At 36.8% G+C, this 1153433-nt stretch overlaps 3 protein-coding genes, 2 non-coding genes and 3 pseudogenes across 24 annotated transcripts; 3 read left to right on the forward strand and 5 right to left on the reverse strand.

Moving 5' to 3' along the window:
* Positions 1–5988: 5988 nt before the first annotated feature.
* Positions 5989–6095, forward strand: LOC123461860. The gene has a single exon (XR_006637924.1). It is a non-coding gene; the product is annotated as a U6 spliceosomal RNA (small nuclear RNA).
* A 72138-nt stretch (positions 6096–78233) lies between these two features.
* Positions 78234–78841, forward strand: LOC101603047 (annotated as a pseudogene).
* Positions 78842–164306: 85465 nt separating this feature from the next.
* Positions 164307–382766, forward strand: Acss3 (acyl-CoA synthetase short chain family member 3). The gene is made up of 16 exons (XM_004650533.2): positions 164307–164620; positions 214311–214455; positions 242032–242220; positions 247898–248032; positions 253267–253407; positions 267761–267841; positions 268056–268151; positions 304017–304168; positions 338869–338972; positions 353156–353251; positions 356256–356319; positions 366099–366180; positions 368727–368849; positions 378181–378280; positions 378375–378550; positions 380190–382766. Exons 1-16 carry the CDS (start codon positions 164307–164309, stop codon positions 380256–380258), a joined length of 2067 nt encoding a protein of 688 aa, XP_004650590.1. The 3' UTR covers positions 380259–382766.
* On the reverse strand, positions 198343–198449 carry LOC123461792. The gene has a single exon (XR_006637857.1). It is a non-coding gene; the product is annotated as a U6 spliceosomal RNA (small nuclear RNA).
* Positions 382767–384431: 1665 nt separating the features above from the next.
* On the reverse strand, positions 384432–825895 carry Ppfia2 (PTPRF interacting protein alpha 2). 20 transcript variants are annotated; one of them, XM_045152128.1, is made up of 33 exons: positions 825859–825895; positions 820553–820803; positions 754865–754918; positions 568262–568363; positions 552318–552482; positions 546202–546276; positions 513120–513236; positions 495913–496134; positions 484616–484762; positions 483387–483521; positions 477641–477724; positions 477236–477367; positions 475723–475785; positions 471328–471419; positions 468922–469057; positions 467355–467575; positions 465715–465952; positions 462590–462619; positions 455787–455917; positions 454606–454760; positions 445306–445399; positions 433480–433488; positions 419426–419507; positions 416173–416373; positions 409489–409551; positions 408260–408289; positions 406608–406801; positions 403400–403497; positions 394173–394348; positions 391896–391964; positions 388990–389149; positions 387742–387833; positions 384432–385454 (listed from the first exon to the last, which is right to left on the reverse strand). In XM_045152128.1, the coding sequence occupies exons 2-32, from the start codon at positions 820799–820801 to the stop codon at positions 387775–387777; spliced, it is 3783 nt and encodes a 1260-aa protein (XP_045008063.1). In that variant the 5' UTR covers positions 820802–820803; positions 825859–825895; the 3' UTR covers positions 384432–385454; positions 387742–387774. The 20 variants fall into 20 exon arrangements, with proteins under 20 accessions (XP_045008063.1, XP_045008064.1, XP_045008061.1 ...); XM_045152129.1 differs by lacking the exon at positions 825859–825895 and adding an exon at positions 824963–825190 and having other exon boundaries at positions 406608–406783; XM_045152126.1 differs by lacking the exon at positions 825859–825895 and adding an exon at positions 824963–825190.
* On the reverse strand, positions 538664–539445 carry LOC105943871 (annotated as a pseudogene).
* Positions 825896–962318: 136423 nt separating the features above from the next.
* LOC101603639 (bone morphogenetic protein 15) lies at positions 962319–962977 on the reverse strand. Its single transcript, XM_045152245.1, is given in 3 exon segments — positions 962319–962817; positions 962819–962892; positions 962894–962977. Coding segments are annotated over 3 exon segments (657 nt in total).
* A 12645-nt stretch (positions 962978–975622) lies between these two features.
* On the reverse strand, positions 975623–976346 carry LOC123461547 (annotated as a pseudogene).
* Positions 976347–1153433: the final 177087 nt, after the last annotated feature.

Here is a 1153433-nt window from a genome sequence, read left to right on the forward strand (position 1 = left end):
TACTCAAAGAGGAGATAGGATGAATAAAAACATTCTAGTTCCAATCTATGTACATATAACTAACATTAAAGTGACTGCCTTCTGTGAAATATAAAATATCTTCTTGTTAGAAAATTCATTCAAGGGGTGGGAGAGATAGCTTAGTGGTTAAGGCCCTTGGCTGCAAAGCCAAAGGACCCAGGTTCGATTCCCCAGGACCCACGTAAGCCATATACACAAGGTGGCGTATGTGTCTGGAGTTTGTTTGCTATGGCTGAAGGCCAGGTGCTTCCCCTATTCTCTCTCCATCTGCCTCCCTTTCTCTATCTCTCAAATAAATAAAAAATATTAAAAAAAAAAAAGAAAAGAAAATTCATTCAAGGGCTTGAGAGATGGATTAGCAATTATGGACCCAGATTTGAATCCCCAGCACCCACTTAAACCAGATGCTCATAGTGGCTCATGGGTCTGGAGTTCCTTTGCAGTGGCTAGAGGTATCAGCATTCCCATTCTCTCTCTCTCTCTCTCTCTCTCTCTCTCTCTCTCTCAAATAAATACAAATAAAATATTTAAAAAAAAAAAATTTATTCAGAGCTAGTTCATTTCTCCTTCACTTAAATGAATCTTTTAGTACTTTTTTTCAAAATAGGGTCTCACTCACTGACATGGACTTACTCTGTAGTCCCAGGCCGGACTCACACTTCACAACAATCTTCCTACCTCTGCCTTCCAAGTACTGGGATTAAGGAAGTGTGCCACCACAGCTGGCTGAATCTTTTAAAATTATATGGTAGAATCAAAGGGTTTCCAGAAAGCATTAGCACACCCAGAAAATGTGTTTGGCTAGGTTTTAAATGGAGTATACTAAGCACAGTTTCATATGAGAAAATAGCACCTCCAAGCTGGAAGTCTTTCAGCCTGGGTGTGGAAACTATTTTTGAGTGATCTGCCATATCATGGTAACTATCTTAATTCACACAGCTTTGTCAAAATAGTTTTAGATTAAGATGAAGTTTCAGCCTAGACTTCAGAATGTAAATGTTTGTGTTTTTAGCTCATTGTAAGTAGAATAACTTAGTAGAGTTATTTCTTCCTTAGATTTGTTTTGATAAATGCTGTCTATTGGTTCAACAAATTCTCAGTCTACTTTCTGCTGGCCAGGCACTGTTCTACACACTGGGATGTTGACATGAGTAAAAACAAATTTTTGTTCTTACTTGGCTGGTATTTCACAGGGGAGAGAAGGCAATAAAAACAAGAAGTACAAGGGTGTCCAAGTACTCTGAAGAATGAAAATATGACCAAAAAAGTTCTAAAATGAAGAGAAGTATACAAAAGAGAGAGAGTGAGAAAGGAAGGAAGGAAGGAAGGAAGAAAGAAAGAAAGAAGGAAGGAAGGAAGGAAGGAAGGAAGGAAGGAAGGAAGGAAGGAAGGAAAGAAAGAAAGGGAAAGGAAAGGAAAGGAAAGGAAAGGAAAGGAAAGGAAAGGAAAGGAAAGGAAAGGAAAGGAAAGGAAATAAATCTGAACTAGAACCTTCAGGACAGATGGCAGTAAAGCCAGGACAGGAAGACAGACATATTTGGATGAAGTCAGTTCATTGTGGCCTATCTGAGAACAGAAGCCCTGAGACACTGAGAGTCAGATAATGGAAGGTAACAGAAATAACAAAAATTTAACGAACTTCCCAGATTCACATTGTGTCCATGATAAAATCAGCTGTACAAATATAGTCCATGCTAAGGAAAAAAAGGAGTTGTAGCACCTATAATATAAATTACACCAGAAGGAAGCAAGAGTTACTGGTGTAAAATTGGATGTTAGAAAATTAAAGATGAAAAGAAAAAATTGAAAATAATTCTAATTATTTTTAATTTTCCTCAAAAGACATGAAAAGAACTTAGAAGAAATAAAGCTGAAATCTGAATAGTCTTTAGTTGTATGACAATGTTTGTTTTATTTCACTTTATCAGCTATGCAGATCATAAATATAATAATTAATCTTTACTTTGCTTCTGCCATAGGCAACAACATGTAATTCATAACAGCAGAGCCCTCCTAAGTTTTGAGCATGTTGTTTATGTCTATCTGGTGCCTAAACTAAAAAGTGATATTTTTCTTTCATTTTGAAATGACATCTTTCTGTTATCAGATTTGGAAGTCATGAGAGATCTTTTAGTTGTAAAATCTAAATCTAAATTCAATGCTTTTAAATTTCTTCATTTTGTCTTTATGCATAGCAACCTTACATTTCCCAAAATTTCACTTTACATCACCTAGGGCATTCTAAATGGTTAAAAAAAAAAAAAGATACAAGACAAATTTGTAAAGTTATATACAACTCATCTAAAACTTTCTTAGGAAATATTTCCCAACTTTTAGAACCAGAAATCTTTACCAATTTTAAATAATATTAATTATCATAATAATTAATATTATTAAATAATAAATTAATAAAATCAATATAATATTATTAATAATTAATTAATAAGATTATTAAATTAATTAATAAATAATAAAATTAATGTTAAGATAATATTAATTATTATTGCCTTAATAATGTCATTATACTCTAGTTACAGTGAAAGACTATACTTGTAACCAACATATGCCTATCAAGTATGTACTGTGTGCAACAAAGTTCTTATGCATGAAGCTTAATTGTGTGAAAGGAAGATGGAAAAATATAAGTGTCCAAGAAATCAGGCAATTTTAAATAGGAATGAACACCAGCATTGGTAGCATTGGTGTGCAAGACCTCTTTGCACTATGTTGTGAGACCTGGCTGTTGTGTCATTTTGTAACAGCATCCTCGGTGGCATCAGAGTGCATCTTTATCATGGGGGATTAGTAAACACTATACATGAAAGTTCAGTTTTTCAACTTATAAGGACAATGAACATGTGTTTACAGCACATCCCAAAGTTCACAGTGAAAATGAAATAAGAATCTGTCTTGGAATGTGCAAGAGGGGATCGGGGCCGCTTCAGCACATTGTGAAAGTCACAGTGTACTTGATAGAACTCATTTCTAAACAACACATCTGCACAGTACTTGATATGTGCCTTACTAGACAGGACATTGAGCCTGGGATGGAAATAGAAGTCCTTGACGTTATTTTAGAATTCATGAAGTACTTGGAAAGGGAATAGAATCATAGAATGAATTGTCAAATGGTGTACCACCAAGCAGAAACAATCCTGTTTATTTGTGACTACTTAGGTTATGGAGATGGCTCAGTAATAAGAATACTTGCCATGTAGGCATGAGGGTCTGAGAGGGCCTGACTCACCCTGAGTTTGATTCCCTAGCACTCACATAAACTGCTGGGCATGGTCGCAAAATACCTGTAACCCCAGTCCTGAGGGGAACAGAGACAGGAGAATTGCTGGGGTTTGCTGTCCATCTGGCTGACAACAAATCAATCAAAAAACAGCTCAGGTTCACAGGAAACTTCCATCTCAAAGAACATGTGGATGAGCTATACAGGAGAAAATCAACAAAAAGTGTTTGTTAAAGAACTACAAGAAACAACAAAAGGAAATTCTGTAATATGAAGTGTCCCAGGAGGTAGTTTGTGTTCTTGCAGAAGAAAGTAAGGCTATTTTCTTTCTTGGATGTAGATAATATGATGATTTTTGCCTTTGTACAATAAGAGCCAATTTTGCAAGTTTGTGCCAGAACCAAGTGGGCCAGGATCTTGTAATGGAAGCACATCACTACAGCTAAGTTTCTGTGTTGCCTGGGAACGTCCACAGTGAAGGAGAAACGTCACCGGGCTCATTAGAGACAATGAAGAAGGTTCGGCTGAAATGGGATTTTAGCTTCATTCCAAATAGGATTTGAAGAGCTTTTTCTTGAAAAATCACCTCAACTTGTGTCTTCAGTTTCTTTAAATCCAGCTTACCTTATTCCATGTAGAAGTATAGTTTTTCATTCTTTGGTGTTAAGGAATTAATTTTGGATATTATAGGGAAATAGACAAAAAGGATATCTGTGAATTCTTTCTAAATTCCTACATAGTACAGTAATTGAGACTAGTAGTGGAATTGACTGCAAGTGTGCTCAGAACATACATGTCAGTAAGTAGCAAATTTGAAAGCTAAATGCAGTATTAACATGGATGGCACATTCAGAAGATAGTTCCACACTCCCTCTTATTCATTTTGATCTTTTAATGTTTAATATAGAACAAAAAATCTACAAATTTAATTAGTTTACATTCAAATATGATCTTTCTGGTCCTAAACCAAAAGTAAAAAGAATTTTTCAAAATCTACTAGTGAGGGTAAACAGTTCTCTCAAATAATGGTCCTCTTTCAGCCTAAGTGCCTTTCTTGCTTTTCTGGTCCTAGTTGAACTCCTGTCATATAGACAGATCTTTCTGGACCTCCTGATTTCTTGTGCCTGTTCATATGTGCACAACAGATCTGATTGTTGAAAGCAGGGTCTCTGAGAAGTTGCCTCTTTCAAGGGATTCTTTATGTTACCTCTGGGTCTTATTTGCTACTTATGTGACTGATCCAGTTGGGACTAGCATGACCTCTCTAGGATTTGACTTGAAGGGAAACTAGTATAAATGAAGATCTGAGCCCTGGATGAACATCTAGCCAAGGTGCGTAACTCCTGGACTGTGACTTAGATCAACTGTCACAAATCAAGCAGAATATTTTCATCTATACCCCCAAAGCAATGTGCAGAGACTAGGCAGTTTCTTTGAACGTGGAGAGATTATGCAATTTTGTGGCATCTTCACCTAGCTAGATAGGATAAACAAATAAAATATTCTACTAAATGTTTTGTACATTTTATGAATTCTCTTTTTGATAAGCATTTTTTGGAAATTTAAGCATAAGATAATGCACATGGCAAATAATCCAAGGATTAATTACAGAAGCCCACACATCAGGGATAATCAATAATGAGGATTTTTGGTGTCTTTATGTATCTGCTCATATATACATCTACATGGACATATAGATGTTTAAAATATTTAAAAACTAAAGTAAGATTATACTATACCTAGCCAGGCCTGGTGGCACAGAACTTTAATACTAGCACCAAGGCTGAGGTAGGAGGATCACCATGAATTTGAGGCCATCCTGGGCTACAGAGTTCCAGGTCAGACTGAGTTAGAGTGAAAACTACTTCAATAAAACCTCACAATCAAAAAGACTACATTATATATCATATTTTCTTGTGTTCATTAATACTTTTACAACAGTGCATATATGACTATATATTCACTTTTTAAAACTTTTAACAATTGTTTGCTTTTATATATTTATCAGAGAGAGGAGAGAGAATGGGTGCACCACGGCCTCCAGCCACTGCAAACAAACTCCAAATGCAGGTGCCACCTTGTGCATCTGGTTTATGTGGGTCCTGGGGAATCAAACTGAAGTCTTTTGGCTTTGCAGGCAAGTGCCTTAAATGCTAAGCAATCTCTCCAGCCCTAGTATCACTTCTATTTACTTCAAAACTCTATCAAAATAGTGTGTTGTAAGTGCATTTTCAAATTGTTATTAGGTTTTCGCTTTCAAATAGTGCTGTAAATTAAAATCTTTCTTGTTTACCTTATCTTTATAGGTATGAATTTCACTCAGTTATCACTGTATGTGTGTGTATATATATATATATATATATATATTCAGTATGTATGTGACTATTTTCGGTGATATATTTCCAGATTAAAATAACTATGACAACTTTGCTCATGACTTAGTCCATTCACTTTATCATATCATATGTCATGATTACTCTTATCTATAGAAAATTCAGATAAAATTCATTTCCTAAAATCTAAAGCAGTTAAACAAGCATTAGTTACCATAGAATGATGATGATTTTCCCATTTTTAAGTAGGTGTTACATCATGTGCTTGCCAGCAAGATAGAAAATCAAGAGGACTACTATAATTTTATAAAAAGCTAATAGTATATATGTTTAAAGTAAATAAAATCTTCCAAATTTACTTAATTTTTTAAGCTGATGATAAAAATCCATATGCTTGTGCTCACTTCAGCAGCTCATATCCTAAAACTGGAATAATACAGAGAAGAATAGCTTGGCCCTTGCATGAAGATGACATGCAAAGTCATGGAGTGTTCCATATTTTTTCTAAAATATTAAAAATAAAAATATTTTAAAAAATCCTTATGTTTATCTTACACATATGATGTTTTGCAGTGTCTATACATTTTGAGATGTATACATAATCAAGAAATCAACATGTACATTGTTTCATAGAGTATAGTTGTGATATGAAGGTATTATACCCACTGTCTTAGCAATTTTGACTAATATACAATATATTATCAACTATAATCACCACTGTGGAATAGATTCATAGCTGTTTGTTTTAGTAATATTTTATTTCTGTTAATTGAAGTAACACAGACAAACTCAAAAGATACAGAAAAATAAAGTGAGCTACTTATGTATCTTAATTTTCAATATATTGAAATCTTTTCATTAGTTGGATAAAAATCTAAAATTTAGAGAAACATCATGATTTTGTAATAGTAATCCAAAGAATATGCAAAAAAGCTGGTGCAGATAGTGCTCTCTACTGGCCTTATCTTTATTGCAACTGTAACCACTGTCAAATTTTAGTCATATAGTTTTATTAATATTACACATTTCAAAAGACTCAGAATTTTAATTCCTATTGAGTTTGTACCATATGACTGAGGTTATGTTGTGCATGCATATAAAATCATTCTTACATTTTTATACTAAAGTCCAATAATAATTTTGTAAGTGTGTAATAGGTAAACACAACTAATTAACTAAAAAAGTAAAAATAAAAAATGATGAGTATGGTATGGAATATGAATATAAAATATAATGTGTTTCAGTTCCACCAATAAACTATGGCAATGGCTAAGGGAAGACAAGTTCAGGTCACTATGGAACAGAACTGTTTGGCCATATATATTCACTTCACAGGAGGAAGCAGGCTCTTCCTTTCATTTTCTATTCTTTCCCTCTCCCCAAAAGAAAATTCATTGGTGCTCTTTGAACACATAGGAAACCATTTTATTACTACTGGTTTTGGAAGCCATTTGTTTTAGGGGTCAAGAGAGAAAGAAGGGGAGGGAGGGAAAGAAAGAGGGAAAAAAAGAGAAAAAGAGAAAAGGTATTTTTTCATTTACTTTATAATTCCAACCACGGAAGATAAAATGGTATTCCAAGTTGTGAGCAATCCGTTGGAATTATTGACATTTGTGGAATTAGTGTTCAAAGCAGTTGCACATGCTATAAAAGAAAGAAAAGTATGTGGTATAATGAGAAACTACAACTGGTATGTAGTCAACCTGAGGGTTCAAAGTGGAATTTTCCAGAAATAATAGTCATGATGTGATGAAAGATTGAGTATTAGCTACTAATTGAGCACAACTGAAAGCTACACAGAGCATTTCAAAATCCAGTACCTGTGAGGGAGTAAAGAGCAGCTGTCAAGGTAGATAAAAGTGGAGACTATGGATTCTAAGTGGAAAATTACACAATGCCAAAGCTACATTAAGGATCCTGGATTTCATCCCATGAGGAATGGGGGACAGTTTAAGAGATTGGACAATAGAAGAATTGGTAAAATGAATGTATTTTCAGGTTTTACAAATTCTTTGAACACAATATGCATGTGATGCTTTGAGTGATTAGGCCACAGAAAGAAAGAATAGATTGAGAAGACCCATGTAAGAACTCATTCCTCAATCCTGGTGATAGAGTTATGGTGACTTAAACTAGGAAACAAAATCAAAATTCTGTGATGTGGGTGCATCGCAGAAATATTTGGGGGTTCTCACTGGCTGCACTTGGTTGCAATCAGTAAAGTAGTTGAGATACAAAAAGGTGTCCCTGGGTTTCTGACACATATGGATGGAATGGGTAATCAGTGCTGAAGAACACTGAAGAAGCAGTAGTTCAGAGAGAAAAAAATATGCTTTCAGTTTTTACCATAGTAAGTTTGATGTGGCTTTGAGGTCTGTAAGTGGCTGTGCCATTGCAGTGATATATACATCTTAGTTAAGTAGAAAGCTCTGAACTACAGGTACAAGCTTGTTGTATATTTGGAATCAAAGGAATGGTGAGAACCACAGAAAGGCTGCTAAATGAAAGTAGGAATGTTTTAGGTTAGATTCCAAGAAAACTTACATTTCAATTTCATATAAAGCAAGGTGGTATAGGAAATAGGAAAAAAAAAGATGGAAGGAAAAGTAGACTTATGGGTTAACATCAAAGATACACCAAATAAATGAATGTATCACAAGTACTATAGAGAGGATCAGAAAAGACTTGAAAATATGCCAATGGCTTTAAAACTGGGGAAGGACCTTGCACATCTCAGTGAAAGTATCGCACATTCTCTCTCCCTCTCTCTCTCTTCCTCCCTCCATCCTTCTGTCTGTCACTCTCAAATAAATAAATAAAAATAAACAAAAAATAAACATAAAAAAGGAAAGGGGTAAGTCAGTTTGGAATGATTTGTGTTTGCTTATTTGTGAGGCAGTGAAGATTGTACAAGAAAAAGAAAAAGGTGTGCATGTGCATATATGTTTGTTTGTTGTATACATATATGCTTCCCCACTTTTCTCTCTGTCTCTCTGTTTGTGTCTCTCCTTCTCTTTCTCTGTGTGTGTGTGTGTGTATGTGTGTGTGTGTTGATAAACCTAAATATGATAAAATACTAGGGAGAAGCAACTATCAAAGATGGATGGTTGAAGAAACAAGAGTAGTAATGAAAAATCACATCTGAGTAAGAAGAAAGCAGGAGGGAATAAGATGGACCTAGAGCAAGTCTTGCAAAGTAAGTCTTCATGAAATCTTGCTTGAAACCAAAAGATAAGAAATGAGATTTGTTTTTCTCTCATATGTAGTTCCTACCTGGATCAGCTTCAGTTAATTATAAGCCACAAGAAGTATCAACAATATGAATATGGTACTAGAAAGATGCTGACGAAAGGGGGAAACAGGGAAGGAGGAGAAGAAGGGCTATCCTACAACAAGTTCATGGTCAGGATGATGGAAAGGTCAGATAGATGAAAAGGACTCAGGGGATACAGGAAGGGGCAATAGGAGGAATATACAAAACTATTGATAACATGAATCAATTCCATAGAAACCTTCCTCCTGGATACCATTCTATACATCATTACTCTTAATAAGATGGAGGAAAGATCTGAACCGAAGAACTCCATAGAAGGTGGAAAAAGCATAATCACAAAATGATAGACTCTGGCTGGTAAGTCCTAGGGTCAGAATGGGTGCCCCCCTACAGTTAGCAATTAGTCAAGGAGACCCATGGGGTCCCCAAAATAATATAGGTCATTACCAAAACATATGATTACCTGCAAGAGCTAAAAGATAAGTTCCAACTGCTGAAGACACCACAGCGTGCTACCACAGAACATCAAGTGAGCATGCTGATACTGAGAAGGAATCCAGTTTCCTCCCGGCTAGACCTCACAGTGCTAGAAAATGCTATGATAGCTGCTGGAGAATTATGGTTGCCAACTGGTTGAATAAGCAGGAGATCCTGCCAGTTAAAAAGTCAACCAACTGAGTACGAAGTACACATTTGTACAATAATGGCACACAGCTGATGTAGGTAACCAACTGCTAACAAAACAAATTAGACACGAGACCTGTTCAGTGGGGATGAACTCATACCTGGCCCTGGAAACTAAGCCAGATTTCCTAGAACAGGAAACCAATAGGTTCCAGAGAGAAACTCCACTGCTCTTTAAGTGACAAGAGTGGAGGTACACAGCAATAAGTCTCTCTAATAACTAGGATATCCCCTTTAATTCAAACTGTTCTGACTTTTCACTGGAGAATCTGTTCTATCTTACAGATGGAGGAAAATACAGGGGAGAACCAGGATATATCAATACATCAAGACTAGAGAGCCAAGTGTCTACCATGATCCCCTCCACCTCATCTTCCCCAGGCCCAGAAGTCAAAGAAATGGTGACAAGAATACTGCTATCATTGTTAGCCTGAAAACCAGTTCCAGTAAGATGCTGATAGACACTGTGGTCACTCAAACTTCACAAGGCAGAAATCCAAAGGCTATAAGGTACTTAAAACTAACTCAGATCACCACTTCATGCACCAGGCTCAGGAAACAGCAAAAGTGGAGGTAGAAAGATTGTAAGAGCATCAGGATGGTGGAAATAGTCTGAGGTACCTTGTTCTACATAAACTAAATGAGATCTCTTGGTCCCCATGATAAATACCAATAACCCCACCAAACAATACCCTCAACAGAATTGGGGAGAGTACAAACTGTTTTTATATAAAAATAAATAATGAAAAAATCAAAAATTTAAAAAAGGGCTGTAAAGATTGCTTAGTGGTTAAGGCACTTACTTGTGAAACCTAAAGACTCATGTTCTCCAGGTCCCACATAAGCCAGATGCACAGAGACACAAGCATGAAAGGTCGTACATGTGCACAAGGAAGCACAGGCATATTGAGCTTGATTGCAATGGCTGGAGACCCCAGCATACCAATTCTCTCTCTTTCCCTTTCTCTCTCTCTCTCTTTTGCATAAAAAGGAAGTCCATTGGGCTTGCCTCAAAAAAAAAATTAAAAAGATAATTTAAAAGAGAGAAACTATTGAAGATAGATTTATCAACTTGTGAAAAGAAGGATCGTGCTTCTGTTACAAACTTACCATGACAGTAGGAGCTAAGGCCCTGGGCTGAGACCAAAGTCGACGTGAGTAAACAATGTTGAGGCAGATGCTATATTGACTTGACAACATAGACAGAGGTCCAGGGTTAGTGAATCTTTGAAGAAGTTTCTTCACTTGCTTAAGACAATGTCTTGGTCATGTCAGTTCATTTGCAGATGTCTTGAATGCCAAAATATAAAAGGATTTTTGAATGACCATGCTGAATAGTCTCAGTAAATTTGAACCTGCTGTAATTTGGCCATTGCTTCATGCCTTCAGTTTATCCCTAGAGCATTTTATTGTTTTAGGGCAAGTCATCTTTTTCCATTTTGATTGCCTAAGGAAAAAAAAAAAAAAAGAAGAAGAAGAAGTGGACATAGGGAATGCTTACTAGCAGGAAACTTTCTGGCCAGGAACTTCCAAAATGGCCAGTATTTGTCTAAAAGAAACACACTATGGGGCTGGAGAGATGGAGTAGCGGTTAAGCGCTTGCCTGTGAAGCCTAAGGACCCCGGTTCGAGGCTCGGTTCCCCAGGTCCCACGTTAGCCAGATGCACAAGGGGGCGCACGCGTCTGGAGTTCGTTTGCAGAGGCTGGAAGCCCTGGCGCACCCATTCTCTCTCTCTCCCTCCCTCTATCTGTCTTTCTCTCTGTGTCTGTCTCTCTCAAATAAATAAAAATTTAAAAAAAAAAAAAAAGAAACACACTATGAATTCTACATTTATTATATAGTAGTGAACTTATACTAATTCTGATAAAATGTTTGTTTGAAACAGTTTTCCTTTCTTTAGGACAACTTGATATTACTGAACATCAATGTGTACTCTTTCTTTGCTACACACAGAGAAATAGCAATTTAACTCTTTAAACATGTCAGCAGCAATGCTGACATGTAGATTGAAAAAGTATCACCTACCTGCATATGTTGTTCCAAATTGAAGATAACATATACCATTTGATGCCATAAAATACAACAAAGAACATCAAATTTGGTCAAGAGTGGAAAATGAGACCCAGAGAAATTACATCAACTGCCTAAATTTTCCTAGCTAGTGCAATATAGGACTAAAAAGACAAAAATGTCATACTCAATCAAGTGTGATTCCTTTTATATTGCTATTACACTGGATTGAAAATTCTGTGACTAGAAGGACAGTGCTTGTTTTTCAACTACATACTCATTGCATGGCATATAACTGACATTTAGTAAATATTTTGTATAAAGTAATAAGGTAAACCATTATCTAGCATACTGTCTGCATTTTAAATACAATTTTACAAGGGGAAATGAGTGATAAATCTCTTGATTGCTTACTTTGTATAAGATGTTTGCTCTACTAGGTTGTGTGAATATTTACAAAAAAAAAAGGATTAATAAATTGTGGCCCTTTCCAGGCATGTAGAAACTAAGACTTATCACAGTTATCTGCAAAACAAGCTTGGCATAGTATGTACTAAGCATACAATGCAGATGAAAAAAGTTGCATGGAACGTGGCAGGCTTTGTGTAAATGTTGACATCTAAAATATCTTTAAAATAATAATGGAGAAATGTAGTCAGGAAATAATGGCATGTTCTTCATTGAATTGGTCCACTAGACAGGAACAGAATATGAAAGGAACTAACATAATATTAAAAGGAAGCCTGGTGAGGAAGGGAAATGGCAAGTACAGAGGGGCTTCCACGAGTCACTTGAAGGAGTCAAGAATTAATTTAGAAAGTCATCAAAGCTTGGGAGCAGGGAGGTGACATGAAGTTCTTGACATAGTATATGAAATTTTTTTACTGCTTTAAATTTTATTTTTATTTATTTGCGTGTGTGTGTGTGTGAGAGAGAGAGAGAAAGACAGAGGGAGAATGGGTGCACCAGGGCCTCTAGCCACTGCAAACTAACTCCATATGCATGTGCCACCTTGTGCATCTGGTGTACATGGGTACTGAGGAATCAAATCTGCATCCTTAAGCTTTATAGGCAAGCGCCTTAACCACTAAGCAATCTGTCTAGGTCTTTGTGGAAATTTTTCTTATGAAGGTACAATTACAAGTTCTAAATAGCTATAATAACAGAAATTCACAAGTATTCATTTGAGCTGCTAATGATATTCTAGTCATATGGGGAGAAAACAGATCCATTCTCAGGCCATAGAAGCAAACTTTGCACCAGACTACAGAGGTTTTAGCTGAAAAGAACTTATTCTTCAGTGTTCATCACAACATCCATGTTCACACACAACATGCATACATATATGTACATACATGTACATAAACATCTCTTCTATCCTTATCCCTAGAGGACTGGTTCCAGGTACCTCAATGATACCAAAATCCTCAGAGACTACAGTCTATCCTATAAAATTACATACAGTTTGCATATGGTCTACAAATACCTTACTATGAACTTCAAATCATCTCCAGATTAATACCTAATAAAACGTAAACAGCTAATATATTATTTAGTGAATAACATTTTCAGTACAATACAGTTATAATTTTTAAAGAACTTTTTTTTATCTGATGCTAGTTAAATTTATTGATGTGGAGTCCATCAATATGAGAAGACAATTCCATTATATTTTTTTAAAGTTTTTTTTTTTTTTTTTTTTTTAAATTTGAGACAGAGAAGGAGGGAGAAAGAGAGAGAGATAATGGGCATGTCAGGTCCTCTAGCCACTGCAAACAAACTCCAGATACATGCACCATCTTGTGGCATCTGGTGTACATGGGTACTGGATAATCAATCCTGGGTCCTTTCATTTCTCAGGTAAGCACTTTAACTGCTAAACCATCTCTTCAACCCTTTCTTAAATCTTTTTTTTTTTTCTTCATTTTAACTTCATTCCATTTTTTTTTAATTTTTAAATTTTTATTAACATTTTCCATGATTATAAAAAAATATCCCATGGTAATTCCCTCCCTCCCCCCTGACACTTTCCCCTTTGAAATTCCATTCTCCATCATATTACCTCCCCATCTCAATCATTGTACTTACATATATATAATATCAACCTATTAAATACCCTCCTCCCCTCCTTTATCTTCCCTTTATGTCTCCTTTTTAACTTACTGGCCTCTGCTACCAAGTATTCTCCTTCTCACACAGAAGCCCAGTCATCTGTAGCTAGGATCCACATATGAGAGAGAACATGTGGTGATTGGCTTTCTGGGCCTGGGTTACCTCACTTAGTATAATCCTTTCCAGGTCCATCCATTTTTCTGCAAATTTCATAACTTCATTTTTTTTTTTACCGCTGAGTAGAACTCCATTGTATAAATGTGCCACATCTTCATTATCCACTCATCAGTTGAGGGACATCTAGGCTGGTTCCATTTCCCAGCTATTATAAATTGAGCAGCATTTTTACATATGTATGTGTGTTTGGTGTTTGTGCATGTTCATATGTATGTAGGCACACATCAGTACGTGTGTGTGTGTGTGTGTGTGTGTGTGTGTGTGTGTGTAGGAAAACCACAGATTAACACTGGGTGTCTTTCTCAGTTGCTCTTTCTTCCTATTTTTGTTGTTATTGTTTTAGGAGGTAGGTCTCACTGTTGCCCAGACTACATGGTCACAATTAAGCCTCATGATGTCTTAAGTATCACAGACTTGGAAATAAAAACACAATAATGAAACAAAAAGTAACTGTCTATGTGGTGCTAAGGATTGAACCCTGGGTCTGACATTAATATGCAAATAATCTATCATTGGGCCACACCCCAGCTAAAATGAGAGGTTTCTGATATAGATAGGATAGAAGTTAAAAGCTGATATTACATTAGGGATAAAATGTTCATTAGGGAAAGCTTTGGGGAAACATTGAGTAGACCTCTTCATTCCAAATAAATAAAGATGGTTCTTTTTCATTGCAAAATGAAGATGAGTTTTAGGATAATAATGATATACTCATTCAGGCTAAATGTATTCAAGAAAATGAACTAGATGATGACAGAGAAACCACAGGAATTTAAGTGGTGGATGTTTGCTGACTCATTTACATCAGTTCTGTTACAATTACCATTAACACAAATTTTACAATTACAGGGACAGCCTAGAGAAAGTGAAAATATCATTAAACCTGTACAAAATGGTATTATCAAGTGAGAATCATTTTATTTTTTTTTTCCTTAAGCTTTTACCTTTATCCTCCATTGATATCCACTTTAGGAATGTTTTGATATATCATGACGAGCATTTTTACTCAGACAAGCGGATGTGTAAGTCAAAGATTGGTGTGTGTAGGACATATTTTAAGTTTATTCATGGGATTTTGCTTTGAATTTTGTGAGCAATGTATCTAAATGTTAGTGCTCCTGAGACAGGATATCTGTATTTGATGCCAGAACTTTCACAATGTGGTTGAGATGAAAAGTTTAGGGAATAGAAGAGATGATAAATGAGCAAGTTAACACTTCTGTGTTATGTGCAGCTCATAGTGTACCTCTGTGAAGAGCTCCCACTGAGTCAATAGGAAGTGTGGGTGGGGGGTAGTGCCAGGTTAATTGTTGTATTCAACATCATCCAAAAGGGAAAAAAATGGAAGTAAAATTGCTACACTTGTATTTCTGCCTTTTTATTTTCTTCATTTTAATACTTCCTTTATTTTCTTTCCTCATTATTATTTGTATCCCACATTCGATTTTTCCCTCACCTATCTCCTTGAGTTTTTGCAGTGATTTATATCTTAAAAATACTTTCAAGGCAACTTAAGAAGATATAAAATGTCATCTATCTATTCATTTTCCATATGGAGTTGGAAATATAGTTCCATGGAAAATATTATCTGGTAATCAAATTGAAAAATAGATTTTTTTGAGGAAAAGAGTATATTACTAGATATCTCTGTGGCCTGCCAGGGATTGTAGTACACCAACAATGCAAAGCCTGCGGGCAATTTTAATTATCATGTGACAGGTCATTTTTCTTTCTTAGTAGTTTTCTAGCCCTTTGGGATCCACTCCTTTCAATGACTATAGATGTTTCTTACATGTAATGAAGAATTTTTGACTTCAAATGTGCAGTTGCAAGAATTTGGTTTTCATATTCTTTAGGAATCTACCATATTTACAACTTGATCTAAGAATAAATTGTAGTATAATCATGTGTATGAGATACTATGACCTAACAAGTCATCAACTATATGTTGAAATTCTGAATGTGCTAGTTCTATGATATAATGGTTAGCACTCTGGAACCAGAAACCCTCCTGAAGTTTGAGGCTTCAGATTATTGTTAAAAAATTAACTCATTTATTAATTGATAAAATTCAGTTATGTAGTTTATAATATTTTGAAATTTACTTCCTATTTTCTGTGTATTCTTTTCTTCTTGCTCCCAATTTGTCACATCCATGTTTGCTTTAATTTGTATTATTGCAATCAATATTAATATTTACCTCCAAATTTTATTGAAATCCTCTCAAAGTTCATGGGTTAAAAGCTTTGTTGCCAGTCAGGCAAGATGTGCCTACTGGTGCACAATGTAGGACAAATTATGGGAGTAATCAACCAGGATGCGATTTGAGAAGAGGCCTATGTGGTGGGAGGAATTTCATGGCTGGTATTGAGAATCAGGTCAACATCCTATGGTTTAGAAGGTCACAGAACCCAGGGGGATGCATGCTCCTACAATTTTTGGCTACCTGGAGAGACTATGTCCATTAAAAAGTCTTCTAAATGTGGATATCTTTGATCAATACTGCTCTCACTCATGGGTAGAGAACCTTTATTTTTCAGGTGGTGAGGAATACTAGGAAACCTGAATCACATCAAAATGACAAGAGAAAGCTGTGTGGCTAACACTACACCACTCATCCCTGTCACACCCACCAGGTCCCAGGAAATATAGAAGAGAAAGTGGCTGATTAAAATGAGTTCTGCTTTCACTGCTCCCCTGAGAACCAATTCCATCTGGAGATAGCAGTAGACCCTTGGGAAACTCAAAACTCATCAAAGCAGAAATAGGTTACTGATAGCCCAGCACTGAAGGACACTTCTAACATACTTTCCAAGATTTAGGGGACATTGTGGAAGACAGGTGGAACAAATGGAAGAGCCAAGGAATGAGAAGGTATAGTGGGAGGCACTGTCTTCCCATCTAGAACCTACTGGTGCTTTTATTACCTCCCCTCCAAGTGATTACAGTTACCCACAATGAGGAGTGCCATCAGTGGAATGGGGATGGAGGAGAGGGGACATAAGAGCATAACCTGATGGTATATAAGCAATTTGTAGGATGTTCATATATTAAAGTTCTAAATAAAAATTATTTTTTAAAAAAGAAATAGTTTAGTTGCTAGCTTAGGGATTTGATTGGGTCCTGAGCATTATAACATCACCAGTGGATTATCCCATGGATGGACTCAATATTAATGAATTAATAGCATTATGGTTTATTCAGTGGTGGTAATTGGGAATTAAGACTTATCTGGAGAGATTAGGTCAAGGAAGGCATGGCTCTGAAGGGTATATGTTGTTCCTGCCACACTTTTTCTCTTCCTGACTGATAAGAGGTGCTTTCCTTACCATTCCATTCCAGTATATTGTTTCTGCCTTGCATTAAAGTAATGCAACAGCCAACCATGGAGTGGCTGAAATTCAGCCAAAATATATCTTTCCTCTTTCAAGTTGCTTTTCTCAGATATTTTGCCACAGCAGTAGAAAGCTAATTCAACTTTTTTTTTTTTTTTTTGTATTTGGAACTTACACCAAAATCTAGAAATTCAGTTAAGCAAAAACACACACACACACACACAAAAAAAAAAAAAAACAGTATAAAGAATATTTGTGAGCTGCAAATGGTCAAACTCAATCAAAGCAAAATACTACTTTTGGGCATAATCATGGTAAGCTGGGGGACCAAGTTTAATTCCCAACACAAGAAAGAAAGAAAGAAGGAAGGAAGGAAGGAAGGAAGGAAGGAAGGAAGGAAGGAAGGAAGGAAGGAAGAGAGAGAGAGAGGAAGGAGAGAGGAAGGAGAGAGAGAGAGAGAGAGAGAGAGAGAAAGAAAGAAAGAAAGAAAGAAAGAAAGAAAGAAAGAAAGAAAGAAAGAAAGAAAGAAAGAGAGAGAAAGAATAAAGAGATGGAAAGGACCTGGGGTAGAGAAAGGGGAGAAGGGGGTATATACAAAGCTAATGGCAACATGAATCAGTTCCATAGAAACCTTCCTCCTGGATACCATTTTACATGTCATTACCCTCAGTAATGGGGAGGAGAGACCTGAACAGACATTCCCCATAAAAGATAAAAAAAGTGTAGCATAACCCTGGGCTCTGTCTGGCTATCTCCAAGGCCAGAATGGGTTCCCCTTTATAGTGAGCTTTTAGTAAGGGAGACACATGATGTTCCCCAAAATAATACAGGCCATTGCCAAAACAAGTAGTTACCTTCACGAGCTAAAAGATAAGTCCCTATTGCTGAAGATTTCACAGACTGCAGCCACGGGACATCAAGTGAACAAACATGTTGAAAATAGAGTAAATCCAGCACCCTCCAGGATAGTGCTGGAATGTCCATGAGAGCTGCTGGAGAATAGTGGCTGTCAACTACTTGATTAAGCAGTAGATATTGCTAGTTACAAAATCAGCCAGCTGAGCAAGAAGTGCACAGTCGTACAATAGTGGCATACAGCCAATGTGAGTAACCAATTGCTCATGGATTGGACATGAGATCTGCTCAGTGGGGGTGAACCCATATCTCACTCTGGGAAACAAGCTAGACTCCTTAAGACAGGAAACCAAAAGGTTCTGAAAAAAAAATCTCAATACTCTGACTAATAAATTGAGAATAAAGATCCTAATGCCAGGCGTGGTGGCACATACCTTTAATCCCAGCACTTGGGAGGCAGAGGTGGGAGGATCACCATGAGTTCGAGGCCATCCTGAGACTACATAGTGAGTTCCAGGTCAGCCGGGACTAGAATGAGACCCTACCTCAAAAAAACAAAAAAAAAAAAAAAAGAAGAAGAAGAAGAAAGATTCTGCTATGGGGATGGATTAGTGATTAAGACTCTTGACTTTAAACCCTAAGGACCCAAGTATGAATCCCCAGTACCAACGTAAACCAGCTACACATGATGGCCCATGCATCTGAAATGTATTTGCAATGGATAGAAGCCCTGGCATGCCCATGATTTCTCTTGTTCTCTGTCTCCTAAGTAAATATATAAAATAAAATGTTAAAAACTTTTAAAAGAAAAAAGAATAGAGAACCAACGGTCTACCATGAGATGAGTTACCTCCACTCCATTTGCCCAGGCTCAGAAGTCATTACAGAGGAAGTGGTGACACAAATACTGCTCTCACAGCTGGCCTGACAACCAGTTCCAGGCAAATGACAGTAGATACTGTGGTCCCTCAAACCTCATCAAAACAGAGATCCACAGGCTATAGAGAACTCAAGGCTAAATTAGATCCCTATCATGCCTGCCAAAGCTAAGGGAACACTGAAGAAGAGGTGATGGAAAGGTTGTAAAAGCCTCAGGTTGGGTGGGAATAGCTTAAAGCACTGTATCAACCCCCCCCCCCAAAATAAACTAAGGCCTCTTGGTCCCCACTGAAGACCCTCAGCAGAAACTCCGCATGGGTGAGAGGCTATAACAGTAGAACCTTTTATTTTAAAAAATCCTTTTTTTAATCTTATATTTAATCTTAATATTAAATTCTCCTTCATCTGTAAAATAGAACCGATTTAATTTAGATCTCCAGCAATCTGGCTGGAGGTGGTGCACTGTTGGATGGATCCTAAGGTCCAGCCCCAGGGTGTGTTTGGGAACAGATCTGTTTCCAGACAAGAGGCACATAGAACCTTGGAGTTCTTACTGTAGTTCCTGGAGTGTGCTTGCTTGTGATGCTGGTGGTGAATTTCTCTCTCCATGGATTTGGAAAAGGTGGCTAGCTTCTTCTGCCATTCTGGAACTTCCCTTCTATCTGTAAGCTTCAATAAATTCATTTAATAAGTCTATTCCTCCATAACTGTGCCTGGTGTGGAAGTTCATCCCAGCAACCTGAAGCTGACTGTGACAGTATTTGAAATGTGTCTTGATTTATAACCTTGTTTTATTCTATAACTATAAGCCTTCATGAAATTGCTGACACTTTGGAACATGATATTTGGGCATCCTGAATCTGTGTTACTAAGTCATGTTTACTCATACTGAGGCAAGAATAAACACTTATTCCCTTTTGAAAAAAAATTAATTAACGTAATTGTACATTTTTATGGGTTAGACTATAATGTCCCAGTAAAAGTATATATGCATTGGTTAATGATCAAATCGAGCTATTTAGCTTTTCTATAATCTCAAACACATTTTCTATTTCTTTGGCCCTCAACTTTTCAAAGAGTATTTTGGAAAACAACTTTCAACAAATATAAAATATTATTGGTTACTTCATTGAAATAAGACTCAATAAACCTATAAATTTATACATTTCTCATATCACATGTACTCAAAATTGTCAGTTCCTCAGTTCTCAATTGTTTTAAACAAAAGATCTATTTTGATTAAAAAATAATTTAAATTGTCATTGCTTTATTTATTTATTTAATTTTTGTCCAGCCTGGGGACTTGGTTGAATTATATTTGCTCATAGTCTTATGGGTGATTATTAAAACTTTGTTTATCATTATGGAAACCATGATAGTTTAATGATTTTTCTAGATGCACAAAATTATTTAACTTTAAATTTTAAGCAAATTATTATATGTTAATACATCTTTCTGAAATTTTACCATATTCTTACTGACATGAGGTGAAATCTTTGCTGACTATTGCAATGAAAGAATATATTTGTGTTTTCCAAAGAGTGTCTTCTAGGTTGATGACACCCTTGTCTTCTTGGCATGAAACTCCTACTTCCTCAGAAATTACTTAATAATACCCTGGCATTGCTTGTGACTTTTAAGGTTTTCATATGGATACTGTAGCAATTGAACACCAAGACACTGTCTAATCCTTTTTGTAACATTGGAACAATGGAAAGTTAAAGTCTAAGAAATTCATATTTTCCTTATTCAAAAGATATAAATGTGAAAATATAAAAATTGAGTAGAGATAACCACAGTTAATAGCCTGGGTTGATGACAGATGGAGAATTTTAGAGCTAAATACTGATTTCTATTATGTTGTCATAAATGATAAACATCACAATGACAAATTCAAACTAGAGTCCCATTTTATACTCAAATTACCCATTCAAGTTCTAAACTCTAAATATCAAGACAATTTTATGCACCTTCAATTTATAGGGTTAAGGAAAAGAGTTAACTCTATTGATTAACATTCTGCATGTTTCTAAGTTAAGTCAACACTGAATGATGTGGGCGCTCCTTGCTCACTGAAAGGATAAGCTGTTCATGGATGTTTAGGATTTGTTTTGTTTTGTTTTGTTGAAAAGCTAAAACAGTGTTGAAAGGATAATGAATAGATGGAAAGAAAGAAAAGAAACAGGAAAGAGATAGTGATTAAAACAGCACAGTAATTTCACAGTAACAGAAATACCTTTGGCAAACTAATTTTATCCAAAATGTCTGAGCCCTAATGAATTGATAAGTTATCTATAATTAGCATGCCTAAGCACCCTGCTAAGGAAAACTGGCTTCTACTTATATTACACTTGCTTTACAACCTGAATGGGATTTTGCAAATTACAGTGTGATTGCTTCTTACTAGGGTTATGTTCTAAAGTCAGTAAAGTAAAAATCGTCCTTGAAATCCCTTATATTAACAGTAAAATGAAAGGTGCGTATCTGTACTTTTATACATACGAATTTATGAGCACATTAAAATTTGAGAAATTTGATCATAAACTTAAGGCAAAATGAATTAAAAACCCTGGGTAATAAGTTTCCCATTGTGCAGTGACAGTATAGCTTTAGAAAAGTGCTAATTTTGAAGTTATCCTGCTGTGAATTCCTGATCTAAAGCCCAATAAGTGAGCAACTTTGACCAAATGCTTTAATATTTCTTGCTTTATTTTCACATCTGTAGCACTGTACTGTAATTGCACCTGTAGAATAGTTTACTGTGAGGATCAAATGAGATAATCCTTGTAAATGGTTTGAAACGGAATCTGGCATGCAGTGTGTTCACTATTCCTCACAAATTTTATGATAACTATAAAATTCCTAATGGAGAACAAATGATGGATGAGAATTATAAAATGTTTCTGATGCCTGAAGGATTTGCTGAATTCTACTTTAATGCTCCAGTGCAGGTAAACTTAATGAATATATGTAAATTGTTTCCTGGGAGGGGAGATGGAGGTAAATGTCACCCAGCACATAGTAGGTAACATTTACTGGATTTTAATGTAAATTTCACTTGCATAGGTTGACATTCACAAGATACATTGGGGAAACAATATGGTGATGGCCATGTGTGACTGCATTGCATCTTTCCAGTCTGTAATTTTAGAGGACCTAGACAGAACAGAAATCACCCCCATGGTTTAAGGCATTAAATGTAGATTAAGTTCTTTCTTTCTCCCCCTCTCTCTCCCTCCTCCCTTTCTCTCTCTTTAGTTAGGAGAGAGAGAATGGGTATGACAGGGCTTTCAGCTGCTGCCAAAGGACCTCCAGACACCTGCAACCCCTCCTGCTCATGTGTAACATTGAGTGCTTGCATCTGGCTCACATGGTACCTGGATATTCATGAGTTCTCAGGCTTCACAGACAAGTACCTTAAATCACTAAGCCATCTCTGCAGCCTTGCTCTCTTTTTTAAGATAGTTGTACTTCTTACTATCTAGTAAACAGGTAAGTTTCTATAGTACTGAGTCATGCTATTGTTATTTTTGTGTATCTCTTCCTTCCCTCACTGTCTTACCTCTCCCCAGTTCCTTCTGTGACCTGAATTCTGTCCCTGCACTTGCCTAACATACCTTCTTTTGATCCTTCCCTGCCTCCTCTTTCTCAAAGTTTCACTGTAACTTTCTAACCAGAACTGCTGATGCTTACTACAACTTATTAAAAAATCAATCTAAAGCCGGGCATGGTGGCGCACGCCTTTAATCCCAGCACTCAGGAGGCAGAGGTAGGAGGATCGCCATGAATTCAAGGCCACCCTGAGACTCCATAGTGAATTCCAGGTCAGTCTGGGCCAGTGTGAGACCCTACCTTGAAAAACCAAAAAAAAAAAAAAAAAAAAAAAAAAAATCAATCTATCCCCTGTTAGGATCCACATTTGAGAGATAACATGTGGTGCTTATCTTTCTGAGCCTGTGTAACCTCACTTAGTATAATTTTTTGAGGTCCAACCATTTTTCCCTGAAAATTTCATAATTTCATTTTTTCTTACATTAAATAGAACTCCATTATGTATATGTCCCACATCTTCATTATTTCATCAGTTGATGGTTATCTGTACTGATTCTATATGCTAGTTGTTATGAATAGACCTATGTCAAACATGGCCAATCCAATATCTCTATAGTTGAGTGTAAAGTCTTTAGGTAGCTCTATTTTTATTTGAGAAACCTCCATACTGATTTCCAAAGTGACTGTACAAGTTTGCAGTCCCATCAACAGTAGATGAAGGATCCTCTTTCCCCACACTCTTGATAACATTTGTTGTTATTTGATTTTTTGATATTAGCCATTCTAATTTGAATGATATACAATCAAAAGGTAGCTTGAAGTTGCATTACCTTGATGGATAAAGATGTTGAAATATCATTTTAGATGTATATTGGCAATTTTTATTTCTTTGAGAACTCACTGTTCATTTCCTTATTTGCTATAATATGATGCCAATCTTCAGACACCCACTCTAGGTTTTTAAGGAGTACATCACTAAAAATATCGTTGTGCATTCAAGTATTTATGTTGCTATGACTTGAGTGACAAGTATATTCATTTGAAAAGTGATCATTTTTTCTTTTGCCCACTTTCTATCTGTGAAGGTGAGAAGGTCAGCAAGAGTTTGACATTTTCCCCTCATTTTGCTCACTCTATCAGCTTGATGCACCTCTTTGAGGTGAATTTTTCCTGTATTTTAAACTGGAAAATGATGAAAACACTGATTTCCCCAAAGTGACTCTCTGTGACATATTTAAGCATAGTTGTTTTTAATTATTTTATGCATGATTATAAGTAAATAATCTGCCATAATACTGTGTTGGCCAAAGATTATCATAATCCCCAGTAAATATTTTGACTTTTATAATGCCACAGTAGCACTGCTTTTTAATCATGATTTTTCACTGTTACCTTATAAAATGTGACTCATTAATAACAGGGCTAATAATAGCAATAATGACTGAAGATCCACTATATCTTTCCCTGGTGATCTAGATCCAAAAACTCAGCATTTTTTTTCATTCTTTCCCATCATATCTCTTTCAAGATATTATATTTAGAAACTTATTGTGGAGGCTGAGAAATAGATAAGTGGATGTTACAGCTCTTGCCATGCAACTCCAAGTGCCTTAATTTGGATCTCTAGATACTATGTAAAATTGGAAGCTGCAGAGGGTTTTGTAATAATAGAGTGTCTATGATTAAGACTAACCTAAATCTTTCCTCTGACCTTTATACCCATGCTGTGCTGTGGATGCATGCACTCGTGAATGTGTGCACACAAACACTAATTTAAAAATCTATTGTGGTACATATAAGCTTTGAACCCACTGTTCAGAGACTAGTTTTAAGTTTCTTTGTGATTAATATTTCAGATGTAAAAGTTGTCAGTTGTTTAAACATCAGCTGTTGACCTTGACAAGAGTTGTTGAATTAATATGAAAACTTCAATGTGAATAAAGAGGATGAATTCATCACAATTAAAACAGTTTAGACTTCAAATGGATTTTTTTAGTTACAATGTAAAACTATAAAGCTTGACACAATCACATGATTTCTTAGCTTTTCTGACACATGTATATATGTCCTTTGAGGTTCAAACATGGCATGAGCCACCAAACACATTAGAAGTTGCTTTAATATGGCATATCTTTAGGCTCCCTTCAGAAATCTTTAAGATTTCTGAACCAGAGAACCAAAGCTTTAAATATTATTTTTGTTTTATATTTGGCAATTTCTGTGACTCAGAGTGGCTCCCTTCAGTTTTTTTCTATCTTTATACTTTGTTCTACTACCCAAGTGTCTTTGAAAAGTTGGAGAAATTTGGAAAATAGCAAAGGGCTACATGCTTTAATCTTAGCTGGATCCTTTAATCTTAGTAATATTTCTTGTCTGGTTTCAAAAGAACTTTTGACATATTTTTGTTCTCTAAAATGAGAGCTCTTCGCCAGTGTAAACCAGGGACATAAATGTGATATTTTTAAGAAGTTCTTTGTAACCATTTCCTAATAGTCTCTGGGCTCCATATCTTCCAGTTTATTTCTTAAGATCTTTTTAAAAAATTGTATCTTGTAACATTATTATGAAGTTTCCTCTGTAGTAATATGTCTTAAAATGACAAAAGAATGTCTAAATTGCCCCCCAAATTGTTTTTCTATAAGCTCCAAACATTCAAGTTTATTATTCTTTCTTGCTTTTAGAACAAGTTTATTGAGAAATAATTCACATGTCCCTGAATTCACCTCTTTAAAGTATGTAATGGCAATTTTAAGTATATTTATAAAATTGAACAGCAATCCCTATACTTAACTTTAGAAGTTTTATCACCCTTCCCCAAAGAAACACTAAACAAAATACCATTTCAATAGATCCCAAACCCAAACCAATGATTAATGTGCCTGTTTAGATTATGGACATCTATTATACATATAACCCTACAATATGTGATCTTTTACATCTGTTTTCATTCATTTGCAAAGCTACTGGGTTGCCAGTTCCTCTAGCCATTGCACTGGAACTCTGGATGCTTGCATTGCTTAGTGGGGATGTGCAACCTTGAGCTTGCCTCATCTTTGTGCATCTGGCTTGGGATCTGGAGAGTTGAACATGGGTCCTAAGGCTTCACAGGCGAGAGCCTTAACCTCTCAGCTCTCTCTCCATAAGGATCTACCATCTAGTGTCATTTATAACTGCTTCATTCCTTTTGATGTCCAAACCATATTCCCATGCAGATTTTCATTATTCAGTGGATGGATATTTGGATTGTTTCTTTGTATTGTTTCCAGTTTCTTAGTAATCACAAGTGATGCTACAGCAAATATTCATGTCCAAGATTCTCCTTGAACATAGGTTGTTTTCACTTCTCCTGAACATAGGAGTGAAATTCGTGTATTTTTCCCAATAATTTTAGGAATTGCTACATTGTTTTCCCAATTGCTACATCACTTTACAATCTCACTAGAGCTGGATGAGAATTGCAGTTGCTCCATCCCTTAGGAAGTGTTTGATATGGTTATTGTCTATGTATGCTAACATGTGAATCTGACATGGTATCTCATTGTGCTTGCTGTTTGCACCTCACTAATAACTAATGATGCTAAGCATCTCCACATGTGCTGGTATTGGACCATCTGTATTTTTCTTTTGAGCAAGTGCCTGTTTGAATACTTTAGCTTTCTGAAGTGGAATTTCATCTTTTTTGTTTGTTTATGAATTTTTTGTATATCTGAATAGATTTTTTTCTAATAAATATATATTTTGCAAGCATATTTTCCTGTTTGGATGTAATTTTTTCAAGTTCTTTGTGATGTCTTTTGAAACATAAGTACTTCTTTGATTTCAGTTCAATTTCCCTATTATTCCTTTTTTCCCCTTATTCCTACTTTTAGTGTCACACCTAAGAAACTATTACCTAATCTAATGTCACATGTACTTACTCTTGTATATTCCTCTAAAAGATTTATAGTTTATTTATTTATTTTCAAAGTAGGGTCTCACTCTAGCCCAAGCTGACCTGAAATTCACTAAGTAGTATCAGGGTAGCCTCAAACTCATGACAATACTATCTCTGCCTCCCAAGTACTGGGATTAAAGGCATGTGCCACCACACCTGGCTTTAGTTTATAGTTTAAATTGTTATTTGTGGTGTGTGTGTGTGTGTGTGTGTGTGTGTGTGTGTGTGTGTGTGTCAGGGAGGGATCTGTTTTCACTCTTTTGTGAATTTTATGTGTAATATTTTGAATTGTTTTGGAAAATGACTATTCACAAAAGAAGAAACACAAAGGGTCAACAAGTAATTTAAAAGTGTTCAACATCCTTAACCATAAAAGAAATGCAAATTAAAACTACTTTGTGACAATATCTTATTCCAGCCAGAATGGCTATGATCAAAAAAACTGACATTAAATACTATAAAGGATGTGGGAAAGAGGAATTCTTATTCATTGCTAATGGGAGTGCAGCCTACTATAGCCATTATGGAAATTAGTATGGCAGTCTCTCAAAAAGTTAGAAGTAGAACTCCCATGCAACCCAGTTATCCCACTCCTGGGCACTTACCTTAATGGTTCCACAGTCTATTACAGAAATACTTGCATGGTCATGACTGTTGCTGCCCTATTTACAAGGGGTAAAAATTGAAATCAATTTAAATGCCCATGGAAAAAATGAAAGAGTAATGCAGATGTGGTATATATACACAGTGTAATTCTGCAAGTGAGGCAGCTGAGATGGGAGTCCAGTTAGTTCCTGGTCAGTTTGAGACTATAGTGTGTAACTGCTTTGAAAAGAAAAAAGAAAAAGAGAAAAAAACAAAGAGAAAGAAAGAGAAGAAGGAAGGAAGTAAGAAAGAAGAGGGTGTGAGGGAGGAAGGGAGAAATAAAGAGGGAAAATGAAAGAAAGAAAAAGAGAGGGAAAGAGAGGAAAAGAGAGGAGAGGAAAAGAGAAGAGAAAGAAGAAAGAGGAAATGGGATATATCCCCAGCCTTCTTTTTATTTCATATTTTAAAAAAGGATTAAAGTTGTCCAGGTTGGCCTTGAGCCCACTGTGTAACCCAGCTGGTCTTGAAATCCTCTTGCCTCAGCCTCCTGAGTAGCTTTGATTGCAGACTCGGCTGCTTTTAGATGGTACTAATTGCTTTAACAGTCAACACCATCAGCTTTAAGTTTAAAAAAGACTTATGCTGGCCACATTAGGTGCTTTTCAAAATTTTTCAATTATTTTTTTTCTCTTTTTTTTTAATTTGATTTATTAGTTTTCTTTTCAGTAAATACAGGCAGTTTGGTACCATTATTTAGGCTCATCTGTGATCTACCCCCTCCCATTAGACCCTCCTTGTTAATGAAAATGGGTTGTGCATTGTGGAGTTAGCCCCCAGTTATTGGTATGATAAATGTCTCTGCAAATCATGACCCAACATGTAACTCTGACATTCTTTCCGCCCCCTCTTCCGCAAAATTTCCCTGAGCCATGTTGGGTTCATTTTTGGTGTGCTATTATTAATGATATTTACTATAAATCTAACTGAAAGCAACCAGCCATCATTTGAATGCCACATTGCCTTGAAATATCCTCCACTGGATTAACTAATTTATGACCTTTAAACTCAGCCCCACATATAGGTCCAGAGCATGCTCAAAATGTAGGCAAGCTCTTTGCCAGAATGTTACATAAATGGCTGCTAGTTTAATTCCTCATTGCAATCTGAAACATCATGAGCTGAGCTTTTACTATGGCCAATCTTATCTTTACTCAAGTCTGAGGTCACAACATAAGCATCCCTTAAACTATTTTTGCAATGTTCTAAGGTTTTCCAAGCCTACTTCTTCAGTCTTTTCTCAACTGCTCCTCTAACAAGTTTGGAAAGTTTCTGAATCACAGGGTCATGCATATTCATAGACTCTACTTCTCAGTATCCATTTTCGATGTTAATCAGCTCTCTTTTTCTGTGATGACATACCTGAACTAAATATAAAGTTAAAGATTAATTTTGGCACATTTTTAGAGATGGCAATCTATTGTTGATTGGTGACCAATGGAGAGACAGAAAATCAAGGTTGTGGGAGCATGTGGTGGAGTAGATTAATTACCTTCTGGTGGCCTGAAAGCAAAAAGAGATAGAGAGGAAGAGGCCAGGCTCCAACCTTATCCTTCATGGGCATATCCCTGAGGACTTCCTCCTCACACTAGACTCCACTTCCTAAAGCTTTCACAACCTCCTAATATTACCACCAGCTGGAAGCCAAGATTTAAACCATAATAGGGGACAAAGTGGCAGTTTCTGTTGACTGTCTCTCTCTCTCTCTCTCTCTCTCTCTCTCTCTCTGTGTGTGTGTGTGTGTAAAAGCTTAGAACAATTTTCTGTTAAAAAATATGCATGTAAAAAAACCGTAATGTAGTATTTCTAAAAAGGAGACAACCCCTCGCCACCTGGAGCATTCTTGTCATGTGTCTTCATTGATGTGTTGTTAATCCTGCTGCTTGTTCATTGCTTAATAGCTTCTTGTCCTAATTTTACAAATTTTGTGTTCTTTGTTCTGTGCAGCCATGAAGTTTCTTCTCAGTGAACTTAATGATTAGCTAATAATTCAACAGATATTTCCTTAGTGGCTTTGAAATAAAAAGTCTCCAAAACATTGATATTTTATACAGTAGTGTATACCTTCGGTGTTTTAAAACATCTAAAATTTTACCTTGGTATTTGTTTCCTGTTTGAGCAGAGAGCATTGGAATGAACCAAAGGAGAGATTAGGGCCTTTTATGGTCATTCCTTTGTATCTCTATGATTGTAGTAAGACTTTTATCAATCTTAAAAGTTTCAACCTTGGGATAGGGAGATGGCTTAGTTGTTAAGGTGCTTGCCTGCAAAGCCAAAGGACCCAGGTTCAGTTCCCCAGTACCCATATAAGCCAAATGTACAAGGTGGCGAATGTATCTGGAGTTCATTTGCAGCAGCTGGAGGCCCTGCTGTGTCCATTCTCTATCTGTATCTGCCTCTCTCTCTCTCTTTCTCTCTAAAATAAATAAATTGATTTTTTAAAAAATGTTTCAAGCTATTCATTTTGACCATTGCTAGTATTCTCATTGATTTTATGGGCAGGGGTCTTTCAGTGCTTTTTCCCATGGCTTTTTCTGGAAGTACTATTCGTTCATGTACATGGCAGTGGTGTCTTAAACTCCCAATACTGACTCTTCCTATTCCACCTGGTTGTCTTCCAAGTTTTATAGCTTGCTCTAGGGGTGTACCTCAATGAATACCCATGATATTCACTAGCAAGAATCCTCCAGGCTATTTACACATTTCTTTTTTGCTGTTTTATACCCTAACCACATATTCAATCAATCTCCAATTCAAGTGTATATTATTTCCTTAATGGTGTTCCCACTTTTCACTTTTCAGCATCTCCAGAGAAACCATCATGGTTGAGTTTCTCATGAGCAGACTCCTGGATACTGCAATAACCTGTAAACTACTTGTACTTCAGCCACCCCATCCTATCATTTACCCACACCATAGGCTATGTCACCTTTTCTGCAAAATGCAAAAACAGGCATTTTTGCTTTGGACAAAACTTCTAAATGCCTTCATATTTGTTTTCTTAGAAGAAAGATAAACTTTTATTTTTAACAGTTATGTATTTGTGAGACTGAAAGAGACAGAGAGCAAGAGAGAAAGAACGGGCATGCCAGGGCTGCCAGCCACTGCAAACGAACTCCAGATGCTCACACCCCCTTGTGCATCTGGCTTATGTGGGTCCTGAAGAATTGAACCAGGGTCCTTTGGATTTGCAGGCAAACACCTTAACCACTAAGCCATTATCTCCAGCCCAAAAGATAAACTTTCTAACTGCAATATTCAAATCTCATTCATGGTCCCAACTGTCTCCAGTATGAGTATGAGATGCATCTCCAAATGATCTCAGTAAATCACAGAGCCCTTTTCTTCTACCTTTTCCAGAAATTATTGCTTAAATTTCTCATTGGTTCACACATTAACTAATTCATGTCAGTCTCAACAGTCTGGTGCAAATGTGGGGATCAATAAATATTTGTGAAACAAATGGATGCTGATACAGATTTGTGTGAAGACTCTCCTGGGACAAGCAACACAACTCTGTTCCTCTTGGATGATGTATTAGGCAGGGTTCTCTGGAGGAGGAGAACCGATAGAATGAATTATATTAAGAGGGAATTTATTGGATTAGCTTATGGCAGTCCAATAGCAGTTGCAGGCCTAAGAATCAAGGAACACGATAGCTGCTCAGTCCATGTTGTTAGATGCCTCAACACTCCCAGTCCAGCACTAAAGGCCTGGAGGCTTCCTGAGCAGCTGCTGGTCTTCAGTCCATGCTGGAAGGCAGCAGCAGCTCCCGCAGCTAAGTGGAAGGCAGGGGCTCTTTTCGCCTAGAGCTTCCTTATATAAAGTTCCCCTCTGAGAGGGGAAGCTCACTCTGGGGCAAGGTTTAAGGGAGGGAGGGAAGGACTTCCTTCTTCAGTTAATCCTTCCTGGAAGCAACCACAGAAACCCACCCAAAAGGGATGTCTGGTTTACTAAACAGATCAAGTTAACAACTGCTTAACCATCACAGATGATAAACATAGCCATCAAACAAGGAAAGGAACCAGTTTCTTTGACTGCTTTTCCTTCCCCATTTTCTTATTCATTGACAGAACTCTTAGGTGTGGTCCTTACTGTTGTTGAATTAAAACAATGCTATCATTCAAAACCTAACTGGTGAGTTTGAGTGTTCATTTTGAGGTTAATCAGCACAATCTCATTTTGAAAGTTATTTTGATAATTACAGACTTTATTGATTTTTTTTCTGTTTCACTATTAAAGTATAGCACTAAGAAATTAATATGTATTTTCTTTTTAATGATATCATAGGGCTATCATTATGGAACAGATAGGTGAAATGATTGTATTTTCAAGAGTTATTTGGAAGGCTGGAAGGATTGCATAGTGGTTAAGGCATTTGCCTGCAAAGCAAAAGAATCCAGGCTCAATTCCCCAGGACCCACATTAGCCAGATACACAAGGGGTACAAACATCTGGAGTTTGTTTGCAGTGGCTAGAGGCCCTGACACACCCATTCTGTCTGTCTCTCTCTCTTTCTCTGTCAAATAAATAAATATAAATATAAAAGTTATTTAGAAGCAGTCCTTTAAAAAAGAATTTTCAGAGCTGGAGAGACTGTTCAATACTTACAGGCCTACCAGCCCTGGCTCAATTCCCTAGTACCCAGAAAAAGCCAGATGCACAAAGTGGCACATATGCCTGGAGTTTGCAGCAACAAGAGGCCCTGACACACTATACTCACACTAAAATCACTCTCTCTTTTTCAAGTTAATAATAATACTACATCTTAAGATAGTATTTTTAAATCAAAGACCGACTAACTAAATGTGGTTCTGTTTTGCGGGAGAAGGACCTTGAAAGCACTGATCTCTGATTAACTATATTCACAGCAAAGAGTCTTTTGGGGAGAACATCATCAGTCTCCTAAATGACTGAATGGCTTCTTTACATTTGCATAGATTGAAAATGAGATTTCCTAAGGACTGAACCAGGTTCTAGCACCAGAGGCATGAGGTGCCAACGGTACCAGATTCCCAGAGAACCTGAAAAAGACCCTTTACAATCTCAATTTCCATTTCAGAGGCATTGCCCACATGTCTTAATTTGGTTTAGAACTGACATTTTATATATGCTGCTATGGACTGAAAATGGTTTAGAAGGCAGCTTTGTATTTCTTTGCTCAGCTTTTTTAAAGCATTCATACTTCCGTGATGGTTAGGATGAACTCTGTGTCAATTTTAGATTGATTCTTGGCTTACAATTCTCCTTGCATTACAAACTGCACATTTTTCTAAGTAGAGAAAGCTACTTCCTAGGAAATATGCTGTGCTTTAGAGTACTTTTTTCTTCAAATATAGAAATAATTTTTTCGTTCTTATGCTGATTTTCCTCAATATACAAGTGAACTAGCATTTGGTTGCATTGCCCACTGTAATTTCCCAGAGGTTGTACTAATACACTGCTTTTGAGCTGCTTTCAAAACAGAGTAACAGATTTTAATGTGTTCCCACTAGATTTTACCCTTTAATTGTATCTTTCTCTGTTTATGCTGCTATTATATAGGACTTCTGAGTGACTTTAATATATTCAGAGCATGATTGTTATTTTGTGCTATTTTTGTCTCTGAAATGGAGTTGCTTATTTCTCTAGCTTTTCCTTTTCTTTTGTTTTTGTTTAGTTTTGCTTTGTTTTTTGGATTTTTTTGTTGTTGTTGTTGTTTGTTTTTTCAAGGTAGGGTCTTACTCTAGCCCAGGCTGACCTGGAATTCACCATGTAGTCATAGGTTTGCCTCAAAATCATGGTGATCCTCCTATCTTTGCCTCACAAGTGCTGGGATTAAAGGTGTGCACCACCATGCCTGGCTTCTTTAGCATTTTTTAAGGATAGGAGCCCATTAGTTAAAAATGCACAGGCTACAAAAGTTTTTATATAAAATGTTTAGAACAGAATATTATTGTGAGGAGGAACATAGAACCCTTGCATTCATCTTTATCTTGCTTTGTTCAAGTAATATTTCCATTTAAACATTTAAGATACTGTTATGTATACACAATATGCTTTTTGGCATTTTCTGCTAAATTTTAAAATAAAATTTTCATTTTAAAAGAGTTTTACACTTACAGAAAGATAAGAGAAATAATGTAAAGTTCAATCTGTCTCTGCCTTACACTTCTTTTTTCTATTAATATATTTTATATTAGTATGAACAATTTGTTACAATTAAAATGATGAAATAGGGGTTGGGGAGATGGTTCAAAGGTTAAAGGTGCTTGCTTGCAAAGCCTGGCAGCTTGGGTTTGAATCCCTAGGACCCATGCAAAAGCCAGATATACAATGCGGCACATTCATCTGGAGTTTGTTTGAAGTGGCCAGAGGACCTGATATACCCATGTCCATATTAATATTCATACTCCCTCATTCTCGGCCTCTCTCTGCTTACATATAAATAAGTAAATGAATGACAAAATATTGTTACATTATCATTTAGTAAAATTTGTGGTTTATTCAGATTCGTGTAATTTTTTACATTATATTTTTCTTTTCTTTGATTTCCATCCAATAAAATGCTATCTATTAGGAATGCCTTGGCCTGTCCTTGATGTGACAATTTATGTGAATTTCCTAATTATTGATGACCCTGACAGTTTTGAAAAGTAATTGGATTAGTCTACTTTACATCAAAATATCAAAGGAAAAAATACTCTGGCAGGAAAAAGAAGCATAAAAAGAGGGAAAAAAAATAAAAAAAATATTTTGCCTCTTGGTTTCAGAGGCTTTGGTTCAGGCAGCCGGCTCAAAGTGCTCGGCAAGCTTCACATCAGCTCCACAGGACATAGTGGAAGCTGACTGATCGTGTCAGGACAACAAGGAAGGCGAGAGAGAGGTGGGAACTTAAGTCCTTCAACTAGACTTGGTTCCCCAGCATATCTATCATTTCCAAAAGGTGGCATCTGCCACTAGCCAAACCTTAAAGCCGAGTCTTTGGGAATTATTGCAGACCTAAACTATAACAGCAATGATCAGATATTTTGTAGGCCTGGTCAATTGGGAGTTGTTGAATATTCTTACTGTTAATTAAATCTGGACCACATACTTTATTAAAGAAGATCCCAGGAACTGGGAGAGGTGGTACATGCTTTTAATCCCAGCACTTTGGAGGCAGAGGTAGGAGGATTGTTGTATGAAGCCAGCCTAGGACTACATAGTGAATTCCAGGACAGCCTGAGCTAGAGCAAGATCCTGCCTCAAAAAGCAAAATAAAACACATACACACAAAAAAAAAAAAAAAAAAAATCAAGAAAAAAAAGTAGTGTTCTTATCACATATGTCAAGGGTACATAGTAATAACTATACTATTTCTGTTGCTACTAACATTCATCACTTGGATGAGGTAACATTTATTGGGTTCCCCCATTTTAAAGTTAGTCCTTTCTCTTTTCTCTACTGAAGTCTTTGGACAAGAGTAACTATGCATAGTCTACACAAAACAGTTAGATAATCATGCTTCATCTCCCTGTGAGCAGAGTGCTCATAAATTATTTGGAATTTCTGCACTTAAAATTTGCTCATTACCCCTGATTTGCCTTTACTTAATCATTTGTTTATACAAGTATAGGTTTGTGGGAAGAGTTCATACTTTGAGTTAGAATACAGTGCATGTGCTATTTTTCTCATCTTGGCCCAACAGTAGCCATTAGGAAGACATTTGTTTGCTTCTTTGCCTTGTTTCTGTCTTGTTGTTTTAATTGTGATCTTCACTTTCTACAGTACTTTCCAGTCAGATCTTCTTCTGCCCTAGTCCTAGAATCAGGCATTTCTCTAAAGAGTTTTAGTTCCTTGTAGAAGGTAGTAGAAACAAGATCTGGCTGCTAGTTAGCCTTTCATATTATTTTAAATTCATTTATTTATTTATTTGACAGAGAGAGAGAGATAGAGAATAGGTAGGTCAGGGCCTCCAGCCACTGCAAACAAACTCCAGACTGTTGCACCCCCTTGTGCATCTGGCTAATGTGGGTCCTAGGGAGTCGAGCCTTGAACATGGGTCTTTCGGCTTCACAGCCTTTCGTATTTTTCAACATAATGGAAAGAGCCTAATATTTCTTATGTTTTTTTTTTTAACCATAGTCTAAACCAGACGTCAGCCAGTTATTTTGTAAAGTACCAGATGGTAATTACATTAGGTGTTTTAGCCTTATGTTGTCTGCCACTATGACTAAACACTCTCAAAAGCAAAAAAAAAAAAAAAAAAAAAAAAAAAAAAGCATCCACAGGCAGTATGTAAACAGATGGATGTGGCTGTTTTCCAGTAGAACTCTACTTATAGGAAACCTACAGAATGAATTACTCACAGGATAAATAACAAGTTAAGTTTGCCCCACATTCCTTAATTTGTCTATGACGAAATGTGTTTGCATGGCTTATGTGTTTGTTTATGAAGGTGACTACAAAGATAGGGTGAGAATTAGAGAAATGAAATTAGAAGGGAGAGAGAGATTCAAAGAGATTCCTTAGAGAGGAAGAGATATGGGCTGAATTCAAGTGCTTCAGTTTTAAAACTCGTGTCGTCTGCTTTACTGTCTTCTTGTCAATGATTGCTTAAGTTGTAGTCTAGCAGGTACTTGTACATTTCCTTCCTATTTCAGAAATAGGCTATCTCACTTCACTACTAATCTGATTTCCCAAGAGGTGAAACTATGACAATGACTAGTTCTAAGTGTTTACCTTAGCAATTATCTATTTAAATTTGAGTTCATATGTTGAGCAGTTATGTACTGTATCATATCATATATCAACCCACCCAAAAATACATTTGTTGACAATACCACTGGAGAGGTTGGGGAGATAACCCAGTGCATAGAGAACTCTCCCCACAAGTATGGGAACCTGAGTTTAGATCCTCAGAAACCATGTAAATCTAGAATTTATAGCAAATGTATCTTTAATCCCAGTGCTCCTGGGTCAGGAAAGTAGGTAGAAACATGAAAATTACCATGAAGCTCATGTTAAGCTAGCCTTGCCTTCACAGCTCTGAATAATGAGAGATCCTAGCCTGGCGTGGTGGTGCACGCTTTTAATCCCAGCACTCGGGAGGCAGAGGTAGGAGGATCACCATATGAGTTTGAGGCCACCCCGAGACTACACAGTGAATTCCAGGTCAGCCTGGGCCAGAGTGAAACCCTACCTTGAAAAACCAAAAAATAAAAAAATTAAAAAAATAATAATGAGAGATCCTGCTTCAAGATGTAAGGTAAATACTGACACCCGATATTGTCCTCTGTCCTCCTCACACTTGTGCCCACACACTTTCCATATGCACACACGCACACACACACACACACACACACACACACACACACACATAAATAAATAAAAATAAATAAGATGCCACTAGACAGAGTCATTCCAAGTAAAGACATTGTCAGCTTCTGCATCCTATTCACAGATATGTCTTTGTGACTGAGTAATGCAGAGCTCGTCATTTAACAGGACAAACTAGCATATAGGAAAAGATAAGATCAACAAATGACTCGCCTGAGTCTAAGAAAAGATAGTGAGATAAGGGATAAAGCAATAAGCACTGAAAGCAAGGGTGATGTTTTCCTGTGAACTGGATACCAGCACAAAGGGGAAGGAGACCAACACAGAGAAAAATCAACTCCTACCAAATCAGAGAGCCAGAGCCTCAGAGGCGCCCAACACTTCAGCACTGAAGCAGATCACAAATGAACCCAACATGGCTCAGGGAAATTTTGCGGAAGAGGGGGCGGAAAGAATGTCAGAGTCTCATGTTGGGTCATGATTTGCAGAGACATTTATCATACCAATAACTGGGGACTAACTCCACAATGCACGATCCATTTACATCAACAAGGAGGGTCCAATGGGAGGGGGTAGATCACAGATGAACCTAAACAATGGTACCAAACTGCCTGTATTTACTGAAAAGAAAACTAATAAATTAAATTTAAAAAAATAATAAAACAAACAAACAAAAAAGCTGCCTGTATTTGATGAAAAAAAAAAAAACTAATAAATCAAATAAAAAAAAAAGAAAGGAGAGAATGAAAATTAAATAAAAAGTAACAGTGTTACATCAGTGTTGAGGCAGATAGGATTCTTGTATATCATTACTGTCTTTTCTGAATCTTTTTGAACAGTATATAAACAAATAAATGTGGCTGTGTTCAGATTTCAGGACGATTTATTTCCCAGTTTTTATCTCTCACATTCAAAATTTTGTATGAATTTAAAGGTTTGGATATTCAATTCATGGGCCCATGTGCTTCAGAACAGTTATCACAAATAAACTACCTTTGCTTCATCTGAGACAAGGTCAGTTGTGGAGGATATTTTTCTCCTTCAAACTGTTATAAGTCATGGGTAATCAATACAGAGCTGAAAAATAAGTAACACATTAAGTGTAAATTGCATAACATTTTTAGGCATGCTTGCCTCACAGGACAAAAGAACTCTCATGCTATTGATTATACATGTTTTTCAATGCTCAAAAATCTGGACTATAAAATAACAACAATTGTAAGCTGATGGCAAATGAGCTAAATCTTTCCTCCCAGGGCCATTGGTCAATGACACACATAATCCTACAGGGAAATAGTGAAGTGCGACACCAGTCATATAACTATTGATCAATCACTCCACAAAATTCTAGGCCAAGGGCAAAGTCCATGTCAAAGAGGATGAGAGTATTGTGTTGGTAAATTTAGGTAGGAAGGTTAAGCTATCATCAGTCTTTTTGGTCCCTGGAAAATGTTTCTGAAAATAGTAATGTATAATAATGTTATCTTAACTGATATTAATAACAGTAATTATTTCTACAATGGAAAAAAAAGATAAACTCTTCAAGATATTTCAACTGCAGAGAGATTTACTGCAGACAGATGGTTACAAGAGAGTCTAGTGAATTAGCCATACATATGGAACTGGTAATATCCTGGGTGACAGAACTCCCTTGCTACTTCTTGCCTGAAGTTTCTATCCTTTGTTGCTACTATAGCTGAGTGAGGACCTGGAGCCAATCCTTCTGCAAAGTGGATCTGACACATCTGTTATACTGCTGACGGATGTCAAAGATGGGAGAAACAATACCAGTTTTCCTCCTTTCCAACCATTGCAACCAAGTAATAAGATAAATATGGTTTACACGCTATCTCTTCAATTAAAAAATGACCAGAGGGTAGGAATAAAGCTAATATGTGCACAAACATACTCAGAATATCAAGCATTGTTTAAGTATTTGAAGATAGATGGTAGATTTTAACAGAGACACACACAGATAGATGTTAGATATATTCATTTTCACAACAAATTTTGTGGTTGATATGTTTTATCCTACACTGATGGTGAAACTGAGGCATAAAAACTAAGTAATATTATTAAGCTCACATAACTATTAAAAGGCAGAATTAGTATTTACATCTGGGCAATATTAATGTACAGCTCAGATTTGTGATCACTATATTATAATTCAGCAAGTGGAGGTGCTTTGTGCTCTTATTAATTTGACTAAAGGAAAGAGTCACACTTTTCAAGGCCTCTTGACAAGAGCTTGCTACATGTATCCACCAAGATATGTCATATTACCTTATGACCCTCACTTGTCTGTTTGGAGCCACACTGTATCTACATATGGTCTCCTCTTTGGGTATACAACAATGATTAGTAAGTTCATGCTTGTTTCATTTCTTGGTGACCTTACCTGAAGGCATTGCTGTTATCATCATACGTGTCTAAATGTCAACACAAATACTGTCTGTAACTTTTATGTCCATGCTTAATATGCATACCTTCCCCTAAAGTGGATCAGGACTATGCTGCAATGTCATAGAACACAGTTAAAGGTGAGGCTATAAATATGGTAGCATTATACTGAGACTCAGACACAAGGATTCTGTAAAACATGGGATGAGTTGTCATAATAAACCAAGGTTGCTTTGGAGGGCGCTCTTCTCCCTCCATCCTTGAAGATTGTGTCACTGCCTCTCTCTCATATTGCTAGAGCTAGGTGACTCATAATTAGATGGAATTACTGAATGTGTTTGTCAGAGTCCTTGCCTGCGATCCACACTCCAGTTAGGAAGGATATCCTGTTACTCCAACTTGTGACTGAATTTCCCAGATGATATTCTCTCCAAAAACACAGCCTCCAAAATTTGGGATCCAAGAGGATGACCACATATCCTTTCTGAGGCATGCTGGAGCATTATCTAATGGGGCCTTCCTCAAGCTTATCCAGTGCTCCAAGGAGCAATTTTGTTTGATTTACTATTTACTACTGAAACTGCTTCAGACTGTACCGTTAGAGTTAACCTTTAGAAAACAGTTAAATTGCAAATGACTTTTGTCCAGTTGAGATGCAAATGATTTTGTCTAATAAAAAAAAAAAAGTAACCCCAAAGGTTACTTTTTATGGTCTTGGTACTAGAGGGTATTAAGGAGTTTGTATTGAATTTAGCAGTGCCATCTCAGCACTTTTTCTTCCTGTGAATATATGTGTGTTAGTTTTTCCTATAATGTATTGAACCAGTTTGACCTTTGGCTTAATATCTCATTAAGGATTTTGCATAGACACATTTCATGTAGTTATGAGCTGTATTTTTTTAACTTTAGATAAGTATATCTTGATACTCTGGCTTCTCCAAAAGATTAGTAAAAATGAAATGTACTTTTCTTTCAAAGAAAAAATTCACCATCAGCTTTATACCTTGTATCTGTGAGCAATGTGAGGTCTCATACAATATGCCTGTGTATGTATGTATGTATAATAGCTAATATATATATATATATATGTATCAGCTATTAAGCAAAACATACCCTATACCTTTATCCTTGACATTCAGTATGTCTACATCATTTTAATATTAATTCATTTAATGTAATGTTTTAAGCCCCAGGTATTGACTGACTACACAGATCAGTCTAATATCAAAATGGCCAAGTTAGATTATTTTTGCTTGTTTCATTGAGGGTAGCATTATCTTTGGATAGAAAAACAAAAACATATAAATTATTACTTATTTTATGTAGATTATTTTTAAATTTGTACTAACAAAAGCATCTACATATTTTATTCTAGTGACAGTAATGTCAAATTAGACAACCTTTTTGAATTATCACAGTTCTAGAAGTAGGGCTTATTTGTTGTTATACAATTATTTTAGAAAATTTTGTCTGGAAAATTCAAAAACTTAGACCAGAAAAAATAGTTGCATTCTGAATAACTTAAAAATGTACCCAGATATTAGAATGAAAACAGGTTACAAAGGTTACTATTTAACAGAAACTCTAATAAAATTTAATAATTTTATGGTACTTGTAGCAAAAAGTCTAACATCTTATAAGGTAATATCTAGAATCATATATGTTTAGTTACTTCTTAATCAAGGATAATACGTAAGTAGTAAAGTTTTAAGTAATGATATAAGTCTTAATTTTCTCAGCTTTCTTCTTAACTCAAAATTATAATTTGAATTTACAATGGAAAATACACCCACAGAAATTGATTTTAGCATTAGTAAATATGACTCTTTATAGTCATGGAAATATTTTCAATCCCTATGTCGTCAGATTTAATTGGACAGTCAGTTGCATTGAATATGAAACATGATTTCTTGAGTAAAAACTTACTTTATAGCAGAATGTTGTGGTGCACACCTTTAATCCCAACACTAGGGAGGCAGCAGTAGGAGGATTGCCATGAGTTTGAGGCCACCCAGAGACTACATAGTGAATTCCAGGTCAGCCTGAGCTAGAGCAATACCTTACCTCAAAAAAAGAAACAACAACAACAAAAAAAACCCTTACTTTAAATTTTGAAATAGTCTATTCTACACTGTCTGAAACTGAAATAGATAGATATAGATGTGTGTACCTTCACAGCAGGCAATAGTTTACTCCTAGCAACTGCATGTAGCACAAAGTCAAGATTTATTCATTTTCCTTTATAGGGCATTGCCTACTATTTTTAATTTTCATTGGCATTTATAAGATTGTTTTGATGTGTTTAATATCTCATCCTATTATTTATATTTAGCCTAGGAGAGATTTTTAATACATTATGAATATTTTCTGCCATTAAATTTGTGCAATGCATATCCTATTTGAGCATTACCTGACTGAGCATTACAGGCAGATTCAAAATATTGATACCGAAACTTCAAATTCCCAACACAGCAACAAAAGTCTTACGTGCTGGGTTGGGGAGGTGGCTCAGTAAAGTGCTGGCCTAGCAGGCATGAGGACCCCAAGAGTAGTGCCAGCCATGGAGTGTGCACTCGTGACACCTGTGCTGGAGAGGCCGAGACAGGAAGGTCCCTGGAGTTCACTGCGCAGCTAGTCTAGCTTTGAGGGAAAGCCTTAATAATTTAGGTTTTTCTGGGGAAAAGCATGGACTACTTTACTTCACTTTATAAAATGACAGCTTAGTACAATGTTTGTCATGAAACTAAGAAATTCCACAAATCCCTCCTGTTGAGTTTAAAGGGGGTCATTTGCAATTGACCTGAGAAATTTTTGTCACTTGTTATTTCCTCTAGCCTTTATTCATTTCACTATTTTTTGTTGTGTGCTATGTGTCTGCACACATGGGCTTGTGTGTGATATCTGCATATGCAAGATGTGTGTGCCATGCATATTCATCTGGAGACCAGAGGAAGATGTCCAGTGTTTTCCTCTATTGCTGTTATGCCTTATTTCCCTGAAACATAGTCTCTAACTGTCCTTTACACTCCTATTTTTCACTTAGAGTGGCTGGTCATGGAGCCTTGGCAATCCTCTGTATATGACTGTACATGTCAGTGGCTGGGGCTACAGGCATGCATGGTATACCCAGTTTTTTCTTTTTTTTCCCCTGGGTACCCGGAATTGAACTTAGAGCTTTATGTTTACAGGGCAAATTGTCTTACCCACTGAGACATCACCCCAATCCTGTAGTTGCCAATTCTATAATGTGTCTACCAGTGCCTAAAAGGTGTCATTTGGAACTTAGTGCTTGATATTTCAAAAGTTGTTTTACAATTTCCATAATGGAGTCACATTTTTGTTAAAGCTGAAAGTGGGACCAAACACAGCACAAAGAATGAGACCAGAACCAGAGTATATACATTTCTTCATTAACCACACATTTAGTGTTATTTCATGAACTTTTCCTTGACAATATTATAACTGACTTAATTAAATCTTGTTTCTGATATTAGGTGTTCAGTTATGCCTCCCTGAAAATTTCGTATCATACTTCGCCCTACTGTCCAGTATAAATATAATGTATAAATACTGCTTGCTAACCAAAAGACCTAAGTGAGGTCAGGGGCAGAGATTGAGTAAAGGAAGAGCGTGGGGAGGGTTAATCAAAATCTAAGAGGGTATGAATAAGTTATATAGGAACCTACTTTTTTGGACAATGGTGAATCCAGAAGCCAGGGGTGGTTTACCTTCCAGTGAGCTGTTGGCCAAGGAGTTCCCTGATGCCCCCCAAACACTACAAGCCTTGGTTTCTCACCAGGAATAGGTGGTAAGACCCTATTGCTGAAGACTCCACATGCTTGGGCCTCAATGTCACTGAGAAATCTTCCTGTAGCTGCGCTGAAAACTTCCTCCGTATTGACCAGCTGAGAGAATGCTGGGAAAAGCTATGCTGCATGCAGCTCCATAGGAGAGAGAGAAGTCATTAGTGGAGATAAACAACAGTGTACACTGCAAGCCTTAGGTTTGGTCAGCCAGGCCAAATGAGCCAATGAGTACAATAGTGGCAGTTCTTTTATGGAGGAAGCCAATCACTCCCTAATTGGACTGGAGGCCTGCTGCATGGGAGGGAATACATGCCAGGTATGAAAAACCTATTATGGGGGAAGTCATGAGCCCTAGTGATATCAAGTCTGCTGGTGTCTGGCTACGTGCATATTTAATGCTCACCAAACTGCCCAGTAAGCACTTTTCCTAGTATTCATATTCATATATTAATGCTACTCTCACTTTTTTGTTAGTGAAGCTTCTCTTTTCAGATGGTGGTTCCTCTGAAATGACTTAACGGCACCATTGAGCTGAGAAAAAGTGACAGAGTGCTCAGCACTGAAATATCTCTGTCATACCTTCCAAGGCTCAGGCTTCATTGTGGAAGAGGTGGCAGAAAGAATGTAGAAGCCAAAGGAAGGACAGAACTTCTTACAATACACTGCAGACACAAAAAGGCCTTGATATTCATGACCTCACTGGTGCCTGGCACTACCTACATAAGACCAGTGTAATAGGAGGAAAAGATGATGACATAAAAATAAAAGAGAGGGCTGGAGAGATGGCTTAGCGGTTAAGCACTTGCCTGTGAAGCCTAAGGACCCCGGTTCGAGGCTCAGCTCCCCAGGTCCCACGTTAGCCAGATGCACAAGGGGCACACGCGTCTGGAGTTCGTTTGCAGAAGCTGGAAGCCCTGGCGCGCCCATTCTCTCTCTCCCTCTATCTGTCTTTCTCTCTGTGTCTGTCGCTCTCAAATAAGTTTTTAAAAAAATAAAAAAAAGTAAAAAGTAAATAAAAAAATAAAAGAGAGATTGACTAAGAGGGGGAGGGGATATGATAGAGAGTAGACTTGTAAGAGGGAAAGTTGGGCGGGGGAGAAATTATCATGATTTATTGTCTATAATTATGGAAATTGTCAATAATAAAAATAAAATTAAAAATAAGAAATATAATATATCCAGGAATTAAGCTCTTATTTAAAATGTTCAAATAATTTCTATCAAGAACAAAGAACAGAAGATAGGGTACTTTATTTATGTGCAACTGAATATCCTAATAAAATCTCTCACACTTTCTAACAAAGCAATTTATGCTGCAAAGTACTATTCAAATTATACCATTTTCTCTTCAGTTCCTTCCTGAGCTCCCTTTTCTAATTTTCAGAGTGTGGCTGATATTTTTCACAACTGATAGCTGACACAATTAATTAAAGATTTTTCTCAATCATTCATTCATTTATAAAATGTTCCATTCTATCTATGGTTGAAGTTACAGTCAGTAAAAGCAAAATCTATGCTTAAGGTCTTTTAAAATGATACATCAAATTCTAGATTATTTATTTGTCTTGGTGAAATTATCACTGTAGATAAGGTGCCTCAGGAGCCCAGAAGAAGGATCTATTAGGCAAGCTGGCATAACATCCATTCCCAAATCTATTTCTCCAGGGTAATGAGAATTAAATTCAATTCCCCACATTAATCTGAATTCATTTTCTGACTGTTGGTGACCTTGAAACCATGAATAGCCACAATTCAGCTGGGGGCTTGATCTCAGCTGGCTCTCCCCTTCAGTGAGGTAACTAAAACCATGCAAAAAAAAAATCCAACTCTGTTATAGCAGCTCATTATAATCCTCACAACTGCCCCTCTTGCAAACAGCTGCTTATTCTGATGGCAGGCTCAACAGCTTGTCTGTTGGTCCTAGTAACTTACATGGTTACTCCTCTGTATTTAGGGATAAAGTAGTGGATTGAATAGCTCCACTAAGCTGGAGGAGAATAGCACAATGGCTTTTGGAAATTAATGTTAAAGATATCATTTGTTAACTCTAGGATACTGTTGACTTAAATATGGTAGAAAGTCATATGTGTGTTTCTGATTTTAAGCTCAACAGCTCTAAACATATGCCAACAAATCCTAGCTCCTGACACTTACTAAAGTGACTAACAATCATGGAGTCAAGAGAAAGAACAGTAAGTAGCATTTATTCCAAATTACCTAAATAAGAAGATGCTATAACCCACTGATTAGTTTATTACAGATATTTAAGCAATTGTGTCCAAGAAAGAAGTAAACAGCTCATTAAATGTTCATTCTATAGCTCATCAAAAACAATTAGGTTATATATTATGTCATATATATATATGTATGTGTGTGTGTATATATATTCAAGTAGCACACAGCTGGTTTACATCCACTGTTACAGTAATCTTCACAATTGTTCTGGGAAGCCATGGAGGTAGTGTGATTATCACCTCCTTGGAAACAGGCGATGTGTGGGAGCAGTAGTTTATGTGAATAGAGGCAACCATCCATTGATGTATAGCTGTAAAGATCTGAAAAATAAAATCATACGTAGTTTACAACTTATTTTGAGAAATAATGGCTTCTCAGATGTTTCAAAGGCACTATATTTATAGCCTTAGACTTTATCTGATAATTGTGAAATGTAGTTTTTTTTTTTCAGTTACCCTAGACACACATATTCTAGTTCCCAAAATGTAATCTACCTAAGAAAATAGTCTCTAAATGCCTAAGTACTAATAGAATTTTGATCAAATAATTAACTAATGGAGAAAATTCAGCTATTTCTGCATACATATGAGTATATGAGTAATTAATTTATGAGTAAATGTCAGATATGCAATTCACATTTCCTGGTGGAGGCTTTACTATTCCAAACATACCTCACATAATCATTCACTTTCAAATGTGTCATGTTGAGAGATTTCATGAGGATGTAAAACGGCTCATATACAATTCAAATTACTTTTATAACCTTGGTTCAAATCAAAAAGTAGTGTGGGGGTGCTAATGTTCTAGTCACAAGAAGAAACAACAAAATTCCAGACAATAAATAAAACATCCTCAAAACCTTGCCATAATAGACTGCTTACTCTTGGGAAGCCAGCATTGGAGAATAGTTTAATTTATGTTCTTGCCTAAAGGGGTGCTCCACAGAGGCTCGTTATCTGTGCTTCATCATGTGGCTCCTCCTTTCCTCTCCTCCCAGTATTGACCCTGTTTTTTTTTTTTTTCCTTGCTGATCTTAACACACACAAAAATAGATGTTTTATTAATCAGAGTTGATATAATCTTTTGTTTGCTTGCTTTCTTTGTTCTTTCTCTTCTAGATCTATTTGTTAAAGTCTATGTATTTGTCATTCAGACATGGTTAACATATGGATGCTCCATCTCCTGAACATTATTTCTGTAATAGACTACTGAAATATGCATCTTTAGCCTTTTACAAACACTTCCTTAACTCTCGCATGAGATTCTACTCTCCTTATTTGATTAACTATCAGCATAGCCATTGAAAACTCCAAGGCCCCATCCCAGTAAACATTGCAAAATGTCTTGAATGTACTTGAGACTGTGTTTTTCTAGGAATGGAGACTAATGTCCTGCGTGAAGTCACCCAATTGGACATTGAAGGGTACTAGAACTGAAAAATATCCAACAGCATCACATAACAGTTCTGAAGAAACTTTGTTCATCTTTCCTTTCCTCCTTCAGAATGTAGTGCTATGAGCCATCATGGAGCCTTAATGTGTAGGAGAAGTGCAGAAGAAGAAGCCATAGTTTTATGTGCAAAGAAGTTCATGAACTGTCCTCCCAGGTGCCAAAAAGAGGCTCATATCTACTCTGAGAGAAGGCTGGTTGACTATTTACCATTCACACTGTTAGCTTTTCTAAATGGCCTGCTTAGTTTGCTGTCAATAACAACTAGTGTACCATCAGTATGCCAAGGCACTGGAGTCTTATAGACTCATTTTGAAAAATTTGATTATAATAGATTTATTCTTCTACTTAGATGTGTCAAAAAATAAAAAAAAATAAAAGCACAGTGACAAAAGTGAGGATGTTCACTGAATGTCACACTGACAAGATTTCCAGATCTGCAGTAAATTTGCTTTAGATGTCTCTATGCCTGGAACATCTCTTAGAGCCAAAAGCATTCCCAAAGCCCTGTTGACCTTAATTGAATTTCAATCAGGCTTCAATATTGGAGGTAGATCTTAGTGGTGGGAGGAAAATAAACAGTTCTATTAAGGTCCTCTGTCAGTAGTTAATTGGTTTGCTATTTGGTACTTACCAATCAAATAATGTCTTCTCAAGCAGCTGTCTTCTGCTATTTTTTTTTAATTCAGCACCTATTATAACATGAATTTACCTACAGGTGACTGCTAATATTTTTGTATCGCACTAATATAGTAAGGAGTGCCCCCTGAACACTCCATCTAAAGTAAGCCCATTCTCACAACCACTGCATAGCCCTTAACTTCATTTTATTTTATTCATAAACCTTATGACTTCCAGGCATTTACTACTTAATTCAGTTTTCTGTTTCCTGACAGGACTCCCCAAGAAGATTGAGATCCCTGCATTTTGAAAACAGCCTAAACTCTTATAGACCTAAAATAAATATATATTGAAGGAATAACTAATGTTGATGTTTTAGCTCTTTAAACTTCTGTTCAAATAATTATTACTCTGAGACTAATGCCTTCAATATGATTTTGAATGATAACGACAGCTTTGGTAAATTATAATAAAGGAGAATTGCTCTTATAATACCATCGATTCTCCTGATAAAGAAAAATGCAGCCCATATCCCTACTTTTTTTTTGCACCTTTCTGTGTTTGTGGTATGCATAAATCCACATGTGTAAATGTAACTACACACGTGTGTGCTTGCACATACAGGCCAACCTTCAATGTCAGACAAGTTCCTTAATCTCTCTCCATGGTTTTTATGGCAAAAGCCTCTTACAAAATCAGAGCTCACTATTTTAACTAGTCAAGCTAGCTAGTTTCTCCCAAGAACCAACTTAAGTTCTGGAATTAAAGGCATGCACTGTCATATAATTGCGTTTACATGGGTGCTGGGGAACGCAGACTCAGATTCTCATGCTTGTGTGGAAACATTTTAGCAACTGCTCCATCTCCCTAGCCCCATGTTCCCACTTCCTGAAGTTCATGAAGAGGTCCATGAAAGAGAAGCCCTGCAAACTCTGGCTCATTCGGATCTTAGAACTCTGGCTAAGACTAAGTCAAATAAGAACAAAACAAGATTTATTATGAGGAAGTAAAATTATTTTTAGAAGAATGTGGACTAGAGGATAAGTCCTTGACTCTTATAAATCTATTATTTATGAGGAGAAACATTAATATAGAAACAGACTATTCTGGTTTTCTTAGCTCTCCACTGTAGGATGAAACATTTTCTTTTTTTTTTTTTAATTTATTTATTTATTTGAGAGCGACAGACACAGAGAGAAAGACAGATAGAGGGAGAGAGAGAATGGGCGCGCCAGGGCTTCCAGCCTCTGCAAACGAACTCCAGACGCCTGCGCCCCCTTGTGCATCTGGCTAACGTGGGACCTGGGGAACCAAGCCTCGAACCAAGGTCCTTAGGCTTCACAGGCAAGCGCTTAACCGCTAAGCCATCTCTCCAGCCCATTTTCTAAATTATTGTTATTTCACATGGGCTATGCAGCCTAGGAGCCACTGCTTTTAATTCATGTGTATAGACCTTGATTAAGGGTTTCTGCTAAGATAATGAGAAGGTGAATGAAAATATGAAGTGAGACAGAAACTCAGTGCAACCAATGATCTTATAGCAAAATGAATCAACTGGAGAAAAAGTATAGGTCTAGGACTTTGCTCTTCTCTTTGGTCAAGTTAATACAATGGGGACTCTTATAGGACTGAGACATTTTATGTTCATTTCAGTTCTCTTATTTAAAGAAGAAAATATATTTGCATTATTCAGAAGGCTGATAATCAATATTATTCAGATGGTTTTATTGTAGCACAAAACACCAAAAGCATAGTTGTATAAAATCAGGTTTAGTTCTCCCTTATGTTAGAATTTGAATGTGGAATACTATGATAATCAAAGATCCAAAAGGAAAGAAATTTTCATAGTTCCCTGGGAAGGTCAATTACCATTTGATGCTCTTGTATGTGCCTTGGAAGGGAAGCAGAGAACAAATGTTTTGGGTCCACCTGAAGTTCTAATTCAGAATAAAGCAAAGACACACCGATTGCCACTTCTTACATTTCACTGAACCAAGCAAGTCGCATGGATATTCCTAGCCTTGAAGGATATATTATCCTTCTTGCTCCCCTTCAATGCTTTAGTTATGTTTGCCACAACAATGCTGAGTACCAAACAGATCCTGGGTGTGCCCTAATGCAAAGTGGAGTGGTGAAAGATTTTTAGAAGACAATCTAGAGGCAGTGGTAGGAGGAAAATTAGAAATGAGTATACTAAAAACAGTACAAAGGGGAGAGGGTAAAAAAGGATGAAAGGTTAATCCCAGCCCTCGGGAGGCAGAGATAGGAGGATTGCCATGAGTTCAAGGCCACCCTGAGATGACAGAGCTAATTCCAGGTCAGCCTGTACCAGAGTGAGACCCTACCTTGAAAAACCAAAAAGAAAGAAAGAAAGAAAGAAAGAAAGAAAGAAAGAAAGAAAGAAAGAAAGAAAGAAAGAAAGAAAGAAAGGATAAAAGGATGGGATCATTATCAAATTACTGTATGTTTATATATTAAGATTCTCAATAAAAAGTAGATTAAAGAAACAACAAAACAACAACAACAAAAAACAGAAGAAGGAGAAATGTCATGTATCATTTATGGAGAGGCAAGTTTCTTGGAGGCAAAAGACAAAATGATTCTGCCTTTTATTTTATTTTTGTTTTTTTTTTTTGTTTGTTTGTTTGTTTTTTCGAGGTAGGGTCTCACTCTGGTCCAGGCTGACCTGGAATTAACTCTGTCATCTCAGGGTGGCCTTGAACTCATGGCAATCCTCCTACCTCTGCCTCCCGAGTGCTGGGATTAAAGGCGTGCACCACCACGCCCGGCATGATTCTGGCTTTTAATACAATCTGCATGTCTATGTCTTTTGGTTGGTGTATATTGAGACCATTGATATTAAGAGTTATTGATACAGCTGATATTTATTTATGTATTTTTTAAAAGTACGTAGAACTCTCTTTTATATAAACATAATTTTCATTTGTATACCAAAGTAGAATTGTGACCTCAGTAGAAAATCAGTAAACATCATTCTGAGATGGCACAAAAAAGCTATTATTGAAAGATGGGTATTTATTCCTGCTTTTCTTCTTCCCAGGGTTGTAGTGCTTGCTATTTTTCTGCTACTTACTTACATTAACTATTGTTCAAGCATGGTTTATGCTTTCATGTGGTCTTGTGTATGTGCTTTTCCTTCTCTTCAGCCTGAAGGATCCCTTCAAGTATTTTCTGTAGAACTGGTTAGTGGCTATGTACTCCTTTAGTCTGTTATATCATGCGGATTTTTTTTTTTCTTAGATTATGGAGACATGTCACCTAAAACTTCATTCCATCTTCCCCTCCTTCCCTTCTCTCCTTAGCCACTATCTAGTATAAGATCATAATATTGGCAAGAACTTGGAGATGAAAACAGTGTTGCTCAGGTCAGGCTCAATGTCTATCCCTGGTTTTTTTTTTTTTTTTGCTTGTTTGTTTGTTTTTCACTCTTCCTCGGTGATAATGACAGGGCATCTTTACCTATACTCCCCTTTAGTTTAAAGATATATGGACACTTCACAGCTGACTCTCAATGACACCCAGCATTAGCTCTCCTAACAGAGAGAATAAGAGTAAGAAGTAGATCTTCACAGGCTAGGAGTCTCCCTTTCATTGTCTTTTCTCTGCTGTGAAGATATCTTCATTTATATATTGTTACATCTAACAAAAGGCAAAGAGCTCCAAAAGCAAGCTGCTTGCCTCTACCGTTATGCAAATGTATAGTTGAAAACATGGTTCTTCTTTATCATCACTGAGGAGGCTCAGCTAATCCACTTCACTTCTTCTTGATCAGTCCCATGTGTTTAAATGCAAATCCACATGTAAATCAACATAACAAATTGTTTTAAATTTAGGGACTACATTCTTTCTCAAATTTAGTTTGATAACCATCTAAACAGATCTCAGTATAAGGCAAATATTAGTAATAAGCCATGCAAAGAATATTTCTGGAATTTCCTTTATCATAACATAAATCATATCTAAAAGAGTTTAGTAGTCTAAAAACTAGAACCACAAAATGAAAAGCTACAATGAAAACATTCTGATGAACATTCCAATAAACAGTATACAAAATGATAATTAACATTTTATGACAATTTTCTGTGATTTTATTTAATCTAAAGAAGAAACCTATGTGTGATAGAGGATTTTCTATCTTCAAAACAACAAGTGAAAGAGCAAAAAATGATAACCTTGCTAAGTGCTGGAAACAGGACTATTCTCTGATCTTCATCAAAGAACTTGCTTAAACAAATGCTCTAAAATCAAAGAGAATAGTGGTAACATTCTGGCCAAGCATTCCTAAGGAAACTAAATCAATAAAATCATTACAGAGAAGGTGAGCTTTTGAAGCAACTCTTGAGAACCATTAGGAGTTTTGAGAAATACCAGGACATTTCCTAGTCTCACAAGCATTCCAGCCATAGGGAAAACATGTTGAGATGTGATACAGCTTAGAGGAAGGCCAGGAAACTGACTCAGGAAGTTACAGAAACAAAATAACAAAACACCTTTTGAGAAAAGCTTGAAGTCTAAATTGCAGGGTAGATGATAGAGAACTATTGGAAAATTTAGTACAAAAGGTGTCTTTCTATTACACATTTATTAAAAATACCCCCATGTAGTAAAAGATGGATTAGAACTATAATGAAAGGTACTTATATAAAACTTTTATAAGTATAGGCTATAGAATCAACTAGCATAAAAATTTCAGTTTATGAGTCCCACACAACTGTTTTTTCAGCAGATTTTTGTGTAGTAAATTTGTGATTATAAAAATGTTATGTAGCATATTTAGAGTCTGTTTTTCTGCAATTAAAATGATGATGATTCCTTATACAATCCTTATAGCTCCTTCCTTATAGACTTATTCAATAGTGTAATATGATAATTATTATAAATCCATTAGACTAGTGTTTTGACTATATTCTGAACTGAAATTGATCAGTTATCATGATTTGGAAAATGGCTTATCTGGTATTTGAAAGATAATATCCTTTCAAGAATTGTTGGCTTCTGATCCAATAGTGTAACTTAGTTGGCAGAGTGTTTGCCTCGCATGCATGAGGCCTTGGGTTAATCTCTAGCACTACAAAAAAGTAGATTACTAATAAAGGAATTATTATCTGTTACCTGTACAAATATAAACATCTTCATCAACCTGTTTAATGAATAACTCACTCAGCAGTAGAGTACATCAGAAAGAGATTATCCAAACACCAAGCCAAAGAAATGAACATAGCGTAACCTACTGGAAATTATTATTATTATTATTTGGTTAAAAAAATAGAAACTGTGATATATTTGGTCTCCCTGTGCCCTCACAAAAACCCCAACCCTCCCCTGAAAGAATCAAAGGTCTCATACATTGTCCATAAGGCGACAACTGGAAGCAAGAAGATCTTGTGGGTTTCTGACTATAAGACTGGTGACCTTACTAAGGAGCTGGATACACTCACTGCTCCTTCTTCATAAATATCCTAAATTAAACTAGTGTAATAATGAGCAAGAATGATAGCAGTGTGAGAATGGAAATTGGATGTTATCTTCCTATAAAAGTTAATGTTAACATTTTTATATGTATATACAATTTTAATTCCATAATAATTAAAACTTTTATTTTAATCCCATCAAAACTAAAGTTACATAAACATAACAGCTAGAACAAATGGAAAGCACTCTATTGAATGCAAAAAAGAGAGATTAAAAAATAAGGTTATTTAATGTAAGCTATAAAATACATTAAGCATATTCCTTAGTCACCCAATACTTTCCCCTGTCTCCCACCCCCTCCCTTGAGTCCTGTTTATTCCCTAGACAGTTCTGCTTCTACTTTAATGTCATCTGTACACATGTAGTTTTGTGTATCTATGAATGTGAGGACCCACAACTAATATGAACCATATCACACAAAGATTTACTCAAAGTATTTAAAAGCTTGAAAATCATTGGGTAGATAAGAAGATTTAAAGAACAGAAAAACTACTGGGCATGGTGGCTTATATGAGTTTAAGACCAACCTGAGCTTTACTCAAAATACAAAAGCAACAAAAGAAGACCAGGGAATTCCACCATAACTCTCAGGTTCACTGCTAACCTTCCCCAAAATTTCAAGGTACCAAATATGTTTATAGCTACTTGTAGCCCCAAGGCAGGTAGCTTTCAGGAGATCTCCCAGAGACAGCTATAAAACTTCATTTCTGCTTTAGCTCAAATATAGCCTTCTGCCCCAAGAGCAATAAGACATTTTTAGCATCTCTCCTGCTTTTCATTTCTCACATGAGTGACTCTAACTGGTAAATCTAGGGCAGCATCTAGTAGACAACAGGAAACCGGGAAAAAAAAGTGAACAGAAGAATTCAAGAATAGTACGAATGTGTCAACAATATAATGGAAAACAACATTTTACTAAACCAGGCAGTACTCAGTCTCAGTTATAAAAGACCATTCATAAAGTTTTAGCCTGGGACATTTTATTGCTGGAGAATGATGGATTTTATACATTTGTGTACTTTCCAAATATTTATATATTATGTTAAATACATGCATACCTCATAGATGATCAACAAACAGAAATTCTACTGGTAAGATAGCTTTTCCAAGTGCCTTAACCACTGATTCATCTCTCCAGCCCAGCATACAGCATTCTTTGTCACTAAGAAGAATGAAACACTGAAACTGCTCTAACACACATTATTCTTGAGTATCATTGTATTTGAATGAAAGTCTACAGGTCATATGATAGTATTTATGTGAAATACCCAGAAGACGTTAAAAAAAAAAAAAAACATGCAGAATGAGAATGAACAGGTCTGTGGAGACTGAGGTGAAAAGAGGGAATGAATTGGTAATAAATGCTGTAATATTTCTTTTGTAAGTGATGATAGTTTTCCTTAATTTATGTAATGGTGAATATACTAATATCCATTGTATTTCAAACTTTAAATGATTGAATTTTATGATTAATTATATTTCAATGAAAAATATGTTTAAAAATAGAAGTGTTGAACTCTGTAGAAAGGTACCTGAGAAGTCTAGTGAATTAAACTATTATATTCATTATATCAACATAATGACTAATGTTTAAAGTCTAATAGGAAATAAAGAACAAAACCACAAAATAATAAAAAGATATTAAATTTCTTATTCATAAATAAGGGTAGATTTAGAATGGTTTATGTATTGATGAACATGTGTGTGTGTCTGTGTGTGTGTGTGTAATAAATTATAGAATACCAGATGGCAATGTTTAGACTGTAGTCAATATAGTGCCAATATAGTGTAGACACATAATAAGTACTTTAATATTTATTTTGGGTTTAAAGCATTATTTTGAGAATGTACTATACTAAAACATAGATTTAGTGAAATTAAAGGTCCTGGAAATGGATTCTAAATTTTAAATATGACATTCCATGTACATAAAATATGCACTATATGATATCTATACTTAAACTATGTATTAAATACCAGTAAGGTGATATCATAAAATCTGGTAATAAAATACATTTTTTTGATTAAAAGTATTAGTAGAAGCCGGGCGTCGTGGCGCACACCTTTAACCCCAGCACTCAGGAGGCAGAGGTAGGAGGATTGCCATTAGTTCAAGGTCACCCTGAGATGACAGAGTTAATTCCAGGTCAGCCTGGACCACAGTGAGACCCTACCTCAAAAAACCAAAAAAAAAAAAAAAAAAAAAAATATTAGTAGAAGTGTTAATTTAAGAATAACTCGGTGTGGGAATAATTACTTTTATATTTATCATGTTTCATTTGAAACCAAAAAAGTGACTTCTCAGACAAATAACAACTTTTCAATTTATAAAAATGATGTGAATGTGACTAACTTTGCATGGAAATAATAATACTGTTTATTCAACAAAAATACTTCCACTGAGAGCAATAGAACTGAGAAAACATGAAATTAAAGAATCAGAGTATTTGAATTTTACATATCTAGATAAACATTTTGGATGTGTAACCTAAATTAATCTAATTTTCTTGATATCAAAACTGTTGCAAAATGTTATATACTTACATAAAAACACTAAAGCCTTTAACCATTTTGGGCATTTTTCCTCATACATGTGAATTTAAAAGGAAGTCATGTTGCTGCTTCTTTCTCTGAGCTTTAGCTATTCAATGCCTCATTCCTATTATGTAGTTCTAAAATTCATTTATTTATTTTTTTTAATTTTTTGAGGTAGGGCCTCACACTAGCTCAGGCTGACCTGGAGCTCACAGTGTAGTGCCAGGGTGGCTGCAAACTCACATAGCAATCCTCCTGCCTCTGCCTCCTGAGTGTTGAGAGTAAAGGCATGCACCACCATGCCATATTTATTTATTTATGTATTTTAGGTAGGGTCTCACTCTACCCTAGGCTTTCCTGGAATTCACTGTGCAGTCCTATGCTGACCTCAAACTCACAACAATGCTCCAAGCTCTACCTGCCAAGTAGTGGGATTAAAGGCATGTGCAACCACTCCCAGCTAAATTTATTTTTTGTTTTCACTAATCTATCTTACTTCTTATGGTTCTTTGTTGTTGCTGTTGCTTTTTTTTTTTTTTTTTTTTTTTTTTTTGGTTTTTCAAGGTAGGGTCTCTGGTCTTGTACTACACAGGCTGACCTAGAATTCACTATGTGGTCTCAGGGTGGCCTTGAACTCATGGTAATCCTCCTACCTCTGCCTCCTAAATGCTGGTATTAAATACGTTTGCCACCATGCCTATCTGGCTTCTCATGTTCTATAATGCTATCTCTGTCATCCTGTGGCCAGCCATGTTATGAAATTATTTTTCACATCATGCTCCATAGACTATTTTTTAAATTTATTTTAAAAAATTGTTTCATTTTATTTGAGAAAGAGGCAAAGAAAGAGAGAGAGAGAAAGACTGGGCATGCCAGGTCCTTCAGTGACTGTAAACAAACTCTAGACCCATATGTGCATCTGGCTTACATGGGTCCTCGGAAATCGAATCTTGGTCCTTTGGCTTTACAGGCAAGCACCTTAACTGCTAGGCCATCTCTCCAGCAGGCCTTAGGATCTTTTTAATCAACAGCTTTGTATTATAAATCTTCTTTCTTTACTTAAAACATCAGTTCAAACATATGAAAACCTTATAACCAGTCAACAAAGTGAACCCAATTAAAAAGATGACTCACAATTGTTTTTCCTCATGTACCAGGATTATTTCAATTTCCAGCTTCCTCCTACAAATATTTCACAGGAATCTAGGTCACTTTTCTACTTCATAAGACATTGGATTCAGTACACTGATAATCATCTCTTCACACCTCATTGGCAATAATCAATAAATATTGTGGTTGTCTTAGTGTGACATGTAACATACCAGAGGGTGGGGGCAATCCTTATTTTGGGATGGGCTACCAAGATGAAGTCACCAAAGACAGAATGGTGACAGAGGCATAAGGAAGTGCATTATCCACATTCCTCAAGAAACCACCCAGTCATTATCCCTTCCTTGCCTAACATCATGGTTTCCTGCCCCCTTATCTTTTAAGTTACACAGTCACTATTCTGGCGTCACAGCCTTACTATTTTAAATGGTTAATGTAATGATCTTCCCTAAAGGAACTTTTCTGTTCAATTTAACAGAGGAGATCTTTTTCCTTCTTCACCTTCCTGCAACTGAAAAAGGCCTATAAAGCCCTGAAAACTCAGGTTGAAAGTGCTCCTCTCTTGTGAGTCATCCCTGACAGCTCATTCTTTTCCCTAATAAAATCTTTCCTCTTTGCCAGAGCAGCTTGTATGGTCTTGGTCTCTCCTTATATTTGGTGCTGTGACTTGGATAGGAATCTTCTGGTTGCTCTCTTGGGCAGCCAGACTTCCTTTCCCTTGACCATACCACTGAGCTGCCACTGACCCTCTGAAGGCTTTGAACCATCTCTGACTGATACAGTCTCTCACACCTACCACAATTCAGCCTCTCTGTTCTTCTCTTAGTCTCCTCGCTCCTTCTTGGTAGGTGTCCCTCTCACGTCGGCCTGCTCTCAGGTTTCATCCCTCCTCATGGAAGCTGTGCTGGCATGCCAGGCTACACCTCTGGCCCACTTCTGGGCCCCAAACCCAGGTCTTGAGAAAGATGCACTGTTGACACCTTGGGTCTCTCACTCTCCAGTCTACTGGGCCCTAAGGGGCACCTTTTGGTTTGGTTGCAAAATCTCAGGACACTTCCTTTCTGTCCCTCCTCTCCTTCCACCTCATCTTTTACTGTCATCTGCTTACTCCATCAGGAGCACAGGCACCTGCCTTGACCACTAACAGGCTAAACAGAAACAGAAGACCGTTGCAACCTGTACAACCTCTGTTCATGTGGGCGGTTCACCTTAACAGGCTATGGGTTCATATTGGTGTTCTGTGTAAACCCTGCTTAAGTCCTGGTTCCTTTCTTTCACCCTTGTATTTTCTTTCTCTGTCTCCTCTTGATATCCCTTTTACTATATTCCCACACTTCTATGGGCTAAACCAATTTCTATTATGACTCTTGGACAACATCAAACCTCATCATCTGATCTTTCTTTGCGACTCTGCCTGGCCATGATATAAGGTGGACAATGAGTCTAAATGGCCTGAGAATGGTACTTTTGATTTCCACATTCTCACTGACTTAGAAAACTTATGCCAACGTACAGGCAGGTAGTCCAAATCACTCTATATTCAGGCACTTTTCACTGTGTACACAGCTCACTCTTGCTCTCTCCCCCCCCACTACGTGCTCTTTTCACCAGGTCCTTTTAGCCAAGGTTTCAGGAATGCACTCTAGTTCAACTCCTCTGCCATACTCGTCCTCACCCTCTGCTTTTAATCTAGACACCATAGATGACGTCACTCCAACAGCTTCATCTGTCTAGTGTTCTGTCTCCATGCCACCCACCACCACCATCTCCCAACTCTTCTCCTCCTCTTTCCCCTCCTGCCCAATGTACTCATTCTTGCAGGGACAGAATGTACTCTTTATGTGAGTTTGCAGACTCTGAGAAAACTGCTCAAGTTCATATTCCTTTCTCCACATCTGATTTATCCCGTCTTAAAAAAAAAAAAATGTCTATGGTCTTTCACCACTGACCCAACATGCAATACTAAAAAATTTCACTACCTTACTCAGACCTATAACCTAACCTGACATCACCTCTATGTAGTTCTTTCCTCCACTCTCACTGCTGATGAAGGAGAATGCATCTAGGTGGCTGCTCAGGCCCATGCTAATGAGACGCATTTAACTGATAACACTTTCTCAGTAGGGATGCTTGCTGCCCCCAAAGAGGACCCTGGCTGGGAACATCATGCTCCCACTAACTCCCCCAGATGGGTGGCCTGTGATAGAATGATTCTTTGCCTCCTGGCTGGCCTCCAAAAGACATTCCATACGTTTGTCAATTTTGACAAACTCTGGATGCTTACCCAGAGGCCCAGTGAGAATCCAGCTGAGTTTATGGGATGCCTAACTGATATAATACACTCACCTGGACCCTGCTTCTCAAGAGGGCATGATAGTACTCAACACTCATTTCCTGCCCCAATATGCCCCTGACCAAGAAAAAACTTAAATGCCTAGAAAAGGGACTTCAAACCCCTCAGGGAGATCTGCTTGACCTGGCATTTAAAGTTTTTAATAACAGAGAGGACCAGGAATGGAGTGAGAGAGTGGCCACAGACAGACTGAGGTTCCAGTTCCTGGCTGTGGCCTTGAGTCCTCCTCCAAAGAAGATGATGGGGCTGCAGTGCTCACTGCCAGGACCCTGCTTCAAGTGAGGCCACACCAGCCACTGGGCAAAGGCCTGCCACAACCCCACCTGCCACCAGGACCCTGTCCTCACTGCAGACTTGCTGGACACTGGAAGGTCAACTGTCCTTCTTTGCCTTGACATGGTAGGCCAGTCCCTTCCCCTCATACCCCATTAGAGCCAATTATTGATCTTCTGGGCCTGGTGGCTGAAGATTGACAATGTCCTGGGACCTTGGCCCTCACCAACACTCTCCATATCACAATGGAGGAGCCCAGAGTCACAGTCCAGCTGGCAAGAAGGCCTGTTTCATTTATTATAGATGTGGAGGGCCAGTTGGTCAGTCCTGCCATCCTTCTCTTGTAAGAATTTCCCTCTCAAAACTGTGTCAGGTATTGATGGCTTATTCCACTCCTCATGCATCACCCCCACCCCCTTACCCTGTGTAGTCTGGGACATTCCCCTCTTCCATTTGTTTCTCACAATACCCTATTGTTTTGTTCCCCTCCTGGGTTGAAATCTTGCGCAAGAACTCTCTCTCTCTCTTTCTCTCTGACTGACCGCTCACAGTCTGTCATCCTCCTCACACCAGCCTCCTCCCTTACAAAGCATGCAAGTTTCCCCCTCGCTGTCTCTGAGGTTGATCCCAGGGTGTGGGTCACTTCCTCAGTGACACTAGACTCTCTCCAAATGTCTGACCTCATCAGACTCAAAGACCCCATATCCTTTCCCTGCCTTCTTCAATACTTAATCTCATTTCAACATTGCCAAGGACTCAAACCCATTATTTCGTGCTTGCTCCAAGCCAGCCTCCTTTACCCCACTCATTCCTCTTACAATATTCTGATCTTGCCTGTTATCAAACCTGACGGGACCTACTGCTTAATCTGAGACTTGCGCCTAGGCAATGCCACTGTTATGCCACTCATCTCGTAGTCGCCAACCCCTATGCCCTCCTCTCTCACATCCTCTCCTCCACTACTCATTTCTCAGTTCTTGACCTCAAAGATGCCTTCTTCTCTAGCCCCCTCCACCTGAATTCCTATGTTCTTTTTGCCTTCGCCTGGGAGAATCCCGATACTCCTACTGCTTCTCAACTCACCTGGACTGTCCTTTCCCAGGATTTTAGAGACAGCCCCCACCTATTTGGTCAAGTTCTCTCCATTGACCTTTTGTCTCTGGATCTTTTGCCCAGCACATTTTTATAATATCTAGATGATCTTTTGCTCAGCTCACCCTCTTTCTCTGTCTAATATCTACAAAAAATTCTTCTTAACTTTCTTGGATCTAAGGGATATCAAGTTTCCCCCCCCAAAAAAAACTAAACTTTTTTTTTTTTTTTAACCCAAGTTAGGTACCTGGGTTTCCTTCTTACCCCTACCTCATGATAGCTCACCCTAGGCCTCAAACACATCTTTGCTCCCTCTCCCTGCCTACCTCTAAAGGAAAACCCTCTCTTTTCTTGGCTTTGCTGGGTTCCTTAAAATGGGGATTCCAAACTTTAAGACAAAGCTAAGAACCCCTAAACTCCGAGTCAGAGACTGATGCTGCCTTCTCCCACCTGCTTTTGGAAGCTCCAGCCCTCGCATTTAAGTGGCCTTTTCTTCTTTATTCTACAGAAAAAGGAGGTGTGGCATGGGGAGTTCTGGCTCAAATAAAGGTTCCATCCTTTGCCCCTGTGGCTCATCTTTCTAAACAACGACTACTGCTACAGCTACTCTTCTGGCCCAAGTGGCATGGAAATTCACTTTGGGGCAAGAACTCACTGTCCTCTCCTCACTTGTGCCTAACATTTTGATGTTGTAGCTATTGACAAGAATAACAAGTTCCTTAATTCTTACCTTCTCTATAACAGATGTTGCCAGTGACTGCTCTGAAGCCAGCTCAATACAGAGATGGAATGAGAGAATTCTCTGTTTCTCTCAGGACCAGGTCATAACAGCTGCTGCTGTCAGAGGGTACTTGCTATCAATGGCACCACTCTGCCACCTCTAGCCACATTATCCTTCCTCTCCCATAAGAACTTATCACCCCCTATGGTCAGCATGAAGAAACTATACAAGAGAGACCACTATCCATTATCATTAACAAAAGGCTGGAATGTTAAGTGGGGATGTGCTCCCAAGATGGAGTCACCAAGGACAGCAGAATGGTGACAGGGGCATAATGAAGTGGTTTATCAACATTCCTCAAGAGAACCACCCAGTCATTATCCCTTCTTTGCCTAACAATGCCCAGGTCATGGTTTCCTGCCCTTATTTTGTAAGTTAAATGGTCATTGTTCTGGTGTCACACCCTAGCTATTTTAAATATTGTATTTTTAATTAACAGAGAAAGAGAGTGAGAGAGAGAGAGAAAGAGAGAGAGAATGGGTGCAGCAGGGCCTCTAGCCACTACAAATGAACTCCAGATATGTGTGTCCCCTTGTGCATCTGACTAACATGGGTCCTGGGGAATTAAACCTGGGTCCTTTGGCTTTGCAGGCAAATACCTTAACCTCTAAGCAATCCCTCCAGCCCCACCCTAGCTATTTTTTTTAAATTTTTTTTGTTCATTTTTTATTTATTTATTTGAGAGTGACAGACATAGAGAGAAAGACAGATAGAGGGAGAGAGAGAGAATGGGCGCGCCAGGGCTTCCAGCCACTGCAAACGAACTCCAGACGCTTGCGCCCCCTTGTGCATCTGGCTAACGTGGGACCTGGGGAACCGAGCCTTGAACCGGGGTCCTTAGGCTTCACAGGCAAGCGCTTAACCGCTAAGCCATCTCTCCAGCCCCACCCTAGCTATTTTAAATGGTTAATGTAATGTTCTCACTTAAAGGAACTTTTCTATTCAACTTTAAAAATGAGTTATTTTTCCTCCCTCTCCTTCCCCCAACTGCAAAAGGCCTATAAAGCCCTCTACCTGAAAACTCAGATTAGCTATGCTCCTCTCTTGTGAGTCAGTCATGACAGTTCATGCTTTTCCAGAATAAAAGTTTTCCTCTTTGCTTCAGAGTGGTTTGTGTCACTCCCAAACCTTACATTAATCATCATGAAAATTCAGGAATCTGCTACCTTGGCAGAGTTTGGTGAGGGATAGAGGTCTGTTATATGATAAACATATGTTTAAAAGGAGGGGCAAGTTTAAACATCTTATAATACTTCAAATAGAAAAATCTAAAACCTCCCTCATAGTCTGCAGGTAGAACACATCCTCCTCCTTCCCCCAAATTATACCAGATGCCTGATGGGGAGTCTCCTGGAAACAACTGTATGGGAAAGAAAACTTTCAAAGCTATTTTCCACATTGTTGAAAATAGATTTGCAGACAACTCAGAGCTGAACCTCTCTGAGATAACAGCTTCATGCAAATATAGTCCTACAAGACACCAAAGAATAGATGGAAATCTTCTCACTGTGCAGAGCCTTTAGCAGTACATTTAGCATCTCACTTTCCTGGCCTAGAAATGATAGTATGTAATATATATACATATATATATATATATATATATATATATATATATATATATATATATATATGATCAGTTATAGCAGTGAATTTACTGAGTAGTCATTTGCATGAAAAGAATATGATTGGGTGACTGAGGACAAGGCAACAGAAGAGGAAGTAAGAAGGGGCTTATTAGGAGAGACCCTCGTAGGTCAGTACTGAATGTGAAGATTTGTGTTTCCCACATGTACATTGCCTATCAAAGGCACTGAGCTGCAAAGAAGGCTATATTAAGAACCAGATGGCCAGTGACCTGCTCTGTGGATGTCCATTTCCTTCCACACTCACTCTCATGTTAACTTAATAAATACAAGAACAAAGTGTCCACATCAGCTCAAATGAAAGTTATGCAAGCATTGAACCATATGGGTATAATCCTCTCCGAGGCTAATCTGGCCAGAGAAGTTCCTGAGTTATCACTTTGCCAAGAGTAGGGATAAAAGCTAAATTCCCAAAACAGCTTCCCCAGAACAACAGCCAGTCACCTGGAGGCAAATGGTCTATACTAGGGTTTTTATATCATGTTAAAGATAGCAGCATGTGCTTACTGGAGCAGAAATTTGGAATGTGTATTTTCCATTCTGGTTCTATATTCTGCCAGAAATATCATCACTGGGGCTCATTGAATGCATCCACTGCTTATGAGGCAAATGAGAGGTTGAACTCATACTCATGGAATCTAATGATCTTCCCAGGTACTTCACCTAGAAATATGAAAAACATGGATGTGGAACCAAAAGAATGAATGGAAATGGATCATTTTGGTTCTAATATGCCAATCCCTATCAACTTCATGGTTGATAGTTTTTAGGTGATGATTTCTAACATTTTCTTTTTTTTCTCTTTATCTCTCTCTCTCTCTCTTTCTTTCTTTCTTTCTTTTTTACCATTGCACAAAGTAAAATTTCTATGAGAGTAAAAGTTGAAGTCATGCCTTTAATGGTTCATGGCAGTGGACCAAAAGTCAAAGAAAGGGTTTAAACAGTGTGGGCTAACTGATTCTGATTATGAAGAGAAAGTGAAGTCTCTGTCACAAAACAATCAAGGTTGTGAAAAAGAATATATTCTCTGGGAAACCCTGACTGCTAAGTTATACAATGGGAAAGAGGATGTGGGGATTGCAGCAGTGGGATGCAGATAAGATGACTGGTGATGAGGCATATTGGCAGGGAAAGCATCAGAGTACCAAAACTACCAGCTGAGAACAAGTGTGTGTGTGTCCATGCCAGGTACAGGGCTTCTTGCTACTACAAATGAATGTCCATTGAACATTTTACATAGGTGACTAGGGGATTGTACCTTGGCCAAAAGGCTTTGTAAGCAAATGCCTTTAACCACTGAGCAATGTCCCCAGTCTCTAATGTGCTGGGTTTTATTTTAAAATTTTTTTTCATTTATTTGAGAGTGACAGACAGAGAGAGAAAGAGGCAGATAGACAGAGACAGAGAATGGGCAAGCCAGGGCCTCCAGCCACTGCAAACGAACTCCAGATGCATGTGCCCCCCTTGTACATCTGGCTAAGGTGGGTCCTTGGGAATGAAGCCTCCTTAGGCTTCACAGGCAAATGCTTAACTTCTAAGTCATCTCCACAGCTGAATGTGCTGTTTTAATAAAACAGACTTAAGGTCAGTCCAAGGAAATGCAGTTAACAAAAAATGATTAGTGTACCATATAGGTGATCATTGGCTCATATACAATGAAAAGTTTTCAGAGGCTGCCTGTGAAACATGAATATGCAAATTCCTATGTCTATCTTCCACATTCACTCTACTTCAACCAGTATGTTGGCCTTGGCTATGTGTTAAACATAATGAGGATGGCTATGTTAAAGCTAATAGTTATGGGGTATGGACTGGCTAGGCATTGCTCCAAGCACTTCATCCAACTTTCATCATCATCTAATTAGCATCTACATTTTACAGACTGTAAAATTCAGCCCTTGGTGAATAATTTGCCCAAAGAGGCAATGGTCTGACATACTTCCATCCTGCTTCCTACAGGTGTGGCATTTACTTGCTCAGCCATCTTGATCAAGAAGCCATCACCATGAAGGAAGTACAATCCTCTCCTGGAGAAAGCCCTGGTCATTGGAAGGCAATGGGGAATCCAAATTTAAGATTCTCTTTCTCTCTCTTCTCCTCACTATAAATACCTTTGTGAAAATAAACTCATACCCAGGTCCTAAATTAAACTAAAGTGGCAAAGGAAATGAGGACAGCACCCTAAAATAAAATCTACTATCTACTTTGCGGATAGTGAATTTATCTGGAATTCTGGTGGTTCTCACGAACTGGAGTTATTTTGTGCAGGAGGAAACTTTCCTTCTGCTTTCAAGAAAATGGAACTAACCAGAAGACGGAAAGCCTCTGCACTTACAAGGCATCATTTCATATACATCTTGAGGTTTGAAGCAACCTGAAGGCATTTATTTGCCTTTTCATGAGATGTAAATGCTTACTTGGGGTTTCAGGCTCCAGAATTCTAAGAGGAAAAGAAGATTAATGAATGCCAGCAGAATTACTTTCTACACATTGCCCTGGGCTTCAATTTGATCCTCATTAAATGCACCAGCTGGAGATCTGCCCCATCTCCATTGCTGCCAGTCTTATGATATTCCAGGTTTCATCCTTAGCTGCCTCTTAAAAATCCACCTCGTTCTGCAGTAGTTATCTTCCAGGTGTCTCCTTACAAGTTCCTCTCCATTTTCTATTGAACTTTGTAGCATGCAGTTCAGTTGCTATGTACTTATGTATCTATTCATTTTATACTGGTCTTTTTTTGGCCAGGAAATTTTGTTGCATTGTGGAATAGGAATTAGTCATAATTCCTGTAAATTAATAATCAAACATATACACATCACATAAAAAATGTAAAACAAACACCAAAACACTCCATTTACCCCAGAAAATAAACCAATGAGTGAAATATTCTGTATCAGAACCTTAATAGACACAACTTTAAAAAAAAAATGTTTATTTTTATTTATTGGAGAGCAAGAGACAGAGAGAGAGAGGGAGGGGGAGAGAGAGAAAGAGTGAGAGGATGGGTGTGCCAAGACCTCCAGTCCCTGCAAACGAACTCTAGACGCATGTGTTCTCTTGTGCATCTGGCTTATGTGGGTCCTGGGGAATTGAGCCTCAAACCAGGGTTCTTAGGCTCCACAGACAAGCACTTAACCATTAAGCCATCTCTCCAGCCCTTAATAGACACAACTTTGAATAGGAAAATAAAACCCTTCAGGTTCAGTTTTTTTTTTTTGTTTTGTTTTGTTTTTAATTTTAGAGAGACAGAGAGTGAGATAGAGAATTGGTGCCCCAGGGCCTCAGCCACTGAAATTCAATTCCAGACACTTGTGCCAGCTAGTGGGCATGTACAACTTTGTGTTTGAATCACCTTTTGTGCATCTGGCTTACATAGGATCTGGAAAGTAGAACACGGGTCCTTAGGCAAGCACCTTAACTGCTAAGCCATGTCTCCAGCCGTAGTGTATATTTTCAAACAGCCCCATTTAGGATGATTATATTGGTCATTTTCCCATTGCTGTGAAGAAATAGGTGATCAAGACCAACTTAGGAAGGAAGGGCTTATTTTCAGCTTACAGTGTCAAAAGGTTTCATGATGGTGGAGAATGCAAGGCATGAGCCTGCTTGTCACATTGCTGGGCGGAAAGTAGCATTGTGAAACAAAGCTCTAAAACCCACACCCAGTGGCCCACTTTCTCCATCAAGGCTCTACTTCCTCAAGGTTCTATAACCTTTACAAATAGAACCACTACTAAGGGACCAAGTGTTCAAACCATGAAACTATGGGGGGCATGTTCTATTATTCCACAAAACTTAGTGAAGGAACTGTCAAACAATTAAATTAAAAATAAATTTCATGTGGAGTTGCAAATACAGATTTTAATGTAAAGAATCAAGAATTTTTAGTTTTGTAGCAATCTACATCATAGTCAAATACCCTTAATTTACAGTGTTAAAAGTCAATGTTATTAGCTTCATAGTTGAAATTTTAAAAGTTCTGTATAAAGTTCTCTATATTATTATTAACACCTATACCCTTTTTAATCAGTAGAAGTCATTAGTTCCATAAATTTATGTAAGTCAGCAGGTGCCTTCTGTTTCAAAAAGAAAAGTGGGGTGTGGTTAACTTATAAGGATTTTAGCAATATATAGAATGAAGTGACTAGGCATCAGGCTCCAATTGGCTTAACCAAAAGGCAGACTTGGATCAACATTCCACAAGCTTCTAATAGTAATGAAACTTTACTTTCATTGTCAGCTTACAAAAACACTGTGGGCTTCTGGGATACCAATGCTCCAAAAGATGTGAGTGAATCTTTCCCCAACATGTGGTGATATGGGTGACTAGTTACAAGTCACTTTAGGGAGGCAAATAATTAAGCCCAATGTTCAACCTAACTTATTGCATCATAAATCTCTGAGATGTGTGCTTGTACCAACAGCAATTGTGAATAGTATCTCCCCCCACTTTGTAAAATGGGCTTAGCATCTGCTTTCACTAACATTCCCACATATTTGTAGACCCAAATGTTAAATTTGTGAAATTTCTTAAGACATTTTGTCAGTCATTAAGATTTCTATCACTGTGACAAAATTGCAGGCATAAACAGCTTACAGGAGGAAGGATTTATTCTAGCTAATGATTTCAGTTTATAGTTTTGAAGGATGACTCTGGTCTGTGATGAGAAAGAACATGGCAGCAGGATCATGAAGACAAGGTTACTCACCTCAGCAGACAGGGGGAAAGAGTGACAGAGAAATGGGGAGAGGAAGGGAGAGGAGCCAAGATAGTAGCTACAGACCCACCAATCCCCAAGGGTATGTCCCAGCAATCTATAATCTCCAGTTAGGTTTAGCCTCTTAAAATTTCCATAATCTTTCCAAATAGCACCTCCACCTGGGAACCAAACCTAAACTCATGAGCCTTACAGTTCCAGAATATAGAGCCCCTCCTGCTGGGGAAAGCATGGTAGGCATGAGAAGCTTGGGTCATATTGTACCACAGGAAGCAGAAAAGTATAGCACAAGGGGCTGGACTATAAACCCTCAACAAGGTCCACGTATATCCTACTTCTTCTAACAAGTTCTGCCTCCTAAAGGTTCCACAACTTTACCAATAGCACCATCAGGTACAGATCAACTGTTCAAACACATGATCCAGGGGGAGACATATTCCACACAAACCCCTATATTCAAAGCCCCAAAAGGCCTATGAGCATCTCTCAATACAAAATGCATCCAGTCCAATACCAGGGGCCCTGTTGTATAGCATTTTTCTGAGAACTGAAACTTTCCCTCTTGGGGAAAGAAAGGAGACTCAGGAGATTCAAGAAGCCAACAAGTCTGGAGAAAAGGTTGCAAGACCTCCATGCCCTCTGGTTATATAAAGAGTAAACAACTTCTTGGTGAGGGACTCTCCACCATGCCCTGTCTAGTGGCTTACAAGGTGCACAGTGTGCTGGAGACTCTCTAATCAGCCAAGCAGCCTGCAGGCTATGCAGTGTGCTCCAGAGATGCAGCTTCCATGAGCCATTGCCTATGCTGGGGTGAGCTTCTCAATGAAGTAGCTCCTTTGAGTCATCATTCTCTGGAAATAAATGCTCACACTGAGACTGAGGAAGGAGCATCAGAAGAGGTCATCTTGACACAGGAAGCCCTGTCGAAGTGACTATGGGGAGGTCATCATCCAGGGTGGGATGAGACTTCTTGGTGGTGTGGTTGCTTTGGTGTCTCTTCGTTCTGTAAGTAAGTCCTCCCTCTGAGGCCCAGGAAAGCACATCTGTGGAAGTAATCCCAACACAGGGAGTCCCACCTAAGCTGCTATGGGGAGCTCCTCATTCAGGATGGGACGAGACTTCTTGGTGGTGTGGCTGCCATTGCATCACCAGTGCTCCAGTAAGCAGCCCCTCTTCCTGCTCTGTGAGCACCCTCAATAGACTCACTGGTTTACCAGAACTGCTTTTGGTACAAGCATACTTAGGTCTGTCATCTGAGACCTATCTGCAGTGAAGTCATGTGTTCATGTCTCCCCTGTGGAAAATTTCTCTTGACAAGTTCACATAATTTTGTTAAAGTTGTGTGATGTGTGTGTGTGTTTATGGTATGCATATGTATGCAAATGTATTTGTGTGAGAACATGTGTATTTGCAGATGCACGTGCAACTGTATGTATGTACGTGTGAAGTCCCATGACTGATGTTAATCACTCTTCACAGTTTTTTTTTTTTTTTTTTTTTTTTGACACAGATTTCTCACTGGCTTAGTTAGCCTAGCTAGCCCAAAAGGCCCAAAGATTCTTTTGTTTCAGCCTCTCCAGTGCTGGGATTACAGGCACAAGACACTATTCCTGGATTTTCTGTGGGTACATAAGATCTGAATGCAGGTCTTCATGCTTTGGCAACAAACACTGTCACAACATCATTTCTGAAGACTTCCCCAGCTCATAGTCTTAACAGTTACAATACTGTTTCAAAAGTTCAGGTCCCAAGAGTGTTTCAAGATTTAAAGTAAATAAATGTGAACCGATGTAAAATTTAAAAAATAACTTTGTGGTGGTTTGATTCAGATGTCCCCCATAAACTTAGGTGTTCTGAGTGCTAGGTTTCAACCTGGTGGAGATTTGGGAATTAACACCTCCTGGAGGCAGTGTATTGATGGGGGCGGGTTTATGGGTGTCATAGCCAGTTTCCCCAAACCAGTGTTTGACACACTCTCCTGTTGCTATGGTCCTGTTGGCCAGGGGGTGATGTCCCCCCTCTGTTCATGCCCTTGTTTTCCCCTGCCATTGTAGAGCTTCCCCTTGAGTCTGTAAGCCAAAATACACCTCTTTTTCTCAAGCTTCTCTTGTTTGGGTGATTTCTACCAGCAGGGCAAATCTGACTGCAACAGTAAAGTGGTACCGAGGAGTGGGATTGCTGCTAGACACCAGACTATGTGGCTTTGGATTTGATTTTCAAGAGGAATGTGGAAGGATTTGAAACTTTGGCCTAAGAGATGCCTTGTAGTGCTGTAAGTAGAGCTTGATGGACTATTCTGTGCAGAGTTGAAAGGCCTGAATGCAGTAAGAACTATGTACTGTGAGGTTGGCTTATGAGGGTGAGAAAGAGCTTTGCCTGGACTGTGCTAGCAGTTTGTGTGAGAAGCTTGCTGTTATGCCCGTGTCCTGAGAAGTTGTGCAGGGTTGTTTTGCATAGAAATGAACTGGTGTGAGCATAGAGATATGGCACAGAAAAAAATGAAATCTTTGGGCTTAAACTGCTGCCTGTTCACCTGCAAATTGAGATCCTGGGCCTGTCCGAGTCCATGTGCCACTGGTAATGTAAGCATGCAAAGCCCTGTGCCTGAGAGGCTCTGCCATTGAGCCACCAATGACTGAGTCCATGGTAAAGAAGGCATTGTGCCTGCCTACAGTTCACTGAACCTCAGGGGAAAAAGGACCTGGGCTTGCAGCATCTCTTACTGCACCCCACATCCAGTGGACTCTGCAACCTTGCTACAATTAGCTACATTTTGTGATTAGCAGCTCTGCACCTGAACCACATCTAACCCCATGACTAGGAAGCTCTACAAGTGCATTATCACTTTTGTCGAGTTCCAGGTATAGAAGGCCTTGTAGCCATTTCCTGTTTGCTTTGTCCAAGGTACAGAAGGTGGTACATGGGGTAAAGGAGGCCCCATGTCCAAACTGCCATTGATTTTCCCCTCTGTTTTAGAGTGCTTGCCCATCTCTTACCACACCCCAAGTGTAGGAGGATGCCATTTCTGGCCATGAGTGAGCAAGCATCAATCCTCATTTGCTCATAAATAAATGGGCAGTGCCCCTGTGACAGCATAAATAAGCACAAGAAATGCAATCACTAGTGAAAGGGGTTGTAGGACATTCTTCAGAAAATAAAACAAACCAGCAACTAGTACCTATTAAAGGGGAATATAAATCATCAAGTTATATCCATGTGAACAGTTAAGGAAAAAGCAAGTCCAAAGAGTATGAAGGGACAACCCACTATGACCCACTCCCAGCTTCCTAATTCTCATGTTAGGGAATCTCAAAATACCTAGGTAAGAAAACTGCCAGTGAAACAATTCATAACCCTAATTTTATAACAGATTAATGACCATCTATATATAGATCACTCAAATAAGCAAATGATTGAACTCAGTAATCTATTTTAGACCTTGATGTGGCAGTCTCAATGTGAGTGAAACTGCGAGCAAATTGGAAGAGAGAGTCCAAAATATAAGGTCTAAGTTCAGCAAGGGAATCAAGTCACTAAAGAAGACCCAATATAAATTCTAAAGATGGGGAAAAAAAGTAAGGACAATTCAAAATCACAAGAGAAAATATCACCAACAGGCAACACCTTGGAGAAAAATGAATTTCAGGGATGAACTATACAGTTGAGGCAGTAATAATCACAGGCATATATAAAGAAAAAAAGTACATGAATATTGCTTCCAAGATGTCTAGGATGGGGCAGGAGAGATGGATCAGTGGTCAAAGGTATTTGCTTGCAAAGGTGATGGCCCAGGTTCAATTCCCCAGTACCTTATAGGTAAAGCCAGAAGGACAAAGTGACGCATGTGCATGGAGTTAGTTTGCGGAGTCAGGAGGCCCTCCCATGCCCACATTCATTCTCTTTCTGTCTGTCTCTCAAATACACAAATAAATAATAAATAATAAATAATTTTTTTTAAGTCTAGGATACATTCAAGAGACCTATCTAAGAATACATGAGGTAGAAGGAGGAGAATATAGAATGCCTAAAGAATAGTGGAATTATTTAATGACATCATAGAAATTTTTCCAAGCCTAGAGAAAGAAGTCAGCATGCAAAGACAAGAGGCATGCAAAACCACAAATACACATGACCAGAAAGAACTCCATGACGCATTATAGTTGAGATAGCAAAAACACAAAGTAGAGCAATCATATTGGAAGGTGTAAGGGGAAAATACCAACTCACATACAAAGGCAAGTGTGTCAGAGTGACTTTGGATCTGTCACTACTAACCCTAACCAAAAGAAAACATGGGCTGATATATTCCAAGCCCCCAAAGTAAAAACTGGCAACCAAGAATACTATACCAGTAAAATTAATTTTCAAAATTAATGGAGAAATAAGGGTATTTCAAGACAAAACAAATTAAGGAAATTCATACAAACCAAACCAGCACTCCAGAAAATTTTTAAAGAATCAATGTATATAGGAAAAAAATGTTACACCCTTAGGAATACAAGTAAAAATACCCACCAAAAAATGAACAGAGGAACACAGAAGACCTGGAAATAAATTAGCCATGTTCAACACAGCAAGCTGTCCCACAGTCTGCGTATTGCAGTTGATGGCACTTTTTTGAATGGTTGTGATTGTTTTTGGAGGCAGAGCCTTCCTGGAGAAAGTGTATTAATGGGGTTTTGGCTTTGAGATATGATAGTCTAGCCTTGCTTAGTGTTCTCTCTATCTCTCCTCCTCTCCCCTCCTACCCTATTCTCCTTTCCTACTCCTTTCCTTCTTCCTCATCACTCTCCTCCCCCTCCCATTCCTTTTCATTCTACTCCTCTTCCTCTTTCTTCCCTGAGAACTTAATATATTGCTAGGTTTTTGTTTCTGCCATGCTATCTTTGCCATGAGGAAACATCCTTTCAAAATCATAAGTTGAGTGCTGGAGAGACGGCTTAGCGGTTAAGGCATTTGCCTGTGAAGCCTAAGGACCCAGGTTTGATTTTTCAGGTCCCACATAAGCCAGATGCACATGGTGGTATATGCTTCAGGAGTTCGTGTGCAGTGGCTGGAGGCCCTGGTGTGCCCTTTTTCACTCTCTCTTTTTCTCTCTCTGATTCAAATAAATAAAATAGATAAATAAAATGTTTAAAACTATATCTTAAAAAAAAATCATGAGCTGAAAGTAAACCCTTTCCTTTCTTAAGCTGATTCTGATTGGGTATTTTGTTCCAGCAATAAGAAATTTATTGATACAACCACAAAATAACACCACAACCAGCAAAAATAAAGTGTCTAGAGCCTGGTGTGGTGGCGCACACTTTTTTTTTTTTTTTTTTTTTGGTTTTTCAAGGTAGGGTTTCACTCTAGCCCAGGCTGACCTGGAATTCACTATGGAGTCTCAGGGTGGCCTCGAACTCACAGCGATCCTCCTACCTCTGCCTCCCAAGTGCTGGGATTAAAGGCGTGCGCCACCACGCCCGGCTCTTTTTTTTTTTTTTTTTTTTTTTGGTTGGCGCACACTTTTAATTCCAGCACTTGCGAGACAGTGGTAGGAGGATTGCGGAGAATTGGAGGCCAGCCTGAGACTACACAGTGAATTCCAGGTCAGCCTGAGCTAGAGTGAGTCCCTACCTTGAAAAAAACAAACAAACAAAAAATAAATAAATAAATAAAGTGTCTAGGAACATACCTCACCAAGGTTATGAAAAACTTCCACAGAGAAATCTTTAAAAAACTGAAAAATATATGGGCTGTTGAAATGGCTTGCGTTTGCCTGCAAAGCCTAAGGACATTGGTTTGATTCCTAGGACCCACCCCCTAAGCCAGATAAACAAGGGGGTGCATGCGTCTGGAGTTGTTTGCAGTGCTAGAGGTGCTGGCATGTCCATTCTCTCTTTCTCTCTATCTGGCTCTCTCTTTCTCTTTCTTGCAAATAAATAAATAAAATATTTTAAAAATAAACTGAAAAAATAAATAATGGAGGATATGAGATATTGCAAAGAACTTTTGTGTTCCTATATTGGAAGAATCAATGGTGTGAAAATTGCCCTGTTACCAAAAGTAATCTATAGATTCAATGCACTTGTCATCAAAATGTTCTAATAACATCCTTTTCAGAACTAGAAAAAAACAATCCAACAATCAAGATAAAAGCACAGAAGACCACAAACAGCTAAAGCAAATCTCATTAGAAAGCACACTGTTGGAAATATCAAAATTCTTGACTTAAAATTATACTATAGAACCAGAGTGACAAAGATAGCATGATACTGGCACGAAATAAACACATCACCAATGCAATAGACTAAAGAAACCAGGAATAAAAACACACAACTGTGTTCACCCAATCTTCAACAAAAGCATCAAAAACATACAGTAGAGACAAGACAGAATATAGTTAGTTTTTGCAAAACTGGGTATCCATATACAGAAGAATGAAATTAGATCCATGTCTCTTTTAAATTTCCTAGTGGCAATATTTAAGATTAAAAATGAGCAGAAAAGTTAATATTTATATTATACTTAATCAGATATAGCACAAATTATATTATGCCATCAAATTAGTAATGTAAAATTTAAATGATTTCCTGGTACACTGTTTTTCACATCCTTAGTGCACTTACCCATGTTGTCCAGTGGCTATGGTAACAGGCAACAGAGGTTTCTTTTCCTCTGTTTTCTAGCATGGATTGAAAATGATTATTCCACTGAACAGTCTTAACTTTATCTTAACTTTATCATGCCCCAAATAATTTAGCTGACAAATTTTTTCAACAGTCATGGGGGATTTTCATTTCTTCTCCATATTCCAGAATTCCCATTTCTCTAAATACATGCAGTGTGTAATCTAATGTATTCTCAATACTAACTTCATCACCAGAGGGTTTGTTGTTGCTTTTGTTATTTGTTACTGATTTCATAAGCAATAATACTGACTCTGGAGAACTTAAGAAGATTTTTGCCTTCCTGTAGGAACAATGATGATTTTAAAAGTACATAGGAAAACTGGAGAATTGTCTCAGATCATGAATAACCAGAGAGAGGTAAGTATCATGGAACATAATCATCACCAATACACTTCTTAGGCAGTAGTCTTGGTACCTCTGCAAAACTCATTATGCAGTGCTGAAGTCAACTGTATCTGCTACTCATCTTTACCACAGCCACATCCAAGATGTATTCCTCTGCTCAAGTGTCAAGAATGTATGCTTGAAGGGTCAAGGAAAGGACAGAACTGGACACTTCATTTTCTATAACAATAGGCAAAATTTTCTTATTCCCAAGTTAAGAGATTTATTATACACAAATAAAATTGGATAGAAAAATACAATAAATTTTCACTATCAAAACAATAAGAAGTAAATTCCTTGTTTAGGACAGACAAAATCTTGAACTATCAATATGCTCAACAAAAAACAAGTTTCTCTCATTCTCTCTTTCTTCTTTCAAATAAATAAATAAAAATAATTTGAAAAATCAAGAGTATACTAACTTCTTTGAAGTGACATATTTTTCTGTGTGTGACTGTATTGATTACCTTTCTCATTACTGGGAGAAACAGCTGATGAAAGCAACTTATGAGAGAAATAGATTTATTTTGGCTCATTGTTTGGGGGCATGCAGTCCACCACAGCAGGGAAGGTATGGTGTCATTCTGTGCAAGCTGGTTCACATCTTGGTAGGCCAGGAAGCAGAGGCATGTATAGCTGGAATTGTTATTAGCTTTAGCTCAGGGCCTGATCCCCGGTGACCCACTTCTTCCTTCACTTGTAAAATTGTACAACTTTCCACTTGAGTACCACCAGCTGGGGACCAAGTGTTCAAACACATGAATCTGTAGAAACCAGTTCACATTGAAACCATAACCATGACTAACTCCATATTACTAGATATTTTAAATTTCAAAAGTGTTATTTTTTTATTTTTATAGGCAGATAAAGAAATAACATGGATCACAGTTTGATATATTTTTCTATACCAATGATCATTTTCACGCTTGACTGCCAAAATTACTTTGAAATGGTAAAGGAAACTCTTCATCAGTAATTATGTTAGTGATATTAAGTTTATTTTAGAGCAATTCATAGAAATATAACACTTTTCTAACTGTCATGGAGATACTGAAATGAGAAAGGTAACACTTTTTTTGTCTTGCTAAGAACATGCATTTACTCTCCTGACAAATTCTTAAGTGTACAATACAGTATTCTTAACAATAGGCACTTTGGAGCGCAGAAACTAATTTTGATGTTATCAGATGCTTAAAGCTCTTAAGAAAAGCAATCGTTTAATAAAAGCAATCATTTACTTCTTACAATATCTTATACAAACAGTATGAAAAGTTTTTGTTATAGTACTCAGGCAACAGCGTCCAAGTTTTGTCTTTTCTTTTTAAATAACAGGGGAAGACAGTCATAGAATTCCACCACTTGTTAATTTCAATGCTACCATAGTAAGATTTAAAATGCATTTTTACAGCCATTTGGCATAACATCAGCTTCAAAGGTTTAAATTATATGTACTATGCTGCAATCTTTCCTGTACTTCATTTCCTCTCTGTAATGTCATGAGGAAATGACAAGACAGTTTAGATGGACTCTGTAGCATCAAGGGACTGTGCAAAACCTTATCACACCAACCAAAAGAGTCTCTTAATCGAGAGTAATATATGCATGACATAACACAGCTGGATTTTTATTCAAGGGCAGGAAGTCACATAGAAATGGATAACTAGGAAAAATTAACAATTAATTGTAATATAATTTTGCTTGATTTTCAATGGAGAATGACACAAGGACAGTCAGGTGTGAACTTGTTTAATGTCTAGTCTGTTTTCCCTGTTTTTCTCAGTTGATGCATCAATATAGATTTTAACTTATTCAAAGGCATTCACTGATAACTAATATAATTTTTCATTAGGACAACATTCAAGCCATAAAGTAAAGATAAATCCAAAACTATGTAAATCAGTCATGATTGTATTGGTTCTATTTCCCTTCCATATATTGCCATTTACTTCCATTAAGTACCTACTATGAGAATATTCTGAGCACATAATATTAACTCATATGCCTGGATGATTAATTCCACCTCTGTACAGTGATTTGAAATACCAATTTGGTAAATGTGTCCCAGTTGATTATATTGGAAGCAATTTGATGTAATCAGCTGGCTAAATGACTTATCTCCACCTGGCATATTGCTACTTTCTTTATCATAAGTGCCAAAATGAGCTATGACCCCAGCTGCTTTGCTACCAGTGCCCTTACCTGTTCAGTCAGGAGCCCTTTGCTTCATTAGGCCCTAAGTAGCACCTTAAATAGTGGGACATCCAACTATTCTTGTGTTCTTTCTTTCTTACTATGGTATACATGCCAGAGAATCAGAAAGAAAAGGGAATCAGTGATAGCATAACTGTCTTTTATCTTTGTACAGAGTATCCAAGGCACTGAGACATAAGTCACCAAATGGAACACTATAGCTGAGGGACAATGGGAAAGCAACTTATTGCTAGCCTATTGGATTCCATTTTCCTTGCTATAGCTTCTACACTCCCATCCCTCAGAGTCTGTTTTTGCCTTACTATTTCACAAATAATTTAACAACAGCAGTATGAACACAAACACTGAGCATGGGGCACTTCATTCTTCTTTTCTATGTCAAGATTTTGTAAAATATTTCAGTAGTATACAATGGTGTACATATTACAGGGGAATATGGAAATTCACTCCTTTTGTTGGCAAATCATGTTGAATACTGTAGTGGTTTGATTCAGGTATCTCTCACAAATCTAGGTGTTCTGAATGCTAGGTTCCCAGATAATGGAGATTTGGGAATAAATGCCTCCTGAAGACAATGTATTGTTGGGGGTATTATAGCTGTTTCCTCTTGCCAGTGTTTGGCATATGCTCCTGCTGATGTTGTCTATCTGATGTTGGCCAGGAGGTGATGTCCACCCTTTGCTCATGCCATTGTTGTCCCCTGCCATGATGGAGCTTCCCTTCGAGTCTGTAAACCAAAATAAACCCTTTTTTTGCCCACAAGCTGCTCTTGGTCAGGTGTTTTCTGCCAGCAATGTGAACCTGACTGCAATACCACACTATCTAAAATAATAATAAAAAAATTACTTAGGGGGCTGGAGAATTGGCTTAGCAGTTAAAGTCCTTGCCTGAAACCAAAGGCCCTAGGTTTTATTCCCTAGGACTCATATAAAGCTAGATGAACAAGATGGCACAGGCATCTGGAGTTCATTTGCAATGGCTAGAGGCCCTGATGTGCCCATGTTTTCTTTATTTCTATCTGCATCTTTCTCCATTTCTCTCTCTCTCAAATAAAAAATAAATGAAACATTTTAAGAAAGTTTAAAAAATACTTAAGGACAGTTTCCATCACTGCCTGACTCACATTTTAAGCTTTGTACAAACTCTTTCCCATAATGTTTATGTCACTTTGGGATCTTTCTATCTAGTCACTAAATTCCTCTAATATCCTTTGGTCAGAGGATGAAAAAGATACCAAACATCCCTTACATCACAGAGCTTCATAGTACTTCATCTTACTACACCAGTAATGGAATGCTACCATTCACACACAAAATATAATATATCAGAGAGTAACTCTGGGGAAATTGCTCAGTAGTTAAGAGTGTTTACTGTTTAATTATGAGAGCTTGAGAGGGTCTGTGACCATCGGAATTAATTTTTTTTCATAACTCACACAAAAACAAAGGTTGGGGCTATGGAAATGGCACAGCAGTTAAAGGCACTTGCTTGTTGGACCTGCTTGCCTGGGTTGGCCTGGATATGAATCCCTAGTACCCATGTAAAGGCAGATACACAGACTGGCACATGTTTCAGGAATTCATTTGCAGTGGAAAGAATCCCTGGTGTGTCCATTAATTCATAATTCTCTCTTTATATATCTGCCTAGTTGCAAATAAATAAATAAAGCATTTTTAAAAAAATTAATTTTACAAAAGTTGGACATTTATAGATGTTTGTAAACCCAGTTCATGGAAGGAAGAGACCTGAGAATTAGCTGACTTAAAAGGCAGCTCTGGGTGTAGAGAGAGACCTGTATTAAAAAATGTGGATATGGGCTGAAAAGACTGCTCTGTGGTTAAAGGAGCTTTTCTTGCAAAGCCTGATGGCTAGGATTTGATTCCCCAGTACCCAAGTAAAGTTATATGCACAAAGTGGCACTTGTGCCTGGGGTTGGTTTGCAGAGGCAAGAGGCCTTATGCCCTTATGCAACCATTTTCTCTCTCACTCTCTCTGCCTACAAATAAATAATAAATAATAAATGCCTACAAATAAATAATAGATAAATTATCAAAAAATATATTTGTGGCAGTGTCAGGACCTCGGCAGCTTTAGCAGAGGCTGTGGTCATGACAGCCCAGGTTGGCCTGGTGGCCAACCGAGGCTGACGGTTCAAGTGGGCCATTGAGCTGAGCCGGCCGGGAGGAGGCAGCAGGGGCAGAAGTGACCGGGTCAGTGGTCAGGGAGACTCACTGGATCCAGTCGGATACTTGGACAAGCAAGTGCCTGATACCAGTGTGCAAGAGACTGATGGGATCCTGGTGGAGAAGCGCTGCTGGGATATTGCCTTGGGTCCCCTCAAGCAGATTCCCATGAACCTCTTCATCATGTATGTGGCAGGCAATACCATTTCCATCTTCCCTGCTATGATGGTGTGTATGACGGCCTGGAGATCCATTCAGGCACTAATGGCCATTTCAGCCACTTTCAAGATGCTGGAGAGTTCAAGCCAGAAGTTTCTTCAGGTTTGGTCTGTCTCACTGGAAACCTGATGAGGTTGGCATTGGCAGTTTACAAGTGTCAGTCCATGGGGCTGTTGCCTACCCGTGCATCAGATTGGCTAGCCTTCACTGAGCCACCTGAGAGAATGGAGTTCAGTGGAGGAGGATTACTTTGTGAATCCAAGAAAGAAGTACCTACTAGGGAAGGATATGGGCTTCATTTACATTCTGTTTAAGCTTACCCAGTGTCTCTTAAGTATACTCACTTTTAAAATAATCACTCACAGTAAAAAGAACCAAAAAGCTCACTTTTCTTCATGGTGAGGAAACAGTTCCTAGAGGACAATGTGGATATTACTACAAAGAAACTATACCAGAATTCCTGACTTAAAGTAATGTAGAAAACTTTATTTATGTTTCCAATACAGAGCAGAACAACAAATAAAACCATCATACTACATAAACAAAAGGATGGTAACTGCTAAACCAAGAACCATAGCAGCATCTCTAAATAAATTAAATGGTTGAGAAAAAAAAATATTTGACCCAACTCAATTTGGAATGTAAGGTAAATGAAAATGGCTCAGAAAAAAAAATAAGAAAGGAAAAACCTGGATGAGTGATAAAAGCACCCAAAGTTATCCTCTGACCTCCACAAACACACTCATGGGATGTTCATTCTGAATACAAATGTGCATACACAATGATATTCTATGTGTGTGCATACACATGCACACACACAATATTAGAGGGTGATAAGTCTTATAAAGCAAAAGTCAATTAGAGTAAGAGTGAGGATATGTTGCATAAATATTTTTAATAAAATGATGATCAAACCAATTTCTAAAAAGACAGCATCTGAATCAGGACCAGAAACAAGAAAATAATCAAATTTTGAAAATATCCTTTATTAATAAGCTATTAATGAAGAGATGAGGATTTTCTAAGGCTTTAGGTAAATTATATAAAATGAGAAATAGTAGGCATTATAAAATGTATTAATATGATGATGAGTATAATATTGTTTACTTGGACATGTATGCAACTGGAAGCATACATCATGTAGTGCCTGTAAACTATTTGAGAATATAATGGGCTGTAAGAATAAAAGCTGATAAATAAGAATTTAAAAGAACACAGCAGTTTTATTAGGTAATGGTATTTAATAGTTTGAAATGTGTATGCACTGTAAGACAGTCTTTTTAAAATAATTTCTCACCTAGAACTTTTAGAGACAATTTTGTTGCCAAAAACAAGGACCACAATGGTGAATCAGCAATGCACAGGTAGAAGCCCATCTCTTGAAAAAACAGCAGACCTTTTATACATGTGCCATTGCTTAAAGACTATTACCCAAACTATAAAGATCAGGAAATTGATCATACTGCAGCTTTTTAATATTTTGTTTTTACTTATTTATTGGAGAGAGAGAGAGAGTGAGAGAGAAAATTGGTACTCCAGGACATCCTGCCACTGCAAATGAACTCCAGATGCATGTGCCACCTAGTGCATCTGGCTTACATGGGTCCTGGGAAATCGAACCTTGGTCCTTTGGCTTTGCAGGCAAGCACCTTAACCTCTAAGCCATACTTTGTTTTATTAAGAGAAATTCTAATACTTTATGTTATGGCACATGCTTATAACAATATTGCTTTGGAGGTGAAGGCAATAGAATCATAAATTTGAGGATACGTATTACAACACTGACTCAGAAAAGTAAAGAAGCCAGAACATACTAAGGACTAGAGAGATAGCTAAGTAGGTAGAATGGTACCTAGTACCCATATAAACACTGGATGTGATAAAGTGAGCCTGTAATCCCAGTACTGAAGAGACAGAGAGGCAGGTAGATTCCTGGAGTTCACTGGCCAGCCATTCTAGTTTAGTTGAGCTTTGAGTCAATAAGAGATCCTGTCTTAGAAATAAACACAAAAAATGAGGTGGAAGGCATACATGAGGATGATATTCATGGTTGTCCTCCAGTGTCCATACTCATGAGCATATTTATGCATGTGTAAACATGCACAAACAGGTATGCACAACACACACATTCATGTCCCAATCAATAAAATGCATTAATATATACTCATTTCCTCATTCAGGTTTTTTTTTTTTTTTTAATATTTGGAGGGCTTTTATTTTCAACATAGAAGCTAATGGATTCCAAGATTAAATTTTTGATTTCATAACATGCAAATAAATTAATTGTATCAAACTCATAAAATAAGTCATAGAATAATTCGGGATATCATCTTAATAACTAATAATTGGTAAAATCTGACACTCTTCTAGTGATTTCCTCAGTGTTCTAAGACATTGGAATAGACAGCTTATTGTGTTCTCTTCAGGTTCATTTTATTTTTATCATTATCTTATAAAATTTCTTATATCCCAGGTACCATTGTTGGCACAATTCCCTAAGCATTTAACTTTTAAAATTTTAATCATACATTGAATAGACAGGATGCCTAGACATTAATTAATTTAAAAATAGACTAGACTAGCTGATGAGAAAAATTAATTTAACGCTAACTTTAGTGGTGAAGAGACGCTATAAAAAGTATATTAATATATTTCCATGAGGAGACACTTTAGCAGAGAGAAAATATATCCTCAGCCCTAGCAAATTTGCCCCTATAAATATTTTATAACCTTAGTCTTCCAAAAAAGTAGCAATGGCTCTCTTCCCATAGCTCTCCTCGATTCCATATAAAGCGTCAAGGAGAATGGGGTCAGGAATAAAAGACTCATAAACATATGCTACAAACTAGGAGACATAGGGTTTATGGACACCATATGTACACGAAACAAAAGGACATAATCATTTTGGAACCTGAAGAAGTTGGGTGGGTGCACTATGTCATGGAACAACAGAATACTAACAATAAATAACAACTATTAATGGGAAATAATCTCTCTTGGAAGGGGAAACAACTATTCAGACCTCAAATATGAAGACTTATTTAAAAAAAATTAAAAGTAACTGTTTGTTAAAATACAAGATAAAAATCTGCATTCACACACAACTTATAGATGAAGAAAAGTGAGAAATGTACACTTAAGGAATTCATTCTTTTATTTGTTTTTTATTTTATTTATTTGACTCAAAGAAAAACTTAAAAGGACATAAGAAGTCCAGCATGGTGGCGCATGCCTTTAATCCCAGCCCTCGGGAGGCAGAGGTAGGAGGATCGCTGTGTCTTCGAGGCCAGAGTGAGACTATGTAGTGAATTCCAATTCTGCTTGGTCTAGACTGAGGACCTGCCTTGAAAAGCAAACAAAAAAAAAGTATGTAATAATAAATTTGTAAATTATTCAAATATAAAGACCAAAAGGATAAGAGAGCTCATAAAAATTATGAAAATGGAAATATGTAAGACAAAATAAGAAATTGTTCATTTATAAAATTTTAGTAGAGAAACATGCAAAACAACAATTAATCCAATATATATCTTGTTTTTGATTTTGCCTGTCTATGGAAGACAGGGGTGGAGGAAAGGCCTAATTACATGGACTAAAAACCCTCAGACACAAGTAATAAAGAGAAAAACTAAAATAAGCTGCTTTCAACATAACACAGAAGTACAATTTCAGACCATTCTCATGGCACTAATAAACTTGAAACATTATTGGAACAAACAATTTTCTGATTTATTGTTTGAAACTAAAACACTCCCATATGCTCCTGTTTTGATCACTTGTCCTCCAGCTTAAGATATCCTTTTATGGGCTTTTGGGAGATTTGTCTTGGATATTGTCATAGCAATGTGTTACTAGCTGATACAAGTATGAAATATTGCCCTAAGACTTTAAAGATAAATTCTGAAACTATTAATTTTGAGTAAAATTTAAAATATTAATTAAAGAATGTATTAAATTACTAAGGAGTTCTTACCTCAACAATTTTATTGCAGGTACATCTGAACTGTTATAACTACTATAGAGTAGAATAGTGAAATGTACTTCCTATTACTTTCCAAGTCAAGATCCTTAAGTGATCACAATGCAGAAAATAGCTTTATCTCATTCATTCAAGTATACATATGAATGTGAATATGAATAATTATTTATAGTGTATAGCATAAAATGAAACTAAACTTGATTAAAAACCTAATATTTTTTAAGCTGCAGTGTTATTCACAGTATTTCAAGAATAGCTAAATAATCTGATATGTGCTATCATATGGTCCATGTATTATAGAAAAAGATTATTATTTTAATACATTTATATTTAAATTTTTGTATAGTGCAATTGAATACCTATAAACTCCTAAGCTATGAGGAAAATAGAGCAAATAAGCTTTAGGATATATATAACATATATATATATAAAATATATATATATATATATGTATATGTTATATATGTGTATATATAGGATAGGAAATATAGGACATATTTAGGATAGGAAATCAACAATGTTGATTTGATAGGTGTGTGATTTTGAATTTGGAATATGATATATAGTAAACAAATCATTGCATTAACTAAGTTGGAAGTCTTTTAAATGCAAGTTGGAAATGCCTGTGATGTTGAATGTAGTCTAATGCAGGGAGCAGTAGAGAATGAGAAGTAATGATGCAGAACATGTGTTTTTGTGTGAGTTCTACAGTACATAATTGAATTGTTTGTATATAATCAATTACCTATTTATTTGTGTATATTAACTGTAAAAAATCATAGGTTTTATTGACATTTTTCATACATGAATGTGAGATATTATGATTGTACTTAACATTCCATTATCCTTCAGCTATCTCCCTTCCCTTTCTGTGCTCCTTGTACAAATGCTTCATAAATCACTTCTGCTTTCATGTTTATTAACTCCACATATCAGGAAAAATGTGTTACTTGTCTATGTTTGTCTAGCTTATTTCATCTAACACAATGATCTCCAGTTTATTCATTCCTTCCAAGTGATATGATTGGTTTCTATTCAAAACCTGCATCATAGTACTCCATGTTGTGCATATGCCACATTCTCTTTATGATTTCATTCATTCTAGTGTATATAGTCTGATTCCATGACTTGGCTACGGTGAGCAGTATTGAAGAAAACATGAATGTAAGGAAAAACTTTGGAGACAAGTTTTGAAGGAAGCAATAGATAAGAATTACAACAGCAAAGAGAAGGCTTTATTTAGAGTATTTGACCTGAGAGGCTGATGCCTAAGGTTCCAATGGTGCTGTAACCCTGGAAACAAACTTCATTTTGTAGCTAAAATGTCATTATCCACAACCCCAAAGCTAATAAAGCTTCCCAGCACATGCTGCCCAGTGCACACTCTCATTTCCAGGGTCACAATGGCAGTTAGAACCAGAGGTGTCAACCTCTCAGGCCCTTACTCTAAGTAAAGCCTTCCTGCTCTTTGCTATTGAACTTCCTAATAGTCTCTGCCTTCCTCTCCTGCCAATCTTCTCCATTACTATGAGTGTTCAGGGGTCTCTAACATCCTGATTCCTTGAGGCATATAACCGGGATTTCTTTAAGGGGATCATATGATAGTTCTATTTTTAGTGTTTTTGAGGATACTGCACACTGCTTTCCATAGTGGTTCTATTAATTTCCCACTTTTTAAAATTTGATTTATTTGTTTTCTTTTCATTAAATACAGGCAGTTTGGTACCATTGTTTAGGCTCATCTATGATCTACCCCCTCCCATTAGACCCTCTTTGTTGACATAAAAGGGTCGTGCATTGTGGAGTTAGTCCCCAGTTATTGGTATGCTAAATGTCTCTGCAAATCATGACCCAACATGTAACTCTGACATTCTTTCCGCCCCCTCTTCCGCAAAATTTCCCTGAGCCATGTTGGGTTCGTTTTTGGTCTGCTTCAGTGCTGAGGTGTTGGGGGCCTCTGGGGCTCTGGCTCTCTGATTTGGTAGGAGTTGATTCTTCTCTGCGTTGGTCTCCTTCCCCTTTGTGCTGGTATCCGGTTCACAGGAAAACATCACCCTTGCTTGTTTCACCAATTGTCCTTAGTTTCAGTTGGGCCCCTTTTGAGGTATGTTGCGGCAGCTCTCTCCATAGGATCTGTATCTATCTGATAAAGAGAAGCAGATTATCCAACGGAGAGTAAGTTAGCACCCAGAAAATTGAAATAACACTTTTTTGGTAGACAGATTGATAGGTGTAGGTCCTCTGGTACCCCATGATTGATGATAGCTTGATATTGTAGAGTGGGCTTGTGTTTGGGTATGGTTCTGACTTTTTTCCCAGCTCCAGCTGTGGGTCTAGTACCACTGAGTGGATCAGTTAGCCAAATCAAGAGTAGTTGGTTCCTCACCATGGCTGTGTGCCACTATTGCACTTGTGTGGGCATCACGTCAGGTTATTTGTTGCTAATTAGATTAGACAATGAGTTGCTTGGACAGATATTGGTCATTTCCCTCAGTGGCCCATGTAGCGCCTTCTGGCACTAGACACACTGACTGTCTGGGGACTGACTCTCTCCTGGCTTCCAGCCATGCCGTTGGATTTTGCGTATCAGCTGTATGTGGAGTCTTCAGCAATAGGGTCTTACCACTGGCCTTTGGTGAGTCATCAAGCACTCTGACAGAAGTCTGTCATTGTTTTGGGAAACCTTGTAGGTTTCTCTGATCAAAAGCTCATTGTGGATGGTAGCCCCAAGCTGGAAGTGGGGGTTACAGGCCAGTGCCCACTAATAAATTGAGGAAAAACATAACTAATACACAAGAGTTAGAGAGGAGAGAGTCAGAGAGGGAGGGGGAGAGGGAGGGAGGGAGGATGTAGGAGATTTAGGTCAGTCTTGATCCTACCCTCTCCAGTGTCTTGTGGTTCAGGTGTTTCCTGTAAGGGTCTAGTGAAGGTTCAGCCATTTGGGCTGACTTTTAGGAAGTAGAATTTTATGGTACCATTGCCGTTTGGGTCCAGATTACTGTTTTCCACCCTTGGATACCCTCCCCGCCCTCCCATCCATCCTATTGTCTAGTCCATGAGGTACTTGCTGGGTATGTAAGGTATCTTGGGTAGATTCAGGTTAGGTGTTGTAGATGAGTGAGACTATGTGTCGATTTTTTTTTCTGTGATTGGGTAAGTTCACTGAGAATGATCTGTTCCAGGTTCAACCATTTTTCCTCAAATTTATAGCTACTTGATATTCGACAAAGGCCCAAACAATATGGCTGGAAAAAAAAGATAGCGTCTTCAACAAATGGTGCTAGACAAACTAGATAACCACATGCAGGAAACTAAAACTTGATCCACACATTTCACCATGCACTACACTCAAATCCAAATGGATCAAAGACCTCAACATAAGACCAGAAACTCGAATACTACTGGAAGAAAATTTAGGAAGTACTTTCCATGATATAGGAATGGAAAAAAGACTTCCTGAACAAAACCCCAGTGGCTCAAGTTCTTAAACAGTCACTCAACCATTGGGATCATATGAAGCTGAAGAGCTTCTTTACAGACAAGCATATAATAACCAAAGCCAATAGAATACCCACAGAGTGGGATTTTCAGGTTATCCAACTGATAGAGGCCTTATTTCTCGAATTTACAAAGAACTCAAAAGTCTAAACAATAAGAAGACAAATACCCCACTCACAAAATGGGGTGCAGAGTTGAACAGGCAATTCACAGAGGAAGAAATACAAATGGCAAACACACACTTAAGAAAATGTTCATCATCCCTAATCATCAGAGAAATGCAAATTAAAACAACTATGAACTATGAGATTCCACCTTACCCCAATAAGGATAGCCAACATCAAAAAGTCAAATGAAAATAAATGCTGGCGAGGATGTGGAGAAGCAGGGACACTCATTCACTGTTGGTGGGAATGCAGGATGGTACAACCACTCTGGAAAGCAATATGGAAACTCCTAAAAAAGCTGACTATAGAAATACCAACAGACCTAGTTATACCCTTACTGGGCATCTACCCTAAAACCCTCAAACCAAAGGCCACAGAGATTTGCTCAACCATGTTTGTAGCGGCTCAATTCGTAATAGCTAAAAGCTGGAATCAACCCAGATGTCCATCATTAGAAGAATGGATAACAAAGATGTGGTATATCTACACAATGGAATTCTATACAGCAGTAAGAAAAAAACGACACAAAGAAATTGGAGGAAAAATGTTGTTTTTTTTTTTTTTGAGGCAAGCTCAACAGACTGGCCTTTTTTAATGTGAGAAATGAAGAGTGTGTGTGTGAGAGAGAGAGAGCAAGAGAGAAAGAGAGAGAAGTAGTGTGTTAGGCCTCCAGCCACTGCAACTGAACTCCAGATGTGTGCATCCCCTTATGCACATGGCCAACCTTGCGCACTTGCCTCACTTGTGCACCTGGCTTATGTGGGCAGGCAAGTGCAATAAGAGCTAAGCCATCTTTCTAGCCCAATTTCCAATTTTCTGCCACTTGGCATACTGGCCAATGCTGGGTGTTGGTAATAGCCATTGTCACTGTGACACATAGAAATCTCAGTGTAATGGTGAATTGTGTTTGCCTGAAGGTTAAAGTGTTGATTAATGTTTCATGTATTGATTGGCTACTTGTAACTCTTCATTTGAAAAATGTTTTATTCATTTCCTCAATCATTGGTTGAATTATTTGTTCCATTGGCATTTCATTATTGAGTTGCTCATATATTGTGAATATGAATTCCCTGTATGATAAATAGTTGCAAAGACTGTTTCATTCTGTAGTTTGTCTCATGATGCTGTTGTTTCCTTTAGTGTGCAGAAGCTACTTAATGTAATGCAATCCCATTTGTTAATATGTTATGTCCTGAACTATTGGTATCTTATTCAGAAGACCACTGTCCTTGCCATTATCTTGCAGTGTGTCCCCTACATTCTCTTCCAATAGTTTCAAAGTTTCAGGTCTTATATTTACTTGCTATCAATTTTGGAATAAATTCAGTACAAAATATTGCATATCTAATAGTGATTCTATTAATTAATTTATTTATTTGTTTGAGAGCAACAGACAGAGAGAGAAAGAGGCAGATAGATAGAGAATGGGCACACTAGGGCCTCTAGCCACTGCAAAGGACCTCCAGACGTGTGTGCCCCTTGTGCATCTGGTTAACGTGGGTCTTGGGGAATCGAGCCTTGAACCGGGGTCCTTAGGCTTGACAGGCAAGCATTTAACCGCTAAGCCATCTCTCCAGCCCTATTCTATTATTTATAACTTTACTTCATTATTTCACCATAGCATCAAAATATAGTGCATTATGTCAAAGCTTTCCATGAAAAATAAATTTGATGTTATTTACATATTTATATCTATTTTTTTTGTATATTCATGTGCACATATGTATTTGTGTGCAGGTGCATGTGTGCGTGAGTGTGTGTGTGCTCATGCATGTGCACACACCTGGAAGATAGAGACAAAGGACAGACTCAGGTGTAACTCCTCAGGCATTATCTACCTTTTTGAGACAGGATCTCTAATTGGCCTGGAACTTGATTATTATGCTAATCTGGCTGAAGAGTAAGCCCTAGGGAGTTGCCTATCTATGCTTTCCCAAGTATTGGAAGTAAAAATGTTGGCCACTGACTATTTTTTTTTTAACTCCAAAAATGGATTCAATTTAGTTGGTGTTATATAGCAATTGCCTCTGGATTGAAATATTCCCTCCTGTAGGGAGGAAGTAGGTTCAGAAGACTCAGTAAGTCACTGAGTAGGGGGTAGGTGAAATTTAAAAGGTCAAAGAATCATTCTCAAAGATTAAAAGAATGGTAAATTCCTGTTGAGGGGTAGATCTGACCAGTGCTGTGTTGCAATTTCCTCCAAACTGAAATATTCCCTTGTGAGCAGCTGAGGGAGGCTCATAAGATTCAGAAGTCAATAAGACTGCGTAAACTAAACCTTAGAAGATTTCAAGATACCTCTTCAAGATTATATAAGGGATAAACAACTGCTAGGGATGGAGACTCTCTAAAAATCCCAGCTGCCTGAAAATCCTCAGTGTTCTCCATAGATGCAGATTCTCTTTATTGTCACCTTCGTTGAGGTGGGATTTTCTATGATGCAGCTGCCTTGGAGTCATTCATGACCCTGTCTGCAACCCTTCACCTTGCTCTATAAGTAATCCCAATAAACTTATTGCTCACCAAAACAATTTTGAACACAATTGTGATTTGATCTGTTGTCTGTGCTATGTGATGAATAGATGTGTATTTGCATCTCCCCTGAGAAAATTTTCACATGACAGCTGGTATCTGTGAGTAAACAATTTTTTTAACGATTCTCCTTCCTGCAGCCACCATTAACTTTTGAAAGCCCTCCAGGGAGAGAAATGGGGCCTCCTGAGCCCCTGCCCAATCCATGATAGAATGTTGATAGGCCTCATCTTGTGCAGGTAACCACAGCAGCTATGAGCTCAGGAGCCTGAAGTCATTTTGTGTTCAGAGACAGCCTGGCACATCTCTCTTCCACATCCCTTGGATTTTACATACTTCCTGCTTACACTTTCCCAGTGCTTTGTGAGCTTTGGAGGGATGGCACAGGGGTGTTATTTAGAGCTGGGCACTCAAGAGTCAATTATTCTCAACACGTTGACCAATTGTGTGTCTCTGCCTTAATGGATGTCCACTTTAAAGAGAAGCTGCTCTTGCATTAGCTGCTACCCAGTGTGTAAAGCATCTTTGGACAAAGCAGAGAGCAGCACTAGTCTATGGCATAATTGTGAATATATAAAACAGTTTGGCAGCATGTCCATTTAGCAAATAAACAGTAGTGAGTTCCCCTAGGACTTATTGCCATGCCAGCCATGAACTTTTGACCAGGTTAACAGTAGTAGGCATGACTTCCTTCCTGTGGAACAGGGCCTCAAATCCAATGAAAATGTGATTAGTTAGCCTACATCTTGTCTGGTAGGTTACTTATGGAGCTCACAGGATTCAAAGCTGGGCAAGATCATTGATGACTGCATAACACTTTCTTCCACAGTAAAAGCTAATCAATCGCCAGAAAGTTTCCAGCTCAGTTCTTGCTTGATGTCTTTATGTATTGTGTACAAAGTGTTTTCTGTCTTCAGGACTAAGAACTTACTATGGGTTTAGGTGGGCAACCAAGAATGATAGTGTTATCAGTTATTTTCTCATTGCAGGAAGCCACATAGGAAGAGAAGGGTTTATTGAGGGCTTGCAGTTTTAAGGCCATGGTGGCAGAAACAGGAAGCTGGTTTATCACTATCAAGAGGAAGGAAAGAGAGGTCTGGGATACAATATTTTAAGGCTTGCCCCTAGCTACCTATGTAGTAAGGTTCTACCACATTCCAAGACAACTCCATCAACTATAGAACAGTGATGCAAACACAGGAGCCTGTGCAGGGGCATTTTTATTTTCAAACTGAAAGTATAATGACCTGAATTGTTTTGGGGGGCCTCCAGAGCTTGCTTTCTTGATCAATAACTCAGGACAATACAGAATTTTAATGACCTATGGCTTCTAAGAGAAACATTGTTCACCAGTTCAGGGTGTTTCTGTTCTATCACTTTAAAAAGTCTATTTTTAATTAGCTTACAAAATAATAGGTTTCCATATGACTTTTTCATGTATCTTTCATTTTGCCAACTCTCCAATCCACCTTTCATACCCCCATCTCCATCATTCTTACTATTTATACCCTCAGTATCACACTAGCTACTTTCATATCACATGTGCTCTACAACCTCCTTCCCAAGGTTTTTTTTTTTTTTTCAATTCTCTCAAGTGCCCTCTTTCAAGCTTCCTAACCACCACAGATATTCCCTCCAATTTAAACATACACATCTAAAAGTTCAAAGCTAAGATATGCATATGACAGACATTTCTACCTTCAGTTTGGATAATGCAGTGTTTGTCTTTCTCACACTTAGGTCTTCACACTTATAAGGAAACCATTTTTCTGACTGAGCTGTCTACCAGCTACCTATATTCTAATTTTTAAGTACAAAAGTTAAAATTCAGAATAGAATGTTAAGGCTACAATGAATCCTATCAATAAGCCTAGCAGAAAACTAATTCCTGTATTTCTTTCTTTCATTCAATAATTTAAAATGTTTCTAAGTGCAATGTATGAAATGCTTTTAATAATGTATCTTGAGAATGAAAACAAGGATGTTTAAATATGTTTAATTTCTCTAAACAAAAAGACAATTTGAACATTATAGGCAGTAATAAAATGAAACCATAAAACTTCCAAAGAAGACTTAGTTATTCCAAAGTTCTTTTCGTATACTGTAAGGAAAGTGAAAGAGAAAAGCAAAGGAAAATACTGGACTTGATCTCAACAGAGAGACTATTTATTACAGAGAGGGGCTGCAGACTTCCAGTGAGATGGAGGCTGAAGCACTGAGCCATGGTGGGGTTCAAGTTTTTTATGAGGATCCTAAGAAAAACAGAGTGGACTAGATGTAGGTCCAAGGGAAGTAGATAAGACACTGTAGTTATTTGTGTTCTTGCTCAGAATAAGCTTTGTCAGTAAAATTGTCTGAGGAGGACACCCCAGATGGGTTCTGTTCCTTTCAGGCCTTCTGAGTAAAGTACATCAATCAGGGGAGTTGTCAGACTTGTCTGGGACTGAATGTCTCTGATGTTTCTTCAAGGCCTTTTAATCTTGGAGTCAGTTATTAAATTTTTTCTTCCTCTGGTTTTCAGAGAGAGTCATTAACCACTCAGATACCACAATCCAATTCTTCCTGTAAAAATTGACTTAATTTAGTAAAGTTTTGAAACATAAAGCAAGTTAAAATTTTTCAAATATTACAAAAGGCAGAATTGGGTCAGAAAACAACAGAAAAGTAAAGTAAAGATACTTGGTAAAAACTACCTTGTACTTATAACTTGTAACTGGAATCACTCATGGATTCTGGACAATTATTTATGAATATCTGCCCTGTGAGAGGCACAGTGACAGGAAACAGGAGGAAGATTGCCCGAAGAAGAACACTTTCTTCAATCACACTTTATAATCTAGTCTTCTGGGGTGAAGACAAATGGGGTCAACTGACTCAGATCTGGCTAATCTCTAAATAAAAGTGTAAAGAATGCTTTTTGTGAAATTATAATTCTGGTTTCTTTTGTTGTATTTAAGATATCGATCTGCTTGTTCTCCATTTATTCTGCTGTTGTTATTTATGTATTTTCTCTTGAGAACTCAGCCCACACAATTTACATTGTTGTTTCCAGGTATGTAATGTGTCGTCTTTATTTTTGTTCCTCCTTTGAGATACATTCCTCATCTTTTATAAACATGGCAATTTGGTTATGATGGTCCTAGTTATATTTTCTTTGTGCTTGTTTTGTGTGGGATTATCTGCATCTTTATTTTTTTTCACCAAATAAGTAAAAAAACAGAGAAACAAAAAAAACTTGCAAATATTTTGTTTTGCCCTGTTTTCTCACCTCATGTTATTTTTTAGAATTACACTTACATGCATGCCAGATTTAGTAATTAGCAGAATTCCCTAAGGCTCTGTTCATTTTTCCCCATATTATTTTCTACCTTCTGATTGGACAATTCTAATTAATTTATACTGCTCTCTTCTGTTATGTCCAATCTAATATTAGACTTACTGAGCATATGCATAATCTCTCTTTTACAGCCTTTGTCTGGTATTTCCAATGTCTTGTGGACAGTTAGCTATATTCTGCTACTACATGAAATCTAGTATATTTAGTTTTATATTGTATGCTATGGATAAAACATATAGAAACTGTATTGTTATCTTTCTTTGAAAGGTTTATTATTCTTTTTTTCTAATAGAGTTAATTTTGTGCTAGTTTTCCTTGACTTCATGAAGGCTTGACTTAATGTTTCAACATTAATCTTAAATTTTTATTTTATTTTGTTTATTAGGGAGAGAGAGAGAGAATGGGCACATTAGGGCCTCTAGCCACTGCAAACAAACTCCAGACGTGTGCACTACCACATGCATCTGGCATATGTGGGACCTAGAGGATCAAACCTGGGTCCTTAGGCTTCTCAAGCAAGTAGTTTAACCTCTGAGTCATTTCTCCACCCCAAAAATATTAAGCCAACAAAATATTGTTACACTATTTTGTGAGTATGTACATTTTCATGTATGTGTGAGTACACATAAATGTGTGTGTATGCTTTTAGAGTCCCAAAGACAATCTCGGGTCTCATTACTTAGGAGTCGTCGCTCTGTTTTGAGACATGGTCTCTCATTTGTTTGGGGCTTGCCAAGTAAGCTAGACTGGTAATTCCCAGTAATCTGTTTGTTTCTGCCTTCCTACCCCTACAACCAGGCCACCATGCCAAGCAGTTTTAAGTGGATTGTGAGAATGGAATTTAGGTCCTGATGCTTGCATAGAAAGCACTTTACTGACTGAGCTATCTCCAAGCTGCTATCAGATTATTTTAACTTCTTAAATGTGTTGCTTTAATAACTAATATGCTAAAACCAGATGAGAGAAATCTAGGAGAAGCTGTAAGAAAAAAACTTGCTAGAGGAGGTGTGTTGTGGCTTAGGGGTGTTATAGCTGGATCTTCTTGCAGATAGGAGCTTGATTTAGTCTTGCTGCTTTCTGTTAGCTGCTGTGACAAGATGTGATGCCCAGCCTCTGCTTTACCATCCTTTCCCCACCATGACAAGGCTTGAGTCTATAATCTAAAAGAAACTTTCACCTCCCATCAACTGCTTTTGGTTGTATGTTTCGTCCCAGCAAAGAAAAGATAGCTACTATAATTCAAATTTAGAGAAAGGAAAAGAAAGAAAGCTTGACTCTATTGCATCAAACATAGTCTAATGAGACTGAAATATTTTATTGTACCAAGTTCAATCAAGAGAATCTAGGATTAACACTGTTGAAAGTGATATTTACCACAGCAGGGTTACTCTCATAGCTAATAAATTTAAAACACTATTCACAGGTTTTTTAAAAAACATCCATTTTTATCAGGCAATGTTAATTCTTCTACCCTGAGGTTCTTTCAAAATACATTTTAACAAATCAGTATATTATTGATTATATTTGACTATGAGCTTCTCTAGACAAAACCTTCTACCTCATCCACTCAGTGACTGCACAGGCAGCACCCAAGGCCCGTGTCTGGATGCTGAGGCTGTGCTGATTAAACCAACGGAAATGATCTGACATCACAGTCTTCTGGTTATTGCCAACAGATCATACATTGAGAAGCAGGGTGAGGGAGTTGCTAGGGAATGAGAATGGGTCCAAGAACCAATGTCTACTATGTATAGCTCTGTGTCCTTGATTAAGTTATTGAAATTCTCTGTGGCCCATTTCTCATGTGTTCACAATGGGCAATGACTACTTAGATTGATAAAATTCATTAAAATATATAAAGCATGGTAAATGAGCTTGGAAATAAGAACTCATAAATAATTGAGATAATTCTTTTGATTTTTCCATGATGCCTAAATGGGAGAGTATGCAGTTGAATGAATGAATGAATAATTGAACACCCATACTTCTGGATTTAAAAATACACCTTATAACACAATTGTGTAGTTTTTCTCCACATTCTGTTTCTTAAGGAAACCCTGTAGAGGAGTTACAAATACAAAATGAATGCATTGATATATTTTGTGATAATTGAATTTAATCCTCTAATATGATGTTTATTTTATTATTCATCCTTTCAATGCTGTGTGTGTGTGTGTGTGTGTGTGTGTGTGTGTGTGTGTGGACGCACACACTTATCCTTATTAAACATAAAACACTGTGGATGTTTTACATCAGGGATTTATAAACTGATGAGTAGGAAGAAACTTAATCATATGCAATAAAATGAACATAGCAGAAAAACAGGGAGGGGTCAAATGAACCACACATCTGAAAGCACACACAAACCACTTTAGCACATATTAATTTAAATTCCACAAATTACTGACATGTAACTGTTATTTTCTTCTGATGGCAATTTTGAATGGACTAAAACTGTAGAAAGTGATAAAATTTATATCACACATATCAGAATATGGCCAATTTTATAGAGGAAAAGCCTTTTAACTGGGATAATGAAGTAAAACCTTAGGAAAGGAAGCAATTAGAACAGATCTGAAGGACAGGTTCAGGAAGAACTAGTTCTTCAAGCAACCAGTTTCCAAATATGGTCCCATTGTTTTATGTGATCATAGGAAGTAATGACTAGAACAGCAAGTCAGAAAGAACAGTAGTCTTGTGTTTATAATTATTTTATTTCATTTACTTATTTTTTATGCTATCAAACTCTCTGAAGTTGAGAATACTTTTCATAGCTCAAGGCAGAGTATTTACAATTGTTAGAGTCAACATTGCTATAATTGGCAAGATTTCACAGACCTGACAGTAATTTCAGACATCTAAGATGATGTTCCCTATTGACCATATGCCCTTCAGGTAAATTTACTCAGTCTAGCTTCCAAAAGTTCAAGTAACTAAGCTGTTCATTTTTTAAAAATTCTATATTATAATATACTAAAGCATTTTCTATAGACTTAAGAAAACAGAATTAATTTTCTTCTACTTATAAAAGTTAGTTGGTGCAATGGAACAACAAGAACTGAATAGGTCAGTCCTTTGTTCCAAATAATTCATGTGATGAATTGGAAGGATCCCAGAGCTGTGGGATACTCAACACTTAAAATGCCACATGAAATTAAAAACACTGTGAATTGAAAGGAGGGATTTTCAGTGAAGTGTTGTGCTTTCAAATACAAGCATTTTTGTCTCTAATTAAATAGACTGTTGATAGTTTTTACATTAGGCCTGAATTTATGCCTTTTTCAAATGGAAATCATGATGTCTGTGTTTGTTTAACGATAACCTTACTTGGCTCTAGGAGAATAATGATTGGATTTCATATTATTTTCTATGCTTTTGATAATTATCATGTTACTTCTGTATTAGCACATAACATGCAAGTAAACAAAATAGTTACTGTGTTTTTGAACAAAGTGTCATATTCTAAAAATAATGTGATTTTTCTAAAGTACGAGTTAAAAATGATTATAATTGTTAACTTAATTGGCTAACTAATCTGTACATTATTCTCTTATAGATATCAGTCCTATTCCCAAAGACACCTACAGGAAAGAATGAAATAACTATAAATTTCAAAATGGATCTACTTGTTATTAGTTACAAGCTGGAGAGACCATAGAATTTCAGTTATGGGGAATCACCACTGAACTGGGATTAGGAAACCACCATTTACTCCCTGGAGATGGGATTTTCAGATTAGAGAGCTTTTAGCAGATTTAAAATTCCCTAATAATAATGCTAATTCATGGAGAATTCTGAAACAACTCTAACTACAGCTGAGCAAAAAATATAAAGCTTATCTTATCCAGAATTCAAGCTATGCTGTATCTCCTCTGTTGTTTTCACTTCCCTTCGATTAACCTTATTCTGCATGCATGTTGTATTTTGCGAAGAAACGTCTCTACACATGTATAAAGAGACAGTTTAAGTGAAAATCCTTTCAAGATATAATGGAATGAAAGACTCTGCATTTGAACAAACATTAAAAACACCATCTATTCTTTTAATCAGAGTAGATGGTTTGTAGTGGCTCCCACATAGAAAATAAGTAGGCATGAAGAATGGTTTGTTAGGAAACGCATGAGGAATCTACAGGACGCTATCTTCCTGGTCTGATCACTAATTGCTGCCCCTCTCTCTGCCCTCCCTCCACAGTCCTGTGGCTTCTCGGAGGATGTGATCTCTTTGCTCACGGTTGAGATTCTTTTCAACTGACTCTTTCTTGTTGAGAAACAGACAGAAGCTTAAGGTCTGACACTAACCGGTGAGGGAAATATGGGCTTTATTCTGAGAACACAAAGTAGAAAATAACCTCACTGAAAAAATTTCACTACTGTAGTATAACCAAGCAAAGTTGTAATTTCTGGATAATAAAGATATCTCCAGGGAAAATGCTCATCAATTTCAACTTTGTATTAAATTTATATAGCTCTTTCTAGAATTTGTGGCACAAATCCACACTCGTTGTCATAACAAAATTTTTAAAAAATGGTTTACATGCTTAAAATTGTGTATAATCTAGGACAAGAGTCTAGAAAAAGGCCATTAAAGGGTTATTTTGTGGTACAAAGAAAAAACTTGACAATTGTCACAATGATTTGAGCATTAACATGGAGCTGCAGTAAAAGGAGAACATGGCATCAAAATGGATTTGTGCTGTCATTCAGAAAACATGGCTACATATTATATGAAAGATCAGTGATATTTTCAAGGCCTAACATGTAGCTGAGAACATTTTACTTATGCTTGTGGAAGCCTGGACTTATCTGAGCATTCCTACCCACCATTTGATTCCTCACATCTTCTAAGAGTACTCAAAATAAAATAATAGTGTCAGGCGTGGTGGCACATGCCTTTAATCCGAGCACTTGGGAAGCAGAGGCAAGAGGATTGCCATGAGTTTGAGGCCACCTTGAGACTCCATAGTGAATTCCAGGTCAGCCTGGGCTAGAGTGTGACCCTACCTCGAAAACCAAAATAAATAAATAAATCAATAAAATAAAATAAATAAAAGCAAAATCCACCAATAAACCAACCACAAAATCATCCAGAATATACATATTGAAGCAGGGTCTGTGCAGTCAAGGATAAGTTTGAATTTGTGAGGCTCCTGCTTACTTGTTTAAGTACTGAGATGACAGGTGTGTACTACCCTAATTTGGTTTATGTGACCTTGTGCCTGTTAAGCAAGTTCTGAGCTACAGCCACAGCCCGGTGAAACTACATTTACTTGCCTGATTTGTCCAACATTTTATTATGTAGAGTTTTTTAAAGTATATTTTTCTACACATTTGATAAAATAAATACTTTTTCATGACTATAAGAGAAGAAAATGTAATATTTCTAAGATTAATTTCAAATATTCCAAGATTTTAGTAGAAGCATAAATGTTGGGAGTAGGTAAACATACATCATAATACAATCCCAATTTCAGTCTTTCTACCTATGTTTCTGTGTTTTTGTTTCTTTTAAAAAAATATATTTTTATGCCTTTGGGAGAGAAAGAAGCAGATAGACAGAATGGATGTGTCAGGGCCTCTAGCCTCTTTAAACAAACTCTAGACACATGCAACACCTTGTGCATCTTGTTTATGTGGGTCCTGGGGAATCAAACCTGGGCCCTTTGGCTTTGCAGGCACATGCCTTAACTGCTAAACCATCTTTCCAACCCTTGTCTCTTTTTCTCTATGTCCCTTTCTCTCTCTTTCACACACATACACTTTCTTTCTAGAGACTTAAATTTCCTTGGACACTCTTATTTATGCATTTATATTACAAGAAAAAGGATTTAAAATGTGGGAAGGGAGAAAATGCGACAGTAAGAAATCTGAATGAATACATAAAAAGTATTAACAGGAGAGAGACAATATTTTTGATGATTTAAGAAAATTATGTCACATGAATCTAATCTGTCAATTCTCCAAATACTGCACTATTTTCTCCACTGCCTTTTGTTTTGAATCAAGACTTTTAACTCTTCTAACATTAAGGTGAGAGAATTAAGGGAAAACATGCAAAGAAAGAGTATCTGAATATACTTTTAAAACTGTGGGTGTAGACTGGATGGTTCTCCATGCAAGCATATTTATTGCTGTACCATTCATAATAGCTAAGAAATTGAATGAGCACAGATCACCATTAATAGATGAATGATTAAGGAAAGTGTGGTACCTATATATAGTGGAATATTATTCAGCTATAGAGAAGAATAAATCCATCACATTTGCCAGAAAATGGAAGAAACTAGAGGTTACTATGTTAACTGGAATAAGCTGGATTTAGAAAAATATCATATTCTTTCTCTCATATGTGGAATCTAGATTTAACTTTGTGTGTGTAAGTGTGTGTATATGCATGTGTACTCATACGTGTACACATGTAGGCAAAGTATTTGAATTTCAAAGTATTTGAAAGTAAGAGTGGAAAAAGGGATTGAAAGAAAGGAAGAAACAAGAGAGGCTAATGTTATACCCATAACATAAAAGGAAGGGAGGACTATTTGGAAGGAGGAAGCAAAACAGCAAGAGACTGAGGAGAACAGTCAGATAAAGAGGCAAATAAGAAAAAATTATAATGAAATTTATGTATGGAATGCTATAATGAAATCTATTATGTTGTATGCTAACAAAATTAATAAAAGAGAATATTTGAAGATGATTTTTAAAATATGTAGGATGGTATATCTTATTTGCATATTTATCAGTGCACACAAACTACAGAAAAAAATTCCTTTGTAATGTGATGGTTTCTGTTTTCATGTAGAATCCATATAATGGCAAACAATTTACTTTCATTTGTATATTATTGACCTATTCAACTGTGCAAGCAATTAAGAAAGTAATGTATAAGACAGGAGATGAGATGAATTTTTAACCCCATGATATTTATTATCTGTAAAAATACTTCACAATATTTTAGACCAAATTTTTAAAGGTTCATTAAATCTTATTAGAAGACTGTATAGTGCAGTATTTAAGAATAAAGACTGTATGCTAAACAAATCCTGAGATGACTAGCCACCAGTCCTGCATTTACTAGTGAAATTACCTTCAGTTAATAACCTTCTTATGCCTTAATACCTTGACCTATACTGATAAACTTCTTGTGGCTTCCACTAGATGGTTAGTGAAAGTACCTGGTCCATTGTAAAGTATCCCAAGAGTTAGACATAGGAATTTAATTAGTTCAGGAAAAGGGTGTTGGAGAAAGGAATCAGAGAAGTTTAGCACAGCCTACCAAGTACACAAAATCAGACTTAACACCCACAGAAGAGAGAGAAGGAAGGGGGTTTTGGTTAAAAGAACTTCAAAGTGAAGCACAATTCCAAGAAATGTTGGCTCTACTTGATTGAGTCTTTAGCCAAAGCCACAGTGAGAAGATAAACAGCTAAGGTGCTCATCAGGTGGAATCAACAGAAAGTCTCTGAGGGGTGTATGAACATTAACACATAAGTCACCAGAAAATATATTCCAAACAGTTGTTTTTTTCATGATCACTGTAACAGCATTGTTGTATTTCTATGTAAAAAGTAGACAGCATATATCTATGAAGTTTTTGTTCCATCATATTTACATAGCCATGTTTACTTCCCCATACTAATCCTATGATATTATAATTTTATATCATCTTAGTGATTCTTTTAAGAAAACCTTTTTTGTTTTTTCTTTTAGTTTTTCAAGATAGGGTCTCACTGCAGCTCAGGCTGACCTGGAATTTACTATGTAGTCTCAGGGCAGCCTCAAACTCACAGCAATCCTCATACCTCTGCCTCTCAAGTGCTGGGATTAATGATGTGCACCACGACATCTGGTGAGAAAAATCAGTTTTTACTCATTCTGTCCTTTATTATTAACATGTATGTTAATTTAAAATTATCATGGGTAATTAAATTCCTAATTTTTCAACTATGCAATGGGTATAATCATTTACTTTTACAAGATCTATTTTAATGGTGTAAATTACATGCACATACAAATTCATAACCAAATGAATCTTTTGGTTTGTTTATTATAATCCTATTACCCTCTTTTGCATGTAAGGAAACAGGTTAAGATTGTATCTGCTCTAGTGCTGCAGTTTTATCAGTTCACCCACTGGTCTCAGTATCCTTTTATTTTATTTTTTTTTAATATTTTATTTATTTATTTGAGAGCAACAGACACAGAGAAAGACAGATAGAGGGAGAGAGAGAATGGGCGCGCCAGGGCTTCCAGCCTCTGCAAATGAACTCCAGATGCGTGCGCCCCCTTGTGCATCTGGCTAATGTGGGACCTGGGGAACTGAGCCTCAAACCGGGGTCCTTAGGCTTCACAGGCAAGCACTTAACCGCTAAGCCATATCTCCAGCCCTCAGTATCCTTTTAATTCTTCATTTAAACATTACTTAAGTATTGCTTAACTGTATTATGAGACAAGGATATTGACATATTTGGTAACATCTCAGTATATGTATGCCAAAGTATCTTCAAAATTTAATAAACTGCATTTCATTTATTTAAACAGATTTTTAGATGCATGCTACCAAATTCCAAATGGTTATTTGGATTTAAATTTCTTTATGTTATATTTGGAGCACTTTCACATTGTGGCAATAGGGCAAAACTTAAATATACTTTTGTATGAAGCATCTCCACGTCATGACCCTTGGATGATTACTTGAAGGGATACAGAAAAGGCCAACTGGAGAGCTTGCCACTCCAACACAGTGGTTGTGGTAATGTGAGGAAAAGAGTCTCTAGTCCATTCAGATGAAATCTTACTCTGATTGTCATAACTGAGACTTTAATTGGAATATACAAAACTATTTATAATAATGTTACATGTAGGAATAAGGCTTAGTGGTGTAGTGTTTACCAATTACCCACCAAAAGGCTTTGGGTTCCAACTCAGCCCTGGGAGAAAGTGCAAGGTCACAAAGGGCAAACAAAAGAAAATGTTATTTTTTGTTGACGAGAAGCTATATCAATAATTAATTTGCTTTCTCATGTGTAATTGTGTTCAAGGATGGGTATGTTCAGAACTAACAGTAATTACTAATGTGCTGATACTATGTTAATTGAAGGAAGAGTATAGTATGCAATGAGTAATAAAGACAAGATAAAGAGCTGAAAAATACCTTTTAAAAGACAACTTTCCAAATGTAACAAAAATTGTTTGTCTAAAACAATCCAAAATCCATCACATAATTTCAATTTGTAACTGAAAATCTTCAGTGTTAAGAGAGTGAGTCTTATGCTAGTTGCTCCTAGTATGGCAGAGAAAGCAAGCATACATGTACATACAGTAACATGAATAAACTTTTGGGAATGATGGTTATGAGTTTGAATGTGGGGCAGTTTTACAGTGTAGGCTTATGCCCAGGTTTATGAATTTGTACACAGTTAAAAAGGCATGACATATTCCACATTAATTTTAGCTCAATAAAACTGCTTAAGATAAATAAAATATTTACAAAATGAATTCCAGATATTATTTATAAGCTTATTTAAACCTTTAAGGAAGAAATAATGTCATTGTTAGCAAATAAGTTTCTAGAGCGTTTTAAAAGAGGAAATCCTTCCTGGTATATTTTATGAAGTAAGAATAAGTGTGGTACTAAAGCATGACAATGACTACAGAGGAAGAAATATTACAGACCAATCTTTCCCTGGGCCTAAACGAGTCACCAAATCAGTAACGTAATATATAAAATATACAGTGTGCTGTTATAACAAGGAGGGATTTATTTCTGCAAAATTGGTTTGATTTAGTATTAGAAAATTCATCAATATGATTGTTTACATCAAGAGAATAAAGAATAAAAATTTTATGGTAAACTCCATAGATATAGGAAAATCATTTGATAATATTTAATGCTCATGAATAAAAGAAGAGAAAATTACAAAATTAGTCAGAAAAAGCTTCTGAAATCATAGTATATTTATTTTAAAAACTGCCAGTAACATCATATTTATTATTTAAATGTTAAATATCCCCTGTCACTCTTGTTCCTTCTATTTAACATTGTGCCACAGGCTGTAGACAGAGCAGAGTATTGGGATAAAGTCTGTGGGAGGAAGCAAAGTACAGCAGGCGGCATGATTCGATGCATATGAAATCTAATATTTAATGACAAACTGCGAAAATTTAATTGAGTAATATTTCTAAATTCTGTGTCCATATATAACTGCATCAATTATAGAAGTAGAATTGTAAAATACATCTATAACATTTATAGTTGCACAATAATAGAGTTCTAGGAATAAATATTTCAACATATGTGCAATAACTCTATAATGTAAATTGCAAGATATGGCATAATGAAGTTTACAATTTCTAAGTAGTTACATCCTGTTGTTCCAGCATTGGGAGACTCACTACTTTGAAGTAGGCAGGACTCTAAAACTGAACATCATGACTCAGACCCTTGTATAATCTCCTGCTCTTCACTCTTTGGAATATAAGAAAGACAGACTGCAAAGTCTCTGTCCAGTGACCACGAAAAGTTAACCACATGGATGCTGAGGACTGAATAAGGTCAAGAAGGTATACTGAAAAAGAAAACCTAAAGTGTCATAGCAAGCATGTTTAGGATTTCAGCCTACATGCAAATCAAAGGAAGAAAATAAAGTAAAATTTATGTTTTCTGAGTCTCAGACAAACAAGCAGGCTCAACCATGAGGAGTTGTAAGTACTTGCACCGAGGGGCTTCTTGTGTATGGTCTCACTAGAGGGATAAATATTCTTCCCATCTCCTTAGCAAGATTTTTAGGTTCAATGTAGTATCATGACCAGAAGAGTGATTTGACATATCTACAATGTGCTCCCTTTCATACCAGGTAGATGGGAGACAGGGCCCCTCCTTCAATGACCTCTAGACTTAATGTTTGTCTACCTACTAGAAGATGATTGTTTCACATTTCTGAATGAGAGAATTCATCTACAGACTACTTACCCTAGTCAACAGATAACAGCATTAGCATCAACAAATAATGAAAAATTAGACCTCAAGTTTGTACAGGAAGAAAGACAATAGCAGTGAATGAAGGACAATATCAGAAAACAAAACACATGAAAACATGTTCTGTATCATTGGTTCCCAGGAAAATGCAAATTAAAACTGTAATATCATTGCAATACTATAGCTGTTAAAATTGAACAACTGATAACCAAGTATTATCTTCTTATAATTTTCCCTTTAAAAGAACTTGCATGTAAAGTATGATTCAGATCTTTTTAATTGAGATTGAGTTGGTAACACAGTTCACTGTTTACAATTGATATTTCAGTTATTATCTAGTTAGCATAAAGAAAGAAACCGGGTACCCTTCATCTTGACAAGAGAAGCAAGGTAAAGAGTCAAATGTTCCATGAAGGAGAGAGACTCCTGGTAAAGCACTGAAAAGAAAACTGACTTAAGTGCAAATTATTCCCTATGAGGGATTATGAGGAAAGTCAATCTCTTGTTTTAGGAACTGATTCTTATACTTTCCAGTAAGAATCCTTGGTTTGTTGTTTATTTTTATTTTCTTTCCTGTGTTTGTGTAGTGAATTATTTTAAATAATGAGCATAATGACTACTCTTATCTGACCACATCTGATTACTGTGGTTGTGGTTAGGGATTACCACTGGCATGATTTCCCCTTTCTGAGTACAAGCATATGAGAAACAATTCTCAATAGATATCCTTATCCTGATGTAATGAAGTAATATTGAGAATGTCTCATTGATGAAGAGGATGATAAATTGAATGAAAATAGTCCAACAGCTGTGACAGCACAAGTAAATAATGAACTACAAATTATTCATTGATTTTACATGCTCTATGCTAAAGCATACATTAGACATAAGACTACGAAATGCTGTCTTTAAAGAACTTTTCCTTTCTTCTTATCCAACATCTTCTGATCTCTGCATGATGTTTCATTTTTATCCAATCCCTAAGCTCCGATGTAATATAGTGTTTTTTATGAGGGTCCTTATTACTACTACTAACAACAATAACCAGCCTATGATATGATTTAACCTTGATTTCTAAATTGTATGATTCTTCCTCTTGAGCATATCCAAGTGAGTCACTATTGAACGTGATCTGACATGGACAAATTTTCTTTGCCAGTAATTATGATCTGCAGACAGGTAGGCAATCTGTGTGTACATTAATCTGAAACTTTAATCTCAGAAAGTTTGGGTTTCTAGTTCATGGGAATTCATGCTGATTGGCGACCTCTAGGTGTAGACTGTAGCATATGTGTGTGTATGTGTGTGTGTGGGGGGGGTATTTTAGCATTCTTTTTTGAGGTGTGTCAAACAACAAAACAACTATCAAGCATTAATTGTTGTACATCTTTTTGTAAAAAGAAAAAGAAAGGAAAGAAAAGAGAAGAAAAAAAAAAGCCTTTTCTCTTAATTCTTCTAAGTATCCACCCCCAAATGTTGTACTGGAAGCACATCACAAGCCCATGCAGCTTGAATTATAACAGACTACTTCATGAAACAGCTATAGTTTATACTGCCAAGTCAACTGCTACAGAGTTATTAATTTAACATTTTCAATAGAAAAATGAGTGAGAATATAGTGAAAATTGTATTCACAATTTTGCTTTCTGTGTCAACTCATTTCATGACATAAAATAACAATAATATAATTTAGGTATGCTGAGGAAATAGTCTAGGAAAATTATTTCCAACATGAAGACTTGCCTTTTGGATTTTATCACTAATAAAAAAATCACCAAATAAAAGCCAAATTGAGTAAAATAAGAGAAATATTTATGCATCCTATGGGGTCAGTGTCTGTGCTAGGTGCGTGACTCCTACTATTCTAACACAATAAGCACCCTTTGAGTCAGCTCACAGCATTGACCTCTTGCAAGCCCATTCCCATTTATGAGCTGTCAAGACACTATAGTTTAGGGCTGAACCTTTCCATGACCCGTACTGTGGTCCAAAGTATGGAGAGTACTCAATACTTTTCCTTCTGTCATCATATTTCCTGTGTATGTGTGTGTGTGTGGGGAGGGGGGTGTATTCCTCTAGGTGGTTAAATCTGGATGAGACCTAAGAGTTTGGACTTGATGGTTGAGGAACAGTTGTGTTTCCAAGCTTTGTAATGACACTGAGACACCAGAGGTTCACACTATTGCACTCATTTGCCTCCCCTAAAGTTAGCCAATATTGGAACAAAGGGCTGGAGAGATGGCTTAGCAGTTAAGCGCTTGCCTGTGACGCCTAAGGACCCCGGTTCAAGGCTCGGTTCCCCAGGTCCCATGTTAGCCAGATGCACAAGGGGGCGCACGTGTCTGGAGTTCGTTTGCAGTGGCTGGAAGTCTCTCTCTCCCTCTATCTGTCTTTCTCCCTGTGTCTGTTGCTCTCAAATAAATATATTAAAAAAATGAACAAAGAATATTTAAAAAAAATATTGGAACAAAGTTTGGAAGAAAGGGAGTCAGAGCTGTGATGGAAGCATTCTTAACACTTCTGAACTCTTTTGGTATGTAAGCCAACACATTTTCGTTAAGATTGATTTGAGTTATTTGATGAGACTTACAATAACATGACATATCATCTTAAACAATAATAAGAATGAAATTCAGCAATGCCATATTTTTGGCTGAGAAAATAGCTTCTAGAACTACTATTTAGATTCTGGAATGGTGAATTGCAGAGCCATAATGGTTAATTGATTAGAAAGATGGCCTTTGTTCTCCACATTACTCTCTTTTTCTTCCAATTGGTTTCCTTTTTTCCTATAATCAAATAATCCCCAAACATCGCCCTTTCTTCTTTCAAATCATATATGTTGTGCAAATGTATTATAATCCAGATTCTACAAATAAGGAAATAAAAACATTTAATATCTGTCTTACTGAGTCTGGCTTATTTTTCTTAACAATATTATCATTAATTGTGTTCATTTTCCTATAAATGAAGTAATTTTGTTCTTTATGATTGAATAAAACTCTATATTGCATATCTTCTACTTTGATGATGAGGTATTTAAATTTCAAATTATTGGAAAGTTAAACAAATGGTTCAGATCATAATTTGGATTTTTTTCTTGAATCCAAATACATAGGCTATTCTATATCAAAGAGAGAAATTCAGAAACATGAATAATAAAAGTAATTTTCCCATTTCTCCAACTTGTAACTGTTCTTGGGCTATGAGGGTCCTTTATCTATATGGTATTGGACAGTTTGCTTAAGGACAGAGCTGGAAGGTATGAGCTCAGATTCATAGAATCATGGAGACTTCAGAATAATAATTGGTCACTGAAGGGCTCTTTCATCATGTTAATCAGCCTTTGACACTAAGAGTCTTCGATTATGATTAGCTAATAATACTCCCTTACCTGCTATTGAACCAATGAGATGTGATGATAGAAATGTGAGTAGCAGAAAATAAGCCCTAAATAAATGATATATAAATCTTAAGATATTTTGTAACTTTTATGTACTGTAAGGCTTATCAGTAGAGATTAATAATTTTTAAATTGTCTAGGCAATTTAGTTTCCCAGAGAAATGTTAGCAATGTGCTCATTCCTTCTCAAAATAAGCACATAAGAATACACAAAATAAATACATAGGGGAAATATACTCAACTAGTCAAAATTCCTTCTTTATTTCTATGTTTCATGGTGAATTGGTGAAGGTTTTATATGTAAACATGAAATTTACAGAATTCAAATCTTGACTATGGCACCAACTAACCATACAAATCAGTGAAGTTCCTATTTTTTTTTACAAATCAATAGCCAAAACAATGTGTGTGTGTGTATGTTTGTAATAGATATGTGGATTTAAATAGAGAACTTTTACTTCAAAAATTGCATGAATAAAAATATGTGTGTTGAGGGGTGAGTGGGTGGGTTGTGTGCGTGTGTGTGCATTTTGTATGAGTGAATAATTGTTTTACTGTTCATTCCTGCTTGTTTCTCTTGCCCATGGCCTCTTTAGTTGTCACATGAGAGTGTCACATCTGAGCATTCTTTTATATGCAGAGGAACCAGCACTTTTTAATGACTAAAATGTATTCCCTTTGAAATATGAGAAAATCAGGAAATATAAAGAACATCTATCAGAATCTGCAGAACTAAGTTCAAAGTGAGGCTTTAAATTAAACCAAACAATATTTCCCCCGTGTTTTACACAAGCTAATAAAATTCTTCTAAACAGCACTGGAAAATATTGGTTCAAAAACTCTACCAACTACAGAATATAAGGTGGCTAGGAAATCCTTGTAGATTAAAAAAAAATATTCATGTGTTTCCTGAATGTTGCAATTCCAGGGTGATCATCCCATGTGGTTTTGCTCTGTATGTAGGTTTGCATATGCTCAGAGACTGTACAAAAATACATTATAGCGAAATCATACAGCTCCCAGATCTCTTTGTATGTATATATTAAAATTTTCATCTTAGGAATATAAATATTTACATCATTCCCATTTTTCAAGCACTTCACTCAACCTTAAAGTTCACTTCTTTAAATTAACTTTGCTTACTGTCTCAATAGATTAACATGTAGCACATATTAAATATGCAAAAAAATATAACGTATTATCTTCACCAAAGTCAATTACAGCCCTTTCAAAGAAACAGAAGGTATGTGTAGAATGTTAAGTTAAATGTTTGTTTTTATAGCTTCCTGTTGCTATCACAAACAACACTGATTCTTTAAAAAAATAAGGATTGGCAGAGCAAAGCAGTAGTTTTAAAGATCATGTGAGCAGATGTGGAATACTGATTGTTCAGGGCACAATCGTGGTAACATTGGGCATTTGTGGCCTACATGTTTAGCCTTGGTGAAGTGTATGTTGGAGACTGACTTATACAAATAAAGCCTAACTGGAAGCAAATGCTCCTGTAAAGCAAGTGAATTTCAGGAGGGCACTACCTATCATCTTGCACTACTGAGATCAGTTCTAACAAGGAACCATATTAGTATGCAGGCACTTGTGTTTTATTATTTTTCCAGTTTTTGTTTTTGGAATGAGCTATTCCCATGAAACTCATTAAATCTCCTATCTCTGCAGCTGATACTCCACTCATGCATGAATAATCTAAGGAGTAAAGAGAATGCTGATATAAATATGCAAGAGTTTTTGATGGCACATGACATAATAGGTAACTAAGAACCTGAAAGATACAGGCACAAAAAAGGAATGTTGTACCATTATTGCATGCTGTGGGAAACTATATTCTGAGCTTTATATACTTGTAAAGTTGCATGTTAGAACTCTAAAATTGTCAGGTTTTCACAGAGGTGTCAAATAACAATGCTATGAATATTTAAAGCACATAGATGAGAAAATTTAAATATCTATAAAGTCAATTTCAATGATCACCTTGAAAATAGTGTCTTATATACAAAGTAACAATGTGGAAAGGGATCATTATTTATTTCATTTTTGGAAAATACTTGGAGAAAATTGTGAAAGTAATAATCTGCCGTGGTTAGGAGATATAGGTATCCCCCATAAACTTAGGTGTTCTCAATGCTAGATTCCTTGCAGATGGAGATTTGTGAATTAATGTCTCCTGGAGGCAGTGTATTGTTAGGCGGGCTCAGTGTTATTACTGCCAGCTTTCACTTGCCAGTGTTTGGCATGATCTCTTATTGCTATGGTCCACATTATATCGCCCACTGGGTGATGTCCACCTTCTGTTCATGCCATCGTTTTCCCCTGCCATCATGGAGCTTCCCCTCAAATCTGTAAACAAAAATAAATCCTTGTTTCTCAAAAGCTGCTCTTGGTCAGGTGATTTCTTCCAGCAATGCAAACATGACTGCTACAGTAATGGTTGGTACTGAGGAATGCTGTCATTTGCTGCTAGACTCCTGACAGTGTGGCTTTGGTCTTTTGAAGCTGATTTTCAAGAGGAATGTGGGAAGATTTGAAAACTTGAAATAAGTTATACTTTGCAGTGCTGAAAGTTCAGCTTGCTGGACTATTCTGGTCAGAGCTGCAAGACCTGAAGGCAATAATAACTATGGACTGTAGGTCTGATTATGAGGGTGAGAAAGAGCTTTGCTTGGACTGGGCTAGAAGCAGTTTGTGTGAGAGGCTTGCTGTTATGCCTGTGTCCTGAGAATTTGTGCAGGGTTGCATTGAATAGAAAAGGATTGGTGTGAGCAGAGATATATGGCATAGAAAAAATGAAATATTTGGGCCAAAACTGCCATACATTCAGCTGTAACTGTGAAAGAGATCACAACCATTTAGATTGGGCCAGGTGACCTGCAGTTGGACTTCAGAAAGAATATCATCTTTTGAAGAAGACTGAATGCTCAAGGAATATCCTATTCTTCAAAGTCTGCTTTATTCTCCCCCCACCCCCGGGTTAACAAATTGGTACTATACCTGGTATTGTGGAATATAAAAATGGAGGAAAGAGAGGCTCATTGAGTTTGCAACACAGTATTCTATTCTGTTTTGGAAATGGTCATGGGCAGTGTGAAAAAGGTTTGTTGGATTACCTGTATACAGACCCAGTGGAGCTGTGAGGATGAACTGTGGGTTGCACTAGAGAGGTTGGTACCACAGATGGCTGGCAAGGAACACTGCTGACCTGGATGAAGTTTTCCAGTACTGTGAGTAGCCACACTGGAGGGGTGGAATTAGAACTCCAGATACTTGATGCTCAGATTTATCAGACTGAGACTTGTCACTGAGTAGAGTTGTTGGACTTAGAGCTACAGAGTTCGATGTTTTCCCTGGTAGTTTTACATGTTGTATTGGTTGAATATTTCTTTCCTATGCCAATGCATCTTTTACAGTGTGAATGTTTATTCTTTGTCATTATGGGTCTTGGGGGTGTTTTTTTTTTTTTTGAGTATGGCTCAGTTAAAAGATCTTGGACTATGGGAATGTCTGAACATCATTGGGATTGATAAAACCTATGGGGACATTTAAAGTTGGACCAAATGCATTGCACTTTATATCATAGATGGTTGTCAGTTTATGGGGGCCATGAAAGGAAAGTGGTAGTTTGTTGCAGGTATCACCCCTAAACTTAGGTGTTCTGAATGCTAGGGATGTTAGGTTCCTAGCTGATAGAGATTTGGGAACTAACACGTCTTGGAGGCAGTGTATTGTTGGGGGTGGGCTTATGGGTATTTTAGCCAGTGGCCCCTTGCCAGTGTTTGGCACATTCTACTGTTGCTATTGTCCATCTTATGTTGGCCAGGTGGTGATGTCCACCTTCTGTTCATACCATCGTTTTCCCCTGCCATCGTGGAGTTTCCCCTTGAGTCTGTAAGCCAAAATAAACCTTTCTTTCCACAAAATTTGCTCTTGGCAGGGTAATTTCTGCCAGCATTGTGAACCTGACTGCAACATCTGCCATTTACAAATTTTGTCAATTCAGAAATGGATCATATACATTGAACAATGATGCAGTATATCTCAAGGAAACAAAATAAAGATAAAAAAATAACTCAGCATAGTAAAAAATCATATTGGTGGACTTCCAGTCAAGATGGCATACCCCTAACTATGCTTCACCTAGTGGGGAAGAAAAGGCAAGATATGTTTTTATTTTTTTGGTGGGGGGCGGGGTTTGAGGAAAGGTATCTCTCTCATCCAGTCTGACCAGGAATTAACTATGTAGTCTCAGGGTGGCCTCGAACTCATGGAGCTCCACCTACCTTTGCCTCCCAAGTGCTGGGATTAAAGGTGTGAGCCACAACACCTGGCCAAGATCTTTGGCATTTTAAGACCTGCAGATCCCGGCAGACGTAGCAGAGGAATAAAGTAGGGAATCCGGTGATTCCCATGCTTTCTGTTAGCCCACCAGTCCCCCAAACCCTTTAAGCAGCCATTCCAGTTGCCGTGCCACCAGGCCAGCAGGATTGCAGTCCTTCCAACCTTGGCTTTTTACCTTGTTTTAGGGACCTTAGGCTCTCCCAGCTCAGCCCTAATGCTATGTACCTGAAGGATATGCAGACCCAGTCTACCAGGGTAGCATTCCTCACTTGCTCTCTCAGTTTTATACCATCCTCCATTGGGACGTTTAGTCCCAGCCACTGCCAAGCATGGACCAGGTCCTCTTGTACTACCTGCAGGCTACAAAGATCCAGTCTAGCAAACTAGCATTTCTCCCTCCACCAGAACTTTAATCCCATGCCCCACCATGAGCAGACCAGGCCCTCTTGCAGTACCTGCCGGCTTCGTGGACCCAGGCCAGCAGGCTAGTAGTCCTCCTAACCTCCCTTGGCTTTCCTCTCTCTTCTTGCCACCGGGACAACTGCCCATCCCCCATCCATGCCATGTCACCTGACACTCAGCAGTCCCATCCCCCCACTCCGCTTTATCAAAGAACTCCACAGTCCCAGACACCCCTGCTACTTGGTTCCAAAAGACCCAAAGAACTCCACTATCTCATGCCCTCACCCCACCACATCAGAGGACTAAGCAATCCCATCCAACCCCCTCCACTACCCTGCTACAACAGACAGCCCCCATTATCATCAGAAGCTAATGGAGGCAAACATAAAAGAGAATAATCACTGAAGACACTTCAAGGGTAGACTACAACTGACTCCTAAATTTAAAAAGGACATCCCTACATTGTCATGGGTAGACCACAGCATAAAAGGAATAACATGACAAATCAAATGGAACTAAATGCAACAAGGTTGTCCAGTCCCATAATGGAAGTCTCTAACCAAAATATAGAAGAGACAACAGAAACAGGACCACAACATGAAGATGCATGCTATGAAACCCTGGCCAGCAATTAGCAGAACTTGCAGAAAATCAACAAAGGTCCAATAATTGTTAAATGTTGTCCTTGTTAGGTTGGGCCTAGTAGAAAAGAACCAGGAAGGGCTGGAGAGATGGCTTAGCGGTTAAGCGCTTGCCTGTGAAGCCTAAGGACCCCGGTTCGAGGCTCGGTTCCCCAGGTCCCACGTTAGCCAGATGCACAAGGGGGCGCACGCCTCTGGAGTTCGTTTGCAGAGGCTGGAAGCCCTGGCGCGCCCATTCTCTCTCTCTCCCTCTATCTGTCTTTCTCTCTGTGTCTGTCGCTCTCAAATAAATAAAAAATGAACAAAAAAAAAAAAAGTTTTAGGAAAAAAAAAAAAAGAAAGAAAAGAACCAGGAAGTCCAAAGACAGTTAAATGATCTTAAGGAGAGCATGAAAAAAAGGTGGGACCTCAATAATCAGCTGGGTAAGCTCAATGAAGACATAAATAAATGCAAGGATGAATACCAAGAAGCATTAAGAAATGATGTGAAAGGGGAACTCAATAGAGCAATCGATACTATGCATAAAAAGGCAATAGAAAATACACACCAAATTGAACAAGTGCAAACCTCTATAGAAGCTCTCAAGAATAGTGTCAGTCATGTGGAGGAGAGAAACTCAGAACTGGAAGACAAAACAGAAGAAACAGTTCATGAGTCCAATAATTTGAATAAGTTCAACAATTTTTGTGAGTAGAATATGAGGGAACTGTGGGATATCCTTAACTGTCCCAACATTCAGATCATGTGAATACCAGGAGGGGAATAAATTCAGACCAAAGGCATGGAGAACTTATTCAACAAAATTATTGAAGAAAACTTTCCCACCCTCTCAAAACAAAGTTTCATCAAGTTACAAGAAGCTAACAAAACTCCAAACACATTGGGCATATTATTATTAAGATTCTAAACATTGATACCAGAGAAAGTCCTAAAAGCAGCTAGGGAGAAACAACACATTTCATATAAAGGCAACCCCATCAGTGGAAACCCTGACAGCTAGAAGGGCTGGAATAGAATATTGCAAAATCTAAGAATCTTTGGCTTCCAACCCAAACTACTCTACCCAGCAAAAGTAGCCCTCATAATAGATGGTGAAAGAAAACTTTCCACGATAAAACTCAGCTCTACAACTACATGGATACAAAGCCAAGCTTACAGAGAGTACTTCAGGAATTCTCTACACAGAAGAGTCATATAACCAACCTCAAGTGCCCACAAGAAGCAGATCACACTAGCTAAACTCAGAGAAGCCACAAAAAATACAATGCCCAAGAAAACACCAAACCACAGAAACCACCACAATATGGCAGGGATTAAATCAAGCCTCATACTTATTACCATAAATAGTAATCGTGGTAATTCACCCACCAAGAGACATAAGCTAAAAGGGTAGATCAAAAAATTAGATCCCTCAATCTGCTATCTTCAAGAAACCCACCTCACCACTAATGAGTGACAATTCCTCAGGATGAAGTGGGATAAATGATATTCCAAGAAAACAGAAATAAACAAGGAGGCTATACTAATATTGGATAAAATATACATCAAACCAAAAGTAATCAACAAAGACAAAAAGGCCACTTCTTAATTATCAAGGGATGATCCAACAAGAGGATCTCACAATTGTTAATCTTTACACACCAAACACAGATGCACCTCAATTCATAAAACAAAACCTACTTGACAACAAAACAGAAACAAACACCAACACTATCATAGTCAGGAACTTCAATACTCCACTATCAGTAATAGAGAGATCATCCAAACAGAAAACAGGGAAGAAAGAGAGCTCAACAACACCATAGATCAATTAACCTAATGGGCATTTACTGAGCATTCTAACCAAAATCTGAAGAATATACATTCTTCTCAGCAGCTTATGGAACCTTCTCTAAAATAGATCATAAACTGGGCTATAAAGCCTGACTCCATATATTTAGGAAAATTGACATAATTCCCTGCATGATATCAGATCACAATGATGTAATGAAAGAATTAACAGCAAGAGATATAGCAGGAATCCCACCAGCTCCTGGAAACTAAACAACACATTGTCATACAATAAATGAGTACTGGATGAAATAAAAAATGAAATTGCAGATTTTCTAGAATTGAATGAAAATGAGAACACATCGTACCAAAACTTATGGGACACAATGAAGTACTTAGGGGAAAATTCAGAGCACTAAATGCCTTCACAACAAAGGCAGAGAGATCCCAAATCAGTAACCTAACCATCCACCTAAAAGCACTGGAAAAACAGGAAGAATACAACCCAAAAACCTCCAGATGGTAAGAAGTAATTAAGATCAGAGCAGAAATTAATGAATTGGAAATTAATAAAACAAGAAAATTCGTGAAACAAAGAGCTTCTCCTTTGAAAAAATAAACAATATTGATAAACCTCTGGCCAATTTGATCAAGCAAAAAGAAAAAAAGAGAGAGATGCTTCAAATTAACAAAATCAGAAATGAAAAATGAGAGATCATAACAGACGAAAGTGCAATTGGAAGAATCATCAGGACTTATTTCAAAAACATCTACTCAGCTGGGCATGGTGGTGCACACCTTTAATCCCAGCACTCAAGAGGCAGAGTTAGGAGGATTGCCATGATTTTGAGACCATACTGAGACTACATAGTTAATTCCAGGTCAGCCTGAGCCAGAGTGAGACCCTACCTTGAAAAAGCAAAAGGAAAAAAAAAAAAAAAAAAAAAAAACCTCTACTCCACAAAATTGGATAATATGGAGTAAATGGACAAATTTCTAGATACATACCATCTACCAAAGCTAAACTCAGAGAAGATTAATCTTCGAAACAAATCTGTCACACCCATCAAGATTGAAAAGGTAATCAAAAACCTCCCCAAAAAGAAGATTCCAGGACCAGATGGATTCTCAGCTGAATTCTATCAAACCTTCATGGAAGAACTGAAACCAATTTTTCTCAAACTGTGCTACATAATTGGAGAACAGGGAAAACTCCTCAACTCCTTCTATGAAGCTAGTATCACCCTAATACCAAAACCAGACAGAGATGCCACAATAAAAGAAAACTATAGGCCCATTCCCCTGATGAACCTAGATGCAAAGATCCTGAACACAATCCTCGCAAACCAAATTCAACAACATAACAAAAGCATTATCCACTTTGATCAAGTAGTCTTTATCCCAGGAACACAAGGTTGGTTCATCATACTGAAATCATTCAGTATTTTACACCACACAAATAAGCTTAAACACAAAAAACACATGATCATCTCAATAAATGCAGAAAAGGCCTTCAAGGAAATACATCACTTCATGATCAAAACACTGGGGAGAATAGACATGGACAGATTATATCTCAACATTATAAATTCTATATATAAAGCACCTAAAGCCCAATTAATACTTAATGGAGAGAGACTAAGGGAATTTCCACTGAGATCAGGGACAAAACAGGGGCGTCCACTCTCACCTCTGTTCTTCAAGATAGTACTGGAAGTCCTAGCTCAAGCAATAAGACAGGAGAAAGAAATAAAATGAATACAAATTGGAAAGAATTCAGTTAGCCCTACTCACATATGACATGATTCTATGCATAAGGGAACTGAGAACCTCTATCTCAAAACACTTAAAGGTGCATATCTCCTTCAATAAAGTAGCAGGATACAAAATCAATGCACAAAAATCAGTAGCCTTTCCATATGCAAAAGACAAAGATACAGAGAAAGAATTTAGTGACATTATCCCATTTTCAATAGAAACAACAACAAAAATAAAAATACACTGAAATAACATTAACCAACGATATGAAAGACTTATATAATGAAAACATAAAAACACTCAAGAATGAAATTGAAGAAGATTTGAGAAAATATAAATACCTCCGATGATCCTGGATAGGCAGAATTAACATTGTAAAAATGGCAATCTTACCAAAAGCCATATACAGATTTAATGCAATACGAATAAAAATCCCAACATTTTTCTTCACAGAGATAGAAAAAATGATCTCAGAATTCACATGGAATGTCATCAGGCCTCGGATATCCAAGCATATCCTCAGCAAAAGAAACGCCTCTGGAAGCATCACCATACCTAATCTAAAGCTATATTACAAAGCCATGGTAATAAAAACAGAATGGTACTGGCATAAAAACAGGACTATAGATCAATGGAACAGAATAGAGGATCTGGACTTTGGGTAAAATAACTACTGCTACTTGATATTTGACAAAGGCCCTAACAATGTAGATTGGGGAACAAACAAACAAACAAACAACAACAACAACAACAACAAAAAAAAAAACCAGCATCTTCAACAAATGTTTCTGGACAAATTGGAAAACCATATGCAGGAACATGAACCTAGATCCACACATATCACCATGCAAAAAAACCAAGTCCAAATGGATCAAGACCTCAATATTTGACTGGACATTGCTACTACTGGAAGAAAATAGGAGGAACTTTCCATGAATAAGAGTAGGAAAAGACTTCCTGAACAAATCCCCAGTAGCTCAGTAACTTAAAAAAAATCACTCAACCTTTGAGATCACATGAAGTTTTGAAGTTTTTTCATAGACAAACATACAACAAGCAGAGCCAATAGACTACCCACAGAATGGTAGACAATTTTGCCAGCTATAAAACTGACAGAGGTCTAATTTCTAGAATCCACAAAGAACTCAAAAACCCAAACAATAAAAAATCAAACAACTCACTAACAAAGTAGGGCAGGGAACTGAACAGGGAGTTCTCATAGGAAGAAATACAAATGGCAAACACACACTTAAGAAAATGTTCAACATCCCTAGTCATCAGGGAAAGGCAAATTAAAACAACTATAAAATTCTACCTTATACCACTAAGGATAGCAAACAATAGAAAATTAAATGACAAAAATATGTTGGCAAGGATGTGGAGAAATAGGAACCTTCCTTCACTGTTAGTGGGCATGTAAGCTGAAACAACTACTATGAAAGCAACATGGAGACTCTCAAAAAGGATGACCATAGAGTTACCAAAATACCCAGTTATTCCTTTACTGAGCATTTACCCTAAAAGCTCCATGCTCAGTTGAGAGATGCTTGCTCAACCATGTTTATAGCTGCTCAATTCATAATAGCTAAGAACTAGAACCAACCCATATGTCCATCATTAGACAAATGGATAAACAAGATGTGGCATATCTACACAATGGAATTCTACACAGCATTAAGGAAAATGACACAATGAAATTTGTAGAAAAATGGTTGAACTTGGAACAGATCATTCTCAGCCAACTCACCCAATCACAGAAAGACAATTGTCACATGGTTTCACTCATCTGTGATTCCTAGCCTGGATCTCCCTGAAATGCTGACATATCTAATAGGCCTCTTGAGTACTGGATAATAGGGAGGGTGGACCTGGAAGGGAGGGCAAAGTTGGTGGGTGGGGGGGGGCATAAAACTGGAACCAGATGGAACTGTACCATAAAATTCTATCTCCTTAAAGACAGACTTAAAAGTTGAACCTTCATCAGGTCCTTAGAGGAAACACCTGAATCAAAGGTCACTGGAGAGGTTATGATGAAGACTAATCTTAATTTTCTCCCATTTCTCTGTCTGTCTCCCTCTTCTCTCTTTTATATTACCTATTGTTTTCTTCCTCATTTTCTCTTAGTGCTGGCCTGTAACTCCCAGTACCAGGATGCAGTTAATATCCACAATGTGATGTTGGTCAGAGAGACCTACAATGTTTCCCAAAAGAAGATAGATTTCTGTCAGAGCACTTGATTACCACCAAAGGTTAATGGTAAGACCCTACTGCCAAAGATACCATATACTGTCAGTACAGAACATGGAGAGACCTGGCAGGGATCTGGAAGAGAGCCAGCCCCCAGCCAGTTAGCTTGTCTAGTACTAGAAGGTTCTGCATGAACTACTGGAGAAAAATGGCCAACATCCATCCAAGCAACTTGTAGTCTAAGCTATTAAGTACCAAATGATCTGATGTGATTCTCACCCAAGTGCAATAGTGGCACACAGCCATGGTACATAACCAACTGCTCTTTGACTGGCTAACAGATCCATTCATTGGAACAGAACACATAGCTGGAACTGGGAAATAAGTCAAAATCACATCCAAAAAATGAGTTTGCTCTCTAATATCAAGCTCCCACCAATCTTGGTCTACAAAAGGGCCTAGACCTATTAAATTCTCTCTAAACTAATAATGGTATCCCATTTATGAAGTGCAGACTTCACTCTCCATTGGAGATTCTGCTTCTCTTTTTCAGATGGACACAGAACCTGAAGAGAGAATCAGCCCATGCCTTACCAGCGCCCCAGCTAAAACCATAGAGAAATTGGGGAAATGAACAAGAGTGCTGCTTTCTTTATGATTCTAGTACCAGCACAAGGGTGAAGGTGATAGACTCAGAGAACACTCATCTCCTACCAAACCAGAGATCCAGAGACACAGAGGCTCCCAAGACATCACCACTTAAGTAAACCTAACACAAACCCAAGATGGCTCAGGGACATTTGTGGAAGAGTGGGCAGAAAGATTGTTAGAGCCAATAGTTGGGACATTATGCACAGAGCCATTGCCTCTTCCCCATAACAGATGGTTACCTCCATAATGCATGACCCACAATCCCCATGGGGATAACTGGCATCCCCAACAAGGAGGGTCCCTGCAGAGGGGGAGGACAGATATAAGCAGAAGGATGGTACCAACATGTGCTGTTTACACACTGAGTATGTACATAACTAATAAAGAAAAAAATTGGTATAAAAATACTATTTTAATAATAATTTATAATATGTTCTTATAATAATGCCATTCTCAAAACTGAAAATTATAAATAACTTTTTCACTATTATTTACATTAAATTTTGACTCTATTTTCAAACATAATCAAATTGGCACAACTTTATTATTTGATAACACTTGTAGGAAAGTAGAATTCTTAGGCTGATATTGTATATATGTAATTACAATGATTGTAATGGGGAGGTAATATGATGGAGAATGGAATTTCAAATGGGAAAGTGTGGGGTGGGGAGGGAGGGAATTACCATGGGATATATTTTATAATCATGGAAAATGTTAATAAAAATTTAAAAATAAAAAAAATATTTTAAAAAAAGAACTCACAGGTAAGAAAGTCAATTAGAAAATTTCCTTAGAAGTACAACTACTGAATTTCTGGTAAATTTGAAAATGACTATCTTCTTTACCCCAGTATCTCCATTACTAGGAGAAACTACAGAAAGAAAACTGCGCAAGTATGCCAATGGTAACAATAATTGTATTAATGAAAAATATGTTCCAATATAATTTAGTAAAAAAGCAAAAATAAATTAGAATTATCTCTCATTATATTCAAAATCAATTTTGCATAATCATTGTGAAAGCAATTCTTGTAACATTCTCTTTAGAAATTATTAACTAATGGAGAGCACATAGGCTTTATCTCACTATGCATGAAGGAAGAATGCACACAAACAATTCATATAATATGTGAAGTTTTGTTAAACATATCACATTAACATGACAAATTGAATTTCAGAAAAAGACAGTATAAGATAAAAAAGATGTATGTTAAGTTGGAAACTAAAAACACATGTGATAGAATGACTTCCAAAATATTTAAAAGAATTATTAAAAATTAATAAGAGGGCTGAAGAGATGGCTTAGCGGTTAAGCGCTTGCCTGTGAAGCCTAAGGACCCCGGTTCGAGGCTTGGTTCCCCAGGTCCCAGGTTAGCCATATGCACAAGGGGGCGCACGCGTCTGGAGTTCGTTTGCAGAGGCTGGAAGCCCTGGCGCGCCCATTCTCTCTCCCTCTATCTGTCTTTCTCTCTGTGTCAGTTGCTTTCAAATAAATAAACAAAAAAAAAAAAAAAGGAAAAAAATCAATAAGAAAGTCAAAACAAGCTTAAAAAGAAAATATTAGGGATGAACCACTGATCCACATGAACATGATAAGATTTTACTAAAATGCTATACTATACTCATAATTGAAAATAAATAGATTAGATGCTTAAAGATTGCTTGATACAATTTTGTGTCCAGGAAACTGGCAATATTGGGACAACATGACAACAAAATGAGTAAATATATGTAGAACTGCTGAAAATAAGCAACCAGTTTAGGAAACAATGTGACCACATTAGCAAATTTTAGGAGGTACGCATAATTTGATCTTTATATCCAGGCATGTTCCTCCATGAAAGTTAACACATGTTCAAAAAAAAAAAAATCTGAGGGCTGTGGAGATGGCTCATCAGTTAAATTTGTTTGCTTGCAAGTCTACCTGCCTGAGTTCAATTTCCCAATACCCATGTAAAGCTAGAGAAAATGGGTGATGGGGCCCTGGCTAAAACAAAGGGAACCCTTTCTTAAGCAACTTGGAATGAGAGTTGACTAAGCTTTTAAAGGTGCTTGCCTGCTAAACCTGATGGCCCATGTTCAATTGTCTAGGATCCTCGTAAAGCCAGATACCCAAAAGATGGTATGTACACCTGGAGTATGTTTGCAGTGGCAAGGAGCCTGGAATGACAACCCCCCCGCAACAAACAAACAAACAAATAAATAAATTGGGAAAAAACACCCAGGGTTGTCTGCAAATCTCTATCCATGCTCTGTAGTTTACATATGCCCATAAACACACACACGTGAGTGCATGTATCATACACATACACACATGGACAATATAAAGAGAAACAAATAAAAATGAAACAATTAATTTTGTGCTTTTTCACCTCATTTCTGATAGTTTCTAAATTTAATCTTACATATTTTGTTTTGTTTTGATTTGTTTTCAATGTAGGGTCTTAAGTCTATCCCAGGCTGACCTGGAATTTACTCTGTAGTCTCAGACTGGCTCAATGATCCTACTACCTCTGTCCCCAAAGTGCTGGGATTCAAGGCATGCACAACTATTGCCCACCTTGTATCACACATTTTTATGTGTTTATTTCTTATGTCATTTTCCTAATTTCCTTTAGCTCATTTCAAAATATAAGGGAGAGTTTAGATTTTTTTGTTTCCACATGAATTTATGGATATTAGCATGTACCTCTCCAGAAAACATCTTCTCTGGGGTCCTTAACATTATATAGATCATTATCTGTTCTTTACTTTTTTTTTTTAACTTATGACATTTACCCATAAAATCATCATAATTTATTTTTGCATGAAAGTATTATTTTTTTTCTTAAAAACTGACAGAATAGTGATTTTACCTGAATGGATTTCTAATTTCAGATCTTCCTCTTTTTGTTTCCTGCAGGCGCTTACATCTGCAGATTCCTAGCTCTATAGAGACTGCACCATATTCACTTGTTTTCCTTTTTTGTATTTTATGTAAATCATGAAAATTTGAATTTCCTTTCTGGATTTACTCCCTAGAGCCCAGAACCTGGACTAACCTCAGCAGGTCAATATCAAGCACTGGTAAAGTCTATTATCCCATCCCTTTGGTCTTTCTTGCTTCAGCCCTCACACTTGCTCATGTTTGCACATACCAATGCTTCACTCACTTTCAGTTCTGATGCTCCTTGTCTCAGTACTTTCTAGAGAAAGATGCTCTTCTTATCTCATTCCCATATGTGCATTCATTGCTCTGTTTCCTCCTCCCCTGGTAAGTGTCTCTATTCCAGACCATGCAACAGATACAGAAGCATACCTCAAAATGTATGCATCTAGATATACCATTTGTGGGTGGTATATATCTTATTGCAATTGCCTTCATGTTGTTGGGAAGAAATCAAGACTGAAAGTAGCATATGCATGGATTTTTTTTTTTCCAGCTTACAGTCTCTAAGGGAAGTTTGATGAAGGTATGGCAGAGCAGAGGGTGGCTGCCACATCTTGTCTTAGCAGCTGGGAAGTAGCAGCCAGAGTGAGCTGTCTATATCAGCACAAAGTCTGCTCCCAGCAATACACCTCCTCCAGCAAGGCTCTGCCACCCATATTGCCATCATCTGGGGATTGAATACAGGGCTTAATGACAAACACATGAGGCTAAGAGGGGCAATCCACCTTCTAACTACTAAATACCTGATGAACTCTCAATCAGTAATATGTCACAGAGCTGTTTGCACATCCATGTTTGTTGCCTCATTATTCACTGTATGCAAGCTGTGGAACCACCATAGATGTCTGCCAACTGAGAAACGGATAAGGAAAATATTTTATATATATATATATATATATATATATATATATATATATATATATATACATATATATGCATATATACATAATTCATATATATATTTATATATAATTCATATATATAAATATATATATATGAATTTTATGCAGCCATAAAGAAGAATGGAATTATCATTTGCAGGAGATAAATTAAAATAGAAATCATGTGAAGAAAAAAAATCTCATTCAGAAAGATAAATATTGCATATTTTATTTTCAAAAATATTGTTTATTCTTTTGTATCTGAAAGAGAGAAAAAGAGAGTATGGGCATGCCAGGGTCTTTTGCCACTGAAAGTGAACTCCAGATGCATTTGCCATTTTGTGTATCTGGCTTTACATTGTTACTAGGGAACTTAACCCAGACTATCTGTGTTTGCAAGCAAGCTTCCTTTACTACCACATCACCTCCCCAGCCCCACATCCCACATGAGAAATTTAGATAAGTGTGTGTGTGTGTGTGACATGAAAGTAGAAAGGGGACTGTGAGAAAGGAAGGTGATCCTTAAAGTGGAAGAGTAAAATAAGAGACAGTAGTGAACAATATGACATATTAGAAGGAAAGTCTATTTAGGAGTAGGATGAGAGAAGGGAGCAAGCAGGATGAAAAAGGGCAGTGGGGGTATGGATTTGAACAAAGTTTAAGGATATGTGCATTTGTGTATGTATATGTGTGTATGACAATATCACAGTGAAACACACTACATTTTTTGCTAACTATTTTAAGTGATAAAAAAATGTACATTCAGATATTGTGGCCTGATCTACTTGGGCTTCTACTCATTTTCATTTTGAAGTGTTTCCATATATCTTGTCAGCAAGTATATTTTTTCTTTTTATTCAAAAGTTGCCTGCAGATTTAGTTTTTGATAACTAAAAACTTTTCCCAATTGTATGCAACAATTTGGGATGATTGAAAAATAGCCAATATTACAACCTCCACCTCCTAATAGATATTTTAAATTTTATATATATATATATATAATTTATTTATTTATTTGCAAGGAGAAAGAGAGAGAGAGAGAAAGGAGACAGACAGAGAAAGAATGGGTATGCCAGGATCTCTAGCCACTGAAAAAGAACTCCAGATGCATGTGGCCCTTGTGCACCTGGCTTATGTGTATCCTGGGGAATCAAACCTAGGTCCTTTGGCTTTGCAGGCAAATGCCTTAACCACTAAGCCATCTCTCCAGCCCTAAATGATATAATTTCGATAAGCAATGGCAGTGTAAATATTCATCAAGGAGGAATAGCTCAATGAATTTTACTAGTTAATAAAAAATTATTACAATTTTTAAAATTAATTACCTATAGTGGGCCTAAATCAATATAAATCCATCACTTAAAAATGTTGTTCTTTTATGTCAGTAAAACTGACTTTTCCCATCTTTTTGAGGAAGAATTTAAGAGTAAAAAGATAATTGTAAAACAACACATGCATCCCTGATCTGCCTGGGAACATAGAATGCAGTGGCTTAAACAGCAGTCCTCGATAATGGCTGCCACCTGTGCAGGGTTATTGGGCTCCTCTCTGTGATCCTGCTTCAGGCTTGCTTCTCTCTTCAGGTCTGTGTGCCCTTGATGTGTGAGCTTCTGCAGACTGACATCTGCTTGCGTCAGCAATCCAGCCAGAGTGTGCAACGACAGAGTTGGGAGTACCAGCACTATTAGAATCAACATCTGGGATAACCTCATTTTTGCTCAGACACGATTAATGAAATCCAGTTCCATAGCCAAAGTTCAGGTCAAGAATGCCAATAATTAAGAGGCTGAACGTTGAAACAGGTAAATAAATGAGGGCCAAAATACAACAAATTAAACCCTAAAAACTATTTCTGACAAACTTATGCTATAGTAATACATTGGCGGTACTTCTTGTAACTCTTGCCACATAAATTGAACTCAAATAGGAGTGACATGAAATGAAATTGGTGAAAGTAGTACGTAGGCCCATTTCACTAAACCTCAAATATATACATTTAAGTGTCGTTAAGGTTGGTTCCAAACTTCTGATAGATCCCTTCTTTTCTGCCATATGGGAAAAAAGATATCACAGGCCTCATTTAATTTTTTATTAACATATGGAGTTTTAGGCATCATTCAAAGGCAATTTGTGTCAGTTGCTTTCTCTCCTCTCCATTTACCCCATCCCCCTTGCATACCCTATGTCTGTTTACATGTCACCTGTGTGCTTTTGCCCTTCCATACCCACTCTTTTGTCATCTCTTATTACTGTTTCTTGGTCACCTTTCTAGTTTTTCAGTTTTTTTCCTGTGTTTGCATGCACAGACACGTTTATATGTATGTATGTTTGTATGCATACATTTATGTATGAATGTATGTATGTATTACAAGCTAGCATCTACATCTGGACAAGAATACATGATTAGGGGGTTTCTGAGTTTGTGTTATCTCGCTTGATATAATTATTTCTGAATCTATCCACTTTTCTGCAAATTTCATTTTTCTTTTTACCTGAAAAAAATTCCATTCGGTATATGTACCACTTTTTCATTACTCATTGATTATTTGATGGGCTTCTAGGCTGTTTCTGTTTATTGGCTATCGAAAATGGAACAACAATAAACATGGATGTGCAAGTATTTCACTGGTAGGTAGGCATAGTTCCAAAATGAGTCACAGTAAGAACCTATAACTGCAGGAAGCAGTTTGTCTCCATAGCAACAAGGCAATCTGCAGTAAAGAAACCAAGTAGTTAATTTTTGAAAAAAATTAACAAAATATAGTTACTTATTAGAAAAATACAAATACAATACACCTGAAAATTGTAATCTAAAATTTCACCAGAGAGTTGGAAAAACATGCAAAAATAAGCTAAGAAACACTCACACACACACACATATATGTACATACATATATATGTGTATATATATATATTCACATACATACACACAGATAAGAGCTGAATTAAAATCAAAGTAATAAGAAAATAAAATAATCATAAGCATGAAAACAAGCTGAAAGGAGCAAAATGAAAATAAAAACTTTGCAAAACAAAAGGGAGAATGAAAGAGTGCTATGGATCAGGGTTAGCAAGATATAAAGATTGCTGAATTAAAACTAGACATAGAGAATAAAACTGATACACAATACGGCTAATGAGCTAAATACCTCACAAATAAATGCTCAAAGCTACAGTTCAGGGCATACAGTGCTGGAAAGTGCTATATGAGCTGCTGTGGGAAAATGCCCAACAACCTTGTGTGATAACAGGGGCCGGGGGTATACCAAAGCAACCAGCCTGACAATTTGGACATGCCTGTGCAATAGTGGCACCCAGACTAGGTGGGTAACTAATGGCTCTTTGATTGGCTATGAGATCTACTCAGTGGAAAGGAACCCATGGCTGGAACTGGGAACCGAGTCAGAATCCTATGGAGACCAAGATCATGCACTCCAAAAACAAGCTCCCACTAGTCTTTAGCCAAAACAGTGGCTACACTCACCTAAATTTCTCTTAACTTATAATGATATCCCATTGAACCTGACCTCAGCTGACCTGAGCTGACTTCAGTCTCCTTTGGAGAATTTACTTGTTTCTTTTTAAAATAGCAACTAGAACAACAAAATAAACCACCCTTTAACACATCATCTAGGGCCCAGGTGAAACCACAGAGGGATTTTCAATATGAGCAAGTGTGCTGCTTGAATAGTGACCTTGTCAACCAACAATAGGGTCATGAAGATAGGATTCTCAAAATGCATGAAAGCAGAAATCCAGAACATTCTGAGAGCACAACACTAAAGTTAACCTAAAACACACCCACCACAGCTCAGGGAATTTTGGGGAAGAAAGAGCAGAAAGAACATGAGCGATGAGAGCTACAGACTGGAAGGGAATGTCCAAAGGCATTGTCTTCACACACAATGACTGACTGATGTTCTCACATCTATACCCTGAAAATCCTTGATGAATACCAGCCTACCTACTGAGGGGGGCTCTCAGCAGAATGGGGCCAGGGAGGATGTAAATGATGGTACTAACATACGATGTATCAATACAACTTTCAACTTCACAGAAAATTAATATATAAGGTATAATTCAATGGAGTTATAATATGGGTAGAAAGAAAGTTGAAAACATGCCATGTGAAGTAAAATTAATAAGACATTCAGTACATACTAGGAAAAATAAAATAATAATGAGCATAAAATAAAGCAAGGCATGATTAAAATAAAGACATTTAATAGAACAATAATCAGAAAGTCTTATTGACTCCTTTGTATTATATAACATTTACTTAAGGGGAATGTCAAAACTTTCAATGGTAATTTTTTGTCTATATCATATGTAGGTAAAAGAATATCTCTTTAAATCTCTGCTGTACTATACTAAGGATCAATATATGGTTTAATGTTGCAAAATGTTTTTATTGATATTTATGTTAAACAGTGAGTAGAATAGCATCAACATTTTTAAAGCAATCAGATACACGTTTAAAGTCACAAGACCATGCTAACTCAAGCACACAAAAGAAAAACAATACTAGCTCAATATTCCTGTCAGCCTTATTTATGAACATATGTATTTGTATTGATTCTCTTTGTAAATTTTCCTTAAATAATAACCATTTAGTCAGCTGTGAGATACAGCATTTTAATTAATGTACTGTCAGAGATTTTGTGAGTTGAGTATTTAATTTTTCTTTGGACCAAGTATTATTTTTAATTTTAGTATCTATATGGTAGAAATTTTTAGCTACCTGATATTAATTTCTGGTGTTTTCCCACTGTAGTCAGAGAATATTGAGTAGAGTTTTTCTATATGGAGGTATTTATTTTAATTTTATTTATGTCAAAATTTGTAATGAATTTTTAAGATGTATCATTCATACTTGAAAATTATATTCTCTTTAATACAGAGCTTTAGTGGCATCCATATTTGAGAGCAATTATTATCTAGATTACATATAATGCATATGAGTATTTACATTTTAAAATTCAGAAGTAAATAAGTTGTGAGAATAAAAAGCAATGCACTGACATTGTTGGCAATAGAAAATTTATAATCTGAAGAGTGTAACTAGGATTTTAATGCTAGTAATGACAAAACAATGTGGCAGTAGAGAAAGCTAGAGGAAAATCCAAATAAAAAGTGATTTGGTTAATTTAGTTTAATTTTTGTTAATTTTTTAATATTTAAATTTATTTACTTATTTGAGAGAAAGGGAGGAAGGAAGGAAGGAAAGAAAGAAGGAAGGAAGATCGAGGCACAAAGAGAGAGAGAGATAGAATGAGAGAGAAAGAGAAAGAGAATGGGATCACCAGGATCTCCAGCCCCTACAAATGAACTCTAGACACATGTACCATCATGTGTATCTGGGTTTATGTGGGTCCTGGGGAATTGAACCTAGGGCCTTTGGCTTTGCAGTCAAGTGCCTTAACTAGTAAGCCATCTCTCCAGTATAGTTAATTTTATTTTTGTAGGCAGTATCTCAAATTTTAAAAATTTCTGTGTATGTACTATTCAGGAAATGATAGGCAACCAAAAAATAATGTTGAGTCCACTCTTAATTCTTATACTATGATAAATTCCAACCAGATAATGGGTGAAATACTAAAAAATAATAAAAATAGGGTACTTTTCATAAGTGAAATTTTCTTTATAAGTCATAGCTTAAAGATTAGTATTTGGATAAAATTCATGATTAATTATCCAAAGTAAAAATAAATATATAGCATAAACAAAAGACAAATGACGAACTGATATATCTGTAGCTCAATGTATTGCAAATTATTTCCTGCACATTAATATGTCAAAATCCAACAGTCAAAAAAATGGAAAAAGTTCATAGAAAAGAGAGTATAAATGGTTTTTAAGCATAGAAAAATACACATTATTGGGTGCTTTTGTACTTTGAACCTGGAATGTTCCTGATAGCCTCATGTGTTTATGATTAAGCCTAATACAGAAACCCAGGCTGGTGGCAATTTGTGTGCTAGAGTCTCGCTAGTGGTGTTTCACTGGGGTGGAACTTGATAGTTATTAGCTCAATCTATTAATACTAGTTTGTGAATTCTTGTTTGCTTCCTGCCATCCTCTCTACACCAAGAGGAGGCTCCTCTCAAAGCTATAAGCTTACAATAAGCCCTTTCCTTCCATAAGCTGCTGCTGGATGGGTGCTTTGCCCCAGCAATGAGAAGGTAGCTGTTGTAGTTGTAATACGAAAACTTCAGATAAATACAATAAGCTATATTTTTTTCACCATTCCAATGGGGGAAATACTGGAGTTCAATGATGTATTTGAAGTATATGTAGTAATGGGTACCCTCACATATTCCCCTGAGAATAATTCTGTGTACTTCAAACATATCAATTTAGCAATATCAGTTACATATATACGTGGAAATTTCATGAACTGGCAGCCTTATTTCTAAGAAGTTATCCTACAGATATGATCATGCTATTGCTAGCTTTTTTTTTTTAACTTTTTTGTTCATTTTTTATTTATTTATTTGAGAGCGAGAGACATAGAGAGAAAGACAGATAAAGGGAGAGAGAGAGAATGGGTGCGCCAGGGCTTCCAGCTACTGCAAACGAACTCCAGACACATGCGCCCCCTTGTGCATCTGGCTAACGTGGGACCTGGGGAACTGAGCCTCGAACCGGTGTCCTTAGGCTTCACAGGCAAGTGCTTAACCGCTAAGCCATCTCTCCAGCCCTATTGCTAGCTTTTAACATAGGTCCAGAGATGCTGTTTGGGATATACCCTGTAAAATACCATAGCCCTGAGTGTGAAATACATTTTCTGACATTTAACAAGTCATATGTAGCTAAACCATGAGATATGATTTCAAAAAGTAGTTTACAAAAAAACAAAAGTTTCATCACCTTTTCTTGCTAGTTATATGGCTTATCTTTTTGCTATGTACCTATCATCTATCTATCTATCTATCTATCTATCTATCTATCTATCTATCATCTATCTATCTTCTATCACCTATCTAGCTATCATCTATGTTCTCTCTTCTTGACTCTGATGCTTGTCAGCAACCACATGAGTGAGATTGAGAGATCTTTCCCCAGTTGAATCTTTAGATGGGTACAGAGACTTGACCAATCTCTAATTATAACCTTATAGGAAATATTAAGAAAGAAAGAATAGGGCTGGAGGGATGGCTTAGCAGTTAAGGTGTTTCCCTGAAAAGCCAAAGGACCCAGGTTGGATATACCCTAGGATCTAGTTAGCCAGATGCACAGGAGGCACACATGTCTGGAGTTCGTGTGTAGTAGCTGGAGGCCCTTTCCTGCCCATTCTCTCTCTCTCTCCCATTCTCTCTCTCTCTCTCTCTCTCTCTCAACCTCTCTCTCTCTCTCTCTCTCCCTCTCCCTTTTTCTCTTTCAAATAAATAATTATAAAAAAGAAAGTTATATTTTGATTTATAGCACAATAGATTGTTAATATTATTTATATGCTCAAAATCATAGTATCCATATCACTTTTTAAAATTTTCTTGTTCATTTTTATTTATTTGATAGGGACAGAGTAAGAGAGAGGTGGAGAGAAAGAAAGAGAGAGAGAGAATGGGCGTGCCAGGGCCTTCAGCCACTGCAAATGAACTCCAGATGCATGCACCTCCTTGTGCATCTGGCTAAGGTGGGTCCTGGGGAATCTAGCCTTGAACTGCGGTCCTTAGGCTTCACAGGCAAGCACTTAACCACTAAACCATCTCTCCAGCCCTGATATGTGTTTTAAAAGAACCAAATTAAGAAAATAGAAATAACCAAATTTTCAATCTGTAGAAAGATAGTTAAATATACTGATCTCATTCATAAAATAAAATGTGATGCTATGTCAAAAAAGGATGAAGATATTCTTTGTGAAATGATATGAAATGATAACCATCCTATTATGTTTAAAAGCAGTGTACAGAACAGTTCACATAACATGCTACCACTTGTTTGTACATTTAAAACATTTCTGGAAGAATGCACAAGAAGCTAGTAACCATGGGTACCTATTTTGGGAGCTTAAGGTGGGTGGAATCTGGGTGGTTGAAGAGTAACACTAGGAAGAGGATTTTTTTAAGACTTTAAACTGTAGCACTGTATGCTTTCTGACTCCAGAATCATATGACTAGCTTAGCTATTATTGCACAAATGCTTTAATTGTTCAAGCATTTAAATAGGCGTAGTCCAGATAAGAAATGCATTTACTCTTCACAAAACTAAACAGTGAACTGATAAAACATATGCATAGTGTGTGATGTATACATTTGGATAATAGGTAAATCAGAGAGAGAGAGAGAGCAGTGAATTAAAGGAGAACCTAGAAGGCTTCTCGTGTACCTTGTATATTTTTATTTCAAATTAAACCAGACACATGGAGGATGACAAATTATTTCAGGAAATTCATTTACATCATATTTTGTGATAAATAATAGCTGTGATAAAATATTACTATAAAGAAGTATATGACATTTAAAGTTGTTTATAAATTGTACAGGAAATAATCCATGTTTTAAACCAACTGTAAATGCTTGCCCTGATGATCTCTGTCTTCTTTCTGTCCTATAATTTCTCTTAAGTTAAGTATGTCTATCTGCCTTTCTCACTAGCTGGTTAGGGGAGATCATTGTTTCCTCACCTGGATAGTTTTCTGCTTGCCTCTGCTTTATGCTTTATGGTAACTTTTCACTTGAATTACATGCATGACTTTCCTCTTACTTCTGAGTCTACTGTTTATGTATATCCCTTATTCTCTAGATCTACCACATGTGTGCTGTCTCTGAACGCTAGTCCTATTACCTGTGTAATTTCTCTAAATTCAGGGTAACCATGGATGTAACTCTCTTTACCACCCATTTCTCATCTGAATTTCCTGATCTCTGCTTTTGCATTTTCCCTCTACTATACTGCCTTAAACCATCATCACTTACTCTTAACTTTCTTCTGTGACTGTCACATGAGTGGAATGTGTGCTTCTTCTAAGTCTCTCTACATAAGCTCTTAGATCCTGTCTTCCATGTGCTGCTCCAGCCTTTGCTTAGACCCCAATTTCCAGTAAATAAACCCACAATTTATGATTTCTCCCAAAATAAACCCAATAATTCATAATTTATCCTTCTTGAATTTATTTTTTATCAATTTTTATTAAATAATAGGAGAGATGGCTCAGTGGTTAAGTGCTTGTCTGTGAAGCCTAATGACACCGGTTTGAGGTTTGATTCCCCAGGACCCATGTAAGCCAGATGCACAAGGTGGCACATGCATCTGGAGTTTGTTTGCAGTGTCTGGAGGCCCTGGTGTGCCCATTCTCTCATTCTCTCTCTCTCTCTCTCTCTCTCTCTCCCTCCATCCCTCTTTTGCTCTGTCTGTTGCTCTCAAATTTTTTTTAAAAGGATAAGGACCCCAAATTGAGGTCTATATGTATGAGAGACCCCTCCTAGACCCCCAAATCCTGCATCAGTAGCACAGTTAGGGGCTATTGATTACTAACTACACAAAGAAGGCAGCCAAAATTTATATTCATAATAAGCAATTTGATATAAGATATAGCTAAGCTTTATTTGGTAAAAACAAAACATTGTAAGATTACTACAAAGGCTGAGCCAAAGGAGAGGAAGATTACAGTGTTTCAAACACTGAAGAGATGATCACTAATACACAGAATCACAAGTAAATTTTATAGCACCAACTGAATCATTTTGTCAATATTATAGAAGGCAGAGCTTTTTTCTGTTTTGTGTATTAGCTCAAAATAATAGTCTTTATAACATTTTTGAAGGATGTATTCCAGTTCTATATCTCCTCAGTTGGTCTTAATTATACCCTCCAGAGACATACAGAGCACATGAATGTCTTGCTGCAGAAGCCCTTTCCAAATTCTGGAGGCTGTTTCGTGTATCTTCCAAATCTTCCTTTTTCAATATGCATATATACAAATTCTTCAGTTTTTTTTCTTATGGCACATTATCCAGGCTTTGGTAAACTGTTTTTATTTTAAGGACTTTAATATCTTTTGTACTTGGCACTGAAGTTTACTCTATTGCTATCATACAGGCATTAATCCAGAGTCAAAATCTTACCTCTTTATAAGATTTTGAAAACTAGAATGGTTTGGTAAAGATCATAGTGAATTAGGCTACTTATCATATATATCTATATCTATCTATCTCATTCTATCTATCTATCTATCTATCTATCTATCTATCTATCTATCTATCTATCTATCTAATGTCTTCATTAATGTAAAGTTTAACATGAAAATTGCTCCATGTGTTAACTCTGGGGTCCAGACATCTCATGCAGTACCCTTGTTGTCTATCATAATGTTGAGGTTTGTCAGATGTCTCCTTTGCATCTGTTTTTCTTACTGCACCTTGAGAAATGATCATTAAATATGCTTGTTTTCCAGTGACCATTCATCAAATGGCATCTAAACTTTCAACTATGTTTGACTCACTGACTTAATCACAATAATTCACTTGGAAATATAATCTAGAGAATCAGAGAGAAATAGAAATGTGACTTAGTGAACATAACAGCATTATCTCTTCTATGGTCTTAACCTCAAAATCATTAATTATTCACCCAAAAAATATTACTAATAATTGACACCATCAGCCCAACATTACCATACCTTTCCAAGATATATTATACTTAGGTTTGCTTTCCTTGTAACATCTCCTTATTTTAAATTTGACACCTATATTATTATCTTAATAAGATTAGTTGAGCTCAACACATTACAACTAGATCAAGACAGTAGGTCAGCAGTCTGCAAACTGGGGTTGTATTTCCTACATGGGCTGGGCATGTTGCCACATGGCTTTAATCCCAGAATTTGGGAGGTTGAGGTAGGAATGAAAATAGTCATTAGTTCAAGGCAAACTTGAAGCTACAGAGTGAATTTCTGGAAAGTCTTGGCTAGAGTGAGACCCTACTTCAAAAACAAAACAATAATAACACAGAGAATTTCCTGGGATTGGAAGGTGGCTCAGTAGATAAAGTGCTTGCCCCACAAGCTTGAGAACCTGAGCTTGAATTCCAAGAATCTGGGTAAAACTATAAGTGGTGCTGCAAGTGTTTATAATCCCAGAAATGCTATGATGAAATGTGAGGCAGAGACAGGAAAATCCCCAAACTTTGCAGGCCAGGTAGTGAATGTCATAAAATATGCCATGTCTTAAGAAAGTCAAGGTTCAACACCCAGACTTATTATATGACACACACCATGACAGACCAGTATCCTCACCAACACACACACACACACACACACACACACACACACACACACACTTCCTAAAAATTAAGGATAGAGATCTTAAAGACTTAAAGACTCTTAAAAACCTGTGAAAGGAAAATGATTCTATAGTCAAGCCATGCTAACTTGCAATGCAGTTGGGCAGAATTTGCCTGCAAAGAGAAGAGTATATAACACAGCTCAAAATGTGTAGGGTATCTTAAACCCAACCATTTTGAGGGGACGAATTATTACTGGGTGATGTGTTGGTTAGTAAGAATTTGGTGAAGTAGGGGGGAGTTGAGGCTGGGCAAATTCAGTAGTCAAGAGGTGGATTAAGTTAATCCAATTGCCACACATTATTCACTTTTATTCACTCTTCATACATGTTAACTAAACCAGGTCCCTTTCTCTTATCCTCTCAACTAACCTAAAGCCCTGAGACACTCACCACTCACTTGCAATGTCACTTCGCCTATGGGGGTGTCTGGATTCTGCTCTGTCCACTCCTTGCCAATCTGCCAATGGGTCCCACAGGCTGCTCCACGGGCTGCTCCTTCTCCTGGCAAGTATCAACACAGATACTTCTCACAGCAGCCTTAGTATGTTCACATAAGAGGAAACCTGGCTAAGGATAGGCAAGAATCTCTGTTTAGTGAGTTTCCTAGATATGAGAGCTTGTTAATTATCTCTTGATCACAATTCAAACCTTACTTTCAATTTTTAGTTAGACATGAATGTTTTGCCATTAGGTTTGGACATATGACTAAATTCTAACCAATGCTTGGTGAATTACTTCCAGGAAATGCTCTTCAATAGACATTTTCATCCTTTTTTTTTTTTTTAAGTAAACAGGTTGGACTCATATCCCCCTTTTCATTCCCTCATTCTACTGAGGTTCCTCCTTGGTGCCATTACATGGGGTTATTGGTATTCATTGTGGGGTCCTAAAGGCCCCAGTCAATATTCATGAGGAGAGGACAGCAACCCAGGGTAATTCTACCCACTCCAAGGCTATTATAATCTTTCTGCCTTTTCTTCCACAATGTTCCTGAGGTTGGTGGGCGTGTTAGAAATCTGATTTAGTATTGAATTTTCTTTAACTTCTGTGTTTTTATTTTGATGAGGTTTTAGTGACCACATTGTCTGTCGCCATCTCCCTGGAACTGCTTTTCAAAATAGTAGTTAGAGATGTACTCTTGTCAGCATTTCCCTTGCAATGACTCCTAGGCCCCAGGCAGATGTGGTGAAGGTGACCCAAGTCATGGCAAGCAGTAATCTATCTGTCCTTAATGTATTGTTGTATCATCCATCTCCCCATAATTCCCCACCACTATTAGAGAAAACACATTATCCAACTAACAGCGAGAGCATCTTGTATTAAGGAGGTTAAGCACAGTTATCAAGTAGACTTATTGATGTGTGAACCCACACTGAAGAGCAGTAGAAGTTCTTTCTGGAGTCTGTCCTTGGGAATATGACTTGGTTCTCAGTACTAGATATGAGTTGTGTCCCACTGAGTAGATCTCATGGCCAGTCAAAGAACTGTTGGTTACCAGCTTCAGTTCTATGTCATGGTTGCACAAAGCATGTACTTTTTGCCCAGTTGTTTGAGTTTTGTATCTGTCAGGATGTCCTGCTTATTCTTCAACTCTGTTAGCAACCATTATTCCCCAGCAGCTCCCATATCACTTTCCAGCACTAGGAAGACTATCTAGGAGGGAAATGGTTTCCCTCTCAGTTCCAGGGGTCTCTCCATGCCCTATGAATGCAGGCTGTAGTGTCTTCAGCAATGTGGCCTTACCTTTTAGCTCTTGAAGGTAACCAAGTTCTTTGGCAATGGCCCGCATTACTTTGGAAACCTCATGTGTCTCCTGGTCCAACAGCTCATTACGGAATGTAACCCCATTCTGGCCCTAAGATTTATTAGCAAGAGATCATGGTATTAGAGTTAATTTTTCTCCACCTTCTATGGAATTCTTCTATTTGGCTCTCAATTTCTCCTTATTGAGGGTTATATCTTGTAGAATGCTATCTAAAGGGAAGGTTTCTATGGAATTGATTCATGTTAACATTGGTCTTGTGTAAATCCCCACTATCCTCCCTTTCCCCTACCCACAAAGAACTTTCAATTTCCTTTCTTTTCTTTTTTCTGACCCTCAACTTGTCAAGTATACCTTCCTTTCCTCCCACCTTAATTCCACATTTTCCTAGCTTTGTTCTAGTTTCATGTTAATGTAAACCTGATGCTGATCCAGGTTAGGAAGCCCATATGAGGAAGAGGTTGTGTCATTTGCCTTTCTCAGATGCCCTGTAATGCTGAAACTTTTGACATTTATCAGGTACTACATGTTGACCGTGGAAATGGAAGCCTTGCAGCAGAGAAGCAAATGAGAGAGTCCTGAGGTAAAAGCAATTGATTCCTTAAATGGAGAGGAAATAGACATGCCTATTGTTTCTGCCACAGGTACTCTGTTTGCTTATTCTTCTTTCTTTCTCTTTCATCTTTTTACTTTTACTTAGTCTTGACTATAGTCCGTTACTTCCCTCAAGTAGAAAAATGAGGAAGGGAATTTATATATTGTTCAAATGATGACTTTATCATTCTATATTATTCATAGGAAAAAAAGGAAAATTAGTTTGCAAAATGTGTCATGTCACACATTCCATTAAAGTACCTCAGGCAAAATATGGTAATTCAGCAACTTAGGTTTACATAAATAAGTATATTTCTCTCTATCTACATTCTTGGATATTCCCATTTGAGAACATTTAATGGCAGGCACCATAGAAATGGGTTATATTTCCATAAGTTAAATGACAAATATTCTAATTTTGGTCCTATTGAATCTATCTTTATAAGAAATGGACAAAGTGTGTATGCTTAAGTATGCTTATTGTACCATTTTCTAAAAGTTGATAACAAAAATTGAGTATATCTGTGGAGTACACTGGGATGTTTTACTATCTGTGTACATTATAGAATGATTAAATTTAGCTTTTGCTAATATTTCCTTCAGAAAAATCTACCAAACACATCAGAGTTGGAAAAAACCATGAGACATCTCAAATGCAGATAAACAAAAATATTTATCTCTGTTTAATCAGTTATTTCCACCACAAATTTGGTCATAAAGATGCTTTTCTTTAGAAGAAGGCCTGGGAACCAGTCTTCGATGGCATGCTTTTCCAGAATCCTTTCTTTATATCCCACTGCTTCTCCATTTAGGAGTGTAAACAAAGCCCCAAGGTAGCAGCTAAGTTAATATCCGTTTGCTATTTCACAGCACACTCTGCAAGAAAACTGTTTGTAACTCACAGCTTGCAGTTCTCAGAGGAAAGCAGTCATGATCACTGAGCTCTGTCTATCGACAACATTGCTATTTTTGCCTTTTGGGCAATGCTTTTTGGCAATGCTCAGCTGTTATTCAGAAGTATGATTATCATTATGAGCACTGATCAGACATTGTACATATACCCTGGGCTTCAAATATGGGGGGAGATATTTTAAGAAGGGAATTTTAGTGATCACTTGTAGGCCTTTCCTTACCCATAAACTTTATAGTTTTACATAAGCAAAAGAAATATCTGTTTTCTTTATATCCATAAAAATGGAAGCAGGAATCTAACTCAACTAAAAAAGTGCAGTGTAAAAATAGGCACTTAGAACTTGGAAGAATCTTCTTTTTAACAGGATAATTTTTTTGTTGTTGTTCTTTTAAATGTTTTGTCTACCGAGAAAAGAGAAAATCAACAGGGACTAAGAAGTACCATCTGGTAAAGTTAAACTCTATTATTACAAAAACAATATATCTTTGCCAATTGTTAGTGTCTAGAGACCCATTATTTGGAGCCTTTGGTCAATAAGCCCAAGAAAAATGATTTTTTTCCTGTATTTTTTAGCATTTATGAAAATAGGCTAGAAGATTTTTTTAAAATTATTACTTCAGCATCCAAACAGATTTGTAATATAGAACAGAAAAGAAGCAAGATCCAATGCTAAAACCATAAATTCAGTAAGTTAATCACAGTTCCACATTTTTCATCAATATTAGTGTTGTCTAGAAACTGCCATGCCACAGAAGACCATGCTACAAACATATGCATTTTTTTTTTTAATTTTGGTATTTCGAGGTAGGGTCTCACTCTAATCCAGACTGACCTGGAATTCACTCTGTATTTTCAGGGTGGCCTCACACTCACTGTGATCCTCCTACGTCTGCCTCCAGGGTTCTGGGATTAAAGGCATGCACCACTACACCTGGCTCAAACATATGCATTTTAAATACATTCAACACATGGTAGGTTTTTGTTTCATTGAAGTGTTTAACAACAGAGTGATTAAAACAACCAGTAGAATTTTAATCTTAATTTAATTTGCACTTTTTAACTCAAATTGCATGTAATAGAGTGCTAAAAACAGAATACCCTTATGGAAATATAAAAATAATGATGTAGGATTATGTATTCAAAGCTGTTATTACTAGGAAGGCTCAGAAATCAGTCAGTAGTAGGAATATGAAACATTTTCTCAAAAATAATTGTCAGTTTCACATTTCCTAATATCTGAGTGGTCAGGTTAACCTGGGCTTGTCATGGCCAGCGCAGATGTATGCTGAGAGCTGAAACATTGAATGTATTATGCAAGGGAGACAGAACATCTGTAAGAGATTAATTTTGGCTTTTAGCCAATTGAATTTTATAATAACTTAGGAGGAGAAGACTACTTGTGCTTACTTCTGGAATCTTCACATTTGTGAAGAATTGTGATAATGCGTTTGTAACTCAGGGTGAAAAAACTTACTGTGCAGTGTACCCCAGGGCTGTAGTTGCAGCTGAAATTCAGATGTTTCATTGCTCACAATACTTCTCCACACCCTTGAACTTCAGAATTATAGATGGATGATTTGACACACACAATGCTTGATGGCATTTTTTTTTTTTTTTGGAATGACTGCTAATAGTAATTTGTGTGTAGAGATCAGAATATTTCATTTTGAAACCCAACATAATATTTCATTTCAATCCGTTTACTCAGTCCTCCAGGGAGGACAGAGATGATTCCATGCAAAGCTGCTCAGTGTCTTTCCGATATCTGCGAGAAATAACCAATTGAAAATAACCACTCAGGTTTCCTCAGGGGTCTATCTACACCCATTGCATACTGTCTATTTCCTGAGCCATAATATAATAATAATTAATCTTGGGCTTTCTAAACTGATATATTATTTTTATAGTTGAGTATTATAATGCAAATAAATTCTAAAGCATTTTAAAGAAAATGATAAGGCCTGACTGTCAGGTTTTATACCTGTTGCTGTAAAATACATTGCTTTCAATAAATTGATTTCACAGATAACAAAGTGTTTATTTTAATATCAAAGATAACATCTCGATGACATGTATGTTAAATTAAAATCTTAACATCAAAGTAAAATGAATAAAATTAAAAGCCTACTAAAATAGTCACTTATATTGCTTTTTCATAGACAGAAAATATCAAGTGCAATTTACTTTAAAAAAAATATTTTGGGGGCTGGAGAGATTACTTAGTGGTTAGGGTGCATGTCTGCAAAACCTAAGGGCCCAGGTTTGGTTCTCCAGGTCCCACATTAGCCAGATACACATGATGGTGCATATGCCTGGAGTTTGTTTGCAGTAGCTAGAGGCTATGTTGCACCCATTCTCTTTCTCTCTCTCTTTCCCTCTCTCTGACTCTAATAAATAAATCTTAAAAATATTTTTAGCTGTTTTATTTTTATTTATATTTATTTACTGGTTGAAAATATTTTTATTTATTTACAAGCAGAGAGCAAGAAGAGAGACAGAGATAATGGACACACTAGGGCTTCTAGTCACTGCAAATGAACTCCAGATGAATGCACCACTTTGTGCATCTGGCTTTATATAGGTACTTGCGAATCTAACCAGGGTTGTTAGGCTTTGCAGGCCTTCGCCATTGAGCCATTGCCCATAATTTACATCTTGACAGTTTAGAGTCATATTCATGAACATTGATTTTATGTTTAGCTTTAATATTTGTATATCTATTACATTAATTTATGTTACTTGTTACTATATAATATGTCAGGTTGTAAGTGCTTACTAACACATGGGAAGTTTTATAAAACATTTTGTCAAATAAATGTATTAATTCTCTGATAAACTTTTTATCTCTTCTTTAGATTTTATGTGGACAGAAACATGAAGGTGGTATCCCATCTTGCTTGAAATGTATATTCATTATAGTGAGTATAAAATTAAAGCCAAATAGGCGAGGTTCTCAAATACTGTAACACCAAGTCTCCAAGTAGGTTGATAATTTTTCACTTACTGTTAGGTTTTAAAATTTGTTCTAGACGGAAGTTGCCAAAATAAAATGATTTCTGACTAATCAGTTATCATTGCCAATGAGAAAATGATATGCAGGAATGTGTTTTCCATCAATATAACTCTACTGGCAAGTGTGTGTGTGTGTGTGTGTGTGTGTGTGTGTAAACTTGAATGGTTGCTATATTTAGTTTTTAGGTACAGACAAAATCTATATATGATCTGGGCATGATGGCTCATGCTTTGAGAAGCAGCACTCAGGAGACTGAGGAAGGGAGGATTACCATGAATTCAAGTACAGCCTGGGGCTACAGAATGAGTTCCAAGTCAGCCTGAGATTGAGTAGCACTCTACTTTGAAAAAATAAAAACAAAAGAAAGTAAAACAAATTACATATAAACATTATGATCTGCTATCTTTCTACACAAAAGGCTAAAATAGATTCTATATAATAGTAGTTTGAAAGGAAAATATTGACAACTGTAAGATTGAAGAACAGTGTATTTTCCAGGGTTCAATATCTAGTCTCAAACTACTCTCTGATTTATGATATTATGGATATTTTTGGAGCTGAATATATTGATACTTTGAAAATGCACACATGCAAGTGCATATTAGTTATACTGTTATACTACTGTATATATGTATGTATACAATTTTATATACATAATTACTTCTAGACACTGCTGATGTTGAATTGATTAGGAATAATTAGATATCGACCAAAAATTAGATCATGATTTTATTAATATTTGCATTTTGGGGAATCATTTCACTCAGGTAATTTAATATTTTATGAAATAATTACAGTGCAGTGTGTTTTTTAATTTACTATTCTTATAGTTTTAGTATATTTTTTCTGTAATCAAGTTATTAAAATTAATTCTAAAGTACTAAAATATATTGTCAGTTTTAATTTACAATGATGATAAATAACCTTATGATTCCTTCTGAAATTTTGATATGAAATGACAAATAATTTAGAAATGGGTGTTTCTTGTAGTTTTAAATAAGTAGCAATGAAATTTGTCATGAGAGCAGTACAGACATATTCCCTGTTACGGATATAGCCTTAAGGTCACAGGTTGTCTTGGACTCAGACAGCATTGTCTAAAATTGGAAAGCCTGTGTTTATTGAAACTCAAGCTTGGATATTTAGCTTCCTGGTTCAAAGGAGACTGCTCATTTGGTTTTGTGTTTTTTGTTTTTTTTTTTTCAAAAATTTGCTATGCATTCCTTTACATCTGTGTTACATTAAATCAGGAATTGCTGAGGAGCAATTTTCTTATCAATAGCTTTATACTTAACACCTAGGAACTCAAGGCTGAGAAAGAATGTACATCATTGTCTTCCATTCTGAAAAATGCCAAGAATAACTAAGGTATTCAGGTCCTATTGATTCTTGATTGAAAGGATGGCACCAGGCTCACCATTACCCATATGTGCTTTTGCCTCTCCCCTATCCTCACATCTGGTTAGCAGAATGTTATGAATATCGGAGAGGAGCTTATTCAAATTGTGAATGATTGGTCCACAGAAATGCACTGTGACTTTTGCCATCTTTGTTTTAATAGAGCTACAGAGTGCTTACCAAGTCCAAGAACTGTGGCAACAAAAAGAGTCTCTCTGGAAACGAGAAGCCAACAGAGCTCTAATTCCTCAGTGCAATGTTTTACATGCAGACCCCTTGATTTGTGTCTACTTACATAGAGAAGTAAGAGGGGAGAAAGAAATTAGGGCCATAACTTGAATTTTTCTATTGCAAGCTTTCATAAATATAAGTTTAATGTATATATTGTACTGAACCTAAGTATTTCAACATGGTACACAATGGATTAATAAAATGTTAATATTTTATATATTGGACAAATAACTATGGCAGTAACTATGAAGTGTATTAGAAATGTGGAATTACTCTGGGTGTGGTGGTGCATGCCTTTAATCCCAGAACTTGGGAGGCAGAGATAGAAGGTATGCTGTGAGCTAAAGTCCACCCTGACACTACATAGTGAATTCAAGGTCAGCCTAAGCTAGAGTGAGACACTTCAAAAAAACCCAAAAACCTGTAATTACATTAAAATTAACCTCTTTGGGGTCTGGAGAGATTGTTCAATGGTTAAGACATATGCCTACAAAACTTAACAACTTGAGTTTGGTTCCCCCGTACCCACATAAAGCCAGATGCACAAAGTGGTGCATGTATCTGGTATTCATTTGCAGTAGCTGGAGGCCCTAGTGCACCCATTTTCTTTCCCTCTCTCTCCTTGCAAATATATATAGTATTAATGGAATCTCTTAATGGATCAAAATGTTTTAAAAATATTGGTTCAAGTATTACAAGATAAATATTAATTATGTTAGAATGTAACAAGCTCACAATCAATTTCATTCCAATTTTTCGTTTTTATAGGTATTTTCTTTTCTAGCACTGAGGATTGAACTTGATAGGCAAGTTACCTACTACCACTGAGTGATAGCCTTCCATAGTCCTCTTTATTAACTTCTTATGTGAGACAGAGTAACTCCAAATTCTTTGATTTGCTTTGACCTTGAGGTTTTTCTGTTCATCCTCCTGAATAGCTAAGATTACAGGGTTGGAATCACTTGTTATGGTTGTAGATATCTGATGTTTTAATAATTAAATGTAGAGTATAACTTCTAATATAAGTATCACACAATTACTTTAATTCTTACTACCTGCAAGTTTAAAAATCACTTAGTAGTCTACTGTGGTGGTTTGAATAGAGTAGATGGCCCCCAATATATTCAGTTGTTTGTTTGTAGTCTGCATCTGCAGCCACCTGGCTAGAGGCAGTAACACTGGGTGGATCTTAAGGTGTGGTGGTGGGGTTTCAGATTTCAATCTAAAGATATGCCAAGTGTGCCTAGCTGGAGTTTCTGAAGTGTGCTACGGCTTTTGGCCTGTGCTTCTGTCTCTCTGCTTGGTCCTGTGAAGGCAGGCCAGTTTCTTCTGCCATTATGGAACTTCCCCTGTATCTGTAAGCTTCAATAAATATCCCTTCCTTCATAACTGTGCCTGGTCCGGAAGTTCATCTCAGTGAACCTGAATCTGTCTGCTGTAGTCTACCAAAAGTTTATAACCTTTAAATGATAAATTGTTGGCTTCACATTTCATAGCATGTAAGTGGTTAGGTGTAGCTCTGTTTTATCATAAGTGCAGATGTATGCTGCAAGTTATAATACTGAATGTATTACACAAGAAAGACAAAACATCTTTAAGAGATCAAACAGCAAACTGCCAATTTTGTTGGTCAATTGACTTTCATAATAACTTAAAAAGGAGGAGATAATATCCTCTTCCAATTTCATCAAAAGCAAAGTTGAAAACTACTGATTTTTGAAAGGATATATGATATAGGATTCAAATTTACTTATAGTCTCTGTATTAGGGAATTATTTTGAAAATTATCAAACCATCAAGAGATAGTTATTCATAATTGTGACTGTCATTAATGACATCTAAAAGGATAAGGGGTGGTATAATATTTATATATTAATTTATATTTATGTGTTTATACATATAATAATCAACATATTTCTTTTTCTGTAAGAAGTATTTGAATTAAAGATGAAATTAAAGTTACTTTTGGTCAAATATGTTGTAGCACAAACACTTCACATAGCTCGTCTTAAATATCAAATATTTAATCTCACCTTAAACTTATAAATAGGTACTATTTTCTTTTTATAATCCATGTGTGCATGTTCATGTGAGTGAAGTGTGTATGTGTGTGTGTGTGTGTGTGTGTGTGTGTGTGTGTGTATTCAGAAGACAACTTTGGCTGCTATTCCTCAGGATTTCCATCTACCTATTTTGGATACAGAGTCTCTCACTGGGGATAGATCACGAATTAGGTAAGATTGGCTGGACAGTAAGCCCCCAGTGAGTGGATACCTCCCAGCACTTAAATTACAGGGATACACCATCACATCTGGAATTTTTCATGGGTTTTGGAAATGGAACACAGTTTATAGTGCTTGTAAGGTAAACCCTGTCTGACAGAGTTATCCTCAGCCCTGCCAGGAACTACTAATGCCTCATTTTCAAGAGAAAACCTGAAACAAGGAGAATTTTAACTACTTTTCTAGTATCACTGACTAGGAAGAGTTGAAGCCAAGGAGTTGAACTCAAGGAATATGATTCTCATTTGTCCTTTCAACTTCTAAATTTAATATATTTACTGTATATATATATTTGCAGTCAGGTTCACATTACTGGCATAAATCACCCTACCAAGAGCAGCTTTTGAAGTTGGGTGGGGGCGTTGGAAAGGTATATTTTGGCTTACAGACTCAAAGAGATACCCCATGATGGCAGGAAAAATTAACCCCTGACCAACATAAGGTGGACAATAGCAACAGGAGAGTATGCCAAACAATGGCATTCATGGGGAAACTGGCTATAACACCCATAAGCCTACCCCCAGCAATACAATGCTTCCAGGAGGCCTTAGTTTCCAATTTCCATAAACTGGGAACCTAGCATCCAGAACACTTAAGTTTATGGGGTGACACCTAAATCAAACCACCACATTCTGCTTCTGGCCCCCATAAACTGATAACAATACATGCTGTCAAATACAATGCATTCATTCAACTTTAAAAGTACCCATAGTTTTTATCAATTCCAATGATGTCCATACATCCTCATAGGCCAAGATCTTTTAACTGAACCATAATACCAAAAAATCCCCCCAAAACCTATAATGACACAGAATAAACATTCATGCTGCAAAAGATGGCATTGGGAATAGCAAAGAAATATTCAGCCAATACAAGACTTGAAACAACCTGGAAAAACATCATACTCTGTAGCTTTAAATCCAACAAATCTAGTCAGTGACAAATATCCAAGTCTGGTAATTCTAACCAGCATCAAGTCTCAGATATTCCAATTCTTCCCCTCCAGCTAGGCTACTCACAACCCTGGAAACTTCTTCCTGGGCCTGAAGCCCTCCTTGGCAGCCTTCTCATGGCCCCAGAATCTCTATGGGGTCTCCACTGCAACCCATGGTTCATCCTCACAGCTCCATTGGGTCTCCATGCAGAAATCCAGCCAACCTGCTCCACATTGCACATAGCTGGCTGTTTCCAAAACACAAGACAGCATTGTAAACTCAATGATGCTCTCTTTCCTACATTTCATATACTCCACAATACCAGGTAGAATGCCAGTTTGTTAATCCAGGAGTAATAAAACAGACTTTGAAGAACAGGACACTCCTTGAGAAATCAGGCCCCTTCCAAAGAGTGTACATTCTTCCTGTTGTCCCCAGTATAGGTCAGCTGGCCCAATCTCAAAGGTTGTAATCCCTCAATTGCAGGTGAATGGGCAGCAGGTTAGGCTGAAAAATGTCTGTGTGTGTGTGTGTGTGTCTGTGTGTGTGTGTGTATGTATGTGTGCCATATCCCTGTGCTCACACCAGTCCATTTCTATGCACAGCTTCTCAGGACATGGCCATAACAGCAAGCCTCTCACACAAACTGCTTCTAGCCCAGCCCAGGCAAAGCTCTTTCTCACTCTCATAAGCCAAACCTCACAGCCCATAGTTCTTACTGCTTTCAGGTCTTTAAATCTGACCAGAATAGTATATCAAGCTGTATTTACAACATTGCAGGGTGTCTCTTAGGCCAAGGTTTCAAATTATTTCACATTCCTCTTGATAATCGGCTCCAAAAGACCAAAGTCACACAGTTAGGTGTCTAGCAGCAATCCCATTCCTCAGTACCAACTATTACTGTTTCAGTCATGTTCCCAATGCTGGTAGAAACCACCCAACCAAGAACAGCATTTGGCGAAAAGGATGTTTATTTTGGTTTACAGACTTGAGGGAATGCTCCATGAGGGCAGGGAAAATTATGGTATGAGCAGAGGGAGAACATCACCTTCTAGACAACATAAGGTGGAAGATAATAACAGGGTAGTGTGCCAAACACTGGCATGGGGAAACTGGATATATCATCCATAAGCCTACCCCCAACAATACACCACCTCCAGGAGGCTTTAATTTCCAATTGCCAGCAGCTGGAGAACCTAGCACCCATAACACCTAAGTTTATGGGGGGACACCTGAATTAGACCAACACACACACACACACACATACACACACACACACACACAATATGCTCAAAAAGTTTGGGAAATTTAAGATATTCTCTATTTAAATAAATACTTCTGCAATAATTTTAATATTTTTTTAACCTGAACAAGCACTTGCGTAGACCTAATAAAAATTCATGGCTACAGATGAAGCTAAATTTTGCTACCATATAATTTGGCAAAACCAAAAATACAGTAGTCATATTTTTAATATTTTAAAAATATTTTTATTTATTTATTTGCAAGCAGGGAGAGATAAAAAGAAGAGAGATAGAGAGAATGGGTGCACCAGGGCCTCCAGCCACTGCAAATGAACTCCAAATGCATGCTCCTGTTTATGCATATGGCTTTACATGGGTATTAGGAAATCAAATCCAGGCTTTTAGGCTTTACAGGAAAGTGACTTAATTGCTGAGCTATCTCTCCAATCTCCAAATTGATTTTTATTTTAATTTTTTATAGACAGGATCACATTCATATAACATGGACTATCCCCAGTCTCATGTATTTGAAGATGACATTGAACTTTTTTTTTTTTTTTTTTGGTCTTTTGAGGGAGGGTCTCAATCAGGTCCAGGCTGACATGAAATTCACTATGTTGTCTCAGGGTGGCCTCGAACTCATGGTGATCCTCCTACCTCTGCCTTCCAAGTACTGGGATTAAAGGCATGCACCACCATGCCCGGCTTGACATTGAACTTTTGATCCTCCTGTTTTTACCTTCTGAGTGTTAGGATTATGAGCATGCATTAGTTTATACAGTATTAGGGATAAATCCAGGGCTTTCTGAGTACTAGGCAAGAACTCTACCAACTGAACTATATCCTCAGTACTTCAAATACTTCATAAAGAAGGAGAAATTTTAATTCAATTTTTCTATTCAGCTAAATAATTAATCTGTATTTTGAAAAGGAATATACACATCACACCAAACCAGCATATGGAACATGTTTTGGCAAATCAGTGCTCTTCACTGTTTATTGACAAAATAAGTTTATCCAATTTTGTAACAGTGTATAAGACAAAATTGCAAATCTGTGTCCATTTCCCTCTTTTTATTTTAATAACGCATTGTAAAATAAAGCTCATATCTTGATACATTTATGATAGTGGTAATATTTTCTAAATAGAAATGTAGTCTCTGATGATTTTTTAATTGGGAATTCAATATTTTAATATTTAATTTTGAATTTAATTTTAATCTTGAAATATGAAAATAATTGAACTATGATAATATATGAAGTCAGAGACCATAATAATAAATTATGTTAAAAATCCTTGTACACTTTAATAACTAGAAAATTTTGTATAGCCAAAGATGAACTCTCTGGCTACTAGCATGAACTATTATTTTGTTATTAAAACATTGAAAATATATTAAGAGGCTTAACTAATTAGGATGAGTATTCCATTCTATGACTTAATATAATATATTTGAATTGTCTTGTTGAATAATATATATAAAATCTTGAAAAAAACAAAAGTTTTATTGATGAGCTTTGTTCCATGTTCTTGAAAATTTTGTTGGTATCAAAATATTCCATTTATCTTCTACAAGGGCTGAAGAGATGACTTAGCAGTTAAGGCACTTGCCAGCAAAGCCAAAGGATCCACATTTGGTTCCCCAGTATCCATGTAAAGCTAAATGTACAAGGTGGTACATGCATCTGGAGTTTGTTTGTAGTTCCTGCAGGCCCTGGTGTACCCCTTAATATTCACTCTTCTCTCTCTCACTCAAATAAATAAAAATATTTTTTTACAAGATCCTCATCTTTAATTGCTGTTCTGCCTTTTGGCTATGATCAAGTGTAAAAGATCTGCATATTTAACCTGAACTCTTCAAATCATCAATCTTTTCAATTCATCACCTGTTCTGGGATGAACATTAAGAAAAATATGCAGGGATGGCTTACAGTTAATACGTAAAAAGTTGATTTTAGTATTCAATATTTATTTAAGTGGGGTCATTCTTGGGCATTAAACACCAGATATCTGTGCAACTTATGTCCAGTGTAGGGTGGCTTGGGACTGAACTTGAGCTAACAGGCTTTGCAAGAGTGCATGCTTTTAATTGCTGAACCATCTTCCCAGGCCTAATGTTCCATATTTCTTGATCACATTCCATTTTCTTTGTTCTTATGGAACTCACATTAAATCCATGCTTCATTTTACAGTAGTAGAAAATGGGAAGGAGTAGAATAATTAAACAATAAATACACCCATACATTCTCTCACATACAGTAGAAATATCTATGAGATAGAGAGAAAAACATTGTAATGTGGTCTACATTTTTTGGATTATCCAGTAAAAGTATTTTCATTTGCTGGATTGATAACTTTGAGGTTACTATATATGTCCAAAGAGGTTACTATACATGTCCAAAGTGTTTTAAAATTAATTTTTCATTTTATTTAATTTTTCATATATAACTATTGAAATTTAGTCATATGTAAGCTCACTCATCTCCTTGACCTGAATTACCTTATCAGAGAGAGGAGTTGCCTTCCAAGTTCCTTCTCTATACATTACAGAATTTTGACTGGTGACATCATGTGCGGTTCTTACGCACATTGCCCCAGCTGCTATAAGATCATGAGTGCACTGGCCTTGTCATGTAGGAGTGACAGTTCTGGTGCTTCTCTCCACCCCCTTCAGCTCTTACATTCCTCCTATGCCGTCTTCTGTAATGTCCCCTGGGCCCTGAGATATGATGATTATGTTCAGTGTAGGGCTGAGATCTCACCAGTCAGTTATTTTTAGCACATGACTAGTTATAAATCTCTGTATTAACTGCCTCCCCATTGCTGAAAAAGAAAAGCCTTTTCTGACTGCTGAGAACAGATTGATCTATGGGTATAAAAATGAATATTTAGGAAACAGTTTGCCAACATATCTGTTTAGCACATCAAAAGGAGATTCTTAAACCAGGCACAGTGGCCCACGTCTTTAATCCCAGAACTCAGGGGCAGAGGTAGGAGGATCTCTGTGAATTCAAGGCTACCCTGAGGCTACATAGTGAATTCCAGGTCAGCCTGAGCTAGAGTGAAACTCTAGCTCGAAAAAACAAACAAACAACAGCAACAATAAAAGGAGATGCTTCCCTAAGGCTTAAGTTCTCCCCTTTTGACCTGGATTTCAGAACCAGATATGAATTCTCTCCTATGGAGTGGCCTCAAATCTACTCAGAGAATGGCTGATTACCCACATAACAGCCATGCCCTATTGTAGCACAGGAGAGATGGGTGATTGTAGGGAGGGATAACCAAAACTTAGTTAATATGAAAAAGCCATGGGTCATCTGATACATTCCTTTATAGTCATGTAACTGCTTGTAATTTCAATTCAAGCTTATGTTTGTGGCTGTATTAGATACATATATAACATGATAAAGTGGTTTTGAGCAGTAAGTTGCAATGGTTCCCAGTGTAAAGACCAAAGCTGCTAAGTGCTCAACACATACATTCAGAACAGTCTCTAAGCTCTCAGATCTGATAGATCCTGGAGAGTCACTGAGTCATTAAGAACTCATGCCATTAGAGCCTGTTCAACTTAATAGCTGTGGGTTCTTGTGGGAGTTACCTTCCCTCTAAGTCAGTTTTTTCATTTGAAAAGTAAGAAATAAAATGTGACTCGAATTCTTATGTGAGCAAAATGTTCATTTCCTCTTAGAATGAACTAGTCATGAGAAAGATTCATTTGACAATAAAATCAATAAATTGAAATTCTATTTCAGATTAATAATAACTCCTCGTTCTTGGATGTTTGTATTGTGGCTATAGTTGATTTTTTTTAAAATGAAGTGGAATACTTCAGATATAATTACACTAATTTTGTTAGCCATGGTGATCAAAATTTTCTGTACATTTACAAATGAAAAAGCTTATGTTGCTAAAAACTAATCATCACAGTAGCTAGCATTGTTTAATAGGAAGTAGAAAGCATACTCATTTTAATATGAAATTACATGAGGATTAATTCCAATAGAATTCATATATCATGACATAATTTGATAAACTTTCTTTTAACTACCATCATAGGATTTCATAAAATCGGTCTCTGTAGAATCTCAAATTGTGTTCTTACTGGTAGAAGCCTGCCTATGAGAAACATCTTAGCAGAGAATATGGAGCAACTGGGAAAATAAATGATCATTAATTATGAACATCAATGTTTGAGGTGCCTGGAGGAAGCTCACCTTGTAAAGACCTTGCCTTGCATGCATGAGTACCTGAGTTCTATCCTTAGAACCCACATAAAAACAACCAGGCACTTTTAATCCTACAATTATGGAGGTGCGACAGGCAGCTCCTTTACAGGAATGTAACGTGTGTAAGCAGAGAGGGTAGGGAACAGCCTGAAACTGTTCAGGGCAACATAGGATTTTAAGAGAGGTAAAAGAGGAGGAAGGAAAGCTAGAAAGGGTTCCATCATAAAGGGCCTTGTAAGTTAGTGGGGGTATTTAGAGTTCACTGGGTACAACAAAGGCAGGTACCTTTCCAATTATTTTGTCTCTGACACATTTAGTTTATTTCTTGAGTCATAATTTGCCATAACAGCCTTTGAATTTTCTCAAAATTCACTCATGATTACATTGCAAGTAATGTCATGTGTATGTCACTTGGACTTGCATTCTGTAATATACTCTTTTAATTATTATCTTCAGGGTTCAGTTTTGTTTCTTGCTATACACGTTGAGTAATTTAAAATCACAGTAGATACACACAGATGAGAAGGCCATCTGAAACTTAAATTGATGTCATTACTTTTCTGTGCTGAAACATTTCATCTGTGGTCTATTTTCTGAGCAGCCTATGAAAACCCCTTTCTACTCTCCTTCCTCTAAGGTAAGAGGAAACTCTCCAAACAAGGCTGAATGGAAGAATAGTAACCTGCAGGAAAGAACACACACACACACACACACACACACACACACACACACACACACACCACAGGCACATACACATGTTCATCCAGAAACCTTCACTGAACACCTATTACTCCAAAGATTAATTCCATCATCCTCCATTTGTCTTATGAAACACTAATGACTTTCAAAGTCCTAATTACATTTTCACTTGACCATTTATCATTGCATATGGGTGGGATGAGACTGACAAGCAGAGAATAAAGAGGTAGAAGAGTGCTCCTGACAAAATTCATGTTAAAAATAGCTAGAAATGAAGATGATGAAAATTTGCACCCAGAATCTACTAAAAAATTAAAGCAATTTTCCAGTAGTGTTTCTTCCAGAAAACTTTGCTTAGCATTCTTTGCTGTTGGATCCCTGTATTTTCATGCTGTCTCAGCTTAAAAATTATCTGTGCCAGAAGTTTTCTCTAGTTTACTTTAGTCCCCCCCTCCTCTTCTAGAAAGACCAAGTTCTCTTGTACTCCCACAGCATTTCCTTATATGTGACTGATTTTTTTCTCCTTCTTGCTAGACTATATTTCATGATGAAATTCTTTGTCTGTTACATTCCTGCTAGCCAGTAGAATAACTCACATATAGTGATGCTTAATAAATACCTGTTGGAGGATTGAGTAGAAATAACCAGCTACTCATCTATGAACTTAAGCATTGTACTGATCACTTTGTGTACTCTCTCACTCAGCCTCCTATAAACTTATGAAAATAATCTTTTTACCCACATCTTACATACATCTGAGGAAACTGAGTCTTAGAATGGGAAATCTGACCCCAGCCTTCTGTCAAAAAAGAAACTGGAGAGCCTGACTTCTTAATCTTTTGTATCAGTTACATTCCCTTGTTGGGACAAAATACTCAACCAGAATCAGTTTATGGAAGGAAAAGACTCAATTCAGCTTACTGTTTCATCAGCTAGAGTCCATCATGGTGGGGTAAGCAAGGCAAGAACAGGAAGCTAGAAGCACATGTCAATATGAAGTAGAGAGAGAAAAGAGAAGGTGATGTTGGCTGTAACATATAAAGACCTATCTCCAGTAATTTACTTCCCCCAGCAAGTCTACCCCCTAAAGATTCCACAACCTTCCTAAACAGTGCCACTAACTGGGGGTAAAGTATTCAAGCACCCGAGTCTGTGGGAGAGAGTTTACATTCAAACCACCAAATCTTTGTATTATAATTATTTCTTCTGGGACTTTTCTGTTTATGCCTTGGCTTTTGTTCACCCAGGCTTTTCTATACATTTGGCCCACACCAAAGGCTATGGCAGTGACTGAAGAAATTCATATACTATTAAGATAACTCTGAGTTTTGTTATCCTATTTCTTTCTTCTCTTTGACAACATTAACTTCACATGTTTACAATCTGGATTTGCATTTGTGCATTTGTCAGTTATTTTATAGCATGTACTTTGAACTCCATTGTGCCTGCTGATGATTAAATGATATTTTGGTTCAATTTATTTTTAAAAAGTCAAGAAACAAAGCCAGTATTTACAAATAGGTTTAAAGTTGAAATACCTATGGCCTTTTGCTCATAGTCAATCTTTTTGATTGCTTAAGAATATACCTAAACGTTGTGCATTTAGCCAGTGTTACAACATGAAAGGAAATTTTGGTTGAGTTGTTCCCCTTTGTAAATTGCCAGATTATTATCTTTATAGTTTAAACTGGTTGTGATTTTGAGAGGCATTGTCTACAAAACCCAAGTATATTTGCAAAATCCAAGTCTCATATCCAAATTTTGCATAAAATCAAGACCAAAGTACCACAAATAAATTTGTAGTTCACTTAAACATTTACATGGCTCTTAATCTTGATGTTTATTAGAAGCCATTTAAATGTCAGCCTAAATAATATTTGTAGAGAAAAAACACAGATTCAATTGTTTTAAAATACCTAGTCAAATCACATTTAAATATGATTATAAATCATTTATATGCCACATAAAAGGCTTAATGATATTGTTATTGAAAAAGTTTTTATTTTACAGTGAATTGCTATATTTTTGTTTCCATTTAAATCAAAAGATTTTTTAGGCAGAATAATTTTATTTTAGAAGTATTTTCATCCATTCTCTATTCATATTTTTATTGACAACTTCCATAATTGTGGTAATTTTGCCCCCCCCACACACTTTCCAGGCCATTTTGTGTCTGGAGGACTAAGTTATATAAGGAGTCCTACCCTTCCTTTGGCTCTTACATTCATGCTTCCACCTTTTCCACAATGGACCCTGAGCCATGGGAGGTGTGATAGAGATATTTCAGTGCTGAGCACTCCTTTGTCACTTCTTCTCAGCACCATGGTGCCTTCTGAGTCATTCCAAGGTCACTGCCATCTGAAAAGAGAAGCTTCTCTAACCAAAAGTGAGAATAGCATAAATATATGGGTATGAACATCAAGAGAAGTGCTTATTGAGCAGTTTGATGAGCATAGTATATACATTTAGCCAGATACTAGCAGACACTATACCTGTAGGGCTCATGACTACCCTTGTTGTAGGTTTTCAGTATCAGGGATGTATTCCCTCCCATAGGGTGGGCCTCTAGTCAAATTAGAAGGCAGTTGGTTTTCCCCATAACAGATCATTTGGACTGGCTAGCCAAGTACAATGCTTGCAGTGTCCACTACTGAGTATCTTCACTGGCAATTTCTCTCTCTCCCATTGAACTGCATACAGAATGTCTTCTTCCAGCTTTCTGTCAGTTGGCCTACATGGAGTAGGTTTTCAGCTCAGATCCATCAGGATTTCTCAGTGGCCTTGCAGCCCATGTATGTGAAATCTTCAGCAGTAGGGTCTTGCCATCTCTTCCTGGTGGGAAAACAAGGGCCTTGGCAATGGCCTGTAATGTTTAGGGGACATTAGGGACCTCCCTGGCCAACAACCCACTGGAGGGTATCCCATCCCTGGCACTGAAAATTTTCTAGTAACAATCTATGGCTCCTGAGTGTTCCATTATCCAAAAAAGTAGGTTTCCATGTGACATATTTATGTATCCTAATTACAGCTTACTTAGTAGCACTACTTTATTTTCAACTACCACAAATGCCTTTACTATACTGAAGTTCAGGTTTATTTTCCTTATACAGAATCTTATAGAATGTACAATATAAAAGTACTATTCACATTAGTGGGCATTTCACATATGGTAGACAATAAATAACCATGTAGTGGTAAAATAAGTCAGTTTTTTACTGAGTCTTATATAGTCTTCAAAAGAATTTCTGCATCTAATAAAATGTAGTTTAAACATAACTTTTTATTCTAATATGTTTGTGGTCCATGTGCTCTCCAGAATAGTCTCACTGATGAAACAAAGTAAAAGTTTACTTCTGTTCCTAAATCATGTAATCCTAGGTAGAGAAAGTGTAAGGTGGGGGAATCCATATGGTTTTGTCTCTTTAATAGCTATGAATTTTTTCTTGTGCTTAATATTCCCCCATTACACAGAACTTTAGGAAAAAAAAATGTATGACTAATAATAAGAAATTATATCTTGGTGTGAAGGTAGGGAAGGGAGAGGGCTATCTTTAAAGTCACTGATAGTTTGTCTAAGATTAAGATCTTTAATAAATAGGTTATATTCACTAAATGAGAATATAGAGAGTGATCAAAGTTGAAAAACAATGACCAGTGTGAGAGTAAATGAGCATGTGATATGTGGCCCGATTTGAGCAGTGTTTTGGTTTGCATGGGTGCCTACTCAACTATTCTTGAAATGATAAAAGTATAAAATGGGTTTTGAGATGTCAAGTTTTTCTGTTGGTGTCTTTTTTTTCTTTTAGCTCTGTATTAAAGGTTTCAAAAGATTTAACAAATATTAAGAATATTTGAGGAATTAAGAGCTTGTCTAAGAAGCAACAGATCAAACTAGAATGTGGAATTCAGAAGAAAGCACTTCCTGAGCTTCAGTCAAAGCCAAAGTAGGTAAGATTCTTCATGATTCAACCATTGCTTTTCAGACTGCATCTGTCAATCTTATAATGTGCTCCAACATCACTTACTAAGCACACATTATGGCTGTCATATATACCAAGCTTGTCCCAACCACATAGTCTACGCACTTCTTGGTCTCTCTGTCCTTTCCACCAAAATCTTTTTCTCTAGTTATTCATATGGCTGACACCTGTGCATAAATTATGTCGTAGTTGAAGTACTGCCACCTTAAGAATGCCATTTAGTTCATCTTTACTTTGGTTTTTGGCATTATAGTTCAAATTTTTATCATAAATGCAACAGTTCTTTATCAATTTGACTACCTCCATGATTAAATATATGCTGAATTACTCATTTGGGCATATTCTAAGCATAGTGTCAGAAGGGTTTGTGAACAAGTTAAAGTTCAGGAAAGGCAATCAAGAAGATGGTTAGGTGAAAATCCATTAGGAAATAAGCATGACCGGAGGGATAAATCTTTCACAGGTAAAAATTCATGACAGCAGAAAATTCTGGAATGCAATACCAGGAGCAAAACTCAAAGAACTATTTATTCCTAAACAGGACAGAGGATTCAGTTCGTGAGCACTCCTTAGGTTAGTGCATATGGATGGTCGGTTACCTTACTTAGAACAGTAAGTATCATTTTTCTTAGCTTTCTGATTGCTGTCACCCATAACTTAGCACATTTGGTCCTCATATTAACCTAGGAGAGCAATTCATATCCTATTATTATAGATGAAGTCCAATAAATGTTATTAGCTGTAACCAAACACATTGGAAAGTTTGGTTGTCTCTGAATTCAATAGTTGAACATTATCAAATACATTAGAACAAGGCTATTTATTATTTATTGTTTATTTATTTTTTATTTTGGCTTTTCAAGGTAGAGTCTCACTACCTCAGGCTGACCTGGAATTCGCTATGTAGTTTCAGGGTGGCCTTGAACTCACTGCAATCCTACCTCTGCCTCCCAAGTGCTGGGATTAAAGGCTTGCACCACCATGCATGTCAAAACAAGGCTATTCTTTATTGATTCATTGTCATTAGAATTTTAACATAGGCATTTTTGAATGCTGTTTATATTAATTTGGTAATGCCTTTTCATATTTATAGGCATTATATATGTAATCATAAATGTGGATTAAATCAGACAAAGGCATAAACTACTTAAAATGTATTATATAATATGAAGATATGCTGGTGAGTTTTCTATTGTTACTAACATAACAACACAAATTTAGTAATATAGAAATGACAGATAGATTTTAGGTCACAGGTTGGTTCAACATAAAGGTCCTGAATGTGCTGATATTTATTTGTTTACTTACTGACAGGACACCATGCTGAATATCACAATGGAAGTGGCAGAAAATGATTTTATAGAAGACCCACTCTCAAGATAACTGATTAGCTCATTAGGCTACAATTGCAGTTAGCTTCTAATTTCTAGAGAAGCAGCTTAGGGGAACACAGGGTTTATTTTAGGCATGCAGATTCCAGGGGAAGCTCCATTATGGCTGCAAACGCTGGCTCACTTCCATAGATCCATAGCAGAGGGACCAGCACCAGCAAGCATAAGCACTAATAGCCAAAGCTCAAACTCACTCTCAAGACACCTAACATGGTAGGACTCAAGATCTGTCCCCCGTGAAATGCCTCCTCCAACAGGGTTCTGGATACTTAAGTAGAAAGCCTAATCTTGATCAAAAATACATGAGTCTATGAGACCATTTACACTCAAGCCACCACAGTTACTCATCACATGAATGTATTTACTTGTTCATGATGTCCTAATCCTATTCTCTTTTGAATCTAATCATTATCTTCTAGCATCTAATTGTGAAAATGAAATTTCAATTACTTTTAGAAGAGATGAACCATATATAAATGATAGAAGGAGATAAATTTGGTCTTCAATAAAAATAAATGAGGTCTGGAGAGAAGGTGTATCAGTTAAGGTGCTTGCCCATGAACTCCAAGGATGTAGACTTGATTCCCCAGTATTCACATAAACCAGACACATAAGGTGGCACATGTGCCTGGAGTTTGTTTAAAGTAGCTAGAGGCCTTGGGACACCCATTCTCTCCCTCTCTCTCTCCCTCTCTCTTTCTCCCTCTCTCTCTCTCTCTCTCTCTCTCTCTCTCTTTCTCTTTCTCCTCCCCACACACACATAGGTAAATAAATAAAAATGTACAAAAGTAATAAAAGTGATAAATTATTCTTTAGGAATCCAACAGGTTTGCTTGAAATCAGGCTAGTTGTTTTTAATATCCTACAATTATGTTTTAAATAACACCATTATTGTACATGTACATACACATATGCAGACAATGCATTAGAAATTTGATTATGCATTGAAATAACTTGTGTTAAGAATCTTATCTATATTCTCACACAATGATAGACATTTAAATTAAATTAAGATCATACAACTAATTCCTTCAGGTTCTCTCAATCTTATGAATGGGAAGGATTCCTAAAGAAGAAATTATACCAATGTATGCATTATTACAAAGATGTGAATAGGGCAGAGAAAAGCAAGGGCTTGTTCTGCATACTGAGGCCAGGGAATGTATCAAGGAGAAGAATGTGTTGAACTAAATTCTAACGAGGCAGTTGGAAATATTTCTAAGTGATGATGACGCCATAATAAAAGAAAAAAATGTGAATATTACAAGGAAGAGAATGCTGTAAGGAAAATAATCAGCTCAGCACAAGTTGAGTACAACCATATGCCTGGAAGAAAAGCCCATTTTCTCTCTCTCTCTTTCTCTGTCTCTCTCAAATAAGTAAATAAATAGATAGCACCGTGTAATATACTCGAGTTTACCATGATGCACTATTTGTCCACACTGTTAGCACTATAGTGAGGTGCTATAATTCATCCTTGTGGTAGTAGCCACCCAGGTGGTCCCCAGTCATCCAGAGTGTTACTCATACCCATGTGTAGTTACTGCTCAGGTAGTGTGATGTTTAAGTTCTTCTGTCAACTTGATCTGATTACGAATCCACAGATATTCCTCTTGATTGGATCTCTTAGGTTGCTTCCAGGAAGGATTAACTGAAAAAGAAAGTGCTTCCTTCAGGGTGAATCCTTTCCACAGAGTGGGCAGCATTCCCAGCATGGGGTGGGGGGTGAGTTATGTAAGGAAGCTCTGAAAGAGAAAATTCCCTTCCTACCACCTGGCTTATGTGTGCTGCTTGCTGGTGAATACTTTCACTTGTATGAGCCTCTATCCTATTCAACAACCCTTTGTCATTATTGGAAACAGATTTCCTCAGTCTTCCAATGTGGACTGAAGAACAGAAGTTTTCCAGGAAGATTGGGACTGCGGCAGCATCCAGCTACATGGACTGAGCAGCTACTGGGTTCCTTGACCCTCCAGCCTAAGGACTGCTATTATTGAACTTATCATAAGACAATCCAATAAATTCCCCTTTTTCATATAATTCATTCTATTAGTTCTGTTCCTCAGGAGAACCCGGACTAATACACCACATTATACATGTTATTGGTCTCTGTGACCAATAATGTAAAGCAGGCCTGATAACTTGTTGCATATAGAGTGGATTTACACAAAAGTTTATGAGTCCACCTTGGTTTTTCTCTGTGTGTCTCCATCTCTCTTGGCCTTTCTGTCTTTTTCTAACATACACACATGCACACACACACACCACACACCCAACACATACATACATGGACATGCATACTCATTTATTGTTTGTTCTACTCTAGACAAGCCCGATCATATTCAGAGAATATGTATGATACTTTTGCCCACAGCCCACATGACTGAGCATAGAACAAGAATCAAGCTCTCTGTCCATCCTGATCATTGTAGCTGGGGCCAACTCCCTGGTTGTCACCTAAATCATCTAAATGAACTATCCTGGCTACCGGATATCATCCAGAGATGCTAACACGAGATAAGCATATGCAGGCAAATTATATCCACATAGAGTCTGAAATATGTAGAAACAAATGAAGAAAATTTATATTTATACCAATGTGTGACAGTATCTGAACTGTAAAAAAAAAATGAAAATACAACAAAATCACACAAAAATGCCAACCGATTTAATGTTTTACTCAAAATATGTTTATTGGAAATTCTTAATGTACTCTGGTTCTCTTGAGGGAATTTACAAACATATCATGAGAATAAATATCTTATATGAACTATAGGTAGCTATTGCTCAACTCTAAAAACAGGTAATAAGTTGTAGCAACAAACAAACATGCAGTTATCTCAAGATGAATCTATCTATGCATGCCATCCTTCAGAGCAATGGACAGGCAAAGGTGTGCACACAGCTCACTGTCCTTCGTTTTCCTCAAGCATTTCTGTTGTGAAACACAGGTAGCATGAGAATACCTTTGGAGATATAAAAAGAAATGGGGCCAGGTGTGGTGGCACACGACTTTAATTCCAGTACTTGGAAGGCAGAGGTAGGAGTATTGCCATGAGTTCAAGAGGCTAGTCTTAGACTACCTGGTGAATTCCAGGTCAACCTGGGGGCTAGAGCAAGACTCTACCTCAAAAACAACAACAGAGAAAAAAAAAAAAAAAAAAAAAGGAAAAGAAAAAGAAATGGGAAACTGCATAGCTCAATGCTAAATGTTGGCTGGGTTTCAATAAAACCATTCCAATACCTAAATATACTCATATTTTTCAATTTCCTTTTCCACAGTGATGCCAATAGATAAATAAGAAGTCTATCTTCATGGTCTATAAATTTATAAATTACATCTCTTCTTTCTTCCCACAGTTATTTTGACTTAAAATTACTTCAGCTGCAATCTTTGTTTTGTCTCTGAAGCTTAAATATTATTGCCCAATTTCTAGTTACATAAGAGCAGTTCTTGTTTTGGAAAACTGGCATTATATTACATTTCCTAGTGTCATTTCATTCATATCCACCCTGCCAACACCACATTAGTACAGATAAGCAGCAGAAACTGCTGCTATGCAATCAGTTACATTTTACAATATATTGTGACAAAGAGCATTTCTTTTCCCTTTCCTCATGTATTGCCATGACTGTACAATCATTTCTTGTGTATTAACATTATTAAAAATATTTTACTGCCCTACAGAAGTTTCAGTTGGGGACCTGAAACAGAAATAGTCTAATTCCTTAGGAATGAACCCTGAAAATGAATTAAGATGAATTGCCAGATATTTTAGTGGCTTGATTAAAATATTCGTAACTTTTGGCTTTTCACAACAAAGAAGCAAAAGGTATCAACATGAAAAAATGGTTGCAAATGTTTCCCTAGATTACTTTGTTCAAGGTTTTTTCTCCAGTAAATGTACCTACATACTTTTCTCAAGTAGAAATAATTTCTAATGCTTTACATTTTATTTATTTTTTCAGAAATCAAAATCAAGATGGTGAATTAATCCCATGTCTTATTTTCTTTCACCAAAGAATGAACTGGAGTTATTGAACGTCTTCCTATCAGTTGGAATGCTGCTTGTTGAAAAATAACTCTTTCATTTACCTTTGCTCCTTGTCTTTATCATAACTGCTATGGGGGGAAAAAAGGAAAAAAATTAAAATTGAGGTGTGCAATTTCATTGAAATTTCATTAATTTGAGGAGTTTTCAATCTATTTTAAACCATACAAATCAGTATATTTTCTGGAAAAGTTCTGCTATGTACCTAACCTCACAGATAAAATTTCTACCTGCCAATTTTTCAGAATATCCAAGAAGCTAGATATAAGAATAATAAGAAAAAAAAAATAGCAGCTCTTAAACTTACTCATAATTAGACTTCTGGTTTTCAGAAAAGTTAGGTAAAAATATGAAATGTGGGCTAGATATATGTCTTAGTGGTTAAAGTACTTGCCTGTAAATCCTAAGAACCTAGGTTTGATTTCTCAGATACACAAGGTGGCACATGCATCTAGAGTTTGTTGGCAGTGGCTAGAGAACCTGGCATGCCTATTCTCTCTCTTCCTCAAATAAATAAATAAATAAATAAACTGAAAATATGAATTTTGTGAACAACAGAATGTATGATGAAGGTAATCTGTGATTAAAGTCTCTCTTTCTCTTTTCTCTTTCTTTCTCTCATTAAAGTACTAATGAAGTCCATTAGACAAAACTGCCATGAGGCAGGGCTATGAGAAGTCAAGCTCATTCATAGCAGTCTGAAGTCCTTGTATGTCCAGAAGACTAAACTGCTGGTAATAAGAGTAGAGTGGTAGAGTAGAGTGGTGGAATTCTAGAAATTGCTTTCTCTTTTCATTCCACTTCTCACTATGCTCCCCTTGCATGTTCCACACTTTTCCTTTGGCGTTTAATATTTGGAGTCCAGTTTACTCTCATTCCCCATAGTTTGATGAGCAGTTTTTCAAACTTTTGTACTCCTTTACCCTCTTTTCTCTGCACCTCCCATCATTTTTCTACTTTTACTTTTCAGATGACTTCCTTGAGATCATAGTTGAATCAATGAATCTTTGCTTAAGGTATTAAAAATCATCTTGAATCACATATTAATTGGGATATTATTTACAGTTCATGAAATACATGATGTACACCTAAAAAGCTGCATATTAACTGGTTGAAACACTAAACATGTTGTGATATCCTTGTTCCTCCAATTAATTGAAATATGCTTTTAATTTTTGAAATAGTAAAAATATTACATGTATACTCAAACTAAATTTATTTTGAGATGTTCTCTTGTAAAATTGTAGGAATGTTAAATAAATTGAAGAGATTTTTTTAGTTGATTTTGGGGGGAATTGTTTTTTCAAGGACTGTTCTGAATAAGTATGGCTTCTCACTGCCGTGATACTATTCAATTTGCACCTATTTCCTTATTCCTTGAATCAGTTCTTTCAAGCAATGCAAGCAGCCTCTGATTATAGATGTAGAAATTTCAGCATGTGAAAGTAAGCAAAGCTTCCAAATAGTACTAGTTTTGGGACACAAACAGACTCATTGACTATTGATGTTAAGCTTTTCCTATTCACGGTGCTAACTATTTTCCTATTCATGGTGTTCACTTCTTCAGTTGGGTTTCTCAGAGAAGTAAGACAATGGGTGTATTTAATTTATTTTTGGTTTGTTGCTGTTGTTGAAAGTCTAAAATATTTTATTTAAATTTTTATTTATTTGTGTGTGTGTGTACGTGTGTGTGTGTATAGGTCAGAGGACAACGTTTAGGTGCCTGTGCACCTTTTTTTGGTGTTTTTAAAAAAAGTAAATACATATCTTAATATATTTTTTAAATTATTTATTTATTTATTTGTTTGAGAGCGACAGGCACAGAGAGAAAGACAGATAGAGGGAGAGAGAGAGAATGGGCGCGCCAGGGCTTCCAGCCTCTGCAAACGAACTCCAGATGCGTGCGCCCCCTTGTGCATCTGGCTAACGTGGGACCTGGGGAACCAAGCCTTGAACCAGGGTCCTTAGGCTTCACAGGCAAGCACTTAACCGCTAAGCCATCTCTCCAGCCCATATCTTAATATTTTTAAGAGAAAGCAACAAAATGTGGTGAGTAATTTGGGTAGGGTGCAAGTGCTAAGATTTGCGAGTATATCAAAGATGCCTAGTGTATTTTAGACTTGAGCAGTATCCAGAAAGAAATCACACTAGCTGGGGCCTGAGACTGTCTTGAGTATTAGCTGGTGGAGAAAAAATGAAAGACATGGAGGTGTGAATCCACTTTTTCTGAAATTGGGTTTTTTGCACTTGCAAACAACTGCCAGACTGCAAAGGAACATTAAAGCAGCTGACCCATGAACCTTGGATGCTTCCAGATTTATGTGGGTGCTTCATATGTGTGCATGTGTGTAGAACTGAACTCAGCCTAGTAAACTTTTAGGTAAGTGATTTTAACCACTGAATTAAACCAGTCCACTTTATTTTTACTATATGAAGACAAAAAGCCTGGCATGAAGGGAGTGTCACAATTGGCCTGCGCTGAAGGCATCCTGGCTCTTAAGCTTTGACCATAGCGCAGGTGTGAGTCCCAAGGGTTCTGCTTGGTATCTCTGTGCCTTGTACAAGTTTTCCTGCCTCTAAACTCCTGTAAACAAGAGGAACATATTCCTACTGCTTACTGCTGTTCCAGGAATCCCAGGAGCTTGCGATTTTAAAGTCGACAAGCAAAATATGCAGCTACACTAAATCCTCACAACTGTTTCCTTCCTTCATTTCTCCTCTAAAAAAACTATTCCATACATAATGCGGGCACTCACTTATTTATTACATGAATGAAATATGGGGACAGATAATTTTGATCTGTTCAATTTATATGTCAGGAGGCAGTATTGAGTAGTATGGGAGTGGGCAAGAAGTTAAATGCTTTTGGATTTAAGTGGGGACAGGTTTTGTCACAAGGCATCATATAATCTAAGAAATTTTGTTGAGATCAAATATGCTGTAAATATCAGGGAAAATGTAGGTCTCACTTTTCAGTTAAAATAGAAGCTTAATTGGTTATTTACAGAATTATTTTTTTCTATATTGCATTAGATGTATGCCTATTCTGTTTAGCCCTTATCGACACTTTTATTTTTTTCTGTAAAAACCATTTGTTTAGAGCTTCTAGAGTTCTGGGTGCAGATTATTCCACAGTTTCTCACCTCAGATTTGGGAATACAGTAATTTTACATTTAAGGCTGCAAATATTGGCACTCCAAGGCAGAATGTGTTTGACATAATACTAAGGCAAAAGATTGTCTCTGAATTTCATTAAAATGTAAAAGACAGCAGAGCTTAAAGAATGTTAAATTGAGACAGAAAGCCACACCACTTTTGTCTTTGAATTTTCTCAGCTTAATTTCATCATTGATTTGCAGTTTCGTATGCTGTTTTAAAGCAGCTAAATGACATGGAACACACATCACATAGTTCATATGTATTTAGGGCACAATTCAGGGCTTTCTCATTTGTTCACAGAGTTGCGCAATGATCATCACAAACAACTTCAGAACAATGTGGTCTTGCCAAGAGAGAAAACCCATAACCATTCTTTCTCAGAAATGTCACAGAAACTGAGAACAAATCGGACGAGAGAGGAAAGGCAACAAGTCCTCTAGGCCTCTCCTTTGGACTCTGAGGCAACTCAGAAGCTGGTGACCCCATATTTCAGCAGGTCCACTTTTCCCAGTGACCCGTCAGTCACCCCAGGAGGCACTCTCCAATTTGACTGAGAAGGCCTCCTTCAGCTCCTCCTACCTCTCAGCTGTTAGGAAATCCTGGAACAGTTGCCCTGGAGCCGCTTGTGGTGTTAGCAACCCCATACTGAGTTGCATTTTAAAGAAAGAAGTAAATGGGAAAATGAAAATAATGATTCAGTAGCCTCGCTCCAACTCCCAGTTTTTCCAGGTGGTGTTAGGGGACAGAGGCGAAGCTTTTGGCCCAAGAATTGCACTCTGGGAGGGCACGGTTTGCTGCGACCACTGAGAGCTGACTCTTCCTGGACGTACCTGGAGGTGGAGCCCGGAAGGGCTGCCCAGGGCAGGGGGCAGTCCTGCAAGAGGAAGGGGGCCTTGGCGGTGCTTGTGGGGTCGGAGTTCTTGCTGCCACCCAACTCAGCTCTGCCAGGGACCACCGACCCCCACCCCCGCGTCCCCCGTTCCCCTCCAGCCTGTTGCTCTCCCGGAGGCTCCAGGTCGGTTTTTCCCGGTGACTCCAAAGCGACTTCTAAAACTTCTGGGCTCGGGCACACCTCGGAGTTTGCCCCCGCCTCCTGCTGGCCCCTCGCGATCCCCGGCGGTCGCCTGCAGCCCCGCCGGCCGTGCCGAGAGGATGAAACCGTCCTGGCTGCAGTGTCGCAAAGTCACCGGCGCGGGGGGACTCGGGGCGCCCCTCCCCGGGTCCCCTTCGTCCCGGGGAGCCGGTGCGGCAGCCCGGAGGGCTTTGGTGGCCTCGGGCCCGCGGGCTGGTCTCGGGCCCCGGGGCTGCAGGGCGCTGACCTCGGGCGGCGGTGGCGAGTACAAGACTCACTTCGCAGCCTCGGTGGCAGACCCCGAGATGTTCTGGGGTAAAGCCGCAGAGCAGATCAGCTGGTACAAGCCCTGGACCAAAACGCTAGACAACAGACACCCTCCTTCCAGTAGTTGGTGAGTGACTGACTTCTTAGCCCCGGCTGGTGTCTCCTCACTTCTGGGATGTCCAGGGCTGGATGTAGCTGCTGGGATCTGGAGACTGGAGTTCCCCCTGGAATGAAAGTCAGTCGATATTTGAGCTCTCCCTAGGTCTTTTCTTTTATATTTTTCTTTTGTTTGATTTTAGTATCTTACCTTCTTTTGTGCTACATCCCAGTATTCTTTTTTCTTTCTTTCTTTCTTTCTTTCTTTCTTTCTTTCTTTCTTTCTTTCTTTCTTTCTTTCTTTTTTTTTTTTTTTTTTTTTTTTTGGTTTTTCGAGGTAGGGTCTCACTCTGGCTCAGGCTGACCTGGAATTCACTATGTAGTCTCAGGGTGGCCTCGAACTCTCGGCGATCCTCCTACCTCAGCCTCCCAAGTGCTGGGATTAAAGGCGTGCGCCACCACGCCCGGCCCAGTACTCTCTTTTCTTTTCCTCCCTCCCTCCCTCCCTCCCTTCCTTCCTTCCTTCTTTTCTTTCTCCCCCCCCCCCCAACCAGATGTTTTCCTTCAGGGCTCTGCTTGATACTGGGGATGTTGAAGGTATGAAAACAAAGGCCAGCCTCCGGGGACAGGGCAGACCAGATGGGGAGTCAACAAATACACAAAGCACAGTGCAACGAGTCAGGGAAACATCACCATGCACCCTTACACTGTAGGGAGGAAGAGGGTTGAGGAAAGACTTCAATCCAAGCAGGGGTTTGGAAAGTAGTCCAAGGTGCAGAAAAACAGCTTGAAGTGACTGACTGACATTGCAAATACTTGTTTTGGGTGGAGAGGTGGAAGAAGGGTCTGCTGAGTCTGGCGCTAGAGTGGGAATAGGTAGTGAACCTAGATGCTTTGGCCTACTGTGCATATGACATTGTATGAAGGATAGCCAAAGTACAGGTAGAGGTCAGCTGGGCCTAGAGTCATCTTCTTCCTGGAGGTGCAACGATCAGTAGTGATGAGCATTATGTTTACATCATAGCGAACAGGCTGCATCAGAGACTAGGTGCCACCCTTGTGAGGACAGTAGGGATGAGGCACCGAGTCCACAGAAGCTCCCTGGGATCTCTCGGCGCTTTCCCTCCTGGGAACATGGCTGCTCTCATCTTCTTTTCCTTCCCAGAGGACTTTACCTGCAAACGTTTGAAAACCGCTGCTTAGCAATGAGATGAGAGGATGACAGATCAAGTTGACCATTGCCTGTTGGTCAGAAAAGGGAATTTAGAATAACTTGGAAGGACTTTGTCATCATTATGTCTTTTCCCCTCATGGTGTGAGTGTGTATGTGTGTTTGTTTGTTTACATAATGTTCCCTTTAGAATGGAAGTAACTTGTCATTCCAATTCAATTTATTTTTCCAATAGTACTTGGATTGATCCACTTTTCTGAACCAGGCAGTGAACTAGACACTAACATATGCAGAGGGTGACAAACAGGCTTTGCATTCTGGGCCCGAGTGCCGGGCTTTGACTTTTTATTTTCACCGATAACTGTGCTCACAGTCAAATGACTCTCTGTACTTCGTTTTATTTTCTCAAGAGCAAATTACAGTTGTGAGGAATAGCTGAACAAAAGATGGAGAGTACTTTTTGATAGGATTAGACCTGTTGAATGTTAAAGGCAGAATAACTATCTTCACATTATCATGCCACTAGGGACAATTCTTTCTTAAAGTTTAGTATGCATATGCCTGCTATAAAATATTGAATTCTAATGATCTTATGTGGCCATTTTCACCACAAAACCAATGCACAGAAATTCTGAAGAAGCTTCTGGAATATTCTAAGTCAGAACTACAGAAGGCCAAACTCCAGGCTGAGACAATGGCACTGGCAGAAAAGGGGAGGCTGAAGGGAATCCACAGGACCATGGTGGGTCAGTGAAGGCCCAGAAAAGGGAAGGTATAGTTGGGCTTAATGTGTGAAATAAATAGAAACTTAAGATACTGGGGGTTTCCTTTTTAATAAATTGATTTTTTTTTTCATTTAGCATTAGTGGCTTGGTTAAATTTTCTGAAAGGTATGGGAATAAATTATTAGTTTTAGTGAGATCTTTAAAAGGGGTTCCTTGTCTTTGAAAAATAAGCACATTGTAGATCAATGACAATTGGTATTACTGTTTTAGAATTATTGATGTCTGCACACTCAGGGTTTTGCTTTCTCCACTGCTTCATCACAGCCCAGAAGATCAAAGTGAAAAATAGCGCTTTGAACCTGAATTAGTTAAGCAGCATGATTAAGTCTCACTGACTGGTTTGACAGAGCAGAGTTGGGGAGGAAAGCAAAGGTAGAACACCTGTCTTAAATTTCTTTCAGTAAATGGTTTCAGTTTGAATATATTAGTTACTGTGTTAGGTGTGTAATTGTGGACATCCCAGTTTGGTTACTAATAACTAACAAGGCCAAGCTCAGGGATAAGTGCTACCCTTTTCATTTTCTTTTTCTCTGTATCATAATGGTCTAGGGTTTGAGATAGTATCTGATTTTATGGATGATAGTCAATAGCAGACTACATAACTAAATGAGCTTTTCTGCTCTATTTCACATGAGTGTGTGTGTGTGTTGAATCTGTATATGGTATACGGCACACTCTTAGAGATCAGAGGATCTTAGAGATCAGAGGACAATCTTTGAGTGTTGGTCCTCACCTTCTGCCTTGTTTTGAGACAAGGTGACTCTTGCTCCTTGCTGCTGGGAATGCCAGACAAGCTAGCCCTCCAGCTTCGTTATTCCACTGCGGTTACAGACTCCCGAGATTCAACTCCTCTACTCACGCTTGTGCTGCGAGCGCTTTTCACCACTGAGCCATCTTCCCAGTCCTGCTGCTATGTATCCTTGGGATGTCAGGTGGAGCCAGACATGACTTAGTAAGAATTATTTTCTAAATTTTCTTTGAAGCTGGGATCTAGGGAAGAGAGAAGTTGAAAACTCAAGTCTTTAAGCAAAATGAAGAAATACATCTATAGTGATTGTGCTTTCCCAGTTGGAGCTGGGATAAATATGGCACAGTCTGTGAAGCCTATTGGCTTCCGTCAGGCAAGCAGGATTCCTGGTCATCAGGTCATAGAGTCATCTCGTTGATTTACTGAAAGAAAACTCCCCTCCAAACACAGAGATTTCTCAAAGCCCAAACACATAATTAGTATTACATACTAGTTTCCACAAACTCATGAATAACCATAAAATAAAAATCTTTAAGGATGACATATGGAAGGGACTTTGCATTGTAGTGAATGACTGTAAAAATACATTTCCAACAGTGTACTCTTTGAGACCTTTGAACATCAAAACCAAACTGTTGCAGATGTTTTCAGTTTTCAAAGAATCACCTCTCCTCACAGTTTGGTAGTTATTACATATTGTTTATTCCTGTTTTTGAATATTAAGGTCTCTGAGAAGTTTGCATTGCGGAATGTCAATCAAAACAGAATGAATTTGAAATCTCAACCACTTCTTTAATCCTGGAACCCCAATGTGGATGTTTTGGATTGTTTTCTCCTGATAAACTAGATATTCTGCTATGTAACCTGAAATGGGAATCCATCTACCCCTATCTGAAAGAATCAGTCATTCACTTTTCAATTATGCACTGTAAATGACACTCTGTGTCATTAATGTTTCTGTAGAACTCTGTAATATGATTTTAGTTTACTTTTTATTGAAAGATGATTCACTTTTAAGATTTTTACAACTTAATTCAGAAATAAAATTTAATTTTTATTACTAAAAAGGAGAAAGAAAATGATTTGTAGTGAAAAGAAGAATCCAAATGCAGAATAGGGGATGATATTGATAAACACTTCTGCAGTAAGAATAGTATAGTTTTATCAAGATGCAAAATCTCAACTTCCTACTAGCTGTGAGAATATGATTATGCAATCCTGTGAACTCTTAAAATGATTCATAAGAATTAAAGGTTGGGGTAGTTTGAATACATGGCCCCCAATATATTCAGTGTTTTATTTCAGTTTGTAATTTAGATCTGCAGCCACCTGGCTGGAGGAGGAGCTGAGGTGTGGTGGTGGATTTGAAATTCCCATATAGGGCTGGAGAGATGGCTTAGCGGTTAAGTGTTTGCCTGTGAAGCCTAAGGACCCCGGTTCGAGGCTCGATTCTTCAAGACCCATGTTGCCAGATGCACAAGGGGGCGCACACGTCTGGAGTTCCTTTGCAGTGGCTGGAGGCCCTGGCATGCCCATTCTCTCTATCTGCCTCTTTCTCTTTGTCTGTTGCTGTCAATAAAATAAATAAAAATAACAAAATAAATTTAAAAAAAGAAATTCCGATATAAAGATATGCAAAGTGCCTGGAGTTCCTGAAGTGTGCCCAGGGATTCGGCTTGTGGTTTGTCTCTCTGTGTTTGATTTGGGCCAGCTTCTCCCTTTATGGAACTTTCCTTTATTGAAGGAATACCACATATTTAATGTTTCTAGCTTATATTTGTTTAGATGGAATACAATCAGTGTATGTATAAGAAATGTAAATGTGCCTGGGACTTTCAGAGAAGCTGAAAGATGTTGCACTTCCCTCCTCCAAAACTGCAGCAGGGGAGAGTCCCCAGATGGTAGCTAACAAGAATTCTGTGACTCTGAGCCTGACCCCTTTGGACAATGTATAATTACCTTATCTCAGGAGTCAGCCCCTGTACTTAATCTTATTTGACAGAGCCCTACACACATGGATGTAAATCTCTTCCCTACCTAAGCATGGGAAAATTCAGACAAAGGATTGTACAAGGTATATTAAGTCTAGCACAAACTGAGTTCAGGGCCTGTATTGGTTTTCTTTGGCATGAACGGCAGAGGTCTATGTGTGAATAAAGGCTCTCTTCCTGTGTCTGAAATAGGTTTTGCTTGATTATTCTCATTGACTCATTAATTCCTATAACATAGATGGTACACTGACTGGGAAACTGAGACCTGAGAGTCTTGCATGCAAACTCCTGGCCCTTTGAGCTACTCGCATGGGCAGCTGAGCGGCTATGGTGGATGGCAACTCTGAGTGATTTGGATAGCATGCTCCCTGATAGTTTTCAGGGTCCAAACTCAAATCAGATATCTGCCCTCCCATGGTCCCTAGCTGCTCCTGACCAGACTTTGAAGAGAAGATGGTCAGCGCCACCAGACAAATGGTCAAGGTAGGTCCTGGGGAAACCAGGAAGCCTGGGTTAGAGCCTGATCAGTTCTAGGGCCATTCTGAGTAGACTCCATGTGTGTGTGGGCTCAAAATGGTGGTTGACAGGCGGCTCCACGTGTATTCAGAGCTTAAAGGATTGCTCCACATGTATTCTTAGCTGAAAGGGGGCTCCAAGTGCATTCAGAGTTCAAAGCTAAAGCATTACAAAGCCCCAACAGGGGCCCATTAAGAGGCATTTTCATAGTGATAGCCAGGGAATTCCTGAAAGTGAGAAGGGAACTGTAAATTAACCTGTGAGTGACTGTGTGAATATGTGAAAGGGTGACTCAGTCCGCTTGCATTCTGAGTTGGAATTTGTAGCCCTGTGGCTGGCATCCTTAAGATCCCACTATGGCCACAGAATTCAAGTGAGCGCATTCTGCTGTACCATGACAAGTGGCATAAGGTCTCATGGCAGGATGGGACTCCTATCCAGTAGCAAGTCACAAGCTGAACCTGCCAAGGCCAAGTGCTGTGAAGTTCCTCTGGACATAGCCAGACAGACATGGGAATGGCTTCCTTCCAAGGTGGCAACCCTGTCCTTTGTCTGTCATGTGTCACTAAAACCAGGTGGGAAAAACAAGAAGGGGGAAGGCACTGCGATACCTCTTAATGTAAGTGTGCATGTAAATGTGTATGAGAGCCCTGAACCCATGAGTATGTGGGTAAGGGGAGAGGCAGTGTGATGCCTCCTAGTACGTGGTGTGTGTGTGTGTTCGCATGGGTGCACATGCAAACATATGTGCCTGTGTGTCAGTGTCTGAGGCTATGAATGCTTTTTTCCAGGGTCTCAGTCCCCTGAGCAGAGCTTGTAAAAGACCTGAGATCCCAGGCTGAGGTCTGGTGTACCTAAGAATGTATGAATGGCACAGAGAGCCTGTTCTGTGCTCCAGTCTCTTGGGAAGGGGTTGGGGAGACTGGCTTTGGCACAGCTTGTGCCAATGCAACTGTGTTCCTGGGCCCCTAGTTCTTGTTATTTCCCCAGTGCTGGAAGTTGATCTGAAAAAAAAATTGGATGCTGGGGTGGGTCCCAAGCTATTACAGGTTTCCTTGCTGACCGAAGAGGAACTTCTTAAAGACATTGTGGAAGAATTTGCCTTAGCTGTTTCAGCATGTTTTGTCTCTCTTGGCATGTACAAATGGACAATGGGGGCACTGGTAGAAGGAGGCAGACTGCAATGCAGGTCTCACTGCAGAGTTGATGCTATGTCACTGCCCTTCTGTGGTGAGGGTCCATCAGATGAAGCTAAACACTGGGGCTATGAGGGTTGTAATCGATGTTTCTGGGTTGCCAGAGCAGTTCAAGATGGGGGGTGGGAGTGGAGATAAAACTAAACTGGCTGTTTACTTTTCCTTGAGAGTAGATAATGGGAAGAGAAAGCCTTTTCCTTTTGGTTAGTAATTGCCTGTTGAGAAGGGATTAAAGCTGTTCCTTTGGTGGTGGCATGATAGCACGAAGGTCAAATTTGGCTCTCTGTGAACCTGATGTCTTATGGTTCAAAAGAATTTTTCTATGGAGGTCAATGGTTCATAAATACTTCAGTTATGTTGAAGTCTTATGATAAGGTGATAAGCAATATTCTCAGACATTGTCCCCCCAGAGAGACTGGCTGATGTATTTATCATCCCACTGAGTAAATAAAGGGAGAAAGACCAGAACAAGGAAATAAACAGAGATGGATCTTCAGAAGACTTGAGAGGAAAATAACATGCCATTGAACAACAGCCACACTAGGGTTGACCAGAAAAGGAAATTGCTACAAAATTTACAACTGGGAAATACATGTTTAAGAGATATCTTTTTTTCCTTTTATTGTAGTTTCCTTTTATCCTGATGGAACACAAAAGTGTTTTAATTACACAGGTACATGGACCAAATGTCATTTTGGAGCTGCCAAGTATGGTATCTTCCTTTGTTCATTATTATTATTATTATTATTATTATTATTTATTATTTATTTATTTAAGAGTGACAGACAGAAAAAGAGGCAGAGAGAGAGAATGGGTGTGCCAGGGCTTCCAGCCACTGCAGACGAATTCTAGATGTGTGCGCCCCCTTGTGCATCTGGCTAACGTGGGTCCTGGGGAATCAAGCCTCGAACCAGGGTCCTTAGGCTTCACAGGCAAGCGCTTAACTGCTAAGCCATCTCTCCAGCCCTGTTCATTTGTTTTTAAATTATTTAAAAGGGACCAAAAAGCAGGGCGTGGTGGCGCACGCCTTTAATCCCAGCACTTGGGAGGCAGAGGTAGGAGGATCACCATGAGTTCAAGGCCACCCTGAGACTCCATAGTGAATTCCAGGTCAGCCTGGGCTTGAGTGAGACCCTACCTCAAAAAACAAAAACAAAAACAAAAAAACCACAAAAAACACACATACAAAAAAAGGGACCAAAAGATCCTAACTTGTTTTGTAAATTGAAAAGAGGAAAGAAAGAAAGAGAGAAAGAAAGAAAGAAAGAAGAAGAAGAAGAAAAAAAAAAAAAACAGCTATGAGAATTATAACCCAGAGCAACAGATGCCTCAGTCTGTCACAGAGATGCCAGGTTATACACAGAAAGACAGTAAATTGACTATTCTATGGGGCAAATATAGCCCAAGATTATTTGGCTCTGGACTAACAGCAGTCAATTCCCCTTAACTGCTGAAGATGAAGTTCTAATAGTACACGTGTAGCCCTTAGGAACTGCAGCTTTGGTTCATTTTGTATGCTGGACAGGCACAGAGACCACTCTTCAGAAAGGCAGGTGCTCATCAGAGCCACAAGGACACCATTCTCTGGATCATGTTAAGTCTGTCAGCACTTATAGCCTGGCTGTTACCTTATACAACCTTTCTGTATGTGACATGATACAATTACAGGTGAGAGAAACAAGTTTTGTATATAAAAAGAGACATTATCCTAGATAAAGAAAGTTAATTACATTTAAGAGACTAATAAATAAAAGTACTTTACTTACTTGGTACAAGTTAAGAAATTAGAAAAAAAATAGAGACATGAAAAGATGTCAAAGTAAAGATATTAAAGGTTTGATTATTTTTGTCAAGCTTTATATAACCATGAAATTATGAGATTTGTATCATTGGGCCTAATGTTGTCTGTTGAAATGAATTTCCCTATTAAAGGGGGCTTTGTCTAATAGGAATGGTATGAGATCAAAACAATATATATGGAGAAGAATTTATGAATTATATCAAAATCTCAGATAAGGCTTGCAGCTTTTGAACTATGTTAAAGTCGGTGAAAGGTTATGGGAAATTATAAAGCTAATCTAAATACAGTTTACATTATGAGAAGGTCATGAGCCTATAAAAAAAAATGGCTTAAATGTGTAGGCCCATAAAATCAGACCTTCATCTTATCACCAATGGATAGAGCCCCACCAAGGAAAAAGGTGTGTTTGGAACAAATCTGGAGTCTAACACTAAATTTTAAAAATATCAGTGATGCTGGTTGTTTGATGGTGTTCCCTTGGAATCTGTAACACAAAGAAACCCTCCTACCCCTGGAAAACTAAACATACCCCCACCAGCCTGGGAATATGATCTAAATAAAAGATTGAAAGAAGGAGCCACTCCAGCCAGTTTGGACTGGGCCTCCATAGTATAACGCATCATTCTAACTGTTATTAAAGTTACAGATGCCATTCTGTGGCACACTTGGGAAAAGAAGGCCCACATAGCTGAAGGGAGCTTATCTTGGATGGCACAACAATGTCTCTAATAGCCACACTGAATCACCCTGCGGAGGTGGCTGGAGTGAAGATCTGCAGCTCTGTTCTGACCACACCCAGAAGCTAGACAGTCTACTCACAGCCGAAGCTTGAGGATTTTGCCAGCCTGCACCAATTGCCTAACTGGGAGCCGATTGGCCCATGCACACCAGAAGCTTGAGTAAGTCTACGGGGGACACCTGTGGACCTTCATCATGATGTCACCCCATCCAATTAGGTCTAGCAGTAGTACCACTGCTGGTATTTTCAAAGTGCATGGGGGCACTGTCTCCATGAGGTTAAAACTTGGGAAAAAATAGCTATAGCCCTGTTCTACATAATGACAGAAAACATGATTAGAGGGGCTAACTTTTTTTTTTTTTTTGATAACAGTTTGTGCTATAATCAAGCCATACAGTACTGGGAAGCACCCCTGAATAGGAACTAAAAATAATTTTTTTAAAAAGGAGTCTCTACATACTTTTAATATACTTTGGTAAATTCATAGGTAACATACACTAAATAGCCAAGACATCAATAGACCTGGGCCCCAATAGTATAATAAAAGCAATTAAATTTCCTGGCCAATATGATTATACAGAAGCAGAGAGGCCTGACTCTGCTTACAGCTGATAAAGGACTATGCTTATTCTCAGTAAAGAATGCTGCTTTATACAAATAAATGTGGAGATACTCTGAATAAAGTCTAGAGTTTTAAAGAAAGTGTGGCTAAAGGAGAAAAAATTAACAAACTCTGGGCTGTTGTGGGACAGCTATTGGTCATGGGCTAACTGGTCTATGACCCTGATAAGACTGCTAGCAAAGAACTTAGGATTTTTATTTGGGCCTTGTGTCTTGGACCTCCTAAGTAGACTTATCACCACGAGATGCTCTCAGCCCAAGGGCTTATTATAGTCCAATTAAACAACAAGAACCAAATTTATAAAAGTTGATGTCTTTTATATAAAATTGACAAGACTTCAACCATATGCTTAATGTTTCTAGCTAATGTTAGTGTAAATGGGATACAATCAGTGTATGTGTAAGAAATGTAAATGTGCCTGGGACTTTCAGAGAAGCTGAAAGATGTTGCACTTCCCTCCTCTGAAACTGTAGCAGGGGAGATTCCTCTGATGGTAGCTAAGAAGAATTCTGTGACTGATCCTGACCTCTTTGGACAATATATAAATCTTATCTTACCTTATCTTAGGAGACAGCACCATGTATTTAATCTTATTTGACTCAGATGTAACTTTCTCCCCTCTGTAAGCATGGGAGAACTCAGTCAAAGGATTGTAAAAGATATATAAGTCCAGCAGAATCTGAATTCAGGGCCTTTATTGGCTTTTTTTTTTTTTTTTTTTTTGGTGTGAACCGCCAGAGGTTCATATGTGAATAAAGGCTCTCTCCCTGTCTCTGAGGCAGGTTTTGCCTGATCATTGTCATTGACTAATTCCTATAACACGCTGAATCTGTAAGCTTCAATGCATCCCTTCCACCACTACTGTGCCTGGTCTGAAGTTAATCTCAGCGACCTGAAGCTGTCTACTTCAAAAATTGGTACTAGAATACCGAGTAACATGAATCTGACCTTGTGGATGTTGGTCTTTTGGAACTTTTGTTTTGATTTGGAGGATTGGGCATACACTTGGTACTTGTAACTAAACATGCCTTCTGGAGTGGTAAGCCATGCATTATGGACTATTCTTATGAGAATTTGAAATTTTTTTTTCTTTTTTAAAATATTTTGTGTATTTATTTATTTATTTATTTGAGAGTGACAGAGAGAAAGAGGCAGTTAGAGAGAGAGAGAGAGAGAGAGAGAGAGAGAGAGAGAATGGGTGCGCCAGGGTTTCTAGCTACTGCAAATGAACTCCAGATGCGTGCCCCCCCTTGTGCATTTGGCTATCATGGGTCCTGGGGAACTCAGCCTCGAATCGGGGTCCTTAGGCTTCACAGGCAAGTGCTAAACCACTAAGCAATCTCTCCAGCCCAGAATTTGAAAATTTTGAGTACAGAGAATTGAACTTGGAGGCTCGAATTATGAACTTTCTAAGAGGAAGGAAAGACTATTGGAACTGGGCTACTGATATAAGGGCTAGCTATGTTCTGCTGCCCAGGCCCAGAGAATTTAATCAATGTTTAATTTGTATGGGCTGATGATTTTGGCTAAAGAGATTGGACTGAGAGATTTAAGATTTTAAGTTGGAATAACTCAATTAAGTTAAAACTACAGGTGCCGAAACTGGTTTTAGGTTATTGAAGCTGCTATTGTCAAACATATTAGCAATCTTAAGAAAGATAGACCAACTACTTTATATTAAAACAATGGAGAGGATGCCTGAGGAAGACTGATGGACATGCAAACTCTTTTGGAAAGAGTTGACTGGAGAAAGAACCTTCTTTTCAATGTTACGGTTTATTTCATCCCTGAATTAAGAATATGGTTGTGTCCTGCACAACTAGTATTAGTTTTAGAAGCATGAAAAATGCTTGGAATGGTTATGAATTGCACATGGTTCTAGGAGCTGCTGCTGTTGAGATGTGGCATAAGGCAGGGCATGATGACCCTGATAGGCTGGCGAAGCCATTGGAAGATGGTCCGTGGTTTGCATGAAGACCCAAAGATGTCTTTGATATACCAGGACTGTGCAAGGGCTACCATGGAGTGCACTGTTGGCTTGGGATGGAAGTTTTCCCTGGTGACTCTGCCCAGCTGGAGGAGCAGAATTGGAAAATCCAGAGTCTGTCAGTCACTGGTTATATAGACCTGAACTGCAGAAGTTTGACATTGCTTGATGGTTGTTTAGTTTGCATTGTTCCAGTCTCTCTCTCTTATGCCTTCTACCAGTTGAAAATGTTTACTCTGTGCCTTTATATGTTGAAAGTATATAACTGGTTTGATTTTACAGGACTCATATCTAAGAGACAATCTTAAATCTCAGAGGACACATAGGACTTTGGAACTATCTTAAGTAGTTAAAGATTGTGGGGACCTTTGAAATTGGACTGAATACAGTTTACAATGTGAGATGGTTATGAATCTATCGAGGGACAGGGGTGGAATATGGTAGTTGAATAAATGGCCCCCAATATATTTAGTGTTTTATTACAGGTTATCATTTAGATTTGCAGCCACCTAGCTGGAGGTGTCACTGGGACTCTAAAGTGTGGTGGTGGATTTGAAATTGCCATATAAAGATATGTAAAGATCCTGGACTTTCTGAAGTGTGCTGTGGGATTTGGCTTGTGCTTTTCCTCTCTGTGTTTGGTCCTATAAGAGCAGGCCAACTTCTTCTCCCTTTATGGAACTTCCCCTGAATCTGTAAGCTTCAATAAATCCCTTCCTCTTTAACTGTGCCTGGTCAGGAAGTACATCTCAGTGACCTGAAGCTGTCTGCTACCAAGGTTATCAGTCATTTACTTGCTATATATATGCTTTAAAGAAAACAATGAAAGAGTTAGGGAGTTAAAGATAAAGCTATGAGGGAAATATGCATTAAATAGATCATTTAAAAAACTCTTCAGATCCTATGAAATAGAATGACTAATGAGTGATATAACATGACCTTCTTTAGAAGGACCAATGAGGAGTTCCTAAAGACACTGGGTAAAAGATCAGAATGAATAGGAACTAGCCTTGTCAGAACACCAAGAAAGCACATTAGTAATTCCATGTGGTATGAAGTGCTCATTGAGTTCTTTTAATTTTTTTTTGTTCATTTTTTATTTATTTATTTGAGAATGACAGACATAGAGAGAAAGACAGATAGCGGGAGAGAGAGAGAATGGGCGCGCCAGGGCTTCCAGCCACTGCAAACGAACTCCAGATGCGTGCGCCCCCTTGTGCATCTGGCTAACGTGGGACCTGGGGAACCGAGCCTCGAACCAGGGTCCTGAGGCTTCACAGGCAAGCACTTAACCGCTAAGCCATCTCTCCAGCCCCTCATTGAGTTCTGTAGGAAGAAAGAAGGCTTACATTTGAAGCTTATGAAATGACAGGGAATTATGAAGAGATGGAAAATGAGGGCCATACAGTGGATATTTTTGTCTTGTTAAGAACTTCAATTATGGGCAGGAGAGATGGCTTAGCAGTTAAGATGTTTGCCTGCAAAGCCAAAGGATCCTGGTTCGACTCTCCAAAATCCATGTAAGCTAGATGCACAAAGAGGCCCATGGGTCTGGAGTTCATTTGCAGTGACTGGAGGCCTTGATACGCCCATTCTATCTCTCTCTCTCTGGACCTCATTTTCTCTCTCACATAAATAAATAAATAAACAAACATATATATTAAAAAAATAAACAAACAGTGCTGGGAATAAAGGCATGTATCACTATACTCAGCATTAAAAAAAGAAAAGAACGTCAATTACTTTGGCATACATTGATTTTTTTCCCTCCCTTACCTTGAGTTATTTTTTCATAATGAATAATCAAAACTTGAATATCATATTTTTTCTTCTGCATTAATAAAAAATACATGAGTTCTACCAATAACCATTAGTTGCCATACTTTGAAGAATGAGAATTATAAGAATTAAATTTTTGGTGGAAGCTTATGAAATATCTAGGACTATCCTGACACATTGTACTAGGTATGACTGTAATGTAAATGATGGAAGTTATATTTTCATGTGCCACTGTGGTCCGAAGAGAATTTAGGGGAAATAGTATCCCTTAACTAGATCTTAAATTGGAACTCAGAAAAGTGAAAAGACTTTTTGGGTCGCAGACAATATGCAAAAGGATGGAGATAAGAGCTAAGGCTTCTTTAGTAGTGGTCACTGCAGAGAATTTGTCTTTTATAAGAGTTGTTTTAGAACAAGAGGTTCAGTTTTCTTTTCATTAAGCATGATAGTTGCTAGATGGACTAGCACTTACTTCCTCAGCTATAGGCCATATCCAAGGGAGAAATTGGAAGATAGGTTTTCTTTCTTGAATACAGATGCTGTTCTGTTGGTGTTTGTTAAAAAAATATTAGAGACATATTTAGTATGGATACATCATGTGTTGGTAGCATCCTTTCTCTGTTCCCTGACCCCATTCTGCAGGGGTTCCTCCTCAGTGGGGTTGAAGGTATTACCTATGTGGGTTATGGTTTATGCATTGTGGGAGTAGCAATCAGTTGTTGGGGGAGGAAATGACTCTAGACATGATGTCCTAACCTGTGGTTCTAGCAATCTTTCTGGCCCTTCTTCTGCAAAATTCACTGTACCATGTTGGATGTGTTTTAGAGTGTACTTCAGTGATGAGCTCTTAGGAGCCTCTGGATCTCTGCTTTGGTAAGTGTTGAGTATCATCAGTGTCTGTCTCCTTTACTCTGGAACTGATTATCAGGCTCACCATGGAAGCTGCATTCTTTCTTTTTTTTTTTTTTAATTTAATTTATTAGTTTTCTTTGCAGCAAATACAGGCAGTTTGGTACCATTGTTTAGGCTCATCCGAGACCTACCCCCTCCCAATGACCCCTCCTTGTTGATGTAAATGGGTCATGCATTGTGGATTTAGTCCACAGTTATTGGTACGATAAATGTCTCTGCATATCACAACCCAACATGTGACTCTGACATTCTTTCACCCCCTCTTCTGCAAAGTTTCCCTGAGCCATGTTGGGTTCATTTTTGGTGTGCTTCAGTGCTGCGGTGTTGGGGGCCTCTGAGGCTCTGGCTCTCTGATTTGGTAGGAGTTGATTTTTCTCTGTGTTGGTCTACTTCCCCTTTGTGCTGGTATCCAGTTCATCAGGAAAACAGCACCCTTGCTTGTTTCTCTAATTTTCCTTAGTTTCAGTCCGGCCCCTTTTGAGGTATGATGATGCAGCTCTCTCCTTAGGATCTGCATCTATCTGACAAGGAGAAGCAGATTCTCCAACGGAGAGTAAGTTATCTCCCCAATTTCTCCGTAGTTTTAATGGGGACTTGGATGAAGTGTGAGGGGTAGTTTATCTCCTCAAGTCTTGCTGCATTCTGAGAAAGAAAAACAGATTCTCCAATGGAGGGTGAAGTCAGCATTTGTTCAATGGGATAAATGTTATTAATTTGGGGAGATTTGATGGATGTAGTTCCTCTTTTAGCTAAAGACTAGTGGGAACTTGACATTGGAGAGCATAATCTTTGTCTCCATAAAATTCTGAACTGGTTGCCAATTACAGTTATGGGTTCATGTTCACTGAGTGGATCTCTTAGCCAATCAGAAAGCTATTGGTTACCCACCAAGGCTGTGTGCCACTATTGTACTGATGTGTACATCTTGCCAGTGTCTTTGCTTTTGAATAGCGTAGACACTCCCCGCCCCATTTCTCAGAATGTTGTTGGCCTCTCTTTCCCCCAGTAGCTCATACAGCACTTTCCAGCACTAGATGGGCTATCTGGAGTCTGCTTTCTTCCAGTTTCCAGACATGTCTCTCAAAGTTCTGGGCCAGCAGTATATGCCGTCTTCAGCAATAGGGTCTTATTATTAGTGTTTTTGTTTTAATTAGTTTTTAGGAGTTAAATATTTTTCCATATCATGTGAATCAAACTTTTAGAAACAAGTTTATATTTGGACTTCTCTAGAAAACACACACACACACACACACACACACACACGCACGCCGCAAGAATGTGTCAATAGTAGGTGTTCCTACACAGAAACATTTGACCATGACTGGATATCTGCTGTTTCCACTTGAATTTTAACTTTTGCCATCATGAGCATGTTTATTTGTGTTATGTACTAAGGCAGGGATGGTACTTGAAAGCTGTTTTGTTAAGAGCATATGGGATGAAAGAAGTTGATGAAAGACCATGTTTGACTTCATCTATCAATATTTCTTGTAGAAATGGGGAATATGAAATATTTGAGTTATCAGAGTAATGTTAATATGAAGAAACATGCCTAATGAGCTAAGCTAAGCAGAGGAAGAATGAGAAGAGGAACTTCAGGAATAAAGATTCATTATTATTTGGTGACTGGGAGTGACATGTAGGGAAAGGAACAAGTCATGGAAATATGGTGACACACAGCCCTTTACAATTTTATTAAAAATCATGGGTTGAAAACTAGGAGACAAGTTGATGTAGAATTTCAGATGTGTTCATAAATTTGCAAAAAACAAGAGGTTATATTGAAACTCTTGGAAGAGGGAGAGGCAAAAGGGAGAGGGAGAGAAAGAGGAAGAGAAGAGGAGCAGAGGGATGCTGAAGGATAGGGAAGTGGAGGAGAAGGGAGGAAGAGAATATATAATGAATAAGCTTTGGAAAGAAGCACATGAAATAAGCTACAGGGTAGGTAAATAGATGAGAACTTGTTCGAAAAAGTATAGAAAGAATGGAAATCTATTTGTGTCATGGGGTAAAAAGAAGAGATAAAAACAGGAAAAGTCAATAGTAGTCAAGGACTCCAGAGATCCTTTAAAGTTGTGGAATTGTAACTTATTAATATTTTGAGGTGACATCCATGAAGACATGAGGTCCAAGGGTATAATGGTACAATAGAGAATGACCTTAAGCCGGGCGTGGGGCTCACATCCTTAATCCCAGCACTTGGGAGGCAGAAGTAGGAGGGTTGCTATGAGTTTGAGGCCACCCTGAGACTATGTAGTGAATTCCAGGTCAGCCTGAGCTAGAGTGAGACCCTACCTCGGAAAAAAAAAAAGAATAACCTTGTAGGAAGGAAAAACATTCTATGGATTTGTTTGATAGTATCCAGTAGGAAAGGAAGGATAATAGCAATTAGAAGTACTTGGGTCAAGGAAATGATAGTTTCTTCCCTATATATCCTTTCTTCTCCTTTTCTTTTAGCATAAATCTGTGATTCAAATTAGAAGTGAAGAAGCATGTTAGTCAGTAAAGAAAGGAATTTTGTTTATCTTAAAACTTAATGATTCACTGGACTCCTTGCTTTTGCAAGCTGAACTTTTTGTGGATTGTTTGGTTTTGCTTTTGTTTTTTTTAAGGTACTAGATGTTCAGGGAGGCAACAGTAACGGAACCTCTAAAAGGTGGATTTAAGAGTTATTCAGCATTTCCCTGTTTTTATTACGCCCTATAACACTAATAGATTAGATATTAAATCATTGGATTATGAGTCTGGGAGATGATAAGGAAACCATGAAAAGATTAGAAGTAATTAATTTCTGTGGAATGCTCTGAGCCATGAACTATACTAAGGCCTTCTCTTGTGTTTTACTTATTATTCCCATGTAGCAAGGTTGGCAGTACCATATACTTTCTACATATGAGGGACTAGAGCCAGTTTTTCTATGAAGCCACTCAGCTAGTTAGGAGGGGGGAGAGCTGACTAAGGAATAATAACTGCAGTGGCCCTGGTTCTAAGCCCAGAATCTTTCTTCACAAATAAATATGTAACTGTTCCAGAATATCAGTGCCAAAGCTTGAATGATTTGAAGTAGACTTTGGGCTGAGGAATTATTCTCAATTAAAGGAGAATAAAGAGACATGAGGGCTGGAGAGGTGGCTCAGTGGCTAAAGACACTTGCTTGTAAAGTCTGATGGCTGGGATCAATTCCTAAGTACCCATGCAAAGAATGGTGGTGGCAGGAGGCCCTGGCATATCCATGCTCACTCACTGTTTCTCTTAAATAATAAATACATAAATGAATACATTTAAAAGAAAAAAAAGAGATGTGAAATTGATATAATTGATAATTTAGAATTGGACAATTTTGCTAAAATGGGTAATTCTGGGACAGTTAAAGACCTGCAAGGAACTGGGCATGGTGGGACACCTTTGAGCTCAGCACTTGGAAGGTAGAGGTAGGAGGATCATCTGCTCTGAGTTCGAGGCCAGCCTGAATCCACATAGTAAGTTCTAGGTCAGCCTGGGCTAAAGGGAGATGCTACCTCGAAAAAAAAAAAAATACTAAACAAAACAAAACCCAGACAAATAAAGCACTGCACAGGATTTGCATGAGATTATATGGAGGCCATATGTCAATGTGAATTTCCCGAATTTGATGGTTACATTGTGACTTGCTAGAGGTAATAAAATTATTCTGGGCTTATTTGGCATCATGTCAGTAAATAATTCAGAGGCAAACAAGTTATCTTGCACTTGTAACTTTTCTTTGAATTTGAGTTTACATCACAAATAAAGAAACACAAAAAGCATAGTATGGAGTTTTGAACTGAGAAAATGATGCAGAGTTTCTATTGAAATTTGGCAGCTTGACATACAAATGCTGAACCCCATTAAAGTGCCAAAGAAATTCAGTCAGTTTTAACTTTTTTTTAAAACTTAAATTATGTTAAATTTTCCTCATAGCTATCAAATTTCTTCTTAGTCCTTTCTTAAAGATTGATGGATAATATTAGATGACATTATCATTTACAGTAGGATTTTCAGAAGGATATTGATAGTAGAATGACTAACTAATTAACATAAACATTACTTCCTAAAATTATGATCCGGGGTATGATTACAGCACTCAGCATTTTTCAAGATAACAAAATATTCAGATGTCATCAAAATTGTCTTTAATTCTAGTTTGAAGTGTCTGGAGTTTGTTTGCAGTGGCTGGAGGCCCTGGCATGCCCATTCCTTCTCTCCCTACCCCCATCTTTCTCTGTCAAAAAATAAGTAATAAAATATTTTTTTAAAATTCAACATGATCTTTTACAAACAAATATAAAAATATCTTGGGGGCTGGAGTGGTGGCTTAGCAGTAAAGTGCTTGCCTGTGAAGCCTAAGGACCCCAGTTCGAGGCTTGATTCCCCAGGACCCACTTTAGCCAGATGCACAAGGGGCACACATGTCTGGAGTTCGTTTGCAGTGGCTGGAGGCCCTGGCGCGCCCGTTCTCTCTCTCTCTCTCTCTCTCCCTCTTTCTCTGTCTGTTGCTCTCAAATAAATAAATAAAACAAAAAATATTTAAAAAAATATCTTGGGCTGGAGAGATGGCTTAGCAGTTAAGGCACTTGCCTGCAAAGTCTAAGGACCCAGGTTCGGTTCTCCAGGTCCCACATTAGCCAGATGCACATCGTGGTGCATGCGTTTGGAGTTTGTTTGCAGTGGCTAGAGGCCCTGCTGCACCTTTTCTCACTCTCCCTCTGTCTATCTGTATCTAATAAATAAATAACTATAAAAATATCTTAAGAAGGCACAAGACCAGCATGAAAAATCACCTGTTAGAAATAATGTGCCCCGAAGTAACTTCATCAGGAAAGACTGATTTTAGAAGACAGGTCTTATTTTGTATTCTGAAGGTCAGCTGTTCGGTGCTGTGCCCTATGTAATTATCTCAGCCTGCCCTGCTGCTCAATCTTCAGGACAGAACAGAGTGAACAACAGGAATGCTGCAATTACATAAGCAAGGATGGATTGCCGGGCAAATGGCACAATCAATGAACAATGGAAATTCAATCAGCTGTGAGCGATCAACTACCAGGTGTTGGGAGAAAATCCAACTCTTAGCACCTCCTGGAAAGTGGCTTACTGTTCCTGAGCTCATGTTACATATTGTTAGTTGTGAGAAAGAGAGAGGAGGAAAAATTATGCAATGGTTGAAGTTACTTGTTTCCTATTCAAAACCTACTTTCATAACCAATAAGCAGCCAGTTGATGGAGGAGATCATTGCTTTCCATTGTGTTGTGTCATTGCAAGAGGGTGTGGGGGAGGCTAATGAATCTTTGCAATATTACATATGAATGCAATCACCTCTAAATTACAGGGTCAAGAAGTGTATGTGAGTGTAGTGATCAAGTCCTTTATTCACACTATATGGATAGAGAGCTTGTTATATTAAAGGTACTTATTATATTTGCTTTTGGCAGAATTGTGGCAGAATGAGGTAAGGGACAGTATGTACCAAGGAGAAGTTACTATTCTTATAATGTGTAGGAAACTTAAAGCTCGTCCAATTGAAATACTATAATAGCTAAAATCAGAAGCACTTTCAAATACTAGGAGAGTTTGCTTGTCCAAATGAGATGTTCCCCATTGGCTATGTATTTTTCATACTTGGTCTTCAGCTGGTGGCAATTTGGGAAAGTTGTGCAGCCTTTAGGAAGTAGCGCTTAGGTGAAGGAGGTGTGTCTTTGGAGGTGGACCTTGAGGTTTATTAAACCTGCCCATTGAGTGTTCAGCACTAGGTCACTCAAGAGGACTTCCTTCCTGGTGCTGTAGAGATGTGAGGCTGGCATGCTGTTCTGTCCTGCGTTCCCTGCCATGATCCAATGTCTGCTTGAAACTGTGTGCAGAAGTAAACCTTTTCCTCCTGTAAGATGTTTTGGTTCAGGCATTTAGTTTCAGTAATGAGACGGTTACTGCTGTAGATGGAGAGTTTAGTAAGTGACTTCTAGCTAAGCAAGCAAACCACTGACTTAAATATCAACTGTAAAAAGTAGAAAATATATCAACTGCAATCTCTTAAGTTTTTCAGTAGTAAGGCTAAATGTGGACAACAACAATGGCTTCTCTTTCTTTCTTTTTTTTTTTTTTAATTCTAAATTAGCTTACAAAGTAACATGTTTCCACATGAGATCATCATGCACATTTTATTTTTGGTTGATTTCCCCCACACGTCTTTATCTCCTTGTCCATCCACCTTTCCCTGCTGCATCAATTCCCTTCATTATTTCTCATTCCATTTTAGTCTCTATGCTTTTTAGTTTTGATGTTAGGATAATAACACTTCCCAAGTATAATCTCTCCTAAGTGCAATAAAGTATATTTGTGATTATGAGAGGGAACTAAATGTTGATGAGGAAGGGGGCAGACACAGGAAGTATGTAGTATGAGGAGAAACGGAGGCTATGGTGTGAAGAGTGAGAGGAAAGGAAACAAAATCCCAAATTTGTTTGAAAGGCAACACATAATAAAACCTAATTCTCCATATGCTAGTATAAATTTAAAAATTGAGATTTAAAAAGAAAAAATCATGAAGAAGATGGAAAAGGTCAGTCTCTGTTGTTGATCTGATGCATTTAGACATTTATAAAATTTACTACATTTTGATAAATATTTTTATTATTAACCGGACAGAAAATCATTACTATTGATAATTTTTAAAGTAATATTGTGGTAATAAATACGTGGGTACTTAGAACTAAGTGAGAGCTCATATTACTTTCTCTCCATAGGCTTTATTATTTGATTCTTAACTGAGCTTAAATACCATTTTAACCTAAAATTTCTAGACTTTACCTTTTCAATACAGTCCAAATAGAGTTTATTTCTGTCACAATAGGACTTTCTCAGACACCCTATTTTCATGGGTAAGACAAAAAAAAAAAAAAAAAAGGAATCAACTAGTAGACGAAGCAAGCTGATTTCCGAATTAATATATTGCCTCTACTCTTTCCCAGTATCACCTTTCTCTTAGTAATTATGAAATGAGAATAATGTAAAACACCCATATTGACAGACATTGCTGTTGCCTCTTTCCCTCGCATCTGCTCTCAGGGGCGCATAAGCAGCCAGGGCTTCTCCACATAAGCAGGCTTGGATGAGAAGCCTTGGCTAAGGTGATTTTAGTAAGGCTTGTTGCTTCAGTATGAAGCACTTACTTGCTAGAACTTCAGTCCTTTATACTCTTTCACGTGCCATGGTCATTGTGGAAGTACGCACAAGACGGAAGCAATTGGAAGCAGTGATGCATAGATGACAGACCTTTGGGAACCTTTGGGGAGTCTACCCAGAACCACAGCACCATGCCCTGAGTAAGAAAATAAGTTACTCCTGTAAGTTGCTGAGATTTTGCAATGGTTATTATAGTATAATTCTGCTTTCCATTATGGACTGATGGGGAATTATAAAAACTTTATAGGACTAATGGCAAGATCAAATGTGGTGACAAGCACAAATCATATCAGACATCAAATGAAACAATCAATATTTAGTGAATCCATGCATGAGCCAGGCATAGTATTAAGTTCTTTAGTTTATTTAATGCTATAATAACAACCATATGAAGGAAGGCCATTTCTTAATTTCTTAAGTGGGTGAGAAAATGGAGGTACAGAGATCTAATTTTGCCTAAATCTGTAAAATTAGTATAAATAGAACATCTAGGCGATCTAGGGTTTGAACACATCAGGTATGAATTTAGCATTTATTATAATTCCTCTATATTGCTTCTATAATAATAATTGTAATTTATTTTAGGTTTCTTTCTTTTCATACTCAATTTCCTCTAAAATTATTAATAGTACTTTACTTTTATAAAACTAGTAATACAAGAAGAGTTAAATAATCTATATCTGCATCTCAAAAATAATAGGTAAATATCTATTTTAGGTGTCATATAATACATGGACTTTGAAAAAATATACTTCATTTTATTGTGTACAGTGTCTTCAGAGCTGAGTGACCAGAGCTTTAAATTAGCTGATGATAACTGTTTTCCAGATAATATAAAGAATATTAATCTCTATATATTGTCTCTTAACTTCTGGCTTGAGCAAAATCTATAATGACCCCATTACTCATCATATGCAGTGAGTTTTAATATTATCTTTGTGAAAACATAGTGATAAATAGGCTCATTAATTCATCTAATTATGAATATTAATTTTTTTCTTTACTCTAAGCTCTCTGTAAAATTCTAAGAATGATGCATTTTTGTAATTATGAAAGCTGTTGACTTTATTTACTTTTGAGTGCATTTATATGTCATGTTCCTTCTTGCCTTTCTTTTTATTTTTCTCAACTTTTATTAACATTATCAATGAGGTAATACCCTCCCCCCCCCACTTTCCCCTTTGAAATTCCATTCTCCATCATATCCCCTCCCCATCTCAATCAGTCTCTCTTTTATTTTGATGTCATGGTCTTTTCCACCTCTTATGATGGTCTTGTGTAGGTAGTGTCAGGCACTATGAGTTCATGGGTATCCAGGCCATTTTATGTCTGGAGGGAGCACGTTGTAAGGAGTCCTACCCTTCCTTTGGCTCTTGCATTCTTTCCACCTCCTCTTCCGCATTAGAATCTGAGCCTTGGAAGGTGTGATCAAGATGTTAGTACTCCAGTCACTTCTTTCCAGCACTATGATACCTTCTGAGTCATCCCAAAGTCACTGCCATCTGAAAAGAGAAGATTCTCTACCCAAAGTGCGAGTAGCATTAATATAAGAGTATAAATATTACTTATGAAATTTGCAGGAAAATGGATAGATCTGGAAAGGATTATACTAAGTGAGGTGACCCAGGCTCAGAAAGCCAAGTGCTGCATGTTCTCCCTCATATGTGGATTCTAACTAGCCTTCTTGCTTTTCTTGTCTCAATATTTATCTTGAACCTAGTTTCTATCTGCACCTGCCAGAGGAAGAAAGGCAGGTGGATGGACCTTTGTAAATGGAGTATTTAGTTAAGGGCAGAGATATCATTCATCAGTGCTTGTAGTTTCTAAGAGGAGATCTCATGCAGATGCTTTGAGAACACTCTTCCCTCTGCTTCATCCAGCCTCTATTCTCTCTTTCTCTACCCAAATCCAAGACAAGAACAAGTTATAGTCTCTACCATTTATCTGTTATGTTATAGAGGCTGTCCAAAATAATCTAGAAAAACATTAAGCTCTTTCTTTTTTTAAAAACAGTAAGTCAAAATAAGAATTTGGCTACTTGGAGTTTGTAATTGTGACTGAGCCACTCCTTCTTCAGTAGTGATGTCATTACCTCTCCGTCACTAGAATCATTATTGTCATCATCATTGTCTTCATCACAATTAGAACAAAAAAGGTTGCACTGTGGGAATAACTGTTACTCTGCTCATGCCAATGACCTCATTGGTCTCTGCATGTCTTCCACTCTTCTCTCATCTCAGAGGAATGTAAGTATTCCTTGTTTACCAGAGCTGATTGACATGTCTTTTCTTAATTTAACCTCTTTCCAGTGTTTCTAATGACTTTAACCCAAAATCTTTAGTGGTCATAAACTAAAAATCAGGACATTCAGCTTATTTCTCTTTAAGCTACCTTAGCAAACATGCTTACATCTAAATTTTGGCAGTGCACCCCCACTATAGGAGTGCAGGCTTCCTTGATACTTTTATCTTCACAATAATTTAACAAATCTACCAAGTAGTAGGACAGCAGGGATCAAGTCTAAGTGACAGATTTTATCCCTATAGTAGAATAAGCAAAGCCTTTCATATATCAGGTGAACTCATCTTAAAATGTCACGTATGCATAATTACCTTTTTTTTAATCTAGCTAATAAATCTGGGTTCTTATATAAATTGCATATTGATACCATCTGTTTCCATCCAACTAAAGTCTTAAGTGATCCATGTATCTCCTCAAGGCATCTAAGAGTTGAGAAATTATATCATATATATCATATATATATATATATGTATATATATATATATGTATATATATACATACACACACACACACAGAGACATATACTCATACACATACATACACATACATACATATGCTAAGATTGGTAGGTGGTAATGATGACTTGATTAAGACCATAATCTTAGTACTTGAGATAAGGAACTAGGAGAATTGGCACAAGTATGATGCCAGCCTGGTAACCAGTGGGAGATAATGTTTCAAAATTCTAAAAATAAAAATAAAATAAAATAAAAATAGAACAACCCAGTGATTAGATCATGTAAAAATGAAAACATTACTTTAGATCATGCTTATGTCTACCACAAAATATGGAAAAGTATTGTTTTTGTACTTAGAGTTTTAATGTATAAAATCTTGAATTTTAGAATTTAGGAAAGTTTAGAAACTTATTTTATATTTTTATTAGTGTTTAAAAATGCTGATCTTTAAGTTGGGCATAATGTTGCATGCCTTTTAATCCCAGCACTCAGGAGGCTGAGGTAGAAGGATCACTGTGAGTTCAAGGCCAGCCTGGGGCTACTGAGTAAGTTCAAGGTCAGCCTGGGCTAGAGTGAGACTGAAACTTGAAAATACAAAATAAATGATGGTCTCTAACTTCTAACTATGTCTATTGTAAACATTTCATTATTTTTCCTAAGTATTTAGAGATATGTAAAATATAATTTGGAATTATAGACTTTTAGATAAATCTTGATTTTACTTTACCTTAGTTTGCTTTGTTTATATAAGGATTAAGTTTTAAATTCATAATTGATAAAATAAGTATAATAAAAATATATTTTTCTTTTAAAAAATGTCTCTAGTTAAATTTTCTTTATTCAAAATCTGTCTAATCCTAAAGTATGTTTTACGAATGTTTTTGTGTAAATCGTTATATGTATGTTTGCAAGGATGTGTTGAAAAAATATGCTTATAAAAGCAGTAAAAAGTATCCTATAGGGTTGGAGAGATGGCTTAGGGGTTAAGGCATTTGCTTGAAAAGCCTAAGAACCCAGTTTTAATTCTCCAGGTGCCACGTTAGACAGCAAGGTGGCCCATGAGTCTGAGTTCTTTGCACTGGCTAGATGTCCTGGTGTGGCTATTTTTCCCTTTCTCTTTATTTCTACTCACACCATCTCTCTGTCTCTAACAAAAATAAAAAATAGCTTAAAACTTATCTATATTCTTTATTTTCTTGCTTCGTAGAGGCCTACATTCCTAGAGAATAATTTAAGTTAATTAATAATGTCCTCAGCATTCAGGCATCAGATATAGGATGAAAAACCATATTTGGTAGTCTGCAAAGTGTACCATGTGCACATTGTGGTTTTCATCTCTAGGTTTTTTTTTAGATTATTTTTATTCATTTATTTGCAGGAGAGAAGAGAGATATACAGAGAGAATCAGAGAGAATAGGCTCACTGGGGCCTCCAGACAAACTCCGATGCATTCATCATTTTGTGCATGTAGATATCTATTTGTGTGTTTGTCATATTTACAAATGTGTTCTTTTTTTCTCTTTGCTTTGCAATTTGCTCATTCAGTAATTTATGTGATTTTTCATTTGTACTCTTTCTTTCATTACCTCTTTTATTTATCAAATATTAATGGAATGCCTTCTAATAGCCAGGCACCATTCTAGGTGCTAGATTTAAGTTCAAATAGAATATAAGTTTGAAAAATGATGTCATATATCAAGTAAAATGTGTATTTGCTTCTAATAAGATAGGTAATACACTTTCTTAATGAAACAAGTGCAAGATGGTTACAATGGATTAAGTATTCATTAGTTTTGGAAATTATGGGTAATAAAGTCCTTTTTATTTTATTATCAACTCTACCCTAAATTACCTATGCTGAAGTGTGAATAACACACAGTTTACCTTCTGCTGAACAAACTGACCATTTTTCAACTAATGAATCATCTAATTAGTCAGCTAACAGAATCACGTAATTTTAACTTATCCCTCTATGGATTCTCTCATTTTTAGATGGAGGTGCTAATAAGTAGGAAAAGTAAAGAAAAAGCAAGTAGCAAAAGATAATAAAAGACAATAATGGACTTGGTTAGCACCAGCCAGATAATGAGCTCGTTGATATTAACTGAACTACACTGCATTCAAGTCTCAAATTATCAACATGCTTGTGACAATGTTTTATCTATGAATGTGGTGGGTGGTTGGGGACAGTCAGAAATGATGTTGCCCATAGTCATTTTTCATATTGTTTTCTGATGATTTTGAGGATGAATAAAGCCACAACAAATTTTCACATTTTTTTTAACATTTTAAATTACATCTAATAATTAATCTAGTTAGATTTATTTTGCTATAAATGTGCTATATGTTTATGCCTGTGTATAAGGATATTTTAGTAAGAGGTGGAATATGATGTTGAATGGAAATGTCATAGGGTTTAGGTAAAAAAAATTAGAGAGGTTTAATAAGCCTTAGGTTTTTTTTTTATCTTTATTTATTCACTCAAGAGAGAATGTGTGTGTGTGTGTTGTGTGTGTGTGTGTGTGTGTGTTTGTGTGTGTGTGTGTGTGAGAGAGAGAGAGAGAGAGAGAGAGAGAGAGAGAGAGACAGAATGGGCACACCAGGCCTCTAGCCACTGCAAATGAACTCTAGGCACATGTACCACCTTGTGCATCTGGCTTACATGGATACTGGGGAATCAGGCTTAGCAGGCAAGTGCTTTAACCATGAAGTCATCTCTCCAGCCCAAGCACCATAGTTAGATTTGAGTTAATTTATATTAGCTTTTTGTTTAGAAATAATCCTGATTGAAATTCATATCCATGCAATTTATTCAACCAGAAATGTACTACTACTTTTTTTTGGTTTTTTGAGCACTCTAGTTCATGCTGACTTGTAATTCACTATGTAGTCTCAGGGTGGCCTTGAACTCATGGCAATCCTCCTACCTCTGACTCCTGAGTGCTGGGAATAAAGGCGTGCACCACAACGCCTGGCTAAGTTTTTTTTTTTTTGTCTGTGTGTGTAATCTTATTTTTTTTCGGTTCAAAAATTTTATTTTATTAACCACTTCCTTGATTGTAAACAATATCCCATGGTAATGCCCTCCTTCCCCCACTTTCGCCTCCAAAACTCCATTTTCCATCATATCCCCTCCCCCTCTCAATCAGTCTCTCTTATTTTGACGCTTTTCCTGCTATTATGATGATCTTGTGTAGGTTGTGTCAGGAACTGTGAGGTCATGGATATCCAGGCCACTTTGTGTCTGGAGGAGCACGTTGTAAGGAGTCCTACCTTTCCCTTGGCTCTTACATTCTCTAAATAAATAATATGGAAACCTGCTTCTTTGGACAATGGAACACTTAGGAGCTGTAGATTGTTGGTATAAAATTTTCAGTGCCAGGGATGGGATACCTTCCAGTGAGTGGCTAGGGAAGTCCCTGATGCCCCTAAAATATTATAAGCAATTGCCAAGGTCCTTGGTTTCCCACCAGCAATAGATGGTAAGACCCTATTGTTTAAGACTCCACATATTTGGGCTGCTAGGCCACTGAGAAATCCTGCTGGAACTGAGCTGATAATTTCCTCCATGTAGACCAGCTGACAGAAAGCAGGAAGAAGCCATTCTTCATGCAGTTCAATGGGAGAGACAGAAATCACTAGTGAAGATACTCAACAATGGACACTACAAGCCTATATTTGGTCAGCCAGGCCAAATGAGCCAATGGGTCCAATAGTGGCACGTCTGTCATGGTGGAAACCAACTGCCCTCTAATTGGACTGGAGGCCCGCTCCATGGGAGGGAATACCACCCTGATACTGGAAACTTAAATCAGGGGTAGTCATGAGCCCTAAGGGTGTAACATCTGCTGCTGTCTGGCTAAATGTATATACTGTGCTTCTCAAACTGCCCAGTAAGCACTTCTCTTAATGTTCATACCTTTATATTAATGCTACTCTCATTGTTTGGTAGAGAATCTTCTCTTTTCAGATGGCAGTGACCTTGGGATGACTCAGAGGGCATCATGATGCTGAAAAGAAGTGACAGGAGTGCTCAGTTCACACCTTCCAAGGCTCAGGGTCTATTACTTTTGGTTTTAACTAGGTAAACTTGGCAATGCAACAATAATGAACATTCAACTATGCTGTTATTGGAAATAAAATTTCAATATATCTTGGCATATTTGGTATATTTCCACTCAGTATTTTTGTGGGAAATTTTGTTGTTGTTTTTTTGAGGTGGTGTCTAACTGTACCCAGGCTTTCCTGAAACCCACTATGTAGTCTCAGTGTGACCTTGCAAGTGCTGGGATAAAAGGCATGAGCCACCATGCCCAGCAAATTAATTTTGGGGCATTATTTTTGTGTTTTTATATTTTATTATGAAATACCAGAGACTCACAAGAAGTTCAAAAATGGTTCAGAAAGGTTACTTGTGCATTTTTATAGCTATACTACATTATTTAAACCTGAGATAGGGCTGGATAAAGGTGCTTAATGTGTGGAAACCCTGAGAACCTAGATTCAGTTCCCCAGTGTCCATGTCAAGGCAGATGTACAAAGTGGAGTTACTTTGCAGTAACAGGAGGCACTGGAACATTCTATTTTTCTCTTAAATAAATATATAAAGAAACAAACAAACAAATATTCAAAACCCAAGGTGATATTCAGATGAAAACACTCAGTTTTATAGACAATTTAAACTCTCATTTTTGTAGACATTCATTTTATGTGCATGTGGTATGCTTTTCAAAGGTACAGAATGAACATTTGATTTTCAGTCTGTTTGACTGTATGTCTCTTTGTTCTTACAGAAAATTGGAATTATTCTCTTCATATCATTTGATAGCTAAGTTGTCTAAAATCATGTAAAATTTCAGCATTTATTTATATTTGTCTAGTTTTATAGGCAATGGACCATTACAAACACAATGCTCCTTTTGTGTCTCTTCCAATTCCACAGTTTTCAAAGAGAAAATCATAGAATATTGTGTAAGACTCCATGGAAATTAAAGTTCTTAGACATTTGAAAATGGCTGGTTTACACTCCTCTTTAATAAAGGCTTGCCGTTGGCAGTTCTCTAGATTTCTCTGAGTGGTTGGTGGAATGAATGGATATGGTTTCTGCCGTCTGGGATCCTCGGGTATGAGGAGAGTTCTAGAAGAATGTTGCAGTGTTTCTTAATGAGGGATATCCTTAGAGAGTAAGAAAGGGAAGGCTTAGATGAAGATGTAGTAATGAAAATAGCAAAACTGCACAGTCTTAGGCAGTAAAATATTTCTTTTCCTCTCCCTCTATTTCTGTCTTTCCTGCCATGTTGCTTTGAGTAGAATATGATGACCCATGTTAACAAGGCTGCTCTTCCTCCTCCTTGGCATGGTGTGAATTTGATGACTCATGTTAATAAGGAGGCTCCTCCTCCTAGGCATGGTGTGACTATGATGACCCACTTTAAGAAGGACACCCTTTCTCCTCCTTGGCAAGGTGGGGTACTGCTGCTACTCTGCCCTGTCCCCTCTCCATCTTTCTTCATTGTTTCGTCATTCTTTTCACTGGGGCTTAACATCGGGAAGCATCTTCTTTCTCCCCCAACAAACCAGTCAAACCAATTGGTGTTGGAGAATACATCTTCCTGCTAGTGCCAGTCCCCTCTTGCTTCTCTGAATATTTTTACCTTTTATTTTTCTTTCTGGATTTGTTTTACAGTCTATCTGTTTGGGGGTCCTTGTGTATCCTAGATGCATCAAAGGTTGTAATTCTTTGTTTGTGGGAAACTGCTGTGATTTGCAATCTGCCTACCCGTGAATTCCTCAGGACTTATTCATGGGTTAGTTGACAACATCTCTGTCCTTCAAATTCCTAATGTTATCAGGAAAAGTCTGACCATCTTTTCTGTCTTTTCATATTCATCTCAGTCTCTGTCCTTTGACTTTAGTTCCCTGCTTTTTCTGCATTATCCTGTAGAATTCAAATAAAGCAGATGGCATGGTGTTCTCCTTTTCTTTGAATTGACTTTAAGCATGACTCACGAGATAATCCTAAAGCTCATCCACTCATGGTTTTTCTCTTCATTGGCAGTCATTTTAGTTCAGATAACAAGTATTGATTTCCTGAAAGCCTTGATATTTTTTTTTTTCCTGTTGGATACATTTCTCACCATTGGCAATTTAATCACTTCTAATCCAAAGTGATCTGGCAGGGTGCAGATGCTGGAGTGTCCTTTCATGTTGTGTGGGGCCGTCTGTGGTCCGAGGTGGTGTGGATTCTAGACAGGTCTTCCGGTGTAAAGGATAGATAACGGTAGGGAGTGTGTGTGTGTGTGTGTGTTTATGTGTGTGTGTGCTTTATATTTCTTTGCTAAAATCATCTGTCCTACAGAGAGTTTTACTTTCCAAATATTCCAAAATACCCCCACAATATCTCTAGTGGTTAAATTAACATGAGGTTATTATGCTGCTCCAAGTAAGCAATTACCAATTTGGAGGGTTTCCTGGAAACATCAGTTGATACTGCCCAAAGCCAAGAGGGGATGACACTGTGTAAATAGAGCAGCACATGCCTGTCAAAAAATGCTCAGAGCCTTCTCTGTGTGCAAGAGCAGTCTTTGGAGGGCTTTTTTTTTTTTTTTTTTTTTTTTTTGCTTAGTATTGACATCAGGAGATTCTTTTTTCTTATTGGTGTTAATGTGTCAAAAGGAATACCACTTAATTTCCATTTGTTCACACTTTTAGGATTTTACTTAAAAATAATTGTTTTGTATTTATTTACTGTGTGCTGTTAATGAGTTACCTGATGTTCTTTGCCCAAAGAAAGACCCAGGTGCTTGAAATTGGAAGCACATTTATAACACTGCCTTGGCGTCAGAAAGCCAATATATTTATAATTCTGGAAAACTGACCTCTTGGAACTACCTTACTCTCTTTTAGATGGAATGATCAGTGTTTCTCATTGTGAGTTTGTGTGTGTGTGTGTGTGTGTGTGTGTGTGTGTGTGTGTGTGTAATAATTAAACTGAATGTAAATTGTAAATCCCAGGGTGTAGTACAAATAAAATATTAATTCTTCCTTTACTTTGAAACTATTTTTTTCATTCTTGCTTCAGGTGCTTCTTAAAGAGAACATAAATTTCACACCTGCAGCTCATAGATCTTCTGTTTTCTGTGACATCATTCTTCTTTTTTATTTTTATTACCTTTAGACTTGCTTTGATAAAAGCCCCACCCCCAACACATGCATGTTTTTATTTCTCAGTCTGACTTCTTGTGCTAGTTATTAGATTCTTCATGATCACATTTCCTTCATTAACTCTGCTGTCCAGGACTCCCTACCCATGGTCCATTTCTATTTCTATTTCTATTTCTTTCTTTTTTTTTTTTAATGAGAGAGAAATAATTGGTGGACAGCCAGGGCCTCCAGCCACTGCAGTAGAACTCCAGACATGCGCACGACCTCATGCACTTGTGCGACCTTGTGTGCATGTGTCACCTTGTGCATCTGGCTTACATGGGATCTGGGGAGTTGAACCTGGTTTCTTAGGTTTCACCTTAACTGCTAAGCAATCTCTCTAGACCCCAGAATCCACTTCTAAGTTGTTAATTTCCCTGCTGCAAACCACTTCTGGGCCTTCTGTTTCTAAGCAGGCTACTCGGGCTTTTCAAATGAAACCAGTACTTGTCTTTCATGCCCCTGCACTTGTGTTATCTTTTCACACACACACTGGTGTTTTTATTTATTTATTTGTTTATTTTGAGGTAGGGTGTCACTCTGGCTCAGGCTGACTGGAATTCACTATGTAGTCTCAGGGTAGCATCGATCTCATTGCAATCCTCCTACCTCTGCCTCCCGAGTGCTGGAAATAAAGGTGTGCTTCACCACGCCTGGCTTCACATTGGTGTTTCCTCAGCACTAATGCACTTGCTCTGCCAAAGCAGAACTTGAACTCTGCTGTACTTACATTGTCACACTAGGCTTTGCCATTACAAAATTCAGTGATTTAACTTTCAGTCCTTTTCTTCATCACATTTCATCGTTTCTTCTACTATATATATATATATATATATATATATATATATATATATATATGTATATATATATATATATATATATGTATGTATGTATGTATATGAAGAAAGATTGTGTAAGGTAAAGAGAAAGAGGAACAGCCTACTTTCTTACACATCTTAATTTCCCAGATGTGCGCCTCTTCCATGGCTCATCCCTGAACTCCTCTATTTATTGCCACATGGCAACACACTCATCCCTCTATCCAGAGTACCTCCCTGCCCCTAGACCAGAACATAGGTTCTGTTTAATTCAGTGATTGCTTTTAAGTCTTTTTGTTCCATGGTCTTTCTGTGGCTGCAATCCTACTTCTTTGGAATTTTCTGTAAGTGTGATGTCTTACAGGAGATCTCATAGCTAATAAATAAATAAAATATAATTCTACTTACATAAAGTGTATTTTCAGTCATATAGCCAAATGTGACTATGGAGTACTTGAATGGTAGCTAATGTAGCTGAGTGTTGTAGTCATCCTCTTGTTGCGGGAACAAAGCACCTAACCAATAGCAGCTGACGGAAGGAAACTTGTTTATTACGGGTTACAGTCTCAAGGGAAAAACTTCATGATGTAATGGGAAAGAATGGCTTAAGGAGGGGCTGGACACCACCTCTGCCAAAGAAGGTGGAAGACAGCAGCAGGAGAGTGAGCTAAGCTCTGGGGCTGTAACACCCCAAAGCCTTTCCCCCAAAACACACCTCCTCCAGCAAGACTGCATCTCCAAATGGAACAAACATTCAGAACACATGAATTTATGGGGGGCATGTGCTTCACACCACCACACCAAGGAACTAAAATTTTAATTTTATTTAATTTTAGTTATTTTAATTAAGTTGGCCACATGATGCTCTTTTGAAAGCCAGAGATAGAATCTCTACTGTTCAGGGCTGCTCTAGCAACTGGAGTTAGGAAACATTTCTTTATATGATTAGACTGAATTTGTTTGACTTGACAAATTACAGCATAATCTCTTGTTTCTTCTGTTGTAGAGCAAAAGTAGCCAAAAGAAACTGACCAACTTTTCAGGATTGATGTGTATTTATTTTCATAAAAAGACAATGGGCCAGACTTGGCAGGTGGGTTGTAATTTGCTGACCTTTTGTCTTAAAACTTGGTTGCTTTGATACATACTCATTCAATTTGCTTCTTGCTTTTCTTTATTTTTTTCCTTTGTATGTCTTTAATATTTCTAAAATTTCCTCCTACTTTTCATTTTCATCTCTCTAACATTTCATTATTGCCAGTAAGAGAGAATGAAGGAGAGACACACACAGAGAAATAGAGAGACTGACAAAGACAGAGAGAGAGAGAGAGAAAAGAAGAAAAAAAAAACCTGCAGATACCTTCCACTTGTGACCAGCTTTCAGCTGACTTATCCATTGCCACACAATTATATCTTCATAACTTCTGTGAGCCAGCTTCCTTATCTGTCAAGTGTGTTTGTTATACTAGTAATGGTGTGTCAGTCCTTGAAAGCAATCATTGAGATAAGCATAGAACTATCTTTTTTTTTTTTAAATATGGAACGCTTCACGAATTTGCGTGTCATCCTTGCGCAGGGGCCATGCTAATCTTCTCTGTATCGTTCCAATTTTAGTATATGTGCTGCCGAAGCGAGCACCATAGAACTATCTTTATGGAAGGCAGAGGAAGTGTGTTAGCTTGCTATTACTGTGACAAAATACCTGAGAAAAACAACTTATAAGCAGGTTTATTTTGGCTCATGGCTTCAGTCCACGGTCAAGGCTGTATTGCTTTTGGGCCCATAGTAAGGCTACTAGAGGGGGAAAAGGAGTGTAATAAGCTCCCCACCTCATGGTGAACAAGAAGCAGCAGAGTGTTTGCATGAATGTGATACTGAGAGAAAGGGGCCAGGGAGAGCATAGTCTCTTCTGGGTCATGCCTCTAGTGACCTACTTCCTGCAGCCAGGCACTACTGACTAATGTTTCAAACAGCTTCCGAAACCAAATTGAGTTAGGAATATAGCAATGGATTAATCCATTCTTGAAGGCAGAACTCTCACAGACAAAATCCCTTCCCAAAGGCTTTAGTCTATGAACACCATGACAAGGTCTAAACCTTCAGGATCTAATCTTTGCGGTGACATTAGGGATCTAAATCATAACCTATAACATTCTCACATTAACCCTCAACACAGAATTATAGTTGAGTCCTAGTGGCTGACATATCCCAGCTACTCTCTGTCTGTGATCCTTAGGTAGGTAGATTGCTTTACCTATTCACTTCACTTTCCTTTTCTGTAAGATGGGGATGATAGATTAAAAAAAAAAAAACCTACAAAATTCTTGTAAAGACAAAATAGACATGTATTAAATGCTTATAGCAGTTAATATGGAGTGTATGCTAAGCTGTGAATTTTTTTTCTAGTTTCTATAAATAAGTTTTAATGTACTGATACTCTTATAGCATCTGTTTATATGTCAGAGAATTGACTTTAAAGATCAGGCCTGCACTCCATTCCTTTTAACTTTCACAAGCTCCTTAACATTCTCCAAATTAGAATGAATCCCCCTTGGTGTTTCTTTGCTTTGTACTTTCATCATTTGTATTTTAGGCTACTGTTAGGAAATTTACCACATTTACTTATTTTAGTTATTGGAAAGCAGTCTATCTTTGAGAGTGGAAACTTGCCCATAGTTATATTTTTAGGGAGAAAAAACATTATTGGCAATTAGTAGTAGTGGCCATGTATTACTTACTTTCTTGTTGCTGGGACACAACACTCAACACAATTAACTTTAAGGGAGGAATGGTTTATTTCAGCTTGTAGTTCCCTGTTTACAGCCCATCATGGTGGGAAGGCATGGCAGCAGGAGCTTGAGGCATCTGGTCACATTCAATCCACAGTGAGGAAGCAGAAGGAGATGGATGCACATATTTAGCTACCTTTCTCCTTTACATACAGTCCAGGACTCCCTGTCCATGGAATAGTGCCACCTATAGCTAAGGTGAATCTCCCCACTTCAATTAATCTAATCTAGAACATTCCTAAAAAAGATCCAGGGGGTAGAGTCCATCATAGGTGAGAAGGCATGGCAGACCAGAGAGTTATACCTGGGTTACATGTCATCAGAGTCAGGAAGCAGGGAGGGAGAGAATAGCAAGCAACCAGCCTGTACCCTCCCTCCACCAAGGTTCCGTTTCCTACAATGTTCCTGATTAGCACCTCCAACTATAGAGTAGGTTTTCCAACACAGGAGCCTGTGGTGGACATTTTTACAACCAAACCAACTCATAACCTGAAATATTTATTTCTCAGCCTTTACCTGTGATGAAATAAAGTCCAAGTAGGGAGGCATTAAGATAAGAAATTGTAATTCTATCATAGGAGAGACCTACATATTATATAGTGATTTACAAGTTTAAACTTCTCAGCTCCTTAATTACTACCATTTAATTTGAGGACAGAAGTCAGTAACATTATAGAGCAGTATTTGGCATGATATCTCTAAACATGCTGTGTTCTAGGAAGCTTTCAATAGGCATGTTTTTGTAAAATAAAACAAGCAGTTTTGAAAGTGTTTCAGACTATAGGGTATTTTATGAAAATACGTTGAGTTTTGTTCTGATTGCAAGAATGTGTAGTGGAAAGGAGAGATACGGCTTAGACTTCCTCTGTTCAGCCTTCTGCTGCTGCATATTCAAAGTCACAATTAAATCCTACCAACTCCCTTTTAGAGAAACAAAAGGTCTATGTTTTAGTTTCTGAGTTGCATTACCGTTTGAGGTGTATGAATATTTACATATTTAAATAACAAACTAACTCTTAGCAAAGAAGAGGCTGAAAATGCTGAGATACTAGTGAGAAGACATAACCATGTTAATGTTACCATGGAAACTTCTCCTGCCACCCAACAATCAAGGCATGGGGCCTATTAGACACCCTAACTCCTTAAAAGCCCTTCAGATACCTGCCCACATTGAACAACTCAGTCCAGTGTGGGCCCAAATATATACCCCAGTCTGATTCATTTGATAAACAAGGTCAGAGTCCCACATACCAGATGAGCTGATGTCAATATTAGGAAAGAGCCCATTCAGGGTCGGCTAGGGTGAAGAGGGGAAGAAATCAATTCCAAACAAGATTCCTCCCAAAAGTCTAAGTCCAAAGTTTTGTACCAGAGCTAGCGGAGGTTAATGAGGAAATGCAAAATAGACTACAAAATTATGCAGAATAATACATGTTAGGGAGATGGCTCAGTGGTTAAAAGCACTTGCTGCTTAGCTCTGATGACCAGAGTTCAGGTCTCCAGTAGTTACGTAAAGCTGGACACCAGTAGTGTGTACTTCTATAATCCCACCATCACTATCAACGGAAAGAGGAGTCACAAGAGTTCTGAAGCTCATACGATAGCTGTAATATGGTACTTTAAATTTGCCCCAATTGATGGATCTTAGGACTGCTGGTTCAGGAATCAATGACCTCCTAACAGTACTTGGGTAAAATGGCCGAGGAACTGCTCACTTATCTTCAACCTTATCTTGGGCTCCTCAGGAACTTTGATACATGCTCTTGATCCTCACTGAGTCTTAGCTGACAATGTAGTCATCATTTGGAGCTCCTCTGCTCCTTGTGTCAGGGTTAGGACATACATATACATTCACTGGTTCCTGAAGACAGCTTGGCCTGTGCTCCACCTGCAGCCACATCCCAGGCACTAGAAGGTTACTAGACTACATCTTAGTTCCCATGCAATCTCACAAGTGCCTGAAAGGAGGGCTACCAACATCTTGGTGGGCAGGAATAATGGAATTATAGCAGATCTCTGAGATTTGAAGGCCCCATGTACCCACTTCTGACAGTTCAACTGTTAATCATAGTTTTACGTGAGAATTGATGCGAAAAGAACAAACTCCTTGTGATTCAAGCTTTATTTTTTTTTAAAGCTAAGCTGGAGTATTATTATGTAGAAGAAATGCTTCTTTTTCACATAAATGATTTTCAGTTTTTTAAATTTACTTTATTTTTTATAAAAACGTTGCTCACATAGAACACCCTCCCCACCCCAGTTCTGCCGAGTGTGTTTGATGGGGCTATTGGTATACATTGTGGGACCAAGACGCCTCAGTCTGTGCAGGGATGGGAGAAACATGGTGACTTAGGCTATTCTCACCCACCGAGGCTGTGTTTTTACCTAAGTAAAATATTTTCATGGTAGCTATACTGACTATAGCACTAAGATTGACCCAAACCAAACAAAGTAAACCATAAAATTTATGCTTTTACTTAATACTTAAATTATCCATTCAATATATCCATGCATGCTAATAAAATTTAATAACAAAGTAAATTCAATACAAAACTATAGACTATCCCTTTTCTCTAGCACTCGTGCATTGTGGAGCTAGCCCATAGTTATTGGTATGATAAATGTCTCTGCATATCATGTCCCAACATGTGGCTCTGACATTCTTTTCACCCCCTCTTCCACAAAATTTCCCTGAGCCATGTTGGGTTCACTTTTGGTCTGCTTCAGTGATGAGGTGTTGGGGGCCTCTGAGGTTCTGGCTCTCTGGTTTGGTAGGAGTTGATTTTTCTCTGTGTTGGTCTCCTTCCCCTTGTGCTGGTATCTGGTTCATCAGGAAAACAGCACCCTTGCTTCTTTTGCCAATTTTCCTTAGTTTCAGCTGGGGCCTTTTTGAGGTATGATGGGGTGGCTCTGTCCTTAGGATCTGCATCTATCTGAAAAAGAGAAGCAGATTCTCCAATGGGGAGTGAGTTAGCGCCAGGACAAATGAGATAACTCTTATTTTTTTTTAGTAGAGAGTTTAATAGGTGTAGGCCCTCTTGTACCCCATGATTGATGGTAGCTTGATATTGGAGAGTGGGCTTATGTTTGGATATGGTTCTGACTTGTTTCCCAGCTCCAGCTATGGGTCCCACACCACTGAGGGGATCAGTTAGCCAAATCAAGAGCAGTTGGTTCCCCACCATGGCTGTGTGCCACTATTGCACTTGTGTGGGCATCACAACAGGTTATTCATTGCTAAGTAGGTTAGATCATGAGTTGCTTGGACAGATATTGGTCATTTCTCCCAGTCGCCCGTGTAGCACCATCTGGCACTAGACACACTGACTGTCTGGGGACTGACTCTATCCTGGCCTTCAGCCATGCCATTCCATTTTACGTGTCAGCTGCATATGGAGTCTTCAGCAATAGGGTCTTACCACTGACCTTTGGTGGGCCATCAAGTACTCTGACAGAAATTGGTCATTCTTTTAGGAAACCTTGTAGGTTTCACTATAAGACCAGAAACTCAGATACTACTGGAAGAAAATTTAGGAAGTTCTTTCCATGATATAGGAATGGAAAAAGACTTCCTGAACAAAACCCCAGTAGCTCAAGATCTTAAACACTCACTCAACCAATGGGATCACATGAAGCTGAAGAGTTTCTTTACAGACAAGCACACAATAAGCAAAGCCAATAGATTACCCACAGAATGGGAAAAAATATTTGCAGGTTATCCAACTGACAGAAGCCTAATCTCTAGAATCTACAAAGAACTCAAAAATCTAAACAGTAAGAAGTCACACACCCCACTCACAAAATGGGGCAAAGAGCTGAACAGGCAGTTCACAGAGGAAGAAATACAAACTGCAAACACACACTTAAGAAAATGTTCATCATCCCTAATCATCAGGGAAATGCAAATTAAAACAACTATGAGATTCCACCTTACCCCAATAAGGATAGCCAACATCAAAAAGTCAAATGAAAATAAATGCTGGCGAGGATGTGGAGAAGTAGAAACACTCATACACTGTTGGTGGGAATGTAGGATGGTACAACCACTTTGGAAAGAAATATGGAGACTCCTGAAAAAGCTGACTAAAGAGATACCAACAGACACAGTTATTCCCTTACTGGGCATCTACCTTAAAACCTTCAAACCACGGGCCAGAGAGATTTGCTCAACCATGTTTGTAGCGGCAAAATTCGTAATAGCTAAGAGGTGGAATCAATCCAGATGTCCATCACTAGAAGAATGGATAACTAAGATGTGGTATATCTACACAATGGAATTCTATACAGCAGTAAGAAAAAAATGACACAAAGAAATTTGAGGAAAAATGGTTGAGCCTAGAACAGATCATTCTCAGTGAACTTACCCAATCACAGAAAAAACAAAACAAAACAAAACAAAACAAAAAACGCCACATAGTCTCACTCATCTACAGCACCTAACCTTAATATACCCAAGATACCTTATATACCCAGCAAGCATCTCATGGACTAGACACTAGGATAGATGGGGAGGGAGGGGAGGGTATCAAAGGGTGGGAAACACTAATCTAGACCCAAATGGCAATGGTACCATAAAATTCTACTTCCTAAAAGGCAGACCAAATGGCTGAACCTTCACCAGGCCCTTACAGGAAACATCCTGAACCACAAGACACTGAAGAGGGTAGGATCAAGTCTAACCTTAATCTTCTACATCTTCCCTCCCTCCCTCTACCCTCCCCCTCTATCCTCTCTAACTCTTGTATATTAGTTATCTTTTTCCTCATTTTCTTAGTGGGCACTGACCTGTAACTCCCAATACCAGCATGGGGCTACCTTCAGTTTATTTTAGATATTATAATTTTACATTGTTTTAATGCTTACATAGTGCTACATGATATGTATTTAAATTCTTCATAGATTTTCTTTCAACCCTCTAAAGGTGCTTTATCAATTTATTGGTTCACCAGTGTTATATGAGAACACTGGTTTCTCTTAACTCTAAGCAACATTTTTCATTACATCTTTCATGTTTTCATATACTCTACATCATAATATCCAGTAAGAAAAGTGGCATTTCATTATTATTTTCAAATTTCTGATTGTCAGTAATAATGAGAAATCACTTTTGTATTTATTGCATTTAATTTTCTCAAATGATATTTAAAGTTTTCTTACCTGATTCTTTTTTTTAAAATTTATTTATTTATTTATTTGAGAGTGACAGACACAGAGAGAAAGACAGATAGAGGGAGAGAGAGAGAATGGGCACGCCAGGGCTTCCAGCCTCTGCAAACGAACTCCAGATGCGTGCGCCCCCTTGTGCATCTGGCTAACGTGGGACCTGGGGAACCGAGCCTCGAACCGGGGTCCTTAGGCTTCACAGGCAAGCGCTTAACCGCTAAGCCATCTCTCCAGCCCTCTTACCTGATTCTTAAGAAATTAATTCATCTGAATACTTTAAATGTCATTGAAGTTGCAAATTGCCATCCATTCTCTATTGTTTTTGAAAATATGTCCAAGTTTATGTTACTGTCTATTATCTGTCTCTCTGTTTATCATCTGTGTATTTATCTTCATGTATATAAGCTCACACATGCATATGTTCATCTGCATGCTGAGATGTGGGGAGCTGAGTAGAGTACTTTTCAGAATCTGAGCCAGGTCCTTCTTCATTCATCAACGAATGGAGATTTTTCTTTTAAAATTCTTCTCTCTAGGATCACTCCAGCAATGATGTCAAGTGACAATGATCTGCAGGGTTTATGTACCTTTTCTCACATTGTTCCTCATTCTGTTTTATAGATCTTAAGTGCTCCATAGGCTCCAACACTCAGAAACTTCCATATCTCATGAAGTTCTGTTCTACGCCAGTGAATGTTTGAGTGATGTGTGTGTGTGTGTGTGTGTGTGTGTTAGGGGTAAGTAGTGCTTAACTATCCATCTAAAACTACATGGTCCATTCTTCATTCTTCTGCATGTCTCTGATTTTGGAGTTATTTCAGATTTTTTTTTTTTTGTTAACATCTTTTTAAAATCTGCTTATGGATTATCATTCTTCATGAGTATAAAATGTTACATACTGTGGTTGTATAATCCTTGACAGTAGTTTTCTTTATAAAACAATTTGTAAGATTTCATGGAAATCTTCCTTGCAAAAAGTGCTTTTGGATCAATGATAAATTGTGGATATAACATTTATTCTGCTGTGTGATCTCAGTGTAATTTTGTTTTACATTTTCCTGATTGCTAAGGATGGTGAACATTTCTTTTTCTTGTATTTTTTGCCTTTTGTATTTCTTCTTTTAAAACTGTTTAATTTGTTTGACTATTTATTGATTGGAGAATTTTTTTTCCAACATGTGACCTTTTACATATTCTAGATGTTCATCCCTTGTAGCACATAAATTTAGCAAGGCCTTTCTACTATTTTGTAGGCTGCCTCTTCAGTCTGCTTACTACTTCTTTGCGGTGTAGAATCACTATCCTATACAATCTCATTTATCAGTACTTCCTAAGCTATCTGAGTTCTTTCCACAATAGCCTTGCCTATTCCTACATCTTGATGTGTTTCCCCTATATTTTTCACTAACGGTTTCAAAGTGTCAGGTATTTTATTTATTTCTTTGATCATTTTGAATACTTTCTGTACAAGGTGAGAGACAGCTTCAGTTTTCCACAGGTGAATATCCAGTTTTCTCATCACCATTTGTTGAAGAAACTGCTTTAACCCCAAATTATGTTTTGTTACCTTTGACTTAAATTGTGCTGTGTGGGTTTGTTTCTGGGTTCTATATTCGAGAACTTTGACCTGTATAGAACACTTCCTTAAAAAAATTATTTATTTGTTTATTTGCAAGCAGAATGAGAAAGACAGAGAGAGAGGGAGAGAGAGAGAGAGAGAAAGAGAATGGGCATGCCAGGGCTCCCAGCTGTTGCAAATGAACTCCAGATGCACGCACCACTTTGTGCATCTGGTTTTAATTTAGGTAATTGGGAATCAAATCTCAGCTTTTAGGCTTTGCAGGCAAGCACCGTAACTGCTGGCCCATCTCTCAAGCCTTACATTTTGTTTATTTTTATTTATTTGAGAGTGACAGAGAGAGAAAGAGGCAGTTAGAGAGAGAAAGAGAGAATGGGCACACCAGGGTCTCCAGCCACTGCAAATGAACTCCAGACGTGTTGCACCCCCTTGTGCATCTGGCTAACGTGGGTCCTGGGGAACTGAGCCTCGAACCGGGATCCTTAGGCTTCACAGGCAAGTGCTTAACTGCTAAGCCATCTCTCTAGCCTGCCAGAATACTTCTTAATGATGGTGTTTTTATGTGTTTTCATATTATTGACAACTGTCTACTACTCTCTGTCTTCATTATTTAATAATGCTAATGACATTTTTATAAAAAACGGGGGGTTCATTAGTTCCTTAGATGGTTGGAGGAGTCTCACTCTGTTATTTACCATGTTATTTCACTCATCTTTGTATGTTCCTTCTCAAAATCTTCTGTAGCCCCATGTTTCCTTCCTATTGACTGTGATTCCATCCATTTCATGTACATTCTTTGACTCCTACTTGTGACTTGAACAAAAACAAGCCCCATATCTTCTTTTAAATTTTTATTAATTTGAGAGAGAGAGAAATGAGAGAGAGTGGATATGCTAGGGCCTCCAGCTACTGAAAACAAACACTAGATGTGTGTGCCACCATGTGCATCTGGCTTATGTGGGTACTGGGAAATCAAACTGGGGTCCCGAGACTTTGCCGGCAAGCGCCTTAACCACTAAGTGGTTCTCTAGCCCTCATATAACTTTTATATGTAATACCTAAAGAATTTAAATTTTTCTCTATCATTTGCAACTTTTGGATAGCTTAATTTTACAATTACTCTCACCATGTGGATTTCTCTTTAGGGTCATACTTAAATAATTTTTTTAAAGCTGTCCTTTGAGGCAGGCAGGAAAGGAATTCAAACAGGTGATATTCAGCAGAATTACAGCAGAAGCTAAGAAATGACTATGGCTCAGGGGTGGGTAGAGTTCTTGAGTACACTGATACAAATTGGCTGAACACAGAGATGGATACTCTGTGGATGACTGGATCAGATGAATGGCAGGCATTCCTCAGTTTAAAGATTTGATTATTTAACTCTGACAAGACTCTCTCATTTTAGATCAAATCATTTCAGTAAAGGTGAACAAAAGCCTCCCATGTGCTCCCTTCCCATTGTTCTTTCTCACGTTGTGGATAGGTTTTAAATGATTTGTCTCCCCAGACTGTAGAAATAACTAATGCTTCCTATAAAAATATACTTTACAGGGCACGGGGAAGATTACTCAGTTGGTAAAGTACTTGCCACAGAAGAGGACATAAGGGGCTGAGGACAGAGCTCAGTGGATAGAGCACTTGCTGTGCAAGGGAGGGGACTTGAGTTTGGATCCCAAAACATGTGGAAAACTGGACACTGTAGCTCATGTCTGTAATTGCACTGAGCCTGTGGTGAGGAGGGAGGTCGAGATAGGAGAATTGCCTGTAATCTTGCTGGCTAGCTAAACTGGTAGACACAGCTGTGAAACAACTAGATATCTTACCTTAAAGAAGCTGGGAGATGATGACAAAAACCTGAAGTTCTTCTCTGACACCCACACACATGCCCAGGTACAAGTGTGCCACCATACACTCACATGCAGAAACATCAGAGCTGTAGTTACCTTCATATTGTTGAGACAAATACCTGACCAAAAGGAGTCTATAGGGGGAGAATTTATTTCAGGTTTACAAATCCAGGGGTAAAAACATCAATGGAAGCTTGCTTACTTCCATAGATCCAAGCAGAGAGATGTCATCAAAAGTCATTAAGCTGCAAATACAAATAGCCAGCACCTCAAACTGCTCTTTTCACACCTTAGGGTGGGACTCAAGATCCACACCCAGTTATACCTCCTCCAGCTAGGCTGTTGGAGACAAGTTACACAGTCAAAAATACCTCAGGCTATAGGGGATATACATTCACCTTTAAGCCAACGTGGGTGCACATGTGCGTACACACATACACACACACACACAATATGGGGACCTGGGGATGAGGCCCTAACCACCCACATAACTACCAGGTGTGGAAGTGTTAGGGAAGGGAAGACGAAGATCCCTGATGCTGGTTAGCCAATCTAGCTGAATTCATGAGCTCAATGTTCAGTGAAAGACACTGTCTCAAGAAGTAAGGTGGAGAGTGATTGATGAATATAGCTGACATTGACCTCTGGTCTCTACGTGCATGTGTACAGAAGGTGCCTATGCACATGAACACACACATATCCTCATACTTATGAGCAGACATGTATGCATACCACACATGCATACACATGTGACATATCTTTATATAATTTAAAGTATTTTATTACTTGTTTTTATGTGTAAATGTCTCTCTTATATACTTTCATATTTTGACTCTGCATTTATTATTGCACTATGAATTTTCTCCAAAGACCTTACAATATTTCAAAAATAATATTTAATAGAAGCATAATAGTCCATTTGATAGCTACTCAAGGCTAAAGCTAATCATATGTGGTTACAAATTGCCTTTCGTGACATTATTATTGTGATGATGATTCAAAATAGTCCTAGAATGAGGTATCTCATGGAGAAATATTGGTTGTGTTGGTTTTCCAAGTTACATTTTCAGCCATAGTACAAAATACACATACATAGATTAAAGTCAAGTAATCAAATTTCTTTCTGGAAATGCTGAATCAATTCACATTAGCAATAGAATTACCTGAATGTTCATTTTATTACATCCTCTACATACAGATTATTCTCAATTTTCTTCAATTTAAAAAGTGAAAAATGGTTTAAGTTTTTCTTGGCTGCTGGCATTGATTAAGGGCAGCATCTTACCAGTTTTTGAAAATCGTGTAGGATATTGAATTTGGAGGATATTGATTATGTAGGATATTGAAACATATGTTTGACATTTTCACAGATTATTTTCTCAGTTTATTCACTAATTTGAATTTCTGATGTTTCTTGACATAAAATATTTTGCATATGTATATGTCAAATAAATTCATCATTTTCACTGTAATTTTTTTCAAGACAATACATATTCCAGCCATCTGATTTCATCTATTATAAAAATCTCTTTAGTGTTCCCAATAACTTGAAAGACATGGGTGTGTGTGTTTGTGTACTTGTGATCTATATGTAACATCTATTACATATTATATACCACACATGCTTAGTGCATATACTTACACATATATGTGGAAACACAATTATTTTGCTTACTAATAATCAATTTTCCAAGCATCACTTTCTGACTAATCCTTTCTGTGTTCAGTGGTTTTTTTGTTTTGTTTGTTTTTTAGAGACAGGATCTCATGTAGTCCAGTATAACCTTGAATTCTGTATACAGCTAAGGTGACCTTGAATATCTGGTCCTCCTGCCTCTATTTTCTGATTGCTGGAAATACAGGTGTGTACCACCATGCTTAGTTTTATGCAATGCTGGATATCAAATCCAGAACCTCGTGAATGCTAGGCAAATATTCAACTACATCCCTAGTACCTCAATAGATTTGTGTGTGTGTGTGTGTGTGTGTGTGTGTGTGTGTGTGTGTGTGTGTATGTGGTGTGTGTGTGTGGTGTGGTGTATGTGTGTGTGTGTGTGTGTGTGTAGTCTGTGTACATATATGCACACACATGCCAAAGTACATATGTGGAGGTCAAAAGACAACCGTGGTGTGTCGGTCCTCACCTTCTGTCTTATGTGTGATAGGATATGTCTTAGAATGCCAGGCTAGTTCATCCATGAACTTTGTGATTCTCCCTTCCACTATAGGGATTCTAGGATTATATATATGTGGCCTACTTGAGTCTTGCTTAAGGTAATTTCTGGGGATCAGAACTCCAGTTCTGGCTAACACAGTAAGCACGATTAAACACTTTGAGCCATGTTGCTTGCCCAGGGTTTTTTTTTATTTATTCTATTTACTTATTTAGGCAGTGTTGGTGATCAAATCCAGGTATGTCTTCATGCTGTGGAACTCTACTGGTGAGCTACATTTCTGCCATTTCACTCATTTAAAAATATTTTCAGGGGCTGGATAAATGGCTTAGCAGTTAAGGCACTTGCCTGCAAAGCCAAAGAATAGTGGTTTGATTCCCCAGGACCCATGTAAGCCAGATGCACAAGATGGCACATGCATCTGAAGTTCGTTTATAGTGGCAGGAGGCCCCGGCATGCCCATTCTCTCTCTCTCTTTCTTTCTCTCTCTCCTCCTCCCTCTCTATCAAATAAATAAATAAATGCTTTTTAAAATATCTTTATTTACTCATTTGACAGATGGAGAGAGTAGGAGAGGGATAAAGAGAAAGAGGGAGAGAGAGAGAAAGAGAGAGAGAAAGAGAGTGAGGCAGCATGGGTGTGGCAGGGCCTCTTGCCCTACCAAAGGGTCTCCAGAAATAATGCACTACATTATTCCTATGGATTTTTGTATGTGCTGGGAATGAAAACCCTGTCTAGCAGCCTTTGCAAGCAAGAAACCTGTAACCACCGAGCCATCTCCATAGCTCTCATTCACTTTTTGGTGCATTTTTCTTTCCATAATGGATTAGCATTTACTATGCACAAAAATCTTTTTCGGGCATATATAGTTTCTAATATAGCTATTGCAATCTTCTGTCAGTAGAATCTTACGTATACCTCTGTGCTTCAATGTCAACTTAAAAATAATTATTTATTTATTTGAAAGAGCAAGGAAAAAGGAAGATAGATAGATTGGGGGGTGGTGGTGAATAGGTACACCAGGGCCGCTATAAATGAACTCATGAGCCACGACATGCATGCAGTTTACATGGATACTAGGGAGTCCAACCTGGGTCCTTTGGCTTTGCAGGCAAGCATCTCAACCACCAAGTCATATCTCTAGCCTCAAACTTCATCTTTTAATGTTGCAGAAAAAAGAACAACTTTATATTCTTTGTCACGTACCATTCTGTCTCTTAAATTTCTTTCTCTAATAATAAAAAGCAATCTGGTTTTACTCCATATCACACTAGAATAACCCAAAAAGTATTTATAAAATTGAAACTATGTTAATACTGAATTGGGACTGTGCCTCAGTGGTAGAATGCTTACTTAGCATATATGAAACAAAAACACTATGATCGTTAATGACAGGGAGATGGTTGGCACTGGAGGAACCACAGGCACTTGTCCACACGACATGAAAGCAGGAGGGGGCTATGTGCGAAGGGGGAGGACTGAAGGGAGGAGGAAAGAAACAGACGGTAACGAGGGGCCAATATGAGCAAAGCACAAAGACATACATGCACTAATGAAATCCACCATTTCTTACTCCAAGTAATAAAATTAATAATAATAAAAAAGCTATCCAGGCAATTGCAAACAAAACATAACTGGAAGGAGGAAGAGAGCAAAAGCAAAGCTGTATACAAGAAAAAAAGTTTTCCAGTAAGTAATTAGTCCAAATATCAGTTGTTTATTCTCTAATAAAAATGTTTTAAAAAAATAACTTAATAAATATTTTATGAGAAATTCATTAACACATCTTATTTTGTTGTTGTTCTTTTCAAGGTAGGGTCACACTGTAGCCTAGTCTGACCTGGAACACACCTTTTCCCTAGCTGGCCTCCAACTCACAGTGATCTTCCTACCCCTGCCTCCAGGAGTGCTGGGATTAAAGGCCTGCATCACTATGCCTAGCCTTATTTCTTTTTTTCCCCCCCACAGAATGCAAAAACAGTTTCCTTTTCTTCTTGGTGCAGTAGATCTAGTCTCATTGTACTGCCTCGTGAGTGATGACACAACCTCTGCCGCATTCTTTCTATGCACCTTTAGGTTGTCATGAGGTAGCAGTCTACAATAAACATACCCGGCGGGTTAGTTCCAAGTCACATCTGTCTGCACTCGGCCCCTCTTTCTGACATGCTGCGTTTCCACTATGGGTGCAGACAGCTGTTCAGTGTAGGTGCCAAGCTGAGGAAGCAAGGGTGGCAGCTGGCATGCTATTCTCCCGGAACACTCGGAGGTGCAGGAAAGCCAGCACAACCAGGGCACTGTTCTCCAGCCTCTGCTGGCCTCCTGTCTGCTGACTTTGTATCAGCCAAAGCAAAAGCCTGCATGAATGTAAAATCACGAGACGTGCTATCCACTCACGGAACAGGGACCAAGGGAAAGAGGCAGAATATTTTTGATGTTGAACGAACAGTGAATATATATCACTTGAAACACAAAATCACTGCACTAACTATATATTGTGTTATATATTTCACTGATTAAAGTATATAGGGTCACTTTACCTGATTAAAAAAATGCCCCCTTTTGCTGAATTTTATTTCATTTTTTGCAATACAGCCACTGCGCATATAGTTGATCTTAATTCATTACTTTGCTTCACACAGGCCTGTTTGTGAAGACTTACGTGTAATACTTAGCTACTTAATAGGATTTATCTAACTAATTTTACATTACTTTTGTTGATGTAGTATAATGAATGTGTATATCCTGAAATCAACAGGAAGGGCTAATTAATAAATAAATGTATTAAAGAAATATAATAAATGTAATAAAGAAATGCAAATGATTTTAAAAATAATTATGATAATGTACATGCTCAGTTATAAATAAAATATTTTACCTATTCTGTAGGTAATTCAAAGCATCATATTTTTCTGGTTGGATCTCATGTATCCTAAACTAGGCCCCAACTCACTATATACCTGAGATGTCCTTGAACTCCTGATTAACCTGCCTCTACGTCCTGAGGGCTAGGACTATAGATATGAGTCACCATGTCTTCTTTTGTGTAGTACAGAGGGTCAACCAAGGGCCTTGTGCATGCTATGTAAGCACTTTACTAATTGAGCCTCATCTCCAGTGAAGACATCACTTGTAATGGAAATAATATACACTCATTCTTCTATGTATGAATGTATGTATGTATGCAGGTATATATAGATGAATAGATAATTTTAAAGAATGGGCTTTTTAGTAATTTTTAATTTGCAGTAGGTACCAAAACTTTCATCATAATCTACTGTTTTATTTTCATAGTCATTGTTTCTGAACTGCACTTATATGATTCATTTTAACTATATGAAATTATCAATTTAATGATAATACATAAAATAGATTACTTTGTGTTCTATATTTTAGATTCATTTGAAGCAATAAAACTACAAATTTGTCACTTTGAAGTGTGAAGTGCAGTCTTCCTGGCATACACTAGAATAAATACATATTTATTAAAATAAAAAATGTGTATTTTGTGTCACTTTAAATATTTACTTCACAGTCACTCTTACTGGCATAAGATGTGCTAGGAAATGCTGTTGTAAGGCTAGCTATTCCAAGCTAGCAATGTAGCAAACTAGTTAAATAGCACACACACACACACACACACACACACACACATATATATATGGTTTTTTGTTTTGTTTTGTTTTGAATTTTATTTATTTATTTGAGAGTGACAGATGGAGAGAGAGAGAGAATGGGTGCACCTGGGCCTCCAGCTACTGCAAATGAACTCTAGATGCATGTGCCACCTTGGGCATCTGGCTTACATGGGTACTGGAGAATTGAGCCTTGAACTGAATGAAGTCTTTAGGCCTCACAAGCAAGTGCTTAACTGCTAAGCCATCACTCCAGCCCTAAACTGTATATTTTTAAAAAGACTTATTTGCTTTTACTTTCTACCTGTGCTCCAGGTTTGTGGAAGGAATGCTTAACATTTGCTACAATGCTGTTGATCGACACATTGAAAATGGTAAAGGGGACAAGATTGCTATCATCTACGACAGTCCTGTTACAAATACCAAAGCAACTATTACCTATAAAGAAGTCCTGGAGCAGGTAATATCACAAATTTTCTCACTAGAATGGAAGTTAGATAGAAATGATGTAAATAGCATCTTTGTGTACTATATAATCTTAATTTTAATTGCATTGACTTGTTATCATGATCTCCTTTTGATGCAACTTGTAAAGGGCAGAGGAATATGAACCCATTTAGAGTCTTAGCATTTTAACTTGTAAATTTCACAGTATAGCAATATACTCTTTTAATAGGTAAGATGAATTCATCTTAGTAACTTCTTCTTTTCTCTCCTCTCCACTTTCCTTGCCATTCATTACCTTAGTCAAAATTGGCTTCGCCTCATTTTCCTATTACTAAAGAAGCCTCCTCACTGCCTGCCACCAGACATTGTTTAAGATAGTCCATCCGGTAAAGTGAAGCCAAAGGTTTCGTCCTGGAGAACAATATATTTCTCTGCGTCACTTTAATGTTTGCCAAAAGGTACTTAAAATTACTATATTCAGAGCATAAAGTCCAGACTCATGTGATGTATAAGACACTTTGGAGCCAGACCAAAGCATCCCTTCCAAATTTCACGTTCACACAATTTTGGACATTTACACAACTCTTTTTTGCCCTGAATGCCACGTCATCCAGGCACAACTGGCCCTTTATCTTCTTTGTAAGTCCTCGTTCATTTGTTTTGTTTACTCATTTATTTAATTTATTTATTATTATTATTATTATTATTATTATTATTATTATTATTATTCACAGCATGTTTTGTATGAGTACATCATGGGTACCCTCTTTTTCCTTGACCATGCTCCCATTCCACTAGGGACCCTCCTCATTGGGGTTGTAGGTACTTCCTATGGGGTTGTGGGTTATGCATTGTGGGATTTTATTCCTTCCTCATCTGAGTAGTTCTTAGCTGGACCATCCTGTTTACATATGAGGCCTAGACAGGATTAGATAATCTAATTAGCCACACTTACACCACATGCCTAGAGTGTTAAGTAGTGGGGAAGAAATATCTTCTACTCTTGGTTTTATATTAGCTGATAGGGACCTGCCTCACACTACGATGTACAACCCAAGATAAGAAAAGTAATATTAATTGCTTATTCTGCAAGTGAGAAATCTGTATCTGGTGGAATGAAACATATATACACTGAGCTAACACTGGGGCCTGGCAGGGAAGGTACGCCATTACCAAATGTGCTCAGAAATTTTATGAGGCATAGTTTTTTTTTTACAGAGAGAGTGAGAACGAGAGCAAGAGTGACAGAGAGAGAGAGAGAGAGGGAGAGCGAGAGAGAGAGAGAGAGAGAGAGAGAAAGAGAGAGAGAGAGAGAGATTGAGAGAGTGTGTGTGTGTGTGTGTGTGAGAGAGAGAGAGAGAGAGAGAGAGAGAGAGAGAGAGAGAGGGAAAGAGCGGGAGAGCGAGCAAGTGAGCTCGCCAGAGCCTCAGCCACTGAAATTAAACTACAGATGCTGGCGCCACCTAGTGTGCATGTGAGACCTTGCACTTGCTTCACCTTTGTGCATCTGGCTTAGTGGGATCTGGAGAGAAATCAAACATGGATCCTTCGGTAGGCTTCACAGACAAGCGCCTTAACTATCCAACCATCTCTCCAGCCCTATGAGCCATAATTTTAATATAAGAGGAAGACATTATTTTCTCAAAACTATTTCATTGCACGTTTTGGTGTAGGTTTGCATTTTCATGTTTTTAATATATTTATTTATAAAAGAGTATAAAAAGAGAGAGAGAAGGAGAGAGAGAGAATGAGAATATAGGCAAGCCAGCGCCTTCTACTCCTATAACAAACTCTAGTCATGTGTGTCATTTTTTTGCATCTGGCTTAATATGGATACTGGAGAATTGAACCCAGGCCAGCAGGCTTTGCAAGCAAACACTTTTAACTACTGAACCCTTTTCCCAGCCCTGCTTTTTCATAATTTAGAAGAGGTTTAGTTTATGATTAATAGTGTGTTCCTGGGGCTGGAGAGATGGCTCAGTGGTTAAGGCTTTTGCCTGCAAAGCCAAAGGACCTCAGTTCAATTGCCCAGGACCCACATAAACCAGATGCACAAGAGGACACATGCATCTGGAGTTTGTTTGCAGTGGTTGGAGGCCCTGGTGCACCTATTCTCTCCCCCAATCCTCGTAAGTAAATAAAAATAAAATGAGAAAATAAAATGTGTTCCTGTTATTTGGGCATATTACCACAGTTCTATCTTGACACTATGGAAGCCCAAGAGCCTGTAAACCTTAAGTGGTATGTAGATGTAGATTGAAATGCTTGCTTGTATATTGTAAAACATTGTCCATGTTAGCATATTGAATTTGGTATATACCCAAATATCAGCTTCAAAGAGAAATCTAAACTGCGAACAGCTGTGGCCACCCTCATTTTCCATTGCTTTCTCCTTAAGTTAATCCTATTACATAATCGTGCACCTTTGTTTTGCTTAGAAGTTTTTCTGCTAGCTCATCTTATTTTTAAACCTTGACTGTGGACTCAGACCCTTTGGACACTTGTGCTAGTTCACTGGTTTCATTTTAGCCCAACATCAAAGTACTTGAAAGGACCATTTCTCTCACCTGCTGACACTCTCTGATTCCCAGGGCTTTTTTCTCTGCAGTACTGAAGAAGCAGTGTTCAGGAAGAGAGGAAGCATTGTCTGTGGCTTTGATTACCTGCTCCCAGATTTCTGTCTTTATTTCACCAAGGGAGGAAGAAGGTGAAAGGAAATTTAACGGGTGTTGCCACTGGGACAGACAAAACAGTCTTTGTTCTTTTACTTATTGAATCTCCTGTTTCATTTCTACTTGGCACTTCTGGCTAACTCAAACTTGATTTAAGTTAGTTAGCCTTTCTTATTTAAGTAGACACCTACAAATTTCAGGCTAAATTGCCATCGGTGACATGAAAAATCTGATGACTTTTACAGAATGACTCAGAAACAGCTTTTCTGAAGCCATTGTCTATTCTATGAATATTTCAAATGACACTTTACTAAGGCTTTTTTTAAAAATCCCTTTTAAAAATCCTTTATTTGAGCTCCATGTCATCCTTCAGTCATCAAATACTTTTTTTTTTTTTTTTTCTTGAGGTAGGGTCTCCCTCTGGCTCAGGCTGACCTGGAATTCACTATGTAGTCCAGGGTGGCCTCAAACTCATAGTGATCTTCCTACCTCTGCCTCCCGAGTGCTGGGATTAAAGGTGTGCACCACCACGCCAAGCTTTAAATACTTTTTATAGTTTAATTTTTAACAACAATTTTTTAGACATATATTTTAATCATAATCCCCTCCTATTGCCTTCTCTTATCCCCCCTCCCAATACCCAATACCCTTCTACTGAAACCCTTCTTCTTCCCAATTCACCCCTGTTCTAACTTCGATGCCTATTTTTCTTTTGTGTGTGTGTGTGTGTGTGTGTGTGTGTGTGTGTGTGTGTGAGAGAGAGAGAGAGAGAGAGAGAGAGAGAGAGAGAGAGAGAGAGAGAGAGATTCCCTGAGCTGCCTGCATGTGCGTGGTGGGGGACTATTTTCCAGAGCACATGCAACTTGCCAGTGGGTATATCACTGAAGAAAACATATCCTGCTCCCCTAGGAAAATTTAACTGCCAATCACTCATCTGGGAGAAATAATTTTTTGTCATGTCAAATTCTTTTTTGTTTTAATATTTAATTTATTTATTTGAGAAAGAGAAGGAAGAAAGGAGAGAGAGAGAAAATGGGCATGCCAGGGCATCCAGCCATGGCAAACAAACTCCAGAGGCATGTGCAACCTTGTGCATCTGACTTCAATTTGTCCTGGGGAAGTAAACTTTATGCTTCACAGACAAGGTCCTTAACCACTAAGTAATCATTCTAGCCCCTGTAATGTCAAATTACTTTAAGACTAAAGGATTATAGGTAAACGAACATATCATTATTGTCAAGTGCTGACAGTAATAGGTAAAGGTAATATAATAAACAATAGGTAAAGGTAACATAATAAAAAGTTTATAATGGTGTTATGTTCTGTGGAACCACATGGAACAGCACCTATATTCCTTCCTCAAGCATAATAAGTAGTTGTGATAACTTACAAAGAGAGAGTGATTGTTTTGACTCACAGTTTCAGAGGTTCCTGTTCAAGACTACATAGACCTGTTCATTTAGACCTCTGGTGGGTGTGGGATGGCAGTGCTGGAAAACAGGTGGTAAAGCTAACTACTTACCTTATGGCCAGAAAAGAGAAGACAAGGGAGGAACTAAAGTCCACAACCTCATTTCTACCAGTAGGTCACATCTCCTACAGATTCTGCCACCTCCTGCTGGCACACTTAATGCCAACCATAGCAGGACCATCTGAGTCAGGGGTAAACAGGATCAGGAAGGCTTTCTGGAAGACTTGACAACTAAAGTTAGTTCAGTAGCCTATGTTCTATGTGAAGTGATTTTTTTTCTCTCTATATGTATCTTACGGATTACCTTACCTGTATGCCATCATATTCTTAGCAAGATCTTCTTTGCCCATATTAATTATGTGTTTTATCACCCAGACCACCTCATGCTCTTCTTTGCCTTCATATATATTATCCAACATCATTCCTCACATTTCATTTGTACTTTGGTGCTGTTTCCTCTTCTCCTGTGTAAGTTTTGTGATGGACAGATAGTTTTGTTTTCTTTGCACCATGATACCTGGAATTTAGCAAATACATATTGAATGGTGACTAAATGAATGAATGAATTACCAGTTGACATTTTAAAGTTTCTAATTTTTTTCTTGCACAAAATTCTTATCTTTAAATTATCTTTAAATTTAAATCTTTCCAAGTTACAACTTTCCTAACTTCCATCTGTGGAGAATTTAAACTCATTTAGTATGATTCTCCAAGATATAATTCCTCTCAGTTTTTCAAAACCCAGAGACTTTGGACACAGTGAGGCACTTGCTAGCAAAGCCTTTCTGCCTTGATTTGTTTCCGCAGTATCCACATAAAGCAGGATGCCCAAGGTGGGGCATGTTCTGGAGTTCCTTTGCAGCTGCAAGAAGCCCTGTTTTACTTTCTCTTATGATAAATAAACATATTTTTAAAAATCTAGGAGCTCCAAAATTTTCATTCCAAGAGATTTGCTTATTAGATCCCTCCTCTTTGTAGGTTTTTCAAATTAGTATGGTATCATGTTAAAACTCAGTCAGATATATTTGTGTGTCTACGTGTGTGTATCATATACAATATCACTAATTTAACTTGGGATTTATCTGTATATTTGGTTTTCTTTTTCTGGTTTCCAACAATTATGATTTTTCAATGTTTATTCATTAAATAAGAAGGTGGCTCCTGAAGGCATCTGAGGCATTTTTGTAAATAAATATATATGAGGAAAATTGATAAGATTCCATGAGCATTAAATTTTTCTTATTTAATACAAATTTAGGGTGCTTATTATCTTTACTAAAGGTAATTTTTTTAAATATAATTATAGCCATACTTATAATTATGAAGCTTTAGTAATTTAGAAAAGAAAATAACCCTGATTTCATAAGCTGTGCTCCATGAAACGTTCATTTACAACCCTTGCTCTCTAAATCCTCTCTTCAAAGAATGAAAGCCATCTTTTCAGAAACATAATAGGGCAAACTATTTCCCTATCATTAACACCAGTGCAAAAGCCTAGCATGTGCACGTGCACACACACACACACAATGAAGACAGAAGAACATGCATAAATTCAGCTCTGTTAGCTGAGTAGAAAGGAGGTAGAATGCAACTATGTTCTCTATTCTTTTTTAAAATTATTTTTATTTATTTATTTGAGAGAGACAGAGAGATGGGGGGGGGGATGAGAATGGGTGCGCCAGGGCTTCCAGCCATTGCATCTGGCTAACGTGGGTCCTGAGGAATCAAGCCTCAAACTGGGGTCCTTAGGCTTCACAGGCAAGTGCTTAACCACTAAGCCATCTCTCCAGCCCATGTTCTCTATTCTTAAGTGACCTTAATACATACTCAAACCCTCATTTATATTATAGACAGATTCATTATAAGTGTATGTCTCCAAAGCAAATTTCCTTTTTAATGCTTGGTAAATGGATGAATGAAGTCAATATGTGATAGAAGTCATTCATCCATTCCCCATTCTTACGGTTCAGTATATGAAATTTTAATTAAATACAATATATATGAAAATTAGAATTTAGATAATATATGTTAATATTTTAGGTTTTCAAATGATATGTTCATGTAACCAGCTTTGGAAATAGAATATTCTAAAACTTCCTGTAGCCTTTATTATTCTACCTTTTACCATTTCACCCACTCCTTATATTCAGATATCTATAAACTGTCCATGAAATACAACTATTTTTTGTTTTGTTTTGGTTTTGTTTTTGCGAGGTAGGGTCTCACTGTAGCTCAGGCGACCTGGAATTCACTATGTAGTCTCAGGGTGGCCTCAAACTCATGGCAATCCTCCTACCTCTGCCTCCTGAGTGCTGGGATTAAAGGTGTGCACCACCATGCCCGACAAGATATGACTGTTTTTGAACTTTGTATAAATTGAATAATTCAGTGTAATTTCACATGTCTTCTCTTTTTGCACTCAACTTTCTGTTTAGGTCATTCATTTCATTGCAAGAAGTTGAGATTTAGTCATGTGGAAAGTATCTTATTGTAAGATTATTATTCATGATGCTTCCATGAATATGTGTTTGTGCTAGTTTTGGTGACTCTATAGATGTATTTGTGTCAGAGCATACCTAGGAATCAGGTGTTTGGATCCCAGGGACACACAGTTTTGGCTTGAGCAAAGAGTGCCATGCTAATTTCCAGAGTGGTTTGACCAGGTTATGCTCTTCCTCCTGGGAGTATGTGTACCATTTTTCAATACTTGACTATTACATGTCTGTTTCATTTTGACCTGTCTGACAAATGTGTAGTAATATTGCCTTGTGGTTGTAGTTTGCCTTTTTCTAATGACTGAGGAGTTCAGCTCTTCACCCTGTGCATAGTGCCTATGTATTCATTTTCATTCTAAATTGGCCAATGCTTTTGGTTTGAATTCAGATTTTGGAAAGGAATGTTTTCACAAAGAAAAGGTTGTACAAGTATTTGTAAACTGTAAGAAGCATATTATAAAGATCTTGTGGTATAAGATCTGGTATTTAAGTGATGGAATATTTTCCTATGAGTTGTTGGTCAGAGAATTTAGCCTCCCCCCTCCCCAACAAAAATTACAAGCTATTACTACTGCTGTTGGTTGCCAGTAAGAATCAGATAAGACCCTATTGCTGATGAAAACACATGATTTGATCTGTTAATCAAGCTGGAACTGAGCTGGAGGTTTCCTCTTTGTCAGTTAGCTTTCATAGCATCAGAAGGTGCAGGATACAGGGGCAAAAGTCGCCAACAGTGGATGCTGTTGAATCAGGAGGAAGGTCCGTGTACTAATAAACAGCCAGACTAAATGTGCCCACTGGCGCAATAGTGGGATTCATGTGATGGGGAGAGCCAGTTGCTTTCTGTTGGATTTGAGGCACAGTCCATGGGAAGAAATTTCAGTGCTCTAGCACTGAAAACCCGGTCAAAAACACATGGCTGGGAGTTCATAGGCCCCAGCGAGGAAGCTGCTGATATTTCCTGAGTAGGTATGTTGTACCTACATACTACCTTCCAAATATGTAGGTTCAGGAGCTGGGTGAAGGCTTAGTACATAATGACTTGCCATGCATGCATAAGGACCTCAGTTTGGATCTCTACTACCCACATAAAAACCAAGTGCTGGGGAGGTAGAAACAACAGGATCCTTGGGGCTTGCTAGTCTAGACAAATTTGTGAGCTGTGGTTTCAGTCGGAGACCCTGTCTCCCAAAATAAGTTGGAGAGTGATTGAGCAAGGCACCTTACATCTACCTCTGGCCACTGCAGGCAAGTGCACACCCCTGAATGTGATCCTATACAAACATATGTACCCCCATATGAGCATGGATACACACACATGCACAACAAACATACACAAACCAGTAACTAAATAAAATATGTCTATATACATAGATTAGTGTTGCTCTCAGCTCCATTCAGATTTTTTTTTTTTTTTGTTAGTGGGCAGCAGTTAATGTACAGATTCACAAAGGGCAAAGAATAAGAGATACAGTTTTTGCAGCCCTAAAAAGGACATCTAAAAATCACCCATCACTCTCTTCAAACTCAAGTAACAGTGCAGGAGAGGGCTTGGGGAGCACTTAAGAGTCAGATGAAGGAAATGAATGTTATGGAATTCTATCTTCTGGACATGGCATGGCTCTTGTACTTATGAACTCACAGTAGCCATGGTTAGGTAGATAAGACAAGCACAATATGGGACCCATCGACATAGCCTCAGTCAAGGGGAGGGGCACATGAGGCACCACCTCTCTTTGAGGAGCTATTGGCAGTAAATTAAATTATTACTGGGGAAACTTTTCATTTTCTTCAGTGGTGCAGCCCCTTGTAAACTGACCGTGTTCTGGTAAGTGATTCTCCACACATACTCATGCAAAAATTCCTAATTAAACTCAAGGGTCCCCCTCACAAACAAAAAGGTGAAAAAGACATGAACATAGAAAGAGGATTCCTTGAGAAGGGGAAAGACTTTGATGGGAGTGTGATGGAGAAAAGGGAGTGATGGGTGAATATGATCATAAAACTTTATATACTTGTGTGATTTTGTAAAACGAATCTAAAACTGAGAAGACAATCTTCTTTATTCTTAAAATAGTTAATGAAAATGACTATACTTTTACAGTCCATTCTAGCTATTCTTTAAAGCAATTTTGGACATGCATACTCTGAAGTAGAATGCTATGAAGTGGGATCCTGATTATGCAGGGCAGTGAAAATGTAGACAGATGATTCTCTGTTTTGATTTTATTAATACTAAAAGGTTGTAGTTAAAATCACTTTGAGTGATATGGTGCAACGAAATTTTCATATTCTCCTTTGTTATTGCAAACTGTATGGTGAAATTTTATATGATGCATTTTAGCAGAAATACCTTGCATTTCATTTTAAATAAATTAGCATCCATTAAACACTGATAATTTTTTCCCACAAATTTACTGAGTTCAAGTTCAAGCAGTAACATTCAAGTTAGATTTGGCGAAGATTCAACATAAGGAAAATAATTATTATAACATAGGAACATGTTAATTAAATAATGATTTGCTATTTTAGTCTCCTCTTTTCTATACTTAAATCTATTTATTCCTCAAGCAAAAACTGTCTAAATAGTTCTTTATCACAACCCAAAATAGCACCAATACCCCAAGTAAAAAATAAAATTTTCTTAGACAGATGTGTGTGTGTGTGTACCTGTGACATGACATGACAGTCACTTGAAGATCAAAAGCCAACTTTGGGCGTTAGTCTTCTCCTCCCACCTTCTTTGAGAAAGTTTCTTTCACATATCATAGCTATATTTGCCAAGACAGCTGGCCTACAGAATTCTGGGAGAATCCCCTATGTCCACATCCCTTCTACCTATAGGCCCAGTGGGACTATAGAGTAGCACTGCAGTGTCCACGTCAGGTGGGTTCCTGCCATCAGAACGCAGGTAACAATGTGTGTGGCAAGTGCTTTATTCATTGAGCCCCCTTCCCAGCCTTCAGATAGGAGTTCAGAGATTATCCATCAAATCAAGCCTACTGTTTGAAGTACAAACTTGCAGTTTTACATGTCCTTTTAGGCCAGAAGCCATTTTGCAACACTTTGAAGTCCAGAGCACTCCACTCATACTTTTTCCTCTCAGACTGGTTTATTCTTCCTTTTAACTCTACTGAGTAATGTGCTTATGTGATCCCCTGAATGGAGAACAGACTCAGGGGAAATATCTTATTCATTCTTCTAAATTACACAGTAGCTGAAACAGGCCTCATAGAGAGAAGTATCATATTGTTCACTGATGAGTTCATGAGTAGAACATTCAATAACATTCATAAAAAGGAAAGAAAGTCTTATCTTAACAAAAAGAAATAATTATTTCTAAAAATATCATTTGTCTTCCCTACATTTTTCTTTCTGTGTTAGGATTTCTATTTTTAATGGGGTGAGAATAGTTCCTGTTTTAAGATCTCTATCCTGCCTTATTTAAAAGTCTGCTTGTAACATTTATCTCACTTTGCTGTCTCCAAAATCTGGAAATCTGGCACATTACTTTTATTATCACAGTTGCTTAATGAATTTATTCTTATTGCTCATTAGTAGGTCTGCCTGGATGATTTGTCTGTAGGATTGCTGAATTTGCAGCTTTCAGCAAGTCAATTCAAGGAAACCAGGCGGTCTTCTGCTTTGGAATTACAATATTGGCCTACAGTAACAGAATCAAATTAATCTATTTATCCAAAGCACACTTTTAAGGTGTCTCATATATATTTGTCACTTTTGGGGGTGTTCTTTCTGCTGCCAGAAAATACCTGACCAAGAGCAGCTTGTGGGAGGAAAAGGTTTATTTTGGCTTACAGACTTGAGCTGGAGCTCCATGACATCAGGGGAAAATATGGCATAAGCAGAGGCTGGATTTCACCTACTGGCCGACATTGGGGAGACAACAAGCAGCAGGAAAGCATGCCAGACACTGGTAAGGAGAGTCTGGCTGTAACACCCATAAGCTCTCGCCCAATGACACACTGCCTGCAGGAGGCTCCGATTCCCAAATTGCCACTGGCTGGGGACCTAGCATTCAGAACATATAAGTTTATGGGGGACACCTGAATCAAACCACCACAGGGGGATGATGAATTCAAGTATTAAATGATATAGTCATTGTTTACAGGAAAAGCAAATTCTGGTTGGGTGATATATTATGAACAAAAGGATAGTATGATATAATTTATTGACCTTCTGCTGCCATTGTAGACAACTATTTTCAAAAGCTGCTTGACACTAAACAATTTCTGAGCCAAGCCACAGATAAAAAAAAATGGCAGTGAAATATGGTAATGAATGATGGAGTGAAAATCCTGTCAGGTTGTTTTATGAAGCAAGAGTAGCAGCCTTGGACCATGACAGAGCCATAGGAAAGTGGAGGAAGAATGTCAGAATATGTTGAGTCTTACAGGCCTTGTTCAAGGCTGTATTTTATTCTAAGTGTAATAGAAAATTTCATATCAATAAAGGAATCATTTTGCTTTCTCTGTAAGAAAATGAGGCAAAAGGACATGACACTGTTCAGAATAGACATGAGTTAGGTACCATGCAGCTCCAATCCCCTTAGAAAAGTTACCTGTGCTTGCATGTGGCAAGTTAGGGCCTAGGCGAAGAGATGGCCCTATCATGGCATTCTGGAACATATTCTATATTTCAGCCATCGTGCATCTCTAGTTACACCCATTGGGACTGAGATATGTCCTAGTGAGTCCATGAGTATTTTAGTTACCTGTAGATACCCCTTTGATTGCTCAACATTGAGTTGTTAGTTTTTGTATCATTCCAAATAATTGCTCCTAGTTTTTGTTTAGAAACATAAGAAATATGATTTTTTTGTAATTTTCTCTTTCATTCATATGTGTAATATTCAGAATTTCCATCATTAAAAGTTTTTCTAATAATTTATGTAATTTATTCAAAAAAATTTAAATATTGGTTGAAGGGTAATGGCAATTGATACTTAGTTTTCTCTTTTATTCTTCTCTTTTTTTTTCTCTGGGTTTTCCAACATGATGAATTGTGTCCTTATAAACAGTAATCCCAAATAAATCATTTCTCCCTTAAAAGAAATGCCAACAATAAAGTCATTTTAAAATTTTCAATAGAAATATTGGTGTGATCTCATTAAATTTAATTTTACTAAATATTATTGTACCTTCATCGTCTTTTAATTCATTGTCCTTGTATACATCTCTGATGCTAAAACAAGCATAGTGCCCAAAGTCTTGAGAAGGTGGAAAAGGGCATAAATGAATAGGAATGCCCTGAGTAAAGGCCCTTGCCCAGAAATCATAGGTATTCTACCTGCACATGCCATTGAGCGCCAGTTGTAAGAAAAGTCAGGTGAATTTTCACAGCTACAAGTGGAGTTAAAAAAAAATAAACTATTTAATTTTATAGACTAAAGAAATATCTTGTATGTAAATAATTTTAGTTTATTAGTATAGATAAATATTGAGTCTAGGTAAACAAACAGGAACTGAAAATGAAGTATTATAAATGTTGGGTTAGAGATACAGAAAAAACATTTTTCAGTGAGGTATTCTGAGATCAGTTGAATGTTTATTGTGCATCACATATTTTATTTCACAATGGGGTAATAATGATGGTTGAGATGTAGCTCCTGGGCTGGGGAGATGGCCTAGTGGATAAAATGCTTCGTGTGAAGTGTAAGTGCCTGAGTTCAGATCCCCAGGTCCCACTGGAAACTATACTCAGTAGCCCTGTAACACTAGTGTTCATAATCCCTGCATGCCTAGGACAAGAAGGGAGGTGGGCATAATTAAATATTCAAGAAGCTTATGGGCGAGCTAGCCTGGCAACTATAGGAGTGAGCAGGTTGAACAATAAGAGACCTTGTCTGCAAAAAAGGTTATTAGGCCAGGACTGACATCCTAAGTTTTGCTGTAGTTTCACACACAAGTTCCTACACACACACACATACACACACACACACACATGCACACACAGTATAGTTCCTGACTACAAGCATTTTATAGCTTTTCTAGTGAGAAAAAGCAAGGGCTGTGCAATAAAGTGTCCGCAGCTTATGTATTAAAGCATTAATAAAGCCTTAGCTGAAAGGAGGAACTAACCTTGTCCAGAAGTTCATAGAAGATTTCTCTGCACAAGCAACACATAATTAATCATGGTGGGAAGCTTAAAATATGTGGCCCATACATAGGTGGTCCCTCTGAATGTATGACCCACCAGCCTGCAGAAGAGAAAGTCAGAGTTAACTTTGACACATTTAATAATGGTGGCACATGCTCTGAAGACAACCCTTACTGGCAAAGATTCTAGATGAATGCTCATAATGAATGTAATCGGGGAAATAAACAACCGTGAGATGGTTAAAAAATAAATGAGGGAGATAAGCACTTGTTAAAATTATAAACAATAAATATGCTATGGAAGGAGAAGTGCTTCTTACAGTCATGGTCAGGGAAGCTGAAAATAATTATTACTTTCTCTGTTGATTAGCAATGCACCTGTTATGCAGTTGGCACTGTTAGTACAGCTGAACACCTAAATAATGTTCAGTTTCTGACCTTTAATAATTAACATGGGAAATTATAAAATCATCTGACCTGGCATAAATGTCAAAAGAAGTAGAGGATAAAGCTTGTTGACATAATTTGAAAAACATAGAGTGGCTAAAACAATGCAAATAAAGGGAATAGAGTAGAATTGCACTTTGACTGTATTAGAAAAATGACTTTTCATATAAATCTTTTGAATTGGATAGCATATGGAGTTGTGGAATTGTTTAAATTAATTCTATTTTAATTCATTTGTCAGTTTTATGGTGCCACTTGTGTGCTTTGTGCAGATACATCATAAAGTAAAATAAAATTGAATTAATCCATAGAAAGCTGCCTTCAATTGAATTATTTGTAGAGATGGGAGAAACTGATGATGTCTTTTCACATGACATGCTTGATTTAAAGTATTTCATTTCCATTCCAAAGCTGAGCAATATTAACTCAATTGTATACAGTTTTTATGGGAATTGTGACACATATATATTTACAATAAATTATTGGCATGTATGATGATCTGTGATTTGCTTTGTTTATTAATTAATGGTGTATGCATTATGTGTGTGCATTTTTCTTTTAAATCTATACAGAACCCTTGGTTGATTGATGGAAATATCATTGCAATAGATCCAGCCATGGCAGTGATCTCATGCTCTGTACCATGCCTGCAGAATTTTGCAAGTTCTCTATGAGCCTTTCACATGTATTGATTGACTTTCAGGATACATTTAGCCACAAAACCATAAAGGTTAACCCGAGCATAACCCAGAGCTGCAAAATATGGTTGGTATAGCCAGAATTGTTGTCATGTTTTCCTTGCTTTCGGTAGTTGTTGATGGAATTTGTTTCATTAGAATTTTAATTAATCATTGCACAATTGATGCAAATAATACATAGGTCCTGTTAGTGTCTTTTTAAAATTTTCTATTTGTTAAAATCCAAAAGAAAAATGTATTTTAAAACATCCAATTTTTCTTCAAAATTGTGGGACATATAAACATTGTATGATGAAAAAGGAATTTGTACATGAGATTGTTGTTTGACAAAGTTACTTTATTTTAATATGCAATTAATCATTTTAGCCTGAATATCTTCCTTTACATCATATGAATGTATATATATGTATATATGATGGATATATATATATATACATATATACATATATACATATATACATATATATATATATGGCTGGATGCATAGGATGATAAATAGAATAAAAACCACACCAACAAATCATCAAACTCAATTACTCAATTTGCAATACTAATCCAACACAATAAACATGTTTTGTTGGAACTGCATGAATGACTGCAACATGTATTATAGTGCTAAAACCCTAGAGCTTTGGTATTGGTGACATGCCCCCCATTAATGCCTCAATTCTCTTATCACCCATTGATCATTGGGGTTCCATATAACCTGTGATTACACAATGTACTGCCATGCCATCTTCCCTTCACTTAATATGCATGGAAATATTAAAATAAGTAGAGTGAATTTGCATTAATACCCAGAGATAATTCAGAATATGATACATATTAATTAAACCAAACCTTGTTCTCAAAATTAAAATGGTAAGGTTAAAACTTCTTATTTAAAAAAAAAAGTCTGTATTCTGAAAGCATCTCTAAAGACCCCTAATGACCCCAGTTAGAGAAGTGCTGAATTAAACAATTCATTGGATGAAGAGTCTAGGAATCTGGCTTTAGTTAGCAGCATAGGTTAAACATACAATTCAGTGTTCTCTATTAGATAGTGGAAGCAGTGTATGAAATAACTACAGAAATACAGCCATTAAAAATAAAAACAGTGGGCTAGAGAGATGGCTTAGCAGTTAAGGTGCTTACCTGTGAAGCCTAATGACCAAGGTTCAATTACCCAGTACCCATGTAAGCCAGATGCATAAGGTGACCCATGCATCTGGAGTTCATTTGCAGTGGCTAGAGGCCCTGGCATGTCCACTCTCTCTTTCTCTCTCTATCTTCCTGTTTAGCTCTCAAACAAATAAAATTTTAAAAAGAGTTTGCAAGCTCATTAGTATGGAAAGTATGTATACCAGTAATTAATAAAGATTTTAATTGGCAAAACAAGCAAGGGTGCTGTTTTCCTGGTGAACTGGATACTAGCACAAGCAGGAAGGAGATCAACACAGAGAAAAATCAACTCCTACCAAATCAGAGAGTCAGAGACCCAGAGGCCCCCAACACCTCATCGCTGAAGCAGACCAAAAATGAACCCAACCTGGCTCAGGGATATTTTGCGGAAGAGGGGGAAAGAATGTCAGAGCCACACGTTGGGTCATGATATGCAGAGACATTTATCTTATCCATAACTGTGGGCTAACTCCACAATGCATGACCCATATACCTCAACAAGGAGGGGCCAAGGGTGGGGGTAGGTCACGGTTGAGCCTAATAATGGTATCAAACTGACTGTATTTGCTGAATATAAAACTAATTAATAAAAAAAATTAATAAAGCTTTCTTGAAGTCTGGAATATTTTATTTTGAAATAAATCCTCTAGAAACTATTTAATAGGATTGTGTTTAAGAATTTGAGTACTTTTTATTGAATTTGTATTTTATTTCTCAATATATCCATGGATAGTACTTTATTAAGTGGTGTTTAGGTTACAATCAGACCACTAATCTGTTTAACCGATAACATAGCTAGAATACTGTGTATTGAGCTATGAAAAATAATTAGGTAAAGCCAGTAAGCTTACAGTAGTGATAAATAGGGAGGAAATGGAATGGGTACAATTTTTTGAAAATTTATTTTTATTTATATTTGAGAGAGAGAGATAGAGAAAGAGGGACAGAGGAAGGGAGGGAGAGAAAGAGAGAGTCTGGGCATGATGTAAGGGACTTCAGCTGCTGCAAACATACTCCATATGCATGCTCCACCTGTGCATCTGCCTTACATGGGTTCTGGGGAACTGAACCTGAGTCCTTTGGCTTTACAGGCAAGGACCTTCATCACTAAGCAGTCTCTCCGGCCCAGAATTTTAAATTCTTGGGAATCTTAGTACTGAAAATTCAAATTCAATGAGAGAGTGCTTTCTCGACTCCAATTACAGTTATTGTATTGGAGAATTAGAACTATGAAGTGCTGTACTTTTCAGAAATCCAGAATGTTTCTGAGTGTTTGTGTCATAAAAAGATGATAACTATTAGAGGACAGCTATGCTTAATCTGACTTAAACATTACAAGATACATCCAAGAACAGAAGTGTCACATGGAAGCCCAGAAGAATGTTGAAGTTTTATGTTTTTGTATATCAATTAAAATTAATTCAAAGCTGGGCATGGTGGCACATACCTTTACCCCAGCCCTTCGGAGGCAGAAGTAGGAGGATTGCCATGAGTTCAAGGACACCCTGAGACTACAGAGAAAATTCCAGGTCAGCCTGAGTTAGCATGAAACCCTACCTCAAAAAAAAAACAAAATAAAACAAAAATTCAAAATTAAACATGAAAATTATTTTAAAATTAATTCAAATAAAATATTTTATGGAATGAGTTTTTTAAATTCTTCAGTGACTGACATTTCAAGAATGCCCTAAATTTATTTCTCTTCTGCTAGTTTTATAACACTTTTCTTTAACACTTTATAATATGCTACTTCTGTAATTTCTTTCTTTCTTTGTTTCTTTGAGGTAAGGTATCACTGTAGTCTGGGCTGACCTGGAATTCACTATGTAGCCTCAGGCTGGCCTCAAACTCACAGCAATTCTCCTACCTCTGCCTCCCCAGTGCTGGTATTAAAGGCATGTGCCACAATGCCTGCCCCCCCCAAAAAATTTCTTTAACTAAGGCAGCTAACATACTGTTACCATGAATTCCAAAAGTGAGTGTTTCCTTTCATTTTATTTATTTATTTATTTTTAAGAGAGAGAGAGAGAGAGAGAGAGAGAGAGAGAGAGAGAGAGAGAGGGGCAAGGCCTCTAGCCACTCCAGACACATGTACCACCTATACCTCTGGCTTATGTGGGTAGTGGGGAATCAAACCTGGGTCCTTAGGTTTTGCTGGCAAGCACCTTAACTGCTTAGCCATCCCTCCAACCCTCCTTTCATTTTCATTTTGTCCTATCTGGTATTCTTTTTTTTTTAAATTTTTTATTTATTTATTTGAGAGCGACAGACACAGAGAGAAAGACAGATAGAGGGAGAGAGAGAGAATGGGCGCGCCAGGGCTTCCAGCCTCTGCAAACGAACTCCAGACGCGTGCGCCCCCTTGTGCATCTGGCTAACGTGGGACCTGGGGAACCGAGCCTTGAACCGTGGTCCTTAGGCTGCCCAGGCAAGCGCTTAACCGCTAAGCCATCTCTCCAGCCCCTATCTGGTATTCTTGAAAATACAGTCCTCACAACCCCCTTGCCTTCACTTTTATTCCTTCTTGCTGAATGTTATCTAATTCTCCCTTGTAACACCCTCTCTCCCTGTCTCTTCAATGCTTACTCTTCTAGGCATTCCTTCATTGGCTCTACATATTTTTCCAGAGAATTGTTACCTGATCCAGAGGCCTCTATTGTCAAACATGTGAGGGTTATTCCAAGGGACAACAACTGTTTTTAAATGTTTATTATTGTTATTGTTATTATTATTATTATCATCATCATCATCATCAAGATGTTTTGTATGGATACATCATGTGTTAGTACCCTCTTTTTCATTGTCCCTACCTCCATTCTGTTGGGAATGCTCATCAGTGGGGTTGCAGGTATTCCCCATAGGGTTGTAGTTTATGTGTTATAGGAATAGCAGTCAGTTATTTTGTGAGGAGGGAATACCTCTGGGCATGTTGTCTCAACCTATGGCTCTTACAGTCTTTCTGCCCTCTCTTCCACAAAATTCCCTGCACTGTGGTAAGTGAGTTTTAAATCTACTTCAGTGATAAACTCTTAGAAGCCTCAGGATCTCTGTTTTGGTAGGTGTTGAGTATCCTCAGGGTCTGTCTCCTTCACCCTGGTGCTGATTAGGAACAGAGTGGAAGCAGCACTCTTGCTAGTTTCCCCGTTCCTCTGTGGTTTCAGCTGTGGCTTGGCTGAACTGCGAGGGGTAGTTTATCTCCTCTGGTCTCGCCACCTTCTGAAAAAGAACAGATTCCGCAATGGAAAGTGAAGCCAGCATCATTTAAATAGGATAAGCATTATTTATTTAGGGAGATTTTGATGTATATAAACCCTCTTTTAGCCAAAGACTAGTAAGAGCTTGACACTGGAGAGCATAATCTTTGTCTCTATAGGATTCTGATCTGGTTCACAATTCCAAATATGGGTTCCTTTACACTGAGCAAATCTCTTAGCCAATTATAAAGCTACTGGTTATTCACCAAGGCTGCCATGGTTGCCCTGGTATTTACATTGTGTCAGGGTGTTTGCTTCTGAGTAGCTTAGACCTCTGGTTACTCAGAATGTTGTTGGCCATTTTCCCGCAGTAGCTCATGTAGTGCTTTCCAGCACTCTACACACTGTCTGGGGAGTGCTTTTCTTCTAAATTCCAGCCAGGTCTCTCCATGCTCTGTGTCAGCAGCATATGGTGGCCTAAAACTCAGGGTGATCTCCTACCGCTGCCTCCAGAGTGCTAGGATTAAAGGTATGCAACACCATGCTTGGCTGAGTTTCAGGTCTTATACTGAGGTCTTTAATCCATCTGGACTTGATTTTTTGTGTATGGAGAGATGATTGGGTCTATTTTCATTTTTGTACATATGGTCATCCAATTGTCCAACAACATTTGTTGAAGATGCTCTTTCCCCCAGTCTACATTATTGGCACCTTTGTCAAAGATCAAGTAGCTGTAGTTATTTGACCTAAGGTCTGAGTTTTAAATTCTATTCCATTGGTATCTGTTTTTCTTCTTATGCTGGTACAATGCTGTGTTACTATGGCTTTGTAATATAGCTTTAGATTGGGTATGGTGATACCTCCAGAGAGATGTTTTTTTTTTTTTTTTGTTGTTGTTTTTTTTTTCTACTCCTGGGGATATGTTTAGATATCTGAGGCCTGCTACTATTACCTATGAAGTTTGAGATCATTTTTTCCATCTCTGTGAACAATGATACTGCTTTTTTTTTTTCTTTTTTTTTTTCCGGAGGTAGTGTCTCACTCTAGTCCAGGCTGACCTGAAATTCACTATGTTGTCTCAGGGTGGCCTTGAACTCAAGGGGATCCTTTTACCTTTGCCTCACGAGTGCTGGGAATAAAGGCATGTGTCTGCTCTGATGCTGGCATTTTTATTGGTATTGTATTAAATCTGCATATTGCTTTTGGTAGAATTGCCATTTTCACAATGTTATTTCTACTTTTCCAGTTGCATGGGAGGTCTTTCCATCTTCTCAAATCCTCCTCTATTTCTTTCTTGAGGTTTTTTTTTTTGTCGTTGTTATTATTTTGTTTGCATTTTATAGGACTTTCACTTCCTTGATTAGTGTTATTCCAAGGTATTTTTTTGTTGCTGTTGAAAATAGGACAGCTTCACTGATTCATATCTCTGTATATTTGTCCTTTGCATATAGAAAGGCTGCTGATTTTGTTCATCGACTTTGTATCCTGCCACATTACTGAAGGAATTAATCACCTTTAGAAGTTTTGAAATGTAGACTTTCAGGTCCCTTACGTATAGGGTCATGTCTGCAAATAACTTGACAAGAATTTTTTTTTTTTTTTAATCATCACCCCACATCTTTCTCCAGATGTTGAGATTCATTTGTAGGACAGTTGAGTAGGTAATTGACACTTGGTTGTCCATCTGCACTAAACATGTCCAAATTTACAAGTCTTCCTCTTTTTTTGTTTTGTCAAATCCTTTTGGAACCAGTACCTAAACCTACAGACTTGGTCCCAGCTTCAGCTTCCTTTCCTTCTCATTTCTTATACTCTATCCATGAGTCATTGGTATCTACTCTACACAGAATGTTTCTCTGCAATTTATTTTTATCTCTATTTCACAGCTCTAATTAATGAACACAGTTTGAGAATCTAGAAAATGTTTATTTCTAAGCATTTTTCAATTATTTTATCTCTGTTGGTTCAAATATGCAATGTCTCAAAAAGGCCATGTGTTAAAGGACTCAGTTGCAAGATGCTGGAGCCCTTTTGAGTGTGGGAAGATCATCAAGTTCTTTGGAATGTTCCCTTGCAAGGGAATATTGTATTCTCATGTTTTTCTGTCTCTGTGTTTCCTGGCTGGAGAAAAAAAAACAAAACAAAACCAAAAACAACCAACCTTCAAATCTACCACATTCCCCAAACAAGATGTGCTGCATTGGTTAGAGACCCAAAGCCACAGAGTTACTTGATTATGGCCTGGAAATGCCAAAACTCTGAGGCAAGAAAAATATTTTTTTCTGTATAGGTTCAATTCCATAGTTATTTTGTCATAGTTACTTGAAGCTAATACAACATTTCTCTTAGGACAATTCTTAACTCAGTGAGTCTTCACAAGTTTGTATTTCTGAAATTAACTTTCTTCTTGTCTTTCCAACCCATCTCACACCTTCTTTGTCCTTGAATTTTTTTTTTTTAATTGCCATACCCATTTGGGACTGCCATTTATTTCTCTGTGGCAGGTGATGCATATTATAAGGATTTTGGCAGAAATTGTCAAGTGAATAAAAGCAGGGACAAGTTATAATTACCCAATTATTAATGCTTAGAGTAGAGAGATATCCAAATCGTTAAAAGTTTAGAGACTTGTGAATTATTCTGTTTACATGCCTGCTTGCTATTGCACATGTTGTTATTATGGTGTGTGTTAATGATAGGTATTAATTACGTCATCCTTTCTTTAGACCTTGGACTTCTCTTTGATATAGGATTACTTTCTCTGTCAATAATGGTCTATTATGTACAAGTACTTTTTCAAATTAACAGGATGTTCTTTTCAAGTTGTGATACATTCTAAAGCTATGTTCATAAATTTCAATATATGAATATTAAATACATGGAAATATATTCCTTTCCAAGGTTATGAATGCATTCATATGCAGAAATATTAGATTGAACTAATTTTCTGTGAAATATAGTATGAGAATCACATTAGTGTTCAAAGCACACAGATTATTGAAATTGAAGTTATTTCAAGCTTGAACTAAGTTTATTAAATAATTCTTCATTACACTTTGCTTGCAAATACATAGCCTGATAATGGCCAAATGTTGATTGAAACCCATATGTGAAGAAAGTGGAAATGAGAAAAATTATTATTCTAAGTAATGATATTCACTTATTTTGGAGAAAATTCTTTTAAAAGAAAAAAAAAATGTGCTAGGAAATGTTTCCCAGGCAGTCAGGTAACTGTTTCATATGTAAGGTAATATTTGGTGTTTTCCTCCAATATTTAGCATTATTTTTTCAAAGTTTATTTCATTTTATTTATTTATTTGAGAGAGAAAGGGGAAAGAGAGAGAGAGAGAGAGAGGGGGGGGGAGAGGGAAAGGGAAAGAGAGAGAGAATGGGCAAACCAGGGCCTTCAGCTATAGCAAATAAACTCCAGATGCATGTGCCGCCTTGTGAATCAGGCTTACATTGGTCTTGGGGGAATAACCTATGTTCTTTGGTTTTGCAGGCAAGCACCTTAACCACTAAGCAATCATTCTAGCCTTATATGTCATATTTTAAGGTTTAGACTAACTTATTTTTATTGGTATTTACCTGTGTACATAGATTACACCTGGCCAAAAATATTTATATGGAATTAATAAAATTGTGTGTCTGTGTATGTATGACTACATGATCAAGGATCAGTATGTTTATGAATGATTTTCTAAAGTCAATATTAATTTTTAAAAAATTAACATTCATTTTATGAGTTTACATTTCAGACTTTTACTTGTATCTAATGTGACTTATTATGTTATCTATGTGACATATAAAACATATGTGAATGCCATTTTACATATAATAAATTTTTATTTCTGTTTTTTGTCCATGGCCTGCAAGTCTTCTACCACTGAACTACCCTTCATATTTTTTCTTTATTTTCCTTTCCTTTCTTTTTTTTTTTAATGGTTATTAACATTTAATTATTTGAAAAAATTTACCTTTGACTTCAAATTTCTTTGGTTTAAAGAACAAACATGTTCATCCCCCCCACACACCAAACATTTGATCAAAGTATGGGCCACATAGCAGATAGCAGATCTGAATTCCAGCCCCACGTTGTGAGCAGAGAGCAGCTTGAACTCTGGAGGTTGGTGCTTGCTTGTGGTGTTGGTGTAAGTTGTTTCTCTCTGCTTGGATTGATGAAAGGGAGCCAGCTTCTTGTGCCACTAATGGAACTTCCGCTGGGTCTATAAGCCTGCCTGACACAATTCCCTTTCCTCCCATAAGCTGTGTCTGGTTGGACATTTATCCCAGCAATGTGGAGCTCATTGCAACCAATAGGATTTATATTGTCTTTTGTGTCAGAAGGAAAGTCAGTTTTGGTAGTCTGTCTCTGATATAAATTTATTAAAGAGATGGTAAGTTAAAAACTTTTTGAATTGCAAAAATGAATATGAATTGGGTGACTGCCTAATGATTTACCATTTTTCCTAAGTTGAATAACTATAGATTAAAATATTTATCTTTGGATGAAAGAAATTATAAATAGGGGCTGGAGAGATGGCTTAGGGTTTAAGTCATTTGCCTGTAAAGCCAAAGGATCCTGGTTCAAGTCTTTAGGACCCACGTAAGCCAGATGTACAAGGGGGCACATGCAGCTGGAATTTGTTTGCAGTGGCTGGAGGCCCTGATACACCCATTCTCTCTCTTTCTCTTTCTTTCTCTCTCTCAAATAAATAAAATATTTTTAAAAAAGAAATTATAAATATACATTTAGACATCAATGATAGAATAATATGACATTGAATAAAAATAACATATATCTCATTTTCTTTAACAATTTGAAGTTGATAAAAAATTCAGAGTCCTGATCATAAAGTTGTATTATTAAATGCTTCTTGTCTAGATGTTTCAATAGCACTGTGTTTGTGCAATTATATGCCCTTAGGAGACTAGGATTTCCAGAATTTTTTCACCTTAATGCTTTGTATTACTATACCTATGTTTTAAATTCCTTTATGTCAATGTGAGACAAGATTAATCACTTTAGATTAAATATTAACAGAAAATATTTTAAAATTACATATTCTCAAACAATTGAATGTTAAATTGATGCCCACTTACTTTTCATTGTTTTTGATCAATATTATGCTTTCATAAGCTATTTCATAAGCAACAATACAAATATATGTTCCCATAAATGTTCTCACTGTTAGATTTTGTGGTTGGGATAGAGACACTGAGAGAAATCATTTTCTTAAGTTTAAGAGTTTATGGTAAGGGGCAGTAAAGAGAAGGGGACACACAGAGAGAAACAGGAGTAGAAGATAAAGATGGAAGTGGGGAAGAAAGGGGAAATGAGAGGGAAATTTATAGAATAGGAAGAGAGAGGGCATGCACCATACCAAAGGAAAGACAACAACAACAACAACAAAAAATACAAGGGTTACGGTGCTTGCCTGCAAAGCCAATAAACACGGGTTCAGTTCCCCAGGACCTATCTTAAGCCAGATGCACAAGGTGGCTCATGCATTTGGAGTTTGTTTACAGTGACTGGAGGCCCTGGTGTGCCCATTCTCTCCCTCCCTCTGCCTCTCTCCCCGTCTTTCTCTCTGTCAAATAAATATATTAAAGAAAAAAAGTAAGAGAAGTCCAAAGAGAGGGGAACTGTTCTTGGCTATGGATTATATACTGAGGGGGTGTTCTCAATTAATATTATAGGAAGTAGTTGCAAAGTCACAGACCTAGTGTAGCCTGGCCAGGTAGTAGGAGGGAGAAAGGGGCTTGGATAGAGAGCTCTTGGATTCACATTTGCAAACATGGCTACCTACTTCAATTTAAAATTACAATGGAAAATTTAATTAGAGTGACATTTGGCTAGGAAGCCACTAAAATCCCTCCATGTTGTTCATGTAAAACTCTTGTTTTTAGACCAACTCTGGTGTTTGGGTGTCAAAATATGAAGTAGCTAGCTGCAACAGGAAGGCAAAGTGTGTCCATCTTCTTGTTAAACATAAGTGCTTCAGTCTAATTGAAACGTTTTCAAGGCGTTGATTGACAACTCAGGTGTTTTCAGAAGCCCAGCTCATAATATAAGTGGGAGTTGTAAGTAGATTATAGAAAAATTAGTTGCTGTTATATGTAATATTTCCTTTGTAATTATGGAACAATGCAGTAAGCACACAGCATAAAATATACTTTATTTAGATGTATAAAAGGATATCTTAGGGCTGGAGAGATGGCTTAGTGGTTAAGACACTTGTTTGCAATGCCACAGGACCCAGGTTTGACTTCCTAAGACCCAGTAAGCCAGATGTGCAAGGTGAAACTTGAGTCTGGAGGCCCTTGTTTGTCCATTCACTTCCTCCCTCCCTCACTCTCCTCTCTCAAATAAGAATAAAATATTTAGAAAGAATATATTTTAATTTCTATGACATGATAGATGTCCCCAGGAATGCTGAGTTCCATGATAAACTTCTCTGAGGACCCTCATATTCAATTGATTTCTGTCCTTCATGAACCAGGCTTGGTACTGTTAGACTTTCCTAATTGTCAACAAACCCAAATAATACACATTTGTGTAGTATCCATTTCTTGCTATGGTATAAAATATCTGAAGCTAGGTACTTGATATAGAAAAGGACTTCACATATCTTGCAGTTTGGAAGTACAAGAGTGCAGCATAACCATGCTTAGTTATCTTTTTTGCTACATCACTACTTGATGGATGGCATCATGCCAGGAGTTTGTGTGTGTGAGAGAAAGATCACATGGCAAACCAGGAGCCTGAAGATCTAGGGGACAGGTGAAGTCTTTTATAACAACCTTTCCCACAGGAAGCAACTTGGGTGCCATGAGAACTACTGTATTCAACTTGGGCCCAATGAAAACCACACAAATCACTGCCAGCAGGGATACCTACAAGAACTTTGCCCTTTGACAGACCTCACCTCTTAAAAATCCCTCCACCTTGCCACATCACCATGCTGAGACCAAATCTCCAGCACACACAAGTCATGTCTGAGCAAGATCATCTATGAAGCTGATCAAATTTAAGATTTCAACTTTATTCTTTGTAAGATTGTTATTATATAGCTGCAACTTAAATACATACTGAGGCCATGTTTGGATGACTTTTTATTTTAAGGTCTAAGTTTCAAGAAAGACATTTTAAATCTTTTGATCTGTTGTCTTTCAGAGATGAGGAAGCTCTACGTGTCTTACCGCAGCATTGTAAGACTGGAAAATAAAGTTATTGTGTTACTGCTGGATGAAGTCCTGTTTGAAGAAAAAAAATCAATAATGATTACTATTCAAAATGTTAATATTAAAGTTGTGAATAGTCATGTTTCTCTCAGCTGCACACTAACAGGAATATTGAGTATTGCCTTGCCATTGTACAGGTGCTTTCTGCAAGCAGTGAACAATGAGATGTTTGGCTATCATTTTCCCAGTGTTTATTTTCCCTCTTGAACTTCATATAGAATTTAAGTCTGTGGTCTCTGTTTCCTTCAGGTATTTTTCTTGGAACTTTCTGCTGGGCTTCACTGAATTACCGAGCTTAAAGTATGGGAGGAATAAAGCCCTAAGATTTTTTTTTTTTCCTTTCTCTTTCACCAGTGTCTTAACCTTGAGCACATCTTCCCTCATCCACACAGACAAAATAACTAAAGTGATAGAGGAAACATGGCCAGCATTAATAATTCTTTGAACTTTTGATAGGAAAAGTAGTGGAAAAATAAAAATGACCACAAATAGCTATGTGGCCTCATTCCTTATATGAAGCCATCTCTGTTCATTTTTTTTCAAGCCATCATATTCAAAGGCCAGCTATAGCTCTGGCAATTGCCCACTGGGTCTCCATACACACTTCAGCTCTCTGACCTGTTCTGCAGCTCACTCCTCACTCATTTCTATTCTAGTCTCCTAGTGCTCTTTCTGTTCCTTGAAACTAGTGCCCCAAACTAGTATCCAAGCATTTCTCTTTTTTCTTATCCATGTGCTACCATGACTGTAGTAATATATCCACACATACCCACTTAATACTCGACCTTCCACAGATTTTCGCCAAAATATCACTTTCTTATAATTGTCTCCCCTGATTTTTCCATTGAAGGTCACAATTGCCTGCCCATGTACTCCAAATCTCTTCTGCTCTATTCACCTTTGGATAGGATTGATGACTTTAAAGCATGAGATATAACACATAGTATTACTATGCTTTTTGTTTATTTTAAGTATTACTTCTGCAAAAATAAGTTCCTATAGGATACAGATTATTTACTGATCGATCAAACATTAGTATGTGTGAAGGAGAGAGAGAGAGAGAGAGAGAGAGAGAGAGAGAGAGAGAGAGAGAGAGAGAGAGAGAGAGATAGGGAGAGAGAAGAGAGAAGAGAGAAGAGAGATACGAGAAGTAGCTACTTTTTTCTTATGGTATATTTTTAAAGTGATCGAACGTTGAACTAAGTCTGGTCATACTTCCGAAAGCCTGCCATAGTTGGCTATGGCAATGTTTCCTTTCAACAAATTATATTAAGTGTGGGCTTATGATATATTTTGCTTGTTTCTACTAGAAATTACAAAACAACATGTTAAGAAAACAGACAATTTTTTATGCTTGATTCCAAAACATGATAAAAGTGAAAAGAAGTTTTTTGTACTTGGTTCAAAAGGAAATTACTAGCAATTATTTTCTAGAAATAATTTGTATAAGACTATAAAGAAAATGGCTTTAGACAGTATAAAAGGCAAAGCATGTGAGGTAAGTATAACTACAAGTTTCCTCGCTGTACCATTTCCTAATTACCTGGCCTTGAGTTAGAAAACTGAATCCAGTTTCCTTGCCTTGTTAATGACAATAACAATATAGAGCAATATGTTTCATTTCTTTATAAGTGCATTCTAATGTCTTCTTTCCTAACATATGATTTTCTACCACCTTATATCTAAATTTGTAATTACTTTATTATTATTATTATTATTTTGTTTTGCATGACAGAGTCACTCTTTATGATCTATCAGGACTGGTCTATGTCTTTCTCTTTCACTGTTGGCCTACTGACTCTATATATTTCAGATATATGTTAGTTGCTTAGTGAATATGCTGTATGAGGAAAGATTAAGCAAATGTAAGCCATGGGATTCACATGACATTGTATCAATGCAATTATTTATACTCAGCTACAATGTAAATACTCTCATGTCATAGTATAACTAAACCATTATTAAATATGTGTTTCTCAAGATTCTTTAACCTACTGCAAGGGGAATGATTGCTTCTTGTTTTGCCATCTTAGTGTCCAAGTTCCATATAATACAGAAAACACTCTGCTGACCTAATGGTTTTATAACAGGTATCTAAGCTGGCTGGTGTTTTTGTCAAGCATGGCATCCAAAAGGGTGACACCGTGGTCATCTACATGCCCATGATCCCGCAGGCGATATATACCATGCTGGCCTGTGCAAGGATAGGAGCCATTCACAGTCTCATATTTGGGGGATTTGCATCTAAGGAACTAAGTACTCGCATTGATCATGCAAAGGTAAGTGTTTTCTTTAGGGTAATCATTTTCTAGCCACCATATAGCCATATCGACTGGAGTGGAATGAATCAAGTATTGTCATCACTTGTGAACATACTTTCAAATTGTATATTCAGATTTAGTTTTGCTTTGTCATATATCCATTAATAATATGTTGATAAAAAGTAATTTCATTTATTTATTTGAGAGAGAGAGAGAGAGGGGAAGAGAGAGAATGGGTGCACCAGGAGGGCCTCTAGCCACTGCAAATGAACTCCAGACACATGTACCACCTTGTACATCTGGCTTTTGTGGGTTCTGTGGAATTTAACCTGGGTCCTTAGGCTTTGCAGGCAAGCACCTTAATCTTCAGCCCCAACCATTGAGTTTTGATTCAATTCTATGTGAAATTCATCCTGCTAGGTGCATAAAGTGGTATAGAATATCATAAATGATGCATACCTTTCAATTTATCTTCTCATATGCTGGGATGTATAAGAGAACAAAATTAAGTAGTGGCAACTAATTTATTCATTCAACACATTTCTTAACTTCTCTCCTTGTTCCTGACACTGTCCTTGGAATCATGTTATAAGTGTTTATCATATAGAAAGACCAATAAATAGTTTTAAAGGCCCAGTGCTTAAGAGGAGGTTTGGGAGAGTAGGGTAACATGCTTAAATAGTGTCCTAAGAGAAAACGTTTCATGATCCTATTGTGACCTTAAAATATGAAGCTAGGTAGTGATTATTAGTCTCTATATATTTAATCTATATTTAGCAGGGGTCAACAAGCATGTTTTTCTAAGTAACCACACGGATGTTATTTTAGGCATTGTGTGTTTCCTTATGTTACAGCTGCTTCTTGTTATGAACAAATAAATGTCCAGAAGCACCTTAAAGGACATGTTTAATTTGGTTTATAGTTCCAAACTATAGCTCATCATGTTAAGGAAGGCACACTAGCAGGATCTTGAAGCAGCTGGCCACAGTCAGTCCATAATCAGGAAGCAGAGAGAGAAGTGGCTCATTTTCTCCCTTTTATACAACCTAGGAACACCAGCCCATGGGCCTTTGCTACCCACATTTAGGGTGATCAACTAACTGGATCCAGTAAAACATTTCACAGACTTGCTTAAAAATTTGTTTCCATTTTGATTCTAAATCCTGTCAAGTTGACAACCAGAGATTAACCAACCCACCTTGTCTCTGGTGCAATCACTCAGCTCATATGTTGTAACTCAAAAGCAGCCATAGATAATACATAAATAAATGAGAATGTTTGTATCCCAATAAAACTTTATGGAAATACTGTCCTCTAAATTGGAGGTATAAACACTTTTCTTTCTTTGCTTTTCTTTGGATGTCTAAAGAAGGCTTCCTAGGAATTGGAGAGATGTGAGTTAGATCTTGAATAAAAGTCAGCTAATTGAGGAAAATGAGGTCATATGATGAGTACAAAATGACAATCATGAAAGGAGGAGCAGGTTCACTAGATAGAGGCCAGAGAGTGAGGAATGATGGTAATTGGAGGGGATTAACATCAAATTATAGTTTATTCATTTATTTAAAATGCACATAAAATTATAGATAGGAAAGGATAAAAGTCATTTGGGAAAGCACAGATAGATTGCTATGACAGACAGCGGTGAGAAGATAAGCTTACTCAGGCAGGTTTTGTGTAAAATGCGGATATAACAGAAGATTTTGGGGCAGGTAGGGGTCATGTTTGAAAGGATGTTAAGAAGATACAAACCTTTCAGGGAAGGTGAAGCTTTGAGCTCCAGTAGGAACCTTTGGGAGATGTGCTATGTGCAATGCAATGAGAAATGTGCAGGGAAAAGGGCAGGAGGAAGATGGAGGAAGACAGGTCAGTATAAGAGTGAGAGAGATAGGTGACCTTTAGAGCTTACAAGCCCCAGGGGTGGGGTGGGGGGCGGGGACTTATCTAGAGCAGGGAGTTAGTATATACTGAAAACTCCCTGTGCTAGGCATTACAGCGATGCTTTGGAAATTGATATTAGAACCAATAAGTTGTTTTGTGAGATAACTACACTGAATTCTTTCTTTCTCTCTTTCTTTATTTTTAAACCTGTTGAGTTAGTGCTTGTCAAAGACATTTAGGGAGATTTATCATACACCTCAACAGTGGGAATTTGGAAATGCATGAAGAAGCAATATACATTTTAGCTATAGAAATCTAAAACACCATTTAGGCAATGGTAATCAATATAGTACTTACTTGAAATGAAATATATGAAAATAAGGAATCAACTTATGGTGTTCCACTGGATAATTCAGCACACATGTGTGCATATGCAAACATACACACACACACACACACACAGAGTTAAGGAATTTAGGTGACAGAAGCACATTCTTCTCATGTGTTGAGCAGTCTGCATTTAAAGAGACAAAAGGGGAGTGGAGAGATGGCTTAATGGTTAAGGCATTTGCCTGCGAAGCCAAAGGACTCAGGTTTGATTTCCTAGGACCCAAATAAGCCAGGTGCATAAGGTAACACATGCATCTGGAATTTGTTTACAGTGGCGGAAGGCCCTGGTGTGCCCATTTCCTCCCTATCTCTCTCCCCCTCTTTGTAGCCCTTCCTCAAATAAATAAAATAAAAGTAATAAAGAGAGAAAAGGGAAATAGGGGTACATATCTGAGATAATTACATGAAACCTTAGTCAAAATGTCTTTTTATATTATGATTTTAAAACAAGTAAGCTAAAGAAAAATGATACTTTAATAGATAAATATGGAAAGAATGTTTTCTAATAGGTTAAGCTAACTCCATACAGTCTCTAATATGAGCTCTTAATATAAATGTGAAAGGTATTTTTTTTTTTTTTTGCACATGTATCTGGATTTAATATGCAGTGGTAGAAGGCCCTGGTATATCTTCATTCTTTCTACCTCTCTCTCCTCAATCAAATAAACAAAAGTATTTTTAAAAACACAAGACAAATATAATAATATGCCATAATTGAAAAAAAATTATCTACTAAGACACATAAAATCAGGGCTTGCATTTTTCAAGGACAATTATATTGCTACTATGACAAATTCCCCCCAAAATGATGGCTTAAAACAACACAACCTGAGCAGGGCATGGTGGTTCTTGCAGTGAATTGAAGGTCAGGCTGGGGTTGCAGAATGAGTTACAGGTCAGCCTGGCCTAGAGAGAGACCCTGCCTCAAAAACAACACACGCATGCACACACTCACACATGCACAAACACCCTTTTACAGTTCTCTAGATTCTAAGTCCTACACTGCTCTGTCTCACAGGGCTTAAAAGCAACAATACACTCCATTCCCTTTCAGAGCTGCTAAGGGAGAATCCATTTGCATGCCTTTTCTGCTTCTAAAGGCTGACCACATTCCTTGGCTTGTGGCTCTCTCCTCCATCTTGCAAGCCCTTCTCACAGCACAGTGCCTATCCTCTTCTGCTCTTCTCCATGTGTAAGGCCTGTCTGATCACAATGGGCCACATGACAATCCAGGCTAATCTCTTTATCTTGCGATGAGCTAAGTACTACATTAAATTCCATCAGCTGCCTTAATTTCCCTTTGCCATGTAAGGTTACACATCCATAGGCTCTCCATTTTATTGTATTAACCAATAGTTGCATATTGCCATTCAAAAAATATTTGATGGCCAGCATAGTGACTGTGACATACTGCAAGTGGTTTCTGACCTAAACACTCACATAAATTAGGGCCAAGACAGAACCAAACACCATAAATGTCACCAAGTGACAATGGCAAGCTCACTCACCCTTTCTCATTTTTTAGGTATAAGTTCTTTTTTTTTTTATTTTTTTTTTCAAGGTAGGGTCTCATTCTAGCCCAGGCTGACCTGGAATTCACTATGGAGTCTCAGTGTAAGGTATTTTTTCAGAGGAACAGTATAATTTTGATTTTATTAAATAATTCATATTTCAGGTATTTTCTATTTATTATTATATCAGAGATAGACAGACAGAGAGAGAAAAAAAGAGAGAGAGGGAGGGAGAGAGAGAGAATGGACACACCAGAGTCTTCAGCCACTACAAATGAACTCCAGGACCCCTTGTGTGCCTATATGACATTGTGCACTTATATCACTGTGTGTCTGGCTTATGTGGGACCTGGAGATTTGAACATGAGTTCTTAGGCTTCGCAGGCCAGTGCCTTAACTACTAAGCCATCTCTCCATCCTTTTTCATGTTTTTTTTTTTGTTGTTGTTATGTTAACTTTATGTATAGCTTATTTTCATTTTCAAATTGTAGTCCTCGAGAATGTTATCTAGAACTATTCTGGCTAGTGTTACAGATATTAAAATTGAATTAAGTTTTGTTATGTGCCATTAAAATATAGAAAAATTTAAAAAGAATTTATTGTTTGTATTTTCTTCCATGGCTTTTTTTTTTTAAGTCAGCTTAATATAGTGGACAGAAAATGTTTACAGTCAGGCAGAACTGGTCCTCTCTTGGCCTCTACCACATGTAACCTGGGGCAAGCTGTGTGACTGCACTGTGTCTTAGCCCCATGAATATTATAAATTGTAAAAAAAAAAAAAAAAAACCTATATGTGCATATATTTGTTATAATCTAAACCTTCCCTAGATGAAATAACAAGAAGCTAGAGTTGTCTATCTCCTGAATAATTTATTACTTGCCACTTTGGCTTGCAATAATTTTCTAAGAAGAATAAAGGCATGCTTGTTTCTGCAAATTGTTGAAAATTTTTATTTAGTTCTGCCATTTTTTTTTTAACAAAGAGCTTATGGTATGGTGAACATTGTGCCAGTTATGGGAGACACAAAGATATATTATCTCCTACCTTGGCCTTGAAGAGTGTACTGTGCAGTAGTGAAAATGAATGAATGCATTGAGTCTGTCCTCATATCTGAGGTGTGCACAAAATGTACCAAGGAAGGGATATTAACACAAGCCACAGTCCCTTCCAGCATTATCTTTCGGTGACACCTGCATCTATCTTGAAGAATGAGTAGTCAGGTGTCAGGTAAAGAGGAATGCTGAGAGTACTGTTCTAACAAGGGTAAGCCCAAAGATTGTGAGACTTGAAATAGGAATTGGGAATGGGACTTTCAAGAAAAAGATACAAAATTATAAATATAATATATGCTAATATATTGAGAATGAGAAAATCATTGGAAATGATTTCAGATTCATTCACCTCCATTTGTGCTCTCTATACACATACACTTCATACTTACATATAGGATGTCTAACCTACATTTCTCACTTGCAGCCTGGCTGATGTTTGCCACCTAAGAAATGTTACCATCTCAGAACTCAGAAACAAGCATCTCCTGTGTGTGTATGTGTGTGTGTGTGTGTGTGTGTGTGTGTGTGTGTGTGTATAAAGATCACATGCATGTGAAGCTGAAATTTTCATTTTACTGGATCACGGGAAGTTTACTTAGTTTAATGAATACTTTGTAAGGGAGTCTATAAAGCTCTTAAATATAAGCCCAAAGCATCAATATGTAAAGTTGAACAGATAAATAAGATTTTTGTACATGTGGTTAGGTCTCTAACATTTTTAAAAGTTTTAATGTTTTTTAGGCCATTTATTCAATAAAAACAGAATCATTCAAACATTTCTTTAGAAATGTTAAACTGACAATTAAGACTTTTAAAGCTCTCTCAATTGTGTGTTTTTTTTTTTTTCTTCCTCATTTTAGCCAAAGGTGGTTGTGACAGCATCATTTGGTATTGAACCTGGAAGGAAGGTAGAATACATACCACTTCTAGAGGAAGCATTGAGAATCGGACAGCATAAACCAGACAAGGTTCTCATTTACAGCCGTCCCAATATGGTAATTTGAACATTTAAGTTGTTTCTTATGGTATTTCGTCAAGGATGATTTGGGTTTTGATCATCTGAAAGGGAGACTTGATTCATATACTATTATTTCCGTAATGTCATTGATCTCTCTACAGGGGGGAAAAAAAGACTTGGCTGATAGCATCCATGAAAAGCTATAATAACAGAGGCTTAGACATGGAAATATGTGCTGTACTATGGACAGAGTGTGTGTGTAGGACTATTGAACTATTATTTCTTATCAGGTTTTATGACAGTAGTAGTAAGAAAAACTCAATGACTGCATATCATTTGGTTTTCAATATACTTAGAAACATTTTCTAAAACACAAGTAGATTTAAAAAAATGAAGAAGAAAAAGAGACAGAAGATGAAATTCTTCCCAGCATCTCATTGAGTCAGATGCTGCTGTCGCTTGTATGTTGAAAAGAGATCATGGGTGGGAGGTTATTTACTGGAGAACAGGCAACTTACTAGTGGCTACCACAACTGATGTGCACTACTGTGCTTCTCTCAGCAACTATTAGCTCTGGAAGGACTGGGATCTTATGAACCTCTCCTCCTTTCACAAAGAAATATTGTCAGACTTAGTCTTGTGCAGGAAGCCACAGCTGCTGTGAGTTCCTGAGGAGAACAGGCCTGTCGTATCCATAAGATAGCATTCCACAGCCCTCCTCCTTGTCCTTCTGCACTTACTCTGCTTCTCTTGCAGGAGTCCTTGAGCCGGGGAGGGTGTGCTTTAGCTGTCCTGTCTAAGGCTGAGCCCACGATCATGCAAGCAACTCTAACTTATTACCAGGGTCAAAATAGATAAACAAACAAATAAACAAAGGCATTGAAGTGGGATGGGAATTGGTACTTGGGAATTGGGAAAAAAGGGTTTTAGTGAGAGATAAAGGAGGATAAGAACAGCTAAATTTCATGATAACATCAAAGTGCATTATATCTATACATGAAAGTGTCTAAAATTAAATGGAAGAAAACAGAGGAGGAATCGATGACTACTGAAAGAGCAGTGACTTGGATTTCAGCCTGTGCATTCAGAGCACAGTCCTCATCGCTCCACTGCTCAGCCTATCCAAATTTATATGCAAACTATTTTTTAAAGATTAAGAATTTTTTTCAGAGACCATGTTCAGGAAAATAAAGTATGGATAAATTATTCTGTGATTAATAAGGATGAATAAATGCATTTTATAATACTTTTTATAGTAACCTTGACCAAAGGTCATCTTATTTCTACACTCAAGTACTTCTGTAGCTATGTATGGTAGGATCAACTTGAGTTTCTAGCAGATGAAACTTTGTCTTTTGGCAGAAATTACAAGAGCTCAAAAATTCCTGCACAAGTTTTGTGGAAATGTTAAAAGATTATCATCTGCATAAAATACCTGAATGACAACATATAATAATAGAGAGTGTTAAATCAATGTCATTTTTATTCACATGTAGCAGTTGCCATTGTGACACTCAATTCTGGGTAAATTTTAGTATTCTGTGGCTCATGAAAACAGCATTCAGTGTATTCACTGTTTATTCTCTCTGGAAGATGCATTTTAAGTTTCTTTCTAGCATATTTTTAAAAAGACTATGTTATTTAAATCAAGAAATGGGGTCTGGAGAGTTGATTTCGATGTTAAGGCACTTGCCTGCAAAGCCTAAGGACCTAGGTTTGATTCTTCCTTACCTCTGTAAGCCAGATGCACAAAATGACACATGTGTCTCAAGTCCGTTTGCATTGGCTAGATGCCTTGGTGTGGCCATTCTTTCTCTTTCTCTCTACCCATTTAATACACTCTCTCTCTCAAATAAATAAATCAAGAAATGCAAAGTTTGCAACTAAGTAGGCTTCAGCTCCGGGAAGGTTCAAGGAATGACAGAAATCTCCATACTCAAGAGCGATCAAGCTCATGGGTGTTGTTCCCACACGGGCATGAATTCATGTAGAATTTGTGAAGAAGTGTGATAGGCTGGGCCAGGTGCTATTTTTAAGTACCTTTTCATATCTAATTCTCACAGACAAAAATGAACTAGGTCTAATTACTGGCACTATTTCACAGATCAAGAAACTGAGTTATGAAACATTGGATGTCCGGAGTCTAGCTAATAAGTGGTATAGCCTTTTGAATTCTGGCTTATTAACTTTGACCCACAAGATATAGTTAATGCTATCAATATACTAAACTTACGTAGTCATATGCTCTGTTCTATTAATATTTGGATGTGAGTAACCTCTGCTGATCGAAATGTGTCCTTCCCTTACTCACCCCAGCTGACTAGCTCCCTTTAATTTCATGTTTACTCAAGATTCTTTCCTCTACTGTGACTTAGATGAAGGTGTCTCATGTCTCTTGACCTTTATGTGAGATGCACTGTTTAGGCAGTAATTAAAACCCAGCAGAATGGCTTTGCTCTGAGCTTATAGCAAAAGGAATTATGAAGTCGCAAATGCATCTCATTAGCCAGTATTGTGTTTATTTTTGCCAGAGGAGGTGTATGCTTGGCTGCTACTCCTAAGCCTCAGGAAAGCAATGACATCATAGAAATATTGCACCCGCCACCCTGGTGCTCTCCAGTGTTGTCTGATAAGAATTCTAATAGTTAGGAAGGCTGAAGCTATGGAAGTAAATATATATATATATACTTACATTATGTGTGTGTGTGTGTTTATATAATTAATGCTCCATGGTGAGATATTTATTTTGTCCAATCTCCTTTATTCACTCCTATATTTCTTAGGCTCATAATAACTATCCCTTGAGAGTATTCATTTCATTAGAGGCCTGTAAAACTTGTAGATATTTATGACCGCTCCATTCACACTTCTCATTTTGCTGTGTGATGGTGTTTAGAGCTCTGTAATCGTGACATTAAAGCTTTGACAGTTTGAGAGTAGTTATTCTTATCTCATGTGTAACAATAAGTGAAAATGTGATTTGCTTATAGTTAGCTCTTTCCTTTTATATAAATGACACTAGCAGGCACCTGCAGGAGTAAGCTGGAGAATCATGCTGCCCTTGAAATGTCACTTCATGAACGGATTTCAGTTCTGATTGTTGTCTACAAATGTGTACTCATAAAAGTACCATATTTTTCAATATTTATTTATTTATGGGATAGGGGAGAGAGAGAGAGAGAGGGAGAGAGAGAGAGAGAGAGAGAGAGAGAGAGAGAGAGAAAGAGAAAGAATAGGTGTGCCAGGACCTCTAGCCACTGTAAATGGCCTCCAGATGTAGGCACCACCATGTTCATCTATATGACTTATATGAGTGCTAGGCCCTTAGGCTTCTCAGGCAATCTCCTTAACTGATAAGCTAGCTCTCCATCCCAAAAGCACTGTATTCTTCCTATTATATCAAAGATTAATCTGTAAATGTGCACATTTCAGTATGTAACACTTGTATGTGGGTGTGTGTTCCTGCAGGTATGTGCATGTTCTTATGTGTGGGGGTACATGTGCATGCTCATGTGCAGAAGTGCATGTGTGTTGAGGCCAGAGGTCAATGTTGGTTGTTTTCTTCAGTTGATTTCTATATTGTTTTATGAGACAGACTTTGTCACTGAAGCTGCAACTCACTGAATTTAACTACAGTAGCCAGTGAATCCCAAGTATACCTGGTCTCTGTATTACCAGTGCTGGGATTAAAGATGTGTGTTGTCCTCTCAGATTTTACATGGATGCTGAGGGCCAAACTCAGTTCCTCTTGCTTTTGGAACAAGGATGTTACCCACAGAGAAATCTCCCCAGCACCAACATTTTTTTTAAAAAAATATTTATTTGGGAGAGAGAGAGAGAGAGAGGGAGCGAATGGGTGTATCAGGGCCCCCAGCCACTGTGAACGTACTTCAGATGCATGTGCCATCCTGTGCATCTGGCTTATGTGGGTGCCAGGGAATTGAACCAAGTCCTTAGGATTCACAAGCAAGTACCTTAACTGTTAAGTCATCTCTCCAGCCCTCCCCACCCCAACAAAGTTTTGTAACCCTGATTAGCATTAGAAATACTGAAAAGTAGAAGTTAGCTTCTCTTATTAACATCTCAAGAGTCTAGACTTAGTTCAGGAATCACCTCCATGGGGTGAGTGAATTCATGCATCTTAGGATTCTGTTGCTCACTTAATTTACCGATCCATGGGTAGTTTGGTTCTGCCCATGTTCACATATTCATGAATTTTATACTTCTTGTTATGTGATCTTACTATAGTTAATGTTTCAGGAAATAGCCAGACATTTCATAAGTGTGAAGTCTACTTAGAGACTTGTACTCCCTCATTAGCATTTCTTTTCCATAAGTATATGTCCTGTTTTTCATGTATTAGACCATTTTTCTGTATTGTTTCTAATGAGGGATGCTTAATCCATTTAAAGTTGGATCTATTTAGGTCATTTTCATAATTTTTATAAAGTAGAGACTGGTGTAGGGGAAGAAAAAAATTGATATAACATTAATGACTAAGGAGTAGAGAAAGTTGGAAAGCATTCTAGATATGTCACATACTCTCATTATTTTTTAATAATATTGTTATCTGTGCAGAAACACAAGTAAAAGCCATTCAGGCCCATGAGGGTGATCCACGGCTCCATCATTTGGGAGTGGCATGCAGTGTCATTCCCAAATGTCCCTTTATTGAGAAATTTCTTTTTTGTTTTTTCGAGGTAGGATTTCACTGTAGCACTGACCTGAAATTCATGATGTAGTCTCAGTGTGGCCTTGAACTCACTGTTATCCTCCTACCTCTGTCTCCCTAGTGCTGGGATTAAAGGCATGTGCCACCATGCCTGGCTTGAATATATTATTTGATATCTTATTGTCAAGAGACAACCTTAAAGTTAAGGTTAATTGAATACTTAAAAAAAAAAAAAAGCTTAGTTTATAATATTCCCTGTGTGTGTGCATCAATGGAAGCATGGACCCGTGAGTTAATTAAGTACCAAATGCTCGTAAAAACCTAAGTACATCATACTAGATTTCTTAAGTACATTCCCAGATTCAAGTAAAACATGTTCTTTTTGTTAGTTGGATGGAAGTCAACATCAAACCATTGGCCTTTATTAACATTTATCCTCACTTGCAACCTTGGGATTTTTATTCCTGAATTCAATGCTTGGCCCTATGTAGGCATAGATTTTCTATCAGGTGCTCAGACTTGTATTGATTCAGCTGCTCCACTCTTTCCCATGGCGGAATTTCCTATTGACAGTGCATTTCTCTTTTATTGCTGTGTAGGAGAGAATTCCTTTGGTGCCAGGGCGTGATCTGGACTGGGAAGAAGAGATGGCAAAAGCCCAATCACATGACTGTGTTCCCGTTCTTTCAGAACACCCCCTCTACATTCTCTACACATCTGGAACCACTGGGCTGCCTAAGGTATGCCTTCTCTGGGGGAGTTATGTATAGCAGCACATTTCTTTTTCAGGGAAGTTATTTGACTATTGATTGAAAACATTTTCAGTTTGTACCTTGATGACTAGATGCAATGACTTTATAGTTTAAGCAAACTTTTTGTTAAAAATATTTTTAAATGGCTCTGCAGTCCTCTACCCCTGCGTGGTGTACGACTGTGGGCCCCAGTGTGCTTGGAATAAAAATCTTCTTGCTGTTTGCATCAAAAAAAATATTTTAAAACTTTTATTGTTTTTCATTTTATTGTATATTTATTTATTTATTTTGAGCAAGAAATTGAGACTGAGAGAGAGAAAATGGACATGCCATGGCATCCAGTGACTGCAAATGACCTCCAGACACATGTGCCTCCTTATGCATCTGGCTTTCATGGGTCCTGGGGAATTGAACCTGGGTCCTTACACTTTGTAGACAAGCACCTTAACCTCTAAGCCATTTCTCCAGCCCTAATGCTTTATTCTTGATACTTGTTATACAATTGCTTTTTTAAGCTGTTATAAACATTTTGGATATCAGATGTATGAAATTTTAGAAAAAATACATGTTGTTTAAGGATATATTTACTTTTTTGATGCTGAACCTAAGATCACAGTGAAATATATGATAGAATGACATGTTTTTATTCTTTTAAATTGAGGTCTAGTTTCAATATGCAATGAGATGGATTTTTCCCTAGAATTCAATTCTTTTTCATAAATGAGAGTTTGAGACATGGCCTAGACAGTTTGACTAAGATGCAATTTATCCAGAATATGAAACTATGTATTTACAGTATGGATAGTTTACTCAACACTTTCAATCTATATACTATGGAAGATGCTTTCAAAAAGTAAAATTAAGAGCATCAATATTCATGAATGTGTCAAATATCACCCAACCTGGTTTTGTTTAGCATCTCCAAATGATACCTTTTCTTCATACATCTTCAAAAATTCTTACATCCTTTTCCTATTTATCTCCATTAGAGTGCTCAGTATTCTTTAAATCATAAAATTTTAGTGGTGAAATACGTTTCTCAGTCACCAGCATTCTTGAGAACAGATGTCTTTTCACTATTGTAAGATATTTGAAGCATGCAAATTTTGAAATCATATCTCAAATTATGTCAAAATGTTGGGTTTATTAATTAGCTTTAAAACAGGGAATTTATGTTTTTCCATATAAAACTTGCTTGTGAAAGGGGAACAAATGGTAAATTAATATGTCCTCTCTTTTGACAATGACTATGTTTTATTACATTTTGTGTTGTTTGTATTTAGTACTTAATAATATTTTGTTGAATGTCTAAAGAAATATGAACTCATATGTAAAGTATTTTCCTTTGAAGAAATTTAGTCTTAAGATTAATTTACATCTCTAGCCATTTGAAAAGTAAAAATTTTTTTCATTTTAAAGAAGATTTGATTTTTTACACCATCCAGGTGATTTAGTAGGCACAATTTGCACACTTGGTGCAATTCACAGCCATGTGCAATCCCTTTGAATAGTAGGCAGGATTCAGCCAAGTTATAATTTACTTTATTTAACATAGTTAATATAAAAGTCCCAACAGAAGATCCTGAAAATCCAGTATGATCTATTCAAACTTAAAAGACCAAAACAAACAAACAACAAAACACTCCACTTTAGCTTATTTTTTTTACATGTATATGTAGTGTGTGAAGGTATGTGTACATTTATGGTTGCATGTGAGTGTGCAGGTAGGTTTGAACATGTCTTTGCATGAAAATAGAGTTCAGAGTTTGGCACTGGGAGCATTATTTGATCATTTTCTACCCTATTCATGGAGATAGTGTCTGTGACTGAACCTAGTGCTCAGTAATTTGGCTAGACTAGCTAATTAGTGAGCCCCATGAATTCCCTGTTCCCACTTCCTGATGGGTTTATGGGCATTTGACACCACCACTGGAATGTTTAAATGAGGATCAGAATTGAGCTCCTCATGGTGGTGTGACAAGCAATTTACCTATGGTGGCAACTTCCAAGCCTTTGTGCCACTGTAAGACTTCAAATCCTCCCAATCCTGAAATTCACGGTGTCCTGGATTAGAATATATATAATAGGAACAGAAGACCTTGTTTGAAATTCAAGGCTTGATCAGCCAGTATAGAAGGTAAAATCAAATTAATGTGTTGAAAATTAAGTTTGAAAAATGGTAGCCCCTACTTGCTCCAGATTGTCTCAGAGTTTCATTCTGTATTTCTTTTATGCCCAAACTGAAGATCCTTTGATGTTTTTATCATATTCTATCTTTTCTTTCATGCTTATCTATATTGAAAATAATTCAGTATATTTAGGTAGCCTTTGATTAGAGAATTTCTCTATTCACAAATTTGACTCAATGTACTGTATTTTTGCTGAGTGCTCGTTCTATCCTAGAATGAATAACTAAAACTAAGAGTAGTTCATAGTCCCTTTAATCTACTAGGTAGATCTAGATGATATAAGGCAGACTCAGATTGATGTGTGGGAAAGATAGATGATGACACACAATGGAGGCAAGGAGATTGTTTATCAAGATGTGTAGTTTCAGAATTTACTTAGGGCAGCAAAATTAACTGTGAAGAATGGGTTTTGACTCAAGGTCAAGAGTGAGACAGAATACATATCCAACCTTGAACCTGTAGATATATATAAGAGGATGCTCTGGATGTGGAGAAGCCAGGATTTTTTGAACATATTGAGTATGAAATGTACTTGGGATATTGATATGAAGATGCCCAGTTAGTAACTGGAAATTAGTCTGAGCCTGAAAACAGTGAGAGCTGGTTATAAACCTTGTGGACCATCAGTGCTAAGGGATCTAATTTAAATGATTTGTTTGGATGGATGAGTTTTACAGAGTATGACATGTGGTGTGGTATGCTATTGTGTGACTTTTCCTGGGGAAACATTAAAAAAATACATTACCATGGTTGGACAGCATGACAGATCAAAGAAATGATTCCACCCAAGTCTCATGAGTTCACTGATGTTGCTTAAAAAACCTGGTGAGAGGTTACTTATAAGGGTATTGGCATCATGATGGTGGCTGCATCACCACAAAGCCCACCCGCCATGGATGAATGCTAAACCTCTAGAACTTCTAGCCCAACTCACAGACTACTCCATCAGATAGAGCTCTTCCCTACTGTTGTAGTCAGCTCCATACCACTGGGATGAATACCCAGCCAGACACAGGTTTTGGAAGGAGTGAGTTCATTTCAATTTACAAAATCCAGAGAAAATTCCCTCAGTGGTGGAAGAAGCTGTTTACTTTCATACATTCAAGTGGAGAAACAACTGCAGCAAGCAAAACCAGCAAGCAGGAATCACCAGAGCTCAAGCTGGCTCTCCAAAACCTTTGGACTGGAATTCAGATCCACCTTCAGTGGCACCTCCTTGCCCAGTGACACATTCTCCAGGCCGCTGCTGGAGACTTAAGCTGGAAGCTTAACTTCAATTAAAAATAACTGAGGTTGGCCGGGTGTGGTGGTGCATGCCTTTAATCCCAGCACTTGGGAGGCAGAGGTAGGAGGATCGCCGTGAGTTCGAGGCCACCCTGAGACTACATAGTGAATTCCAGGAGACCCTGAGCTAGAGTGAAACCCTACCGCAAAAAAACCAAAAACAACAACAACCAAAAAAAAAAAAAAACAAAAAAAAAACAACTGAGGCTATGGCAGACCTACATTCACATTCAAACTACTACACCCAGTAACTGATTATTGTTCTTTACCATCTTTGGTGAGTGGAACCTTGTGAATCTTGTAACTTTTTGAGCTTCCTCTGGCTTGTAAGTATCACTAGCTTCCTGAGTCTTATGAGCTTCTCTCTCTCCAAGAAAGGAAATGTATCAATGTCTTACATTCTTTATGACCTCTTCCTCAATATTCCCAGAGCCTTGAATTGAATGCTATAGATGTTTAATTATTTTTATTTCATTTATATTTGATCATTGACTACTATGCCACAGTAATAGGCACTTATTATTAGGGTCTTGAAATGTGCAATAACCATTGTTCACTACAAAAAAAAGAGGTTTTCTTCCATGAGTGATTGACCAAGGCTGACAGCAGAAGTAATATATGGAAATAAGTACAACAGTTTAGAAGGCAATTTGATAGCCACCTCCTGTCTGTTTAACAAAACAATGTAGTAGTTACTTTCGTACTGGGGCCTCTGACCTACTCAGGCACAGTTCTTTGCCCCAGCGTGCAATACAAAATATGACTTCCTTCAGTGGAACAGACCTTAAACCTTAAACCTTAAACCTTAAATGGCTGTATCCATAATACTCATGCTTGTGGGAGGAAAGGGTTTATTTTGGCTTACAAACTTTAGGAGAAGCTCCATGATGTCAGGAGATGGCATGAGCAGAGGGTGGACATCACCTCCTGGGCAACATCAGGTGGACAACAACAGAAGGAGAGTGTGCCAAGCACTTGCAGGGGAAGCTGGCTATAACACCTATGACATTGCCACCAACAATAGACCAACTTCAGGGGGATTCACCCAAAGTGCTACCAGCAGGGTCCCTAGCATTCAGAAAACATAAGTTTCTGGGGGACATCTACATCAAACCCCAATCCCTCCCCTGGCCACAATAAAGTGATAAACATTATTGATGTAAAATGCAATGCATTCAGTCCAACTTTAAAAGTCCCTGAAGCCAGGTGTGGTGGCATACTCCTTTAATCCCGTGACTCAGGAGGCAGAGGTATAAGGATCGCTGTGAGTTCAAGGCCACCCTGAGACTACACAGTGAATTTCAGGTCAGCCTTGGCTAGAGTGAAACCCTACCTCAAAAAACAAAAACAAAACAAACAAACAAACAAAAAGGTTCCTGTAGTTTTTATCAACCCTAACGATGTTCAAACATCCCCATAGTTTAAGGTTTTTTAACTGAGCCATAATACCAAAACAACAACAACAAAACAAACATGGTGGCACAGAATAAAGATTCACACTGAAAAAGATAGCTTTGAGAATAGCAAAGAAATATTCAAATAATACAAGATTTAAAACAAACAGGGTAACATCAAACTCCATAGCTCCAAGCCCAACCACTCTAACCAGTGACAAGCCTTCAAGTCCAGTAATTCTAACCAGAGACAAGTCTCTGGAGTTCTAAGTCTGCCCTTCCTGCTAAGCTACTCATAGTCCTAGAAAATGTCACCTGGTGCTGGCAGCTCTCCTTGGTAGCCATCCTATAGTCCTGGCATCTCCATTGGGTTTCCATCGCAATACATGGTTCATCCTCATGGTTCCACTGCCCATGGTCATTTCCAAAAAGCAAAACTGTGTTGCAAATATAATGATCCTCACTTTCCTGCATTTGTTATACTCCATAGTACGAGGTGGGTTACCAACTTGATAACTCAGTATTGGAATAAAGTAGACTTTGAAGAACGGAAACTCCTTCAGCATTCAGATACCTTCAAATGAGTTTGCTCTCTTTCTGTTGTCCCAGTGCAGGTCAGATGGCCCAGTCACAATGGTTGTAATCTCTCAAAAAATTGTAGCTGAAAGGGCAGCAGATTCATCCCAAAGACTTCATATTTTTCTATGCCATATCCCTCTACTCACACCTGTATATTTCTGTGCAATGCAACCCTGAAAAAGTTCTCGGGGCATGAACATAACAGCAAGTCTCTCACCACAAACTGCTTCTAGCCCAGTCCAGATATAGCTCTTTCTCATGAACTCCATAGTTCTTATTGCATTCAGACCTTTCAATTCTGACCAGATTAGTCCATCAAGCTGTACTTAAAGCACTGCAAAGTGTCTCTCAGGCCAAGGTTTCAAATACTTTCACATCTTCCTAAAAATTAGTTCCAAATGATCAAAGCCACATAGTCATGTTTCTAGCAGCAACAAAACCACTTCTCAACACCAATTTTACTATTACAGTCAGTTTTGCATTCCTGCCAGAGAACACTTGCCAAATAGTAGATTGTGGGAGAAAAGGGTTTATTGTGATTTACAGACTCGAAGGGAAGCTCCATGATGGCAGGGGAACATGATGGCATGAGCAGAGGGTGGACATCACCCCTGGCCAATATCAGATGGACAATAGCAACAGGAGAGTGTGCCAAACACTGGCAAGGGGAAGCTAGCTATTAAACTCTTAATTTTGCCCCCAACTACACTGACTCTAGGAGGATCCAATTCCTTAATTTCTGCCAGCTGGGGATGGACCATTCAGAACACATAAGTTTATAGTGGACACCTGAATTAAACCACCACAGCTCCTCAATCTGCTTCTTGTCAAGTGTTTTGTCCCAGTAACATGAAGGTAATGGCTACACTTCTCTCGTTGGTCACATCTTTAGGCTCCTTTTTTATTTATGCAGCCTTCATTTTTTTACATTCAATCAAGATTAATTATATTTTGAATTTTCATATTAGGAAATGCCAGAAAGATAAAAATATAAACATTATTATTCATGGTATTTAGTTATAGATATAAATATCATATCATACAACTAGTTTTCTCAATATTTGATAATTGAGAGGAAAACTAATATTTTTTTTTTTCTCTTTAAGAAACTATTTCTCATAGACACATATAGGATACATATAAGGTAGTGGTGTTCTCTGATTGTCATATGTATATGTATATGTGAGATATATATATATATATATATATATATATATATATATATATATATATATGTATGTGGAATATTTGAATCTCTGCTTCTGCCAATGTTGGAGTTACTTGTTACTGACAGGTTAATCTGTCAGTTGCTCACATATTCCAGCAACCATGGCTGAAAAATTTTGCAGTCTCTTTTGTTTTGTTGTAGGTTTTTTGTCCTGTTTAATTTAGTTGTCCATATTCAACCTCATAAAAAACACTATGCAACAAAAATTGCTCAACTGGATGGGATGTTCTTTTGGGAGAGAGTGTTTGGTGATGGCCATATTTATCTTCTTCCAGTTTGCTATCACAGAGGGAAAGTGTTAACCAGAAAAGGGAAAAAAAATGTTCAAAGTCACAAAATAACAGGAGGCCTGGGGAGATGGCTCAGCATTTAAAGACGCTTGCTTGAAAAACCTGTTGATTCCCCAGTATCCATGTAAAGTCAGATGCAAAAAGTAGTGCCTGTGTCTGGAGTTCATTTGCAGTGGCAAGAGGCCTGGGTGTACCTTTGCTTTTTCTCTCTTACTTTCCAGATAATACCCTCTCTCTCTCAAATAAGTAATTTAAAACCATTAAACAATAACAGAAGAAGAGGAACCATAAGAATGGACTGAAAGAAAGTCTGTGCATTTTTTTTTCTTATGTAACTTTGTGTATGTATGTATAAATATATGTGGATATCTACCTATATATCTATATAGACATCTATATTTCTACCTATCTATCATCTGTATCTATGTGTGCATGTGTCAGGGTGCACACTGTATGTGGGTATGTTTGCATGTATATGTAGAGGCTAGGGGACAACTTCTGGATGCAGTACCCCTCTTTTTGAGACAGGGTCTCTCATTGTTCTAGCACTCAAACTGGGGCAGAGTGGGTTGTCAGTGAGCTACAGGGATTGTCTTTTCTTCATCTCACCAGTGTTGTGATTCCAAGCATGTGCCACCGCACCCAACAATTTTATATGTGCCCTTGGGATCAGTCATAGATCCTTATACTTATTATTATTATTATCATTATTATTAGTATTAGTATTAGTATTATTGAGGTAGGGTCATTATCTTCCCAACAGTCAGGGTTGAGGTGGTTCCAAATGGTGATAAAGTCAGTGCTGGGTTGAGATGTGATGGTCTTGGGGACTTAGAGATTTTAAACAGATGGCAAGAGGATGGGGATAGCTTCCCAGACACAGACAGCAAGGTAGAAGCAGCTTGCCAAGAGAGGTGGTACTTTCACAGTATCTTTAAATGTTTTGTGAAAATTGCAAACTAATCATTTGCAGGAAAGGAAAGCCAAGATGAAAACAACATTATTGCTGATCTGCAGAACTTTTCCTCTTTTATTTCAAGTTAGGGTCTCTCTGTAGCCCAGGTTGATCTGGAATTCACTATGCAGTCTCAGGCTGGACTTGTCTCACAGTGATCCCATCTACCTCTGCCTCACGAGTATTGGGATTAAAGGCATGCATCACTATGCCTGGTTTGAACTTTAAACAAATAATTTTATTTTATTTACTTATTACACAGAGGAAGAGAGAGAGAGAATGGGCACACCAGGGCCTTAGCCATAGCAGATGAATGTCAGATACATGCTTCTCCATGTGCATCTGACTTATGTGGGTTCTGGGTAATCATATCTGGGTCCTTAGGCTTTGCAGCAAGTACCTTAAACACTAAGCAATCCCTCTTGCCCTTAAATTTACAAAAAGTACTTCTATTTATTTATTTGCAAGCACAGAGAGATTGAGAGAGAGGAGAGAGGCAGAGAGAATGGGTGCTCCAGGGCCTCCAGCCACTGCAAATGAACTTCAGATACATGTGCCACTTAGTTCATCTGGCTTTTATATGGGTATTAAAGAACTGAACCGCAGTTGTTAGGCTTTGCAGACAAGTGCCTTAAGCCGCTGAGCCTTCTCTCTTGCCTCAGTACTTTTTTCTCAGAACTTTTAAAGTCAGACAGAGCCACTGATTTTATTCCTTCATCCCCTAACTCCACTATCATTGCTGATGTGAGTCTTTTCTTAAGCATATCATGCATCTGCCATTTCATTTCATTTATCTCAGCTTGCCATGCAGAGTTGAAATGCACATACTTATACATTGTGCTGATTTGAATTAAGTGTCCCCAATTAAGTCATGTGTTCTGGATGCTTGGATCCCAGCAGATATAACTTGAAAGGTGGAGCTTTGCCAGAGGCGGTGTGTTGTTGGGGGCTGGCTGAGGGTTGTTACAGCCAGCTCTCCCTTCCCCTAACACAGCTCGTCCTCCTGCTGCTGTTTTCCACTTGCTGTGATGTCCAGCCTCTGCTCACACCATACTTCCCTTGCCATCATGAAGTTTCCCCTAGAGATATTTAGCCAAATAAAAACCTTTCCTCCCACCAGCTGCTTTTGGTTGTGTTTTTCATCCCAGATACAACATACATGTATATAAAATGTGTGTATGATCATCTATACATATACACATGCATATGCATACACATATGTATTTATGGATAAATGTACATTTCATCTATGTAATAAACATAATACTATTTATAAATATATACATATAATACTATTTGTAAATAAATGTAAATTTAAATATATGTGAATAAATAAGTTTAAATATATATATATATATTTAATATTGTAAATATATACAAAATACTATTACCTTCACTACAGTCTAATGATAAAAGGGTGCAACTTTGCTGCATATGTTTTATCATGTACTGAAAACATTTTTAGTCTTAATACTTTGAAACTACCCTTCCATTGCTCATAGAGATGCAAAACATACATCTCATATTTGAGCACGAATATCCCACATGCTCAGTCTAGCCACATGTCTCAATCTTCCTTCCTCTACTCCTTTAACACTTATGCCACTTGTGCCCCATTTAAAGTCATGGCAACACAAACTATAGAGTTATTATGAACATATTTTCTATCTTAATTTAGTCCTCCAAGTTATGGTATTTTGTGGCTTTTCTTGATATCAAAAGAGTTTAAGTTGGTTTTCTAAGGGAGTCTCTGTGGTGCCACAGGTTTAATCTCTCACTAAGTGGCCATCATTTATTTATACTTACAAAAAGTGCACTTTTTCTATGTGCTGTGCCATTTTAATTGGTTAAAAAAGATCAATTTTTTACATTGTCTTATTTTCCATTTTGAGATATAACTCATTTCCATTCCTTCTTTATGTGCACTCAGTGTTTTCCTCACATGAATTTTTTTTTCATTTTCTGCAGATTTTGAGGACTATGGCTGATCCTAAAAAGAAAGTCCAGAATAGTGGGCTGGCAGAGTATAGGGCTCTCTGAGACTATGTAAGATCACCTAAGGCTTTTCCCTGTAAGGTAGGTAGAGTATAAGTACAGGTAGAAAGTACTACCTACTCAAAAGACAATATGGGCTGTAAAGTGGCTCAGTGGACAATGCGGTTTCAGCATAACTGATGACCTAATTTTTGATCCCTAGACTCCACGTTAAAAAGCCAGAAGCTATGGTGGGTTTCTGTAATCCCTTTGTAACTATGGCAAGAGGCAGGCAGAGGCAGGGGAATTTTCTGGAAGATCATGATTGAAGTTTAGAACAACAAAGAGATATCCTGCTTTAAATGAAGTAGAAGCCCATAACTGAACTGAAAAGCTATTCTCTGATCTTCACTTGCATGGTATGACGTGCATGCCTTCTCAGAATGCTCTCTCCTGCATTCATACATATGTATACACACATACATGATAAATAAGTAAATATTTTAAAAATTAAGTCTAAAATGCATCAACATTGCATTTTAGTGATAAGCCTTATTCTTGAGTAGTACTTTTACCTTACCACAATATTTTCGTATGTTTTAAAAGTACTTTGTACTAGAGCCATTAGGGGTTCTCTTTTATATTGCCATTAGCATTATCTAGAAATTATGATTACAAACAGGAAACAAAAATATTCTATACAACAATTAATATTACAATATCTTTATTTTTACTTTGAAATTTTTCATATTTTCATGGAGCATACAAGGCTGTAAATATTTCTTTTTTTCTACACCATAAAAAGACTTAGACATTGTAATATGATCTCAATATTTTGGGAGGACAGGCCAAATTGGTGGTCTAGTGTTGATTAATGAATTGTAAATTGATGCTTGACTAAATGTTTAATCCTCATCCTTTAGCACAGAAGGAGTAAGAAGAGTAAATAAAAACAGAAATTATGGCTTTTCATCTTGTTAAGCTCTATTTTAATTGTTTTTTTATGCATCTAATATATATATATATATATATACATATATATATATATGTATGTATATTTATATAAGTTATGGACATACTCTGTGTGTAAACAGCACTTTTGGTTACCAAGATGTAGTATATCTACATGATGGAATTCTACTCAGCACTTAGAAAAAATGACACAATGAAATTTGTAGAAAAGTGGTCTAATTTGGAACAGATCATTCTCAGTGAACTCACCCAATTACCGAAAGAAAATCATCGCATGGTCTCAGCCATCTGTGGCTCCTAACCTGGATAAGCCCAACATGCTGACATACGTAATAGGCATCTCGAGGACTGTACAATAGGGTGGGGCTGGAGGGGAGGGTAAGGGTGGTGGGCACAAAACTGGGGCCAAATGGAAATGGTACCCTGATTTTATTTTTAATGTAAGAATTTATTACATAAATTTGAGATTTACCACATGACCTGTTTTGGAATATAAAATTTTTATTAATATATTTAGATCTCACATCAGCAACTATTTAATATTTGTTGATTTTAAAAACCTACTATTCTTTTTCATTTATAGTTTATGAGAATCTTGGATGGAAGCCTTTACTTAATTTGATCTTCTTTCATTTGGTTAATACCAGCATAGGCTAATTTTTTCTAATTTTGTTTTTATTAGTCATGGACATACTTAGTATGGAAACAACTTAGTATGTACAAAAAGTGTGAAAATACATTTTGGTACTATCCTTTCCCTCATCTTTGCCCCTTTACTCAAGAAGCCCTCCTCCTTGGATATGCAGGTCAACCCCATGGGGATTGTGGGCATGCCTTGTGTGGGCAGCAGTCAGTTAAGGGGGAGATATAATGTCTCTGAGGATAATGTCCCAACTTGTGGCTCTAACAATCTTTCCGCCCCTCTTCCACAAAATTCTGTGAGCAATGTTGGGTGCATTTTTAGTCTGCTTCAGTGATGGGCTCTTGGGAGCCTCTGGATCTCTGCTTTTGTAGGTGTTGAGTGTCCTCAGTGTCTGTCTCCTCCACCCTTGTGCTGATACCAAGTTCACCGAGAAAGCAGCACTCTGGCTCATTTCCCCAGTTCCTCTGTGGTTTCAGCTGGGGTTGGGTTGAAGTGCTATAGGTCATTTTTCTCCTGAGGTCCTGCTCCATGTTTTAATCCTTAAGTAATTTCTGGACTAAGAAAATAGCTTTATTCTAAAGATATTTATTTTAAAAATGCTTAAAAACTTTAGGCTTTTGGCATAGCTTGGTGATAGAGCACACACTTATGTGGAAAGTCCTGGGTTCAGTCTCTGGAACAAAATTTTACCAACAAGTAATCAATAATGAATTTTGGCTTTTATAATTTTAAATGCATTTGAAAATATGATCTGATTATGTGAATAAGTCTCACACACTTCGTTTTTCAGCTGTATTTAAGTCTTTACAGATTTACAAAGCAAAATTGCGAAACCTCATGTGATGAAGCACTAATGAGAGAAAAATAAAAGCATGTAAATACATCCTTCAGACTCATCTTGTAGGTTTTATGAATGCACTGATGCACAGTAGGGCATTTCAAGTGTTTTATTGTTTTTCATCCCCAGTAATTACAGTTTACCCTTTAAAAATGTATTCCCTTATAATAATACTTAAGTTCTTTATAAGAATGAGGTTTATTATTTATTTTATATGCTATTTAAGGAAAGAGAGAAAGCATGCCATGCACCAGCATCTCGCACCTCTGGCTGCTGTAAATGGACTCCAGATATATGTCTCGTTTAGTGTGTCTGGTTTGGTATGGGTACTGGAGAGTTGAACATGAGCTGTGAGAATTTGCAAGGAATTGCCTTTAACCACTGAACAATCTCTCCGGCCCAACATTGAGTTTTAAGTGAAATGCCAAGTAGGGTAGAGAGGAAATTCTATGACATTTTAGTGAAACCAGTATTGACATTAAATATTTCTGTCTATTCTAATATATGGGGCAATGTCCAAATATATTCCCACATTTTTCTTTACAAAATGACTGAAAAAATGACTTGATAAAGTTTTAATAGCAAATAAATCAAGTTACTGAACCCTAAGAAAATACATTTTTAAACCAAAAAGGCATGAAAGGCAGGACACAGTTTGCAGGAACATAGCTGCTCAGTTTTTATGGTTAAGTGTATGTGAAAGCCTGATGAAAGGGAATTTAGGATTTCTAATATATCCAAGGTGATTGAGAGTCAGCTGCTGGCTAGCCATGTCATACAACATAGAAAATAGCCCTCAAATGCCAACAAAGGGGCACCTGATAAGCTGCCAAGAGACTAGGTGTTTCTGTTGGTAGAGATGAAATATGTTTCACAGCTTAATACCTATGTTTTATTAGGTGCTGCCCAAGGGGAGTAGCAAGTTTAGTAACTAATGTAAAGCCAGTTTCACTTCCTTCCCTGATTTATACATAAGTGTTAAAACTTCAGAGAAACATAAAAATGTACAAATAATAAAATATTTATCAATTAGTGCAATTCTAGCATTAGTTGAAAAACACTTTTTTTGGTAGAGTAGATCTAAAAGATGCTTGAGAAGACGTATGAATTTAATATACCTTCTGTTCCTTAATAGGTATTCACTTGCTCTTCTGGACATTAACATGGTTATTTATTATTGGGTTAATGATTATTAATCTTTATAATGAAGCAACAAATGTGATTATTTTATTTACTTCTAGTTCTTATTTATGGTGACTCCTGTGCCCAGTATCCAAATATTAATCTTATGTTGAAATTGAATATGTTCACAGTGTTCAGGAAAAATGCTGGAAAATGATTTATGAAAACTATGAAATAGTGAAGTAATAATTGTTAGATATGTCTCAAATGTGACTTAAAGCATATCTTTTAGCCTTAAGGCCATCTCATCAGTGTTGATCCCTCAGAGTTCCAGAACTCATCATTAAAGAACTGTTCACCTCTTATATTGTCCTTGCGTGATTTCAGTTTAGGGTTGTAATCAGGCTCCAATTAGTATTGTTTCTTCTAAACAATCAATTGCCATTTCATCCTATTAAGGAAAAGATGCTTTTATTTTAGCCTATATGTTTGGCACATCACTACATTTTGTATTCATGTACTTAATTTTGATAGTTTTCATTTTTATCCTCTTGATATATCTGGAAATATGATATTGCTAATATGTGTCATCATTGAAAATGTTTTCTATGGGGAATTGAGAAGACAAGCATTTTTCTAGAATGTCAAAGATGCCATGTATAAAAGAATTCTACAAATGGAGCTGATAACCATTTTCTGTTTTCTCTAATATTTGAATCATGATTCCTCTGCAATTATACATGAGTAAAGTTACTTGTAACTTCTGCAGTATGAATGACCTGCAACATAAAACTTCTAAGGCAGCCAGTATGAGGACAGTGAATCCTTTAGCAAGTTTATACTGGTGTTAACTTCCCCTTTTCTCTTCTTTAGGGTGTGGTGAGGCCCACGGGGGGATATGCTGTAATGCTGAACTGGACAATGTCTTCTATATATGGCCTTAAACCTGGAGAGGTAATCAGAGTTTTAAATTTTCACTTCATAATAATTCTCTGAATAAGATATATACATACATACATATACATATATATATATGTGTGTGTGTATATATACATATACATATATGTACATAGTTATATACATTATATATTGTATATTACATACACATCTTATTTCTTAGGTGTGACATGACATTTCTGTGAAAAAATTAAATTTTCTTCTTTCTTAGGTGTGGTGGGCAGCTTCTGACTTAGGTTGGGTTGTCGGACACTCCTATATCTGCTATGGACCCCTTCTACATGGCAACACAACAGTTCTATATGAGGTAACATAATAGGAAATCATACAGAGAACCCTTGTTTACTGAAAAGTCTTGATAACTAGTCCTGGGTAAGTGGCAAAATTTATATGGAGACAAGAAATATTTTATATCTCTTTATAGTTTAAAATAGTTATAAAAGTAAATTCTGGAGAACATATATTAATAAAATTAATATCTGTTCTAAAAGACTTCTACATAGTTTATAAAACTAACACACTGGGCTAAAGAGATGACTTAGCAGTTAAGGTACTTGCCTACGAAGTCTAAGGAACCAGGTTTAATTCCCCAGTACCCTCAGAAGCATATGCACAAGATGGCACATGTGTTTGGAGTTCTTTTTTGCAATGACTAGAGAGCCTGGCATGTCCATTCTTTCTTTTCCTACCTGCCTCTTTCCTCTCACAAATAAATAAATAAATACAAATTAAAGAAAATGATACTTATTTTAGAATCCTAAATTTTGGTACATGCCAGTAATCTCACTCAGTACTCAGAAGGTGGAGGAAGGAAGATCAGAATTTCAAGGTCAAATTCAGCTAAGTAACAAATCCAATGAGAACTGCTTGGACTATATGAGATGCTATCTCAAAAATAGAAAAAGAAAGGAAAGAAAGGAGAAAAAGAGAATCCTAGAAAAATGATTATAAACAAACAACATAGATTCAACTTTTGTGTGTTTTAGCAGTATTAATAGAGTTCCAAAAGCATTTTGTCCCATACTAGCTAAATATTTTCATGGTTCCATAATTTGTATGTAAATGAGAAAAAATATTGACAAGCTAAATCACAGCTGAATCAATAACTGTATTGATATTCTGATACAAAAATTAATAATAGTTCAAAAGAAAATTTCAATGTATATATTAGGCAATTTGACTCAGTTTTCTTGTCTCTCATTTTGTTAATAGATTATAAGAAAATGTAGATATAATACTCATTAGATTTGTAGGCAGTAATCGTGAAAGCATAACAAATGTGATAGCTTGCTAAATTTAATGTTAGTTAACTTTCTGAACAAAATCCATAAGATGGAAAATTGGAGAACATTTTTACATTCTTCCATTTAAGTTGTGGAAATGAAATATTAGAAATTTAATTTGATAAAAGTTTATCCCTTAAATTACTGGAAATTGTTCATAGCTCTGTCATGATATTTTTTAAATCTTTTTAAGACATCCTTGACCTATTTAGTACTACAGTCTCACTTTCTTCTTCCACACTTTACAATCTATTTCTACTTTTATTGACAGGATTATAATAAATTCACAAGCTACCTAGGAAAGCATATAAAAGAAAGGGTTCAAGATGGTGAGATATAAGAAAGAGTTGGAAGAACTGAGAACAGTTATTAACAATAGCATGCTTAAGGTGAATATATTAGAATATATTTTTATGTTTCAATATGTACTACATAGAAAAGGAATATTTGCTGGGTATGGTGGTGCATGCCTTTAATCCCAGCACTTGGGAGGCAGAGGTAGGAGGATCACCGTGAGTTTGAGGCCACCCTAAGACTACATAGTGAATTCCAGGTCAGCCTGGGCTAGAGTGAGACCCTACCTCAAAAAACCAAAAAAAAAAAAAAAAAAAAAAGGAATATTTTTATGTAGTAATAGGGAGTTATAATGAGGAATAGCTAGAGACAAATTTAAATGTCTGTCATGTTAGTTGATTGTGAACCTTCTGTGTTATAAGGATATTTTTCACATTAGCAGTCTTTAATTTTTTTTTGTTTATTTTTATTTATTTATTTATTTGAGAGTGACAGACAGAGAAAGAAAGAGGCAGCTAGAGAGAAAATGGGTATGCCAAGGCCTCCAGCCACTGCAAACAAACCCCAGACGCATGTGCTCCCTTGTGCATCTGGCTAATGTGGGTCCTGGGGAATCGAGCCTCTAACCTGGGTCCTTAGGCTTCACAGGCCAGCACTTAACTGATAAGCCATCTCTTCAGCCCAACATCAGCAGACTTTTAATGTCAAATATCAAACACCATAACAAGGGGTATGAATTATACAGAAAAGTATTACATAACAATAAAGTTCATTATTCTTAAAAATATCAATAAGCTGTGCAAAAGATGAGAAGCTATTCTTTATTTTCATGAAATTGTCTATATCCTTCACTTTTTAATAGCTATTTTTCTTCCTTTAGTTTTAGCTAGCTGGTTTTATGTCTCTGAAAATATTATGATTGACTTTGAAATGAGTATTAAAACATAACACACCTTCCATTTCTTTTGAACAGTGTCTTTATATTGTGTAGGCTCAAAAGGCATTTGGGTACTTATAATAATTACACATAAAATAATCTTGACATATCTGCTCCATTCTAAAATCCTTGCAACAGATAAAATGCTTTTATTTGTGCAATCATTTCTCTTGAAGTGAAGAAATTGAATCTTATTGCTTACACTGAAACAAAAATTACTTATATAAATATGACAACACAGATTCTTCTTGATATTTTTAAGTTTTGTTTTTTTTTTAACCACTAAGCTGACCTTAGAATTGAGATAGACTTTGTATGCTACTTCCTATAGTTTATAAATTTATTTAAAATGATGTTAACACCATTAAGGGAACTTGGTTATCTTTATTTTCTTGTACATTAGACTCTGAAAAATGACTCTTTTCTAATCATCTCTACTTCATATTCTTCACTCGCTCTTTAACTCACTGAGGTCTGGCTACAGCACACATCTCTTCATCGAAGCTCTGAAGCAGAGGTCACCAGTGACTTACTCAGTGACAAGGTCTTTGTCATCCTGATTTCATTTTCTTTCTTAGCAGCATTCAACCATGGTGATTGATGTCTTCTGGGAATTCTCACTTCTTTCTTGTGCTCCAGTGCCCCCTTTCTGTTGTTCATGAATTTTATCTTGCTGGGTGTGACTGCCCTTTGTTATTTTCTTACTGGTCCAATTTCTGCTATAATTGAGACTCTGTTTATGTGGTATTATCTCAGACACTCTCTCAGTCTTAATCTGCGATTAAGTGCACTTTTCTGTGGTCCCATTGTCTCCTGAGCATGTCTGCTACAGAGCTGGCCACACTACCATAAAGACTTCTCTGCATCTAGAGAGATGTAAGGGCATCAAGAGCTAACTGTGCATATTAAGCACTTATTACTTTGAAAATAAATCATCTTCTCCTCTCTGTTATCTTCCTTCATCTTGGACAACCTGAAATCATTCCCTACTCTTGATTAGCTTTAATTTCTCGTCTTGTTTGTATTTTCTAGATAATATCCTTCCTTGCAGATAGATTTAAGTGTCACCAGTTAAATCAAGATTTACAAATTCTCTTCCTGTAAGCTTCCTTTAGAGTCTCAACTTCATATTAGATGTTTCTAGGTTGCCTATTCATGCTGATGTCCAAAAGAAATGAAGTCAGCTCTGCCAAATCCTTCTGACAAAACATAGTGCCACCCATATATTCCATAGTTTTTTTTTAGTTTTGTTACTTATATCTACATAATCATCTAAAGCTATGAATTGACATGTATCCTCATATCTCACTCTTTATGTACTAACCTATTTGAAACTACTAAAAATTTTTTATGGGTAACTTTAACATTTGAACATCCTATAATTTAATAATATTCTAACCCCATTGCCCTCTTTTGTTCCCTCTCTGTCTCTCACTCATTCCACTGAGACACCTCCTCTTTCCAAGTATTCCTTGCTCTACTTTCCTATCTGATTCCATTTATCTCTGTCATCGTCCATGTCAACATGTTAATAGACTCATAATAATGCAAGCCTTGAGGGGCTACCAGCAACCATTAAGGGATTATGAACACACCAGTCAGTTCAAGTCAGAAGGACAGTGCCCCAAAGTGCACCTTTTCACCCCTTAGCTCTTCTTAAAGGTTACCTGAACCTTAGGCAGTGTTATAGAATTGTCCTGTTTAGTGCTGGGCTCTCAACAGCCTCCCATTTTCACCGTTAATGACGTTGAGGCTCCTCTGTGTTTGCTTCCACCTCCACAGTGATTTTCTGGATAGCTGTGAGAGTCCCCTGAACCCTGGAGGTTGTGATAGGCATGACTAATCCAGTGTAAATCACTGGCCTTCTCGTCATCTTGATGAGATTTGGGTTTCCCTAGTCTTTTACATCATGTGTAGCCCACCCCCTCCAAAAGCTTTAAATCAAAAGTGAGAACATTTATTTATTTTTTTTTTAATTTTTATTAACATTTTCCATGATTATAAAATATATCCCATGGTAATTCCCTCCCTCCCCACCCCCACACTTTCCCGTTTGAAATTCCATTCTCCATCATATTACCTCCCCATTACAATCATTGTAATTACATATATACAATATCAACCTATTAAGTAGCCTCCTCCCTTCCTTTCTCCACCCTTTATGTCTCCTTTTCAACTTACTGGCCTCTTCTACTAAGTATTTTCATTCTCACGCAGAAGCCCAGTCATCTGTAGCTAGGATCCACATATGAGAGAGAACATGTGGTGCTTGGCTTTCTGGGCCTGGGTTACCTAACTTAGGATAATGCTCTCCAGGTCCATCCATTTTTCTGCAAATTTCATAACTTCATTTTTCTTTACCGCTGAGTAGAACTCCATTGTATAAATGTACCACATCTTCATTATCCACTCATCTGTTGAGGGACATCTAGGCTGGTTCCATTTCCCAGCTATTATAAATTGAGCAGCAATAAACATGGTTGAGCACGTACTTCTAAGGAAATGTGATGAGTCTTTTGGATATGCCTAGGAGTGCTATAGCTGCGTCATATGGTAGATCAATCTCTAGCTGTTTTAGGAACCTCCACACCGTTTTCCACAATGGCTGGACCAGATTACATTCCCACCAGCAGTGCAGAAGGGTTCCTTTTTTTCCACATCCCCGCCAATATTTATGATCATTTGTTTTCATGACGGTGGCCAATCTGACAGGAGTGAGATGGAATCTCAATGTAGTTTTAATCTGCATTTCCCTGATGACTAGTGACGTAGAACATTTTTTTAGATGCTTATATGCCATTTGTATTTCTTCCTTTGAGAACTCTCTATTTAGCTCCATAGCCCATTTTTTGATTGGCTTGTTTGATTCCTTATTATATAACTTTTTGAGTTCTTTGTATATCCTAGATATTAATCCTTTATCAGATATATAGCTGGCGAAGATTTTTTCCCATTCTGTAGGTTGCCTCTTTGCTTTTTTCACTGTGTCCTTTGCGGTGCAAAATCTTTGTAATTTCATTAGGTCCCAGTGGTTAATCTGTGGTTTTATTGCCTGAGCAATTGGGGTTGTATTCAGAAAGTCTTTGCCAAGACCAATATGTTGAAGGGTTTCCCCTACTTTTTCCTCTAGCAGTTTTAAAGTTTCCGGTCTGATGTTAAGGTCTTTAATCCATTTGGACTTAATTCTTGTGCATGGCAAGAGAGAAGAATCTATTTTCATCCTTCTGCAGATATTTATCCAGTTTTCAAAACACCATTTGCTGAAGAGGCTGTCTCTTCTCCAATGAGTATTTTTGGCATTTTTATCGAATATCAGGTGGCTATAGCTACTTGGGCTTACATCTGGGTCCTCTATTCTGTTCCACTGATCTACATGTCTGTTTTTGTGCCAGTACCATGCTGTTTTTGTTACTATGGCTCTGTAGTATAGGGTAAAATCAGGTATGGTGATACCACCAGCCTCTTTTTTGTTGCTCAGTATTGTTTTAGATATTCGAGGTTTTTTGTGATTCCAAATGAAGTTTTGGATTGTTTTTTCTATTTCCATGAAGAAAGCCTTTGGAATTTTGATAGGGATTGCATTAAATGTGTAGATTGCTTTAGGTAAGATTGCCATTTTCACGATATTGATTCTTCCAATCCAGGAACAAGGGATGTTTCTCCAATTTCTAGTGTCTTCTTCAATTTCTTGCTTTAGTGTTTTAAAGTTCTCATTGTATAGATTCTTTACTTCTTTGGTTAGGTTTATTCCAAGGTATTTTATTTTTTTTGATGCAATTGTGAATGGGAGTGATTCTCTGATTTCATCCTCTGTGTGTTTGTTGTTAGCATATATGACGGCTACTGATTTCTGTGTATTTATTTTGTATCCTGCTACATTGCTGTAGGTTTTGATCAGCTCTAACAGCTTGCTAGTAGACTCTTTAGGGTCCTTTATGTATAGAATCATGTCATCTGCAAATAATGATAACTTGATTTCTTCCTTTCCAATTTGTATCCCTTTTATGTGTGTCTCTTGACTTATTGCTATGGCCAAGACTTCCAAAACTATATTAAATAGAAGTGGGGACAGTGGACACCCTTGTCTTGTTCCTGATTTTAGTGGAAAAGCTTCCAGTTTTTCCCCATTTAGTAATATGTTGGCTGTAGGCTTGTCATAAATAGCCTTTATTATATTGAGATATGTTCCTTCTATTCCCAGTCTCTGTAGGACTTTTATCATGAAGGGATGTTGGATTTTGTCAAATGCTTTCTCTGCATCTAATGAGATGATCATGTGATTTTTGTCCTTCAACCCGTTTATGTAATGTATTACATTTATAGATTTGCGTATGTTGAACCCTCCCTGCATCTCTGGGATAAAGCCTACTTGGTCAGGGTGAATGATCTTTTTGATATACTCTTGTATTCTGTTTGCCAATATTTTGTTGAGAATTTTTGCATCTATGTTCATGAGGGAGATTGGTCTATAATTTTCTTTTTTTGTTCTATCTTTGCCTGGTTTTGGTATCAGGGTGATGCTGGCCTCATAGAAGGAGTTTGGTAGAATTCCTTCTTTTTCTATTTCCTGGAAAAGCTTAAGAAGCAATGGTGTTAGCTCTTCCTTAAAAGTCTGGTAAAATTCAGCAGTGAATCCATCTGGGCCTGGGCTATTTTTAGTTGGGAGATTATTGATAACTGTTTGGATCTCCATGTTTGTTATAGGTCTATTTAAGTGATTAATCTCATTTTGATTTAATTTAGGTAGGTCATATAGATCAATGAAATCATCCATTTCTTTCAGATTTTCATACTTTGTGGAGTATATGCTTTTATAGTATGTCCCTATGATTTTTTGAATTTCTCTGGAATCTGTTGTGATGTTACCTTGTTCATATCTGATTTTATTAATTTGTGTCTCTTCTCTCTTTCTTTTGGTCAGATTTGCTAAGGGTTTATCAATCTTGTTTATCCTTTCAAAGAACCAACTCTTTGTTTCATTAATTCTTTGGATTGTTCTTTTTGTTTCTATCTCATTAATTTCTGCCCTAATCTTTATTATTTCTTCCCGTCTACTAATTTTTGGTTTGCCTTGTTCTTCTTTTTCCAAGGCTTTAAGGTGAAGCATTAGGTCGTTTACTTGAGACCTTTCTAATTTCTTAATATAGGCACTTAAGGCTATAAATTTACCTCTTAGAACTGCCTTCATTGTGTCCCAGAGATTTTCATAGGTTGTGTTCTCATTATCATTTGACTCTATAAATTTTTTGATTTCCTTTTTGATTTCTTCATTGACCCACTCATCATTTAGTAGTGTATTGTTTAGTTTCCATGATTTTGTGTATGCTCTATAGTCTTTCTTGCTACTGATTTGTAGTTTAATTCCATTGTGGTCAGATAGAATGCAAGGAATTATTTCAATTTTCCTGAAGTTGTTAAGATTTGCTTTGTGTCCTAATATATGGTCTATTTAAGAGAATGTTCCATGTGCTACTGAAAAGAATGTATATTCTGCAGCCTTTGGATGAAATGTCCTGTATATATCTGTTAGGTCCATTCCTTCTATGACCTCATTTAGTCCAGATGCCTCTCTGTTTATTCTTTCCCGGGAAGACCTGTCAATTGATGAGAGTGGGGTGTTAAAGTCACCCACCACCACTGTGTTTGGTGTTATCTGTGACCTTAGTTCTAATAGTGTTTGTTTGACGAATTTGGGAGCCCCCATGTTAGGTGCATATATGTTTAGGATTGTAATGTCCTCCTGTTGGAGTGTGCCCTTAATCAATATAAAGTGACCTTCCTTATCTTTCTTGACTAACGTCGGACTAAAGTCTACCCTGTCTGATATTAGGATAGCAACCCCTGCTTGTTTTCTAGGCCCATTTGCTTGAAACACCGTCTTCCAACCTTTCACCCTAAGATAATGTCTATCCTTTGTAGAAAGGTGAGTTTCTTGGAGACAACAAATTGTAGGATCCTGCTTTTTAACCCAGTCTGCAAATCTATGTCTTTTCGTTGGGGCATTGAGACCGTTGATATTAAGAGATATTATTGAAAGGTGTGTATTTATGTTTGCCATTTTTGTGTGTGTGTGTGTGTGTGTGTGTGTGTGTGTTACTGGTTCTACCTGTGCTCTCTTCTGTTAACTGGTATTTGAGTATAGCTTGTTTTTTCTAGGTTCAGTGTATATAGTCAAGTTGGTACCATCATTAGCCTCCTCCGGGTCCTCCCTCTCTGCAGGAACCTACCTCTTTGGGGAATATGGGTCTTGCATTGTGGAGCTTGCCATCAATTATGGGAAGAAGGAAATGCCTCTGTGGATCATGACCCACCATGTGGTTTTGACATTCTTTCCACCCCCTCTTCCACAAATTTTCCTGAGCCATGTTGGGTTCATTTTAGGTCTGCTTCAGTGATGAGGTCTTGGGAGCCCCTTTGTCTTTGGATAGCTGGTTTGATAGGAGTTGAGTGCTCTCTGTGTCTATCTCCTTCACCCTGGGGCTGATACCAGATTCACTAAGAAAGAAACACTCTTACTCATTTTCCCAGTTATTCTTAGTTTCAGCTGGGGCCCAGTTGAGGTGTGATGGGCTGGTTCTTTCCTTAGAATCTGTGTCCATCTGAAAACGAGAAGCGAATTCTCCAACTAAGAGTGAAGTTATTGCCAGATGAATAGGACAAACTTTTTTTTTTTTAAGAGAGAGAGAGAATTTAATAGGTGTAGACCCTCTTGTAGCCCACGATTGGTGGGAGCTTGTTAGTGGAGAATAGGCTCATTTTTGCATATGGTTCTGACTTGATTCCCAGCTCTAGCTTTGGAATCCATTCCACTGAGCAGATCAGTTAGTCAAATCAAGAGCAGCTTGTTTCCCACCATGGCTGTGCACCACTATTGCTCTTGTGTGAGCTTCATGTCAGGTTATTTTCTGCTGAGTACTTTAGATCACAAGTTGCTTGGACATATATTGGTCATAAAAGTGAGAACATTTTTAATCAAAGGGGCTTGAACATCCACATATGCTTTTGGATTGGCATATTTTTTCCATTTAGCCAAAGAACAGTAGAAGTTTCCTTTGAAGAGGGGTCTTTTTCGTTCTAAGCCATAGACTTTTAACTAGATTCTCATTAGAAAACAAGAATTCCCTCCCACTGTACATGCCTCAAATCTAGTCAGAGTTTAGTTGAGTACCCCTGTAACTTATATACTATTATTGTATCCATGGGCACATGTTGTATGACTGGTTGACTGTGTAGGGTGTAGGATCAACTGCTTAAGACTTTTGATGACTTTTCTTCCCCAGCAGTCAGCATAGTGCTTTCTAAAACTCTGTCAGCTAGCCAGCAAGGAGATAGGTTCTATCTCCATTCCTGTTTTATTTCTAAATGTTCTACAAGTGCAGCTTGTAGTATCTTCAGTAATAGGATCTTACCATCTAGTTCTGTTGGGTAACTAAGTGCTTTGGTAATAGGCTTTATTGTTTTGGGAGCTTCATGAGCCTTTCTGATCAACAGCTCACTGGGGTGGTGACTCATCTCCAGCATTTGGGGTTTACCTACAACTAACTATTGCTTCAGGATAAAGCTTTGAGTGTGTGTGTGTGTGTGTGTGTGTGTGTGTGTGTGTGTGTGTGTAAGTGTTCACTCATACATGTGCATTTCATTCAACAATAATGTTCTCTCTTTCCTATATCACTTGTCATATATTCAAAGCTTATATTCACTTGATAAGCACAGCCATATCTAGTTGGCTAATGTTTGTTGTACAATTGTATGTTTGGGTTTCTAATCTTATCTGGGTCTGTGTGATCTGGTTTCATATTTCAAACTACCATCAGACCAGAGGTCTTCCTGATAGATGAATCTGCTTGTCACTTACTTTTTTCCAGTATTTCTGTACCCTTATTTCTGAGTAATAATCCTTCAACTTGTATCAACAACAGAAGTAAAGTCATAAAACATATACTGATATTGATCCCCAATCAATAAAATCAATATTTTTGCTAAATCTTCCTGCAAACCAGTAAAGTACACATTTTAATAATGTTCCAAGCACAAAAACAGAAATAAGCAAAATCCCTGGACACACACACACTCTCTCTCTCTCTTTACATATTTAAAATATAATTGAAATTATACAGATTATTTTCCTTTTGATCAACTTTATTACACAAGAAATGCTAACAGAAATAAAGTAAGAAATTAATGCCATTTAAAGCTCATGGTTATACTTTTAAATATTTCAGAGAGTATTCCAGGAAAGCTAAAGAAAATAGACTACTTCACAATGTGTGGAGCATAATTATAGCAGAGCCAAGAGGAAATTATGGTATCAAATGGATACATTAAAACGAAAGAGAAATTTGCCAGGCATGGTGGTGCATGCCTTTAATCCCAGCACTTGGGAGACAGAGGTAGGAGGATCATCATGAATTCAAGGCCACCCTGAGACTCCATAGTGAATTCCAGGTCAGCCTGAGTTACAGTTAGACCTTACCTCGAAAAACCAAAAAGAAAAAAAGGAAATTTCAACTCAGGAATCTAAGCTAAGGTCACAAGAACATATGAAAAAACAACAAAATCAAGCTCAAACAGCAGAAGAAAAGAAATGATAGCAATAAAAACAGGAATCAATGAAACTGAAAAAAAAAAACAAACACCAAACAAACAAGAAACACAGAGCTGGTTCTCTGAAATCAAATTGACTAAATTCTATAAACCTGATCAAAAAAGACAGGGAGATGACACGTTACCAGGGAAACACAAGAAGCAGAAGTTACCCCTAAGGACCTTGAAAGCACAGGAAATGGAGAAAAGAAGAACAGTGGCCAATTCAGCACGTGTAAATTTGGTGACGTGCATGAAATGAACCATTTCCTACAGAGAAGCACTTTATAATCTACCAAATATGAGATAGATTTCTTAAATAGCGTTAGTATTGTGGAAATCAAATTTGCATCTTAAAAGATTTCCAGAAAGAAATCTCTAGTCACAAGTGTATTTACTGGAAAATTCCACTAAATGTTTAGAGCATTAACACAATTTTATGCACTCCTATTCAGAGAGTAGAAAAGATGGGCTAATATTTCCTAATAACAAAAGCAGCAAAGAAAATAAATGTTGATCAATACCCCTAATGAATATGGATAATAGAATTATTGCCCAAATATTAATAAAGATAATTAATATGTAAAAAGAATTATATAACATGACTAAGTGGAATTTATTCAAAGGTGCAAGTCTTGTTCAATATTTGAAAACCAATCAAATATTTACCTATGAATCTAACATAATCATTGTCTGAAGATGAAAAATCATTTCAACTGATACAGAAACCACTTAACAGACTCAACATACATTCATATTTGAGAACTATAAGAAGTAAAATGTAACTTCTTCATATGAAAAATATTATGTTCTTAAATACCTAATTATACCATAATAATTAATAATAAAGTATTGGGAAATTTTACAGTGTTTATAACAAGGTTTCTACATTTATAATTATGTATGACATAAATTTTGAAGTTGTCACCTATAGAAATGATAATATAAGGAAAAACAGGATGTATAAACCAAGCAGGAAAGAAAAATGTTTCTACTTATAGTTAGCATCATTACATATATAAAAATGTAGTATGCATGCAAATTCTCTCAAGTATAGAGTTCCAAATAAGTGCACTGCAGTGAATCCATATGACTGCAAAGGTGGGATGTGATAAATCTCTGTGGAGCGGAGAACTCTTATGAGCTGGAAAGATGGTTTAGAAGTTAAGACACTCTTTTATATAAACCCAGTATTATTATCTGGAGGAGAAATAGTTTTTACAATACAATACTTTTAGAGAAAAAGTGGATCAAGGCTACATTATATATTTCTTGTGAGTACATGGAAATCTAAAAAATATATAGCCCTTAAAAGCTTTTCTTTCTTAAAACTAATTTACATAATAGATATCATCCATTGTTACTTGTCTCCCCTACATTCACAATCATTTTCCTGGCAACTGGCTTCTGAATGTTCCCATAAAATATCTGATCATAATGGCACTTAAGAAGTTTTCCAGCCAGTAAGTGGTTTCCTCCCTTAAAAATCTACTATTGTAATGATCTTATAGCAATTCTTTGCTAAGAGATTAATTATTACATGTTGAATATAATTATGTATATATGACCTTCTCTGTGATGTTTCTATGTTAACCTTCCTCAGGCTGACTGAAATGCTCTTTACTCTGTTTCTCTGTCCTATCCCTCTAGCTTTGCCAATACAGGACTGTCATTTTATAAACCCTATGTGGGCAAAGGATATTTGTTATTTCTGTCCGTCATAGTTCCTTCCAGGAAGTAGGTAAAATTTGTTGAGTGAATGAACTATTTTTAAGAGAGCTAACTGAAAATTGGAGCATACAAAAATACCGGGGTAATTTTGCATGATTGATTAATTAAACCCAAAGTAAATGAACAAAAGAATCCTGGCATTCCACTAGTGCTACAAATGAAAAAAAAATTAGTACCACTTACACTCTTATATTAAACTGATTCATATTAATAACATTATTATGTTGTATCCATGGAGGATTGATTACAGGTACCTATGATGATACTGAAATCTACAAATGTTTAAGTGAAAATGGTATAGTATATGTAGATTATCTAAACACATCTTCCCATGTACTTTCAATCATCTTCTCATTACTTACAATTAATTATGCAATGTTAGTGCCATATAATAATTGGCACTGTATTGTTGAGGGGAAAATGGCAAGAAATCATTGCTTCTATGTAGTATAAACTTTAAAGTATACATTTTTGTCCATGCTTATATCAAATGATGGATCCAGAGCATATAGGTGTGATGGGCTAGTTGTGTTCAGTGGTAGCTTAATTTAGTATTATTAGAAATATTTAAATTAGGAAGCATTATTCCTTTCAAAAAGTAATAAAATACAATCATTAGATAGTAAACAAAGGAGTTTAACAGATCATTTGTCTATTTTTCATACTGTTAGCTTTTCTAAAATATTGCATAGCAGGTCAGCATAACTAAAGTTTTATTATCATACTTAATGAATCATAATATTTCAAAGGTTTCTTTCCTGAGGTAGAAAGTGAATTGGTGCCAGTAACAATAATTTTTCTTAAAGTTGAAGGCTAATTTATTAAAAATTGGTGTAATAAAGTACTTAGAAATTTTCTCTTCATTGTGTTCAATTTATGTAGAGTATAACAGCCGGTTAATAATAATAGTAAATACTACTATGCTACTACTACTGTTCCGGCTGCTGCTACTACTACTACTAATAAAAACAGAAAACCTATTATACCTAATGCAAATAGCATGTGACATTTTATGAGTGAATCTATATAATAGAATTTAATAAAAAACTATATGTAGCCAGGATGTGTTGGTGCAGGCCTTTAATCTCAGCACTTGGAAAGCTGAGGCAGGAGAATCCCTGTAAGTTCAAGGGCAGCCTGAGATTACCATGGTGAATTCCATGTCAACCTGGGCTAGAGTGAGACCTTACCTTGAAAAGCCTAAAACAAAAAAAAACTACACCATGCCAGAATGCTGTTTTCCTTGCAAACCGGGAACCAGCACAACAGTAATGGAGACAGACACAGAGAACAATCAACCCCTAACAAATCAGATATCCAGAGACACAGAGGTGCCCAAGACCTTATCACTCAAGCAGATCTAGTATGAACCCAACATGGCTCAGGGAAATTTGTGGAAGAGGGGGTGGAAAGAATGTCAGAGCCACACATTGGGTCATGACACCCAGAGACATTTCCACCTGCCCCAAACTAAAGGCTAACTCCACAATGCATGGCCCATATACCCAAACAAGGAGGGTCCCTGTTGTGGGGGAGGACAGGGAGGAGGCTGACACTGGTACCAACTTGACTGTATTCACTGACTACAAAAAATTTTAAAACAAAATTTAAATCTATCAGTACACCAGGTGATAAAAATTTAAAACATAGTTAAAACTAAATTGGCCATTTAACAGCTAGGTATAAGGGATTGAAGTTTCAACATTAAAGAATAAAACACACACCCATAGTTCTACCTCTTCAGTGAAAACATCTCAGAAATCTCAACTTTCTTTTTTGTGTCTAGCATCCTGATGATTTACATTCAGAAATATATCCATGATCTCATTAAAATGTTCTTGAGCTCTTCCTCTCTTGGCCCTTTATCTTTACTTTTTGATTTTGATTCTGTTTTAAAAACAGGGTCTTGCTATATACACCAGGCTACCTTCAAACGTGTGATCCTTCAGCCTTAGCTCAAGTAGATTATGGGCACTACCATGACAAGTTCTCTGTTTGTCTTTGAATCTTACTTGTACTGTCTTGTAACTGAACAATCTTTTTCAATCTATCCCCATTGTGATGTACAATATTGTCAGCTTTAAAAAAGATCAAAATTCAAGATATTCTGAATAAGACATATGAAAATTTACTTTCTTGAATAATGGAACATCCAGAAGCCACAGATTGTTACCAGAAAATGTTCCGTGCCAGGGATGGGATATCTTCCAGTGATTTCTTGGCCAAGGAGATCCCTGTTGCTCCAAAACATTACAGTCTATTGCCAAGACCCTTGGTTTCCCATGAGAAAGAGATGGTAAAACCCTATTGTTGAAGACTTCACATGCCTGAGCAGCAAAGTCACTGAGAAATCAAGCTGGTGCTGAGCAGAAAACATTCTCCCTGTAGCCCAGCCAACTGAAAGCTGTAAAAGCTGCAGCCTTATGGGAGACAAGTCATCAGCGGTGCAAACAGTGAATACTGATAGCCTCAAGTTTGGCCACACAGGCCAAATGTCTGAACGAGTGCAATAGTGGCATGTCTACTCTGGGGGAAACCAACTGCTCTCTAATTGGACTGAAGGCCCACTCTATGGGAGGGAATACATGCCTAATCAAAAGCCTACAGCAAAGGAGGTCACAAGCCTTAGGGGTATAAAGCCTGCTCTTGTCTGGATAAATGCATATATTAATCTCACCAAATTACCCTGAAAGCACTACACTTAATGTTCATATTCATATATTATTGCTAATATTACTTCTGGCTAGAGAAGCTTCTCTTTTCAGATGGCAATGACCATTGGGATGACCCAAAAGGCAACATAGTGCTAAGACGAAGGGATGGAGGAGTGTCCAGCACTGAAATATCTCACACCCGCCAAGGCTCAGGGTCCATTGCAGAAGAGGTGGTGGACAGAATGTAACAGCCAAAGGAAGGGTACCACTCCTTACATACAACTATCCAGAGAGAAATTGGCCTCAATATCTAAGACCTCGCAATGCCTAACAATACCTACTCAAGACCCTTATAATAGGAGGAAAAGATGATTACATCAAATTAAAAGAGAGACTAATGGAGAGAGGGAGGCGATATGATGTAGAGCAGAGTTATGAAGGAGCAAGTGGGGGAATAGAGGAAAATACCATGGTTTGTTGTCTATAAGTATAGAAGTTGTCAACAGCAAATGATATATAAATGTGATCTAAAATCACTCACAAGACCAATCATTTTAATATTGGTGTGTTTAGGTTAGCTTATTTGAGGTGGGGAGATCCATCTAACTGTGGGTAGTGCCATTCCATAGGCTGATTGGCATACAAAGGAGAAAATGATGTGAGTGTGGGCATTCATCCCAGCTTCCTAACTGTGGATAGGATGTGAATAGTTGCTTCCTGACTTCTCTGCCATGATGGAGTGCATTCCCTCCCTTTAAGTCAAAATAAGCCCTCTTACCCTTAAGCTGCTTCTTGTCAGGTCATAGCAATGATAAAAGTAACAGATACCACTATCCTTCCACAATGGTCACCTTTTCTAATATTCCCAGTCATCTCTATTTTTTCCCAATCCAAGTAATACTTTCAGTCCTCATACTTTTTGTTTTTCTTTTTATTGACAGCTTCCATATTTAGAGACAATAAACCATAATTCTCTCCCCTCCCTCCCTCCCTTCCCCCACTTTTCCCTCCACAAATCTACATTCCATCATATCCCTTCCCCCTCTCCATTACTATCTCTTTTATTTTGAGTTCATCATATTTCCTCCTATTATGTGTATCTTGTGTAGTGTCAGGCACTGCAAGGTCATGGATATCAAGGTCAATTTCTGTCTGGTTGATTGCACTTTAAGCAGTCCTACTCTTACTTTTGCTGTGACATTCTTTCTGCCACCTCTTCTACCGATGGACCCCGAGCCTTGCAAGGTGTGATAGAGATGTTTCAGTGCTGAGCGTTCCCCCGTTGTGTTTTCTTAGCAATATGATGCCGTTTGGGTCATCTCAGGGGTCACTCACTAACACTTGAAAGAGATGTCATCCCCTCTTAATTTCTCTTTTCCTTTCTCAATTGTACTACTTCAGAGAAGCCCTCCTTGCCTCTGTGATGAGTTAAATTCCCTTTTACACTCCCTCAGCACCTTGTGTGGTGGTGGCTTGTCTCACAGGTGGAGTCTCTCTGTGTATGTTTGCCTGCCCCTTTCTGCTGTCAGTCCTACTGTGGAAGGAATCACCTGAGTGCCTCCACAGCATTACTTCTCAACTTGAAATCTTGTTCATCATACCCAGTCAGTTCCTAGTAAATAGTTTTAAGGAAATGTATGATATCTGGAAAATATGGATTTATAAAGTTTCCTTTATCCTGGAAGGGAAAGTAATTTCAACTTTATCTTTCATCAGAGCAATTCTTGAATGCATTAAGTTGGGCTGTATTTTCATAGACAAGATTAACTTTTATTAATTGATCTAACTGTATTTAATATACTCACATTCTGCAAGCCAACTGTACTTTTATGTTCAGTATGTAAACTGTTATACATAATCCAGTCCTTGATTTTGATTTGAACATAATAGGAAAAATTCTTATGTTATTTATTCTATTAGTGAAACTTTCCTTCAAACAGTCCTAGCACAATATTATATAGATAAGGACAAAAGTTTGGTATGGAAGATAGTCAGCTTTCTATTCCTGTGACAATATACCTGAGGTGAGCTACTTACAAAAGGATAACTGTTTATTTTGGCTCATGATTTCTGGAGTTCAAGGCCATTCTAGCCTGGTGATGTCTTTTTGGGCCTGTGGATAAGCAGTACCTGATAGCAGAATGTACATGGCCAAGGATGCTGCTCATACCAGGATGCAAACACATAGAGAAAGGACCACATCCTAATATCCCAGTTCCTGCTTTTCTACCTGAAGTTCCCGCCTTCTAATGGTTCTGCCAGCTCCCAGGACAGCCATCAGGAGGGAACTCAACCTTTAACAAATGAGCATTTGGGGAACAGATCCAAACTATAGCACAGCCTTTTCACACTGAACTTTAATATATAAATAAGTTTAATATTCTAGCATTGTGCATGTGCAAAGGAGTTGGCACACAGTAGCTACACATAGATGTGTGTCTAATCTCTGTCTTCAATGTAGTACTTACCTCTATCAGACATCTCTAGAGGAAGAGAAACAATAAAATGAATATTTCAAGAGAGGATTTAGCAAATCAGCATCACAAGTTTACCTCACAGGCTGGTCAGTCCAAAAACAGGTGTCCATAGACCTGAAAGTTAAAGCAAACAAACAAACAACAACAAAAATAAAACAAAACTAAGCAGTAGCTTAGTGATGAGGCTAGATGCAGACTGAAAGGTCATAAGACCCAGTAGTCACTCAGTCCACGAGACTGAATGTAAGCTATGAATTCAAAGAACCAGGAGGTTGCTCAGTTTCAAGGGCTAGCTGTCAGCTCATGAGTATGAGATTCAGTAGCTCCTCAGTCCACAAGGCCTAAGTGAGAGACAGAAGCATGCTCAAGAGAACAGTACGAGCAGCTAGGCCAAAAGCACATATCACCAAGTAGCATGGGATGCTGGGCAAACTAAAGCTCAGCTCTGGAATTCTCTTGGAGCTTTCTCTAGTACAGTCCTACAGTTGAAGTATCCCTCATTCTGGAGGAAGAACTTCCTAGTTCAGTATATCTTGCCTGCAAAGAGCCACACAGACCCACCAAACCTAAGTAACCATCAGACTTCCTTTCTGGCCTGCCATCTACAGGATCAAACTCATCTGTGCTTCTCAAGGGCAAACAGGTCCTTCTCTCCTCCCTGTTGCTTGCCAGTGGCATAGACACATATTACAGTTTAAGAAATAGTGGTCCAAGGCTTTTCCATGGTAGTGGCATGGTTAAGCAAGAAATCATCTTTCTGTTTCTTGGTTAAGTTATTGCCTAGGTCCAGAAAGGAGTATTCATTATCGTTTCCATTAACTTTAGCCTGGAGGTAAGCCATAAACTTGTTAGTAAGTATACTTGCTATTGACATGATAATTATAATTTTATTATGATAGCAGTTTCACTTAAAGCTCATAAAAAATAAAAGCTTAGTGTTTGCTGATATTTAGTAGCAAGACTGTTTAATAATTTCACTATTTTTATTAGCTTAACCAAGGTAAGTGTCTGTTAATAATTCAACAATTAATTTTAAGATATATGTTATACTTTGCCTTCTTAGTGAATTTGTTACAGAAAGTAGAGAACTTAAGATTCTGAATTGTGGTGTAGAACATGGTCACTGGATTAGAAATTATAATAGTTGCCTTTATCCATATGGCATTGGGAAAATTAACTCAAGTTTGCTGGAAATCTATTTTTTCATTCATGAAATGAGAAGGTGATATATGTTCTCCCAGTTTCCACTTCTGCAAAGCTGTCCACAATTTCGTTTCTTTATATAATTAGTGATCATGTTATGCTTACTGGAAAAGATATTCTCTCTTATTCAATTTACCCGGGTATGATTTCAGACACCTCTATGAATTAATTGGCCTCAAGCAAGCTACTTGTCGGCTGTACCTCAATTTTCCCTATTATAAATATCAATAGTATCAAAACCTATATATCATTCCATTAATTAATGCATGGGAAGCCTTAGAATATTTGCCAATGCAAAATAATATCAACAATAATATTACACATTACAACCACTATTCAAAATACAAAATTATTTCCCCACAACAGGATTCTGAATTTAAATATAATTCATTCATCCTCATGCATTTCAGCTACTATAATGTGTGAAATTGTAGATATTTTAGATACTCAACATTTTTTCTTTCAAAGTCTGTTTGTCCTGACATCATTGACCTGTCATCTTGAGGACTGGAGGCAACATCCTGTGAGAGCCATTAGTTCTTTTCTTGGCTCAGAGTAAGGATTCAACACTCAGGACTGTACTTGTCTTGCACTCTTGGCATTAAAGAGTAAAACGTGGAAAATAACATAATGGTCCTTTCCCTTAGGGAGCTGCCTTAGCTATAGAACTATTGAAGCATTTCATCTGTGAACAGTACAGCACATTCCATGATTCACCATTACCCAAACATATCTAACCTTTCACTTCCAGTTTTTTTGAAGGGTTTCATTTCTAGTTTTAAGCTGTATTTGTGTTTTGGAAGACTTCTGACTACTCATATTCATAACCTACTATTGAATTCAATGAAGGAACAGAACATTTGATAACTCTATCTTCTTTCTTTCTTTATAGAATTAGTAGCATGAAAATGAGCTTTGCATGCCTCTACATTTGTATAAAATGTCATTACTTTATTTTTGCTTGTGTGCCTGTGTGTGTGTACATGCTAGAATGGGTGCACATGCACATATGAATGTATATTCATATGTGATGGTTAGAAGACAACCTTGGGTCATCCACCTTTTTGGAGGGAAGGACACTTACAGGCCCATACTTCACCATGTAGGTTAAAATGTGTAGTCAATGAGCCCCAGAGGTCTTCATATTTCTACTTCCCTAGCTCTGGGATTATAGGCCCATACCAACATGCCCAGCATTTCACATAGGTTATGTGGGTATAACACTGGTCCTCATGCTTGTGAAGCCAGAACCCAGATGACTTAACTCTCTCTATTATCACTGTACACATGTTGATTTTAATCTGTTTTGAAGCAGGGAAAGAACCATATATGAGAATATTAAAGATGAGAAATACTGTCTAATTATTTATAAATGTGACACACTTACCAAATTATTGCTGAAGTTATCTTGAGTGACATGACTCCTCTGTTTGTCCTCTACTGGATCTATAATTTCCACAAGGTTGTTCTGTATTGTATTTTACAAAACATCTACCAGTGGACTTTTCTTGAGTCCTTAGACCCACCTAAACTTTGTTTCAATAGTACAGTTGTTACCTGCATGTCTGTAGTTATCTTCTCTTTGTCAGGATTTTGCATTTTTATTTACATAAACTTGCTTTCTCTAAACCATTTTATTCCTTTACTTAAAAGCAAGGATAGGTTGCTTCTCTTTTAAAGTGAAGTAATAGGATGGGGGAAAAAGGCTCAGTAGTTGGAGGTACTTGTTTTCAAAGACTGTGGACCTGTTGTTCAATTCCCCAGTATCCACATAAGGCCATGTGCACAAAGTGGCACATGTATCTGGAGTTTTATTTTTTTTCTCTTTTTACAGTAGCAAGAGGTCCTGTCATGCTCTCTCTCTCTCTCTCTCTCTCTCTCTCTCTCTCATTCTCCTCTACTCTTAGTAGATAAAATAAGTTTTACAAAAGAGAAGTAGCTATGATGTGGTTTCCTGAAGCACTTGATAAGCAGCATTATATTCATCTTTTCTCTACTATAATAGAAACTTCTTTTTTTTTAATTTTTATTTATTTATTTATTTGAGAGCGACAGACACAGAGAGAAAGACAGATAGAGGGAGAGAGAGAGAGAGAGAATGGGTGCGCCAGGGCTTCCAGCCTCTGCAAACGAACTCCAGACGCGTGCACCCCCTTGTGCATCTGGCTAACGTGGGACCTGGGGAACCGAGCCTCGAACCGGGGTCCTTAGGCTTCACAGGCAAGCGCTTAACCACTAAGCCATCTCTCCAGCCCAGAAACTTCTTTTTTTTTTTTCCATGTTAAGTAAGCCTAATGTAACAGCAGTCTATTTCACTGAATGTATGCAATAAGAAAAAGTGGTGACTCAGTTATTACTGTGAGTTAGGATGCATTTATTTTATTTTTTTTCAAGTGAAAAAGACTAGGAAGCTGATATCAGCATCTTTTAGATTATTCATACAGCTAATGGTACAGTGATACATAGTTTTGAGTTTGTCTTTCATTTTATGATCAAGGAAGCAATTGCAAATATTGTCAAAACTTCATCAGCAGTTTTCATTGAAGTTTACTGTTGAGTTTAATGTAAGAGTTGTAGAGGGAGCAAAATGGGCATCAATTATGGTCTTTGCACTATAGGATCTAGCAGTAGAACCAACAAGTTGTTATGGATTCAAGTCAAGTTGATAGGAGGATCAGAAAGTGGATAAATCAAGATAACACAAGACCCAACTAAGAAATCTTCTGTACTATATACATGTAAAACTTCCTTGTCAACTTAAATGGGCTATTAGCTATGAAGACCACTCTTTATTTGATTCTTGACTTATAGTAATGTCTGTCTGCTGGTTGTTTTAATGGAAGTTTATGTTTAGTTAAAGAGTACATATTTTTGTATTCATGAGTAAAAGAAAAATATAACAATAATAGTATTACTGATTGAGTTATGGACAATTAGAACTCTTTTAAGCACTTTGTATGCATAACTTTAGTTCTAAGCACTAATCTATGAAGTATGTATCTTGAATGTGTTACTTATAGATAAATAAACTAAAGATCAGATTAAATGAGGTCTGTTTGGCAGTGGCACCAGGGTGATAAAGTAGGGATTTGCACAAAAGGTTGTTTGGCTTCAAATCAGGGCCCCTTTGCAATTCTCTAGAGCAGAGCAGCTGTTGAACAGAACCATGTATTGAATCTGAATGTTAAAGAGAGAGTAGATGTAAGGGTGAATGGTAGATAATGTGAAAGAGGTCAAAAAGGGCATTTGATGCCCCTTTGATTTCTTAGACTAGAAGAACTTCTATAAAGACACATGTCAACTGCTGTCCAGCAAGTAGAATAACAGCCATAAGGGACAGATTTGAAGCAGAAGAAAACCTTCAGAATTAGCATCAATCCCTAAGGTAACTGAGAGACATGGAAAAGAAAACATTAAGAAGAGAAGCTGGGGGAACATTTAAGACTGAGGAAGAGAACACACATCAATTCAGGATGAGGAACTCAGAAAGGAGTGGTCAGACTGAGAGCAGAGCATGCTGAAGCCACAGGGAGAGGAGGCTTCTCAACATATGGGAGGAAAATACCCAGTTATTGAGGGAAGTCAGGTGAGACAGATGAAGGCATTGATGATTATGGTGTCTGAAGTCTGCTTCATGGAAGGAATTATGAAATTTTGAGGGCTTGCTGGATTTATGTTGCATTTTAAGTGGGGACTATATGAGAACATTCAGAGGTCATTCGAGTCAAACTGCTGGACACTGTAGAGGAATTAGACATTGTGCAACCTCAGCTCGATAATCACTCTACTTCACGGCCGTGATGAAGCAAGAAGTCACTTAATTTCTTTCCTGATTGCAAAGTCCCACTTTTCACTATAAAGAAGGAAATAGCTAAATGCTTCCCCCCACCCCCAGTACATGATAGTAGAATGATTGAGAATCAATTTGTATGGAAGAACACACTTGTGAAAGCAGTCCTGGGAGCTGTGAAGTACCAGCCATGCCTGGGGAAAAATGTTCTCTGTGGCTACTGAGAATACTAAATGTGTGTGTCTGTAGTTAGCTCTAGGCTGGTTCACATGCTCTGAGGTAAGCACCCCCCCCCCATTTATATAGAAGCTTATTCAATTGGGGTCCTAGCATTTAGAACACATGAGTTTATGGGGGGCACCTAATTCAAACAAGCACAATGTTATTATTTTCCCTTGTCCATTAGCAAATTATGCTAAGAAATTCAGAAACTTCAGAAAATCCAGAAACGTTCTTCCCTGAAGTTCAAGTCTAGCATCCCTTTTGTATGGGTTATTATCATCCATAGGATTTGAATGGTCTTTGTGCAACTTACAAGGTCTGCTAAATCAGGATGAAACATGCTAACAATAAAGAAAATACAATTGTAATTAGAATTCTGTGACCTGTAATAATACTTTAAATGCTCATTCTTGAGTTTGGTTTATACATACAGAAAGTAAAAAAAAAAAAAGCAAAATGAGACAGTCTGTCATTATAGTTCCAGTAGTTTTCTTTGAGTGTATTTACTCTAATCATCTGTCTATCTATCTATCTATCTATCTATCTATCTATCTATCTACCTACCTACCTACCTACCTACCTATCATCTGTCTATGTATCTAATCTATCTACCTGTATATCTATTTATGTTGCATCTATATATATGCATCTATGCATATATATACATATATATTACAAATTTGACTTTGCTTATTTGTTTATAATATATAACAAAAAGCTAGTATTATATTGTGTGTTTATTCACTAAAGGTACCATACTGATAATTATGCAGGAATTTGTCTTTGAGAACAATGTGCATTCCTTAAGTCCTGGTGGGAGTTTTAATTCAGGGGATAGGATGCCAGATTTCATGGTCATATTAAACTTCTGCTAAGTCAGTAGCTTCCAAGTTCTTTTCTGATAAATTTGATGAATGAAATCTATGGACCACAGGTGATAAGGTTTAGAAAGATTTCATCATAGATCTTAAGAGAAGAAAGGAAGTCAGAGCACTTGGATAGGAGGTTTTTCAAGTAGATAATGTGCATCATGACTCTGGTTGGGATTTCTTATAGGAATAAGACTTTAGTGGGTGGTGGTGAGGGGTTGGTCAGTTCAGTTCTCATGCAGGTGTTAGGACACATTGCATTCTCAGTCGTACCTGATGCCTGGTTTCTAAGGAAAGGGAACTCCATTAGGGAATGAGATAAGGAAAAATCAGGCTCTTTTTGACATTTTGGGAACTCCACCAAGGTGGATGCTTCAAGGACTCCTTTAAGGAAAAAGAGACAAGGGAGGCCAAGATTTTCACCCTTATAGGCTTAAGGACATTTCTCACTTTAGCCAGTGGGGGGTGGGGGGGCTCGGGGGAGACAGAGAGAAAGAGACTGAGTGAGAGAGAGAAAGAGAGGTAAGCTAAACTTTATTTTTGAGGTCCTGTAACCCTCAACTACCTAATAAGTTTCTATCTCCTATTCTTCATCAGTGGATATTGGAAGTAGCCTGGCTTCAGGCAGTGCCTGTGTGAGGACTCTGCCTGGGTCCTCAGCCCTGACTTGAGAGCAGGATCCCTTTAGGGAGACAGAACCTCAACAATAACTAGAAACAACTATAGGCTCCAGAATCATATGAATAAAAAATAGCACCTTTTCAACAGCACCTCAAGAAGGTATGCTCAGCAGAGTTGAAAGTCATTGTGTTAGAGTGAATTAAAGGTGTACATAAGATGAAAACTCAGAAAGCCGGGTGTGGTAGTGCACGCCTTTAATCCCATTTGGGGGCAGAAGTCAGAGGATCACTGTGAGTTTGAGGCCACCCTGAGACTACCTAGTTAATTAAATATATACCAATGTACTGTTGTAGTCAGGTTCGCCTTGTTGGCAGAAATCACCAGACCAGACCAAGGGCATCATTTGGAAAAAAAAAAAAGTTTATTTTGACTTACACACCGGATGGGAAGCTCCACAGTAGCATGGAAAACAATGGCATGAGCAGAGGGTGGACATCACCCCTGGCCAACATAAAACAAACAATAGCAACAGGAGAGCATGCCAAACATTAGCAAGGAAAAGCTGGCTTCAACACTCATAAGCCCACCCCCAACAATACATTACCTCTAGGAAGCTTTAATTTTCAGTTGCCATCAGCTGAGAACCTAGCATTCAGAACACCTAAGTTTACAGGGGACACCTGAATCAAACCACCACATTCTGCCCCTGGCCCTCATCAACTGATCACCATACATGGTGTAAAATTCTAAAATGCAATGCATTCGTCCAACTTTAAAAGTCCCCATAGTTTTTTTTTTTTTTAATCATTTTCAATGATGTTCATACATCCTCATAGTAATAGATTTTTTTTTTTTTTTTTACAGGTAGGGTCTCACCCTGGCCCAGGCTGACCTTGAATTCACTATGTAGTCTCTCAGGGTGGCCTCAAACTCACTATGATCCTCCTACCTCTGTCTCAAAATGCCGGGAATACAAGATCTTTTAATTCAGCCATGATATCAAAAAATCCCCCCCTCCCAAAGCCCATCATGGTGCAGAATAAACACTCACACTGCAAAAGATGGCACTGGGCATAGCAAAGACATATTCAACTAATGAAAGATTTAAACAGGGCAAACATCACACTCTAGCTCCAAGTCCAACAACTCTAATCAGTGACAAATCTCCAAGTCTGATAATTATAACCAGAAACAAGTCTCTGGGGTTCTAATTCCACCCCTCCAGCCAGGCTACTCACACTCCTGAACAACTTCATCCAGACCAGCAGCTCTCTTTAGCAGCCATCTCATGGTCCTGGCATCTCCACTGCAACCCACGGTTTGTCCTCACAGCTCCAGTGGGTCTCTGTGCAGGCAATCCTACAAACAGGCTTCACACTGCCCATGGCCAATTTCCAAAGCATAAGATCATGTTGTAAAATCAATGATCCTTTCTTTCCTGCACTTCTTATACTCCATAATACCAGGAGGGTGCCAATTTGTTAATCCAAGGGAGAATAAGCAGTCTTTGAAGATCAGGACACTCCTTTAGCACTCAGGCCCCTTCCAAAGTGTCTACATTCTTCCTGTTGCCTGAGTGCAGGTTACCTGGCCCAATTTCAAAGGTTGTAATTCTTAATTGCAGCTGAAAAGGCAGCAGTTATGGCCTAAATATTTCTTTCTGTGCCATATCCCTCTGCACACACCTATCCGTTACCACACAAAGCAACCCTGCACAAGTTTTCAGGATACAGACATAACAGCAAGCCTCTCACCCAGACTGATTCAAAGCTAGTCCAGGTAAAGTGCTTATCACCCACATAAGCCAAACCTCACAGTCCATAGTTCTTACTGCATTCAGGTCTTTCAACTCTGACCAGAATAGTCCATCAGCTGTACTTACAGCACTGCAAGGCACCTCTGAAGCCAAGGTTTGAAATCCTTCCACATTCCTCTTGAAAATCAGCTCCAAATGGCCAAACCCACAAAGTCAGGTGTCTAGCAGCAAATGACCCCATTCTCAGTATCAACATTACTGTTGCAGTTAGGTTCTCATTGTTGGCAGAAATCACCTGAACAAAAGCAGCTTTAGGGAAAAAAGAGTTTATTTTGGCTTACAGACTTGAGAGGATGCTCCACAATGGCAGGGAAAACAATGGCAAGAGCAGAGGATGGACATCACCCCTGGCCAACATAGGGTGGACAATAGCAACAGGAGAGCGTGTCAAACACTAGTTAATGGGAGTTGGCTTTAACAACAATCAGCTCACTCCCAACAGTACACTGCCTCCAGGGGCTTTCATTTCCAATTGCTATCAGCTGGGAATCTAGCAGTTGGAACACTTAAGTTTATGGGGAACACCTGAATCAAATCACCACATGTCCCCAATGGAATGATGTAAAATATCTAGTAAACATTCAATCAAGTTGGTATATTATGGGGCTGGAAATAAGGTTCAGCAGTTAAGGCACTTGCCTGCAAAGCCTAAGGACCCAGGTTCAGTTCCAGAGCCCATGTGAGTCAGATTAAGATGGTGGCATATGCATTTGGAGTTTGTTAACAATGGTTAGAGGCCCTGGTGCTTCTTTCTTTCTCTCTCTTTCAAATAAATAAATAAATGTTTTTAAAAGATGGTATTTCATAACAACTTGTATTTATGAGTAATTTTTCACTTCTTACAAGAGAGTGATATAATCCTAGGATGTTGAGATATAGGTTGACTGAGCTTCATGACTTTATTGTAGCTGTGATTTTTAAATTTTATTTATTTATTTATTTGAGAGGGAGAGAGACACAGAGAGAGAGAGAGAGAGAGGGGGGGGGGGGTCAGAGAGAAGGAGAGAGAGAATGAGTGTGCCAGGGCCTCTAACCACTGCAAAGGAACTGCAGATGCATGTGCCCCCTTGTGCATCTGTTTTAGGTGAGTCTTGGGTACTCAAACCAGGGTCCTTCAGCTTTGCAGGCAAATGCCTTAACTGCAAAGCCATCTATCCAGCTCACCATTATTTTTTTAATGATGGAAAAATAATATGAGTTTTGTAGAGAGGAATGCTGAGGAAGTTAAAAGTCATTTTAACAGGAAAATGATGATGGGTATCAAATCCTTTCACCTACTAGGCAGACACTCTAAAAACATTCCCAGGCATCTTAATCATTTTGTTTTATTTTAATTTCGTTTTTCATGATAGAGTCTTGCTCCAGCCCAGGCTGACCTGGAATTCACTCTGTAATCTCGGGCTGGCTTCAAACTTACAGTGATCCTCCTACTTCAGCCTCCTGAGTGCTGGAATAAAAGGTGTGTGCCACTGTACCCTACTTAAATTATTTATTGAAGAGGATATACTCTCATGGTACTTCAAAACTTAGATAAACAGAGAAAAATGATCATAATCCCGTGACCAGGTCTTCAAATTTATCCCCTCTGAAAGCAGTTGGTCATATGTCTACCAGACTTCCTTCAAGTATAAGAATGTCAATCCCTCTTTTAGACAGATGACATTGTACAAATGATAGACCCTTTTCCTCATTTGGGCTTTTGGTCCCTCCCAATTGTAGATCTTGGAGACACAGTAAGTCTTGCACATAAATGTTGAAGCCCAAACACTCATGCCCTGAAAAATAAGCACATGAGATGAATCAAGAATTCAGCCGATCAACAAATGTTGTTGCCAGTCTCATCACTATTCCAAAATAAATAAGGCAGCTCTGTGCAGCACCTGTCTGCTGAAATGAAATTCAGCACTACTGGATGAGGAAGTTGCTGCCTTCATCTCAGAACTGCAGGAGAAACATGCCTTGGGTGACATTCTCAAAATAGTGTTCAGAAAGAAACCAGATATATTTCTAATCCTATCACAGAAAAAAGAGAAGCAAACACTGCAGCAGGCTTGAAAATATTTATGTCAAGTCCTGAAAAACAATAGGAAGCATTGGCATCCAACTTGGGATAAATAGAATCATAGGATTAATAATAAAGGGATTCAGGGATTTTTTTTCCCCCTTTTGAGGTTTAACTTGAGTCCTTCTTTTGTGGAGAGTTTGATTTCATGGCTTTCCTGTATTAAAGGCAGTATCAATAGGAAATATGTGATGAGTTCAGCTGTTATCTGGTTTCTAGCCAGAGGTTTGCCACCTGCAGTTCATTCACGTTACCACATTGAGTCATAAGCAGCCGCAATGTACACAAGGAAGCTATTTCTGAGGTATTTCTGTAATTGTCTTGGTTTCTATGCTCTGTGCTATTGTGATCCTATTATAAGTCCAGCTAATAATAGTAACTGATGTTTTATAAAACTTGTGGTAAATGTTTGTGGTTTATAACAGCTGAAGATTTAGAATCACTGCTTCATTCATAGGGATTAATGCTATTGGCACATTGTTACTTAGGCAGCAGCCAGTAACATACACTTTGCACAGAGGGGAGGGAAGTACTGATGTGAACATGTGTGGATTTGCTGTTGCTGGCTTTTGCATTATTGCTAGTATTGTGCCTGTCTGCATAATACACACATAACACATACACACATACAACAAACACACACATGAGAGACAGAGATAGAGAGAGAGGTGCATGGGCACACCAGTGCCTCTTGCTCCTGCAAACAAACTCCAGACCCATGTGCCACTGTGTGCATCTTGCTTTACATGGATACTGAAGAATTGTACCCTGGCAGGCAGGCTTTGCAAGCAAACATCTTTTACTGCTGAGCCATCTGCCCACCCCATCATGTTTGTTTTATAACCATAACAGTCTTATAATCTTGTTTATTAGTTGAATGTCTGGATGTTGGTTCTTGGGGGAAATGCACATTCAGGAATCAGTGTTACTTTCTTCAGGCAGATCACCATGGCTGAACATAATAAAGAGATTATGCGCTCTCTCTCTCTCTCTCTCTCTCTCTCTCTCTCTCTCTCTCTCTCTCTCTGTGTGTGTGTGTGTGTGTGGTGATTGTTAGTGTGTGCATGTGCAGGAGAGAAGAGTGCTCAATAAGATCAATAAGCCATTGAAGTCACTTTTATTTAGAGTTCATAATGAAAGAAGCTTATAAGCTTTGCTTCAGTTTTCTGAATCCGCTAACAGAAATAGTGTTGGTAACAAAAAAGTCCTGTCTTTATTACTGTGTTTCTTCCCTTTATTAGACACACAGATTGCACTTTATGCTATATGATTACTCATAATATTCACACACAGAACCTTGTTTCTCAGAATATAGGTTCCACTGAAGCAAGTCCATACTTGGTTTATGAACAAAATGACTGCCAATAGTTAGTATAATACCCCTCAAAATTATATGTGCTCAGTAAATGTTTACTAAATGTACAATTACATTAGCACTAAATTTTAATTTGTAGGTGTTCAGTGTTTTATAATAAAGATCATGCCTTCTGCCTTATGTTACTTGAAATGTTTTCCTCATAGGGCAATTAATATTTTTGTTAATCAACAAAACATTTATGGAAAAAGTAATTTCTTCTTTGATATAACTTTTTGTTTTTATGATTCCTTATTTTATTTATTTATTTGAGAGAGAAGGGGGGAGAGATGGGGGGAGATAATGCATACCAGGGCCTTTAATTATTGCAGACTAACTCCAGATGTATGCATTACCTTGTAAATCTGGAATACATGGGTACTGGAGGACCGAATCTGGGTCCTTAGGCTTTGCAGGCAAATGCTTTAACTACTAAACAATCTCTCCAGACCCTCATTATTTTTCTTAAAAATAGTTTTGTTTATTTATTTTCAAGAGAAAAGAGAGAGAGAGAAGGAGAGAGGATGGTATACCAGGGCCTCTTGCTACTGCCAAAGAATACCAGCTGCATGTGCCATTTTGTGCCTGTGGTTTTATGTGGGTACTGGAGAATTGAACCCTGGCTGTCATGTTTTGCAAACAAGTGCCTTTAAATACTAAGCCATCTCTCTAGCCCCACAATTTGTCTTTTAATAAAATTTGAGGACAAATAGAAGTTCTAAAGAAAATAAAATTTAGGTGTTAGGCAGATGGATTAGTGACTGAAATGCTTGCTGCAAAACATGAGGATCTGTGTTCAGTTCCCCAATAGCAATGTAAAAGTGTACAGCTTTAATCCTAGCTCTGGGGAGGCAGAGTCAGGAGTCCCTGTAGGGTTCACTGGCTAGCTAGTTTAAACTTAGGTCTGGTGATCTCAAGATTCAATGAGAGACCCTTTCTTAAGAAATAAGATGGAAAGCATTTGAGGAAGATACACAATGTCAACATCTGGCCTCATTGTGCACACGTGTGAATGGGTACAGACAAATGCACACTTTACCTACACACATACAATCATGCATACACACACATACAAATAATAAAAGTAAAAATGTAAATATTTAAGTAATTTTCAAATAGAGAAACATTATTTTCTAATATTGAATTCTTTTTTTTGGTGACTGGACATTAATATTCAAAACAACTGAATTTTTTTGAGTGAAATTATCTTACAAAGGCTTATGATGAGATTTCATACATCACTTTATTAGGGTCCTAACAAAAATTTTATGTTACAACTTTTCACTTTTTTTTTTCTTTTTGTTTTTTTGAGTTAGGGTATCACTTTAGCTCAGGCTGACCTGGAATTCACTATGTAGTCTGAGGGTGGCCTCGAACTCATGGTGATCCTCCTACCTCTGCCTCCTGAGTGCTGGGATTAAAGGTGTGTGCCGCCACGCCTGACTTTTTTCACTTTCATACACATTAAATATAGTATTGATGGACATTTGTTTAGTACAGGGTCAGAATTGCAACACAGATCAAATCCTATGTTCTTTATAAAATAGAGTACAATTTTATTTGATATATAATTTATTATCATCAAATGTAATTAGTTTAAAGCACTGTAAAATCATCTACATTGTGTCTTTTTTCTGTTTTTTTTTTTTTTGTTGTTGTTGTTGTTTGTTTTTGAGGTAGGGTCTCATTCTAGCCTAGGCTGACCTGGAATTCACTATGTACTCTCAGCGCAGTGATCCTACTACCTTGGCCTCCCAAATGCTGTGATTAAAGGTGTGCACCACCATTCCAGTCCCAAATTGTGTCCCTTATTAAGACAGTCATATATTGATACCAGTCTTTAGCTGACATAAATATTAATAACAACATAGATACATAGATTTAGTACCACTGTCCTATGATACTGGCAAGGAGTGGAATTCTACTTCAGATTGGCTATGAAAACCAGGTGTGGTGGCATACACCTTTAATCTCACCACTCTGGAGACAGGGTTAGGAGGATGGCTATGAATTCAAGGCCACCCTAAGACTACACAGTGAATTCAGGTTAGCAGTCAGCCTGTGCTAGAATTTGACCCTACCTCAAAAATAATAAATAAATAAATAAATAAATAAATAAATAAATAAATAAATAAATAAATAAAGATGTCCATGAAGATATTTCTTTAGTGGGTGCCAAACACAAAACTGGACCCAAATGGCAATGGTGCATTAAATTCTATATCTTAAAATACAGACTAAATGGTTGAACCTTTATCAGGCCCTTACAGGGAACACCTGAATCGTAAGGACCTGGAGAGGGTATGATGAAGACTGACATTAATCTATGACATTAATCTCCTCATCTCTCTCTCCCCTTCTTCTCTCTATCTCTTCCATATTACCCATCTTTTTCTTTCTTTTTTTCTTTGGCACTGACATGATGCCAAACTATTTTAAAATATTATCTCAGTATTGGTTGCTTACCAAGAAAATTTTGGCAACTTGATTTATTGTTATTTAGTGGGCAAGAGAGAGCTGCCCCAACATACCTCAAAAGGGGCCCAACTGAAACTAAGGACAACTGGCGAAATAAGCAAGGGTGATGTTTTCCTGTGAACCGGATACCAGCACAAAGGGGAAGGAGATTAACGCAGAGAAAAATCAACTCCTACCAAAGCAGAGAGCCAGAGCCTCAGAGGCCCCCAACACCTCAGCACTGAAGCAGACCAAAAATGAACCTAACATGGCTCAGGGAAATTTTGCGGAAGAGGGGGCGGAAAGAATGTCAGAGTCACATGTTGGGTCATGATTTGCAGAGACATTTAGCATACCAATAACTGGGGACTAACTCCACAATGCACGACCCTTTTACGTCAACAAAGAGGGTCTAATGGGAAGGGGTAGATCACAGATGAGCCTAAATAATGGTACCAAACTGCCTGTATTTACTGAAAAGAAAACTAATAAATTAAATTTAAAAAAAATCTGAAAATAGATAGGGCAAATCATTTGTAGAAGGTTTTAAAAATATTTATTTAGGGCTGGAGAGATGGCTTAGTGGTTAAGCGCTTGCCTGTGAAGCCTAAGGATCCCGGTTCGAGGCTCGGTTCCCCAGGTCCCACGTTAGCCAGATGCACAAGGGGGCACACGCGTCTGGAGTTTGTTTGCAGAGGCTGGAAGCCCTGGTGCGCCCATTCTCTCTCTCTCTCTCTCTTTCTCCCTCTATCTGTCTTTCTCTCTGTGTCTGTCACTCTCAAATAAATAAATAAAAAATTTAAAAAAAATTATTTATTTGCAAGCAGAGGGAGAGAGAGACCGAGAGAAGAGAGACAGACAGAGAATGGTTACACCAAGACCACTAGCCACTGCAAACAAACTCCAAACTCATGTTCCCCTTGTGCATCTGACTTACAGGGGTCCTGGGTAATCAAACATGGTCCTTTGGATTTACAGGCAAATTCCTTAGCCACTAAGCCATCTCTTTAGCCCTAGAAGGCTTTTTCATAGATAATTTTTATGTAGGTGACATCACATTCTCCCAATCACAGTCTTGTACTCAAGAGTTTGAAAAAGTAAGTAAAAAATGTTCACCTAACTATAGAAAGAATCAATTTGCAGTATCATTACTGACTATCAGAATACAGAGTCAAAATTTGAGTCAAATTATGTACACATATTACAAGATATAATCAGTAACATTTCACTATATTTAAATATTTGTTCATACTATATAATATATTGATCATTAGAGACTTAATTGAAATCGAGTGTTTTGGATGGTTGAGATAATCATATGGACCTCCTTGTTACAACAGTTGATGTTTAAAGAACTAGAAGTAAAGCATTAAAGTATTATAAGACACCTCAGAGGCTATTTTTATTGGAAACATTAATTTATGAACATCAGGTTATGATCATTTGTTTTCTCTTCCCCAACTTCATTCCACTGAGGGTCTTCCTCAATGGAGTTATCTGTAATCACTGTGGGGTCATGAATGTGGTGTTTCTGTGGTGGAGACAATGTCTCATCGGACCCTTTCCCACACTGTGGCACTTACATTCTATGTGCCCCTCTTCCACAATGTCTCCTTGGCCTGAAGAGCATATTACAAGTTTTCTTCAGTATTGAGCTCTTGGAAGCCTCTTATTTTCTGCTTTGATGTTTTGTGTCTCCTATGTGTCCACCACCATTTCCCTACAGCAGGTTCTTTGGCTAGCAGTAAGAGTAGCACTCATATTTAACTCACCATTTCCTATTTAATGTTGCCTGAGCCCTGGTGGGAGTGATATTGAGGTGATTCAGCCTGTGGCAGACATTGGGATTTTTCTTCTTGTCATTTTGATGGGATTTGGTTCTCCCTGGTTATTCACTGCCATCTGTAAAACACAGGTAGCTAACCAAGAGTGAGAGCAGAGGTTTGTAAAGAGAAGAAACATACAAAATGAATCTTAAGGATAACGACTTAGAAATAAAAATCTAAATCCCCAAAGCATTTTATCAAAGGACAATTTAGAAGTAGATATTGAATGTGAATTATTGGCTAGTATGGTCCCCTCATTTTGATCATCTGTTCTGATTCGCTTTTTAGAGAGAGAGCTCTGAGTTTGAAATAAGCAAATTCTTTCCTTCTTCAAAAAATATATTTATTTATTCATTAATTAGCAAGCAGAGAGAAATAGAAGACATATAAACAGAGAGAATGGGTGTGTCAGGGCCTGTAGCCACTGCAAAGAAGTCCAGATGCATGTGCCATTTTGAGTATGTGGTTTTATGTGGGTACTGGGGCATTGCGTAGTAGGGAAGTGAATCTAGGTCATCAGGCTTTGCAGGCAAGTGCCTTAACTTCTGAGCCAACTCTTTAGCCCACTTTCCTCATTTTGTCTTATTTTGTCATTTGCCATGGGTGTTTTCCTGAACATGAGATCCATGGGAATACCTGGTGCGATTTGGTCAAAGAAGCCCTATAAACCTGTATTATGATCACCTCTGGGAAACCAATGATTCATTCTTGTATATTTAAGATTTCAAGAAATGATTTAGGGTAACTGCATTACTTTGTCCAATGGTACAACAATGGTTTTGCTATATGAAACGTTCCATTATTTTCACAAAACATATATTAATACTCTAAGTTTGCTTTACAAACATTGAAAAAAGTAATGGTAAGAACACTTCGAAGAAGCTAGGAGTGTGGCTGACACAAGGCGCATTTTGTGAGTCACTAAAAATATTTATACAGTTTCTGGTTTGTTTAAAAAATAGCACATCTGGGCTAGAGAGATGGATTGGCAGGTAAGTGCTTGCCTGTGAAGCCTAAGGACCCCAGTTTGAGGCTCGATTCCCCAGGACCTACGTTAGCCAGATGCACAAGGAGCCGCACGTGTCTGGAGTTTGTTTGCAGTGGCCAGAGGCCCTGGTGTGCCCATTCTCTCTCTCTCTGCCTCTTTCTCTGTGTGTTGCTCTCAAATAAATCAATAAAAATGAATAAAAAAAGTTCAAAACAACTAGCACATCTTCCTTATAAATACATCAACCTGTTTTTCTATAGATGTGAATTATATAATTTGTCAAAGTTATTGCATATGTATGCATGCTCCTTCAATTGAATATGTAAAATATCATTTTGAGATGGGAAAGCATGTATTTAGGAATAATTTATATATATATTTTCAATTAATAAAAGTACTTTTCTTGGTGTGAGACATTTAACTATCCAGGAATCACTGGAAATTTAGATTTTTTTCTTTAAGTTTAAATTGTAACTTCTTCTTTTCCAAGTTTTGAAAAATAAAAGACTGGAAATATATACTACATTCAATTTAAGAACAAAAAACAGGCGAGCATGGTGGCACACGTCTTTAATCCCAGCACTCGGGAGGCAGAGGTAGGATTGCTGTGAATTTGAGGCCACCCTGAAACTCCATAGTGAATTCCAGGTTAGCCTGAGCTAGAGTAAGACCCTACCTCAAAAAGCCAAAAAGAAAAAAAAGAACATAAAACAATCTTGTATTTGCCCTGACACACACACACACACACACACACACACACACACACACACACACACACAATTTCAATTTGTAAACTTTTAGGATGCTGTAAGGGAGCAAAAAACCTCTTTGGAGATGCGTGGGTATTTTTTTGAAATGTGTAATAGAACATGGGAGCATTTTAAAACTAAGCTTTGTTGATAGCTTAGCTTTGTTAATATTGCTTTGTTAAATGTGTAAGTATCGAACTGTCAGTGAAATATGAGACATTTTACCTAGTGACATTTTAAATGAATCTCATCGTAGGGAAAGCCTGTGGGAACACCAGATGCCGGTGCTTATTTCCGTGTGCTTGCAGAGCATGGAGTTGCTGCCTTGTTTACAGCGCCAACTGCAATTAGAGCCATCCGTCAACAGGACCCTGGGGCAGCCTTGGGGAAGCAGTACTCTCTGACAAGGTGACGTAGAGATGCACGGGGCAATTGCATTAAAAACTGCAATCAAAATGAATAAGTGAGCATTATTCTTTTTGGCTCTGCAATATCTCTATAGAAACATTATTAAGAGTGTTTTTTCTAAATAGAGTTTAAATAGTTAAAATGTTAAAGACACTGCAGATATGTTTAATTTTCATATCATGGTCAACCATATCAGCTCAGTTATTACCAAAACATTATTTACTACTTTGCTTATACTTTCCTTAAAAGCACAATACTGATTATAACTTTAAATGCATATTATTTCAGCATCCTATTGTCTTTTGGGAAGAGAAGCTCAGGTTAAATGAAGAGAAGTATTTGAATTCATGTATAAAGACGGAGTGTAAAAATTATAGTCTGTATTAGATTTGTTGAAAGAATAAAGGAAATACTTTTTTTTTTTTTTGCTATGACATGCTGTCAGTAGTTTAGCTAATCTGTGATAGTATATTGATATTCATCTTAGTTTAATGATATGTATATTCAAAGCTAACTGTAGTAATTTATACCCTTCAGGCAGTTTCCAGCATCAGTTCTCATCCAACTCATTGATAGAGGTCATGGCTCTCATAAACTAAAAGAAGAGATTCTGTAGTTATTTCAAGTCAGAAAGTGGATTTGATTAGGCAGCTTTAATTTTTTAACAGAAATACTAGAGCATTTGAAGTCTATGTTGTGATGGCCCAAAGGAATTGAAATAGTTGTCATGCTTTCAGCTGCTGATATGAGCATGACACTTTCAATTAAGAAATGATATTAGATTCATTTCTTAATTTATCTTTTATATTTGTTGTATGTTTATGTATTTATGATGTGTTCATGTTTGTGAGTGCAAGAGGACATGTGCCACAATATGTATAGAGGTCAGAGGACAATTAAAATTGTTGGTTTTCATCTTCTACCTCATTTGAGGCAGAGTCTCTGGTGGCTCCCCATTGCATTTCATTGTCTAGCTGATCCACGTGCTTTTGGGAAATTCTTGTGTCTCTATTTCCCATGTCGTTCACAATTTGAGGAGCTACAGAAGTCCACTACAGCTTCCAGTTTTTATGCTGCTCCTGAGAGTCTGAATTCAGGTACTCACACCTGTACCACATGTACTTTTTCCATTCACCCAGCTCCCTAGTTAGTCACTTTATGTATATGTATGTATGTGTGTGTGTGTGTGTGTGTGTGTGTGTGTGTGTGTATAATAAAATTTTTATATTTATATTTTAATATTTATATATACACATATATATGTATATATATATATACACACATATATAATCTCACTCCTATTTGGGGGGGGGTTGAGATAGAGTCTCATGCTAACCTAGGATGATCTGGAATTCACTCTGTAGATTCAGGGTGGCCTTGAACTCACAACAATCCCCCTACCTCTGCCTCCCAAGTGCAGGTATTAAAGGTGTGAGCCACCACACCCAGCCTTCATTCCTATTTTTAAAAGGACTCTTCCATTACATTTTTGATGTGTGCATGTGTGTGTACATGTGTGCGTGTGTGTGTGTGTGTGTGTGTGTGTGTGTGTGTGCAGGAATGGAAGTGCCACAGCACATGTTGGTAGTCAGAGGACAACTTTGAATGTAAGTTCTTGGTTTTCTCCTTGTTGGAGATAGATGGGGTTTCTTATTACTCACAACCATAATGACGAAGGTAGCTGGGCCATGAACTTCCTGAGGATTTTCTTGTCTTTATCTCACATCTCTCCATAGGCTTTGGAATTGTAGACTATGTCCAACTTTATGTGGGTTCTTGGGATCCAAACTCGGGTTCCACACTTGCATAGAAACCACATTATCCTCTGAGTTATTGCTCTTGTCCCCATTACGTTTTTTATTTGTCTTCATTTTGCTTCATTATTAACCATGTTTCAAATTTCCTGAACTAATTTAAAAAATAGATTCTCACAAAATTTATATTAAACTTTATTGAGTATCCATATTTTAAGACAGCCCTAAGCATTTTGAGGAACTAGTGATGAAGTTCTTTAAGTCTTTATTTTCTAAAAAAAACCAAAAACATATTATAAATATAGGGCATTGATTCATGTTTACATGTAGGCTAAGGGTTTCATTCATTTGTTTTCTCCTATTATCCCATTTAGATATGGATTTTTAGATGTTCCCTTCCACATGACAATGGCAAATGCTTACTATATAATCCCTTTTTTCAATTAAATACATTATACATATAATGTGAGATATTACTGTAGGAAATTTTCCCTGGTCATGCCATTCTATCCCTACACACCTAAGTTATTCACAATTATGCATATTTATGTTTTCATTTGATAGTTAGGAATGGTTATTTTAATCTGTAGATTATCTCAATTTACTAAAATTGCTCTTAACAAGTGAACCCATTGACTGATCACCTACTGTGTGCCAGACAAAAATAGCTTCTTTCCTCATTTAGTAAATAGTATCTTCAAAGATAGAAAGTTGTAATGATTCTCATTTTACAAATGAGTACAGTTAGAACCCCAGAGAATATGAGTAACTCACCAGAAAGAAACTAGCCCAGTAATCTGAATAGGACTCCCACACTTGAAACTGCAAGTACATTTTTACTAGTAAGGAAAAGTACTACCTCTCTCCAGGGATTTTGACATTCATGCATAAACAAAGTTTTTGCTTTTTATATTTTTGGTCTATTCAACTAATATCACCACAGAGCTACTTTAATAGAATCTCATCTGTCGACTAAGAGTATTATGAAAAGATATTTCTAACTTCCAACCATTTTATTTGAAAAATAAGGAAGAGGTCCACACAGTTTAAATTTGGGTGAGAGAATGAATCTTAGAAAGAACTCAAGTCTTCACGTACAGCTGTACACTTAGTGCTCAATTCCTGTTCAAGACATTTTAGCCTTGCTGATTGGGCATTCGCTAGATTATGAGAAGGCTAGTGCTCCAGCAACTTTTTCATTGCGGGGACATACCCCAGACTAGAAGCAGCTTATGTGAGGAAAGGGTTTAGTTCAGCCTTACAGGTTCTAGGGAAAGTTCTATCATGGGGAAAGAAGCTGGCTCACATCCATAGATCCAAAGCAGAAAGAGTAAAACCAGCAGACAAGCAATAGCTAGAGCTTAAACTGGCTGTGCACACCTTATAGCTATACTGCAAGATCTACCTCCAGTTACACCTCCTCTAGCAGGCTGCTGGAAGCTTACCTTAATCAAAATTCCCTGTGCTTATGGCAGACATACATTCTCATTCCAACCACCACAGGGGGCTCATCTTTGCAGGTTTCGGTAGTTTTTCCTTCTTGTAAACTTTACTAGTTTCAGAGCTACCTAGGAGATATGTCTCTGGTTATGTATGCAAGGGTGGTTCCAGAGAGCTTTAACTGGAAAGGGAAGACCCACCCTGAATGTGGACTGAGCCATCCCATGTGCTAGAGGATCCCAGACTGAAGACAAAGAGAGAAAGAAGAAAGCCAGGTGAGCAGCAGCGCTCATCCCTCTGCTTCCTGGTTGCAGAGGCAATGCCACTAGCTGTGTCATGGTCCCACTGCCGTCCCTTCACTGCCGTTGGGAACTTTATCCTCTGAGACCATGGTCCACAATACTTCCACCCTGAAACAGCTTCTTCTCAGGTTTTTAGTCACAGCAATGAGGAAAGTAACTAACACCCAAGTTTTTTTTTTTTTCTCTCTCTCTTGTCTCTTGCTACATTTCAAAAGATAACGTTCTCTCTTAAAATATGTTGCATATGTCTTATAAAAAGTCATTTTACCATAAATTATGGAATTTACCAGTCAATTTCCAAAACAAGTTTACAAAGGTGCTATGAAATAGAAAGAAAAACAGAGCTGCCAATTCATTTTAGTATAATTTTATAAATAACTTAATTTTGGGAAACTAGCTAAGAAGTTCTTTGTTATACTAATCTCATGTCACATGTGAAGAAAGCTTGTCTCATAGAGGGCACATTAGGTTTTCAGAACCATAGAGCTATTTGGACCACCGTAGAGACAAGGGATACTAAATAGTATAGATTCTCACCTAAGAGTTGGGCTCACTTATTTCAAATCTATATTTAGGTAGACAGGTAACCTCATAAAAAGTACATATTCACTCTATTTTTATGATTTTGTTGTTTGTTGGAACATAGGTTAATAATAATCCAAGACTACACTGATAATCTGTGGATGACAATCCAAGAAAGACATTTGAAATGGTTCTAGCATAGACTAATCCTTAACTATATTTTTGAGTTCTGATTTTTTTTTTAATTTTTTCGAGGTAGGGTTTCACTCTAACTCAGGCTCTCCTGGAATTCACTATGTAGTCTCAGGGTGGCCTCAAACTCATGGCAATCCTCCTACCTCTGCCTCCCAAGTGCTGGGATTAAAGGTGTGCACCACCACACCCAGCTTCTTTGAGTTCTGATTTTTAATTCCCTGCTCCTTTTATTATTACATCACAATGACTTCTTTTCTTATATTCTTATACTTACATTTTAATTAAATTAGAAAAAAAATTCAGTGTGGGTACTTTCACTCAAAAATTTATGGCAACTTGACTCTTATGTATTTTCCTTCTTTCAGTTAGAAGGTGATGACAGATAATGAACAAATTTAAAAAATAAAACAATGTTCAAGATAAGCTCAAAGATAAGTTAGGCATTTCTTTAGAATAGAAACTGAGCATATTTGCACAACTGTGAAGTTGTCTGAAGTCGGATACTTAAGTGTACAAGCAGGCTGGAACAGAATACCAGGGAACCAGAGCCAGCTCAGTGTTGAGCACAGCCTGGGCACTGTGCTCCATTCATGAAAGGCGGTGTGCAATACATACTGTCACTAAAAAGGAGCGTCAAGCTGATGCTAACAGATGCCAGAAGACAACCGAGTGAAATTTCAAAGTGCTAAGGGAAAATAATTGCCAAATCAATTATTTTATTGGATATCAAGGGCAAATGGAAAAAAAGTGCATGGAATAAGAGAATGTAAAGTCCAAGGCCCCTTTTCATCCAGAGCAAACAATTGGGGGTTGGTAAAAGGGGGGGGGACAGTAGCAAAATAGGTGAAATATTTTGTAGAATTTATATGACTGCTTTTTATGGTTAAATAGATGTTGTGTTTAAGTAAGAGCCATAATTAACATAAGTAATTGTAACAACATAATGGAAACGAGTTTGTTCATAAGGTAGTATGCTGCTCATTGGTGTATGTTGAAAAAGCTTGAAGGATAGCTAGGCTTGAGCAGATGTGCATTGGAGGTTCTTAGGTATGAGGTAAAACCCTTCTGCCTTAAGAATGGTGGTACCGGTACTGGGATTAGTAAATAGGCTGATGTAACTGAACAGAAAACTAATTTGGGGAAGAAGTGGCTTAATCAATAAATGAAAGGTTAAATTTTTATATAAATATAGCTGAATCTTTTTTTTTTAGAATAGAAAACATAGTTTCCTACCATATATCATGCAAAGAATGAATTTCAGCTGGATTAAGGGCACATAGGTTATAGAAAATCAGTCAATAACACAAATAATTAATTTTCAAAAGCATAAATGTATATTTTCATGCAGGAATACAAATCTCACAGGGAGTGATTTTAAGACATTAATCACAAACCAATAAGGAAAGTATGGCTGAAATTTGAGTATGTTAGAATGGGTAGTTGTCCACTAAAAGAATAACCAAATATTAAAGACACTGTAACCCAGAGAAGCTGTGTCTAAAATATAAAATTTGGTATGCATACTATTTAAGGGCTTTCACTGAGAACACAGACATTTCCCAAAAAATGGGTAAATGATCAAAAGTGGATCCATAGGAAAGGAAACATGGGCATCCAAGGGTCCTCAGCTATACTCATGCATGAAAGAGCGTTTTTCTCCCATCACACAGGAAAAAAATTAAAACACCTCACAATGACACTTGCTGATGATAATATGAAACATCAGGACCATTTTTACATTGCTTTTGAAAATGCAAATTAGAACGATCTAATAATATTGACTATGTTTAATATGGAGAGTTGGAAATGAGAGAAATTCTCACATTTCTGTTTTTTTTTTTATTATTATTATTAGTTTTCTATTCTGCAAGTACAGGCAGTTTGGGACCATTATTAGGCTCATCCGTGACCTACCCCCTCCCCATGGGCCCCTCCTTGTTGAGGTATATGGGTCGTGCATTGTGGAGTTAGCCCACAGTTATTGGTACGATAAATGTCTCTGTTTATCATGACCCAACTTATGTACCTGACCTCACTGAACCTAAGGTACTGGCATGACACTAGATGACACAAGATGATAGTTCCTTGCTCCCTAAGTCAGAGCAGCTACTATCCCTTGATAGTAGTTTTTCCAGTATTGCATCTATGCTTGTTTCCCATGTCTCGAGTTTTGGAACACCCCTCTTTCTTCTTCTGCCATGTCAGGACTGTGCCTTGCCCTGCTGCCCCTCCCCATTCCATGGCCAGGCGACATCCCAGCTTCTTAGGTGGTTGCTGTTGAAGTAGAACTCAGAGAAGCACACAACAGCTCAGTATATGGATTACATTCATCTACGCAAGGAAAGTGAACTTGTGCCTCAAGTCCCAGGTGCTACAGTAGTTTTTCAAGACCGAGAGTCCAGGAGTCCTTCAGCACAGCCCCTTTGAGCTTCTGGATTCCAGTGCTGCTGCAGTGGCTATGCACAGGGTCTGGTTCAGTGGCAAGACAGATTGCCTTATCCAAAAGTCCTGATTGTGAGGAAGACAAGAACAAGTTCCCTAAATGTCTTTTCCTGATAACCTATGCAGCCAACACCACTGCTCCACCTCCTGCAGCCCATGCCACAGAAGTTCCTACAGTAATTGCCAGCATTGGTCACTACTGCTGAGGTTGCATAGACTATCCCAGTTTGCCATGTGGTAGCAGCACCAACATGTTCTGCCCAACTAGAATCTTCCTGTCATCTGCAGATGAAGGGACTTTTCTTTGAAGCCACTCTGTGAGGTTTGGACAAAGTGCCTGCACTACTGAAAGCACAGATGTCAATGAAAGAACACACACAAAAAAAAGAACAAAAAAAAAATTATTACCAACAGCAGCCAGTGATTTTCCAGTAATTGACTCTGAAGAAACAAAAATGTATGAATTGCTTCAAAAAGAATTTAAGTGATGCTCTGGGTTCTGGAGAAATGGCAGAGTAAGCACGAAGGTCTGAGTTCAATGCTGAGTACCCACATTAAAGGTCAGTCATAGTGGCACTGCCCTGAAATACCAGAGCTCGAGAGGGAAAAATGGGATGACCCTTGAAGCTTACTGGCTAGCCAGTCTACTCTAATTGGTGAGCTTCAGGCCAATGACAGACCTTATTCATAAAGATGGGGATGACTTTGGTGAAAACAACAACCCAAATTTCCTCTGAACACTACTGTTACTTCTCAACCCTGGTGAATTGTGCTTTCCCAGTAGCAATCACTAGATGAAAAGAGGAGCTTATCTAACTAAAAGTGAAAGTAGCCTTACTACATGGGTATAAGTGTAAATATTTAAAAGGCAGTTTGGTAGGAGTTGATTTTTCTCTGTATTGGTCTCCTTCCCCTTTGTGCTGTTATCCAGTTCATCAGGAAAACATCACCCTTGTTTGTTTTGCCAATTGTCCTTAGTTTCAGTCCAGCCCCTTTTGAGGTATGGTGGGGCAGCTCTCTCCTTAGGATCTGCATCTATCTGAAAAAGAGAACCAATGGAGAGTATGTTAGCACCTGGAAAATTGAGATAACAATTACTTTTTTGATAGAGAGTTTGATAGGTGTAGGCCCTCTTGTAGCCCATGAATGATGGTAGCTTGATATTGGAGAGTGAGCTTATGTTTGGGTATGGTTCTGACTTGTTTCCCAGCTCCAGCTATGGGTCTCCTACCACTGAGGGGATCAGTTAGCCAAATCAAGAGCAGTTGGTCCCCACCATTGTTGTGTGCCACTATTGCACTTGTATGGGCATCACATCAGGTTATTTGTTGCTAATTAGGTTAGACAATGAGTTGCTTGGACAGATATTGGTCATTTCCCCCAGTCGCCCATGTGGCACCTTCTGGCACTAGACACGCTGACTGTTTGGGAACTGACTCTCTCCTGGCCAGAGCGTCAGAGGCCCCAAACACCTAAGCACTGAAGCAGACCAAAAATGAACCCAACATGGCTCAGGGAAATTTTGCAGAAGAGGGGATGGAAAGAATGTCAGAGTCTCATGTTGGGTCATGATATGCAGAGACATTTATCATACCAATAACTGTGGGCTAACTCCACAATGCAGGACCCATTTACATCAACAAGGATGGTCCAATGGGAGGGGGTAGATCATGGATGAGCCTAAACAATGGTACCAAAACTGCCTGTATTTGCTGAAAAAAAAACTAATAAATTAAATTAAAAATAAAATAAAATAAAAAGCAGTTTGGTGCCCAAAAGACAGCAGTAGCTTCCCACTAGGGATTATGACCTACCAAGCCATAGACTTTTGATTAGGTTCTCAATACCAAGCAAGAATTCCCTTCTGTGGAGTGGATTTCAAATCCAGGAAGCAATTGGTTTCCCCCATAACAGGCATGTCACCATTCATTGTACCAATTCTTTTTTTTTTTTTTTTTTTTTCCTGGCCCACCAGTTGTGTAGCTTGCAGGGCGCACTGCTGGTTAATACCAGTGATGACTTTTCTCCACCAATAGGCTGCATTAGTTCTTTGAGCACCATGACCGCTGGTCAACAAGGAGAAGGCACCCACTTCCTGTGAGACAGGGCCTTTCATAATTCTGAACTTCAACAATTAGGCTGAAGTGCCTGGCAGAAAAGGCCTTAGGATCCTTACTTCTCTAGCTCCCTAGTTCTGGGATTACAGGCACATGTTACCACATTGGACATTGGACATTTTACTGGAGATTGAACACAGGTCCTTCCTCATGCTTACAAGGCAAGCACTCCAGTTGTGCAATATCTCCAGCCCCTCATTACTTACTAATTTAATAATTATATAATATATATGCATGTGCATATGTCTATATATTATAATTATATATAATGAACAGCTGTGCCATACCATCCTTGCAATCTTGAAACAAACATGATTTTGTCAAGATGTTCTGCTTTGTAAATTCAGCTACATTCAATTGGTTAATTTCAATTTTCTTGACCCTTGAAAAAATCAGTCATTATAATTCCCTACATAAATACATAAACTAATAACAGTAATCAAAAGCTGAAGCAAAAACATTTGATAAAATCTCAACCACTTGTATGGGAGGTAATTTTGCTACATAAATTGGTATTTATATAAAATCAATGCTACATTAATCATCAAATACTATTTTTTTCTTGAAGGTCAACAGTATTGACCTATTTAGAGCAGGTATAATTTATGACAAAATTTAATGGAAAGTAGCATATTCCTATGCGTTTTCCATCCCCATATTAATAGTGTACCTCCATCACCAACTTTGATTTCTCACAATGGTTTCTATTTTGATTTGCATAGCCTTATATAGTATTTTCTGATATAGTATATATTATAAAATTTATTTTCATGTTTTGATTCACGATATTATTTTATATATGTATTTTACTCTCACCTGAGTGTGCCATTCTTACAAATGATGACCATACTTCAGTGCACCATTATTGTCCTGAGTGCACAGTTCATATATAGTCTATGCATTTTATCACCTACATAATGACATATATCTAAAAGACTAGAGCAATTTTTCTTCCCTAAAAGTACTCTTTGGACCATGTATTCCACTTATTGAGAACTTTGAGGATAAGTTCATAATTTACTTTTACTTTTATATATCTAACACTGGCTTTGGTTTTAGTGTTATACTGGTTTTATAAAGTAAATTTTAACTTGGAGAGCTTACATAAGAGGATTTTATTTAAATAAATATTCAGAAAGAGTGACAAATAGCTCTACACAGGCTTGAAAAGATGTCATTAAAAAGTTAAAAAATGGGGACTTCCGGTTAAGATGGCGGCGTAGGTACCACGCCAAAGCAGCCTAGGGGGAAAAAAAGACCAAAAAAGCTCAGCAAAATACACACTTTTACTAAAAAGTGAGGTGTATAGGAAATTGAAGTGGCAGCAGAGAAGTAGGAGAGTTCCAGAGCATCCAGAGCCTGCACAGGCCGGAAAAGTGGCTCCGGCAGCTCGGCCAACCGCTGCGACCGCGGCACACCAGAAAGCTGCCAGACTCAGCTCGAGCCGCAGGAAAAGCCAGGTGCTGGAGCTTCCCTCACACTGCGCTCTCCGCAACTTGGGAAACGTGAGGGGAGAGCAGAAGCGAGCAACGAAGGAGCAGACCGACCGCGAGGTAGAAGAATGCTTGGAGCAGTGAGAGAACCAGAGCAGCTGCGGCTCCCTCCCCTCCCCCACCGCCTGAGCCCAGCTCCGGCGAACAGAACTGCAGCCCGGGACCCAGCCACACCAACAGTGGGACCCTAGCAGGAGCAGAGTTCGGCAGCAACATCAGCGGCTCCAGCAGCGGTAACAGTGGCCCCAGTAGCAGCAGACTTGGCAGCAGCAGCTTCAGGGGGAGCAGTGGCAGTGGACACAGCAGCAGCAGCTTCAGCAGCAGTGGTGGCTCCAGCAGTGGCAGCTACAGCAGCAGCAGAGACAGCAGCAGCGGTGGGTCCAGCAGCAACACCTTCAGCAGCAGTGGCTACAGTCCCAGCAGGGGCAGCTTGAGCAGCAGCAGGTCCAGCAGCAGGGGTGCTGATCTGCAGGGCCACACTTGCCAGGCTCGGTTTGCCCCGCAGGAAAAGCCAGTGCCCAGCTCCAGAAATCAGAACAGCAGCCCGACGGCCCAGGCAGCAACTTGACTGAGACCAAAATCATCCAAGGTAACTGGGATTGCACCAGGGATGGGTTTCACTTGGTTGCAAGCTGACTTGGATCCCTCAACAGACCAGAAATCTTAACCTCTTTGTTGATAGAGGATCTGGTCGTTATAATAACTACTCTTGCATACTTACTTGGGGCTGTTTTTGATTGAATGTGTACAGTGTTTAGTTAAATTTTAGAATCTACCTGTATTTTATTCCACTCAGCCTGCTTGAATACTCCCATAGCAGGGAAACTCAACCCCTAAGAACATCCTTGTAGATACTCTGAGAGTCTTAAGAGCCACACCTAACACATTAAGGTCCTACCCTGAAAATATATTACATCAAATCAATTGATACAGCTAAGAATACACAGCTAGCTAGAAAATCGAAGCATTAACTTAATCCAAGATGCAAAAATATATACATTATAACAAAAGAAACACTAAAAAGCAAGACGATATAAACCCACCTAAAAGTATTAATGCATCAGAAATGTCCTCCAGTGAGAAAGAGTTAGAGGAAATGCCTGAGAAAGAGTTCAAAAGAATGATTGTAAATATGTTCAAAGAAGTCAGAGAACAAATCAAAGGAGTCAAAGAGGAACTTAAAGAGGAAATCAAAGGAATCAAAGAAGATGCAGGACACCAATTTCATGAAATAAAGAAGGCAATATAAGACATAAATAAGGAAATAGAAATAACAAAGAAAAACCAGTCAGAATTACTAGCAATGAAGAACACAGTTAATGAAATAAAAAACTCTGTAGAAAATCTCACCAGTAGGATGGATGAGGGAGAGGACAGAATATCTAAGCTAGAAGACCAGGTGGCAGACCTAATGCAGTCCAACAAAGAGAAAGATAAACTTATAGAAAAGTATGAGTGGGAATTTCAAGATATTTGGGACACTATGAAAAGATCCAATGTAAGAATTCAGGGCATAGTAGAAGGAGAAGAACTCCACTCCAGAGACATAGTAGGCATCTTCAACAAAATCATAGAAGAAAATTTCCCCCAAATTGGGAATGAGGTGCCAATGCAGATACAGGAAGCCTTTAGAACCCCAGCCAGACAAAACCCAGAAAGAACCTCTCCTCGCCATATTATAATCAAACTTCCAAACACACACACCAAAGAAAAAATATTGAAAGCAGATAGAGAGAAAAATCAAGTTACCTACAAAAGCAAGCCCATCAGGATTACAGCAGATTATTCAACACAAACTATTAAAGCCAGAAGGGCTTAGAGTGATATATTCCAAGTTCTGAAAGATAACAACTGTCAACCAAGGTTACTTTATCCTGCAAAGTTATCCATTCAAATAGATGGAGAAATAAAGACATTCCATGACAAAAGCAGGATAAAGGAGTATTTTAAGACAAAACCAGCTCTACAGAAAATACTTGATAGAATCCTCCATGCTGAAGAAAAGGAAAAACACACATATAAGGAACCTAGAAAAAACAAGCAATACTCAAATACTAGTTAACAGAAGAGAGCGCAGGTAGAACCAGAAACACACACACATACACACAAAATTGGCAAACATAAATACACACCTTTCAATAATATCTCTTAATATCAACGGCCTTAATGCCCCAACGAAAAGACATAGATTTGCAGACTGGGTTAAAAAGCAGGATCCTACAATTTGTTGTCTCCAAGAAACTCACCTTTCTACAAAGGATAGACATTATCTTAGGGTGAAAGGTTGGAAGATGGTGTTTCAAGCAAATGGGCCTAGAAAACAAGCAGGGTTTGCTATCCTAATATCAGACAGGGTAGACTTTAGTCCGACGTTAGTCAAGAAACATAAGGAAGGTCACTTTATATTGATTAAGGGCACACTCCAACTGGAGGACATTACAATCCTAAACATATATGCACCTAACATGGGGGCTCCCAAATTCGTCAAACAAACACTATTAGAACTAAGGTCACAGATAACACCAAACACAGTGGTGGTGGGTGACTTTAACACCCCACTCTCATCAATTGACAGGTCTTCCCGGGAAAGAATAAACAGAGAGGCATCTGGACTAAATGAGGTCATAGAAGGTATGGACTTAACAGATATATACAGAACATTTCATCCAAAGGCTGCAGAATATGCATTCTTTTCAGCAGCACATGGAACATTCTCTTAAATAGACCATATATTAGGACACAAAGCAAATCTTAACAAATTCAGGAAAATTGAAATAATTCCTTGCATTGTATCTGACCACAATGGAATTAAACTACAAATCAGTAGCAAGAAACGCTATAGAGCATACACAAAATTATGGAAACTAAAAAAATACACTACTAAATGATGAATGGGTCAATGAAGAAATCAAAAAGGAAATCAAAAAATTTATAGAGTCAAATGATAATGAGAACACAACCTATGAAAATCTCTGGGACACAATGAAGGCAGTTCTAAGAGGTAAATTCATAGCCTTGAGTACCTATATTAAGAAATTAGAAAGGTCACAAGTAAACGACCTAGTGTTTCGCCTTAAAGCCTTGGAAAAAGAAGAACAAGGCAAACCAAAAATCAGTAGACGGGAAGATAATAAAGATTAGGGCAGAAATTAATGAAATAGAAACAAAAAGAACAATCCAAAGAATTAATGAAACAAAGAGTTGGTTCTTTGAGAGGATAAACAAGATTGATAAACCCTTAGCAAATCTGACCAAAAGAGATAAGAGACACAAATTAATAAAATCAGAGATGAACAAGGTAACATCACAACAGATTCCAGAGAAATTCCAAAAATCATAGAGACATACTATAAAAGCATATACTCCACAAAGTATGAAAATCTGAAAGAAATGGATGATTTCCTTGATCTATATGACCTACCTAAATTAAATCAAAATGAGATTAATCACTTAAATAGACCTATAACAAACATGGAGATCCAAACAGTTATCAATAATCTCCCAACTAAAAAAAGCCCAGGCCCAGACGGATTCACTGCTGAATTTTACCAGATTTTTAAGGAAGAGCTAACACCATTGCTTCTTAAGCTTTTTCAGGTAATAGAAAAAGAAGGAATTTTACCGAACTCCTTCTATGAGGCCAGCATCACCCTGATACCAAAACCAGGCAAAGATAGAACAAAAAAAATTACAGACCAATCTCCCTCATGAACATAGATGCAAAAATTCTCAACAAAATATTGGCAAACAGAATACAAGAATATATCAAAAAGATCATTCACCCTGACCAAGTAGGCTTTATCCCAGAGATGCAGGGATGGTGCAACATATGCAAATATATAATTGTAATACATTACATAAATGGGTTGAAGGACAAAAATCACATGATCATCTCATTAAACACAGAGAAAGCATTTGACAAAATCCAACATCCCTTCATGATAAAAGCACTGCAGAGACTGGGAATAGAAGGAACATATCTCAATATAATAAAGGCTATTTATGATAAGCCTACAACCAACATATTACTAAATGGGGAAAAACTGGAAGCTTTTCCACTAAAATCAGGAACAAGACAAGGGTGTCCACTGTCCCCACTTTTACTTAATATAGTTTTGGAAGTCTTAGCCATAGCAATAAGGGAAGAGACACTCATAAAAGGGATACAAATTGGAAAGGAAGAAATCAAGTTATCATTATTTGCAGATGACATGATTCTATACATAAAGGACCCTAAAGAGTCTACTAGCAAGCTGTTAGAGCTGATCAAAACCTACAGCAATGTAGCAGAATACAAAATAAATACACAGAAATCAGTAGCCTTCATATATGCTAACAACAAACACACAGAGGATGAAATCAGAGAATCACTCCCATTCACAATTGCATCAAAAAAAATAAAGTACCTTGGAATAAACCTAACCAAGGAAGTAAAGAATCTCTACAATGAGAACTTTAAAACACTCAAGCGAGAAATTGCAGAAGACACTAGGAAGTGGAGAAACATCCCTTGTTCCTGGATTGGAAGAATCAATATCGTGAAAATGGCAATCTTACCTAAAGCAATCTACACATTTAATGCAATCCCTATCAAAATTCCAAAGGCATTCTTCATGGAAATAGAAAAAACAATCCAAAAATTCATTTGGAATCACAAAAAACCTCGAATATCTAAAATAATACTGAGCAACAAAAAAGAGGCTGGTGGTATCACCATACCTGATTTTAACCTATACTACAGAGGCATAGTAACAAAAACAGCATGGTACTGGCACAAAAACAGACATGTAGATCAGTGGAACAGAATAGAGGACCCAGATGTAAGCCCAAGTAGCTATAGCCACCTGATATTCGATAAAAATGCCAAAAATCCTCGTTGGAGAAGAGACAGCCTCTTCAGCAAATGGTGTTTTGAAAACTGGATATATATCTGCAGAAGAATGAAAATAGATTCTTCTCTCTTGCCATGCACAAGAATTAAGTCCAAATGGATTAAAGACCTTAACATCAGACCGGAAACTCTGAAACTGCTAGAGGAAAAAGTAGGGGAAACCCTTCAACATATTGGTCTTGGCAAAGACTTTCTGAATACAACCCCAATTGCTCAGGCAATAAAACCACAGATTAACCACTGGGACCTAATGAAATTACAAAGATTTTGCACCGCAAAGGACACAGTGAAAAAAGCAAAGAGGCAACCTACAGAATGGGAAAAAATCTTCACCAGCTATATATCTGATAAAGGATTAATATCTAGGATATACAAATAACTCAAAAAGTTAAATAATAAGGAATCAAACAAGCCAATCAAAAAATGGGCTATGGAGCTAAATAGAGAGTTCTCAAAGGAAGAAATACGAATGGCATATAAGCATCTAAAAAAATGTTCTACGTCACTAGTCATCAGGGAAATGCAGATTAAAACTACATTGAGATTCCATCTCACTCCTGTCAGATTGGCCACCGTCATGAAAACAAATGATCATAAATGTTGGCGGGGATGTGGAAAAAAAGGAACCCTTCTGCACTGCTGGTGGGAATGTAATCTGGTCCAGCCATTGTGGAAAACGGTGTGGAGGTTCCTAAAACAGCTAGAGATTGATCTAACATATGACCCAGCTATAGCACTCCTAGGCATATATCCAAAAGACTCATCACATTTCCTTAGAAGTACGTGCTCAACCATGTTTATTGCTGCTCAATTTATAATAGCTGGGAAATGGAACCAGCCTAGATGTCCATCAACAGATGAGTGGATAATGAACATATGTCACATTTATACAATGGAGTTCTTCTCAGCGGTAAAGAAAAATGAAGTTATGAAATTTGCAGAAAAATGGATGGACCTGGAAAGTGTTATACGAAGTGAGGTATCCCAGACCCAGAAAGCCAAGTGCCACATGTTCTCTCTCATATGTGGATCCTAGCTACAGATGACTGGGCTTCTGCGTGAGAATGAAAATACTTAGTAGCAGAGGCCAGTAAGTTAAAAAGGAGACATAAAGGGTAGAGAAAGGAAGAGGGGAGGATACTTAATAGGTTGATATTGTATATATGTAATTACAATGATTGTAATGGGGAGGTAATATGATGGAGAATGGAATTTCAAATTGGAAAGTGTGGGGGTGGGGAGGGAGGGAATTACCATGGGATATATTTTATAATCATGGAAAATGTTAATAAAAATTTAAAAAAAAAACAACAAACAAAAAAAATAATTAAAACAAAGTTAAAAATGAAAGTTTTGAATTAAAAAAATTACAAAACATAGATCCTGAACTTTATATTTTGAGAAAGTTTTAAATTATGAATTCATTTTTGTGGTTAACTACCTCATAAACCTGTGGGCAATGAAACATTTCTTATGTTAATTTTAGCACGTATTTTAAACTTATTTATTTATTTGAGGGAGAGAAAGAGAGAGAGAGAGAGAGAGAGAGAGAGAAAAGAGGCAGATAGAGAAAGAGAGAGAGTGGGCATGCTAGGGCCTGCAGCCATACCAAACAAACTCCAGATGCATGCGCTAACTTGTGCACCTGGCTTACATGGGGGCTGGGTCCTTTGACTTTGCAGGCAAGTGCTTTAACCGCTAAGCCATTTCTCTACCCCTTACAAAGTATTTTAGTCTTTGTTTGGCCATTTCAAAAATTGACATTTTCATGACACAGATGTTATAACTTGTTTATTTTATGACCTATCTTTTATATACTCTATTTCATATTTTTTCCTCTCCATTTGTAGTGTTATGGTTTCGAGTTTTAAATTCTCTTTTCAGTTGACATCAAATTTATAAGTTTTATGTTTTTAATTTTTTAATTCAAGATTTTCAATATTTTTAGTTTTTTATTGGTAACTTCCATAAATATTGTTTATATACAATGAACGTAATCTTCTCCCTTCACCCTCACTTTTCTCACTCAAAATTACTCCTACACTGAATTCCTTCTTTCCACCTTGTCTCTTTTCTATTTTTGTGTCATCATTTTTTCCCTTACTTTGCATGTTTTAGTAGGTAGTGTCAACCACTATGAATTAATGAATAATTAAGGCTACTTTGTGTTTGGAAGACATATTGTAAGCACCCTTCCCCTTCCTTTGGCTTGTACATTCTTCCTACCACCTCTTCTGCAATGGTTCCAGAGCTGTGGAGGGTATAATAAAGATATTCCACTTAGTTTTGAACACTTCATTATCCCTTCTTCTCAGAACTTTAGTGAGTTTTGATTTATTTTCATGCTCACCACCTTCTCAAAAGAGAAGTTCGTGTAAGCACAAGTGAGAGTAACATTTCTTTATGGGCTTAAAGCTAAGTATTTAGAGGGTGATTTGATAAGTATAATATAACCAATTTGCAAGACAACAGTATTACTGACCCTCCTAGGGCTTATGATCTCTCCAGCCATAGGCTTTTGATTAGGTTATCAGTACCAAGCAGAATATCCTCCTATGGATTGGGCCTCAAGTCCAGTCAAAGAGCAACTGGATTCCCCTACAACATGTCACCATTACTTCAGTTGATACATTTGGCCTGGCTCACCAGCTGTAAAGTTTGGAGAATCCAGTGCTGTTTTAAGACATTCTCCTCCAGCAGGCTGCATAGGGTCTTTTCAACATCCTGACATCTAGTCAACAGTGGGGAGCTTTCAGCTCAGCTCCAGCTTGACTCTTCATTGACCTGCAGCCCAAGCATGTGGGATCTTTACCAATAGGTTCTTACCACCTAGTTCTGGTAGACAACCAAGAGCCTTTACAATAGCTTGTAATGTTTTATAGGCATCAGGGACCTCCCTGGCTAAGAATTCACTGGAAGGTATCCCACCTGGCACTGTTTTTTTTTGTTTTTTTGTTTTGTTTTGTTTCTCTGTTAATCATCTATGGCTATTTTTATTTGCTATCTGCTGCCATAAGTGAAGAATAATTTTTTATGTGTTTGATAGTTGACGGACCTTGAAAGAAGTGTTTACTTCAGTCTTCTGTTTTTGCTTTATTATCTGAAAATTCTTCATTAAATTTTATTAACTTTTATATGTATTTTTATGAATGCTTACTTTCTGTTGTAAACTAAGGATAATAAGAAACTCTTATGTTTTTCTTAATTTTTAAAATTTTATGTTACTAGGATTGAACCCAGGACTGCACATTTGCTGGGCAAGTACTCTACTGCTCAGCTCCAGCCCCAGAACAACATACCCATTTTACGTGTTCCACTTTTGCTTTACTTTGCTCCATTTGAGTCTTGAACCATATTTACTTTTTATATAATATTGTGGAAAATGTGTAGGTATCATACTCATTAAATTTTCCCTCCCTCACTTTTTTTTTTCTACTGTGGATAATAAATGTTAACATTTTGTACATGTTTTAAGTGCTATACATTTAGAAACACTCACTTTTTTATTGTGACTATTATCAGGGATATTACCTTCATATTTAATTAGTAAGTAATAACCTAGGAAAGCACTTGCCCATAAAGATGATCTCTGTGATATGGTAAGCATTAGCTACATGTAACTTCTGAATTACTGAGAATCTGGTATTTTAAATTGTCTAAATTTTAATTGAACTTTTTTGTTTTTGTTTTGTTTTGTTAACTGAGACACAGTCTCACTATGTAGCCCAGGCTCACCTTGAACTCATCATAAAGTAAAGGATTAGTCTTAAACACCAGTTTTCTCTGCCTTAGAATCCCAAATATGACAAGATCGGTCTGTCCTGTCATGCTTAATTAAATTTTAAACTCTATGTAAATAGCCAGATTTTAAGCTACAACATGTCCCATTGTGTAGTATAAATTTATAGCATATGGAATTAAATTTACCTTGAAAGAACCAAAATTGCCATGCAAAAATATGGCTACTTTTATACATTGCATATTTATATAAAATGCACTTTCAGAATGAATTATTGTTTTCTTTTGTATTGTTAATGAAATAATTTCAATGTTATTAATGAGAAACTTCATTTTTTTGAATTACTGCAGTTCTCTTATAATACATTACATTCTCTTTAAAATATATTATTTATTTATGTGTATATGTGCATGTGGGGGGCACATGTGTGTATTGGAGAACAACCTAGAGGTATTTGTGCTCCACATTCTTTGAGCCAGGTCTCTTGCTGCTTCAGATGAACTGCTCAATAACTGACCTTCATCTTCATATTTGCCTCGTTCTGGCTCTCTGGGATCACAGCTACATGCCTTGCTTTGAACCTATCCTTAAGTGGGTGCTGGTGAATTGAACCTGAGCTCCAGGCTATGAAAGCAAGTGCATTTAACCAATGAGCCATTTTCTCAGCCCTCATTTAAAACAATGGAAACAAGTCAGCTTAATAGTGATACACACACACACACACACACACACACATATCACCATATATATATATATATATATATATATATATATATATATATATATATATATATATACGCATATTTGAGACAGTATTTTTTCTACATATCCTTCCAGACTGACCAGGAACTTATCTCGGAAGACACTTGATTTTTCAATCCTTCTTCCTCCATCACCCTGTGACTCCATTATAAACAAGCATTAATATTCCCAAGCAATTACACATTTATTATGATATTTTTTCTTTAACTATTATCATGGTGACAAAAACAACAAATCACATAACATAGCTTTCTTTGCTGAGGATAATTGTGAACTAAATACTAATGTTAGGAGATTGAAAATGGCATCAGTAGTCATATCATATTATTAAATCTCTTCATGTTTATAAAATTCTGGTTTTTTAACACATAATTATCAGGAAGTAATTTATGCAAAAAATAACATTCAGCAATTTGGAAAAATTTAACCCATAGCAAGTTTGTGGCCTATATAAAGAAACAATCATTTATATTACTTCACATTTCCACATCACTAATGATCTCACAAATTTCCCTTTCCTGTCACTGAATACTAAAATGTTTTTGATGGAAATGGAAGGGATATTGACATTCAAGCTAACCAGAATATCACAATATCACATCACTTTATTTTACTTGCTAAGGCTATGAAGACTCCTGGCATATTGACACTGTTGTAATTATATGCTAGGAAAAATGCATTATGAAAGGATGTTTATATAAACATTCACTGATGACATGTAGCATAAAATAAAAGCTTAATGCTAAAAGACAAGGTATTGTTGCAATTCATTGGCTATACTAATCATAATATACTTGATTTAGGTAAATGAAAGCATTAATTAATTAAAACTTGCATAAAATACTAGTATTATGACTGAAAGCTTTGTAATTATGGGGTCAAAGAGGGAGAATCATGAGTTTGAGACTAATCTTGAATGCATAGCAAGTTCCAGACCAGTCTAGGCTTTACATCAAGGCTCTGTCTCAAAAAAAAAGTAAAACAAAAAAGTTAGCATTTTAAAATTTCTGTACATTAAGCTTCATATATGTCATGGTCATCTGGATCATCTTGACTTCTTTGAAGTAATGTGGGGCTTGATAGAAGACAGATATGTTGCCTTGGAGCCTGGGGAAATGCCCTTTGCTGATCTTGTGCCTATAGCATTGCTATCAATCAGATGTATCACCTTATAAAATTTAATAAAAATATGTAAGTGCATAATATCCATCATAGTTTTATAAAATATCAGAAACTTGTTGGAATAAGTAAAGTTTAAAATCAGATCAGATTTTCCTATCTTGGATTATAATCCACATGCTTTTTATATTTAATTTTGTCTTCTTTTCACATGATAGATACATTAATGAGTTTGACAGAGGTGTTTTAAAACCTTATAGCATTACATTAAACTATGTCATATTTCAAATTACTTTTTATAGCTTAATAGTTTAATGTAAAAATACTTATTTGTGAAATTAGATCATATTTTAGTTCAAATTATAATCTCAAATTACAAATATGCAGTTGTTTCCTTAAACTTTACCTATTGGTAAGTAATCGATCAAAAGATCATGTCACTAGCTTTCCTGGTGTCTTCTGTTAGTCCTTGTACATCCTGACATGTGCCACAACTTCCTTGCCCTCAATGATTTACATCCTTGCAGCTTTGCATGTTGCACGAATGAATTTTACTAAGTCATGCTAAGGATTTCTTTAAAGTTTACTAATTTATTTTGTGTGTGTATATTATGCATACATTTTTGGCTGCATGCTCACTCAAGTCTGGGAGCACACGTGTGTGTGTGTGTGCAGGTGCATGTGTCAGGACATGCATGTAGAGGGAAAACGTCCATGTTCAATGTCTTGCCTAATTGTTCATCTAGCTCAGCTTTTGAGACAGAGTCTCTTACCGAAACCTAAATTCACTGATTTGACTAAACTAACCAGACAGGAATCTCAAGAATCCTCTTCTCTGTTCCTCCTTAATACAGGGATTACATTTATTTACCACCATGCCTGGCATTTATGTAGGTGCGGAGGGTTAACACTATGTCCTCATGCTTGAAAGAAAACGTTTTACCCACCGCGCCTGCTGCCCAGACCCCTCAGGGATTTTTTACACAAGAACTCAAAATAGGTTCTCTCCTTATTTGAAATTAGTAGTAATGCTTCTGTCAGTAGTAGAGTATTTTATTTTTACTTATGATAAGATTGTACCTAGATAAATTTCATATGATTGAGAAATATGTCACTGATGAGTTTTTCAAACACTCATTCTGTTATAACATTATCTAGTAACATACATGGATTGTTTTGTTTGCTTAATAAGTCACATATTACTGAGTTCATGTACGCAACACCTTTTCCCACTCTTTAAAGTTTCCTTCTTCATTTTAGTCAAGTTCTCATTACTTTCTATGGCTATAGTCTTGGAGGGATTTTCACCATCATATTAATAATCCTCTATCAACACAATCTAATCATTAAGGAAAACCTATCTTTATTTTATTTTTTGCACACACTTTTTAAAATTACTTTTGTACTAAGTGAATACAGTCAAGTTGGTAGCATTGTTAGCCTCCTCCCCGTCCTCCCCCTTCCCCTGGGCCCCTCCTTGTTGAGGCATATGTGTCATGCATTGTAGGGTTAGCCCTTGGTTATCAGTAGGATAAATGTCTCTGCATGGCATGACCCAACGTGTGGCTCTGACATTCTTTCTGGCCCCTCTTCCACAAACTTCCCTGAGCCATGTTGGGTTCATTTTAGGTCTGCCTCAGTGATGAGGTCTTGGGAGTCTGTGAGTCTCTGGATATTTGATTCAGTAGGAGTTGATTGTTCTCTGTGTCAATATCCTTCACCCTTGTGCTGGTACCAGGTTCACCAAGAAAATAGTACACTTGCTTGTTTTGCCAATTATTCTTAGTTTCAGAAGGGGCCCTTTTGAGGTATGATGGTGTGGTTTTCTCCTACCTTTAACTTTTGTGAGGCTCTTGTAATAACAGTTGGCTTGAGGAAACAATAAATAACATTGTCTAAGCTTCATTTAATGACACTTGCCTACCCAGACATGTAAGTACACATATTCCAAGTAAAAAAAAATAATGATTGAGGTAATGAAAATGGACTTCTGTATAAAGTACTGGGTAAGCTTTTTTTTTCCTCCATCAAAACTAGTGTGAAAAGTCTGTTACACCTTTAGATAATTATGATTTTCTTCATGATAGCCCATATGGAAGACACTGGCCAAATGTGTCTTTTAAGCATTTCATATGTCCAAATAGAAACTAAATATGAAAAAAGGCAGGCAATTTCCCACTAGTAATTTCTGTATTTATTACATATTAAAATTGCTATACTTTAGATGGTTTTACTTGAATGTAAATATATTTGTAAAATTAATTTAACTTAATTCTTCTTAATTCTCTAAATGTGGGCACTTCAAGTTTGTCCATTTCTCAGATTTCTTGCACTCATGCTTAGATTTTAATTGAAACATGCTGATCTAGGAAATGCTCATGATTCTATCTACCTTATTTAAAAATTAGGCATTCATTGTGATTAGATAATGCTGTTGCTTGCATATTTTCTATTAGTAGATGGTTATCCTGATTCACTCTTCAGAATATATGAGGAGCCATAATGGTAGTGAATGAAACACTTTATACAACTAAGTCCTATCTGACACTGCCGTTTAGATAACTCATCTATGGATGAACATTCCCATAAGGAACTTCAGGTGGTAGTGCTTCAAATGTAGACATCGTTCTTTAGTGGTTCATTTATACCTTAACATGTACTTTCAATGCCTCAATTGAACTGTGTGTTTCCAATTAAAATCTCAAGATGTTCTCCCTGTCAAGGCCAAGGTGTTAAACAGTAATATAACTTGATTGTTCTTTTTGTTTACTAAGTCATCTTTCATAATCCTGTGACATCATTTCCTTGCAGTTCCATTTCCCCCATTTGGGTCAGGAATTCTTGCCCACATGTCCTATGTCTGTAGTACTTGAGTGTTTTTTCATTATCTGAAAAATCCTGTCATTGACCCCAGTTTATTTCTTTGTTACCGTCTCTCAGCCACCATAAACTCTCACTGGCACAGACACATTGTTAAAGTTCCTAAGTTTATGGGGCTGGGAAGATGTCTCAGTTTGTAAAGCAATGGCTGCACAAGAAGGAGAACCTGAGTTGGGACCTCCAGTACTCTATGCAAATGCTCAATGGGCATGGTTACCAATCTGTAGTCCCAATGGTGGGAAGGCAGAGATAGGAGATCCCCAGAGCAAGCTGAGTCAAGCTGATGAGTGCTGGGTTCAAGTGAAGAGACTTCATCAGTTAAATAAAGAAAGAAGAGAATGTTTAAAAAGTAGTGTCAAGCTTCATCATCCATCTTGTACATACATGTGCATGTGTGCCCACATACACATGTGAACCCACAGGTATACCACCCTATTACAAAATGTACCTTGTTTTGCTGACTTAACCTTAATTTAAATTTTCCGGATTTCATCCTTTACCTCACCATTTCTTCTGGTATTTCTATTCCATTCTGTTGTGCCCACATTGCCTCTGTACTACTTATGTGTTGTCTAGGTTTGTGACACAGCCTTGCCAGCCCCGAATGACATCTGTTGTCTGTGTCAATCACAGTTATTCTGTCTCCACCTAGCCCTTGAGGATGCCTGTTAAGTCCACGAATACCAGCTAGGTGCCCTTAAACCCTTTCACCTGCATGGTCTTGAAATGTCCTAAAGTAACCATTCCAAACTTTGTTCTCATATCACTGTTCCTTTTTCAGTTTCCACATTTCTCAAAAACAGCATGCTTTTGCTTTATTTAGAAGAATGAGTCACACTGTCATGAATTTTGCCAGTCCCCCTCTCTATACTTCATCTTTTAAAAAATCTATAAAGTTTAAATACTTAAAAATTCCACAGGTCTTTCTCATTGAACCTGATATTAGCAAAAGGATGAAGGAGATAGACACTGAGGACCCTCAACACCTACCAAACCAGAGATCCCGAAGTGCCTTTGAGCCCATCACTGAAGCAGACTTAAAACACACCCAACATGGTGCAGGGGATTTTGTGGAAGAAGGGGTGGAAAGATTATTAGAGCCACAAGCTGGGACATTATGCACAGAGATATTGCATCTCCCCCATAACTGAGTGTGGCCCCCACATTGCACAAACCCATAGTGCCTACAGAGATGGCCTGCATCCCAAAGGAGGAAGGCCCCTTCGGAAAAGGGCCAGGGATGAGGGGAAGGATGGTACCACCATGTGTTGTTTAGATACCAATTATGCCCATAACTAATAAAAATATATTTTGAAAAAATCGCTACAAAAAATCCCATGTCTTCGTGGACACAAGTGTGCAAAGATGAGCAAGAGTTTCAAAGACTAGAAAAAAAAGAGGGGTCTGGAGAGATGTCTTAGTGGTTAAGGTGCTTGCCTGCAAAGCCAAAGAATTCAGGTTCGATTCCCCAGTACCCACGTAAGCCATATGCACAAAGTGACACATGCGGCTGGAGTTCATTTGCAGTAGCTGGATGCCCTGGTGCACCCATTCCTTCTCTGTCTCTCTCTCTCTCTTAAATAAACAAAAATAAAAAAATAATTATTTTTATAAAACAGACAAGAAAAAGTACTGCATTAGATACATGTTTATAGAAGACAGGAGCTGGGTATTGTTGTAGCACACAGGGGAGAGTTTGAATCCTTGTGACTCTCTAAGAAATGATATGATAAATGAAGAGAACAGTAAGGCACTGTAAGAGCAGGTTGCATTGTTCAAGATGAGCAGGCAGGTTTTTGTTCATGGAATGTTTTTCACTTTGATGATAATGAGTTAACTGTTCATCCACACACTGTTTCTGTGACAGACAGCCTATGAGCACACTGAAATTGGAAGAAAACAACCTTATTTTTCAATTATCACTAATAGTTTCAAACCCAGCCTATTTTTCTATTTCATTCTTCCCTCTGCCCTCTGTAGGGCATGATTTTGTTTGCCAATAATAGTAATTCTCCTTCAGACATCACAAACCATACATTGTTGTGGATACCAGCCTTTTTGACCCACATAGCCATAATGATACTATTTCATTAATCGTTTTTCCTATACATATCTCCAGAATAGGGAATCAGAGAAATATATTCTTGAGATCAGAGTAATCTCTCTTAGAGGAATTCGTGAGAAGGAATAGGCACTCCATACTCATGTGCATGTTGACTGCCTTAGATGATATTTGTGAGTGTTTGTCTGGCATGTCCTTCAAGAGAATACAGAAATCAAAATTGTAGTTAAAGTTCTCATGGCTAATGTCAAGGAGGAAAGGGATTTTGTGTTTTATAATTATTAAAATATGGCAGATGCATCACACAGATCAACCCAGTTATTCTAAAAACATCTGTAGCTTTGGAAGTACCCAAACCCTGTACTCTGATGGACATTTGTCCTCAAGCAAGTAATGTTTCTCACTGTTCAGCTGCTTCATCTACTGGGAATATGACTATGTTCTTCTGACATAACTCAGAGGGCTATGCTCAGTAATATTTTTACATGAAAGGAAATTATTTAGCTTTAATGTTAATGGATAATTGTTTTGGTCTATTGATTTATTTTATTTTCACAAGTTTTATTAACATTTTCCATAATTATAAAAAATATCCCATGGTAATACCTCCCCCACAAACACTTTCCCCTTTGAAATTCCATTCTTTATCATATTACCTCCCCATCTCAATCATTGTGCTTACATATATACAATATCAACCTATAAAGTATCCTCCCCTCTTCCTTTCTCTACCCTTTATGTCTCCTTTTTAACTTACTGGCCTCTGCTACTAAGTATTTTCATTCTCACGCAGAAGCCCAGTCATCTGTAGCTAGGATCCACATATGAGAGAGAACATGTGGCGCTTGGCTTCCTGGGTCTGGGATACCTCACTTCGTATAACACTTTCCAGGTCCATCCATTTTTCTGCAAATTTCATAACTTCATTTTTCTTTACCGCTGAGTAGAACTCCATTGTATAAATGTGCCACATCTTCATTATCCGCTCATCTGTTGAGGGACATCTAGGCTGGTTCCATTTCCCAGCTATTATAAATTGAGCAGCAATAAACATGGTTGAGCACGTACTTCTAAGGAAATGTGATGAGTCTTTTGGATATATGCCTAGGAGTGCTATAGCTGGGTCATATGGTAGATCAATCTCTAGCTGTTTTAGGAACCTCCACACCGTTTTCCACAATAGCTGGACCAGATTACATTCCCACCAGCAGTGCAGAAGGGTTCCTTTTTTTCCACATCCCCGCCAACATTTATGATCATTTGTTTTCATGACGGTGGCCAATCTGACAGGAGTGAGATGGAATCTCAATGTAGTTTTAATCTGCATTTCCCTGATGACTAGTGACGTAGAACATTTTTTTAGATGCTTATATGCCATTCGTATTTCTTCCTTTGAGAACTCTCTATTTAGCTCCATAGCCCATTTTTTGATTGGCTTGTTTGATTCCTTATTATTTAACTTTTTGAGTTCTTTGTATATCCTAGATATTAATCCTTTATCAGATATATAGCTGGCGAAGATTTTTTCCCATTCTGTAGGTTGCCTCTTTGCTTTTTTCACTGTGTCCTTTGCGGTGCAAAATCTTTGTAATTTCATTAGGTCCCAGTGGTTAATCTGTGGTTTTATTGCCTGAGCAATTGGGGTTGTATTCAGAAAGTCTTTGCCAAGACCAATATGTTGAAGGGTTTCCCCTACTTTTTCCTCTAGCAGTTTTAGAGTTTCCGGTCTGATGTTAAGGTCTTTAATCCATTTGGACTTAATTCTTGTGCATGGCAAGAGAAAAGAATCTATTTTCATTCTTCTGCAGATATATATCCAGTTTTCAAAACACCATTTGCTGAAGAGGCTGTCTCTTTTCCAATGAGTATTTTTGGCATTTTTATCGAATATCAGGTGGCTATAGCTACTTGGGCTTACATCTGGGTCCTCTATTCTGTTCCACTGATCTACATGTCTGTTTTTGTGCCAGTACCATGCTGTTTTTGTTACTATGGCTCTGTAGTATAGGTTAAAATCAGGTATGGTGATACCACCAGCCTCTTTTTTGTTGCTCAGGATTATTTTAGATATTCGAGGTTTTTTGTGATTCCAAATGGATTTTTGGATTGTTTTCTCTATTTCCATGAAGAATGCCTTTGGAATTTTGATAGGGATTGCATTAAATGTGTAGATTGCTTTAGGTAAGATTGCCATTTTCACAATATTGATTCTTCCAATCCAGGAACAAGGGATGTTTCTCCACTTCCTTGTGTCTTCTGCAATTTATCGCTTGAATGTTTTAAAGTTCTCCTTGTAGAGATTCTTTACTTCCTTGGTTAGGTTTATTCCAACTTAATTTATTTTATTTTATTTTATTTTTTGATGCAATTTTGAATGGGAGTGATTCTCTGATTTCATCCTCTGTGAGTTTGTTGTTAGCATATATGAAGGCTACTGAATTCTGTGTATTTATTTTGTATCCTGCTACATGGCTGTAGGTTTTGATTAGCTCTAACAGTTTACTAGTAAAGTCTTTAGGGTCCTTTATGTATAGAATCATGTCATCTGTAAATAATGATAACTTGATCTCTTCTTTTCCAATTTGTATCCCTTTTATGTGTGTCTCTTGCCTTATTGCTATAGCTAAGACTTCCAAAACTACATTAAATAAAAGTGGGGACAGTGGACACCCTTGTCTTGTTCCTGATTTTAGTGGAAAAGCTTCCATTTTTTCCCCATTTAGTAATATGTTGGGTGTAGACTTGTCATAAATAGCTTTGATTATATTGAGATAGGTTCCTTCTATTCCCAGTCTCTGTAGAACTTTTATCATGAAGGGATGTTGGATTTTGTCAAATGCTTTCTCTGCATCTAATGTGATGATCATGTGATTTTTGTCCTTCAACCCATTTATATAATGTATTACATTTATAGATTTGTGTATATTGAACCATCCCTCCATCTCTGGGATAAAGCCTACTTGGTCAGGGTGAATGATCTTTTTGATATATTCTTGTATTCTGTTTGCCAATATTTTGTTGAGAATTTTTGCATCTATGTTCATGAGGGAGATTGGTCTGTAATCTTTTTTTTATGTTCTATCTTTACCTGGTTTTGGTATCAGGTTGATGCTGGCTTCATAGAAGGAGTTTGGCAGAATTCCTTCTTTTCCTATTTCCTGGAAAAGCTTAAGAAACAATGGTGCTAGCTCTTCCTTGAAGGTTTGGTAAAATTCAGCAGTTAATCAATCTGGGCCTGGGCTTTTTTTAGTTGGGAGATTATTGATAACTATTCGGATCTCCATGCTTGTTATAGGTCTATTTAAGTGATTAATCTCATCTTGATTTAATTTAGGTAGGTCATATAAATCAAGGAAATCATCCATTTCTTTCCAATTTTCATACTTTCTGGAGTATATGATTTTGTAGTAAGTCCCTATAATTTTTTGAATTTCTCTGGAATCTGTTGTGATGTTACCTTTTTCATCTCTGATTTTATTAATTTGTATCCCTTTTCTCTTTCTTTTGGTCAGATTTGCTAAGGGTTTATCAATCTTGTTTATCCATTCAAAGAACCAACTCTTTGTTTCATTAATTCTTTGGATTGTTTTGTTTGTTTGTTTTTTCTATTTCATTATTTTCTGCCCTCATCTTTATTATTTCTTCCTGTCTACTGATTTTTGGTTTGCCTTGTTCTTCTTTTTCCCAGGCTCTAAGGTGAAGCATTAGGTCATTTACTTGTGACCTTTCTAGTTTCTTAATATAGGCACTTAAGGCCATAAATTTACCTCTTAGAACTGCCTTCATTGTGTCCCAGAGATTTTCATAGGTTGTGTTCTCATTATCGTTAGACTCTATAATTTTTTTTGATTTCCTTCTTGATTTCTTCATTGACCCATTCATCATTTAGTAGTGTATTGTTTAGTTTCAATGCTTTTGTGTATGCTCTATAGCCTTTCTTGCTACTGATTTGTAATTTAATTCCATTGTGGTCAGATAGAATGCAAGCAATTATTTCAATTTTCCTGAATTTGTTAAAATTTGCTTTGTGTCCTAATATATGGTCTATTTTAAAGAATGTTCCATGTACTGCTGGAAAGATTGTATATTCTGTAGCATCTAGATGAAATGTCCTGTATATATCTGTTAGGTCCATTTCTTCTATGACCTCATTTAGTCCAGATGCCTCTTTGTATATGTTTTCTTGGGATGACCTGTCAATTGATGAGAGTTGGGTGTTGAAGTCACCCACTACCACTGTGTTTGGTGTTATCTGTGACCTTAGTTCTAATAGTGTTTGTTTGATGAATTTGGGAGCCCCCATGTTAGGTGCATATATATTTAGGATTGCAATGTACTCCTGTTGGAGTGTGCCCTTAATCAATATAAAGTGACCTTCCTTATCTTTCTTGACTAACTTTGGACTGAAGTCTACCTTGTCAGACATTAGGATAGCACCCCCTGCTTGTTTTCTAGGCCCATTTGCTTGAAACACCGTTTTCTAACCTTTCACCCTAAGATAATGTCCATCCTTTGTAGAAAGGCAAGTGTCTTGAAGACAATAAATTATAGGATCCTGCTTTTTAACCCTGTCTGCAAACCTATGTTTTTTGTTTGGGGCATTGAGACCATTGCTATTAAGAGATATTATTGAAAGGTGTGTATTTATGTTTGCCTTTTTTTTTTTTTTTTTTTTTGGTTCCAGTTCTACCTTTGCTCTCTTGTGTTAAGTAGTGTTGCAGTCCGGTTTGCATTGCTGGTAGCAATCACCCCCCTAAGAGCAGCTTCTGGGAAAAAGAGATTTATTTTGGCTTACAGGTTCAAGGGGAAGCTCCACTATGGCAGGGGAAAACGATGGCATAAGCAGAGGGTGGACATCACTCCCTGACAAACAGAAGGTGGACCACAGCAACAGGAGGGTGTGCCAAACACTGGCTATTATACCAATAAGCCCGCCCCCAACAATACACTCCCTCCAGGAGGTGTTAATTCCCAAATCTCCATCAGCTGGGAACCTAGGATTCAGAACACCTAAGTTTATGGGGGACACCTGAATCAAACCACCACATTCCACCCCTGGCCCCCATAAACTGATATCCATACATGATATAAAATACAATGCATTCAGTCTGACTTTACAAGTCCCCATAGTTTTTATCGATCCCAATGATGTTCATACATCCCCATAGTCCAAGATCTTTTAATTGAGCCATAATACCAAAAAAATAACCTCAAAAAACCCATAATGGCACAGAATATATATTCACCCTGCAATAGATGGCATTGGGCATAGCAAAGACACATTCAACCAATACAAGATTTAAAACAACCAGGGCAAACATCAAACTCTGTAGCTTCAAGTCCAGCAACTCTAGCCAAGTGACAAATCTTCAAGTCCAATAATTCTAACCAGCAACAAATCTCTGGCATTCCAATTCCGCCCCTCCAGCTAGGCTACTCACAGTCCTGGGAAACTTCATTGGGGCCGGCAGCTCCTTGGCAGCCATCTCATGGTTCCGGCATCTCCACTGGGTCTCCACTGCAATCCATGGTTCATCTTCATGGCCCTATGAGGTCTCCATGCAGGCACCCAGCAAACCTGCTTCACACTGCGCATGGCCATTTCCAAAACACAAGACCATGTTGCAAACCCAATGACCCTCTTTCCAGCATTTCTTATACTCCACGATACCAGGTAGGGTGCCAGTTGGTTAATCTGGGGTGGGGGGGGGGCAATAAAGCAGACTTTGAAGAACAGGACACTCCTTGAGCACTCAGTCCCCTTCTAAAGAGTCTACACTCTTCTTATTGCCCCAGCACAGGTCAGCTATCCCAGTCTCAAAAGTTGTAATCTTTCAGTTGCAGCTGAATGGGCAAGAGTTCATCCAAAGATTTTTCTGTCTGTGCCATATCCCTCTGCTCACACCAGTTCATTTCTATGCAAAGCAACCCTGCACAACTTCTTAGGACACGGGCATAAGAGCAAGATTCTCACACAAACTGCTAACCCAGTCCGAGCAAAGCTCTTTCTCACCCTCATAAGCCAAACCTCACAGTCCATAGTTCTTATTGCCTTTGGGTCTTTCAGCTCTGACCAGATTAGTCCATCAAGCTGTACTTACAGCACTGCAAAGCATCTCTTAGGCCAAGGTTTCAACTCCTTCCACATTCCTCTTGAAAATCAGCTCCAAAAGGCCAAAGCCACATAGTCAGATGTCTAGCAGCAATCCCACTCCTCAGTACCACTTTACTGTTGCAATCTGGTTCGCATTGCTGGTAGGAATCACCCAACCAAGAGCAGCTTCTGGGAAAAAAGATTTATTGTGGCTTACAGGCTTTAGGGAAGGTCCATGATGGCAGGGGGAAACAATGGCATAAGCAGAGGGTGGACAGCACCCCCTGGCCAACATAAGGTGGACCACAGCAACAGGAGGGTCTGCCAAACACTGGCATGGGGAAACTGGCTATAAAGCCCATAAGCCCGCCCCCAACAATAGGCTCCTTCCAGGAGGCATTAATTCCCAAATCTCCATCAGCTGAGAACCTAGCATTCAGAACACCTAAGTTTATGAGGGACACGTGAATCAAACCACCACAACTAGTATTTGAATATTACTTGTTTTTTCCAGTTTCCTTATATGTGTGCTTTCCCTTTTCTTCAGTATGGAGGATTCTATCAAGTATTTTCTGTAGAGCTGGTTTTGTCTTCAAATACTCATTTAACCTGCTTTTGTCATGGAATGTCCTTATATCTCCATCAATTTGAATGGATAGCTTTGCAGGATAAAGTAACCTTTGTTGACAGTTCTTATCTTTCAGAACTTGGACTACATCACTCCAAGCCCTTCTGGTTTTGGTTTGTGTTGAATAATCTGCTGTAATCCTGATGGGCTTGCCTTTGTAGGTAACTTGAATTTTCTCTCTAACTGCTTTCAGTATTTTTTCTTTGGTTTGTGTGTTTGGTAGTTTGATTATAAGAGGGCGAGGAAAGTTTCTTTCCAGGTTTTGTCTGGCTGGGGTTCCAAAGGCTTCCTGTATCTACATTGGCACCTTTTTCCCAATTTGGGGGAAGTTTTCTTCTATGATTTTGTTGAAGACGCCTACTATGCCTTTGGAGTGGAATTCTTCTGCTTCTACTATGCCCTGAAGTCTTATATTTGATCTTTTCATAGTGTCCCGAATATCTTGAAATTCCCACTCATACTTTTCTATAAGTTTGTCTTTCTCTTTGTTGGCCTGTATTAGATCTGCCACCTGGTCTTCTAGGTTAGATATTCTGTCCTCTCCTTCATCCATTCTACTGGTGAGATTTTCTACAGAGTTTTTTATTTCATTAACTGTGTTCTTCGTTGCTAGTAATTCTGACTGTTTTTCCTTTATTATTTCTATTTCCCTATTTATGTCTTGTATTGCCTTCTTTATTTCAGAAATTGGTGTCCTGTGTCTTCTTTGATTCCTTTGATTTCTTCTTTGAGTTCCTCTTTGACTCCTTTGATTTTTTTTCTCTGACTTTTTTGAACATATTTACAATCATTCTTTTGAAATCTCTCTCAGGCATTTCCTCTAACTCATTCTCACTGGAGGTAATTTCTGATGCATTAATACTGTTAGGTGGATTTATATTGTCTTGCTTCTTAGTGTTTCTTGTGTTATAATGCATATATTTTTGCATTTTGGATTAAGTTAATGCTTGGATTTTCTAGCTAGCTGGGTATTCTTAGCTGTATGAATTGATTTGATGTTATATATCTTCAGGATAGGAGCTTAAGGTGTTAGGTGTGTATCTGAAGGCTCTCAGAGTATCTACAAAGGTCTTCCTAGGGGTTGAGTTTCCCTGCTATGGGAGTATGCATGTAGGGTGAGTGGAATAAAATACAGGTAGATTCTAAAATTGAACTAAACACTGTACACATTCAATCAAAATCAGCACTGAATATTTATTCAAGAGTAGTTATTATCACAACCAGATCCTCTATCAACAAAGAGGTTAAGATGTCTGGTCTGTTGAGGGATCAAAGTCAGCTTGTGACCAAGTGAGACCCTTTCCTGGTGCAATCAGTCCCAGTTACCTTTTTGGATGATTTTGGTCTCAGTCAAGTTGCTGGCTGGGTCGTTGGGCTGCTGTCCTGATTTCTGGAGCTGGGCACTGGCTTTTCCTGCGGGGCAAACCGAGGCTGGCATGTGGCCCTGCAGATGGGCATCCCCGCTGCTGGAACCGCTACTGCTCCTGCTGAAGCTGCTGCTGCTGGGTCTGTCACCACTGCTGCTGTAGCTGCCACTGCTGGTTCTGCCACTGCTGTCTGTGAAGCTGCCGCTGCTGGATCTGCCACTGCTGCCACTGAAGGTGCTGCTGTTGGATCTGCTGCTGCTGCCTCTGAAGCTGCTGCTACTGGATCCGCCACTGCTGGGGTGGCTATTGCTGGTGCTGGAGAGCCTGATGTTGCTGCTGGACTCTGCTCCTGCTTGGATCCTGCTATCAGCTCAAGTTGGCGTGGCCGGGTCCCACGACCACTGCTCTGTTCATTGGAGCTGGGCTCAGGAAGTGGGGGAGGGGAGGGAGCCGCAGTTCCTCTAGTTCTCTCATGGTCCACATGTTCTTCTACCTCATGGTCTGCTCCTCCATTGTTCACTGCTGCTCTCCCTCCATGTTTCTTGAGTTGTGGAGAGCTCTGGTGTGAGTGGAAGATCACCTCACCTGGCTTTTCCTGTGGCCCAAGCCGAGCCTGGCTGCTTTCTTGTATGCCCCTGCTGCTGTGGTTGGCGGACCTGCTGGGGCTGCTTTTTCTGGCCTGTGTGGGCTCTGGATGTTCTGGATCTCTTCTACTTCTCCCCTGCCATTTCAATTTCCTATACACCTCACTATTTAGTAAAAGTGTGTATTTTGCTGAGGTTTTTTGGTCTTTTTCCCTCCTAGGCTGCTTTGGTGTGGTACCTACGCCACCATCTTAACCGGAAGTTGGGTCTTAATGGATAATTTTAACTCACTGTCTCTCTTAAATTTAGGTTCAAAACACTATTTGTGGCTGGAGAAAGATGTGATGTAGATACCCTGGAATGGTCCAAAAAGGTTTTCAGAGTTCCTGTCCTAGACCATTGGTGGCAAACTGGTAAGCATTTTTCAAGCATGCTTATACAACTTTCTGAAATGCCCTAACTCTGCTAGAATCATTGGGATTTTTTTTTTGGGGGGGGGGGATTATAGGTAAGGTCTCACTGTAGTTCAGGCTGACCTGGAATTCAGTATGTAGTCTCAGAGTGGCCTCGAACTCACAGCAATCCTCCTATCTCTGCCTCCTGAGTGCTGGGATTAACAGTGTGCAGCACCATGCCTGGCTACCATCATTTGGAATTTTAAAGTTCTGACCCTGAGTACAAAGTCAGGGTTCAGACAGCTCTGATTTCAGCAGAAACAAGTATTTTTTGGTTGGGTAATTCTGTTTTTAATAATTATTTCTCATGTGACACTGCTCCTGCCATTCTCCTGTCATAAGATAATAACCACCAAATTCCTCTTTAACTGCCTTGTCTTTGTTGGCTATATCTAGAGAATTATTCAACCTCAGATCTGAGAGTCAGATAGATTTACCCTGCTTCCACCATTCTCACTACCTTTAAGCTGTGACAATAGTATTATCATTCCCTGTGACTTAATCACCCTTGTCATTCATGTTTGTTTTCCCTATTCTCTTATCTACCCTGCTACTCCCATTGTACTTCTCATTCTAAATCACTGCTCCTGTCTTAGGAGATTTTTGCAACATTCAAATATTGTATAAAAATATAATATCTGCACAAATTGACACATGCATCTGGAGTTCATTTGCAGTGACAAGAGGCCCTGGTGTGACCATCCCCATCATTCTTTCTCTTTCTGATTGCAAATAACTGAAAAATATTTAAAATATAAAATCTAATTTATTTTGTATAGTTTTTAAGTTATTTGAAATTAAATTTATTTTTCTCTAAAATGTACATTTTATATATTTCCTAATTGTGATTATTATCTGATTTCCTCACACTATGTTATTCTTGGGGCATACATCTTTATATTAGAACAACAGAACATAAAATTTGAACAAGGAAAAGCAATACATTTCTTCTCTGCTTCTTGTGAGGAATGGCTTTGCACATATACATAAGTGGGTAGGTAATCTAGAATCTGATTTTCTTTTCAGTGTTTGTGCTATTTTTCATATGTCCTATTGAGCTGAGCTATGGGAGCAGAGTAGCATTCAGATGTTCAATTCCACTTTGTCCAATGAATTAGACCAAACTTATCACAACAGTGTTTTCAGTTCCCTCCTCCAGCCATTTTCTTAGCTTCTGGGATGGAATAGCAAATGTGTGTAAGAAATTAATGAAGTTTCTTTGTAAAAATTAGCATTCATTTTTAATCTATGACTAGAGTCTCAGGAATCATGTAGAAAATTAAAGCTGGAGTATTTTAAAATTACAATCTTTTGGGTTCTGAGAAATTATATATTTTTACGTTGTCTTGTTTAATGTTGAATTTTGGAAGTGTGTTTTCTATAGTGTTTGTAATATGAAATATAACTGACTGGTGCAAAAGACATAGTTCTTAAATAATTAAAAATCATAGGATTTCTATTCTATGTAGTTTTATTTACAAATGTAAAGATTACATAAGTTTAGATTTATAAATATGTAGAAAAAATTTTAAAAAGGTAGAGCTTCATTAAGAGAAAAAATAAAAGTAAAATATTAAATTACACAGAAACAAATACATAACTATGTCTTCTATAGGAGGAAGTATTTATAGTATTGATACATTTATCCATAAAAGTTATTTTCCTAAGTATGAACTAGAAAATGTCTTTCAGCATTTAAGATTTTTTTTTCTCGTTAAAATGGAGGATTTTTTTTTCAATTTGAAGTAAACTTACCTAAATTATTACAAGAGCTTTGCTTATATTTGCCTAAATATGACTATCAGAAATCTTATTGAATGAAACAAACACATTCAAAAATAAAAGTATGATTTGCATTTCCTTATAATTATTTTGCATATAGTAGTCTATGGAGAAGCACTACTTTAGTGCTTTCAGGCTTACATAAAAGCTCAATGAAGCCTGTAAAACCCACACATAGATGTTTGGTTGTTACCCAATTTTGTGTGAATTTACACTTTGTCTTTACTATAATGTGCAAAGGGAATTAATGCACTTGTTTTTTCTGTCACTGTAATCGGGTTGGACTAGCTACTCATTACTGTGCAAAATACAGACTTATACCAACCAAATGTCTGATTCCTCCTATCACCCTTAATTAGTTTCTACAGCTTATTATTTTGAGAAACATATAAGATTCTCCTTGGTTAACTCTTTCAACTACATAGTAATTAAGAAGTTAGGTACATGAGTAGATAATCCTATGCTTTATTACAGAACTTCACCCTGGGTCATGCAGACATCAGCTTCTACCCCTATGTAGGTAGAATTTTTATTTATTTGAATGGAATAAAATCACTTCATCAATTTCCAAGTTATATGTGGCAAAGTAATACTGCACTATAAAGTAATAACAATAAAGTAATGCTAAGTTCAATATTACCAATATTTCTCTTTCCATAAGGTGACATTAAGTAAAATTAAATTACCAGGGGGAAAAGAGCTGTCTTATATAGGTGACTGTTAAGTCAAAAAGAAAGAAAAAAACTGATATGTTTAACACACTCATGAATGTCATCATTTTCTACATATCAAATAGATATTTATTTCCCCAGGAAGTATGTTAATAAATACCAGAGACTATTTCTAAGATGGTTAAGCTTTCATCAAATAATATTTTTCTAAGTGTAATATCTCAAGTGTTCTACAGAGCTCCTCTTTCTTAACATTGACTTACAAATTGATATTTTTTAAAACATTTTTTTAATTTTTTTTTTATTTATTGGTTTGAGAGAGACAGACACAGAGAGAAAGACAGATAAAGGGAGAGAGAGAGAATGGGCGCACTAGGGCTTCCAGCCTCTGCTAATGAACTCCAGACGCATGTGCCCCCTTGTGCATCTGGCTAACGTGGGACCTGGGGAACCGAGCCTCGAACCGGGGTTCTTAGGCTTCACAGGCAAGCACTTAACTGCTAAGCCATCTCTCCAGCCCACAAATTGATATTTTATACACTTGCAAACTTTTGTGAGTTTTGTGTGTGTGTGTGTGTGTGTGTATGTGTGTGTGTGTATATACACATACATATGAATAATTCATGATTCTGTTCTTTGATTGCATTTATGTATGCATATGTGCGAGTTAGAAACTGTGATATATAATTTGAAATTAGAAGTATGAGAAGTAACTAAACTTTGTGAATAAAGATTGATTAGGTTCTGTAACTTGAGTTGCAATCTGTCTATTTATATTACTATGTGGTTTTCTTATTGCCCAACTGTAAATTGTTTTAATAACATGAATTTGGTGTCTAACATCCACTTTGGATCTATTAATAGTAATATTCTTTCATGTTTGGTGACACAGTATTTCAAAATCTAAATTGAGAACCAATTGGTGGAAAAATTGAAATAAATCTGCATTCTTCATTTCTCATAGGAGTATTTTGGTGAAACATGTTGCTACTCAAAACCCTTGAAAGATTAAGCTCTTGCTTTGGGGTAAAATAAAATGAAAGTGAAATTTTAGTACTGTCATGAGAGAAATTGTTTTTTCTAAGATCAGAAAACAAGGTCATGTGAATTTGATTCATAAATTCAGTGAAATGTGAATTATCATTTATTTATAAAGATGTTTTAGCTCCATAGTAATGAATGAAAACACACAAATTATTAATGGATTTTTTTCATTTTTACATTTTTATATATAGGTAGAGAAACAGGTGCTACAATAATAATTTTAAAGGACTAATTAAAATAATAGATAACTATGCGACTGAGATATGGTAATTTCTGTGCAAAAGAAAATAGCCCAAAGCTAATTATCCTTGGTTGTACAATATTCAGATAAAAAATTGTACTGTTAAAGAGCATTTTTAGTGCAGAAGAGCCTTTCTACAAATCAAACAGGAAACACAAGTTTAGTAGGTAAGAACTGTAGATGGTGTTCTTGACAAGAACCACTTTCTCCTAATTCAAAATGAGCATAAAGACATTTCTCTCCATGAAAGTGAATGGCATAACATAAAAAAATCACTTAAATTTAAGAGTAACTCCTGATACCCAAAGGTGAATCTATCTTTTTTGAGATTACCACCTGTCTTCCCCTTCCTTTCTTCTTTCCCACTTTCTACTCTTTTGTAAAATGTGCTGTTTGTTTTGAATTTATTACAATAAAATAGCTTGAATCACCTCTTTCTATGCCATCTAATCCCAGATGGACACACTTTATTCTTTCACTGTGTATCAGCTTATAGACAGTGACTCTAAACCTCTCCTACTCAACTTCCTTAATAGTTTTGACAGGAGCACCTTTGTGCATGGTTTAGATCAACAGAATTCATGTTTTGTTTTGTTTTTTTCCCACCTATCTATGTATATCATCTATATAGCTCCTGTCAAGAGACAAAGTATAAGCCTGTTGTGGTGACACACGCCTTTAATCCCAGCACTCGGGAGACAGAGGTAGGAGGATCGCTGAGAGTTCGAGGCCACCCTGAGAATACATAGTAAATTACAGGTCAGCCTGGGCTAGGGTGAAACCCTATCTTAAAAAAACAAAAATAAAATAAAATAAAACAAAAAAGACAAAGTATTTATGGAAAGTGTTTCACCTGTATAAAGTACTAAAATTGGTAAGGTTTACCATTTTCTTTTCTTATCTGGGCCTTGGAGAGATGGCTCCACAGTTTAAAAAGCTCTTTCTGTGCAAGCATGAGGGCCTGGGGGACCCAAGAGATGGCTCCAGTTTGATCATCAGGACCCACCTAAGCAATTGTGCATAGCCACAGGTGTCTGTAGTTCCAGTAGCCAATCAGAGAAAGGAGAATTCCAGGAGCTGGTGGGAAAATGGTAATTGGTGGGATCAGTAAGATACTCTGTCTCAATCAAGAATGGGCAGAAATGTGATGGAGTGGGACATCCAATGGTCTGCTCCAACATCTGCAGGCAAGCACAACCAGCCACAAGCAATCACATGGGGTCCCTTGCAAGCCACATACATGTGCATACAACCCCTACACTTGCATATATCATACTATTATAAATAAATCACATATAAATAATAAAGTAAACAAAAGTCCTTCTTTATTTTTAGGCAAATCTAGAGGTGATCCATTGTAGCAGATGTTTTTCCCTAAGGAAATCATTATATTTTATTTACAAGAACCAAACCTACACAGTAGAATAATTAATTATAATACAATATCAGCAAAAAGAATCTCTATGGACAAAGCTACTGGCATCATTATAGTCATGACCCATTCCTGCTTCATAAACATTGAAATAGTTAATGTTTGAGAATTTGACAGGTAGGTAGGTAGGACAATCCAACTCACCTATTTTTAAAAATATTTTACTTTTATTTATTTATTTATTTGACAGAGAAAGAGAGAAAGGCAGAAAGAGACAGAGAGAATGAGAATGAATGGGCACACCAGGGGCTCCAGCTACTGCAGATGAACTCCAGAACTCCAGACACATGCGCCCCCTTGCACATCTGGCTAATGTGGATCCAGGGGAAGTGAACCTGTGTCCTTAGGCTTTGCAGGTGAACACCTTAACCGCTAAGCCATCCCTCTAGCCCAAGTCACCTATTTATTTTACTGCATCTTCGCTTTCCCTTTGTTACCTTTGTGTTGCCAGACATTGTGTTTGCATGCATACATGTAGGTGTATCTGACTGGGGGCTTTAGTGTGTCAGTTGGTAGTTAGGACTTTAGCATACTATAGGGAATTGTCTGCATCCCTGGAATTCAGCACTGAAAGCTTTACAATGTCTGTTACTTCTTCCATTAGTCCTCCATCTTATCACTTATGTGCTAGATGTGAGGCTCACTTCCAATTTAAATACACTTACCTTTTAACCTGTGTGAAAAATCTTGTGGATTTTACTACAAAATATTTTTCTAGAGTTAGGACATATGCAGCTCCATTTAACTAACAGAGCAATGGGTAAAGTGTCTTCTGAGTAACTTCACATTGAAGGCTTTAATTATTTAAATTATCTATCTTCTTTCTTTTCTCATTTTATCCTTCCTTCCTTCCTTCCTTCCTTCCTTCCTTCCTTCCTTCCTTCCTTCCTTCCTTTTTTCTTTCTTTTTTTTTGTATAGTGTGGTATCACGGTGGTGGTGGTGGTGTGTACACATATGTGCAGATGCATCTCTCAGGCATGTAGAGGTCATAGGAGAATTTCAGGTACCCTCCTATGTCACTCATCTGCATATTTTCTTGAGAGTCTCTCTGTATTGGAGCTTCATTTTCTGTAAGCTCCGTGACACTGATTCCCCATTCTGTGCTCTCCATAGGTACATAACCACACTCAACTGCTTACATGGGTCCTGTGGAATTGAACTGAGAATGTCAGTCTCAGGCCCTTTCTAACCCTCATCCTTGCAGCAAGCGCTCTTATCTACCAAGCCATTTCCCCTGCCCAATTTTGCTTTTTAAGTATTTATTATTCCTTGTTTTTGAATTTTACTTTGTTTTTTGTAAAATTTATTTATTTATTTATTTGCAAGGACACCGAGAGAAAATTAAGGAGAGAGACAGAGAGGGACAGAGAGAGAGGCAGGGAGAGAAGAGAAAGTCCATTTCAGGGCCTTCAGCTGCTGCTGCAAAGGAACTCCAGTTGTTTGGACCACTTGGTGCATCTTCCTTTACGTAGGTACTAGAGAATCAAATCTGGGTCATTAGCCTTCACAGGCAAGTGCCTTCATGTCTAAGCCATCTCTCAAGCCCTGATTTTTGAGTCTATAAAAAGTTTCTGGTGGTGATATAGTTTCTTTACAGTGCATGGCTATTAAATTAAAAGTAGTAGATTGATCTGATATGAAGGGCATACTCTGTAACTGGGTTCGACTATATTAGCAATGTCATTGTCCCAGAAACTGAGTTGTCAACAAGATAGCCTCTGCTATTTTTGAATAATAGAATGCAAAGAATCTTTCAGAAATGTGAATGAATTGCTAATGTCAGATACATTCTAGTTTCATGGCCAGAAATAAATCTATTCCTTTTCTCATTCATAGAAAGATATTTTGATAGATTAGCATGAGAAATTGTGCTTGGGGAGAACCAGTTATACAGTGCAATATTAGCAAGTGCTCAGCTGGAGAAGCTCTGACGGTAGCCATCTGATGAGAGAGAGAAAAAAGTCTTGACATCACTGTTTCCCGGCTACAGTATTTTTTTTTTTTCTTATTTAGAGCAGTGTTAATTAGTTTGGAGTAGATGATTCTTTACTGATAATTTGAGTAGTCACAGCCTAGAGTTGAGATATGTGAATTTCATTTGTGGAAAGAGTAATCTTTTGTCAAATGTGAGGCTCTTACTTGAAATGAATAACTATTTACACATTGTTAATCTATTTGTAACTTAATTCTCAAACCAAGAAGTGGTTATTAAATCATTTTCACCTTTATAACATTTTTATGTAGGACAGATGTCAAGTTTAAAAATAATAACAACAGAAATTAGTTCTGAGACATAATTGTTTGATAGAATCACTATTTGTGACCATTATTATATTTGTGATAACATTATGCAGAGAAAGAACATTAGGAAATCAATTAATAATATCTTTGGTTTGATCTTTGAAATGTGCATTCCTTTTTTTTTTTTTTCCTACCCTTGGCATGGATCCTATGTAAACCACTCCAGAAAGGTTAATAGTTTTTCATGTTTTGATAGATATTTATAAGAACAAAGGTTTAGAAATCCTTTGTTTAAGAAATCATAATGCCTGGAAATTTGTTTTCCCCTGTGTCATATAATCCCCTACACTGCAGTTTATTGGCCCCATAAAATAATTACCAATTCATCTTTGCTCTCTGGTCTGTAGCTACTCCAGATTAAAGAAACTTGATAGTTCACACAGTGTAATAGTATATATTATTTGCATTTTCTGTCTTTTATATGAATAACATGTCATGAATATAAAAGGCCATCTTTAACATCCTGGCCTGTAGATACTCCTAATTTCAAGACAATGAGAATATTAGAGCTCCATTAAATCATAGATAATTTAATTTCCTAAAGTCAACTAGCTCGTTAAGATTTGAATCAAAATGTCCATTGTTCTGTGCAGGCCAGAATTCTTTTTTCATGTGTTTTATATCCTGCCTTCATTAATTCAGCATTTCTAATCTTATTGAGCCATGAATTTCTTGTGGCATTCTTCACTAAGTCCACCACAATGTGCCGAGAAGAGAGTCAGAGAAGACCAGTGTGTCGCAGCTAGGACGAATAGTCTGCTTCGAGTACAAAAAGTAAGATTACTTTAAGCATTTTAAACCATAATTGTACCATCTCTTCAACACAAAGAATCAATTGATTTTCTTTCACCAGTGTACATCTCACTGTTTCTGCTTTCTTTTTGCAATCACCACTCAAGTTATTTATAGCTCACTGTATAGATTCAGAGGTGAAGAGAAGGTTTTCCTTACAAATTGCCCCTCTATGCACTACGACTCACCAGTGCCACCCTGCTGAATTGATTTATCTCTAGTACCTCCGTTTTTAGCATGGATGGACAACTTTTAAATCTGGAGTGCCTACTACAGTGTCACTAGAATAGGAGCAGAATAGCAATGTCTTGATGCACCAGGGAGCTTTTCTTCACAGAGCTGGACTTGTGGCCTTGAATAATGCCCTTTATCTTTTTTAAATAGCTTATTCTTATTTATTTATTTATTTGACAGGGAAAGAGGGAGCAAGAGAAAGACTGGGTATACCAGGGCCTCCAGCCACTGCAAATCAACTCCAGACACATGGACCCATTGTGCATACCTCTTGATTTTGTGTTCTGTGTACTTTTGGAAAAACAACTCAGATAGCACTGAGTGGTGTCTAGACCTTCCTAGAAGTCTGACATGACTTTCATGCCTGGAGATGACTATAAGAAAGGACTCATTAAGATTATTGGCTGGAATGCCTGCTAATAGCATTTTTAGCTTATTGGACTCAGTTAACTGAGGATCCACTATACATGGTGCTCAGGGGTTCCAGAAGTTGTGATTGAAGCCTCCAGCACCTGGACCCTTACAGAAAACTTCCACTATTATTAATCAAAGTCATAAAAATAATGATTGAAGCTAAAAGCAAAACTGGTCTACCAATAATAGAGGGGATATAGAAGAATTTCATCAACTTTTTTCCATCACCGTGGGTACATCTCAAAATTTCTGATACACCTTTTTGGACTTGCCATAACTTAGTCCTAAAACACCACCAAGAAATAATTTCTATTAATATTTTAATGTGTGTCATGCAAAGCTATGTGCAAGAATGCCATATTCATGTTGCTTAATGTATGTTATTTACTTAAAATTAATTGTGCATTTAAAACTAGTACCTAAACAAAATTATGTGAGAATTATTTTCAATCAGTAAACATTCTTCTATGGTATCTGAATATCTCGGCACTATTTCTTAATATAAATTCTTTCCCATTGGGGAAATCTACACTCTCATACAAGCAATAATGTAACTAAGTTTCCATGAAATCCTAAAAATATTTTTTATATATCTTTTTAAAGTATAAGAGCAGAAAATATGTGCATTTTCCAGGATCTTGTTTAAGAATTTCAAGTTCCTTTCATAATTACATCAATTTACATACACACTAGTACATATATAACACAAGTGATTATTTTTGATTTGTGTGTGAGTTCCCCATACAGTTTGTCTTCCATCGACCACAAAATGACTCTTTCTTCCATTCTTGTGAGTTGTCATATAAATTGGTTCCTGAAGCCACAGAAATCTATTAACCAATTATTCTAATACAACTTCTATCTGTCTCTGCATTTCTTCTCAATCTTCTCTCTGTAAGCCCAAATAAAATTAACCTAACCACAGAACCTGAATGCCATGAACATATTTAAATAGATTATATGTGTTTTGTTGGGATTCATTAACATCTGTTCGGAAGTCCTCACTGGTTCCCAGCATCCCTCAGACTAGAAGCTTCAGGGCTTGTAAAGCCTGGGACACTGTCATGTATCTGCTTCCTCACTGTATTTCAGACCTTCTGTCCCATGAATATTTTCTTCACTCATTCTACCTACTATCACCAGACGACTTAGTTGTTCTCAGACACTTTAGGACATTTGCATTTCAGATCCTGACTCCTAGATTATTTCCCTTGATATCTGTGTAACATGGTTTACCCTGTTTAAAGACACTACTCACTGTCTCAGAGAGGAGAGCCCATTCATCTAATATAAAGTTGATTCCTTTTTGTGAAATTCATACTCTATGATTTCCTTTTTTATTTGTGTTTATCACTTTTCAATATACTTTATATTTATATTTTTGAGCATTGGCTATCTCCTCAACCAATAGAATTTGTGCTCTTTGAGAGTAGGAACGTGGGTTCACTTCAGTTTATTGCATCTAATTCTAGCAGCAGTATCTGGCACATGATAGCTGTTCAATAAGTGCTTAATAATAGCTGATTAACACTACTACTAGTTCTATTTGTAAATGTGACAGACTGGCTTCACTCCCTGTCACGAGGATATTTCTTCAGCTGAGGCACAGGCTAGGAAATGTCTATTCCCTGCTCACCTGATATCTTGTATATGAGAATCTCACAAATTAGTATATTTTTTCTATTCTCCTTATTTGAAATGACTATGTGGAATTAGGATAATTGTTTAAATTTTCCTAACTTTGTCTCAGTGTTTGTCATTTGTAAAAGCCACCTGTAGTTTTGTTGATTGGTGAACTAAATAAATTTTTAAAAAAAAACACTGCATAAGGAATACAAGGAATAGATTATATCTCAAAAAAGCATATCTATTAATTCTCATCCTCATTTCACTTCAGAATTAATAGTTTTAATGAAAATTAATTAGAGTAACAGTTCACCATGTAATAAAGTAGAATGAGGCAGTAAAGATACAGTAAGATTGAGCGTCAAAGAAAATGTGGCCTTCCTATATCAGCTTCTAATGTAGTGATATTCTTTACACATTTCAATTACTTGTCATCTCCCTCCTAGTTGTCTTTTATTTAAAGAAATTAAACTATTAATGTGCCAAATATTTTGTTTCAAAGATTCAATATCTTTGTAAAGATTTCTTCAAATGAAGTTTCCAAATTTCTTGTTCAGAGAGAATGTTCTGGTTTATTTAATGTAGCTATTTTCCAATCACAACATGACATCTGGATTTTCTGTCTCCTTAGATAACTGCTAGCCAGTTAATTATAGCCTGGGTGGTATGAAACAGATGTTTTTAGAACAGCTTCCAAATGGAGTTTTGGGAGACCTTGGAATTTCAGTTAAGGCCTGAAGCTTCCTATATCCAGTGGCCTTATCTACTCATAGGCAAATTTGAGAGTCTGTGCGTAACATGTCTGTGGGTAAATGGGTGGACATGTGTGGACATAATGGCACAGCAGATGTATATGTCATGTCTCAAGATGTTCATATGTACAAATAGAGAATACTTACATATTTCATAATAGCTTTTCACATCCCTTTTGTTCCTATCAAGGATCTCTTATTACAGTCCTAGGACCTGGCATTTTTTATAATCAACCTTTATCTGTCATTAACAATGATTTTTTTTTTTCTACTCTCCCAAGTGAATACATCACAAACTAGGTCAGGGCTGGAGAGATGGTTTTATGGATAAGGTACTTTCTTATGAATCTTAAGGACTCAGGCTTGATTCCTCAATACACACATAAAGCCAGATGCATAAGGTGGTGCACGCATTTAGCATTTGCTTGCAGTAGTTAGAGGCTGTGACACGCTCATTCTCTCTCTCTTTCTCTCCCCAATAAATCACTAAATAAAATATTAAAAAACTAGATCAATAGAATATTTGAATTACAGATGTTCAAAGTATAAACTTTATTTTAAATGATTTAAATGGATTTAACTTTTTCAGCACCCCTAAAATTCAGTGAAATTTTCAGGAAAATATATACTTTTCATATTTATATTATAAGCAAAGTCCAACAACACAGCTAATAGTTCAGTGATTGTAACTGTTATTGCTTCACGGAGCCTTTCCTAAATCTTCATCTAAAGCCACATTCCATTCTCACCTCTTAGCACATTCATTTCTTCCTATGGAATAGGAAGAACAGAATTCTGACATTGTACATGAATATCCACATTGAGATGGAACAAAGCACTGTTATGAGGTGTGGCTTGTTTGGTTTTTAGTTGACAGGTACTAGCATCATTGTTCAGTACTAAATTCATTGCTGGTCCATTTATAGATCCTAGAACTTTCTGTTGACAAGATGTGGAGGCTTTTTTTTAGAACTATAGAGTCTGATCTCCTGATGAATGGCGAGAACATGAGCATGGAATTTTATACAGCTTCTTTAATACATTGACTCTAGCAGCCAAAGCATCCTGAAGGGTCTGGCCCCTTTCCTGATGGGTCCTGGTTGCTTGTGTTCCTATGCAGAGCAGAGCTGGTGCTTCCTTCATGTTCACCTTTCCTTAAGCTCTGTAAGGCTACTTCTGCTCATTCGCCCTGCTCCTACTGCTCATAGCAGTTCTGAAAGAGCGTTGACATGTCTAGACATTTTAAGAAACAAAGGACCGAAAGCTTTTCCCTTTCACCCCTGTGTGCTTCCTTCTGTGCCTTGGTTGTTTCAGGGGGGGGGGGGGCTGTGGCATACAAGTGCATAAGACCAAGGGCTGGGGGGCTGTGGCATACCAATGCATAAGGCCAAGGGCTAGGGGGCTATGACATATCAGTGCATAAGATGAAGGGCTGGATGGCTATGACATACCAGTGTATAAGACATCCTAGGAACTTTAACTGTGTATGTTTGGTTACTTACTGATTATCTTCACAAGGACTCTATGGCTTCTCATCTTCATTGCTAGACTGTAACTTAGGAACTGTTTTCATGTTTAAGAATCCTTCATTTGTACTGATGTGAATGAATCATAATCCATAAAATGTGAATAAGAAGCTGAACTCCTCTGGAAGGCAAAGACCTGACATAAATGCTTCCCAACATTCTAAAAATGGTGTAAGCATATGATAAATTATCATAGAGCTCATGGTGAAAGGATTTTTCTTTTCAGAATACTTAGGAAGATAGGTGTTCGTAACTGTGTTGAATTATATCAAACATGTTAGCTTGACAGTTAATCCCTTGTGTGTATGTATGCATGTGGTGGAGTCTATAATATGAAGTCGGGCATGACCAAAATTTTAGCTGTTGGTATGCTCTTACCTTGCCCTACCACACATATGGAGCTCATATGTAAGACATCTTCTTAGTTTTAATGTTATATTTATGAATGGAAATGCATTCCTCAAAAAATAATTGTTTTCAGAACTTATGGCTACCTGTTATTATGTTGGAAGGTGAATTTAATGTCATTTTAATTGATGTAGGCTAATTTTAAATTTATGAGTTTGATGACTACCAACACCACAAACTTTGGCCTTCCTGTGCTTTGAGGCTTTCATATATCCAGGACCAAAGACCTGGGAACTGGTTAATAAAGCTACAGTAAAATCAGTTTGAGATGAAAGTTATTTAGGCAACTGTAGTTCTTAGAAAATGAGAACATGATATTATTCATATATAATAATGCTTGAGTCATTTAGTCCAGACAACAAGCTAAAATGCCAGCAATATTTAGCCCACATATAAGACTTACAGGGTTAAACATGGCAAAATTGAATCCAGAGAAGGTATCTTTTCCAGTGATTTTATTTTATTTTTTTATTTTTTAACCTGTGTTGTCCATCATTTAAGGTCAAATAATTCACCATTCCTCATGCTTCTTGGTCCATTACTGAGGCTATCGAGTAGTCATTTCTTTATAAGAAATATATTAGTATTTTTTTATTTTAAATAATGCATTTACCATCAAATAAATGACCTCCAATTTGTATTGTGATGTAAAGGTATTTCTGAACTCTTTGTTAAGTGTCAGAAAAGAATTCTCCTGGTTTCTCATAGATTACCTTTAGTAGTGACCATATGGTTTAGCATTGTGAACACTGATCTGTATCTAATGTTGCATCTGTTTCTAGAGCAATCAAGTTAGGTTATTTAGTGTTGCATTAATCTTTAAGGAATTAAAGCACACTAGTATGGTTAGGGTGTGCAAGTACTGAAGAAAGGTAATGTCATGTTGAAATTTTAATTGATAAATCCTTCTTCTTCAGAGACTGGATCCCCAATAACAGCATCATGTGTTGGATTAGGGAACTCACAAACTCCTCCACCAGGGCAAGCAGGAAAATGTGTCCCAGGATACAATGGTAAGTAGGCCACTGGCAATGTGCAATACATAGTTCTAATAAACTTGATGTTTACCTGCACCTAGTAATGCATAATTGACTGATAGAATGGCATCTATCACAAATGAATGCTTAATGTTCACTACAGATAATAATATGGACTTAGAAGTTTGTTCTACATGGCTGCCATAATTAAGAAATATAATTAATAAAGTCTTTGAACAATATGGTGTTAAATTACTACATGTGGAATACCTACAAGGTGTCATGTACTTACATTTTACATCCATTAAGTATGCTATGGTAGTTTGAATGAAAACTTGTTCTTACATATATTATTTCCTTTCTAGTCTACATACATTTAATGTATTGGTATGTAATCGTTTTGAAATAAGTAATTTGTTTCCCAGAAAGAAGAAACAGCATTTCTACAGTAGCACAGCTGGTCAGATATCCAGAATATTCTACATTTTCCCTCTTTTACTCTGTTTGTTTCTTTACTTTTACTGACAAAAGCTGTCATTTCTTCCCTGTAGCATACACTACCTTTTAAGAATTGTCACATTGTTAGCTAAAATTAAATGCAAAGACAGCAGAGATTTTTTTTTAAGTAGCATTTCCTAAATACTGGATTTATTTATGTGACAATGAGATATCCTTTCAATACTTGCATTTGTGATCATAATTGCTAAATAACTTCCTCTGGGCTGCATTCCCTACCTGTATAATTCTGCTGTCATCTAACTATTCAAATATTCATTTTCTATTTCCAAATAGAAATAATGATTTATATACTATGCTGCATGATTATGACATACAACAAAGCATTAACAAAGAACCTAGAAGTGAAATGGAATTTAGTCTTAGCTGATAGAGCTACTAACATTTCAGAGAAGATTGAAGGACGAACTTGATACAGAGTCATACATTCCCTTTACGAACTAGGAAAATGAGGCAAAGATGTTGTGTAATTTGTATAAGGTCACACAATTTTGCTTATAGGCTTATGAGGGAAAGCTCGCTATAGAGCATAGTTATAATTCTTATCATATGTACCCAATTTGCATATAAATTACAAAATTTGGAGATTTGTCTTTTGCTTTAGTAATATAAAATATATTGTCCATCTTTGAAAATGCCATACATTGTTTAATTTGTCAGATATATTTATAAATGGACACTTTTTTTTAATTCAGGGCAGTTTTTTTTTTTTTTTTTTAATTCTATGAAGTTAGTGACTTTTCCTGGAAAGTTGGATCCACATTTAGTGAAACTCTCTGGACATTCTTGTCATCCTCATTCCTTTCATCAGGAAAATGTCCTTTGTGTAGATATGCTTTTAGGGGTTATGGTTGTGGGAATGTTAAACACATTTCTCCCTTAGTATTTCTGTTCCACTTTAATATCTAATTGTAAGGCAGCATTTAGCTTTGATGACTCACCAAACTGATGTACAGGTTTGTCATTGTCTAAAAATCACTACTTCCAGAGAAGACAAATTGAACTTCTATAATTGAGGAACCAGTGACTGTAACTAATGATTTTGTTGTCTTATACTGAAAAGGATAAATAAAAGCATAATGTAATATTCCATATTATAACACAGAACAGGATAAATTAGGGAAGGAAAAGAAACCATGAGTTAGAATATTTAATTTCACATTCATTGAGTATGCTATGGTAGTCTAAATGTAAAACATCTCCCATAAACCCATGTGCTTGAATACTTGATCCCCATGGGATGATGCTGTTTGGGAAATTTGTGGAGCTTTAGGAGGTAGAGCCTTTCTGGGGAAATATGTCACTAAGGGATGAACTTGAGATGTAGTCCAGCCCAGGTCTGCGCTGTATAGCCTTTCACTTCTTCCCCATTGGTGTAACAACTTGATGCCAGCTGTGTGCTCCTGCCATGCTGTTGTCACCGTTCCAGAAACTTCTCAACACTGAAAACTGAAATAATCCCTTTTCATTTAATCTGCATCTGGTAAGGTGTTTTTTTTTTTTTTTGGCCCAGCAATAAAAAAGTAGCTGTTATATGTGACATATAAGCTTGTCATTTTATATATGTATATGTGTATCTATATCTATCTATATCTAATCTATATCTACCTCGTGTTTCCCCAAGTAATTCTATGCCAACACATTGAGAAGAGAATTGTTCTCACTTTTAAATTTTATTGACAACACCCATACTAGTAATGTGGATACCAGCATTAATACAGATTCTTTCTGGCCTTAATCAAGATTGTTTAGAAAATATTAGGATAATATCTGGGAATATTAAATAAAACTCTTTAAATATCATAAATGACATTAAGCCTTAGTGTAAAACACATATTTCTTTATGTCTTTAATTTTATTATTATTATTATTTTTAGGTAGGGTTTCATTTTAGTTTAGGCTGACCTGGAATTCACTATGTAGTCTCAGGGTGGCCTCAAACTCATGGTGATCCTCCTACCTCAGCCTCAAAGTGCTGGGATTAAAGGTATGCGCCGCCACACCAGGCTCTTTATTTTTATTTTTTTCCTTGAGAGAAAAAGAAGGAGGGGAAGAGAGAAAGAATGGGAACGCCAGGAATTCCAGCCATTGCAAACAAACTCCAGACACATGCACCACCCCATGCATCTGGCTTACGTTGGACCTGGGGAATTGAATCTGGGTCCTTTGGCTTTGCTAACTGCTAGCCATCTCTCCAGCCCAGTTTTAATGTCTTAATTTACCAGTAGGCTATAACTGGATATAATTATATAAAATTATATTACTGAAGAGATTAAAATGTATCTTTATTTTAGGGAAATTTTGAAAATGAAATCCATGATCTTTCTATGAATCCAATGCTTGTACTCTTTATAATTTTACAAAAAAATTTAGCTTTTTTCCTTATTCTCATGGTCTGAACGGAATTAAAATATTATTTTAAGCTATAACTGCTCAGTTTGCATATTTAAAATGTAGAACATATTTTAGATTTGAAGTTATGATTTTTATCTACATTTTAATTTATTTACCTTTTTATTTGTAGTTATGATTTTAGATGACAACATGCAAAAACTGAAGGCTCGGTGTTTAGGAAATATTGTGGTAAAGTAAGTAAATTTTTTAGTATTGCTACTAAAAGGAAATAGCCACATTCTCTTAAGGAAAGATTAATAGCATTGACAGTACATTGGGGAGGTGGCAGAATAAGCTTCTCAGTGTTTGGGACTTGTTCCAACTCTATTGTAATTTGCAACCATAGCCCCACAAAATATAACTGTGGTAGCTTGAATGGATGTTCCACAATACATTCAGCCTGGCTGGAGGAGGCATCATTGTGGGAGAATCCAGTATCTTTAAGATATGCAAAGTGCCTGATCTGCCTCCTGTTTCTCAAATGTGCTTGCTTGTGGTATTGGTGGTGGCTTTTCTCTCTACTGGGACATATGAAAACAGGCCAGCTTCCTAGGCCATTATAGAATTTTTCCCTCAATCTGTAAGTGTCAATAAATCCCTTCTTCCCATAACTGTGCCTGGTTTGGAAGTTCATCCAGTAACCTGAGGTTGACTACTACAATTTATTTTTTTCTTGTTTTTTTGAGGTAGGGTCTCACTCTGGTCCAGGCTGACCTGGAACTAACTATGTAATCTCAGGGTGGCCTCCAACTCACTGCAGTCCTCCTACCTTTGCCCCTCCAGTGCTGGGATTAAAGGCATGTGCCACCACACCCAGAAAGAACAACACATTTAAATAAAACTCTCAAAATAAAAATTTTGTCCATTTAAAATAAATGCTTTGTGATTAGACAAACTTACTTCACTTCAAGTCTTACAGAAATGTATCATATACAACCGTGTATGGCACATATTATTTAGTAATGTAAATAAATAACTATGTTGCCAGCTTCTGCTTTTATATTCTCTAAATATAAAGCTGTATGGCACTTTAGGCTGGCACTATATGCATACATTTCAAATTTTCTTGAAATTCCTTGATTGCATTGAAAGGACACATTGAGTAATAAATCTATCTCATTTAAGGTTATGAAAGCAAACTGCACCATGCACATATATAACCTAAGCATACATTCCTCCCAATACTTTAAACTTTGTGATTGCATGATTGTTCACTTTTGACAGAAAGTTTATTTTGTTGACTCACTGGTTTGTTTTGAGGTTTTTTTTCTTTATTACTGTGCTAAGCACACTTCTAATTTTTGCTCTTCCCTTTATTTAAAAAATTCTTTGTGAGCATCTCAGTCTATTGGAGTATTTATTATTTTAAGTAACATTGCATTAAATATCTCTGTTTTCATCTATTCTTTTTGCTCATTGCTATAATGTTAAATAGATTTATAAATGGGCAATTATTGAATTAAACAATATCATATTATTAAATTCCCCCAAAGACACAATTCCTTGAAATAATTTTCACCATAATTAATTTATAAACAAAAGTGGTTAACTCTCAAAGGGAAATTTTTTTCATTTCTATCAGACTTGAAATTGTTCTGTTAGTAGAAACTGAAATGGAAGATAATTGTGTTAGAAGCCACATAATAGATGCCACATAATGGATATGGTTGTTTCAGCATTTCTAATTAATATAATGTGTTCTTTAAAATATTTGAAAATATTTTCGTTTATTTATTTGCATGAGGTGGGAGGGGAGAGTGAGAACTCTAGATACAGATGTCAATTTAGGCTTCTGGCTTTACATGCATAGTGGGGAATTGAAACCCTGGCCAGCTTGCCATGCAAGTAAATTGCCTTTAGACATTGAGCCATCTTCTAATCCCATGTTTTACATCTTTATTGATATGACTTAAGTCATATCAATAATTATCCAGAAAATTATCCAAAAATAGTTGTCATTAATAAAGAACTATATATGTGATTTTAAGGATGATTTGTTTATAAGTTTCTTTCTATTAAAAGAATTATTACTTGTTTTTCTCAGACTGGTACCAGGTTGCCTTCCTTTAGTAAATTATCTCATGTTCTATAAACATGGCATGAAAGGCAGTTATGAAATTTCTTCTGGTAGAAATACTTTAATTATGACACATCTTGTTCTCATCAGTAAAGATGCAAACATGCAGACTACTTATCAGGAGTCAATATACTCCAAAAGATAGAAAAACTAAATGTGGAATTTACTTCTGTTTATATTTACTTAAATCATACATCATAATCTCATTGAAATTGTTGTGATATGACTGGTTAGGTGAAAATAGAAAGGAAAGGGAGTATATTCTAAACAAAATAATATGAACACAATTGTGGTTAGATGCTTAACTTACTGAGGGAAGTACATGGCTTTTACAAGGTTTAAAAGCTCTCTAACAGAGCAGTTTTATATAACCTAACTATAAGTGACTCATCCATTTCACAATGCCATTCTTTTGTAATCACAGAGGTGACATTTGATGCCCTCAGTTTTAAACCCCTCATGGGATCTGTCACTCTAATTATGGGTGGTCTTGTCCTACATGCATTCAGAGATAATAAAATATAGCAGCATCCCACACCAACTACAATTTTTCCTCATGACCACTAGTGTTAGTTATTTTAAGTTCCTGAAAGTAACACAAATTTTGCCAGACTCTTAGCATTTTGTGCTTTCGATTGTCACCAATTTGGAATGATTTTCTGCCCACTGCATTCTTAAAGTAGAAAATTTTATGGTGTAGATTCTCTGTTCTGAGATACTATTATAAATTATGAGAATGCAATATGTCAAGACATTTGATTCAATTTGATTCCTATCTTTTTTGTTTGTTTGTTTTACCAGGTCTAATCCAGGATGACCTGGAATTCACTATGCAGTCTCAGGGTGGACTCGAACTCATGTTGATCCACCTACCTCTGCCTCCCAAGTGTTGGGATGAAAGGCATGTGCCACCATGCCCGGCTTGATCCCTATTTTTGATGATTGGTGAAACTAGATGGTGGAAAACTAACATATAATTATACTAGAAATGTAGTGGATATACAATGAGGAAAAAAATGCTATCATGACACTATCTCTTTCTTTCTTTCCCTAACAAAAGAATCTGGATTTTTTTTTTGAAAATTTTATTTTTATCTATGATAAAGAACTTACTTTTGAAACCTGCATTTTGGTAAGCATTCCAATCAAATTCATCAGTATGAAGATTTCCCAAGCATCTCAATATGCATATTGACATCTCTCCCTAAGACTTGCCCTTATAGGGACATATTCAGAAATAGTAATGTATATTGAAATCAATCAAACAAACAATAAAACCCACTCATTATCTTTGTTTTTCCATCAGCTGCTTACAAAATTATAAAATCCCCAAAATCATTTCTCCTTAGGGAACCATATCAATACAATGCAGACATTGGAGTGTTTCTTAAACTACAGTAGACCCTATAATACACTGAACAGAAAGCCTGTAGTTTTAGTGTTTAGTATTGATTGTTTACATTTATAGATTTACCGTTCTTTTAGAAAACTTCATGTATACATAGCTACTAGGAAATTCTTTTGATTTTGAGGCTGACTCCAGGCAGGCAATTTAGTAGGGAACTTATGGTATCTGAGTTGCTATGAATACAAAATGCTCATGAATTTTAGAAAGTGCTACTGTAATTGCATCCAAAGTCCAGAAATAAAACTGAGTCAGCAATTCCCAAGCAACAGAGAACAGTGCATGAATGCAAATTGTGACTCCAATTGTCATCCTTGGTACCACAGTGGTCACAGCTATTAAAGCCATACGTCTCTGGTTCTTCCTGTCTGATGGGTGTACATTGTTCTGTCCAGGTCCATTGTTGTTATTAAAAGGTTGGCTTCTATGCTCACTGCTGTGTTCTGCTGACCTTGCCTGGAGGCACTGGTGGGATGGTACAGAGCTACATGCAAGTATCCAAGCGGTTTTCCCTCACAGCCAGCCAAGGTTTTGATTTTGCAGATATTGCAAAAACTCTTATCCATTAATGATGTTGGTTCATACCTTCCAGCTTCACATTGACAATTTGTTCATCATACAGACATTTTTAGAAAGAACCAGAGCTGTTTTCTTTTTATTGGGAATCCTTGGTCTCAAGTAAGCATGGCCCATAATTATAATAGTTTCATCTTCCAAATCTCACATACAGATGTTAGTATGATCCCTTATTAACCTTATAATAACTCTGAGATAGGTAAAGGGGCAGATATTATCCTCATTTTCGACATGAGAAACAGCATCATTAATAATTTTAAAGCTAGAACTCACATTATTACCCAGTCTTTTGACTGCCCAGAGTGAAAGAAATGATGTCCTAGGCAGTCTCTTTTCGGGACAAAAAGTAACTTAATATGAAAGGCTCAAGTAAAGGCCTCAGGACACTGTAGAAAATATCAAGAATACGAAGTTGGGATGTAACTCCTGAATTCTCTAGGAAATAATTATGCCCTCATTCCTGCAGCCTTAAGGAATAGTGTGGGGAATACAGATAATCTTCCATCTAGAATAGGAGGCATCTGGATGCTTTATTCCTCAGATTGCTTAGGAATTTGTGACTTAATACAATGCTTGTCATTTTCTTCATGTTTCTGAAAGGTTGTTTAGCTTTCTGGTACAGACTTCTCACATAAGAATCCCTGCTTCCTTAGGTTTTCCTCTCCTTATTCAAAATGGTCTCTTTGGAAAAGACATTGCAAGTGAACTCCTAATTCATAATTGGAGGGCATTGTAATAACAACAAAAACAAACAAACAAACAAACAAACAAAAAAAAACCTTTTTACTCTTTCTCTTACAGGGGTTGGAAAAGTTATCCCAGGGTAATAACATTTGAATTTGAATTTGAAGGATAGGGATGGACATGAACCAGCATACTTCTTCGAATTTTTATGTTTTTATCACTGCCGATCCAATTCATTTTTGCTGTTGAAACTATTGGAAAAGAGTTCTTGTTATATGATATCAGAATAAGAATTTTGATGCACCATTATTGTAGAAAGAAAAATTGTACTTACTGTTGGATAATCCTGACATGGTAGTAAAGGCAAAGGTGTTCAATTGGAATACTAGAAATAAGGTTGTAATCTGTCTCATATACATGTAACTTTTGTCTGGAACTTACATTCACATGCACATACTCATACAAGTCACAAGTACTTCTAACTCTGAAACTTGTCTTTTTTCTCTTTTTCTTTCATTCCATGATGTGGCTTTCCACTATTCTCTCTCATGTATCCTTTTCAATATTCAGATACCAGCACCTGAATTTTTAAAGATATCATAGCATGTCAGGAAGCTGCAGCAAGTATCTACCTATTTTACTTATCAGTTGCCAATTGCAAACTCTTGCCTGACTCTCCAGCCAGATCTTCAGTTGGACTTAAGAGTGATGAAGTAGTTTTCTTGGAACATCCCTAAAATAATTTATAACAAACATGCATGGTGATTCCAGCAGCCTACATCTTGGTTAGGGATCAATGTTTTGTTTTTAAAAGCCACTGGTAGTGCAGAGATTAACTGCTATAAAACATGCCTGAAAAATGGCTTGGATTTTTAGTTTTACATTCTTCAGTTAACTTAATGGAGTAGATATAATTGATGATAACACCTACCTCCCAACTGGTATTAAAAGAAAAAAAAAAAAACTTCATTAAATTTCACTAGATGCAATTCAGACCATGGATAATACTATTGCATTATTAATGTATAGCTCACTGACTGAAGAATGTGGAGGACTGAACAACAGCGAAGGAAGGAAGTGAATGCATTCATTAATGAAAATATGAATGAGTCAAATAAATGTCTGATTTTTCTGCATTTTTCTCAGTCATACCCTTGTATTCTATCCATGGGCTTTTTCCACCCTAATCACCAGCATCCTACATCAACAAGTCTTTCTGCCTTAAACCATTAACCAATATTTCTCCTCTCAGTCACCCACAAACTTTCCAGAAGTATATTCTAACTTTACTGCCATCTCATATTTATTTCCCATTTGCTCCTTGATCACTTTAGTTGTGGTCTTCTCTTCATGACTGAAACAGTGTGAAGCATCTTCAAAATGTCTTCATTATCATGTTTCTTTGCTGCTGTGAATCTCCTTTTAAAACAAAGTTTGCATTTCATTTGCCCTTGTGGAATACTTGGTTGTTATCACTACCCTTTACTTCCTAAGATGCTATTGTTCTCCTGGTTCCTAGAAATCTTTTTTTTTTTTTAATTCTTTTGGTTCAATCATTTTATTTCTTCCTTAACACTATGATGAACTCTGGCTGCCCTATTCCCCTTTCATAAACTACCCAGATCATCCCAATTATTTCCAAAGGTTTCTATACTTACTAATACACATATGGTTAAAATATCTACCTATCAATCAGGCTAATCTTCCTTCAGGTTTTCAGACATGGGTTTATTTATTTGTTTGATTTTATGTATTTTTGCTTTTTACAAACACATCCTCTTGCTCTAGGTGGGTCTACAACTCAGTATATTACCAAGGCTGGTCTTGAACTCCAGATTTCTAAGCCTCTATGTCTGAAAATCTGGAGACATGCACTATAACACATAGCCAGGCATCGATGGCTCTACTTATGAAGACACAGGCTTCTGAATTTTAGCACATAAACCAAATTGCCTCCTCCCCATTTCTCCTATTTTCAGTATTCCAACATCTCAACCATGTTGCATTTGCTGTATTCTCACTCTTTGTATGGACATTTGTTTTGGCCTAGACTAGACAATTTAGAATTAGCTTTTAGTTACTTTCTTGGTCTTCTCTCACATTTAATTCTGATTCTTTTCATATGGCTGCTAGGTATTCAGTTTATTATGTTAGCTTCCTCATTCTTTTAGAATATATAAATGTATGATTTTAAAAAATCTTTCACAACTCAGAATCATTACTATGTAGTCAGTTTTCCAGAGAAACAAACAATACAAGAGAACATATATGCATACATATATGAATATATTGAAGGGACCTCATTGGGGATGCTTATAGACTCAAATCTTTGATTCAGGAAAGATCAAGTGAGAGTAGTACATAAGAATATGTACCTTGATATTCATACTTCATAGTTCTCAGCATGGATAATGTATCATTACAGTGGGATCCACCTTCCTGTATATCAGCAATACCTACCACTTTCCATTACCATATTTTCAGCATGAATACCAGCCACATTTATTTCCATTCTGTTATTTCTGTTTTATTTTTTTCGTATAGTGTAGTAGAAACATTTTTTTCCCCTTAAATCCATGTACCTGTCCAAAAACAATGCTAGGAAAGATAGAGAGGAATATTTCTTCCCCAGAAATGACCTTTCCTGCATTGTGTACTTATTGTTGTTTATTTTACTGGGAAACAGTCACTCCTTGGTATGTCACTCTTGACTCTTTTGGCTTTGGTTTTCCACTGGGGTCCATATTACTTCACCTTCAGCAGCCTGATGACTAAAGCAGTTGTCATATTTAAGTTTTATTTCTATGCTAACACTGACTTTATGATATTACCTCATGTGGATAGTAGCTACATAAGTTACTTTTGAATATAAAACACATCATGGGGTGGGGCATAGTGGTACATACCTTTAATCTCACACTTGGAAGACAGAGGTAGGAAGATCGCCATGAGTTGGTGTCCAAGCTAAGACTACATAGTGAATTCCAGGTCACCCTGGGCTAGATTGAGACCCTACCTTGAAAAACAACAACAACAACAAACAATCAAGTCCAGATGAATCAAAGACCTCAATGTAAGACCAGAAACTCAGCTACTACTGGAAGAAAATATAGTAGGAACTTTCCATAATATAGGAATGGAAAAAGGCTTCCTGAACAAAACCCCAGTAGCATAGTATCTTAAACAGTCACTCAACCAATGGAATCACATGAAGCATAAGAATTACTTCACAGACAAGAATACCATAAGCAAAGCCAATAGATTACCCACAGAATGGGAGAAAATATTTGCTGAATATCCAACTGACAGAGGCCTAATCTCTAGAATCTTCAAAGAACTCAAAAATGTAAACAATATAAGACACTTGCCTGCAAAGCCAAAGGACCCAGGTTCAACTTCCCAAGACCCTGAAGTTCGTTTGCAGTGGCTGGAGGCCCTGGCGTGCCTATTACCCCCCCCACACACACACACACGCCTATTTCTCTCTTTCAAGTAAAGAAAAATAAAATATTTTTAAAAATTAAAAAAACTGTAAACAATAAAAAGTCAAACAACCCATTCAAAAAACGGGGCAAAGAGCTGGTCAGGCAGTTCACAGAGGAAGAAATATAAATGGCAAACACACACTTAAGGAAATGTTCATCATCCCTAATTATCAGAGAAATGCAAATTAAAACAACTATGAGATTCCACCTTGCCCAAGTAAGGATAGCAAATGTCAAAAAATTCAAATGAAAATAAATGCTAGTGAGGATGTGGAGAAATAGGAACCCTCATCCACTGCTGGTAGGAAAGTAAGATGGTACAGCCACTTTGGAAAGCAATATGGAGACTCCTAAAAAATCTGACTATAGAGTTACCAACAGACCCAGTTATTCCCTTACTGGGCATGTACCCTAAAACCTTTAAACCTTACTCTAGAGAGATTTGCTCAATCATGTTTACAGTGGCTCAAGTCAAAATGGCTAAGAGCTGCAATCCACCCAGATGTCCATCACTAGAAGAATGGATAACTAAGATGTGGTATATTTTTAATTTTTGAAGCAAGATCTTACAGCAGCCCCTCACATGACCTGTAATTGGATCTCATTCTACATTCCAGAAGACCATGAACTCAGAACAATTCTCCTTCTTCCATCTTCTGAGAGCTAGGATTATATGTCTGAATCATGATGCCTAGCCTGAGTTTTATGGGTTTCCAAATGGTAAACCATCTAAAAGTTTTCTGTGTCAGGTTAAAAGTTCACTTTGTTGCTAATCACTTTCTGTTGGGAACCAGATAATTTATTCAGATTAAGATGAAGATAATGACAAAGAAGTGACAGAAGACAGGCAGAGATTAATCCCTTGCTCAACACATAACACTTATTAGATACTGTATAGGGAAGAAATAAGAATAATGGAAAATTGGTTGGAGAGAAAAGATATATGTTCCTTATATTCTGTATGCTCCATGATTCTGTGAATTCATACGACTGGGAAAATTCATGTTGCTGGACAAAGGAAAGCAAAAAGAGTGAGAAATGAGGGTCATTTGCAACAGAGAGTGCCCATTTATTGTAAAGATAATCTTGCTTGCCAGTTGTTAGTAGAACCCATTCTTCTCCACAAAAAGAGAAAGCTGATAGTTGATGTCTTGGTACTCTGCAAAAAAAAAAAACAAAAAAACATTTTCTTCTGAAAGAAGTGTTTCTCTTAAAAATGTAAGTGATGTTTCTTGTTCATTTTGGCAAATGATCTGAATTTCTATAATTTATTTGAGAGAGAAAGAGAGAGAGACACACAGACAGAGAATGGGTACATCAGGGTCTGTAGTCACTATAAACAAACTCCATATTCATGCACCACCTTGTGCACCTGTTTTATGTGGGTATTAGGGAATCGATTCTGGGTCTTCAGGCTTCTCATGCAAGCTCCTAAACAGTTAAGCTATCTCTCCAGCCCAGCTGTTATGTTTTTCATGGACATCGTGATTATTGCTAATGATCATCTAAAAGGCAAATATATATGCTTTTGTGTCCTTTCCAAACTGCAGTAATTCTTCAATAATGTGCTGTGACATGATCCATTACTTGGCCTTAGTTAGATATAATCTGCCCAGCAAATTTAAGGGCTATATTTCAATTAAGGATTTGAAATGTGTTTATCTAGGTACTGGAAAGATAGTAGTTCTCATCAATCTGTCTTTATTACCATATTCATGTAATTGTAACTGCTCTGTTTTGTACAAGGTTGCCATTACCACCTGGGGCATTTTCAGGACTCTGGAAGAATCAGGAAGCATTCAAGCATTTATACTTTGAAAAATTTCCTGTAAGAACTTTGATATATTTTCTTTTATCTTCTTATGTCCTATTTTCACTAAATTCAGTGACTTGCTTCTGGAATCATGGATCAAAAAGAATTTTTAAAAGTTATCTCTGTACAAGTTTATAGCTCTGAGGTATAATAATGACCAAAATCACAAGTATGTAAACAAATTATTTTCATTAATATTATTAATCACAATTTTGCAGCTATGCTTAGCTACTCTTACTACAGTGATTTTTTTGCTAATACTTCTTTGACTTTCCACAGGATACATCTTTATAACATCATTGAGACACACTCTACCATCCTGTTTACCTAGTTACACGAGTTAAACCTGTTTTATTTGTCCAGAGTTTTGTTTTTCATACTTTATCTATTTTTAACAGCTTTTCCTGAAACATTCCTAGTGTTTTAATTTTAAAGTTATATTTCAAGTATAAATATAGATTAGAGAAAGTATTCTGAAAGCTGACATGTTCACCTTGATGGTCTGGATTAAAAAAAAAAAAAGTCTGTCTTCCTATATCCAATTATGTCCTTGACCTTTACCTCACTCAAGGTCATCTGTGCTGTGATGATAACACATGCCAGGGCCCCACCGTGCCTCTCTACTGACCTTTCACTTCTCCTTTCCCTGAGAGTGAGACCTTATATATGTCAGGTTGAATAACTGAATAATGGATGAATAATTTAACTTTCGTAAAAAAACAGAAGGTGCAAGTATTTCATATTCTGTCTTTATTATTTGTGAGTGAAAGATGGATAACCTAATAAACCAGACCAATGGCAAGAATTAAAATGAGTTTCTTTAAAAAGACATCTCAGAGTAGAGTGACCTCAGCATCTAAGATTAAACATTCCTGTGATGGTCTGTGGCAGGAAGATTCATCAGTCTAGTAGATTCCAGTCATCCCTATCTATCTACCTGATGAGCCACAGTTAAGTCATCAGGACCTTGGTGTGATTCATTATCACCTGGCAGTGGTAAAACATTATGTTCATGGGGGTTTTAACATGATTACCTTTAACACTGAAAGACCTCCAAGTCTCAGCATATGGTTAAGCTACATGAACTGGCTCTATAATCGGCCTTGTACCTGACCTCTGACCTTGCCTCTACAGGTGTAATAAAACCACAGAAGAGTAGAGTAACTCATCCAGAGTTCATATTGATTAGTTGTGACAGGGATGAGGTTGGGACCAAAATAGTCTGACTCCAGGGTTCATTCTCTTGCCTGTTGCACAGTGGTCTGCCCTGGTCTCTCATGGGAATAAGAATGACAATTCCTGAGGGCTTATGCTTTGCCAGAATCTATCCTCCCCTGTACACACCACTTTGAACAGGGTTCACACACATCTTGTAAGGAAGAGTTCATTAATTTATTTAAAGACGGTCATGCAAAGACTCAGAAACAGTAAGACATACTGGGTTTTTGATTGAACACAGTTCAAAGTAACTTAGAATAATTAGAAAAAAAATTCTACTTTTCATTTTTGATTCTTCCCTTTATTATGATTTATGGAGAAGCAATGATGTACTGCATTGGCTTTATGAAAAAATAATTTCATTCTTGTCCTGTGAAGAAGGCTCAATGGGTAAAATGCTTGCTGTGTAAGCATGAGGTTCTGAGCTGGGGTCCTCAGCACCCACATAAAATATGGGCATGGTGTGCTTCTGTAATCTAATTGCTGGGATGAAAAGACAGGAGGTTCCTTTCTTCTTGCTACAGAGCAAGTCTAGACCATGTCCTGAGCTCCAAGCTTATTGAGATACTCTGTCTCAAAATTAAGGTGGATCAGGAATGAGGAAGACACCTCATTCAACCTCTGGCCTCAGAATACATGCTTACACATGTGCAAACAAAAACATATGTCCCCACATGTATATGAATATGTTTGTGTACACACACATGCAAAGCTAATAATTTTTCTCCCAAATTATTTTATTAACAACTTCCATGATTATAAAAAAATATTCCATGGTAATATCCTCCTCCCCCACCCCATTTTCCCCTTTGAAACTCCATCCTTCCCATCTCAATCAGTCTCTCTTATTTTGATGTCATGATCTAATATTTTTAAATTAACTTTTCTTTTTAATATTAAATTTTACTGAGGATTTCAATTCCTGCCAATGTTAATAAATTAGCCTGCTTTGTAATTATTTATGGGGAGTATTAACAATTAAAAAATTATGCCATTAGATAATTGTATCAAAGAATTACTTTATAATTCCAAAGTCTATTGAAAATATCGAGCCATTACTTCTCCATTAAAAAAGTAATTGTGTTCATAAACTTTCCAACTATACGTTCAAACACTTAACTTGGACATATATGGGGACAATTTGACTTATTGCTGGCTGGTAGAGGAGCAAAACCATTTTAGCAAGATTTCAACATCAGAGGAAATTTAATTTCAAACTCTGAGAAAGTCAAATGCATAGTATAAATCCATTCCTATCACATTTTAATATTTTACCAAGTTTTAAAATGATTGCATTGCCTACCATTGCATGCTAATTAAACACCACGGATGGTTCTTTTTAGGGTTACTATGACACGATGGATGCTGGTTACATGGATGAAGAAGGATATTTATATGTCATGTCTCGAGTTGATGATGTAATAAATGTTGCAGGTCACAGGATTTCTGCAGGTGCCATTGAAGAGGTATTGACAAATTCCATTATCCTATTCCAGATAGCTAACAGTGCTAACTGAAGGAGTGCTGAGCTTAAATCATCCCATCTAGAATGAGGACATCCCTCTCCTGGCAGAGGCCAGCTCCCTTCTGCCTCTCATTCACTTCCTGTTTTGCGGATTTGAATGCTTACCACACTCCCTCTCACCCTACTTGGCTGGTAGTGAGACATTTCAAACATTTACATGCATTTTCCTTTATGGAAAGACCTACATACATTTACTTATGCCTACATGATCCCTTGAGTATCTCTTGCTTGAGTTACTGCTGCTAATAACCATTTACATATAGTCTTTAAGTGATGTGGATTTAAACCTTTTATTAAAACTAAATTCCAATAACTTTGACTAAAGGATACAAGTTATACAAAGTCTGCTGATATTTTATTTTAATGTATTATTTTAAACTAATTAAACAGGGTAAAATCCATTTTAGTATTATACAAACTATAAGGTTTCTTAAAAATATTTGTACAGGGCTGGAGAGATGGCTTAGCGGTTAAGCGCTTGCCTGTGAAGCCTAAGGACCCCGGTTCGAGGCTTGGTTCCCCAGGTCCCACGTTAGCCAGATGCACAAGGGGGCGCACGCGTCTGGAGTTCGTTTGCAGAGGCTGGAAGCCCTGGCGCTCCCATTCTGTCTCTCTCCCTCTATCTGTCTTTCTCTCTGTGTCTGTCGCTCTCAAATAAATAAATAAAAATTAAAAAAAAATATTTGTACAGATAGTTAGTTCCATAGCACAAGGCAGAATACAGAGAATATTCAACACTGCCCAATAATTGCATCATGTCAACATTTTTTACTCTGACCTTGATAACTCCTAGAACCCACCCTTCTTTTGATGTTATCTATATGCTGAACCTAGAATTTCTTACAAATGGGATGATACCTTACTTCAACCTTTCAGAAATGGAATTATTTTATGGAAATATATTTGCTGTCCACTCATGTGTCCATGTGCATCAGTAGTTTGTCATTTAATATTGTTGTACAGTATTTCATTGAATGGATGGCCTAATGAGCTTATGTATATTTTCATCTCCTGAAGGACATATAACTGTTTTCCAACTTTGGACAATTATATACAATGCCATTGGTTATATTCAGCTACAGAATTTTTTGTAACATTTTATTCATTGCACTAGACTGAACATCGACAGTATGCTTACTCAACTGGCAATTTTTTTTTTCCTGAATGGATGTGCTATTTTGTGCACCCATAAATAGTGTCTGTTGGGTCTTGTTTACTCTCTGCAGCAGTTGGTAGCATCACTATTCTGTATTATGATAGGGTACGATGGTATTTCATTTGTATCCTTTAAATTTACATTTTAATTAATAGTAGCTAATGGCATTAATCATCTTTCCACAGGCTTAGTTTCATCATTCTTTATCTTCTTTGGTGACCTGACAGAAACCTGACTTGCTTATTTTTCTATTGTTTAGTTTTAAATGATATTTATATATATTAGGCTTCTTCATTCTTTTTCTAGTAACTAATTTGAGAATATTTTCTTCCAGACTATGGCTGATGCTTTTATTCTTCCAAAACATTCCTCAAGAAAGTCTAATTGTCTATTTTTCTTTATCTGTAATGATTTTGGTGTTACAGTTAGGAATTCATTCCTAATCCAAAGTTGCAAACACTTTTTTCTCTTGGTTTCAACCAAGATTTTTAAGGCCCTTAGCTTTATGTTTAACCTTGTTGTTTGATATTTTATGTCAACTTTAATTATACATTTGAACTATTTTATACATAGCAGAAGGGGAGATTTGGAAAATTTTAAACAAGTTGATTGATTAGAGGCACACTAGGAATTGGTTGTTATACTTACTTGAATGTATGCATGTGAAAAAGTGATAAAAGTGTAATATAAGCATCAAATAAAAACTCGAGCTGGGCGTGGTGCTGCATACCTTTAATCCCAGTACTCAGGAGGCAGTGGCGGGAGGATCACCATGAATTTGAGGCCACCCTGAGATTACCTCGTAAATTCCAGGTGATCCTGGGCTAGAATGAGACCCTACCTTGAAACAAACAAAAAAAAACTCACGATATGTATTTTAGCCTAGAATTTTTCATTGTAATTCGTAGAAAAAAAGAATATGAAACTAATCATTGCATCCTTTCTAGAACAAAATCCCAGAATAGTTCTTAAACCAACAAAGTAAATAAATTTCATTGTAATGAAAGCAAATTATAAATCAGCAGGGGTAACTATTCAGCTGATTGCAATACACAAATGCAAAGGTTCAACTCCTCTTCCCCTAACAGATAGTTATCTCTGTCTGTAGGCCAAGCATAACAGCTTTATACTTCTTGTTATGTTGATTTTGCTTTGCTTTTAGTATTGGTCAATGTTATATTTTTGACTCAGAAAATAAGATTCTCACAAAATGTTACAGAACATGGAACCTTTACATATTATTATTTTATCATGTTTTAAAATGACTGCATTTTGTAATAAAAAGAAATTGAAATTCATGCCTCATGTATTTCCATGTGTTTTCAAAAGGTAGTTCTGGTTGCATGAACTTTTAATTTCTTGTTTCTAGAAGATTACCTCCAAAATTCATATGCATTTCTAGCAGACTGTGCTAATCAAAACATGAATATTACATTTTTACAACTTTCATTATCAGTCAAAATCCTTAGTTTTACATTCTTACTTTCACAATGGCTACACTTTCCATCTTTCAGTGTATGCTGTACTTTTCTATCTTTCTGTTGACACCCTTCTTACTGTACACAGCAACAGAGTTAGGACTTGCTAAAGATAGGCAAATAAAGCGGTAAAATAAAGGTGCCCATGTTATTGTCATTGTCTTCACTGTATTTGAAATTTCTTAGAGTCATAATCCTTACTAACATTTTCCTAGTATTCATATAATTGTTCAGAAAGTAGATATTTAATATTTGCCTTGAATAGTTTCATTGGTTGTGTAGCCAGCTCTCACTGAGGAATCCAAAGCTCACTATTACACTTTAGGATGCTCAATATTGAAGGCTGGATTCTATTTAAACTTTCACAAATTGCATGTGAAGATATTGTTCTTAGAAAGTTTGTTTGCAGTGAAAAAAAAAATGGCTGATTGTTTAAACACTTATCTATGTTTTCCAATTTTCTCCAAGTAAAATTCTACAACTTTACTAACTTATGTAAAATTAAGTCAAGAAGATCTATTAAAATTATCAACTCCAAAAATATTTAGAAAACTGTCATTTCCCATTCTTTTTTTAAAAGAGAGAAAACTCTCAGTAACTGTATCAATTGCAGAGGACAACAGTCTTACAGATCCTACTATAACTGATGGGCTTCTGACACTATGGAGTAATATGATCTATGATTAATTCTTGAAAGTCCTGATTGTCCAGGGCTTGTGAGGCAGCCAAATACTCCTTACTCTGCTCACTGATAGAGCATGTCTCCTAGGAAACCAGTTGGGCTCCTTGTTTTAAGTCTTTCATTTGTAGATTAAATTTCAGTTTGTGAATTTATCTCAGCAACAGCCTTCAAAACATAGAAATATCATGTAAACTGCTGCATGTAAGGCCTGGTGAGTGTTCTTGCATTTCCCTTTTTGAAGGTCACTCTGGTAGAAGTGTCAGTATTTCCCAGTTAACTACTTTTCAAGATTGAATACATTTCTGTGACGTGACTGTGTCTTGAAATTTCAATTTCTCCCAGTGTTAAATGTGACTTATCTTAAGTAGTTACAATATTGATAAATGCTGATGAAAATTCAGATCTCTTGTGAAGTTTGCTGAAGTACTCCAATGACAGAAGAAATGAAAACCCATCCCTCTTCTCCTTACCTCAGAAGGCATATCTACACAAATGGGCATGAGAGATGGCTTAGCAATTAAAGGTGATTGTTTGTAAAGCCTGATGGTCTGAGTTTAATTCCCATGTACCTATGTAAAGTCAGTTGCCAAAGTGGTGAGTCTGGAGTTCTTTTACAGTGGCAGGAGGCCCAGGTGTGCCAATGTCACTCTCCTTGTATCTGCCTCTTTCTCTATCTCTCTCTCAAATACATAAATACAATATTTTATATATATATATATATATATATATATATATATATGTATGTATGTATGTATGTATGTATGTATGTATGTATGTATGTATAATATCTAAAGCATGGTAGCCAAACCCAGAAACAACAAAGGACAGGCTTTTACCAACCTATTATCATGGCATGTACTTATTCACTGGACTCAAATTGCAAGATCATCATGGACGTTCATGGGTTTTGTGTAGAAGGAATACATAAATGTGGCTTTTTACCCACTCCCCCCATGGTGTTTGTTTCATTTTTGTCTCAGATATTGATAGGATATAGTTGATATTTTTATTCTATTAAATGGTCTAATTAGGGGATGGAGGGATGGCTAGCTGTTAAGGCACTTTCCTGCAAAGCCAAAGGACCCAGATTCGACTCCCCAGGACCCATGTAGGCCAGATGCAGAAGGTGGTACTTTCGTCTGGTGTTTGTTTACAGTGGCTCAAGGCCTTGGCATGCCCATTCTCTCCCTTTCTCTTTCTCTCTCTCTCTCTCTTTCTTTCCCTCTCTCTCTCCCTCTCCCTCTGTCTCTCAAATAAATAAAATGAAGTAAATTTGAATAGTCCAAATATTAAAAGCCATTTGACATTCAAATCTTATTTTATAGGGCCAACACAAAAAGCTGCTTCCTCTATATCATCTTTTAAAGTGATATTTTTCCCTGTGTACCAGTTACCTCCTTGTTGCTGGAACAACACATCCAACTGGTAGTATCTTCCAGAGGAAAGGGTTTATTTACTTCAGCTTACAGTTTCTAGGGGAAGTTTCATCATAGCAGTGAAAGCATGGCAGGAAGAACAGGAAGCCTACGTCACATCTCCACATCAGTAGGAAGGAAGAAGTCTGATTACTAGGCTTGGGGCTGGACTATGTTGCTCCAAAGCCCGTTCCTGGTGACAAAATTTCTATAGGCTCCACAACTTAAATTACCAACAGCTTATTTCACTTGACCAACAGTCAAGTATTCAAAACACAAGGCTGAGGGAGAATTTTTCTCAAACAACAACACTGCTATGCTAAAGAGCTTTTTTTTAAGAGATGAAAGGTTTCTGAAAAACCGTTTCTTCACACAAACTAAGAATTTATCTGAGTAGGCAAAACTGGAAAACTTGTATTTAATAGAATTTTGTGATAATACCATTTCTAGTTTCAAAATATTCCTTGCAACTCTGAAAAAAATCAGAATTTTTACTCCTCTATAAATATGCTACTGTGCAATACAGAGAAAAGGAAGAAATTTAAAAAAGTAACTATGTGGACATTTGGATATTTGATGTAGTTAAAACTGTAGTCATGCTAGTTAGGCAAGAAAATATCTGAATGATTTCTATGATACTCAGTTAACACTTATATTGACAATTTTGAAACTCAGGCACCAATGAACACTTTAATAAATGTGTATTTAGCCAATTAAAACTCTAGTTAGAGCCAGGCTTGGTGGCACATGCCTTTAATCCCAGCATTCAGGAGGCAGAGGTAAGAGGATCACCATGAGTTTGAGGCCACCCTGAGAATACGTAGTGAGTTCCAGGTCAGCCTTGGCTATGGTTAGAACCTACCTTGAAAAATCAAACCAATCAACAACAACAAAAAAGAAAACCTCTAGTTAGCCAAGTGAAGTAGTTGTTCTTTACTTATTAAGGACATTCCAAATCAGAATTACAAACTCTTTTCTCTTTTAAGTCTGTATCTCACTATGCAAGTGTTTTTCTCATGCCTGCCAACTGGTTATGGTACCTGTCAAACTAACATAGTAGTAAAATTTGTCTGTCTTCTCAACATATGAACCTTATCAGAATATATGATTATAACAAACAAGAAAGCTAACAGGGCCAATTTGAAGCCCCATAAAAGCCATGAGAAGGGGTAGTGTTGCAAAGTCTGTAGAGCATTGAATGTCATGCAGAAATTTTTTAAGTGGGGTGGAGAAAGTCAATATATTTATTTATGTCAGCAAGTTTAATAAAGCTGCAGACATTGACTATTTAGCATTCACTATTATTAACACTTTGGGAATTAAAAGATACATAGATGGAAATCACTACAATCCAAAATTTAAAAGTAGATGCTTAAGATAAAGCTTAACAGTAATTTTAATTTGTATGTCTAATCAGGGGCAATGTGAGTGGGATCTCACTAGACTTGTACCAACATTCTGTTCAGTTTAGAGAAAGTAAGTTCAATTTTAAAATATTTTTTATTTGGAACTTTAATATGTGAACATATTGTAAATTATTAATATTCCCATTGGGCTATCCACTTTTGTCCCCTTTTGTACCCTATTTTACTGAGAGCCTTATTTCATGGAGGTTTCAACAGTCACTGTGGGGTCATGAATGCACCATTCAATTATTATGGGGAGGTGTCTTTCCACACTGTGTCCCTTGACATTTCTTCCACCCTCTTCTTCTGCAGTATCTTCTTGGCCATTGGAGGGTGTGTTAGAAGTCTCCCTTAATGTTGAGCTCTAAACAGCCTCTGATTTCCAGCTTTGATGAGTTTTGAGTCTCTACCACTGTCTGTCTGGCTAGCTATGAGAACAGCACTCATACTTAACCTGCCTCTCCCTTTGCAATGTTCCCTGTTCCCTGTAGGTTGTGAGTTGAGGTGAGTTATCAAGTACTAGGCATTTGGCTGAGAAAACTTATTTTTAATATGATTTCATTAAAACAAAAAACTCTCCATGAAAAGTTTGCACCTTAAATGGTATATCCCTAATGTCGTTTTGTATTTCATTTTCCTTCCTTATCTCTTGGTTGTATATCATAGTCTAGTTTGGCAACTACTTCTTGTCATATGACCATCATGTATTGAAAGCCTTACTATCCTTACATTTCTTCTCACTTCTTTCTCCTCGAAATAAACTTCCTCCACTTGGCTGTCTTAAAAGTATCTGCCAGGAACTTTCCCAGGACAACACACCATCTTTCCTCATAATCTTAACATTGTCCTGGCTGAGAAACTTCTATCACCATGCAACCAGACACTCAAACCCAAACTTCACTCTTAACCCCTCAGGCTTATTCATACCACTCATCCAATTCATCCTCACTTTTTGTCAATTTTGCTTCTGAAGAAACTGAAATCTTTATGCTAACTACCATAACCTTAGAACCCTACAGTACCCTTTTCTAGGCTGTTCCTCTGCCTAAACTGTAATACCTACCCTCAATGCTACTGAATTTGCTTTCCATGTTGAAATAAAAATACATTTGTGGTCTTCAAGCTCTAGGTGAGAAAAGCCAATCTGAAAATTATGAACAGTATGATGTATGAGAAAGGAAGTAGAGATGGTAAAATCATCAGTGTTGCCAGGGGCATAGGGAAAAGCTGAGGGAGAGGTGTTTGAAACCTAGGAGTTGAGAGGACAGAGTTAAAGTTATAAAACTATCTGGATGATAGTATCATGGTGGGTACAAATCATACCTTTATCAGACCTATACCTGTACAACAACATGAGCAATATTATAAACTGTGGAGTAGGATGATAGCTGGTTCTTTTTTTTTCTTTTGTAATTTTTTTCCTGATTTATTTTTATTTATTTATTTGAGACATAGAGAATTAGGGAGAAAAAAAGGGAGATAGAGAGAGAGAATGGGCATGCCAGGGCCTCTAACCACTGCAATCGAACTCCAGATGCATGCATCACCATGTGTATCTGACTTTCGTGGGACCTGGAGAATCAAACCTGAGTCTTTAGGCTTCACAGGCAAACACCTTAACCATGAAGCCATCTCTCCAGCCCACTGGTCCTTTACTTATAATACAATATGCCACGTGGTACAGATTAGTGAAGGTAGGGGCTGTATGTATTTTCTGCTTTCTGCTTAATTTGCTGTGATTTTCAAAGTATTTTAATGAAATGGGATTGGTTTATAAAATTTCCCCCGATCTTGTATCCCCTCTTCAATTATTCTCTCAATTCTGCTAGAATAAAAGGAGTACTGAATTCCTAGCACAGCTCTCATCTACCCATGTAGCTCCTCCCCTTTTCTGTCATCACCACTGTCTGCTCTCTGCTTTGTACCCACACTGGTCTCTTACATGTATAAATGGCAACTGTGATATCTCCCCGCCCCTCTTCTTCTTCTCATTGCTATTTGCTACGTGATGATGCCTCAGAAGTCCATATCCTTCCTGAAGTTAGTCGCTTTTGCTAAATCTTGCATATAATTGGTACAGGATGTCATTTCCTCAGAGGCTGTACCCTTTTTATTGTTAAAACCATGAAATTAAATAATTATGGTTACTTATTAATATCTATCTCCCCTCCTAGATGATAAGCCCCATGAAGTGATAATCTAAATTTGCTCGTCACTGTGCCTAGTGCAGTAGAATTGCAATTTAGGAGGTATTTAGTAAGTATTTGTGGAATGAATGAATAAATGAATGGATTAGAAAAAAATACTGCAGAATGAGTCTTGGGAATCAAGTATGGGGACAGTTTTCTCTCACCATTAGTCATTTGGAAGCACTGAAATACATATTAATCTCTCAGAGGAGAGCTTTCTGAATACACATTTTACAAATTCTGTTGTAGCATATTTTTAATCGTAGTCATCTATATTTCTTGTGGTTATTAAAATCTGTGATTTCTTGTGATCCCACATAGATAACTGTTTTACTTTGTAAGACCCACAGGGCACAGTGTCAGCATTATTCCCTGTCACTGTGATTATCTGATGTCAGTGCTTCTCTCAAAGGTCAGCTTTCTCCATTCAAGTCCTCAAACATCTTTCTCAACTAATGCCACCTCTCTCAAAGAATGGAATGATTTCATAGTATTCCTGATAGCTATATCCCCCAGATTTATTGCTTGGTCCTGGGCTAACCATGGATGCCTCTGAAAGTTGTGCCCATGGTAGCCAGCCCTGATTGCAATTCAAATGGACATAAGGCTGCTTGTTGGAGTTTTATGTACTGTTTATATACGGTACCCACTACACATTTTCTCTGACTTCATTAATAAACAATTACAATGAAGAAGCAATCCATTGACTTTCCAGGTTAGCTAAGTAATTTATCTTAATTACTGCCAGCCAGTGGTGACTACCATGGGGATTTCAGCCATTCACCTCAGTAATGATGATGTCAGTTAGTAAATTTTCTGGAAAATAGCTATGGATTTTCCTCATTTTCTATAATATAACTAAATTATCAGCATATATGTCTTTTTGTAGTTTATGTATAAATACATAAGCATATACTTTCTAACAGAATGCCTTTTCTTATCATAGTCAGTCCTTTCTCATGGTACTGTAGCTGACTGTGCTGTGGTTGGCAAGGAAGATCCTTTGAAAGGTCATGTCCCCTTAGCACTCTGTGTGTTGAAAAGAGGTGAGACATCTTTGTTCTCCTTGATTGGATCTGACTGGATCAGAATACCTGACTGAAGCTAATTTAGTGTTTACCACCTCAATGTTCTCCCTAGATATAAATGTGACAGAAGAACAAGTTTTGGAAGAAATAGTGAAACATGTGAGACAGAGCATTGGCCCTGTGGCTGCTTTTCGAAATGCGGTTTTTGTCAAGCAGTTACCCAAAACCAGGTCTGGCAAGATTCCACGATCTACTCTGACTGCCCTGGTCAATGGTAAACCATACAAGGTAAATTATCAAGGGTGGGTTAGGCTGAAATCTGAAATGATTTTCATCATGTGTTTGGCATCAAGAAAATGCTTTAAAAATTGTTCTTGGGCTGGAGAGATGGCTTAGTGGTTAAGTGCTTGCCTGTGAAGCCTAAGGACCCCAGTTTGAGGCTCCATTCCCCAGGACCCATGTTAGCCAGATGCACAAGGGGGCATACACATCTTGAGTTCATTTGCAGTGGCTGGAAGTCTGGCACACCCATTCTCTCTTTCTCTCTCTCTCTGCCTCTTTCTCCCTCTGTCTGTCACTGTCAAATAAATAAATTAAAATAAACAAAAGTAAAAATAAAAAACAATTCTTAATCATGAATGGTATATCTAGCAAGCACATATAACCATATATTACCTGCACATGTTGTTAATATATTTATTATAAATATATGTATTATTAACACATTACTATAACCATGTAGGCATTATATAAACACATATCTATACTACTAAGGGAAATTTTTCATAGCTACTCTGTAGGAATGAATGTTTGAGAACAATGTTAGTTAAAATCATATGCTTTAATCATAGGAAGCTTTGTGTGATTTTTTTCCTATTAGTAATTCTGGCAAACATACTTGCAGAAAGTCATGCCATTTGAAGCAAAGATACATTCTGCTTCTTTATATTTCCTAATAGCCATTAGTTAATGAGAAAACCAAATATGTGAAGCTTGCAGGAGGTGTTTAAAATACTCTGATATGTGCTAATCATTTTCTCGTTCTGAGAGAAACTAGTTTTGGCAACCTTAGACTGATTCAAGCACATGGATTTTTAAAATTTCTATGCTTATTATCTTTGCATGGCTACATATCATTTTATCAGTCAGCACTAGACAATACAGTAGAAAAACTTCTTGTGCTAATGAAGCCAAAATAAACAAACAAAAATTTATTAGAAATATTTATAAAGACCCATACTTTTGCCAATTGAACCAATTATTTTACTATTCTGGAGAAATGTAGATTTAAAAAAATATATTAGGATCAAAGTTTCCTCTTTCATAGATTTGTATGTGTGGGCATGTGTGGTTTTGCATGAGTGCATGCATGCATGTTCCACAGTGTAGATGGGAGGTCAGTGGACACCTTCCCTGATTGGTGGTCCTTGTCTTTCCTCTTCACTTGAGGCAGGATTTGTCTCTCTGGATCTCATGGCTATTGTTTTTTCATTGCATTTGCATTGAGGATCCAGGAAAGTCTATCTCTGCCTCCATATCCTTGTCAATGTGCTGAGAGTATAGAAGCCCTTCATAGGTTTCTTATGTGGTATCAAGGATCAAACTCAGGTACTCAAGCTGGGCATGAAGCACTTTATCCATAGAACCATCTTCCCAGCCTTATGTTATTCATTTACAGAAGTAGTAAAAAGTATTCTGGACTAGGACAGTGTATGATATAATCCTAACAATGAAGACAGTTGCAGGGGAGTCAGGAACTAAAGCCAGTTTCTTGACAGAGTTTGAGGCCAGCATGAGGTCAGTTGTCTCAGAAACAAAACAACAAAAACCAAACACAGATAATATAAACAAAAACATTGAATATATGTTCAACTATACAAATAGGGTTCACAGAAAAACCTTCTTCTAACATTCCATTTCCTTCCAGGTAACTCCTACAATCGAAGACCCCAGCATTTTTGGGCACATAGAAGATGTGCTGAAGCAGTCCTCGTGACATTTTGTTTTCTATTTTCCATCTGTTTGAATTAATTTTTCTAGTGGTATTTAAGTTATGTCTCTGATATAAATGTTTAAATAGAAATGACTTGTTCACTGGAAAAATCTGGGCTACAGAAATAAGATGAGGATTAGCAAAAGTGCTGTGTGTGGTTTTGCAGGAGCCATTCGTCATCATTATTTCTTTACTGTAATCAGGCTCATTATATATGGTCCAACACCTTATGGATATGTATGGATCTATGAGCACTAAATCTATGAGCACTAAAAGCACATTTTAATTGAATTTTCATTGATGTATATTTTCCAAAGTCAATCAAAATGTAAAATTCAAATCATCCCAAAAATAATTTAAATGTTTCTTGCAGAAATTCATGTTTCCTAAACTCATATCAATTCATATGTTTCCTAAATTTTTTGATGTTTTCAATGAAATTGAGGATTTGGGCAGTTTTATGTATCCACCAGGGCAGCTGAAATCATCATTAGGTATGAAGACATGCCCTCCACAAGGACACCAGGGTTAGAGCTCCATACCAAGAAAGGAAAGTTACACACCTACCAGAGAAAATAGAGGTCCTACAAACATTTCTTTGATGAAGTGAAGGCTGCAAGAAGCTTCCACTCATTTCTCTGTTGACTGTGGGCTGTGTATGTCTTGATGATTCTCATATCTAATGGAATCAGAAAATCACATACAAATGGAGTAGAATGACAAGAAAAAAAAATGCCTGGATGAAATTGCATACAAATGAAATTCAGTAGAGTTGCAATAAAGGTGCATAAGGAGAAAGTGAAAGGCTTTCAATTTAGATGAACAATCAAGTTACCTCCTGGATAATGTCAATTATTGATATCATGTTTTGGACAAGAGCTCTTGTATTCTGGGCTAGCCTCAAACTTGCTATGTAGCTGAGGCTGATTTAGAACACTTGGTCCTCTACCTCTACCTCCTGAGTGACGGTTTTGCCTGCACCAGACTGGACTCAAAATTAGTAATTTTTTTTTCTGTTCTTTAGACCAAACCCAGGACCTTATGCATACTAGTCATGCCCTTTACTATTGAGTTATGTTCCTAGTACTCAGTGAACTTTGCATGAGTGCTTTAGCCATGAGTCCAGGTGACAATTTCAGGACAATGGAGAATGGTATAAACTAAAAATCATATAACCCAAAAAAGGGCTGCCCAAATCGGTCCAGTAGAGCAAGACCCAGGGTAGAGACCAGTCCCATTCTGCAAGAATCTCTGTTTTTCAGTGAAAACCAAGTCTATAATTTTATATGAAATTTCAAATTTTAAATGAACACTAGTATATTTGAAATCATATCAAACATATCTTTCTACTAAAACTTCCATAAAACTCCCAATACTTTTTAAAAGAAATTGGAAATGGATATTTAATAAAATCTAATACAATACTAATATATCAGTTAGCTCAAATAAAAGTAGGTGATTAATAATCTTAGAATTCCATTATTCACAAAGTGTATATTTAAACCTAAAATGTGTGCCATGCCAATGGAATCATTGATAATTATCAAAAATATTTTAGTTCGTTGGGAACATTATTATCCAGAACAGAGTACCCTAACACAATAATTTAGGCCATGAAATATAGGTGAGAAACAATGTGTGTGAACTTATTTCTCATAAATGTAATGTTTGTCTCCCATTTAGATATTTCTAGAATGTAGACTATAGGTTCTAAAATAAATGGACTCTCATATTAGAATTTTAATTGATTAAACTACATTATTGTTTATCATAAAATATACATTCTTTAGTTATTTTAGTATATTGAATTAAATCAACTAAATAAAAATTTTATAATCTGAAGCTATTGAGATGTTTAAACTGTCCTTCCTGTTGAGTATGTTGTATCCACTGTCACAACTATGGTACTTACAAATAAACATTGATATCTTAGCATTACAATATATTTTCTTTTGTTTTTCCATGTAACAGTGAGTTACTGGAAATGTAACTTCTTTAAGATGTATTTTTGCATAATGGTTGTGCTCTGGACAACCATTTTTAAACTAAGTATCATTGTTTATTTGTAAGCTAAGGATTCAGTCAGATTCAAAAATTATCAAAGTTTATATTTTGATCCTCTTACCCATATTTTTTCCTGCTAATAGATTTGAATGGACACTTCAGCATCAGCTTTGAATTGTTTCCCAGTTGAGTGAGTCTGCCAAACAATGCACAGGGCAAAGTCACTACTGATGTCTGATTGAAAAAAGTCATCTCCTTCAGAAGCTCAGAGAAAATAGTTACTTTCATGTGATTGGAAATGAGGCAAACATATATATTCCAGTCATCAGGTGCTTTTAATTTGACAAGAGAATTAAGAAATTGTCTAAGTGTAGCTTATCATGAAGCATTTTGAATAAATGATACCTATAATATTTTGAAATAAATGTACATTTAAATGCAAAAGTATAATTTTGCTAAAAATGTGATCATGGATAAACATTTTAAAATAAAATCTATGTGATCTTTTTTTTGGTATTTTCATAAAAGTTTTTAACTGTAAGATGTCTGAGAAAAATAAAAGTGATTTGAAAATATATATGCTTTTAAATATAATAAATATATACTAATGAGACCTCTCTATATAAAGTTGTATTTGAGAGCACTTGATCTGGCTACTTAAAATATTATTCCAATATTCATGGTCAAAGATCAAAACACGAAGGTTCTGAGATCAATTGTTAAATGAGTTTTAGAATCTGATTGAAAGTTTCTTACTCTGCATATTATATGGATTTCTGGAGAAGTGGCTAGTCTCCTGCATCACTGTGTGTTAGGTCCTATCACACATGATTTAATATTCTCACTTGATCTCTAAAGAGAGGAAACTGATGGAGTTTGGTGATGGGGTGCTTGTCATAATTCAGAACTTGAATGTACACTAAAGACTTGTGTGATACAGGTTTTGTCCCCAGAGCCATGTTTTTTGTGTGCAGTATGGAATTTTTACAGGGAGGTGGGGCTTTGTGGAAAGTAATTCGATCATGGTCTGAACTATTAAAGGGGACTTAGTGACCCAGTCACTTCTCTTAGATTTTTCCTGACTATGGGTTGAGCAATTTGTCCTACTGTGTTCCCTGCTGTGCCATCCCACACCCCACTAGAAGCCCTATCTTGGGCTGGAATCTCCCAAGCTGTGAGCGCCAGGTAAACCCATCCTCTCCCTAAGTTAATTATTACTATTATTTCAATTTGGTGATAGAAAGCTAGTTTATTTGAGAAAATAAAAATCTGCTTGTAGTAGTTGAATGTCAGAGGTTTTCTCCTGTATTTCATTTAGAGGAATCAAACCTTTTATTTTCAGGTGCTTTTAGGAAGTTCTCATTGTTTTGGATGAAGTAACCTATTTAGAAAAATTCAAAACCACTTCCATAAGCTAGTTTAGAGCGCCTCCCTGTGGCTATTTTGAATCCTAACAGACCATGGACAGAGCAAGAATTACTTCATTATAACTCAAGTATATTACTGAATTTTATGTTACTAGTTACTAGAAAACGAAGCTTCAACAGTGAACTGGAAGTATGTTTTTATTGACAATGGAGAGGGTTTCTGTTACCATTACCTTTTGATCGAATCTGTTAAACAAAAATAGACATCGAAACAAATGTAATGTACGTGCAAAGATAGCAAATTAAAATTTAAAAAAAGAAATTACTAATGACAGATCTTGCGCTTAATATGATCAAGCAGCATACAATCAGCAGTTAGATCAATGGTATTATTAAATAGGTTTCATTTTGAAATTTCCCATATAAACAAAGATTAAACAACAGTAACACCACCAAATAAAGCCACAGGAAAGAGATTACTCTTCTATACTTTTTATACACTATATATGTTAATCATTCTGTCTTTCCCTTAATTCCTCTGATAAAACCGACTTCAGGGAAGTCACAACAAGGCCATCTTGGCTAAAAGCTTGTAACATTAGACATGAGTCTGCTAATGCCCTGTTATTCTGGTAACAAAGAAAGAAGAAAGAGAGAGAGAGAGGAGAAGGGAGGAAGAGAGAAAGGAAGGAAGGAAGGAGGAAAGAAAGGAAGGAAGGAAGGCTGGAAGAAAGAAAGAAAGAAAGAAAGAAAGAAAGAAAGAAAGAAAGAAAGAAAGAAAGAAAGAAAGAAAGGAAGGAAAGAAAGGAAAAGAAAAAAAAGAAAAGAAAAAAGAAAGAAAAGAAAAGAAAAAAGAAAGAGAAGGGTTGTTTCTGGGGTTCTGGTGGAGATGAGCCTCAAACGCTGTGGTGGCTGGTATTCACTGTCCATTGCTGGCAGGCATCTCAGGGTATTGGAATGAATATGGTGTTCTTGATAAAGAAGTTGTGAGTGCGTGTGTATGTGCGTTTATGTGTATGTGTGTGTGTATGTATGTATGTATGTGTGTGTGTGTATGTGTGTGTGTGTTTCTTGGCCCATAGGGAGCAAGAGAAGATAATGATGATAGTTTTCTTAATATAAATTTCTTTTAAATAATTGCTTTTGACTCTTGTAAACAGTTTTTTATTTTTTTTGTATTGAAAAGGAGATCGAGCCATCACAGTGCTATTTCTAAAGATATAGGACATCCCTGATTGCCTTTAAAGGTCATGTTTGGCTCCAGTTCCAGGTTAAATCATTTTTTTTTTAAATTTTACATGATCAGAGGCAGGTGTTCAGCTTTAAGTATTGACAGACTTGAAGGAGAAACATATTGATTGACTGTTACAATTCAAAAACTGTAAAAATGGTGGAATGGTAAAATACCAACAGTACTTAGAATTATTAAGGGTTTGTACTCGAGACTCCATGAACCATAAATTTTATTTTTAAAAAATCATATTTATATCCATTTACATAAGACTTACACATTTAAAAAGAAATACACAGTAATACATAAATGCCTAGTATATTACAACATGAAAAACTGGTGGCTCCATTTCATGAAAGTGTCTGTCGTTCAGAATTTATGATGTAGACGATGATCATTTTCCAAATGACTGAAGCATGTTATGACAGTTGTAGTAAACCGATCAACCTTAGCATTTGACATCCCTCAAAATCACATTTTTAGCTTGTAATAAACCATTACTTATATTATTTTCTTAGAATTCAGTCTTCGCAAAGGCTTTCACTGTCTTCTTAGATGGTAGTGCACTTTAGGTAGAGTAGACTGAAAAGACGACATCTAAAATAGGTAATGGGCAGTGTTAGTTCACTGACAGGTCCCAGCTTGCGAATCCCACACCCTACCTCATGGGTTACTTTCATGCACTCTGCCTGCGCCTGCCCACAAAAATATTACTGGAGGGAAGTTTGTCCAGGGTCGAATGAGTAGTAGATTACATAAGCATCCAGTCTTCTCCAAAGTTTTGTTCTTTGCAACTCAACTTAATAAAAGGTAGGATTTGCTCAACTTTAGGGAAAGTTTGGCAGTCACAGAAGCAAAAATACTCATATAAAATAACAGCATGCCTTTTCAAAATTTTATAGCTTGCTAAGTAATAGTTGGATTGTTTTACTTATTCCATCAGGTGTATTGATATTCTAGCTCATATATAATAGGTTTCTTTGAAAGTTGATTTTGTTTAATACCATATTGACAATAAATAATGCATTTTAAATTCTCTGTGTTAGTAGTATATAGCAACATGAATTCTCTCTAGGCAGAATATACTTAGAAAAAATTCACAGCCACTGTTATTGACACAAGAAAAAGAAATAGTATGCTTTGAATTCTTTTAAATAACACAATGCTTTTAATAATGCTAATGCCTCAACAAAATGAAAAAAAAATGGCTGTGCTGTATTTATAAATAGCTATTTTTATACTTAATGGTTAAAAACTAAGAAATGTGAACTAGAATGCCATGCAGAAAATTAAAAAAAAAAAATACAAAACACTTGCAAGTAGTTAGAGAGTAATTCTATTCATCAGTTAAGAGCAAAGAAGCAAGCACTACTGAACCCATTAAATAGTCATTTGTAAATTCGTAGAGTATTTAGTTCCTGAGAAAATTATGCTATGCATTGAATCCATTACAAACAGTATTTTGGAAATCTTATATAGCCAAATTATTATGCATTTTAGGTTATGCATAATTAGATGCCAAATTGTATAGGGTAATTAAAATTTTGATTTTAGGGTTATACTTTGTGAAGTTCAATCACTGATCAGGGTGGCATTCTTTGTTGTTTTGTTTTATTGACTGGTGATACAGATAAGGCTATAACATAGTGACTCTCATGTTAAGCCCAGAAGTCCAACCACAGGATGTGCAGAGCTTCCAGTTCAAGGCAGTGAATAAAGAGCATCCGGCAAACTCCTCCCTGCTGCCTCTGCTTCATCGTGCCACCCCTGGGTTCATGTGTGTCTCTAAGAAGTAGTTTTTTTTTAAATGTACATTCATTGAAAATCCTACACTAACTAGTACATCCTAGTTTTAGGTTCTGGTTATTACTGAGCATTTCACATTTATAAATCTAGAAATCTAGTTTTACTTAAAAATGTTATTTAGTAAAATGCCATTTCCTATGGTTTTGGAAGTATGTTTCATTGATTTGGATTTCTCTGCAATGCTTTATATATGATTATAAAAGTAAATTTTATGTTGTTCTTATCATTCTTGTAAATTCTTGTTCCCATGTTACATTCCTCAGGTTCTTAAAATTTGTACTTATTTTCAACAAATATAAAGCACACAGCACACTGTAACTTGAGTATTTTCAGTTTTCAATTTTTTTTTAAAGTATAAATACCACATCTAAATCGCTGTCCTGTTTCATCCTCTATTTGACTCTGTGAGCTTGCTTAAATCCTAATGGCCTGCTTTGGCTTCCTTATGAGGTAGACACTTAAAATCCATGATTCTTTTCTTAATATTTTTATTTGTTTGTGGGCAAGGGGTGTGAGATAGAAGGAGAGAGAGATAGAGGGAGAGAAAGATACAGAGAGTGGGAGAGTAGACTATAGGTGTGCCAGGGCCTCTTGCCACTGCAAACAAACTTCAGGTACATGAACTACTTTGTGTGTCTGGATTTACATGGATACTGGGGAATGGAACCCAGGCCAGCATGCTTTGCAATAAGCACCTTCAACAACTTACCTATCTCTCTAGCTGTACAATCTATGACTCTTTAATATTAAACTCTTATTAATAAAATCCTATAGAAATCAAAGTAAAATGCTACTGAAAACTAGAAAGTATTATGTGACAAAACCCATAGATGTGACATAACGGAGCAACAGGTCTGTAACAAATAGGCCATAGGTCATAGATTGGTGGTAATAGGAAGTACTAGACGAGGTGTTACCATAGAAAATATTCCTATCCCCCCTCTATAGCTCAAAGGGGTGATCATTGCACCTCCGTACTGCTAGACCATACCTCAAGGCATGGGATGTCTTTGCTAGCCTCTGAAAGTTCAGTCTATTTGGTATTTTGTTGTTTGTCAGCCAAAGGGAAACTACTCACAGCAGGTCATTGCTGCCTCCTTTGAGTGGCTTGTCAACATGAGTATGTGCGAACAGTGGAGTTGTCTAACCTCTGCAGTCTTGATGAAGCAACTGCAAATGGAGAAAAGGGCTTTAGAGGGTCTCAGATGGATGATGGATAAGAGAGATTTATTTTCTCTGCATAAAGGGATCCTGAACTTATTATTTGATGCTCTTTCTCAGGTATAAGCCACTCAACATTCCTCATTTCTAGACCCTGTAACTAATGACAATTGACTGGTATAATTCACCTGAGCTCTGGAGTGACTATCTTTGAATCCATAGATTAAACATGTGCCAGGAATATCTCCCCAGAGCACTTTTTTTTTAAGATTGTTCTTATAAAACTCCTTATGGCATATTGTGTTTTCCTCAGTATGACAAACTTTTGTACTAATTTTCATAATGTGAAATTATTCAGAAACCTTGCTAACATGTTCCACAATATTAACAAGCAATAAGAAACGGAGACCAAAGATCAGTCTATGCTGGAATTAATCTTAAGAATTTTAATAGCCATTATAGTTATGACTCTTGAAAAGAAGTAATGATGCTAGGTTACTATCTTAATAGCAAGAGTACAGCTATATTTCTTTAATGCTTGCCGAACAGAATTTTTTTTTAAAGTCTCCAGAATGACTATTTTCATCTGTGAAATATGTCTAATGTCCACAGAAGGAAATATAATTGGGAAATTTCCATTGGTTTTGTGTTCAGTTAATTTTCTTCACATGGTTATGCTTTTTAATTTAAGGCCTTCTGCCTTGGTAAGAGATAAAAATGGCTGATGAGTCTGAACTTGAAGGATAAAATATAAAATTTACCACCTTTCAAACATATGAAATGTCAGTAGAGGGAATTTTCATTTATTACAAATTGTTGGTCTAAATACAATATTTATCTTTAAAAGTTGTTTTGGGAACGGAAGAGTAAAGGAGCACAAATCTTGCAGATATTGATTACTGTTCCTAGATGTGGACATTAGTGAAACTGCTCTCCTTTAAGATGTTGTAAATAGTTTGAAACATATGAAAAAAAAATGCCATGAGTTCATGCATTAGCAGTTTACAAAGGGATCCAGTATTTGATAAAAGCAAAGTAAATTTCAAGCAGAGCAAATCAACTTAAGAAAAGGATCAATTCTGGAAAGCTATGCAAGGTCAGAGAATTATGTAGCTTTGGCTAAACAAGCCGTTTACTTCCTAGTGGGAAGGAAAAGCTACTGTACCATCCGTTGTCATTTTCCTTGACTGCCCAGATGTTGTAGTCAATCTAAATCCAGCTGGTAGCGTTTCTGAGGACCCCGGCATCATGCTGATTCCATGTACTTCACGAGGAGGAAACTGCCTTCTCCAGGTGGATCCCCGCCTGAAATTCTTGTCATCAGTCTGCCAGTACAGAGTGTTAATGGGATATGAAAATCAGCAAGCTATTCCAGAAGTTTCAAAGCGGTAACCTAACTCATTGACATTCCACCTGTCAGATATACATATGCTGCATCTTGAACACTCTTGTTGCTTCCAAAATGAGTTTGTGAGTGTCAGACATCATGTTTCCATAACAACAATACAGTTTCAAATCTAAAGTTTGTCATGTTTATAAACCTTTGGAAACTTCAAATCCCAACCTGTAATTTATTTTTTTTCCAAATGGACCATTTGATACTATTTATTGAATTTCATTCTTACACTTCATGCTAACTGGGTTTACAATATGACACAATATACTTGATTGAAGTGGTTTACGAGTAGATTGTATTCAACTAATATTTATATAACAAACATCACTTTAAATTTTATTTATTTATTTTAGGGAAAGAGAAAGAGAGAAAGAAAGAAAGAAAGAGAGAAAGAAAGAAAGAAAGAAAGAAAGAAAGAAAGAAAGAAAGAAAGAAAGAAAGAAAGAAAGAAGGAAAGAAAGAAGGGAAAAAAGAAAGAAAAAGCCCCTCAGGACCTGCAGCCACTGCAAACACACTCCAGATGCATGTACCTCCTTGTGCATCTGGCTTATGTGAGTCCTGGGGAATTGAACCGGGATCCTATGGCTTTGTAGGCAATCGCCTTAAACGTTAAGCCATTTTCTCCAGCCCACAAACATCACTTTCACGTATAAAAAAGGGATACATTGTTTGACATCTGTCTTTAAGACAGCCTAGTGGATATGAGATAATGAAAGTTATTTGTATAAAAATATGGAAAGTTGTGTCATGATATGCAGAGACATTTCCTCCTACTGAAACCTTATGGCTAGCCCTACAATGCACGGCCCACATACTCTAACAAGGAGGGTCCCTGTGGAGGGGGGAAGACAGGAAGGAGGTTAACAATCGTACCAACTTGACTGCATTCATTGAGTACAAAAGAAAATTGAAAAAAATATGGAAAGTGTGACTTGTTAGATTTCATGGGATACAGAATTAACTGTGAATTTGTAGAAAAGAAAATATCACAGCCTGGAGCCCACCTTCCAATCAAAGCCTGCACTCTTCCAGTGCTGTCAAAACTTAAAGTAACTGTAGTTAATAATGTACTTCTGCTTGCTGACCCTGGCATGTTTTAAGGAAACCGTCACTTTCCTCTTTCTGTATCTACAAAGCATATGTTTCAATGACACTATTTTCTATTTCATTAATATTATTCTTTGTGTTTATTTCTAAGGAAAGTACAAATTATTCCTCATAGACCTTGCCATCTCAAATCACTAAGCTAGATTTTAAATGGTATACCTGGATCATTTTCAGGACAATACACCTTCTGAGAGGGGGTTACATAGTACACCTTTTATAAAAGGTAATAAAGTTTGTTATGCAATATTTTAGTAAGAACATTTGTATCCTAAAGTGTATGAGCTTATGAAATTTGTTTTTGAATTTGAAAATGGAATAAAAGATTTCAGATACCATATAAGATCAAAATCAGTTAAGGGTTAATTGGGTTTAGAAAATATTGAGTCTGAATTTGTTAAAAGTTAGTTGGGGCCAGAGTCATATACCATATCTCTTTGAAACCACCTCTACAAAGGACATCATGGGTTTTGTCACAACAAGGTTACTTGCTTTTCCCTTTTGAATATTCAGTTATTGTTCCATTTTTGGATTTAATAAGTACAATCACAATTTTTTATTGGTACTGGACTGAACCCAGGACATTGGAAATGTTAGGCAAGCATTTTATCACTGAGATATATTCCCAATATGAAATTATTTTAAACAGATTTTCTTCCTGGCCTATGAAATAATTGCACTTCACTACACAGAATTATGCATCTCTGTACTTTTCAGCTCACATAATACTTTTATTTCCATTTCCATAAAGATATTATTTAAAAAATACATTCAGAAGGATTATTAAATCATCTCCATAGTATGAAGATTGCCTTCGTCTTCACTCACTTCAGGAGGCTTCTTACCTTGTGATTATTTTTCAGATCAATTAAAATACATGTAATATGTTTGGGGACATTTGCATTAAATATAGTTTTCACATTCTATGGCTCTTAAGGTGTTTTGATTTTTTATTTTTAAAGTAAATTCAATATCACTATCTAAAATAGTGAAAGATTCCAATTTATTTGAAAATTTTCTTCCTCTAGCCGGGCATGGTGGCACACGTCTTTAATCCCAGTACTCAGGAGTCAGAGGTAGGAGGATTGCTGAGAGTTTGAGCCCACCCTGAGACTACAGAGTGAATTCCAGGTCATCCTGTGCTAGAGTGAGATGGTACTTCGAAAAACCAAAAAAAAGAAAAGAAAATTTCCTTCCTCAATTTAATATTCTGAAATTTCTTGAGAAGTTGTAATGATATTTAAGAAATAATACACTTCTTAATTAACAGTTGACCTTATCTGTATTAATGTTTTTATTGTTTATGAATTTTAGAAATATGGCTGAGCATTTTACAGTAACTGGTTATGTTCTTATTTTGAATTATTTTCTGTGTTTTTAAGTGTCAAAATGATAATTATATACTCAAAACAAATATGAAAAATGTTTTGCTACTTAAGAATACTTTTGAGAAATCTAGATCCTACCCATAGAACAAATATTTTGTTAATGTCCGAGTTAATTAACAGCAATGATGTTCCTCCATTTCCGTTTGTTCGCTAAGCTACTTCTGAATATTAGGAAGGACTTACTTCATCCAGTCGTCGCTCTGTTCCCAGGGCCAAGAGGTTGTTGTATTCCCTTTCAAGAATCTGCCTTGCCTGTGGACATCAAGTGACAGTTACCATCATTGACATCACATTTTACAGAACATCACATAGGTTTAATTTACCTGAGGATGCTTTCATGAGCATAATTTAGTTATATGATATCTTGGAAGTTTTAGGTCCTCTATGTCTAGAAGTCATTGTAAATTTTAGCTTTAGACATTGTCTTTTGTCAATGGACAGTAAAGTGATAACCTTGTATAAATGGTTGAGGTCACAGGCTGTGACCTCAATTTCTTAATTCAGTTGAATATTTCATGTAAGCTTTAAAGTATTAAAGCTGAATTAAAGAATGTTATCAGATTTCTATAAATAGTTCACAAATTTGGCTGATGATAATCTGCATGAATTTTAGATTTCTTCATTTATTGAGACAAATTTGAATATGAAGCTGAAGCTGGCTTGAAACTTACCAGGTACCCCAGGCTGTACTTTAACATATATTCTCTTGCCTCAAATCCTGAATTCTAGAATTGCATGCATGGGCACCATGGCCAGCTTAACTTCAACCTGTATAAGGATTCTATGCTCTCTTTTTCTAAACTTTTTTAATTTTTTATAGAGAGGGTAAGAGAGAAAGAGAGAGAGTGAGAGAGAGAATGTGTGTGTGAGAGAGAGAGAGAAAGAGGAGAGAGAGAGAGAAAGAGAGAGAGAGAGAGAGAGAGAGGGAGGGAGAGGGAGAGGGAGAGGGAGAGGGAGAGGGAGAGGGAGAGGGAGAGGGAGAGGGAGAGGGAGAGGGAGAGGGAGAGGAAGAGGGAGAGGGAGAGGGAGAGGGGAGAGATGGCAAGCCAGGGCCTCAGCCTCTGAAATCACACTCCAGAAACTTTGTACCACCTAGTGGGCGTATATGACCATGCGATTGCCTCGCCTTTTTGCATATGGCTTATGTGAGATCTGGAGAGTTGGACTTAGTCCTTAGGCTTCACTGTCAAGCACCTTAACCACTAAGTCAATGTTTTATAGGTTGGAGTTATTATTCTTAATTCATATGGACCTTTTTTGACTGAAGTAGTTTTCTAGATTTGGGCATCACTAACATCCTCAACACTAAATGTCTGTATAAATGAGATTTGTAAACAGACGGGACTAAGTCACAGAGACAATCCCCAAAGGCTGTCAGACCTACTCTTTTCGGGAATCTAGCATTCTGGAGATAAATTGAGTCACATAACCTTTAAATCCCTTCCTGTCTAATTTTATGATTTGGTTTGTCTAGAAATCCAGTAGCTTGAAATTAGAACCACTGTGACACATTTCAAAAACTAAGCTTTCATTAAGAATCATAAATATGTGGTTGGAGAGATGGCTTAGTGGTTAAGACACTTGCCAGCAAAGCCAAAGAACCTAGATTTGATTCCCCAGTGCTGATGTAAAGGCATATACATAAGGTAAGGTGATGCCTGTGTCTGGAGTTCATTTGCAGGGGCTAGAGGCACTGACCTGCCCATTTTCATTCTCTCTCTCTCGCTCTCTTGCAAATAGTTAAATAAAATTTTTAAAAGTGGAAAAAATAATAACTATATTAAGTGAACTAAGCCATATAGACAAGGACTCCATGATCTATCATAAAGTGGAATCTGCAAGTGCTGAATTTATGTAATTGGAAGGTTCCATGATAATTAAAAGTCTAGAGAGAAGGGGGTGTGAGGGAGATGAAGTGGGAAAGTTAGATGAGTACACAGAGTTTAGGTGTGCTTCTCTGTAGTAAAGTGACTATAAATACCTATATATACAAGCTAAAGTAAAGATTTCAAATATTTTCACAATAAAAATGGTATTCGAGGATATAAATATTCTTCACCCACCTTACTCAGTTCATCCATATATCACAAGAAAACAGTATCTTATTTATATGTATTATGTTATTAAGTTCCAACTAAAGTAAACTCATTACTTTATTTATTTGAGAGGGGGTGAATAGAGAGAAAATGGGTGACCTAGGGCCTTCAGCCACTGCAAAGAAACTCGCCACGTGCATCACCTTGTGCATCTTGCTTCTGTGGGTACTGGGGAATCAAAACTGGATAATTAATCTTTGCAAACAAGAGCCTTTACAATTGAGCCAACTCTCCAGCCCAAAGTATATCTCATTAATACAGAAATACACAATCCTATCTCCCCATCCACTTTTTTTCCGCTAAAAGTCTAACTTGCCAGTGTGCAAGCCAAGACTCAGTGATAGTTGAGCACAAAGGAGCTTGCCTGGGTGTTCTGTGTGGGAATCTGCAATAATAAAGCTAAGCTGCTATAGTCAAAGTTCTCATCCAAGGCTATCAGTGAGCCATGCACACCACTCTCCAGAATATTGTTTGCATAGTCCCGCAGTCCAATTGCTTGTATCCAGCGAATAACTCGGTCATTGCTCCACACCAAAACATCTAGAAAAAGAAAGGATGGCAGGTGAGGCTGTAGGACTTTGTTTACTCCACAAAACCACTGGGTGAAATGAGCCACAAATACGTGACCTCATCACCATTATGATGACCTGGACACTCCCTGATGCTCCAGTCTTCTTCTGTTGCAAGCCTGTGTTGCTCTAACAACTAACTTTTTCTATTTTAAATCTATAAAAAAGTTGTCAATCCTACAATGCTCATTATTACTGCATACAAAACACTTCTATGTAATGGACTGCAATGCCTTAAAGTGTGTCTTATTTTCATGCCATAAACCTAGGTATCTATCAGAAATTTAATGCTTTTACCACCTGATGGGGACATTTCTTATTTGTGTCACACTCAGATGGCGACCCAAGTCCCATACAAAAATATAGCAAATCTAGTGCTATTAATGTTCTTTATTTGAAGCACTTTATTAACCACAATACGGTATTGCATGTAGATTAGAAAGTCCTTATTGCCAACTGTTGTTTCATGTAAACACAGTAGCATCAAACTACACACACTCAATAGACTAATGCTTACCATGGTTATGTTCCTAAAAACACTTTCATGCAAAATTCATGCTTCTTTTTAAGGTAGGGTCTAATACTAGCTCAGACTGAACTGGAATTCACTCTGTAGTCTCACCTTGATCTCCTACCTCTGCCTTCCAAGTGCTGCGATTAAAGGTATACATCACCATGCCTCACCCTTGAAAAGCTTATTATTTGTGAGTAAAACATAAACTTTTTTTCAGAAAAAAGAGCATAAAACATATTTTGGGAACTGGTATTCAGTTTCAATTGTTTGTTTTCACCCATTTCAATTGCCCCCAGAATCAGGTAGCATTTGAAGGCTGAAATAATAATAATTTCATATTGTTGAAATTTTGTGAAAGTTGTGAGTTTGTTCTTTTTCATTTGTGATGAACATTAAAGGAATACAGTGATAGTGTTGTCCACCAACTAATATCTTTTAACATTTTCTTTTATTTATTGATTACCTTTGTATTTGTGTGCATGTGTATGGTCACATTTGTGCAGGTGCATATGTCTGTATGTGCATATGGAGGCAAGAAGAAGATGTTGGGTGTCTTCCTTAATTGCTTTCCACCTTATTCTGGACAAGGTCTTCCTAAAACTAAAGCTCTCTAATTGGGCTAGAAAGCAATCTAGCCAGCCCTGGGCATACTGTGGTTTATACTACCCCCAGCTCTGGAATAGCGGGTGCCACCATCACTCCCAGCTTTTATATGGGTGCGGGAGATTTAAACACAGATCTTCATTCCTGGGTGGCAGTTCTCACAATATGTACTTTTGTGTTTTTATTTGACTCATTATAGGATTCAGAAATGCATTGGGAAGCACAAATAACTTGCTTTTTTTCATCATTGTAAGTTGTTCCATGACAGTCACTTACCTTTCATGAGTACTGGGTGGACTCTCCCTTGAGTTGTTAAGTTCAGTGCTGCTCTGAACACTTCTGAAATGCATTTGTCATGTCTTTTATATATTGCAATGGAGTAGATAGCAGGGAACAGGACTGTTGAGTCATGTGGTAATCATATATTCAATGGTAGCCTTTGTTGATAAACAAATTCTCTTATAATTTAATGCAGAACTGGTAAAACACCTAACTATACACCTTTACCAGTTTTTAGTTTTATTAATTATTTTAATTTTATTTTTTTTCAAGGAAAAAAATTAAAAAAAATAGAGGCTGGCCTCGAACTCACAGTGATCCTCCTACCTCTGCCTCATGAGTATTGGGATTAAAAGCATATGCCCCTAAACTCGGCTTAGTTTTATTTTTTATTTATCTTTTCAAAGCTTTTGAGCTGTGTTCTTAGGTGTTATCATGGTGAAGTCCTGAGTAATGCAAAATATAACCTTCTTTTATGAAAAATTGGTTAAAATGCTGTCATTTGAGAAAGCTTTCATTCAATCTAATGGTGCTTTTCTTCAAAGGGGAAGCTCTTAGACACTCATGGATACATGACGAATGTCATGTGTTCAGGAAGGCAGAAACAGGGTGACACTGACACCCAAACACTGGAGAAATTTTCCAGAAAACTGTTACAACCAGACAAGCTTAAGAAAAAATTCCTCTTCACAGCTCAGAAGGAGTCACCCATGCAAGCAACTTGATTTTGAACTTCTACCCTGTGGGATACTGGATTGCTCCATTGATTAAGCTGCACGGTTTGTGGTACTACTGTGTTACAGCAGCACAATAAAATAATGCACGTAGACAATGAAATGTATGTAAACATATGTGATGTGATGTGATGTGTGTGTGTGTGTGTGTGTGTGTGTGTGTGCTGTGTGCTTGTGGTGAATGCACACATATCTTGATGGGTAGGTTGTACATGTATGTGGTGGTCAGAGGATAACATTAGGTGTGCTACTCCATGGCTCAGCCAAGTGTTTTCCTTGTTTCACAAGGCTTTGCTTCCCACAGTACTGGGGTTACAGACTTGTGTGGCCATTCCCAGTCATTTACATGGCTCTTGGGGATACAAATTCAAGGCTCTCAGAACCCCAAATCTCTCAGGCTTGTAAGCTAGTGTTCTTATCCACTTATACATCTCGGCAGGTCTCTTAGATCATGTTTTTAAACAGTGATTCTCATTATTGCTGTGGGAATATCCATTAACTTTATATCTGATTTTTTTCACATTCTAAATCTGTATCTAAGATGTGTACAAATTTGCTACATTGTCCCTTTAATTATAGCAAACAACTTATTTCTAGATTGCTTCCTGCATGCAGTCTGCATTCTTTCTTTAACAAAAGTTACAAATCATTTGGTTAGCATTTGCATGTATGACTCCTTCAATACTTGCTTTTTGAATTTTTCACATTATGTAGTAAAGTGTATCCTTTGTAAATCGGACATTTATTTTTGTTGTTGTTGTTGTTGTTTTGAAGTAGGGTCTCACTCTAGGTCAGGCTGACCTGAAATTCGCTATATAGTCTCAGGGTGGCCTCAAACTCACGGCAATCCTCCTACCTCTACCTCCCAAGTGCCAGGCAGGATATTTTAATTTTTATCTGTACTTTTAAAAATATTTTATTATTTATTTAGTTATTTGAGAAAGAAAGAGGCAGAGAGAGGGAAGGAGAAAGAGTGAGTGAGAATGGGTATGCCAGGGACTCTAGCCACTGCAAACAAATTCCAGACACATGTGCCATTTTGAGCATCTGGCTTATGTGGGTCCTGGGGAATTGAACCAGGGTCCTTTGGCCTTGCAGGCAAATGCCTTAATTGCTAACCATCTCACCAGCCCTTTCTCTGTATTTTTGTTAGATTTTCATTGAACTATTACTCAAATGTCTGGGTTTAAATTTATCATCATTCCAGTTAGAGAGATGGCTTAGTGGTTAAAGATGCTGGCTTATTTGCCTAGAGAGATGGCTTGGTTTTTAAGATGCTTGCCTGTGAAGCATAGGGATCCAGGTTCAATTTTCCAGTATCCACTTAAGCAAGATGCAAAAGGTGGTGCATATGTATGGAGTTTGTTTGCAGTGGATGGAGGCCATGGTATGCCCATTCTCTATTTACTTCTACCTTTCTCTCTCTGCTTCCTCTCTCTCAAATATATTATATTATATAATATATATATATATATATATATATGTATGTATGTATGTATGTATATATATATATATATATATATATATTTTAAATAATGTTTGCTTATATACTCTAATGGCTTGGTTTCAATTTGCTAGTACCTATGAAAAGTCAGATGCACAAAGCAATGCACACATCTGGAATTGGTTTGCAGTGGTAGGAGGCCCTGCCCCACTTACACTTTCTGTCTCTCTTGCAAATAAGTAAATTAAAATGTGTATTAAAATTAAATGTATCATCTTTATAGTTATCTCAGATGTGATTATTTTTATTCAGCCTTTTTATTATTTTGTGTTATATTTTACAATTTTATTCCACCTCTTTATTTCATTTTAAAATTTATATTTATTGTCACACATGAAACTTATAATACACATCCTTGATTACTAAGGTTACTATAAATTGACCCTTTTCCATTTCCTAGATAATGCAAAAATCTTCAAATTATCCAATTTCATTTTTGAATAGCAATATGGCTTTTAAATGGTTCTTATTATATATAAAATTTAAATTCTAAAGGCTGGCTGGATAGCTGGCTTAGCAGTTAAAGGTGCTTACTGGCAAACCCTAATGGTCTGATCTTAGTTCCCAGTCCTCATGTACATCCAGATATACAAAGCTGCACATGTGTCTGAAATTTGCTCACAGTGACAATAGGGTCTGGCCTGCCCGTTTCCTCTCTCTCTCTCTCTCTCTCTCTTTCTGCATCTCTTTTCTTGACTCTCTTCACCTTCTTTCTCAAATTAATATTTAAGAAAACTAAATTGTGAAGGCACATTATTGTGATTACTAATAGTATAGGTAGTAACAGTAATTTTACCTGTAGACACCTCCTGATTATGATTTTATTATCCTCATGGTTTTCTTCTGACTGCATTTGCTATTCTGATATTTCCATACTTTCCGGTTTTGTCTCATTCTATTCTACTGCCTAGCATATTAGTTGTAGTACTTTTCAGTTAAGTGAATTTTAAAGATCTTATTATAAATTCCTATAGAATTAATTCAGCCTTTTAAGTTTTATGTAATGTGTGTTGTGAGGGATTCATGGTTTTTAGAAACTTTACTACCAAATGTCCAGGGATGTTTTGTTTTATTTCCCCTTTTCTTTACAATCTTTTGGGGTGGCTTGAAATATCTGTTCTCTACAAACTCATGTGTTTTTTAAATATATTTTTTATTTACTTACTTAAGAGTGGGAGAGAACATGAGCATACCAGGGCTTCTAGCAACTGAAAGAAAACAAACTCCACATGCATGTGTCACCTTATGCATCTAGCTTATGTGTGTATTGGGGAATTGAGCCTAGATCCTTAGATTTTGTAGGCGAATACCATAACCACTAAGACATCTCTCCAACCCTCATGTATTTTGAATCAAGTTTGCAGAATGTTTTTGAATTTGTTGCTTACTGTTTGCATTTCAAATATTGCTCCTTTCTCATTCTCTTACTTCTAAGAGATACCAAATGCATGCATTCTAGACTCCTTAATGTGAATGTGATTATCATAGGGGGATATATTAGGGGTGGGGCACATAAAACCTGGACCCAAATGACAATGGTACCATAAAATTCTACTTCCTAAAAGACAGACTAAATGGTTGAACCTTCATGTGGTCCTAAGAGGGAACACCTGAATAACAGGGCCCTTGAGAGGGTAAGGTGAAGACTAACCTTATTCTTCTCCTGTTTCTCTCTATCTCTTTTATATTGCCTATCTTTTTCTTCCTTATTTTCATTGGCCCTGGCCTATAACTACCAGTACCAGCATGTGGTTAACATCCACAATAAGCTGTTGATCAGAGACCTAAAAGGTTTCCCAAAAGAAGATAGATTTCTGTCAGAGTACTTGATGATCCACCAAAGGTTAGTGGTAAGACCCTACTGCCAAATACACCATATGCTGTTTATACAAAACATGGAGTGACATAGGTGGAATCTTGAGGACAGTAAGTTCCCAGACAGTTAGTCTAGTGCCGGAAGATGCTACATGAGTAACTGGGGGAAAATGACCAACATCTGTCCAAGCAACTCATGGCCTAAGCTACTCAACAGCAAATAACCTGACGTGATGCTCATACAAGTGCAACAGTGGCACAGAGCCATAGGGGGTAACAAACTGCTCTTGATTTAGCTAACTGATCTGATCAGTGGAATGGAACCCATAGCTGGAACTGGGAAACAAGTCAGAACCATATCCATAAAATGAGTCTACTCTCCATTATCAAACTCGCACCAATCGTGGGCTACAAGAGGGCCTACACCTATTAAATTCTGTCTAAAATAATAATGGTTATCCCATTAATCTGGTGCTGACTTCACCTTCTTTTGGAAAATTTTCTTCTCTTTTTCAGATGGATGCAGACCCTGAGGAGAAAATTAGCCCATCGCACCTCAACAGGGCCCCAGCTGAAACCAAGAGTAATTGGGGAAATGAGCAAGACTTTTGTTTTCTTGGTGAACCTGGTACCAGCACAAGGGTGAAGAAGATAGATACAGAGAATACTAAATTCCTACCAAACCACATATCCAGAGACACAGAAGCTCCCAAGACTTCATCACTGAAGCAAACCTAAAATGAACCCAACATGGTTCTGGGAAATTTGCAGAAGAGGGGGCAGAAAGATTGTTAGAACCACAAGTGGGGACATTATGCACAGAGACATTGCCTCTTCCCCATAACAGATGTCCATCCCCACAATACATGACCCACATCACCAAGGAAAAGGGTCCCTGTCAAACGGAGGGAGGACAGGGAGGAGGCTAATAATAGTACCTGCATGGCTGTATACACACTGTGTACATAACTAATATTTTTTAAATAAAAATACCAAAAAGAAAGATCAAAAATATAAAATTATAGATGTATGAAGACCAAAAAAGCATCTAAACCTTCCTTCTTCAGAACAAAAATGTAACAGCCTTTATAATTTTACAAGTCTGATGCATCTCTCTATTTCCCAGCAAAATGTATATTCTGGTGTGAATGGTTTATAGGAATCCTTTTGACCTAAGCAATAAGTGGCTAGAGATCAGTGTAGGCTGTTTCCTAGCAACAAATTAAATGTTAGTACATTCTCAATACTTTTCTCACTCTAGAAACCTGTTTATTAAGGTCAAGGTTAATTAGCACTTTAGATAATAACAGAGACTGCTAGTCAGAGTTGAAAGTTATTCCTATAAGTGTCATCGGATCAATTGTAGGAATCAGGCTGTTTATGATCTCACTCACAGCTACTTATCAAATTGAGTTGTTTGTATGTAATCATAATGAATCATGGCAGTAGTTTTTTTCTTAGGAGCTAGACTCTAACCGGCAATTGCCAAGTACTAATAGAACATTTGGTATTGGGCCAAATTCTCCCTTAGAGAATTTTGTAAAGGATTTCATGTAGTGAGTCCAAGCACAATAAAATCTAACTGGGAAAAATACTTCACAAAGAAAAACTAGAAAGTGGTATCCCATGTGTAAAATCAATGTATGAAACAAAACATCCTTTGTTAGGTCAAATACAGAGTTCTTTTTTGGGGTCTGTCCTTGGTCCATTAGTTTCCAAATTTTAATTCAAATGCTGAACAATGTACTAAAAGCAGCATACAATTTCCTTGGGTCCAAAAATAAAGTAAAATCGAACAACTCTATTTTCATAATGGATATGCCCTTTCTTATTTCCCAGTAAAACCTTAAATGAAATGGTAGACAAAATCTGTTCTCTCTCTCTCTCTCTTTCTCTCTCTTTTGAAGGATATATCACAAGTATTTTAAGAATAATCCCACAAGCATTCAACTGTAGCCTTCCAGAAATAAAAGTTATCCAAGAACTGCCAGAGACAAAAGTAATTTCTCAAGTTTGTTTTTCACAGATGAAGATTATAGAAACTTAGAACAGATTCTAAATTAAAGAAGGAAATGATGCTAAACTTTATATGAGCAAGAGCGACATGTAACACATACACTTTTTGTATCTGAAATAAACCCTAAGGGAAATTAACATGGAAGCAGTCTCATGCCCAATTTTTTATAGTTAAAATAATATAGGATACCGCAATGAATTTGATGAAATAAATATTTGTAGGTGTTAATTCTTGAATCATAAGAAATGGAAACATATTTTATATACAACTAAATATCTAAAATTTTACTCAAAAATATTAGTAATATATTTTGAATAAGCCATTTTCTTATTTAAATAACAAAAGGATCAATTATGTTTATTGAAAACAAAGGACTATAGATGCTTATATACTATATTAACAATTTATGTTTTCTTTAATAATAGCAATAACAATAGTAGTTGTAATCAGATCTAATAATCTCCCATAATTTCAAACCATTTTTTTATCCTCTGTGTTAAGGTACTTTTCAATACAACAATAAATTTGAAATGTTTTTACTGTCTCTCCAAAGTACCATGTGTTGGATGTTTGATCCTTAGAAATGTGATATTGGAAGGTAGTGTGGAGTCTTTAAAAAGTTGGCCCAGCTAAGGCAGGAAGGGGTACTATCCTTGGAAGGCATTAAAGTCACACTTGTGGGCTCCTTGGTAGTTCTCTCAAGAGGACTGTTGAACCAGCTTGAGTCTGGACCGTCCAGCTTTCTCTGTGGCAGTTATTGTCTGCTTCAATCACTGCCACCCACCACTTAGTAATGAGGCCAAGGGAACCCTTCACAAGAACCTGTGCCTGCGTGCACTTCCAGCCTCTAAACCTGGGAGATATATCCTTTTTTAGACACTTAGCCTGTCCCAGGTATTTTGTTAAAGGAACCAAAAATTGATTAATACAAGAGTTAGTTACTTATTATGATAATTTTCTAACGAATCTGCACTATGTAATGTCTCTGTACAGAGTAGTTGCAGCAATTAACTTTTCTCCTAAGCCCCATTCTGAGGTAAAATTTGTTAATGACTTAGTCTGTTTTATGAGAGAAAATTTCTTGTAAGATTTCAATATAAAATTCAAAGATAATTTATATAACTATTTTCTAAAAATAAAATGTCTGGGCATTGAATTTAAATTCAAATGATAGAAGTCAATATGAATTACTACAAAAACAAACTATCATGATCTTTTGAAAAATGACAATATTTCTTTAAAATTTGACAAAAATATCTATACAGAGCTATGTTTCATGTGGGAAGAATGTATAATTAAATAGGTTAGGGGGAAAAAAAAAACTCCACAGAAAATTCAAATATATGCCCAAAAGTGACATTCACTCTATAAGGTAACATTATCCTTGTTCAGTATTATGATTAAGGAGAAACACATACACACAGACACACACACTGATTTTCCTAACCAAATAATGCATGTTGATGAACACTGAAACATCCATAGCATCTTACGTTCAAAAAAAATGAATGTAAAATCGCCATGGGGGGCATATTTTATCAACAAATGCACAATACCTTTAATTTCATGTTGGCTGGCTTCTCGTCGTCTCTCTAATTCTTTTCTATCATAATTCAGCCTTTTTAAGCACATAATTCCATACTGTAAACTTGTTCTGTTATATTGTCCAAAAAAATAAAACAACAGAAAATACATTAATTTATTCAGCAGAGAATGAGTGTCTAACGAAGCAGAGTCAACTCCATGCATTCTTGTTAGGGCATTGCATTAATAAATTACATTTACAATTGCATCCTTTAGTATTAGAAGAAAATATTTTTGAAATTGTTATAAGTGTGTAGCATCTCTAAAATATAAAAGAATACTGTGAAATGTAGTTTTGAAAATAAGGATAATTCTATTCATCAATGTTTCACTTGGCTATTTCTATATTTTATACTGAAAGCTAAATTATTATTCCTTCACAAAGAGTTTAAGTTCATTTTATGAAGACAGAAATATTTTGAGGGAAATAAATATTTCCTTTTTAGTCTGGTAGAAATCATACCATAAAAATAAGTAAATTAACAAATAAGATGGAATACCAATTAGAAAATATATAGCTAAAAACCCTAACAAAGAGTGCAGAAAGAATAAAATGTTGAATCTGTGAGGTGAAAGGATGGCATGGAAAAGCAGGAGAGCAAGTGATCATTAAGAGGCAAGGAAACCAAAATGGAGTCAAGGTTTGTAGTGGGAAAGTTCTGGTGACTATGAAGCATACTGCTTAGAGTTGAAATCTAGGCTGGGAAGAAAAGGAAAATGTAGTTGCATATGCAAAAGAGGGTTATGCTAAGCAAAGTCTTTCTTTTCATGTGTGAAATATAGCCAGGTAAATAAAAGCATTGAAAAAAGAAATAAAAGGAATGATATTTTTTTTAAAATTTTGTTTGTTTAGGGAAGAATATTCTCATAACAAGAGATAAGAAATAAATGTAATCTTAAGAGATAAAAAATCCATTTATGAGGTCACAAACATAAGTAGGAAAAGAAAGTCCTGAAACATACAGAAAAAAGAAATGAGAAGATTTAGTCATATTACAAATAAAGACTATGAAGCCCGGTATGGTGGCATAAGCCTCTAATCCCAGCAATCAGGAGGCAGAGGAAGGAGGATCAATATGAGTTCCAGGCTACCCTGAGAACACAGAGTGAATTCTAAGTCACCCTGGGCTAGAGTGAGACCCTTCCTCAAAATAACAAAAGAACAAAGAAAGAAACAAAAGAGAGAGAAGAGAAAGAAACACTATGGGAAGAGTAAGATTGGAAAAAATATTAAATGATCTATGGTGCTACATGGGCGACTGGGGGAAATGACCAATATCTGTCCAAGCAACTCATGCTCTAACCTAATTAGCAACAAATAACCTGATGTGATGCCCACACAAGTGCAATAGTGGCACACAGCCATGGTGGGGAAACAACTGCTCTTGATTTAGCTAACTGATCCCCTCAAGGGTAGAGATCCATAGCTGGAGCTGGGAAACAAGTCAGAACCATACCCAAACATAAGCCCACTCTCCAATATCAAGCTACCATCAATCATGGGGTACAAGAGGGCCTACACCTATTAAACTCTCTATCAAAAAAGTGTTATCTCAATTTTCTGGGTGCTATCTTACTCTCCTTTGGAGAATCTGCTTCTCTTTTTCAGGTAGATGCAGATCCTAAGGAGAGAGCTGCCCCAACATACCTCAAAAGGGGTCAGACTGAAACTAAGGATAATTGGCGAAACAAGCAAGGGTGCTGATTTCCTGATGAACCAGATACCAGCACAAAGGGGAAGGAGACCAACACAGAGAAAAATCAACTCCTACCAAATCAGAGAGCCAGAGCCTCAGAGGCCCCCAACACCTCAGCACTGAAGCAGACCAAAAATGAACCCAACATGGCTCAGGGAAACTTTGCGTAAGAGGGGGCGGAAAGAATGGCAGAGTCACATGTTGGGGCATGATATATAGAGACATTTATGGTACCAATAACTGTGGGCTAACTCCACAATGCAGGACCCATTTACATCAACAAGGAGGGTCCAATGGGAGGGGGTAGATCATGGATGAACCTAAACAATGGTACCAAACTGCCTGTATTTGCTGAAAAGAAAACTAATAAATTAAATTAAATTAAAGGTCTATAGGTTGAAAAGCAAATGTCATTTACTATCATTAATTTCTTAACTATTTAGTAATAGACACATGTTTAGGAATATACACAAGTCTATGAAAAAGTGTTGGACGCATTTCTAAGACATATATTTTATTAACAATGTAAACTCAAAACTCTTGAAATCAAAGAAAGACAGGAATCTGCATTAGGCATAAGTTGTAGAGTGAATTATGTTCTTCAATAAATGTGTCAATCAATGGTTTAACACCCAGTACCCTAAAATGTGACTGCATTTGTATTCTGAATGTTAACAAGAGATTCAGTGAGGCTATTAATGTGGAGACTTGTGTAGTCTGACTGGTGTTCTTATGATGAGAAAATTTCAACAAGAATAGACAGCAGGAATGCACAATCACAGAGGAAAGACCAAGTGAGGACAATGAAAGGTCTGATGGTTCCAAAGGAGCCACACCTATCTATACCTTGATCTCAGTCTCTGGCACCTAGAGTACCAGGCTGCTGTACCACAGTATAGAATTTATTACATAGAACCTTTATAAGCCTACTTAACCTTCTTTTAAAATCTTATCTGTGTTTCTTCCCAGGTCTTTAGAAATGCAATTAGTATTTTCTTCCAAAAAGTAACATATTAATATAAAAATTTATAAAACACAAGTATGTACTTGGTAGAAAAATTTCTTCTTTAAAATATTCTAGTATGTTTTTAAGTGAAAAAGTATGTATAATCACATAAGTTTGTAGGACTGAAACCTCAAATGTTTGTTTGCTTTTCAGCAATAACTTTCTGGTATAAACAAACATGCTGAAATGTAATTTTTATGAAATTATACTTAATTAATTTATTTATAATCATCCCATCATGAAAATACAATTATAAATGAGGGGAAATTGTGCAGATGTAGTGCATGTACCTTGGACATATACCATAAATAGCTCTACATAAAACAATCTCTGAATTTGCTGACTGAGACTTTTTTCAAGTATAAGTACACAGACCTTCCGAATAGTACCTTCTTCCTAACTCCTATACATTTTTATATTAGCAAAAATATGTTTTTTACTTATTTAACCTTCAATTACTATTTTCCAAAAACCTACCGATGGAAACTATCCACCATTTTTAAATGGACACGAAGATCTTTTTTTGTTAGATGATCTAACATTCTTGCATCCACCAAGCATTCCATAAAGTAACTTCTGTATTGAGGTAACCCAAGGCTGGGAAGCCATTCATTTCCAATCCATTCATGGTTCATATCTCCATAAGCCAGGGTCTGTAGAAAGACCGGACACTGGAATTGTTTTATAGCAGTCAAGTTTCTTAACCAATAAAATGAGATGGTAATTGGAGGACATTAGCCAGTATTATAACTGATATTTAATTACTGTGTTATATGTGGAATATAGCTATGCAAATTCTGTCAGAATATTGGCATAGAAAAAAATTAACTTCATTTCATATTTTAGAACAAAATCAAGTTTTGTCCAAATATGTAACTTATTAATAATAAATTACAGCTAAAATTATATTAGGAATTTTAAGCTTCAATATTCCATTTTGATATTAATTCCATCTTTGTATTAATAGGTTTAATATACTTTTAAGTGTTTTTCAAATAGTTTTCTACCATTTCCTTCTTTTGAAGGTTCCTATTAATAGCCAACTTAAATGTGAAACAGAAGTCTCAATAGACAATTAAAGAAAATTGTAATAAGGTCAGAAAGATAGACTACTGAAGCCTTAATAAATCAATGTTATTGGTGCCTGATAAAGCATGGAGCCAATATTCTATAATGATCAATGGAAATGATCAGTGTTGTTTAAAAGTTTATTAAGACATCACAATTGAGTAGGTCAGATCAAGGCATATAAGGTGATTCTTCAGTGTAAAATACAAACTGATCTTGTAAACCCTCTTCCAGACAGTTAAAACAGAAACCAAACCCACAATCACTACTAACTTTACTTTTTTAAAGAAGATTCTCTATTGTCCTAGAAGACTGCCTCTTGTGTTCCTTATTATAAATTAAATTCAAATTTCTAATCATAAAATATAAATCTAGAGAAAACATAAATCTAGACTGAATTTAGGTGTTGTCTTTAAAGAATGATGAAATTAATGTCAAAATTAAAGTTGATTAGTCTCATTATAATATTCTTAAGTACAGGTCCTAATATAACTAACAATACTGATCTTATATCTAACATTTGAGTCACACTAAGTATAGTACATATTTATTCTCTCAGTTTTCATGTGTGTAGAAATGCTGAACAAAATGTGGAGACTGCTTTCAGACAAATAGATTTTACTCACAATATCTATGCAAATCCTTTGTAGCTAGTTTAGTACATGGGAGTAGCTTTTGTTATGTTCTCTATGCGAATCCTTGTGCCTTGCACTCTAATCCTTACAAATTTTTCATGGTAAATTAAACCATGAAAAATCCTAATAAATCTGATCCAATATGAATGATTTTTGATTACATATATTATAGGGTAATTACTGAGAAACTTAAGTTGTATATTATTAAGGAAGAAGAAAACTACCCTATTTTAAAGTGAATAAATAATAAGGTGATTCACAAATTTGATCATTAAAAAGACATAATAAAATACATAATATAGATTTAAGTATACATATCAACCTAATTCTTGAACTAGGTGAAAATTTCAAACATGATGACTTACAATAGTTTCCTATGTTTTATCCTCATAGCCTAGAATGTCTTAAAGCATATGAATATCCTACCTGAGCCCAGCTTCCTTCCTCTGATTCTCTCTGTGTTAGCAGCAGGAAATGATTAATAAAGTGGGTAAACATAAATTAATTTCAAGTGCATATAGTAAAAATTATCTATCAGAAGCATAATTTTAATGCAACATGTTTGTTGTTAAGATATAAACAGATACACACATTCTGAGACCAATTCAAGAGCCCAGATCAAGACCACACATTATATTTTTTATAAATTTTAAATAAATTCCAATCTAAATATGTAGATAAACAATGTATGGGACTTTTATTTTTGTCAACATTTTACCTTGTCATTCATAGATTTATTTTAATACTTAAAAGTACTTGAATTTTTCAATTTAATACAAACATAATTACATATACATATATGTGATAGAGAATCATAGCACAAAGAAATTTTTTAGAGTAAAATTATTAACTTTTCTTCTATCAAAACTTAGTGGAAACCAAATATCTTCATTAATCATCAACCAAACAAGAAAAAAAAAAACTAGTCACTAACTAAAAAGAAGTTATTATGTGATATGTAGATTTCTTTTTTGTATAACAGAAAATCCTAAACAATCAATTTTTAAAATAAATTTAAAGTTCAAAGAACTTTAAATTAAGAAGGAATTGTTAAAGGTAAAATATATAGTATGTCTGACTTTGTTACTTTACATGTAAAATAACGTTACATAACATTGCATTTTTAAAACTGATGATTACATTGTCCTTAAGAAGTTATTTTACATTCTGCTTTTGAATACCAAATGAACATAACACTTCATTTTATTGTTCAAGATCTATATGTGGGCTTTTAAAACAAAAGAAACTACATAATTATATTGAAAATGAAAATTCAATATGAACTTTTTCATATCTAAGTTCATTTGGTTTAGTAAAATATGTTAGCTGGGGCTATGTCCAATGATTAGAAATACTGATTACTAAAAATTTCCAGGGTTCTAAAATGAACTGTATGTGTGTTGGTAAGTCACTGGTTACTGACTTTGTGTGCATTATATGATATTTACAATAAGTCAGCCTAACATTGTTCCATTTGATAACGTCAAGTAAGCAACTAAAAGTGAAACAAAAATATTATCTTATCATGAAACCATATAAACATACCCTATTTCTGGTCTATAGGAAATACATAAATAAATAAGCTTTTTAATTTTTCATTATCCAAATAGCAGGAAAATAACTTTTTTCATGTTCATACAGCTATGAAGACTAACCGTTTTGGCTGGAGCTGCAAGATTTTCCATTTCTTCATGGGTCACCCAAACGTTGCCTGAAGGCTAATGAGGAAGGAGCCCAGAGGGAAGCAGTGGAATCCGAGAGGAAGGCAGGGGTAAAGAGAAAGGTAGTACCTGGTCAGTCAACAGCATCTCAGCTCACACAGCGCCCTCGCTCTACACACGCCAGGGTCCGCTCAGAGGGTTTAGAGCCCCTTCTCTTCACTCATGGGATTAAGTAAACAGAGGCATGCTGCAGGGCTCGCGGCGGGAGTTAAATAGTTATGCGGTTAGTATACAAAAATGGGACATGATAGGACTTTGCATTTCTAAATTATGTGACTATCAGGCCTACTTTTGTAACAGTAAAATACTAATTATAACATAATTCAACTTTATTTCTTTCCTTCAGAAAATGATAGCACAATATAGCGTGTTGTTTATTACCAAAATTTCATTTACATATTTTTGATGCATCCATGTCCTTGGGTAGAGTAAATTAACTATACATGCAATGCTGTAAAACATTATTGTAACCATGAGGAAACTGGCTTCAGCTTTTTCCAGTTACAATTCAGTAAATAGATTACTTGAAGGAAGTAAAACAATGCTTTCAAAAATTATATATTTATAAAAAATAAATCTTAGTCTCCTTAAATATTGCCAAATTATAAAATTTATAAGTTTTTCTTAGTCTTCAGCAGTGTCCTATGCCATTGTGTTATTTCTTTTATATCACAGAATCACACTCCCAAAGACCCATCCCATGAGAGGAACATCATGTGAAAAGAACTTTTCTTTAGTATGCATTATTATATTAAGGAGTCACATTTGTTTTCAAAATAAAATTCTTTTACATTAATTCTGAATATTGATTACTGTTTAATCAGTAATTTCTGATCTCAAATATACATACTGACCTATGCTCATCAATATTATTTAGGGTATAATCCACTGGAAACCATTTTCCATCAATGAAATTTACATGCCATGTTCAGGGAGTGGGTAGTCTGGTTTGGAAGAATGGGAAGCAGGAATGTGTAGTCCAAATATTACAAGTCAATACTGTGGCATTTCCTACACTTGTCACAATGCTATGTTTGATTTTACATATTTTCTAATATAACTCAATCTAATTTAAAAATAAAATTTAAAAATAAAATTGATTAGTGTGATCTTATAAAAACCAAATCTAATGTAAATTATATATGTGGCAAATCTATTATTCACATATAAAATATATGACATGTACAGACTATATATATACATTATATTATATATGTATTTCTATTACTAAATGGGTTGTATAGTCAAGGTTCATAATTATTTTTTTTTAAATTTTATTTATTTATTTATTTATTAGAGAGAGAATGGGCACACTAGGGCCTCTAGCCACTGCAAACGAACTCCAAATGCTTGGGCCATCATGTGCATCTGGCTTACATGGGACCTGGAGAATCGAACCTGGGTCCTTAGGCTTCACAGGCATGCACATTAACTGCTAAGCCATCTCTCCAGCCCTCATAATTATTTTTTAACCATAAAATATGCAAAGGTGTAGGCATCATATAAATGCACACAATTCTTATTTTACTGTTTTAAAAATTTGAGTCTAGCAAAGTTTATATAAACTCATAGAACACATTTAGGATACTAGAGCTATCTCTGCCTTTAAAAACTTCTCTCTATTATTTGCTTCTTTTAAGAGAGGGTGCTCCTTGTAACCAGTAAGTCATATGAGGTGTATATATATATACACACACACACATATATATAACACATTGATGTTTATATAGACATTCTATACAATGTAGCAAGCAGAAGTGGTTTACACACATGGATCCCATTCTCTCTAAAACCATTCTTCAAAGCACTTTGTCTTAGGTGCTGTATTATTTTTTTCTGAGTTTCACTGAATATTATTTGATAAAACATCATTGAAGCCAGTCTCATTTTACACTGATTTCTGTAGTGTCTGCTTTTGTTTCTGAGTCCAAATGCAAATCTTAAATGAATGCTTCTATCAGGTAAATGATTTAATGAAGATGGAGTTAAAGGAATAAAAAATATGTATTTTTAAAGGTATAGAGATGCAACTTATCTTATGCATCTTGCATCAATCTTTGTCAAGAGGTGTGAAATCCCTATGAATGAAGTTTCTAATATATTGATAAAAAGACAATCAATCCCATAATGATGCAGAAAAACTAACAAGATCACACAGCTATTAGAAAACATTCTTAATATTTAGCTTTACTATCAATTTAAAAATGTAAATTAAAGCTATCCAATGATTAGCATTGAGCAAGGCAAGAAAAATGACCACTCAGCACAATTTGGCAATTAAAGTTTAAAAGTATTAAGAAAATAAACTCCCTCTGTCTAAATATTGCGAAGGAAATAAAAAGTTTATGCACCAATATAGCAATAAATATATATTTTTTACAAAAGGAAAATGGCTAAACAAGTAAAATATTTAGTAGTAATTTGTTCATCAAAATATTGGATTTTCATAAGGAAGCTTGACAGAAAATTTAAAAATAATTTTCATTTAATATTTAATGCAATGAAGAATATGTCAGACTTCATTAGTAAATTTTGAAATAAAATTGCAAAGTATCAGATTATGCCAACTAATAAATGTCTTTAAAATTGTAAAAAAATACCGATAACTTTATTATGCAAAGAATAAAAAATAATAAATATTTCTCTACAATAACTTTTGTCACTTAAAACTTTATAATTGTTTTATTTTCTTTATATTTAAATACTGTATTTCCAAATACAAATAAAGATTATATGCTGAATACAATATACACCCTGTTGTTTAACTCAATTTTGAAGTTTTAACCAACCAGAGTATCTTTGCCTATTGTAGAAATTTACAGCTCTCTGCTTAGCTTTCCCATGATGGAGTTTCAGCACATTAATCCAGTGGCCAAAATGCCTTCCTTCATATATTTTCTCTCTCTGTATTGAGAGCCTGGCATATTTAACATCCTCTATAATTGTGGGTGAAGTGATTTATGCAATGTTCATTTTTAAGAAGAATACTTTCAGACTAATAACTTAGAAGCTAAGGCTTATGACACAAGTTCATACTATTCTTGTTTAGTCTGGTGGGGATAAATCTAGGAGAGTGATCTTTAAAAGTTCAGCGTGGCAGGACATGGTGGTGCATGCCTTTAATCCCAGCACTTGGAGGCTGAGGTAGGAGGATTACCATGAGTTCAAGGCAACCCTGAGACTCCACAGTGAATTCCAGGTCAGCCTGGGCTAGAGTGAGACCCTACCTCGAACATCCCCCCACACCACCACCAAAAAAAAATAAAGTTCACAGAGTGATAATTCATAAGTCCAAAGCTTTTTAGAGACATTACAAACAAGAAGCAATAAATGAAAGATGTGTTTAGATCTTATGATCCTGGAGTCGTAAAAATGCTCCAGGCAGAACAACTATAGAAATAACAATTATAACAGCTCATAATTGACAGAATTTTAAGAAATTGAAAGCTTTTGGTATTGTTGGAAAACTGAGGTAGGATAAAAATGTTTTGGAGTCAGCTATAGAAGGATCACTCATATGATAAGCTTTCCCTATTTCAACTTGCTCTTTCAGCAAATGTGTATAGTTTTATCTTTATTTGATATGGTGCAATTAAATTTGCTTCAGGGCTGGAGAGATGGCTTAGCGGTTAAGCGCTTGCCTGTGAAGCCTAAGGACCCCGGTTCGAGGCTCGGTTCCCCAGGTCCCACGTTAGCCAGATGCACAAGGGGGCGCATGTGTCTGGAGTTTGTTTGCAGTGGCTGGAGGCCCTGGTGCGCCCATTCTCTCTCTCTCCCTCTATCTGTCTTTCTCTCTATGTCTGTTGCTCTCAAGTAAATAAATAAAAAATGAACAACAACAACAAAAAATTTAAAAAAATTGCTTCAATATGAACATTTTAGAAAAATATTTCTGATGTTTTTTATTGTCCATTAAGAAATGGACTTTTCTTTTGGAACTAAACAAAAATAATGCAGTGTAGTCTATATTTTCATTTGTATAAAATTTACATATTAAAATTATTTATTTATTGCATACTTTTTTAGGAGGACTGACTTAGTTGTGATGCATTTTTCTCAGATGGAAATTAGGAAAGTCCTGCAATCTTAATGTAATTTACATTACTATTTTAATGGGTTCCTCAGTTTTCATTCTAAATATGTTCTGAATTATCTCTTTGATATGATTCCAGCTAAAGTGATATTATAAATAAGAATTCCATATATATATTTATATCTTATTCAGGAAGAATCTAAAATGTAATTATCTATAAAACATACACTTGTTTTCAATTAGTCTTTATATTTCTGACTTTAGAATGTAACACATTTAGAATAAAATAAATTCTTTAAATTTTTTTTGTTTATTTATTTATTTGAGAGCAACAGACAGAGAGAAAGAGGCAGATAGAGAGAGAGAGAGAATGGGCGCACCAGGGCCTCCAGCCACTGCAGATGAACTCCAGACACGTGCGCCCCCTTGTGCATCTGGCTAACGTGGGTCCTGGGGAATTCAGCCTCGAACCGGGGTCCTGAGGCTTCACAGGTAAGCGCTTAACTGCTAAGCTATCTCTCCAGCCCTGAATTCTTTATTTAAGTCTCTCTCTCTTCATATGTGTGTGTGTGTGTGTGTGTTTTGTGTCAAAAAACAGAAGTATTGTTTTATTCTTATCTGCTACCAAACTTAATTCTCCTATATTTTGTTATGCTGGATAAGATGTGTAGCTGGAAAACTCAATTAACATCAGAAATTATCAGCAATATATGTAATGTTGGAATGTAATAATATATGTAATAATATTTGATGGTTTTCTTGGTATTTGAATTCATCAAGAATGCATGACAATTTTCATAATATGGTCTTTCTGAATATTAAATTAGGGATACAATTATAAAATATTTAGGGACTTATAAATGAGCCACAAACAGCTTTTGAAGGAGGGCATTGCATTTGGAATGTATAAAACATAAAACCTTGTATAATTTTATAATTATAAAGACTTCTCTAAAAGGAAAGAGAAAGGAAGGGGGGTACCCAATAGGATGGTATTGTATATAGATGTAAGTAGAAGAATAGATTAATGGGGGTGAAAAGGCCCAAAGTGTGGCCAGGGGAAGAGATCAAGTAAAGGAAAGGTGGAGGGAGGGCTAATCAAAATCTAAGAGAATATAAATAAATCATATGGAATCCTACTTTTTTGCACAATGGCACACTCAGGAGCCATAGATTTTTGCTAGAAAATTTTTAGTGCCAGGGATGGGATACTTTCCAGTGAGTTGTTAGCCAGGAAGGTCCCTGATGCCCCCAAAACATTATAGGCCATTGTCAAGGCCCTTGGTTTCCCACCAGGAGTAGATGGTAAGACCCTATTGCTGAAGACTCCACATACTTGGGCTGCAAGGCCACTGAGAAATCCTGCTGGAACGGAACTGATAACCTCCTCCATGTAGACCAGCTGACAGAAAGCTGGAAGAAGCCATTCTGCATGCAGTTAAATGACCAAGAAAGAAATCACCAGTGAAGATACTCAGCAGTGGACACTGAAAGCCTTATATTTGGTCAGCCAGGGCAAATGAGCCAGAGGATGCAATAGTGGTCTATCAAGGTGGAAACCAACTGCCCTCTAATTGGACTGGAGGCCTGCTCCATGGGAGGGAATGCATCCCTGATATTGAAAACTTAAATCAGGGGTAGTCATGAGCCCTATGGGTATAACATCTGCTGCTATCTGACTAAATGTATATACTATACTTATCAAACTGCCCAGTAAGCACTTCTCTTAATGTTCATACCCTTATATTAATGCTACTCTCACTTTTGGTAGAGAATCTTCTCTTTTCAGATGGCAGTAACCTTGGGATGACTCAGAAGGCATCATGGTGCTGGAAAGAAGTGACAGGAGTACCCAGTACTGCAATATCTCTCTCACACCTTCCAAGGATCAGGGTCTAATGCGGAAGAGGTGGCGGAAAAAAATGTAAGAGCCAAAGGAAGGGTAGGACTCCTTACAAAGTGCTCCCTACAGACACAAAATGGCCTGGATATCCATGACTTCACAGTGTCTGACACTACCTACACTAGACCATCATAAGAGGAGGAAAAGATCAAAATAAAAGAGAGACTCATTGAGAAAGGGAGGGGATATTGTGGAGAATGGAGTTTCAAAGGGGTAAGTGGGGTGGGAGAGTATTACCATGGGATATTTTTTATAATCATGGAAGTTGTTAATAAAAATTTGAAAAAAAACCCAAAACTTCTCTTAAGGTAATGAACTAAGTATGGCATATGTGGAAATCAGTAATGCTTCAAGTTCATCTCCAGAGAAAACACTGGATTTCATTAAAATGAAGAGAAGGATCATCATCATTTTGCTTGAAACAAAAATCTGAGTCCCCTAAACACCCATCTAAATGCCAGTGCCAAATTCGATCTTGGTCTTAGCTTCTAAGTCTGATATGAACTATAGCATCTCAATTGAAAAGATACTAAAAGTAGCAGCCACTTTACTGAAGAGCCAGCTAAATCTCTTTCGAATAATTCATGTGGACGTGACGATGTGTGCTGTACCATTTTGCTCTGTGGACTTGGAAATGCTATTTGCCCAGCTTTGTGGAGGGGAAGCATATAGATCAACTCACAGTTCGTGATGTTGGCGGCGCTGAAGGACTTGTGAGGGAAACCATCTCCTGGATTGCTAATCGCAGCTTCAAGCGATGTAGAGGATTGCTGATTCCGATCTCTCTTTGGATTTCAGTGTCTGACAGAGCGGACATGATGGCACCACTTTTCACATTGGCTCTGCATGCAGCCACGTACCAAGCAGGCATTCCCAACCAGAGCTGGGGTGTTGGGGAAAAATACATTTGTAAGGTGTAGAATAATAGTTACTATTTGTGATGGCAATCTTCATTATCAACTCGAAAGAAATGTAGTCACCTAGAAAACGCACCTCTTAGCTGTGGGCCCTCTCTAAGTGCATTTGCAGAGAGGTTACCTGTGGAGGAGGTAGGGGCAGTCTGGAATGGTGCAGCATCATTTTATTGTCTGAGGTTTACTTAGAAGGAATAAAAAGGAGAAAGCCAGCAGGGCACCAGCATTCACTACCCTCTTCTTCCTGACTAGGACTGTTATGTGTCCAGCTGGCTCATACTTCTGCCACCAGAATGAGAGCCCCTCCTGGCCATAACTGACTATATACTAATGTATTAAACCTTTCCTTATACTGTTTGTGTCAGGTATTCTGTCACGGCAACCGAAAAAAATAATTAAAATACCACTTTAGTATTAGATTATCTGCATATGTAAACTCATGTAGTACTCATGACCCCTTGAGATAGATGCATAGAGACATTACTACTTTGCTCAAAATTTCAATTATGTAATAATGGAACCTAGATCTGAAACTTGTATCATGGCTTTAGAGACTGTATTATAATAACCAATTCTTAGGGATGAACACAATAGCTGTAATGTGACAAATGTGTCTTTACTGTAAGGATAAGAAGTGAGCTGGAAGTGGCAGTAGGTAGGGGGCCCAATCAATGTTAGGTGATAATTCTCCTGTGGACTTCAGCTGCATAGGCATTCTGTCTCTGAATGAGGCAGCTCTAACATTGCCAGCCATATGATTTGGATCTAAGTATGCTATGGTTTCAAAACTCACCCTCACCACACATATCTACATCTACACCTGACCCATAGAAGCTATGAGATAATAAATGTAATGACTTGAGATAAGTTGCTATACAGTGATGATAAATACAAATATCTTTTTCTACATTTGCACAATATAAAAAGACTATCGAGAGCTCAATACCACAGAAGGCCTCTAACATTCTCCAAAGCTCTGGAACTTTGTGGAAGAGGGAACAGAAAGAATGTAAGCAATACACAATAGGGAAGAAACTGTGAAAAACTGTCCTAACATAAAACAATTAATATATTGGTGACCAATCACCTGTATCTCCATTGAGGAGGGCCGTCAAAGGAATGAGACTGAGGGAGAAGGGTCTAATGAAGATAGCCTGATGATCTGTACATGCATTGAAGTTCTCAATGAAAGCAATATTAAACAGGCTACAAAAGAACAAAAAGGGAAACAGACAAAAAGCCAAATCTCCAAATGAATGTGGCCTGAGCTGAGAGAAAAGAAGGGAGATAAGGTCCTAATTATACTAACTACATAGCTATAATTATTTTCCAGCAGGTGAAGCCAAGCACTGTGCTTGTATTGATGGGTACACTAGACAGGAAAGCAGATGAAACTGCTTTCTTAGTTTATTAACTTAAACTATTCAAGATAACTAAACATCTCCCCAGACCTTCACAGACACCTACAGGTTTTTTACCTCTGCTTTCTAAGATAATACTTGAATCTCCACTCTGTTTAGCTTTAGGTAAATACTTTCCTGCAGATTGTTACAATTATCACTTCTGATTATACTTTAAATGTTTTCTTTTTCATGTGGATGAATAGGGTACAAAGCATCAGACTGCCTCCCATATGACATTTTTTTATAGACTGTGCACTCAAGGGGGTGCTAAAGCAGGCAAAGTTAAGAGCTTCCATTCATTGGATCACCAGGCTCATTCATCTTGTTTGTTCCATTTCGTAATTTGAATCCCATTAGGAAACCCATTAGGAGAAATTTTTGGTCCTCAGTATAGGGATAATTAGCTCCAACTTCACTGCCTGTCATTTCTGGCACCTTAATGCCAGAATTTTTTTTGTTCTTTTAATCTGAAGGATTTCTTAGTCACTTGCCAAAATTGCTGCTTACTCTCTGCCAAGGCCAAAATCACTCTTTTAGTGTGAATCCTGCACACTGATTTCGGATTTCTTAAACATTTGTATTATAGTTTTTTTAATATAGTAACAAGAATACATACTTTAAACAGTAAATTTAATGATTGCTATGCTAGAATTTTCCTTAAATGAAAGAAAAAATAAAAGCTAAACACAGATTTATTTCAGTTGGTCCAAGAACAAATACAACCCCCCTCACATTTTACATCTTACCTATATAAGTTTATTTTTAAACCAAAATGAACTTAGTTGTTTTTTTTTTTTTTTTAATGTTACTTAGAAAGTGACTTTCCAACTCCACACCTCTTAATGTGTGCTGCTGTTTGGCCACATTCCTTTTCCCTGCCATCAGCACATCCTAGAAGCTGCTAGCTTACACACTGGATAAACAGAAGGTGAGAACAGTGGATACACTGCAATGAGTTCCTGAAGGGACCACTGTGATTAAGCACGTATATCTCTTATGACCAAAGTCTGCTGTTGCCCTCCGTGCTGCTCAAACATTGTTTTATTTTTCCAGAAGATGGTATTGTGTAGGATGATATCCTTTTATTAACCTAAATTAATTTGTGCTAATTGATAGATTAATTGAATTAAGATGAAGTTAACCTGAATGTTTATTTAATTTGACAAAGGAGGGAAAAGTCATTTTCATCTCATGTCAAAACCTAGCTAGCTGCTCCATAGACTCTAGAGAATTATAAGCACAAAAAAGTGGACAAAATCAACAAAAAATCTTAGGGGCTCTAATATTTCAGAGAAGTGTTCAGGATGAAGATCTCTCCTTTCTAAATTGGACTGATGAGGACTAACAGCCGTTCAATGGGTGCTTTTCTTTAGTTTCCAAAACATGGGTAAGTAATTATTACTTCTTTTGCATGAAACATCTCATTTTGCTATATTCACAAGAAAATATCAATGAGATCACTCTATTCACAAGTCCATAGACACAGCAAATGGTTCCATTATGACCAATTTTAGGTACTCAGAAATCTGTGAAATAAGAAACCTGTTTTTTACCTGTTATGAAACTACTAAATCAGCAATGCTTGATTAAGCCAAGCTCTCTGGTTGGATTTACTTACCTCCAGCCAAGCAACCACAGTGGGTCCATCCCACTGGGCAAAAGGTAATCCTTTCCTCCGAGCTTCCTCAAGAAGTTCATGCCTGAAGTGTACAGCAAAGATCATTTGTCAGGTAATAGGAAAAATGCTTGTGGTTATTTTTAATGATCGTTTTTACCATAACTAATAATCCTTTGCAAACTTTTAATGAGAGATAATGTAAAGAGTTCCTTCTTCTTTTGAGCAATACATAGTAATTACCCATTGATTTTTTTTGAGGGAACCATTAACATTTAAAGATAATTTTCTCCAAAAATTTATTGGCTAAAATTTGAACTCGATGGATGAAGAAACTGAGTTGGGCTATCAGTTAATATCCTATTAACAAGAAATAAGCTCACATATACATATGCAATCATGCATTAAGAGACATAAATCTGGCTTTCTCATCTGCTTTTCTTCCCTCCTGTCACCTTTTCAATGACAGATAAAAAGCCTGCATATAAAGACAGAAGATAATTTTGGTTATTTTCACTCCATTCTCATCTTTTCATTGGCTTCAGTATGACCAGCATTGTATTTTAAGTGATAGTTCTTTGTCTTAGTTATTTTTGAAGATTTAAACAAAAATGAATGAACTTGATCTTCTGATTGCATAGAGAGACCTTTGCCTCCATCACCTGGTGATGCATTTTCAGCAGACATGAACTGCTTATCTGAACATGTCCAGGGGTACAAGAGGAGCACCGGCAGCAGGCAGCTCAAGCAAAGAAGACAGCTGGAGGCTTTGAAGCTTGTGACACACAGGAGAGAGAGAGTTTACCTTCTTTTTGTTGTTGTTTTAAATTTTTTGAGATAGCATCTCACTCTAGCTCAGTCTGACCTGGAACTCACTCTGTAGTTCCAGGCTGGCCTCGAAATTGCAGCAAGCCTCTTATCTCTGCCTCCCTGGTGCTGGGATCAAAGGTTTGTGTCACTACACCTGGCAGAAATTACCTTCTTACAGCAAGAACAAAATGCTAAAGAACGAAACCCAGCAGTCTACGGTGCTCAGGTTGAACCTTTTTTGTTTGGTTGGGTTTTTTTTTTTTATTTTTTTATTTTTTTGAGGTAGAGTCTTGCTATAGACGAGGCTGCCCCAGTATAGTTTCAGGAGATTGAAGCTTTTCAATGGGGCTGTTCTGAAATCTTCTAGTCCCAAATGTTCCTACATGTGTGCATTCCACTTTTCTATCTTGTTACCTACTCTCTGATCTTTTTACTACCCATAGCTAAAAGGCACATCTCATTCAAAGAGAATTCCAATAAGTCAATTTCCATCACAAGAAAGAAACATGAAATGAAGTCCAACCATACACTCACTTTAATTTATAATTACTACTGCAAATTAATGAAAGTATAATCTACTAGTTAAAGTGTATGATTGTTTTTAACAAAGTGGTGCAAAGAGTCCTGGCACTGCATGTGTAATTTCATTACACTGTTATTAAGAATCTAGAGGTGACATACATGTACATCTTGAGATCATTTATTATACAGATAGCTGACAAGTATGTCCATTGAATCTCAAACTTCAACATATTCTTCCAGGAGTGTATTAGGAAATATATTCTCCTTATAATTTTATGCTGTAATCTTAAAATGATATTATAAATTTCTTTATCTTAAATGTGTATCTTTATCTTAAATGTGCTTAGGAATATATCTTAAGTATTAAATATAAACTCCCAAATTAGGAATGTAATTATATCATGCTACCAATTAATTAGTAACTTACTTTGGAATACTGTGTTCATACATTAAGATAATTAACAAAATTGAACACTATGGCTCTCTATGTCTGTAAGAGATACTACCTATAAAAGTGCATGAAAATGAATAGCAAGCAGGGGAAAGCAAAAACTAAAGTACCAGTAACTACAGACACATGATTCAACCACAGTTTGATATGAGGGGACAGCCTAGGGTAGTTCTGTATATGAACTATTTAGCATCTGGCAAAAGAGACATGGACACCTGAATACAAAGTGAAAAATGCAATCCTGTCTTCACCCAGCTACAATACCATCACCTAGTCCCCAGTGGTATTTCTTCACTGAAAATCAGTTGTGAGTGGCTTAGTGTCACAATGACAGATATATTTATAGACATGGAATGAATGATAAAACACTCAACTCGGAGGCACTGAGCACCTGTGGTGAACTGAGGCTTGTGCTCAGAGAGGAAACTAGAGTTGGGGATGCAGTCTCCCAGGAGGTTCCTTGTTAGACAAATCAAATGAAAGAAGCTGTACAAATATATATGATAAACAAATAGTTGCTTAAACATGGGACTACACATTCTGAGTGAGGATTTTATTGTTATTAACCATTGTTGTATTTAATAACAATAGAGGTAATGGTGAAGGCTTTATAACAACTGAGCTGGCTTAGAAGAAGGGCATGTGGAAAATGCATGGGGACAGCATAATAAGAGGATAAGTAAGACTGCTTGAGATAATTTAGAGAAGTCTTTCCCAGAGCCACAGCAAGTAAGAATTATAATATCATGAAAGATATGAAAAGGAATACATGCATATCTATAATCTCAGAGTAGCATTAAATGGGAATAAAGAAGTATGCACATAGAATGGCATTTTTATTTTTGATAGGGAAAGAGAGAGAGAGAATTGGCATGACAGAGCTTCAGCCACTGCAATCAAACTCCAGACAGTTGTGGTACCTAGTGGTTATGTGTGACCTTGTGCTTGCCTCACCTTTGTGTGTCTGGCTTACACAGATTCTGGAGAGAGAAAACACATAGGTCCTTAGGCTTCACAGGCAAGTGCCTTAACCACTAAGCTATCTCTCTAGCCTTAGAATTGTTTTTTTTGTCCATTTAGCATAAACACAAAAATTAATTCATAACTTAGAAATCACAAAACATTTTAGGGAATGAATTGTCTAAGTTATACCAAAACCACTTTTACATGGCAAAGCATTACTTTTAAAATTTGAAACTTCTGACTGATTTCCTAATGCATATTTCATCAAAAAGAGTGTTGCTTTAAAACTGAAGTTGGATCCTGTCACTTCTCCAATCACACTCCTCCAATCACTGCTTATGTCACTGAGAATAAAAGTCAATGTGGCCATTTTTCTGTCCGTGCCACTCTGACTCAACTCCCACTTCATCCAGCCATGCTGACCTTTGCTCCATTGCTACCTTCCCTCTGCTGCCTTCTTTATTTTTTCAAGACCCACCATGCATTTCTAAATCTGTGCTCCTGTGGTCTTCTCTAAGACATGGATCTTTGAGCTTATGGTTTATGCCTTCTGTAATCTTCCAGCCGTATGTAAACTACAGAACACCAGTGTTTTCATACATGCTATTTGGAGATGGATTTGAGGATTAGGGGAATAAGTGGTACTGAGAACATAGATTTGAATGCTTAGGGGGTGCATTTGTGTGCGTGCGTGTGCGTGTGCGTGTGTGTGTGTGTGTGCCTTTTGTGTGGTATTAGCAGTAGAACTCAGGACCATGCACATTCTAGACAAAGCCACTCCCACTGATCTGTTTGTTGTTATTTTTATTTATATATTTTTTATTTTTTTTAGATAGGATAAAGTAATTCTATAAACTGGATGGACCTAGAATTCATGCAGTACAGGCTGGCTGCAAACTACTGGTGATCCTTCTTCCTCAGTCTGGGATTATTGAGTATGAGCTACCAAGTATTCCAGAAAAATTAAGTTTTATTTTTGTTGTTGGTATAGTTCATGATTTGTTTTGTTTCTTGAAGTTAGGCTCTGTCTTTATAAACTTGAGTTTGCCCAGAGATTTCTATGTAGACCAGGTTAGCTTTGAACTTGCACCAATCCTCCGATCTCTGTCTCTAAATACTGGGTTACAGGTCTGAGCCATTGGATTACAGGTGTGAGCCACCAGTTGTGAATGTTGAACTACATGTCAGATAGTACTTATATAATGGTTTCTTTTTCAGGAAACTGTATTCTACAATTTTATTTATTTAACTTATTAATGATCTTATGCATCTCAGCCTATATTTGTAACCTGCTATATAGCCATGGATTTGGAGCTTTGATCTCCATTCATTCACCTCCCAAATCCTGTGATTAAAGGTGTGTACCATTCCACTCAGCTTATATGGTGTTGGGAATCATACTTGTTTTAGTTTTCATCATACTAGACAAGCACTCTGCCCACTGAACTATATTTCAACCTCCAGTGTTTTATTTTTGTTTGTTTATATATTTTTGGTAGTACAAACATCTTTTGCTATTTTACCACAGGACCATGATCAAATGTCTATGAGTTAAGTAACACCAGCTTTGCTTATATTCCACCTCCCTCTGAGTGCCTTGATTTTTTTTTAACTTTTTCCAAACAGCAGTGGTTCTTGTTATTCTGAACAATGTGATATTGTTTGAGATCACTAATGCAAAGATGACTACAAATATGCACAATGTGCATTAAAAAGTTCCATTACCTTTGTAAGCAGAACCATTATTAATATAATTGTATGGACAATTACAAACCAAAATATTCTCAGTTTTGCTTAAGTCACAACTCTTACAACATGATATCTTTAGTACAGAACTAAGGGCATGAGATAAAGAATCCACAGTTTAGGGGATTCTTCTCATCTGCAAGGTGTGAATCTCATGCATTGGCTTTAATATCACAATCTTGAACCTTTGAAGACATTGGCCAGGTCAGAGGCTTAACACCTGTACTTGATGTCACATGAGAGAAACTTCAGATGTTTTCTTTTATAACCAATGTGAAATAACAATTGTGTCCAGAAGAAAGCTGGGTGTGTTGGATCAGGAGAGAAGGACTGCTAGACATGAAAAGCAGCATAGACAATGTAAGAGAAATCTCAGATTTAATTTGGGATGATCTGCTGGCAAATTTGAAGGGCAGCATAGACTGTATTGGGCACAATTGTTCTCCTGGGAAATTCTGATTCACTGTCAGAAAGATAGTGACCTGACCTCTTTAGTGAATGCAAAACCAAACCAAACCAAAACAAAACAAATATTGAATTGTAGCCAAATTCAGTTGTACATGCTTGTGAACCCAGAATTCAAAAAGCAAAGGCAGGAGAATCATGAATTTCAAGCCCAGCTGTTACAAAGTGAGATTGTGCCATAAGAAATCAAGGTCTAGAGGTATGATTCAGTGATTGGCCACTTTCCTTTCATGTGTTAGGTTTTGGTTTAAAACTGTAGCATCACAGATAAACAAGCGGACAAAAAAAAAAAAACAAAAAACAAAGCAACTAGAAATGAACAAACAAACAAAGATACAATGGTAATTCTGTGATCAGCCCATGTGTGAGAAGATGCCAGCTTTATCTCCATTATTTTGAAATTCACCTTCCAAAACCTAAATGACAATTCCTGAAGGAGATTATGACCACTTCACCCAAAATAAACTAGAAACTGCAAATTATTGCCATTTTCTTCAGGACTAAGAAACAACAACACTTTTGTATTTCTTTTTCATTTAATATTGATTCACCTTTTCTCAAGGGAACACTTGTGTCTCATTCTAATTATCAGCATGAAGTTTTGGTTTCCAGTGTTACACAGAATTTCAAGGACACTAGTGGCCCTTTCTTTGTGAGGAGGTAACAGTACAGAGTTGTCATTGCCTGTGTAAAACTCAAAGAGGAAATGGATTACTTGCAAAGGGAGGTCATTCTGAGGACATAAAAATGAGTTATTTTGTATTTTCAAGGTTTACATACTTCTTTGTAATAAAAACTTCACTAAAAACTGGAAAGATTGTATCTTCCAGCTGCCTCCAACTCATCATTGGTGACAATTATCTGTGATGGAAAAGTGATATTTAGGAAGGCCTGACCTATGGTAAACTTTCAGGAACTTGTGAAATTAGTAAGTCTGCAAATAGAGATGCAGAGGGAGATCTGAACTGGCTAGTTTTGTGTAATTTGTAGACAGGAACTAAAGCTGGATATCCTAGAAATGATTAGATTCAACAACTTTTAGTTTAAAGCTCAAGACTATCTCTTTTTTTAAAGTGTGTGTGTGTGTGTGTGTGTGTGTGTGTGTGTGTGTGTCTTTATCATGCATGCGATATAGTATTAGTGATGTGTGATGTATACATGTGTGCATGTGCAGATGCACTCAGAAGAATGTCTAGAGCCCATCTCATCATTCATCCCAATTTCCTTCCTTGAGATAGGGTCTCTCTGCTAGCCTGGAGCTGCAGTCTATCAGAGCTTCAGCAACTCTATGGCTTCTGCCTGTCCACAGACTGGGGTTAAAGTAGTCCATGACAACACCCAGCAATTTTCTTGAGCTATTGTAAGTCAAGCACCATGATATCTTTCCTTTCAAGACCTTCATGTGTCAGTAGCAAGCATTCTTAACTGCTGAGCCACCAAGTCAATCAAAAGTATCTTTAAAATATAAATAAAGTCGTAGAACTTGCAACAATATCCACATGGACTTGTCAGGGTCTTCTCTTTGGGCTTTTTTCTTTTTCTTCAACAGTTGTGAGCTAACTGGGCACATGTAAAGAGGTCCCTGCTCATGTATAATCTATGTTGCTGCTAAACAATAAACATTGTCCATATGTCTCAGTGCATGTGTCCCCCACTCTTATTGTTTGATATATGATACAAGAAATCTACCTTCTCTTCTTTCTCTCTTTGTTTCTTTCTGTCCTCTCTCTCTTACACACACAGTCTACTATTTTATTTCAGTTTTGTAATATCAGGAATGAAATGTACATCCTTAAATATGTTAATTTTGTGGCCCAATTTTTTTTTTATGGATTGAGGCAATATACCCTACTTCTTTGTTTAGGACCCATAGAATTTAACAATCTTCTGTTTTGTGCCTTTAACATTTTATTGACTTTGGTGGTTGATAAGTTGTTCGTTCCTACTTTATGGGATTGTATGTAAGGACATTGTATGTCCTGCAATGAAGCAAGTTTTCTAGACCATCAATCATCAGATTTTTATGGATTATTTTACAGTTTACATAAATAAAGTCAATTGAACTTCTGTGTTCAAAGACCATAGATGCTAGTAAAGATTCAAGATTTATATATCTACACGTGCAAATAAATAAGCAGGATATACATGGTGGCATATGCTCATAATCCTAGCCTTTTGCTTGAATGGACTGGTGTGAGAAGTGGGAGAGTTATGTTGAGGAAGTTGAAAACCAAGAAGCAGACAGGAGTGGAGTTAAGATCATGTTGGGCTGATAGTCAGCCATGAAAAGTATATTTTAAGTGCAATAAGAAGCCATCAAAAGGTGTGAACACAGGACTTAATGTGATTTGTACATCAAAAGTCATTCTGGTTGCTGAGTGTACAGTAGACTTGAGACAGGCTAGAATTTTGAGTAAAGTATACCAGTTAGAATGTGGTTGCATAATAATGACAGTAATTCAGTTTGGGGATGTTACAGTAGAACTGTTAAGAAATGGAGGGAGGGCTGGAGAGATGACTTAGCGGTTAAGCGCTTTCCTATGAAGCCTAAGGACCCCGGTTCGAGGCTCAGTTCCCCAGGTCCCACGTTAGCCAGATGCACAAGGGGGCACACGCGTCTGGAGTTCGTTTGCAGAGGCTGGAAGCCCTGGCGCGCCCATCTTCTCTCTCTCCCTCTATCTGTCTTTCTCCCTGTGTCTGTCACTCTCAAATAAATAAATAAAAAATGAACAAAAAATATATTTAAGAAATGGAGGGAAAGAGACTCAGGCGTAATGATACAGATCCAGCAAATTTGAATTCAACGACAAAATGCCTCTCAAACTAGCTTCTTAGCCAAATGTGCTTTAGTCTGTTTATCTCAGTAAAACTCATTTTATCTCATGTTTTATGATGTAATAAATTCATCTTTATATGTTATGAAAATCAGAGAATTCTTAAAGAAACATCAGCTATCAAGTAGTTATTCAATAGATATTAATTTCTAGTCTTGTGTTTTATTATTTTCTCATTGTAATTCATTTTATATCACTACCAAATTAATCTCTTTAAAGAATTGTTAACCCTTATCTCAAATTAATGTAATAGCTCTTTATTGGTTAATAAAAATGGCTTCCTCGTCATTCCAGATTTTCCCTTTATTTTATTTGAAGTTATACCTATTTAAATCTCCTCTCTATTCAATTTAGCCACTCACCACTCTTTACACTACCCCTGTTCTACTGCCTTCCTTTCCATTTAAAAAATTTTCCCCCAATTCTCCCTCAAAACTACCCTGTTTCTTGAATATTGCCATTTTTATTGTGTATAAGAATCTGTTAGATAGGTTGTTGTATGTGGATAGGGCTTGTCACCTGAACAGTATGGTCTCTAGAGACAAGAGTTAGGCCTCACTGGCTTTAGCACGCTCCTTGTCATATGTATATGGTGATATAGAAAAATTCCCTAAATATTCTTTTTTATATTTAATTAATTAATTTATTTGAGAGAGAGAGAATGGGCATGCCAGGGCCTCTAGCCACTATAAACAAACTACAGATGCATGTCATGTGTCACCTTGTGTATCTGGCTTACATGGGTACTGAGGAATTTAACCTGGGCCCTTAGGCTTTGCAGGCAAGCACCTTAACCACTTCTCTCCAGCCCCCTTAACAATGAATAATGTAGGAAACAACCCATAAATTATCTGGTAAAGTTCTTAAGAAAATATTTAAATTTATTTGCCTTTAGAATGCTTTTGCTCCCCTGATTTTATTCGGAGTTCAGAGTAGAGTGACTAAAATGCTTCCTTTTAAATGGAAGGTTTTGTCTGCATTGGCTGTTGTTTTCTTGTATGATGATGACAGATAGACAGATGAATGGGTAGATAACAGAAAGGTAGATGGTAGATCAATAGGTAATATGTAGACAGACAAAAAGTTGACCACTTCTTTGATTCTGTCACACTTTACATACTTTGGTTATCCAGTTAATCAACACTATTACAATTTTAAGAGTATAATACATAATTTATTACATAATATTTACAGAAATGTCTATCTCTTAGGAAATTATATCTGAAGGATAAATATTATTTTATGATTGCTTATATTTGTAACTCATTAGTTACACAGGCCATGAGGGTGGTGATGTCCACTCTCTATATTTTTCTTTTAAATTAAGTTATTTTTATTTGACAGAGAGAGAAATAGGCAATAGATAGTGAAAGAGAATGGGTGTACCAGGGCCTTGAGCTGCTGAGAACAAAATCCAGATTCATGCACTATCTTGTGCATTTGGCATGTGTGGGTCTTGGGAAATTGAACCTGTGTCCTTTGGCTTTGCAGGCAAATACCTTAACCACTAAGCTATTTCTCCAGCCTCATCTCCCTATATTTTTTTCAGTGCAGACTGTTATTCGCTGGGATTTCAGAGACTTCATTCTCAGACCATAGTCTAGGACGCTATTCTAGGACAGCGAATTTATGACATGACTGTCTAAATATCATAATGCAACAATCCCTCTGTCACTCAAGGTGGTCAATTAAATCTCCCTCAATTCAATGTACATCAATTTCCTCTTCAAAATTTCCAGTGCAGTATCCTTCACCTACAACTTTCACTGTCACCATACTTTCTTTTCCCCTCAGTCTTTAGTTGGTTCTGTCTGTCCTGTCCAGGCTTCTTCCACTACCATAAGAATCTGCCTCAGAGAGAGATTTTCTACCACAATGAAAGAGAGAGTAAGAGTAGTCCCTAAAATTATTTGCTAGGGCTTGATGCGTTTGCCTCCTGTTCTGAGCTGGGCATCCACAGACAAGTCATGTTTTCCTTCTTTTTTTTTTTAACATTTTTTGTTCATTTTTATTTATTTATTTGAGAATGACAGAGAGAGAGAGAGAGAGAGAGAGAGGGAAAGAATGGGTGCGCCAGGCCCTCCAGCCACTACAAATGAACTCCAGATGCGTGTGCCCCCTTGTGCATCTGGCTATCATGGGTCCTGGGGAACCGTGCCTCGAACCGGGGTCCTTAAGCTTCACAGGCAAGTGCTTAACCACTATACCATCACTCCAGCCCACGTTTTCCTTCTTATGCTGCATATTCATCAAATATCTACCTCACAGGACTAAAGATCTCATAAGGAAATGTAAGTGATATAAGAGTAACCGTGGTTCACAAAAAGGAAACAGATGAAACACAGGAGATTTTGCGATTCATGCTTATGAGGCCACCATTTGGCATCCTCCAGTGCTTGTTCAGATATCTCATGCATCATCCTCAGCATACGTGGGAAAGGCTTTCCTGGTTTACCCCTGATTTACCTTTTTATTATCTTTCCTAACTTTTAAATAGCATTGAAAACATACTTTCACAAACTGTTTATGCATTATGCTGATTACACCTTTGTAAGGATCATTTTCCAGTACTGGAAAACTCCTTTCCTTCTTTTTCAATGATCAAATTTTACTATTTGGGCCCGGGGAGATGGCTCAGGGCTTAAAGACACTTGCTTGCAATGTCTGACACCCTGGGATTGTTCCCTAGTGCCCACATAAAACAGATACACAAAGTGATGTGTAAGTCTGCAATATGTTGATAGTTTGCAAGTGGCCCTGGCATGCCTATTCTCATTCATTCATTTATTCATTCTCTCTCTCCCTTCTCTTCTGTCTTTCTTCTTGTAAGCAAATAAAAACAACATTTAAAAATTTACTATTTGCTTAATTTCTTTTGTGTGAAATCTTTTGTGATCATCGTACTCCAAAATATTTTTTTCTCTGTGCAAATATGAGATAATATAGCATCCCCATTAATATGAAAGAAAATTAGGTAGACCTGTGTTCACAGGCCTCACCTACATAGGTAGTAATTCCCACAAAGGCAAGCATGCCCTTCCTTTGCACCATGAATTTTTTTTGTTGTTTCATCTAGACAAGAAATTTTTTCCAATAATTTTTATATGGCAATCCACAAGAATCAAGATGTTAACAGCAATCTAGAATTCTTAAGTGTAGTGTAAATTTTATGTCTTCTACTTATTGCTATCTTATAGGTGCTTTTTGCATCTTAACATGGAACCTTTCCTAACACTTACTCAGGCGATAAAGTGCCATTTCTAGCATTCAGAAAAATATTTGGTAAACTGAATGAGCATTGTTAACTGTTTTCTTAAACTCTCATTGTTCTTGGGTGATGACAATGGATTTCCAACCTCTCTGTCTCACATGCTACCCTATTCCTGGAAAGTTCAGAGATAAGGATTGTAATTTTGAAGTCAAGCTGGGCTACATACATATCAAGACTCTCTCAAGGGGTAAAAAAAAAAAAAGTTCATCTTTCTATTATTTATGGATTCATACTGGTTGATCAGATCTGTGAATATTGAACTAATTTAATAAATGAGTTGAAATTCTCCTCATATAATAATGCTAAATTTGTTTCTTGGCATTTTCAAGCTAAATTTAAACATTATAGTGAACATAAATATTCTAAAGGAAATATGTCATAAATTCCAATCAGCTGCTATAGAAGAGTGATTATCTAAATATACGTGTGCAGCTCCATAAAATTAAGAGTTTCAAATTCAACACTAAACTGGGTGTAGGGGTGCTTGCCTTTAATCCCAGCACTAAGGAGATAGAGGTAGGGGGATTGCTGTGAGTTCTAGGCCACCTTGAAACAATATAGTGAATTCCTGGTCAGCCTGGCTACTGGGCTACTGGGCTAGAGCAAAATCCTACCTCAAAACACCCCCTCCTCCCAGAAGAAACAACACTAACCAGATTAATTGATTTAAGGAGTGAAGACTATTGTAATTTTGTGTGATTTTAAGTACAAATGTCAGTAGGTATCCTATTAGTGTGTATTTTCACATTCAGTGCAAATATATATCTATCTATGTATCTATACATATATGTACAAATATATATGTATATCAATGTCACATTTAGGTAGTGCTTTATGTATATGTAAATAACATACCAAAAGTTGTTTAGGTTTGAAATAAATAGATTATGTTAAGCTCAAATTTCATTCATATGAATACTCTTTCTACTATATTCTCTGAAATATAGATCATAGTCCCAGGAAGGCATTTAATTTATCTGCAAATCTGAATTGGAATTAACATAATTTACTTTCTCAATTTATTTTGAATTTAATCATTTCAAAACCATGAAGAAGTTTTACACAGATATATAGAATGTGATTAAGGAATGCATTACTCATGCTGTTACTGAAAACTAGAGGGGCTTATATTCCTCTCTAGTAAGCAATTTTTCCTTTGCATGATACTATGGTCTGCACTCAGATTTCTTTCCTGATAGTAACAGAGGACTTACTGGAAGGCTTTGGTAAGTTTCCAAGTTGTTGAATACCACATAGGTTAGATTGCTTAACTACTTCCTCTAATTTGGAGCTTCACCTAATTTGGAAGTTTATGCCATTTATGATTGTCCCTGTGGAGAAATTATGTATATATTCTCTCCTACTTTTGTAGGGGGCAGGATTTGTATGAGAAAGCAGGGGAACAGTCAACCTACAAGGGCATTCAGCAAACAAAGAGGACAGGTGTGCATTGGACTCAATCTTCTGATTCCCAGTTCATGCACATCTCTTCCTCACCTCTTTCCTTTTCTCTAATCCTTGTCCCATCTGCCTCTCACTTTATCTCCTCCTTAGTGAGTGCACTGGCAAAACAATGTTGAGGTATTGATATGTACAAGACAACTAGACTTTCAAATTGAGAATCCAAGCCATTGTTCTAGTTTCATACAGTTCATATTTTATTAATTTATTTGCAAGCAGAGATAGATAGAAAGAAGAAAGACAGACACAGAGAAAGGTCATGCAAGGGCCTCTAGCCGCTGCAAATGAACTCCAGAAACACTTTGTGCATCTGGCTTTATGTAGTTACTGTGGAATCAAACCTGGGTTGTTAGACTTTGCAGGCAAATGCCTTAACCACTGAGCAATCTTTCCAGGACTCTTACAGTTATTTTTGTTAACAATGAAAACATCTCATTTGTTTCCAATATATTTCATTAATAAAAGGATTGGAAAGTTTTATTTATTCCACCATTTAGAATATATATATATATATATATATATATATATATATATATATATATATATATATATAGAGAGAGAGAGAGAGAGAGAGAGAGAGAGAGAGAGAGAATACATATATATAGAGAGAGAGACATGAAAAAAGTGCTTTAGAATTCTAATCTTCAGAAAATTTTTGATATTGCTTTAAATTACATCTAGTATATACTACTGCAACTATTTTATAAATGTTATACAAATTTTGATTGGCTTTTGTAATGTATATACATAACTTATTTATACACTAGGGAAGAGAGGGGGGGGAGATAATGGGTACACCAGGGCCTCTAGCCACTACAAATGAGCACCAGATGCATGTGTACCACCTTGTGCATCTGGTTTACATGGGTACTGAAGAATCAAAGCTGGTACCCTAGGCTTTGCAGGCAAGTGCCTTAACCACTAAACCATCTCTCCAGCTCTACATTTTTTAATTTTTAAAATTAATCACTCATGCCAGAAATAATGAAAATAATATCTATTCAGCCACAATCACAGGATACTTCAGACATTATAGATATAAATGTTTCCAGATATGAAGGAAGACTCAGTTTTTGCCCCTTTCCAGCTACATGTAGTTCTAGTAAGTTTCTTTCTTTAATACAGAATGGAAGAACCAAACCAGAAACTCTAGAAATAACAGCTTAGACATGTAGCATCAGAGGCAGACCTTTGGCCTGAACATACTGAGTCTTGTAGTGCCCTGTTAACTCCTAATGAATGACTTTAACAACAAGGAGAAATAAAGTCTACATGGTCACTACTGAGCATGAATTTAATAGAACGGTGAGCTAGAAGTACTGCAAAGGCCAACACAGTTAATTTGAGCCTGAATATTTCTCTGAACCAATGATTCCATTTTCTATGTGAAAATTAGGACATATCACAATTTTCATTTTATGTTAGAGGCAGTGCACTTGTGTTACAACTGAAAAGAGTAAGAGTAAAGATCAAAAGAAAAAAGACGATGGTGCTGAAAATAAACATGTTCAGCAGCCATTACGAGTCAACTTACCCTGATGTGCTTTTCATGAGATGGAGAAGGATGGATGGAAAGAAAAGCACACAAATGTTAATGAATGCATTTCAATCCAAAGAAAGCCATGGGATAAAACAAGAGCATTATTTCAGATTGGAGAAATCTCATGGGAGAACACCATGGTGATCATAAATTTTATTTCACCATGGCACACATACCCACCGTGTTTGGTTAGGCTGAGGACAGGTCTAATAATTGACCGGTAAGTCTAGTTTGAGAATGAACCACTCTGAAACATGCATGACCACATTTTCCCAGCCTCTAGTACATCCAAAGAAGAAAGGAAAAACTTGTTACCTGGGGCCACATCTGTGCTTGTTTACAATTAGAACCAACAACCTACTGAAGTGCATTCAGTATTATTAGCCCACTGATAGCACTCATTAATAAAAGCAAAACAAAACAAAACAACAACAAAAAACAAAAACAAAAACAAAAACCAAAAACGTTCATAAGACCTCTTTCTGGAGAGGCAGCACTTGAAAATAGAGAGAGCACTTGTTTGAAGATCAGTACAGCTGGATTCTAATGTTCTTATCATCACTTGACAAAACAAGTGACAGGTGTGGATACTCAATTTCTTCAACATTATCTGAGGTAAGAACATATCAATAAAGTCTGTATTGGGTCCACAACTGTTATTCTAGCAAGCATTACAATAACATTAATGTTCATAAACATCTATACACACAAGTCATAGGATCTTTGTGAGCAAATGCTAAAGAATTAGATTGTTCCTCTCCTTTCACCTAATTACTCTCTCTTTTACATGGACTAAAAATAAATAAATAAAAATAATTGTTGGGCTGGAGACATGGCTTAACAGTTAAGACATTTGCCTGCAAAGCCAAAGGACCTAAGTTCTGTTCCCCAGGACCCATGTTAGCCAGACGTACAAGGTTGTGCATGTGTTTGGAGTTTGTTTGCAGTGGCTGGATGCCCTGGCATGCGCTCGCCCCCCCCCCCCCGTGTCTGCCTCTTTCCCTTTCTTGTTCTCTCAAATAAATAAATAAATCAAATTAAAATAAATAAATAAATGTTAAATTTGAACTGATTGTGGAGCTTTTAGTGGAAGTGCTGTTTAACAGGTGTTTATAAATGCTGCTTTGAGAAAATATAAAATAGATTGATTTAATCATCTTAACAGAAAGTATAAACAAACAAAGCTATTCAAATGCAACTTTGGAAGAACCAACTTACTCTCTGGATGTAGTAGAGGCACTGAGAAATATGGAAGTTAAATAATTCAACAAAAAACCATGGGGATATTTTTTCAAATTTTCTACTTAAACAAAATAATCCTTAGAACAATGAAACTGTTACTACAACTCATAAAATATATTCACTACAACAAGACATAAAGCAGAAATTCCTGTTTCAGAAATTAGGCAAATTAAAATATTTCCTTTTTTCTTGTGTAACTGTTATAAAGAAAAGCTGATGTTTAATGGAACACCATGCACATGCCTCCTCTTAAGGGATTCATTCAGAGAAACCATGTATTTTTTATAATATGGACACTTTAGAAAAATGCATATTTTTTGGCCTTAGTTCCAGAACAGCTGCAAAATGTTCTTCAAATTTTCATTGAAACAAAAAAAACCCATAAACTTCTAAAAATTTGCATCATTTATCCCCAGAATTTTAAGCTATGTTTTTCATATCATACATGCAAAGAATAGAAATAAAATGATTCAAATAGATTTTTGGCACTTAAACTAGGCTTCTCATAAACATACCCAGAAAGCCTGATATAATCTTTAAAAAATTATTGAGCTTTCCAGAGAAATTATCCAAGGCACTGGAAATCAGTTGTAATAATGTGCAAAATAATCTCCCTGCCAGCTTTTTACAAATCTCTTTTCAGTAATTTGAATAAAATTTGACACAGTCAAATAATATTAGTCTTCAGATATTTTTCATTTTTAACAAATAAGTTATATAAATATGGAAACACCTTGAAATATAAAACATCAGTGAAATATTAAAATAAACATGAATATATAAATTTCAAAGTTCAAATCATTTGTCTTTATCAATTTGCATGAGTCAGTGGATGTCCCATAGGTCTTATAACTTTCTTTCTTCTCCTCCATAGGCAATGAATTTAAGTGCTATACTAGTAAGCAACCTCACTTTAAATAAGTAAACCTTTCATATGAACAGTGTGTTATGCAAACAATAAAAATCTGTAAACCTAAGTGATTCAGATTTTGTGGTGATATAAACATAGGTGTTAATATTTATTTGTATGTTTTCCCCCTTTGGATACAGTGTTTTTTTCTTTCTTTTATGAAAATCCGTCCATAATTTTGACACATATTTGTTTACATTAAGATATAACACTCTTATATGTAACAGAGATTGCAAATTCACTGATGGCTGTGAACATAAAGTGCTATGAGAACAACTGAAAGTGGTAAAGAAATGTTAAGATGTTTTCCAGTGTACTGAAATTACACGTAGGAGATATAAGTTACAAATGGTGTGAGTGAGAAAGAAGAAGGATAAGACATTGAAAAATAGAGAGATTTTAACAAGACTGTTGGAGTTAGGAAATAATGACATGCTTATATTGGTATGCTTAAGAAGAATGACTAGGGTTAATATAAGACTCAGAATGTGACAATGAGGAGGTGTGGGATTTGGTGCAGAGCATAGCACCAGAAGACATGAAGCTATTAAATCTAAAAAGGTTAGCATGTGAATGGACAAAATATTTGGACAAAAGCTAATCTGAGGCAGATATCTGGAATGTCTTCATGGATAAAGCAGATGAGGGAATGATGATGGGATGCTGGGGTGGGCTTTGCAATGTGGCTGCTGTCTTTGAGTCACATATGCTCCCATTAGTAACACCTAAACCTGCTCTGCACTTAACCCCATAAGCTCATTGGTACGCCATGCTACACATATGTGATGGTTTCTTTTGAATGTTTTAAGTGCTCATATCTCCTTAGGAAAAGTCACACAATAGAGCTATTACATGATCCCATGTTTATGGAAACAAATATAGAGAATTCTAGGCTAAGGTGTTAACACTAAATGTATGCTAATCAGTATTTGTTCTTTCAACAAAGTAAACTCACTATCCCTTTGACATTTTACAGGATTTAAATTGTATCATTACTGAACTTACTTTTATATATGATTTGTTTTCATGTGAATATTAATATTATAACAAACTTTTAAATATTATGTATGACTAGTTACATTAGGAAATGTGGTTTTATAAAACTGCTACCACTCATATTTTGAAATTACCTTTCACTAAAACCCCATACTTAAGAAAAGCATTTGTTTTTAATATGCTTCTCCTCATTTTCAAATGAGATAGACAAATAAGGAGTTATTCTCTGGGGAAAAATCATGTTTATGGAATATGAAAGCAAGGAGAGAGATAGAGATAGATAGATAGATAGATAGATAGATAGATAGATAGATAGATAGATAGATGGATAGATAGAGAAAGAGAGAGAGTGTGTCCAGTTGATACTAAACCTCATAGTCTTTAAATCATGGCCCACAGTGACTTACTATGTAATTCAGTGGAAAACTGAACTCAAGGAATCTACATTTTTGTTAATCATTATGCATAGAAAACTATGGTTCTGTGTGTGTGGAAGAAGAGCAGAAACAAAAATTATACTCATAAGATAAGTGGAATTGTATCTTGCTTCGTATGTCACTCTTGGTGATTATTATAAAGTTGTTACACATAAGGCATAGTCTCATGATTATCATAGAAAAGATTAGGTGTCAATGGAACCGAAGGAAAGCATAAAAAGCAATAGGAATAGTGATAAGATATGAATAGATTTTTTAAGTACGTGAAATGTATGATAGGTAAGTAGGGAATGATGGAGCGAGTGAGATAAACAGGGATCAGTTAATTCAGGGATTTATAACCTATTTGAAGGCATTTGAAATTGATCCTAGGTCTTCCAAGGACTGATAGAGTAGTGTTAAGCAGTCAAGAGATAGGATTAAGATAAATTCCTGAAACTGAAACATTAAGAACATTAAGAGTAGGTGATAGAAAGGCAGTCTGGAAGGAGAGATTGCACTAATGTCAGAACCTGAGTTAGAAGAAAGAAAATGAAGAGTTTTTCAGGATTTTAAAGTTGGGAACAGCAGGTGAAAATGATCAAGGCATCAAGGGGACTGCAAAGAAGAATGAGGAGGAGAATCAGGACAAGGAAGAAAGAGCAAAACAAACACAAGACAAGGTTTTGGGTTTGGGAACTGGAGAAATTTACTAGCCTGCTCCTGCTGGAAGATTTTCTTCTTTATCTTCCCACACCAGCTTCTGTTTATGTACTCAGATATTCAGGAATGTGTTTGAATACTTAAAACATATAAACTTCTGTATGATAAAACAAATCTAAATGTTCTTCTAAGTTTGGTTCTCCACTGAATGTTATTGTGGATGGAAAACTTTTAGGACAAGGATAATTTAAACACCATGTATTCCATTATCTAGGCTAAAATTTGCTTACCCCATAACCCTACCTAATACATCTGCTACAGGTCTTTTAGACATAATCATAGACAAACAACTTCTTTCCAAGTAGCCAATTATTTCTTTTCAGATGTGTATTTTCTAGACTTTCATCCTTGGAGACATCTCAATTCCATCTGCTACCTCTAACTTTTTGGTCAAGGTCTTGCCACAGAGGCCATCTCTGATTGTTTTGTTAATTATCTTTGTAGCACTTTTTGTTCTACATAATTCATACCTTTAAATCATTGATGAACACCAGTTCCCTCGAAATTGAAAACTTTCTTCCTTGGTGGATGTGGTGGTTTGATTCAGGTGTCCCCATACATTTATGTGTTCTGAATGCTAGGTTCCCAGATGATGGAGATTTGAGAATTAATGCCTCCAGGAGGGAGTGTATTTTTTTTTTTGGGGGGGGGCAGCAAGTGGGCTTATGGATGTCATAGCCAGTTTCTACATGACAGTGTATGGCACACTTTCCTGTCACTATGTTCCACCATATGTAGGCCAGGGGGTGATGTCCACCTTATGCTTATGCCATTGTTTTCTCCTGCCTTCGTGGAGCTTTCCCTCCAGCCTGTAAACCAAATTAAACCTTTTTTCCCACAAGCTGCTCTTGGTTGGGTGATTTCTACCAGCAATGAGAACCTCCTGACTGCAACAGTGGAGGAATGAAGCTCGGGAGACTCAGGACGTCAACACATCTGGCAAGAAGGTTGCAAGGTCAAGCCGTAAGGGTATATGAAGAGAAAACCACTGCTTGAGGAGAGACTCTCTGACCAGCTGAGGTGCCAGTAGGTTATGCAGGGTGCTGCAGGATGTACCTTCTGTGAGTCATCACCTGTGCTGGTGTGGGCTTTTGAATGATGCAGCTGCCTTTCAGTCATCTGTGCTCCTGTTATTAGCCCCTCACACTGCTCTGTAAGTAAGTGACCTCACTCAACTCATTTGTTCACAAAAACTGGTTTTGGTCAAACTGCACTTTGGTCTGTTGTCTGTGCCACATTGGGGGCAATAGACTTGTAGTTGTATCTCCTAAGGGATAAAAAAAGTTTTCTATAGCAGTTATTCATGTTATGGTTCACTGATTTCAGATTATTCTAGCCATGTTTTTTTATGTATTGTTTTGAATATCTAATTAAATATATTTCTCATAATGTAACAGTCTGCAGCTACAATCTGACCAGTCCATAGAATATTTTATTTTTTTGTGTTTTTTGAGGTGGGGTCTCACTCTAGCCCAGGCTAACCTGGCCACTATGTCGTCCTAGACTTGCCTTGAACTCACAGTGATCCTCCTACCTCTGTCTCCCAAGTGCTGGGACTAAAGGCTTGTGCCACCAAGCTCCATGCAGAATTTTGATCCTTCATTGCTTTTGTAGATATTGGAAGAATTAAATTCTTTATTGGGCATTGTGTATTCACTTGTTTTGCAAAAATATTTCATATTTCCCTCTTGAAGAGCATGCATTGTATACATATTCTGTGCAACACAACTAGTCAATAAGTATAGTGCTGCTCTTGGTAGCAGGGTTATATAATTGTTCCAATTCAAATTTCAACATTAAAAGAACTAGATACTTCCCCAAAGGTCTTCCTTAAAATACCTTATCTAAAAGCTTAGCTATGCCTTCTCTGTTCATACTTTGATGTTCTCAGTGAGATCACTCATTACAGTATCAAGTGGGGAGCTTCTGCTTCCCTTAGTCATCATACATGCATTTGGTCAGCCCATTGGTAATAGACCTCACTAGTGTTTATCTGCAGAACAGGGTTTAGATAATAGAAATAGCTAGTTTTCTGGTTGTGCCACTTTTTTAATTCTCTTCATATACCAAAGACTCAGAAAAATGATCATGACTTGGGAAATATGTTACTATAATCATTTATTGACATATGTGTCTGTATATATACTTTTATAAAATTGAAATATCAGTAGTTTAGAACATAGCAAGCACTAAGGAAATGAGAAAAATTCCACTATTTCACAAATTAATACTGGATTAATTTAATCCAGAACTTATTTCCATCAAATTAAGGATAAGATTTGTTAAGCAAATACAATTTTTTAGGACAAAATATTACTTTTAAGTCAAAACTTATATAGAAATACAAGGCTTTGATTCCACTGACCCTGTAACGTATTAACAGCCCACCACTGGCACAAAATATCACTTTTCTGCCTTGCTCTTTTCTTTTCCAAGGAGATCAAACATATAAATCTATAAAAATGAAAGTGCTAGAGCTTTCCTTAGGTTTATTTTCCCTGAAAAAAGAAAGGTATACATTTGGCTTTTAGCCTTTGGGATTTTTTTGGGGGGTGGGGGTGGGGGAGTGGAGGTTAAGGTAGGGTCTTACTCCAGTCCAGGCTGACCTGGGATTCACTATATAGTCTCAGGCTGCGATACTCCTACCTCCACCTGCTGAGTGCTGTAATTAAAGACTTCGGGTTTTATTCAGGAATGTTTTGAATTGTTCTTAGTCGCAGCTAGTAGTGTTGAGCAATGGTTATTCTGTCTTAGTATAACACCAAAGAAACACTTCTGGGCTCCAAGTAGGAAGTTGGGATATATTTTCCCAGGAAAATACTGAGAACACTTAGTTTAGGTACCAAAATGTTCTATCATATTGGACCAGTTGTCCAGGAATGAGCCAGACTATAACATATCCATTCTGTGTAAAATCCCTGCTGCACACTGGGTGTGTCATGTAATTACCACTAAGCTTTTCGATACTGAAAATGAGTGAAGGAGAATATATGTGTTTCAGACAGCACACTGAAGAAATATTTATGATATCTCAATGTTAAAAGCTGGAGTTGCCCTGATTCTAGTGTCTCAGGAATTTGTGAAAGACTCTAATAATCCAACTAGTGGAACCCTCTGTTCCTTTCTTTAGCCAGAATACATTTATATTCATGCCTTCAAAACAGGTTATTATGGAGACAGAACAGATGTTCACCTTTCATGTATACAGCACTCCTTCTAGGGAAAACATGTTCAGATCTTTGAATACATGTTTTAAAAATTAACTTCTGGAATGCAAGTCATTTATATCTTAAATTTGGTTCATTTAGAAATATTTATTAAATGAAAAATATTGAAGTTTTGTGATACTTAGGGTATGAATATTTTTTATTGTCATTTATTTTGCTTAGTAATATGCAAGGTCTGAACATTCCAGATGCCAAAGATTAAAAATGCAGTATTTCAAAACACATTAAAGATTATGCACCGAGGGAGACCTTTAGGAGTGTGATGGGAATAAATTAACTGATTCTAGATGGCTTCACTTTTATGTCTTTGAAGTTCTCACATAAAGATTCACTGGCTGTGAATAGCGGAGACTGCCGTGCTCTGAGGCTAGGGCTGCTTCTCTGGAGAGGATGGTGCTGATAGATGAGCTGGAATGTTCATTTCATTTTAATGATGTTGGAAACTTGATTATTTAATAGTGGCATCCATGAAGGATGTTGTAGAAAATTTGAGCATATAATAATGCATTATCACTATTGTAATTACAAATTGAAAAAGATTAATTATTCACGATCAAAATTCATGCATCTTTCAATGTATGTGCCAAAATAAGAAGATTGCAGCACATCTACCGTTTTACTAAACTATCGTATATTGTTTAGAAGCAGGTGGAAATATTGTCACATAAAATTCAGCTAAAGATTTTAATGCTTTATATTTCTGATGATAACTACTGACTGAAAGTCTTGTCAGTTTCAGTGTGTTTATTTTTTATTCATGGGTGTCTTGAGAGTTGGATGGGTGATAGAATTAAAACAGATATTGTCACTTTGAATCATGTCAGCCAAAAAAATATATTGGGACCACACTTGAATCCATAAATGTAAATTCCTTTGGACAACACTTGGTAAGTAGTATAGTCCAACAACTTTTCAGAGTGAAATTACAAAGCAGGTAAATGAAATATTTAAGAAATTACATGAGTTAAGGCTAGAGATCACTGCTAGAGTGATTATGTAGCATGCACAAAGGTCCTGAGTTGAATCCAAGCACCACAATAAGTAACTAAGTAAATAAATAAATACATATTTTTTAAATAATTCCAGCATCACAAATGCAAAATAAAAGGCATAAAAATAATGGGGCCAGAAACAATGTAAAAATAAGTTACAAATGCTATAGGCAAAGAAGGTCCATGAATTAAGATCAGACATATCTGGCAGTGAGAAAAGAAGTAACTTCAAAATTTTGAGAAGAAATTATGTTAAACCAACAGTTCTATACTTTAGGAAATTATCAATTAATATTGGATGTAAAGTATATTTTCGTTTCTCTATAATTTTAGGGAGATTTTTATTCATCCTACCACACTATCATCACATTTCTAAAGATGCCCATACAGGAAATTGACTGGTAAATATATTCCAAATAGGGAATAATATAGGAAATCTGGTGAAATATTAACAAAAATATAACTAGTAATTTATTCAAAAATAGTCTTTCATCATAGATATGATACACATTTTCCTTTATGTCAATAATTATTGCTTTTATAGTCTCATTTATCAAATTTTATCATTGTAAATTTTACTTTACTTTTAAAAATATGTAGGGGTTTTGTCCATAGATTTTAGAAGACTGAGACTTTGGGCTATTCAGCAGGTAAATTATTTAATATTGGTATCTGTTTAAGGAAGATACCCCCTCAAGCAAAGAGTTTTTTGTCATATACATAAGCTCTGTTTTTACATCATTGTTAGTGGGTAATTAGCCTGACATTTTGATCTTTAATCATCTGTCTTGTTTATTATTAAATAAATTTTGACAAAAGAGAGAATTTCTATTTATTGGATACTAGAATACCTAAATCTAGATACCAAGTAAAACTTAGTGGGTTGAATTTCAGATATTGAGATTTTAGTCAGTCTAGCCCTTGTAGTTCTTGGTTTAGCTATAACTTCTATTGTTCTGAATGAATTTTTCCATTGCCATGTGCTTGGCTTTAACTAACTATCTTAAGGAAAATAGCTTAAGGTATTAATGTGTAAGATGGGCTAGAGAACTAAGGAAAGAAAATGACTTTTTAAAGACCAGAATGAGAAGTGCATAATGAAAGATATGATTTCTTATATTCCATTGCTCTCCATGTCAGGTTTAGAAAAGGAATATGTTTATTTCTATTGAACAACCCCCCCACAAAAAAAAATGTGGCTGTAATCCACTGAAAGAGACAAAGGATGATGATGAAGATCTCAGTTTCAGAACACCTTGAAAGGGAGTTCACATTGAGAAAACCAAGAAGCATTACAATGTAATGCAGAAACTAAATATTGAAAATAAATGCATAACTTTGAAAAAATAAGGAGACATGGATGATGTCTGCAAGAAAAATGGTCATATTTGAAAGGGGAAAACCAAAAATATTAATGTGAAATCTTCAAAGGATGACTGAGCTTCACTTTGAGAACAAGCCACTGATGGTTAATAATAATTACAAATAAGGAAATTGGAAACCATGTAATGTAAAAGTGATTTATCCAGTGTATCTATTGAAACCCATTATGTGAAGATATGTCAGTTTTTCACAACCCTGAAACAAAGGCCCAGCAGCGCCAAGCATCAGTGTATTAATGTAAGTACTCTTATTCATATTGCCTCACATCACTCGTTACATATTTATGCTCTTTTGATTCTTACTATTAAAATAGGAAATGCTGGTAGTTTCTTTAATTAACACTGACTGGAATTATGTGAACCACTGACCCAAATACTGTTATTATATAGGCTATAATTATAATAGAAAAATGTTAAATGCAATTGCCATAGAAAATGTTCTGAATATTCTTAATAGTAAAATAAGCCATGTGAGAGTATCTTCAAAGACAGAACTAACACAAAGTTCTGACCATGATAGCAGTGAGGATAATCCTTAAAAATAATATCAAATAAGTCCAATGGAGTATAAAGTTGATAATAGCTATACTTCATGTATGTTATTTTAAATTATTGCATAATTAGAATGTGAGCTTTTGTAGTTATTAAAGTGTTAACTTGAGCTCATAAGCAAAGAATAAATTATGGTGTTTACTGTGATGATATTAATTTTCCATACAATTGTGAAAGCTGGCTAGCTTGCCATTATTTACAAATGTTTCTTTATAGGAGAAATGAGAACTAGGTTTTACATGTTTTTATTTATTTGGATTAGAAATAAATTATCACTAATATTAAAAAGAAAACAATAGTTTATAGAATAATGTTAATAATAGCCTACAACAAACCATACAATTTATTATTAAGATTATCAAAGTAACATATTTAAATAGTATATGACAATCCTAAAATATCTTTCTGAATTATAATTAACTAAAGAAAAATGTTTGTTGTTGATATAACTGAATGTTTAATTGTAGTTATTTTTTTTTCTTGGTAATAGTTCTATTGAATTTGGATATATATATATATATATATATATATATATATATATATATATGTATATATATATAATTTTAGAAAGTAGTAAACTAATAAACAAGTTAGTAAACTTTCCTACAGCTTGTACATAGATGTTCCCTGTTGCCAATAAATATCTGCTAGACAGGAGGAAAGATAAAATATAAGAGCATATATCTGTCACAAATTGGTAACCAAAGGAATGAACAGGAAAGAATGGGTATATGGAAACCTTAAAAACAATGCCATAAATATTGCAGAGTGAGGAAAAGAAGTAACTAACCAATATCCAGGAGGAAGAAATTATTTTGGCTTCAAAAACAAAACTCTAAGGGTGATTTTTCTGTCACTGAAAATGTTACTACATATCTTCAAAATATGTTATTTCTGGAATTCCTTTCCAACAGCTGCAGAAACTCAAAATTTGCCAATTTTGCAAGTCATTTAAATGTTTCATATCATATGTGAATGGAAAGATCCACTATCAGTTTCCTGACAGATGCAAAACAATCTGTTGTGAGTCTAAAATAAGCTTAAATTCAGTCAAAGAAACATTCCTCCCTTTAAATTTGAAGAGTAGGCCTGCATAATTACCCTGATCATGAGAATATTGTGTCACTCTCATTTGGTTCTGACAATGCATAACTACATTTAACAACAAATATATTATTATATTATTTTATTTCTTATGAAACTGTTGCTGGGTGCCCTCAGGAAATGTGAGTAGAGCACTGCCTTAGGTAATACCAGAGAAACAGTGGCCTAAGTTTAGCTGCTTTATTTTCAATTAAATTTATCTTTTAATTTTCATTTTAATTAAAGATGATAAAGCATGATTAAAAGTTAGGAAGACAAAGAAATCTGCAAACCTACTTTTTCTTCAATCTTCTGTCCTTTTCTGCTTGTGTTCCGAGTTTGCCTAGCCCCAGCGATTCCTGGGCTGCAGCTTCCGTCTCCATAAAGCCTCCTGTGGAGAAGGGACTCTTCAGATTCACTAATGTCCACTGTGTTCATTCTGAAACCCAATTCTCAGAAATAAACAGGAGCAACTCTTAAAACTACTTTTCAATTTGTAGGGGTTGTGTTCTAATTCCCAAACCAACATCCATTCAATGACATGGCTAACACATAAACATGCACTGAGAATGAATTCTAAAGGAATAACTAGTTGTGTCCACTCATTTGACAATAAATATGGGAAATTTAAAATATTCTAATATGCTATCAGCTACTTGTTTTACAGTCCTCAATGATAAATGGAAAACAGAAGTGAATATTTGTTTAGCATATGAAGTTTGATTTTTTGGCATTTGCAGTATTTGCCATATCGCATGTGCAAAGGGCAGTTGAAAATCCATTGAAAAGAAGCTCAGGTGTATGCTTTTAATTCTAAGTTGAAATAATTCAGAGACATGTGCTATATAGAATGTCATTCTCAGCTGCCTGAATCTAACATCTTTATCCACAAACTTCAGTGTAAGAACTTTATGTATAGTGGGCTTTCCTGATGTTTGCTTGATTTTTAAACTTTATAATGCATGGAAAATAAAGATTTTTCTTCAAAAGACACTGAAAAGAACATTTTTATTCAAAAAAATAGTATTTACATATGCATGTAACTTCTTGGAATCAAAAAAGAAAGGAGCTTCATGATTATCCAATATAGACCTATGCATTTTAGAGAATAATTATTTCACTGCAGAACCCTTAATGCATAATTGATTCACAAATTTCCTACTGTAATTGAAAAAATAAGATCTTAATACTTTCCTGATATGTTGTATATGTGAAAAGCATTAAAATATCTGAAATGAAATTCAAAAATAATGTAAATTTTAAGTGAATGAAAGTATCACTCTAGTTCAGGCTGACCTGGACTTCACTATGTAGTCTCAGGCTGGCCTCAAACTTACAGTAAACCTCCTATCTTTGTGTCCTGGGTGCTGGAATTAAAGGTTTGTGTCACCACACCCAGGCTTCATATTTTAAAAAAGCATATATTTTTATTAATTTGGGAGGCAAAGCTTTCAATTAGACTTATGCTTAAAATTAGAAATATACTGATAATACTGACACAAACTCTATTGTAAACTGTATTCCCTAAATTTTACCAATATATCAAGTAATAACCACTGTCGATAACTGTCACTCACCTCTCATTGTCCCTGGCATTTACTTGCTTAATATTTGAGAAATTGATTCTAGTGAAAGATTCTTTATCAGAATGAAAGCTTTTCATAATTTCTTTCAGGAAATAATTTGTAAAGGTTAAAACTATTAGCATAGAATTTTGATTAAAAAATAAATATAAACATATAGGACTGGAGGGATGGCTTAGTGGTTAAAGGCATTTGCCTGCAAAGCCAAAGGACCCAGATTCAACTCTCCAGGACCCAAGTTAGCCAGATGCATAATGGTACATGCAACTGGAGTTCATTTGAAGTGGCTTAAGGCCCTGGTGAGCCCATTCTCTCTCTCTTTCTTTCTTTTTTTTTAGGTAGGGTCTCACTCTGGTCCAGGCTGACCTGGAATTAACCATGTAGTTTCAGGGTGGCCTCGAACTCATGGTGATCCTCCTATTTCTGCCTCCCGAGTGCTGGGATTAAAGGTGTGCGCCACCATGCCCGGCTCTCTTTCTCTTTCTGTCAAATAAATAACTAAAAATAAAATACTAAAATAAACAAATAAATATATAAATACATTAATTTCATTGCCTTACAGTCTTTTTATTGAACTGAATAATTATAAGGAAGGCTTTTTTAACTGAAATATTGATTGATAGCTGGATCCAATTTGGAATATGGAGATAGCAAAGATTTATTTTATTCAGTATCCTCATGTATAATTAATACTAAAAGGATTTTTATTATGAAAAAAAAAATATTCGCTGTTATCAGCAAGCCATCCATTGGTTGACTGAAATACTTTTGGGGAACAGGGCTGTGGAATTTTCCATTATGCATAGCGAATTAATATTTTAATTTTATTTCTCTCATCTGTGTATGTGCCTTACTGTACATCCATCAATTATCATCCATAATCTGAAAGTAACATTAAAATATTCTCTGAAAGTGGAAATGAACATGGAATGATTCACTTAAAAGTCATAAAAGTCTTGATTGGTGCATATGGTTTCATCAGAGATTGATGAAACCTATCCACTTGACAAATGATGAAACATCTTCAGATAACAGGTGGTAAGATGAGCCAGTTTATTTATTTTCCTAAGCAATAAAATAACACTTGAGTTGTGATTCAAATATTATTTTTAAGATACCCACTTTTTAAATGCTCAAATCAGAGTGCTTGGTGACTTACCATAGGTTATGGGTTAAGACCCTACTGCTGAAGACAACATACGCTGTTGGCACATAACATGGAGTGACATGGCTAGAAGCTGAAAGAGAACCAGTCCCCAGACAGCACGTCTAGGACCAGAAGGTGCCACATGGGCTACTGGGGGAAAATTGCCAATATCTGTCCAAGCAATGCATGGTCTAACCTACTTAGCAGCAAATAACCTGATGTGATGTTAAGACAAGTGCAATAGTGGCACATAGCCATGGTGGGAAACCAACTGCTCTCGATTTGGCTAACTGATCTGCTCAGTGGAACAGACCCCATAGCTGGAGCTGGAAAACAAGTCAAAACAATATCCAAAAATGAGACCTCTCTCTATTAAACTCTCTCTAAAAAACAATGGTTACCGCATTTACTTGGTGGTAACTTTATGCCCTGTTGGAGAATCTGCTTCTCTTTTTCAGATAGACACAGTGCTTAAGGAGAGAACCACCTCATCATACCTCAAAAGAGCCCCAGCTGAAACTAAGAATAATTGGGGAAACTTGCAAGAATGCTGCTTTCTTGGTGAACTGGGAACCAGCACAATGGTGAAGGAGATAGACACAGAGAATAATCAACCCCTACCAAACCAGATATCCAGAGACACAGACCTCATCACTGAAACAGACCTCAAATGAACCCAACATGGCTCAGGGAAATTTGCGGGAGAGGGGGGCGGAAAGAATGTCAGAGCCACACGTTGTGCCATGACACATAGAGACATTTCTTCCTACCCAAAACTGAAAGCTAACTCCCCAAAGCACGACCCATATAACCCAACAAGGAGGGTCCCTGTGGAGGTGGGAGGACAGGGTGGAGGCTAACAATAGTTCCAACTTCACTGTAGTCACTGAGTACAAAAATGAAAAAATAAAATAAAAAAAGATAACCACTTTTTAAATGAAATAAGAACATTTTAAAACAATGAATGTTCAAGAAGAAAACAGTGTTACAGGACTAGTTTGAGTCAAAAATATACATTAAAAATTGCTTCTCTCAAATAAAATATGTAAGAATAAAAGTCTTGAAGATTTGGGAAATACTGACTACTCTGAAATCACATTGCTTGCTTTCATCACTTGTTTCATACGCAATTGGTGTTATCTCAGTTTGGAAAGTGCCAAACTTGAAAGTGAGGTTAAGTCCTGTGGATGTGGCTCAGTGGTAAAATACTTGCCTAACACATGGAAGGTCAGAGGTTTGATTAGCAACACTGCAATCACCAACAGAAAAAAAAAAACAAAAAACAAACAAACAAAAAAAAAAAACAAAAACAAAAAACATAATCATATGTGTGTATAAAAGGCCACAGAAAGTCACATTTATTAATCATCACATGAAGAATAAGCTTTCACAAGAAGCAGATGTTGAACCTCTGCTGTTTTAGCCAGTTGTGAATGACCCTGTGCTGTTTAGCCAGTTGGAGGTGAGGATAGTTTGACCCCGCTGCTCCAACAACCTCATGATGAGGTTGACCTCAGCAAAACCACCTTCTGGACTCTGTTCTTTATTCTAGTCTTATTTATTTATGTGCTCATTTATTTATTAGTGTTTTAAGACAAAGTTTCACACCATACCTTATACTGGCATCAACCCATCACAGTCTTTTGCCTTTAGCCTCCTGAGTGCTGGGATTACCAGCAACCCCCCACCAGGCCCAGCTCTCAGCAGTGTCTTTTACACTACATGATTATGTAATTTTTTTTCATCAAGTCATAGTGGGCCCACTTTATTGTATATACTCCAAAGACAGCTAACCACTGATAATAATATATTATTTACTAGCTACATGTGACCCTTGAGCACTTGAAGTGTGATGAGTCCAACTAGATTGAGCACACCATTGTAACACTTCTAATTAATAAGTTGAATACCATGTGGTGAAATGACATTTTTATATAGAGAGTAAAAATAAAATATAATATTAAAATTACTCTCACCTCTCCTTTATCTAAATGTAGCTGCTATAAAAATCAAACATTTCATAGGCTCATATCTGGGGCTTGCATTTTATTAATAGTGGACAATGCTAAACTTCAGTGAGTCTTAACTGTAAACAGTATTAATTCCCAAGTACACCATAAATATTTGTACATATCTTATATTTTTAGGCTATCATGCTGACAATTAAGTATGATTGGCAAATAATGATCAGTGGGTAACAACACTAAATGCATTTTACTAAGTGAAGAATGCCATAGATTTTCCTTTAAGTGACATAACTGTCACACATATGAAACACTGATCAATATAAATTAAGAATGACTATTCTTCAGAAGGCACACTAAGAGACCTTACAGAAGGAATACCAAGAAGGGATTATACACTCTGTCTAGTCACCTGCAGTTCCATTGTTCAGTTGACTAACCATATTGTAAATTACCTATCATCTTGTCTATGTCTTTGCCTTCAGTGAAACTAAGAAAGTGCCCATACCTTCAGGAACTGAACCCATAAAGGCCTATGGGGTACCTTATCCAAATGTTATAGCCAATTTTGTTTTCTTCTAGATACCACAGAGGGTTTTTGTAAGGTGGGACATTCTTTTTTATGTATCTTTTATTAGAAATTTTATAATTAATTCATTGTAGTTTTTGAACTCTTACATTGATTCCTATTGCTGTCTTCATGAATTTGTATGACATATTCCAAAGAGGTTAAGCACTTTTTGAAATAAGAAATTATAGTTTTAATTAATTTAATTTACCAGGCATGTTTCACAAGGCTAGGAGCTTCATGAGAGATTTGTTGATGGGACAGTTCTAAACGGACATGAGCTGGAGTCACTGCCAGCCACAGTTGTTTTGCTTCGTGAATTTATCTTTGCTCCTATAGCATATAAAATGCTGCACATTAATATAGTGTTTGGATATCTTTGAGGATTTTGAGCTGTCTTCCAACTTGAAAAGATTTTAATTCTAAAAATAAAAATTATTTTCATAGAAAATAATGCTATGTGACTAGTAAAAAGAGGTTTATTAAAATTATTGTTTTTTAAGTGTAAGAAGTTCATAGATTCAATATTAGGAATGTGGAAGTAGAAGACCAGAACAATCATCTAGCACAATTCTCTTTCAAAAGTGTACTTAGTCTGTGAAATAGTTATCCCTAGTTATCAAGTTTTCCTGGACAGTATAAAGTAACAGCTGTGACATAAGCTAGCATATTTTCATATAATTATGACACCCTACTATTGTTTATAATATGGAGAATTTTAGTCATTGTGTAATTTTAACTCTTTGATTCTAGTTTCATGACCTCAATAAACATGGAATGGCTAATAACTCTTCCATATAATAGCACTGCAAATTTCTGTAATCATTAAAGAGAGCACTCCTGATCTTCCTACCTCTGCCTCCCAAGCTCTGATATTACAGGTGTGTGACCTACACCTAGTTTGTTAGTCACCTGAATGCAAGAGACATTGGCTTTTATCTACATATGTGTATTTAATATTGCAGGACACATTTGTTGATTATTTTATTAACTTTAGAACCATATGCAACTTCTAAATTTTTCTTGTTAAAAAATTCTTCCAAGAAGTATATTTTAAAAGTGAAATAGTTTGGATCCTTTTTATCTCAATGTTTTGAGTTAGCTTCAACTTGTGATTCAAAGTCATATTAGTGATCTCTTAGCAGACCCTTGTTCTCTTGTAATTGTCATAACCTAGTGACTTGGAAAAGTATTGACCAAGGGCAGAATGGGTTTGTTCAAGCCATTAGGAACTCCACTAACCAGCACTATGAGGAATGGACTTTTAACTAGCTAGTTGTTCCACTTCACAGTTCCCCTTGTGAAATCTTTTCTAGGGGCATGACATTTGTCACCATTTGCAGGCTACTTCACTGATCTGTTTCTGAGTAAATTTGTTAAAGAAACAAAAGTGCTTAGTCTGACAACTTTTTTTTAAATCACAGCTTAATTATATTTATTAAAATAGGCTAATGTCTTTAGATGAAAGTAAATGTCACACTCATCAGCATTCCAACAACTTATACATGGTAATGTATGGAAGCATTCAAAGCCACTTTTCTGCTTGTCTTGACAAGACAGATATTACACAGGGATGTCTTTGATTGGCTAGAAATAGATTGCTGTTTTGGTTCATTTTAACTGTAGAGGCAGTATCTGTTAACTAATAATACATCTTTTTTTAATTTTTTTTAAAATTTTTTATTTATTTATTTGAGAACGACAGACACAGAGAGAAAGACAGGTAGAGGGAGAGAGAGAGAATGGGCGCGCCAGGGCTTCCAGCCTCTGCAAACGAACTCCAGACGCGTGCGCCCCCTTGTGCATCTGGCTAATGTGGGACCTGGGGAACCGAGCCTCGAACCGGGGTCCTTAGGCTTCACAGGCAAACGCTTAACCTCTAAGCCATCTCTCCAGCCCTAATAATACATCTTACAAACAAATGTTTGTCTATAGCATTAGCCATGCTTTAGCCAAGTTCTTGGATGGTAATTTCCACAAAACAGAAGCTCATTGCATTTTTGGGCTTTTCTGACTTTTCATTAGCACCTGTTTTGGGGGTGAACTATTTCTCTTCATGGGAATAGACTGAAGTGAAAAGGAAAGATTTGAATTATTTCACTTATTTGTATGTTTTCTTCTTATCAGGCAAGCCTTTATTTTATTCAAGCATAACAATATTTATAATTTTCTTCTTTGTCTCATGGATTTTTTTCCCCATTTCAGTTCATGTTGGCTTGTGGTATTCCCAAAACTATTATATCTATGCCACCTGCATAAATCTATCATGCTATTGTTTTAACATCTGTTTTGGTCAGACAACTCCCATTTCAGATATATAATTTCTTCATTAAATTCATATTATCATAAAATATGATTGTGAATATAAAACAACCCTCTCTAATTGCCTTTATGGTACCTAATTTTTTCTGTACCCTTATTAGTTAACAATGAAGTTGCTTCTAAAATTTTATAGGAATTTATGTGAAATTGAGCTACAGGTTATAAGTGACAGACAATAGATTAAAAACATTACCTGAGGGCTGGAGACATGGCTTAGTAGTTAAGCACTTGCCTGTGAACTCTAAGGACCCCAGTTCAAGGTTCAATTCCCCAGGACCCATGTTAGCCAGATGCACAAGGGGGCTCACGCATCTGGAGTTCATTTGCAGTGGCTGCAGGCCATGGCATGCCCATGCGCGCTCTCTCTCCCTCTCTCTCTCTCTCTCTAACTGCCTCTTTCTCTCTCTGTCTGTCACTCTCAAATAAATTTAAAAAGAAAGAAAATTACCTGAAGGAAACTCACTGTCTAAGTAAAGAGTTAGTAAAAGGATGAGGAAATATCTGGGGAAGATAGCAGAATCAAATAGTAACTTTGATGAAACATGATCATACTTAAATAAGGGAAACTGGGATATATTGTATTTAGATCTATACAAGCAGACTTGGGAAAAAGCCATAGTCATTGACCATGCTCAATCTACATGATTCAATTAGATTCTGTACTTGCATATTCAAAATCAAAATACACGTTAGACTCACTGAAATTCAATGAGATTAATAAATCTGCCTATGCACTTTATATTATCCTGATATAGAAAGATTAAATGAAGACACTGAGAAAGAGAAACTAAAACTAGATTCCTAAGTAAGCTAGAATGAACAATATTCTTCCAGGAGAATTTGAGTTGGCACATATATCTTCTTTTGCATTAGACTCACTTAAAAATTGATACTGAATGTTAAAATTAGATGGAAAGTTGTTCACTGACTCTTTGGTCTCAATCACTTCCACCTACTGTACTATGCTCATAATCTGCTGCCTTGAACCTGAGTCTGTAAAACCTTCTCTGAGAATATAGGAGGTGATCCTCTGATTAAGAACCTCTGATAAAAATCAATTGAATTTTCCAAGACATGTCAACACATGAAGCTTTCTATTAACACCAGACTTTTCTATTTTCAATACTGCAATTTAGGTAAACAAAAATATGCTACCAGAATTTTTTGTATAAAATAATTTAACTTGATTTTATTTAGCTTTATGCAATTATTTTTCTTTAATGCACTGTTTACTTTGTAATGAGGCTTTCTTGCTTTATTGGCTTTGCTAGGGACAGACTTTCTAAGTTCATCCTCCAAGTTAGGAATTATTAATACACTCATATCAGTTATCCCACCATTTTTGAAATTTATGTTGTTGTAACATTACTAATAACTACATGAGATGAATAATACCCATTCTCCAAATAAGTTCTCATGTGAATTGACAAAAATTATCCTTTTTAAATTATTTCTGATGGGATCAAAGAAAAATCTTCTTTGTTTATGTAGATTTTTCTTACACACTACATTTTATATAAATGTGTATATATTCATTGTTCTTTTTAGTAATTATTTTTATTTATTTGAGAGAGAATGGATGTTCTAGGGCCTCCACAGTGTGTGTGTGTCGGGGGGGTGTTCTTTAAGTGTCAGTATACTATATTACTTGCAACTGATTTACATTCTGGAAATTAGTAAGACACTGTTTACTCATCAATGAAATAGGAATGACAATGAAATAGAAATGATAGGATTAATACTTGCCTCAGAGGGTTAGTGTCTTCACCAGAATTAGCATTAAACAAATTTTATCTGTTGTTATCAAATAGAAATGAAATGAGTGGATATTTTGCAATCTTGTTTCACTACAGCTTTTATTTAGCATTATCAAGCTAAATTTGATTTACAAAGCTGACTAGAAAGCTCACCAGGCAGTAGAAAGAAGTTGAAAGAAGTGTAACAAAACAAAGAGCAGAATGTCACGGTGACAAATAGTGGATGCTGTGGAAAGTGAAATACAAACATACTTACGGAGCTGACCGAGACGAGCTTTTTCTTTTTTACCAAACAAACGTCCTATTGAGGACTTGATTCCTTTCTTCTTGGGGGCTTTGTGAAGAGAGTCTTGGCTGCTATTGGCACTGCCAAGCCCAAGGCTTTCAGGCTCAAGAGAGGCAGATAAACTACTGCAAAACACAAAAGAGGACAGACTGCTCATTTTGCTGCCAGATCCTCACAGTGCACACACAAAACTCGTCTCCATTATAAATGGACAAAAGGAGAAATGGGGGACGGGGTCGTAAGTTATTTTTTCCCTTCTCACCTTCCTTTTAAGTTACTGAAATGATGTTTCATCAGTCTCAGGACCCAGAGTCTCTAAATTTTTAATAGGAAACAAAACAAAACAAAACAAAAAAACACTACATTTTGTTTCACATGGAGTTTCCCTCTTATTATTTTTTTTAATGTTGTATTTATTTATTTATTTGCAAGGAATAGAGAGGAAAGATGAGAGAGAATATAGGAGAGAGAGAGAGAGGGGGGGGAGGGAGAGAGGGAGAGAATATGGGTGTATCAGTGCCTTCAGCTAATGGAAAGAACTACAGATTCATGCACCACTTTGTGCATCTGGCTTTAAGTGATTGGAGAATTGACCCAGGTCATTAAGCATTGTAGGCAAGCCCTTTAACCACTGAGCAATCTCTCCAGACTCTCCCACTTATTCTTGATGCAGTATCAAATGACTCAACCATCAGAGCCAGGTTAAACAACTGTTCATTATACTTCTATGATTGAGCATTTGACTCATTGTTTCTTTCTCAGAGTTTGTTTCTCTAATTTCATCTTAATGACCATGGTAATGAGCCAATTGCATAGTCAATGCACTTATCCTAACCAGTGATCACACTGAAGCTTCTTCTGGCCATCCTTTCACTATCTCACTGACTTACTTATTATTCTACAGCAATTTGAGTGAGATCTAGAAGAAAAAAAAAAACAATTAAAATGCAACTAATTACTTCACACATATACTTCTCTCTATTTATTTATTTACAAGCACACAGGGAAGGAGGAAGGGAAGGAGAAAGCAGAGAGAGAGTGAGTTAGTACCACCCAATATTCCCCTGTTGGAGCTGTCTGACAACTTTAGGTGAAGAGGAAGAATTCTGGAAGGAGAGCATTTACTGAGCAGTTTGAACAGAAAGGCTCACCTCCGGGCCTCATTGTGGTAGGAAGAAGGAAGAGTGTGGGTCATTCTGACTGCTCGTGGTGTGGGGGGAGGCGAAGTTTCACATTTAATTGTGGCTTTATCCTCCCGACCATCTTCTTCCACCACAGCAATCTAGATGCAAAAAGATTACACTCACATAAACTAATTCTAAATTTCAACTGAAATTAACACATGAGGAAACTTTAAGGCAAAGCAAATAGAAAAATTTTAACACAAAGGCACATGTCTTTACACATATAAATTCTTGTTATTAAAGAGTGTGATTTTCATAGCTATTTAAAAGTAAAGATATTACACTTAAAAATTCCTGAACCAATTTCACAAAATGATGGTTTAAAAATAATTGGTACTAGACAGTTCAGCTGGTAAGAGTGTTTTCCACCAAAGCATGAGGGCCTGAGGCTCATCTCTGGATCTCGAGCACTCATGGAAAAACCAGGTGTGTCCATGTATGTCTGTAACTACAGTCCCATGGGACTCGCATCAGCAACTGTGACAGAAATATAGCAGCTGCATATTCAGTGAGAGACACAGTCTCAAGAAAACAGCGTAAAATAGTTGCAAACAGGACACCCAAAGATCTACAGTGACCCTCACAAGCATGTGCATGGGACACATGCACCTGCACGCACATGTGCAAACTATACATATAAACACCATACATACACCATACCATATCTACCACACACTCATACATAAAAAAAATGGTTTATGTGTAATAAATACCATAGATAAGAAACCATTTTATCAAGTCTGCTATATACTTTCTTTTTGTCAGTATAGGGAATTGAACCCAGGGCTTCTCTATGCTAGGCAATTGCTCTGCCACTCAAGTACTCTGTGAGCCCTAAAATATGTACTCTTTATAAAAGACACTGAACACATGTCAGCCAATTTGCAGAAGAAAAATGAGTCATGTATTTTGAGGTTTCATCACAAAGACTTACTTAAAGTGAGGACTTTCGAAATGTAAAAAAAAAAAAAAAAAACTTGACAAATTATGATTTTCTCAGATAAAATTCTTTAAATTAGTCAATCTAATAGAACATACCTTGTGTTTAAAATATATACATCAGGCTATAAGAACCATCTTGCTCTTGAAGTGCCTTCATATAAAATTGTGTCGTTTGACCATGCAAAAAATTTGACCTTTTCCAAATTCATCTCTTAAAAATATCAAATAGAAACTGCTCCTCTGAATTACATGTAGAACTGGCACTTTAAAGGAATGAGGCTATTGCAGTATGATCAAAGTTCCCAATTTTTTTTTTTATAAAAAAAGGTGACAGGCTGTGGAATTAGTCAATAAAATGGAAGTGATAATTCTTACCTTAGTGCATTCATTTGAAGTGCAAAGGAAGTAACTCACAGGTATAACTTTAACCGACTGTTCATGATGTTTGGTATTTTATTTGTAATTCTTCCTCACAAACCCTTTCTGAAGAGTTCTCCTTTGGATTCTGGGAGGCCCTAATTACGTACATGTCTTCCATCATACCTTTCAAATTTTTTTTTTTTTACACACACTAAACTTAAGAGGTGTCTTTCTAAAATTCTCAGATTTCTTTATAATAATTTTAAGCTGGTGAAGTCAAATTTGATGGATGATATTAAATATGGTGAATTTGATTTCTTAGAGCCAAGTAGTAGTGTAAAGAAGATACTATAGTCGTGTATCATTTATATATATATATATATATATATATATAAATATATATATTTGTCTAATAAAGGACAAACCTCAAAATACACAACATACATACATACATATATATATATATATATATGTATATATATATATATATATATATATATATATATATATGTCATAACTCAGAAACAAAGAAAATTTTATCTATCTTAGCCATTTTATCATAATATGAGGCCCTTTGATTAAATATGCATTAATAATAACAATATATAATAATTGTTTTGTGCTTTCATAAATGTTTAGCATAGACTACAGCAACTTGAAGATGCTAAAGAATGGACTTAGGTGCTGAATAGCAGGTTGTGACTCTGAAATCTCTTCCTTCTGTGGTGATTTGGATGTAAAATGTCTACAATAGCCTCAGGTGCTTGTGGTTATATTTCATACTTAGTCCCCAGCTGGTCGAGGCTTTAGGATTTGGATGCTTGCTGGAAGAGGTGTGATTCTTGGGGTGGACCTCACAGTTGAGTAGTTTAGTCTACTAGGTGTTCTACGCCAACTCACCCTTTCTTCTCTCTTTTTTCATCCCCTAATTCTTTCCTGTGACATTGTGAGCCTTTTCCAGTGCTTATCAAAACTCTAAGCTTCAAATAAACCATTTTCTCCCATACACTGATAATGGTGAGTTGATTTGTCCCAACAATGAGATGTGCACTGCTACACCTTCTCATATCTAGTTACTTCAAATTTTACTGTTTTAAAACCCTGGTAACTCAGTATCTTAAACAATCACTCAACCATTGGGATCTCATGAAGCTGAAAAGTTTCTTCACAGACAAACATACAGTAAGCAGAGCCAATAGATTACCCACAGAATGGGAGATAATGTTTGCTGGATATCTGGATATTCAACTGACTGAGGCCTAATTTCTATAATCTACAAAGAACTCAAAAACCTAAACAATAAAAAGTCAAACAACCCACTCACAAAATGGGGCAAAGAACTGGACATGCAGTTCTCATAGGAAGAAATACAAATGGTATACACATACTTGAAAAAATGTTCCCCTTCCCTAATCATCTGGGAAATGCAAATTAAAACAACTTTGAGATTCCACCCAAGAAAGGATAGCAAACATTAAAAAATCACATGAAAACAAATGTTGGTTAGGATGTGGAGAAATAGGAACCCTTATCCACTGTTGGTGTGAAGGTAAGATGGTACAACCACTTTGGAAAACAAGATGGAGACTCCTAAAATGGTTGACTATAGAGTTACCAACAGACCCAGTTATTACCTTACTGCACATTTATCCTAACAGCTCCATGCCTCCATTCAGAGAAATTTGCTCAACCATGTTTTTAGGTGCTCAATAGCTAAGAGCTGGAATCAATGCAAATGTCCTTTATTAGACAAATAGATAACCAAGATGTGGTATATATACAAAATGGAATTCTACATAGCAGTAGGAAAACTGACACAATGAAATTTGAAGAAAAATGGTCAAACCTGAAACAGATCATTCTCAGTGAACTCACCAATGATGGAAAGATAATCATTGTATAGTCTCACTCATCTGTGGATCCTAACCTGAATCAATGTGAGATGCTGATATGCCTAGGAAGCATCTTTAGGACTGGACAATAGAGAAGGTTGGGCAGGAGGGGAGAGTAAGGGTGGCAGTGGGGGACACAAAACTGACCCAAATGGCAATGGTACTATAAAACTCTACATACTAAAAGACAGACTAAATGGTTGTACCTTCATCAGTTTCTTAGAAGGAACATCTGGATCACAAGGCCCTGGAGAGGGTATGATGAAGACTAACCTTAATCTACTCGAATTTCTCTTTCTCTCTCTCTCTCTCTCTCTCTCTCTCTCTCTCTCTCTCTCTCTCTCTCTCTCATCTCTCTTCTAACTATTTTTTATTACCTATCTTTTTCTTCCTTCTTTTCTTTGGTGCTGGCCTGTAACTCTCGGTACCAGCATGGGGCTAACATATAAATGAGCTGTTGATCAGAGAGACCTACAATGTTTCCCAAAAAAAGACAGATTTCTTTCAGAGTACTTGATGACCCATCAAGGTTAGTGGTAAGACTCTACTGCTGAAGACACCATATGCTGTTGGTATGGAACATGGAGTGATTTGGTTGGAATCTGATAAGAGAGTAAGTTCCCAGCAGTTAGCTCATCTAATACCAGAAGGTGCTACATGAGTGACTGGGGGAATTGACCAACATCTGTCTAAGCAACTTATGGTTTAAGCTACTCAATAGCGAATAACCTGACATGATGCTCATGATGCTCACACAAGTGTTACTGTGGCTCACAGCCATGGTGGGAAACCAGCTGCTCTTGATTTGGATAACTGAGCTGTTCAGTGGGACAGAACCCATAGGTGGAGCTGGGAATCAAGTCAGAACCATATCCAAAACCAAGCCTGCTCTACATTCTCAATCTCCCACCAATCTTGGGCAACAGCTCATTGTTGTTAAATTCTCTCTAAAATAATAATAGTTATCCTATATATCTTGTGCTAACTTCACTCTCCATTGGAGAATTCGCTTCTCTTTTTCAGATGTATGTGGTTTCTAAGGACAGAAACATCTCATCACACCTCACCAGGGCCCCAGCTGAAAGAGTAATTAGGGAAATGAGCAAAAGTTATGCTTTCTTGATGAACCTGGTACCAGCACAAGGGGAAGGGGATAGACACAGAAAATACTCCACTCCTACCAAATCAGATATCCAGAGACACAGAGGCTCTGAAGACCTCATCACTGAAGCAGACCTAAAATGAATCCAACATGGCTCAGAGAAATTTGTTGAAGAGAGTGGGAAAAGAATTTTAGAGCCATATGTTGGGTCATTATGCACAGAGACATTGTCTCTTACCCATAACTGATGGCTCACCCCACAATGCACAACCCATATTCCCCAACAACTAGAGTCCCTGCAGTTTCGGGAGGACAGAGAGGAGGCTAATGATGGTAACAACATGATTGTATACACACTGTGTACATAACTAATAATTTTTTAAAAGGCAAAAAAGATGGAGAGATAAATATTTTTAAAAATCTGCTGTTCTCAGTTATCTAGTTAGATGCCATTTTATGACTAAAATGGGGGGGTCCATTTTCTTTCTTATATATTCTCCTGATTTTATTCCAAAATTAAGAAAGGACAGTTGATGTCTTGGCTGTACCTAAATGTTCTTACATTATGAAACTGCTCCTCTCAGGGCTAATTCGTGTCTACAGATGGCAGAAGTGTTTCATATGCAAACCCATCAATTCAGAGCCCATGCTGGGAATGTTGTCTAAAGCTGAGGTCTACAACCTAGTAGGTAATTAATGTTCTTTTGAACCAAGTGTCTCAGACTAAGCATTTGATAACCAAGAGGAGCTAAAATTAATCCATCAATCATAAACTTAGTTACACTTTCCATTCTAGAAGAGAACCTCATAAAGGTTTCTGTCCATATTTTCCCCTCACTCCTGTCTCTCAGCTGTTCCTGGTACTTTCTTGGGGAATGGAATAACCACCTGGAAAGTGTAAGAGTTCAAAGGAATTGTCTCTTCCTCCCCTTTCTCATCCCTCCCTGCACCCATCAGCCATGCTGCGACAGAATTACCTACTGTTATGGGGATTGGGTACACCCAGGATAAGAGAAATGACACTTCTCTCCAGTTCTCACCTCACTCATATCAATCAAGTCACTGTAAGGCCTCTCCTTCACAGTGCAGTTACTCTCCTCTTCTCCCATCCTCCCCCTTAACCTTTACTCTCCCACACTCCCTTTACTTGGGATTTCTATTCTCTTCTTTCTCTGTCTTTCACTCAGCCCCTATATTTCTCCTTCCCTCCCTGCTTCTCTTCTCTTCTCTTCTCTTCTCTTCTCTTCTCTTCTCTTCTCTTCTCTTCTCTTCTCTTCTCTTCTCTTCTCTTCTCTTCTCTTCTCTTCTCTTCTCTTCTCCTCTCCTCTCCTCTCCTCTCCTCTCCTCTCCTCTCCTCTCCTCTCCTCTCCTCTCCTCTCCTCTCCTCTCCTCTCCTCTCCTCTCCTCTCCTCTCCTCTCCTCTCCTCTCCTCTCCTCTCCTCTCCTCTCCTCTCCTCTCCTCTCCTCTCCTCTCCTCTCCTTTCCTCTCCTCTTTTCCTCTTCTCTTGTCTTCTTTCCTCTCCTCTCCTCCTCCTTCCCATTTTCCCTTCAAATATTTCCAACCTCTGTTTTCTCCTGGCATTAAATAAGTTTTGCACTGGAAAGGCAGTTTGACAATTTGTCTTCAGGCTCCTATTTCTCAAACTCCAAACCTTGGAACTTTGATTTATTCTTTAATATGTGTCTCCAAATCTGTTGGTTTCACCATCCGTGGATAATGACCAGAGCATTTCAAAACAATCAGCCTCAACCTACTATTCACATTAAGACAAATAATTCTACCATAGTTTTTATTTAAATTTATATTTATTAATGAGAGAAAGAGAGAGAGAGAATGGGCATGCAATGGCCTCCAGCCACTAAAAATGGACTCCAGAAGCATGCATCCTCTTCATGGCTTTCGTAGTCCTGGGGAATCAAACCTGGGTCCTTTGGTTTTACAGACAAGTGCCTTAACTGCTAAGCTAACCCTCTGCTCCACGAATGGTTTATATACTTGGAAAAATCAGGACACTTAGTTCTTATAATCTAAACATTGATTACTGCAGAAAGTATAATCAATTTTAGTTTTAAAATATTTTCCATTATCATATTAAACACTTCCATAACACTTGAGTATTTTATTATCTATTTTTAAAAATATTTTATTTATTTATTTGACAGAGAAACAGGGAGAGCAAGAGAGCAAGAGAGAGAGAGAGAGAGAGAGAGAGAGAGAGAGAGAGAGAGAGCGCACCAGGGCCTCTAGGCACTGCAAATGAACTCCAGACTCATGTGTCCCCTAGTGCATCTGGCTAATGTGGGTCCTGGAGAATCGAACCTATGTCCTTTGGCTTTGCAGGCAAGTGCCTTAACAGATAAGGCACTCCCCAGCCATTATTGTCTATTTTATGACAACCAAGTATCTTAGAAAATATTTTAAAGCTTTCATAATACAAGGGGTAGTCAAGGAGCAATTATGTAAAAGTTATTACCTTTCTCCGATGTTTTCTTAGATCACTTGGCTGTAACAAAAGCAACATAAAATAGAACTAATTAATAATTATAGTCTGACCATGTTGCATGGTTAAATAACATCTATAATTTATATAGATAATTTGTCTAATATTTTTGTACATTACATATTTTCCAAATGTCTTTTGTTTATAAAAGCATGACTCCTGGTAATCTTAGAGAGGGAACTTGCACAAGACATGGTACAGATGTGGTGAGACTCCATCATGGGGCAATGCTTATGAGACAGGGACTGGGAGGAGTGCAAAGCACACAGTCTAGTCAGGAAAGTGAGCTACCAGAAACATTATGGACTATCTTCTCAAGAAAGTATATATGGGAATAAAAATTCATTGCACCTACACAGAGCTTCCCATATTTGTACTACCTACGAAGAGATTTTTGTATGCTCAGGGCAAAAATGATATTCTCAATGAACTAGCCTTTCCCCAACATACATACATGATAAAAGCTCTGTTTTCAGCACAAAATCTGTCTAGGATGCTATTTGCTTTTCTGTGCTCTTTTACATAAGCAATTATCACTTTTCATTTCAAAATGAATTTTATTCAGTTATTGTATTTGTTAATTTTGTTAGGTAAGTAAAATAATGTTCATTAAACAATTATTGAATTATGCTTTATATTCCTGTTGTTAGTAAATGTGTTGATTTTTCCCAGTTCAATAACCTTACTAGATACTGCTATCATTTTTGATTATTATTCTTTTTTGAAGTAAAATTGAAAAGTAGATACATGCTTTGGCAGCATTTCATGTGTTCACAGTGGAAATAATGCAGTGCCTTCTTAATCTTTAATTTTCTGTCCTCCAAATTTCAAACTTTCCTCTGAACATTTAAATAGGAATTATATCTGCAAAGTTAACATATTTTTCTTCACTGTATTATACAAGTATAAAAAGAAGCCACCATTATGGAAATTTTATTGTGGTGATAGACTTTGTTTGGGTAGTTAACAGTTCATGAACTACATTGATAACTGTTCTGGCTTAGACAAGTAGATGGCTCTTTAGCCTTCAAGAATTGCCTTATGCACACAAAGTCACATTTATATAACTACAAATATATTATTTTGTTATAAAACTATGATGCAGTAAGAGGTTATGATTCTAATAATAAAGATAATGTTTGCAAAAATTGTCATAAAATATAAGAAAATATTTGTACAAAATCAGTAGCATATATCTAGCTGGATTGTGTCCCTTGAATAAATATTCTGTTTTTTTCACATTTGTCTGACTCAAAGCATCCTATCTTTCCCCTCTTACATTATGTGATTACTTTAAAATGGCAGCAATTATGATTAAACTATTCTGAACTATTTGTATAGGTAAAATTCTATGTTTTTGTAATGAGGATTAGAACTTTATTATTTATACAATAAGATTCCAGTTAAAATTGGAAGAGACTAATTAAAATACAAATATTCAGAGGAAGGGGATAATACAATGGATAAAAGCGAATGATACTACAGACTCGGAGTATGTGGTATGGATATTCCGAAGGCTCGGATGCTATTATCATACAGCAGTGCCCACAAGTACAAGTGCACTTACCCACAGACACACACCTGCAACTAGAAGTTTAATTCACTGTCTAAATACTATCACTAAGTTGCTTGAATTGATAGGATATGGTTAATAATCGAAAAAAAGCACTTTATTCAAATTAATTTATATAAATCCACGTGTACATGGGTATGCATATGTTACATATGTAAATATATGTATATATGTGCATATACATGTATAATTTCTTATGCTAGGGGAAACAGTCATATAATTAAATTTTTAATTTTATACTCTATCATTTTTGTTTTCTTGTTTTTCCTAGGTAGGGTCTCATTCTAGCTCAGTCTGAACTGGAATTCACTATGTAGTCTCAGGGTGGCCTTGAACTCAAGGTGATCCTCCTACTTTTGCCTCCCAAATGCTGGGATTAAAGGCATGTGCCACCACACCTGACTTTATCATTTTTAGCTCCATTTCTTTGCCACTTTTAACATGGGCAGTTTATTCATACACGCAAAGCCTATGACTTCTGTTCTTTAATGAGACAAAGCCCTACTTCTTCCTCTTGTCCTAAGAATTAAATGACTATATGTTGTCGTGAACAGGATTCATTCCAAATTCTCTCTTTCTTTCTTTCTTTCTTTCTTTCTTTCTTTCTTTCTTTCTTTCTTTCTTTCTTTCTATCTATCTATCTATCTATCTATCTATCTATCTATCTATCTATCTATCTATCATCTACCTATTCTATCTATCTATCTATCTATCTATCTATCTATCTATCTATCTATCTATGTATTTGGTTTTTTGAGGTAAGCTCTCACCTAGCCCAAGCTAACCTGGAATTGACTATGTATCTATGTATTCACAGGTTGGCCTTGAACTCACTGCAATCCTCCTATCTCTGCCTCCAAGTGGTGGGATTAAAGGCATGCACCACTGCGCCCGGCCCAAATAAATTTTTGAGATGCTTTCTTATATTACTTTTATCTTATTATACTTTGATTTTCTTTCAATTATTTTCAGGGTACTTCCTCATTTAGGCATCCATAGCTTAATCTCAAATATAGAGGTAAATTTAAAAGAATAAAGCAGACATGAAATTGTCATAAAATCTAAAACAATTATAATTAATACTATTGCTTTCATGGCACTGTTATGAAAATAATACATTGTAAACTAAAAAAAATCCTATCTTGGTACATTATAGTAAATAAGTCTTTATTTACTGTGTTTAACAAAGTAACCATGTAGCCTAGATTTATTTCATCAATATATTAGTGAAATGGTACTTTAATGTTTTAAGTCATTCAAATTTCTAACATGATATTTAGATCTCTGGCTGTCCATTGACTTGCTCTTCAACTTTGAGATCCTTACATCATGTTTGAAGGCTACTGTTTCCTCATTCTAAAATAGGATTAAGAATTGTCCCTGCCACAAAGGATTTTTGTGACAGACAAAAAAGAAACAAACAATTAAATGCAGAGAAAATCTTTAGACTGAAACAAACACCCCACAGAGTTAGCTAATGCATTAATAAGCTTAACCGGTCATTTCACTAGACACATCATCATACCAGGGTCATGACTCCCATCCTGTCCATTTCCCTGGCAGGGCTTCTTGGTGTGAGCTTTGGTGTTGAGTGTCCACTGGGGGGAGACGAACTGGCCAGCGATGAAGCTGTAACAGAGGCAGTGATGGAGGGACCTGGGTGGACCCTGGCCAGGTTTAGGCCTTCCAGGCTCACGCTAGCCACTCTGTTCTCAATTTCTTCAGCACGCAACTCTGTAGACTCTTTTTCTTCCTGAATTAGCCTGGAAAATATAGTTTATTTTGCCTCATTATATGTCACTGTATTGACAATTAGACTTCACATCATAAATCAGTTAAAGCTTTGACATGAATCTCATCGTACTTTTTTACTTAGAAAAGTTGTGTGAATCCTTAGCAAAAATTTGAGGATTTTTTTTTTTTTTTTTTTACTGAGTGGCCATGAACTACAATACAAATGGGGTCTAATAAGCATAAGATATTAACTAGTTGCCTGAAAAAGGCCAATACAAAAACTGGGTCTTATTTTGAAATGTGGTAGTGGTCAAATTGAAGAGCAAGTCTTAGGTAATAAAATATAGTTAATCATCCAAAAGCATTTAAATAACTTACATTTTGATGCAGTGTTTGTTAAAGGTATTTGGTACTTATTACTAAGGTAACCATTTTAGTTTATCCTATTTTCTCTAAAAAATATCTTTTCTACAAACTCTGTAGTTCTGCTAGAGAAGAGCACCCTATACTAATAATAGCATATACTGAGCAATGGACTTCATGTTGTTACCTCATCCCTATTCATAAGATGAAGTCTCAGTAAAGTTCTGACTTCTAAGTGCAAATGTGTTTGGAGAAGGAAAGTTTAGAAGGGAAGAGTAAATGAGGTATAAGAGTGAGGCCTTAATCTTTTTTAAACTACTATTTTTATTCTATCTCTATCTCTGTAAATACATCATTCTCATTCCTTCTGCCCCTCTAGAGACAGGAGGAAAGTCTTCATCAGAAATCAAACCCTGACAGAACCATGACTTTGATCTTTATTTTGCTTACTGCTTATGTTATGTAAGCCCAGGCAGACTGGTTTGTGCTGAACCAATACTCTATTGGTATTGAATGAAGCAAATGATAGTACTTTAAAAAGACATTTAACATTAATAAAAATCTGAGTAATTCGTAATCCTTATATACCCTGCAAGATAGATAAAAATAATATTGTTAACTTCCCTCTAAAGGCTAAATATATTTATGGGTGCTCAGTGTACACTAATTTGAGTAAACTGAGCACTTTTACTTCAGTACGAAATATACTTGAAGAGTATATCTCATTACTCCAAATAGTTTCCACTTTAATGATAAAAGTTAATTAAACATATTTTAAAATTCAATGGAAAAATGTTAAATAATTCTTTGGATTGTCATTTATATTATTGTTCTGTTTTTTTTCATGCATGTTCCAGACAAAAGTTGTCCTAGCTTTACATTGAAGGGTAAGAGATATTGTGGGGATCTTGCCAAAGTACATTCTGAAATAGTGCATGTAGGAATGAGGACTGAGTTTCTGATGGTCTTCCAAGTTCTTGGAAGATGCCATGCTTTCCAATCTGAGATTCACAGTTGATGTATTAAAGTTTTATGGTCTACTGACACCATCAGGACTAACTGATTCACCTTATTTCTTTGTTGATTGCATCCAGTTGCTCCTGAAGCATCATAGCTAGAGTCTGAGCATCAGAATGACCACTTGGAGAGAGAAGGTCCATTGAGCTAAAAATTGTTTCTCTGTCATCATCATCTATATCAGACATTTCGGTGTCACTTTCAAAATGGTGGCTGCTTAGGACACCAATTTGTTGGGTTCTATTCCATTCATGGTCCCCAAGTGATTTTACCTGAATAACAAATGAACCAAATAGAGCTTTGGAAAGATATATCATATTTAAAATAGCAATCTCAGAAAATAATGGCAGCAGCAGCAATGGCAAGAAAACATTTGTGAGTTTTACTGAGACCCAGGCAAATGCAGAACTAATTATTAATATTTTAATTTACTGGTTCTATAAAATAGTTGCTTGACATCTTATGAGATGGTGGTCTTTACTGACCATGTAAATCAGTATTTTTATGAGAACAGAGATGGTAATCTTCCATATGATTTATAGTTCAATCATATTTCCAGGTAATGTTTATTGTAAAGCTCTTCCTTATTTCTAAACACAACAATCTCTTCTTATAATCAAGCATTTGAATTTCTTATACTAATGAGATTATACATTTATCCTTTGAAAAGCTGAAGTCACAAATATTATCATGTGACATATTACTTTGACTCTTCAGAATTCACTTAAATAGGATTGAGCAAAGTGTTATTTTAAATGTTGCAAAAATATAATTTAATCTCTGTTGCTATGGTCACTAGAATAACTCATTGAATTATAACTACACAGTCTGTTTAAAATGGTTTATATTTTTTAAATTATATGCTGAGTCCTCTATGTGAAAGGTAGTCTAGAGTAACTAACATACCACTCTTTTTGCTAAGAGGGATATGAAGTTATAAGGGGATTGTTCTACTGTGGTGATCATTCAAAATAAATTATACATTTCCATGTGCATGATAGTGTGGGTTCAATTCCCCATTACCTAGGTTAAGCAAGATATGCAAACTGGTGCATGCAGTGGGAGTACATTTGCAGTTTCAAGAGGCAGTACAGTGGTGTATTATGTAAAGGTTTCTGTAAGTACTTTTGAGATTCTGTGTATATTTTCCTGAAAGTGTTTATAATACTGATCCTCATTAAAATATGTAATTAATTTAAGATAACGGTATGGATATCATTGCTTAAGATTCCAAGCAAATAAGAAGTCCATTGCTTGACAGTATAGTGCAATGGTTAAAGAGTGATGATTGGAACCACTAAACAATAGCTCAGGTTTGACCCTCTCAGTTTGCCAGTTGTCTATGTTGTATACTTCATGTTCCTGAACCTTAATCTCTTCATGTGTGAAATTATCATAAGAATATTAGTCAAAACATAGTGGCTTAAGTATTAATACATTGAAAATATTCAGCTTTCAGCACATTGTAATGGCTTTATGTTGATAATATAAAAACTGTCATTCACAGTGCTTGAACCTAATAAAAATGAATGCTAACATTCTGAATTCCCTCACTGTTAAAACTTTATCCTAAAATAGCACCACCTATTTAGATAAAATAATGAGTTGAAATAATCACCTTTGGCTCATCTCTTCTCACACCCATGCGGCCTCTTCTTGGTCTTCTTATTACTTTTGTTGTTCTGTAATCAGACTGGCTATCCACTAGGGATCCTACTGAATACCGCAACTCAGTAGAGGTATCAAGATGAGTTCTGGAAAGGAAGAAAAACACTCTCAAAAATTAGAACTGAAAGGATGGCTTAGCACTTAAGGTGCTTGTCTGCAAAGCTAAAGGACACAGGTTTGATTCCCCAGAACTCACAAAAGCCATTGGCACAAAGTGGTCCATGTGTCTGGAGTTCTTTTCCAGAGAGCTGAAGGCCCCTGGGGCATCATTCTCACTCTCTCTTCCTCATTCTCTCATTTTCTCTCTCGCTCTCTACCTCTTTTTCAAATAAATAATTTAAGTAAATAAACAAATAAATAAACATGAATAAATAAGTACTGCTTAACTGTAAATAAGGCATAATTCCTCAATGAAATAAATGTCAAGCAGAAAACTGGTAACTTGATATGCTCTTTGTATGCTCCTCCTAAATGCCTCAGTAGTTGCTGTTCAATTCTGTTTTGAAGGACACATACATATCCTCCTCTTTTCTGATTATTAATACAAGCACTTTGTTCACTAGCACTTTTAAATGTGGTCCTCCATTTAAATGTGTTCACATGGATTACTAATATAAGCTTAATTCGATTCTGGTCATTATATTAAGCTCAAATTTTTGTGTGTATTTTAGTATTGCCCATATATTACTGTCTTGCTTTTAAATAGTTCTCATTCCTATTACTGAAAAATGTACAAGTTTTTAGATCCAAGAATATTTTAAAATTTTAAAGTATTGGAGAAATTCATGAACACAACCTCTGTTTTCAGTGTTCCATTCTTAATTTTAGAGAAATGGCAAAATGATTGATTGATATATGGGAAACAATTTTATTTTTTTTAAACAAAATAGCCATGCTTTTTGCTTTAGATAACATATTGTTACAAGATGAAGAAAATTCTAGGTAAGCACACTTGATCAGACAATTTACTTAGAGATGAAATAGGTGGAAAATTAGAATTGGAAAGTATCCTCATACCAGCTTTCAATAAACATGGTAATAAAGCACACTGCAATCAAAATACAGAATCCATTTATCTGGACACATTATTTATAGATAGATTTACTGCAACTTCAGTTTATTGCTATGACAATGATGATGATAATAGCAGTGACTTCCTGCTGTCCTATAATTGAAATAACAGCTCCATCATCAATAGGAAGTCCATGAATGCTCAGTGCTTTGCTGGACTTATAGCTCCTGTGGAATGACTAGAGTCCCCCCCATGATTTTTTTTGAGAACCAAGAAAATATATTTTTAATATTTTTATAAAGATTCGGTCAGATATTTCTGCAACTATGGGCAGTAGTGACCTAACTTAAGGAAAACTGTTTGGCTAGATGATTAATTAAAGCAAACAAAATGAAGAATCACTCCTCAAGTTATTATTAATGTCATTATATTATATTAATTATTATTATATTAATAATATCATTTTTACAGCAGTGAACTTGAACTAAAGTAACATTATTATATAGTAGATTTGTCATATATTAAATTTAACTAAACTTGCCACATTAAAAATGATATAACTCAGTATGTATCAGATACTCAGTCTTAAGACAAAGATAAGATTTTAGCTAATATTTTGTACCCATATAAATGATTAGCACTTTACAAATATCTAGTAAGATAATGAAGGAATAGAATAAAAATCACAAATATATACCCCAGAAGAGACTAGATTTGTTTCACATGTGACATTTTTTGTCAATAGCACTTTTGGGATGAGTGTCTAACACTATAACATGGAATCCTAGAAAAAAATGCTTTCTTGTTTTGTTCTCTCAATTTTAGATTACTTATAAAAAAAAACATGGAGCAAAACATGGAACTAACACATTAACACTCATATAATTCTTCAAATTCCTTCCATATAAATTTTCAATCACTTAAACAACACAGGTAGATACTATGTGACCAAAATCAGTATTTGTTATGTCCCAGTAAGCATTAACCAAATTTCTTCAGTAAACATAATGAGAAAAGGCAAATGGATCCCAACGGAATGAAATTCAGTCTTCATATATATAGTTCTATTTCTTCATTTAAGAATAATTTTGTACATTTCTATCTATATAATTAAATGCAGAATGTAAAGGATATTAATTTACATTTTTATTGAATGTCTGCAGAAAGCATTTCTAATTTGGAATGTGGTTTCTGAATGCAGAAACTAATTTGGTGGATTCAAAATAAGACAAATCGTCTTGAGCAGGAAAAGATATTTATTTCACTTGAGGCAGCATGAGAATATATAACAAAAAATTAACATTGATATTTTGTGAAGCATAATAAGCTTGTACTTTACATTACCTTGATATTGTAGGTTCAATTAAAGAGCCAGTTCTCACTTTCAATTGGTCAAGTTCAGATCGCAGCTTTTCTATTTCTTCTGCTAATCGATCCTAAAATTCAGAAAAGTGTTACCTGGACAATAGCCATATGTCAATAATACCAGAATTAAATTAGGATCAACAAAGTTTTAAAAGTGGAAACTTATGACTGTGTTTCTATTATAAAGATTATCGAACACAATAAAAATATGGATAAATTCTCCCTTTGGAATGAATAGACAAATATTATAAATCAATTAAAAATTATCTATACTACCTGGTATTTACTAATCCTAAATATTTACAAACATGTGAATGTTAAAATCATAAATAACTTATACTGATGGCACTTCACCTGATAAAGACAAAGCACACTGTTTTTAAATTAAGTAAAAGGTTTCTATATTAAGTGACCAGCCATTTTTCCATGGGGGTTTGAAGGACAGATAAGTAAAGTAAAATTTATAAAAAGAACCAGTAAAAATGCCTCATTAAGCAGGAAGATCTGGGGCTGGGAAGATGGCCATGTAAAGTGCTTGTCGCACAGTTATGAAGACCTGAGCTTGAGTCCCAAGAAGCCATCCAAATGCCTGATGATGTATGATGGGAATCCCAGGCCTGCAGAGACAAATAGTCCCTGGGTTCATTGTCCAGCTAGTCTGGCCAAACCAGTGAGCTCTAATTTCAGTAATAGACTCTGTCTCAGAAAGCAAAAGTGAAAAGCAATTGAAAATACCTGCCATCTAGCTCTGAGTTCCACATGCACACACACAGGTCATACACCCACCCAATATACATATGAACATGTAGACACACTCACAGATGACACATGTGTACACATCACACACATATACACATGCAAATAAAAAGAAAAGGTGAAGCTAACTAATTTTAGTTTGATTAGGCACAATTATTTATAAGTCTAATAATTTTATCAGGCTAGTATAACACACTTGGTTGTTTAAATTTATGAAGATAAAAGTTGATTCACCAAGTTTAATCAAATACTCATAAAACATTTAATTTACTTTAATGAATTGACTTCAACTTTCATAGTGTTGTAAACGTGGGTACCCTTCAGATTGTCTGGGACTGTTTTCTTCCAATAGCCAGTGTTTAATTGTTTAGTAATCTTTTGTTTCTTTTGTCAGCGCACTTTGTCAATGAAACATTTCCAACCTTTCTCTTTTTTTCTCCTTTTTAATTCTTACAACCATAACACTAATCTAAGTTCTTTTAAACTTTTCTTGTGAATAATTTCACCAGTTTTAGTCTATTTTGCATATAATCTTTTGTCAGAATATCATTTACAAATATACATACAGTCAAATAAATGCTGAACTTATTTTTTTAAATGATTACACAAGCTGGAAATGTACTTGGGAGGCAGAGGTAGGAGGATTACTATAATTTCTAGATTTCTAGGCCACCTTGAAACTAGGTAGCAAACTCCAGAATAGCCTGGACTACAGTGACACCCTACCACGAAACACCAACCAACCAACAAATACAAAATGGTTATGCATTTTACTAACTCATTATTTTCAGAGAAGCACATGTCATACATCTGTGTAACTAAGGGGCAACAGCAAACATCTTGCCTTTATGTAATTTATATGCATGGGAAAGACAAGCATCACAAAGAAGGCACCTAATTGCAAACGAAGATATTTGGAAGAAAACAGAGGCATGACCAAGCTTTCAAAGAGAAAATGATATTTGGTCAAAGGTCGAAAGAAAGGGAATAAAATATGAGAACATCGTAAGAAAAGGCCTTGCAGATGGAATGAGGAGCAAGGACAAATGGCCTGCAATGGAAGCTTATCAGGTGAGCTAGAGAACAAATACATAGTGGAGGGAGGGGCGTGGATTAGAAAGTGGAGGTGATAGATTTAGGAGAAAGATTTATTAAAAGTGTCATTAATAAACAGGACGAAGCAGTCATAAAAGGAATTGAGAGCACTTTTTAAATCTTTGGCTTTTACTCTGAGTAGTAAAGGGAGCAACTGTAGGATTTGTTTTGAACAGTGATATAGCATGATCTTTCTTTCTTTGTACATTTGTTTATTTATTGACAATTTCATACATGTTTACAAACCATTTTGATCCAACACTCCAAAAATTACCCTCTTTTTCACTGTACCCTCCCACAAAGCCCTACTTCTTCCCATTAAATCTTCATGCTACTTCTATGCCTTGATTATAAATAATCAAACATTATCATTTTAAAGACAGTGAAATACATGCTTGAACAAGCTTGAGAGTCAGAAAGTTCTCCCAAAAAAAAAAAAAAAAAAAAAGTTGAGAGTCAGGAGTTCTCCCAAAATATAGACAAAATAAAAATGATTTTAGGGACAGAGAAGACCTTTTAATGATTTTGTTTTTAATAATAGAAAAAATATAATTTTCCTATAAAATGTGAGAGATGGTGTAGTGTTAACATATGAGATATAAATATCTCAATAAAATATGCAGGTTATGATGGTAAATAATTTAGAAGTCTGCTTGTGACATGATCAGTTTAATTGGCAATGGAGTTGAGCCTGTAGGGTGGGAGAAAATGGCAGAAAAGACTGGCATGTTAAATTTGAGTTGTGGTTGTGTATATGTCCAAATCGACACCTGCAATTGGTACTGGAATATATCAGGACCTTCACAGAAGAGCACCTAGTAACTAATCTAAACTAGGAAGTACTTAATTTATTGTGGTATTGAAACCATGTGATTTAATAAGCCTACTAGAAACTAAAATGAGAAGTGAGAAGAGCTCTAAATACTTCAAATTTTAAAGAAAACTGACAAAGGAAAATACTCACTGAGAAGACCAAGCACAAAATGAAATTTTGCTCAAAATCCACTGCGATTACAGAGGAGATTCCAGTGATTACAGAAGTACACAGATCACAGCTGTAGGGGGTGGTGCATGGAACTTCTATCCTGGGCAATTTTGGTTGCTGAGGCAGATTGTTGAAGCTATGAGGCTTGGGTAGGTGGTGGGGGAATGGGTTCTGGGGATCTTGCCAGGAGCACACAGAGCTTTGAATAACTTAACACTGCATAACAAGATCATGTCCAAAATTCACAATCTGGTCAAAACTGGTTCTCAAAACACATGGTAGTTCCAGCAAAATCCTGATGATTCACCTCATCATTACCCCTGAGTTTCTCCCTTTTGTTGCGCATAGCCCAGGCTCCACCTAGAAAGCCTGACTCTCTTTCTCTCTCTCTATATATATATTTGAAGGCCTATTAAGTTGAGGACTTCTTTGTACAACCGTTCTTCACTACTCAGAAACAATTTGATGTTGTCTTTTCGGTGCTACATTGTAGTGCTCGATCAGACCTATGTGTCAGAAGATTGTGGACATCCTGTGTGACCAAATGATTATTTCTGATTAATGATGTGATGCGTAGCTTCCTATATAAGTGTTCTGCATGTCCTTTTCCTCTAATTTTCAGCACCTTCTATATTATGCTATTATTGCCACACTATTCCTTCTCTTCCTCCTCTCCTTCCTTCTTTCCCTTTTTATCTTCCTCTCTCCTTTCTACCCTTCATTTCTTTTCTCTTTTTGTCCTTCAATTTCTTCTTTTTCTCAAACCCAATTTTATACTGTATCTTATGTTGGCAATTTGAATGAAATAAAACTAACCAAGTAAACATATGCCATTTTGATATTTGAGATTTTACAACCCAGGCTTTAACTATCTCTTATGCCACATATCTTACAATACAACAGGAAAAAGTGGTCATGACCTGATTGCTAACTCAGTTTTAAGCTGTTACAGGCAGTACTAAACTTGTGATTACATTGCATGCAGTCCAGTCATACCTTTGCTTTAGTATTTGGTCAGGTCCCACCTCTCTGAAGTCTTCTTACAGCAGCCATGTACAATGAATGGTCTTTCCTACCTGCGTCTCTTGTCAGCCTCAGTCATGCAGGACTTGCTATCTGCTACTATGGATCCCCATTTGTTTGCAAGCAATGTTTTCTCCCTTCAATTACATTTTATATATAATGTGTACTTAATATATTTTATAGAAATATCTCTAATGAAGTATAAATTTATGAACACATACTTCTTCCATTCATATAAGGCCAAACCCAAGGCCATCAAAATGAAGTTTCTTAGAAGTCAATATTGTACTAATATTGAAGTGAAGAGTTGTGACCATAAGCTAGCATGGGAAGATGTTCCAGAGACTGACTATTATTTTATATTTGGGTAACAGGATTTCTATGTAGATGTGCACCTTTCAATTTATCTAACTTAAAGTTAAAACCATAACAATTTATATTATTTACATATGAATATTCAATACATTTACCAATATGAAATAAAAAAAAACAGATAAAAAGTATTTCCTTAATACCTTATCATGTAAAGATTCTTCAAGATTTTTTCGAAAGGTTTCTGATTCTTGAATTAAAACATTCTTTAGAAAACAAAAACAAGTGAGAAATAAGCAATGCTAATCCAAAAATATTTTAAGATGCAGGTTAATATTCTGTAATTCAAGATTCTACTTTGATTTCTGCTTTGAAATATCTCTTCCTTGGTTTCTATGGAAACTACATTTTATATTACTCTTTAAACTAATTTTTAACATTTTGAGAAATAATTATTTAAATGGGAAATATTTTGCTACATTTGAAACAATAAATAACAAAAATACAGCTTTCCATGCTATTTATCTTTGCTTTTTCTCATACTAAAATTGAGATTAGAAATGAGTAGGCTGTTTATCATTTGAGAAACAATGAGTACCAAGATAACTATTGGGCAGGGGCTTATAAAAATTTAGATAAACTTATTTTTATTATCAGAAGAAATAATCAAGTAATAGTTATAAGAGTTTACATCTTCAATATATTTTTCAAATACAAAATTGTTAATCTCTACATAGAAGAAATAAAAGTAAAAATTTAGCTTTATAACTAGTGTTACATTTTATGAAGATATGAAAATAAGTTACATATAGGTAAAATTCTCTCATAAAAATTAAGAGCTTTCTATATTTCCTTTGCAATAAAACCATGCATTAAAAAAGCAGTCATATAAATTTCAGAGTAAAATCAAAATAAGAAGCTGAAATGCATATGGCTCATAGATTTGAATTTGCATGGGAGGAATTTAACATATTACTTCCTAGTAATCAACTATTCTAACTATATCATTATTTCATTGAACCATTTTCTATTCTGGCTTATTTTACATAGCAGAAGAAAATGTCTAACTAATGTTGTAACTGGCTTTATCTCTAAATTAAAAAAAAAATGACTATGTGAGATTTTAGCCAGTTCCTGTATTAAATTCTGGAATTGACAACCTGCTCAAATAACCTTCACTGATTTGGTCACTGCCAATTACCAATGAGACATTAATAATTGTGAATCAAATTGCAGACTGTATAGGAAAACTTTCCCTAAACAAACTACTGAAAATATTCGTTCCTAGACTCTAGTGATATTAACAACAGTCTGTTTGTAGGTGATGCATCCACTCATATTTTATTTTGTAGAATGGAGGTAGCTATTAGTTATTTAAATAGAACAATTCAAAGTAAGACCCCCAATATCTTTTCCATTATTATTTTTTGCATATAAGAAAAGACTAAATATTTTCATTTCATATTTTAGTCATTTGCCTCTTATTAGCATGCAAATAGGTAAGATTTATATATCATGCAGCATTTTATTCAAATTTGATTGAATATCTTTATATAAATTATTGACTCATATGGATATATTTGGTATGTTTATAGTAATAAAAGCCAATAGTTTTTTTGTACCTGACTGGTACAATAGAGACAGCAGTTTATGAAGCAAACATCATTCTTACAGCACGGTTAAACATTCCTGTGTGCTGTCCTGGCCTCACTTTACCTTCTCTTCCAGGGCCGCCATTCTTTCCTTTAAGTGCAGCTGAAGGCGCTCATTGGATTCTGTCAGCAATCTGTCCACAGTATCAGATAATCTCTTGTTATGTTCCTCATTCATTTTCTCTCTTTGCCTAGCCTTACATTTATTAAGAAGAAGAACAGAAATAAGTTTGACATGGAAAAAACAAATACTTCAGTATGTTTAAGTTTAATTTTATAGCTGTCCTAGCTTGGAATTGCATTTTCTTTTTTTGTAGATTTTGATCAAATCAGTAGATACTTATCCTTCAAGTGCACAGAGCAGAACCAAATTATTATATATAAGTCTTCACTAGGAATATTCTCCTGATATGTACTTTTTGAATCCACTAATTGGTGATGGGTGAAGACAACCTCATGATATACATACTCGTTGAAGCTCTTGATTCTTCTCTTCCAGTTGACCTTCTAGATGTCTCATACGTTCTTCTATATTTCCATGTCTCTCCTCGGCCTGTTAGGAAATATGAAGAATGCACCTAAAGTGTAGGAAGAGTTAACTCTTTCCATCTAAAGAAATTGAAATAAAATGTAAAGCAAGCTACTACCCACTGCAAACATAGTTTTCAAAAAATAAACTTTCTTCCAACAGGCAGCTGAACAGCATTGCTTGAAATGTGTCAGCTACAAAGGCCTGTTACATCCAAGCATCAGCAAAATATTGGAGTTACTTATGAGCAATGAAATCAGCCAAATGTAACATGCAGACTGTGCATGGTTTGAACACAAACCTGCCACTGTCCAATCGTAAGCTCCTGAAGCACTGAACTGCACAGATGGTTGATTATCAATAAATAAAAGTAACGGAATTTTTATAAAAGAAAAGAAAAACTTAGATGGATTCTATTAGCAATAGAAAGTAAAGTCCAGTAGGACTACCTTCCTACGTATGGAGATCATTTCTTGTAGTTTAGCTTCCATAACATATTGATAATCATCAGATGAGGTAGAAGAGGTTGGATCAGACTAACAAGTCAAGGAAAAGGAGAGGGACAAAATTGAAAAATCAGAACTAAAGACACAGACACTGAACAGAACATAGCACAGAATGCTTAAAAAAACATGACAGCTAATTTACTACTTTAATAAAATTTATGTAGAAATAACTATACTGATATCTGGTGACATAATGTGGTTGATGGTTGTAGATGGAAAGAGATGAGCTAAAATGAAAAGTTTTCAATCTGTGGTATGGAAGGTTAGTGATGGGTTGGCAATGAATGAATTCTACATAATGGATGAAGGCAATTATGAAAAATCATGTAATAATTGGAATTATGAAAAAACAAACACTAAAATATGTATCTGATAGATTGTTAAAAGTTTAAATATTTCAGTTTGCTTGTTGGTTTATCACATTCTTGAAAAATGTGCAAACCTTGTATTTCAATATTGAGGACTCTGTACTAGAGTATGACTCAGGTAGAATAAAGCTGGAAAAATTTTATTATAACCCCAAATCTAGAAATCAGTAATAAAGCTAAGCTACAGGATAAACTACTGTGGATATTCTTGAATTCAAACAGTATTGAGTTTCCATAGCAACAGTTACCAACTTAAGAAACAACTGGTCTCAATGTAAATTACAGTCTAGAACCTAACTACCTATTCTAACATGTCATTTAAAAAATGTAAAGAAAAGTAGTTGAAAGCCCTCAACTTAACAAGGCTCAAATACAATTGTGAGGACAAGAAACTTTATATGTAAACTCTCCTAAACGACATGAAGGACCACACGAATATACATTTTACATTATTTTGTTGCTATGGAAACAAAATTGTGTCCTAAAGTGAACAGGAAGCACAGAGCCTTTGAGAGTTAATGATTGCCTAGTGCTGAGGTTAGTTACATGTCTCAGGTGACTGTCAGGTTACTGCAGGTGCACAGCATTAACACAGGGACATTGCTGTTAGCCGAATATTATGAGTATGCTATACACAAAGTAAATATAATATTGCATCAACATTTTCATCATAATATTAAATTGAGTTATTATAACAGGAAAACAACCTTATGTTAGGACTGTAATTTTTAATTACATTTCAAGTCTTTCACACATTATATGTTCATTCTAAGTTAGAGAAACTTACTTTGTACCATTATAAAACTATATGTAAATATTTCATGTAGTAACTGAAAAGAAATAATAACCTATCCATGCATCAGGAAATACACACTTATACTTTTTACAGAACAAATTCCAATATAATTAAAGGAAAAAAAGCATTTATAATTTCAAATCTGATGTCATGTAATATATAACTTAATATTTATATTTTAAATATTTTTCTTTTTATATTCTTTCATAAATATGGAAAATAGTTAAAAACAATAAATCATTGCAAACTATGTTTCTCACTGATGTCTTCCATGAATTTCCAAGCAGAAACATAAATAAAAAATTTGTGACTCCCCAAAACAATAAGATGGTTTTAATAATTCCATTTTAGTTTTAGCTTTATTCAGCTAAATGGCAAAGATGTAGTTACATTGTAGAACCTATATTTATAAATTTATCTGTAATATTTCAGAAGTACAGGTAATTTTATAAGTAATTAGGGTATTAAAGTTAATCAGGTGTTTGATTTCTACTAGCACAGACATTAATACTTCACCTTCCAGAAGTTCTTCTTCAAAACTCAGTTATGAAATAACAGTAAAACCTTTATAGTTTCCTTCTTAACTTTTGAAACTTCAGAGTTTTGAAACTTTACTTCAGATAGAAACAGAAATGTCAGTAAGTTGTTATGCTATTAGTGATACTTTGTAATTGTACTAAAATCAATTAAATGTCTCATCAATTTCAAAATGAATGGTGGACTTTATGAAAAATAAAGGGTTTTCATTAAAGAAGTATATACAATTCATAAAATTGGGACACCAGGATGACCTTTAATGTTTAATTTTGAACAAATTTATTAAAATTTACTTTATGTATGGCCATTACTACAGAATTTACTCTGAAAGTTTTAAATGGGGTTTAGTTTCTCCCTCTTTTAGATAATTTTGTTTTACTTATCATGAGGGAGAGAGAGAAAAAGAAAATGTGCCTTGTTCCCCAGGCTTTGCAGGCAAGCTCCTTAAGCACTAAGCTATCTCTCCAGCCTTGCCCCCCCCCTTATATTGGAAGATGAAATTGAGTCATAGTTCAAATACCTTCAATCATATTCTCCAAGCTAATCAGTGCTACTGATTTATGTTTATCTACAACTTGTGTTGAATCAACTGTATATATGTACAAATACTGCAAAGAATCAGTCAACTGGCTTAAGGTCTCCTTTTAAAAATGTATTTATTTATTTGAAAGCAGAAAAAGATAGAGAGAAGAAAGACAGACAGACAATGGTCATGGCAGGGCCTTCAGCACTGCAAATAAACTCCAGATGTATGCACCATTTTGTGGGTACTAGGGAATTGAACCTGAGCCATTAGGCTTTGAAAGTAGGCTTTGAAGGTAACTGCTAAGCCATTTCTCCAGCCCTTCAATTTCTTTTTGAAGGGAACTTGAGGGTGACTAGTTTTTACTCATTAATGTGTTATGTGATTATTTCAAATGAACTGAAATTTTAGGAAAAGGAACTAGAGGCAGAAATGTTTGTGTATGGTGTATATAGATACAAAGAAAATGAATAAGTGCAAGATTGATGAACTCAGAGAACTTGTAGTGAAAAAAAAAAAGTAAAGTTATCTCCAATTTTAATTGAAAAAAAATTTAAGCAGTGAGTATTGCTCTGGATAAAATTTGAGCACTTCAGGAATTTCATAACAAAATGAATATGTCAGTTATACAAACACTGAATACCTTATATATGCTAATGATTTAGAATTACTCAGAAAATTATGTGATATAAAATAAAATAATAAATATAGAAGGTTTTTAAAGAATCACAAAAATTTTCAGAAAATATGGAAAGCAAACAGCTCAGAGACAGTGGAATTTTTGGCAGTTGAGTCAATGTTTATGTTACACAAGGGAATGCAATAATAAAGTATAAAAGAGGGAAAAGTAGAATGAAAAAAATGATTTCTTTTTTGCATATTCTAAGTCTGTAATATTGTAATATTGTAATTGTTTACCTAAAAACCCTATAAGTAATATATAATTTAAATTATTTTTATTCTGCATTTATCAAGACTAATTGTGACAAAAATTGATGAACACTAGGTTGTGTTTCATTAGTGATGTTTCCATATTCTCTCATATTTTGTTCAGAAAACACTGATAATTATTTTACACCAAGAAATTATTTTTCTTATTTAGTCTCTAACCTATCTCTCACCATAGTCAGGAAATTCAGTATAACAATAATTTGTGGGATTTTTTATGTTCCTCAGATACAAAGAATATAAATAATCTTATCTTAATCCATGCTATAATATCTTAAAATTAGTCTTTGGTAAAACATAATACTATTGATATGTTTGAATAGGTTAATAGAACTATTTATTTTTTTTTGGAGGTAAGTTCTCGCTATAGGTCAGGTTGACCTGGAGTTCACTATATAGTCTCAGGGTGGCCTCAAACTCATTGCGATCCTCCTACCTTTGCCTCCCAGAGGCCGGGATTAAAGGCGTGTGCCACCACACCCAGCTTCAGAAAATACTTTCAATTAAAAAGAAATTTAAAAAAGAAATTTGTCAGGCTGGAGATATGGGTTAGCAGTTCAAACCACTTGCCTGCAAAGCTTACTGACCTGGGTTAAATAGCCCAGTACCCACATAAAGCCAGATGCACAAAGTGACACATGCACCTATAGTTTGTTTGCAGTTGCTAGAGGGCCTTGCGTTTCCATATTCTGTGTCTCCCTCTGTTTGTCTCTATCTGCTTACAAATAAACAAAATATTTTAAAAATATTTTAAAAGCTCTATATTTCTAACATTTTCTGAGAAACTTACTATTTTGGTCTATGACTATAGAAGGATCTAACATGACAATCTTACCATAAAAGGACTCTTAACAAGTAGTTACCCCAATAGTGTATAATTCTTCATTCTTCTAATGCTTTCTAATTGATTCATTTTAGCAAAGAGCATTGCCATCTTCCTTTCATCTTTATTTACATTTACATGAAGCAGGTTTGTGGTGGGGGGTTGCACGTGTGTGTGTATGTGTCCCTCCTATGGGTGAACCACTTGCTATGGATAATTCCTATTGCAAGGAATACAACTTAAAGTTCACATATCTACAGTAGATACTTATTCTGGGGTCTGGAAAACTTAGAGAACATCAATGATTATGCAAACATTTCAAAACATGTACTTTGATTTGATATGAAAAATAAATCATGCTATGAGTGCAAAAAATTAGGACTTTTATTCTGGTAAAATGCCCATATATTTTGAAGCAATGATATATTTGTTTGATGTTAAGATGTAGGAGTGTCCCTCTGTTTCATGTAAATGTTTGCATAATTCTGTGACAGAGCTAGTTCTACAGTGTAATGGCCATACCATGGTAAAAGAGTTGAATACTCTTTGCAATATTATTAAGTTTTATTTTTCAGAAGAAATCAATATAATCTCTAGATTCTTAAGTTTAGCTTCTGGCTATTAATAAGTTTACTCATATATTCTAATGTTAAAAACAGTTTAAACCGGTGTGGTGGTGCAGGCCTTTCATCCCAGCACTTGGGAGGCAGAGGTAGAAGGATTGCTGTGAGTTCGAAGCCACCCTGAGACTCCACAGTGAATTCCAGGTCAGCCTGGGCTAGAGTGAGACCCTACCTCAAAAAACAAAAAACAAACAAACAAACAAACAAAAAATAGTTTATTACATTTACTGTACTTCTAATCATAAATCATTTAAGCATATACATTTAAAACAATAAATTCCATTGAGTTTTAAATTCTGTGATTATTCATATATACAAATACTACCAAAGAAAATTAACCATAGAAATAACAAAAATTTTTGCTAATTTTGTTAATGTTTATATTGATGAGGAAATCATCACACTCATAACAATCATTCAAGTCACTATGAAAAATATATATAAATAAATATATATATGAAATAATAAAACTTCATTAACAGACCATGAAAATATCTACAGATTCTATTTGGAGGGTCGTTTCTGCAAGCATCCAGGTTGACCATACGTTTCAGAGCAATACCTTTGTCAGAGCTGCAATTCTCTGGGCCAGCTCAGCCTCTACTTCTGGTAAGGTTTCAGCCTTTCTCATCGTCTGTTGCAACTTCTGCTCAGCCAGCTCAAGGCGTTCTTGTAACTGCCTGTTTTTTTCTTCCATCTGAAATAGGAATGGTAACAGTGCCACTTCAAGGGTCAGTTTAGCCAACAGCAGTCATACAGGCTTTGCTCTTCAGCCACCTGTCTAAACGGAGAGCCAGCTAGGACTACACATACGTGTCCAAAGTGATGACTGCCATCATGTGTTTATGTATTACTGATCCATTTTTTTTTCTTACTGGAATAGAACATACTAAGATAGTAAATTGAAAATAATAGTTTTAGACTTCAGTAGGATAGAGAATCTGGCATAATGTCGAGTTTAGTCTCTAGAGATGGTGCTTACAAATTCTCTGGAAAAGGGCAAGAGAGTAAACATTTTAGAGTTTGTGAATCTTATGGTCTCTGGGTCAAGTTCTTGACTCCTATTGTAACATAAAAGTAACTATAGACAATACTTCATTGATCAGATAGGTATGCTTTGGACAAAAATGTTATTATTTGCTAAAGCAGGAAGCCAGCCAGAGTTCACTCATGCACCATATAGTGTGCCCAAACTTGTTCTAAAATGGGGTAGACTTAATGGCACAGACATGTATCAGAGGTGTAGCCTTTGTGAAATGATTGCATCTTTTATCTGTAGTGTTCTCCATAAAAAACTATACATCCAACAGAGATATATTTATAGTTAATTAAATTAATTAGTGTAATGTCTGATTCATGTATGCATCCAAAGTATATAACAGTAATGGTTCTGTTATCAAGAGAGGTAATTTGGACTGGAGAGATGGCTTAGTGGTCAAGAGGCTTGCCAGCAAAGCCGAAGGACCCAGGTTGGGTTCTCCAGGACCTATGTAAGCTAGATTCTCAAGGTGGCACATGTGTCTTGAGTTCATTTAGAGTGACTAACGGCCCTGACATGCCCATTCTCTTTCTATCTGCAGATAAATAAAATAAATAAATACCAGAAAAGAGAAGTAATTTATTTTTAAGCAGTTTGCATATTAGAAAACATATTTCCACGATTTGCTTCAAAATTTTAGTGCGTAATTATTCAGGCAGCTGAGAAAGAATCCTTTCTTAATATTTAATCCAAGTTTTGTGAAAATGGTAAGAAACACATGGACCAGAGCAAAACCAAGACAGATACCGAACCTGCCGTAAGATGGCTTCTTTATTTGCTAACTCATTTTCTAGTTTATCATTCATATCATGAATGGAGGTAGATTCTCTCTGAGCACTGAGGTAACGCTTCTCAAGGGTTGTGATTCTTTCTTCCATATCTTCCTTCTGTGCCATTGCCTATAAGAAAACATGTAAAAAAAAATCATGTGTAAGTCTGCGTTTGATCCCAAGCATCATTAAAAATATAAAATAGAATACAATGAAACAAAAATAAACATCAAGCTAGATTCTCAGACAGGTTTATGGGTTTTGTTATTTAAATAAAATAATATAATATAAAACAATGGTGTTGTCAAAGTAAAGACTCATTATGTGTTTTCATGGAAGGAATACAAACAAAACTCCATGTGAGTTTCCTTAGCTTATTTATCAGAAGCCTTCTTATATCTTAGATTAGCAAGGAGCCTTCTGCTCTCTGAAAATGCAAAGAACTACCTTTTGAACTTCCTACTGTAGAATTATGTGACAGATTAATTAGTTCACATTATAGTTATAGCAAATATAATTATGAGTAAAGATGGAAATGATGAGAATGTTAAAATGGTGGCCAGAGTTTTCAATTACAATGAAACATTCAAATACGACACAGCATGCACCATCAGTAGTCTGCTCTTTACATAAAAGGAAACACTCTGTGCCTAGAAGAGAGGGTTGGTGCCATTGACATAGCTTAGTGGTGCAGTATTTGCCTAAAATTTAGGGTTGTACACTAGCATAAAATTAATAATAAAATATTAATAATTTTAAAAATATTAAAATATTATATTTTAATTATATTTAAAAACACCTAGGAAAAAATACATATTTCAATCCCAAGGAATTTGGTGTACAAAAATGCATATGTACTAGGATGGGCTTTTTGACATTGCCACCTGTGCATGCTCCTTAAGCAGCCCTTCACCCTGCTCTGTAAGTAACCCCAATAAACTCACTAGCTCACCAGAACTGGTTTTGGTTTAATCATGCTTTAGTCTGTCATCTGTTCAATGCTCCCCAGGGAAAAAACTTATATGTAATAACAATGAGATCCATAAGAAATTAACATACCCAATAAATATATGACTACACTAAAGAATTAACTGTCAGCTCAAGGGGATAAAATCATGTTATTGATAATATTTTAAACACTAATTTTATACAATCTAATTTATAGATGACTATATGGAGATAATTTTGCCTTCCTAAGAGTTTACATGGAATTGTTTGGGGAAGATATTGGTGCTAATTAGCTGTAGAAGTGAGTATGATAAGCTTAGAATAGGTTCCTAGGAAGCTCGGGTTCCTTGGCATTAGGAAGTGAAGACAGGTTGCAGCAGCCAAAGAACCTTCTCTGGCTTTGTTCAGTCATTGAATTCCTACCCTTTTTATTTCTTTTCTTCAGAGTTTCTAGGTAGTCCTAGGAGCCTATCAACTCATGTTTCTTCCAAATTTCTAAAGGAAATAGAAGACCTTATAAGGGTCATTTTTTTCTTCACCTCCATCAACAAATATAATCACACGCGCACAAATCTTTAAATCTAATCTTCAGTTCCATGTGGATGACCAACCTTTCCTCAAAGATAAGTCATAAGCAGCATTGTGGGTTCTATGAATTTTCTTCTTTAGGGACCGTGATCACTTTTTTCATTCTCCTGGATTGTTATAGAAGCAAACCCCATAATAGCTGAAATAGGGAAACAGGCTCAGAAACTGGTAAAGACCAGAAGATGACAAAGGAAACAGAGATGATTCTAAGAACTAAAAATCAAGATAGTAAATGTCCCTCCTGATAGATTATTGATCAAAATTGAAATTAATTTTGCTGAACTGTTTTCAATGTGGGAATTGAACAAATGGTTTAAAATGCATAAGCAAATTAATATAAGAAGTGGCTACGAAAATCCTGGAAAACCAGAAAGTTGTACACAATGATAAATATTATCAGTACTACTTGGATGAACTGAAACATTTGTTAACATAATAATAACAGTAAACACTGAATATGTTTTTGAAATAAGTACAATGGAAATAAGGATATAATGCAAATAAGTGACGGATAAGATAACTAAAACCCACATGTAATATGCTAGCAAGTCAGCCTTTAGGCTTAAAGTTAAAAAAAAAAAAAAAGTAATGGCTAATGGGGTAGAGATTAAGAATCTCAGGACAATGGGATGGAGACAATTGAAATAAGAGGTTGGCAAGTGGTCACTGTTGCTCTCTTTCACGCTCACTGCATTTGTATTTTATTCTTACCTTCTTGACATCATTTGACCTTGTGAAATTATATAAAGAGCCACAAATTAAAGAGTTCTTACTCTATCAGAAAGCTCACCATGTTGACATTGGTTACTCTGTGCATCCACAACCCAGCTCTTTCACGTCTATTTCTTCAGGAAGAAAGGCAACACTCCCATAGTCATGCAAAGTATTTCTTTTTTTTTATTTTTATTTTTAAATATTTGTTTATTTATTTGAGAGCGACAGACACAGAGAGAAAGACAGATAGAGGGACAAGGAGAATGGGTGCGCCAGGGCTTCCAGCCTCTGCAAACGAACTCCAGACGCGTGCGCCCCCTTGTGCATCTGGCTAACGTGGGACCTGGGGAACCGAGCCTCGAACCGGGGTCCTTAGGCTTCACAGGCAAGCGCTTAACCGCTAAGCCATCTCTCCAGCCCATGCAAAGTATTTCTTGAAACCTTTTTCACCCTTTCCAATATCATAGCCTCACCAATTATTTCACTGTTGGCCTTTTCCCCTCCTAATTCATCAGGTTGTAGAGCAAGAGATAATTTTAAATGATCATCTGATAATATTCAGTCTTGCATTAAGTTTCTTTATTTATTTTATTTTACCTCCAGGGTAAGATATGAGCCACAAAGCTCATAATTTCATAACTGGACATTTTTATACATCTGTGTACTAAGCTGTATAATTTTCTTTTCAGAATTTATGTTCACTCTAGAACTATGAATATGAGTTTACATGCAAATAATATTTAGTCAATGTATCAAATTAAGATTAAGCCACAGGGAATTAGGGAAGACCATATATTTCATTCTTACATCTGACACAGAAGGTACTGGGGCACATAGACATGCTGGAGCCGATGCTCTGCTAATATGCATGGATGTCCATGGGCTTCCAGTAGCTATGAGAGGTTAGGAGGCCAAGGAAGTTTCTTCAACAGGGCCTTCACAGAGTCATGGTTCTGCTGAAACCTTGATTTTATTCAAAATCCTTTGTTAATTGTAAGATAATAGAGTAGCTTTGATGCATTTTATTTGTACCTCTTTTTTTCTGAAGCCTTATGAAGCAAATGTAATCTATGACTTCATGTACCTGGAATATGTTTTCTTTTATTTTTTGATCTAGTTCAATCTTTCTGGCATTAAAGATCCAGGAAAAGACTATTAAGTCAATTACTATAATATTTATATCTAAGTATGTATAATTAAAGTAATCAACCAGTTTGGCAAAAATCAATGTAATTTTGTAAGACATTGTAACCATATCTTTATATAGTAGGTACATGAAACAATAACTGTAATTACTTAATATCTAAAATGATTCTGATTTATATTTTTTGCTTCTTTAATTTTATATATTTCTCTCTTTTTTGTCATGTGTGATTACATGTGGTATAGTCTATGATATGTTGAGTATGTGGCTTATGCACAGGTCTGTGCAAGTGTGAGAGGTCTGTGTGTGTAGAGACCAGAGTTTGAAGTCAAGTATCCTGAAGAGCTCATTCACATGCTTCCATGAGATGGAATCTCTCATTCACCCCACCAAGTCACCGTATATTTTTCTCTTAGGATAGAATTTCAGTTTAATTTTTATATAGGACCCTTGGAATTGTATGTAAATTTTGTGGCCTGGAGGGAAAGTTCTGAATCTACTCTGTATATATTAATTATATTTAAACTTTAACTGTAGTAAATTCAGGAAAGGACATAAGCATCTTTCTCAAGTACATAAGCCATGAAATAGTTCACAGTAGCTTCAAATCCTAATTTTTAACTCACATTCAATGTTATCATGGATAAATATTACTATCCTTTTCGGCGTTTCCACATTATTCCTTTGTTTGTTAAAATACTTTTATCTACCACATTGCATTACCCCTAAAAATTAAGTGACATTGCCGGGCATGGTGGTGCACGCATTTAATCCCAACACTCAGGAGGTAGAGGTAGGAGGATCACTGAGAGTTCGAGGCCACCCTGACACTACATAGTGAATTCCAGGTCAGCCTGAGCCAGAGTGAGACCCTACCTTGAAAAACCAGAAAAAAAAAATAAGTGACATAATTTTTAAGAACTTTTTATAATTGGCTTATGTGGTGTTGCAGTCCGGTTTGCACTGCTGGTAGAAATCACCCAACCAAGAGCAGCTTCTAGGAAAGAGATTTATTTTGGCTTACAGGCTTGAGGGGAAGCTCCATGATGGCAGGGGGGAAACGATGGCATGAGCAGAGGGTGGACATCACTCCCTAGCCAACAAAAGGTGGACTACAGCAACAAGAGGGTGTGCCAAACACTGGCATGGGGAAACTGGCTATAAGGCCCATAAGCCCGCCCCCAACAATACACTCCCTCCAGGAGGCATCAATTCCCAAATATCCATCAGCTGGGAACCTAGTATTCAGAACACCTAAGTTTATGGGGGACACTGAATCAAACCACCACATTCCGCCCCTGGCCCCCATAAACTGATATCCATACATGATGTAAAATACAATGCTTTCAGTCTGACTTTAAAAATCCCCATAGTTTTTATCAATTCCAATGATGTTCATACATCCCCATAGTCCAACATCTTTTAACTGAGCCATAATACCAAAACATAACCTCAAAAAACCCATAATGGCACAGAATAAATATTCACACTGCAAAAGATGGCATTGGGCATAGCAAAGAAACATTCAACCAATACAAGATTTAAACAACCAGGGCAAACATCAAACTCTGTAGCTTCAAGTCCAACAACTCTAGCCAGTGACAAATCTTCAAGTACGATAATTCTAACCAGCAATGAGTCTCTGGCATTCCAATTCCGCCCCTCCAGCTAGGCTACTCACAGTCCTGGGAAACTTCATCTGGCCGGCAGCTCCTCGGCAGCCATCTCATGGTCCCAGCATCTCCACTGGGTCTCTACTGCAATCCACGGTTCATCCTCATGGCCCCATGGGGTCTCTATGCAGGCAACCAGCAAACCCACTTCACACTGCCCATGGCCATTTGCAAAACACAAGACCGTGTTGCAAACTCAATGACACTCTTTGCAGCATTTCTTATACTCCACAATACCAGTTAGGGTGCCAATTTGTTAATCCAGGGGGCAATAAAGCAGACTTTGAAGAACAGGACTCCTTGAGCACTCAGGCCCCTTCAAAAGAGTCTACATTATTCTTGTTACCCCAGCGCAGGTCAGTTAGCCCAGTCTCATAGGTTGTAATCTCTCAGTTGCAGATGAACGGGCAGCAGTTCACCCAAAGATTTTTCTTTCTGTGCAATATCCCTCTGCACACACCAGTTCATTTCTACGCAAAGCAACCCTGCACAACTTCTCAGGACATGGGCACAAGAGCAAGCTTCTCACACAAACTGCTAGCCCAGTCCAGGCAAAGCTCTTTCACATCCTCATAAGCCAAAACCTCACAGTCCATAGTTCTTACTGCTTTCAGGTCTTTCAGCTTTGACCAAAATAGTCCATCAGGCTGTACTTACAACACTGCAAGGCATCTCTTAGGCCAAGATTTCAAATCCTTCCACATTCCTCTTGAAAATCAGCTCCAAAAGGCCAGAGCCACAGAGTCAGGTGTCTAGCAGCAATCCCACTCCTCGGTACCACTTTACTGTTGCAGTCCAGTTCGCATTGCTGGTAGAAATCACCCAACCAAGAGCAGCTTCTGGGAAAAAGAGGTTTATTTGGCTTACAGGCTTGAGGGGAAGCTCCACGATGGCAGGGGAAAACGATGGCATTGGCAGAGGGTGGACATCACCCCCTGGCCAACAGAAGATGGACCACAGCAACAGGAGGGTATGCCAAACACTGGCATGGGGAAACTGGCTATAAGGCCCATAAGCCCGCCCCCAACAATACACTCCCTCCAGGAGGCATTAATTCCCAAATATCCATCAGCTGGGAACCTAGCATTCAGAGCACCTAAGTTTATGGGGGACACCTGAATCAAACCACCACATGTGGAATAAAGAATTGCTTTTTATTATTAATTACTAGTCCACCCACAATTAGATACTCTTGTCAGTGCCATGTATGGCATATAGGAGATGTTATTTGAGAATACGGTATTGCATTTTTGATTCAGTGATACATGTGGGTGATTCAATTTTTAACTGCTACAAAAAATAAATCTTGAATGTACAAGTCTTAGAAATACTTTATCTTTGCGTCATTTAGAAATCTTTAATATATTTTTCTGATTGTTAATAAATTACTTATAAAGAAAAAGTAGCATAAAAATTCAATGCCCTTTTGAACTAATGCTTATATATTATTAAACTTTATTACATTTAATAAATATAGTTATATATCAAGTATACTATAGTACAGTGAAATGCAATTCATTTTTTAGATAATAGGAGAGACAAAAGTCATTGATTCCAGAACACCTGAGTCAAACCACTACATTCTGACCCTGACCCCTATAAACAGATACCAATATGTGATATAAAATATGATGCATATGGCTTTAAAAGTTCTCATAGTGTTTATCAATCCTAATGATGTACCAACATGCCTGTAATCCAAAAAATAATACAATCATACCAAAATATCCCCCCAAGCCCATAATGGCACAGAATAAATACATTCTACCTGTTGCCCCAGTGCAGGTCAGATTCGCCCAATCTCAAAAGGTATAATCTCTCAATTGCAGCTGAATAGGCAGAAGTTCACCCAAAGATTTTATTTTTTTCTGTGCCTTATCTCTCTGCTCACACCAGTCTGTTTCTATGCAAAGCAACCTTGCACAACTTTTCAGGACACAGGCATAATAGTAAGCCTCTCACACAACTGCTTCTAGCTCAATCTAGACAAAGCTCATTTTACCCTCATAAGCCAAACCATACAGTCCATAGATTTTACTGCATTTAGATCTTTCAACTCTGATCAAAATAGTCCATCAAGTCGTACTTCCAGCATTGCAAGGCATCTGTTAGGTCAAGGTTTCAAATCCTTCCATATTCCTCTTGAAAATCAGCTCCAAAAGGCCAAAGTCACACACTCAAGTGTCTAGCAGCAAATGAAACCACTCCTTGGTACCAACATTACTGTGTGCAAACCACCACATGATGTCTATAAATTTCATATCATTTTACTTGTGAGAAAGAATGGCTAAAGATTGATCATTTAGGTGGTAGTTATACTATGGCTGACATTTTTAAAATAACTGACATTGAGTAAACTATTTTACTGTGATAATTTGGAAACAGGACATAGTATAAAAAGCAGGTTTGAATTTTATACCTTCCTAGTGTGGAAAGGGTTGGGTGGTGCATAGGCTGGGAAGATGCCAATTTACTTCACTAAACCTAAGTTCCTCATCTGAGAAAAATGAGAGCCCTCAGTACTTTTCTGTAATGCAGTAAGGGAAAATAAAACATTTTATTTTGAGAAATCCTTTGTAAAGTATGATAGTGTCTTCAAAATTGAAAAGTGTTCTCTGATGGGCTGGAGAGATGGCTTAGTGGTTAAGCGCTTGCCTGTGAAGCCTAAGGACCCTGGTTCGAGGCTCGGTTCCCCAGGTCCCACGTTAGCCAGATGCACAAGGGGGCGCACGCGTCTGGAGTTCGTTTGCAGAGCCTGGAAGCCCTGGCGTGCCCATTCTCTCTCTCTCCCTCTATCTGTCTTTCTCTCTGTGTCTGTCGCTCTCAAATAAATAAATAAATAATTTGAAAAAAAGAAAAGTGTTCTCTGAGTGTGTTTGTATGTACAAATATAATGATGGATCCAGAAAAGTAGACAGAGCGTTTGATCCCCTCATAGGTCTTGTCTCCTCTCTCACTACCTACTGTTTTGTACCTGAGACTTCCCACATTCTGATTAATTGCAAGATTCTGTAAACATTTGTTTTTGCAACCTTCTTTCAGAGATGAATGATGGAAATTACTCCTTTCTCATTAATTTTATTCAAAATATTAACACCCAGAAATTATGGAACTTAAAAGTATAATTGTATTTTGAATGAAGAATTGCCTGTGTGAAACCACAGCGTAAAAATTAAAAATTAGTAAATATCCACTCTTTCAATAATGACTTTTTTATTTTAAAGAGAGCAAGAGAAAGAGAGAGAGAGAGAAAGAGAGTGAGAGGCAGGCCTTCAGCCACTGCAATCAAATTCCAGACGCTTTTATCACCTAATGGGCATGTGCAACCTTGTGCATGCCTCACCATTGTGCATATGGCTAACATGGGATATAGAGAGAAGAAAATGAGTTCTTAGGCTTTGCAGGCAAGGGATTTAACCACTAAGCCAGATCTCTAGCACTCAATAAGTTTTTTTTATTACTTTTTATTGACATCTTCCATAATTATAGACAATAAGCCATGTTAATTCCCCAGCCACCACTTTGCCTTTGCAACTTCACTGTCCATTATATCCCTACCCCTCTTAATCAGTCTCTCTCTTATTTTGATGTCATCATCTTTTCCTGCTATTATGATGACCCTGTGTAGATAGTGTCAGATACTGAAAAGTCATGGATATCCAGGTCATTTTATATCTGGAAGAGTGTATTGTAAGCAGTCTTACCCTTTCTTTGGCTCTTACCTTCTTTCTGCAACTTCTTCTGCAATGAACCTTGCACAGTAGCTATTTCTAGAGCAGTGAGCAAAATACAGCCAAATGAAAACAATCTCAGCCCATATGAATCATTATATCTAGCCGAGGAAAGATATGCATGATGCCTTATATATTAGTGAACTATATTCTGTGTCCAGGAAGATTATGTGCTGTGGGATAAATAAAAATATACAGAAAGTATACCCATGTATATAGATAAGGTAAGGAAACACTTTTTTGTTGAGAAGATAGCACTGGAACACTAGGCAGAGGATGCAAAATTACAGCAGACATCCTGCTGAACTCAGAGCAGAGTGGGTTATGGTGAGAAGAGATTAGATCCCACAGGTAAAGAAGTTAAGCAATGGAGATTGAACTTGTCTATTAGGTTACTATATAGACTTTGATATCACTTAACATAGAATCCATGTCCATTAAAGAATGCTTAGCAGGAAAGCAATGTGACTTGATTCACAGGCAGGCTTCAGAGGCTATTGTGAGTATAGGTGGAGGTGAGTCAAAGATGGAAGCAGGAAGACTCAGTAGCCATTGCAATAATACAGCAAAGGATTATGTGGAACAATGGAAAGCCAGGCAGGTTGCTCCAAGTCATTCATCAAGTTTGCAGATTAGGCTGAAGTGATGGTTTAGTGGTTAAGGTACTGCATAGGCAAAGCCAAAGAAATCAGGCTCAATTCCTCAGTACCCACTTAAAGCTAGATGTACAAGGTGGCACATGTGTCTGAAGTTTGTTGGCAATGGTAGCCAGTTCTTCCCTCCCTCTCTTTCTTTTTCTCTTTCTTGCTCACTGCCCTTCTTTCTCTGTCTCTCAAATAAATAAATAAAATGTAGGTTACAGCATTACTTCTGAATCAAATAAACCACATTCCAGTGAAAAGTCCTGAGCAGGCTTCAGGTCTTACAGGCTGTAAACCAGGAATAATGAGTGCATAGCATGCTACAAAGTCCAGCTTGATGTGGAAATTCCAAGAGAAACAACATGATGATAGGAATGTTGAGATACCTTTTAAAGACTCAAAAAATATTATATAAAAATACAGAGAGAAGGATGAGCTGGGAATGGAAACTGGATGTCCATGAGTTATTTTGGTGACAGGTGATTCAGAAACTTAGTAAAGAAAGTGGATGTAGACTGAGAAAGGAAGGGATGCCATGTTAAGGGAAATGAAAGTGACTCAATAAATGACCCAAAATTAGAATAGATGGTTAACTGTAGGAAATTCTAGAGTCTTCAAATAGTATTGGGCCAGCAGAAATATGTTTCAAGGAGGGCTGTGTGTAGAGTAACATGAGGGTCAATATTATAAGAACACTTTTAAGGAGATAAAATAGGCTCACGAGAAAACAGGAAAAAAAAAAGAATTGAATATAAGGAACAGAGTCACCTATACTAACAGTCATTCACATACTAAAATATGAAGAGATACTATACACAATTTGTAAGAATGTATATGATAGAAAAGGTAAAATGTCACAAGAAAAATTATCTATTCTCTATAGAAGAGATAATTTTCTTTGCAAATATGAGTTAGTAAGTGTGGTAGTTTGAATAGATGTCCCCCAATATATTCAGTGTTTTATTAGTTTGTAATTTGCTTCTATAGCCACCTGGCTAGAGTTGATGTTACTGGGTGGATCTTAAGGTGTGATTCTGGGTTTGAGATTTCAATGTAAAGATATGTAAAGTGTGTCTAGCTGGAGTTCCTGAAGTGTGCTGTGCAGTGTGGCTTTTGACTTTTATCTTTTTCTCTTTTTGCCTAGACCTTTCTGAGGGGGTCAACTTCTTCTACCCTTATGGAACTTCCCCTGAATCTGTAAGCTTCAATAAATCCCTTTCTCCATAAGTGGCCTAGTCCGGAAGTTCATCTCAGTGAACCTGAAGCTGTCTGTTATAGCACGTAAAAAGGTTATAAGCTATCCTCATAGAAAGTAGGATGGTTTGACTCTGTTATAGGTAAAGTATCTTATTGTATCTTGATAGTTACTTTAAATTACTATTTTTTTTTTCAGTAGGCAAAGCCCTGTGAGACTGGGATATAGATAAAAAGAAGGGTTGTTTTATACATATGAATAACTTATTCATGTATATATATTCACCTTAATAGATATAAAATTAAAATATAATAAAGGACAATTTATAATGCCAGTTTTGAGTGTGTCTATATTATAATAGTATAGAAAGTCATAATTCATACTGACATGTATGGTTCAAAATATGTACTTACATTTTATGACAACTGAGACTTGATACAAAAAGCTTCTTCCCATACATATTGAAAACGGTAGTGAGATAAGCTGTTTTTGTCTTATTGAATAAGTACATAACTAACATAATGCATTCTAAATTGTGATATTTAAAGAAGGAAAGACTGTAGCCATTACAGGAGATCATGGGAAAAGATCCTTAGAGGCAGCATTCATGAAGCAAAGACAGAGAAAGTTTGATAAACCACTTACCTCTCGGATATCTCTTTGATATTTGGTATTCATTTCTTCTGTCTTAATGAGATCCTTTCTGGCTGTTTCTGCTTCTTGTTCTACCTCTCCTACTCTGGATGAAAGGGCTGCGAGTCGTTCTTTCATTTGGGCCATTTCATAGTTTTGCTTTTCAAGCAATTCTTGTAGTTCTACTATTTGGCTAGTGTCATCGGTTGAGTCTATGGAGCCATTAGACAGACGCTGCAAGAAGAGAAAAAGTGTAACAATCAGTGTTTGCTTTATCCTTTACTGAAAATGCGTGGCCTGGAAGAAATGTTCCCTCACAGTTTTCACTCTGACAAAGAGAAATTCTGAGATAAACTAATTTTGGAGAAAAACTACATTTCTAAGAAAATTTGTATTAATATCTGGGCTACAGAGGCACTGCTGTTGGTACAGTGCTTGCCTAATATTCACAATACACAGTACTGCATAAACTGGTTGTGATGGCACATGTCTCTAATCCCCCTAGGGCTTGAAAGCAGTAGAATCAGGAGTTTTGTAGCCATCCTGGAATACATAGCAAGTTTGAGATCCATCTGGACTATATGAAGCCCTGCCTCAATAAAGAAAATGTTAACATTGTCAGTACTTTTCAAACATGTTATCATATGTATTTAAACTTAAAATTTCTATATGTACCCATGAAAAAGCAATATTAAATACATACATAATTTAGCACAAAAGGCTTATGTAACCGAAGTATTAAGTAACTGGGAACTACTAGTTGGAATAGTTATATATTATCTTTATTCTTTTTTTTGTTTGCTTATTTTTATTTATTTATTTAAGAGCAACAGACAGAGAGAAGGAGAGAGAGAAAAAAAATGGATGTGCCAGAGCTTTCAGCCACTGCAAACAAACTCCAGATGTGTGTGCCAGTTTGTGCATCTGGCTAGCGTGGGTCTTGGGGAATCAAGCCTTGAACTGGGGTCCTTAGGCTTCACAGGCAAGCACTTAATCACTAAGCCAACTCTCCAGCCTATATTCCCTTTATTATGAATGCATATAGTGATATACTGCAGATATGTGTTTTTGATTAATAGACAAGGGCACAAAATTGCAATATTTTCCATTTAGTCAAAATTCATTGTGAATTTGAAGGCTTTATTTACAGTGACATTCAGAAAAAAGAAGATATACAAACTTGCTGAAAACGGGCAGTGCCAGGGTAAAGGTGAAAGATGCTGAGGATACTCAACACTTACCAAAGCAGATATCCAGAGGCTCATAAGAGATCATCACTAAAGCAAACTTAAAACACACTCACCATAACTCAGGAAATTTTGCAGAAGAGGGGGAGGAAAGATTATAAAAGCCACAGGCTGAGACATCATGCCCAGAGGCACTGCCTTGCCCTAATAATGGTTTAGTGGTTAAGGGGCTTGCCTGTGAAGCCTAAGCACCCAGGTTCAATTTCCTAGTACCCACATAAGCCAGATATAAAAAGTGGACCATACATTTGGATTTTGTTTGCAATGGCTGGAGGCCCTGATGCACCCTTTCTATCTGTATCTGCTTCTCTCTCATTTTCTCTCTCTCTCTCTCTCTCTCTCTCTCAAATAAATAAGTGAAATTAAAAAAAGAAAATTTGACTGAAAAAAATTGTCAATTTAAACTATGTGTGTACAGTCCTCAGAAAGGAAGCTCAAATATTTGAGACTGATATTTTCATTTTTTATAAGGGCTTCTAGAAACCAAGGACATGTGTCTGAGAAGTAGGATCCATAAGTGAATATCCAAAACATGTAAGGAAACTAGAGCACTCACTTGCAAGAAAACAAAGAACCCTAGAAGAAAATGGCAAAATATATGAAAAGACATTTCTCATAAGAAGACACGTATGTGACCAGAAGATCTATGAAACATTGTACAGGGAGTAAAAAGTAAAACTGAAATGTGGGCTAGAGAGATGGCTCAGTTGCTAAACAAGCATGAGGACCTGAGTTCAACAAGCAGCCCCCACAGTAAAACCCAGCATGGGTGTGCATGGTGGTCACCCCTGCCATCTCATGTGACTGGAAAAGTTCAGTTGTGAACAATGCAGCAAAATGAATAAGGGAAAATAACTTCTTAGTGGAAAAAGCACAACCAAACAGAAGCAGAGAAAATATGGGGAAAATATAATACGGCACCGTCTGTTCTGCTCTAATTCTTATGTAACAACGTGAATTCACTCCAACATTAGATATATTAGGCAACAATTTGAACATGATGTAAACTTTGTGTACTCTCATCTGCAATTTTGTTCCTGAGAGGCATTGGGTAACCATGAAGGATTATTCCACAATACAATCCTGAATATTGTTCTGTGTTAACACCAAAGGACTTTAGTTCCCCATTGACTTTACAAGCTTATACATCCGCATCTAGGATACAATTCTCTGTCTGATCTTAACAGCCTTTTAACCCTTTTAAACCTTTTAACTTTTAACCCTCGACTTTTTTTCTCTTTTTTTCAAAAAATAGCTGTGTGATGTTTTAAAAATAAAATTCAAATATACAATGATATGAGTTTATTATGTACAATATGATTTAACATTTTGGAATATAAAAAGGTGATGTTATATAAGTAGAAAGTTGGATTATGTTTGTCTGTAGTTTTCTTATTTTTTTGCATGCATTTTGTAGATAACAGAGGTGTGCTTTTACATAGCTCATTAGTTTTATACTGAATATATCACATAGACCAGAACTGTCTGAGGAAGGAGAAAGAACAAAAACCATAAAGGCATAAAACCAGAAAGATCAAAAACAGAGGATGAAGATGCAGACATCTGGCAAGAAGTATTTGTAAACCTACTAACCAATGAAGCAATAGCAGACAATATATTGGGAAAGACAGGTGAGACAGATATGGTTTCCTTCCTTAATGGTGTAGAGGAATTTCCCTATTGGTGTGCAGAATGGAGAGGTTCTCTGAAACCTCATAATTACCCAGGTTTTTTTATATTGTATATAGAGGTCAACAATATTTCAGAAATACAAAAACTGAGTAAGATCACAGCTCAATTGTTACAAATTTGGCAAGTGGTTCTAGCCTTCTCTAATCCAGTTCTCAGTTGTTGCTTAATAATGACAATCTTTTCAATGTGCAAATAGCTGTCCTCTGTCAGTTCATAGTTCCTGCTTCCTAAGCGACATTCCTGGAGAGGTGCAGTTTGACTCCTCAGCAAGCAACCCTGCAGATGTCAAGCCCAGCAGAGTACAGAGGACTTGGCCACGGGGAGGACAGCAGCATCCTCTGAAATGTCCCTCACTCTTTCATTAGGTAAAGTTCAAAACCCACATTATGGATGTCCTGTTACCAGATGATCAGTAATGATTTCCCATTGATTAGCTCTGTAGACATATTTTAAAGAGGATACTAGTTATAAATGGGAACTCATTTTGGGAAACTTTAACACACTAGACTATGTTAAATTTTAAAAGCCTTTGAAAAAAAAGTCAAAGAAAATCTCTATATTCTTCAGATAAGCAAATAGAATTTCTGTGTATATTCCTGCAATGGAAAAGAATAAACCATCGACCTTTGCAGTAACATGAATGAATCACGGAAACAGGATGCTGAGGAAAAGAGCTAGGTGCAGAAGAGTACACAGTGTGATTCCATTTTTAGAACTTTCTATAGACGACGGTTCCTATCAATAGCAGCAGGGAAGTAGACAGGCTGAGGCCTGGGCCTGTGCAGTGGGGGTGTAATTGACTACACAAGCTGTGCATGCAGACACTTTGAAGGGTGAAGGGAATGTCTCTGTTTTGATTGGAATAGTGTTTTCTTCTATTACAATCATACAGTTCTGCACATAAATTTGCATGTACATTATACATAACAGTTTTACTTTAAAGATCTTATGTATGTATGTATGGATGTGTATTAAGTGTATTTGGGTGTATAGGTATGTGCATGCCTCAGCACACGTGTAGAAGTCTGAGGACAACCTCAGGCTCTTTCTCCTCTGCTTCCACTTTGCATGAGACAGGGTCTCCACTGTTGATCTTGTCACTATGTGGGACAACCTAGCTGGCCTGTGAGCTTCCTTCCAGTCAGCTTTCACTGTCACGGGAGTGATGGGATTACAGAGGCATGTGCCAATTGCTTTGGCTTTATTTGGGTTCTGGGAATTGGATTTGGGTCAGCAGGTTTCTAAGCTGTTACCTTTAATGACTGAGCTTTCTTCCCAGTACACTAGTATAACTCAAACTTTTTATAAGTGAAAGTTTCGGAATTGTGAAATAGAAATATCTGAGACTTGCATTATTGCATAAAATATGAAAACTTTTGTTATTAGCTTGTTTCATCCTTCCTTTACTGCCTCTAATCAGACCATGCAAATCAACAGGTTAATATTATACACACTGTGCTTAGCATTCATAATTATGTATATTAATAAATTAGCATATAATCCACATATTGCTTCTATACTAATGGGTAGGCACACATTTACATGAACACAAGTCATATATATTCCTATATATGTATACACACACACATATATACTTGACAAACATTTGTTCAGTGCAACTGAATAATAATTTTATAACTAGAAAAAAATTATTAGTGTGATTTTACACAGCTGAAGTCCATTAAAATCTTGCTTAATATTCTATATGTTGTCATGTATTTATCTAATTATTTATTTGTTAGTTTGAGAGAGATAAAATACAGACAGAATGGGCATGCCAAGGCATCCTGCCACTGTAAACAATCTCCAGAAAAATGTGCCACATTGTTCATCTGGCTTTATATGGGATCTAGGGAATAGAACCCAAGTCCTTTGGCTTTGCTGGAAAGTGCTTTAATAGCTAAGCTATCTCTCCAGCCCTAATATTGTATATTTTAATTCATCAACATGAGAATAATTTAACTAAACATAATTAGTAATCATGCAAATTAAATGAAATACATTTTAAATGTTAACATCTTCAATTCATTGAGCACATGATATACACTGCCTAGTTTTATCCTACTATGCATTTTTGTCCTTTATTTTTTTTCTCTGGAATGAACATCCTTTGCTTAAAAAGTGCAATATATTTTTAGGGTTTTAGGTGAAACCCAAAGCCTCATGCACACTTAGCAAGTATTCTTTCATTGAGCAACACTCAGAAACGAAATTAATCTATGCCTTTCTATGTATTTCAATCTATATTAATCAAATTTAAGGAAATTTTAAAATGTCTTCATAAACTATAAGTATAAATGCCTCATTTTAAGAAAAAAAATGGTTGGCAGAGGTAATACAAAAGAGGGTAATGGAATGTATATGAAGTTAAAGCAGAATATTTGGTGAGCATATATGGCCTAAAGAAGGATAGGGATGGCAGTGGGGGAGGAGGATGAATTAGAATAAAGTATAATGACACATATAAAACCCATTACTTTATACAGTGTTATAGTCAGTTTCATGCTGCTATGATGAGCCTTCAAACCAGACACATTTTATTAAAGGAACAGAATTTATTTCAGGCTTACAGATCCAGGGGAGTTGCATAATGGGGAGAAAGGGAAAACCCACCACCAAAAGCAAGAGCATAAATCTGCAGCCAAACAGGAAACCCAGGCAGAACTCACACTGATATCTGCATGCCTCAGACTGGAATTCCAGATGCTTCCCTAAACATACCTTAGGGCTGAACACTAGGATCCACCCACCATGACACCTCTTTCAGACAGGGGGCTGGAAATACAATTTACAAATTTGAATTAATATCCTGAATCTATTAGGTAACATCTACCCAAGCTATCATATATGGCTTATAAAAAGTTAACTACCGATAGAATATGCTCCTTTTGTCCCAAGTTATTTCTACCCTGAGTGTGTGTGTGTGTGTGTGTGTGTGTGTGTGTGTGTGGCCACCAGTTAGCCACTTATCTGTCTTAATCTTGGCAGCTGGGGAATTGAACCATGGCTGGCAAGTTTTGCAAGTAAGCACCCCTAACCACTGTGCCAGCTCCCCAAACCTTGATGTGAATATAAAGTGAATATAAATATATGAGCATTTTCTTAAATGTCAAATGGTTGAATGAAATAGAAATTAAATGCTTATATTGCATAGTTTCATTGAGATACAGTTAATAACTTGAAATTTAGTACTTTAAAGCCTAAAACTACATAGTGTTTGATATACTTACTGCCACACAACTATAAACATAATCCAATCTGTGAATATTTTATCACCCAGAATAGACTTGTCATGTCACTAACAATCCCTAACATCTTATCTCACCCCAGGTCCTAGGAATCTGTATGACATTGTAGGTTACCCAGTTGGAAACTTTCATGCAACAAATTTTGGGAAATATAGTATTCTAAGTTAAATTGCAATATCAGATAAAGAATGAACATCATCAGCTAAATAAGCATAGTGGATATTATATAAAAGTCAAGCTAATCCAGGCATGGTGGCACATGCCTTTAATCCCAGCACTCGAGAGGCAGAGGTAGGAGGATTTCCATGAGTTCGAGGCCACCCTGAGATTCCATAGTGAATTCCAGGTCAGCCTGGGCTAGAGTGAGACCCTACCTTAAAAAAACAAAAACAAAACAAAACAAAACAAAAAGTCAAGCTAATGCCTAAGAAAATCAACTATATGAACAATACACTGAGCCAAAAATTTACCATATAGGTACCTGTCTGTCATGTAAGCAAATGACAGATGATCACAAAAATAACATAGTGGGAAATGCAAGATGCTTTAGTAGTTTTGAAGCTAGCAGCACAGCTGGAATGACAAGGTACAGTGAGCATCTGGGAGTGGATATAGGTGGGGGTATGATGAGTGGTTTGAATCTAGTGTAGGACTTGGACTTTTTTTTTTATTTTTTAAATTTAATTTATTAGTTTTCTTTTCAGTAAATACAGGCAGTTTGGTACCATTATTTAGGCTCATCTGTGATCTACCCCCTCCCATTAGACCCTCCTTGTTATTGAAAATGGGTCCTGCATTGTGGAGTTAGCCCCCAGTTATTAGTATGATAAATGTCTCTGAAAATCATGACCCAACATGTAACTCTGACATTCTTTCCGCCCCCTCTTCCGCAAGATTTCCCTGAGCCATGTTGGGTTCATTTTTGGGACTTTTTTGTTGTTGTTGAGATGGAAACCGTAGGAAGATATTATACATAAGGATGGAATAAAGTGTAGCAATATGATTCAGTGGGCAAGATTCTTGCTTTGCAAACATGACAATTTGAGTTCAAAACACAGTATACAATGATACGTGGTGGTGCATGCCTTTAACCTCATCATTTGGGAAGCAGAGATAGGAGGATGGTCATGAGTTCCAGGCCACCCTGAGACTACATAGTGAATTCCAGGTCAGCTTGGGGTAGAACAAAACCCTACCTCGAAAAAACAGAAAAAAAAAAAAAAAACCTACAGTACACACTTAAATTCCACCTATGTTGGCACACACTTGTAATTCCATCAGGGGAAAGGAAGAGACAGTGATCACTGGAGCTCACATGGCAGCGAGTGTAGCCAGGTGAGCTTCAGGCTAATTAGAGTCTATGTCTCAAAGGAGAGGTAGATGCTGTTCCTTAGCACAGTACCAAGCTATCCTTTGCCCTCTGTGTGCATATTCACATAAATGAATCTGCACATATATTTATGCCCTTCCACACTACACACATGTAGACCCCCACACAGTACCGTAAGTTGATATTTTCAATAAATATGTCCATTGCCTTGTAGAACACAGCATCAAGGATTAATTTTTAGAGGTAAAGTTGGAGAATTTTTTCATAGTGTAGGTATTGGAGGATGCTTTCTTGGACCACAGTGATAGCTATGAAGAATGTCATAAGTGGTTAATTGTTTAAGTAGAATTCATGTGACCTTTGACAGAGAGCATAGACCCAAAGTCCAATGTAAGACTTTTAGTTTTCAATTAGAGATAGATTTGTTATTTATTGACTAGTAAAAAGAAATAGGGAAAATAGATTCAGTGTTAGTTATAAATGACTTATTAGTTGAGTAGCTGTTAATAAGTGGATATTGTATAAGTCTGAGTCAATATGTTGAGGTTTTCCAGAAAGTGCTACAACTATAAATCAGATCACCCCTGGGGTCAGCAGATGTGACTGAGAATGTCCTTTATGTTCTATTTTCAAAAGTTGTTTTTTATCAGAGCGGTTTTTCACCTTAACATTTATATATTTATTTTTTTATTGTCTCATCTACCAGAATATGTGTTCTTAAAATTTTACATATAACCCACACTTTCATTGAAAATTGATTATTCTTGTGAATTTCACTTCTGATTCAGGTTCTTTTCTTGGATATCAAATAGAGATTTCAAAGACAGCATGTAGGAACCACAATGTGTGCCCTTTCTCCAAACCTGTTTACTTTTCATCCTACCCTGGATTCTCAGATTTCAGATTCTCAGTACCAACACCTTAGAGTTACCCATGAACTCTTTTTCTCTCATATGTCATTCAATTTATTAAAAAAAGTCTTTGTTTTCTCCTCCCAATACATCTGACTCTATTTTAATTTTTCTTCTCTCAAGGCTTCTACTCTTCCATTTTCATCTCCATGATCTCTATTTTCTTTTATTACCATTTCTTCTCTTTTTTTGGTCACACTGTCAAACTAACTATGCCTCTAACAAGTCAATCTCTCTACTACATAAGACTGTCTTTCATACTTCCCTCTTCCTGAATGTTCTTCCCTTAGTCAACTGATAATCAATAACAAGGCCAGTACTGAGCAACTTATGTTATAGTATGACCAGATTCCCTAACTTTATTAGTTTGTCAATGCCTTCCCCCAACCCCAAATTGATGCTATTCAAGCATGTCAAAAATTTTATTATTTTAAAATTATTGTTATCTTCCAATCACTCACTCCAACTTGCTTGAGAATAAACTTGAGGGCAGATAGGACTGTCATGTGCATGTTTTTGTTGTATTCCAAGTGGCTAGAAGGATGTGTGACATGTGTAGTTAGAGAGGTGAACTTAAATGTATCCCAATTGGTTCACAAAGAATTATATGTGTGAAGGACTGGTAATATTTGTAAGATAAATAAATATCAATAAAATAGAAGGGTGTTAAACTTGTTTATAAAAATTGCTGACAGTGCAACTCACATACAGGTAAAATATATTTCCCTAGACAAGTAGTTTCCCATCAGTATACCTATTGATTCAATTATCACAAAATTGTGAATGCCAGCAAATAAATGTGTTAATCTAAAAAAAATTCTCTAGGAATAATTAAACAATTTTATTTTGAAATAAATATATCAACAAATAAATGAGGACATGTGTGACAAACACAATGAAACATTACAAGATAAGGTTCTTCTCAAAGTAATTCATTAACATAAGGAATTTCAATCAAAATCCCAATAGACTTTAAAAAGGGAATTTGACAGAATATTGTGATTAAGTTCTAAGACACATGACTTATAAAATTACAAGATTTAAAATGAGTTTATATGTATTCATTAAATACATACTTATGACAGCCTTAGGTTTTAGGGATTATTTAAGGCACCTGAGAATCAGAAGGAAAAAAAAAAAACAACTATCTTAACCATTTGGAGCTTATTTGGTATCCAGCATGAAAGATCATAAATTATAGATGAAATTAAAATTATACCTTAGGTTGGACTATGTTGTAGCATTTGAATAAGGAGTTGATAAAAGGGAGGATATTAATCATGTATTTATCTGGATGAAGGGCATGAGAATCACAAAAGAGAAAGATCAACATGAATACTCAAGGAGGCATAGGTAGAGTTAGAGATGACATCAGAAAATAAAGAATTCCAGGGGAACTGAAGAGGTAGTTTAACCATTGAGGCACTTGCCTACAAAGTCTATGGACCTAGGTTCGATTCCATAGAATCCACAGAAGCTAGATGCACATGGTGGTGCATGTGCCTGGAGTTCATTTATAGTAGCTAGGGGCCCTGGTTCATTAATTCTCCTTTCCCTCTCTCTCTCTCTCTCTCTGTGTGTATATGTGTGTGTGTTTGTGTGTCTCTGAATCTTTCTCTCTCTCTTTCATAAATAAATAAAAAAACATAAAATATTAAAAGAACTTCATGGTCAGAGGAGTTTTGTGTAAATGGAAGGATTTGATGAGTTTTGTGTTGATGATCAGATGCTCAGATATATAATCTAAAACATCACTGTATTTCATGTCATAGTGAAGTAGACCATGGAGAACCCATAAGAAGTCACTCTGAGGTAGTTATAAAAATTAAGATGACATATGATAGAGATTCAAACAAGATAGTAAAAGCCTTAAGTGGTGAGATTCTGGATATAATGGCAGAATAGATAAAATTTTTTCACATGCCAATATGGGAAGTGAGAAAGAGGAAATATACAAGAGTAGCTATGTTCATTGGCATATTCAACTAGAATGGTGTAATTCCTTGTGGTGGTTTGAATAATGGCTTCCAATATATTCAGTTTTTTATTTGTTTGTAGTTTGCATCTGCAGCCACCTGGCCAGAGGCAGTGTCACTGGGTGGATCTTAAGGTGTGGTGGTGTGTTTCAGATTTCAACCTAAAGATATGCGAAGTGTGCCTAGCTGGAGTTCCTGAAGTGTGTTGTGGCTTTTGGCTTCTAGGCTTGTACTTCTCTCTCTCTCTCTGCTTGGTCTGGTGAAAGCAGGCCAGCTTCTTCTGCCACTATAGAACTTCCCCTGGATTGGTAAGCTTCAATAAATCCCTTTGTCCATAATTGTGCTTGGCCTGGAAGTTCATCTCAGTGAATCTGAAGCTGTCTGCTACATTCCTGTCACCTGTTGTTGTAGTTAGCTTCACAGTTCTGAACAAACACGTAACTTTTGGGAGTTAAGTGTTTATTTCAGGCTTACAGATATCAGTGGGACACCATCAATGGTAGTAGAAGCTGGCTTCCTTCTGGAATTCATAGCAGAGAGACATCATCAAATAGCCAGCAAGCACCAATCAGAGCCCAGCCAGAGCCCCAAACTGCTCTCTACACACCTCAGGGCTGACTTAACATCTGACCTCAAATAAACTTTAAGGCTGGACTCCAAATTCCATCTCCAGTTACATACCTCTTTCCCAGTAGGGTACACCCACTGTAACTCAAGATTAAAGCCTGAGTTTATGAGGCCACTCAATTAAACCATTATACCAAAAATGCAGAAGGTAGATAGCTTTGTGGTAGAGGGAGTATGATTAAGTTGTTGATATTTTAAGTGTGCCATGCCTTTTAGATACATAAGTTCATGTACAAACAGATTGCTGAGTAGATGTGACTGGTGTTAGGATATGAACTACAAACAAAGTTTTGTAACCCATTAGATTATGAATGGAATTAAAGCTATGAAAAACCTTAAAATTACAATGAAGCAGACTAATGCTACTACACTATAAGAAAGTAAGGAAGAACGTTTTGATGTAAGAAAGCCAAGGACACAAAGCTGCTGGTACAGTAACAGAAAAGCAGTGTGGTTTCCCAGAGTACAAGTAGAGAAGGTGGGTCAAGGGAAACATTGAATTGTCATGGCAAATCCTTCTGGGAGAACAATTCTAGGTGCTGAGAATTGGCTATTGTATTTAGAAACATAAATGACTAATAGGTAACAGTTTTTCTGGGGTGTGTTGTTAAGCCCACACTGGCATAAATCTACAAAGCAAGGTTCAAAATGAATATATAAAGGACAATGGGTTTAAAACCCCTTCTGAAAGGCTTTTGCTATGAAGTGTGCCAAAATATTGAAAAAATAGCTGGGGTCCAATGTGAGGGAGAGGCTGTGGGAGATAGAAACAATAAACTTATCATTGCTTTTAAAAGCATACTCTTGAATATAATAAAATAATTAGTTCTGAAAGTAACTTTCTGAAAAAACTAAAAACCAGCAAGAACGCATTTTCTGTAGTGAAGTAATATGAGCTAACTATATCACCATATCATATAGAGATGAGACAGTTTGCATCACATAAGTCATTTAATCTTCACTTCCTTCGCTGAACAATTAAGAAAATAGTACTACTGGTTCAAGAGAAAAAAAGTCAAATGTCTAAAAAAGTATCATGAAAATGATTTTTAAAGAAGTAATATCACTAAGATACTTCTTCATTTAAAATCTACCCAAACTTCTCTACTGCACAAAAAAAAAAAAAAAAAATGAAATTGGATGGTATGCCAGAACAAGTAAGAATTTAAGACTCTCCCACAAGTGGTCACTACTTAATCTCCTGCTGCTTCTGCCAGTGGCCATTAGTTCCCACTTGCTTTCTTAGAATGTGATGAAGAAGAACCTTCCCAGCCTGGTGGAATTGCACTTATTGTTTTATTCAGAAGATTTTAAACTTTTTTTTAAACAAGACTGACTCTATCCTTATTTCTTTAAATTGTTATGTAATATTTGCATAACAATATAATATAATTTTGACAATGCATTTCATTATGTTTTGCAATATACTTTGGGTATGTTTAATGTTCAATGCATATTCTTACCAAATTGAACACAGGGGTTCTGTTATCAATATTTCTACTGTTAACATTCACTGATCTACATCACTTAGCAAATATTTGTAGCTGGAATCACAGAATTTGAAGTAGAGACCATGCAAGTTATGAATACTGTTATCTCCATGAACTACATGCTTATTTTTTAAATTTGTAAATTTATTCTCCCTGTAGAAGGAAATGGAAAAAAAAAAATGAGACCTTTCTAAACAAGGTAAGTTTAGTTTTCTGTGAATTCTTATTACCATGTGAACATGTTATTCTTTGAATAATATTAAATTCAAAGTCACATAGGAACACTTAAACTTGTTTCAGCTAAGTTAATTTCTTATTTTTTCTTTTCTTTTTAGACAAATGGTGATAACAGTTATAGGATATTTTCATGAGTAATAAGCCGTTTCATACTGTGAATTTATGAAACTCTTTTTGCCAATTAGATGCTAACAGAATTCTCAAGTCACTAACATAAAATATCACTTATTGGCTAAAAATCTATCTTACATAATTTAAGTAATTTTGCTGCAGTGAACAAGGGTGGTACATATGACTAAGGTTATAAGTCACTTTCTATTACTTTCACTGGTATGTAATTATAGACTTTCATTTTTTTTCTTTCCTTATTTAGAGATATTTTTAGTTATTTATTTGAGATAGAGGAGAAAGAGAGAGAGAGAGAAAGAGAGAGAGAGAGAGAGAGAGAGAGAGAGATGCAAGCAGAGTGATGTTGGGTGTATCAAGGCCTTCTACCATTGCAAAAGAAACTCAGACAACGTGCAGCTGGCTTTAGTTGTGTATTGGGAATAAAACCTAGGTCATCAGACTTTACAGGCAAGCACCTTTAACTGCTGAGCAATATCTCAAAACCTTCTTTACTTCGAACAGCCATTTTGCAACTTAGTGTTTAAAAGGACATTCATCCTTTCCTGATAACCATTATCTAAAACAACATTCTCTGTCCCTTTGCTTAAATACATTTAAGAGAGTTCTCAGTAATACAGTGTTCTACATGTTGGGGAGATGATTCCGTGGGTAAAACACCTGCCATTAAAACTGGAGTACCTGAGTTCTAGCCCCAGGTCCCTTGTCCTGAGCTGGAAGCCTTGATGACTTTGTGTAATCACAGGATGCAGACTTTGTATGAGAAGGCAAGTCATGAACATTTCCCAGAAGCCCCTGGAAAGTGTAGGAAGAGCCAAAGTGAACCTATGGCCAGAGTCCCTGCCTCTAGAAGCTGGATAGGCAAGGGCTGACCTGACAATTGCTCTCAAGTGTGGACTTTGGAAAACATACCTGCACTCACACAAAAACACACAAGTAAAAATAAAACAAAAATGAACATAAAAAATCTCTGACACTTTAGATTAAAATTGATAATTTATTATGCATTGTTCTTGTCATATCTCAAATTACAATGTTATAAAGATGTAAGTTCAGCCAGGCGTGGTGGCACACACCTTTAATCCCAGCACTCAGGAGGCAGAGGTAGGAGGATTGCCGTGAGTTCAAAGCCATCCTGAGACTACATAGTTAATTTCAGGTCAGTCTGGGCCAGAGTGAGACCCTACCTCAAAAAACAAATAACAAAAAAAACAATAAAAAAGACACAAGTTCAAAGAGAAGAGATACTGTATTGTATTTATGCAACTTAGGCATATTCTCATAAAATGACTTAACTAATATACAAATTATTTTATAACTGGAAACAGTTGTCAGTAAAAAATATGGAATAATGTGCAGAACTTTATTGACTCATCCTTATTAAAAGACGTCACAGGCCTAATGTGAATTGAAATTATTTTATTTAAGTTTAGTTTTTACAAAAAGTGTACACACATCTAGCATGGTGGCACATGCCTTTAATCCCAGCAAATGGAAAGCAGAGGTAGGTGAATCATTGTGATTTAGAGGTCACTCTGAAACTACGTAGTGAATTTCAGGTCAGCCTGGGTTAGAAAGAAACAGAAAGGCCCTACCTTGAAAAAACAACAAAACAACAACAACAACAAATGTACACACACATATGTATGGTTCATGTCAAAAATATGGACATACTATTGTAAGCAATAATATGTATTATAAGATAATACAATAAGACCTGAGCACTTGGAAATAACTTCTGAAATAACTTTTAGAAAATTAAAATAGTATTTCCAATCTTAATGTTTAAAAATCTTGAGTTATATCCTCACAAAAGAGAATCAGTTAAGAATAGAAGAGTTTTCTTCTTCTTCTTTTTTTTCTCTCTCTCTTTTACATTGGCTGAAATTCTCTCAAGAATTTGGTATGTTTTGCATTCAGCCTCATGAGGTGGGATGAACTTCCAAACTGGGCACAGTTATGGAGCGAGGGTTTATTGAAGCTTACATATAGGGGAAGTTCCATAATGAAAGAAGAAAATGGTCACCTTTCACTGGTCCAAGCAATGAGAAAAGCCACCAACAACACATAAGCAAGCATAATTCAGGAACCCCCAGGCAAAACTCAAGCACTTTGTATATCTTTAGATTGGAATTCCTCAAACACACTTTAGGGCTGGACCTAGGATCTGCCCACAGTGACACCTCCTCCAGCCAGGTGACTGGAGAGCTAAGTTCCACGCTTTAATAAATTCCTGAATGTATTGGAGGACATCCATCCATACTAGCACAGTATGTAAAGAAATTTATGTGAATGTCCCACTTCACTAGTTACTTAGAATCTTCCATATGTGAACCTATATCTGTGATGACCATTGGAGACAAATGACAATTATACAAGAAAGCTCTTCCTGATTCAGTAAATGTGCTCTGAAAATCACTCTGACAGAGAATATCTTACATTCTATAGCGCTTGACTAGAATTAGTAGTTATAGCTACACTGCCCTGTATTACCTACTGAAGAAGAAATCTAAATCAGACATCATTTGGCAATACTGTCATGAGAACTTACCTAGAAGAGGATGGTATAGCTTACAACACACTTATGGATGGCACTTTCCATCCTAAATGACATTTTTATTAGGTGGCATAAAATCATATATACATACATCATATATATATAGATATATACTCTCTTCCTCTCTGGTCTTAAGGACTACAAGCAAAATGTCATATATATATATATGACATATATATATATATATATATATATATATATATATATATATATATGGTTAAAAACTATGCAAGCTCTCAAATTATTTACAGTCAAAAAGAGACATGTTTTTTTTTAATTTTTAGTAACATAAATGTTATTATATGCATTTGTTTGTCATGGAAAGCTAAGGAAAACACCAGACCACAAATTCTATTTTTATACATAAACCCATGTGATTTTATTATTCTCCAGTAAATGTATAGCAGTATTCTACTGATGGCATAATTTAAATGAATCAATAGAAAATTGCATGTTCCTTTCCTATATTGTTTACTGACTAGTACTTGTCTTGTCCTAAGCAAGTTGGTGGTGCATAAATTTAATTTATATCAAGTTATTTAGCTGAAGAAAATAAAATTTTTGTATTAATCTAATAGTTTCTAAATGTTCATGTAATATTTCAATTTATTATTAGCACTTAGTTTATAATTCCTATAAAATACATGGAGAAAGTCTAATACTGGAAGAACTTAAATGATAATCTGCTTATTTCTCAGCCACCAGAATCAGAGGCCATGTGTGGAAGTTAGTCTGATGACTTGATTTCCATTGCTAATGATGGAAGAAACATAAGAAGCCTCAGTTCCACGCATCACGTAGGCAGTGCCTAATTATAACCTGGAAAGAGGGAAGAAGTCCAGCAATGCTTTCTCATCCCATCAGATGGTTCCTAATCTCTAGGTTTGAGAACCTCTTGGCACTTACAATTGTATCAATTTAGCTACTGATTCATGTAGTCTTAATGATTAGCAAGTTTAAATATCCAAATTGTACCTTGTTACAGGTGTACACTCTTAAGATTTTTTAGAGAAGCAATCACAGGTTATGCAACTCCCTAAGTAATTTACATATATTTCTTTCATGTAATTTGCCTTCCTCCTCTTATACTAGAAACACATGTAGATCAATGTCATTTGCCATGGCCAAAGATCCCTTCTGATTTCCTTTGCCTGTATCTAAGCTCCACTGAAAAGCAGACTCACTCATTCCCTTCTATAAAAAAATAAAGAAACAAAGAAAGAAAACCAAAACAAATTGGTCAAATCATTAGTATATATATATCAGATTATGCAATCTTTCAATCCTTGGTTAACATAATTATTGTTAGGATTACACACAAATAAGTAAAATATTAATTCAATGAACAGATCACAAAAATGCAATCATAGCTTACATAATAGCACCTGAATATTTAATATATCAGGAGTGCATTTATAATGACCCTGAATATAAATGTATAACATGTATGTGCAAATTAAATGTTAATATTTATTTATTGTCTTGTATATATACCCAATTATAAGTATTACTGAATTACTCTAAAAATTTCTATTTAACATCAAGAAGTTACTATGTAAATATGCATATGCATAAGTACAACACATATATATGTATAATTTTAAAATTATTAAATTAGTAATAATGAGCATGAAAGGTAATAATTATGAACTGTTAACAAAATAATTTAACAAGTGCTAAAGAATATTCACATGTAAAAAAATATGTCAGCATCTCATCAAATGATACAGCAAATAAGCCTTTCTGTGTAAAAGCTTGCCACACGTGTCATACCATACCTTTTCATGGATTTTCTGGCCAGGTTCCATCCCTTCAATATGTTCTGACTCTGTGGATCCCTCACTTGATACCATTTTTCTCTGAATATGAACATTTTGTTCACGTAAGACAACAATCTGCAAGATAAAAGCAAAATTATTTTAAAACGCAAGAGTAAAAATGAATTCACTTAATTGTAGGTAAAGAAAATATTAAATTTCATTTATTTTATTATTTCAATATATTTTAACTTTATGCCAGAATTTCAAGTAGCACTTCATGAATTCATAGCACTTTTCTCGAGGAAGGTTAAAGGTCTGTGAAATTAACCCCCAAAAATATCTTCAAGTTGGAAGATGTCATAAGTTGAAAATGCATCTAAGCAATGATCTGATGTATGAGATGGAATTTTGAAATTACTTTTTTAACTTGTTAAACATCCTAAAATTTCTTATTTTGTATACATCTAATGTATAGCATAAACATGTGAAAAGATTGAAGGGTGACATGGAATCATGGTCACAGTAATTTTCCTTATGATGCTAACATATCTGCAAACGTGAAATGAGTAAATAAATGAGGTGAATTCACACAATTTTATACTATATTATGCACTTAGATTAAATATATTTCGTTGTCATTATTTTAATGCTTCCCGCCTTATTTAACTAGAAAAACAATTCATTAAGCAACATAGTCTTGCACATTTTCAGCCCAATTTTATAGATATGAGAATTCCACTTAGATCCACAGGGAGTTGTAGACTTCATCTTAGTAATATATAATGCAAAAACTAGGATTTTGAGCTTTATAAAATTGTGTTTTAAAATGTGTTTTCTATTTAAATTTTAAAAAAATAATGTAATTTACATGATATAATACCATAATTAATTTCATGACAAATTTTTATTATAATAAATCAGCTGTCAGTAATAGATATAGAAGTATCCCATTTTGGGTGATACTTAATATATAGTAAAGCATATGTTGATCTGCTTGTCAAGGCTTCAGTGCAGGGATGTAACTAGATCTCTGGCCTATGAAGACATGGCATATTATATCAAACATGAAAATCACCACATGTTAAAATATTTAAATGTTGTTTTATAATACTACAATCACAAAAGAGTTGGTTTCTTTACATTTATTTTTCTAAAATTTATTATTCACATGACCAGATTGCTTTAATATTTTACTTTTTAAAAACTTTTTATAGAAACTACAATGTTGTCCCAATGGATTTAGTACATATTTCAACTCCTGTCAGTGTCTATCACATCTTATATGACACTTTTGTTTTGATCACAGTGACTTTCTTCCTGTTCCTCAATTATTACCTGTATCTCTGTTACATAGTACTGAGGAGGAATTTCATGGTTCTCTTCCATGGCATCCTCCCATCACCAACAGCTGACACTGCTGCAGCTCCTGAACTCTACTAAAATAGCTCTCATCAGGGAAAATACACCTTGCCATCAAACACTTTCTAGAGTATATCTCTGTTTATTTTTGTATGTAGCATTTACTTAAAATCTAAATCTTGTTTCTTTATTTTCTCACTTTGTTATTTGGCTTATAGAAGTATTAGTAATATATCTTGTAAAATAATTTTCAATATATGTTTTATTGAAAATAGCAAATTCACATGAAATAGTACATCAAATTATTATGAGCAGGCAGCTCAATAAAAGATGCAATGAGGGCTATAGAGATGGCTTAGCAGTTAAGGCACTTGCCTGCAAAGCCTAAGGACCCAGGTTCGATTCCCCAGTACCCACATTCTCTCTGCTTCTCTCTCTATTTCATAACTAGAAAAATGAAAACATTTTTAAAGAGAAGTGATGAATTAAATGATAGATATGCACAAATAAAGAATGTAAAAGTAATTCAACAATACAAAATGATAAAAATTTGGAAAAATGAAAAACTTCAGAAACATCCTTTAAACATTAATTAACACAGAAATTGATCACACCAAAGAATGATAAGAACAATGAGATAGCTCCTAGAAAAAGAAGTTTATACAGCATACTTAATATACTGCCTTTTCATGAAATCATGTTACATTTCTACTGATATAATGAAATTTTATTATGAACTTTAAATATTCCAGTATTTCTATATTCTATATTTTTCTCTATATAGATAGAGATAGATATAGATATTGATATAAACATAGTTATAAATAGATTATGTTGATATAGATATTGATAGTGATAGATTTAGATACAAATGATATAGATAGATATAAATATAGATGTACAGATGATAGAGATAATATCCTACAATAATCATTCAAGCTATAGGTAGCATCAGCCTTTCAGAAATTTCATCCTACTTGCTTGTGAAGTAGACACAGGAAATGGCTGAATAAATGACTTGGAAGAGCAAGATGATTGAAGGGAATCTTGGAAATGTCTTGAAGCTCTCACGGACTGGGAAGATTTTCTGCAGGAGGCTGCAAGTACTAGTCTGGAAGTGTACTGCATCCAATCTACAGTTCTCAGGCTGGTCAGCATGACCCTACTCCAAGTGCAAATGGGAGGAGCTGCTTTAGTAAACTTTGCTACTTAGTTCTTAGTGAGTCAAAAAAGAGTGAAGACATACTTTGTGTCAGCTCCATTCTTAACGGTTTTAATCATAGCAAGAGGCACTACTTATATTTAGCTAATGATCAGGAACACATGAAGTTAGATTAATAAGGTCAACTGCTAAGATATATGATACGCCAAAGCCTAAGATCCATTGTGGGTATATAAAGAGGCTTTCATAGCTTAGGTGACATACTTGTAAATTCCTCTTTAGCCATGTGAGCATACAAAACTCATGGCACCATGTTGGAAGCAGAAAGAAGTCTAAGAAACTGAATCATAAAAGCCTTGACCTTGGGTGTTCCAACCTCTAAAATTATGAGAAATCAATGTCTGTTGCAAACAAATAGTCCTACTTTGCTTATAGAAGGGCAAAGAAGCTATGAGAAACAGGACTTGTGAGGACAGTTTTGCTATATCAAATACTGGCAATAATGGAAGTGGTAGAAATCTAGGTAGACAGGCAGGGAAAGTCATAGGTTCCTTGTGGAGGGAAAAAAGCAATGCTATTATAAATGAAGGATTAAGGGAAATTCCAAGAGAAGAGAATACAGACTGCCTAAATCTTCTTAGAAATTATTCAAGTGGTATAGAATAGAATGCTTATGATTATATATATAACAAAGGCAATTTTGATTAGAAACCAAAACTGAAAAGAGGGAAAATGGCTTAGGAAACATGTAGGAAAGGGTATATTTTGTTATAAATTAGCTATGAACTTGACTGAATTACATTCATGATCAAGTGCTTTGTGCAAAGTAGAAGGTAAGGTAATATTTAGTGGAAAAAAAAAAAAAGTACAAGCAAAGCCCAGGGAATCGCCTACATTCTCTTAACTGATTAAAGTAAAATATGAGAAGAGGGAGATCAATTCCATATGAATTTAAAACAAAAAGGGGAGTAGAAACCAAAGATTTTGGAAATCATCAGCCAGGCCATGGACAAAATAAAGAAAGCATTTTAAGGAGAGTCTAACAAAGGTGTGGGCAAGAAAATATGCGGCAAAGGGATTAGTATGAAAATGCCAAAGCTAAGAGATTACTCTTTGAAACAACAGAAAAATAATCATGAAAGCATGTGAAGGGTTGTTAAAGTTCCCCAGCTCACCATTCAATGTGGACTCAGCATTCCAGAGCCTAGAGAAAAAAAAACAAATTTTTCGCAGTGTCCATATGATAACTCTATAAGGTCAGAGAATGCAAGAAGATGGGGTATAGGTGCTACCACCTGAGTTTCCATGGATGCCCTTCATAGCCTCAATCCCAAGCAGAGAACTGAAAGGGGTGAAAGCACCACAGAGCCTTCACTAAGGCAATACTACTTAAATCCATGTGATCTGGATGACCCTAATACTCCAGAACTATAGAATCACCAGTGTATAACTCCAGTTTTTGAAAGCCACTAGCATATGATCCAACCCATGAGAAGTGTGCTGTAGTGTATACAAATCCAGGACATATGTGTGTTTCTACCCTCTGCCTTGATAACCCAAGCTCTGATTGCTTTGGAATCTTAAGACTGAATGTTGCCTACCCTGTTTGGTTTTCTACTTACTTGGTATCTGCTTCTACTTTCTTCTTTTGTTGTTTCTCCATTTTGGAATGGGAATGTCACTATCTGCAATTGTGTTTTGGGTGCACATATCTTATTTGATTCTATAGGGTCACAGCTAAAAGGAGAATTTGTCTCGGAATAAAACACACATTTTAGTCTCATACATAATTTAGATGATATTTCTATGAGGCTTTGAATATCAAATTTCAAGTTAATTCAGGAACAACTCATGATACTGAGTCTACTTTAAAGGAATAAAGTTATCTTTCAGGGATCATAGATGATCAGTATGGAATGCTATGATATGAATGCAAGTGTTCATCCTAAACCCAGATTTGAACCAAAGAGTGAATGTGATCATCTTAAGATTTGGGGTCCAGGGCTGGAGAGATGGCTTAGCCGTTAAGCACTTGCTTGTGAAGCCTAAGGACCTCGGTTCAAGGCTCGGTTCCCACGTTAGCCAGATGCACAAGGGGGCGCATGCGTCTGGAGTTCGTTTGCAGAGGCTTGAAGCCCTGGCGCGCCCATTCTCTCTCTCTCCCTCTATCTGTCTTTCTCTCTGTGTCTGTTGCTCTCAAATAAATAAATAAATAAATAAATAATCTAAAAAAAAAAAAAGATTTGGGGCCCAAGGAGGGCATGTGAGATGGCTTTTGCCATTAATAATTTGCAAGTGTGAGGATCTGAGATCAGACTCCCACTACTCACACAGATATTACGAAGGCATGGTTCTGGCTAGTATTCCCAGAGCTATGGATGTAGAGGTAGGTAATTAATGCTAGACTATTAAAAATAGCATGTTATGGCTTCAACTAATAAATCCTGTTATAATATGTAAGGTGGACAGCTGTTGAAGAAGACAGTCATCTTCAACCTCCCACATTCATACAAGCACCCACACACATGCAACCATGCATATATACACCACATGGATAGATAGATGATACATAGATAGATAAATGATACATGATAGATAGATAGATAGATAGATAGATAGATAGATAGATAGATAGATAGATAGATAGAAGATAGATAGTAATAATCCTTTCAGAGGTGCTTATATCATGAAAACACTAGCCTGAAGAACAGGATTAGAATCCTTTATAGAAGCAACCAGGGGCTGGAGAGATGGCTTAGTGGTTAAGCACTTGCCTGTGAAGCCTACGGATCCTGGTTCAAGGCTTGATTCCCCAGGACCCACGTTAGCCAGATCCTCAAGGGGGCACATGCATTTGGAGTTCCTTTTCAGTGGCTGGAAGCCCTGGCACACCCATTTTCTCCCTCCCTCTCTCTCTCTCTCTCTCTCTCTCTCTCTCTCTCTCTCTCTCTCATTCTCAAATAAATAAAAATGAACAAAAAAATATTAAAAAAACAAAGCAACCACAGGAGGTATCTAGTTCATTTTGTGTTTGTGTCATTCAGGTTCCCACACGAAGAAAAATTAAATAAAACATTTAAGTGCCATTTTGGACATAGCTAAAGCTCTCACCAGACAATGAATCTCTAAATCTTGTTTGTGAACTTTCCAGATGCCAAAAATTTAAAGAATTTTGGTAAGTGTTAATAAAGGTGGGAAATAAGAAAACTCCACAGACATTCTATTTTGTTATGTTGCCTCCTATTTGACTTAATTTAATTTAAACTGTTATATAAATGGTAGTTTGTGGTATATTTAGATTGTAGAAGAAGGAATCCCCCCCCCTCCAGTTTTTATTTCTTCCACTTTGGATTTCTTTGTACTTTAAAGTTTGATTCCTACATGAACAAAATTCCATACTGCCAAAAATTCGGACAAAATTTTAGAATGTTCTTAATCATGAGAAAGTCAATAAAGTCAGGAAAAAAAAACATTGTGTGCACTTTGCAAATAATTTTCTATAGTTTATCAAGTATCATTGGTTTTTCCATGATAAAGAGCTCTTCACATTTTTTCACCTAATTTAATACTGGAAAATGTTCTTTTTCTGTTCTGATTAAATAGGGAGAAAAACACAGTGTATGTAATATCTCAGTGAGGATTTGGAGAATGCCTGCTATTTTATCAAGAAGACAATGGCAGGAGACTTTTCAGGCTGTTAACATTTCTAATGCTTTATATTTCTAGCATTGCTGATTGCTTAGACAAAAAAGTAGAAGAGAAGAATGGGAGAATAATGAGACCATGAAAGCAAAACATTAGTTAATGAAAGCTCCTTTGTCTGTTTGTTTGTTTGTTTGTTTGTTTGTTTTCCTCTCTGGCTTATTACTTTGTGTTGCCTTTATTTGTAATTGATGATTGCTGATCTGGCTTCCAGTCTTCTGTCATCTGATCCATCACCTCTAGACATTCTATACTCATTATGCCTCCAATACTTTCTTCCTAGTTTTCTTCCTGGGCTGGCCTCTATACAGTTATTATTGGCTCTTACCAATCTCCAAGAGTCTCCAACCCCACAAAGTAGACTGCTGGTTTTGATGGTGGACAGCCTTCCCATTTCTAGCTTTCAGTCCTTTTTCTATCAGACTGTATGTAAGATACTACCATGCCTTACAATGTAACTTTCCTTACTTCTTTCTCTTTGAATCTTTGACATTCTGGAGAAATTAATTCATTTCACAAAGTTATTGATCCCTTGTATGGCTTATAATACATTATGGAAAGTAATAAGGGGTACAAAGAAGGAACTCTTGCCCTAATTGAAATTTTATAGCCATCATTTCAGAGAGGAATCTTAATTAATAATATGCAGAGAAATTTTAAAGTGGTAATTAAAAAAGAAAATTAAAGCAATAGAATGAATAATGTAGATCTGTAGGAAATTTCTGAGTATGACTTTTAGAACAACAGGAAACCAATGTTTATATCTGGTAGAACTTTTCAGGCAGAAGGTGCAGAAGATGAAAATCATTATTGAAAATAAAATTGTAAGAACTATAAAAATATTTGGGTGTGTTCTTCTAATGAAAAATTTACTCTATGAAAGACAGCTAAGATATCAGTGAAAGGCAATGCCTCAGCAATTTAAAGGTTCAATTGACTATTCAGAGAAATGTGCATAGAGGAATTTAATACCTTTATAATCTCAAATATAAAGCTTTCTCAAAAGCTTAAGTTATTAATTCATTAATTGAATATTCATTTATCACTTTTCTAAGTCTCAGGCTCAGGCACAATTGGCAAAAAAAAAAATGCAATCAAAATCTTTTTCTCATGGAGATGACACTGTAGTAAAGGAGGCATAGAAAGAAGGGACGAAACAGAGTAACACAAAATTAACTTAACTTATTATTTTAAAATGGGCAAGACTCTTATAATCAGCATATAGACATTTGCTTATTCACTTGATCTTTTTTTCTACCTTAACTTTTCTTTCCAAACTTAAAATTTCTTGAAAGCGGACCCTAAGACAAATAATTGAGTACAGGTATTTCATTTAAGAAATTCTAGGAATCACAGTAACCATGCAATATGCTTGAATGATCAAGGATGATCCTAGTCCTCTTGATAATGACTGATTACTTGTTCTTGTACAAGTTATTCCTCTTAACTTTCCTAGCTGGCCTGGAATTCACTATACAGTCTTAGACTGGCCTCAAACTCACATGATCCTCCTACATCTGCCTTCCAAGTGCTGGGATTAAAAGTTGTGCATCACCATGCTCAGGTCATATGAAATTTAAATTCTTCTGTGCTTGGCGCAGGTATAATGCCAATGATAATATTACATGAGTACATTTTAAGTACTTAGGCCAATTTGATGTTCATTACTTATTAGGTAAGTACTATGTCAATAGTACTCCATTTGCCTCTTTGATGATCTTTTCCTACTAACCCATTGTATTGTAGTTTACTGAATGGTTTCAGTTACAGTGTTGCCATCTTGACTGTGAATTTTTATATTTGCTTTCTTGGTTTGTCACTTGTTTTTTTCAACAACTTAGCCATCATAGTCCTTTGGAACAATTTCTGAGACCATGTACTCTAAAGGAGATAAATGAAATAATTATTCAATTTTCTCTAATAAATCATGTTATAAAATTATCATTGCATCCTAGTTGAATGCTAGATTTTGATGACATGCTGAATACCAAGTATCTTGAGACAAAGTGTCTGATTCACTATTTCTTTCTCTTAAGTGAGTAGCTAAAAAGCAGGAGAAACTTACTCTGAAAATATATAGGGGATACCAAGGTATTTTTTAGAAGATTATGACTGGAAAAGATCTATGTAAAGTCAGAAAACTTAGATGAAAAAATATACAGGGATGTTTATATGGAGAAGAATATTAGTTATTAATAAAAAGGCTATATGAATTTGAAAGCTTTTCAAATGTCAAGATTATATATTTCAAGGTTTAAATGAAGCCATATAAGAGTATGTGGGATAAGAAGTAAAGACTAAGTACTAATATAGCCTTGCAGGATACTCACAGCCATGGGGAGAAGAGACAAGTACTGTAGAAGACAGGCATTGAGGAAGAAGGAGAGTGGTAAGAAGATAGAAGGACAATTTAATAAAAGTCATCACGATAATAGGTAAATATAGTCAACAGTTTTATTTTCTCTTAAAGCATTATTAATGTATTCACAAACTTATTGCAGCTTAGATGGTAGGCTCACATGCATGAAAGCACAATGTAATTAGGTGCTATTGATTGATCCAAAATGGGTTTGTATTCAATGGAAAATGGAATTCCAAGAGATGGTAAATCTTGACTTCTACCCATAAAACTCTTAAAGAGGAACAAGAAAAGTAATCTAAATTAATTTAGTTTTCATTCAATTTTCCTTTTTGATCATTTTGAAAATAAAATGTAGAGGGTATTTCTTTGAAGTTATTATAAAAGATAATAGGAACTTAGAATTGAAAATAAATTTATAATTAATACAGCTTTAATGACAGCTATCATATGATGAGCATTCATCATATAACCTGTATGGTAGTATAGTGATATGCAATTTAAGTGTATTATCTTAATTTTGCCAACAATGATATGTTTATTATTTATTGCAAATGTGAAAAGTCATAGAGTGAAGCAATAATCCATTTTGATTTACACAGAGAAAGATATAACATAGAAAGTTTTCTAACCACATGCAAACCATTTAAAACTTATAATTTTAAGCATTATGCTCTAATACTTTTTAAATAATTAGTGAAATGATTCACTGCAAAGTCAATTCATTTATCTCGGTCAAGACAATAGCTCTATTGTCAGACAGCAGAGGAATTTACCTTCCCTGCATTGGTAAGCAGTCTGAGAGATTAAGCAATGTCTAAAATAAAAAAAAAAAAAAGAAACACATGTATTGAGTTATTTTTCCTAGGAAGAAGAACCATTCTGTTTACATTATTGACTAGCTTTATTTGAAATTTTTAAGTGGCATAGCATTTAAATGTATCTTGAAAATTCCCCAACTACTTCTAAAAATAACTTGCATCCACATAAAATCCTATTGCTAATTCTATAGAGACCTTCATGTTCATAATTTAAAATTCATATACCCCTTTTTCTATCTTAAAACTTGCATATAGTGTCTATATCTAATTAACAAATTCCTTTCATCTATTTTTATCCAACTTTCAATTAACAATCTGAGAGTGAGACATAATAAATCTCACCATAACAACACAGAATGTCTTCTGCATAGATGTTTATTCAATGTCTAGTTGAAGCCTGTGCTTAAACTGCACTGTAATTGTAGTACAAAAAAAAAAAAATTAAAACAAACAGAATAGTAGAGTTTTACAATTTAAACCCAAGTACTCTCTAATGACAGTGGTATGGATCTGTCTTGTTATATGTTACTTAAGAAACAATAAATATTAAGGTACCCACATATAATTAAAGAACTAAGCTATTACCTCTTTCACGTTCTAGCTTTGCTTTGGAAATAAAAAGTTACATTAGGTCAGTGTTGCAATAAGCTTCACATTGCTAGCACAGAGAAGACAACCAAAAACCGCTTATAGGAGGAAAGGTTTTATTTTGGTTTACAGACTCAAGGGGAAGCTCCATGATGGCAGGGAAAACTGTGGCATGAGCAGAGGGTGGACATCACCTCCTGACCAACATTGGGTGGATAAAAGTAAGAGGAGAGTGTGCTACACACTGGCATGGGGAAGCTGCCTATAACCTGCATAACCCCACCACCAACATCACACTTCCTTTAGGGGCCTCCACGTTATTAATTGCCATCAGCTAGGGACCCAGCATTCAGAACTCAAGTTTATGGGGTCACCTGAATCAAACCATTACAGGTAGTGTAAAATATCTTCATGTAATTTTTGCAGATGGGAATGCCCCATGCAATATTCACTTTCAGGGTTATCAGTAATCAGGGTCTTAAACTTGTGAAACTGACCAATCCAATGAGTGATCAGATTGATTTGAGATGGGAATCAGAGTCCTTCCCACTTACGAATGAAGGCCTCTTGTGTCTCTTGATAATGACTGATTACTTGTTCTTGTACAAGTTATTCCTCTTAAAAAGAGCAATATCAGTAGAGCTCACTGACAAACAGGAGCTTCCGGTGAGAAAGAAAATGAGATTCAAGAAAATGTGTGGGTCAGCAATAAGAGAAGGACACTTGACACTCTCCTCTAGGCTACACTCACACTCAAGGGAGATGCACACACACACACACACACGCAACCACATATGCTCTACATACACACGAGCACAAAAGATATTTAAACAAAATTTATCAAAAATTTAATTCTAGTATGTGCAATAAAATAAAAGCATGTAGTAAAGAGAGAATGTTAATAACATAATGTCAAATATATGCTAAAGCACACCTTGTTCTGGAGTTGATGCTTATGATATCCTCTTTCAATAGCTGTGAAGCATTTCAATAATAGCTGTGTTTGTAACAGGTGATGCAAACAGTGATAAATATTTCAAACAAAATTAAAACTTCCTACCAAATTGAGTCTACTTTAATCATCTTTTCACTATTTCGTATTTTCTTATACTCAGTTACATTTTATTTACATTTATTCCCGCCATTCATGTAAATCCTTACTAGGATGATAGTAATGATATTTACTACAAGCAAGATAGCATTCCTCTTGGTAGGTAGCTATGTAGGCACTGGCCTGTGGCATAGATGTTAGCTTTCTAGCCTTGGCAGGACTAGAACCTACATCTGATCCAGTTCAGAATGAGGTAGGTACCTCTGTTTGGCAGTTAGGGTGACTGGATTCCTGAAAGTAAAGGCAGGAATGTCTGCATTTGCTAGACATCAAAGGATTATCTGACTTTCTAGCTCTTGCCCAGAGGCGTGTCCTAGATCGTAGCCCCTATCTGGGCGACAAGTACCCTTTCTTTGATTTATTTAGTTAGTTAGTTAGTTAGTTAGTTAGTTTTATTTCTTGGTTTTTCGAGGTATGGACTCACCCTAGCCCAGACTGACCTGTAATTCACTATGTAGTCTCAGGCTGCCCTCAAGCTCACAGTGATCTTCCTACATCTACCTCCCAAGTGCTGTGATTAAAGGCATGTGGTACCACGCCCAGCTTGACTTTCTTAAATTTAAATCTAATCCTGAAACTGAGGTCAGACAAGTCCAGTCCGCAGAACTTGGCATCATGGCTACCCTCTTCCTTAAACCCCTAGCACAGACCAGTCAACTCACTTTGACATACCTGAGCCAGAAGTTAAAACCAACTGTAGTTAGGTGATAAATACCTTTACAAGGGAGGGAAAGCTCCTCTGGGCTGCGTGACCATTCCTGGCCCTCCTCTGAGCAAAGCGCCCCCTAGCACCCCGTTTCGCAGTCTCATCTAAACGGGTGGCAATCACCTAAATCTCCTGCAGCGACAGCTTTCTGCTTCAGTTTCCCAAGTTTCTCCTAGTGGGTGAGCACGGCACATTCTAAGTCAGTTTTCTCCCTTACACACATGAATCTGGTGATGGGGCACTTCTAATTGGACGTTTGATTCATATTAATGAGCTTTGGGCATGTGTGCAAGTCTTAGCCTCTCTGACCCTCTTACCATTCCTGGCTCTTTCCCTATATGAGAGCAATCTTCTAGGTCTCCCCTTCTTTTGGCCTGGGCTTTCCTGCTTTGCTTTCCATCTGATTCCTAACTCCCCTTAAAATAAATTTCAGGATTTGTCTTTCCCATGAGTTGGAGTTCTCAAGTCTTTGTCAACATGGACAAGAACCTGAGACTTGATTGTTCCTGGCATGGGGGGGGGTTCTTATCCCACAGAGCACTCCTACATCAGTAATAAAATATCAGTAGTTTAACTAGATGCATGTGCAAAGCTACAGAAGATACAAAATAAATTAAGTTGGTCAGTAGAAATCATGATCAATGTGGAGGCTTGTGCTGAAACAGTTGTGGGTTTATGTAGCAGAGATATTAATAGTAAAAAATTAGGAAACAGTGGTTCAAGAATCAATCCAGAGGATATGAGTGAAAATAAAGTTCTAACTGGTTTTATAAAACGGACAGTGGAGGGAAAATAAAGCTTTTTTTCTTTTTGTTTTTAACCTTTTTTGTAGTGTTTTTTTTTTAAGATAAATTTTCACTATGCATCTCAAACTGGCCTCAAATTTTCAATAATCCTCCTGCCTCTGAATTCTAATAGCTGGGATTATAGAAATGTGCCTCCACATCTGACTTGGTAAACATCTTAACATTTTTATTTATCATTGTATGAAAGGAAGCATTGGTTTCTGCATAAGTAAATAAATAAGTAAATGAGTAAAAGTGTAGATTGCATCATGGTTAGCAGATGACACAATTGTAATACAGATGAAGTAATGAAGTAATTTTTTTGCACAGTTCTGAGAACATTGGCAATAAACTAGTTGAAAGTTTTAAATTTCATAAGGAATGAAGCTATACATGCTAAGAGTAAAATATCATTGCTTTAAATAATATCTCACTTTCCTGATTAATACAGAAAAATGAAAATTTAAACTTGATGTTGGGGCTAAGGAGATGACTTAGTAGTTAAGACACTTCTGGCAAATCCAAAGGACACAGGTTTGATTCTCCAGTATGCACATACAGCAAAGTGCACAAGATGGTACATGCATCTGGAATTCACTTATAGTGCCTAGGAGTGCCTGGTACAACCATTCTCTCTCTCTCTCCCCCTTTCTTTGTCTCTCAAATAAATAAATAAATAAATAAATAAATATTATAAACTTAATGCCCCCTACCAGAACAGAAAAACAGTCATCATTATAAAGTATTTCTTAGCAAGCAATGGATTCTCCATTTAGCCGCAGTCCTTTTCACAATCATTGTCACTGGCCCTCTAGCTGAATAGACCTAGTCTTCAGCTAAGGAAAACTGGCTGCAGAAGCAATTCTTGCCATTCCCATAGAAATGAAAGCAAAAGTGAGCAAGGAAGAGCAAAATGAAATCATCTGATGGGCCATGATCAGTTTGCAAGCCAAGATATGCATTCTGTGCAAGAGTCCCTGTCTTCAAAAGTTTTAGCAAGTGCTCATGCTTTTAGCTAATGTGTTAAGATGTTAGCAAGAGTTCTTATTTTATTTGCTGAATGTAAGCTGGGCACTGTTAAGACAGTTTAAGCAAATATCAGTTATATAAGAAAATGGCACATCTGCACAAGCTTTATCACGTCTTGGGTTTTTGTTTATTCAAGTGAGGCCTGTTTACAGTAAGGAATTTTTGATGTTTTAGAGTAAACATTCTATTTAATATTGTAATCATGTTATAGTTCCATTAACAAATATTTGAATCTTGTAAAATGCCACATTAATGTCAGTCTTTATGATGATGGTTTACTGATTGCTACATTTCCATTTCCAGCACCATAAATCTGACCTCCTCTGTCAAGCATGGTAAATTCTTTAAGAACACATTTGCGTTTTTGATTTTTGTTTATTCAGAAGCAGGGCAGAAGTGACAAAATTACAGGCTGTGTTTTAGCACTATTCTTTATCTCTATTGTGATAAGGAAAAGAGTCTTGAGGGTAGCATTTCAAAGTACTTTAAAACTACTTAAGGACGTAGAGAACAGCAACAATATCCATTAGTCATCCTTGCGTGTGAAAAAGGAAGTCATGGAAATAAAAGGGACTTATCCACTTAGTTCCTTTCTTCAGAAATGACAAAAGCAAACCAAACCCATTATTCTAAAAACTTCACTTTAAAGCAATTCATTTCTTGAGTTGTAATGGTAATTACTATGTGTTATACTAATCTGCATGCATTTAAATTTTATTTTATGCCATTTTAAAAATTCTTTCATATTACAAAATATCCGTAGGTGAAGGGGACAGAACAGTAGTTATATCGATTTATTCCCTTTATAATGGTATAGAAAATTATGTTCACAGGCAATGAGTGACAAATCTTTTACTGTTCCAAAGACATTAGCATCTTGCCAGTCTCAGGGTGGGCAGAACACCATCTGGGTCTCAGTTCAACCATTTCAAAGGATTTGAACAGTGTAGTTCTCCAAAAGACAATAGTGACATTATGAATATCATCAACAGAAGTAATGTTTACTGAAACAATTTTTTTTTGTTCTAGGAATAACTTTTTTAGAAAACATATTTCAAACCATTTTATATTACAAAATCCTCATGAGATAACTTTTTATATTTTTGTTATGGTTTATCAACTGAGGCAAAGAAGACAAAGACATTGTTCACAGTGTCAGAGCTAGCAACTGCCAGAATCCTGGGGAGAAGGCTAATTACCCAGAGTGAGGATTATGCCTCTCCCTCTTTCTCTGATTTTCAGACTCCTTTCTCCACAGCAGAATATATCAACAAGACTTGATTTGATGTGTTACTTCTCTCCAGTTTTCTCACAATGATTTCTTGACTTCTCCTACCTGTTCACTTTCCAAAGAATATTTCACATATTTGTCACTTCTTATTTTAGAAGGCTGGGGCTGGAGAGATTGTTTAGCAGTTCAGGAAGCCTAGGGACCCAGGTTTGATTCCCCAGTACCCATGTAAGCCAGCTGCACAAGGTGACATATGCATCTGGAATTTGTTTGTAGTGGCTAGAGGGCCAGGTATATACATTCTCTTTTTCTCTCTATCTGCCTCATTCTCAAATAAAAAAATAAATAAAATATAAAAAAAACATTTTAGAAGGATGGTATTTTGGGGCACAACTAATGTTCCATAGGAACTTGAGTAAAATTCGTTTGTTTGCATATTGTCTCAGTTGTTTTTATTCCTTTTGTGGGAAGGTTTTGACAGACAGTATCTAGACAAGTTTTCTAGTTGTTTCTCTATTTACTTCTCTGTACATTTTTTTTTCTTTTGTGTATATACATGTTATTATTATCATTATTTATTTTGGTTTTTCAAGGTACGGTCTTACTCTAGCCCAGGCTGACCTGGAATTCACTTGGTAGTCTCAGGGTGGCCTTGAACTCCTGGCAGTCCTCCCACTTCTGCCTCCCGTGTGCCACCACGCCCCTCTAAATGTCATTTTTGTGAGACAATATCTTTCACTGAACCCGAAGCTCACTGATCTAGCTAGTCTGTCTGCTCTACAATGTCAAGGGATCCTTTTTGTTTTGGGATTACAGGTAAATTGCTATACCTGGTTAATACATGGGTGCTTGGCATTAGACTCAGGTGTTGTCCTTCAGAGAAAGCCCTGGACTCACAGAGCCATCACACCAACTCCTGCTAATTGCTTCTCTCCAAAAAAAAAAAAAAAAAAAAAAAAAAAAAAAAAAGGATGGTTGAATCAATGGTACTTTGTTTCATCTCTCCTTTAAATAAGCAGGGATAGCAACAGAGAATCAAGCAATCAAAAAGTCTGTCATGTGAACTCATCAAGCGCCTTGAATAGCCAAAGCAGTCAAGAACAAAACAGGACCAAGCAGGAGGCATAAAACACTTGGCCTCAAAACAATACTACTAAGCTAACAGGATGTCATAAAAATCAGCACATAGTCCAATGTTAGCATCATAAAAGACCAAAAATAATATCATTCACCGATTATCAATTTATCTTGGATAAAATTGGCAAAATCAAACATTGAAGAATGGTTAAATTCTCCTAATAAATGATATGAGGAAAAATGGGTATCCATATACTGAAAACTTATTATATGTACATCTACCCATTTACAAACAAAAATAATAATTTCAGGACTTGGAAGATTACCCCATGGTTAAAGACACATACTTGCAAAGACTATTAACCTGGACCTGATATTCCAGTAATCACATAAATCCAGGAATACAAAGTGGTGCATGAGTCTGGAATTGGTTTGCAGTGTCTCGAGGCCCTGTTGTACCCCTGCAGGTGCCTTCTTTCACCATAATAAATAGGAATATTATATTAAATATAATCTCTAAATACATCAAACAACTAAATGTAAGACTTGAAGTGAAAAATATTATGAGAAAAATTTGGGGAAATACTTGAAGATATCTGTATCTATAATGATCTTTTTTCTGTACTACATACAATTGCACAGGTAACAAAAATTATAAACAATGGGATTATGTCACACTAGGCAGTATTTGTGCAGCAGAAGAAACCATCCACACAGTGAGGAGACATTGTTAATCTGACTGTGATAATATATAAAAACACAAACAACTCAATAGCAAAATCTCCACATACTCTGATTACAGTGGATTAAGGATCAGAATAAACACTCTTAAAAGAAGACATAGGAATGGACAATAGATGGATAAAATAATGTTCAATACTACTAATCAACAGGAAAAACAAATAAAAGTCAAAATGAAATAGTAATTCACCAAGGTTGAATAACTGTTATTAAAATTTCAAAAAAAAAAGTATAACAAATGTTGGCTAATATGAGTAGAAATAAGAACTCTTACACTCCTGGGGATTTTAGCTAGTGCATCTATTTAAAAGATAAAGTACATTTTTTCTCAAAAAATCTCCAAGTACAAGTATAATATGACCTAATAGTCCCACTTCTGTTTCTATGTCCAAAGAAAATGAAATTAACGTGCTGAACTGTTTAATCTCATCACTATTCATAATAACCAGCACTTGGAATCAATGTAAGTGTTCAGTCATGATGAACAATTACAGAATATGGGTCTACTTGAAATTTTGTCCAACACTTTGGATGAATGTGAAGGACTTTACATTAAGTAAAATAAGAAATGAAATAAGATGAAAAATCAAAAAAAATAATTTCACTCCTAAGTAGAGTTTAAAACATACAACGTAATATCATAGAACTTAGAGGCAAATAATTGTGGCTTAGAAAATACCAATGATATCCAACGAGTTGGAAAGGATGGCTTTGGTGAAGATAAGTAATGATGGTAATTCATATTTTTCTTTCTTATTTAACATTTTATTTATTTACTTCAGAGAGAAAGAGGGAAGGAGAGAGAGAAAGGGAAAGAGCAAATGAATGTGTCAAGGCCTCTAGCCAGTGCAAATGAACTCCAGACACGTGTACCACCTTCTGCATCTAGCTTACGTGGGCACTGCAGAATTGAAGCTGGGAACATAGGATTCTCAGGCAAGTGCCTTTAACCACTAAGCAATCTCTCCAGCCCTTCATTTTCCCTCTTTCTTTCCTTCTCCTTTCTCTGTTGTTGCACCATGAAATATATATGTGTATCTATGTAAAATTTGCATCCATTTAAGAAAAATAGCATTTTGTCTGTCCAGGTAGCTCAAGAACAGTAGGTAAATTTCCTAAAATTTCTGAAGGCACTGTAATTAAAATGTTTTGGAATTATCTTATTGAAAGACTCTCTCTCTTTCCATGTGATGAAATGTAAATAATCTAGTCATCAAGTTTACAAAAGATTCATATATTTTTTTCAATGGGCATTTTAAAGAGAGTTATATGTTTATTATTAACTATTTGACTTTTTAAATAGAGGTTAAATTAACTAAACAAGTTAATGTATGACCTATTAATTTAGGTAACACTCATTTTCTTTCTCTTTTAATGTTTTGAACCTTGCTACAATCCATACAAGTGCAATAATAGGAAGATGTGATGACAAAATTCAGCTAAGACAAAATGAACTGGTGTTTAAAATTGTTCACTATTTTTATATATGAAGGAATATTTATATTTAGTCAGACATCTTAGGTTTCAGTTCATGCTAACTAGCATAACCATTTGGCTTCTGCAAGCTGGTTTTATACGTTTCACAATGCTAGTAGCAACTTTGATGTGAAGTCAATTGTGATAACTAAAAATGAGTATGTGTTTGAGGAAACATAGCATGCTAAGCATAAGTGTGAGGACACAATGATTTCCTCAAAATTGTACACACAATTATTCTCCAAATATATAAATACATGAATTGCAGGGTCACTTATAAAACACATGTATTGTCACAGAATCAACTTATGAGCAAAAATCTATCTTGTGGGCTGGAGAGATTGCTTAGTGGTTAAGGTGCTTGCACAACTCTGTATCCACATAAAGCCAGATGCACTGGGTAGTACATGCATTTGAAATTCATTTGCAGTGGCTAGAAACCCTGGCATGTTTTCTCTCTCTGCCTCTTTCTCTCTCTTATAAATGAACAAATGAATAAAAGAAAAGGAAAACAAAGGTTATCTTTTATGAAGACAACAAATAAAGATTTATTCCTGATGGTAATTAAATGACTGTCGTTTTGTTTGTCTGTCAAGGTGGCAATGGAAATGTCTTTCAATCTAGTCATATACATTGGCCTGTTGAGATATAATAATAGTAGTAGTAGTAACATAATATTAATACATTTTAAAGTATATATTATCTCATCCAAATATCATAAATGAAAGTTAGGGAGACCCCAAATGTGTTAATATTTCATTTTTTCGGATGAAGAAAACTGAAGTCTAGAGGAATTAGTAAATGGCCTGGTATCACATAATTAGTAAAAGATAGCTTAGGACACAAATCTTAGTCTTCTGAGTTAAGATTAGTATCTTCTTATTTTTAACTTTGTACCTGGACTCTTGCTGTTTCAGTATTTCATTAAAACATCTAATACATCAGTATTCTTACTTAAATTACTATCTCTAAAATTAAAAAAAAACAAGATGACCTTCTGTTACTGCTCATCTGCTCTCTGCAGTATAGTAAACTTCTTTCCTTTAAAAACTAATAAAATATATACTTTTATATATGTATATGGAAAATAAAATAGGACAAGGCCTATATTCAAGATATGATCAAAAATGATTTTTCTATTAAAAAAGAGAATAAAGGCAGTTCAAAAATCTCATGTGCAAACATAAAACAATTTATGGTTTCATCAAAGAAAATATTCTAACCAAAACAGGAAAAAATGTCTGAAAAGATTTTTAAATTAAATCCCTATATGTTACATAACATAGCAAACAACTTTAACCACAATTGCTTCATATAGGTCTTGGAAATAGTCAAAATAGAGGAAGTAAAAATACCAATTTTGTAAGCTCCCTTTTATTTTTGAGTGTTCTTTTATCTGGGAAAGATTCTGTGTACTGGTGTGTATAATTACCACCATCAAAAGAAAACTTTTTGATGGTAATAGCTTGAGTTATTTAGAATTTATATAGTCACCTTGACAATACAATGTATTCATAAAGAATGACCTAGATGTAAAATAAGAAATGATTGATCTTCGTGAGCAACTACTTTGACAAAACTGAAGGTTTGAGTTGGCCAATAAAGGAACTAAAGGACATCATTCAATTATTCTGTAAACTAGAGCAATTAAGAAGTACAGAATTTTCTAACCAAATAAATAAATAAATAAGGAAACTAATACAAAACAAGTTCCCAATAAGTTTGCAGGGAAGGAAACACAAAACCTCTGATGGTATTGCAGTATTCTCAAGGAATTTCATTTCAGAGCTGCAAGGAGCTCATTAACCCATGTAGACACCGCTGGCATCAAAAGTACTAGGACCTGACAAGATGCGGCCTGTGCACTTGTGCCAGTTGTTTCAAAGACAAAGCCGTTGTACTTGACTTTGTGCTAGAGTGTTAATTCAAAGTTGTCAGCAAACTAAGCAGAATGAATATTAATAAGTAGACAGCTCATCAGGCAAATTAGCTTTGTACAAAAATTCAGGAAATTGGACAACTGTTAAACATTCAGTTTTTTTAAAATTTGTTTATAAAAGTGGTGAGAAAAGCTGGGTGTGGTTTGCACGCCTTTGATTCTAGCACTTGGGAGGCAGAATTGGAGGATTGCTGTGAGTTTAAGGCCACCCAGAGAATAAATAGTGAATTCCAGGTCAACCTGAGCTAGAGATCCTGCAGCCTTGACAGGCTAACCCGGATTTGTAAACTTCCCTTAGCTCAGAAAACCTTGAGGGAACACAATCCTTTTGGTGGTATATCCTCCCTAGACAACTTGGCTAAAAGCTTATTCTGAGCAAGGGCACAAATAAAGAACTTCCTTTGGACCTGAAGCTTGTCCAGTCCAGTCTGTTTTTCTTAGGCTCCTCCTTGTAAGCTCATACCCCAGCCTGACCTAGTGCTTCAGCCTTCATCCCACAGGAAGGTTGCTGCTCTTTGCTGCTTCTCTCAAAAAAACAGTCTTTCTATAGAGATCAAATCCAGTGTTTTACTTTTCTCTTACACTTTCCTTACAGTGTCATTGTCCTAAGATCTTGAACAGGGTTGAGTTTAGAAGAAATGGACTTGTGTGAGCATATGGATAAGGAACAGAAAGACAAAAATTTGGGGGGCTTGATATAGTGTACACTCAGCTGCAATTGTTTGAGATATTATTACCACTGAAATTGGGTCTGTCAGCTGTTCTGCATTGGGACAGTAGAAAGAATGCTGACTCTTGAAATTAGGTGATCAAAATGCTAAAGGAGTGTCCTGCTCTTCAAATTCCCCTCCTGGATTAACAAATGTGGTAGCCAAGCTGGAATATAAAACATGTAGGAAAGAGCAGGTTATTGGATATTCAATGAGATTTTGTTGAAAATAGCCACTGGGCAGTGTGGGGCAGAATTGTTCCCTGTGTGAAGCCCTGATGAAGCCATGAAGAATGTTTGGTTTTAGTGAAGATCACAGCAGTTTATTGAGACTGCAGAAGTGTGCAATAACTACCACTTTAATATTTGCTCTTTTTATATAATTATTGTATATCTTGCACAGGGCCAAGTGTGGAGGTGCATGCCTTTAATCCCAGTACTTGGGACGAAGAAGTACTAGGGTCGCTATGAGTTTGAGACCACCCTGAGACTACATAGTGAATTCCAGATCAGCCTGGGTTAGAGTGAGAATCTACCTCAAAAACCAAACAAAACAAAACAAAAATCTTGCATAGGTTCAAGTTTTCTTCCTTATGCTAAATCCAATCTTTGGAGTATGAATTTATTGTTACTGTGTGCCATTATGTGCTTTTGGTTTCACTGTAAAGAGACTATGGATTATAGGAATGTTTCAGCAGTGTTTGGCTTGATAAAAAACTATGGAGACTTTTAAAGTTGGACTGAATGCATCAGTTTATATCATGAATGGGTATCAGTTTGTGGGGGACGAGGGGCAGAATGTGGTGGTTTGAATTAAATGTCCCCATAAACTCATGTGTTTTGAATTCTTGGTTCCCAGCTGATTGCAATTTAGGAGGTGGACATTTGCTGGTGGAGGTGTATTGTTGGAGGCAGGCTTATGGGTGTTATAGCAGCTCCCCCTTGATAGAGTTTGGTTTACTCTCCTCATGTGGTTTATAACCACAGTGTTACAGGTGATGCTTACCCTCTTCTCATGCCATGCTCTTCTGTGCCATCATGGAGCTTCCCCTTGAGGTTATGAGCCAATGGAAAACAACAAGAAGAACTTGTTTTTCTCACTCATCTGCTCTTTTGGTGAGATGCTTTATGTCAGCAATGAGAAGGCACTGTAGCACAGCCTATGCTTATAACTATTCATCTTTTCTACTCATTCCCAGTAAACCAGCAGAGTACTGTACTTATAACCCAGTTTATAGGATGCTTGTGAAGTATACACAGAATGATGACTGTGAAGTGGTGGCTACAAGCCATAACTTCTCTCTGCCAAAATATGAATTGTCATTTTTTTTAAAAAATCAATTTCTTTTTCTTTCCTTTTTTTGTTCATTTTTATTTATTTATTTGAGAGTGACAGGGAGAGAGAGAGAGAGAGAAAGAGGGAGATAATGGGCCCGCCAGGGCTTCCAGCCAATGCAAACGAACTCCTGACGCCCACTGCAAACGAACTCTAGACACGTGTGCACCCTTGTGCATCTGGCTAACTTGGGTCCTGGGGATTTGAGCCTTGAACCAGGGTCCTTACGCTTCATAGGCAAGTGCTTAACCACTAAGCCATCTCTCCAGCCCATGAATTTTCTTTCTTTAAATCCTCTCACTATCCTGATTCAATATGCTTCTGAACATTTATGGTACAAAATTTGCCTGAATATCTTCATTTTCTCTTTTGGAAAATAAGCATACTTTCATGGCTAAAGCTGATTGTAGATGAGGTTCAATGAAATGTTAATTTCCTTATAAAATATTTACTTAATATCAGGAGAATTATGCAGATAGAATGATCATACTTAGAGTAAAAGGATTATAAAACATACAACTTTTTATGTATGCATAATGCAATCATGTGGAAAAAGTGTTCAAAATAAACAGGGTTTTGTATTCACAACAAATCATTCTGGCAATGAAAGTGTTACAGGTACTACTGAACAATGTATTTTGTCTGGCATAATTAAATAATTAAACCAATAAGTGGGCTTTGGCTGCAGAAAAACACATTGTTAAGTTGAAATACATTTTCTTTGTACTTCCCTTTTATTGTACTTTATAAATGATTTTTCAAATTCTAAGCATAACAGTAATAGTACCCTATAAGAAAATAAAGACTTCATTGTATTTTATTTTTAACTAAGTAACCCAGAGTCTTAAGGAATAAAAACATAGAATATGTTAGCAATACCATCTACCTATGTATGGCCATTCAAAGTGGCATAAAATCAAAGCAAATTTTCATTACATATATGCTTATTTATAATATTTTGTGTCTTTCCACCACTGAAAGAACAGAAGAAATGGAAGATCCACTAATATATATGTTCTATTCATTTTGTCAGGTTCTGAGATTGGCCTTGATTATTTGAGGAAATTACAATGATCCTTTGAAATCTAAACTGTAAACACAGTCACTTGATCAAGTACTTATTTTGTCTTGAACTTTTGGTAATTCACAGAGTTTGCAAAGTCAAGTATCTATTTATTCACATATTCTCTTCTCTCTATGAAAAGTGTTTTGGTTTGTCATTATTATCAGGATTAAGCCCAGGGTTTTGATGGCCATGACTCAGAAAGGCCTGATTCCCACCTCTAGGTTTGCTTGACTCACCCTCTTCCCTTAACGCCATTGGATTACTTCCTTTCAGTCTCCCTAGATATTCTAAATAAAGTCTACCTATGGCACCTTTTATGACAGCACAAATTCTTCACTAACACCCATATTATTAATTATTCTCTTACCTAATGCTACCAAATACTATCCCTACTTGCTTTTGTATATTTTATTTTAATTATATATAGTAGTAAAATATGCATAACATTAAAATTACCATTTTAAAATGTTGCCATGTTAAAAAAAAATCCTGGAATGTATTAAGTATATTCACATTAAAAGCAACTATTCCCACCATCCATCTCCAGAAACTTCACCTCAAAATGAAATTTTGTATGCATTAAATGCTACCTATTATCAATGCAGTTAAGGCATCTCTCATCTATATTCAAATAGATGGCAAAACTAATTCATTTTTTATAATAAATTGTCACTTTATTTGAAGTATTTCAGTTTCAAAAACCTAACTTTAAGTTATAACACTCACAGGAAAACAAGGAATAACCAGAAACAATAAAAGAATGATCAAGAATACTGCATGATTTTTTATTTGTTTTTAACACAGTCATGGATTTATTCAAAACACAGTTGCACAAAAGTATTAGCTTTAAAGTTTTTAAGGAGATACTCTTGGGGAACTTATCACACTACATATATATATGGCCATACAAAGAGCATTGAAACAGGACCGAAACTTCTACAAAATACAAAACCCTCCTTCACTTATTTGCATGAAAATTCCACCCCTCAAACTTAAATACGTCTTAAAAGTTATCAGGAGGCTCTAAGTGTTTTTTTTTTTTTTTTAAACCAAAGAACTCTTACTTTTGATTGCACAATAAGATGTTGGATTAAAGAAAGTCAATAAATAAATTTCATTTTTGAATAATAAGCATTTTTTTTTAATTTGGCAGAGTATGCAATAGGAATTTCTTAGGGACTAAAAGCAGACATTACAATTGTTAAAATCAGGAGGAAAATTTAAGACTTTTGGAGACTCCAGTCCTTCCGTTATCATTTTCTCAGGGATTTTATTACAGTCAATTGTGCAACTCTTAGTTTCTCTGCAAATAACTTCCTAAGTTATATTTTAAAACATCAGGTCATACTTTTAAACTACAAAAGGAACAGCAGTAGTATACTGAGTAATTTAAATGTATGCCTGCCGGTAGAGAAGTATAACTTCAGTTAAGTTGCTAATGCTGATTTTAAAAAATTGTAAATAAGTAAAACAACAGGAAAAAAAAATTAAGGTGAATTAAGGTGATTGTTCTGATGTCTCAGAAACACTGATACTGATGACTGTCTCCTAACAGTCTAACACATCACCAGCAAGGCTTCCTTTGAGCATAGCTCATCACATGCTGGATCAATCACATTGACATTATTGAATAGACTCCATTTCTTCCACTTGGCTTGCTTAGAACTCAGGATGATCAAAAAGAGGTGGTTGAGGTATAAGACTAGAGGTTCTTTCTCTGCATAGCCACAAGTCTGCTAATGTTGTTTCATACTAGAGGGAAGGGAACAAAGCAGAGGGAAACTGGTCATGAAGAAACTGCTGTGAGAGGGAGAATGAATGAGTAACACAGAACTAACCATTGTATGTTGTGTCTGCAGTCTGAAGAAAGGATTCACTGGCCTGGCTCTATCTAGTCTTACAGGAGCTATTTTTTCTTCAAAACTAAAATCTTACCAGTTACTACAAAAGTCATGAAAAAAGTCTATCACTGCACAAAACTTCCCTCAAATACATGAACCATACTGGTGAATAGAACTTTTATTATTTTGCTTCTACTTTCAAACTTACTAGTGGCAAAAGCCACCCCCCCCATCCCTTAGTACAATTGCCTTCAAACTAAACATTTCTGGACCAATCATCTCTAAAACAGACAAACAAACAAAACTTATTATTCAAGAGGCTATTGTCATTTAGGTGGCACCTGACTGGCAATTATTAATTTATAAATAACAAATATTAGGAATGAAATACATCATACTACACCTGTGTAAAAGCAAACATGCTTTAATTGTGAGCTAAAAATGTCTAATACAGTAAGCATCAATTAGAAAAAATACGATTCCAAATACAATGCTGGAGATTTTCACAATGGGGGTGGGGTTAATGAAGATTCTTTTCTACATACATTATGATCCGACTAATATCTTAATTGGAATAATAAGGCAAAAATAATGAAGCCACACTTTTCCTATAAAAAGTTGCATATTATCTTTTGTAGGGATATCTGTCAAAGAAACAGATAAGATATGATCACTCTATTGCACACCCAGGGACAAAAGGGAATCTGATAGTAGAATGATCTAGTCATCTTCCTCCTCTCTATTATCTTAAGCATCTCATTTCCTTTTCTCTTCCTGAAGACTTTCTTCTTCCTCTTCCTCCTCTTCTTCCTCTTCTTCAACATAACCATCTTCTTCTCCTCCCACTTTTGAGCCTGCTTCATCCTACTCCTCATCTTTCTCCTCCTCCTCCTCTCCTACCCTTCAGGTGAACAAGCTTCATCTTCCTTCTCACCTTCATCCCCATCTTCCTCCTCCTCTGCCCAGTCTGGGGCTTCATTATCCTCCTGATCAAATCTATCTAAATACGAGATTTGCTACAGCAGTTCAAAAATATTTTCTCTGTAATCTTCCAGGGTTGTGATATCACAGTTAAAAAAGTCCAGATTTTTTAAATTTTTAACATTTTTAGAGCTTCTACTGTGCTAATATCTTTGATTTTTCTTCTATTAAAATTGAGGTGGATAAAATTTGGACATTTCTTTGCCAGGACTTCCAAGCCTTCAGAAATTATATTGTCGCTAAGTTCCAACGTTCAAAGTTTATTTAAATTGGGAAGCTGGGCCATTGAGTTTAACTCCACATTGGCCATGCTCAGAAACTCTAGTGCTTTAAAAGCGGCATTCAGGCCTTTGATTTCCCCATTGGCACACACGCAATTATCAAGGACTAACTCTGTCAACTCCTCTGGGACTCTGTTCTTCAATGTGAGGTTAATCTTCATCTCCTTGTCCTCCTCTTGCTCTTCTGACACTACTCTCTCCTCCTTCTTTCTTCCCCTTTTCCTGACTTTCACACCCCACCCCTCAACCCTACCAAAAAAAGAAAAAAAAAAAAGAAAAAGAAAAAAGAAAGAAAGAAAGAAAAGAAAACAAAACTTTAAAAGATTTGGTAAGGAATGAAAAGAAATGCAAATATAAACTCCTTCCACCACCCAAAGGTATGGAAAAGAACAAGAAAAGAAATGGAGCCCAAGATATTGGGACTCTTCACTCTGCTCCCCACCACCCCGACTCCTCCTTGTCCACACACACATGGCCACACATACACACACGCGCTTGCACTTCCTTCCCCTTTAATGGCTGCTTTGAGACTCCAATTCTTTATTTTCTTTATATTCAGCACTTAATGAAAGTAGCCAGTGAATAGTAACTATGATTTGAAGTGTCATGATAGATATTGTAATTATGGTCATAAGGTTAGCTAATCATATCAGGTCATACCAACTTTCCAGTTTTACTCTACCTCAACTCCCATTTTACCATACTTTGTGGAATAGAATGAATGAAATACAACTGAAAGCACATTATAAAAACACAATTAAACAGGAATAAACAAAATGTACTTTTATGTTTTCTCATTCTATAACATATAAAACCCCATGTTTCAGCAGGCACTCAGAGCTTTTCAGAGTTTACATCCCTACAATCTTATCACCCCATCTCTAGAATCTCTCATGCTGACTCCTATCAATTTATCTTATCTTATCTTGTTTTACCTTCCTTACCATCTATTGTTTTGGAGCCAGATAATTTAAGAATTTATTTGTCATGCTGCCAGATCATCTGAAAATGATTTCTCACTATATTTTTCTTTGTTACATTTTTTTTGTAATTTTAATTCTACTAAAAAACTTTAGGCATGCATGAAAATTCCATACTGGGAAAAAAGTCACAGGTATGAACAAATATTGTCTCTCAGTGGTGAGGCTTTATCCTTTGTCTCAGAATAAACACCCTTCTCCCATTCTTTCCTTATTGCACTAAGTGGCATTTGTTTAGTTTGATATTATATGACACTTAATTTTTTGTTTGTCTTTCTTCATTATAGGGTAAGTTGCTTGAGACTTTACATAACAATTAATCATAATAATCATTATTTGACTCTTTCCATCTCTCCTTCTTTAAAAATTCTCAAAATTTTTGTACATTTTAGGTGTTATAAATTGAAAGACCATCTCTTCATTTAGTAGATACAATGAGTACATCATATTTTTTTTTTAATTTTTTTAAAATTTATTTATTTGAGAGCGACAGACACAGAGAGAAAGACAGATAGAGGGAGAGAGAGAGAATGGGCGCGCCAGGGCTTCAAGCCTCTGCAAACGAACTCCAGATGCGTGTGCCCCCTTGTGCATCTCGCTAACATGGGACCTGGGGAACCGAGCCTCGAACCGGGGTCCTTAGGCTTCACAGGCAAGCGCTTAACCGCTAAGCCATCTCTCCAGCCCGAGTACATCATATTTTATTAAACATGCCTAAACTTGTAGTTATACACTTAGCAAATAACATGAGAAGTGATCACAATCGACTTCATGTAATGCATTTTGACAGACGTGCACAAAGTTTGTGTCACTGCAATGAATAAAACTAAAATAACTGAAAAGATGGAGTTTACATGTTAAGGAAATAAATGAGCTAAGCCTTGACAATTATAAAGTTGTCTCTAGTATTTGTTGAATTTTTTATAATACATACAGGAATAATGAGATTTAAAAAATTAAATGAAGGTGCAAAGAGTGTTGGCAGGGTATCACAAGACTTCTTTAAAGAAGTGACACCTGAGTTTGGGTTTTAATGGGAAATATGATTGCAATGGTTGTTTGTGCTGGTGAAAAGATTCTAGGAGAAACATTAAGGTAAGTAAATTTGAGAGTTAGAAACTGTGTTGAGTCCTTTTATAACCAATGCATGGTATAATCTTCCAAATTATGAATGATCTTTCAAAGTATAGTCTTTCATGCTATAATTCTAATGACTCAGGTAGGGTAGTAGGGGATCATGGGAATTAAAACAATATGTAGTTAAAGAACATTGAAAATGTTTTCAGGTCTATGTAATTTGTATCATTACACAATGCACATAAGTTAATATGCTATGCTGTATATTAAGATGGAATATATCACCTGTAAGTATATATTACAACACAAAACATTCTACAAAAGGTAATGGGGGTTCAAGTTTAAACTTGTTGGGGAACAGATCAGAAGTTACTGTGAGTTCCCAAGGGAGAATTAATGAACACTTGATGAATTTCTATTGTAATATATATGGAAAAGAGATAAAAATGGATGTGAGGCGCAGAGAAGACTCAATTTTAAGTATGTAAGTACTTATAAGTAACAATATAAAAGTAAAGCAAAGATATTCAGATAGCCACATTTTCAAGTAGAAGAGAATAGTGATATGTTATGAGAAATAGTGTCTTGGAGATCATCTGTAAGTAATTATGGGACCAGACTATAGAATTACACATACTTTGTACTTAGTCTAGAGACTTAATATATTAATAAATATTCTCTATAATTAGCACTGTGTTCAATTAAATGAGTGGTGTCATTGTGAAAAATAATGTTAGACTCTACCATATATTTATAATTTTTATTGAAAGTAAAAGTTATAAAACAATTCAAAAAATATAAATTTGTAGTAAATATACTTACAAAGAGAAAAGGCAACTGATAGTAACAGTTTGTTACATATAAAATGTTTTTATTCTTATACTAATATATTACTATTTATGGCTGTGTGTCTGTCGTGTTCATGTGTATATGTGCATATGTGTGTAGGTGTACTTGTGTATGGACAAAGGTGTTCATATGTGTCTACACATATGTGGAGGCCATAGGTTGATATCAGGTTTCTTCCTCACTGGTTCTGGACTTTATTTTTTTGAGACAGGGTCTTGCTGGACTCAGAGTTTACTAAGTCACCTAGAGTAGCTAGCCAACAAGTCTTAGGGAAACTCCTATCTCTGGCTCCCCATTATTGGGATTTCAGGTACATACCATCACCTTTGGATTTGTAAGGAATCTGAACTGATATCCTCATATTATATGCCAAGCCCTTTACTGACTAAGACTTCTCCCCATCACCCAAAGGTGTTAGCATGCCTTGAATTTATAAAGGATTGGGATTGTTCTAATATGATTTGTCATTTTACATTGCAGACTCTTTTGTTGATATTTTGAAGCAGAATACAAACTATATTTCACATTTTTAACGAGAACTACTTATTTTATTATATCAATGTTCCATATAGACTGTAAAGGGACATCAGAAAAGATAGGTGAAGATGCCAGAGTATCTACTGCTTTGTGAAAATGAAAAATTGTGTTCCCTGGTTTGGTTAGAGTTGGTATAAATATTCTGATTTACCATCAAGGAGTTGAATGTCAACACTTGCCTTCTTGCCCCTATAGACACTTATGGGGATATATAAAATTTGAAGAAATATAAAACGATGCTAAGGTGTTTGTTTGCTGGTTTTTATGGAGATCAAAACTCAACATGAATACAAAGCTGTAGACTGTGAATAGTTTTCAACAGAAGTCATGCCTAAAGCCTTGAATGACTGAAAATATAATAAATGTGAGAATTCTAAACCCATCTGTGAACATGGAGAAAGAATATGAATTCTATTACAACCATATGATAGAATAAACATACTATCACTTTTTAGTGCACATGTATTTGTATACAGATTTACCAAGGTTTCACTCAAAATCTGAACCTCTCTCTCATTTCTCATTTATAAGTTTGAAGAGCAATTTTATTCACCAAAATATTGATTTTTATTTGCCAGTACCAAAAGTAAAGAAACAAGAGTATATGATAATGTGATATGATCACTCTCCAAGTTTGCTATAAGAAATCAGGAAATAAATTATAAGAAATTATAAAGCACAATTTTAATACATTTCAATTTTGATTTTAATAAAATTGAGATTTGAATTAACTTAATAAAAATTTCCCAAGTTCCTTGCACAGTTATAGATGTGCAAAACTTTTATTCTAGTGGCAGATTACTCTTTACAGCATATTTTATGGTTAGGTTCCTAAGGATGTGTTTTTAGACAGCTTTCTTTTTTCTTTTCTTTTTTTTCCCCTTTGTTTTGCTTTTTTTTTAATTTTTATTTTCAAGGTAGAGTCTTACTCTAGCGCAGGCAAAATATATATATAAAATTTCCAACCATTCATTGGTCACCAGCTTCCAGTTTGCTTATCATTATCAACTATTTTAATTAGGCTCGGGAGAGAGTTCAGCAGCTAAAAGCACTTGCTTGCACAGTCTACCAACCAGTGTTTAATTCTCCAGTACCCACATTAATCCTTTGCAGTGGCAAGAGTCCCTGGCATTCTCACACTCTCTCTCCTTCTCTCCTTGAAAAATAAATAAATAATCAATAAATAAATAAATAAATAAATAAATAAATAAATAAATAAATAAATTTAACTGCTGAGAGGTAAATACTAAAGTGGACTTAAAGCACACCAATGAACACTCAGGGAATTTTGCAAAAGAGGGGACATAAGAGTTTAAGGCCCAGGGTGGGAGGAAATATCCAGAGGCATTGCAACCTCCCATTATGACTGACTGCTACTTCCAGAACTCATAACCTACGTAGTTAATACCAGAAATCCATCTGAGAAGGGCCCTCAGTTGTATGGGGGCAGGGAGCAGGGAAATGAAGGTACCAACATATAATGTGTTCATACAAAATCTCTACTTAATAAAAAAAGAATATTATTATTTTGATATGTTCACATTTATCCATTGTGCCTACTGAATGTATGGGATGGTTTAGTGAACTAATTGCTCTTCATGTGAATGTGTGGTAACTTTAAATTATATAAAAGATAGTAACTGAAGAATATTTTAGTGTGATTAAAATTATGAATGATTAATGTTAGAATATAAAGTAATAAAATATTCCACTGGTAGGTACATGAAACTCCTTATAAAAAGTTTTAAAAATACTTCATGGGATAAACTAAAAATAAGTAAATGTATTTATCAAACTTGAAAATAAGAATTAGCAAAGATACAATAGAAAAACAACATATAACCTGTTTCTTCCTGGAATAAGTACACTATATAGGAATTACATCATTTCATATTCTAAGAGGAATGATGAGGTCCTGTAAATCATTATGGGAGAAGTTCTGTTTTTCAATATTGACTGAGAAATAACAATGGAACTTCCCCTGGTATTTTCAAACCATTTAGTTTGGGAAGCTGAATCTATTAAGCAAAATACTACTTCACTTTTTTCTAAATACCCTTGTGTGAACATTTATACTTTCATACAACCTTGACCACAAGACTGAATTTAGCATTTATACTTTCTATGCTGTTCATCTTTAGTTGTAAGGAACTTCTCCCTCTAGTCATAAGTTCATTCATTTTGGGCCTATACTATTAAACTTTGAAGAAACAAAAATATAAATTGTAAATAAAGTTATAAAATATAAATTATTTTGTGGAAATAACTTATTCCAAACCATCAATAAAAGTTTGTACTGTACAGAACTCATTTTATACTGTTTAAAAATTTGAGTAACTACTTAAAATATTTTAATTGTAATAAAATAGAAATAATAAATATGTATTTATACAACATTTTATCAGTATTAGGACTATCTTCGTAAAACTTTTTTTTGTTTGTTTTTCCGATGTAGAGTCTCACTCTAGCTCAGGTTGACCTGGGATCCACTATGTAATCTCATAGCAATCTTCCTACCTCTGCATCCCAAGTACTGGGATAAAAGGAGTGCACCATAATGCCCAGCTAAAACATGACTAACAACAGACTTATTTAAAAACAGGAAGATTAGCTAAATTGTTTCAGTATGTCCACATTAGTAGTACCTTAACTATGAAATATCCTTCTAGATGGAAAATTAGCCTTGTAAATGAATAAAAAAGAAGAGAAGAAGGAGAAAGAGAGGGAAAGGAGGAAGAACGGAGAGAGTTGGGAGAAGATAGATTGAAAGATTTTATTTTCTGAAACAGATTCAATTTGTTTTACTTAATCATGTATAAATTTGTGTAAAATTATGCACTGAAATCAAAAGGAAGACCCTCTACCAAGAGTAGTTCTTAATATTAAGAGGTTATATAAAATAATTTATTAAAGCTTCCAAAAAATATGTGGACTCAATGAGGCATGTTGACACAGAGCACCATGGTTTTGCCATGCTAAAAGTAAGAAGGAAACAAGAAGAGGTATGGATATTTAATTCTGAGGAATCAATTTATAACAAATCCTGTATTTAAGAGATTGTTGACATGTTTTCCAAGTTTAGAGCTCTGTGTTACTTCATTCAGGGTCTGGTACTCTATGTGTTCCCTAATTTGTCATCTCACTAACTCTTAATCACAACTTTCCTTTGGTCTTCTGGTGACAGACCTGAATGATCAGAAATCAGACAATAGACTGTGGTCATTCATTTCATCTGGCCTTGTTCAGTGGGCTAGACAGATTTATTTTGTGACAGTTTTAATAAAAGCAACGTGAAATACAAGGGCTATCATGTTAGCGGTATTGCACCTCTAAAGAGGAGAAAGGTTGGCATGTTACCTCCTGATTAGCTGCAGCTAGTTCTTCTTCCAGTGCAGAGACTCTTTCTAAAGAAACCCTCAGCCGCTCCCTTACCTAGAAGAAAAATCAAAATAGATGCAGTAATGTACCTCCTGTGCATAGTAAACTCTGCTGAACCCTAAATCAGCATCATCAGAGAAGGAATGTCAAATTCATCATGAACTTATAGCCCTGGTGTCCAGAATGATAAAGCTGCCATGAATAATATGAACACATGATCACCTCAGAGGTATAAGTGTTTCTATGGATTGCTTTGTAGACAAATCCTCTTTCTAGTATACTGCAGACATTTCAGTAGTATGAGAGACTGGTAAGTTTTGATTCTTAATTCTGATTCATACTGAGTAAAGACAAAATTCAAAGTGTATCATGAAATTATCTGAAAAAATAGTCACTGATGAAACATAAATATAAGCAATTGTTTTTCTAGTAAATGTGTCATTTATTTCCTAATTTCAAGAATGATTCATATAAAGCAAAAGATTACTAGAGACTGAAATTGTCTATTACACCTGTGTTTAGTATTCATTTGTTTTTGAGTGATTGCAAAATGCTTAAAATAGTTGGAATTCCAACTTTGCTTTCAGATACAAAGGCTAAACTATTATAGTTTGTATAACCAAAAATGTTTGAAAGTAATTTTTACTTACAAATACTTCATGAGTAACTGAAATCACAGATCTGCTTTTTGTTTTTTAATTCTGCTTGTTTTGAACCTCTGAAATTGACGCCAGGTGTGTGCTACATATGTGTCATCCCAGTACTTGGGAGACTGAGGCAGGAAAAGTCAACATTACAGACAGCCTAGGCTACATACTGAGATTCAATCTCGAAAAAAAAAAAAAAAAAAAAAGAAAAAAGAAAAAGAAAAAAAGAAAGAAAGAAAAGAGAAAAAATTCCTAAAACCAAATCATATTTTCAAAAAAGCAACTAAAAACTTCTAAAATTTTTATTTGTTTAGACCTTCAGGTAGGTATCATATTAGATTTATCAAAAGTAATGTCCAGAGGGGTAAAATGTTTTGATGACTATTATAGTTTAATTTTCCCTAAAAAATATGAGAAACTTTACAGATTTAAGATACAGTTTATCACAAAATTTTAGTTATAGATAATATATATTTTCTGTGTAAATTTTATAGTACTGTTAAGCAAATATGAATTATGTTATAGTTATATTTTTCTATAGTTTTACTTCACTGACAGTGTTGTTTAATATAAGATATTCTGTGCATAACAGATCTTAATAATGTACTCTGATAACCTATATAATCAGGTGATAGCACATCAAACTTCTAAAACACATCTTAAATATTTTGCTGTATTCCAATGCTCTAAAAATTATATACATATTTTAAATTCTATAATTGACATCAAAAAACATTGTACAGAATCTTTCATCAATAGTTGCATCAGAAGAACTGCTGCATACCAGACACAGATCCAATTAGGCTTATAAAATATAAAGTATTACTCCTGATTAAAAACCAGACAATATCTATGTGGAACATAAAATTTGATGATTTGACCTTATAGAATTTCTTTTCATGAACTGCTTACAACAGAAGCATATATGCCAAAATCATGAAAGTGAATAGGATAGGTGATGTGTGGGATGACGCCATCAACCAAGGTCCTAATCCACACGCCTGATGTTGAACAGTGACTATTGCTAAATTTCATAGCTGCTAACTAAAATATCAATTATTTTTATATTTGTTAGATGGGTATTGCCAGGCTGGAGAGAATGCTTAGTGGTTAAGGCACTTGTCTACAAAGCCAAATGACACAATTTGATTCCTCAGGACCCACGTAAGCCAGACGCACAAGATGGCACATGCATCTGGAGTTGATTTGCTGTGGCTAGAGGCAGTAGCACGCCCATTCTCTCCCTCTCTCTCGCTCTCTCTCGCTCTCTCTCTCCCTCTTTCTCTAAAATAAATAAATAAATATATTTTAATTTTAAAAAAGCTGGGTGTTGTTACAATGATCTAACACGTTGGCTGGATGAGAGCAGCAATCAGAAGCCATCTCATTGGAAAGTAAAAATTTCTTTGTATGCTACTTTGATCAGATCATGAAGAGGGAAGACACTACATTTTAATTGAAACTTTAATACAGGGAGTATTTCTAGAAGTCATTTGAGTAATATAAACAATGCTTGATTACAGAGCATATTATTGATTAAAATACTTTATTTTGCTTAACTGAGAAAATTTGAGAAAAATCTATAAAATTGAAAGTCTATAAATCTTACATTCTGACATCTTTGACCATGAGTTAAGCATTTTACAATCTCATTGTATTTAGCCTCCATAAAATTAATCCAATAAAATATGAAAATGAAATTATTATACCTTAATAAATGCAGATTTTACAATGCATATTACCTACAAATAAGAAATTTAAAACAACATTTTATTAAAATAAAATGGTTTAAAGTATATCTTGAATTAATATTAAATGTAAAAATTGATGTGAATATCAAAAAAGAACAGTATAATAGCTTTTCTCAAAAAATGTGGGGATTAATCTCTGTGATTTTAATTTTTGAACAAGACTTGATATACATTAGCTTCATCTTGCACCTATCTTTGCCAAATTTAGTAAAGAAAAAAGGTTAATAATACAAATGAATAACTTTTTAATGATATAAAGAATTCCAACATTGTAGCATATCTATTGGCTTGAATAGCATCAACAGTAAAAATTAAAATCTCACATAAATCTTTTTTTAGCTCTGCTTTGAAAGTAAAATCAGCAGAATTCCAATATTATCATCACTTATATTTTTTATTATACATTCTATGTGTATACCTAGCTTTGTTTGATATGCCATGATAAAAATAACAGTTTTATTTTTCCCCTGAAACACAGGAATACAACTAATGTATTCTTGTCTCTACCATATATATATATATATATATATATATATATATATATATATATATATATATGTGTGTGTGTATATATAAACATATATACATATATGTGTGTTAGTATTGTTAAGCTATTCTCTTATATAAATTTTTAAATATTTATTGCTAATTTAGAGATATGTAGTATAACTATATTATTTAAATTCATCAAAATTTTATTCCTATGTCTAATTTTATATTGTTCTAGCACATAAATGGTATAAAAATATTTATATAAGTTTGAATTTTTCAAAAGATATTTTAAGATTCCAGAAATTTTATTGCAGGTGATTAAAAGAAAGCAAGTCCCTTAACATGACAAATATATTCTAGGATAAAGAGATTTTGATGGAAGAAGCATAAATTTCAAATTGAAATTAAGTTATGATAGGGTTTCATTGTGGGAATTATTAAACATTTAACAGAATTTTTTATGAAGAAATCTCCTTAGATTGGAAACTCAAATTCTGTTTGACAGTGTGATATTTGACAATGAAAAATTAAATTTTAAGATATGTCTAAATTTGCATATGTATCCTGGTGTGGTGGCACACCCCTTTAATTCCAGCACTCAAGAGACAGAGCTGGGACGATTGCCATGAGTTCAAGGCCACCCTGAGATTACATAGTGAATTCCAGGTCAGTTCAGTCTAGATTGAGACCCTACCTCAAAAAATTTGCATATGTATTACATTTCCTCTGAATGTCTGTGGAATTTGTAAGTAAAATGGAGGGTGATTTCAAAATTTCTGTTTTCCTAGCTAATTTGAAAAATTCTACTCCACATATTAGTGGTTGCATAAGCGGGCATCAGTAGTAAGACTGCTAGAAACAGTAATCATTGGCATCAATGCTCAGCCTTTTATAGTTTAGCTATTAATGTAGCCAACTCTATAACAAGGTCAGAAGTTTCTTTTCCCCAAAACACAGTTAATTCCATCTTCTTATCTACTCTATCTATTTTAACATAAGAGTCATCATACTGATATTAGTATATTGTAATTTGTTGAATGTCTATATTATTACCCTCTCAATCCCCACAAGAACTATGATCTACACTTAGAGAAAGTGTTTAGAAATATCCTTAAGTTTGCATTAATGTATCAATAAGTAAATTAAATGTTAGTTAAAATAATCATCTAAACCAAGAGGATTATCTACTTAATTTGACTTTTTTTTACCATACTGTGGCTTTGATATTTCAAACAAAAGTAATGTTCATTAAAATTAATTGAGTAATTGTCCTACACCAAGTGCTGGCTCAAAGCTTTGTATGTTGTATCATAGCTCAAACCCACCCCATAACTGTGAGAGAGGTACTGTTGCTATCCTCATATAAAGGAAGGAGAGGTACACAGAAACATTAAGCCATTGGTCCAGGTCTATTTACTCCAGAGGTCAATCTGATAACATTTTCCCATTAGGTTACTCAGCACACTTAATAATCAGGTCAGTTTCTTGTGAAATAACCAATTTCCATCGTATTTCTGGAGAGTAAATAATCATTCTGTATGCTCGTAGAGTCATATTGGGGAATTCGTTAGCAATGGTAAGCTCATGGAACTTCTATATGATAAATTATTTCTAGAATCTAAGATGCATACTAACTACTTTCTAATTAAAGATAACTCCACCATCAGCTTATTCATCTTAAAAACTGTTCATTAATTCCCTTTCTGGTAAAGAATTATTCTTTTATGTAAATATTATTCCCTTAAATGATGTCAGAGTTCTGCTAGGTAATACCCAAAATTACACATTCTCTAGTGCCTGTTTTCCTGCTTATAGACCATGATGTATTTTTGCTCTATATGTCAGTCTTGCTGCTTAAAGTAGCTTGTCTCTGATTTAAAATAACATGTCCTCACTTAGTCTATAAAACTAACTTTTTAATATTTAATATTTAATAATGTTGTTTGCTTTTGATGACATTTTAAAAATTTTCTCTAAACAAAATACTTTTCTTATTTTCTGTTGCATTGTACACATGCTTTTTTAAACATTCCCTGTTAATGAAATGTGAACAGCCAGCACTATGAACTCATCATTTATAAGGAGAATATGATTTTTTGTTTGCCAGATATTGCCAAAGTGTCTGGTACTAAATATGCTCCAATGTCTTGCAATTTTAGAGGAGGAAATAGAAGATAAAATAAATATTAAACATATTAAATTTTTATTTGATATTATAATTAGCATGGATTGATATAAAACATTGATTCCTGTTTAATACATTTTTCATAAACTAGCTGTTGTGGCTAAAGTGAAAATTAGGCCACACTTTCCTCTTAATCATCCAGGAGTCAGAATTACAGTTATCCTTGTGCACACACTCCACATGTCTCTGTTTTATGAACATCTGAAAGACTAATGATAACAGCATATAATTACATGAATATTAAATGCAACAAAATCCCTGTATGCTCAAAAACTATATATAACTGGGAAATAATCCCCAGTTTAAATATTAATGCTCAGAACTTGTCATGTATTTTACAATGATGTGTCCCAATTCTTACCATACTAAACCCTAAAGCTTTACTAATTCTTTGAAATTTCACCAATTTAAAATCCTGTCATAAACTTGACTAATCTCCAAAGAATATTATCATCATATTGGCTAATATGTCAGTATGACCTATTTGAGTAACAACTAAGAGAACCTTATAGCTTCTTTTGGAAGGCCTTACAATGAAATTTTCTACTAATATCTTATGTTGTTACTTGTAAACTCTACAAGGATATATTTGAAACTAAAATACTAACAACCTCTCAAAATGGAATGCTTCTAATATAGATGCCTGCATGTTAAAGTAGGTCCAATTTTTACTTCAAAATACATGCAATTTTTCAGTTATTTGTCTTTTATTTTAGCATCTATATGTATATACATTATAGAGAGAAAGATAGAAGGAAGGGTTGGAGATGGACCACAGAGATAGAAGTAGAGAAACTGAATGGTATTAAAAAATACTAAATTTCAAATGGTCATCTGAAGTGAGTCATAAAGTACTTAACAGAGGACTATTTTTGATATTCATTTTAGTTTTTAATAGTGATTTTAATGTAAATTAAATATGTTCCTCTGGACTGACTTACTCAAGCTTTTGGGTGATGCCAAAGAGTTTCATGATAATAACCAAAGCACAAATCAGCCTGAAATATGTCTGTAATTTACCTTTTCATCCAAGGCCTTGTGGTGCTCAAACAATGATTTCAGCGCCTTGAGAACCTCCACCTCACTAGACACTCCGGAAGGGGACTGAGCTTGTCGTTTCACCACCGTCATTCTTAGTGACCTTTCATGTCGTGACACAAGGCACTCCAAGTGCTCCAGTAACAGCTATTAAATCAGAAACAAATATAATTAGTTGTCTAAAGAATGCATTTAATAGCACCTACACATGATGGCAACCTTAAATGAACTCTTATAGGTTTTCCTAGCACTCATGATAACTAACTCGAGGTAATAGGAGAGATACCAGCCAAGTAGCACAAATGTGATCAAACCAGTGTTTATAAAGAACATTATAGACAAACTCTTTGTAAAACTATGATTTAAGGGCTGGAGAGATGGCTTAGCAGTTAAGATCTTGCCTGTGAACACTAAGGACCCGGATTAGAGGCTCGATTCCCCACACTAGCCAGATGTACAAGGGGGTGCATGTGTCTGGAGTTTGCTTGTAGTGGCTGGAAGCCATGGCGCGTGCCCATTCTCTCTCTCTCTCTCTCTCTCTCTTTCTTTCTGTGTGTGTGTGTGTCTCCCTCTTTCTATCTCTGTCTATTGCTCTCAAATAAATAAATAAAAATAAGCAAAAAAATTTTTAAAAAAATATATGACTTCATGAACCTAAAAAGCTAACATTATACATTTCTTTAGTAAGCTTGTTAATTTCAACAAGAATTCAGTAAAATGGAATAGTTAATTGAGTATATATAATCCATAGCATACAGTATTCTCAAAATAATGTCTATGTGTCTTGGCATTATTTGGTGTGCTGCTTGGCAAAGTGTTCAGTCCTAATGTTCTGTGTCCATAAGTAAGACTACAGAGAAGCTATATGACACAGGTGAACTCTGTCAGGAACCCTTCTGATTTATTACCTGCTTGAATTTGAACTTTTACTTATGTGATTCCATAAAGACGTATATTATAGACACCCTGTGAATATGCTCAAGGTTCTTACAGTAATTATAAAATATGTAAAAGTACATGCAATCTAATAATAGTGATTTATAAATATATCTTTAAAATATATAATGTAAAAGGATATTTTTTCTATATTTAATTTAATGTATTTATTTGAGAAAGAGATGCATATACAGAGAGAGACACAGAGAGAGAATGGGCACAGCAAGCCCTTTAGTCACCGTAGACAAATTTCAGATAAATGTGCCACTTTCTGCATCTGACTTATGTGGGTACTGAGGAATCAAACCTGCATCCTTAGACTTCACAGGCAAGTACCTTCAGTGTCATAAAGTTTCTCTATACCCATGACTTCTAGTCAAGCTCAACATATCAGGAAACTTTGCCCTAGCATTAATATAAAAGACTACAAGAACCATAAAGAAATCATAAAGACAGATTGGATGCAGTCTTTAAGGGTAAAAATAGTATGCCATGAGTATCTCTGATTCAAAAATCCAAAATCACATATGCTCTGTAATTCAAAAGTTTCTGGATAAGTTCAATTTTCAAGTTAGGTAATTTAGCTGGTAAGATATTTGCAAATATTCCACACTGCGAAAAACATGATCTAAAAATTTTTCTGGTCCCAATAGACCAGAAAATGGATGTAAAGCCCACAGTAGATTTCCATTATGAAGATACCATGGTACCATGGGTAAGTTGTCTTTATTATTAAACATGCTTATTTATATTTGTTAACCTCTGTTTTTTTTTTTTTTTTTTAATTCTCCTCTGTTCAGCCCTTTACATATGTGCACGCAGGGGAAAAGTCTTGGCTGTTTCAAATGAGTGATGTGATTTCCATAAACTTTATCTTTCTGATGTCATGTGCCATCAGTGTTGCATTGACCAAGGTATTCCATCACATCAGCCTACGTTCAGCTCTTTAATAGGCCAAAAAGTTGTCTGCATTTTTTCCAATGCTTGGAATATTCCTTTTTAGGCTCCTTATTTAGAAATTTATTCTCAGTCTCAAAAGCTCAGTGTAAATATTCCCTCAATACGGCATTGCTCAGGGCTCTGTGTAAAGCAGGTCTCTCCATGGTCTCTCCTAGTGTCCACATTCACATTTTTATATTTAAGTCCTTCAATTTTTCTTCAGAATGTCATGTTGTATAAATTTTCAAAAACAGGTTAATTCTATTTGTTGACTGTAATGTAAACTTCACTTTGTAGAAGCAAGTGTGTACCTTGATTTTTTTGATATGTTGGATAGCAGCCTAGATAAGTCTAAGCACACAATAGAAAATGAATTATAAATAAATAATTGAGAAAAGTAAATTTTTTTTCTGTGTACATTCTCATCTATGTCAAAATTCAAATCAAGACTGTGGGTACTTTTCATTATTTTGTAAACATTTAGGCTAGTTGACATTTTTATATTCATACATATTCCAGTTAGGTGCTGCATGAAGTTAGAGCCTTTATAATACAATTAAAATTGTCTTCCAGTTGTTAATTAGAGGTATGTTGATTTGTACAGAAATTCAATGAACATGTGAGCATGTAATATTATTGCATGATATATTGTAGGATATAAAAATGTATAATACTCGCTCTCTAGAAAAAGAAACAGAATGAAGTATCACAATGCAGCTATAGACAGCTAATAGAGGCTTCCTAAATCTTCTAATCACAGGTTACCTTGGGCAATTTCCTCACCTTACAAATCTACTTTCCAAAGATAGAGTACTAAAATTTACAATTTACCACCCTTTGTGCACACAGTCTTTATTAATTACACATCCTTTCAAGATATGACCCTCAGGAGGAGATTCCTTAAGTGAAGGCATATATTTTGGTTCAAAGGAGTGACAAAAACATCACAATATTATCCTGTACAAAAGAAACAGTCTCCTTAGCAGCTTTGCATTGAAGTTCTTTAATTTAGTCCTGAAACTCATACAATGGTTTCTGTGGAGTGTTCTGATTATTCAATAAAAGTAAACTGTTAAACTAATTACCATGAAATCTGTTGTCTGCAACTGAAAATAGATTACTTTCAAGGTATTAGCTTCTACTTATGGCTTCCATATTACCTTCTAAGTCATCCTATGTTAGTTTATGTAATTTATTATTATCTTTTAAATATCTTACCTTCATGATATTTGTGTAGTATTACTCCAGTGGGGTGGTTTGATTCATGTGTCTCCCATAAACTTACGTGTCCTGAATGCTAGGTCCCCAGCTGATAGATTTGGGAATTAATGCATCCTGGAGGGAGCTTATTGTTGGGGACGGGCTTATCAGGGTTATAGTCAGTTTCCCCTTGCCAGTGTTTGGCACACCCTCCTGTTGCTGTGGTCCACCTTATGTTGGCCAGGGGGTGATGTCCACACTCTGCTCATGCCATCATTTCCCCCTGCCATCGTGGAGCTTCCCCTCAAGCCTGTAAGCCAAAATAAATCTCTTTTTCCCAGAAGCTGCTCTTGGTTGGGTGATTTCTACCAGCAATATGAACCGTAATGCAACACTAAAGTGATACCAAGGAGTGGGATTGCTGCCAGACACTTGACTGTGTGGCTTTGGCCTTTTGGAACTGATTTTCAATAGGAATGTGTGAGGATTTGAAACCATGGCCTAAGAGATATCTTACAGTGATATAACTACAGCTTGATGAACTGTTCTGGTCTGAGCTGCAAGACCTGAATGCAGTAAAACTATGGACTGTGTGGTTTGGCTTATGAAGGCGAGAAAGAGCTGTGTCTGGCCTGGGCTAGCAGTTTGTGTGAGAAGCTTGCCTTATGCCCATGTCCTGAGAAGTTGTGCAGGGACGCAATGCATAGAAATGAACTGGTGTGAGCAGAGGGATATGGCACAAAAAGAAAAATCTTTGGGTGAACTATTACCCGTTCAGCTGCAACTGAAAGATTGCAACTTTTGAGACTGGGCTAGCTGACCTGTGCTGGGGCAACAGGAAGAATGTCTACTCTTTTGAAGGGGCCTGAGTGCTCAAGGAGTGTCCTGTTCTTCAAAGTCTGCTTTATCCCCCTCCCCCATGGATTAACAAATTGGCACCCTACCTGGTATTGTGGAGTATAAGAAATGTAGGAAAAAGAGGGTCATTGAGTTTGCAACACGGTCTTGTGTTTTGGAAATGGCCATGGGCAGTGTGAAGCAGGTTTGCTGGATGCCTGCACGGAGATCCCAAGGGCAATGAGGATGAACTGTGGCTCACAGTGGAGACCCAGTGGAGATGCCGGGACCATGAGATGGCTGCCAAGGAGAGCTGCTGGCCCAGATGAAGTTTTCCAGGACTGTGAGTAGCCTAGCTGGAGGGGCGGAATTGGAATGCCAGAGACTTGTTGCTGGTTAGAATTATCGGACTTAGAGATTTGTCACTGACTAGAGTTGTTGGACTTAGAATTTGAATTTAATGTTTGCCCTGGTTGTTTTAAATCTTGTATTGGTTGAGTGTTTCTTTGACATGATCTTTTGCAGTGTGAATATTTATTCTATGCCATTATTGGTTTTTTGAAGTTATTTTTTGGTATTATGGCTCAATTAAAAAATCTTGAACTATGGGGATGTATGAACATCATTGGAATTGATAAAAAAAAACCTATGGGACTTTTAAAGTTACATGAATGCATTGCATTTTACATCATGTATGGTTATCAGTTTATGGGGGCCGGAGGCGGAATGTGGTGGTTTGATTCAGGTGTCCCCCATAAACTTATGTGTTCTGAATGCTAGGTTCCCAGCTGATGGATATTTGGGAATTAATGCCTCCTGGAGGGAGAGTATTGTTGGGGGCAGGATTATGGGTGTTATAGCCAGTTTCCCCTTGCCAGTGTTTGGCACACCCTCCTGTTGCTGTGGTCCACCTTATGTTGGCCAGGGGGTGATGTCCACCCTCTGCTCATGCCATCGTTTTCCCCTGCCATCGTGGAGCTTCTCCTTGAGCCTGTAAGACAAAATAAATCTCTTTTTCCCAGAAGCTGCTCTTGGTTGAGTGATTTCTACCAGCAATATGAACTGGACCACAACATCCAGTAATACTCCCTAATGAATTTATTATTCAATTAAGTGTTTTTTCCAATATATGTTTCCAAAATTTTAGAATTTCATGTAGCCAGACTCAGTGTTTTGTGCATGTATATGTGGTGTGCCTGCATGTATGTTTGTTAATATGTGTGTGAGAGTATATGTGTGTGTTAGGGTGAAGGTGTGAGGACACATACGTGAGAGTGCAAGTGGAAGTCAGAATTTGATGTTGGGGGTCGTTCTCAGTTGCTTTCTATCTTATTTGTAGAAAAGAATCTGTTTAAAATTACAGCTCAGTCATAAGTCTAGACTAGTTAGCCAATGAGCCCCAGGGATTCCAATCTTTACAGTCTGGCTTTTGATAGCTTTCTCCTCATTTACATTTGTTTCATACCTAATGTGTATATCTGATATTTACCTTCTTAATAGTATATCCTCAAATATTCACATAAAACCAAAAGGGAAGAAATTTTTCTCTCTTTTGTTAATTTCCGAATCATTAATGCCCAAAAGAGTATATGTAGTAAGTGTTTATTTTTATTTGTTGAATGAATAAATAATAGTTTAATAGAGCAAACTTTCCCTTAGTTATAGGTATACTTCTTCAGAAAAAAATGGATATCTTGGTTATAGACTTGATAGGAGAAATTGTCTGATTAATATCAAAGAAGGAAAATATCATGTGCTGTGTTCAAATTACAGTACTATGAAAGCAAGATTTGATATACTGAGTCATCACTGTCATACCTTGTTTTGAAAATCATGGAAAATATAAAGATAATGAGGTAAGTTTGATGCTTTGAACTACCATGAAAAACTTAAAGACAATGAGGAGAGTTAAGTTTTTAAATTCTGGATCAAGGCTTATTTAGGGAATTCGAGTGTTCTTCCAGTTGCTTATAACAGCATTGTTATGAGATCCTAAGACATAAGAGAGAGATGACAGTTGGATGTATGAATGTATACTAAATTATAGAATATGATAAACACATTGCATAACAGGTGTCTTATATACAATTCTTTACATAAAATGACAAAAATAGTCAAATAAGAGCTGGAAAAGAGACATTTTGAAAGATTCAAATGTGTGAGTTAACTTGATGTACTCCCTGCTTCTCTAATTTTTCTAGCCTTATTTGTCTTAGGGAATATGTGATTATTCCACCTAAAGAAGTTATTTTATAAAAGGAAATCTGTTCACTATGTTCCACTCTCCAAACCACTCTCTGTCTCCTAATTCTAACTTAAAACATGAAAGTATATATAAAAATATGATTCAAAGTCTTCAATTAAGAGAAATGTGTAATTTTGATCATTTGTAATCTCAGAAGCCTAGAATATGTATAGAAATAGGAGCCAAGACAACTCATCAGGCGTGGTGGAGAAAACATTTGATATGGATGTGGAGGAGGGGTTAGGACATGGCCGAGGCTAACAATGGTACCAACTTGACTGTTTTCACTGAGTACAAAACTAATTAATAATAATAAAAAGCTGAATAAAAGATTCAAGTTTGAAGCAGCCTTTCCTACACTATACAAGAGGAGACTTCAGGGAGAATGTGAGAAGGCAGTTTCTACCAAAGTAACCTACCATCAAGATGACGTAAGTAACACATGTGTATTCATAGAACTCACTTTACCAATAATGCTGAAAAAACTTCAGATTCCTGTAATAAACAAGAAATTGAAGGCAGAGAAACCACGGTGTTGTTGAAAGAACCCTGGGTATTATTAGCCTAACAAGAGACCATTCCAAAAATCTGTTTGTCAATGCCTGTGTGATCACTATATCCCAAAAAGGACACCACAACCTTGAAAGGGGTTGGTTTTTCCATCTTACAAAGGAGCTGCCAAGCAGGGCATAGAAGAGAGTGAAACCAATGAAAGCACATTGCCTCTGACTGGGCTAAGATTAAACAGGGATGAATGGCTTTGAAGTCTGTGGTAACCAGAGAGGAGCCCCAGGAGGCCAAAGTGGCGGTCCAAGAAGTCAATTCACTTGCATATGATAGCATGGTTAGGAAGCGTAAGAGTCTTCTAGGAAGAAAACAACATATGCCACAATGGAAAGAAGAGAATGTTAGAATAGGTTCTTCCCTATATTTCTCTCTTATATTTCATATAATGAATTTTAAGTTTATTTGTTTTATTCTAAGAATACCACAGGCATTTTATAATCATGTGTGTTTATTAGAAGTCCATACAGCACATTTCAGAGAAGATGCAGTTTTGGTTTTGAGTAATATTTTTAAAATATACGAGTGATATTGTGACCCTCATCTATAAAATTTTAAATTACCTTGTCTTATGTTGCCTCACCTCATCATTAAACACACTGTTTCTGGAAAAAAGATGTCGTTCCACCCTATTTGTATGTAAAATATATATATATATATATATATATATATATATATATATATGTAAAGAAGACTGCATTATTGAGAGTTTTGCTTCAGCAACTTTGAGAAACACTATAAAAACTAAATTTTGGTCCTAGAAAAAATAATGGTTTTAGTTACAATAATTGACAGTCTATATTTAAGAAATGCACTGGATTTATGTTGATATTAAGCAACAGACTATGCTATGCTTATTTCCTCTACTGATTAATTAAAATATAAATTCAATAATATCCTGGATTAAGTGAATAAATAAGTTTCTTTGCTAAGGTATAAGGGAACACATAAGTTATGGAGCAAAAATTGAGTTAGCTTCTGTATTTCCTTAAAGATGGCTAAAGCAGCACTATCTTCACTCAGGCATAGGGAAATACTGCAAATACTAGTGGCTTTAGTTCTTTGGGATAACAGAAGAAAACTGAGACACTGATCCTGGACTATATTCTTATTTCCCTTGGAATGAAATACTTCTGTCTGCAGTGACAAAGCTGGGCAGGATTATTCTAACAGATATTATGGTTTCATTGATGGGTAATCCATTACAGGAGTTCTAAAAAGGTTATGTTGTTTGTAATGTTGATAATAATATGTAAATGATAATAAATAAATCTATATTTCAAAAACTTATTTCTAGGCTTTTTCAGTTCTGCACTTATTTCATACTTACAAATATTTAAAATCTAAATGAAGTTGGAGAATCTTGAAAAAAATATATGACCACATTCTTTTGCTAATACCATGACTATTTGCTATAATTCTTTTATCTACTAGTGGTGATCTTTAAAATTATCCCAAATTATTTGTGCTTCCAGCTTTTGAGAAGTTGGAGGGTATTTTCTCTTTCCTTGAACTTTGATGGACGTCTGACTGGTATGCATAGCATAATAAGCTGGCAGACAAATCTGTGACTTGTGTGTCTAGGTGTTAAAAGTCTGCTAAAGGTTTGGCAGAGTCTTGACAGATTTGCTCTTAGATTCCAGAGCTACCATCTAGGAAATCCAGCCACACTGAGGGAAATAATCTGTGGGGGCCATAGATAGGTTCATTCATACAAACACCCACTTAATATTGCCTGACCTGACAGTAAAATAAAGAAGCAACCCCACAGTTAGATGTTCCTTTCCCAGGTAGATGTCATCTCATGCAGATTTTCTGCTAGGTCTGGCCCATTCCTGCTTTAAGAGTTGTTCACTTTCAGGAATTCTGTGAATAGGTGGTTCTAACCCTTTATTCACAGAAAGCATGTTGGCAGGTTAAAATAATCTATGGTATGGGTTCTTATGCCATGTAAGTTGCCAAACACTTTAGAGTAGTGCCTGCATTTTCCATTTCTGATAGAAGAAATATTTACCCAGCTCATCAGCACTGCAACCATGAGGACAAACTAGCCGAGACCTAAAATACCATGCTGCAAATAAATAATACCATGCTGCAAATAAAAAGTCATCCCTACCTATTGCCCTCTTTCCAAATCCTTTCCACTAAGACTATAAGCAAAGTATTTTTTTTTTCCATTAAGTGTTAGGATGGTTAGTTATGATATAACAATCAGAAAACTCTCCTTTAAAAGGTCTACAAAAATTTAGCAAAAGTGAAAAACATATGCAAGGAAATACCATATTTTTTGGATATTAGCTCTTCAATACTCAACCAATAATCTGGTGGAAAAAGTGATAAACTTTGTGAATCTCAGCCTATTTCCATAAACACTATGTTTTGCAATAAATATGAATGAATGAAAATAGTTTTCTCATCAACCTGACATAGTGGGTTTCATGAGAGAAAAAGACAGAAAGAGGAAGGAAAGAGAGAGAGAGAGAGAGAGAGAGAGAGAGAGAGAGAGAGAGAGAGAGAGAGAGAGAGAGAGAGAACAGGCACACCAGGGTCTCCAGCCAGTGCAAACAAACTCCAAATGCATGTGCCACCTTGTGCATCTGGCTTACATGGGTACTGGGAAATCTAGCCTCAAACCAGGGTCCTTAGGCTTCACAGGCAACCACTTAACCACTAGGCAATCTCTCCAACCCTTCAGGTTTTAATAGTGGCGAATATAACTATATTGAAGAAAATCTGATGACAAAGATGTAAAAGGACTAAGATCTAAAATGTCACCAGCAGTTTACTGATTCTAAACTTGACTTGGGTCTTTCCCTCATACTTGTCAAATCTTGCAGAGGATGATGAGGGTCCACTCTGCCATACTCAGAAGATTGTATGCACCAGAACAACTATCAATGTCTGACTTTCTTTTAAATGATCACAGTATATACATGCATGCACATATGTCACACAAATACCATGCATCATTGGGAACATTACACTACTAAATTATAGCTTGAAATGCAAAATACCATGGACAACCTAAGTCCTTTGACTTTGGAAGAATGTTTAAATATCACACCTTTTATTAGATGGGTATTCAAATAAGATTATATTTGTACACTGTGGTGGTTTGATTCAGGTGTTCCCCATAAACTTAGGTGTTCTGGATGCAAGGTTTCCAGCTGATAGAGACTTGGGAATTAACACCTCCTGGAGTGATTGTATTGTTGGGGTCAGGCTTATGGGTGTTTTAGCTAGTTTCCCCTTGCCAGTGTTTGGCACACTCTCCTATTGCTATTGCCCACCTTATGTTGGCCAGGACGTGATATTTACTTTCTGCTCATACCATCATTTTCCCCTGCCATCATGGAGCTTCCCCTCAAGCCTGTAAGTCAAAATAAACCTCTTTTTCCCACAAGATGCTCTTGGTTGGGTGATTTCTACCAGCAATGCGAACCTGACTGCAAAAGTTTAGTGGTACTGAGGAGTGGGATTGCTGCTAGACACCTGCCTTTGTGGCTTTTGGAGCTGATTTTCAAGAGGAATGTGTAAGGATTTTAAGCCTTGGCTTAAGAGATGTCTTGTAGTGCTGTAAGTACAGCTTGATGTTGAAAGACATGGATGCAGTAAGATCTGTGGTCTGTGAAGTTTGGCTTATGAGGATGAGAAAGAGCTTTGCTTGGACTGGGATAGCAGGTTGTGTGAAAAGCTTGCTTGCTATTATGCCTGTGTCCTCAGAAGTTGTGCAGGGTTGCTCTGAATAGAAATGAACTGGTATGAGCAGAGGGGTATGGCACAGAAAGAAAAATCTTTGGGTGAACTGCTGCCTGTTGAGCTGCAATTGAGAGATTACAACCTTTGAGATTGGGCCAGCTGACCTGCACTGGGGCAATAGGAAGAATGTAGACTCTTTTGAAGGGGTCTGAGTACTCAAGGATGCCTTTTCTTTAAAGTCTGCTTTATTCCCCCACTCCTGGATTAACAAATTGGTACCCTACCTGGTATTGTGGAGTATAAGAAATTCTGGGCCGGGTGTGGTGGCGCACACCTTTAATCCCAGCACTTGGGAGGCAGAGGTAGGAGGATCGCCGTGAGTTCAAGGCCACCCTGAGACTACATAATGAATTCCAGGTCAGCCTGGGCTAGAGTGAGACCCTACCTCAAAAAACCAAAAAAAAAAAAAAAAAAAAAAAAAAAAAAAAAAAAAATTCTGGAAAGAGTGTCATTGAGTTTTCAACACAGTCTTGTGTTTTGGAAATGGCCATGGGCAATGTGAAGCAGGCTTGCTGGATGGCTTCATGGAGACCCCGTGGGGCCATGAGGATAAACCATGGATTGCAGTGGAGATGCTGGGACCATGAGATGGCTGCTAATGAATTCTGCCAGTCCTGATTAAGTTTTCCAGGACTGTGGATAGCCTAGCTGGAGGGGCAGAATTGGAATGCCAGAGACTTTTTGCTGGTTAGAATTATCAGACTTGGAGATTTGTCATTCACTAGAGTTGTTGGACTTGGAAGTACAGAGCTTGCTATTTGCCCCGTTTAAATCTTGTATTGCTTGAGTATTTCTTTGCTATGCCCAATGCCATTTTTTGCAGTGTGAATGTTTATTCTGTGCCATTATGGGGCTTTTGAGCTTCTTTTTTGGTATTATGACTCATTTATAAGAACTTGGAATATAGGGATGTATGGACATCATGGGAATTGATAAAAACTATGGGGACCTTTAAAGTTGGACTGAATGCATTGTATTTTATATCATGTATGGATATCAGTTTATGGGGGTTAGAGGCAGAAAGTGGTCGTTTGATTCAGATGTCCCCCATAAACTTCGGTGTTCTGAATGTTAGGTTCCCAGCTGATGGAGATTTGGGAATTAACACCTCCTGGAGGGAGCTTATTGTTGGGGGTAGCCTTATGGGTATTATTGCCAGTTTCCCCAAGCCAGTGTTTGGCACACTCTCCTGTTCCCGTTATCTACCCGATGTTGTCCAGGGGGTAATGTCTACTCTCTGCTCATGCCATCATTTCCCCCTGCCATCATGGAGCTTCTAGACATAACAAGAAATAGAGGCTCTTTGTTTTGCTGCTTTCTAGGTGCAATAGGTAGATATATATAGCAAGAAGTAAATACAATGCAGCATGTAGACGGAGAAACCACCTCATGCATTATAGAGTCTGTAACAGTAACAACACTTGATAGGACATGAGAAAGGGAAAATATGTTTGATTTTCCACCCTGGACATATTTTTCCTCTGGGATAGAGGAAAGTCAGAGGTAGTTACACAATTTAACAATTGTTATATAATCACTACCTTGGGAAAGGAAGGTTTCAGAAGTCCATTTTCCTTGATAAAATAAACAAAAGTCCTTCACAATACTGCTATAAGGAAGATACAACAATGTTTTAGCTGTATTCATATTTCAAAGTAACTATTATTCATGCAGATGACCAATGGCTTCTATTTCTGTTGTTCTAAACTTTTTTTTTTCTTCCTCTGATTGCAGCAGATATTTCAAGATTTCAAGTGTAGTTCACCATGTTCCACTGAATGCCTTTGGCAGGGGCAAAGACAGCAGTGCTTGTGTAATTGCTGGATTTTCTACCAACCCCAAATATAGATTCTAGTGAAAATTATGTGGATGCTAAAATCCTATCTTCTAGTTCTCTGTATTCAGTCACAATTACAACAGAAAGACACCTGTAATTTGGCAGTGGCCTGACTCTTAAGCAATGTTTCTGCTAAGCTATATATATCCACGAGGAAAATTTGGGCAAAACTGCCAATGGCTTTGTGGCCAGTGGAGTAAGATCTGGCTTTAGATTTCATAACCTTCAAAATCTATGCTATTTACTATGTGTATGATTTCTGGCATGTTTTCTGAACTTTTCTAGTTGATTTACTTTGCCTGTAAAATGGGGACAAGCATACTGTTTCCTCAAAAGGATGTGGAAATGCATACATAACTGTACACAGGAAAGGTATAGTACAGACAGGAGAAAGGTACATAGCCTATAAAATGGTCTAATGTTTTAAATGTAAAGACTCATTGAAAACATAAAGAAAGGTATATATTTTCCTTTATTCTCAGTTATTGAATCATATTTTCACTTTTAAAAAGGTATTTTTTGAGGCAAGTCCAACAGACTGAACCCTTTTGCTTTTAGTGCAAGAAGGTGAGAAAGAGAGAGAGAGAGAGACAGGCAATTAGTGTGCCAGAGCCTCCAGCCACTGCAATCGTATTTCACTAGAATCAGATACATATGCTACCTTGTGCACATATGCAACCTTGCACACTTGTGTCACTGTGAATCTGGCTTATGTGGGACCTAGAGTGTCAAACATGAGTACTTAGGTTTCACAGGCAAGTATCTTAACTACTAAGCCATCTCTCTAGGCCAGTACTTTCGTTTTTTTCTTGTGCTATATTATATAATGGAATTTAGCTGAAAGTAATAAATACAAACTATGGTACAGGGCCAAATAAATTGGTCAAAAACAATCTTTAAATTTGCAAGAAAATGTAGTTAGGTTAAAAACAAAGACACACACACACACACACACACACACACACACACAAACAGGAAGAGAGAGAGATTTGAAACATCACCTAAGAAATGATAAGATGATCCAAACTGCTCTTGTAATACTCTATGTGATTGTGTCATCCACATCTCAATGCACATGTGTAAATTCCCTTCTCCAAAAAGTATGGCACTAATTAATAAGGACATTAACTGAGCTTGGTCATATAACCATAATGGAATTCTAGCTCATATTACAAATGCATACTTACTTTGGGAGCTATGCTTTTGTATTTCTCTTTAAAAGCAATTTTAAAATAATTTTAAATAATTAAATTAAATAATAATTAAATAATAATTAAATTTAAATAATTTTAAAATAAATTTTGCCATTAAATATGGTTTTAATGTTTTTATATTTTATTTTATTTATTTATTCATTTGACAGACAAAGAGGGGAAGAGAGAGAGAAAGAAAGACAGAGGGAGAGAATGGACATGCTAAGGCCTCTAGCCACTGCAAACGAACTCCAGATGCATGTGCCCCCTTGTGCATCTGACTAACGTGGGTCCTGAGAAATCAAACCTGGGTCCTTTGCCTTGTAGGCAAACACCTTAACCACTAAGCCATCCTTCCAACCCATGGTTTATTTTTTAGTACTGATATGATTAGGCTATGTTATTTAAAATATGTTTTCAGTAGCTCAATATGTAAGTTATATTTTATACCTACCCCCAAATGGTATGTATTTTCTTTTAACAGAGAAATCACATTACCTTATTAGTTATGTGATTGTTTATACGTATTTTTGAAATTTAGGGAATTTTTTCTTCATTCCTCTAAAAAATAGCTTCTGTGATCCAATTCTGAACTTTAATGAGACACAGCATCTAATTGGTAACATGCGAGAATTTCTAAGAGTAGAAAATATGAATTTCATCCTACAAAATAGAATGCATATTTAACTGGCAGTCCCCTATACATCTTGAAAGATGTAAAGGTTAGGCCTCTTACAATCTGCACAGGGTTCCTACTAGTCTGTCATGTCTAGCTTCCTTTTGTGCTGGTTGTTTCTATCTGCAGTTAAATATTCTACAACTGAGCAATGTACCCTGTCATTGTTTAAAAAAAAAATTCTTCGCTAGAATGAAGTGTGGACAAAGTCAGGCCACCCCATCTTAGCATCTCATATAGCATAGGCTCTTTGTACAGCTCAATAAATTAAAGGCCAGAAGGAATGAGAACATTTGGGTTTCTTGTCTTTCTATAGAGTTCATAGCATTTACGTGTTCCTACTTTTTAAAGTAACTGACTTGAGTTGTTTTCTATTAAAGTACTCTGGAAATTGTGTTTACTTTATTCAGTACACTGGACTCTGAGTCAAGAAGAGGCAGTTTTATTTTAATATTGCCATATAATTTTTATTTCACAAAGCCTATTCTGATAGTACAATATCACTAAAGAAACACTACTAACATTTTTATTTTATTTTTTTTTGTGGGAAAGAAGGTGTTTATTTTGGCTTATAGACAAGAGGGGACGCTCCATGATGGCAGGGGAAAACGATGGCATGAGCAGAAGTGGACATACCCTCCTGGCCAACATCAGACAGACAAGGGCAACAGGAGAGTGTGCCCAACACTGGCAAGAGGAAGCTGTGTATAATGTCCATAAGCCAGCCCCTGATAATACACTGCCTCCAGGAGGCTTTGATTCTTAAATTTCCATCAGTGGGGGACCTAGCATTCAGAACACCTAACTTTATGAGGGACACCTGAATCAAATCACCACAGTTGGGGAAAGGAAAAGTTCAAGAACCAAAGGTTGGACAGTGGAAACATCCATGTGGTCTAAGAGTCCATGGGTCTAGGAAAAAGCAACATTTCTCTTTCCAGGCTGGGTAAGAAGGACAAGGAAACTTTACCTGTGGTGAAAACCTCGGGTGCTGGGAGATGAACAGTCCCAGGGCCAGAAAAGAGGAAAAAACCCAGGACAGTGGTGAGCCAGTCTTTTTGTGGCAGGTGGGGTGGGGTGGGGGGAGGCCTGGGCTGAAGGTAGAAGGAGCTGGAAGCACACCCGGGAGCTATATGGGGAAGGGCTGGGCTTGAACTTTGCAGATATCTGGGTGAATTTATGACCTAAGTAGCATGGCTACAGGACATCGCAGCAGGCCTAGACTCCATAACCTCTGTCCTGACCCTGCAGGAGTCAGGCCGCTTGCCCCCGCCCCAGGCTGCTGTTGCTGCCAGCCTAGACCCCTATTACCTTGGGTCTCAAGACTGGCAGGAGCAAGGCCGCTCCCACCCCTCAGCCTGGGGCTCCTGGATGTCCTGATTAGACTTAGGTTTAGCTTTCCCCAGAGCCTTGTGAACTCTCAGCGCTTGCCCAGCAAGTCCCTATGTGCCAATGAGGTATCAGCCAGCAGCCTTCACATAGCCAATCCCCCTACTACCTGTACCCATCTTTTTTTTTTTTTTTCTTTTTTTTTTTTTTATTACTTACGAACATACTCAGAATGTAAACAGCACATGTTGGGACCATCCTTACTCTCATCCCTGCCCTTCCTCCAAAGGGACCCTTCTCATTGGGGATGGCATGGGGATTGTGGGTCCTGCATTGTGGGGATAGCCATCAGTTATGGGGAGGAGGAAATTTTTTATTTTAGGTCTAAGGAAGAGGCAGTTTTATACTCACTCTTGTGTTGTTTCTTTCAGCTTTGAGTTCAGAGATCTCTTCCTCTTTCTCTAGAAGTTGCTCCCGGCAGGCGTTCAGTTCTTTTGTTAATGCAGCAAATTCCTGGAAGGGAAGCAAAAATATCTGAGGACTGGACTGGGGAGATGGCTCAGCGGGGTAAGTCTTGCTGCACAAGCCTGATAAGCTGAGTTTAGATCTTCTGTGTCCACAAAAGATGCTGATCGTGATGGCATGTGCCTGCTTATATGTACTTTTTCTGTCAGGTGGTGAACACAGAAATTATCACTTAGTATGAACAAGAAACATAATCCAACTATTTCATGCTGAGTTATAAATAAGCATTAGTTAAAATCTTAAATAATGGTAAAAATAAAGAACCATGTTTTCATTAGACCATCTAGAATGACTCTCAGACTTAAAACTGATGCTTATCAAATAATTTTAGTTTTGGGAAAAACCTACTTCCAGTCTGACAAAACACATACACACACACACACACTAAAAGTGAGAGAAAAAGAAAAAATATGTGGACACAGGTTTTCAACCTAACTGGCATGAAAACAAATTTAGTAAAAAGCAAATAGATATAATGATTATGCACAGCTGGAAAAATGCAGGGGTTATATTTTGTTTTGGTTCAAAACACTTATTTTGCTGAGTTTCTGTGAATGACTTCTACTCTATTGGTACTTCAGAGATAACTTAGTGTTTTGGGCTTCAGAATAGAGATGATAGAATTCATCATTGCATTTTTGGCTGGTCTTGAAAATGAATATTTTCTCCCTTATTGCTACTTGCCCAATGTCACTGATATTCTAAGATCATATATTAAAGTGGAGACTTAAGGAAGCAGAAAATAGTAAATAGTTCTCTAAAATACCTTTAAATTTATAATTACATGGTTTTGAAAATATGTGATATCTGAAGGTTCTCTATTATATTAATGTAGACATTTAAAAATAATCATACTCACACATTCTAATTCTAGGATATAACATAACCATATCTATACACTTGACAAAATATCAATTAAAAAAAAAACAAATCTCGGGCTGGAGAGATGGCTTAGCGGTTAAGCGCTTGCCTGTGAAGCCTAAGGACCCCGGTTCGAGGCTCGGTTCCCCAGGTGCCACGTTAGCCAGATGCACAAGGGGGCGCACATGTCTGGAGTTTGTTTGCAGAGGCTGGAAGCCCTAGCGTGCCCATTCTCTCTCTCTCCCTCTATCTGTCTTTCTCTCTGTGTCTGTCACTCTCAAATAAATAAAAATTTAAAAAAAATCTCCATATAATTCTCTAAAGAGTATGTTAATATATTTAAAATAAAGTGATATAAATAAATAAATTTTAGAATAACTAATTATTTTCATTTATTTATTTGAAAGAAAGAAAGGAAGAAGGAGAGAGAGAAAAAAAAAATGAATGGGTATACCAGGTCCTTCAGCCACTGCAAACAAACCGTAGACACGTGTGCCATTTAATGCATCTGGTTATGTGAGTCCTGGGGAATCAAACTTGGGTCATTTGGCTTTGCAGGAAAATGCCTTAATTGCTAAGCCATTCCTCCAGCCCAATGTCTCAGATTTTAACAGAAGACATTTCATAGTAGTGAAATTATGGATGATATTTAGTTTTCTCTTTTATCAAAACTCTAAATAAAGAATATGTTTTGATGTTTAGAAAGTAAGGGACATAAATCTACAAGTAAATTGGCACAAACAAAATTTTAAAACAGAGCATGAAAATCAATCAAGATAATATTAGTAGGACTAAGGGACATAACTTAGTTGGTAAAGTGTGTGCTTGCATCCACAACTGCACTCACACAGCCACACATATATGCACACGCAGTAAAAATAATAATGAAACAAAAATAGAAATAATTGTCAATAGATGACCCGGTTGTTTTATTATCATGACTAATTCAGAACAGTTCATTTAGTAAGTATGCATTATAATCAACCTTCCATTTATAGATACTTAGAAAACAATTTTTATATCCAGAATGTATTCCTAAGTTCCCAGTAAAGGAATCTTATTCACATTTGTTGGCTGAGAAAAAATGAAATGATGCAAGTGTGCCTTCTCAAAGCTAGTAAACTAGGGGGATAGTTTAACTATGAACATCATTTTGCAGACTACAAGTCTACAGCTTTTGTACTGCATCATTTGGAACAAGTTGTTTATTGGGTACAGATGGCTCAGTGTTTGAGTGCATGTAGCACCACCCTATTTTCAGTTACCCAGAGAATAGAAGCACTTTTACTAGTACTGTTTGGCATGGTTTCCTGTCATTAGTCCAGTGAGTGTGTGTGGCTACAAGACTCGGGTTTTCCCTTCTACAAGTGCCCACACATCTTAGTGTTGCCTATATAGCTGGAGCTGAAAGAGATTCAGATCACACAGAGAATTAATCAGAAACTTTTAAGTACTTTTCTTCGGACATTTGTCTTATTTGTACTGACTTTTCCTTCTATGCTGTCAACATGAACTGAGTAATATTGTCTAACAATGAGTCTCATCAAACATAATTAACATTAACTGAGTCATTTCAATATGCAAGAACTTTAATCAACTTATATCTCATTAACTGATTATCTCATTAATTCTAATGGCAACATGTAATGGAGTACAAAAATCTCAGAACCCTGCAGAAATTATATCACTTGTTGAAAGTCACACACTTAGTCAATACTGGAACTGGGTTTTGAAACCAGATAATTTATATTTTTGTAGGTGATTATAACCTGTTATTTTTTTTCTAAGTGACTGCAATCTTATTTATCATTTTCCTTTATTCAGTCTTTGCCAAAATTATATCTTTACCAAGCTTACAAAATTATTAAAGCCACATTGACTTTACATAAACTGTAAGCTTTAGCATCCAAATTATCTAATACATGGTCTTTCCAAAGTTATGTTTCTGTGTCACATGTGAAACAGAAGCAACTTCTACTTTACATAAGTAGCCTTTTGTTGTTCATTGCACTAAATTGGATATTTTACATGATTGCTCCATTAATTGCCAGGTTTAGACAAACATAGCAAAGTTTGCAGGGGTGAGTAACCTGCTTAAAATATCACAACTTAAAAACAACCTACACTGATTCTAGAACTCTCACTTCTATAGCACTGATTCTGACTGTAAATAGAAATAGAAAGTCTTATCAAAAGCATAATTCATCCACCCATCCCACCTGTCTATGCATCCATCCATCCAACATTCATGGCACACTTACCACACACCAAATTTTGTTTTTTACTGATGGTTTAAAATATCAAAATACTGTTATTTGCCTAGTTGTTAATGTAGATCTAGTCCTGGTCATAATGAAACATTGGAAGTTCAAATTTGAGGCATAACATGATTTTCCATCACTAACAAGAAATTAATATCACTAACAAGAAATTATATCAAAAGGACTGAATGTCTGCCACAAGACAAGAGGAACAACAAGAGGAAATTCCACCAAGAAGTGTATGTATTTACAGATTACTGCCTCACTAAACCCTCCTTTTAGAAGGTCTCAAGTTTGCACTTACCATTGCATATTTCACTCTTCCATACCTGTTTCAACATTTCCAATTTTTCATTTATTTTGCCTATTTTTCACATACTAACCTCAGCTAGCCTTGTTAATGCTATAAAAGACAGAGTTCTATTCTTTATGTAACAATTTAATTATGTGTTTATCTCCCCCTGGAAAAAAAAAAAACACACAGTATGATCATTGAACATGAGGTTGTTGTGATAGCTTCAGATCTTAGCATAGTACTCAGAATATTGAGTAAATGCCTAATAAATTCTTATTGTAGCAAAAACTAAATAGCTTGATTTTTGACATACCCTTTTAATATTTTATTTATTTATTTACTTATTCTTAAGGGGGAGGCAAATAGAGAGAGAAAGAATGAATGTGCCAGGGTTTCTAGCCACTGGAATGAACTCCAGATGCATGTGACACCTTGTGTACATGACTTAGTTGAGTACTGGAGAATCAATTATGGATGTTTAGACTTCATGAGCAAGTTTATTAAGTTCTAAGCCATTTCCCCAGACCTTTTCTCATCTTAGATTTTAATACTGAAATAATTAAAATCATATTTATTAGATCTTATTCATTTTCTAAATGGTAGCCTTAACATTTACTTAATTTATAGGAAACATGATAGTAAATTTTTCTGTTGTGGTTGTTTTAATCTGTTTTGAAACTCACTCTACACAGAAGCAGCATCATTGTCTGTAATGGTTCATTGCATATATTTTCTCTGGGACATTTATAAGCAGCAATAAAAATATGAGATTCTATGAGTCTCCAAGAATTGATGACACTGTAGATTTTCATCTATAGAGAAAGGAATTAATTCTTATACTAGGTGCATATCATGGAATATTGTGCGAGAAAATAGAAAAAAATGTTAGATTTGGGCTGGAGAGATGATTTAGTGGTTAAGCGCTTGCCTGTGAAGCCTAAGGACCCCAGTTTGAGGCTCAATTCTCCAGGACCCACATTAGCCAGATGCACAAGGGGACACATGCGTCTGGAGTTCATTTGCAGTGGCTGGAAGCCCTGGCATGCTCATTCTCACTCTCTCTCTCTCTCTCTCTCTCTCTCTCCCTCTCTCTCTCTCTCTACCTCTTTCTCTGTCACTCTCAAATAAATAAATAAAAATGAACAAAAAAAATTAAAAAATGTTAGATTTGCATGTTAAAAGGAAATATTTTTAAAATATATGGTTGTCAGAAATAAGTCATTGAGTGATATATTCTGAAGCTTCATTCATACGTTCCCATGAAAAAAATTGAATTACGCTCATACAAAATGCTGAGTTTGATTTTGTAGCTATCACACTTGGCAGGTCCCAGGAAACATTACAGTGGAAGTGGAAGGTTAAATAACACTTAAGTAGACCTAAAACAAACCCAAAGTGATTCAGGGAAATTTGCTGAAGAGGGGGCAGAAAGATTGTTAGAGCCACATGTTGGGATATTATGCAGAGACATTGCCTCTTAAGGGTAACTGATGGTGGCTAACCCCGCGATGCACGACCCACATTCCCCAACGCAGAGGGTATCTGAAGAAGAGGGAGAACAGGGAGGAGGCTAACGATGGTACCAACATGGCTGTATGCACACTGTGTACATAACTAATAAAAAAAAAAGTGATACGATACTCTCACTACTAGAACCTTCTCCAGAGAGAAAATAGGATAACTCAATGGGAAAATAAGCAATTTAGACTACACTCATATATTAAAATTCCAAAAAAGTCTCATTCATCTATAGCACATAACCTGAATCTACCCAAGATACCGACATAGTCAGCAAGCATCTCGAGGACTAATAATATTTCTTTTTAAAAATTCTGTGCATTCTCTGAATATTGTAGCCAGAGAAATATATCAGTTGCCATCCAAAGATATTCACCAATTTTTTCACACCATTCATTTGTCCCCACACCATAATCTGTCAATTTTTATTTTTTACAAGAAAGAAAATTATTTCCTCCACACCATTTTTTTTTCTTGGAATTTTAAGGTGTGCAGAGGATCTAGAACATAGTGCCATAAAATAACCTCAGAATGAAGGGAATATGGTTCCCTACCCCCCCCCCAGATATACAATCATACATATTACCTACATTTCTAGTGAGCACCCAGTATGTATTGAAAACTGCCTTAAGTACTTAAAAGATGATAGTAAAAATAGAAATTTAAGGTAACTGAGGTGTATGCCCCCCATACTTGCAGGGAATTTTGAGTATGATTAAGCTTCATAAATCCACAGCAGTCAGAACCTAGTTGGAGGAGGTATGCCAAAGGACTTTGTTGATCTTGAGTCCAGGCAAAGTAGGTGTGTAGGTGTGTCAAGACCCAGTTGGAGCTCTGGCTGTATATGCTTGCTGGTTTTCTCCCCCCCCCCACCCCCGTCTCTCTCTCTCTCTCTCCCTCCCTCCTTCCCTCTCTCCCCCCTCCTCAATTTTTCCTTGTGGTGTTGAAATGAGCCAGCTTCTTTGCCATAACGGAGCTTACCCTAGAATATGTAAGGCTAAAATAAGCCCTTGCCTCCTATAAACTGCTTCTGATGGTGTGCTTATTCCAGCAATGCTAAAGTAGCTGTTACAGTAACCATAGTCAATATGTTTATAAACTATGGTATTTGCCATTCAAATAAACTTCTTCTAAGCACATCACATTCTATTCCACACTAAGCCAACTCATCATGTACCCTGTTACACTCAACAATGAAAAATAAATGCCATTTTTCTAATTAAAGAAAATTAAAGCCTCATCTTTAATACAGAAATGGAAATCAACTAATTTCTGTTATGCCCTACTTTTAATCTACATGTCACTTAACACCAAGTCTAATGAGCATCTGTTTCACTTATATCCTCCAAGTTGCTTTCTCTCTGTTCCTGCCCACATCTATTTCTTTAAATATTGTCTTGAGAATATGAAGCTGGAGGTTTTGTTCATACTTTCACATATGTGATATAATCTACTCATAATGACAGAACAAAAATGGGAAAATTTGAACAAAATGGATTGGACTAACTAATTCTAGCCATGCCCAATACAGTCCATAGCAATACCAACAATGATACAAACATCTCCCAACTCTGCAAGATCTTGGAGTAAATATCACCTGTTGTATACTAATCATGCTGTCACCTCATGGAATAGGATGTGAAATGCAGATGAGTCTGAATAATTCCTAATTTGTGTGTTTGAGATGCTAACATATCAGACTATAAACTACAGGTAAGTAACTTCTGCCTATTTTGTTTTTGCTTTATGAGATAGGGTCTTGCTATGAAGCCCAAATTAGCCTGAAACTCATGCTCCTGAGTGCTGGGATTACAACAGGTGCCAGCACACTGAGCTCCACAACCAGTTTACTGCACGGTGGATTGTCTTTGTTTGGGTCCCTGCATCCACTTGAAAGCAGATGCTCAGTTCTTTTGCCTCTCTACCTTCTCTAATTGTAACTTGGAAGAAGAACGCACTCATAGATTGAGAATATCCTTTGGCTGTCTTTCCCCTACTCAGCAACACAAGCCTCTTCTCACCTGGCAAACCACCATCACTTATCAGGCATCCCCCAGAACATGTAGCACATTCTATTTCCTCACATGTTATACTTGCAATTCACTGTCTGCTATTCAATATGAAACACAGAAAAACTGAACTGTGATACAGTTAACTTCTCTGATTCACTTTGTATTTTCATATTATCATCCTACTTGAGGTTTCTTTAATTTGTATATTCAAGAAATCAGGTCAGAAATTATACAACATAAAATAAATGATTTTTTAAAATATTTTATTCATTTATTTATTTTGAGAGAGAGGCTGATGGGGGTATAGAGAATGGACACACCAGGACCTCTAGCCATTGCATATAAACTCCAAATGCATGTGGTACCTTATACCTGGATTACATGGGTACTAGAGAATTAAACCTGTGCCCTTAGTCTTCATAGTTAAGTAATTTAACTGCTAACCCATTGCTCCAGCTTTTTGAAAAAAAAATTATTTTAAGCCAGGTGTGGTGGTGCATGCCTTTAATCTCAGCAATTGAGGGGCAGAGGTAGGAGAATTGTCATGAGTTCATGGCCACCCTGAGACTCCATAGTGAATTCCAGGTCAGCCTGGGCTAGAGTGAAACCCTACCTTGAAAAACCAAAAAAAAAAAAAAAAAATCTATTTTATTTATTTATTTGGAGAAAGAGAGAGAGATAGACAGAAAGAGCAGGAAGTAAATTTAACCTTTGTCTTTCACATCCAGGGCAGCAGGCAATCCCCAGAGAAATCTCTAATGATTTAAACTATTAATCTGGATGGCAACTTCACTACTCTACTTTTCAATCAAAGTGGCAGTTTTCTGTTTGGGTGGTCCACTTAAGTAACAAATCCACATTGGTCTTAGTTCTGCAGCCATGTAAACATTAGTTGAAGAATGATGAGTGCTAACCAGCTTGACAACACAGAGAAAAAAATTGAAGAGCCAGTTGGAAATCAAACTTACTATTTTTAACACCCTAATCATCCACAAAAATGCATCCTTTTAAGTTTGTTCTCCAGCCATTTGTGCAAAGCAAAAATATCTTTTAGGAAAGCATATGGCATGGAAACATGCTGATTTGACCATCTAGCATTTAAAAAACCAGACAAATGAACAATTTCACAATGTTTCATATGATGCTGTTTAGGCTATGCTGCTTTCCCATTATATTTTGGTATTTCTTTTTGAAAATTTGCAGTTTTCCAGCAACTGTACTTAGAATAATCAGTGGAAAGCATTGGAATTTAAACCTGTGATTCAATGGATGTAACTGCACTTAAATTTACATATATAAAATATGTATCTCTTTCTATAGACCATAAGACATACCTTCTAGAACAGATTGGTAATAGAAGGATTATACTAGAGTGGTGAGAGCAAGACAACAATCAAAAGGACTAATAACAAAAATTTATAGCTATGTATATTTAAAGACTGTTGCAAATTAAAAACAGTCTTTTTAAATTTAGAAAGCATTCAGTTGTGAGACATTCATGTGTTTGTTTCATAAAATCCAGTGCCTACTCACTATGCAATTATATATGTACACACACACACACACACACACACACACACACACACGTTATATAATCAAATTTGGTGCTAATGACCTCTGTTTTCATAATTGCCTTCTAGATTCACATAAACCTAGGAAAAGTTGTCATCCAAAATTACTGTGGAAAACAGCCCTGTCTCATGATCTGCCCTGGGCAAGAAGGCTTGAAGGAAGACTAGCTTGCATAACTAATGCAATTTGACAGGCACAACTGGACTCAGAATTTTCACTGAATTCTATGGATAAGGTGGCCCAAAATTAAAACTGAGATTGTAAACTCCATGCATATTCAATTTTGTGGACCCTTGATTATTTACACATAGTATAAACACAATTTTGTCTTTTCCCTAAAACGTCATAATGGTTATGTCAACAAACTATGGTGATTCTTTCTGGTGATATATTGAAAACCAGTTTAAAATAGCAAGCCACAAAAGCTATTTTTGTGGTAGATGTGCCCATGAGAACTTGTTAACTACTATTTTCTAAACTTTCTAATCAAGGTAAGTAGACTCTTGTAAAACATGTACATTTGTTGAAATCAAACATTGGTACTGTGGGACAGCTTTAGGCTGTGTAATCATCAGGCCATATTCCCTCTGTGATGAATTCACTGTACTCCCACTGAAATGTGCATCTATTATATCTCATCTGTACTCTGATTTCTGAGCTCTAGTCCTTATAAACAGTCACATACACAGCTGCCTGCCCCAACTATTTAGCATCTCTTAACTATGAATCACAAGAGATGAATCCATTTGTTGTTGAATCACAGGGTTAGACTGTGTCAACACAGATTGATTAGAAAGATAAGCAAAATAAGTTTTCCTGTGAAGTTCCAGCAGCAGCCTTGCTTACATTAAATTGTGTTTTCTGTGGGTTGTAAGTGCTCTGTCCTTTATGGCTGGTTTGCTTATGAAAATGTTACAGATTACATATTTTCTAACAAAACAAAGTATATATCAAAAAGCCATAAAGGGGCAGGAAAGATTGCTCAGTGGTTAAGGCACTTACCTGCTAAGTCTAATGACCCAGATATGATTCCCCAGTACTCACATAAAGCCTTATGCACAAAGAGGCACATGCATATTTAGTTCATTTTCAGCTCCTCGAGGCCTGGGCATACCCAGTCTTTCTCTCTCTCTTTCTTTATCTTCTCTTTGCTTTCAAACAAATGAATAAAAATACTTTTAAAAGCCATAAGGAATGTTAGTACTTTGTAAAGTAACTAAAAATACAATTCAAAAACAAAGAGTTTGATCAGAGATGCACCATGTGGAGATATAATCCTGTTCCAAGAATCCTTAGGTTTTTAAATTAAAATCTCAGGGCTAGAGGTAGGATACTTCTCTAAGAATTGATCAAGGAGACTCGTGAGCCTCCTTCCTGTCATCAAAAATATGTAAAAGTGCCCCTTTTCTTAGTTTCCCACCACATTTAGCCTTTAAAATTGCACATACTCTGGATACAGGATATAGAGTGTGGTGGTTTGAATAGAATAGATGACCCCTGATATATTCAGTTGTTTATTTGTTTATAGTTTACATCTGCAGCTACCTGGCTAGAGGCAGTGTCACTGGGTGGATCTTAAGGTGTGGTGGTGGGTTTCAGATTTCAATCTAAAGATATGCAAAGTGTGCCTAGCTGGAGTTCCTAAAGTGTGCTGTGCTGTGTGGCTTTTTGGCTTTTGGCTTGTACTTCACTCTCTCCTCTTGGTCCTGTGAAGGCAGGCCAGCTTCTTCTGCCAGTTATGGAACTTCCCCTGGATCTGTAAGCTTCAATAAATATCCCTTCCTCCATAACTGTGCCTGGTCTGGAAGTTCATCTCAGCGAACCTGAAGCTGTCTGCTACAGAACTTGGTACCAAGGAGTAGACTGAGATGAACCTGACTATGTGGATGTTGATCTTTTGGAACCTTTGTTTTTGAGGAATAGGCATGGACTTGGTGCTTGCAACTGAAGATGTCTTCTGGAGTGGTAAGCCAAGTTTCATGGACTATTCTGATGAGAGTCTGAGAATGCTAAGTGCAGACAGCATTGAACTTCAAGGCTTGGTTTATGAGCTTTCTAAGGGGAAGAAAGACTTCAGAGGACATTGTTGGAACTGGGCTACTGGCATAAGGGCTGGCTACATCCTGCTGCCCAGGCCCACAAAGTTTGATCAAGTTTAAATTTGTAATGGACTGATGTGCTTGGCTAGAGATATTGGACTGAGAGATTTAAGATTTTAAGCTGGAAAACCTCAAGCAAGTTAAAATTACAGGCACTGAAACTGGTTTTAGGTTACTGAATCTGCTTTTGTGAAACACATTAGCAATCTTAAAGGAAGATGGTCCAATTGCTTTACCATGGAAAGGATGAGTAAGAAAAGACTACCATAGAAATGAGTTGATTGAAGAAGGAACCTGCTTTTCAAGGTTATGATTTATTTTGTCTGTGAATTAATAATATGGCTGTGTCCTGCACACCTGGTATTGGTTTCAGAAGCATGAAAAATGTGAAGAGTGGTCATGAATTGCACATGCTTCCAGGAGCTGACTCTGAGATACAGCATGAGTTAGGGCCTAATGCCCTGATAGGCTAAAAGAGCCTTTGGAAACCCAGATGTCCATCAGTAGAAGAATGGATAACAAAGATGTGGTATATCTACACAATGGAATTCTATACAGCAGTAAGAAAAAACGACATAAAGAAATTTGAGGAAAAATGGTTGAACCTGGAACAGATCATTCTCCGCGAACTTACCCAATCACAGAAAAAAAATCGACACATAGTCTTACTCATCTGCCACACCTAAACTGAATCTGCCCAAGATGCCTTACATACCCAGCAAGCACCTCATGGACTAGACAATAAGATGGATGGGAGGGCGGGGAGGGAATCAAAGAGTGGAAAACAGTAATCTGGACCCAAACGGCAATGGTACCATAAAATTCTACTTCCTAAAAGACAGACCAAATGGCTGAACCTTCACTAGACCCTTACAGGAAACACCTGAACCACAAGACACTGGAGAGGGTAGGATCAAGACTGACCTAAATCTCCTACATCTTCCCTCCCTCCCTCTCCCCCTCTCCCCTCTATCTCTCTCCTCTCTAACTCTTGTATATTAGTTATCTTTTTCCTCAATTTCTTAGTGGACACTGACCTGTAACCCCCACTTCCAGCTTGGGCCTACCATCCACAATGAGCTTTTGATCAGAGAAACCTACAAGGTTTCCCAAAACAATGACAGACTTCTGTCAGAGTACTTGATGACCCACCAAAGGCCAGTGATAAGACCCTATTGCTGAAGACTCCATACACAGCTGACGCGTAAAATGGAATGACATGGCTGGAAGCCAGGAGAGAGTCGGTCCCCAGACAGTCAGCGTGTCTAGTGCCAGAAGGCGCTACATAGGCGACTGGGGGAAATGACCAACATCTGTCCAAGCAACACATTGTTTAACCTAAGTAGCAACAAATAACCGGATGTGATGCCCACACAAGTGCAATAGTGGTACACAGCCATGGTGAGGAATCAATTGCTCTTGATTTGGCTAACTGATCCACTCAGTGGTACTAGACCCTTAGCTGGAGCTGGGAAACAAGTCAGAACCATACCCAAACACAAGCCCACTCTACAATATCAAGCTACCATCAATCACGGGGTATAAGAGGGCCTACACCTATCAAACTGTCTATCAAAAAAGTAAGTGTTATCTCAATTTTCTGGGTGCTAAGTTACTCTCCGTTGGAGAATCTGCTTCTCTTTTCCAGATAGATGCAGATCCTAAGAAGAGAGCTGCCCCAACATACCTCAAAAGGAGCCCAACTGAAACTAAAGACAACTGGTGAAATAAGCAAGGGTGATGTTTTCCTGTGAACTGGATACCAGCACAAAGGGGAAGGAGATCAACGCAGAGAAAAATCAACTCCTACCAAATCAGAGAGCCAAAGCCTCAGAGGTCCCCAACACCTCAGCACTGAAGCAGACCAAAAATGAACCCAACATGGCTCAGGGAAATCTTGCGGAAGAGGGGGCGGAAAGAATGTCAGAGTTACATGTTGGGTCATGATTTGCAGAGACATTTATCATACTAATAACTGGGGGCTATCTCCACAATGCACGACCCATTTTCATTAACAAGGAGGGTCTAATGGGAGGGGGTAGATCACAGATGAGCCTAAATAATGGTACCAAACTGCCTGTATTCACTGAAATGAAAACTAATAAATTAAATTAAAAAAAAATGTGTGGAGTGCTCATGAGTTGCACACAGTTCCAGAAGCTGCTGCTGAGACACAGCATGAGGCTTGGCATGATGCCCTGACAGGCTGAAAGAGCCTTTGGAAGATTGACCATGGTTTGCATGAAGATCTCAAGATGTTTTGGATATACTAGGACTGTGCAAGTGCTACCATAGAGTGCACTGTTGGCCTGAGATGGAAGTGCTCCTTGGCTACTCTGCCCAGCTGGAGGGGTGGAATTGGATAATCTGGAGACTGTCGGTCTTTGGTTGTATTGGACTTGAACTGCAGAAGTTTGATGTTTGATGGTGGTTGAGACTACATTGTTTTAGTCTCTCCTTGCTATACCTTATACCAGTTGAAAATGTTTACTCTGTGCCTTTATATGTTAGAAATGTTTAACTTGTTTGATCTTACACATCTTAATATCTTAAATTGGTCAAGACTGTGGGGACCTTTGAAATTGAACTGAGTACAGTTTACAATGTGTAATGGTTATAAATCTTTTGGGGGCCAGAGGTGGAATGTGGTGTTTAATAGAATAGATGGCCCCCAATATATTCAGTTGTTTATTTGTTCGTAGTTTGCATGTGCAGCAACCTGGCCTGAAGGCAGTGTCACTGGGTGGATCTTAAGGTGTGGTGGTGGGTTTCAGATTTCAATCTATAGATATGCAAAGTGTGCATAGCAAGATTTCCTGAAGTGTGCTGTGCTGTGTGACTTTTCGGCTTTTGGCTTGTACTTCTCTCTCTCCACTTGGTCCTGTAAAGGCAGGCCAGCTACTTCTGCCATTTATGGAACTTCCCCTGGATCTGTAAGCTTCAGTAAATATCCCTTCCTCCATAAGTGTGCCTGGTCTGGAAGTTCATCTCAGCGAACCTGAAGCTGTCTGCTACATAGAGAAATAAAACTTGAACTAAGCGGGAAACATACCCCCTGTTGACTCAGTCCCATTGTCCAGGAAGCTGTTATGCAAGATGCTGAGATAGAAAAGTCAGAAAGAGTATTATTACCCAGTATGGGCAATTCATGTTACAGTACTGACTGCCCTGTTTGATGTGCCTACTGGTGCAATAATGTCTTGACTCTTAGGATACTAACCAACTGCTTTCTTGTTAGAGTTGAGGCCTGTTCCACAGGAGGTAATTCATAACTTGTTTTATTTATTTATTTATTTATTTGAGAGTGACAGACACAGAGAGAAAGACAGATAGAAGGAGAGAGAGAATGGGCATGCCAGGGCCTCTAGCCACTGCAAACGAACTCCAGATGCATGCGCCCCCTTGTGCATCTGACTAACATGGGCCCTGGAGAATGGAACCTCGAACTGGGGTCCTTAGGCTTCACAGGCAAGTGCTTAACCACTAAGCCATCTCTCCAGCCCCATAACTTGTTTTTTAAACTTGGTCAAAAGCACATGGCTATGGAAGCCCTCAGCTTGGCTAAAGAAAACATTATAAATATCAAACTGCCTTCTAAATCTTTATTTATATAAATTGGTGCAACTCTCACCTTTGGTCGGGTGAAATATTTTTGCATGGTGCAATGGTTACTGCAAAGACTCATAATTAATCAAAGTGCTGAGAATAAGTGACGGATAAGTGCTCATTCCTAAGTAGGATGTCTCTTATCACTGTCTTCAAGTCTCAGGGAACATCACATAACATAAGTAGGAAAGAATATAAGACACAGGAAGGACAAGAATGTTACATAGTGCTGCACTCTGGACATGGCATGGCCATTGCCTTTATGAATTCACAGCAGATGTGGTTACCTTCATAAGACATGTACACATCAGAGTCTGTCCCCATTCTGTACTGGATGGAGGAAGGGCTCACAAACCCAACTCCTCCAAAAGGAGGAATAGTACTGGCAGTTAAGGTTTGCTAGGAGAACATTTTCTTTAGTCATGTAGCCACTGGTAAGTTGCCTGACCTCTGGTATATAAAACCTCCCCATCCATGCTTATGTAAGCTACTTAAACTATATTCACTGGGTCATGAAAAATAACTTTTAAAGCACATAAAAAGTAGAAGAGGAATTAGTGGTGAAGAGGAAGGGGTCTAGGAGGAGTAGAATGGGAACAAGAAAGGGCAATTGTAGGTGAAATGATCAAAACATGTGTGTGTAGGAGATTTTTCAAAGTAAATAAGAAATATTTGCTTTTAATTTTCAAATTAATTAAAACCATTCACCTGGAGTTCCAAAATTATTATGAACTCAATACAGTACACTCAGTGGGATTTATGGGTCAGTGGGTAAGGCTCTATTCAGGTAGTACAGTTTTCAGAATGAAAGAGAGCTAAGTCTCCTAAGTGATTTTTCAAGCATTCATTGTCTTGTTGAGCAATGCATATGGCATACCTTCCTATTATAATACTGTTGTTAAAAATAAAATCATCTTCATACAAATGGGTGCAAGCCTTTTTTAAAGACATTACCCATAAAATAATGTGCAGTGAAGTATTTTTAAGCCACACATAGTTATTGTACCTAAAATTTTTATATATTCCTGTATCTACTTTTCAACTTTAGAAAATCTAATATTTAATTATGTGCTTCAAGGCATGCAATGTTATGTACTCTTTTCATTAGTGGTAGCTGAAATACAACCTAAGAGTCATATACTTTAGGCTTAATTTCATAAATCTCATTGTTACTTATTAATCATTTGCTCTGAAAAACACCACTATTGATTCTAATAAAAAATGGCAGGATTTTCTATCTTTGATATGGTACTAAAGGCAAGAAAGTGCCATTGCACCATTAATGGACTATCACAATAGAAATGAGAGACATTAGAGTGACATATGAAAAAATTCCTTTAGTTTCTTTGTAGTTAGTAAAATGATGTTGCTCAAAGAATTACACTATTACATAAAACACCATATAACAGTCTACATTAGTAATGTCTATAAATATAGAAACAATGAGGAAATTCTGTTATGTAGTTAGACTATTTTTTAAAAAAAATCTTTCTTCAATACCTGTCTCATACTTTATCTCCCTTGATTCTTCCTGTAATCCTCTGCAGTTGTTAATACTCTCCAAGGGCTCATATAATTCCTCAACTATTACCTGGCATCTAAACTGAAATGAAAAACTAAAACAAACTCAAATGTTTTGGGGAGAACCCAGGTGTTTGTTGCTGTAACATGCTGTTTAAGAAGATCCCAGTTACCCACATGTCTGGCTGGGATCCATGGTTCCCTGATCTACGTCAGCAGAATGGACATTGTTAAAAGAAGACTGTGCTTGGGTCATGGATCTCAGCTTGAATGGCTTCTTTACTCTCTAATCTCAAGGATCTATATATCATTATTTCAGTGCAGCAGACAAAAACACAATGGCTTAGAATCAAGCCTGATGTTACCCACTCCCAGATTTCTTTATTGTCGCCTACTCCATTCATGTCCCCTTCACTTTTCTTCTCATAGAAACTCAGGTAGGCTTGGTCTGATTGCATCTGTCTATGAAAGAAGAGTGAGGACAGTTATCAGAGAGTCCTGTACTCACAGAGGAAGCAAGGCTTTTTGTTTTGTAGTACAATTAGTGATGTTCTGGATCCTGATTCATCAGTACAGAAGGAGAGGAAAATAATCTTTTACCTCTGTCAGTTTTCAAAAGATATATTTGCTTATTTTATGTTTGAATCACTTGAAAATTTATTATTACCCCACATTTTTATTGCATTAGTAAAAATCACCTGGCCCAGGAAGTGTTACAGCTAAAACATGTCAAGACTGAATCATCGCCAACCACAAAGTCTTTTGGCAGGAAAAGCCCATTTTCAACTGCTCTGACAGTGTGAAGCAGGAGGCATGTTTGACAAGATGCTGCATATTAATTTGAGAGGCTTTAGCATCTGGTTAGGTAATACCTGCTGGGGCAAACACTCCCAGGCATGCAAAGTAGCATTCAAGCTCAATATTTGTACCTCCCACCAGAGCTCTAACTCTAAACTAAACAAAACAAAATCAGGGCTCCCTAGCAATCCAAATAATTATAATTATATATGTAACAATATTTGGATTAGAATATTGTTTATTATTCACTGATCTAAAATGCTGTAGTGGTTGCTGAAAACACTGAAAATCACTTTAAAACATATTGTCCTGCCTTGAAGAATTTTACTGTGTGCATAGTACATACATGACTGGAGGGCAACTCTTTTTCCTAGTGTGTTTTATTGATAATATAGTTGGAGACAGACTTGCCTGAGTGAAGGAGGACTTGTTATCACCAAATAACAGAAGAAAACAGCCATAGAAAAGAAAACTACCTTGTTTCACTTTGTTTTTTGAGCATTTTTTTTTTTCCTGAAAGACTGCACCAGCAGTAGCGTTATAGCTGCTTGTAAACAAGAGGTACATGCAAATGTCTTTGCGTTCTGGAATTGTTACAACACCATAAAGTAGTATGATGCCACAACTGCTCAAATAATGAGTATCCTGATCTCATGGGTGCCAAGATATAGTACTAAAATAATTTAATTTTATGTATAATTTTAAATTGATTTGCATCCATATAAGTTATTAATTATGCTTGACAATTCTATTTCTCACTTCAAGTTAATAATGTGACATTTTGATAGTTTTTTTTTTTTCTGAGGTAGGTTTTCTCTCTAGCTCATGCTGACACGGAATTCACTATGAAGTCTCAGAGTGTCTTTGAACCAATGGTGATCCTCCTGTCTCTGCTCCTGTGTGCTGAGATTAAAGGTGTGCACCACCACACCTGGTTTAAAATTATTTTATTATTTATTCCCAAACACAGAGAGTGGAGTGGTGGGGATGGCAATGGGCACACCACGCCATCTTGCCACTTCTAGCAAACTCCACATGCATGTGTCAATTTGTGCCTCTAGCTTTATGTGGGTCCTGGGAAATAGAACCATGACTGTGAGGCTTTGCAAGCAAGTGCCTTTATCTGCTGAACTTTTCCCCCAGCCCATTATTTTTTATTGACTCATAAAAGATAACTGGACAACCATTATTGGGAGCTATTTTAAATTATTTCTGACATTATAAATTGTACTATGGTCAAAACTAACAGTAACAGCAACAATAACAGTTCCATGTAATAAGTACATAAATAAAAGGGTAATTGGGCTATATGCAAGGGTCTTAGTGTACATAATCTCTGGTCTCCTGCATCCCGCGGGGGCGACAGGTGTGGAGGGAGGAAATGTGGAAAATGAAAAGACTTACCTGGGAAAAATGTGCTAAAACTATAAAAATCTTAGACAATTGTGGAAACACCTTTACTGTCTTGGTTTAAGCAGTGATTTCTTTGATATTACACCAAAGGGTCTAACAACACAAGGGCTCAGGTAAGCTGGTTACGGACAGGAGTATGTGCCCCAGTTTCATATTCTGAGCCCTAACCTGAAACATGGTGAAGCATTTCAAAAACAGGGCTTTTAGAAAATCATTACACTTACATAAAGTCATAATGGCCAAGCACTCAGAAAAGGGAGAAAATGTATGTGGCTTCTTGTTTATCACCAGGATTAATTCATTTTCTATGGATTTATATTGCTTGGGAGAAAGAAAAGTAACTATGAGGCAATGTACATTTTCAGGTGCTTTAAAGTTTTTTTTTTTCCCCACTTTTATCTCTTTGCATTAAATACATTAAAAAATTCATTCCTCAATAGAAAAAGCATCCATAAATAAGAACTTTAATCAGAATATTTTTTAAAAAGGTTGTAACTCCAAAGTACAAAATGTCCTCAATACTTCTTTGATACTAGGTTCTAAGTTTTCTATTAAAAAATCCAAAATTCATAACTATTCAGGAACATTTTGTTATCATTTATTAGCTCTGAAATATAATCACTGTTTTCCAACTATTGTGCTCTACAAGTACTACTTGAAGTGTATAAAATTAGCAAAAATGAATTGTTTTCTGTCTTTGTTTTCCATATATTAGGAAGACTTTAGCTTTATTCACAGCTATCTTAAATTTGCTAATTTTCTCTAACTCATTGCATAAATCAATCCTTGAATGATAGTTGTGATGAAGTCATTGGCAGAACCAAAGTGGAGATGTTGATTGAAGACTTCGTAGAGGTAGATTTTTTATTTTTAGAATACAACAATCCATAGAATGAAATATAAATTTGACATTAAATGTTGATGTATACATCAATAAAATATACTAGACCTATGCCTTAGTAGCATTGTCTGAACTGCACATAAAATAATTCACATGACTAAAAATGAGGAAAAAGACACACTTGAATAGTAAAAGTGCTTTCTGCTAAGAAGTTTGGTCAAAAGAAGTAAAACAATACTCAGTATTAGGTGTAGAAGAGGAAAGTTACCTTCAACTATTTGAAAGACTTTCATCTGGAAACCTGAGAGTTACTTCATAGAGTGAAATAATTGAGAAATATATGTTTACTAAATATTCAATATATTATTTCCATGCTGATATTGATTTATTAAATACTTTTCAAGTTTTCATGTATCAAGAACTGCTGTGAATTGTGTAAGTTTTAGCTCTGCATTTCTGTTTATAGTTTAAGAAGACTGTGATGTCTTACATGTATTGTAATATATATTATGTTATCCTATCAATAAATGTTATTCCACAAACAGTTTTAGTAGTTCTGTAATATATTAAATGTCAAGTAACCAGATAGCCTAGGACCTGGGTGATTGGGAAATATGACTGTCAATAATGCTGTTTCCTAGTAAGGAAAATACTCTAAAATTAGATAGTAGATGTTGCTTGACTCTGGATATGACTGACATATATACATGAAAAAGCATATTTTATGGTATGGAAATTATGTCTTACTAAAATCTAAAAATATAAGAAACTCTATATAAAGTATATTAAAAATAAAGCTATAAAATAAATTTTAGAGAGGCAAGTTATTTTCCATTTCTGAAATCTAATATTTTTGGCTTTATACTTTAATTAAATGTCTGTTGTACTCTGGGGAAAGTGCACCATTATAAATGTAATCATCTCCAGTCATTTCACAAAATAACCTTTCCCACTACTCTCCTTTCTTTGGTTTAGAGAACATGCAGTAGTAAATTAGTCTTTGGCCATATGCAGAAATTTGAAATATCCCTGGGGCTAGAAATAACTTTAAAAATATCCTACTGTTTCATTCATGATGCTGAATTCTTAAAGGACACTAAAAATTGTGTTATTGTCTGGTTAAAGGTCATTTCCTTTGTGAGCTCCAGGATATTCTCATAACTTTGGAATCTCAATTGACTGCCATACATATGACCAAGCAAAAAGCCTACATTGACTCTAGGACAAAAGCAAAAAGCTGATGAGGTAAATAAAATGAATTTTAAAAGTGGTCCATACTGTTTAAAAACCAAGCACTATGCTGAAAATTTTGAAATTCAATGTCATTTCAACTAGTGATATCATTATGCAGTGATTCAAAATACTCTTCAGGCCTAGGGGAAGACTACCAAGCCTATTGAGGAGGGACCTTAGCAAAATTGGGACAGAGAGGAGGGAAAAGATAGTACCGATATATGACATGCCCATATAACTTTCTACTTAATAAAAAAAAAAAAATCTAGGCTTAGCCAGGCATGGTGGTTCATACCTTTGGTTCCAGCACTGAGAGGCTGAGGTAAGAAAATGACATTGACTATGAGGCCACTCTGAGGATACACAGTGAGTTCCAGCTTTGGTTAGAGTGAGACCTTGCTTCAAAAAGACCAAAAACAAAACAAAACAACAAAAACAGGTCTCTTAATGACTGTGTTGGAACATAAATCAATCACAACCTCAGAAAAGAATAAAAATGTAAAGGCTTTTGAAGTTTTGTGCCACAATGTATAACACAAGTTAAAAGATATTAAACAAGACACATTAAAAAGAACACAAGTCACTATGACACCATAAAATACAAATTTCACATACATGATAGGTTAGAAAAAATATTTCTTTTAATCCAATATGAGACATGGGATAAATAGCATTGCATAATTTTCAAGAAATGCTTAAGAGTTTATTTGCATCAATTAATAAATCCAGTGACTTTGTTACTATGTGCATCTTACATCACACATGGAAAGAAATAAGGCAAAAAGATTTTAAATAATTTGCCCAGTGGAATATATATTATATAGTTACTACTTAAAACAAGTGATCTAGTGCTGACATCTCCATTTAAATATTAAGAACACTGAACACTGTGACTCAGGTTCAATTCCAGAGTACTTTTTTAAAGGATGCACAAAGTGAGACAAGCATCTGGAGTCCATTTGCAGTGACTAGAAAGGCCCTGTTGAGCCCATTCTCTCTCTCTCTCTCTCTCTCTCTCTCTCTCTTCCCTTGCAAATGAATAAACATACAAATAAAATATTTTAGAAGTATGAATAATGCATTTCCAAACTAACTTAATTGGTCATGAACACTGCAGTATAAACTTCTTTGCAAAGCAGGGAACTTTCAGAATATGAGCCCACAGGCATGATAAATGGCCATGATACTGCTCATGGAAAACAAATTCTACTTGCTGTTAACGTATGCAATATTTTAAGTTGCCTATTCTTACTGGCATTCTATTTAATAAATTTAACAAATATTTTCAAATTTATATTAGAGTTGCTTAAATTAACTGGCTATTTTAACCTAAAATTACTAGGTATAATGTACACAATCTATGTAACTGAAAATAGCAACAGTAGGAAATGCACTAAGTAAACTTAGTGTTCCAGTCACTCCTGGATGACAGTGATCTTTTACAGTAATTAAAAAAAAATTAGTTCATCTTAGTAAATTAATTATACATAATTGTTAAATCTAATTTTTCATATGGAGCTATAAGTGAAACAAAATAGAAATATGTCATCATTTAGCTAAATAATATTATTCTGCTTTTGTTTATTTTTTTCTCATTTTTAATGTTTTTTATTTATTAGAGACAGAGGGAGAGAGAGAGAAACAATGGTTGCACCAGGGCCTCTAGCCACTGCAAATGAACTCCAGATGCATGTGTCACCATGTGCAATTGGCTGACATGGGACCTGAAGAATTGAACCTGGGCCCTGGGGCTTTTCAGGCAAGTGCATTCACTGCTAAGTTATCTCTCCAGCCCTTATTTATTATTTTTTAGTTAGTATACAAAATAATGGGGTTCATTATGACATTTTCATACATATGTATAATTGAACTCTGATCATATTCAGCCCCACAACAGCTATCCAATTATTCTCCCACCATTCCTAATAGCCCCCTTCCTACTACATATATATATATATATATATATATATATATATATATATATATATATATGCATATACATATACATATATGTATATGATAAAATCCAGATTCTATGGCTGAAGAGATGACTTAGTAGTTAAGATGCTTGCCTGTGAAGCCTAAGAACTTATGTTTGAATCTCCAGGTCTCAGGTATGCCAGACACACAGTGATGCAAGTGTGCAATGTGGCACATGCACATGGGAGGCTGCATGCATCTGAAGTTCATTCACACAGCTGAAGTCCCTGGTGTGCTCATTCTCCCTCCCCCCTCAAAATAAATAAAATAAAAAGTCTAGTATTTTTGTTAGAGTGCCCTGAATGAATGGTGATACCTGCCTGTCAAATTCAGCATATACATCTTCTACCTGTAGCCCTAACCCAAAATTTCTACTACTCTCTTAAAAGGAATTCTTTCTCTCTCTCCTAGTGAAAAATACTTAGAATGGTAGGAAGGATGAAACCCCAGGTGATCAAGTTTTGCCTTGCAAGCATGAGGAACTAAATTCCATTTCTATTATCCATGGAAAATGCTGGGCATGGTAGTGTACATATGCATAATCTGACCAATGGAGAAGTAGAGACAGGAGGATCCCTGGAGCGTGTCACATATCCAGTCTAACCTACCTGATGAGCTCTTGGCCAATGAGAGAATCTGTGTCAAAAAAAGTTGTATGGAACCTGAAAGAAACCACTCCCAAGGTTCCCAAGGTTGTTCTCTGGCCTGTACTTACACATGCATAAATATGCACATGCACCTGCACATACAAGTATAACCCCAAATAAATGTATACACATGCAAGAGAAATATTAAATACACCTTTATATAGTTCAGTTTAGCTTCACATAATTTCCTTTGTGTGTATCCTTCTAGTTCTATATGTTCATTGTGGAAGGCCTATTTCAAATACCAGCATTTCCATTAGTTTTCTAGCTAATCACTGGTCTTCAAACACACATGTTCAGTTAATTACTTTGTAAAAGAAGTTTAACAGCTATATTTTCAATGGCTTAGACTTGAGGTGTACCACACATATCCATATGTTAAAGGCTTGGTCTCCAACTGGGTGCTATTGGTAAGTGGTGGGACATTCAAGAAATCCAACTTGGCCTGGAGAGATGGATTAGAGGTTAAGGCACTTGCACGTCAAACCTGGAGAACAGCTTTGGTTTCCCAGTAGCCATGTAAGGCATATGCATCTGGAGTTCATTTGCAGTGTCTAGAGGTCCTTGTATGTCTGTTCTTTCTTTTTCTCTCTCTCTTTCTCCCTCCCTCTCTCTCTCTCAAATAAATAAATAAAATATTTTTTAAAAGCTTAAAATAAAAAGAGAAATGCAACTTTATGGGAGGGCTTGTGGGCATTGAGGATATGACCTAAAGGAAATTTAGAGCACCAAAACCTTCTTCCTCTCTCATTCTTTCCTAGCCATGAGGTAAACAGGATTGATCCTCTGTGAGCTTCCACTATGATGTGTCATCATTGGCTCAAAAGCAGTGGGACAACTGATGATGGAATGTAACCTCTGCAATTATGATCAACCTAGGTGTATGAGCTCTTATAATCCAAAGCTGTGACACAAATACCTTAACACACCCTTAGAGTGACATGGAATATTTTTTATTATTTAACTGGACTCAATTTATGTCATTTCTGCTATATTAATTAATTGATTGACTTTACTTCTGAGACATGGTCTTGCTATATTGTCCTTGCTGACTTTGATAATAGTAGCCTTCCTCAGGCTCCCAGCTATCCTATGAATGTAGATATGTTACTATGTCTGAAGATAAAATAAATTTTGACAATAATAAAATAGCCACATTTTTAATACATCAAATTATTCTATTCTCACTTTCTTCCTTCTCTTCTTCCTTTCAATTTATTTTTCATATTAGTCAATAAACATTTATAAATGTCACATGAGAAAAGAAAATTAAGTCTTCTGCATTAATCAATCTTAGGAAAGAGAATTCATGAAATTTTTAAAATTAATCTTGCCTGGTGTGGTGTCACATACCTATACTCCCAGCCTTCAGGAAGCTGAGATAGGAGAATCACCTTGAATTCAAAGCCTCCCTGGGGCTACAGAGTAAGTTTCAAGTCAGACTGGACTAGAATGCAACCCTACCTCACAAAAACCAAAACAAACCAACCAAACAAACAAAAAATCCATCTATAATGTCCTGTTTTTTTATGGAATTAGACAGAATAAGATTACTTTGAGAGAGAATCCAAGTAAGTTGAATATGGATTATGTATTTGATAATACTGTTTTATTACATCAATTTTAGGGAGTATGATAATGATATCATAGTCATGATGAAGTCTTCATTGTTAAAAGAGAGAACAAAATTTTAGGGGTAATGCATAAATACCATCTGCACTTTATATTCAAATGTATCATAACAAAAGGGTGTAAAAGCAGAAATTGATTAAGCAAATGTAAAAGGAAGAAAAACATGAAATTAAGACTGTATACACAGTCAACTTCTGTGCATGCCCAAGTCCAATGTTTCTGTCTTGACTCAAACTGCAGAAGGGATGCTGCTCTGAGTTATAAAATTAATCTGGTAACTTGGGTATACTGTATGTCATAGTTTGTTTTTCACTGTTTCATACACCAGAGAAGACACAGCAGATGTGTTAGACTTTGAAAAGGTGCTAGCCTTCCTGAACCTCAGTCCACATGGAAAAGTAGGTTGCATTTTTCTAAATTCATTTAATCAGAAATAAAGATTTGTAATAGTCATAACTCACAACTAAAAAGAATAAAATGTGTGTCTCACCCTGTCACCCATGTTTAGTTCATAATGCATGTGGGCTGGTTGCAGTAGTTATACCTCCCTAGAGAGAACCAAATGCTCTATTCAACATTGACAGTGGATACTCCAGTGCAATACACCAACACTTCGGTACCCCAGACATTATCCTTTCACAGACTGTTCTTTCTGATAAATAAGTCAGAATAGAAACAATTATATCAAGATCATGGTCTCAGGTCATTTTATAATTATGTTTTTTGTCAACAATATTGAAAATTAGGGACTAGAAATTAGATGTATTTACATTCCAAAATGAGCCTAGTGACTTTGTACCTTTTTCTCCTCAAGATTATTTACAAATTAATTTGGTATTAGTTGTCTCTTTACTAGGTCACAATTTTTTAGATGTTGTTGACATATCATTTATATAAGAAAAAAAATGGAAGAGAATTATAAAGTTTTATTTTTCAAACACAATGTTTTCCTAGATATAAATAAGTTCTCTTAAGTAGCTTGGATGCCCTGGAAGACAAACTGCACTTCTTATAAAGAATAGATCTCAAAATCACAACTACTGACAGTAAAAGACAGGAAAATTAAAATAAAATAACATTAGTGAACAATAGAAAATTTCTCAGTGATTCTTATTCTCACAAATTTACAAAGTTGTTATGGCTTAACACAACACACTGTGGAATTGATCAGAAAGTTTTTTTTTTTTCTCAGATACAGTTGGAAATAATTGTAGAACTGTATAAAACCTAAAAGATACTTCATACTACAGAGTTTTGGTATGCCCTTTACCTAGCTTCACATTGTGATAGACTTCTTTATTCTTGCTTTCACCTTTTAATCTGCTCATGTGGGGTTGTTACAGCTTAACAAAGCAAATGGAATAGGATGCTGAAAAGCATTTCTGGCTCAATATGACTGTACTTAAAGTCTCAGTTCCATCTCTGCTAGAGTGAAAAAAAATCTCACAACCATGAAATCTAAATTGCCCCATCATGACCCCTGTGACCACCAAGATGCCTCTCTTCAACAGCCTAGCAACAGACCAAGAACACAGAGCCTGGAGAATCAATGAAAAGAAAGAGCTGCAGGATTCCAGGGTCCTCCTACTCTTTTCTATGATGTTGACAGAAGCACTCATGACAAGCACTGGCAAAAGGAGTAAGTGGAGGGGAAAGTGAGGAACAGCTGCCTCAACAAGTAGTTCCTCGTGAAACTTCAGTGTGTCTCGTTTTGATCCTGGAGTTTCTGCAATGGATAAGAGCTGCATATCCACAATAGTCAAAAACTGGAATTAACCTAAGTATCCATGAAGAGATAAATTGATGAAGAACATGTGGCACATGTACACAATGTAATATTATTCAGTTATAACAAAGGACAGACTCCTATCATTGTTGAGAACATGGGTGGACCTTAAGGCCATTAAATGAAAATTCAGATACAAAAGACAACACTTGATATCACTCATATGCAAAATTCAAAATATTATAAAGTAAAATGGTGGTTATCACAGACTAAGAGGGGGAAGGGGATAGGAAGAGGCTGTTTAGTGGGCACAAAGTTACAAGTACATAGGAGGAGTAAGTGCTAAGTCCTCTGGTTATATAATAGAGTGGCTAGGTCAGCAATAGTAGCTTGACTATTACAAAACTGATGAAATTTGTTTTTATTTAATTGAAAACTTTAGTATATGAACATATTGCAATTTGGTCATATTCCCATGATAGAGTCTTATGTCTTCATGTATTTTAAAAAGTTAATGTTTGTGAATATGATCTTTAATGTTTATGAAGTATTAACTAAATTAAACATCATCTTCATATTTCTAATTTTATACTCTTATCCTTATATTTTTACTATGTAATTTCATTATGTGTTCTTTATCTAATAAAATGTAGGAAAATATTTTTAATTTTCTCTCATGATCATACCTTTTTAAACTGGAAAGTGTCACAAACTTTATAGAATGTCTTTCAATTTTTTTTTTTCATGATGGTTTCTAATATTATACTGCTACCAACATTCTGGAAATACATTACAGAGACAGAATGACCTTCTTGTTGCATATAGTCAAAACATACAGTCTAACACAGTTAAAATGTATGTTTCCTTGTAAGCACAGCAGGTAAAAAAGAAAAAAATGCCTTGGGCATCAAACAATGGGAGAAAGCAAATGCTATTGTGGTATTCTATCTGACTTGGCACTTTTGGCCTGCTGGATGTATGCCGCTGCTATAAGCTAGTAGGTAGGGGGCAGCAAGAATGCCAGTACTTCTGATATATTGATCATTGTGGGCTCTATCTACCACCTCTGCAGTTAATTCATGGCATACCCACTGGCAGGACATACATCCTGCATCTCCAACATGATCCATTCCACATCTGCTCCATTTTCTATTGCCAACTACTACAAAAACATCAGGGAATCCCTACTTTTTCCTAGCTAAGAAAGTTGGTGCTAATGTCAGCAAAGGAACATGAACTCTCATTCCCTCTTTCACTTTCAACTTACAACAGAGCAGAGATACACTATCGAATTAATTTCTTAGGAAAATCCACTCATTTTTTTCTTATACTCTTATGTTACCAGTGGAACTTCTGATAATAAAAACTGCATCCCAGTCATTAATATGAGATAAGTTCTATTATGTGAGGACTATTCCTGTACTTTTCAACATCAAAATTTTTAATATTTTTGTTTGCAAAGATCTTGAACTTCTGAACACTTTCTTTCATGCAATATAATTCCATACTAAACCCTCAAGTTAAAGGATACAATGTTCCTCACTGAATGCCTCAGCACACACAGCTCTAGTTGCCCTTTAAAACATCCATGGTTGCTACTGGCATCACTCATAAAATTTTCAAATCATCTTTTCCTTTTAATCACATATCCAACCAAGTTTCCCTTCCTTCTTTTCACTTTTTGCTGCAATTACAGTCATATGCAAATTGTCATCCTTCCCTTTGGTACTCATACAATAGACAAGATAGGTAATGTCTCCGAATGTAAATTTCCTCCTCTATCAAATGAAGAAAATTTACTGAATAGTGATGACACACTGAAAAGAAGTTTCGGCATGAGTTTTATTTTATTCCTTTATTCTTTTTTATGGATACAAGTGGAATCAACTTTAACCTTTTTCTATATTAATGGATAACTTATAAACAGGTTTAGTGGAAACACATTCATATTGTGTAATGGATGATTCTTGAAAACTGATCTTTAATACCACAGTAGCAAAAGATAGATGAAGATGACAGAGGTCTATGCTTTCAACTTTTAGTATAGTTCATGGGTGTATACTACCGATGAACAATGCATAAATTAATGAATGATGACATCCAGGTCAACTTGTCCTCATTCTAAAAAATTCAACTTACTTGCTCTCTTATTATGCCATATTTCATATTTCCTCCTGATAGTTTTAGAACTTTCTTCCTTATCATCATATAGTTATCTGTCATCTGTTAGTCATCTATCTCTTCCTTGTAACATGTCACATTGTGAAATTTACACACTTATGAATGCATCAAGAGAGCAACTGTCACAATTAACTGAGTCATTGTTATATACTTCATTCACTTCTTGGCTGCTTTTTAAATAGCTTCATTTATTCTTTCACCAGCCTTATGAGCTGAGGAAAGATCAGCATTAAAGACATAAATCACATATAAAATAAGAGCTTTAGAAAGCTTAAGTTAGGTATTATAAGTGGCAAAGCTAGCAGAAAATTGAACTAGAATTTTGGTAATTTGGGCCCATGCCATAATATCATAGCCACCACAATATTCTATCATAACCTTCTTTCTTGTTCCATGAACCCCCACCCAATACTGCAAAAATCTCAACCTCCACAGACAGCGACTTGCTTGAAACATGAGGGCACACATTGTTTCAAATGAAATAACTTCCATTTTTAAATTTTTGAGTGCATTTACATACTTTCTCCACAATTTTAGGCAGTTCAGCTTGGAGAAATCCAAGAACAAACTAGATATAGTCCATGAATAATGCATCTTTGAATACATAGCATCCAACCTCTTGTCAGGTCCCATTGTTCCATTGATCTCAACCAAAGGAAAAAGAATATGTTCCATTGATACTCCACAGAAACATATGTTTCTAGATCTGACAGACTACCATATTATTCCTTAAACATAATTTAAATGATGACCATTAAAATATCGCTTTACTTTTGCTTCACAATGTGTGCATTAAAAGACTGTGGTAGAAAGCATGGGTCTCAGAGACAAAGTTTGGCTATCAAAGAATTTTGATTCATTTCTGCTAATGATGCTTCTATCTCTACCTGCTATGCAAACCATAAATTCCTCTGAGTTTTATCTGTTCAGTTGACTCTGATTTCTCAACTGCAGCGTCTGTTTGTAAGTTGACCTGGCAATCCTGATTCAGACTTCTGCTTCCTCATAATCAGATTAATTCCAATAAAGCTGCTTTGAAGAAGAGGTCAAGACCATCACCAATAATAGAAGCTGCCCTACTTCAATCTGTTCTCAAAACAGCAGCCAGTGGGTATTGTTCACAGCAATCACATTAGCCCCACAGCAGCCAGTGAGTATTGTTTACACCAGTCATTTCATGCCCACAGCTGCCAGTGTGTGCTGTTCACACCAGTCATTTCAAACTACAACAGCCAGTTGGTATGTTTACACCACTGTCTCATCACCCTACAGCAACCAGTGGGTACTGTTCACACCAATCACTTCACCACACTCCTAGGACCCTGCTCACAATACTCCTCAGGCTCCAATGAAATTTCACCTTGTTCACAGTGATTACCAAAGAAATTGTTATTTCCTGCTAGATAAGAGAGGGTGAGAAAGAGAAAGTGCTCCAGAAATCAGAAGAATAAAACAAAGTGGTTTATGAGATTCTTTGGGCAAGTCTGTGTCTGGACACAAACTATGTGAGTGAGAGAAGTCATGGAGGTAATGGCATTAAAAGTGGCAGATAAAGAAGGCCCCTGGTCTTTCATGGTGTCTCATTGGGAGTGTGTACTCTGATACTGCTCATGGCAGGCATGCGGTTGATGTGAGGCAGGAAGCACATAGATAAGAGTAAAGTTATGTACTTTGAACTGCTGGGGCAGAAGTGTCTCATTGACTGACTATATATTTCCTACTATCTCATATACTGTTTCATTATACCCCTTCTAATTTTATTATTATTATTTTATTCTAATCTATTGTCTTGTAGTTTAATTTGATACTAAAGGAAAATAGGAGAAAACTAGCCTTCATATTTTTAATTTTTAATTCATTTGTTAGAGACCAAGAGAGGGAGAAAGAGAGAGAATGAATGGTCATAGTCTCTAGTCACTGTGAATGAACTCCAGACACATGTGCCAGTATGTGCATGTGACTTATGCGGGGCCTGTAGAATTGAACCTAGTTCCTTAGGCTTTGCTGGCAAGCACCTTAACTAAGCCATCTCTCCAGCCCTGAAAACTAGATTTTATTACGCAGTTTTAGCTAGAGATTGAGGCCCCAAGAGAGCCAGGAGATGTCACCCCACATGACGCCTCACCCTGGCACAAGAACAGAACTCTTGGCAGAAATGAAACTCATGTCCCATCAAGACTGTTCTACAGTGCCTTCTGCAGCCCACCGTCTAGCATGCTACCTAGATGGGCAGGCCCAGGTGGGCTGGGCTCTGAGATCCACCTTCCACATTTACAAACCAGTCAGTTCTTCCACTTGCCTATAAAGGCTGCTGTCTTCTTCCTGTAGCTAACTCTGTCCTGCTCTACTTAGCTCTGCTCTCTCTCTCTCTCTCTCTTTTTTTTTTTTTTTTTTGACTTTGCTGCTCAGCACTGCCTCTCTTCACTCAGCCACAGGACACACCTGAGTTTAGCTTCCCCCTCACCCAGACTGGCTGGGTAGTGGGGTGGGGGAAAGCATAATATTTGCTTTTTTTTTTTTTAATTTTTTTTATTTATGTATTTGAGAGCACAGACACAGAGAGAAAGACAGATTAAGGGGGAGAGAGAGAATGGGCGTGCCAGGGCTTCCAGCCTCTGCAAACGAACTCCAGACGCGTGCGCCCCCTTGTGCATCTGGCTAAGGTGGGACCTGGGGAACCGAGCCTCAAACCGGGGTCCTTAGGCTTCACAGGCAAGCGCTTAACCGCTAAGCCATCTCTCCAGCCCAATATTTGCTTTTTTGGTTTTGCTGATTTTTCTGATTTTTCTCTGCTTTATAGTTTGAGGTAACGTCTCATTTTAATCATACATATGATTTTTCCTCTGGTCTCTGAGCTACCACATGGATGTTTTTTCTAACTTTAGGCTTTCTACCTGTGTAGTTTCCTTAAACTTGTGGTACCAATGAGCCATCTTCATTACTCATTTCTCCTCTGAATTCCTTGGTTTCTGCTTTGATATTTTTCCCTTGAATCCCTCAGTTTAACTCCTCTCCAAATGCTTGTGGCTCTACTCCAGTTTCTTCCTGAAAACCACACTTTCACTTAAATGAATCTTATAAACTATGCTGTGTTTACACAAGAGAATGTGCTTCCTAAACCCCACAGTTTGTGATTTATCCATAATTAAACTCAAAATTTCATAATTTACCCTTGAGTGTTTATTTATTGATTCTTTGTTAAGGGTAGAACAAACCCAAACTTGTGGTTCACACATTGGAGGGCTCTTCCTGAAGCCCAGGTCCAGCATCAATATGGGGGATTATGAGGATTCAGGAAAGAATCCTCAAACCCTAAACAATGACTTCGTGTTTATATGTAACCAAGAAATTGGGAAAACCAAACTGAGAAGAATAATTATTAAATTACCAAAACGTTTAAGGAAACTACAGAACCAAGGGAAGGAAAATGGACACACCCACGTGTTCTGAGAGCCCATGCGATGGGTCTGGAAGAAATGTGTGATGGGAGTTAGAGGAAAAAGAAAAGAATGCAAAGAGCTCCTGCCATGTGGAGGGCAGAAGGGGGTAATGAGCTCATGTGGGAGTAGGGGTCAGGGGCGTCTCCCCTCATCTCAGCCCAGTCTGGCCAAGGTGAGGGGAAACTCACCAGAATCTGGAGCTTCAGGGGTGATGGTCAGGCAGCCCCAAGAAAATGTTATTGTGATGGGCTTCACCATTTGGCTCAGGTGAGCCAGAGTAGGAGGTAATTGGTCTGGGCTAGGGACTGGCTCAGGAAGTGGCCCACCCTGATATCAAATCCTGAGGCCTAAGCTTGACAAAACACAGTGGCAGGATTCTGTTTAAATGCTAGAAAATGAGACCTGGGGGTGGGGATCTCAGGTTGTTTGTAGAAAAACAGATCAAGGGAACTCATTTAGGCAAGAGAGAAAGAGAAGCCAAATTCTTCTCTGATCTCTAACAAAGCGCAGACTGTAGGGACAAGCCCAAAGACATTCTAGATTTTTATTCTCCAGGGCCCAGTCATCCTAACTGCCTAACAAAACTACCTGATTCCAATTAAAATTGTTCTCTCCTTCAATATGGCAGAATATTCCACCTCAAGATATTTGTACTTGCTTTTTGTTTTGTCACTCCCCTGACATTTGTTCTCACCACATTCAAGTCTTTACTCAAATGCCACCTTCACATGGAGACATTCTTTTATCTCCTTATTTAAGGTTTCAACAGCCATTTGATTTATTTTAACTGAAATATTTATCACTCACACATTGCATATTTGCTTTAAACATTGTCTATTCTTCCCTCTGACCAGTCAGTACCATGATGAACATACTTGTATCTCTTTTGAACCCTGTTTAAGTATGAAGCATAAAAATTACTTAGCCTCTAGTAAGTTCTCAATACCAGTTTACCAAATGATTAAATAAATAAATATGAGGGGTAGGTGCTAAAGGCTATCACAGGTATGAACACCTGTAGCCCACAGAGCCCGGTGCAAACCAAGTAAGGCAGTGTAGTACCTGGCCCAAAGGGAAGCGAGTGTGTCTGCTCCCAGAGCTAGGTATCCACGAACCTGCTCTACAGCTTCTGTGGGAGAGCTTGTACCCGGCCACAGCAAGCTACCTAGCAAACAGCCACTGTGGCTATGGCCTATAGCACCTGGTCCTGAACCTCCAGTCCACTCTCCCTTGGTAAATGGCTCATTACAAACAGGGCAGGCTCCTAGGCTTCCTGGACATCTGGGAACTGGAAGTGGAGGAAGGGGCATCCTGTTGTCCAACTTGGCTGAGGAAAGAGCCTGCTTCTCTCCCATGGGTTGTACCAGGGAGAAGATCAAATAAAGGGTCCTACACGAGGCTGACTAAACATCAGGCAGACCAGATGGTAACATACAAAGGCAAGAAGCAACTTTACAAGAATGACTAATAAAAAGATCAGGAGCCATAGTCATCATGAGCATAAGGGGAGGGAAGTGGGTGACCCTATAAAACCCTGATCTTGAGCCTACTAAGACAGATTCCCAGGTCTGGTGCTCCTCCCATCCCAAAGGGAACTTTTGTCCATAATAAACCAGTCACCTTCATTTTCACTGCTCCTCTGAGTCTCTGCTTGGGGTGTCCAATTCTTTGTTCTGAAGAATGACTTTGGAGGACTAGACAGCATGAGAGATCACCCACACCATAAGCATATATCACTGACTTTTACAAATGCATAAAGCATGACTTATTATTACTAAGTTGTAGATAATGCTAATGTTACATGGTCAGGATTTGCTGAATTTTCACAGTTTTATTAGAAGTTTATTAATAATATTTTAAAATAAAATAATAAAAGAATATGCTAAAGGAATGCAGTTTTCATTTAGGGTGGATTCAGATCTATGAAGTGCTCCTAATACTATTATTGTGAATTTTCTACTAAGGTGGATCAAAGAAAAGAAACAGAAAGCCAAGGATGCATTAGAGCTAGTGACACTAATGTGGCTTTGAAGTAGAATAACTCTGATCCCGGAACTAAGAAATTACGTAATAAGAAACTTTTTCCCCATAAAAGTTATATGCTTTTTTAGTAAGATTTTTTTAAATTTATTTATTTGAGAGTGACAGAGAAAGAGGCAGATAGAGAGAAGGAGAAAGAATGGGCACTCCAGGGCCTCCAACCACTGCAAACAAATTCCAGACACATGTGCCCCCTTGTGCATCTTGCTATCGTGGGTCCTGGGGAGTTGAGCCTTGAACTGGTGTCATTAGGCTTCACAGGCAAGCACTTAACCGCTAAGCCATCTCTCCAGCCCAAGTTATATGCTTTTTTTTTTTAGCACAATGTACAGCTCTGTCCTCATAATTAAAGCATTCCCTCCTCCACAGAATGGAGATCATAAGATTCAAGAAGTTAAAGAAACATACTGAATTTAGGAAGCTCAAGGAAGCTACTCAAGAAGTTCTGAAAGTTACAAAATGAAGGGGGCCCTCCCATAGGGTTCCTAGTCCTACAGGATGAGCAGAGAATTCCAGACATGCTGCTTTCAGATGTCATCATCAATTCTGCCATGGGCCTTAAGGTGATGGGGTTGCCAATGTGTTTCTTGTGCTATTGTAAGTAACCTCAAAAATCCAATTGCTTCATCAAGTTAAATGGTGGATTACTTTTTTGATCAGTTTTCAGTGTTCTATCTGGGATAAATAAATGTTGGCTCATGTCTCCCCAGGAAAACAGTGCTTCCTTTTTATGCAGCTGAAAGACATATTTGCATTTTAAATCTTTTATTGAGTTTATTATATAGCTTTGCTTTATAAGTCAGTCAAAAGGAAAACATCCTTAGAACAATCATAGACAGAAGAGTCATAAATTAAAAATAGTTGACTCTAAGTAAACAAAAATCAATTAAATTCAATTCAGCTAGCATTCAGTGGTTGCCTGCATCTTCTAGAAAAGAGAAGTATGAAACTAGATAAGTGGAAAGCCATGTTTTATTCAAATCTTCATCTGACCTGATTTATAAATTTAAGAAAGGAGATTAGTTGATCTTTTCTCATTGTGAAATCACATTGCTAACACCAAAAGCCTTTCTTTCGCTAATAATTTTAATATGATCTGAGATAATCAAACAGGTAACATTATTTATTTTAAAATTATTTTATTTAGCATAAATGTATTAGATATCATTATAGAAATTTAAAACACAATTTGTTTTAGTTGATTTTCTGTATTCTCTCTCAGATCCCTGTTGTGGAAGACATGATTACATTTGCTTGCTCAATCATAACTCTGCTTATAGAAAAGAATACATGATGTGGACAAGCTAACTTTCCATTTTGGTGCAAGTAAACCTATTGTCTACACTGAGAGAAAATAGTAACTGGTAATAGATGATAAAGAAACCATGGATACAAATACTTAGTTTCATCAGTTCTGGCTATATATGAGAATGTGTTGGGCACTATTGAAAATGCTAGTCTCCGGTATTTGAAGTTCACATTTCTTTCACTTCTATAGAAATATGTCAAAGAATGTCCCAAGTTATTTAATATGTAACTAATTTTGCTATAAATATGTAGTGCGAGAAAACTATGTACAGGTCTTTATACCAAATTCTGTTCATTTTATCACTTGTTCTGAATGATATCAAGTACCCCGAACATACTGGAACTTTACTGGGTGAACAAGTTCATCCATTTGATATGTTAGTTGGGAAATAAAATATCACCAAAAGGTTTCTAAAATATTAACATATTACTTTATTATATTCATCCTAATAAAGCACTAGTGAACCTTTATTTCTTTTAATCCTGACTTTTAGAAACTCTTAATAAAGGTAATATAAATTGGTTTTTCATTATTGTTCTAAGTGATATCTCAAAGGAGTTATTGGCATTTAACAGTTGCTGGGGGAGAGAAAGTACTTTCTGTAGTGTAAGTAACTTTTCATTCATGCTTATTCAAACAAATTTAACTAAATTTAGTGACACACACATACACAGAGACATCAAATAATGAAAGAAGAGGGTAAGAAGAAGGGGTTCAGTGGGAGATTACAAAAGAAGGTAATAGAAGGGAATCATGATCAAATATGTTATATATACATATGAAATTTACCAATAAGTAAAATTAAAAATGTTAAAAATAAGTTATTAAAAACCTGAGGTGTGATCTATAAATGAACAAAAGTCACATGGTACCATTCCTTATCCAAATGGAATGCATCCTCTAAGAGAAATCATGGCCTCCATCTAAAGGCCATTGTCTAAGGAAATGTTACGAGGGAGAGAAAGGGTAAGAGATGGCATTTCTAGATGACTCAAGCACTCATTTATTTTGAAAATCTGTGTGTGGTATCTGTTCTCAGGAAAAGAAAAAAAAGTTCCCACTGTGATAGCACTTTGTTTTGTTTCTCTCCCTCCCTCTGTCATTATTCTGGTGGTGACAAATATCTCTGGTGAAAGCTGTAATAACAGCCTTCCAATACCTTTCTTCCAGAATCTTCAGTCTCTTAATAGTCCTTCATAATTAACAAGAAATATCCCTGAAACTCTGATTTATTTATTTATCACATTGTCAAAAAAGAGTAAGAAAAGGAATAAATTTTTAAAAAGCCCATGATTGGAAATGGCAAACACAGTATTCTGCAATGCGACTCTAGATAAATTCTCCAGTGCCATAACTGACCAAGTGTAGATATATAGGACTGCCAACATTTTTGTTTTTAAAATAAATTTTTGGCAGTAGTAGAGATCAAACCTATTTGCATACACATGCTGGGAAAGAATACTACCAGTGAGTTAAATCCCTAGCTCTCTTTTTTTGTTGTTGTTGTTATAAATAAGTTTATTGAATGAAAAAAGGATAAAAATGTAAATGTGCATCTATCAAATTTGTTTGCATAACAATTAAAATATAAATTGAAATTAATTGATGTTGTAGAGAACTTAATTTTTCCAAGATATGTTAGGTAGATGGCTAATATTTTTCCTACATGTAAGTCTCACATCTTTTATATTTACTCTGCAGCCTGAATAGATATGTAAATACCTATGCAACAAGAGAAAAATGTGTTTTTATGCAGAATCTATAATGCTTAGGAATCTGGGACAGACTACTAAGTAATGCTTAGTCCCCAGTCTCATTGAAAATAGCATTTTGAGTTGTTGAAACTTATAAGAGACAAAGAAAACAATTTGAATAAAATTACATACTTTAAGATGACTAATATGCAAACTTCTACCTTTCAGAATTATATTTAATAATTTTGTACTTTCTTCCCTTTTTCTTTCATAATCTACAGGATCTGGAGCTGCAAGAACTTATGATAAAAAAGATTCTGCATGGACATGACTTTTAAATACTTTGGAAAGCAATTTGTTTATAATTAGATTATAATTAAATTGTTTCTTATGAACTGTAAAAAGCAAAACCTCTAGGTATTGTACTAACCAGATGGTCTACAGTAGATATGCCCTCTTTTTTGATCCAGACCATCATTTTGAAGCATTCAATTCATTTAAAGAGCTAGGTAGTAAATAATATAGGCCTTCCTGACTATATAGTCTCTCCCACACTGTTCACCATTGCTGTTGTGCCACTAAAGCTGCCTAGAAAATATGGAAATAAATGGGCATAGCTGAGTTCCAACAAACCTTCATTTACAAAAACAGATTGTGGGCCAGATGTGGCCCTGATCTACACCAGTCTTTCTCAAACCTGGTTACAAAAGAGAGAGAGTACTATTGCCTGAAGGCACCCATGAGTATACTGAGTTATTTTTCACTTAGGCATCTATGATGTGGTTATGAGAATGTACCATTTTAGATCAACTAAAAAAATTAGTTTCTTTTTGTTTTGTTTGATACTTTTTTTTTTCCTTTCTATTCTTCACATAGGCAACACAGTTACTAGAGAGCCCAATCCTGGACACTAAATTCCAACCAAAAATAAGCTTAAGACTGCATCATATTATATTAGATGTTATCATTGGTTCATGCTGATTTTGTTTTTCAGCTGTTCAGCTACATATTTTTAACTTGAGTTTATTTGTAATATCTAAATTGAAAACTACATATTTATCATTGTTAAATATTTTCAGATATCACTAAGACAAGTTATTTTATATAGTATAACAATAATTTTCCTATTACTGAGACAAAATATTGGACCAGAAGCAGTTTATGGAAGGAAAATGGCTTAATTCAGATTATAGCATTGAGGAAAATTTTCCTCATGGTGGGGAAGGCAGGTGGGCTAGAGAGAGAACCCTGATTCAAACCATCAGACTAGCACACAGGAAGCAGAGAGAGTTAATAGCAAGTAGAACGAGAGTATGGTAAGATCCCATGGTCCACCCACAAGAACACTCTTCCTCCAGTAAAGCTCCACTTCTGAAAGGTTACACAACCCTCTGACAGCACCACCACTCGGTACTACGTTCAAACTCATGAGCCCAGAGGGAGCATTTTCCATTCAAACTACCACATTCTCCCCAGATTCTCATAGACTCCATGGCTATCTTAGGATGCAAAAGGCATTCAGTGCAACTTTCCCAAAGTTCCCACAGTCTTTGCCCAATATACTGTTCAAAAGTCCAAACTCCAGAATGTGATTTGAGATTCAAGGCAGTTTCTTAATTGTGAGGGGTGTAAAATGAAAACACAAGCTATACTTCCAACATACAATGACACAAAATAACCATTACCTTTCCAATAGGAAAGAATGAGGTCACACCAAGGAAAGGTTTACTAAAAGGTTTACTAAATTTGGTTTACCACCAAATTTTGCAGCTCTACTTACTTCTGGAATCTCTACCCCAAAATCAAGTAGCTTAGTTTCTCCCTCTGAGCCACCAATAGTCTGTATTGTGGGCCTGATCCACCCTAAGCCTACAGTTTTCCTTGGTTGAAATCCTATGGTTTTTAATCTTCCAACACTCTGATCTTCTTTGCAACTTAAGGCTTGCCTCCACAACTTCACACAATGGCCTCTCAGGTACCCCTTGTAAAGATTGCAACCCTGCCATGCATTGCTTGGCCATAGTAGCTCTCTGGAACCATGTTGCAATATTCCATGAATCCTTTCATCTCACATATTTTCAAGGCCAAAGAAAAAGAACAACTTAAAATCACTCTGCTTATTTAATTTTATTCAACTTTATAGGAATTTCTGCTAGCCCTACCTTTCACAACATAGCTAGAATATAACCACATTCTAACTTTTCCAGCCACAAAGATATTCCAAGTGCCAAAACATTTTTATCTTTTATCCAGTTACAGTAGTAAATTCATAAATCATTTCTGCTTTATGACTTCACTGTGTTCTCAGCATGAGCCACAGAAATCCATTTTAATCACAAACCAAAGTGGTTCTTCTTTGTTCCCATGCAAGGGTCCTCATCTCTAAGGCGGTAACAGTGGAACATGCCCAGGCTCACATGGACTGGCAGATCTGGAGACTAGAGCAGGGAACATCTGGTGTTGGATCTTGCTCCTGTCACATGAACTGAGTGTCTACATTTATATCACTATATTGATGGTTTTCTTGGTGTGATGGATTAAAAAACAAAAAAACAAAAAAACTAAGAGGTAGGGGGATTGCTGGATGGTTAAAGCAAAACAAACAGTAACATCAGAGTGTCACTAATCCTACATCTGACAATCTGACATGATGTGTCTTATGACTCTTATATCTGGAGTCTAGTTGTTATATTAAAAATTAAGGAATGAGATCAACTTATAATTTTGCATGTATTTTACATATGCATGCATTTACTATATCTTTGATATAAACTACATGAGACAAATTCTGTTTCCAATGTATTATCTGAAAGAATAAATAAAATATTGATGACTTGTTAAAGTCATAGAGTTAAGGAGTTATAAACTGTAAAGAGTATTTTACTGGCATTTCAATGAATAGGGAGAGGCAGGAGTACATGGCTGGGGCTGAACCCCTGGGAGGACGATTGGTGCATTGTCTCTTAGTGGCATATTTGGGTGCACGTTATATACAATGTTACCTATCCCTGCCTTACAGACTTCAGACATCAGTCATTATACACACACTTGAAAATAGCAAGAAATTAAAAAAAATAAACTTTGTCTTTCTCTGCATGAAGAAATTTTAATGAAGGAGACCTATCCCATCTGCTCTTCTCTATCTTTAAGAGTCTATAAACATGTGTCAGGATCAATGCCAAATGCAGAGTTCAAGTGAACAAGATTTTAGCTGCAAAAGCTTGACTAACATCTTTCTTATTATGCTAGGGATCATAGGTGCCCTTGACAACTGCCACATCTTCATCCACACCATGTTTTGTGGACTGTTCTAAGCTCTGCTTTCTGAACCAGCTCACTCCACATAATCACCATTTCACTTTTAGCTTAAAATCTCTAAAAAGTTGAAATTGTGTAGTAGACTCTTATATGAAAATCAGCCTTTGCTGAACCTTGCCAACTTCTGTCAATATAGGGTGGTAAGGATTCAGGAAATCTAGCCCCATAAAGAAAGGAAGTCTGGAACCAACTTTAAAACAGTTATTTCCCTTTGTAGATTATAAGGATTCAACATCATTTCTATGGGAATGCAATTTGTCTTTCCTCAACAGAAGTAAAATGTGAAGATTGTTAGATCCATAAGCACATGTTTTAGTAGGTCCTGCTTAGGGAGACACAAAACTAGAAGAGGAGAAAATCTAGCCACATATACCAAAGACAGAAGAAACCTGACCACTCTAATTGCTTAATTTTTAATATCTTATACTTTGATTTCTCCACTTGACATGTTTCAAGAGTTACCTTGTACATATATTACAGATGGAAAGTGAATTTTATAATTTTATAAATTTTAGTATTTTATATATGTTTTAATAACAAGTTTGTAAATAAATAAATATAGAAGATGCGTAGGAATATGTGTATATGTGTATTCGTGTGTGTAATATTTGTAGTGTATATAGGCTCCAATTATACTTCCCACAAAAAATTAAACATTTATTATGAGTTCAAAGCAGTTTGAATGTATCAAACTTACCTAGAAGTTATTTTTTTCTAATTTTCACTTTTAAATTCAAACTTGTTTACATGTAGACTTGAAACTTGCAAAAAATTTAATCTACCAGTGAAGTGTTAAAAATTAAAATAAGCCGGGCGTGGTGGCACATGCCTTTAATCCCAGCACCCAGGAGGCAGAGGTAGGAGGACTGCCGTGAGTTTGAGTCCACCCTGAGACTCCATAGTGAATTCCGTCAGCCTGGGCTAGAGAGAGACTCTACCTTAAAAAAAAAAAAAAAAAAAAGAAAGAAAGAAATAGATTTTTAAATGTATAATGTTATATTAGACATTTATCATTCATTTCTAGTTGTCACATACTATTCTTTTCAAAAGTTTCTACAGTTTATTTCTTTAACCCTAAATAAAACACCATAGGCTTTATGATTATAGCAATTTTTAATTTCTATTTATTTTTTAAAATTATTATTATTATCATTATTAAAAACATATTTATGTGGATATGGTATGTGTTGGTTCCCTCAGTTCCTTTGTCGCTACCCCCATGCCATTTGGGATGTTCCTCAGTGTCATTGTGCTTATTACCTATGGGGCTGTGGTTTATGAGCAGTGGGAGCAGCAGTCAGTTATTTTTAGGAGGTGGGAACGCTTCTGGGCATGAAGTCTCAACCTGAGGCTCTTAAAATCTTTTCATCCTCTCTTCTGCAAAATTCCCTGAGCCATGGTGGATGAGTATTAAGTCTACTTTAGTAATGAGCTCTTAGGAGCCTCTCGACCTGCTTTGGTAGGTGTGGTGTATCCTCAGGGTCTGTCTCCTATACCCTGGCACTGATTATCAGGTTCAGCATGGAAGCAGCCCTCTTGCTCTTCTCTTTAATTTGCCTGTGGTTTCAGCTGTGGCTTGGCTGAAGTGTAGGGGGAGTTTACCCCTTCTGGTCTTTTTACTTTCTGAAAAAGAAGAACAGAAGCACAACACCTCCCCCCCCCAAGAGCAGTGGATCCAAGAATTGGGGACTCAGGAACCCTTCAGTCAGGAAGGCAAAGCAAGGGCTGACTATGTCAATTTTGGAAACAAAAATCAGGTACAGAATGTCATAAGTATGGTTGTAAACACAAGAAATAACATTAGATTCCATATTCTTAATATCTTTTTTAAAAATTCATTTATGTACTAATCTTTGTAGTCATCCAAAAGAAAATAAAAACTTTCAGAGAAATTTCTATTGTAAACAAATTATTCATGACAAGAAAAGATAAAAAGAAGGCCAAGTCTGAAAACATGTCCACCCACACAAAACACTCAGCTCAAGCTCAATCGAGGATGATGATGAGCGTACAAAACCATTATGATTAGCTGTCTTTTATTTTTTCCCTGCTGTTCATCTTCATGAGACTCTTAATTTTCAGAAGGCAGTTTGATAGATGGCTGATGTTACATTTATAGCAATAATTTACTAGGAAAAAAACCCCATACTCAATAAGCTTTTCATTGCAACATATATGACAAGTTTTCTGGAAGTAGTTTCTGCTCATAATGAAATCTCTTTTTTTTTTTTTTTTTTTTTTTAAATTTAATTTATTAGTTTTCTTTTCAGTAAATACAGGCAGTTTGGTACCATTATTTAGGCTCATCTGTGATCTACCCCCTCCCATTAGACCCTCCTTATTATTGAAAATGGGTCGTGCATTGTGGAGTTAGCCCCCAGTTATTAGTATGATAAATGTCTCTGAAAATCATGACCCAACATGTAACTCTGACATTCTTTCCGCCCCCTCTTCCGCAAGATTTCCCTGAGCCATGTTGGGTTCATTTTTGGTCTGCTTCAGTGCTGAGGTGTTGGGGGCCTCTGAGGCTCTGGATCTCTGATTTGGTAGGAGTTGATTTTTCTCTGAATTGATCTCCTTCCCCTTTGTGCTGGTATCCAGTTCACAGGAAAACATCACCCTTGCTTATTTCGCCAGTTGTCCTTAGTTTCAGTTGGGCACCTTCTGAGGTATGTTGGGGCAGCTCTCTTCTTAGGATCTGCATCTATCTGGAAAAGAGAAGCAGATTCTCCAACGGAGAGTGAGTTAGCACCCAGAAAATTGAGATAACACTTACTTTTTTGATAGACAGTTTGATAGGTGTAGGCCCTCTTATACCCCGTGATTGATGGTAGCTTGATATTGTAGAGTGGGCTTGTGTTTGGGTATGGTTCTGACTTGTTTCCCAGCTCCAGCTAAGGGTCTACTACCACTGAGTGGATCAGTTAGCCAAATCAAGAGCAATTGATTCCTCACCATGGCTGTGTACCACTATTGCACTTGTTGTTGCTACTTAGGTTAAACAATGTGTTGCTTGGACAGATCTTGGTCACTTCCCCCAGTCGCCTATGTAGCACCTTCTGGCACTAGACACACTGACTGTCTGGGGACTGACTCTCTCCTGGCTTCCAGCCATGTCATTCCATTTTACGTGTCAGCTGCGTATGGAGTCTTCAGCAATAGGGTCTTACCACTGGCCTTTGGTGGGTCATCAATTACTCTGACAGAAGTCTGTCATTGTTTTGGGAAACCTTGTAGGTTTCTTTGATCAAAAGCTCATTGTGGATTGTAGGCCCAAGCTGGAAGTGGGGGTTACAGGTCAGTGTGCACTAAGAAATTGAGGAAAAAGATAACTAATATACAAGAGTTAGAGAGAAGAGAGATAGAGGGGAGAGGGGGAGAGGGAGGGAGGGAAGATGTAGGAGATTTAGGTCAGTCTTGATCCTACCCTCTCCAGTGTCTTGTGGTTCAGGTGTTTCCTGTAAGGGACTAGTGAAGGTTCAGTCATTTGGTCTGTCTTTTAGGAAGTAGAATTTTATGGTACCATTGCCGTTTGGGTCCGGATTACTGTTTTCCACCCTTTGATTCCCTCCCCACCCTCCCATCCATCTTATTGTCTAGTCCATGAGGTACTTGCTGGATATGTAAGGCATCTTGGGCAAATTCAGGTTAGGTGTTGCAGATGAGTGAGACTATGTGTCGATTTTTTTTCTGTGATTGGGTAAGTTCGCTGAGAATGATCTGTTCCAGGTTCAACCATTTTTCCTCAAATTTCTTTATGTCGTTTTTTCTTACTGCTGTATAGAATTCCATTGTGTAGATATACCACATCTTTGTTATCCATTCTTCCAATGATGGACATCTGGGTTGATTCCAGCTTTTAGCTATTACGAATTGAGCTGCTACAAACATGGTTGAGCAAATCTCTCTGGCTTTTGGTTTGAAGGTTTTAGGGTACATGCCCAGTAATGGTATAACTGGGTCTGTTGGTATTTCTATAGTCAGCTTTTTCAGGAGTCTCCATATTGCTTTCCAAAGTGGTTGTACCATCCTGCATTCCCACCAACAGTGAATGAGTGTCCCTGCTTCTCCACATCCTCGCCAGCATTTATTTTCATTTGACCTTTTGATGTTGGCTATCCTTATTGGGGTAAGGTGGAATCTCATAGTTGTTTTAATTTGCATTTCTCTGATGATTAGGGATGATGAACATTTTCTTAGGTGTGTGTTTGCCATTTGTATCTCTTCCTCTGTGAATTGCCTGTTTAACTCTGTGCCCCATTTTGTGAGTGGGGTATTTGTCTTCTTATTGTTTAGACTTTTGAGTTCTTTGTAAATTCTAGAGATAAGGCCTCTATCAGTTGGATAACCTGCAAATATTTTCTCCCACTCTGTGGGTATTCTATTGGCTTTGTTTATTATATGCTTATCTGTAAAGAAACTCTTCAGCTTCATATGATCCCAATGGTTGAGTGACTGTTTAAGAACTTGAGCCACTGGGGTTTTATTCAGGAAGTCTTTTCCCATTCCTATATCATGGAAAGTACTTCCTAAATTTTCTTCCAGTAGTTTTCGAGTTTCTGGTCTTATGTTGAGGTCTTTGATCCATTTGGATTTGAGTGTTGTGCATGGTGAAATGTGTGGATCAAGTTTTAGTTTCCTGCATGTGGTTATCCAGTTTGTCCAGCACCATTTGTTGAAGATGCTATCTTTTTTCCAGTCTATATTGTTTGGGCCTTTGTCGAATATCAAGTAGCTATAGTTGCTTGGCCCAAAATCCGGGTCCTCAAGTCTATTCCATTGGTCTATACTCCTGTTTTTATGCCAGTACCATGCTGTTTTTATTACTATGGCTTTGTAGTATAACTTTATATGAAATCTCTTATGGTTTTTATCAAATAATTATTAAGGGAAAATTCTAGGAATTTAGTCAATTATTTAAAAAATGCTGGTTAAGCCTTATGACCATTCGTGACCTGTACCAACATTTTCAATAATATGTTCAGATACTATTTGCACCTTAAAATGAATTTAAAAAGAAAAACATTTCTTATTACTGCTCTCGGACATTTTACAATTGTTAGTTTCAGTTGGCCCAAACTAATGCATAATTACTTGTTTAGTAAATAACCTATTCTCCAAGAAAACATGAAAATAAAATATTCAAGAAAGAAGTTCAAAGATTAAGATATAAGATCCAAACTCAAATTTATCAAAATGTAACTTTAGCCATGCAAATGTAGATAACAGTAAATATCCCAGCATAACATTGCATTTTATCAAGGATAGAAGATGATTGTATATGACATTTGGTTTCAAATACCTAAAGAAAAAATAAAAACACTTAAAGGGTTGAAGAGATGGCTGAGTTAATAAAGTGTTTGTTTCACAAGCATAAATTTGGATTTCTAGCCTCAGGTACAAGCCGGATATGGGCAGTACTCACCTGTAGTTCTAATGTCAGTGATAAGCCTTGGTTCAAAAAAAACTATATGTACTAGAATGTCTGAAAGGTAATAACTTAAGATATAAAAATATCCATGCTCTGGAATTGCAAATGAGTATGATAAAATTAGGCAGGAGATTGTTTCTAACATTTATTTGAAAAAAAATTTTAAAAAATGATTGTTTTCTCAAGTTCTCCTCAATTTCTTTTGTGAGTGTTTTCATGGTATAGATCTTTCACTTCCTTGGTTAATATTATTCCAAGGTATTTTTTGTCGCTACTAAAAATGGGAAAATATCACTTATTTCTTTCTCTGTATCTTTGTAATTTACATATAGAAGGGCTACTATTTTTGTGCACTGATTTTGTATCCTGCTATATTGCTGAAGGAGTTAATCACCTTTAAAAGTTTTGGAATGGAGACTCTCTGGTCTCTTACATGTATAGAATCATGTCATCTGCGAATAGCACTAACTTAACTTCTTCCTTTCCAAATTGTATTCCTTTTATTTCTTTCTCCTGTCTTATTGCTTGAGCTAAGACTTCCAATACTATATTGAAGAGCTAAGCTGAGAGTGGACACCCCTGCCTTGTTCCTGATCTCAATGGGAATTCCTTCAGTCTCTCTTCATTAAGTATTATTTGGGCTTAGGAGCTTTGTATATAGCCTTTATTGGGTTAAGATATAAACCAACCATAAGAGATGATCCACACCCTGCTTAGAGAAAGGAAGACTTGTTTGAAATTTTAGCATGCTACTCAGGATAGTAGCACTTTAAATCTTATGAATAGTTTACTTTTAGAATTTCCATTTAATATTTCCAACCACCAATACTTTAACTTGAGCAAACAATAGAAAGTAGTACAGGGGAATTAGTATACATAACAATGTATTATTTATGTAATTATATATAATAATAAATCACCATACAAATAAGACTTGTAATTAGAATGGAGAACAGAATCCCTTGCAGATCACTTAGATACTTTTTATGATTATTTTCTCCCCCATTTTAATGTTTTAATACTTATTTCCCTGTGGCCTCCATCAATCTCAACATGTTAGGTAACAATGTGTCTAATATTCAGAGACTCTTATCTTCCCTCATTTAAAAGCACAAGACACAGGAGAGGGTAGGATCAAGACTGACCTAAATCTCCTACATTTTCCCTCCCTCCCTCTCCCCCTCTCCCCTCTATCTCTCTCCTCTCTAACTCTTGTATATTAGTTATGTTTTTCCTCAATTTCTTAATGGACACTGACCTGTATCCCCCACTTCCAGCTTGGGCCTATCATCCACAATGAGCTTTTGATCAGAGAAACCTACAAGGTTTCCCAAAACAATGACAGACTTCTGTCAGGGTACTTGATGACCCACCAAAGGCCAGTGGTAAGACCCTATTGCTGAAGACTCCATACATAGCTGACGCGTAAAATGAAATGTCATGGCTGGAAGCCAGGAGAGAGTCAGTCCCCAGACAGTCAGCGTGTCTAGTGCCAGAAGGTGCTACATAGGTGACTGGGGGAAATGACCAAGATCTGTCCAAGCAATGCACTGTTTAACCTAATTAGCAACAAATAACCTGATGTGATGCCCACACAAGTGCAATAGTGGTACACAGCCATGGTGAGGAACCAATTGTTCTTGATTTGGCTAACTGATCCACTCAGTGGTACTAGACCCATAGCTGGAGCTGGGAAACAAGTCAGAACCATACCCAAACACAAGCCCACTCTACAATATCAAGCTACCATCAATCACGGGGTATAAGAGGGCCTACACCTATCATACTGTCTATCAAAAAAGTAAGTGTTATCTCAATTCTTTGGGTGCTAACTTACTCTCCACTGGAGAATCTGCTTCTCTTTTCCTGATAGATGCAGATCCTAAGAAGAGAGCTGCCCCAACATACCTCAAAATGGGCCCAACTGAAACTAAGGACAACTGGCAAAACAAGCAAGGGTGATGTTTTCCTGTGAACCGGATACCAGCACAAAGGGGAAGGAGACCAACACAGAAAAAAATCAATTCCTACCAAATCAAAGAGCCAGAGCCTCAGAGGCCCCCAACACCTCAGCACTGAAGCAGACCAAAAATGAACCCAACATGGCTCAGGGAAATCTTGCGGAAGAGGGGGCGGAAAGAATGTCAGAGTCACATGTTGGGTCATGATTTGCAGAGACATTTATCATTCCAATAACTGGGGGCTAACTCCACAATGCACGACCCATTTTCATCAACAAGGAGGGTCCAATGGGAGGGGGTAGATCACAGATGAGCCTAAACAATGGTACCAAACTGCCTGTATTTACTGAAAAGAAAACTAATAAATTAAATTAAAAGTTATGGCATGCATAAATAAACATGAGCAAACAAGATTTATACTTTTTCAACAGAATGAAAAAATATTTTTAAACCACCTGAAGTTTCAAATGTACCCCCTGAGAGAGAATGTGGAGGAGGTTGTTCACTTAGAAAGGCTCCAGCAATGAAACACTACATAATGGGGAACTTAACTTCTTCACAACTGGGAATGATGTGTATGGTATGTCATCAGCAAGGAGCTTCTGGGGAGCAGTTGCTAGTTATGAATTTATCCTAGTTTTAAGCATTTTACATAGTCTTGCATTGGGGAAGAGAAATTTTTGTCATACCTTCAATTGCTTAGACTAAATCTGTGAGCCTATAAAAATCCTCTTTGACACAAACAAAAACTACATTGTTATTTTAATTGTAACAGATTGTGATTAAGATGTATTAAAAGTTGCTGGGATGAAGAAAAATCTAAAAAATAAAAAAATAAAAATAAATAAAAGCACTTAATGGCTCCTGATATCTTCATGAAATAATCTAAATACTGGAAACTGATACAACAGACACTTGATGGATTGATTTGTCTCTTCCTCCAAGCCATCTTTCATTGTGGACCCTTAGACAAAAAACAAAACAAAAAGAAAAAAAGAAAAAAAGGAAGAAGGAAAACACTAACTTCCCTAAATTTCTTCCTTTATTTGAATAGCTTACCTGCTCAAGATGACATTCTGTGTGTCATTCATTATTTTGGGTGTTCATTATAATGCTTGGGCCAAAGTGATAACTCAACAAAGAAGATAGAAATTATTAAATTGCCTAATGTTTTCATGGTGTTTTAGGAATGATTTTTAAGATAAAGTAGTTGTATTTGTGAAGCTGTTTTATTGAGGTGCAATATTGAATTAACTAGAAATTATGTTACCAGTTAGAAACTGAAGATATTTAAGTTCCAAAGAACATTGCTTAATTATTAAGCACAGTTTTGACAAAGAATCCAGTTAAACATAAAAACATGGACTTAGATGGCTAAAGTTCCTTGCTAATTTGAAATGAACAATTCCATGTGCATATCCGAGTCACCTCTTTAATACAACTCCATTTTGCTCAGAGCTTGAATCAGCTCCTTTCTCTGCATTACTAGCATGTGAAGCTATTTAAAACTTGGGAAAGCTTTGCTCAGAGTTTGTATTGCACTAGGAATCCTTTCCAACCTTCTGTTATAATCTATAAGCTAATGGGAAAGCCTGTGATAAATTTTACTAACAAATTAGAAATGCATTTGTTAAGATAATGTCTTTAATGTCCTTAAAATTGAAACAAGGAATTAAAATAAAAATTAAAAAACAAAAAATAATACATTTTATACCAAACATTATTGTATAGTTATTGACAGATAACATTAGTGTTTACCAGTTAAAAATAATGAAAAGAAAAACAAAATTTTAAGCAATGAATATGCTACACCTATAAAAATCAAAACTGAGCCAATTTAATTTTATAAAATCGACTAGAGAACAAAATAGAGGATTTTTCCAAATTAGGCAAGTGTACTTTGAATGTGAGAATTTATACTCCAAATTAGGGTAACTTTGCCTATACTTCACTACATTTCACTGGTACGAATGGGGAAGGAAGCCTTACTGTAGGTTCCATTGCTTTGCAATTACTATTTTCTATTATTTGTAATGGCCAAACATTTGGCCATATGTAAGTAAGGTCTTTTAGTAACATAGTACAATTTTGGAAAAATATCACTTGGGTGAGATCAGGGGAGGATGATGGAGGAGATAAGTGGAAGTGAATAAATTAAATCAAAGCTGAAGAAGTTATGAATAAACCGTATGAAAATATAGACATACACCCTCACGTGTGTGTGTGTGTGTGTGTATGAATAATGTCTCCAGAAGCCTCTGGCTGTTAAAAAATTATTTCAGCGCCAGAATTGGAATACCTCCCAGGCTGTTGTTTGTCAGGGAGGCCTATGAGATGCCCCTCAAAATAAAGGCTTTTGTCAAGGCTCTTGTTTGCCACCAGAACTAGATGGTAAGACCTTATTTATGAAGAGAATACATACTTTGGTTGCAGGACACTGAGAAATAAAGTTAGTACTGAGCTGGAAGGCTTCTCTCTGCTCACTAGTTATTACATTGCTGTGAAGAGCTATAGAGCTTGTTGGGGGAGAAAAGTCATCAGTGGTCAGAAACAGAAGTGGGTCCTACAAACTACCCTATCAGCCATCTAGGCAAGAAGTGCCCACTAGAGTATTAATGGCATGTCTGTTATCAGTATAACCAACTGCTCTCTAATTGGAATGGAGTCTGTTTCCATGGGAGGGGATTCATGCTTGATCCTAAAAACCTAGTCACAAGCCTCTGGCTAGGAAGGTCACAGGTCCTTTCAGGGCAGCTGGGGTGGGGGTTACTTCTGCTATTGGTCTACATGGATATATTGTGCTCATAAAATTGCCCTCTATATAGTTGTTTGTGCATATATATTAGTGCTAGTCTCACTTTTGTTTAGAAAAAGTTTCTGTTTTCAGATAGGAATGAATAATGGGCAGACTCAAAACTCCATCACAGTGTCTAATGGCTCAGAGACTATAATGAGATAGTAGAAAGACTGTAGGAGACAGAAAAATGGGGAGGAGTTCTTCAGACCACTGTTTCCAGGCACAAAGTAGTTGTATTCACAGCCTCACAGTGGCTATCATGACCTGCACAGACATGTTTACTATTGAGCCCATCAGCAGGCCGTAATGGATGGTAGAGGAGGAAAACAAAACTAAAACTAACTTAAATGTAGAATAATGAGTACTTAGAATGGAGAAAGGGTAGGGGCTGAGCGGAGGGAGAATGGAGAGAGAAAAGAAAAGAGGATGGTGGGAGTAGAGTATATAATTTATAATTGTTTACATACTACAAAACAGGTATATAACTAAGTGATGTATAAATTAAAACTGTTAATTCAAATTCCTAGTGTAATTAAAATTTAAAACATAGTACAAATGATATTTGTAATTAAACAGTCTTAGGCAAGATCATTATCTTAGTTCTACTTTTGTAGGTATGTGGATATGCTTTGTGGTTAATGGTATTTGAATAAAATCCCAAGCACCCACCCAAAGCCAGACCTAGTGACATGTTATCTGTAATCCCACTGGGCCTGAGCAGTAATAGCAGAAACTGGAATATCCTGAAGCTCGCTGGCCAGTTTGGCCGTCCAAATGCCAAAACAACAAGAGCAGTCCTGTATCAAGGAGAAAGGCAAGGACCAATGTCCTGATGTTATCCTCTGACCTCCACAGGCATGCTGTAGAAAGTGTGCAACACACACACAAACACACACTTAAAATTATACTATGACATTCAAAGTAAATGGAAAAATCAACTTTGTAAATCAATTTTTTAAAGAGAAGAAATACAAAGGTATTCTATTCTCTTTATTATACACTTTGAAAATGTTCTGTTTAACTTTTCCTCATAAGAATTTCCACATTCCAATTGTAAATTGATTAATGTAAACATGTAATTTTAATTATTAATTATATCTAGTATAAGTAATGAATGATATCTTAAACTGGGAAATTAAAACAACTATAGGTTATACTAATGTTGTACTGTAGCTTGGGTTATCTTAAATTGATTTTTCTTTTCTTCAATACATAGTTAAGAAAAATAAATGACTGGAGTGTATTTAAAGATTCATCTTAATGATGTTATTGAGTAGTCATACAGTAATTTCCAAATTATTAATTACATCAACTAAATCAACTGTGACAATATATTAATTGGAAGGAGAGAAGAAAATTAAATTAGTAAAAACTATTTAAACTGATTAGCTAATTATAGAGAGACTGACATTGCATAAGCATGTGCTAGTTGAGCTCACAGAGATGCCTTATAACTTTGATGGTTGCAACTCTTGGAGAAGCATAAGATTCTTCAAACATTACATAAGCCTGAAACTGACGGTTTACAGCAACACTGCACTCATTTACTATTATGAACAATCTACCTAATTATATTAGGTCCTTGAGAAACTAATGTGGAACTAAAGTCTGTGCAATCTTTAATTATGGAAGAATATTACATAAAACCCATTTCTTTTTATTTTATTTATTTATATGAGAGAGAGAAAGAGAAAGAGAACGAGCTTGAGAAATTCAATGTAGGGTACCAGGAAAAATTGACACCATGTCACCAGTTCTGTGCCTGGTTAGAGAAATTTTGTTTCTATAGCATGTGCCCTATTAAACTCTAAGAGTCAGAGGTCTTTAGACACATGGTTAAAGATCCTAACTCCTCTATTTGCTGGCCCCCTCCTGATGCTGTTCATGGTCCTTCTGCCTGGCCCTCACATTCCCAATCCAAATACTCCTCCAGGGATATCACAGGGTTCTGCTCACTGGCCTAGATGGCCCCTTCCTACTTGTGGTGGGGTTGTGGTGGTTTGATTCAGGTGTCCCGCATAAACTTAGGTGTTTTGAATGCTAGGTTCCCAGCTGATGGAGGTTTGGGGGTTAATGCCTCTTGGAGGCAGTGTATTGTTGGAGGTCGGCTTATGGGTGCTATAGCCAGTTTCCCCTTGCCAGTGTTTGGCACACCCTCCTGTTGCTGTGGTCCACCTTATGTTGGTCAGGGGGGGATGTCCACTCTCTGCTCATGTCATCGTTTTCACCTGCCATCGTGGAGTTTCCCCTGGAGCCTATAAGCCAAAATAAACCTTTTTTTTTTTTTTTTCCCAGAAGCTGCTCTTGGGATATTTCTACCAGCAATGCTAACCAGAGTGCAACAGAGGCCTTATCCTAAAACCTCAGTATTTATCCCTCAGCCACAGTAAAGGATTTGAAGGTCTGTTAAAGAAATGGGGGAACATAACAGCTACAATAATGCCATCCTGTCCCAACTAAGCACTCACCCCATTTATTAGGGAATCTAACACTGTTGCCTCGTGCCTTTCAGTTGCAAACTCCCTAAAACCTCAGGAGAGCCACATCAGCATTGACTACACTTTCAAGACTTCCTACATCCCCAGACAAGGCTCAGATATGTAAATAAGTTAACTCCAGGGTAAGTGAAACAGCTGCAGTTCAAAGACTACTCCAGGTTAAGTGAGACAACTGCAGTTCTGATGTTGCCCAGTTCCCTATCTGAAACCAATGCCATTATTTTTATGGTCCTTTGTCTTTTAAAAAAAATGTTGTACCCCTGAGCTGAGAGCATTTTCTGGTGTGAGCCCCCTCTCAGTTGTTGGCTTAATATAAAGGACTCCCAATTGGCTACAAAAGCATGGTGGTCTTTCACATGGCCTATAACAAATTAATTAAATACAAAAGCTTGAAAAAGTCATGAGTGGTGGCTCATGCCTTTCATCTCAGCACTTGTGAGGCTGAAGTAGGAGGGCTATTGTGAATTCAAGGCCAGTCTAGTTTACAGAGTGAGTTGCAGATGAACCTTGGATAAAGTGAGACCCTTCCTGGAAAATACACAACCAAAACTCAATCATATCAGCATAATGTCTCTTTAACTATATAATACTTGTAGCCATGTTTAACTTTTTTAAATTTTTAAAAATTTTTTGTTTATTTTCATTTATTTATTTGAGAGTGACAGAGTAAGAGGCAGAGAGAGAGAGAGAGAGAATGGGCACGCCAAGGCCTCCAGCCACTGAAAATGAACTCCAGATGTATGCGCCCCTTGTGCATCTGGCTAATGTGGGTCCTGGGGAGTCAAGCCTTGAACCGAGGTCCTTAGGCTTTGCAGGCAAGCACTTAACCACTAAGCCATCTATCCAGCCCAACTCGTAGCCATATTTCTAAATCAGAAATCATTCCACTTTCTGCCTCAAGGTGCCTACAGGTTCAGTACTGCAATCCATCCTACTTATTACCACAAGATACATTTTCACAAACACCATAAGACTCATATTACTATTCTGCACAACTTTGTACATCTGGCTATACATGGGTACTGGGGAATTGAACCTGGGTCCTTAGGCTTTGCAGGTAATCACCTTAACACCTGAGCTTTCTCTCCATTCTCAATCTTATTTAAAAAATATTTTATTTATTTATTTTTTAGTGAGAGAGAGAGAGAGAGAAAGACAACTTACGTTGTCATCGAAAAACTCTTGGCAAAAATGACTGATTGTGGGCTGGAGAGATGGCTTAGTAGTAAAACACTTGCCTGTGAAGCCTAAGGATAAGGACCCCAGTTCAAGACTCGATTCCCCAGAACCCACGCTAGCCAGATGCAAAAGGGGGCGCATGTGTCTGGAGTTCCTTTGCAGTGGCTGGAAGCCCTGGAGTGCCCATTCTCCCTCACCCCCCACTTTCTCTCTGTGTCGCTCTCAAATAAATAAAAATAAACAAATTTTTTTAAAAAAATCACTGAATGAGACATATTCACAGTGCCCCCTATTACCTGCAGTCTACTGCACTACCATGGTGGGTTGACCCAACTGGGCTGACCCTCAAGTTCATTCCTCAAACTTACTAACCAATTAGGTCTTCCCCTTACATACCTGAGAAGGCTGTGGCCTTCCAGCCCCTCCCTCTCTGTGGACAGGTCCCAGGACCCTCAGTGTGTGCCTGTGACTCTCTCTCTCTCTCTCTCTCTCCTTCTCCCCAGTCCCACCCCATGACCCATGGTTCTTACTCTGTTGGCCTGAACACACCTTGAGTCGGGCCTCTACCCAGGTGAGAGAGCATTACATTGTTTCTTGGTCTAAACTCAGGGTTCATCACTCATTTCTCCTCTGAATCTCTTTGATCTCTTCTTTGATATCTGCTGTCTCATTTTTTTTTTCCATTGAGCCTCACCTTTTGTCCCTTTAACCCCCCCCCAAAAAAAAACATATGGCAGAGGTCATGCAGGTTCCTCCTAGGTCTCCCTACACAAGCTCCTAGATTCTGTTTTCACATGTTTACTGCTTCACCCTAATTGCTCTATAAAAGCTTCAATTCTCTCAAGTTTATGTGCTTACAGCTTCACTTTAATTTCTCTCTAAAACCTCAGTTTTTCTCAAGTTGATGTGCTTGCAGCTATATTTCTGTTTTTCTTTATTCCTAGAGATCCTCATTTTTCTTCGGCTTTCATACTTCCCCTCTTCAAGAAATCACATGGCAGCTGTCATACATGTTTACAAGTTTCTATATTTGCATCTAAGTTCTATGTGCATGTGCTTATACCTCTGTTCCAATCCCTTTCTAAAGATTTCTCTTAAATGAACATTGTATTCCACATGTTTAGCCTCCCTTTCTAGACTCCAATATCCCTTTAATAAACCCTATATTTGTGATTTCCCCTTAAATAAAGTTGTTAATTCATAATTTATCCTTCTTGAGTCTGTCTTCATTAATTCCTTATTAAAGGTAGGACACAAACCAAAATGTGAAGTTCATAAATTCTGAGGGACCCCTCCTAAACCCCAAAATCCTGCATCACTATCTTTGTAGCATGAAAGACATTGAAAAAATGAATGCAATTCTTTCAATTGAGCAAGACCCTAGTATAAATTCTTTGTCCCCACACTTATTGCTAAACTCAGTTTGCCTCCTATCCAATCATGCTAAGCCATGGTCCCCTAGTTTTGTTTTTTTTTTTAATGTAGCCCCATAATAAACTAATTAAATTTATCCAGACCTTCCAAAGCTGCCATGGGGACAGGGCTAGTACAGAGAACACCCACTGTCTAAATGTCCAAGGGAGCCACAGGCCTGGTATTTCCTCCTAGACTTCAGACTTGTAGAAGCAGTAGAATGCTATTCTAAAACTGTGGCATGGACCATGCCCAGCAAAACTACAGTTTCCAAAAAGCTGAGGTGATGAGCTGTCCATACCTCTATATTGAGAAGGCAGGACTTCCTTTGTGGTCATGAGGATCAGTGAATCTATCAAAAGACAATTATTGTCTATATTCATCTCTGGAAACAGAACTCCTTGATGGCAATTCAAGAGTCCCTCACATGGGTAGTGAGGCAGGGCCTAATTCTACTCAGCAAGTATACTTAGTTGTCACCTTGTGGCTGGCCAGCTCACACTACGGTGCCAACAGACATTGTACCACTTACAGAATGGCTATGTGAGCAGTAATTTCTGCTAATTCACTGTCTTGGCTAAAGGACAATGTTGTCTGCAGACAATTTGTGGAGAAGTTTGGGCAGATCCAGTTAGTGCACCTAAGTATTTGGAGCACTGCTATATCACAACTCTCTTTTCTCACCCAGAGTTGAAGCAGCTCTTTCCTTACAAGTTCCTACATTTTGGAATGGGGATCCTTCTCTGCATTATGGATCTCACTTGGTGCACGTGTAGTCTACTAAATCTTCTGTGAGTTCTTCCATCTCTAAAGAGCAAACTGTAGTCCTTCCCTCCCTGGCAATTGATGGGTTATGGTGGGCTGAAGCCATCCATCTTTCTTTGGAGAATACTGGGCTTTCTGGTTGTCAGAAGAGTGTGCTCAATTGCAGAAAGGGTTCTGTCATTGTTGCCACCATCAGAGAGTCAGGGAAACTCCCATGCTTAGGGCACTCCCCTCTTTCAATGAGGTGTCTGTAGGGGCATTACAAGTCTTCTAAAAGACTCACCCTGGCCAATGCCCTGAGATTTGGAATGAGTAATAGAAGGTCCAAAGAATATCTCCATAGATACCAGGAGATCAGGGAGAAAATGATGACAAGAAATTTTTTATTTATTCTTTTCTCTCTCTTGTTTCTTATTTTAATAGGTGTCAGTATGTTGCATAAGTGAGACATAGAAAAAGATCAATAAATAAAGAGTAGGTGTCTGACACAACATTCTTTTTCTTTGTCTACTAGGTAATTCCTATTATGTTGCATTTTAACCTATTGCCAAAACACATAAAGTGCTGTGTGTATAAGAATAAAACAAATCTTAACAAAACCATCTTTTTATGAAGAAAAAATATTTATTTATGCATAAGCAAAGTGAAATAGAGAGAAGAGAGACAGAGAGAATGGGGCATTCCAGGGCCTCCCATTACTGTAAATGAACTCCAATGCATGTGCCACTTTGTGCATTGGCTTTATGTGGGTACAGGAGGGTCAATCCCAGGTTGTTAGGCTTTGCAGGCAAGTGCCTTAACCACTGAACCATTTCTCCAGCCCAAGAACCAACTTTTATTGATAATTTTCCTTGTATTAAAATATTAATATTTTATTTATTTGAGAGAGAGAGAGAGAGAAAGAAAATAAAAAAGAAAGAAAGAAAGAAAGAAAGAAAGAAAGAAAGAAAGAAAGAAAGAAGGAAAGAAAGAAATATAGAAAGAATATGGACACCAGGGTCTCTAGCCATTGCAAATGAACTCCAAACACATGCGCCATTTTGTGCATCTAGCTTACATGGGTACTGGAGAATTGAACCTGGGTCATTAGGCTTACCAGGCAAGCACCTTAACTGCTAAGCTATATTTCCAGCTCTGTACTAAATATTTTACATGCACTTATTATCTTTATGAAGGAATGGCCCAAACTTCTGGAAAATGTGTTTTCTTTTTCCCTTTTCTGCCTTAGGTATTCTTTGTCTGTTTTATGAATAATTTTTTAAAATTTAACTGGCAAGCTGGAGAGATGGCTGTTCAGTTAAGGTGCTGGCCTGCAATGCCTAACACTATGGGTTTGATTCCCCAGTACCTACATATAGCCCAATGCGCAAAGTGGTGCATTTGGTGTTTGTTTAAAGTGGCTAGAGGCCCTGGTACACTCATTCATTCTCTTTCTCTCTCTCTCTCCTTGCAAATAAATAAATAGTAATAAACATTTTAAAAAACATAATTATTTACTGTTTTCAACCTTCTGCACGTATAGTCAACCAGTTTATGATGATGTTTTATGGGGTGCAGGTTGTATGCTAGTGCAGGGAACAGTGAGCTACGTCACTCTCTTTTTCTGTAAGAATTGGGCTAATTCATATCTTATTTTAATAGGTGTCAGTATGTTGCATAAGAGACATAGAAAAAGATCAATAAATAAAGAGTAGGTGTCTGACACATCATTCTTTTTCTTTGTCTACTAGGTAATTCCTATTATGTTGCATTTTAACCTATTGCCAAAACACATAAATAATTTTTATCTCCTTACTGCTTCCTCATTTTCCTGCTTTTATTTAGAATAAGTCTTTTTTGAAAAAAGTAATTATCCTTACTTACTCTTCAAATATTCCTAGTCAATTAAACTCTCCAACAGAATTATTCTTGACACCCCAACACAAACACCTTAAGATTTCTTCCCTTACTTCCTTTTTTTAAAGTTTTTAGACAAATAGAGCCTTCTCAGAATAAACTCCCTTCATACCTCCCGTGTTCTCTACTTCAGTTGTTTTTAGTGCCAATGATCATCTGATATACTGCATATTTAGTTAGATAACATTTAACTAAATTTCTAACAGATGGAATGTTAGCTTTTGTCCCAAAGCCATATGTTGAAACCCTACTCCATTACATGTTGCAATGAAGGTAAAATTTTGGGAGTTAAGTGAATTCAATGAAATCATATTTATGGGGCCCTCGTGAATAGGACTTGGGTCTTTATAAGTGTCCTTATGGAGCTTGTGATGCTTCTGTTATGTGACAGCATGGAAGAAGGCAGGATGTGTGAAAGAGTGTCTGTCAGGCTCTCCCTAGGCACCATGTCTCCTGCCACCGTAAACTTTGGACTTCCCAGCCTCCAGAACTATTTATTTACAACAGAATTTATGGCATTTTGTAATACCAGCCTAAAAATAAAATATTTATCATCATTATCAAGAACTCTGATTTGATTTAAACTTGACCAGAAAGTGACTTTTACTTATGTTCAACATCTCAGTATCCCAGTTCCTAGAATATCATTTGTCCTACAGTATGTAATAAAACTGTTGAGTGAATGTGAAAGTACAAAAACAACAAAATGTAGGGCAACCGCATCCATAGAGAATGGATAGATGAACCTTATGGAGCAGACAGATCAATGCAAATATATATTTAATAATAAAACTATAGAAAAAGAGAGTTGTGATATTTCCATGCCAATTACATGTATGGAATGATAATTTTGGATTATTTTTTTCTAAAATTACTTCACTACAACTATACTCCCAACTTTGAATGGAATACAAACATGTATCAAATATCTTCATTTATCTCATTAATGAAAATAGTTTCTTCTAACACTGGAAACATCCATTTAGAATGAAGACAGACACAGACTACCAGTAACTTGAAGTAATATAGTATTTTCTTAAATTCATATTTCCTAGTTTAAAACTAAAATTATTTATTACATTATGCTTTTCATAAGTCTAAAGGTATGAGTAAAGACAATCTAAATTCTTATTGGAAGAATGGGAAGGAAAAGGACAAGAAGAATATTCAAATTAGGAAGGTCAAGCCCATCCCAATAGATTTTCATTAAGGACTAACTTCACATGGACTATGCAAGCATTCTAGTCTAGTCATTACATTATCAGAGAAAGAGAGAGAGAGGGAGAGAGAAGAAAAAGAAGAAGAAGAGAAGGAGGAGAGGAGAAGAGAGAAGAGAAAAGGAGAAGAGAGGAAGGTGTATAGTGACATATGTATAAATAATATATTAGGCCAGGCATAGTGACACACATCCTTAATCCCAACACTTGGAAGGCAGAGATAGGAAAAATGCCATGAGTTTAAGGTCACTCTGAGATTACATAGTGAATTCCATCTCAGCCTGAGCTACAGCAAGACCCTGCATATATATATATATATATATATATATATATATATATATATATATATATATATATATATATATATGCATGTATCTCTGCCATCACAAAGCCATATTTAATTACAAGGCTTCATAAGTTTATATTCCTTTGCTTCAGGTCACTTTCTTCTCCTAGTAGCTGTGCACACTAATGGTTTTTTATCTTGTAGTCATCATTTTCTGGCTGTAATTTTTTTTTTCTTATCAAATAAAGAAGAAACACAATTAAGGAAGCCAATATTTAGAAACATACTGTGCATTTATTCTTTGTGGCAATTACATTTCTTCCAATTTTGTTTTCATTTTGTTCCCTTCATGAAGGGCATAGGGGATACTGAGTAGTAATATATATCTCAAAGATAAACTTTGAGCCTCAAAATTAACTTGAAAAGTCACATCAAGAAAGACTTTCAACAGAGCTAGTAAGAGAACCAGCTATCCTGAAACAGGCTGGATGAGGGGACCTCCAGACACCCCCACAGAGAATCAGAGGAACTAATTATCCCTCACTGAACACCAAGAACCCTAGTGACAAGGACCCTCAGGGAAATGGGTACCAGGGATGGGGCAATATAAGACTATAGCCTATGTAAAAATTTTGTAGATAAATATAAAAAGATTGACATAGTCACATGGAAATGCCATAATGTAACCTGTCACTTGGTATGCTAAGTATAAAATTTAGTAAATAGATCAGAAGCTCTTCAGGAAACAAACAAAGCTGAGTTTGTATATCATGAGCCAAATGAGAGAATTGTCCTTGGTGTCAAAGATAAAAAAGACATAGTAGCCAACACCTAAGAATGCTTTCCAAGACTGAAGAGCTGCCTCAGTGGTGAAGAGTGCTTTGTACACAGTCATGACAACCTGGCTTCAGGTTGCAAGAGTCCATGTAGGTGTTGGATGCAGTGGTAAAGGCCTATAGTGCAGGAAGACAGACACGATAGTCCCCAGAAGCTCATAGATCAGATAGCTTGGCATATATAATACTGACCAATAGGCCTTGCCTCAAACTAAGTGAAACAGAGGAACTGAAACCCAAAGTTGTCCTCTGACCTCCACAGTCACACCATTGTAGGTACATGCCAACACCTATATATTCAACTACATGCCCACATACATACACCATGTGCATACAAATAAAACAAAAATAATGTTTTCTGGCGCAAAGGGAGGAAAGAAGATGAAAGGACAGAAGCTAGAAGATGATAGATCAATGGTTTGTCCCCTACTCAATGTTGAATCCTGGCAATAGAGGAGATAGTGTGATTTGAAAGACTCGGGTATACTTGGAAAACTGATAACATAGGGAGAGTTTCTGTATTCTCCTAGAAAAATTCTGGCAGGTAGTCATGCCAGCAGAGAAGTATTACATTCAGTATGCACTGTTGCTGCCCTCTTTTAAGAAAGAGGAGTTGAGGATGTCTAGGGGAGCTGCCCTGACAAAAGACCCAGCTGATCTGGCCCACTCTAGCCTAGAACATGACCATTGAAAACCTCAGGCAATGGGCAAGAGAGAGAGCACAGAAGACCTGAAATGGCTGGCAAATTTCAGGAGGGCCAAGTTCATAAAAAGAAGGTCCCAGAGTTTGAGAACTCTTGATTATTGACAAAGTTAAGGTCCAAGATCACCAATGCACTAAGTTGTAGAACAAAATTCAAAAGGCCATATGGGCTTAGACGTAATTTAGAGGGTACCAGGTCATGATGACCAATGTTTTAAAAGGTATAATGTTACTGTGACAGCTGCCATAAAATCAGGTGAGGCTCCTGCAATGAACATCTAACCCAGTAATGTAAAGATGTATGTTTCCCCTCTATTCAGATAATACTTTGGCAAAGAAGAGAAGGGAAAAGTACATGCAAGAGATAGATATATCTTCTAAATAAAGACCTAGTGAGAGTGTTTTAAATGAAGCTGAGACCTCCATTGTTACTTTCACTTGTTTTTGTTTGCTGAGCAAAAGAAAGTTCAAGATTGAGAAGAGAATCACTATTGTAAATAAGGACACTTACAAGATGTCTATTTTCTCCTGGATTTAAAAAACAAGTCAACATTTACATTTTGCATGAGTTATAACTTGAAAAACATATTTATACTACCTTTGTTGTATCTCAGTACACATATCTGTCACGTTTTAGTGGAAGCAGGACAAAATTCACGGCAATATTTAATGGTAGCTATTTGAATACGAAATGTCCCCCAGAGCCTCATGTTTTGTGTATAAGACTCAAATTCAATCCACAGCTCATGGAAATTTGGCAGGTTGGGCCTCTTGGACAAGGGAAATTGTTAGGGTTTGGCTTTGGGGTGTTATAGTCCAACTCCTTATTGCTAAACTTGAGTTTACTCTTGCTGCTACATTCTGCTCAGCTGCTACAGCAAGATGTGATATCCCACCTTTTCATTTTACTGCCATGAAGCTTCCTAATCTAAGCTATTAGATTCCTGTCATTTTCTGACAAGCATGTTTTTATTTTAGAAAAGTTTATTTTGTTAGGTTTATTCTCTATAGCATAACACAACCCTAAATCCTGAACAGGAAGCAGAATAGGAAACGGCTTTAAAAAAATGAAAATAATATATTTCCATAATAGGTATATATTTCATATAGAGAAAGTCAATTTAACCTGACACATGTGTAGAGAACCCAGGAAACAGAATAATTTTTTATTGTGATTGACAGGTTTTGACAATTCCTTATTGGGAAAATTCTATAGCTTGTGAATTCCAGAATTAAATATTCAAATGATGTTCACCAATAATTCATATCCCATCCCAGCTACTTAGCTATAAGGGAAGGGAGAAGAAAGTAAAAGAAGCAAGAAAGAATGAAAGAATGAGAAAAGAACAATATGATGGGAAAATTGAATACATCAAAAAATTCACTATTTTTTTTTCACTTCTGTACCCTACACCGCAGTGCCTTTGACTTTGAATCACTCTTGCCCTGCCCACTACACTAATAAGCCAGCTTCAATGGAATAACATCTCTGGTCTGCTTTCATCCACCTTCTGATAAATACAACTTTATTCATGTAGACAGCATGGTCTTTTATAAATCTCTTTTCCCATTATTTCTGTTAATGGTTTCTTTGCTTCACCATCTTCCCCACAACTTTGTGCAATGCCTGGTTTGTGCAAAGCTCCAGTACAAACTGAAAGTACACATGGAAGGAGAGGAGGCCTGGCTGGCTGCAAGGGGTCTCAGGTATGATATTCATTTACTGCACTGCCACAGATGGCTGTTTTCCTCACAGTATTGTAAGGTTGCCAGTCTTATTTTGGTCAGCACATTCAGAGTGCACATTACTCTTTTTTTTTTGGGGTTCATATCACGTGTTGATAACTTGTAGATAAGCAGAAACCCCAAAATATAAATAGCATGAATGCAGTTGTTAAAGACTTGTCTTTTTACTGAACTAAGCAAGTTTTGTTATGGCTACTTGTTGGAATTTTGGAAAGCTGTTGCATCCACATGATTGTGTTTTCTCATGGGTAAAATAAACATAGAATTCACCTTAAAATGTTGTACAATATATTTAAAGTTAAGGCACAGTAAGTACCTATCACAATCAGTACAAAAAATTCACTACAAGTAGCAAAAGTTAGTCTTATGATAATGACAAAGACTCCTCCATTTAAAAAATGTGTTTAGTGTATGGCATGGGTTATTCTATCCCATTTATACACCAACCATTATGGTTTGTGACTGGTGAGATGGATCAATGTGTAAACTGCTTGCTGTACAAACACAAGAACCTAATTTGGAATCCCAACACCAATGTCGAATTCTGGCATGGTCATATGCACCTATAATCTCAGTACTGGTAGGCATAGACAAGAGGACCCTGGGGCTTACTGCCTATCTACTCTTGTCCATTTGGTGAGTTCTAAATATGTCTCAAAATAAGATTCATAAATAATAATAGCAATAAGATTGAGTGCTATAAAAATTGTTCAATGGTTATAGGCACTTTTCCTCATAAAGCCTGACAGCTCAAGTTTGATTCCCCTGTACCCACATAAAGCCAGTCACACAACGTGCATATGGAGTTCATTTATAATAACTGGAAGCCCTGGCATATACACACTTTCTCTCTTTCTATTTCTTTTTTTTTCTCTCTCTCTAACATAAATAAATAAAGTATTTTAAAAGAGAAATAAGGAGGAGACTGATTGAAGAAGTCATCTGGTGATAATTTCTGGCATCTTCAGGCACACATATATGCATACATGTGCACATATGTATACACCCTAGACACATTCAAACAGGCATAAATTCATGCACATATTCCATACATCTTTGTACTTAAATAATGAAAAAGAAGTATTCTCTGTTGTAAATGGAGATAAAAATAAGATTACCAAATAAGCATACATTTTGTATTCAAAGACAAATTGTCTTAGGTGTTTTGGGAAAATGAGTGGAAGACATTTAGGAAGACTGGAAATGCAGATGGTTAGGAAGTTACAGAGTGATTATAATTATAAATTGGGGATTCCCAGAAAGTATCACTGACATGATGTTATGGGAGCCAAGACTGAACAAAGATGTAAAATTGGATATTGTAAGGAAATATATTCTGGTTTGAGAAATAGGAAATTCAAGGACCCCCACACAAGGTGTCAAGCCCATAGCCCATAGGTATGTCCCAGGATATCTATGAGTATGGCCAACACCCAATAAAAATCTTATTTAAAACAATATGAGATATTTATTGCTTTTTTCCTTTTAATTCAATTGTGTGGTTCTTGAACATAAACCATGTAGGGGACAGTGTGACCCAGAGAAGTAAAAACTCTGCTTGAAAATATGTACAAGGATTGACAGACTTTCCTACAATGTACCATGATCATTGGGATGCATTGGTCATTTAACTGTGAATATGTACCCTTGAACCAAGAAGTAAAAACAATTTAAGCCAGGCATGATGGTATATGTATTTAGTCCCAGACCTTGGGAGGCAGAGGTAGGAGGATCACCATGAGTTCATAGATACCCTAAGACTACATATTGAATTCCAGATCAGCCTGGACAAGAGTGAGATACTACTTCAAAAAAAAGAAAAAAAAAAGAAAAAAAAAAGAACAACCAAACAGCAAAATATGTCTCTCACAGAAAAGAAAAAATTTATTACAGATAATTTATCAATAATTTATTTTAAAAAATACAGATATTGGTTGGAGAGATGGCTTAGTGGTTAAGCACTTGCCTGTGAAGCCTAAGGACTTTGGCTTGTTCCCCAGGACCCACATAAGCCAGTTGCAAAAGGTGGCACTTGCATGTGGAGTTCATTTTCAGTGGCTGGAGCTCCTGGCACGTCCATTCTCTATCTATCTGTTTCTTTCTGTCCTGTCTGCCGCTCTCAAATAAATAAATAAAAATTTATTTAAAGTGCAGATATTAAATGTGGGCATTAAAATAGCCAAAGGTCAGATTCCATATATGCATATATTCCTATGTGTTATTAATGAGTAAAGTAGGAACTGCTGAAAACAAAAATTGGCATATTCAGATAATTAATTACCCATGTTCAGTTATTATTATTGAATTCTAAGGTATGTTGGTGCATTTGGATGAATATAATATATAGTAATGCAGAGAAATAAAATCACACACATCTAGACCTAGTGTTAAGTTTTAAAAATGTTTTCTTATGGTCATATTTATACTTAAATGTCTCCAGGAAAACAAATATGGCACAAAGACAATTTAAGCAAGTACTTGTAATTATTTTCTTTCCTCAAAGGTACCCATTATCTTGAAGTTACATTGTTATTCTCATACACATTCTTGTACACTCTAAGCATGCCTATATATTCCTAAACAACATGAAATAATGTTCTTTGTCATAAAAAATTTCCTTTATTCACTTAATTATTAAGCTTTTCATATTTATCAGTGTTGATACATGTTGTTCAACTTTAAGGGTAGAACAGTTTATATATGCTGTTATGTATATTGTTGGGTTACTTCCACTTTCTTTTTATCCTATTACAAACAATGCATTGGCAGGCATTTTCTTTTTGTAATGAGCCTTATTCAAATGGTTTCAGCTGTAGGAAATTGTCCACAGGACATTTGAATCTGACAGTTCTGTCCATGAGCTCCTCCTCAACACCTGTGTATATCCTACCTATATAATTTTATGTAAAATTAATATTTTCACAGAAAATCCCATGACAAGAATTGCCTTCTGATATGGGGAAGCAAGTATCAATTGCAATATACAAGCTATAATTGTTTGGGTGGTTTGCTATGCAATATGTATGATACTAATTGGAGGATAGGTTTAATTTAATTTTCTTGGAAATATAGTCTTGTGAGTAAAATTGTTGCTTTTCAGTAAATGGTTCTGTTTATATTAATAAGACAGTGTTTTAAAAGTGAAACATAAGTAGCAAGCTTAAGTGTTTGTGAACTATTTATCAAGATTCTTCTGGTCAGGCTGATATATTTTTTTAAAAAATAAGGTTTTTTTCTCACCTTTAGCTGACCTAGGAATTGACTTGTTTGGGGCTTTTAAGAATAGTTCTAAAATTACTACACACATATAATGAACTTGAGCAATGAACTAAGTAGATGGATACTGATGACAAGCCCTTTTCACACTGTTACAGTAGGAAATAGACAAGCAAATGTTGAAAACTAGAATAATCAATGTGCTATTTGTGTGAGAGAAGTTGATCAGTATGGACATATAAGTGATTTAATGTAAATAGAGATGGAAGGTAGATACTGAAGTGATATGATTAAATACCTCCAATTAGAGGTGTCTTTTCTAATGTCTGGGATCTATGGACATTACCTTATGCTGTAAAATACATAATTGAGTTTTTAATCTTGATTGGAGCTTTTTCCAATTTTCTTGTGTGGGCCATGAATGCAACCACAGGCATCCTTAGAAGACAGAGAAATATAAAGGTTGAAGCAGAAGAGAAGAAGGCAATGTGGATATACAAACAGAGATTAAAGTGGTTTGGGGATAAATGAGAGGAGTACCTGATGCCAACAGAGAACTGAAGACATACAAGTTGCATTCTTCTCTTGAGCTTTAAATAGAACATAGCTCTCATAACACATCAAGTTATGACTTCTCGTTTTCACACTTTGCAGGAATATGTGCTGGCTGCTTTAAGCTATAGAATGTATGGAAATTCTTTTTTATATTTTATTTTTATGAATTTATTTGAGAGAGCGATAGAGAGGCAGACAGAGGGAGATAGAGAATGAGCAGACCAAGGCCTTTAGTACTTGCATGTGCTGCCATGTGGATCTAGCTTATACGGATACTTCAGAATTGAACCTGGGTCCTTAGGCTTCACAGACAACAATCTTAACTGCTAAGCTATCTCTCCAACCCAAATGTGTGGTAATTCTTTAAGAGCAGAAAGAAAACAAATATATATGGATGATCAATAGATAATAGATAAATGATTCATACATGATAGGTAAAGATCAATTACACAATATATAGATGACAGATAAGTGATAGATGCTAGATAGATAGATGTAAATGCATCAGTTAAAATACACAGATGGGGATTTACTGTCTTAGTAAGCAAAGAGAATTGTACCAAGCTGCCTTACATTTCGCTTCAGCTGTACTAACCTTAGATCATTTTCTTTTTCAACACAAAGCTTCTCTCAGAATTTAAACTTTAGAAAAGTTGGTGAATGCAGGTTTTTCTCTGTTACTTTCACATATATAGCCTCTCCAAATTCTCTAAAGAGTTTCCCAACACAGTTATGCCTTTAATTATGATGTGACGGTCATAATTTTAAAATTCATTATTCAAATAAAATTGGACCCTGTCTTCCATTTTCTGGGGGAAGATAAATTCTTTAATCCATAGAGAACTTGCTCTAAATTGTAAACAGACCTGCTTTCATGAAGACCAGAAAAAGTTTACTTTTGGGGGGGTAAGAACAAGTAGAAAATATGATGGTTTAATCTGTCACTCAAGTTCTTGACATCTCTGCTGCTTGTTATGTTAAGGGGAGTTGAACTCACTTTACTTCTGTGTACTCTTGTATACTGAAGTTCGCTCGACAGGGTTGCTGATTACTGAAAGTACAGAGAGCTTTTGATTTTCTCATTGTTTTCTTCTCTAGTATGAAAAAAGTTAGCAGGTTGTGACTTCTCAGTTCCTAATCATGCCCTAAGCCTGGCAGTGAGAAGTATGGCAGATGCTGGGGTGGGTGTGCTGGAAGAGAAAGGAAAATAATGTGTTCCAGCACCTAGGTTTTGATGTTGGCAGGGAAATTATTTGTCCATGACAAACTGAGTTTATCTTTGATGGAAATTGGGCTCATATTGTGAAATTATGCTAATTTTCACTAGAAATATAAGCTATGTAAGTTTTATTTACATTTCTTTTTATTACCCAAATCTACATTGATCAATTATGCAATTTTAAATGATATAAAATTCATTTAAGAGAGTTCAACTACGCACCTTAAACACTATACATTCTTATTTTAGAGTAACATTATTGGGTAATTTTCAAAATATACCTGTAGAATCTATGATTTATATTAATTTTTGGAAATAAAATAGCATTGTCTTAGAAAACACTAGATTTGTTATTCATTATTTCCTGTTTACTAAACTATATATTCATTATGTATTGAAGAAGCAACAGATAATTATCGGAAGAAAAAAAGCTAGGTATTTGAGTTTAGTCTTACAATGATTTGTTGAGATATTCTTAACAATCTATAAAAAACCCATATGAATTACAATTAAATAAAAAAAAGAATATCTGATATCTTATTCTATCAAACACAATCAGTAACTAGAAAAAGAAGAACAAGGACTGTAAACAATATGGACTGTAAGAAAGCATGTATTTTCTGGCATTTTGTTTTGTTGTTTTTGTTTCTGGCAAATACTCTTCTTAAATTGATTTTATTATTTATTTATTTTTTAATAGTTTTATTCACTTTTATTTATTTGAGAGTGACAGAGAGAGAGAGAGAGAGAGAGAGAGAGAGAGAGATTGAGAATGGGCATGCCAGGGCTTCCAGCCTCTGCAAATGAACACCAGACGCCTGCGCCCCCTTGTCCATCTGGCTAACATGGGTCCTGGAGAATCGAGCCTTGAACCGGGGTCCTTAGACTTCACAGGCAAGCGCTTAACCGCTAAGCTATCTGTCCAGCCCTTATTTATTTATTTTTAAATAATTTTTTACCTTTATTTTTATTTATTTATTAGAGACAGAAATGGAGAGGCAGACAGAGAATGCGAATGGGTATGCCATGGGCTCTAGCCACTGCATGAATTCCAGACACATGACCACCATGTGAATCTGGCTTAAATGGGACATGAAGAATTGAATGCAGGTCCTTAGGCTTTGTAGGCATTAGCCTGAACTGCTAAGCTGTCTCTTGAGCCCTTAAACACAGTTTAAAGATATGCAATTGTATATATATTTGCAATGAATTAAGCAATAATGGTGTCAGGACTTCTGAGTACAGCCACTATACTAACATGTATAAAATACAGGCCATGTGCCAGGTACTGTATCCAGTCTTTTCTATAGTCTAGCTCTCTCAATTTTCCAAATAATGGTGCTGAGTCACTGTTATTATATCATCACTACTATTCTGTATTATATTGCTTAACACAAAACTTGGGAAAGTTAAATTGTTTCTCCAAAGTAGAGTCAATAAAATGGCAGAAAGTAAAACCATAAACTCCTTGTTTCCAGAGCTACTTGTTAACCCCTAAGTTCCACTGATTGTCTGAATTCAGAAATAGTTGATAATAACATAAGAATATTTAAAGAACGGTGGGTCATCCAAAGAGTTTTGAATTTTTCTTTTTAATAAATTTCAAATTATTGTGTTATTATTTGAATGGATATTTTAAATCTGGTCATTAATAAATTAATTTTTTGTCTGAATTTCTGCATTTCATATACATTTTCACATTTTCATAAAGGTGGGAAATAAACTGTGACACATGAATATTATCAATAATTCATCTATAAGTACATTTTCAAAGCCTCTTTTATTTAGTTTTAATTAATTAATTAATTAATTTGTTGGATTTTTAAGGTAGGATCTTTCTCTAGACCAGGTTGACCTGGAATACACCATGTAGTGCCAGGGTAGCCTCAAACTCACAGTGATTGTCCTACCTCTGCCTCCCAAGTACTGGGATTAAAGGCATGTGCCATCACCCCTGGCTTAAAAACCTCATTTATAACAGTAAACATTTTCAAGTAAAATAGTACAAAACATTTTTAAAAATTAAATTTACTTATTAGAAAAAGATGAATATAGATAGATAAAAGATAGATAGATAATAGATGAAAAGAGAAAATGGGTGTGTAAAGGCTTCTCACCACTGAAAAGGAACTCTAGTTTCATGCACCACCATGTGCATCTGGTTTATGTGTATTCTGGGTAAATGAACCTGGCTCCTTAGGCTTCACAGGTAAGCAACTTAACTACTAAGTCATCTCTCCAGCCCAAAACTTAAAATTTAAGACGTTTCTCAAATTAAATGCATTACTAGATGACAATAAAAAAACCAAGAGTGAAAAAAGCTAATTGAATTAGATTAATGATGAATGGTTTTTATTTGCCTTTTACAAAAAAAAAAAAGAAAAAGAAAAAGAAAAAAAGAAAAAAGAAAAGAAATAAAACTCTTTATATTCCATTGGACTGGCTACTCTTATTTGATATATAAAAATGCAGGTGTTCCTTATGGACCTATACTACAAAAATTTGAAAAGAGAACATCAGAGCTACTTCTAAGCTTTAGCTGGTAAGTTTTTATTATCAAAAGCATAGGGGAGCTTGTTTTTCCACAAGAGAAATAAATTTTATAAATTAATGCCTTTGAGCTATGATTTGCCTCATGAAAACAGTAGATAATCTCATTGTCCCAGCACAACTCTACGCTTTGGAGATATTTGCCTCCTTGCATTCATTATTGGTTTCATTTCTGTACAGTTATAGCTTCCTCTCTTATCTTCCTACAGCTATCTCTTATTTATGATGCTGTGTAAGAATCACGCTTTAGTGAAAAGACAATAATCAATATCATTATCAACTGGAAACAAAGTCTTTAAATTGACTAGTGGAGAAATTAATACACATTCTAAAGATATGATGCACCTCAGAATTGGTACAGAAAGTGTCAGACTTTTTTAGTTTCCATAAAATATGAGCTACACATAAATATTATTTATAAGAACAAAGAGTAGGTTACTTCACTAAAATTTCACAAAAGATATATTCCTATTCTATTTGAGAAGTGAATCCACTTTGCTTTGTTTATTTTTGTTTTTTTTTGTTTTTTTTTTCCTTTTGAGAGCTAATCAGTAGTAAATATTGTCCTCGAGTCATATTTTGGGGAATGCCTAGTGCATTTTCCCTGATGTATTAACATATATAAATTCTCATTCTCATAACCATCTGGTCATTCCTATGGTATCTCACTAGATGTTTAATACCATCTTTTATTTTACATTGCCCACATGACCCACACATTTGTATGTTTCCTAATAAGTCATCATCTCAGAATAAATAACAGTACACACACATAGCAGCAGAATACATAATAGTAATCTGAGTATAAGGCATTCTCACTCTAAAATGTTTTATTTATTTATTTTTTAAATATTTTTATGTAGTTATTGACAGAAAGAGGGGAGGGAGAGAGAGAGAGAGAGAGAGAGAGAGAGAGGGAGAGAGAGAGAGATACAGGTGCACCAGGGCCTCCAGCCATAGCAAACAAACTCCAGACCCATCTGAAACTTGTGCATCTTGCTTATATGGGTCCTGGGAAATTGAACCTGAGTCTTTTGGCTTTTCAGGCAAGTGTCTTAACCACTAGGCAATCCCTCCAACCCATATATTTACATTTTTATTTACCACTTCTTATTACTGAGGATTTCTAACTGTGAGTTAACCAATTTCTCCAGAGTCTCTATCCTCTCTTCACACACAGAAATCCCACAAATAACTTACATCAATCAAATTACTTTTCTATATCTATACCAGAAAATCTAAGCCATCACCAAATTATTTTATATTAATAAATTCTATTTATTAAAATTTATTGCAAAGAAAAGACAGCTCTATTTCTGAAAAGACTATAAACTTCCTGGTCCAGAAAATCATTTAGTCTAGAAAGATATATCTTTAATCTCAAGAAATAGATCAATTACTTTAATGACATAAAGTATCCCTGTGTGGTGGTATATGCTTTTAATGCAAACACTAGGGAGGTAGAGGTAGGAGGATCTCTTGCTGGGGGTTCCACACAGAAATCTTGGGTGCCAAATAGTGAATTTTGAGTTGTGTACATGGGCTAGGGATTAGTTCAGTAGTAGAACTACTAGAAATAATGTCATGGTATCTTTGCGAGTAAAAACATACACATTGATGAAATACGAATAAAGTATATACAAGGCAGAAAACCAATTGACTAAGAATTGTACCCAAGGGAAAGTAATTAATGACTAAGAAAGGAGAAGTGTGAGATAGGAAAATATCATAGTAAAATCTTGAAAGTGTCAGGTGATTGATGTGCTCAGCATTAATAATATCATTAGAAGTAGAAGTTCATAAAAGAAACAGAGTACTACTGGAAGACAATCCATGTTGACTACCTAATGATAGCAGATAAACACATTAACATCTTAGAGTAGGTATTTAGACTAAGCTTGCTAAGCTTTAGTATTTAGAATTCATGAATTAACTGTGGTAAATAAGTAAGACTTATTTCAGTATGACATTGTGATCATAAGCCTTACATAGTATTGCAACATACTTATATCCAGACATATTCAGTCAAAATAGTCAACAACCTTCCTATTGAAGTGAGTGGAAGTGTTTACTATACAGTGTCATCTAGACAATACTGCCTTAATTTTATGATATACTGTCCTGGTTGGTGGTATTATTAAATACTGAAGCAACAGTTTTGCAGCTAAGTAAGAAACAAATAAATTCTACATCCTAAAAGGCAGACCAAATGGTTGAACCTTCACCAGAAACTTAGAGGGAACAACTGAGCCACAACGCACTGGAGAGGGTATAATAGAGACTGACCTTAATCTTCTACTCTCTCTCTCTCTCTCTCTCTCTCTCTCTCTCTCTCTCTCTCTCTCTCTCTCTCTCTCTCTCTCTCTCTTTCTCAATCTTCTCCCTAACTCATTTATATTAGTTATCTTTTTCTTCCTTCTCTTAGTGGGCACTGACCTGTAACTCCCAGTACCAGCATGTGGCTATCATCCACAATGAGGTTTTGATCAGAGAAACCTACAAGGTTTCCTAAAAGAAAGACAGGTTTCTGTCAGAGTACTTGATGACCCACCAAAGGTTAGTGGTAAGACTCTACTGCTGAAGACACCATATGCAGTTGATAAGTAAAATGGAATGACAATGCTGGAAGCTGGAAGAGTCAGTCTCCAAATAGTCAGCTTGCCTAGTGCCAGAAGGTGCTACATAGGCGACTGGGGGAAAATGTCCAATATCTGTCCAAGCAACTCATGGTCTAACCTACTTAGCAACAAATAACCTGTCAGTGATAGTCACACAAGTGCAATAGTGGCGCACAGCCATAATGGGAAAACAACTGCTCTTCATTTGGCTAACTGGTCTCCTCCGTGGAAAGGGACCCATAGATGGAGGTGGGAAACAAGTCAGGACCATATCCAAACATGAGCCCACTCTCCACTATCAAGTTACCACCAATCTTGGGCTACAAGAGGGCCTACACCTATTAAATTCTCTATATAAAAAAAAAGGGTTATCCCATTTGTCTGTTGCTAACTTTACTCTCCCTTGGAGAATCTGCTTCTCTTTTTCAGATAGACACAGATCCTAAGGAGAGAACCACCCCATCATACCTCAAAAGGACCCCAGCTGAAACTAAGAATAATTGGTGAAACAAGCATGGGTGCTGTTTTCTTGGTAAACTGGGTACCAACACAAGGGTGAAGGAGATCAACACAGAGAACAATCACCTCCTACCAAATCAGATATCCAGAGACACAGAGGCCCCCAACCCCTCATCACTGAAGCAGACCAAAAATGAACCCAACATGGCTCAGGGAAATTTTGTGGAAGAGGGGTTGGAAAGAATGTCAGAGCCACACATTGGGTCATGATACCAGAGACATTTTCTCCTACCCATAACTGTGATCTAACTCCACAATGCATGACCCATATGCCTCAACAAGGACGGGCAGGGGGAGGAGGTAGGACATGGAAGATCCTAACAATGGTACCAACTTGACTGTATTCACTGAGTACAAAACTAATTAATTAAAAATAAATATATTTAAAATTCATAAAAACTAAATTTATTTGCAAGCAGAGGGAGATAGAGGAGACAGACAGAGAGGACAGACAGAGAGAATGGACATACCTGGGCCTCCAATTTTTGCAAACAAACACAAGTTGCAAGACCATTTTGTGCCCCTGGCTTTACATGGGTACTGGGGAATTAAACAAGGATTGTTCATCTTTGAAGACAAGGGCTGTAACTTCTGAGTTTATTTGCAAGCAGAGAGAGAGATAGGAGAGAGTATATGTTCTTATTCCACTTGAAAAAATAAAATACTGATTGATTTTTGGCTTCAAATGTATATGTGTTTTGAAACAATCATCTATAAACCCATGTATTATGGCATAAGGAATTGACTCATCTATCATGGTCAAATGCATTTCAAGAAGTAAAGATCCTTCCAATATCCAAGTTATCAATCATGATATCTATGTGGATTGAGGAGTTCAACACCTGATTTTGTGTGTGTGTGTGTGTGTGTGTGTGTGTGTGTTCCTGGTGAGGGAATGAAATTATGACTTGTAATTATAACTCTTAAATGAAAATTATAACTTGTGGTTTAATTTCCAGCCATTTGATTATCATAACTTCCATATGAATAGATCATCCAAATGATAATAATTACAATAAATTTAGTCAGTTCAACTAATATTCTAAATTTGAATTATGACTAGTACACTAATGAATCAGTTTTCTATTTATAAAATCTGATCCTCTATGTGCTAAATAGTAAGATAACTGAAATATTTTGAACATAGAGATTGCTTGGAGAAAGAATATTGCAGATTTATGTTACATATATCTTTATTCACCAACAACTAAGCAATTAGTCACACAGTTGGCTTATAAAGATAAAAGTAATAATATATTTTTCATGTAATAAATACTTAGTTCCCTGTAATGTCCTTTGCTTATCACTGAGGATGCAGAAGTCAAAAATTATTGGTTCCCAGTGTAGAATCATTCATAGATCATGTGCAATATGTTACATAGTATGATAAAGAGTAAGTGGATACTATGAGATTGCAGAGTGTTGACCCTGGGAAGGAAGAGTCAAAGAAAGGTGTCTTGACAATGTTAGCATCTGAGATAAGATTCAAAGAATGAACAAATTTCCATGAAAAGAAAAAGACACTGTAGTTATCTCGGGGAAAAAAAAAAAACTATGAAAAAAAACCCAGGAAGTATTAGAAAGTAACTCCCTAGAGATATATTAATAGTTAAAAATATAACTGGAATATTTTGCAATGATAGACTTGATTTCCTGGTTCTGCATTTTTTTTGATCTTCTCCTATCAGCACAATTAGAAAAACTAGAATCCAGTTATCTAACTCTTTGAATACTAGCACACCTTTTGAGTACTTTTGTTTGAACCAGCAATAAGCGTAGTACAGCCCTTCAATATTAACAGTTCCTCTTCCTGCTTCTTGTTGCCCTGACCCTAATACCTGAAGGAAGTGGAAGCTCTGCTGGACTCTGCAGGAGCGAAACACATGGAGACACACACTGAGGTGCTAGACATGTGAATGAAGTTATTTGGTACCAGATCAGTTGATAGCACGTGGCTCCTAGTGCTTTCCATTGGCAACTGAACTGAAAGATTCAAGGCAATAATTATCAAGCAGTTCTCAGTTCTCACATCAGGAAAAGTGACCGATGATTGCATAAAGCTTCTGTTTGCAGCATTGTTCTGATAGAGTGGATGACTGAGTTGTAGTGTATACAAGCTGATAACATCCATTGATATATATGAGGCAGTTATTTTTATCAAAGTTAACTGAATGAATAAACAAAAATTTATAGCTTTCAAATGAATTAACAACACTTCATACCCTGAGTAACTGGTTGGATATATTGAATCACAAATGTAAACTATATTCTGGTCAAATTTTATTAATTTACTTTTGAATCACATATAAATTAGTCTTATATTATTCTACACATAGTAAAAGACATATAAAATTCATAACTGCTCTTCCAAAAGTAAATGTACAATGCATTGTTCGAACTTAAAATCTTAACCCATGGAAGAAGGCTAGCTACTGTGATTTGGTACATGTGAAGTGGATAAATTTTTAATTTTTTCAAATATTTTATTGATTTATGTATTTGACAGAGAGAAAAAGGAAGAGAGTGAGAGAGAGAGAGAGAGAGAGAGAGAGAGAGAGAGAGAGAGAATGGGTGTGCCAGGGCTTCCAGCTGCTGCAATGAACTCCAGATGCATGTGCCATGTGCCACCTTATGCAACTGTCTTATATGGGTACCGGGGAATTGAACTTGGGTACTTTGGCTTTGCAGGCAAGCACCTTAACCACTAAGCCATCCCTCTAGCCCAATTTAAAATTTTTTTTAATTTAGTTGTTTGTTTGCATACACATGTGTGTGTATGCCATGCACGTGCACATGCACACACACATGCACACACATACACACGTGGCATGCATGGACAGTAAAACATCTTGTCACAGCAATGAACATTAGATGCTTTCACCAAGGGCCTTTAACTGTTAACCCATTTCCCCAGCCCATACAATGAAAGCATTTAAGTTAGAACCTTGGAATATTTTCTATTGTCTTTACTGTAACGTATAAGGCACTGTAAAATTGGTCAAGCATAAAATTTTATATGTATATGTGTGTGTGTGTTTATGCATGTGTTTAAGGGAATTATAGTAAAATTTCATGATTCTTATGACTATGTCATAAGTAAGGTATCAATAGATTAGTAAACATCATTATTTCATTGTTTCTACCACTTAACATTAAAGCTAGCCTTCATCCATGTAAACAGGTTATTTCCTTCCTACAATTTAAGCTAAATTATCAAACTACACTAAACTAAGGCCATTATCCAGAGTTAAATACTTTCAGATGATAGATTTTCAAATTACATGGTAGTTCATTCACTAAACATATAATTTACTGAAGTGTTTTAATAATCTTGAAATAACATTTATGCTAAAATTTTCTTACAAATGTTCTGGACATAACTTCTTTCTCTACTATCACCTAAGACTCTCAGGGTGGGTTGATCATTGAATGGTATGACTTACTTTGTATGAACTTTTGTATGAACTATTCATAAATACACTATGCCCTGTTGAGATCTGTCTTGCATATTATGCTTCTCAGGAGTCAAATGAATTATTAGGTAAAAGGATAAAAAAAAACTCTTGAGCAGATGGATTGGGAATTACATGCTTGGTTAGGAATTAGTGGCTCTGAAACATAAATTTTAAATTGTATCACAGCTCCTTTGAATGTCATGATTTTCATGAACATAATTCCATTTAGTATTTAATCAGATATTTTATTTTACTTTAGCACAGATAAAATATTTTATAGATATCATATATATAATATATCATTAATTGATTGAATATTTTAAAGGTACTGTGAAAAATATTTTTCAAATGTTCAATGTGTACTTTTTAAGAATTCTACATAAACAATAGAAATATAATCTAATGTGTATCTTTTATAGTTTTCCTGTTATCTAACAAACTGCATGAAATTGTTTTACTTTTCATATTTATATTCTGAAATGTAGGAATATGTAATTGAACCCAAGACAATAAGTGCCATTATATAACTCTCCTTTAAGCAAACAATTTACTATAATCATATGAAAACATGAATAACTAGAAGACTAATGGTACACTTTGTTTTGATGAATAACAAAATAAATAACTTTTATTAGAATAACAATTTGTGTTTATGTAACTGGCACCCATAAGTATATTATGTGAAATTTTCAATATTTCCAGTTTGAAACACATTCCATATTTCACTGATGCTATCAACATTACTTGCAAATAAATAACATTTTGTCTTCAAATTCTCATTGCATTTTATATATTTTGGTTTTGCGAGGTAGAGTATTGCTCTAGCCCAAGAATTCTGACCTGGAATTCACTATGTAGTTTCAGACTGGGCTTGAATTCATGGTGATCCTCCTACTTCTGCCTTCTAAGTGATGAGATTAAAGCTATGCATCACCATTCCCAGCTCATTGCCTTTTCAATGTTAAAACTGTCATATATATACTAAAACCTATCAATGAAGTAACAGTTTATACAAACTCCTGAGTGTGGTGGCTCATGTCTTTAATCCCAGGACTCGAGAGGCAGAGATAGGAGGATCACCATGAGTAAAGGCCACCCTGATACTACATAGTGAATTCTAGGTCAGCCTGGGCTACAGTGAGACCCTACCTCATAAAACCAATATATATATATATATATATATATATATATATATATATATATATATATATATATATGCATACACACACACAAACTAATGAGTAAATTCAATGACCCCCAAACTATACATTTGGTAAATTGAACTGCTTCTCAAACCAAACCTATATGCTGACAACATTGTAAGGTGTCATCCCTGGTGCAGAGTGGCTCTATTTGAATTATTTCATTATAAGAGAAATAGTAATATTTTTTAATATGGTTGGGGAGTTATATTGTTATTATTATGATATTCCATTTAGATCATGCAGTGTTATGGGATTCTCAAAAAAACTGTTGATTTCTTTTTTAAAAAAATATTTTAATTTTATTTATTTATTTGACAGAGAAAGAGAGAGAGAGAGAATGGGCACACCAGGGCCTCCAGCCACTGCAGACAAACTCCAGATGTGTGTGCCCTCTTGTACATCTGGCTAACATGGGTCCTGGGGAATCAAACCTGGATCCTTTGGCTTCATATGCAAACACCTAAACTGCCAAGCCATGCAGCCAGCCCCCATACCTGTTAATTTCTTAATGGAGCTCATGCTTCCTTTTAGTTAGATAATATGTTGTGTAATGTCCAACTCTTTTTAAGAATAAATTGTAAAATCTGATAAGCATTGCTTTTGTTTTCTAAGCATTCCATATGGAACTGGCATTTTAAACTGGCAAATAGAATTAATTCAGGGTTGGTGAATGGGTACTCTGATCTATATTTCCATATCCTAAGGTAAATTCACTTTCATGTAACTTATAATGCTATATAGTCTCACTGAGAATAAATGGGAAAGTCAGAAAAGTAAAATGCAAATAAATGGCTGTTAGTCGTACTATTCAAGAGGGTTGCACACTTTTATGGAAAATAAAAGTGTAGCCCTGGAATACTGCAAAACAGCCAAGAATTTAGGACAGTAAATATGGTACTAGAGGCTTAAGAAATTTATCTAGAAAAATTCCTAACACATTTCTGGGTTCTTGTAAAATCCTATGTTTCCTATACTAAGTACTTGTGGTTCTGCCATGGCAAGTGTGGGCAAAGCTGGTGGAAAAAAAAATGGTTACTGTTTATACTGTGGGTTGCAGGAGTGGTCTGAGAAAGACACAGTGTAGGGTGTGTTATGAATATGTCTGCAGCTTCCAGTGTAGATCACAGAATGTTATGAGTATATTTCCAAAATGCAATACTGTAGCTTAAGGATGCCCAAATGTAGTAGTCACTTCTGTATTAGGAAAAACACAATACATTCATTTGATGAGACACTGAATCCCAATTCTAAACTTCTTGGCTAGCTTAATACCTTTTCTTAAATTCAGCTTAGCTAATAGCTCAGCAGATTAAGAAATCTTTGAGCTTTTTGAAAATTACTTACTTGGTATGGTAATAGAAACATTTTGAAAACATACAGAGAAAATGCCATCCTTCATTTCTCTGAAGGAGTTAAGAATCTTGTTTCTAACTGACATAAAATGTGCATACAAATGGATAACAACATCTCAAAAACAGTATGATAAAAAGCCTCTCTGTTCTTCTTAAAGGGAATGTGAGTATAATGAAAACAGTACATGTGAGTGCCAAGGGGCACATGATTTTATGTGGGAAGCATATTAAAGGATGAAAGAAGATGAGCCAAGATGGTAATTCCAAAGAGTTATTATGTGTTATGGATTTTTCAAAGGAACAATATTTCATTTTATTTTCTTCCATTGGGAGAAAAAATGCTTTTTATTCTAAAGCTGAAATAATGTTTTCCTATTGGATAATCAAAGTTATGACTTCAACTTGGGGGGGTTTTGTAAGCATAGAAAAATTACAATGACCCTATTATGAAAAGATATATATTGCTCAGGAATATTCCATTCTATCCTTAGTTCCAATCAATATGTCATCAAATACTTGAGGAAAACATAAAAATTGTACAAATCTCTTTAAGTTGTTAATTCAAGAACATAATTTAATCCTTTTACATTTTATTTGTTTCTCCCCTGGTGCTTTATAGGAGAGTTATTTTGAACTCTTGTGTCTCATTTCCACTACTCACAACTCCAGATTAATGTTGACATACATCACCTCTAATAAATTAACAACAGATCCTGGAATGAATAAAAGTTTCAAAAGCTAATTTGGAAGCTGCTTAATATGGCACCTGCAGAAAGGAGGCATTGGAGAGTGGCATGGCTACTTTTGCTCTTGTCTTTTTAAATGACATCTATTGAAGTGGCCTAGTGATTGTGAGTAATACAGGCATTAGAAAGTAATACATGATATGTAAAATATGATTATCATTGTAGACAAACTGGAGATATAATGCTAAATATTTCAAATGTTACACAAATATTGCATCAGCATATTGAAAGTCAAAAGTATGTGCATTTTCTCTGAGAGTGCAAAAAGAATGAAGAGACGATGCTACCTTCTGTAGTACATGTTTTTTTTTAATGATTATGTACCTAATTTAGTCTGGCTCTTTAGTGATATATTATTTGAGTTATGTTATAGCTGATAAACAAGAACATCACTTTTTCTGAGTCTTCTATGTGGTAATTAACTAGATGTTTTATATAGTGAATAAAATATATTTTCTCAGATATATGTTGTACATAGAAATTTTATGTGAATGGGGTAATATAGGAGTGTGAATAAAAACAATTAGCTGAGTTTGTTGACTTGAGAGCAAGCATCATCCCAAGGTATCCATTCGCCCAGCACTCCCCTCTCCACTATCTCTTCAACAGAGCTATGCTGACTATTTTCACTGGGTTACATGTTTCTGACAGTATGTTTCCCTGAATCACACTCTCCTTTTTCAAAGCTGTTAGAAATTCTTATGTTTACATTTCTTTGAGTAGTTGATAAATGTCATTCTGCATTAGCATAAGACATTGTTTCTTACTCCATATTTAGCAACTGCTCATTGATTTTGCTACATAGTTAGCAACTCCTCATATAAACATTTGAAGAATAGACAGCCAATATCTGAAGAGCAATAAGGGTTAAGTGGATTTTTATTTGTGAGGTTGGAATAGATTGAACAAAAATACAGGAATAAGAAAGAGGCTCCTGTATGTAATGAAACAAATTAAACATATTTTCTAGAGTGGCACACAATATCATCAATGTCCCCAGAAACCCACCCAGGAGTCTTTTAAAACATGTTAGAAAAAGGTTTGGATGGTGGCATGTGCCTATACTTCTAGGTCTTGCATGGTAAGAAAAGGAGAATCAAGAGTACATGGCCATCCTCAGCTACTTATTGAATTTGAGGCCAACCTGAGTTATGTAAGACCCTGTCTCAAAATAAACTATGCTAGTTATACAAAATTAGGAGGCATTGAGTTTTTACTTGTTTGTTTTTGACTGTGTTTTTGTTGTCATGATCCCACTAGGGTGGAAAGTAGCCTTCCAGTCCCCTCCTCTAACTATAATGGAATGCTGATTGGCCCATCATGTGTCTGTCTTGTTTCCATAACCACATCTGGGGTGACTTAATGTCTTTTGCAGTGATTCAAAGGCCACTTTTGTGTTTCAGATAAACAATGTGGTTGGTTCCTAAGAGATCAACATCAAGAACACTATTTTGCATTAAAAAAGAGAAAAAAATGGAAAAGTCAACAATAAAAGAAAATATCCCATAAGTCCTTAGTGAAACTATCCAAAAGACAATGAGGAAACAGCAAAATCTGTGAAATTACAAAGGAAAAGGCAACCTTTATAACCTATATACCAAATAAATTTAAAAAGTCTTTAGGACATACATGGCACTATGTTGATAAATCTAAAAGAAATGGATGAATTTCTAGATGGATATGCCCAATCAAAATCAATCCAAAATGAAATAAGCCATTTAAATAGACTAAAAACAAACAAGGAGATCAAAGCAGTTACAAAAAATATCTCCCTACTAAAAAAATATAAGCCTACACAAAATCATTTATAAGAATTTATAAGAGTTTCACATAAGAACTAATTCCAGTGGTTCTCAAACTATTCCATAAAACAGAAAAGGAAGGAGCAATATAAAACTCCTCTTATGAAGCCAGCATTACCCTGATATCAAACCTAGATTAAAAAAAATAGGACAGAAAAAAATTATAAATCAATATCCCTCATGAATATAGATATCAAAATTATCAAAATATACAAGATCACATCAAAAAGATCATTCAGAGAGACAGGGAGAGTTCAACTTATGCAAATAAGCAAATGTAATACACCATATAAATGGACTAAAGGGCAAAAATCATGGAATTATCTCAATAGATGCAGAAACGTTACTTGATAAAATCCAACATTGCTTCATAATAAAATTCCTAAAGAAACAGAGAGTAGAAGGAATATATCTTAATATAATTAAGGCTATTTATGGAAATATATAGCAAATATTATATTAAATGGGGAAAATGGAAGCATTTCCACTAAAGTAAGGAATAAGATAAGGGTGTCCACTTTTTCCACTTGTATGTATATATATATATTGTATATATATAGTACTAGAAGTCCTAGCTATAGCAATAAGACAAGAAACAGAAGTAAAAGAAATACAAATAGGAAAAGAAGTAAGATTACCATTATTTGCAGATCATATGATCTATCCATATAGAACCCTAAAAACTCTACCAACAAATTGTTGCTGATAAGTGCTTTCAGCAAAGTAGCAAGGTACAATATTAATACACTGAAATCAATAACTTTCCAATGCAACAATAAAAATTGTAATGAGGATGAAATCAGATAAACCCTCCCATTCACAGTTGCCTCAATAAATAAAGTACTTTGGAATAAACCTAACCAAGTAAGTGAATGATCTCTGCAATGAAAACTTTAAAAGACTCAAAAAAGATATTGCAGAAGAAACTAGGAAATGGAGAGACATCCCATGCTCATGGATTGGAAGAAAGAATATTGTAAGAATGGAAGAGTCAGTCCCCAGACAGTCACCAAAAGAAATATAATGATTTAATGCAATCTTCATCAAAATTCCAATGACATTCTTCATTGAAGAAGAAAATTTAATCCTAAAATTCGGAAGCCCCCAAACCCCTCAATTAGCCAAAACAATTCTCAGCAACAAAATAAGGCTTGTACTATTGCCATACCTGATTTTAGTAAAGATGACAGAGCCATGGTAACAAAAACAGCATGACAGTGGTGCAAGAACAGACATGTAAATCAACGGAACAGAATCAAGGACCCAGATGTAAACTCAGGCAGCAATAGCCATCTGAGTTTTGACAAAAATACCAAAAGTATTCACTGGAAAAGAAGACAGCTTGTTAAACAAATGGTGCTGGGAAAACTGGATATCCATATGGAGAAGGATTAAAATAGATCCTTATCTCTCTGCATGTATAAGAATCAACTGCAAATGGATCAAAGGCATTAATATCATAGCTGAAACTGAAATCCTAGAGGAAGAAGGTGGTGGACATGTCAATATATAGGCACAGGCAAAGCCTATCTGAATAGAGTCCAAGTTGCACAGGGAGTAAGCCAACTAATCAAACTTAGTGAACCTCATAGTTTTTACAGGATTTGCATTTGTTCCCCTCCACACACACTCCCACCTCCCCTCCCCCAACCTCCACTTTCCCTCCCTCCAAGTCCTTCCAATCTTATTGTCTGCAGTTCTAGCTGCCTATCAGGTATTCCAGCAACTCTATCTGATCCTGGCTAGGAAGCTGGGATGAAAGAGACCATGCTCTTGTAACTCATTACCCAGAAACCCCTGGGCAATACCAGCAACCCCACTGAGGAGGGCGCCCAGCAGAATGGAGGCAGGGACAAGGCAAAGATGGTACCATACATGATGTATTTATACTAAGTATGTCCATAATAAAAAAGCATGAATTAAGAAAAAAAAAGTTGTTTTTGTTTTTTTAAAGAACTTTTTTTTACAGCCTCCCAACTATCCAAAGGGAGGCAGAGGTTGGAAAAGTGCTGTGAGTTCTAGGCCAGCCTGAGACTACATACAGAATTCAAGGTCATCTAGGATTAGAGTGAGATACTACCTGGGAAATACAAAACAAAAACAAAATAACAAATAAAATAGTAAAACTAAAAGTAAATATTTATTTGGCAAAAGAAAAAGGTTTTGTGCAGCTAAGGGCACTGTGACGAGAGCAAACAGACCACCTGTAGAATGGGGGCCTAGTCATTGTCAGCTATGCATCCGACAGAGGATCGTAATCCAGGATACACGAAGAACTCACAAAACTAAATTATAAGAAATTAGAGCAATGGCAACGTCCTCAGTCAGGGAGGAGAACTGACCTGCTCATCTCTTCCCCTCCAGAGCCCCAGGCCTGAATGCTCTGTGTGTAGTATTGTGAAGTGTCCTGTCAAGCTGTAAAGTGAACCCTGGGAGTCCTGCCGTGTCCCTTCTTGGGGACTTCAGCCCTCTCTCAGCAGCTTTGTCTGGGTGTGGGTTTTGGATCAGGGAAGGAAGCTATATTACCCTTATCTGCAATGCTGGACACTTCCCCCAACTCCTAATTGTCTATGCAACTTGAGCTGCTCACCGTTTGTACTTGCATGTCTGAATTCATTGCAGCCATGCTGCAGAAGTAAACACTGCCTTGCCAATATGTTCTGGATTGTGTAGTTATTTTCTGAATGCACACTCATTTCTAACTCTCCATTTCTCTAAACCCACTCCTCCTTCTATTATTAATATCTATATTAATATACTTTCTTGCCCTCTACCCTGATCCATGTCCAAATGTTGAGCTCAATATTGTATGGATCTTATGTGGGTAAACTGGAATAAGATAAACAATAAGATAAACAGGTGTGGTGGCGCATGACTTTAATCCTGGTACTCCAAAGGCAGAGGTAGGAAGATCACTGTGAGTTCCAGGCCACCCTGAGAATACATAGTGAATTCCAGCTGCTCTAGAGTGAGACCCTACATCGAAAAACCAAAACCAAACAAACAAAAAACAAAACAAAACAAAAAGTAGACTATAGGGCTGGAAAGATTTCTCAGTGGTTAAGATACTTGTCTACAAAGCCTAATGACCCAAGACTGATTCCACAGTACTCATGTAAAGCTAAAAGCAAAAAGTGGCTGGGTGTGGTGGGGCACACCTGTTATCCCAGCACTTGGAAGGCAGAGGTAGGAGGATTGCAGTGGGTTTGAGGCCACCCCGAGACGACATAGTTAATTCTGGGTCAGCCTGGCCTAGAGTGAGACCCACCTCAAAAAACAAAAACAAAAACAAAAACAAACAAATAAACAAAAAAGTGGCACATATATCTGGAGTTCATTTACAGAGGCTAGGATCCCTGGTATGTCCATTCTCTTTTTCTCTGTCTCTGTCTCTCTCTTTCTTTCATGTTGGCACATGTCTTTAATCCCAACACTGAGGAGGCAGAAGACTGAGGAGGCAGAAGAAGGTGAAATTCTATTAGTTAGAATCTAGCCTGAGACTAAATAGGAAATTACAGGTCAGCCTGGATCAGAGTGATACCACACCTCAAAAAAAAAAAAAAAAAAAAAAAAAACCAATTTGGGTATGGTGGTGGATGCCTTTAATCCCAACACTTGGGAGGCAGAGGTAGAAGGATCACCATGAGTTTGAGGCTATCCTGAGACTAATGGGTGAATTCCAGGTCAGCCTGGGCTTCAGCAAGACCCCACCTAGAGAAACAAACAAACAAACAAACAAACAAAATGATGGAGGGGAGAATAAAACTGAATAGAAAATTCTCAGACGAAACACAAATTGCCAATAAGTAAACATCCTAAAACATGTTCTACATAGTTAGTCATCAAGGAATTGAAAATTAAAAGTACTTTGAGATTTATCTTACTTCTGTCAGAATGGCTATCATCAAGAAACAAAATGACAATAAATGCTGGTGTGCGTGTGGGGGGGGAATTAACCCTTCTCCATTATTGGTGGGTAATGTAAATGGATATAGGCATTGTGGAAATCAGTGTGGAGGTTCATGGGGCATCTAACATTTGCTCTACCATATGACCCAGCTCTACCAGTCCTTGGCATATATCCTAGGACTTTAGAGTTACTTGCTTATAGATGTTTATTGTTGATCTATTCATAACAGCTAGGAAGTAGAGCCACCTTAGATGCCTAACAACTGATAAATATGTAAGGAAGGTGTGGTATATTTACACAACAGAGTTTTATTCAGCTATAAAAACCAAAATATTAAATTTTCAGAGGAAGTGGATGGATCTGGAAAATTTATACTAAGAAAGGTAACCCAGGCTCAGGCAGTCAAATACCGCATATATTTTCTTATATTTGGATCCTAGATTCAAATGTTTAGATTTGTATGTGAGTTGAAATAAAAGTTAGTTGTAGAGGCCCAGGAGCTAGAAATGGGCATTAGTAGGGGTTATAGTAAATATATAAGTAGAGGATAAGAATACTGAGAGATGGGGAAATGGTTTAAGAGGAGGGGCTGGATGAGAGGAGGAAGTGGGAGGAGGGTTAATCAAAATTCAAGATGCTACAAACAAGTGATTTGGAAACCTACTTCTTCTCTAGCTAATGATAGATATGTTAAAAAGAATATTTGGGAAGAAGTACTCTGTGGAGGTGGACAATGTTGTGCCAAGAAGTTATACTGTTGTTAGAAATATTTTAGTGCCAGGGGTCAGATACCTTCTACGGAGTAGGCAAGAAGGCTCTTAATGCCTCCAAAATGTTGCATGCCATTGACAAGGTTGGTGGTTGACCACCAGAACTAGATTTTAAGATTTTGTTGCTGAAGACTTCACATGCTTGTCAACAGGTCACCGAGAAATCAAACAGGAGCTAAGCTGGAAGCCTCTTCCCTATTGACTAGCTGTCAGAAACAGCTAGGCAGCACATAGCCTTTGAGAGGAGAAAGACACCAACAATCTTAGCCAACAGTGTATCCTGCAAGCTCATGGCTGGTCAGCGCAGCCAAATGTCCCAACTGGTTGCATTGTGGCATGTCTGTTTGAAGGGAAACAAATTGCTCTCTAATTGTATTTGAGGATTGCTGCTTAGAAGGGAATTTATGCCTGGTACTGAAAACCTAGTCAAAAGCCTGGGGTTGTCATAAATCCTACTGTTTTCTGGCTAAATGCATATATGATGCCCACCAAATTGACCCCCGCAAGACACCTATGTTTATGCCTATTTATTAATGCTACTTTTAATTTTGGTTAGAGAAGCTTCTTTTCTTCAGATGCTGATGACCACTGAGGTGACCAAATATGACCAAAGTCCTGAGAAGAAGTTATAGTGGAGTGTCCAGCACTAAGCGAAACATCTCTGTCACACCTTCCAAGGTTCAGGGACCACTGCAGAAGAGGTGACAGGAAGAATATAGGAACAAAAGGAAGGGCAAGGTTGCTCAAAATGCTGTCACCCAAACACAAGTGGCTGTGACATTGATGACTTCATAGTGGTTGACACTACCCTACAACACCTGCATAGTAGGAAAAAAAAATAATGGCATCAAAATAGAAGACAGACTAATTGGAAAGAAGAGAGTCAGTGGAAGAGGGATATGGGAAGGGAAAAAGGGAGTGGTGGGAAGGAATTATGGCCATATTATATTGTCCATATTTATGGAAGTTGTCAATAAAAAGTTTTAAAAAATCACAAATGCTAAAAACTAAAGTAATGGCAGTATTTTAGTGCTGAGTATATCTATATCTATAATTTTATATAAATTCTTAATATTTGAAGACTTGTCAAATTTATAAAGAAGTAATAGCATACAAATTACTTATGAAATGGTACATTTTGTTTGGAAATTAAATATCATATTTTGAAAAAACACAATTGCTGATATTTACTAATGTATGATTAAAGAAATATTTAGTGAAGATCTGCTAGGAGACCTCCTTATGGTTTGTGAATGCCCATAGGGGAGAAATAGCTTAATGTGTGGAGACACAAAGTTGAAGATATGTGGCTCTGAAACTGGGTAGAATAAAGGTTGGCCTTCACTTGATGAATATATTCTGAACTCTGAAATGTTGACTAAGGCATTTTCATAATTTGCATTTTTCTTGGTTACAACATAATGCTCTAATGAAGTCAGTAACAGATGTCAACCACCAACTATTATTTCCTATTTAAAAGCCACCAGTTTGCAAAGCTTCACCATGTTCTTGAAAGAAAACATTATGGAACATATGAAATGTCACTTATTTGTGGCATGATTTCATTAATGCCAAGTCAACATTTCTGTCTTTATATACTTCTGTATATCATTAAAAAGAGATCTACTGTGTGCTGAAAAAAAATTGTTAATCATTTTTACGATGCATCTAATTTCATGTTGCTTTCAAGTGGAGTACTTGAATGTCAGCAGACTTCCTCCTCTTGTCTATATTCCTCTCTGTCATTTTTCTTTCTTCTGTTAGTCATCTTGTTTCTTTTCATTTTTATGCCTCTGCAGTTTTATTTCCTTCTGTTTGCTTGCTTGTTTCTTTCTTTGCCAATTTCTTTTACTTCCTTTTCCTTTATCCTTCCCTCTTTCCCTACTTCTTCCTTCCTTCCTTCCTTCCTTCCTTCCTTCCTTCCTTCCTCCCTTCCTTCCTTCCTTCCTTCCTTCCTTCCTTCCTTCCTTCCTTTCTCTCTCTCTCTCTCTCTCTCTCTCTCTCTCTCTCTCTCTCTCTCTCTCTCTCTCTCTTTCCTTCTTTCTTTCTTTCCTCATTCTGGTAAAAATTGGACTTACACAGCTCACAAAGTTTTTGACTCCAAGTATAACTCCATTATTTCCTTGTTTTACCCAAAATCCCTTAGAAAACTAATGGTCAAGTTTAGATAAAACAGTCATGCTTGAACCTTTTAGTGAACTGAAGGGATGAATAAGTCAGTGTTAGAGGAAGGAAAATCCTGATTTTCAATTCAAAACTCCAGAGGCTTACTCTGATCTCTGTCAGCTAGATTTCCCACATTCATAGACATGTAGATGCTTCTCTCTGAAGCTACCATATAATATAAGCAGCACAAAGCAACATGGGCATGGACAACTCATCCCAGCAAGCAGATACTGTACTAGCCAGCACCCAAGGGGAGCCTTTCTTGTAGAATGTGGTTACCCTAAGAAATATGGTAAACCTTAAGGAACCATGGGGTGATGTGCAAGGAGCTTGCCATGGGTTCCATTTTTAGACCTCTGAGTCAAACTTTATTTTCATTTCTTCCAGCAAAGTTTTCATCTATGTGAGTAGATTTGCTGTTTATACTGAGTAGCTTGCACATGATGCATTTTTTTATGAAGATATGCCAATGTGGTGAGACAGGTTTTAAACTGAGTTAAGGAAAAAATAAATCACTTTCAACAATTCTTTAGGGGGGGGGTGGTTAACACATCAGAGCTCAAGTATTAAGTCCCATCAAGTCCACACCCGGATTAGAATTAGAATGTACCAACCTTACTAGGCAAGAGCATCAGATGAATTATGTGCTCTGCCATAAGGGTTTTCTGGTGTAAAAGTTACCAGTGCAGTATGTCCTAGTTAATATATGAAAACTGACTTAGAAGTCAAAGGTGTGTTTAGTATTTAGTATGTAGAAGCACTCACATCATGAGACACAATGGGGCAGTGGCAAGAATTAGCAAGTTGCCACCTCATGTCCACCACATGAGCCAGACTCACTTCCCTGTAATCTTTCCTAATGTTAAGAAGTTTAGTTGTGTCTTCTTTTTCATCCTTTCCTCCTTAGTTCTGTCCTTCCTTTGTTCTCTTCTCTGCTTCCTCCTCTCTCCTCCTTCCTTCCTTTCTTTCCCTTTACTTTTATTTTTAGCTGTACCACAAGTTTAGGTGTCTTAACAGAAGATTTGTGTGTAAATGAAGGCATTCCACTTAAATTATACTCTCTTTCACACTAGTACTGAAAAGTATACACTTTATTGTTTTGATGATGTTTTCATACTTCAATAATTCATATTTTTTTTAGAAAATGTAAGTACTGTATACTAAAAGTTTGGTATTTGTTCAGGGCTATAGGAGTGAGTCCTTAAATACTTCCAATTTTCCCAGTGATGAGTCTGATTTTTTGTTTTGGTTGGCCTTTAGAACCAAACAATTGATGTTAATTCAGTACATATTGAGGAATTCTAGGTGACAATACGAAATAAAAGGTTAAAAAATAAATAGGTTAGACTTTTGAACCATAAGGTATCCACTTGACTCCTGACTTGGAGGGTAGAAGTAGACCAGACCAATAGTTTAGTTAATGACACCTGCATAGAAAAATGACCCCTCACATTATGTATTTATTTTGATTTATGTTTGTTCTATAATTTATGCCATCCATCACTATCTCCTAGTCTCTGCTATATGGTGACTTTTCCATATGGTTATATTATATATTAGCTCATTTACCAAACATAATATAACATAAAATACATGATTTTCTTGGTCAAACTTGGTAAATAACTATACTTAGTGGCAAGTAGTACATTTTCCTCAAATGTTAGCAATTATTTTTGAATTCATAGACTCCATTTATTCCTTTGCAAACTTTAGGTTCTTTTTTATTTTACTTTTAACTTATTACCAGCTCAAATTCAGATAACAACAACTTCTGAAATATTAATTGTGTAATGAGTTTGGGCAGGGTAATGGGAGTTGTTTTGTAAGCAATTAGAATGACAATTTGACAAAATACATGAGAATAATCAAAATCAATCTATTGCATAATCTTTAGGCCACCTTGCTTTATTTCTAAAAATTGATATATTTGTGATGATTAAATTCTGTTGTCAACTTGATCAGATTAGGAATCCAGAGATATTCCTCTTGGGCATGTTTATGAGGTTGCTTACAGGAAAGATTAACTGAAGAAGGAAGTCCTCCATTATAGGTGGCCCTTTCAGTGCTGTGCTATATAAGGAAGCTCTGAGAGAACACAGCCACATTTTGCCTGGCTACTGGTGAGTGCCTTTTACCTAGTTGTCCCCACTATTCATTTGTACTTGCATCTACCCTGTTTGGCAATCTTCCATTGACACTGGAACAAAGTTTCATCAGAATCCAGTGTGGACTGGAATCCTCCAGGCCTTCAGGAACATATTGGGACTGCTGAGGCATCCAGCCATATGGACTGAACAGCTACCAAGGTCCTTCTCTCTGAAGCCATGCTGGTTTCCATAGTTTGCTAGCACCCATCAAATAATCATTGTCCCTCAAAGATTTGTATTTTCTGCTTCTTCCTTCCAGAGCACTCTCTTCCAAAGGCCCATGCACAAGCTGATCAATCACTGTACTCGTTTAAGAGGCATCTTTCCAACTTCATGCTAGCTGCTTAGTTCTCCTGTGATTTCTCCCATATCACTTGTTTGCCTGTGACACAGTAAACGATTTATTTATTATATTGTCTAATTTCCCAGAGAAAAGAAGGCCTATTAGTGTAGTCATTAGTGCCAAAAATAGTGCCCATAGCACATGTCCAAATGCTGAGTAAACAGAAGAGTACACATAGCTATTGTCTCTATTGATATACATCTTGAGTTATGGTCTTCCTTGAAAACAACTGGAGTAGAGCAGATAGCAATCTGGCAACTTGCCTGATGAACAGAGAGGTAGCTGGTATGCTTCTAGAACACTGAGCCTTCCTGGTGCCCAGAACTTGGTTTCTAGATACCTTCTTCACTAAAGGGATCCAAGATCCTCTGAAGAGATGTCCGTTTTAAGATTATTAGGAGAGCTAGGAAGATAATTCTGATAAACAGCTTTGTATTATTTTGTTTAGTTCCATGAAATAACTATCAAAAGCTAAGAAGAGGCATGGAGAAGACATGGAAACCACTTGAAAGGGCTTTATATATTGAAGTATCTCAGATAATAATAATAAAGCAGAATAAGTTTCAAAGTTTTTATTTGTCCCCTTCAAGTGGAAAACATAATTCAGTCAAGAATCACCAAAAGGTGTGAACATTTGGAGTACTCTTCTGGAATAAGAAAATATAATATGTACACTTTGGTTGGACCTTTGTCAAAGGAAAACAAATAAACCTACAAAATATACTTATGAAATAAATGCAAAAATGTTAAAATACCATTTGTAAAATGATCATGGTTTGGAGAGGTGGCTTAGTGGTTAAGGCACTTGCCTGCAAAGGCAAAGGACTCAGGTTCGACTCCTCACAACCCACATGAGCCAGATGCACAAGGTGGCACATGCATCTGGTGTTTGTTTCTAGTGGCTGAAGGCTCCGGCATGCCCATTCTCTCTCTCTCCCTCTCTCTCTTTCTCTCTCTCTCTTCTGTTCACAAATAAATAACAGTATAAAGTAAATTATAAAAATAAATTTAAATGATTATGTGGAATTACTATTAGATTGCCTTACTCTTAGTAGTCCATACAGAAGTGCAATAACATCCAACTTACACTGAGAAAATTCAGAAATAGCAGAAAATATAACATACTATAAATTATTAACTATTGTCAAATCAGGGTGGTAACTTATTTTCACTATATTATTCTTTAAAAATTATTGAGTATTTGAAAGTTTTTTCTTGACAAAAAGTTAAGTCTTAGATAATTTGAAATTGTTAAGATAATACAATCTTTATATTTTAACTGGAAAAATGCTGATTATAATTAACTAGAAAGAAAATTTCTCATTCAAGTTTTCTCAACCTCAGCAATAGGTATGTTTTAGAGACTTAGTTGTTGTGATAGACCACCCTGTGGATTTAATGTGGACTATTCTCCCCTCCATTAATTGACATGTTAGATGTCTCCTTATGAAACAAAGCTGTCACCAATTAAAACCACTGACCTACATATTTGCTTTTCTCTATTTCTTCATTATCATCCCTCCCAACTTGTTAATTTTTTCATATCTAAAGAATAAAAATTGAATATGAACTATGTTTAAAACCCAACTCTTCCCATCCACCATGCACATGTTTCTATTCTGATACTTGTGGACAAAAATTGACTTAAAGAATCAGTTAAGAAGAATATAAAGTGAATGGGTATAACTGACTATTGTGGCTTATGCTTGTAAACCCAGAACTTGGGAAACTGATTCAGGAGGATCACCACAAGTTGGAGGCCATATTGTGCTAAACAGTGAGTCTTGGGCCATCATCAGCTACAGTGTAAAGCCCTGTTTAAATCAAAAAAACACATTTAAAATCATTCCCAATATTTTATATATGGGATATATATAATTGAAGCTATATACTTGAAAAACTTGAACCAGAATAGTTAACATCATAATGTATCTACTAAAAAAAGATAGACTTCAAAGTGAGAGATTTGGGCATCTTTTAAAATATTTTATTTATTTATATTTATTAACCAATTCATTCATTTATTAACTTATTCAATTTGAGAGGTGTTGAGATGGGTTCTCCTTGTATGAGGCTGATCTCAAGCTCCTATTTTAAGAAATCCTCCTACCTCTGCCTCCCAAATTAGGAATATTATCAGTAATGAACACATAGTATTGGATATTTCTTTCTTTCTTTTCTTTTTTTTCTCTTACTTGCCCTTAAAAGATTCTATTTCCCCTGAGTTTCATAGTACTCATAGAGCACATTATTTACATTCCAGCATTTTAATAACATAATCATATGTGTCCATATTATTACTGATAATACAAATTCAGCAAATTTAATATTTGTCTGGCACTTTAGGGTGACTATTTCTAGAAATACTGCAGAATCCATTAAATTACATAAAGAGAACATATATTATGTGGAGCAAGTACTACCAAAATTACTTATGAAACCTTTTATACTCATCCATACTATTATCATATGCCACAGCATAAATGAATATCAAAAATGTTTCAGTTTTACTGAAAAGTGATCAATCTCAAAAGGTTGAATTACTTTCAAAAGATGAAATTAAAATTATAAAAGAAATATGGTGACAGATCAAAGATCATATTAAATGTGGGGGACAGGCATGGAGGAGGATATGATGACAAGCTGGACTTTGTCAAGGTGAGGTGTTTTGTCACTGGATTGTGGTGGTGATTGGTGAATCTATGCATAGGACAATATTCATAGGATTGTGCATCCAAAATATTCCTGAATGTGAACTTACAAAATAGAATAAAATGTTTTGTTTTAATTCTAAATACCATTGTGTAAAATGAAGATACTAAGGGCATTGCACTCAGGAACACATGGCAGCTGTGGTGTCCTTCACAAGCCCTGATGAGCCAGTTAACATACTGTCATGGGTAGGGGAAGGGCTAAGGAAGCCAGTGCCCTCCCTAAGAAGCTAATGACAGTTCATCAGTTAATGGTTTCTGGGAGAGAAGGACTCATTCTCTTCTGTAGGTTGGCCACTCCTAAGTGTTGGGCAGAAGAAAGAGTACTGTGGTACAGTGGGAATAAAAGAGTGTAATGTTGTTGCATATAATCTTAACATATGTGTGGTTACTCAAAAAATATATAAGAGGCAATAATTAATAAGGTTCCCTAGAAGAGTTTATGTCTCATGAAATGACAAGGATGAATCATGAAAATGTCCTCTGTGTATAATAGGAAGTCAATACAAATTCATAACCTAAATTTAAAAGTAATTATATAATACATAGTGGGAGTAAATATGGCTTGATTGGTATCATAAGATGATGATAAATTCACTTAATTAATTCAGTAATTAAAATAGCAATAGTTTTAATTAAATATGCCTCAAGTATGAAACATAACTTTTTTCAGATTTTAGGTCTTTTTTAAATTGGTTGGAAGAAACAGCTCAGGTATACCACTTATTACGCTCCCAAGGTATAGGACAAAAGCCTAAGACTTTTCAAAAAAGAAGAAATCACATCAAGCATGAACATGCCTTGTCCTGCCTTTTCCTTAGTCATGGATACTCCCAGTAGTTGGTACCCATCACCATCAACAGTGCACGTAGTGTTAACAAATGGCCAATCCTTTGCTAAGGAAGCTCTGAAGAGTTTTATGTACAAAATTTACATTACCATTCTGGAATGCTGATGTTTCCATGACCATTTAAACAGCATTTGCAATCACTCTTCTTACACCACACTTGGCATAAGCAATGGCACATCCTCACTGGGCATTCGAAAGGCTACATCCTCAAACCTACAGATTCAGCACCTAGGTTCCACAGCCTGTCTTTCTAAGTTTTCTGCTGCTCTTATCTGATATTTCCATATTTCGATCTTTAGCTACAATAATCATGAGGTATCCTGTCATGTCCCCAAGTAAGAAACTCTCAAGATGTACAGAAAAATAGTAGCATCATTATGATCACCAACTGCAAGGGTTTGAATAAGATTAATTAAAGTGTTCATTCAATGCAGGTAGAAATACAAACTAGTACAGCTACTATGGAAATGAGTATGGAGGTATCTCCAAAAATTAGAAATAGAATTCCTCTTTGACCTAGCTTTGCAACTTTTGTGTATACAGCCCAAGAAGTCTACACTCTACTAACAGAGATACTTGCATATCCATATTTATTGCTTGATTTCAATAGATAACAAATGGAATCAATGTAGTTGCCCATTCAAAGATAATGGATAATAAAAATTTGGCATATATACAGAATGGAATTCTAGTCAGAAGTATGGAAAACAAGAGCTTATTAAATTGGCAAGAAAATTGATGGACCTGGGAAGAATTATGTTAAGTGAAGTGAAGCAAAAATCATGAAGACCAAAACTGTGTGGTTTTTATTTGTAAGATCTATAAGTGTGTATACAAAAAGGAAAAATGTGGGTACAATTTATAAAGGTAGACTGGTCACCAAATTGAGCATAAAGAGATGGGTTGTGTGGTGGTTTGATTCAGGTGTACCCCATAAACGTAGGTGTTCTGAATGCTAGGTTCCCAGCTGATGGAGATTTGGGAATTAACGTCTACTGGAGGGAGTGTATTGTTGGGGGCGGGCTTATGGCTGTTATAACCAGTTTCCCCTTGGTAGTGTTTGGCACATCCTCCTGTTGCTGTGGTCAACCTTATGTTGGCCAGGGGGTGATGTCCACCATCTGCTCATGCCATCGTTTTCCCCTGCCACCATGGAGCTTCCTCTCAAGCCTGTAAGCCAAAATAAATCTCTTTTACCCAGAAGCTGCTCTTGGTTGGGTGATTTCTACCAGCAATGCGAACTGGACTGCAATAGTAAAGTGGTGCCAAGGAGTGGGATTGCTGCTAGACATCTGACTATGTGGCTTTGTCCTTTTGGAGCTGATTTTCAAGAGGAATGGGGAAGGAGTTGAAACCTTGGCCTAAGAGATCCCTTTCAGTACTGTAAGTACAGCTTGATGGACTATTCTGGTAAGAGCTGAAAGACCTGAAGGCAGTAAGAACTATGGGCTGTGAAGTTTGGCTTATGAGGGTGAGAAAGAGCTTTGCTTGGACTGGGTTAGCAGTTTGTGGGAGAAGCTTGCTCTTATGCCCGTGTCCTGAGACGTTGTTCAGGGTTGCTTTGTGTAGAAATGAACTTGTGTGAGCAGAGGGATATGGCACAGAAAGAAAAATCTTTGGGTGAACTGTTGCCCGTTCAGCTGCAACTGAGAGATTACAACCTTTGAGACTGGGCTAGTTGACCTGCACTGAGGCAACAAGAAGAATGTAGACTCCTTTGAAGGGGCCTGAGTGCTCAAGGAGCATCCTGTTCTTCAGAGTCTGCTTTATTCCCCCCTGGATTAACAAATTGGCACCCTACCTGGTATCATGGAGTATACGAAATGCTGGAAAGAGGGTCATTGAGTTTCCAACATGGTCTTGTGTTTTGGAAATGGCCATGGGCAGTGTGAAGCGCGTTTGCTGCTTGTCTGCATAGAGACCCCATGGGGCCATGAGGATGAACCGTGGATTGCAGTGGAGACCCAGTGGAGATGCCAGGACCATGAGATGGCTGCTAAGGAGAGGTGCCAGCCTCAAGGAAGTTTCCCAGGGCTGTGAGTAGCCTAGCTGGAGGGGCGGAATTGGAATGCCAGAAACTTGTTGCTGGTTAGAATTATTGGTCTTGAAGACTTGTCACTGGCTAGAGTTGCTGGACTTGAAGCTACAGAGTTTGATGTTTTCCCTAGTTGTTTAGATCTTGTATTGGTTAAATATTTCTTTGCTATGCCCAATGCCATCTTTTGCAGTGTGAATATTTATTCTGTGCCATGATGGGTTTTTGAGGTTATTTTTTTGTATTATGGCTCAGTTGAAGGTCTTGGACTATGGGGATGTATGAACATCATTGGGATTGATAAAAACTATGGGGCCTTTTAAAGTCAGACTGAATGCATTTTATTTTACACCATGTATGGGTATCAATTTATGGGAGCCAGGGACGGAATATGGTGGTTTGATTCAGGTATCCCCCATAAACGTAGGTGTTCTGAATGCTAGGCTCCCAGCTGATGGAGATTTGGGAATTAATGCCTCCTGGAGGGAGTGTATTGTTGGGGGCGGGCTTATGGCTGTTATAACCAGTTTCCCCATGCCAGTGTTTGGCACACCCTCCTGTTGCTGTGGTCAACCTTATTTTGGCCAGGGGGTGATGTCCACCTTCTGCTCATGCCATCATTTTCCCCTGCCATCGTGGAGCTTCCCCTCAAGCCTGTAAGCCAAACTAAATCTCTTTTACCCAGAAGCTGCTCTTGGTTGGGTGATATCTACCAGCAATGCGAACTGGACTGCAACAGGTTGTAAGAAGGGTGATGGAAAGGGAAAGGACACATGTTACATGGGAATACAAAGGTGGGCATACTATGGGTAAAAGAAGAAATGGAACTGGAGGATTGGGAATAGGAAAGGGAATGAGAATCAAAAAAATAAGTTGTATTTGGAAGTGCCAGAATGAATGGTGTCTAAGTATCTATGCTAAACTAAAGAAAAAGAAAGAAATATGAGGTCAATTCGAATGCCTTTGTGAAATTGTTGTGGCAGCGCAAGCCCAATGTCCCGGCACTTAATATGCTGAGTTTATAGGGTCATGAGCTCAAAGCCGGGCTGGGCTACAAAGAAAGAACCTGTCTCAAAAATTAAATAAATATGAGCCGGGCGTGGTGGCGCACGCCTTTAATCCCAGCACTCGGAAGGCAGAGATAGGAGGATTGCCATGAGTTCAGGGCCACCTTGAAATGACTGAGTTAACTCCAAGTCAGCCTGGACCAGAGTGAGACCCTACCTCGAAAAGACCAAAAACATTAAAATTAAATTAAATAAATAAATAAATAAAAATAAACAATTAAAAGTAAATCATAAAGCCGGGTGTGGTGGCCCACACCTTTAATCGCAGCACTCAGGAGGCAAATGTAGGAGGATCACCATGAGTTCCAGGCCACCCTGCGGGTACGTAGTGAATTCCAGGTCACCCTGGGCTAAGGTGAGACCCTACTTCAATAAAACAAAATAAGAAAAATGAATAAAATAAAATAAAAGGGCTGGAGTGATGGCTTAGTGGCTAAAGTGCTTGCCTGCAAAGCCAAAAGATCTTGGTTCGATTCCCCAGGACTCACATAAAGCCAGATGCACAAGGTGGTGCATGCATCTGGAGTTTATTTGCTGGAGGTCCTAGTATGCCCATTCTCTCTCTCTGCCTCTTTCTCGCTCTCAAATAAATAAAGTAATACAATAAAATACTTAAAAACTAAAAAGCTTATCAGAAATACCCTGTCAAATAGTAATTAATTATACCCCTTAGCTGTATTAAATATTTATTACTTAAATAATTATTTTCAAATAACTTAATTATTCAATTCAAAAGAATATCATTTAAGTTAAAATGTAAGCAGTGTGTGTGTGTGTGTGTGTGTGTGTGTATGCGTGTGTGTGATTCAGAACTTTCTTCTCTTTCATTAAAAGGGGGACAGGATACAGGGGTGGGGTGCTCCTGGGTGCTGAGGAGAGAGGCTTGCAGCAGGAGTTGAGGGATGGATACAAGAGTGCTGGAGTTTCCCATAACCGTTTCCTCCGCCGAGACCAGTAACGCTGGCTGACAAAGGGGTGGGGTGAGGCAAGGGAGCTATGGACTACTGGCCTCCAGGGAGCTCCAAGTCAAGAGCCAGCCACGTCTCTGCGAGGCCTTGAGTGGGATGGGGCTGGGCAGGTCAGTCTTCATGAGATGGCTGTTTGATGTCAGAGGTGCTGCCACCAGGCACCCAAGCTGCATCCATGTGAGCTGGGACCTCACGTGCATGCAGCTGTGCTAGTACAAGACATATCACTGCCTGACTAGCGTCCAGTCTCTTCCTTCCAGGGTTTGGGGCACAGGGTCCACACAGAGGAGGGCTGAAAGGGGGCCACAGAGATGTTCTCTCCCCATCCCACAGGGTCTTGCATCCGGGAGGGGGGAGGGGCCTCCCTTATCTTTCTGCCTCCATGGCAGGATGGGCTCTTGGTTCTGAGGGCCAGAGGAGGCCAATCTGAAGCCCGAGAGGGCTGTGCTGGATTCCACAGGGGAGACTGGGGGTGCTGTGGGTTCCCTGGGGGTGAGGCTGCAGTTGGCCAGCTGGGTGCTGGGAAGCTGCCAGTGGCAGCATGGGAAGTGCGGAGGTAGTGGTGTGGCCCTCGTGACCATAGGGCTGCCGTTTCCACTACTGTGGAAGCTTTCAAAGGTCTTGAGACGCAAGACATAGCAAGGGCATCAGGGAGGTTGCGTGGGTATTGGCAGGAGTGCACATCATCTGGTAGTGGTGGTGACTGTAGCGGATGTTGGTCTCCTGAAAAAGGTCCTGAGGGCTGTTTGCCTAGACAGGGAGGGAGTCCTGCAAGAAACCCCAAGGCTCCAGCAAACTGCCATGAATGTGGTTTTGCAAGTTTCTCTACATCCACATTCAGCTCCAGAGAAAAACAATTTTGAAATTTTTAACTATTTTGAAATATTCAAGTCTTGTAGGTCCAATTATATTATTATATTAGACTATATTACTTATATATCCTATTATATTACCTTTTATAGGCATTATGTCTCACAAAAAGACTGTACAATATTGTCACTGAGAGTAGAAGAAAACCACAATTTGTAAACTGCTCTAGGCCAGCAATATTTTCAACAGGAATTAGACCACTGACTTTTACCCATTCCTAGAGATTTTGCTCATGTGTCAGATGTGTGGTCATGATTCGCCTCACAACTAGACAGATGGTACTCAATTGCACACTTACTGGTACATTTTCTAATATTACGATACAAAAATAGTTAGCATCAGCTGCATATCCATTTTCTGTAGACAACAGGAAAAATAACATTCACATTTCCCTTTTTATCATCTACTTCTGTGCAGACAGAAGGTTGCATGCCACGCCTCACCATCTGTTAAGGTATTGCTTGTTAATATACTTTTGTCATAATCAGGAAACTAGTTGTGATTTTTAGATAATATAATTTTATATTTGATATCAAGAGAGCATGAGCTTTGGAAGAATCAGATTTTTACTTCAGACTAAAATCATAGGAACCTCTATTAATTCTTTACTTGATCTCCAAAAGACACACTGGAATTTTCAAAAGCTTTGTATTAAAAAATACAAAAAAGCAATAATATTCCCATTACAGAGAAAATGGGCACAACTAAAACAGGAGATATGTATATCGTTAATAATTATTTCTCTATTCAGGCATTAAACCTTAATGCATGCAATTCACACAGCCCACCGTTATCCCTTTGAATAATGTGGTACCCAGACTCTTTTTTTTTTCCCAATTCACATGAATAAAATACATTGGGATAATTTTCAACCTGAAGTCATCATGATGATGTTTTGCACCTATGGATTTTTTGTTGTTGTGGTGTTAGTAAAACCTACACTTGGCTGTAAGGATATCCATTCCAAACAACACACGTTCTAATCTAACTGATCCTTTTGTAGTCAAACACTGGTCTTGCGAAACGTATTTATAAGAGTAAGTTTTTGTGTTACAAGCCTATCACTGAAAGTATCTTAATGTTTCCTCATTCTTTCATGGAACTGTATTAGAAATTAAATTGATGCTAAGGAACTTGATATTTTCTCTGGTTCTGAAAACTGGCAGAGTATTCTAGATGGAGCAAATAACAGGCATTTTATGATCACACTAAAGAGTAATAACTTCAAGCCAGGTTCAATGGTGTATACCTTTAATCCCAGTGCCTGGGAGGTAGAGCTGGAAGGAAGGTGCTCTGAGTTTGAGGCCAGCCTGGGACTACAAAGTAAGTGTCAGGTTATCCTGGGCTACAGTGAGTATCTACTTTGATAAAAACAAACCAACAAACAAACAAACAAAAGTAATAAATATAAAGGGAGATCACTAGACTTAAAATGTAATATATGTAAGGCCAGTGATTTTCAATTCACCTAACATTATAATAATTGCATTACATAACAGATTTATTAATACAAATATATTGGTACTTCTCAGTAAATCCTTTCCCATAATGGAAACATCTCCAGAGAAAGGAGATTAAAGCAATTCAGATATCAGGAAATGATATACAGTGTTTCTTCTACCTTCCAAAGCAGAGAGTATTCCTCACACCACTTCTTTTGATTTATAGCTAAGTATGGATCTGCAAAGTGTTATAGTTTGAATAAACTGTGTCCCTAACAGGCTTATGTGCTTGTGAATAAACTATCATTCATTCCCCCTGTGGGACCATGTGGAGAGTGGAGCTTTGCTGAAGCAGGTGGGTCCCTTGAGGTGAGCAATGTTCGAGCCCAAGCACCCAAACACACTCAGTCTCTTGCTGTTTCCTGCTAGTTCCTATAGAAAGATGGGATGCCCAGCCTTGGCTCTACCATGACATGATTAATTTTCTCTTGACACTGTAAACCAAGATAAACCCTTTCTTTTCTTATGCTGTTTTTGGTTGGGCATTTTGTCCCAGTGATGTGAAGGTAACTACAACACAAATTAATTGCCACCACTGGACAGCTATGAAGTGCAAAAAAATGAGCCATGCTACTACATTTATTGACAATCTTTCATGAGTTCTCAAGCTTGTAAGTCACAGCTCATATGTACCGAGCATTATTTTAAAAATATTTTATATTTATTTATTTAATTGAGAGAGAGAGAAAAAAAAGTGGGCATAGCCACTGCAAATGAACTCCAGATACATGTGCAGCCATGTTCATCTGGCTTACATGGGATCTGGGGAATCGAATGTGAGTCCATAGGCTTCACAGGCAAGTGCCTTAACTGATAATCTGTCTCTTCAGTCCCTCTTAAGCCTTATTACCTGGTAAGCACCATGATAGACATCAGTGATATAAGATGATTCAAGATAAAGAGGGATCTTTGTTATAAAAAGAAAAAAAGAAAAAAAAAAACATTTATGTATTTAGGACCATGAAATTGTCAGTTAAACTCTGGATCTGCCTGTGAAGAAGGATTATTTTGATTAGTTAAATAAGGTGGGAACTCCCACCTTAACTATGGGCAGCACTTTTCTATGGGATGAGGTCCTGGAGTGCATAAAAGAGAGAGCTGGGTTGGAAAATGGGTTAGCAGTTAAGGTATTTGCATGCAAAGCCTATGGACCCAGGTTCAATTCCCCAGGACCCACATAAAGCCAGATGCACAAGTGGGTGCATGCATCTAGAGCTCATTTGCAGTGGCTAGAGGCCCTGGCATGCCCCTTATCTCTCTCAGCCTCTTCAACTCTCATTCTCTCTCAAATAAATAAATAAAAATGTTAAAAAAGAAGAGGTATTTAAAACAAAAAGAGAGAGCTGACAGAGCATCAGCATTCCTCACTATCTTTCCTGACAAATGATTCAACGTGACCAGTTGCTCAAAGCCCCTGCTTCCATGCTTTCCCTCCATGATAGACTCTGACCTGGATCTGTAGCCTAAGCCCTTCCTTCTCCATTCGTCTCCACCAAGATGTATTAACTCACCATAACCCATCTCAAGAAAAAAAGACCAATATACAATGGATTGAAACTTTAAAAACTGAACCAGGGCTGAAGAGATGGCTCAATGGTTAAGGCATTTGCCTGGAAAGCCAAAGGATCCAGGTTCGATTCTCCAAAACCCACGTTAGCCAGATGCACAAAGGGGCACATGCATCTAGAGCTCGTTTGCAGTGGCTGGAGGCCCTGGCATGCCCATTATCTCTCTCCCTCTTGCTTTCTCTCAAATAAATAAATAAAATATATTAACAACACATAAAAATTTGACCCAAAATAACACTTTTGATCTTTTCATATTGATTCTTTCACATATTTTGCTATAGCTAATGGAAAGATAACCCAATATTCCTCATTTTATTATGTTCTAATTTGCAATCATAATTTTAAAATGGAACTAGTGACATTTATGGGAGTTGATAACATAAAGCTTTTGTTTTGTTTTACACAGTTTCTGTGTGACAGCTATAACAATAATTAAGAAAAGATGAATATCATTTTTGACATGACAATGTATTGTCTGAGTTTAGAAATTCCTTGTTAAACTTATGCCCTAAAGCTGAAAGTCATCATTACTTTAAGCTGATCCTCAATTTCATTAACTCATTTTTGTATAAAAGATGCAGTTTGGAATTCTCATAGTTTATATACCAATTAGAATTAAAAACTGGCCCATGAGAGAAATGACCTTGTGATTTCATCATAACAAATCAAAGCACATCTTTCTGAATAATGATAATATTATCTGAAGGAAGGCCTTGTAGATAGTTAACCTTTTCATCTGTTACCCTTCACATAGAAGGAATCCATTACAGTGCCATAAATACTGCATGTCAGGTCCACTCTGCTGCAACTGGTGATATTTCTGGACAGGCAGTTTTAAGATGCAAATGCCTTGGTTCTTATGTATTTTCTGAGTCATATCTGGAGGTGGAAGCTGGTAGTCTGCATTTTTATATAATTATGCATTCTAAAGCTTAAGAATTCCTATAACTATTCTGATGATCTTTTACTCCAACTAAGGAGAAAAACAAAAATCAAATTGCAACTAATAACATAAACTATGAAACCTAAATTCTTAATTACTGAAAAAATTTTAATCAATAGTTACTAAGAAGTAATTATATTCTTGAGAAATAATATATTACACACAAATAATTGATATATTAATCATGGAATCAATGGTGTATATTCATATAGTTTGCTTCTGTGTATGCTGAGTCCATAATGAGCATGTTACCGATACAATCTACTTCACATGAAATGACAGTCCCTTAAAGTTGTCATGACTATTTCCACCCATTTCTATAAATAAAAACCAAAAACCACAATGGCTAGGAAGATTTCTCAGTGGACAAAACAGTGTTAAAACTTGAGTACATGAGTTTGATCCTCAGACCTCACATAAAAAACCTGCAAGACATAGAGGGCTCTGATATCCCAGCACACTAACTTGAGATGGGGACAGAGAGAGTGGTTTCCTGAAGGTTTTGGCTAGGGCAGCAAAAAGAATAGTAAAATTCACTTTTTGTTAGCAGAGCTTCTCTTTTCAGATGGCAGTGACCACTGGGGTAACTAAAACACACAAAAGTGCTGAGAAGTGGAGTGTTCAGTACTAAGTGATGCATCTCTATCACACCCTCAAAGGCTCAAGGATCATCGCAGACAAAGGTGATTGTAAGAGCCAAAGGAAGGTAGGAATGCTAAAAATAATGTCTTCCCAAAACAATGTGCTCTTGATATTCATAACCTCACAGTGGCTGATGTTACCTACAAAAGATCTGCATAATAGTAGGAAAAAATGATGACATCAAAATAGAAGGTAGACTAGTTAGAAAGAAGGAGGAATTCAATGGAGGGGGATTTGGGATGAGGAAAAGAAAGGGTTGTAGGAGGGAATGATGATGATGGTACATTATTTATGTTTATGGAAATTTTCAGTAGAATTTTTAATAAACAAAGAAAGAGAGAGGAGGAGAATGGTGAAAAGAAGGAAGGAAAGAAAAAGGATGGGAGGAATGGAGGGAAGAAGGGAGGAAAGGAATGGGAAGGGAAGGGAAGATGGTGAGATTCAGATTAAACCTGCTTTGAATGAGGTGGTATAAATTTTGTGATTATATTTTATATCTCTGTGAAGAATAATGCCAAGGTTTTATTGGTATTGCATTGAATCTGTATATTGCTTTTGGTACAATTGTCATTTTTACAATATTAATTCTTCATATCTAGGAGCATGGAAGTTCCTTCCATCTTCTCATATCTTCCTTCTTTCTTGACTGTTTTATATTTGCATTATGTAGATCTTTCATTTCCTTAGTTAGGGCTATTCCCAGATATTTGAATTTTTGTGGCTACTGTAAACAGGACAGCTTTGCTGACTTCTTTTTCTGTATACTTGTGTTTTGTATATTGGAAAGCTACTGATTTTTGTATGCTGATTTTGTATCCTGCAACTTTGCTAAAGGAATTTATCACCTTTAGAAGTTTGACGGTCCAATACTTTGGGTCACTTATGTATATGATCATTGCATCTGCAAGTAGGGATGGTTCGGCTTCTTCCTTTACAAATTGTATCTTTTTATATCTTTCTCCTGTCTCACTGCTTGGGCTTGTATTTCTAATCCTTGTCTTGTTCTCAATCTTAACAGGAACTCCTTGAGTTTTTCCCCATTAAGTATGGCTAAACACAAATGCTGCATGTTCTCCCTCATCCATGTTTCCTAAACTGGAACACCTTGAGTTATAGCCAAAACTGGCAAGCAATTAAAGGGGCAGATAAGAGGGACAGAAGGGCTTGGGGTAAGAGGAATGTGTTGCCAGAGGGGAGATATGCACAAAGTCAAATGCAAAACTGAATTGGTACTATAGACATCTTCCTTCTGGATAGCAGACCAAAAGATATAACCCTCAACAGGACCTTGGAGGGATTGTCTGGGAAAATATCCCTAGAAAGAGTAAGATGAAACCTAACCCTAAAACATTCGTCCCCAGCTTTTAACTCTTAGTAACAGAAATTGGTTACAATTTAGGTGAGCTGTTAATCAGAGAGACCTATGCAGTCCCCCAAACAAAGACAGACTTCTGTCAAAGGACTTGATTACCCATCTGAAGACACAACATGCTTCTGATAGAACATTGAGAGATCTGGCTAACTCTGGCAGGAAGCCAAGTCCCAGGTGGTTAGCCTGAACTGTGCTGAAAAGTGCTACCATGAGCTTCTAGGAAAAATTGCCAAAAAACAGGAGACATGGCTATATGAAAACAACCAGGCTGACCAGGTGTACACACCCATGTAAAAGTGGCACACAGTCTTGCTTAGTAACCAGTGGCTCCCTGATTGGCTCAGTGGAAAGGAACCCCTAGCTAGAACTGAGGACCAATTCAGAATCCTATGGAATACAAAATCGTAGTCTCCAATGAGAAGCTCCCACTAGTTTTTGGCCAACAGTATGGCTACACCCATCAAAATCTCTCTAACAATGTGTATCCCCTTTAACCTATGCTGTCCTCATTCTCTGTTGGAGAATATATTCTTTTCTTTTGCAGAAGGTAGCGAGAAGTAAGGAAATAAAATCTAGCAGCAAGACAAGAAAATATAGCTAATGCCCTGGCTCTCCACTTGCAAATCAGCCAGGGCCCAGGTGAAACCACAGATGAATTGATAAAATGAGCAAGAGAGCCACTTTTATGGTGACAATCTGAGCCAGGGTGATGGAGCCAACACTGAGGGTGCACAAAATGGATCAAAGCAGAAATCTAGAAGCTGCTGAGGGATCAACACTAAAGTAGACTCAAAGCACACTGACTCAGGGAGTTTTGCAGAAGAGAGGGTAGAAAGAATGTAAGAGCCATAGGGTGTGTGTGTTTGGGGGGGACATCCACAGGCATCCCCCCCCCACAATAACTGACTGCTGCACTCACAACTCATAACCCACAACCCTATGTTGAATACCAGAAATCCCACTAAAGAGAACAGTGGGGGTAGGGAGGAGGAAAATGAAGGTACAAACACATGAAGTATCCAAAGTTTCTATTTAAATATTTTATTTTACTTATCAGAGAGAGGGAGAGAGAGAGTGCCACGGTCTCCAGCCACTTCAAATAAACTCCTTGTGCATTGGGCTTACATGGGTGCTGAGGCCCTAGGCCTTGCAGGCAAGAACCTTAACTACTAAGCTATTTTTTCAGTCGCAAAGTTTCTATTTAATAAAAAAGGAAAATAAATCCCTACAAAAGTCATTTCTCTTTTATCATTTCTCACTAGCAAATAAATTTTAAAAGCAATAAATAGGGCTGGAGAGATGGCTTAGTGGCTAAGCACTTGCCTGTGAAGCCTAAGGACACCAGTTTGAGGCTCGATTCCCCAGCACCCACATTAGCCAGATGCACAAGGGTGCACAAGCATCTGGAGTTCGTTTGCAGTGGTTGGAAGCCCTGGCGCACTGATTCTCTATTCCTCTCTCTCTCTCTCTCTCCTTCTCTCTGTCTGTTGCTTTCAAATAAATAGACAACAAAAAGGAAAAAATTTTTAAAAATGCAATAAATTAAAAAAATGCAGATTAACCACTTATATACAGTCACACAATGAGATAATCAGCCCAACAAACTATCTTCTATTGGATAATTTTTGTTTTGTAGGTACATTGAATTTAGTGAATTCTTTCCCAACACAAACCTGATACAAAATGAAATCTATGTTCTTTAAAATAACCATACATTATCTATTTAGACATTTTTGAATATACATCAATTTTCAAACTAAGAAATGTATTTATACCCCTAAGAAATTCACAATTAATGACCAAATATGTGTCCTTAAAATAAATTTGTACTAATTATTGTGACAGTTACATGGACAACAGTTGATGTGATCTCAGCAAAAGTAAGGAAGAATCTGAAGTAAGAATGGGAACTATGATGTATTGTTGAAAGAACACTTGACTACAAAGAATGAGTGGTACTTAGAGGTAAAGACATACGTTTTCTTAGACTTGATGGCCTTCCCACTGGAATCACAGCACCATTATGCAAAACATACTACTTTTGTGAGCTTCTCTGTCTTTACCTCTCCTCTTTGAAAAATGAAATAAAATCTCAATTGCAAATATTATTTCACATGTTCATTACCTGAAACCTGACTCATATCAATTTTGAACACTCAGATGATTAGTAACACGAAACCCTTGCTTCCATTGTTATGTTCCCAGTAGTTGACACTCTATTTCTATTCTAAATTTTATTTTGAACTATCCCTGAAATCTATTTATTAGGGCTGTAGCAAATCTGAACATGCAATCATGGTTTTCTTTCCTTTGCTTGAGGCTAATTTTACACTATGATTTTATTATTTATACACTTACAAGGCGAGAGAGAAAGACAAAGAGAAAGAGAGAAGTGTTCTGGGGCCTCTTGTCACTGCAAATGAAATCCAGATGCATGCAATAGTTTGTGCATCTAGCTTTTCATGGGTAGTGAGGACTCAAACCCATGTTATCAGGGTTTGAAAGCAAGGATTTTAACAACTGAGCTATCTCCCCAGTCCATATATGAATTATTTAAAATGGTGCTTGTGTTCATTTATGCTAATTTCTATGAAAAGAGAGAAAATATTAATTGTAAAATAAATCAAGTTATTATTTAAATTGTACAGCTTTATTTCTAGTTTTTTGCTTCCCATCATCTTTTATGATTCTCATCTCTACCCTCATTTATAAACCTTCCCTCTCTTTTCATGGCCCACCTTCTATTTTGATATATATATGTGTTTCATATGAAAAAACTTATGTAATATTTTATTTCTTATTCTACCTTATTTTACTTAGCATGATGATCTCTTTTTACATACAATTCTCTGAAAAGGGCTCTTAGGAATAAGTTAATCTTGACAGACTAGTATGTGCATTGAGATTAATTTTATTATGCATGACTTTAAAAATGTCCTATTGAGTCTTCATGATAACTTCATAGCCTGAATAGCATTCAAGTATTCAAAGAAACTAAACACAGAGAAACAATTTCATTCATCACTATGGTTACTTAGGAAGAACCTCCTTATGAAACATGTGTACAATTTGAAAGGACAGGGTCTTAATTAATTTGAGTTTTTCTTTTCTTTTTTTACTTTTATTTGTTTTGATTCCTTTTTTATTTTTGTTTGTTAGAGAAAAGGAGAGATGGAGGGAGAGAGAGAGAGAGAGAGAGAGAGAGAGAGAGAGAGAGAGAGAGGGAGAATGGGCACACTAGAGCCTGTAGCCATTGCAAATAAACTCCAGATGATGTACCACATTGTGTACCAGGCATACATGTGTTGTGGGGAATCAAACCTGGTACCTTAGACTTCACAGGCAAGTGTCTTAAAACTAAGCCATCTAAGCCGGGCGTGGTGGCACACACCTTTAATCCCAGCATTTGGGTGGCAGAGGTAGGAGGATCGCCATGAGTTAGAGGCCACCCTGAGAATACAGAGTGAATTCCAGGTCAGCCTGGGCTAGAGTGAGACCCTACCTTGAAAAGCCAAAAAAAAAAAAAAAAAAAAAAGAAAGGAAAAGAAAAGAAAAGAAACTAAGCCATCTCTCTAGTCCAAGTTTTTCTTGATATAAGTCTTAGTTATACATAAAATATCACAAAAATATATAAGAAAAATCTCATAAAATGGCAGTAAATTTTACAATAAAAAAGAATTTAGAGTGGATTTGGAAACAGCATTATGTAATTGAAATCAGTGATCTCTCTTCAACTCTAAAGCACATCTTTGTTGTATTTATGTCTATGCTGGAGAAAAGAGGAATGTGATAGTGTGAATTCTCAGCAATTTTCCTTAAGGTTACTCAGATTTCTTGAGATTATTAAATTCTAGTATAATGGGGAAACTCAATAAGGTGTTTCAGCATGATTTAATGACTAGAAAAAGACATATTTTAAGCAGTTTCCAACTTATCATTCAAATAGTAATAGTAACTTCTATAAGATGAGAATCCAGCATTGTATTAATAAACAAAGATGTAGCTGAGGAAAGTAAATCAGATTCTATGCAGGACTTCACAGTTAAGTAGTAAAAGAGACAAATGAAAAAATAAATCTAAGCCAGGCATAGTTTATCCCAACACTCACAACACTGGGGAAGGTGATGGTGAGTTTGAGGACAGCCTGATCAAAAAAGTGAGAGCTTATCTTAAAAATATCTAAACAGGGTTGGAGATATGGCTTAGCAGTTAATTAAGTTGTTTGCCTGTGAAGCCTAAGAACCATGTTTGATTACCCAGAACTGACATAAGGCAGATGCACATGCTGGCATATGCATCTGGAATCCATTTGCAGTGGCTGGAGGCCCTGGCACACCCAGTGTCTTCTGTCTGTCTGTCTGTCTGTCTGTCTCTCTCTCTGATAAATAAAGCAAAATAAAATATTAAAATGTAAACAAACTAGAACAATAAAGATCTAAATATAGTATAATAAGCAACAAACCACATAGTAATTATGATATGGAGGTATAAGAGCAGGACATAACTTGAATAAAATGCCAGCATAGTATTCTAGCAGGGGTATAAAAGAAATGTAAGCTTTGATAACGTGTTCCTGAGAAAAAAACAGAACATACATTAAAAGCACTTGTCTGTTATATGTAACACCTTCTGAAATTGGGTTTAGGATATTGTTCAAGAGTGGTTGGAATAACGTGTAATATCTTCTAAAATTTGTTTACACAATGAACAGATACTGGTGAAAATTCTGGGTAAATACATGTCTCTAAGTGTTCTATTCTTCACCCCAGGCCCAACCCCTTTATTCTGTGCCAGGATATTTCCATCTATTGACACATCTTTCCCTAGAGTAAGGAAATATCTACTATGACAGAGCCCTCTCCTGAGAGGTCAAATTGTGATTACAATTGTCCCCTCAGAGTGCAAAAGCTGAATTAAATGAATTATCTTAAAATCCTACACCTCCATTTTCTTCTACATCTTTCTCTCTTGTTTCTCAAGGACTTTTGTTACCTTCTTGCATTTATATCCTTGTCAACTCTGATGTAGCCTACAGATTACATGCCTGGCTTCTGGTGCAGCTTTTCTAAACTTTGGGCACTGTGCTCAGTGTATAACTCCATCTCAAGAGCCTCCTACATCATTTTTATAATTCCAGTTTTCTTCCTGTGTAGACATAGCCTGAATTATACAGCTATTTTAACTAGGTGTAAGGGAATTTATTTGTATGCAAAAGCTTGAGAGTCTGTGGGGGTTTGAAAATAACCCACTGACTCAGAGGACTGAATATTTAGTCACTAGCTGGTGCCTTGTTACACAAGGTTGTGAAAACTTTAGGAAGCACTCTGACTGGAAGAAGTGTGACACATGGGGTGGGTCTTAAGGATTTACTCGTCCAGCCATGCTTGCTGTTCCCAGTGCTTCCTCCTTGTGGGGGTGACAATGTGAGGGCACCCTTCTGCTCCCGCCATGCTTTCCCCTCCATGATAAATTTCTCCTTGAAACTATAAACAAAAAAATAAGCCATTTCTCCATAACTTGCTTCAGGCTTGGTATTTTTGTCCCAACCATGAGAAGGTAATTGATAGAGAATCTTACAACAATTTGTTTTTAAGGTTTCCATGATATGAAATAGCACAAGACATTTCAATCAACAGTTAATTCTACATCTGTCATGGCTGTATGCCACTGCTCATATGCCAGCGATTTCATAGCAAAAAGGAAGTATGGTTCCTCCTGGAACATGTGCCTTAACAGATCTCTGATAAGCAGAAACTTCTGCAAATGGAAGAATGGTGATGGATTTCCAATCAGGAGCTTCAGAGGGTCTGCACTGATTTCTGTGTTTGGTAGTACAGACAGTGAACAAACTTCACTTACTGAAGTGCAATGACTTTATTCCTCAATTTCCCTTTATGCCTTTTGGTGCAATTCTAAGAAATTAAATAAACCATTTAATCTTACTGCCAATTTGATAATGATAAAAATATGTTTACAACTATGAGAAACTGCCAACTAAGATTAAGTGAGAAGTAATAACTGAATAAAAATCTTACGTCTATAAATCCAATGTGGTTGTTTTGTAATGTTTTGAATTCATAGGATATTACAAAATAAAACTCTGTTTTTATAGTTCAATGCAGACAGAGCATGGCAGTGACATCTGTTTAAGTTTGGGTTTGTGCACTATATTTCTACAATTCCTTTTACCCAGTTTATGTCCTACTTACTCTCAACTCCCTTGTCTCACAAATGATTGAGCAGCTTCAGACACGATGAACTTCTTGTGTAACTTCTCTCATTTATAATAATCAATTAGATGACAGAGAAAACAGCCACTTCTCTCAGTCAGCTGAGACCTCTACCTTTACTACTTGTGCCTTACTAATGATTCTCAGAGTGTGTCCTTATCATTTCTATAATGTTACTATTATTTTGCCTTCATTTCTATTTATTTATGGGGTGGGGGAATACAACTTGTGCTCAGCATTCTTACAAGGATTTCTGGATACATTTTAAATTTGTCAACAATAACAAATTATAATATATTCTGCAATACAAAATAATTTTAGAATCTCCGTCAAGTGCTGGAGAGATGGCTTAGTGGTTAAGTGCTTACCTGTGAAGCCTAAGGACCCTGGTTCAAGGATCGATTCCCCAGGACCCACATTAGCCAGATACATAAGGGGAACACACATCTGGAGTTCGTTTGCAGTGGCTGGAGACCCTTGCACACCCATTCTCTCCTCTCTCTCCTCTCTCTCTCTCTCTCTCTCTCTCTCTCTCTCTCTCTCTCTCTGCCTTTTTCTCTCTCTCTGTCTCTCATTCTCAAATAAATAAAAATAAACAAGCAAAAAAGAAAAAAAAAAACCTCAGGCAATACCAAAATGATAAAATATGCAAGCTCTGGCTTTTTTCTAAGTCATAATTACTGTGTAAAATTTGTTTGATTATAAAGACATGTTATACCATGCTAATTACCAATGGCATCTCTAGGGTGAAAGTTCTTCACATAATTGAGCATTCCAGACTTCTCATTTTCATCTTTTTATACACTTAAAGTGCTAATCTCATCTACCAAAATGTGAAAATATACCCATTAAACTTTTAAATTTTCTTGTTCAAACATAAGAAATAACCCAGTTAACAGAGAATGACAAGAATTTTAAATAAAAGTATTCTCAAAAAGGTGTTGGCTAGCTGATAAACATATTTACATGGAGTAAAATTCAAGATATTCTTTATTATTTTTATATTTTATTTATTGATTTTGAGAAAGATAAAGAGGTAGATAGATGGATACATGATGATGATGATGATAGATGGTAGATGGAGAGATAGATAATACATAGATAGATAGATAATACATAGATAGATAACACATAGATAGATAGATAATACATAGATAGATAATACATAGATAGATAGAGGGAGAGAATAGGTACATTAGGGCCTCCAGTCACTGCAAAGGAACTCCAAATGCATGTGCCACATGGTGCATCTTGCTTACATGGGTACTGTGGAATTGAACATGGGTCCTTAAGCTTCTCAGGCAAATGCAGTAACTTCTGTGCTATTTTCCAGCTTTAGATATTCTTTAATCATTCATGTAGCTGTTACATATTTGAATAACTCAATGATATCAAGTTTGTAAGTACCTAGCATTAAACAAAAGGTTGTGTTTATATAAAATATAAAGATATAACTTTGCATATTTCCCTATAATCATATAGTTATGTTGGAGGATGAAGAGATGGCTCAATACATAAGTGTGTTTGTGAACAGAGCCTGTTGATCCAAGTTTAAATCAACAGTCACACATCTGTACCCCATGTAAAGCTGGATGAGCATTCTTTTGCAGTGGAAATAAATCATTCTTAATCTTATAGGTGCAATTATCCCCCCTAAAAAGTTATTATTATTATTTGAGTTGGGATGTGCTTTGAAAAGTTTGTTTTGGTTTTGGAACTAGCACACTATTGTTTTCAATAGAAGCTTCTTGACACATCCATACACATCTATGAACACACACACACACACACACACACACACACACAAACACACACACACACAAACAGATAAATATATAAATATAGTAACACTTTGTTTTCCATCCCTATATCTGAAGGACATGATTTGTGCTCATTGTGCTGTTATCACATGTTATTTATTTAATTTTAATTACACACTTCACATTATTACTGTTAGGTACACAGCTTATTAAAATGTTCTTTGAGATTAGAAGAAAGCACAATATCCACTAAGTAGTGATACCAACAGGCGAAAGGCATGTGAGAAAACACAATTAACATTACATATAGGAATGAATGAAATCTTCAAGGGGAAGACAAGTTTTTGAGATGAGTCTTTGAGGAAGGATCTTCTTTAATTAACTTTTTTTGGTGTTGTTTTTTCGAGGTAGGGTCTCACTCTGGTCCAGGCTGACCGACCTGAAATTAACTATGTACTCTCAGGGTGGCCTCTAACTCATGGCAATCCTCCTACTTCTGCCTCCTGAGTGCTGGGATTAAAGGTGTGCACCACTACGCCCGGTTTATAATGAACATTTTTAAGTTAAGAATACTGGATGAGTGAGAACAAACTATGTTTCCTCCTAGGCCTCACTTATTTCACTTCTTTTTTGTTTCTATGTTGGTCCATTTTCTGTTGTACTAAAGGTGGTTAAAGACAAGGGAACTAGAAAGGTACCCATGGCACTGAACAAAAGAGGCTTTTTAGAAAAAAAAAATCTATCTACATTTAATTATTGTTTTATTTATTTATTCATTAGATACAGAGGGAGAGAGAGAATGGGCATGCCAGAGCCTCTAGCCACTGCAAAGGAACTCCAGATGCGGGAGCCACAATGTGCATCTGTTTAATGTGGACCTGGAGAATTAAACCTGGGTCCTTAGGATTCATAGGCAAGCACCTTAGCCACTAAGCCACCCCTCCAGCCCTAAACTTATATATTTTTAAAATTTTATTTATTTATTAGAGTCAGAAAGAGAGAGAACAAGAGAAAGAATGGGCATGCCAGGGCTTCAGCCACTGCAAATGAACTCCAGAGGAGTGCACTCCCTTGTGCATCTGGCTAACGTGGGTCCTGGGGAATTGAACCTGGGTCCTCTGGCTTTTCAGGCAACCACCTTAGCTGCTAAGCCATCCCTACAGCCCAAGAAAAAAGGCTTTAAGAGAAGGGGCAAGGAAGATAATAGAACACATGAGATATTGCAAGTGAAAGGGGAAATACCAGGGTAAAAGGGTACAGTGGGAAAGGGAGGCAGGGAGATGGAGACAGATGGTGGTGAGACTCAACTTCAACAAAGTATGTAGGAAAATTCCACAAGGAGACATGTTTCTTTGTAAGCTAAGTTAAAACTACTTCATAAAAAGAAAACATTTTCCAGTGGGCAGGTTCACAAGGAAGGAAAGGGAGCAGAAGCCACACAGCTTTCCTGGAAACAGTAGAACAGTATGTAACAGTATTCCAGATGCCCAAGGGCATTTTGGACCTAAAGATGAACTCACCTGTAGAAAGCAGGGATGCATGAATTATTTCAACCACAGAAATGTGAGATCAGTACCTTTGTACTTTATGATACAGTGTCTTTCTCTAATTTTCAATGGGAGACAATAGAATTAGCCACTGCTACACACAAGTTTGATACATAACATTATTATTATTTTGTTGTTGTTGTTCATTATTTATTTATTTATTTGAGAGTGACAGACACAGGGAGAAAGACAGATAGAGGGAGAGAGATAGAATGGGCCCGCCAGGGCTTCCAGCCACTGCAAACAAACTCCAGACGCGTGTGCCCCCTTGTGCATCTGGCTAATGTGGGACCTGGGGAACCAAGCCTTGAACCGGGGTCCTTAGGCTTCACAGGCAAGCGCTTAACCGCTAAGCCATCTCTCCAGCCCGATACATAACATTATTAAGGCTAGAATTAAATGACCCCAAAATCATTTCTTTATCTTATAGGTACAATTATCCCCCTTAAAAAGTTATTATTATTTGATTTGGGATGTGCTTTGAAAAGTTTGTTTTGGTTTTGGAACTAGCACACTATTGTTTTCAATAGAAACTTCAAGAGCTCCAAGAAATAAAATAAGTAAATGACAAATAAGTAACAGTACTACGAGTAGGGCTTTAAAGTCTACAAAAGGGGGCTGGAGAGATGGCTTGGCCGTTAAGCGCTTGCCTGTCAAGCCTAAGGACCCCGGTTCAAGGCTCGATTCCCTCGGACCCACGTTGGCCAGATGTGCAAGGGGCGCAAGCATGTGGAGTTCCTTTGCAGTTCCTAGAGGCCCTGGCGGCCCATTCTCTACCTGTCTATCTGCCTCTTTCTCTCTCTCTCTGTCACTCACAAATAAATAAAAAATAAATAAATAAATAAACAAAAAATTTAAAGTCTGCAAAAGGAAGGGAGCCATGACAGCTGTATTTGTGGTAGGACTATCACATGTTCATGACTGACCAAGTCAGAAGATTTAATGCTCAGTTATATGGTTTTATTTGCAAACTTATAGATAAGAAGGAATGAGTATAAAATAACGTTGGAACATGGTTCTAACATATGTAAATTAAGGAAAATTAACCAGATCCTAATGAATATGTACATATGATATCTTTTTATATATTAGACATGTAAATGTCTATGCAACTGATTAAATGATTTTCTTCCTTGTATATTTTTGAGTGTGATAAATTAATTGTAATGGCATATAAAATAGTATAATAATATTTCCCTAATAATCTTAATTTTTGTCAAACAAAGGGCAGGAAACTTCCCTCCATAGTCTGTTCTCTAGGACTTGACTTTGGTGAAAAGTAACTATATAAACATCATTTACACAGTATGTGTTGTCACCACATAGAGCCCAGCAATTTCTGAACAGAAAGCACAGACATTAGTATATTCATAGTAAAACAGAAGTGAGAATAAAAAATTTAAATCATGTTACATATTCTGCACACAAAAGTGTTTGCATGTATTTCTGTAAAAGTATGAATACATTTGACTTAATTAAAATGCAATGAAAAAGACAATCTTCTACTTAGAATATATTTAAGCTTATCATTTTTATCTTTTTTAACCACTAAACTATCTAGATGGGAAATATTCTAAATGTTTCTCATAAGATTAGATAGCATATGTTTTCAGGAAAATTACAGGAATAGTTTAGATGTCTAATGATAGGATAGAACTAAAATTCATTATAATTCATGCTGAGGTATCAAAATGCTTTTGCATATGTCAACTCCTGTGCTGGGGTAATTGTAATATGGTAAGCATCATGATTTTAGTTCCTTGAAGAAGATTCTTTTCAAAAGCACATTTACATGATGTTATAATAAGAACCAGTTTTGAAAAGTTAATCATTTTCACACGATACTTTTTTTGGACAAATGGTGTTACATTTACAGAATTTCATTTCTCTCTACATGTTTCAGCCAACAAAAATGTACTGTTGTTAAAATATGTTAATATATACAAATAAGAAAAATAAGTATTTCATTTGAAAATAAAATCCAGGATTCAACTATCAAGACTTTATCTCATACTTTGAATGTAGGCTTTTACACTCAAATTTGAAACTTCAGTAGCAAAGGAAAGATAAACAACCCAAACTTATCACCTTATCTATCTTGCAAATTTCATAATCAAGTCTCATTGTACAAGATTAAAACTGCAGGAAAATTGAGTTAATATTTGCCAACATTTCTACCTTACCTGAAATTCTAAGTGTTTTATGGTATATGTTAGTATATTACCAAAAAGTGGTGAACATTACTTCAGCACATTTTCAAAGAAAATAATCTGTCAAGGAAGGTGTCAGCAAGATTTCCACTGTGTCAAAAGCCTGTGTCATGACTGAGCATATGGGATTCACTGACCCTTAAACTTTAACACACTGAAGTAGAATTCCTAATGTCAAAATCTGCCCACCCAGTCAGCTACAGGATATTGTAAAATGTGTTTATATATCAGGGTAGAAAGGAGAAAAAAAAAAAAAAAAGTAATTCAGCCCACAGCCCTAGGGCCATGGATTTTGAATCACTAGCACAATAAGCAGTTTTTGCCACTGGGACGAGAATGTATTCTAGAACACAGACTTGCACCATCAGTAGACATCAGTGTAAAACAGGAGAGGCGACAGGATTAAAAATAGAAGTATAGAAGTGGAGAGAAAGAACAATTTTATCCACTCCTTACAGTTTCCAAATGCAAGAGACCCAGAAATCCAATGTGCAGCTATCAAATCTCCCTTTGAAAATATGATTACCTTTACTTTATTCGTTCTCTAGGTATTTGCATATTTTTCTCCAGAACACCAAAACTATATACTCCAAAGTATTTAATGACAGTCCTTTTCTTTTCCAGCATGTACAATATACAAAGAGGTTTATTTTCTCATTTAATATAGTGGTGATAAGACTGAATTATACAGTCAGCATTAGTACTGAAGAATGCCAACTGAGAATAAAAACGAGGTAAAACCTGATTTACTTTAGACTTAAGTATGTTCAAGATTGAGGTCTGATTTATTGTCATGTATTTGAACCACATTTCGCATGAAAAAAGCTGTGTAAGTCAAATTTATGTTTGTATTATAAATCATTTTGGCTTTTTAATAGCACAGAAAACCTATCTTAATGAGTTTCTACTTTATCTCAAAATTGAAAAGCATAATAAACATGATACTTTAGCCCTCTGGATTAGTGATTGCTTGTACATTACACACATGATAAAATTAAGTAGCAGGCATTATCTTATGCTATGCATAGGAAGTATAACATTTTTCTCAGCCAAAAGGACTTCACAAAGTTCAACAAAATGCCTTTTAATTTTATTCTCTGTGATGCATAAAGAGATTGACTATATAGTGGTCCCCATATTACACCATGAAAACCATCCAGAGACACAGCACAGCCAGCAAACTTTCAAGGTTTATACCATATAACATTTAGAAATACATGAAAAATAAAACGTTCACTATGATTTTGCTGGAATTCACAGAGAATGCTACTGCCATGCCATTCCACAAGAAAAAAAAAACAAAAAACAAATTAAACTGACATACACATTATCCATTGCATACACCCTCTTCAACACTTTCCACCTTCCCTTTCACTTTCTTTTTATTAAAAGTTTGACCATATATTAACTTCCTAAGTTGTGAAGTCAATTAAAGCACACTTACTTGAAAAGTGTAAAACCGGGTCCCATTAGGAGGATGCCCTTTAGGGGAGCCAGAAACGGTGTTCATATCCGAGAAAATCATTTCGGATCACAGAGACAATATAATCCAAAAGGAGGTACAGATGCCGAGCAGAGAGCTTAGTGTAAGGATAAATCCGTGCATGCATTGAGGGAGACTAGAGGGTAAAATGAATTCTGTCCCATCCTTCTTAGATACACAGGGATATCATTTGGAACCTTTCTTCTACATTTGAAATCTAAGCTGAAAGGGCATCAGCCACCGACCTTTTATGTAACTAGTTCTTTAGAGCATACAGTGTTTAAAAAATTAAAACACAGAAGGAAATAAGCAAGAACCAACGATAAATGGAGCTTTGCAGAATCTGGCAGGGCTGTGGACCTGCCCATCTGTTCTCAGTGATAATCACCTCCCTCCACCACAGTCTAGCAGAGTGATTATGCTAAATATCCTGGTTAACCAATAACATCCAGTTTCACTTCAGGGAAGCATGCACGGTGGTATTCAGAAGACCTCGTCTGACTGACAGGAAACACGCATCACACGCTGCTTAAAGCTGCATTTAGTAACTAATTATTGTTTCATCTCTGTTATTTCTGTATGCTTCTCAATCTCTTTGTTACTCCCAGGATTTCCAATAAGGTGTGAATCTCTTTATAAAGCCTGTTTTTTTTTTTTTTTTTGTTTGTTTGTTTAGTAGAGAGATCCCCTCCCATAATTTATAGATCAAAACATATTATAGCTAGGTAAGACATTGGGAAAATAGGCATATAATGCAGTTATATAGTTAATATTGTTCAAAAATGTGAGCATTTTCTTTTCTGAACACCAAATACCACCACAAATGTGAATATATTATAATTCTGTTGTATTTCCTATCTCTACCAAAAGTGTGAAAAAGCTATACATTTGCTTTAATCAAATTTGTTTCACATATAAATAATTAGCAAAATATATTTGACATACATAATTTTGAATTAAGATCCACATCTACTGACTGAAAACACTGAAGTTTTTGAAAAGCATGTTTATTTTTCTGTTGTTAACAAATTATTCAGTCTGCAAAACAGATCATATTCAGATGACTTGGCAGCTTCTGGAGGTAAAAATAAATGTTCCATTTACACATGGTTCAAAGGTGGAGACTTCAAGACATAAAAACAGAATAAGCCAAAATGTGTCTCAGCAAATATACAGAACCAGGAAGCAGCTCCTTTGAACATGGAGGTGATAAAAATATAGTGAGATTATAAAACAAGTTATTACCAGCAAGCACTGTGGCACATATCTAAAGCCTCAGCACTTGGGAGGCTGAGGCAGGAGGATCACCATGAGTTCCAGGCCAGCCTGGGCTATATAGTGAAATTTTATCTTTAAAAACAAACTAAAGAAAACAAAACAAAGCTTTAAAAAAATATAGTCTTATTTGTTGCGCTGCATATTCTTCAGTCTCACCGTCAGCTCACAAAATCTCAATGAAACAGAATAGCAATCATTCCTTAAGCTGATTCCTATATTTGAGCAAATTATGTGTACATTAGACAAGTGTTTAGTGATTGCTAAATCAACTAGGACATCTGACCTTCATAAATATTTGATTTTTTTATTTTTTTATTAGTTTTCTATTCTGCAACTACAGGCAGTTTGGTACCATTATTAGGCTCATCCATGACCTACCTCCACCCCATTGGCCCCTCCTTTTAGAGGTATATGGGTCGTGCATTGTGGAGCCCAGTTATTGGTATGATAAATGTCTCTGTATATCATGACCCAACATATGGCTCTGACATTCTTTCCGCCCCCTCTTCTGCAAAATTTCCCTGAGCCATGTTGGGTTCATTTTTGGTCTGCTTTAGCGATGAGGTGTTGGGGGCCTCTAGGGTTCTGGCTCTCTGATTTGGTAGGTGTTGATTTTTCTCTGTGTTGGTCTCCTTCCCTATTGTGCTGGTTTCTGATTCATCAGGAAAACAGCACCCTTGCTTGTTTCGCCAATTTTCCTTAGTTTCAGCCGGGGCCCTTTTGAGGTATGATGGGGTGGCTCTCTCCGTAGGATCTGCATCTATCCTCTCCAGTGTCTAAATTTGATTTAAAGGCAAATTTTAGACTTACACAAATGCTATAAAGATGGTACCAAGTTCCCATAAATTGCTATGGTATGCTCCTCCAAGTAAAAGAAATTGAAATTGGTATGCCATTAAATTTTCAGATTTATTCAGATGTCTCTACTTTTTCCACTCATGTATATCTTCTGTTCTTGGTACCCATTCAGGTTGCCACAGTTACTTGTTACCTTGCCTGTAGCTGTGGCAGACACCTACAATTTCCTGGTTTTCATCTCCTTGGTCTGTAGGCTATTCTGTGTTTATTCTGTCCTCAAACAGATTTGCCTGGTGCTTGTCTCCTGGGTATGTAGAACTGTGGATGTCAGGAGAAAAGCCCACAGAGTTGAACTACTTCCATGACATCATAGTGGTTCTTGATATCTCCATACGTCACTGGGGATTGCAACCTTCCTTTTCGCAAAGGTAGGACATACCACTAAGGTACAGCATACCAATTCGTTCATACACATAGTTATTAATTTTCCTTTTCCATGCTTTCTTCAGAATTTGTCATTAAGTCTGTTAAACTATCAAAATGGAGAAGCAAGAAGAGAAACTGAGTGTAAATTATAGGGAGATATATATATATGTGTGTGTGTGTGTGTGTGTGTGTATGATGTCAAAATTCTATAAAGATGGTTTGTACATTCATCACCAATTTATTTAACATTTATTCATATCATAAATATAGGATCATTTGTATTTATTTTAACTTACTGTTGTATTTTAATAATTCAGCACTTTTCTGTTCCTATTGTTCAGACTCTGGCTGCCAGTCCTCCCTTACCTCAGGTTCATTGCTGTTTCCCTCTGACATAACCAAATTACTTAGTTTTGTTGGAGCTCTAGAATGAATATCCAAAATGTTTTATTTTACATCAACCATCTTTATTTGTTAAAACTATTAATCCCTTTATCAGAAGTATATTATTGCATATAAAGTTTTGAAAATGTATGATTTATTTTTTTGCTAATTGCTTAAGAAATCAGTATATGCTCTTTCAAATTAATATTTTATTCCTGTTCTTTACATTTTATGCATGTATATGTGTGTAGTGTGTAAGCATGTGTGTGTTGGGGCATATGTGTATGTGCACCTGTATGCAGGAGCCTGTGTAGGCCAGAGGTAAATTTCAAGGGTCTTCCTTAGTTGTTTTTCATTTTATTATATTATATGAGACAGGGTATCTATCTAAACTTATAATTCATCAGTCACCTAAACTAGCTAGCTGGTGAACTCTGGGGATCCTCTTTTCTTTGCCACTCTAGTCCTGGAGTTGTAGGTGTGCATAGCCACAGCTGACTTTTTATGTGGATACAAGGAATATGAACTCAGAAAATCATACTTGTGTGGCAAGCTCTTCCCCCTGAGCCAACTCCTCAGCCTGCTTGTCTTCTTTCTTTCTTCCTTTCTTCCTTTCTTCCTTCCTTTCTTTCTTTCTTTCTTTCTTTCTTTCTTTCTTTCTTTCTTTCTTTCTTTCTTTCTTTCTTTCCTTCTTTCCTTCCCTCCTTCCTTCCTTCCTTCCTTCCTTCCTTCCTTCCTTCCTTCCTTCCTTCCTTCCTTCCTTCCTTCCTTTCTTCCTTTCTTTCTTTCTTTCATTCTTTCTTTCTTTTTTCTTTATTTCTTTTTGTTTTTTTAAGGTAAGGTTTTGTTCTAGGCAAGGCTGATCTGGAATTTACTCTCAGGGTGGCCTTGAATGCAAAGCAATCCTCCTATCTCAGCCTCCTGAGTGTTGGAGCACTGGGATTAAAGGTGTGCAGCACCAAACCTAGCTTGTTTTATTTCTTAATCCTCACGGAATTCTTTCAAATAGGTTGTTAAATTTTGAGTGATTATATGGGCTTTCTAGCTGGGGAGATCAATGGTACATTTGAAAATTTGGATTCTCTCCACTGAGAAACTCCTGTTAGCACTGTGCTGCCTCATGTAGTGGGCAGCAGAGATTCACAACCTGTGCTCTCCTGTAAGTAGAAATGAGGTATCAAACAGAAACCTACAGTGTCTTGGGAGCCTGGATTTTAACGGAAAAAAAAAAAAAAAAAAAAAAAAGATTTCTAATTTGATTATTAAGGAGCAAGTAAAAGTTCCATATCCTTAGAAATTTGTCCTGACATAATTAAGATGAGAAGTGTGGTGGTTTGAATAGAATAGATAGCCCCCAATATATTCAGTTGTTTGTTTGTAGTTTGCATCTGTAGCCACCTGCTGGAGGCAATGTCACTCGGTGATCTTAAGGTGTGGTGGTGGGTTTCCGATTTCAACCTAAAGATATGCAAAGTCTGCCTAGCTGGAGTTCCTGAAGTGTGCTGTAGCTTTTGACCTTTAGGCTTGTACTTCTCTCTCCCTCTCTCTCTTTCTCTCTCTCCCTCTCTCTCTTTCTCTCTCTCTCTTTCTGCTTGGTCCTGTGAAGGCAGGCCAGCTTCTTCTGCCATTATGGAACTTCCCCTGGATCTGTAAGCTTCAATAAATCCCTTACTCCATAACTGTGCCTGGTCTGAAAGTTCATCTCAGCGAATCTGAAGCTGTCTGCAACAAGAAGCTAATTTGATTTCTTATTATTAAAGGAAAACAAGTAAGTTATTTGACATAATCTCACATAGTTTGGCACATTATCAAATATATACTGAAATTGAATGAGTAGCAAAACACGTTATTTTAGTTAAGCACACTAAAATTTTTGGCTAATAAATAGCAATACATTTAATAGGAACAAAAGGAGAATAAATACATATGTGTTATTTGTGAAAGAAGCAGAAGAAAAAAGTAATGGTTATATATAATTTTTATATTTTAATGAATTTTTGTAAATATTGGAATTACCAAGGTATGCAACATTTCCCCAACTTTTGTCATATATAGCCTATTAATGGGAATCATATCATCTTATTATTCTGAAAGTATGTTTGGGGCTGTAGAGATTGCTTAGTATTAATGCACTTGCCTGAAAATCTTAAGGGCCTGGTTTCAATCCCCTAGTTCCCATGTAAGCCAGATGCGGTGATGCATTCATCTGTAGTTTGTTTATAGTGCTGGAGGTTCTGGCATGTCCATTCTCCACCCCCCCCCCCCCCGCAATCTCTCTTTCCCTCTCTCTCTTTGTCTCTGTTTCTTTCTCACTGTGTCCTGTCTCTTTCTGCTTGTAAATAAATAATAATATTGAAAAAGTATATTTGGAAACAACTCATTGTTATTCACTCTTTATGAGAGGAACAGAGAAGATGATGTCTTAATCTAAATATCTGTGAGTGTTTAGAATCTTGTACTATATATTAGGGTTGTAGAGGCCAGGAAGCAAGGATCTATCAAGAATTATTTTTTCGGAAGTGGTGAGCATCGTATGTACTAGATCTCTGGGTTGGGAAGTGTTTGCCTCATTAAGAGACATCCATACACTAGGGCTGGAAAGATGGCTTAGCAGTTAATGTGCTTGCAAAGTCTAAGGACCCATGTTCAACTCCCCAGTACCCACATAATCCAGATGCAGAAGGTGGCACATGCATCTGGAGATCATTTGCAGTGGCAAGAGAAACAACCACTTGGCTTGTATAAATAGCCTAAATAAGGAATTAAAGTTAAATTTAATCTTCATTTATGAAATCTTACCACAGGAAGCATCATGCAGCCAGGCCTGAGAATAGATGAACAGGGAGGTCTTAAGGATGCCCAGGGCTCCTCTGAGATGTGGCTTAAATATGTACCTGCTCTTGAACTATTGCTATAGTTTCTAACATTGTCAGAGTATTCCCTTAGGTGGACAAAATTTAGAAAATTACTCACTGTCTCTCCATAATAAATACTAATATGTTAGGAGATTTCTTCTAAGGGTAAGTATTGACTCTTAAAAATATAAAGCTCTGATGATATTCATTTAAGTGCAATGCTCATCTCAGAACTTTTTGTATTCTGAATACAGAAGACAAAATTCCTTATAAAATAGTTATAGTCTTTTTTCTCTTTAGACAGTCCTTGTGCCTTAATTTTAAATAATTGACCATCTATTCTTGAAATCAAATAGACATCATGTATCTGATTAATAACTGTGGATGAATGCATGTACTGCTTAAAGAACACGCATATAGTAATTAATTTAAACATAATTTCTAATAAATAGGACTAATAATGTGAAAGCAAATCAAAACTCAAAACTTAGTCCTATGGTCACAATGTAAACAATTCAGTCTGCAAAGTGCACTAATTGTTCCTGGCTGAGCTTGTGTCCTCATCTATGGAATGAGTGTAACAAAGCCATACTTAACTGCTTGTCACAATTACATGAGCTAAGGAATATAAGAATTAAGCTAATTAACTCAAATTAGTCTTTTTCTACTTTTTAATTTTTAATTTTTACTTTTCAATTTTTAAATATGGAAACTAATTAACAAGGTTTTCTTTAAAATAAAAATATAGATACTTGCTAATGGAAATATTAGATCCTGTCGTATCTATGGTTATTGGACATATAGGTACTTTAGGATTGAACTGGGAAACATTTGTGAATAAAATGAAAACTATGGACCAGTATGTTAGAAATACAAGCAAAAGTAAAGGCTACTTTGTTAAGGATGACTAAAGAGTCTTCCTGTTCTTGGCAAACACAAATTAATGTGTACAATTGAGGAACAAGTTTTAAATGTCTATATTGGAACCATTTAGATTAACACACTTTTATATTTTTACTTTATGAAAATTATAGAGCTCAAATCAGATCTAAATCAAATAAACACATGAGAAAATTCACCTGATTTGACCAGCTAGAAATAACTTCATGGAGGCATTTTACCTGAAAATCTAAGAGGGAAGATATTGCAGTTACCCACTTGTTGCTGACATCAAGCACCCAACTAAAAGCGGTTTTAGGGAGAAGATGATTTATTTTTGTTGACAGTTCTAGGGGAACTTCATAATGGCAAGGGAAATTGTGACATGAGCAGAGGCTAGACGTCACCTTATGGCCAACAGCAGGTGGACATCAGCAGCAGGAGAGTGTGTCAAACATTTGCAAGGGAAAACCAGCTATAACACCAATATGCCCGCCCCTACTACAACCCTACTCTGGCAAATCTCCAATTCCAAATTGCCATCAGCTGGGGATCAAGCATTCAAAACATAACTTCATGGCACCACCTAATTGAAACCACCACAGAGGGGAAGAACTGACATTAAATGTTCGTGAAACATATATATGCCAATTTCAAGAACGTAAAATCATATATCATCTTTTGACTTGGAAAAGGCATTCATTTTATATAAAAATATTGAAATTCAAAGAAGTAGAATAAGTTGTCCAGGGATTAAGTCAATATTCTAATCTAAGCAGAGGTCCCCTTCCTAAAATGAGTTTCTTAGCCTCTCTTTACCAAATATTCTTTAGCTCATTTTCTTAACTATGTATGACTTAAGGACTAGTAAACCTTATCTTCAATTTGACTGATATTTTCCCCAGGATTGGCAGTATTATTAAAAAATATAGAGTACTGTCCTCTAAACTTAGTAGGATAAGCATCAAGAAGGTAGTTAAATAACAAGATAACAATGTGTTGTAGAAAGTATTAATAACTGGCATAATCAAAAGAATTTAAGTGAATTGATCTGAAAAGTACCTTACAAGAGAGCAATGTCAGAATTTTCCCAGCCAAAGTAGAAGATTGAAGGCTTTCCAAAGAGAAGAATCAATAAGGTATGTGATGGCATGAAGTGAGTTAGTAATATTTTTGCAAGTATTTGGAGGTATAAGAGAAAACTACTGGTTCTATTTTTTTTTTGTACATATAAATTTCCAAGTGAAATTAGTAATGGCTTTAATCTGGTCAATGCTGTCTTGTTATACAACCACATAATCCTAGAGTTTTATTGTTTGGTAGAAAGTATATGAAATTCAGAGTTACATTTTTATAATTGTATTTTACATGTATATGCATTTGTGTATAGATTAAATGAGCAGTGTGTATGTATGATGTATGGTGCATGTATGGGTATGTACAGATGAGTATACCCCAAGTGCATGCATGCATTGGGCAGAGAACATGTGTGTTCTCTTATTTCTCATCTCTATATTTTCTTGAGCCAGAGCCTTTCTCTCTACCTGAAGCTGATATCCATAAGTGAGCCCCAGTAATTGTCCCCTCTCCACTTGCTTATGGACTGGGGTACAGGTGTATAGTGCCACACCCAGATTTTTACATGGGATCTGAGGAGTGGAATTTGGTGTTCTCCAGGCAAGAAGCAGTCAGTGTTCATAACCTCTGAGTTATCACTCAGCCCTATTTTCATACTTCTGACTAGTACATTTTAACATCATTCTCAGTTTGACAAATACCTTTCCAAGATAGTTTTGATGCCAATAAACTTCATTCTAATTTTGACTGATTTGAATGTATCATGTGAAGTAATATTTAACATGCTCATGATAGAAATCACTGGTTTCTAGGCAACATCCCCTACATGAAGAAAAAAATGTGTTCATTTCAATTTCAAGAGACAGACTAGCACAAAAAATATCTCAAGATATACCAAAGGAAGTAAACTAAGGATATAAACTATGGAAACTTTAATTCTAGCTACCTCAAAAACTTCAATTTTACATTAAATTAGAAATGAAGATTAAATCACATTTTCAAAAAAAAAAGGTTAAAATAGAGTTTAGAGTCCAGACATTTGTTTTTAATTATGTCTCAGGAAAAGAAAACCTCCCAGAAGGTCACCAAGGACAGCATTTTGCCTCTGGGAAAAATCACTCTATACTGTTCCAGTATGCATGCTAGAACATGTGATTTCATATTCTATCATTACAAGGAATATTTCACACATTTTTATAATCCTTCAAAATAAATTTAAGAAGAGTTGTGACATATATGAGGCTTCACAACAAGAAATTTGATATAACCTTTCATTAATTTGGGGACATGAGGTAAGAAGCTCAAAAATTTGGTATGATTACAATTTTGCAAACAGGAAGGAATAAGCTTCTCATTTTTTGTTAGTTTATGATTTATTTTGTTTGAGGAACAAAACATAGGAGAAGAGTAAAGAGGAGAAGGAAAGAAGAACAGAAGAGGGAACAAGAGGAAGGGTAGAATAGATATCACTGTAATTTGTATTATAGCAGTATGGAAAACAAATAATTTGTTAACAAGCATTCAATTAAAAGTCATACCAGATGGAAAGAAATTCTCTTTCCAGATGGACAGTGAATCTTAGTGAATCCATATGGATGGCATAAGAAAGGTCCCTAAGCATATACTGCTAGCTAGATCTCTCTCTCTCTCTCTCTCTCTCTCTCTCTCTCTCTCTCTCTCTCTCTCTCTCTCTCTGTCTCTCTCTTTGTCTTTCTCTCTCATTATTTATCTGCTTCTAAGGCTATCTGTATCCTTTGTTTATACTGACTATATTCATAAAAAAGAAGACACTATATTCATATAAATCCTGGACTTTACTTTTACAGTGAACTCTGGGGCTTGTGCTTCTTGACAGTGATGTTGGTTGGACACAGAATTGAAGGGTTCAAGCATTTACTCACTTACTCGCTCACCCACTCACTCACTCATCTGATAAGTCATTCTTGACGAGTAATGATGTGTAAGACAGCAACCATAGTTAAAATAGAAAGGACTGAGCAGTGAGGTGACAAACTCTACATTTTGTCACATTAAATCTAGAAAACCTGCTCAACAAGCGTCATCAGTTCTAGCAAAAAATCTTGGGTTAGAAGTTCCCAAGGAAAATACAGCTTATTACCTTAGAGACTTACTTACAATTTCATTAGTTTTCCCTAGTTTACCCTTCCTGGTAGATATCCTCCCAAAGCAAGATATTGTCTAGAATTCACTGAGATCCCTTAAGATTTTTGGAAGGACATGTATGTACATATGTAAATACAGACTTATATATGCACATGTGTATACATGCATATACATTTATGTCTTCAGCACTTATGTAAAACATTTTCAGGTGGTTTGATGGTTAATACTGTCAACTTGAGAGGATCTGGAATTACTAAGGAACAAATCTTTGGGCATGTTTGAGGGATTTTCTAGATTAGTTAAGTAAGGAAGACAAAAGACCAACTCTAACTGTGGACAGCACTATTTTCTGGGCTGTGGTGCCAAACTGAATGAAAAGGAGAAATCTCGATGATCATCAGCAGTCATTCCCTGATTTCTGATTGTGGATTGAATGTGTTCAATTGTTTCTTGTCTTCTCTACTATGATGGACTACAGTGTCATAGAGTATTGGAGAAATATCACATTGAATAAAAGAAATGCAGGTTCTAAACCAAAAGAGAGTATATGTTCCCTCCTCTGTAAGATTATTTGTTTGTACTACTTCCAAATAAATATGTGAATGATGGAAGTATGTGAAGAACTAGGATAGTACCAATTATATTTGAAGACTTTTTGGATACTAGCATGATTGGAATAGAATAATAGAAGATAAAGATACAATAATTTAAATGTGTGGACAGTGCACTCAGAACTGCATGTTTAGGATTAGGCTTAGAAGAATTGAGAATCAGGGTTAATCATCTTCAAAACTGTGATATAGAATAATGCAATCTGTACAGCACTTTATTTTCTTTACTCCTCAAGATGTCTACAGTGATAGTTGCCATGGCAGCAAGCATGCTATTTCCTGTTTAATTTTACTTTTCCAAAGAATTTTCTTTGGAAGACAAAGTCAATCACCATCTTGTTTTATTTTGTGTTAAGAGTTATAACAATAAAACAGAAGTTACATTTATTAAAAGATATTATATGCCAAATATTGTCCTGCCCTTAATAAAATGCTTATAAGGAGGGTCCTCTTCCTTTTATCCCCTTTTATGTATAAGTAACATGATTTTAAAGCAATTATTCAAGTTGTTTAAGATCACATAGATGACAGGTTGTAAAGTTACATATTTGAAATCCAGTTTATTCAATTACAAAGTACATTGTAAATCAAAATTTTATCTTGGTAGTTCTTTATCTGACAATGATTTTTAAATCAGTGAAGAATATTGGAAAAGGATTATTAAATAAATGCCTTGTGGATTAATTTATATCAAACATAAAATCATTACTGCACATCCTTCTATATGATTAACTACACACTTTTAATTTATGGAATATTTGGATTTTCCTAACCCATCAGATGTAGTTCTCTTATGAAAGTCAGAAAAAGAAATCAAGGACAACTCACAGATTTTGTGCATATAGATATTCACATTTTAGGCCTAAGGTGTGGCAGGACAAAATAATTTCCCACCATCTGAGATGGAAAATGCTATAGTTTTGCTAAAAAGCCATGTGTTTATTTTTGTGCATGTTGAGTTGGAAGTTTCTATGAGTCATGTATATAGATATGTAACATAGATAGGTGAACATACAAATCTAGAGACCACAGATGAACACAGATTGAAAGCAAAGGACCAGAACATTCAACCAGGAAGAGAATATAAGTAGCAAAGACAGCCTAGCTGGATGCCTACTCTATCACAAGAATGAGAGTGCAGGAAATAAAGCTAAGAAAAATGAGTAGAACAAGAGATGGCATTAGAGGACACCAAAAGAGGAGCATGTACTAAGTCATCTGCCTAACATAAATCAAGTAGGTAGCAGTGACCACCCAAATAAAATCTATTGAGAGCACAGTTGAAATGCAGTCTGAGAAATGATCATTGGACTTACTAATGCGCAATTGCTTCTTTTGAGATTTGAAAGGGAAGCCTGATTAAAGCAAGTGTAAAAGCCAGTGAGTAACTAAACTAGAGATAGTGTGTTGATCAAACATGTTGTTAGCATACTTTTTTTTTTTCCAAAGGGAAGAAATGAAATGGGAGAGTGGACAGCATGAATAAAATAAGAGGGAGAGAAATGATATGTCAGTGCGATGAGAGAAATGTCCTAGGAGAGGATGAATAGTGTCAGTATGACAGTTTGAATGGACATCCCCCAATAGACTCAGGGTTTTATTAAAGCTTTAGATCTCCAGCTGCCTGGCTGGAGGAGGTGTCACTGTGAGAAGATCCTAGGGTCCAATCCTAAGGTATGTTTGAGGGGGGATCTGGAATTCTAGCCTAAAAATATGCAGAGTGCTTTGCCTGGGCTTCCTGGAATGTACTTTATGGGAGAGAAGGTGGCTTCTTAGATAAAAGATGAGAAGGCAGAGCATGGAGATTTCACATTCTGGTAGTTATAGTGGTGGGAACATGTTCACAGTCTTATAACTAGACACAAGGACATTGGGTGAGTAAGACTGAGAGAGGGAGTTTTGGTTGTCTTGGAAGTAAACCACTCAATTATTAGCTTGGATATCCTCCTCTGTCTATATGATATTAAATGTCATTAGATTATTTTCTTTTAAATATTTTATTTATTAGAAAGGGAGACAGAGACAACAAGAGTGAGACAGAAAGGCAGAGAGGCAGATAGAAAGGAAAGAATGAGTTGCCAGCGCCTCTAGTCACTGCAAATGAACTCCAGATGCATGGATGATCTTGTACATCTGGCTCATGTGGGTACAAGAGAGTCAAACTCGGATCCTTAGGTTTCTCAGGCAAGCACTTTAACTCCTGAACTATCTCTTCAGCCCCACATTATTATTTTGTACAGGTACCATGACACGAGTAAAGTTGGTAAACAATGGTCTGGTGTACCTTTGCCCTCAAATCCTACAAGATAATATACCCTCAATGAGTCTTTTAATCAATTCAGCCACATTATTATATTTGTGCTAACATAATTCAATAAGCATATTCTTCACTACCATCTAGAAAAGGAATGACTTCAGCAAAGCTTCATTTTGCACATTAACACAAAATTATTTAAAATACTCCAGGTTACAACATCTATCCTGGAAAATAAAACAAACAAACAAACAAACAAAAAACCACCCAGATAAGCAAACCAAATAGGAGATTCTAAGACAGAGATTTAAGCATTTGTTGTTATGATATAAAAATTGTAGATGCATATTAATTAATTCAATTTATCCCTCTTCTACCTGACATTATCAACACATAAATAAATGAAGGAACACAAATATTGACATTTTATAACAAATACAGAAATTCTTAAAACAAATGTTTTCCTCTACTATCTAATGATACCAAATTAGTAACATAATTACAGTGCTTTGGACTGTATTACCAACACTAGCATTCACAGTCATACAAATAATTATTAAATTGATTAAGCTTATTAGATACAAAGAATTGGATGTTTCTTTGAATCCTGACTATAATTTGTTATTAAATAATCAACCTAAAATCATCATTCAAAACAGACTGTCATGTCAGACACAAGACTACATTCTCATTCTTTGACTTTCTCAATGAATAAAACTGACTAATCTTCTCTGATCCTCAGTTTTCTTCTCTTAAAAGTGGAGATTACTGGGAATATACCCTTAAAACTCCACACCTCAGCTCAGAGAAATTTGCTCAACCATGTTTATAGCTGCTCAATTTGTAATAGCCAAGAGCTGGAATCAACCCAGATGTCCATCATTAGACAAATAAATAGATAACTAAGATGTGGTATATCTACATGACAGAATTCTACCCTGCAGTAAGGAAAACTGACAGAAAGAAATTTGAAGGAAAATGGTCAAGCCTGGAACAGCTTCTTCTCAGTGAACTCACCCAATTGCAGAAAGATAATAGCTGCATAGCCTCACTCATCTATAGCTCCTAACCTGAATCTACCCAAGTTGTTGACATACCTACCAAGCATCTTGAGGACCGAACAATAGGGAGGGTGGGGAGGGACGGAAGAAAAAGGAAGGGAGGGGGGACACAAAACTGGACCCAAAAGGCAATGGTACCATAAAACTCTATCCTAAAATACAGACCAAATGGCTGAACCTCCACAAGGCCCTTATAGGAACACTGGATTCACAAGGCTCTGGAGAGGGTATGAAAAAAACTGTTCATTATCTCCTCCTATTTCTGCTTCTCTCTCTCTCTCTCTCTCTTTCTCTTCTTTCTATCTCTTTTATATCACTCATCCTGTTCTTCCTTATCTTCTTGGCTGCTGACCTTTAACTCCTGGTACCACCAGGTGGTAATCATCCATAATGAGCTTTTGATCACAGAGAACTACAAGGTTTTCCAAAAGAAGACAGATTTATGTCAGAGCGCTTGAGGACCCACCACATGTTGGTGGTAAGACCCTACTGCTGAAGACACCATACACTGTTGGTATGTATCATGGAGTGACATGGCTAGAAGCTAGAAGAGAGTCAGTCTCCAGACAGGTGACACATCTAGTACCAGAAGGTGGTACATGAGCGACTGGGGGATAAAGACCAATATCTGCCTAAGCAACACATGGTCTATCCTACTTGGCAGCAAACAACCTGATGTGATGCTCATAGAACTGCAATAGTGGTGCATAGCCATGGTGGAGAGTTAACTGCTCTCTATCTGGCTAACTGATCTGCTCAGTGGACCAGAACCTATAGCTGGAGCTGGGAAACAAGTCAGAACCATATCCAAAATTGAACTGCTCTCCACTAAACTCTCTCTAAAAAATAATGGTTATCACATTTACTTGGTGTTAACATTACTCTTTGTTGGAGAAACTGCTTCTTTTTTTCAGATAGATGCAGATCCTAAGGAGAGAACCACGCCATCATACCTCAAAAGGGCCCCGCTGGAACCAAGAATAACTGGGGAAACATGCAAAAATGCTGTTTTCTTGGCAAACCAAGAACCAGCACAATGGCGAAGGAAATAGACACAGAGAAAAATTAACCCCTACCAAACCAGATATCCAGAGACACAGAGCCACCCAAGATCTCAACACAGAAGCAGATCTAATATGAACCCAACATGGCTCAGGGAAATTTGTGGAGAGGGGGGATGTCAGAGCCACACGTTGGGTCATGACACTCAGAGACATTTCCTCCTACCCCAAACTAAAGGCTAACCCCATAATGCATGACCCATATACCCCTACAAAAAGGATTCCTGTGGAGGGGGGAGGACAGGAACAAGGCTAACAATTGTACCAACTTGACTGTATTAACTGACTATATATATTTTTTTTTTAAGTGGAGATTGCTGGGCATGGGGTGTACACATATAATCCCAGGACCAGGAGGCTGAGGTAGGAGGATTTCCATGAGTGTGAGGGCATCCTGAAGATAAAGAAAGAATTTTATGCCACCTTGGATAGAATAATACCCTACCTTGAAGAAAACAAATGAAAAAAGTGGAGATTAAAATACATTTAAATTCACTAGGACATTGTGAAAACTAAGTGAGAATATGTTTGTAAAGGACTGTATATCCTTGCCCCCTTCTCAGTCAGTCAGAATCAAAATCTTAAACTTCATAAATATCTTGTTCTATGTAGATTGTGTTGAATACATCCATTTTGAATATGGTTGCTTAGTTGCCCAAAGTTCTCTTTTCACTTCAAGATCTAGCTCCAGCACCAATCTTCTATAAAGGCATGCAAGTCAAGAGTCAGGGATCTTTTTATGACTCCACCACTGTGTATATCAGCCAGCGTTCTTACTAAGATGTGCAATATCCAGCTTATCTAGTTGGTGTGCCTGCTGTGGCAACACAGAGCTCTTGGGGAATGTGGACTGTCTCATGTTTCTGCTATGACCAAAAAAAGTAAGTACACAGTGTGGTTTGCCCATTCAAACAAACATTAAGTTTCAGGTATAGGGAAAATACATTTTTGTAGGAATGAAAAACAAGATAATGACTATATTCTTCCACAAATATCATGGGAAAAGTATTTTCAACAAAGAGTAGGCATGACAAGGAACTTACAATTGCATCTAGTATCTATTTATTTTAACCAAAAGGGATATTATACGTCCAGCAAGCATTAAGTTAAAGTGTATATATAAAGCCAGCAAATAAGTTCCTCAAGAGGAATGCTTCAGGTTATTAAATATGTAAGGTTACCAAAACACTAAAAATTGTCATGATAAAGAAGTATGCAAGAAATTTAAAGCACTGAAAACATACTAGTATTATGAGAAATAGAAATTGACATTAACAAGAACTTTTCACATTGACAAACACTGAGCCAGGTGATGACCAAAAATGATGCATGAACCTCATCCAACTGCTAACACAGAATTGTAACATTACTTTTTATCTTCCAGGCTAACAGTTGCATTACCCATTTCTAAGTGTAAAGAGACAAACAATGTCTGCAGATGTCAGATTATATTTATAGTATATTTTTGCAAATGAATCCTGTTGATATGTCCATGATGATATCCTCTAGATGTGTAGGCACAACTCCTAAACCAGGCTTAAATGATGGAAGAATGTTTAAATGATTTAGCTAAGTCTCTAGACCTTTTCTTGTCATTCTTATTCTTATTATTCAGTAGAAAACCACCAAAATAGGATAAGAGTAACTCAATATTTTCCCCTTTAATGAATCTGTATATGTGGGAGAATTTTTGTTGTTGTTGTTCACTGTTATGACTTCAGTTTATAGGAAAGGACCATACATAGCTCAGTGTAAATTTTACTGAATGAATGAACTACATAGTAGGTACAACCCAAGCCATCAACACTGCTCCAGGAAATGTTTTTTAAACAAGTCATTTAGCATGGCTGAATTGTATGCTTGTGCAGGAAGGACACCTAAAATATATGTTTACTTTTTTAGAAGAAAGCATTGGTTATCTCCCAATTATAGATAAGACACTACAGTTTTTGGTGAAAATAGAAACAACAATGTATGGTAACCAAAAAAGAAACTATGGGAGTAAAAGAATTAATTTTCATAATTTCACCCACCTGAGCAACAACAAGGAATGCTTAGAGAAGGAGAAAATGGGCAAGTATGTGGAGGCACTATGAGGTCTTTCTATTCACATAATAGTAAAACAGGTTAGATGATCAAAAACAGTTCAAGCAAAGGGAACCAAGTTTCAGGTAGCACCAAAAAAGTCATGAGTATAAACTTTGTAATATTTTATTTCAAAATATCAACTTTAGAATGTGGATATGAGTGGATACACAAGATGAGAAAAACAACCATCATTTTTAATTAGTCAATTTATCCCAGGGATAATTAATCTTTGTGTAGTTATTATGTTATAGTTCTCTTTTAATATATAATGTGAATAATCCTTAAAAAATGCTGATTTTGGGCTGGAGAGATGGCTTAGTGGTTAAGCGCTTGCCTGTGAAGCTAAGAACCCTGGTTCGAGGCTCGGTTCCCCAGGTCCCACGTTAGCCAGATGCACAAGGGGGCGCACGCGTCTGGAGTTCGTTTGCAGAGGCTGGAAGCCCTGGCGCGTCCATTCTCTCTGTCCCTCTATCTGTCTCTCTCTCTCTGTGTCTGTCACTCTCAAATAAATAAATTAAAAAAAAATTCTGATTTTTGTATTGAATATCAGATCACAGTTAGGTAAAGGATCCCCAGATCATTTTATTTATAGTTTTATTAAAAGGCTTATAATGTATTGCCCATACATATATATATATATATATATATATATATATATATATATATATATATATATATATATACAATCATTTCCTTCTATTCACTGTCAGTTCACCTAAAGAGGACCAATTAACAATTTGTTCATCATTAGCAATAAAGTATTGATTGTTGAATGATTAAATATGATAGGAAAAATCTATATTTCTACTTCTATATCTCTAAATGAAAACCATAAGTTTCATAAGAATAACAAAGCTTATTCATGAATACATCTTCTATGCTTGGTAGAAATTACAGTGATGTTTATGGGTTAGTGAATGATAACAATTCCTAATTTCTGTGTGGTAATTAGTGAACAGCCATAGTCACTGTGATTTTGAAAATATAATGTAGTGATGCACATTAGTTAAATTTTGCAAGAATAATTAAATCATTATATTTTTGCCTAAAAAAATTAGGGCCACATCACAATCTTTGATGAAAGTTATTAGATGTTGGCTAAGGATACCATATTTTTTACTTTGAATTCTATTTTGAATAAATGAACGTTAACCACATCATTTTCAATCTAAGATGTGATTAAAGTAAAACTGATATGTGGCATAAAAAGGCAAAATTAATTTGGCCTCCTTATCTCCTACAAACAAAGCAGCTAATATAGCTGAAAACATAACAACAAAACCAATTTTAATTATTTCCCTGATCATAAGATTATAACAACATTCAATTAATCACTTTCATATTATTTGATGCTGATTAATTACTGAGTTAGCTTATCTTCTTTCTGCCAAGGGGAAATCATTGGTATGACATGGTGAACAGAAATATGCAGGTGTAATTAGAGGGGCAGGTGGCTGGATAGAGAATATTCAGATCCATAAGCATTTAGTGTAAAAATATACTTCTCTATAAATAGTTAATGACAATACATACCTTTATATACACTTGCTTTAGATAACTCACATGCCAGCCTTACAAGTTCAGAAAAACTGTCCATTAGATTCAGACTTGTTATTTCTTAGTAGTCTCATTCCTATTCCTTAACTATTATCTCTGTAGGTTCAGTGTCAGTCAGGGTGATCCTATGTTCTTAAAGTACATTAGCATTTTTCATGACATAGTGATTATGAAATAAAATAAAGATTAGTTCTTGCAGATTTTATTGCAGCAATACAGTTTAAATACTGATATACTCTTATTCATTTTGGTCTCTTTCAGAATGTTGACAATGAAATAATTTCTATGATACAGATTACACAAATGAAAATGTTTCTGTATGATAAACATGATTGTCTATGGACAAAGATGCACAACATGAAGTGCTCACATTATTTTGTTTACTTTATATAAGAGAACAATCAGGTAACTCTGAATGATTGGGACCATTTCACCCAGAATGGCATTAAAGTATAGTGTTAATTATATTAAGAAGGTACACATGTAAATTAATCAGCACACAGTTTTGGCCATACTCACCTCTGCCTTGCAATGCACTATCATGAGCTATAAAGTCATGGCTCAAATTATGATTGATTAATAAAACTTTATAGTATTATGAGAAGCACCCCTGCTATCACTAAGATAAATACATAAAATACATCACTCTGGAAGAATGTCCTGTATTTATGTAGTTTATATATATATATATGCCTTAGATATATACTATATATTTGCAAATATATAAATATCTTATAAATATACATATATTTAAAGCATATTGGCAACAAACACACTTAGACTTCTAGACTATTTGGGATGTATTTCTCCAGTGTCTCAGTCACCTCTAAATGGCTGGGACAAGCATCCACCTAGATGGGATGCAATGGTTTTATCTCAACAAACATCCAACCTTATGGGAGCAATGGTTTTATTTCAACTTATAAATACAGAGGAAATTATGTCAATTTTGGAAGACCTGGCTCCTTTTCACAAATTCAAGCAGAAAGAAACCACCAAAAGCTGGCAAACACCAAAAGCATGCAATCAAGAAGCCCCAGAGCTGAAACTCCTTTTTCCACACATTTGGGATATAATCAGATCTGCCCCAATGACATACCCTTCCATCAGGCAGCCTGGGACTGAATCAGGCAGCTCAACATTAATTAAAAACACCTGAACCATAACGGGGATATACATTCATATTCAAGCTACCACATTCTGCCCCTGGCCCCCATAGGCTCATGACCATCTCACAGTACAAATTGTATTCAGTTCACCTTCAAAGGTCTCCATAAGCTTTGCCAATTTTTTTTTAGCTTTGCCAATTTCATACCAAACTTATGAGAAATAAGTGGGTGCATGTATCCTCAATGGGGTCACCATCAGCACGTAAATCCATCATCTTAGTAACACTGAAGTGTCCAGATGCCCTTCAATATGCCCAATTTGCCCAGACATGCCCCAAGCACTTAAAAAGAGTTGTTAGTGGGGAATTCAAAACCTGTATTTATATTATGAAACAAGGAAACTAAACCATAAACATCATTCTTGACTGTAGATACAGTGATCAGAATCATTAAAACTCAATCTTTCAGTCCACAGGAAAGCAGGAAACATCTGTATGTTGAGAGAGCTGAAAGTGGTGTATCTAAACCAAAGTTATGTGATTCTGATAATGCAATGGTGTCATGAACAAATAGAGATAGATAGAATTTTATTAATGCATGCAGGTTTCACTCTCATAGTTCTAGTAACATAGAGAAACTATTATTGCACTTGGCTACAGTGTAATGTAGAACAGTGTGCCAGCTCCTACACAGACTACAATAGCTTGTATCATATTGGTAGAACACTTTTAGAGAAATACATGTGAGTCACACATGTGTATAAAGAAATAACTTCTCCTTTGGCTCCTTTCAAATATGTACTCAAATTTCTTTAATTCCCATCCTCACAAATTATTTTCTTTTCTTGTGTATGTGTATGCAGTATACTTGCATAAGAGCTGTGTGTTTGCATGTGTGAGGGTGCACTTTATGTACGGAAGCAGAGTCTCGCTTGAACCCAGAGCTCCTGAATTCAGCTCATCTAGCTAATCGGCTTACCCAAGGGATCCCCTGTTTCTGCCCACTGAGCCCTGAGTCACTGGAAGGCCACCATGCCCATTCAATACTACATGGGTTTTGGGAATTCACATTGAGGTCCTCATAGTTGAAAAACAAGCATTTTATCTATTGAGGTTTCTCCCAAACCATTCTTGTTGTCATCTAGTTTTCCTACTTTTATGAGTTTTGTCTTTCTATCTCTACTTTGTATTTGGATTTGGGACTACTAAAAAAAAAAAAAATTGCTGATCTCTCGTATTCTCACAATTTGGTGACCTTCATTAGAAACTTTTATAAATACATATATATATATATATATATATATATATATATATATATATATATATATATATATGTATGTATGTATGTTTGTGTGTATGTATGTATGTCATGCATACAGTTATGATCTAACATGTATGTAATTGCCTGACTTGAATTCAGAGTGCATGAATGAGTTTGACTCTGGCCCTGCTACTTTGTACAATGTTTCTGCATCCCTAGAAACCACAATTAGTATAAAGTTTTGTAAAATATTTTTGTTCTTTTTATTTATTTACTTGAAGAAGGAGAGAAAGAGGCAGATCAAGAGAGAGAGAGAGAGACAGAGAGAGAGAGAATGGACATGCCAGGGACCCAACTGTAGCAAACAAACTATAGACGTATGTGCCACCTCGGTCATCTGGCTTATGTGGGTCCTGGGAAATTGAACTTGAGTCCTATGGCTTTGCAGAAAAGTGTCTTAACCATTAAGCTATCTCTCCAGCCATACCCTGGGCTCTTGAGCTCTTTCTTCTAACTCTCAACTCCTGGGATAATAAGTATGCGCCACCAGAGTGCCTGAGAGGGTTCTTGATAAATAAAATTTACAAATTTTATTTGAGAACATTTAGTATTTTAGGTGATTTTAATACAGTATTTATGATTACATTTATGTTATTTGTACTGTTTCCCAGTATTTCCTATATATTATTAAGGTTTTCTGATTAATTCCTCTCTTTTGTATCTCATCCCTATATTTATTTTATGTCCTGCACCTTAGGTGTCTGTGATAAAGAGAAAAATATGTTCAATCTCTGAAGAGAGTGGTAACTAGCAAAATCAGTCAGTGACATATTTTCTTTGAAACACCTATCACCTTCTCAATCAGGGAACTATCCATGTTAAGCCAGGATTTATAAAGCTAGTGTTTTGTTACTCTTCAGGTAAGCTTGGTTCACATACTTTCAAGTGATCAATTCATTCTATTGTCAGTTAATACAAGTTTGTGAATTATTTTACACATCTTTCCTAATTATAGGAATATTAGTCAAGACAGAAAGCTCACCTTAGGTAAGAGGAAAATATAGCAAATTGGACGAAGTCTCTGTGAATTGCAAAAGAAGCTATTGTCTAGCTTTTGGGTTGCACCCCAAAAGACAACTAACTACTGATGGTCCATTTCAGTTTACACATTTCCAAACTTAAGGCCACACTTATATAGTCTGAGGTATCACTCAAAATATGAAATATTTGGTCCAATATGACAACCTGATTAAACAGAAAAATTGCTAAATCTTGAAAATTAGAGCACATAACCAAATAAACACAATGTTAGAATATAAATAGAATCTCTCTCTCTAGGCAGACTGAGTCAACCTGCCATATGTCTGGTAGGACAGGGAAGTTCTGCAAACAATAATGAAATTAATAAAAGAGAACTGTGGGCTGAACACAATGTTCTTGGCAAGAATTAAGGTGATGTTATCATAAAGGACACCTGCTTTCAGAAATTCAATCAGAGGACTCTGCACACAATTGTCCTGAGAACAAAAGCTGAGGTGTATTCTCACTGGAAGAAATTATTCGAGAAGGTTTTGAGGTGGGAAGGAAGGGCCAGTAGTTTTTTTTTTTTTTTAATTTTTTTTAAATTTATTTATTTGAGAGTGACAGACACAGAAAGAAAGACAGATAGAGGGAGAGAGAGAATGGGCGCGCCAGGGCTTTCAGCCTCTGCAAACGAACTCCAGATGCGTGTGCCCCCTTGTGCATCTGGCTAACGTGGGACCTGGGGAACCGAGCCTCGAACCGGGGTCCTTAGGCTTCACAGGCAAGTGCTTAACCGCTAAGCCATCTCTCCAGCCCGACAGTAGTGGTTTTTGAAGTATTCAGTATGTAAAACCATTCCGTATCTCGTATACCTGTTCTCCTCTTTGCTAAAATATAATATTTGTATTCTCTATTACTATGTGTTGGGAAATAGTAAAGTGATAATCACGGTACTTTTACCTATCAGTAGTATTTTAATCCATCCTTATGACTTTTTGATGTGCTTGAAATTAGACAATGGCATTACCACTTATCAGTTAGTGGGTGAACAAAATCCATGGCAACTATTAGTAAATGAGAGGCACTGTGAACATTGGAGAACTGTCACTCTCCTAAGATAGTACTGACAGGCCATTGCAATTTTCTTTCCAAAAAATAACTACTAGAAGTATATAATCTGATTCCAGTGTCACACATAAGATATATCTATTGCTGTGCTGTCAAGGCCCAAGCTATAGGAAGATGTAGAGTTTAATATGTCTTTATGGGTATTTCATCTTTGAGAAATATTCAAATTAATTAAAACGAATCTTTCTTATATATATTTTAGATGTCATAATGATAAATAACAAAGCAAACACTGCTGAGGTTGAAAGTTGAAATGTTTTCAGCTGTTGCCCTCTTGTGGCCACACATAATGCAACGTGTGCAACTAGAATGCTTTTCCATTAAGTATTTTTTCCATCTAATGAAATCATTGAGAATTTACCTTAAAATATTATATTATAATCTACTTTGTAACACATCAAGTTAAAATTTATGTTAAAATTTTAAATATTTAAAAATTATAAGCAAAATCTTGATTTGTGAAAATTCTGTGTAGGTTGCCATTAAAATATTCAACCCAAAACAATAGGTAAATGAGTTTGCCACATTTATTTATTTTTAATAATGAACATTCATTAATCCACAAGGTTAACATAAGGATTTCACCTGACAAGTTGAAGTTCTAGGGATATGTTTATGGTTTAATATTTAGGTGGGAGATTATTGTTAGTATATAACATTAGTATATAAAGGATATCTTATGCTCAGTGGTTAAAGGTGCAATGCCTTTCAGCCCAGGTTCAGTTCCCTAGTGCCCATTTAAAGCAAGATGTGCAAAGTGGCACATTCATCTAAAGTTTGTTTGCAGTGGCTAGAGGCCCTGGCATATCATATTCTCCTCTCTCTCTCTCTCTCTCTCTCTCTCTCTCTCTCTCTCTCTCTTTCTCTCTCTCCCTGTCACTTCCTTCCTCCTTTTGTCCTTCCCTCCATCCCTCCCTCTCTCTCACTTTCTGTCAACCTCTCTCTCTTGGTCTTCTTCTCTTCACAAATAAAAAATATTTTAAAAACAAGAATATTTCTTTGATTACCTAACTTACTTCAACAACTATTTCTGTTCTCAAAATTGGCATGATACCTATGCAATCAGATGCTTTCATTATTGAAAATTAATGAGCTCTGAACTGCCCATCAAAACTTTTTTTTTGTAATATAGGAAGCCAGATAAGGTCAATAATTATGCATTATAGATGGTTCCTATTTGGCTTGGTGGTTAAGGTGCTTCCCTGCAAATCCAAAAGAATCCAGGTTCAATTCCTCAGGACCCATGTATAAAAAATATAATTTTGGGGCTGGAGAGATGGCTTAGCAGTTAAGCACTTGCCTGTGAAGCCTAAGGACCCCGGTTCGAGGCTCAGTTCCCCAGGTCCCACGTTAGCCAGATGCACAAGGGGGCGCACGCGTCTGGAGTTCGTTTGCAGAAGCTGGAAGCCCTGGCGCGCCCATTCTCTCTCTCTCCCTCTATCTGTCTTTCTCTCTGTGTCTGTCACTATCAAATAAATAAATTAAAAATTAAATATATATTTTAAATATATATATATATGCTTGGAAGCAGTTCTTTTTTTGACAATAGGGCTCCACAGGCACATAATACCAGTACATAAAACCACTTGAGTGATTCCAAGCCAATAGAATAGAGGGGGAGGGGAAGGTGGGGGACAGGGACAGGGACAGGCATAGAAATGTCCAACAGGCTCCCTTGGGAATGCTACATTAGTTTACATTTTCTCTTTGTCCAAGAGAAAAACAAGAAAAAAATTTTCACCTCTGAGATCATCACCACAATGAATAACGGACATAGATAATGAAAGCTTTATAACATGTTCATGAAGCATGTTACTGAGGTTCATGCATGCATATAAATAAAAAGCATATAATTTTATATTATAATCAGTTAGTTTAGTGAAACTTACATAAATGAGTTTTAATGTTTTTTTTTTTTAATTTTACTCAGTTATTTACTTGAGAGAGAGAGACAGAGTGAGAGAGAGAGAATGAGAATGTGCACACCAGGGCTTCTACCTACTGCAAATGAGCTCCAGATGCATACATCACTTTGTGCATCTGGCTGATGTGGGTACTGCGGAATCAAACTTTGGTCTTTATGCTTCCAGGTACGTGCTTTAACCACGAAGCCATTTCTCCAGCCCTAGGATAATTTTTGTACATATATTTTTACTTATTTATTTAAGAGACACAGAAACAGAGAGACTGTGTGAGAATGCTCACTCCGGGAACTATTGCCACAGCAGACAAACTCAGATGCATGTGCAATTATGTGCATCTGGTTTTGTGTGGGGGACTGCGTCGGAAGCTTTTGTAAGAAAGTGTCTCTGATATCTGAGCCATCTCCCCATGTGATTATTAATTAAATACCAAGTTAAAATCTAGGAGTCATTTAAATTATGTTGAGATAAAATTATTTAATAAATATAAGGAGTTGGGGAGGTAGCTCAGTGGTAGAGTTGGTATAGTCTCTACCTCACACATGTAAGGCTTGAGCCCCAACATGACAAGAAAGATGAAAATTAATCAGTAAGGGCTGGATAGACTGCTCAGTATTTAAGGTTCTTGCCTACAAAACCTAACGATCTGGGTTTAATTTGCCAGTACCCACATAAAGCCAAATGGACAAAGTGGTGCATGCATTTGGAGTTTGTTTGCAGTGGTTGGAGGCCTTGGTGTGCGCATTCTGTCTCCCTCTAACTCTCTCTCTCCTTGAAAAAATAAATAAATAAAATATTTTAAAAATAAATCAATTAATAACCTCTACATTTCATTTGTTAATTGTATCCATTATTAGTATTTTCTAAGGCTAAAATGTCTCTTAATTCTTTTAGTGGTCAAGTCTCCCATCTTAGCTTATTTTTAAGTTAGCACACACATTTAAGTTTCATCATGTCATTTTTTGCACATAATATGTCTTTGTTGATCCTTCTTCCCAGCCTCATTCTTCTCCCTCCTCCTCCTGTCTTCCTTGTGATCTTTTACTCCAGTCATCTCCTTTCTGCTTTTATTCCACATGCATTCTATTATCATCCCTCTCTTCCTTAAAATGTCCTTCTTTTTAAAAATTTTATTATCTATTTATTCAATATGTGTTTGTGCATGTGCACATGCACATGAATGCCATGGCACACATGCGGTGGTCAGAAGACAATTTTGTATTTGTTCTTGCCTTCCTCCTCATTTTTGAGGCAGGGTCTGTCATTATTATTAAGTGCTCTATTTGTGAGCTTCTGGTAAATCCTCCTGTCTCTGCTTCTTTTCTCACTGTAGTGGCACTGAAATGACAGAAACCTCCAATAGATTCTAAATTTTACATGGATCTGGACAATTGAACTCAGATACTCATGGTTGAATGGCAAGTGCTTTATCCACTGAGCCATCTCCCTGACTTTCTTAAAACCTATTTTCCCAACTTATCCTCTAACACACACACACACACACACACACATTTGTGAAAGTTAAACACTAAGATCCACACATGAGAAGGAGCATGTGGTATTTGTCATTCTGAGTCTGGGCTACATCATGTTATATAATAATTTCCAGATCCTTCCATGTTTTGCAAATTTTACAAATTTATTTTTCCTTATGGTTTATCAAAATTCCATTTTATAATAAGTGCACTTTCATTACCCATTCATTCATATGGTGGACATCTGGGTGTATATATATAATTTTAGAAAGAGAGACAGAGAGCAAGAAAGAGAGGCACAGCGAAAGAAAAAGAATTGGCATGCTAAGGCCTCAACCAATCAAACTGCAGATGCTTGTGACCTTGTGCTTGCCTTACCTTTGTGCCTCTGGCTTACATAGGTCTGGAGAGTCGAACATAGGTCATTAAGCCTTACAGGCAAGCGCCTTGTTAACCCATCTATCCATCCCTGGATCAATACTTTAAAGACTATTTTATATATTTATTTGCAAGGAGAGAGAGAGAGAGAATAAATATGAGAATGGGTATGCCAGGACATCTAGCCACTACAAATGAACTCCAGATGCATAGGTCACATTGTGTATCTGGATTTACGTGCATAATGGGGAATCAAACCAGTACCATCAGGCTTTGCGTGCAAGCACTTTTGATGGCAGAGCTATCTCTCCAACCTAAATCATCCATCTTTATACATTATCTATCTCATCTACTACCTTTCTTTGTTCTGCACCTTCATGTTAGGATTCTGATTAAACACAGCATTGACTAATGGTAAATATACTGAGTAACACCCCCCATCAAAACAATTCAGGAACATTACTTTCGACTTTCAAAATAAAAACAAAGATGGAAGGCTTAGATCTACAGAGAGTAAGTACACTTATGTTAAACTTTCATTTCAGCACCTTTCAAGTGAGAACACTTATTATTGAAAAGTGGGTGCCACTGGATTTCCACCGTCTACACATTGGTTTCTGGAAAAAAATAAATAAATAAATGTTGCGGCTACTGTAAGGCCACTAGAAAGAATCACTGTGGTGGGCAGAAGCATGAGTACCCGAAGGGGTTCATAGCCAATTCTCTAAAACTTGTCAGTATGGAAGAACTTTGTAGATATTATTAAGTTAAGGATCATTGGATGGAAAGTTTATTCTGGATTTTCAGAGCTTTCAATGCAAATGTCAAGGCATTTGGAAAAGAAAAGCTGTAGGGAAAAGTCAGAGTGGTTTGAAGATGTTGCAAGGAGAAGCAAACCATGAATAAGGCTGCAAAAGGTAAGGCAACTTATTCTCACTTAGAGCCTCTGAGAAGAACAATCTGTCTGATGTCATTAGTTTAACATAATACAACTATTCTGAGATAATGGATATCCACAAAAATAACTTGACAAAGTTGTAGTGCTTTAATGAATGTATGACAAATTATTGTACTTGCAGAGGAAGTTGATAGACTATCCCAAGATAAATACTGCCCTGGTCAATAACTCTCAAGTCTTCACATGGGTAGCCTCATAATTGTCCCACTATACACAAGCTGGGAAAAGCTATTGTTCGTGTGGCTTCAATATGAACACAAGGGGTCTGGCTCCCTGTGACAAGTGAATGATGAACTCTCCATGGATGAGGAAAGGGTGCAGGTGATATGAAGCTTGCAGAAAGGACAAATATGAGTCATTATCATGTTTTAATATTCTTTTTTAGAGCCCATCACCATCAGTCAGCCCTTGGAAGCCCTGTAGTCTAGGCCTTATTATAAACCAATCATTATCTCTATTATTTCCAGGATCACTGTCTTCAAAGCAAAATCATAAAACTTCAGAAGCTAAGAATTCTCAATCATCTATAGATATCGAAGCAAATTCCTCATTCTGTAGCTAGTCATATACATACAATAAAAAATAAATCAGGTGTGGTGGCACATGCCTTTAAACCCAGCGCTCAGGAGGCAGAGGTATGAGGATTGCCATGAGCTTGAGGTCAACCTGAGACTACATAGTGAATTCCAGGTCAACATAAGCTAGAGTGAGACCCTGCCTTTAAAAACCAAAATAAATAAACAAACAAACAAATAAATAAAACAATGTTGTTATATATAATAGTAGAATGCCATCTTTTCAAAATCTAGGATTTAACATGTTCTAATATGAACACATCTACAGAAAGGTGGTCAACGCAGGTCCTATGACCAGATAATATTTTTAGTTACTGGAAACAATGTATTAAAATAAATTTTCAGTTATTAAAATGAATATTCATTGGGAAAATGCTATATGAAGAGTCAGGATATAAATTCTGAGTCCTATAATAACATACTTTTTAGAGGAATGCATGGCCTTATGGTTATTCTTTTGGAATACAGTTATTTCTCATCATTCCTCTGCTTATCTAACCCAAGGGTTTGATGGTGTAGTAAAATGTAGGATATTTATTCATAGGGAATTACAAAGTTAAGAATCATTTTACAGGGGGTTAGGGTGGAGGAATGACTTAGCAATTAAGGTGCTTGTCTATAAAGCGTAAGGCCCAGGTTTGATTTCCCAGTACCTATGTAAGCCAGATACACAAGGTGGTTCATGTAGCTGAACTTGGTGTACAGTGGCTGGAGGCCCTGGTGTGCCTATTCTCTCTCTCTCTCTCTCTCTCTCTCTCTCTCTCTCTCTCTCTCTCTCTCTGCCTTTCTCTCTCTCTCTCTCTTTCTCTTACTGTCTCACAAATAAGTGTTTATCAAAATTATTATACAGAATACTTAGAAAATGGCCAAATTCAAAACACATTTTTTTTCCATTGAAGTTAGTTTGTGGCGATGAAAGTAGATCTAACTCATGAATGTAGAACATTAAAATAACAGTTATTGTCTCATGTGAGCTGAAGCATATTTTCCACAGTGTCACCTACTATTGGAAAACTATTGTGGAAAAAATCAGTATTTACACTTCCATAAATACATTCATCACAATGCTGCTTTATCACAGGTCCGTAACATTTAAGTGATTAAAATTTTGTCTAGGAGCAAGGGCTTTATTACCAACAAAAATATATTCAAGTTCTGGCTCCAACTTCTAGCACAATCTCTAAAGACCTCCTCTTATGTGAAAATGGTATTTAACATTTACCTTATAAATTAGTGATGTGAGTTATTGACAAAGCATAATGTCTTAAGTGACTTAACACTACACTTGACATACGGTAATTATTCATGAATCTCAATTATAATATTAGCAATGTTTTATCAGTATAACTTAAATATGTATTTTGTATACAACATTTGTATTCATTGTTAGTGCGATATATACTAACATCACTTATTCCAGATTTCTCTACAATTAAACATGATTAAATGTACAAACAGTAGGTATGTTAAAATAGATTTCTTATCAAAGTACAACTCTGAAAAAATATCCATTAACAAAAATCTGCTGAGGTAATAAAATGGCTTGCTTTGTAACTATAAGTAATTCGTGCACTTATGGTCTCTCCATAAAGGGAAATAAAAGTTCTTCATAAAAAAATAGTTACCTATTGTTTCATTACAATTATATATCATACAAAATCATTTGACAAATATTTCACAATTTAATTTTGTTACTCTGCTAAATAAAATTATTCACCTGATAAATAAAATCTTGATATCATTTTCAGCTTTTATTTATTTATTATCATTATTTTATTTATTATTATATGGATTCACCATGTTCTGGTATCCTTTTTTCCCTTGTCCTTGCCCTCATTTCACTGGGGACCCTTCTTAATGGGCTTGCAGGTCTTCCCCATGGGAATGTGGATATCATTTTTAAATGTATAATGAGGTTCTTGGAAGATTTCTCAGTGGTCAAATAAGTTTGCTTGCAAATCTTGCTGTCCTAATGCCCACATAAAGGCAGGTGTATGAACTGTCACATGTATCTGGAGTTCATTTGCAGCTGCAAGAGATCCTGGCACACTCATTCTCTGTCTCTCATATATATAGTGAACATCATAGATGTGAGTGCAGGTGTGTAAACACATGCAATATATACTAGAATTTTCTATCTAGAAGTGCTGAAGTGTAAAGTGTACTAAAATTATTAAAATGTGAAAAGGCAGAGAGATAAGTCAGTTCAAAACCATGATGATAGTTTTATGGGAGGGGACAAAACTCTATAGAGCTGAAATTCTCTATTATAACATTATGGTGTCTCTGACTTGCCATTTCTCTTCAGTCAACATTATATTTCTATAACTGATGATAGGAATTACACAATATAGTTGTGGAAACCTGTGCTAGGAATAAGAGTGGAACTCTGCACACTACAAATTCAATTTGTTTTAATTTCTGAGCCAAAGAGTAATAAAGCAGTATGTATGTGAAAGTTCTTGCAAAGTCAACCGTCTGTGTCATGGAGTCCTACAAGGCTGAGGATGCTCTTAACGGCTGCTCTCTTCTGTTTCCAGTGTGGTACACTGCTGAGTACCTATTTCAAAGCTTGGTACTTTGATTTTCAGCAGCTTTAGACCCTAAACTAGAATCTCTGCTTAGTTTCTGTCTGACAAATAAACAGGGATTTTACTTGTGTAGTGTGATCCACTGTGCCATAATCACTTATTTTACCACATTTAACATTTATGTCCTTCCCTTTGGGGTAGTTAATATTATTAGAAAAAATGAGATTCAAATTTTTTAAAGAATAATAATTGTAATATTTTATAAATGATGTACGTGGTATCTGAGGTCAGTTTTTTTTTCTGATTGTTCAACTTTAGACAATTGGTAGCTTTTAATGTAGTACTCATCCACCTATATAGAACTATAATGTAATACATTTATGATTTCTCTCATCCAAAAGATAAGAGGATAACCCCTACAGAAACTTAAGGATTATTCAAAAAAGATTTATTTTCCACTTGGATATATTTAACAACATGCATTAGAGTCAGAGACTTTGTGATATATCTGGGGAGGCAGACATGCAAACAACTGTATAGATTGTGTGCCGATATTCTATAAATTGTCTAGAGATCCAAGAGAGAGAGTATTACTATGCTATAAAACTTATTAAATTATGAAGCTAGAACAAAATGAAAAGAATGGAGCATTCCTGATAAAAGAAATTTAACAAACAGAGAAAAGAAATAATAATAAAAATGACCATAGTATCTGTATTGTTGACATTTTATAATTAAATGTAAGATGTAATAAATGTCAAATAAACTAGAAAAGTTTAAAGTTAGCTATAATTTCTCATCAGAATGGTATCAAATATAACATCAGATAATGCTTGTATTTTCACTAGGATTTCAGAAAAAATATGCATGCTCAAAATGAATTTAAAACTTGGCAAGATTCTTTGACAATGTTTAGAGTTAGAAATCTGCCTAGGGGTGATCTCTTAGCTGGTGCAAACTTTGTAATGACTTGGAATATAAGCAATAATGTGCACTTGTTTTTTTTCCAATAATGTGTCTTTTGCCTTGACACACCAAATAATGGTTCTAAATAAAAGATAAAGTTTCTTTCACTTCTAGAAATATACATTGTAAATTGTATTGCTATACCCTGCTCTGTATTTACAGGGGTTAGAAGTGAAATAGCTCACACTTTGAAGGCAACTAATCAAGGGTTCAAGCTCCACAAAAATAAGCAGATATCTGTGGTCTGACAGCATCAACAAGCACAAAGATTTTATAATGGGTCCAGAAAACAAAGTCTTGGAATTAAAATCGACAAATGCCCTGAATTACAAAATGTCAAAAGGCATGACTTATGCTGACTCATTAGGATGTCACCCAGACTATTAGAAGTCACCAAGCCTCTGCCTAGCTCTTCAGCCTGCAGCCAACACACATCCAAAATAATCAATGCAGTCCTTCTTGATTTAATGCCTAATTTATATACTGAAGAGTATCAAATCATCAGCCTATCAAAAGTCTCCATATGTGTTCTGTAGTGGCTGGATTCAGGTGTTTGCCATAATTTATGTGTTCTGAATGCTAGGTCCCCAGCTGGTGTCAATTTGGAAATTGGCACCTCCTGGAGGTAATGTATGGTTGGGGCCAGGCTTATGAGTGCTATAGCCAGGTTCACCTTGCAAGTGTTTGGCATACTCTCCGTAGCTGTTTTCTGATGTTGGCCAGGAAGAGACGTCCACCCTCTGCTCAACCTATTGTTTTCCCCTGCCATCATAAAGCGCCCCCTCAAGTCTGTAAGCCAAAATAAACACCTTTCTCCCACAAACTTCTTTTGGTTGGGTGTTTTCTACTAGCAACTCAAAGCTGATTGAAACAGTAAAACTGGTTCTGAGATGTGTTGTTATTTCTGCTAGAAATCCTTGTGGCTTTTAGTCTTTTGGAACTGATTTGTGGGAGAAATGTGGATGGATTTGAAATCTTGGCCTAAGAGAAAACTTGCAATGCTATAACTATAGCTTGATGGACCATTCTGGTCAGAGTTGGAAGAACTGACTGCAGTAAGAACTATGGACAGAGGTTTAGCTTATGAAGGTGAGACAGAGCTTTACCTGGACTGGGATAGAAGCAGTTTGTGTGTAAGGTTTCCTGTCATGCCTGTGTCCTGAAAACTAGTGCAGGGTGGCATTGCATAGAAATGGACTAGTGTGAGCAGAAGGATATGGCACAGAAAAAAAAAAAATCTTTGAGCTCCCCTTTAAGCAGCAATTTTTTGAGAGATTATAACCATTGCCATTGGGCAAACTGATCTATCTGCCTTGGGAAAAATGCCAACTCCTTTGAAGGGACCTTAATGCTGAAGGAATGTCCTGTTCTTCAAAGTCTGTTTTACTATATCCTGGATTAAGAAGTTTGTAGGCAACCTGGTATTATGGAGTATAACATATGGAAGAAATAGAGGGTCTTTGAATTTGCAACACAGTTTTGGACTTTGGAATTTGCCATGAGCAATATGAAGCAGGCTTGTTGGATTACCTTTGTGAATGGAGCCATAAGAATAAACCATGTGTTTCAATGGAGACCCAATAGAGATTGAAGGACTGTGGGATTGCTGCCAAGGAGAGCTGCTGTCACTGGACAAAGTTTTCCAGGACTGTGAGTAGCCTAGCTGGAGGGGTAGAGTTGGAACTCCAGAGACTTGTCGCTGCTTAGGAGCCTTGGAGATTTGTCACTGATGAGAGTTTTCAGACTTGGAGCTACAAAGTTTGATGCTTGCTTTATTTCTTTTAAATCTTGTACTGGTTGAATATTTCTTTGCTAAACTCAATGTCTTCTTTGCAGTATGAATGTGTATTTTGTGCCATTTTTTTTGTTTTGTTTTTGGTATTATGACTCAGTTAAAAGATATTGGACTATGGGGATGTTTGAACATCATTGAGATTGATAAAAAAAAAATGAGGACTTTTAAAGTTGAACTGAATACATTGCAGTTTACATCATGGATAGTTATCAGTTTATGGGTGCCAGGGGCAGAATGTGGTGCTTTGATACAGGTTATACTTAAACTCCTTAAGCTTCTGTGTTCTGAATGGCAGGTCTCTAGCTGGTGACAATTTGAGAATTGGCACATCCTGAAGGTGACTGTTGGGGGTGGGCTTATGGGTATTATAGCAGTTTCCCCTTGCCCAGTGTTTGGCACACTCTCATGTTGCTATTGTCTACTTGATGTTGCCCAGGACGTGATAGTCACTCTTTGTTCATGCCGTTGTTTTTCCCTGCCATCATGAAGCTTTCCCTTGACTCTATAAATAAAAATAAACTCTTTCTTTCCACAAGCTGCTCCTAGTTGTATGTTTTCTGCCAGTAGCCCAAAGCCCAACTCTGAAGCACTATAAGTTCTACCTTACTCTTTCTGTTTTACTTTCTGTTTTCCTTTCTGTTTTACATCCGCCCCCCCCCCCCTTTTTAAAAACACCTTTCTATCTTGTCTGCACTTATCACTCTTAGGGAGTTACACACACACTCTCTCTCTCTCTCTCTCTCTCTCTCTCTCTCTCTCTCTCTCTCTCTATCAATTTAGCCACTGGTTTGGGGAGTCGTATGATCCTTGAGTATCAGGTGCTCAAAGCCTCCAGCCACTGAAAATGAACTCCAGACGTGTGCACCCCCTTGTGCATCCGGCTAAAGTGGAACCTGGGGAATCGAGCCTTGAACTGGAGTCCTGAAGCTTCACAGGCCAGCACTTAACTGCTAAGCCATCTCTCCAGTCCAAAAAAATTTTATATTTTACACATTAATTCTCTGGTCAAAATCAGTTCCTTTCCCAGAGGCTTTTGCATTGACCTCTTGTGGCATAAAGTACAATGCTTCCCTTAAAGGGAATGTGGTATGCATTAAAACACATTTTTCAGAGGCATTGCTTGAAAGTATCATACTTAGTTTTGGAAAGCATATGAGACATTGTCATGGATTGCATAGGAACCGTTCCCCACAGGGTTGAACAGTATGCATTGAATATTTGGTCTCCAGCTGGTGGTGCTATTTTGGATGGTAACAAAAACTCTATGGGGTTGGGTCAAGCTAGGGAAAGAAGTAAGTCACTGAAGGTATGGCTTAGAAGGTAGTACCTGGCCCCTCCCGCTTTGTATACACAATTAATTGAATGGCCTTGGTGGCATTCTCTCGCCATCTCTGCCTCAACACTGGCCTAGAATCAATGGAGCCAAAAAACTGAAATTAATGAGACAAAATGGGTCCTTCTTCCTTTAAGTTGTTCTCCTTATGAAATATACCCTCCTGGAGGGGAAGGGAGACTCACAAGATGCATGAGGTCTAGTCTGGGAGAGCTTAAACTGAAAAGACCAGACAGCACTCTCTCATGTTTTAGGAGCAGTAAACTGCTGAGGGGCAGAAATGACCTTGTTGGGTAGCAATTTTCTCTGAATTGAAGCATTCCCTCCTGGCGGGAGGCTGATTCTCAGGAAGTCAAGTCTGGGAAAAGGTTGCAAGATCTCTCTCTGAGTTTAGGGTAAAGACAGTGGAGTGTGTTTTGGGGGTGCTTTCCAACCTGAGGGTCTCCCCATGTGTTGTGCATTGCGCTCTAGTGATGCAGCTTATATGAAACCTCACCTATGCATGGGTGGGCTCTTTGATGATGTAGCTGCCTTGGTGTCACCCATGCTCCTGTAAGCAAGCCCTCACAATGCTCTGTAAGAACCCCAATAAATTCATGGGTTCATCAAAACTGGTTTTGGTGCAATAGTGCTTTGGTCTGTTGTCTATGCTCTATCTGGGATGAAATAGATATGTGTTCGTATCTCCACAAAAAATGTTTCATGCCACAATTGTTTATGCTATGTATTTTGCTAGAGTGTTAAAAAATGACTGGTTTATTGTTGTAATCAATTTTATTTAATTCACTGAACATAGTTCTGAAATTCTAGAGGGAAAGGAAAATTTATGGTATTTAGCTATGTATTTTATTCTTATGTTTTCTTCTGATTTTTTGAGTTTCCTTGTTTGTTGTTTCCAAACATTGTTTCCATTATAAATAATATGACCTTTAAAATTTGTTCTCAATATTGTCTTCACCAAATAACAGTACACAATAGTTATTATCTACCACACTCCATCCCCGTCATTACTATGAGACATCATTTTAAAGCTTGCTCGCAACCTCAGCATATAACACAATTTGGATTTTATTGCTGTATAATTGTATCAATTAATTTCTAGTTGCTAGAAAATAATACCTATCCAGAAGCAGTTTATGGAAGGAAAAGGACTTAATTCAACTGACAGTTTCAAGGGGAAGATTAAATGATGGCAGGGAAAGTTCACAGGCCAGAATGACAAAGGCGATGTCACATCTCTCCAAATCTAGGAAGCAGAGAGTGAACTGGACATGGAGCTGAACTATATCACTTTAAGGCCCATCCCCAGTGGAACACTTCTCACAGTATCCATCTCCTAAATGTTCCACAATGTTCCCCCAAATCACCAAAAGCTGTAGATCAAATATTCAAATATATGAGCCAGGGGAGCCATTTCACATAAAAATCACCACAGTATTTGAAAGAATATCTGATGCCAGTAAATGGGAGCAGCTATTAAAATGTTTTGCATTTTATTATAAAGAATTTGGCGGGGAAAAGTCAGGCTGGAGAAATAGCTTAGCAGTTAAATTGCTTGCTTGCAAAGCCAAAGGACCCAGGTTCAATTTCATGAGCACAGCTTAGATGCACTCATACCCACTTAAAGCCAGAAGCACAGGGTGGTGCATACATCTGGTGTTCTTAGCAGTGCCTGGAGGCTCTGGTATGCCCATTCTCTCTTCCTCTATTTGCCTGTTTCTCTCTCTCCCTCTGTCTAATAAATAAATAAAATAAAATAATTTTTAAGTCATAAAATTGTTCCTTTTCTTTTAGCAATTCTCTTGCTCTTCTTCCAAATGTAAGCCACAGTAAAGACACTTTAAGATGAAAATCCTCTGAATACCACTGACTTTAAGGTCCCAGAAAATTGATCCATTTCTGATTTTGAGTCCAAATAATTATGAAATAACCATTATTCATCAATATCCAATTACTCTGTCAAGGAAATTGATCTACACAATTCACCTTTGTGGTAAATATTGCACAAAAATTTCCTTTACAAAAACAATGATTTTGTTAGTTGTATGGATTCTCTGAGTGATGAATTTTGAACTATTTATAGTGAGGATGGCCTGTCTTTGTTCAGTGATGTCTGTACTTCAACCAGGAATTAATCCAATGCGACTGTAGTTGGTAGGTAAAATCATTTGGCATTACCTTTATTCCTAGCTTGTGGATGATGCTGGCTGTCAGCTGGGACACCAGCTGTGTTGTAAGTTGAAACAACCATGCCTGACTTGTTCCTTCAGTCTCTTTTAATATGCCAATTTGAGCTTCTTCATTGAAAATACCCATGTGGAAGCTGTACTGTAATTTTATGACCTAGCTACAGAAATCACATGGCTTCTTTTATACCACAGTCATACTCTTCTTAGTACAAGGAGATGGAAAATAAACTTATACTGGGAGCAATATCACAGCTGAATTTTAAGAAAAAAACATGTGGAATGGGAGAAACTGTGATAGTTGTTGTATAAGGCAAACACACATGCACCTAAAATGTTTTGGTGTTTAGGATTATGTTGTCTTGTATAAATATTTACTTATGTGTCCTACTTTACTTTTATTTTCCAGAGATATTCAGTTTCTGTCTATGTCCTTCACTCTTCATTCCTGTTTGTACTAACCATGATTATTATTAAATGTGAATATGATTGGACAAAATATTACAAGATAATATTTTATCTGCTCCACTATTGTAGTTTAAGGTTCTATACCTCAATTTTCTTCTATAGAAATTAATCTCAATGCTGTTACCAGTGAGTAACCATCAACAATCTGACTGTATCAATTGTCACTCTGTAAAATTTAAAAGATAATAAGGACACGGTTCTCAAGATAAATGTTTATAATCTTACAGTGAGGTTTGATAAGACTCATCAGAATTGTCAACCTATTTTCCTTTTCTCAAGCTTCTCTCCTCTAATCTTTTAATGTCAGATGATATGCTTTGCCAAAATGCATCCAATCAGTGGTCTTTTCCTGCCTGCTTTTCATAGTGTGGATTGAGCTGCTCACATGGAGAAAGAAGCAGCAGAAACAGCAGAGGGACCTCACAGTTGGAGGCTGGCTGTGGCAGCAACAGCTGAGCAATTGACAGACTGAAATTGCAGAAGGAGCAATACAACCATCTGTCGACTGCTGAGGATGAAACAGCTGAACAGCTCAAGAGTGACTAGGGCAAAGAAGACGGGCAGCTGGCAGCCAGAATGGCAGCAGAAATAGACAAAATGCCCTCTAAATATGTATGTATATGCACACCCATTAGAACTGTTCTCAATTTTGATTAGAAGAGATTCACAGCCGGGTGTGGTGGTGCACACCATTAATCCCAGCACTTGGGAGGTAGAGGTAGGAGGATTTCTGTGAGTTTGAGGCCACCCTGAAATTCCATACTGAATTCCAGGTCAGCCTGGGCTAGGTTGAGACCCTACCTCAAAAACCCAAAAAATAAAAAAAAAGAATAGAAGAGATTCACTCTTCAGATGATGGTGACTTCCTAGGTGACTCCATACCTGTCAATCTACTGAGAAAAAGAAACTCTGGAGTGATCATCGCCAAATAAGACCTCGGTGTAGAACAGTGCAGAAGAGAGGGCAGAAAGAAAAATGTAAGAGCTGGAAAATGGGGTGCGGTGCAATTATTTAGGCATGATGAGGCTATACATTGATGAATTCGCAATCAGTGTTATAACCTGCACAAAACCCACACAATACAGAGACCATCAATATTTTGTCAGGGAGGCTCCAATCCCTCCCTGAGTTCATTATTGCTGGCTGGGGCATGGGAGACATTTTCTGCAGTGGTAAAATCACTAGCAAGATACACATGCTAAGGAATATTATCTCCTACCTGTGCCCATACAGGTAATCCTAATAAATCAGAATAGCACTCTCTCTCGCACAGACATACACAGACAAACAAACACACATACAGAGAGAGCGAGAGAGAGAGAGAGAGAAGAAGGAAAAGGGGGAGCAGGAGAATAAAGAAGCTTCAAAGTAGAATAGGTACTAGTTGGAAAAAAGGGTTTCAGCAGAAGGAGAATGTAGAAAAGGGGGGGATAAAAAGAAGGTAAAGCTAGGGGTTTATGATACACACACATATGCATATATTATATATATATATGCATATGTGTGACATATATATATATATATATATATATATATATATATATATATATATAGACTATTGACTAGAATAGACTATTGGCAAGAATGCAGGTCACTGAGGCTGAAGAAATACTGTAAAATGCAAAAGACAGGTTGGGTCACAGCAGGACAAGTTCCCAAAACTGTCAAGTCTTTAGGGTAAAGTTCAAGACTCTTGGTTCACACAAGGTCAGTTCATAGTTACTGCCAAGAGACCAGAAGTCCCAATACCTACCTCTGCCTATTTGGCACTGTAATACCAACTGCATCTAAGGGCTGAGGAAACCTGTATTCTTAGCTCCACATAAGCTGTGACACTTACAAGGCTTCAGACTCAATACCAAGAGACAGTAGCACTAAGGGATGTCTCTAGTTGTTGACATCTGCCTACTGGTACCTGCCACGTCTGTCAAACTGCAAGAGAAACAAAAAGCCCAAGACCAGCACTTGAAAGAGCACCTAGCCCCAGATTTCATCTGGGAAGAGCAGAAGATATCCAGTACACCTTTGGTAACAACATCATCCATGTTTTATCACTCACTCTTTTTTATGTCACTGTCACCTGTTTCTCCTAGCTTTTGTTATTTTTATTTATTTATTTGAGAGCAACAGACAGAGAGAGAAAGAGGCAGATAGAGAGAAGGAGGGAGAATGGTGGAGCCAGGGTTTCCGGCCACTGCAAACGAACTCCAGACGCATGTGCCCCCTTGTGCATCTGGCTAACGTGGGTCCTGGGGAACCGAGCCTCAAAAGGGGGTCCTTAGGCTTCATGGGCAAGCACTTAACCGCGAAGCCATCTCTCCAGCCCTGTTCCTCTTAATTTTAACCTTCCCTCCCTATTACTTATCCTTTTATTCTTGATATTAACTCCCAGAATATATAATTTCTTATTTAATTTCCTATCCCTACTACTGTTCCCTATGACTTGAAAATGTACTCAGGAAATTTATTACACAATGTTTTTATGTACTTGATTTGAGGTTTGTTTGGGTTTTGAGTGTCTCCACTTCCCTCTTGTTGGGATCACAGATGCAAGTCACCAAGCAGGGTATTTTATGTGGGTGCAGGTGATCTGAACACAGGTCTTCATGCTTGTGTAGCAAGCACTTGACTCACTAAGCAATTTACAGCATGTGTTTGTTAGTTCATGTGCATTAATTCATCTTTGATACCAATGTGCACAGTCATACTTGATCTTAACATTACCAGGAACAGCCTCATCACTTAAAGTTTCAGAAATCTAAGTCCTGGGCTGGAGAGATGGCTTAGTGGTTAAGTGCTTGCCTGTGAAGCCTAAGGACCCCGGTTCGAGGCTCGGTTCCCCAGGTCCCACGTTAGCCAGATGCACAAGGGGGCACACACATCTGGAGTTCGTTTGCAGAGGCTGGAAGCCCTGGCGTGCCCATTCTCTCTCTCTCTCCCTCTATCTGTCTTTCTCTCTGTGTCTGTCACTCTCAAATAAATAAATAAATAAATAAATAAATAAAATTAAAAAAAATAAAAATAAAAAAGAAATCTAAGTCCTTACCTACTGTTTCCTATGCTTCCAATGTACTCTCTCTAATGTATCATTACAACTATGCAAGCACCAAATGCACATGTAGATGAATGTGATAGGATAACATTTATGTTAAGGGTCCTTACACTAACATTGAGGGTCTTAGGCCCCAAGTTTTGGCACTGAAAAGAAAAGGTTTATGGATCTGACAAGTCTTTTGACAACTCAATTAATGAAAGTTGTTGATGGGAATATATTTGAAGAGAAAGTAAAACATTCAAAAAAGATATACAAATTTTGAACAGGAGAATCTGCCTCAAAATGGAAACAGTAAGGTACAGGATATAGAAGAAAACAGTTTGCAATTCTGAATTTTATTTGAGTATCATTTGAGGCTTTGTGTCATGGGAAACTTTTTTTTTTCCTTTCTCTCTGTGGATATGCATGCATACATCTATTCACCCCAGATAGGGCTCAGGTGACAGACCAAAGTACAAATGAACCAAAACCAAGTTTTGGTGATCAATGAGTGTACTAGGATTACTTATCGAGCATGGTGAAGGCTTGCTTATAGGAGCATGCGTAACTCCAAGGCAGCTACATCACCAAAAGATCCACCCCAGTGTGGCTGGGCTGACAACTCACAGAAGCTGCAGCTCTGGAGTTCAAAGCAGGGCTTGAAGTCAACGTTGCTGGTCAGAGTCTTTTCCCAGGCAGTTGGTTTCCCTTTATATAATCTTGGTAATCAGTCTTGCAACCTTCTTTTTAGACTTTTTGATTTTCTGAGTCTCCTCAGCTTCCCTCCTCCTTCAAGAAGGGAATGTTTCTACTGTTACACAACACTGGTCAGATTCTGCCCCACAGCAGTTGTTTACCACTAATATAACCTTGGACCATGGTCATATGGCCTTTTACATTTTGGCTCTCCAAGACTTGATGTCCTTAGTCAATGGGCTTCCCTCCACACTCCAAGAGGCAATATTTCAAATCCAAGGAATTTGCTATACAACAATGAGGCATTCAAGTAAAGTAAATTCAGAGCTCAGAAAAGAACTATAAATAATAGAAATATCTACATAAAAAGTGCTAAATTTTCATAGTAGTACATAATTCTTATAGCTATACATGTACTGTGAGTTTAGAAGCATTCTTGTGAAGAGACAAACAGCACTATGAATGAATATTTTTTAGTATTTTTTAATTGGTTTCACCCACATAAGGTCTGTGCAGGATGGGAATCATTTTATGACTTTGGATCCACTATACAAGGATATTTTAGAGCCCCATGATTAATATTGTATGATGGAAAAAGTAATTTCTGTCTTGTCTGTTTTTGTCCTAAATAACCATCTCACTTTAATTTATTTGGGAACATTCTCCCATATTTCTTCCTTAGTGCCTTGTCACATGCTTTCTTCCCTTGTATGAAGAAATTACTTGTCACTGAGAATAATATCAAAGCCCTTTTGGGTGTCAAAGGTGAAAACTAACTATCTTATTTAATCACTCAGCATCTCTGTCATGGAGAAACAAAATATGGCTAGAATACAAGAACAACTACCAGGTGAATAGTTTAGGAGTGTGTGTGCCTAGTATCAATTTCCCTGTACTGGTTTTCTCCTCAAGCATGCTGCTCTGGATCAAATGTCCAAATACCATGTGCATGAAAAACAACATTCAGCAGATCTCTGACAAAGGCAAATAAAGACTACAATAGAACATCCACCCCCAAACCTTGAAATATCCCCAAGATATCACAATACCACCTACAGCCAAGAAGAATAAAATATAACCACCTACATTCCTTCCCACCTCCAGCATGACTCAAACTCACATCCCCTTAAACCACACTTACAAAGAAGCATATTCAGTCAATAATTTTAGCTAGCAATAAAACATAACAGGCATACACAACATGTTCTACCAATGCTGAAAGTGTTTTTGGATTTTAATTTAGAAAGTTGAGACCTATGTATTTTACACATAGGCTATAAATGTATTTACTAATAAACAAGAATATCCTGCATATAATGCATACAAAAAATTTCCATGTAATACAACTGAAAAAATGACAGGTTATTCTATTGAAGTTGCCACTGATATAATAGTAGTGGAATCTATACATGAGACCCATGTTGATCAGCTGGACAATGCTCTGCCCCTTCATGAGTATGTGGAACATACTAGACACCTCACCTTAATAAAATTAATCAGCTTGGTTTAGAAGGGATAAGGCGGTGCAATGATTTCCTATATCAATTGGGAAAAAATATAATGACATGGGAAGAGGGGTTCAGGCCTGTCCCTGAGATTTGATCTGCTTTCACTGAGAAGAAGATCAAATTTCAAGTGACTTCAGACACTAATGATGAAGGTGCAATGGTCCACTGAGATAATGCCTTAAATCTTTGCCATTTCTTTCATTCCTGGGCCTGGAACAGTTCCTAATATTAACTTGTGTTTACTAAATGAAACACTTTAATTCTATTAGAACTTTCACTATGAACAATGTTAAAATGGAGGGCTGGTTTCCTAGCAACTTTGGTGAATATAACTGGAGAGCTACCAAAATGATATACATGGATATTGCTAACATACATGACATACATGTTAGTCCCATGGACCCTGGTGTTTCTCCTGTGTGTAGGTTTCTGTAAAAATAACTACCTAGCTTGCTGTGAGGAGGACAGAGTCTCAAGTTGTGTTTATCATAGGCATCAATGATAACAAATATTATAATTTTTATTTGGGAGCACTATTTAGGTTTTTGTAAAAAAATAGATTTTCATTAAAAAGAAGCTTTTGTATTTTAGATAATCCTGAAATATGAATGATATTACATATTAATATGTGCATATAGGTATGCTCAATTTCATAAGTAAGCACTGTTGCAATGACAATTAAACTTTTTAATATTTCATTTATTTGAGGGGGGGGGTGAATGAGCATGCCAGCAACTCCAGCCACTGCAAATGTACTCCAGATGCATGTGCTACATGGTGCTTCTGGCTTACATAGGTACTGAGGAATCAAACCTGGGTCCTTAGGCTTCACAAGCTAGTGCCTTAACTGTTAAACCATCTGCCCAGCCCCTATTAAACATTTTTAAGCAATTTATATTATGAATTTGGCATCTTCTTATTCAATTAAGGCATTTATTGCTTATTATTTCTCTATACTATATTTTGGGTCAATATTACCAAGCACAGATACATGAAAAGCATTTTCCAGGAACAGGATTTAAAGACTGGTAATAATGGTAAAGACATAAGACAGAAAAGAAAAATTCAGTATAAGCAAAGCAGACATAAAAAGTCCCATATTGTCTTGCATATCTTGTCAAACTTGCCAATCAATCATAGTATAATTTATTAAATATTTAGTTTGGGCTGTCTCATAATTTTTAATGTGTCTATGAAATTTTAACCTAAATTTCCATCTGAAATTCCACTTTCCAGGGACATAGCCACTACTCCAACTTAGAAGTAAGTTTTGCTATGTTGCTCTAGCTCTCATCAAATTTCCTGATGCAAGTGATCCTCTTGCCTTAGTTTTGTAAGTAGCAGAGACATAGGCAAATACCACTGTACTTAGGTTCAGAAATATTAGTATTTTTTTGTGTGTGTGTCTAATGGGTACCATACGTGTGTGTGTGTGTGTGTGTGTGTGTGTGTGTGTTTGTGTATGTGTATGTGTGTGTATATATATATGTATGTGTATATATATATATATATATGTGTGTGTGTGTGTACACTTTTGCAGACTTGTGCACAGACATGCAGAATTCTACAAATAATAAACTCAAGAAATATTTGAGTCCTTACTATGTCAAATACATAGGTATGCATTTTAGAACATGAGTTCATTTAATGTTGCCAATCTCACAGTCAGGTAGCAGTAATCAAATCTAAGTTTTTTTTAATGAAGAAACATTCTAGAGCTTAAATAAATTAAATGGCTGATTTGAGGATCTTTTTAAATGGAAGGAAATCTGTACTGAGATTATATAAATTTTAACTGGATGTAATGAGGCCTTTCTTTAATCCCAGGGACTCAGGACGCTGAGACAAGTGTATTGAAGACCAAGGCAAGCCTGTGAAACAAAGAGATATGTTGTCTCAAAATAAAATAAAAACAATAAACATAAAATGAGGATGTTAAGTTAGTGGTAGAGGATTTGTCTAGCATGCATAAGAAAAAAAGACAAAAAGAATATCTCAAATAGGTTTTTAATTTTGACTCAGATCACCTTGAGTAAAAGTTTTTAACCACGTTTCCTTGTGACTTTCTAAGTCACCTACTTCAAATGACTTGGCTTTATTTATTTATTTTTTTCCTGTCTGTGCTTATTTCACAGATTCCAAGTCCCAATCATTTAATTATTTTAGTGAGTTCATTTCCATTCCTATGTCCAACATCCAGTCATGGTAAATTATAGCAGTGACCATAATTATTTATATATTTATCCATTACAAAATGAAGAAGAGTTACAGATAACATGACTGTAGATGGACCATAGTTTACTCCAGTTCAACGAATATTCTAGAAGTAAGGTTGTATAAATGTGAGGCTCAAGAGTTCTCATTCATCTTCAGCTACCAGGCACTCCACCCTACCGCACACATCTTGCCTAACAAAGTATGTTGTCCCAGCTGATCCATCTTAGCTTCTTTTACCCAAACTTTATTGGTCCATGACAGCTTCCTTAACTCAAGCTTCATTCAAACCCAGCCAAGCGCACTGAAGCGAATCCACAAGGTAGGACTGTCTAGCTGAGCCCACCCCAGCTGTCATCACACAGTATCTCAGGCTAAACAAGCGGATATTGTTTTAACCATCAATAATCGGTGCTTTCTTATGCTTTGAAATGTAGCTATTCACTTACAAAACCTCTATATTAGACTGTCCTTCTTACTGTATTCCCACTCTACAAGAATTTGGACTTTTATATTCTCTTCTTATAATCACGTCTTATCAAACCTGGGACCTTTGGTTTTGCCTGCAAGTGCCTTAACTGCTAAGCTATCTCTCCAGCCTGAAACTAATATTTATAGTTCACTTTTGTTACTATGTATGAAGACATGTATTACCTAGAACTGTTAAAGTCAGAGAAACCAGGAATAAAGAGCATAACTCAATTTCATAAAGATTTTAAAAGTAGTGAATTCTTAGAAGAGTACATCATTGCTTCAACAGCCATTTGAATATAAATGGGACTTTCTCATACCAAAAGCCTTTGACAGTTTCCAGTTCAACATCTCTTTCCATTCATCAGTGTGCCTAATATGAGTGTCTGCCTCACATAACCATATCTTGGGCCATTTGCTTGTGGAAAAGCTACGGATAATTTATTTAGGAAGCTTCACTGATGCTCACACCCCACATAGTCTTGGAAAGTTTGCCACAGTATCCACACTTCTGACATAGCAACTCCTGCAACACATGCCTGGCTGTTTTGAATTCACCAAGTGAGACACAAGGGAAGCCTGTTTGGACAAAGCCCTGAAACCATTAAAATCCCACAGATCTTTCTCTCTGTCTGTCTCTCCTCTACCTAACCCCTTCTATGTCTGTCCTGTGGCTTTGCCATGAACCCCATAAGGCCTGCTAGTAATGAAGCCTTTTTCTTCATCGTGTCTCTCCTAATCATTACAGGAGTGTTTCCCAACTTAAAATCCTGAAAGAATCAAAGCTCAACCTCAACAGAAATAATTGAACAAAGACTTAATGGTTCATCTATATTAGAACCAGGTGGAAAAATGCAGAATCAACGAATCTGCATTTAAAAAGAAAGAAAAATAAAACAGTCTTTATTTTTGTACAATACAACCTGGAAGACTAGTGTGACTTTAAACTTGAAAATGGTGAGGTAGTTCACCATTCCAACATGTCATTATAGAGTTTATCTGAAAGTATGTTTGTACTGGAGGACAGGATTAGTTGCAGCTTTGGGCTCCTTTTGAAGAAGAATACCAACAAAACTTCTTCCCAACCTTTAAAAGAAGACTGAAAGGAAACAATACTAAAATGAAAATAAAGCAATGCGATGAAATGGTAAAAGGAACTATTAACATCTAAATCACAAAGATGTAAATTAAATTGAATTTTTTCAAATTAAATTCCATAAACTTTAAGTATGTGCTATTAACACATAGGGATAGTTCACCATAAGATGATCAAATAAATGAGAATTATTTTTATGTGAAAACTATTGTTTGTCCTCTCCAGACCTGCAGACAGCAGCACACAGGCTTCTCGGCCCCTGTAACATTTTCCTTCTCTCTCACCCTGGCTGCCATGAGAGATTGTTCTTATTTTAAATCTCTATAGCAGCGTACTTTTAAAAATCCCTTCTCAATTTTTTACTTTCTCTTCCTCTTCCTCTCCCCTCACCTTCATATCCCTGTAATATTCGAAAAAATATGGTGATTTAAAAATCAAAACAAATACCATGTTGTATATATGACACAGTTCAGTTTTATTAAATAATATAATCCCTATCACATGTAAATAGAGCATTACCATAATCTAATGTCTGAAAACTGACCAAAAATCAGGTAAGCAATGACAATGCAATTTGCATGAATATGCTCATTGTATATGTCAGTGAATACACTACATTCTCTTAGCTTTGGAGTCCTTAATTTTGCAGGTAAGCTATCGGAAAGCTACATCACATCGATAGATCCTTATGATCCTATTCAGTATATTATGCTATTAGGTCTATGCTATTAGATCCAAGGGAGCTAATATTTATATTGGCAATTCTGGTTTTGTAAATAATATTTATTAATTTAATAAATATAAAAATAAAAAAAACTTTATATTATTTTAATTATTTTAGTAAAATAGAAAATGTTTTCTTTCTATAACAATAATTTAATCTAGAATATATTGTAAATACTAAGAAAACGCCTACATTTTCCAATTCTTGGAATATGTCAGAATGTGTCCACAAGGTGGCGATCTTTCTTTATAACTTCTACTGGAAGCAGTTTTGTTACTTTTGTTCATTTTTGCAGTGCTCAAGGACAGCACGAAGGTTTCAGCATATGGAAATGAACAAGTGAGAAGTTAAATGTGTGTGTCTTTATTGGACTTTTATTGTTTTTTACAAACTAATATAGAAGATTTAGGTAGCAATAGTAGCTATTAAAAATTAAGCGTTTTAAAAATGTTCGAGGTTGAAATTTGAATTAGAAAATAGAAATCTGTAGACATAAGCAAGGGCATGAGAAAGGAACAGTCAGAAAATATGTTTGTCCAGAAACTCATCTCTGAAATACTCTGAAAATATAGAGCAGCTGGGTATTAGAGTACAACATAGAAACTTACAGAAGTCCTTAAATATTAAGCCCAAAACAGAGAAGCACACAATTAGTCATCAGTGAAAGAACACAAACAAAAAAGGGTAAATAAAGAGGCTATGAAGAAAAGGAATGAGGAAAAAGAAAGTTTAACTAGAAATAGTAATTTTGCCCATCACCCCTCCCCCCCTCCGCCCAAAGGCCTGTCTGTGAAGTTGGAAGCAACTCTGTCTTCTTCCTGTCCTCGCTTCCATCAGGCTAACTGCCGTGTTACATCTGACCCTGGTGAGGTCCAGTCTAGTGGTGGGAATTTCATATTATTGTTTTATATCATCTCTTAGCACTAGTCAAATTATTTCACTGGTAACCAAACAAAGTAAAATTATGGTCCAAAACTAGAAAAAATAAAAAAGTAAATTGGATGAAGAGTTCTACTTCCAATTAAGATGTAAAAAGTGTGAAGGGAACATATAATAATGATAATAAGCTTTTTTTTTGTTCTTTAACAGCCAGAAAAAGAAGACTTGAGGTACATGATAAACTAACTCTCACAAGCTGGCAAGTCATGCTAAGGAAAGACAGGACACACAAGGAGTCAAAAGAAAGCAGCCAAAGAGGTGTGGAAGAGAGTACAAGACATAGCTTTGCCCCAGCTTCCATGCCCGGAGCAGCTGTCACTAATGAGTACAGAAATCTCTCAATCAGCACTAGATGGAAGGAAATCCCACCATTACTGGGAAAGAAATTTACTTGCTCCATCCCAAGAATCAGCAGTGATAAAAGTCAATTATTATAGGAGATGGACAATTTAGCTTACTGAAGTACTGGCCCAAGGAAGAAGGCTTTTTTTTTAAATTCTTACTCAAGGGAGTAGAAAGCCTCAGTGTCCCGTTAACTCACTTGAGAAGTGGCAGGGGAATGAAAAATGGTCTAAGGCTGAGGGCTTATTTACAGACTAGTTTAAGACTAAGGCTAAAGTGTGTAAATAAGTCCCAATCTCTCCTTCATAATGAGCACTGACGGCACTGGTGTACTTCTCAAAAAGGCAGATTACAGAACAATCTACTGTCTGTAGCCTAGACATGCAGAGCCTTCTCAAAACCACGGGGAGACAGGAGCGAAAGACACACTCTCTGATTTTCAACACACATACCAAGGACAGCATGAGAGTGCAGTACGTAGACGGGAACATTCAGAACCTGGACTAAGTGCCTTCTGCTACTTTAAAGCCCAACTCTGCTACCTGCTGCTGCCATACCCCAAATTAATGAACCGGTCAAGAAAGGGGCACATTTATAGATATGAAAATTCCGTTTCTTGTTTTCTTACATAATATATTGTATTTAATTGGGAATTAGGCCATTATACATACAAAAGAGAGAAAAATTGTCCCAGTATAAAACGTTAAAATATTGTTGATATATTGAAGAAATGATGTAGAGAAAATATACAAATAACTAAGAAGTTTTAACACAAAATTTTAAAAAATGCTGATAAAACTCAAATGAAAATGCTGAAAATGAAAAAAATATAATATGAAAATAACAGCAATTCACTGTACATGGTGGAGCACACCAGTAATCCCACTAATCAGTAGGCTGAAGCAATGGAATGGATATATTTTTCTCTAACTTGTTTCAATGGTGGATTTCTCTTAGACAATTTTAGTAATTTTTTCATTTATTTACATATTTATTAGAGAGAGAAAGAAACAAAGAGTCAGAGAGCTTGGGCACGCCAGGGCCTCTAGCCATTGCAAACAAAATCCAGACACATGTGCCACCTTGTGCAATCCTGTGTCCTTTGTCTTTTCCTGCAAGTGTCCTAACCACTGAACAATCTCTCTGGTCCTCTCTGTGACTTTTGTGTTTCCACATGCCCTACATGACCTTAACACTCCTTTGTGCCTGTAAAAAATTTAAATTGCAACCCTTATATACCGAATCTAACATTTCTATTCTCACTCCCAACCCCAAGTATTTTATTCTCTTATGGCCTTTATTTTTGGTAAATAACATGCATACTATCTTCAGTAATTTATCCCAAACATAGAAGGCATCTTTAATTTTTCTTTAACATGCTAATCTAATCCATCATTAAGTTGATGATTCTAACTTCCAAGTGTGTTGTCATCTGGTTAGCTTTTCTATTGTCATCATTCTAAACCAAGGTCACACTGTCTAGTTTTGTGTTTCTTCTGCATGCTCACCTTACCAGGGCCTTCTTGTTTCAATTCTTGTCCTAACACACTTTATTTAAGAGCAGCCAGTTTGATATTTTAATGCATAAACATTAAATACAATCTCCTCAGATAAAGGGGACTTTTTCCCATGTAATTGCAAAGTACTTGAGAGAAAATCCAAATTCACACAAGACCAGATATGGTCTAGCTATTGCCTCTCCCTTAAATCATGGTTATTGTCACTTTGCCTTTAGTTCACTCCACTTCAATCTCAATTAAGTCCTTTACCTCTTGTCTTATCATCTTAGGGATGTGCAACTTTTTACAACAAACCTGGTAGCTTAAAGCAACAGATATATTTTGATTGCAGTTCTGGATATAAGCAGCCACAATCAAATTGTCAGCAGGTGGGATTCCTCCTGGAAGCACATAAGGAAAATATTTTCCATGGATGTATCCTAGGTGATGGTAGTTGTTTGAGTTTTTGGTATTTTTAAAGAAGTGTGTTTACCTTTATATTTACAGTTGGTATATATGCATATTATATACATGTATATATATATGTGTGTGTGTTTATATATATATTTCAAATATATACAACAAATATAAATGTATATATTATGCAGATCTATATGTAATTCAAAAATATATTATTCAAATGTATATGTATATTTTGCAAATATATATTATAAAATGCATATATACATAGTATACAAAAATATTCTACTGAAATTATGTGTGTTTGGTTCATGTTGGGTACTTCGGAATCATTGAGCCAAACTAAGCCTTATTTTTTTTAAATTATCTTTCTTGGTATTATGCTCCAGAGATGGAGCTAACAGAGCAGACATGTCATAAAACTTCTTACCCTTTGATTCCCAGGTTAAGATTTATAGCATTGTTTAATCTGATCACAATACAGACTTTTGTATAGTGGGTTTTCTAGTACTATGGATTGAATGCAAAGCCTAATGTATGCTAAGCAAGCACTCCACTACTGAGCGATATCCCATTCCCTCTTTTTTATTTTAGTGTAGTTTGAGATGGGGGTCTCACCAAATTGCTAGGCTAACATTGCACTTATTCTATAGTTCAGGATGTCTTTGAACTCATAAACTTCTTGCCTCAGCCTCATTTTTAGTTACTATATTGTGCCAGTAGACTAGGCAGAAATGATTTATCTGATGGCTTTGAAACAAAAAATAAATAAATAAAAACTAGCTTGGCAGAAATAAGAGCATCTTTAGAAGGGAAAACAAAGAAAATCAGCTTTCTAAGGCATTCATTCTTATTAAATATAACCTTGAGAGAATATGAGGACATTAGATGTGGGTTTAAGAATACTGGATTAATGGGATTGAGATGGATGTATGAATAAAATCTTCATCCACTTTAGGAAAGCATGCATTTTTATAATTACATTGTTGGAGCACATTTGATTTCTTGGCACATCTCCAACATTAATGTACATGAAATTTTCTGTTGCAAATCTACAGCTGTCTTCTTAATATGATATCATGACAATGGAATTACTTCATACTTAAATAAAAATTTAAAATTGCATGAACAGTGTTAAAATATGTGGGTTAAAGTAATGTTTTGAGGATTCTAGAATTACACTTCCTAAGAATTAGTACACAAAATTCTTCAAATGTCGTTATAGCATTCAGTTTAGATGAGCAAGTTACTACTATATAATCCAATATATTTAGTAAATTAGTGTCCCCAAAAAATTGATCCATAAATAATGACTGTTTAAACTAATAGAAACTAACAGGAAGGAAGAAAAGATGGAGAGAAGGTGGGAATAAATTTCATAATATTATCAAGGCAATTGATAGCACTCTAGCTTAATTCTAGTTGTGTATTCTCATGGCCATGCTGAGCAAAATCTTCTTCTTGGGCTGGAGAGATGGTGTAGACATTAAAGAACTTGTATTCAAAGCCTAAGGATCTAGGTTTGATTCCCCAAGACCCACGTAAGCCAGATGCACAAGGCAACACATGCATCTGGAGTTCATTTGCAGTGGCTGGAGTCCCTGGCATGCCCATTCTCTCTCTGTCTCACCCTCTCTGTTACTCTCTCTCTCTAAAATAAATAAATAAAAATATATTTTTAAAAAAATCTCCTTCTTACCATACATTGCTTATATGTGTAGTGGCAGAGGTGAGAGAAATAAAATTCCAAAATTAACAAATGTAGAATAAATAAAAGATGTTAACACATAACAAGCTTAAGACACTTATCAATAATTTAAAGCACAATAACATAAAATTCTAATTATCATTAATAATGTATGAGTTTTGTTATTCTGCAGAATTAAGGTTTTGGAGGGTGTCGCAAAACCAAAAAGAAAACAGAATGACTTTTTAAATCTCAACCCTATTGTTCTGTCTGTACATGAAAATACAGTGCTTGTGATTGGGAACAAGTTCATCCAATTCCTTATGGCCTGTCCTAACATGGTTTTATGTTTCTTTTTTGACATTAAAAATATTTATATGCAGACAGACAGAGGGAGAATAAAAGAGAAAGAGAAAGGAATATGGGCATGGCAGGCCCTCTTGCTACTGAAAACAAACTCCAGTTGCATGAATTACTTTACACATCTGACATTAAATGGTCATTGGGGGACTGAACAGAGGCCATTGGTCATTGCAAGCAAGCACCTTTTACTGTTGAGCCATCTCAATTAAGTTAATTAAGTTTCTATTTTTACTTTCAATTTTTTTCTTTTCTGACAAAGAGCTAAATAGAAGTATCTGTCTTAATTACTAAAATCTTTAGTACTATTTATTTTTTAATTATTAATTTATGAGCATAGAGACAAACGAAGAGAGAAAGAGATACAAAAAGAGAGAGGGAGGGGAGGAGAGAAGGGTGAATGTTTTCCTATGGCCTTTAGACTCTGTAAATGAGCTCCAGTTGCAGGTGTGTGTGTGTGTGTGTGTGTGTGTGTGTGTGTGTGTATGTGTGTCTTTACATGCATAATAAGGAATCAAACCATCTGGCAGGCTTTGAAAGCAAGTGCCTTTAAATGATGGGCCATCTCCCAAGCCCCTATTTATAAGTATACAATCCTTTCTTTGAATTTCTGATGGAATTCTATTTTGTAAGAAGTAGTACTGAATATCCATGTGTAGTTAATTAAACCTAAACTTTGAAACTGCTATAACAAACCAGGGACAGCATATCCAAGATACCTGCATAGGCAAGGATTTTCTGAACAGAATCCTAAAGGTTAGGAAATATGAGCAAGAATTGACAAATTGGACTGCATCAAATTAAAAGGCTTCTGCTCACCATAAGAAATAATCAACAGTATGAAGAAGCAGCCTACATAATGGGACAGAGTCTTTGCCCATATTTATCTGAGAGGGATTAATATGTAACATATAAATATAGAACACATAGTGATCTGAGAAATCTATATAATAAAAGATGAAACAATTGAATAAATAAATGGGCAATAGAGCTGAACACTTGTCAAATATTGGTCAAATAACATAAATATGCAAAAATGCTGAAAAATGCTAGTAACCAGAAATATGAAATTCAAGATACTTTGAAATTCTACTTCACTTCAGTCAAAAGTGTTAGCAGAAAGAAAAGAGGCACAAGTAAGGGTAGGGCTGTGTGTTCATCCACTGCTTGTAGGAATGTAAAGTAGCCCAGCCATTATACACATCATTACAGAAATTCTTCAAGAAATATAAAAAAATCAGCCTTTACCTGATACAATCAAATCATAACTTTCTTTGGTATTTCCACAAGAAAATCAAAATTGGATTACTAATGATATACTTGGAAACCCATGTTTATTGTACAACTATGCAAAATAAGCAAACTAGTAAATCAGCCTAGATGACCATGTACAGAGGAATGGATAAAGAAAATGTGGTCAGTATATACAATAGATTTTTTTTCCTGTCATAAAAAATAAAATTCTTGGGCTGGAGAGATGGCTTAGCAGTTAAGTGCTGGCCTATGAAGCCTAAGGACCCCGGTTCGAGGCTCGATTCCCCAGTACCCACGTTAGCCAGATGCACAAGGGGGTGCACGCGTCTGTAGTTTGTTTGCAGTGGCTGGAGGCCCTGGCACACCCACTCCCCTCCCCTCTCTCTCTCTGCCTCTTTCTCTCTCTGTCGCTCTCAAATAAATAAATAAAAATAAACAAAAAATTTTTTAATAAAGAATAAATAAAATTCTTTCATTTGTAGGAAAATAGATGGCACTAGAGATCATCATCTTAAATGAAATAAACCAGTTTCATAAAAGAGATAACAAATGTTTCATCTCCTATGTGGAATGTTGTTATTTAGGAAATGTGAAAGGATATGGCCATGAAATAGAGATTACAAGGGATGTAAAAAGAGAAAGGGGAGAATCAAAGAAAGGGAAATGAAAAAGAGTAATAGAGAAGGTCTATGTATTCATGTACAGAAACATAATGAAATGCCTTACTTTTTCACTTAATATGTACAAACAAAATTTTTCTATAAGATATGAGATACTTTAATACTTCACACATGTGTTTTAGTGTCTTTTGGGGGACCTTGGTGAGCTCTGTGAATAATGTTGAATTTTTCAAATACTAATCCCTTTTCCACCTGTAACATTTTAATTTACTATGTGTATTTTAGTAGCTTCAAATATCTCTTTGCAAAATAATTAAACAGACTACCAAAAAAGCTTTCATAACATATTATTATGGAGTATTTCTTTTAATGAGAGAGAGAGAAGGAGGGAGAAAGGGGGAGAGAGAGAGAGAGAGAGAGAGAATTGGCATGCCAGGGCCTCCAGCCACTGAAATTGTACTATGCCTTCATCATCTTGTGAGCATGTGCTACCTTGAGCACTTGGGTCACCTTGTGCATCTCACTTAAGTGGAACCTGGAGAGTCAAACATGGGTCCTTAGGCTTCACAGGAAACCACCTTAACCACAAAGACATCCCTTTAGCCACGTTATGGAGTATTCTTGAATCAATATATACTTTAATTGTAAATGAGAATTCTGCAATGTCTCAACTTAACTGATTCAGAATATACAATCATATTTCCTTTACTAACATGCTTGTAGTGGATATAATTAATGTTAAGTAACAAAAATATGTATACATTTTCAAGCATCAATGGTTTGCTTATTTATACTTACCTACTATATACTTTTGAAGAAGTATTTGATCTTAGAGAAGAGTGGCTATAATACATTCTTTTCCCTAAAGAATCCAAATTCCCAGAGTAAGGTTCTTGCTCTCTCCTAGCTGGAAATATAGGAAAGGAAAGGGGTAGAATCCTGAAGCAAAGAAATTGGGGACTTCCTGCTCAGCTACTTTAAAAAAATATATTATTTATAAGATGAGAGAGAGAGAGAGAGAGAGAGAGAGAGAGAGAGAGAGAGGGGAAGAAGAAGGAGGAGGAGAAGAGAGAGCGAATGAGTGTACTAGGACCTCTAGCCACTGCAGTTGAACTCCACATACTGTACCACTTTGTGTGTCGGGCTTTACCTGGGTACTAGGGAATCAACCTTGATCATTATGCATTGCAGGCAAATGCCTTAACAGCTTAGACATCTCTCCAGCTTAGTCAGACAAATTTTATTAAATAACTAATGTTAGCAAAAGGGGAAGATACTCATAATGATAGTTTCTTTCTATGATGGCTGAAACGGAGCAATACCTTACTGGAGTCCCAAGAAAACCTATAGCATTAGTACAAGATCTGTCCATCCTATTTGGCTCAAGCAGCCCTGCAGGTGGATTGGACACCTTATCTTTGAGAATCAGTTAGACATCATCATGACAACTTTTAGAAACATTCAAGCAAGCATTACCCAGTAACCAAATCTCATTGACTGTTCAGAATCACATGGAAAATCTGGAGATGTCCCAAAGTTAAATAGTACTGAAAATATATCTGGGGGCTAGAGAGATGTCTTAGCTGTTAGGGACATTGCCTATGAAACCTAACGACCCAGGTTCGAAATCTCTGAACCCAGTTAAGCCAGACTAGCAAGCTGACACATGTGCACCAGCTCACCCATGAGCACAAGGTGGCACACATGTCTGGAGTTCGACTGCAGTAACTAAGGCTCTGGAGTGCCAATTCTCTGTTACTCTTTCTTTCTTATTCTCTCTCAATAAAAAATGGGGGGCTGGAGAGATGGCTTAGCGGTTAAGCGGCTTGCCTGTGAAGCCTAAGGACCCCGGTTCAAGGCTCAATTCCCCAGGACCCATGTTAGCCAGATGCACAAAGAGGCACACGAATCTGGAATTCAATTGCAGTGGCTGGAAGCCCTGGAGCGTCCATTGTCTCTCTGTCTCTGCCTCTTTCTCTGTTTGTCGCTCTCAAATAAATAAAAATAAAACAAAAAAATAAAAATAAATTTAAAAAGGGTATCTGGGATGGAGAGATGGTTTAGTGTTTAAGGTACATGCCTGAAATGCCTAAGGGCCCAGGTTTGATTCAGTCTCCAATAACCATGTAAGCCAGATGTAGAAATAAATAAAGTAAAATATCATAAAAGCTCTAAAAATAGGTTCAATGTTATATTCTACATAACTTTTACAATAAATTCAAAAGGACTTATTAACAAGTATTTTGAACTAGATTTATTAGTTGCTAAACTCTACAAAACCAAAATACTTTCGAAGACCAAAAAAAAATCCTTGATTTACGTTTACCCAGAAAAAGATTCGAGTTTAATGCAAACTATATCTTTAAGACCCAGTTTAACCTATATATAACAAAAATCTAACAAAATAAAATCAGGTGCCCCTAAACTATATTTCCACATAATTCAAAAATGATCATTTATACATATACTATCTTTTATATTAATTTTATTTCAAAAGAAAAGTATGTTGAGCAATTATGCTGCAAATGTCTATCACACTGCATTATTAACTTTTTGTCTCAAGTTCCTAAAACAGGACCAAGTACACAGTAGGCATCACAAAAATGCTTACTTAATAAGCATTTATTTTTACTTCATATTTTCACATTTTAATGAGTCATTATATGTTTAAAGCTGTACTCATCTATTTTTTTAGCTAAACATCCAAAATTATAGCATCTTTGATAAAAAGTAAAAATAGCTTCAATTTATTGTGTTCAATAAGTACATTCTAATTAGAGTACAGCTTCTGTTTTTCCAAAGGCTCAAAATACTAAAAGTCTGTTCTATATCTTGTAGGAGGGCATATATAAATATACATGATATATTTATAAGTACACCATAAGTTATATATTATATAGACAGTTATAGTGTCTCTAGGGGTATGTAAAATAAGCAAATGTTTAAATAACAAAACCAAAATAAAAAAATAAAGCAAGAAATAAACAAAGACCAAAATACAAATGTTTGTAATTCCTGTAATTCCTGAAACAATATTGCCAGTGGTAAAGCACATGCTAAGCATGTGTAAGTCCTTAGGGTCAATGCCCAATACCAAAGAAAATATTTTCTTCTTAAAAAGAATACTTGCATTGGTTTGTGTGTGTGTGTGTGTGTGTGTGTGTGTGTGTGTGTGTGCGCGCGCGCGTGCACCTGTCCGCCAGGGTCTCTTGCCAAAGCAACTGAATGCCCATCCTGCTAAATGTGGGTGGCTGGGGAACTGAATCCTGGAACAGGAGGCTGTGTAAGCAAGTGCCTTTAAATATTGTAAATCTCCCCAATAATTCCCTTCTCAAAATTTTAATTTTCTTTGAATACATACATTTCAATACAATTAGGAATTCAGAGAAACATTTTAAAAGACTTTCCAATTATAAGTAACTTAATTCCTCCAAAATCTCAAATAATTTGAAAAGAATTTCTTATGTGCTTCCTATTAACCATATTAACATATTAACCATCAATGACACATCATACTAATCTAAAAATTGCTAAAGACAGCTTCTAGGTCTCACCCTGTAATTTATAGCCCAGATATACATCTGTATTCATATTACTTCTGTATGTCAGATAATATAACCTTAGTTATTTTGTATACTGTCTGTCATTCAACTTAGGGCCTCAGGAATGATAGGTAACCATGTTACAACTTTAAACCCAACCGCTTTTCAAACATTAGATGCAAATTCTAATGAGATGTTTAAGTAGAGCATTATTATTGGAAGCATAGATGCTTCCATTATTCTAAGGCATAACAATTATGGAGGTGAAAATTTTCAATGCTACTGCACATGCCCAGCATCATTCAGAGCATTCTATATGTGTTAACTCATTAAATAAAATATGACCTTGTTAAAGAGATTCTGTTTTTATCCTCATAACATTGTTTAGGAAAGAGGCACAAGAATAAAACCTAAACCATTCATTGTTAGACATACCTACTAAGCAGAGTCAAAAATTTATTTGAAGGGCTGGAGAGAAGGCTTAGCGGTTAAGTGCCTGCCTGTGAAGCCTAAGGACCCAGGTTCAAGGCTCGATTCCCCAGGACCCATGTTAGCTAGATGCACAAGGGGGTGCCTGCATCTGGAGTTCATTTGCAGTGGCTGGAAGCTCTGGCACGCCCATTCTCTCTCTCTCTCTCTCTCTCTCTCTCTCTCTCTCTCTCTCTCTCTCTCTCTCCCTCTTTCTCTCTCTGTCTGTCACTCTCAAATAAATAAAAATAAACAAAAAAAGAGATGTACATAAAAAAAAAGTATTGAAGCAACCATTCCAGAGTCCAAACCTTTACTCAATATGTCAAGTGTTATTGGACAAATCAGGTGGAAGCTTCATATAAAGTGCAACTGGTATACACTCTTGTCCATTTCTACCATATTGGAAACAGAATCCTTCTATGTAGCTTTGGCAGTATTGGTACATGCTTTCTTGCCTAGCCTGACCTTGAACCCATGGCAATCTTCCATTATTAGTGTCATCATTATTAATGATGGCCATATTAAAGCCCACACTGAGACTATTCCCCCTTTTCCACTTCCTCATCATTGATAACTAAAATTGGCATGTAGTTTTCCTCATGCAAGAAAATATATTGACTGAATTGTATTCAGTTCTAACAAGTAATGACAACAAGTCAAATAGATGTCAAATAAGAACCAACTTGTTTTCATTCGTCTTGTCTTTAGACATGCTTTCTTATGTGTGTCCTCTCAGTGTCAGGACCTAGGTTTGATTATGTTCATATTAACTTCATGATCACATAGAATTTTAAGGACAAAATCTCATTTGGGACAGTCATACTATTTTCAGACTAAAACTGTACAGTTCTGTCCACTATAAAAGCTTTAATTTATTTAGCTCAGAGCTTCTGTGAGTATTTAACTCACAACTGAGGGAATTTGTTCAGGAAACAAAGAATTTATCTTTTCTTCACATATTTTCCCTTTGCTTCATACATTATTACTCCTGATTGAGTCAGGAATATGAACGAGCTTACCAAAGAGAATATCCAGTATTATAAGACTTCTAGTGGCTATGTGTCAGGCAATTAAATCCTAGTTTTATAAATTGGGGTAGTAATAGAGGAGTCTGTGGAAGTTTTCCAATGGGAGCACCATGTGTGTTAGGCACCTATGCCATCAGTGTGACCGAATTCGAATTCCTGAGAAAAACAATGAATAATTAGTTACTTTGACTCAAAGTTTTAGAATTTTCAATGTTTATTTACTTTGCCCCATTACTGTGGGCCTGTGGTTAGGCAGAGCATGATGGAAGTACTGGAACAGAGCTGCTCATTTCATAATCAGGAATGGGTTGGTACAGGGAGAGAGAGAGAATAGAGAAAGATGGAGAGACAGAGAAACAGGGAAGAACAAGGGACTTTGGACAAGGAAAATTGAAAGCCTGCCCAGTGAACAAGCTGCCACAGCTAAGCCCCTGCTACCAACTGCCAGTCCACTGATGTCATGCATGATCACTTTCAACGTTCTCTGCAGCCCTCTTTGAATGTGCATCCCAGTTCTTATGCTCCAACCAGGAACCTACCTTCACAATTTACTAGATAAGAAAGCAATATTTAATTCAATGGTCACACATCTCCCTACTCATTGTTTTAAGGCTATCCCTTGGAGTCACCTACTATTTTTCTCTAATTAATATACAAGCATGAAAATACCACTGTGGTCCCATGAGTCACACCCTGGAAGCCACTGACATTCTGTATAATTGAAGCATGCTTTTATCTCTATTATTGAGAGTAAAGCCTTTGAAGCTCTGTAGACCAGGTGACAAGTCTATGTTACAAGTGTTTTCTGGCCTTCTGTTAGAGAAGCTTATTGTGGTGGCTCACAGTAGGAGAGCTAATGTTACTTAATTATTATTGCTACTACATATTAAGCCTATGGTTTAAGATTTCTCCAGAAAAAGCAGAGATAATTATTGGCAATGTTATAGAATTTGAACCTAATTATGGTTTGACTATGAAATGTTTCCACAAGCTCACATGTGGAAGGTTTGATCCCCAGCTGATTAGACTACTTGAAAGGTGGTAGAAAATTTGGGATTTTTGATGTAACTGGGGGAAGAAGGTCACCAGAGCTGTGACACTGATGTTTCTACCGGCAGCATCCCCATGCACTCTGCCTCCCATTCACGCTCTTCTGCTACACTCTGCTGCCTCCACAGTACTCTCGCCTAAGTTCCGGGGCCCAACAAGCCATGGACTGAACCCTCTGAAACCATGAGCTAAAATAAACCTTTCTTGTTTTTAATTCTTCTTTCAGGTATTTGGACAAAACTGCCAAAGTAACTAATGTAGGGTTTTAACTGAAGCAATGAGATTCTCGTTTCACATTTTTTTCTCACATTATTTGTAGTTTTCAATAAGTGGATTATGGTTTTACCATTTGAAGGAATATCTATTACTTCTGGCCTTGTAGTAAGCATCCATTGAGGGCCTCCTAGGAACTAGGCATTGAAATGAATGCTGTGCTTTTATGGCTAGGCTGACTGCCAGTTCTAGGGAGGTGGTGATAGATATGGTCATCAAACAAAACTTATTAAAGCAGAAATCCAGAGGTTACAGAGAATTCAATACTAAATGAGACTTCCAACAGGCCTTCCATGGCTCAGGAAACATTGCAGAAGAGGGGGTGGAAAGCTTGTAAGAGCCACAGAGTAGGTAGGAATACCTTCCACAGGGAAGGACTGAGGTTTTCATGACTCCATAGTGAATACCATAATCCTACTGTGGAGGGCTCCAGGATACGAGGAACTTGAGTGGAGGGACAGAAGAGTATAACTTGTTATATTATGCATAAAATTGAAACAAAATAAAATTTAAAGTTATGTGTGAACAGTCTTTTATGGGGGCTGAAGAGATGGCTCAGCAGTTAAGGCAATTGACTACAAAGCTAACAACCTGATTTTTTTTTTTTTTGAGTTCTATTTCTCTCATCCATATAAAACTTGAATATCCCTGTCCTTAAAGATGGTTTAACCTTGATTATCATCCTTATTATCCCTCCCTCAGCCAGAAATTAACTCTTTAAACATCATTCTAGACAATAGTAACAGCTCTAGTCTCTCTCCCTACATAGTTAACTTGTGTAGTTTGAATAATTTTAAGAATATGAATGTGATTTAAACATGTGGGTGATAATATTTGTATAGTTAACAAATATTCATTGAGAATTCCTATGTCAATTATCATAATATATCTTTGCACTATAATAATGAATTAAACAAGGAAAATATTTAACCCTAAGAATGTATATTTGAGAAGAAGAAAACAAACAGTGTAAGGATAGGGGAAAGATCATTAGGTGCTCATGAGGTAGCACTCTCCAAAGTGAAATTTGTACAGACACTTAGAACAAGCGAGATAATAAGCCAGAGGCATGGAAGGAGATAGAACAAGAGCTAGTGTTTTGTTCTTTCTGGAATTATGCTTGTCGGGTAAGAGGGTGGCAAAGTGGTAGACAAAGGGAACAGGTCTCTGAAAAGAAAGGCAGGGGATGACTTTCTGAAATCAATAATGGAGTAAAGTCATAAAGTTTCTTAAAAATTACTCTCTGGGAGCCAGGCGTGGTGGCGCATGACTTTAATCTCAGCATTCAGGAGGCAGAGGTAGGAGGATCGCCATGAGTTTGAGGCCACCCTGAGACTCCATAGTGAATTCCAGGTCAGCCTGGACCAGAGTGAAACCTTACCTCGAAAAAAACTAAAAAAAAAAAAAAAAAAATTTACTCTCTGGGCTTTGGGGATTCTGTACTTATGGGAATCCACAACTTTAGTTAAAATGAGACACTATCTGACTTATATTTTTAAAAAGCCTTCCTAGTAGATTGACTGGAAATGAAGAGGTGAGAAAGGAATGTGGGTTTGACCCAGAAGTTGTGTTATAGGACTGGTAAAAAGAGGCTGTATTCCAGAGTGATTGTGAAGATATTGCCTGCATAAAATTCTGTGACGCTTTGGCTCTTGGAAAGAGTATGCATGAAGTAGCTATTGGATGATATGAGAAAAACTATAGAGGGAGAATCAGAGAGAACTCTATAGAAAGTCAAAATTTAGGTTTATCTCACAATGGCTTACATTCCATTGGATTGTCAATGTGTTTGTCAAATATTTATTTGGATACACAAGTATCTTTACCAATTTGATGGAGACAAGACATGTCTCCTTTTTTCTTTTTTTTTGGACCTGTTAGAACATGATTTTACACTGATTATTCTATTAATGTCATTCTCACTTAAACCACCATTTATCTTCATTTTGCTTTGACAAATGACACTCTATTCTTCTTGAACTCTCTATATCATAAGACTTCTAATATCTTTAAAACCACCGATTTAGGTAAAAAAAATAGTATTTTTAACTTATCAGCTTTAAAATCAGGGTGGGTGCATTGTAAATTTTAAGTTAATTTACAACTTGAAAGAATATTGACTCCAGTATAAACAACACACACAGAAAGTTGATATATTTTTAACCTGCATTTTGTTACTCAAACAATCCCCATTCAGAAGCCATATAATGAGCGCACAAAGCACAAAAATACAGAATACACAATTCCTGTTCTTCAGTAGGGAAAAAATTAATGGAATGAAAGAATGTTCGGGACAGTGTGTGCATCAACCCAGGAGGAATTGGATGAGAACTCACTGATTCATCACACTCCAAGAATAAAGAGATCAATTAGTATTACATAAACTTAGAACAATTTTAAATGCTTTGTTTGATAGCCAGAAATGTATAAATTTGTCTACTCGAAGAGAAAATTGAGAACCAAGGAAAGATCATGTTTCCAGTCTAATACATTCTGTAATTTCAGTGCGAAGCAATGAGACTGATTTAAACCCTTACTAAAGTGGAATTTGAATGAAACTTTTCTTTTTCTTTCTTTTAATATTTAATTAATTATTCATTTTTTGAAAGAGAGGGGGTAGTAAGAGAGAGGAAGAGGTAGACAAAGAGAAAGAACAAAATAGGTAGCCTCCAGACACTGCAAATGCGCAACTCCAGGCATTTGTGCTGCTTTATGCATCTGGCTCATGTGGACATTGGAAAATCAAACCTGGGTTCTTAGGCTTTGCATGAAGGAGCCTTAACTGCTAATTCATCTCTTTAGCCCCACACTTTTCTTAATTGCCCGGTGTATGTTTCAACAAATCATGTCCTAGAAGGGGCTTCATGTAATCTAATTGGCATATAGTACTCTTTATTATATTTAATTATGCTGACCACAGGAAACATGAAGAATGATAAATAAATAAGCAGGTTTGAAGCAGAATATTTCTTTAAGTCAAATGATAAAAAGGAACATTTTGTCTTATATATTATTCTACTTAACTATATATACCAAACTTAAATGGCCAAGTTGACCTACCGAAACTGCCTATAGACCTAGGTCTAGTCAACATATTAGGAGAAATCCTAGTGTTAGTCTAAGGACTGGCCAAAATCTTTACACCACCAGCTCATGAACTCTACACAGGACAATGATTTCTACACTGCTGGAAGACACAGGAAAATTCATACCAGAGCTTTCTAGCAGTATAATCCTGCTTTACAGATTTAGAATAGGATTCACAAGTTTTACCCAAACATCCCTGGCTATTTGAAATAGGATTCCTGTACTTTACCCTGGCCAATTTAGAGGATAGTTGACAGTGTGCTCACCTGGGCCATGCTGACTCATTCCAGTCGCTATGGTTTTTTGCCTTGTATTTTTTTTTTAATATTTAAAAAATAGGAAAGGAGTTTACAGTCTTGCCTTCATTACTCGTGGGAGATTCGTTCTAAGAAAACTATAATGCATCTTCAGCTGTTCAAACTCTTTACACAAACTGCATGGTGTTTAATGTAATCTACCTGCATCCTTTTCATTACTCTAAACTTTATATGGATGACTTAGAATACTTATCATCATGTGTATGTTGTACACATGCTTGTTATCTTGTAATATCTGAGAATGAGGCAAAACCTGAGTATGTCAAATATGAATGAAATTCCTTTAGTGGATATTTTAACCTGTATTTGGTTGTATACACAGAGGTAACAAATACTCATACTAATTCAAAATAGTCCCATAGTCACACAAATTTATGCTTAGCAGACAGGCAAACTTATTTATAATTCATTAAAATTTGAGACAATCATTTAGCGTGTCTGTCTATTTGAAAAAAAAATTAACAACGTATCTTCTAAATTATTTTGAAATGATACTTAAATATACCTACACCAAAATTTCATTTTCTGAGTGTCTTTTTTCACTGGTGAGAATAACACTGCATAGTTATGCATCCTTGTGAGAGCACATTCATTCAATACATCATGTATTCTGCTCAGTTAAAAAAAAAAATAAAGGACTTTTAATTTCTTGCTATTGAAATTTTTATCATAGAATTAAGTGCAATTATATAATTATAATTATACTTAGTATATTATAAACATTGCTATAAGATATGCAACATTAGAAATGGAAAACAGTATTTTAATGATTTATTATGGCATTTATACTTCAAAAAATATTTATTTATTTAAGAGAGTGAGAGAGAGCAGGGGAGGGAGAGAATGGGCATGCCAGGGCCTCCAGCCGCTGCAAACGAACTCCAGATACATGCGCCCCCTTGCCGCCACCTTGTACATCTGGCTTACGTGGGTCCTGAGGAATTAAACCAAAGTCCTTTGGCTTTGTAGGCAAATGCGTTAACCACTAAGCAATCTCTCTATCCCCATTTTTTATTTTTTTTATGCCTTACAAAATAGGGTCTTGCTCTAGCGCAGGATGACCTAGAATTCCCTATGTAGTCTCAGGCTGGCCTCAACCTCACAGAGATCCTCCTACCTCTGTATCCTGAGTGCTGGGATTAAAGGCATGCATCACCATGCTCGGCTTATTATGGCATTTTCTAAGTGAAGTAAAAATGGCATAAAACTTCAGTTGGATTTTAAATATTTGTAATTTTATCTGACTCATTTTTGACTTTTTGCTTTGGTTTGGTTTTGTGGGCCTATTGATCAAACCCTGGCCCTCAGTCATAGTAGGAAGATACTCTACCACTAGACCAAAACTCTATTCTGGAATGACTGAAGTAATCCCAGTCACCATGATCATTTCATTTTCATGCTTAGATCACTTTACATACAATTTAGAGGTAGCTAAATATGGCCCTACTACTTAGTTTCTAGCAGTGAGCTTCTGATAAATATTTAGCTCTGGGACATAGTGAAATATTACATGCTAATGAATTCTCACATTCCCTATATCCTTAGAATCTCTAAAAATTCCAAATTGTTTCCATTTTTTGAGGAGTTGTAGCATATAGCATAGTCATAGAACTTTATAAAATGTAAAAATAATTATAAAATATTATCAGAGTAAACCACCTGTAACTTCAGTTTTATGAATTACTTTTACATAAAAATATAGAGAATGTTCATAAATACCTAGTAATTATGCTTTTGTCTGTAGAGAATAAGTTGATTAAGTTTGAATATAAAACATCATCCCTCCTTCCTGTAACCTCTCCTATACCTAGAAAAAATGTTTAACACTCAATATTCTATGTTTGGGGATCATACTTTCTCAAATGAACTAATTCATGTTCAAAGATGAACTAATTCATGTTAATATGCAAGTGGCAGATAACCTGTCACCAATTGCAGAAGAGAAGCACTTAGTTTTATTTTAAACAAGGAACAAATCCTTTAATAAAACCAGTTTATCTCTAACTGCAGCATTTTTGCAGGAATTAGTAAGCAGATGAGGGTAGTATTCTAAAGAAGATTGATTTTTCTCCCAATATAAGTCAAATGCTAAGTACATTCACAGTAAAAGGTGCCAGATGAAATCACATCACATGTATACTTGCCTACAATAAACACAAAGCTGTCCATTCTTCATGCCATTGTGCTTTCTGGGTTCACTTACATTCCTTTTACCTATTTTTTTTTTTTTCAATGTAACTGGTGTACGGGATTACATTAAGTAGATAACTGAAACCAATGCATATTCCTGTATAAATTCTGAAGATGAGCATAAAAAAGACAAAATGCTTCATGTTGCTTAGCTATTCTTTAAGGGTGAGGTGAATATTCTATATGACGCACACAACATGGAGACAGGAGAAAGCTGCAATCAACAGTTATACGTTTAACACTTCACAGTGTTTTAATGGAATGATCACTGATAAAACTGAGTTATTTGTTCCCCCTTAAATCTAACTGTGATAAGTGAAAACAAGAATACAGACATGTATTCATTGACTGTTTGTTAAGTAACTGAAGCTGTCTTATTACTTCAGCCGCACACCTTGAACTCATCTTGTGTCCCCAGTCTGGCCACTGAAATGCCGTCTTAATTAGTCTTCTATGAAATCAAATGCACTGAAAAAACTACAATGTTCCAAAGCAAAACAAGCTCTTTTTTAGTACTTAAAATAATCCTTAAAAACTTGAGAACAATTTCTCCCTCTAATTTTCTAAGTTTTCTGCATTGAATCGGAAAAAAATCCAAAATAATCAATAATTAGTACAAGATTATTGCATGGGTATGTTTTTCCATCTAAAAATAAAACACTGTTTAATGCAAAACCTATACTCATGTATAGGATGAAAAATTCTCATGTTGGAGCATTCCACTAATAAAGAAGAAATATTGTAATGAAGCTTTTATTCCTGTTTCCTCTCCTTCAGTACTATGGTTTGAACCTACGGAATTATGCCTGCGAGGTAAGCACTTTATCAGTGATCTATATCCACAACCCTTTCTATGCTAAAAGTTCAAGTGGAAAAAAATTTTGTGCGTAATCACAACTGTTAAACATTAGACTACCCATAAAAATAAGTTCATGCTTTTATATTAGTTATTCAACAGCTATATTTCAGAAAGCATATATCTGCAGCAACTTTTTGATGATTTTTTTTCACAATTAAATGCAACACATATTTAATGAAGAATCTAACTTACCGGTGGATCAGCCCCCTTAGCACCAGCCAGCCCTCCTGTTAGAGATTCGATATCCTGAAAAGGGGAGACGTTTTGATTGTAAAATTCTACTCAATAGCACACCACAGAACAATACATTCTCCAACCCCACAGAATAATACACTCATTAGGTGAAAAGTTAGGGTACTTCAATTACTTTTTAAAATCTACTTTGTGATAATATGAAAGAAAAGATCTAAAACAAAAATCTATCTGCAAAGACCTAGATATGTTCTCCAAATGTGCAGTCTGTAAAATGAAAAGTTAATGTAAACAGGCTAATTGTTATTAAAATATGTAAAGGGAATGGCTCTAGACAAGAACACAGCTACTTCACCTAAAAGAGCTAAGGGAATACAGAAAAGAAAAAGAAAAAAACTACAAGTAACATATTCTTTTCAAGAATATTAAACCCATGAGAAATGCTTAACCCACAAAATTTCAATATTACAATCTATTCCCATATGTAGAAATTTTAAGAAAATATAGGTAGATTAGCTATTTTTATAGACTAATTTCCAAACTTAAATTTAAAAAATCACAGAAGGTACTGCCAAAATAATGATTATGTCATCAAATTTATTATAAAGGGAGAGATGAATAATGTTATGATAATCTGTAGAGGTGTTAACCTGTTACTTTAAACTATTAAATTACAGAAGCTAGGTGTTATGAACACCAATTATATACCTTTTTCAGAAAAAAAAAATCTAAAATTCCAGATTTCAAAATCTCACAAAATTTTAATTTTGACAATGGATTTAATTTGTAAAATACTTCCCATTCCTAAAAACACGAGACAAAATAGCCACACATGTGAACACAAAACACACACACACACATACACAAACACACACAAACCTATCGCCTCAAATGCTGTTAGGGTTACAATGAAAACCGTTTTGTTCAAAACATTCTTTTTTTGTTGTTGTTAATTTTTTATTTATTTATTTATTTGAGAGCGACAGACATAGAGAGAAAGACAGATAGAGGGAGAGAGAGAGAATGGGTGTGCCAGGGCTTCCAGCCACTGCAAACAAACTCCAGATGCATGCGCCCCCTTGTGCATCTGGCTAACGTGGGACCTGGGGAACCGAGCCTCGAACCGGGGTCCTTAGGCTTCACAGGCAAGCGCTTAACCGCTAAGCCATCTCTCCAGCCCATTTTTTAAAATTTATTTTGTTGTTAATTTTTTTTATTTATTTATTTGAGAGCGACAGACATAGAGAGAAAGACAGATAGAGGGAGAGAGAGAGAATGCAAAACATTCTTATGATACAGGTCACTTCTTACCTTTCTTCATCCTGTTGAAGAGATGGGTTTGTATGAAGGATGTGGGAAAATGTAGCTCAGTAAGGGAATAACAAAGAATTATGACAGTCTATATTGAGAAACAAAGAAACATTCAATACACAGATACCATTAGAGAACCTGTGCAACATATTTTTACCTAGCATAACAAAAATGAGGATATTTAGCCACACAACATGATACTGGGTGTGTGGTGGAAATATGAAAGACAGGAGAGCAAAAATTGATGACATAATAAATGTTCCTTCTAAAGAAGCTACAGGGAGGGATTTAGTGGATGACCGACTTCTTCACATTTATTCTATTTAGGGTAACAAATGAAAAAGTAACCCCAAGGAACTCTTACTAAGGAAAAAATTGTCTCAATAATAGATGCCTTGTCTATGTAGATTATAGTATAAATTCAGACATCCCCCCAAACCAGCATCCTTTTATGAAAATCCCCTTTTCTCTTCCCATTCTAGATTTAAGATAGATTTATGAAATCTCCTTCAAGTATTATAATAGCCTGCCACAGAATAAAAACAATGGAGAATATAATAAATCTTAAAGAGTCTTGGGGGCTGGAGAGATGGCTTAGCAGTTAAGCGCTTACCTCTGAAGCCTTAGGACCCTGGTTCGAGGTTTGATTCCCCAGGACCCACGTTAGCCAGATGCAAGGGGGAGCGCATGCATCTGGAGTTCATTTATAGTGGCTGGAGGCCCTGGTGCACCCATTCTCTGTCTCTTTCTATTTGCCTCTTTCTCTGTCTGTCACTCTCAAATAAATAAATCATAAACAAAAAAATTTAAATTTTAACGTCTTAAAATTTTATTGAATATTAATATATATGAACATACAGTGATTTGATCATATTCCTTCAACACTACCATGTTTTGTCCCCTTTACCCAAACCTCAATCCTCTGAGGACTCTTGTCTTTCAAGGTAGTCCTTTCTGTGTTTTGCCATCTATCCATTTTGTCCATCAAAACATTGCTGGGTTAAGAATACGCACAGAGATGCATAAATTATAAAAATTCAGTTATTTAGGGCATGTAGTATATTCTATTATATTTTGATATAGTAGTGCTTTACAGTGCTAGTAAACTTATACAAGCATATTTATACTTTAGGAATACATTAGGTGTTTGTTGGAAAAGTTATATTGTGATATAGAGTATATTAGAGTTCACTGAAAAAATCTATGAAAACTACTAATATCAGTGGAGTTAATTTACAATAGTAAAATAAAATGACCCTTTGTTGAATGGTTGTATTTACAATAAAAACATTTTTATAATACACTTTAAAATTAAGATTATCTATTTTATTAAAATATTCCTCCAATTCTCACTTTCTCCAATTCTCCCTTGATATAGTTCCCACTACATTACTAAGACATCTGTTGTCATGGTTTCCCATTACATCTTATTACTTAAATCTAATTGCCAATGTTCTCTTAGCAATATTTTTATCACCAAGCTACACTTGATGTGACTGACCACTCCATTCTTTTCACAATACTTTTATTTTCTTGATTCAGTGATTGACTTTCATTCTATTGCTTTTTAGTACTATGGTTATAAATACTGTGTATGCTCACTAATGCTGAATTTATACATTATTCTCTGCCATTAATATTGCCTCCTCAGTCTTCATATGAATGCATATTAAGCTAAAATATTATTAAATTGTTGCAAAATCAAACCTTGTTTCAACATCAGCTTTTCCAAACAATATTCACATCCCAGTGATGGCCTTCTTGTAAATGTCTTCTAGTCCCTGAGCTCTCCAAGGTTCACCTCTAGCAACAAATCCTACTGTGACTGTGTTCAAAATTACAGCTTAAGTTTCATGACATTATACATGTATGAAAATATCAAAAATGAATAATATATTAAAATGGAAGAAAATATATAAAAAGAAGCTTAATATTACTACTTCACATTACTATTGACCCTTGGCATGCACAGCCAAATCTGCTGGACCATTTCAACAATAGAACTCCATTAATATAAAGAAATAGCTTGTGAATTGCTGACATTAACTCTGTTCTTATGTCCCATACCACCAATATATTGTCCACATAGCAAGCAGAATGCTGTACTTCAAATGCCAAATTGATTAGTTTACATTCTTATCCAAAATCCTTCATTTTTTTTTTCTTAACAATCTTGAAATTAAACTAAAGTTTATTATTATGTCCTCCCTTACTCAGTGGAGTCTTCATTTTGGCCATTTTTCTGATGCCATCTTTTGTAATGTTCCCTCTCTCTTGTGCCAACGTGTGTCATATCAATCACACTGACCCTATTACTATCCTAAAAATAAATGAATAAATTATAAATAAATATATTAATTAATAAGCAATTGAAATGCATTTTAATAATTTAATAATTTTAACTTCTATCCCAAGGCCTTTGCCTCTTCATGATATTCTGTAAGCATATTCCTCAAATACCTTTCTAGCTATTTAACTCTCAAACTTAACCTAAACATCAACTATCAAAACATCAGAATAGGGCTGGAGAGATGTCTTAACAGTTAAGGCGCTTCCCTGAAAAGCCTAAGGACCCAAGTTCAATTACTCAGTACCCACACAAACTAGTTATACAACACATGGCGCATGTGGAGCTTGATTGCAGTGGCTGGAGGTCCTGATGCACCCGTTCTCTCTCTCTTTCTCTCTCTCTATCTCTCACTTGCCCCTCCCCTCTCTCATAAATAAATAAAATATTTAAAAAATCAGAATGATTTTCTTTAAATTAATCAAGGTTCCCCTGGGGCAAAAAAAAGGGCAAACTTAAAGAACTTACAGAATAGTGTATAACAAAGGGCCCATTCATAGAGGATTGGGGAGGTTAGTGGATCCAGAAGGATGGTAATGCACAGAGACTAGCAGTGGCTGAAAGTTGTAATCCTGCTCCCAATCCAAAAGCAGCAATGTGTAAAAATAATGCTATCAAAGTCCAGCAGGAGGTGAGCATTTGCCATGAGCACTGCTTATCACAAAGTGAGTTCAGCTAGTACTTGTTGAAGGCAGGACTGATTGAATTAATAAATAAAGCATGAGATTGCATCCTGACATGAAAAAGCTGAGGCTCAGTGTGTATATGAGAGAATATTTCTTATTTTTATATAAATGTTTTGCTTTGAAAGCATAGCTCAAGGAAATGGTGTTTGCACAATGAATCTTTATAAGATGCTGAAATGAACAAAATAATGAATTACATTCCCAAGCTCACACAGCTGGTAAATGTTGGGTAAAGCTTTGAAACCCCGAGTGCTATGACCTCAAGTCTCATGTACTTTCTATTCTATCATCCATCACTAATGAGACAACCACTTAAAGGCAGAAAAGCCTTCAACTGTGTGTGATCTCATCTTGAAGCATTTCTTTCCTATATATACTAAGGTTTCTAGTTCATAGGAAGGAAAAATGTAAGAAGATTTAATAGACAACAAACAATACATTGAATTTATCTTCTGAGGAAATATCGCCAATACTTCAAATTAAAATCCTTGTCCCTAAACCATTGTGCAATGAATACATCACTTTGAAACATTTATCACACATGGATCCCTAGCATGAATAAGCCATTCAAATATACTAAAATACAATCAATAGTGTTTATTTTTATATAACATCTGATTGAGTATAGGTTCACAGCACAGGAAATCACAGGAGACAAAATTTATTTTTCAAAACATTGTGTTCCACATAATGCTTAATGGAAACAATCTTTAATCACAAAACAGGCTAATTGAGGAAAACTTCCAAATAATAATGCTGAGTTTCTTAACGAGGTGTCTCCCTTTTCTCCTAGTCCCAAGTTGCTAGTATTTTCTTGGCAACTTTACAGGGTATGTTTCTTGGGAGGAAAAGAAGTAGCAGGAAATACACAAGCCAGTTTTTAAAATCTTACCTAGGGAAGCCAAAAGGAGCCCAGTTTAGTCATTGTTTATTTTTTTTTTTTAATGGCAGGTTCCTTTCTATTTCTTTAGGTTGAACATAGACTATTCTAAATCTGAATTTTCCTCAACCTTTAAAATCAATTCCTTCTTGAGCTGGGGCAATAGTTAAGTGGATAAAGTGCTTGCCTCACAAGAAAGAGCACCTAAAATGAAACAATCAGATTCCACATGAGGATCTCATCTAAAGATCTCACATAAATCCAGATGCAGTTCCACCAGTGTCTGAAATCCCAGCATGCTTAGGGCATAGGGAAGCAGACAGAGAATCACTCATAACTCACAGGCTAGCTAGCCTGGCAAATACAGTGGTGAACAATGTGAACAACAAGAAACCCTGTCTCAAGCAAAGTGGAAAGCAATGACTAGTACCCAAAGTTTTCCTGATATTGACATGTGTGCACACAAAAACGATATATATCATACACACAGAGTCATACATATAGCCGATCAATCCATAAAAGTAACTCCTTCCTACAAGAGAGATTGAGTATGAAATGGAACTGAGGCACTGTGCTCTTCATTGAGGAAATAATGAAAAATAAATCAAATCTAAGCCTTGTCTGAACTCAGAGTCATTTGACAAATCATGCTGGCAAAGATGATCAACAAACACATATGGGAAGGTCACAGACCCTTTAGGGTAGCTTCCCACTGTTCTTTGGCCAAAAGATGTCATTTGACATTATGGACATCAAAACGTCTTCTAAATGTCTATGTTTATCTCCTTTGATCCATGTTGCTCTCACTCTTGGTTAAAGAATTTACTCTTTGTAGATGGCAGCAAATACCAAAAAGACCCAAGACACGTCATTACCACAAGAAAAGAATGCCAACTTCCTAGCCCGAGGCAAGTCATCTCTATCACATCAATGAAGGCCAAAGAAATATTACGGAAGGAATGACAGATTAAACATGAGTGCTGCTCTCATTGCTAGACTGAAAACCTCCTCCAGAGAGATGGTAATAGACAGTAAGGGACACACATCTAATAAAAGAAAAAAAAAAATCAGAGTCTTCTGAAAGTTCAGCACTTAAGGGGATTTACAACACACCTTCTAAGGCCCAGAGAATATGGAGGAAGAGGGGATGAAATGACTGTAAGAGCCACAGGATAGGGCAGTGTACACTAAAGCATTTCCGCCAGAGAGACTGACTAGTGCATTCATGACTCCACAGTGAATACTGATACCCCCACTGTGTAGGGCTTTTATTTGAATAAGGTTAGGGGAGAGGGGACATAAGAGTGAAACCCTAGCCTGGAGAGATGGCTTAGTGGTTGAGGCACTTGCCTGCAAAGCCTAGGGACCTAGGCCAGCTCCCCAGAATCCATGAAAGACATATGCACAAGGTGATAAATGTTCACAAGACAGCCCATGTATCTGGAGTTTGATTGCAGTGGCTGGAGGCCCTGGCCTGCCAATTCTCTCTCCCTCACTCTCTCATAAATAAAAATAAATAAATAAATGAATAAATAAATAAATAAATAAAAGTATAACCCAATGGCACTATGACCAATCTGGAATATGATCATACAAAAATGTTCTCAATTCAAAAATAACAAAATAAAATAAAACATATAATGACTATGTAACTAGAATATGGCCCTAGGCTGAGCCTGTTATGTAGAATTCAGAGACTGTGATATAACTCAGATTTAAGGATTGTTCAGTATTACAGAATTCTGGTCTTTGGAACAATATGTGGGAAAATCCTGAGAAGTTAAGTGTTAAAATTATAAAAAGAGTAGTTGTGGTAGTAGATTTTATAGGGTGACAATAATTGAGATTTTATGCTGCCAAAATTATACATTGTTTTAGAACACATACTGGGTAAGTTTGTCCAGGATCTCAGTGAAGAAACAATATAATTAACACTCACTGAGCACCTATGGTAGTTGACCCCATGCAAAGAGCTCTGTTGCCTTATTAAACAGTATCTCTGCTCTTAGCTTTCAATATTTCATCATTTTCTTGATGGTGAATCTAGGTGGCTTATAATTTAAATAGATTAAAAAAGATCACACAGCCAATAAGTGTTCAGTTTGGGTCCTGATGCAGTGCTTTCCAACAACCATGAATCAGCTGAAATGCAAGTTAAAACAAAAACAAAACAAAAAAAAAAAAAAAAAAAAAGGAAGGACTACTTAGCATACCCTACAGTGACTTTGGGGAATGTATTAATACTTATTAAATGTTTGAAGAACTGAAGTAAATTGTGAGAAAAATCTTTCTGAGGTGAGGCTGATAGTCTCTGAAGGAAAATACATTTATTTATTTATTCATTTATTTATTTCACTGGATACTATATCAGTTACTGTCTCATTTCTAAGACAAATACCTGACAGAAATCAGTTTGAGGGAAATAGGGGTAATTTCAGCTTACAGCTCCAGAATTGAGTCCATCATGGAAGGGATGGCTTGATGGCGGAAGCCCATCGCATTCAGCCCAACAGTGAGGAAGCAGAGCAGAGCAATGGGAGCTGCAGGCTCAGCTAGCTTTCTGCTCTGTATATGGCCCACATACCCAGCCCAGCGGGCGGTGCTGCCCTCAGCTAGGGTGGGCTCTCCCATCTGAGCTAGCTTCATCTATATATCCTAATTACACACAGAATTGACCAGTATTTGTTTCTATGGTGATTATACAAGAGATTGGTCATAAAATTACAAATGTAAACTGATAACCATAGATTTAGCATGCAAAGTACAATTCTAAAGTATTTTTTTAATTTATTTATTTATTTATTTGAGAGCAACAGACACAGAGAGAAAGACAGAGGGAGAGAGAGAGAATGGGTGCGCCAGGGCTTCCAGCCTCTGCAAACGAACTCCAGACGCGTGTGCCCCCTTGTGCATCTGGCTAACGTGGGACCTGGGGAATCAAGCCTCGAACCGGGGTCCTTAGGCTTAACAGGCAAGCGCTTAACCGCTAAGCCATCTCTCCAGCCCTTCTAAAGTATTTTTAATTTCAAAGTATTTTCTCTAAGCTCATAACTTAGTAGAAAAAAATCACATCATTCAAAGACATAATTGTGTTAGCAGTAGATAGGAAGTGGTTTTCTAAATAAAGTATAGGTTTAGGTTTTACCTTCTCAACAGTGTCATCTCTGGAGTCCTTTCCTTTGTGAGTTGTTGCATAGTTCCTTGCCTATTATTTTGCGCATGGCTGAGGTGACACAGAAAATCTTTCATGAATGCCTATAGAAGTACCAGTCAGCTCCTTTATAACTTCTGGACACAAATGCATCCTTGTGACCACGAACCCACGATGTCCAAATAACGCCTCATATACTGTCTTCCTATGCCATTTCTAGGTCAAGGTGCCTTCCAAGCAACATTGTATCCCTGTCAATATTTCTAGTTATTTTTCTCACTACTATGAATTTTGTTTCCATCTATAGCTTCAAACCATCTCTGCTCCTCCCCACTTCTAGCTTTCTTCACTGCCCTCTCTTTGTTGTGGCTCCTTGTCCACTCACAATCATATACAATCTATCTTCCACAGAAATATGACCTGAAGATAGCATCCATATCGCCTGGACACTTGTTAAAACGGTTTCTTTTTTAATTGGGAACACCCTATATTTACTGATTCACAAACTCTGTGTTTAATAAGCCTTGCAAGAGAGTCCCATGCAAGGCAAAGACTAAAAGAGATTTTCCAAACCACACTTGTAAATACACATAGTGGTTTATTTTGTTGTTGTTGTTGTTGTAGTTTGTTTTGTTTTGTTTTTCTGTACACAGCTTCTTGAGTAAGGTCTCCATTCTTTAGAAGAAAAGCCCTTGAACCTCTTTATCCGTGAGGATTTTTATCAATCAGATATGGACTGCAATTTTCAAATCTAGTTCATCAGTTTACCTTAAAAACCGTGTGTGGGCTGGAGAGATGGCATAGCAGTTAAGCACTTGCCCATGAAGCCTAAGGACCCCGGTTCGAGGCTCGATTCCCCAGGACCCTCGTTAGCCAGATGCACAAGGGGCGCATGCATCTGGAGTTCGTTTGCAGTGGCTGGCAGCCCTGGCATGCCTATTCTCTCTCTCGCTCTCTATCTGCCTCTTTCTCTCTGTCACTCTCAAATAAATAAATAAAAAATAAATTTTAAAAAAAGCCCTGTGTTTTATCATAAACAAGTCTGTGTTTCCACATTGAGACAAGCGTTCTTGATTTCCTGCTTCCATAACACCAGTTATTCTATTAAGAAAGCTCTCCTCTCTCCTAAGTAAATTGTATTCATGTGTGGGGACTCACTTAGCCCAGGCCTCCCCTCCTCCTTGAAGGCTTTCCTGGGTCCCCCAGGCCAAAAGGAACTGAGTTATGCTCTGCCTCTCACTATATAATTTTATAATGGTATATCACCTCAGCATTGAATTGATCTCTGTATCCTCAACACTGCCACAGAGCAAATGAAGGTTAAAGGGAATTAGATATGTTAATGTTTGTGGTGGTTTGATTCAGGTGTCCCCCATAAACTTAGGTATTCTGAATGTTAGCTCCCCAGCTGATTGATATTTGGGAATTAATGCCTCCTGGAGGGAGTGTATTGTTGGGGGCGGACTTATGGGCTTTATAGCCAGTTTCCCCTTGCCAATGCTTGGCACACCCTCCCGTTGCTGTGGTCCACCTTATGTTGGCCAGGGGGTGATGTCCACCCTCTGCTCATGCCATCATTTGCCCCTGCCATCGTGGAGCTTCCTCTTGAGCCTGTAAGCCAAAATAAATCTCTTTTTCCCAGAAGCTGCTCTGGTTGGGTGATTTCTACAAGCAACATGAACTGGACTGCAACAATGTTCAATTTAGCCTCCCATGAACTTCTCCTCCTCCAGGTGAAGCATGAACTAACTGGCTGACATTAGGACTTGGGACTACTTTGAAGTATACATTATTCAATATCAACAGGCTTGCATTCTGGTTGTATATGGGCTTGGTTAGTATGAACTAATCTGATATCACTGGGTCTGCTGAAGAACTGGAACTTTAGAATTCAAAAACTGGCAATGATGGTACTTTTAGAAATATAACATAGGTACTTCCTCAAGGGACCCTCAAAAAAAAAAAAAAAAGACCCCACCAAACACCTTAACATAAAAACCTATAAAACTGTATACATATGTCAGAACAAATCGCTTAGTGATTGAAAGAACAAATTCAATCCAGGTTCATTGTTTAGGATCTGCATAGCTATGAGCAAGCTGGTTGATATTCATTACATAAAATAATCACTCCCCTAGTATTCAATTTAGATACACTGTGGTTATAAAAATAGTAATTAAGAAAAGCCATGCTAGCTGATCATAGTGGCTCATGCCTTTAATCCCAGGACTCAGGAGGCAGAGATCATTGTTATTTCAAGGCCAGCCTAGAACTTCATAGTAAGTTCTATGTGTGCCTGGCTAGAGTGAGACCCTACTTTATAAAAACCAATAATTAAATAAATAATAGCAATGTTAATTTTACAATATTTATACAAAATATCTATCCTCATAATAACCTGGGGACTCAGGAGCTTTAAATTATAGTAATTGAAAGTAATTTGATATTCCATGGAAGGTCACATACTGGTAACTCGTGGAAAACAATAGTAACTTCTATTATTAATAGAGCGATACAGATACATGGATTAGATTACGCATGTGTAAAATATCAATAGTCTCAACAGAGTTTATATAAAGCTATATGTTCATATAGGTATATATTATACCTAAATAAAACCCAGATATAGAGTCATATTAGATATAAATTTCCCCTGGATTGCCAAAGCTTATGTTTCCTGAAAGGGAGAAGATCCTACTATTATTATTTTAGTTCTCAGATATCCTCATCATTTCATATATTTCTATGGATGTTCTTATTATAAACTTAAATATTGTAAATTTTAAGTTATATGTAATTTCTATTCATTCTGCTAAAATGTGAGTAGCATTTTGCTAAAATAACTTTTACTGGGCAAATTATATCCCACAAATCTATATAAAATGTTGTTTCTCATTACAATGTTGATATTTTGTATACATTTGTATGCAGCTTGAAACATGTCAGAATTTTGCTTTCACAGCTGAGAAGGCCCTACCACAGAAAGAAGATATTAAGTATGCAATCCACTTATATACAATACAAGATTTACCTATAAACCTTTGTTTGTTAGAAGTTAGAGGCTCAGTTACTGTACTGTTGATTTACAATTAAACCACCTGATGCCTGTACCTTCTTGTATCTGACACAAAATACATGTAAATTACCATAAATACAATACGCTTCACTTCAATAAAAATCAGGTTTTTGGGCTGGAGAGATGGCGTAGCGGTTAAGCGCTTGCCTGTGAAGCCCAAGGACCCCGGTTCGAGGCTCGGTTCCCCAAGTCCCACGTTAGCCAGATGCACAAGGGGGTGCACGCGTCTGGAGTTCGTTTGCAGAGGCTGGAGGCCCTGGCGTGCCCATTCTCTCTCTCTCCCTCTATCTGTCTTTCTCTCTGTGTCTGTCTCTCTCAAATAAATAAATAAATAAATAAAAATATAAAAAAAAATCAGTTTTTTTCAAGTTGTTAATTCATACACTAAAAAATACTACTTAGTGGGTTTAAAAAAACTGGAGTTAGCACATCTGAAGTGCTTTAGTAAGAGGGAAGTTTAAAATATGTGTCTTTTCCAGCTATTAATAATTGCATTACCTAGAGCCGAGCATGGTGGTGCACACCTTTAATCCCAGCACTCGGGAGGCAGAAGTAGGAGGATTGCCATGAGTTTGAGGCCACCCTGAGACTCCATAGTGAATTTCAGGTCAGCCTGGGCTAGACTGAGACACTACCTCAAAAAACCAAAAAATAAAAAAAAATAATTGTGTTACCTAAACTAGCTGTTAACTTATCTATCATTTTTATTTATAAATAACCACGAAGCGGAATTTTCTATGAGCTGAAAGCAAAACAACATAAGTAGTTGAGGAAAGGGTATATTATATCAATAAAATAAATATTTCTAATAAAAATATTTCAAGGTATATGTCTATATCTTTTCCTTACTAGATTTAGCTATCAAGCCAACTAACATAAATAGCTTGAATTATGAGAACAATCCAAGACTCAATATATTTTCAAATACATTAGTTTTTTACTTTCAAAGACATTGCCATAAGAATTTTCCAATAAATACTAAGTTTTTCATGCTCATATCATAAATTAAGAAATTATAGCTATAAAGGACTGGGATAGAACTCAAGGGTATTTATGAGTTTTGGGAAATATCCAGAAATGATAAGTAAACATTTTAGAAGGAAGTCAAATTTAACCCTAAGGTATGTAAAGTAAAGCTTCATTTTTTATTACTAGTTTCTTTAGGGATAATGCATCCAACTCTAAATTGTAAGAAATGAATTTCTGATTCTATCGTTCATAGTTCAGTTTTAGAATGATGAATGGTGATCATCATAGGAATAATAAATATCAGGAAGATTTCTGTGTCTTTCTTTAGGAAAGCTCTATTGTAATTTATACTACCAGGATTCTCATAAAAATCAATGTTTCCAATAGCAATATCACATTCTTGAAACATTGTTGAAAGGTTGGTACAGAAGCTGTCTGAAATCAGAGCACAACATGCAATGAAGTTATGTTTTTAATTCAATTGAAGCTAACATAATGCCAAGGTTTGCAATGTAGCATGATGCTGGGTATTTACTATCCATGACCAAACACTCTTTAGTTGGTATATATTTTAGAGAAAAGCTTGTTTACTTCTATTTACTTTAAAAAGACGTGAAGCCAGGTGTGGTGGCGCATGCCTTTAATGCTAGCACTTGGGAGGCACAGGTAGGAGGATCACCGTGAGTTTGAGGCCACCCTGAGACAACATAGCGAATTCCAGGTCAGCCTGGGCTGCAGTGAGACCTTGAAAAACCAAAATAAATAAATAAATAAATAAAATTTAAAAATTAAAAAAAAATTTAAAAGGCACGAGTATCCTAGTTCAAAGCTCCATTTCATTTATGGAGATTAATTTGGAATATTTTATATTTAGAGAGCTTTACCTGCCTTAATACTTCTCAAACACATTGTTTGTTTATTTTGTTTTGTTTGTTTTGGGAGGTAGGGTCTCACTCTAGCCCAGGCTGTCCTGGAATTCACCATGTAGTCTCAGGCTGGTCTCAAACTCACGGTGATCATCCTACCTCTCCCAAGGGCTGACTGTAATGGTGTGAGCAACCACACCCAAATTCATACATATATTGTTCAATTATCATTCTTAAAGATGATGAACATAGAGGCATTGGTTTTAGGTACAATAACATATGTGGCTTCCAAATGTAATTTACAGTATCTAACATCAACACAAGCAGGTAGGAATTCCAAAGTACATAGAATAATAAATTGTTATATAATAATAAATTGTTTGTTTGGAATAGTGCAAAGAAAGTGGAATTCTCTTGCTGGAAAAAAGCATACAAAAATGCAGGTTGCTCGTACTTGTATAATATAACCTTAACTGAAATTGAGATATATAAATATTGTGTGTTCACTTGCATAGCTCTATGGTATGGAACATGCAAAGTTCCTGTGTAAAACAGAGACAAGTTTCCTACAGTTTTGATACATCTGGTATCAGCTAACACAGTACTACTCAAAGCAAGCAATGATGCATCTCAAATCCATATTGCAATAGCTGTATATAACCCAATGTTAAAATTAGAGCTGGTCTCAATTTTTTAGCTTTGGCCCAGTAACCAAAAACCACACAGTGGTGGAAAGTGCATTGATAAACAATGTCACATATTAACATAATGTGTACAGGTTATGCTAGGATGTTGTGGTGGTTTGAGTCAGGTGTCCTCCATAAACTTAGGTGTTCTGAATGCTAGGTTCCCAGCTGATGGGGATTTGGGAATTAATGCTGCCTGGAGGGAGCTCATTTGTTGTCCAAGCACTATGCAAGGTCTTGCATATAAAATAAGTAAACCAACATGAATCTATTAGTGGATAAAAGCTGAAAGAAGATTTTAATCAGCCATGGAAAGAAGATGATAAGTAACTTTATATCAGGGAAGCATTCCATAGGACAAAGGCAAGAAGAAAAGAAAGAGATATTAAATCACAATTTCATTACGAATGCACTTGAATACAGGGATAGTTGTTGGAAGGTTCAAAAAAAAAATACTTTCCTAAAATAGTTTTCAATGATCCTACTCCTGGTGTGTATGCTTTTGCATTACCTCCTCTCAATCTGGTGTACATATGACAGAAATCAGGATTTCTCTTCTGACATTAGATCACAAGTTTCTCTCTCTCATTTTCTTGCTCCTCTCTCAAGTCTATGTGGAAAAAACTAATGCCTAATGCCAATGATCAGCCAGAAACTAAACCTCACCCAGCTCAGGATAAATGACTATAGGAGTAGTGCCAACTGCCTCCAACCTTATTGAGACTGAAATAATTTCAGTCCTGGTTTGAACATTCATTGCTGCCTTGTGAGAAGCCCTGAGTCAGAAGATCTAGATAAACTGTGCCAACTCCTTACCATGACTCTTGTGAAATATTAAATGTTGTTTTAAGGTACTAGTTTTCTTATATGATTATGGATGACTAATGATAAATTCATTATTCATGTATTTCTAACCCATCATTTATTTTGTATCTTTATGACAACATATGTTAGAAAATATTTCAAAGGACAAATCTTTTATACCCATGAATCAGAAAAGGAAACATTTTCCTTGATCTAGTTTTATTTTCATATGTTTGTATAGCTCTAATTGTATTTCTAAAATCAAAGCAGTACTAAGTAAAAACACACCAAGTGATTAATTGATTGCCTATAATTGTGTTAACTATTATCAATAGAAATTCTAAAGCTAGGAGGAACAACTCACATTGTATCTTCTTTCATACACATTTCCTCTTTCTTACCCAACTGTGAATACACAGAATCATTATTTTTTTTTAAGAAAAACAGATTTTGCAGCAATAATTGCTAGACTGACTTCTGATATCTCCAAATCTGCAGGATTATCCATTAGTATTTAGAATTGGCTAAAATTATTTCGTTTCAGTATTGTGTAAAAATCCTTTTCAAATTGACAAGAAGGCTTTAAAGGTGCTGGAATTTTTAGCTACTAAGTGTTCAGTCATAGCATATGATTCATATACTTTTTAAACTTGAGATACTTTATACAATTGATTAAAATTGCTCCTTGGTCAATATCTCCAATCCCACAATAAAATTATCAACTTACTGTTACACTCTACTTTAGGAAAAATAAAGCAGTTTATTTTTTTTAGGAGTATTATATACATTTGTAAGCCATATAAAAAGCCCCCAACACATCATCACTGAAGCAGACCAAAAATGAACCCAACATGGCTCAGGGAAATTTTGTGGAAAAGGGGGCAGAAAGAATGTCAGAGCCACAGGTTGGGTCATGATATGCAGAGACATTTCTCCTACCCATAATTGTGGGCTAACTCCACAATGCATGGCACATGTACCTCAACAAGGAGGGGCCAAGCAGAGGGAATAGGACATGGATGAGACTAATAATGGTACCAACTTGACTGTATTCACCAAGTACAAAACTAATTAATTAAAAATGAATAAAGTCAAATAAAAAACACAAAAAAAATTTAAAAACTTCTTTATTAACAAATGATTCAGTAATACTACAAATAAAGAATAAGTAAATATATGTATGTGTGTGCATATGTTATTCTTATTAAACTTATGTTTCTGCTCAAAATATCAACACTGTATATCAGTTTGTTTTTGCTCCTTTAACTGAAACAAATTTTCATTTCAAAATTTCAAGCTTTAGTTTCCTTAGGCAACTCCATGACCTCATTTTGCAATTTCCAGTGCTATATTATGTAACTGTCTGGAGAAGTTAGGTCCCCAAAAGTGAGAGCTGAATTTATCTAATAAAGTCTGAATACAGGAAATCAGTTTAAAAACTCTAATTTACCATTCAGTCTACTATATTTTGTGTTGGTATCAACATAGGGCAATTACTTTTGAATATAAACTTTCATGCTATGCAAATATTTGACTTTGGACTCTCATATGGCTTGGATATAAAATGTTGAGCTAGTTCCATGGTTTAATACTCTATGTACTAATTGTGTATAATATTAGGACTTGCCTCAAATGACTGTTTCTAGTAAGTATGCATATCACATTGAAATAAAAGTTTGCTAGCACTGGCATGACTATGATAATGTTTTATATATATATATATATATTTAATTTTTAATGATATAACAATGAGAATCTGGGGAGGGGGAACACTGGAGTAACGGCTCCGTGGGAAAAATGTTTGCTATGCAAGCATGATGACTTGAATTTAGATCCCCAGACACTGGCAAAGCAAGAGACAGTAGTGAGCATCTGTAGTCTCAAAGCTCTTACAGGGAGTTGGGACATGGAGAGATCAAGGGCCAACCAGCCTGGTATCTGTAAAAGTCACCAACAAGAGACCCCATCTTAAATAAGGTAGAAGTGAAAGATCTACACTTATCACTCATATTGTCCATTGACCTCTGAATTGCTATGGTACGCATGTACATGTGTGCCCACATATGCACATGCACACACAGACATACAGACACACAGACACACACACACACACACACACACACACACACACACACACACACACACAATAAAAGAAGAATCTGGCCTTGTCAATTGACTAGGTCTGTGACTGCAATCTCTTCACTGCTGCCTTCAAAGCACAAAGACTACCGAGGCATAACTTCAGCGGAAGATGTGAATGTGTGGATAATGGGAAGCCTTACACATATGACAAACAATCCTGTGAAGTAACTTGACCTTGCTTATTATGCAGAGACATGATCTTAATAGTTGTACGGATTTCAGAAGAGCCTAATTAAAAGGGGTCTGTTGAAGGTGTCCTATATATGATGACCTCAGCAAGCCAGGTCATTTTCTCTGACTAAATCAATTACAGATCATTTTTGACACTCATTTGAAGGTAGGCAAAAAAAAAAAAAAACAACAAGTTAACCTATTTAAAATGGGCCCAATAAATCCTCTCTTGTGTGATCTCCTGCTACGTGCTACTCTATGAATTCAATATATATACATTTATATGTAAACATCATGCATTTGAAATGAAAAAGTGTTCTAGCTTTTGATGCTGACTTTTTTCCCCCATAAACAAAACACAAGATTTTTGTGTAAAAATGGAAAATTCTAATCTTAACTTTGGGTTTATGATTAATCCAAAATCTTCTGTGTTGTTGGAGGGAATCATAGGTAATATGTTAAAAAAGTACCCACAATGCTTACTGAAAAATTAGGATTCTCCCTAATTTATAAATTTTACTTTGTAGGTATGCTTTCATTGGATAATTAAGTAAACATAAAAGTAAAACTTTCTTTGTTCTCACTTTAAATTGTGTTTTTATTGTAAGTGTATACCTGTGATTCTCTGGGCTCTACCCCCACTCAAATTGGGGTTACAATGTGCATAACCACACACAGCATGTTATGTGGATTCTGGGGAGTAAAATTGGGTGGTCTCAGGCCCTTGTGCTTAAGCAAAAAGCCCTTTTAACCACTGTGTCATCTCCCCAGCCCAATTCCTTCCATTTTCTGGCCTATACATAGATGAATAAGAAATGTGTACTTAAAGTATCAATTCATTTCAACCCAAATTAGTCCCTGGCTCTACTCTGTGTCCATTTGTTTCTGTCTGTATCCCTGTTGTTCTCTCTCTTTCCCTCTGGGTGTCTCTCTCTCTCTCTGTCTCTCTCTCTTTGTTTCTCTCACACACGGAGGTCACACATGGGAAAGAAGTTTTACTCTCTTTCCTTTCTGAAGCATTGGTTTTGAGGACAGTGGGCATGAACTATTGCCTGCGTTTTCTGATGACCACCGTGCATTATAATGGCTTGCACTTGAGCACAAGGTACTCCAGCATAAATTTAGTATACTGCAGATCGTTCCTATCTATAAAATGTCTGAAAGCCAACTTACTACAACTAACTCAGAAAAACGTTCAACTATCAACAAGTACATAGACTCAATGATAAGACCATAGAAAGACTAGAAAGTATTACATGATTCAAAAAAATTGTAAGAAGTTACTAATGGGGTATAAAGAGCACAAATCAAAAACACTGACATTGATTTTGACACATGGGTTCTGAGGGTTTAAGCACTGATCACTGAACCCCATCACTGTGGGCCTGTAGCAAAGCAAATATTCATACTTACTAACAGCCAAAAAGAAGAGAAATAGAAGTGGGGGGGTTGACCAATTTCTTTCCCCAGCTAGTACTTACTTTCTTTTATTTATTTTTTGTTTTGTTTTATTTATTTATTTGAGAGCAACAGAGAGAGAGAGAGAGAGAGAGAGAAAGAGGCAGGGAAAGAGAGAGAGAGTATGGGCACGCCAGGGGTCTCTAGCCACTGCAAATGAACTCCAGATGTGCACGCCCCTTGTACATCTGGCTAACTTGGGTCCTGGGTTCTCGAAAGGGGGTCCTTAGGCTTCACAGGCAAGGGCTGAACCGCTAAGCCATCTCTCCAGCCCCCTGGCTAGTATTACTTACTTTTGTGCTGCCACTGATACCCACATTTTTTAATATTGTTCCTACTTATCCCCCACACCATTAGCTTAATCAGTCTATCCCATATTATGATTCCAATCATCCCCAGGGTAAATAATCTGTTGATATCAGCAAAATAGTTAAATCCACTATACTAAAAGCAAGTGCTACATTCTGAACGTGCCCACACTGAAAATTCTGGGGAATTATTCTCTATTCCAAAGGAGCCACTGAAGCTGTATGGAAAGCAAAGTCTCCAATATTACTGTTCTCTGAATTTTATTCTTTTTTTTTTGCATTTCCTCAAAGAAAGCTAAATTTTAGCTGTAATAACACCCATGCAACCATAAGAAATCCGTCACCTATACTCCTGATAAGTAACCCCAATAAATCCAGCCAGATATCTGTGGAATCATTTCTTCCATCAATCCTCAATTTCATTTGTGAGGTTGAGATGTTCACATCTCCCCAGAAAATGTCACACAACATTCCATTCACACACTTTCTCTCCTGCTTCCCTTGTTTCTGGAGACAGGTCTTTTAAGATGTTCTTTATCACTGAGTGCTTATTAAATAAAACCTGGATTTCATGATTTATCCCATGTATCTCAGTATCATCCTATTCCTGGCCTCTCACTCTCATCTGGTTGCATGTCATTCTCAGTAACTCACTGGGTCTTTGATTCTCTTGCCATCTTTTTAATCCCAGTTTGGACCAAACTGTTTTTCTTCCTCTCTGCAGAATGTGCCTTTTCCTGCTCTCCATATACCAATTATTTTCAGTCCTTCAAATCTCAATTTAATGTCACATAGTCACATACTCATCTATGTGAGTGCCTCTTGCTCTGTTCTTCATCTATTTGGTTTCTCATGGAATTAGGAAAATTATTTTTTTGCCACTTGATCATTATTCTGTTTTGTTATACAATAAATATGTATTAGAGGATCATGTCTCTTGTATTCACTAATGCATTCTTGGGACCTAGAACATTAGCATTCCTAGACTTCATACATGTGGCCCTAGGATATATAAAATTTTATGTTGAATGGATGACCTTCAAGATGATATATATGTAGGTATTAAATGTGGTAATATAAATTAAACAATATTAAATGGGTTAACTCTATAGCTATATAATAAAAAATTAATATTTGAAATGTAATGGGATGGAGAGATGGCTTAGCAGTTAAGGTGCTTGTCTGTGAAGCCTAAGGACCCAGGTTCAATTACCCAGTACCTACATAAGCCAGATGCACAAGATGAAGCATGCATCTGGACTTTGTTTGCAATGGCTATAGACTGTGGCTTGTCCATTCTCTATCTACCTCTCTCTCAGATAATATATATCATAATAATTTATCTTTATAATTATATATATAAATATATTTTATACAGCATAATATATATCTCTATATATCTATCTATATATATATTATATATATATAACTATATTTATAATAATTTATTATAATATATGTGGGTATTATATATTATTGCATAGTTATATAGAAATATAATTATGAGTTAATCAATAAATACTTAGCCTAGTACCAATTATATGCCTGTCTGGTGTTATAAGAATGATTGAGTAATAATAAGTCATAATTCTTAAAATACTTTAATATTGTAGCCAGTAAAGTATAAATATACAAAGCAATATGAAAAGCATATATAAAATGATTTTGTAGTAGACAATAGCTATATAATATTTAATAAAAGTGAACTATAGCAATGTGTCTCTTTAATGAGACAGAGCTGGAGCATGTATTTGTCCTCTACAAAATGAGCAGCAATGATAACAAATGAAGTGAAGCAACAGAAGATCCCCACATGGTAACAACATCAAATTACCTAGTGCATGCATAAATGAGGTTGAAGAAAATTGGAAACTTAAATTTTGGAAAGTAAACAAAAAGTAGATAAAAGAAATAGACAGTTATTTAAAAGTTATATAATTTAAAGCTTCCTGTCATGGCACACTCATCATCACAGCACAGAGGAGGCAGAGGCAGTAGGACCTGCTGTCCAAGGCAATAGGCATTTTGTGGCCAGATTGAGTTACAATGAGATTCTGTCTAAAAAAGAATTTATGTGATTCACATGAATTTTAGAGAAGATACTGACATACAATCCCTTGATTTCACTTTACTAATATTTTTAAATGATATATTGGTTTTATGTTTTTATTTCTTTTAATTAATTTGCTTGTTTACTTTTTTAGAGACAGCATGGCATTCAAGGTCCTCTTGCTGATGCAAACAAACTTCAGAGGCGTGTGCGTCAGAATGATACGGGTACTGAGAAATTAAACCTGGAACACTAGGCTTTACACACATATGCCTTTAACCATTGAACAATCCTTCTTTAGCCCCTTGCCATGTCTTTTGTTTACAATGTAAAATGAATAAACTGGGTATGGTTGCTCATGCCTGCAATCCCAGCGCTCAGGTGGCTGAGGTAGGAGGATAGCTGTAGATTTAAGTTTGAGATCATTCTGAGCTAGAGAGGTGAGTTACAGATGACTTGAGGCTACAGTAAGAAGATCTTGCCTCAAAAATGTAATAAATCAATTTAGATAGAATTACCAAAATTTTATAGTTCTTACATGTCTAACCTTGCTATGAAAACATTTTTTAAAATTTGAATTCAATGTTCAACGAAAATATTTGGATAGAAATTGAATAAGTTCCTTGATTACTTTTGTTACATTTCTTTATAACATTTTCTTTCAGAAATATTCATAAGATTTCCCAAATAAGTAAGGCAAGAGCATGTAACATTGACATAGTATCAATATTTGTTTTTGTATTAATTACTCTAGCCTAAAACTCATACTAATTGTTAATTTTACCATTGAGCATATATTTGTCCACATACGCACTAGAACAATAACTTTATGAATATTAAAGTGGAATGGAAAATACTCATAGAAATTAGGTCCAGAATGTGAATAATAGCTATAAAGTTATTGTAATGATTCCACACACTGAATCACTTTATTCCCTATGTGAAGAGAACTGGAAGAGAAAAATACTTGTCTTGCAATTTTTGTGTCTAAAGAAGAACTTAAAAATTATTTAGCTTCTACAAAAGGAAAAAAGGAAGGAAAAGGAAAACTTATATATACTAATACAAGAGGAATGATTCTACAAAAATGAAGGACTTGTGTGTGTGTGGGGGGGGTGTCACTGGACCTCTTTGCCCCTCTTCCCATTGTAGCCATATTGAATTACTCCCCTTTCTCTGTATTAAGGATAAAAGAAAGAGCTGAAGTCTAACTATTAACTTAGAGTAGTAATATTTTTCAAAGTACATAAAATTCCATTGCATTCATTTTTGTCATATCGAATGTAAACTATGGTGATGTTCTAACCTAAAACTTGCTCAAGTAAATTTGTATGGAAAGTACAAACATATACAAAGCTATTTTGCTTCTCTCCACACTGTTGGAGAAGCAAGAAAAATTCTTCATCTAAAAATGTAAGTTAGAATGATGTATGAGGCCTAGAGGGATGACTTACTGGTTAAGGCATTTGCCTGCAACGCCAAAGGACTCAGGTTTGATTCCCCAGGACCCATGTTAGCCAGATGTACAAGGGGACACACATGTCTGGAGTTTGTTTGCAGTATCTGGAGGCAATGGCAAGCCCATTCTCTCTCTCTCTCTCTCTCTCTCTCTCTCTCCCTCTTTCTCTGTCAAATAAATAAATAAATAAAAATAATAAAAATTTAAAAACAGAAATGATGCTACAAATAGTGTTTGAATCAAAGATTGTGAGACTTACATCTGTAAAGTAAAACACATACATTAGGAGAAGAACGTTTCAGTTTTCAGGACATATCCAGGGAATCCAGCCATTGTTCTTAGAGTTGTGGATAAATGAGAAATATTGTCACTTTCAGAATTAGCAGCTGGTTACCGGGGGGGGGGGGGGGGGGGAATCACATTTTCATTAGGAAACAATAAGATTTCTTTGAACAGAACTGAGTAGCAAATGGTGACATGGCGGAAATAGTGTCACAGGCCTTATTGCAGAAAAGAGTTTTCATCATTAAAAGTGATGCTATTTTAAAAAGCCAAGGGACAGTGGGACAATGTGGGAGTCTCAATAGGGAATCAGCTACCTTTTTCTGAAGTGGCCCAGATAGTTATGTTTAGCTTTGTGGGCCACACAGTCCTACAGCAATGACTCAATTCTGCTCGTGGAGTATGGAAGCAGCAGAGTCGACACTGCGTGAGTAGTGATGGCTAGATTCCAGGCCCACTCCATGAACTCTCAGATGTGTGCGCCATACAACTTTCATTGGTCTTCAAATAGCACAGTGCTTTTGATCTTTTTCAACCATTCAACAATGTAACAAGTATTCATATCTCCTGGGTGATTTTGTCTAGAGATCTGCTTGAAAACTTTTGGCTTAAACCATTATAGAAGTCCAAATAACAACAAAAACCAAAAACAAAATCCAACATTGGTGTATAGTAATAGTATATTAATGAGATATTTTGTACCTGAATTTTAAGATGCTTACGAGTACAGAGGAAAAGTCTGGTGGATAGAACTATTTTCTCTTTTTGTTTGTTTGTTTTTTGTTTTTGTATGACTGTCACAGACTTATAATAAGAGTTGAATTCAAATCTTATGTTTGTCTATGTAAGGTAATTAAGAATATCAGTACTAACAGTATGATTAAAAATTGCTTAAGTATGTTCATATGATAGGTTCTGTCCTAGATACCTGGAGTATAGCAATGAATAAGGGAGACATATTATTTAATCTCTGGGAGTTTACATTCATAGCATTTTGCATCAGGTTCCATAGAAGCAGGGCCTAAATTCTTGTGGGAGCACTTCAATTAGGAAGGGTTTCAGAAGGGGGCAGGAGGGAAAAAAAAAAGAAATCTAAGTGAGAATATGATCTTAATTTGAAATTGGCTTGAAATTGATTCCAGGGGGAAATTTTCAAGTAGTGGGAGTTGATAGCCTTATTGCTCAAGCAGGAAGTTGTGTTTTTAGCCTCAGAGTAGTTCTCCAAAGACAGGGATGCAGGCATATCTTGGAGGGATAAGAAGAGAAATCTAGGCATGAAGCTAACATCTTTTACTTTAAGAAGAAGACAAAGAATGACCACATTTAAAATTTTTTGGCTCTGTGGATAGAGGAAGGAAGAAAACAATGTGAGTGATCTATGCTTTTAAAGAAAAGAAGTTTTATTTATTTATTTGAGAGAGAGAGAGAAAGAGCATTGGTGTGCCAGGGCCTCTAGCCACTGCAAACAAACTCCAGATGATTGGGCCACCTTGTGCATATGGCTTACATGGGTACTAGGGAATCTGGGTGCTTAAGCTTTAAAAATAAGCTTCTTATTTCTAAGCCTTCTCTTTAGCACCTGATCTGCTTACTGCTTTTATAGATAGGATGGTGAAAGAAGTCATACAGGGTGACATAAACTTTGAAGAAATCAGGGAAACTACATTCCAGTTATGCAGTTATCTGTGGTAGGTAAGAATTTAAAATCAGATAGAACTAGCCTTGGAACATTAGTAAAGACCTACGGATGGGTAGAGAGGTAGGTACTGGTACTGCTTAACCAGTAGTGACAGGTTGTATAAGAGTTGGGTATCATTGGAAAACACTCCACTTTTATGCTCATAAAAAAGCAGCGAGTCCCACAAGTTCTATGCATCATTATTTTAGAACCAGAAGGACTTTCAAAAGACATCTGGTTTAACTTCAACATTTGGGAGCATTTTTACAGTGGGAAATCTCACTGAAACTAAAAGGCAAGGATAGAGTTCTAAAATGTGTGGAAAGTGACTTCCCACTCAATATACTTGTAGAAAATTCTGCTATAAATGTTTGAACAGTTTCTGCATATTATATTTCATTTGTTTAAATCTTGAATCTTAATGTCGTCCCATCAATGGCAAAACTGAGAGGATTAAAACTAGCTGGCTGATGTGCAGAACGTTCAAGCTCATGGGCTGACATTAGCTCAGCATTTATTCAAGCTAAAATTTTAGCATCCCGTGGAAGAGAAACAGTGATAATATTCTCAATCAAGTAAGCCACATCTTCCTTGCATTTAGTGGCCAGTCATTGTGCAGATGACAATAGGCTTATCAATTTTCAGTTCCATTAGAGCCAATGGAAAGCATTTCATGTTCAATTTTAAAAATGGAGAAGAGCAAGCTGTCTTTTAAGATTAATAAAATAGTATTTTGGGAACAACTTAAAAATAGCACTGCACATGAATGTTCAGTACTAACACTGATTTCTTCTGATTATATATTTTATATTTTGTCTTTATCTTTGTCATTCATTTTTATATTAACATTTGATGTCATAGAAATTTCTATTACTGCAGACTGGGAGATTGCCCAGTGGATAAAGTGCTTTCCATGAGTACTAGTGGTAGTTTGAATAGATGGCCCCCAACATGTTCAGTGTTTCATTAGTTTGTAGTTTGCATATGCAGCCATATGGCTGGAGGCAGTATCACTGGGGGTATGTTAAGGTGTGGTGGTGGGTTTGAGATTTCAATCTAAAGATATGCAAAGTGTGCCTAGCTGGAGTTCCTGAAATGTGCTGTGTGGTTTTTGGCTTTTGGCTTGTGCTTCTCTCTCTTGGCTTGGTCCTGTGAAGGCAGGCCAGGTTCTTCTGCCTTTATAGAACTTCCCCTGGATCTGTAAGCTTCAATAAATATCCTTTTGTCCATAACTGCCTGGTCTGGAAGTTCATCTCAGTGAACCTGAAGCTGTCTGCTACAGTACTGGAGTTTGGATCCCTCCCTAGTACCCAGGTAGGCATTTTGGAAGCCCTGTAATCCAGAACTTTGGAGGGAATCCCCAGCACAAGCAGTCTCACTTGACTAGCTCAGTCACTGAGCTCAGGGTTCAACAGAGATGTACTTCCATAAAGAAAATAGAGAGAAATTGAGGAAAATACCAGACATTACCCTCAGGCCTCCAATCACACCCATGTATATGTGTGCCCACATAAATGTACATTAAAGAAATGAGATTGGCATTGGGTGTTTGTTGTTACTGAATTAACTACCCTCAGTACTGCTATTGATCCAATGTATTTCATGTTCTCCATGGCAAAGCCATATCTAGTTTGTGTTCTTAAAAAGAATTTTCTAGCTTTTCAGCATTGCTCAACATCCCCAACCTTGTTATTTGATGTCATTTATGTCCCACACAAGTTTCTATTTCTAATTCTGTTTCAGGATTCTTTGTAATTAAAAGGACTCTAACTAGCTGGGCATGATGGTGCACACCTTTAATCCTAGCACTCAGAAGGCAGAGGTAGGAGGATTGCTGTGAGTTTGAAGCCACCCTGAGACTACAGAATGAATTCCAGGTCAGCCTGGGCTAGAGTGAGACCCTATCTCAAAAAAAAAAAAAAAAAAAAAAGGACTCTCACTGTTGCTATTATAGGGTGCCAAGATGTCTTTGAAACAGAAGTTTAAATTTCATTTCATGGATCACACATCTTCCTCATTGTTAATGTTTTAGTTAGGAATGACAAAGAAAAAGGAAAAAGGTGTTAATAAAGGAGTCAAAATTTTTAAATGCACATGTGTGTCTATGTTAATTTAATTGAATTTGCATCCAAAGTAGAACTCAGCCACACATATTTAAGTAACAGTAGAATAAATATTTAGATGTCAATGCTCTCTTAAATATATGTACTTATGTAAGAGGGGCCAGTCATTTCACAATAGATTGTTTATGTTCATAAACAATGAAAATGGGAAATTTTATCCTGCATTTATTTATGTGACAGTTAATATCACAAACACCATAATCTACTTATTCTTAGGACAGATATATATATATATATATATATATATATATATATATATATATATATATATATACATATATGTATGTATTTTGGTATATCTGAGCATTCATTGCATTTATTTAATTAATGATGTTTGCTTTGTTGATAAATTATTTCCATTAGAAGTGTATTCAGAGTTAGTAAATTTCAAAACATAATGCCACTTTAACACAATCTGATATTTCCTACCTTAAGAGATTAAGTGTATGTGATTCTTGGAAGAAAAAAGGAAAAACTGATTTAACTGGTGAGAAAATATAGCCTATATATGTCATGACTAAAATTTCAAATAGAATCAAATTTCTAATTGTTACTATTTTCTGTGCAGAAACAATTGCTCTCAACAGGATCCTTTAATTAGTAAGTGAAATGGTTTGGAAAAAGGCTCTTTCTGATTATGAAATGTTTGGGGGTAAAAAAATGCTCAAATTGACTGCACTAAATACATTTGGGTCTGCATACTAAGTGCACATAGAGGATGAATATGCCTTATTGAAATATTTCGAGCTGGGCATGGTGGCACATGCCTTTAATCCCAGCACTTGGGAGGCAGAGGTAGGAGGATTGCTGTGAGTTCGAGGCCACCCTGAGACTCAATAGTGCATTCTAAGCCAGCCTGGGCTAGAGTGAGACCCTATCTTGAAATACAAACAAAAAAACAACAACAACAAAATATTTGGAACTAACCCTTGACTAAGTGGGATTTATGCCAGGAACACAAGGGTGGTTCAACATATGAAAATCTGTCAATGTAGTACACCACATAAACAAGCTTAAACATAAAAACTACATGATCATTTCAATAGATGCAGAAAAGGCCTTTGACAAGATACAACATCACTTCATGATCAAAACATTGGAGAGAATCAGCATGGCCAATTCACATCTTAACATAATAAAGGCAATATTCAAAGCTCCAAAGGCCCAAATAATACTTAATGGAGAGAGACTGGAGGAATTCCCATTGAGATCAGGAACAAGACAGGGATGTCCTCTCTCACCTCTGTTTTTCAATATAGTTCTGGAAGTCCTAGCCCAAGCAATAAGACAGGAGAAGGAAATAAAAGGGATACAATTTGGAAAGGAAGAAGTTAAGTTAGCTCTATTTGCTATGACATGATTATATATGTGAGAGACCTGAGAGACTCCATACCAAAACTCCTCAAGGTGATTAAATCCTAAAGCAAAGTAGCAGGATAAAAAAATCAATGCACAAAAATCAGTAGCATTTCTGTATGCAAATGACAAAGATACAGAAAAAGAAATAAAGGACATAGTCCCATTTTCAATAGCAACAACAACAAAAAAATAAAATATCTTGGAATAACGTTAACCAAGGAAGTAAAAGATCTATACAATGAAAATATAAAAACTCTCAAAAAGGAAATGGAGGAGGACTTGAGAAGATGGAAAGACCTCCCATGTTCATGGATAGGCAGAATTAACAATGTGAAGATGACAATCCTACCAAAGGCAATATATAGATTTAATGCAATTCCAATTAAAATCCCTACAGTGTTCTTCACAAAGATAGAAAAAATGATCTCAAATTTCATATGGAAAGGTAGAAGGCCTCACATATCCAAAAGTATCCTCAGCAAAAGAAATACCTATGGTGGCATCACCATACCTGATCTAAAGCTATACTACAAAGCCATAATAATAAAAACAGCATGGTACTGGCATAAAAACAGGAGTATAGACCAATGGAATAGACTTGACGACCCGGATTTTGGGTCAAGCAACTATAGCTACTTGATATTCAACAAAGGCCCAAACAATATAGACTGGAAAAAAGATAGCATCTTCAACAAATGGTGCTGGACAAACTGGATAACCACATGCAGGAAACTAAAACTTGATCCACACATTTCGCCATGTACTACACTCAAATCCAAATGGATCAAAGACCTCAACATAAGACCAAAAACTCGAATACTACTGGAAGAAAATTTATGAAGTACTCTCCATGATATAGGAACGGAAAAAGACTTCCTGAACAAAACCCCAGTGGCTCAAGTTCTTAAACAGTCACTCAACCAATGGGATCATATGAAGCTGAAGCGTTTCTTTACAGACAAGCATATAATAAGCAAAGCCAATAGAATACCCACAGAACGGGAGAAAATATTTGCAGGTTATCCAACTGATAGAGGCCTTATCTCTAGAATTTACAAAGAACTCAAAAGTCTAAACAATAAGAAGACAAATACCCCACTCACAAAATGGGGCACAGTATTGAACAGGCAATTCACAGAAGAAAATATACAAATGGCAAACACACGCTTAAGAAAATGTTCATCATCCCTAATCATCAGAGAAATACAAATTAAAACAACTATGAGATTCCACCTTACCCCAATAAGGATAGCCAAGATCAAAAAATCAAATGAAAATAAATGCTGGCGAGGATGTGGGGAAGCAGGGACACTTATTCACTGTTGGTAGGAATGCAGGATGGTACAACCACTTTCAAAAGCAATATGGAGACTCCTGAAAGTGTTGACTATAGAAATACCAACAGACCCAGTTATACCCTTACTGGGCTTCTACCCTAAAATCTTCAAACCAAAGGCCAGAGAGATTTGCTCAACCATGTTTGTAGTGGCTCAATTCATAATAGCTAAAAGCTGGAATCAACCCAGATGTCCATCAGTAGAAGAATGGATAACAAAGATGTGGTATATCTACACAATGGAATTCTATACAGCAGTAAGAAAAAAACGACATAAAGAAATTTGAGGAAAAATGGTGGAACCTGGAACAGATCATTCTCAGTGAACTTACCCAATCACAGAAAAAAAATCGACACATAGTCTCACTCATCTACAACACCCAGCCTGAATCTACCCAAGATACCTTACATACCCAGCAAGCACCTCATGGACTAGACAATAGGATGGATGGGGAGGGCGGGAAGGGCATCGAAGGGTGGAAAACAGTAATCTGGACCCAAACGGCAATGGTACCATAAAATTCTACTTCCTAAAAGGCAGACCAAATGGCTGAACCTTCACTAGACCCTTACAGGAATCACCTGAACCACAAGACACTGGAGAGGGTAGGATCAAGACTAACTTAAATCTTCTACATCTTCCCTCCCTCCCTTTCCCCCTCTCCTGTAGGGAGCGTGTGTGGCAACCATTCCAAGATGGTGCCCAGGATGGCTGCCAAGTCATATGATTTGCAACTGACTTCCTTATACACCCCTGAATAGCCACGTCCGTGGTGCACACTGTGCAGATTCGTTGCTATGCAAGATCAGACCATCTGACGTTTTACTGACGAGAGACTATTAAAGAGACTTACACGGCAGACTCTGAGTGGTGCAGGCTAGGGATTTAAGGACGGACTGGGAAGGGCTCGGGGTTCATTTTTTTCCTTCTTTGCATGCGGTTAAGGTTCCTGAATAAATTGCTTTGAGAAGAACGTGGTGTGGCATTGTTCCTTTCTGCTGGTCGGACTGAGAAGCGACACTCTCTCCTCTCTCTCTCTCCTCTCTAACTCTTGTATATTAGTTATGTTTTTCTTCAATTTCTTAATGGGCACTGACCTGTAATCCCCGCTACCAGCTTGGGGCTACCATCCACAATGAGCATTTGATCAGAGAAATGTACAAGGTTTCCCAAAACAATGACAGACTTCTGTCAGAGTACTTGATGACCCACCAAAGGTCAGTGGTAAGACCCTATTGCTGAAGACTCCATACACAGCTGACACATAAAATGGAATGGCATGGCTGGAAGCCAGGAGAGAGTCAGTCCCCAGACAGTCAGCGTGTCTAGTGCCAGAAGGTGCTACATAGGCGACTGGGGGAAATGACCAATATCTGTCCAAGCAACTCATTGTCTAAACTAATTAGCAACAAATAACCTGATGTGATGCCCACACCAGTGCAATAGTGGCACACAGCCATAGTGGAGAACCAACTGCATTTGATTTGCCTAACTGTTCCCCTCAGTGGTACGAGACCCATAGCTAGAGCTAGGAAACAAGTCAGAACCATACCCAAACACAAGCCCATTCTCCAATATCAAGCTACCATCAATCATGGGGTACAAGAGGGGCTACACCTATCAAACTGTCTATCAAAAAAGTAAGCGTTATCTCAATTTTCCGGGTGATAACTTACTTTCCGTTGTTTCTCTTTTTCAGATAGATGCAGATCCTAAGGAGAGAGCTGCCCCAACATACCTCAAATGGGGCCCAACTGAAACTAAGGACAATTGGCGAAACTAGCAAGTGTGATATTTTCCTGTGAACCAGATACCAGCACAAAGGGGAAGGAGACCAACACAGAGAAAAATCAACTCCTACCAAATCAGAGAGCCAGAGCCTAGAGGCCCCCAACACCTCAGCACTGAAGCAGACCAAAAATGAACTCAACATGGCTCAGGGAAATTTTGTGGAAGAGGGGGCGGAAAGAATGTCAGAGTCACATGTTGGGTCATGATTTGCAGAGACATTTATCATACAAATAACTGTGGGCTAACTCCACAATGCACGACCCATTTACATCAACAAGGAGGGTCCAATGGGAGGTTGTGGATCATAGATGAGCCTAAACAATGGTACCAAATTGCCTGTATTTTCTGAAAAGAAAACTAATAAATTAAATTAAACAAAATATTCGGAACTAAAATGTGTTAATTTTTGGAATTTTTCACATGTGATGTCTTGGAACTAAGATACAAATCAAATGAAAATGGCTCCAAAAATATGTTATAGAATGGAAATAAGACCCATGTGAAAACTCAAAATTTGCTTATATTTCATAAATTATTTACACACAAAAGTTGAAGGCTTTTTTTACATGAAAAAAATTTTTACTTGTTGAATTTTCCACTTGTTGTATCATATGGGTGCTAAATCTTTCAGATTTTAAAGAATTTCTGATTTGTGGTTTTCAAATTAAAGATCATCAATTTGTATTAGTTTCCTCCTTATATGGCCAAGAGCCATACATATAGAAGTGAACGTAAAATGGGAAGAATGAAACCACAGCAAATGTATCATGTATTTGCTTTCCTTGCATAGCCTTTACTCACCTCTTCTGCTAATGATACTGCCATTTGTTTTTAATATACTACTCATCTCTATCAGATATACAAGGACTATCACTTAATGTATTGACATGCTTGTCCCATGTGTGGCCTTAGTGCTATCTTTAAGCCTCTCATGTGCAGACTTCAGAATGTGAATTTTGATAAAAGTACCATGAAGGAATTACAAATAATTCATCTTTCCTGCAAGTCTTTCTGTGTTGGAGAGTTCTTCCTTACATCTCTAGTTTCTCCATGCACATTTTTTTTTTTTTACTGCCATCTATTTATTTTCTTTCAGACACTAAGTTTCCCTAAAAGATTCTATAGTTTTTATTTGTCTGTTTCACTTTAGTCAGCCTAAATTAACTTCTATTTTTCTACCATCAATGATACTTGATGAAGCCATCTTGTAAAAGTAATAAAATATTATAGTTGAAAGAAAAATTAAATCTTTCTAGCACCTGCCAATCAGGATCAGGACACAAGATGTGCTGTAAATCTCAAGTTGGAAAGTACAAGAAAGAAGTAGCTGACTATGAAACAGAAAAGCTATAATGCCAACAGCATAACAAAAATAAAAATATGTCTTTGTTTTTATTGGCTAGCTTTAAGTATCAAATGTAACATTAACAAAATGTAGAAAGTGATGCAAACAGTCCAATTTGTAGATCTTTACATGTGCTTTCTAGAAGTTTACCTAGAAAAATTTCCCTGATAAATTTTTTAGAAATATTTCTGCTCTCTTGTGCTATGTAATTTGTTATACATACGATCTCAATTGTATTGCAATTACAAACTCTAGGACAGTGCTCACAGTTTGTGTGCTTTGTATCCGGTAGAGAAATAGTTCAGAATGTGTATGCCCTTAACAGTGTTGACTTTCTTCCAGTTAACACACATGTACACACACACACACACACACACACACACACACACACATATTAGTAAGCTGCTATTAGCAAATGGTTCTAAAGTTGTTTCTCAAAACATAATCCGTCTCATACATTATCTATTTCTTTATGCATTTATTCAGTATAGATATTGTCTATAATATTGTTTTATTACAAGGCATTCCTAATAGCAACTTCATCCCCCGGCCCATAACCTCATATAAGCATGAATATTCTACTAAAACCTCATACTTCACAAGAACATCTCTTACTATAGAAGCTGTGACACTTAGATGACTAGCTACTTAAAATCCTCTATGACAAAATTTATGTCTACCAAAAACCCAATATCTATATACAATTAAGTTAATATTTTAGAACAATTGTTGAAAAAGCTTCCTTTGTGTTTTTGACATGTAACCAATAAAATAGTTAGCTATGAAGACTGAAAGTCAGTATCATAAAAAAAAAAAGGAAAAACAATAAAAAGCAGTAACAGAGGTTGTTCTGAATAGCTTGGGTAACAAAATAAAGAGAAGATGGTCACTTTTGAACTTGTAGGATCTCAACTATAGTACAAACAATGAGGACAAATTTACTGGGATGTAGCTATAAGGATAATTACTGCTTAAGCAGTCCCTAGTTATCGAAGTACCCAAAATTTATGATAAACTAGAATCATAGGTTTTAATGAAATCTCCCATATTTCAAATGTGGTAATTAATCCATAGCTGTAGGGTTAAAGTAAATAGGTCTGGGGCTGAGTAGATAGCAAATCTGCCAGCTTGATCCTTTTCCAGTACCCACATCAAGCTGGATATATGCAGCCCTGTTATGTTATAAGCCTAGGGCAACAGGGGAGTGGAACCAAGAGACTCAGAAAGCTCAGGGATCCACTAGACTGGCTCACCCAGCACAGAATGATCCTGTTTCAAAAAAGACAGAAAGAAAGGACAGACACCTTAGGGTATCCCTTGACTTCTACATATGGGCAATGGCACTTGTACACACATACCCTGTACCATTGTACATATATACACATACATACAAAATAATTAGGTCAACAATTTGGTTGTCTGAATTTATATTTTGTCATCATTGTCTACTTTCTACATAAGCCCTATCTTTACCCCTCACTTGGAAAATGCATGATATGATATGATTATATATGATTATATATTATATATGATTATATCATATATCATATCATATATAATGGCAACTTTATAAGGACTTAGTTAAGGATTTTAGTGAGACATAGCACAGTATCTGATAAATTGTAAGCACTTAATAAATAATACTTTGTGTTACTTATAAAACAGTGTATTGCAAAACCAAAATACATTTAGAGTTAAAGGAGAAATAGGGGTATAGTAGTCAGGTTTGAGTTGCTGGCACAAAGCAGCCGACCAAGAGAAGCTTATGGAAGGAAAGAGTTTATTTTTGGCTTACAGCCTAAAGGAGAAGTTTCATAATGGCAGGGGAAAATGTGGCATAAGTAGAGGGTGGACATCACATCCTGGCCAGCATCAAGTGATCAACAGCAGCAGGGTGTGTACCAAATGCTGGCAAGTGGAAGCTGGCTTTAATACTCCTAAGTCCCCCCGAACCACCACCACCAACTAGGGGCCTCCTATAAGAATCCACGTCCCAAATTTCCAGCATGTGGGATCAAGCATTCGAAATACATTTAAGTTTATGGGGGATACATGAATCAAACCACCACAAAGAGCTAGGTATGTGTTTTATTTTTCTTTATAGGTAGTTAAGGACAAAAGCACAAGAAAGAATAAGAAGATTGCCTGCCCTGGCAAAGCTAGAACATGGAAGACTGATCCAATCTCATCCACAAAGGTTATGAACAATTCCTCAGCAACACCCCTTAACTCCTTCTCCAATCTAGCACACCCAGGCCAGCTGACCCCTCTTGGGTGGGCCCCTTGTGTCCACAAACCAATGAGGTCTTTCCTTAAATACCTGAGTCTGAAAACAAAATAAAACCTCATTAACTATAAAGCACTGTCATGTGCTAAACTGTCTCTCTTGGCTCCTCATTCTCCTGGCTCCTGACGGTCCTCCTGGTCCCTGTGTGGGTCAGCCTTTGTCCTTCCACCGCCTAGCTGGGATGTTTCATTTGCCTAGGTATTTTCCTGTTTGCTACTTACATGCATTTTTGCTTTCAGATGCTTTCTTGGTCTGTTAAAAGTATGGCCTTCCTCTGCACTCTGGGTCAGCCACATGTATAGTAACCCTCTTAGGTATATATTGTCCTGGCACTGGACTACAGCTTTGGTGCTCTCTTGCTAAGCTATATGTGTGACCTTTCTTTAAGCCCCGATTCCTTCAGCATCCAATCGCTCAGTCTTTCCTCATCCCTATGTGAGTGTGAAGGGGAAGAGCCTTATGCTCTTTTGAGATATCTTGGCATGGGCTCTGGGATCTTGCCTTCCACGTTTGTGCACACATGCCAGGGCCTTCTTCCCAGGAGATTTTCTCTGTGAGGGTACTTTTTTCTACTTCCTCTCCACCTTCCAGCTGGACAAGGGATTCCCTTTGGGCCTTAACCTTTCCAGGTTTTCCCAGGATACCAATGTTCCCTAAATAATTCTCATAATTCATAATTTGCCCTTCTCTGAGTCCATTTCCTCGAGTTATTATGAAAATGGGCAAGAACTTAAAAGTTGCTGTTTGCAGGCCAGAAGGAACCAATGCTCCAAAACCCCATAACACAGTGACACATGTAAACCACTAACATAGATTTCATATTTCTAATTTTTGTAGTGTCCACAACATAAACACTAGATTTTTAAGGAAAACATTTTCTGCACTGTTCCTCTCTAAATAATTTTTCTTATATAAATTCCCAAAGTTATTGTAAAATATAAAATAAGTAAAACACAAGCGCAATTGTGCATTTTGACTCATTCCTCACTGACCATGATTCCCATTTTCCATCAAGTCAATATTAATTTTACCAAAAATGAAGCAGTGTCAAATCTTTCAGTAACATTATATGACAGTGTTCAACAATCTACATTAAGGATATGATGCCATGTGTATCAAGCTGATTCGTTTAGATTTTTCTGTAAACAAGGTTCCCTATCTGTCAAACAACTTATCCATGATAATTATCAAAATGTACATATCAATGTGTCTGATCTCCAAGTATAAGCCAGCTAGATCTGACATTGAACTTTTGAATATAAAATTCATTTCTAGATTCTCTTTAAAAGTTAAAAAAAAAAAACTTTTCATTAATCAAAATCAGAGAACCCATGAGAACTAGGAAGCCTATCTCACTTTCTATATTAAGATCATCTTCCACAGCAGAATCCCTTAAGGATTAGTTTCTGTATCCTTTTCCTTCATAAATGCAAATCAGGGCTGTACATCCAGCAGGCTTCTGTTCCTACAAATAAAGTTATTTATAAATATTATTATTAAAATTCACATCTGATTACTTTTTCCAGATCACCTTATTTTAACTGTTTTTAGAAAGATCCAGGTTCTGAAAAACCCAATGATGTTTATCTAACATCATCTGTCTTGCCACGTATGGTGTAATTTCAAGATTTCACAGCTTCCTATGGGTGTATGGAGCAAAGCAAGAAAAGATACCAATTACATCTTTATCATGGCAGGTACCACACATACATGAATTATGTATCAGCTCAGTTGATCACATCAAACAGGACCTTTCCTGAGGATACCACTCTCTATTCTATGTGCCAGCTTTGAGTAAAATGGCAGATGTAAATATGTCCATGTTCAAGCATATAAGCCAGCTTGGTCAGAAGTTGGGTGTCTTAACTTTGTTGGGTCATATTTCTGGATTATGCTAATTCCCTGCAACCCCTTAAACACTGTAATTAACATGTCAAAAGACTAACTGGTTCACTGCCCATTTCCTGCCTATATTTGAATATAAACAGTAATGGGGAATGTCTAAGCACACAGAAGATGCACTGACAAGGCTTTGCGAGCTGCCACAGAGTATAATGAGGACTAAATTAAATGACCTTCAACAAATATAGAGTTAGTTCAAACACATAATAGGCATTAATGAGTAGGATAATGAATTGAAAAAAATGGAAATAAAAACAAATACAAAAAGGAAATAAAAAATTCCCAAAATATATAGCTAATAGAGCCATTTAATAGAAGGCAGATAAACAGAAAAGTGTAAGTGTAGAAAAAGTTAATAATCTTTAAAGTACTTTTAAAGCAATACAAATGTATCACTTCATAGCAAATATCCACATTGAAGTATTTGAAGGAATCAATTAATGCCATTATAATCAACTGTGCTGTTATAATTTAAGTTTTAATATACTTCCTTGGTGTCCAAGAAAATAATTGCTCTTCTTTTCAAAAAAACATGTAATAAGTTTATAAACTACAGCTCTCCATGCACATTGAAATGCTACTAAGTTGAGCTCATTAAATTCTTGGAAACTCATGTATTGTAATGTAAATTGTGAAACATAAAGACAAAAAAAAAAAAAAAAAAAAGGCCAGTCTGTTGGGCTTGCCTCAAAAAGAAAAAGCAACACCAGAAACATGCCTATACCTGCTGCCATGCCTCCTCTACCAAGGAGATCTCTTCTGACAATCTGTGAGCCAAAACGAACCCTTCCTTCCTTAAGTTGTTTTTGTCAAGTATTTTGGTCACAGCAATGAGAAAAACAACAAATCCAGCTGCTAAACTTGTGTTGTTTTAGACACCAGAAGCTAGTTGTTTAAACAGAAGTAATCTGGACAGAAAAATAAAAGGAGAGGACTAATTAAATAAAACATCTGAGTCTCTGAGTCTTTACAAGCAAAATTGGTAAGCACTAAAATAGTACCCTTGATCAAGAAAAAAGAGCCGACAGTACTTACTTTAGCCATTGCAATTCTGTGGCTGCAAATCTGGTCCTGCTGCTCTGATTTGCATTAGCCACCACTTCCATGAGCTAACATTACTGACATCACTCACTACACAAGGTTCATTTGAAATTCAGCCTTGGCCTTCAGAAGCCCTGCATGGAACACTGTTCTTTTGGCTCAGTGCTAGCTTCAGTAAACTACTTTTATTTTCTTTCATCCTATTTTCTTCATTTAGTTGGAACCCAGGAACTAAAGAAAGGTCACCACTGATCCTTCTGGGAGGACTGAAAGTATAAAGCAAAGCTTTTCACTGTTTTCCCATTCATCCAGACGACAATGTCGAATACTCAGGTCTGAGGATTCATACCTTTCAGCCGCCTTTGTTGACTGTGGAGGTAAAGTTCCTGAAATAGCAGCCCACAGAACAATACCCACTGGGCTCACATAATTTGAAATCTATTCCTTGAGAAGAGAATCACAAGCAATATTTTATCTTTGTGCCTCAAAGTTGAGTCTATAGATTTTTAGTGCCTTGCATTTCAGAATTGATTTTTTTTCTTTTGCTCATGCTTTATCAGGAAGAAAAATCCTGAACATTTTAAAGATATTTCAGTTAATTAAACTAGTTTATGCTTAAAATGATATTAGATGTTATAAGTCAGTAAATATCAATTTAGAGTAGGAATCAGTATGGAAATTAAGAAATCACATTGCCTCGGCCGGCATAGGAACTCTATGAATCTCCTGAAACCTAGGGAAGGTGGGATTCTACATGTCCATGCTATTTCCTCACCTGTGAAAAATGGTTCAGATGAAGTATTTTATATAAACAAAAACATATAGCTTATAACCATGCTGTAGTTTACTTACAAAGTAATTATAGAAGTAGAAATTTGAAGATTTTCTGTACAGTACAAACAAGCTATATAAGAAAGTAACTTCCAAGAACAGAAGCAAAATTGAACAAGTTCAGTAGGTGACTCAAAGTTACAAATCAGCAAAATTTGTTTTAAGCTGTGTTGAAAGTCAACTCAAAGCAGGACGAAAAAAAAAAAAAAAAACTCTTAAAAAATTCTTTCTGGTACCTGTTCTTGTGCTTCTGAGAAATCTGTTGCTATACACATCTTATATATGGAAATAGCAATTGCTTGCAGTCTCTATATTAATGGATAACGGATTTTATACTGAAAGTTTATAATCTATAGATCTACATCTATGTCTATCTATCTATCTGTCTATCTATCTATCTATCTATCTATCTATCTATCTATCTATCTATCTATCTATCTATACATATATACAGAGAGAGTGTATAAGAAAGAGATTGCATTTTGGGCTGGAGAGATGGCTTAGTGGTTAAGCGCTCGCCTATGAAGCCTATGGACCCCGGTTCGAGGCTTGGTTTCCCAGGTCCTACGTTAGCCAGATGCACAAGGGGGCGCATGTGTCTGGAGTTTGTTTGCAGAGGCTGGAAGCCTTGGCGCGCCCATTCTCTCTCTCTCCCTCTATCTGTCTTTCTCTCTGTGTCTGTTGCTCTCAAATAAATAAATAAATAATGAACAAAAAAATATTAAAAAAAAGAGATTGCATTTTATAAAAAGTCAAGTGTAATTTCTTTAGACTTATGAAAAGGCTAGGGACTAGTTTTTAATACTAGTTTTTAACTATCATTCTAAAAACACAAATGCTTCCTCAGAAGTTATGTTCAAAAGTTCAATGAATAAACTTTTTTAGCCAATAAAAGAAAAATATTTTAGAGATATACTGTGTGACATTATGCACATAGTTACCACTACTCTGTGCTCAAATATTGTTCAGAGGATAGATGTCATGTGAAATGCTTTCATCACTGAAAATTCAAATAAACAAATCCTACTGATACTAGTAATGTGAGAATAGAATAAAAACTGTTTTTTCAGATTTTTAATCTTGATATATGTAACATTACATTAAATGAATCTATGTGACACATCATTGAAAATAAAATAGAGTCTGTGAAAATGACAGATACATTGATCAAGAGATGTTTCTCATACCAGCACACTGAATTCTGTCCTCTGGTTCCTTATCTGTCATTTTCCTGCCATTGTCATTCATCTGTCTCATATCAGTGTAAATATTAGTTTGGTCACCAGTCACCTCAAATAAACTAAACATTCTTTAAAGGACAAGCCTTTTTCACTTGTGTTTTTCACTTATAAGCCCAGTAGAGTTCCACCAAGATACATAAGTATCCATTATCTTTGTTCCACAGACCAGCTACCTCCTGTAACATATGTACTTACTAAAGCATTCTGATTACAGTGTGGTGGTCTGTGATTTTTGAAAATATGTGAGATCATTGATGTAAATAATGAAGTGTCTTCTAGATAGAATAGATTACTATAAGTGCCTGACAAAGCCATGACCTTATGTTTTACTGTTTCTATTTCTAGGGTGCAGGCTGTGCCTAACCAGAAAATTTGGGGGTGACGATGACAGGAGCACTCCCTGTGCCTGTGACCTCACAGTCTTATTTTCTTGTTATCCAAGAAAAGCTTTTCAGACTTCTCACCAAGGTGAACTGAAGATAAGATCAATCAGCTCCAGGTAAGTAGTTGGTAGAGAGAGGTGCTCAAGGTAGAATCTCTATGTAAGAATAAATTCCATTGTGTTAAGAGGAAAGGCACATATAAGTTTACTCTAAGCAAGACAACAATACACTTGGACTTTTAAGTATGATGCAGAGAGTAGAAAAATATGAATGGGAGATGAAAAAATAGGCATATTAGAAATATAGCTTGAAACATCTTATGTTTAGTTTCTTTTGAAAATATGATCTATAGATTACCCAAGGTGATTGTTAAGAATATCAAATCACAATTTATACAGAATATGTCACTGACAACTGGCACTTGAGTGATTATAATTTTGAGTCAAGTTTATAAAATTTGCTCTAGGTGTATGCTATTACCTTCAATGAGAAATAATTTATATACCACCAGATTTATCTTCTTTATTGACCAGTGCAATGATCTCATTATATTTAAGCTATGTAATCTTTACCACAATCAAACGTGTGAACAGCCTTGTTTCTGTTGGAGTTATTCCCTACACCCACCTCTAGCCCAGGTAAGCATTCATCAATTTGTTTTAGATGAGATTGAGAACATTCACGGAGGTATGGCCATAGACATTCTTTTTTTAAATTTATTTATTTGAGAGAGAGAAATATAAGGGGGTGGGGGAGAATGGGCATGCCAGAGCCTCTAGCCTCTGTAAATGAACTCCAGATACATATGCCACATTCCATCTGGCTTATGTGGTTACAAGGAAATCTAACCTGGGTTCTTAGGCTTTGGAGACATATGCCTTAACTGCTAAGCCATCTCTTTAGCCCTAGACTTTATTTTGGCTTTAAAACTTTGTCTGTTATAGATATTTGGTTAACATAGAGCCATTCCACATAAGAACTTTTGCAACTGGTTTCTCTCCCTTAGCATAAAGCTTTCCAGTTCCATGCCATAGGTACTTGCAGCTGCTAAGTAGTTTATCGTGGCACAGACATGCAATTTATTTGAAAGACACAGAGAGAACAACTGTGAGAGAGGGGAAGACAGAGGGAAAGTGAGTATTGATGTGCTAGGGCTTTGCTTCATGCTGCTGCAAACAAACTCCAGATGCATGTGTCATTTTGTACACCTGGATTTATGTGGGCACTAGGGATTGGGACCCAGGCCATCAGTCTTTGCAATAAAGAGCCTTTAGCCACTGAACCATCTCTCCAGCCCAGAATTATAATTTTTTTTAAAAAATATTTTTACTTATTTATTTAAAGTAAAGAGAGAGAGGGAGATAATGTGTGCATCAGTGCCTTCACTTGCTGCAAGTGAACTTAGATGCATGTGCCACTTTGTAAGTCTGACTTTACATGGGTACTGGGGAATTGAACCTGGGCCTTCAAACTTTGCAAGCATAGACCCTTAACTGCTTATCCATCACTTTAGCCCACAGCTTCTTTTTTAATTCTGTTACTACTTGAGGAATAGTTTCACTCCTTGCATACATTGTCTATTATACATATGCTGCCATGGACTTCTGTGTATAGGTTTTGTGTGAACATATATTTTCATTTCTCTTGGTTAGATTGCTAAAAGTGTAATGTATGGTTGTGATGGTTTGAATGTAGAGTATCCCCCACACACTCATGTACTGGAATCCTCAATCACCAGCTGGTGGCCCTGTTTGAATAGTTGTAGAACCTCTATGAGATAAAGTTTTACTGAGGGAAAATATGTCACTGGAGTGAGGTCCTTGAGGTTTGGAACTCCAGCTACACTTAGTGTTTTGGCTTTCTCCTCTTTTGCTGATGTAAAAATGTGACTCTGGGGCTGGAGGAATGGCTTGCGATTAAGGCAATTGCCTACAAAGCCGATAGACCCAGGTTTGATTCTCCAGCACCCACATTAGCCAGATGCAAAAGAGGGCACTCTCATCTGGAGTTGGTTTGCAATGGCTGGAGGTCCTGGAACACCAATTCTCTCTATCTGTCTCCCTCTTTCTCTGTCAAATAAATAAATATATTTTTTAAAATGTCATGCCAGCTGACTGTTCCTGCAATGTTTTCCCCACCTTGACATTCTTCCGCTAGAAACTGACAGCAAAAATAAACTCTTTCCTTCCATAAGCTGCTGCTGGTCAGGTATTTTGCCACAACAATGAGAAAGTTACTTACATAATGTTTATTTGTTAAAGAAGCAGCCTTTTTTTTTTTTTTAAATCATGAGAGAGAAAGAATTGGTGCACCAGGTACTCTTACCACTGCAATTGAACTTCAGACATGTGCACCATCTTGTGGGCATGTATGTCCTTGTGTGCATATGTCACCTTATATCTTGAGTCAAACCCAGGTCCTTAGGCTTTGCAATAAATACCTTAACCTCTAAGCCATCTCTCCAGCCCCAGCCAAATGGTTTTTAACAGTGGTGATGTTACTATGTAAGCCATTTTGCAGTCTATGAAAGTTCTAGATTACCTACCACAACACCACCACTGAGTGGGCTATGTAATCTCATTGTGGTTCTAATGTGGAATAATATATAGGTCTAGCATATTTTCCTGACTTTATTGACATCATTGTTACCCTCATTGGTAAAATGTCCATTCAAATACTATACTCATTTTTAAAAATTGGATTGTCTTTTTTTCTTAACTTGGAATTCTTTAGCTTGAGTGAAGTCTTCATGATATGAAAATGATTATGAAACAGAATGTTAGGGGTTCAAGAAAGTCCTTGAACTCCAATCCCTGGTTTTATGTCTACTATTAGAAATTGAATAAAGTAAGAGTGAGAGGATAATTACTAAATTATGATATTTAGGGATGTACAGAACCAAGGGAAGGAAAATGAGTCCACCGCATGTGGCCTGAAAGCCCACATGGTGGGTCTTATAAAACTGTGGAGAGGACAGAAAAGAAAGTACAAAGATCTCTGGCCATGTGGAGAGCAGGAGGGGTAAAGAGCCCACGTGATAAATAGGGGTTAGGGGATGTTAGGTTGGGACAAGCTGCCAAAATTGAGTCACCATGTGGTGACAGAAACATAAGGAAGTAGGTTATCCACATTAAGTATGAAACTGCCCAGCCATTATCCCTTCCTTGTCCAACAATCCCTCCCCTTCTCTCCCACCCCCCAACTATGTCATGATTTCCTGTAAGTCACCTGGTCACTGTTCTGGTGTCATACCCTGGGTATCTTAGACCTCCCCTAAATAAACATTTTTTTTTTATTATTATTATTTAACTTTTCCCTTCCTCATCTTCCCCCAACTGAAGAGTCCTATAAAGCACACTATCTGGAATATCAAGTTGGATCCACTCTTGAGAGTCAGTCCAGGAAGGTCCTGTTTTTCTTGAATAAAAACTTTCATCTTTGCCTCAGAGTACTTTCTGTGGTCTTGGTCACTCCTGAACCTTACATCCGTTGCTCATGACTTGGACAGGAGGCTTCCGGTTGCCCTGTTGGACAGCCAGACCTCCCTTTCCCCTGACCAGACCACTGAGCATCCATTTGACCCTCTGAAGACTTTGGACCATCTGCCTGATACTGGGTTTCACATCCGCCACGATTTGGTCTTGCTCTTCTTCCCTTCTTCTCCCTCCTTCTTGGTAAGTGCCCTCTCAGGTTGGCCTGTTCTCAGGTTTAATCCCTCCTCATGGAAGCCATACTGGCATGCCAGGCTATACCTCTCAGCCACTTTTGGGCCTCAACCCCAGGTCTGGAGCAAGTCGCACTCTCAACACCTCGGGTCTCTTACTGTCTGGTCTACAGTGTCCTAAGGGGTGCCTTTTTGTTCCTTTGCACCATCTCAGGACACTCCCCCTACCTCCCTCCTCCTCTCTCTCTCCTGAGGTTTCATTTTCCCACTGCCAGCGGCTTTCACCATCCGGAGCACAGGTGCCCACCCTGCCCACTAACAGACTAAGATGCTAACAGTTGTGACCTGTATGGCCTATGCCCACATGGGAGGTGCAGACCCCATTCATTCTGATGGGCCAGCAGGTCATATTGGTGTTCTGTGTAAACCCAGTTTAAGCCCTGGTTTCTTTTCTCTCACCCTTGGATGACCTTTTATCTTTCTCAGCAAATTTGCCTGGCCACAATATAAGCTAAACAATCAGCCCAAATGGCCCGGGAATGGTACTTTTTATTACAGATTCTCACTGATTAAAAAAAAACAAAAATCAAAAAACACCTTCTGCCAAAGTACAAGCAAATGGTCCAAAAGCACCCTATTTTTCACTCTGCGTGCATGGCCTTCTCTCTGCTCTACCGACTCTTCTCACCAGGTCCTTCTAGCCAAGGTCTCAGGAGTGCGCTCTCATTCAACTCCCCCATACTCATCCTCACCCTCTGCTTTTGACTCAGATGCCATGGATGACCTGGACCCAACAGCTATTCCGACTCCTCCAGTTCCCTCAGCCTCTCCTGATGCCCTCTTTGGTAACAAGGTTTGATTTTAGTCTCTGGAGTTGTAAATTGAATAGAAATCTTTTTTTTTTTTTTTTTTTTTTTTTTGCTTTTTCGAGGTAGGGTCTCACTCTGGTCCAGGCTGACCTGGAATTAACTCTGTAGTCTCAGGGTGGCCTTGAACTCACGGCAATCCTCCTACCTCTGCCTCCCGATTGCTGGGATTAAAGGCGTGTGCCACCACGCCCGGCTGAATAGAAATTTTAAATGGAAATGTATAGCTTCTGAACAAATAAATGAATGTGTGAAGGGCAAATGGTTGTTTAGAGTCTATATGAAAAGTGCACTTAAAATGGATAAAATGGATGTGTCTGTATGAGTATGTATGTGGCTCACAGGCCTAAGATTGCAGAATGATTTTGGTCTGAGCAGTGCCATTTCATTGTGAGGGATGATCTCCACCAAGCCCACTGTACTAGATGACATAGCCAATTTTTACTGTTGAGTGTCCCCCAGAAGGAGCACTAAAAGTAATTAAGATCATAGGCAAGAAAAAAATGCAAGATTCTCTTACTCTTAAGGAGTTGTAAAATGGCAAGATCAGAAAGCTGCCTTGTAGGCCTGAGGGTAGTCCAAAATGCTCCTTGGAATTTAGGAAGAAAAAAAAGTTTCCCTCTTCATTTCCCTGCCTTAAAGGGCCAGGGGACTGCAAGCGGGGGGGAAACTCACGATCTTGGCCCCAGCGTGATGACAGGTAAAAGCCAAGTCGCTGTGAACAGATGGGGACTTCTTATAAGAAATTTGTAACTGTTTTAAATTTACTTTATCTTTCTATGCTTCTATGAAACTACTAAGAAACAATAGCCTCAAACTTTAGAAGTACTCAATATTGAGTTTGTAAGAAAACTTCTAAAATTTCTAATAATGTTTGAATACGCTTTCATATTTAAAAAAAATGTGTTTCAAGAAAGTTCTGAAAAACAAAGTTCTAAAATCTATATGTTTATTCTGGGTAAATAGTATAAGTCAAATCTTGTCTACTCTTATTTTAAAAAAAGTTATTTCTAAAAGCCTTTTGAGGAAATAAACTTAAATGGTCATATTAACAGCCTTATGGTAAGGACAATAAAAGTTTTTGTTAGTAGTTATGAGATGAACTGACTAAAGAAGATAAACTGGAGAGGAAACCTTAAATATTTGATGAAAAGGATTGTTACACAGTAGTTACATAGATGTGAAGTAAAAATATGTAGATGAAGATGAGTAAAGTGTGTAGATAAAGATATGAGTAAGCTAGTTCTATAAAATTGATTTGGAGGAGATTAAAAATATTTCTTTTTGGCTCAGCAGTTAAAGGTGATTATTTGCAAAGCCAGATTGCACATAGTGGAACATACATTTGGAAATTGTTTGCAGTGTCAAGTGACCATGACATGCCCATTCCCTCTTTTCCATGAGACTTGAGTCCTTTTCCCATTAGATCATGGCAGTGTAATCCAGCTCCTCTATTTTTTGGGTATGTTAAAAATAGCTAAATTAATTTCATAAACTGAATTATAGATTGAATGGACATCTTATTTAGCTTTTAAAAGTGCTCTAAATTTACAGCTGGGTGTGGTGGTGAATGCCTTTAATCCCAGCACTCAGTAGGCAGTGGTAGGAGAATCGCCAGAAGTTCAAGGCCACCCTAAGACAACAAAGTGAACTCCAGGTCAGCCTGTACTACAGTGAGACCATACCTAGAAAAACAAAAACAAAAACAAACAAACAAACAAAAACTGCTAAATCTCCTCATTTATATACATATAAAGGTATCCCAATTCTTATGAACTTTTAAAATTATAAAATTTTTCATGTCTTCATATTTAAGCCCAAAATGTTACTACATAATATAGATTTCTTGTTTATCTTAAATTTTGTTGGCAGATCTTTTGTTCATAGTTTACTGTCTGTAACCTCATGTGCCTTAAATATGTAAACTATACTTTTTGTTAATATCAGAGTTTTCCAGATATCAGAATATTGTAATTTGGTTTATACAAAGTCCATGATGTTTGGCTATCAATAAGCATGCATCACTACACATGGATAAAACTCTGTAATTTAGATGATTCTTGTCTTGTTCATGATGGTTTTGCTGGGTGATTATCACTGAGATTATAATCTAAGTCTTATAAAAAGTGATTTATTCTGAGTTTGTTCTTAGAAAAACCAAAAAAAGCTCCCCATGCCTTAGGAAAATCCACTGTATACAAACAATGTTAATATAGTTTGTCTAAGCTTCATGTAACAATCATAAATATTTCTTTAGTTAATCCTTAAAATTGTTCAATACTGAAAGGTACTTATTTAAGAAATTGCTTTGTATCTGTCATATTGTCTCTAATGTATGTTAAAATTGTGTTTGCTTAACTCAATAATGACCAGATTATTTTTTATTCTTGAGCTATATATAATCAGTCTCAGTCAAGGTTTCACTTAATTAATTGTCTCATTTCTGGTATCTGAAGTTCATTGCTTATAGATATATTGATAGTTAAGACATGTTTCTTGACCTAGAAAAATAATCTTAAATTGCTGTTCTACTTCCAGTTTGGGGAGTTAACTGGTGTAAAGAGTAGCCAAAGTTGTTTTCAAACACAGATCTTAAGCTTTTATACTGTCTTGCCTTTTCCTGGCATATAATTTCTAGATTAACATCAATTGCTTTAAAGTGACAAAACATTGTCTTCAGGGCTACTAAAATGTTTTACTGATACTTATAACTGATAGATACTTAAAATATAAAATATGTATGCTTTCTATGTCCCAGACATAGCTTACACTGTCACCTGACAACTGTACTTAAATATTAATCAGAATAATTTTAAACTATTGTGTCATTCTCTAACCAGATATGCTTTGCTAACCAGATATGCTCTGCACCCTTTTAAAATAATCTGTTCTGCTAACCAGATATGTACAGTCTCTCTGAGTGATTAAAAACCATATGTAGAAGCCAAAATCAATTGGAAACGTTGTAGTTAAAAGGATAACCAATATTTTGGCTCCTGCTTCCAGGTCAAAAGGCTACAGATGATGGGACACTTGAACTTCTAGCCTCTGGTAAGTTACCTGTCTTCTTGATCAGAGGGCATGTGGAGACTTGGAAATGAATTCCAAGTCAGTGTATCCACAAGAGAGTAACATTGGAGGAAAATCAGTCCTCCAGGCTTCCCAAAAGAGGGAGGTCCACTTGGTCAACATGGCCTGGACTTATCCTAGCAGATGAAAATGCTGAGAGTCATAGAACTCCTCATAGGTCCCTAAAAGTCTCTCCTACAGCACCATTATTGACCTCCAAAATATACAGTTAATTCTGGCAGCCTACATGGTCTTAATTACCCAGTAAGAAAAAAATATAACTACAATATAAACAATGAGTCAGACTAATAGGCTCCCCTGTCTGATGCTGACTTACAATACTAAGCTCTAATATTAACTCATGCCTTCTGCATCTGCCTGTCCATGATTAACTTCAACTACCCTGACCCCAGCTCCTACCACTTGCCTTAGCCAGAATCAGAGCTATCCAACCCCCCAAACTTTAGTCCTTACCTGATCACATCCAGGGATAAGTACACTGCCACCCCAATGGGCACTCTCAAACTTAAACTCTCCTGTGTTCCTACTCTTACCCTGATCCCAAAATTCCCCTCTGCCTCCTCTCTTGCCTCAAGCCCTCTATCCTTCACCTCTGAATGCTCATCCTCCATTTATGCCTGGCATTTTGATGTCTTAGCTGTTGACAAGAGTAGCAAGCTTGTTTCTTCTCCCTTATGTGTTCTCACAGGATGCACAAAGCCCATCTACCTCACCTTCTCTATAACAGTGTCTGCCAGCAACTGCCCCAAAGCCAAGTCAATACGGGAATGGTATGAGAGAAGTCTCTGCTTCATTCAGGACCAAGTTGTAACAACATTCTACACTGGCGCTGTCAATCTCACCACTCTGCCACCTGTAGCCACCATGAAACTTTGAAACTGCCTCCTCATCTCCACATCACCTGCCTTGGAGGGAGACCCGTTGATTGCATTATCCGCCTCTCCCATAAGAACTCACTGTCCTTATAGACAGCATGAAGAAATTAACCTTCGTCTCTTATCATTATCAAAAAAGCTGGATTGTTAGGTTGGAACAGGCTTCCAAAATGGAGTCACCATGTGTGGACAGAGACATAAGGAAGTAGGTTATTGGCATTCCTCAAGAAACTACCTAGCAATTATCCCTTCCTTGCCTAAAGTGCCTTCCCCCACCCCCAGCCATGATATCCTGTAAGTCACCTGGTCACTGTTCTGTTGTCTTACTCTGGCTATCTTAGACCTCCCCTAAAAAAACCTTTTGTTTATTTTTTTCAACTTTTCCCTTCCTCACTTTCCCTCAACTGAAGAGCCCTATAAAGAGCACTATCTGGAATCTCAAGTTAGCTGTTCTTTGCTCTTGAGAGTAAGTCCTGGCAGCTTATGTTTGTCCTGAATGAAAGCTTTCATCTTTGCCTCAGGGTGGTTTTCATGGTCTTGATCACTCCAGAAACTTACAGGAGGGTTTCACCCTAATTCAGTCTGGCTGGTCAAGCAAGGGTCATAATTCTAAGAGCTTACTTTGTACTTACTCTTGTTTAAGACAATGACTTTCATGTCTAACATTAAGTGATCCTGATTTTTATACTTTTAGCGTAAGTGGTAAGACCAGTAAGTATAAATTCTCAAATGTGCTGGTTTGTCAAGATTATTTTGGATATACTGTGTCATTTGTCTTTCCATATAAATTGTGCCATCAACATAGCCTCTACGGGCTGGAGGGATGGCTTACTGGTTAAGGCTCTTGCTTCCGAAGCCTAAGGACCCAGATTCGATTCCTAGATGGCACATAAACCCAGATGCACAAAGCAACAGATACTTCTGGAGTTTGTTTGCAGCGGCTGAAGTCCCTGGAGCACGCCCATTCCCTCTCTCTCTCTCTCTCTCTCTCTCTTCCTCCCTCTCTTTTTTTCTCTCTAAGATCAATCAATAAATAAAATATTTCAAATCAAAAAGATATCCTCTAGTGCAAGGAAGCTGGATGATGCTGTCATGGAAATTTTGAATTATGTATAGGCATTTTGGACTTATATTGTGAGTTAATATGATTAATGTTGGAAGTAAACTCTTGATGAAACACTTGTCTACCATACTTGTTGGTTTAAAACTTAGCACTACAATAAAGTAAATAATGATGACAATGATAACATAATAATATGAAGACTTCCAAACCATGTGCATGGAATATCTCCCTATTCCTTATATCTTCTTTACTTTTTCTTAGTAATGCTATATAGTTTTCTCCTTGCAGGTCATATATATACATACATACATATGTATGTATGTATGTGTGTGTGTGTGTGTGTGTGTGTGTGTGTGTGTATATGTATGTATATATGATAATATATGTGTGTATGAGTGTGTGTGTAGAGTGATAGACTGAAGTAACTCTATCAACCTGTGTCCTTCACCTGCACACACACACACACACATAGATGTTTACCACACGCATACACACAGATACATGTCAAATATTCTGTGGTAGTTTTTAATGATTGATGTGAAGTATTTCACCAATGATGATAACTAGGAATAGAAATGCTTGATTAAATTTAATTTTGATTGTTCTTTCATTCTGTATAAAAAATATAACTAAATTTTATATACCCATATGTTTTCCTATGACCTTGAAGAATTAATTTATGAGTTGTAGGGAATTTTCTTTGCAGAATTGAAAGCACTTTAACAAAGAGAGTAGAGTAGTCACATTTGCATTTTAAATAGTTTTGCAACTGTCAGGAAGATGTAATTGCAGGAGAAAATGCTAAAGGAAAGGATATTATTTTTCAAGAATGTTAGTACAGTTACTGGCCCCTCGAATCCTGGCTTGATTGTAACAAGACAAGGGGTGCAGAATAATGGTAGCTAATTGATTATAATTCTCACATAGGTGGACATATTTATTGTAAGAGAATTGTGTTGTTGTTTTTTAATTAATTACACTAATATAATAATATGTATAATTTATCATGATGTATTATGTTAGTCAGATTTATAAATTGATTTCTTCCAGTAATAGCAGATTGTGCAATGTAGACCTCCTTTATTGCTAAGGACAATTGGAAAAGTTGGGCCATTTTTAAAATTCGTTTGTGTACTATGTAAAAAGGAAGGAAAATTTTAAAGTAGAAAAAAAGTGAGTACTCAGCACTCAAGCCCTGTGTTCCTGCAAGATATAAAGGATCTGACATTTGGTTGTCTCATAGTGCTAAAGGGTAGGAATTGAGAACAATTCCTGCCAGGAAATATGGTACTGAGAACCCTGTTCATTTGGAATTTAGACACATAAAAACTGGACTCTAGGGCTGGAGGGCTGGCTTAGCAATTAACAAGCTTGCCTGCTGAGCTAAAGGCCCCAGGTTCAATTCCTCAGGACCCATGTAATCCAGATGCACAACAGGACACAGGCATCTGGAGTTAATTTGTAGTGGCTGAAGGCTCTGGCATGCCCATTCTCACTCTCTATCTGCCTCTTTCTCTCTCTCTCAAATAAATGAAATAAATAAAAAAAAATGGACCCTCAAAAGTCCTTATCACCTGATAATGTCTTTAGGAAGCATCAGGCTTCCCCAGGTATCTGGACAAAATAAATTAATATTCCTTCTTCCTGTAACTAAAATTGCTTTACTAAGAATTTTGAAAACAAAGAGATCACCAAAAAGTCAAAAATAAGCATACATAAGAAGTTATATGAATGAACAATATAACCAAAAGATGAAACAGATTATAAAAGTTCCACGTGTTGAACTTCTATGAAAGAATTAAAATAAATAGGTTCACAATGTTCAAGGTGATAAAACAAAATAAATGGAAATTGTAGAATGCCAAGGACAAAGACGCACAAAAATTTTAAAAACACACAAACTATGTACAGTGGAGGAAAATACTGAACCAAGAACTGCATATAAGAATTGCCATTCCAAGCTGGACATGGTGGCACACATGCATACACCCCCCACACACATCATAAACACATCACACACACACAATTACCGCACACTTGCATACACCACACACACACACACACACAATCATATGCACACCCACATGAAAAGCACACACACCACACATGCATAAACCACACACACACATCACACTCACACATGCATACATAAACTTTGTTGAACGTTGTAATTTGTAGTTTTACTATTAAAAGATTATTAAGAGTGTAAAACAATTAGGCTAGTAAAACATGGTTTTCTGAATGCTAGATTCCCAGCTGAGGGAGATTTGGGAATTAACGCCTCCTGGAGGGAGTGTATTGTTGAGGGTGGGCTTATGGGTGTTATAGCCAGTTTCCCCATGCTGGTGTCTGGCACAGTCTCCTGACCCTGTTGTCCACCTGATATTGGCCAGGGGGTGATGTCCACCCTCTGCTCATGGCATCATTTGTCCTGCCTTCACAGAGCTTCCCCCTGAAGCCTGTTAGCCAAAATAAACCTCTTCTTCCCCAAAGCTGCTCTTGGTTGGGTAATTTTTGCCAGTAATGTGAACCTGACTACAACAGTAAAGGGATTAAGTTACATGAATATATATTCATCAGCTCAAAGGAGGCATGAAAAATTAACAAAAGGCACATAAGAAAATAGGAAAATAGTTGTAGGTAAAACATAAACATGCAATTATATATTATATAATTTATTTAAATATTTAAAAACAATTTAAAGAGAAAATTTGTCAGCATACATGCAAAAATACAGGAAATATTTGGTAATTATAGGAAATATAGATACATTGAAGTATCAGAACAGAAATTGTATACAATGTAAACAAATGAAAAGAAAATGCTACAATATTATTAATAATACTAAAAATAAGATCAGATAAGATTTTATTGAAAATAAAAACTAGCTTATGAATTAATATGGACACTGAATTAAAAAAAAAATTAAACCAGGGCCTGGAGAGTTGGCTTAGCAGTTAAGACACTTGCCTGCAAAACCAAAGGATCCAGGTTCAATTCCCCAGGACCAAAGTAAGCCAAATGCAAAAATGCATGTGTCTGGAGTTCATTTTCAGTGACTGGAGGCCCTGATATGCCATTTTTCTCTCTATATAACTGCCTCTTTCTCTGTGTGTCTCTTAAACTAAATAAATAAAAATTCAAACAATTTGATATACGTCAATGAAAATAACAGTAACCCCAACACTTATGCAGAAAAAGTATTGCAAATAAAAAAAATCTAATAAGACTTATAGAGATATTAAACCTGTAACTATATAATAATTTCAAATATGATATTGAAAATAAAATGACAGATTTAGAAAACAATCATAAAAGTAAGTTAGGGGTTTATGGCCAAATTTGTTCACTGTATGATGTATATTTATATAAAAATGTCATAATGTACCATAGTACAATGTACAAAGAATGTATAGAAGAATGTTTAAGGGCTGGGAGATGGATCAGAAGTTAAAGTGCTTGTTTGTAGAGCCTAATTGCCTGAGTTTGATTCCCCAGTACTCAAGAAAAGCCAGATGCACAAGGGGGAGTATGCTTTTGGAGTGACAAGGTGCTTCTTGTCTCTGTGTGTGTCTCTCTACCTCCCTCTTTTTTTTTTTTTTGCTCTCAAATGAATAAAAATACTTTAAAAAATGTTGAAGATAACTTTTTTTTAAATATGATTTTAGAAATATCCCTTCTACTTTCATGTCATTCTTGGGTATTTAAATCTAGAGCTGGATATGAAAAGAAACAGGTAATATTTATCTTTCATCCCCAACCTTATTATTCTCTCTTTTCTCTTTTGCCCTCCCATTAGTCCCTTTCTGTTCCCTATAGAATCACCCTTCTGATTTATTAACACAGGGCATTGTTATGATGGCAAAGTGGATAAGTTATTGGTAAAAATAGCTTATGATGTATGTGTATGAAAAGTGTGTGTGTTTGAGTGTGTGTGTGTGTGTGTGTGTTTATGTGTGGAGACTTAGGAATGTATTGCAGTTATCTTCACATAGCTATTACAAAGCCCCCAATCAAAAGCAGCTAGTGGGAGTAAAAGGTTTTTATTTTGTTGTTGTTGTTGTTGTTGTGTGTGTGTGTGTGTGTGTGTTGCTTATAGACTCACTGGGCAATCTCCCCAACCCCAAGCAAAACTTTTATAAACAACACTTTTAAAACATAAAACAACCTTGTTGTTTGGAATTGAGATTACCTCTTAATTTCTTTTATTATGGATAGGTAATGTTACTGTTATCTTCTCATAGTGGCACAAAGCACCCAAACAAAAGCAGCTTATGGGAGGAGGGTTTATTTTGCCTTACAGACTTGAGGGGAAACTGATCTGACAAGATGTATTGCTCAGTTGTATTCTCTACCATGCTTCCCACATCAGGATTAACCTTCCTCTCCAAACTGTAAACCAAACTAAACCTATTTCATTCATAATCCACTTCTGATCTAGTGTTTTATCCTAGTAATTACAAGATAACTGTCACCCTTTCTAAGAATCACTAGCCTTCTCATGGCATGAGAGGACCAGAAGATTGTATGCCAAGACTCTAGCTTTTTTTAGAGGGAGGGGTGCCTTTAGGCACAAAACTGACGAGTGACATCTGAAGTGATATCTTCAACATCTGTAGGAAGCATTTCAGGCTCTCTGAACTGCTTTCTGAGGCTCGTTTCTGTCCCTCTGAAGTAGACTCACTATTTTCACTATGCTGCAAGATCACCTGAAAATTCACTGATGTAGCTTCATGTGAAACACAGGGAGAGAAACAATCTCATTTTGTTATCTGAATGCTTATATAAAAATCTTTAGTAGTATCCAGAAACAGGCAATAAAATTAATGTTAACATGTTGTTTAACATTTAAAGGTTATCTACAAGAGAAGTTTGCCTCATGGAAAAAAAAAAAAAAAAAAAAAACTGTTGAGAGACTTTGGTCAAGAAAACATTTGCCTCACTGTGCCGCACTTCCCAGGGAAGGAGCGGCAAAACATTTATGGTTCATTGGGTCTACTAAGAGTGAAGAGACTCTAATATACCTCCTGTGAGAGGGCATGGAGGAGCAAAGTAGGGAATCCGCTGATTCCCAGGCTCTTTGGTAGCCCATCAGTCCCCCAATCCCCTCAACGAGCCATCCTAATCATAGTCCCAGTTGCAGATTCCACTGCTGTCAAGGGGACCTAGGCCTACAGGTTAGCATAGCTCCAAGCCTGTGAACACCATCTCACTCACCAATGCCTCCCACCCCCAGGCCAGCAGGCTAGTGTACCCCCATGGGACCTCCACGCACCCCTAAAACCTTCCCACTCGCCACCACCCCGACCCCTGTGCTTAGACCCATGCCAGAAGGCTAGCATCACTCCCTCCTCCCCCCCTGCTCCAGGTGTTCCACCAACACAGAGCTCCACACAAAAAATCCACTAACTCTGCCCCCACCAGCTCTGTGAACAGACTCAGACCAGCAGGCTACCACTCCCCCCACACTCTCAAAATAAAATCCCATCAAGTTACAAGAAGCTAAAAGAAGTCCAAACATACTGGACCAAAGGAGAAATTATCCAAGACATTTTATCATTAAGACTCTAAACATCAGTACCAAAGAGAAACCCCTAAAAGCACCTAGGGAGAAACAACACATTACATATAAAGGTAACTCCATGAGAATTACTTGAGACTTCTCAATGGAAACCCTGGAAGCCTGAAGGGCCTGAAATTAAACACTACAAAGTCTAAGAACCTATGGCTTCAAACCCAAACTACTATACCCAGTGAAAGTATCCCTCACAATAGATGGTAAAAGAAAAAGTTTCCATGATAAAACTCAGTTTCATAACTATACGAACACAAAGCCAAACCTGTAGAGAGTACTTCAGATAAATTTTCACACAGAAGAATCAAATAACCAACCGCAAGTGTCTACAAGAAGCAGATGACAATAACCAAACTCAGAGAAGGCACAAAAATCTACAAAGTCCAAGAAAACACCAAATCAGATAAGCTACCACAATATGGCAAAGATTAAATCAAACCTCACAGTCATTTCCCTCAGTATTAATGGTCATAATTCACTCATCAGGAGACATGAGCTAACAGGGTGGATCAGAAAATTAGACCCCTCAATCTGCTACCTACAAGAAACCCACCACAACACTAAAGACAGACACCTCCTAAGGGTTAAAGGTTGGAAAATGATATTCCAAGCAAATGGAAATAGTAAACAAGCAGGAGTTGCTATATTAATACCATATAAAATAGACTAGAAACCAAAAATAATCAAAAAAGACAAACAAGGTAACTTCTAACTTATCAAGGGAAAAATCCAACAAGAGGATATCACACTTATCAATCTTTTTGCACCAAACACAGGTGCACCATAATTCATAAAACAAAACCTACTTGACAACAAAACAGAAATAACCACAAACACCATCATAGTTGTGGACTTCAATACTCCACTATCACAATATATAGAACATCCAAATAGAAAATTAATAGAGAAGTGAGAGAGCTCAACAAAATCATAGATCAATTAGACCTAATGGACATCTACAGAACATTCTACCCTAAATCCACAGACTACACATTCTTCTCAGCAGCCCATAGAACCTTCCCTATCATATACTGGGTCATAAGTCCTGCCTCTATATATTTAGGAAGGTCAACATAATTTCCTGAATGATATCATATCACAATGCTGTATTGCTAAAAATTAACAACAAAAGATGCTCCAGGAATCCCATCAGTTCCTGCAAACTGAACAACACACTTCTAAACAATAACTGGGTAGTGTATGAAATAAAAAGTAAAATTTTGAAATATCTAGAAATGAATGAAAATGAGAACACGTCATACCAAAACATGGGACACAATGAAGGTGGTCTTCAGGGGAAAATTCATAACACTAAATGCCTTCATAACAAACACAGAGAGATTCCCAAATCAATAACCTAACCATCCACTTAAAGGCACTGGAAAAGCAAGAAGAATACAACCAAAAAAAGATCCCTACAGAAGGAAATAACTAAGACCCAAACAGAAATTAATGAATTGGAGACTAAGAAAACAATTAAGAAAATTGATGAAACAAAGAGCTGGTTCTTTGAAAGAATAAACAAATTGATAGACCCATGGCCAACTGGATCAAGAAAAAGAAAAATGACATGCTTCAAATAAAAAAAAAAGGAATTAAAAAGGAGAAGATTACAACAGATATAAGTGAAATTGGAAAAATCATAAGGATATATTTCAAACACTTCTACACCACAAAACTTGAACACATGGAAGAAATGGATGAATTCCTGGACACATACCACCTACCAAAGCTAAACTCAGAGCAGTTTAATCTCCTAAACATACCTATCACACCCATTAAGTTTGAAAATGTACTCAAAAACCTCCCCAAAAGGAAGAGTCCAGGACCAGTTGGAAAACAACCTGATGTGATCATCACACAAGTGCAATAGTGGCACACTACAATGGTGGGTGCTCTTGATTTGTCTAATGGACCCACTCAGTGGAACAGAACCCATAGGTGGAGCTGGGAAACAAGGCATAACAATATCCAAAAAATGAGCCCACTCTCCATTATCAAGCTCCCAGCAATTGTGGGATACAAGAGAACCTTCTCTCTAAATAATAATGGCTATCCCATTTATATGGTGCTGACTTCACTCTGTTGAAGAATTTGCTTCTCTTTTCAGAGGGACTCAGATGCTGAGGAGAGAATCAGCCCATTGCACCTCACTAGAGCCCCACCTGAAACCATAGAGTAATTGGAGAAATGAGCATGAGTGCTGCTTTCTTGGTGAACATGGTACAAGCACAAAGATGATGAACATAGACACACAGAGAGAACACCCAACTCCTACCAAACCAGATATCCAGAGACACAGAGTCTCCCATATCCTCATCCCTGAAGTAGATCAAAAATGAACCCATCTTGGCTCAGGGAAATTCACAGAAGAGGGTATAGAAAGATTGTTAGAGCCAAATGTTGAGACATTATGCACAGAGACATTTCCTCTTACCCATAACTGATGTATAACCCCACAATGCATGACATATATTCCCCAATGAGGAGGGTCCCTTCAGAGGGGGAAGGACAGGGAGAAGGGTAACAATGGTACCAACATGGGTATATACACACTGTGTACACAACTAATAAGAAATTTGAGAGGAAAAATTCAAAATGATTTGAAAAGCAAGACTTGGGATCTTGAAGGTTATGAATTTAGAGTCTTTTCCCTTCTAACCTCCCTTGTATTCTTCCTTATTTTCATTCCTTTTTTTTTTTTTTTTTGTCTGTCTTCCTTTTAGAAGGTAGTAATCAGGTAATCACATTTCCAATAAAACAAATGTGTTACAACTTCCATTTGGTTATTTGTGACAGCAAACATTTTCAACAGAGGATGGTAGGGAAAATTAGACTTCAGTAGGGAAAATGAAGAAATTGTGACATCTTGAGAAATAAAGATGGATGAAAACAAAGAATAAATTGTAGGGCTGGAGAGATGGCTTAGCGGTTAAGTGCTTGCCTGTGAAGCCTAAGGAACCCGGTTCAAGGCTTGATTCTCCAGGACGCACGTTAGCCAGATGCATAAGGGGGCGCACGCGTCTGGAGTTCGTTTGCAGTGGCTGGAAGCCCTGGCATGCCCATTCTTTCTCTATCTTCCTCTTTCTGTGTCTGTCACTCTCAAATAAATAAAAATGAACAAAAAATATTAAGAAAAGAATAAATTGTAAACTAAAGGGTACAGAGCCAAGGGAATTTGGGACATTATTCTAATTAACATTCTAAGAAACAGATTTAAATATATTTCAAAATTGTCAGTTAAGAGAAAGAGTAATTGATGAAATTAGAGAGGAAAATAAGAGTGAAAATGACTATGAAAATGGATGACTAATGACTTATAAGATGGCATCAAGATTAAAAATAAGAAATGACACAATGAAATTTGAATAAAAATGGTCAAAGCTGGAACAGATCATTCTCAGTGAACTCATCCAATCACAGAAAGATAATTGCCACATAGTCTCACTCATCTACAGCACCTAACCTGAATCTACTTAAGATGCTGACATACCTAGTAAGCATCTGAAGGTCCAGACAATAGGGTGGGTGGGGAGGGAGGGGAAGGTAAGGGAGTGTGTGAGGGACACAAATTTGGACCCAAATGGCAATGGTAGCATAAAATTGTACTTCCTAAAAGACCAAATAGTTAAACCTTCACCATGCCCTTAGAGGGAACATCTAATCACAAGGACCTGGAGAGGGTAAGATGAAGACTGAACTTAATCTTCTACTGCTTCTCTCTCTCTTCCTCCTCTCTCTAACTCTTTTATTTTAGTTATCTTTTTCTTCTTTCTCTTAATGGGTACCAACCTGTAACTCCCAGTACCAGCATGGGGCCATCATTCACAATGAGCTTTTGATCAGAGAGACCTACAAAGTTTCCTCAAGGAATGACAGATTTCTGTCAGAGTACTTGATGACCCACCAAAGGTTAGTGGTAAGACCCTACTGCTGAAAATACCATATGTGGTTGACACACAACATGAAGTGGCATGGCTGGAAGCTGGAAGAGAGTCAGTCCCCAGATAGTGTGTCTAGTGCCAGAAGGTGGTACATGGGTGACTGGGGGAAAATGACCATTATCTGTCCAAGCAACTCATGGTCTAACCTACTTAGCAGCAAATAACCTTTTGTGATGCACACATAAATGCAATAGTGGTGCACAGTCATGTTGGTATACCAACTGCTCTTGATTTGACTAACTCATCTGCTCAGTGCAATGGAACCCATAGCTGGAGTTGGGAAACAAGTCAGAACCAGAACCAAAAATGAGCCCATTCTCCATTACCAAGCTACCAACAATCATGGGCTACAAGAAGGCCTACACCTATTAAATTATCTCTAGAAAATGATGGCTAGCCCATTTATTGGGTGATAATTTTACTCTTCATCAGAGAATCTGCTTCTCTTTTCCAGACAGATGCAGATCTTAAAGAAAGAACCACCCCATCATACCTCAAAAGGGCTGAAACTAAGAATAATTGGCAAAACAAGCAAGGGTGCTGTTTTCTTGGTGATCCTGCTACCAGCACACAGGTTAAGAAGATATCACAGAGAACAATGAATTCCTATCCTACCCAATCATATATCCAGAGACACAGAGGCTCCCAAGACCTCATCACTAAAGCAGACCTAAAATTAACCCAACATGGCTCAGGGAAATTGAGAAAGAGAGGGAAGAGAGAATGTCAGAGCCACACATTGGGTCGTGATACACAGAGACAATTCTCCTACCCATAACTAAGGGCTATCCCTACAATGCGTGTCCTATATACGCCAACAAGGAGGGTCCCTCTGGAGGGTGGAGGACAAGGAGGAGGCTAACAATGGTACTAACTTGACTGTATTTACTGAGTACAAAACTAATAAAAATAAAAAGCGGTTAAGATGGCAAAAAAAAATAAGAGCAGTTCTCAAGATTGTACAGTGCAAGTGAGCCAAGTCAAATAGAAGTTTGTGAGACATATGGAGGATAAGAGTGAATTAGAACAGAAATCCTTATGAAGATGTAAGGGAATAGAGATTTCAAGATGAAATCATTGATAGTGCTGCTTGACCCGGATACTTCAAAGGGCATAATTTAAAAAAAAATAAACAACAACAGTCTGGATTTCTGTGTATATATTTGTTCCATACAATTGTGTGGTTTTTGCTGTTGTTTCCTGCAGTGCTATGCATTGCATCTGGGACCTTGTGCACACTAAGCACGCATTCTACCACTAAGCAACATTTCCAGTATTACAAGGTGCAATTTTAGAACACAAAGTATAGAACCATGATTGTAAGGGTTAAATAAGAAGTACTGAAAAATAAAGGCTGCAAAGTACTACTATTCATTCAGCCATCGGGAAAGTTAACTAGAACGAAGAGAAAAGCTGTGAAGGAAATATAATTGTTACAATCAAAGCAGCATCTTTGCCTTAGATGGAGCAAAGGATAAACTCCTAACAAGTCAAATGAAGTTTTATCAAAAGCAAATGTAGTTAGTCCAGAAATAATCTCAGCACAGGAGGAAGAGATGTTCAAGGGACAACAAAGGAGATGGAACAATGGCTATTATAGTAGAAGTAGAGAGTTTGTGAAAACTATTAAGAAAAGTGTTAATTTTCAGCGTTATAGATAACATAAATGCAAGCATTTCAATATAAAATTTATACATCACTATTTTTAGCTAAGATAATTTTCTTTAATTATTTTTTACTATTCTGTGAGTATTGGTACTAAGTACTTTTGGTAGCATTAGAATGAGAAGCCTTAGGTGGTATTTGGAAGGGTCATAATAAAATCATAACTTTTCAATCTAATTTTATTGGTGTGTCTACATCAATATTCATATATATTGTTTTCCCATTAAAATTTTTTATTATGAGTTTGACGCTCATGTGGTGAAGAGAGATATGAATGACTAAGGCATGCTTCTATTATTATTATGGTGCTTGGAGTTTAGGTTAGGAACTAGCATATAATCAAATTTAGTTATACTATGTTAAATGATAAAGCAAAGTAAAGCAGGAAATGTACTCAGGGTTCAGGAAAGAATGCCAGCAGAAGACAAAATCATAGCTAGAAAAATCAAACCAGGAAATAACATTGTGGAAGAATTTTATAGAAAGTAAGATTAATATGTGCATGAGAGGGCTGGAGTAACATGGGCTTTGTTGGGAGCTCCACTGTCATTTAAGCACAGAGCATGGGACATACATAAGAAGGGAAGTTTTAGGAAATGGAGCAAAGAGGCTTAGAACCAGGTGCTGAAGTAACATAAGAGGAATATTTGAGAGTTACTGAAGAGGTAAACACTATAGACCATTCATGACAACTCAGGGATGAAGAGAAAATATCATCTGTAAGGACACTTAGGTGCATGGGTAGGGCGGTATGAGATCAGACTGTGTGAACATATGAAGCCGAGATGACTGGGTTTGGGAGGCAGGTAAACTGTTATGATCTGTGGAACTGTAACATGTATCTGTTCCTTAGCAAGGTAGATAAGTGAATGCCTAACTAGAGACACCAGGTGTGGAGTATGAATGGATGTGAAAGTTTCAGTACCCTTTAAACACCGATATAACCAAAGCAATGATGAAACTATGGTGTTGGTATAATGAATAAGTTAGGAATTGCTGAAACTGTGGAATAATAGCAGAAAAGGTATCAAACCAAAGCTTTAAATCCCCAATAACAGGAAGCGGTAGGTAGTCAATCTAAGACATCTATGATTTCCATAACATAAAGTTGGTCTTCACATTCATTTTATTTGCTAAAATAATTTTTAACTTTTTAGGTTACTATAGCAGTTTTGCATGCTTTATTTCTGCCTAAAAGCTAATATTTATAAGAGCCATTTTCTCCTATTTCATGAAAAAATATAAACACCACTAACAGTACAGGCTCATTGATTCAAAATATTTTATTGTTTTTGTTTTTGTTTTTATTTTCAGAGGTAGGGTCTTATTCTAGCTCAGGCTAACCTGGATCTCACGATGTAGATGGAATTCTATACAGTAGTAAGAAAAAAAAGGCACAATGAAATTTGAAGAAAAATAGTTGAACATGGACCAGATCACTCTCAGTAAATTTACCCAATCACAGAAAGATAATCACCACATCTACAGCACCTAATCTGAATCTACCCAAGATGCCCACATACATAGCAAGCATCTCGAGGACTAGACAATAGGGTGGGTGGGGAGGGAGGGGAGGACAAAGATCAGTATTGCAAAGAATATGTCAAAGTTCTTGCAAAATATATCTGTAGCAATCTAAATGGATATACTCACAATTCCTAGCCTAAAATGTCAAAACAAATACATTCTGAAGGTCCTAAAGGTCAACATTTTATCTGTACGACTATAGCAAATATGATTTTTGGAAAAATTAATTCTGTGGCAAGATGAATTTGTTCATGGCCTTTATACCTTTTCAATGTAGTGGAAATACAAAGCATTCTTTTCAGAGATGTGTATGTATCGTTGACAATGTTCTAGAATACACACTATAAACATGAAGAAAGTCATTAAAATTCTGAACTCCAAAATAAAATTGGCTTTAGAGAGTTTGAATAGCATACTATAGATTAATATAATTAAACATAAAATTAAATAACATTGCATTATTATCAATATTTTTATGTTATTTGGAAGTTACTTGAACTGAGAATCTTAATTCTTATACTAAGAAAAAAATATGTATATAATATAGCTCTATATGAAAATATTCCCAGTTTTCTCCTTCCCCTCAAAGTATCTTTTGCTAATACTTTATTTTTATAGCATCCTTATGAAATTGTCACCTGTTTTCTTATAGAAGAAACAGAAGTTTAAAAACAAATTATTCTTAGAGCTAGTTTGATGCGGTTAGGATTAAAAATGAAAGCATTTAAAATGAACTACAGAAAACATTCTTGGAAACTTACAGGTAGGATCAAAATTTTAACTTTAGGAAGAGTGTGAAAAATTGAAAACCATTCAGCATACTGAAAGTACATTGACCTTGTTTCTGGTATATCATATCCATAGACTTTTCAAAAGGAACACTGTGGTGAAAGACAAATGATAGTAATTGCGACTTGTTCCAGAGCCCCACTGGAACAATAACTTTAACCAACTCAAGCCATCGTAAAGGAGAGTTACCAAGATGGCAGTTCACCTTCTGAAGAATAATTGCCCAGATTGAAACTTGAAGGTATTTTTGTGACTAAAAACACATAAATAAACAGTTTTGTTCTGGCAAGATGGCTTAGCAGTTAAGGCATTTGCTTGTAAAGCCTAAGGACCTAGATTTAATTCCCCAGGATCCACATGAGTCAGATGCACAAGGGGGCACATGCATCTGGAGTTTCTTTGCAGTGGCTAGAAGTCCTGGAACACCCATTGTCTTTATCTGCTTTTCTCTCTCTCTTTTGCTCTCAAAATAAATAAAGTAAACTTCTTTGTGAACAGGTGAATTATTTGAAATATTATTTCATCCCAACTTAAACAGACTTATATGGAGGGGTCTGAGCCAGGAGTCAATCATAGATCATTCCAGGATTATGTAATGTGTATGAGAATGGTTGATCTCATTCTGAGAGTCATGAATATTCCAGCAGCGCACTGTGAAGGTGACCTTAGAATTTTATCAACTATATCCTGTTTTCAATATTTTTGAACTATTCATAGGTAAGTCAACTCAATTTGCTACTCTGTGTGATTAGAAAGCAAAACAGATTTTTATTAAAAATAAAATTGTAGTTTACGGGGGGAGTTATTAAAATGGTCACATATATCTTATGATATTTCTGCTACCAAAAGAAGCATAATCTTATAATTCTTCAGTAAGTACATTGATCCTTGTCATTAACTCTGCATATAGTAAAGTGATACTCCATTAACATTTTCTATTTCTACATTTCTGTAATTTTTTCTATAAAATATTTGTCTATAAAATTACAAGACTGACAGAAATGTCCCTTAACTAATCTAACAATAAGAAGTTTATGAGAGTAAAGGTGAACTTTGACCTTCTATTAATTTCTTCTTTTTTTTTTTTTTCTAGGTAGGGTCTCACTCTAGCCCAGGCTAATCTGGAATTCATTATGTAGCCTCAAGGTGGCCTTGGATTCATGTCAATCCTCCTACCTCTGCCTCCCAAGTGCTGGGATTAAAGACGTGCACCACCATGCCTGGCTTTTAAATTTCTTTTTTGATAGGAAATTTCTATGCAGCCTAGATTGACATTGAAATCTTTTTTTTTTTTTAATTTTATTTATTTATTTATTTGAGAGTGACAGACACAGAGAGAAAGACAGAGGGAGAGAGAGAGCATGGGCGCGCCAGAGCTTCTAGCCTCTGCAAACGAACTCCAGACGTGTGCGCCCCCTTGTGCATCTGGCTAACGTGGGACCTGGGGAACCGAGCCTCGAACCGGGGTCCTTAGGCTTCACAGGCAAGCACTTAACCGCTAAGCCATCTCTCTAGCCCGACCTTGAAATTTTGATCCTTCTACTTCAGCCTTCTTGATGCAGGAACTACCGGCATTAACAATTTCCAAAATTACTAACAATTTCCAAAATATTTTAAATCAGAAAAGAAGCTACTTAAAGTGTTGTTTACAATGAATAGATAATATGCAAGGAGGTTTTAAGCAGGAAATGGTTATTCTTTTAAAAAAGATTTTATTTTTATTTATTTACTAGAGACAGAGAGGGGGGGAGACAGAGTGATTGAGAATGGGCAGGCCAGGGCCTCTAGCCACTGCAAACGAACTCCAGATGCGTGTGCCTCCATGTGCATCTGGCTTATGTGGGGCCTGGAGAATGGAAGCTGGGTCCTTAGGCCTCACAGGCATTCACCTTAATGGCTAAACCATCTCTCCAGCCCGGTAATGGTCAGTTTTTAAAGAAAGATAAATTAAACCACAAACTTCCAAACTACCATTTCCAAAGACAGACGACACAAATCAAAGTTAAGAGTACATACTTCCATCTGTCATAATTGTATTAAACAGACATAATCTTTTAAAGACAAAATTATCTCCACATTCTAGTAATTAAAATGATCAACAAGTTATTTGCAAGAAAGTGCTAAAATAAGAATTTATTCTTCTTTATTCTCTCTCTCTCTCTCTCTCTCACACACACACACACACACACACACAAACACACAAACAAGTAGAATATTATGATTATTTTTTTTTTGAGGTAGGATCTCAGGCTGGCCTGTAACACACTCTGTACTTCCAGGCTGTACTTCTAGGCTGGCCTTTAACTCAGTGATTTTGTTTAAGGCAAGATTTCATATAAAACATTAGTTTATTTTATATATATATATATATATATTTTTTTTTCACCAAGAAGTGCATATCATATGTATTACGTGGAAAGGTAATTACAGGACTGAATAAAAAGTAAACTTTGCTGGACATGGTGGTGCATGCCTTTAATCCCAGCATTCGGGAGGTAGAAGTAGGAGGATTGCTGTGAGTTTGAGGCCACCCTGAGACTACATAGTTAATTCCAGATCAGCCTGGGCCAGAGTGAAACCCTACCTCAAAAAACTAAAGTAAATCTTATTAAAAGCTGATAACACGTTTACTTATGAAAAGAAGAACCAGTGTTATTGATGCTTACCTGTGGCAGAGCTGAATTGAGCTGTCTCTGGAGGGAATCTCTGTCATAGATGACATCCTGGAGTCTTTGCTGGGCAAGTGACAGGCTCTCCTGGGTCTCCCGAAGTGTATCTAGGAGACGATCCCTTTCATCTAGCATATTCACCATCAGTTGCTCGAAATGGGAGTCTGAGTCTGAGCCACTGCTCTGGGACCCCCGTTGGCTCATGGGGGTATCCTCATTAATCGTGGGCATCACTTCACACATCATTGCTTAAAGAAAGGAAAGAGAGAATTTCAGTGAAGAAGTTATTTCTAAAATGCCACCTGGCTGTCATCACAATTAAATTTTTGCGCTCATTATGCCAGTTACCTCAACTCCCCCTACCTATTGCTCCAACTACAACCCAGCCGTATGTGTTGACTTTAGTGAAACATGAACCCTTCATGTTCTTCAATTAGACATTCATGTTTTATGACAATCCACATATGTTCCACTATAATATGAAACCTGGTTTTATATTTTTCAAATTTATTTTTCATAGGTTATTACATTATTTGGTTTGTAGAATATGTTATTTCAACCCAATCAAGTTTACAAATCACTTACAGCTAATACTGCTGTCAACAACAGTCAATAGACAAAATTGTCTTGGCAAATGAGTGAACTAAATTCACTCTTTCCTTTAGAAAATCCCAAGTAATTGACTATCTTACATAACAAAGAGTTTTCATAGCATTTCTTCAACAAGTTTTCTCACACCAACTGATTGAAAGCTTCTTGGTATGATCATTTTCATGTGATGTATTCTTGAGTTCTCTCAGAAGTATACACAGAGTTGATAAGTTATAGACTAAATTAGAAATAAACTTTATGAATTAGGCTGAAATACATGAATGTCTCGATTATTAAACTGCTAAGGACACTTAATATTCTGTTAGATGCATTGTCTGGTTTTCATGCAAACAATATAAATTAACACTCTTTCAAATATTCCACAAAACAGATGTGGAAAATTACATTAGCTAATGCAGTTACTTCACGTTTCAGCTGTTAATCACAAGCACTAAGTCATGAAATAAAGAAACTACTCACAATATTTTTAAATCATTTATTATTTTGATTTAAAATCAACAATACACATATTGAGATATAACATTTTCCTATTATACATGACATTTTAAAAATCAGAAATTATCTGATTTTCTTTTTCATTCTTATTTGTTGTTTAAAAAATATCTGGCTCATCTCATTTTAGGTTGCTGTATGATGGCCAAGAGCTATTAATTAGAGGGCTTGGTTTTGGAGAAGGCTGATGTGGAGAAAGTCTGGTTTGGCTGTTGATCCCAGAGCAATCTTTGGTTTCATAATGCAAGGTCAATTCATTTTTCTGTCCATATAATAGTGCCCATAGGGAAAATATTCTGGTGATATTTTGAAATAAAATGTCAAGATTTAATAGTTCAATATTCAATTATGTTTTATGTAATTCTCAATGTAAATTGTGTTATTGAAGAAAGAACATTATATATTTGTGAATGATTGAATGATTTGGTCATGATCCACTGGAAACTAAGAGAAACTTTAAGAATAATAACAGAAGTTATTTTATGAACAGTACACTTTATTTTATGAACTAAGGAATTAGTAAATTTTATAATCATTCAACATGATTTGACTCTTGTTCATTCAAAAACAATGAGTGACCTGAAGACAGGAACTTTGCTTAGTTTCTATTTACTGTAAACTAAGACTCACAGTTGACAAATAGAATGAATTTACATGTACACACTCACATACTTGTACACTTTCACTAGTGCTATTAGCACTTTAACTTATAAAAATCTATTTGATTTTCATTCAAAGACGATGATGAGGATGAAAACATTTCTAAACTACTACAAATTTTCTTTGCATTAATTGAAAATAAGACAAAAATGCAATACATTTGCTTGATTAAAATGATTATTTCACATGTCATGCATGAAACCCACACTTTGAACAGCTGTGGTATTCTGAAAAATCATTACCATGATCTAACTTGATGATTTTTGACATATAAGATTAAAAAGAAATGCTAAAACAAATTAGGCAAAACACTTGTAGGTTTTAATATTTCAGGCTAATTTAAAATTTTTATTTTAGATCATAAATTTCTTTTTATTATTATTTTTTTTAAATTTTGAGAGATAGAGAAGAGAAGGAATGGGGGAGAAAGAGAGAATGGGTACACCAGAACACTTCAGCCTCAGTGAACAAACTCCAGACATGTGCGCTCCCTTGTGTTCATGTGTGGCATTGCACAATTGTGTCACTGTGTCTGGCTATGTGGGACCTGGAGATTAGAACATGCATTCTTAGGCTTTGCGGTAAAGCACTTTACCTGCTAAGCCATTTCTACAGCCTAGATCATAAATTTTTTAATGATAAGTACAAATATCTATTTCCTCCCAGTTACTTAAAACAACTTTAAATTACAAGGACAACCATAAGTGTATCATTACTACAAGTATAATTTTGTCTGAAAAAATTATGATAATTATCTTCCTTTCATTACACAGTTACAAGAGTGAGACTTCTAGATTAATATTAAGGTGGCCATGGATTTGGTCTAAAGATGCTATGATGAGAAGCTGCTTGGGGCCTTAGAATGTCTGCCAAAATCTATGCTGTAAGAACTTGATCCTAGCCACTCCTGAAGCATGTGAAAGTGAGCAATTTACTTTACCTTTCAAAACTTCAGCTTTATCTTCCCTAAAGAAGATAATATGTTTTGAAAATTCCTACTTTGACAATCCAATGGCTTACTCCATTGATAACACACAGTAAAAGATATAAAGGGTTATCCAACTTTCAAGAATTTATTTCTGTTACAAAGTGGGCAACACTTACCTTACAGAAATAATGTTTTGCTTTTATGATTATGCTTCTAAGGCTAAATAAACATTTAATTATAGTAGATACTTCTGAACACCCAAAATTTAATTCATAAAAGAAAACCATACAAAACCACATAAGAAAGAATAAATGCCACTTTCTTCTTAGTCAACTCAAGTGAGCAAATCCAGTCTCCTAGCTAAAATTGAAAGAAAAAAAAATCCCTACAGAAAAATAAAGCCACTTTCATGAGTTAAATTAAGTTATCCCATTAAGCTCAGATTATAATATAAACTTCAAAGTACTTGAAGGCACCATACACAATGTGAGAGCTCCTTAATGCACATCTAAGCTATGTAAAAACATACATAGAACCTTTTATAGAATGGACACACATGGAACAATTTCAAAGTCTTATGTATTCTACCTAGACATGCCACTTTTAACTTTTGTAGTCATTTTGAGTACTAAAAGGCAAATATCACACCACTAAAAACTAGACTGAGCATACAGCTTGCTGAAATATTCACCTCGTTTTCACCCTCTCCATCGCTCAAGTCAATTTTTCTGTGTATTTGATTACCCATATTTGATATTCATGAGTATTCCCATTAATTTACTGAAGGTTTCAAGACCTAGTTTTGTTCATTGCTAAAATTATTGTGAAAACAGAACAAAAAATAGCCTGGTTGGTTGGTTTAATTATCCCAGTACTGACATTTAGCTGGAAAAACTTATGTACCAAGAAAACTAACTCCCATATTGTTAGCACATAACCTTGACTGTCTTAGAAATCTCACAGATTCCAAAATAAAAGTTGTGAATGCTCCGTGAAGTCATGACCTAAGGGATTTCAAGATCCAATGTGTTCCTTAGCAGTATACACTATGCAAGCAACATCTATTCAGGTAGACGTGTTCCACATGCCCTCTATTACTTGCAATAAATAATTTTACTTAATCATGTCCCCAGGATTTGGACCGTACTCCAAGCAATGAAGGTATTACTCTGTATGGCAAGATTCTTCTGCAAAAATTTGGTCTTTAGAACCACCATTGCCCCATCTCAGTTAACCCACAAGGAGTAATTTTGTGAGAGAGAACCTAGCCATTGTCTGATTGCATTACATGAATATTCCTCCTGCTGTTTAACTCCTTGAAAGCCCCCATTCTCCTCAAATATTCTCATCAGTGCTAATGGAAGCATTTTCACTTTCTTTACCCTCCTGCATGCTCAGATGGTCAAAAACCCGGGCTCACCTCACACTGCTGGACAGTTACCGCTCAGCCACACCCCCAGAACCCCTAAGAAGAAGTTGACTTCATAATTTCCACGCTAAAATTGTTCATCCGCCCCAGGAGACAGCCAAGTAGGCAAGAGGCAGGAGGCACAGAGGACGGGATGGCTGCGAAGCCGAAGGTACCTAACGGTAACCTGCAAGGAAGACTTTGCATCCGCTCTTCCCTGGGGGCGGGGTGGGGCTGGAGAGGTGGAAAAATAAATAAATACAAAAAGCCATAGGGAAACCGTGCAACTCGAGTGCAGTTTCTGTACCTAATGTCTGTTATTTCAGGTCCTGCTTCTCCAATTGATCAATGACAACCGCAGGCTCCGGCTTGCTGGGCGAGGGCAGGCTCACTCCCGGAGGTCCAGGAGCACGTCCCTAGCAACGCGAGGAGGAAGGCAGCTCGGACCCCCGCGAGCCCCCGCGCTCTCCCGGAACGTGCTCCGGGGCCGTGGCGTGACAGCGCTTCGGCATCTTCCTGCGGCTCCGTCAGCGGCCAAAAGGAGAAGCGTCCATCGGAAAAATGGGATATTACAAATTTTGCTTTGGGAAGCAGAGCTCGGTTCAGACCATTGTCAAAGGGAAGAGAGGGGGAGGCGGTTCTTAAAGCAGCCGCGGCCCCTTTACCAGAGCCTCCGCGTGCAGCCGGAGCCCCGGCGGCGGAGGAGGGCTGCGAACCCGGGATCGGGGCTCACTTTCAGAAACTTAACTCAGACGCTCTGCTGCTCCCCGCTCACCCTCCAGCACGTGGGTAACCCGGTTGGGTGTGTGTGTGTGGGGGGGGGGGGGTGTTGAAGAAGTGTCCCTGAAACACGAACTACTGGGAGAGGTATGATGAGTGTGTGTGTGGACAGGAAGTTCTCCACCCTGCTCCCCACCGGAGCCCCCGAGGAATTTAGGGCTAACTAACCCTGGGAGTCTGACAGTTAAAAAGAAGTGGGTCCCCAGGGTATGCGTGATGCAGGACAGGTCTCCTCCTGGTACCCAGCCTACTTCTGCCCTAGGGTGTCTTGTTTCACTTAAAGGAGGCGCTCTGCTCTGCGAAGGGAAGCTGCCAGCCCTCTCCCCCCCAAACACACACACACACACACACACACACACACGTTTTCTCTTCCAGCCCCTCGGCAAGCCTGTCTGCTCGCATCCGTCTGCCAACAGAACCAACCTGCCGGGAGCCGGTGAGGCTGCTAAGGCATCTTCCCACTTGCCTCCCGCAAGCTAGCTGCAGCTCCTCCTCCTCAGCCTCTCCCCTCCTCCTCCTCCTCCTCCTCCTCCCGGGCTGCCGCCACCTCCTCTTCTCTGGAACAAGGGCTTCCCCTGGAAGCTGCTGCAGTGGTTTCCACCGGCCCTTAAATAAATTCTGAAGTAATCACGTCTTTTCGCTCTCCTCCTCACGCACCCGCGCTCGCGGATACGCTCATCTTCCCCAAAGCCTCCCCCGGAGGGATGCTGAGGACCGTGCTGGTCCCCGCGCCCCCGGCGAGGGCGAGGGCCAGGGATGGGCACCGGTGCCTGGGGCCTGGGCTTCTCCCACACGGTCGTTTCTAGAGGCAAGCTGGTGCTAGCATGCGCCCTTGGGGATGGGAATTGGGCATCTTCTGACACTGTGGCCCTTCGTGCTTCTCAGGGTTTTCGGTAGCTTTCATCCCTAGGACCTGGGGCATGGAAGTCGTGCCTTAGGAAGTGGAGTCAGTCTAGGGTGTGGCTGCGTTTGTCACTCCCAGTTACCCCGTCAGGTCTCCATTCTTTGCCCTGGCGATGCGGACTGCTTGTTAAATGCTCCCTGATGCCAGGTCAATTTTCAGCTTCGCGCAGAGTGACCTCTCCAACCACCCAGGCGCTACGACGCCCCATACAGTTTTTTCTCTCCCTCTCCTGCTGTCCATTCATTTAGATCGTCTGGATAAAAACCAAGGAGGAGATAAAACCAGTACAAACTGGACAACTAAAAAGGTACCCTTTCAGTGAGAGAGAGACTCATAAATCTCGAGACAGTGGAAAATCTAGGGGATATGCCAGAGGAAATTGAGAAAGGGATTAAACATTAGTCTTATTCCATAAATAATGCAAATATTCTCCGAAAGAAGTGCAAGAACGCAAATAGAATGTTTTACTTGGGTCCAGAGCAGAGTCCAAAGTTAGCTAAGGAATACTACTCAAAGACTGACACAAGTACATTAGGCAGAGATCCATTTCTTGCTGGGGATACTGTTTAATTTAATTGGCAATTCTACAGTAAAATAAAGATCCACCTTGTGAATTTATTGTCATTAAAATTCTTAATCACATGGGATGGAAAGATGATGGTTCAGCGGTTAAGGCACATGCCTGCAAAGCCTTAATACCTGGGTTCCATTTCCCCAGGACCCACATAAAGTCAGATGCACAAGGTGGCACCTGCATCTAGGTTTGTTTCCACAGTCTGGAGGCCCTGGCTTGCTAGCTCGCTCAATCTCTCAAGTAAATAAATAAAATATATAAAATATGAAACACAACATTAAATTAATCATATAAAGTAATAAATAGATGTCTGGGGAGATATCTCAGTGGTTAAAGAAGCATGCTGGAAAGCCTGCTGACCCAAGTTGGAGTATCCAGCACCCACATAAAGGCAGATGGAATGTAGCACATGTGTCCATAAACCCAAATTGCCTATAGCAAGGGGAGGCAGGGTAAGGAGAATCCTAAAACTTGTGGGCCAGCTTGACCGGTGCCCATGCTGTGGCAAAACACCTGGAGACCCAGTCTGCAGGTGGAAGGAGAGGACAATCACCCTGCGGTTGTTCTCAGACCTTCACAGCATGCAATGGCACGGCAAGCGGCAGCCCAGGCACGTGCCTCAAACAGTTGTATTCTCAAAGACCATCCATGGATCTTAGTAACCTGTAGCCTCTGTTTCACAAGAGAGTGGACCCCAAGATTCTGGACTCCTAAAGATATCCACAAAATACTTTTGATAGCAAAATCTATGCCCACAATCTAGCCACCATCTTCGGCTTTTCTTCTGAGACAGTGTCTTCCTTTGTAATATAAATTGGCCTCAAACTCCAACTCACGTGCCTCATCCCATTTCCTTAGAGTTGAGATTACAGTTGTTCATCACCAACCTGGCTCTCAATCCACCATCTGATGTAGCATTGATACTCTTAAACCACAGGAAACAGATGATCACTATTTTCCAACATATCTAATATTCCAATAACATCGTCATATTATTCAGATAACAGTAAACTTTTTAAAAACTTTTATTCTTTGGAATCCCACAGAAGACTTAAAATGTCCTTAAACATGAGAGACTGGAGTTGAAGATTTAGCTCAATGTTAGAGCACTTGCTTAGCCAGGACAGACAGCGGTTCAGTCTTTGGAATTAGAAAAAAAACAAAAAATCATGAAAAGACCATTAGAAAAGCTTGGGTACAGGGCTGGAGAGATGGATCAGTGGTTAAGGTGCTTTCCTGCAAAGCCAAATGACAGGAGTTTGATTCGCTAGTATCCACCCACACATATACACAAAGTAGCAGGTAAGTCTGGAGTTCATCTGCAACAGCTGGAGGCCCTAGCATGCACATTATCTCCTTCTGTGTCTCTTCTCTGTCTCTCTCTGTCTCTGTCTCTCTCTCTCTCTCTCTCTTTCTGCTTGCAAATAAATAAATATCTTTTAAAACTGGGGTACATCAGACTTTATTTTTTTTATTTTTAGTGATTTAGTTGTTTTGCAAGCCTAGCCAGATAGAAGATGCATAGAGAAATAGATGCATGATAGATAGATAGACAGATAGATAGAGACAGACAGACAGACAGACAGACAGAATTAACTGCAAACAAACTACAGTTGCATGCACCACTTTGTTCATATGGCTTTTCATGGGTACTAAGGAAATAATCCATCACATTTTGCAAGCACCTTTAACCTCGGAGCCATCTGTCCAGCCCTACTTCAAGGTTTTTAAAGACATCCATTATTTCTGTCTGCATAAGAATCACTTCTGTATTAAGCCTTTATTTTAGTTTCTTTGATAATCAACATTTGCCAATTATAGGCTTAGATGTTTCTCTAATTTTCCAGAGTTTTCTTTTGCTTACTCCCAATCATGTGTCAAAAAAAACAGTTTGGGGCCTGGAGAGATGACTGAGTGGTTAAAGTGCTTGCCTACAGAGCCTCTGGACACAGGTTTCATACCCTAGAACCCATGTAAGCCAGACGCACAAGGTGACTCATGCATCTGAAGTTCCTTTGTAGTGGCTAGAGGCCCTGGAATGCCCATTCTCTTCCTCTTTCCCCCATAAATAAAAAAATAAATATAAAAATAAAAAGTTTTCATTATAATACACTCAAGTGACACAAAATGCTTAAAAGGCATTCTAGTTGATATCACAGGAAGAAACAATTGCCAATGAAAGACAGTAAATAAGCACAGAGTAAATGGCATTTGGTAAGAAAATAATGGTCTTCATAATGACTCTAAGTTTAGAAACTACATTACCATCCCTAGCACCATTGCAGAGGATGGAAACATGTGCTGCCAAAATGGAGAAAAGCAGTTTCAAGAAGTCATTTTGCAGAAGGCAATAGGTGGACTCACATATGAAATAGAATGAAGAATCATCACCTATAGCTTGGACCTTCTCATTGTTGAGACAAAACACTACATAAGAAGTCACTTATGAAAGGAATGAATGCATTTATTTATTTACAGTTCCAAGGGAAAGTGTCTTCATGGCAGGGAAAATATAGCAGGAGGAGAAAACTGGCTCACATCCTCACACATAAGCATCAAGGAGGAAGCATCAAGAGCAAGCTAGCCAACAATAGCAAATCTGGGATGGATTATAAAATCCCAAAACCCTCCCCCACTGATACATTTCCTCTAGTAAGGCTCCACCTCCAAAAGCCTCCACCGAGTTAAGATTCAAATATGAGGTGTAATCATATGAAGCAATGGGGGACATTTCACATTAAAACCACCACCCCATTTATAGGAGCTCCTTCAGATCAGTGATCATCACATTTAACCTACAAGAGCATATCCAGGATGGCTTTGTATAAGAAAGATAGCTCAGCCCTATCCTGAGTTATAGCCATTAGGTTTATGACATGATCCAAGGGCTTTTATTTCTAATAAATTTCCAAATGATAATAATACTACTAGGTCCGCATCCCACTTTGCCAAAGGCTATTTAGATAAGTTCAAGAAACTTGAAAATAAAAGAAGTACTAAGCAAGAAAAAAGTCATTTATTTAAAATGTAAATTTTTGGGCTGGAGAAATGGCTTAGCAGTTAAGCACTTGCCTGTGAAGCCTAAGGACCCCGGTTTGAGGCTTGATTCCCCAGGACCCACTTTAGCCAGATGCACAAGGGGACACATGTGTCTGGAGTTTGTTTGCAGTGACTGAAGGCCCTGGGGCGCCCATTCTCTCTCCCTCCCTGTCTATCTGCCTCTTTCTCTCTCTGTCTGTCGCTCTCAAATAGATAAATAAAAATGAACAAAAAAAAATTTTAAATAAATAAATAAATAAAATGTAAATTTTTTTCATGCTGAGGTTTTCATATGCCTGAACTGATTTTGATAGCTAGTTAATTAAGGATTAAGGAACTATGCATATATCCTAAATTTTCATCTACCTTCAGACAATTGATCTTAGTTCCAGCTGCCAATAAACAACTTAGTCAGGCTGGAGGGATTGCTTAGTGGTTAAGGCATTTGCTCTGAAAAGCCAAAGGACCCAGGTTCGATTCCCCAAGACCCACTTTAGCTAGATGCACAGGAAAGCACATGCATCTGGAGTTTATTTGCAGTGGCTGGAAGCCTTGGCAATTCTATTCTCTCTCTCTATCTCTCTCTGTCTTTCTCTGTCAAATAAATAAATAATAAAATATAAAAATGTTAGTCCACAGAGATAGATAATATTGTGCCCATAGCTACTAATTATTTTACACATTTTATCTCCAGTATAACTTTATCTATATATTTCTCTAAATGAGGTATATACACAACTACTCTCATTATATAATAGTGGCTGGTTCTTCTATCCCTTCATATTCTTAATATTTCATACAATATTAGTGATATAATATATTATGTACAATAAAAATTTTACTGTATTTTAAAATTTTGTTTATTTGTTTATTCATTCATTCGAGACATGTAGAGAGGCACATAGTGAGTGGCCTCAAGTCAGTGCAAAAGAACTACAGACACATGAACCACCTTGTGCCTGTGGCTTTCTGTGGGTACTACAGAATCAAACTTGGGTCCTTAGGCTTTGGAGGCAAGCACTTTAACTGGTAAGCCATCTCTTCAGCCCATATTTTACTTTATTTGTAACCAAGTTGAATTTGTATGTAACAATAAAATCTAGCAAGCTAGTGTACAAAATGAAATGAGTAATTAAGCATAAGCTATGGAAATAACAAAGATTCAGTAATTGACATAAATTACTCTTTAACTTCAAGGATAATTTTCATATAAATAATGCAAGTAATAACTAATTGGAACAAATACATCAATCTTAATATTCTCTAATTTTAATTGTGTAGTTACTCATTTTGTAACATAGTTTACCTATATTGAAAACAGCTTGTTTAACATTATAAAAACTAACTAAATGGCATTTTCCACATTTGTTTACTCTTGGGTTTAAACTTTAGGATGGGTTTATATTTAAATAATTATCATCATTTCTTTTTTTTCTTTTTTAATTATTTATTTATTTATTTGAGAGAGACAGACACAGAGAGAAAGACAGATAGAGGGAGAGAGAGAAAATGGGCGCGCCAGGGCTTCCAGCCTCTGCAAACGAACTCCAGACGCATGCGCCCCCTTGTGCATCTGGCTAACGTGGGACCTGGGGAACCGAGCCTTGAACCGGGGTCCTTAGGCTTCACAGGCAAGCGCTTAACCGCTAAGCCATCTCTCCAGCCCAATTATCATCATTTCTATCATAACCTTTAATCAGTAGTCTTATGTAATTAATTTTTATTTTTCCACATTTATAGTCATGAAATATTACAGTATATTACCTAGGAAAAGCACCAAAACAACCCCAAATACATAAAGTTGAATATACTGAAGGTTTATTATTCACTTTCTCTCCATGATGAGAGTTGATTCATAGGCCACTTTCTCCTGCACAGAATTCAGTCTCCTCTCCAGACTGTACCCTGCCTGCCCCTTGAATTGTACATGTAGAGAGTGGTAATGGGGGAGAGGTAGAAGGGTCACACTTCCTCAGAAAACTTGATTCCTGAGTGACACATCCTCAACTAGTGAGAACAGTCCACATGACAATATCTTGGTAAAAGAAAAGCCAAATTATAGCCTTAAGCCCAAAGAAAAAGAAAAACATATTTTTGGCAATACAGTAACCAGTTTCTCCCATATTTGTTTGCCAAAACAATGATAGGGGCTGGAAAGATTACTTACCAGTAAAGGCATTTTCCTGCAAAGCCAAAGGACCCCAATTCTATTCCCCAGGACCCATGTAAGCCATATGCACAAGGGAGTGCATGCATCTGGAATTAGTTTGCAGTGGCTGGAGGCCCTGGCATGCCCATTCTTTCTCTCCCTCTCTCTGCCTCTTTCTCTCTCTCTCAAATAAATAAATAAAAATAAAAATAAACTAAAAAGAGTTTAAAAAAAAGACAATGGAACTACTAATTATGAAAAAAAATACATGGCAAATTTTGGTGATACATAAATTAAAAAAAAACAAAACTTCAGTTCAGTTAGTTGGAATCGCTTACATTATTTTTTTAATCACGGTTTCCTTTGCTAGTTTGATAAGTTTCTTGTTATACTTACACCACCCACTACTGTTTGTCTATTCAAAAATGCTAATTGTAACATTAAAATCATACAGAGTGCACAGTTGATGACTCGTATGTCTCCACATAAATATATAAACATCTCACAAGACAAATTGGTGTGGAAAGGCTACATTAGTCAACCTTTATACATTTGCATGAGATTACTGTAAAATCTAGCAACTTGACAAATATATGCTGACATTTCAAGTTAATGCTATGGTTCCTGATATGGCTCCATGTTCCTGAAAAGCAGGGACAATTTTTTTTTTTTTGAAAATATGATAAGAGAAGACAAGTTGCAGAGAGCTTTATTTTGCATCACTCAATATTAAATGACACTGAACCTAAGAGCACTGAAAAAGGAAAAAAAAAATAAGTAAGTGTAGTGATGGCTCTACAAGATTTTTCCCCTTTTTAAAGAAAATAATTTATGGGGAAAATACGTCATTTCTAATGCTTCTTTAAGAAACTATGAAATAGAACACTGAACAGGAAAACACATTCCCACCATATTCACAGTTATTTTTTAAATATAAAGATGTCTAATGTAAAGCTTTATGACATAGACATTCACTTTTCACTGTGCTCCAATCTAGAGACCTTTACTTGTAATGATAGTCATAGAATTTTATACAGAAAGTCTTCGCCTAAATTCTATCTTAAGGATGAGTACAACAGAACTCAATAGTATTAATTCCCATATTTTCCAGATCAAGTGCATGAGAAAATAGTGCTTAAGACCCTGATTGATTTCACATGCTTACGTTTGAAACTGTATCAAATGTAAGGCACCATAATAGAACTCAAACCTTTTTATTATCACTTAATTATTTAGATTATTATCAGTGCTGACACAAATTGAACATTTGACTTAATATTAGCAAGGTAAGTTGCGTTAAGTTGAGATCAATGATTACTGCTGTTCTTTGGGTGAGAAATCATTGGAAAATGTTGCTAACAGGAAGTTGTTATTTATTTGATATGGAAAATTCACAGACACTTGCAAACAAGCATTGATAGACAATTGAACAGTTGAAATAACATATCAACAATTCTCATTTCAGATATAGCTTAGATTCATAGAGAAATGGAGAAAACAAACACATACTTTAGAAATCCTCTGAAGAGCTAGCTGTATCTTCACTACTAAAATTAGACTAATTTAGTTTTGAAAGTCTTAGGGGATTGAGATGATGTCCAAAAGCCTTTTCCAACTGATAGCTACTTATAATTCATTTACGAAAGAGCTTCTACCTTTTGATGAGTTGTAAGTGGGGTATTTATAGATGATAGGTTCATAGTTACACACACACACATTGTGTATATCATATATATGATATGATTATATACATATATGTAGTGAACATGGAGAAATGAAATTTAAAAAGAGGTCAAGGCAAAGATGGGAAATAGTAGGTATTCAATTATCTATTACTAAATAAAAATTCTCTCATACTTAACTCTAATTTGAAATAAAATTATTTTATTATTTGTTATATTACGAATTCTAACTTAGAATCACTCAAACCTTTGTAGTCAAACAGTGGATAGATTTGGAACACAGGATGAGGAGCCATTATAGCATTTAGGACTATCCAAGTACCTCTCCCTTTCTCTATATGCATGTGGCCTTATAGATGTGTCATGAAATGTTACTAAAGGTAAAGTTCAGCCTTCTTCATAGTATAGCAGCCTCAGGGAAGTCAGATGTACAGGGGAGTTCTTCAAGAACACATAGTGAAAGAAGTTAAAAGTTGACTCATATCTTATAGCTGAGACTTAGAAGTGACATCATGTCACTTTTGCCATATATTAGTACTGGATAACAGTCCATAAACTCAACTGATTTCAAGGGAGAAAAACACAGATCTCTATTTCTTAGTCAGAACCACATCAAAAATACATGATAAGAATTATTCTTCTTCTTAAAAGAATAGTATGCACCATAGTGAAATAGAATTTATTGTTCAAACCATTCAGTTCTAGTAGATTAATAAGTTGTAGCTAAGTTTTTTAAAAATATTTTTGGGGATTAAGCAGCCAGTAATAAAAATTTAGGTTTAGTTGGAATTCATTTAATTTATTGAATATGAAATAAATGATCAGCAGAAATTTACTTAATACATATAAATAGAAGGAAATGGAAAGCATAGAAATGCCCAATGTTCATAAAATTCACTAGTACTATACATTGATAATATGCAAATACACTGGGAACAATTACATAAGAGGTTCTACAATGAACCATTGATGTTTTATGAAGTCCTAGTGTGACCACTCATTGGTGACACCAAATTTAATATCACATGTTCATCAAACTAATTGGAAAGCTAAATCTATGGTCAAGATGTATGAATCACTGTATCTCTCCAAGAAAGAGTATGTCATTGAGAGAATGTTCTCTCCCTATTGACTCTTCACTCAGATCACAGATCTGGCCTTATAACTGCACTTTTTGTATGTGTATGCTGTTTGTGAGATGTATCCCACAGCCTTATGTGTCTACACACTTATTCCCGGCTGTTTGTTGGTACATTGGGACATTTAGAATGCAAGGTCTACCTGGTGAACATAGGGCACTGGAAACTGATCAGGAGGTTACAGTCAGGCCCTGATTCTGGCCTTACCTCTGCTTCTATTGGATGCCACATGAGAAGATGTACTTTAAGCTCTTCCATCAAAGAACCAGGTCAGGGTCCATGCCTTCCTCACCATGATGGGCTGGATGCAAGGAAATGTAAGACCAAATAAACTTCTCTTCTCTCAAGTTGCTTCTGCCAGGTAACCCAATGTGGTCACAAGAAAAGTAAGGAACCCAGTGTGGAAAGGTACCGGCCAAAGAATTTTTATATCCTAGGATTCAGCAGGATTTCTATACCCTCTGAAACCCATCCTATTTTGAGTAACCTAACTTGTCTCTTTCTACTTGCTTTTCAGTATTTATAATATACTTGATTAAATGCATCATTCAATCATTTAAATGTATTCTTTGATCTCTGGAATTTTTTTTTTCCTGGTAAAGTTACAGCCAAATTGATATATAAGTAGAGGGACCAGAACCTGGAATGCTTGCTAGATGGCAATTGAACCTCTTTTGGTCATTGACTAATATTGAGAATATGTAAAAACCTGAATTCTGTGTAACTACATTAGCTTTGGTGATCATATTATCATAATCTGTAACTATTTCTCAGAATATGTACATATTGTTTATTTTTGCATATTATCTCAATTGTTAGGTTGGGGATTATCAAATGGATACCTGAGTGGTGAAACTTATATCAGTACTGTAAATTTATATGTAACATAGTGGTTTATAGTTCTTGAATTCTGTGTACCATGTAAGAAGTGGAGAAAGGAAGGAGAGATATGATGGTACCAACATATGATGTGTCCTTTCAAAAGCTTCTACTTAATAAAAAAATGTAGCCATATTGGTACTCAGGACATATTGTGATGAAATATAGTGGTAGTGGTAGAAGCATAGATAAGTGCCATCTAATCTATTTATGGGAAGTCAAAAATAAAAAGGAGAAGTTACCAATTAAATATGTGAATAAATGATATGAAAGAGGAAGAAGGAGAAGTAATGAGAGGCAGGCAAGCTGTATCTTACAAAGAGAATCTGGGATAGTGCTAATTTGACTATAACATGAGGGGAGTTTTAGACTAAAAGGGGACGCTTAAAATCTAAGTATGAATAATGATTATGAGAATATTCAAATCTCTTTAGATCTTTTTGAAAGTTATCCTGAGTACAATAGGGAGCTTAGTAAAAATTTGAATGTAGAGTATTCTACGAAAGGGGCAATAAAAATTGTGGAACCAGAGGCTAGAGATATTGCTCAGCAGTTTAGGTGCTTGCCTACAAAGTCCAAGGACCTGGGTTCAATTCCCCAGTGCCCACATAAAGCCAGATGCAAATGGTGAGGCATATGTCTGGAGTTTGATAGCAGTGGCTAGAGACTCTGACAACGCCCCCCCCCCTCAAATAAATACAAAAATGTCAATCATCCTTTCAATAGGGTATGAAACAGGAAGAAGCATGTTTGGGTTAAAACAAAATGAATCCAGTTTTGCTCAGATTGAGTTTTGTTATCTATTACCTATCCAACCAGGGATATTCAAAATGCCACTATATCAGAGAAATTAAGGCAGATGGTATATGTTTAGAAATCACTAGCAGCAGGCTGCAGAGATAGCTTAGCAGTTAAGGTGCTTGTATATGAAGCCTAAGGACCCAGGTTCAATTCCACAGTATCCAGGTAAGCCATGCATCTGGAGTTTGTAGTAGCTAGTGATCCTGGTGTGGCCATTCTCTCTCTCTCTCTCTCTCTCTCTCTCTCTCTCTCAAAATAAATAAATAAATTAAGTAAGTAAGTAAAATGTTTTAAAAAGAAATCATTAGTAGCATCAGAGATGATGGAAGTGAGCAAAATTGACAATGAGTATTGTAGAGAATTAGATGAGAGGTGAAAGATCCTCAGCAAACACTAATATTTAGGAAATAATTGTGACAACAAACAAGGAGAGAAAGAGAGAGAGAGAGAGGGAGAAGGGAAGGAGACAAAGCCAACAGTAATACAAGAAGCAAGCTTGGTGATGGGTTTGATATACCTAAGAACCCAAGTAAAATGCAAATTGGAACAAATCCTTTGGGTTTATCATATGAAGCCTATTGTGTTTAGCAAAGGAAGTCTCAGGAAAAGGTTGACTGTAGTACACTTCACAATGACTTGAGAATTTACAAGAGATACTTAAGTGGAAATAGTGACATTCCAATAAATGTGACTTCCACTGTTTCAGGAGATGGAGGCAAGCTAAGAAGAGATATAGTATATTTTTTCTTGAGAGTTCTAAGTGGTGTTACTAGAGCTATAGAAAATTGCAAACAAAATTTGCATGTATATTTATAAGAACTTTTAAAACCATATATATATATATATATATATATGGGGGTTATGCACAATAAAAATGTAGTATTATAGGCTGGGGAAATAGCTTTTTAGTTAATTGTACTGACTTCTTTGTATGGAGTATACCCCCCCCCTCTGTATTGGCATAAGCCTATTCATATTGTCTCTTTTCATTGATGGAATGTAATGGAAGTTACCATGTCCTCCCTGAGACACTTTTTTCATAGTTCTTTCCCACTTCCCAGAACCAACATCTACTATGCAGTAACATTTTCCTTAATATAGTCTTCACCTACTAGGAACACTCACTGCTTCCTTTAGGAATTGCAATAATTTTCAAGTGTTTGCATGGTTTTTGTTCAATATACTCAGTATAAGGAAAGAATTGTGTCAATTATTATTGATAAAATTATACAATGAATGATGATAACATATGAATATAAAACACTTAAAATGACAACCAAGGCTGCACTCACTACTTGGACTGCAAGGAAAGAATAAAATCATTAAGAATTCAGTACAAAATATAAAGATGTAACCCAGTGAGATTCTGTGCAAATCAAGCTAACATTGATTTTAACAAAGCAAATGTAAGGTTGTTAAATTGCTCACATAGGTGAAAACTTGCAGGGGAAAAACAAAATCAAAGGAGAGTTGGAATAGAGTCAATAACTAACATGGCAGTAATTCCATATGGAAATAAATAACAAGGAAAGGAAGAACAAAAGCTTACAGATTGAAGATGATGTATGACATTTAGCTAAAAATGGAAGTAGGAGACTTGAAGAGAAAAAGCTATACCCAAGTATACAGATACACATTTTCCCTTCAGATCATTTCTTCCATGTTCTAATTTCTTATTTATGAATTTTATTGCTTTTATCCTTATGCTTTGTTAAGAATATATGCCATGCTGAGCTGTGCTATCATTGCTGAGAGAAGATCAATGAACACACAAAAGTTACTGTGTTCAAGGATCTTATATTCTTGTGTTCATTGATTCAAAAGATATTTATGACATATATTCTTTTCTTGAGACAATTCATAAGTTTTATAGAAGACCACACATATATTATAGTCATTGTGCAATGGTACAATGCTAGTTGTGTGTGTGTGCAAATGTGTGTGTGTGTAAAGAGATGAAATATATATATGCATGCATATATTTACATACATATATATGTGTGTATGTATGTAGGAATGATTGGAGAGAAAAAAATCACATAAACATATAAATATATACATATTTTGATTTTGCCTATCTTGAGAAATTCGTGAGAACCATACACTATTATCAAATACAGTCCACATGTTTTACTTTGGTCTCTCTAAAAAAATACTTATTTACTTGAAAAAAATGGAGACAGAGAGAAGGAATGTACCAGGAATTCCTGCTGCTGCAAATGAACTCCAAATACATGTGCAACTTTGTGCATCTGACTTTACATTGGTATTGAAAAATTGAACTCAGGCCTGAAGGCTTTGCAAGCAAGCACCTTTAACTGCTGAGCTATCCCCCTAGCCCATTACTTAGGACTTTGAATCATCTTACATATTTCATTATAGCTTACATATTTCCTGCATCAAATATTTCTTTATGGAAAGTAAGATGCTTCTACATTCTAACAGTCAATCAAACAGGCTGGGGAAAGAATGCCAAAGGAGCTCTCTGCTCCCTAAGGCCAGCATATCAGAAGTTTCACAGCTGTCATCCAAGGCCCGCTTTCTCTCGAGCTGGTAGTAGAATTTGGCGGCATCATGTATGCTAAATTGACTTCATGACGATGAGAGATGTATGATGGTGAGCGACATGCAGTCAAATTGTGCCATGATTCCAGAGACCTGAAGAGGCAAAGCAATGTGATGCAGGCTCAGAATTTCTGCAAATGGAGTTCCTGAGAGGTACATCTCTATGAAGGTGAACTATATAAGTTGCAATGGAAACAGCAGAATGTTTGAGATACTAGGACCACAACATCAAGGATAATGTGAGCTCAAAACAGATCTGTCCCTTAAAAGAACTTATAGGCTACAACACTGGAGGGGCAGAACTACCAAAGATTTTTGGATCCAAAAATATTTCATCAAGAATCATAGATACCACACACGGAGCTATAGGACTTGGTGTTTCATTTCCTGGGTTTTGGTCCAACATTTCCTTGATATGACTCTTTTCCTCCCTTCCTGGTGGAATGGGAATTCTTACTCTATGCCACTATATAATGGAAATATGTGAATGTTGTTTTGAATTTACAAGGCTCGTAGTTAGTAGATTGCTTTGGGAATTTAGACTTTTGAGGACTGAGACTGGTAAAAATCTATGAGCATTTAAAAATATTAGTTTATTTATTTGTATGAGCGTGAGAGAATATGGGCATGCCAGGGCCTCCTAATACTGCAAACAAGCTCCAGTCTCAAAGGCAACACTTTATATGTCTGGTTTTATTTGAGTACAGGGGAGTCAAACTTGGGCCAGCAAGCTTTGCAAGCATCTTTAATTGCTGAGACACTTCCACGGCCTCAATGGGCACTTTTAATGTTGGAATGCATGCATTTTGCAGCATAAGATGACCATGAGTCTGTGGAGGCCAGGGGTAGAAGATGGTAGTTTCAAGGTAAGATTGTCTCTCCTAGATTCATGTGTTTGATTACTTAATCCCTGCTTGGTACTGTGCTTCAGGAAACTTGTGAAAACATTAAGAGTTGGAGTCTTGCTAGAGGAAGGGTGTTTCTGGTTCCTGGCCTTGAGTTATTTTAATCCAGCCCCACTCATCGTTTTCTCACTCTCCGCTTCTGCCCCTGCTGTTATGAAGATTTGATACTAGTTTCCTGTTTCTGCCATGGATTACCTGCGATGATCAACTTGCCCTTTAAACTGTACTAAAAATGAACCTTTTCATTCTTTGTGCTGCTTCTTGTCAGGTATTCTTCCCCAGCAATGTGAAAACAAGATACAGCCTACTATTGACCTTCTAAGCTCTTAATATGAAGCATCATAAAACGTTAAATTGGGTAATGGCATATATAATGAACAATTTAACTCATGGCTTAGTTAAACTATGATTTTTGTTTGTTTGTTTTAATACCTCTCTTTTGCCTAAATGTGAATGAATGTAAAATTGAGCTTAAGTCTTTTCTTTTTATTCCTCTTTCAGGTGTCCCTTCATATGACACAACCATTATCCCAGTAACTAAGGTTATTGAAATTCTTACTCAATTCTTAATTTTACTTTGTAAGTAGGATATTAATGGACTTACTGAATTTTAACCAAAAGAATTATTTTTCTTCCCAATTTTCCTTAACATTCATATTTTTATCATTGTAAAAATATTAAACTAATGATCCTTACTAATTGTAAAGGAGTTCAGCAAATGTAGGAGAAAAGCAGTACATCAAAGTGGTTGTTAGAAAACAGGCGGGATGACACAGCAGTGAGATATAGTCATAAGCATGCATAAAGATTTCAGCTGCTTAGAGCACTTGAATCAGCACACCTACACGTTATATGTGAGACCCTAGAAGGGCAGGAAGGGACATTAACTGTATACATGTGAAGTCTACCGAGATATAGAGAAAAGCAAACCTTCAGCCAGCAAAATGTGCAGAAGCAAGGCAGAAGAACACCTGCTGTAATATATCCTGGACAGAATATTGAGAGAATAAAATACTATCCTGAAAGAATCTCCTATGCAGACTACCTGGTCAAATCCTATCTCTACCATATGTCAGCTGATGCTAGGCAAATTAGTTAATCTTCCTGTGTTTCTCATTTCATTATGTATAAAATAGGGATAAGATAATGTCTACATCACAGGATTAAAAGCGATCATTTAGATACAAGGCTCAATAAATGCCAGCTATTATTAGCATCAGTAATTCCAGACCTAAGAAACAAGACAAACCCTTGTATTTGCAAATGATATAAAAATTACAGGTTATAGTAAAGCTAATTTGTGTAAGTAGATGAAAGTCAGAGGTGGCCTTGATAGATAAGCATGCCTTATTCTGGCCTCTCAATTCTGGGAAGTATCATTAAAAAAAAAATCTAAATTACATATAATTTCTGTCAACATTTAAATTACTAGCGTATCATTCAGTTCATTAATGAACTTATTAAATGCTTTCTTGGGTGGTGTAATAGGTTATTGCTTGCAAAGCCTACCAGGCTGGGTTCAATTTCCCTTTACCCATGTAAAGCCAGACTCAGATGCACAAAGTGGTGCATGTGTCAAGAGTCCTTTTGCAGGGGCAGGAGGCCTTGGTGTGCTCTGTCTCTCTCCTCTCTCTCTGTCTCTCAAACAAATAACAATATAGTTTAAAATGAATAAATTAAGTAAGTACTTTCTTATAGAGTTGAGTTTATAGTTTTTATCTGGTTATGTATATGATTAAAGTACATGGTTAAAATAGGTTTGAGAATGTTTTCTAAGTTCATTTTTATGGAAAATAAAATGAAAAATACTCCTTCATGTATTACTATAATAATTATTTAATTTAAATGATTTATCAATCAAGCAATACCTAATTAAAGTATTCTAAGAGATTATTTTTATTTTACAGATTTTTTATGTGCTGAAATTGCACTCACTCTGAGAATTCAATACCTTGGCTGATAAATGGAATTTATGAAAGAAAATGTGAATAAAATTTTGATATTAAGTATGCAAAGATAAATTATTCACTTGTTTAAACTTAACTTTTGCATTTCTCTAGATTGTACTAAGTTTATTTGTTCATCCCTCCTAGTTCAGCTTGTCTTTTATTTGTAATAGAGTTTTATAATCATACTAGGTCTTTTTTGTCAAGAATAAAAACAACTGTTATGGAAACATATTTCATTGGCAGGTACTGAGGTTTTTAGTTTCCTTAGAAAGGTAAAATGCAGGTTACTAAAATCAAATACTTCACAGATGCTATTTATATGGTAAAATTTCTACACAAGGCATATGATATGCATATAAGCTAGGTACCCCAAGAAAATTTCAGTATTTAAGTTTTTACCATGAAAAACTGAATATTATAATTTTTATAGGATTTGGGCTGAAGAGATGGCTTGATCGTTAAGGTGCTTGCCTGCAAAGAATGACCTGGCTTTGATTCTCCAGTGCCTGTTCAAAACCCAGATGAACAGAGTGGGACATTCATCTGAAGTTTGTTTGCAGTGTCTAGAGGCCCTGACATGCACATCCTCTCTCTGTCTCTCTCAATCTCAGCTTGAAAGTAAATAAATTTAAAGTTATGATAGGATTAAAAGAAACTTCTTTTGCCAATTGTGTGAAAAATTAATTGAATTTACACTTTCTCAAAATTATAAATTCAATATTTCTGTGAGCATTTAAGAATACCACTACATCACACAAAGATTATAGCTATTTTAATAATTTAAAGGCATAATTTATGCTTTTATATATTTTAGAACAGGTATTACATTATACTTATATCAAATGATATAATCTTAATAAGTCATACTATTCATATGAATATATATTAAGTATAAATTTAAACTATATATAAAAGATAAAGTGCATTTTAAAATTGGCTAAATAATTGAAGTTTTACTAATAAAATGAACAATGTCCTAAGAGTGTAAAACCAGCATTCAGATGATAAATGGAAGCTCTTATTTCTCAATACACTCTGCATGAAATATTTCATATCCATTTACTTAGAATTCTATGTTTTTTACTATTTATTTATTTGAGGAGGGGGAGAGAGAAAAACAGATAGAGAGAATGGCCACACCAGGCCCTCTAGCCATTGTAAACAAACTCCAGATGCATGTACCACCTTGTGCATCTGTCTTTACTTGGGTATTGGGAAATTGAACACTTGTCCTTAGGCTTTGCAGGCAAACATCTTAACTTCTGACCTGTCTCTCTAGCCCAATATTCCTGCTATTTTAAAATAAATCCTTTACTTATCTGCAATGAGGAAGAGAGAGAGAGAGAATACCAGGGCCTCCTGCCATTGCAAACTCCCAAGTGTCACTTTGTTCATCTGGCTTCACAAGTTTATTGGTATTTGAACTCTGGACAAAAGATTTTACAAGCAAGTGTCTTTAACAGATGAACCATCTCCTTATCCCAGTTATGTCCTTCTTATAAATCATGTTGCATATCCATCTCTAAGAGCTACTTTTTACTACTTGTACATTTATTTTTGGTATGCAAATGTTTAAAAAAGCTCATTACTTAAGAAGTTTCTCAAGTCATACTTACATTTATTTATTTCGTTATCATTTAATTGAATAATGTACTTCTCCTATAAACTTCAGGCTGCACTTCTCCCTAATGGTCTATCAAGTTATTCAATTGTTTGTTATCCTGTCGCAAGGAAACACATTTGAGTTCTACAAGTCAGAAAACAAAAACTCAGGCTGGAGAGATGGCTTAGTGGTTAAGCATTTGCCTGTGAAGCCTGAGGACCCCAGTTTGAAGCTCAGTTCCCCAAGACCCACATTAGACAGATGCACAAGGGGGCGCTTGCCTCTGGTGTTCGTTTGCAGTGGCTGGAGGTCCTGGCGTGCCCATTCTCTCTATCTGCCTCTTTCTCTCTCTGTCTGTCGCTCTCAAATAAATAAATAAAAATAAACAATTTTTTTAAAGTAAACAAAAAAATCAAGGCTCCACCATCACTGATTTATCCACTTGGGAAACTTTAGTCAAAATCTGAACTTAATGATTGAAAGATGTTTTAGGAGTCATTAGGTACACTGACCAAACTTGGTAAGATGACCAAAATGCCCTTCATTCAATAGATGCGTGGGTGAGGCAGCATGTGGACATTAAACAAAGCAACAACACAACTCCCTTTCCTCAGCTATCCAAAGACAAAGAGCTCCAAAGATGGACAAGGTGATTTAGTCTGAATGAATATACAGCATTATTTAGTAATGGAGAGCATATGTTAGAAGAACCAGTTTCCTTTAGAAATTAAATCAGATGTTAAGGATAACCTTCAAGTGATGGCCTTTGTTCCTTATCAACTTTGGCTATTTATAGGTCTTGATTTCAAGGTTAATGATATTATATCCATTATGCTGTCAGTTTTCTCTGATAAATCAATTCTTAAGTGACATCACTGTACTGTGTTTTTTTTTTTCACTTCAGAGCTGTTCTGACCATACTTCATGATTTAATTATTGTGAAAGGAAACTGCTTAAAAAAGTTGTCATTAAATGACACCTTTAAACTGAGCACTGCCTCTGTATGTTCACACATAGATTTTTTCAAATAAAAAGTGAACTTTCCCATAAAGGTCTAGTGAAAAGGAAACACCTGAACCACAAGACACTGATGTGATACCCACACAAGTGCAATAGTGGCACACAGCCATGGTGGGGAACCAACTGTCTTGATTTGGCTAACTGATCCTCTCAATGGTATGAGACCCATAGCTAGAGCTGAGAAACAAGTCAGAACCATATCCAAACATAAGGCCGCTCTCCAATATCAAGCTACCATCAATCATGGGGTACAAGAGGACCTACAACTATTAAACTCTCTATCAAAAAAGTGTTATCTCAATTTTCTGGATGCTAACTTACTCTCCGTTGGAGAATCTGCTTCTCCTTTTCAGATAGATGCAGATCCTAAGGAGAGAGCTGCTCCATCATACTTCAGAAGGGCCCCGGCTGAAATTAAGGAAAATTGGCGAAACAAGCAAGGGTGCTGTTTTCCTGATGAACGGGATACCAGCACAAAGGGGAAGGAGACCAACACAGAGAAAAATCAACTTCTACCAAACCAAAGAGCCAGAGCCTCAGAGGCCCCCAACACCTCAGCACTGAAGCAGACCAAAAATGAACCCAAGATGGCTCAGGGAAATTTTGCAGAAGAGGGGGCTGAAAGAATGTCAGAGCCACATGTTGGGTCATGTTTTGCAGAGACATTTATCATACAAATAACTGTGGGCTAACTCCACAATGCACAACCCATTTACATCAACAAGGAGGGGCCATTGGGAGAGAGTAGGCCATGGAGGAGCCTAAACAATGGCACAAAACTGCCTGTATTTGCTGAAAAGAAAACTAATATTTTTTTTTAAAGCGAAACTTTTAAAAGCTTTAATTTAAACAGGTAAAAAACAACACAGAAAATAAAATCTCTTTTCCTACCTCTGCATCACATGTTTAGAAAACAGATTTAGGGCTGGAAAGATGGCTTAGGTGTTAAGGCACTTGCCTGCAAAGCCTAACGAACCTATGTTCAAGTCTCCAGGTCCTATGTAAGCAAGACACACAAGGTGACACAGGTATGCAAGTCACCACATGCACACAAGTGGGCATATACATCTGGAGTTCGATAGCAGTGGTTAGAGGCCCTGGTGTGAAAATTTCTCTCTTTCTCTCATGCACGTGCTTGTTCATAGAAAAAAAAGGGGGGGCCAGTCTGTTGGGCTTGCCTCAAAAAAAAAGAAAAAGAAAAAGAAAAAGAAAATGAAAACAGGTTTAGAATATATGTGCAAATATATATATTCATATATATGTGAAAATTATACACTATATATACTCTATTAAAATAATTTCAGGTATGATTAAATGCATTGTAATAGAAAGCATAGCATCTTGGAATATATGTGAAGTTTCAATTTTCAAATTTATTAATTCATGGGCATAAAGTATAAAGAACATATGAGTGATTTATGATTTATATGTGGGGACAATTCTTTCATGATAATGTCACTATTTCATGATATATGATCACAATGTCAATTACAAAACAATCATTATTGATAAGGCCATACATATTAAATGCTTATTACATGTTTGCATTCGCTCAGAATATGAACAACAGTAAAATATCTGCTCCTATGTCTGATTTGTTTAGGATCCATTTCAAATGAGAAAAATAATAACAATTGATATGCAACCTCCAGAGTGGCTTAAAAATTGTCCTAATTATTTAGAAATTTTCAATCTGGAATCAAATTCAAGAAGTTATTTTACTCTGTAGTTTATTAGATCATCATTGTGATATCTCAGTTTATAAATATCTACTAGTTTTTGAAAATCCAATGAAAGCTAACAGAATTCTCTTATAATATTCTAAAAGGTAATGTAAGTTTATTTGAACATATCTATATGATTAAGAAAAATTGTTGAAAACAATTCTATATATCCATCACTGCTTAACTGCTAGATCAATGGAATATTATTTTCTTATCTTTGAAGGTTTTTCTCTAGGAGTTTTTAAGTTTCTATTTTACATTACAAGTATTAATCATCTATTAATATAATCAGTTACATCATATATGTATTCCATATAAATGTTGTATAACTTAGTTAAAACATCACATCATATTTTTAATATTCTCTAGCAAAGGAGTCAATTATGCTTTTATGCAATTTTTTCAGGACATGTGCTTCCAATTTTGATACATATAAAAGTGAAACTGGTATAGACCTTGAAATTTCTCTGCCACTGGCTGAATAGAATTTATGTCCTGTATTTCTTATTTCTATCTATACCATTTTTCCAAAGATTGGCTTCCATTATTTTCATTGAACACAGCAATCAAGAGAATTAAAAATATGTATAGCAGATAAATAAATCATAAATTAGTGATCATAGTTATCCATATGATCCCATATTTTCAGGGCCATATAGCTTGAACCATAAATTTGCCAGCAAGAAATACAAACAAAATGTTCTCTGCCCATGCATAGCAACTACAACAACATATTTAAGTACCCATCTGACAGTATGCTGAATGTTTCACCAAGAATGACCTTCTTCACAAGAAATCAGCATCTAACTGTGAGGCATCTTTTGCCACAGGAACATATCTAAGCTTTTAATATTAAAATATATATTTAAATTCATACTTACATAAAGTTCAGCTCTCTTCCTCATGTATGATATTGTTATTTTACCTTCAGATTATCTTGACATCATAAAGTCCTGCTATTTTGCCTTTCTCCAATAGAGTAGATAGCTAACAATAGAAATGTTCAATGATGAAACCATGGTTACATTTGAAGAAATTCATTATGCATTTGTCAGAGATTCTATTAATTTGTGTTATGTCCTTTATTGAAACATACTTTAGTAGCCTTTATTTCCAGGTGTAGACTAAAAGAGCGGCTGGCATGAGTGCATCAACACTTATTAAACAATATTGGAGGAGCTGGAAAGATGTCTTAGTGGTTAACGTGTTTACCTGAAAAGCCAAAGGACCTTGTTTTGATTCCTCAAGACCCATGTAAGCCAGACACACAAGAGGGCACATGCACTTGGAGTTCGTTAGCAGTGGCTGGAGGCCCTGGTGAGCCCATTCTCACTCTCCCTCTTTCTTCCTCTTTCTCTCTGTCTCTCTCTCACTCTCAAATAAATAAATAAAAATAAAGTTTGGAAATAAAACAGTATTGGAGACTCTATAAATAATACAAAAAAATGCAAAGTAAACCCTTTAATTTAGCACATGTCAAATAGCATCTTGCTACAGGCTCTGTTTGTTCCACTTATTTTGTTGTGTGGAAAGCAGCTTTGAAGATTCTGGCATGAGCCTTATTCAGACAGATTTCAGAACTCTTACTCTGCAGAATTCTGCACATTCCACCTTCTGAGCTTCATCCTCATACCTAGCTCTGTATTGAGAGCATAGTCTGAAAACTCAGTTCTGTCATGAGTCTGAAAGTTTCGGCTATAGACCCCTGGTTCAATACCCAAGTTCCTTTTAAGATTTTGAGCTCTCCCCCAAGACTGTCTACACAGTTAGTATTCTCTTCCGGATTGATATGCTTTTTGTTTTCATCCCTGGGGAGTAAATTCTTATTCTTGACACCAGCTGCTTGATGCTGCAGGGAGCCAGATGCCCCAGCAAACCCAACATGTTTTATATCTGGTAAAAAGCATTGATATGGTCCAATGACTATTGGCAAGCTCTGCCTGTTGGCTGCCATCCATATCATGGACACTTCTCTCAGAATGATGTACAATGACAGATTTAATTATTCTACATCATGAGTCCAGTTGAAATATCTTGCAGATTACTTTCATGTGCTTTTATCATCACATAGAATGATAAGACAACAAAGTTGAACAAAAATACACATAAGGAAATTTTATTTCTTATATCATATGAAAAAAAATTCCCTTGCATATTAAATCTCTGAAAGTCATTTGATAATTACAATTTTAATAATTAAATTATAAATACTTGAATAAGAAATGGGTGGGTTATGGTTCATATTTTTTATAATATATAGTCTATAACAATATAATCAAAATATCAATTAACATTTTTACTAAAATATGCTAATTTTTCTAAAGGAATAGATATATAAAATTTGGGGACATGACATGTGGGCCTTATCAAACTTTACTAAAAACCAAAATAAAATCTCTTACATAAAACCTAGTTCGTTATTAATATTAGTCATATATCTTTGTATACAGAATCATATTAATTACTACAATTGGATAATATCAGGAAGAAAATATTGACTAAGGCTTGCTTGCATGGATGATTAATACATTAACTATAATATAGTTATATGTCACAATGTAGCTCTGTAGTTTCATTTATTCAAAATCATTCAAGATACACAAAATTAAATTGATACTTTCAAAAATGAACAATTTATAACAAATTACATGTCATTATTACTATATCCCACCTGGGAGATAGACCATCTCTTGTCCTGTATATGCAAATTGTGAAACTTCCCCATACCTAAATCAATCAGAGAATATCTTGTCTGCCTTGATGCTGGTGTGCTTTGTGTTAAGTGATCCTATTCCAGGGTGGCAATGATAGCAATTAGAATATGCCCAACAGAAGCTGTGAGGTTTTTCTTTTTAGTGGGAAGTTCAAAGTTATCACCTTACAAAGGAAAGCAAAATATGTTGTGGCCAAGATCTACAGTAAGAACACTATTTCTAGTCATAAAAATGTGAAGAAGAAATGTGCTAGGTTTACAGCTACTCCTAAAACTGCAGAAGGTCCTAGCATAAATCATATGGTTAGGGAATATAAAAAAAAAAAAACATCAGATGCACATGTGCATGTGCAGAATTTGTAATATGTATGGGTCTCAGGACTATCTATAATGTCACACATCAAATAGAGTTCTTGAAATGTACCATCTCAGATAAGGGATGACTGCTATATGAGAAAAAAATCAACTGAAAATGGAAAGCTGTGTTTCTTTAGTTTACATAATTATAGTTATCTTCAGTAATTAAACTAAAACCATACATTTAAAAATTATTTTCTACAACAAGAATAATTGCAGAAATTGGTTATTTCTTATATATTGGTGTATATTCATTGTATACAATTGTGAATGGTCAGAAAGTCATTTTCATTCAAGTATAGTAATTCTTTTATATTTACCCTTATTGCCTCCTTGTTCACCCATTCCTGTTGTCTTTACCAAGATATTTTTTCAATCTCATTTCTTCTTTCAGATAATGTATTATATATATATATACACACACACACACACACACACACATACGTATGTATGTATGTATGTATATGTATGTATGTATGTATTTTTTTCTAGGATCAACATGGGAGAGAATATTTGAATTTTTGTGTCTGCCTTATTTTGTATATCAGTGATGATCTCTACTTTCACCCTGATTCTTATTTTGTTATGGCATGAGAGAAATTTCTATCTGACATTATAAGATTTTTACCATTAAAAATTAAATGCATTAAATTACTTTTATTCAATCTAATAGGAAATGAGCTACTGCATTTAAAATATTCAGATGTATTGAATAAATAGTAACTATAAAAATACATTAAGTACACACCTTTAATCTCAGCACTTGGGAGGCAGAGGTGGATCACTGTGAGTTTGAGGCCAGTCTAGGACTACATAGAAAGTTCCAAATCGGGCTGGAGAGATGGCTTAGCGGTTAAGCGCTTGCCTGTGAAGCCTAAGGACCCTGGTTCGAGGCTCGGTTCCCCAGGTCCCACGTTAGCCAGATGCACAAGGGGGTGCACGCGTCTGGAGTTCGTTTGCAGAAGCTGGAGGCCCTGGCGCGCCCATTCTCTCTCTCTTCCTCTATCTGTCTTTCTCTCTGTGTCTGTCGCTCTCAAATAAATAAATAAATAAATAATTAAAAAAAAAAAAAGAAAGTTCCAAATCAGCCTGAACTACAGTGAGGCCCTATCTTGAGACAAAAACAAAATAATAATGAATTGTAATGATAATATAAAAACACAACATTAATTATCACACTATTACTAAAATGCTTTGAAGAATAAGATGGCTAAGTCTATGAAATATGTCCTCTTATGTAAATAATCAAAGTTACTCACAGCAGTGAAAAGACATCAACTGGTGTTCTTTTTTTGTTTTGTCTTGTTTTTTGGTTTTTTTTTAAATCACACAAAGACACACTCACGTACTTGTAAGGGAACATAGGGCTTCATAATTCTAAGCTCCTAGTAGAGTCACAATATCATGTGTCTTACTAATGAAGAAACCTTACTATTTTGAGCTGTAGCATAAGCAAGTATCAATTTCTTCCCAGTAGTGATAAAATAATGAACAAATAGAATGATAGTGTCACATATAGGCAACAAGGTAAATTTCTACTGAAATACACTGTGTATGAAAGATGAAATAATGATAGAATTCAATAAAAAATGGCTATACCCATATAAAGCAACTTCAAAAATTGTTAAGCTCTCAAACAAATAAAAGTTGATTCTCAAACCTATATGACACAAAAATATTACAAAGTACATTGTTTCAATGAAACATCTGAATTTCAACTTGATAGAAATTTTGGGTGATAACTGAAAGCTTATTATTTTATGGCAGAATTATATTTATCTTAAGACTTTAATAACAACCTGGGTCATAGTTTCTGTGCCTATTTTGCCTTTCCAAAGATAATTGCTTAATATCCCCTTGAAAATTCTGACCTAATTATAACATTTCATAAAATTCTAAACCCGTTATTCACATGATCAAACTTCTTATTATTTTCTAATTTATTTAATGCACTTTATAATAAAATTTATTTCAAACTACTGAAAGCTTGTCCTCATAAATTGCTATTTTATTCCTTCATAATAAGAGTAAGTTATCTTATTTTTTTTTTTTCTATGAGTTCTACTTCACTGCAGTTTGCTTCACAGAAGTACAAATGAACATTACATAGAGAATTTACCTTGGTTTCAACATGAGCCTATGCTCTGGAGAACTAGGATTCTCTCTTGTTCGTTTGATCATTTATTTTGTTTGTGCAGTTTTGGGGTGGAAGCCAGAAACTGGCACCAGTTAGGCAGTTAGTCTACTTATGAGAGACAACCGCAGCCTTCTCTGTTTTGTTCTATTGCTGTTAAGCTCTACTTTTTAATTTCTTGACAATGCTAAGCATGTACATAATGTAACTTAAACATATCCCCTTGCTCTGCTATTCCACTTCCATGTCCATTCAATCTGTCCATTTTCCTAATGACTCCCCATCTTAGTTTCATGTATTTACCTTTCCTATTTTTTATATATTTTTTTTATTAAGCTGAAACTTTGTATGGATACATCAAGTGGTGGTACCATCATTCCTTTCCTCCCTGGCCCCACTTCACTGAGGGCTCTCCTTAGTGGGATTGCTGATATCCACCATGGAGTTGTGGGTTATGAGTTCTGAGTGCAGCAGTCATTGTTGATGGGCAGTGGGCAATGCCTCTGGCTATTCCCTCCCAACCATGGCTCTTACATTCTTTCCATACCCTCTTCCACAACATTCCCTCAGCCTTGGTGGGTGTGCTTTAAGTCTACTTTAGTGTTGACCTCTCAACAGATTCTGGAAATCTGCTTTTGAGCATTTTGAGTATCCTCAGAGTCTGTGTCAATCACCCTAGTCTTGCCATGGAAGCAGCATTTTTGCTCATATTGCCAAATTCTTTGTGTTTTTACCTGGGCCCTACTTGCTATGCTAGGATAGGTCACCTGCTGACATTGAGTCAATGATCCTTGTTCTATTATAGATTTTGTTGTCTTCAGTTCTAGCTATTATCTGAAAGAAAAACAGATTCTCCAATGGAGAGTGAGATCACAATAGGTTAAGGGTCTAAACGTTGTTAATTTAGAGATATTTTTATAGATGTAAACTTACTTTTGGCCAAAGACTAGTGAAAGATTCTCATTGTAATCCATAATTTTGGTCTCCAAAGGAATCTCACTTGGTTCCCAGTTACAGCTGTGGCTTTCTTTCCAATGATTAGAACTCGTAGCCAATAAGAAAGCCATTCTTAGCCAGGCATGGTGGCACACGCCTTTAATCCCAGCACTCGGGAGGCAGAGGTATGAGGATTTCCATGAGTTCAAGACCACCCTGAGACTCCATAGTGAATTCCAGGTCAGCCTGGGCTAGAGTGAGACCCTACCTTGAAAAACCAAAAAAAAAAAAAAAAAAAAAAAAAAAGAAAGAAAGAAAGAAAAGAAAAGAAAGAAAGCCATTCTTTACTTACATATGATAGGTGCCATTATTGCATAGGTGTGTTCATTTTGTCAGGATTATTGACTGCATATAGCAAAGTCTCCTACATGCTCCCAGCATTGTCTATTTTCGCCCAGTATCTCATGTCATAGTTTTCAGCATTATATGGGTTAATCATCTGGAAACTGACTTACTTCCAGATTTAGCCAAATTTCTCAATGTCCTGCATGGGTATCATGTGCTGCTTTCAGCAATAGGGTCTTACCTTTCCCCTCTGGTGGGTAATCAAGTGCAATGACAGAAGTCTATCATGTTTTGGGGACCTCATAGGTCTTTCCAATTAACAGCTCAATATGGGTTGTAACATATTTCTGGTACTGGGATTTAATAGCCAGGGCCAAATATTTTAGGGCTAGGCTTCATTCCAACATCTCCAGTGCCCAGACGACCCCTCCATGTTCCTATTGAGGGTTACATCTTTTAATCAAAAGGAAAGTTTCTATGGTACCAATTCATTTTGGATTAGTTTTTGTTTATATCTTCTCTCCCTTCATCTTCCTGTTCCCTTCCCCCAAGCTCTTCCAACCCTCTTACCTGGCCTTTGAGTTGCTTGTCCAGTGTGAAAGCAATACAAGATGTAGCAGTTTAGGACCCATAGACAGGGAGACTTTGCAGCATTTGCTTTTATGTGCTTATGTGAGTTTGCATGGTATACATATATGGTATATATGTTTTATATACTTGACTTAGAGTGGCTTGCATGAGAATATGTGGGGGGCCAGTCTTAACATGAGCACAGGTAACTTACCAGTGGTTAAACCATTGAAAAACATTACTCCCTCTCCTCTTCCCCTAGGCAATCATTTACTACCATAAGCTCCTTTGGGAAGAGTGGGGTTTCATGAGGCGTTCCCCAACCATAACGGAATTTTGATAGGCTTAATCATGAAAAAAATATAGTAACTATGGGTTCATGAGTATAATATCAAGATAACCTGCAGAAGAAAGCATCCCACAGCACCTCTTTTCATCCTTCTACTCTTACAATCATTCTAACCCCTCTTCCTTAATATTTCCTGTGCCTTGGAGGAAGTGGTGTAGACAGCCAACTTAGAGCAGAGTACACACCACTAGCATTTGGATCAGATATGCCTCTCTGCTTTTACTACTGCCTCTAGCAAAAAAAAGAAGCTTCTCTAGTAGTGGCTCAAATTTGCAAAATCTATGAGTATAAATAAAAACATTTAGAAGGCAGTTTTACATCATGGCCATTTAGCATAGTAATAGATGAAGGTTCCCCTACTAGGGTTTATAATGTCACTAGCCATGGGCTTTTGACTAGGTGTTTTATGTCCTACACTGGGGGATTTTGTTTAATAACCTATGCAATCTAGGGGCAGCATTATCTACCCTTGTAGGGAACTTTCATCCAAACTCATTATCTTTTATTTCAATTAGCTTAGAAATTAGTAGGATTCTATATGGATTTTTCGTTTTTCATTAACTTTGGTTATCCTTCCCCACTCACTGTCTCTCCGTCCACCCAACTCTATCCCCACCAGCATCCTCCTCTACTTTCTTATATGTGTCCTACTATCACTTCCTCAGTTCAAACCACTTTCCCCCTCCATGTCTCTGCTTTAGCTTCCTGACCTCTACTGACACACCACGTTCAACACACAAATGTAAAAGATTGGTCTGCATATAAGAGAGAATATTTGGCATTTGTATTTCCAAGTGTGTGTTACTTCATTCAGAAAAAAAATTTCACTTCCATCCATTTTCATTTAAATTTCATAATTTCATTTTTCTTCACACATTTTCATTACCCATTCTGAATTTGATGGCCATTCATGCTGATTCTATTCCCCAACTATTGTGAATGCAACAACATTAACAGGAATGTGCAAGTATGTCTAGAGTGGGGTAAGGAGATCTTTAGAAATATATCAAGGGAAGTATAACTTGATGATATCATAGTTATATTTCCAGCTGTTTGAGAATCCTCCACAGGGTCAACTCTCAACTCAAAAATCCATGACACTCTGCCTGACTTTGAAAGTCATGCATAATACACCAAATCTCTTCTGAGTATTCTTATGATATTATTCCATTACAATGCCCATGCACATAGTTTTCTACAGACTACAGGTCAAATGTACATTCACTCTTGGGTTGTACTTTCCTCTGAATTGAAACATTGTGTTCTGGTGGGAGGATAATTAAAACTCAGAAATCTAACAAATTTACAAGGCTCATAAAGTAAAAAATTAACAAGGAAGCTCTTGAAATTTGCGAGACTCACAAGGCTCCTCCCCTAGGGTTAATGATCAGTAGCAGCTGATGAGAAGAGATCCTGACTGGATGAACTGCCTGCAAGAAGTGGAGTGAGTTCCACAGTTACATCTCTCAGGAGGTGGCCACCATGAGGTGGGCTTTTCAGTGGCATGGCTGCCTTTGTGCTATCCATTTGCCTATATTCCTGTAAGTGACCCAAAAAAACTCACCATATCACTGAGACATGGGTGTATTTGTGTCTTTAGCCTATCACCAATGTTCTATTGGATGTAATACATTTTTGTTCACGCCTTTCCAGGATATAAGTAAACAGAGCAAAAGATGGAGGTAGGAATGAGACATCTCTATAGCTCGATGTTTAAATTCTTGGAAAACATAGTATTAACTGAACTATAGTATTAGAATATAATTTTTAAGTCCTTAAAATTAATTTTCAAATATTTAAATGAGCTTTCATTGAATCTACAAAGTCTTTCTTTTGTTATATAAAGAAAAAGGCACTCATATTAATAAACTTGTTTCTGGCATATTACCACTAACTCTATAGCAGCAAGGAAGAATCATCCACTCCAGTTACATGTGAATTTAAAAATTATTATTTCCTTTGCCAGCATAGCTTCAACCTGGATTGATTTCTGCATGGGTCATGGTTCTTAGAGCTGATGATGAGCAAGTCAAGTTTTCCAACTCAGTCCCTTTCCTTGAGCACATTATATAAACATGACATTAAGAGCTTATAAAATATTTGCTATGACCCAGTATCTTACTATAGAGTGCTAGAAATTCCACTATCTCTCTGCAAACATAAACAAATTAGTTCTAAACTGATGAATTCAGAAGGCCTGATTAGATCTAGAACACTTCCTTTTTCTTCTATCACACAGAACCTTCAATGGCTTGCCTAAAACATTTCATTTTGTTTCCTTAAACAAAGTCCATGTTTATAATACTTAAATTTTCTTACAAACTGAGAGATATATAAGTATCCTTACCAAACTTCATCGATTGTCATTCATCTAATATCTTTAATGTGATTTTACCTTAGAATTTTCTGTTTTCTTCAATTAATTCACTCAAAATTACTCAGTAATATGATACATATGCAGAACTTTAGAAAAGATAGATAATATAAATGTTAAATCACATACAGGATTACAGTTGGACATTATAAAGTACTAAACAAGTAGAAGATAATATGCATGCCATTGTTACTTTGGAGGTTACTAGAACTGGTCTCCTCTACATATGTGAAGGTATCTGCCCAAGAAGGTAGAAGAAAAGTATCTTAGCTCCATGCTATTGGGATGAACCTCCAAATCAGACACAGTTTGTGGGAGGAGGAGATTTATTGATGCTTATAGATCCAGGGTCTATAATGGTAGAAGGAGATGGTGTCCTTTCACAGATACACCCACAGAAAGAAAACCACCACTAGCAGTAAGCCCAAAACCAGACATGGTGGCACATGCTTTTAATCCCAGAACTCAGGAGGCAGTGGTAGAAGGATCACCATGAGTTCAAGACCACCCTGAGACTACCTACTGAGTTGCAAGTCAGCCTGAGTTAGAGTGAGACCCTACCTCAAAAAAAAAAAAAAAAAAGAGAGGGAGAGAGAAAGAAAACAAAAAGCAAGCACAAGATCAATAGCAGGGAAGCCCAGGAAGAGATCAAACATTCTATAGACTTTAGGCTGAAATTCAAATTCAGATCCATCCCAAGTAACACCTTAGACCTGAACTCTAGGATCATGTTTTTAAGTCAGGTGGCTGAAAATCCAAGTTACAGCTTTAATAAAGCATTTGAGTTCACTGAGGGATATAAATTTAAACTACAACAATGAACCTGGAAGACAGCAAAGCTGAGGTACTTCTGTGGATTTTTACATCCTTGTGAAGCTTTTCTGATAGACAACCCTAGGTGCCCTCCACAGCTAAGCTACATGCTTCAATTGGCACTGCTTCGTTTGCCTTGCTTTATTAAATTCAGCACTAACAGCAGAGTATGAAGTTGCTAGGGAAATCATTTGAAAAGAGACTGATTCATAGCCCTAGTTGGTTTTCTTTGGATTGATAAGTGGCTTGATACAATTTAATTCATTTCAAATCAGAAATGTTATCAAGCTATCTGTAGATAATTATGCTTATTTCTGTTTAAACATTTGGTGAGTGAAATACCTATTTGTGTTCCTTGTTCCCTTTGGTCCTTAAATGCTTTTAATTTCAATGTAAATAGCATCATCTGTCTATACAATTCTAGCTTTTAACACTTTATGAAAATTGTAATAGTTTTCTATCTTCCTGACAAGGCAATGAAATAAAAATGTTAAGATCACTGGTGTGGTCTCTGCTTATTGGATTTTTTTTAAATATTTTATTTATTTATTTATTTGAGAGAGAGAGAGAAAGAGAGAGGAACAGGCAGAGAGAAAAAGAGAATGGGCACATCAGGGACTCCAGTCCTTGCAAATGAATTCCAGCATGTGCCCCTTTGTGCATCTGGTTTATGTGTGTCCTGGGGAATCAAACTGGGGTCCTTAGGCTTTGCAGGCAAACACCTTATCCACTAAGCCATTTCTCTAGCCATGCTTATTGGATTTTTAAAGCCAAGAAGAAAAGCAAATGGAAGAAGCTTGAAAATGGTAGGAGTGTTTAATAGGCTGGGAACCCTGTACAGTTCTCTTAGCTAACATATAATCCTGATTCAGCAAAATATCCAGAAATAGCAATATTAGTAAGCCTGGAAGGTTAGACACTCGGTTATAAATTAATTTAAGAGATAAATGCATGAAGAGTACCACCACTTTATCGTTAGTATTTTTTCTAAGGTAAAGAAAGGAGGGAGAAACATTCTGTAGAACACCTTCCCTGGGTGTTGAAACTCACAGTATAATGGTTCCCTCAAAGGGTGCCAATACATGCTGGAGTTGTGAGTTGTCTTTCCATGTTGATACATAGAAGACAGTAAGCACAAAGGGTGTTACTGAAGTACTAGATCCACATCAAAGGAAGAAGCTCTTCATCAATATTTTCTACATGGCTGTTGAACACTTCCCTTGATTTTAAGTATAACCAATTAGAAAAATAAAAGAAAAATGTTCATACCACTAGTGACAGAGTAGATTTTTTTTAATTCCCAGAAGGTGTACACATGAATTCCTTTGTTGAAAGAAAGATATAGCAATGAGTAATTCTTCTGCAAAATTAGACCTTGACAACTATTGAATGGCAGGTATTTTCTTTGTAGAAGTTCCCACACCAAATAATATATCGGTTATTTTATAAAATATCTAAGTTGCTAACACCTAGTTTGTAAACTTGAGAATTTTGAATGAAATATCCTTTCAGGACTCAAATTCTCTGTAGAAAACATGTTTTTTTCCTCCTTTGGGACCTCTTCTTATTCATCAGTTCTCATCTGGAGCAATTTGACCAACATGGCTGGTATTCTTGACTATATGTGTCACATGAGTTCTGTAGACATAGACAGATGTGAAAATATTAAAATTATTTTTGTAGAAAAAATAATGTTAGGGTGTTTCTTTCATAGGAAGACAATAAGCAAGTGTATCACAGATAGAATTTAAATGATTACTAATTTCTAACTTTATAGGACAAAAATATTCAAGTGGCAAGTAAAAAAATAAAATCTAGTGGTAATCATTAAAAGCATTTTTCAAAAAAATAACAGGGATTTTAGTACCTCTCAGTGGTGTGTACAATCATTCAGTGCTCTTTTCCATAAAGGAATCTCCAAAGTAAAGAAGGTGGTTACCTTGTCAATAATCATTTTTTTGACAATCAAAACTATATTTTCTGCTCAGTGTCAGAATTATATTATTAAGATGAAAAACCACAGGGTGGCATAGTTAAATTCTGTTTAATTCACCATAGAAAATTTACCTTGTAAATACAAGGTGATATTACCAATAAAATTTAAAAAAGCTGATGTTCATATTTCTAGCATTTCAGATCCATTTTAGGTTAATTATTCCATGCCCACAACTTAAGGTACAGTAAATTGTTAATATGATATAACATTACTCATAGTAATAAATGCACAGATATAGAAAAATAGCTATATATGAATTTAAAAGTAAATAAAATTAAATTCCACTAAATTTAGAACAAAGACTTAAAATAATTGGAATAATTTCCTTGTAAAATAAAATGTCATGAAGAATAATAACTAATTTTTCATTAACTGAAAATGTAGTTCAACTGTAGTGAAAATTACATTGTGCAAATATGTAATGATTACAAGCAGCCTAAGTGAGTGGTTTTCATGAGCAGCAGCTCACTTTCGCCTGTAAGTTACCCTTACAATTTTTGCACACCTTTCCCCACAGTGGATATAACCCAAAAGCTTATGATACACTTGACTGAAAAGGGGAATCACTACAACCACACAGCAGGAACTATTAAAACTTTTCTAAGCATCTATTGGTCCATATATCTCCTCAAATTTTTGCTGTACATCTAGGAACCTCCAGAATTTAAAGATATAGCTTTCTAATCTTATAGTTTAAAGTATCCAAACTCATGTTTTTTTTACAGAATAATTCAGAATTATATAAATTTTCTCATTCCTATAACTCTTTATCTAGCAAACATAGCATATATCTTATAGAACTGCGAAGATGAAATAGTTCATGTTTTTACTTTATTAACAAAGGAAATAATTATCTGAAAATAAAAGATGTTTAAGAATTAAAACCAAAAAGTAAAAAATATTTTACAGGAAAAATTTATAGCAATTTATTGCCACCAACAAAATAAATATCTTATCAAAAGAAAAGAAGAAAAAAACATTTTCTTAAGTGTGCGTTTTTGCCATTTATATTTCTTCCTCTGTGAAGTGCCTGTCCAGATCTTTGCCCCATTTTTTGAGTGGGGTGTTTAACTTTTCATTGTTTAGGTTTTTGAGTTCTTTGTAGATTCTAGAGATTAGACCTCTGTCAGTTGGATATTCAGCAAATATTTTCTCCCATTCTGTGGGTAATCTTTTGGCTTTGGTTATTGAATACTTGTCCGTGAAGAAACTCTTCAGCTTCATGTGATCCCATTGGTTGAGTGACTGTTTCAGATCCTGTGATACTGGGGTTTTGTTCAGGAAATCTTTGTCCATTCCTATATCATGGTAAGTTCCTCCTATATTTTCTTCCAGTACTAGCTAAGTTTCTGGTCTTATATTGAAGTCTTTGATCCATTTGGACTTGACTGTTGTGCGTGGTTAGATGTGAGGCTCAAGTTTCAATTTCCTGCATGTGGTTATCCAGTTTGTCCAGCACCATTTGTTGAAGATGCTATCTTTTTCCAGCCTATATTGTTAGGGCCTTCATCAAATATTAAGTAACTGTAGTTGCTTGACCCAAAGTCCGGGTCCTTAATTCTATTCCATTGGTCTATACTGCTGTTTTTATGCAATTACCATGCTGTTTTTTATTACTATGGCTTTGTAATATAGATTTAGATCAGGTGTGGTGATGCCTCCAGAGGTATTTCTTTTCCTGGGAATATGCTTGGATATCCAAGGCCTTCTACCTTTCCATATGAATTATAGAGATAATTTTTTTCTATCTCTGTGAAGAACAATGTTGGGATTTTGATTGGAATTGCATCAAATCTGTATATTGTCTTTGGTAGGATTGCCATCTTTACAATGTTAATTCTGCCTACCCAGGAGCATGGGAGGTCTTTCCATTTTCTCAAGTCCTTCTCAATTTCTTTTTTGAGTGTTTTTTATGTTTTCATTGTATAGATCTTTCACTTCCTTGGTTACCATTACTCCAAATTATTTTATTTATTTATGTTCTGAGTTCATCGTCCCTAATCATCATGGAAATGCAAATTAAAACAACTATGAGATTCCACCTTACCCAAGTAAGGATAGCAAATGTCAAAAAAAATCAAATGAAATTAAATGCTGGTGAGGATGTGAAGAAATAGGAACCCTCATCTACTGCTGGTAGGGATGCAAGATGGTACAACCACTTTGGAAAGCAATATGGAGACTCCTGAAAAAGCTGACTATAGAGTTATCAACAGAGCCAGTTATTCCCTTACTGGGCATGACCCCTAAAACCTTTAAACCTCAGTCCAGAGATATTTGCTCAACCATGTTTATAGTGGCTCAATTAGTAATAGCTAAGAGATAGAATCAACTCAGATGTCCATTATTAGAAGAATGGATAACTAAGATGTGGTATATCTACACAATGGAATTCTACACAGCAATAAGAAAAAATGACACAATGAAATTTGAAGAAAAATGGTTGAACAGATCATTATCAGTGAACTTACTCATTCACAGAAAGATAATCACTGCATAGTCTCACTCATCTATAGGACCTAATCTGAATCTACACAACATGCTGACATACCCAGCAAGCATCTTGAGGACTAGAAAATAGGGTGGGAGGGGAGGGTAAGGGAGAGGGTGGGGGACACAAATCTAGACCCAAATGGTACCATAAAATTCTACATCCTAAAAGGCAGACAAAATGGTTGAACCTTCATCAGGCCCTTAGAGGGAACACCTGAATCACAAAGCAATGGAGAGGGTAAGATGAAGACTGACCTTAATCTTCTACAGCTTCTCTCTCTCTATCTTTCTTCTCTCTAACTCTTTTATATTATTTATCTTTTTCTTCCTTCTATTAGTAGGCACTGACCTGTAACTCCCAGTACCATCTGGTGGCTATCATCCACAAAGAGCTTTTGATCAGAGAAACCTACAAGGTTCCCTAAAAAAAAGACAGATTTTTGTCAGAGTACTTGATGACCTACCAAAGTTTAGTGTAAGACCCTACTGCTGAATACACAATATGCAGTTGACAATTAAAATGGAATGACATGGTTGGAAGCTGGAAGAGAGTCAGTCCCCAGACAGTAAGCACATCTAGTGCCACAAGGTCCTACATGGGTGGCTGGGGAAAAATGACTAATATCTGTCCAAGCGACTCATGGTCTAACCTACTTAGCAGCAAATGACCTGTCATGATGTTCACACAAGTGCAATAGTGGTGCACAGCCATGGTAGGAAACCAACTGCTCTTGATTTGGCTAACTGATCTACTCAGTGGAATGGAACCCATAGCTGAAGCTGGGAAACATGTCAGAACAATATCCAAACATAAGCCCGCTCTCCATTATCAAGCTACCACTAATCGTGGGCTACTAGAGGGCCTACACCTATTAAATTCTACATAAAAAATAAGGGTTATCCCGTTTGTCTGGTGCTAACTTTATTCTCTATTAGAGAATCTGCTTCTCTTTTTCAGATAGATGAATATCCTAAGGAAAGAACCACCCCATCATACCTCAAAATGGCCCCAGCTGAAACTAAGAATAATTGGCAAAACAAGCAAGGGTGCTGTTTTCTTGGTGATACAGGGATCAGTACAAGGGTGAAGGAGATATCACAGAGAACAATGCACTCCTACCAAATCAGATATCCAGAGACACAGAGGTTCCCAACACCTCATCACTGAAGCAGACCCAAAATGAACCCAACATGGATCAGGGAAATTTTGCGGAAGAGGGGGTGGAGAGAATGTCAGAGCCACATGTTGGGTCATGATACACAGAGTCATTTATCCTACCCATAAATGTGGGCTAACTCCAAAATGCATGACCCATATACCTGAACAAGGAGGGGTCAGGGGAAGGGGTAGGACATGGAGGAGGCTAACAGTGGTACCAACTTGACTGTATTCACTGAGTACAAAATTAATTAATAAAAAAAAAAGAAAAGAAGAAAAAACTCAACAGAAAAAAAAAAAATATACTAGGAACACTGGCCAACTTAGCACTAGATTTCCTGGGGAAATATTGTGAATATTTTGTGAAGTTCTGCAAGAGTTGCAATGTCTTCACATTTTCAGTAAAAATTCAGTATAATTTAAATATAAAATGAAACTGTGAAAGGAGTATAAAGTCAAGCCTCCTGAAGAGGTAATTTGTATGTGTATACCTAGTAGAGAAAGTCCAGACAGCTCAGCTGCACATGTCTACAGTCCAATCTTCTCTCTGGAGGCTGAGGCAGGAGAAACAATTGGGCACAGGACTCCAGACCAGCCTGGGAAGCATAGAGAACCCAGACTCTGAGAAAAAACAGGGGCTGGCGATATGGCTCAGCAGTTAAAGTGTTTGCCTGCAAATCCTATCAACCCAAGTTCAATTACCCAGTATCCATGTAAAGCCACATGCATGAAGTGGTGCATGCATCTGGAGTTTGTTTGCAGCAGCTGGAGACCCTGGTGTATCCATTCTCTCTCTGTGGGTCTGCGTGTATTCTATCTCTCTCTGACAGCAAATATGTAAATAAAAACACTAAAAATACTAATTAGTACAAATATGATAGGTGAGGATGGAAAGATGGCTCAGCCATTAAAGGCCTTGTTCACAAAGCCTGACAGCCAGTTTAAAATCCCCAGTACTCACATAAAGCCAGATGCACAGTGATACATGCAAATAGAGTTCTTTAGCATAGGCAGGATATCCTGGTGCACCCATCTCCCTCTCTCTCTTTCTCTCCCTTCTCTTCCTCTCTCCATGCTTTCAAATAAATTTTGAAAAGTATATCATAGGTGGTCTATTTTCAGAATAGACAAATGACTTAAATAAGCTCTTCATAAAAGGGAAAAGCTCACCTTGCCACTAAGGATATGAAGAATTAATGCATATCATGAATCATCAGGGAAATGCTAATTGAAAAACCAGCATATGGTATCATTCTTTACTCAAAATAATTCCTTAAAGATACCTGATCATACATACTGTTGTTGAGGAAAAGAGTACACTTAAACTTTCAAACTTTGGTGTGAAGGCATAAATTTATACAATTTCTTAGAGAGCTCCTTTAATACTTTCTTGCTAAGCTGAGTATAACCATATCTAGCATCTCCTTCCTTCCATACACTGATACATATATATATATATATATATATATATATATATATATATATATATCAGAAAAGAGAACAGGCATGCATAAAACAAGCTCATGCAACATATTTGCAGTATTCTTTATAAGAAATCTCAACCTGAGCCAAATCAAATTTCACAGCAATAAAAAACTATAAATCACAGTTATAAACTGTGGATCAATATCAGAAGTTCTGTGCTGAGAAAAACAATCTTTAAAAAATATATATATATATTTTTTTTAACTTTTTATTTATTTATTTGAGAGCGACAGACACAGAGAGAAAGACAGGTAGAGGGAGAGAGAGAGAATGGGCGCGCCAGGGCTTCCAGCCTCTGCAAACGAACTCCAGACACGTGCGCCCCCTTGTGCATCTGGCTAACGTGGGACCTGGGGAACCGAGCCTCGAACCGGGGTCCTTAGGCTTCACAGGCAAGCGCTTAACCGCTAAGCCATCTCTCCAGCCCGAGAAGAACAATCTTGGCACAAAAGAATACATACTATGTGAGCCCTTTCCTAAAAAAATACAAAAAAGTCCATAAGTACATCCCATTGTTATTCAAATAAGAATAACCATTGCTTATAGGAGACAACACAGGAGACATGGATTACACTTCTGGGAGTGTTGAGCCTCCAGTATATTTAAATATAGATAGCAGCTATAAAAGTATTTACTTTTAAATAATCAGAAACCATACTTTTGGCTTACACATATGTTGTGTCTATAATAGAATTTGGTTTGTAAAAAATTTGAATGAATCCAATGACCTTTGAATTGCTTTCCAGTTATCATTCCAACTGAAGCAAATATAAGTTCTTACTACTTTATTTTCCTATTCCCAAGATACAAAGGCAAAGTCCTTCAGTAGTCATAACAATTTATATTAAGAATCCTTATCTTGTATCCAGTTGACACTGTAAATACTGACAGAGAAAAAGAAAGGTCATCTGCCTAGTATTTGCTCTTCATTTTTTGTTTGTTTGTTTAGTTGGTTAGTTTCCTTAGAAGAATGTATTGTGACTGGCAATATATCCAGGCTATAAAACAAACATAGTTTTGGGCCTGGGGACATAGATCAATGGCTTGTAGTAGTTACCATATAAGCATGGGAGCATGAGCAGGCTTGATGGCCCTGCGTTTGATTCAAAGGCACCCACATAAACAGACATGGCCATTTGGGCCTGTAACTCCAATTCAATCATGTAAACAGAGGCCTACTGAAGAATAGTTAGTGCCTGTTGGTCAGCTAGAATGATCTAAAACAGCAGCTCCAGAGTTGGTGAGAGACTTCTCAAGAAAACACAAATATGACTGATAGAGGACACTTCTAGTTCTCCTCTTGCATTCACAAACATGCATATATAACATGTACATCTGCAAACATGGACATACACCACACTCACATCCTATCACATACACACACCACCTCCCACATGCATTGAACCATGTTTTACATCGTCAGGAATATTAAATATTACTTATTTTCATGTTTTATATTATGTACACAGTGTGTATACAGGCATGTTGGTAGCATAGTTAACCTCCTCCCTGTTCTCCCTCCTCTGTAGGGTTGTGCATTGTGGGGTTAGCCATCAGTTTTGGGTAAGAAGCAATGTCTCTGTGCATAGTGCTCCAACATGTGGCTCTAAAAATCTTTCCACATCCTCTTCTGCGAATTTCCCTGAGCCATGTTGGATTCAAAGGTCTACTTCATGGATGAGGTATTTGGAGCCTCTGTGTCTCTGGACATCTGGTTATTGAATGTTCTCTGTGTCTATCTTTTTCACCCATGTGCTGGTACAAGATTCACCAAGAAAGCAGCACTCTTGTTCATTTCCCTGGTGAGGTGCTATGGGCAGATTTTCTCATTAGGATCTGCATCCATCTGAAAAAGAGAAGCAGATTCTGCAAAGGAGAGTGAAGTCAGCACCAGATAAATGGGATAACCATTATTATTTTAAAGATAATTTAATAAGTGTAGGCCCTTTTGCAGCCAATGATTGGTGGGAGTTTGATAATGGAGAGCTGGCTCATTTTTGGATTTGTTTCTGACTTGGTTCCTAGCTCCAGCTATGGGTTCTATTCCACTTAGTGGATCCATTAGCCAAATCAAGAGCAGTTGGTTACCTATCATGGCTGTGTGACACTTTTTCACTTGTGTGAGCATCATGTCAGGTTGTTTGCTATTAAGTACCTTAGTCCATGAGTTGCTTGGATAGATGTTGGTCATTTTCCCCCAGTCACTCATGTAGCCCCTCTGGCACTAGGCAAGCTAACTGTCTCAGGACTGACTCTCCTCCAGATTCCATCCATGTTACTCCATGTTCCATACCAACAGCATATGGTGTCTTTGGCAGTAGGGTCTTACCATTAACCTTTGGTGGGTCATCAGGTATTCTGACAGAAATCTGTCTTGTTTTGGAAAACCTTGTAGGTCGCTCTGATCAACAGCTCATCGTGCCTGTTAACCACATACACACTGGTACTGGGAGTTACAGGCTATCACCAAGGAAAAGAAGGGAAAAAAGAGAGGTAATATAAGAGAAGAGATAGAGATAGAGATAGAGAGAGAGAGAGAGAGAGAGAGAGAGAGAGAGAGAGAGAGAGAGGAAAAGATTAAGGTCAGTCTATATCATACCCTCTCCAGGGCCTTGTGATTCAGGTGTTCCCTCTAAGGACCTGATTAAGGTTCAAACATTTAGTCTTTTAGGATATAGAATTTTATGGTACCATTTCCATTTGGGTGCAGTTTTTTGTCCCCTGCCCACCTTTACCTTCTCCTCCCACCCCAAGTTCCCTATTGTCTGGTTCTCCAGATGCTTATAAGGCAAGTCAGAATATCAGGCAGATTCAGGTTTGGAGGCCCAGATGAGTAAGACCATGTGACTATTATCTTTCTGTGATTGAATAAGTTCAATGATAATTATCTGTTCCAAGTTTGACCATTTCCTTCAAATTTTATTGTGTCATTTTTCCTTACATCTGTGTAGAATTCCATCATGTAGATATACACATTGTGGATATCTGTTCATCTAATGATGGACATCTGGGCTTATTCCAGCTTTTACCTGTCATGAATTGAATTGCTGAAAACATGATAGGACAAATCTCTCTGAAGTGAGGCAGGGAGCTTTTATGGTAAATGCCTAGTAAGGGAATAATTGGGACTATTGGTAACTCTATAGTCACCCTTTTTATGAGTCTCCATATTGCTTTCCATAGTGGTTATACCATATTACATTCCCATCAACAGTGAATGAGGGTTCCTATTTCTCCACAACCTTGTCAGCATTTGTTTTCATTGGATTTTTTAATATTTGCTGTCCTTTCTGGGGTAAGGTGGAATCTCATGGTTGTTTTAATTTGCATCCCCCTGATGATTAGGAATGATGAACATTTTCTAAAGTTTGTGTTTGCCATTTGTATTTCTCCCTCTGAGAACTGCCTGTCCAGTTCTTTACCCCATTTTGTGAGTGGGTTGTTTGAATTTTTATTGTTTAGGTTTTTGGGCTCTTTGTAGATTCTAGAAATTAGGACTCTGTCAGTTGTATAGCCATCAAAAGATTTTTTTTATCTCACATTCTGTGGGTAATCTATTGGCTCTGCTTCTTGTATGTTCATCTGTGAAGAAACTTTAGAGCTTCATGAAATCCCAATAGTTGAGTCATTGTTTAAGTTCCTGAGGTACTGCAGTTTTGTTCACAAAGTCTTTTCTCATTCCTATATCATGGAAAGTTCCTCCTATTTTTTTCTTTCAGTAGAAGTAGAATTTCTGGTCTTATATTAAGGTCTTTGATCCATTTGGGAATGATTTTTGTGCATAGTGAGATGCATGAATCAAGTTTCATTTTCATGCATATGGTTATCTAGTTTGTCCAGCACTATTTGTTGAAGATGCTGCCTTTTTTTTTCCAGCCTATATTGTTAGAATCTTTGGCAAGTGTCAAGTATCTATAGGTCCTTGTCCCAAAGTCTGGGTCCTCAATTCTGTTCCATTGGTCTGTAATACTGTTTTTATGCCAGTAAAATGTTGTTTTTATTACTATGGCTTTGTAATATAGCTTTAGATCATTTATGGTGTTGCCTCCAGAGGTGTTTCTTTTGCTGAGTATATGCTTGGATATCAGTGGCCTTCTGCCATCCCATATGAATTTTGAAAAAAAAAAATTTCTAGCTCTGTGAAGAGAAATGTTGGGATTTTTACTGATATTGCATTAAATCTGTATATTGCCTTTGGTATGATTGCCATTTTCACAATGCTAATTCTGCTTATCAAGGAGCATGGAGGTCTTTCCATTTTATCAAGTCCTCCTCAATTTCTTTCTTGAGTGTTTTTATGTTTTCATTTTATAGGTCTTTTAACATCCTTGGTTAATGTTATTCCAAGGTATTTGATTTATTTTTTTTTTATTAGTTTTCTATTGTGCAAGTACAGACAGTTTGGTACCATTATTAGGCTCATCCATTACCTACCCCATCCCCATTGGAACCTCCTTGTTGAGGTATATGGGTCGTGCACTGTGGGGTTAGCCCACAGTTATTGGTATGATAAATGTGTCTGTATATCATGACTCAACATGTGGCTCTGATATTCTTTCCACCCCCTCTTCCACAAATTTTCCCTGGAATCAACTCAGATGTCCATCACTAGAAGAATGGATAACTAACATGTGGTATATCTACACAATGGAATTTTATACAGCAGTAAGAAAAATGACACAAAGAAATTTGAGGAAAAATGGTTGAACCTGGAACAGATCATTCTCAGTGAACTTACCCAATCACAGAAAAAAATTCACCACATAGTCTCACTCATCTGCAGCACCTAACCTGAATCTACCCAAGATACTTTACATACCCAACAAGCATTTCATGGACTAGACACTAGGAGGGATGGGGAGAGAGGGGAGGGCATCGAAGGGGTGGGAAACACTAATCTAGACCCAAACAGCCAAGGTACCACAAAATTCTACTTCCTAAAAGGTAGACCAAATGGCTGAACCTTTACCAGGCTCTTACAGGAATTACCTGAACCACAAGACACTGGAGAGGGTAGGATCAAGTCTAACCTAATCCTCTACAACTTCCCTCCCTCTCTCTCGCCTCTCTAACTCCTATATATTAGTTAGCTTTTATCCTCATTTTCTTAGGGGGCACTGACCTGTAACTCCCAGTACCAGCATGGGGCTATCACCCACAATGAGCTTTTGATCAGAGAAACCTACAAGGTTTTCTAAAAGAATGACAGATTTCTGTCAGAGTACTTGATGACCCACCAAAGGTTAGTGGTAAGACCCTGTTGCTGAAGACACCATATGCAGCTGACACGTAAAATGGAACGGCATGGCTGGAAGCCAGGAGAGTCAGTCCCCAGACAGTATTTGATTTTTTTTTGTTGTTGTTGCTATTGAAAGTAGGACAATGTCCTTATTTCTTTCTTTGTAACTTTGTGTTTGCATGTACAAAGGCTACTGATTTTTGTGCATGATTTTGTATCCTGCTAATTTACTTAAGGAGTTAATCACCTTTACAAGGTTTGAGATGGGACTTACAGCCAAGATGGCACCTGCCTTATCACACCACACCTCCTGGGGAAGGAAAGGTAAGAAATTAAGGGTTTATTGGGTCTTCTAGGAGGAGCAGACTGTAATAGATCTCCAGTGGGAGGAAGCAGAAGGGAAAAAATAGGAATTGGCTTATTCCCACACTCTTGGGTTGTGCACCAGTCCTCCAATCCCCTCTAAGCAGCCATCCTGGCCATAGTCCCAGCCACAGGTTCCTCCTGCACTAACTGCAGGCAAGGGGACCCAGGCCACTGTAGCTCCACCTGCTCCACTGTTCATAAGCAAAGGCCCTCCCTGCCCTGCATGACTGCCATCCACTCCCCCCAGCCTGCATGAGTGCCATGCACCAATGCCTTCCCACTCACCTCAGAGAGGGGTACCAATGCTGACCCACTCACTGCCACTTGTGCCAACATCTTACTGCTGGCTGCCACCCCTACCCTGTGCCAGGACCCAAGCCAGTGGGCCAGCATAGATCCACCCTTGCAGTCCCACAATGGATGTCTCTCATCAAAATATACAAGAGACAATAGGATCAGAACCCTGACCAAGCAAACAGAAGAACTTGCAGAAAAGCAACAAAGGGTCAATAATCATGTGAATACTTTCCTCACTAGACTAGGCAATAGATAAGAAGCTGGAAGGGGCCCAAAGACAGTTATATGATGTTAAGGAGAGAGAAAAAAAAAAGAAGAAGAAGAAGACCTCAGTGAGCAACTGGCTAAGATTATGAAGACACAAAGAAATGCAAGGATGGATTCCAAGAAGCATCAAGAAAATCAGAAAATGACATGAAAAGGGAACTCGATATAATGATGGAAACTATACATAGAAATGTAGTAGAAGATGCAAACCAAATTGAACAAGCCCAAATCTCTGTAGAAGCTCCTAAGAATAGGGTCTTACCATCTATTCTCAGTGGGAAACCAAGGGCCTTGGTAATGGCCTATGAATTTGTGGGGTCATCAGGGACCTCCCTGGCCAACAAATCACTGGAAGTTATCCCATCCCTGGCACTGAAAATTTTCTAGCAACCATCTATGGCTCCTGAATGTTCTGTTGTTCAAAAAAGTAGGTTTCCATATAATTTATTTATATCCTCTTAGATTTTTAGTAGCCCCTCTCCACCTCTCCTTTACTCAATCTCTTCCCCTGACCTCACTTGAGCCTTTTCACCCCATTAATCTATTCTTCTACTTATATATATATAATGCCATCCTATTAAGTACCCTCCTCCTTTCCTTTCTCTTCCCTTTATATATCTTTTCTATATTACTGGCCTTTGCTGCTGAGTTTTCTTCCTACTCACACAGAAGTCCAATCATCTGTAGCTAGAATAGAGTCAGCCATGTGGAGGATATAAATTCAGAACTGCAAGACAAAACAGAAGAAACAGTTTGTGAGTCCAAAAGTTTCAATAAGTTCAAAAATTTCTGTGAATCGAACATGAGGGAACTGGGGGATACCCTTAAATGTCACAACATTCAGGTCATTGGAACACAAGAAAGGGAAAAAAGCCAAGACCAAAGACATGGAGAACTTATTCAACAAAATTATTGAGATGGAGGTTCCCTGGTCTCTTATGAATAGGATCGTGTTATCTGTGAACAGGGCTAACTTAACTTCTTCCTTTCCAATCTGTGTCCCTTTTATTTCTTTCTCCTGTATTATTGCTTGCACTAGCACTTCCAGCACTATGTTGAAGAGCAGAGGTGAGAGTAGACACCTCTTCCGTGTTCCTGATCTCAGTGGGAATTCCTTCAGTCTCTCTCCATTAGTTTTATCTTGGCTTTAGAAGCATTATATATACCCTTTATTATGTTGAGATATAAACCACCCATGCCTATTCTCTCCAATGCTTTGATCATGAAGTGATGTTGTATTTTGTCAAAGGTCTTTTCTGCATCTACCAAAATGATCATGTAGTTTTTGTGTATAAGCTTACTTATGTGGTGTATTACATTGACAGATTTACATATGTTGAACCACCACTGTGTTTCTGGGACAAAGTCTAATTAATCAAGGAGGATAATACTTGTGATTTTTTTTTTTTGTTGAATTTGGTTTACAAAGATTTTGTTCAGGATCTTTGCATCTAAATTCATCAGGGAAATAGGCCTAAAGTTTTATCTTCTTGTGGTATCTCTGCCTGTTCTTGGTATTACAGTTGGTAGGTGGCATGTGTCCAGGAATTCATCCATTTCTTCCATATTTTTTTTTTGTAAAGATTTTTGAAATAAGTCTGATGATTCTCCCAATTTCACTTATGTCTTTTGTGATCTCTCCCTTTTCATTTCTAATTTTGTTAATTTGAAGTGTCTCTTTTTTTACTTGATCAAATTGGCCAGAGGTTTATCAATCTTGTTTATTTTGTAAAGAACCAGCTCTTTGTTTCATCAACTTTCTTGTTTTCTTAATTCCAATTCATTAATTTCTGCTCTGATCTTAATCCTTTCTTCCCATCTGGAGCTTTTGGGGTTGGATTTTTCTTGTATTTCCAATGCCTTTAGGTGGGTGGTTAGGTTTTTCATTTGGTATCTCTCTGTCTTTGTTTTGAAGGAATTTAGTGCAATGAATTTTTCCCTGAGGACCGCCTTCATTATGTCCCAGAAGTTTTGGTACAGTGTGTTTTTATCATCATTCATTTCTAGAAATTTTACAGTTTCATTTTTTATTTCCTCCACTACCCCATTTAATATTTAAAAGTATATTTTTCAATTTCCAAGAGCTAGTTGGGTTCCTGTGACATTTTTTGTTGCTAATTTCTAGCCAAACAGCATTCTGAACTATTATCATGTAAGTCATTATGTCAATCCTCTTAAATATAGGGAGGCAGGCTTTATGGCATTGTATATGATCTATTTTAGAGAAGGTTCCATAGGCTGCTGAGAAGAATGTGTAATCTGTGGATGTCCATTAGGTCTAATTAATCTATAGCTTTGTTGCACTCTCTCACTTCCCTGTTAATTTTGTGTTTACATGATCTATTTATTGCTGATACTTGAGTATTGAAGTCCCCAAATATGATGGTGTTGGTGGTTATATCTGCTTTATTGTCACATAGGTTTTGTTTTATGAATTGTGTTAGGTGTATAAATATTTATGATTGTAATATCCTTATCTTGGATTGTTCCCTTGATACGTGAGAAGTGGCCTTCTTAATCTTTTTTGAATACATTTGGTTAAACACAATAAAATTATCTGATATTACTATAGCTATGCCTAATTGTTTCTTATATCTGTTTACTTGGAATATAATTATCTGCCCTTTCATCATGAGGAGGTGTCTGTCTTTAGTGCTGAGGTGGGTTTCTTGAAGTCAGAAGATTTAAGGGTCTATTTATCTGATCCATCCTGTTAGCTATGTCTCTTGATAGGTGAACTAAAGACATTAATATAACGGTGAGGTTTTACTTAATACCTGCCATACTGTTGTAGTTTATGTGGTTTGATGTTTTCTTGGGCTTTGTAGTTTTTGTGACTTCTCTGAGTTTGGTTATTGTGATCTGCTTCTTTTAGGTACTTGAGGTTGATTATTTGGTTTTTCTGTGTGGAGAATTCCCTGAAGTACTCTCTGTAGTTTTGACTTTGTATTTATATAATTGTAAAGCTTAGTTTATCTTGGAAAGTTTTTCTTTCACCATCTATCATGAGGGGTACTTTTCCTGGGTACAGTACTTTGGGTTGGAAACCATAAGTTCTTAGACTTTGCAGTGTTCCATTCCAGGCCCTCTGTCTTTCAGGATTTCCACTGAGAAGTCTCAACTAATTCTTATGGGGTTTACTTTATATGTAATGTGTTGTTTCTTCCTCCCTGGTTTGAGGACTTTCTGTTTGTGATCTAAGTTTAGAGTCTTAATGATAATATGTTTCAAGGAATGTCTCCTTTGTTCCAGTCTGTTTGGAGTTCTGTTAGCTTCTTGTAACTTGATGGAACTTTCTTTCTAGAGAGTGGGAAAGTTTTCTTTGATAATTTTATTGAATAAGTTCTCTTTGCCTTTGGTCTGACTTTCTTCCCTTGCTGGTATTCCCCTGATCTGAATGTTGGGACACTTGAGGTTATCCCACAGTCCCTTCATATTCTGTTCACAAAATTTCTGAACTTATTGAAACTTTTGGACTCATGAACTATTTCTTCTGTTTTGTCTTCCAGTTTTGAGTTTCTATCCTCCACAGGGCTGACTATTCCTGAGTGCTTCTATAGAGTTTTGGGCTGTTAAATTTAATTTGTATTTTCTACTGCCTTTTAATGTATATTGTCCATCCATTCCTCTGTTGAGTTCCCTTTTCACATGATTTTCTTGGTGCTTCTTGTAATTCATCCTTGCATTTATTTATGTCTCCATTGATCTTAGCCAGCTGGTTATTGAAGTTCTCTTTATTTTTCCTCTCCTTTAGGTCACTTAACTGCCTTTTGAACCCTTCCTGGTTCTTTTTTTTATTAGATGTAATATAGTGAAGACAGCATATTATTGGCCCTTTGTTGAGTTTCTGCAAGTTCTGCTATTTGCTTGGCCAGGGTTTCATAGCTTGCATATTCATTTGGGGGTTCTGATCTTATTGTCTCTTCTATTTTTTTAAATACTTTTTTATTTTTATTTATTTATTTGAAAGTGACAGACAAACAGAGAGAAAGAGGCAGATGGATAGAGAGAGAATGGACTCCCTAGGGCCTCAGCCACTGCAAATAAACTGTAGACACATGTGCCCCCTTGTGCATGTGGCTTATGTAGGTACTAGGGAATTGAGCCTCAAACCAAGGTCTTTAGCCTTTATAGGCAAGCACTTAACTGCTAAGCCATCTCTCCAGACATCTTCTATGTTTTGATTACAGACATCCATTTTGGGTCTGGGCAATCTTGTTTGGTTTACTTACATTTTATTTTGTTTACTTACATCTTATTTATGTCATTTCTTTTGCACTGTGGTCTTCCCATCACAATGACTCAGAAAGCCTAGGGCAGGGGATGCTAGCCTGCTGACCTGTGTCCACTCACGGGGGAGGGGGATCAATTGTGAATGGGAAGGCATTCACATGAGCATGGAGCTCAGAAAGCCTAAAGTGGGGATGCCAGCCTGCTAGCCTGGGTCCGCTCACAAGGGTGGGGGTTTGTGGTGAGTGGGATGGCATTCACATGTGCATAGGGCTTGAAAAACCTAGGGTAGGGTATGCTAGCCTGCTGGTTTGGGTCCACATAGCCTGTGGTTAGTGCAAGAGGAACTTGTGGTATGGACTGCACCTAGGTTGGCTGCTTGAGAAGACTGGGGAACTGGTGGACTACCTGAGAGTATTGGAATCCACAAATTCCCTAATTTGCTTCTTGAATCCTCTCACTGAAAGTCTAATAGAATCAGCAAGTCCCTAAATATCCTAATGAACCTTAAGGTTGTTGCCTGTCCTTCCCCATGAGGTGAGGCAAGGTTAGGCAGACACCATCTTGACCAGAACAAATATTACATATTTTAAATCATTAAATTAAAGATGACTAATTATGAGATCATAGAGTCAAAGCAAATGAATGCTTCTTTCTGCAATATTTAAGTCTAATATGTGACTTTCAGGATGTACACATAGAAGAACAAAGGTATATCATTCATCCAATTATTTTTGGAAAAGAAAATGAAATTGAGATTTTTTTTAAGTTTGTGTTATCTTATTAACTTTATTTACTTCAGAAAGAAATAAAGAGAGAGACAGAGAAAGAGAGAGAGAGAGAGACAAATAAAGGGAGAATGAGTATGCCAGGGCCTTCAGCCACTGTAAACAAACTCCAGATGCATATGCCACCTTGTGCATCTGGCTTATGGAGGTACTGGGGAATTAAACCTGGGTTCTTTGGCTTCACATGCAAATGCCTTATCTGCTATCCCATCTCTCCAGTGTCCTCCAAATCATGTTTTTGTCCTATTCCAAATGTGGGAGTGTGAGCTCAGGGAAATATTAGAAATTAATATATGACTGACTATTCATAACTTGTTTACTAAAAATAAATTAGCTTTCCTCTACTAAGAACTTATTTGACATGACCAAGTGTAGATTATATTAACTCTATGGATAAAGACAACAACACCATGACCAAAGCTCTTCAAGAACACCTGCTCATTGTTTAGAAAGTTTAAGTTGCCTCATTTTTCCATGATGAAAATATTTAGAAAAGACTAGTAAAAAGAGATAATTTAGCAGGTGTAGGCCCTCTTCTAGCTCATAATTGGTGGATGCTTGATAATGGAGAGCTGGCTCAGTTTTGGATATGGTTCTGAGTTGTTTCCCAGCTCCAACTATGGATTTCCATTCCATTAAGCAGATCAGTTCACCAAATCAAGAGCAGTTGGCTTCCCACCATGAAATACATGGCTTCCCATTCAATAAAACAAAAAATTTCCTCAAGATAAGTAGACCACAATGCAAAATAGACAAATGAAAGTCAAAAAACTGAGAAATCAGCCAAGCTTGGTGGTGCAAGCCTTTAATCCCAGCACTCAGGAAGCAGAGGATCACCATGAGTTCAAGGCCACCCTGAGACTAAGTAGTGAACTCCAGGTCCACCTGGGCTAGAGTGAGACCCTACCTTGAAAAATAAAAATAATAATTAAAAAAATAAAACAAGAGATTTTCACCAAGGATGAAATAATGAAGAAAACAACAGAAATTGAATCCCAAAATGATAATACAAGTGATTTGACCCTGATCAAAAATAATTGCTGAACTGGAAGCAAACCATCACAAAATTAATAATCAAATCAATGAAATTGAGTGGCATCATCCCATAGAGCACTCAGATTTTGACAGCAGGCTTAACTTAATTGAATAAAATGTTAGAATCCTCAAAAGAGATATAAATGAATTGAAGGTGAGTTAACAAATGGGAGATCTCAATAACCAGGTGATTAAGTTTAATAAAGACTTGATCAAATGCAAGAATTAATTCCAGGAAGAATAAGAAAAATCATACCTTGAACTGAAATTGTACCTCAAAAAGAGATGGACATGATGCAAAATAACAAAGCAGAAAACAAAAAATCAAATACCACTTACAAAAATTTCTCTAGAATCCCTCACTAACAAAGTTACTCATTTGGAAGACAGAATGTCTGAGCTGGAAGACAAAATAGAAGAAACTGATCCAGAGGTCAAAATCCTTGATAAATTCAAAAAATCATGCAAAGGAAACTGAAGGAACTGTGAGATTCTCTAAAATAAGCAAACATCTAGATCATGAGTATATCAGAAGGAGAAGAACTCTAGGTCAGAAGTATTATTCAGCAAAATTATCGACGAAATTTTTCCTAATCTATCTAAACAGAAGCCTATCCAGATACAAGAAACAAACAGAGCACCAAAGACAGGACCAAACATGAAGCTATACAAAGCACATCATAGCTAAAACTCTTAACAACAAAAACAAAGAGAGAGTATTAAAAGCAACAAGAGAAAAGCAACTCACAACATACAAAGGCAATCCCATCAGAATTACATCAGATTCCTCAATGGAAACCTTGAAAGTCAGAAGGACCTGGAATCAAACACTTCAAAGTCTATAAAACTATGGCTTCTACCTCAAGCTACTATACCCAGTGAAAATATCCCTTACAATAGATGGTAAAAGGAAAATCTTCCATGAAAAAAAAATCAACTCTACGGTTATGTGAACAGAAGGCCAAACCTACAGAGAATACTTGAGGGAATACTCCACACAGAAGAGTCCAACAACTAATTTCAAAGCTTACAAGAAGAAGATCACAATAACCAAAACTAGAACAGGCACAAAAAAGTAAAAAAATTCAAGGAAGTACCAAACCCCATAAATTCCATGGCAGGGATTAAATTGAACCTCATAGTTATAACCTTAAGTATCAATGGTCTTAATTCACTCATCAAAAGACACAAGTCATCAGTGTGGATAAAAAACCTGGATGCTTCTATCTGCTGTCTTAAATAAATTAACCTCACCATTAAGTATATACACCTCCTCAGGGTTAAAGGAGATAAAATGATATTCCAAGTAAATGCAAATAAGAAACAAGCAGGTGCTGTTATATTAATACCTGACAAAATAGAATTCAAACCAAAATGATTCAAAAAGGAAAATAAGGCCACTTTTATTCATAAATGGAATGGTCCACTATGAGGACATCACAGTCATAAGTCCGTATGCACCAAACATAGGTGTACTGCAGTTTATAAAAGAAAACCAACTTGACAACAAAAATGAATTAAATACCAACACTATCATAACTGGGGATTTCAATACTTCACCATCATCAGTAGAGAGACCACCAACTGTTTGATAACAGAGCTCATCCAGGTGTGGTGGTGCATGCCTTTAATCCTAGTGCTCACAAGGCAGAGGTCGTGGGATCTCCATGAATTCAAGACCATTCTGAGACTATATAGTGAATTCCAGGTCAGCTTGTGCTACAGTGAGACCCTACCTTGAAAAACCAAGAAGATGAAATAAATAAATAGAATAATAGAGCTCAACAAACTATAAATCAACTGTACCTAGTAGATATCTACAGAAATTTCCACCCCAATTCTACAGAATAAAAGTTCTTCTCAGTAGCCCATGGAATCTTATCGAAATAGACCACATATTAGGCTATAAATCATGCCTCCATAAATTCAGGGAAATTGAAGTAGCTTTCTGCATTATATCACATCATAATGATTTATGCTATAAATTAACAACAAGAGACACACCAGAAACTCCACCAGCTCCTGGAGATGGAACAACATACATTCAAACATGAATATGTGGTACAAGAAATCAAAAAAAGAAATTGTAAAATTCCTAGAATTTAATGATAATGAAAATACAACTTACCAAACTTATGAGACACAATGAGGACATTCCTAAGGGGAAAATTCATAGGACTAAACGTATTCATGACCAAGATGGAGGGAATCCAAATTAATAACCTAACTTTCCACCTAAATGAATTGGCCAAACAAGAAGAATCTAACTGTAAGTGCTCCAGAAGAAAGAAATATTCTAGATCAGAGTAGAAATTAATAAACTGAAAACTAAGAAAACAATTAAGAAAAATGATGAAACAAAGTGCTGGTTATTTGAAAAAAATAAACAAGATTGATAAATCCCTGGCCAATTTGATCAAGCAAAAGAAAGAGAAGTCTCAAATTAACAAAATCAGAAATTAAAAAGGAGAGGTCATAACAGACACCAATGAAATAGGAAGAATCATCAGGACATACTTCTAAGACCTCTATCCCACCAAATCAGATAACCTAGAAGAAGAAGATAAATTCCTAGCCACATAACACCTATCAAAACTAAATTCAGAGCAGATTATTCTCCTAAATAAGCCTGTCACATCTATTAAGATTAAAAAGGTAATAATCTCCCAAAAGAAAAGTCTAGGACCAGATGAATTCTCAGCTGAAATCTATCAAACCCTCATTGAAGAACTGAAACCACTTTTTCTCAAACTATTTCACATAATCAGAGAGCAGAATATGCTCCCCAACTCCTTTTATGAAGCTAGTATCACCCCAATACAAAAACCACATGGAGATACAACAAGAACAGTGAAAAATAGTTCTATATCCCTGATGAATTTTGATGAAATGATCCTGAACAAATTCCTTGCAATCCAAATCCACAATACATGAAAAGCATTATCCACCTTGATCAATTAGGCATCATCCCAGGGACACAGGAATGGTTCACCATATGGAAATCAGTCAACATATTATACCACATAAATAAACTAAATCACAAGAACCACATGGTCATCTAAATTGATGTAGAGAAGGCCTTTGACAAGTTACAACACCATTTCATGCTCAAAACACTGGATAGAATTGACAGGGAGGGTTTATATCTCAATACAATAAAGGTTATATATAAAGCACCTAAATCCAAAATAATACTAAATGGAGAAAGACTCAAGGAGTTCCGGTTGAGATAAGAAATAAGACAAGGGTGCCCACTCTTCAATATAGTACTAGAAATCCTAGTCCAAGCAATAAGACAGGAGAATGAAGAAAAAAAAATTTGGAAAGGAAGAAGTCATGTTAGCCCACTTTGCAGATGACATGATCATATACATAAGTGATCTGAAAGTCTCCATCTCAAAACTTCTAAAGGTGATAAATTCCTTCAGTAAAGTGGCAGGATACAAAATCAATGAACAAAATTCAGTAGCCTTTCTATATGCAAAGGAAAAATATATAGAAAAAGAAATTAGCAAGGCTGTCCCAATTTCAATAGCATCAATAACAACTACAAAAATGAAATACCTTGGAATAATAAATAACCAAAGATGTGAAAAACCTGTATAATGAAAACATATAAAAACTCAGGAAAGAAATCGAAGAGGACATGAGAAGATAGAAAGACCTCCCATGCTCCTGGATAGGTATAATTAACATGAAAATGGCAATTTTGCCAAATGCAGTATACCAATTTAGTGCAATACCAATAAAATTTGCAGCATCATTCTTTACAGAGATAGCAAAAGGATCTCAAAATCCATAAGGAATAGCATGAGGCCACAGATATACAAACATATCTTCAGCCAAAAAAACACTTCTTAATGTATCACTATACCTGATCTAAAGCTAGATTACAAAGCCATAGTATCAAAAATAGCATGGTATTGGCATAAAAACAGTAATATAGACTGATGGAAGAGAATCAAGGACCCAGACTTTGGGTCAAGAAACTACAGCTACTTGGTCTTCACAAAGATGCCACTAATGTAGAATGAAGAAAATATAGCATCTTCAACAAATGGTGCTTGACAAATCAGATAGCCATATGAAGAAAAATGACACTACACCCACTCAACTCACCATACACTAAAATCAAGTCCATATGGATTAATTACCTCATATAAAACCTGAAATTCTTCTCCTACTGGATGAAAAAATAGGAAGCACTTTCCATGATATAGGAGTGGGAAAAGACTTCATAAACAAAACCCCAGTAACCCAATGGGATCTCATGAAGCTAACAGATAAACACACCACAATCAGAACTAATCGATTACCCACAGTGGGAACAAATTTTCCCTAGCTATTCCACTGACAGAGGCCTAATAGCTAGAATCTACAAAGAAATCATAAAACTAAATAATAAAGAATCAAAGTACCGTTGCCAAAAATGGGGCAAAGAACTGAATAGGGAATTATCAGAGAAAGAAATACAAATGGCAAACACACACTTAAGAAAATGTTCAGCATCCTATTAGAGAAATGCAAATTAAAACAACTATGAAATTCTACCCTACTCCAGTAAGGATGGAAATCATTAAAAAATCAAAGGACAAGAAATGTTGGAGAGGATTTGGGGAAAAAGAAACCTTCATTTACTGTTGGTAAGAATATAAACTTGTATGACCACTATAGAAATCAATTTGGAGATTCCTGAAAAGGGATGATCATAGAGCTACCAACAGACCCAGTTTTTCCCTTAATGGGTGGGCATTTATCCAAAATGTTCCATGGTTCACTGCAAAGATATTTTCTCGACCATGTTTAAAGGTTCCCAATTCGTAATAGCTAAGAACTGGAATCAATCCAGGTGCCTATCATTGGAAGACTGGATAATGAAGTTGTAGATTCACACAGTGGAATTCTACTTGGCAGTTAGAGAAAATCAATACAATGAAATTTGTAGAAAAATGGACCTTGGAACAGGTCATAGTCACTGAATCACTGAAAGACAAATGCCTCATGGACTAATCTAGGTTTCCTAACCTGGACCAGTTTGAGTTGCTACATAGGCAACTCAAGGCCCAGACAATAGAAGGGTTTGGGAAAAGGAAAGAAGTGGTTGGGAGAAACAGACACAGACCTTTATCCTTGAAGATGGACAAAGGATATAACCCCTAATAGGAGTAAGGGGGGAGCACCTGAAAAGAAGGACCATTGAGAGGGTGGTATGAAGCCAAACCTTTACCTCTGGCCTGTAACTCCCAGTACCAGGAAACAGTTCCTACTCATAATGAGCTGTTGATCAGGTCCCCAAAACAAGACAGGCTTCTGTCAAAGCACCTGATTACCCATCTGAGGGAAAAGGTAAGACCCTATTGCTAAAGACACCATATGCTGCCAACAAACAGCATAAAGAAACCTTCATGGAATACAGAAGAGAACTAGACCCTGGGACAGTTATCAGATCTATTGCTGAAAAACACTATATGAGCTATTGAGGGAATGTGGCCAAAAACCATCTGAGCAACAAGAGGTCTAAGCTTCTCAGACCAAACACTCTGACAGGATGTACACACCAGTGAAATAGTGTCACACAGACTTAGTGGGTAACCAATAGCTTTCTGTTTGGCTAAGAAATCTTTTCAGTGTCAAGGAACCCATATCTGGAATTGGGAACCAGGTACAAAGGCTATTGAGTCAAAGATTGTACTCTCCAGTGTCAAGCTCTCACCAGTCTTTGACTAAAAGTGGGGCTGCATACATTGAACTCTCCTTGAATTGATGATTAGTCCATTTAAACTATGCTGACTTCAGTATCCATTGGATAATCTATTTTTCTTTTTCAAAAGGTAGCTTGACCCAAGAAGATAAACTACCACTTGCACATCAGCCAACCCACAGCTGAAATCACAGATGAGTCAGGGAGATGAGCTTCTATGGTGAACCTGAAAATCAGTGTCAGAGTGAAAGAGACAGACTCTGAGGATACTCAATGCTTACAAAAGCAGAGATTCAGAGGCTTCTAAGAGCTCATCACTGAAATAGATTTAAAACATACCCACCACAGCTTAGGGAATTTTGTGGAAGAGGGAGAAGAAAGAATGTAAGAGCCACTGGTTAGAACATCTTGCCCAGAGGCATTGACCCCTCCCCCCGCCGCCACAAATTGAGAATACCTGCAACTACATTGGGGAAGGTCCCCCATGGAATGGGAGCAGGGATGAGGAAAAAGAGAGTAACAACATATTATGTATCCATGCAAAATATTATATTAATGATAAAATAAATAAATGAATCTAGAAAAAGGCATCTAAGGAGAACAAATGGGGGTGGTATATTGAGGTTAAAATGTAGGAAATCTTGCCATTGTTATTAAGGGAATAGTACATTTTGACTTAGGAGATTATTTACTGACAGAAGAAAAAATCACATTGTTGTACTTTAAAATGATAATTGTGGGGTCAAATGTTAAACTTGTTGGAATAAAGACAAACTGGTAACTTCTAAAATACATATTTATAGGAAGGAAAAACATGTTTACTTCCCACAGAGTTAATGTAATTCCAATCAAAATCCCAACATTGTTCTTCACCGAGATAGAAAAAAATGATCTCAAAATTCACATGGAAAGGCAAAAGGCCTCAGATATCCAAGCATATCCTCAGCAAAATAAATACCTGTGGAGGAGGCATCACCATAGTTGTTCTGAAGCTATGTTACAAAGTGATGTTAATAACAACAGCATGGTACTGGCATAACAACAGGAGTACAAACGAATGTAATAGAATCAAGGACCCAGACATTGGGTCAATTAGCTATAGCTACTTGATATTTGACAAAGGCCCTAACAATATAGGCTGGAAAAAATACAGTATCTTCAACAAATAGTGCTCGACAAACTGGATAACCATATGCAGGAAATTGAAACTCATCTCGCCATGCATGACACTCAAGTCCAAATGGATCAAAGACCTCAGTATAAGACTGGAAACTCAGCTACTACTAGAAGAAAACATAGGAGGAACATTCCATGATATAGGAATAGGAAAAGACTTCCTAAACAAATCCCCAGTAGCGCGGGATCTTAAACAATCACTCAGCAAAGGGATTACATGAAGCTGAAAAGTTTCTTCACAGACAAACATACAATAAGAAAAGCCAATAGATTACCCACAGAATGTCACAAAACTTTTGCCATCTATACAACTGACAGAGGTCTAATTTCTAGAACTCAAAAACCTAAACAATAAAACGTCAAACAACCCACTCACAAAATGGGGCAAAGAACTAGACAGGCAGTTCTCAGAGAAAGAATTACAACTGGCAAACACACACTTAAGGAAAGGTTCATCATCCCTAATAATCAGGGAAATTAAAATTAAAACAACTAAGAGATTCCACCTTACCCTAGTAAGGATAGCAAATATTTTTAAAAAATCAAATGAAAATAAATGCTGGCATGGATGTGGAGAAATAGTAATCCTCATGCACTGTTGGTAGGAATGTAAGATGGTACAGTCATTTTGGAAAGCAATATGGAGATACCTAATAAAGCTGACTGTAGAGTTACCAACAGACCCAGTTATTCCCTGACTGGCCATGTCCCCTAAAAGCTCCATGCCTCAGTCCAGAGAGATTTGTTCAACCATGTTTATAACTGTTCAATTTGAAATGGCTAAGAGCTGGAATCAACCCAGATGTCCATCATTAGGTGAATGGATAACTAAGATGTGGTATGTCTACATGATAGAATTTTACACAGAAATAAAGAAAAATGACACAATTAAATTTGAAGAAAAATGGTCAAACATGGAACAGATCACTTTCAGTAAACTCACCCAATCACAGAGAGATTATCACCTCACTACTTTTAGAAAAGCCTTACTATACTATTTTTAATTTAAACTCACTGTACATGGAAATTAACATTCTGCAAGTATTAATGTGATAGCAGAAAGATTAAATTTATAGTCACTCACCACTAGCACATATTTTGTAAGGATGACATTGGGTGTGTGTGCATGCATGTGCATGTGCATGTGTGTCTGTGTATGCTTAAAAGCCAAAGGGCAAACTCAGGCATATAGACACCTTTACCCAGTTCTGGCCTTTCAAGCACACTTAGGCCCAACCTAAGTGTTCTAAGGATCAAATTCAAGTTGTCATGCTTGAATGACAAGCACTTTACTGACCCCAACCATGATATTTCACTATTTTTTTCATATCTTCAAGACTGCTTAGTTTTCTAGTACCTCCTATAAAAATAAAACTTCTATTCAGCAAAAGCATCTAATAAATGAATATTATTTTAAAATATGAAGCCAAAACCCGATGATTGCAAAAGCTTTATGTTCCATATGTGTGTGAAGCTATGAATTAAAGTGAATCTGCCAAATAACTAATTTGTATATTAAGTTTTATCTAAAAGTTAATAATTTCATATTTGTTGCAAAAATAACATTACCAATTTTTCTTTTAGTATGCACTTTACTGTTTTAAACTACTCAAAACGTACCTACCAAACATTAAAGCACAGAATTTAAATTGCTTGAAATGAAGGAAAGTTGGTGCTATGAAAAAGGCAACCCATGAAATATTTTCTTGGGTTTATACCACAGCTCTATTAGTCGTGGCAGCAGCTGCAGTGGTGGTGGTGATGGTGGTTATGGTGGTGATGGTTGTGGTAATGGAGGTGGTGATGCTGTTGGAGGTGGGGTAGTAAAGGAGATGGTGATGGTGGTTGTGGTGATGATGGTGGTAGTAATGCTAGTTGTCATTATTTTCATCTTGGTAGTAATGGCTCAATTAAAATATTGCTACCTGAGACCTCTCCCAATCAGTCACTGCAACTAAAGTTGTGCTACTTCTATGTTAAGCTACAGTGACAAACACCAGTGTAAGCTTAATTGCTTGCCCTGCTAATTAAGTAATTGATTAAATATGCAATTAAACTGATTACACTAATAATTAAGTAATCTATGTTTATATTGGAGCTTCAGATTCCATTGTTCCTTATTGGAACATTGTTCCTAGCCTGAAAATCCTTCTTTAATAAAATTTTCAGATCACACCTGAGTGGGACTGGCTCACAGGTAACTGAGAATCTCCTCAGTGTTGGATAAAACAATACAAACCTGAACTACTGAAGAGAGATTCATTTATGATGTGGCAAGCTTTCAATACCTGGAAAAATCTGCTTCTCCTAAAATTAATCAAGCTTTTCCACCTACATTGCACAGTTTAGGCAGTGAAATGATGCAGAAAGGTGTATGTTTCTGGCAGGTTCAGCCTTTCTTTCTCTAGTAAAACTGGGTCTCTGCATCCCCTCAAGGGACATGTCACAATGAACATATTATGCTTCTCTGATTTCTCTGCCTTCAAACACAGTATGGTGCATTTTTTTATAAAGATCTGTTTTATGCTAACATAGAAAAGGACAATAAAAGGAAGTAGTAAATAACATTGTTTTGTTTGATATCCTGATGTTGCCAGACATTCATAAGAAGGGCAGGGGCTGATAGGGCAATCACCAGGACAAGAAGGCTACACTTGGACAACTAAGAAGATTAGCTACTGTCACCATCCTGTAAGCAAGAGATAGAGTATTAAAAAGTCTCATTTTAAAAGATTGAAAGTAAAGAATTTATGTCTATGTATCACAGTGGAAATGAAGTGAAGTGATCAGACATGCTTTTTATTTAAATTATTTTAGTTCATGGAAAGCTTACTCTGCTTGAAAAATAATTTAAAAAATTAAATTATACTGGAAGTGAAATGATAGTCAGTATAATAATATCAAAGGACATATCAAAATCTAGTAAGATATCTAAAAGATTTCATGTTTAGCCCTCAAATATTTTTTTTTTTTAGCTGTAAACTGAATAGCAACTCACTTGGCCACTTAAATAATGATACTGCATTCTTGTTGAATACTAACTGTATACCAAACACCATGGTAACCACTTGTTTACATGCTCATTTAGTCTTTTTAAATTAAGTGTTACACAATCCAGGTAACATTTTATCATCTTGTGTGAAGGATCCATTCTATATCCTAGTTCATAAAACATGTATCTCCTATTAGTTGAAATGTGTTGTCTGTGGTGGCTATTCATCTCCCAGTATGATGGTTAGCATATAAGACCATATGGCTACTTTGGACTCTACCACTGATTTGATATGTTGCTTTGGGCAAGCTATTGAATTTGCTTCAAGCAATAGGGTTTGTAAATATTGAGGAATTTTCTCAGTTAATTTCAAAAGAATATCTGAATGAGGTGAAGAAACAAAGTACAAGATGCTGGACCAAACACTGTTGGAAAGAAGAAAAAGAGGATATGCTTCTTCCAGTGTAATGTAACAGAATAAGGAACAGAAAATGACTCTGAACTTTTCCAGAGCCAGAGTGAGTTTTATCTGGATGCTCACAAAAAAAAAAAAGCAACAAAGTAGGAGTGGTTGCAAGTTATAGGACAAAACTTTGAGAGAAGTAAACCACATCATGGCCAATTTACAGCCATTCATTACACGTCTCTCTCACACTTGCCTCACAGCACTGTTTTCTACAAAGCGGGGTGGGGGGGGGACAATTTTAAAAAGGAACAAAGCTTGAGGACCAGAAAACAAACAAACAAACAAACAACAACAAAAACCCTTGCCTTTCACCTTAGTTCCCCTGGGAGCATGTATCATGAAAGCAGGAAGTCTCCCCTCAGAAAGACAATTGAGCAGGGTGCACCATGTGGCATGTGGTTCTTGTGCTATTAGAATCCTTGAGCAAGTTGACGGCTTTTATCTTACATTGGTGACTTCCACACTTCTCAGTGATAGACTCATCTGCTTCCACTAATTTCTCCTCAAATTATCCATAAAATCCCCACTGTCCCTGTCTCCATTATTTCAGAAACCAGACTTTGCCACATTCTGGGAGTAATTTTCTCTGCTACAAAACAGTCTACAGGCTGAAGTTCTGTGGCGAATGCTGTGACAGCTTACAGGTGGATTCTGAAAGACTCCAAGAAGCAAATAGGCATCTTATCATTGTGCAACAGCTAAATATTGGGACAGACTGCTGTAGTTTCAAGAATAAATAAAAATCCTATGGGTGTAATAAATAGAAACGGCTTTGGGTTGATGAAAAGAGAAGGCAAACATAATCACCCATTGTCTCAGCATACAGCAGAACACTTGCTTTTGCCACGTTATGCTATAAGAAAGGAAGTGGTAGATAGCATTTACTATGTTCTATCACAGAAATGCAGTTATAACTTGAGCAGGTGGCTTCAGATCTAGGAATCCTCCACACCACATATCCCTCAACTTCAGTCTGATATTTAGCTGAATTTTATTGTTTTATTTATTTATTCATTTCAGAGACAGAGAATGGAGCACCAGGGCCTCTAGCCACTGCAAACAAACTCAAATATGGGGGACTGGAGAGCTAGCTTAGTGGTTAAAGTGCTTGCATGAGAAGCCTAAGGATCCATGTTCGATTTCTCTCCAGATACCACATAAACCAGACACACAAAGGTTACACAAGCCTCTGGAGTTTATTTGAAGTGGCTAAGGCCCTGGTGCACCATTCTTTCTTTCTCTCTCTCTCGCTCTCACTATTGATCTCTCTAAAACAAAAAATGTCAATCCTTGTCTGGAAAGACTGCTTAGCTATAAGTTCAAAGGATCTAGGTTCAATTCTCCAGAACCCATGTAAGCCAGATGCGCAAGGGAGTGCATACATCTGGAGGTCCTTTGCACTGGCTGGAGGCCCCAGCATGCCAATTCTCTCTATCTCCCCAACACTCTCTTAAATAAATAAATAATGTAAAATCTACCAGAGATAAAATTAAAAAGTAGTTAACCCAGGTAGTATATTAGAATAAAAAGATATTTTAATATATGAAGAGGTCCAACAAACCAGTTTCAAAGATCCAATTATTTTCAGTTTTTCTAAAGGTATTAGTAAGTAATTTATGCACTATTCATGGATACTGAATATACAGAAACCTAACCTAAGTGTTATATTAATCATGTCAATTAATATTTTGTATGACCTATCAAATTCACAAAGATTAAAGAATAGTATATTGGTAATGAGCCCAAGTTTTTTATTCTTACTCCAGCTAGGAAGAAATTCCAACTCTTGTATTTAAGTAAGAAATATTAAGCAATATTACATGCACTCTTACCTAGTATGTTCCTTCTTATTTTATTTTTAAAAAAATTTTTGTTCATTATTTATTTATTTGAGAGTGACAGACAAAGAGAGAAAGGCAGGTGGAGAGAGAGAGAGAGAAAGAGAGAGAGAATGGGCATGCCAGGGCTTTCAGCCACTGCAAACAAACTCCAGATGCATGCACCCCCTTGTGCATCTGGCTAATGTGGGTCCTGGGGAATCGAGCCTTGAAACAGGGTCCTTAGGCTTCACAGGCAAGCGTTTAACTGCTAAGCTATCTCTCCAGCCCATTATTTTATTGATTGATTGATTGATTGATTGATTGATTGATTGATTTTTTGTGGTAGGATCTCACTCTGGCTCAGGCTATTTTATTTTTAATACATATTTTTATTGACAATGTCTGTACTTACAGATAATAAATCATGATATTTTCCTCCACTCCCTCACTTTCCCTTCCATAAGTCTGTTCTCCATCATACCCCCTCCCTCTCTCCATTAGTCTCTATTTTAATTTGATATCATCATATTTTTCTCCTATTATGAGGGTCTTGTGTAGGTGTTGCTAGGTGCTTCAAGGTCATGGATACTGATGCCAATTTCTTTCTGGACAGTTGCATTGTAAGGAGTGATACCCTTCCTTTGGATCTTACGTTTTTATTTTGCCACCTCTTCTGCAGTGGACCCTGAGACTTGGAGGGCGTGAGATGTTTCAGTGCTAGACACTTTTCCATCCCTTCTCCTCAGCACTATGATGCCTTTTGGGTCATTCTGGTAGTCTTCGCAGTCTGAAAAGAGAAGCTTCTCTAATCAGAAGTGAGAGTAGCATTAATATATAATTAATATATAATATATAATTATGCTTTCAGGGCAATTTGGTGAGAATAATTTATGCATTTATCTAGACAAGAACATGATTTATACTGCTAAGGCTCATGACCTCCCCTGCCATAGGCTTTTGATTATTAGGTTTTTAGTACCAGGCATGTATTCCTCCCCATAGAATAGGCCTTCAGTACAATTAGAGAACAATTGGTTTCCCCCAGAGCAGACATGCCACTATTGCACTCATTTGGTCATTTAGCCTGATTTACTAAACTTGAGGCTTCTAGTGTCCACTATGTTCACTCCTGATGACTTCTATTTCCCACAGGGCTGAATACAGTGCAGTTTGTTTTTGTTTTTGTTTTTTTTTTTTTCCAGTTTTCAGTTGGATGTTCTATAGGAAGAAGGTGTTCTGCTTAGCATCAGCTTGATTTCTCAGTGACTTTGCTGCTCAGGCATGTGAAGTCTTCAGCAATAAGGTCTTACTATCTGTTTCTCAAGGGAAATCAAAGGCCTTGGCAATAGCCTGTAATGTTTTGGAGGCAACAGGAACCTCCCTGGACAACATCTCACTAGAAGGTATCCCATCCCTGGCACTGAAAAGTTTCTAGTAACATTCTATGGCTTTTGGATGTTCCATTGTTCAAAAAAGTATGTTTTCATATGTCTTATTCAGAATATCTGGAATTTTGATTGACCCTCCCCCCCACTTCTTTGAAACAATCTTTTCCCCTGGCTTCTCTTAGGCCTTTCCCCTCCCTGTAATCTGTTCTTCAACTTACATATATAAAATACTATCCTCTTAATTTCTTCCCTCTCCTCCCTCCCTTATAGCCTTTTTCTAGCTTACTGATCTCGGCTACTGATTTTTGGTTGCAGCTCATACACAAGTCCATACATTTGCAGTTAGGATCCACATATGAGAGAGAACATGCAATGTTTGGCTTTCTGAGCCTAGGTTAAATCTCAGTATAATCCTTCCAAGTCCATCCATTTCCCTGCAGATTTCATTTTTCTTTACTGTTGAATAGAGCTCAATTGTATAAATGTATCATATCTTTATTATCCATTCATCTGTTGAGGGGCATCTAGGCTGGTTCATTTCCTAGCTATTGTGAAAAGAGCAGCAATAACCATAGTTGTGTAAGTATCTCTAAGGTAGTGAGAAGAGTTATTAGTATATATGCCTACAAGTGCTATAGCTGGATCATATGGTAAATCTATTTTTAGCTCTCTCAAGAGCCTCCACATTGATTTCCACAATGGCTATACCAGATTACATTTCCACCAACAAAGTAGAAGTGTTCCCCATTGTCTGGATCCTCACCAACATTTATTGTCATTTGTTTTCTTGAACATAACCATTCATACAGGAGAAAGATGAAATCTCAAAATAGTTTTCATTTGCATTTCGCTAATGGCTAAGGATGTAGAACACATTTTTAGATGTTTATATGTCATCTGTATTTCTTCCAGTGAGAACTCTCCATTTAGTTCCATATCCCATTTATATTTGGGTTGTTTGATTCCTTATTGCTCCTTTTTTTATTTCTTTGTCTATTCTGAATATTAATTCTCTGTCAGATGTGTAGCTGGCAAAGATTTTTTCCACCATTCTGTATGTTGTCTCTTTGCTCTATTCACAATGTCCTTTGTTGTACCAAAGGTCTGTAATTTCATGAGATCCTAGTGGTTGATTAGTGGTTTTATTTCCTGAGAAATTGGGGTTATATTCAGAAACTTTTTACGCATACCAACATGTTAATGGGTTTGCCATACCCTTTCCTCTAGCAATATCAGAGTTTCAGTTCTGATATAGATGTCCCTGATCCACTTGAATTTGATTCTTGTACATGGAGAAATACAAAGATCTATTTTCATCCTTTCTCATACAGATATCCAGTTTACCCAGTACCACTTGTTAAAGAGGCTATCTTTTCTCCAATGAATATTTTTGGCATTTTTGTCAAAAATCAGATGGCTCAGCTGCTTGGATTAACATATGGATCTTCTATTTTGTTCCATTGATCTACAAGTCTGCCTTTGTGCCAGTACCATGCTGTTTTGGCTACTATGGCTTTGTAAGATAGCTTAAACTCAGGTATGGTAATACAACCAGCCTTATTTTTGTTACTCAAAACTATTGAAAGATCAATGGGTCACTGAAGAAATTAAAAAGGGTATCAATAAATTTAAAGACTCAAATGATGATGAGAATACAACATACCAAAACCTTTGAGACACAATGAAGGCAGTCCTAAGAGGGAAATTTATAGCTCTAAGTGCCTATATTATGAAATTAGAGAGTTCACAAGTAAGCAATTTAATGCTTCACCTTATGGCCTTGGAAAATAAGAATAAGGCAAACCAAAAATCAGTAGGTGGGAAGAAATAATAAAGATTAGGGCAGAAATTAATGCAATAGAAACCAACAAAAAAAAAATCTAAAGAATCAATGAAAAAAAGAGTCAGTTCTTTGAAAGGATAAACAAGATTGATAAATCCTTAGCGAATCTGACCAGAAGAAAGATAGGAGATAAAACTTAATAAATTACAGATGAAAAAGGCACCATTATAACAGATACCAAAGAAATACATAAAATCATACGGGCATACTTTAAGAATATATAAGCCTCAGAAGGGCCCCGACTGAAACTAAGGAAAATTGGCAAAACAAGCAAGGGTGCTATTTTCCTCCACAAGGTGGGAGGAGACCAACATAGAGAGAAATCAACTCCTGTCAAATCAGAGAGCCAGAGCCTCAGAGGCCCCCAACACCTCATCACTGAAGCAGACCAAAAATGAACCCAACATGGCTCAGGGAAATTTTGTGGAAGAGGGGCTGGAAAGAATGTCAGAGCCACATGTTCGGTCATGATATGCAGAGACATTTATAATACCAATAACTGTGGGCTAACTCCACAATGCACGACCCATATACATCAACAAGGAGGGGCCATTGAGGAGGGGGTAGGTCACTATGAGCCTAATAATGGTACCAAACTGCCTGTATTTGATGAATAGAAAACAAATAAGAATTAAAACATTAAAAAAGAATATAGTGCCTCTGTTTGAGAATCTGAAAGAAATAAATGATTTATTTGATACACATGACCTACCAAAATTAAATCAAGATGAGATAAATCATTTAAATAGACCTATAACAAGTATGGAAGTCCAAGAAGTTATAAAAAAATAAATCTCCCAACTAAAAAAAGTCTAAGCCCAGATAGATTCACTGGTGAATTTTACCATACCTTCATGGAAGAAATAACAGTACAGCTTCTCAAACTTTTCCCTAAAATATAAAAGAGAGGAATTCTACTAAACTCCTTCTATGAAGCCAACAACATCCTGATACCAAAAGCAGACAAAAAAGGAACAAAAAAAGAAAATTACAGACCAATCTCCCTAATGAACATGGATGCAAAACATCTGAACAAAGTATTGGCAAACAAAATACAAGAATATATCATAAAGATAATTCACCTCTATACCAAGTTGGCTTTATCCCAAGGATGGTTCAACATATGCAAATCAATAAATGTAATACATCATATAAATGGTCTGAAAGACAAAATCACATAATCATCTCAATAGATGCAGAAAAGACATTCAGCAAAATCCAACATCCCTTCATCATAAAAGTATTAAAGAAACTGGGAATAGAAGGAACATATCTCAACATAATAAAAGCTATTTATGACAAACCTATAGCCAACATAATAAAAGGAACAAAATACAGGAAGTCCACTGTCCCCACTTTTATTTAATATAGTACTGAAAGTCTTAACTATGGCAATAAGGCAAGAGACACTCATAAAAGGGATACAAATTGGAAAGGAAGAGATCAAATTATCATAATTTATAGATGATATGATTCTGTACACATAAAGGACCCTAAAGACTTTACCAGCAAACTGTTGGCACTGATAAACACTTTTAGCAATGTAGCAGGATACAAAATAAACACACAGAAATCAGTAGCTTTCCTATATACGAACAACAGTCATGTGGAGGATGAAATTGTGGAATCTCTCCCATTCACAATTGCCTCAAAAATAAAATAAAATAAAGTATCTTGGGATAAACTTAACCAAGGAAGTGAAGGATCTCTACAATGTTCTTTGTTATTAAAACAATAAAAGTTCTGACAAAAACTAATGCATGGATATATTTATGGGGATATCAGTTTTAAGAGCAAGATATGGAAAACAACTTTAACATTTGAAAAGTGATAAAATACATATAAATACAACCATTTTCTATTTTGGATGCTGGATTAGGAAGACGTTTAAATCCTGACTTCTCTCTATGCTCTGCCTTTTTCTTACTGTTTATGTCTCAACTATACAGTGGAGTCAATTACACCTGATCGAAGGTTTTAGTTAAGAGTAAATATGATGATACATTTATTGAACCTATGGGGAATGTCATCAATACAATGCTTCTTTGAATCAAATTCTATGAATTAACCTGCTAAATATATAAAGATTTATGTGCTGTTCTGTTTCCTTCTAGTCTCCCTCCACCCAGTTCTAGATGCTTGTATAGATGCTGTGTCCTTTCCTTAGATTTGACCTGAATGTGCAGTCAGCATTCTATAAAATGAGCTTTGTTTTGTGTTTGTTTTAAAGTTGACATCACAAACAAGGCTACTTTCATAAATAGGAAAAGCTTGCATACAAGTGGCCATCCAAGGCTAATGTCCTTCAGCAAACATGCAGAAGTCTTTATCACCAGTACTGTTTGAGTATATGTGATAAATAGAGAATTTCTCCCTGCATTATGGGAACTAACCATTACTGTTGGGTATGAAAAAAAAAATAGTATGATAAAAAAGAGATATAACAGACTGAATGATAAAATATTATATGAGTTTATATAGACTCTCTTTATTAAGGGCTAAATGCATAATTTCACACAATGACATGGGATGATCTCAAATGTGGTAAGGCAGAGGAATGAAATTAGTATCCAGTATAAAAGATTAATATTATTCAATATCTACATACTAGGCATGACTTTTTTAGTTTTTCTTTTATAACATCCAATAGCTGCATCAAATCTATGGACTGGTTCTTTTATCAACACATTTCTTATAGGGGAGTTATGAGATGCTATAAGATGCAGAGATGATAAATGACTTTTCCAGAGCCATGCATCTAACAGCTGTCTGCAACAGTATCTAGACCCACGTGCTCTGCCTCCGGAAGTTGAGCTTTTGACTGATACACAGCTGCCACTAAACCCCTTGATTGTCATGGCAACCACAGTAACTACTAGCCAGCTTGAAACACTTCCTATGAACTATTTTAAAGCTTATCTCTTGAATCCTCATATAACAAACTGTGATGTACGAATTATGATTTTTGGCACATTAGGTCTTTGATGATAACAAAGACTGAATTTAGACACCATTTGGAAATCCTTTTTTTTTTTTTTTTTTTTCCTGGAGATAAAAGGAGTTCAAATGCATACTGCATGAAATATAGACTGGTGATAAACTGAAAATAAATAAGCATCCTTACCTCTTTATTGAGTTAGCACAAAGTAGATTTTGTTCTTAATTTATCATTTATATTTAATATCATGATTATCACAGGATAACTTTATGGACTTTGTCAATTATAGATTTTTTTTTTATTTTCGAGGCAAGCCCAACATACTGGCCTTTTTTTTTTATGAGAGAGAGCAAGAGAAAGAGAAAACTGGCTCACCAGGGTCCCCAGCCACTGTAATAGAATTCCAGATGCATGTGCCACCTTGTACACATGGGTGACCTTCCATGCACATGTGTCACCTTGTGTGTCCAGCTTACTTGGAATCTGGGGAGTTGAACACGGGTCTTTAGGCTTCACAGGAAAGCACCTTAATTGCCAAGCCATCTCTCCATCCCACAATTACAGATTTAAATAGTAAAATACTGTGTTGAACATGTGATTTTACTGATCATATAATGTTTGTTCACTTTTAAAATCACTTTCAATTACCTGTTTCACATAGGAAATTAATACCAGAACTTCCTTTCCTAAGAACCCAACTAGAATGCAGGTACATTTCTCCTGAACTTCCACAACACATTAGCACAAATATGATAACTTAAAACTGCACCACTGCTGCTCTCACAACTTAACCCACAATCCCATGGGGAGTACCAGCAATCCCACTGAGGTGGGTCCTCAGTGGAACAGGGAAAGGTAGGAGGGAAATAATGGTACCAACACATGGTGGGTCCATACAAAGTACATACTTTAGTTTTAAAAAGTACCAGCTTGTTTGTTTGTTTTCTCTTATAGTACTAGAGGTCAAAAGTATGACACCAGTTGCACTTAATTAAAACAGTGGTTTTTGTCTCCTACTTGCTAGAGGAGAATACCCATTTCTACGACTCTCCCAGCACCTACAGCATTGGCCCTTGTATTTTTTAGTCTATCCTTCCTTATCAAAGCAGCAGGGACAGCATCTTGCTTCTGTAACCACACTGCCTTCTTATATTCATATCTCCAGATGTATCTATCTAAATAACTTGAGATGACATTCTCATCATGAGTCACTTAATTCAATCCTATCTGAAAGGCTAAGATGTGCTACATAATGTAAAAGTTTCAGGGATCAGACCTTGGTTAATTTGGTGAATAATTATTCATTGGAACATAATACAAAAATGTGATTAATTTTAGTAATAGCAAGTCATGAAATCTACAAAGAAAATGGAAGATAAAAAAGAAAATGGAAGATAAAAGGAATTCAAACTATTTGAAGAAACAATGGATGATATACTACATACCTCAGTAGATAGTCTCACGATAAAATAGGATCAGTGGTTACTGCATACAAATTCAAATACATTTGGTTATGTGGTAACCAAATGTGAGTGATCTTTATGTCCCCAAGACTATCTTGGGATCTTGAAGGCTCACTTTAAAATATTTACCTAATGGAAAATTGGAACCATATGTTTGCCTCAATGCCAGCCAGCAAGACCTAAGGGGATAGTGCAGGGTGGGAGCATCTGGAGGTCATTCTCACCTTCCTGCTTCATCTTCTGTGACTTGCTAGTGTGCTCTGCATGCTGTACCTGTGATACCCTTCTGAGCTTGCCGAGCTTACTTTTCTTTTGTTTACTTTCTTTTTTTTAATTTAATTTATTAGTTTTCTTTTCAGCAAATATAGGCAGTTTGGTACCATAGTTTAGGCTCATCCATGATCTACCCCCTCCCAATGGACCCTCCTTGTTGATGTAAATGGGCCGTGCATTGTGGAGTTACACCACAGTTATTGGTACAATAAATGTCTCTGCATATCATGACCCAACATGTGACTCTGACATTCTTTCCGCTCCCTCTTCCACAAAATTTCCCTGAGCCATGTTGGGTTCATTTTTGGTCTGCTTCAGTGCTGAGGTGTTGGGGGCCTGTGAGGCTCTGGCTCTCTGGTTTGGTAGGAGTTGACTTTTTTCTGTGTTGGTCTCCTTCCCCTTTGTGCTAGTATCCGGCTCATCAGGAAAACATCACACTTGCTTGTTTCGCCAATTATCCTTAGTTTCAGTCAGGTCCCTTTTGAGGTACATTGGGGCAGCTCTCTCCTTAGGGTCTGCATCTATCTGAAAAAGAGAAGCAGATTCTCCAATGGAGAATAAGTTAGCACCTGGAAAATTGAGATAACACTTACTTTTTTGATAGAGAGTTTAATAGGTGTAGGCCCTCTTGTACCCCATGATTGATGGTAGCTTGATATTGGAGAGTGGGCTTATGTTTGGGTATGGTTCTGACTTGATTCCCAGCTCCAGCTATGGGTCTCGTACCACTGAGGGGATCAGTTAGCCAAATCAAGAGCAGTTGGTTCTCCACCATGGCTGTGTGCCACTATTGCACTTGTGTGGGCATCACATCAGGTTATTTGTTGCTAATTAGGTTAGACCCTGAGTTGCTTGGAAAGATATTGATCATTTCCCCCCATCACCCATGTAGCACCTTCTGGCACTAGACATGCTGACTGTCTGGGGACTGACTCTCTCCTGGCTTCCAGCCATGCCATTCCATTTTATGCGTCAGCTGCGTATGGAGTCTTCAGCAATAGTGTCTTACCACTGACCTTTGGTGGGTCATCAAGTACTCTGACAGAAGTCTGTCACTGTTTTGGGAAACCTTGTACGTTTCTCTGATCAAAAGTTTATTGTGGATGGTAGCCCCAAGCTGGTAGTGGAGGTTACAGGTCAGTGCCCACTAAAAAATTGAAGAAAAACATAACTTATATACAAGAGTTAGAGAGGAGGGGGGGAGGGGGAGAAAGGGAGGGAGGGAAGATGTAGAAGATTTAGGTTAGTCTTGATCCTACCCTCTCCAGTGTCTTGTGGTTCAGGTGTTTCCTGTAAGGGTCTAGTGAAGGTTCAGCCATTTGGTCTGCCTTTTAGGAAGTAGAATTTTATGGTACCATTGCCGTTTGGGTCCAGATTACTGTTTCCCACCCCTTCAATGCCCTCCCCACCCTCCCCATCCATCCTATTGTCTAGTCCATGAGGTGTTTATATTTTTATTTATTTGAGATAGGGAGAGAAACTCCGACATGGAGAAAGTATATGGGCATGCCAGGGCCTTCAGCTACTACACAAACTCCAAATGCATGCACCACTCATACATTTGGCTTTATATGGGTACTAGGGAATCAAATGTAGGCCACCCAGCTTTGCCAGCAAGTGTCTTTAACCACTGAAACACCTCTCTAGCCCATCAGTTTTCTTTTTATGAGCTAAGGTCTCATTTGTAATCCTTGCTGTGCTGGAACTTGCTATGTAGTCCTGGTTGGCCTCAAACGTGTGCTGCTCCATTTGCCTCTGCCTTCCAAACGCTGGGATCACTCACTTGTGCTGCTCCATTTGCCTCTGCCTTCCAAACGCTGGGATCACTGACTTGTGCTGCTCCATTTGCCTCTGCCTTCCAAACGCTGGGATCACTCACTTGTGCTGCTCCATTTGCCTCTGCCTTCCAAACGCTGGGATCACTCACTTGTGCTGCTCCATTTGCCTCTGCCTTCCAAACGCTGGGATCACTCACTTGTGCTGCTCCATTTGCCTCTGCCTTCCAAACGCTGGGATCACTGACTTGTGCTGCTCCATTTGCCTCTGCCTTCCAAACGCTGGGATCACTGACTTGTTCCATCACATCTGGCGCTAGGCCCACTCTTGCTACCTCAGGTTCTGTCTTAGCATTCTCTGTCTCCAGGAGGTACCTTCTTGATTTTTGGACATGCTAAGGATGGACCCCAGCACCTTGTGCATACTCAGTAAGCACTTGCTGTGCTTGAGCCTCAGCCGGAGAAAGCTTCCCTGAAGCTCTGGACTCTAGGTGTAAGAAGTCTTGTTTTCAGTTTATGCCCAGCCAGTGAAACAGGTGTATGGCAATAAGTGTTTTGCCAATCACATCCCAAGCCTGCATTTTGCACTGTGAGGGCAGACTGCATCAAGGTCAGGGACTCTGGCTTGACTTGGCTCAACTTGCTTCTCTTTCTTTCCAGGTTCATCTCTCTGAAGCACAGCCTGGAAACCCAGTCTTCTTTGTCTAGCTGGGGCTAATAGAGAGGTGCCCAGCTCTCAGGATTCTAAAGAGAGCCAGGCAACCCCACTTGGAACAGTCAGCTGAGTGGACAGGACTGCCCCTTCCTATTTCCTGCCCTACTCTTACCCTTCTCTGACACAATGGAATTCTGAGGAAATTTTCATTTATAAAATGGGTTTCTGCTGCTAAAAAATAAAAAGTAAATAACATTGCAAACAACTGGAACCTTCTCTTTGTTAGTCATTTCCATATTGCTGGGACAAAATACCCGGGATGAATAATTGAAAAGGAGGAGAGATTCAGTTAGATTTCTGGTTTCAGAGATTTTGGTCCATGTTTAGCTGGTTCCTCTGATTTTAGACCTGCAACAAGAAAGGACATCATGTCAGGTAACAAACATCATATCAGGCCCAATACAGCTGACCTCATGACATCAGGGGTGCAAAGTCAGAAATCCTGAACCTTTGATCTGTGAATATATATACTTGGATTATTTATCCATTTGCATAGTCAGAGCCCTCAAAATGCAACTACCTCCCAAAGGTCTTTCTTATGGACATGTCTGTACTAGGGACAGGCCTCTGATGTGTGAGCTTTGAAGAAACACACAAGATTCAAGGAATAAAGCTCAGGCAGTAGACTTAGAGCTGGAAATGTTACAGTAGCCTTGGAAGGTATGAAATGAAATTAGTTAGGCAGCTTTTATTTTTAAGTAGTCAGCTAGGAAAGGGCCCAAAAATGTAACAAAAAAAGTGTTGTCACCTGCGTGCTTCAGCAGAATCAGTTCAGCATCTGATTCTGGCTCATCCAACCAGCTCTCTCTCCTTCACTGCTGAGGTGTGCTGGCCTCTTCCTGAGCCAGCCCTCTGAGTCCAGACCAATTAGCTTTCTCTAGAACTCACGTGAGCCTAAGAGTAAAGCTCACCACAATAATATTATAAATAGAGGCTTACCCAGAGCCAGCTTCCTCTGTTTTCTGTTCTCAGCTGCTCACCTCTCCACACCTGAATCTCTTGGGTCCCAGTACCATTAAGATCATTCCTCACACTCTTGAAGCCTGCAAGAGTGGGGAACAGATATTTTTTTCTCCACTCTCTTATTACCTCTTAGTTCTAAAATTTCCCTGAAAAACTCCTCTCACGTTTTGTTTAATACTGATGCTCAGCTTCCCACACAGGCTGTCAGGCCATGTGAGTGGCTGTGTCTAGCCCCCAACCTTGATTTATCTACTCCCCCGAATTCTCCTTAGTGTGCTTATTTCAATTATTTGTTAAAACAGATAAAAACAAAGGGGTTTCGAGTTCATGGACTCTTCCTGAACTCCAAAAATATCCCATTACAGGTAGTCTAAGTTCTTCAAAATGTGAACTATAGAATTATGGTCTGAGTCTAATTTCAGTCCTAGGTACATGACCAAGGGGAGCTAAAACATGTCCACACAAAAACACGCACACAGATGCTCATGACTATCTGATTTATTATTTAAAAAAATGAAAACAAACAAAGATCAGTCAAATGATGAGTAAATAAATGAAATAGGATATATCCATATAATGTAATGGAATATTTTGTGGTAATAAAATGAAATGAAGTACTCTTAAATGTTAAAACATGGATTAACCATGACAATATTATGCTGAATGAAACAAAGAATCACAAAGATTCTCATGTATTATAGTTAGATTTCTTTTAAATAAAAAAGTCCAGGATAGGCAAAGCCACAGACAGAAGGGTGACAATGTTGACACTGGCTGAAAAGGAAAAGGTTTCAGAGAAAGATATAGGGAGAGAATCCCAATAAGTGCCGAGCTTCAGTTAGGCTCATGACTTTGCTGGTATCGTACAACTTGGAAAACATGCTAAAATGACTACATTATACTAATTAAATGACTTAAATTGTCAGGGGCATGGATTATATCTTAGGAAATCTCTTTAGTTGATATTTTCCTTGGTTCTCATTTACATCAAAGGCTAGGGGGTGTGTAGAATGCGAATAACTTCTGACTTGGAAGGGGCACTAGATCTTGTTTCCAATTTCAGTTTATATCTTGAAATGATGGTGGCAACTTCCTCTGCAGACCATGCAATGAGATGGTACGATTGTGCTTTTTGAGCTACAACTATGTCGTCTTGGTGCAATCATCCTGCAAGCTGAGCAGTAAGTACCTTGGTTTCCCCACATTGGTTTATGCATACTTTAGAATGAATGTTCTCCTGGATCCTATTGTCTCACAAAAACCTGTAGTACTGTGAGTGATAATTTTTACTTAATCCACTGTATCTTATTCAGGTCTTGGATCAATCATTATCCACTTGGAAGTATTTCTTCAATACTTAACAATATACAATTTGTATGGCATTATTTATTTGTCTCTTTCTCCATCAAGATATACTTTTTTATAAATGTGACCCAAGTTGATTAAGCATAACTTTTAACTCTTTCATTTTAAGTTTTATATGTATTGATTAGAGTAGTTTTCAAAGATAGCTGAGGGAGCATAGCCCTCCTCCCCAGCCTCCCTTAAACTCTTCAGAACTGTACTTGCTGCAAACTAATTTTGATATATGCCAGGCATTATTACATATACAGCCATTAAGAAGTTGGCACAAAACAATCCCCACAAACTGCTCTGTAAATTATGATGCTAGAACCGTCACATTAGTAGCTCCCGGCACACTTTGCACAAAGAACAGATAAAACAAGGTTGTGTTATATCATGTTCACCTTCAGGCAATTAGCGATGACCCTCTCAGAGGCTGATTGTAGGATACTAGACCCAAGACTCACCAGGATCACATGCTTCTTTGTGCAGTCAAGGAATATTTTTGAAAAACCATCATTAAATTCTCCATTGAGAGTTCATATATACTATGCGTCATGAATGCCAAGCCTAACACCTTTCATTCATACAAGCCCTTTTCTGATTTTTAGCTTGCCAATTAGAAAAGCATGCTCTGAAACAACCTGAATCCATAATTATAAACATTGCTGGAAGGCAAGCCTTCTGAAGTCTAGGGACTGTGCCTTCTTTATTAGGGCAGCTATTGGCCTGTAGTTGTTGGCATGTAACCTAAGCTGTGAATAACAATACCATCCTCTCTAGAGTGAACTATTGAAGTGTGGGGACTTCTCTCTGTTGCTTAATTATACAGTAGCCTCATCTTTAGCTATGTGCAATGTGGGTGGTCTACAAATATTTCTAGAGTAGGTACTACAAACAGATACAAGCCCTTAAAACTGTCTATCAAATCCTTATTTTCTCATGACAAGTTAGTCTCACTCTGGATTTTGCTGGAATAGAAATGGTTTAAATTTCATATAAACTTCCATCTGCATGGATTCATTTTCTCCTTTATTAAACATCTACCACACATCTGCTACTATTTTGTAAATTATTTCCAGCAAACTCAAGATAGTACAAACTGACTTTTATTTTTATACCTTTCATCAAGTATTTTTAGTACACAATTAGGTATGTTATAATACGTCAAACTCTACCCCATGCTTATGTCATCATCTAAAGTCCAAGGATCTTGAGGGCACTCCATTCATGGGAGGGTATGCCATGTGGTGCTCTTCAAGTATGTAAAAACTCAAAATGTAGAGGATTAAAGGGAAAGCACTTTTCTATTTCTGGATGTGTGTTAGTGGAAGCTTTACAGCTAATTGCTATAACAGACTCTTTGACCATCTTTCTTCAGAGAGGAGTTTAATTGTTGTTGTTTGAGAATCCATTAGAGTGAACTTAACTTTTCTGTAGCTCTGCTGATAGCTCTCAAAGCCTTTCTGGAAGTTTTAGGTAAGATTGATGGTGTATCAGTCACATCAATGAACCAATTTTTACTGTCATTTCAAAATTTAGTAAAACCTAATATGTTGTTTTATATATATATATATAAAACAACACATTCGGTTTATATTATATATATATATATATATATATATATATGTTTAATATATATATATATATATATATATATATATATATATATATATATGTTCCAGATATGACCTATCAGAGTCATAACTCAAAGTCATGCTATAAGTTATGAGAGTGCTCATAAAATTAAATATTGTATTTATCATATTCATAATTTCCAATATACTCATATAAGTATGATTTTTTCTGAAACTTTGAACACTAGAGCCATTTTAGGCAAGAAAAATGCAATTAATAGTTTTAATGAGACTAGCAATAGTTGCAATGGAACTTTTCACTTTTAAAATAAGAATATCAGGTATCTATATATGTTAATATATATCTATATCTATATCATTTTTCTATGCCCCTCAGAAAAGTGGCTTAAAATAGGGAAATGGAATAATGAAAATAAAAAGCTGCCTAAATCATACCAGTTTGGATATTATGGCTAATAGTTTGCAAATAGTGTCCCAAATGCATTATAACTTCCCTATCAAATTGTTTTTGACTCTTCATTTTACATTTTCAAAATGAAGCCAAGAGGATTAAAACCACTGGGAAAGAAAAGTGGGACCTTATTTCTTTAGCAACTTGAAGAACTGGCTCAGTGGAGGGGAAAAATAACCAGAATGTCAGTTCCAGTTTCATACTTTAAGGAACAATAACAAACGGTACAGCCACAGCAAAGGGGAGAAAATTATGTCTCCTGGGATGGGTAGTCTTTAAGGCTTTTGGTTCTTCATAGAAAGAAGTCAGGACATACAGTATGATGACAAACCAGGTCATCTCTCTCTCTGTTGGGATTATGGGAGTAGTGAGGAAAGAGAAAATGAAATTCAAATGAAATACTTTTTGATAGTTTTTCATAAAGGAAAGGTTTATTTGGATTGTGAATTTATGCTCTCACAGATGTCTCCCACACTTACATGTCTCCATGTGCTCTTATCAGAGCATAGTCATGTGATTCAAGCATACACGGAAGCTAGGGTTCAACTCTCCAAAATTTGTGCATGAATGGAGGGGCCCAAAATATAGCTGAGACTGCTAGCCTCTGAGTTTTCCATATGTGGTCTGGAAGGCCATTAAGCAGGTGGACTACTCAAGCGTGGAGCCACAAAAATCCTGAAATGAGACTATGTTACCTAGGGAGCAGTCTCCTGTTTTAACCAAAATGAATATAAACAGATTGTGAGTTTTATTGGACATTCATTTCAGACTCCATTTCAGACTTAATTGCCAGTAGTTTTGACATTAAAACAGACAGTCTGATCCATTTTCAGAAAGTAGTTATCATTGATCTGTTATCTTTCTCTCATCTGTCTGTCATTGTCTATCATCTATAAATTATCTATCTTTCCTCTCTCATCTATTCATCTATCATTAATCTATCATCTATTTATCTTCCTGTATATAGACAGACTCCATATGCAATTTTAAACACTTGAATGATTGAATAAATATTCTTACAGTGTACATTCTCTGTATTTTATATTTTCTTTGATTTTTCTCAGCTACTACTTGCCACCTATTACTGTTTTCACTACAAACAATAAAACTTGTACAATTTATAATAACTCTTCTTCTTGTAAAGCTCCATGTCATATGAAAAAGTAGAAGATGTTTGTTGGCCAACAATGATAAAACAATGCAAGGAAATGAGACTGACCTTCAAAAATACATCACTAAACACAAATCAAATATAATTTTTCCAACTTAAGTACACCATTAGAAGTCACAAATATCAGCATTCAGCTACCTTTCACCTAAGATGTTATTGAAAGATTGTTGGGTTCAAAGAAAATAATTACAATTGAATATTCTACTCTTAATTTTTAATGGCACCCACATACAATACCTCAAAGAGTAGTGCGACCCTGTAATCCCAGAGCTGGGGAGCAAGTGGCAGTGGGGTCCTTGGAACTTTCAGGCTAACTAATCTAGGAGAACCAGTAAGTCTAAGATTCAGTTAGTTTCTCATTCCTATTAAAAAAAAAAAAAAAAAAAAAAAAAAAAAAAAAAAAACAAGAAACATACTTCCGGTTAAGATAGCGGCATAGGTACCACATCAAAGCAGCCTAGGGGGGTAAAAGACCAAAAAAATTCAGCAAAATACACTTTTACTAAAAAGTGAGGTGTGTAGGAAATTGAAGCAGCAGTGGAGAAGTAGAAGAGATCCAGAGCATCCAGAGCCCACACAGGTCCGCAAAAGTGGCCGCGGAAGGTCCACCGACCGTGGCGGCATCAGCGCACCAGAAAGCCACCAGGCTCAGCTCAAGCTGCAGGAAAAGCCAGGTGAGGGGAGCTTCTACTCACACTGGAGCTCTCCGCAACTCAAGAAATGTGAAGGGAGAGTGGCAGCGAACAGCAGAGGAACAGATCACCAGGTAGAAGAACACATAGAACAGCAAGAGAACTAGAACAGCTGTGGCTCCCTCCCCTCCCCCACCACCTGTGTCCAGCTCCAGAGAACAGAGCAGCGGTACTGGGACCTGGCCACGTCAACTTGAGCCAACAGCGGGACCCAGGCAGGAGCAGAGTCCGGCAGCAACATCAGCAGCTCTGGCACCAGCACCAGCGGAAGCCTCAGAGGTAGCAGCGGCAGATCCAGCAGCAGCAGCTTCAGTGGCAGCAGTGGTGGCTCCAGCAGTGGCAGCTACAGCAGCAGCAAAGGTAGCAGCAGTGGTCACCCAGCAGCAGCAGCTTCAGCAGCAACCATGACAGAACCAGCAGTGACAGCTTTAGCAGCAGCGGCAACAGATCCAGCGGCAGCAGCAGTTCCATCAGTGGGGTGCTGATCTGCAAGACCACAGTTGCCAGGCTCAGTTTGACCCACAAGAAAAGCCAGTGCACAGCTCCAGAAATCAGAACAGTAGCCCAATGACCCAGGCAGAAACTCGACTGAGAACAAAATCATCCAAGGTAACTGGGATTGCACCAGGGAAGGGTCTCACTTGGTCATAAGCTGACTTGGATCCCTCAACAGACCAGAAATCTTAACCTCTTTGTTGATAGAGGATCTGGTTGTTATAATAACTACTCTTGCATAAATACTTGGAGCTGTTTTGATTGAATGTGTACAGTGTCTAGTTAAATTTTAGAATCTATCTGTATTTTATTTCACTCAGTCTACTTGAATACTCCCATAGCAGGGAAACTCAACCCCTAGGAACACCTTTGTAGATACTCTGAGAGCCTTAAGAACCACACCTAACACCTTAAGCTCCTACCCTGAAAATATATAGCAACAAATCAGTTGATACAGCTAAGAATACCCAGCTAGCTAAAAAATCCAAACATTAACTTAATCCAAGATGCAAAAACATATACATTTTAACACAAAAAAACACTAAAAAGCAAGATGATATAAATCCACCTAAAAGGATTAATGCATCAGAAATGACCGCCAATGAGAAAGAGTTAGAGGAAATGCCTTAGAAAGATTTCAAAAGAATGATTGTAAATATGTTCATAGAAGTCAAAGAACAAATCAAAGGAATAAAAGAAGAAATCAAAGAGGAAATAAAAGGAATCAAAAAGGAAATCAAAGAAGACGCAGGACACCAATTTCATGAAATAAAGAAAACAATACAAGACATAAATAAGGAAACAGAAATAATAAAGAAAAACCAGTCAGAATTACTAGCAATGAAGAACACAGTTAATGAAATAAAAAACTCTGTAGAAAATCTCACCAGTAGAATGGATGAAGGAGAGAACAGAATATCTAAGCTAGAAGACCAGGTGGCAGATCTAATACAGGCCAACAAAGAGAAAGACAAACTTATAGAAAAGTATGAGTGGGAATTTCAAGATATTTGGGACACTATGAAAAGATCAAATATAAGAATTCAGAGCACAGTAGAAGCAGAAGAATTCCACTCCATAGGCATAGTAGGCATCTTCAACAAAATCATAGAAGAAAATTTCCCCCAAATTGGGAAAGAGGTGCCAATACAGATACAGGAAGCCTTTAGAACCCCAGCCAGACAAAACCTGGAAAGAATTAATGAAACAAAGAGTTCGTTCTTTGAAAGGATAAACAAGTTTGATAAACCCTTAGCAAATCTGACCAAAAGAAAGACAGAAGAGACACAAATTAACAAAATCAGAGATGAAAAAGGTAACATCACAACAGATTCCAGAGAAATTCAAAAAAATCATCAGGACATATAATAAAAGCATATACTCCACAAAGTATGAAAATCTGAAAGGAATGGATGATTTCCTTGATTTATATGACCTACATAAATTAAATCAAGATGAGATTAATCACTTAAATAGACCTATAACAAGCATGGTGATCCAAACAGTTATCAATAATCTCCCAACTAAAAAAAAGCCCAGGACCAGATGGATTCACTGCTGAATTTTATCAGACCTTCAAGGAAAAGTTAACACCATTGCTTCTTAAGCTTTTCCAGGAAATAGAAAAAGAAGGAATTCTACCAAATTCCTTCTGAGGCCAGCATCACCCTGATACCAAAACCAGGCAAAGATAGAACATAAAAGGAAAATTACAGACCAATCTCCCTCATGAACATAGATGCAAAAATTCTCAACAAAATATTGGAAAACAGAATACAAGAATATATCAAAAAGATCATTCACTCTGACCAAGTAGGCTTTATACCAGAGATGCAGGGATGGATCAGTAAATGCAAATCTATAAATGTAATACATTATATAAATGGGTTGAAGAACAAAAATCACATGATCATCTCATTAGACACAGAGAAAGCATTTGACAAAATCCAACATCCCTTCATGATAAAAGTCCTACAGAGACTGGGAATAGAAGAAACATATCTCAATATAATAAAAGCTATTTATGACAAGCCTACAGCCAACATTTTACTAAATGGGGAAAAACTGAAAGCTTTTCCACTAAAATCAGGAACAAGACAAGGGTGTCCACTGTCCCACTTTTATTTAGCATAGTTTTGGAAGTCTTAGCCATAGAAATAAGGCAAGAGACACACATAAAAGGGAAACAAATTGGAAAGGAAGAGATCAAGTTATCATTATTTGCAGATGACATGATTCTATACATAAAGGACCCTAAAGACTCTACTAGGAAACTGTTAGAGCTGATCAAAACCTACAGCCATGTAGCAGGATACAAAATAAATACACAGAAATTAGTAGCCTTCATTTATGCTAACAACAAACACACAGAGGATGAAATCAGAGAATCCCTCCCATTCACAACTGCATCCAAAAAAATAAAGTACCTTGGAATAAACCTAACCAAGGAAGTAAAGAATCTCTACAATGAGAACTTTAAAACACTCAAGTGAGAAATTTCAGAAGACACTAGAAAGTGTAGAAATATCCCTTGTTCCTGGATGGGAAGAATCAATATTGTGAAAATGGCAATATTACCAAAAACAATCTACACATTTAATGCAATCCCTATCAAAATTCCAGAGGCATTCTTCATGGAAATAGAAAAAAACAATCCAAAAATTCTTTTGGAATCACAGAAAACCTAGAATATCTAAAATAATACTGAGCAACAAAAATAAGGCTGGTGGTATCACCATACCTGATTTTAACCTATACTACAGAGCCATAGTAACAAAAATATTGTGGTACTGGCACAAAAGCAGACATGTAGATCAATGGAACAGAATAGAGGACCCAGATGTTAGCCCAAGTATCTATAGCCACCTAATATTCGATAAAAATGCCAAAAATACTCATTGGAGAAAAGACAGCCTCTTCATCAAATGGAGTTGGGAAAACTGGATATATATCTGTAGAAGGATGAAAATAGATTCTTCTCTCTCTCCATGCACAAGAATTAAGTCCAAATGGATTAAAGACCTTAACATCAGACCTGAAACTCTGAAATTGCTAGAGGAAAAAGTAGGGCAAACCCTTCAACATATTGGTCTTGGCAAAGACTTTCTGAATAAAACCCCAATTGCTCAGGCAATAAAACCACAGATTAATCACTGGGACCTCATGAAATTACAAAGATTTTGCACTGCAAAGGACACAGTGAAAAAAGCAAAGAGGCAACCTACACAATGGGAAAAAATCTTCACCAGCTATATATCTGATAGAGGATTAATATCTAGGATATACAAAGATCTCAAAAAGTTAAATAATAAGGAAGCAAACAAGCCAATCAAAAAATGGGCTATGGAGCTAAATAGAGCATTCTCAAAGGAAGAAATACGAATGGCATATAAGCATCTAAAAAGATGTTCTACGTCACTAGTCATCAGGGAAATGCAGATTAGAACGACATTGAGATTCCATGTCAGATTGGCTACCATCATGAAAACAAATGATCATAAATGTTGGCAGGGATGTGGAGAAAGAGGAACCCTTCTACACTGCTGGTGGGAATGCAATCTGGTCCAGCCATTGTGGAAATCAGTGTGGAGTTTCCTAAAACAGCTAAAGATTGATCTACCATATGACCCAGCTATAGCACTCCTAGACATGTATCCTAAGGACTCATCTCATTTCCTTAGAAGTACATGCTCAACCATGTTTATTGCTGCTCAATTTATAAAAGCTGGGATGTGGAACCAGCCTAGATGTCCCTCAACTGATGAATGGATAATGAAGATGTGGCACATTTATACAATGGAGTTCTACTCAGCTGTAAGGAAAAATGAAGTTATGAAATTTGCAGAAAAATGGATAGATCTGGAAAGGATTATATGAAGCAAGGTAACCCAGGCCCAGAACGCCAAGCGCCACATGTTCTCCCTCATATGTGGATCCTAGCTACAGATGATTGGGCTTCTGTGTGAGAAGGAAAGTACTTAGTAGCAGAGGCCAGTAAGTTAAAAAGGAGACATAAAGGGGAGAGAAAGGAAGGGAGGTGGGTACTTAAGAGGTGGATATTGTATATATGTAAGTACAATGATTGAGATGGGGAGGTAATATGATGGAGAATGGAATTTCAAAGGGGAAAGTGGGGGGGTGAGGGTATTACCATGGGGTATTTTTTATAATCATGGAAAATGTTAATAAAAATTGTAGAAAGAAAAAAAAAAACAAGAAACAGCAATTTATTGAAGGAAAAGGGTTTAATTTGGCTTACAGTTTTGAAGGGAATTTTTATGGAGGGAAGGTTTGGTGACAGGAACATGAACCTGTGAGCAGAGAGAAAGCAAAGCATATGAGATTGTCCTGTATACTCAATGCCAGCGTCTAGCCACCCATTTCCTCCAGCAAGGTCCCTCTTCCTAATGGTTTCAGAACCTCATTGAAAAATTGCACTTTGGTGAATATCAAGTGTTCCATAGTTAAGGTACTTGCCTACAATTCCTGCCTAGTGACATTGGTTTGCCAGTACTAGTAAAGCCAGATGCACAAAGTGGCACATGTATGTGGTGTTCATTTGCAGTAGCTGCAGGCCTTGGTGTGCCCATTCTCTCTCCTTACCCACCTCTCTGCTTGAAACTGAATAAGTGAATAAATAAATAAATATATATAAATATTTTGAAAACATGAATTTCTATCTAGTCTTTTGTTTGAGAATATATATTTAAATGGAAGAATCTGTTTTCAAATATAACATTTTACTGAACAAAGGTAAGTTATTCATGTGCTTTATGTACATGGTTTCATCTACATATTATCAGAAAAGTAGAGAAATAGCGAAGAATTTATTTAAATTTATCATATTTCAGTAGAATAGAATGGAAATTAACACATGGGCCTTTGGCACAAATTTGGTTATAACTGGAATGTGGTTAACCTATATTATTGTTTATTGCTGATCTTAATGAATCAGATATTATTCATTTTCCCTCAGGATAAATAACAATTTTGAAGCTTTGTTGCTTCCAATTCCTGTCTAAATAAAAACATTTCTTCATATACTTCCATATTAAATATTATGCTAGACACTATGTGAGCAGCATAGATGAATTATTTTGGAATTATACCTATATAAACAAAAATATATCAGGGGTAGTGTGTGAGTCAGGGTATAGGAAGGAAGCAGTTGATATAACCAATCAACCATGATCAACTGAGGAGGGCTCATTAAAGAAACAAAGTCCAAAGTTAGGAGCTTAACCACCTTTACCTGAGAAAATCCTTATGGAAAGAACTGATATAGTAAACCGTTTCTGTGCCTGTCTTTCTTGTGGCTTATTTGCTATGGGAGATTCTGTTTGCCCAAACTCTAGATTTTAGAGGACAAGAAAACATTTTGAGGTAGTCAATCTTCATCCCTTCTTTGGAAGAACAGGGGAGTGTCTCTACAATGACACCCAGAAGTTTGGCATTATTTGTCTTTTGGTTATCAGCATACATTCTTATTTCCGGACAAGTAAAAAGTACATTCCCTCACAGGAGACTAAGTTGTATGGCATATTAATTCAGTTCTATACTCATGACCATCTGAAACCTGTAATAATAATTGTTCTAGTAAGAAAATAAGTCATATATAAAAGTGTTAACGAGTTTGAAATTGTTTCCATTTATTTAGTTCATTGAATGACCTCATTTATGATTATTGCTTCAGTCCACAATATTTTTACTCCATATTCTCCCTTCTGTCTGCCAGTGACATTTCTGGACAGAGTGTTTTAGTGTGGTAATCCAAACCCTTTGCTATAGAATCTGAGAACTCACTCTGCCAGCATTCAATTGAACAGGGCTATAAACAAGAACCTATTAAATAACAATAGGTACTTCAGTGAAACTACCAGTTTCCAGTAATAGGCATTTTTTTTCACTCATTGTTCAAATGTCTTCCTGGTAATAAGACCAGTAAATCCAATACAGTCATTTTCTGTTGATTAAGCAGCATAAGATGGCTAAGAGAAGTATTAGATAGATTTAGTCTGCAATCACCAGGAAGCATGACAATTTTTTTCTTTGAGGATATATTCCTGCTTTGAGCCTTCATCTGTTCATTCCTACCATGTCCAAAATTACAGTAATAAGACAAAATGTTCCTCAATGGGTACTTTATATAACAATAAGAGGAACCACCTTAATTGTCATGTTTTGGTTCCCAAATCTGTGTATACTAAGTATACATATGAGGTTCTCAGTTATATAAGCAGACAACCTTAAATGTCCTTCGTCTGTTTACATTGCTAGGTACTCTATGCACTATCTAGGGAGGCAATCTTGACCTCAAATTGGGTTTGGTATATGAAAAATTGATCTATTATAATAGCATTTAATGTAAAAGGTAAAGAACACAAGTAGGAAAATACCTGAAACTATTCATTAAGGAGTTACACAATAAAATCTGATTACATGCTATTATCAGATCAGTTTGAGTCCAAGGATTGGGCAATTAAATTACTGTGGATAAATGTCTCAGTAGTTAAAAGCACTTCTCTTGAAATTATAAGGGAAGGGCTGAGGGGACCGTAAGTGTTCTGAATTTAATTCCACAGTACTCATGTAAACATGTGAGTATAACCCCTGTAACCCATATCAGGGAATCACTGGTCTCTGGAAAATGACAAGCTTTGGAATCAGTAAGAGACTCCATGTCAAGGATGAGCAATGTTGGAGTAACACCTGACATTATACTCTGGCCTCTGCACCTGCATAGGGTGTGTGCATCTGCATAAACATGTGCATATACCACACAACACACCACATACATTTCCCACATGTGCATTAGTTGTGGTTCAAATTCAAATGTCCCCCTAGACTCAGGTAGTTTTGATTAAGTTTCCTACTTGATCTTCAGCTGGCAGACCCCTTCTGGAGCAGGTGTGTTTCTAGAGGGTGGATCTTTAGTCTGGCCCACTTGGTGTGTTGAGAGCTAGTTTGTGCGCTGGCTCTTGGTGCTTACTCATGATGGCTTCTCTCTTTCTCTTTGCCATGGTTGTTGAAGTAAGACAGCTTCTTCTGCCATGATGGAGCTTCCCCTGAAACCTATAAACCTGAAATAAACACTTTCCACCAATAAGTTGCTTCTGGTCAGATGTTTGTCCTAGAAACATAAGGTAACTGCAAGAGCATGCAATAAGACTGTGGAGATATTCAGAGCAAGGAAATTGTATGTGGTGGTTTGATTCAGGTGTCCCCCATAAATTTAGGTGTTCTGAATGCTAGGTTCCCAGCTGATGGATATTTGGGAATTAATGCCTCCTGGAGGGAGTGTATTGTTGGGGGTGGGCTTATGGGCTTTATAGCCAGTTTCCCCATGCCAGTGTTTGGCACACCCTCCTGTTGCTGTGGTCCACCTTCTGTTGGCCAGAGGGTGATGTCCACCCTCTGCTCATGCCATCGTTTCCCCCTGCCATCGTGGAGCTTCCCCTCGAGCCTGTAAGCCAAAATAAATCTCTTTTTCCCAGAAGCTGCTCTTGGTTGGGTGATTTCTAACAGCAATGCGAACCAGACTGCAACAGTAAAGTGGTACCAGGAGTGGGGTTGCTGCTAGACACCTGACTGTGTGGCTTCGGCCTTTTGGAGCTGATTTTCAAGAGGAATGTGGCAGGAGTTGAAACTTTGGCCTAAGAGGTGCCTTGCAGTGCTGTAAGTACAGCTTGATGGTCTATCCTGGTCAGAGCTGAAAGACCTGAATGCAGTAACAACTATGAACTGTGAGGTCTGGTTTATGAGGGTGAGAAAGAGCTTTGCTTGGACTGGGCTAGTAGTTTGTGTGAGAAGCTTGCTCTTATGCCTGTGTCCTGAGAAGTTGTGCAGGGTTGCTTTGCGTAGAAATGAACTGGTGTGAGCAGAGGGATATGGCACAGAAAGAAAAATCTTTGGGTGAACTCTTGCCCGTTCAGCTGCAACTGAGAGATTACAACCTATGAGACTGGGCTAGCTGACCTGCGCTGGGGCAACAAGAAGAATGTAGACTCTTTTGAAGGGGCCTGAGTGCTCAAGGGGTGTCCTGTTCTTCAAAGTCTGTTTTATTCCCCCGTGGATTAACAAATTGGCACCCTACCTGGTATAGTGGAGAAGAAATACTGTAAAGAGGGTCATTGAGTTTGCAACACAGTCTTGTGTTTTGGAAATGGCCATGAGCAGTGTGAAGTGGGTTTGCTGGTTGCCTGCACAGAGACCCCATGGGGCCACGAGGATGAACCATGGCTTGCAGTGGAGACCCATTGGAGATGCCGGGACCATGAGATGGCTGCCAAGGAGCTGCCAGCCCCAATGAAGTTCTCCAGGACTGTGAGTAGCCTAGCTGGAGGGGCAGAATTGGAATGCCAAAGACTTGTTGCTGGTTAGAATTATCGGACTTGAAGATTTGTCACTGGCTAGAGTTGCTGGACTTGAAGCTACAGAGTTTGATGTTTGCCCTGGTTGTTTTAAATCTTGTATTGGTTGAATGTTTCTTTGCTATGCCCAATGCCATCTACTGCAGTGTGAATATTTATTCTGTGCCATTATGGGTTTTTTGAGGTTATTTTTTGGTATTACAGCTCAGTTAAAAGATCTTGAACTATGGGGATATATGAACATCATTGGAATTGATCAAAAACTATGGGGACTTTTGAAGTCAGACTGAATACATCATGTCTGGATATCAGTTTATGGGGGCCAGGGACAGAATGTGGTGGTTTGATTCAGGTGTCCCCCATAAACTTAGGTGTCCTGAATGCTAGGTTCCCAGCTGATGGATATTTGGGAATTAATGCCTCCTGGAGGGAGTGTATTGTTGGGGGTGGGCTTATGGGCTTTATAGCCAGTTTCCCCATGCCAGTGTTTGGCACACCCTCCTGTTGCTGTGGTCCACCTTCTGTTGGCCAGGGGGTGATGTCCACCCTCTGCTCATGCCATCGTTTCCCCCTGCCATCGTGGAGCTTCCCCTCGAGCCTGTAAGCCAAAATAAATCTCTTTTTCCCAGAAGCTGCTCTTGGTTGGGTGATTTCTAACAGCAATGCTAACCGGACTGCAACATTGTATTAAATTTCTACTGTGACTGAAACAATTTATCCCAAATGCATCTCTGCATTTAAACAAAAATCTTTCAGTTGTGGAGTCCAAAGTCAGAAATGGGCCTCATTGGAATGTAATTAAGATGTCAGCAGGGCAAAATTCCTTCTAAAGATGGCAGGAGGAGAATAATTTTTCCTAATTCTGGAAGTCATTTCTGTTTCTTGGCTCATGCGTCTGTCCCTTTATCATCAAGAACAGTAACTTTGAGTTGAGGTTCTGTTTTCTTTTATCCTGTCCCTTCTGGGATTCTCCCTCTTCTTTTCCAACTTTCACTTTTAAGAGTGCCTGTGATAGGACTGCAATCATCATAAGAATTATATAGAATAAGTTTGGAAAGTGTTGCTGGTTATCCTTTCATGTCATTGTGTTGAAGAGCATCTGTTTACTAAGACGCAAACCTGGTCCATTTCTTGTCCACAGAACTACAGCGATGTCATGTCATCAATGTTATCATTCATCATGCTTCTCTGTAGAGTTTTTCTTCATGGTCCAAATCTCTCTGGTATGAAAGCTAACATGGCCCTTAGACAAAATTCTCTATAAATATTCTTCATCTTGGGTGGGTATAAGCTACTCCTAATTTTTTATATTACTAAAAAGGTTATTAAAAAATGCATTTGTGAAATAAGTGGCCACACATCACATTCCTGAGGCAATAATTTGCATAGGCATGGCATATGCCCAACTCAGCAGCCACAACCAATGTTCCTTCCTGGTGGGGACTAGTAATTATCTGGTACCTATGGGGCCAGCATAGCAAATTAAGTGAATCATTCACAGAGATCAAATTTCTAAGCAATTTCTTAAGTCTGCAATGGTGATATTGATAATCTCCATAAGTTTCAGGAAAAAATGTAGTTTTCTTGGATAGGTTGAGGGGAAGAGTACTCTCAAAAGATTGTTTGCTTTTCCTCACTCTAGTTGGCTGTACTTCATATACCCAGTAATCAGTGTGAGGTCACTTTTATTGCCAAGTATGCCAATTTCAATTTTGCATTTAGGAATTGAGAAATCAACCACAGAAAGAGTGTCCAGACTCAGAAGATGTGCTGTGAGCCACACATTCACCAAATTTGGGACACTATTTGAATATAAAAAGAAAAAGAAAAGGCATTATAATGCTTTGGGTTTCTATGAAAACTCTGATACTACTTGTGAAATGTTTCTTAAATGTTTGTGCAAAAATAAACAAAAGAAGGATCTGAGAAATAGTAGGGAAGTTGATAGATAACGGTGTAAATTTGAATGCATATGAAGAAGAAATAGGTTAAATAGTGACTAGAATGTAAGGTGGGTTGAGCAAAGTCATTTGTGAGCTTGGACTAAAGTTAGTTTGCAGAGTCCAGTGTCCCCTAAGAGGGGTACTCCTTAGTATTCTACTCCAACTTCATCAAAGAAGAAATCAGTTTTATTTTTTATTTTATTTATTTATTTATTTGCGAGCGATAGACACAGAGAGAAAGACAGATAGAGGGAGAGAGAGAGAATGGACGCGCCAGGGCTTCCAGCCTCTGCAAACGAACTCCAGACGCGTGTGCCCCCTTGTGCATCTGGCTAACGTGGGACCTGGGGAACCGAGCCTCGAACCGGGGTCCTTAGGCTTCACAGGCAAGCGCTTAACCGCTAAGCCATCTCTCCAGCCCAAGAAATCAGTTTTGAAAGTCATTGCCTCCTTTATGAAATTGTGGAGGATTTTAAAGATCAACATTCACTATATAGTAGATGTGCTAGTCACAGCATTATAGCAATGCCTAGTTAGATAATACTAGAAGAAAAATGAAAAGTGACAGTATAAATAAAAACCAATTGGGGCTGCCTCTGAAATTTGTCTGATATTTTCAAATTGCATATAAGCAATCTGGCCAAAACACAAAGTAGCTTTACCTGAGAGATCAAGGCAGGATAGATATGTGAGAAGTGCATCACAGATAGGAACTTGAGTTGACTATACCAAACCTTGGAAATAACTCTCAGATTGTGTCCTCACTCTACACTAAGTATGAAATGCAGTAGCCCATGCCAAAGTGTACAGAAGGTTAAGGTTCAACCATTTGAGGTCTTGGTTCTTAAAGAACTTTTTGTTTGTTTAATTGTTTGTTTTATCAAAGTAGGGTCTCACTCTAGCCCAGGCTGATCTGGAGTTCACAATGGAGTCTCAGGGTGGCCTCAAACTCATGATGATCCTCCTACCTCTTCCTCCCAAGTGCTGGGATTAAAGGCATACACCACCATGCCAGGCTCTTAAAGAACTTTACTAGCTGAGTACAAAACTAATTAGTAAAAAAATTAAAAATTAAATTAAAAAATAACTTTGATTGAAAGATTGTTCCAGCACATTCTCAAAAGCCAAAACATTTGGTTCTAGCACTTTTAAAAAAATATTGAGAACTTCTTATATAAACATATTTCAAACTGGTTATTCTTTCCATTGGATTATAATCTTATGTCTCTCTCCCATACCTCCATTCCACTGAGGGCCCTCCTCAGTGGGGCTATTGGTGTTTCTTTGGTGGGGCCATAGATAATGACCCAGAGTACAACTTCCCTCCTGGTGCCTCTTACATTTTTTTATCCCCCTCTTCCACAATGTTCCCCGAGTCTTGGTGGGAATGTGATAAGTCACCTTAGTGTTGAGCCCTCTGTAGACTCTAATGGTGAGTTCAAATCTCCTCAATGTCTACTGCCATCTCCATGAGGAGGTTCTCAGAGTAGTCATGAGAGCAGATTCATATTAAATCTGCCATTTCTTCTGTAATGTTTTCTGGCCTCTGGAAGATGAGGTAGAGCTGAATGATCCTGTATTAGTCAGTAGACTTTCTTTCCTGGTCACTTGATGAGTCTTGGGTCTCTCTAGAATGTGCAACCATCACTATAAGTCAATTTACTAGCAAAAAGTAAAAATAATATGGATCAAAGGGGATAAGCTTGCCCACTTAGAGGATTATTCTTTTGATGGGCATGATGTCTCCTTTTAGCCAAAGAACAGTAGAAGCTTGCATGTGGAGTCTATGACATCCAAGCCAGGGACTTCTGACTTGGTTCTCAGTACTAAGCATGCTTTTTTTTTCTTCACACTGTGTGGAACTCATATCTAATCAGAGATCAATTTGGTACTCCTATAACATATATGTCTCTATAACAGGAATACATCTTGCCTAGCTGGTTGTAGCATCCTTGAAGATGATAACAACTAATCTAGTCAACCATATGCATTGCTGTCTGTAACAAAAAAATAAAAATAAAAAATAAGAAGCTATATCTGATCAAGCATCTTTCTTATTATGCTAGCAGGCCAATCTAGTTGAACTTTCACCAAAACTTCAATTTTAAGGTCACCATGTCACTAGAGGCTATAGTGTCAAAGCCAATAGGCTATGTTCAGCAACCTCTTCCCCAATGTGGCACTTAAAGTAACAAGAACAATGACAGGCAGAGAAAGATTCATTCAATGTGGCCCCATTGGAAAACTAAACAAGTAAAGTGATCCAGTGACCCTCAAGTCCACCTTAGGGGACAAATGTGAGGTTTAGTTTAAACAGATGACCTGACAAACTGTTTTCCAAATTAACTGTGTCCTTTTCTGTTGCCACTAATGATGTAGGCAAGTTCTAATTTCTGACATCATGGTGAACACATGGTACATGTATGCCTGCCTTATCATTGCCATGCATAAAAGATAGAGGTGACATTTCCTTGATTATTATGTACAATTCTTAGTGACTAACGAAATTAAAAACCTTTTCAAGTGCTTGTCTCTTTTGGAGAAATATCAGTTTACATACTCTCCAAAGATCTGAATTTAAAATTGTCTTTGTTAGTTTTTTTTCCGGTTTTGACAACATGTTCAAAGTCTAAGTTGTCCCTTAAGTGCTACTATGTGGAGAAAAATATATGAAAATAGGAAAATCATCCAGGTTATAGAGAAATAGAGTTACATTTTATTTATTAATTATTCTATTTATTTTTGACTCAGATATATTTATTAATACTGTATTTTATTATTTGCTTGTGTATGTTAATGTTTGTGCGTGCACATCTGTGTGTGCTTATATAAGTGTGGACATGTGCATGCCATGGCATGCATGCAGAGGAGAGAGAACTTTCAGTTTGGTATACTGCCTCACCATCTCATTCAAAGAAGTTTCTTGTTCTCGAATCATGATCTGTTGCTGTTCTTTGTTACATTTGCAAAGTTTCTAGGAAATTCTCCTGTCTCTACTTCTTATCACATTGCATTGAGCTAAAAAGCCTGTCATACTTTCCAGCTTTTTACATGGTTTCTGGGGATATAATATTAGTACTCCAGCTTGAGCGGGTATGATATTTACATTGGTTGCAAATTGACAGGACCTAGAATCACCAGTGAGGGATTATCTAAATTAGGCTAGTTTCTTTGCAAGCCTGTGACTAGGTTAATTGAGGTAGAAAAGCCTATCTCAACTGTGGGCTGGGGTTCTGGACTTCATGAATAGGAAAGAGACAGCTGAGCAGTAACATTCATCATTCTCTGCTTCCTCAATGTGGCCTGAATCAACCAGATACCTTAAGCTCCAAGCCACCTTTGCCTACCCAGCCATCATGTACTGGAATCTGGAACTGGAAGCTGAAATAAACCCTTCTTCCCTTAAACTGACTGTATGTAGTATTTTGTTATAGCAAAGAAGGTAACCAATACAAGTGGTGACCACATTATTAATTAAGCCATCAACCCAAACCATCAGACAGTGTCTATTCATATAAAACACTGAACTGTGAATCACATCTTTGAAAATTGTTTCTTTTTCTTTCTTTTCTTTTCTTTCTTTCTTTCTTTTTTTTTTTTGTTGCAAGGCAGGGTTTCACTCTAGCTCAGGCTGACCTGGAATTTACTCTATAGTCTCAGGGTGGCCTCAAACTCATGGCAATCTTCCTACCTCTGCTTCCCGAGTGCTGGGATTAAAGGTGTATGCCACCATGCCCGGCTTGAAAATTGTTTCTTAAAATATAGAGATAAAATTCAGATATTCATTTTGTTATTCAAAACTATTGTACTTCTAGTTATTCCTCATCATAAATAATAGACTAGATAAATGTATATTATATAATATTATACTAATAAATTAGGAATTTTCATGAACATTTTCACATATATTTTGAGGAAATAAAGAAATGATTGTAGCATTACTTTAAGATATTTTGCTTACTGGGATTAATAATTTAGCTAATAATTTGGAGAAAATAGTTACATAAAAAAAATCAAAGAACAAGATCCTTTGTTTCTCTGAGTTAAAATAGCATCAAAGGTAAAAAAAAAAAAAAGTTAATTTGCCTACATAATTCAAGCAAACTTACTAAGCTTACTAAAATCATGTTGTTATTCTCCTGTATTGTAGTAAGGAAAGTGTTTAAAGTAAAAATCACAAGCATTGAGTTAGCAATTGTACATATTCAGCATACTTCTTCCAAACTTGAGATGAAGAAAACAGTAAGTGCTGAAGTTTATTTAAACGTAAAATATGAATACATCTGACAATACAAAGAATAAAGTGAGCAAAGTGGAACATAAAATTGACATAAGGGTTATATTATTAGGCCTTCAATGATGAATAGGTAGATGATTAGTAAAGACAGGTGATATAGTGATAAAGAGACCATAGGTAGATGAGTGATAAATTGCTAGATGATAGAGCTGTAGCTATAACTTGGCAAGAATATTGAATTTATTTGTCAGTACCCTTTACATTTTCAATGAACACTTAGCTAGAACCTAAACAAAGAAAACAATAACCTAGTTAAAACTATAACTGCATAGAAAATATAGAAAAACATAGAAAAAATATTTGGATGAGAGGAGTGAAACATAAAGCATTACTCAATTTACATTAGGTTCCAGGACAGATGAATAGAGTCGTAGATGCTAGCATGTTCATAGTATCTGGAGGAAGTTACTGATCCATTGGAGCACAGAATCATGGAACTTTCTGGAGTTAGATAGCTCTGCAATAGCCATAGAGATATATTCAGCAACTGTCCTTCAAAACTGAGCCATCTTCCCAGCCCCCAGGGGTATGTTAGTGTATAAATATTCATGTTAAAATTCTTACAGATATATTAAATTATTATTAATAGTAAAATATACTAACAATATGTATATACATTCATTTATGAAAATGTGTACATCTCAATATAAAATTAAACACAGACACAGAAATATAGTAGATGTGATCAAAATGCTTTCAAAAGTGTGAAGTAGAAAATAATTCCCTTTCCTGTGGAAACCTAGGTAAGCCCAGTTAACCCAGTTCAAAAATTGCCCAGCTAAATATCCCAGCCTTATTAAACATGACATCTATCAGACTAAGCATATGCAAGTTTGAAAAACACTGTCAGGTTAAACTTTTATGCAAATGAATAATGGCTTGTAGTTTCTTCATGCTTTCTGAGGCTTGGCTGGCAAGATTATGAATCTTTTTAAATGAATAAACTGACATGATAAATTGGTTTGAAATCTGCAAGGATTTTTTTAATGTGCTTTGTTGTTTAATAATAAGTAATTTTATTCTATATCACTAGTATTGTAAGACTTTTACTTCATTTTCCTTTAGGAAGTGCAGTATATCCTTGATAGTCTGGAGGTGGTTTTCAAGCATAAAATAAACACAGAACTATCTCTTCATTCACTTGCATTTTTCAGGATGTTGTCATTCCTGTATACAATACCACATAATTGACATTGCTTGAAAAATGCATACAGACATTTATTCCACTGCATTATTACTATTCAATTAACAGCCAAATAATCTCATCCATCAGTTTCAAATGGTTTTCATGTTCAAGGACGTTTTCTATGAGATAATAATAAAAAAAGAGTTGTAAATTGAAAATACTTTTAAGAAAATAATTAAACCTATAAATTTAGCTGAAAGGAGGTTAATTATCTTATCTTTTAAGACTTTGGCATTCCTTAGTGTTAATGTTCCTAGAGTTAATAGACGAGTAAGGAGTAAATTTGTACTACAAATATTACTTCAAATATGATAAATTCCATTTGAATACCAGAAGTAATCTGATTGAGTTGAGCAAAAATAATTAATTAATTAACCAACTTGAATATAAGTTTTCTTCAGTTATGTGAACCAAGATAAAAATTCATGCATCTAAAATATCATTCAAGATTAGGTATTATGATTTAAAAATAATTTTCTTGCTATTTATCTTCCTTGTCTCTTTTCCTCTCTAAATCATGTTTCCTCTTCCAGTCTAAAAGTTTAAAATATGATATTAATACAGTATTAATTCATAATATTTATCAAGATTGTCTATTCTACATCAGTGGTCTTACCAAGATATAGAAAATAAGTGATATTAATGTGAGCATTGATACATTGGGATTCAGGCTTAAAACAGATGTTGGCTACCATTACGATTCATTTTGCTGGCATTTGCTTCTGTCTGTGAGAATACCCTGCCCTACAGAGTCAGCATTTTCATTCTCCTGTGATATTCTTCTCTGTTCCAGCACTGTGAAGCCCAAGTGTCTTGGGTTTGTGAAGAAAAGAGATTCAGGACTCTGTCCAAGTTGGGAGAGCATGCAGGGGTGAAGTTCTGTAACACTTGAGGGGAAGCAGTCAACAAAACCATTAAACAGCACTCTACCTGCCTATTTATCCCTCTATCAAATCTGTTCACCCAGACATTTTCAAATGAGAATGTAATCATGCCACTACTTGAGAGTTTTCAATGGCTTTACTTTGGTCTTTGGATCAAGTTCAAGAGCTTAAATGTTAGCTTATATCATCTGGCCAATGCCAAAGACTAGCTGCATAAATTTTCAGAAATAAACATGACACAGTTAAGAACTTGAGTGAAGGACACTTAATGGATATTTACAAATTCTGAACAATGCCAAACATATATGTATGTATGTATGTATGTATGTGCATATATATATATATATATATATATATATATATATATATATATGCACACACATATTTGGTTTTTGAGGTAAGGTCTCACTATAGTCCAGGCTGACCTGGAGTTCACTATGCAGTCTCAGCCTGGCTTCAAACTCATGGTGATCCTCCTATCTCTGCCTCCCAAGTGCTGGGAATTCAAGGCCACCATAAGACTACATAGTGAATCCCAGGTCCGTCTAGGCTAGAGCTAGATCCTACTTAGAAAATAATAAAGAAAAAAATCATTTAAATTGTTGTTAAAACAAAATATGATTAAAATTAACAAATTATATCCTATTTCATATTAAATTTTCAAGTAATAAGTTATTTGAATATTAGAGAAACTTGTACTGCAGCCTGTTGCATTTGGAACTGTATCCACGGATATTTTTACAGGACTCTGCTTATTTGCTTATTTGGTGTGTGTGTATGTGTGTGTGTGTGTGTGTGTGTGTGTGTGTGGTGTATACACTTGCCAATGTCTCTTTCTGCTACAAATTAAGATTATTTTACATGGGTGGCTGGGGGATTGAACCATGGCAAGCAGGCGTTGCTAGCCAGTGCCTTTAACTGTGGAGTCAGCCCCTGATTTTTGAACTCTGAATGCATGTTTAAATATGCAATTCCAAATTTCTTTACCTTTTGAAAGAAACAGCTTGGGACATGGATATTTTCATGATTGTAATAATAAGTAACTAATAGTAATCATCTCGAAGGGGTAGATTTTGAAAATAAAAGAAAATTATAAAGGTTTATAAAAGTAGTTAGCAAGAAATCCTAAAACAGCAGCCTCTGACTCAGCACTGCTCTTATGAAGAGCATCTTGCACACTATACAAAGCAATGACCCCATGCCAAACAGTTTAAGCTCTGCTTTTAAGTTGGGAAACTTTTAGAGTGCAAAATGTTGGAATAGAAGATTAATTTCTTCATAAGTACAATTATTTCCCCTTTGAGTAATAAGAATTTTCAGAGACAATCATGTTGGTGTTTAAATTGTGCTTTATTCTGTGATTTTCATCACATCTGTGAAATTTAATTTGGTCATTATCTCAAAAAGTTTAGCAAGTCAAGAATATTATATTTTGTTTATGGTCCATTTTGACCTATGTCCAGCTTGAATTATATCATAAATAAACTGCATATAACTTTTATTTACATTAAATATTTTTTCCTCTTGCTTGGGGCATAAAATAGACAACCAAATAATGCCTTTGTTTCTAAACTCCTAAGTTAAATTGAATTTGTTAACATTTGTGTGACCTTACTTTTTTGATTCAAGCTGGGAATTTTAAAAAAAATATTTTTATTTGTTTATTTATTTATTTGAGAGAGAGAGAGGCAAATAGAGATGGATATATACAGAGAAAGACAGAGAGAGAGAGAGAGGCAGATGCAGATAGATATATAGAAAGAAAGACAGACAGATAGAGAGAAAATGGGCAACTCTGGTCCTCCAGCTGCTGCAAACTCCAGATGCATGTGCCACCTTGTGCATCTGGCAAAAGCAGGTCCTGGGGAATCCAATCATGGTGCCTTGGTTTTGCAGGAAAGTGCCTTAACCACTAAGCCCTAAAATTGGAAATTTTTAAGAGAAACAGGCCTTAAAACAAATTAATTCATGCAAGTAAATTGAATATTTACATACAAATAGTCTTATAATGTTTTCATTTTGTTTTATTTTTATTTTGTGGTTTTTCAAGGCAGGGTTTCACTCTAGCCCAGGCTGATCTGAAACTCACTATGTAGTCTCAAGATGGCCTTGAACTCATGGTTGATCTTAGTCTTTGGAACTATATCATAGTATGAATGTGGAAGAATTGTGAACTCTGGGCTTGAAAAGCCCATGAATGCTGTAAGCAGAGCTTAATGGCCATTCTGGTGGGAGAGTAGAAGGGCAGAGCAGTCAGAGAGATATGGGTACTAGAGGCTAGACTCTTGAGGTTTAAGAAGGGAACAAGGATTCTATCAGGAACTGGCCTAGAGTTAGTTTATATTATATTCTGGCAATGAAATTGGCTGCATTCTCTCTGTATCCTGATAAATTGAGTGAGGTAGAATTTAAATGTAAAAGTAATGAGCGAATTAATTTGGTGAATGAAATTTCAAAGCAGCATAGTATTCACACTATGGCACAGTTACTGTTCACTGTTCTTACTCAAATCTACAGCAAAAAAAAAAAAAAGAAAAAAAAAAAGAAAATGTGCCAAAAGATGGAAAAGGCTAATTTTAGAAAGGATGGGATTGTATGCCAGTATCAAGTTCTGGACAAGGAAACAAAGCACTTATAAATGTTAAAAAGATTAAAAGCATTAAAAGTAAACCTCATTCTCTTCATTGGAACAATAGAAAATGTGAAATAAGTTCACTATCCCACCCACTGAAAACTCTCAACTGTGAAAATGGCAATTCATTTCTAGGAAAACCGCCTAAACTAAAGGGCTTACTTGCTAGATCACAGCCATCTAGGAAAGTGTTTCAGTGTCAACCTTGGAAGCATATAGAGGACACTACAGCTGTGGTCTAGGGAACCTAGGGTTCATCCCAAGCTATTAGCACAGCTTGGCAGTGATTTCCTCATGATAATGGTTTTGCAGGTATGAAAGGTGCAAGACTGAAGGGGTCATGGAGTCTTTGAAGTTCCAGAGAGCTACTGAGGCCAGGTCATGTGTGGTAAGTTTGGAGTCCCTCCTGTAAGGAGGCACTGAGAGGCCAATACATTAAGTTGTGAAGGTGAACTATAATTTGAAATGGTCAATCCAGAATGATGGGGAATCCAGAGCCATAAGTCTTCTGCTGCGGAAAGTTGTGAGTTCAGAGAGCAGCTTCTTCAAGAGAGTCTGTGGGTGCTATTGGCTATAGAGTTGGAGGGGTGGGGCTACCCAAAGTCTTTGGAGCCTAAATGATTCCATCACAAGTGCTAGATACTAGCCATGGAGTTGTACTTGTTTGCCCTGCTGGATTAGAGTCTGGATTCTTTGTTTGTCCTCATACCTCCCTTTTGGGATCAGAATATTTATTCCATGCCATTACAAGTTGGAAGCCTATCATTTGTGTTTTAATTTTACAGAGCACAGATATGAAATCACCTGTGTCTCAGAAGATACCCTGTGTGCATACTTTATTATTATTATTCTTATCTACCTGTATATTTGTGATCATGGGTATGTATATGTGTAAAGAAGACAGAGGAGGTAAGAAAGAAAGAAAATGGATAGAGAAAAAGAGAGACAAAATGGATGGAGTGAAGAAAGGATGATGATACTGTACTTTTGGATTTTATTTTTTGTATTTAATATAGTTTAATTATATAATAGGTCAACAGGTATACAATGTTTAATCAGAACTACTTGAAATACTGAGTCATCCATATTTCTATGTAGAAGTCACAGTGTCACACTTATTCTTCAATTCTGCAATCAAATTTAAGAATATTACTTATTACAAAAGTTTCTAAATTTGGTAAGAAAAAGTATTTTATGTGACATTTTGTTACAGAACATTTGTATTTAGTGCCAGCACAAAAGTATTAACATATGTTCAAAACTGGATTTTCAAAATCACTTTCCAATAGCATTCTGAATAGTACATGTTTCACCTTACACAAAGTGACCTTCCAAACACTTGACTTTGGTTTCATCAAATGGGTAAAAACAATGAACTGAGATGATGTTTTCACTGAAATGTCTCTAAAGTTGTCATCACTTATCTGCAACTGTTGTTCTCTTTTTCCAAATTTGCACTTCTAATGAACCAATATATTAACAGAACCATGAATTAGAAACTTGGCATGAAGAATAAAATTAATTAAAAGCAGGTAATTGCTTTAAGTGAAAAGTCATGCCTTCAAGAGTGACCCATGCACATACTGTCTGGATAACATGAGAGCATCATTCAGTTTCTAGAATACTGTGCAGCAGAGAATGTACTCACAACACTTCAGCAGAGTCAAGACTCCTGGTTTTCATGGGACATGAATACTTTAATGAAAGTTCCCACAGTAGACGTTAACTGCAAACAGGCATTGTGAGAAAAATTATACGTACTTCATTAATTTTCTTGATCAGTTGGCCTTCAGAATACAATGTTTTATCAAGTAAACAATTTTACTTTTGATTAATTAAGAAAATAAAACTTTAAAAATAGTAACAAATATTTTAATAGAATATTTCTATCAAACCAAAGAATGGCAAAATAGCTATATAACAGGAACATTCATCAGTGCTACAATGTCTAAAACAGAGACTTGGCTTTGACATCCTGCATTTATCCTATAATCCTAATTATAATGATTCCATGAGCTTTACATATCCAACTATGAAACAGGCCAAGTTATAACTGCCTATCACATCCAAACATTGAAGAAAATCCAGTGGCCTTGCACTATTTCACTGATTAGCACCCATGAAATGGAGGTGTTTGTCTGTACCTGGAAAGTGAAGGGGGAGAGAGGCAGAGTCTTACTGCTCATCTTCCACTCTCAAAGGTAAACTAGAATCTTCATGTGCTCATCACAGACAGACAGTGAAAAAGTGTTATGACAGAAATAGGCACAGTAGAATCAATCAGCCAATCATTGCTTCCCAGTTTATTCTTCATCAGGTATTTGCCATCAAACTTTATTAAAAAGAATAATCTGGTCCTGGAAGTTACCAGATTACTCTTTTTACTGTGAATAATCAATGGCCTTCTCGTTGGTGAAGTTATCTGCTCAGTGGAAAAGTACCCATAGCTGGAACTGGGAACCAGGTCAGAATCTATAAAGAACCAGATTATGGTTTCCAATGACAAGCTCCCTCTAGTCTTTGGCTAAAAGAGGGACTATATCCATCAAAATTTCCCTAAGTTAACAATGTTTATCCCATTTAACATATGCTGAGTTCACTCTCCTTTGGAGTATCTGTTTTTCTTTTTCCAAAGATAGCTAGATCCAAGGAAATAAACCATGGATCACACTTCTGTCAAGGCCCAGGTTAAACCACAGAGGAATTTGGGAGAATAGCAATAGTGATGCTTCCGTGGTGAGCCTGGTCATCAGCACCAGGGTGAAGGAGATGGATACTGAGGATACTCAAGACTTACTCAAAGCAGAGATCCAGAGGCTACTAAGCGCTTAACACTAAAGTCCACTTAAAAACACACCCACCAAGGCTCAGAGCATTTTGTGGAAGAGGGAGGTAGAAAGATTGTAAGAGTCACAGGTGAGCATATCATGCCCAGAGGCATTCCTTCCCCCTCTAAATAACTGGCAGCTGCTCCCACAATGCATAACCCACAACCCCATGGGGAATACCAACAACCCCACTGAGGAGGGTCCTAATAGGAATGAAGACAGGGAGAAGGGAAAAGGTGGTACTAATGCATGATGTACCCATAAAAAGTATGTTCTTAATAAAAATAAAAACAAAGAGCAATCTGGAAGATATATCTTAAGCCAGATAAGACTCCAGAACATCTTGTATCAAGATCAGGTTTTTGTTTTGCTGACTGGGATCACGAATTCCTAGAAAGTGGTAGTACATTTAAGACATGTTATGAAGATCTAATAGGCAGAAATGGGAGTAAAATACTTCAGTCAGTGAATAGCTGTACAGAGCCAATTAACAGATAGCTAGTGCTCAGTACATTCCTTTGTATTGTATACCAATACTAGAACTCAGTACACTCATTAGTATTGCATATAAATAGTCGAGCACATTAACATACATAATTCTGGAGGGGAGAAAATTAATTTTGTTAATCGGGTGTTCAGAGGCCTATGTACCCCAAATTTATTGAGAGAACTCTCTACTTTAAGATTGTAAGCATGTGCCCATTGTATGAAACTTTTAAATATGAATCCCCTTTGGGTTATGCTATGAATTATGGAATAATTTCCTTCTGCTACAAGCTCACAGATGAGAAAATCTTATTTTGTTATATATTGTTCACATATAACATACTTAATATCTATGCATTACACTATTGTCTAATAACCCTCTACTTACTCATGTGGAGGCCATGCTATTTCTTGATAATTTCAACTAGCAATTTTTCACTCTAACTATAGCACCAAAATGCACTTTTTGTCTTTGAGGCTTTAAAAATAATTCTCAGATAATTCTGGCTATATTTTCTTTCTGTAAAGTGTGTTAATCCCTTTTCTTCTTGCCATGACAAAAATTTGACCAGGAACAAGTTAAGGGAGGAAGAGTTAATCTGGCTACAGTTCCAGGGGATGTAGTCCAGCCTGGAGGGGAAGGCATGCCACCAGGAGAAGGTAGCTAGTCCCCCTTACCTCTTAACACCTGGGCAGAATAGGAAGCAGAAAGCCCACAAGAAGTGGAGATGGAAGGCCTGCCCCTAATGATGCACTTCCTCTAGACACAAACTTTAAAAAGAAAAACTACAGAATTACAGAAATGTCCTTGTAAATCAAAGAAAGAAAAAGAAAACCAGTCAACCAAAATGTAAACAATGTAATATTATCACTTGTAATGTATTTCATTTTAGAACACATTTTGTTTCTGTTTACAAACATAATTTCTTCCCCTTCTTTTCGTTAAAATTCTAAGTATTTTCATTTGTGTTATAAATTACTCATGCTGTTTATTTTTAGAGATGCAATATTCTTATGTAAATAAACTATTGTTATTTAAATTTTTCCTCAGAACATTTCTTTAAATTGTTTTTTTTTTTAATTGGGTCCAATTCATTAAATAAGATCATGGTACTGTTATGAAAAACAAATAACAGAAAATAGCTCTTGAAATAGACTGCCTAATATAATACAATATAGCTACAAAATTACAAAATCAGCATAAATGAAGGATAAAACCACCAATTACTCTTCAGCATATATATATATTCATTATGCCTTGCTTACCAAGTAAGTAGAAAATGGCAAATTTTACTATAATTTGTTTATTGGGGAGGTTAAATTTTTTAAAATACAATTAATTATTAATTATTTTTTCTCTACTGTCTATTTCCATTTCCTTCCCACTTATTACACTATTTTCCTTATAGTGTTTTAATAATTATTTATGAAATAAGTATTTCTGCCATACTTGCAATTACATGTTAAGTCATTATTATTCTTCTGTAAGGTTTGTACTAAGAGATTTCCATACTCCGTAAGTTCTCAAATTGAAAATAAGTGCTATCATCATCATTGATTTACACATAGGCATGTGGAGTACAAGAACAGTTTTGTAAGCCCTAGTTGCCAAAAGTAGTATCCAAAATGAAATAGATTAATTAGTGCTCCCACTACTTCACCAGAATGGATGTTTAGTTTCTGCCCTGTCTTTTAACATTGATATTTTATTTAGTTTTTGGTTTTTCAAAGTAGGGTCTCACTCTAGTCCAGGCTGATCTGGAATTCACTATGTAGTCTCAGGGTGGCCTTAAACTCATGGTAATCCTCCTACCTCTACATCCAGAGTGTTGGGATTAAAGGTGTGGGCTACCATACCCCAGATTACATTGATATTTCAAAGCTGACTATGTAGAATGATACTGTCTTTAACTTATAAGAGGGATGTGCAACTACTCACCTTTTACTGCATTTCACATACATATGTGAATACACACACACACACACACACACACACACACACACACACACGCACATATTGCCATTGCATCTCTGACCACAGAACTCTACAGAGCTCTGGAAGTACATTTACAGGCAATAGTTACTTCATGGATAGCATATCACTATTTAGTTTTCAACACTGCCCACAGTTATGAATTGTGGCCTTGAATTACTTTAATGTTGAATCCCACTACTAAGTTATATGATCAGAAAAATTAAAATTGTATGTTATCTGTGAAGTACTTTAAATGATGTGGGATATTCTGACATTAAATATGCATAGTACTGGATTATGGGTATTATGATATTACAGATTTAAATAATTTATAGGCAATAATTCTTAATCCATATATGTAGTGAAAATATTAATTACTCTAGTATATAAAATCTAATCATAATATCTAATAATTATCTTGTAGGAAATCAGTAAAACAAGAGTAAAAACTAAGTTTCTTATTTAAAACAGTATAGATAGAAATCCAACATCTGTCATTTCTTATGTGATGGCAAACAAATATGTTTTAGTTTCCTTAAGTTTAAAATGAGGGTGATAAATAGCACGAAACTTTCAACTTTCAAATTTTGATTAACTGTAGCATTTAATACACTAAGAAAGCAAACTAGAGATTTAATGTTTAAAAAAATGTTTATTCATGTTGAAGAATTTCAGAAATAAGTAATTATGTCAGAAATACAACATTTATGTAATATCCTCTGGTAATGAACATGGAGCATTTTGAGTTTGATTCTGGCATCTTTGTATAAAGCCCTCTGTGGTTATCTTCACATGAGTGGATATATATACCAATAAATTAGGGCACTGTGACAAATACGCACTTGACCTGGTTGTCAGAGAACTGCAGCTTGGTTCCATTTGGAGAATGTTCTCTGTTGTTTACTATTTTTTACTTAAATTAACAATATAGGCATAATTGTTTCAGTTTATTTTCCAGATTTCTGAATGTAATGACTTCATGTATTATTAAAGGTAGAAGCTGGTAAATCACAAAACATAAAAATCAGTTAACACATAATGTTCTCTTTTATCCACTGAGATATCCCCTTCACACTATGAAAATGGAATCATGTTCAAGATAAGAATCAGCACACCATGTATCAATATCATATAGATTGTGTACTGTAGAAAGGCAGGGGATTTTGAGTAGTTACAATAGGAACTCAAAGCAAGTTTTATAAGAACTTGACTTTTGTATATATTTAACCTGTCACCATACTTTTTAATGTAATGAAATAATTTAATTTTATCACAATTGTTATTTATTGCTTTTTTTAAAATTTAATTTATTAGTTTTCATTTCAGTGAATGCAGGCAGTTTGGTACCATTATTTAGGCTCATCTGTGATCTACCCCCTCCCATTAGACCCTCCTTGTTAATGAAAATGGGTCGTGCATTGTGGAGTTAGCCCCCAGTTATTAGTATGATAAATGTCTCTGCAAATCATGACCCAACATGTAACTCTCTTTTTATACATGTCTATAATGTGTTTTGATTATAATCCTCTGCCATTACCTTCTCTTGACTCTCTCCCTACAACCCTTCCACTGAACTCCTTCATGTTTACCACTAGTCCCTTCTACTTTTTAATATATTCATTTTTATTTATTGGCATTCAAAGAGTGAGAGAATGAGAATGGACATACCAGGGCCCAATGCCACTGTAAATGAATTCCAGATGTACATGCCACTTTTTGCATCTGAATTTACAGGAGAACTGGGAAATAAAACCCAGGCTATATGTCTTTGCAAGCAAGTACCTTTAACCACTAACACTGACCAATCTCTCCAGCCCTCCTCTCTTTTACTGTGTTTTACTGTGCTCTCTCTCTCTCTCTCTCTCTCTCTCTCTCTCTCTCCCTCTCTCTCTCTCTCTCTCTCTCTCTCTCCCTCTCTCTCTCTCTCTCTCTCTCTCTCTCTCTCTCTCTCTCTTACTCTCCCTCTCATGAATGATGGAGGAGAGCATGAGGTCTCCATCCTTCACAGAGGAGTTATTAACAGTTAAGGGTGACTAGGGAAGTGTGATAAATTTTCTGCAGTTTTGTAACCACTGACAGGACCTACATGCTCTGTTAATCACCCATGCATGCTCACAAAAACAACCCTAGTTAAAAGTAAGTGGGTCACCAGGTGTGGTGGCATAAACATTTAGTCCCAGCTCTCACATGGGTGACAGAGAAAGTCAGAGTGCTGAGTTCGAGGTTACTCTGAGAATACAGTGAATTTCAGGTCAGCCTGAGCTACAGTGAGATCTTACATTAAAATGTTTTTAAAAAGTAATGATTTATAAAGTCGACTTTGGGGTCAGTGGGGCAGAGCCTTCAAGGATTCTACTTTACAGGGGAGGAATTAGACTTAAGACATTCACAACTGGCTTGGTATCCCACAGAGGATTACTAGATGAAGATAATCCTTGGAGAATGAGATTATAGGAGTCTTCCATATGATTCAACTTAATCCATTCATGTACCAATAAGTATTAGATGGTGATGTTCATTGAAAGTTAGATTAAACAATTTTTTTTAAAGTTTAGGCTTCATCCCACCCTCTCCAGAGCCCTTATTATTGGGTGTTCCCACCTTACTGCTTTTGAGGGTTATATCTTTTAGTATATCTCCAAAGATAAAGGTTTCTATGGTATCAGCTCATTTTAGATTTAATTTTGTGTTTGTTTTTCACCACTTTCCTCTTCCTCTACACCAACCCTTCCATCCCTATAATCTGGGCCTTTAGTTGCAGGTATGTCAGCAACTTGAGCTGGTCCAGGTTAGGAACCACAGTTAAGTTAGGCCATGAGGCATTTGTTTTCCTGTGATTGTGTGAGTTTGCTGAATGTGATCTATTCCAACCCTCTCCATTTTTCTACAAATTTCATTGTATCGTTGTTACTGCTAAGTAGAATTCCTTTGTGTAAATGTACCACAACTTCATTATCCATTCATCCAATGATAGGGTACCTGGGTTGATTCCATTTCTTAGCTATAGTGATTTGAACAGCTATAAATATGGTCGAGTGAATATCTCTGTAGTGAAGCAGGAGTAATTTAGGATAAATGCCCAGAAAGGGAAGAATCTTTTGATACCTCTATGTTCATCCTTTTCAGGGATCTCCATATTGATTTTCATAGTGATTGTACAAGTTTACATTCCCACCAACAGTGGATAAGGTTTCCTCTTTCCCCACATCCTCACCAACATTTGTTTTTCTTTTGCTGATGATATGTTTGGGTATCTGAGGCTTGCTATCATTTCACGTGAATTTTGAGATCACTTTTTCTATCATTGTGAAGCATGATGCTGGGAGATTTTATTGGTATTGCATGAAATTTGTATATTGCTTTTGGTAGAATTGCCATTTTCACAGTATTTTTTTTTATTTTTAAATTATTTATTTATTTATTTGAGAGCAACAGACACAGAGAGAAAGACAGATAGAGGGGGAGAGAGAGAATGGGCGCGCCAGGGCTTCCAGCCTCTGCAAACGAACTTTAGACGCGTGCGCCCCCTTGTGCATCTGGCTAACATGGGACCTGGGGAACCGAGCCTCGAACCGGGGTCCTTAGGCTTCACAGGCAAGCGCTTAACCGCTAAGCCATCTCTCCAGCCCATTTTCAACAGTATTAATTCTCCCTATCCAAGAGCATGGGAGATCTTTCCATCTTCTCAAGTCCTCCTTGACTTCATTCTCGAGTTTATTTTTTTAATGTTTTTATGATATAGGTCTTTCACATCATTCATTAGTGTTATTCCACGATATTTAATTTTTTGTTGCTATTGAAAATGGGAAGCCTTATTTATTTCTTTCTCCATATCTTTGTCCTTTGCACATAGAAAGGCTACTGATTTTTGTGCATTGGCTTTGTATCCTGCCACTTTACTGCAGGGACTAATCACCTTTAGAAGCTTGATATGGAGACTTTCAGGTAACTTATGTATGTCATCATGCCATCTGCAAGTTGAGCTTACTTGACTTCTTCCCTTACGTTCTTCAGTTTCTCTCACCCAATTGTTAATGTCATTCAGTTAAATATCAGTAACTAATAGATTATTTTGAAAATGACTTACCCGTTCTAGAGATGCTTTCAAATGTTGCTTAGAATAGTTAGTTTATTAGTTACTATAGCAACCTCAAATTCTATTTAAAATGTGACATTACATTTTAATCAGAAGACATTTTAATTAAAACACACTCATGAGCCAAGCGTGGTGGTACACACCTTTAATCCCAGCACTTGGGAGGCAGAGGTTTTGAGAGTGCCATGAGTTCGAGGCTACCCTGAGACTACATAGTGAATTCCAGGACAGCCCGGGCTAGAGTGAGACCCTGCCTAAAAAATCAAAAACAACCAAAAAAAAAAAAAAAACACGCTCATATATACTGAAATGAATATCTAATTTTACCATTATAGCAGGAGAGTAAAATATGTAGCTATTAATATAAAGAAGAGATATCAAAGAAAAATTAATTTAACTTGAAATAATGTCTTTTCCATCAGTTCAAGTATTTCACTAAGTTACCTTAGTTCTACTGCCATTAAAATTCACATTCTTATACTATTGTTTTAGGAACTACTGAACACATCTTTTGAATAGTAAGTTATTTCATACTTTTTCTCTCACCCTATCTTATAATTTACTAGTGAACATCCTTCATCATCAGGACTCAAGTGAAGTTTTCTTCTTTAAGACTGGTTAGACTATTTTCATCACAGGCAGTGTTGCTCCTTCCTCTTTGTATGGCCAGTGGTTTCTAGTTGGGCCAGTGATTATGGGGAATTGTGTTTCATCTTCACTGGCTTTATCTGTCACAAGGCCAGGCTGCTTCTATTCCCCATCTGTTTGTTGGCACACCATATAGAATACTTTTCATGGCAGAATTGATGTTAAGTTTATACATTTATCTAAAAATAAATGAGAATATATCAAAGAGTGGATAATGAGAACTTTATAGAGTCACATATTTGAAAGAACTTGTAAAAGATTTTTAATTTTTACTTATATTCTTTGAATATAACTCAGTGATCCTTTATTTTGATCTTCATTGCAACTTTTATTAAGCTACTATAAACATATTCACCTTTTATCTTGAACATACTAGGAGCAGTAAATGTATCAATACAACAGAATACATAACATGTTATTACATCTGTTTTGTGTGGAAAAAGCATCGGTTCATGTGTATGCATTTGGATATTCAAAAGGGTGTTCAAGAGTATTAATAATAGTTACAACAGGACATTAATGTTTACCATTTTTTCTTATTTCCATTTGTAAAATTAATTTACCCCAATATATATTATATATTCCATAATGAATATATATTAGAAAATGGCCATGTAATTACTGACATTAAATGATTTTCCTAGATACCTTTAAGTATTATAAAATGCTTTCATTTTCATATAGCACTTAAATAATTATTCAAATATGAAAATTTTCCACATTGACAAAAGTACAACCTTTAAATGAATATAACACTTTAAGTGAATATAACACTCTGAGAATATATTTTCTTTTCATATTTCAAATAACTGGGTGGTAAAGAGATAGCTCAGTCAGTAAAGTGCCTGACTGCAAGCATGAGCACTAGAATTTGATCCCCAGAATCCACAGCACCAAGTCCAGGCACAGTGGTATGCACAGTTGTCCTCTGAGCACTGGAAAGACAGACACTGTTATATCCCTGGAGCTTGCTGTCCTGCCAGTCTAACCTAACTAGACAGCTCCATACCAATGAGAAATTCTCTTTTACAAAGGCTGGGCTCTGTGGAATGTGTTCCTGGGTAATAGCACTTCAGGTTGTCCTCTCACCTTCACAAATGAACACTCACATTTTAAAAACAGGTTTAAAACTGGAGACTTCTGATGAATTTTAAAAAAGCAATGATTAATATCATATAAAGAGGGGCTGGAGAGATGGCTTAGCGGTTAAGCGCTTGCCTGTGAAGCCTAAGGACCCCGGTTCAAGGCTCAATTCCCCAGGACCCACGTTAGCCAGATGCACAAGGGGACGCACACGTCTGGAGTTCGTTTGCAGAGGCTGGAAGCCCTGGCGTGCCCATTCTCTCTCTCTCCCTCTATCTGTCTTTCTCTCTGTGTCTGTCACTCTCAAATAAATAAAAATTAAAAAAAAAATATATATATATATATATATCATATAAAGAGGGAGGTATAGGGCTGGAGAAATGGCTTAGTGGTTAAGCGCTTGCCTATGAAGCCTAAGGACCCTGGTTCGAGGCTCAGTTCCCCAGGACCCATGTTAACCAGAAGCACAAGGGGGCATATGCATCTGGAGTTTGTTTGCAGTGGCTGGAAGCCCTGGCGTGCCCATTCTCAATCTCTCTCTCTCTGTCTCTTTCTCTCTGTCACTCTCAAATAAATAAATTTAAAAAAGAGGGAGGTATAGCTCTGAAAGTTCCAGATAGTTTTGGAGACTAACAAAATGATTTCCATTGAAAATAAAATAAAATACAGGACTGGAGATATGGTTCAGCAATTCAGCATGCTCCTGGACAGGCATGAGGGCCTGAGGGGAGCTGGAGACCACTGGAATCTGAATCTTGAAAACCCACATACAGTGGTAGGGGTAGCTACATGTCCCTGTAACCCTAGTCTTGCTGGGGAATGGAGACCTGAAAATTGCCAGAGCCTGTGAAAAAAAGTGGCAAACTCTGGGATCAGTAAGATACTACTGCTCAAAACAAGGATGGACAGAAGTGCAATGGAATTAAACACCTGCTGTTTTGCTGCAGCCACTGTTAATGCATCCCTCCCCAGGCAAGTACAAGGGGTTTTGCAAGGGAATATACACATGCATACATCACACCCCCCAAACACTCACCACACATGCTAACACACACACACACACACACACACACACACACACACACACACACACACGTCCAGTTGCAAACTTTTTTCTTTTATTTAAATGCAATTTAATTTTTTGAAAGGAATTGTACTCATATCCTATCTCCCCTCCTCAGGGTAGGGGAGGATCCTCCTCAGTTGGATTATTGGCATTCATTGTGGGGTAATGAAGACTTCAGTCTCTATGTGGGAGGGGGCTGTGCTTCAAGTTATTCCCACTCGCCCTATGACTTTTACCATCTTTCCATCCCTTCTTCCACAATGTTTCCTAAGACTTGGCTTGGGGAACAGTCTGTTAGCAGCCTGATTTAGTGTTGATTTCTCTGTAGCCTATCTATTTCTGCTTTGATGGGTTTTGATTAATCACAGTCTCCATCCCCATCTCTCTGAGGTGGCCATCAGGTTAGCAGTGAGAGCAATATTCATTTTGCCACTTCTGCTGCAATTTCTCCTGGGCCCAGAAAGATGGGATTGAGGTGACATATTTTCTTGTCATATTGATGGATCTTGGTTCCCCCTAGTTTTCGATGCCATTTGAAAAATAAAACAACACAATTTCTACAGCCAAGAGTGAGAGGCATTTTGCATTAAAGGGAATATGCATAGTTATCTGAGATTTTTTTGATGTGCACAATGACTCTTTTTATTCAAAGAATAATGTGGGCTTATATCTGGACCTATCAATAACTATACATAGAATTCTGGCTTGGTTCCCAGTACCAGATATGAGTTCTCTCCTACTGAGTGGGTATCATGTCCAATCCAAGAACATATTTGGTTACCTGCAATGGCTGGGTACTAGTGTGTACTTCTTGCCTGGCTCATTGAATTTGTAGCTTGCAGAGTCTCAATTATACTATTATTTCTAGAAATTTCTAAACTAATACATGAAAATAGGCTCATCAACAACTATGTAGGTTGCTTCTCTTCATAACCCTATCAATATCTTCAGACACCTCTGACAAAATTTCCTTCCTTTCTCCAATTTTAGTAGTAAGTGGTTCCTAACAACATTTCACTCAAAAATGAGGATGCTAGTTTTAAGCAGTGACAATGGTTACATGTGCTAAATCTAGTAACTGCTATGCCATGGAGCCTGCCAGGTAAGAAACAGTGTCTGAATCTACAGCAGCACACCCAGGTGGCATACCATACTGAAGTATAACTATACCTTTTTGGGCAATACCTATCACCAAATCTGGCTTTTCCTTAATGCTGAAATAAGCACACTGTCAGTATCTTATTACATATTGACCCATTTTATTGTTGATGGGTCAATATTTAGCCTCCTTTGTGTTATCAAAAGTATGAAGTCAGAAATTGTCTGATACTTTGATGGTATATCAGACACTCACACATTACTGGGATAAACCTCACCACCAGACACAGTTTATAAGAGAAAGGAAGAATTTATTTAAAGCTTATAGATCTAAGGGAAGTTCCATATTGGCCCCTACCCTCTTTCACCAATCAGAGAGGAAAAATAAAAAAGCCACCACCAGTACCAGCAAGCAAGAAACACCAGGCTGAACTCCAGCAAAATTCAAGCCCTTTACATATATTTATGCTGGAATTCCAAATACACCCCCACACATTAGGGCTGGATCCTAGGATCTGTCCACAGTGACACTTCCTCTAGCCAGGAGGCTGGAAATCTAAACTATAGGCCTTAATAAACTCCTGGATCTATTAGAGAACATCCATTCAAACCACTTCACATGGTAAACTGATTTGTTGTCCTAGAAAAAAAAAATGCCACAGTATTTTAGTGTCAGTAGAAGTGAAAAACTTTTTTTTAAATAAATTTGGTCAAATTTATAGTTTTATATTTTCTGAATAGTAAATGTTTGTATTCAGAATGACCATTTTCTTCTTACTGTAAGTATGACATGTAATAAAATAACTTCACATATTCCTAGAAATCATGAAAAGTAATAAAAAGAGAGAGATAACTATATGATAGGTGAGATATAGGTAGATGATAGACAGGTAGATAGATAGATAGATAGATATCTTAGAAATAGATATACATAGATGAGAGATAGATAGATAGATAGATACATAGACAGATAGATAGATAGATGATAGAGATAGATGATAGCTAACTTAGTCATTAGCTGTCATGAAAACTGTGAGTACTGCCTTGTCGTGTTGATTTGTATGAGAAATAGTGGTGGAATATGTGCATTTAAGACTCTACTATTACTCAAAGAAGAGCAGGGAAAGATATCTATGTCACTGATATTTCCCTATGAAAATTTCCTAATTTTGAATCAAAAGCCATATATATTGCTGCAAAGATAAAATTGTACATACCAAGACATTAGTCTGTGCATATGGACATGATTGTATGTTCTTACTAGTAATTTGAAAATGACCACAGAAGATAAACATCTATACATATCAGTTTAAGAAACCTGGTAGGAGGAAGCAAAGAATTGGAACATATTTCTCACATTTATGACATTACAAATTTTAGTACAGGCCCATTTAAGATTCTAGCCATTTTTCATTTGATTTTTTTCTTCTTTACTAAGATAAATTGACTCCAGCCTCACATCACTAATGTATCTAGTTCAGTGATTAGACAAGCATGTAAAAAAGATTACACATCTCTGCTTTCACATCTTACTCATTTATAACTTAGTGACTAAAAACTCAATGGTAGTTAAGCTTGCATACTACTATGATACTTTACATAACAATTAGGAAAATTTGAGAACAATTGAAAGAATGCTAAGTGGTAAATTTAAAATGTCTATATGTACAAATTCTCCCTAAATTAATAATGCTTATCCAATTTAAACTATGTTGACTTCACTTTCCAGTGGAGAATCTGTTTTTCTTCAGAAGGTAGTGAGAGATAAACGACCCCATAGGGAATACCTGCCACCCCACTGAGGAGGCTGTCCAATAGAATGGGGACAAGAAAGAGGAAAAATGGATACCAATACATGATGTATCCATATGAAATTTGTTATTAATAATAACATGAATAGTAAGATTTAAAAATGTATATATAATTAACTTCCTTGTTATAATAATGCAATCATAAATAAGTCCAGGGCAATTAATTATTTTGAAGTTGTTTTGTTTCTGCTTTTGTTTTTTGAGGTAGTGTCTCACTAAACCCCAGGCTGACCTGGAATTCACTAAGTAGTCTCAAGGTGGCCTTAGTCTCACAATGTTACTCCTACCTCAGCCTCTGTCCTAAATGCTGGGATTAAGGTGTATACCACCACACCGAGAGAGAGAGAGAGAGAGAGAATAAATGAGAAGAATGGACATACCAGGGCCTCTAGCCACTGCAAACAAACCCCAAACTCCAGATGCATGTGTCACTTTGGGCATCTGGCTTTACATGGATACTGGATAATTGAACTCAGGTCATTAGGCTTTGCAGAAAGCATGTTAACCACTGAGCCATCTCTCCAGCCCTAATCACTAATCTTTAGAAACATCTGTGGTTAGGAAGATTGCTCAGTAATTAAAGGCACTTGTTTGTAAAGCCTGCTGGCCTAGGTTCAATTCCTAAGTAGCCCACATAAAGTAGACAGTGGAGTAAGCATCTGATATTTGTTTGAAGAGTTAAGAGGCCTTGGCACATATGTGTATGCATACACATGCAAACAAATAAATATAAAAATAAGCTGGGCATGGTGGCGTATGCCTTTAATCCCAGCACTCAGCAGGCAGAGATAGGAGGATCGCCATGAGTTAGAGTTCACCCTGAGACTACATAGTGAATTCCAGGTCAGTCTGATCTAGAGTGAAAAAACTCTACCTTGAAAATAACAGAAACAAACAACAAGAAGAATAACCTATGCCTTTAATCCCAGCACTTGGGAGGCAGAGGTAGGTGTATCACTGCTAGTTCAAGGCCACTTTGAGACTACATAGTGAATTCCAGGTCAGACTGGTCTAGAGCAAGGCCTTACCTTGAAAGACAAAACAAAACAAAACTACAACCACAAATATATATATATATACACATTATACATACATATATATATATATATGTATGTATGTATGTATGTATATATTTAAATAAATAAATAAAAACATTCTGGACAAATAAATCATCATCCCTTCAACACTACCACCCAATGTGAAATGCCTCTAGTGAGACCTTTCTTAGGAAAAAATGTATATGCATTGGATGCTTTATATAATGTATATATGTTTAACTATAATTAAATATGTGTCCATATATATATATATATATATATATATATATATATATATATATATATGTAATAACATACTTAAAGAAACTAGCAATAAGAAACCACCCTTAAGCTAATAAAGTTAACACAAACCTATAAGCAACCTCAAACTCAATAATGAAATACTAAAATTATGATTTTCATTAAAAAATACACAGTTGGCCTATTGCCTAATTTAGGGATGAAGTAACTAGGTCTGCAGACTTAATCCATTTTGCTTCCTGTTATGCTTAAAATGTTCTTAAAATTGTAAATATATATATATATATATATATATACATACATATATATATATATATATATATATATATATATATATATATATTCTTATAGCTTTTAGGTAACAGCAGCTATTTCTTCTTCACATAAAACATAAAATATTTATTGCCTAATTCTTTACAAAAAAATATTATCCTGATTTTAAATTTCCAAATAAAATGATTTGACCACCATAATTACAAAATATGATTTACAAATGCTATTAATAAAAGTTAATATATAGGAAAAATGCATGTGTGAAGAAAAGTGTTGAGTTTTGTAAGAAAACTTGAAAATTGGTTAAAAGGTCTTTAAATTAGCATGCAAAAATATAAAGAACTAAAAATTTTTAAAGTCAAAATATTCCAGTGGGAAAAATGGGCAAAACACAAGAAATACAACATATAGTTGATGTGATGAAATTTGATTCACACTAGTAATTAGTGAATTTCAAATAAAATGACAAGTAGGTCCTATTTCATATTCATCAGATTGATCACATTTTAAAATAGTTTATTTTTATTTATTTATTTGACTGAGAAAAGGGGAGTTAAAGAGAGAGAGAGAATGGGCATGCCAGGGCCTCTAGCCACTGCAAACAAACTCCATATACATGCACACCTTGTGCATCTGGCTAACATGGGTCCTGGGGAATCAAACCTGGGTCCTTTGGCTTTGCAGGCAAACCCTTTAACCACTAAGCCTTCCCTCCAGCCCAGATTGGTAAATTGATATGCCTGAAAATTCCAAGTATTGCTGTCACTATTGATCAATCAATATCCTAATATCCTGATACATACCTATAGAACAAAATGAATATTACTTAAGCTAAAGAGAATAATCAGTGTTCAACACCACAAATGGAAGCTCCAATCCATTTGCACAAAAGGACAAGTCTGTATTTGAGCAAAGCTTCAGAAAGGCATATAAATTTACTCATGTATGATTGATGCACACATATAATTCTGATCACTGATAAAAGCTTATTCTGTAAACCTACACATCATAAAATTGATAGTAACTAAATAACCACCAATTGGATGAATGATATATTTTATTATAAACATTCATAAAAATCTAAGGGGAAAATAAATTAATTAAATTACATCCATTAACATGAATGATTCTCAAAGAAAAACTGAATTAAGAAAACAAAATGCAAATGATTATACATATCATAAACTGAAAATAAAACAATGTATGTTTTCAGGAGTTTTAAATATAGTATTTAGAGAGTTAGTTTTTCAATGAATTTTAAGTGAGGGAAATTATACTGGGAAGGTGTATAAGATGACCTCTCAAGCTTCTTTCTGTTTTAGTAATTTACTCAGGGTGCATGTATCTTTATAATTTTATAAATCAAATTATTGTGAAAATTAAAATACAAAAACAAGAAGTTTAGAAATGCAGAGACTTATTTATAAAGAACTTAAACTATATGTGTAGGCCTCCAGCTTCATTGGCTTCATTAAAAAAAAAAAAAAAAAAAAAAAAAAAAAAAAAAAAAAAAAAAAAAACCAGAGGTAGCTTGAATTCATAGCCTTCTCTTCATGTTCTTAAATTACTGACTTTTTAAAATTCCTATTTCAGTAATTGACTGGTGAGATACAAAATAAATCAGAAGCCTCCTCGTCCCCTTCATCTCACCCCTCACCCTTCCCCCTTTCTTCTTTCCGGTCCTCTCTCTTTTATTCCTTCCCCCCCCCCATCTTCTTTTCCCACTTTGCTCTGTACCCTTGAGCCCCCCTTCCTCCCTTCCACCATGAGGAAAACTGCTGATGAAAACTAACTTCATGAGAGTGGCACATGAACTGGAAACTAAATGGTTGGCCCTCAAATGCCAAGTGAAACAGTCTAAATAAGTTTCCAAAAACCGCACATTTCTATGATGACATTATCAGCATGTTAACATCATCATAGAAATGTGCAGTTAAGATCAGTACGTAAAGTGGATAGAAAATGCATTATAAATATTACTAAGATAGTTGAAATGAGATTTTTAAATAATAATCTGGAACACATGCCCCTTAAGCAAACTTTGTGGTCATGAGCAAAACCATGGAAAGAATAAGGAAAACATTGAACTTAATATAAAGGTTTGTTTCCATTGAAATGCTGAGGGGAGATGGCCACATTCCTTGGCAACTTAGACATAGAAGGGCATTAGGATTCATTTATATTTGAATGATTTTGTTATACAATGTTGACTATGACTTGACATATTAAATGCACATTAAACCTAAGATGGGTCCATAATTCAGGATTACCACAAAAGTCTTGATTCACACATCAACTTCTTCTTTAGTAGATGGATAAAATATTAAACTATTCTAGTAGATGGATAAAATATTAAACGATTCTATTCTCTTACACCTTTTATTTGATTCACCCACTTATCCAATAAAGTAGTTTATCAGTTTATTTGGGGTGCCATAGCAAAGCACCCCAACTGGGGTATCTACCAAAACAGGAGTGTATTGCATCAAAGTTCTAGATGTTGGACAACTCATGTCAAAATGTCAGAAGCCCTATTTCTCCTGCTGATTTTGAAGAGGAGTCTGCCTCATGACACCCAGCCAGCCTCTTGTTAAGCAAACATTGTTTTGCCTTGTCTTATACATCGATTCCTCTACTTTCATGTGGCTCCACAATCTGGGTCTTAAGTGCTCTGGCAAGTGTTAAAGCCTTGTTCTCCAAAGCTCGGTACTAGAGGGAGATGATGGATACTTAGGCCAGTTTAAGTTCTTTATAAATAAGTCTCTGCATTTCTAAAATTCTTGTGCTTGGTTTTTGGGTCACTGGGGACATACATTTAAAAGGGAAGGTGGGACCAAGCTCTCATTTTTTTTCCTTTCACCTCACAGTCAACAGTTGAGCATTTTTGCTTCTCCACACTCATGCCAGGATATGCTACCTCATAACAGGCCTTTAAAATACTCAGTAACTTCACAAAAATTTAATCATATCTAACATAATCAATCTCCAAATGTTATTAAATATCTAGAAAATTTTCTCTTCAGCATTTTAAAATGATTTTAAATTTTTCTATAAAAACTAATAAAATATCATTACAGGAAAATAAAAGTAAGTTTAAAATAAACAGACAGGCATGTTAGCTTATACCTGTAATCCTAGCACTTAAGAGGCTGAGACGGCCGTGTGTGGTGGCGCACGCCTTTAATCCTAGCACTCGGGAGGCAAAGGTAGGAGGATTGCCATGAGTTCGAGGCCACCCTGAGACTACATAGTGAATTCCAGGTCAGCCTGAGCCAGAGTGAGTCCCTACCTCGAAAAACCAAAAAAAAAAAAAAAAAAAAAAAAGAGGCTGAGACAAGAGGATTTTCCTGAGTTAAAATCAACTGGACTACATAGTAAGATTTATATGATTTCTAAGCATATAACTCTAAAATCATATTATAAATGAATTTTTTCATTCCTGGCTGTTTTAAAAGACTTTGTCATGGGTTATACCCTTATGTAGGGATTAGCCTTAACTACGTGGTGTGACAGTGGCTCTGTTGTTCATCAGCATGATCTCTCACAAAGTCCTGAGTGTGGCAGTATCAGGAATTAAGACAGTGCCACATTTAGTGTGTGCTCAAAGTGTTAGACTTGATAATGATGAGAATGAGATATGAATGTGCCTATTTCTGCATCTTTTATTCCCTTAAAGTCTCTATTCTTGTACATTTTAATATATGGCCGATCATTACTGCTGTTTTCTAGTTTATCTGACCCTTAGCAATTAAAAACATATACATTTAGTTATAGAGTTAATGCATTAACTCATTTAAATTATGATTAAACTCAACTTTTCCAGCTTTATCTGGACATATTTTGGTAACTCCCAACTTTCTAGATTGTCATCCCTTGCATGAAGTGTTTGAAACCTATGAAAATAGTGTTGGGCATTATAATGTTTTATAATTTTAAAATGTCATTATATTCCCTTCTGATTATTAATTATATACATATAAGATTTCTCCACTTAATATTCTTATTATATGCTTATCATATCATTAAATATTTTCCTTTACTGTTAAGAATATATTAAAAACCATAATCTTACTTTTTATTAATTATTGATAAAATTATGTTATAATTTATCTTAAACTGGGAAATTTAGGTATTGTAAAAGTAATGGTTGGTAAAACTTTCGGTGCTTTCGCGTGTTTGCATCAATCAGGGCACTGTTAGCACAGTAGTGCCTACATTTTCATTCTTTCTAGACGCATGGTAGAGAAAAGCTTCATTTAGTAATGGTTTTAGTGATGTGGTTGAAGACATGAATTTTATTAAATCTCCATCATAGCATATGCATCTCACTAAGATTCTGTGATAAAATCAGAAGTGTACACACAATGCCTTTGTGCATATATAAATCTAACGGTTCTCTGAAGGGAAAAAAAATCTCATATAGGGTTGAGCAGCTACCTTTTGCATAAAATATTTTCACTTGAAGGAATAACTTGCAGATAAATTACTTCAGTTTTAGGTGCTTGGTAGATATTTATTCAGACTGACTGGAAAAAGCCAGCCACTTCAGGCAAACACCGATTGAGTGCATTTGTTGCCAAAGGTTCAATTTGATCCTTCAAGTATAACTTAGAACATTAGAGAACTGCTATTTTATATGGCCTGATCAAGAACATCCCTTTGGAAGGGATGACTTTGAGCAGATAGTTGAATGAAATAAAAAAGTAAATGGTGGTTTTCTGGGAGGAAAGCTGTCTACCTAGGTAAACGCATAAGCAATTCTATACTTGGTGATAGATGAGACACATTCCACCCCTCTTGGGAATAGATAAAACATCTCTGAACATTGGTAACATTTCAGTGAGCCATGACAAAAATGGAAAAAATGTGTGATGATAACTATCCCTACATTTTACCTGTATTGTGGCCACATCTAAGCCTATATGTTGAATCTCAGGTGACCTAGTAAATTAGGTGATTGGTTTGTGGTACTACATTTGTTTTTTGCTCATTAGGTGTTTCTTTCTATTCTGATGTTGCTGTGCTCAGAGCTGTCACTAGGTGATTGACAGGCTACTACCAGATCTGAAGCTTCTTGTACATGTTATCAATTAAGCCAAGCATAAATCATCTTGAACTCCAGGATCAGTACAACATAAACTTCTGATTTCTGACTTTTGTCTCTTGATCATTTCAGTATAAATATCTGTGAGTAAGGGAATGATTATGGATCATCAAAACACAAAATTCCTACTAAATCTCAAATATTTAGCTAGGCTAGGCACCTCACATATCTATTCCACTAATTTATCTTTAACTCAGTAGTGTGTTCCAAGCTCTAGTAAATGAGAAACTGAAATGTGTAGAACTTAACAAACCTGTGAAAAATCATTCAGGTTGTCATATGTAGAAAAATAATAAGAACTAAGGTTAGATCATCCCTAAATCCTGTCCCTTTTCTCTAGCTTTCCTTCTTTATAAGTCTGTCTTATGAGTCTTTTCATAAGTCTCTTATAATGTAATTTCTCTATGCAGTCTCCTTCCCCTTGCCTTTGGCATTGAATCTAAACCTGTTGTAATACACCTTCATATCCTAGCCCTATAATCTGTCTTTGTTAGATTAATATTATACTTTCATATAACACACTCTGAAATGTGAAACATATTATTCTTCCTCTAAGGCTCTGTGTTTCTGTCATTCTCTTAGCCTTTATTATGTGTTAAGTCATAACCTGAATGAAAACAAAACAAAACAAAACAAACAGGATGTCCTTTTAGAGTGTTTTAAAGGCAAGACTTCCTTTGAGATCAGGTTTTAGAGTTCAAAAATCTACAATGAGTGCAGTTAGAGAACGAGGAAGCCCTCACAAATCCAGTTCATGTTTTTTTTTTAATCTCCTCAAAAGTCAGGACTAATATATTTGCTCATGATTAATACTCCTGTGTTAATTGTCTAAGGCTGTGCTGTCCAATCACACATTCTGTGATGATGTAAAAATTCTAGGTTTGTAGAGAGTAACCACACATCGCTTTGAGAGGGTGAAGTATAGCTAGTCTAATCAAAGAACTGAAATTATAATTTTATTTTACTTTAACTAGTTTAAAGCAACAAATGTCAAGTGGCTCTCAGATTTCCTTGCCCAGGTCCAGGAAAGCATAATATATAAAAGGGAAGATATAAAAGGGAAAAAAAGCATGGTGACAAACGACAACATTTAAAAATGTAGCTAATTCCTTTTCCTTCTGCCTCCATTCCACTTGGGAATGTCCATATTCCCTTCTTATATGGCCCTTTGTAACACTGCATTAAAAAACAAAAGTTGTGATGAGACTTGCCACCTCTTCCACACCTGTCAGGGCCCAGGAGAATTTGCAGTGGAAGTGGCACCATGAACACTGCTCTTACAGCTTGGGAATATCCACATTCACTTTTTATTTGGCCATTTGTAAAAAGGAACTCAACCCTGAAGCAGACTGCCCACAGAGCTGCCATGGATCAGGGAACATGAGGAAGAGGGCAAAGAAAGGTTGTAAGAGCCACAGAGTGAGACAGAATAACAGAGACATTGTTTCCCCACTATCCTATTGTGTCTGACTGAGGCCTTCATGATCTCACAGTGAATCCCATAACCCCAGTGAGGAATGACCAGGGAAACAGAGGAGAGGGATAAAAGAGGATAATCTGTTAACAAATAAATAAATGCAAAAAAATGTTGCATTTAACTATGCAGCATTTGTTAGTAAAGTCTGTTTCACTTCAGATAAATAATGTAGGAACCCACAATTTCTTTGTAATTTTTTTTTTTCTGAGAAACACTTATTGGGAGTCTAGCTGATGAATTGAGGGGCACAATTATATAATATTATTCCTTATAAAATAATGCACTTTCAACATTTTGAAATTACATTGGTGTATTTCTTCAATATTTTTCTTCCTATTTTATTATCTTGATGACCACACTGTTTTACCAAAGAGACTATCAAAATATTTCACATACAAAAAAGAAAACTAGTTCCTGAAAAAATTGTTTCAAAAGAAAATTGAAATCAGAATATACTCACAATGAACAACTTTTACATCCTGAAGATAACCTAAGCACTGATAACTGACTTAACTAAAATTTATGATTTCCATATTTAGTGGAAGAAAGAAATTTCTTATCTATCTCCAAAAGAATTCAAAACACATTACAGAAAGGTATGAATGAATAAAAGCATTAGCACAGTGCTTTAAAATGTGCAGGCAGAATCATAAGAGATAACTGAGAGTGTTTGCCACATGCTTATACTGAAGATGAGAAATAGAGGAGAATTTCCAAAACTATGTGTTTTAAACTCTGTGCATATTACCCTGATATTTTTACATAAAAGCACAAATATGAGGGGCAGCTGCTAATCATAGAGGAAAATACAACAATCTAGGAATCCAGTAAGAACATCTATAATGACATATTTTAATATTCCCAATGCACCACTCATCACAAAATGTAATGTCAATATAAGTGTTGGATATACAAGCAAAGAGTAGTGTTTAGGCAGAAATGGAATTTAATGACCAATTTATTCTCTAACCTCATACCCCAGATTCTGAACTGGAAAGTCCGCTGGAGAGCATTCTGCCATTGCCCTTGGTCTTGCCAGTATGGCCACATTCCCTTTATAGGACAAGCAGAAACGTGGAGACAGAGCAGCATGGCAGCAGAGATGTGACTGGAGCTGCCTCATAGAATCATCTACTACTTGACAAGTGGGAATCCTCATAAGAGGACTTAATTATGAGAAAAAAAAAAACAACAAAAGCTAATGATGATGCGATTAAGAAAGTTTTATTTATATAAGAAAAAGGTAAGACCACTAAGCTATGGTGGGCCATCAAGTGCTCTGTCATAAATCAGGCACCATACACTGTTAGTACGCATCATGGAGCAACGTGGTTGGAAACTGGAAGAAAGTCAGATCCCAGTTAGCATGTCTAGTGCCAGAAGGTGCTACATGAGAGACTGGGGGGAAATGACCAATATCTGTCCAAGCAATGTATGGTCTAACCTACTTAGCAGCAAACAACCTGACATGATGCTCACACAAGTGCAATAGTGGAGCATAAACCATGGTGGGAAACCAACTGCTCTCGATTTGGCTAACATCTGCTCAGTGGAATGGAACCTATAGCTGGAGCTGGGAAACAAGTCAGAACCATATCCAAAATTGAGCCCTCTCTCTATTAAACTCTCTCTGAAAAACAATGGTTACCACATTTACTTGTTGCTAACTTTATACCCCATTGGAGGATCTACTTCTCTTTTTCAGAGAGACACAGAGCCTAAGGAGAGAGCCACCCCATCATACCTCAAAAGGGCCCCAGTTGAAACTAAGAATAATTGAGGAACCATGCAAGAATTCTGTTTTCTTGGAGAACTGGGAACTAGGACAACAGTGAAGGAGATAGACACAGAGAATAATCAACCACTACCAAACCAATACCCAGAGACACAGAGGCTCCCAAAATCTCCAAATGGAAGCAGACCTAACATGAACCTAACATGGCTGAGGAAAATTTGTGGAAGAGGGGATGGAAAGAATGTCCGAGCCACATGTTGGGTCATATCACACAGAGACATTTTCTACTACCCAAAACCAAAAGCTAACCCCATAATGCTGACCCAAATACCCCAACAAGGAGGGTCCCTCTGGAGGGGGCAGGACAGAGAGGAGGTTAACAATGGTACCAACTTGATGATATTCACTAACTACAAAAATAAAAGAAAAAAGAAAACAAAAAAAGGTTAGAGACAGGTGTGGTGGTGCACACCTTTAGTCCCAGCACTCAGGAGGCAGAAGTAGGAGGATCACTGTGAGTTCGAGGCCACCCTGAGACTACATAGTGAATTCCAGGTTAGCCTGGCCAAGAGTGACACCCTACCTGGAAAAACCAAATACAAACAAACAAAAATGAGAAATGTTAGGGCTGGAAAGATGGCTTTGTGGTTAAGGCACTTGCCTGCAAAGCCAAAGGACAAAGATTCGATTCCCCAGGACCCATATAAGTCAGATGCACAAGGTGGCACATGCATCTGAAGTTCGTTTGCAGCAGCTGACTGCCCTAGTGTACCCATTCTCTCTCTCTCTCTCTCTTTCTCTCTCAAATAAATAAAAACAAAATTAAAGAAAGGAAATGGTTAAATTCTCTTACAACATTTTAGTAGGGAGACTCAAACTAAATCATGAAACTCCTGCAAATACCTATACCTATTGAGTGTGTAGCAAGCAGTACATGAGGAGGAGACAATAGAAAGAAAGAACAAACAAGAGCGTGGACAGGAGTGCTATGAGACATTACTTCAGGACATGAAGTGGTACTTAAGTTCATGATCATGTAGTGCTTGTTGTTACCTGTACAATTGGACCAATTGATGTTCCTTAATGGATGGTAGAGGATGTCAAAATAATAACAATAACAACAATAGTAATAATAGTAATCATAGTAGAAGGGGAAATCATCATCATCATAGTAGAAGGGGAATAAGTGGGGTAGAAATAGAAAAGTGGAAGAGGGGGGACAAGAGAAAGTAATGGGAAGGGTGGATAACAAAAGTATGTGTACACATGTGAAAATTGTCAGTGAAAGTGTTTTACAAAGCAGCTAGATTAGAAAAATTAAAATGAATACTCAGCACAATCAGTACGGCAAAACATCAAGAATCTAACACTGAAGCATAATAAAGTGTTTCTTTACCCTAAGAGTTCTGTGGCCATGCTATGCTGGCTGTCATTTTCATCACTGGTCTGGGGGACTATGTGATATGTTTTCAATTGCAGTATTTGTTTTTTATGTTGTGACACTGTTGGCATACCTTTGGTATTTGCAGTTTTTCTAGATAAATTATTTTCAGAATATTAGATGTGGTCTGAACAAATCATTTTTTTAGGGTTTTAAGGACATTTCTCTTCACTGTATACAAGGAAGCCCTCTTTCTTACGGTACAACACTGTGGAGCACTAAGCAAGCTCTGGGTTATGCAATATGGATATAGGCCCATGACTGCTTATTGTGATGTTGTCACTAAACCACAAGGTTAGTGGTAACTGTGCTCTAGGATTACAATCATGTTTAGCAAACTAAATATAAGTCTGGAAGTGAAATTTCTTAGGGTTAACAAAGAAGAACTTGAATTAAAACAGTTCATGAAAATTGTAATCATCTCTACTTTCCAAAGTTGAGGTTGTATGAGTAAGAGAAGCCTAGACTTCATGCAGATTTCTTTGATAGGTTCCAAAGACTATTCAGTCTTGAATACAAAGAATGTGGGATCATGGATTTTGTGCAGTTAATTAAAAAAAAAAATCTAAATTACTAAGAGACTATTACAAAACATTCAGTTTAAAACTCATCATTGTGGCATAAAATAATTGTGTCATTAGAAATTAAAACCCTGAATTTACTTTTGAGTTTATATATCAAATAAAGGCTATGGATGTTCTTGTGTATGTTATCTTCTTGGTAATAAAGAGCTTGCAAGACTCCCTATAGCGCTGGCATAGTAATTCTTTTCCCAGTAATTCTGCCTCAGCTCATTAAGGATCTTCTGGGAGCCCAAGTGGTTGTCATAGAGACTATATCACACTCAGGTGTGAATGTAATAGGACTTCTAAATAGAATGTGGCAATGCAGATTTTAAACCAACAGAGAATTTTAAAAAGATGGCCTTAGTAGCAACATAGTGACTTACCCTCCAAAGGTAAATGGGCAAACATTAACTAGCACAACATGAATTATTAGTTGAGGAGACTGCAGGTTGGTAGTTGTTCACTTGGATTCTGTGGTCATTGTGTGAATGTGATAAAAGTAAAGAATTTACTTTTTTTCATTTACTACTTCCTGAAACTAGGAGCTGACATGTAACCAATGGCTATTTTTAGGATCCTAGTTCTATGATTTATCACCTTCTGGCTTGCTTCACAAATTGAGCTGTGTTTGAACTGCACTATTTTACACATAGGAGTCACCCAGTTGACATAAAGCAGGTAAATGTGCTTCTGCTACAGCAGCAGTTTTGGAGGATGCATTTGAATTTTTATAAGATGAAAATAAGTTAATTATGAACACCTAATTCATAGCGAAGTTATTACTCCTCTACTTCCTGATTATTGTTATAGCATATGAGCCCGAGAAGGTGCAGATTGATTTAGTAATATGTATTTATGTCTTGGAGTAACTTCTAATATATATCACATTCAAAATTTTACCTGAAATTCTATTAAGATGTCAATATTAGGAATACAATTTGGCTAAATAATAAGAATCATATATAGAGCATTTACAGCATGCTGGAAGTATCCATTGTTTTACATTTCTATTTTTCTTAGAATATAGTTTTATTAGAAATGTTTTGCCCTTCTTATTACTGAATGCCTATTACATCTGCCAAGGTTCCAGAAGGAAGCAGATGCACATTCAGATGAAAAACTGGCGATTTTTTGATAAAGAACTACAGTTGTCCTTCAGAACCCATGGGGAATTTGTCCCAGGGCATTTCTCCACTGTTTCTGGTTACCAAAAACTAGTAACGCTCAAGTCCTTAATAAAAAAATGGGTAGTGTTACATAGGGAAATGGCTCAGTAGGTAAGAGTGGTTGCTATGCAAGCATAATGGTCTAAGTATATCTGGTATGTTCTGAGCTCAATTCCTCAGCACTTAAATACCTAGGCTTGACCATACCTGCCTGTAACCCCAGCCCTGTGAAGAGCAGAGACAGGAGATTTTGGGGGACTCATTGGTAAGCCAATCTGAAGAAAAAAATGGCAGTTCTGGGTTCAGTGACTTAGTCTCAAGGAAACACATGGATGAGTGAAAAAGGAAAACACCCAGTGTTCTCTTCTGGCCTCTGCACTTGTGCACTTACAGACATGCCTACACTATCCACATATATCCACACAGAACATGCTATATAAACACAAAAATTGGTAGTACTTTCATATAATGGACACACATCCTTACATATACACTCAGTTACCTCTGGGTCAATTTTAATATACAAAACAATGTCAATGTTGATGTTTAGGATATAAAAAAATAAAAATATGTGGTGTTCAAGGGTGATTTTTTTTTTCCAATTTTTCTTCCATGATTGGTTGAATCTGTAGCAGTTGAACCTAAGGGTTCAGAGTGCCAGTTGCCAATGATTTTAGGAATGGTTGAAGGAAACAAAGGAAAAGGTCAAAAATTTAGAAGTCAAAAAGAAGGCTTTTCTACAAGGGGGGCAGAAAAGGAAGCAAATAAGCAATGGCCATATGTAGGATCCTTCAACTTTTGGAAAGGTGCTGTGTGGCAACTACAACCTTTAGTAGAATAACTCAACTGGGCAGGAGTGAGGCCAGCAGTGTGCTACCCAGTGTGAGTTCCTTTTCCTTCTGATCCTCTGGAAATACTTTCTGTTATACGTATACATATCTTTGTACTGCTGGGACAAAGCACCCCACCAAAAGCAGAAAATGGATGGAAATGGCTTATTTTGGTGTATATTCTCAAGGTGAGAGAAAGGATGGTAGAGTGAAAGCTAGATATCACAGCAGCTAACAAAGGTGGCAAAGCAGTGAGGTAGGTGCTTCCTGGCACCTCAAAGTATGCCCCCAGTAACACACCTCTTCCAGCAAGGCTCCACCTCCCAAATTTTTATGAACTCTGAACCACATATTCAAAAACATGAGTTTGTGAAGGACATCTGATTTAAACTACCACACTTCCCACAAACAAACTTCTGAAAGTGGAGAGCCAGAATTCAGGGGGAATCCCCTTAAGCAATATGTGGAGGGAAGTTATGGGACATAGTACAAAATGGACAGGAAAGATAGGGAAAAGGCTTGAAACACATTTACTGCAGCAGATGTGATTTATACAGTTCTATACCTTAAACTCTTTTAAGCTGTGCAGTATTATCAGTAGATGGAATAAACTTCATGTAGGAGGAGTTCCACTCAAATGCGACAGTGAGGAGAATGAGTAAAATATATACCATGTACGAATAATAAATAAAATCATAGAGAGAGTAGGAGATGCAGAAGTTAGGAGCTGATTTGGAGGTTCTGCTTTGGGATACAATGACCAGGAAATGTCTCATTAAGGAAATGATATTTGAGCAAAAAGTTGAATGAGAAGGCTGTCATGTCATCAACTTCAGCAGAAGGGCAAGTAAGCATGACTCTCTATGTAGGGACATCATAAATTTACTAGAGCATTTACTAGAGCATTTATTTATTTATTTATTTATTTATTTATTTATTTATTTATTTACTATAGCATAATAGTATTTACTATAGCAATGAATGAAGAAAAATAACCATTGTAACTGCTGAGAAAGAGTAAAGGGAGCTGGGATAGGCTAAGCTGCCAAGATAAATGGAAGCCAGCCACACAAGACATCATAGGTCTCATAAGAATACTATAAATGCTCAGAGAAGCCATGAAAAAGTTACAGTCATTAGGTTACATTCTAAAAAGATTGTTCTAGCTGCAAGAGTATTTTGGCATGTATGGATTATGGTGATTGCATGAGGAAAGGACATGGGGAGAGATACAGGTGGTCTTTGTCTACAGTGTTGGGCAAACATGCCTATTTCAAATGATGGCACTGGAGGATAGACAGGAAGGAGAAATGGATGTAAATAAAAAGGTTAACAAGACACATGAGGTTCAAAAGTGTCATGTTTCAATAAAACGGTGGATGAGGATAATGGGTAGGGAAAGGGAAATGAACAACTGAGGGCTGCCAGTGACAATGTGGGTAGAAACCACCAGCAGAAAAGTATGTTAGCTTCTAGGTCAGCATCAGGTACATTGAGGTACATTTCAGACACCCAAGAGAATCTGATAGGCAAAGCGATGGTGTTTGAATTAGAACTTAGAAAGCAGACATGGGTCAGATGTATATCTGAAAAGCCCAAACTTCTTACATTATGTGGGAGATTAACCATAAGAGTAGATGTAATTGACTGTATAAGTTCATAAAATGATAAGAGTAGCAGCTTGAGCTAGCTTTGATGACCTGTACTTTTAACAGTATCAAATTTACTTGAAAAGGGAGGGGATTACCATGGGATATTGTTTACAATCATGGAAGTTGTCAATAAAACTAGGTTAAAATTAAATAAATAAATAAATTTTTTCTTAGTACCTTTACGGTGTGAACATTGCACCTACAGTGAGAGGGTAATAAGAGATTTGAAGGTGTCTAAATGATCAAAATACAATATACATGTATGAAATTATCAAAAAACAAATGGAAAAATATAATCACCATGAAAGTTAGGACCTTTATCTTCTAGTCTGCTTTGGAATGTAGGTGCCTGTTGTAGTTACTTTACATTGCTGGGACATAAGAGCTGACCAAAAGCAGCTAATGGGAGGAATATGTTGATTTTGGCTTATAGTCTTGAGAGGAAGCTTCATGGTGGCAGGAGAAAGTATGGCATGTGCAGAGGATGTAGGTCATCTTTGACACAGCAGGTTCAAAATAGCAGCAAGAGAGTGAGCCTGGCTCTATAAAGCATGAGCTGGCTATAACACCCAAAAGCCCATTTCCAGCAACATGCTTTCTCCAGCAGGGTTCCACCTCCCAAGTTGCCAGCAACTGGGGATCAAGCATGAATTTTTGGAGGGACATCTAATTCAAACCACCATAGTGCCCACTTGCTATGCTATAAGTGCTAATGAAAGTTGGGCATGCAAATGGTCAGAATAACATTGATCTCCCTACTTACTCACCAGTATAGTTCTTCTATATTTTCAAGCCATCTGTTTTTTTTTAATGTGAATGTACATGTATGCGTGTTTATGTGTGTGTGCCAATGTGAATTTATTGATGTCTATGCATGCATGCCATTGTACAAGTGTGGAGACTAGAGGACAACATGGGGTGTTTTGTTCTTTCCTTCCATATTTTAAAACTAGTTTATTTAATTATTTATTTGTTTGAGGAGAGAAGAGAGAGAGACAGAAAAAGAGAGAGGAGAGAGAGAATGAATGAATGTGCCAGGGCCTCCAGCCAGTGCAAACCAATTCAAGAACTGTGTGCTCCCTTGTACATCTGGTTTACATGGGTCCTGGGGAATCAGGCCAGGGTCCTTAGGATGCACAGATGAATGCCTTAACTGCTAAGCCATTTCCCCAGCCCTCCTTTCACAGCATGTTTCTTTATATTCAGCTGTTTGTCTCATGACCAGAAGCGGTTTATGGGAGGGAAGGGCTTTATTTCAGGCTTACAGTTTGGAGGGAAAGTTCATCATGGCAGGGCAGGCATGATATGATCTGTCTTGTAGCATACCTAGGTGGAACTTATCTAATTACTAGGCTTGGAGGTCAGCTAAAAAACTCCAAGGTCCATACTCAGTGACACACCTCTTCCAGAAAGTTTTCATCTCCCAAATTGCCACTAGCTGGGGATGGAGTACAAAGCTGAATCACCAATGCATGAGGTTATAGGAGACACTTTTGCAACCACTGCACCAGACTACCCTTCAGTCTCTGTGCACCTGTGCTTCACACCATGTCCCTGCAGCCTGTGGTCTCTGGGTTCCCAACTGGACTTCCCTGGTGGAAGGCACTAACAACATTAGAAGATGGCATCTTTCCTGCTTGTGAATTTTCTCTTCAACTCTATGTCCTCACTAGTTCCAGAGATTGAGCTCTTAATCAATTTGCCATAAATAGCAACAGGCTTAGACAAACACTTGATATGAAGAAATAACCCAAAAATGTCAAGGTGGATGATAAGCAGCTAGACTTCTGACCAGACTTCCACTATAAGTCTTTGGCAGCCCAGGCTGCAAATACAAAGGGCAGGTTGTAGAGCTGCATGTCTGAATGATAACACCAGTTGGAAAACATGACATTCCATCTTGACCAGAAAGAAAGGAACTGTATAACACTGGCCATTGTTCAGGTGAGACCCTGAAAGCCCAAGTCACGATAGACAGGAATACAGATGAAGTAATGCCACGTAACTCTAGTAAAAATAAAACCAAAATAAATTGCCCAGCAAGGAATAAAAGACTAATTGGAGCAAGATTGATATTCAGCTTCCTGCTTTGGGACAAACATAATCCAAATTTATTTCTATAAGGTGTCATCTTTAAGGGTTTGCACAAAAATGTATTAAAAATAATTACAATTTCTGTACCTTGTGTTTTTAAAAATTAGTGCCCCCTTTTCATATCACATACTGAACAGTAATATTTTTGAAATTTCTTTTTGAACAATAATATTTATTTTTCACATTTTATTTTATTCTTTTGATCTTTTTTCTGGTATCGGAGCATTTATTTATTTTTTTCCAGTTTATAAGCATTTTATTTTTTATTTTTTTGATTTTTAATTATTATTATTTTTTATTAGTTTTCTATTCTGCAAGTACAGGCAGTTTGGTACCATTATTAGGCTCATCCGTGATATACCCCCTCCCCATTGGCCCCTCCTTGTTGAGGTATATGGGTCGTGCATTGTGGAGTTAGCCCACAGGTATTGGTACGATAAATATCTCTGCATATCATGACCCAACATGTGGCTCTGACATTCTTTCCGCCCCCTCTTCCGCATAATTTCCCTGAGCCATGTTGTGTTCAATTTTGGTCTGCTTCAGTGATGAGGTGTTGGGGGTCTGTGGGGCTCTGGCTCTCTGATTTGGTAGGAGTTGATTTTTCTCTGTGTTGGTCTCCTTCCCCCTTGTGCTGGTATCCGGTTCATCAGGAAAACAGCACCCTTGCTTGTTTCGCCAATTTTCCTTAGTTTCAGCCAGGGCCCTTTTGAGGTATGATGGGGTGGCTCTCTCCTTAGGATCTGCATCTATCTGAAAAAGAGAAGCAGATTCTCCAACGGAGAGTAAGTTAGCACCAGAACAAATGAGATAGCCCTTACTTTTTTTATAGAGAGTTTAATAGGTGTAGGCCCTCTTGTAGCCCATGATTGATGGTAGCTTGATATTGGAGAGTGGGCTTATGTTTGGATATGGTTCTGACTTGTTCCCCACTGAGGGGATCAGTTAGCCAAATCAAGAGCAGTTGGTTCCCCACCATGGCTGTGTGCTACTATTGCACTTGTGTGGGCATCACACCAGGTTATTTGCTGCTAAGTAGGTTGGACCATGAGTTGCTTGGACAGATATTGGGCATTTCCCCCAATCGCCCATGTAGCACCTTCTGGCACTAGATAAGCTGACTGTCTGGGGACTGACTCTCTCCTGGCTTCCAGCCATGCCGTTCCACGTGTCAGCCAGCATATGGTGTCTTCAGCAATAGGGTCTTACCACTAACCTTTGGTGGGTCATCAAGTACTCTGACAGAAATCTGTCATTGTTTTAAAAAACCGTGTAGGTTTCTCTGATCAAAAGCTCATTGTGGGTGAGAGCCCCATGCTGGCACTGGGAATTACAGGTCAGTGTCCCCTAAGAAAATGAGGAAAAAGGGTAACTAATATATAGGAGTTAGAGAGGAGAGAGACAGAGGGAGAGGGAGGGAGGGAAGATGTAGAGGATTTAGGTTAGACTTGAACCTACCCTCTCCAGTGTCTTGTGGTTCAGGTATTTCCTGTAAGGGCCTGGTGAAGGTTCAGCCATTTGGTCTGCCTTTTAGGAAGTAGAATTTTATGGTATCATTGCCGTTTGGGTCTAGATTAGTTTTTCCCACACCTTTGATAACTTTCTCCCCCCCTCCCCATCCCTCCTAGTATCTAGTCACATTTTAAAAGCCCTGTTTGTCTTAATATTTTCCTTGTTAAAAATAGAGGGGTATTTGTTATATATATTCTGTTATTATTTGTACTGACTTCTGATGAAGATATTTTGCATTATGCTAACTTCATGTATAGTGTCTTTTCAGAAGATATAATTCTGATTTTATTGATATTTATTCATGGTAATAATAAAAAGTTTGTTTTCGTACATTTGCATATTTGTATGTGGTATGCAGTTTGCATGCATAGATGCATATTTGTAAACTTATGGGTCCATGTATGCTGTTGTTGTGTGTGTGTGTGCATGTTGTAGTTAGAGGACAATGTTGGGCCTCATTGCTCAGGTGTGCCACTAGCCTCTATGAAACAGCGTCTCATGTTGGCCTTGAGCTCATCAATGAAGATAGATTTGGATCTATCTTACTCTGCCTTTCTGACACTGGGATTGCTGGCAAGCACTGTCATGCCCAGAATTTTTGTGGGAGTTCTGGAAATCAAACTTAGGTCCTCATACCTGCAAGGACTGTGCAACCTCCCCAGCTACCTGGAAGTTTTGTTGTTGCTGCTTTTCCTCTCGAACTTAAAGAATCCTCTTAAATTTCACTTATAGAGATAACATTAAATATTTATATGCTAATATTAAAAGAGAGTAAAGTATTATGTACTTGAGGAATAAAAGATATTATCATTCATAAGCTATAAACTTTATAAGACTAGAATATTTATTAGAAATGACCATAGACACTAAAAAAGATGTGATACACAACTGATTTCTTTATTTCAGGCAAGTATTAAAGAACAACTACTATTTCATGCTATCTAAATGATTTGCTTTCTCACAATGTACTATCTATTAATATAAGTTACTCTCTTGAAATTTAATACTGAGAGCTAGTTCTGAGTAATCAACATTAAGCATATGGTATGTTGTAATTTTTTTAAAGTAGTAACTATTTTGCATAAATTTAGTACACTAGACAAATTTAAACCACAAAACCATATTAAATTCCAAGTTTCTTTTCTTTGGAACTATTAAGTATGATCACAATGAGATCTATGTTTATAGTTCATTTGGTAGTGCTTACCTAGCATGCGTGAAAACCTGGATTCTATTCCCTCTCACTCCATGCTATGAACCATGGTGTCACATACCTCCTCACCCAATACTAAGATGCAGGCAGAGTATCAAACTTTGAAGGTTATTCTTGAGTTCAAAACCAGCCTGGTCTACATTGAGCTCTGTCTCCAAAAAGAAAATAGCACAGTGACAATGTATTCTTAAAAGTAAAAAGAACGTTTAATTCTTTCCAATCATTATAAAATGTACATACTAAGACAAATTTAAGAAAATTTTCACCGGGAAAATTGAATGGAATTTCTTGCCTGTGGTTTCCATCTATTCAGATGATGATTATTTAGCTAAAGTACTGAAGCCTAAAGACCCAGATTTAATCCCCCAGGACGCACATAAGCCAGATACACAATTGGCACCTACATATGGAATTCATTTGCAGTGTCTATCTCTCTCTCTCTTTTTTTCTCTCTCTCTCCCTCCATCTCCTTCTCTCAAATAAACAAACAAACAAATAAAATATTTTTAATGAAGCATGCTTAAAATCTTGAGTATTTATTGTTATAATTACTTAAAGATTTCAAATTTAGGTTCATGGAACATAGGTAAGAGAATTTCAGCTACCAAAATTTTTAAATGGAATTATGCCATTCTCTAAGGTTAACCTAATAAAAAAATAGATTATAGTACATAATTTATACATTGGATTTTCTCAAGGCAAGGGGAGTAATCATATGAATAAAGTATAGTAGTCTTGTACTCATGGAGTTTTGCTTTAAGTAAAGTGTTAAAGTGTTAGTCAAAATGAATCATTAAATCCATAATTAGTATTAGTGAAAATGAAGTTAGAACTAAAAATAAATTTGATAAAGAAAGAATACAGTAAAAATTGTTCATAGTTTCTGTGTAAACTTACTCTGTGGGACATCAGACCATTTATTGGTTCATAATTTAGTCAAAGGTTATTTATAAGGAAGAGTTCCAAATTCCTCGAAAGTAATAAAATCATTTCTAGGTCACAATCCCAGGTTGTTTTTGTGTTTTTACAAAGTGAAATGATTTGACAAAAGAGATAATTTAAATTTTCTTCCAAAAGTTTTATTTATTTTATTTATTTAACACTTCATTGACAACTTCCATAAATAGAGACAATATACCATGATCCTTATCCCCACCCAATATTATCCCTTTTCCCCCTTCCAAAACTCCCCATTCACTGAATTCTTTCTTTGGTCCAACTGATCTATCTTCTATTTTGATGCATCATTTTTTTTCCTTCTCTTATGCAGGTCTTGTGTAAGTAGTCAACCACTATGATTCACGAATATAAGGACACTTTGTGTCTGGATGACAGCTTGTAAGCAGTCCTCCCCTTCCTTTGGATTTTATGATCTTTCTGTCATGGTCTCTGAGCCTTGTAGGGTGTGATAGAGATGTCTCACTTAGTGATGAAGACTCCACTGTTGAACCTTTTATCATTCCCTTTGTATCTCATTGCAGCCCTTATTGGGTTGGGAATGTAACACAGTGATAGAGTACTTGTTTACCATCCTCAGTACTACAAAAGAAAAAAAAAGGAACTAAAAAGAAAGAAAGGAATAAAGAACATCTTACCTAACCATCAAGGTCCCAGAAGAATGGGTACATTGTACTGATCTATGCTGGGACACTGATACCAGAACAACTTTTTATAAACTGAATGGCTCAGAAATTGAAGAAGAAACTTAAATAAAGCATGCTTATGGAAACTATTTTATGATATATTAATTATTATTAAAATAATCAGTATCATTTTAATAAATAATAGGTTCATTTTCATAGATTTCATTTAAAGTGCCCTTATATTTTAAACATAAGCACAATGTCTTTGGCTTTCAAAAATAAAAGAAATAGAACCTATAGATTGTGTATAAGATCCCAGCTTTAACACTATATTTCTTCATTGTAAACCCTTCTTCAAGATCTTGGGAAATCAAATCTAGCTGCAAATTCACCGCTACTTACAAAAGTAATACTGAGCAATCAAATCCTCATACCCCTTGTAGAAGAGACTCTCACTCTCTTTTAGAAATATTTTCACAGGAAGAAATTTGCAATGAACCCAGAAAAGCCAAGACACACTGATTTACCAGCTAACTGGCATGCTCTGAATGATGCCATGTTTTGGGGCTCCTTTACAGTAGTTTGGGGTATAGAGACAAGAAGCAATGATCCACTGATCCAAGGCCAGTTGGTGAGTGCTGACTTTTTAAGGATAGAGGGGACACTGGTAATGTACAGACCCATCATGTTCTTGGGAGGAGCAAGGAACCTCTGAAGAAATGCTGCATATTTGTTGGGCAATCCACAAGAAAAGAGAAGATTCCTTCTCCATTCACTCCTCCTCCTGGCCTCTGGGAAGAAATTTAGCCTTTTGAACACTCTTATGATTATCGCCGAAATAGCGTAGCAAGAATCAAGGTCCATAGGTCCTTACTTAACCTTTTTGCTGCTGTCATGAATAGAAGGCATAGAACCCTGGACTACTTGCAATTTCAGAGACTCTGACAAATACAGTGTGTAATATTCACATTTTTTCCAGGGTGGATCTATGAGAGAAGGCTTACTGGAAACTGTTCCTAAAGAAAGAAAGTCTTGCCAGGTGAGGTGGAACATGCCTTTAATTCCAGCACTCGGGAGGCAGAGGCAGTAGGAGGATTGCTGTGAGTTCAAGGCCACCCTTAGAATACATAGTGAATTCCAGGTCAGCTTGGACTACAGTGAGACACATACCTGGAAAAACCAAAAATAAAAAAAAGAAGGAAAGTCTTGGATGGGCAGTTTGGAGTTTGAGACCCAGAGTTCTAAACAACAGGAGAGAATCCAGGTGAACTAAATAAAGTTGATGGTGGTAAACCAGCAGCTCTGACCAGCTGCATACCTGGTTTGATGTCAGTGGGAAGTCCAAATCCATATATTCCATGGGCCTCAGATGCCTTACTGAAGGAGAAATGGGAGAAAACTATTTTTTTAATCAGTTTTATTTAGGAACAGAAGTCAAAACAAGGAACAGAAGATGCCAACCTGCCTTGGCAGGATTAGAATTGGTACCTGATCCAGTTTCATTCACAACCACTGCAGTGCCCCTGCTACCTCCACAATCCAGCACACAACGTAGGTGGGCTGGCCTTTGGGTCAGTCCCTTGAATCCACCTTACAGACCAGAGTCCAACAAAATAATCCATTTTGATTTGAGTATAAAGGATTGTCTGTACAGATCTCAATTCTCATTCTCTCTCTCCCTCCCTCACTCCCTCCCTCTGTCCCTCCCTCCGTCCCTCCCTCCCTCCTTCTCTCTCTCCCTCTCTCTCTCTCTCTCTCTCTCTCTCTCTCTCTCTCTCTCTCTGCCCTGTGATCTATGGATACATGTGAGTTGGGCTGTCCCCTAGTAAGGAAGAACAGAACACGGCTTCATGGCCTGGGTAGTTTTCTGCTTGCCTTCTTGTGCAATGCCTCAGGATACCTTCTCACTTTGATTACATGTGTGATTTTTCTCTGACCTGAGGCTAAAACATGTATATTTCTTCTAAACTCTAGATCTACCATGTGGATATTTCCACTAGACTCTAAGTCTGCTATGTGTGTAACTTCCATAAATTCAGGGTAACCATGGATGAAACTCTCTTTACTAAGCATTTCTCACCAGAATTTCCTGGTGTCTGCTCTGGTACTCTCTGTCTGCTGTTGTGCCTTAAGTCACCACCACTTAATTCCTTAACGTTCTTCCATATGGAAGCTCCCATACAAGTGCAAGCTTCTCCTAAATCTCTCTACCTAAGCTTTTAGATCCTATCTTCCTTGAGCTGGTGACTTTGCTTTGGTCTTTTCCTAAGTCCCAGTTTCTTTTAAATGAATCTCATGAACTATGCTGTGTCACCCACAATGGTGTTTATCTCTACATCTTGTTGCATGAGCATCTTTATATTGTCCTCCATGTGTTTGTGACTGCTTCAGCCTTTTCCTAGATACTAATTTCCCCTAAAATGACCTTAGGAAGTATGATTTCTCTATAAAAAAACTCTTTTTTTTTTTTTTTTTTGATTTTTTGAGGTAGGGTCTTACTCTGGTCCAGGCTGACCTGGAATTAACTCTGTAGTCTCAGGGTGGCCTTGAACTCATGGCAATCCTCCTACCTCTGCCTCCCGAGTGCTGGGATTAAAGGCGTGTGCCACCATGCCCGGCTATAAATAAACTCAATAATTCATAATTAATCCTTCTTGAATCCATTTTTTATCAATTATTTCTTTCAATAGGATAAGAACCCCAAATTGGAATTCATAAGTATGGGAGACCCCTCCTGAACCCCTAAATCCTGTATTACTAAGGCCATGACAGGAGCTTTGTCAGCCTCACCATAGTAGCCATGATGGTACAATTCTCCTTATGGTGACCATGCAGGTCAGCTGAAAGTTGATACAACTTCACCTTATACAGTAAGGGATGCCCTTGAGGTCATGGCTTCATCTCCTTACCAGGAGCTTCTAGGGTTAAGGAAGGGGAGAAGGAAGGTTCATTGTCAAGGAGGCAATGGAGGGCCACACTGCACTCCTCGCTTGGACCCAGTCACAAAAACCCCAGGCTACAGAGAACTCTGAGGATGATGGAAAGGGTCATCCAAAACAGCTTGGCATTTGGCAACAGATTCCAAACCAAGCTCAAAGGACATCCTTCTGTGTGGGAACTCACATCCTGTCCCAACAAACACCAAGAATGGGACAAAAAAGAAAAGACAGGCAGGCAGACCCTAAGTTCTTCCTTTAGAAGATCTCCTGGGCAAAAGCAGGTCTTCTAACTAGTCCTCTTTGCATAAAAACAAAACCAGCAGATGGGGTGAGGCAGCATGCCCTTCCCACTCCCCTCTCCCCACTGTTGGGGACAGCAGGAAACCTTAGTGAAGCTAAGATAATATGAACAGAAGGTAAATTCCAAAACTAGTATCCCATTCAAAAAAAAAAAATCATTAAAAATAAACAGCCTATGAACTTCTTAATCAACTTTTACCAGTTTAATTTCTATAATTATTTTGCATTGTTCTATCAATAAACTCAAATCAAGTAATCGGTCAAAAATTTAAGTTATTGTAATAAGCATTAACCCATCTAAATTTTTGACCTTTTAAATGAGCCTGTAAGACAATCTAAAATCAGAGTTGAATTTTAGAATTTCTTTTGTACTTAAAAATATTTGGCAGCTGCTGTAGTAGACATAAAGAGGCACTTGTGGTTTTAAATTTGAAAATCTAGAAGTCTGTCTTCAGTAACTTAGCATCACTTTTAAATACATCTCTACTTTTGTATACATTTTTAGTGGCATTAATCTTTTAATCTAAGCTTAAAACAAACTTAATCCTGATAGAGAAATCTACAGCAATCAATCTATTGTACCTTGTTTAGGGTTACTTTGACATACACCAATTTTATGTTTCATTATTTTCGTTACACATGACTATTGAAACAGATGAAGTTTTGACCAGATATCTAATAGTTTATGCTTAAATTACTTTGTTTGTAAATAACAGATTCTAGCATAACAACTTGGGTTTTCATAAACTAGTATTACTTTTCATCTTTTGACTTTTTTGTCATTATTTTAAACTACAGATAACTCTGCTTTCTGAACTTCTGGTGTATACACTTTCATGATTTATTTGGCCTTATATATAATTTATTGTGACTCTTGTTTGTTTGTTTTTTTATAACTTTGAATAGCAAGTTGTTTCATTAGAGGTCCATATTTCAAATCCTGAGAGAACTACATTTCCCATTGAAAATATGTTTTACTTTGGCAAGGTATTGTGAGAGCACTCTTACTATTAATTTTCAGTGGTCATTAGGTGATTTTATAGTCTCAGAAAAAATAATATATGTATATGTGGAATTAAGGAACTGAGAAAAGGTGATTTTTCTGTTTATAGTCCAGATTAAAACAAACTTCCTTGTGTTTTGATGCTGGAGGGATATTGTCTGGCTTCTTGCATAGTGTCAACTCCCAGTGTAAGCAGCTTTCTTTCTATCATGCCTAAACCAAACCTCCATCTCCATCCTTTCCAATAAATTACAAGCCGCTATATCTATTGGTGGGCAAGTAAGCTAGTCTTTGGAAGTTGCCAGCATAATCTGTCTTATCTGGTCATGATGATTGGCTCAGGGTCAGTCTTGTCATTCAGGCCTGAGAAGTAAAATTTAATTCTAGTTTTAATCTCACTCAGAATACTTGATATACAGATTTTTTTGCCTTTGCTACTATGAAGCTTATAGAAGCCTGAGTACTGGAGAGGAACTAATCAGTAGGAAAATGTGATTAGCCCTCAGGAAAGAAGAGGTGAAATACACAGGATAGAAATCCAAAATGTCATTTTATTTGAGCCCATAGGTTCAGGAACATCTGAATTGCACCCAAATTTTCAATTTATTTAAGTTGAATCTACTTAAATTGGGTTTCTGGAACCTGAATGTGAGAGTCATATCTAGTACAATGGCATGATTTCTATTCCATGTCTTCCCTCACCTTTCTCTAGCAAGTAGTAAGAATATGAATTGAAGTGTAAAAGTTAGAGAATATGAAATAATTTAATCAACCACATAGTAGGCTTTCTCGTACACATTCTCAGCTGTGAGCCCATATCAGTCACAATTTCAACAAAGAAACATAACCAGAAGACTTTTTTCACACTTTTATTCCCACAGTTACAGGACAGAAATCTATAGAATGGGCAGGCCAACACAAGAGAGGGACTGTTCGGGGCACAAACCAAAACTGGCCCTAACAGAGAGAATGTCTTCTTCCTCAGGGGACCATTAGTACATTCCTGGAGATTTTCACTGTACTGAATAAAGTTCAACCTAATTTGGTAGAATAATCTCCATTACTGAAAGGTAGCTTCACAGGAACACCTATGAGTTTTATAATGGGGGACATTAACCTATTAATGGCTATACATAAAACTGACAATCACATAGCCTTTGAGGATTACCATACCTAAAGATTTTACCTCACCTACGGTCATGTCACCTTTGAGAAATTCAATGTCTGATTAATGTAAATCTATTAAAGCCTGACACCTTGAATCCAATTTGGATAATTCCTGAAAGGTCTTAACTTTAGAATTTCTCTTGTGGTTGGTTCAGGAGGCCACTGAACTCACTTTTAGCAACTCAGCTTTCTTGTCTTCCTTCCACAGATATGGAATGACTTCTTAAGACACATCATACAACTGCATGCAATATATAATACAGGCCTGGTGGTGAGAGGGATCTAGTTAGATTGTGTGATTAGTTGGCAGCTGGTTAGCTAGGGGGAAGCTCACAAAGAGAGAAACTCTCCTACTGCCTCCCTCAGCTTCCCTGGCCTGCCTCAGTTGCTGGATTCAGGAGCTGCCCACCTCATGAGATCCAAATCTCTCTCTCCTTTGTCTGTCTGTCTGTCTGTCTCTTTCTCTCTTTCTCTCTCCACCCAAGTGTGGGTGGAACCCTTCTCTGAGCTCAGGCAAATCATCTGATACAAGTATGCTAATATCTTCCGGTGCCCTGATTCCTCAAAATATCTTACTTGTGTTCACAGAAGAGAACTTTTTTTCCATTCTTTGGGCTGTTCATACCTCCACACCTGGGTCTCTTGGAGGTGAGATTATGTCCTTCTCACTCTGGCAGTGGGAAGGGATATCTCTTTGCTACTATTTTTATGGCCTCTTGATTTTTAAAATATATTTTATTATTTATTTATTTGAGAGAGAGAGAATAGGTGTGCCAGGGCCTCCAGCCACTGCAAACTCCACATGCATGCACCCCCTTCTACATCTGGCTTACATGGGTCCTGGAAAATTGAACCAGGATCCTTTGGCTTTGCCTGCAAACACCTTAATGGCTAAGCCATCTCTCCAGCCCTTGATTTGTTTCTTTAAGCATATGCCTTCTTAGAAAAATCCCTTTTCACATTTTTGTTTCAAAGATCCATGTTTGTTCTCTAAAGTGGCCATGTTGGTGTATGTATTTTCCATTCCAGTTAGGAAACTCCACTTTCCCACTCCCCCATGTAGGTTTATGTATCCACTTTCTCTTCCTGGGTTAGAACCCTTGCTCTCCCTCATCTCTCTGATATTTTTGAATAAGATGTATCATTTTATAAATTATCCTTCTCAATCTGGTTATCTCAATTATTTGGGTAAAAACAAACATGAACTCAGGGTTTGGAGTTCAAGGACCTTCCTGAATCCCCAAAACCCCATTTCAGTGAGGCACATCAGTATTCCCAGCTTTCAGAAGGCTGAGGAGGGAGGGTTGCTGTAATGCTGAAGCTTCACTATGTAGAATGAGACTTTGTCTCAAAAAGAAACCTGACAAGTAAATAAGTAAATGAATAAACCACAAATTGGTTTCCAGAATCTCTCTTATGGAGAATTTGAGACATGTTGCAACACTCATTTTATTTATCTTCCTAAACACAACCATGAACCATACTTTATGAATTTTAAATAAAAAAAGAATTATAAAACAGTATACAAATAATTCCATAGTACATTCTAATGCTCACAGCACATATACATGTTTAACCTCTGACTCCAGGGATGCATGCAACACCTAGACCACAGTATATCTCATAAATGACTGTAGATGAAATAATACAAACATTAAGTTTGTAACCATCAACAGTAAAAACCTCTACTCATAAAACTAAAAGCCATAAATTATTTTATTCAATATCTAAATGTATTGTGACTTACTATTATTTTTATAAAAAATAAAGCATGATATTATTCCCTAACTCTATCCATAACTGTAACCCTTATAACAGACTGCTGCCCCCATAATGCATGACTCAAAATCCCCACGGGATTGACTGAATCCCCAATGAGGAAGGCCTCTTCAGAAAAGAGGCAGAGAGGAGAAAAAGGATGGTACCAACATGTGTTGTTCACATACTTAATATGTCCATATTGAATAAAAGTAAATTAAAAAGTAATAAAGCATGATATTCATTTCAAACTGAGGCAAGTTTATTGAATAAATTTTGCCACATTAAAAGTGATCAATAGGTTATACAAATAATTCTCAATTAGTATGTGATGCTTATTTTCAGTCAATTTAAATTCTGCTCTGCTGGAGTGGAAATGAGTTGGAATTTAATGACACTATTTCATTCAATCCCTTAGCACCTTCATTATGAATATAATAGCTTTAATATTGGATTTCTATTATTCTACTTGAATGGAGGAAGAAGAGAATCCCTGTAACTTAACAAGGAACAGCCTGTGTACACAACTTCATCCTGAAAGCTATGGGCCTGAATACTGTTCCTTCAATTCTGAAGACACATATGTCTATATTTTCTTCAAAGTATGTGGAAAAATGTTTAATTCTGGATACCTGACAATTTTCTGATGGCTGCATTTACTTTCTGGACATGATCACCAGTGCATTGAACAAAACTCTAACCATTTGGAATAGCAGATTTCATAAGAAATGGTAATGCTTTTTCTTAGAAACATTTTGTCCATATATAACAGCATTCATGTTAATACCCCTCACACTTACTCAAGCACATAAATCACACTTTCTCCCTTTCTACCTAATTTCATTTAAATTAAACAACAAGCTAAAAACTTAATGAACAGCACAAGATGACTAAGTTTACCAAGTCTATATTAGTCTCTTCAAGGCAGTAAAATACTATGCAAGCATATGGATGTTAGGTAATAAAATCAGTACATATGTTTTGATATTAGCAATATGAGACAGGATGAAAGAAAAGATGTTTTCGCTCAGGTGTTCGTAAACTTTTTCTTTATTATTGGGAGGGTTAATACAGAAGGGATGACTCATTTTGTTCACTTGAATATTCTGGAGTACAAGAGTTCGATTGATTGAAGATAGGCATACATGACACACATATAATTTGTGATGGAAATGACACATCAGTTTGATTTCATTGTAGACATACACCACTGTGGTATTTAAGTACCTACAATAGAGTCTGTCATTTTGTTCTCAGGAAAAGCAAGGTGTTTGCAACAGCTATTAGAGCCCTACATCATGCTTCCTGGATAAGGACAGACACTGCTTTGCTCACTCCTAAGTAATTAGTTCATAAAACATTTCCTGACACAGGGCATGTGCTCCTTAACATGTCCATATTTTTACTCAGTAGTGGCCTCTTTTGCCAATGGACTTAGAGATAGGAAGAGTCAAAATTTTACCACTTAGAGTAATTGGGAGTGGTGTCACTGGCATTTTCATTTCTATGATCCCTTAACTCAAATTATGGCTATGGGAGAAACATTACTGTATAAGGGATACTGATTTGAAGCCTCTGGAAAATGTAGCTTTACTTTTGTACCTATCTAGATCTAAAACTGAGTCCTCAACAGGTTGTTCTTCTGTTCTACCAAGCATATTGCTTAGAAACAATAAAAATCAGTGAATTCTTTGTGTATCACCCTCTAGACACATAAAATATGTAGTGAATTGACTTTGTTGGACACAAGTAATACATGTGGAATCCCATGACAATAGATTACAGATTCTGTACCTCCATAAAAGATGATTGTGACAGAAGCTTTGTGAGAAGAAGGTCAGTCTGTGTCCAAAATAGGTATTTAAATCATTGTAACCCAAGCACCGTTTCTTCCTCAATAGGAGTGTTCTGATGTGATTGAACTGCCAATATTTAATCACTCCACACATCATTGATAATACAAAGTTTAGTGCTGGTCTTTGCTGCTGGTTGACTGGGAACATAGAGGTGATTATAATTGTAGCCTGGCATACTTGGTGAGCATTTGCATGTAACACAAATGGCTTCATTGGTAGTTTAAATAACATGCAGTCCCAGTTTTCCCCTCCTATTCTTTTTTTTTTTTTTTTTTTTTTCAGTTTTTCGAGGTAGGGTCTCACTCTAGCTCAGGCTGACCTGGAATTCACTCTGTAGTCTCAGGGTGGCCTAGAACTCTCAGTGATCCTCCTACCTCTGCCTCCTGAGTGCTGGGATTAAAGGCGTGCGCCACCACACCCGGCCTCCCCCTCCTATTCTTTATGACATTCTGCTGCTCATTTTACTTGCTCATTGTTGTTACCTTCTTGTTTCTGAAACAAACACCCAATAAAAAGCAGTTGATAGGAAGAAAAGATTTATTTTGCAGGTTGAAGATAGCAGCATTATTAAGCTGAGCTGTGGCAAAGGAAAGATTGTTATAACATCCCTGTTCCCTTCTCAGCAACACACCTCCTCCAGCAAGGTTCCACCTCCCATTTTGTCACCACCTGGGAACTAAGTGTTCAAAATACATGAGTTTACGGGGGGGGGGGTGCCAAACCACAATAATCATATCTATAATCCTGCAGTATGTTGGTGATATTATTGTGAACAAATTATTACTTGTTAGATCAAGTAAAATAGGCAAAATAATGTTTTATTTTACTTTATTTTTAATTTTTAAATTTTTATTAACATTTTCCATAACTATAAAAAAATATCCCATGGTAATTCCCTCCCTCCCCCCTGACACTCTCCCCTTTGAAATTCCATTCCCCATCATATTACCTCCCCATCTCAATCATTGTACTTACATATATACAATATCAACCTATTAAGTACCCTCCTCCCTTCCTTTCTCTTCCCTTTATATCTCCTTTTTAACTTACTGGCCTCTGCTACTAAGTATTTTCCTTTTTTTATGAGAGTGAGGGAAAGAAAGAGAATTGGTACATCAGAGCCTCCAGGCACTGTAATTGAACTCCAGATGCATACACAACTTTGTGCACATGCATGACCTTATTTATCTGGCTTAAGGGCAATCTGGAGAGTTGGATGTGGGTCCTCAGACTTTTCAGGCAAATGCCTTAATAGCTACACTATCTCTCCAGCCCTTATTTTAGTTTTATTTTTTTCTATAATGATCTTACTTCATGCATGCATCAATTTCTTAGTTATATTTTTCTTATCTTTTTAAAACTTTTTTGTTATTTATTTATTTATTTGAGAGTGACAGAGAGAGGAAGAGGCACATATATATACATATATACATACATACATATGTATATATATATATATATATATATATATATATATATATATATGTAGAGAGAGAGAGAATTGGCCAGCCAGGGCCTCCAGACTCTGCAAACGAACTCCAGACACATGCGCACTCTTGTGCATCTGGCTAACATGGGTCCAGGGGAATTGAGCCTTGAACCAGGGTCCTTAGGCTTCATAGGCAAGTACTTAACCACTAAGCCATCTCTCCAGCCCTTTTTTTCTTGTCTTAAAAGAATATATTTTGCTATATCATGGATATTCAGTGAGAAATTCCTCAACATTTATTCATCTGAAAAATTATTTGTCTTTACTTTTGAAGTCTACCCTTATTGGATATAGAAGCCTAGATTTGTTAAGCTGAGGATAGTGACACAAGTTTGAACTTCCAGCAATTGGAAAGTGAAAGCAGGAGGATCTGTGGTTCAAGGTCATACCAGGCTCCAGCCAGGGCTACATGAGACCTTTTTCAAATGAACAACAACACATGATTCCCTTTCTTCCTGTCTCGTGTCCACAGGCCAAGTACGCTTCTCTGCATCGGTGGAAGCATATTTATTTATTTTATTTTATTTTTTTTAACTGTTCCAAATTACTTTAAATAATTTCCCATTGGATATACAAGTATATATTTGTCTAATTAGTAATTATATCACTGTTACAGAACCTATAGGCAATTGTACTTTTTTAAATCTCTGATTCTGTGAGCAATCAAATATCTTATCAAAGTTTGTCAAGCTCAGTTCTGATGTTACAGGACCTAAACACCAATGTGGTAGATTTGAAGAGACAAAAAAGGTAGTACTTAACCACTACATATTTTGTTTGAGCTTCTTTCCAAAAAATTTCTATGCATGCGAATACATGTAACTTCAGCTATGACACAACTGTAATGCCTTTTTGCAAGCTGCAATAATGCAGTGTAACATCTTTCCACACTAACAAAGGCTGCTTTTCATTGACTGCTAATAATCTATGCATTCTGTACATCAAGTGTTTTGAAAATAGTGATTGCTATGCATCATTTAAATACAGTAAAATGTATAACTCAACCATTTAATGCCAACATACACATCCAAATAGCCATCTTGGGTTTTTTTTGTTTTTTGTTTTTGTTTTTTTTTTTTTTTTGAGGTAGGGTCTCATTCTAGCTCAGGCTGACCTTGAATTCACTATGTAGTCTCAGGGTGGCCTCGGACTCATGGCGATTCTCCTACCTCTGCCTCCCAAGTGCTGGGACTAAAAGTGGGTGCCACCATGCCTGGTCCAAGTAGCCATCTTGGAACTGTTATAGAGCTCCCCTCCAAAGTTCCACCATTCCCTTTCAGACAATCCCCCCCCCCCACCCCAACTGCATGGGCAGCAACTATTCTCACTGCTATCACCAAATTTTGTTTTTCGCGGTAGGGTCTTACTGTAGTTCAGGCTGACCTGGAATTCACTATGTAGTTTCAGAATGGCCTTGAACTCATGGTGATCCTCCTACCTCTGCCTCCTGAGTGCTGGGATTAGAGGCATGCACCACCATGCAAGGCTCAGTATTTGCTGTGTTGAACTTCATATAAATGTGTCCGCGGGTGGGTGCTCGTGTCTGCTCACACACCATGTCCTAACATTCATCTTTATTATATGCATTAGTAGTACAAACTTTTTGGTCCTTTGTATAATAAGCTCATTGTAGGATTCTACCATTATTTATAAATTCTGTTGTTGAAAGAAGTTTGGTTGTTTCTAGATTGTGGCTAAGGACACAGTAGAGCTGATGAGCACAGGGGCTTCGTCTCTGGGGCATATGCACACAGAATTCCTGGGCCCCAAGGCAGAGATATTATCTTTATTAGAAACTGCCACATTGTTTTCCCTTGGTTTTCTGCAAGGAGTTGACAGTCCTTACAGTGTTAGTCTTTCTGGGGGAAGGGGTTAGTATTAGTATTTCATTATGGTTTAACTTGCTTGTCCTGGATGAGTGATGTTGCTCAGTGTTTTTTGATATTGTTTTGGCCATATGAGTGTTTTGTGAAGTAACTGTTAAGGCATTTTCTGATTTTTAATTAGGAATTTTGGCTTTTTATTGTTTAGGGTACTTCACATATTCAGAATATGAACCTTTGTCAGATACATTAATGGTGTCTTTTGATGAGCTTGTGTGTGTGCACAGGTACACATGCATGTGGAGAGACCAGAGGACGCCCTCAGGTGTTGTTCCCCAGGCACCATCCACCTTTTTTGAGACAGGGTCTCTCACTGCCCCAGAACTTGCCTCATTTGGCTAGACTGTCTGACAGACCAGGAAGCCCCAGCATATCAACTGTCTCCACTTCCCCAGTGCTGGGATTAAAGGCATGCGCCACCATGCCTGGCTTTTGACCTAATTTTAAGACAATTTCATTGTAGTGGTAAGATTTTAAAATTAAATTATACCTTTTATGCTTGGCATAGTTCTGGGTATTTTCTGACAAATCACACGGACTCAGTTGGAGACATGATTATTTTACATATTTGCATGTCTCTCGGTAATGTGCATGACCACGATCAAGTTTTCAAGAAGGAAGCAACTGCGCCTGCTGGGTATTTACTGTGTGGCCGGCATTGAGCTGGTTGTCTCTATTACACAAACCTTACTTCTTACAACTCCACAAATGAGTTCTCATACCACCCCTTTATCAACATTAACCATTTCCAGAAGTGTATGGTTAGCAAGGGTAGAGGTGGCACTGTAAGGAAGGTATGTCTGAACTAAAAATCAAAGCCCCTGAGTCAGACCTGGGGTCCCCACCTGCACTCCAAGCACATGGAAGGAGGAAGCGGGAGAATCAGAAGTTCAAGGCCAGCCTCAACTATGTTGCAAATGTGAGGCCAGCTGGGACTAAGTGAGATCCTATTTGAAAAACAAACAAACAAGAAAACCCAAGAAAAGCTAAACCTCCATTTGTTTTCTGGGAGAAGAGGCAAACCAGCCGCCTCATCAATCCCCTGGGCAGTCATATTTTAATATGTCACAGCTGCCGCGCTTTCTGAAGTGCCTTTCTCGGGACTCCATGCGGGCATGTCGAGCTGCAGAGAGGTTCCTAAATGACTAGTAAACTGGGCACACTCGACGTTTCAATATTTTGTTGCCAATCTCTTGTGGAAGGGCAAATAAGGTCTGAGTCAGATGCAAGATCATCAACCAGGAACCACAGCTGATCAGGCGATTCAGCAAAAGCAGAAAATTATGAAACCCAAACACAGAAATAATTTAGAAGACTCTTCTTACAGATGAACTTTGATTCCAATGGCTTGCTTGAATTCACAGTTCTGTGGTTCCAAAATATCATAGAAAACTTGTCTTTTATTAAAATTGTCTCTAATATAGAGTAAATCTTCAGTGGAATAGTTATCATCTTTCCCGGTCCAAATAGTCAGGCTGTACCTATGTGATTTCTTCAATAGCCACAGTAACTGAGAACAAGACTGCCTGACTAACGCTGCTCTGACGGGGAAGGTGACAGGCTGATGTAGTCCACTACATATATATTCCATCTCTTTAACCATTGTCCAACTGTATCCTTCATTGACTTTCTCAGGATGCCATCCTGTTGTCCAACCCAGGGAAAATGTCACATCTGGAAAGAAGGACGTCATTGTGTCTATAAAGGGTTTTGCAGCCACCACTTTGCCACTGCCATTGGGTCCAGGAAGAATATCTGCATTAAGCCACACAGGATGCTGCAGGTGTCCATTCACCTTCTCCAGAAGACTCATGGACGCTTCGACGGCTGCCAGGCTCTTAAAATCCAGTTTGATGCCCTTATTGCTTTTCATGACCTCCATCAGCCACTCCTGCAGAGTATTATCACTGTGCGTCTCGGGGGGGGTGGGCCATGATTGGCAGTCCATGCGCTGACCCGTCACCCGGAACAATGACGTCAGCCTCTATCATGTGAGCAGCACCTGGAGACCCCGCCGGCGCCGTCATGATGCCGGGACGCAGTGTGCATACGGCGGTGTGCCTGGAAGCATATTTATAAAAATAATTTATTAAGTAAGCATTTAAATTTTATTGAATAGGCCCTTCCTCCTACCTGGTTTGGAAATTCCAATATCATACTTTTCACTTCTTCAAGGGAAACACAAATAGTATTAAAATACTAAATATATTATCTAAGAATACTCAGGGTTTAGAGAATTTACATAATTCTTATGCCATGCTCCTGTACCTGAGTATTTTAGAAAACACAATGCTAGATTTAGTTTTGATGAGTTATTTTTATTTATTTCATTTTCTTAAGGATTTGCCTATGGTTTCCCTGACTGTGATTGTTGAAATCAATTCTATTTAGATGAGCTTTTTTTGTTGTTGTTTGGTTTTTGGAGATAGAGTCTTCTAGCTCAAGCTGACCTAGAATTCATTATACAGTCTCTGCTGGCCTCAAATTCATGGCAATCTTCCCATCTCTGCCTCCCATGGGCTAAGATTAAAGTCATGCACCACCATGCCCAGCTTGGATGAACTTTTAATGCATATTCCAGTAAGTATAATTATAACAAGAAAAATTAAACTTCCTAGTGTCATTTTTTGATCTGAGTATCTATTTTCTCTCTTTCTCAAATAAGATGTAAGATTTACTGGTAGTTATAACTGGGAGTAACATAAATAAGAATAATTTTTTTCTTCTTTGTGTTTATTTTGTTTTATTAGTATGTGTGATGAGTATGTTTAATACTGAACATTAACAGTAAAGATTGTTATTCACTCAGTTTGTATACATGTGACAGAAGATAGTTGGCCAACTACTAGGAAAATCTAACAATACACAGATACATTTTTAACAACAAACTTAATCAAATTATAACCTTTCATAAAATACAATACACCAAGATTATTGGGGGAAAATTCAATGGTTATTAAAATAAATTTTATGTAATCATCATGTGAATGATGATGAATATGCCCCAAAGGATTTTGTACAAATTCACTTATTCCTATAAAAACCCCCTTTCTTCATGAGAGAAAAGAATGATAATCTAACAGTATTTTTGCTACATATATTGGTAGATATTATTAAGAAATGGTAAACAAGGAAACAATTATACATAAAACTGATAATGCGGGCTGGAGATATGGATTAATGGTTAAGCGCTTACCTATGAAGCATAAGGATACTGGTTCGAGGCTTGATTCCCCAGGACCCATGTTAACCAGATGTACAGTGGACATGCATGTCTGAGTTTGTTTGCACTGGCTGGATGCCCTGGTGTGCCCATCCTCTCTCTCTCTCTAACTGCCTCTTGCTCTCTGTCTGTTACTCTCAAATAAATAAATAAAAATTAAAAAAAAAACAAAAAACCTGATAATGCATCTCAATTTTGATATGAAAGACTAGTGACTATTTTCTCAGTGTATGTATAATCACATATTGAATATTTCCCAGACAGTATTGACAAAAAAAGCATGCATAATGAAATCAAGCACTTTGAATAAATTTGAATATATAATTCCTATTATTGATCTTGGTAATATTCCAATACATGTGTAACAGATAAAACAAATAGGTTATTACTAATTATTTCTGTGTAAACTGAGAAAGGTGAACATAATATAGCATATAATGATGATTTATATTAAAAACAACCCTTTTGCATAAAAATGCAAATTATTATATGAACAAACTGACGTTTACTGAAATGTCAAATATCAGAGTTTTTGATAAAGCAATGCAATAAATAAAAGTATTTATCCATTTATTCATTTGTTTTTAGGCAAAGGACTTAAAATGTACCCAACATGGCTCAGGGATTTTTGTGGAAAAGGGGGCAGAAAGAATATTAGAGCCACAAGTTGGGACATTATGCACAGAGATGTTGCTTCTCTTCCATAATTGACTGCTGTTCCCACAACGCATGACCCGCATCCCCATGAGGATGACCTGCATCCCCAACGAGGAACTTCCATTTAGAAAAGGGGCAGGAATGGGAGAAAGGATAGTTCACAACAGGTGTTGTTTACATACTAAGTATGTCCAGAACTAATAAAAATATTTTTTTAAGAAATTCCACTCTTTTCTTAATGTTCAAACCCTTATATTAATGCTACTCTCACTTTTGGTAGAGAATCTTCTCTTTTCAGATGGTAGTGACCTTGGGATGACTCAGAAGGCATCATTGTGCTGGAAAGAAGTTACAGGAGTGCTCAGTACTGCAATATCTCTACCACACCTTCCAAGGCTCAGGGTCTATTGCAGAAGAGGTGGCAGAAAGAATGTAAGAGCTAAAGGAAGGGTAGGACTCCTTAAGTTGTGCTCCCCCCAGATACAAAATGGCCTGGATACCCGTGACCTCACAGTGCCAGACACTACCTACACAAGACCATCATAAGAGGAGGAAAAGATCATGACATCAAAATAAAAGACTGATTGAGATAGAGAAGGTATATGATAGAGAATGGAGTTTCAAAGGGGAAAGTGGGGGGAGGGAAGGTATTACCTCGGTATATTTTTTTATAATCATGGAAATTGTTAATTTAAAAAATTGAGAAAATAAATAATGAAAGAAATAAAAGAAAGTCTATATTGAGCCCCGTTGACACTAACAGATATTTCCTGAAAATGGAAAATGCTCCCCTACTTCTCTACTATGTTCTGGTTCCATGTTCTCATTAACTTAAACCATTTTCTTCTTTTAGGGCCTCAGTGGAAGTTTTCATTTTCTATTCTGATATTGAGTGAGGTTACTATGATACTTAAAATGGTTTCTTAGTAGATATTTACTAATTAAGATGCAATATAGAGAAAAGTTACTCATACCCAAGAATAGATATTGAAGTTGGAAGATTCTCTGCATCATGCCCCTGGTAAGAAGGCATCTCTTGGTTTTGATTTTGTCATTCACTTCAAATTTCATGATTCCTAGACAGCAGCAAAAGTCAAACTAGATAATATGTTTTCGTTTACTTGTTTTTTTAAATATATTTTGTTAAATTGTTTATTTATTTATTTGAGAGCGACAGGCACAGAGAGAAAGACAGATAGAGGGAGAGAGAGAGAAAAAGAGAATGGGCATGCCAGGGCTTCCAGCCTCTGCAAAGTACTCCAGACGCTTGCACCCCCTTGTGCATCTGGCTAACGTGGGGCCTGGGGAACCGAGCCTCGAACCGGGGTCCTTAGGCTTCACAGGCAAGCGCTTAACTGCTAAGCCATCTCTCCAGCTCTCGTTTACTTTTTGAGGTAGGGTCGGACTCCAGTCCAGGCTTAGGCTGGCCTCAAACACATAGTGATTCTATTACTTCTGTCTCCCAAATGCAGGGATTAAAGGTGTTTAACACTATGCTTGGCTGGATAATATGTTTTATTGTTTACTGTTAGCAAGCCTTTTTTATACATTATCTCATCTCAAATAATTATGAACATAATATTTTAATTTTTTAAAATATTTTTATTCATGCAATTTCAAGGAGAGAGAGAATGAGAGAGAATGGGCATGACAGGGCTCTGGCTGCTACAAACAAACTCCAGATACATGTGTCACTTGGTGCATCTGTGTATGTATGGGGAAATGAAATTTGGGTTCTTAGGGTTTGCAGAGAAGTGCCATAACCACTAAGCCATCTCTCCTGCCCTCAAATTAATTTATAGGCTATAAACTAGTAATCCCACCATGTCACATGAGTAAATAAAGACATTTATAGTTAACAAAACTACTTAAAGGGTCCATAAGAACAAAAGGTGGAATATACCTGTGTAAACATAGGTTCTTCCTACCATGCCACAAAATTCAATTTGTGCCTAAGAAATAATGACTTATTTTCTTCCACATCTCTCTACAGTGCAATTTACACAGATTTTGTTTTTAACTTCACAACTGTACCCTTATGTTATAGGTCAAATAATAACAGAGACACATATTCACTAACATACAAAACATTCTAATGGGAAAAGGAATGTTCTAAACATAAAGCAGCAATAAGAAATAAAATATGTACTTAAAAATCCCCACATTTTAAATTGAGTTAATACTTACCATGGAAATTATTTTTACAAACATCTAAGCATCTCAATCTTGATTCAACTAGTTTTTATTGACTTTCCTGAGTATAATAAATCCATGGAGCAGGGCAGAAGGATCAGTTCCTAAGATTAATTGCTGCACAAGAATTAGGGATTGAATAAAAGTTCAATTTCCCAGCACCCATGTAAATAGTTGAGCATGGCCACATATGCCTGCAACCCCTTAACAAGGTCTTTTTGGAGGGAGGAGGCTAATGATGGTACCAACATGGCTGTATATACACTGAGTATGTACATAACTAATAAAGAAAACAAAGTGGACTAATGTGAGCAGATGGATACAGGACAAAAGAAATGAAAGTTTTAGCCTGGAGACAATGCCTGTTTAGCTGCAATTAAAAGATTATAACCATTGAGTTTTGTCCAGCTGTTCTGCATTGGGACAGCAGAATATGCTCACACCTTTTTAAAAAAAAATATTTTATTTTTATGTATTTATTTGAGAGAGAGAGAGATACAGAAATAGGCAGGTAGACAGAGAGAATGGGCTTGCCAGGGCTTCCAGCCACTGCAAACGTACTCCAGATGTGTGCGACCCCTTGTGCATCTGGCTAACACGGGTCCTGGGGAGTCAAGCCTTGAACCATGGTCCTTAGGCTTCACAGGCAAGCACTTAACAGCTAAACCATCTCTCCAGTCCCCTACTCACTCCTTTAATAGAAGAGGATGTGAATGATGAAGGAGTGCTCTGCTCTTCAAAGTTGGTTTTATCCCCCCTTCCCCAGATTAACAAATTTTTTAGACTACCTAGCACTATGGAATATAACAAATGCTGGAAAGGGTCATTGGATGTGCCACAATATTTTATTTTATTGGAAACAGCCACTGAGTGATGTGAAGTGCCCTACTTGGAGGCCCAGTGAAGCCATTGAATGGATAAACCACAGTTTGCAATATAGACCTGAGGATGTTTTGTAGGTACTATGACTATGGGATGGCTGCCAAAGAGAGCTACTAGCTAAGGATGGAATTTTGCCCAGGCTGTGAGCAATCCATCCGTAGGGGTGGAACTGGAACTCAGAGACTATCATTGGTTAATCGTGGCAGACTTAAAGCTATGGGTTTTGATGTTTTCCCTGTTTGTTTTAGATCTTGTATTGGGTCAAGCTTTCCTTGCCATACCCAGTGCCATCTTTTGCAGTGTTATTGTTTACTCTGTGCCATTATGTTCTTTTGATTTTACAATTCAGAATTAGATCATTGACTCTGGGGAAGTTTGAACAGTACTGTGATTAGTAAAAGCCATAGGGATTTTTAAAGCCAGACTGAATGCATTGCACTTTACATCATAGACGGTTATCAGTTTATGAGGACAAGGCATAAAATGTGATGGTTTGAATTATGCTGAGTCTCCAGTCGGTTGCAATTTTGGAACTGGACCTTGCTGGAGCAGGTGGGTTGTTGGGGAATTCTTATGGATGTTACAGCCAGCTTCTCACTGCCAGGGTTTGGCAGATTCTTCAAGTGCTCTTGTCCACCTAATGTTGTCCAGGAGGTGATGTCCAGCCTCTCCTCATGCCATGTTTTCCACTGCCATCATGGAGTTTTCCCCTCAAGTTTGTAAGCTGAAATAAACCCTTTATTCCCACAAGCTACTTTTGGTGTTGTGACTTGTGCCAGCAATGTAAAGGTAACCGCACCATATGTGGTGCTAATTTCATTCTTACTCAGGTATATATATCCAGTTTTGTTAGCACAATCTGTTGACTAGGCTGTCTCATGGATTAATAGTTAAGTTCTTCTTTTGTCATTGATGATAATCTTTTATAACATGAATAACTTAAGTTTGCTTAACCATTTCTCAGTATGGGACATTCTGAAAACTCATTGCTTATAATTATGAGTAAAAGTCCTACACATATTCATCTAGAGATTTTTATATACACATGAGTTTTTAGCACATTTGGACAGAAGCAGAAGGAGCAGGAATCCTGAATTATATAGAAAGACCCTTCCTTCCAAACTGTACAACAAACTGGCATTCACTGTTGCAATGGACAAGCCTTTGCCATACATCTTCACCCACATTTGGTATTGTCAGTGTTCTGGATTTTAGCCACAGTCATTGATATTCACTGGTACAATTAAGTTTGGATTACTTTGCTGCTAAACTTGTCTTTTAATATCTTCCTTTGTTAAGATTCTTAAATGAGTAGTTACTGCCAGTGTCTTATTGCCCTGAATTGAAGTGGTGGTGAGTCATTTTTATTTTAGTTTGTAAATCTAAGAAATTATTCTCATTTTAAAAAAATTAAATTAAATTTATTTATTTGAAAGAGAGACACACAGAGAAAGAATGTGTGAACCAAGGTCTTTAGCTACTGCAAATGAATTCTAGATGGATGAGCAAACTTGTGCAACTGGCCTATATGGATACTGGGGAATTGAATATGTATCCTTATGCTTCAGAACAAACACTTTTACCACTGAGCCATCTCTCCAGCCTGGAAAATAGTCTCTATTTCATTTTTTTCTTCAGTTTTGAGACAGATGAAGCAACAACAATGCATGGAAATGTTAGTGCTGATTTCCCATCTTTCTTTACTAATAAAGGTTCACTATGCATAGGATGTGCCTCTCATTTTACCTGAGCAGAGACATTCACCAACTATGTTGCCACAGTATGGCATGGATCACACACTATGGATTGCTGTTGTAGTTGCCTTTGTATCACTGGGATAAAACACCCAACCAAAACAGCTCAGAAGGAAAAAGGATTTATATTGGTTTACAGTCTGGAGGGGAAGCTTCATAATGGCAGGGGAAACATGACACAAGCAGAGGCAGGATATAACAATCTGCCACAGCAACTGGAAAACAGCAGCAGGAGAGTGAGCTGAGTCCTGGAAAGAGGGAGTTGGCTATAAAACTTCAAAATCTGCCTCCAGCAATCCAGTTCCCAAATGCCAACAGATGGGGCCCATGAATTCAAAACCCATGAGGTTATGTGGCACATCCAGTTTGATTCAAATAATCATTGCCTTCCATTCAAACACCAAAGTGGTGAAAAATATACATATACACATGGACATACACATATATGTACACCCACCCACACACACACACACACAGATAGATAGATAGATAGATAGATAGATAGATAGATAGATAGATAGATAGATAGATACACATTCTGATATTCAATTTCCTGGCTTATTTTAAAAAATATAAATTTTTTGAGGTCCAAAATCAGAGTTAAAAAAAGAAACTGATCTTCACTCATATCACATGTTGCCTTGAGTTAGTGTGACATTTTCCTCATTTTAGCTGCTCCTTGGGTTCTAGGTTGCTATAGATTCCACCTCTTGTGATGTGTTTTGCCACAACTGGAAGAAAACTATGTACAAATGAGGGACTTCGACTCTCAGATGACATGTTACTTCTTTTCATATTTTATTTGCCCAAAAGGTCACATAGCTATGTCTATCTTGAAAAAAATGCCACAAGAAATGTCCCTTATGTAGAAAGATGAGAGCCAAGGTATAGGTAAATAGTTCTGAGGACAATCATAAGAGCCTAGGTTAATTTATGTGTGTCTGAGTGGTATGTAGGTGCATGCTTCTGGAGTCCAGTAGAGGACTTTGGTTCTCCTGTTCTATCACCCCTTGCCTTATCCTTTTGAGACAGGGTGTCTCACTAAACCTGGAGCTCACTATTTTTCAGTTAGGATAGTAGCCCATAAGCCCCAGCAATCTTCCTGTCTCTACTCCATTCCCCAGTACTGTGTTTACAGGTGTATGAAACCATGTCCAGCTTGTATGTGGGTGATGGAAATTCAAACTCAGGTATTCATGCTTGTGCAGCATGTGCTCAATCTTAAACAATGAGCCAAAATACCAATCCCAAATCCAGTTTAGCCTAATATTAACCAGAAAATCATGTTAAATGCAATTATTATTTACTTTCAAACTTCTTTCTTTTTTCCATCTTTATTCTCTAGAAAACTTAAATTATCCCTAAGAGATGTCTGGTGAAAATCATGCTAACCAGAACCAATTGGACCTGGGCTTCAATTAGAGAGGTCAAGTACAATTAAAATACAACACTTTTACTTCTTAATGTCAACATTCCCAGAATTAAAGCCTCACCAAACTTCACTATCTGAAGAGAAAGTTCAAAGAGATTTGCCATCTTCTTACTTTCATCATAAAGGAGCTATGAAAAAGAATTGCTCAATGTTTTTCAAAACAATTGGGAAAAAATCAAACAATATGAAAATATTGAAAGTCAGAGGAGCGAAGAGAATACCTTCCAGTCCATTCTATGACAGTTGCATCCAGCTCTCAAGAGAAGAATTGGAATTGTCCTCTGCCTGCATTGGGAAAAAAATGTACAGAAAGTCAAAAAGTAATATTTGTAAAGCAAGTGTGTAATATTTCTAAAACACTACCCCCGCCAAAGTTTTGATGAAACAATGACACACTTTAATTGCAATGAAAACAGAGTACTTTGTTTGAAAGCCCAAGATACATTGCTTTAATAATCATGCCTCATTTAAAACTTGCCGCCGTTCCTTCTATGATAACTTACTTTAATAATTCTTCTGGCTCCAAAATAGGAAAGATATATTAAACTACTTCAATTAATCCACCCAGAAATTAAAACTGGAAGTAAACATTTAAACATTCCAAATCATTATAATTTTTGATTCACAAAGGAAAATTTTAAAGAGCACTGACAATGTAGGTTGATCAATAGCAACTAATAAACCACCCTCCTGGGAGCCACTGACCAAGAGAAAGATAATCCGTGTTTGAGGCAAGAGTTTATGGGAAATCTATGTATTTTCTATTCAGTGTGGTTATGACCTAAAACTACACCATGAACAAAAATTCATCCTTTAAGAACATTAACAGGCTGGGCGTGGTGGCGCACTCCTTTAATCCCAGCACTTGGGAGGCAGAGGTAGGAGGATCGCTGTGAGTTCGAGGCCACCCTGAGACTCCATAGTGAATTCCAGGTCAGCCTGGGCTAGCGTGAGACCCTACCTCAAAAAATTTAAAAATAAAAATAAAAAAAAAAGAACATTAACAGAGACAGTCAAGGCAGAGTGGTAAAGGTGATGGACTAGAGAAAGAATGTTAAGTATCTGTTACCTTATGCTCTCTTTTTGGCAGGGTGTGGGGATATTGCAGCCCATGTCAATTCATAAGGTCTCTTTTCCTGCAGAAAATTCAGATTGGAGAACTCCCACTAAACTTTGTATCCTTCTTATTCTACTCTGGATTCTAGCTCCATCCATCTGTGCGTATTATTCATTTATTTCTCCATCCATTATCACAGTCTGCAAAACTGTATTACAAGTGTTTGGAACTTTCTGTGAACCACTGAGGATACCATAATCCTGTAGAACTTGCTGAGAAAATTGGAGAATCTTATTTCCAAGTTTTTTCTAATAAAATTGTAAATAAAATCCATAACAAATATCAAATCATAACAAGCCTAGCCAGAATAAATTATCTGATGTCTGAGTGTGGAAAACAAGTGAAATAAAGCATTTACACCTGTTTTTCCTAACTTTCCTATGAGCTAAATCATCACTCTATGTAATGAGTGGAGAAAGTGCCAGGAGATTCACAATTTTTTTTTCTTTCCTTTTCTTTTCTTTTCTTTTCTTTTCTTTTCTTTTCTTTTCTTTTTTCTTTCTTTCTTTTTTTTTTTCTTTTTGGGTTTTTTTAGGTAGGGTTTCACTCTAGTCTTGTCTGACCTGGAATTCACTTTGTATTTTTTTTTCTAGTTTTCATATTTCTATTTCATTAGTCATAATAAGTCAAATGTGACCTGGACATCACAGCCAACTGGCCTCCATGTGACTGACAACCCAAGTGGAGTGCCTATATCAGATGGCTTCAAACTATAGGCAGAATAAGATGGACTTAGATCTTGCACGCAGAACCCAGGAATCAAGAAGGACTAAGTGTAGGTTTAGATGTCCTTTGACAAATCTTGCAATGAAATAATTTCACCTTTAAAAAAAAATCCAATTATAGGCCACTTTGTTTGTTGTGGCATAACTCAGAGAAGGAAAATGAATGAACACAGATGTTGACATTTTTCAAGTAACTTATTGTCAAGAAATTGAGAAATGTTTTGTCTCCTGACTTCTTCTTTGCTCTGTGAACTAAGAAGCAAGTTCATGTAATGAAAATAGAGAGGTACTTATATTCAAATGTACTCAAATCTTTAAGATTTTAAAAATCAAACAAAGATGCAGAATTTTTCTCATTTGATGCCAGCCATTCTTTCTGCTGCTAAGGGTCTTTAAAGTTTCCTACTTCCAGGCTTTATTTATACTGAATATGCTTTACTGGTTTCCTTGTACTATGCCTACTGAGTATGCTTTGTTAGAAAAGAGATTCTGGTTGGGACCAGCTTGGCTCAATTAGAACCATCTGAAGCATTCAGCTATGGTTAGAAGTCACAGTCATAATATCCAGGTGGCCATTCTTGAGAGAGGTCATTTTTGGAAAGAAATTATTATAAATCCAAAATCCAGACAACGTATGTATGACAGCCTCTCCCATGGCCTCCGTGTTCCTACCACCCTTCATTTTCTGGAGGCTTCTTCTTGGTACTCATTGAGCTCCTCCATTTTTTGTGCTGGCATTTTCTCTCAAGTATACCCTGAGCATTTGGCTTAATTCCCAAGGAAACAATTAGCAACTATTTGATGGTAAATAGCACCTCTATATCCCTTTTGTGCCTCTCACTCAAGGTACAGGCTTGGAAAATACCAGCAAACAGAGGGATGAAGACAGACAAATGTTGATGACATCAGACATGTTAATGCCCTGAACTTGGGTGGCCTGAAACAAGCCTGGCTTGGGATGTATAGTTACAAAAATTCATCTTAAACCAGATTAAGCCAGGTTTACATTACCTGGAACTACAAGAATATTTTTCTGATTTCTGGTTTCATTTGTTTTCCTAAGTAGATTCTAAGTGTTTTCTCTTGCTCAAGGTCTGTTGAAGGTCACCCTTGAAACTATTGTCACTCTCGTGCAGAACCACTCACCACTAAGTCTGCCATCCTTCCCCTTCCCAAAGCAGTGCGCGCACGCACACGCGCCCACACACACACATACTCACACACACGTGAGGGGGTGGGAGAAGAGTGTAATTGTTATTTGGTTAGTAAGAGTTTACTTTAGAGTGGATAGTGATCAGAATCAGTCCCAATGCAGTCATTTGATCTCAGGAGAGAGACAGTATTTCAGAATGACATACTGGGAACTGCTAGGGAAACTTGAGATCAAGTCCTACATGTTTTGACAACAAAATTAGCTGGGAAAAACTTCTTAAAAAATCAGCTTTCAACCTTCCTTATAACATTGTTTCAAAAGTCATAACATAAATACAGAGACTGCAGAATAGTCAACACTAACTGATAACACATCTTCTAAGGCTCAGGGACTGTTGCAGAAGAGGGGAAAGGAAGATTCTAAGTGCCACAAGACAGGCAAGAAACACCCTGAGGCATAGCTCCCCATCCTCCAGAGACAGAGGCCCTTATTACAAAACAGTGGACACCAATAGCTCCACTCAAGAGGGCCTGCAGGAAAATAGGGCCTGTGGGAGGGGATGCACTTACATTAAAAGATTAATTAATAAAACAATGTCTTTTAGTAGAAGTTTTGAAATGCATTGAAAAATAAGGAGCTGATCCTTGAAAATAAGATCTTAGAAGATGTAGATATACATTATAAACTGAAGTAAATGTAAGCAATATTAAATGAATAAGATATTTCAATGAATGCATGTATAAGTACTTATATATGCAATTTTTATCTTGTTACACATAAAACTTGTATTCTAGTTTCTCCAGATGATAAGTTTGCAAAAAGTTTTACATTTTTTATGTAGATTTATGTGATGACACTAATTATGCAATTCATACATGGTATAGCACCTTGACATATATAGACAAGTTATGATTTATAGAAAAATAGCCTAGACATTTTTCAATATTATCCAGACTTATTTGTATCTTGAGTGTCTGGGTATTGATCTACTTGGAAATGCAAAACTGGTATGCTCATAAACATGCCTCTTTCTGCAAGTTGATTTATATTAAAGATTAGGAACAACATAATATGGTGTAAACAAATCCAGAAGGATGTCTTAGAATACCTTTCAACAATTCCTAGGGTATCAAGTAAAACTTAAATCTGAATACATATTAAATATGGAAATATGCTTCACCTCTAGCATATATCTTGCCCACAGCAGGTATCCCAAAATAACCTGAACAAGATTTTGTTTATTAAAGATGCTTTAGAACAAAAGAAAGCTTTAGGAAATTAGGATAGGGAAACTTTACTCATGCATCTATAAACAATCTTCTGAAAGCCAATTTCTTTGACGTGAAAATTTCAATCTTTTTTTAATGTATAGAGGCCTTTAAAAGAAAAGGACAATTCTGGTACTAGAATTATATAAATGAAACATAAGCTATATAAAGGGACCAGAGTGACGTCTCTAGCTTGGTTTTTGTATCAGATATGAGTATGACCATGGCCTAATCACCTGCTTTCTCTTGGTTTGCTTGTCCAGATACTGGCTTTCACCAAGCAAACTCCTGCTCATGCAAAGATATACACTTAGAGTGTCAATGATTACTTAGTATACTAGGAAGATGAATTTTTTAAAATGATGCAGGCTGAGAGCATATGCTTAACCTTAGGCAACATTAGAATGAAAAGCAAAGAATTAATTGTTTCTACAAAATAAAAAAGATTCCATTCCCTCTAGAATTTTTTTTGTAGAAATAATATATTGGTGGGAGTTGGGGTAGGTCTGGATAAAATCTATAAATATAGAACTATAAGCAAAAGTGATTATACAGAGATGAAGTAGAAGGAGCCAAAGGCAAAAGGATATTTGTGGCATGTAAACAGAAGAAAGAAAAATACAGGATAGGGGGAATTTTGGAGGCAGAGGGAAAGTGAGGTAGGAGGTATCAATAATTAACAAAACTGAATTGTGTTTGAAAATACTGTAAATTATTTTAAAAATACATGAACAAATATGGAAAAAGGAAACATCCATTCATCCTCTGAAGTCATCAAATATATTCCTGAAAAGTCATTTTCTATTCATTCTTGAGAAACAGCATACTGTAATTATCCCCAGATTGTGGCTTGTCATTTCCTGCAATATTTGTTTTTACTAGATATGTGGAGTTTTATATCATTTTACCCTAAAGTGTTAAGAATTTAGAGAAGTGAGTTATACTTGGGAAATAAGCAAATGCAATAGTTGACCTAAAATAGGTTAGAGTGGATTTGTGTTCCATTTTAAGAAAGATAGTAAATCAAAGAGGAGTAACTAAAAATCTCACCTGGGGCTATTTTAATTTATGCACCAATGGCATCCAAAGGTTCACATGGTATTTGGTGTACCTATCATTTTTTCTATTTCCATCCAAAAGTAAATGCAGCAGGAGCCACTTAAACATTAAGTCCTGTCAAATCAATGCTGTATTTCTCTTCATTCCTGAGGGCCATTATACTAGCACAATATTGTCATTATTATGGAGAATTCTGAGACTAGCTATGTGTTCAAGATGCCAAAATAATTTCATCACTGCCAAACAAATCATTTAGCATTTTACAACATAGCCTTACTTGGGCCAGCCTGAGCCTTTGAAATTGTTCAGGAATAAAACATAAGCCACCTGCTCTATCAACAAAAGCAATCAAAGAGAAATGAAGTCAAGCTTTGGTACAAAGAAAGGTTAGGACAATAGTCATCTGGGGATAGAGTCACACCAAGCTCACTACTGAGAATTACTTTGAGAACAAAGAAAAGCAATTTAGTCCATTTAGTGGAAGAACACTCTAATGAGACTTTAATAACAGAGAGAATAAATGTCCCCAGGCTTATGTGGGGTACTCCATCAAACTCCCCTACCATGAATGTTAAAGCTACCATGCTTTCACAACTGCTATCCTGACTTCATTCAGTCACAGAATACTTGTAAGCGTCTACTACATGCTGGGCACTTGTGGAGATGGGAAATGCAACACTTGCTCTATAGGTTGAATATCACTGTGACAAAGTTACACAAAGAATAAAGGATATGAACAGTAGCATTTGGGCAGTTCTTGAAACATCAATGATGGTATTTCAAAGGACAAAATTACTGACCAAAGTCTTAGAAGATCAAGTTTACTTAGAAAAAAGACACCTTTAGTTAAGGCATAATAAATTCAGGAAGATGCTAGAGGACAGATTATAAATAAAGTAGGAATGAGAGATGAAGATACAGAGGCAAGGATTAGACTTTGAAGAGCTTCATAAATTAAGCAATGAAGGTTGAATTTTACTTGGGTCATTGTCAGAAGCTATTAGAGAAATATAAAGACAAGATTTGCCTAGGAAAATGTTTTCTTTGTGTGGGTAGCTGAATATTCAATTTGTACACTCAATAAAATTTATATTTTTCCAATGCAGTGAGCATTGGATGGTATGAGGAAATGAACATGCAATTGTATATAACAAGTCAGGGTCCTGGTTTTCCAGAGAGTAAAATTCTTCCGCAGATAGCCATTGCTGACTACTGAAGGATTCAGAAGACTAGTTCAGTAATGAGAGTAAAGGCAATCACATTAGAGGTGGCAAAGAAGAAGAAGGTTTTGTTTTAGTTTTTAATATAGTAGTGGAGGTAGTAAGATTTAGTCATCTTGGTAGCATAAAGCCAATACTATTTTCTGATAATAACCCTTAAACATAAAAGGAGGTGGTTGTTAATTATCCACTACATTTAAGGGGTATAAACACTATAATATTCATGAAAGCTCTATAGTCTATAGATTCTTGGCTATTTTTGCAAAAACCTGAGGATATAATGTTTTCAAAATGACCTCAATACTTCTAAGCCTCTTTCATGAAAGGATGGTGTTTATTTACTCACAAATCTTAACTGTATGGCTTGCATAGAACACAAATGGCATGGCATTCAGCCAGTTCCAAGCCACACATGAAATCACATTTACTCTATTTTTGACAATGGCTCTACTTTCTATGAAAAGAAACCCAAGCAAGAGCAAAACCAGGCCTGGAGAGATGGCACAAAGTTCAGGAGTGCTTATTGTATAAGTCTAAGGGCCTGAGTTAGTTTCACTAGCACTGATGTAAACAGTTGGACATGCCAACACATATCTGAAACTCCACTCCTACAGGGGGCAGAAACAAGAGAAACAGTGGAGAGTTGCTTGTGTTCATTGTCTTTAAAAGTGGCGAGAATGGTAAATTTGGGTTGAAGGAGCAACAGGTGGATGAGAAACGAGAGAACACCTAACATTCTCCATGCTCTCTTCTGACCTACCCACTCATTTGAATAGGCCGCACACATGTGTGTCCACTAACACACACACACCAAAAGGAGAGATGACAAAATCAAAGACTAAACCTGAAAACTGCCTTCAAGCACAAAACTTTCCTAAATCTTGTGGGAATTTTTTAAAGAAATATTTTTCTAATCATGATTGAGAGAGAGAAAAGGAGAGAAAGAGAGGCAGAAAGGAAAAGATAGACAATGGGTGTGCCAGGGCCTTCTGCTGCTACAAATAAATTCCAGATGCATGCACTACTTTGTATATCTGGCTTTACATGGGTACTAGGAATCAAACCCAGGCCATTAGGCCTTGCAAGCAAGCAGATTTTTTAAAAATATATATTATTTTATTTATTAGAAAGAGGGAGAGAGAGAGAAAAAATGGGCATGTCAGGGCTTCCAGTCACTGCAAACAAATTCCAGATGCATGTACCACTTTGTGCATCTGGTTTTACATGGATACTGGGGAATCAACTCTGGATCCCTTGGCTTTGCAGGCAACTTCCATAACTGCTGAGCCATCTTTCCAGCCTGGCAAGCAAGGATCTTTAACCCCTGAGCCACCTCACTGGTTCTCTTGTGGGATTATCTTAAGGATCGTCAAGTGAGGAAAAAAGCTATATTCTGTATAGCATCTTTTTTCTGAGCACACATTATGCCTCACCTTTGCATAATTGCATCCCAATTATTCAGAAAAACTAGATGTGAATTTGAATAGAAACAAATGCTTACATGTGTGAATTAATCACGATATGCCTTTTGTATTCCCTATAGATTTCCAGTATAAGACTACCAGGGGAATCATGTTGGTGTTAGGTAGAAATTTTAAATGAAATTCTATGGGCATGTAAATAGTTTATCATAATAACCATAAATCAAGAATAATGCCCCTAAGTCATTTTAATAAAATGCCACATTGGAGCTAGAGAGAGAAATTTAAAAATAGTCTAACATCTTTTTCTCACAGATAAGAAAATTGAGCACATGGTTATTATTGGCAGGCAGGGGTTATAATGTTCTTAAAGAGATGGAATCAAATACAAATCTCCAAAACTCTGACTACTATTACTACAACTTAGAAACACTGTTTCCTCCAGTGACATCTAGCACACATATCAATATGTACATTTCTAGAAAATATCCAAAACTGGGCTTGAGAGATGGTTTACTGTTTAGCGCCTGCCTGTCAAGCCTAAGGACCCAGGTTCAAGGCTCAGTTCTCCAGTATCCATGTAAGCTAGATGCACAAGGTAGAACATGTATCTGTAGTTTGTCTGCAGTGGCTAGAGGCCCTTGAGCACCCATTCTCATTCTCTCTTTCTTTCAATCTGGCTCTTTATCTCTCTCTCAAATAAATAAAATATTTTAATAAAAAAGAAAATATCCAAATCCTGTATTATAGAAAAGCTAAATAAAAACATATCTAAACAATAAAAGAAAGCAAAATGAAACAGAGTGTTCTAACAAGGTACATTTTAATACTTTCTTAAAAATCAACTTTTAGATAATTCACTAGATAAGTAGCATTCAGTTGAAGTAATTTTTAAATAAAATTAAAGATTCATGAAACAGTGAAAATACCGAAGAATATTTATGAACAAATATTGAATATTTATAAGTAGTTCTTCAAGAAGAGATAATAGGGGCTAGAGCAAAAGCTCAAGGGTTAAAATGCCTGCTTGTAAAGCTCCATGACCTGAGTTCAATTCCCCAGTGCTCATATAAAGTCAGATGCGCAAAGTAGCAGGATTTTATGTACAGTGGCAGGGAGCTCTAGTGCACCCATTTTCTCTATGTCACTGTCTCTTCTTGAAAATCAATAAAAAAATAAAAAGAGGCATTAGATAAACAAAATGACTATGGTCATTCTTATAACTTACTATAACCAATAACTTTTGCTTAAAAAATGATGTTATCAACTTTTAAAGATACAAATCACAACTTATGATGGTCAATATTGATTGTCCATTTGGTTGGTGGGATCTAGACTCACTAATGATGCAAACCCCTGAGCATATCTGTGAAGAAGTTTCTAGATTAAGTTAGTTCAAGGCGGGAATTCCCACCTTGAATAATAGTGGCACCATTACATTGGCTGTGGACACAGAGTTCATAAAAAGGAGCAAGCAAGCTAAGCACAAACACTTTTCTCTCTCTGCTCTGTTTCTCTCTCTCTTTTTTTGGCAGGGGATAGTTCCAAGATAGGGCCTCACTCTAGCCCAGGCCAACCTGGAATTCACTATGTAGTCAAAGGCTGGCCTTGAACTCACAGTGATTCTCCTACCTCTGTTTCCTAAGTGTTGGCATTAATGGCATGTACCACCACACCAGGCTTTCTCTGTTTCTTGATTATGATGCAATGTGACTAACTGCATCCTACCATCATATCTTCTTTACTATATTGGATGGACCTTAAAACTGTAAACTAAAACAAACATTTCCTTATGATACTTTGGTCAGACACTTTTTCACAGCAACAAGAAAAGTAACTAATACAGCACTCAGATTTCACCTGAAATTCAGTGAATATATTTGGACTATTTTAGTATAAACTGAATTTACTGTTTTTCCCTAAAATTTACAAAAGTGTATATAATTATCTCATTAAGTCCTACCATCAGAGGTTGAGTAATTTCATAACTAAGAAACTAAAAGATTTCAAGGGCTGTTGAAGATTACATAGAAGATGTAGATTAAATATAAATAGTAGAAAAAAGCTGGTGAATTGTAGAGGCTTTTTGAGCCAATGCATTTTTTGTAATATTTTATTTATTTATTTGCAAGGAGAGAGAAACAGGTAGAGACAGCATGGGTATGCGAGGCCCTCTAGCCACTGCAAACTCCAGATGCATGCACCACTTTGTGAACCTGGCCTTACATGAGTGCTGGACAATTGAGCCCTTGTCCTTAGGCATTGTAGGCAAGCACCTTAACCAGTGAATCATCTTCCCAGCCCATCCAGCCAACACCTTTCTCAGGAATGTATTCAAACCCAGCCTGCTGACGATGTGCCAGGCCCTCTATACCACTGGGACTTTCAGCAAGTATAGAACATGAAAGCAGAAGGGATGTGATGATAATATGCTATGTCTTACTAGTCTGCGGCTTGAGATCCCTGGAGTAGGCTCATTTTTGGAATTGGTTCTTTAAGTAGTAAGTTGTTTCAGTGAATGTTAGAACCAATGTAATAGAACATAAGGCTTTGAGTCAAGAACTTTGAATCAAGAGACTCAAAGTCAGGCGTATCTGGTAAAGACAGGCCTATCCTATGTGGTCCTGGAGAATGAGCTAGTGAAGGAAAACTAGAGTTTCAGAAGGAGAGGGTGAGAGGAAGGGGAAGGTTTGTTAACTTTCCGATGCATGGCAAGGCAGGTGTTTTGCAGTAACTGAGCTACTCACAAATTCCCTGGTTCTTAAGTGTTTTACAGGTCATACTATTTGTGGGAGATTCTACAGGACAAATAAATCAGGTCCTTATTTTGGAACCAATTGTGAGGCATATTTGGAAGCATGACAAAGATCAAATTCTCAGCTTTAATTAGTGGTGAAAGCTAAGTTGGAGAAGGACAAGCCGATAATAACTCACACTAAATTTTTCAGATTTACCGATAGACACAGGCTAAGAAAGAATACTACAAGCTGCACCCATCTGGGTCAACTACAGCAAAAAGTAAATCTCAGCATGGAGGCAAAGATATTGCACTTCTCTGCTAACAGACACAATTTTAATGAGTATGAAAAGGAATGGGTGATCTATTAACATCAGTGCATTCTTTCAAATCACCAGAGAAATAATGATTCATTTTCTTGGGGTGTATCTCATCTTACTTTCTAAAAATTTTGTGTATATGCATATCCATGTGTATACAGGTGCCTCTATGTAAGTGCAAGTGCATGAGGAAGCCAGAGGACAACCTCAGCTGTCGCTTCTTAGGGATGCCAACCCCCTTTTCTGAGACACAGTCTCGCATTGCCCTAGAGCTCACTCAGTGGGTCAGACTGGTTGGCCACTTGCCTCCACCTCTACTAGCACTGGGATTAGAAGTACCCCATGCCATGTAATCATTACATGGGTTCTGTGCAGCTCACTCAGGTCCTCATTTTTTTTGCAAGGCAGTAACTTTACCAACCACATTATCTCCCTAGCATTTCCTCCCAGATATTCTTAATTAGTCTCCATGTCACATGAGCATGAGGAAGCTCTTCAGTTGATTCCACTGTACCATCAGTCATGGGATTCTCCTGTGCAGAAATGGCTAAGAAATGGAAATGTGGCAGTAACAGTCGACTCCAACCTTTCACTCTTACTTGCTGAACTTAGTCATCTGACCTATTTATTCTGGGCTGTGATTGACCTTCTCGAGTAGGCATATTAGCATTTTTGTCAGAACCATCCCTGTCTATAGTGAAGAGGCCCCACACAAAATATTCATAATTTCTTCCTGCAAATCTGATTAGTGAGGTATGTCCCACAGAAAATTCAACAATCCATCAGGAAGCAAATCAACTCTAAGATTTGCTTAACAAAAACTATACCTTTCAGTATTCCCAAGCCAGATTATATCAATTCACATCCATTACAATTAATCAAATTTTTTTCAATAAACTTTAGTATGTCCCATCAATAACATCTCAGCTCTGTCCCATCTATAAATATAAATCCTCTTCTATTATGAATCTCACAGGAAGATTATTTTGAAATATCCAAAGATATTTTACATTTAATATCAAAATATCTTTTCCAAGTAAAAGCTTTGAATTGAGCCTAATAAATTTAAAGATCTGTCCAATTTCTTATGCCATTTACTCTATAAGAGATTTGGATGCCTGCAGCAATAGATTTGCTCATAGGAAAACTTATAAAGTCCTTATCACCGATAAAATAAATAAAACATCATAATTGAAAAGAACAAAAAGGAATGGGGTTGGATGGATTGCTCAGAGAATAAGAGAACTTGTCATGCTTGTATTAGAACCTGAATTTGACTCACACATTTAAAAAAAAGAAAGCATGATAACACATGCCTGCAACCTAGTACTGTGGATATAAATCCAGGAGAGTTGCTGGTGCTTGACGCCCTTAATCATTTTTTTGTTGTTGTAGTTATTGTTATGTGGTAGAAGGTCTTGCCTCATAATGGGCTCTTACAATTGATCAAGGTGATTCTTGAATCCATGATGTTTGTTAGGATTCTACCTGCAGTAGGCTTTCCTTTTTAATTAGAGTCAATCCTTTTGGCCTACCTTTTTTTTTTTAATCAAATAAGTATATATAACATCCTAAGTTATCACATATTAAAACATATACTTCCATCTGGGGGCTGGGGACAAAGCTCCATTGGTAGAGTGGTTGGCTACATGCACAAAGCCCTGGGCTTCACCTCTAGCACTGCACAAATAGTGCATGGCTCTACCTACCTGTGACTCCAACACTTAGAAGGAGGAGGCAGTAGAATTAAAGAAGTTCAATTTCATTTTCAGCTACATAGTAAGTTGGAGGCTGACCTGAGATACATGAGATCCTATCTCACACAAAACAATTAAATAAGGATTTCTGAATTAAAAAAAAAAAGCAGTGCTGATAAAGTTTTGGAAGCTTCTCAGGAATTTTTAAATAGGCTTATTTATTTACTTTTTTTTTTTACTTTTTTTTTAATTTATTTATTTGAGAGTGACAGACACAGAGAGAAAGACAGATAGTGGGAGAGAGAGAGAATGGGTGTGCCAGGGCTTCCAGCCTCTGCAAACGAACTCCAGACGCGTGCGCCCCCTTGTGCATCTGGCTAACGTGGGACCTGGGGAACCGAGCCTCGAACCGGGGTCCTTAGGCTTCACAGGCAAGCGCTTAACCGCTAAGCTCTCTCTCCAGCCCTTATTTATTTACTTTTAAGAACACACTTTGTATGGCTATACCATGTAATGGTATCTTCTTTTCCCTCTTTCCATCCTTCTGCTATTCCCCATGGGCTTGTAGATTATGAATTGTGAGAGCAGCAGAAGTTATGGCGGGGGGGCAACAATACTTTTGGGTGTGATATCCCAACCTGTGGCTCTTAAAATCTTTCTGCTCCTTCTTTTGCAAAATTCTCTGAGCCACTGTGTGTGTGTGTTTTAGGTCTACTTCAGTGATGAGCTCTCAGTAGCTTTTGGATCTCTGCTTTGGTAGGTGTTGAGTGCCTTCAGCATCTGTCTCTTTCACCCTGGAAATGATTGTCAGGCTCACCCTGGAAGCAACATTCTTGCTTATCTACACAATTCCTCTGTGGTTTCACCTGGGCCTTGGCTAAAATACAAGGGTGATTTATCTTCTTTAGTCTTGCTACCTTCTGAAAAAGAAAAATAGATTATCTAACAGAGAGTGAAGTCATCATAGGTTAAATTAAATGGAAAAAGTGTTATTAATTTAGGGAGATTTTGATGTATGTAGCCCCTCTTTCAGTCAAAGACTAGTGGGGGCTTCTGGTTGGAGAACATAATCTTTGCTTCCATAAGATTTTGACATGGTTCCCAGTTCCATATGTCTTTTTCTTTTCACAGAGTGGATCTGTTAGCCAATCAGAAGGCCAGTGGTTACCCACCAAGGCTGTGTGCCACCATTGCACTGGTGTGTACATACTTGCTAGGCTGGTTGCTTCTCAGTAGCTTTTTTGAAGTTTGTACAACCATTGAGAAGAAAGTACAGAGTCCCAAGTACTTCCTTGTTTTCCACTAATCCCCAATTTTTCTCTTTTATTAATACTTTGCATTCATGTACCAGATTGTTGCAGTGGTAATGCAATAATGACATGGAATTATTAACTAAAATTGAAGTTTACTTTAGAGTTCACTCTTTCTGTTGTACATGCCTTGAATTTGGCATGTGTCCATCATTATTGTCATGAGGAATAGTTTCATTGACCTATAAACCTCTGTACTATACAAAGTCACCCTGTTTCCCCTTATATGAGCCCCTAGGCACCACTGACTATTTTTTTCAACTTTCAAATTTTTGTTTTATTTATTTTTATATTATATAATGTATTTTTATTTTAGTTATTATTTTATTGAGAACTTTATCACATGAATATATTACAACTACATATTAGTCATATTCTCATCAGGTTATAGTCTTATGTTCTCTTTCCCTTTCTGTTCCCTCCACCTTCCATTGAGGACCCTCCTCAGTGGAGTTATCAGTATTCACTGTGGGGTCATGAATGTACCAGCTGGTCTCTGTGTATGTGTGGGGCAGGGGAATACCACACAGAACACCTTTGTATCCTTACATTTCTGCCCCCTCCTCCTCGATTTTCCCTGAGCATTGGAAGGTTAGTCATAATTTTTTTTCAGTATTGAGCTCTTAACAACCTCTGATTTTCTACTCTGATGAATTTTTAATTTCCTCAGTGTAAACCACAATCTCCCTGGAGGGGCAGTGAGATGTCACTTCCCCTATAATGTTTCCTCTGCCCCAGCAGATGTGATAGAGATAACTCATGTTGTGCTAGGCATACAGGTTTCTTTTCTTATCATATTGGTGGTTCATGGATATTCCCTGCTATTTATAAAACTGACCAAGAGTGAGAGCATCATAAATCAAAGGGGAGAAATATAGACATTTAGGAAACTTTGTGAGGGGTACAACCTCTCCTTTTAGCCAAACAGTGGAAGCTTTCCTCTAGGATCTATGACCTCCACAGCCATAGGTTTTAGACTTGGTTCCCAGCACCAGGTATGAGTACTTTCCCACTGACCAGCTTCATATCTAATCAGAGAGAAGTTGATTATCCCCATAGACCACGTGCCACTGTTGCACTGCTGTGTACATTTTGCATGGCTAGTTGATTTTGCAGCTCACAGGATCCACTGCTAGTTCAAACTGTTAGTGACTATTATCCCCCAGCTACCTGCATAGTGCTTTCCACCACTATGAGAGCTAGATACCACCAAGCTAAATTCCGTCTCAGTTCCAGAATTATCTCTTGATCTCTTATGACCATAGCCTATGGTGTCTTCAGAAACAGGGTCTTACCCTTTAGAACTAGTGAATAACTAAGTGCTTTGGCAATGGTCTGCCTTATTTTGAGTGCCTCATGTGACTCCCTGACCAACAGATCTGTATGGAGAGTGACTCAGTTCTGGCACTGGGATTTACTAGCAAGAGCCTATGGTTTTAGGATAAAGCATTTTCCACCTTTTCAGGGCACTTCTGCCCAAAGTATCTTCGTGTGTGTGCGTGTGTGTGTGTGTGTAATATTTTATTTGGGGGCTGTAGTGATGGTTCAGGAGTTAAAAACACTTGCTTGCAAATCTTGACAGATTGTGTTCGATTTCTCAGTATCCACATAAAGCCACAAGAAAGTGGCATACATATCTGGAGTTCATTGGCAGTGGCAGGAGGCCCTCATTTGCCCATCCATTCTCTCTCTCTCTCTCTCAAATGAATAAAATACTTTAAAAATAACTTTTTAAAATTTATCATTTATTTTCAAGCAGAGAGAAAGACAGAAGGGAGAAAGAGACAGAGACAAAGAGTGAGAATGGGTACATCAGGTCCCTGCAAAAGAACTCCAAATGTGTGAGCCACTTTGTGCATCTGGCTTTACGTGAGTACTAAGGATTTGAACCTGAGTCATCAAGCTTTGCAAGCAAGTGCCTTTAACCACCAAGGCATCTCTCTAGCCTAAGAGAAATATTGTTTAATTAGCTAACCAAGAGGAAGATTTCTATAGCACTAATTCATGCCATCATTAATTTTGTTTATGGCCCTACTCTCTCACCTTTACCCAGTACATCTCCAGAACCATCCACCCCTTACATTCTGTCCTTCTCTTTGCCTGTCAAGTATCCCCACCTCTCATGCCTCCCTGTTTCCCCTCTCTCCTTCTAGGTTCCTTACCAATTCTACTGATGCTTACTACAACTTAGTTTTCACAGTTTTTCATTTTCCAGATGAATTCCCCTAGATGGAATCAGATAATATGTAGACTTTTCAGATCAGAGCTTTTCAGGTAGTACTATGCATTTAAGAGTCCTCTATGTCTTGTGGTGCTTAAAGCTCATCCTCTTTATTACTGAGTTCCATCACAATATAGAGATAAACCAGTCTGTTTATCAACTCACCTGTTCAGAAACATCCTTGCCCAAGATATTTTCATGTCTAGGCAGAGTTAAAACTAAGCTTAATGATATTTGAAGGAAAGAGATAAAACTACGGGATCTGTAGCAGTTATCTTCTCCTTGCTGAGATAAACAGCAGGGCCACAAGCAGTTTATGGAAGGAAAGGGCTAATTTCAGCTTACAATTTTGAGGGGAAGTTTCTGCATGGTTGGAAAAATATGGCACGAGCAGGAAGCTGGGCATTACATCCTAAGATAGAAAGTGTTTTAGAGGAAACACAGCCTGAGTGAAATAGCTTGCCAGAATTGGCAAGTGTGCTGGACTATAAAGTCCCAAGATCTGCCCAAGTGATACACCTCCTCCAGAAAGGTTCCATCTCTCAAAGGTCCCTCAGGTTTCCTGAAGTGCCACAGCTGGGGACGTCAGTTTTAAAACATGCGAGTCTGTGGGGGGGACATGCTACATTTAAACCACAAACAGAGCCATTGTGACTGCCATGTAGTCAGTGACAGTCTATATTTAAATACACATGTGTACACAGTTGGGAGAAAGTTCTCATGAAGTTAATTTTTAATAAGTATTACTATTTTGGACGATAAAACACCTACTCATACTGCCATGTCAGGCCGCCATGTGAGCGATTGCTGCATTCCTGTGAAGTCTAGAATTTAAACTGCTAACAGCTCTAGTCACCATATGCTGTCTTACTCCCTCTCTACAGAGATTCTAAATTTGATTTAATCGTTCCTAATTCCATTTATATTTTTCACTGTGTTCTTCCATGCCTTCTTGTGAGCAGGCATTTAACAGCATGTTTTAGCTTAGTCCTTTAAGAAGAACTGGAATCAGCCAAGATACCCATCAGCAAATGGATGGATAATGAAACATGGTGGCTAGACACAATGGAATTCTATTCAGCCATACAGAAAAATTACATTATGAAATTTTCAGAAAAGTGGACAGTTTGGGAAAGAAAACTATTAACTGAAGTGACTCAAACTCAGAAAGACAAACATGTTATCTCTGATATGACTTAGCATGCATTATCTGTAAGTATGTATATGTGGGGGAAGGGCAAATGTGAACTAAACATATACAGAAGCATAACCGAAAGTGAATATAAAGAGAAAAACTGGAAAAGGGGGAGGTAAGGACAAGAGGATATTTGTCCTACAAGAAGGAGGGGGCCTGGGGGAATGAGAGGGTATATGAGAGAAAGAAAGGAATCAACAAAAACAAATTGTGTTTGAAAATTTCAGAATGAGTGATATCTAAATATCTGTTTGACAACTTAAACAAATTAAAAAACTGAGGGTAAACTTAGAGAATTTTTTAGATCCGTGGCATGGAAAGAGTTGTTTCCATCATTTGATTCATTTCCAGTGCAGAGCCAGCATATTTCTCACGTAAACTGTTGCTCTGTTTCTTCTGTGACTGTGACCCCACAGGCCTATGATATGCCAGTTTCAACATATTTTCTTGCTCAGGCTTCAAAAGCCCAAGGTCGTACATATCAATCCCCATAAAATATTTTGAAAACCAAAAATAATTTTTTTCAAATTATTTTATAGGGATAGAATTTACACACCATAAACCCATCCCTTTAAAGTACACAATTCAAAACCTTTTCAGGATATTGATGGGTTTGTGCAACAATCACCTCAGCCAAATTTTCTAACATTTTGCACACCTTCTCCCACCCAATTCTTGTTCTCATTAAAAGGTAACTTCTATTTATCCTCCATCTACACTAGTTCCATGCACATAACATATTTTCTGCATTTATACATTTTCTTATGTGCATACTTTAATATAAATGGAATCTTTATATTCATGTTATTTTGTGACTAGCTTCCATGTTACAGTCAGGTACAAGTTGCTGGTAGAAAACACCTGACCAAGAGCAACTTGTGGAAGGAAAGGGTTTATTTTGGCTTATGGACTCGGGGAGAAGTTCCATGATGGCAGGAGAAATGATGATATGAGTGGATGGTGGATATCACCTCCTGGCCAACAACAGGCGGACAACAGAAAATTAAAGTGTGCCAAACAAGGGCAAGGGGAAGCTGGCTATGACACCCTCAAGCCCACCTCTAATAATATATCACCTCCAGAAGGATCCATTTTCCAAATTGCCACCAGCTAAGGATACAGCTTTCAGAACTTAGAGTTTTATGGGGACACCTGAATCAAACCACATTTTATAACTTAGAAGCATTTTAAATGTCATGATTATCTAAATATGATTTAGTAGCTCATTTATTTTGATTGCCAAAATAATTCAATTGCATGGATATATCACATTTTATTTAGACTCTCATAACTTGATGCACATTTGTGAGGCAGGTAAGCATAGGAAACAGCTTACCCACCCCAGAAACTGCTAGGGTTGAGCAGTAAACACACCCCTTTCCTAACAATCACCTAGCAACCTGTTGGCACCCTGGGACTACCACTTGCATTGAACTGTATGTATACCCTGCTCCAAATAATCCTAGTGTCCATCAGTAATTCTTTTTTTTACATATAATTTTTATTTTTCACTTGATTTTTAATTTTAATTATATATATATATATATATATATATATATATATATATATATATATGTATATATATATATATACACACACACACACACACACACACACACATATATATATGAAGGGTTGTACTTATGCACCCCCTCTCCACTGTCCCGGATTGGCTGAGCATCTTCAGCTGGGTTATTGGTATTGACTGCGGTGACAAGAGGACTTAGTCTCTGCGAGGGGTGTGGAACACGGTGTCTCAGGCTATTCCCACCCACCATTACAATCTTTCCGCCTCCTCATCTGCAATGTTCCTTGAGCCTTAGCCAGCAAGATAGAGCTCTGATTTAGTGTTGGGTTCTCTGTAGTATCTGGTTCTCTGTTCTGATGAGGTTTGAGTGAACAAGGTGTCTATTCCCATTTTTCTAGAACTGATTTTCAGGCTAGCAGTGAGAGCAGTATTGTGTCACTGCTTCCTCTGCAGTGACCTCTGGGTCAGGGCAGATGATGTGGAGTTGACCCGTCTCATAATAGACAGTTGGCTTCCTGTTCCTGGTTTATTGATGTATCTTGGTTCTAGCAGTGTTCTCCACCATCTGCCCCACATGAGCTGCCTCTATCAGTAATTATTTTGTGTCTGTTTGTATTCAAATATGTCCTAAAACATACCTATCTAATCTGCAGTAGGTCTGGGTGCATGCACAATAAGCCAAATTGATCTTCTGAGGAACTTTTTTTTATTTACTATGAGAGAAAGAGAGACAGAGACAGTAAGGCAGGATAACTAGGGAATCCTAGTGATCTGCCTGCCTCCCCCTCATTGATGGGATTACAGGTATGTGTCCTTGTACCAGGTTTTTTGCATGGTTGCTAAGGATCATTCTCAGATTCTCAAGAATAAGTAAGTGCTCTTGCCCATTGAGCCATCTCCCCTGTTCCCACATAGGTTTCAAATCATGATGGTGATGATGCAGTCCATATATATATATATATATATATATATATATATATATATATATATATAGAGAGAGAGAGAGAGAGAGAGAGAGAGGGAAAGAGAGAGAGAGAGAGAGAGAGATTATATTGAAATTTTGAACAATTTAGGGAGTTTTACCATCTCAACAATATTGAGTATTCAGATCCATAAACATGTATATTTTTCTACTCTTTAAAGTCCATTTAATATCTTTTATCATATAATTTTCCTTGTACAAGAATTACATGCATTTTGTCAAATTTCACTTAAGCATTTTATTTTGTAATGCAATTATAAATAGCAATGTTTTAATAATTTATATATTTTTACTTATAGTCCATAGAAATAATTGATTTTGTAACTGATCTATAATGCTACAGATTTGCTAATCTTTTCATTAGCATTAATATTTGTACAATATTTCCTTGATATTTTATGCATACAGGATTTTATAACTCACAAATGGAGATGGAGTTATTTACTCCTTTCTAAATTGGTCCTTTTTTTCTGCTTAATTGAATAGGATTGAACCTACAGTACAAATTTATTTTATCTTATTTTTAATTTAGTTTTTTTATTGACAATTTCCATAATTGTAGAAAGTAACCCATGGTAGATCAAAGAAATGAGGTAGGACATTCTTGTCGACTTCCTGACCTTAGATTGAGAGTGTTCATTCCGTTATTGTTAATCTCAACTATTTTTTGGGGGGCTCTATATCAAGTTGAGGAAGCGCCTTTTGAATTTTAATCTGTTTATGTCTCTGAACCCAAAACATAACTTTTGTTGACAAAATGTAGTTATGTCATATTGAAAAGTTCAACCTTTTAATTGTATGAGCTATAAATCACTCACAGATAACATTATTACTGGTGTAGTATAATTACATCTCCCATTTTGACTTTTTTTTCTATTTGTCAATATTGGTTGTTTTCTTTATTTAAATTACTTTAAATTGAGCAATTTATATATAGTATTTCTCTTCCCTCCCTACGTTTTTGTGTTTTTATTTCTTATTGTAAATACTATTTCTTATTTTTATTTATTTTATTTTATTTATTTCTTATGTAAATATTATTTCTTATTGTAAATACTAGAGCTTTATAAATTGAGGCAATACATTGCTATAACTATTTTATTTTATCTTACATTAATTTATTTGCATGTGTGTGTGTGTGAATTTCTGATGTCTATGAATATTTGTCCAGCTTTATGTGGGTGTCTGGGAAAGTGAAACTGGTTCAGCAGACTCTGCAAGCAAAGCCTTTAACCACTAAGCCATCTCTCTAACCCCAAATCTTGAATGTTTTGCAGGCTGAAGAAATAAAAGCACACACAGTTAGATATATATATATAACTGTTTATTAGAAACAGTCTTAAATATTCTGTCTGGTTCTAATTTTTCTACTGAATTTGAGATATCCAATGTCATTTCCTTATATCAATATGGCTATATTCCTTCCCATTTCTTCTGCACTCTTACTATCAAATATATTACTATTCTTTGTCTTACCTACCCCTCGGTCTTATTATACAATTATTGTTTAAATCATGTAAACTAAGAAAATAACTGTATAGTTATGCTGAAGGTTATTGGAATTACTCACAGAATTGCCTTTAAAGACATTTCTTTTTTTCTCCTCTTATGTCCTTGAGTTATTGTCTCATGTCATTTCCCTTCAATCTGAAGAACTTCTAATCATTATTTTAAGGAAGATCTACTAGCCACAAATTCTCTCAGTTTTTATTTGGCACATCTTATTTTACCTTCATATTTGAAACATAGTATTTCTAGATATAAAACTTTTCGACAGTTTTTGCCCTTAGCACATTTCATATGCCATCCCATTGTCTTTTGCCCTCTGTTATTTTTGATGACCCAGCAGCTTATTCAGCAATTACTTTACCATTTGCTATTATCAAGATTTCTCTCTTGGTCTTTATTGTTCAACATTTTACTAAAGCACCTCTGGCTATTTTCCTTCTTGGACTTCTTTTATTTGGATTTTGCTGAAGTGCCTGGATATATGTACATGAATGTCATTATAGTTTGGAATTTTAAATGTCCCAGAAGGACCTCTGTGTTAAAGGCTTGGTTGTCAGCCTATGGCACCATGGGGGAGCTTCTGAGGACTCTTTCTTAGGGAAGGCTTGGAAGCTCTGCCACTTTACACCTCACTTCTTTTGCTTCCTGGCTCTTATGAGTTGAGGAGCTTTTCTACATCACACACTCCCTCCTGATGTTCTGCATGACAACAAGCCCAAAAGCATCAGACTCAACTGACTGTGGACTGAAGCCTCTGAAACTGAGAGGCAAAATACACCTTTGTCCTATAAGTATTAACATCAGTGTGCTTGATTTTGAACCCTAATTTGCTCAATTACTTATCCTGTTCCTGTTTCACTTCTCATTGGGTAGTTCCACTAAACAAATGTTGACATCTTTAATAATATTCCACAATTCTTTGTGGTCTGTTATTTTTATCCTATTTTGGATTTTAAAATATTGAATGTTATATCTTCATATTCAGTGGATATTTTCTTTCTGCAAGTTCAAATGGACTGAGTCATTATTCTGATATTTTTTACCTATTTTACTTTTCCACTACTGACTTTTACTTTAACTACTTTAAAAATATATTGATATTATGTTTGTATTTCATCATCATTAACTTCTTGAATTATTTAAGTATAGTTTCTTTTAGGTCTCTGCAAATATTTATAATGGCTGTATTGAAGTTTCTGTCTGCTAAGTCTACCATCTTAGTTCAAACATTTATTTCTGTATGAGTCACATATGCATGCACCTTAGTAACTTCTATTGTTTTGTCAAAAACTTGGCACTTTAGTTAAGATAGTTAATTAGTAAATATTGCAATGGAAAAAAAAAAGATATCAAGCCAAAAGCAATGTAAAGGCTTGTTTCAGCTTAAGGGATTCATCATAGATGGAAAGGTGTGTGAAAAGAAACATAAAGCAATTACTCATTCTCAATCCACAACCAGAAAACAGAGTGAGACAAATGCTGCTCCTCAGCTAACTTGCTCCTTTACATTCAGTCCAGGACCTGAACCCATGGAATGGTGATGTCCACAGTTAAAGTGGGTCTTCCCACCTTAATTAACCCAACCTAGAAAACTCCTTCACACATAGTCCCAGAAGTTCTTCCTCCTGGATGATTCTAGATACTGTGGCATTGACAATCAATATTAATAACCATAAATAGTATACTATATCTGGATACTAATTATTTCAGTTTGGCAGGGGCATTGGTTTTATTGCTTTGTAATTTATTAATCCTTTTAATGACTTAGTTGAACTAACTTTATGGGTTACATTTTACCTTCAATTAGAAGCCTCTGATGTTATTATTTAATTATTCCTTTTGCTTTCACTTTAATCTTGGCTAACCCTGGTCACCATATGTTTCCTATTTGTCAAAAAGCTAATTTTCCTTAGTTACATTACTTGTATTCTTTTATTTTCTTTCTTCCTTTTCCTTTCTTTCTTTCTTTCTTTTCTTCCTTCCTTCCTTCTTTAATTTTGAGACAAGGTCTCACTATATATCACAGACTATCTTGAGCTTATAGCCATTTTCATTCCTCAGGCTCCTAAATGCTGGGATTACAGTTTATACTATGATTCCCAACTCACCAGTTAGATTTATGCCAATTACAAATATATGTGTTTATTTGCATGTGAATAATTTGGAGGTTCCTATCACCATTTTAAGATTCTATATTTCCCACTACCAGTTCTGGTTCAGGCAAGTATAGTAGTTTAAAGGTTTTCTTACTGAATCCCCTTCAGAAAGGACAGCTATAGGCTTCATAGTCTTTGAGACTTCTAGGTATGACTGTGATATTATTAATAACTTTGGTTTCCTAAAAGTCACCTAAGCCAGACTAGCTCATTATTCTGTCAGTGTTCCAGAGCTGAGGATAAGGATATTAGCTAGTGAATATTCTGACAGGTGCTAATCTATGTGAGGCTTGAGGAGGGCTTCCAATCCTCTCCTATATCTTCCTTTGACCGCTTTACAGAAGTATCACTCTTTCTTCTAAATATATGAACAGCCAACCTATAAGTATATGTAATAGGCATCCTAGAATCTGAATTTATCTCTGATCATAAGAATGTCTTATCTGGCTGTTCACATATTTCTATTCAGCTTCTGATTACCCTACCATTTGGTATATTTTAGAGCTACTGGCATATACACCTACTATAATATCATCATGTTTTTGCTACTATAAAAACTCCCTAAAAGGTAAACTACTCCTTTCATAATAAGAGAATCATTGCACTAACATGTACACATCCTTTGAAAATAAAATGGCATACTAAAGTACAGATATGTAAAGTCACATTCAAAAGTTGGCAATTAGAAATTCCAGAAATAATTGAAACAGGTTGGCTGGAGGTGGATGTTTACTTGGAGGAAGACTGACTAGCTGGATACCTGGCATCAACTACTCTAATAACTTGGATTCTTTGGTACCATCTGGAACTCAAGTGTCTTTGTTGACAAAAGCCTAAGCCCCAGCCTACATATTCTGTTGAGAACAACAAGTTAAGCAAGTTAAAAAGTAATTTCTTACCTGGATAGCTAAAACTCTACTTAAGAAAGACTCCCCAAGGTAGGTAAAGTCTTAAGTTGCCCTCTGTCTCCCAGATTTTCAGCCCCTGCTACATATACTATATTTGAATTAACAAACATTAATAGCTGTGCTACTATGAAGGGATTTCTGCAGATAGTATAAAAACCTTTTATTTATTTATTTATTTATTTTTAATAAATTGGCCTAAATGGGAGAGATTATCCCTGCTCAGTGGTAATCCAGGGCTGACCTACTCAGGTAAATTCTTAAAAGTAAAAAGCAAATGGAATAATTTCCTTATCTTGCAGAACTTGTAACATTGTATATGTGTATACACTACATTGTCTTTACTCAGCCTGAAATTAACTGGCATATAAAACTTGATGGGCATGTAGGTTGCTTTTGGTTGTGGCTGTGTGAATAGTGGTATAGTAAATAGGAGAGCACATTCATCTCTTGAAAATCCTTACTTCAATATTTTGGTAATGTTCCCCAATTTGCCCAATCATAAGATTACTCTATTTTAAATACTCAAAAAATCCCCCATTGTCTAAAATAAATGCACCATTTTCACTCTAATAGTATTAAAATCATTCTAATTCCTCCATATACAAGCAGACACTTATTCTTTATTGTTGTTTATTTTGTTTTGTTTCTTTTTAAAATTCTATCATAATCAGAAAAAAGTATCTCATTGTGTTTTAGAGGGCTGGCGAGGAGGAGGGTTTCAAGGTGGGGGTTTTCCTCAGTCTAGCCCAGATTGACCTGGAACTCATTCTAGCACAAGCTATTTTGAACTCTTAGTGATCTTTCTATCTCTGCCTTACAAGTGATGAGACTTAAAGTATGTACCGCCATGCCTAGCTTCATTGTTTTGGGGGTTTGTAGTTCTCTGACAATTAGTAATAGAGAATCTCTTTTTATACACATGATGACCATTTATACATCTTATTAGAAATAATATCTGCTCAAAAATTTTCCTCATATTTTTCAAGTTAGGTTCTCACTCGGGCTCAGGCTGACCTGGAATTCACTATGTAGTCTCAAGGTGGCCTTGAACTTGCGGTGATCCTCCTGCCTCTGCCTTCTGAGTGCTGGGATTGAAGGCATGTGTCATCACACCTGGCTCAACTTTTGTCTATTCTTAAATTGCCTTTGATTTTGATATTATATTATAGGCTTTGGTATAGTTTATGTATTACACCTTATCAGATCATTTTGAAAATACTTCTCTCCTATCCTAGGCTTACTTTTCAGTCTTTTGATTGAATCCTTTTCTGCACAGGACTTGTCTGATTTGTTCTATTTTCACTTGGTGAATGTTACTTTTATTGTTTCAGCTTTTATTTAATGTCCAAAAACCAACAAACGAAAAAAAAAAATTGTCACAATTGATGTGATGAGTTTTTCTCTGTATTGTCTTCTAAGAAGTTTATAGTTCCAGGCCTTATATGTAAGCCATTAATCAACATTGAGTTGATTGTTAAGTATTATGAAACGTAAGGATACAATTTCATCATACATGTGGGCATCCAGTTTTTTCAACACTGTAAGACAGTGTCAAAAAACTGAGAACACTAAGTTGAATAAAATTAGCTAGCCACAAAAGGACAAATACTGAATTATTTGAAACAGTAAAAATGAGAAAAATAGAAATTGAGATGATAGATACCTAAAATAAAATGTTACAGAGCTCTGTTTTCCAACATTGTGCATGCAGTTAACAATACCACATTATGTGCTTAAGATATTTATCATTTGAGAATATCTTGTATTGTTTACTACAATTAAAAAATAAGTAAATAAGCATATAAACAAATAGATATGCATAAAAAGTGAAATATGATAAAGTATTAGAATGACACTTCTCACCTGGTCTAGAAAAATGGCCTTCATAGGTTTCATAGCTGAAATGCTATATATTTTTCTAGCCAGCTGAATGAGATTTAAGAAGCCTTCCAACATAAGATAGGAATTCAGGCCCAGCTGGCATGTTGAATGAAGTTGATACCTGAGCAGAACATTTAGCCAATCCATGTCCAGACTACTGGCCCATGGAAACAGTGAGATGATATATTTGTATTTTTTTAGACTGGAAACAGTGTGGAAATACATGGCAGTAGAAAACTAATGCACTCTTTTCTATGTAATTGAATGCATCCTTCTGCTATGCCAGATTGCTAAGGGCAGTACTGTCCCTCTAGTCAAAGGCTCCTTCTGTAGTCCTATTCATATTGAGAGAGCCATTTGCTTGCATAAAAGTCACTCACCCAAATAAAAGTTGCCACAAGCCATGAATAAAGGCTTCATAAAGTGTGGTAACCTGGTTAGCTCATAAACCCATGTAGACGGCTCTTATTAAAGGTCAAGTTCAATATTATTTCCCTAGACTCTATAAAATAGACAAGCAAGAGTGCATCAAACTAAAAAAACTTCAGTATAGTCAAGGCAATAATCACCAATGTCCTCTACAGAGTAAGAGAAAAGCTTGATAAACCACATATTGGATAAGGACTTGCTATACAATATGTAGGGAACTAAGACACTCAATAGCAATTAAGCAAATAAAACATAATTTTAAAAATGAGTAAAGGTCCAATTGAGATGATAAAAATTGGTCAATATCATTAATCATCAAGGAAATGCAAATTAAATACACAATGAGAAATCATCCAACATCTGTTAGGATGATTATTGCCAAAAAAGAAAAGATAGAATTGGTGGGGATGTAAATTGCTATGTAAACATTACTGAAGACACTATGGAGGGTTCAAAACAAATGAAAGGAAAATTCCTAATCCCCTTCGTAGGCCTTACATCCAAAGAACATGAAGTCAAAGTCAGTGTATCAAAGAAATATACACATCCCCACGTTCATTGCCACACAGTTCGTCATAAACAGCAACGGAATTAACCCATGTGTTCATCAATGAAAGAATAAATAAAATGTGGCATACAGTTGTGATGATTTGTACTGATTTGTACTGATTATCAATTCAACCTGGAATCACCTATAAAATGAACCTCTGGGCATGCCTGGGAGAGATTTTCTTGACTAGGCTAATTGAGGTGGGAAAATTAACTTTATGGACACCATTCAAAGGTCTGAGGTCAAGGACTGAATAAAAGGAAAAAAGAGGCCAGGCATGGTGATGCATACCTTTAATCCTAGCACTTTGGAGGCAGAGGTAGGAAGTCACCCTAAGACTACATTGTGAATTCCAGGTCAGCATGAGCTAGAGTGAGACCCTACCTCAAAAAAAAAAAAAAAAAAAAAAAAAGAAAGAAAGAAAGAAAAGAAAAGAAAAAGAAAAAGGAAGACAAGAATAAGCATTCATCTCTCCCTGCTTCCTCACTACGGACTGAATGTGACCAGGGGTCTTGAGCTCCTACCACCGTGCTTTCTTTGTGGACTACAACCTTGAACTAGGAGCAGAAATAAACCCTTCTTAAGTTGCTTCCTGTCATGTACTTGGTCACAGTGAGAAAGTACCTACTGCAATTGGTACAGATGAACCCAGAACACATTGGGAGAAGTAAAATAATCAAGGCAAAGAAAGACAAATATGCCACAATCTAACTTATATGTAAAATCTAAAATACTTGAACTCATAGAAGAGTAGAGTTGTGGTTGCAAGGGCCTAGAACATGAAGGTGCACAGGGGTATGTTGGTTGGGATGCAAAGCCTCAATTAGACAGGATAAATAAATTTAGGTGTAACACCATAAATGATAAATTACTTGAAACTTACTGAGATAATATGTCTTAAATATTATTTCCACAAAAAAATGGTAAGTGTGATGTTATAGATATGTTAATTAGTTTGAATGAATAAGTGATATAGAGACATATCAAAACATAATACTTTTTATTCATCAAAAATGTGTTTTTACCACAATATAGTTCTACATCGGGGAAGAAAATTTCACATTCCAGTGCAAAAAGTACAATGAATAAACAACATTATGAACATAGAAAGCATTAACTACACATTCATTCTCTTGACTCAGATGAGAAGAAAGTCTGTTCAAGCTGGAGTTTCCATCTATTCCACCTTTTAGCCTCCACTATTTTTATGCTAGTTATTAAGGAAGACTTTTTTTTAATTTGATTTATTAGTTTTCTTTTCAGCAAATACAGGCAGTTTGGTACCATTGTTTAGGCTCATCCATGATCTACCCCCTTCCATTGGACCCTCCTTGTTGATGTAAATGGGTCGTGCATTGTGGAGTTAGCCCACAGTTATTGGTACGATAAATGTCTCTGCATTTAAGGAAGAATTTTAATGCTGTAGAGACTATGTAAACATGATTCTACATGCAATGAGAACTTTACTATAACATAGCTCTTTCCCATTTATAGAATGCCATCATGAAGTAGGTAACAAATTGCTTACAATAGTAACAAAAGATCAGAATTGACAAGGGATTTTTAAGAAAAAGTTAAAACATGAAGTTTAAAATTTCTGCTCATTCTGGGCATGGAGCCTTACAACTTTAATCCCAGCACTGGAGAGGCAGAAATAGGATCACCATGAGTTCAAGGCCACCCTGATAGTACATAGTGGATTCCAGGTCAGCTTGGGATACAGTAAAACCCTACTGCAACAACCCCATCCCCCCGCCCAAATTCTTTTCTTCATTCATGGAAAACGTCTCTGAAAACCAGACATAAACATGGATTTCCTAAATGTGACCAAAAATATGTCTGGAAGATCTATAATTAACATGAATATTCCCAAAATCTCTATAGCTCCACTTTTAGGACCAGACACACTACCATGAGAACAAGTGTGCATAAAGCAGTAGTGTCCCTTTAGTTCCCCCTTTGGTGCAAATACCTTACTATTTTTTTCACTTTTCACTGTGGATTAGGCCCTCATTAGATATAACTCCAGAACCATGTGCCAACATAAATCTCTTTCCTTTACAAATTGTTCAGTCTTGAGAATTTTGTTGTACAGAAGAGAGAAAACTAACACAATCATCTTAAAAAAAAAAAACCTTCAAATCTACCAACCAAAAATCTCTTGCAATTAATAATTGATTATAGCATAGATTGCAGGACACAAGGTAAGGATGCAAAAGTCAATTAGGGCCAAGAACAACTGAAATTTGTAACTGCTTATATTACCACCTCTCAAAGAAAAAACACTTTGTATAAAACTAATGAGATATGTACAAGATTTATGTGAAATAAACAAAAAAAATGTTCAAATAAATAAAAGAACTTAACAAATGAGAAAGGCCATGATTTGGGGAAGAAATATTCAATTTTGTTACATTGTTCTTCCCAACTTAATCAACAAATGTAATGCAGTACTAACTAAAATCCTAGGAAGGGGGTGGAGAGATGGCTTAGTGGTTAAGCACTTGCCTGTTAAGCCTAAGGACGTCGGTTCAAGACTCAATTTCCCAGGAACCACATTAGCCAGATGCACAAGGGGGCACACATGTCTGGAGTTCGTTTGCAGTGGCTGGAAGCCCTGGCACACCCATTCATTCTCTCTCTCTCTCTCTCTCTCTCTCTCTGTTTCTCTTTCTCCCTCTGTCACTCTTAAATTTAAAAAAAAAAATTAAAAAATTCTAGGGAGATGTCTTATGTATGCCACAAACTAATTCTAAACTCTATATCAAGAGATAAGTGATTTGAAACAGTCAACTAAATACTGAAATGGAGGACAGTCACTGACTTCAAGATTTATTATAAAAACTTACAATGACTAAGAGAGTGTGCTATTGACAAAAAGGACAGACAGATCACTGGAACAGAATAGAGCATCCAGAAATATAAAAGGCAAAACTAGAGACAATGGAAATTTTATTACTGGCCACTAGTTACTACAGAGGGCAGGATGAGTAAAGAATGCACAGAGATTTTTCAGGGAGCTAAAATTACAGTCCGTTATGTTGTAGTGGTGGAAACATATTATTAGAATTTGCCCCCATCTATACAAAATACACCATCAAGAATGAGCCCTAGAATGAACACTGGTGACTGGGTGGTAATAATGTGTTAGTGTGAACTAATCTAGTGTGATATGTTGACAGTGGGTAATGTTATGCGTATGTGAGGGCAGAGGGGACTTGGGATACCTTGGTACTGTCATACCTAAAATTACTCTAAATATAAAGCTCATTTTTAATGCATTTTACAGTTTGTAACCACAGGAAGAAAGATGAATATCAAAATAGTTCCACAGTGCAAAAGCCAGATGGCTACCAGTATGTTCTTCATCCCAATTTGATTGGCTTAACAGCCTATAAAATTAAAAATAATTGTTATTGATGAGGATTAAGATTATAAATTCCTTGTGGATGGAAAAATATATAAAGAAGAAGGTATAAATGATTACAAAGTAGTGCAAGAATGAACCGATTACAATTCATAGATACTTTCATTATTTTATTATTATTACTATCATCATCATCATCATTATTATTTTTTGTTTTTCGAGGTAGGTTTTCACTGTATCTCAGGATGACCTGGAATTCATTATGTATCCTCAGGGTGGCCTCAAAGTCATGGTGATCCTCCTACCTCTGCCTCCCAAGTGCTGGGATTAAAGGCATGTGCCACTGTGCCCGGCTGATACTTTCATTATTTTTACTCTTATAATAAGTTATATAAGCCAGGCATAGTATATGAGTTTAATCTCAGCACTAGGGTGATTTGAGAGACCACCCCAAGGCTGTACAGTGAATGCCTGGTTAGCCTGGGCTACAGTGAGACCCTACCTTGAAAAATCAAAATAAATAATAAAATATATTAACATATATGCTAACACATTAAATTTGGTCCTTTAAATATATTTGGCATATTGCTTACCTGTGATGTATGATAAAAAGTTAAAATGACAAATAAAAGGAGACCATAATGTGATTGTACATTCATACTACAGACAGGAGGTGAAAGCCACCACATGGCCATGAATAGCTCGTTATGCCACACAGACCTATGAATGTGTGCTGAGAATAGGCACAAACAGTCATTTGTGTTGTGGTGAGCAAAACCGGTATCCCTGTTCTTAATATCCCCAGAGCTGGGACAGTAGAGAGGACATGGTGCTGTTCCTGTGATGCACAATGCATGGGAATCTCCAGCAATGATATGCTTCTCATTCTCCATATCACTACATTTGGAATTTCCAAAGCAACAGTATTCCAGACTCTTAAAATAAGAGAAATAAGAGCAAATTAAGCTGATCTAGTCAGACCTAACTATTTTCAGAAGATGAAATGACACATATATTAGCACACAGAAATACACTGGCACAGCTGAGAGTAAGACCTTCCTCTCCGGCTCCCCAGGGCTTTCTCCGGCAGCATTACATCATTTCCCTCAAACTGAACACTGTAGGATGAGCACAGTGATGACAAACTATGCTGGACAGCCTCTAGACTTACACCCTACTTGGAGGGTTATACCCAAATAAGTCACATGAATAAGAAATAAAGGAAAATCCTGAACCTTCTTGTGAATTCTGGTTTTTCTCTGACCATAGAATTAGGCATGTTTATTAACAACTATAAAGGAAAGAAACAACAAGTAAAGAGGCAATGCTACACAGAATAAAGAAAATTAATTAGCATTATTGAGACAAAATTATTCTAAAGGACTGCTAAAATGTCAATTTATGAAAATAGGGCTATTAGTAGAGATTACATCAGTCTGGGGAAAATCAGTGGGAGACCTTTGAGAAAATCCATGCTATTTATAGCAAACCCTGTGGAGCTGTGCTGTTCATTTATATTAGGTAACACAATTACTAACGCAGCAGAAGTACTTTGTAGGATCTATGGCATTTGGCAAGAAAAGAGAATTGATACCAAGCCAAGGAAGAGGCAGAACAGTGTAGCGGCTGCTGCCTTGAAGAAAAAGGAAACAGAACGGATAATGAGTGATGGCCATGATTGGAGAGCAGAAGCACAATTAGCTCAGATTCCAGGTTCCTCACCATTCCAAGTATGTGCAAGGAGCACATCCTGGGGGAGACCAAGAAGAAGGCGTGTTGCAGTCAGGTTCTCATTGCTGGTAAAAATCACCCAACCAAGAGCAGCTTGTGGGAAAAGGAGGTTTATTTTGGCTTACAGGCTCTAGGGGAATCACCATGATGGCAGGGGAAAATGATGGCATGAGCAGAGGGTGGACTTCCTGGCCCACATAAGATGGACCATAGCAACAGGAGAGTGTGCCAAACACTAGCAAGGAGGAGCTGGCTATAATTCCCATAACCCGCCCCCAACAATAGGCTGCCACCTGGAGGTATTAATTTCCAAATCTCCATCAGCTGGGAACCTAGCATTTAGAAAACCTAAGTTTATGGGAGACACCTGAATCAACCCACCACAAGGGGAATTTAAGGGGCAGAAATGAATTTATGTAGTTAAGCAAAGGAAGAAAAGGAAGGAAAGAAGGAGGAAGAAATAGGAAGGAAGAACAAAGAGTCCATATTCACCTCCTAAGTGAAGACAAAGGGCCTGCAATGAGAGAGATGTCATGAGAAGTTCTGGAAGCAGGAAGAAGTAATTACAGTACTAACACATGGGGGAAAAAAAGAACATCTGAAGGAAACTACCTTTATTATTCTTGTCACTATATATAGCTGGGTACTCAACTCCGGGTCTTATGGATGCTTGCTAACCAATTTACCACTGGGCTAAATATCCCTATCCACGTTTTATTTCTGTCTATTTTTAATTTGAGGACAAAGTCTAGCTAATTTGCCCAGAGTGTCCTTTCATTTCCCATAATTCTTCTGAGTCACTGGGTTTTCAGATATGCCCTACAAAACCCAGCTGAGGTTCATTATTTCAAGCCATTTTTGTGAGCTGTGTCACAGAGAACAAGAGTACTGATGACTTAGTAAAAAGACTAATGCTAGAAAAATGTTAATCAAAATATAAGAGATAAGCATTCATGTCTACTAACACATATCATATCTCTTCCAAAGAACATGTATTCAGTGAAGTAGCCCCTTGGGGTGGTTTGGTCCAGGTGTCCCTCATAAATTTAGGTATTCTGAATGCTAGGTTCCCAGCTAATGGAGATTTGGGAATTAATGCCTCCTAGAGGCAATGTATTGTTGGGGGCAAGCTTATGGATATTATAGCCAGTTTCCCCTTGCCAGTGTTTGGCACACTCTTCTGTTCCTATTGTCCACATTATGCTGACCAGGAGGTAATGTCCACCCTCTGCTCATGCCATCATTTTCCCCTGCCATGGTGGAGCTTCCCCTAGAGTCTATAAGCCAAAATAAACCTTTTTTTTTTTCCCCCCCACAAGCTTCTCTTGGTTGGGTGATTTCTGACAACAATGCAAATCTGACTGCAATAGTAAAGCTGGTACTGAGGAATGATGTCATTTGCTGTTACTAGATATCTGACTGTGTGGTTTGGCCTTTTGGAACTGATTTTCGAGAGGAATGTGGAATGAGTTGAAACCTTGGCTTAAAAGACATCTTGCAGTGCATCTCACAGTTTGATGGACTATCCTGGTCAGAGCTGAAAGACCTGAATGCAGTAAAAAATATGAACTGTGAGGTTTGTCTTGTGAGGGTAATAAAGAGCTCTGCTTGGGCTGGGCTTGAAGCAGTTTGTGTGAGAGGCTTGCTCTTATGGCCATGTTCTGAGAAGTTGTACAGGGTTGCATTCTCTAGGCATGGACTGGTGTGAGAAGAAGGATATGGCACAGAGAAAAATAAAAATTAAACCTCTGGGTAAAACTGCTGCACATTCGGCTGCAATTGAGAGATTATAACCATTGAAATTGGGCCAGCTGACTTTCACTGGGACAACAGAAAGAATGTAGGCTCTTTTGAAGAAGAAGCCTGAAAGTCTGCTTTATTCACCCCAGGATTAACAAGCTGGCACCCTACCTGGTATTGTGGAGTATAAGAAATGTAGGAAAGAGAGGGTCATTGAGTTTGCAACATGGTCTTGTGTTTTGGAAATGGCCATGGGCAGTGTGAAGCAGGTTTGCTGGATGCCTACATGGAGACCCAATGAAGCTGTGAGGATGAACCATGGGTTGCAGTGGAGACCCAGTGGAGATTCCAGGGCCACAAGATTGCTGCTAAGGAAAGCTGTCGGCCCCAGATGAAGTTTTCTAGGACTGAGTAGCCTACCTGGAGAGACGAATTGGAACTCCAGAGATTTGCTGCTGGTTAGAATTATTGGACTTGAAGATTTGTCACTGGCTAGAGTCAGTGTAAATGACAGTGGTAATGGAGTTTACTTCGTAAAGAAAATTCTTAGTAAAATATAATAACATAGATAAGCACTCAAAATGTTAATATCACTAATAATATATTCCACTGGGTACATATTTATGAAGTGGTTTGCCATATAAAAGACAATGCTGCATTATAGGGAATTCAGAGATAAATAAAAAGGATATCTGATTTTATGGAGCACAAACAGTAATATGGTTGACCAAGCTTATACACAATTCGAATGCCAGACAGAATGGAAAAAGTACTTATAATAGGTGCATAGGCACTACACTTATAGCTTGTGTTTATGTGATTTAAATATTAAGCGCCTACTTAATCTCTTCTTCAAGCAACAACAACAAAAAAAATGGCCTTGTTTTAATCTGGATTTTCTTAAAAGATTATCTCCCACTTGCATTTAATGTTTTTGATAGAAATTGGATGTTACATTAAAGCAGCAACTGAATAAACAGAGTAAAGGACAATTTGCTTCATTGTTATTAACATCTTAAATAAAAAGATTTAAAAATCACAACAAATAACGTGATTTCCTGGATCTTAATACTACAGTCTCTTTATGCAAAACAGAAGACCTTTGCAGTCTTCCTATGAAAATGAAAACCAGGGTATTTGATTTCTTTTCCACAAAGCCTTTGTAGTTTAGAAATAGCTTTTGAATTAAATGTCCAGATTGTTGCTAAGCAACACTGTAAAACAATTTTTAAATATGGAGATATTTCCACAGTTTGAGGATGCAAGGTCTGTGGTAATAGTCTGACATTTTCAGGGACATGGTCTATAATTTTGTAAAATAAATATTGTTGTATTCTTTTAACAGGATTATGCAAATGTGTAAATGTGTATATATTCAGATAAAGTTCATTATTGATTATGAAATAATCAAATCTCAATTACAATTGGATTAATATTAATTTTTCAGTTTTGTTTTATCTGTGTTAGGGTGTCAAAACATATTCTAGATATTTTTGGTTTGTTTGCTATAATTCTTGTAGTATTCTAAGCACAGATCTATTCAGATGTCCTGAGTCAATAGATGATCAGGCAAAAGGACATTTTAGAGTTAATATTCCTGGGAAAGTATAATTAGTATGAACTGACTCTATAATTTACATTCCAAAATAGAAATTACTGCAGAATTAATGCAATTTTATTACAATGGTCTCAAAGTAAACTTTCAGTAATTCCATAATAAGTGTAGGTTTTCACCGGATCTGTAATGATCAATATGTATGGAGCATTTGTCAGACCTAAGGAGACGGCGTGTACTTCCTAGAGTTATGATCAGTAAGTCTCTTTATTTTTAATTAGAAGAATATGCTTTTGAATTATTTGTCTGTGAAAATTCTGCTGGACTTCTGCAGAAGTAGCTCTGTCATACATTTTACATGGCAAGTGAGGCAGTATCATTGTAAAGAGTTGGGTCTACCCTCTTAACATACAGTGCAGTCTTCATACCAGAATTTCAAACTCATATACTTCATGGGAGTCCTTCATGCAGTAAAAACCCTTCACAGGCAAAAATTTTCTAGAAAGCCGGGTATATCAGTAAGAAAGAAAGACATGATGAACTTTGAGGAAAATTGGTTGAACCTGGAACAGATCATTCTCAGTGAACTTACCCAATCACAGAAAGAAAATCGCTGCATAGTCTCACTCATCTACAGCACCTAAACTGAATCTACACAATATACTGACATACCCAGCATGCATCTTGAGGACTAGGCAATAGGGTGGGTGTGTAGGTAGGGAGGGTAAAGGAGTGGGTGGGAGACACAAATCTAGACCCAAAAGGCAATAGTACCATAAAATTCTACATCCTAAAAGGCAGACCAAATGGTTGAACCTTCACTAGGCCCTTAGAGGGAACACCTGAGCCACAAGACACTGGAGAGGGTATGATGAAGACTGACCTTAATCTTCTACAGCTTTTCTCCCTCTGTTGCTCTGTCTCTCTTCTCTCTCTCTCTCTTTTTTAAATATTTTATTTATTTGCAAGCAGAGAGAAAGAGAAACAGAGAGAGAGGGGGAAAGAGAATGGGTGCACCAGGGACTCTAGACACTGCAAATGAACTCCATATGCATGCACCACTTTGTGTATCTGGCTTTACGTGGGTACTGGGGAATTGAACCCAGGTTGTTAAGTATTGCAGGCAAGTGACTTAACTGCTGGGCCATCTCTCCAGCCCTCTCTTCTCTCTTAACTCTTTTATATTAGTTATCTTTTTCTTCCTTTTCTTAGTGGGCACTGACCTGTAACTCCCTGTGCCAGCATATGGCTTTCATCCACAATGAGCTTTTGATCAGAGATACCTACGAGGTTTCCTGAAAGAAAGACATATTTCTGTCAGAGTACTTGATGACCCACCAAAGGGTAGTGGTAAAACCCTATTGCTGAAGATACCATATGCAGATGACAGTAAAATGTAATGCCATGGCTGGAAGCTAGAAGAGAATCAATCCCCAGACAGTCAGCACATGAGTGCCAGAAGGTGCTACATGGGCGATTGGGGGAAAATGACCAATATCTGTCCAAGCAACTCATGGTCTAACCTACTTAGCAGCAAATAATCTGTTGTGATGCTCACACAAGTGCAATAGCGGCCCACAGCCATGGTGGGAAACCAACTGCTCTTGATTTGGCTAACTGATCTCCTCAGTGGTACTTGCACCCATAGCTAGAGCTGGGAAACAAGTCAGAACCATATCCAAACATGAGCCCGCCCTCCATTATCAAGCAATCACTAATTGTGGGCTACAAGAGGGCCTACACCTATTAAATTCTCTATAAAGAAAATAAGGATTATCCCATTTGTCCGGTGCTAACTTTCTCTCTGTTGGAGAATCTGCTTCTCTCTTTCAGATAGATGCAGATCCTAAGGAGAGAACCACCCCATCACACCTCAAAAGGGCCCCAGCTGAAACTCAGAACAATGGGCGAAACAAGCAAGGGTGTTGTACTCTTGGCGAAATGGACACCAGCACAAGGGTGAAGGAGATCGACACAGAAAACAATCAACTCCTACCAAATCAGATATCCAGAGACAAAGAGGGTCCCAACACCTCATCATTGAAGCAGACCAAAAATGAACCCAACACGGCTCAGGGAAATCTTGAGGAAGAGGGGGTGGAAAGAATGTTAGAGCCACATGTTGGGTCATGATATGCAGAGACATTTCTCCTACCCATAACTGTGGGCTAACTCCACAATGCACGACCCATATACATCAACAGGGAGGGGTCAGGGGGAGGGGGTAGTACATGGATGAGCCTAATAATGGTACCAACTTTACTGTATTCACTGAGTACAAAACTATTTAATAAAAAAAAAAGACAAAACAACACAATTTTCAATAGCATAACTTTCGTTATTCATGTCTTCCCCCAAAATGAGTATTCCTTTGCTTTTTGTTATTTAAGAACTGAATATTTATTTCCATACTAAGAAAAACAACATAATAAAACAAATGTTATTTTTATTTATGGGCATTTTGCCATCAGAATTATATTCAAAATAGAAGACCCAGCAGAGAGAATAAGGAAAGTGAAGCATCTCATCAGATTACTAAGGGAGTTATCACATTGAAAAAATATTTATTTACATATTTGAGAAAGAGAGAGAGAGAGAGTAGTCAGGGCCTCCTGCCACTGCGAATGAACTTCAGAAGCATGTACCTCTATGCGTCCGGCTTTATATGGATAATAGGGAATTGAACTAGCACCACCAGGCTTTGCAAGTGAGTGTCTTTAATCTCTGAGCCATCTCTCCAGCCCTTATCCCACCTTCTTAATGAACACAACATTTGTTATCTATTTTACCATCCAAGTCACATGAGAAAAGTTGAGATAAGGCTTAGGTTTTTAGTGCATATGGCAAATTATGAGGTAAATGTTTATGCTTAAGTTTAACTCAGAAGCAAATTTATTAAGCTCTCAGGATATATTTTTCAAAGGAATTTAATGTATATTGCATATGTAAGGCAACATTTTCTTTGTAGCTCAATGCTACTATGAATCTTTGAAGCATTTTCAAATGTAATGTGTTCCTAAGCAACAGTGACAAGATTTATGTGCATTTAATTTTTAAGATGTATAAAACTGTCCCAGTGATACTGCCCTTAAGCCTGATGGTATGAAAAATGCTATGTTCTTACTGGGACATATTTATTGAATATAGCTAAAGGTCTGGGGAATAAACTTTCATATGACTATATTAAATCTATTTTGATAAAGAAAGTGCATTTCCTCATGAGGATTAGCAATTTAATAGAGTAATTTAACTCAAACTCTAGAATGTGTATAGTGTCAAAACAACAATTTTTCATCATGGATGTTGCTTGAATGAAATGACAGATACTCTGCCTAGTGCTTCCTGTCGTGAGTCAATACTTCTTAACTACCAGAAGTTTATGGAGTTAAGGCAGATATATAACCTTAAAAGTTGTAACAAGAAATGTGACAAGTATTTGATCCTGACACTATAAATGAAGCTCTGAAAGGAACCCATGACTATAATTTCTGTAAGACTCTGAAGAGTGCCTTTCTTCATTTTTTTATGCCCATCACTTATTAGGATAAATATATAGTTATTTAGCAACAAAGATATAATTTGAGAATGTATAACTCTAAAGATGTATAAAATAACTTGGCTCTGTATCTTTGAGATTTTATATATTATATTCAAATATACTAAAAATTAAATAAGAGTATGGTAAGATAGTTCCATTGATAAAGTACTTGCCTTGCAGGCAAGACAGATCTGAACTGGATTCCAAAAACCCTATGTAAAAATGTCTAGCACAGTGCTACATACATGTAAACCCAGCACTAGAGAGCAGGATACAGAAAGGTCATGGTGGCTTGATCACAAGGTGAGCAAATTGAACCTAATTTTGCTCGCTAAGCCAATACGAGAGTCTGTCTCAAGAAAAAAGAAAAAAAAAAGAAAAATGAAAAAGAAAAGCAAAAGAGAAGAGAAGAAATGAAAAGAAAGGAAAGGAAGAGAAAACAAAACAAAACAAAAGGAAAAGTAAGGTGGATGGTGTCCCTGAGGAGTGACATTAGGTACTGAGGCTTGCCTTTTGACCTTCATATGCATGCACATACACACGCACATACACACACATACATACACACACACACATGCACATATGCATGCATACACATAAGCATAAGAAAGAGAAAACAGAGTTAATGAATGGATCATAAGGCTATATTCAAGGCAATTCTACTGATTATTTTAGAAATCTGAATAAAATTCTTCTAGGATTGAATGTGAGCACTTTTTTGCAAAACTGTCATGTTGAGTTTTTTGTTAACCATATATAGCAAGGTCTAACAGCTTTTCTGGCACTCTAATTTAAATATTGAACTGTTCAATGAGAATGAGTGGAGAATATGCTCTATTAGGATTTCACAGTTCATTTTTACATTCAAAACAATTTCTACTTGTCCAAAACTCTTGCCTAGGGAATAGTGAGATACAAAAATTTAACTGCCTTGGGGATGTACTCACTTCCTTCAACTGCTCAGAGAACAATAATTGATTGACATTTCCAATTGCAGCCACTTTGATTTTCATCCTGTTAGCAACCTATCTACTAGTTTTATCTGGTGGACTACCATGACAAATACTAACTTAACTTGAATAGTAACTAATTATGCAACAGACATTTACCTTCTCTTAGTTATAGAAATTAGAATTTCAGTCAAGATGCTATCAGAACGGATTCCTAATGTGATCTCTCATTGGCTTGTAGATGGCAATTCCTCCTTGTACTCTCTCTGCTTATGCATAGAGAAAATGCATGCACTGCTGTTATGTGCTCCATTTAAAGGTAGATATATTGGTAGACAAATCCTTTAATCTTAATTACCTCCTTAAAGTCCCTAGTTATCAATACAGTCTCACTGAAGGTTAAGTCTTAGATATTTTGAGATTACATAATTCTGTCTATAAGAGACTCAATCATTTGTGAATACAGTAACTGTCTACATGGTGGAAAATCAAACATATTGGATGTTTTCCATCCTGAGCAGGGCAATCTTTAATCCTCAAAGAGATAAACACCTGACCAAGGAATGAAGTTTTCTGTTCTTGCTGACCAAGACTCAATCACTAACACTCTGCTGAGGCTCACAGAATTCCTGATCTACAGGCACATGACACTTATAGCCAAGTATCCAAATAGAACACCACTCCATAGCCAGAAGATAGGAGATTGAACTTATGACCATGGGGTTCACTCATCCAAATACACCTTGTTTTCCAGAAAACAGCTTCATGAGATAAGAATCACCTTTCAAATTCAAATCTTGACTGGAGGCCATACTCAGGGAATATGGGGTACCATCCAAAGACAGTGTTGTATGCATAAAATTAACATCATAGAGCTCTATATGACATTGTGTGCCCTGAATGAAGATAGCATGGATCTGAGAATCTAACAGTAGAAGCATAAATAACCTATCTGACCATGACTCTTATCCTAACTTTTGATGATGCACTAAAGACTTTTGATCCAGGACCAAATGAAGTCTAAAATCTATAACTTTGTATGCTTAAGTCCAGAAATGGAACCTAGGCTTTCCAGGACATATAACTCCATTCTACTATAGGTTATGTTTCATCTGCCCAGGACCAGCAAGTAAGAAGAAAAGTTACCACTCTGAAAAGGGCAATTGTCTAAAATCAGCAGATGGCAGGGCTGCTTTTATGTAATGAGAATAAGAAAAACTCAATGTGGAACCAAGATGATATATTTAGGTACCTCTAAAATTTATTGGACTCCTTATCTGAAAACAAATATGTGCATGACCTCTAGCTATTTGACACACAAAGTTTCATAAGTTGCCAAGGACTGATGACTCACTTTCTGTGACTGACAGGGGTTTAGAGTGAACCATGGGAGTGAAAAAAAGACCACATTTTGTCTCTAGATCAGTAACAGTGGCACAAGCTATCTATATGCTATACACCTAATTTCTCCATCTTATATTTCTCTTCAGCAGCAAAGGACCACAAAAGTCATGATGAAGAACATCCTGGGATGGTCATAGAGATGTAGAATAGGCGGATCTTGGTATCCCAGTCATAAGCCACATAGAGGAAAATAATGATAATTGATGGGAAGCCCCAGGTGCTATGTTTCTGATCCAAAACTGTTGTAAAACTGTGAGTACTTCCTGGAAAATTTGAAGATCTTAATATTCACACCATTTTCCTTCCTGCTCTCCTTTTTTACTAGAACAAGTCTAATTTCATGATTTCAATTCTCCCCCCACCCTCTTCAGCTCTTACCTCTGTCCCAGCACTGGAAGTACTGGAGGCAGAATCAAGAAATTTTTGACAAATGTGTCCATGGTATCTGCTTCCAGGAAGACCAAAGAAAACTTATGAGGAAATGCCAACCTGTGGCTCTAATAACCTTCCCACCTCCTCTTCCTTGAGTTTCCCTGAGCAACATTGGGTTTGTTTAAGTTTTACTTCAGTGATAAGGTCTTGGGAGCTTCCGTGTGTCTGGGCCTCTGGTTTGGTAGGACTTTCGAGTTCTCTGTCTCTATCTCCTTCACCTTTGTGCTGATACCAGGCTCACCAAGAAAGCACCACTCATGCTCATTTCCCCAGTGACTGTATGGTTTCATGGTTTCATCTGGGGCCCTGGTGAGGTGTGATGGGCTGATTCTCTCCTCAGGTTCTGCATCCATCTGAAAAATGGAGAGTGAAGTCAGCCTCAGATAAATAGGATAACCATTATGAGTTTAGAGAGAATTTAATAGGTGTAGACCATGTTGTAGAAGAAGATTGGTGGGAGCTTGATATTGGAGAGCAAACTCATTTTTTGGATATGATTCTGACTTGTTTCCCAGTTCTAGCTATTGGATCTGTTCCATGGAGTGGATATGTTAGCCAATCCAAGAGAAGGTGGTTATCCACCATGGCTGTGTATTGCACCCGGGTGAGCATCATGTCAGGTTGTTTGCTGCTGAGTAGCTTAGACCATAAGTGGCTTGGACAGATGTTGGCCATTTTCCCTCAGTAGCTCATGTAGAACCTTATGGCACTAGGCAAGCTAATTATGTGAGGACTGACTCTCTTCCAGATTCCAGCCAGGTCTCTCCATGTTCCATAGCAATAGCACGTGGTGTCTTTGGAAGTAGGGTCTTACCATTAACCTTTGGTGTATAATCAAGTGTTCTAACAGAAGTCTGTCTTCTTATAGCTCTCTCTGATTAACAGCCTTTTTGTGGGGAGGCTTTCTATTACCTTTTCAATCTCAATGTCTGTGATAGGTTTGTTGAGGAGACTAATCTGCTGAGTTTAGCTTTGATAGGTGGTATATGTCCAGGAATTCATCCATTTCCTCCATATTATCTAATTTTGTGGAGTAGAAGTTTTGGAAATAAGTCTTGATGATTCTTCCAATTTCACTTATGTCTGTTGTGATCTCTCCTTTTTTCATTTCTAATTTTGTTAATTTGAAGCATCTCTCTTTTATTTTTATTTTTTGGTTTGTTTTCTCAAATTTGCCAGGGTTTATCAATCATATTTATTTTTTCAAACAATCAGCTCTTTATTTCATCAATTTTCTTAATTGTTTTCTTAGTTTCCAATTCATTAATTTCTGCTCTGATCTTAATGATTTCTTTCTGTCTGGAGTTTTTGGGTTAGATTCTTCTTATTTTTCCAAGACTATTAGGTGGATGTTAGGTTATTGATTTGAGATGCCTCTGTCTTTGGTATGAAGGCATTTAGTGCTACGAATTTTCCTCTAAGAACTGTTTCATTATGTCACATCAGTTTTAGTACTACATGTTCTCATTGTCATTCACTCCTAGAAATCTTGCAATTTTATTTTATTTTTTTATTTCATCTGCTACACATTTATTGTTTAAAAGTGTGTTGTTCAGTTTCCAGGAACTGGTGGGATTCTTGGTGCATCTTTTGTTAATATCTAGCACTACAGCATTGTGATCTAATATCATGCCAGAAATTATGTTTATTTTCCTAAATATATGGAGGCAGGCTTTATGGCCTATATATGATCTACCTTAGAGAAGGTTCCATGGACTGCTGAAAAGAATGTGTATTCTGTGGGTTTGGGGTAGAATGTTCTGTAGATGTACATTAGGTCTAATTGATCTATGGTGTTGATGAGCTCTCTTACTTCCCTGTTAATTATCTGTTTGGATGATCTATTGCCAATAGTGGAGTATTGAAGTCCTGACTATGATAGTGTTAGTATTTATTTCTGTTTTCTTGTCAAGTACTTTTTGTTTTATTAATTGTGGTGCACCTGTATTTGGTGCAGAAAGATTGAGGATTGTGATATCCTCTTGTTAGATCATTCCCTTGATAAGAAGTGACTTCTTTGATGTTTTTGATCACTTTTGGTTTGAAGTCTATTTTATCTGATGTTAGTATAGCAATGCCTGGTTGTTCCTTATTTTCATTTGCTTAGAATATCATTTTCCATTCTTTTACCCTGAGAAAGTGTCTGTCTAGAGTGGCAAGGCGGGTTTCTTAAAGACAGAAGATGCTATTCATAAAAATTTTGAATTTATTCAAAATTTGGACTCATGAACTGTTTCTCTGCTTTGTCTTCTAGTTCTGAGTTCCTATCCTGCACTTGACTGACTCTATTCTTGAGAGCTTCTATAGAGTTTTGGGCTTGTTCATTTTGGTTTTTATGTTCTACTGCTTTTTTGTTTATAGTTTCCATCCCTTTATCAAGTTCCCTTCTCACATCATTTTCTGATTTCCTTAATGCTTCTTGGAACTCATCTTTGCATTTATGTCCTCATTGACCTTAGCCAGCTGTTTATTGAGGACTTATTTTATTGTGCTCTCCTTCAGATCATTTAACTGTCTTTGAAATACTTCCTGGTTGGTTTCTATTAGGTATAATCTAGTTAGTAAAGCATTCATACAATTATTGGGCCTTTGTTGATTTTCTGCAAGATCTGCTAATTGCTTGGCCAGGGTTGCATAGCTTATGTTTCAACTTGGGGTTCTAATCTGGTTGTCTCTTGTATGTTTTGATTAGAAACTTCCATTGTGGGACTGGTCAACCTTGTTGGATTTACTTGCCTTAGATTTTTCATGTTATTCCTTTTTCACTGTGGTCTGCCCATCACAGTGTGGGAATGTTATTTAATTTAGGGGAAAGCTATAGTTTACCCTTGAAGTGTCTTCAGGGATTATCCCCTTTTATGTTTGTCTCAATTATGCTTCTGGTGGCAATGGTGCCTTTCTGCTCAGATGGCTGGTGGAGGCCAGAGGACCTAGTTAAGGAGCTTTTTGTTCAGTGGTTCTGGATATGGGACTACGTGTTCAGGTGGCATGAGGGGACAGTAGGTAGGGGTAAATGGGACAAAGCAGACTGGTGTTGTGGTGGGGTGGGGGGAGGGAGGATGGGATTACCTGGTCCTGTGATGGTCAGGGGTGAAGGGATGGGACAGTGGGGTCTCTTGAGATCACATATAAGGGGATAGATGGGACTTTGGGTCAGGTGACATGGCACAGGGGGATGGGTGGTAGGAAGGGAGAGGAAAATTGAGGGAGGTATAGGTGGAATGCTAGCCCACTGGTCTGGGTCCAAGTAGCCTACAGGAATCGCAGGAAGACAAGCTCTACACAGGGTGGTCCTAGCTCAGATGGAGGTCCCAGTGGGTGGTGGGAAAACCCAGGGAGGGAAGGGGGAATGATAGCCTGCTGCCTTGGGTCTGAGTCCCTCCAGGAAGAGCAGGAGGACATGGTAAGTGCACTGGGGTTGCAGCTGGGATGGCTGTGGGAAAACCCAGGGAGGGAAGGGGAATGGTAGCCTGGTGGCCTGGGTCTGGTCAGCCTGTGTGTAGTGCAGGAGGAACCTGGTGACATGGTGGCTGGGATGACAGCTGGGACTGGGACTGGGATGCTGCTTGAGGGATTTCAGGGACAGTTGGTTTACCTGAGTGTGTGAGAATCAATGGATTCCTTACTTTATGTTGATCCTCCATGCCCTACCATTGGAGATCCCCCACAATCTGCAGATTGTAAAACTCCCAAAGATCTTGTTTTGCCTTCCCCTTAAGGTGGAACATGGTTAGGCAGATGCCATCTTGACCAGAATTATTTACAAATATTTTTGTAAACAAAAAATGATAAAATAAGTTTACAGACCACTTGAAAGCTATAACAACAACAAAAACAAAATATGGGTAAGATTTTGAAGAGGTGAAAGTTACTAGAATTTAGACCTTCCCAATGAAAAAGAGATGAATATGTCATAGCTTACTCAGACTGCCATTCACACAAATGGCATATGAAGCAGTCCCCTCCTGTTTCCTCTACTGAAAGTGACAAACACATGCTTTCCTTACCTTTCTAAAAGCCACTACAGTTTATCAGGTTATGTGGAGTAAAGTTCTTAATGTGCACTCTGATCTCTTTGACTTCATCCCCATATTTGCAAAATGGAACTAATATCAGTACTGCCAGACATGTACCTGAACAAACAGAAATCTACTTTAGAATTAAATAAGAAAAGTGCTGTACATGTGTTATGAAGTCAGCCCCAATTATTTTATCTTGATTGTTTTTATCATTGATCTCTCATATAGTTTAAAATACAAGTTGAATAATGCAATTGTTTTATTATCAAGTTAATATGTGGTACCATAGGAAAGGAAAGAATATTGAACTTGAAAGTCAATTCTATTCTACGGTTTTCTATTGTCTAGGAAAACTTTGTAAGATTCATGTGTTGATGATATTGAAAGTAACTTTATAACAATGTGGAGACACGCACACACACACACACACATAATGTCACCCAGTAGGTGCAGGAGTTTAATTAAAGTTTATAACTTGGATTTCTAGCAAACTGGCTGGAGGTGATGTCACTATGGGCAGATCTTAGGTTCCAGCCTTAAGATGTGTTTGGAGGTGGATCTGGAATTCCCACGTAAGGTATGCAGCAAACAGTTTGAGTTCTGTCTGCGTTTGCTGCTGTTTGGCTGCCAGTTTTGTTCTTGCTTTTGGTGCTGGACTTTCTCTTTTTCTCCATTATGGAACTTTCCCTGGATCTTTATGCCTGAAACAAATTCCATCCCTCCTCAAAACTGTGTCTGATTTGGTGGTTTATCCCAGCAGCATGAGGCTTACTATGACAAAAATAATTCAAATAAAAAACTTAAATATGGAGTAGTGGGATTGGAGAGATGGAGTAGTGGTGAAACCCGTTTGCTTGCAAAACCTGTGGTCCCTGGTTCAATTCTCTAGTACTGACATAAAGCCAGGTATGCAAAGTTTTACACGTGACTGGAAATTTCTTTTCAGTGGCAAAGGGTCCTGGTGTTTCCAGTCTCTCTCTCTCTCTCTCTCTCATAAATAAAATATTTTAAAGGAGTATTTGACAGATGAAAAAGAATTTCTTACAGAATGCCCTATTATGTCATAGTTTTGAGCTTGGTAAACTAATGGAAATGTTTAAGTATCCAAATTTTCTATAGAAAATCTCACTAAATGAAGAGGTTTTTGGTATTGCTGGTCATCCTCACCACAGCTGCTGTAGAGTAATAGACCTTCTGGGAATATTTATTCACCAACTGGGAAAAGCAATGGTGAGTTGCATACCTGGCATTGCTTCTACAAATTAGAGAATTCTGTTTTCACTTCATTGCCTAGCATGTGTTCATGATGAGCCTACTGTGTACCAGATCTGTCATAGAAACTACTGATAAAGGAAATCAACAAGACATGCAATCTCACTTCTGCAAAGACCTTATATTCAACAAAAAGGAACAGAAAACAAGTAATTAAGAAATAGACAGTCCTGTGCTGAAGAGATAGTTCAGCAGTTAAGGCACTTGCCTAAAAAGCCTAATGACCTGGATTTATTCTAGTTTACTCATGTACAGACAGATGCACAAAGACATATGCATCTAGAATTCATTTGCAGTGGCTAGAGGCCCTGGTATGCCCATGATCTCTCTTTCTTTCTCCCTCCCTTTCTCTCTCTTCCTCTCTCTGCTTGCAAATAAATAAATAAAACATTAAAAAATAGAAATAAACAGTGTAGTATACTGAGCTGTATACAATAACAACAACAACAACAAAAACATATGTGATAGCTGCTGAGCTGGAGACAAAAAATATTTAGAGAATGCCCTCTATGCCCTCTTAAGAGGTAACTCTAAGGGCAGGATGAATAAAGAGAAAAGTCAAGTATTTGACGATTCAAGGAAAGCTTCACAAAACGAAATGGTGCAAAATACTTGAGAGGAAGCCAAGTTTGTTTCTAAAAGAATAGAAGACCGACCTATACTGCCTGATCAAGAGCACTAACTGTAGTGAAAGTGGTGGGAAGTGAGGTAAGAGTCAGAGGACATTCAAGTAACAGAAGAACAAATGAGTTAATTCACCAGTCATTGTATTACACCCAAATATTTAAAACAAATATCAACTAAGGTACACTTTTGAGTTTTCCTTTGAGGTCTTTGGTATCCAAGGAGTATTAAGCCTCAGATTGCCAGGATATTTGTTTTGCTCCTGGCATTGCTCTCCTTACCTGTGCAGATGAGAAAACCACATAATTCTCTGCTTTACAAATGTCTTGTGAAGTCAAAGCATGCATTCCAAAATTACAAGTCACAGGACTATCCTGATTCCATGAGTCGAAAGTATAAACATCTATTAATTATTTCCTAAGTTTTCTGCTGATAAACCCAACCAAATTTCACTCCATACATCCAATCTGCAAAATATCAGTATGTACTCAAAAAATACTTTTATAATTAGTCCTACCTGGGGAAATGCCTTCAAAATAGAGTAAGGGTTTCTGTGAAATCATACTTAATAAATAATTAAAGTGAAATTACAGCCTTTTCACGTAATTTGGGAGTTGATATTTGTATTCATTTATGCAAAATTTATTTATATCTTTATTTCTTCTAGAAATTTAAGAAGATAATTGATTTATAAAACTGTAGCAAAATTTAAGCCGGGTGTGGTGGTGCACACCTTTAATCCTAGCACTCGGGAGGCAAAGGTGGGAGGATTGCCATGAGTTCAAGGCCAACCTGAGACTACAGAGTTAATTCCAGGTCAGCCTGGACCAGAGTGAGACCTTACCTTGAAAAGAACAAAAGCAAAAACAAAACAAAACAAAAAAAAAACTGTAGCAAAATTTACGATTAAGCTTTAAATAAGAAGAAAAATAAGACAAATAAAAAATAAAAATCAAGAAGTAAAATGAAACTAACACTTAAAATACAGTAAATTTCATGAACCTCTGTGGTGGGTTCAGAGATTGGCTGCAGGTTTTCCAGAGAATGGAATTTATTCTGTTGCATAATTGTTAGTGTCTTACGATAAAAGCAAAATCTAGTTGCTCAGGGAGAGAAACAACTCTGTCTAGTTCTCAGATTAGAACAAAATTTACTTTTCAGACTCTCATAAAAGATTCTAATATAGAAAATAATATCCTGAGTAACATTTTTACAGAGAATAATGTAAACTTCTTACCATTTTTATTATGAATAAATAAATGAGAAAGTTCTCACTACCCACATATGACTCAATAGTAATGTTTACTTCTTATTTTTTACTATTTTTACCACTGAAAATCAACAAGTAGCTAGGATTTTGGATGAAAGGGCTCAAAAAATAATGTCTATATATTGCTCCAGTCTTTGAATGCTCATTACTAGGAATGACATGTAAGAAAAGAACAGATAAATTATGTAATAATAAGCTAATTCAATAGGACTAATTCTAAGAGAAGAATAATGATATGAATAGGTATATGGCAGAGGAAATATGCTCCCTTATTGTTGTATGACTAATGTATGAGAAAATCATGAGTATGAAAAAAAGCATAGAAAAATGCCTGAAGTTTTCATGAAGCAAAGGTTTCCCTCATAGAAAAAGTTACAAACCAGAAAAAACATACAATTTTTACTCATATTTTGTGTGTTAATTTATTCCTTTAAAATCCAGATAAAAACTGAAAAGAAAAATAAAACCTTCACATCCTCATTTAGCAATCCTCAGCTCTTAGACCACCCTGGATTGAGATACTGACACTGAAGTTATATAGCAAATAAATAAATTGGTTAATAAATAAATTAATTGATTCCAAAAATTTAAATTACCTCAGGATGAAAATTTGTGAATTAAGTGCAATGTCACCTATGTGAAGTTATTTCTGTAAAATAAGAGGGAGTGGTAGGGCTGAAGTGATAGCTCCATGGTTAAAGGCATTTGCTTTTACAGCCTGTTGGCCTGGGTTCAATTTCTAGTACCTACATAAAGCTGTATGCACAAGTGGCACATGCGTATGCATTTCACATGCAGTGGCAGGAGGTCCTAGAACACTTATTCTCCTCTCTCTCTGTCTCTCTCTCTCTCTCTCTGTCTCTCTCTCTCTCTCTCTCTCTCTCTCTCATAAATGAAAAATATTTTAAAGAGAGGGAGTGGTGAAATGACATAGTCAGGATTATGGAAATGCCATGGTAACAATAGATCTGGGAATGATATAGGCAAGTATATAAAAATATATTGGGGGCTGGAGAGATGGCTTAGCGGTTAAGCGCTTGCCTGTGAAGCCTAAGGACCCCGGTTCGAGGCTCAGTTCCCCAGGTCCCATGTTATCCAGATGCACAAGGGGGCGCACGCGTCTGGAGTTCATTTGCAGAGGCTGGAAGCCCTGGCGTGCCCATTCTCTCTCTCTCCCTCTATCTGTCTTTCTCTCTGTGTCTGTTGCTCTCAAATAAAAAATTAAAAAAAATATATTGGAACCATCCTTTGGAATGGCCATGATATTGGCACAATACCCAGAAGTATAATTTGTCTTCTCTGGACATTTTAGTGCTCTGTATTGTGGATTGCACTACAAGCACTAGAAGGCACAAAAAAAAAAAAAAAAAAAAAAAAAAGATTGAAGCTTCCCAGTGTCCAGGTTACCTGCTTTGTTCTGTCACTTGCTTTGTTAGCATAGTTATTTGAATTTCCAAACCACTCCAAACCATACCCTAAACTAAGGAATTACTTTTCTGTGTTTACTATGGCAGGCATGAGAATATATCTTATAGATCTTCCTAACCCCAAGGACCTTAACTGCCCAAAGGAATCCATTATTGTAGTCTTGAGTCCAACACAATTTTTTTTGTTTTGTTTTGTTTTTCAAGGTAGGGTTTCACTCTAGTGCAGGCTGACCTGGAATTCACTATGTAGTCTCAGGGTGGCCTCGAACTCATGGTAATCCTCCTACCTCTGCCTCCTGAGTGCCGGGATTAAAGGTGTGAGCCACCACGCCTGGCTAACACTTTTATTTTCACCAAGGTTTATTAGGTAACGAGATTGCTTGGTGGTCAAAGGTGCTTGCTTATAAAGTCTGTTGGCCTGGTTTTAATTCCCAGTAATCACATATTAGCAATGCTAATACCTATCAGCAACACTTGCCAGTGATTGAGCACACAGGGATCTTGAAATAGGTTTACTCTCCAAAGACAGGAGGCTTTTCTGCTAATATCTTTGGCTCTGGGATATCTTGATAAGATTACTGGAATTTATTAGGTTGGATTTTAAACTTGTTTGCCCTCAATTTTTTTTAATTGGAATCAGGATGGTATATCCTACATTTCTCCAACTTCTTCATTTCTGTATGAAAGGTATTTCTATCTTAACACTTTCTTCTGCTTAAATTAACTTGTAAGCAAAATAGGGTGTGTTAGTTGCATCCTTGTTGCTGTGACAAAATACCTGATAGAAATTTAAGGGTGTGATTATTTCAGATTACAGCTCTAGGGGATGCAGTCTGTCTTGGCAAAGAAGGCCTAGCAGCAATGGTATGAAACGATGGTCACATTCAGTCTACAGCCAGAAAACACAAGGCAATGAATGACCAGGCTCCAGTAGCTTTCTCCTTTCTATTTAGTCCTATATCCTAGGCTCATCCACATTAAGAATGAGTCTTTTCATCTCAACCAAACCTAGAAACTCCCTTATAACAATGCCAAAGGCTTGGTTCTTAATTGATTCTAGACTGAATCAAGTAGCAGTCAGTATTAACTGTAAAAGGCCCTAGAGCCTTAAATAGTTCCAACACATTGTTTAAAAGTATTAAGTATAGAATCAGTTCTGAAACTTGAGTCATCTTTTACTTTGTGTGTGTGTGTGTGTGTGTGTGTGTGTGTGTGTGTGTGTGTGTGTGTGTATGAATGTGAGTGGACCATGTGCCACTGTATCTGTGTGTTGAGACCAGAGAACAAATTTCCTGGGCAATCCTTGCCTTCCACCTCATTTGAAGCAGACTCTATCATTCACTACTCTATTCACCAGGCTATCTGATCCACAAGCTTCAGAGTAATTCTCCTGTCTCTGCCTCAATCTTATCATAGGTATGCTGGGATTATGGAAGCTTGCTATAGCTTCTAGCTTGTATGTGGGGTCTGGAGATCCAGACTAAGGTATTCATGCTTGTACATTAAGATCTTTGTGCACTGAGTCTATTTCCCAGTCCTCGGGCAATCTCTTAACTATGAGGCCCTGTAATATCATAAAAGTTATATACTTCCAACATACAATTTGATAAAGTAAATATTCCCACTCCAATAGGGGATAACTGGGGCATAACAAGGAAAGATTAGACCAAAGCAAGACTGAAACTCAGCAAGAAAAACTCCAAATCCTATAGCTTCATGTACAGTATTTGGGACTAATGATGAAATCTTCTGGGTTCCAAAAGGCTTAGGAAACTCTGCCCCAGTGGAAACTTCAGTGGACATATGTCCAAACTACTCATTATGAGTTGTATTCTCTCTGATCTGCCAACTCACAGTCACCCAACACATATCTAGTAGCGGTTAGTCACAAGATACAAGTAGCACCTTTGTGATCAAGCAGATGCTGGACTATAGTGGCCACAGCAATTTACATGAAGAACACATATGAACACTAAAACTACATATTCTATATCCCAGCGCAAATCCATCAGTTTATACTTCTGCTTGTCCAAATTTTCAACAGAGAACAACACATAACTCCAGATATAGAAATTTAGCCACAAAGTGGGTGACAAACTAATTATGTCAGCCCTCTTTAATGTGGCAAATAACCATAAAACATTGACTTAGATTGGGTGAATTTCCTTTTATTCCCTGCAGAGTGCCTCTCCAGCAATAGTGCAGAGTATAGAATGCCTAATTCATAAAATAGACTTCCACATGTAGCTAGGGAGCTCATTTCATAGCATGAGGGTAAGCTCAAGTCGAGACCATTTTCTGATCAAAACCTGAACCATACTTTTTAGAGTCAGAGAACCTCTTACAATATCTGTCTTCTAAAGATTAATCTGGAGGAAGCATTATAAGAAAACAATGCATTATCTTCTAGATATTCATTAAATCAGAGAGCAAGTTATATTGCTATATCCACAATAGTAAATATTGACAGATGAAAGCAGAAAAAGCTCCACTTACCATCCCCTCCAAAGGCCCACTAGAGGACATCGTGTTCCTTGCCCAACAACATGGAGTCATTAGTACTGTACTTCCAATGGCCACAAGAGGAACCTTCTTGACAGGAGATACCACAAGTGTCCTACTGAGTTCTAAGTTGCAGCTGCTTCCATGGCTTTGGATTTCCTGTGTCAAGAGATAAGCCCAGAGGAAGAGTTCACAGTTATAACAGGAGTGAGGACTTCAATCAGCAGAGGTATAGCCATTTTCACTCTCCCAGGACAGGGGTTATGAATAGGCTTCAGGTTTTCTACGTGGGTGCTTCTTAATTCACTTTTGCCTTGTTGTAACTATGAACAGAAATATACAGCAATCCAAAATTGAAAAGGGTATGCGTTTCAAAAGAATCGCATCCTCCACTGACTTGTAGAAATAAAAAAACATCATTGCTGAAGTGTTCTGTAGCCACTGACTAATGCTAGAAACCTTTGGCCTTATTCAGGATAATACGCTTACCATTTTCCTTGTACCTGAAAAGCCTTTTCCTAAGACAGTGACACTTTTATTTTTCTAACCTCTTTTTGTCTTATCAAAATGTCATCAGGCTAGAGAGATGGCTTAACAGCTAAGGTGCTTGCCTGTGAAGTCTAAGAACTCATGTTCGAATCTCCAGGGGCTGCTCATGTCTAGAGTTCATTTGCAGCAGCTAAAGCCCTGGCACACTCATTTTCTCTCTCTCTCTCATATATTTTTTATAGTAGTGAAAAAAATGTCATCTGCTTAGTACGATCTTTTCCGTAGTCACTCTACTTAAACACCACTATTCTCTATGCTTCACTTCCAGTTTATTTCTCCATAGTACTTCTCTCTCTCTCCCTCCCTCCCTCCCTCCTTCTTCTCTCTCTCTCTCTCTCTCGCTCTCTCTCTCTTTCTCTTTCAAGGTAGGGTTTCACTCTATTCCAGGCTGACCTGGAATTCACCATGTGAGTGTTGAACTCACAGAAATTCTCCTACTCTGTCTACCAAGTGCTGGGATTAAAAGTGTATGCCACCACTCCCAGCTATACTTATCTCTTAAAATACAACATAACTCACTGGTTTGTTTTTTTGTTTTTTTTTTTTTCCCAAACAGGTGTAAAACTTGGGATTTTGCCTGTGCACTTTATACCCCCATTGACTAGAGTAATGTTCTACATACTTCTTAGAACTAAGTCTTCTAAGTAAATGAGGCATGGGTCCAATCACAAGAAGTATTTGTTAGTGTGAAACCACGCAGGCACAGCTAGATTATCCTTTAACTGGATACTGAGGAAATATTATAGTCACAATCTTTATTGTGTTCCAAAAAACGTGGTCTGTTTAAAGTACATTGTCTTATTAATTTTTCCAACTCTATGGAACAGGCATTTTCATGATTCACATATGCTCTATACCTTAGGAAGGAGGATTATCTTAAAGAAGGTAGACATAATAACTTGCAGGCTGGAAATTCAAACTTGATCTAACCCTAAATTCTGAATTTCTAACCTGAGCTCTCTGGTGAATACAGAAAATACAGAAATGTTTTAGAACTTTGTGCTACACCAGAGAAAGAGAGTAGGACATTAAAATGCTAAATGAATAATCAAGTAAAAAAAATAATAACACATGTCTTGGGCTAGAGAGATGGCCAGTGTTAAGACACTTGCTAGCAAAACTGAAAGCTGGACTCATTACCCCAATACACACATACAGCTAGATGCACAAAATGGTGCATGTCTCTGGAGTTTGTTTGAAGTGGAAGGAAGCTTTTCTGTTTGCCTTCTCTTGCTCTGTCATTAAAAAATAAATAAATAAATGTCTTAATAAACATATGGCTAACAAAAATTTGAAATAATATCTTAAGAAATCAGAGAAAATATCAATATGTGTAAACCAAGCTTTGCTCTACTTTTTCTTTATTGTTTGTATTGATAAAAGATAATAACTTCATCATTCTCCATTAATTCTTAGCATCACTTTGAATACAAGCCTAATAAAATGTCTGCTACAATAATAAACAGAATCACCACAAATACAAGCTTTAACCATATTTTAAGTCCTGCAAAGAAAAAAAAAGCTGGGTGTGGTGGCACACAGCTTTAATCCCAGCAATTGGGAGGCAGAGGTAGGAGGATCACTGTGAGTTTGAGGCCACCCTGAGACTCCATAGTGAATTGCAGGTCAGCCTGAGCTAGAGTGAGACTCTATCTCAAAAAAGAAAAGAAATAAATTTAAAAAAAGAAAAACAGAGAATTTATGGAAACGTAAGTAATAATTTATTTTCCAGAATATCACAACTTGAATTTTAAAATGAGTCACTCTGGAGCTGGAGAGTTGGCTTAGTGGTAAAGCATTTGCCTGTGAAGTTTAAGAACCCTAATTGGAGCCTTGATTCCCCAGGACCCACGTTAGCCAGATGCACATACATCTGGAGTTTGTTTGCAGTGGCTGGAGGCCCTGACGTGCCCATTCTCTCTCTCTCTCTCTCTATCGACCTCTTTCTCTGCCTGTCACTTTCAAATAAATAAGAAAACATAAACAAAAATTAAAACAAACAAACAAGCAGAAAATGAGTCACTCTTGTCCACACTACTGAAACCTGCGCAAGCCGACACCAGTTTAGCCAGCTCCTTTCATCCCCCCCTCCTCAGGAAGTATAATTAGCTCCAAATGCAAGATGTCATTGACAAGGCTGCTATCTCAACTGCAGACAGCTACACAGTCCCAGTTAATTCCAAGCATTCAAATTTCAAGGACAGTTACTCTGTTGCTTGAATGAAAAACAGGTAAAATTGAAAAGCAGCATACTCTTATGATTATAACAGAAGCAGAGATACAAAGGCACTTAGGTCAATGATGTTAAAAAATGGGTAAAAATATGGACTGTATAGCACAGTCCGTTTCCATGAAAACAGAACTGCCTAAGAAACCTCGTAAAGTTTGTGTATCTCCCATTTGTTGAAAGAAATTTTCACCTGAAAAATTGTAGCAAGCCTTTTTCATGCTTTAAAATGTGTATATTTTAACTTTAATTGTACCCCCCCATTAGATTTGTGCATGCATTTTATTTATTAGAGAGAGAGAAGGGGAAGGAGAGCATGGTCAAGGCCTTTTGCCTCTGCAGATGAACTCCAGACACATGCACCATTCTGTGCACCTGACTTTATGTGGTGCTGGTGAAACAAATGCAGGCCAGAAGGCTTTGCAAACAAGTGATTTTAACCACTTAGCTATCTTCCCAGTCCCTCATATATTTATACAAATACATACCCATGCACACAAAGACATGCATGCATAATTGTATACCTCTTCTCTGCTAGAGATAAGTATGATTTCTCTGCCTTGAAAGTCAATTAGCAGAAACATTCAGGTAGCATATTGCAATATAATATGAGAAGGAGCATGGGTATATATAGAAACAGATTTTTTTTGCAAAAACTGGCTGATCTTAAAGAAATGATTTATATACCACGTACATCTGTTGAATAAAAGGTGTCAGTGAATAGATGTTCAAGGCACTGAAGTTTATGCTGAGACAGAATGGTGCTGGCTGAAGAGGTTGAAGATATATTGGAAAGTGAACTATTGGCATCAAGTAACAGAAGCAATACAAAAGATAGTTTGAACAAGGAAATGGTTCAATCAGTTTGGTTATATAGAATACCTGTAGAGTCGTGTACAGGATGTACAAACATTACTGGAGATGGAAAACAAAGATGCTACATGCTATCCATTGGACAAAATCAAAATCTATTTTACATCAAGTTGTGCAAAGTAGTTTAAGCCAAGATATACTCTGTGTCAGGTTGTTATAAGCCACAATAAAATTGCAGAGATGTCAAGAACAACTTTCACATGCATATTTATCTGTTGTGGGCCATTTTTTTCTCGTGCATACTACACTACAGTCTCCATTGGCATTTAAATCTGTGAGCTCTAGTCTAAATATAGGAATGGTGAAAAAGTAGGAAAGGCGACTGAATAGAAGTCTTTCCCTTATTATCTAGGCAAAGCAGGTTTTTCAGAAACAGTGTACTACTGATTTGTTGCTTATTGTTAATAAATATGTTAATGTTTTCTACAGGCCACATGCAACTTTTGAGAATATTCAAATTATACATGGCTATGACTAAAAGACCATCTTTAATTATAGGACTTTAATTTATATTACTAACCATGTTCTTCTTAAAAGATTATTGGTATTTCATTATTATGCATATAGTGTTAGGTTCATTATTGATTCTCTTGATATTACATACACTATTTGGCACTTGTAAGTCACATTCACTAACAGTTATTAGAAAAAGCAAAGACTGATTTATAATCAATGAGCCAAGTTCATTTCAGGAAGTAAGACTGAAAAGGGGGACATCCGTCCACAATTTGAAGAAAGCAGATGAAGACTTGGTGCACACTTCTTTTGTGGTCACTGTTGCCTTCACAGCAAGAAAAAGCTGAGAGTTGAGCAGATAGTCATTAAACCCCAAATTCTGATCGTCAGGAAGGCCTTTTTACAGGTACTAATCTTCATGGGAAATTTTCACAGTGTATTTTGAATCCAAACTCATCCCCAAATAGCTTATTCTATCAAGTCAGGACAGTGGAGTGAAACAAATGCTATAATTCTTTGTGCCATCTCCAAACTGACAAACTGACTACTAAGCTATTTTTTGTTCTGCAAACTTCTGTCAGTTGGGAAAAATGTTTTGGTTTTCAATTTTTGTACTTGTTCTGATATTGAAAATAAGACATCCATATTTTTATGTATGCTATTAGTTTTAATTAATATGCACTTTCCCTTTCACCAAACCAAATACCTGACCAATTCTCCATTTCACTTACACAAAGATGACAGCTTAAAGTAACAGTAAACTATCATTTTTATACTGTAAAATAAATATAGTTTTACAAATTCAGAAACTGGTATTTAATATTCTGAATATTAATACAAGTATTTACTGCAGATTGTCAGCTGTTGGCATTTAACATTGCTCTCTATCTAATTTACACATTACACCAGCTCTTGATTCAGGACCGTTTCTATCTCCTTGATGTAGGGGGAAACTGAGGTTCAAAGACCTTAAGAAAATCAAGGGATACAACATTATATGTTATTCATGTTTTACTGGTATCATTTGGTTAACATTTGAATATTCATGGTTTAATTAAAAAGCACAAAACTTGAGGGCTGGAGAGATGGCTGAGCACTTAAGCGCTTGCCTCTGAAGCCTAAGGACCCTGGTTCAAGGCTCTATTCCCCAGGACCCACATTAGCCAGACGCACAGGGGGTGAACATGTTTAGAGTTCGTTTGCAGTGGCTGGAAGCCCTGGCATGTCCATTCTTTCTCTCTGCCTCTTTCTCTCTCTCTGTGTCACTCTCAAATAAATAAATAAATAAATAAATAAATAAATATAAGCAAAAAGAAAATGAAAAGCACAAAATTTGAACTATTTGTACCATACTACATCATAGCTCACAACAGGAAGTATAACAAAAAGAACTCAGTAGCATGAGAAAGACACAAAACATTGTTGATATTTGAAAGCTCTGCCACCAATAATTTAAAATCTTTTATTGCCATGTACTAATAAATTATCCACCAAGCAACTGGTGGTCCAACCTACTTAGCAACAAATAACCTGGTGTGATGCCCACACAAGTGCAATAGTGGCACACAGCCATGATGGAGAACCAACTGTTCTTGATTTGGCTAACTAACTCCCTGAGTGGTGTGGGACCCTTAGCTGGAGCTGGGAAACAAGTCAGAACCATAGCCAAACATAAGCCCACTGTCTAATATCAAGCTACCATCAATCATGGGCTACAAGAGGGTCTACACCTATTTAATTCTCTATAAAAAAGTAAGGGTTATCTCATTTGACCTGGTGCTAACCTAGTCTCGGTTGGAGAATCTGCTTCTCTTTTTCAGATAGATGTAGTTCCTAAGGAGAGAGCCACCTCTTCATACCTCAGAAGGGCCCCGGCTGAAACTAAGAAAAATTGGCAAAACAAGCAAGGCTGCTGTTTTCCTGATGAACCGGATACCAGCACAAGGGGGAAGGAGACTAACACAGAAAAAAATCAACTCCTACCAAATCAGAGAGCCAGAGCCTCAGAGGCCCCCAACACCTCAGCACTGAAGCAGACCAAAAATGAACCCAACGTGGCTCAGGGAAATTTTGCAGAAGAGGGGGCGGAAAGAATATCAGAGCCACATGTTGGGTCATGATATGCAGAGAGGTTTATCTTACCCATAACTGTGGGCTAACTCCACAATGCATGATCCATATACCTCAACAAGGAGGGGCCAAGGGGAGGGGGTAGGTCACAGATGAGCCTAATAATGGTACCAAACTGACTGTAATTACTGAAAACAAAACTACTTAATAAAAATAAAAGAAAGCGGGCTGGAGAAATGGCTTAGCGGTTAAGCGCTTGCCTGTGAAGCCTAAGGACCCCTGCTCGAGGCTCGGTTCCCCAGGTCCCACTTTAGCCAGATGCACAAGGGGGCCCATGCATCTGGAGTTCCTTTGCAGAGGCTGGAAGCCCGGGCGCGCCCATTCTCTCTCTCTCCCTTTATCTGTCTTTCTCTCTGCCGCTCTCAAATAAATAAATAAAAATAAAAAAATTAAAAAAAATATTTAAAACAAATAAAAGAAAGCAAAAATAAATTAAAATGACTCATGAATGAGTGGCAGTTTCTAATATTTAACCATTTGTTTAGTGACCCTGCTCATTGATTTGCTACTTTGTTATGAAGACTTTTATTCCATTTGTTTGGAACGTGTACTAGGGATTAAACCTGGGCCTCTTGCATGCTAGGCAAGACACACTGCCACTGAGCTATACCCCACAACTCTTTTTTAGTATGATTTTTTTTTTTAGTTTTAATAAATGTTTTTGTAAGCTCTCCAGGCTAGACTTGAAATCATTCTGAAGAACAGGAGGACTTTGAACTTGGGATATCTTCCTGTGTCAGTCTCCTGCGTTGGGGTGATGGCAGGCTGGCATCACGGGGCCCAGGGTGTGTTACTCTTTCCTAATCTATCTCTTGTGTTTTATCAGAGTTCCATTAAAAAGTACATTTTCCTCAGGAGTGGGCAGATAACTCAGTTGAGAAAGCATTTGCCTTGCAAGCATGGGACCTGAAACATCCCCAGAACCATGTGGGTGGTGCTTGCCCATAATCCCAGGACTGGGGAGACAGAGATGGGAAGATCCCTAAGGCTTGCTAGCTAGCAAGTGGAGCCTAACTGGTGAAGTGGACCCTAGAATTCCTAGACCTATTAGACTGATACTCAAGGTTGTTTACTGACCTCTATATGTAAGCACACACATGTGAAGAAGCACCCTACCCACACACATGCACCCAGACATACACACACACACACACACACACACACACACACACACTAAAAATCTGAAAATAGGGATGAAGGGAATCTCAGTGGGTAAAGTGGCACACAATTGTGATAACTTGACTGCAGATTGGAGGCACCAACATAAAATGTCAGGCATGGCAGTGTGTGTCTGTAACTCCAGAGCTGGGCAGATAGGAGACAGGTTCTCCAAGGTCTCCTGGATAGATTGGATATCCCAGTTGGTGTACCCTGGGTTTAGTGAGAAACACTGACTCAAAAGTGAGATGGACAAAGATTAAATAAGGTAGCTGATGCCAACCTCTGGCTTCCACACACATGGACACACATAGGCATACACATACACATTCAGAAATAAAAGGTCATTTCTTATTACTTATCTCAGAAAGCTTTAAGTAGTTAAAATGAACAAAGCTGCACATGTATCATGTATGTTACTTGGTGAATTTGGAGATATGTACATTCCTATAAAACTCTCACTTAATCAATCTATGGAAACAGTCCCATCAGATCCAAGAGTAACCTTGTGGAGTCTCCTTGTGGAATTGTTTGGTTTTAGATTATGCATGTTAGAAACATTTACCATGTTAACAATTTTTTTGTTTTTGTTTTTGTTTTTGGTGGGGGGAGGTTATGAGCTAGTGAGGACTGAAGCTAGGCCTTGAAAATGCTAGGCAAGAGTTCTACCACTGGGATGTAGCCTCAGCCCTCTTTTAAGATCTCATCTTGTACAATTGAAATTTTAGATGTACTGAGCAATATCTGCCTGTTTCACTCTTCCCTCAGTCCCTAACAACCACTATTCTCTCCTCTGATTAGTTTGACAGCTGTAGATATTTCCTATAGTTGGAATAATGTTGAATTTGGTCTTCTCTGACTTATGAAACTCAGCATAATGAACCTCAAGGTTCAGTTCATTACTGTTTCTGAAAATGGTAAGGGTTTCTTTTTAATGCCAAATAACTTCATTACTTTTGTATCTCATATATGTATTTACATTCTTTATTCATTCTTGTATAGATGAATATTTTAGTTATTCCCATTTCATTACAATTGTAAATAGTGCTATATTTAACATAAAAGTGCACATTGTTTGAGGTCCCAATTTCACTTCTTTCAGATGTAGAACTCCATTCTGTCTGCCATGATGGCTGCACCATTTCACATTCCTTTTTCACATTATTTTGTTTAATCTTTTCATTATATTTATTAGACAGAAAGAGAAGGAGAGTATGTGTGTGCACTAGGGCCTCTTGCCAATGCAAACAAACTCCAGGCACATGGATTGCTTTGTACATTTGGCTTTACATTTATTATATTAAGGGTGGTTTAGTGATATAGAATAACTCAAACGAGAGAGGACACTTTGAGTCAGATGTTTTTTCCACTGATGTTACAGATGCAGCCCCTGGCCACTATTTCAATCCAATGTTGGTCTTCTCTGGAGTAAAAGGCCTTCCCCCACAGAGACATGGGTCTTTGGGGGAATCTTTTCTCTGGGCCACCTGAGGGAGGAGACAATACAGGATAGACACCCTTCTTCTGGCTATTCACCTCCTGCTCCATTTCTGGGGGCCCTGGATATTCATGTTAATTTGTATATGTTATTAGTGTTGATTTGTCTTCACAATTTATTTGCCTTTTTGTGTGTCTGTATGGTGTGTCACTCTAGCCCAGGCTGCCCTGAAACTCACTCTATGGACACACAGAAGCCACAGACTAGCAGAGAGCCTCCTACTTCACCCCGATGGTGGCCCCACCTGTGGCTCCTTTGCAGGATAAGGCTTGTATGAGTCCTGTGGCAGGGTCCACACAGGTAAGCACATATTTGTATCCATCACTGGTAGGTTTAGGCCCTTTATAGTTTATCTGCCATTCTGCCACAGGGCACGTTGACTAATGGACCTGTTCCATCACAGCATCCATCTCTCTACTTCCTAACTGAGAAAAGGCCTCACTTACTAGACAGCATGCAGCTTATGAGACTATTTCAGCAAAATGCAAGCTGCTTTAGCTATTTACCACCCATGTTGGCTCCACTGTGATGACCTCTACATGAACCCACTGAGCAGCTTTGAGTGGCACCTGACAGCAGTTAATGACCTGTACTTTACTGTTTTATTTTCCAAGGTGGGGCCTTGCTGTAGCCCAGGCTGACCTGGAATTCATTATGTACTCTCAGGGTGGCCTCAAGCTCACAAACTCACTCTGCCTACCAAATGCTGGGATTAAAGGCAAGTACCACCATACCCAGCTTAGACCTATACTTTGTAAGAACATCCTTTTGTCTCCTGGTTTCCAGAGGGCTCAATGGGCCCTGGGCTGCCATGTGGAGAGCCACCAGGGGCTCAGACTCCTGTAGGACTCTGTTATGTGTCTCCATCCACATATGTTGTCTCCACAGTGGCCAGCCAGGTACTTGGCAGTTCTTGGTTTCCCACTAGGCCATCCATAAAGTAAAGGCTCAGAACACAGTTCAACTACCAGTATAAATTGTCTTGTACAAGTTCATGAGTTCTCGCCATAAAAACTGTTCTCATTGACAACTGGCTGCCATTTCGTTCTCCTCCCTCTGTCCACAGGGATCTGTGTTCATTCACACTGCTGCAGCCACCCACTCCTGTGTGGCGCCCCTGCTTGTACCAGTCATGTACCATGCACCCATAGAGATGGGGTGTCTCTTCCACCACCTTATCTGGCTTGGAAGTTGGGTCATTTCACATTCTTGCTAATAGTATGGAAAGGATTCAATTTCTTTTTTTAATTTGCACTCAACCATTTTCTTTTAGTTTTCCAATTTTTTTTATTTCTTTCATTTATTTATTTGAGAGTAACAGACAGAGAGAGAAAGAGGCAGATAAAGAGAGAGAATGGTCATGCCAGGGGCCTCCAGCCACTGCAAACAAACTCCAGATGCATGCACCCCCTTGTGCATCTGGCTAACGTGGGTCCTGGGGAATCGAGCCTCGAACCAAGGTCTTTAGGCTTTATAGGCAAGTGCTTAACCACTAATCCATTTCTCCAGCCCAGGTTTCCATTTATTTTAATATAACTGACATAGTCATACAAGTGTAATATTTAAACATTTTAATAATAAGTCAGCATTGCCACAGATATTACTGGATCTTCTGGGGTTCCCAACAATTGGCACCCTAGCATTTGCCTTCCAGTATTCTCCTGCTGAACCTCATGTAAAGTTTATGTGTGATTCAGTGATAGAGTGGAAGCAGCACAATGAAATGTATGTCATCTTGAAAGCCAAGAGTCTCAATAGGTGTTATTTTCTGTTTTCTGGTGAGTTGTACTTTAAGAAGAGTATTTGGACATTCTACAGACTCCTGAGTCCCAGGACCAATACAAGGCATACGACAATTATAAATAGAATGGAGGAGTTTTTCTTTACTCTCTAGCCCTCATGTGTTTCTCTGATCATGTGGGTACATCCTATTTTCTGCTTAACAAATTCAATGAATCTGAGAAAGAGGCAAAAAGGAAAATATCAACTAAGGAGCATAAAATAGCATATGATAGAGAACTATTATCACAGAAACAAAATAAAATATGTAAAAGATCAAAGAACATTGTGCTACTGACTTCAATGCAACAGAAAGAAATCAGCAACTTATTTTATAAATTAGGTTGAATATTATTATCAAAACATCTCTAATACCCACTAAGTGTCTTCACTCAAATGTTTTCCTTTGTTTCTAGACAATTAAAAACAATCAACAAATAGTGCCCATTGATAATTTGCGTCCTTAAGACCTTTACAAGTTTCAATAGGACCAATAAAATACCTGCTGGGTGGACTTAATTTGAGATATGTTTATATTATAATGTTGGGTTTTTTGTTACATGAATGATAAGTAAGACGTCTAATTATTTCCTTCTGGCCATATGTAGCACACCTTATTCAAATTTCATAGGAACGTAATAAAACCTCCATTTGCCATTCTCTCTCCCTCTTTCCTTCCTTTCCTTTCCATCTCTCTCTCTCTCTCTTTGAATTAGAAGTTTTTGAGGTTCAAGTTGATATTTTGATACATTGTCTGGAGTCACCAAAATGATATTTCAGATGTTGCTTTGAATTGAGTTACAGTTACAACTTCAGTTATATTTCTATTGTATATGAAGAATACCAATAAGATATTTCTTAAATCACCAATAAATTTGTCTATTAAAAACAATCTCTGCCAGGTGTGGTGGCATGTGCCTTTAATTCCAGCACTCAGAAGACAGAGGTAGGAGGATCACCATGAGTTCGAGGCCACCCTGAGGTCAGCCTGAGCTAGAGTGAGACCCTAACTCGGAAAACCAAAAAAAAAAAAAAAAACCAAAACCAATTTCAAAGCATGTTGTTAAATATTTTTAATATGACATCACAATTTATATAAATATACTTATTATATAAATACATATTATATGTATTATATATATATAATGAAAAAAATTCACTATCATTGTTTTATTTTGCCTTAAACAAGTTGGATAAACTTATCTTCTCATCAAGTGTATCTCATGCAGAAAAAAACATTACATGTATGATTATTTGATAATTTTTTGTTTGTTTGTTTTTGGTTTTTCGAGGTAGGGTCTCACTCTGATCCAGGCTGACCTGGAATTAACTCTGTAGTCTCAGGGTGGCCTTGAACTCATGGCAATCTTCCTACCTCTGCCTCCCGAGTGCTGGGATTAAAGGCGTGCACCACCACGCCCGGCTCTTATTTGATAATTCTGATCATGCTTATAATTAAACCAAGGATCAACTAGAAATATGAATAGAAAATAGATGATAGATAGATAGGAGATACATTGTAAGTGACAGAAAAAGAGGTAGATATATAGATAGATTATATATAAATATATATTTACATATATAGATGACAGATAGATAAATGATGACAGGTAGATTATAGATAGATAGATAGATAGATAGATAGATAGATAGATAGATGACAGATAGATAGATATTTCATATTCATACACAGTTTTCCTGATATGCTCATAAAATAAAGTGAATTATACTTCAGTTTTGACACACAAGTTCTTTCCCTTAAGATCAAAATCAGTTTCAAGCCGAGTGTGGGGGCACATGCCTTTAATCCTATCACGTGGGAAGCGGAGGTAGGAGGATCGCCATGAGTTCATTGCCACCCTGAGACTGCATAGTGAATTCCAGGTCAGCCTAGACTAGAGTGAAACCTTACCCCGAAAAACCAAAACAAAAAAGAAATCAGTTTCAGAAAGGTACTCAAAATATTTTAACTCTTGTACAATCATTGGCATAAATGTAGTAAACAATTTATAATTTTACTAATTATCTAACATGTATAGAATGTAACTTGTCAAAAATTGGACAAAATTAGATATACAAGAACTAAAGATGGCTCTGGAAGGAAGTTTCTATTTTTCTTTGGCTAAAAGAACAGTTTATGCCCACCAAAAAGCTTTCTAAATCTCCATGTTTTTCCCCTTTGAATCATGCTGCTCTCACTCTTGGTTACAGAATCTGCTTTGTACAGAAGGCCTCAAATGCCAGACAGACTGACTAGCGATTACCAATGCCCTAATTGAAGAGAGACCTCTGTGGAATGGGATCTGGGGAGTGGGGACCGGATGGGAATATGGCCAAAGATGTTCCAGTAAAAATTATTTTAAGAAAATAACTGAGTTGTTCAGGATGGGAGACAAAATACTGCAGTTAGCTAGAATGTAAATCAGTAGAATTTCCCCCCTTTGCTATGTTTAGAAATTGATAATAATGTTCTTAACTTGTGCACCTGTAAAATAGACATACTGGATCTTTTGCAGCCTCAGTATTGAATCCAGATTGCATTTATAATGGAAATAATTATGCAAAATGTGTATATAAACTTTGCAATAGTTCATTATTAGTATTATGTATGAATGGCTCATTCTGTCTTTTTCCAACATTTCCATTTTCAGTTTGTGAGTTAGCTAGAATCTATTTCAAGCTATCCAAAGATATATATGAATTATATATAGAATAAACAGGCATATTACTTGAGATAGTTCCTGTCTTTAGAAAAATTTGCACCATGTATAGTATTTGTTAAGAAATTTATTTAACAAAATTTTAACAATTTTATAGATGGATCTATTGCATAGCATTCATATAAAAGATATGTGAGGTCACAAATAATTAGAATAGCATACATCTATAATTTCTTGACAAATATATTTTGGAAGAGTTAATTTATATCAGGTAAATAGATATGTAACACCAGATTTTTATGGACTAGTAATTAGTTTTTCATGTGAAATCAGAATACAAAACATTTTTCATGTAAAAACCATAGTTTAAAGAAAACAATTAGGAATAAAAATGAAAATGAATAATCAAAGCAGAGAAAGATTATGTTTTACAATAAGACTAATAAGTCAAAATAGAAAATTTAATGTCATTTTGAGTCTGATTAAAGGAGGGGTTAAGATTTATTCTTCTCACTTCCATATACATAGTGTCCACAAAGAATATGACATCTTGTGGGACTGAAATAAACATCACTCTTTCTGATAAAATCATGTTTTTCATAACAGCATAGTTAAATAAATACATAAAATGTTCTTCTAGGCAAAAACACAAAAATGAGAAAATTATTATCACTAATCTTTCATTTAAATAATTCCCATGACATGAACTTTATGTAGAAAGCAAACAGTATGAGTAAATTAAAGTTGGAAGCATCAAGGCAAATATCATTTGATAAAAATGCCATTTGAAATATATGTATATATACATATAATAGTATGTAACTTGAATTTTAATCCTCAAATCTTTAAATAATGATATTGATAAACAGTATAACTCTGGAAAGGTGCTAAAGTACTCCAAAATACTTGTGTTTTGGAGGAGGACAGTGGTGTAGATTAAATTATTTTATTAGCTTAAGTATTAAGGTTAAAAATTATATTTTGGTGGCTGGAGAGATGATGGCTCAGTGGTTAAAGATTACTGTAAGCCTGGCAAGCTGGGTTCAGTTTTCCAGGACTCACATAAAGCCAGATGCATGATTGCAGGGGCAAGAGGTCCTGGTGTTCCCATTCGCTCTCTCCTCCCTGCAAATTAATAAACAAAATATTTTCAATTCTATTTCAGTTCTTGATAAATAACAAAATGAAGTGAATATTTCTAACATAATAGAAGGAACATGAATAGGAAATGTGCAGTGAAAGATGGTACGCAAAGTGATGGGGCCTGCTGTGAGATCTACTGAGATGTGTATGAATGCAAGAAAGGAGGAGCTGCTCGGAACTCTGCAAAGGACAACAAACGGTAGAAAATGGCAAAGATTGAGAGGAGTCTCATGGGATGGGAGGAAAACCAACAATTGTTATTCTGTACCAAAAGATGAAAGACAAGAGAGTGATAGATTTTGTTACATGCTGCTGATAGGTAAACAAAATGGATACTCAGACCAGCAGATCTGTTAATGGGATCCTGAATGCACTAGAAGAGTATGGTATCAGTGACATGTTTGGGGTAACCTGGATGGAGTGGTTTTAAGAGAAAACACAAAAGGGGTTGGAGAAAATAAGCAAGGACAAACATTTTGATGGGTTTTCCTGCAGTGGAAAAAGTAGTGTAGCTGGTAATTAGCTGGTAATTTGAAAAGACGTGACTTCAGACAAGAGTAAAATGTGTGTATGCTGACCCAGTAAGAAAGCCTGTAGCAAATCGGAAAGTCAAAGAAAGTTACGGTGATGGGTAGTGGGGTAGCTGGAATGATCACATTGTTAAGGGGATAGAAGATGGAAAGGCATTCACAAATATAGGAGTGTCATGTAGCAAAGTTGCTCTGGATTCATATATGGTAACAAGCAGAATAGTTGGTGTTGGAATGTGTTGTATCAATAGATGGTAAGATATAGGAATGATTTTCTGTGAAACTGCAGTAGGATGCAACAATTCTCCAACAGAATGTTCAATATCTTTCATTTAAAGTAAGACAAGTTATCCCAACCAATTGTTACATGAGTATAAGCCTGTCATAGGAATATAAGTTAATTGAGTAAGTTTTTTGTTTGCTAACAGAATAAAGTAAAGCAAGGAGTTTTATGTAAAGGAAAGCAGAGAGACATACAAGGAATTAAAATGAGAAACCATGACTTCAAGGTTGGCATATGAAAAGCTAGAGGAGTTTGAAGGACAGTAAAATACTGCTTATTAAATGGAGCAAAGTTTCTCAGATCACTTATACCATTAATTTGGGTACTCAAGATGAAAAAGAAGAGGAGGAGCTTGTTTAGAGAGCAGATATTTGCATGCATTGAAAGTTGCAATGGTTATGCATATAATAAACTCAGCAACTCTGTTGCATTCCTATGGAAATGAATGGCTGAGGTAGAATGGAGGAAAGAACAAAGACAGAGAGAATAACATTGGAAATATGTCCTACATCAGTGCTTCAAATGTTCAAAATTAAGTAAAAAGAAAGTATCTGCCAAAGAGGAATTAATATTCTTGAAAAACAAATGTGACTTGGAATATTACAGGTTTTAATGCAAAAGTTGATTGATATAAAATTTGTGGTCATTAATTTCATTTTAATGTTTTGCTGTTTCCTGAAAGACTGGCTTAATAGTTACATAATTTTTGTATCTTACTTTAAATGATATTCAATAAAAGTCTAAATGTACTTATGTGAATACCCCAAAATGAACATACCAAATTTCTAGAATTGCTATCAAATCATTATAGTTAACCAGAAAGCTTTCTTCCAATGTGATTAATACAGGAAGGAGGAAACTCTTATTTCTAATATTTCAGCTCTGAGCAACTTCTAAAACACTGGCATAAACCTACATAATAAGCATTTACTTGACTACATAACTGTTGTGTAGCTTTTCCGGTGAAGATGTGAACAGAGGTCAATGGACCCAGGTAAGGCACCAATGATTGAACAAATGATTCCACCCAAGTTTAGTTTCTTAAAGCATTGTGGAGGATGGGGAGATGTCTTCGTGGTCATGGCACTTGCCTGCAAAGCCAAAGAACCCAGGTTCAATTCCCCATGACCCAAGTAAAGCCAGATACACAAGGTGGCACAACACAAGATGGCGCATGTGTCTGGAGTTCATTTTCAGTGGCTGGAGGCCCTGCCATGCCCATTCTCTATCTCCATCTCTTTCTTCCTCAAATAAATAAATAAATAAATAAATAAATAAATATTTACAAAAAACATTCTGGAGTATGAGTTCCTCAAAGGCAACCGCATCACTGAAAAGCCCATCCCAGCCTGGGTGAGGACACATCTACGCTATCCCTGGAGCTCCCTGAACAACCTGCAGACAGCACCACTGACTACAATGTCCTCTCTCCCCAGCAAACTTTTGCATTTATAACCTTGGGGAGGCACTTTGTGAATCCTTTTACTTTATGGGATTTCTGAGCATCTAAGTTGTGTTTACTTCCTGAGTATTATGACCTTTCCATTTCTCTCTAGGAGGGAATATTTTTATGGAAGGTTTATATAAAGATTGTACTCTTATATGGCGTCTCCCCCTCTTCAGTCTTGCTCCATGGAGTTATTGGTATTCATTGTGGGAACCAAGAGATCCCAGTCAATTTCTGCATGTAAAGAAGGGGAACAGTGCCTCAGGCTTTCCCCTTCCACCCTGAGGCTCTTACAACTTCCCTCCCCTATTTCCCTGTGTTTCCTGAGCCTTGGTGGGCATGAGGAAAATCTGATTTATTGTTGAGTTCTTTGTAACCTCTGGATCTGTTTTGATGAAGTTCGAGTTACCACTGTGTCCATCACCATCTTCCTGGAACTGATTTTCAGACTAGTTGTGGGAGCAGCACTCATGTCATTGCTACCAATGCAATGACTTCTGGGCCCAGGCAGATGAGGTGGAGGTGACTCATCTCATGGCAAATAGTTGGTTCTCTATTCTTGCTGTGTTAATGTATCCTGGTTCTCCCAAGTATTCTCAACCATTTGTAATATAGAGCAGATTCCCTAACCAAAAGTATGAGCAGTTGGGATTAAAGGGGATAAACCTAGCAATTAGAGAAACTTACTGAATGTGTATGCTTACTCTTCTTAGCTAAGGAGCAGTGGAGGTTCTCTGGAGTCTATTGGTTTCCTGTCCTAGGGAATCTGGCTTTGTTCACAGAACCAGATATGAGTTCTCCCCCACTAAGCAGTTTTCATGTCCAATCCATGAGCAGTTGGACACCTGCATAGGCTGTATGCCACTATTACACAATGTGTACTTCTTGCCTGGCTGGTTGATTTCGTATCTGACAGGATCACCTGCTTATTCACTTTTTTGGTAACTGTTATTCTCCAGCCACTCTAGTAGCACTTTCTAGTGCTATGACAGGTAGGCAAGAGGGAACTGGTTTTCCTGTCAGTTTCAGAGCAGTCACTCATAGCCCTGTAATTGTAGGCTGTGGTATCTTTGGCAATAGGGACTTACCTTTAGCTCTGGTAGGTAGACAACTGTTTTGGCAAGTGGCTGTCATTATTCTGGAGACCTCATGTGTCTCTCTGGCCAACAGTTCACTCTGTGGGTGAGGCAACCAAATTCTGGCCCTGAGATTTACAAGCCAAAGCCCATGATTTTAGGGTTACATTTTCTCTACCTTTTATGGGGCTCTTCAGTTCTGGTTTTCCCTCTCTCTTATTGAGAGCAATAATTGGTAGAATGCTATCCAGGGGAAGGTTCCTATGGAATTGGTTAATGTTGCCACTCATTTTGTGAAAATACCCCAGTCCACCTTTCCCCTACCCCTCAAAGACCTTTGTAACTCCCTTTGCTACCTTCCTTCCTTTTTCTTTTTGCTGCCCCTCAACTTGGCATAAAGTAGACATTCCTCACCTCCCTCTCGATTTCCCTTTCCCTCCCTTCATTGTACTTCCATATCCATCTTGCAGATGCTTATTTCCAATTAGAGTTAACTGAAGTGATCCAGGTCAGGAGCCACACATGACAGAAAACATATGATGTTTATCTTTATGAGCCTGTGTGACTTCACTTACTATGATTTTTTTTCCAATCCATATATATTCCTGACAATTTCATTATTTTGTTTTTATTCCTTACCAATGAGTAGAATTCAATTGAGTGTATGAGTCACATCTTCACTAATCATTCCTTCATTGATGAGCACCTGGACTTATTCCAGTTCCTGACTATTGTGAAAAGAGCAGCAATAAAAATAGTTAAGAACATGTCTCTGTAATAAATAGTTGAGTCTTTAGGGTATATGCCCCAAAGAGGTATAGTTGGATCTAATGGCAATTCTATTTGCAGCATGTTTAAGAGCTCCACACTGATTTCCATGGTGGCTGTACAAGTTTGCACTCCCACCAGCAGTGGAGGAGGGTTCTTCTTCCCCAAACCATGCCCAGCCTGTGCAGTCATTTGTATTTGATGATTGCCATCTTGACTGGAGTGAGATTGAATCTCATAGTCATTTTAGTTTGCAAGACATGTTGAACATCTCTTTAAGAGTTGACCATTTGTATTTCCTCCTTTGAGAACACTTTGTTCAATTCCCTGCCCCATTTTTTCAGTGGGATGCTTGATTTTGTTGTTGTTATTGTTTAGGTTTTTGCATTTTTTGTACATTGTAGATTGTAGATTCTAAACCTTTGTCAGAAGTATTGCTGATGAAGATTTTCTCCCATTTAGCAGGTTGTCTATCGACTCTACTGATGGTTTGCTATTAGGTAACAATAGCTTTTTAGTTTCATGAGATTCCAGCTGTCTGTGAGCAGTGGGTCATCTGCACTGGTTCTTTGCCACTAATGCACAAGAATACACTTTTTGCCCAGCTGGTTAATTTTGTAACTGGTGGGATCTCTGGCTTATTCATTCTGATGGCAAAATTACTCCCCAGCAACTCTCATAGCACTTTATAGCACTATGAGGACTAGCCAGGAGGGCAGTGGATTTCCTCTCAGTTCCAGAATGTTCACTTGATATTGTGTGGCTGTAGGCAATCCTGTCTTCAGAAATATAGACTTACATTTTAGCTCTTGTAGGTAACCAACTGTTTTGACAATGTCCTGTATTACTTAGAAGACCTCATGTGTCTCCCTGACCAAAAGCTCACTGTGGGAAGGGGAAGAACCCAGTTATGGCCCTGAGGTTTACCAGCCAAAACCCATGGTTTTAGGTTTACATTTTCTCCACCTCCCATGAAGCTTTTCTATTCAGTTTCCCTTCCTCCATTATTGTGGGTAATGATTCACAGAATGGTTCCCAGGAGGAAGGTTTCTATGGATTTCATTCATGTTGCCATTAGCTTTGTGTATTTTACCCTAACCCTCCTCCCCCCACCTAGACCTTTCCAGCTTCTTCCTTTCTTTCTTTCTTCCTTCCTTCCCTCCTTCCTTCCTTCCTTCCCTTCTTTCTTCTTTCTTTCTCATTGCTAACCCTTGAAAATAGGCAGGGTAGGAAGAAGTACTACTTGACAAAAAATCAAGGGTTAGCAATGAGAAAGAAAGAAGAAAGAAAAAAGAGACTTTTTGTCAAGTAGTACTTCTTCCTACCCTGCCTATTTTCCCTTTTTCCTAGCTTTATTCAGGTACCATGTCCACAGTGTTGCTACTTATGACAGCTTACAATTAACAGAAGTTGATCTAGACTAGGAACCACATATGAGAGAAAACATGCTGTGCTTGTCTTTCTGATCCTGTGTAACTTCACTTACAATGGCTTTTACTAAGTCCGTCCATTTTCCTGCAAATTTTATTATTTCATTTTTCCTTACCACTGAGTAGAATTCCATTGTGTTATGAACCACAACCTCATTAACCATTCATTTATTGATGGGCTGATTCCAGTTTCTGGCTTTTGATAATAGAGCAGTAATAAGAGTGTTTTCAGCAAGTGTCTCTGTAGTACATAATAAAGTCTCTGTGGTATACACCCAAAAGTACAGCTAGACCATTCTATTTCAGCATTTTGAGGAGTCTCCACACTGATTTCCATGGTGGCTGTACAAGTTTGCACTCCCACCAGCAGTGGAGGAGGGTTCTTCTTTCCTCACACCCCTACAATATATCATTTGATTTTTTTGATGGTTGCAAGTCTGACTGGAAAGAGATGGAATTTCATAGTAATTTTAATTTACATTTCCCTATGAGTATAGATGTTGAACATCACTTTAGGTGTTTAATGCAAACTCTGTCCAAATCCATGCCTCATTTTCAAAAAGATATTTTTATTTATTTATTCATTTGCAAATAGAGAGAGACAGAGAAAAGATACACAGAATGGGTACACCAGGATGTTTATCCACTGCAAACAAACTCCAGATGCATGGGTCACTTCATGCACCTGTATGTATGTAGTACTGAGGAATCAAATCCAGGTCATTAGACTTGGCAGGCAAGCCCCTTAACTACTGAGCAATTTCTCCAGCACACTGCCCCAATTTTTTAGTTGGTGTTTGACTTTTTCATTAAGTTTTTGAGTTCTTTGTGTAAAGATTTTGTAAAGATTTTCTCCCATTCAGCAAGATATCTATTGACTCTCTTATGGTTTGATTTAAGTGTTCCCCTTAATTTTTCTGAATGCTTGATCCCCAGATGATGGCAATTTGGAAACTGGAACCTTGTTAGGGGTGTGTTGTTGGGGGTAGGTTTATGCATGTTATAGACAGCTTTCCCATGGCCAATGCTTGGCTCACTCACTTGTTGCTATTTTCTTCTGATTTTGACCAGGGAGTGATGTCCAGTTTATGTTCATGCGATGTTTTTCCCTGTCATTAGGGTACTTCCCTTCTAGTCTGTGAGCCAAAATAAACCTTTTCCTCCCACAAGTTGCTTCATCAGATGCTTTGGGCCAGAAATGAGAAGCTGACTGTAATTGTAAAAGTGGTAACAGAGAAGTGTGGTAGTTGTTGCTAGAAACCTGATTCTGTGGCTTTGGCCTTTTGGAATTGATTTGCAGGAGAAATGTTTAAGAATTTGAAACAATGGCCTAAGAGATGCATTGTAGTGCTGTAAGTTTAGCTTTATGGAACATTTTGCTCATATTTGAAAGACCTGAATGCATTAAGGACTATGGATTATCATATTTTGCTTATGAGGGAGTGAAAGAACTTTGCCAGGACTGGCATAGAAGCAGTTTTCATGAGAGGCTTGCTGCATTCTGCCTGCCTGTGTCCTGAAAATTTGTACAGGATTGTATTGGGTAGAAACCAATGGATGTGAGCAGAGGGACATGGAACAAAAAGAATCCAAACTACTGCTTCTTTAACTGTAATTTTTTTGAGAGATTACTACCATTGAAATTGGACCAGCTAATCTGCATTGAAACAGCAAAGAGAATGCAGACTCTTTTGTGAAGTAAGGGGCCTGAATGGTGAAAGGGTAGTCTCTTCTTCAATATCAGCTTCATTTTCCCCATGGATGAACAAGTTGGTATCCCATCAGGTACTATGGCATGTAAAAAATGCAGGAAAGAGAGGATCATTGAGCTTGCAACTCAGTTTTGGTTTTTGAGAATGTCCATAGGCAACATGAAGCAGGCTTGCTGTGTAACAGGCATGAGGACCAGAAGAAACCACGAGATTAGCCTTGGGTCACAATGGACATTTACTATGCCAAATGCCACATTTTGTAGTGTGAATGTTTGTTATGTAATGTTATTGTGATACCTTGAATAATGGGGGTGTTTGATCAGCATCAGGCATAATAAAAAAAGAAAATTGGAGCTGGGCTTGGTGGCATGTGTCTTTCATCCCAGCACTCAGGAGGCAGAAGTATACCATATTTCACTCATAGTCTGTTCACATGTTTTCTATTTTTCTATATTTGGAATTTATCATTGTTTTTTGACTTCGGGATATTACCTCTGTCTTGTCTTCAAGTTCATATAGTCTATCATCCATACAGTCAATCTGTTGGTAAAGCTTTCCTAGGAGCCTTTTAGAAGAGTTATTTCATTGTTCTTGCTTTTTATTGTTTTTCAACACCTTTATCTCTTTGTAGACCTCCAATTTCATTTCTTTTTTTTTGTACAAATTTTTTTCATTAGTTTTCTATTCAGAAAATATGGGCAGTTTGATACCATTATCAAGCTCATCCGTGACTTACCCCCGCCCCTTCTTGTTGAGGTATATGGGTCTTGCATTGTGGAGTTAGCCCACAGTTATGGGTAAGATAAATGTCTCTGTATATCATGACCCAACATGTGGCTCGGACATTCTTTCTGCTCTCTCTTCCACAAAATTTCCTTGAGCCATGTTGGGTTCATTTTTAGTGTGCTTCAGTGATGAGGTGTTGGGGGCCTCTGAGACTCTGGCTCTCTGATTTGGTAGGAGTTGATTTTTCTGTGTTGGTCTCCTTCTCCCTTGTGCTGATATCAGGTTCATCAGGAAAAGAGCACCCTTGATTGTTTCAACAAATTTCTGTAGTTTCAGCCGGGGCCCATCTGAGGTATGATGGGGTGGCTCTCTCCCGAGGATCTGCATCTATCTGAAAAAGAGAAGCAGATTCTCCAATGAAGAGTAAGTTAGCACCAGGACAAATGAGATAACCCTTACTTTTTTATAGAGACTTTAATAGGTATAGGCCCTCTTATAGCCCATGATTGATGGTAGCTTGATATTGGAGAGTAGACTTATGTTTGGATATGGTTCTGACTTGTTTCTAGCTCCAGCTATGGGTCCCATACCACTGAGGGGATAAGTTATCCAAATCAAGAACAGTTGGTTCCCCACCATGGCTATGTGCCACTATTGCACTTGTGTGGGCATCACAACAGGATATTTCTTGCTAAGTAGGTTAGACCATGAGTTGCTTGGACATATATTGGTCATTTCCCCCACTCACCCATGTAGCACCTTCTGGCACTAGACACGCTGACTGGGGACTGACTCTCTCCTGGCTTCCAGCCATGACATTCCATTTTATGTGTCAGCTGCATATGGTGTCTTCAGCAATAGGGTCTTACCACTAACCTTTGGTGGGTCATCCAGTACTCTGACAGAAATCTGTTATTATTTCAGGAAACCTTGTAGGTTTCTCTGATCAAAAGCTCATTGTGGAAAAGATAACTAATATACGAGAGTTAGAGAGGAGAGAGAGAGACAGAGGGAGGGAGGGAGGGAGGGAGGGAGGGAGGGAGGGAGGGAGGGAGGGAGGGAGGGAGGGAGGGGTGATGAAGAAGATTTAGGTTAGACTTGATACTACCCTCTCCAGTGTCTTGTGTTTCAGGTGTTTCCTGTAAGGGCCTGCTGAAGGTTCAGCCATTTGGTCTGCCTTTTAGGGAGTAGAATTTTATGGTACCATTGCCATTTGGGTCAAAATTAGTGTTTCCCATCCCTTCAATGCTCTCCCCTCCCTCCCCTTCTTCCTAGTTCATGAGATGCTTGCTGGGTATGTAAGGTATCTTGGGTAGATTCAGGTTAGGTGCTGTAGATGAGAGAGACTATGTGGTGATTTTTTTTTCCTATGATTGGCTAAGTTCACTGAGAATGATCTGTTCCTGGTACACTCATTTTTCCTCAAATTTCTTTTGTCATTTTTTTCTTACTGCTGTATAGAATTCCATTGTGTAGATATACCACATCTTAGTTATCCATTCTTCTAGTGTTGGACATCTGGATTGATTCTAGCTCTTAGCTATTATGAATTGAGCTGCTACAAACATGGTTGAGCAAATTTCTTTGGCCTGTGGTTTGAAGGTTTTAGGATAGATGCCCAGTCAGGGTAAAACTGCTCTGTTAGTATCTCTATAGTCAATTCTATAGTCAACTTTTTCAGGAGTCTCCATATTGTTTGCCAAAGTGGTTGTACCATCCTACATTCCCACCAACAGTGGATGAGTGTTCCAATTTCTCCACAACCTCGCCAGCATTTATTTTCGTTTGATTTTTTGATGTCTGCTATCCTTATTGGGGTAAGGTGGAATCTCATAGTTGTTTTAATTTGCATTTCTCTGATGATTAGGGATGATGAACATTTTCTTATGTGTGTGTTTGCCGTTTGTGTTTCTTCCTTTGTGAACTGCCTGTTCATCTCTTTGCCCCATTTTGTGAGTGGGGTGTTTGACTTCTTACTGTTTAGATTTCTGAGTTCTTTGTAGATTCTAGAGATTAGGCCTCTGTCAGTTGGATAACCTGACAATATTTTCTCCCATTGTGTGAGTAATCTATTGCCTTTGCTTATTGTATGCTTGTCTGTAAAGAAACACTCCAGGCTGGAGAGATGGCTTAGCGGTTAAGCACTTGCCTGTGAAGCCTAAGGACCCCGGTTCGAGGCTCGGTTCCCCAGGTCCCACGTTAGCCAGATGCACAAGGGGGCGCACGCGTCTGGAGTTCATTTGCAGTGGCTGGAGGCCCTGGCGCGCCCATTCTCTGTCTGTCCCTCTATCTGTCTTTCTCTCTATGTCTGTCACTCTCAAATAAATAAATAAATAAATAAATAAATAAATAAATAAATAAATAAATAAAAGAAACACTTCAGCTTCATGTGATCCCATTGGTTGAGTGACTGTTCAAGATCATGAGCTATTGGGGTTTTGTTCAGGAAGTCTTTTTCCATTCCTATATCATGGAAAGTACTTCCTAAATTTTCTTCCAGTAGTATTCGAGTTTCTGGCCTTATATTGATGTCTTTTATCCATTTGGATTTGAGTGTAGTGCATGGTGAAATGTGTGGATCAAGTTTCAGTTTCCTGCAAGTGGTTATCCAGGTTGTCCAGCACCATTTGTTGAAGATTCTGTCTTTTTTCCATCCTATATTTTTCGGGCCTTTGTCGAATATCAAGTAGCTATACTTGGTTGACCCAAAGTCCAGGTCCTCAAGTCTATTCCATTGCTCTATACTCCTGTTTTTATGTCAGTACCATGCTGTTTTTGTTACTTTGGCTTTGTAATATAGCTATAGATTAGGTATGGTGATGCCAATAGAGGTATTTCTTTTGCTGAGGATATGTTTGGATATGCGAGACCTTCTGCCTTTCCATATGAAATTTGAGATCCTTTTTTCTATCCCTGAAGAACACTGCAGGGATTTTAATTGGAATTGCATTAAATCTATATATTGCCATTGTTAGGATTGTCATCTTCACAATGTTAATTCTGCCTATCTAGGAGCATGGGAGGTCTTTCCATTTTCTCAAGTCCCCCTCAATTTCTTTTTTGAGTTTTTTGTGTTGTCATTGTATATAACTTTCACTTCCTTGGTTAATGTTATTCCAAGGTATTGTTGTTGTTGTTGTTGCTATTGAAAATGGGACTATGTCCCTTATTTCTTCCTCTGTATCTTTGTTATTTGCATATATAAATGCTACTGATTTTTGTGCATTGATTTTGTATCCTGCTACTTTGCTATAGGAGTTAATCACCTTCAGGAGTTTTGGGATGGAGTCTCTCATGTCTCTTACATATACAATTATGTCATAAGCAAATAGAGCTAACTTAACTTCTTCCTTTACAAATTGTATCCCTTTTATTTCCTTCTCCTGTCTTATTGCTTGAGCTAGGACTTCCAGTACTATATTGAAAAGCAGAGGTGAGAGAGGACAACCCTGTCTTGTTCCTGATCTTAATGGAAATTCCTCTAGTCTCTCTCCATTAAGTATTATTTGGGCCTTCAGAGCTTTGTATATTGCCTTTATTATGTTAAGATATGAACAAACCATGCCAATTCTCTCCAATGTATTGATCATGAAGTGATGCTATCTCTTGTCAAAGGCCTTTTCTGCATCTATTGAAATGATCATGTAGTTTTTATGTTTAACCTTGTTTATGTGGTGTATTACATTGACAGATTTCCATATGTTGAACCACCCTTGTGTTCCTGGGATGAAGCCCACTTGGTCAAGTGGATAATGCTTTTGATGTGTTGTTGGATTCAGTTTGTGAGGATTTTGTTGAGGATCTTTGCATCTAAATTCATTAGGGAACTAGGCCAGTAGTTTTCTTTTCTTGTGGCATCTCTGCCTGGTTTTGGAATTAGGGTGATACTAGCTTCATAGAAGGAGTTGGGTAGCTTTCCCTGTTCTTCAATTGTGTGGCACAGTTTGAGGAAGATTGGTTTGAGTTCTTCCATGAAGGTTTGATGGAATTCAGCTGAGAAGCCATCTGGTCCTGGACTCTTCTTTTTGGGAAGGTTTTTTTTATTACTTTTTCAATCTCCATGAGTGTGATGGGTTCATTGAGGTGGTTAAACTGTTCTAAGTTTAGCTTTGATAGATGGTATGCATCCAGGAACTGATCCATCTCCTCCACATTATCCAGTTTTGTGTAGTAGAGGTTTTTGAAATAAGTCCTGATGATTCTCCCAATTTCACTTATGTCTGTTGTGATCTCTCCTTTTTCATTTTAAATTTTGTTAATTTGAAGCTTCTCCTTTTTTTGTTTGATCAAATTGGACAGGGGTTTTTCAATATTGTTTATTTTTTCAAAGAACCAGCTCTTTGTTTTGTCAATTGTCTTAATTGTTTCCTTGGTTTCCAATTCATTAATTTCTGCTCTGATTTTAATTATTTCTTTCCTTCTGGAGCTCTTTGGGTTGGATTTTTCTTGTTTTTCCAGTGCCTTTAGGTGGATGGTTAGATTGTTGATTTGGGAATCTTTCTGTCTTTTTTATGAAGGCATTGAGTGCTATGAATTTTCCCCTGAGGACTGCCTTCATTGTGTCCCATAAGTTTTGGTATGATGTGTTCTCATTGTCATTAAATTCCAGGAATTTTGCAATTTCAGTTTTATTTCATCCACTATCCATTTATTGTTTAAAAGTGTGCTGTTAAGTTTCCAGGTTCTGTTGGGATTCTTGGTGGATCATTTGTTGTTGATTTCTAGCAATATAGCATTGTGATGTGATATCATACAAGGAATTATGTCAATTTTCCTAAATATGTGGAGGCAGTCTTTGTAACCCAGTATATGTTCTATTTTGGAGAATGTCCGTGGGCTGCTGAGAAGAATGTGTAGTCTATGGATTCGGGGTGGAAAGTTCTGTAGATTTCCATTAGGTCTAAGTGATCTATGGTTTTGTTGAGCTCTCTTACTTCCCTGTTGAGTTTCTGTTTGGATGATCTGTCTATTACTGATAATGGTATATTGACATCCCTAGCTATGATGGTGTTGGTAGTTATTTCTGTTTTATTGTCAAGTAGGTTTTGTTTTATGAACTGTGGTGCCCGCGTGTTTGGTTCATACAGATTTATGATTGTTATATAGTCTTGATGGATCATTCCCTTGATAAGTAGGAAGTAGCCTTCTTTGTCTTTTTTGATTATTTGTGGTTTGAAGTATATTTTATCTGATATTAATGTAGCTACACTTGCTTGTTTCTTATTCCCATTTGCTTGGAATATTGTTTTCCACCCTTTCACACTAAGGAGTTGTCTGTCTTTAGTGGTGAGGTGGGTTTCTTGAAGGCAACAGATGGAGGGGTCTAATTTTTTGATCCATCCTGTTAGCTTGTGTCTCTTGATGGGTGAATTAAGGCCATTAATATTTAGGGTGATGACTGTGAGATTTGATTTTATCCCTGCCATATTGTGATGGTAGATGTGTGTTGATGTTTTCATGGGCTTTGAAGTTTTTTGTGCCTACTCTGAGTTTGGTTATTGTGATCTGCTTCTTGTAGGCATTTGAGTTTGGTTATTTATTTCTTCTATGTGGAGAATTTCCTGAAATACTCTCTGTAGGTTTGGTTTTGTGTTCATATAATTGTAAAACTGAGTTTTGTCATGGAAAGTTTTTCTTTCACCATCTATTATGAGGCATACTTTTGCTGGGTAGAGTAGTTTGGGTTGGAAGCCATAGGTTCTTAGACTTTGGAGATTTTCATTCCAGGCCCTTCTGGCTTTCAGGGTTTCCATTGAGAAGTCTGTGGTAATTCTGATGGGATTACCTTTGAAAGTGGTGTGCTGTTTTTCCCTAGCTGCTTTTAATATTTTCTCTTTGGTGTCAATGTTTAAAGCCTTAATGATAATATGTCTTGGAGAGTTTCTCCTTTGGTCCCATCTGTTTGGAGTCCTGTTTGCTTCTTTATATCTTGATTGGCCTTTCTTTTAAGAGACTGGAGAAGTTTTCTTCAATTATTTTGTTAAATAAGTTCTCCATGCCTTTGGTCTGAAATTCTTCTCCTTTGGTATTCCAATGATTCTGATATTAGGACGTTTATGTGTATCCCACAATTCCCTCATGTTCTGTTCAAAGGAACTTTTGAACTTACTGAAATTTTTGAACTCTCGAACTGTTTCTTCCATCTTGTCTTCCAGATCAGAGTTTCTTTTCTTTTTTTTTTTTTTTAAGTTTTTTGGTTCATTTTTTATTTATTTATTTGAGAGCGACAGACATAGAGAGAAAGACACATAGAGGGAAAGAGAGAATGGGCGCGCCAGGGCTTCCAGCCACTGCAAACGAACTCCAGACGCGTGCGCCCCCTTGTGCATCTGGCTAACGTGGGACCTGGGGAACCGAGCCTCGAACCAGGGTCCTTAGGCTTCACAGGCAAGCGCTTAACCGCTAAGCCATCTCTCCAGCCCCAGATCAGAGTTTCTATCCTCCACTTCACTGACTCTATTCTTGGGAGCCTCTAGAGAGTTTTGGACTTGTTCAATTAAGTTTGCATTTTCTATGTATCATTTCCATCACTATGTCAAGCTCCCTTTTCACATCATTTTCTGATTTTCTTGATGATTCTTGGAATTCATCCTTGCATTTTTTTATGTCTTCATTTAGTATGGCCAGCTGATTTTTAAGGTCATCTTTTTTTTTTTTCACTCTCCCTCAATTCTATTAACTCTCTTTGAAGTACTTCCAATCTCTTATCAACTTGTTCTAGCTTAGTGATGGTAGCATCCACACGATTATTGGTCCTCTGTTGCTTTCCTGCAAGTTCTACCAGTAGGTTGGTCAGGGTTACATTGTTCACAGTTTCAAGTTGATGTTCTGATCCTAATGACTCTTCTTTGTTTTGGTTGGATGTATTCATTGTAGGACTGGGTGATCTTACTGGAATTTCTTGCATTCAATTTTTCATATTATTTCTTTTGAGCTGTGGTCTGCCAATGACAGTGTATGGGCAGGTAGGTGGGTAGATCAGCCTGGGCTCTAGCACAATGGGAATCTGAGGCAGCCTGGGGCAGTTGCCAAGCAGCCTGGGTTTTGCCTCCCACTTGCCAAAGCCACCTATCTACTGCCTGAGAGGGATGCCAAAGTTCCTGAATTCCAAGCAGTAATGTGCCAAAGCTGCCTGCAATTGAGTTTGGAGGGGGACTGAGGTACCAAGCCCTGAAGCAGCCCAAATTCTGGCTGGGAACACTGGGACCTGGAAACAGTCTGCACTCCCCCACCACAGGAGAATGGGGGATGCCTGGTGTAGCAGACATGTAGGGGATGGCACCTGAGCTGGCACAAGCAAGAGACAGTCTGGGCTTGTGTGGCAGTTGCTGTGGGACTGGTCTCGCTGAACATGCAGTGGCGGGAGAAGCAATGTGGGCAAGTGTGCAGAACAGTTTAAGCTTCCGCATGCAGTGACAGATCAGTGTTCGATCAGAGTGCAATTGGCAATGAATTGGAGTACGGTGGCCCCGGCAGTTGGGAGCAGCGAGGCATGGTGGCCACAGTGGTGGGGTGTGGCGGCTATTTGGTATTTGGTGGGAGGGGTGGTCTACCAGCCTGTGAGGGGATCCATGATTCCCTGTTTTTCCCCCTCTGTGCCCTCCCACTGACAAGAAGACTCAGAAAACCCTTAATGTCTTGCCTTTCTTTCTCCGGGATTTGGAGCGCAGCTAGATGGTCGCCATCTTGGCAGGAAGTCTTCCTAATTTCATTTCTTGATTAGACTTGCTTGTTGTTTCTTGGAGTTCTTTCCTGCGTTTTATTATATTTTGATTGAGTTTATTCTACTGCCCATTGGAATCAGTCTTTTTTGGTACTCCTCCAGTCCTTTTATTCTTCTATCAAGTTATTTTTGATTCTCTCTCTCTCTCTCTCTCTCTCTCTCTCTCTCTCTTTTAAGATGGGTATTGAGTTCTTTTTATTGATTTGTTTCCATTTCCTTCAGCCATGCCTTGAGTTCATGCTTGAATTCCTTTTGTTGATTTGCCTCAATCTGCCATGCTTTAAATTCTTTTGTGAGCTATTTTGATTCTCTTATAATTCTTCAAGCCTTTTGTTCATGGCCTCATTAAGTTTGTTTAATCTACTTGTCATATCTACATTTTAGAGTTCTATGGCTGGAGTTTCCTCTAGGTTTTCAATAAAAGCTTTCATTATGGGTTTAGACATCCTTAGCAGGGATATTTTGGCTTGGTGTCTCTTGTTATTATTTTTGCACTTGGGTTTGGCCATCTGAAGGTAGGAATGTAGTAATTATCTTTTCTGGAGGATGCATTGAATGCTTTACTCAGGTTTGGTCAAGATAGAAGAAGGATGGTGGCACATTCACAAACTTTGGCTGTATGTTCTTGAGCCTTATCCATGTCTTCTTTGTGTGTTCAGTCTCTTAGGAATTCTGGGTGGGATCCTGGAAGGCTTGGCAACTCAGGGACCATGAAAAGACATATTGTCTCTCTGACACTTGCTTCCTGGTCCCTGGTGGTAGGCTTGGCTGTGACCACTGGTGGAAAACTGGGTGAAGTTATAGTGGGGATCCTGCTTTGGGGGTTGGATTTCAGTTGCAGTCATAGGACCCATCTGGGTTACATGTTTGTTATACATTTGTGGAGATGGTCAGACATCAATGGTTTCAGGTGGATCCCTGCTTATAAATCTTGCCCAGTACATCTTCTGTGGGCATCACAGAACTGCATTGTGCAACCATACTCCCCAGTTAAGTACTTATCTACTTGTCCCACAGGTGGCACACTCCCTGATCAAAAATTTCCTTACTCATCCTGCAAGCATGGAGGGAATTTTTAACTCAAGGGAAAAACCTACTCAACACTACCATGTCCTACATTTTTTTGTCCCCTCTTTTGCGATGTTCTCTAACCCTGTGTTAGAAAGAAGGGAATTGACATAGACACCTAATTATTTTTCTCCATTCATAACCGTGCATTTTCACAGCAACTATTACTTATTCTCAGGAATTTGTCTAGTTATGAGTCTCCTCAGTAATCCTGTGCACTACAAAAAGACAGTTTTCCTCCAGCAACAACTGAGGATTATAGCAGTAGTAATCTGTGGTTAGACAGGCAAAGGTTTAGAAAGCATTTTAGATGTATATCACATCCTTTTTTAACAAAATAATATTAGCTTCCCCTCTGGGGCCAATGAACCACAGATGACAGATCTTTGCCCTGGCTTACAAGATATGAGTATCCAGCTATGAAATAGGCTTTAAGTCCAATATGAAAACAATTGGTTACACCCATAACAGTATTGCCACTATGGCAACCTGCCTAGCATGTCAATATTATAGTATATGGAGTCCATAATGAAGCAAGACTGCTGGAGAGGCATCTGCCCTGGCAAGCTGTAAAGCACCTTCTGAACCGGCAAAAGTGAGCTAAATGAGCACATTCAATCTCAATCTCAGGATGATTTTTCCATACTCTGCAACCAAAGCATGTGGTGTCTTCAGGAATAGGGTTTTGCCATTTACTTTTTGCACATAATCAACATACATACCAATAACATTTATGATTGCTGGTTTTTAAGGGCCCCCATGGTCAACAACTCATAAAGATTTTAATTTTATAATCTTAAGGCTCATTGAGTGCTTTCTCCTCCTGATTTTGGCTGCTTTCATTCAAACTCTGTAGCACTTTACTGTTAAGTCTTTATTGGTCTGTCAGATGCTTTATGAACCTATCAGACACTGAAGGGTTAGCAACATATAAGGAAACCCTTTTCAAGGAGGCTTCTTAATGTCCTGCTGATGTTGTCTCCAACCAAGCATCAACATAATTTGAATGGCTAAAGTTATGAAGAGAAACATTGACAAGGCATATACAACACAAAACAATCTGATCACATATCAGTTGCCTATCAGATATGCCAGCAACTCAAGCTGATCCAGGTTAGTAACCACAGATGATAAGAATATGTAGCATTTGTCTTTATATGATTGTGTGTGTGTGTGTGTTCACTGAGTGTGATCTGTTTCATGTCTGTCCATTTTCTTACATATTTCATTGTATTATTAATTTCTTACTGCTGAGTGGAATTGCATTGAGTAAATGTAACACAACTTCATTATCCATTCATCCAGTGATGACACCTGGATACATTCCATTTCTTAGCTATTATGAATTCAGCAGCTATAAACAAGGTTGAGTAAATATATGTGTAGTGAAGCATGGAGCATTTAGGGTAAATTCTCAGTAAGGGAATAACTGTGTCAGTTGGTAGTTATATATTCATCTTTTCCAGGAATCTCCAGTCTAAGTTTGGTTATCATGATCTTGTTCTTGTGGGCTGTTGAGAATGATTGTTTGACTTTTCTGTGTGAAGAATTCTCTCAAATATTCTCTGTTGGCTTGGCTTTGTATTCATATAATCATAAAGCTGGCTTTGATCATGCAAAGATTTTCTTTTACCATCTATTATGAGGGTTCCTTTAATAGGACACAGTAGTTTGGGCTGGAAGCATTAGATTGAAGTGCTCCATTCCAGGCTCTTCTGGTTTTCAGGGTTTCCACTGAGAAATCTGCATTAATTCTGATGAATTGCCTTTGTATGTAATTTGTTGTTTCTGTCTTGCTGCTTTTAGCCATTTTTCTCTATTTTCTTTGCTTAGAGTTTTATTGATGACATGTTTTGAAGAGTTTCTTCTTTGGTCAAATCTGTTTTGAGTGCTAATAGCTTCTTGTATTTGGATGGGACTATCATTTGAGAAGGTGGAAAGTTTTCTTTACTAATTTGTTGAATAAGTTCTTCATGCCTTTGGTCTGAGTTTCTTCCCCTGCTGATATACCCATGATCTGGATGTTAAGATGTTTTACAGTATCCCACATGTCCCTCATGTTTGGTTTAAGAGACATTTTGAATTTATCAAAATTTTTAGATTCCCAAACTGTTTCTTCTATCTTGTCTTCCAGCTCTGTGTCTGTCCTCCACATAGTTAACTCTTTTCATGAGGGCTTCTAAAGAGGTTTTCACTAGTTCAATTTGGTTTGTATCCTTTGTTGCCTTTTTCTGTACATGGTATCTCCCTTTGTTAAATTCTAATTTCATGTCAGGTTTTCACTTTTTTAATGCATCTTGGAATTTATTCTTATATTTGCTTATGTCTTCATTAAGCTTAGCCAGCATGCTATTTGGTAGCCTCTATTTTTTGGCTCACCTTCAGTTCATTTATCTCTCTTTTGAGATCACTCTGGTTTTATATATTATATTAAGCCCAGTGAAAACATCTCTGTGGATTTTCTTTATGTGATTTTTGTTGATTTGATACCAGTTCTGCAATTTATTTGGTCGGTGGTCGGCATCACATATCTTGTGTTTTCATTTTGAAGTTCTATTCCTGTTGCTCACTGGAGACTTCTATTATGGGACTAGGCAACCTTGTTGGAGATATCTCAGTTAACTGTTTTGTGGGGTCTATTTATTTATTTATTGTGTGTGTGTGTGTGTGTGTGTGTGTGTGTCTGTGTGTGTGTGTGTTGGGGTCTACCAATCTGAGTGTCTTATTTAATTAAGGAGAAAGCAAGAGTTTTCCCTTGTAGTGTCTTCAGTGAGTGTTCTATTTTGTGTTTGAATAAAGTAGGCTTGTGATGGCTTTGTATTTGGGGATGCACAAAATATGGAGAGTATAAATGCACCAGGTAGAGTTGGAGGTCTGGGAGCTCTCTAGACTGGCCTCAACTGTGACTTTCCTGTGATTACAAGGCTGTAGCACTTGCCCTTGGTCTCCTACTACATCCAGATTGCAAGTTATTGAAGACCTACTGGTTCCCCCTGGAAGTTGATTGGTTAATATGCCTAAGCACCCCTTCTGGGGCTGAAGTGATACCCCAAGCTGTCACTGGGAGTGGTGGAGGGCATTGGAGAGATGGTGTGTGTTGCTGGGTTCCATAGCCTAGGCACAATCAGGGAGTTGGCTGGTGTGGAGAAGATGAGGCACTAGCCAAGGGGTGCATACAAGGAAACCTATAGGCATCACTAAATGTGGTGGATCTATAAGCAGGGAGAGCAATGTAGTCTCCAGACAGCCCATCAAGGAGGAAAGATGGGAAAGTGTGCATGACACACTGGCAAATGCAGTTGGGGGAGCCTGCAGGTACCATTTCAGGAGACAGGTAAGTTCAAGTGGGCTGTGGTTGTAGTTGATGGAGCCTGTGGGTAGTGTGGCTAGAGACAGGGAAGCATGCACAGTCGGGATGCAGTTTGGGGAGAGCCTGTGGAAAGGGAAGAGAGGGCAGGCCTCAGACAAATGCAGACAGGGAAGCCTATGGGTAGTGAAGATGTCCACCTGTGAGTAGTTGGGGACCCTGAGGGTCTAGTGGGATAACTAAAAGCAAGGGATTCAGCAGATTCTCAACTGTGCCATTCAGTGCCCACCAGTGGATATCTGCTAAGAACTACTCAAACTGGAGCCCCACAAATTTTTCCTGATATTACCTCTGGAGCTGAAGCATAGTTAGGAGGCCACCATCTTGATCAGAAGACCTCAGGTAATTTTGTTTGTTTATTTATGAATTTATTTATTTACTTATTTGACAAAGATAGAGAGAGTGAAAGAGAGAGAGACTGGGTTTCCAGGGCCTCTAGCTACTGCAAACGAACTCCAGATGCATGTGTAACCTTGTGAATTTGGTTTATGTGGGATCTAGAGAATGGAACCTGAGTCCTTAGGCTTTGTAGGCAAGTATCTTAACTACTAGGCCTTCAGTCCAGCCCTCCCTCCCCCAGGTAATTCTGTATTAATCTTCCTACTTAGTCTTCAGCAGGAAAAGCCCTACTAGAGTAGCTGTTCACTGGGGGTAGATCATGAGTCCAGTTTTAAGATGAATGTTCAGTCAGCTCATGCTTGCTGGTGCTGGAAGTTGACTCTGCTATGGATTCAGATAAAGTGAGCCAGCTTCCTCCACCATAATGAAGCTTCCCCTGTAATCTATAAGCCTGACATAAACCCTTTCCTTTCCTAAGTGGCTTCTGGTCAGGTGTTTGTTCCAGCAATGCAAAAGTACCAATAGTAATGCCATTAATAAAGCTTTTATCTACATGTTTAATCATGGATTTTATTTCTTTTCCTTTAGTGGTTGGACCTGAGGGATGCCTTACTTCATTTTCAATGTTCTTTTTTGCCTTGCTATCTGATTCTTTCCATGGATTCTGAGTTTTTTGGCTCCGATAAAGGGCTCTTTAGCACAAATCTAATTTGCACTCTCTTTTTCTTGTATCTTGCCAGATGTAAGAAACAGAAAGCCAACACCTTCATGTCAGCCTCTGTGTTTTCACTTTTCTTGCCAAATCAGAAGCTAATGCAGGGAAAGCATCTGCATACCTTCTTCCCGTTATAATTCCTCCCCTACTTAGGCCAGTTCTTTCTGGAAAGACAGCTGAGCCTTGATTGCATGTCTTATTGCTCACAACAAAGGCTACACCAATTGACATCATAGCTTTTGCAAGCACATCCTGTAAAATGTTGATTTTTATGGATTGCAATTATATTTTCAACTCCATCAGCCATTTGGGAAGTACCCCTACACTCATGGAACAGATGCATTCATCGAGTAGAAATGTCAGCTATGAAAAAGTAAATTTACAATACAGAATTTAGAAATATCTAGTTAAAGTGAATATGATTTCAGAAAGAAGCTGAGTCTTTTCCACAAAACCTTAACATCTGACTTGCATTTTTCTTTCAGTAGTATTGCTCAGCTTTTTATATATAAGGACAAAAGGGATCTGTCTATGAATATATTTTGGTCAAGCACAGCTGCTCTCAGACAATGCTAGCCATACATTGTTATTGAGGAGGATAATGTGGTAGACACTTTCCCAGCATTTTTGAAGATTTTTTTTTATAAAGCATGATTGATCTCACTCAAAGAAGTTTGTTCCCAGAAGAGTTAACACATCACTAATGGGTTTTTGTTTTGATGGGAGGGACAGGTAAGATAGAAGAGAAGCCAGGAGGAAAAACCCAATAACTAACCAAGTGTCACAAGGCTGAGATATACATTGTCAGAGAGACAGGAAGTCAATTTCTAGATACTACATGAAGAAGGGAAACTTGACACCATAACCTCAGATAGACAAGTCTTACACTTTCTGTGTGGCTATCATGACAGTCTTACAGAACCTATATCTGAGAGTTCTATTAAAAAGAGTTAGGAATATGTTGTGGAGGTTAATTCATAGAGAGTATGATGGGAAAAAAAGATGTCTCTTCTACTTCTGTTTTGGACACACAAAAAAAATAAAAAAAACAGAAGATTATGTCATAATATGAAATTTCTCTAAAAGCTATGTGATGTACTTGAAGTTAATACTTTTAGGTTAACTGCACAAGGATCTCTTTACTAAATATTAATGGTCAATAGAGCAAAATGTGTAAGAATGTGAACTCCAGCATCATACTACTTGTAATCAAGCTCAGCCTTTACTAGGTACATACTGTATGAACTTCCATAGATGGCATCTTTGTGTGAATAAATACCTCTATTTAAAAATTTGAAAAAATAAATTTATAAGCTAATTAATCATATAAGAACATACATAAGTCACCTAGAGCTTGCAAACCTAGTAAGCATGTAAACGGATTTGTTATTGTTTCATTCAGATTTAGAATATCTGTCCAGAAAACAAACAAACAAACAGAAAAAAGACTCCTTTGAAAGGAGAGGGTTCTTAGAATATGAGAGGTAGAGGAGGGGGCAAAAAAAAAAAGATAAATAGATGGGAATGTGGTCAAATTACTATGTGATCAGATATTAATGTTGTCAATAAAAAATAAATCTATTTTTTAAAAAAAACTAACTGGCCATGGGTAGTAGTCCTGAAATTACTTTCTGTGCCAAAACCTCAAATCCTGTGTTTGTCTGAGTTGATGTCACTAAAAGAATAAAGTCAGGTGAGTGTGACATTGCAGAGACATGTCACTGTCCCCATAAACACTGACATCACTTTGGGGCCCATTCAAAATTCAAACTGAAGTACCTCTTTGTCTAAGAGGCACAGAAGATAGAGGCAGAAGGACCCACGTTTCCCAAATAACCGTTGAGGAAAACTTTTGTAACATTGGCATCCTCTAAGAAATCTTTGCCCAAAATTTGTGCCACTGTATTTCTGTTCAAAGAAGCATATAAAAGCTTGCTCCTTTTTGAATTTTCTTCACAAGATATCAAGGAGTTATCATTAAGTTAACTCGTTAAACTAACCCATTTCTGATGCTGGAAAAGATAAAAGGGCTTATTATACTTCTCTTTTCAAACAGAATTTGGGTGTGAACCCAACTTTTTTTGACCTACTGGTCTTAGAGTCTGATGGAAAGGGAAGCCAGTGTCAAGCCCATCTTGTCATAGTATAAAAGGATTCTTATGAACAGAGGAAGCAAACCAGTTCTGAAATCAAATATGCCTAACATTACTTTAAATAGATTTTAAAATCAAAATAGGCCAAGCAAAATTGTTCACACTTATAACCCCACCCTGAGGAGGATGAGGCAGACAGATCAAGGGTTTGAAACCAACTTGGCCTCCATAGTGATCTCTATCTTAGAAATCAAAATAAAAACAAATCCCAAATTTAAAAGCTGTATGAAATATTTATACTGATCTCTATCATTCATGGCTAAGAAGGTTCTGAAACAAAGAAATGTATTTCAGAAGAGAAATGCTACAGCCAAAGAGGAAAAATTAGCAATTGGCACAGGCACACTAGAAAGAGCAGGTGTGGCACTTTCAAAACCTTCCTGGTCACAGTGATCTTGCTGTTCACAGTGATGCTTTTGCCTCTCAGGACAATAGCATGTGGCTTGTGTCCTAACATCCAAGAAGGTATTTCTCTTGGGACATTAGAGTGACAATAATGTATAATGAAGAGTAGATTTAGCTGACAATAACCAAATTGTAGGTCTTTCATTTGACACTTTGCCCAACATGAACTCCCACATCAATGAAGTATTTACTCTCAGAAGGCTGGAATGTCTGGCTCCTTATCCATATGGGACAATATCTTCAAAATTTCTTCAATCACATACTAAAACCTTGATCATTCAAAGGAAACTAAAAATACATGCAGGCTGCAAGGTTACATTCAACTAGAGATGAGGAAAATCTCTGCTCATACTTGGAGACCTGTATCTCTTTTTTTTAATTTATTTTTTATTAGTTATGTACACAGTGTGTATACAACCATGTTGGCATCATTGTTAGCCTCCTCTCTGTCCTCCCCCCTCCAACAGGACCCTACTCACTGGGGAATGTGGGTCATGCATTGTGGGGTTAGTCATCAGTTATGAATAAGAAGCAATGTCTCCATGCATAATGTCCCAACATGGGGCTCCAACAATCTTTCCTCCCCCTCTTCTGCAAATTTCCCTGAGCCATGTTGGGTTTCTTTTAGGTCTATTTCAGTGATGAAATCTTGGGAACCTCTGTGTCTCTGGATATCTGGTTTGGTAGGAGTTGGGTGTTCTCTGTGTCTATCTCCTTCACCCTTGTGCTGGTACCAGGTTCACCAAGAAAGCAGCACTCTTGCTCATTGCCCAATTACTCCTGCTTTCAGTTGGGGCCCTGATGAGGTGTAATTGGCTGATTGTCTCCTTAAAATTTGCATCATCTGAAAGCACATTCTCCAACAGAGAGTGAAGTCAGCACCAGATAAATGGGATAACCATTATTATTTTAGAAAGAATTTAATAGGTGTAGGCCCTCTTGTAGCCCACGATTGGTAGGTGCTTGATAATGGAGAGTGGACTCATTTTATGGGTATGGTTTTGATTTGTTTCCCAGATCCAGCTATGGGTTCCACTCCACTGAGCAGATCAGTTAGCCAAACCAAGAGCAGTCGATTACCCACCATGGCTGTGTGCCACCATTGCCCTGGTGTGAGCATCATGTCAGATTGTTTGCTGCTGAGTAACTTAGACCACTAGTTGCTTAGACATGTATTTTCTTTCTTAATTTTTTTTGTTTATTTTTATTTATTTATTTAAGAGCGACAGACAGAGAGAGAAAGAGAGAGAGAATGGACATGCCAGGGCTTCCAGCCACTGCAAACAAACTTCAGATGCATTTGCCCCCGTGTGCATCTGGCTAACATGTGTCCTGAGGAATTGAGCCTCAAACTGGGGTCCTTAGGCTTCACACAAGTATTTGAGGGTGGCCTGGATTGCACTATGTAGCAAAAGATAACCTTGAACTTCTGGTCTTTCTATCTTTCCCTCCCAAGTATTAGGACCAAATACTTATACTGCCATGCCAAATGTATGCCAAGTAAGCATTGTGCCAACTGTGAGCTATATCCATAACTGTTCAACATGATTTTACCAAATGTGCCAAAAGAATTGAATAGAACCTATTTGCCAGGAAGGGATGCAGTAGTGTAGCATCCAATCACCTCAGAGCCCCAATCCCTCTCCTGAACACTGGAAAGTTCAGGGGAGTGTGTACCACCAAGGGGCCATGGAGAAGAGGACCACACTGTTCAAAGCTACACAGAAACACTAGAGTCCACTAGAAGCCTGGAAGGATGTCAATTGAGTATTAACTGGGCTTCCAATTTACCGGGACTTAAACTCTCCATTGTATCTAACCACAGTTCTCACTGACCCCAAACAGTAGCTCATCCTATACTAACACCTGCATTAGTATCAGGAAGTCCAGAAACTGAAAACTCCACCCAGTTTCACCCTTTGTTCAGTGAGATCATGTCTTCACCTCCTTCCCCATCCTCCTGCACTTCCCCTTTCCTGACCTGCACACTGTAGCTGGCACACATTCCAACAGAATATCATAAGAGCTTATAAGTTCTTCTACAGACAATAGAAACAAAGAGTGTTCTTTGCATTTTGAAGCTCTCATGAGTGTCCTTATTTTCTCATACACTCTACTAGATATGAACAGTTTTCTGAGGCAAAGTGGCTTGTAAGTTGCCACTGCTAATGCAAGAAATCTTAATTAACCTCAGTGAATAACAAACAAAGTACATGAAAGTAGGAGGAAGATGTTTGAAAAGAATGAAGGGTTACAGGAGGTGGAGAGCAATAAGAGAAGGTAATACGGGGGTAAATATGATCAAAATATATTGAATGCATGTATGAAATTGTCAAAAATATTTTTAAATTTTTTGTTGTTGTTGTTCATTTTATTTATTTATTTATTTGAGAGTGACAGACACAGAGAGAAAGACAGATAGAGGGAGAGAGAGAGAATGGGCGCGCCAGGGCTTCCAGTCTCTGCAAACGAACTCCAGACGCGTGCGCCCCCTTGTGCATCTGGCTAACGTGGGACCTGGGGAATTGAGCCTCGAACCGGGGTCCTTAGGCTTCACAGGCAAGCACTTAACCGCTAAGCCATCTCTCCAGCCCCAAAAATATTTTTAAAAGAGCATCTTATTTGAGTCACGTGTTCCCCGTAGGAAGCTGTATTGTACTAAAACAGATTACAGATGATTTAGTCTCATAAATTGACTACAAAAAGAAACTAATAAAATTTTTTAGAAATCACCAAGTATGCATACATACTTACATATATACATATATACATACATTGAAGAATTTTAATATTCATTGCATCATCCATTGTGTTAGAATTATTTTAATAGATCTTTTCTTAACACTTAAAGATGTTGCCTTTCTCTGTAACTCTGTATGTTTATCTTGACTTATAAAGTACATTTATGCTTCAAAATTTTTGTTTTCACTATTGTTAACACAATCCTCTGGAATCACAGGCATGTATTGAGCTATGAGTGACTATTAGAAAGCTGTTTAATCTTAGCTTTGTCCTGAGGTTGAGCAGGAAAATACCTTGCTCATTATTGACCTGACAGAGGAAGATTAACACAGTGTACCTTGCCAAAAGCTGTGTCGTCTGTTGCATATTGTGTGAATGAATATCACATTCCCAAACAGAAAGCTATATTGAGATCTCAGTACCATTATTATCCCTGACATTAATGAGTCAAAGTATATTTGGAACAAATACAAGTGATATATCACAAGCCAATAACGGAAGGTTGTGGTTTAACATAGCAGAGGGTTCCAAAATGAAAAATACCGTGACGTTCAGAAAAAAAGAGGAAATGACATTTTTTTTTTCTGTGCAATCTCTAGGGAAGTTGTGAAATGACCTTCTTTTTATAAAGTTTTGATAATGTTGACAATGTATATTGAAAGGAACACACTCTTCTATATATTATTTCTTACACCTTTGCATCAACCTTGGTCTAAACTTAACCTTGTGCTGTGAAGAAGAGGTAAATATTTTTTTAATTATTTTTATTTATTTATTTGAGAAAGTGAAAGATGGGGAGAGAGAGAGAGAAAATGGATGCACTAGGTCCTCTAGCCACTGCAACAAAACATCTCTTCATTCCCTCCTTTTTAAAATTAATTTCATTTATTTATTTGATATAGAGAGAGAAGTGGTGAATATTAGACTAGCATCGGCACTCTTCTTTCTGGTATGACTTAGCACCCTTAATTCTGCTTATATAAGCACGCTGAGAAATATAAATTAGAATTTTGATAAATTAATTAATCTAAACATTTTTCAAACACTCTGTAGATTTACTTTGTCTTGCTTAGAATAGTCAAGTGAGGCATGCTCATGAGGAACTTTAGGAAATGATTTTAGGAGTTTATAATTATGTGAGAAAAAGTTATCACATTCTTATTAAAAATTATTATAATCTAACCCTTATTTTTCTCTAACTGTAATTAATTGCAAGAAAATTAAATTTACTTAAAAATAAAGTAATTTTTCACCATGAAGAAAGAATTAGTTCCACTATAATAATATTTTACATCTTCTGCAGAGTTTGGTTTTTAATAACTCTCATCTAACAAAGCTTTTGAAATATTTTCAAACTATTATTTACATGAATAGTATCATTCTATATCATATTAACACTACAATAATTGTAACATAAAGTGAAAATGTATCATTTTTATTTTAAGCTAGCTTTTTAGTAAGTTCACTTTTCAAGAATTCGAAGAAGGGCTGGAAAGACAAGTCAGCAGCTAAGATTATTGCTTGCACAGCCTAGTGACCCAAGTTTGATTAGCCAATACAGAAAAGCCACTTGTACAAAGTGACACACACATCCAGAGTTCATTCGCAGTGGCTAGAGGCCCTGCTGGACCCACTCTCTCCCTCTCTTTTCTCCCAGTACCTCCCCCAGTGCACCATGGTGACACACACCTATAATCCTAGTTCTCTGGAGGCTAAGGTAGGAGGATCACTGGGAAAAGCTAGCCTGACACTACATAGTGAATTCCAGGTAAGCCTGGGCTAGAGTGAGATCCTTCCTCAAAATAACAATAAATAAGTAAATATAATTAATTTAGCTGGGTATGGTGACACATGCCTTTAATCTTAGCACTCAGGAGGGAGAGGTAGGAGCATCACTGTGAATTCAAGGCCAGACTGAGACTAATTCCAGGTCAGAGTGGGCTAGAGGTAGACCCTACCTCAGAAAACAAAAGCAAACAAACAAAAGCAAAGGAATTTTTTTCTGCTGACTCATTTAATTTAATGAGGTATTTAAAATCCAAGTAATCTAAGTGTATGGTTTTATTACTTAAATAAACACAATTCTAATGGCAGCATGATCTGTCCTCCATCAGAAGCTAAGCACATAATTATCTAGACTGGAGATAACCATTCCCATCACATGGCTACATTTTAATCACTTATGTATAGGAAATCATCAGCATCACAATCTTAGAATTCTTTAACTTCATTGAGCCTCCTTCCCATCTCAGATGATATATTTATTCTTTTATGTTTTCAATCTTTCAGGTAGTACTTGAAACATTTGTTAATTTTCAAGCTTTATTTATTTGAAACATATCTACTTCATATTTTAGAGTTATTATAACTGATTATAATCTTTAAGATTAGTAGATAATTACTTTAAACCTATTAAAATTATGCTATTATTTGCTTTCAAGAAGTTAACTGAATTTCTAATTGTTTGTCATAAAATAAATCTTTTCATGGCTTTAAAAAAAAAAAAAAAAAAAACCTTCTGGGCTGGAGGGATGGCTTAGCAGTTAAGGCATTTGCCTGCAAAGCCAAAGGACCCAGGTTAGATTCCCCAGGACTCACGTTAGCCAGACGCACAAGGGGGAAGAGGGCACACTCATCTGGAGTTTGTCTGCAGTGGCTAGAGGCCCCGGCGTGCCCATTTTCTCTCTCATGTGCGCGCTCTCTCTCTCCCTCATTCTCTGTTAAATAAAAATAAAATATTTAAAAAATCCTTCAGGGGATGGAGAGATGGCTTAGTGGTTAAGATATTTGCCTTTGAAGCCAAAGGATTCAGGTTAAATTCTACAGGACCCACATAAGTCAGATGCACAAAGGGTACATGTGTCTGGAGTTCGCTTGCCGTGGCTAGAGGCCCTGGTGTGCCCATTCTCTCTAAGTCTGTTCCTCTTCTATTTCTCTCCGCTTGCAAATAAATAAATAAATATTTTTTTAGGGCTGGAGAGATGGCGTAGCGGTTAAGCGCTTGCCTGTGAAGCCTACGGACCCCAGTTCAAGGCTCGGTTCCCCAGGTCCCACGTTAGCCAGATGCACAAGGGGGCGCACGCGTCTGGAGTTCGTTTGCAGAGGCTGGAAGCCCTGGCGCGCCCATTCTCTCTCTCCCTCTATGTGTCTTTCTCTCTGTGTCTGTCGCTCTCAAATAAATAAATAAAATTAAAAAAATAAATATTTTTTTTAAAAAATACTTCTTTTCTCATAAATTCATTATTATATGCTTAACTTTATTTGTACTTATTTTGCTTGTGGTTTGAATCACCTACTTGGTATCATTCTTCTGCTTGGGAAGAATTTTAGTGACTATTTTAATGGCACATTTGTTTACATCCTTCCTTTACTTTCATCTGGTAATCTAAATACAAATATCTTAGATATATGCAGTATATATCTTAACCTCTATACTTTACATTATCTTGTCTCTGAACTTTAGTTTGAATATATCCTTCTACCTTTCAGTCTTTTAGCTATTCCTAAAATTCTTTTTTTTTTAAATATATTTTTTTTAATTTATTTGAGAGCGACAGACACAGAGAAAGACAGATAGAGGGAGAGAGAGAATGGGCGCGCCAGGGCTTCCAGCCTCTGCAAACGAACTCCAGACGCGTGCGCCCCCTTGTGCATCTGGCTAACGTGGGACCTGGGGAACCGAGCCTCGAACCGGGATCCTTAGGCTTCACAGGCGAGTGCTTAACCGCTAAGCCATCTCTCCAGCCCCTAAAATTCTTTTAAGTTTAAATTTAAATAATTATGTATGCATTCCTACATTTTCTCATATACTTATGTGTTTGCTGACTCTAGTATCTACTTCTGCTTATCTTTTCAGAATGTATTTCTCTTGATTATCAGTCAAATGTTATTCAAGTTATCTTACATAAATTACAATTGACTAAGTGTTGATACTGTATCTGAATGAATGAAACTCTGATGATGTTACTTTCGGAAATGTTTCTCTTGCTGTTCTTACAAAGCAGTTAACATAACAGACACATGGGTTGCCCTCTGTCCCACGCCCTTGTCACAGCCTTATATTAACACCACTGACATATAAACAGTATGCATGATGGGACATGTCAAATAACACGACGTGACATTCACATGTTGGTGGCTTTCTATCTGAAAGCTTTTACAGTGCAGGGGAACTTGTTCTAAAACTACATAGAAGTAGTCTTCAATTGCCATGAAAATAATCTTCTGAGGGCAATAGTCAACTAGCACACATTGCAGACAGTAGACAAATACCAGCTTTAAGATTCTTTTCTGGGGGATATTTCTTAAACAACTTCTTCATGATTTCTAAGAAGATTCTCTGCTGGCATGAAACCCAGCTGATTTTAGTAATTATAAGATTAGCAAAACAGTATTTTTCTTTTTGCTCTTTTTTCTGTGACTTTTTCCCTACTTTTCCTGCTTTGGCTTTCCAGAATAATGTTCTGCACAAACTACTTGCATCCAGATGTTTGTATCACTCTTTGCTTTCTGAACTAAACCGAGACAAGGTTGATCTCTTTAAACCAAGCATGAGCTCGGAGGATTTTAAATTAGACTTTAATCTTGGCAGAGTTGAGTTTGTTTCCATTTCATGCTCTTTCTTAGGTTGAGGCCCTTTGGAAGATACAGTCTGGATTCTTTTGCTATTCTCCTATTTGCTGCTTAGAACTCAGCACCTCAGCCTCTCCTCTTGAAGTGGCAAATGCCCTAGATTCTCTCCAGTGCTTTCAAATGAATGTATTTGTGTGTCTCCCTTTCCTCAGTGGTAAAGTAAATCTATTTACTATTGTCCAACCTTTCTAATCTCAGCAATAAAGGCAAACATGCTTAAAATTCTGCACAGTAGCTAGGTGTGGTGGCACATGCCTTTAATCCCAGGATGCAGAAGGCAGAGGTAGGAGGACTGCCATGAGTTGAGACTACATAGTGCCACCCTGAGACTACATAGTAAATTTCAGGTTAGCTTGAGCTACAGAGAGACCCTACTCCACATTAACAAAACAGGAATAGGTGGGTGTGGTGGCGTACGCCTTTAATCCCAGCACTCAGGAGGCAGAGGTAGGAGGATGGCTGTGAGTTGAGGCCACCCTGAGACTACAGAGTGAATCCAGGTCGGCCTGGACTAGAGTGAGACGAAGAACCAAAAAAAGAAAAAACAACAACAACAAAATGTTAATTATGGGTTAGAGAACCTTAAGGCATAATCACAAGATGATAAATGTCACTCTACTTTTTTGCCATTATGTGTGAACCAGTCTAGCTGGTCCATGAGCTTGAGCTTGGAGATTCTCCTAGATGCACCTTCTGTTGCTGTAGGTCCACTGGGATTAAAGAACTGTGTGCCACTTTGTGCCAGGCTTTATGTAGGTGCTGGGAAATCGGCCTCTAACAGACAGGCTTGCAGACAACTTTGACTGCTGTGCCCCTCACTATATCTTTTTAACTATTCAAACAAGCCCTAGCTTTCTTTATACCAATCATGGAATTTGGAACACTTTTTTATATCCTCAAAGTTATTATATGTTAATATTTAGTAGTACTTTGTATATTGTGAACTGTTTTAAAGACTATAAGATTTAAGGTGTGAATTGGCTAAATGATAAAGTATTTGAACAATTCTTTCTAGGTGAAAGTTACTAGAGTTACACAAGAAATCTCATGGAGCTATGCAATATAAGTTCATAGATACCTCTCCAAACAAACAGGAAATTACTCTTTCTTTTTCTAAAGAGATTTAAATAGCCTTATAATCATTGGCATTTGCATAATGCTGACCAGTGGGGAGAAAATAATTACGTCAATGGGAGTAATTGCTAAATGTTCTTAAAACAAAAAAGATGCTGATGTGTGGTAGAGACATTTGAGATAACAAGGAAAGCAATTACTATTTTTGCATAGACTATTAGAGACATGTCACACTTCTGTAAAATATGTGAACTTTGAACATTTGCTGTAAAAACAATATATAAGGTGCTAGCTGTGAGGTAACATTGTCATCACAGTGCTCTGGTTACTTTGCACATATGCTGATAGGGAAAGGTGGCTCTGAATAGTGGCAGAACATCTTGAAAATCATGTTGCAATAGAAGAGGATGAGAACCCAATAAAGAGATACCATGAGGCCATGTCCTATTCATCTCCTATCTCTTTAAGGTGATTTGTAGAAGGCATCTTGTCATCTCTGAGTATTTTTTAAAATTATTTTTATTTATTTATTTATTTATTTTTATTTATTTACTTATTTAAGAGTGGGAGGGAAAGAGGCACTCACAGACAGAGAGAGAGATAGGGAAAGAGAGAGTGAGAGAGAGAGAAAATGGGCATGCCAGGGCCTCCAGCTACTGAAAATGAACTCCAGATGTGTGAACCCCCTTGTGCATCTGGCTTACATGGGTCCTGGGGAATCGAACCAGGATCCTTTGGCTTTGTAGGCAAACACCTTAACTGCTAAACCATCCCTCCACTCCTCATCTCTTAGTATTAATGAAGCATGGAGTTTAATGTCTCATCCCCTGAGAACCATGTCTCAATAGAAGCTATTTAGGTAAAGCCTATTATTTGGCTCCTGAACAGTGATATACTGTACTGATCTTACTGTAGTTACCTGACACTTATTTTCTTAAATATTATACTTTTCAACTTGTGAGACAAGAAACTAACATCTTTGGCTTAATTTGTCATTTACTGCTTATATAGTAATAAATTATATAAATCTTCAAGTGAATTATTATCTCTTCACTTAATAAGTAAGGCCTTATATTTAGACTTGCATGCCTTGTATACATGTTTGACAATGAAAGCATCTAAAACTGATCCTAGGGAAAGAACAGTAGAAATTGTGGAGGATGCTAGGGCTCAGGAGAATTGAAAGAGCTAAGGTTTGTGTGAAAAATCTATAAATAGTCATGTAATCTATTTTAACTTACCATAATCATCCTTTATAAATAATGAAATGTAAGCAAAGAAGAGAAAAATAAAATAAGGATAGTATATTTATGCAAATGCAGCATTTAATAAAGCAGTAGTGAAGAAAAAAATATTATTTGTAAAACATATTTAAGTTGCATATATAAATACATAAACATAAATACGACTACACTGAAGATGCATTTGTAAAATAGAAAACTGAAAACACTAATTTCAGCAGCATATTACAATGAGGTTTTAATTAGCTCATAGGTGGGTGGGTAGGCTGGGATTTGTCCATTCTAGTATACACTTAGTGGAGTCTCGACAGTACTGTGCCTCTGTTATCTCAACTGGGTTTGCTCACTGGATACAGGGATGGAAGATATGGAGGCAACCTAGCTAGGTTGGCTCAGTTCTACATGCTGTTATTTCTCCTCACACCAAGACAAGACCAGAGTGCTGAACTAGCATGTTCATCACACAGTACTACATAGGCAAGTCAAGGGATGCCCAATCAAACAAATTGATTTAACCCTTTGTTTTGATTATAATTGTTTATGTATGTATGTATGTATGTATATATACATATATATATTTATATAATTGAGTATGTATGTATGTATATATACATATATATGTGCGTGTGTATATATATGTGCGTGTGTATATATATGTATATGTGTATGTGTGTATATATATATATATATATATATATAGAGAGAGAGAGAGAGAGAGAGAGAGAGAGAGAGAGAGAGAGGAGAGTAGGAGGACATTATAATGACATATAGCAATGACTATGAATGTATAACCTTATTACTGTGGAAGAGGGGAAGAGGAAGAAAAATATATTCCAAATTCTCCTTAAAGTCTATGTGAAGACATGTTTCAATAGAAAATCTTATGTATTGAAAATTCTGTGCTCAAGACATAATTTATGAGGGTGAATCTATATGTATGTGCAAACAAAACGTTTAGATTGTATGTAAGCCTTGGAAGAAAATCAGATTCACTTGTTATTATTTATGAGCTTTTCTTTTTTAATATTATATGTATTTTAGAGAGAGAGAGAGAAATGCAGAAAGATAAAGAGAGATTGGGTGCATCAGGGCCTCTAGCCACTTCAAGTGAACTCCAAATGCATATGACACCTTGTGCATCTGGCCTTTGTGGGTCCTGGGGAATCAAATCTGGGCCCTTTGGCTTTGCAGTCAAGTGCCTTAACTGCTAAGACATCTCTCCAGCTCAAGCTGTTCTTTTAACAGGTCCATGTTTTATACTCCTATCATCCATAAATACTGTATATCATGGTTGTTATATTCCCCAAATTATTAAGTAAAATTTTCTTCAAAACAAGGTCAAAGACTCTGCAAAAGGTATTGAACTTAAAGACCCTAAGAAAACTTCATATTTTAGAAAAAAATAAATTTAACATATATACATTGTAAAGCCAGACATACATATTTGTAGGAAAAAAATTAATAATGATAGTTCGCTTGATTCTGGAAAGCATTACCACATTGCCAGGGTTACAATATAATATTTTTTAAGTAATTGAGAATACTTTGTGTTATAGGTTGCTGGTTCTAATCAGCAAAAAATGCCATTGAAGCCGGGCGTGATGGCGCACGCCTTTAATCCCAGCACTCGGGAGGCAGAGGTAAAAAGATCGCCATGAGTTCGAGGCCACCCTGAGATGACAGAGTTAATTCCAGGTCAGCCTGGACTAGAGTGAGACCTTACCTTGAAAAACCAAAAAAAAAAAAAAAAAAAAAAAAAAAAATGCCATTGAGTGTTAGGCTGATACAATAGGTAAGGTTGAGTGTTTTCTAAAATCTGAGGAAGAGGAAAACAGAGTAGGTAACTGAGTTGGTAAAGGTGTTCACTTACAAAGGAAATACTGAGGAGGGAGATTAATAGGATGGTATTGCATATATGTAAGTTGAAGAAGAGACTAATGGGAGTGAAAAGGCCTAAGTGATGTCATGGGAAGAGATTGAGTAAAGGAAAGGTGGAATAGGGGTAATCAAAATCTAAGAGGATATAAGTAAGTCATATGGAAACCTACTTTTTCGATAATGGAATGCACAGGAGCCATAGATTGTTACTAGAAAACTTTCAGTGCCAGGGATGGGATATCTTCCAGTGAGTTGTTGGGCAGGGAGGTCCCTGATGCCCCCAAAAACATTACAGACCATTGCCAAGGCCCTTGGTTTTCCACCAGGAATAGATGGTAAGACCCTATTGCTGAAGACTCCACATGCTTGGGATGCAAGGTACCTGAGATATCCTGTTGGAGCTGAGCTATAAACCTCCTTCATGTAGACCAGCTGACAGAAAGCTGGAAAAAGCCATGCTGCATGCCATTCAACGGGAGAGAGAAAAATCACCAGTGATGATACTCAACAGTGGCCACTGCAAGCCTTAAAGTTGGCCAGCAAGGTCAAATGAGCCAACGGGTGCAATAGTGGCACATCTGTTATGGGGAAACCAACCACCCTCTAATTTGGCTGGAGGCCCACTCCATGGGAGGGAATACACCCCTCTTACTGAAAACCTACAATACAGGTAGTCATGAGCCCTAGGTGTGTAACATCTGCTGGTGTCTGGCTAAATGTATATATTATGTTCACCAAACTGCTCAGTAAGCCCTTCTCTTAATGTCCATAACCATATATTAATGCTACTCTCACTTTTGGTTAGAGAACCTTCTGTTTTCAGATAGCTGTGACCTTGGGATGACACAGAAGGCACCATGGTACGGAGAAGATATGACAGAGGAGGGCTCAGTACTGAAATATCTCAATCTCACATTCCAAGGTTCAGGGTCCATTATGGAAGAGGTGGAGGAAAGAATGTAAGAGCCAAAGAAAGGGTAGGACTCTTACAATGTGCTCCTCCAGGCACAAAATGGCCTGGATATCCATGACCTCACAGTGCTTGACACTACCTACATAAGACCTTCATAACAGGAAGAAAAGATCATGACATCAAAGTAAAAGAGAGACTGATTGAGAGGGGGAGGGGATATGATGCATAGTGGAGTTTCAAAGGGGAAAGTGGGGGAGAGAGGGAATTAACATGGGATATTGTTTGCAATAATGGAAGTTGTCAGTAAAAATAAAATAAAATAAAAATCTAGATATATGTAGACCTATCAAAGAAGACAAAGATAACTGCTTAATGTTTCTTGTGAATTGTGAGTAAGATCATGTTTTACCTGGTAGAATACAGTGAACTTTGGATAAAGTTGTTACAGTGTTAAACAAATGTTAATACTCAGTCCACTTAATATTCACTCTTGATCTAAAGAAGAATAAGAGATAACCTGACTACAAATTCCAAGAGAAACCAAAGTACTACCAAGACAAAGGTCCTTTAAGTTAAAACATAAGAATTAAGCCAGAAGTGGTGGCACATGCCTTTAATCCCAGTACTTGGGAGGCAGAAGTAGGAGGATTACCAAGAGTTCAAAGCCACCCTGAGACCACATAGTGAATTCCTGGTCAGCCTGAGCTAGAACTAGACCCTACCTCAAGAAACCAAAAATCAAAACAAAACAAAAAATGGGGGGCCAGGTGGAGAAAGAATTAGGGCTGGAGAAACAACTTAACAGTTAAGGTGCTTGCCTATGAAGCCTGAGGACCCCAGTTCAATTCCCCAGAACCCATGTAAGATAGATGCACAAGGTGGTGTATGTGTCTGGAATTTGTTTGCAGCAGCTAGAGGCCCTGGCACACCCATTCTCTCTTTCTCTTTTTCAAATAAATAATTTTTTTTAAAAAAATGAGAATTATTATAACATACATTAGAAAGCATTTTTTGTTTTGGTTTTGTTTTGGTTTTTCAAGGTAGGGTCTCACTCTAGCCCAGGTTGACCTGGAATTCACTATGTATTCTTGGGCTGGCTTCAAAATCATGATGATCCTCCTACCTCTGCCTTCTTAGTGCTGGGATTAAAGGTGTGTGCCACTATGCCCAGGATAGCTTATTTTTAAAATCACAATTAAAATATGTGTTTCCTGAGTCTGTATCAAATAAGTAAAGGGTCTCAAAGAGAAATTTACCTGTAATTTTTTCCAGGGCAATGTTTGTTAAAAGCTTGAGAAGATGTATAGGTATGTTCTAAAAAGAATCATGAGATCTAAGAAGAGTTTGGAGGGCCTTTGAATTTAATTGCAGTTGAATCTTGTACATTCACTCTCTCTTGCCCCAACACTAGCTCATTTTTGCTCATGGCTCACAACTATAACACCTTTATCCATCCCCATACCACCACATATTGCTGTCTCTCAGTTGATAATAATAGCTAGTAGTAATAATCAGAGTGATAATTTTATCTAACCTTTTAAAACTATTTTATATTTTTCTAGGAGTCTTTAATAAATTGTTTAACTCTTTATTCATATCATTAACTTATAAAACTATTAAGGTGAAACAAAATAGTGGAATCTGTACCTGATATTGTATAGTTCCTTTGAATTTTCCACCCAAATATACTAGCAAATAAACTTATTAAGTGTTAATTACTCACTGTTCATATTTTATGTTGCATAGAAACTCAGTAGATTTTATGTTTATAAGAGTATTTTGTCTTAACAGTGCTTGGAAATTTTGTTTTGAAATTTTGTATGGGCTGATAAATCATTATAATTGTAATATAGTTAACACTAAGCTTCCTGCTACAGTAAAATTTTACATAAAAGTATTTCCAAGAACAGACTAGATTTAAGTAATATGAGGTATATGTAGATGTACAATTGACTGTGTGTATCAATGTCACAAAAATTTGAAGATATTTAAGAATTGTTAAAACAAGCACCTGAGAAGTTATTACTTGTATATAAGTAATATTTATCCTCAAGTTGTATACAAGTAGTATACAACTTGAGGATAGAGAAGAAATAATATAAATGGAATTTTATAACTGTGTTGTGTTGTATTTTATGTAGAAGTTGTATTCAATTTTCCTCAGAAGCAGAGAAAGGGAGAATATAATATACATTTCATGAATATTTTTCAAATACTTCCTTTAGTCCAAACATATACTAGATTCAGGTACATAAGGCAGTGAAAAGGCCAGATAAAACAGGAATCATTAGTTAACAACTTGACCAACAAAGGAAACAAATTTAATTTTTTTTTTTCTCTCATGAATGTGTATATAGTGTGAATGCATATGTGTTTCTGTGTTCCATCTGTGTGAATATATGCATATGTGTGGGTATGGGTAGAGGCCAGAACAACTTTGAATGTCATCTTCCGGAACATCAACTACCACTTTTAATGAAAGGGGCTCTGATTGGCATGTAGCACATCACTTAGGTCAGATACTGGGAACGGACCCCAAGGAATCACCTGCATCCATCTCCCTAGCACTGGGATTACAAGTACATACCACTAAACTTGGCATTTATGTGGGATCACACTAAGGTCCCTGTACTTGCAACACATACACTTTAATGACTGAGCTCCCTCCCCTTACCTCCAAAATTTGAATTTTATGAGATTTTTAAATTAGAATGACATGTCTCTCAATGGTCACTTTTTGTTTCTTGATTCTTCAAGTAACACATGCTCATAGAAATACCCCAATATCCTTTGTTTTAAAGAGAAAAAAAAACAAATACCATTATTTCCATAGCATTTTTGTTTATTTATATTATTTCTTAGAATCCACAGGAAACTCAAGTCACTCTAGCCTCCCTTATCCTTTAACATTTCTTTCTTGTTACTATTATCACCCAATGTCATGTAGAAGGGAAATGAGATGAAAGTGTCCCTCTACTATGAAAAGTAGCATTATTTCGAAATAAGAGATTGAAGATATTTTAATGCTAAAATACATGCAGTTCTCTCTATAATCCATTTAAAATAAATTTTACCTATGCTAGTAAACATACATTTCATTTATTTGAAATATATGATGTTCTGTTGTCATAGTTATACTTTTACAGCTTCATATAATCTATGGCAAAACTGTCACTTTGGAACACTCTTATGGAGAAAAAGAATGACCAATAAAATGATATTCTGTTAGCTACCATGGGAATAAAAATAATATATACTTATAATTTATTTTCAAGTCCAGTAAATTGCATACGAATCTATTACTTAAATCAAAATTCAAAGCTGCAGAATAAATGCATTTGTCAGAATCTAAGAGCACAGAACATAAAATCTTTCTGAAATATGTTTCAGATAAGTATAAAACTATACTCCCACTGAAAAAAAATTAGTTTATGAATCTTTTATAAATCTTATGGGCAACTTACAAGTGGCTATAGTACTGGAAAAAAATAGATCTCTCTCCCTCAGGAAGCATTAACTGCAGGTAGCTACTATAGGGGGAGTGAGGTCTTTTAAACCCTTCCCCCATCTGTGATGCAATGTTTGCTCAACGATGCACATGAAAACACAGCTGCTGTGAATTTGTAACTTTAATGGCATGTCATGTCCAGAAAACCACATGCCACAGTGCACATCCTCTTATATTCACCCCATCCTCCTCGGATTCAGGTATGTATGTATATATATATTTGTTTGTTTTTGAGATAGGGTTTCACTCTATCTCAGGCTGACCTGCAAGTCACTATGTAGTCTCAGGGTGGCCTCGAACTCATGGCGATCCTCCTACCTCTTCCTCCCGGGTGCTGGGATTAAAGGTGTGTGCCACCACTCCGGGCAGGTTCTTATATTCTTTTTGCCTTCTCTTGTTCAATGTTCCCCAAGCCTTGGAGGAGGTGGCATAAATGTCCCATTAGGGCTGAACACAATAAGTGGCCCAAAGAAACTTTTGTGCCTAAGGCTGAGAGCAACACTGTAGATTAAGTGTCTTGAGGTTTTTCTCACCCTTAGGCAATATATGTCTTAGTAATCTATCTTGTGTTTTTAAGATAGGGCCTATCTCTAGCCCAGGCTGACCTGGAATTGACTAGCCTTGAGCTCACAGTGATCCTCCTACCTCTGCCTCCCTAGTACTGAGATGATTAAAGATATGCACCACCACACCCAGCTCTTCAAGTATTTGTGAATGTACAGTAATTTATTTCTGACTGTAAGTACTGTGTTAGGAAGCAACAGTCTGGAATTTATTTATATTTTGTAACAGAAACTTTATACCCATTTAAAATAGTTCCTCATTTAACCAGCTCTCCCCTTAATCCTTGGCACTCACCATTCTGTTTTATGCATCTGTGACTGTGACTACTTTAGATACCTCTTATGAAAGGAGTCATGCAGAATTTGCCCTGTGATTGGCTTATATTAGATAGCAAAGGATCCTCTGAATTCATCCATGTTGACACAAATGACAGTATATCATACATTTTTTAAAATCTTTTTTGTTCATTATTTATTTATTTATTTGAGAATGACAGACACAGAGAGAAAGGCAAAGAGAATGGGCGTGCCAGGGCCTCCAGCCACTGCAAACGAACTCCAGATGCATGCACCCCCTGCATCTGCCTAACGTGGGTCCTGGGGAATCAAGCCTCGAACTGGGGTCCTTAGGCTTCACAGGCAAGCGCTTAACCGCTAAGCCATTTCTCCAGCCCCAGTATATCGTACATTTTAAAAGTTGAGTAATATTTCACTATATGTTCACAGTACATTTCCTTTAATACATCCATTGGTCCATTTCCCCATCTTATCTATTGTTCATAATGCTCCAATAAACATGCAGACATTAACATCTCTTTGAGATCTTGAGACTTTATTTTAGAACTGCCTACAATGAAATGTAGCTAGAAATCAAAAAGAAGAACAACCCTGGAAAACATTCATGTGAATCAACACACTAAAGCAATCAGTGAACCACAAAGAAATCAAAAGGGAAATTTAAAAAAATATTGAGAGAAATTAATTTGAAAACAGCGCATGCCACAACTTGCGGGGTACAGCAGAAACACTGCTGAGAGGAACACTGACAACAAAAGCCTTGAAAAAGTCAAAGAGAGCTGAAACCAGCCACTACTTCATACCTCAGGGAACTAGGGAAAAAATCCAAGGTAATATTAATAAAAGGAAGAAAATAATAATATTAGAATAGACATAGAATTAAAATGAGGAAAAAATCAATGAAACCAATTAACAAACTTCTTTGAGGAAAAAAAAAACAACACTCAAATAAACAAAAAATTAGAAAGGAAAGTTAGAAAATTAGGAAAACAGACATTGTAAGAAATGCCACAGAAATATAGTTGCAAGAGAATATTATAAACCTGTGTATGTAAGAAATTTAATAGCCTAAGGGAAGTGGATAAAATTTAGAAAAAATACCACCTACCCCAAACTAAATTATGAAAAACATCAAAAAAATATGAACTGAATAATGTTGAATAAGGAGTTTGAGTCACAAATTGAAACTCTTTCCAACAGAGGAAAGCTCAGTATCAGATATTCCTAATGGTGAGTTCTACCAACCATTTAGATAAGAATTAGCATCAGTTCTTCTCAAAAATATTTTTATATGCTATGTATAAGAAACTTAGGTTTAAAACTAACCTCTAATGAGAAATTAAAAAAAAAATAGTTGTTTCAGGAGATAGCTCAGTCAGTAAAGTACTTACTGCACAATTAAGAGGATCTGTTTGAATCTCCAATGTCCGTATAAAAACTGGGTATGGTGGTAAGGCCCTACAGTCCCATCACTGGGGAGGCAGAAGCAGGGGGAGCCCTGGGGCTTGCTGAAGGCCAAATAGCCTAGCCTAATCTTGGTTCAGTGAGGGGCCCCGTCTAAAACCATAAGGTGGAGAAGGCTGGGGAAATGTGTCCATGGGTAAGAGTGCTTGCCACATAAGCACAGGGGCCTGAGATGATCTGAGCTGTAACCCTGGCACCATGTAAACAGCTTAGCATAGCCACCAGTGCCTGTAAGCTCAGTCTTATGTGGGGTGGAGACTGGAGAATCACTAAGACTTCCTGGTCAGCTAATCCGACCATGTTAAAAAAAAATAGTAGCTCCATGTTCAATGAGAAATTCAATCTCAGAAATTAAACCAAAGAGAAGGAAACCTGACCTCCGCTGGCCTCCACATGAAAACACATGGTGTACATGCACCTGCACACACATGTGCATATATTATATGTACACCAGACAGTACACGTCACACACACACACTCCCCAAACAAAGTAAGGTGGAGAGTATTTGAGGAAGGCATTCAACATCAATCTCTGGCCTACATACACATACAAATTATGCAATTTATGTAAATTATGCAATTTGTGTGGGTACTGGCATTCAAGCTCAGGTCCTCATGCTTGTGTGACAAGCACTTTAACAACTGAGCCATGTCCCCATCTCCTCAGGTAGATCTTAATACAAGCAGGTAATTAAACTTACCAACCTCTACGCGAGGGAAGGAGGACTTATGTTTTCCCAGAAAAATCAATGGGAGCACTTTAGAAACTCAAGCACATTTACTTGTTGATCATATCTAAAGGCTACTTTATTGTTCAATAAATTGTCTAGAAATTTCCTTTAAATACTATTTGCAAACTATTCTGTTTCCACCATATAACTTATGAGGAAATAGCACCTATAATTATAATCATCTCTGCATTTATTATGCATCAATATTTTTCTTCAAAAATTGTAGCTTCAGATTACACATGGCTTGTCCCAGCTCTTATCTGTTGTCCTCCTGATCCTGCTTCATTTAATCACAAGGTTTCCCAGTTCTTCCTCTAGTGTTGTCTCTCTGTCCATAAAACGGGGCTCTCTGCTTCCAGTTGTATCGCTAGTCTCACTTGATACATCCTCCAAAGTACCACTAAAAGGATCTTTCAGTTACCCAAATTTGAGTCTTGCTCCTCTTTAAAGTATCTGTGCAGTTCACACTGACTTCAGGACCTAATCCAGACTTCTAAAACTGCAGAGGCATTCCCTTTCCTGTGCTTCATTTCCTATCACATACTCTCAAGGTACAGCTCAGGTCAGCACATATATTCTGTGCTTCCATATGTCATGTTCTAAAGCCTATATATCTCTGCACATCCTTTTTACATAATCTAAAATGTTTTTTCCTTGTTCATATAATTAATTCCTCACCTATCAGGTCTTAACTTAGGTGTCACATCTTCTAATAATACAAAAACTATGCTGGGTTTTCAGCCTGTGTGTTCTCATCTCATTTCTACTTAACCCTACCTACTACCTTGCCTTCAATCTAACAAACAGTAAAAGTCAGACTTGGAAAAAAATAAACTATGAAGAAAAATAATTTAAAGCCAGGCACTGTGACATATGTCTGTAGTCCTAGCACTTATATGGCTGAGGCAGGAGAACTGCTGTGAGTTTGAGGCCAATCTGAGATATATAGGGACTTCAAGGGTTGCCTGGGCTATGTAGCAAAACTCAGTCTGAAAAATTATTATATGATTTATGAATCACTTCCTAGACTCACTACACTGTATTCTCATCTCATGGTAAAATGAAAGATTCTCAATATAAAAGGGCCTCACTAGACGTGTTCCGCAGGCTGTCTTTGAACCACAGGGCCTCCTGCTCCGGCTTCTCATCTAGGGATTGATTCTTGGCATGCAGCAGCACACCCAGCTGGAGCCTTTCTTTATGGAAGAAAGGAGTCACCAAGTTTATCAACTATGTTTAGAATGCTAAACTAAGGCAGCTACCATGTTGCCTGAGTACCCGCATCCAAGTAACATTGAAGTAATAATGCACTATGACTCAATGGGAAGGTTAAAAAATGATATTCAGAGTAAAGACATCTTAGTATCATGGATTTTTTTTTTTTTCTGTTGACTACTCTTATTCAGATGTCCAGGGGAAAGTTCAGATGAACAGATATTTGGGGGACTTAAACTATCTAAAGGAAATTGGATAGAAGAGCAACAGAGAAAGACTCCAAATGATCTCTTCCAGCTTCCACAAATATGTGTATAGGATATATGCATCTATATTCCCATATGCATACACTAGATGTGCACAAACACTTACACATTCACATATACAAACCACACATATGTTACACACGCCCACCCCAAAAACAATGGGAACTTAGCTGCTCACATTTTACCCCAAGTGTTATATATTACTATCATTCTCATTTTATTGACAAAGGAATAACTTCTCAAAGGATATTTTCCTCCAATGAACAGTCAACTGATATTGGATTTTGATTTTCGATTTGTTCCATTTTAAAGTTTAAGTTCCCCAAATATCTGTACATCTGAACTTTTCCGTAGACATCTGAATAAGAGCAGTCAACAGAAAAAAAAAAAAAATCTAGGATGCTAAGATGTCTTTACTCAGAATATCAGTTTTTTAACCTTCCTATTGAATCGTACTGCAGTATTTTATTACTTCAATGTTACTTGGGTACTGGTATTCAGGCCACATGGTAGCTGCCTTAGTTTAGCATTCACCAAACCTGAAGCTTCCACCATTTTCCAGTTAAATAGGCTGATCAGCAATCCACAGTGATCCTCTTGTTCTTTCCCCCAATACCATTGGTGTTATAGGCAAGCATGGTCATGCCCAGTCTTTTAAATGGGTGATTGAATTCAGGTCCACCCTCATGCTGGAGGAATAAGAATTCTTACCCTCTGAGCCATCTCTATAGCCCAGGTCCTGTTTTTAAAAACAACAAAATATCTGGATTCAAGAGTGGACAAACATTCGGAAAGTTAAGGACAGGTTGTGTAAGCCAGGCTTACTCTTTGTTCACACATTTGTAGCAGAGCACTTATTACATACTACTTCATTACAGTGTCTTCTGTGAACAACAAAGACCTAAAAGACAATGGCCAACTTTGCACATTACTTGACAACTAAGATGTAATTGGTTGCTGTTAGATTTACGTATCTATGTACATGACTGAGTAAAAGAGGCTAATATAATTAATAGGACCAGGTCACTGAGCACAGGCTTTGAGGGCTTTTATAGCATGGCATCACTTGTTCATTCTCTGCTTCCTGCCACCCAGTGTGACCAGCTCTGCTCCTGCAGCCAGGCCTCCTCCACTGTGAAACTTCCCTTCAAGTTGCTTCAGATCAGATATTTATTCACAGCAATGCAAAGCAACCAACATAGAAAATTGGTACAGAGATGGGTACCATGGCTTTGATGAACCGAACCATGTGATTCTTAAACATTTCAGACCCATTTGCAGGAGGAATGTGGAAGGATCAGGAGCTTTGGACTAGAGAAGCCTTACAATGCTATGAGCAGAGCTTAATGAGTCATTATGACGGGAGTCTGAGAGATCAGAAGGGCAAGAACAACGTGGACTATGGAGGCTAGGTTCATAAGGAATCTATAGGGAATTGGGCTAGTTGCAGTTCATGTTACATGATGGAAAAAAAAAAATCTTGTTAGGCAGAGGAAATATCAAGACATCCTAGCATTCTGGCCATTGTTTTTTTTTTTTTTTTTTTTTCCTGTTGATTCCTCTTATTCAGATGTACAAGGAAAAAGGGCAAATCACAGAACAGAAAGTGATGAAAAACAAGATGTTTGGCAAGGGAAAAATGTGAGCAAGTTTAAAATTCTAGACAAAGTGGCAGACTGTTAAAGATCTCAACATCATTAAAGAGCAGCCTACTACTCCACACTAGGAAAATGGGAAAGATTCCCTGAGGGCAAACTCCCACCCATTGAAAACATAATGAAGTATAAAAGAATTTGTGTCTCCTTCAAAGAATGTATAGTTTATCCACCTCGCTCAAGTAGGTTTTGTCCCAGGGATGCAGGAATGGTTCAACATACAGAAGCCGATAAATGTAATTCACCACATAAATAAACACAAGAATCACCTGATTATTTCTATAGATACAGAAAAGACCTTTGACAAAATATGATGCCCCTTCATGATTAAACCAAAGGAGAGACTAGATGGAGGGATCATATGTCTAATTAATTAAGTCTATTTATAGTGCACCCAAGGCCCAGATAGGGAAAAAGTTGAAGCATTCCCACTAAGGTCTGGAACAAGACCGGAATGCCTCTCTCACCACTGCTTTTCAACACAGTTCCTGAAGTCTTAGCTCAAGCAATATGACAAGAGAAATAAAACAAAAGTGTCATGAATTGGTAAGGAAGAACTCAAATAAGCCCCTTTTGCAGGTGACATGATTTTATATATAAGTGACCCAAAAAACTCTTCCAAAAAAGAAAAAGAAAAAAAAAAACCTAAAAGTGATAAATTCTTTCAGTAAAGTGACAGGATACAATATCAATACACAAAAATCAGTAGCCTTCATATATACCAAAGATACACATATGGAGAAAGAAATAAATGATGCTATCCCATTTTCAATAGCCACAAAAAATTAAATACTTGGAGTATCAATAACTAAGGAACTAAAAGACCTGTACAAAGAAAACACAAAAACACTGAATAAAAAAATTGAAGCGGACAAGAAAGGATGGAAATACATGGATTAGAAGAATTAATATTGTGAAAATATCGATCCTACTAAAACATTATACAGATTCAATGTCATTCCAGTGAAAATTCCAGGAACATTATTCACAGAGATAGAAAAAAAAATAGTCTCTAAGCTCATGTGAGAACAGAAAACCTCATTCTGCAAAAAACATCTTCAACAAAAGAAAGATGTCTGGGGCTGGAGAGATTGCTTAGTGGTTAAAGCACTTGCCTGGGAAGCCAAAGGACCCAAGTTCAATTACCCAGTAATCATGCAAGCCAGATGCAAAAGGTGTCACTTGCATCTGGAGTTTGTTTGTAATGCCTGAAGGCTCTGGTGTGCCCATTCTCTCCCTCCCCCCCCCCTCCCCCTTCTCTCTTTCTTTCTCTTTCCCTCTCCTTCTTCCCCCACCCCCTTTCAAATAAATAAATAAAATATAAAACGTTAAAAAAAGGAATATGTCTGGAGATATCAATATGCCTGATTTAAGATATACTACAAAGACATAGTAACAACAAGAGCATGGTACTGACACAAAGACACACATACAGATCAATAGAATAAAATAGAAGAACCATTTCTAAATTTAAGCTACTATAGCTAACTAATCTTTGACAAAGGGGCCCAGGTAAGAAGAAACACCATTTTTCTTTTATTACTATCTTCATTTTTGGTTATTCTTGAAAGTACATTTTATTTTTAAAATTCCCTCTCACATATTTTATTCTGTTTTGTTATTTTTATACTCTATCTGAATATGACATAAAAATTAAAACTAAGTCTTTTGTTACATAGGACACCTGTTTAAAATAGGCTTGTTTTTTTCTTCTTTTTATTTATTTTTTTTATTTATTTTATTTTTTTATCAATTAGTTTTGTATTCAGCAAAGACAGTCAGTTTGGTACCATTATTAGGCTCATCCGTGACCTACCCCCTCCCCTTGGCCTCTCCTTGTTGAGGTATATGGGTCCTGCATTGTGGAGTTAGCCCATAGTTATTGGTACCATAAATGTCTCTGCATATCCTGACCCAACATGTGGCTCTGACATTCTTTCCGTCCCCTCTTCCGCAAAATTTCCCTGAGCCATGTTGGGTTCATTTTTGGTCTGCTTCAGTGATGAGGTGTTGGCCTATCTGATCACATGGGCTCCTGAGCTACCAGTGGCCCACATGAGCTTTTGGGCTCCATTTGATATACTTTTCTTCTCCCCACTTCATCTCCCCTTACCTCCCAGCCTTCCCCTTTTCCACACTCCTTTGTAAAATCTAAATAAAATGTGGTACTCTTAAAAGTCATTTTCTTAAATCTGTAATTGTCAATTCTTTGGTTTGTAGATACGAACTCAGGGCTTGGCGTTCCAAGAAGCACCCTAGGACCCCAATTTCCCCATTATATAATGGAAGTTCCACTGAGATTTCTTGAGAATAATTTTTATACAAATAGCCACATTTTTATTCACTTTCCCCACCTTACTTCTATGAGCCACTGGTACACTCCAGCTTCTGCTCCCATCAGTTCCATGGGTACTCTAGAGCCTTTATACTTTATCAGCTTCTGGGAGCAAACAAACTCCCTCACCCTCAATTCTACTTATTTTTTATAGCCTCACATTGAGGGAAATAGAAGCTGAACAGAAATCAGATTTATAGTTTGTGTTTTGCTTTCTGTCCCTTTTTCTCCCCCTCTCTCTCTTGACTAATTCTGCCACACCATGGAAGACTAGACAATAATTCCAGGCCTACTCCTAACTTACCTTTCCTTCTCTCAAATTTAAATTTAGAATGTGTCTTCCTTTTCTCTGGAATACTAAGATGTACATTTTAGCAAGTACTAATGAACACATGGTTAATTAAAGGTGGTGCAGACCACATCACCTTCCATCCATTAAGGATGGCATCTACCATATGGTCTTTCCAGATGGAACAATAGATTCTCCTTCTGCACTCTAACTTAATAATCTCCATAACTATTATAAGGGGATTTCTACAGGATTACTCCACTGCAAAGAGAAGGGAAATCCAGCTTCCAACTTGCAGTTTTCACGGTATTGGCAAACAATAAGGCCATCACCTGGCAACTAGCATCAGGGTTCACTATGTTCCTGATTTAAGGTGACACTCCCAAAACATGACAACTGTTCTTAATAATTACAATTGGTATTTTTTTCTAGACTATCCTATAGTAAGGAAGGTTTTGGTGCCATAGAACACAAAGGCTAAAACATTAAGAGGAGGTAAAAATAAGTAAATGGATTTCCCTTTTACTCTTTTCCCTCTATACATTTTTTTCCTTTAAATTGAAGTCTTAATATGTTTTTAAATAAAGTTGATGAAAAGAAATGTTAAATGTTGGATATCATAGGATTAATAAGAAGGAATTATTTCAGTGGTACTTAGATTTAAGGATAATAGCAAGTGTTATATTGGTAGAAGGTACTAAGAACAGAAACTAGTTGGGTGTGGTTTCTCTTAATGATCCACAATGAATTATATGAGAAATCTAAGATAGAAGTTTACAGAAGGGGCTGGAGAGATGGCTTAGTGGTTAAACACTTGCCTGTGAAGCCTAAGGACCCTGGTTTGAGGCTCAATTCTCCAGGACCCACGTTAGCCAGATGCACAAGGGGGCGCACACATCTGGAGTTCGTTTGCAGTGGCTGGAAGCCCTGGTGCGTCCATTCTCTCTTTCTCTCTGCCTGTTTCTCTCTCTGTCTGTCACTCTCAAATAAATAAGAATAAACCAATTTTTTTTTTTAAAAAAGAAAGTAGTTTACAGAAGAACAGTAGAAAGATGACAGAAAGACATCAAGTAAATGGAAAAGAAGGTGTTGAGAAAGTTGGAAAATGATTTCAATTTATTTGGGGGTAATACTAATAAAAATAGTTCAAATTTGTCACCCCAAGACCCTAACTTAGATTTTAAGGCCTCTAAACCTAAGGGATTAAGGAAAATGATGAGATCTTATGGAGTGTGATGTCTCATATCTCTAAACCCAACACTTGATATTTTCAAAGGACCCTTCAGTCCTGAGACCACTCTGAAACATTCACAAATGGGGGAGACCCATATTCCAGGCTCCCACAGAGCAGAAATGGGAAAGTAGTCCCAGGAAACCCATCCCCCAGAAGGACATATAGGCTGTCAAGACAGTAGATGCAGAAGTCTTCACCCTTGGGCCTATCTTGCCAATGGCACTGCTTATCTTCCGTGATGTAAGACATGGGCAGGGCTGGGAGAATGCTAGAGGTACTGGGGCTTTGAAAGTGGGTCAGACAAGATGAACATGGATATCCTATCCTGAACCTTCTTTGCTCCTGGAGGTACATAGACCACACTATGTGTCCCCATTTGATTGGAGAGAAACAAATTTTGGTGAGAAGTCCTGTAAAGCCCTAATTTCCTCTCCCAAATCTGATCAGAGGGATACCTCCCTTCTATGAGAAGATTCAAGCCATAATTGGGCATAACCTGACTCTAGATTCTCCTTTCTTTTCTCCTCCACTTCATTTCATATGGGACAATCAGCTTCCAAGTTACCCCAAAAATCTCCTCTAGCCTGTCTCCTTGAGAACTGGGTGCATTTAGATCCACTAAGTTTTAGGAAAGAAGCTTTAATCTTTTGTTGCCAAAAGGCATGGCCAAAGTAACCCTAGAGAATGGAGAGAAATGGCCATCGCAAGGCAGTTTTAAGTTCAGTTCAATATTTCAACTTGATTGTTTTTGTAGAAAGAAAGTGAAATGGACATAAGTGTCATATGCACCACTATTCTTCCACCACTTTGACCATCCTGAGTGGACTGTTAACTACCCTAGCTGCTATTGGTAGCCCGAGAGCTCCTGTCTCTCTATCCCCAACAAATGCTGATCCCACATCTCCTAAATAGAACTCAGAGTCTCCCAAAACTTTCTAGGGTGACCCGTGAGCTCCCTAAAGAGGGCCCCGAGCCTCCTACAGGGATGCCAAAGCCTGCTAAGGGGCAGAACCTAGAAACACCCCTATTAGCCTATTAACTACTGACCTTAAGGCTCCTCACTCTGAGGCCTATGAGCCTCCTAGGGTGTCCTATCCAAAGTTTCCCTTACTAACACCCTGTCCTTCATACCCAGAATTATCTAACTGTAGGACACCAGAGATGTTAATAAGAAAGACAGCCACTGCCCTCCCCCGTCCCCGGGCTATATCCTTTACAAGAGTCTCCATAGGAATTTGGGATCTCTTATGTTTACCAAATTTTTTCTGTAAATGGAATGAAACAGATACAATAGCAACTGGACAGTTACTCTAAGGACCCTGGCCACTATTACGAGGTCTTCCAACAGTTTGCTAAACAGTATGAATTGAGTTGGAGAAATATTGCTTTAATGTTAGATCAGACCTTGACTTCTGATGAAAGACAGAAGATACCAGCTCATAGAATGAGGAATAAGTACTACACAGGTCAGCACCATTATTCCTACATGGGCAGAGGCAGTTTCCACCCATAATCCCCAATGGCATGAGGAAGAAAAGCAAGGAGCATGGAGGCATTGACATTTTATATATTGTATATTAGAAGAGATTCGTAGAACTAAGATAAAGCCTTTAAACATAATGTACTGTCAACTAGAATACAAGGAGCACAGAAGTTGCCCCTTGCTTTTCTCAGGAGACTTAAGGAGGCAATTAGAAAACATGCTGATGAAACTCCAGATACCTTGGAGGAGGAGGTTCTTCTTAAAGATAAATTTTTAACTCAGTCAACACCTGATATTCATAAAAAGTTACAAAAAAATTGGTGGCTGAACCAGACAAGAGCTTAGATCAGTTGCTCTAGGCTGCAACCTCTGTTTATTACAATGAGGAAACTGAGAGGGAAGAAAGGGAAACAAAAAGACAAAGAAGGGCAATTTTAAAAAGCATAAAAATAAAAATAAGCATCACCAAAAAATCATAGCAATAATGAAGGTTGATCAGAAAGGGGCTCCTTCTAAACCCACCTCTATGGCCTGCTTCCTCTGGGGACAGAGAGGACACTTTTATAAACACTGTCCAAAGAAAAGTCCTGCCAGGCCCCCACAAGGACCCTATCCTAAATGCCAAGGGGATCACTAAAAACATCTATGCCCTCTAAATCAAAAAAAAAAAAAAAAAAAATCTGAGGTACTTGCCCTCAGCAGATTATTGATGGGCCCTAGGGCTCTCTGTACAGGTTCCTGTGATTCCAGTCCACCTTGAGGAACCCTGGATAATTATCCACATGGCACTGTATACTATAAACCTCCTCACTGACTCAAGTGCATGCTTTTCATGCTTGGCTTTTGTCCTAGGGCTAGGTCTAAACAGATAGCTGCCTTTAGGGGCATCTTAGGCCAAATTCAAAAGAGGTTCTTTACAGAGCCTTTTGCTTGCTCCCGGGGAGACTATCTTTTCCATTATTCCTTCATTATAGTCCCAGAAACACCAACTTCTTTGCTGGGCAGAGATGTCCTTTGTAAATGTCAGGTAAAAAAAAATGTTTTACACCCAGGGAAAAGCCTATGTCTTCTTTTGATAGAGAAAATATAGATCCTTCAGTTTGGACAGGTGGTGAAACTATAGGTTGAGCTGTCACTGCCACTCCTGCCCAAATACATCTTAAGGACCCCACTTACTTTACTCACCAAAAGCAGTATCCCCTAAAACCAGAAACAAGTGAAGGACTTAAAACCCATAATTGTAGCCTTAAAGAGACAGGGACTCCTGAAAGAGTGTTCTAGCCCATATCATTCTCCTATTTTTAGGGTACAAAAGGGCCCTAATAAATGGAGGCTATCCCAGGACCTCCAATTAATTAATGATGCAATAGTGCCCCTTCATCCTGTGGCACCTAATCCCTATATGCTCTTAACCCAAATTCTTTCTGGGACTACTGATTATTCAGTTTTGGACATAAAGGATGCATTTTTCTGTATCCCTATACATCCAGATAGCCAGCGTCTATTTGCCATTAAAGATCCAACATATAGAACAGGACAAGTAACTTGGACATTTTTATCCCAAGACTTTAGAAACTGGCTTCATCTGTTTGGCTTGGCCTTGGCACATGGTCTCTTAGATTGGAAGAGTCCTATGACCGCCCTGTTACAGTATGTAGATGATCTTTTACTTTGTGGGGCTTCTGAGGCATTGGTCTCATGGGAAATTGAGGCCCGTCTCAACTTTCTGGCTAAATGAGGATACAAGGTCTCAAGGGAAAAAGTTCAGGTATGCTAATCTAAGGTTACTTATTTAGGAATGATATTAGAAGGGGGAAAATACAGTTTGAGTCCTGAACTGATGCAACCTATTCTAGCCTACCCTCTCCCTCAAACAGTAAAACAACTGAGGTCTTTCCTGGGAGTTATAGGCTTCTATAGCATTTGGATTCCAGGCTTTACAGAACTGGCAAATCCTTTATAAAGAGGCACAAAAGTTTCTCTCAACCCCTGTCACATGGGGACTTTAGGCATACCACTCCTTTCAACCACTGAAGGATGCATTGACTTAGGCCCCTGCTTTGGGACCCAATCTTGGTTCTCTCTTTATGTGACAGAGAGAAAAGGTATAGTTTTGGGTGTCTTAATTCAACTTAGGGGACTCACCCCACAACCTGTGGGATATCTCAGCAAAGAGCTAGACTCAGTAGCTCAGGGATCACCTGTTTGCTTAAGGGCAATTGCAGCAGTAGGGCTCCTAGTCCCTCAGACACATACGCTAACCTGGGGAAGGTCTTTTACTGCACATATTCCCCATGACACAGGAAGCACTCTTAACTCAAGGGACACATGTGGTTGTCAGATAGTCAGATGCTAAAATTTCAAGCACTCGTGATGGAGGGACCTAAAATCATCCTTAATATTTACTCTTCTCTCAATCCTGCCACTTACCTTCCAGAGGAGAAAGAGCTTGAGCACCCATGCGAAGAGGTTGTATTAGAAACCTATGCTGCCAGTCCAGACCTTAAGGACCAGCACTTAGAAATCCAGACTTCCAGTTGTTTACAGATGGGAGTTCTTTTGTTCAGGATTGAACTCAAAGGACAAGATATACGGTGGTGACAAAACATGACATTCTTGAATCTGGCCCACTTCCAGCTAATACAAGTGCCCAATTAGCAGAGCTGATAGCTCTTACCAAAACCCTGAATGTAAGCACAGGAAAATGGGTAACTATACAGACTCCAAAAATGCTTGCTTAATACTACAGGCTTATGTTGCTATTTTGAAGGAAAGAAGTTTATTAACTATATCAAAAACTCCAGGTAAACATGCTAAGAAAATTCTGAATCTTATACAAGCAGTCCTGCTCCCTTTCTGTCCATGCTCTTGTTCAGCCTTTATCTTCTACCTACCTGTACTTAAGATGAGAATTTATTCCCTGTATGGGCCCAAGAAAATCACAGGATAGTAATCAGACTGACTGCTGGGTTTGTGGGCTCTTGCCCTCTTCCAACACCTTTGGACTTCCATGGTGGGTACCTCCTCTCCAAGGGGATGATTGGTATCAGTTACAAATAAATATTACACTGCTGTGGACATCCAAAAGGAGATGACCCAGTAATTTTAGGAAATCATTTGGTAGACTCTGCAGCTCTAGAGATGGAAGGAATGTTTCTCCTTCTGTGGGATGATTCCCTCCTCCCACCTGAAAGGTCACAGTATACCTCGAGGGAAGCCACTTAAAAGACATCTAAGAAAGCTAATGTAGGAATCCCAGGACTCCTGGCCCTTGCACTGTCATTCTGTCTATGTCCACAGCTGTCAAAGTGACAGGCATAGACTCTTGGATTCATCACACCAGGGTCAAAAGGTGGCCTGTCTCCCAGGAGACTCCACAGGAACCCAGGACAGAGACTAGCATCTTCACCTGTGAACCAGTAGAATACCTCAAGCTTTTCCAATGTCAGCTGGCTCAACCCTGAGATAAGTTCCTACTTCTTTCACTGGTTTAACTCCTTCTAAGTATGTTAATAAACTATGTAGAAGTCAAAGCCAATTGGAATCACTGAGGCTAAAAAGGCCAATATTTTGGCCTATGCTCCCAAGTCACAAGGCCACTGGAGATGATGGGACACCTCTAACACTTGCCTTTTGGTGAGTCAATTGTCTTCAGGATCAAGGAGGATATGGAGACCCAGAAACAGAAGGGAATTGGTGGGCAGTCTGAAACAGGAGAGTCACAATTGAGGAAATTTCTGTCCTTTTGGATTCCCAAAGAAGGAAAAACTACCTGGCCAGCACAAACCTGACTCATCCTAACAGACAACACCAGTACCAGAGAAACTACTTTGGGGTCCCTAAAATCTTATTTAGAGAGCCATTAGTGACATCCAAAAATACATGTTGGATTAAATTTTTGGCTATCTGCTTGGTGTTAAACACTTAGAAGAGGAAATATAACCAAACAAAAAGGGATACCTCAGGGCATAAAATACACCAGCAGATAAGGTTTGCTCATTTTCTCATCATGAACTATGCCTCCCTTTTTGTCCATGTTCTTGTTCAGCCTTTTCCTTCTACCTACCTGTATTCAGGATGAGAATTCCCTGTATGGGCCCAAGAAAATCACAAGATAGTGATCAGACTGACTGCTGGGTTTGTGGGCTTTTGCCCACTTCCAACACCTCTGAAATTCTGTGTTGGGTATCTCCTCTCCAAGGGGATGATTGGCATTAGTTACAAATAAATATTAACCAAGAGAGAGCTAGTTTTCCTACCCTAACCCAGGTTGCTAGATGGGACACTTCTCAATGCCATATCAATTCTACCAGGAATGAACTGGGACATAGAAAGAGCTTCTCAAAAGAAGAGACTGACAAAAATCCTGGAAAGATATGTTGGTCTCCTCTCTAACAGCTCAAACTTTATAATAAGGGAAAACAATCATAGATATCAGGTTGGTTATTTTCAAATCTGGGAGACATATATGTGGGTGTCTCCAACTAAGGGTCAGTCATAAGGGTAGCCCTGGCTACCTCCATGGTGGAGTGAACGATGAAACCTGGGGTTTTCCTGGATGCAAGTGTGAAAAATACAGAACCTGATGGCTCTAGACATACTCACTATAGCCCAAGGCAACACATGTGCCATTGTCAATGTTGGACATTGTGTATACATTCCTGGTAACTCTGCTAATGTTTCCTATGCTTTACAAGATCTACATAAACAGTTTGAGACCACTTCAGATGCTACAGTGCCACTTGGTGAACAGTTCTGGGAGTGGATCTTGAGTTTTTCATGGTGGAAGATCATACCCATCATAATTTTCATAGTTATTTTGTTAATCTCTGGCCCCTATATACTCAACTTCTGTTTTAAATTTACTGCTGCTCACTTAAAAACAGTTCACACCCAGATGGTTATACAACAATCCAACTCCATTTACACAGACACACTTGAATTGAATGCCTATTGAGAGTGGAACATTCACCTCTTCTGACAAGACCACCTATTCCCTATACCTCTCAATGCTAGCCATTTCCATCTCTGAGATAGGTCCCAGTATTTATGTTACTAAACAAAGTGGCATCTGATTGATAGGTTTCTCCCTTTGGCTTTTAGAATAGTTCCCCACTCTGGGAAACACTCTAACTGCCATATCTCCATGTCTTATTTTTAAAAACCATTCTCTTAAATCTAGAATTGCCAGTTCTTTGGTTAGTTTGCAGATATGATCATAGGGAGGTTCCAGGAAGCACCCCAGAACCCCAATTTTCCCATTACCATTACAGGCATAGGGAAAGACTTCCAGTATCACAGGAAATTAGATCAACACTCAACACCTGAGAATACATGAAACTAAAAAGCTACTGTACGGACAAGCAAACTATCAAAGAGTCAATAGACATCCCACAGAATGTGAGAAAAGCTTCACCAGCTATATCTCTAACAAAGGCCTAATATCTACAATCTACAAAGAACTTAAAGAACTAAACAATAAAAAAATCAAGCATCCCAATCAAACAAGGCAATAAAGGACTGGACAGAGAATTTTTAAAAGAAGAAACAAAAGAGATGTTCAACATTTTTTATTAGTAGACTACTCAGTGAATACATTCAAATTTCAAGAAGGCGACCGCCTAGCTGCGCTGCAGATACCGAGGAAATAAAGGCAAGAAATTAAGGGTTATCAGGGTCTTCTTGCCAGTGGGAGGGCACAGAGTGGGGAAAAACAGGGAAACAAGGATCCCCCTTCGGGTAGGTAGTCTACACCCCCAAACAGCCACCGCACCCTGCACCCCAAGCGGCTGTGCTCCGATCGCGTGCCTGCCAGCCCGCTACGCTGACGTGGGGACCTCCACTGTTGTGCTCTGATCGCACACGCTGGCCCGCCACACTGTGCTCAGTTGGCACACCTGCGGGGGCCACCTCTGCTGTGATTAGGCGGCTGCCAGACCTGCCCACCAGCCTCTGCTGTGTCCCGATCCCGGGCACACATCAGCTGCCTCTGCACTACAATTGCACGTGCAGCGGGCCTAGTCCCACAGCAAGGGCCACACAAGCCCATACTGAGTCACTAGTGCCAGCTCAGGTGCCATCCCCTACCTGTCCATCGCCACCCATCCCCCACTCCACTGAGGCAGGAGAGCGCAGATGGTTTGCAGGTCCCAGTGTTCCCAGCCAGAGTTTGGGCAGCTTCAGGGCTTGCTAACTCAGTCCCCTTTCAAGCTCAAAGGCAGGCAGCTTTGGTGCATTACTGGGTGAGAATTCAGGCAACTTTGGTGCCCCTATCAGGCAGTAGATAGGCAGCTTTGGCAAGAGAGAGCAAAAACCCAGGCTGCTTGCAACTGCCCCAGGCTGCCTTGGATTCTCATTGAGCTAGAGCCCAGGCTTCTCCACCCACCTACCTGCCCATATACTGACATGGGTAGACCACAGCACAAAAGAAATAACATGAAAACTAAAATGCAAGAAAATCCAGACAGATCACCCAGTCCAACAAGGATTATATCTAACCAAAACATAGAAGAGTGTTTAGGATCAGAACATCAAGTGGAAGCTATAAGCAATGCAATCTTGACCAACCTACTGCTAGAACTTGCAGGAAAGCTACAAAGGACAGATAATCATGTGGATGCTACCATCACTAAGCTAGAGCAATATGATAAGACACTGGAACGAATTCAAAGAGAGCTAAGAGAGTTGAGGGAGAGTGAAAAAAAAGAGGACCTTAAAAATCAGCTGGCCACACTAAATGAAAACATAAAGAAATGCAAGGATGATTTCCAAGAATCATCAAGAAAATCAGAAAATGAGGTGAAAAGGGAGCTGGAAAGAGCAATGGAAGTGATACATAGGAAAGTAGTAGAAAATGCAAACTTAATTGAACAAGTCCAAAACTCGCTAGAGGCTCTCAAGAATAGAGTCAGTGAAGTGGAAGATAGAAACTCTGATCTGGAGGACAGGATGGAAGAAACAGGTCGAGAGTCCAAAAATTTCAGTAAGTTCAAAAGTTCCTGTGAACAGAACATGAGGGAATTGTGGGATACACTTAAATGTCCTATTATCAGAATCACTGGAATACCAGAAGGAGAAGAAATTCAGACCAAAGGCATGGAGAACTTATTTAACACAATAATTGAAGAAAACTTCCCCCATCTCTTAAAAGAAAGGCCCATCAGGATACAAGAAGTGAACAGAACTCCTAACTGACTAGACCAAAGGAGAAACTCCCCAAGACATATTATCATTAAGACTCTAAACCTTGACACCAAAGAGAAAATCCTAAAAGCAGCTAGGGAAAAACAGCGCACCACTTTCAAAGGAAACCCCATCAGAATTACTTCAGACTTCTAAATGGAAACACTGAAATCTAGACGGGTGTGGAATAAAACTCTTCAAACTCTAAGAAACTATGGCTTTCAACCCAAACTACTCTACCTGGCAAAAGTCTCCCTTATAATAGATGGTGAAAGGAAAACTTTTCATGACAAAACTCAGCTTTACAATTATATGAACACAAAACCAAACCTACAGAAAGTCTTACAGGAAATTCTCCACAGAGAAGAAACAAATAACCAAACACAAATGCCTACAAGAAGACAACCAAACCCAGAGTAGACACAAAAAATTGAAAATTTCATGAAAACACCAACGCACCTCTACCACCACAACATGGCAGGGATCAAATCAAATCTCATAGTCATCACCTTAAAATATTAATGACCTTAATTCACCCATCAAGAGACACAAGCTAACAGGGTGGATCAAAAAATTAGACCCCTCAATCTGCTGCCTTCAAGAAACCCACCTTACCACTAAAGACAGAAACCTCCTTTGGGTGAAAGGGTGGAAAACAATATTCCAAGCCAATGGGAATAAGAAACAAGCAGGTGTAGCTATAGTAATATCTGATAAAATTGACTTCAAACCAAAAACAATCAAAAAAGACAAAGAAGGATACTTCCTACTTAAAAAGGAACAATCCATCAAGAGGATATTACAATCATAAATCTGTATGTACCGAACACAGGGGCACCACAGTTCATAAAACAAAACCTACTTGACAATAAAACAGAAATAACCACCAACACCATCATAGCTGGGACTTCAACACACCATTATCAGTAATAGACAGATCATCCAAACAGAAACTCAACAGAGAAGTAAGAGAGCTCAACAAAACCATAGAACACTTAGACCTAACAGACATCTACAGAACTCTCCATCCCAAATCCACAGACTACACATTCTTCTCAGCAGCCCATGGAACATTCTCTAAAATAGACCATATACTGGGTCACAAAGACTGCCTCCACATATTTAGGAAAATCGACATAATTCCCTGCATGATATCATATCATAATGCTATATTGCTAGAAATCAACAATAAAAAAAAACCACCAAGAATCCCAAAGGCAACTGGAAACTGAATAGCACACTCTTAAACAATAAATGGATAGTGGATGAAATGAAAAATAAAATTGCAAAATTCCTGGATTTGAATGACAATGAAAACACATCATACCAAAACTTATGGGACACAATGAAGGCAGTCCTCAGGGGAAAATTCATAGCATTCAATGCCTTCACAAAAAAAGACAGAAAGGTCCCAAATCAATAGCCTAACCATCCACCAAAAGGCATTGGAAAAACAAGAAAAATCCAAGCCAAAGAGCTCCAGAAGGAAAGAAATAATTAAAATCAGAGCAGAAATTAATGAATTAGAAACCAAGGCAATTGACAAAACAAAGAGCTGGTTCTTTGAAAAAATAAACAATATTGACAAACCTCTGGCCAATTTGATCAAGCAAAAAAAGGAGAGACTCCAAATTAACAAAATTCAAAATGAAAAAGAGATCACAACAGACATAAGTGAAATTGGCAGAATCATCAGGACTTATTTCAAAAACCTCTACTCCACAAAACTGGAAAATGTGGAGGAGATGGATAAATTCATAGATGCATATCATCTACCAAAGCTAAACTCAGAGAAGATTAATCACCTCAATGAACCCATCACACTCATGGAGATTGAAAAAGTAATAAAAAAAAAAAAAACTCCCAAAAAAGAAGAGTCCAGGACAAGATGGATTCCCAACTGAATTTTATCAAACCTTCATGGAAGAACTCAAACCAATCTTTCTAAAACTTTTCCACACAATTGAAGAACAGGGAAAGCTGCCCAACTCCTTCTATGAAGCTAGTATCACCCTAATCCCAAAACCAGGCAGAGATGCCACAAGAAAAGAAAACTACCGGCCTATTTCCCAAATGAACATAGATGCAAAGACCTGAACAAAATACTCGCAAACAGAATCCAACAACACATCAAAAGCCTTATCCACCTTGACCAAGTGGGATTTATCACAGGAACACAAGGGTGGTTCAACATATGAAAATCTGTCAATGTAATACACCACATAAACAAGCTTAAACATAAAAACCACATGATCATTTCAATAGATGCAGAAAAGGCTTTTGACAAGATACAACATCACTTCATGATCAAAACATTGGAGAAAATCGGCATGGCTGGTTCACATCTCAACATAATAAAGGCAATATACAAAGTTCCAAAGGCCCAAATAATACTTAATGGAGAGAGACTGGAGGAATTCCCATTGAGTTCAGGAACAAGACAGGGATGTCCTCTCTCACCTCTGCTTTTCAACATAGTTCTGGAAGTCCTAACTCAAACAATAAGACAGGAGATGGAAATAAAAGGGATACAATTTGGAAAAGAAGAAGTTAAGTTAGCTCTATTCGCTGATGACATGATTATATATGTAAGAGACCCGAGAGACTCCATACCAAAACTCCTGAAGGAGATTAACTCCTATAGCAAAGTAGCAGGATACAAAATCAATGCACAAAAATTGGTAGCATTTCTGTATGCAAATGACAAAGATACAGAAAAAGAAATAAAGGACATAGTCCCATTTTCAATAGCAAAAATAATAAATAAAATACCTTCAAATAACGTTAACCACAGAGGCAAAAGATCTATGCAATGAAAATATAAATACTCTCAAAAAAAAAAAAATTGAGGAGGACTTGAGAAGGTGGAAAGACCTCCCATGCTTCTGGATAGGCAGAATTAACATTGTGAAGATGACAATCCTACCAAAGGCAATGTATAGATTTAACGCAATTCCAATTAAAATCCCTACAGTGTTCTTCACAGAGATAGAAAAAATGATCTCAAATTTCATATGGAAAAACAGAAGGCCTCACATATCCAAACATATCCTCAGCAAAAGAAATGCCTCTGGTGGCATCACCATACCCGATCTAAAGCTATACTACAAAGCCATAGTAATAAAAACAGCATGGTACTGGCATTAAAACAGGAGTATAGACCAATGGAATAGACTTGAGGACCCGGATTTTGGGTCGAGAAACTACAGCTACTTGATATTTGACAAAGGCCTGAACAATATAGGCTGGAAAAAAGATAGCATCTTCAACAAATGGTGCTGGACCAACTGGATAACCACATGCAGGAAACTAAAACTTGATCCACACATTTCACCATGCACTACACTCAAATCCAAATGGATCAAAGACCTCAACATAAGACCAGAAACTCGAATACTACTGGAAGAAAATTTAGGATGTACTTTCCATGATATAGGAATGGAAAAAGACTTCCTAAATAAAACCCCAGTAGTTCAAGTTTTTAAACAGTCACTCAACCAATGGGATCATATGAAGCTGAAGCGTTTCTTTACAGACAAGCATATAATAAGCCAAGCCAATAGAATACCCACAGAATGGGAGAAAATATTTGCGGGTTATCCAACTGATAGAGGCCTAATCTCTAGAATCTATAAAGAACTCAAAAGTCTAAACAATAAGAAGACAAATAACCCACTCACAAAATGGGGCGCAGAGTTGAACAGGCAATTCCCAGCGAAAGATATACAAATGGCAAACACACACTTAAGAAAATGTTCATGATGCCTAATCATCAGAGAAATGCAAATTAAAACAACTGTGAGATTCCACCTTACCCCAATAAGGATGGCCAACATCAAAAAAAACAAATGAAAATAAATGCTGGCGAGGATGTGGAGAAGGAGGAATACTCATCCTCTGTTGGTGGGAATGTAGGATAGTACAACCACTTTGGAAAGCAATATGGAGACTCCTGAAAAAGTTGACTATAGAAATACCAACAGACCCAGTTATACCCTTACTGGGCATCTACCTTAAAACCTTCAAACCACAGGCCAGAGAGATTTGCTCAACCATGTTTGTAGCAGCTCAATTCGTAATAGCTAACAACTGGAATCAACCCAGATGTCCATCATTAGAAGAATGGATAACAAAGATGTGGTATATCTACACAATGGAATTCTATACAGCAGTAAGAAAAAACAACACAAAGAAATTTGAGGAAAAATGGTTGAACCTGGAACAGATCATTCTCAGTGAACTCACCCAATCACAGAAAAAAAAAAAAAAATTGACACATAGTCTCATTCATCTACAACACCTAATCTGAATCTACCCAAGATACCTTACATACCCAGCAAGCACCTCATGGACTAGAAAATAGGATGGATGGGGAGGGCGGGGAGGGCATCGAAGGGTGGAAAACAGTAATCTGGACCCAAACAGCAATGGTACCATAAAATTCTACTTCCTAAAAGACAGACCAAATGGCTGAACCTTCACTAGACCCTTACAGGAAACACCTGAACCACAAGACACTGGAGAGGGTAGGATCAAGACTAACCTAAATCTTCTACATCTTTCTTCCCTCCCTCTCCCCCTCTACCCCCTCTCTCTCTCCTCTCTAACTCTTGTATATTGGTTATGTTTTTCCTCAATTTTTTAGTGGGCACTGACCTGTAACCCCCACTTCCAGCTTGGGGCTACCATGCACAATGAGCTTTTGATCAGAGAAACCTACAAGGTTTCCCAAAATAATGACAGACTTCTGTCAGAGTACTTGATGACCCACCAAAGGCCAGTGGTAAGACCCTATTGCTAACGACTCCATATGCAGCTGACACGTAAAATGGAATGACATGGCTGGAAGCCAGGAGAGAGTCAGTCCCCAGACAGTCAGCATGTCTAGTGCCAGAAGGTGCTATATGGGCAACTGGAGGAAATGACCAATATCTGTCCAAGCAACTCATTGTCTAACCTAATTAGCAGCAAATAACCTGTTGTGATGCCCACACAAGTGCAATAGTGGCACATAGCCATGGTGGGGAACCAACTGCTGTTGATTTGGCTAACTGATCCCCTCAGTGTTACGATACCCATAGCTGGAGCTTGGAAACAAGTCAGAACCATACCCATACATAAGCCCACTCTCCAATATCAAGCTACCATCAATCATGGGGTACAAGAGGGCCTACACCTATCAAACTCTCTATAAAAAACGTAATTGTTATCTCAATTTTCCGGGTGCTAACTTACTCTCCATTGGAGAATCTGCTTCTCTTTTTCAGATAGATGCAGATCCTAAGGAGAGAGCTGCCCCAACATACCTCAAAAGAGGCCCGACTGTAACTAAGGACAATTGGTGAAACAAGCAAGGGTGATGTTTTCCTGATGAACCGGATACCAGCACAAAGGGGAAGGAGACCAACACAGAGAAACATCAACTCCTACCAAATCAGAGAGCCAGAGCCTCAGAGGCCCCCAACACCTCATCACTGAAGCAGACCAAAAATGAACCCAACATGGTTCAGGGAAATTTTTCGGAAGAGGGTCGGAAAGAATGTCAGAGTCACATGTTGGGTCATGATATGCAGAGATATTTATCGTACCAATAACTGTGGGCTAACTCCACAATGCATGGCCCATTTATAAGGAGGGTCCAATGGGAGGGGGTTGATCATGGGTGAGCCTAAACAATGGTACCAAACTGCCTGTATTTGCTGAAAAGAAAACAAGTAAATTAAATTTAAAAAAAATACAGTCAAATTTGTACCATTCTTAACCACCCCTCTGCCGTCCCCCCTCTGCAAGGACCCTCTTCATTGGGGAATATGTACCATGCCTTGTGGAGTTAGCCATCAGTTATGGGTAGGAGTAAATGTCTCTGTGTCTCATGAATCAATGTGTGGTTCTGACATTCTTTCTGCCCCCTGTTCCACAAATTTCCCAGAACCATATTGAGTTCATTTTAGGTCTGTTTCATTGATGAGGTCTTGAGAGCCTCTGTGTCTCTGGATATCTGTTTTGATTGGAGTAGACTGTTCTCTGTGTCTATCTCCTTCACTGTTGTACTGGTACAAGGTTCACCAAGAAAACAACATCCTTGCTTGTGTCCCCAATTATTCTTAGTTTCAGCTGAAGCCCTTTTGAGGTATGATAGGGTGGTTCTCTCCTTAGAATCTGCATCTATCTGAAAAAGAGAAGGAAATTCTCCAACGGAGAGCAAAATTAGCACCAGATAAATGAGATAACTCTTGATTTTATTTCTCTTAGAGAGAGAATATACTATGTGTAGGCCCTTTTGTAGTCTACAATTGGTGGGAGCTTGATAGGGGAGAACAGGCTCATTTTTGGATATGATTCTGGCTTATTTCCTAGCTCCAACTATAGGTTCCATTCCACTGAGAAGATCAGTTAACCAAATCAAAAGCAGATGGTTTCCCACTATGGCTGTGTGCACTATTGAACATATGTGAGATTCATGTAAAGTTGATTGCTTCTAAGTAGGTTAGACCATGAGTTTCTTGGACATATATTAGTCATTTTCTCCCAGTCGCTCATGTAGCACCTTCTGGCACTTGATGTGCTGTCTGGGGAATGACTCTCTTCCAGATTCCAGCCAGGTCACTCCATGTTACATACCAACAGCATATGGTGTCTTCAGCAGTAGAGTCTTACCACTAACCTTTGGTGGGACATCAACTACTCAGACAGAAGTCTGTCTTCTTTTGGGAAACCTTGTAGGTCTCTCTGATAAAGAGCTCATTGTGGATGATAGCCACATGCTAGTACTGGGAGTTACAAGTCAGCACCCAAGGATCAAAAGAAGAAAAAGAGAAGTAATATAAAAGAGATAGAGAGAAGATAGAGAATAGGGAAAGAGAGACACAGAGAGAGAAACAGGAACAGAAGGAGATTAAGGTCAGTCTTTATCATACCTTCTCCAGGGCCTTGTGATTCAGGAGTTCCCTCTAAGGGCCTGGTGAAGGTTCAACCATTTGGTCTGTCATTTAGGATGTAGAATTTTATGGTAACATTGCCGTTTGGGTCCAGTTTTGTGTCCTGCTCCCTCTCTTTTACCCTCCCTCCCTCCCCACTCACCCTATTGTCCGATCCTTAAGATGCTTGCTGGGTATGTTGGCATCTTGGGTAGATTCAGGTTAGGTGCTGTAGATGAGTGAAACTATGTGTGATTATCTTTCTCTGATTGAGTGAATTCACTAAGAATGATTTGTTCCAGGTTTGACCATTTTTCTTCAAATTTCATTGTGGCGTTTTTCCTTACTGCTGTGTATAATTCCATTGTGTAGATATAGCACATATTAGTTACCCATTCTTCTAATGATGGACATCTGTGTTGGTTTCAGCTCTTAGCTATTACCAATTGAGCAGCTATAAACATGGGGTGAGCAAATCTCTCTGAATTGAGTCAGGGTGGCTTTAGGGTATATACCCAATAAGAAGATAAGTGGGTCTATTGGTAAATCTATAGTCAATTTATTAAGACTCTCCATATTGCTTTCCACAGTGCTTGTACCATCTTACATTCCCACCAACAGTGGATGAGGGTTCCTATTTCTCCACATCCTCGCCAGCATTTTTATCATTTGATTTTTTTTAATGTTTGCTGTCCTTACAGGGGTAAGGCAGAATCTCATAGTTGTTTTAATTTGCATTTCCCTGATGATTAGGGATGATGAACATGTTCTTAAGTGAGTGTTTTCTGTTTGTCAGAATCCCATGGTTAAGAAACTCAGACTTCAGAAATAAGCCCCCACTGCTCTCTGGAGAAGAAGAGTGGGCTTGTACCCCAAAGAGTTTCATAAATAACTAAGCATACCCCCTTTAACCCAAGCTGCTCTCACTCTTGGTTGGATAATCTTATTTATTTTACAGATAGCAAAGAAAGCAGAGGAGAACCAAGATCCATCAATAAGACAAGATAGCTGACTGCCTACTATGAGGTATGCCACCTGTACTATATCTGTCAGAGAAATTGCAGAGCAAGGGGCAACATGAATTCTGATCTTACTGCTAGCCTGATACCAGTGCCAGGGTGATGGTAATAGGCACAGTCAACAATAAAAACCTATCAAAGCAAAAGTCTAGAGGTTACAGAGAAATTAATAGTAAATATGAATGCCAACAGGCCTGCCATGGCTTAGGAGACATTGCAGAAAAGGGGGCAGAAAGACTGTAAGAGCCACAGAGTTGATAGCAATGTCCCAAAGGACTGGTACCCCCTTTACACTACAGGGACTGACTAATGCCTTTCTTATCCACACTAGCTATCATAACCACAATGAGGAAGACTCTCAGGGTAACTCCACTGAGGAGGACCCCCCGGCATAATGAGAGCAGGGGTAAGCAGATAAAAGAGTACAACCTGTTATAATATATATGTATATATATATATATATAATTTTAAAATACTAAAAACATAAAAATGATAAAGTATATTCCCCAAGGGAATGACATTTGGCTTTTGGAGATAATTAAATTATGTCTGAGTAGGGCTCACATCATGTAATCAGATCTCACTATGTCTCTCTCTCTGTGTCTCTCTCTCTTCTTCCCTTCTCCCTCTTTCTCCAAAAGGAAGACTCAGTGTGATAGTGGTCATATTTGCTAGTCTTGAACTTGACCTTCCCAGCCTCCAAGACTATGAGAAATACATTTGTTGTCCATGCAAAAAAAAAAAAAAAAAAGAATGTGTAATGTATCATACACTTTTGTAAAACACTGTGTAACAGCATTGAGGATGTGATTTCAAGCAAATACAATTTTATATATTCCTTTGTATACTTATTTTCCCTTGTCTTCTCAACATGTAAGTTTCATGAGAACACAAATGTTACTTATAGTGCATACAACTATCCCTAGTTCCTGAGACCGTGTATGACACTTGGCAAACACTCCATAAATTTCTAGTATAAAAATGAGTATATTACTTAAACACAACCCTAAAAGTATCTGTTGAACCTTTGCCCAGACTTTCATAGGTCCATATTTCTACAGCTCAGATTTAGAGAGTAACTTCCTACATTATTTCATTTCTCTCTGCTGGGACAAAATATTCAACAAGAATCAGTTCAATGGAGAAAAAGTTAATTCCAGCTCATAGTTCCAGATTACAGTTCACCATGACAGAGGAGGCATGGTGGCAGGAGCTTGAAGCAGGGCTGGTCACATTCAGCCCCACAGTGTGGAAGCAAAGAGTGATGGATGTTGCTGCTCAGCAAGCTCTTTCCTTTTTATACAGTCCAGCACCCCAGTCTATGGGATGATTCCACAGTTTCGGTAGGTCTTCCCACCTCACTTAATTAAGATATTTCCTTTCAGGCATGCCCATAATCTAGGAGGTCATTCTAGTTTCTCTCAAGTTGACAAATAATAAAAAGTCCAAGGAGCTTTGTGGTGTCTCAATAAGCTCACTGTATTTAGCTGCTGCTGGATACTATTGAAGAGCTCCCTAATCAGAGCAATGCCTGTTTCTGGACACTTATGAAAATAACTAGGATGAAAAGAAAACATTCAGTTTCAGAACACTGTGAACCTAGAACTGACTATTCCTAGGAAGCTGTGAGATTGTGAGAAGGAAACATAACCATCTGTGTTTGCATTCCTATTTCCTCACAGGCACAATGATTAGGGTTAGAAGTTCACCTCTCAGACCACCTCTGTAATCTAAACTAATTCTTACATTGTTGAGCATTGTTATTTTTTCAGAAAAGTATGGTATATTAATTTAACCTATAATTGAACAAAAAATGTACTCTATAAAATAGAGTATACTTATATCTTGGTTTTCATCTATGACATATAACAATAAAATATATGACATAAATATATGTCACAAATTTTATGTTATATGTTTTATATATATATGTATATATATATATATATATATACAATATATACATCCTATAAAATATGAAAGTAGAAAATATAGTGATAGAGGATAGTACAAAACCTGTCAGAAACTGAATTCCATAGGCTAAAATTATCTTTTTCTGACTATATATCTTAGGTGAAGATTGTATAGTTTCTTTCTAAAATATGCTCAGTAACAAAGCAAATTTACTTTGAAGACAACAATTACTGTACAATTTGCATAAATCAAGTTCATTTTTATATATCCTATGGAATTAAATTGCTAATTTGATACCATTTAAAGGTCGATGGTATTCAATTTTCTTTAATTAAAAATGCATAGAGGATATTTTGTCTTCACTGACTTTATAAAACTCTGCAGTTCACATGCCAGATGCCACAGCTCTTCAAGCCTGATGGAGGCTCCCTGCAGCTAATGTCCTCTAGGCAGTTGCTGCCAAAGAACTGCAGCAGATTGAGCAAGGCTGTGCAATCATATGATTTCTCTTATACTGAGCATCAGTGCTACAAGAAATATCAACGTCCTGATGAAAATAAATTTGTAATATTAAAGTATCTGCATAACACCAAATTTTAGAGGCAGTCCAGGTCTATGATACCTCTCAGCATTTCAGTTATGAAGCCCCTATTTCAGTTCTTCCTCATACATTTAATTATTATGACAAAGAACTTTTTAAAAAATGCAGCAGAGCAGCCAGACTCTAGGTAGAGAGGCTTTTGTTGGTCCAGGTTTTGTTAGTGGAGATTAGTAAATAAAAGTAAAAGATAAAGGGCTGGAGAGATTGTTTAGTGGTTAAGCACTTGCCTGTGAAGACTAAGGACCCCAGTTTGAGGCTCAACTCTCCAGGACTCACATTAGCCAGATGCACAAGGGGGCTTATGCATCTGGAGTTCATTTGCAGTGGCTAGAGGCCCTGGCACACCTGTTCTCTATCTATCTCATCTGCCTCTTTCTCTTTCTCTGTCTGTCGCTCTCAGATAAATAAATAAATGAATTTTTTAAAAAAAACTAAGTGATAAGGAAAATTAAATTGCTTGAGCCACTTTATTTTTTCTTCACTTAACTTTTATATCCCTTTTGGTAACATATTCATCGGTTAAGGTTATCATTAAATAATCATGGACAAGAGTTAGCTAGTGAACCTGAGTATGCTAGGTTAGAGCAACATGTTACATGGTACAGCTGGGCTATAGAAGATACTGCTTTTCCTCTTCTGGTAGGCATTTATTTGTTAACAGAATCATGACTTTAATTAAGGAAACAATATGACATCTTGATTATACCTTTCCTTGATTTCCCAACATCCCTAGGACCTATGTTATCTAAGACGCCTACTCTGGATAGAAACATTTCAGAAAATGTCTGTTGAGGAATTTCTGGGAAGGCTTTTTTTTTTTTAATCATTAATGAACCTCACAAGACCTCTTTCTCTTCACCCAGTAACCTTAAAGTTAAAAAAAAAAATCTTACTTATTTACTTTCAAAGAGAAAGAAAGAGATAGAGATAGAGAGTGAGGGGAAGAGAGAGGAAGAGAAAGAGAGAGAGAACAGGCATGCCAGGGCTTCCTGCCCGCAAATGAACTCCACATGATCCACCTTGCTCAACTGGCTTATGTGATTACTAGGGAATTTAACCCAGGCAATCAGGCTACGCAGGCAACTGGCTTAATGGTGCAGATATCTCTCCAGCCCCCACCATCATCATTTTTTGTTTGTATTGTCCATTCAGAAAGGAGAGTGAGATTTTTCCAAGACACTGATCACTAAAACTTAGTAGAGGCTTTCAACCATTTACAGCCACATCTGCTTCCAAAAACCCATTCAGTTAGAAGAAACAACTGCAAATATAGGGTGTCACTGTAGTTCAGGCTGACCTGGAATTCATTATGTAGTCTCAAAGTGATCTCAAACTCATGGTTATCCTCCTACCTCTGCCTCCCGAGAGCTGGGATTAAAGGCATGTGCCATTATGCCCAGCTACAAATACATTTGGATATTAATCAAAGCAAATTAATTTCAATATTAACTCAAGCAGAGAGTTAACAGAAATGTACATTGATAATGCATCAATAGTAAGGAATCACAAAATTATATGCATATTTAAAACAATTTGTCATATACGATAAAATAATGTTACCAAAACTGACATTAATACATACATTTTTTTCCAATTTAACATCCACATTCTTGCTCTTCATTTGATGCCCAATAACAGCACTGTGACTTGAAGATCATTTGTCTCTTGCTCAGTTCATAGAGAAATCTTTTAAAAACAGATATTCAAGGCAGTGTTTGGATTGCTAACACATATTAGAGAATGGATACCTTAAAGAACAAACATTTCTCATAGTTCTGGGGGCTTGGGAGTCTAATATCAAGGTGCCTGCAGATAGTGTTTAAAGAAGTCACAGGATGTCTGTGGTTAAAGGCACTTGCTTACAAAGGCTGCCTGCCCAAATTCAATTTCCAAGTCGCCCACTTAAGCCAGACATAAAAAGTGAGCAGGATTACGGTGTTTTTTTGCATAGGCAAGAAGACACAGTGAGAGTGCCCCTCAACACACACACAAATAATACAAGGAAGGCCCACTTCCTCATTTGCAGATGGTTATCTTTCCTTTTATGTTCCCATAGTGAAAATTAGATGGAGAGCTCACTCCTTCCCCCTGCATGTGGACACTAACCCCATCCTGGGACCCCTGAATTCATAAGTGAATTACTTCTCTATTAACATGTAAACTCGTTTTGCATATAGAATAACAAATTCCATTTCCATGCGACAGCTTTAGCCTTAAACATCTATGGATTGAGCATTTACCACAAGATCCATAAAAACCACAATAATTCTTATATTTACATGGTACTTTACATTTGTAAAATCTTTGTTTCTACTTGTTTTCTCATTTATCCTCAGGTCAGATTTGTGAATACTGGTATGTTATTGATTTAAAATGTATTCAGCAAGCATTTCAGTGGAGACTCCAATGGTCCTGGGAAAATATATGATGCCCTTATATTGTGAACCTAATTCTTTAATACTTCTGTCTAGAAGCTTTGTATGATATGAAATCATAACCACTGAAGTTAAGTAGACCTTTATTTGAACTCTGACTGCAGTGTTTTAGTTGTATAATATCTGTGACTTCATTAAGCAAAAGGAAGTTTTCAAACTTTTTTGACAGTTGACAAGCTTCAATGGTTGTCATAGTAAAAATGTCCTATACTAGACACCCAAAACATTAGGCTTTTCCACAATTTCTATTCATTTCCTCTCCTCTTCCTTTTCTAAAGACATATCTATGTGCTTAAGAGAAGACGAAGGTAGAGAAAATTAGATAATATATATTTTCTATTTCATGGAAAAAATGGTGAGACTAAGTGTTTCTAGATTCATCTTAAGTCACTAAAAATCCATTGTGCTGAACCCCTGAGATAGTTTGTAAAGAACAAAGAACAAAACTAATTCATAGGTATTTTAGCTTTTAATTGCTATGTAGAAAAGTATCCAAACTTAGCAACTTAAATTAACAAACATGTATTATTTCACAGTTTCTGAGGGTCAGGAATTCAGGCAGGGAGGGCTCAGGTGAGGGATCAGCTCAGGATTTCTTCTGAGGTTACAGTGACAATTTGAAGGGATGAATAATGCCTGGCCCAGTTTCCTGAAGGAACTTTTGGTGGAGGCGCCTGTTCTTCACGACTCAGGACATTCCAAAGAGCTACTCAAACATAAAACTGTTCCTTACAGCAAGTAATTTATGAAAAAGAGATGTCAATACAGAAACTACAGTGTTTTACAATCTTTGATGTGACATAACATGAATGCTGCCACTTGCTAATGATCACACAGATAATCCAAGCACAACATGGAAGAGAAACACATGGAAGTATAAATATACTACACTGGAGTATATGACAGCATATGAAGTTCACTAAGTTCACTTGCATATTTACCTAATTGGAAACAGTGAAAGGCAAAGTTTTGTCATGTTTTTCAATTTCAACCTTGCAACAGTGAAACTTTTAGATAGCTCTTGCTATTTTTGCAGTTTAGTCTCAGGTGAGTATGAAATCTATGCCTCCAAAAACTTCTTTCCTGTTCATTATACTTTGTGGGATACCATAAGTACAGAACTGTTTCCCAAGGTCTGTGATCCCAATATCTGTTTGGTTTCCATCCTCCAAGATGGTAGTTAATGATCTGAAACTTTAATAAAACTTCTTACACCAAGTCAAAGATACTCTGGATGAATCACCATATACTAGGAGACACATTTTCACCTCTTTGGGTCTCCCTTTCTCTGAGCTTCAGAAGCTGCCTCCAAGCTCAGGAATGCAGAAAATTATCAAAACAACTTGAAGCATTCTTGAGCTGCCTCGTGTAAGCTTAAGATCTTCAGGAGAACAGAATCAGTTAAGGGTTTTATGAAACTGACATACATGATTGGAAGATGGAGAGCCCAGCAAGAGCCACTGTACACCAAAGAGCCAGGGAACCAGTTGAAGATCAGTATGGAAGGTGAAAGCCTTAGAACAGAGGGAATAATGATGTAGATTCAGCCAGAGGCTGAAGGCCATAAATCTCCCTGGACTGTCATTGGCATGAGCCCACACTGAACATAGAAGAACGAGGAGTATGATGTCCTTGGGCACTCAGGAGCAGCAGAGCTTTCAAGGGTTGATTGATCCAGATCCCAGCCCATTGGATAGCGCAGCAGGTCTTCTGCCACTTGTGATGTCCAGCATAATGTCATCTCTGAAAACACCTTCAAAACACACCTAGAGTATTTTTTGCTGATCTCCTAGGCATCTTGCAGTTCAGCCAAGTTGAAAATCAAGATTAACCATTACAAGCATGTAATAGTTGACATAAATATTTGTTGACAAAATATACCCCTTTTACTTCTTACAATAAAAGACCAAAAAAAAAACTAGTATGGTATGTTAAATAGTTATATTGATTTTGAGAATGCTATATAATCATAAAGAAGGCCAAAAATCTATAAATGTGTACATAATTTTCAAAGCAGCACATATCCAAGAGAAGCAGTGCTTCTGCCAGACTGGATGCTTAGATTCCTAAATAACTATAATTCAGAGAAGAAAGGTTTTTCACATCTTTGAAGGTCAGCTAGCATTCATAACAATAACACAACCTCTTGCTATTTACCTCTTGATATTTATGAGAATATATGTATCAAGTTTCAATGAAAGATAACTGAAATTGGGGTAATTTGAAACCACTTCAAATATGTCATGAACTTCCTTGTTTTCAGTCTTGTCTCATAGGTACTTCTATGCTATAATCTATAATTCATGATTCTGGCAAGAAAATATGAAAGTGACTTTGAGAAATGATTTTAAAAGCAATTTTCAGCTGAGAAATTGTCCAAAGATGTAGTAAAGGGATTTAAATATTCATAAGTTTTCTCTATGCATTATTATTTTGAATTATAATAACCTATGCTTTAATAATAATCTAAACCAGTCAGATATAATGAATAAAAGTCTATGCGGGAATATTTCTTGAATGGAATCTTGAGAGTGATGTTTGGCTATACAAAGCTCTTCCAACTCCTTGCCACTATTTTAAAAATTAAAGCACTGCCTTTAAGACATTACTGCTAGTAACACTTTTAAATAACCAGAAGTAGCTGCCTCACATTTTATTGCAATATGTACATAGTTGTTGAAGACAATAGCCCAAGTTCTTGAAATTGATTCATCTATTTACTCTACCTTCTCCTTGATTGATGTATTTTCATTGTAGTTATCACCACCTTTCCTCTTAACGCACATTACTTCTATCTGTTCCCTAGAATAAGAATTCTGTGAGAAGCTCCTGGTCCATACTACGTGTTTGTTAATATTTACTAAATGAGTGAATGAATTGCCTTACACTGGGCACTGGAGATGCAGTAATGAGTTGATAACAGAGTTTGTAGTGAACGGAAGGTACAACATGTGATCAGGAAATCAGAACAGCTGGGAGAGAGGGGAACAGAGCAGCAGTGCCTAATTCTGAAAGATGTTTGAAGACACAGGCAGGGAGAAAGGAGCTCAAAATAAGAGCAATGTGATGCAAAAGGCCCAGAAACTTTAAAATGCTTATAACACCAAACAATATAAAAATTTTTCTATAAATTCTGAATCTGAACTGATTAAACAAACCCTCAGACAAGATAACAGTAATCCTTTCCTTTTCTCAAATCAAATTACTTCCTGCTAATTTCATTCTTGGCACCCTAAGCTCCACTCTGGTGGTCTCAAAGTGACACTCAACAGCTTCCAGACTTAACTTGGTACATTCTGTGCCCAGAAAAGAAACGAATTATAGGCAATTTCTATTTATAGCAAAAAAAAAAAAAAATACTGAGATTTGCTTTGGTTGGCTCAATCTAACAAGGAAGTTTGGTACTAGAATAGAGCAGTCCAGATCTGCTTCTTAATCTCCAGAGCCTAAATTGAGTCAGCCACCCTGATTCTACAGGGTACAGATAGAAATAAGGAATCATGTCAAGGAAAAAGAAACTGCCTGCTATATATTTGTCATGTGACTGGCCTGCAGTATGGAACTTAAACGTTTATATGTATATGTAACTGTATTTTTAATATTTTTATTTATTTATTAAAAAGAGAGAAAGTAAGAATATTCCAGGGCTTCTTGCCATTGCAAACAAAATCTAGATGCGTGTACCACATTGTGCTTCTGGCTTTATGTGAGTACTGTGTTGTCAAACTTGGGCTGGCGGGCTTTGAAAGCAAGTGACTTTAACTCATGAGCCTTCTTCTCAGCCCTGAATATATAACTTCAGATTGTATGATGCAATCAATGAAGATCCAGTGAATTGAGAAAAGGAAGAATCTGCTTAGATTTTTTTTTTTTTTTTAAGTTTCAACTTCCCTGTAAAGAAAGAAGAATCAAGACTAGAAACAAGGAAATAAGTTAGAAGTCTGTTGCAAGATACCACTCCTAGGTATAGATAAAACATTCAGGAGCTTTGATGATTCTAGGTAAACCAGGCATACACTAGAAAACATTTGGGCTTAAAAATGAAAGATAGAAAAAAGTCAACAATTGTTCACATGGAATATGATTAGACATATGTGATTATACCATAAAACCAAACAGATAAACACTTGCAGTATTAAATGGCCCAACTAATACAAATGAATTCATACTGTTATTAATGGGTTGGGAAATGATGAGCAAGTTTCTGGATATGAATTTGACAAGTCTACAAGTCATAACCTTGAACTTGTTTTGGTTCTGAATGCCTTCTCATTTTGAGAGACATTGAAGATGTTATGTGATTCTATACTAGATATAAAGAAAGTAAAATTAGATACAACACCTAGTAGTAATGAGCAGAGGATCTGTTTCCTTTCTGTGTATAGGGTTTTGTTCTAAAAATGATAAATCTAAATGTGTTTTCCTGCTAGCCAAAGGTTAGGAAGAAAAGAGAAGATCTTAAGCATATGATAAACCATCTGTTTGGCCTTAATAAGGAATATAAATGCATATTAATTAGCCCATATTTTGATGTATGAAAATAGAATACAAATAAAACCTTTAGATTCAGCAAATAAAGGAGGATGCAAAGGGATTACAAACAACAAGGTCAAACACAGGAAAAGGAAAAAAAAAACAGAACAAGATTAAAAAGAATTCTGCCATGATAAAATAAATATTATACCATCATGCTAGATGCTTACAAAAAAGAAATATTATTGCATAAAATAATGCCCACCTGATACATCTCTTGAAAGAAAGCTAGCAGTAAGATAAGCAGCTGCCGTATGCAACTGACTCAGCAGCAGATGTGAAGCAAAATGCCTTGTTTCCAAATTTGCTAGAAGGATAAAACCTTAGTAAGTAGGAAGCAGAATCTGGGTTATTCAATAATGAGGTAGACAAAAGACATAGCTAAGCTATACTGCATAGTAAATCAATGAAAATTTCAAGGTAGAAGAGAGTAAAAGGAGAAAGGGACCAACCAAGGTTTGGAAAAAAGGGAGAAGTAAGGAAGGAGGTGACGAGGAAGGAAGAAGGGATAAGGATGTAAATATGTAAACAAAAGATATGAACATTCAACTAGGTTAATTTTTTTAAATATTTTTTGTTCATTTTTATTTATTTATTTGAGAGTGACAGAGAGAGAGAGAGAGAGAGAGAGAATGAGCGCACCAGGGCTTCCAGCCACTGCAAACAAACTCCAGATGCATGCAACCCCTTGTGCATCTGGCTAACGTGGGTCCTGGGGAATGGAGCCTCGAACCGGGGTCCTTAGGCTTCACATGCAAGCACTTAATGGCTAAGCCATCTCTCCAGCCCTCAACTAGGTTAATTTTTTTTAAAAAAATATTATTTATTTATTTGAGAGAGAGAGAGAATATAGGTGCATTTGCCACTGCAAATGAACTCCAGATGCATGTGCCAACTTGTGCATCTGACTTTACATGGGTATTGGAGAACTGAACCTGGGTCATTTGGCTTTGCAGGCAAGCACCTTAAGTGCTAAGCCAACTCTCCAGCCCTGATTAATATTTTTAAATACTTTATTTTTATTTATTTGACAGAGAAAGAGGAAGAGAGAGAGAGAGAGAATGGGCATGGCAGGGCCTCCAGCCACTGTAGATGAACTCCAGATGTGTGACCCCCCCCCTTGTGCATCTGGCTAACGTGGGTCCTGGGAAAACAAACCTGGGTGCTTTGGCTTTGCAGGCAAATTTCTTAAGGGTTAAGCCATTCTTTCAGCCCCTGATTAATGCTTTTTAAGTGGAAAGAAATATGTAAAGAAAGTAAGTGGCTGCTCCAGTTATTCACCATGTCTTTGCATATAGAGTAACAAAAATATCCAGCATAAAGAATTATTGTGGCATAAGCACTTGGCACATGCAGTGACTCAGTAAACCATTTTACTCCATCCTTGCCACAGGGCTATGTATCTTAGCATTTTTAATTAATTTTTGAAAAGTTATCTTCTTATATCCCCTCTCTCCCTTCCTCGTGTCCTTGAGGGCTTTCCTCAGTGGGGTTATTGGTTTTCGCTATGGCTCATGAAGGCCTCAGTCAGTCTCTGTGGAAAGGAACCATGCCACAGGATATTCCTAGCCATCCAGTGACTTTTACAACCTTCCCTCTCCCTTTTCCACAATGTTCCCTGAAACTTGGTGGGTGTATTAGAAGTCTTATTTAGTATTATGTACTCTGTATCTTCTGGATTTATATTTTGATGAGCTTTGAGTGACCACAATGTCTGTGGCTGTCTCTCTGGAGCTGGTTGCCAGGTTAGCAGTAAGAGCAGTATTTGTTAAAATCACCACTTCCTCTGCAATGACTCCTTAGCTCTGGCAGTTGTGGTGCAGATGACATGTCTCCTGGATGACAGTTGACTGTCTTTTCTTGTTGTAGTGTTGGCATTTATTCTAGTTTTACATATGATAAAACTCAGAATACAAAGAGCTAGTAAATGGTGGCATTGATATTCTGACCATCCATATGTTTCAGAGGTAGTATATTATATTTAGTTCCTTACTACTACTCCTACATTTACAACTACCACAGCCCTAGTTTATTGCACATGACCAATAGTATTTTATTATTGACAACTATTATTGGATCAGTCACTGAAAGGGAATATAAGTTGTTGAATATGTGGTGTTAAGAAACTCAAGTAACTAATTAGATAACCCCAATGAATAAGTGTTCAAAAATTTTTTATAGCAGATGGCAAGTCTTAAGAATTTATGCCTTATTCAAGGTATAGAATGTAGATATTTAGATAATCAAATAGAGTAATAAATTAGGCATGTTTAGTAGAGCAGAGCAAACGTATAATAAACAGCAGCTGGAATGCCACACAGTGAGGCTGACATACTGTTCACATAGTAACAGCTACGTGGCAATTCAGGTAGGCTGTGCCTACATAAGAGGTAGTAACAGATGTTCTAGAATGCAAGGGCAGAAATAAACACAGGAAGCCTGATGGTAGAAAAATTTAAATTACTAATAATTGAGATATAAAGAGTACAGTATGACTCCACTAAAATGTTACGAGTGAGATTTAAAAAAAAAAAAGAATACAACATTTGGAGAGTAAATTTAATAAAACTAAGGTAACTCTGCTACAAAAACTAGGAACCAATTGTCAATTATATTCTACACAAATCTTCATTAATGGAGGATATGCTAATATAATGTTTCACTATTTCCACTACATACCTAGCAAAACCCTAAGTACTTTACTTATCTGGTAGTACCAAGTACTCCATAGGTATATTATCCCCATTCACACAGATGAGGAACCAAATATAGTGTAACTTATGTAACTGGAAATCAGACAACAAAGAGCCATATAAAATCTAAAAAGCAAAACAAAACAGGCTCTCTATCTTGGAGTCTGGCCTCATAACCACTAGGCAAATCAACTATTGTTGAAATATTTTTACTGCCTCAGAGATAACATGCCAAAACTTAATCCCCATACAATAGTATTGACAGGTGATGCCTTTGGGATGATGAGGTCATCAGGGCTCTACCCTAAAGGATGATATTAGGAACCTTATAAAAGGACTAGAGGAAACTATCTGAGCCCTTGTTTTACTCTTTTACCATGTGAAGGGAGTACATTCATTCCTGTCATATGCATCAGACTGGGTCCTCACCAGACACAACACATGCTTATAGCCTGATCTTGCCTTCCAGCATCCATGATTATCAACAGAATAAACTTCTACTGTTTCTGCATGCCATCTCAGATCTTTCTTTCCAGCAGCAGAAGTGGGCAAGTAAAGATCCTGTATTGGGGAATTAGCTGATAGCATAGAAGGTAGCAGTAGCTAGCAGACTTCTGTCATTAGATGCAGAGTTGAAGTTGTAGGGCTAGATCTGTCCATGGAACAACAAATATGAAGTGCCCAGTACAATGTGTCATAATAAATGTTAGGTAGAGAAGTAATAACTGCTGTTGTTACTGTCATAGGGAAAACAAGGTAACAAGTACTATGAGCTGGATCATGTTCCCCTAAAGTTTACAAAACATTTTAACCCCAGTATATCAGAATGTGCTGTGGGGATAAGTTATTTAAAGAAAAACTTAAGTTTAAAATGATGTCATTGGTGTTGGCTCTCATTTAATATGATTGATGCTGTTAATAATAAGAAAACACAAAATGCAGGCTTGTTCAGAGAGAAGATCATATAAAGACACAGGAGGATGTGGCCATCTGTGAGGCAATAAAGAATCCTTCGAAGAAACAAGCACTGCCAACACCTCCATCTCTGACCTGTAGCTTGTAGCACTGAGATGAAGCTACCTGGGCTAACGTACTTTGTTATGGTAGCCCTAGAAAATGAATGTAAGACAAAGAGGTGGAAAGTAGCACGATCAGGAAACCATGGTATACAAAGTCAGATTTATATTTTGCACAGAAGAGATTATGCCAGAAACCGATGGAAAGATCTATACAATGGAGGCAGATGGCAGCAAAGGTCTCAGTTAATGTGCCAGAGGCAAAAGTCGAAGTGACTAACACCCACACTTTACAGACACTAACCTACAGATTGGAGCTTCTTAAATGTTTTTTGTGAAGGAGAGGACTAGACCTTGAGGAAAGAAAAAAAGCCACCAAGGCAGAATTAAGTACTGGCAAACCAGGTGGGAAAGTCGCAGTCTATTTCTGTGGCACATGTGAGTACCAGATGGACAAAGGCAGTCTTACTGTTCAGATCCTAAATTCAAATGCAATATATGTGGGGCCTAAACTAGGCCACTGCAGCTGCATTTTGTCTACAATCTTGCTTGTTTCAGTGATGAATGCCTCGAAAATAATGGTGAAAATTTCCTAAAAATAATACAGTCTAGAAGTTTGTAAGTCATGTAGAACATTAAGGCTTCCTCAGAACTTGATCATCCTCTACCAATCTGCTTTAAATAGATACAAAAAAATTCAGATACTCACTGAGACAGGATTTGTTGTTGTCACTTTTGAAGTAGAATCTTACTCTACCCTAGGCTGACCTAGAACTCACTCTGTAACCCTGGCCCTGAACTCACAGGGATCCTCCTACCTCTGCCTCCAATATACCAGGATTAAAGGTGGGTGCCATAACATACATTCCGAGATTTGTTTTCTCTCTCTCTCTCTTTGTGTGTGTGTGTGTGTGTGTGTGTGTGTGTTACAAATATTTGTATGTCTTTAACTGCAGCTATGTTTGACGGTGGTTAACATGTGTTGACCTGAATGCATAGAATTAATCCAGATGACTGGAGTCACTAATAGCTTTGTTGTCTGCTTTGACTGCCATATTTTCAGCTGCTGACAGGAATTTAAAAAGCAAATGCTGTTGGTGAGATCATTGCCTCAGCCCTCACTAATGATGCATACTGTCATACTTCCTTTATGTGCACTTCACCTTATTACACTGTTGAAGCACTAAATGCATATGCATGAGGAACTAAGTTCAGATCTCCAGTACTCAGATAAATGCTGGCTAGATGTTTTGCCTAACTACTCGGGAAGTACAGACAGGCGATCTCTAGAACAAGCTGGCTAACTAGCTCTAGTGGTTCGATTCAGGTGTCCTCCATAAACTTAGGTTTTCTGGATGCTAGTCTCCCCAGCTGATGGCAATAGGAAAATAATGTCTCTTGGAGGCTTCTTATTGTTGGGAGTGGGCTTATGAGTGTTATAGCCAGTGTTCCCTTACCAGTGTTTGGCACATTATCCTGTTGCTATTGTCTACCTTATGTTGGACGGGGGTGATGTCCACTCTCTGCTCATGCCATCATTTTCCCTGCCATTGTGGAGTTTACCCTCAAGTCTATAAGCAAAATAAACCTTTTTTTCCCCTTCAAAAGCTGCTCTTGGTCAGGTGATTTCTGCCAGCAATGTGAACCTGACTGCAGCAGTAAATTTGTTACCAAGGAGTGGGATTGCTGCTAGACACCTGAGTGTGTTGGCCTTTTGGAGTTGATTTTTTTTTTAATTTAATTTATTGGTTTTATTTTCAGCAAATACAGGCAGTTTGGTACCATTGTTTAGGCTCATCCATGATCTACCCCCTCCCATTGGACCCTCCTTGTTGATGTAAATAAGTCGTGCATTGTGGAGTTAGCCCACAGTTATTGGTACGATAAAGGTCTCTGCATATCATGACCCAACATAAGAGGAATGTGGAAGGATTTGAAACCTTGGCCTAAGAGATGCCTTGCAGTGCTGTAAGTACAGCTTGATGGACTATTCTGGTCAGAGTTCAAAGACCTGAATGGAATAAGAACTATGGACTATGAGGTTTGGCTTATGAAAGTGAGAGAAAGCTTTTCCTGGACCGGGATGGAAATAGTTTGTGTGAGAGGCTTCCTCTTACGGCCGTGTCCTGAGAAGTTGTGCAGGGTTGCATTGAGTAGAAATGGACTGGTGTGAACAGAGGAATATGACACAGAAATGAAACTTCAGCCACTTTAGCTACAATTATATGAGAAATTACAACCTTTGAGATTGGGCTAGCTAACCTACACTGGGGCTACATGAAGAATATACACTCTTTTGAAGGGGCCTGAGTGCTCAATAAATGTCCTCTTCTTCAAAGTCTGCTTTATTCCTCCCCTGGATTAATAAGTTGGAACCCTACCTGGTATGGAATAGTATAAGAAATTCAGGAAAGAGAGGATCATTGAGTTTGCAACATGGTCTTGTGTTTTGGAAATGGCCATGGGCAGTGTGAAACAGCTTTGCTGGTTGCCTGCATGGAGACCTGGTGGAGCCATGAAGATGAACCGTGACTTGCAGTGGAGACCCAGTGAAGATGCTGGGACCACAAAATGGCTGCTAAGGAAGGCTGCCTGCCCAGATGATGTTTTCTAGAACTGTGAGTAGCCTAACTGGAGGGGCAGAATTGGAACTCCAGAGAGTTGTTGCTGGTAAGAATGATCAGACTTGGAGATTTTTCACTGGCTAGAGTTGTTGGACTTGGAGCTAGAGTTTGATGTTTAAATCTTGCATTTGTTGAATATTTCTTTGCTATGCCCAATGCCATCTTTTGCAGTGTGAGTGTTTATTCTGTGCCATTATGGGTTTGGGGGGAGACATTTTTGGTTATTATGGCTCAATTAAAAGACCTTGGATTATGAGGCTGTTTGAACACCATTAGTATTGATAAAAACTATGGTGACTCTTAAAGTTGAACTGAATGCATTGTATTTTATATCATGTGTGGATATCAGTTTATGGGGGCTGGGATGGAATGTGGTGGTTTGATTCTGAATGCTAGTCTTCTCAGCTGAAGGCAATTGGAAATTAAAGACCACTGGAGGTGGTGTATTGTTGGGGATGGGCTTATGGGTATTATAGCCAGTGTCCCCTTGCCAGTGTTTGCTATTGTCTGCCTTATGTTGGCCAGGAGGTTATGTACCCCCTCTGCTTGTGCCATCATTTTCCCTGTCATCATGGAACATCCCCTCGAGTCTATTAGCCAACCCCCCATTTTTTTTCAAAAACTGATCTCAGGTGATTTCTGCCAGCAATGTGAACCTGACTGCAAAAGTAGCCAAATGAATCATCTCTGGATTCAGTGAGAAAAACTGTCTCAGAAAATAAAGTGGAAAATAATCAAGAAAGAACCTCAATACCAACCTCTGGTCTCCTCACACATGTGCACAAGCAACCCAAAACACATGGATACTTACATACTTGCAAATGCATATATATATAAATTCAAAATACATACCCACAAAGATATTGAAGGCTTGTACCAATCTTTCACCGAACAAGTCTATCAGCATCATTTTTTCCCCAAAAGCATGTGGCCACTACATGACTCTGTTTTATATTTTGGGAATTCTCATGATATTTCATAACAATATGTGATCTGTGGTTTTTCATCTTATTATTTTAATTGTTTTGGAACACCATGAATTTAGATCATTTAAGAGGTCAAATTTAATCTATAAATGTGCTCATTCTCATGGGCCTACCAATCACCCATTTTCCATTTTTTACCCTCTACTTGGGCATCCATATCCTGATCCTAAGTCACAAAGATACTAAAATCATGCCAATTAATAACCCTAGCATAGCTTCCAATTTCAAGGGAATCAAACAGTCATGTGTGTTCCATATTAAACAAAATCCTAGAAGTCATGAAACCCCAGGATGAGAAGATAACCTAATTGGTAAAATGTTTGCCATATAAGCATGAGGACGTAAGATCAATTCCCAAAGTACAATCAAAAACACTAAGTATGGTAGCAGATGCACTTATAATCATAGCACCAGCAAGGTGGAGATAGGCAGACTTCTGTGGATCACTGCCTAGCCTAGTTAGTAAATTCACGGCCAGTGAGAAACAATGTGTTTAAGAAATATAAAAGGTGGACATGGCATTCCTGAAGAACAGTATCCAAGGTTGTCCTCCATCCCCTACAGTGCACACAACTCAGCACCTAAATGAACTTGCATACACATGGATAAGGACACAGAGAGAGGGAGAGAGGAAGAAAGTGAGTTACACACACACACACACACACACACACACACACAAATGATTAAACTGAGTTAAGAATGCTGGTCAAAAGCCAAGATCAACCAAAACCTGGACATTATACACCAAACAGCCAAGCTGTGACTATAAAAGGTTTTGAAAGAAACTGTGCTAGCCCAGTGAACACAGAAATGATAAGAAAGTCCTGCCATCATTGTTGGACAGACAGTTTTAGTGGTCATGAGAGAAATAAGCCCATCCACAATATTCCCTTAAGCCAAACCTAGCCTAAGCCAAGCTTAAACTCTCTTCAAGTCCATGAAGACTAAGAGAGATAAAGAAACTATAGGATAAAAGTTTTAAGTTAGAAGAGATTCGACTGTGAAGTTTAAATAACAAAGCCATTTTTATAAAATAAGGCAGTATTGATGTAGAAATTGCAGCCAATTGTCTAACTCTAGCCAATATTATTGCTGAAGGTAAATACATTAAACAACTTATTCTCTTGTGGGGGACATGACTCTGCAGTTAACGGTGCTTGCTTACAGTACCTACTGACCTGGGTTCAATTCCTCATTATCCACATAAATCCAGATGCACAAAGTGGTACATGTGTTTCAAGTTCATTTGCAAAGGCAAGAGACCCTGACCCTAGCATGCTCATATTCTCTCTCTCTCTCTCTCTCTTTCTTTATCTCTTTCTCTCATCTTTATCTCTATGTGTCTCTCAAAAAATAAAGTATTTTTTAAAAGAAAGGAAACAACTAATTCTTACCTACAGATAAACATACCTTCTATGGAGTGAAGGTGTCAACCTGGTGTTTTCAATACAAGAGAAGTTAATGCCTGACTTTGGATCTTTAAGGCACAAACTGACTTCTGCTAGGACCTAGTGCAGCTGCTGAGTTTACAATGAAGCCAGTGCTTATATCCCATTATGAAAACTATAGGGCCCTTAAAAATCATCCCAAATTTACTCTATTTGTATACTGAAAATGGAACACTGAAGCCTAGTGACTGCAGAACTGTGTAATACATGGTTTGTCGAATATTTAAGTACATTTTTGGGAGACTGCACAAAATAAAGGAGCCTTTCAGAATAGTGCTGCTTATTTCCAATGGCCCTTAAACAAGAGTCGTGAAGGAGATATATTAATACTTGCTATGGTAATATCTATCCTGTGGCCATGGATCAAGATTTATTTTCAAGTCTTATTTAAAAATACATTTTATGAGGCTATCCTTTTCATAGACAGTGATTGTTCTAATGGATATGAGCAAAGTATATTGAAAATCTGGAAAGATTATAATTCTAGATGCAATTGGTGATTCATGAGAGGAGGACAAAATGTCAACGTGAAGAAGAGTTTGGAAGAAGCTGATTCCAGACTTTATGGATGATTCTAGAGGTTCAAAACTCAGTGAAGGAATTTAATGTGGATAGAGTGAAAAATAGTAATAGAACTAGAATTAGATTTGGAATCTAAATACATGATTGAAATGCTGCAGTCTCATGATAAACTTGAGCAAGTGGGGAATTTCTTCTTATGGCTCAGAAAAGAAAGTGGTTTCTTGAGATGGAGATTACATCAGAGAAATATGCTGTAAAAATGTTGAAAAGATTACAAGGGATTTAGAATGCTGCATACACTTATACACAGCTGGGAAAGTACGGCAGGGTTGAAAGTCTCCTGCAGGTAAAATCCTACCAAACATCCTGTGTACTATGGACAAATGATGCAATAAACTCAGAAAGTTCCACCATGATCAGTTGTAGAGTCAATCTTGAGGAAAGACCCCCTCCGACCCCCAAATATGACTCACTGGATTGTCTCATTTTTAGTAATAAATAATATGTAGAAAATATACATACACTGTTTCCAACACAATAATGTTACACATGTAGTAGACCATAGCAAAAGTAAACATTACTTATATAAACCACGAAATTATCATGGAATACTTTGACTTACTCATTTTTGAGAAAGTGAATGGTCAGGAATGGCACTCAAAATATCTAGAACTTGTCCCTTCATTGCATGTACACACCATCAAAATAGTAAAAATGAGCACAAGTTAACTCCAAAAATCCAATGATTTTATCCAAAGCATAAAGGACTAAACAATTGACAATCAAAGATGTTTTGGACGTTGTGGCTTTCTTCTCCTATAATTCAATTACAATGGGAAAAGTAGACAAAGAGAGCCAAAGTGCATTTCTCCAAGCCTTTGGGCATGTGAGACCTTTACAGATTGTTAGAAGATGGTATTTAGATATTTCACAGATCTAATGATGAGAATCCGTCAAAGAAATGATTTTTCAGACCTGGAGACATGGCTCAACGGTTAATGTACTTGCCTACAAAGCTTAGGGACCCAGGTTCAATTCTCTAGGTCCCATGTTAACCAGATGTTCACTGTGGCACATGTATCTGGAGTTTGCTGTGGCTAGAGGCCATAGCGTGCTCATTCTCTCCCTCTCTCTCTCTCTCTCTCTCTCTCTCTCTCTCTGTCTCTCGCTCTCTCTGTATCTAACAAATAAATAAAACAATTAAAATTACAAAAAAGAAATATTTTTAAGTCTCCATTAATGCGTAATGAAACCTTTAAGTGATTGGCACAATAACAACCTGAAATATAGGGCGCATGACTACTGATTTTGGTTTTCTAAGAAAACTTTAGATAATTTGCTATTACTTTAACTTTATTGGGAGGTGATTTAAAATTAGTAAATCAGAAATTTCTATATGTATTATCATCAGCACTCAAGGAAACTGCAGTATTTTCCAACTATGGGGCCTGGCAGGTATAAAAAAAATCTAGTTCTTTTCCATTTTCCTTCAGAGAATGCTACAAAATAGATGTTCCTGCCATCAATGTCTGGCCAGACCATTGTACTATGTCACCCCATGGAGGAAGATGCAAGGGCCAGAGAACATGGGGAACAGAGAACAGCTTGTTTTCCTCTGGATGCCACTCTGTAGATAACTGACCCATTCCCCTAAGAACATCATAGGTCTGTCCCTTAAAGGCAGAACACTCACGACCTCATTTTCTCATAAAGCTCCCATCTTCTAACATGCCGGAATTTGGGTATCAATTTGCAACCCCTAAACTTTAGGGGACATATTCAAACCACGGCAATGCTATATTCCTGAGTAGCTGTGACAACATTAGTGGGGATTGGTTTTCTAAACTTAGACAAAAGGCTCATATTTCCAGATACCACCCTAACACAGTCACAGGGAAGATGAACATATGTCCAGACTTTTAAGATCCTAGTCATGTGCCTTCACACAAAACAACATTTTTAATCCAAAGAAGAAAACAATATATAAATTTAAAGTGTGCACACTTTCATCATTTTAAGCTCACATTCAAATAGGATTATGCAGACTACTTTTTATTCTTTTCTAGGATATGTCAAACCTTGCAGGGAAATTGCTAGTTTTTAGGTACTGTGGAATTACATATTTTTCTTCAAACAGTACTTGTTATTTTAAGATAAGACATGCCAGAGACAAGGATTATATGAATGTATAAAAAAGTAAGCTTTAATCTTAAAGATTCTCCAGTGGAAGATACAATAGGAATAACAACCTCAGCATATTTTATTGATATGAATTAGAGAGTCCTACAGATGAATTAAATATCCAACATGTTTCTGCTTGTTATACAGCATATAAAATTTCAGAATAAAAGGATGATGATTTTTCTACATGTTTCAATACATTTAAGTTATGCTTTCTCTAGTCCTTGAACCTTTCAGGATAGGCTTTTTATTTTTATTTTTTATTTATTTTGTTTAGGGTAAGCTTTTTAAATAGACAAAGTAAACCAAAACAATAAAATTAACCCCTCTGTTATAGTATTTAGATTTTATTTATTTATTTAAGCCATCTATTCAAACAGCAGATTGATTGAACTCCTCTCCAGAGAATCATCAGACTAGCATATTTCAACAGAATCAACTAAAGTTTAAAATCATTTTTATGAGAGAGGGCAAAAGGAGAGAGACAAAGAGAATTGGCATGCCAGGACCTTAGACAGTACACATGAACTCCAGATGCGTGTGCCACCTTGTGTGCATGTGCCACTTGTATTCATGTGCCACCTTATGCATCTGGATTATGTGGGTTCTGGGGAGTGAAACTTGGGCCCTTAAGCTTCACATGCAAGTGTCTTAACTTCTAAGATATCGCTCCAACCCTAGACACATTTTTATAGTGCCGAGTACATGTAGATACTGAGATAGAGATTTGTACCTGCAACCTTAGATGTTCTAGCTTTAGCTCCTCTGTAATTGAGGTCAGCTGTGTTCTGCAGCGACATACAAGCTCTCTGGTGCAGCCTCTCGCCCCTTCTCTCCTTTTCAGACTCTCCAAATTTTAGTCCTGTCAATAAACTCATGTCTATGGAATTAATCCAAGGATCAATTCTGGGTCTTACTTCCAGGACAGAATTTCTCCCTTCAAGCCAGGGTAAAATTCCTTTCTTGGAATTATCAGAATGTTCTTGATAGATTAATTGAATGTTATGCTCACATTGGTTAAAGAGTGAGTTCAGGGCTCTGGGCAACCATCATCAATCTGCTGATGCTCTGGCTTGTGCTCATAGGCCAACTACAATAAAAAAGTGTCAAATATTACACAACCATGTTTTCATCCCAGTTCTTCCAGCATTCCGTGGCATCTCAGCTTGCCACTGTGAGCACACTTAGTACTACTGCTCTAGAGGTCAGTGTAAAGGATGCGCTGGCATGGTTGTACCTACCTCGGACAAAAATTTGAGAATTTTTTTCTTCAAAACAACATGGCCTTTCTCTTCTTTCTTACCAAAAACCTGTTTTTCCACCCACAGATGTAGAGATAGATGATTTTATTCTCTCCTATGGCAGGCTTGACCCATTCTCTTTCAGGAATACTTATGGTTTGCCTGAATGGAACCACTCTTCTCATTTAATTCATGCTCCTTCTCCTACTCTCTTTGTTATAGGCAACTTTGGAAGGTGTAGTGGTTTGCATACAGAATTCTTGCAAGAGGTTCATGTGCTTGAATACTTGATCCCCACGCAGCTGGTGGTTCTATTCTGGAGGATTGTGGAACCTGTAGGAGGTGATGCTTCCATGTAACTTCCACTCAAAACTGTAAGCCAGCAGTGGAAGTCGGGTTTGCATTGCTGGCAAAAACAAAACAAAACAAAACAAAACAAAACAAAACACCTGACCAAGATCTGTAGGAAAAGGTGGGTTTATTTCAGTGTAAAGACTTGAGGGGAAGCTCTATGATGGCAGAGCAAAACGATGGCAGGAGCGGAGGGTGGACAACAGCAACAGGAAAGTGTGCCAAACACTGACAAGAAGAAGCTGCTATAACACCCATAAGCGTGCCCTCAACAATACACTACCTCCAGGAGGAATTAATTCCCAAATCACCATCAGCTGGGAAACTAGCATTCAGAACACCTAAGCTTAGGTAAGGGCCTAATTCCCAAATCACCATCAGCTGGGAAACTAGCATTCAGAACACCTAAGCTTAGGTAAGGGCCAAGTGTAGTACAGTGAATAAAATGAATTCCCTGACCTCACTTAGGCCTTTCCACCCTCAGTAATCTGTTCTTCTACTTACACCTGAATCAAACCAACACACCACCTTAAACCCTTTCCTTCTGTAAGTTATAAATTGCTTTGAAGTTGACTGTTACTTGTTCATTTACAGTTTGCTCACATAGGCATGGAACTACAAATTAAAATATCATCCAGAATTATATAATCACAGGCATGGTGTAAAAGAGACATATAGGTATCCATACAAAGTAGAATAATGAACAGTACATTCATTCCCCCATTCCCCTATCACTTATCCCCTTCTACTCTTACTGAATCCTTTCTTCTTCTCAACTAATCCCCATCATATTTTCACAGGTTCTCTTCTCTTCTCTCTTTCTCTTTTTCCTGCCCCCCTCTCTCTTTCTCTCTCTCTCTATCACGTATGTGTGTGTGTGTGTATTTGTGATTGTGTGTCCCACTTAGTTAAAGGAAGTTTACTTACATGAGTATGGGTGTGTGAGGGAGTATTTATTGGAGGATGGACAATTTATAGCAATGAAATTTATAGCAATGAAGAATATGATTCCTCCTCACCTAGTGTATAAATGCAATTAAGGTGAGAAAGATATTCCTGTTGCAAAACACTTTTGGTTCCACTTGCTGTCTTCAGAGAACTATTTACCAGAGAAGTTTACTTACACAGAAGGTTTTTCTATCCATAGCCAATAGATTAAAATTAAATTATAAATTTAAAAGACTTCGATAGTGAATTACATTTGCTCATTCAACAAATATTTGAAGAACACCTTATTTTTATCTACCTCTATTTTGGGTGCTGAGGGCCAACTGTAGTATAGTGAATAAAATGAACTCCCTGATCTCACTTAGGCCTTTCTACTCTCAGTAATCTGTTCTTCTACTTACATATATACAATACCATAAGTGAGGCCAGGGGAAGAGATTGAGCAAAGAAAATGTGAAAGCAGGGTTAATCAAAATTGAAAAGGGTATGAATAAGTCATATGGAAACCTACTTTTTTGGACAATGGACCACTCAGAAGCCATAGATTGTTACTAGAAAATTTTCAGTGTCAGTGCTGGGATACCTTCCAGTGAGTTGTTGGCCAGGAAGGTCCCTGATGCACCCCCCCCAAAAAAAAACATTACAGGCCATTGATGAGGCTCTTGGTTTCCCACCAGGAATATATGGGAAGGCCCTGTTGCTGAAGACTGTACATGTTTGGGCTGCAAGGTCACTGAGAAATCCTGCTGGCTGTGAGCTGAAAACCTCCTCCATGTAGACCAGCTTACAGAAAGCTGGAAAAAGCTACACTGCATTCAGCTCCATGGGAGAGAATGGATTCACCAGTGGCGAGAAACAATGCACACTGCAAACCTTGAGCTGGGCCAGCCAGGCCAAATGAGCCAATAGGTGCCATAGTGGCATGTCTGTTATGGGAAAAACCAGCTTCCTTCTAATTGGACTGGAGGCCCACTCCATGGGAGGGAATACATGCCTGATACTGAAAACCTATGATAGAAGTCATAAGCTCTAGAGAGGGGATAACATCTGCTGATGTCATCCTAAATGTACATATTATGCTCACCAAACTGCCCAGTAAGCACTTCTGTTAATGTTTATATCCATATATTAATGTATATATTAATACCATTGGTTAGAGAAGTTTCTCTTTTCAGATGGCAGGGACCTTGTGATGACTCAGAAGGCATCAAAGTTTTGAGAAGAAGTATCAGAGGAGTGCTCACCACTGAAACATCTCTATCATAGCTTCCAAGGCTCAGGGTTCATTGTAGAAAAGGTAGAAGAAAGAATGTAAGCACCAAAGGAAGGGTAGGACTCCTTATAATGCACTCATCCAGACACAAAATGGGCTGAATATCCATGACCTCTCAGTGCCTGACACTACCTACATAAGACCATCATAATAGGAAGAAAACATGATAATATAAAAAATAACTGAGTGATTGAGAGGGGGAGGGTATATGATGGAGAATGGAGTTATGAAGAGGAATGTGGGGAGGGGGGGAATTACCATGGTTTATTGTCTGTAATTATGGAAGTTGTCAATAAAAACAAATAAAGTTATACAAAAAAGGAAAAAATGATCTTCCACTTACCATGATGCTATTTCACTATAAAAGAAATAAAATAAATAGCATAAGTTAAATATACAGCAAGACTGTAGTAAGTGATAAGAAAAAATAAAACAGAGAAGGGAAATAAAGAGTTTGTTAATCACTTAAACTTGTTGTGCAAGACAGTGACCTCGAGTAAGACCTGAAGAAGGTCAGCAGCTGTATAAAAGTCTTAGAGGCAGAAGTAAACACCAGGGCCTAAATTCATACAGCGAGCTGGTGTCTGAATGGTCTATATATGGTCTTGTTCCCAAGGATCTGTGTTTTAGCTACCAGCTGGCTGAGGGGTTTTGCTCTGTTTGGATGGAAATCATGACTACGCAAAATCAGTCCCATAGTATTGGCAACTCCATTCTTTTGAGACCCACTGATCCCAGATCTTAATGTTACAAGCACAGGCTTTGAATACTGGTAGCCTAGTCCCTAGCAGCTAGTGTTAATAGCTCACTCAGTGACCCTGTAGAGCTGTTCAACTTATGGCACGGTGTAGCTCTCTCAGTGCTGGGTCTAGTCAGTCTATAATTTTGCATTCCTGATTTTGTAGTTCTTTGCTTTTGTGATACTGTAGCCCCATAGTCTTATGTTGGCTCTTTATGGCCTCTTTCCTTTCAATATTTGCACAGCCATTTGTGGTCTGAGTTCTCTGCAGCCCTAGGAGTTGCCTGTTCTCACTGTTACAGAATAGCCTGCTCTACGTATGTCAAAAATCTCAAGTAGACAATAAAACCATTCAGAGAAAGCAGCAGCAGAGAGGCTAGTCTACAACAGGGAGTGTTCCCATGCTGACCAAGATAATGAGAGGAAGTCTGATTAGAAAGCAGGTTATATATGCCAAAACTTACTGTCTATTAACCACATACTTTTTGCTTACTCACACCAGTCTTCAGGTACCAACTACCAGGTTAACCTGTACCTGCTATCATGGAAAAAAGGGGTGGCTCTTCTATGACCCTATTAAAAGAACTCACAATGTGGGCAGGAGCATGTGGAGTGACTATAGGCGAGGTTACCTGAGGCTATCATGGATGAAACTGAAGCCACTCAGAGCCATTGCAATATACCTGCAATGACCCTGGGTCAAGCTGTTTTCCAAAGCACAAGCCTTGACTTCAGCGGCAGTCTTGACAGCCAGGACAGGTTCTATTACTACAACAAAGACTCCTTAAGTGGGATGAGTCAGTTCAAATAGCTCTGGCTAATTTTCAGATCTTGGAGGAAGTTGCTGTTTAACTAATGGTTAGTTTCTATGAAGGGAACCTCTATGAAATTATAGTTTTGACTGCCTCTGATAAAATTTTAGGTGTGGTAGCAATGTTGTTCCTGGCACCAGAAGAGTAAAAGACCATCGAGACAAAAGCAGGCATTCCTGATCTGTCTTCTATCCCTTATCTGCCTGGGAGGAGCCAAACAAATCCTGAACAAATGGACTGTTCTGAGTGGAGGTAGCAAGATTTTGTCAGACAGCTATAAAGCTGAACTGTTCACTCCTGACAGGTCCAGTTACTTCAAAACAAAACAGTACAGAGTGCTTGAAACAAAGGTCTAACATGAAATTAATATTCTTCTTTGGCAAATTTTAGCAGTGCTTAAACCCCAGAAAATAGGCTTAGGGATGATTGGGTCAAGTGATTGGTCTGTGGTGTCTTCTAAAGTTTAAAAGTGACTCTGAAGTGTCTTTACTTACTACATTAACCACTAAAAATATTAGATTCATTTTCTTGCAGAGTCTTATAAGAAATGATAAGATCACTTCTACTAGAATGTGAACTACTCACAGAGCATTTCCATCAGAGTGTGGACTGGGGCAGAGTACCTCTATCATAGTCAGGACTAGCTACAGAACACCTCTACCATAGTTATGACTAGTTGCAGAACACCTCTATCAGAGTGCTCACTAACTGCAGAACACATCTACTAGAGTGTGGACTAGCTACACAGTGACTAAACCAAAGCATTAACTAGCTACAGGTCACCTCTACCAAAGTGTGGATTAGCAGAGCATCTCTATTAGACCTCGGACTAGCTGTACAACACCTCTACCAGAGCATGACTAACCATAGAGCACTCTAAAGTCTGGGATAGCCACAGTGAGATTTCCTTAATCACCTAGTAACTGTCTTAGGACAATATTTTTAACTTTGGCATACACTTTGTTCAAAATCCAAAGAATCCTTCAAAGCCTCTCATTTAATAATAGAATATGAGAAGTGGCCTTATCTTTGAGAGGAATATACCCACGTTCACAATATCACAAAATCCCTAAAAATATCACAAATATAGCATGTTCCTGAGTTTTAGTAAGATTTATATATCAACTGAAATAACCCAGGCACAGAAAAGCTACTTCTGATATTTGTGAAAACTAAAATGTCTATCTTATTGAATAAAGTGGAATGGTGCTCATTAGACATTGAAAAGGCATGGAGTAAGGTGATGGGAAGAATCTAAATGATGAGTACATCAAGCTGAGTGTGGTAGCACACACCTTTAACCCAGCCCTTAGATAGGAGGATCACCATGGAGCACTACAGAGTGAGTTCCAGGTCAGTTTGGGCTACAGTAAGACCTAACCTCAAAACAATAAAAACAATAAAAATAAAAATCAATACAATGGATATATCAACAGAGAAGAATTAATTGTGGTTTTCTACAGCATACACCATAGCATACATTTCTATAGAATACAGCGACACAGAAGAATGATTAGAGATGGGAAGATGACTAAGTAGCTAAAGCCTGATGGCGCAAAGTTTGGTTCCTTGGTACCTATGTAAAGCCTGATACACAAAAAGGTGTATTTTTCTGGAGTTTATTTGCAGAAACAGGAGGCTCTGTTATCTCCATACTCACTTTAATTCTCTCTCTCTAATACGTAAGTAAAAAGTAAAATATTTTAAAAGAATGATTGATATATGAAGAGATGGAAATTCTTATTACCCAGAGTTAATTATACTTTATACACAGGTATAAAATTATCATCAATTACATTATAAAGACATATAAACATAATATCTGAAAATATTTTTTAAATAAGTATAATCACAAGACCTATGGAAGACACAGATCTTATAGGACACCTGTCTAATAGGTTAAATAAACTCGATGACATCAATATAGTAAGCCAGTAGTCTTATAATACATTCTAGACAATATTGAAAAGTATAGTCTTCCTGATGAACCAGATACCAGCACAAAGGGGAAGGAGACCAACACAGAGAAAAATCAACTCTTACCAAATCAGAGAGCCAGAGCCCCAGAGGCCCCCAACACCTCAGCACTGAAGCAGACCAAAAATGAACCCAACATGGCTCAGGGAAATTTTGCAGAAGAGGGGGCAGAAAGAACGTCAGAGTCACATGTTGGGTCATGATGTACAGAGACATTTATCGTACCAATAATTATGGACTAACTCCACAATGCACGACCCATTTACATCAACAAGGAGGGTCCATTTGGAGGGGGTAGATCATGGATGAACCTAAACAATGGTACCAAACTGCCTGTATTTGCACAAAAAAAACCTAATAAATTAAATTTTAAAAAAGTATAGGTCATTTAAATGAGCAAATGCACAAAATATGGAAATGTGTCTGAAACTGGATAATTCATAGAGTCAGGAAATGTCTTGAGGTACTTGTAAGAAAAATCCTATATTCAGTGAATGGAATTTTGATGGCTATTGTGGTACAAGACCATAAAGATCCAGGCTATATACATGAAATTTTAGTTTTCTTAGAGAATACCTAAGTAACAATGAGGAGAATGTTGGTTGAAATATGGATAGGAAAGGCTGTCTGACATTGTCTCAGAAAAATATGATGAATTTGTTATTGGACAATGGAGAAAAGGCACCCCTTGTTATAAAGTGCCAAACACTTGGCTAAACTGAATTTGTGATTTCACTTGTGTTTTGTTGGAGGTAGAATTGGAACAGTGAAATTGGATATTTAGCTAAAGAGAATTCTAAGCCAAAGGATGAAAAATTGCTTGGTTCCTCCTAAATACTTATTATAAAATGCAACAAAAGAGAAATGATTTGAAGATGAAATTTTAAAGCAAAAAGAAACTAGAATGTCAATTGGAAAATTGTCAGTCTCTCTGTATTTGTGTATTAGTTTTTTCTGCCTGCAGTGACCAAAATAAAATATCTAATGGAATAACTTCAGTAAGGAATTTTTCATTTTACCTCATAGTTTCAAAATATAGTCCATCATGATGGAGAGGACATGGAGGGCAGAAAAGTTCATTCAGGTCAGAAAATGAAGAAAAGAGAGATATAAGAAAGGTCGAGATGAATATGTTGACACAACTTTATATCATCAGTGACCTACTTTACCCCAGATACCTTGCCTGATACTTTTCACTGCCTCTTAATAACCCTATCTTATTATAAATCCATCCTAGGGTTGATCTATTCATTAGGCCATGGCTCTCAAAATATAATTGCCTCTGAGTTTCTCTCCCATACACACCCAAGGAGTGTGCTTTACTAATATCGTAAGTGTTTCTTAACCCAGCCAAACTGAGGCCATCAAGATTAACTCCCCACGGTTTATTAAGATGAGTATGAATGCAAGCCATGGACTTCATGAATTATCCTCAAAGCTGGGAATTAATATGGGATGATATGCTAGAATATTCCCAGCTAGAACTAAAGAAAACAGAAAAACTATAGGTAAAATGAAAGAAAACTGATGGACTTTTCAAACATGATTGGATTGGACCATGGAACTATTTGACTTTGAATATGGGTCCTTCTTTAAAATTAAGGAAGATAACAGTTATTCAGTCTGTCATAGCTGCCACTTCTACCACAAGCCCAGGTCATTTGGCCCCAGAAATGGTGCTTTTCTTTGCCTCAACTTCAAAGGATGTCACAAAGAATAACAGTGACAAGGCATTATTATGAATGGAGCTATGAGCACAGTGAATTTTATAAAATGGAGCCTAGACAAATCATAACCTCAAGCTTACCATTCAGTATAATGTTCCTTCTTCAGCTTGATTTTACTTTAGTTCTATAATGTAGAATGGGGCAGGAGGAAATCTGCCAAAAGTTAGACCATATGATGAAGAAAAAAGAGCCTTAGGATTGGAGAGACGGAGTATCATATTAAGGCACTTGCCTGCAAAGTCAATGGACCAAGTTCAATTCCCCAGAACCCAATTGTAGTTCAAATACTGTGGCTGGAGGCCCTGACACTACCATTCATCCTCTCTCTCTCAGACTCTCTCCCTAATAAAAATTTAAAATAATGTATAAAGAAGGACTTTATATCATATTTGATTCAGTTTACATCTGGATTGCAGCAATGGCAACAAATTTTTAACTATATTAGGAAGGTAGGTATCTAGGTAGGCAAGTCATTTATTTTTCACTATCCACAGTGGCTTCATCATGTTCATTCAAAGGTTTGAACAGAAACCTAGGATTGCTATTTTCATGAATGGTATTGATAAGTATCTTTCTGGACCCTTGGGCTGCATATTCCTTAGTCTGTCCAAATATCTTCAGTCCATGATGAGCAAAGATTCCTTACAGGATATATGCTCCACTTACCACAGTAGTCTTAACCTTCTCCTCAGAGTTTTCCTAGAGAAGTCAAACTCTAACTGTAAAGACTGTGACTGCTTAGAGCTGAAGAAATGGCTCAGATGTTAAAGGAGCATGCTTCCAAAGCTTGACAGTCTGGATTCAATTCCAAAGTACTCATGTAAAGCCAGATATACAAAGTGGTACATGCATCTGGAGTTTGTTTACAGTGGCAAGAGGGCTTAGTGTGTTCATGTGTCCAATCTCTCTCTCTCTCTCTTTAATTTCTTTCTATCTCTCTCTCTATATATATATATCTTTCTATCTCTCTATCTTTCTTTCCTTATAAATAAATAAAAAATATTTTAAAAGAGTTACAGCTCTTATAATACAATGATACATTTCTTCCTTTTGGTTTCTTCAGGCCCAGACATGGTAGATGCTGTCATTCATTTTCAATATTTTACTTTCACCCTCTCCACTCTCAAATTTCTATTCTTACTTTATCCTGACTTTTATGTTAAACATATTCTGCTTGATATATTTATGAGTTTTCTGTTTCCAAAATGCATCTTGACATGATCTTGTTCACTCTATTATCTATAATTTTCATATATTTTAAAATATTTATTTGTTTATTTATAAGCGGGGGTGGGGGGTTTGGAATGTGGCATGTCAGGGCTTCTAGCCAGTGCAAATGAACTCCAGACGTATGAGCCACCTTGTGCATCTGGCTTTATGTGGGTACTGGGAAATAAAACCTGGGTCCTTAGGCTTTGCCAGCAAGTGCCTTAAGTGCTGAGCTATCTCTCCAGCCCTATAATTTTCATATTTCAATACAGTCTACCTAATACATGATTATAAAGGCTAATTATTGTGTGGAAAGCATATAATACTATCTGTGACACTTAAGGAGTTCTCAAATAATGCTGATGACTACTTTTCTAATAACTACTCTTATTAAATGGAGTTAAAGGAATTTTCCCAATGAGATATGTAATCAGCCAATATTTTGTATAGATGTTTATTTTAGCTAGTTTCATAATTAGACTAGTTTTTCTCATCATCCCCTTTTATTTTCTTTACATATGGCCCAAGCATTATCAAAGGACTATATTATAATAAACCTGTAGACAACCATTATACATTTGGTAATGTGTAACAATTCTCCTGCATTAGCTGTAAACAAAAGTAGTGGTGATCATACTGAGCTACATAGAGAAACCCCATCTCAAAAGAAAAAAAAAAAGTGGGTTATCTACAAGTAGAAGATTGTCTATGAACCTAAATTCTTACCCTTAATGTGAGAGCAGAAACTTGAAGCTACTGGAGGAAACTGTAGCTGAAATATTTAAAGTCATAAGTATGCATAATTGTAGGAATGAACTGTTGAAAAGAACTGTGGTAATAACTGGATTTTACAGTAACTATACTGAAAATATTTCTGATAGGCCTTTTCTATTAAATTCTTGTATTGTAACTAAGCTAAACAAAACTCTGAAATTAGTTACAACTAAGTAATCAGCCTGCTTAAAATAATGTAATCATGTTTCCTCTGCCTTAGCTTGCCTATGCTCCAGAACAGCCTAAATGATCAATATTGACAAGGGATATTGGATATGATGATGTGACCTTTAGCCATGCTCTTTGTTTTACTTCCCCAGTGACATGTCCCAGAACAATGAGTATATTCATGAGATATGTTGAACATCCTGTTAAAAACAGTGGATATTGAAAGCAATGAATTGCACCCACAAACGTTGGAAGCAACAGATAGGCTTAGAGATATTTGTGAATGGTGTGTGTGTGTGTGTGTGTGTGTGTGTGTGTGTGTGTATGTGTGTGTGTGTTTGGGGTCAACAGATTTCATGGATCCTGCCACTAAGTCCTTGCAAATGTTTAAAGAACTTTTTAGGACAAAGTTCCTGCCCTCTCACTCATGATTCTTTCCTCATGTGTTGCTGCTCTTTTTTTGTTCAATAAATACACCAGATGAGTGCTTGCCTCAGGAGAAACAGGAGCTAAAGCAGTGAGTTCACACTTGGTTTAAATGATTCCAAGAGTCAGCTACTTTATTTCAGGGTACCCTTACAATTAATGACTTTCTGAATAGCTCAGGAAAAGAAACAATAACAAGAACCAACAAATGTAATTGCATAAAAATCTCTGTTCAATAAAGTAAAAAAAAAAAAAAGAAAGAAAGAAAATTAATGGAATGAAGAGACAGCCTAAAGAATGGAAGAAAACCTTTGCAAATTATTCTTCTGACGGAAAATTCATATTCAGAATATTTAAAGAACTCAAAAATTAGACAACGAAAACTAAGTAACCCAATCAATAATAATCCAATAGACTTAAAATAAACAAATATAATGAACAGATACTTATCAACAGAAATATCTATAGTCAATAAATACAGAAAAACACTCAAAATACATAAAAATATTTAATCATCCTGGAATTGTAAGTCAAAACTACAGAGATATTCCATGACATCAAAATAAAAGAGAGATTGAGATGGGGAGGGGATGTGATGGAAAATGGAGTTTCAAAGAGTAAAGTGGGGGGAGGGAGGATATTACCATGGGATATTTTTTATAATCATGGAAGGTGTTAATAAAGGTTTGAAAACAGAAATGAAAGAAAAAAGTAACAAATGTTTGCATAGATACTTTGGAAATTAATCTAACACACTCTTGGTAGAAATGTAATCTAGAACAACGATTCTAGAAATCAGTAAGAGAATCCTCAAAAAAATAAAAATAGAATTTCTATATTATCCTGCTATGATACCCCAAGGGATTAAAGTAAACTTACAACATAAATACCTGTATACTCATATTTATAACAACACTATTCATTACAAAACCCACCTGAAATGGATGAAAGAAAAACTGGAATATATAAACAATTAAGTAGTAATGATCCAAAAGAATGTGAAATCACATTGCTTGCAGACAAATGGATGGAAGTTAACAATCATCATTTTAAGTAAAATTATCCCAATGCAGAAAGATATGTATTACACGTTTCCTCTTATATGTGAATTCTGAGGGAGGAGAAGGAAAATGAAAGCAGAATGATCAGTGACCCAGAATTAGACCAGGAAAAAGGGTCTCAAGAGAGGATAATGGGAGAGGAAATATGAGCAAAGTATGTTATAAGTGTGTGTGTAAATGTTGCAATGTATACCATTATTTTGTACAAATCATATGTACTAGTACAATATAATTAAATGGGACTTGCAAATAAGCCTAGTATTTGGGAACTGAGATCCGTTAGACAGCCTGGATGGTGCCTAACATTATTTTCAAATACCACAAATGAATAATTAATCTCCACTAATGTTTTATCTATCTAAAGAGTTTTGTCTGATGTAAATTAGCTTCCATCTAGTATAAATTCATGTAATATGATTTTTTACAGTATCTCAATAGTTTGTAATGGATGGGGTTTATAGGTAGTTACTGTCTACCTACCCAAATCTGACTCTCAACCTTTTCTGCAATTCTTCATTATTGTTGACAATGAAAAAATAATGTATCTTGCTAATGAACCTGACTTTTATGAGCAAACTAGCTGGAATTATTATATTTACAGCCAAAAGATAAATATATTTCTAACCAAAAAAAGAACATTTAACTTAGGATCATGAAAGGAACAACAACAAGGTGAAATTCCCCTTAAAGTCCCCACAGTAGGGCTGGAGAGATGACTTAGCAGTTAAGGTTCTTGCCTGCAAAGCCTAAGGATCTGGGTTTAATTCCCTAGTATCCATGTAAATCCAGAAGCACAAGGTGGCACATGCATCTGGAGTTCATTTACAGAGGCTAGAGGCCCTGGTGTGCCCATTCTCTCCCTCTCCCTCTCTCTCTCCCTCTCAAATAAATAAGTAAAGTTAAAACTCCCCATAGTATTGCCATCATAAAATCATGGATGTAAAGTCTATGTTTTGTATAACAATACCAAATAATATTAGGTGTCTTATATATTCAAATAAATTCAATTGGGACACCATAGGGTTCTTACAGATAACTCTTTGGTTAAAATTAGTATAATATAAAAGTATATATCATATGGAAGAAAATAAAATATTATGCAAATCAATGGAGTATCAGATATAACAATATTATTCCTGAGACATTCAGACACTGTAATTATTAATTACAAGTTATTAAATATATTTTTTCTATAAAGAAAACGAGGCAGGGGAACTGTAGAAACAGCCTAAAGAATTTGTAGA

Source organism: Jaculus jaculus, chromosome 6 (genome assembly GCF_020740685.1).
Source record: "Jaculus jaculus isolate mJacJac1 chromosome 6, mJacJac1.mat.Y.cur, whole genome shotgun sequence".
Taxonomy (NCBI): Eukaryota; Metazoa; Chordata; class Mammalia; order Rodentia; family Dipodidae; genus Jaculus; species Jaculus jaculus.

What these genes read in the sequence shown, in the direction of transcription:
- Ppfia2 (XM_045152128.1), bottom strand. Translation starts at nt 820,801, where the DNA reads ATGATGTGTGAAGTGATGCCCACGATTAATGAGGATACCCCCATGAGC. An exon ending in TAAGAAAACATCGGAGAAAG is followed by an intron (nt 455,918 to 462,589) that starts GTAATAACTTTT and finishes TTTTGCATCTAG; the next exon opens with ATTGCTGTGGTGGAAGAAGA. An exon ending in CAGCCAACATGAAATTAAAG is followed by an intron (nt 394,349 to 403,399) that starts GTATTGTGCATT and finishes TTCTTTTTCTAG; the next exon opens with ATGTTTTGGTGTGGAGCAAT.
- Acss3 (XM_004650533.2), top strand. Translation starts at nt 164,307, where the DNA reads ATGAAACCGTCCTGGCTGCAGTGTCGCAAAGTCACCGGCGCGGGGGGA. An exon ending in ATGGCCTTAAACCTGGAGAG is followed by an intron (nt 267,842 to 268,055) that starts GTAATCAGAGTT and finishes CTTCTTTCTTAG; the next exon opens with GTGTGGTGGGCAGCTTCTGA. An exon ending in AGACCATTGGTGGCAAACTG is followed by an intron (nt 338,973 to 353,155) that starts GTAAGCATTTTT and finishes CTTCTTCTTCAG; the next exon opens with AGACTGGATCCCCAATAACA.